Source organism: Pleurodeles waltl, chromosome 4_2 (assembly GCF_031143425.1).
Source record: "Pleurodeles waltl isolate 20211129_DDA chromosome 4_2, aPleWal1.hap1.20221129, whole genome shotgun sequence".
Lineage (NCBI taxonomy): Eukaryota > Metazoa > Chordata > Amphibia > Caudata > Salamandridae > Pleurodeles > Pleurodeles waltl.
Genome location: NC_090443.1, coordinates 702,661,282 through 703,814,714, shown reverse-complemented (window position 1 = coordinate 703,814,714; position 1,153,433 = coordinate 702,661,282).

Sequence of the window (1,153,433 nt, the reverse complement as noted above, 5' to 3'; positions counted from 1 at the left end):
AACATGCAGATATAATAACTACATACAGTGTGGGGAAACTTTGTCAACAATGGTTGAAGTACTCCACGCTGGGTGCAGTTAAGTCACACCTCAAGTTACTGTCTAATGGTACTGATTTACAAGATTTCTTGTCAGGTCCCAAGGTGCCCCGGAGAAAAAGGTTCTTATACGAAGTGTATAATGAGTTTTGGAAACTTTCCCAGCAGGAGGCTGCAGCCCGGTTAAGACAGATTGATCAAGAAAATCTGCTGCAGACTTTGGGAGTCATTCTGACCCTGGCGGTAATTACCGCCATGGCGGAGGTCGGCGGTAGCACCGCCAACAGGCTGGCGGTGCACCGCTGGGCATTCTGACCGCGGCGGTTCAGCCGCGGCCAGAAACGGAAAGTCGGCGGTGTCCCGCCGACTTTCCGCTGCCCTTGAGAATCCTCCATGGCGGCGGAGCGCGCTCCGCCGCCATGGGGATTCTGACACCCCCTACCGCCATCCAGTTCCTGGCGGTTCTCCCGCCGGGAACAGGATGGCGGTAGGGGGTGCCGCGGGGCCCCTGGGGGCCCCTGCAGTGCCCATGCCAATGGCATGGGCACTGCAGGGGCCCCTGTAAGAGGGCCCCAAAAAGAATTTCAGTGTCTGCCTAGCAGACACTGAAATTCGCGACGGGTGCAACTGCACCCGTCGCACCTTCCCACACCGCCGGCTCAATTCTGAGCCGGCGTCCTCGTGTGAAGGGTGTTTCCCGCTGGGCTGGCGGGCGGACTTTCGGCGGTCGCCCGCCAGCCCAGTGGGAAAGCCAGAATGACCGCCGCGGTCTTTTGACCGCGGAGCGGTCTTTCGGCGGGAACCGCGTGGCGGGCGGCGACCGCCATCCGCCGCAGTCAGAATGACCCCCTTTGTCTGTTGTTGATAATGGCATGCATACCCTTTCTGACCGTGTTTACACGATTGACAGCATTGTCTCTTCTGCTATTGACATTATAAAATCAGACATGTCTTCTTCATATCATGGGCAGAGTCAGACACGATCTATCATGCAGCTGGGTTGGACTCTTCAGACCTTGAAGGCGGGTCGCGTTCCATGGCAGCACATTCGTGCCAGAGAGATCTTTATCTCCTTTAATTTAACTCGTCAACAACAATTGATGGCTAAGAAGGAAGCGACGTATGTTATGTTAAATATTGAAAAGTTGGAGAAACTGCCTTTTACGGTGGCTGAGATTCCGTCAGCTGAGTGGTTGATTCATGGGGTTATTAATTTGCCTATCTCCACTCTGCAATTTACTTCTTGTTTGAAGCACATTCCGGTGGGTAGATATGAACTATTGGGTGACAGTTACATACACGAGGTGTGGGAGCTTCCTTTTCAGTACAGATGTGTTAATGGTTTGCGGGAAGTGTTTCTTAGCGGTAGCGAATGCGAAGCTTCTGTTAGCCATTCCATGGTTTGTAAACAGCTGTCCTTGCACGGAGCGTGTAATGCTTCGATTGCTAACTTAGCTTGTTATCTGAAGGGAGTTCCAGTCCCGGTAATTAAAAACACTTTCCAGGTGCTTTCTAACGGCAGTTACATTGTTCTTAACAGCGAACGCTGCTGTGGCATGCGTGCCGGAATAGTTTACGTCATTGTCGTCAACAAGGCCGTTACGTGCTGCGGGAATGTGTTGTTTCCCCCTACTGAATTTAGGGAGGTAGCGGACATCTGGCCTCATATTGCTACTTCCAAGGTTGATTTCGACAAGTTGAGTCGGCTGAAAGCTTTATTGTTTCAAAAGCATGTGGCCCTTACATCTGCTAGCAAGACCTACGCACTTCAAGTGGCAAGGTCATCGGCGGAGATACAGTCCCTTTTGAATACTAACTTTCCGAGTCACTTCGGTGAACTTGTGGGACGTATATTTAATGCATCCAGCACTGCTGGTATTGCTCATTTTTTCAAAGCCGTTGGTGTTGGTTTCGTTCACACCTTCTCTTCCATATTCGGTTTGATACCTTCGGCTATACACTCTATTTTCGGAAGCATTTTTGGGGGTTTCCCAATTACTTTGGCTTTATTGGCTGGAGTTTTGCTATTGTTGCTATTTTTTCGCAATGGCTGCCCCGCCGCAACGAGATCCTGTATTGCTGCTCCCGTCAGCGCAGCTGTGTCGTGAACGCATGATGCAGTGTTTTGGAGCAACACTCCTGGCTCATTTGGAGTGTGACTGGTCTTTGTCATTCCGACCGGTTTTGGATTGTGTGCCTTTGGTGCTCGTTTGAACATGCACTGGCTTTCTGTCTCTCACTGCAGCGCTCTCCAATGGTTGATCTTGATCTGTTGATGTTCCCGATTAGGGCTCATTCCCAGACTTGTGCACTGCGGTTGCGTTTGCTTCGTGAAGCGAATTATGAGATTCCCTTCCTGGAGGAAGATGGTTTTGTCTCTTTCCGTGGCACTACACGGGGTGCCGCCCTGAATGGTTTTGGGGCTTTGGAACACACCTGCTCCATGGTACTTTGTGGTGTGGATCTTCCGATATTGACATATCTCGAAGTGGAGGAGCTTCTACGTTCTATTGCTTCTGTTTGACAATTGGATTTTTTTTTCTCTCTCTCCCGACTAAATTGACACTATATTGCAATTCGCTCTATCGTCACATGGTCCCTAAATTTATGACTTTGTTGTCTTCTCATCTTGTCGAAATGTTGGGTTTAAATTTAGGTCATGTTTTTTTTTTATGTTGTTGGAACCACTTGCTACCGACAAGGGGAGGGTGTAGTGTGGTCAGTTTTACGTATATTTTGCGCATTAGCTTCAGGCCTTAGGCCTCTGTGCACTTTGCCCTAAATATATTTTATTCATTTGCTAACAGCTTAGAGCCTCTGTGCACTTTGCTCTAAATGCTTTCTATTAGGCTTCGTAATGTTATTTTACAGAATAGCCAGTTCTACGGTGTTGTTTTTTATTCATATCACACTGTTTTGCCTACTTCAGCACTGGAGTTCTTCATAACATATCATATTCACTCTGTGCTTTAGTCAAGGATACAGTCTGGTACATTGCCGATAGACGTGGTAGGAGTCTAGACTTGCCATTCCTGCGTAGGAACATTTTGTGATCACGATGACATGTTAGTTATAAAATCACTTCCTTGTCCCAATACATGCAAGAGGGAGATTCCGACCAGGGAACCACAACTAGACGCTGACTGCCTCGTTGCAGATGCTGAACCAGATCACAGGCCTTTGCTCAGGTATGAGTGTGTCCGTCTCCCTAGTGATACAGAAAGGCAAGCTGAAAGCTTAACATGCTGTGCTCTAAATAGAACAAGCAGAGGGAGAGTAGAAACGGTTAGGAATTATGATAGCTTTATTTCTATGTTTTACTCTCCTGGTTACTATATCAATCCTACTATGTTGTATTGTTCTGGTTATTGCGGCTCACGCCTTAATATCTAAAATACAGTCGTTTTATTAAAACATTATATAAAACTTATACTGTCTTTGTCATTTGTATATGAGACCATATAGTGAATGAGAGAGTTAGTTTGGATCTGAGTGACCACGACTTCCCTGAGAAGTTCCAAAGATGTCATGCGCTCGGCTGCCCAATCATTTCTTCCCCGTGGGAGAAATGAGGCACTGCTAGTTAGCCGGAGCAACAACCGGATTTAGGGTGACAGAGTTCCTTACACGTGGGTCAGACTCAGTCCCCCACACCGTTATCGATCCTGCTGCCTAGAAATCCAGTAGTCTCATTTAGGATAATGAGAGCCCACGCGACACAGGGAGATCTCGCCGGGCTTTTTGAGCGATTTGCATGAGATCGACCCTGTTACATGGATGTTTGCACTTTTGCCGGTTACATGGATAATTGCACTTTTGCAGGTTACATGGATAATTGCACTTTTGGCAATACATTTCACTGCAGGCGAACTTCTGTTCCCTTTTGTGTGTCTGCTTTGCGCTCATAGCGGCCATCGGCTCGCTTATGTGAAACTGTTTTAATTTTCATTTTCACTTTATGTGGCAAAAAAAGTCTGGATAGTTATGTGAAACTGTTTTACTTTTCATTTTCAGTTTATGTGGCAAGAAAAGTCCGGTTAGGAGTTTAAAATGCTAATAGCTTTAACTCGTTGTTACTTGTTAGTGCTGGCAAAGCCAGTAGGTCATGTTTCAATGCAGTACACATCATTTTCTCTTGCACAGCATGTAAACAGCCTTTATAAAGGCTGTTTCTAAGAGCTGCTATCGAGAAGGGCAGACACATTTTCTTCTGCCTTAACAGCTTTCTCTCTTTTAATTAGAACGCTGCTTTAGGCTACAAAGGCAAATATCAAGGTCTAAATACACAAAGTACTAAACAATGAGGCAACCCAAATCAGAAACTAACTCGACCTTTACATAACACCATTAATTGACAGTAGCAGCAACATTCCTGTTAAGATACTGGCCAGCGTAACGGTGTGTACATCCGATCCGGTCTGAATGGAATATGTGCAAAAATAAAGTGCTTCATTCTATTTGTCGCTTTTCTCTTTGCTTTGTGACGCTTCTGTTAGCTTCACACTGATGTATTGTATGGTTGGTGCTACACAATAAGCATTGGCAAAAGCAGTAGGCATGGAGTTGGAAAGCATGGGCAAAGGTAACGCATTTTGTTTATTGCAAACATATGTTACAAAATAAAGAAACAAAAAATGTTGTCCCTACATGGAGTGACCATACATTTGCAATAACAAAAACTGGTAAATATGTTTAAGCATTTTTTATAATTTTAATAGAACAGTAGAGGTGCTTTCTAGCAGAGTGCACAGTTTAAAAACGGGTATAGAAAGAGTTTCTAATATTAATACACATCATAATATGGAAAATAGGATTCGTAATGACACAAAGAAAATGTGCTGTTGAATTTAGGTTACTTGTACCTAAAGACTTAGTTAAATACTCCAGGAAGACTAAAATAGTGAAAGTGTAAAGAATCGAAAGTAATTAATAATTGTTCCCTTAAAACTGTTGCAGCAGATACTGGTAATAAGCCAGGGCTACTAGAGGCCGATATGGTTGCTATAGGTGAATTGAGGGAGGAGCATTGGTCTTCTAGTGTCTCAGCTCTCAATTTAAGTGGTAATATCTTCTCATCTGTGGCCAGGTCTGGGGTTTTGATTTTAATTTACACTGTCTGATTTTGATCTGCTACCAGTGCCCTGGCACTAGTATTTAAGATTACAAGAATCCAGGTGTTGCCAAGCTAAGGTTTCATGCCTGTCTGATCCTTGCTAGCTGCTGGACTGTGATTCCTCAGTTTTGTAGAAGATATATGTGAGGGAACAGGGCTGATTGCAGAGGCCCCCTAACTTTTTGCCCCCATTTTCCACTTTTTTGCTTGTGTTTTCTTGACTCTGATGGTGCCTGGGTACTGCTAACCAGTCCCAGGGCCTGTGCTCTGTGTAACTCCCTGGTATATGGTAGGGCATGGAGGTTTAGGGACCCCAGCATAGGTAGGGACCCCTTAGGTGCACTGCTGATGTGCCCAGTGTCATTTTAAAGGCAGGCCTGCCTTGCTGGCTTCTTTGAAATTAAAGTTACATGCAAATTCGACTTTCAAATTAAAAGTAGTTCCAAAGCCTTAAACTACCTTATTTTTACATATCAGTCACCCCTAAGGTGTGCCCTGTGTGCCTCCAGGGCTGGGTGCCATGTAACTATAAGCAGGGACCTTATAAAAATAGTTATATAAGCCCTGGTGAGGTAAAACAGCCACATTTGTTTTTCCCTCATTGAAGTGAATGGCCTCCATAGGCTAGACTAGGGAGACTTTATTTTAATTTTAAAAATCTCCTTAAGTAACAGATACCAGATGTTTGGTATCAAATTAATTGTTATAATAAATCCCACAACTTCCAGTTGTGGGATTTAATATAATTTGTTCAGGTAAAGAGTTTTAAACTTTACCTGAAAAGTTGCCAACTTCAGCCTTGCAATGTTTTTGCTGCTGTGCTCTGATTGGCCAGCCTCTGGCAGGCTGGGAAGGCTGCCTTGATGAGGTGTGAAGTGGCCTGACTCAGCACAAAGAGATGTGCCTGGGGGAGGAGATCTCCCCTCACCAGATGGTGAAGCAGGAAGGGGGAGGGCTGCCAAACTGGTCTTCAAAGGTAGAGAAGGACATTTGGAGCAACCCAGCAACACCCTCACATCCCGCAAACCCAGACAATTAGGTGCCCCCTTGATTAGATTAGGAGAGGGCAGGAGAGGGGTGTGTTTAGGGTTTTTAGCCACACTAGTGGGTGGGCTCAGCCAGATGTAACTTCCAAAAATCACTTGCAGCCATGATGGATTTTTGAGGAATGTTGCTCCCTGGGATAGATTTTCGCCTCACTTCCCAGGAAGTGGTCATCACAGAGGGAAGGACCCTGCCACCGATTGGAGAACCAGGACCCCCTGTTTGTCACCCAGGAGCAAGGATAAAACTGGCAGACCTGCACCCACACCACAGATCCCTATCCGATTCCAACAAGGAAGAACTACAGGAGAAGGGCTGCCCTGCTGGACCCCTAGCCTGCACCTGGACCCTGCACTCTGAAGGATTGCACAAGCTTCACCCTTGGGCTTCACCACAAGAAGGATTTTGCCTGGCTTCAACTGGTTCATGGAGGGACTCCCTGTTTGCTACAGGTGAAAACTTGCTTATCAGAGTCCCCTGCACTAACTCCTGAAGAAACCAACCAGCTGACCACTGTCCAGTGGCCAAAAAGGAGTTTGCGCCAGGTGCAATCTGGGAGTTGTAGTCCACACCCCCAAAGAGCATCTCAGAGCTTCTGGAACCTTAGGATGAACTGTGGACCTCAAAAGAACCTTAAGAGAACATCTGGAAGAAGATCCAGAAGTTTGAAGAACTTTTGTAAAAAAGCTCCATAGAGGGACCGACCCGCTGTGGCAACTCTAGCTGGCTTGCCTCAACCGTGACCCGGCCTGACTTGCAGGTTCGTCCCAGTGAAGAAAATCTCTAAAAAAGAGACTAAGTCCAAATGTAGGAAGCTGACCGGGACCTCCCAGCCAGCGAATCCGAGGAGGGATCAAAGGACGTCGAATCAAGATCCAGGTTTGCTCCGGTCGAAGGATTTTCAACTTGAAAAAATGACAAGTCCGAAGGTAAAAATCTCCACGAGGGCCCCCGCTGTCGCGCCGCGCGGTGCGGCGCGAGCCGAGAGCTCGACTTCTGCCGGGCGTTCGGCTCGGGCCGCGCACCACGTTATTAAGACGCGGCGCGCCCCCAGCCTTTCCTGCGCGTTTCGAGGCCCCAGATTTGCTTGGGGCCTCGTTCTTCCTTCTGCCTTTCACTGTCCCAGGGGTCTCTGAACCCTCTTACCTGTTTTTCTTCGTTTCTTTGTCCTTCTTCTTTTTTGCAGTCTGTTGTGTGCCTTTCTTTATGTTTTTTCCTCCTTCCCAGATTCCTGTGCTTTCCCAGCATTCCTTGTTCCCTATTCTCTATGGTTCCTCTACTATTCTGTTCTATATATTGTTTCCCTATCTAAGATGGTGTCCTTTTACTTCCTGTGGGTCACTTCCTGTTTTTTGGTATATAAGGGCTGTGTTTTTCCTCTTTCTTTGCGCTGCAACACTTTCTGCTCAGTTAGTGTCTTCGCTCCTGATTTCCTTGCCTTTTGGTTTTGGATTCAGCATTCTGTGTTTTCTGATTTTTGCTCCTTTTGGATTCCTGTTTGTTTGTTCTTGTTTTTCTCCAGGAGTCTTCCTGTTTGGAGGTTTTTTCCCCTTTTTAAGGGGTTTTTTCCCTCTGGCGCTACTTTCTGAAGGGCACGGTCTGTTCTTGGTGTCTCCATTACCTACAGCACCGTGGCTACCAGAAAGAGTCGCCCCTTTTTGGGCCAAAGCCGAACATTGAAGCTTCACGCCACCAGATCTGCAAATTCCAGGCGCAAGCAGCACGTGAGTCGTGACAGATTGCAGCGCCAAACCATTCCGACGTCCTCAAACACCATGGATAATACAGTGGCGGCTGCTGCAGATCCGGAGCAATCTCTGTTGACCACGATTCAGCAACAAGCCCAGGAATTGCAACAACTACGTAATGAAAATGCTGCGTTAAGACAGGCTTTGGCCCTCCGCACCAGTGATGTTCCGACAATCTCCGCTTCTACCCCTTGTTTCTCTGGTGAACCAACCAAGCTTCGCGAGTTCTTGGATGCTTTAACGGTGTATTTCGCCTTCCGACCTACTCAATTCTCCCACGACAGGACCAAGGTGGGTTATCTTATCAGTGCCTTATCCGGTCCAGCCTTGGCCTGGGCAACCCCGATGGTGTCCTCCAACGACCCTGTATTGTCAGACTATTCCGCCTTTGTGAGTCGCTTCAAACAGATGTTTAGTCGTCCTGGATTGGAAGCCTCCGCTGAAGAAGCCTTGTGCGACATCCAACAAGGCTCCCAAGACGTCCTGCAATATATAACCCGTTTTCGTCAGCTGGCGGCAGAGACCACTTGGGTGGAACGTACTCTGGTAACATTATTTCGTAGAGGACTCAAAGAAGAAATAAAAGATGAACTAGTGCATTCTACCAGAGCGGAAGATCTTCGTGGCCTGATGGATCAAGCACTGTCCATCGAATATCGTCTTCAGGAACGGAGATCGGAGAAGAAAAGGAGTAGAGGGTTTGCCCAGCCAAGTAGCTCACGTGCATACCTGCAGCGTTCCGAGGAACCTCGCACTCCTGCTAGAGACATCGAAGGGGAACCCATGCAGGTGGATACTACCCGAGGTCCGCTCTCTGCTAGTGAACGAGAAGACAGACGCAAGAGAGGGTTGTGCCTGTATTGTGGTTCTGCTGGTCACATGCTCCGTACCTGTCCAGTACGTCCGTCCAGGCCTTCGGGAAACGCCACCTCCCGTCCTCTGTAAGAAGGGAGGGGACGGGATCTACAGCAATACCTTCCATCAGCTCCTTTAATGACAATACAACTGCCTTGTTCATCTTTCCGGTCCTGTTACAACTTCCGGACGGTCGTCAAGAAAAGACTATGGCATTACTAGATTGTGGTGCTAGTGGTATATACATGGACAAGACGTGGGCTGCTGCTAACCTAGTCCCTACTCAAGCAAAAGAAGTACCCGAACAGGTACACACTGTGGATGGATCTTTGATATCCTCTGGTCCTGTAGACACCACTACCCTGATGTTAAGTCTACAGGTGGGAAACCATCAAGAACACATCTCCTTCGATCTTATTACGTCCCCTAACCATACCATCATTCTTGGAATTCCGTGGCTCATCAGACATAACCCATATATAAATTGGGTTACCCGGACAGTCTCTTTGTCTTCGCAATTTTGTCATGAGAACTGTTTTACTTCCGACAAGTATTGGTCTCCGAAAAGATCCTTAGCTACTGAAGGTGCCACTGGTATGTCCATTAATACGGTCCAAGGGATCCCAGACCACTATTTGGAGTTTCAGGATGTTTTCCAAAAACCGTCAAAACCTGTGCTACCTCCACATCGAGAATATGATTGTGCAATTCCATTGGAACCCGGCACAATTGTTCCTTTTGGGAGGATGTACTCCCTCACGGAACCCGAAAAGGAAGTTCTAAAGGAGTATCTGGACGAAAATATACAGAGTGGTCTTATTGTTCCATCGTCGTCTCCGGCTGGGGCCCCTCTCTTTTTTGTGCCCAAGAAGACTAAGGATCTTCGTCCGTGCCTGGATTTTCGAGGTCTGAATAAAATTACCATTAAAGATCGTTATCCTTTGCCTCTCATCAGGGACATACTGGAAGCAATCAGAGGGGCCCAACGTTTTACTAAATTGGATTTACGAGGAGCCTACCACCTTTTACGCATAAGAGAAGGCGACGAATGGAAGACAGCATTCAGGACCCCATTTGGCCATTTTGAATATAGGGTTATGCCGTTTGGTCTTACTAACGCCCCCGCAATCTTCCAGAGATTTATGGACTCAGTGTTTTCAGACCTACTGAATCAGACAGTCGTGATCTACCTAGACGACATTCTTATTTATTCTAGAAATCCTGAACTCCATACCTCCCATGTTAAACAAGTTCTTCAAAGACTTCGTGATCATCAACTATTTTGCAAACCAGAGAAATGTGAGTTCGACATGACGGAAGTCAAATATCTGGGCTATCATTTAAGTCCCACCGGCATAGCTATGGATCAAGAAAAGGTACAAGCTATCCTAGAGTGGCCTTCTCCTTCTACCATAAAAGAAACACAATGTTTCCTAGGTTTAGCAAACTTCTATCGACAATTCATTCTAGACTTTGCCAGTCAGACTAGCCACATAACTCACACCTTAAAGAAGGACAATTTAAAGAAGGGGTTTGTCTGGACTGAGGCTGCTGAAGCAGCCTTTCAAAGCTTAAAGAGAGCCTTCACCCAAGCCCCCATCTTAAGACATCCAGATACCACCAAGCAATTTATAGTAGTAACTGATGCTTCTGAGAGAGCCATCGGAGCTGTCTTACTCCAACGACAAGAGGATGATGGCCTTGAACATCCTGTTTTCTATTTGTCTCATATCCTTTCCACAGCTGAACAACATTATTCCGTACTTGAAAGGGAATTATTGGCTCTGAAAACAGCCTGCCTTGAGTGGAGACAGTTTCTGATGGGTTCCAAGGAACCATTTGAGGTGAGGACAGACCACCGTAATTTACAATGTTTAAGAAATTTTGTATGCCAGAATAGTCGTCAGGCCCGCTGGGCCTTTTTCTTCAGTCAGTACGATTTTTATATTACATATATTCCAGGATCTCAAAACATTCTGGCTGATGCTCTGTCTCGCCGATATCCAGAGTGTTCTCCTTCCTCATCCCAGTATCTTCTAGAACCCAGTAAGAACATTGGAGTGGCTCAGTCTTTCCTGGAAGAAGTACAACAAGAATACGCCAACCTATCGGACCATGACATAGAAGAACTAAGACCATTATTGTACAAGAAACAAGGATATTTTTATTACCAAGACCTGATATTCCTCCCTACAAACAAGGTGCAAAAGAAAGCATTACAAATGTGCCATGATTCCCCTGTAGCTGGTCACAGAGGCATCAAAGCCACACAAGAACTACTTTCACGATTTTTCTGGTGGCCTACCTGGAAACTGGATGTGGAAGAATACGTTCAGGCCTGTCCCATATGTGCCCAAGTCAAAATACCTCACACCAGACCGACAGGATTACTACAGCCTTTGCCTGTTCCATCGGCCCCATGGCATACTATCTCTACTGATTTTATGTGTTCGCTCCCACCATCAGCAGGAAACCGGGTTATCATGGTCACAGTGGATTCTTTCACAAAAATGGCTCATTTCACTGGCCTAAAAAAGCTGCCTACTTCTCAAGAACTAAGTCAAATATTCATAGATCATGTCTTCCGTCTCCATGGACTTCCACATACCATAATATCTGATAGAGAACCTCAGTACATCTCCCGATTTTGGAAGCATTTTTGTAAAACCCTGAATATAAATAGAGCCTTGTCTTCAGGGTTCCATCCTCAGACCAACGGACAGACTGAGCGTCTGAACCAAGGACTAGAGCAATATCTTCGGTGCTTTTGCAATTCTACCCAAAGTAACTGGAGCACTTACCTCTCTTTAGCTGAGTTTTCCTACAATAACTCAGTCCATAGTGCCTCCAAGGTCACTCCCTTTTTCTGTTCCTATGGTTTTCATCCTACCTCTTTCCCTACTTCTCCACAATCCAACTCTCCTCTACCTGCTATTAACTATTTCTCCAAACGCCTTCTCCAACTCCATAAACTAATTCGATCTAATTTGTTACATACCAAGAGGTATATGAAGAAGGCTGCAGACAAGAGACGTACAACCAATCCAAATTATCATCTGCAAGATAAAGTCTGGCTCTCCTCCAAATTCTTGCCCTCACGTCTCTCTCAAAACAAGTTCACACCTCGTTACTATGGGCCTTTCCGTATTCTCCAGTTGGTCAATCCTGTCACTGTCCGTCTTCACTTACCCCATACATGGAAGATCCATCCGGTTTTTCATGTTTCTCAGCTTAAACCTTATGTGCCTGATCCTTACTCACGTCAGTTTCCTTGTCCACCTCCTGTCCTTGTGGATGATGCTCCTGAATATGAAGTGCAGGAAATTTGTGACTCTCGTCTTTTTCATAAACGACTTCAGTATCTGATTCATTGGAAGGGTTATCCTCTCAGTGAATGTTCATGGGAAGATGCCTCTTCCGTTCACGCTCCTCTCCTGATTCAACGCTTTCACCGTTTATTCCCTCTTAAACCTGGGCCTTCGGGAGGGGGACCTACTGTCGCGCCGCGCGGTGCGGCGCGAGCCGAGAGCTCGACTTCTGCCGGGCGTTCGGCTCGGGCCGCGCACCACGTTATTAAGACGCGGCGCGCCCCCAGCCTTTCCTGCGCGTTTCGAGGCCCCAGATTTGCTTGGGGCCTCGTTCTTCCTTCTGCCTTTCACTGTCCCAGGGGTCTCTGAACCCTCTTACCTGTTTTTCTTCGTTTCTTTGTCCTTCTTCTTTTTTGCAGTCTGTTGTGTGCCTTTCTTTATGTTTTTTCCTCCTTCCCAGATTCCTGTGCTTTCCCAGCATTCCTTGTTCCCTATTCTCTATGGTTCCTCTACTATTCTGTTCTATATATTGTTTCCCTATCTAAGATGGTGTCCTTTTACTTCCTGTGGGTCACTTCCTGTTTTTTGGTATATAAGGGCTGTGTTTTTCCTCTTTCTTTGCGCTGCAACACTTTCTGCTCAGTTAGTGTCTTCGCTCCTGATTTCCTTGCCTTTTGGTTTTGGATTCAGCATTCTGTGTTTTCTGATTTTTGCTCCTTTTGGATTCCTGTTTGTTTGTTCTTGTTTTTCTCCAGGAGTCTTCCTGTTTGGAGGTTTTTTCCCCTTTTTAAGGGGTTTTTTCCCTCTGGCGCTACTTTCTGAAGGGCACGGTCTGTTCTTGGTGTCTCCATTACCTACAGCACCGTGGCTACCAGAAAGAGTCGCCCCTTTTTGGGCCAAAGCCGAACATTGAAGCTTCACGCCACCAGATCTGCAAATTCCAGGCGCAAGCAGCACGTGAGTCGTGACACCCGCAACACGTATCCGTGGAAGAGATCCAGGAGGTCGGACTGGACTGGCAGGTTCGTCCCGCTGAAGAAAATCTTCAGAAACATGACTAAGTCCTAAGGTAAACTTTTGGCCGAGGCCTCCCCGGGTTGTAGCCGAGCCGGGCTCCATCGCGGTCGGCCTTAAACTTTGACTTTGCCCCAGTCTAGGTGGAAACAGATTACCAGATTGGTGCTTTTTGATTCTATGCGCTAGAAAGCAATAATTTTTAGAAATTCATATCCCCGGTTCCTCTTATCCAATTTTATTTGTTTTTGTGTCATTTTAAAGCTACAAATATTTCCTATTTTTATAAATTCATTTTGGATTTTTAAACTGTCTCCTGTTTTTTATTTGATTACTGTTTTATGATATTTGAATGCTTTACACTTTGTCTCCTAAGTTAAGCCTTGTCGCTCATTGCCAAGCTACCAAGGGTTGAGCTGGGTTTAATTTACCGAGACCTAACTGGACCTAAGCGGAGGTTAGTGGCCTATTGCTAAGTGTAGGTACTTACCTGCCCTTATCAATGACCCATTTTCCAGCAATATAGTTATGTCCTCACTTTTAGATCAAGCATAGCAGCACGCAAGGGCTGCTTTTCCGACATGTTGGTATGTATCTGGGCTTTTAACCACACCCACCGCATGCACATCATTATCACTCGTTCATGGGCTTGCCCTTCAAAAATCCTTTATTTTTGTTGGTAAATTCTTTACATTTGCCCCTCCTTGTGGCAGTTTAGTTACTGCCTTGGACATCACCCCTGTTACATGGCTAATTGCACTTTTTCCGATACATTTGACTGCCAGCAAACTTCTTTTTCCTTTTGTGTGTTCCTTCATGCTGGTGCTGTGGCGCTTTGAATGGGCTCACTTATGTGAAACTGTATTACCTTTAATTTTCAATTTATGTGGCAAGAAAAGTGTGGTTAGGAGTTAACAACACTAATAGCGAGACCCACTGCATTGCAAATTCTTGTGTAGAGTGTTGTCTTGGAGTAATGGTTTTACTGGTCTGATTAGTGGCTAGTAATTCTCATCAGCATGAGTACTAAGTGTCCTTGTCGGTCCTTATGATTTGAGGTGACCTCTCATCATAGAGTCAGACAACTATTTTTGCCATTTAAAAGAGCAAAATGAAAACAACACTCTCTTCCTAAAGGATTTCCCCAAACCACTAACCAATACTCTCTGTATATCAATCTGTGCTAATAATCTAACAGCTAAAGGTATTCTAGAGAAGGGAGGGGAATAAAAAAACAGTGACGAGGAAGCCTTGGAACAGTATTATTACAAGACATAGTTAAGCAGGAATTCTGTGATTTTGTGGTTGCAGGGTATTCCGCATAAATATCAATTTTCCACATTTGCCACATAATCCATCTGCTGCTGCATAGTTTGCAGATTTCAACAAAAAATGTTTTCAGTTCAAACTGATCAAAAGTAACTGATGCTGGGCAACACACGTTGCTGTGCAGTGGAAGGCCCTACGCGAAGGATGAATGACCACATTTCTGTTGCTTATTTATTTAGTTGGGTATGAAAGTGGTACTAACAAGGTGAGTCCTTTTCCCAAATAACGAGGAACTACTAACACTATATGTGCCACATTATGCTGCTTAACCCCTTCTGTGCTGCAGACGTAATGGTTACGTCCTGCGGCACAGTGCTCTTGTGCCGAGGACATAACCATTACGTCCTGGGCACTGAGCTCAGAGGGAGCGCTAGCCCCCCCTCTGTAGGCTTCCGTCCACTCCCCCAAGGCAGGGATGGAAGGGGAAGACCTTCCCCTTCCACCCCGACCCCCCCACTCCCAGTGACGTCTGATGATGTCAGGCCACTTCCCCATCACGCTGGAAGCTCGGCTTCCAGCGCGACTGGAAGAGAAATGCAAAGCATTTCTCTTCCGATAATGTGCTGGGGGCCTGAGAGGCTTCAAAGGGAAGGAAATTCCTTTCCTTCCCTTTGAAGTCTCTCAGAGCATTTCAAAAGCTGGATTGTAAAGCAATCTGGCTTTTGAAATGCCTACTAGACACCAGGGATTTATTTATTATTGAAAGTGGCATAAGGGGAGCGACCCCTTGGGCAAGGGTCGCTCCCCAAGGAGGGCATATTTATCAAGGTCTTTTCTGCCCCCCCCCCCCACCAGGCGCCATGGATAATTTTTTTGTTTGTTTTTTTGTGTTTTTTTTTTTTTTTTTTTAAGTTGGGGAGTGACCCCTCAGGCAAGAGTCGCTCCCTAGGAGACAAATTATATTTAGGCCATTTCTGCCCCCCATAGGGGCAGATTGGCCTATTTTTATGAGGCCAGTCTACCCCAAGGGGGGCAGAAACCACTAGACACCAGGGAGTTGTTTTTTTAACGCCAAATTCACGGAAGGGGAGCGACCCCTTAGGCAAGGGTCGCTCCCCGGAGGGGGCAAGTTTATTTTAGGCCATTTCTGCCCCCAGGGGGGGCAGAATCCACTAGGCGTCAGTGATCTTTTTTTTTTTTTGTGTTTCTATTGTTTTGTTGTTTAGTAGGGGAGTGACCCCTTAGGCAAGGGCCGTTCCCCAGGGGGCAAATTATATTTGGGCCATTTCTGCCCCCCCTTGGGGGAAGATTGGCCTATTTTTATGAGGCCAGTCTGCCCCCAACGGTGGGCAGAAACCACTAGACACCAGGGAGTTTTTTTTTATGCCAAATTCACGGAAGGGGAGCGACCCCTTAGGCAAGGGTCACTCCCCGGGGGGCAAATACATTTTAGGCCATTTCTGCCCCCACTGGGGGCAGATCGGCCGATTTTTGTTAGGTCAATCTGCCCCCCAGGGGGGCAGAAACCACTAGGCACCGGGGATCTTTTTTTTTTGCACCAATATCACGCAAGGGGAGCGACCCCTTAGGCAAGAGTCGCTCACCATGGGGTTGGGGGGGGGGATTTATTTTAGGCCTTTTCTGCCCCCCCTAGCCTAGTAGGTCTGCAGGAATCTCGAGTGCAGCAACGCTTTCCAAATGGTAGGACTATCAATACTATTGCAAGCTGTTAAACAACAATAAAAGCAGCTCGGGGTCACAATATCGCTTTCTAAATCATTCAGAACTGCAGCTTTTGTGGATAAATGAGCAATTTGATTTAAAGCTTGATTATTCAAAGTGGATGACTACCTTCCCTGTGGTCCAAATCTGGGGATGATCTAAAATACACTTGGCAATGACATTTCTAACAGAATCTATTTGTCTATAGTTCAGCTATAACTTTCATGAAACTTTTATTTAGTATATAGGGGTAGTAGACTTAAGAGCAAAATAGCTAGCACAAGGCATTCCATGTCTTAACTAAACACCCTCCCTCTTCCCTTTATAGAAATGCAATATTTCACTCACTGTGGATTCAAGTTTTTTTTCCAATCTAGCTAAAAGGGATCACTCTTGCAATTTAATGGTTGTGTTTGCCATTTATTATCACTGAAACTAGATAGTCCAGGTTTTTGCAGGTAACATTTTTTATGAAATACCCTGGGAATTCTGTTTTAAGATCCTTGTTTAGGTGGAATGGCAGTCCTAATTCACATTAATTGCTGTGATATAATTCTACAGAATAGCTTTTGATAAAGTCAGTCACTGGCCGAGGCCATGAGCACCTTGAATTGAACATCAGACTTAGAAGTAACTGGAGTGAAGCTATGCATCTAGAAGGGTACAATAGATTTCCTGGTTCTCTGGGACCTCGGTGAGTAGAATTCACAGATCAACAATGGCAGCTTTGCCTTCCGACGTTACTGATTCCACCTTGTCATGTCATGGAGAAAGAATTTCACAAACGTTAGTAATGTAATAGAACCATTTAGGAAGAAGAAGAGCAAGTCAACAAGGAGCCTGGGTATTGATGCATAACCTCCTGAGGTATAAGCACGTTCAGACATTCTCCAAGAAAAGAAGAAAATGCAAGTGATGGATTGTAGGGTTAGATAAAAGAAAGGCACCCTCTGCGTTACCCTTTTTTGAGCTCTAAGCAATAATGGCTTTAGCTGTCAAGTTAGAAATGATTACATATTGGACAGATAGACTTGGAAGCAGACTGCAGTGTAACTTTAGATGTTGTTGGAAGTCTGTAAGCATGTCTTTCTCTGTTTGATCTTTACTCTAGTAAAGTTAATCTGTCCTTATGCAGTTTAAAGTGCTCTGCAGGAACTTAGCTCAATTAATATGGTGCCTGTTGTGTAGGGCCTTTGTGTCTCTTGGATGGCATGAAACACTTTTATGATAAGTTCTCTGGCGTATTGGTGCTGATAGAGCTTACAAATGAGTGCTGTGCCTTGTGTCTCAAAAGTCAGCTGCACTGACATGTATTTTAAATGTGCAATTGCTTGTATTTCAGATTTCAACTTAAGTGCCTTTTGAATTAATTCACAAGTTAGATGAATAAAACGTGTGTAAAATATAATTTAGACTTTAGACTAATAGTACATATAGAAACAACATTCAATTTCATGTTATTAATAAAATATTAATGAGTTTAAAAATATGTGCAAGTGAGAGAAATGTACTTTTCTGTTATACTTAATGTAATGCAGTAACAGGTTTTTTCATTGATAAGAAATATATTATTCATATCAATGAAATATTATTAATGTTCAATTTATAAGTTTGTGTAATATATATGTTTTAATAAAACATGTTAATTAAATGCAGTTTATACTTTTCTTTGGGTTAGTGTACCTTAGGCCTGTAGAGCTTTCATTTCGGAATTATGTAAAAGTGTTAATTATTTTTTTCATAATGTGACGTCTTTTTTCAGATTGTGTTCCCATGAGAAGCAAAGCTGTGTTGTAAAAGATCCATTCTTTAAACATGGAAAAATGCATCCCTTTTCCTAGAGACACAAACCTGCTTGGAGTCACACAGAAAGGAGATGTTCCCATGACACACCTGGTACGATGTCTGTGTCTATTTAGAGTCGTTCGATTACCTTTTCTAACCAAACATTATGGCCAGGATCATTGCTTGAATCCTTAGTGAGCATGCAAGTACTCCCAGCCTTTTCATAGTGCTTTTAGACCTCATTTGGGATACCCTCTGTACCTTAGAGATAGATAGATAGATAGATAGATAGATAGATAGATAGATAGATAGATAGATAGATAGATAGATAGATAGATAGATAGATAGATAGATAGATAGATAGATAGATAGATTTCCAGGACTGCAAACTCAATTGCAAAAGACATCATACCTAGACATTGGATGTTGTTTAAATATTGCTACTTAGATGGATCATTCTCAAGTAATGTGTAAGAGCTGTCTTGCTGCATTGCTCTAATAATACAAATATATTTTCAACTGAAGTTATGGTAATTACCATTTTGAATTACTGAAATTCTGGCAACCAGGGGCAAGCTCAATATCTGTTTCTGGAATGTAGTTGAATTCTGGAAGAACTCGTGCAGTTTGAAGGAAAGATACTAGACTATGAATGGGGTTCCAATAAGCACTTACAGTTTTAATTAATATGTGCCTAGCAGCTATTTCAACTGGATGATGGGGAATTCCTCCCTACCTGGAGAAGCCTCCCGCTGGCTACCTCATTTTGAAGATATACCTAGAGCAGACATATGGTTTATTAGATTGAGTAAGAATTATAGGTCCACCATCCATTTGTGCCTGTCTAATCGGCCAGTTTCTGAGGTAGTATTTGAGAACTCCCAGCTTTGGAGGGGCAACATGAGACTCACTTCTTTGGAGCCTCTTCCTGCTGCTGTTTTAGGTAGCGACCTCTGGGGGGAAATGTAAGAGCACAACGATCAATTTCTTGAAAGGCATATTCCACCATGCAGTGGAGCAGACATCTTGTGATCATTCATGTGACAACACAACTTTAAAGGGGGCTATTTACTAAGATTTTACGAGAGTTTGTGTCACAAAAGTGATGCAAATCAATGCTAAATCTTTGTTTTTAATCTATTTACTTTCCAGCAGAAAACTTGTTTTCAACTGGAAAAACAGTTAACAATAATGCAAAAGAGTGCATAGAGCTGCTTTGAATTACTTATCACCAAGTGGGTGTTCCATGGGTGGTGCCTGGGAATTCCCATGCAACTACACAAGGTTTTTGATGTAATCCCCTATTCAATAATAAAAGGAAACACCGATTTGACTGAAAAATAGCACCTTTTCCAAACAGGCGCTATCACAGAGAAATTATTTATTTCTCCTTTCTTTTCCAACTTTGAATGTGTGCTGTACTGTTCAGCACACATTCAAAATGGGAAACATTTAAAGTTAGTCTAAGCATAATATTTTGTACTGGGAGGGTATTCTTCCAATAATAAAACCTATGATACATGCTCGCAGACACTCTTGCATTATGGTGCAAAGGTATGTGAGTTGCACACTGCAGCAAATTTCTGACTCAGCGCTATGGAGAGGGGAGGAGTGAGCCATATTCCTGTAAATATGGTGTTCTCCTTCTCTCTCCTCATGAAGCGAAGCATCTTTGGCTGCTGCACTGTGCTGTGTGACACTTTAGTAACTTTGGGCCTAGGAGTTCATTAATTTTCACTGAAGGGATTCCGTCTGACTTGCCAAATCTCACCAGCAATAATTTGCATATCACAGCAGAAGTGTTTTGATTATGTCTCAGAAGATCAAACAGTACATAAGTTTTGACCTGCCATCTGCAGCACGTGGGTTCTTTATCCGCCCCTCTCCCCCTCCTTAACTTCTCTGACAGCAAAACAGATATTTATTCGAAGAGCTAGGTACTCGGGTACGATGGGCCCTGAAGAAAACCAAAATATTAGTTTTGAAAAAGGGTGCTGGTCCTTCACTTCATCACTGGTACAATGTAGAAATCATAGCAAGATCATGGGTTATACCCCGAAGAGCCTCCTGCCCCTCCACAGGACCTCAAATGAGCACAGATCTCTCATTGATAATAATTGTATGCACCCTGTTCTCGTTCCCATGTGATTGTTTACAATGACCGTTTTTCTGTTGCTGTGTAGAAATTAGTAGAGATCTGTTGTCAGGTGATCCATATAGAACTTAGCATTGTTCCCATTCACAATACCTGTGCCAAAACCTGCAGGCAGGATTTTGAATATATTTTGCAAATTAAGTAAAATCCATTTTAACCTTATACATATGTCTTGCTCCTGCACTTGGTTTGCTCCACGTGAATGCAGTGGAACACCTGTGTGCAAATCAACTTCAATATACCTGTGTGTATATTTGTAGATAGAAATGTTATCTAACTATATATTACAGCCTTGAAAAAGACTAACGCTTCTATGCCAAAGAGAGGGAAGAAATACTTGGCCCTGAAATTCCAGTTATTTCTTTGCTATACAAGATGTGACTCCCTCTTGTGACTAGCGAGCACAAGAATAAATGCTTTCCAAAAGAAGCATGCATGGAGTCCTCATATACTGTGAAGTTTGATTATTTTTTAATATAATACTAGAATTATGCAAGAATAACTAGCTTATAAATGCTGGGTGTTATTCTCTGGGGGATTTAGGGCCCTCTCTATGTATCAATAGGAATACATTGATACACCACCACATTACCTTACCTGTTTATATTAGCCACGAAGTGGAATCTCAAGGCTTTGGGGAACTTTCAATTTATTGTCAAAATAGAATGTCATGTTGCAGAGTTTTGATGGGTATTTGACCAGGAAGTGAAACATCAGCTATGAGATATATTTTATGAATACTATATGCAAATGTGAATATACAGGGACGTCATTCTCTAGTCCATATTAAATGTAACATTTGGGATTTTTTTTAAAATAAATCTTCCTCAAAGAACAATTCCCAAAACCTACTTGTAAGTGACTGTTTAAATCTTTTCTTGATTTGAACAAAGTTACCAGCTCAATGTTCTTTACGGAAATTAAGTTGTCACTTAGCTTTTGCCTTTCTTCCAAACATGGCTAGCAGGTACCCATAAATATTTTAACAAGGGAGCGATTATAGTGCCAGATGTACAGAACGTTTTTTGGGCAAATGGTTCAATTCACAGAATCCCGCCATTTGCAACTGAAAAAAGCATTTTGAAATTTACAAAGGCCCTATTTGTGATTCAGTAACCTTTTACTAAATCGTAAATAGGGTTTGTGATTGCGTATTAGAAAGGGGCATGTTTAGGGAGTCCCTTCCCAATACTGAATCGTGCTGGTATGTGTGAATGTTTTGCAACCGAAATGTAGTTTCAAAACATTCACATTTTAATGCCTACTTCAAGTAGGTGATAACCCATTTGCAAATCCTTCCCCTTTGAGAATGGATGTAAAAATACCTTCAAGAGCAGGCAGTGGCCCCACAGACCACTGTCTACTCTTAAAAAATGAAAAGAAAACTTTTCATTTTTCTTTTAGAAATGCATCCCATATTCCTTTAAGGAAAACAAGCTGGAAAAAAAGGATTGCTTTATTGAAAAGCAGTCACAGACATGATGGTCTGCTGACACCAGCAGGCCACCATCCCTGTTATTTTTGACATTTCCAATGGGTTGCAGAGACCTACCTCATAAATATTAATGAGGTAGGTCTATTTGTCACCCACTGGGAATCGCATAAGTGTGAAACACACTACAGTATATATGTGTTTGAGATTACCACATAGCGAATCAGAAAAATTCACTAATTGGTAATCGCAAACACTTACTTTTGCACATCTGGCCCTATATTCATCAATGCATATATAACATTTATACGGGCCAACCATGGTGAAAGTTTATCAGAATTGGATTCTAATTTACTGAAAATCCCATTATAGTCCTTAGGCAGTATGGGTTTACCCAGAAGTCTTTACTGTAGAACATGTGCCTCATTCTCTTCCCCTGTCTATTAAAGCAGGTCATGCAATGAGGCTAAATTCACCGGGGCCAGATCTGCCTTCCAGTGCATTGCAATTATGGGTCTGATTTAGATATTAGCGGATGTAAGTAATTAAGCATTGTTTATTGTTTCAGTCAGTTAAAACCATAACAACTATACAAACTTCATATTCATTAAATACATTTTGCTAAAATTAAAATAACTCTCTCTCTCTCTCCATATATATATAAATAGATATATATATATATATATATACACACACACATATATATATATATTACTAAATAAACATCCTTAAAACTAAAAAAGAAAAAGGATCTCTCCACCTCTTACATCATGGTGTGCACTACAAATTGCCTTTTTCACTTGCAGCAGACCTCCTGGGCACTAATAACCTAGAATACAGGTACTGACATTATAACATCACATTTGTTAAAACCCTAAAACGTGAGATAGACCAATAGGTGCCTGTGCTGCGCTTACACACCTAGCCACAGTGGTAGTTACTTAGGGTGCTTAAAGTGCTCTGCAGTACAAAACTACTAGATTTTGAATCGCCCAAAGTGCTTATGATACGCTTATGCGGTCAACATCAATAATACAACCTTGATGCAGATGCCTAAAGTACAGGTGCAGTATCAATAATAGTGTCACTTCATATTGTGCACTTAATTTAGACAATGATGTAAACAACATGACTGAAATACACAAATTCTAACACAAACAGTAGCTATTGATTCAAGAATAATTGGAAAATACAAATGTTGCCAACTTTTCCAAAGACCACACTAATAATTCCTTGGACAGAGGCTTAAAGTGCTCTGTGCTACAAAACTCCTAGGCTTTGAATCAGCCCAAAGTGCTTTTAGTTTGCTTATGTGCTATACATCAATAATGCAACCCTGAAATGGATGCCTAAAGTGCAGGTGCAGTATCATTAATAATCTCACTTTATAATATATATATAATTCCTCTATCATTAAACAGTCCTTTCAAAAGTCTCCGCCGTAGGTCATATGTACATGGGCAAACAGCTTATGTGAATAAGATCTTCCTTATGGTATTTACAGTGCCTGCATTGCAACGAAGTTGAATTCCTCCATAGAGGGATGTTGGCCATAGTTGGTAAATTGCCCGAAACGCATTGTCATTAGCTGGTACTTCATTTGTGGTGAGTATGGTATAGAAAGATATGCAGCTGGTGCTAGTTTGACATAATGCCTTATGAACACATTGAATCTTGAATGGAAGACAAATATTTAATGGCCTTGTTAGTGCCTCTTTTTAATGAATCAAATAGAGGGGGCACTTTCCACAGCTCCTGCAGATGCAATTAACTGATGGAGGACTGTAAATATTTATTATAAGATGACTGTTGGTCTAGTTGCAAGGATAACCAGAGGGCACTATTTAGTTTAGCATGTGAGTGACTGATTTTATACTAGGTCTTTACCGCCTCTACTTTTGCCACCAGATCTTGCTAAACTAGCCCAAATTCCAGACAAAGCTGTGCTGGTGAGACTGACTGCGGTAATTTAAACACTCACAAATAGACGTTTAGCTGGATTTTGTCCACAAGTGTAGCCTCCAAGCCGCATATCGCCACTCTGGCATAAGTGATAATGGGGAGCAGTCTAGGGGAGATAACTGTTAACAGTGGATGAAACGAGGGGCCATCTAATCGCTTTGCCAGAAGGAAGAAAGCATAAATTAGAGCTGTGGCTTTTTTCTCAACATATTGTTCTGTTAAATAAAGGTGCCTCAAGCATCTAGACGTGTTTCCAGATATTTGTAGTGTGTCACCGGTTCCAGCAGAAAGTTGTTTAAAGCCATCCTAATAGAGGGTGTATAACGATGACTAATTAACATTATTTTGGATTTTGTTACACTGATTTCTTGTTGGTTAGAGTTGACATAATTGGCTTATATATTTAAAGATCTTTGGAGGCCCACCTTCGTGTGGCTGAACAAGACCAGGTCATCTGTGAATAGTAGATGTATTAGTGGAAACATTCTGAAGCGGGGAGGATGCACATTTGCAGCATCCAAAGACGGTGAAAGATTTGCCATAAATAGATTAAATACGTGCAGGGTGAGAACACAGCCTTGTTTCAACCCGGAAGATGTTGAGTTTTTTCTCGAGAGCCTTGTCCAATTTTAATGTGCACCCACCTGTCACAATATAATGAAATTATTGCATTCAAAAGTGGATCTAGCAGACCCCAAAGCTTCAATTTACTCCAAAGGAGCTGTCTGTTTACCCAGTTGAAGGTGGCCTTAAAATCGATGAAGCAAAGTTATAACCTTCTATGCTCTCGTCTACTTTGTTCTGCAAGGAAGGCAGTCACTAGTATGTTCGTTGTAGTGCCCACCCCTTTCCTTAACCCTGTTTGATTTGGAGGGATGATGTTATGTTTCTCAGACCAAACTATTAGTTCCATGAGAAGCAAAGAAGCATAGCATTTTGCATCTAAATCACGAAGGACAATTAACCTGTAGTTTGCTGGATTAGTCCTGTCCCCACCCTTAAGTACAGGGTTAATTATGGAACCTATTCAGCTCTCAATATTGCTCCTCCCAATCTGACTGCCTCATATAGAGAACTTAATACTTTGGACCAGAAAACTGCACCCCCATGAAAATGGCTTGTGGTGAGCCGTTTGGCCCGGGAGCCCCCACTCCATGGGCCTTAAAGAGAACTTTGTATATACTGGTTGGGGTCAGGCTAAAGTCACCCACCTCTTCATTAGTCACTGAAATTTGAGGATTTTTTCACAGAGCTGCTAATTGTGATGTTGCTGGAATGCTGATTTCATTGGTTTTATAATTTGTTGAAAAAGTTCCCTTAAGGTAATTTACCCAGTCACCTTCTGCAACATTTGAGTTATTAATCAGGTTTCCTCTGATGTTCAAGTGACTGATAATTGCCCAGAATTTACTGGGATTTTTCTCTTTAGCTGCTCATATTATCTTTACTCAGAAAAGGTTCTTTGCTGCAGCTTTTTCTGTGCACATTTGCCTTTTATATTCTTTTTTTGAACTCTTCAGTTGTTCCCAAAGGTGCTGATTGATTGAGGATGCCTTCGGATGCCTTGTCAGCCTCTTTTATATCTTTGAGAGAGAACTACATAGTTTTGAATAATGAGCTGGAGTGATTTGACTAAAATAACTGAATGGCTGCGATGATATTGGCCTTGAATAAAGATCTAACAATTTCTTTCCCAAGTCTTCCCAGACATCCAACACATGGACTTTGGTGTTTAAGCTTTCCAGCATGATCAGTCTGGCAGATGATGCTAAAGCTGTTATTGTTTCTGATGACCACTGAAGTCTCTTTAGGTTTGTTGATTCTATAACACCCAACTGTGCGGGAGCTTGAAAGTGAACTGGTGGAAAAGACCCTTGGGTTTGTATTTGACATGAATGATCTTTACATGTGCTATCTTTTATTTCAATTTGCGATATCAGCGGGACCTCATGTGACTAAGGTGTAATCAATAATGGACCAAGATTTAGGACAATGGTATGTATAGCTTGGAGGCAAGTCACCGGAAAATCTTCCAATTAGGACCCGCAGTCTTTAATATTCCAGAGAAGTTATTAACTGCTCCCCCTGCTGGTCACGCCATTTGATGTTCAATGTCATCTGTGTAGGGACATTCCAACATGAATTATCAGTACTGAGTATTTCATCCTCCTACTACACCTTGATTAGATGTGAGTTAATATCACCAGTCAGTATGATATCCCAGTCTGGGTGGAGCTGACGGTAATTAGTAATAGTTTCCAGTAACATTTTGATTGCAGCCCTCTTATGAAGAGAACTAGGATGAATATATGAATTATTCAATAGCAGTGGTGGTCCATCTCTTTAGGCCCAGTTACTCAGTTTTACTTGTTGGAAGTCTGAGTCGTTTTGCAGAAGCTCCTTCGTAACTATCTTTAAATCTAATGAGAGGTAGACTGCTAGTCCCCCAATGTGTCTACCATATTGCTTGTCCTTAACTGACTTGATTTGGTAGCACATGAAACCCACCAAAGGGCGATCTTGTTGTGACCAAGTTTCCTGGAGGGCAATTATGTCCATTTGTTGTCAGCCTTTGAGCCCCAACCTTTGGGCGGGAGACCATTTTCCAGTAATGATTTTTCACCTGCAGTATTACAGCACAGGAGCCTTAGATGTTTCTGTTTTGAGCAAACCTTATATGAAGACTCTACTTATGCACTATGGAGGCTGTTTATGGCCTGAGGAAGCCAATCCCACTGAGAATCAGCAGATAGTTTACGCTGTTGATTGGCACTTTGGTTTCCTGGCTGGTTAAAAGAGGTTCTTTGTGCACCCTTTAAGACTGAGTTGGTCTGCTTGGCTAATGATGAGGATAAAATATGACCTGAAAGTGGAAACAGACACCTGAACAGCTTAGGACATTATTAAATCTATGATTTGTGCCAATTTCCAGGTTGTTTATGTGATTTCTAATTGATTACTGTTTGTAGCTGGTAGAAACTCTACCCCAATTAATGCGGCTGAAGTCAGGTATTTAAGCTCTGGGATATCTTTTAATAATGTTAATATGTCATCTCTAGTGAGGACATCTTGACTACCATGTGAGATGTATTTTAGATGTGGTTGAAGCAATAATTTAGAAAGAGAGCCTTCATGTTTTAGGCACTGGAATTGCCACTCCATGGGATTTGGACCATTCACCTTATGCAATGATTTTTGACTGGAGAGATTAAAAGAGTGTGACTGTTCTTTTTGAAATTCTTGCCGAGGTTCACCTGAAGCTTGTTTTAAAGAACTTTGAATTTCCTGGGCAAAAGAGACTTTAGGTGGAGTTGAGATCAAGGTTGCCACTCTGACTAACTTGGCCATAACAGTCCATCCATGGCTATCTGTGTTAACTATTAGCAGTCTATTTGGGGTGGTTACTTATTTTGATTTTTCATTATTAATACATAATGCATCACCATTCTGATTTGAAGGCTTTCAAGCTATTTCTACCACTGAAACCAAGGATGTGGCTGTGCTCATATTGTTGTTTGTTGACGGATAGGGTCATCTTAATTGCTAATTCCTCTGTTTTTTAGTTAAATTTACTCCTTGTGACTCCAACCGAGAGAATCATATTTGGATCTGAGTGTTTAATGAGTTTTGGTTCTGTTGAAGATTTAATTCACTCAAGGTCGACAAATGACTTACATTCTGCCTGATTTTCTGGGGTTGTTGTTGTACTATTACGTGGGAATCAGGTTGTAAAATTACATCTGACAAAAAAGCAGCAGAAGATATTTCTATCAGAGGCTCTACAGAGCTCCTGTACGCCAACATCCTTTTCAGTGTTCTTGGCGTCATGCCTATCAACTAACTTAGTAAATATTAGGTAGATGTTTTTACCTTCTTTTTCATTGTGTTCTATCTGCCTCTTTCTGTCCTTCATTAGACGTTTACTCTTTGTTAATTTCTGAGAAAATGAGCGGTATTACTCGCTAAATCCGATGTTTCAGATAGAGTTTCCTTAGCTCATTGCTGGAAAACTGGATTGATCTATTCCATAGAAATTAATGAGTCACACAACTGTTCAGGTGGTATTGCACCTCTACCCGACTTATGATAGGATCTGTCGGCTTGTGACCTGGTAATGAGTTCATTTTTTTCGGCAGGATGGAAAGATTTCAAAATATTTGTCAAAAGATTCCGTAGGACAGATCATTTCTCAATGATGGGGCCACAGGAACATTGCAACTGGGACGGCATATGAACTGCTTGGGCTCTTGCAATTAATGAGGATAATGTCTCTATTTTTTATTAATAGCTGCAATATGTTCCGCCATTATGTTCATGATGTCTATCTGTGCTTCCAGCTTATCTGACTGGAAGTTTAGGTCTTCAATGAATGATTTTAGCATTGTGATTAAACAGTCCCATCAATGCGGTGTGCTAGATATTTGATTAAATGCTTGATTAGGAGCCTTTACTTTGATTTTTTTCAATATACTGTAGGGGGAGGAGGTGTGTATAAGATTCTTTTGGCACACATCTTCAGAACCCCGGCTTACTGGCGGCTGTATTAAAGACAATGCAGAAGGAGCTGCTCTTAATGGGGGTTCCGCACTGCCCCTGACATAAACTTGGCTGGTATATCATGGTTATCCTCATTCTCTGGTGATGTATACACTGTGTCTCTACACTGTGATTCTGTGATGCTGGTAACTGAATCGTATCACCAAAAACAAGTCCTCCCAGTTGTGTGGGGCGTGTAGGTGCTTGAGAACCCTCAATATTATATTTTTACTTTTAAGGCTTGAATCAAGTCAACATTTCTTGAAAGTGAACAAGACCATGATTGATCAATGTGAGATTCATGCCTCGCAGTAGATGCAGGGAGGTGGTGAATGATTGTGGAGCCTGAAGCAGAACCAAGGAGTGGGAGTGAGCCATCAGTATCTTCATTCAGTGCTGAGAATGACCTATGTACTTGTGCAGCAACTTCCAAATAATTTTTTATGGGTTGATTGTTAGCTCTTTGCGCTAAAGTACCAGGAAGAGGATGATATTGTGATGTAAGCTCCAATGTTACTGCAGATAGATTTCAAACTGTCAGAAATGACTGGGCAGCATGATTTATACCCCTTGCAACCACTATACTGTCCTTTTTAAGAGGGGTAATGTGGCAAGGGAGACCCAGGACGTCATCCGGTAATGTTTATATTACAGCCATTGGATCTTTCAAAAGGAAAGGATTGACTTTGCGGGATGCAAGGAGGCGATCCTCTGTGAGGGCAACTCCACCAAACTGCTGTTAATGGATTTGACTTGCTTGCTGGCTGTTCATAGGTGCTTCAGAGGAGGATTCTTGCACACTGTATTTGGTATTGACTGGCGTGATTTTCCAGATCTCATTTTTCTTAGTCACCACTCCTCACAGCTTCTGCGATGTATTTCTTAATTTTAGGAGTCCCCCACATTTTAAATATTATGGCCCTCATTACAACTTTGGCGGGCGGCAACCGCCGCCTGCCAAGTTGTAACCGTCGCGTGGCCGCCAATGTGGCTGCACTCCCGCGGTGCCATTTCGACATCCCCGCTGGGCTGGCGGGCGGAAGCTGCGGGGATAACGGCCGCAACATGGGAGCCGGCTCCAAATGGAGCCGGCGGTGTTGCTGCGGTGCGACGGGTGCAGTTGCAGACAGTGAAAAGCTGCATGGGGCTGTGCCAGGGGGCCCCGCGACTCCCCTTCCCACCAGCCTTTTCATGGTGGTTCCTACCGCCATGAAAAGGCTAGCGGGAGGGGGACTCGTAATCCCCTCCTGCGCTGCCCTGGAGGATTGAATCTGCCGGGACGAACGTGGTGGAAAACTGCCGGTCTCGGCAGTGTGACTGTGGCGCTTTCACCGCGGTCGTAATTCCCAAGATTGCACAGCCAGCCTGTTGGCAATGCAATCGACAAAACAGCCCTGGCGGTCTCTGACCGCCAGGGTTGTAATGAGGCCCTATGTATTGTTTTGTGTATTTTATGTTTAAATTTCACGCTGCCAGCCAAAAAGTCTTCTAGACAAGAGGCATGAGGATCAAGAAGTGGAGGGAGCACACCCAACCACAAGCCGCACCAGGACCTAACCTGGCCGCTTCTGCAGTAACAGGGCTCAACCTACTTATAGGTGGTCTAATGCCAACCGTATCCTTACGGAGAAGCCCAAATGCCTTGGATATGATCGACACAAAGATATTAACATGGGTCATATACTCCAATCTGCTTTAAAAAGACGTCACTAGCAGGTTAAATGCTGGTTAGAGGGAAGCTTAAAAAGCTTAGTAGGTAGTCCATATATCCACTAATCCGCTCACAGGCTAGTACTTGCATCTTAGACTGGCACTTGACTAGTGCTGATGGAGAACGCAGTGGAGTAGGCAGTTCCTACAGGTCAATGCACTATTAGAAATCCTAATTGGCCAGTAGTGGACTGTAATAGCCAGAAATTGTGCAAAATGATACAGAACGGCACACATGCATGTCAGAATCTACCTTTGAATCCTTTGTGCCTCAGTGCTTCTTGTAGCACCTCTTGCTCCTCCTCTACATGTCCTCCCAGCCTTCAAGTGCTGTCACATGTCAGGTGCCAATTGTTTACGGTGTCCGACGGGCTATGAATGCCTCAGCTCAGCGAATGCCAAGCACAGTGACCACAGTGGCCAGATCAACAATTGGGGGCACAGACATTTTACTCAGTCTTTCATTGCCATTACCCCCACCAAGAGATAAAGAGTAAACTGGTGGAGAGCTTCCCTCACTTGCCCGGCTCTTCACTCCGCCAACTGGGAGCCCGAACAGCTCAGCAGTAACATGGTGACACGGCTTTCACTTCCACTGCCACTTCTGACTTGTCATTGGAGGATGCGTTACTCTGTCACAACAGTGACAGATATCCCGTCCACCAAAACCTAAATCCCATAGCACATAATAGTATTTAGATTTAATCAGATGGGATATACGTCACTGTTGTGGTGGAGTAACCCATCCTCCAATATCTAAATCAGGCTCTATATGTTTTTCCAGCTCCTGAGCCAAATCAATACATTTACAGATGTGTTTGTTTCCTTTCTTTCTAGTCTGCTGCCTTAACAAGCAAAGTTCAGAGGACCCCCCCAGGTTTTGTACCAACCAGGTCATTAAGTACTAAAATAAATTTGACTCCAATATTGAGCTGTCACTCCACAATCCCACACCATACAGAAGAAGTTGACTCCGGGAGAGCTACACCTCTGACAATGGTCTGAAGCTCCTAAGAAGATTTGTGCCAATCTAGGTGGGGATAAATAAGTCTATCGTAAATGATTTACCTGTGTATGTTTAAGCTGATGAATCCTAACTGACTTGGAGTATTCCAACATATGAGACAAGTCTTTATCTATTTATTCTACATTCAGACTAGTCACGCATTGTGGCTCTAACTTATGAAGCCTCACATCAATACATCAATAACTGGGGTAAGTGCCAAATGCAGTGCTGAAACAGCCTTCCTACTATCTCCGTATGTCAGCAGTAGTGTCAATGCCTCATTATTAGATGGCTCAGATGCCCTCATGTTCCAGGTATCATTTGTCATCTTATCTAGTGTCCCAAATGTATGAAACTACCCAAAGGCCAATTCTTCAACTGTTTGTACCTCCTCAAAGGAAGACAGGAAGCCATTCCTGTAAAAATCACTAACTGTTGGGGCATCTGGGCCCAGGCAGCCCAGATGGTGAATGCACCGATCTGAGCTGCTGATCTGACTCTTTGGTGCTGGCAAGACCCTACTCCTGCAGCAAAACCTTAGGGGCCCACACATCTGCCGGTGGGGTCCTAAGAGAGGTGATCTGTGTTGGTGGTGTCACTCAGCATCTGGATTTAGCCACAGTCTGCTGTGGAACCCATGCTGAAGGGAAGGGGGCCCTATGTATCAGGCTGCTCCGTTATAATTGCAGACTTTGCAGTGATAATGGACCCACTTTCTCCCCAACCATCTACAACAAGATATCGGTGCACAGGCACTGGTGTGCATGGGCAGACCAGAAAGATGCATCTGCATGCCAAATTAGGTCATCTGGGTAGAGTGCAGGTAGAGTCTACCATCTGCTCCCCCCTTGAATCATCTTACTGCCTGGACCTTGATCCTGGCCTCCACTGTCCTCTGCATCCTTGCTTGACTGAATGAGCTTCTGCAGCTTGTTGCAGCCACCTTGTGCTTTGTGGGGCGGGGGTCTGCCAAGGGCGAACATGGTCAGCACATGGGACTGGGCACCAGTCTGGGGCCTCTTGGTGACAGGGGCTCTGGCATACCTGCCATATGAATGGTTTGCCTTGGCACAGCACACACAGGCCCTTTTCATCATGTAGATGGGGCCCCAAAAAGGATCCATTGATTGCATCGACAGGACCCACATGGCCCATTCAAATCCCAGTGGACTTTTGAAGCAGCCTTGATGGGGGACTGGACCCAGAGATGAGTGGCTCCTGTCCTGAGTGGGGTAAGGGGAACCTTCATTTACCCAAGGTGACTGGGCTGGGAGCTCCTACCCAGGGTGACTCCTGAGATAGCGCAAATCCAGGACTGCAGAGACCACCACTTGGTTTGGCTGCTGGGGATCACTCAGGGACCCACGCTGGACTGGTTGTGCAGTATGCAGGGTCACCCCTCTGCCACTACCAGGGGCCCCCTGAGGGCCTACCAGACATTTCTACACATGGATCTTCTCTTTCCTGGAAGAGGCCCTGCCTCTGTCTCCCGGCTGCTCATGCCGCCTACAGCCAATATCTGTGTAGGCAAAGAGGCTGGGGGCTGATCTCCTACCGAGGGTGCCCCTCTTGCCTAACAAAGACTCCTATGCTCAGATCATCTCTGTCCTGGACAAGGCCCTCAATCTACCTTATGACTGCTCGTGCTGCCCACGACATTACCTGCATGACCAAGTGGGCCAGGAGCTGGTCCCCTCGATACCTGGGCCCTATTTCCAGCAATCCTTCTTTTGACCCAGTAGCAGGGACTTCAGAGCCAGTATGGGCCACAACAAGCCCTCCTGTCCCCAAGCCCAGGCCAAAATTGACAAATTTACCTCCCCAGTGGTAGTTGGCAGAGGTATGTACTCTGTCCAAGTAAGGATCACAATCCAAGTCAAGGTAAGTCAAACATACAACCTAAATTAACCTGGGCTCACCCTCTGGTAGCTTAGCACAGAGAAATCAGTGTGAACTTAAGAGGCAATGTGTAAAGTATTTGTCCAACAGTTAAATTACAGTAACATGAGACCAAAACATCAAAAATCCAACAGTGACAAAAATCCAACAAGTAGAACTCGACATGTGAATTTTTAAAGGATAAACTGCAATATACTGCATAGAAATGAATAGCGCTAAAAGGTTACTTGAAGTCGCCTACACCAGGTACATCCAAAATTCAGGCTGACCTCGATGGAGGGCAGGCCATCTACAGGACTTGAGCAAAGTACCTTGGATGAAGGATTGCATGGATGTCAAAGAGATGATGTGGAGGCCGGGGGATGTATCATCGTCGAGCCATGAATTTGTTGAAGCAGGGTCTTCAAAGTGCGGTGTCAGTGCTGACTTGGATGCATTGTTGTCGAGCTGCACAATGAAGGCGATGTGAAATCAGCATCAAGGGAGGATGAGGCAGTTCTGATTGGTGCAACAGCACCAATGCATCTGTTTTTGCAGAAAAGCAGCTGCAGAGTTCCCTCTGAAGGCCCAGGACTAGATTGGCACCTCTTTGTAGGATAGAGTGCACAGATGGCAGAGTCCAGCAGCTGAAGCAGAGCTGGATGAAGTCTTTGATGGGCCTGAGACTTCAGAACAGTAGTCAAGCCTACAAGCCATCAGAGTCATTGGGTTCTGGCGATGAAGCAATGCAGGTCCAGTCCTTCTCCCTCCGAGGGAAAGGAGAGCAGCAGGCATTAGGGAAATCAAAGCAGGAGTCCAGCAAAGCCCAGCAAAGTTCCAGGTGAGTGGTAGTCCTTTTAGCAGTACAGCAGTCCTTCTTTCTGGCAGAGTATCCTCAGGTCCAGAATTGTGCTGATTTGAAAGGGTCAGAAGTCCAGTTCTTACACCCAGTGGTGCTTTTGAAGTGGGGGTGACTTCAAAAGAGGGGCTTTGACCTGCACACAGGTCCTTCCTTTGCTGCCCTTGCTCCAAACACACTACAAGGGCTATGCAGCTCTTTGTGTGGGGACAGGCACATCCCTTTTCGGAAGCAAGTGTTAGCTCCTCCTTTCCATCTAGCTCAGGAAGCTACATCAGCCTGGGGATGGGCCATCAGGATGTAAATGGCACACCTCAGCTCCCTTTGTGTGTGACAGTCTAGAGAGAATGCACAAACCCCAATTGTCACCCAACCCAGACGTGTATTGGAGGCAGGCAGCAGGCACACAATGGCAACTTTCTAACAGTGGCATTTTTAAAGTTGTAATCATAAATCCTATTTTACTATTAAAGAGGATTTATTATTACAAGTCCTTAGGTTCCAATCATGACTGTCCCACTCCTTCTCAATCAGGAATTACAGTTAATAAAGGTAATAAGTAGTCCCCAAAGTTATCCTATGAGAAGGGTAGGTCGCACAGTTGTGAAAAATGAATTTGGAAATTTGGGACTTTTTCACTATCAGGACATATAAGACTAACCAGTATTTGTCCTGTCTTTTACCTACACTATACCCGGTCCTATGGCCTACCTAGGGTGTACCTTAAGGGTGTCTTATGTGTAATAAAAGGGGAGTTAAGGCTTGGCAAGGGGTTTTGAATGCCAGTGAAACTGCACATACAGCCTCTGCAGTTGAAGGCCTGGGACATGTATAAAGGGCTACTTATTTGGGTGGTACAGTCAGTGCAGCAGGCCTACTAATAACATTTAATTTACAGGCCCTGGGCACATATAATTTACTTTATGAGGGAATTACAAGTAAATTCAATTCGCCAGTTTTGGATGCACCAATGTTACCATGTTTTAGGGGAGTGATCATATGCACTTTAGCACTGGTTAGCAGTGGTAGAGTGCCCAAAGTCCTAAGGCCAACAAAAACAGAGCAGCAAAACTGAGGCAAGGAGATTTCCTCTGTGTTGTCTGGCCAGGTCCCCTCGCCAGACAACACAGAAGAAATCACCCTAGCTATCCAGGCATCACAGGCGGCAATTGAAATGAAGATTGATGAGGTAGGCATAGAGGTCAGCCTCTTGTGGGAGGACCTCCTCAGAGTGGCAGACAGTGTGGTTGCGGAGAAGAAGTATATCTCAGAACTTGAGTATGCAGTCAAGGAACTCAACAAGATGGTCTCCCACCTCTCCCACACATCAAAAGTAATGGCCAATGGCACAGAGGAAGTGGGGGTGCAAGTTCAATGCTGTAACTTCTGCTTTGACAGTTTTCAAGAGGGGGTAAAAAGGTCAGCCCCTCAGAGCTTCCTGGGGTCCTGGATCACCACCTGGGACTCTGCCTCCCTGATTATTTTGATACCGATCCTTGGCACGGGGGCCAGGTACCCACCACCCGATGATCGTGAAACTCTTGAACTATAGAGACTATGATGCCATCATAAGAGATGCATGTAGGGTGGGGGACCTTTACTTCCAGGAAAGTTGCATTAGGATTTTGCTGGACTACAACCTCCTGGTCCAGCAGCAATGACGGTCCAATGAAAAGCTTAAGCAACAACTTAGATCCATGGATGTTTAAACATGTTATTATTCCCGGTCAAACTTAAAAAGACTGACTGATAACTCCAAAAACATTTTCTTTGACTCCCTGGGAGTGTCCTAGAACTGGTCAAAGGAAAGGAGGACAATTGAATTCAACAAACCCCACCTAGGATACATCTGCTCAACAGCAGAAGGACCATCAGGATTGGCAATAGCGCAAATGCTCTAAGAGGAAGAAACAGTCTGATCCCTGGGCGCCAATCTCCGTGGACTGGGAGGATGGCCTCCATGGCAGTACCCAGCCTTCCACTCAGGACTCCACACAGCAGACACCACTTCACTCTGATCACATCATGAACATGCCAACTGCCTACTTACAATCTCCTTTGCAACACCACCAGATCCTTTTTCATATCGGGTAAGCTGGATTCGAGGGGATGCAATCTGAACTTACACCTAGTTAGAAGTTTGTCTTCCGGGAGGGTGACAGGTGTTTCTGTGGTCAATCAATGTATGGGAAGGGGGTTGTTATGGGGGAGTGTAAAGAGGGCTACTATGAGTTTGTTGTCTCTTCAGGTTAAAACTGAGTTTGTTGTACACAGTGCATGTCCTTGCCTGCATCCACTTTGCTTTGCACTACATTATGTACACTCAAAACTTGACATGATTCATATCCACACTACATCAGGGCAGCACCGACTTGATCATTACGGGCACCCACTTTGAGAACTACTGCAGACATGCATGCCTTAACTCTTATGACTTGGAATGTTAATGCTCTGAATGACAGCATAAAAAGAGGAGCAGTGCTACGGTTCACCAAATGCCACTCTCCAGCAGTACTCTTTCTGCAAGAGAAGCATCTGATGAGGAGTAAATGCCCCCTCCTGGGGCGATACGGATATAACAGGGTCTGTCATGCAGATCATAGCCATGCATCAGGATCGTTGCAATCCTTTTGCAGAAATCCTTCTGCCTCACAGTATCCTTCGTTTGCCTGGACCCCTTCTGTCGGTATATTATTGTGGAGGGCTCCCTCGAAGGCTGCCTCTATAGCTTCATCAATGTGTATGCTCCTCTGGGGCTCCCCAAGGCTAGCCTTGAGACCCTACAACAAGATGGGGGCCATGGTGCAGGGTGGAGACTTTAATGAAGACTGGAATAACATACTAACATCAGACTTGAATTCCTGAGGTTCAAAGAGGGCAGACGGCAGACACCATAGTGGGCTGCACTAATGGGTGGATAGCCTAGTCTTATGTGACTCATGGAGAACATGGCATACCACCCAATTAGCCCACACCCACCAGCAGCAGCCCGCAAAATGCTGTATCGCATTGACTTCTTCCTCCTCCCAGCTACTGGCCTTCGAATCTTTGGACTGCTGAAGGTGAAACAGTCACGTCTTCCCTCGACATTGCCAATGTGTTTGTGAACTACTATCAAACCCTATGTATTTACCTAGCATATGGCCTGAAGGTAGATGTCTAACCTACTTATTACAGACCTCCTCCTGACAAGGCTACACCTTGAGGGTTGACTGACTTAAATTGAGAAATTAAAGAAAATGAGATTTGTGAAACACTAAAGACAATGCACTCGGGTAGAAACCCTGACCTGCATATCTTCCCAGTAGTGTCCTATCAGTGATTTCAGAAGATTCTGGCCCCTCTGCTTCTGGGCATATACCAAGAGGCAATCAAACACAGCATGTTCTCCCCAGACCTGCATATGGCCACTATTGTGGTCATTCATAAGCAGGGCCAACAGATGATGCACTGTGTGTCCTACGTACAAATATCCCTTATTAATTTCACATTCAGAGTTTATGTCACGCACCTCACTACTAGGATGCTCCCCTTCATGACACATCTGGTACACCTGGACTGGTGTGGGTTCATTTCACACTGCAGCACCAGACTCTGCACTCTCAGGGTTCACATGGGTCTGGCACATGTGGATTGGTTGACGGGCCTAAGTGCCTTCATGATGATTGATTTCAAGAAGGCATTTGATTTGGCCAACTGGTCCTTCCTAGATGACACCCTCAAATGACAGGAGTTGAGCCAAAACTTTGATTTTAGGTCCACCTTCTGTACACCCCTTCCAGGGCACGAGTCTGGGTCAATGGGGTGCTCTCCTTTCCCTAACAGACAGATATGGACACAAGACGGGGTTGTCACTCGTCCCTCCTCCTATTTGCCCTAGCCATTGTACCATTGGGGGTTTGGCTCCGGTGCAACGCTCCTATTTGGGACTTTATCTGGGGTGGTGGTCACAGGAGATCACGTAAACCTATATGCAGATGATATCTTACTTTTTCTCTCACAGCTGGCCATCTGGGCCCATCTGATTCTCATGCTCACGCTCTATGTCAAGGCCTCTGGTCTGATGGTCAATTGGTCCAAATCCCTCTGGATTCCACTTTGAGGTGACAAAGACATGACTGACTAGCAGGTATTGGTGCCTGTCTGCTGTCTGAGTTTTCAGTACTTGGGCATCCTCATTGCCCTGAAACCACATCTGACCTGGACCCTGAACCTCTAGCCCTGAACGCTAAAATGACAACTGACCTCATTAAATAGGCTAAACTGCTCCATAACGCCTTGTGAACGGTTGCCATCTTCAAGATGATGACACTACCCCAGTTCCTCTATGTAGTTCATAACTACCTCATACCCCAGAAACTAAATTGTCTTTATCTTTCTCTGAGGGCACAGACCCCTGCGAAGAGCATTCTGCAAATGTGTGCAGTCCTTATATGATGGGGGAATGGGAATGGCAGATAATATCCTCCACATCTGGCCCTCCCAGATTCTGGACATGAATAACTGAATGAATGGGGTGCCACACCCAAGCCTTTTGCCTGGAAGGGGCCCAACTGGGCCAAGAGTCTGAGCTGGAAATGTAATCTGCTGCACTCTCCCTAAAATGACTATGGTGAAATTGTTGTTATGGCAATCAGTATTACACTGGATAGGGTGGGACAAGAGAGGTATGTAGGAAGCCCCCATGTAGCATGGTAACTGGTTGAGACACACTGCATCCATATGGGGATTCGGATATTGAACCTCATAGGTTTCTCTAAACTTGAAGAAACATGACATGGGATGCTAATGAAATCCTTTGTGGAGTTGGAAAAGGAATTTGTTCCTTCAGAAAACCCAATTTGATTTGCTATATCTCACTGTGAAATGTCCTTAAACCCCACAGTAACTTCAGAAGTGCCTGAATATAATCCACAGGAAGCCAATATTCTTCTGGCGCCTCTGGGGAATGGAGGGATATCACCTACCTATAAATCTCTGAGAATTTGTTTGCCAGTCTGATTTTGGGTGTTGAGAGAGAAATGAGAGGCTTGGGTGAGTCCTTTGGAAGATAGCAACTTGAGGGATGCACAAATGTCCCTGAGGGTCCTGACTAATTCCTCCAGGCTTCAGCTAATTTAGATGAACTATTTACACATGCCCTACCTCACACCAACCCATCTATGGCACACACACAAACACCCTGCCCAACAATGTTTTCATTTTCATGAGGAACTAGGAGATTTCTTCTACATGGTCTGGACATGTCCTGTCATTGTGACCTTCTGGAGGAAAAATGTCAAAGTCCTGTCAAGATTTTGTGGGAGAGGAGGGACCTATCACCCTGAATGGCACTTTTAGGTATTCTTGATGACTTGGGTGGGAGCTGCAGTGATTGTACCTTTGTAGAGATAGGTACCCTCCTTGCTAAGAGAGATGTTGCTAAACATTGCACTTCAGCATATCCCTGAAAACTGGGCACTTGGAGCGAAGAAATAGATTGGTGATCTAAACTATTGAAGCCACTCCACATGGTCAGAGAATGCCCATGGAAATACAACAGAACTTACTATGGGCTATATAGTTTTGAAAACACCCATTTGTAGCGATGTGATGTATACCTATTGACATTATGCCACTTCACTGTCTATACAGCTCTGTTTGTTCATTGAGTTTTTCAAATGATAAAACTCTGGATGGGGTCTTTAGAAATAACAGGGCATCTGCCCCATATAATGAAATAATATGGTCCCCACCTGACAAATGCATGCCCCTGTTGAGTGCATAAACACAAAGCTTTGCATCCAAGGACTCCATACACACATCAACTAGTACTAGGGACTTAGAACACCCTTGCTTTGGGCCTTGAAAAATAGGGGATTGCTGTGAAACAACATAACCCATTCATACCCTTATCACAGGTGTTGTGTGCAGCAAGCATATTCACCTCAGACCTCCCGTCAGTCACTCACTCACCTGGTTCTGACCACCGAGATGATGCCAAACCTCCTATCTCCCTTTAGGGCAGCTAATTATCAAGGGGCCACAATCCTTTAATCATACACTGCTCTTAAAGGAGAGGGAGAGGAGGGTTGGGATAGAACAAGAAAAGATAGACCTGCATCACTGGATCTGCTCTGCTGCGTTGTGACACTTCGCAGGAGGTTATGTACTCCCTGGACCTTTTATTGTTGATGTGGGTTGAGTGCACTAGAAATAACAAAAAGAGTTGTTTGCTAACAGTTCTCATCTTATAATGTTTAAACAGATATTTCTAATAATATCACTTACAAGCTTCATCACAAATTATGTTTGAGGGCAGATACAATGCAAACTTCAGCTGGAGTTTCTGGCTCTTCTAAGAATGTCATTTCAAACTTGAATGTCTAGATTGGGCACTCAAAGTCTTTCCAAGTTCTTGATACCAAATTGGTCAAGAAACAATGATGTGGAGACCTTTACTTCTGATGCAAATATAGTTTGAAGCGCCCACAAGTTCAAATGTCTGGAGTGCTAGGACTTTTAGAAATGTAGAAACAAACCCTTTCTGATTTCCAAGAATGGGTTTTCACTTTCAAAGAACTCAGTCAAGGGGGTGAAGAGCTCTAGGAGGGGGGCCATGGGTTGCACACAGGGGAAAGGCAACATATGCCCTGTGCACAAAACCCACAGTGCAGAGGGCACAAGAGAGGGTTGTGACACCTTCCATATCCCTACCTAGGCTAGGACAGCAAATAAGTTCAGCTCAAATACAGTTTTAAATCCCTTCTCAATATTAAGTTATGTCACCACCAGCTGCATATCCATCTGTGAGACCAAGTCCATTGCACAAAAGGGTGGCAAAGGTTCAGGTGCCTATTATGCCCCAGAATAAATCTTTTTTTGGTGTTTATGCACTAAAGATCCCACCACCTGCAGTAACCTATTAGCAAATATGTTCCCTAATATTTTATTTTTGATGTTGAGTAACGAAAGAGGCCTGTAGGTTTTGACACCAAGGTGCTTCCTGTCTGGTTTCCAAAGGGCCACCAAAAGGGACTCCCTTGTAGTTCATGGTGATAGTACTGCCTCATAGGCCCCTAAATATACGTTCTATAGCTTAGGAACTAATTTCACTTTATATGCGGCATAGAATTCAGAAGGGTAAACCAGGTCTATTACCAATCGCCAACTGAGAAATGTCATGGTTTATTTCCACAGCTGTTATCAATTGTTCAATCATGTCTGCCAGTTCACCAATGACTTGGCAATAAGATCAAAGCCAGGTACTTCTCAACCCTGAATTTATCTACTACTAAAGGTGCAATGAATAAGGCATGGTAAGAATGTGCAAATACTGAAATTATTTCTGTTTGTGAATTCACAATATTCCATGTATGTGAGTGGATGGCACATAATGGCTTTCTCTTAATGTCACTCCTGAGCAGTCATGCAAGTAATCAGCCTGACTAATCACCATTTTAGTTGTTTTTTGCCAACCAATCGTACTGCATAATCTAAACACCCCCAGGCTTTCTGCCCATTCTGCACACTCCAACCTCATCCCTGATAATTTCTCTGCGCACTCTCTATTTGTTATCATCCAACATTCCTATTCCTGTGTCTTACCCTAAACTCTACAATTTCTCTGTTCAAGATAGTTCTAACTCCACATATGGTTGTTAATGTAGCTGCCACATAGCACCACCTTAAAGGTGTCCCATTCCACAGCAGCCATGGAGGCTGATCCTCTAAAAATATAAATCAGTGTTGTTAGACTTGGCATCCTTGGCGTGGTCTCCCTTAACTTTTTTGCCTCTGTTTTCCAGGTTGTTGATGTGTGCTGGACTCTGTTTTTGCTGTTTTTGTTGCTCTGTGCACTTTACCACTGCTATCCAGTGCAAAAGTGCAAGTGTTCCTATACAAAATGTGTACGTAATTGGTTTATCCATGATTGGCATATTTGATTTACTGGTAAATCCCTAGTACAGTGCACTAGAAGTGCCCAGGGCCTCTAAATCAAATGCTACTAGTGGGCCTGCAGCACTGGTTGTGCCACCCACAATAGTAGATCTGTAAACATGGCCCAGACCTGCCACTGCAGTGTCTGGGTGTGCAGTTTTAAACTGCATATTCAACTTGGCAAGTGTACCCACTTGCCAGGCCTACACCTTCCCTTTTTTACATGTAAGACACCCCTAAGGTAGGCCCTAGGTAGCCCCATGGGCAGGGTAGAGTGTATGTTTAAGGTAAGAAAAATACTAATGTGTTTTATACGTCCTAACAGTGAAATACTGCTAAATTCGTTTTTCACTGTTGCAAGGCCTATCCCTCTCATAGTTTAACATGTGGGCTGCCTTTAAATATGATTAAAGTGTAGATTCCCTTTGGGAGCGGATAGACATGTGGAGTTTGGGGTCTCTGAGCTCACAGTTTAAAATACATATTTTAGTAAAGTTGATTTTAAGATTGTGTGTTTGAAAATGCCACTTTTAGAAAGTTAAAACAACAAGTGATGGACGGAATGCTGAACATTGTCAAACATTCACCCCCAGTACAGTGATCTGGGCCTAAATCCATCGTTTTTTTGCTGCCCATGCCATTCCAGTTTGGACCCAGCCATATGCAAATCAGTCTTGACCCTGTTCCCCATGGGAACAGTCCAGCCCGAACTGCTAGGCAGGTCTTCCCTGGACTGGAAACAAGCATCCTGGGACCGGTTTCGGGGTTTCACCCCTCATCAGCCAGGCTAGCTTGAATCCAGTGGCATGGGAAGCACGGGACCCACGTCTGGGCATACCCTTCCCAGTTAGGGCGACAAAGCAAAAACAACAAGTGATGGACGGAATGCTGAACATTGTCAAACATTCACCCCAAGTACAGTGATCTGGGCCTAAATCCATCCAGTTACGCTATCCCACAGCGTTTGTGTTTTGCTTTACTTTTAGAAAGTTAGCATTTTCTTGCTTAAACCATTCTGTGACTCCGCCTGTTTGTGGATTCCCTGTCTGGGTCAGTTTGACAGTTGGGCTGTTTGCATCTTTCTCTAGACAGTGACATAAAGGGTGCTGAGGTGTAGCCTGCATATCCTGATGAGCAATCTGTGCTAGGAGAGTGGGGATGAGTGGTCACTCACACCTGAAAGGGCTGTGCCTACCCCCACACAATGCAGTCTCCAATCCCACAGTGTGTGTCTGGGGCCTGGCCTGGGCAAGGCAGAATTTCACAAACAAGAGAGACTTTCCTTTGAAGTAAGCCTACTTCAAAGGCCAAAATGGGTATAAGAAGGGTACTCAAAACCACAGGCTTTAGATCACTTCTGGACATCAAGAGGACCCTCTGCCTGAAGAAGAGCTTAAGAGCTGAGGAGAAGTGCTGCGCTCTCTGTGATTGTGCTTTGGGGCGCTATCCTGCAGTTCCTGCTTCCGGCTGGCGAAATGGGACAAAGACTGGACTTTGTTGTGCATTCCTGCTTGTGAAGCTTTTTTGACGCACACTCGCCTGTTTGTGTTATGTTGATGCTACCCAGGTACTTTTCAACGCTAACAGTGTTTTTCCTGTTTACAAAAGGATTTAAGACTCTTTTGCTTTTAAAATTAATAACTTGACTTGTGTATGTTGTATTTTTGTCGTTTTGGTCTTGTTTTGTTTAGATAAATATTTTCTATTTTTCTAAACCTGTGTTGTGTCATTTTGTAGTGTTTTCATTAAGTTACTGTGTGTGTTGGTACAAATACTTTACACCTAGAAGTCTGAAGATAAGCCTGCCCGCTCGTGCCAAGCTACCAATGGGGTGAGCAGGGGTTAGCTGAGGGTGATTCTCCTTTACCCTGACTTGAGTGAGGGTCCTTGCTTGGACAGGGGGTAACCTGACTGCCAACCAAAGACCCCATTTCTAACAAATGTTTCCTGCTATTGACGCCCGAAAGACTGTATGATGAAATGATTGCTGTGGTAACCACCAAAGGTGCACCGTCTTCAGCAACCTCAATGATAATCATATTGTACTATCCTCTGACCAACAGTCAGCCACATATTTAGTCTCTATTGCTAGGCTTTTAACACCTCCCACCCCCAAAAACTTGCACAATCTAGTATGTAGTAGGTGCAATGCTGATAAATACTTATAAAGCCTCAGGATGTGCTTCTCTCCAAAAGTCTATCAGTTGTCAGTGTTGTGCACAAGTGGCAAATTTCTGTGTCACTAAGGCAGTATGGGCTCCTCTTAGAAGGGATATAGATTTATCCAAGACATTGCTCAACACCCTTCATAATACCCACCCATATATTCTTATGGCCCCACTGGCAAACCAAATAGGGCTTTATGGAGTCCAAGAATCAAACATGTCCAGCATTAGGAGCAAATACAATAGCTATAAGGAGGATGGACCCCTCCATGGTCCCATAAATGAAGGTATAGCATGCTTCAGGGTCTTCATGGGGGCCAGTATTTTGAAAGGGGAAGTGTAAATGGGCCTACACTTCCTCCCTCACTAGAAAAGGGTTCAGGCCTCCCTCAGCAAACTGTAGATGAGGCAGTAGTTGGAGTTTGTGCAGCAAAACAACAGTAATGGAAGACAAGAAATAGACATTCTCAAACGGTGTAGTCAAGCAATATCACCCTTTACATGAATATACCAACTTCCCATACCCATCAACTACGGTGAAGTGGGATTGCTCAGAACTAAAAAAGAGCGAAAGGGGTTCAAATTTGGTATTACAGAGCTGCAAGGTTCTTTCATCAGTTACGAGACCAGTGGGGCCTGTGTGCCATCAGTAAGTCCTCTCTAGGATCCACAATCACATCCATCAAGTCAGGCCACCTGGGGCCGAGGTCCTATCCCATCTAGTTTGCAGTCACCTCCTGCAAAGCCCGTAACCAGTGCCTATGCTGCGCTGCCGAGCTCTGCTCCAAATCAAGGGCCTTTGGCTTCCATACTGTGCTCCAGGTGCTGATCCTATGATCCATAGGCTTCTGTTGGTCAGCTGTGGGGCATGGATGGTAAGTGGAGAAAGATCCGCCTGAAGGACTCCAAGAGTAATAAATCTCCAGGACAGTTGGTGGGCCTCTGGAGCCCTCCGAGAACACATCAGTTCAGTTCTCCATCAGGTCATTTCACCTCTTAATCCTAGTTAATGAGCAATAATCTGTATCACTGTGGCATCAGGCACATTGGAACCCCTTATATTATCAACACACTAATGGTAAAGTGATGATGTTTAACAAGGTGTTGGGTGAATATATTCAAAATGGTTGTGGAACTAGAGTGAATTATTTGAGAGCTATTATGGAAAAGTTCTGGTCCTATAGAACTGCACTACACTTAGTGATAAGGAGGCCCCCTTTTGAATGAATGCATAGTCATATGGTAGTTTCTGAACTATGCCCATTTTTGATGACAAGAGTATCTAGAAAGAGTGATGCTGCAAAATGCCAATCAATGATCAATGGAAGCGAAACAGAACAATGATGCTGCTGTATTGTTGTGTTTGCTTCATACCGTAAGTCTCGTCAAACTAGAATGGCAGTGGGCTCTTGGGTTTGCATTATGGGATCTTTGTTGATGAGAAAAGGTATCTCTAAAATCACAGAGCCTTTGTGTGTGGACGTGGTCTGGGAAATATTGTATAGGGATTGATTAATCAGTGATGAAAAATGTCAAGATTGGCCATTGTTGATAAAGTTCATAGAAGTATGGGTTCTTCTTCTGGTGTGAGTGATGCTGAGAGAGTTGATGATTCTTCTCTGGTACAGTGAGGTTCCTCTCACATTCAGGAACTGATTTTGCTCTTCACTTATTAAGTTTTACTGTTACTCTGTTTCAGGTAATTTTAGTATTATTGTTGTTAGTTGTGTTTAGGCTTAATTTTGTACTTTTGTTGTGCGTATTGTAAGGGTAAGATATCTGGAGTTTTACATGTAATCAGTGTGTGAGCTGGGACTGATTGGGATACATTTTATGGTAGACTTTTTCATTATTGTGCTATAAGTGTTCGTGCCTTTGGTAGTTGATCCTGGGACCCCATAGTGATGACACCTCTTATGACTGTGTGCAAGTAAATCAGTGTCTTGTTATGTTTTTGTTTTCTTGATATTTTGCTCTGTGGCATGTTATTGTGTAGAATTCCGTTGTGCTCTATAATTGCTTTACAAATGTCAACAAATACTGCTACACCTTCCTGCACATAAACAATCATTGAATAATTACAATTTCCTACTTCTATGTGTGCTGCATTCTGAAGCACACATAGAAGTGCCAAATTGCCATTGTGGATTGTTTATGTGCAGGAAGGGGCACCTTCCTGCGCATAAACAATCATTCCCTTCAACGCAGACAGCCTTGCACTTTGATGCAAGGATGCCTGCGTTGGCAGCTAAATTTAGCAACAGCGCCATGGGAAACACAGGTGTGCGCTGTATTTTTGTAAATGTGAAATGAAACCAGCCAAGGTTTACAAAGCCCTTGTTTTGCCATTGTATCACGCAAGGCAGTGTAAGGCAACGCAAGGACTTCAGTGATATTTACTAAGCCAATCAAAGCCTCCTTGGTGGCTCTGCATTGCTTGGTAAAACTGGAGTAACGTAAAGCAGTACAAGTCACTTTCTTGCATTACACTGCCCTGGTAAGGTATTCCATGGGCGCAGCATGGTTGTTACATGTATCCAGCCGTGATTTTGGTGCACTGTTTTACTAAGACTGTTTAACTAAGGCTAGTAAACCTGTGAATGTGTAAAAATAGTACACCTTTCCAGGTGAGGCATAACGAGAGGTTTATTTCTCCTCGTTTTTTTCCTCTTTCTACACCTGCTGCATTCTGCAGCACACATAGAAAGTAGAAATAGGCAAAAGCCTCATGGGGATTGTTTTATGCAGGAAAATGTACCTTCCTGTACAAAAACAATCCTGGCTATAACGCAGGCACCCTTTCACCATGGCGCAAGGGAGCCTGTGTTGCCGCTAGGCTGCACTCAGTGTACCAGCTCAGGGTGAGGGCAGGAAAACGTCATATCTAGTAGATACAGCGCTTCCATGTCCTCTCCCTGTCACACAGTGCAGAGCTGCAAGTTGTCTTGCTGCGTTGAAATTAATAATTTGTTTGTAAATTTGCAGAAAGGTATTTTGAATAAAAGCCAGGAAGTGAGTAACACACAATTCACACTTTTAGGGGCTAATTTTCATTCCCTGAAAATTATATGGTAAAAATTACCAATTCTGCAGGATTTATTTTTCCCAGATTACTTTATCGTTATAGTGCCGCAGATCGGAATGGCAGATAAGGAAACGTATCGCATACTTTCCCGTATTCTGCGATATCAAGGCGTAAATTCACCTGGAAACGTTTGTGCAGGGAAATGACCAGGAATTGACCGTGCAATATTACCGCACAAGTGATAAATTCAGGTTGGGCGCAAACTCCCCCCTATACCCGAATCAGGATTACCGCATCCGTTTGAATTATGACTTCTATTTGGTATTTGCAAATCTATTTTCAAAATTGAGCATTTCTAATTGATGTGATTCTGCAACATAGTTTAAACAGATGGACAATCGTCTACTACTTTATGACAACAAATACTTTTGCGATGTCTTTGGAATTTCTCCATTGCTTTCAAAAAATGATTCCCCTGCTGAAATTGTTATGCAGAACCAAAATCAATGTAATATTGAAGTATTGAAATGTTAAGATTAACTGCCAGATTTCTTGTGATCATTTTCGGAAGGATTTACACTCGTGGTGTTGGACAACCCAAGGGGAAGACGTGAACATTTGCACACGTTGCAATAATCAGCCCCTACACTTGGGCCTTCCCTCTAGGCCGAACCATTACATAACTGAAAATTAATATCAGAAATACCTGGAAAATGAAGTACGACACTGTAATCCTGGTGCAGTGTCAACAGCACTTAGGATGGGAGAGCCCGGAAAGAAAAGTAATAAACGGGAGTTATAGAAATCTTTCCCTTGGCCAGATGGAAACAGGTTTTAATTTTGAATATTTTTCTTTCATTTATCAGAGGTAATACAGGCCACATTGAATTGTAAACACATCCCATCTGTGCAGTACGCGGTCTAAAGAAGTTCCAAAAGTTGTTGAGGCCTCATGATGCTGTATGGCGTGTGCCACATCTCTGACACTGGCCTTTCATTTCATCACTGGTAAATCGCCTGCACGATTTTTGATTGTTTTATAAATATTGTCTGAACAAGCTCTGTGTTGCCTTAATAACGCATTCTCCCATATTCCCCTATGAACCTGTTCAACGCATTATTAAACTCGAATTAAATATGAGAGGAAGGAGCCTTACCTTCAAATCAAAAAGTACTGAATTTGTCCGAGTATCCAAGAAAATCACTAAACACTGTCAGTAGTTTCTTTACATTTTGCATATTGTTTAATGTATGGATTTCATGTGTACGAGGCAACCATCACAATCAACATCAATATTTTTATAGAGAGCTTCTGATAACTTGATGCATCGAGATTTAAACTTGTAGAAATTATCAAGGAAGTCTATTTTGAGATTCGGAATAATCGACGCAGTCAACCAATAGAAGGCTTTCCTTCCAGTTAACTGAGAATCTATCTGTCTATCTATCTGGATAGATAGATAGATAGATAGATAGATAGATAGATAGATAGATAGATAGATAGATAGATAGATAGATAGATAGATAGATAGATAGATAGATAGATAGATAGATAGATAGATAGATAGATAGATAGATAGATAGATAGATAGATAGTTTTCAGTACTTGGAGTTCTCCATGGTTCTCGGTGGCTTCCTACTACGTGGAACGGGAACGGGCAGGAACATTCCGCTAAAACACAACTGCTTTTTTCAGTCTTCTGTCTCAAAAGAAATGCCGCGTAGTGAGTCACAAAAGTACTTTTATTAGAGCTAAATGGTTCAAGTCCGATGCGTTTTGGCATTTTGCCTTTTTCACTGTGGAGAGAAAGCTGAGGTTTCTAGTTCCACCCTTTAACAAAGTGCATTACGTGACGATATTGATGAACAATAACGAAAGACATACATTTCTTGTTTACTGTTTAGAAGGAGGAGGGTCATATAAAGATCCTTATTCCATTCAATGCAAATGTAGGCATATCAAGTCCAAATCCATCCAACAGCAAGTGCTACTTGTAAATTTAGGGCCAGATGTATCAAACAATTTTGCATTCGCAAATGGTGCGAATCGCAAAATTTGACCGTTTGCGAATGCAAAAATGCCTTTCAATATTTATGAAAGGCATTCGCAATGCAATTTCAAGGAATCGCTAAAATAGTGATTCCCTGAAATCGTGACTCCATTTAGAGCAAATTGTGATTCTCTAACTAGGAAATCGCAAATAAAGAATTCCTATTTGGATTTCCAAAGCACATGTATCAAGCATTTCCTAAATGCGAATTGGGCATTTAGGAAATGCAATCACCACCAAATCCAATTTGGTGGTAAGCGTGTGCAATTTTTAAAAATGCATTATAAATGCATTTATAAAAATGACATGAAGCACACACGTGCCGCTAGGGCTTGTGTGAGCTTCATATGTCCACAAATATTTTTTGGGGGTGCATCAAAGGGGGCCTTAGGGCCTTAGGGCCCCAGCACCCTGGGGTTTGCATTACCTAATTTGTGAATTCCTGACAGGAATTTGTAAATTAGGTAATGCAAAACCATTCACACCTATGGGCCTACAGGCCCATAGGGATGAATGGAGTCCCATTCCCTAATTGCGATTCAGTAATAGCGATTGCAACTTTTAAGAAATTGCTATTATCGAATCGCAATTTTCATACATCCCATTTTCCATTTCTTAAATAGAGATTTCTTCAAAATTGCTATTTAGGAAATGCAAACCGGTATGATGATACATCTGGCCCTAAATCCTTAATTTGTGTAATACGGTCAACATTAACGAACTGATCATCGCAAGCATAATTAATTGAAAGCTGCTTATGAACAATTCCATTTGAAGGATTTGAGCAGAGGCCACCCCTCCAGTTGAGCGAGGAGCGTCACCCCACCCAAAATATTCCCCCATAGCAGAAAAATAAAATGATAACAAACTTTGTTTATTGCCTTTTTATTTTTCAGCATCCAGCCCTGAATCGAGTGTCAGGACGGGGTGGGGCTATTGCTGCCACGTGGCAGCAGGGAGATCTGCACTTGTTTAAAGTGTTCATGCTCCTTTTGCCAGCCATCTTGTGATGGGCAGCCAGACATGCACACTTTAAATATCTGTAACTCTGCTGTCAAAAGACAGCTGGGTTAGAGAAGGCACAGGCCTCCAGAGTTCTGGTGAGCACTGAAAGAGCCCGCTCCTACCAATCCTGACACTGCTTTCATACGGGTTACCAGCACAAAAGCAGCGTCAGGATTGGTTAATGGTGCTTCCTGGTCCTGTGCATTGAAGATTCCAGGAGCAGGAGGACACCTCAAAGAAGATGTCTGAAGGTAAGTGTCTTTTTTTGTCTTTTCTTTTTTATTGTTATTATTGTGTGCCCCTCCCCACCCCCGTAAACATAAGCCAGCCGCCACTGGTTCTGAGCCATCAACATACAGTAAAAAAAAACCTTCTTACTTTTACTGTGACATTCCCCTTTAATCATAAAAGCGTGTGTTATTAAAAAAATACAGGGCCTGATTTAGATCTTGGGAGTAATGGTCCCGCCGTTAATTCTTTTATGGGAAACCCATCCACCTTTTAAGTGGTCTGCCCGTCCAATTAAGATTTTGGCAGTCCCATAGTTGGCAACCGCCAGAACTTCCCAACCGCATTGACGGTGTGGAATCACATGTTCCCGGAGTCCATTTTGGGCATTTTAGGCCCTGTGATACTCAATGACAACCAGGCCTGTTTCTGTTGAACAACAAATAACCTACATTAATTATGGATACTGATATTGTATTGTTGCTCGGAATGCATTATGTTGTAAAGCTTGCTATTAGAACAGCTTCCATGATGTCTCATTGCATGCTCGCTGAAGCAATCTTTCTTTAGAAATGTACCATCCTGTGTACGTACTGTTCTCAGTTCTGTAGAAAAATGTATCACACAATATCAGACATGTAGGACATATTATGTAATTGCCTTGTCTGTGCTTTATTTTACTATATATGGTGTGTTATGAAGAATTAAAGGTAAAACCTCTTGCAATTTCAAAGAAATGATCATACGTGAATGTCAAGAACCAATGAAGTGTACAAACTTTCTTTGTGGTTTGACAGAATAAAAAGTCATGTATTACTTCCTTCTTTAGACTGTTCGGACTTGGTCTTCCAGGCTGATCAGTCTCCGTGTGCATGTAATACATTGTTTTATCTTGACCTAAGAGCAGGCTGGTCTCTGAGCTGAACTGAGCTGTCTTCACTTCTACAACGGCACAATAGGAGAAAGCAGATGACATCGGGACTCCTGCCATCTTTCCCATGGTGAAAATTTGGATGTGCCTTCCTACCAAGCCAACTATGGTGGTGCTACCTCCACATCTGAGTTGGCGAATTGGAGGGAAATGAGGTAAAAACCTAAAATTTTCCTGATTTCAGTTCCGTTTTCGACTGGACACGACTGGACAAGACCTTCAGTTACTGCTGCCACTCGATAGCAGAGATAACACAACCCCACCTTGTCTGATCCACAGGTAGGGAATCTGCACTGCCAGTCTTCATTGTGTGGTCACTGCACATTAGCTCGGGACCACTGCAGTCCTATATATGCCACCGAAGTTTTTAAAATTACTGTGGCATGCATATGTCGGAAACACAATTGTATCGAACATCGGTGGGTACACACTATTAGAAGGTACATATCGCACACATACACAGATGTCATTCTGGTGTCAGTATTCATTGCCAAATGTATGCTGGCACCACAATGACATAACATTTACACTTGTCAACTATGTCTATGTGTGCAGAAAAACTGCTAAGATCACAGCACTCACAACACAAATATTTATAAATACGAAAGTAAAATCTGATGTAGAAGATCCAAGGTGTATAGTACAGTAATCTTCTTGGTATTCCAGAAAGTAATTTATTTGGATCAGCAAATATTTGGAATATATATATATGTTCATGTACAGCCAACACGTGTTTTGTCACACAGTGACTTTTTCAAGTCTGTGAAAGATATGGTATACATAAGTCATATTTTAATATAATACCTAATAGTACACAGTAGTGAATATCAGATAAAAAACATATGTAAAAATAGATGAATTTTCTATAGTGGAAGGGAACTCAGACATGACGATGGTGACTAGGCATGTAGTAATAGAAAGATGTCCAGAAATGATTTTGTGAAATTAGAAAAATATATATAAAAAATTTATAGAAGACAATAGACAATCTCCAGAGTGTCTGAATTGTATGTCAAAGACCACCAAAACGCGTGAAAAGGCACAAGAGTGACATTGAATAGTAAGAGGTGTATAGTCAGTGATATGTCAAATAAACATAATCTGTGGAAATAGAAACAAGCACCCGATGTTAAGAACCTACCTAGAATGTAGACGAAATAACAACATGTCCATCTAGATAATGGTGTGAAAACACTGTAACGGGATCAGAGAGAAAGAAAACCAACTAAGATGGGAATGTTAGGTAAATACTACTTAGTGGTAAGGTACAAAAAGAAGACAACTGCTAGTATAAATACCTGTTTCCCACTTAGGCGAGCAAAGGAGTAAGGTGTACAGGTAATACAGGGTAATGGTAACAGTGAAATATGTATCTTCCGTACATGAAATAGAAAGTCATCAAAGGATCAGACAAGGGACCATGGTTAGTCCTAAATTCGAAGAGAAGGGGAAAAAGATCAGTCAGTACTTAAAGAAAGTGAGATAATGAAAATAGAGAAGTGTCCATTTCGAAGTATTTAATTATATCGGTATAACCAATTATATATTAACACTGGTTAGATCTTAAGCGTACTTGTTGAAAAAAGAAATAGTCGATCTAGGTTAATAACAAAAGTGACCATAAGATAGGACCATTAGGTATAGCTGATGATTGTGAATGAAAGGTAGAAAGTAATTAAACTAAGTAAACCATGGTGGTCCGAAATGGATAGAGCTCGGAGCAATCAGCGGAAGTTATAGAAAAAGGCAACTAGAGACAGGTCTGTTCCGTATAGTATACCCTGTCTGATTAAGTAGCGCAATTAAAGCCGAAAAAAACAAGCATAAAAAGTCAGAATCAGGTGTAGAAAAGCGCCAGCGCAGCACATGGAGAAAGTTAACAGTTGTGAGGCCGTTTGGAATACGACCTGAAGCAAAATGTCCACAAGCGGTAAAGCGCTCTCTTACCTGCACTTTTGAAAGTAAACGCACCCAATGTAGAACGGAGTGTCAATTTCAGTATCGGTGATGCAACGACTAAGTGGTGCCTATAAAGCACCTATAGTCGGCATAGAAAATGGACTAGGCATGAATCGAAATCCATCGTGCCAGTGAAGTTCGATATTGAGAAACTAAGCGTGGAAGAAAAGATAGGACTACTGGGAGTATGACAGTATGTAAAAGCAAACGTGGGCCTGCCATCTTTATAAAGAAATGAGTCATTCAGTAACAAGAGATAAAGAAATGTAAATTGTTGTATATAATCATGGTGTTCTAAACAGATATGAATATGTAAACAGTAAGCCAAGTCATTATATAATGTGTGGAATTTTTTTTATAATGACAAATAATAATTAAATGGGTAAATGTAGGGCTCTAAACCCAAATGTAATAGCTAAAAAATCAGGTGTAAATCGCAAATTCTGAGAAACACTTAGAAGCTAGGCGGCGTCATAGTGTTAGAAGTGAAGGAATTTCGAAACCATGATTGGGTACTGTGTGGTGACACGAAAATGATGGAGCAGCAATAACATGGAATAATAGCAGATGATGGTAACGACCACAAATAAGTGTGACTAGTGCCCAGACGAATAAGAAGAAGAGCACAGTGTCAACTCAGAATTGGTAACAGGAGACAGCAATGTCTGACAGAGGTAGTGTATTGGAGAGAAAAATGTACATAAATAATAACTGTGGGAATTATGTGATAACAGAGGGTTTAATGTACAAGGGTCAAAGAGCCAAATACCACATAGAATTGTAAGAGTAATACAGAAAAGATTTCAGTAATGTTGTCAGATGTGATATTCGTGATGTCTCATGAAGCATTTATAAGTGAGAAAAGAGGACCTATAATGTTTAACTGAAGGGGGAATTAGAAAGAACTCCATGTAAAAGCATCTCACACAAGACAATGGTTGCAATTCACACCGGCTGACAATACATAAAGGTGTCCATTACACACAGTACTACCCAAACTTTAGTAAATAGGGAGACTTCTAGGTCAGAAAGACATGTTGTTCCTTATCGATATTCAAGCCTTTTTTCACAGCCCGTAGCTTAAGTATCCACCTAGCTTCACATTTTCTCAGCTCTACTACTGTTTACTATTGGTTATTATATTAAAATATTACTTATGTATTCCATGTCTTTTACAGCTTTGAAAAAATCACTGTGTAAAGAAACACGTGTTGGCTGTACATGAACATATATATATATTCCAAATATTTGCTGATCCAAATAAATTACTTTCTGCAATACCAAGAAGACTACTGTACTATACACCTTGGATCTTCTACATCAAATTTTACTTTTGTATTTACAAATATTTGTGTTGTGAGTGCTGTGGTCTTAGCTGTTTTTCTGTACATTGTGTATATTCTTATACATAAAAATGCCATAAGGTAGTAGGGCCATTGACCACTGAGCACCATTCTGAGTAGACTTACTCATAGACCAATTTTGGACATAACAAGGAGGTGCAGTTTTTCTGCAATTACTACCTTTTACAATTGTATACATATATCTATGTGTGCACATGGCCCATGGACTTGTACCTATGATGTTGTGCTTCTGGTTGTGTATGTTAGTCAGTACATACATGTGTGTGTGGGATTGGTTTGGCTGGTTCAGGTGGAGGGAGCTCAAGTGGGTAATGTGGTTGTGTCAGCTTGTGTGCCACTTGCATATGGGTCTGATGCTGCTGTGTAAGTTTGGTTGTGTGTTTTGTTGCTATGTGTAACATTCAGGTCAGTGTTGTTTTATGGTGGTCATTGTTGTGATGTGTTTAATTGTGATTATGTGTGAGTGCGTTTGTGTAGATAAGTGTGTGGTTGTGTTGGTTGCCATGGTTGTGTCATATGTGGATGTAGTGTCAATAATGTATGTATGCTGTGTCATGGATGTATGGCAATGTGTGTTTTCAGCATGTTCGTGTTGTGTTGTTGTGGAATGGTACTGGATAATAATGTGTATGTGAAATATTTGGTTATGTGTAGTGCAGAGGGACACATATGGCTAAGGTACAGTGTGTGTATATGACTTACTTCTCTTTCATAACCACTGCCAGTTTACAAAGTCCATTGGGTCTCTGGATGACCTCACTCGATCAGCAATCCACCGCCAGCACACCGCCTACAGGACTGTAACATCTAAATATGGTTGGCGAGAACTCACCAGCCTGATGGCTCAGGAGAGCACTTTGTCTTGCGAACTGCGGCTCAGCCGCAATATATCTAAATGTAGCAGTCGGAACACCATTGACTTGATGTGTACTCGGATCCACCACCACAGTGGATTGGTGGTAAAACTTTCAAGATCTAAATCAAGTCCTCAATCTGAATCTACATAGTGCTATTATTGTAATGCCATGCCAAGCTGATCAATCAGTATTATTGCCAATATTCAGTATTGCAAACCTATGTACTAAGGACAGTATCAGACCCTTTATATGATAACATTGTGTTTATGACACCATAATCCACGTCTCAACCAATCCTGTATATTTGTGAGATCTGAGATGTCTAATTATTTCTTCGATATCTACCCTTAAAAAGGGGGGCAGTCAAGGAGTACATTAGTATATCTTGTAGTCCTTGCTCCAATAAAGTACCCCAGTGGTTTACTCTTGTGAATCTTCATATTGAGAGGGGAATTACTATACGATGCATTGGCTTTTCAAAGTCACCTTCCTGTTGAAACTTCCCTCAGTCATTAATAGCTCAGATTTCAATACACTGCCTCTCATTTCAGATTTGACATACAGGGATTTTGGAGGTGTACAGTAAAAAAATCCTTATCTGCGTTTTGTGTTGAGTGAAGTGCTGATCACCCTGATGTGCCTGCATAAAAACAATAAATTTACTGTTAAAATTCTGAACTAATATTGTCTTCCTACAGTAGAAGATGACAAAATGAGGAAGCGATTAGGCATGTCATGCTCCCTGACAAAAAAACAATGTCATGCCAATATAGGAGTAGTTCATCACGCAATTTTTCAAACAAACATTCTCTCTTATGACATGATAATTATTATTTGTTTTGAACACATCTAAGAGATATCAGAGCTGGCATTAAACCAGGTGTATTATTAAGATTTCCCTTTTTTCAATTTCTAGCTGTTGCAAATTCTGGTGTTGTTATTTCAGTGTTCTAACCCACCTTCACCTGAGGTAAAAGGGAAGAACAAATCAATACCTTTCAGCATAACTACTTTACAGACTCAATTTGTTCACCTCTGATTGATGGCCATTTCTTCTTCTGACTTGAGTCCTAATGGCAGCAAAGTATCATATTCTATGATGTATATTGACTCCCATCTCCATAGTGCTAATATTCTATTGCCATCTCTTTTATTCACCTGGATTCTGTCTAGCACAAACAATCTTAATAAATCACTTTTCTGTGCATGAACATTTAAAAAAATGTCTAGCATCTGGATATTGTACATTCTGATTTTGTATAGCTGTTATGTGTTCCAACTGTAGATTGTTAGTGGAATGGGTGTAGATGGATACATCTATATTAGGTACACTTGCTCCCAAATAAGTTTACCACAATCAAATGGTAGATTACTTTTATGATTATCAGTATAGGTTTTGCCTCTTTGCAGTTCATCGGCGCAGCTGATACAATACTGAAATCCTAAGTAGCTTCGGTCCCAACAGCAGAAATTAATGCCTTCAAAGGAAGACTTCATAAATTCTCGTACATGTTTAGAAATTAAAACAAACATCAGAAAGCTAAAGGAGTTGTAAGCTGCAACTTTATTTTGTATTTCCTTTTACTTTACAGTCGATAAAATGGGCTCTATATCCATCTTGCTTCCTCTACAGCTGATGGAATGGCATGCAAAATAGCATTGGATTTTTTTAATCTAATCCTTTTTTAGGTCTGGCTATTTTGCAATGCTCATGTCATCAACACAAACATTATAAAAGGAGGTGCTTTAGATCTGTCCACTACAAGTATTGGTCTATTTTGGACAACCCTCTTTAGCCACTGCTTGTTTCAAGAGTCTCTTATATTCCTTCCCACCTGCAGTGGTATTCTGCAGGTTTACATTTTGCTCTGCAGGTCTGTGGAGACAGAAAAGCTAATTTAAACTGCACAGGAACTAGCTCTCAATACTGTGACTACAAAGGAGTCTGTTTTTCCTCAGAATGAAGCATCTCACAATTTGTTTGAACTTGCTGCTGGTACTAACATGTAAATGAATGGTTTCATAATAAGCAACAGCCTGCTGGCCGGATTACAAGGCTGCAGCCCGCCAGGCTTTTTGTGGCAGTCACCGCACTACGAAAACCCTGGCAGAAATGCACCCGGTGACAGGAATCCTCACTCCTGTCACCGGCACACACATGCACCCATGTCCCCATACCTCCAGGCACCCCCCACTCTTTCACACACTTCCAAACACCCCCATCCATCCACACACTTCCAAACACCACCCACTGTACACATCCATCCAAACACCCCAACCCGCTCTCACACTGACATATACACACTCCCACTCACACATACACACCACCTCCACAAACATTGACACACCCCACCACTACATACATACACTCACCCAGGCCAGTTACAAACACACATACACACACACGTACGCACCTACAAACACTTCCCCATCCACAAACACTCACTCACCCCCACCTCATCCACATACAATCGCTCACACACCACCTACATCCACATACAATCACTCACACACGCACCCCCATACACAATCATTCACACCCCTATCACCTTCGCATTCATGCACGCCCCAACCCCTCTACACACTCATAAATTCACACACACTCCCCCCTCCGCATAAGCAAACTTGCACATACACCCTCATCCGCACACTTGCACACATGCACACCCACTCACTTTCTCACAAACACGCACTCAAACACACACATTCACACACATACACGCACTCAGAGACCCACATTCGCACACATACATGCACACACCAAATACATGCACCCAACACTCCCCCCCTTCGGACGATCACCTTACCTTTTCCAGGAAGCTGGTCATCCGGGAGGAGATGGGTCTTGGCTGTTTTGCACCGCCAGCACATCACGCCAGCAAGACTCTGCCAAGCCGTATTACAGCTCGCAATACGGCAGGCGGAGTCTCGCTGGTGTGGTGATGCTAGCGATGCACCTTCTTCTTCAATGGGCAGAGGTCCTCCAACAACTCCAAATACATCGGTCAGCAGACCACCAGCACTGGTGGTCTGTTGGCTGCAGCGGCTTCGGCGGTCTTTGAAAAAGACTGCCAAAGTCACAATGAGGGCCTCACTTATGACAGGTTAAGTATTAATTGTTTAGAACACTTCTATGAGCTAACAGAGCTGGCATTTAACCAGGTGTATTGCTAAGATTTACTGTTTTCAATGTCTAGCTATTGCAAATTCTGGTGTTCTTTTTTCAGTGCTCTTGAATGTTTTCAGACATTGCAAAAATTGACGGTTATCTGTATTTCATCCTTCTTGGTCCCCAAAAAGTAAAAGGGCTGGTGTTTTTCCACTGCCTATAAACGATTGTGCTTTTGCTTCCCTTTTACTTCCCTCCTTCTTCCCATTCTCAATTCTACCATGCTTCTTTAATCTTTCTTACTCCTTTATTTATTTTCTTCTGTGGAATACCCCCAGATTTTTGCCCTATCTTTTTGCTGGTGGTAAACTTCTAATAACCAGTAGTAAAGTGCCTGTGCTCCCCTTCTAACATGGTTGAATTGGTATTACCCTAATTGGCACATTTAACTTACCTATTTCTTCCCAGTATATGGTACAAAGCATACCCAGGACCTGTAAGTCAAATGCCCCTATTGGACTGCAGCACCACTTTTTCCACCCTCTACAGGGGCAGTACAAACCTGGCTTCAGGCCTACTCTTGTAGCCTGCCTGGAGCATTTAACCTGTCAAAATAACCCATTTGACAGGTCTACACTGTTCTTTTAAAAATTATTAAGTCACTTCTAGCTAGGCCCTATAGCTTATAAGGCAGGGAGTATGGTATTTAGAAATAGCATATGTAGAAATGCAATGTTAAACATGTCCTTACTGGGACTAGCACCCAAAAGTTATTTTCACTGCAGCAAGGTTAGCTGCTCTATAGAGAAAACCTGGCACACCCTAATACATTTAATAATACTATTGTTGGTTAGGAACCACCTGAACACATCAATCAAGAACTCTATGTAATATTTATTAAAAGCCAAATTCAATGGTGAAGTTAAGTATTTAATACGTATTAAGGAAAAGGTACATTTAGAAAGTTATCTTTTCCATGCCTAAATACTCTGTATGCTAATTTACATTAGTGTTAGACATAGCATGATTTGGCATGGTTTCTCCTGACTTTTTGCTTTCTGACTGCCTGTTTTGACATTGTATGCTCAACTTCATGTTTGCTGTCTTGAGGACTCTGTGCACCTTTTCACTGCTGACAGTTGCTAAAGTACATGTGCTCTGTATCTACAACATGGTAGCATTAGCTTCTTCATGATTGATATATTTGATTTACTGATAAATCCCCAGTAAAGTGCACTAGGTGCGCCCACGGCCTGTAAATCAAATGCTAATAGTGGGCCTGCAGCACTGATTGTCCCACCCACCACCATAGCCTTTCAAACATGTCTTAGGCCTGCCACTGTAGAGCCTGTGTACGCAGTTTAAAATGCAATTTCTAACTGACAAGTGTACCCACTTGCAAGGCTCAAACCTTCCTTTTCATTACATGTATGTCACCCTTAAGGTAGGCCCTAGTTCAGTGTATTTAAAATGTTGAACATGTAAGTGTAACATGCCCAGATAGTGAAAAACTGTTAAATTCATTTTTCACTATTGAAATGTCTATCTCTCCCATAGGCTAGTATTGTTGTGGCCGCAAAACATCTTTTAAGCATAACTTCCAGTTGGGAAAAGATATAAGTATGGAGTGTGGTGTCTCTGGACTCGTAATTTCAAAATACATCTTTTGTTGAAGATTGTTTAAAATTGCTGGTCTGAAAAGCCCACCTTTAGAAAGTTGGCATTTTTTACTCTAACCGTTCTGTGCCCTGTCTCTGAATATACATCTGGGTTTAGGTGACAACTACATTTGTGCATTCTCTCCAGACAGCCACAAACATGAAGGGCTGGGTGTGAAAGGAAAGACATATGCATTTATCTGCATATTGATAGTTGTCTTGGCAAGGAAAGGGAGAGGCATTTCACACTCACATCTGACTAGGCTTTGTCCTGCCCTCTTTCAAAGGGCTGATTACCCTCTTGTGGTAGTCTGAAGCCAGTGCTGGTTGAAAGGGATCCTTGTGTACTTCAGAGTACTCCTTTGAATTTACCCAAATTTAAAAGACCTTTTGGGTATAAATATTGGGCCTCTGACACCATATACTCAGAACACTTCTGGACGGAGAATGCTGTACCAGGAAGAAGGGCTGTTGTGCTGTCAGGAGGGACTGCCACTTTACTGTTTGCTCTGCTGTATTTGGTCTGCTGCCTGCTGCGTCTTGCCTGGGAGTGAGAGTACTGGATTTAACTCTCAACATCCTGCAATATAAAGTTTCTTTAACTACCTGACTAAGCTTACCTCCTATTTCTGAAGTCTCATGGATATCCAAGACTTCACCTATGTCTTGCTACCAGCACCTGGGTGTGACAGGAGACATAGCTGCATTAATCTGCATACTGATAGTCGTCCTGGGGAGGGAGAGGCAGTTCACACTTGCATCTGAATAAGCTGTGTCCTGCCCTCACAAAAGGGCTGATTACCCCCTGCTGGTAACCTGGAGCCAGAGCTGGGTTGAATGGGAACCTTGAGAATGTCAAGGAATTATTTTGAAGTTACCCTTATATTAAAGGCCTTTTTGTGTCTAAGTCCTGGACCTCTGACACCATATACTCAGAACTCTTCTGGACTGAGGACATTTTACCAGGTAGAAAGACTGCTGTGCTACCAGAAGAGACTGCCACTTTGCTATTTGCTCTGCCTTGTTGAGCTGCTGCCTGCTACATCTTGCCATGGAGTGAGAGGACTGGATCTAACTCTCTGCATCCTGCAATCCAAAGTTTCTCCAAGGGCTGACTGAGCTTGTCTCCTGTTTCTGAAGGCTCAGGATTATCAAAGACTTCACTGCGTCTTGCTACAAGCACCTGGGCTCCTCTGCTGTGAGTCCTGCTCTGCCAAGTTGTGCCAAATCCAATCCTGGGCCCTTGGAGGTGAGTGTGGTGCCTCAACACAAGAACTGATGCATCAACACCGGCGCATCACTTGGAACCAACGCATCCTGCTACAGAAATGCCACTTTACTGCTGTCTGCAACAAAGCTTTGGACAAAGCTCTCCGACTATGCATTGCAACAACCCTACTTAGAACACAGCCCTGGCTTGACCAACACAGCACCAAGGAATCGGAACCAGTACTCATCGTTTTGGACATTGACGGATCAATGATGTTGCTCAGTCAGGAAACTACACATTGCCTGCAAGTGTAGTGCATCCCCTCCTCTGGATTAACGCATCGTAACCGAGCTTTGACGCAACAAAGGTACTGTCAGTGGGTCTTCATGACTCTTGTACCCCGCCCATGCTCCACTTTTTTAAGTACTGCATTTTTTATTTAATCTTTGAAAATTCACAACTTGACTGCAAGTTGGATTTTTGTCAAGTTGGTCTTGTTTGAATGACATAAATATTGGCTATTTTTCTAAAGTGGTGTGGATTCATTTTGTGGTATGATCACTGTGTTAATATGTATGTGGTGTTTTCACTGTGTTACTCTGTGTATGCACAAATGCTTTACACATTGCCTCTTTAGTACAGCCTGACTGCTCTGTGCCAAGCTACCAGAGGGTGAGCACAGGTAAAGTTTTAGTGTGTATCTTACTTGCCCTGACTAGGATTGTGGTCCTTACTTGGACAGAGTGCAAACATCTGCCAACTAGAGATACAGTTTCTAACAACTAGCCTCCGGATGCAGCGTTCTGAGTGCTCATCTTCTGAATGAGTTTTGAAAAGTGCTCCTAGAGTATAGACAAAAGCTTGGGTTTGGGCATGTATTTTCTTTTTCTGTGGCAGGATGACCATTTGTGCTGTGCCCAGGAACTTATATTACTTCAGAGGTGTCTCCCTTGTCACAGGCAGATGCTAGATGACACCTGTACAGGCCCCATTGTTTCTTCACACAGTCAGGCAGGCACTAATTCCAGCAGGAAAGTAGCTTTCTCCAAAGCTTGTTTGAAGTGATCACAGAAGAGGGGTTGCTCTTTTTTCTTGCTATACTTCTGCAGTGGGCGCACACGCACTGCACAAAGGGAAGAGTTTCCCAATCTTGGATTTAGGCAGAGAGGTACACTGTAGGATTATTTGCAGTAGGGCACTCAGGAATTGTGGCGAAAGTGGTAGAGTAAACCCCAGAAACCATTACTCCATTGGTTACAGAGGCGCTAGGAGTCATCCCTACCCACAAGATGGTGTCAGGCAAAGATATTGCAATGCCAGTGCCCTCTTCAGAACACTGCTGAACCTGGGGAAGATCGGAAGAGGGCTAAACCTGTCTGAGACTTGAGAGGAGCTCTGAATGACTGCACTAGCCTTCTCTTGCATCCAGGACAATGAAGTGGACTCCAAGTGTCATAAAGGTGACCTCCTGTTCTAGCTACAGGGACACAGCAAGTTATAAGAGGCATTTCTTGAGGGTTCCAAGCTGAGCAGTTGTGACTATACATGCCATGGACCACGCTGGTGGCCTCTACTGGAGTGAGTCCTCAGTTTCTTGCATGCTATTTCTTACATTCTCTTTCAAGTACAGTTTCATTATTAAGCTCACTTTCATGTATGCCTCATTTCCAGGCAATTAAGCATTGGTTTCCAGCAGTCAAATCCCACCAGTTGACAAGGACGTACATGGATAGGGAAATGTTTGCATCTCAATATAATTTGTTTGCAGTAGATAAAAATGTATTGGTAGGAATTAAACACACTTTCCACATATTTAGCCAAATGGTAATGATTAGATTAAATAAAATGTTCTGCTTAGCATATGAGACTTTTTATGTGGTGCTTGTTGCTCTCTTATTGTCAGTGTTACACTGCCCGGATCTGTGTCTATACTTACAAAGAAGGAACTTGACTATAAATATATTATCACTGTCTGGGCCAAAAAATGCTATTTCTGGTAATGGGGAGATGCCTGCTAAGGAATCAATATGCATGCTTTTAACTATAGATTCTTTGATGACATCATACTGTGCTACTTATGAAGCATCGGCTAAGGTAGCAAATAAAACTTCACACCTGCAGCATGCTTTGGATCACTTACCCATGCAGTTCACATTGTAAATACATTTTGTTTCATGTTGTTGATCTGTGCCTATTGAATTTTTTGTTTTATTGCTTATTAAAAGCAAGTGCCTATAAGCATTAATGTTTATCAGGCATGTGGGCCTATGTTTATTTGTAAGCTGTGCAGGGATTGTGCACTTGCCGGGCTTGTGTGGGTAGAGCATTTTCTATCATCAGCTTCTATCTTTGTTTCCATTAAATGTGGCCATGGTTGTTTGTAGGAGTAATGTTTCCAAGTGTGTAACCTTATTTCTGCGCCGTGAGTTCCAAGTTTCATATTCACATGGCGCCAGTATGGATAGCTGTTGAAGTTGGTGATACTGGTGCTGAATCATGAATTCATAATTCATTATAGGTCACTATTCTCTGAGATCAGCTGCAAACCTGCTAGCCACTGCACAGATACTAGTGAGACAAAGGCATATGAAGTAAGCCATGCTCCCAACATAGGAGTGGATCTAGGTCCTGGAGTCCAGGCACATTGTGGATGATCACAAAGGCATAGTAATTGTCTTATGGTCGTTAGACTTGACCATGGTGGGAGCATCAATCACAGAAAAAGCTTGAAGGCAGTAGCTGTGCTTTGACTGCTTTGAGACCAGAGGGCACCGAAGCAGTAAACTTGTAGCAAAACTCTGTGCTTTCTAGTTTCTGCTGAAAAACAAATATTCTGTTTAGTGGTGTTTTATCTGGTCGAATCGGAAACCAGAAACCGTTTGTCTTACACTAAGATTTTGTTCTTTATACATGACATGTTTCATTCATCTCCTTGAACATCCATGATGGAAAAATTAGTTTAGAATCACTGGACTCTCTATGAGGGGCCAGATAGGGCCCAAGACGTCCCATTCTTTGGGCCCACCACCCGAGCTGTTGAATACTGCCAGAAAGTGGCACAGAAAATACATAAACTACCCATTGCCACATATTAATTTGTCTAAATACCTTTCAGGTCAAAGCTATGCTGTTTGCTTAAAACACTTATATTTATGAAGGAATGTATATGGAGAGAGAGAGAGAGCAAGAGAGTTAGAACTATATGGATATATATATATATATATATACATACACATATATGTGTGTGTGCGTGTGTGTGCGTAGCTATCTATCTATATATATATATATATATATATATATACATATACATATATAGAGATATATATATTGATATATATAAATATATGTTGGAAAGTGGATTATTGGTAAGGACAGGCAAGTACCTTCACCTAGCAATATGCCACTAAACCACACTTAGGTCCAGTTAGGTCTCAATAAATTAAACCCAGCTCAACCCCTTGGTAGCTTGACAACGAGCGACAAGGCTTACTTTAGAAGACAAGTGTGTAAAACATTTACAAATCACAATACAGTAAATATGTAAAACACAGAACACAATAAAAATCCCACACCAATTTATAAAATTAGATTAAAGTGTTATCTTTAAAATGACACCAATATGATTAAAATCAGATAAGGGGAACCAGAGATAATAATTTTTAAAGCATTAATGTTTTCTAGAGGATAGAAGCAACTATTTCTCAAAGGGTTGGAAAAAGTCACACCGGAAAGGGGTCAGGCCACCCAAGAGGTGTTTCTTGATTGAGGAAAGTGGTCCCCAGCACCTGCCAAGGGTTCAGAGGTACTGGTTTGCCCCTTGGGGTCTGGGACTACATCTACCACATGCACCTCTTCAACTTATGGAGTTGCTCCAAATGTCTCCAAACTTCTGGATCTTATCCAGGGGTCCTTTTCAGGTCCTTGAAGTGTCCACAACTTGATCCAAGGTTCTAGAAGCTCAGAGTTGCTCCTTGGTAGTTGGGACTACAATTTCCAGATGCAACTGGTCAGAATCCTTAAATGACTACTGAATGCTGGTCAGCTGGGTTCTGCTTGCAGGACTTGATGCAGGGGACTCTGAGCAGCTCCTTTGTACCTGTTGCAAACAGGGAGTCCCTTCTTGAGGCAGTAGATGACAGGCAAAGTCCTTTAGTGGTGAAGCTTAAATGTGCAACTGGTACAGTCCTTCAGAGTGCAGTGTACAGGTGCCAGTGAGGGGTCTAGCAGGGCAGTCCTTCTTCTTCCTTGCCGTGTACCTTGTAGGGATCTGAGGTGTGGGTGCAGCTCTGCAATATTTATCCTTGCTCCCGTGTGGAAAGCAGGGGGGTCCTGGTTGTCCAGCCACAGGCACTTCCTCCTTGGAAGTGTGGCAAAAATCAATCCCAGGGAGCAACATTCTTGAAAAATCCAACATGGCTGAAAATGATTTTTGGAGCTTATATATGGCTGAGCCCACCCACTGGTGTGGCTAAAAATCCTAAACATACCCCTCTCTTGCCCCCTCCTAATCTACTCAAGAGGGCAGGTAATTGCCTGGGGTTGCAGAAAGTTTGGTCCTGAGCTGCTCCAAATGTCCTTCCCTGCCTTTGAAGACCAGTTTGGCTGCTCTCTCCCCATTCTGTTTCACCATCTGCTGTGGCAGCTCTCCTCTCCCAGGCACATCCTTTGTGTTTAGCCCAGGCCACTTCACACCTTATCAAGGCGGCTTGGCTGCCAGAGGCTAGCCAATCAGCGAAGGGCACCACAGAGCTAAAGCTGGCAACTTTCTGGTAGAGTTTTAAAAATCTTTATCTACCAGTTATATTAAATCCAACAATTGTAAGTTGTGGGAATTTTTATGACAATTAATTTGATCCCAAACTCAAGGTATCTGGCATTTATGGGGATTTTGTTAATTAAAATAAAATCTCCCCATTTTAGCCTACGGAGGCCATTCATTACAGTGAGGGAAAAAACAAATTTGGATTTTTTACCTCGCCAGAGCTTATAGCTACATGGCACCCAACCCTAGGGGCACATAGGGCAAACCTTAGGGGGGACTTATATGTTAAAAAAAGGTAATTTAAGACTTTGGAAGTACTTTTAATTCCAGGAGCAAGGATGAAACTGGCAGACCTGCACCTACACCTCAGATCCCTACCAGATTTCAACAAGGAAGAACTACAGAAGAAGAAGGACTGCCCTTCTGGACCCCTGACCTGCACCTGGGCACTGAAATCTGGAGGACTGAACCAGCTGCACACTTGGGCTTCACCACAAGAAGGTCTTTGTCTGGTTTCAACTGGCTCAAGGAGGGACTCCCTGTTTGCTACAGGTGACAAATTGCTAACCAGAGTCCCCTGCACCAACTCCTGAAGAAACTGACCAGCTGACCACTGTCCAGTGGCCGTTTTGGAGTTTGTGCCAAGTGCATCCTGGGAGTTGTAGTCCACACCCTCAAGGAGCATCTAAGAGCTCCTGGAACCTTGGGGTGAGCTGTGGACCTCAAACTAACCTTAAAAGAACATCTGGAAGAAGATCCAGATGTTTGGAGAACTTTTGGAAAAAAGCTTCATAAATGGACCGATCCACTGCAGCAACTCTAGCCAGCTTGCGTCAACTACGACCCAGCCTGACTTGCAGGTTCGTCCTGGTGAAGAAAATCTCTGAAAAAGTGACTAATTTGGAAAGTAGAAAGTTGACCGGGAGCTCCCAGGCAGCTTATTTTTAGGCTTATTATAAATTTCATTAAATATTTGACAAAATAGCAGCATTATTAGTCAATACTTCATAATTCATAATTCATATTGTATAAGCCATGATTTATAATTTATAGTTTTATAATTTCATAATTTACATAATTTTATATATTTTATATATTTTTTATATACAGATGTTTTTATAAAAAAATAAAATTATTAAAAATTATCTAAATTATGAAATTATAAAACTATAAATATAATAGGCCTAAAAATAAGTATTATTGTGGTATAAATTATTTGATTGGGAACAAGATTTACATGACTTGACATTATTGGGTAGTACTGTTTAAATACTATATAGCAATGATGAGATACAAGTTTTAAGAGGGCCGCCGTTTTCTGTGTCCACAATACGAGGCATTGATAGTTTTGTCCGTTTTTTGTTTTACTGACTTTTGTTATTTAAAATGTTATGTTACACTGGCACTCTATCCGTGACAAAGGCTTTGGCCGAAACGTGTTAGAGTTTCTTTTGATTTCTGAATTAAAATTGTAATTCTACACTTCAACACTACAGGAGTGTCCTGGTCCTCCTTGAACTGAAGGGAGTATTTTGAAGATATATATATATAATATATATATATATATATATATATATATATATATATATATATACGTATATAAAGTCAGATTTCAACACTTGAAGCAATCTACAGTGATTTGGAGTGAAAGGTATTCAGACAAATTATTGGATGATACATGCACACACACAAACACACGCATGCACACAAGCACACACACACACATATGTTTGCTTAAATTGTTTAAATCTATGTATGTGATTATATATATTTATGTGTTGTTTGGAGCTAGCACAGTAATAAAGTATCTTACGGATTAATTAATTAGCAGTTCCTAGACCCTTAATAAGCATTTTAAGAAGGTTTTGCAGTTGTTCTGTATTTAGCTCTAGCCATAGCTATTTTAGGTACTAAGGCCCTCTTTACAAGGCTGGCGATCATGAGACCACCGCCACATTAAGAGTTGTGAGGCTTGGCAGACGCCAAGCTTCCACAACCCTGCCAGGCCCGCCAGTGTTGTTGCACCGCTGTGGCCAGCGGGGAACACGTCCAACCCAGCGGCAGACCTCAGCCTGCCATCCAGATTACAAGACTGGAAATCACCAGGTTTTCTGCGGCGGTTACCCTGCCATGAAAACCCTGGCAGTGACGTACACAGCGACAGGAATCTTCATTCTTGTCACCGGCACACACATAAACACATGTCTCCACCCATGCACACATCCCCCAAACCCATCCACACACTCACACACATCCTCCTACACCCCTTCATACACACCCATTCAGCAAATACATACATGCACTCAGACACACCCACTCACTCACATTCATCAACACAGACACCCCTATTCACGCGCACATACACGCACACACACATTCACATTCACTCACATATATGCACGCATTCAGCACCCCCCTCCGCAAACATGCACACACGCACCCAAACACACAGACCCCCCCCTTTGGAAGCCCAGTTACCTCCTCAGTCGAAGGCGACTTCCGGGAGGGGATGGATCCTGGTTGTCTTCTCTTGCCAAGCCTTTTTATGGCTTGTAATACAGTGGGCAGAGTCCTGCTGGCATGTCGGTGCCAGCGAGGGACCCGCCTCTGCAGCGCTGACTGCCAGCACGACTGCTGGCTGCTTTCTGCCTCAATATTGGTGGAAAGCAGCCAAGATTTGTAAAATGGCTGTCTGCTGACCGTCAGCACTGACGGTCATCTGGCAGGTTGGGCTTTGGCAGTCAGTGATATTTACCGCCAAAGTCCAAATGAGGGCCATATTCTTTCAAAGAACTCATTTGACATAATAAGTTTGTCAGGCTTCCAATATAAAGTACCTCCAAGACTTGTGCCTTCTCACCCAGTAAAGGTGGATGAAGTGAAGTATGTACCCAGATGTCACTTTCCTAGAAGTAATATGAGGCTAGAAGTTTATTACCTTTAACTTGAGCTGAAGGTGGAAAATATACTTGCAATACTAAAGAAACTGGGCAACATGCAGAAAACATAGGGCCCAACTTCACTGATGTCACCATTTGTTGTGATTAAATAATCCAGCAGTTACACGGAAGCACCGCCCAACTCCAATGTTGAATTATATTATTCAGATTGTAATAGGGAATGTTCTTTCTCCAAAAGTGTTGTATCTTTTGGTTGTGTGTGAGAGTTTGTGGTGAGAGAACAGACAGGGGCCTCTATGCTCAAATTATGACAACCAGGGATTTTTACTACTGAGGGCTTGGGGCCAACCTGCTATTTGTCCCACACCTTTGCACCAGCTATACCCATTTAAGTGTCTTTTGCCTTGTGATAACCCCTTTCCTCAAGCTTTCTCTCAGAAGGACAAAGTAGGACTTGTGATTCTCCCACGTCTACCTATCAAGGAGGCTAACCCTTCAGCAGTGTCAGTCCTGGTGTCTTGGATGTTTTTATTAAACCACTGGTTTGTTGCTAAGTACATCCAATCATGAGATTTCCTATCACACAGACCTGAAGATTATCTTTAGTGATTAGATCTATCTGGAAAATGAAAATGTATTTTCCAGAGCCCTGCACTGTTCTTGCGGCCTGGATAATTTTAGGTGAGTTGCCATCCTACTTACAGGATGCACAGCCATCCAACAACAAAAACTTTTAATCTGCAGATCTGGTGGGAAATTTGGTTGGAACTAGGTAGGTCCTGACATAACAGACAACACACAAGGAGAGGTCATTCCTACCTGACCAATACACAGAACTTACTGTAGTGCATCACAGGAGAGAAGATTGGCAGAGCCTTTGTTTCCCACCCTATGTTCAGTGAAGCTTGGTCCACTACAAAGGGATGTAGGAATGCGCTTGAGGCTTTCTTCATATCACATTCTTATCTTGCAGGCTCATTCTCAGTTCCCACTTTGTAAGCCTTCCACTCATACATTCCAAACTTGATTCATCTTTTCCATGCAGTTCACTCCTTACTCATATTACTATATACATACAGAGTAAACACACTCTTGCTATTCATATCCTAGTAGGATAGGGTGGAAAAAGGAATGGAAAGGCTGTAAACAATGTAACTCTCATAATTTATGGGTACACTGTTAGTGCCTCTCTTGTTTGCAGAATCTTACTCTGGTCTTAAGCAATACATTGAATGCCATACGGGTAAATAATCTTATTTTTCATTTGTTCATGGATAATTATTAGTTTGTATATATTTTATATATATAAGTTTTTTGAATGTGTCTTTATTTACTTACTATTTTATGTTTAGGTTTTCTTTTTAAATTCCATCAGGAAATACGTTGTTTTGAAAATGATTATTTTATGGTGAACATGATTATATTTTGTGTTTTAAGGTTGAGGTAGAGAGGGAGAGTTGAACTGTTTAATTAAATGTCATTTTAATTACTTCTACTAAAGCATTTTTTTTTGTCAAATAGTTTTTTTCTATTTTTACAATTGTATTCAATATGCTTCAATTATTTTTAAGGGGAAATTATGTTATTTGAGTGTCATGAATGTAACTTTCCACATACTTATTATTTTCCCTATGCTAGATTGGAGTAAAATTATAGGGCAAGCCCGCATCATTCTCCAGTGTTTGTTAGACTGTAGTTAGCATACTAACTATGTCTCCCCATGCTTGCACTTTTTCCAATGTTTTAGACTAGAGTTAGTATAGTAAATCTGACTTAATCAATGTATGATTTTTCTCCAATGTTTGTTATATTAGAGCTATAGTAGTAAATCTGACTGCCTTCTATAGTATGTACTTTCCACTATGTGTGTTACACTGGAGTTAAAACAGCAAATGTGGTCCCCAATGTGTATGCACTTTCCTCAGTTTTTTTTTGTTTTGGTTAGAATAATAAATCCTACCCCATGTGCCCATTTCCCTATTGCTTGATGGACTAGAGTTAGAATAGTAATCTGTCACTGTAGCGGGTTCGTTATCCCAAGTGAGAGAGATATTGGAAGAATGCGAATGTCACAAGATTTCAGGGGGATAAATGATTTATTTGAGTTCAGGTTACTGCGGACTGTTTCAATCTCTTGTTCCTTTCCACAAGATTTGTCCGGTTATATTTACTCAAAACCCCTTCTCTTTTCCTTTCAGAGCTCTTGCTGTGATCCCGGCGTGGTCCGGTCAAAGTCTCGAGAGGGATCCGGGTCTTTCCCCCATTCCAGCCGCCCAGGTTGCCCAAATGAAAAAGAAGAACAAAAGCAGGTAAGTGGGGCGTATGAAAACAAGTTTATATAGGGTTAGTAGGGTAGTGAGGGGATAGGTTGGGGGGGTGGCGGTTGTGACGGGATAACTTTTAATTGCTGGTGCCCTTCACTCCTTGGTGCGATCCCAGGGATTCCCTTTCTCCTGTGAGTTTCTTGTTCTGGCGTCTTTACACGTGGGGTTAGGATTATCGAGGTTAGGGTTCCCTTTTCCCTAGAGGATCTCCCCTTCCTTATAGGACCTCCCCGTTTTCCTCCCCTTATCCCCCCAACCGCCCCTTTTTCCTGACAACCACTTCGTCAGAAGACCCCATTCACGGTACAAACGTACCTGTGGAGGCCCCCCCCCTCCGGGGACGTGGCCGGCTGTCTGGAAGTCTCCCGGCTTCTCCTCCGCAGGGGCGGGAGGCGCCCTGGGGTTTTCCTCCTTCTTGCTGGGTTCCGTTCGGTCAATCTCCGTCTTGCCGTTTTTCCTTTCCTCGGGTGGTGTTCGCGGCGCGTCCTTCTCCGTCTCTTCACTCACGTTCCTCATTTGTCCGTCTTCTTTGTTTTTTATCGTCCCGACGCCTTCTGCGTCAGACGTCATACCCCCGAGGCTCTCTTGGGTGCCCCGGGGGTATGTTATTACGGCCGCGGCCAGCCCTTTGGACTCGTTGTCGGCGGTCGTCCCGTTACACATCCCCTCCCTTGAATGGTGCTGTTCGAGCCCCAAAGGCCCCGGGAACCGGGACAAATAGTCAGCCTGTCCCATGAGATCACCAGGGAGATGGCAAACCTGGAAGGAGAAAGGTTGAAGCTCCATAAACCATCTCAGAATGCGAACGTTGGTATCTTTATATCTCGAGAGCCAGGTAAGAGGGGCGTGATCCGTGTACAATAGGAAGGGTCGTCCTAGGAGGTAATATTGAAGGCTTTCAATAGCCCACTTAATGGCGAGACACTCACGTTCTATTATGGGATATTTCTGTTCCCTGTGGAAAAGCTTGCGACTAATAAATACCACCGGATGGCTTACATTGGTTTTATCCTTTTGGAAAAGCACCGCCCCCAGACCTACGTCAGAGGCATCTGTTTGAAGGTGAAACGGAAGATCAAACTCAGGGCATTTTAAAACCGGTTGGGTGGTAAGACACCTTTGTAAGGTATGATAACTATGTGACTGTGTCGGGTTTAAACCCGTAATAACTTTGGGCTGACCCTTCCTCAGGAGGTCTGTCAAAGGGGCGGCCAAGGTGGAATAATGAGGGATAAATCTCCTATAGTACCCTACCAAGCCCAAGAAGGAACGGATTTCTTTTTTTGTTGTGGGAGTTTTTATGCGTAGGATGGCCTCTACTTTGTTCATTTGTGGTCTAATGATACCTTTTCCTATGTGATATCCCAGGTAGGGGATTTCATTAAATGCTAGCCGGCTTTTGGAGGGGTTGGCTGTCAGTCCAGCCACTTGTAGTGCTGTAAGGATTGTATCTAAATGCTATAAATGGTCTTCCCAGGTTTCGCTATAAATAACGATGTCATCCAGATAGGCGGCAGCATATCTGGTATGAGGTCGTAAGATGTTGTCAATGAGTCGTTGAAAAGTGGCGGGGCCCCATGTAATCCAAAGGGGAGAACATTAAAATGATACGGAGGAGGAGGAGGAGGTAGAGAACGCTGTTTTTTCTTTGTCTTCCTTGGCTAAAGGAATCTGCCAGTATCTTTTTGTTAAGTCTAGGGTAGACATGTATTTAGCTTTACCTAATCTTTCCAGGAGTTCGTCTACCCTTGGAAGGGGATAAGTATCGAATTGGGATACGGCATTGACCTGTCTAAAATCGATACAAAAGCGTATAGACCCATCCGGTTTCGGTACCAACACAACCGGGGAACACCAGGGGCTCTGGGAAGGCTCAATAATACCCATGTCTAGCATCTTTTTGATTTCCTTTTCTACTATGACCTTCCTAGCTTCGGGGATACGGTAGGGCCGTAGTCTGACTATCTTACCAGGTTGAGTTATAATCTAATCTGATGTTGTACTAATTTGGTTTTACCCAGTATCGGGGAGAATACACGGTTATGAAGGTGGAGTAGTTGGGTTAATTGTCTGTTCTGTTGAATTGTAATTTCTATATTTCGCTGGGGTACCTCGTCTCGGGAGGGGATCTCGGTGGGACACCACCCTATTTCTAGTTCCTTCACTGTATTAACTAAACAGCCCGTGGTCTGGTCTACCATAGGTTCTTCCCACCTTTTTAGTAGGTTAACATGGAAGATCTGAGATCGTTTGGGATTAACCGCGAGTTGTATGTTATATGTAACCGGAGTTACCACTCCTATCACCTTATACGGCCCTTGCCATTTAGCCAAGAGTTTGTTATCTGAACTGGGTAGAAGCACTAACACCCTGTCTCCCTCTACAAAAGTTCGCATTTGTGTGTTCCTATCGTAATATCGCTTTTGCTTTTCCTGAGCTTTTTCCATGTGTCCCCTTACATCTTCCCATACTGTTTGTAATAGGGATTTTAAGTCGCTGGTGTATTCAAGGAGAGATTTCTCTCCATCCTCCTCCTCCTCCCATAACTCTGATGCCATGTCTAGTAAAGTCCTAGGCTGCCGTCCGAACAGTAATTCAAATGGACTTTGTCCTGTAGAAGCTTGTTCATGAGTCCTGATGGCATCTAATACTAAGGGTAGCTTCCTGTCCCAGTCCTTGCCCGACTCAGAAATGGACTTCCTTAAGAGTGTTTTTAGGGTGCGGTTGTATCTCTCCACTAACCCATCTGTTTGGGGATGATAGACTGCTGTCCTCAATTGCTTGATCCCTAGTATTTGACAGATCTGAGCCATCAAATTGGACATGAACTGGGTACCTTGGTCCGTTAAGATTTCTCGGGGAAAACCTATTCGGGAAAAGAACCCTATCATGGCATTGGCAACACTTTTGGTGTTAATACTGGTGATGGGGATGGCCTCAGGGTATCTAGTGGCGTAATCGACAAATACTAAAATATAACGGTAACCCTTAGAAGAAGGTATAAGGGGGCCTACAATGTCCATTCCTATTCTTGAAAAAGGTACGTCAATAATGGGAAGGGGCTGTAAGGGGGCTCTTTTCCTTGGTCCCGCATCGATCAGCTGACATTTAGGACATTGCTGACAGAATTTCCGGATCTGAGAAAAGACCCCAGGCCAATAGAATTTCCTTAACAGGTACTCTTCCGTCTTCTCCCTCCCATAATGACCACCCCCTGGTTGATTGTGGGCCAGGTGCAGCACCTGCTGTCTATAGGGTTCAGGGACCAGTAACTGTTTCTTTTCTTCTCTACCATTATTCGTGATTCTGTATAACAGGTTTTTAAGTATCGTGAAGGAGGGTCCCTTATCATCTAGGGTTCTGGGTCTGGCAGTTTTCCAGGCATTGACCAAGCTCTGATCCTCTCTTTGACTATTTCGGAAGGGGGGGAGACCAGTGAGGGTATGGACCTGTGTAATTACCCTATCGTGGCTTGCGTCCCCTTGCACATAGGCTTTCCTTGCTTCGCGTTTTTCTCTTTTAGTGGGTTTATATCGAACCGCAGGGGTTTGTATGGGTAGTTTAGAAAAAGGAGCACTTCTCCACCAGGTATTCAGGTCCTCCTTATTCTGTGTGCTATCTAACAATATCGGAAAGTCTTTAAAGTCCGTTTCCTATTATGGCCTCTTCGACCAGACGTTCAACCACCCCCTTCCTTATGGGGGTCTCTTTTCCTTCCCATGAAAGGGATATTCTCTTTTTTCCCCGTGTATACAACAAATGGATACTGTGAGTCCCGGAGTGAAGGTATGGCCGTCCGTTAGATCTGCCCTTATTACGGATTGACTACACCCTGAGTCGATGAGTGCTACCGTTTGTCTCCCATTGATGAATAGTTCCATTTTGTATTGGGTTTCTTTTCCCCCGGTGTAGAATACTCTGTCCCTAGTAACCCCTATTTCCATAGGTTCCGGTTTCTCGGATTTCAGAGGACAGAACCGGGCAATGTGACCCCATTCCCCACAACTAAAGCATTGGGGTTGCTGTACATAGGGCTTCTCCGTCCCCCGTGGTTTTCCTGATTCTTCTACTGGTCTTTTCCCCATGACCGAGGATTGTCCCTGGATCTGTCTAGGGGGGTTAGGTAAGGAGCGCGGAAGTGGTGTCTTAAACTCGAGGGAGCGATGGAAGGCACAGGCTAACTCAATGGTAGTGTTGGTATCCGGGTTTGGGTGTTGCTTGATCCAGTTGCGCGTATTGGTAGGTAGGGCGTCTAGATATTGTTCCAAGAGGACGACCTCAATAATATCCTCCCTATTAGTCCCTATGGGTCCTAGCCACTTGAGACCCAAATCTTTGATCCGAAAGTATAAGGCTCGAGGGTTCTCGGACGGCCCCCACTTGGCTTTTCTGAACCTAACCCGGTAATGTTCCGTGTCAAAGCCCACCCTCTCCAGGATACTCTTCTTGATATCCTGATAGGGCGTTATCCCTCCCGGGTTAACCGCTTGATATGCTGCTTGGGGGGTCCCTGTTAACAAAGGAGCTATATACTGGCCCCATCTATCTTGCGGCCAGGTGGCTGAAGTGGCAACGCGCTCAAAGTTGGTAAAGAAGGCGTTCGGAACTTCGCCTTCCTGATATCTCTGTAAAACTGAACTGGGTACATTCGGATGTACCCGTGTGGCTGCAATCGTATCAGTCAGGGTTTTTATTGCGTTTTCATGTACCAACTGGTTGTTGGCCATGATAGTGGCCTGACTTTTAAGAGCGCTCTGTAGTGCCTCCCTTTCCACTTTGGCCTCTTTCTGTTGTTCCTCCAACACAATTTGCAGATGTCTCTGCCCTTCAGCTAACTGCTGCATCATGTCCGCTATTGTGGGAGTACCCTCCATGTTCTCCAGTTGTCGGCACTTCCAATATCCCACTTCTGACACCACTGTAGCGGGTTCGTTATCCCAAGTGAGAGAGATATTGGAAGAATGCGAATGTCACAAGATTTGAGGGGGATAACTGATTTATTTGAGTTCGGGTTACTGCGGACTGTTTCAATCTCTTGTTCCTTTCCACAAGATTTGTCCGGTTATATTTACTCAAAACCCCTTCTCTTTTCCTTTCAGAGCTCTTGCTGTGATCCCGGCGTGGTCCGGTCAAAGTCTCGAGAGGGATCCGGGTCTTTCCCCCATTCCAGCCGCCCAGGTTGCCCAAATGAAAAAGAAGAACAAAAGCAGGTAAGTGGGGCGTATGAAAACAAGTTTATATAGGGTTAGTAGGGTAGTGAGGGGATAGGTTGGGGGGGTGGCGGTTGTGACGGGATAACTTTTAATTGCTGGTGCCCTTCACTCCTTGGTGCGATCCCAGGGATTCCCTTTCTCCTGTGAGTTTCTTGTTCTGGCGTCTTTACACGTGGGGTTAGGATTATCGAGGTTAGGGTTCCCTTTTCCCTAGAGGATCTCCCCTTCCTTATAGGACCTCCCCGTTTTCCTCCCCTTATCCCCCCAACCGCCCCTTTTTCCTGACAACCACTTCGTCAGAAGACCCCATTCACGGTACAAACGTACCTGTGGAGGCCACGCCCCTCCGGGGACGTGGCCGGCTGTCTGGCAGTCTCCCGGCTTCTCCTCCGCAGGGGCGGGAGGCACCCTGGGGTTTTCCTCCTACTTGCTGGGATCCGTTCGGTCAATCTCCGTCTTGCCGTTTTTCCTTTCCTCGGTGGTGTTCGCAGCGCGTCCTTCTCCGTCTCTTCACTCGCGTTCCTCATTTGTCCGTCTTCTTTGTTTTTTATCGTCCCGACGCCTTCTGCGTCAGACGTCATACCCCCGAGGCTCTCTCGGGTGCCCCGGGGGTATGTTATTACGGCCGCGGCCAGCCCTTTGGACTCGTTGTCGGCGGTCGTCCCGTTACAGTCACCTTACCACCATGTGTGCTATTTCTCCATTGTGTGCCAGACTATATTTAGAACAGTAAACCCAACCCTACCAATGTATGCAAATTCTCCAATGTTAGACTGAAGTAAGAATAGTAAATGTTAGACTTGGCATCCTTCGCATGGTCTCCCTTAAATTTTTGCCTCTGTTTCCCAGGTTGTTGATGTGGGCTATGCTCTGTTTTTGATGTTGTTGTTACTCCGGGCACTTTACCACTGCTATCCAGTATTAAAGTTCAAGTGTTCCTGTATAAAATGTGTATGTAATTGGATCTCCATGATTGGCATATTTGATTTACTGACAAGTCCCTAGCACAGTGCACTAGAGGTGCCCAAGGCCTGTAAATCAAATGCTACTAGTAGGCCTGTAGCACTGTTTGTGCCACCCACATTAGTAGCTCTGTAATCATGTCTCAGACCTGCCACTGCAGTGTCTGTGTATGCAGTTTTAAATCGACTTGGAAAGTGTACCCACCTGCCAGGCCAAAACCTTCCCTTTTCTTACATGTAAGACACCCCTAGTTAGCCCCATGGACAGGGTGCAGTGTTTGTTTAAGGCAGGTCACACTCTAATGTGTTTTATTTGCTCTAACAGTGAAATACTACTAAATTTGTTTTTCACTGTTGCAAGGCCTATCCCTCTCATAGGTTAACATGGGGATGCCTTTAAATATGATTAAAGCGTAGATTCCCTTTGGGAGCGGATACACATGAGAAGTTTGCTTTCTCTGAGCTCACAATTTAAAAATACACATTTTAGTAAAGCAGATTCTGTGTTTGAAAATGCCACTTTTAAAAAGTGAGCATTTTCTTGCTTAAACCATTCTGTGACTCTGCCTGTTTGTTGATTCCCTGTCTGGGTCAGTTTGACAGTTGGGCTGTTTGCACCTCTCTCTAGACACTGACACAAAGGGAGCTGGGGTGTAGCCTGCATATCCTGATGAGTCATCTGTGCTAGGAGGGAGGGGAGGAGTGGTCACTTACACCTGAAAGGGCTGTGCCTGCCCCCACACAATACAGTCTCCAACCCCTTGGTGTGTGTCTGGGGACTGGCCTGGGCAAGGCAGGATTTCAAAAACAAGAGAGTCTTTCCTTTGAAGTAAGCCTACTTCAAAGGCCAAAATGGGTATAAGAAGGGCACCTAAAACCACAGACTTTAGATCACTTCTGGACATCAAGAGGAATCTCTGTCTGGAAAAGAGCTGAAGAGCTGAGGAGAAGTGCTGCCCTGCCTGTGACTGTGCTTTGTGGAGCTATCCTGCAGTTGCTGCTTCTGCCTGGTGAAAGGGGACAAAAACTAGACTTTGTTGTGCATTCCTGCTCGTGAGGAAATCTCCAAGGGCCTGTCCTGATCTTGCCTCCTGTTGTTGAAGTCTCAGGGCCATCAAAGACTCCCCCTGCCAGTACCTGGACTCTCTGCTGAGACTCCTGCCCTATCCAGTTCCTGAGGCCTTGACAGGTGAAGCTGGCAGACCCAGATTGAAAATCCACGCACTGACCGCCATGCAGGGAAATTGCCAACGCAACCTCTGAGACGCGTCTGAAGAAACGACACACTGTAGGCTCCGCGGCTGAAAGTGATGCACCGCCCGCAGCACGGCTGGAAGTTCGACACACGCGGCTAGAGAAATGACGCACTGCATCGCTAACAGAGGCTGCTAACATCGCAACCCACACACCACGGTTTTGCTAACGCTGTGTGGCAGGATTTTCAATGCACACCTTGATGGGCATGAAAAAATTAAGCAATGTCTGCCCGGACCCGAGTGTTTGCCCGGATCGACACATCGCTCTCCTGCTGAGAGGAAAAACGATGCACACTGACTCATCCGGAGAAGGCAAATGAAGCACGGTCTTGCCTGTGGGTGAGAAATTGACGCACTGCTTACCTTTTTCGATGCACACTTGCCCGTGCGTGTTATTCTGATGCTGCCCAGATACTTTTCAACGCCAACAGTGTTTTACCTGTTTACAAAAGGATTTAGGACTCTTTTGCTTTTAAAATTAATAACTTGACTTGAGTATGTTGAATTTTTGTTGTTTTGGTCCTGTTTTGTTGAGATAAATATTTCCTATTTTTCTAAAACTGTGTTATGTCATTTTGTAGTGTTTTCATTGAGTTACTGTGTGTGTTGGTACAAATACTTTTCACCTAGACTCTGAAGTTAAGCCTGCCTGCTCATGCCAAGCTACCAAGGGAGTGTGTTGCGGTTAGCTGAGGGTGATTCGCCTTTACCCTGACTAGAGTGAGGGTCCTTGCTTGGACATAGGTTAACCTGACTGCCAACCAAAGACCCCATTTCTAACAGTAAATGTGCCCCCCCAAAAAAAAATATGCACTTTCCCCAGTGTTTTTTAGGTTGGTGTCACAATTGTAAATCTGATCCTCACAGATTTTGACATTTATTATTTATTAGTTTGTTTTTACATTTTTAACAGTTTAATTAATAAATATCATGTTTTTAAATAGGACTTGAAAAAATAAACATGTGTATATTTTTTTAAATGATATATTTGTAAATATTGATATTTTGTTTTATATTTAAAATGTGCTTTTGTGGCATATGTTTTTGAATTTACAATTTAATTTGAAAATGTATTTATATATTTTCAAAGTTATTTTAAAATGTATTGTATGTGTATGAGCTTTAAATGTTGCTGAAACAATGTTACATTTTTTATGTTAATAATATGTTTTTTATAAATGTATTATACCTTTAAAAAGAAGCTACTTTTTTAATTACTATAATTTTAAATACATTTAAATATCTTTGCTTATTTGTGTAATGTCGATGTGTTTCCATGATATTGTTGTTGTTGATATTGTTGTAATTTATATTACAAGTATGTAAGTTGATATTTTTGACCTCAATATGCTTAATGCAGTGTTTTTGGATTACAATATTTTTGTGATTCATATTCTTTCATAGATGACAAACTGGGTGCATTTTGTTTCAAGGTACATTCTTCTATTGACTGTAGCCTAGACTTGTGATGCAGACCTCATAATACTCAGCCACTGACTTTTATGCCAGAAAGTTGGCAGTGAATTATATTTCAAATACCTGTTGTAGGGCTGTGATTAGGATGAACAACTGTTGCAACCCAGAGGTGGCTCCTAATTTGACGTATGACTCAGACGCATACAGAAAGGAGCTCAAAGTTAGCACTGAGAGGGAAATTAAAGAGAGAGGTTATGAGAAAAAGAGATTTTGATACTAGGATTGAAGATATGGCAGTACCACTGGTAAAATCCTGACCATACTTTCAGATAAAGGGCTTTATTACGACCCAATGACCACCAGGGTTGTGATCGGACCACCATCAATGCAACAGTCCAACCGCCACATTATGACCACAGCAGTAACCCTGCGGTCGGACTGCCAGCACAACCACATGGCAGTGCTGGCAGACCTAATCCTCCAGCAGTTTCTCCCTTCTCCACTACAGCCTCGAAATGGCTGGTGGAAACGGGGTACAGGTTTCCCCAGGTGGGCCCTGTATTGCCCATGCACTTGGCATCGGGAGTGTAGTGGCCCCCGTCGCAATGTCCACTGTCTGCTTTCAGGATCAAGAAAGCACTAGAAAACATAAAGACCAATTGCAGAATTGCTTTAACTGGATATAAGGAGGAGATAAAACAAAAACACATGAAATTAGCTACTATTTAATTTTGACCTGATGTATATGGGTTTAACAAATGCCCCTGCCTGCCAATTGCCTCTTACAATAGTAGCTGATTAGAGGCTACTTTCCAGTATATTTATCATTTTCAATATCGCATGCATGCTGCTTACCCTTTAAGTGAGAGATACCAACGATTGTTTATCTAAAATCAGTGACATACAAAGTTGATGTTACTTCAGACTATCCATGTACGTAAGATTCACAAGGTTGGAAAGCTAGATCTATTCATTTACTAGAACCTAATGACATGGGTCTTTAAATGTTTGAGTTCATTTTGTGAAATAATTTATTTATGTCCCAGAGTGCTGTGTATTATCAGAAACAGGACACAGCAATTGGAACATGCTTGTTTGGTGGGATGATTGGAAGAACAGGTGGCCCTCTCTACAAATTTTACTGATTGCATTGATGATTTTTTCTTTGGGTTATACTGTGTAGACCACCTGTTTGAGGTCTGAAAGGGTTATAAACACAAGGCCAAACATTGTTTAAACCACAATAGATTCAATCTTGAACTCTTGAGATCTTTAATATGAGAGTTCAGTATTTGGATCTGATTATTTCGGCAGAATGCGATCACTTGGAGACCATACTATTCTGTAAACCAGCAGCAGGTAGAAACTTGCTGCATACCAGGAGTAGCCATGTAACAAAGTTCCTATGGATAGTGGGAGGAAAGAGAACTTGTTAGCACACAATACTACACAACACTAATACCAGACAAATGTATCACAACATTCAATTAGCAAGCCACACAGATTAGAAACCTCATGAAAAGAACTTGAAATATTCTCAGTACCAAGAACCCGTTGAAAAATGGTTATTGGCAGGTCACCATCTATTAAAATGGCCCTTTACATGACATGTTAGTCAAACGTTACTTCAGTAAGGTTGAATATCCATTAGATATACAACCAAACAACAAAGGGCCCTCTATGGTGGTGGTACAGTGGTACAGTCAGCATGGGACATGATTTGATTTACCTTTTTCTCCTTTCAGATGATTGCAGAAGACTTTGACTTTGATGACCCTTGGATAGAGTATATTAGTGGAGAGCTGTTGAAACTCAAGCTCACTGACGTCTTACTTGTCATGAGTTGATTTTGGATTGTGAAATGGTTATAACCAGGGATAGGTTATAATTAGTGGCCTACATGGGCTTTTTGTATGTTTAATGTGGCTGATTGTGAAATCTTTCCTGGTATCATCATGATTGATAAATGAGTTTACCCAGCCTCTGAATCGTTACAAGCATGAAAGTGTATGCTATGTTTCTGTACTCTGATATGTTGGCAATAACACCCTCAGCCAAAACGTATTTTAAGTTTAATGCTTAATTTTTGCTTTCCCAGATAACATGTTTGGAACAGCCATAGCTTTCCTCAGTACTACCATGTCTGGGCTACAACGTTTTACTTGTATGGGCTTGTGTCCCAAAGTATTTAGCACTAATTTTTTCACGTCGCATCTTAATAGTCTTTCCTCACTCTGCTTTAGTATTTTTTTTTTAAATAAATGACATATTGATTTAACATTGAAAGATGTAACATTCTGACATTTATTAAGACCTGAGTAGGGTTCAAACACTTTGGTTTTTGCTTTTGTATGGTGGTTTATATACCATTATATAAAAAGAATCCATAACTTTACTTTCACTTATTAAATCTATCTATCTATCTATCTATCTATCTATCTATCTATCTATCTATCTATCTATCTATCTATCTATCTATCTATCTATCTACATTCACAAATGTTAGAGGGACTGTATAGTTTGGTGAAAATGCCAGTTAAAACATACACTTTTAAAGTAACAATACCACTTACACTTAAATTCACCAGTTATATTTATCCCAAGTAACTGAAACTCATGCCCTAAGGTAGCAATAAGTTGTGCCCCAACCATGTACAGTTTGTCATCAATGTTGTCATTGCAAATGTTGGGAGGTGCAGTGCCTGGCCTGCAGCCAAACCCTGCACCCATCCCCCCTTGGGTCCCTAACCCTCACTACGCATGGTCTTTGGCTATGTGCAGCATGTGGGTTGGGTGCAGGGCATGGCCCAACACTATGCAGCTGCCCAACCGATCTAAAGATAAGATCTGATTGACTCCCACAACCTCAAACAAGGATGTTATGTCAGTCATTTTAGGAATTGGAGGCTCAGTCTCCTGGCCTCAAAAAAGGAGAAAAAAGCATGTAGCAGTCAGAGTAGGGATACCCTGACCAACTTGCCCTGTTAGGGGATTCACAAGGGAACCACCCAGGAGCCCAAAAGTAATTTTAATAAGGCATCTAGCCCCAGGGTGGGGGAGGCCCCAGGGGTGTTGCTGCAAATGTATTTTCGGGAGATATGTGCAGCGTCCCACCTGATCCATTTCAAATTATCTGGGACCTCTCCCCAGGAGCAATATTATTTTCATGAGGAGTGGTCCCCGTCCCCAAGTCACGTAAAGGCCCGTGAACACTATCCCCAGTACCAAAACCTGTTTTTTGGGGAAGGACATGGGGCCCTTTATCCCCAGCAATGGAAGGGTCAGTGAACCCCAACCCCCTTGGCATAAGCATTTTTTGGTGGGGGGGCAGTCATCCTCCTCTCCGAGCCATTCAGTACAGTTTCCACAGGGACTACTTCCCCTTAGTCCAATGGCAGCAATGTCCTGGAGACCCCATTCCCCAGGACACAGTGCTCTTCCCTGCCCACAAGAAAGAGGGTATGGAGCACTTCATCTCCCAGCCCACTCTCTTGCAGGCAGGGAACACAGATTTGCTCCTACCAGACAGCAGCAATAAGAAACACTGCTCCTAGCTGTGCAGGAGCAAAGCTGGCTCCCACTGCTACTTGAGATGGGTGCTGACAGGGGGGTGGGTGGGGCTGTGGAGGCTATGGCACTCAACAGCAGCCAACATAGTTGTGGGGGCCCCAGCACCACAGGTTGTATGAACCCATTGGTGTTCCGGGTAGGACCCAGACATCCCCAAAAAAAAAGACAAAATATATTTATAAACGAGTGGCGGGGTGGCTATTTTATTATTCACTGTTCCCAGGCACGGAGGGACCCAAAACGCCCTTCAAAAGCTCTTGATGGTATTTTTTTATCCCGGTGCACCCCTACAAGGGTCAACGTCACCCTCAGGCATTCTTTTAATATGTAGGGGCTGTATAGGGCCTAGCAGTCCCCCAGCAACATTTTAAAAAATTGCAGTAAGTCTCCTGGGTCATTGAGTCCATGGCACCAGGAAAGCTTACCATTATTTTTAAAGCACTCTGAGCTGGAGGTGTATGCACGTCAGCTTGAATGCTGGTACCCTTTATGGTTAGTTTTATGGTTTTACTCTCTGGCCTGAAAAAAGTTTTAAAAATACATATTTATGATTGGTAAATGATGCTATCAATGATGTAATTTAGGATGTCATCACTGATGTCATAAATGATGTTATAGAACATGTCATGATTGATGTAATATGTGAGGTCATAAGCAACGCATGGCAGGGGCTCTGCTAACTGGTAAATTTCTGTGTTGTTTAGTTCAAAACATTAATGCTGTCACTGACATATTCACCTAACTATAACATCATTTTTACCTTAGGTTTTTACAGTGAATTTCAAAAAATTTTTTTTTTTTTAAAGATGATTTTATCACACCTAACTATAATGTTTCTTTAATCTTTGTCTTTTTCAGTGAATTTCAAGGGTTATTTTTTTAAACATAGGCAGATCATGTTATCACACCTAACTATAACATTACTTTAGCCTTTCAGTGAATTTCTAGGTTGTTTTTTATGTAAAGTAATATCTTGTTGCCAAACATAAAGCTTACCCACTGCTATGCACAGCTTCAGTCATTCAAGGTGGGGAGTTGGCCAGGCCCTGCGTCAAACCCCACACAGGCAGCCAACACTATCCTGCGAGGTTGGAGGCTGGGACTGGCCTGGGACCCAGCCCTGCTGCCAGTAGACCCCCCTGCAGGCAGCTAACCCCATCCACCTCCCCCCCTGCCTGGGCCTTTTTAATCCTGGGAACCACCATCCCCCCTGGATGAATTCTAAGTGGAGGGGGCATGTGGCCCTTTTCCCCAAGCCCTATTAGGCCCCAGGGAACCTATCCCCTGGGGCCAAACCAATAAAAAAGGGGAAAGGGGCCAAGTGGCCCCCTCCCCTAGCGTTCATAGCCTCCGTGATCAGATCAGATCACCAGGGCCAAACTTACTGCAAAAGGGGAAGGGGCACACAGGCCCCTCTCTGAGCCTTCACAGACTCCAGGGACGCCATCCTTTGGGCCATCTTCTCTTTAAGAGGGCAGGGGAGCTATGATGCCCCCGCCCACACGCCAATTTTGGACTCAGGGATCTCATTCCCTGTGACCTCCATTTATTATATGTGGGTGTCCCGGTGCCCACCCAGGGTACCTACGAGCCACCATGTTGGGGGCTACAGGGGAAGCCCAAGGACCACAGCAGCCCCCTCAATGGTGCGAAAGCCAACATTGCTCCATCACTCCCAGAGCATCTGTTTTCTAAAATGTTTCTTCTGGCAGAGAAACAGAACACAAGTCTGCTCCCAGCCAGTGAGAGCCTTTTCAAATCCCCTGCCGGCTGAGTGCAGACTAAGGGCCTGATTACGACCTTGGCGAATAGGATACTCCATGTGACAGGGTATCCCATCCGCCAATCAGTGCCTTAGTGTTTGCTCCCATTTGGCTAGATATTTAAAAATTCTCCCACCAGATGGGAACAAGCACGTTTCCCTGTCTGTAGTAGTGTGGGCAGGGAAACTACTGTGTCCCGGGGTTGGGATCTCGTGGGAGCAAGATGGCCACGGGGAAAAAAAGCTTTCTGGACCAATCAGAACACTCTATTTTTACATTGGCGCTCCCTCAAGACTCTCAAGATACTTTTGCGAACCTAACCATCCAGATATCCAAATACTTTTGTATGTTTATTTTGAAAAATCTCTGGACCAAGATCTGGCTTCCTGCCAGATTTGGTGTAATTTTTTTCACAGTTTTTGTGGTAGCACTTTTTAAAGAAGTCTATAGAAAATGCCAGGGAAAATGTGCTTTTGGGACCACACCCTTTTTTCTTGGCCCCACTTGATGGATGGATCACTCCAAAACTTTCCAGGAAGAAGCTGAAATTAATTTGTTCTTTTTTGGAAAGTTTTGTGAAGATTTGTCAAATGGTGCTAAAGTTATTAGCAAACCACAAACTATAACTGCCACTGGTGTGTGTGTGTGTGTGTGTGTGTGTGTGTATATATATATATATATATATATATATATCGAACTTTAGTAACAAACAAACTTTTAGACTTGTATAACTCTTATCCAAGATTAGTCCAAAATACACTAAAATAAAAATGTTAGTAAGGGAAGGTAATTTTTCATTGTTTGAATAGTAATATTTATAAATATATATATTTAAAGTATTTTAAGATTTAATAAACATGTTATTAAGAAGTTGATATGGTATACCTTTTTTGTTTTATTATTTCCAGGTTGAGGTGAATTAGTTTAAATTATGTTACATTTAAATTTTACATTAAAATATATTTAAATATGTTTTAGCTAAATAAATAATGTTTACTAAATTGAACTATACTTTCCAATAGAGAGAGCTCCACATGAGTGGTTGAGATCTCCAGCAACAGGTGAAAAGTTACTTGTAACTTTACACTTGCAAATGATGTGGATCCACACCCTCATTGGAGGTGGTGGAGCCATGTAAGTCTGCACCTATGTGTAAATCCCTACTCTACAATGGTGAAGAGCAAATAGGTGTAAAAGTAGATTTGCATATGTATGTTTTCCTTTGTCAATCAGGCCCTCCGCCTTTTGGGAATCTTCACAATAGAATCCATAAATATGGAGTACCGCAGTCTGGGAGAAATAGGTAATGATCGTAAAGACTCATGGGATTTGTTTTTGAAATCCTTATGTGGGCACAAGCATCCTCTTACTGCTGTTATTGTTTTAGTTATTCCAAAATGCAACCAATTGGAGTACTCCAGTGGTAAAATATAATTAGCTACTGCTCTATAATCTTTTGCGTTCTGTGTGCAAATGTAGAAGTTGTAAGATAGAAAATCACATTACTTCATTAGCTCCACAAATTGCAAGTTATACTGCTTAAGGAATAATGCAAAAGTCTTAGGATCTCCTGCAAATCTCTTGGGAGTTTCTAGAGAAAAAAGTGTTGCTAATGAATATATACATGTGTGACACTTGAACTCTCATTGCATGGTGCCAATTTCATATATTACTGAAATAAATTCTGAGAATAAGGCCTTATTATCAGACCTTACCAATGTATCCTTCTGATATAACATAGTTACTGTAGCTTACATTTTAGAATTATTAGTACTGGAATCCATCTCTCAAGTCAGAATGATAACATGGCCAGACAGTTTGTTAAGTTTGCACTAACCTGGTGTTAGAAATGGGGTCTCTAGTTGGCAGAGGTATACACCCTTGTCCGAGTAGGGACCACAATCCTAGTCAGAGTACGTCACACACAATCCAAATTACCCTGTGCCCACCCTCTGGCAGCTTGGCACTGAGCAGTCAGGCTTCTCTTAGAAGGCAATGTGTAAAGTATTTGTGCAATAAATCATACAGTAAGACAGTCAAAACATCACACAGGTTTTGAAAAATAGATAATATTTATCTGAATAGAATAAGGTTAAAATGAAAAACATCCAATAATCAAGCATTGAAATATCACTTTTAAAGATTTAAAAGTCTTACTCCTCAGAAATGAACAGTTGTCTCTTTGTTACACACAATACCTGGTATGCGTCAAAAATATCATGCATAGAAACTGCAGAAGAGGAGATGCGTGAAAAAATAGGGTGTTGTGTCGGATTTTCAGACGCGGCACAGACAATGTGTTGTTTCTTTCCACACTGCAAGAGGTGTGCATAATTTTTCGATGTGCAGTCTTGGTTCCTCACTGCGATGCAGGGATTTTTTGACACCCAGGGACGATGCGGGGAAAATCCTTAATGCTCTGGAAGTAGACAAATGTGCTGCATCAATCTGATAGGCGATGCATAAAATTTTCTGTTGCAAGGCAGGTGCTGAATTGAGATTCAGGTCGAGAAGTCGGAGGCTGCGTCATTCGGCTGTGAGGCGATTTCTCGGTCGCAATGCAGGCTTCACGTCGATTCCAGCAGGCGGCTTATCGATATTTGGCGCACAAGAAGTTTCCTGAAGAGATTAAGGCGGTCATTACAACATTGGGGGTAAAAGGCGCTTACCGCCGTGCAGAAGACCGCCAACACACCGCCGCGCCTGCGGAATTCCACCACAGCTATTATGACCCACACAAGTCCGCCACACCAAAGGTCAGTGATAAACTGGTGATAACAAAACCTCCACCGTCACGCCAACAGAAATACGCCCACACTATGACGACATACGAATCCACGCGGCGGTCTTTCAACCGCGGTATTCCATTGGCGGTACACACCGCCGCGCTCAAAATACACACACTCTTACAAAACACAGCGACATTGGACAATTCCAAATACACATACCTGATATACATACACACAACACTCCCACACACCCAATACAATATAAAACACTCACCCACATCACCCACAAATCCCTATGACAAAAATTGAGAACGAAGCACAGAGAGAGACACCACCAGCAAGTACAACAGCATCCACAGGCACATAACACCATCACCCGCACAACTTACACGCACCTCACACAACACACCACTACATATTCACCACACTTATCACCACACACACCACCCCACACATCACCTACACCACCCCATGGCACCGCAAAGACACCCCAGGTTCTCGGAGGAGGAGCTCAGGGTCATGGTGGAGGAAATCATCCGGGTAGAGCCACAGCTATTTGGATCACAGGTGCAGCACACCTCAATTGCAAGGAAGATGGAGCTATTGCGAAGAACACTGGACAGGGTCAACGCAGTGGGACAGCACCCAAGAAATCGGGAGGACATCAGGAAAAGGTGGAACGACCTACGGGGGAAGGTGCGTTCTGTGGTCTCAAGACACCACCTGGCGGTTCAGCGGACTGACGGCGGACCCCCACCTCCTCCCCCACAACTAACAACATGGGAGGAGCAGGTCTTGGCGATTCTGCATCCTGAGGGCCTCGCAGGAGTTGGTGGAGGAATGGACTCTGGTAAGTCAAATCTTAACTATTACATCCCCCACCCTACCTGCATGCTATCACCTACCCCCACCCTCGCCCTCACCCCTATCACTCCAACTCCTCACAAATGTATCAATATCACAAACCACACATCCCAACACCAAGCCCTGCATGCAACAACAAAGCATGGACACCCATCACTAAAACATGCCCACTGCACATACTGATACACCCCCCTAAACCATCATCACACAAGCTCCCCCACAGGAATGCCAGCACTGGGGTACCCGGTCACCCACCCATTGAACACCATGCCACACATAGATGCAATAATCAGGCCTTTCCACCCCTGCAGGACCCCTAACCAACGTCACCAGACAGGAGGGTCCAGACATGTCCACTCCACCCACAGAAGAGGCCCACAGTGATGACAGCACCTCTGTCCAACTGGATCTAGATGACCAGCCCAGACCATCGGGGACCTCGGGACAGTCGGTTCCCCTCACGCAGTCACAGGCCACCACAGACCTTCCCCCCTCTGGAAACACCAGCACAGCACCCACCCAGCAGGCCCATACCTCCGTCCCCAGGACACGTCAATCAGCTGTGAGTCCACCACTACAGGGAACCCAGGATAACCCACCACCCCAACAACAACAGGCACCTGGGGGCAGTGGCAGTGTGCACACGGTCCAGGGGACGGAGGCCCAGGAACACAGGGGAACTGGGAGGGCTGCTGTGCGTCAGGGGGCGGACAGGCCAAGGGAACCCACTCTCCACCAGACCCTCTCCTCCATCATAGGAGCATACCACCACTCCCAGGAGACGATGGCAACGGTACTGGCCAAGCTTCAGTAGACCCAGTGCCTGCAGGAGGAACAGTATATGGGCTTCAGGGAGGAACTCAGAACCATCAGCTCCACCCTGGGCACCATCGTAGGGGTGCTGAAGGAACTATACTATACTTAACAACAGGAGGGACACTGTAGCACTTCAAGGGGCTCCTGACACCAGCATGGACGATGAACTGCCCACCACCTCGCCGGCGCTAGTTGACAGGACGCCCCGCCACAGGACCACCATACCAGCACCCCACCCCCTGCAGACGGAGAACCACCCCGCAAACAGTCCCTCAGATCCAGGAACAAGACAGAGCATGATGCCAAGACCCCCACCAAGAAATGAGACCACCCTGATTGTCATCCCACTGTCCCACTTTGTCACCCTGTCCATAATTAAACTGCCCCAGCTCCACTTCCTATGCCCATATGGGCAATGCACCTGTGAGACTAATAGACTGACTCTCCTCCGCCATCACCCCTCACCATTTAACTTCCCCCTCCAATATTTTGCATTTAAATAAACACAGCTAAAGCACAAAACGATCTGGAGTCTGTCTGTGATTTCGAAATAGTGTATTTGCAATTACAGTGACAAAATGTTCTTGAAATAGTAATGGCAACATACCTATGTCACACAGCTCTAGTCCATAAGGAATCTAAGCAGATGACACATGTTGGGATCCACATCTGTGAAACCGTAAGGGAAAGTGACAACTCAGTGACCATACACTGGGTGAAAACGACAGACAGTAGAGAGGCAGTAGTGTTAAAGTACATGTAGTAGGCAGGAATGTATTCTCACCTGTGTTTCTCTGGAAATATTGCTGGAGTCCCTGTTCTGCATGTCTTCTTCCTCTTCTTCATCCTCATCACTGTCCACAGGCTTCACAGCTGCCACAACACCGCCATCTGGACCATCCTCCTGCAGAAAAGGCACCTGTCATCGCAAAGCCAAGTTGTGAAGCATACAGCAGGCCACGATGATCTGGCACACCTTCTTTGGTGAGTAGAATAGGGATCCACCTGTCATATGGAGGCACCAGAACCTGGCCTTCAGGAGGCCGAAGGTCCGCTCGATCACCCTCCTAGTTCGCCCATGGGCCTCATTGTAGCGTTCCTCTGCCCTGGTCCTGGGATTCCTCACTGGGGTCAGTAGCCATGACAGGTTGGTGTAACCAGAGTCACCTGCAAATGGCGAGGGGCAACCGTTAGACACACACTAACCTGTAGGGATAACCCCAGACAACCATTCCCACTGTCTTGCTTCCAGGGGCTCACCTAATAGCCACACACGGTGCCTCTGGAGTTGACCCATCACATAAGGGATGCTGCTATTCCGCAGGATGTAGGCATCATGTACTGAGCCAGGGAACATGGCATTCACATGGGATATGTACTGGTCTGCCAAACATACCATCTGTACATTCATCGAATGCTAACTCTTCCGGTTTCTGTACACCTGTTCACTCCTGTGGGGGGGACCAAAGCCACATGGGTCCCATCAATGGCACCTATGATGTTGGGGATATGTCCAAGGGCATAGAAGTCACCTTTCACTGTAGGCAAATCCTCCACCTAAGGGAAAACGATGTAGCTCCGCATGTGTTTCAGCAGGGCAGACAACACTCTAGACAATACGTTGGAAAACATAGGCTGGGACATCCCTGATGCCATGGCCACAGTTGTTTGAAAAGACCCACTTGCAAGGAAATGGAGCACTGATAGCACCTGCACTTGAGGGGGGATTCCTGTGGGATGGCAGTTTGCTGACATCAGGTCTGGCTCCAACTGGGTACACAGTTTCTGGATTGTGGCACGGTCAAACCTGTAGGTGATTATCAAATGTCTTTCCTCCATTGTTGACAGGTCCACCAGCGGTCGGTACACCGGAGGATGCCGCCATCTCCTCACATGTCCCAGCGGACGGTGCCTATGAAGGACAACAGCGACCACAGAGTCAAACAACTCAGAGGTAGGTACCCACAGTTTACCCAGAACACCAATCATACACAAAAGGTGGCCTGTATGTGTGTTGAGACTAGGTCTAGGTATGTGTGACGCAGTTGGAAATTAGGCCATGTGGGCCCCTGAAATGGCAGCTGCCTGACCTCTAAAGTGGGACAATATGATGTGAGGTAACTGCGCTGGCGTTGTACACCGTCGCGGTAGGCGGTCGGAGACCACGGAGCAATGCTGCATTGGTTAACATTGGATCCTATGGGTCCCAGAAGCCAATGACGATGTACGCCGGCGGTGATGGTACGCACCGCCGCGGACGTGACCGCCATTTTCTATCTGTTGAATCACTCGATACCTGATCTTCGACAGGAGAGGACCTACACTGCAAGTGCTGCTGTGACCTCAGTCTGGAAGAGACAATGGCTCGTGCGTCTGGGGAAAGGGCCCCTGCCTTCACATCAGAGGAGTTGGAGAAGCTCGTTGATGGGGTCCTCCCCCAGTACACGCTACTCTACGGTCCTCCAGACAAACAGGTAAGTACACAGGGAGCATGTTGTATGGGCTATGCCTGTGTGGAGAGGGCTGGATGTAAGAAGGAAGGGGGCAGAGTTCTGCGTGCATGAAAGACGGTGGGTGCATGTGCCACATGGCAAGGGTAGGGATGGGGGCCACTCACTTTGACGGTGCAGTTGGTAATGACTTCTCTTCTTCCCCTGTACATTTCATGTAGGTCAGCGCCCACCAGAAGAAAGATATTTGGCGTGCCATCACCAAGGACGTCTGGACCCTGGGGGTCTACCACAGACGGAGCACCCACTGCCGGAAAAGATGGGAGGACATTGGCCGCTGGAGGAAGAAGACGGCAGAGGCTCAGCTATGGATGGACTCCCAACGTGGGAGGGGTGCCCGTCGAACCATGACCCCCCTGATGTTCAGGATCCTGGCGGTGGCCTACCCGGAGTTGGATGGGCGCTTGAGGGCATCACAGCAGACACAAGGGGGTGAGTACAGTCTCATTCAGCTGACTTTGCGCGCAGTGGAGTTGTCTGGGTGGGGGAGGAGGGCTGTGGGTTTCCCTAGGCCAGGGCGAGTTCCGTAGGCTAGGCCCCTCCATAAGGCATGGCCCTGTGGCCCCCACCCCACCTCTGTAGAGTGCCAAGTACAGCTATTCATGCCCCTGTGTCATCTATGTGTGCAGATGTCGTCCATAGCCTTGTAAGCCATTTCCCAGGAATTGCACTGTAGAGCCCAAGTGCACAGCGTAGTGCAGGGGACTTCCGTGTCTGTCTTGTCCGCCAACAGTAGCAGTAATCCATGCACTCAACATGTCTTTATTCTGTTTCCCCCCTCTTTTTGTGGTTTCCCTGTTCTTGCTTGCATTAGCATCATCAGGGAGAGGAGCAGTGGCACCGGAGCACGAGGGAGCTGCATCCCACATGGCCCTGGAGGGCCACACTATGGACTCTGAATTCACCAGTGGGACGGAGGGCGAGGGGAGCTCCACGGCGGGGAAAGGAGCTGACACCAGCGACACGGACTCGTCCTCTGATGGGAGCTCCCTTTTGGTGGCAGCAACATCTGTGCCCCCGCATCTACAGGTACAGCTGCCACCTCCCCTAACAGCACCGCCCTCCCAGCAGCACCTCAGCCTTCGCCCCGTGCCCGCTCACCCAGGAGGGTGGGCATCACCTTCGCCCCAGGCACCTCAGGCTCTGCCCCAGTCACCCCTGCTGCTCTCAGTGAGGAGGCCATTGACCTCCTCAGGTCACTCACTGTTGGGCAGTCTACCATTTTGAATGCCATCCAGGATGTAGAAAGGCAGTTGCAACAAACAAATGCATTCCTGGAGGGCATTCATTCTGGTCAGGTGGCCCTTCACCGAGCCTTTCAAACTCTGGCCTCAGCACTGATGGCAGCCATTGTCCCTGTGTCTAGCCTTCCCCCTCCAACTTCCTCCCCCAGACCTAATCACCTGTACCTCAGCCTATCCCAAGCACACCATCAGACCAGCCTGCACACACGTCAACACACAAGGGTAGCTCAGGCAAACATAGGCACCACACATCCCACAGGCACTCACACAAGCATCACCCACATACAGACACAGCAACATCCACTGCCTCCACTGTGTCCCCCTCCTCGTCGTCTCCCTCCTTCCTCCCAGTCTCGTCTACACACACACCTGTATGCACTACCTCTTCAGCCACTATGTCCCTCACCAGCACACCCACCAGCACACCCCGCTCACGTGCAGTCACCACCCTCACTACCATTCACACGTCCCCTGTGTCCTCTCCCAGTGTGTCTGTGACACCCCCTCCCAAGATACACAAACGCAGCCACACACCCACCCAACAACCATCCACCTCACGACAGCCTCCAGCGCATGCACCTGCACCCAAAGTCACCAAACGTACACCTCCTACTACCACCACCTCTTCCTCCACTCCCAAACCCCCTCCAGCTACCCGTCACAGTGTGTCCAAAAAACTTTTCATGTCCAGCCTTGACCTTTTTCCCACACCTCCCCCACTTTGTCCATCTCATAGGTCCCGAACTAGCACCTCAGCCACAACATCTCCGGGACCAGTGGTGCCTGTATTCACAGGTGTGTGGAGTGCACTGGCCACCAGGACAGCCAGTATTGCACGGAGCCATAGCACAGCTAGTCCCCCACCTGTGAAGCATCAGAAGTTGGCCAGTGCCCGGCGGGAGAGGGGGAAGACTCCAGCCACCAAAGCCGCTCCCAGGGGTCCTGGTGGGAGTGTGGACTCAGCTGTGACACCTCCCAAGGTGGGGAAGGGCCACAAGAAACCCGGCAAGTCTGGGAAGAGCAGCACGGCGGAGAAGACCGCCATCATCCCCGCTGCCCAGGAGGGCCCCGCCAGCCCCATCCCAGCTGACCAGGAGGCCACTGCCAGCCCCAGCCCAGCTGCCCAGGGGGGCCCCGCCAGCCCCATCCCAGCTGCCCAGGAGGCCACTGCCAGCCCCAACCCAGCTGCCCAGGAGGGCACATCCAGCCCCAGTCCAGCTGCCCAGGAGGGGCCAGCCAGCCCCATCCCAGCTGCCCAGGAGGACACCACCAGCACAAGCCCCGCTGGGCCATGAAGGACCACCAGCACAAGCCCCGCTGGGCCATGAAGGACCGCCAGCACAAGCCCCGCTGGGCCATGAAGGACTGCAGCACAAGCACCGCTGAGCCATGAAGGACCGCCAGCACAAGCCCCGCTGAGCCATGAAGGACCCCCAGCACAAGACCCGCTGGGTCATGAAGGACCGCCAACTCAAGCACCGCTGAACAGGGCACCGCCAACTCAAGCACCGCTGAACAGGGCACCGCCAAATCAAGCACCGCTGAACAGGGCACCACCAAATCAAGCACCGCTGAATAGGGCAAGCACCGCTGAACAGGGCAAGCACCGCTGAACAGGGCACCGCCAACTCAAGCACCGCTGAACAGGGCACCGCCATATCAAGCACCGCTAGCCCATGAGCGGCAGGGGCACTGACGCAACGGGGACCGTCACGGTGTGAGTCATCCACTCTGGACACCAGTCCCCCTCCAGATCCAGTGGAGACATCCATCCACTACCTCTGTCCTTCACAGGATGAAGCACTCTGGGCACCAGTCCCCCTCCAGAACCAGTGGAGACATCCATCCACTACCTCTGTCCATAACAGGATGAAGCACTCTGGGCACCAGTCCCCCTCCAGAACCAGTGGAGACTGTTATCAACTTGAGAGACTGTGGCTTTGCACTCCCCAGGATGGAACAGTGGGCAAACCACCCAATGTAGTGACTTGAGAGACTGTGGCTTTGCACTCCCCAGGATGGAACAGTGGGCAAACCATCCACTGCAGAGACTTGAGAGACTGCGGCTTTGCACTCTCCAGGATTGAACAGTGGGCGAACCACCCACTGTAGAGACTTGAGAGACTGTGGCTTTGCACTCCCCAGGATTGAACAGTGGGGAAACCTCCCACTGTAGAGACTTGAGAGACTGTGGCTTTGCACTCCCCAGGATTGAACAGTGGGCATGGAGCCCCCTTGTGGATCTTGCGTTGTGCACTCATCCGGCTGAGGTGCCCCCCCCTTCCCTTCCCCCTGAGGTGCCTGTTGTATTTCTATCTGATGCCCCTGCAGTGTTCTCTCTGTTTTGATCTAGTATCGAGTGTGGGCCTCGCCCATGCATTTTGGGCCCAGTGGTCCACGGACTATAAATGGTGCAATACCTGGACTTCTATTATTGGTGTATATATTTGTTTATAGTGTATATATATTTTATAGTACTGTATTTTAATAGATTATAATGGTTACAATCATTTCCTTTGGTCTTTGCATTCTTCCGGGGGGTTTGAGGGGTGTAACTATGATGTATAGATATGTATTAGTGTGTGTGTTGTATTGGGTGAGGGTGGGGGTGGGGGTGTTGTGTGTGTGTGTCCCTGTTTTTCCCATCTCCCCTCCCCTGTGCTGTAGGTGCAGCACTCACTGTGGTCTTCGCCGCCGGCGTTCGTGCTCCTGGTACAGGAGCAGGAAGAGTATCACAGGTAGGATTTTGAGTTCCGGGTCAATGGTGTCCTCGTTCCTCGTGGAGTGTGTAGAGGTGAGCGTTTTCCCTTCGAAATTCCTGTTTGCGCCGTGTTTTTATCCACGGTGAATCTGCCCCGGAAAAGGTGGCGGATTGGCCTGTCATAATACTGTGGGCGGTACATTGCCTTCCGCCTGTCTGTTGGCGGTGACCGCCGCGCTGTTTGTTTGTACCGCCGTGGCGGTCGGAGTGTTAAAGTGGCTGTCTTTGTTGGCAGTTTTCCACCACGGACGTAATTGCTAATTTTTTCCCGCCGGCCTGTTGGCGGTTTTACCACCGCTTTAACACCGTTCGCCAGGGTTGTAATGAGGGCCTAAGTCTTTATGGTGCTGAGACTTCAGAAAACAGGAGGCAAGGTAAATCCAAGTCCTTGGAGAGCGCTTTAGGGGAAGGCAGAATCCTTCTCAGAAAAGTCAGAGGCCAGCAGGGCAACAGCATGGAAGCAGTCCTTCTCAGCAAAGCAGTCCAGATGAGTCCTTGGGCAGCCAGGCAGTTCCTTGTGACAGGTTGCAGGTGCAGGTCCAGAGGTGTCTGAGTTTGTGGGGTCAGAGACCCAGTTTATATACCCAAAAATACCTTTGTAGTGGGGGAGACTTAAAAAAGTGGTTTTGAAGTGCACAGGTTGCCCTTTCAGTACAATCCTGTCTGCCAGTATCCCAGTAGGGGGTTTGGCAGTTCATTGTGTGATGGCAGACCACTGGCCTTTGTAATGTAAGTGTCAGGCCTTTCACTCTTGAAGCCCTGGAAGACCCATTCAATATGCAGATGAGTGCAGGTGTGACTGAGTGTCCTGTGTTTGTGGTTGCCTGGGTGAAATGCACAAGGGAGCTCTCAACCAGCCCAGTCCAGATGATGATTGGAGACAGGATGCAAGGCACAGATGTTTTTTAAGTGCAGAGAAATGCTCACTTTCTAAAAGTGGCATTTCTAAAGTAGTAATATAAAATCCAACTCACCAATAAGCAGGATTTTATATTACCATTCTTGTCACACTAAATATGACCTGGTTACCCCCTTCAGATCAGAATCTACCACTCAAAAAGTAGATGAGGGCAGTCCTCCTAATACTAGTCTATGAAAGGAGCAGGCCTCACAGTAGTGGAAAATGAATTTAGAGGTTTTTCACTATCAGGATATTTAAAACATATATGTCCAGCCTTTTACTTACATTCCACCCTGCCTTATGGGTTAGCTAGGGCCCACCTTAGGGGTGACGTATGTAGAAAAGGGGGAGTTTAAGGCTTGGCAAGTACTTTTAAATGCCAAGTTGAAGTGGCAGTGAAACTGCAAACACGGGCCTTGCAATGGCAGGCCTAAGACATGGTTTAGGGGCTACTTGGGTGGGTAGCACAATCAGTACTGCAGGCCCACTAGTAGCATTTAATTTACAAGCCCTGGGCACATGTAGTGCACTTTACTAGGGACTTATAAGTAAATCAAATATGCCAATTGGGAATGAACCAGTGTTACCATGTTTAAGGGCGAGAGCATATGCACTTTAGCACTGGTTAGCAGTGGTAAAGTGCTCAGAGTCATAAAACCAGCAAAAACAGTGTCAGAAAAGTGCAGGGAGGCAGGCAAAATGTTGGGGGGTGACCACCCTAATGCTGTCAGCAGTACAACTTGTGAAAGGGGAGTGAAAAAAGAAGAACAGAGACACTGGAATCTTCACTCTACTTGTTCTTCCTGATAGTCTTTGCTTGCACTGCAGAAACTTTGATATATTAAATAAGAAATACATTGTTTTAATATTTCACTATTGATGTTGGGCCTAGCTCTCTCTGCAGGGTCACCCCCAATATAACTACCAATTCCTGAGATGGTATATGATATACCTTCTGACAATCTCTGTATTTTTGACTCTGCACACGTTTGAAACTCTGGAGGTTCTGAGAGCCAAAATACACATGAACCCTCTTTGGTAGATGCAAGGAAATACCTGAACTAAATTGCTGATTTATATACTGATGACCATGTAAATTAAGTCTGTGCTTGGAATGATCATTAATGTAATAAGCTCATCAACATTAACATAATGAATGCACATTCATTTTATATCTTCCTATTCAACAACTACAAATCACTTCCTCGCCACTGTCAATACCTTACTACCATACGTGAAGCAAACAAAAACATAAACAAAGTGTGTAGAAGGTGAGGATTCTGCTTGTAAAACAGAAAGTGCTATCCGAGTTCATAATCCTTGGTAGAATTACTCCAGTAATAATATGCAATATCAAAAGTCTAAATGTGTATTCTCAAACATGATCCAGAATATTTCTCTGTATCCAGTACGTCTTTGATAATGTCATGCATATCACTTTGAATTCCAAACCTAGGGAAAAGGGTCAAGCTGCAGCAAAAAGGTACCACAGTTGCCTCTCTGGAACATGAGAAACTTTTACTCATGAATCTAAGATAGCTGCCACTAATGCAGGGCTCCTAATAGTCCTCTAGTGTCCTGGGACGTGTAGTCTGCTTTGACTTCAACTCTGTGTTACGTGTAGAGTGCAAAATGTATACTAGAAGCCTCAGCAATCAGTTCCCACTGTCTGAACATAAAACAGACCTCTTGTGTTGGAAAAGATCTGCACACCCAGGATGTTCAGGGGAGTCTCTCTCCTTGCCGGTCCAGTATATACAGTAAAGACCGAACCTCAGATCAGTAAACTTCTATTGTATTTATTATGCTTGTAATTATAATGTGAAATAAAGTGTTAGGGATCGAAAACATAAATGGAAGTATATATGCTCTATTTACTGCACCCTTTCTTTAGAACAGTGGCCCAGTTTTTGGGAGGGACTAAACACAACACTTCCAGATAGACAGCTTCCTCTGTTTCATCCTCTATTAAGAACAGTTTAGAATGTCTCTACGAGTGTAGAACACAGACTTTGATCATAGTGTGCTACTTTGTAAATTGACCCAGTCTTCCTCACCATCCACTTTCATGTGCTGGTCTGGGCTGAACCTTGGTATACAAATCACATGCATGCCAAAGTAGCCATGAGACACTTACCTCTCAAAGTTCTCTCATCAAAATAAGGCTGTGTGAAATTTTACAGCTCTGAAATTTGCAGAACTTCGGGAATTTTGCATAACAAGAAAATCATAAAGGTTGCCATATGTAGATATGTATCTGCGCATGTAGTTGCATTCCTTCTCATTCCAGGTACTGCCTTCTCTGTTTTAACTCTCTCTCCTCCTTATTAATATGTGATATTTATGTGCGGCGAGGGTTCATGGTGAATGCAGCAGTATCAGACATTTGTTTTCTCCCGGGTGACGTTTCTATACTCTTTTCTTTCACTACTTTCTAGGGTAGAGAATGGAACTAAGTGTTATATTTTTGTCATAATTAGATTGATCCGGCTGTAAAAATAAACCCAAGTCACAAAGGCCACCTTTCCCTCCCCCAGAGTGCAAAGTACTGCGGGGGCAATTAGTGCACTCTAAAGACAAGACGACACAGTCGCCATTTTGGAAATTATGCTTTGCAAATAGTAGATTTCGGGGTCATGCGTTTATTCAGGGAGCTGTGTTCTACTTCCACTCCGAGGACAGTGCTTGCGACGGTGTTGTAAAACGAGGTGAGGCCCCCAACACCTCCCGACCGCAGAAGATGGTGAGGGGCCCCGGAGACTCAGTATTTCGCAGATATTCAGAGGCTTTGGTTGAATGGGGGCCCACTGAAGGTTGCCACCTCTGCACGCCAGGGGCTCAGCGGTCTGCTTGACACCTCCTCCACCCCACTTGTCAACGATACATTTGAGAGAAGAAGTGAGCTGGGTTTATATAAGCACAGGTGCAGCACGGGTTGCTCGGTTGAAGGTAAAATGTACTGTGCACTGCAGAAAGAAAAGAGTGTTCATCAAGGACTAAGAGTGCGTCCTTTTTCATCTTTCTTAACGTTACTGCCATGAAATATTTACTTGAGAAGCAGTGTCGAGAATGCCCACTTTCCGCAAAGCAGGAGCCAGCCCAGCACATCAATGTGCTGCTTAATTAAGTGTGACCTAAACCAACTTGACTGGAGCTCGGCATTAAATACACAAAACCCATTTGCGCTGACCAACAGCTGAAGTGGTACTCAAAGAAATTGAAAGGGATTTCTCCCAAATGCTTTCTACTTACTAACAGCACTCAAGTAATGGCTGCAGATTAGCATATGACATGACAGATTACATTAAGTCGCGTCCTGCCTGTGCTTTATGACAGCACTATCACATTAGCTTCTTAGCACCGGCACATCGAGGCATGCAAATGTGCTCAGACCCTCTTATTCCAATCTACAAGCTGACATGTCTGCCCCCGTGTGATTATTAGTCATTTGAGAGACTTTAATTCACGTCATCAGATAACAGCTTCTGCTAAAAGGTTAGCGAAACTGTCTGCTTTCAACGAAACCCTTGCGGAGACCCCTTAAAACCTTGCTGCTTCACATAGAGAGCCTGATTTCACTTTATTGACAAGTTTCCCCGAAGAATGAGCATCAATTGAATAAATCAGCAGGCGTCTAGAAGCTGAAAAGGTACGGCCTACCCGTCAAATTAAACAACATTGTGCGGAATAGTTTGCTCTGTCTGATTTGCCGCGCTTTAGTTTCCCTGGCACTGTTCCATGCACAGTGTGGCTCTGGCAGCACCGCGACAGCGATGAATGCTAATTGGACTGTAAGTTTTGGTCACCTTTTGAACTGAACACAATTATCCCTGGCTTGTAAGAGTAAAATGGCGGCGTCAAGTCAGGCTTAACGCAGAAGAATGCTTTGTCTGTGAGGATGGCTATATTCTTGAATTCAGCTGTGTACCGTAACAGCGCTTCCTATTAAAATGCTGTTGTATCGTTTTGCCGCCGAAGCGAAACGTATTGTCTGAAAACAGGGGGACTGAGATTGAAAGATTAGTTGCCTGCGAGAAAGACCTTGAGAAAATAAAATGTTTTTCTGCCTCTCCAGGGATATATTTTATCCTACACTTTCTGTCTATCTACAAATACATTTGAAAACATGTGCTACCAGTTATTCACCTTCAAAGGAATTAATGCATTTGGTGTAAAGATATTTGCAAGTGTCGAGTGTGCAATAGTGCCGTGGCACCAGACCTATGGGACGTTGTTGAAAAGCTTCCAGGTGGCGTTTATTTCTCGGGACCAGCAATTACTTTTCTTATTCGGTCATCCTCAGACTTTTTGCCTTCCTCCTCTTTCTGACCCTGTTTCTGCTGGCTTTAGGTCTATGTGCACTTTTTCACTGCTGACCAGTGCTAAAGTGCATGTGCTCTGTGTCTAAAACATGACAACACTGGTTTCTTCATGACTGACATATTTGATTTACTGGTAAGTGCAGGGCTTGTAAGTCAATTGCTACTAGTGGGCCTGCAGCACTGGTTGTGCTACCCACCACAGTAGCCTTTCAAACATGTCTCAGGCCTGCCGTTGCAGCACCTGTGTCTGATGACGTTTAAACTTCCATTTCGACCTGGCAAGTGTACCCACTTGCCAGGGCCAAACTTTCCTTTTTATTACATGGAAGTCACCCCTGGTTAGCCTCAAGGGCAGGGTGCAGCGTATTTAAAAAGTTGGACATGTACTTTTAAGTTTAACATGTCCAGGTAGTGAAAAACACCTACATTTGTTTTTCACTATTGTGAGGACTATCTCTCTCATAGGCTAACATTTGGGCTACCTTACAACATCTTCTCAGTGTAGCGTAATTTCTAATTGGGAAAATATAGAAAAGTGGAGTTTGGTGTCTCTGAACTCACAATTTAAAAATACATCTTTTGGCAAAGTTTTCTTTTTAAACTGTCAGTCTGAAAATGCTACTTTTAGATAGAAATGCACTTTTTTACTCTAACCATTCTGTGGCTTAGGCTGCCTCTGAATTCACATCTCGGTTTAGGTGACAGCTATATTTGTGGATTCTTTCCAGGCAGCCACAGACAGGAAGGGCTGGGTGTGACAGGAGATACATCTGCATTTATCTGCATATTGATAGTCATCCTGGGCAGTGAGAGGGAGAGGCAGTTCACAATTACATCTGAATAGGCTGTGTCCTGCCCTCACAGAAAGGGCTGATTACCCCCTACTGGTAGCCTGGAGCCCGGGTTGGGTTGAAAGGGAACCTTGTGCACATCAGAGAATTCTTTTGAAGTTACCCCTAGATCAAAGGCCTTTTTGTGTATAAGTCTTGGACCTTTGATACCATATACTCAGAAAACCTCTGGACTGAGTACCAGCGAGAAGGACTGCTGTGCAGTCAGAAGGGACTGTGATTTTGTTGTTTGCTCTGTCTTGTTGAGCTGCTGTCTGCTACTTCTTGCCTGGGTGTGAGAGGACTGGACCTAACTCCCTGCATCCTGTAATCTAATGGTTCTCCAATTTCCCGACTGAGCTTGCCTACTGTTTCTGAAGTCACCGGGATATCAAAGACTTCACCTGTATCTTGCTATGAGCACCTGGGTTCCTCTGCTGTGAGTCCTCTTCTGCCAAGTGGTGCCAAATCCACTCCTGGGCCCTTGGAGGTGAATGTGGTGCTGCGACAATAACGATGCAACAATACCGGTGCATCACTTGGAACTGATGCATCCCGCTGCAGATCACCGCTTTTCCTGCACCAAAGCTGTGGACACTGCTCTCTGACTGTGCGATGCAACAACCCCGACTTACGAATCAGCCCCCACTTGGGCAATGCAGCACTAATGCAACTGAACCAGTACTGATCACATCTGGACATCGATGCATCAACGACATTGCTGGATCAGGGAATGACACATCACCTGGAAGTGCAGTGCATCCCCTCCTCTGACCAACACATCATCACCGAGCATTGACGTAACAAAGGTACTTTCAGAGGGTCTGCATGGCTCCTGTACCCAGCCAGTGCTCCATCGCGGTCAGACTGCAGTTTTGATTTGCTCCGGTCCAGCGTGTCTAGTTTCCTGCTACTTCAGCTCTCACTTCTTGCACAGTGTTTCCCATGCACTGAAAGTTTGTTTAAAGACATGGCATGGACACTACTGTGACCAACATACATTGGTATTGTATTATGGATTCATCAATGAGGGAATTTAATAATTAATGCATTCAGGACTGTCTCCTCCTATATGGCTTGCTGTGTATGTCACTCTGTGGAGGTACTGGCGGAAACATTTGAAATTAAAATGAGTGATGGTATTGTGCATATAGAAGTAAGTCAGATTTTTAAGTGTATGACATAAACAGGAAAAAGTAAAACTACAGCTTACTCGATTATGGGTGTTCTGATTTCTAGAACTTGGAATTCAATATATATTACCTGGTGGGGGTTGCTACTAAGTAATTATCTGTAGGTCTGTTGTTCCATAGGAAAAGCGTTTTTTCTGTTGCTAATAACTTTGGCACCGTTTGATTAATCTCCACGAAACATTGCAAAAAGATGCTTCTTTTTAACTAGTCTGTGTACGTATTGTTTTGGGGTGATCCGTCAAGTGGAATCCTAAAAAAAAGGGGGTTCCCAAATTGCAACATCCCCATGCTTTTTCTATAGACTTCTTTAAGATGGGTTACATCAAAAACTGCTGAACAGAATTACACCAAATTCATCAGGAAGCTAGATCTTGGTCTGCAGATTGTGCTTTTTGTGAATTGGTGTCAATCTGTTTCGAAATTTTTGAGAAATTAATGTTGAAAAATAATTGTATATCTGGACAGTTGTCAACGTGCGACTCTTGAGAGATTGTTACTGTAGTGGCGATTTAAAAATAGAGGGGGTCATTACAACCCTGGTGGTAAAAGCAGTTTACCGCCGTGCAGAAGACCGCCAATACACCACAGCGGCCGCGGAATTCCGCCACAGCTATTATGACCCACATCTCCGAATCCGCCGAAATTCAGACACCCACACAAGTCGCCACACCAAAGGTCAGTGATAAACTGGTGAAAACAAAACCTCCACCGTTACGCCAACAGAAACACGCCCATGCTATCCCGACCCACGAATCCACGCGGCGGTCTTTCAACCGCGGTATTCCATTGGCGGTACACACCGCTGCGCTAAAAATACACACACATCTCCAAAACACCGCCACATTGGACAATTCAAAATACACACACCTGATACACATACAAACACCACTCCCACACACCCAATTCAATATAAAACACACACCCACATCACCCACAAACCGCTACGACCAAAAATCAGAGACGAAGGCGACAGACAGAGAGCACAGCAATAGACAACCCCACTACACAGAGGCACACAACACCATCACCCACACAACATCCACGCACAAAACACCACACACCACTACACATCACCACACTCATCACCACACACACCACCCCACACATCACCTACACCACCCCATGGCACGCCAAAGACACCCCAGGTTTTCGGAGGAGGAGCTCAGGGTTATGGTGCAGGAAATCATATGGGTAGAGCCACAGCTATTTGGATCACAGGTGCAGCACACCTCCATAGCTAGGAAGATGGAGCTATGGCGAAGAATCGTGGACATGGTCAACGCAGTGGGACAGCACCCAAGAAATCGGGAGGACATCAGGAAGAGGTGGAACGACCTACGTGGGAAGGTGCATTCCGTGGTCTCCAGGCACAACATCGCGGTTCAGCGGACTGGCGGCGGACCCCTACCTCCTCCTCCACAACTAACAACATGGGAGGATCAAGTCTTGACCATTATGCATCCTGAGGGCCTCAGAGGAGTCGGTGGAGGAATGGACACTGGTAAGTCAAATCTTAACTATCATATCCCCCACCCTACCTGCATGCTATCACACACCCCCATCCTCACCCCCCATCATGCCAAATCCTCACTAATGTACTAATAACACAAACCACACATCCCAACACCAAGCCCTGCATGACACAACAAAGCATGGACACCCATCAATAAAGCATGCCCACTGCACATACTCCTAACACCCCCTAACCATCATTACAAAAGCCCCCACACAGGAATGCTAGCACTGGGGTACACACTCACCCACCCATTGCACACCATGACACACACAGATGCAATAATCATGCTTTTATACCCCTGCAGGACCACTACCTAACGTCACCAGACCGGAGGGTCCAGACATCTCTACCCCACCCACAGAAGAGGCCCACAGTGACGACAGCAGCTCTGGCCAACTGGATCCAGTTGACCAGCCCGGACCATCGTGGGCCTCGGGACAGTCGGTTCCCCTCGCACAGGCACAGCCCAACACTGACCTTCCACCCTCTGGTAACACCAGCACAGCACCCATCCAGCGGGCCCATACCTCCGTCCCTAGGACACGTCAATCAGCTGTGTGTCCACCACTACAGTGAACCCAGGATAACCCACCACCCCAACAACAACAGGGACCTGGGGGCAGTGGTAGTGGGCACACGGTCCAGGGGACGGAGGCACAGGAACACAGGGGAACTGGGAGGGCTGCTGTGCGACAGGGGGCGGACAGGCCAAGGGAACCCACTCTCCACGAGGCCCTCTCCTCCATCATGGGAGCATACCACCACTCCCAGGAGACGATGGCTACGGTACTGGCCAAGTTTCAGGAGACCCAGCGCATGCAGGAGGAACAGTATTTGGGCTTCAGGGAGGAGCTCAGAACCATCAGCTCCGCCCTGGGCACCATCGTAGGGGTGCTGAAGGACATACAGAACACCATGAGGGACACCGTGGCACTCCAAGGGGCCCCTGACACTAGCATGGACGATGAACTGCCCACCACCTCCGCCGGCGCTAGTGGACAGGACGCCCCGCCACAGGACCACCACACCAGCACCCCACCCCCTGCAGACAGAGAACCACCCCGCAAGCGGTCCCTGAGATCCAGGAACAGGACAGAGCAAGATGGCGAGACCCCCGCCAAGAAATGAGACCACCCTGATTGTCATCCCACTGTCCCACTTTGTTACCCTGTCCATATTCGAACTGCCCCAGTTCCACTTCCATTTTGCCACCCCCTCCAATAATTAGCACGTCAATAAACACCCTTAAACCACAAAACAATCTGGAGTCAGTCTGTGATTTTTAAAATTTGTATTATCTATGACAATGACAAAATCCTTTCGAAGATTGTAATGGAAACATATCTATGTCACACATCACAAGTCCATGAAGGATGCAAGCAGATGACACACGTTGGTAACCACACCTGTGAAACCGTAATGGAAATGTACAACTCAGTTACCAAATACTGCCTCAAATTGACAGACAGGATAGTGGTAGAAGTGTGAAAGTAAATGTACTAGTAAATAAATTGTTCTCACCTGTGTGTCACTGGAAATATTGCTGTATGACAGAGTCCCTGTTGTCAATGTCATCTTCCTCAGCTTCCTCCTCATCACTGTCCACAGGCTCCACAGCTGCCACAACACTGTCATCTGGACCATCCTCCTGCAGAAAAGGCACCTGGCGCCGCAAAGCAAGATTGTGAAGCATAGAGCAGGTGATGATGATCTGGCACACCTTCCATGGTGAGTAGAATAGGGAACCACCTGTCATATGCAGGCACCTGAACCTGGCCTTCAGGAGGCCGAAGGTGTGTTCGATTACCCTCCTAGTCCGCCCATGGGCCTCATTGTAGCGTTCCTCTGCCCTGGTCCTGGGATTCCTCACTGGGGTCAGTAGCCACGACAGGTTGGGGTAACCAGAGTCCCCTAATAGCCACACCCGGTGCCTCTGGAGTTGACCCATCACATAAGGGATGCTGCTATTCCGCAGGATGTAGGCGTCATGCACTGAGCCATGGAACATAGCATTTACCTGCGAGATGTACTGGTCTGCCAAACATACCATCTGTACATTCATCGAATGATAACTCTTCCGGTTCCTGTACACCTGTTCACTCCTGCGGGGGGGGGGGACCAGAGCTACATGTGTCCCATCAATGGCACCTATGATGTTAGGGATATGTCCAAGAGCATAGAAGTCACCTTTAACTGTAGCCAAATCCTCCACCTGAGGGAAAACGATGTAGCTCCTCATATGTTTCAGCAGGGCAGACAACACTCTGGACAACACGTTGGAAAACATAGGCTGGGACATCACTGATGCCATGGCCACTGTTGTTTGAAATGACCCACTTGCTAGGAAATGGAGCACTGATAGCACCTGCACTTGAGGGGGGATTCCTGTGGGATGGCGGATTTGTGACATAAGGTCTGGCTCCAACTGGGTACACAGTTCCTGGATTGTGGCACGTCCAAACCTGTAGGTGATGATTAAATGTCACTCCTCCATTGTTAACAGGTCCACCAGCGGTCGGTACACCGGAGGATTCCGCCATCTCCTCACATGTCCCAGCTGACGGTGCCTAGGAAGGATTCAGAGGTATGTACCCACAGCTACACAGAACACGACACAAAATACAAAAAACTTTCTGTATGTGTGTTGACTCTAGGCCTAGGTATGTGTGACGCAGTTGAAAATGAAGCCATGTGGGCCCCTGAAATGTCAGATGCCTGACCTGTAAAGTGGGACAATGGGATGTGAGGTAACTGCGCTGGCGTTGTACACCGTCGCGGAAGACGGTCGTAGACAGCGGCGCAATGCTGCATTGGTTAACATAGGACCCTATGGGTCCCAGGAGCCAATGACGAAGTGGGCCGGCGGTGATGATACGCACCGCCGCAGACGTCACCGCCGCGGACGTCACCGCCATTTCCTATCTGTTCAATCACTCAATACCTGATCTTCGACAGGAGAGGACCTACACTGCAAGTTCTGCTGTGACCTCGGTCTGGAAGAGACAATGGCATGTGCGTCTGGGAAAAGGGCCCCTGCCTTCACTGCACAGGAGTTGGAGAAGCTCATGGACGGGGTCCTCCCCCAGTACACGCTACTTTACGGTCCTCCAGACCAATAGGTGAGTACATATGGTGCAAGTTGTATGGGCTATGCCTGGGTGGAGAGGGCTGGATGTAAGTAGGAAGAGGGCAGAGTTCAGCGAGCATGAAGGAGTGTGAACGTATGTGCCACATGGCAAGGGCAGGGATGTAGGCCACTCACTTCGATGGTGCAGTTGGTAATGACTTCTCTTCTTCCCCTGTACATGTCATGTAGGTCAGCGCCCACCAGAAGAAGGATATTTGGCGTGCCATCGCCAAGGACGTCCGGACCCTGGGGGTCCACCAGAGACGGAGCACCCACTGCCGTAAAAGATGGGAGGACATTCGCTGCTGGAGCAAGAAGACGGCGGAGGCTCAGCTGGGGATGGCCTCCCAACGTGGGAGGGGTGCCCGTCGCACCATGACACCCCTTATGTTCCGGATCCTGGCGGTGGCCTACCCTGAGTTAGATTGGCACATGAGGGCATCACAGCAGACACAAGGGGGTGAGTACACTCACATTCTCATGACTTTGTGCGCAGTGGAGGGGTCTTGGTGGGGGAGGAGGGCTGTGGGTTTCCTTAGGCCAGGGCGAGTTCCGTAGGCTAGGCTCCTCCGTAATGCAGGCCATGTGGCACTCCACCCCACCTCTGTAGAGTGCCAAGTACAGGTATACATGCCCCTGTGTCATCTATGTGTGCAGATGTCTATCATAGCCATGTAGGCCATATCCCAGGAACTGCATCTGTAGAGCCCAAGAGCGCGGCGTAGTGCAGGGGGCTGCTGTGTCTGTATTGTCTGCCAACGGTAGCAGTAAGCCATGCACTCAACCTGTCTTTCTTCTGTTTCCCCACCCCTTTTTGTGCTCTCCCTGTTCTCTTGTGCATCAGCATCATCAGGCGGAGGTACAGGGGCACCGGAGCACAAGGGGTCTGCATCCCACATGGCCATGGAGGGCCACACCACGGACTCTGAATACACCAGTGGGACGGAGGGTGAGGGGAGCTTCACGGCGGTCACCGGATCAGCAACCAGCAACACGGACTCATCCTCCGATGGGAGCTCCCTTGTGGTGGCGGCAAAATCTGTGCCCCCCAGTTCTACAGGTAAAGCCGCCACTCCCTCTACCAGCACCGCCCTCCCAGCAGCCCCTCAGCGTTCACCCTGTGCCCGCTCACCCAGGATGGTGGGCACCACTTTCGCCCCAGGCACCTCAGCCCCTGCCCCTGTCACCCCTGCTGCCCTCAGTGAGGAGGCCATTGACCTCCTCAGGTCCCTCACTGTTGGGCAGTCTACCATCGTGAATGCCATCCAGGGTGTAGAAAGGGAGTTGCAACACACTAATGCATTCCTGGAGGGCATTCATTCTGGTCAGGCTGCCCATCATCGAACCCTGCAATCTCTGGCCTCAGCACTGATGGCAGCCACTGTCCGTGTGTCTAGCCTCCCCCCTCCAACTTCCTCCCCCGACCCAATCCCCTGTACCTCAGCCTATCCCAAGCACACCATCAGACCAGCCTGCACACACGTCAACACACAAGGAAAGCTCAGGCAAACATAGGCACCACACATCCCACAGGCACTCACACAAGCATCACCCACATACAGACACAGCAACATCCACTGCCTCCACTGTGTCCTCCTCCTCGTCGTCTCCCTCCTCCCTCCCAGTCTCGTCTACACTCTCACCTGCATGCACTACCACTACAGCCACTAGGACTCGCACCAGAATACCCAGCACCACACCCCGCTCACCTGCACTCACCACCCCCACTACCATTTACACGTCCCCTGTGTCCTCTCCCAGTGTGTCTGTGACGCCCCCTCCCAAAGTACACAAACGCAGGCACACACACACCCAACATCCATTCACCTCACGACAGCCTCCTGAACATGCACCTGCACCCAAAGCATCAAAAGTTACACCACGTACAACCACCTCCTCTTCCTCCACTCCCAGACCCCCTCCAGCTACCCGACCCAGTGTTCGTCAGAAACTTTTCCTGAGCAACCTTGACCTCTGTCCCACCACCCCCCTCCAATTCATAGGTCCCATAGTAGCACCTCATTCAAAAAAAGTCCGGTACCAGTGGTGCCTGTTAGAGGTATGTGGAGTGCACCGGGCACCAGGGCAGCCAGTGTGACACGCAGCCAAAGCACTGACAGTCCACCTCCTGTGAAGCACCAGAAGTTGGACAGTGCCCGACGGGAGAGGGTGAAGACTCCTGCAGGCAAAGCCGCTCACAAGGGTCCCGGGAGGAGTGTCGAGTCAGCTGTGACTCCTCCCAAGGTGGGGAAGGGGCAGAAGAAGTCGCCAGAGTCTGGTAAGAGCAGCACGGCGGAGAAGGCCGCCATCCTCCCTGCTGCCCAGGACGCCACTGCCAGCCCCATCGTCACTGGTCCGGAGACCACCGCCAGAGTCAGTGCCCAGGAGGGCAGCACAATCGTCACTGGTCCTGAGACCACCGCCAGAATCAGTGCCCAGGAGGGCAGCACAATCGTCACTGGTCCGGAGACCACCGCCAGAGTCAGTGCCCAGGAGGGCCCCGGCAGCCGCAGTCCCGCTGGGCAATGAGGGACCGCCATGGCACACACCGCTGCACAGGTCAGAGACAGCATAGGCAAGCACCGCTGAACAGGCCAAGCACCGCTGAACAGGGCAAAGACCGCCAGGGCAAGCACAGCTGAACAGGGCAAAGACCGCCATGGCAAACACAGCTGAACAGGGCAAGCACCGCTGAACAGGGCAAAGACTGCCAGGTCAAGCACCGCTGAACAGGGCAAGCACCGCTGAACAGGGCAAAGACCGCCATGGCAAGCACCGCTGAACATGGCAAGCACCGCTGAACAGGGCAAGCACCGCCAACTCAAGCATCGTTAGCCCATGTGCGGCAGGGGCAGTGACGGAACTGGGACCGTCACAGGGAGCGTGATGCACTGTGGGCTCCAGTCCCCCTCCAGAACCAGTGGAGAACAGCATCCACTCCATCTGTCCTTAACAGGATGAAGCACTCTGGGCACCAGTCCCCCTCCAGAACCAGTGGAGAACAGCATCCACTCCGTCTGTCCGTAACAGGATGAAGCACTCTGGGCACCAGTCCCCCTCCAGAACCAGTGGAGAACAGCATCCACTCCGTCTGTCCTTAACAGGATGAAGCACTCTGGGCACCAGTCCCCCTCCAGAACCAGTGGAGAACAGAATCCACTCCATCTGTCCTTAACAAAATGAACCACTCTGGGCACCAGTCCCCCTCCAGAACCAGTGGAGAACAACATCCACTCTGTCTGTCCTTAACAGGATGAAGAACTCTGGGCACCAGTCCCCCTCCAAAACCAATGGAGACTGTTATCCACTTGTGAGACTGTGGCTTGCTTTGCACTCCCCAGGATGGTATAGTGGGCAACCCACCCACTGTAAAGACTTGTGAGACTGTGGCTTTGCACTCCCCAGGATAAAACAGTGGGCAAACCACCCACTGGAGAGACTTGTGAGACTGTGGCTTTGCACTCCCCAGGATAAAACAGTGGGCAAACCACCCACTGGAGAGGCTTGTGAGACTGTGGCTTTGCACTCCCCAGGATAAAACAGTGGGAAAACCACCCACTGGAGAGACTTGTGAGACTGTGGCTTTGCACTCCCCAGGATAGAACAGTGGGCAAACCACCCACTGGAGATACTTGTGAGACTGTGGCTTTGCACTCCCCAGGATGGTACAGTGGGCAAACCACCCACTGCAAAGACTTGTGAGACTGTGGCTTTGCACTCCCCAGGATACATCAATGGGCATGGAGCTCCGTCGTGGATCTTGCGTGGTGCTGTCATCCGGCTGAGGTGCCCCACCTTCCCTTCCCCCTGAGGTGCCTGTTGTATTTCTATCTGATGCCCCTGCAGTGTTATCTCCGTTTCTGGACAGGTATCGTGTGTGGGCCTCGCCCATGCATTTTGGGCCCAGTGGTCCACGGACATTGAAATGTGCATACCTGCACTACTAATCGTGATGTATATATTTGGAATGTGTATATATTTATGTATATATGTGCTTACTGTATTTTGATACATTACAATGGTTGTACTTCATTTCCTTTTGTCTTTGCATTCTTCCGGGGGGGTTGGGGTTTGTTCCTGTGATATTTGGTAATGCATTGGTGTGTGTGTTGTAGTGTGCGAGGGTTGGGGTGGGGGTGGGGGTGTTGCGTGTGTGTGTCCCTGACTTTTGCCTCCCCCCTCCCCTATGTCGTATGTGCAGTACTCACCATTGTCTTCGGCACCGCCGTTGCTGATGTTGGTAGAGGAGCAGGAACAGAATCTCAGGGAGTATTTGGAGTTACGGCTCCATGGTATCCTCCTTCCTCGTGGAGTGTGTTCAGGTGAGCGTTTTCCCATTGCAAAAGCTGTTTCCGCCGTGTTTTTATCCACGGAGAATCCGCCCCGGAAAAGGTGGCGGATTGGCCTGTTGTAATACTGTGGGCAATACTTTGTCTCCAGCCTGTTTGTTGGTGGTGACCGCCGTGCTGCTTGTCTGTATCGCCGTGGCGGTCGGAGTGTTAAAGTGGCTGTCTATGTTGGCGGTTTCCGCCACGGTCATAATTCCCTTTTTAGTTCCGCCGGCCTGTTTGCGGTATTACCGCTGCTTTAACACCGTCCGCCAGGATTGTAATGACCACCAGAGTTTTCTGATTGACCATGGGAGCTTTATTTCTCTTGGGTCATCTTGCTTCCACCGGAGTCATATTTATTCCTGCGAACACTCTGATTGGCCACCATCAAGATGAGAAAAATGTTGCTGGCAGCCATTACAAGACTTGGGGACTTAGGGCCACACGTACAAAGCATTTTTCTAGTCACAAACGGGCCGATTCACAGAATCGGCCCGCTTGCGACTAAAAAAATGCTTTTTAAGATGTACAAAGCCGAAACTATGATTCAGTAATTTGTTACTGAATCACAATTTGGGTTTTGCGATTCGGTATTAGGAAGTGGCGAGTTTAGGGCATCGTTTCCTAAGACCGAATTTAAATTGGAATGATTGATTGTTTTGTGAACATGATTGTGGTCGCCAAACAATCGCAGTTAGCACCAATTTCAAATTGGTGCTCACCCATTCGCAAAGAGGAGGGGGCCCGAGGCGACCCCTTCCTCTTTGTGAAGGGTAGCGAAAACATTTTTTAAGAGCAGGCAGTAGTTCCACAGACCACTGCCTACTCTTAAAAATTAAACTGAAACGTTTCATTTATTTCTATTTAAACTAAGGAAAATGGGCTGCATTTAAAAAAAAAGATTGCTTTATTCAAAAGCAATCAAAGACATGGTGGTCTGCTGACACCAGCAGGCCACCATCCCTGTGATTTTTGCGATTCCCAGTGGGTCACAAATTGCGACCTACCTCATTAATTTTAATGAAGTAGGTCTATTTGCGACCCACTGGGAATGGCAAAAGAAACTCAGTATAGTTCCATACATTTGGAATTGCTAATTCCTAATTGCGATTCGCATGGAATCGTAATTAGGAAATCGCAATTTCAAATGTTCAGAAATGTGGCCCTTAGTCCCCTGTCATAAAGTCAGAAAAAAATAATGATACAAGAGAGAAGGGTAGGGATACCTTGACCCCCTAGGCCCCAGGGGGAGACCCAGTGGGGCCACCTCCTGGAGGCAAAAAGACACAAAAATCAACAAAAAATGCTGAGATGCCATAGGACTCCCACAGAATCAGAAATAATATAGCTACCGGGCCACATTTACTATCTTTGTTTCTGGTGAGCCCAACCCTAGGGCTATATTCATAAAGGGGAGGGGGCTGCATGGCCCCTCTTTCCCAAACCTTCAGAGGCCCGGAGGAGCCCACCCCGAGGGTTGAAATTAGATTAAATGGGAGAGGGCACTGTGCAGGCCCTTCTTGCTTTGCCTCAAGACGCTCTTCAGGGACCACCCCTGGGGCTCAAATGTAACAAAATAGTCAAGGGGGCCATGCAGCCCCCCACCCTAAGCCATTATGTCTTGAGGAGCATGCCACTGGGACATAGTGGTTTCCCTGCCTGCAGTGGCGCGGGCATGGAAACCTGTGTTTGCTCTCACTCGGCAGAAGTATTTTTGATTTTCCCGCCAAGAACGAGCAAACACCAAGGGGGTCATTATGACCGTGGCGGAAGGCGGAGATCGGAGGTAACACCGCCAACTGGCTGGCGGTCTTTTTTTTTGTATTATGACCATGGCGGTTACCGCCATGGTCATCCGCTGGTTCTCCGTTCCGCCCGCCAGGGTGGATCCGACTGCCGGGCTGGAGACCTGGGTCTCCAGCCCGGCGCCCGTCACTATACCGCCGGCGGTATTTTGACCCGGCGTACCGCCGTGGATTTCCTGCGGTTGGAACCGCCATGAAATCCATGGCGGTAAGCACTATCAGTGCCAAGGAATTCCTTCCCTGGCACTGATAGGGGTCTCCCCCACCCCCACCCCGACTCCCTTCTCTACACCCCCCCCACCACTGCCACCCCCCAAAGGTGGCAGGGCCCCCCTACCCACCCCGACCTCCAACATCACAGAACACACACACACATGACACGCACGCAGGCACCACCAACACACATACGCACACACACCAACATACATGCCTACATCCACACACACAGTCAGACACGCACACCTACATACAAACATACACGCACACATCCATACAGACATACATAAAGACATACATGCACTCATTCCCAAAACATGCAATACACCCGCAAGCATACACGCACTCACACACCCCCTCTACATACACAGACGCACACCCCCATGCACCCACACAACACACAACACCCCCCCACCCCCTCCCCTAACGGACGATTGACTTACCTGTTCCGTCGATCCTCTGGGAGGGGATGGGAGCCATGGGGGCTGATCCGCCGATACCACACTGCCAACAGAACACCGCTGCGCCGAATCACAGGACGTGATTCGGTGGGCGGTGTTCTGTTGGAGTGGCGGTGAAGGTGGAGCAACCTCCACTTCCCCGCTGCCCGCCAGTATGGCTGTTGGCGGCTATCCGTCCGAAAAAGGACAGAGAGCAGCCAACAGTCATAATACGCCGAGCGGCAAATCTCCACTACTGGCGGTCTTCCACACGGCGGTCCCTCGGCGGTCTTGTAAAAAGACCGCTGAGTTTGTAATGACCACCCAAGTCTGCTCCCAGCAGGCAGGAGTATCAAAAATGGTCTCACCAGCTGGGAACAGACTTTTGATTTGTTTCCCTGACTGTACTGATAAACTTCATTACAATGATTTTGTAACATGCTCAATACTGCTACACATCTATGGTGCCTTAGGAGCACATGCATGTTGTAAACACTTATACCAATTAGCTGGACACAGAAGGTACAAAATTAGGTAGAAAAGTAATATGATACTTACCCGCCACTATATAAACTATAAAAAAAACGAGCCACTCATTTGATGATGTCAACAATGATGTTATTTGAGATGTCATCAATGATGCCCTAAATTATGTCATAGAGCTTGTTATGAGTGATAGCATATGTGAGTTCACAAGAAGTGCATGACAGGGTCACACATTATAGTTAGCTCTGCTAACTATAACTGGTGAATTTCTGTGTTTTTTTTGTTCAAAATGTTAATGATGTCACTGACAAATTCACCTAACTATAATGTTATATATATATACATTCATATCCATATATTCACCAAAAAAGTCATAAGTTACAGGGACGTTAGAGTTAGGAAATAGAATTGAAAAAATCATAGAAATTCACTTAAAAAAACAAATGTTACAGGGTCGTTATAGTTAGACATACATTTTAAACGTAACAAACCATAACAATTCACCTGTTATAGTTAGTTATCTAAAGTAACTATAACTAGTGCCCTAAGGTAACTATAACTCAAGCTCCAGCCATGCACAGTTAAGTAATCACTTACATACTGCATATGTTGCAGTGACATTGTCAATGATGTTATCAAAGATGTCATGAATGCTGTAATTTGTGAGGTAATCAGCAGGGCATGGCAAGGGTGCCATTGCAATGACTATCTTTCTCTCTCTCTTCCATCCCATTAAGGGATGGAAGAGAGAGAGAGAGAGAGAGAGAGGGGGAGAGAGAGAGGGAGAGAGAGGGAGTGACAGGACAGCAGAGGAGCCTCAAGGCCCCCGCTGTCCTAGCTGGCTTTGCACGTCCTCTGGCAGCCAGTATTGCTCCTACAAGCAGGGATCTGCTTTAAGTAGCAGGTCCCTGCATATGGAAGCAATGTTTTCATCTGACTTCCCTGCACACATATTTGCATACAGGAAAGGCAAATGATAACTCCACTTTCTGCAAGGGAGAGCTTTTTGACAGCTCTTTCTTGAGAAAGCGGACTTTGCTTTTGCTTGGTAGGAACCTGTGTTTTGGCAAAGCCATCCTTATATAAAGATGTAGGAATATCTACCCATAATTCTGGGTCAGAATTGAGCAGAGTGCCTGGAAAGGTGTTGGGCCCATGTGCCCCTTTTTCTCTGAATGTCTTGATGACCCTTCGAACATTCTCTTTGATGATCTGTCTGGTATTGTCCTTAGGCTCATCACATTGGACCCTGTATGCAGTATTGGGTGCAACTGTATCTGAATAGAGCCCACATACATGGTTGATCCACTAATCCAGTGGGACACTGTTCTATCTATTGCTGGGTGCATTGTTTAAAGTGTTAATATAGTACCAGAATTTTGCCTAGCTGTTACGACCAAGTCAGGAGTATGTATTTGGATGCAATATCTCCGTGTTTAGTGAACCACAATAAAAATTGGTATATCTTTTTGCATTGCTCTAACACTGTGCTATAACTGTACTAGATTTATCTTTTTTATTGTTTTTGGTGACAGCCTTTAGAACCATCTTATTTTTCCTTAATTCATGTAATATTGATGTTCCCGTGCCATTTGGCTGCCTTTTAAGGCAGGATCCCTTTTCTACTTATGTCGCAGTAAAGAGTGTCAGTTAAAATGTCTCAATTTAAGTGCAACTGAAAGCATATTAAAGGGTCAAAGTGAGAATTTGAGAATATATGGATTACTTCCACTTCCGAACCTGGTTAGGGGAACCTTGTCCCACCTGCGTCTCCTTACTTATGTATTGGTTTCTGCCCTTTTTTTGGAAACAGGGTGGCTCTAACATGCTCACATTTTATTAGTGTTACCAGATGGTCGCTTTCTGAGGGAGCTATTATCAACAAGGCTTACAAGTACTCAAGTAGGCACTTGCTCACAAGCATGTAGTCTATGATCGAGGTATTATTAAAAGTGTATGACAGGTTGAGAGGAGGACCCTCAGGCTCGACAGAGGTCAAATTATATGCTTTTAGACAGTCTATCAGTTTAGTGGTATAGGTGACCGTCAGCTTGAATTCATTGTCTGTTAATTGTCTATCCAAGTTAGGTTTGTTGAAGTCTCCTGTTAATATTACTTTGTAGGTTGGATATTTACATAAGAGGTCATTGAGAGCCTCGGCGAACGCTAGAACTATAAACCTCTTCTCAGACCTATGCAAATTTATGTAGACATTAATTAGCAGAAGTGGACTCAAGCAACATCCACCAAGTGTGACTGTATGTGACTGCTTGAAGCAAGCAGCATACTGGGCTGAGAACTGTTGTTGCAATCTTTAGATCTGTCAATATATAGATAGGCAGGCCTCCTAAGGGTCTACCAAAGCATTTCTCTTTGGAGGCTCATTGTACAAACTAACGGGACCATCGCCAAAGCCCATGTTTCTTGTGGGCAGAACATGTCAATTTTTAGTAGTTCCTGTTGGCTGAGGATGTGATTTAAACCTGCAACTTTCCAGGACATTATAGTAATCTCACTCTTCTGTTGCCATGCCCCATGTGTGGCATCGTGGGATGGGCTAGGAGTAGTTTGTGGTTTTAGCAGTCAGGGTAGAAGCAATCCAGCCCCAGTCATCATGGTTTAAGGACTGTTGTAATGAAATTATACGCTTGCTTTTTTGGCTTCTGTCTAGCTGAAAGGAAATATTAGAGGCCTTTTGAGGTGTCAAGTTAGTTGTGTTAACCTCTCCTTTCAGGTTGCTAAAAGATGGTGATTTTCTGATAAGAGCAGCATTTCAGGAGAGCAGTATATATCGATATTTTTAAGGTTCTATTGTTCTTAGTTCAACGTCCCACTGTGCAAATACTCACTTTTCACTTAGGACACATGCTACAAGCCACTCTAAGCCCCAAGTTACAATGGTTCACTCTAACTTGGAAAGATGGGGCAGGGATTCAAATTGTATATTGGTGATGTTTACAGATTTTATGTGAATTAGGGAAAGAATGTGTTGCAGTAGGCAAAGGATGTTGGCCCCGTTTAGTATGTCACACTTGATTTATACCACAAAGGGGATATAACTTTAAGTGATGCATTTTGATCATCCCTGCTCATGTCTGGGAGCTGCCCCGTAACTGATTGGAGTAACTGGGATGACACTTTATGTGTTTTTTCTAGTGTGACAGTTGGATAAACACTGATTGTGAGCTAAAGTGGGGGTGGTGTCTGCTGCGAAATCAGGCCTGATTTTGGACGAGTCCTGCCGATCACTTGTGATCTTAACATCACAATTTATTCTCATGTGTGGGTAAATGAAGAAGGGTGTATATTGTCTGAACTGGGTTCCTCTTTGTATGCTTATGATTCTCCTTTGAAAGGGTCTGCTGATAATGAAGATAAGCTGTTCCCAGTGGGGGCAGCGTGATCTTCAGTTTTGTTTTTGTTGATGGCATTGTTCTGTGCTGATGCATTGTTGTTACATAGCACCATTGCTTTCTCCTTCGACTCTGAAAGGAATGTTGGTTTAATGACATCCATGAAGCCTGGTTGACCTTTAGCTATTGGTCGCAGTCTTGTTTCTTGTCATCGTATCTCTCCATGTTTGAACCAGCTGCTTCTCACACAATATTGCAAAAAGTTTATGTTGTTGAGTTTTGTAAGTGATGCCCCTTTTATTTGTCTTTGGGGCTGTCTTCCAGCACATTAATCTGGTTGGATTTTTCTTGTTCTTCTTTAATCTTTTTTTTCCTCACTTTCCCAGATGTGTCAGCTCACCTTAAGAGCACTCCAGCTTGTCAGAAGGTATTTTTAGCTGGCAGTTGTTTTGACCCTGGGGTGGTGGTCTGTCGTCCACTCAGTCTTCTCTCTCTGAATGGATAATAGCATATTTGCCAAGTAAAATGTAATTGTCTGGTTGATAAGGCCAGAAAACACCTTGCTGATTTGTGTGTCTTGCTCATTGAGTTGTTCCTTAGGAACCTACTCTTTAGTTGACTAGTTCATTTTTTTCAGGTTGACCACTAGGAGGAACAAGAGTTCCAGGAGGGTGCAGAGTTTATCATCAATAGGCATGTATGTGCAACTCTTTTTCTCCTTCAATTTATGTTAAGAGGACAATTCTGACTCTAGTTTGTCAATCTTTCAATCTATGTTGGTTAGTGAGTTTGCCATTTTTTTATGAGGTCGGTCTGAAGTTTCAAGTTGTTGGATTGCCCCATTGGTGGCTGCAAACAAAGTTGAGGTAATTGTCATAAATATTGCTTTTGTTGTGTTCCAGACAGCAGTATTGTTGGTTGTCTAGTCTGGAACCCTTTGCTGTATTTGCTCCATGTCCTCTAGTAATTTTACGTCTGCATCATTTAGTGGAAAACTTAGGGGGTCATTCTGACCCTGGCGGCCGGTGACCGCCAGGGTCACCGACCACGGGAGCACCGCCAACAGGCTGGCGGTGCTCCCGAGGGCATTCTGACCGCGGCGGTTCAGCCGCGGTCAGAAATGGTAAACCGGCGGTCTCCCGCCGGTTTACCACTGCCCTACTGAATCCTCCATCAGACACTCCCTACCGCCATCCTGTTCATGGCGGGAATCCCGCCATGAACAGGATGGCGGTAGGGGGTGCTGCGGGGCCCCTGGGGGCCCCTGCAGTGCCCATGCCAATGGCATGGGCACTGCAGGGGCCCCTTAAGAGGGCCCCGCAAAGTATTTCAGTGTCTGCTTTGCAGACACTGAAATACGCGACGGGTGCAACTGCACCCGTCGCACCTTCCCACTCCGCCGGCTCCATTCGGAGCCGGCATCCTAGTGGGAAGGTTGATTTGCCCTGGGCTGGCGGGCGGCCTTTTGGCGGCCGCCCGCCAGCCCAGGGCAAATCTCAGAATCACCGCAGCGGTCTTTCGACCGCGGTGCGGTGTTCTGACGGGGTTACTTTGGCGGGCGGCCTCCGCCGCCCGCCAAAGTAAGAATCACCCCCTTAGTGTGCTGATTTGATTTGCCAATCCTTGGTGAAGCGCTCAGCATTGTGAGTGGAGACTACTAAATTGCCATGGATTCACTGGGTAGGTACTTCATCATCTTCCCTTTATTGGTGTAGTAAATCAGTTGTGAATCTGTGCCACTGTCTCAAGAGTTCAAGGGTAAAAAGGTGCCTCGATTCAGTTGTTAAATATGGAATTTGTGAGGACGTGTTTTGATGCTGGGTCTAGCATTATGCCCACTGGATCCAAGTTTGAGTAAAACTCAATAATTGCATTGTTATTTCCCACTTGATGATGCATCACGGTCATGATTAAAAGATCCTCTATATTAGAAAGGTTGGCTGCCTCATATGTGCCAAGTATCACTAGAGGTTTCTCACCCTGTGCTTTAAGAGGAGGGTTACCTAGGTCAAGTTTATTACGTTTATGTGGCTTTAAGAAATAGTGTTTGATAGATCGGTTGGACATCTATGATTTCTCATGCCTTTGTATGGCATTCCCCATGGACCACACAGACTGATGTGGGGAACTTTGTACTTTATCTGGGCAGTGAGAAGGAGCTAGTTTTTGTGAACCTGGAGATTTTAGCCACCCTTGCATTTTTATGTCTCATTAGAAATACTCTGGGAGGCAGCTTCCAATTTACTGTAAAGGTGGATCTTTTTTGCTAAGATTTAGGCCTTTTGAATTCTTTTTTTGAATGGCACCCTTTAAGTAAGGGACAATTAGATATTAGCTTGAGCATTGATGGCCCAGGTTACAGCAGCAGCTCCCCCCGCTGGCTTTTGCATCTGTGGTTCATCCACTATCCTGGGAGTGAAAGAGGGCGGACAGGGTTTGGGAGTCGGAAGTTGTCTGAAGTTGCAGCCAAGATGACAAAGGATTCAGGGCCTCATTATGAGTTTGACAGTCTCAGGACCACCTTGCTGGCAGTGGTGGTCATACCGCCGACAGGCTAACAGAGAAGACCGCCAAATTATGACCATGGTAGTATGCCCAACAGAATGCAGCCAAAGCACTGCCAGCACTGTCACTGTGGTCCGACCGCAACGGACGATGGAAGGCACCTGCAGGCTGGCAGATACCCTGTTACCACCAGACAGAGTACACGACAGTACACCAAAGGCGTTTCTGCCGTGGTCGCACTACCACGGAAGCCCAGACAAACAAAAGCTGCATAAAAGTAGACACTCATCTTCAGGAAGCCACATGCACCTGGAGCCGCCAAGGAACCAGAACTACATATCATCCCACTGCTCCTGCTCGCACAAAGACAACAGAATCTTCACTGATGAGGATGACAGCAACCTTATGCACACACACACTCACCTGCTAATGTTGTATATTGTCAATGTATATATATACACACACCCAATACACTATCAGGAAGGGGGTGCGAGGGTGACTACCACATGCTACTACACACTGACACTAACACTCACATACAGCCACACACACAACCGCACATACGCAGTACACACACTACGGCAACCACACACGTCAAAAAATGCACATTTACTCACAGAAACACAGCTCAGGCCCAGTCACACACAATAACACACAACACCGCAACATGCCACCTCAACCACACCATTGTCAATACATTGGCAAGCACTCACTATAGACAGCATCCAGGCACACGTCACACATGCAACACAACCTACAACCAACAGGCAATGAACACAACAGAACCACACAACCAAACAGCTGCCCAGTCGATAAACACAACACACACAGCACATCATAACTTTCATACCATACACTGAACACGCACACAACAAATGACAAAGCCACACAACACTGCAACAAACACAAGTAAACACAAGCACCACTCAATAGCATGACAAGAAAATGTGTTGAACAGCCACATGCCCATCACACAGCACACATTCACTGTGAGACAAAAGCACAGCACACTACCTCACACAATGCCCAAACAATACAGGTAGCACAAACACCACACATACACAAATACTAATCCACAACCTATGTCAGCTAGGAATAACTCCATACTAGGAAAAGAAAAGCATGACAAAGATGTAGCCACAAAACCAACAACAGGTTGGTTGTAAATATATTATAAAATATGAGATAGGAAAATCAAAGGCCGTTGGACAGTCCATTATTTACAGACTACAATACACACAGTGCACATATGTGTACCCCAAACTTGCCTCCTGACTGCCATGTATCCTCCACAGGGAGGGGCATCAAGGGGGCAAGCAGACACCTCAGGGATTATTGGGTGGGGGTTTCTGGTGGAGGGGGGTGGGCTTAGGGTTGGGAGGGTAGCCTTTGGGATGTGGCTTGGGAGAGGGGGATTTAGGTTTATGTTTAGGGGAGCATTGGGGTTTTCTTGGAGGGGTAGACTTCTTGGCAGTCGGAGGTACATGGGTACTTGCAGCGGGGCAGGCCTTGGAGGAGGAAGGGATGGACTTGGGGAGGGAAGTAAAATATTTAGGGGTCTCCCAAGGGGGAAAGGAGTAGGGAACAGGGAAAACTCCTAAAGGAAGTTTTTCTTTGACACACAGGGATGGTCATAGCAAAAGGGTGTGGGTGTGGAAGGAGAGGGAGTGGTTGTAAGAGGTGTTGGTGTGGAAGTCTTGGGTGAATGTTTGAGTGAGGTATGTTTGTAGGTGCTGAGTATGTTGGTTGGGTGAGTGAGGGTGTTTATGCGTCTTGGGATGAGGGTGGGTGGAGGTGCTATGGGATACAGTAGTGGGTAGGTGACTGTCAGTTGTGGTGGTGCCTGCAGGTATGGTGGATGTGCTGCATGTGGGAGTGTCAGTGGTTGTGGTGTCTGTGGGTGTGGTGACCGGGGTGGATAGCTGAGGTTCTGCTGTGGTGCTGTCTGTGGGAAGGATAGGTATAGTGGCTGGATCTGTGAATGTTGGTGCAGTGTAGGCAGGTGTGTCAGATGTGCTGTCTGTGATGCTGGGGATGGTGGGTGTCAGGGTAGGTTGTGACTGTTGCTCTGTGTTCATCTGAATGTTGCTTGTGTGCGGGTCAGTGGTGTATTTTGTGGTGTTTTTGTCTGTCTGAGCCACCCTTGGAAGCTGAGGTGGATGCATGCCTGTCTGTTTGTGTGCTTTGACGGGGTCTAGGAAGAGGGGTTTGGGAATGGAAAGACCAAGGTGGAGGGGGGATGGTTTACAAAGGGTGATTGGCTGCCACCAGTGTGGAGGGCAGAGCCTGAAACGATCTCTGTAGGCCAGCCAGTGCACCGTAAATGCCCTCCAGGAATGCATTACTCTGTTAAATTTGAGTTGCAAGTCCCTGGATAGCATTCATGATGGTCGACTGACCCACAGAGATGGACCTCAGGAGGTCAAAAGCCTCCTCACTGAGGACAGGAGGGCTAATAAGAGCTGAGGCGCCTGTGGCAAAGGAGATGCCTACCTTCTTCGGTGAGTGGGCTTGGCCAATTGGGTAAGGAGCTACAGGGAGGGTGGTGGTATAAAGTGGGGTGGCGGACAGAGATGGTGCTGGGGTGGTCCCAGATGGGTCTGCCACTGCCAGGGAGTGTCCACTAAAGGAGGATTCTGATGATGAAGAACTGGATCATGTCCCTCCCATGGCACTCCCCTTGCCCACCGGGCCACTGGGTCCCTCGGTGTCGGTGGCATCATGACTTGAGCTCCCGTGGCCAGCAGCTTTCACACTCAGCTGTGCCCCGTCTCCTATGCCTGCCGATGCTGATGGTGGAAAACAGAAAGAGAGGTAGGGTCATCCTATTCTTTTCAAACACTTACATCACACTGTACACATCAATCACATTACAACCACTTGAACTACACCCTATGGTAGAACCAGGTTAGTGTCAACATCATGTCATAACTAGATATCACCTATACCCCTACATTATAACAATGTCACATATGGCACACCTACTATACCATCATATCAGCAGAGCAATCACAAAAGCCATTCAATGACAATCTGACCTGGCAGCATTAATCTCAGTCCCTATCCACAGCAACATAGTCAAACAATAACCAAGCAATGGGGAATAGTGCTAACGTTCATTTCAACATATCACATACACAAAATCTACCCATACCTAACTTTGTAGCTGAGGTAATGTACCTGGTAAGGAATCACAACATGTGCCAAACACAAGACAGCATGGTGCATACAGGCCAAAATCCATTCATTTCACAGAGTCCACAACCCTCACTATTGACATATGCAAACATGCATCTATCACACCTGTCTTTTCAAAAACTGGAGTATGATAGAGTCTAAACACATGTCAGGAACACATGGCCCAATAGTCATGTAGGAAAGAATGATACAACTTTGTGGATCTACTCATCTAAGTCATTCTCCACCTGTAAACAAAGTCATGTACACCTACAGGGGCCAACTTAGCCCAAGAATATACCCACAGGCAAGGACAGGTACCATACCATCACCTGAAATATAATGTACACCTGTCATGCCCATGACGGCCACATACAGCACAAGTTATCCTGATGATTGACAACATCTATAGCCCATTATTCAAGGGGAAACATCTCTATCCACACTTCAGACATGAGCAATCTGTGCATGACCATCATAATGCCAAGACACACTTCTGAGCTTAATATGACAGTGACATACACCTTGAGGCAAGCTAAAAGACTGACTACACATACCATTCCAACAACATGTGAAGGTGAAATACAACATCTTCAACACAATTCAGTCTGTACTAACTACAGGATTCCATACACAAATCCATCAAAACATATCCGCAATACCAAAAGTAAGAACGTTGAAGTTACATCACAATGTTGATATATGTCTGAACCTAACAATGTACACATGGTGTAGGCAAAAACCTGTTCAAAGTGTACGAATTACCAAAATGTATTAGCCTATTTAGCATGCTCACAACACATTGGAATTGGAAATTGCTGTGTAATCATTTACCATTCAACAAACATATACATGGTACTAATATTCTTAACACTCATCTCAAATATATGGGTTATACTGGGAGTCTAGTAATACCACCATGGTTTAGTACATGCAGGATGTCCATTCGGAGGAAACAACACACATGCCAAGGTATAGTCCTCACTTACCAATGGGGACACTTCCTAACATGCAAGTGTGGCATGTGAAATGTCAGATTGAGATCACAGCCTCATACTACGTTGCAATCCTCAGGATTATTAGCCATCTACTGAACTTGCAAGACTCAATGTTGCACATAGAGATGGAACAAGGGGCAACTGAATAGACAGAGGGCAAAGCCCAGGATAACTTACCATCAGGATATTGGGAGTATGGATCAGTAGGTGGCAAGGTACAACCAACAGGCACTAAGAGCAGTATAAAGGTACACAAATGACACAGTCACATGTGCAGCATCAATTGCTAATGTACAGAAGAGATGATGTAGATGAGTAATATGTCTCTACACACAATACAATGTCCACACTTCTGTACCAATGTTGAGGACTCCACATATAGGTTTGCCTATGATACAGTTAACCGTTTGCCCTTACCACGTTGTCCCATCTTAGAGTCTTTCACATCATACACTGACTTTGCAGAGGAATGTCAATGAGTTTAGTCAGTCCTCACCCCCTTGTGGCTTCTGTGCTGCCCTCAAATGTCCATCCAACTCAGGGTAGGCTACCGCCAATATGCAGGCCATTGGGGGGTCAAGGTCCGACGGGCACCCCTTTGTCCTTGGGAGGACATTCACAGCTGGGCCTCATCGGTTCTACGGGCCCAGCGTCTTAGGTCCTCCCACTGCTTTCGACAGTAGGTGCTGTGCTGGCTTTGGACCCCTAGGGTTCACACTTTCTTGGCAATGGCACGCCAGATCCCCTTCTTCTGATGGGCCTTGACCTGCATTGATGACACAGACATAAGGACAAAGTCATGCACACATGATCCATTCCAAAACAAGTAGGGTGAAAAATAAGTTGGTGTATGTTGCCAAACATACCATTCCTCACGCTTCAAACTCACTTGCAGGTCACCCTCTGCAGTCAGGCCATGTGTCAAGTGGAGTCAGGCATGCGACATGCATACCCAGTACCAGGTATTGGCTAGAAATATTGGACCTTAGAAATGGTACATGTCTACAACTATTTGTCACTCCGAGATTGATGTTAATGCTGTAATGTGCATATGTGGATCAGGCTACATACATCACACACTACATGTGCACAGAACTAGCTACCCACACATGATAGCTTAACCCTTCATTCTTGCACTTTTGATCTACCTCATCAGACACTCTACCTTTCACACATTGGTATTGCATCGGACTCACATGCTCCACTGGTGCACCATAGAGCTGTTCATACAGAGGTAGGACCTCCTCCACAAGCTTGGCCGGCTCTTCAGGAGAGAAGGCGGGGTCTCTATCGCCTGCAGTATGTGGCATGATTGCTCCCACAGGCAGTGCACAGCAGCTCAGGTCGTGAGGTTTTGCTGGCAGCAGTGTCAGGAGTCAAGTGAGGGATTGTGAAGGAGATGGTGATTACGTCTGCCACGTACATGACTGCCACCACCAGCAAATGTCACCATTGGCCCAAGTCCACTAAAGGCAGCAATGTGTTCCAATGGCAATGTCCACCATGGTTGTAACCACCTACTGGCATGAAGACATCTGCTGGAGGAGTAGGGTCACTTCCTAATGTCTGATACAGTAGGTCAGACAGCTGCCATTTTAGGGCTCAAATATGTATGATGAAGTTATTAAAGTTGCGTCATTTACTGAAACCTCATATCTATGACAATGTGCAGAGTTCATGCTTACTGTTTACAAGTATTCCTGTGCATGTCATTAGTAGAGGAAGTGGAATAAGGTATTTTGGGTTATGTACATGAAACAGTGTTATCACCATACTAATGACAATCTGAAGATGATATAGGTGCAAGAAATATGTCTTTCGTGTCTACAGGGTTGATGTAACTTTCACTGTCAGTGTCATATATCTCCACATAGAGTATATGTGAGGGTTTAGGGGATTATACTCCAGTGCACTTTAATATTTAGCCTCGCAATGTGTTGAATACCACAAATGCACTTTTTCAAGTGACATGATTTTGATATTTGTGTGATGTTGTTGTGATCATACTTATGATGTATAGATTGAGGCATTCACATACATTCTTGTGTTGTCCGACAGAGTTACCCTGGCCTGAGGAGAGCAAGACAACCTCTAGTGTACCATCCACTAGCAGACCTGCAGAGCATAGAGGCACAATATGTAATCCAGATATATCACCTGGATATGCATGCAAATGTGGGTCTCTGTCATCAGTTGGAGGCAGATTTTATGTCTGCCATTCGCAATCCCAACATCATACCTCCCATCTTTCAAGTTATGTCAGTGCTAAACATCCTGGCCACTGTGTCCTTTCAGAATACAGTGGCCCTAACTGCATGGATGTCTCAGCCCATGATCAGTCTAATTTTGAAGGCTGTATTGTCTGCACTGTTAAAGTACCTGGACAGCTACATCAGATTTCCCCAACATGAGGATCTGGCCCATGTGACGGCAGCTATCTCTGCTTTGGGACATATTCCACCTGTGGTTGGAACCATTGATGACACCCATGTTGCCTTGGTTCTCCCAAGTGCAAAAGAACAGGTATATAGGAACAGGAAAAACTTCCACTCCATAAACGTTCAAGTGGTATGTTTGGCTGACCTCTACATATCACAAGTTTGTGCAAGGTATCCTGGATCAGTCTATGATTCCTTCATCATGTGGAACAGCAATATCCCACTGCTTATGACACAACTATACACAGAGAGGGCCTGGCTGGTTGGTAAGTCATGTATGTCATGTGTGTCTGATTCCAGCAACCATATATGTGGATGTCCAAGACTAAAGTATAGATACCTTACAGGGGACTCTGGCTACCCAAACCGTCCTTGGTTATTGACACCAGTGAGGTACCCAACCACACCAGGAGAAATCTGCTTTAATGACATCCACGGTAGGAGAATGCGTATCGTGGACTGGAGTTTTGGGCTCCTGAAGGCAAGATTTCACTGCATAGACAAATATGGAGGAGCCCTCCTCTACGCACCCTACAAGGTATATCAAATAATTGTTGCCTGCTGCATGCTCTACAACCTTGCCTTGAGACGTAAGATACCATTCATCCCAGATGAGGGGGAACCAGAAGATCCTGTGGGTGGAAATGCAGATATGCCACGTGAGGATTGGCATGATGAGGATGAAGCTGGAGAGATCAGGGCAGATGTCATCCATCAGTACTTCAGCTGACCGAAGGTATGTGATGTGATGTTACAATAGAGATTTCATTGGGTATTGTTGAGACTATGCATGCCATATAATGTTCTTTTTACCACCATCAGTGTGGTCTGAAGTGGCTCCAAAGCCCATGACTCAGATGTGCATGCTGAATGTTCCTTCGACTTGTGTGCAGTATTGTAATGTACATAGTCTATTGTTTAGAAAATGACAAATCAATGTCACATTTGTAGTTTTGAATAGACAATGTGATGTTTGTGTTCCACTCTGGCCTATACCTCAACTTTGTCAAGCACAGATTTGCAGATTGGCTTTTTGGCTCATCCTCATTTGGCATTGTCTGACCGTGTTACAGGCTGATGGGAATAGCAGACTGACATGAGCACGGGACATGTATTAGACCAGGTACTATTTTGCATTAGATTTGTGGTATGTGAATTCAATGCCCAGAGTGTCAGGACAGTGGTTTGGAAGTATCCTTTTCAAACAATATAGAAATGTTTGGCAGTGGAGGTGGGTCAAATGGTGGGATGTGTATGTCCATTTGTGTCTGACACATGTCATTGTGTGGTGTCAAGACACTCTTCCATCTATATGTTTTGTGTTGTATTTAACCTAATTTGTGCATAGCTGTCAGTGTGTTTCCTCAATGCAGAGCAATGGGCATGGTTCTGCAGACTGTCACAGGTGAGTGGCAAGCCTTCAAATATCAGACTATTGTAAGTGGAAGGTTCTATGACTGGGGTGATAATTACTGACCTCTGTATGTTTGATGGGGTACGGTCATTTGGGAGGATGGGCTATGGGTATATGATAAGGCTTTAGCTGAACCAATCTGTCTGCCTCCTATGATGGTGATAGACTGACATGTCCCTATATTATGTATTCTGTGGTCTGGTAGTGAAAGACACCTAGGCTGAAACACTAAAGCCCACAGCATGACTTCACAATGTACTGATTGCCATGATCCAAATAAATATGTGGAGATGTATATTACAGGTTACTGTGTCATGTGTATGTTACAATCCCAATGCTATATGTATCGTGGTTGTCCAATACATGTGTGATGACCATAACAGAGGTATAACATTGGAGATGAAGATTTTGGTACAACATTTGTCATACATGACAGTTGTGTATGGTTGGTACACCACACTTATACAGAATCTGTGATTAAGTGGTATCTGTTGGGGAGTGAACAACAAAGTGAATGAACTGAAACAGGAGGGAAATAAAGTTAACAATGAAGGGTTCAGTCATGGGGGATGAAATCATCAGGGTAGCAGCTGCACCATTTGGAAACACAAAACCAGTGTCCTTGCACCATAGAAAAATGCAGTTAGGTATCAGAACAGTCAACAGGGTGTATTTGGCATACACAAGGGGACCCAATCAGGAGAGGTTCACTTCCTGGCAGTGGGTTTAGTCTTGGCATCTGCTCCTCCTGGATGTTTGGATGAATGTCCACATTTGTGGGGGGTGTTCTTCTGCTACAGAGGGTAGGGTGTCTGATGCATTCCCTTCCCCTGGCAGGGCCTTAATTCAACTAGCAGCCACAGATGTTGAGGGGCCTGATGTCTCATGGCTAGAGGAAGAGGCCTGATGTTCGGTGCCAAAGCTACTCATGATAGTGTTGAAGTCCCTCAACACCCCAGCAATGGAAGCCAGGATTGCATTTTGGGCATGTCACTGCTGCATGGCTTCCTGGTGGTTGTCCCTCTTCAGCTGTCTGATCTTCCCCATCATGGTCAGTACCTGGCCCATCATGCCTTGCGAATTTTGGTAGGCTCCCAAGACTTGGGAGATGGTCCCCTGGTCAGTAGTGTCCTTTGTCATGAACTGTTACATGGTAGACCATTCAGTTTGTTTCTCTTTGATTGTTAGTGTTACATGCAAGCCATTTCAATTTTAGTGCAAGGTGAGCTTACTTGACATGTGGCACGGCAGTGAGGGGTATTTAGAGATTTGGTCAGGGGGTGGTGGGTAATTTGGTCATTGGGGTGGGGAAAGGTGATGAGTGAGCATGCAAGACAAAACTGTTTGGTGACATGCATGTTGATATGACTTACCCAACTCCACTCCCTTGGGTATTAATGGCAGGCCCTCAGGATGCAGGATGTCTATGACCTTCTGCTCCCAACTGTGGGGCGTGGAGGTGGGGGCCCAGCGCCAGTCTTGAGAAACACAGGCTGGTGCCTTGATGTCATGAAACGAACCTTCCCCATGAGGTTGTTTCACCTCTTCCCGATGTCCTCCCTTGTGCGTGGGTAACTGCCTACTGAATTTACCCTGTCAACTGTTCTTATACACAACTCCATTTTCTTGGGTATTGATGTATGCTAGAACTGGGCTCCAAAAAAGTATGGCTCTACTCTGACAATTGTGTTTACCATGATGCTCAACTCATCCTCAGTGAAATGTGGATGTGATTATGGGGAAATGGTAGTGGTGGTAGAGACGGAGAGGTAGTGAACATTTTGTTGGAAAATTTATAGTGATGAGGTGTGTGTGCTGTGATGTGAGTGGGTGATGGTTGTTGTGTATTGTGTGGGATACAAAATTGTGTGCTGTGTATGTTGTGCAAGTGTGGGAGGAGTACTGATTAAAATGTCTGACAGTGCCTATTGTTTGTTTTGCTAGTTCTTTTTATCTTTTTCTAGTCTCTGGCTGTGTTTGGTGTTCTGGTTGCAAAGGATTGTGGGTCATATAAGGGTGTGTTTTATAGTGCAGTGTACTGGTATGTCGGGAGTGTGAATGTGTGTCAGGTGTGGGGTATTCAAACTATCGAATGTGGTGTAGTGTTCTGACTGATGTGAGTTCATACAGCCACGGTTTGCACCACCAATGGTTTTCTGCCATGGAGATCTGTGGATCGTAATTAGATCGGTAGATCTTTTTCGGGCTGGCAGTGCTGATGCTTTAACTGCCTTTTTTCCTCCTGTAGGAAAGTACCATCTTGCCTGGCATGGTACCCCCATTTTTACTTGTGTGTCAGTTTGTTTTTGCCTGTCTCACTGGGATCCTGCTAGCCAAGACCCCAGTGCTCATAGTTGTGGCGTGAATGTGTTCCCTGTGTGGTGCCTAACTATGTCCCTGAGGCTCTGCTAACCAGAACCTCAGTGCTTATGCTCTCTCTGTCTTTAAAATTGTCACTGCAGGCTAGTGACCATTTTTTACCAATTCTAATTGGCACACTGGAACACCCTTATAATTCCCTAGTATATGGTACCTAGTGTGAGAAAGTAGCCTCTTTCTAGCCTTGTTACCCCCACTTTTGGCCTGTTTGTGAGTGTATGTCAGGGTGTTTTCACTGTCTCACTGGGATCCTGCTAGCCAGGGCCCAGTGCTCATAGTGAAAACCCCATGTTTTCAGTATGTTTGTTATGTGTCACTGGGACCCCGCTAGTCAGGACCCCAGTGCTCATAAGTTTGTGGCCTATATGTATGTGTTCCCTGTGTGGTGCCTAACTGTCTCACTGAGGCTCTGCTAACCAGAACCTCAGTGGTTATGCTCTCTCATTTATTTCAAATTGTCACTGACAGGCTAGTGACCAATTTTACCAATTTACATTGGCTTACTGGAACACCCTTATAATTCCCTAGTATATGGTACTGAGGTACCCAGGGTATTGGGGTTCCAGGAGATCCCTATGGGCTGCAGCATTTCTTTTGCCACCCATAGGGAGCTCTGACAATTCTTACACAGGCCTGCCACTGCAGCCTGAGTGAAATAACGTCTACGTTATTTCACAGCCATTTTACACTGCACTTAAGTAACTTATAAGTCACCTATATGTCTAACCTTTACCTGGTAAAGGTTAGGTGCAAAGTTACTTAGTGTGAGGGCACCCTGGCACTAGCCAAGGTGCCCCCACATTGTTCAGAGCCAATTCCCTGAACTTTGTGAGTGCGGGGACACCATTACACGCGTGCACTACATATAGGTCACTACCTATATGTAGCTTCACAATGGTAACTCCGAATATGGCCATGTAACATGTCTATGATCATGGAATTGCCCCCTCTATGCCATCCTGGCATAGTTGGCACAATCCCATGATCCCAGTGGTCTGTAGCACAGACCCTGGTACTGCCAAACTGCCCTTCCTGGGGTTTCACTGCAGCTGCTGCTGCTGCCAACCCCTCAGACAGGCATCTGCCCTCCTGGGGTCCAGCCAGGCCTGGCCCAGGATGGCAGAACAAAGAACTTCCTCTGAGAGAGGGTGTGACACCCTCTCCCTTTGGAAAATGGTGTGAAGGCAGGGGAGGAGTAGCCTCCCCCAGCCTCTGGAAATGCTTTGTTGGGCACAGATGTGCCCAATTCTGCATAAGCCAGTCTACACCGGTTCAGGGACCCCTTAGCCCCTGCTCTGGCGCGAAACTGGACAAAGGAAAGGGGAGTGACCACTCCCCTGACCTGCACCTCCCCTGGGAGGTGTCCAGAGCTCCTCCAGTGTGCTCCAGACCTCTGCCATCTTGGAAACAGAGGTGCTGCTGGCACACTGGACTGCTCTGAGTGGCCAGTGCCACCAGGTGACGTCAGAGACTCCTTGTGATAGGCTCCTTCAGGTGTTGCTAGCCTATCCTCTCTCCTAAGTAGCCAAACCCTCTTTTCTGGCTACTTAGGGTCTCTGTCTCTGGGGAAACTTCAGATAACGAATGCATGAGCTCAGCCGAGTTCCTCTGCATCTCTCTCTTCACCTTCTGATAAGGAATCGACTGCTGACCGCGCTGGAAGCCTGCAAACCTGCAACATAGTAGCAAAGACGACTACTGCAACTCTGTAACGCTGATCCTGCCGCCTTCTCAACTGTTTTCCTGCTTGTGCATGCTGTGGGGGTAGCCTGCCTCCTCTCTGCACCAGAAGCTCCGAAGAAATCTCCCGTGGGTCGACGGAATCTTCCCCCTGCAACCGCAGGCACCAAAAAGCTGCATTACCGGTCCCTTGGGTCTCCTCTCAGCACGACGAGCGAGGTCCCTCGAATCCAGCGACTCTGTCCAAGTGACCCCCACAGTCCAGTGACTCTTCAGTCCAAGTTTGGTGGAGGTAAGTCCTTGCCTCATCTCGCTGGGCTGCATTGCTGGGAACCGCGACTTTGCAGCTACTCCGGCCCCTGTGCACTTCCGGCGGAAATCCTTTGTGCACAGCCAAGCCTGGGTCCACGGCACTCTAACCTGCATTGCACGACTTTCTAAGTTGGTCTCCGGCGACGTGGGACTCCTTTGTGCAACTTCGGCGAGCACCATTTCACGCATCCTTGTAGTGCCTGTTTCTGGCACTTCTCCGGGTGCTACCTGCTTCAGTGAGGGCTCTTTGTCTTGCTCGACGTCCCTTCTCTCTTCAGGTCCAATTTGCGACCTCCTGGTCCCTCCTGGGCCCCAGCAGCGTCCAAAAACGCCAAATGCACGATTTGCAACTAGCAAGGCTTGTTGGCGTCCTTTTGGCGAGAAAACACTTCTGCACGACTCTCCAGGGCGAGTGGGATCCGTCCACCAAAGGGGAAGTCTCTAGCCCTTTTCGTTCCTGCAGAAACCTCAGCTTCTTCTGTCCAGTAGAAGCTTCTTTGCACCCGCAGCTGGCATTTCCTGGGCATCTGCCCATCTCCGACTTGCTTGTGACTTTTGGACTTGGTCCCCTTATTCCACAGGTACCCTAGATTGGAAATCCACAGTTGTTGCATTGCTGGTTTGTGTCTTTCCTGCATTATTCCTCTAACACGACTTCTTTGTCCTTAGGGGAACTTTAGTGCACTTTGCACTCACTTTCCAGGGTCTTGGGGAGGGTTATTTTGCTAACTCTCACTATTTTCTAATAGTCCCAGCGACCCTCTACAAGGTCACATAGGTTTGGGGTCCATTCGTGGTTTGCATTCCACTTTTGGAGTATATGGTTTGTGTTGCCCCTATCCCTATGTTTCCCCATTGCATCCTATTGTAACTATACATTGTTTGCACTGTTTTCTAAGACTATACTGCATATTTTTGCTATTGTGTATATATATCTTGTGTATATTTCCTATCCTCTCACTGAGGGTACACTCTAAGATACTTTGGCATATTGTCATAAAAATAAAGTACCTTTATTTTTAGTATAACTGTGTATTGTGTTTTCTTGTGATATTGTGCATATGATACTAAGTGGTACTGTAGTAGCTTCACACGTCTACTAGTTCAGCCTAAGCTGCTCTGCTAAGCTACCATTATCTATCAGCCTAAGCTGCTAGACACCCTATACACTAATAAGGGATAACTGGGCCTGGTGCAAGGTGCAAGTACCCCTTGGTACTCACCACAAGCCAGTCCAGCCTCCTACATTGGTTGTGCAGTGGTGGGATAAGTGCTTTGAGACTACTTACCACTCTTGTCATTGTACTTTTCATAAGAGAAAAATATACAAAACAAGGTCAGTGTATATACACATAGCCAAAAAGATTTGCATTTCCTCTTTTCACTCTTTTCTATGTGCTGAAAAGTACTTCTAACTTTCTAAAAAGTTCTAAAAAGTTTAAAAAGTTTTTTTTCTCTGTCTTTCTAAAAGCTCTGACAAACTTTTTATCTTTTACTATCACTTTAACTCTCTCTAAAAAATGTCTGGCACAGGCCAAAAGGTTGAGCTGTCCAAACTTGCATATGATCACCTTAGCTGGAAAGGAGCAAGGAGTCTCTGCATAGAGAGAGGTTTGAGTGTAGGGAAGAATCCTTCCTTAGAACTGTTAATTAACATGCTTAGAGTACAGGATAAGGCCATAAGTGCCCAATCTGTGGAAAAAGTAGCTAATGGTTCTCAATCTGATCCAGGGACTCCCCCAGGAAAAGATTCAGGAAAGAAACTTCTCAGCCTGCCCATTACTAGACAGTCTAGCATAGTTGGTAATGATGATGAGCCACACCATATAAATAGTGTTGTCTCACATCATAGCAAAAGCATTTATTCTCACCATACTGGTAGTGATGTTTCTGTTAACCAAGCTGTTAGGGTGGCTTCTGTAAGGGACAGGTCTCCTTCTGTCCATTCTCACCATACTTCTGTGTCAAGGCATGTCCCTCCCACCCACCCTGATGACAGATTGTTAGAAAGGGAGCTCAATAGATTGAGAGTGGAACAAACCAGACTGAAGCTCAAGAAGCAACAGCTGGATTTGGATAGACAGACTTTAGAAGTAGAGAAGGAGAGACAGAAACTGGGTTTAGAAACCCATGGTGGCAGCAGCAGTATTCCCCATAGTCATCCTGCAAAAGAGCATGATTCCAGGAATCTGCACAAGATAGTTCCCCCTTATAAGGAGGGGGATGACATTAACAAGTGGTTTGCTGCACTTGAGAGGGCCTGTGTTGTACAGGATGTCCCTCAAAGGCAGTGGGCTGCTATCCTATGGCTATCATTTAGTGGAAAGGGTAGGGATAGACTCCTTACTGTGAAAGAAAGTGATGCCAATAATTTTACAGTTCTTAAGAATGCACTCCTGGATGGTTATGGCTTAACCACTGAACAATACAGGATAAAGTTCAGAGAGACCAAAAAGGAGTCTTCACAAGACTGGGTTGATTTCATTGACCATTCAGTGAAGGCCTTGGAGGGGTGGTTACATGGCAGTAAAGTTACTGATTATGAAAGCCTGTATAACACAATCCTGAGAGAGCATATACTTAATAATTGTGTGTCTGATTTGTTGCACCAGTACCTGGTAGACTCTGATCTGACCTCTCCCCAAGAATTGGGAAAGAAGGCAGACAAATGGGTCAGAACAAGGGTGAACAGAAAAGTTCATACAGGGGGTGACAAAGATGGCAATAAGAAGAAAGATGGTGAAAAATCTCAAGATAAGCATGGGGATAAGGGTAAAACCAAAGATCCCACTTCAAATCTTAAACACTCTTCAGAGGGTGGGGATAAAACAAATTCTTCCTCTTCTTCCCAACCTGCACACATTAAAAAGCCTTGGTGCTTTGTGTGTAAAAACAGAGGCCATAGGCCAGGGGATAAGTCCTGTCCAGGTAAACCCCCTGAGCCTACCACCACTAATACATCAAGCTCTAGTGCCCCTAGCAGTAGTGGTACTAGTGGTGGGACTGCTGGCAACAGTCAAGTTAAGGGTGTAGTTGGGTTCACTTATGGGTCCATCATAGAAACTGGGGTAGTCAGTCCCAAGACAGTTTCTGTCTCACCTAGTGGCATTGGCCTTGCCACACTGGCTGCTTGTCCCCTTACAATGGATAAGTACAGGCAGACAGTTTCAATAAATGATGTTGAGGCCTTGGCCTACAGGGACACAGGTGCCAGTATCACTTTGGTGACTGAAAACCTAGTGCATCCTGATCAACACATCATTGGACAACAGTATAAGATTATTGATGTCCATAACTCCACTAAGTTCCTTCCCTTAGCTATAATTCAGTTTAGTTGGGGTGGAGTTACTGGCCCTAAGCAGGTGGTGGTATCACCTAGCTTACCTGTAGATTGTCTCCTAGGTAATGACCTAGAGGCCTCAGGTTGGGCTGATGTAGAGTTTTATGCCCATGCAGCCATGCTGGGCATCCCTGAGGAATTGTTCCCTCTCATTTCTACTGAAATGAAAAAGCAAAGGAGAGAAGGCCTGAAAACTCAGGATCCCTCTCCAACAACAGGTAAAAAGGGTATCACAGTATCCCCTAACCACCCTACCATTCAGGATACCATTCCTGTGGTGGGAGAAACCTCTCCTGGGGTGGCACCTGTTCCAAGGGAATCATCAGCTGGCAAAGCTGGACTCCCTGAGGTAGAAGTACCTCTCTGTGGGATAACTAACATTGGTGACAAAAAGAGCACCATTTTAGTTAACATGGAGCATCCCTCCAACCCTCCCAGAGAAACTTTAGTGCAGAAACCCTGCACTGCCTCACAACACTTAGGACAGCATCCCTGCCCTAGTGTGGAGCTCATAGGACAGCATCCCTGCCCTGCTCCAACTCAAGAGAAACAGCATCCCTGTTCTCTCTTCCAGCCACATGGACAAAGTTTTTGCCCAGCTATGGCTTTATTGAGACAGCATCCCTGTCTGGCATTTTCATCACTACAAATAGGTTCAGTGGACAATTCCCACTGCTCTAAACTAAAACTTACTGATAGAAACTCTGAAAATACATCTTCACATTGTTGCTTAGCTAAAAAACTTCAAACAGGGTGGTTTACATCCCCACAGGGAAGTAACCATATAATGGATGATAAAGGGAGTAACCAGTCTATTGCAGAGCTACTCTCTACTTATCACCACTTAGACAATAAAGTCTCAACTGGCCAAGGTTAGCCTTATTGTCCTTCGTTTGGGGGGGGGGGTTGTGTGAGAAAGTAGCCTCTTTCTAGCCTTGTTACCCCCACTTTTGGCCTGTTTGTGAGTGTATGTCAGGGTGTTTTCACTGTCTCACTGGGATCCTGCTAGCCAGGGCCCAGTGCTCATAGTGAAAACCCCATGTTTTCAGTATGTTTGTTATGTGTCACTGGGACCCTGCTAGTCAGGACCCCAGTGCTCATAAGTTTGTGGCCTATATGTATGTGTTCCCTGTGTGGTGCCTAACTGTCTCACTGAGGCTCTGCTAACCAGAACCTCAGTGGTTATGCTCTCTCATTTATTTCAAATTGTCACTGACAGGCTAGTGACCAATTTTACCAATTTACATTGGCTTACTGGAACACCCTTATAATTCCCTAGTATATGGTACTGAGGTACCCAGGGTATTGGGGTTCCAGGAGATCCCTATGGGCTGCAGCATTTCTTTTGCCACCCATAGGGAGCTCTGACAATTCTTACACAGGCCTGTCACTGCAGCCTGAGTGAAATAACGTCCACGTTATTTCACAGCCATTTTACACTGCACTTAAGTAACTTATAAGTCACCTATATGTCTAACCTTTACCTGGTAAAGGTTAGGTGCAAAGTTACTTAGTGTGAGGGCACCCTGGCACTAGCCAAGGTGCCCCCACATTGTTCAGAGCCAATTCCCTGAACTTTGTGAGTGCGGGGACACCATTACACGCGTGCACTACATATAGGTCACTACCTATATGTAGCTTCACAATGGTAACTCCGAATATGGCCATGTAACATGTCTATGATCATGGAATTGCCCCCTCTATGCCATCCTGGCATAGTTGGCACAATCCCATGATCCCAGTGGTCTGTAGCACAGACCCTGGTACTGCCAAACTGCCCTTTCTGGGGTTTCACTGCAGCTGCTGCTGCTGCCAACCCCTCAGACAGGCATCTGCCCTCCTGGGGTCCAGCCAGGCCTGGCCCAGGATGGCAGAACAAAGAACTTCCTCTGAGAGAGGGTGTGACACCCTCTCCCTTTGGAAAATGGTGTGAAGACAGGGGAGGAGTAGCCTCCCCCAGCCTCTGGAAATGCTTTGTTGGGCACAGATGTGCCCAATTCTGCATAAGCCAGTCTACACCGGTTCAGGGACCCCTTAGCCCCTGCTCTGGCGCGAAACTGGACAAAGGAAAGGGGAGTGACCACTCCCCTGACCTGCACCTCCCCTGGGAGGTGTCCAGAGCTCCTCCAGTGTGCTCCAGACCTCTGCCATCTTGGAAACAGAGGTGCTGCTGGCACACTGGACTGCTCTGAGTGGCCAGTGCCACCAGGTGACGCCAGAGACTCCTTGTGATAGGCTCCTTCAGGTGTTGCTAGCCTATCCTCTCTCCTAAGTAGCCAAACCCTCTTTTCTGGCTACTTAGGGTCTCTGTCTCTGGGGAAACTTCAGATAACGAATGCATGAGCTCAGCCGAGTTCCTCTGCATCTCTCTCTTCACCTTCTGATAAGGAATCGACTGCTGACCGCGCTGGAAGCCTGCAAACCTGCAACATAGTAGCAAAGACGACTACTGCAACTCTGTAACGCTGATCCTGCCGCCTTCTCGACTGTTTTCCTGCTTGTGCATGCTGTGGGGGTAGCCTGCCTCCTCTCTGCACCAGAAGCTCCGAAGAAATCTCCCGTGGGTCGACGGAATCTTCCCCCTGCAACCGCAGGCACCAAAAAGCTGCATTACCGGTCCCTTGGGTCTCCTCTCAGCACGACGAGCGAGGTCCCTTGAATCCAGCGACTCTGTCCAAGTGACCCCCACAGTCAGGTGACTCTTCAGTCCAAGTTTGGTGGAGGTAAGTCCTTGCCTCACCTCGCTGGGCTGCATTGCTGGGAACCGCGACTTTGCAGCTACTCCGGCCCCTGTGCACTTCCGGCGGAAATCCTTTGTGCACAGCCAAGCCTGGGTCCACGGCACTCTAACCTGCATTGCACGACTTTCTAAGTTGGTCTCCGGCGACGTGGGACTCCTTTGTGCAACTTCGGCGAGCACCGTTTCACGCATCCTTGTAGTGCCTGTTTCTGGCACTTCTCTGGGTGCTACCTGCTTCAGTGAGGGCTCTTTGTCTTGCTCGACGTCCCCTCTCTCTTCAGGTCCAATTTGCGACCTCCTGGTCCCTCCTGGGCCCCAGCAGTGTCCAAAAACGCCAAACGCACGATTTGCAACTAGCAAGGCTTGTTGGCATCCTTTTGGCGGGAAAACACTTCTGCATGACTTTCCAAGGCGAGCGGGATCCGTCCACCAAAGGGGAAGTCTCTAGCCCTTTTCGTTCCTGCAGAAACCTCAGCTTCTTCTGTCCAGTAGAAGCTTCTTTGCACCCGCAGCTGGCATTTCCTGGGCATCTGCCCATCTCCGACTTGCTTGTGACTTTTGGACTTTTGGACTTGGTCCCCTTGTTCCACAGGTACCCTAGATTGGAAATCCACAGTTGTTGCATTGCTGGTTTGTGTCTTTCCTGCATTATTCCTCTAACACGACTTCTTTGTCCTTAGGGGAACTTTAGTGCACTTTGCACTCACTTTCCAGGGTCTTGGGGAGGGTTATTTTGCTACCTCTCACTATTTTCTAATAGTCCCAGCGACCCTCTACAAGGTCACATAGGTTTGGGGTCCATTCGTGGTTCGCATTCCACTTTTGGAGTATATGGTTTGTGTTGCCCCTATCCCTATGTTTCCCCATTGCATCCTATTGTAACTATACATTGTTTGCACTGTTTTCTAAGACTATACTGCATATTTTTGCTATTGTGTATATATATCTTGTGTATATTTCCTATCCTCTCACTGAGTGTACACTCTAAGATACTTTGGCATATTGTCATAAAAATAAAGTACCTTTATTTTTAGTACAACTGTGTATTGTGTTTTCTTGTGATATTGTGCATATGACACTAAGTGGTACTGTAGTAGCTTCACACGTCTACTAGTTCAGCCTAAGCTGCTCTGCTAAGCTACCATTATCTATCAGCCTAAGCTGCTAGACACCCTATACACTAATAAGGGATAACTGGGCCTGGTGCAAGGTGCAAGTACCCCTTGGTACTCACCACAAGCCAGTCCAGCCTCCTACACCTTTCTACTACGCATTTCTTTTGCCACCCATAAGGAGCTCAGAAAATTCTTACATAGGACTGCCACTGCAGCCTGAGTGAAATAATGTCCACGTTATTTCACAGCCATTTTACACTGCACTTAAGTAACTTATAAGTCACCTATATGTCTAACCCTCACTTAGTGAAGGTTAGGTGCAAAGTTACTTAGTGTGAGGGCACCCTGACACTAGCCAAGGGGCCCCCACATAGTTCAGGGCAATTTCCCCGGACTTTGTGAGTGCAGATACACCTTTACACGCGTGCACTACATATAGGTCAATACCTATATGTAGCTTCACAATGGTAACTCCGAATATGGCCATGTAACATGTCTAAGATCATGGAATTGTCCCCCCATGCCAAATCTGGTACTGGGGTGCCAATCCCATGCATCCCCGGGGCTCCAGCATGGACCCCGGGTACTGCCAAACCAGCTCACTGGGGTTTTCACTGCAGCTACCACTGCTGCCAACCCACAGACAGGCTTCTGCCCTCCTGGGGTCTGGGCAGCCCAGTCACAGGAAGGCAGAACAAAGAATTTCCTCTGAGAGAGGGTGTTACACCCTCTCCTTTTGGAAATAGGTGTTAAGGGCTGGGGAGGAGTATCCTCCCCCAGCCTCTGGAAATGCTTTGAAGGGCACAGATGGTGCCCTCCTTGCATAAGCCAGTTTACAAGTGTTCAGGGATCCTCCAGCCCCTGCTCTGGTGCGAAACTGGACAAAGGAAAGGGGCTTGATCATTCCCCTGTCCATCCCAGACCTCTGCCATCTTAAATGCAAAGGTGTGAGGGCACAGTGGAGGCCTCTAAGTGGCCAGTGCCAGCAGGTGACGTCAGAGACCCCTCCTGATAGGTGCTTACCTGGATTAGGTGGCCAATCCTCCTCTGAGGGCTATTTGGGATCTCTCCTCTGGGTCTCTTGTCAGATAATGAATGCAAGAGCTCACCAGAGTTCCTCTGCATCTCTCTCTTCAACTTCTGCCAAGGATCGACTGCTGATTGCTCCAGGACGCCTTGAAAACCGCAACAAAGTAGCAAGACGACTACCAGCATCATTGTAGTGCTTAATCCTGCTGGCTTTCTCGGCTGTTTCCTGGTGGTGCATGCTCTGAGAGCTGTCTGCCTTCACCCTGCACTGCAAGCCAAGAAGAAATCTCCCATGGGTCAACGGACTCTTCCACCTGCTAATGCAGGTACCAAACTTCTGCATCACCGGTCCTCTGGGTCCCCTCTCATCTTGACGAGCGTGGTCCCTGGAACATAGGAGCTGGATCCAAGTGACCCCGACATTCCAGTGGTCCTTCTGTCCAAATTTGGTGGAGGTAAGTCCTTGCCTCCCCACGCCAGACAGTAATCCTTTGTACTGCGTGATCTACAGCTGCTAGGGCTTCTGTGCACTTTTGCAAGGAATCCTTTGTGCACAGCATAGCCCAGGTCCCCAGCACTCTGTCCTGCATTGCTCAACTCACTGAGTTGACCGCCGGCTTCATGGGACCCTCTTCTGTAGTGCTGAGATGACTGCTGGGCTCAGATTTCTTGAACACCTGTTCATGTACTTCTGCGGGTGCTGCCTGCTTTTGTGTGGGCTCTCAGTGCTGCTGAGTGCCCCCTCTATCTCCTCCTCCAAGGGGCAACCTCCTTGTCCTTCCGGGGCCCTTGGACTTGGTCCCATTCCTTTGCAGGTCCTCAGGTCCAGGAATCCATCTTCAGTGCTTTGCAGTCAGTTGTTGTCTTTGCAGAATCTCCTATAACGACTTTAGTGTGTTTCTGGGGAAGTAGGGTAACTTTACTCCTACTTTTCTGGGTCTTGGGGTGGGTATCTTGGACACCCTTAGTGTTTTCTTACACTCCCAGCAACCCTCTCCACACTACACTAGGCCTGGGGTCCATTCGTGGTTTGCATTCCACTTTTGGAGTATTTGGTTTGTGTTGCCCCTAGGCCTATTGCATCCTATTATATTCTACAGTGTTTGCACTACTTTTCTAACTGTTTACTTACCTGATTTTGGTTCGTGTGTATATTTTGTGTATTTTACTTACCTCCTGAGGGAGTATATCCTCTGAGATATTTTTGGCAAATTGTCACTAAAATAAAGTACCTTTATTTTTAGTAACTCTGAGTATTGTGATTCTTATGATAAAGTGCTATATGATATAAATGGTATAGTAGGAGCTTTGCATGTCTCCTAGTTCATCCTAAGCTTCTCTGCTATAGCTACCTCTATCAGCCTAAGCTGCTAGAACACTACTTATCTACTAATAAGGGATAACTGGACCTGGCACAAGGTGTAAGTACCACAAGATACCCACTATAAGCATCCACATTATTTCACAGCCATTTTACACTGCACTTAAGTAACTTATAAGTCACCTATATGTCTAACCCTCACTTAGTGAAGGTTAGGTGCAAAGTTACTTAGTGTGAGGGCACCCTGGCACTAGCCAAGGTGCCCCCACATTGTTCAGGGCAATTTCCCCAGACTTTGTGAGTGTGGGGACACCATTACACACGTGCACTACATATAGGTCAATACCTATATGCAGTGTCACAATGGTAACTCCAAACATGGCCATGTAACATGTCTAGGATCATGGAATTGTCACCCCAATACCATTCTGGTATTGGGGTGACAATTCCATGCATCCCCAGGGTACTGCCAAACCAACTTTCCGGGGTTACCGCTGCTGCCAACCCTCAGACAGGTTTCTGCCCCCCTGGGGCCTGGGCAGCCCGGTCCCAGGAAGGCAGAACAAAGGATTTCCTCTGAGAGAGGGTGTTACACCCTCTCCCTTTGGCAATAGGTGTTAAGGGCTGGGAGATGTAGCCTTACCCAGCCTCTGGAAATGCTTTGAAGCTCACAGATGGTCCCCTCCTTGCATAAGCCAGTCTGCACCGGTTCAGGGATCCCCCAGCCCCTGCTCTGGCACAAAACTGGACAAAGGAAAGGGGAGTGACCACTCCCTTGTCCATCACCACCCCAGTGGTGGTGCCCAGAGCTCCTCGAGTGTGTCCTGCCATCTTGAATACAGAGGTGTGTGGGCACCATGGAGGCCTCTGAGTGGCCAGTGTCAGAAGGTGATGTCAGAGACCCCTCCTGATAGGTGCTTTCCCGACTAGGTAGCCAATCCTCCTCTGAGGGCTATTTAGGGTCTCCCCTGTGGGCTTCTCTTCAGATAATGAATGCAAGAGTTCACCAGAGTTCCTCTGCATCTCCCTCTTCGACTTCTCCCAAGGATCGACTGCTGACCTCTCAAGGATACCTGCAAAACTGCAACAAAGTAGCAAGAAGACTACCAGCGGCATTGTAGCACCTAATCCTGCCAGCTTTCCTGACTGTTTCCTGGTGGTGCATGCTCTGGAGGCTGTCTGCCTTCACACTGCACTGGAAGCCAAGAAGAAATCTCCTGTGGGTCAACGGAATCTTCCCCCTGCTAACGCAGGCACCAAACTTCTTCTTCACCGGTCCTCTGGGTCCCCTCTCATCATGACGAGCTTAGTCCGTGCAACACAGGAGCTAGATTTAAGTGACCCCGACAGTCTAGTTGTCCATCTGTCCAAATTTGGTGGAGGTAAGTCCTTTGCTCCTCACGCCAGACAGTAATCCTGTGTACTGCATGAACTGCAGCTGCTAGGGCTTCTGTGCACTTTTGCAAGGAATCCTGCATGTGCAGCACAGCCCAGGTCTACAGCACTCCGTCCTGCATCGCTCAACTCACTGAGTTGAACACCGGCTTCGTGGGACCCTCCTTTGTAGTGTTGAGACGACCGCCGTGCTCAGTTTTCTTGAACCGTTGTTCAAGTACTTCTGTGGGTGCTGCCTGCTTCTGCGTGGGCTCTCTGTATTTCTGAGCACCCCCTCTGTCTCCTCCTCCAAAGGGAGACCTCCTGGTCCGTCCTGGGCCCGGGCAGCACCCATTTTCCTCAACCATGACCTTTGCAGCTAGCAAGGCTTGTTTGCGGTCTTTCTGCATGGAAACAACTCTGCATCCACCAGCACACCGTGGAACATCTTCTGTGCAAAGGAGAAGTTCCTGGCATCTTCCATTGTTGCAGAATCTTTAGCTTCCTCCACCCCGAGGCATCCATTTTGCACCTTCATCCAGGGTTTAGTGAGCTCCTGCCCCCCCGGACACTTTCGTGACTCTTGGACTTGGTCACCTTCCTGTACAGGCCCTCAGGTACAGGAATCCATCTTCAGTGCTTTGCAGTCAGTTGTGTTCTTTGCAGAATCTTCTATCACAACTTTAGTGTGTTTCTGGGTAAGTAGGGTTTTCTTACACTCCCAATGACCCTCTACACACCACACTAGGCCTAGGGTCCCTAAGGGGTTTGCATTCCACTTTCTTAGTATACGGTTTGTGGTGCCCCTAGACCTATTGCATCCTTTTGTATTCTACAGTGTTTGCACTACCTTTCTAACTGTTTACTTTTCGGATTTTGGTTTGTGTGTATATTTTGTTTATTTTACTTACCTCCTAAGGGAGTATATCCTCTGAGATATTTTTGGCACATTGTCACTAAAATAAAGTACCTTTATTTTTAGTAACTCTGAGTATTGTGATTCTTATGATATAGTGCTATATGATATAAGTGGTATAGTAGGAGCTTTGAATGTCTCCTAGTTCAGCCTAAGCTGCTCTGCTATAGATACCTCTATCAGCCTAAGCTGTTAGAACACTACTAATCTAATAATAAGGGATAACTGGACCTGGCACAAGGTGTAAGTACCATCAGGTACCCACTATAAGCCAGGCCAGCCTCCTACACCGCCCGCCAGGGTCCTTGCGGTTTCAGAAAACTGGCTGTTTTCTTGTGATCTGAGCTGTGTATCTCTTATTACGGCGGTCTGATGACCACCAACATGGTGGTCTTTCGGGCAGCCGCTACCTGAGTTGTCTTACCGTCAGACTCATAATGAGCCCCAAAGTGTGGTTGCTGTTTCACCTTCCCTTATCTTGCAGTGTATTGACTAAATATACCAATGGGAAGGGGCACAAGCATGCTAGAAGATCTCACTTGTGAGTAATCAGCTCACAGTGAGTCCTGCAGGTGGTACATCTGTCTCTCTGATGGTCACTAAGAGTGGCAAGGTAGCAGAGGCAGTGGTGGTGGCAGAGGGGACACCACAAGCAGCATATGCAAACATGTGCCTCGATGTTCTCCTGTGTAAGCCTCAATCGAGTTGTGTAGTGTGGCAAAGGGGAGAGAGGGCAGAGTGAAAGGCCACCAGGAGTCAAATTAAATTTAGTTTTCAAATGCTCTCGGTGGCAGGTGGGGAACGGTCCACAGTGACAGTAAACTGGCAGACACCTTTGTGAAAGCAAACTGCACTGGCCTAAATCTAGCCACATCCGCTCACCCTCAGGTTGCCACCTAGTGCCTATGCACTTACATTCTTGTTGCTTTGCCAGCCTTACCCCACTGTTGGCCATTCAGTTTTCCCCAGAGGCTGAAGAAACATGGACCAAACGGCTTAAGCCTGTAGCTCTGTGTAACTCTGCTCACTTGCCTGTTCATGATTGCACTGTCCCTCACACGCCCTGCTTCTCCAGTCTCATGTCTCTCATCTCACAGTCCTAATGCCAACAAAAATCAATTTCAGAAAACAGGAGGGGTGAAGGCAAAACGTTTGGGGTAGCCCACACCAAGGATGACAGGTCTAACAAATGTCTTGTCTAGTTAGGCTCAACAAGCTTTGTGTTTTTCTGCTAATTCCAATATGGCTAGTTTGCTTAAAAGACATAAGGTGCCTTGTTTATAGTTTGTCAGATGGAATATTCAGTCACCTACATAGTAGATGTCTCATGTGCTGTAGAACACTTGTATTACAGCCTTTAGCAATGGTAATACAGCAGAAAGCATATCCATCACTTTTTGATGGATTATCTAATCAACGAAACTATAAACTAGGCTCAAAGTCTTGTTATTTATGATTGATTACAAACTATTTGAAATTGCAAACTTAGACTGGTCCAGCAGCTTTGTGTTTCCTTTTTCAGTGACCATTGTACAAAGAAAATAGGAATATATGCAAGGTGTTTTATCACTGTGAGTGGCTAGCTGAGAAAAATGTTTTAGACTAAGCAAGTAGGTCTACGGACTGTTGCGCCAACCATTACCACTTCAATAACTGGTTACACCAGTACCCATGTGGTGGTCAGTTCCAGCAATAGCAATGACTCTACTTTTGCCCAAAAGAAGAACAGGCGTATATTCTCCCTAAATCAGAGAACAAGGAAAGCTATTCTCAAGATCAGTATTTCGTTTACTTCACCTCGTTAACTGGTTTCAAAATAACTGCTTCTTCAAATTTAGTGAGCAATTTCAGAGAATACATGGGTTCTCCAAACTGTTTTACCCAATAGAGTTGTATTTTTCTTTGTTTCAAGGGGTTTCTCTAAGACCAACTACAGAATACAGAAAAATATTTTTTCCTGTGGAGCCATATAATAGTTTCCACTACATACCCAGTGGTTTTTATGACAAAAATGTACAAAAAAATTATAAGGACAGAACGAAAAAACACCACAGGGTATTCCTTTAATTTCTTTGGCACACCAAGGTTTACCAATTTCAGTCTCACCACTTTCATTCTTGCTTCTGTTCCATGTTGTTTAATCAAGTTTCTCTACGGGATCCAAATAGGACATTTTGCGACTCCTACAGTCTAAGATGCCACTTACCAAAAACTGTTAAGGAATATCACTCTTCACCCATTGTTCAGGCAAAATGACACAATTTTTGGGCTTTTATCTCTGTCTGTTTAAGCTCTATTCCTAAAACCCCCTCCATTATCATGTTTGCTATTGTCTCAATATCAGACATTAATAGAAAGTTACCTCTATATACACATAACCTTAGACAAAGACTATAGGGAAGAGATGTCCTGGTGGCAAGACAATTTAGCTGCTCTACCATCTTCCCCAGATCCCTGGATCTAGTTTTAGTCAGATGTCAGTCTGTGGAGTTGAGGTCCCTAGATTGTCCAGTACTTACCTGATGGATCATGGTCTGTAATGAACTGTGTCAAGGCACAAACATCTATTGTTTAGAGTGTTTGCAGATCATGTGCAGGCTACTCTGCCTTTCAATTTCAAGAACAACAAGGGACATTTTATTGTACGTTTGCAGATTGTCAATTGTTTTGCAATCCACTCTATAAACCCTGATAGGGCTGACAAAGACATTGTGAGAGTTGTCCTCAGTAATTCTTTTAATTACATGTAGAATTTCTTCCTGAAATTCACATGATTCCGGGGGAGAACTCCTGGTTCCACCATGACAGGATAGTTCATCCAGTAGTTTTCCAAACTGTGAATTATCACTGGGCATGTTGCCAACAGATCTTCTGATCTTAAATTTGAACTTGCAATTGTCCCACTTTTATAGTATCCCCTTGCTCCATTCATGTTCTTGCAAGACATGTTCTTGCATGGATGGTCCTATTTATGGTTTTGCCGGTTTTGCCATGAGCAACAGGTGTGTGCTTCATATTCCTAGACAGAAGGTACTGGTAGTCCTAATTTCACCAAGCTGGATATTTTAGGACAGGTTCTGATCTCTCGTCACAATGATCACAATGGTCATAATATTCCTCACCTCCTTTAAGATCATTACAGCAGGAGTCACAGTATGATATTATCCACAAATCTAAAACTGGTAGCTTCAAATCATTCTAGTAATATTGGTCACTAACAGGCCTTTTACCATCATCAGCTAAGCTCATCTACATCTTCATGGGCTCTGATTACCATCAAGAATTTGAAGTACACTAGTTTAGTGTTTGTTGGTGTATGAAAAGGAGTCACAAACTCAGTTTAGCAAATGTCCCTTCAGTCTTCAGTTCTGAATTTGTTAGCTCATTGGAATCTCAGGGCAAGTAGTTTGGGACTTTTAATGGCTGCATATCAGCTACTGAGCTGGCGTTGATCATTTGGGGATAAATGCATAGGAGAACATCTTTTACTTTCCAAATGTCTGATAGATATCAGATATTACACACTCTAAATCCCGTTATTCTTCAACATGCTAAACGAATTCTACAATTGTTCCAAACATGGCATAGAAATTAGTCCTTAGAATTTCAAAACTAATGTCACTATCTGCTTGATTTAGTTTTGAAAAGGTCTCCAATGAAAATGCCCCAGAAGATTCTACAAGACATTATTCTCCTGCAGGAGTGTTTGTTCTGTTACCAGAGGCATAAAGAATACCTCCAGTAGTTCTGAGTATCCTTATTTTCCTTTTAGTTTAAAGTTGTGTGTAGTGTGGCTTAGAGACTACCAATTTAAGAACTTCCTCTCCTCATCTGTTAACCTTTCAAAATGTTATGCTCATGCATCTTCTCCCACGTTAATCTAATTGGCTTTAACTCTGTCTTTGGCTCAAAAAGAAACAAACACCTTTGGGACCCATTCCACTAGAGGAGAAATAGCCTCAGGAGCCTTAATTGGATGAAACAAGATTAGAGGACATTTTTAAATCGGTTGATTGGCCCAGAGTGTTAACATTCACAGCAATTGTATTGCAAATCTGTGCCTCATGCCTATTTAGTAGCAGTTAATGTGCTTTAAACAAGATGTATTTGAGCCTCTGGTCTTGTAATAAAATGCAGATTTTCCTAGCTAGAATAGTGAAGGACACATCCTGTTTGTATCACTGACATGAAATCAAATATTATCCCTCCATTGTATATCTCTTGTTGGATGTTTTGATTCTCTCACTTTGAAATTTCTCTTCTGTAAATGTTCTTTCTTGATTCTTTCAGCATCAATTGCTGCAGCTTCTGGCTCTTCAAAAGGCTTCATCTCAGCAGGAAACATATGAAACTCAAGTATCCATGGACCTGAATATGTCTGGTGAGTCATCTGAGCCGTTCTAAAGAAATTGTTCTGTTTTGGTTGGGGTTCTTGCGATGATGTTCTCTCATTTCATTGAAGGAGTTTAATTTGTCTTTATGTGAAGAAAAGATGCCATGACTGCTATATATGCATGACTGATTGGTGATTTCAATTTTCCTCAACGTGTAGTTTGTGACCAAGGTGTTGCTGGAAAGTGTAGCTTACTGTGACTCAGGGCAGTTAGATAAAGATAGTAAGTTAAGAAAGAATAATCTGCAACTTTTTGTCTTTCATAAAATCAGACTTTCAACCACTATTCTAGTTAGAAAAAAATGCATTTTCTTTGAAATCCTGAGTGAAAATCCAAGCTGGAGTGTCAGATGAGCGCCTAAGTGAAACTTTTATCATCGCGAAATGATTAGCATGAGTTTAGAAATTATAATGCGTTTACGCTTGTTGCTCAAGATTCCTGAAATTGCACCATTACACCATTTGCATAATTGGACTGCCATTCGTATGCGAACAACCAGAATGCTAGCAGCTTTTTGTTTGCGGCAGATGTGTTTTTTCATACTATTTTTTGGCATGAAGTGCATCATTGAGTCAACACAAACACTCGTTTCATGCTAAAATAATATGCTCAATAACAGAATTGCATTTCACATAATTACCTGTACTTTTACGTGAGTTCCCCATAATTTCATACAATTACGTAAAAGAAAATGTCTCAAATTTTGCACACCTTTTGTCAACACGCACAAAGTAGTAATTTAGTAAGTACCACCAAACACATCAGGTTGTGCTTTCCCACATAGATCAGTGTTGCAAAAATTACTTTCACACAGAAAGTATGCTATGATCACTCCAAACATTTACTAAATAGAGAAGACTTTGTCAAATCATGCCAAATGTTTTCTAAACCTATATATGCAAAGTTTTTGCATATAATAAGCAGGTAGTGACTTAAAAACAGTTGCTTTGAATGAGCAGCATAAGCACAAACATGCATACTGCGTCATGCCTCTGTTTTTTCATGTCAATGAATGAATGATAGGGGAACTCAAAAAGTAGTAAAAGAATGCAACCGTGTCTAGCCAACTTTCGAGTGCTATGATTTATAGAAGTATTGCTCAACTTATGTGATATGATGTAATTTGAGATGCCATCAGTGATATTATCAGTGATGTAACTGAGCATGTCATGAGTGATGTAATATGTGCGGCCATAAGCAGAGCACTGCAGGAGCTTAAGTTATAGTTATCTCAGGTAACTATTCCTACTGAATTTCCCTGGTTTTGTACAAGTGATATGTGAGCCTAACTATAAAGTCCCTGTAACCTTTGTTATTTTCTAAATATTCATTGAAAAAACAAAGGTTACAGGGATGGTATAGGTAGGAAATAGAATGTAAAAAAACATAGAAATTCACTTAAAAAAACAAAGGTTACATGGATGTTATAGTTTGGCTCACATTTTAAATGTACCAAACCATAGAAATTCACCTGTTATAGTTAGAGTTATATCCCAAGTAACTATAACTCGTGAGCCTAATTATACAGTCCCTGTAACCTTTTAATGAAAAGTAATTTTCATTACTATACGTTAATCCAACCACCACCATGCATGGCCTTTGGCCGTGCGTGGTGGGAGTTGGCTGCAGGCCCTGCGGTCAACACCTATCACCACCCAACCCTATGCTGCGCATAGCCTCTGGCCGTGTGCCACAGGAGTTGGCTGCAACCCCTAAAAAAAACAGCTATGCACTGTGGGGGTGGTCCTATGGCAAACCCCTATAACCAGCCACCCCCATGCTGCGCACTGCCTTCGGACATGCACAGCAGAAGTCAGCAGAAACCCCTATAACAGCTCGGATGTGCACAGAGGGGTTGACCCTGTGGCCAACCCCTTGAACCAGCCATCCTCACGCCGTGCACTGCCAAGCCCCTATAACCACCCAATCTTGGCCAAGCATGGCCAGTCCCTGCAGCCAGCACCCCTCACCACCCAACCTCATGCTGCACACACCTTTGTGGAATCGTAGGATGTTGAGCTGATGCCGAAACTGAAACATGGTTCTCCATTTGCAAAGCCTGCAGCTCTTGATATAACACCACATTCTCCCCCCTAAGTGTAACATATACTCAAGTAATCAACTACATAAAAAAATCAAGAAAGCAAATAATTTAAAGGTGCTTTGTTGCTATTTAAGAACTCAAATAGATATGTTCTCATTTTAGTTTCTAAGAACACTAACCATCATTTCTGTGGGAATTAGATCTTTTGTATAATATCTAAAGGCAATTATTTAGGTATTAAAGTTTTGATTACAACAAGGTGACCTCAGGTGTACCACAATTTTGTGATAAATATAGAATGTTAGCAATCTAGTTGTTCATTAGAATACTGTGGGGAGGCAGATGTCAGAAGCACAGGCTTGGATAACTGAGAGCTGGGAGGAGGGTGCAGAGGCAACCATTTGACCATGCTGGGTGGCAGGATGGACAGTGGCAGCATAACAGACCATGGAGGGCAGGGCAAAAGGGGGCAAGGGCAACAAACCAACCATGCAGGACAGGCAATAGAGTCTGTGGCAATATAATAGACCACTGAGGGCAGAAGGAAAAGTCAGTGGCAGTACAACCAACATGATAAAATACCCGATTCAGGCAGGAGACTCACAATGTTTTTAAGCCCAGAAGGGATTTATTTTATCTGTCTCTTGATTAAAATCTCCTCTTTTTCAATGTTAATCAATGGGGAAAATCAATTCCCCAGGTTTTCTTTTAAAATCTCCCTTTTATCAAGTTCAAAATGTGGGCAAGTATGGTACATTGGATCACTGAGGGAAGGAGGAATGGGATAGGGACATGGACTTGGATAACAGAGGACATGAGGGAGATGAGCAGGGCACCAAACTGACCTTACAGGGCAGGTGTCAGGGGTTGCAGCACCCCACTACACTACACGGGGCAAGCCGGATGGCATCGCAGTGCAGTGGACCATGGAAAGCAATAAGGAGGGGACAGGGACATGCACATGGACAACTGAGAGCAGAGAGGGAAGAAGCAAAGGCAGCAAGCTGGCCATACCGGACAGACAGGAGGGATAGTTGCAGCATAATGGACTATGAAGGGCAGGAAGATGGGGTCACAGGCATGACAATGGACCAGACAAGGCAGGAGGAGGGTAGAGGGGACTGCACATGGAAAACGGAGGGCAAGGGATAGGTGGCAGGGCTGGAGCAGCAAGCTGATCTTGGAGGTCGAGGGGTGGGCACTGGAAGCACATCATACCGTTTAGGGCAACAGTGAGACTATAATGGCATATACACAGTCAATGGAAGGAAGGTGTAAGGGGGCCAGGGGCAGCAAGCTGACCACACAGGGCAAGCAGAATGGGCTGTGGCACCACAGAAGGTCATGCATGGCAAGCAGGAGGGTAAGTTGCAGCACAATAGCCTTGCTGGGCAAGAGGGAGGGGGCATGAAAAAAGAACCCTGGAGGTCAGAAAGTATGGGTAAGAGCTGGACACAGACAAGAGAGGGCAGGGAAAGGGCCTTCACAACAGATCACACAGGGAAGCCAGTAGGAGCAGTTGCAGCACAACAAAGCATGGAGGGCAGAAGGGAGTGACAGCAAAATGGACCATGGAGGACAAGAGGGAGGGAATAGGGACACCAAACTTGGGCAAGCAGGGTGGAGGTGGCAGGAACAGGCACAGTCATCTCACCATGCTAGACAGGTGGGAGGGGCAGTGGCAGCTCAACAAAACACACAGGGTAGATAGGAGTGGCAGACTGTAATATCTGGGTTAATTACCAGTGCATTGTGAGGACGCAAGAAATAGTTACTTTAGGGCTGGAGTTATAGTTGCTTGAAATAAATCTTACCAAGCTGCTGAATTCTATGGTTTTGCATGAGTAAATTCAGATCTTAATTATAATGTCGCTGCAACCTTAGTTTAGCTTTTTTTAAATTCTATTTCCTAACTATAACATCCCTGTAACCTTTGTTTTTTTCAGTGAATTTCTGTGTCTTTTTTAATGTAAAGTAATTTTAATTACTATACGTTAATCCAGCTACTGCCAAACACGTCCGAAGGCCCTGCGGCCTAACATCTATAACCACACAGCTGTGAGCGGTGGGAGTTGGACTCTCTGTGTGTGAGAATAGGTGGGGGAGGGTGTATCTCGTATGAGAGTGGATGTGAGAGTGTCTGTCTGGGTGTGAGAGTGGGTGGGTGAGGGTCCGAGTGGGTCTGTGAGTGGATGTGTGATGGTCTGAGTGGGTTGATGAGTGGGTGTGTCAGTGTCTGAGTGGGTCTGTGAGTGGGTCTGTCAGTGTCTGAGAGGATCTGTGAGTGGGTGTGTGAGTGTTTGAGTGGATCTGTGAGTGGGTGCATGAGTGTTTGAGTGGGTCTGTGAGTGGGTGTCTAAGGGTCTGAGTGGGTCTGTGAGTGAGTGTCTGAGTGGGTCTGAAGGAGGGTATATGACTCTGAGTGGGTCTGTGAGTGGGTGCATGAGTTAGTGCTTCTATGAGTGAACAATTGAGTGTATGAATGAGTCTGTGAATATATATATTTTTTTAAAACTTTGCTGACATTTGTGAATTCGCCACATAGTTTCACGGGGGTCACGCTGAGCGTCGCAACATATTTGCAACTATCACCCATGGTGAAAAAAAATGCAAGTTATAATATGGTCCTCAAAGACCCCTAAATCACTCCCTTGGGTTTAGGATGTCTCTACCCTGACCCCTTATACCACTTTTTATTTTATTTTTCAGCCCTGGGGACCATGCCCCATAACCTAAAATGGCAGCCACAACAATATATACATATTGACTGAAAAAAAACAAAGACTACAGGGATGTTATAGTTAGGTTTTGAATTTACTCAAACAAAACCATAGAAATTCCGCAGTTATAGTCAGAGCTCTTTAAAGTGACTATAACTAGCGCCCTAAGGTAACTATAACTCACGCCTTGCCATGCGCATTTTTCTTATCAATAATTTTCTTGCAAATGTTGCAGTGATAATATCAAAATTGCCGTAAACAATCTCACCAATGATATAATATGTGGAGTAATTAGCTGTGCGTGGCAAATACGTGAGGTATAGTTACCTTAGAGTGTAAGTTATAGTTATTTGAAAGAACTCTAACTATAACTTCTGAAATTCTATGTTTTTGTACGAGTAAATTCAGAACCTAACTATAACATTCCTGTAACCTTTGTTTTTTCAGTGAATATATATCAAGTCTTGCAATTCTGCTATTCTTCTTACTTCTTCTCACTGCTTTCACCAAACAGGGACAGGTGCTGATGATGATTGTATGTTTTGGGCAGATAGGAATGAGAAGTTGACCCAACATTTCATTTTTTAGACAAGGTATATTGATTTGTTTGTCATATGGGATGTCCCACAACAGACCTTAAATGCTTTCTTAGTCTAAATATCTAATAATGACTTAAATCTTAAATTCACTTACAAAACAAATAGATAATGGAATTTCTAGACATTCTTGTCACTGTGGAAGATGGGGCCTTACGTAATAGCCTCTATACAGAGAGTACTGTGGGAAATAGCATTTTACATGCCCACAGTCACCATCCACCCAACTTCAAATGGAGTATCCCCTACGGGGAAATGCTTAGGGCCAAGAGAAACAGTAGCACTAACCAGGTGTTTAAGAAAGAACAGGACAAAATTGGTGGGTAAATTCAGATCCAGAGGTCACCTGGGGAGATTGATTAAGGCAAAATGTAAAAAGTTCTCCAATGTCAGCAGGGATAGTCTCCTCATACCAAAAAGTAAGAGCAAGAAGGACAGAGCAGTAAGATTTATTACTACTTTTGATAGTGACTCTAGCTGTGTCAGCAAGATATTGAAGAGACATTGGCATTTGATCATAGCAGACAGTGTTATTAGCAATTTGTTAGGTCCTTGTCCGAAGGAGCAGATCATTAAGAGACATACTAGTACACAGTTATTTCACTAATGATGTAGGCTTGTGGCTAAAGGAACAACAAGTATTTTACAGGTGTTGCAAATGCAAAGCATGCTCCCACAGTACTAACAGGAGAACTTACATTTTGCCCACTGGATAAAAGCTAAAGATTAAGAAATTCATTAACTGTAACACTGATTTTGTGGTGTATGTGCTAACCTGTCCATGTGGGCTGAAATATGTGGGGAGTACGACATTCCCTATCAAGAAGAGAATTCTTGAACACTTGCGTGCAATCAAAAATAATGATCTAAGTTATCCGGTGGCAGGCCATTTTAAGCTGTTGCACAGTGGGATGCTCATGGCATGTCTTTCTTTGGAATTGATGGGGTTGTGCAGAATATGAGAGGAGGAGATAGGGAGCTCACTTTAAAAAGGATGAAATCTGCGTACATTACCATGCTGAACAGTAAATACCCAGAAGGTCTCAACCAAGATGAGGAACTTCATGTGCACATGGGCTAAACTCCAGCGATGTTCATGTACCATTTGTTAAATATTGAGGACTCATGATTCACGAACTACACTCCTGTGATTTGTCCTGTTGCTGAAAGATAGGACTATTATTCTTAATCATTAATGTTTTTCATATTTACAACAGTGTGTGTGGTTGTTACTGCCATCATTACAGGTGCTTCCTTAGTGGTTTGCTACTTTTCAGTTTGCGTGATTTTGTCCAAATATGAAGGTAAAAGCTCCTTTTCCTTCCAACGTTTGCTATTTAACTTTTTTTCTAATTGTCTGACTCCTTCTTTTTCCATTTGTTCCTTTTTTTATTATCCTTTTTAGGGATTCTCCTTTTTTAGGTCCTTATTTTGGGTTCAGGATTAATTTCTTATTTGAATATATTGCTGTAATTATACACCAAGCCACTGGGTTTTGTAATTGTTGTCTTTTATGCTCTGTGATTTATGACCAACTGATTGTGGTCTATGTGACATACATTAGGGATGTTGGCCATTCAGGCTTATTTGGCATTGGTTTTGGGAGTCCTGGTTGATAACTAGTACCTGTCATCCTGTTTGGGTTTTTTGTTTACAAAGTCTGATTCCGTGATTTTTTGTCTTAAAAGTATGACTAATGATACCATGCCGAATTATGATTGTTGCATTATTATGATTTGGTCCCACGCCGAATTATGATTATTGTATTATTATGATGTTACCTGAAAAATAATGTTTGTTAATTTCCTCATATTTCTTCTATGAGCCGGATGGACCTTGTGTGTGTTTTTTCTTTATGTTTACCAAGCAGTTTTGCTCTGTTTAAGGGGATTGGGCACTGATATGTTTTGTAAGTCTTTGACAAAGACCTTCTGGTTGAAAAATGTAAGGCAGTTCATGAAATCTGTCACAAAACTTTCATCCCAGAGCGCTGGATCTTCCTTTCTGCCTATGAATCACATTGGTTCTTTGCAAACTATATATATATATATATGGGAACTCTAATCGTTCAAGCCAAAAGACGAATGGAGGAACAAATTATCAAGATTGAACAACTAACTAAAGATCTTGAAAAGATATCTAATCAACAAGAAGTTTCCAATCAACTAGCTAAAATGGAAGAACGGATCAAATACAAGGAAGATGAAATCAAATCACGCAAAGCACATACGTTTAACAGGGATAAGTTGGACTACGAACATGGACGAGTCTATACATTTGCTCGATAATACGACACTGCAAGAACCAAAGATATGTCTAAAAATGGGGCAGATGGAGCTGTACAACATGTATCCGCTGATGATAGCTCAGAGATAGAATCCTCGGCTGATGAGATACCACGAAGCAAGCTGGATTTTCAGGGGGAAATGCGCCTTATGCAAATGGTCACGCCACCCCCTGGTCAAAACCGCAGAAGGGGCAGAGGAAGCGGAAGACGAGGCGGAGTAAGAAGAAGAAGCAATCAATAATTACAACAGATCTGAACCCCATCTCTACTAGCACATTGAATCATTTGAGTACTGTTGTAAATATCTCCAGCAGCACCTTTACTGACAATCAATTACACATACTTGATTTAGGATTAATCTTCTGCCCAAATATTCAGTGGGATTATGTCAACACTCGAATTGAACTTTACAAATATGTTCGCAAATTACGTCTAATCAAACATTTTTCCAACAAAGACATCAATCGAATGGCAGAGAATATCGACATGAGGGCTATGGCCTCTGGATTCAGTATTGTTGACAGCCCACAACTGATAGCCATTAACGAGCTAGCCAATGACAGTAATGAAGTTGGATGTTCTTCACATGATGATGTAAACAACAGTACTACCACAATTAATTAGATGGGATTCAAAACCAATCTTTATAACAATAGCCATCTAAAATTGCCAAGTAGATTCAATCCTCCATTACCTAGTGGTAATTTGATAGACATATTTCACGAATTGGTAATTAACGATATTGACAAGTTTAGCAGAAAAGGTTCATCCAAGACATCGAGAATGACGAGCAGATCCAACTTTACCCAACAAGATTGGAAAGACCTAAATACGCTGGGATCCAACTCTACAATTGTCATCAAACCCTCTGATAAGGGTGGTAACATTGTCATAATGGACACAATTGATTACACCAAAGAAGAATTTTGACAATTGATGAACACAGATCATTATGAAAAAGTATCGATTAATCCTGTAACTCAGTATCAGGCGACATATCATGAGATGCTTAATGAGTGGTATACTAAGCAATTGATGGACTATGATGAGTTCACTTACTTAAAAATTGATCATCCAAAAATTCCATGCATTTACTTTCTGCCCAAAATTCACAAGAATAAGACACATCCTCCAGGCAGACCAATAGTTAGCATGAATCAGTCGTTACTTGAAAATACCTCGCGATATTTAGATCTGTGTTTATGTACGTTTGTCACTGAACTACCCTCATATCTACGTGACACTAATGACTTTTTAGCCAAAATACATAACATCCCATGGCATAAAGATTACTTATTGGTCACTATGGATGTGGCAACTTTGTACACCTCTATTAAACATCACTATGGGTTACAGGCTTGCAGATATTTCTTGCAAACACGACCCATAGAATTTGTTGAACACACCAATATGCTCCTATCTATGCTACAATTCTGCTTAACCTATAATTTGTTCCTTTTTGATAATGAATGTTTTTTACAAAAACAAGGGACAGCTATGGGGGCATCCTTTGCTCCCACATATGCCAATTTATATATGGGCTGGTGGGAAAAGGAGGTGGCCTGGTCTGAGAATAATAACATCTACATGGATAAAGTGGTACTGTGGGTACGCTATATCGATGATCTGTTCATTATCTGGGATGGCACGGAACAACCATTGTTGGAATATATTAATGTATTGAACAACAATCAATTTAACATTTATTTGGATGCCATTTACAGTAGAGACACTATTGCATTTTTAGATGTTCTATTGAAAGTAGAGAACGATCATCTACAGACCACCATATATCGCAAGCCCACGGCCTGCAACTCCATATTACACGCCAATAGTGGCCATCCTATGGCATTGAAATGGAGCATACCCTACAGTCAGCTATTGCGGGCTCGTAGGATATGTTCGGATGAATATAAATATGAATTTGAAGCTAGAGCAATGGTGGAAAGATTCTTAAGTAGAGGTTATCCTCGTAAAATTTTGATGGATGCACAGCATAGGGTTAAAGGCAAAAATAGAGATGATTTACTTTTCAATAATAGACTAACCAGTAGTGAGCCCAAACAATCACCATCTAGAATATTCTTCCAATATAATCAACAACATGAGTCATTAAGAACTATACTTCAAAAAAATTGGCACGTTTTACAGAATGATTCAATCATCAGAGACAACATGGGCGCACACCCATCCATAACTTTTCGTAAAGCACGCTCATTGGGAGACTATCTAACCAGAAGCTATTTCTCGATGAAAGCCAATACATCCTGGCTGAGCCAAAAAAGTTTGGGATTTTGGAAATGTGGCCATTGCAAGGCTTGCAATTATGCCCAGAATATGCAAAAGTATCAAACCTTTGATGGTCGCCAGTGTGAAATTAAAGATCGAATCACTTGCGATACGGAATTTGTGATCTATGTTATTGAATGTGGATGTCACAAGAAATATATTGGGAGCACCATTCACAAGCTAAAAGTCAGATTTTTACAACACTTCAGAGCCATAAAAAATCAGGACAGGACCTATCCTTTGGCTAAGCATTTTTGGGATATACATAAAGGAAATTATAGCACACTATCTTTTTATGGTATTAAATCTATTAAAAACAACCCTAGAGCAGGCAACAAAGTATTAGAGCTCAGACAATTGGAATCGAAAATGATTTTACTTTTAGGCTCTGAGTCTCCGTGAGGGCACAATCTTGACGCTGAGCTTCATGTCCATCTTAGATGATATTCTAACTTTTTGAATTGTGCTAACTCCTTGTATTGTGCCGATTTAATACAGAAAGATATGTTGAATGGCTATTCAACTCCATAAATAGAATGGTGAATACAATATCGTTTAATGAACCATAATGATGTCTAAGGAGGGAGATGATAATATTACTATGATCAAATAAAATTTTAGAGGGGTATTTATTTTTAAATTTACCTCCATTTCCAACCGTAGGTCTAGAAATTATGTTGAAAAATGGCTTTCTGTTATGTTCTCATAGGTCTGTATTTGCATTTTGGTTTTAAGATCTTATCTTCCTTTTATTTTGAGACATGCAGAATATTGAAGCTATACATATATCTATAGGAGATAGGATGTGAAGCAAAAAGTTATTAATATAGTCCTTTTAGTATTGTTTTTAATATTGAGCTGCACTTTATATGCATGTTTTGCACACTTATTTATTGTATCAATCAGCACTTAGCACTTTACATTTTAAGCCCAGGCCTTGTCTAATTATAGACCAATAACATGTACTTTTAGGGTTAATTAATATACAGATAAAAACGAAGAAGAATCACTTTAGAAGATGTGGACACTAGATAAATATTTAGGTATTAAGTCATAATTCAGGATGTCTTTTGAACTATGGCACTAATGGGATACATACATACCAACTATAAAAATAGTAAAGAAATTGGATATCAACTGTCAAGTAAATAACTCAAAATGAGGTCGTAGACTATAATTGATCGAATGTCTCTTAGATATGAAAACCCATTACCAACATGATGTCGTTTTGACAACATAGACTAGATTGTAATATAAATACAACGTAAGTTATTGTCGCTAGTAATAGATTATAGATGAAAGTGATGAATTGTTGATACACTACATGTGTTATTTTATTTATTTATTTATGTATTGAATAGGATAACTAAAGAGTGACATCGGATTGAATTAAAATTATGTATTGTTTATTGGGGTTTTATCATGTCTTATCTATAAAGTATCTATGTCTCAGTTATGTAAACTATGTAAATTATTTGAAGTAGTTTAACGATTATAGGTGATTCATTCATTAATTGTGAAATTTAAACATAACTCTATATTTAAACATGTTTTAAGATGGCCGCCGCTTTAGTTCACACCGTGGTGTTATGGAAATAAACGAAGGACTGTTAATTTGCACTTAAAAGATGTTGGCTTTGTAGCCACAGCTGTCCAGTAGAAGGGGTTTTGCCGAAACGCGTTGACATCGTATTTCAGGATGCTGTGTCACCTGTATTAAGAAATATCAACTGAATTCGAGCCTGTTGGATGCCAGTTTACTTCACCATTAAAAATTCACTGACGGGATCGGTGCAGCTGTCAGATGGCTAATTGTCCATCTGTTGAAGAATTATATATATATATATATATATATATATATATATATATATATCTATATATATATATATATATATATATATATATATATAGTTTGCAAAGAACCAATGTATATATATATATAGGTATATAGAGACATATAAGATACATAGCAGATGCCAAAGGAAAGCCACTCCCCACCTCGCGATTCTAGTGCCTGAAACAGCTATGCCTTTGTCAAGTAAATGATGCATGCACCAAACACTGTTGAAATAATCACTGTAGTTCATAGACATAGACAACAAGTCAGCATCTATCTTATACTGCCATTTCTTTACCAATTGGTAATTCATCCAATGTTTCTAAGAAAAATCATTAAGTTACTCAATATATTCTTGGCAAATCAATAACATTATAAAACAAAATATAAAAGAATAATACTTGAATTCATGGAACTTAATAGATATAGGTGGTGATTCCAACCTTGGCGGGCGGCGGTAGCCGCCAAGCAGCCGCCATGCGGCCAAAATAACGCTGCCCCCATTCCAACATTCCCGCTGGGCCGGCGGGCGCTAACCATGTTAGCGCCCGCCGGCCCAGCGGGAATGAGGCCGCAACGCAGGAGCCGGCACCTAAAGGAGCCGGCGGTGTTGCGGCCGTGCGACGGGTGTAGTTGCACCCGTCACGCTTTTCACTGTCTGCCATGCAGACAGTGAAAAGCAGGCCGGGGCCCTGTTATGGGGCCCCTGCACTGCCCATGCATGACATGGGCAGTGGGCAGTGCAGGGGCCCCCAGGGGCCCCAGGACACCCCTTACCGCCAGCCTCTTCCTGGCGGTGTAAACCGCCAGAAACAGGCTGGCGGTAAGGGGGTCATAATCCCCAGGGCAGCGCTGCTTGCAGCGCTGCCCTGGAGGATTATCACCGCCGGGGGAAAATCGGCAGGAAACCGCCGGCCACGGCGGTGCGACCGCGGCTTTACCGCAGCGGTCAGAATAGTGATTGAAGCACCGCCAGCCTGTTGGCGGTGCTTCCGTCATTCTTGCCCTGGCGGTCCAAGACCGCCAGGGTCAGAATGACCCCCATAGAGAGCATACTATGCAATTTTTATCTTTCAGTCAGGTTAATAATCACTGAAATAATTTATCACATGCATTCATACCATGTCTGCTGTGGGGTGACGATCCGTGTAAAATTACAACACACACATAGTAAAGTACTTGATTCTTTATAATGGATCTAATAGTTATATCATAGATATTAAAAAGAATCCTGTGGGTCACATCTAAATCCATGTCATAATTGGAATAGAGAGGACTAATGTGAACCAACCACAAACAGAGGCAACAATTCGAATTATACAATACAAAGAATAAATGTTTACTTATACACAGGAAGAACCAGAGAGCATGCTTCTTTTGGGAAATGATAAAGGCTTGCATGTAAGATTAAAAAAAGAGATACAAATGTTTTAGTATACTGCATCATCCAACTAATGATCTAATCCTGATAGGATATTTAAAAAAAACGGATATATTCCTAGTTTACATAACTCTTATAATCATAATTTTAACATGAGTACTAATTGGTGCAAACCCAACACAGTGTAATCATCTCCAATCAATACCATAATTTGACGTAGTTGTCCATATCATTATGTTCCGTGTGACCCTCAACAAGTAGTGAACAAATAATGACAAAGGTGCAAAAGTTAGATACAAATTTGTGACTATTAAAAATCTGACTCATAGGGGTGAACACCAGTGAAAGAAGGAACAGAATTATAACATTCATCCCTCTTGTATGCCATTTTCTTCTCAATAGAGTTCAGGACAGTATGTTGAATAACAAAAAAATCAAAACAAGCCCAATCCATTACACTCCAATTGGTACAGCTAATTCTTCATCATTGCTTAACCCGTATGGTAATTTATATTGATTTGGGTATTATATTTTGGCTCCAAAAGTAGCTGTTCTTTTTCCTGATTGCCCCAACTTAGGTTTCTGGGAATGCCTTAAATGCCAACACATGTCAATCATGCGTTATCCCCTTCATGTTTCACATGGAAGAATAGGGCCACATGGAAGTTTGGTTCATTATTTTTCACTGCACATTGATGTTCCAAATTACGTTTTTTAATAGGCGGTTTCATGCTGCCCATGTATTGTATACCACTGGGACAGATAAACCACAAAGTCCGGTGTACATGTAATCAACTCCGATATTTTTATCATTTTGCCAGTTTTACTCTGTAGGAATCCCTGTTGATGCCATGTTTAAATGCTTTACATTACCCACATCTCAAAAATGCAGTGGGGGACTTTAGCCATGTGGCAGCAATGACAGTTGTCTTTATCGAATTTGGGTAACTGTGGACAATAATGTCCTCGATGAATTTGGGTTTTCTATAGACGGATGTTGTCACATTGCCTTGTCTATAACTGGATCACACACTAGTAAATTCCAATGTTTTTTCATGAGGTTCTTTATCCTCTAGGTCGTTCTATAAAATGTTGTTAAACATCTAATGAATTCTCCTGTCCTCACCTACAACCCTTGATTCTGTTCATATTTATTCAAAAATTGTATTCCTTACTTTTTCCCTAAGCAGGACCTGATCTTGTGTTAAATTTTGGTTAAGATCTGAGAATGCATCTTTTGTGGATTCCTCCTTATCTTGAACTTTTCAACAATGTATTTTGTAGTTTTCCCAAAATCTCTACCATTGCAGGAATTACAACGTGCTCTCGGGAACACCCCATATGGGATGTTCCATTTAAGGGAGTCAGGATGGAAACATTTAGCATGCAGTAGACTATTTCCTGCAGTTTCTTTTCTTTGAAGGGATGTCTTGATTTTATGATCCTCTATATGCATAGAGATGTCCAGAAACTCAATCCTTGTTTGACTCATTTGGGATGTAAAAGCCAGATTCAAATTGTTCTTCTCTAATAGGCCAGGGAGGTTTCTCCATCCCAGATCAGAAACAGGTTGTCAATGTACTGGATCCACAGCAAAATATGTTGCATGTGCTTGTCATTGGATTCTACCCAGATCACCTTCTCTCCCCACCAGCCAAGAAATAAATTTAAAAAACTGTGGACAAAGCAGGTGCCCAATTGGTGAAGAAGTGCCAGTATGAGTTGGACGGAAACTTGTTGTTTATGTCTATGAACTACAATGAATATTTCAACAGCATGTGGGGCATGTAGTGTTTACTTGACAAAGAAATTCAAGCCAAAACGCATAGGGGGTCATTACAACATTGGCGGTAAATGCCGCTTACTGCCGTGCAGGAGACCGCCAACACACCGCCACGGCTGCGGATTTTCGCCACAGCTATTATGACCCACAGCTCGGAATCCCCCAAAATTTAGACACCCACACAAGTCTGCCACACCAAAGGTCAGTGATAAACTGGTGATAACAAAACCTCCACCGTCACGCCAACAGGAATACGCCCACACTATCACGACCCACGAATCCACGTGGCGGTCTTTTAACCGTGGTATTCCATTGGCGGTACACACCGCTGCGCTCAAAATACACAGACTCTTACAAAACACATCCACATTGGACAAATCGAAATACACACACCTGATACACATACACACACCACTCCCACACACTCAATACAATATAAAACACACGCCCAAATCACCCACAAACCCCTATGACAAAAATTGAGAAAGAAGGCCAGAGAGAGACACCACCAGAAACAACACTAGCATCCACAGGCACTCAACACCATCACTCACTCAACATCCACGCACCTCACAAAACACACCCCTAAATATCACCCCACACATCACAACACACACCACCCCACACATCACCCACACCACCCCATGGCACCGCAAAGACACCCCAGGTTTTCTGAGGAGGAGCTCAGAGTCATGGTGGAGGAAATCATCCGGGTAGAGCCAAAGCTCTTCGGATCACAGGTGCAGCACACCACCATAGCTAGGAAGATGGAGCTATGGCGCAGAATCGTGGACAGGGTCAATGCAGTGGGACAGCACCCAAGAACTAGGGATGACATCAGGAAGAGGTGGAACGACCTACGGGGGAAGTTGCGTTCCGTGGTCTCAAGACACCAGATTGATGTTCAGAGGACTGGCGGTGGACCCCACCTCCTCCCCCAGAACTAACAACATGGGAGGAGCAGGTCTTGGCTATACTGCATCCTGAGGGCCTCACAGGATTAGCTGGAGGAATGGACTCTGATAAGTCAAATCTTAACTACTTCATCCCCCACCCTACCTGCATACTATCACATACCCTGACCCTCACCCACATCACTCCAACTCCTCACACATGTCCCACTATCACAAACCACACATCCCAACACCAACCCTGCATGCAACACCAAAGCATGGACACCCATCACCAAGGCATGGCAACTGCACATACCCATACACCCCCCTAAACCATTATCACACAAGGTCCCACACAAGAATGCAAGCACTGGGGTAAAGGGTCACCCACCCATTGCACACCATGGCACATACAGATGCAATAATCATGCCTTTACACCCCTGCAGGACCCCTACCTAACGTCACCGGATAGGAGGGTCTAGACATGTCCACTCCACCCACAGAAGAGGCCCACAGTGATGACAACAGCTCTGTCCAACTGGATCTAGATGACCAGCCCGGCCCATCTGGGACCTCGGGACAGTCAGTTCCCCTCACACTGGCACTGGCCACTACAGAGCTTCCCACCTCTGTAAATACCAGCACAGCACCCACCCAGCAGGCCCATACCTCTGTCCCCAGGACACATCAAGCAGCAGTGTGTCCACCACTACAGGGAACCCAGGCTAACCCACCACCCCAACAACACCAGGAACCTGGGGGCAGTGGTAGTGGGCACACGGTTCAGGGGACAGAGGCCCAGGAACACAGGGGAACTGGGAGGGCTGCTGTGCGACAGGGGGAAGACAGGCCCAGGGAACCCACTCTCCACGAAGCTCTCTCCAACATCATGGGAGCCTACCACCATTCCCAGGAGACGATGGCAACGGTACTAGCCAAGTTTCAGGAGACCCAGCGGCTGCAGGAGGAACAGTATTTGGGGTTTAGGGAGGAACTCAAATCCATCAACACCACCCTGGGCACCATTGTAGAGGTGCTGAAGGAACTCATCAACACCGGGAGGGACACTGTGGCACAACAAGGGGCCCCTGACACTAGCCTGGACGACGAACTGCCCACCTCCTCTGCCAGCGCTAGTGGACAGGAGGAACGGCCACAGGACCACGACACCAGCACCCCACCCCCTGCAGATGGAGAACCACCCCACAAACGGTGCCTGAGATCCAGAACAAAGACAGAGAACAATGCCAAGACCCCCGCCAAGAAATGAGACCACCCTGAATGTCATCCTTCTGTCCCACTTTGTCACCCTGTCCATACTCAAACTACCCTGGAACCACTTCCTATGCCCCTTTGGACAATGCACCTGTGAGACTAATAGATTGGACTCTGTCATTGACATTCCTCCACCATCACCCCTGACCAATTTACAACCCCCTCCACTATTTTGCACTTAAATAAACACCCTTAAATCACAAAACAATCTGGAGTCAGTCTGTGCTTTCGAAAATGTGTATTTGCAATAACTGTGGAAAAATGCCATATCCAATGTATTGTCAACATACCTACAGCTCTAGTCCATGCGGAAAGAAAGCAGATGTCACACAGTGGGACCCACATCTGTGAAATTTAAAGGGAAAGTGACAAATCAGGGTCCATACACTGGGTGAAAGTGACAGACAGATGAGAGGTAGAAGAATTAAATCAGATGTAGCAGGCAGTGGTGTCTTCTTACTTGTGTCTCACTGGAAGTATTGCTGAATCACTGTGTTCCTGTTGTCTATGTCCTCTTCTTCTGCTTCCTCGTCTTCACTGCCCACACCCTCCAGAGCTGCCTCAACACCTCCATCTGGACCATCCTCCTGCAGAAAAGGCACCTGTCGTCGCAAAGCCAAGTTGTGAAGCATACAGCAGGCCACGATGATCTGGCACACCTTCTTTGGTGAGTAGAATAGGGAACCACCTGTCATATGGAGGCACCTGAACCTGGCCTTCAGGAGGCCGAATGTCCTTTCTATAATCCTCCTAGTTCGCCCATGGGCCTCATTGTAGTGTTCCTCTGCCCTTGTCCTGGGATTCCTCACTGGGGTCATTAGCCATAACAGGTTGGGATAGCCAGAGTCACCTGCAAATGTCGAGGGACAACTGTTAGACACACACTAACTCTTAAGGACATCCCCAGACCCAGACACCAAGTCACACTGTATTGGGTCCATGTCCTCACCTAGTAGCCCCACACGCTGCCTCTGGAGTTGCCCCATCACAAAAGGGATGCTGCTATTCCGTAGAATGTAAGTGTCATGCCAGGAAACTTGGCGTTCACATGGGAGATGTACTGGTCGGCCAAACACACCATCTGCACATTCATAGAATGGTAACTCTTCCGGTTTCTGTACACCTGTTCACTCCTGCGGGGGGATCAATGCCACATGTGTCCCATCAATGGCACCTATGATGTTCAGGATATGTCCCAGGGCATAGAAGTCACCTTTCACTGTAGGCAAATCCTCCACCTGAGGGAGCACGATGTAGCTGTGCATGTGTTTCAGCAGGGCAGACAACACTCTGGACAACACGTTGGAGAACATAGGCTGGGACATCCCTGATGCAATGGCCACTGTTGTTTGAAATGACCCACTTGCCAGGAAATGGAGTATTGACAGGACCTGCACTAGAGGGGGATTCCTGTGGGATGGCGGATAGCTGACATCAGGTCTGGCTCCAACTGGGCACACAGTTCCAGGATTGTTGTACGATCAAGTCTGTATGTGACAATTACATGTCACTCCTCCATTGTCGACAGGTCCACCAGCGGTCTGTACACCGGAGGATGCCACCATCTCCTCACCTGCCCCAGCGGACTTGCTCTATGGAGGAGAACAGCGAGCAGAGAGTCAACCAACACTGAGGTACATAAACACAACTTTATTCCATAATTTGTGTAAATCGATATATGCCTGTATTAGTGTTTAATCAAGGCCTAGATATGTGTGATGCAGTCAAAATTAATGCCATGTTGCCCCTGAAATGGCGGCTGCCTGACCTCTAATGTGGGTCAGGGGATGTTATGTAACTGCGCTGGCATTGTACACCGTCGCTGTAGGCGGTCGAAGACCGCTGCTCAATCCTGCATTGGTTAACATTGGACCCTATGGGTTCCAGGAGCCAATGACAATGTGCGCCGGCGGTGACGGTACGCACCGCCGTGGACGTCACCGCCATTTTCTGTTTGTTCACTCACTTGATACCTGATCTTCGACAGCAGAGGACCTACACTGCAAGTGCTGATGTGACCTCAGTCTGGAGGAGACAATGGCTCATGTGTCTGGGGAAAGGGCCCCTGCCTTCAGCACGGAGGAGTTGGACAAACTAGTGGATGGGGTCCTCCCCCAGTACACGCTACTCTACGGTCCTCCAGACAGACAGGTATGTACACTGTGAGCATGTCGAATGGGCAATGCCTGTGTGGAGTGGTGTGGATGAAAGATGGGAGGGAAGAATGAGGCACGCATGAAACAACGGTGAGTGCATGTGCGTCATGGCAAGGGTAGGGATGCGGGCCAATGACTGTGACGGTGCAGACAATTATATCTTCTCCTTTTCCCCTGTACTATTTGTGTAGGTCAGCGCCCACCAGAAGAAGGATATTTGGCGTGTCATCGCAAAGGAAGTCCGGACCCTGGGGGTCCACCACAGACGGAGCACCCACTGCCGTAAAAGATGGGAGGACATTCGCCGCTGGAGCAAGAAGACGGCGAAGGCCCAGGGGATGGCCTCCCAACGTGGGAGGGGTGAAGTTCCGGATCCTGGCGGTGGATCGGCGCTTGAAGGCATCACAGCAGCCACAAAGGGGTGAATACACTCTCATTCTGCTGATTAAGCGTGCATTGTAGGTGTCTGGGTGGGGGATGTGGGCTGTGAGTTCCCGTAGGCCATGGTGAGTTTAGTAGGCAAGGTCCCTTCTTAAGGCAGGCCATGTGGCACCCCACCCCACCTGTGTTCAGAGACAACTACACCTAGTCAGGCTCCTGTGACTTCCATGTGTGCAGCAATTGGGCTTAGGTCTTGTACCCCATGTCCCTGTGATTAATTAGGGAACTTAAAGTGCACGGCTTAGTGCATGGGGCTTCTGCGTCTGTAGTGTCCGCCAACGGTAGTGGTATTGCATGCGCTGAACATGTCTTTCTTCTGTCTTCCCCCCCTTTTTGTGGTCTCCCTGTTCTTGTGTGCATTAGCATCATCAGGCAGAGGAGCAGTGGCACTGGAGCGGGAGGGAGCTGCATCCCAAATGGCCCTGGAGGGTGATACAACAGAGTCAGAAGCCACCAATGGGACGGAGGGGGAGGGGAGCTCCACGGCGGGGGCAGGAGCTGAAACCAGTGACAAGGACTTCTCCTCTGATGGGAGCTCCCTTGCGGTGGCGGGCCCCTCTGTGCCCCCCTCATCTACAGGTACAGCCGCCACCCCCCCTACCAGCACCGCCCTCCCAGCAGCCCCTCAGCGTGTTCCCCATGGCCGCTCACCCAGGAGGGTGGGCATCTCCTTTGCCCAAGGCACCTCAGCCACTGCCCCTGTCAGCCCTGCTGCCCTCAGTGAGGAGACCATTGACCTCCTCAGGTCCCTCAATGTTGGCCAGTCTACCATTTTGAATGCCCTCCAGGGTGTAGAGAGGCAGCTGCAACAGACTAATGCTTACCTGGAGGGCATTCATTCTTGTCAGGCAGCCCAACAGCAAGCTTTTCAGATTCTGGCCTCAGCACTGATGACAGCCATTGTCCCTGTGTCCAGCCTCCCCACTCCAACTTCCTCCACCCAGACCCAAACACCTGTTCCTCAGCCTATCCCAAACACACCATCAAACCAGCATGCACACACCTCAACACACAAGGGAAGCTCAGGCAAACATAAGCACCACACATCCCACAAGCACTCACGCAAGCATCATACCCATGCAGACATACCAACATCCACTGCCTCCACTGTGTCCCTCTCCTCCTCGTCTCCCTCCTCCTTCCCAGTCTCATCTCCACTCACACCTGCTTGCACTACATCTTCAGCCACTACCTCTGTCACCAGCACACCCACCACCACACCCCGCTCACTTGCACTCACCACCCCCACTACCATTCACACATCCCCTGTGTCCTCTCCCAGTGTGTCTGTGAGCCCACCTCCCTAGGTACACAAACGCAGCCACACACCCACCCAACAACCATCCACCTCACGACAGTCTCCAGCGCATGCACCTTCACCCAAAGTCAGCAAACGTACACCTCCTACAACCACTACCTCTTCTCCACTCCCAAACCCCCTCCATCTACCCGTCCCAGTGTGTCCCAAAAACTTTTCCTGTCCAACCTTGACCTCTTCCCCTCACCTCCCCCTCCCCTTCAGTCCCCTAGGGCCCGCCTTTCCAGGTCCCAACCCAGCACCTCAGTCACAACATCTGCGGGAACAGTGGTGCGAGTAGAAACCGGCTTCTGGTGTGCGCCAAGCAGCAGGGCAGCCAGTGTGCCAAGGAGCCAGACCAGGGACAGTCCCCCACCTCAAAAGCACAAAAAGTTGGCCACTGCCCGGCGGGAGAGAGGCAAAACATCTACCACTAAAGCCTCTCCCAGGAGTACAGTTGGGAGTGGGAAGACAGCTGCGCCACCATCCAAGGTGGGGAAGGGGCACAGAAAAACAGGCAAGTCACTGAAAACCTGCACGACGGACAACACCGCCACCAGCATGCTGAACAGGACATCGCCGCCACAAGCACCACTGCCAAGGACACCTCCGCCACCAGCCCCGCTGAACAGGACACCGCCGCTACAAGCACCGCTGCCAAGGACACCGCCGCCACCAGCACCGCTGCCAAGGACACCCCCGCCACCAGCCCCACTGAACAGGACACCGCCGCCACAAGCACCGCTGCCAAGGACACTGCCGCCACCAGCACCGCTGCCAAGGACAACGCCACCACCAGTCCTGCTGAACAGGACACCGCCGCCACAAGCACCGCTGCCAAGGACACCGCTGCCACCAGCACCGCTGAACAGGACACCGCCGCCACAAGCACCGCTGCCAAGGACACCGCTGCCACAAGCACCGCAGTCAAGGACACCGCCGCCACCGCCACAAGCACCGCTGCCAAGGACACCGCCGCTACCAGCACCGCTGCCAAGGACACCGCCGCCACCAGCCCCACTGAACAGGACACCGCCGCCACAAGCACTGCTGCCAAGGACACCACCGCCACCAGCTCCGCTGAACAGGACACCGCCGCCACAAGCACCACTGCCAAGGACACCGCCGCCACCAGCACCACTGAACAGGACACTGCCGCCACCAGCACCGCAGGCCAATGAGCGCCAAAAGCTCCGATGCTACTGATGCCGCCACGAGCAGGATGAAGCACTCTGGGCACCAAGCCCCCTCCATAACCAGTGGAGATTGACATTCATTACCTCAGTCCTTGGCAGGATGAAGCACTCTGGGCACCAAGCCCCCTCCAGAACCAGTGGAGATTCACATCCACTACCTCAGTCCTTGGCAGGATGAAGCACTCTGGGCACCAAGCCCCCTCCGGAACCAGTGAAGATTGACATCCACTGCCTCAGTCCTTGGCAGGATGAAGCACTCTGGACACCAAGCCCCCTCCAGAACCAGTGGAGATTGGCATCCACTACCTCAGTCCTTGGCAGGATGAAGCACTCTGGGCACCAAGCCTCCTCCAGAACCAGTGGAGAAAGGCATCCACTACCTCAGTCCTTGGCAGGATGAAGCACTCTGGGCACCAAGCTCCCTCCAGAACCAGTTGAGACTGTTATCCACTTGTGAGACTGTGGCTTTGCACTCCCCAGGATGCAGCAGTGGGCAAACCACCCACTGTAAAGACTTGTGAGACTGTGGCTTTGCACTCCCCAGGATGCAGCAGTGGGCAACCCACCCACTGTAACGACTTGTGAGACTGTGGCTTTGTACTACCCTGGATGCTGCAGTGGGCAACCCACCCACTGGAGAGACTTGTGAGACTGTGGCTTTGCACTCCCCAGGATACATCAGTGGACATGGAGCCCCCTTGTGGATCTGGCGTCGTGCACTCATCCAGCTGAGGTGCCCCCCCTTCCCTTCCCCCTGAGGTGCCTGCAGTGTTCTCTCCGTTTTGATCGGGTATTGAGTGTGGGCCTCACCCATGCATTTTGGGCCCAGTGGTCCACGGACGTTAATGGTGGAATACCTTGGACTTGTATTCTTGGTGTATATATTTGTTTATAGTGTAAATATATATATATTTTTTTGATTACTGTATTTTAATAGATTACAAACGTTCAACTCATTTCCTTTTGTCCTTGCATTCTTCCGGGGGGGATTGGGGGTTGTAAATGTGATGTATCAACATGTACTTGTGTGTGTGTTGTAGTGGGTGAGGGTGGGGGTGGGAGTGTTGCGTGTTGCATGTGTGTGTCACCCTTTTTTCCTTCCCTGTGTCATAGGTGCAATACTTACCGTGGTCTTCGCCGTCGTCTTTGATGTTCCTGGTAGAGGAGCAGGAAGACAAAGGCTGGGAGTATCTGGAGCTCGGGTTCCATGGCGTCCTGATTCCTCATGCTGTGTTTTTGTATGCGGTGAATCTGCCCCGGAAAAAGGTGGCGGATTGGACTGTTGTAATACAGTGGGCTGAACCTTGTCTTCCGCCTGTCTGTTGGCGGTTACCGCTGCGGTGTGTGTTTGTACCGCCGTGGCAGTCGGAGTGTTAAAGTGGCTGTCTATGTTGACGGTTTCCGCCACAGTCGTAATTCAATTTTTTTACCGCCGGCCTGTTGGCGGTTTTACTGCTGCTTTAACACCGACTGCCAGGGTTGTAATGACCACCATAGTGTGTTTTGATTTAATAATGAACCAGAATTCCTGAATTTGGTGTGCTGCATTCATTCTTGAGCCACAAATTGCATGAGGATTGAATTTCTCATATATATATATATTTTTATATATATATATATATATATATATATATATATATATATATATATATATATATATATATATATATATATAGGGAGTGCAGAATTATTAGGCAAGTTGTATTTTTGAGGATTAATGTTATTATTGAACAACAACCATGTTCTCAATGAACCCAAAAAACTCATTAATATCAAAGCTGAATATTTTTGGAAGTAGTTTTTAGTTTGTTTTTAGTTTTAGCTGTGTTAGGGGGATATCTGTGTGTGCAGGTGACTATTACTGTGCATAATTATTAGGCAACTTAACAAAAAAAATATATACCCATTTCAATTATTTATTATTACCAGTGAAACCAATATAACATCTCAACATTCACAAATATACATTTCTGACATTCAAAAACAAAACAAAAACAAATCAGTGACCAATATAGCCACCTTTCTTTGCAAGGACACTCGAAAGCCTGCCATCCATGGATTCTGTCAGTGTTTTGATCTGTTCACCATCAACATTGCGTGCAGCAGCAACCACAGCCTCCCAGACACTGTTCAGAGAGGTGTACTGTTTTCCCTCCTTGTAAATCTCACATTTGATGATGGACCACAGGTTCTCAATGGGGTTCAGATCAGGTGAACAAGGAGGCCATGTCATTAGATTTCCTTCTTTTATACCCTTTCTTGCCAGCCACGCTGTGGAGTACTTGGACGCGTGTGATGGAGCATTGTCCTGCATGAAAATCATGTTTTTCTTGAAGGATGCAGACTTCTTCCTGTACCACTGCTTGAAGAAGGTGTCTTCCAGGAACTGGCAGTTGGACTGGGAGTTGAGCTTGACTCCATCCTCAACCCGAAAAGGCCCCACAAGCTCATCTTTGATGATACCAGCCCAAACCAGTACTCCACCTCCACCTTGCTGGCGTCTGAGTCGGACTGGAGCTCTCTGCCCTTTACCAATCCAGCCACGGGCCCATCCATCTGGCCCATCAAGACTCACTCTCATTTCATCAGTCCATTAAACCTTAGAAAAATCAGTCTTGAGATATTTCTTGGCCCAGTCTTGACGTTTCAGCTTGTGTGTCTTGTTCAGTGGTGGTCGTCTTTCAGCCTTTCTTACCTTGGCCATGTCTCTGAGTATTGCACACCTTGTGCTTTTGGGCACTCCAGTGATGTTGCAGCTCTGAAATATGGCCAAACTGGTGGCAAGTGGCATCGTGGCAGCTGCACGCTTGACTTTTCTCAGTTCATGGGCAGTTATTTTGCGCCTTGGTTTTTCCACACGCTTCTTGCGACCCTGTTGACTATTTTGAATGAAACGCTTGATTGTTCGATGATCACGCTTCAGAAGCTTTGCAATTTTAAGAGTGCTGCATCCCTCTGCAAGATATCTCACTATTTTTTACTTTTCTGAGCCTGTCAAGTCCTTCTTTTGACCCATTTTGCCAAAGGAAAGGAAGTTGCCTAATAATTATGCACACCTGATATAGGGTGTTGATGTCATTAGACCACACCCCTTCTCATTACAGAGATGCACATCACCTAATATGCTTAATTGGTAGTAGGCTTTCGAGCCTATACAGCTTGGAGTAAGACAACATGCATAAAGAGGATGATGTGGTCAAAATACTCATTTGCCTAATAATTCTGCACTCCCTGTATATATATATATATAGAGAGAGAGAGAGAGAGAGAGAGAAAGAGAGAGAGAGAGAGAGAGAAAAAGAGAAAGAGATAAGGAAAAAAGCCCTAGGCTTAATTTTATATCACCCTTATCCACCAGGGTTTCTCCTAAGTGGCATTCTTGCTTCATCATAGGGTTCCTCCCATTCCGCTACAGAGGTGTGCGTGCTGCAACTTGCTAGTTATGCGGGAGCACTGAGTGGTATGCTCTTAATGATAAAAATAATAGGAGTAGGAGGGGTTTTATTTCTATACAGTGAAAAGCAAACAAAATACCTATGTGGTAGGTAAGTGCTAGTTAAATTTGTCGTCCAGATAGTATGATTAAAAATTGTGCGGAAAGTAGAAGGTATGGGTAATAATGTCCCTGAGAGGCCCCAGTGATGTCCCTGTAAGTGACTAGACCTGATGGGATGCCTTCATGTGAGCGAGACTACAGGCATGTCTACCACCGGAGGACCTATAAAGCATATCTTTTGATTCATATATGTGATTGAGCACTGAAACCAAGTAAGTGCTGCCATTTATTAATATGCACAGCACGTGCAGTAGTTTTGTGCCAGTATGAATTTAGGAGTTGAATCAGGGAGTAGAACCTTTGGTCCTGAAGGAAAACCATGGATTGGCTTGAAACATGTAAAATCATAGAAGGGAAGGAACATCATTTCCACGTAGAACAGAATATATATATATTAATATATATATTAATTAATATATATATATTTATATATATATATATATATATATATATATATATATATATATATATATATTTATATATGTAAATATATATATATCAACACCTTCCAAAGCGATACCCATGGGGGATGGAGTGTGTGTCAGCGGAGTGCACCTGTGAAACATCACATAGCAGGAAGAAATAAATTGCCCTGACTCTGACTGGAAATTCAGGAGGATTTACTTAAAGAAACAGACGCATTTCATCCGTCATGTCAGCCTTGATCACTTGCCCTTTTAAGTAAGTACACTGTGTTTATACAAAAAAGATGAAAAGTGAAAAAGCACTCACCCTTTTACATTTTGTCAGCGCCATTTTGAAATATACATAAATCACGTGGATATGTACAAAATAGGTTGTTACAACATTCCTGGCTCCAACGATGTTACATAGACATGAGGAATAACTAATATTTTAAAAAAACAGTTATGTCCAAATACCTCAGATCTGTCCAATCCACAAATGGTATTGTATTCAAAGGTCAATTATATAAACAAAACCCCACCTTTTCCAATGAAGGCAGAGTGCTCAAGTGAACATGTGCATTCCAGGAAAACGTATAATCATTAGTCGTGAATGCATCATATTTCCTGTATCGAAATAGGAAAAATAATGCAGAGATTAGGTACCTCTCAAGTGGGCTCCCTCTACATAAAAATGAGTTAGAATACAGAAGATATCCTTTGAATCAGACCTACTATGAAAGGGGAAAAGTATTAAAGAAATACATGTAGGAATTTAAATACTAGCTCCCTTGAAGCGACAAGACATGACATGTATGTGCCAATCCAAGTGGATTGTCTCATTTCGTATAGGATCCATATGAGATACGGTCCAAGTGGGAGAGTAGAGTCCCTTGCTGTACATGTGAAAAGAAAATCAATCTCACACCATACGTTCTCATGTTGAAAACAAATGTAAAGCACATGAATTTAAGGTGCCAGGCAGCTTCATAAAACCACACCCTTGCAAGCACAACCCAAATCAAAACACAAAAATAAGAATAGAATTATTTGAACCAAGAACTTTCCTATCTGTGATAGTGCAGAACCATGTGTACTCAAAGAAAGGGTAGGGGACCTCACCAGACACTCCCCAACAGGATGCCCCTTCCTTTCCTCTTGTAAAAACTAACAAACTCAACACAAATGGCAGAGTTAAAACATGCTGCAAGGACAGAAAACAGCAAGCCTATCAACATTTGACAAAGCTAAAGAGGTAAAGGAGTAAGCTACACCCCAGACAAGTAAGCAAACTATCTCAGTCTCAAGAGCACTGTACTCAATAGATTGTACTGGTCCCATAGTATTAAATAACACAAATGAACGAAGATAAAGACCAAATGCATGATCAAGAGCATGTGCCCAACCGTACAGATAATGTAAAATGACATACATAACTTAGAGCAGCTTCGAGTACATGTCATGTAGTAAGTCTCAAGATTAATGACTTGTGATTCCCTCTGTCTCATTTTAAGGGTGCAGTTACCAACTTTGGGATAGTATAACACTAGTTCAACCTCATAGTACACCAGTTAGGTATGATCCTTGTTATGTTTCTCTTCAAAATGTATGGCAACTGGATTTCTGCCATCACAATGATCAATAGCCCTTGTACCCTTTTCTTTACCATATGCACAATACTCCCTATGTACTTCAGTGGGCAAGGACACTCCAGATTATATGTAACAAATTGAGAGGTGCAGGTCAGAAGCTGCTTGATTCTACAGGTTTTACACTCAATGACCGTATACTAATTTCACAAGTGTCTATTCGTAGAGGCTTTACATCTCCCACAGGGGAAACATCTCTGAAGGCCATGTTCCTTGAGACCTTCGTTTACAGCAATATCATTATGAATGAGGGAATCCCTGAGGATCCTAGCCCTACGATACGTTATTGAGGGTCTCTCACTAACCTGCATGCCTACTATACAATCACTTTTCAGAATGGTCCAATGTCTTAGTGGTTTGTCTTGAGTGGATGTTGTGTTCTAAATAGAATGGTCTCTTTGTCTACTAGCTATACATGCCTTGTAGCTTTCTCAAGTACCCACAAGGGATAAGCTTGTTCTTTGACTCTGGACACTATCCTTTTCTGTTCCCGTAAGAAGTTCTCCCCTGTACCACAGTTTCTTTTGGTCCCAGAGGAGTTCTCCATAGGGGATGTTCCACTATTATTTCCCAGGGTGTCCACTCAGAGTATGTAACAGGCTGTTACCAGCCATAGGTTTTCTGTATAGGTGTGCCCGTGTCTCTCCTTCTGCAAACTCTACCATCACATCTAAAACTCAATTTTGGTTTTACTGATTGTGTGTGTGAATACCAGATTCAAAGAATTATTACGTTTGGCACAAAATCTTTTGCACTCCTTTCACATCTCTTCCAAATGATAAAGAGACCATCAATATACCTAAGCTAGAGTACTTGTTCTAGGTCATTGGCTCGGAAATCATAATCAAAGACCTGTTCCTCCCACCAGCCCAGGAAGAGATTTGCTAAGCTGGAGGCAAACATGTCCCCATCCCGGTCCCCTAAATCTGTCTGTATAGCTGAACATCAAAATGGAATATATTATTCTCTAAACAGAGTATGATCATGTCATCATTCATGAGAGTATGGTCCAGGAACCTGATGGGTTTCATCCTTAGGACATGTTTGGATGCTGCTATTCTTTTTGCATGCTCAATGATAATATAAAGGGAACTGATGTCCAGAGTCATAAGGAAAAAGTCAGATTCCCATGGTGTCCTATTGATCTTACCTAGGAAGTTCTTAGTGTCCTTTACATAGGAAGGAAGCTTCTCCACAATCTCTCTCAGTACATAATGTACATATTTAGACACATTCTCAGTCGCAGTCTCTCTTGATGACACTCTAGGTGTACCGGGAGGATTTATAGGATCTTTGTGTATTTTGAGGACCAAATAGAAAATGGGGAGTTGAGGGAACTCTTTCCTCAAGAAACAATATTCCTCCCAACTAAGAATTAATTTGTTCTTCCATTTTGTCAAATTTCTCCGACAGGGAGGTGATGCTATTTGCGTACACAGACCTATCCACTGTTTCATATAATATTTCCTCACCCAGTTGTCTATGTGCCTCATTTAGGTAATCCTCCCTCTTCATTATGAATATGTTGCACCTTTGTCAGATGGGCGAATAATAATACTGTCATTACTTGCAAGATAATTTATAGCCACTAACTGTTCAAAGGTAAATTTTGTATTACTTTGTAAATGTGATCTTGAGGTCATTAATTACTTGTGATTCCCTCTATCTCATTTTAAGGGTGCAGTTACCACCTTTGGGATTGTATAACACTTACTCTATCGCATAGTACACCAGTTTGGTATGATCCTAGTCATGTTTCTGTTCAAAATGCCTGCAACTGAATTTCTGCCACCAGAATGATCAACAGCCCTCATATGATCTTGTACTCTTTTCTTTACCATAAGCACCGGTCTGTCTGATTCTCTTGGTATTAGCATTGTATGTCAAAATAATTATTTTAGTGTTTTTTTCTTGAGTGGATGTTGTGTTCTTGAATCAAATGGTCTCTTCGTCAATTAGCAATACATGTGTTGCAGCTTTCTCAAGTACCCACAAGGGATCACCTGTTTGTTTTGGTTGCCATTTAAGCCCAGAGTCCCCAAGATGTGCAGCAAAACAGAGAGGGTTGAGCAGGAATACCTCTGTTTTATCTTCATTAAGGGTGTTGCCTGAGACCCATGAGAAGTCCTCTATCATGCTTATGAATGCAGGAATCATTTGTTCTATATCTTCAGAGAAGACAAGTTTGTTGTTAGCATACACTGGGGTCTTACAAGTTTTGGAACTGAAATCGAAGCACTTGATTCCGGATGAGGAATCGATTAAAAGAAATATTGGGTTGATAGCATCTATCATTCACAGATTGAAATCATGGCAATCCTCAGGTCATCTCAGCTCCAAAATTTATAAGGCACTAGTCTTCCCCTTGACACAACCAATCTCACCTACTAAATGGACTAAAAAGCTTGGCTCTGAGGGCCTGTCCCACATCTCAAAAAAGGACTGGTTAACAGTGGGTAAACACACTCTCTGTAATAAGATTTCTCCCACACTGATTCAATCCAAATTCTTCTCAATGAACCTTCTACACTGGACTCCAGCAAAACTACATAGGAGACTACGATAAATGCTGGAATTGCAAATTTTCTCCTGGGTGATATGAACATGTGCCATTTCAGTGCCACCTTAAGAATACTTTCTGGTCCTCTATTCAGAACCAACATAATTCCCTGTTTGCAAAAGCATTTACTTTGAGCTTCCTGCTGGTAGTACTGGGACCATGGAGCAACCCAGATATATTTAAGCTTATTGACAATGACATGGCACTACTAGATCACCTTCTACCAATTGTGATCAAAGTTATTCTTTCAGATTGGAAATGTTTTGATCATGTATTCTATCACACACAGTGGACATGGGTGACATATCTAAGAGGTGCACACAAACTAAGTGAAACAACATATCTTATGCCTAGGATTTCGAATACAATTTAGCACACATTAGACCAATACATGGACCAAGATGAGAATGTTCGTACCGAAACAGACACTCAGAGTATACCCCCATTCCTTTAGGGCTTAATCCTCATGCCCATTACAGTCCCCACTATGGTCCCCCCGTCTCCCTCTTTCCTCTTCTGCCCTCTACACCTCTCAACTGTTTGTTACCCCCTTCCTTTTGGTTCTAGTTATCAACAATACACAAACATATGGGTTATTTGGTTTTAACTCACCAGAAAGTTACACTATCCACATAAGAATAGGCCCCAGATCTAATATGTCTATCTGTATAAAAGCTCTGACTACTTACTATGTCATTTTGTGGTGTAAGGTGTAGTTAGAGACTGGCATACCTGCCTATCACGAACGGACAAATGTATCACTTTAATTGCGTACCTTGGATGCTTGGCTCTCTGTGTACCATTTATTGCTACAAAATACCCTAATAAAAATAAATCAATAAAAATCATTTTCTTCAGTTGCAGTACCTGTGAGGCACCCATTGTATCTGAATTTACTCCGAGTTTAGGTATATTTATGACTGTTTGGGGTCCTTTTTGGTTGCAGTTTGTTTAGAAGTGCAATTTATGAAAAAAAAATGGGCTTAAAATTCTGCTCATGAGGATATATCCCTCCCTAAACCACATCTGACTCATCCTCCCCATTTTCATGTCACTCCCTCACATGTTATCTACTAAACCAGATACTTACATGTGGGCAGAGTTATTTTCACAGAAAAGGATAGGAGAGGCAGAGACAGAACCTCCGCACATTGGTTTGTGAACAGCATTTTGTAGTACATTACTAGTTCTATTGTACCACTACTAAGTGAAATACAAAATTCAATTTGTGAAAAAAGGCCTAGGGCTTTTTTTAATTTCCATTAAGATAACGTTATTTGGTTAATATATTTGGTGTTGTGTTTTATTTTCATGTTTGCATTCAGGGATGAGGCTTCAAATTTCAGTTATCAGAATACTTTATTTTAGAATAAATTACTTTTAGCTAGTCTAGGAATATTCTGGCTATTTTTAATTTATACTGCTTCATCTAAGTTTAATTTAGCATTTTTTTAGAGTGTGCTAGTGCGTTTGTTTGTATATGTTGTCAGTGATGCATACCAGTGTTTCATTACAGTTTAATGTTTTTATCGTATTTAGAGTGTATAGGGAGGCAAAATGGTAGTTTGTTGTTAGATTAGAGGAAAGTACATAAATTCATGGGCATAGATTTATTATTACAACAAATTTTACAAACATAGGGGAAGCGCTTACATTTTGTAGGTTGACTAATTTACTTTTCTAACTCCAGTCCTACTAGCATGGGTAAAGTACATAAATACTGGGGTGCGCATTTAGGGGCAGATTTATTCCCTGCACCACTTAGAACCCCTACCCCCACCATGTGTGCACCGTATTTAAAATACGATGCACCATGGCAGATGGTAGGGAACAATAGTGTAATTTCTCATGATGCTATTGATGTACTCTGCAGGAGTAGTGCCAAAATATTGGCACTACTCCTGCAGGGTACATAGGGCCCCATTCTAAAGAATGGAAGCCCCCTTTTAACGCCTGCTATTGAGCAGACATTAAAAGTGCCGTAAAAAATGGTGCATGGAAATCTCATAGATTTCCTTATGCTATTTTTCCGGCTTCCCTAATGGGAGAATGCCCCCTTTGCATACATTATGCCTGGCGCAGGCATAACGTAGCACAAAGGGTTACAGAGTGCCGCAATACATGCATTGCGCCACTCTGTAAATAGGGCACGGGGATTTCGGCCCCGTTGGGCCACATAAATGTCAAAAGTAATGATGTTAAGGTGGCACTAGAGCAGTATAAATATGGTCCCTAGTACTCTTACTCCAGTCACAGAAATATTAAGGGCATTTAATATATTTGAGGGCCAAATTCGATATTCTAACACCAGTCTCAACAACAATGAAAGGAAGACGTAAACTGAGGGGTCATACCTAGAGATCAAATTTGTGATATATGTTGAAAAAACACAGATAAAAACTAAGAGCCTCATTATGAGTTTGACAGTCGGATGAGCTAACCACCAAACTCGCGGGGAGGACACTGCTGTCATGCCAGTGGCATTCTCCCTGTCACATTACAATGTTCCAGTCGAGCTGACCGGTAGCAACAATGTATTATGATGTTCCTGCCGGGCTGACCGGTGGGAGCAGTGTCACAGTATTAGCCTCGGCTCCTTTAAGGAAGCTAAGGCCAATACCATAGCACACCAGCACTCTCTAAATGCACACTGTCTGCAAAGCAGACAGCGCACGTCATTCCAAGGGAGCTGGGAAGGGGGGCCCTGCACTTCCCATATCATGGGGAGTGCAGGGGCCCCCTTTGGCCCCCAGCACTGGCTTCCACAAGCCTTTTCATGCAGGGTCCCTGCCATGAAAATTCTAGTGAAAAGTTGAGGTGTAATCAGCAAGACCGTGGCTAACCACAATTCCAACTGCCGTCAGTCCGTCAGGAACCATGTTCCTGGCAGGGACAGCAGTCCACTGGCTGTCTAACCACCAGGGTCGTAATGTGGTGTCCGGACCTCCTGAAGTGAGCTGGTCCGACTGTCACCACCAGGCTGGTGGTCTCATGCGACAGCCTCACAATGAGTCCCAAAGTAATGGTTTTAGCTTAAACATTTAAAGCCAGTGAAATTCACCAGTTATGGACATTAATTCATATAACATAAGCCATAACTCAGAGCCTATGGCATGTTTTACTCCTCTAAGCTGTTTTTGTGTATTTTTTTTGAACATTTGTATTTAATTTCACATATAAGACCATGTGAGTTATAACATGTGTTTTGGCCTTTTATAACCAGAGCTGGTGAATCTCAGTGGTTGTATGCATTTGAACCAGCACAAGAAATCAGTTCTTAACATAGGTTGTTTAAATTGAACTTCATATATTTTTTGTACTTAGTTCCCAACCTTGGGCATAAGGCCTGCTCACAGGTCTGGCCATGTCCCCATCCCACTGCAGGTGCACAAACTTCACTGTTTATAGAGGATAGGCACATGCATGGCTTGTGACCAGGTCCTGTGACCAACCTACTGTCATCCAAGCAGGCCAGGTACTCATAGTGTTTGCTTCCACATCTTTTATATTGCCTGAAACTTGAAATCAGAAGTAACCAATCAAGCTCAAACCTGCGGTAGAATCCAGCACCTAAAATGGCGGCTCATGAGTGGCCTACCATTTTCAGTGCTTTTTTCTCACTGATGCTTTGTATTTTTTTGCCCAGGGGTCAGTCACGTTGAGAGAAGACTCTCATTGCTGCTGAATGTTTTTTTTAATCTTGTGTGAAACTTGTGAGCAAGTCAGAGCTGACTCGTGAGTTTTAGGATGGAGGCAATAAACATTTTTCACAACAAATGCAGCCGCTCACATTTTGCAAAAAATTAAAATGTGATTGACAGACTTTTAAGTCATCACGCATGAGTTAGAACAGTAGAGATGCATATTTATGTCTATGTATATGTATCTGACCAAAGACAAAAGGCAGAGATATTGCTTTGGAGAAATTTGTAGGAATATTAGCATGCCAGAACATAGCTGACTGAATAGGTGGACTGCCCATGGTAATCTAATGCAGATCTATTCACTTGGCCATTAGTTATAGGCAACTCAAAAAATTTTGTGTCATTTAAAACACCATCTGAACCATGACTTTACACTGGAGACGACTACTTTGGAGTAATAAAATTTCCATGAACAAATTAACGTGTACATATATATATTTGGGTTCCTTTACTGTTAGAAATGTAAACAAGCAATATTTCACAAAAAAATATAATTCAAGAATGCTAAGAGCAAGTTATTAATAAAAAAAAAATCACCTACATGCCAACAAATGTTTTACATATTTAAAGCCTATCCGTTCAAAACAACAATAAAATCCACAAACCCATAAAAAATAACATGCTTGTACTAACAAATACTTTAATGTAATTATTTTTTTCTTTTTGCATTTTTCAACTAAACAGTAGTTGTTTACAATGCAAACCTCCTCCCACAAAAAATGGAACACAGACTGTATTAAACCCCCCCCCAAAAATGTTGAAAATGTAAACCATTAAATAATACTATAAGGCCTAAACAACTGTCTACCCATTTTAAGCTCCAAAGTTACCTACAGCCCATTGAAAAAATTATCAGCAGAACTTGTACTCATAAAAAATTGCAACCCCGCATTTAAATATATAACAAAGTCCCAAAAACATATATTACAAAGCAAAATTCAAGAATGTAACCCGAAAAATATGTTTTGACATCAATGTCAAAATAAAACTTTACCCGTTCAATCTTTTTATATTTTTCATACAATATTTTAAATTTAGAAACTATTACTACAGAATACGTAAACAAATCCAAAATAAAAATAGCAAGCAAACCATAAATAGTTTAAATAATTATTAAAACATGCACAAAATAGTAATAAATATATGCAATACTATCTTAATGTACAAACTATGGGGGTCATTCCGACCCCGGCGGGCGCCGCCCGCCGGGCGGAGACCGCCAGAAGACCGCACCGCGGTCAAATGACCGCGGCGGTCATTCTGACTTTCCCGCTGGGCGGGCGGGTGACCGCCTAAAGGCCGCCCGCCCGCCCGCCCAGCGGGAAAGCCCCAGCAACGATGAAGCCGGCTCCGAATGGAGCCGGCGGAGTTGCTGGTGTGCGACGGGTGCAGTGGCACCCGTCGCGATTTTCAGTGTCTGCTAGGCAGACACTGAAAATCATTATGGGGCCCTGTTAGGGGGCCCCTGCACTGCCCATGCCTGTGGCATGGGCAGTGCAGGGGCCCCCAGGGGCCCCACGACACCCGTTCCCGCCATCCTGTTCCTGCCGGTTTTTACCGCCAGGACCAGGATGGCGGGAAGGGGGTCGGAATCCCCATGGCGGTGCTGCGAGCAGCGCCGCCATGGAGGATTCTTTGGGGCAGGGGTAAACCGGCGGGAAGCCGCCGGTTGCCCTTTTCTGACCGCGGCTTTACTGCCGCGGTCAGAATTGCCCATGAAGCACCGCCAGCCTGTTGGCGGTGTTTCCGCGGCACTCTGCCCTGGCGGTTTTCAACCGCCAGGGTCAGAATGACCACCTATATTATTCCACACATATATTTGCTTCATTTTGACATACATTGTTACTACGGTAAATAAAATGCTTACCTATGATATCATGACTTATGATAATTTTGTCATCACTATGTCATTATTGCATCACAACATGAAAAATACTATGTTCAAGTAATGCACCAACAAAAAAAAATTATTCCCTTAAAATTTTATACAAGGGCAAGTTAGTTAAGAAGAAAGTACCTTAAGAAGAATAATTGCAAAATCTGACGAACACTGTATGCAAGCATCATTGCTAAAACAAAATCTGTCCCATAAAATGAAAATATTAAGCTGAGAAAAGGTATGAGTTGCAGCTGACACTAGCTTCACTATACTGATGGGGTCAAATATTGCAATTAAATGCTCTTTTTTTAGGACCTCTTGTGATTAATGTTTTACCATCTATTGGAAAATACCTGTAACTTTTTTACATAAGTCTAAAAGTCCTCACCCTTTCAATAAAGTTTTTTTAATGAGTCCAGGTGTTCACATTGCAGGAAGGCTCCCCTCGACTCCAGTTTCTGTCCACAACAAAATGTTCAGTTTCAAATTGTTCCCTGGGTTACTTGCTAGGGGCCTCAACTCCCTTTGTCACATAAGCAGGCAGTAAAAATGTTGACTTGAAGCTAGTCCTATTTTAAGTGGGTAGCCGCAGGTTCCTCAGTCTCCAATATCAGCTTCATTCCATAGTAACATAATAGAAATTCCACAGGTCAAGTAGGCTCCACTCACAGGAGCAAAACACCTATTACCTTCGGGTCAGGATGAGATTAGACTTAGGAGGAGCAAGGGTAGCCTTTCATTTAAAAAATAAAGACAGATATGGATTCACAATTAACTTTAAAAGTCTCAGCCCAAGATATAGAAAGCCTGTGGATAGCAAGAAGAAAATAATTATTTTCTTCTTTGGGCTCAATCAATCCATAAATCAAATCCCTGCTTAGGGGTAGGCAAGTTAGACAATTTAAAGGCTCAAATTAATCTGCAAGTTGTAAGGAAGTCTGCAGGAATTATTTTAAACTTCCAACACTTCTCCACTCATGAGTTATAGCAAAGCAATTGAGTTACTACTCCCGGGTTATATGTTTTAGCAAAAGCTACCCAGAGTCACTTTAACTATGTAAAAACAACAATGCAGGATCTGCTACCTCTCCCACTCTCCTCCCTACTTGCTAAACACCTGCGAAATCCTACTTAGTTACTCCCATCAAGTATCAAATAAAGTCTATCTCAAAGTCAAAGTCTATCTCAAAGTCCCTCCATGCTGTGTATGTTTAGACCATTCTTAGATGGGGCTCCCTTCTCAAAATGGACTTTGGGCCTCATTACGAGTTAGGTCCGCCAGACCACCACATTGGCGTCTGCCAAAAGACCGCCATGTTGACAGACTGCTCTATTTCGAGTCACAGTAATGCACACACCACATTGGCTGCATTTGAAAACAACACAGCTGACACACATTCACACAATCGACACACTCAACACACATACAAACCACACTATAAAACACACCCCTTCACACACCACAATCCTTTGCATCTACATGCCAAACACAAGCCAGAGCACTGCCCAAAAAGTTCACCACCTAAAGATTAGGCACCCCTCTAACTTGCACAAAGCACATATCCCACACCCTCAACACTCCCTCACCACACGTATTGCACCTCTACACTCCATGTACTCTCTGTCACCTCCTCATTACACAGCACCTAACCATTAAATCCATTTTTCATGTTCATTTACACCTCGATGTTACCACAGAAACGTCCCTGTTTCACAGATGATGAGCTAAGAGTCATGGTGGATGAAATTATCAGAGTAGAGCCACAACTATTTGGAGCCCAAGTCTAGCAAACCATTATTGCTAGGAAAATGGAAATGTGGCAAAGGATATTCAACACAGTGAACTCTGTAGGCAGCTACCTGTGCACAAGGGACAACATCAGGAACAGATGGAATGACCTCAGCTGAAAGGTTCATCCCATGGCGTCAAGGTACCAGATTGTGGTCATGAAGACTGGCGGTGGTCCCCCACCTCCACCCCTAAAACAAACTTGATGGGAGGAGAAGGTTGTGGCCATCCTGCATCTGGGGGGCTTTACAGGAATACCTGGAGGAGTGGAGTTGGGTGAGTCACAAAAATGAAAATGGCATGAAAATCTATTGGCATGCATGCTCAATGATCACCACTTGTCAGCTACTATATCACACCACTCAACAGTTCAGTATCCACCTGTCTATAGAGCCCCATCTGGTCTCCAACATATCAAGTAGACTCACCTGGGGAAACAACATCTTTGTAGAGTGGGTGTAGTACAGGGATTGACAGCAGGATTGACAGCATTACAAGTCCCAGCAGGCACTGTTCCGCATTACTAAAACCAGAACAGTGTAGCCTAATCCAAATTTCCCCTTGTTTGTCAAATCCCCAATGGAGTTCACGCACCTCTGAGGATGACATCAGTATAGTGTGTGTCTGTGTAGTACAGGCAATGACAGGACTGCTAAGGCCAGGAGGCACTGTGACTCTCAATACACACTGCCACTATTGTGTGCTCTGCTACGATGACCATTTTCAATCTAATCAGCCATACAACTTCATTCAACTGAGGGATCACAACTGTACAGTGTGTCGGAAGGCAAGCAATGGAGGGACTGCTAAGGCCAGCAGGCACTGAGACTCTAAATACACTCTGCCACAACAGTGTGTTCTGCTACTATGACCATTCTCCAGCTAATCAGCCATACAACTGCATTCACCTGAGGGGATCACATCTGTATAGTGTGTGGGCAGGACAGGCAATGACAGGACTGCTACTGCCTGGAGGCACTGGGACTCTCAATACACTCTGCCACAAATGTGCGTTCTGCTACTATGACCATTCTCCATCTAATGAGCCATACAACTTTACTTACCTGAGGGGATCACAGCTGTATAGTTTGTGGGTAGGACAGGGAATGAAAGGACTACTAATGGCAGGAGGCACTGGGACTCTCAATGCACACTGCCACAACTTTGTGCCTTTCCTACTACGACCATTATCCATCTTATCAGCCAAAGAAGTGTATTAACCTGAGGGGATCACAACTGTATAGTGTGTGGGTAGGACAGGCAATGACAGGACTGCCAAGACCAGAAAGCACTGGGACTCTCAATACCCTCTGCCACAACTGTGTGCTCCCCTACTATCACCACTCTCCATCTAATCAGCCATACAAGTGTACTCACCTGAGGGGATCACAACTGTAAAGTGTGTGGGTAGGACAGGCAATGACTGGACTGCCAAGGCTACGAGGCACTGGGACTCTCAATACACTCTGCCACAACTCTGTGCTCTGCTCATATGGCCATTCTCCATCTAATCAGCCATGCAGCTGTACTCACCTGAGGGGATCACAACTGTATAGCGTGTGGGTAGAACAGGAAATTACAAGAATGCTAAGGCCAGGAGGCACTGGGACTTTCAAAACACTCTGCCACAACTGTGTGTTCTGCTACTATGACCATTCTCCATCTAATCAGCCATGCAACTGTACTCACTTGCGGAGATCACAACAGCATAGCTTGTGGGTAGGACAGGAAATGACAGGAATGCTAAGTCTAGGAGGCACTGGGACTCTCAATACACTCTGCCACAATAGTGTGTTCTGTTACCATGACCATTCTCCGTCTACTCAGCCATACAACTGTACACACCTGAAGGGACAGCAACTGTATTGTGTGGGTAGGACAGGCAATGACAGGACTGTTAAGGCCAGGAGGCACTGGAACTCTTAATACACACTGCCAAAACTGTGTGTTCTGCTACTATTACCATTCTCCATCTTCTTAGTCATACAACTGTACTCACCTGAGGGGACCACAACTGTATAGTGTGTGGGTCGGACAGGCAATGACAGAACTGTTAAGGCCAGAAGGCACTGGGATTCTCAATATACACTGCTACATTTATGTGCTCTCCTACTATGTAAATACCCCATATACTCAGTCATACAACTGTACTCTACTGAAGGAATCACAACTGCATATTGTGTTGGTTGGACTGGCTATGACAGGAATGACAAGGCCAGGAGGCACTGGGACTCTCAATACACTCTGCCCAACTGTGTGCTTTCCTACTGTGACCATTCTCCATCTAATCAGCCATGCAGCTGTACTCAACTGAGGGGATCACAACTATATGCTGTGTGGGTAGAACAGGAAATGATAGGAATGCTAAGGCCAGGAGGCACTTGTACTTACAATACACTCTGCCACAACTATGTGTCCTGCTACTATTCCCATTCTGCATTTAATCAGCCATGCAATTTTATTCACCTGAGGTGATCACAACTGTGTAGCGTGTGAGTAGGACAGGCAGTGACAGGAATGCTTAGGCCTGGAGGCACTGGGACTCTCAATACATTCTGCCACAACTTTGTGTTATGCTACTTTGACCATTCTCCATCTAATCAGCCATACAACTGTACTCACCTGAGGGAACAACTGTATTGTGTGGGTAGGAGAGGCAATGACAGGACTGTTAAGGCCAGAAGGCACTGGGACTCTCAAACTACACTGCCACAACTGTGTGCTCTCCTACTATGACCATTCTCCACCTACTCAGTCATAAAACTGTACTCACCTGAAGGGATCACAACGGCATAGTGTGTTGGTTGGACTGGCTATGCCAGGACTGGTAAGGCTAGGAAGCAGTGGGACTCTCAATACACTCTGCCACAACTGTGTGTTCTGCTACTATGACCATTCTACATCTAATCAGCCACACACCCTTTCTCGCCTGAGGGGATCACAACTGTATAGTGTGTTGGTAGGAGAGATAATGACAGGAATGCTAAGCCAGGAGGCACTGGTACTCTCAGTACACTAACCACAACTGTGTGTTCGGATACTATGACTATTCTCCATCTAATCAGCCAAACAACTGCCCTCACCTGAGGGGATCACAACTGCAAAGTGTGTGGGTAGGACAGGCAGTGACAGGAATGGTAAGGTCAGGAGGCACTGGGACACTCAAAACACTATGCCACAGCTGTGTACTCTGCTCCTATGACAATTCTCCATCTAATTAGCCACACAACTGTACTCTCCTGAGGGGATCACAACTGTATAGTGTGTGGGTAGGACAGGCAATGACAGGAATGCGAAGGACAAGAGGCACTGGGACTCTCAAGGGGATCACATCTGCATAGTGTGTGGGTAGGACAGGCAGTGACAGGAATACTAAGGCCAGGATGCACTTGGACTTTCAATGCACTCTGCCACAATGGTGTGCTCTGCTGCTAGGACCATTCTCCATCTAATCAGGTATGCAACTCTCCTCACCTGAGGGGAACACAACTGTATAGTGTGTTGGAAGGGCAAGCAGTGACAGGAATTATAAGGCCAGGATTCACTGGGACTCTCAATACACTCTGCCACAATGGTGCACTCTTCTACTAGGACCATTCTGCATCTAATCAGCCATGCAACTCTCCTCACCTGAAGGGATCACAACTGTATAGTGTGTGGGTAGGACAGGCAATGACAGGAATGTGAAGGACAAGAGGCACTGGGACTCTCAAGGGGATCACATCTGCATAGTGTGTGGGTAGGACAGGCAGTGACAGGAATACTAAGGCCAGGATGCACTTGGACTTTCAATGCACTCTGCCACAATGGTGTGCTCTGCTGCTAGGACCATTCTCCATCTAATCAGGTATGCAACTCTCCTCACCTGAGGGGAACACAACTGTATAGTGTGTTGGAAGGGCAAGCAGTGACAGGAATTATAAGGCCAGGATTCACTGGGACTCTCAATACACTCTGCCACAATGGTGCACTCTTCTACTAGGACCATTCTGCATCTAATCAGCCATGCAACTCTCCTCACCTGAAGGGATCACAACTGTATAGTATGTGGGTAGGACAGGCAGTGACAGGAATGCTAAGGCCAGAGACACGGGGACTCTCAATACACTCTGGTGGTCATTACAACCCTGGCGGACGGTGTTAAAGCGGCGGTAAGACCGCCAACAGGCCGGCGGTAAAAAAATTGGAATTATGACCGTGGCCGAAACCGCCAACAAAGACAGCCACTTTAACACTCCGACCGCCACAGCGGTATAAACAAACAGCGCGGCGGTCACCGCCAACAGACAGGTGGAAGACAATGTACCGCCCACAGTATCACAACCTACCAATCTGCCACCTTTCACGGGGCGGATTCACCGCGGATAAAAACACGGCGGAAACAGCCATTTCAAAGGGAAAACGCTCACCTCTACACACTCCATGAGGAAGGAGGGCACCATGGAGCTGGAACTCCATATTCTGCCAGCGCTAGTCTTCCTGCTCCTCTACGAGGATCATCAACGCCGGCGGCGAAGACCACGGTTAGTGCTGCACCTACGACATAGGGGAGGGGGAGGAAAAAACACAGGGACACACACACTCAACACCCCAAACCACACCCCGACCCTCACCCACTACAACACACACACCTATGCATATCACTACATTACAGTAACACCCCCCAACCCCCCTGGAAGAATGCAAAGACAAAAGGAAATGAGTGGAACCATTGTAACATATCAAAAATACAGTAAGCAAATATATACATATGTATATATATATATATATATATATATATATATACACAATAAACAAAATATACACCACTATTAGTAGTGCAGGTATTGCACCATTCATAGTCTGTGGACCACTAGGCCCAAAATGCATGGGTGAGGCCCACACAAGATACCCGATCCAAACGGAGAAAACAGTGCAGGGGCATCAGATCGAAATACAACAGGCACCAATGCAGATCCATGAGGGGGCTCCATGCCCATTGATGTATCCTGGGGAGTGCAAAGCCACAGTCTCTCAAGTCTATACAGTGGGTGGCTTGCCCACTGTTCAATCCTGGGGAGTGCAAAGCCACAGTCTCACAAGTCTCTACAGTGGGTGGGTTGCCCACTGTACCATCCTGGGGAGTGCAAAGCCACAGTCTCACAAGTCTCTACAGTGGGTGGGTCGCCCACTGTACCATCCTGGGGAGTGCAAAGCCACAGTCTCTCAAGTCTCTACAGTGGGTGGGTTGCCCACTGTACCATCCTGGGGAGTGCAAAGCCACAGTCTCACAAGTCTCTACAGTGGGTGGGTTGCCCAATGTTCAATCCTGGGGAGTGCAAAGCCACAGTCTCACAAGTCTCTACAGTGGGTGGGTTGCCCACTGTACCATCCTGGGGAGTGCAAAGCCACAGTCTCTCAAGTCTCTACAGTGGGTGGTTTGCCCACTGTACCATCATGGGGAGTGCAAAGCCACAGTCTCTCAAGTGGATGCAGGTGTCCACTGGTTCTGGATGGGGACTGGTGCCCAGAGTGCTTCATCCTGTGCAGGACAGACGGAGTGGATGCTGTTCTCCACTGGTTCTGGAGGGGGACTGGTGCCCAGAGTGCTTCATCCTGTGCAGGACAGACGGGGTGGATGCTGTTCTCCACTGGTTCTGGAGGGGGACTGGTGCCCAGAGTGCTTCATCCTGTGCAGGACAGACGAAGTGGATGCTGTTCTCCACTGGTTCTGGAGGGGGACTGGTGCCCAGAGTGCTACATCCTGTGCAGGACAGAAGGAGTGGATTCATGTCTCCACTGGTTCTGGAGGGGGACTGGTGCCCAGAGTGCAGCACACACCCCTTGACGGTCCCAGTTGCGTAACTGGCCTTGCCGCAAATGGGCTAGCGGTGCTTTCCATGGCGGTCTTTGCCCTGTTCAGCGGTCCTTGGCCTGTTCAGCGGTGCTTGAGTTGCCAGTGTCAGACCTGTTCATCGGTGCGTTCCATGGCGGTCTTTGCCCTGTTCAGCGGTCCTTGGCCTGTTCAGCGGTGCTTGAGTTGCCAGTGTCAGACCTGTTCAGCGGTGCTTTCCATAGCGGTCTTTGCCCTGTTCAGTGGTCCTTGGCCTGTTCAGCGGTGCTTGAGTTGCCAGTGTCAGACCTGTTCAGCGGTGCTTTCGATGGTGGGCTTTGCCCTTTTCAGCGGTCTTTGCCCTGTTCAGCGGTCCTCGCCAAGGTGGTCCTTCATTGCCCAGCAGGTCCTTTATGGGTCAGCTGGGCTGTGGCTTGCGGGGCCCTCCTGGCCAGCTGGGCTGTGGCTGGCGGTGGCCTCCTGGGCAGTGACGATGGACAGGCAATGGCAGGAATGCTAAGTCCAGGAGGCACTAGGACTCTCAAGACACTCTGCCACATCTGTGTTCTCTGCTACTATGACTATTCTCCATCTCATCATACAAACAACTGTTCTCACCTGAGGGGATCACAACTGTATAGTTTGTGGGTTGGACAGGCAATGAAAAGAATGCTAAGGCCAGGAGGCACTGGGACTCATAATACACTCTGCCACACGTGGGTATTCTGCTACTAGGACCATTCTCCATTTAATCAGATATACAACTGTACTCACTTGAGAGGATCACAACAGTACAGTGTGTGGGTAGGACAGGCAATAACAGGAATGCTAAAGCCAGGAGGCACTGGGACTCTCAATACACTCTGCCACAACACTGTGCTCTGCTACTATGACCATTTTCCATCTAATCAGTCATACAACTGTACTCACCTGAGGGAATCACATCTGTATGGTGCATGGGTAGGACAGGCAATGGCAGGACTGTTAAGGCGAGGAGGCTCTGGGATCACTGTACTCACCTGAGGGGATCACCACTGTATTGTATTGTGTGTGGGTATGGCAGGCAATGACAGGAATGCTAAGTCCAGGCGGCACTGGGACTCTCAAGACACTCTGCCACATCTGTATTCTCTGCTACTATGACTATTCTCCATCTAATCAGACAAAAACTGTACTCATCTGAGGGGATCACAACTGTATAGTTTGTGGGTTGGACAGTCAACAACAAGAATGCTAAGGCCAGGAGGCACTGGGACTCATAATACACTCTGCCACACGAGTGTATTCTGCTACTAGGACCATTCTCCATTTAATCAGATATACAACTGTACTTACCTGAGAGGATCACAACTGTACAGTGTGTGGGTAGGACAGGCAATAACAGGAATGTTAAAGCCAGGAGGCACTGGGACTCTCAATACACTCTGCCACAACACTGTGCTCTGCTACTATGACCATTCTACATCTAATCAGTCATACAACTGCACTCACCTGAGGGGATTACATCTGTATGGTGTGTGGGTAGGACAGGCAATGACAGGACTGTTAAGGCGAGGAGGCACTGGGACTCTCAATACTGTCTGCAAGAATACTGTGTTCTGGCACTATAATGATTCTCCATCTAATCAAATATACAACTGTACTCACCTGAGGGGATCACAACTGTATAGTTTTTGGGTAGGATAGGCAATGACAGGACTGCTAAGGCCAGGAGGCACTGGGACTCTCAATACACTCTGCCACAATTGTGTGCTCTGCTACTATGACTCAACTGACAAGAGAATAACTCTACAGTGTATGGAATACAGGGAGTGAAATGTTTCATACTCATAGGGGGGTCCCTTACTCGCAATCCAAGCAACAGTACAATGTACACCTGCAAAAATGCCTTAACCTGAATACACACTCATGACGTGTACATACCTGGGAGAGTCTAACTGAAAAACAGCATATAGTACAGGCAGTCACATGATTGCTGAGGCCAGGAGTCTCTGTCTACCAAATCCAAATACCAAATCCACTCTGCAAATAGTTGATTATCCCTGCTGGTATACTTGTTATGTAAGTCCCCTCGCTTCAGGGCACGAACAATGAGAACTGTGAGTTGTGTTAAGATGTGAATTGTGAGTTGTATTAAGAGCAATGTCAGGATAAATTCAAGGAGCACATTCCCCCATGCAGCTTTAATTTTCACACATACCAGGTAATTTGTTCTAAAACAACGCTTTCATTGTTTTCTATGGATTAAGACTCTATTTACTTTTTAAAAAATCATATCTTTGCTTGTGTATGTTGGATCTTTGTCATTTTGGTCTTTTTTGATTTAGATGATTTAGGGGGTTATTACAACTTTGGAGGAGGTGTTAATCCGTCCCAAAAGTGACGGTAAATTGACGGATATACCACCAGCCGTATTACGAGTTCCATAGGATATAATGGACTCGTAATACGACTGGTGGTATATCCGTCACTTTACCGTCACTTTTGGGACGGATTAACACCTCCTCCAAAGTTGTAATAACCCCCTTAATCTTCTAAACTGGAGTCCTTTTGTGGTGTTTTTACTGTGTTACTGTATGTTTTTGTGCAAATACTTTTTACATTGCCTCTGAGATAAGCCTGACTGCTTGTGCCAAGCTACCAAGGGGGTGAGCAGGGGTTATCTGAGCTGTGTATCTACCTTAACCTGACTAGAGTGAAGGTCCTTACTTGGACAGAGGGCAAACTGATTGCCAACTAGAGACCCCATTTCTAACACTTGGTAAGTGGGTAATGTGCATTGTTATGGTGCTGTGTCATCATTGTAGCTGACATTCCAGTTGCCTATGTGTCTGCATGTGCTCCCTTCCCACTAGGATACATGACTTTGCATTAGATGTAGGCATGTGCTAGCCATGCAGATGGGATGATGTCTGGAATCTCTAATATAGATGTCCATTGAGTCCTGTTGCCATAAAGGTACATCTGAAATGGTTCTCCATTTACTGTGATGCCCCTGAAAGGACTGTGTCATCATCATATGTTGTCAGATAGATATATTGATATATTTATGCCTCATAGTATGTCATTAGTCGCATGTAACTGCAGTAGCCTTGATGGAAATGACAGTTAGGGCCAGGGTGTGGATCTACTTCATGACCATTTATAGCCTTGATGTGGAATGTATGTTGTAGGTGCACAGCACCTGTGTGTTAATTGGGAATTGTGCACTGACTTTTAGGATGCATCATGGATTGACTTGCAGTCATGTTTGCATCACATGTGTCTGGTCTCAAGGATCCGTCCACAGGCAGATGCCATACTTATATGAGGATAGTGATGTAGCTTCTCATTGTACAACAATTTAGTGTCCTTCAGTTAGTGGTTGCAAGATTTGTGTCCCTCCTTTCTGCGCGACACAGTTGTCTACTACAAACACACTAAAAAGTAAACATGGAAATGGGTGTGAGACAATGGTGGGGGCAATCCTGCGCCTTACAGGACCATTTTTGTGTGTATTCAAGAGACATCTCTCCATGATGTTTAGGACCTGAATTCATTGTTGTTCCTTGCAACACCATATGTGGGGCACATCTGAGTGGCCTTGCTACTACTTCCTGGACTCATTTTGGGCATTTGTCAGTTGTAGTAATGTACATTGTTGTGCTCTGTCCATAGTGACAAGATTCCATGTCTCCTAATCCAGATATTGCATGTTTGTACCAGCGTTGTCTGCATTTCCTTAGCTACATTTGTTATTGTTGATACATTACATCAGTGCAAGTTGGATGGGTGCATAGACTTGTGTCTGTGTAATTGGTAGGGCATATTACAATGAGATCCAATTGGTGGCTACTGGTTCACTGGGGTGTGCTGTCTGTGGCAATGGTTTGGGGTGGAGTGGTCACCTAGCTGTGGTATGGTTAGTGTGGTTGTTAGACTTCATACATGCTATTGTATTTGTCTGAGATCAAGTTTTGCTCTTTTGTTACCTTTGTAATTACAGATGGCATGAACGGTTTTGTATTGGCACATGATGGTGCCACTTAGCTGGCACTTCATGACGGGGGCTACTTGACATGATGGTATATTGTGTCTCTCTGAATTGTGATTGAAGTGTTTTCATGTCTATGTCATGAACCTATTTCACTTACTTTTGGCGGCATCAGCACCGGCAGGCAAAGGAGACAGGCCGCGCTGAGTGGGGAACCATCTAGCCAAGGGACCTCGGGTTAAGACACCACTGACATACAGGGACCCAGTGGCCTGGGGGGCAAGGGGAGTGCCACGAGGGACTGAACATTCTTCATCATCATTGGATTCCTCCTCTAGTGGCCACTCCCTTGTGGTGGCAGACCCATCGGGGACCACCCAGGACCATCTTTGTTCTATCACCGCCCTCCCTGTTGCTCCCCCACCCCCAGTTGGCCATGCCCGCTCACCCAAGAGGGTGGGCATCTCCTTAGCCACAGGCTCCTCAGCCCCCGTTGCCCCTGCAACCCTCAGTTAGGAGGCTATAGGCCTCCTGAGGTCGATCTCTGTGGGTCAGTCCACCATCATGAATGCCATCCAGGGACTGGCAATCCAAATCCAAAAGAGCAATGCATTCCTGGAGGGAATTCACAGTGCAATGGCTGACCTACAGAGATCTTTTCAGGCTCAAGCCTCAACAGTGATGGCAGGCAGTAACCCCTTGTCTTCCGCCCCCCCATCTTCCTCTTTCAGTCCAAATCCTCCTTCCCCAGAGACAATATCCACCTACAGATACAACAACAGTCACAACTTGCTCTGGAACCACCCCCAACCCCAAGATCACACACATGACATCTGGCACACCTACAGACACCACATCAACAGTCACTGATACATCCACCACACCCATCCTACCTGCAGACACCACCCCAGCAGACCCTCAGACATCCACTGCCTTCACCACAGCTGCAGACACCACAACCGCAGACACACCTACATGCAGCACATCCATCATACCTGCAGTCAGCACCCGAACAGACACCCACCTACCCATCACTTGATGCTCCTACCTGTGGAGGTTACATGGCAGTCAGGAGTTAAGTAGGGGCCCACACTGTGCCTTTTGGCCCAAGACTGTTTTTGGACTTGCCTATGGCCTTGGACTTTGGTTGGCCAACCTTCTTTTATAATAAAGCCAACCTGTTCTTGGTTTATTGAATACACCTTTGTCCTGCATTTCTTTCCCTAGCTTTCTGTTGTTCCTGAGTGACATTGATTATGTGCCTGTAGTTGTGTGTGTTTGGGCTGCTTGATGCTCCATGTGGTGTTTTTTGCAGTGTGTGAATTTGTGTGAAGTGCTGTTGTCTCCCAAGGGAAGGGTGTGTGTTGTGTGATAGGTATGTGTGTGGAGCTGTAATGTTGGTGTAACAGCTGTGTGTGCTCTTGAGTTTTGTCAGTGCTAACTTGGTGTGCATTGAGTTGTGATTGTTTGCTTTGCATTTGGTGTGCATGTCTCCATTTAGGTGTATGTCCATCACAGTTGGTTGATGTAGGGGTTTGTCCCATGGAGTGTGAGCTGTGTGTGCTTTTTTGCCTTGCCCTTTACCATTGTGTGACTGTGCATGACAATTGGTATTGGTATTGCTTGTCCTAGAGATCCAATTGAGGCCAATTCCTCTGTGCGTGTTGTCTGTGGCCCTGTTCAACATGCAGCCTCCTTCCTTGTATATTCTTTATGCTCCCATTCCAGTTGTTCAGGTATTGTTGTGGTGGTTCTCTTTATGTCGTTTGTCTATTTGTCTTTGCGAGTATTGTGCATGGGTTTGTGCTTCCGTTGTGCTGGTGTGTGTGTGTGATGTGTATGTCGATGGCAAGATTGATTGATGGTGGTGTTGTGTGTGTGCCATGGCACATGTTTGTATATGTGTGCTGTATGTGTGGCCAGTACCTGGTCAGTGTTGGGTGTGAGTGTAGAATGTATTTTTTATATATATATATATATAAATATATATATTGTAAACAAAGCGGCTCAAATTCAAGAGGCACCGCGCTCCCTGTACCGGTGCTACCGATGTGGGCGAGCCGATCCCACTGAGAATTGTATACGCCAAGAAATAGCAGTGCACTCCATCAGGGGGAAAGTAAATCTTATTTTTATTTCTTTTCAGGACTGGAAACACAAAAGAACAACGCGTTTCGACGTATGGTCTTCTTCGAGTTCACATCCTGTTACCATTACTGATCCTATTTATAGTACCACCCTAATTACTAATTACAATGCATACTGGGAGTTGTAGTTCTAAAATAACAAAGCAAAATTAAACACTCTAATAAGTTTAGCTGCATTTCAAATAAGTGCATGATTTCAATTCAATTACACAGAAAATATATCATCTAAATCAGTCAAACAAAATCATTAATCCTAAGTAGATATTTAAGTAAAACTAACCTCATATTCACTTCATATACTTTTCTATTGTATTAAACATTATTACAGCTCTACTTATGATATTTACGCTAATTTTAAACTGAAAAGTCTACATATATGCACTGATTTAATTATGTATCAATAAATCCAAGAGAACAAAAAATATTAATAATAAATCGGTTATAAGTGTATCAATCCAACTTATCCAGCGTATATCATATAAATTATTGGTAATTAACTCTTGTATATGTCCGCAAAGGCGCCTCTTGAATTTGAGCCACTTTGTTTACGTTACATCTGTTTGGCAATACGCGCCTGGCAAACAATTGAACCTGCATTTGAAACAGCACGGCACGGAAACCAGCGCTCCGGATCGGAGTCGGAGGACGCTGGTAAGGAGAAGCACTGAGTGGAAGGTAAGCCCGTGGGGTAACCGTTTCTTGCGGTTCTTGAAAGTAAAACTGTTAATTATTGCCGTTACAGCCCCTTAAGCGAATTCATCGCGTTTCACTAGAAAAATACGGGGCCATTGAGGGTGTTCTCCGCAACTGCTTTAAAAAGACTTTCATAGACTTGGAAACATTGTTACTATTGAATTTGGTTAGTGTATCGATCACAACAATGGAGGACAGAAAAGTTAAAAGAGCCTTGATAGCTGCAAAGGTGTTTGATACAAGCAATGTAATTGTGAAGGAAAAATCGACATCAGCAGACACCAATTTAAGGAAGGAACTCTCCTCACAACAGCAGTTTTTTGAACTAGAAAAGTGTTATAAAAGGGAAATAAATAAGAGTTGAGAAATTTTATCATTGGAGAAATATATTGAAGTAAAAAGGATTCCAAGGGACCTGCGAATATTTTTAATGCCAACATATACCGGCATTAAGCCTGAATTGTTCACAGAATGGGCTGAGAATAACACACAATGCTCACTGAACATGTTGAGAATTTTGATAAAATATGCCAAATTAGAACTGGAAGAAACATATGTCAAAATTAGAGAATTGGAAGAAATGTTGAACAGCCAAAGTGATAAAAGTGACCACATTTCACTGCGACAAGCTATGGAAAAACGGTTAAATAATTATGAAGATGAAGTTCAGGAAAGAAAAAAGAGTAAATTTCTTCGGGATGAGAAAGATTATAAATTTGGAAGAGTATATACATTTGCTAAAAGATTTGATCAATTAAAGCGAAACTCCAAGTTCATAAGAATGCAACCGGCCCATAGTGGAGAAGAGACCTCCATAGAATCGGAAGTAGAATTGAGTGAAGGGGACAGTATTGACAATGGGAACACTTTTTTAGAAGAAATGCAAGTACTCTATATGGACCAGAAATTATCAAGAGGAAGAGGCAGAACCAGAGGCCGTGGTTTTGGAAGAAAACTAAATCAGGAAGGATTAACAAGAGAAAATCAAGGAGAGCAAAAAGAAACAGGCAAAAGACAATACTCTCTCAGAAGTCTGACGAAATGAGTAAATCTCCGAATTTGGTAGTCAATCTTTCTGACTATGAACTTACAAATTTGGAATTATAAACTCTCAACAAAGGCCTATCCTTCTGCCCTGAAATTCATCATAACTATGTAGACACTCGTATTGACATTTACAAATTTGTAAGGAAATTAAAATTGCTGAAATTTCATGCACAGCAAAGGAAAAAGATTATGGGGGTCATTCTGACCCTGGCGGTCACCGACCGCCAGGGCCAACGACCCCGGAAGCACCGCCAACAGGCTGGCGGTGCTTCCATGGCCATTCTGACCGCGGCGGTACAGCCGCGGTCAGAAACGGGAAACCGGCGGTGTCCCGCCGGTTTCCCGCTGCCCCAGGGAATCCTCCACGGCGGCGCTGCAAGCAGCGCCGCCATGGGGATTCCGACCCCCTTACCGCCATCCTGTTCCTGGCGGCTTTCACCGCCAGGAACAGGATGGCGGTAATGGGTGTCGTGGGGCCCCACATTGATTTTCAGTGTCTGCCAAGCAGACACTGAAAATCGCGACGGGTGCCACTGCACCCGTCGCACGCCTTCAACTCCACCGGCTCCATTCGGAGCCGGCTTCCTCGTTGAAGGCGCTTTCCCGCTGGGCCGGCGGGCGGCCTTCTGGCGGTCGCCCGCCAGCCCAGCGGGAAAGCCAGAATGGCCGCCGCGGTCATTTGAGCGCGGTGCGGTCATTCGGCGGCTCCCGCCGGGCGTGCGGTTACCGCCGCCGGCGGGAGTCGGAATGACCCCCTATATCTACTCCAGATAATAATACCACAGAGGAATCAGAAGAGACCCAATTAACAATTGAACAAGCTACAGATCTTAAAACTCTATTCGATTTAACTCAGAATTTACAGGATGATGAATATACTGAAATGGAAGTTTTACAACAACTAAATGTTAATACTAAACGCCATATATCATCTGGTTTAAAAGAGAAATCAAAGTTTTGACCGATTTTATCTCCAGGCAATAAAATAGATCTGTACTCAGAATTAGTCTTAGAAGACTTGGAATGTTTACAAAATAAAAGACCAGGAAAGAATATGGAAAATTTGACAAAAAATGAATGCCTGGCATTAAAAAACATGATGGAAAACAACCAGAATATAATTAAACCAGCAGATAAAGGAGGAAATGTTGTCATCTTAAATACGTCTGATTACATGAGTGAAGCCTACAGGCAACTAAAAAATCCTATTAAATACAGAAAGCTGACAAAAAATCCCATTAGAAAGCTGACTTTTCTTTTGCATACTAAATTGTACATTTGGCATCAACAATTGCTACCTGATCGTGAGGAATATATTTTTCTGAAAAAAGAGAATCCAACTTTACCCACGATTTATTTCTTGCCGAAAATTCATAAATCATTGACATCACCACCAGGAAGGCCAATAGTTTCTGCATGCGACTCATTGTTTGAAAGAGTTTCTAATTATGTAGACATTTATTTAGCTCCCATTGTAAAAACTTTGAGCTCATATATTAAGGACTCTGGAGATCTTCTAAAAATTTTAGTAGATTTGGATTGGCACCCAAGTTACCTACTGGCCACAATAGATGTAGTCTCTCTTTACAAATCGATCAACCATGAAATTGGGTTAAACGCTTGTGAATATTTTTTAAAACAACGCAATATTTCAGAGTTAGAGCACTCTAAAATGTTATTGGACATGATTGACATGTGTTTAAAAAACAACATTTTTATTTTTAATCACAAGATTTATCATCAATTATGTGGTACCGCTATGGGAATTTCGTTTTTGCCAAACTATGCCAACTTGGTAATGGGTTGGTGGGAAAGAGAGATAGCGTGGAGCAAAAATAATGAGGAATATGCTGAAAAAGCTTTACTTTGGGTTCGCTTTATATATGATCTTTTTATTATCTGGAATGGATCAAAGGATGAATTTATACAATATTTTAACATTCTCAATGATAATGAAGTAGGTCTCAAATTTACTTGTGAAACAAGTCAAACATTGATTAATTTTTTAGACATCACTATTTACATTGAGAATGATAAAATTTAAACAACAGTATTTCGGAAAGAAACTGCATGCAACAGTATATCACATGGAAAAAGTTTTCACCCTAAATCTTTAATCAACAGTATTCCTCTGGGTGAGTTTATCAGAATGAGAAGAAACTGTCCAATGAAAAAAGATTCAATTTTAAAATGTTATGAAACTTACGAAAGATTTAAAATTCGAGGATACAATGAGAACATCCTTAAGAAAAACATAAATGTGATTCAGTCTAAAAATTGAGAGGATTTCTTGTTTCATAACAAAGATAAGAATTCAAAAGAAACAGTCAGAATGATAATGCAATACACCAAAGAAAGTACTTTCATAAAAAATATCTTATGTAAACACTGTAAGATTATCAGCATGGATTCAGATTTAGGACCCAAATTGGCTCTAAGCCGTTATTTTCATATAAGAAAGCACCCATTTTTTAAGGATATGATAGTAAAAAGTAATTTTGGCCCAAAAAGAGATCGCAATTGGTTAGAGGAGAGACAAAAGGGTTTCTTTAAATGCAATCATTGTAAGGCTTGTAAAATAGGGCAATCCTTGAAAAAGGTCACATTTTCAAATGTACAAGATTTGACTATCAAGCACAAGATCACTTGTGAGACGAAATTTGTAGTAAATATTATTGAATGTCATTGCGGTCTTAAATATATTGGTAGTACAATTTGTCCATTAAAGAAAAGAATTCTAGAACATATTAGAGCAATCACTCATAAAGATTACACATACGCAACAGCCGGACATTTACAAACACACACGCAAAATGATTGGAGAACCCTTAGATATTATGGTATTGATCATATCCCGGAACATGAGAGAGGAGGGGACAGAGTAAAAAAACTAAGGCGACTTGAATCCAGGCTTATAATACAGATGAAAACGAGGGTTCCTTTCGGGATAAACAACGATGAGGAACTTTATGTTCATTTGTAGGTCCAGTAGTCCTATTCATGCATAATATCTATAATCAAATGTGAAATAAAATCTTTTATATTCATTAGACCATTTATCTTGACCGCCTTTTCAGACATAGACAAGAGCTAATTACCAATAATTTATATGATATACGCTGGATAAGTTGGATTGATACACGTCTAACTGATTTATTATTAATATTTTTTGTTCTCTTGGATTTATTGATGCATAATGAAATCAGTACATATATGTAGACTTTTCAGTTAAAAATTAGCGTAAATATCATAAGTAGAGCTGTAATAATGTTTAATACAATAGAAAAGTATATGAAGTAAATATGAGGTTATTTTTACTTAAATATCTACTTAGGATTAACAATTTTGTTTGACTGATTTAGATGATATATTTTCTGTGTAATTGAATTGAAATCATGCACTTATTTGAAAAATGCAGCGAAACTTATTACAGTGTTTAATTTTGCTTTGTTATTTTAGAACTACGACTCCCAGTATGCATTGTAATTAGTAATTAGGGTGGTACTATAAATAGGATCTGTAATGGTAACAGGATGTGAACTCGAAGAAGACCATACGTCGAAACGCGTAGTTCTTTTGTGTTTCCAGTCCTGAAAAGAAATACAAATAAGATTTACTTTCCCCCTGATGGAGTGCACTGCTATTTCTTGGCGTATATATATATATATATATATATATACATATATATATATATATATATATATATATATATGTATATATATATATATATATATATATATATATATATATATATATATATATATATATATATATATATATATCATAAATCCAAACTCTCCAAAGAGAAGACGCATGCTCAGGAATTCAAAAGCAGAAGTGTTTATTTAACACACAACGCATTTCGGCTGACAAGCAGCCTTGATCACGTGATCAAGGCTGCTTGTCAGCCAAAACGCGTTGTGTGTTAAATAAACACTTCTGCTTTTGAATTCCTGAGTGTGCGTCTTCTCTTTGGAGAGTTTGGATTTATGATATAATTAACCGGAGTGCTCTGCCGGTTGTAACGCACCACCCCTCTAGGTCTGCTTGGAGTCTGGCTGTGAGCATTATTTGTGTGGATATATATATATATATATATATATATATATATATATATACAGTAGTTGTTGCGGTTTGTGTGAATATTGTGTGGTCTTTTGTATGACTGAGCCTGTGCTGTGTAGCCGTGTGTACATGTGTCGTATTGGCATGCAGTTTGTGTGAGCTGGCTGAAGTGTGTGTGTGTTGTGATTGTGTGGGTGTCGATGATGCAGTATGTGAGTGTGTGTGTTGAATGTTAGGTGTAGCTGCTGCCCGTGGCGTCCCAGCCCCCTTTTATGTGTTTGCTGGAAGAGCAGCGGCATGACGTTTAAAAATGGCTCCATGGCAGCTCTGGATGTCTATTGTTGTCTGCAGGTGAGTGTCTCCCTTTAAATTGTCCATTTCCACCTTCTGCTACGTGGTGGTTGGACCACCGCGGTCACATTGGTGGTGTGCTACCTACTAATAGGTCCGGTGGAAACAACAGCGTCCCCACCAGCCAGCTTATTCTTCCAGGGGACCACAGCAGTCTGTGCTCCCAGGCGGTGGCAACAGGCTGCTGGCAGTCTACTATTTGCTCGACAGCCAACCTCATAATACGGCAGTCAGCTCCACCAGCCCGTTGGCAGTCGGACCGCCAACATGGTGGTCCTCGGAACGCCAAACTCGTAATCATCCCCTTTGTGTTGTTGGCACCCATTCACAAGTTACTTTCTATCTGGAAACTTAGTGCCAATTGCAGCACTTTTTCCTGAGGTCATTATGCAGCTTTTCTTTGAAGCTGTAGCAGCTGGCCCTCCTGGACCCTGCCGAGATGAGATGTGAAAAGTGAAGATATGTTTTGAGCAGCAAAAGGTCAGCCATTCATGGGAATGTCCTCTTTGTTAATGCATAAAGTTGTTATGCAGCACAGCCACGGTGGAGTGTGCTGTGTTGCAGATTCCAGTTCCATTAGGTAAGAGAAACCTTATATGCTCCATCCAAATGGAGATGAATGAGGACTATCTTCTTAAATTAAATACTGTTTATTTCTATGGGGCATCACAATATAAGATGGGTATAGTGTATTTTCAGGTTAGATCTGGGGTAGTCAGCACTAATTGCTATATAAAGGGATGTCTTGTATTCTTCAGTGCATCACAACTCTTCAGGGATTCTGTCTTTGTTGTGTCCAAAGCCCTTTGCACCCAATTCCCTTGAGTCTTTTTTCCAGGTTAAATTGAGCTTGTTTTTGTGCTTGCCTTTTCGTGGTTCTGGGTTGGTTATTTTTTCTCTTGTATTGTTTGTTTTGTTGATAGGTTTTTGTGGCTTATGCGTCTTATGACACCAACATTTCATTTTGGATCCTTTTCTTCTGAGTCTCTTTTGTGTGCTATTGCTTAACATCTTCCTTTAGTCACTCTGGAGGACAGTGTTCAGATGGAGTGAAAGGTCATCCCTACCATTCTTGCTCCATAGTTCAGCATAAGGTAAGACAGGTGCAACATGCAATTAGTAGGAGGTAGCTAAGTTTCAAGCAGACAATATTTAATTACAAAAAAATAAATAAACAATAAAGGTAATCAAAATCTCATACATTGCATGGATTTTCCCATTCTTGATATCCCATACACTGCAAATTAGGAGTCTCCAGTTTTAACTTACTGAAGTTAGCATTTTAGTGCTTTTTATTCATATTATACATTAACAAAGCAGTACTTTGAATCATTGAACATTGCACTTGAGCTTTGTTCGAACATGTTATATTTGACATACAAGTGGAAAGACATTTCCTTCTCTTACGTGCTACATAATTGAACCTTTTGCATCAGTGCAAATTACTGGCATTCAAATACAGCAGATTTACCATTGCATCAAAGAGATGTCCAAAGTAAATAAATTAGCAAATTTTGCAATTAGAGCATATAGAGTCACATTTACGTTTAGAATAGTTATACTCAACCCATAAATGTTGTCATTATAGCATTGAAGATGGCAGCTGGATTTCTTTTTTTTTTAATTGATTTTATCATATCAACTTACAAAGGTAAAACAACAATCCCTTCAAAGCAGCACATCTAACAAGCAGTAACCTTCCATCATAGTATCAATGTACATTCCTAACAGGAGAAGTCAAACAGTTACACATTTATCGCTCCAATCTCGTTGCCCCTCTAAATTTCCCCTTCCAATATTGGGTGCAGCGTCCGTATCTGATTACCACGGACCGCTTACCAGCAGTGTTGCAGTAGTAACAGCATGCAACCGAAGAAGGACATCAACAGATACAAACGAAAGAGACAGGAGGGGGAAAAAGCCAGACATCAGCAGTCATTCACCTTTCCTAGCGTATATGCCAACAGATAGAGGGGGCAATAACTCAGACCGGGCTTCTTTAGTTATATCACTCACGCGTCTTGAGCTGCCAAGAAGTTATTTAGCGGGGCCCATATATCTTTGGGTCTAGACCCTTCAGGCATCAAGCTCCAAAAGATCATAAGCTAATCATGACAGAAAGCAGCATTACGTAACCATTCAGAACATCGCGGCACTCTCCTCCCGCCCCAGTACATGGCCACTCTGCGCTTGGCCAACAGCAGTAGCAGGCCCACCAAGCGCCTATGTGTTGCCCGGATATCCTCCACACACCCAAGCAGCGCGGTTCTAGGAGTGGCAGGAATTTCTGTTTCAACCATTTCCGAGATTGCATTAACAACTGCCACCCAGAAAGCGTGGACATCCGCGCACTCCCATGCCAAATGCAGAAAACCAGCCTCCGGCGCCCGGCAGCGCACGCATCGCGCATCTTCACATAACCCCAAGGAGTGAAGCCTCACTGGGGTATAGTATAGTCTGTGTAAAAATTTAAAGTGCAGCAGTCTAAGCCTGTAATTGGGTGTCAACGCTCTCATATGCGCGCAACAATCACGCCACAGAGCCTCCGAGATGGGCTCTCCAAGTTCCGCCCCCCACGCTAGTCTAGACGGCTCCCGGAGATTATTCCTCTGCTCCTGCATACAATTATATAATTTGGTGACCAGTCTGTTAGACGACCGCGTGCAGCAAAGGACCTCCAGCGCGCAAAACTCCACCGGGGCCACAGTCGAACTCCACAGACGGCTCCACAGGAATGAACGAACGCGGATCACATACATACGCTGAAGCGCAGTGCACTCGCGACCTGCTAGTATCTCTGATACGTCAAGCAGGCGGCCATCCACCATCCAATCTCTCAGCTCAGTCAGGCCAGCATCCCGGAGGAACCCTCGTACTCCACCGTCTCGATACAACTGTCCATCGGCTATCGCCATGACGGGTAAAGAAGGAGCACATGGGACCGCTACCCCGGACCGCCGCATCAATATACCCCACGCCCGCATCGTACATGCCACTGTATCAATACCCCGCACCCGAGACGGGACCCTTCCACCAAATGCCCTCGCCAGGTCGTCTGGCCACACAGAGTCACTCTCAGGCTCCAGATGCGGCAGATAGCGGATAGGATTCAGCGAATAGTACGCAAAGTGTGCCTGAGCGCATAGATAGTACAGCTCCATGTCTGGCGCAGCAAGCCCACCTAGCTCGAACGGCAGCGTCAGCCTCTCCCATTAAATATGCGCGCGACGTCCCGCCCACACCAGGGAGATCAGTGCAGGTAGCCCCTCGAGAGCGGGAGAGGTAGATTCACAAATAAGTACAAAAACTTCGGCAGGACTACCATCTTTGCAATAGCAATCCGTCCTATTAATGATAACGGGAGGGCACGCCAGGTCACTACCTTCCTCTCCAGCCACGTCAGAGCTGCGCCATAATTAGCCAACCACAACTCCTCCACATCGCAACTCAGCTGTATACCTAAATACCGCACCGGCCCTTCCGCCCACGCCAGAGGGTATCGAGAGTCATACCGCGTCACCCTGGGGGTCAAAGGTAGCACAACAGACTTAGACCAGTTAATAGTAATACCTGAAAAGGTACCAAAACGCACTATCTCATCTAGTAGTGTATCCAGATTCTGGTCAGGGTTCCGTACATATAATGCAATGTCATCAGCGTACAGAGATATCAAAATTGGCCGCTGCCGGAATTGTAGCCCTCTATCACTATATTTCTGTCGGAGTCGGGCCGTCAGAGGCTCCATTGCCGCAGCAAAAAGGAGAGGGGACAGCGGGCATCCCTGGCGCGTGCCGCGCGCAACAGGGAACAGGACAGACACGTTCCCATTAAGACGCAGTCTAGCCGTAGGCATTGTATACAGCAATTTAGGGCCATATTTATACTTTTTGACGCAAAACTGTGCTAACGCAGTTTTGCGTCAAAAAAATTTGCGCCGTCTAACGCCATTTTGAAGCGCCATGCGGGCGTCAAATTTATACTCTGACGTACGGCGGCGCAACCAACAGGTGGGAGTCATAATTTCGTGACACACACAGCGTCGGTCTGTCGTAAAGGAAAACAACGTAAATGCGACGCACATCACTGTGGGTCGATTTACGACAGCACAATCGTGAAAACGCTGTTTTTTTTCACGCTATTGCGTTACATTTTTGCGCGAAAACTGCCCTTTCAGCAGAGGAGAGCCAAAATGGATCCTAGATGCCCCAACAGACCCCAGGAGGATGAGAGCAGACCAGGAACCAGCTAGGAGGATCCATACAGGAACCAGGACATTTAAAAAAAAAAAAGAAAGTGTCGCTTTAGTGAAGAGGAGCAGGAAATCCTGGTGAAAGAGGTGACGGAACACCAGCACCAACTTTTCATCTCCTCTAAATTGCCACTCAGTAGGAGAGAGGCCATCAGGAAACAATTTGTGGACAAGATTAACAGTGTGGCTGAAGAACGCCGGACAGTCACCGAGTGTAAGAAACGCTGGCATGACTGCAAACGTAGGACCAAAGAGAAAATGGCCAGGAACAGGAAGGCAGCAATGCAGACTGGAGGGGGGAGTCCAGCACAACAGGAGGCCCTGGACCACATGGAGGAGATGGTCGCAGCCATCATCCCGGAGGAGATCGTCACAGGGATTCAAGGACTGGACAGCGCAGACTAACACGACACAACGCACATGCAGGGTAAGTCGCATGGGGAATTGAAATGCAATAATGGGGACTGTAAGCAGGGGGGGATACCTACTACACAATGCATGTAACTTAGCACATATATGAAGTGGCATGGGGAAAGGGGCACGGCAGGGGGGCATGCCCAGTACTGACCGAAGCTGGGGCACGACAAAATACAGCAACAACAACAGTCCCATGGGGACATCCTGTAATTACAACAAGAGAGCCAAGGGAAAGCAGTGACAGGTGGGAAGGCCACTACCTCAAATCCACATCCAGGCACTTGTATTGCAAAATCTATTCTACATCAACTAGGTCCCTACCTGTAATGCAGTAGCAAAAACAACAACTGCAACGTAACTGCCACAACAGTTGACAATAACACCTCTCATCTCTGTGCAGCTATAGTACCAAATGGCAGGAACCCCACCCTGGAACATACATACCTAAATTAGGGGGTGAGGATGACATCCACAACTACTCCTAGAAATAAGACAAAGGTACCAGTACACTCAAATGCCGAATGTCCATACCTGACACATACATAAGCCTAAGTAAACAGCAATAGGAGCCACACAGCACTAACGACACACACATGCTGCATACGTCAGGGTCCCTCACGTGCCTGGCTAACAAGGCTACATCACTAATGTCATACTGCTCAGACAACAACATTGAGGAGGGGACACAGGCAACTGGTCACTGAAACACACCTGCACAGTCTGACAAACAAATAGGACATTCATACGATAAACAGGCCAATCCAGTAAGACACACATGATCCCACATCATATTCAAACATCAACAATGTTTACATCCATACCACATCCTAACATTGACATGCATAGGTAATGCCACGTAACATGTACAAATCATGCAATGTGAATAAAAAGTGTATGGGGCAGGGCCTGAGAGGCAAGTGTGCTGGACAGGCAGTCACAACACCCACAGTCAGTCAAAGTGTATTGTGGCAAGTGAAACGTATACTTTGCGCATTAGCCTCAGGCTGGAGGCCTTTGTGCATCTTACCCTGAATGTACTTATACTCATTTGCTCACATCTAAGAGCCTCAGAGCACTTTGCACTAAATGATTCTCATTGCCCTTCCAATCAGTTAATGTAGCAAATAGTCAGTCCTAAGGTGTTGTCAATTAGTCAAATCACACTGTTTTGCCTACTTCTGCACTGGAGTTTGCCAGAACATATTCACTCTGTGCCCCAGTCAAGGATACCGTCTGGTACGTTGCTGATAGATGCGGTAGGGGTTAAGGTTTGGCATTCCTGCGTAGGGAAACTTTGTCATCACCATGACATATGACTTTTAAATTCACTTCCTTGTCCCAAGACACGCAAGAGGGAGTTTCCAAACAGAAAATCACAACTAGATGCTGCCTGCCTTGCTGCTGATGCACAACCAGATCCCAGCCCATTCCTCTGATATGAGGGATGATGTCTCCCCTGTGATTCAGACAGGCAAGCTCCAAACTTAACATGCTGTGCTATACATAGAACAAGCAGAGGGAGAGTAGAAACTGTTAGGCACCATGATAGCTGTGTACTAATGTATTACTCTCCTGCGGACTATTTCAATTCTAACAGTGTGTATTGTTTGGGTTATTGGGGCTCACACCTAAATTTCTACAAGTCAGTTGTACACTGAAACTTCATATTAAACAAATACTGTCTTTGTCATTTGTGTATGGGAACATACTGGAAAAGATAGAATTGTGTAGGATCTGAGTGACCACCACTTCCCTGAGAATTTCCAAAGATGTCATGCGCTCGGATGTCTAAACATTCCTTTGATGTGGGAGACCAGAGGCACTGCTAGTCAGTCTGAGCAAAATGAAATATCTGGGTGACAGAGTTATTTACAAGTGGGTCAAACTTAGTCCCCCACACCATTAGCTATCCTGCTGCCTAGAAAGCCAAGAATCACATGTAGGATAATGAGAGCCCACCCCACAAAATGTTCCTCCATAACAATAGTTGAACACCGAGGGAGGAGTAGGATGAAAAAACGCCTATTCCTAAATAATTACAAAGCAACACCTAGAGGCGACCTGGCAGACATGTCTGATAGCTCCATATCATACATGTGACACACAGGTGGGCCATAGGCCTACAACAATGCCCTATGACGGACAGCAGATACCAAGACAAACACAGAGTACAAAGTTAAGGCATCCAAAGGCTTGTATCTTAGTGCAAAATTGTCACAACACAGACACACTAATTGTACCCTATTTCATTGCAGAGGAACACGGATCTCCTGCCGATATGCCTGTCCATGAGTTCCCTGATGACATGGATGACGAGACCATCAACCTCCCACAAGAGACCATTGACATGGTCCTTGAAAGCCTCCAAACCCCACCTTCAGTCACAAGGAGGAGCACAGAAGAAGCAGCCACCACAGGAGAACCACCCGCCACCCCAATTGTAAGACCTGCCAGCTCCAACACAGCTGAGGACTCTGACGACACTGACACCAGCTTTTAAAGAACAGTCGTTGGGGTCCAGCGGGAGCTGGCCAAGGAGGTGCGGGTGGGGATGCAAACCATGGCAGCCAGCCTTGAGGGGGTGCGTTCGTGCATGTTGTCAACTGCAGATCAGGCAGCTGCAATGCAAGCCAGAACATCGCTCTTGGAGGAACTTTTAAAAACACAGAAGGAAATCTGCACAGCTGTCATCCAGTTGACACAACAACTCCAACTGCAAGCCAGTCAACGTGTGCACGAATGCAACATAGAACCCCTCAGGGCCGACCTCGCTGCCTACCATCGGGATGTGGCTGCCATTCTGAAAAGCCAGCAGGCCCTCCTTGCTGCAGTACTGCCCTTCATTACTCGACAGGGATCAGCCCCCGGGATGTCTGCCTCCATGTCTTCTAACACTGAGGTGTGTGTTGCCCCTTCACAACCAACAACAACAAGGATACACCAGGCAACACACACATCAGAAGAAGAAGACATGGAACAGATAACATTCACACGCAAGAGTACCCGGAAGCCCTAGTCCCTGCACCATGGCCTACTCTGACCAAGGTCCTACGTTTTGACACATGCCAGTCTCACTACAACTACCCTCAATGACTGTTCGGCAATCCACTGTATGACTTGTCCCCATTGCCAGTGAATGTTTCTCTCCTACTATTTGGCAATTCCTGTTCCTCTGCACTGTCTGTGACATCACCCCAGCATGTCAGGAGCATCATCCACACCCCGTCTGTAGGATCACCATGTAAGAATGCACCAGAACGGACTCAGCTAACATTGTGAATGGACATTTTGCACTACACCACCTAAAAATAAATATCACTTGCACACCTATTGTGTCTCTGTGTTATTTCACACTTCAACTGTGCAGTACCTAACTCCAAAGTGGCTGTGTGGCAACCATGTCGATTCTCTATACTACTGTCCTGATTTCATGTATACTGAAACATCTGTGCAGTGGCCAGGATTGCATCATAGCTTTACTATACTGAGGAAAATAACTGATGAAGGGACTAAGCACACACAATCATGCTGTGTTGGACAGAATGATGCACCATCTATAGCTATTCTAGACAACTAATGGTGGCTGAGAAATGTAGGCACCATGCAATACTAAAATTAGAAATAATGCTGTAAAATGAAAGGAATCATAAACAAATTACACTGCATCAATCACCCTTACGGCGTATACTTCCATGAAGGAAAGTCATGCTGAATCAGTACACACATGATGTAGGTCAGCAATGTCAGCAACAAGACAAGAGTGTGAACAAATCCTCATCTACAAAGATCTCCCTGAACTTCACACTGCTGTCCGACCTATCTATGTACCTACAATAACAAGTCTGGAAGCACTCTTTGTGAAGTAGGATACATGCCAACCCCAAACCTTGATGATCAATGCACACTACCAATGGTGGCTCTCCCACATGGTGGATACTTACCAAGTTAGCACACGGGTAGCTGGCATGTTAAACCTCAATAGCCTGGGGACAGCGAGCATAGGACACAAATGTCATACTAAAACTTTCTGCTACACTGATGTCAAGGCCATGAAAAGGTAGCACCTAACGCATCATGTAAAGGGTTAACAAAATGTTTATTTCAAAGAAGTAATAAAAGAGGCAACTAAGGGAAAGGTAAACCTACACTAATCTAACCTGACTACTACTAACCCACAACTGTCCCTAACTAACCTAAGCTAAACTTACTCTACACATGTAACGAAACGATCTAAACATCAACCCCCCACCCACCATTATGAGACAAGACACATGCAGGACAACACTTACTAACCTACACACATACTATACTATCCTAAACAAACATATCTTTTTTTGGTATTTTTTTTTTTGATTTTTTTTATTTTTTTATTTTTTTAAACAGGAATCCCAACATTGACCCCCACCCACCCACACAAAAATATAAGATAGAAAGAATAAGGACCCACCACCCTCTTACCTAACACTAACTAAGCTAATTACCTATACTTATCCTATAACTAACCCCCCAAACCCAACTAACAGTATAAAATAGGAAAGAGGTGAGAGGGGAGGGGTAAAAGTTCAGGAGGGCAAAAGTCCTACAGATTTGCCCTCCGTAGTGTGCGCCGGATGGAGCGCACCTTCTTTTTTACCTCATTCATGTCCTCCGTCAGGTTGTCAACCTTTCTAATCAACCTGCCCAATTTTCGGGACAATGCCTGGAAGGCCGCTGGGTCGATAGGAGGGTCAGTGGTGGTTTGCGTGCCGGTGGAGGTGGATGTTGTTGCTGGAGTTGTGTGGCCACGGGACAGCCCTGCTCCCACCACACGGCTGGGTCCAGGTCTGGAGGAAGATGCTTGGTCCGTTGCTGGGTCCACTTGGGCAGACCTGGTGGATGTAGTGGCGGTGGTTGTTGGTGGCACCGTTGGGGGAGCCTCTGGTGTGGCCCACCACGCCCCGGAGGCCCGATCCGAATGATATTTGCGGGCCATCCTCCGATACCCACACTGCACCTGCAGGATGTGCCTGTACCTCATCGCACGGCGCTCGAAATGGTTGCGATCTGCGGCACTCAGGTTTGCAGCTGTGAAGAGAAAAGGCAAATATTTAGCATTGGATTTGCAGTGGGTGGAATACCACAATGGGTCATTTGTCCATTACTAGAAATGTATTGGTTGCAGCAATTGTTACAACATAGTTCACGGAAAGGCTCAGAGGAAGTACATGTGAAGCATGCATACATAAGGGCATATCACACCTAGCATATCCATGTCTCTACATGATGGATGACATCACCCTAAACTACTCATCCAAATCATACCTAAGGCATTAGACATTATGGCACCAGCTCTTCCGCATACTGACTTCACTACATATGTCATTCTATGTGATAACTATCACACTCCTCACTCAATGGCATTTGGAATTAGTTGTGTGCTAAGATTGAACCCCTGGCCCAGAATCATATGTCCACACTAGGGGCCAGATGTAGGAATTTTGGAAAAGCAACTAGCAATTTGCAATGCAGAACGGTGTCTCTGACACCGTCTGCGAGTCGCTCTGGGGTCCCTAAAACCCACCTCATGAACATCAATGATGTGGGTTCCAAGTTGCCCCACCTTAGTGACTATGGGCACTCACGGGGATGGAGGCCTGCTGGGAACAGCAGAACTCCATAGACGTGACTGCTTTTAAATAAAGCAAGTTATTTTTCCCCAAGTGTAGCCGTTTACCTGAAAGGAAAATGAGCTGCAATTAGTTAAAAATCACAACAATTTCAACTTGGATCATTTCACGGTAATTAGTGGTCCCTTAGACCACTGGCTGTTTTGCGCAGGATTATTTTGGTCCACTCACAAATGTGAAGGTTTACAATGGGGACCCCTTCCAGTCAGCAAGTGGGTTACCATCCACTTCAAGTGGATGATAACAGCGACTCACTTTGCAACCACGTACTCGGTTGCAAATGGGATTGCCTACCACTGTGAGTTGCAAGTAGGTCTGGTAAACCCCTTAATATTTAGCAATTTGAAAAGCATTTTGCTAATATGTTCATGAGCACCAAATACAATTTGGAATAGGAAACAGACGTTTGCAAATCACAAACAGAAAATTATGCCATTTGCAACGTGTAGACATTTTGCTACATCTGGCCCTAGGTACTCACTCAAGTCACAAAAGGTGTCAAGTACATGTAACATACTGGTTGCTACAGTCCTAGGTACCCTGTTTCACAGTAACATCCCAGTCTTTGTGGGTGGTGTGGGAAGAACAACCAACAATCCCATGTTCAATGCACACCCAGGAGTGTATAGAAAGTTCCACAAGTATGTGCCTTCACACACAACACCTATGACGGGCTAGAAACACGTTGTAGTCAGCCAAACATTGTCACATCCCAGGTCCACACATGTCAAAATGATATGACTTAGGCCAACATGACATACTATCAGTGAGGCATGTTTTACAGCACACACAGAGGAGGTAGAACACCCATTCGGATGATTCCACAGAACACCTAGGCCATTGCACTCAAGTCACACACACTTCTAGTTCACCTTGTAGAAGTACATGACCCCGGAAGATCCGACCTACAGTGTACACAGTCCATCCTCAACTAGGAAGAAGCACTTGTCATCAAAGCCATGTGCCTAAGCTATCTGGGAGACTGTCAGTCTGATATGCAGACTCAGTTCATGGCAAGTCCCTGACCAAGTCTAACATTGACCAGTGTATTCCAAATGAGTCATACCATTCCCCATTGGCGCCCAACTGGAAGGACCTACAGCCCCTCAAACTGAGAGATGGCTAGGTATTGCTTTACAGGAACAGAAGTCCTATCTGATATCACACAAAAAAACAACAATGCCAAAGAACGGCCAGCGCATCAAATCATGAATCCTCTTGAACACACAGTAATCCATCATGCTTCATTACCAAACAATGAAAATGGCACTCAGGCGACACTCACTGTAGGTATCGGGGTCGTCAAAATGTGCCACCTCTCCCACGGTGTATGGGGCTGGTCCACCTGTAAAGCATGAAAGGAAGATTATACTCAGACTGGGTGAACTGACAAATAATTTCAGTAACAATGACACTGTGTGAATATGACATGGTAATGATAGACTTTCAGACATGCTCATACTGCATGGATGACTTTGTATTCAACATTATCATTGGATGAGTCTCCTGCTACAGTGACACACCCTACTACACACATGCAGTGGCCAGGACAGTCATGTGTCGGCCAAGTTAATCCTCCATTAGTATGGCCCACCAATAATGTTATCCATACATCTCAGCATGTGCATCCCAGAGAGACATTCCAAAACTGGTTCCATGAGGACTGCATGACCCCTCACAATCAAACAGGCTAGGTGGACATGTTCAACACACAGTAACCACACACACATGTGACATATGTGTGGACAACATATCTAACTTCATGTGACGTGAAGCCAACACACATGTATAGCATCATCATGTGTATCTAATTTTCTGTCTAGCTATGGCGTCTACATATGTAGGTATGTTGTTTCTACATGACGTACTCACTGGCCATTATGACCAGTAGAGTACAAATAGAGCCGTTCACGTGTTGCTTTTATGACACAAATGCAACACTACATTACATGCAGCTACAGGCATCTGGTATGTGTTGCAGAAATGAGCCATCGGACTGGTAGCATTGGTCTTCATACACATTCTGCAACAAATACACATTAGGACACATATGTATACCTTTGTAGCGCAGCATTTGCATCATTTTGTGACGCAGAGAGGGGGCTACTTAGCAAAATACAAATAGATGTTGGAATTTACTGCTGTTATTGCGTGTACATGTGTTGCAAAAATGGGGATTTATGTGTATAACCATGGGCCTAGGTTTCCCTAGCATTACACACAGTCAGCTACTTATTTTGCAGATTGGCTAACATTCATCACATATTCCCACACAGATTTCTATTATTCCCATGTAATTGATTTGTACTCACCAACATGGCCACCAATCCGGAGTCCCAGGTGGTCCAGCAGGTCCTGTTCCCTGGTGATCAGATCTGCCCAGCGGTGCTTCAGTTGATGGACATTTCGCTGGCTCCCGTAGACCCGGACCAGGTGATGGCGCACCTTCTCCCACTGGATTTTCCTGGCCTCCGTGTGATACCCCTGTATCACACGGCCCCCAGCCTCCAGCATCAGTGGGAGGAAATGGCTTACTAGCCATATGAACCCCCCCAATTCGTCTTCACCCATCCTGCACAGGCGAGGCCTACCTGACATATTGAGAGCTCTAAAAATGGACAAATGAAATATGAAAGTAAAAGTGGGAAATGGGGAAAGGTAGAGGTGTGAAAGAAAAAGAAGAAGGAGAAAAATAGCCCAACTAACCCCCCAAACTATGCTACCCACAACAGACTCCCACAGACAATACAAACTATCACAGGAATAGACAAAACAAGACTAAACAGACTGAGACAATGTTATACAACAATAATAGATAGACACTAAGACAAAATACAAGGCACACAGGACACTAAAGCAGTACAACACAGGACAACACCTTTCACACAACCACACAGTCCAGATAAATCTGAGACTGCAAAGTGAAAGTGAAAGTTAACTCCCAGTACAGATTTGGTAAACAGGATATCCTATTACATCACTTCCTGCATAAAATGGCCGCCGTTTTTATTTTCCCGTTATGCGTCATATTTTCACCCATACACAGTTGTGCGTCATTTTTTTTGACGCATTACATTGCACATGATGCCGAGTCAAAAAATATGATATGAATATTAATTTTTAATGTACGAGATGACCAACTTATTGTCCATGTAGCGTCAATTTTACCACGCATACATCATGGGCGTCATTTTTTTCCACGTACAGTAGTGCACATGATGCGGAGTCAAAAAATATGATATTAATATTAATAATTTTTAATGTACATGAGATGACCAACATATTGTCCATGTAGCGTCAATTTTACCACGCATACATCATGGGCGTCATTTTTTTTCCACGTACAGTAGTGCACATGATGCAGAGTCAAAAAAATTGATGATGTAAATTATACTTTCAAGGCGAAATATTAAGACACTTTTGGATACATTTGTATTTGACTCTGCATTGTGTGCACTCATGTACGTGAAAAAATTATGACGCCCATGCTGTATGCGTAGAATATGGAGCAAATATTTCCTTATGTCTTCATGTTTTTACCTTTGGAAAGGTGATTTGTCATGGTCAAACGGTGCGATGTGATACACATTTGTGTTTGGATATGACACATGTCCGTTGTTTTATGTATAGAAGGCATTCACACTGTAATGTTTGGGATACGTTAACTAATGTATTGACCATATTTGACGACATATTTGGTTTAATTGCTGAAGGCTATTTTGAAATGATGGATGGGATACCATGATGTATTCCTTCTCCAAAATGTGTCCACATTTATGATGGTGATGCTTTGATCTGTAGTCCTAACAGGGAGTGGAAGAGTCACTTACAGTTTTTATGGGGCTAACCATGTCCCAATTTGATTTTGTGTTTCAGATTTGTGTTGGACTTATGACATGTAGGCCACACATGTGCCTTATGCATGTGTTTAGTTCACAAGTACATGATTATTGTATGTTTTGGGGGCGGTAGAGGTGGACTTAGGCCCCCAGCACCCTAGGATTTGACCATCCAGAATAGCTACTGTATCCATGGAGTATATTTTTTATATCATGGCAAACCTGCAGCAGCAGGCTAATGTAAGGCCATATGGTATGAATGACTGTTGACCATTCATTCATCTCATTAGCCCATTTGACGTTTGCAGTATTGATGAATTGGAGCAAACTTGCATACCATTTTCCTATGACTATGTTTGCAAGACTCTCAGCGTTCCCGATGTGATAATGAGAATAATTTGGTTGATGTCTGTGTCCCTTTCTGCATAAACTGGTTTAGTGGCATGTTACAAGCTTCCTGCTAGGTTCAAACTGGGACACAACTGTGATGGTCTACTTTCAAATATTAGGTTGATTGTATGACATATGTGTACATGTGTGTGGGAATGTGGATCCACTATCACCTGTCTGGGTGTATGTTGTCACTGTAACTTCAAGGTCTCCTTCTGAGTTAGTGGCAGCTGATGTTGTACCAATTGTGTATTGCTCATATCACACACTTGAGAGAAGCCATTGATGACATGGTCACGTACACATGGATGGTCCCACCCTGTCTCTGAACACGTGTGATGTGACTTTCAAATGATCTCCAATTTTGGGGTGGATGAGAGACTGTTTCAGTTGTTTGGATCTGGCATGTGTAATTGCCACATTTGTACTCCTGTTGGGCTCTGTGTATGGTAATGTATCATGTCACATGGTGTGATGAATGTTATAGCATTCTTGCTCAATGAGACGACATTCATCTTCAGTAATTTCAAAATAAAGGTGGTCAGAAATGAATAGGCCAAAGCATGATGTGGTGTCTCTTATCTGTTTATTTACAAGTGTGGAATACAAGTGATTATAATAAATTAAGTAAAAAAATTGTTGACAAGCTGTTGGTGCCTACACACTCTTGCTGCCGTGTTAGGTTGTTCCCCCTCCTGTTGCAGGCCAGCATCCTCCTCTTCGTCATCCTCAGGCATGTCTGGGTCCGGTTCAAGGAGGGGAATGTTCCTTTTTACACAAATATTGTGTAATATGGCACAAGTGAGTATGATCTTACAGACCATCTCTGGGGAATAGAGTAGGCTACCGCCAGTGATGTCAAGGCAGCGGAACCTTGACTTTAGGATCCCAAAGGTCCGCTCCACAATGCTGCGTGTCCTCTTGTGGGCGTCATTGTATGCCCGCTCAGCAGCAGTATTTGGGTTCCCATATGGTGTCATTATCCAAGGCTGGATGCCATAGCCCCGATCAGCTGAAAGAAAAACACAGAATGGTATCAATTAGATGTAGGAGGCACTGTTGTACGTATCTTTGATGGCAGTAGTTGTGTTGTCTGTGACTATTTTGTGTACTAATGTGACAACCTATGGTTGTTGGTGAAAACTTTGGCATTGTTTTTTTTCCTTGGCTGAGCAAGTGTTTGTTGGCTAACTGTTTGTCAGCAGGATGTATTGGTTTCTCAAGTACAGTGTGCCCTCCCTTGCATTGTGACTTGTGATACAGGTGTCCGTGTATCCTCACTGGGGGTGTGATGATAGTTCCATGCAGAGTTGAAACATGAAAGTGTATTAGAAACGTTCATATGAACATACCCAAGCCATCCCATCCCTTTAAACTTATGCATTGTATTAGTGTACAGGTTATTGTGAGCCTTCCAATTTGCAAGGTGACATTTAGGCAACCACAGTCATTAATGACTTCACACTAAGCTGTAGAGTAAATTCCAATGTGTGAGAGGTTCAATGGTGACTTGTGAAACATGGCTAGTGATGTGAGTACCTCAGTGTGTTCCTGTCTAGGTGTTGCTATTGTGGTGCATGTGTTGTTTATCCTAGAGGGTTTCTGTGCAGTGTGTATATGAGTTAGATTTTTGTCCTTACCAACAAGTAGTCCATTGCCATACCGTCCATCCTGGAAGTGTTGGTTGATGGTGCAGTGACGGAAGATGAATGCGTCATGTACACTCCCAGGATATTTAGCCACAATGTTGCTGATCAGTCCTTGGTGATCGACTATGGCCTGCACGTTGATTGAATGTGTGTGCTTCCTGTTGCGGTAGAGGTGTTCAGTCGCAGCAGGTGGCACAAGGCGTACGTGTGTGCAGTTGATTGCACCAAGGACGTGCGGAAAGCCACTGATGGCGTAGAACCCCTGTTTAGTTTCCTGCTGCTTCTGCACTGTGTTAGGGAAGCAGATGTGGCGGGGTGTCAGGCGAATGATGGCATCCAGTACTTTGGGTAAAAAGGCGGAGAATGATGGTTGTGATATTCCACCAACCAGGGCACCAGTTGTCTGAAAGGAGCCACTTGCCAGCATGTGAAGTACGGCAAGCAGCTTTGTTTCTGTTGGGATAGTGCGTGGAGTCACTAAAGTGGGGGCCAATTGCTGTTCAATATTTGTCAGCAGCTGCTGAATGGCCTGCCAGTTCAACCGGTACCTCTGAATAATGTCCCGTTCCCTGAGGCCATGCAGGGTTGTTCTTGGGCGGAATATCCTCTCCTGCCTTCTGCGCTGTCTTTGGGGTCCCTGCTGTTGTTGTTGTAGCTGCTGTTGTTGCTGCAGGGCTCTGCGTCTACGTGCACGCTGAAGAAAAAGCACCTCCATGTCTCCCTGTTGCTGCTCTGCTCTGCTGCTCTGCTGCTCTGTTGTTTGTTTTGTGTGTTCTGATTAAGTACAGGTGTGTTTGCCCCATTTTAACGCCTGCCCTGACCCAGGCGTTAAAATTTCACGATATTCGTGCTTTGCGTGATTTTTTTGCGCCGCCTGCCGCACGGGAGTGATTTTTGCCCTGAAGCATAAATACGAACGCCTACCCTGCATGTCATTAACGCAGGGCGGGGTGCCGCTTCCAAAAACTGGTGCACATAGCGCCATTTTCCTTGTGCGCCGGCTCGGGCATCCTCTATCTCAGATGTGTGTGACTCCAGTGCCTCAAACCTGGAGTTGTGATCATCTACGTGCGCCCTAATGCGATCAAGCTGTTCGGTTACATGGTCTAACTTGGCGTCAATGCCAGCCAAGCTGGCCTTAAGATCCAAGAACATGGACTTCACCAATGCCTCAGAGCTATCCTCTCCGTTCGGCTCCTCGCAGGGCTGGGAACCAGCGGCAGCGTTCTTCTTTTTCCCCCCTTCAAAGGTAAGTTTGGCCTGGCGTTGATCAGCCTTACCCATCGTTCCAATCTACATCAACACCTCCGACAGGCCAGAGAATTAGAGCCAATCTAATGGAAGCTCAGACTCCAGGACATCCACCCATCAGCACATTCCTCACTGTAGGCCCCCACATCAGCCGCTGGGGTCGTCAATTGGCGGGACCACAGAACATCAGTTTACCCTCACGGTCCCGATCAGCCTACACTGTCCAGCCGGATGTTCGCCGCACATTCACCCACCTCGGGCCGCCACCATCTCAGTCTTCACTGCCCTCCTCCGGGTATACTCTGCATCCTCAGCTTAGCGGCCCGAGGGGCCCTCCTAAATATACAGATGGCTCCTCCCCAGAGCCAGGCGAGAGCAGCCACAAACTCCAAAGGCTTCCAGAGAGGCCTCTCCTCGGCGGCCTATCTTCATTTGGGCCTCTTCCCGGCCCGTTTAAGTCACCGGGCCCCGGGTGAGCCACGAGACTCGGCCGTGACTCCTCCACTGCAGTGCCACTATTCCTCAGCGCGTTGTAGGCCGCGACGCGATCCCGTCGCCGAGTGGCCCCCAGACGCGGCCTCGCTCGCGGTCACGTACCTCCAGGAGCAGCCGCGGGCCTCCACGTCCGCCCGCCCGCTCTACACTCCGCTCAGCTCCTCGCTCTGCCACGTTCCCTCGGCGTTCGTCGCGGGCCTCCACGTCCGCCCGTTCGCTCCGCTCTCTGCACACGCGGGCGCGGCCACAAGAAGGCCCGCCCGCGTCTCTCTACAGCTGCTGCTCCGGTCGCCTCGCCACTCCCGAGCCGCCGAAAACGGCCCAGGTGCACCACTTATCAGAGCGTGCCAGACTCGCGCCCGCCAGCACCGTCGGATATGGCAATAAATGGATAAACGGCCCCGGGCCAGGCAGAGCCTCATGAAGTGACGGCTATCTTGCCCGGCGGTCAGGCCACGCCCTCGCAGCTGGATTTCTTGATTACAATGCTAGCCACTACAGCTCTGTATGCCACAAATCGACAAACTATTTCAGGTATCACAATGCCATACTCAACAGTGAAATGGGTTGCTAAAACAAAGATTTCAGTCTACCCCTTCCAATATCCTTTTAGCCACATATTATTACTGAAACACATCAACGTTCATGCCTATGAACATGTGCCTTTTGATACCAATGGTTTGTCTTAATGAAATACACCTCATAAACAGTGAGACATCTGTGAAGAGTTCCTGCCAGCCCATTTTTCGTCTCTACACTAAACCTGCCCCGGGCAATGGTCCCCTGCTAACTTCAGGGTTGACTCAGCCTTCATTCAGCTACTCAACCACTAATACTACCTGCTGACAGTCACCTATCTGAAATGATGGCTTCTTGAAAGAGTCCAACCTCATAACTCACCTAGAAGGCTAAGCTTCTAAGGTTTGCCTACATCAATAGTTATTGACTCTCTCAAACAGTGGCTATACTGATGCAGTCATAATACCAGGAGTCTGGGACGCAACTCAGGCTAATCATGCATGTCTCATTATGTGAGAGGTTGGGATAACAAGAACTGTTGGACTGTTTTTTATTGAGGTCTGTGCAAGAGAATATTTCAAGACAGACATGGCTGGCTGCTTTGTTCTGCAGATTCCAACTGTAATTGAAACCCAGCTATTTCCTGGTTCACTCTATCTACTCTGCTTTCACAGATACTGACCTGTATGATCTCCTCATTACTCAAGCCTCAGGGAGGAACAGGAACTTGGTGCAGTTGCATGGCTACAAGTCTTTGCAGATATGGATTTCTACCAATATTTGTGGGTGGAGACACGGAAATGCCCATGCACCACCCATAGAATGCCTTCTTGGTGTAAAATAATGCAAGGCATTGCTGTGTTGCATTACTTTGGTTTATAATCCAACACAAATTGTGATTTGTGGTGGATTGTAGAGACCAACCACCACTTTGCATCAGGTCTTGGTTGAAAAAGTATTGGAAACCTGTTACACTTGGCATCCTTGGCGTGGTCTCCCCTAACTTTTTGCCTCTGCTTCCCTGGTGGTTGATGTGCGCTGGACTCTGTTTTTGCTGTTGTTGTTACTCTGGGCACTTTACCACTGCTACCCAATGCTAGAGTGCAAGTGCTGCTATACAAAATGTGTATGTAATTGATTTATCCATGATTGGCATATTTGATTTACTGATAAGTCCCTAATACAGTGCACTAGAAGTGCCTAGGGCCTATAAATCAAATGCTATTAGTGGGCCTGCAGCATAGGTTGTGCCACCCACAATAGTAGCTCTGTAAACATGGCTCAGACCTGCCACTGCAGTGTCTGTGTTTGCAGTTTTAAACTGCCAATTCGACTTGGCAAGTGTACCCACTTGCCAGGCCTAAACCTTCCCTTTTCTTACATGTAAGACACCCCTCAGGTAGGCCCTAGGTAGCCCCATTGACAGGGTGCAGTGTTTGTTTAAGGTAGGACATACGCATATGGCTTTTATTTGCCCTAACAGTGAAATACTGCCAAATTCGTTTTTCACTGTTGCAAGGTCTATCCCTCTCATAGGTTAACATGGGGGCTGCCTTTAAATATGATTAAAGCGTAGATTCCCTTTGGGAGCGTATAGACATGAGACGTTTGGGGTCTCTGAGCTCACAATTTAAAAAATATTTTAGTAAAGTTTATTTTAAGATTGTGTTTTTGAAAATGCCACTTTTAGAAAGTGAGCATTTTCTTGCTTAAAACATTCTTTGACTCTAACTGTTTGCAGATTCCCTGTCTGGGTCAGTTTGACAGTTGGGCTGTTTGCACCTCTCTCTGGACAGTGACACAAAGGGTGCTGGGGTGTAGCCTGCATATCCTGATGAGCCATCTGTGCTAGGAGGGAGGGGAGGACTGGTCACTCATACCTGAAAGGGCTATGCCTGCCCCCAGACAATGCAGTCTCCAACCTCCTGGTGTGTGTCTGGGGCCTGGTCTGGGAAAGGTTGGATTTCACAAAGAAGAGAGACTTTCCTTTAAAGTAAGCCTACTTCAAAGGCCAAAATGGGTATAAGAAGGGTACCCAAAACCACAGACTTTAGATCACTTCTGGACATCAAGAGGAACCTCTGCCTGGAGAAGATCAGAGGAGAAGTGCTGCCCTGCCTGTGACTGTGCTTTGTGGAGCTATCCTGCAGTTGCTGCTTCTGCCTGGTGAAAGGGGACAAAGACTGGAGTTTGATGTGCATTCCTGCTTGTGAAGAAATCTCCAAGTGCTTGTCCTGAGCTTGCCTTGTGTTGTTGAAGTCGCAGGCCATCAAAGACATCCCCTGCCAGCACCTGGGCTCTCTGCTAAGACTCCTGCCCTGCCAAGTTGTGCCCTATCCAGTTCCTTGGGCCTTGACAAGTGAAGCTGGCAGACCAAGATTGAAAATCCACGCACCGACTGCCGTGCAGGGAAATTTCCAACAAGAGATGGGGGATCGACGCTCGCGGCTGGAGAAACTACGCGCTGCATCGCTAACAGAGGCTGGTAACGTCGCAACCCACACAGCGTGGTTTTGCTATCACTGTGTGCAGAAAAATGACTCAACGCCTGCCCGGACCCGAGTGCTGCCCGGATCGATGCATCGATTTCCTGCGGAGAGGAAAAATGACACACGCCGCCCCCTGAGAAGGAGAAACAGCTCACGTTCTCGCTTTCGGGTGAGAAATCGACGGTCCGCTTACCTTTTTCACTGCACACTCACCCGTCCGTGTTATTTTGACACTACCCAGGTACTCTTCAATGCTACCAGTGTTTTACCTGTTTACAAAAGGATTTAAGACTCTTTTGCTTTTAAAATTAATAACTTCACTTGTGTATAATGGATTTTTGTCATTTTGGTCTTGTTTTGTTTAGATACATATTTCTAATTTGTCTAAACCTGTGTTGTGTCATTTTGTTGTGTTTTCATTAAGTTACTGTGTGTGTTGGTACAAATACTTTACACCTAGAACTCTAAAGTTAAGCCTGCCTGCTTGTGCCAAGCTACCAAGGGGGTGAGTAGGGATTAACTGAGGGTGATTCTCCTTTACCCTGACTAGAGTGAGGGTCCTTGCTTGGACAGGGGGTAACCTGACTGCCAACCAAAGACCTAATTTCTAACAAAACCCAATGCAAAGCGATTGGAAGATTTTTCCCAAACATTTCCAGGTTATTTCTCGCAAATGGGGTCCATTCCAAATAGACATTTTTGCGTCTCGTCTCAACACTCAGTTGCCCCAATTCTACAGTTGGCGACTAGATCCGTTCGCTCTAGCCTTCGATGCTTTCTCTCAGGATTGGTCATCATCCCTGAACTACGCTTTTCCCCATTTCATCATGATAAACAGGCTCTTTGCGCACATCGTATGCCAACAAGCAGTGGTAGTGCTAATAGCTCCTTTCTGGCAATCCCAAGTATGGTTTCCATCTCTTCTGGAGTTGGCAGTAGACTCCCCCTTTCTCGTTCCCTCCTTTCCGGACCTTCTCACCAACCCCTTCGGTCTGTCTCACAACTTGATTCTAGACAACCTTCTCTCCCTTTCGGCGTGGAAATTGTCGGGGATTCCCAACCAGTCCCAGCAATTTCGGCAGAAGGTTCAAGCCTCATTGAACATTCCTGGGCATCAGGCACAAAAAAGGCCTACAGCTCAGCTTTATCCTTATGGCGTAGCTGGTGCATGGGAAAAATATAAATTTCCTTTCAGCCGATTTAACTTTCATAGTTAATTTCCTTGCAGCTGAAGCTAGTAAAGGTAAGTCATATCGTTCGATTAATCTGTACAGATCGGCAATTTCTTCCTCTCACCCTTACATCAACGGTAAGCCTGGTGGGGAACACCCTCTAGTTTGTCGACTGTTGAAGGGAGTGAGGTTTTCTAATCCTCCTTTACCCAAATACAGTTCTTAATGGGATGTCAATGTTGTATTTAACCTGTTTTTATCTTGGCCTGACAACAATATGCTTCCATTGAAAAAATTGTTTGCAAAGTTGGCATTGTTACTATGTTTGGTTTCATTTAAACGCCTCTCAGATGTTAGAGCTTTGGATATCACTGCTCGTTATTTGACCCCTTCTGGGGTTATGTTTAATATTCATAGACGTACTAAAACTAATTTGTCATAAGTATTTTATCCTTATTTTTCAGACCACCCTAAACTCTGTGTGTGTCAATGTTTAAAAATATGAGAACAACAAACAGCCGATTTGAGATCTTCTTCTACTTCCCAACTCCTTATTTCCTTCAAAAAACCTTTTAAACCAGTTTCTTCTCCAACTTTAGCCCGTTGGGTTAAATGGATTATGTCCTTAGCTGGTACTGACACTTCTGCTTTTGGCGCCCATTCCGCAAGAGGAGCTATGGCTTCCAAAGCTTTTTGGGTTGGTTCTAAATCTGGGCCACAGAATTTTAGGTACAAACTGAATGTCAGTTATTAACATAATCCATATCTAGGACTAACAACTACTTACTGATTGTTTGCTGAAAATGTAGACACATCACAGCATTGCTAAGCCAATATTTGTTGCTATTCCATATTCTCAATAATCTGCTTTCTCACAGAGTGGCCCTTAAACATGGTCATTGTTGCTTTTATGCATCTGGAATAGTGTGGTACCAGAATATAATTGTCAGAATATTATCTGACATAAATGACACTTCCTAAATATTGTTTACAAAATACCACCCACAATATTGCAATTTTTCACCAAGATATTACATATTGATAATGTGTTTTGAGCAAGACTGTTTTGTTGAATAGAACATAAAATTACAGATAAATCATTGGTACCAAAGCATATTTGGAACATCAACATGTTGTTGAACATTTCACCCCACAGTCAAGATGTCCAGTGATGGCAGCAGGGAAATCTGATCACTCCCATTTGATTCAATTTCCCCTATCTATAGAAGCCTGAATGTACTTTAAAAATATATATATTATGTATTACATAGAGCTTAAGCTCCTCATATATCTGAAAGACATATAACACCTTCAATGCATAGTAGGAGACACTAGAAAAAATCACACATTATCATTAAAATCCTGAATCTAAAACACAGAAAAAACATTCTCCTATCAAGAATCAGGGCTGTGGAATCAATTGCCATAGGACCTAAGTTAATGACTGTCTTTCCACTCATATTCAATAAGTATAACCAGCAAAGTTATATTCTGTTTTCTCTTGAAGTGCATGGTTCTTGTTTCAACTTTATATCCCCATGTAATATAATTTAAACTTCTTCCTGAAGGTAGATTTGTATCTTCTACCTTTTAAGTGAAGTGATCTGCAACCTTTACAGTAGGTGCAAGTTATACAAATATCATTATTAAATAAAATAAATGATATGGCAAATTTATAGTACTCAAAAGAGATGAGCAGATAGCTATACTTTACCCAAGCTTTCGCTTTCCTGAAAAACATCACATTCATTTAACCTCAACAACAGTAAGTGCTTTGCTGAATACTACTCTCTTCCTTAGTAATAGCCACCACCATCTAAATTTACCATGTTGTTGAAACAACTAAGACAACACTCCTCAAATTTACATCTCTTTACTGTGTTTACTGATTTGACATCAAGGCCAGCAGTGACCTCTGGCGATGGGAAGCACATTGCATATTTAGTTCCCCTGGACGTTTGTCAAGGAAATGTAACCATATCAGCATGTTGCTGATGGTGCTTCCCGCTAGGCTACTTTCTTGGGACCTCTATCCCACTTTCCTCATGATTATGGGGTTCATTGGGTAAGAAGGAGATTTGGCTTCCCTTCTTGCATTCCTCTTTTTCCTTTCCTCTGATCTCAGTTATAGTAGTGGTTAAGGGGTTTTGTACTGTACACAGAAGATCCATTAGCATGTGCTAGATTTAATTCAAAAGGTTCTGGGGCAGGCAGGAGCTATAGTCCCTCTGCCCAGGGAGCTGGGGCCATTTTGCTGCTACTATCCATGGGCCTGTCCTACTATGGGTCATAACTGAAAATGGGCCATATTTAACCTTTCTGCACTTGACTTGGTGGTAGCAAATGCAAGCTCTCACAGGTCTCTCAGGGATGGTAGTATGGGGGTACTTAAGCTCACCAGTCATCTCCATCCCCAGAAGTACAATAAGGTAAATGTCCAGCCCAGTGTTTCTCTTTAAAAACAAGTGCTTTATTACACAGAAAACAGAAATAACACACACTGAAATCACTTGGGAATACCCAAATTACAGGTATGAGTCTTTGGTGCTTCATAGTGGATCTGATTCTTTTAGTGCCATTCCCCCTTCACCTTCTGTCTCAGAGTCATGGTCTTTAGGGTTCATGAGGTAGCTTATAAAAAGGAGTAGTACATTCCTTCCCAATTCTTTTAGCACATTAGGTCTTTATGGCAGGGGGCATTGGAGTCTCTTCCCCATCATTGGTTGAAGTGGCAGATGAGCAGCTTTGATTCATCCTGATGTGGCAAGTTCACTGAGATAAAAGAACCCTTTCCTGACAACAGATACTACAAATCTCACCCATAAAACCCTGCCACCCACCAATTTACAGTAGAAGAAGGTTAATTAATAGCTCTCTGGATTAGAAAGGACCTGAGTAACTTCCAAGAGAAAACTGTCTCTGGTTTCCCCATTTCAGTGTCTGGTTATCCTCCCTTCCATCTCAATGTCAGTAATACAATTATGCTGTCAGGGAAAAGCAACCCCACCTCTATCTTGTACAAAAGGCCAATCCAGGGGCTTCAAAAATGCAACACCCAGGCCTGTGTCGCTCTGGCCCATTCAGACATTGATGTACTACATACTAGCACATGAACCTGATTAGCACTTAGGAAGATCTCAGTCCTAGCATTCCTAGTTCACCATGAGCACCCCAACCTTCACATGAATTAGTGAGTAGGCTAGCATTCACACGGCTCAGGTAACAAAGTCTGGTCACTATAATCATTTACAAAACACTGTATTCTGCCCCACTACGTAACATGTGTGATACCTTTGACAGTAGTCCCTCTGCCACTATAAGGGTTCACTTTGTGCACACCTCCAGGTTTAGACCAGAACCTATCATTGTCAGTGTAAGGCCTTTGTACATACACTGGATTGGTATGTGGCGAGACCAAAAACTAAAATCACAAATTCTCACAATTTGGACATGCAGGGCAGGGTACACAACTGTGCATCATAAGAAGAAATTCCCATGACATCAGCAGGCAGTGCATCTATGTCTTGATACTCCAACCATGAAGGTGTGCTATGTTCTTTTCTACTAAGTTTCTTGGGTCAGCTACAGCACTCTCCCACTATTGCCCCATGGCTGCCTCTAACTATGAATGGAAGAGATGCTGGAAATGTGGGAGCCTTGTGTGGGTAGGTAGAAGTTTAGAAAGTGGTTCAATAATGGTACAAAAGGGTTTTTGTGTTAGGTACAGGTCTGTGTTTGCAGGTGGGAGAACATAACTCTTCATTTGCCTGATCAAACACATTCATTAACAAAGTGTGATTTAGATTGATCAATAAAATGTGCATATTTATCACGTAGGCCCTCATTATGACATTGGCAGTAAATGCCGCTTACTGCCGCGCTGACGGCCGCCAACTTACCACTTCGGTGGCAAATGTCAGTTCACCATATTATGATACACACGCACCAATCTGACAGAATACAGCCACATACACAAATCAGCCAGACCAAAGGTCAGTAATACAGTGGTGGTCCCTAAACCCATACCATTTTGCCAACAAAACAACACCCATCACATTATGACCCACAAATCACCACAGGCGAAATTCAACGGTGATAAACTATTGGCAGTACACACCGCCACACTCAGAATGGGCAACCATATACAAAACAACAAATACCAAATGCACACACCTGACACCCATTCACACACCACACCCACACACCCACACCACTATAAAACACACACCCACATTACCCACAACATCTTACGAACACCAATTGCCACCAGGAGACTGAGAAGAAGAGCATAGAGACAACTAGACACACACACCACTTCCACCCAACCACCCCTCACGCACTCCCCATCACACAACACCCATGGCACAACAAAATCACCCCCGTTTCAATGAGGAGGAGTTAAGGGTCATGGTGGAGGAAATTGTCAGGGTAGAGCCACAGCTCTTTGGAGCGCTGCTACAGCAGATATCTATAGCAAGGAGGATGGAGCTATGGCAGAGAATCGTGGACAGGGTCAATGCCGTGGGACAGCACCCAAGAACAAGGGACAACATCAGGAAGAGGTGGAACGACCTACAAGGGAAAGTACATTCCTTTGCAGCAAGGCACCAGCTCGTCATACAGAGGACTAGCGGTGGACCCCCACCTCCTCCCGCACAACTCACAGCATAAGAGGAGCAGGTACTGACAATACTGCATCCTGAGGGACTCACTGGAATAGCCAGAGGACTGGACACTGGTAAGTCAACATTTAACATTTATCACACCCAATACATGCATGCCATCTCACACCCTCACACTCACTCCCATCACTCCACTCCATCCCACACACTGCACCCATACATCTCACTAATCCCATTGCCAAGCCCTGCATGCCATAACAATGCCTGGATACCCCTCCCAGCCCTGCATGGATACCCATCACCAAAGCATGCACAACATAGGGAAACTAACATAACCACAATACATCCCCATACACAAGAAAAGCTGGCAAGGCAACACCAACCTTAGAGGAGAAGCTACAGAAGTACAAATGTCATACACCTAAAGCATAACACATCATTTACATCTCCACAGGTACCCAAGCCAATGTCAGTGGAGAGTAGGTGCCATCAATATCCAGTCCTTCATCAGAAGAGGCCCACAGTGATGACAGTAACTCTGGACTTCAAGATCTGGAGGATCTACCTTGGCCATCAGGGACCACTGGACAGTCGGTCATCCAAGGCCACTCACAGACCACCACAGAGCCTCCCCCATCAGGAACCAATATCACAGCACCCACCCAGCGTGCCCACACCACTGTCCCCAGGACATGTCAATCAGTAGTGTGCCCACCTGTACAGGGATCCCAGGCCACATCTCACAGCCAAGACAATCAGGGACCTGGGGTCAGTGGCAGTGGTCACACGGTTCAGGAGACAGAGGCACAGGCCAACAGGGACACTGGGAGGACTGCTGTGCACCAGGGGGAGGACAGGACCAGGGAACCAACTCTCCAAGAGGCACTCTCAGAGTCTACCAATATTCCCAGGACACAATGGGCCAGATCCTTGACAACGTGCAGGAGAGCAGGCAGCTGCAGGAGGGCAGTATCAAGGGATCAGGGAGGACTTGCAGGCCATCAACACCACCCTGATCTCCATAGCAGGGGTGCTGGCAGACATGGCCAACCTCACGAGGGACACAAAAGGCTGATGGACGGAGTGCTGAACAATGCAAACACTCACCCCCAGTCACTGATCTGGGTTTGATCCATCACTCTTTTGCTCATCATGCCACCCCAGTTTGGACCCAGCCATATGCAAATCAGTCTTGACCCTGTTCCTCATGGGAACAGTCCAGCCCGAAATGCCAAGCCAGGTCCTCCCTGGACCAGAAACAAGCATCCTGGGACTGGTTTCAGGGTATCACCCTTCATCAGCCAGGCTAGCTTGAATCTAGTGGCACAGTGAGCAAGGGACCCACATCTGGGCATACCCTTCCCACATAGGGCAGCTTTAGCAACACAAAAGGATGATGGACGGAGTGCTGAGGGAGGCAACAGCTCACCAGCGGGCCCCTACCACTAGCCAGTCTATTGACCAGCCCTCCACTTCTGCTGCAGCTAGTGGGCAGGAGGCCCCGCCACAGGACCCACAGGCCACCAGCATCCCTTCCCCTGCAGAAGGTGAACCACCCCACAAACATTCCCTGTGAACCAGACAGAAGCCAGAGACAATTGCCAAGACTCTGCCAGGAAATGAGACTCTCCTGATTGCCCTCCTTGTGTCCCACTCTGTCACCTTGTCGCCCTTGAACTGCCATTGCTCCCCTTCCTATGTCCCCCTTGCACACTGCACCTGTGCTACAAACGGATTGGAACAATACCATGGACTTTCCTCCATCATCATCCCATTCCATTGCACCTGCCCCTCTATTTTTTAGCACTACAATAAACACCCTTGGATAAAAATCGACTACTAGTATTTCATGTATTGCAAATTTTCATGGACTGAAACAGATACAACCATTGCAAATCAACTGTACATGGTGAGAGAATAGAATGAAGGACCTGTTGCTGGCTGTTGTGATCACATCAGGACATGGTTGTCATATCACCAACATCTGTAAAATGGCAATCCATAGGCAACAGTAAGTAGGGGAAACAAGTGGGTAATGTCAGCATGGCAATGCCACACAGAATACAACAAGTCATAGAAATGTGAAGTTGCACTGTCTCGCTTGTGTGTCATTGGAAGTACTGACAGATCACTAATGTTCTGTTGTCCTCATCCTCATCCTTTGCCTCCTCATCCTCACTGTCCTCAGGGTCCACTGCTGCCATAGGTGCATCATCAGTCTTCTTCTCCTGCAGAAAAGGCACATGGTGTCTGAGGGCCAGGTTGTGCAACATGCAGCATGCCACTACTATCTGGCATGCCTTCTTGGGTGAGTAGCACAGGGATCCACTTGTCAGATGGAGGCACCTGAACCTGGCCTTCAGGAGGCCAAAGGTTCTCTCAATTATCCTTCTGGTTCACCCATGTGGGTCATAACAACATTCTTCAGTCCTAGTCCTGGCATTCCTCACAGGGGTCAGCAGCCACAATAGGGTTGGTTAACCAGAGTCACCTGAAGATATTGAGGGACAACATTACTATCCTATTTGGCCAACAGCATTTGCATACACCAACATACACTGGGTGGGGACAAAGGCTCACTTATAAGCCACACCCTGTGCCTTTGTAGTTGGGCCATGACATTTGGGATGCTGCTATTCCTCAGGACAAAGGCATCATGCACCGACCCAGGATACATTGACGTGGGAGATGTACTGGCCCACCAGGCACACCATCTGCACATTCATGGAATGGAAACTCTTACTATTCCTGTACACCTGTTCATTTTGCCAGGGGGAGGGCAAATGCAATATGTGTTCCATCAATCGCCCCAATTATATTGGGGTATGTTCCATTGCATAAAACCCGTCGTTCACAGTTTTCCAAATCTTCCACCTGGGGGAAAGCAATGTAGCTGCACATGTGTTTCATCATGGGGGGGCAAGACTCTTGCCAGCACTATTGAGAACATTGGCTGTGACATTCCTGCTGCCAGGCCCACTGTCACTTGGAAAGAATCAGTTGCCAGGAAATGGAGCAGTGATAGAATGTGCACAAGAGGGGGGATCCCAGTCAGATAACGGTTAGATGAGATCAGGTCAGGCTCCAAATGGGCACACAGCTCTGTGATTGTGGCCCTGTCCAGTCTATAGGAGAGTATTATGTGCCTTTCCTCCAGTGTAGCTAAGTCCACCAGGGGTCTGTACACGGGGTATTTCTCCATCTCCTATTCATCTGCAGGTGTAGATATCTAAGGGACACAAGAGTGAGTAGGCTGTCTTAATTGGAACAACTATACCTCAATAACAGTCTACGTTGCGCACTCACGTTTTGGGACAGTGGAATTTATTATGTAAAGTATGTGCTTTTTATCCTGTGATGCAACAATTCTCGATAGGCCTGTTCACTCCCCCTGTAATGGTGACCGTCTGTCCTCTGTGGAGGGACAGGTGGAAGTGAGGTAATTCCGCCGACTGTGTGTGCCCCTGACAGTAGGAGGTCGTGAACCGCCGTGCAATTCCTCAATGGATAATATTGGGCCCTATGGGGTACAATGGCCAAAGTGGATGTACGGTGATGGTGACGGTATACACAGCCGTGGACATGTCCACCATTTTATTTCACATTCCTCACTTGTTTCCTGACCTTCCACAGGAAAGGACCTACACTGCATGTGCTGCTGTGACCTGTGCATGGAACCTACCATGGCCCGTGTGAGAGGGGAAAGGGCCCCAGCCTTCACTTCGGAGGAGTTGGAGCGACTGGTGGATGGGGTCCTACCTCAGAACAGACAGCTGTATGGGCCTTCAGGCCAACAGGTGAGAACACAGTGGGCACCAAGCATGTGGCATGAATGCATGGAGTTGTGTGTGAAGGCATTGTGTATGGGTGGGTGGATGGATTTCCTCTTGGCGGTGTACATGTTGTGAGCTGGCCTATGTGTTTTGCAATGTTGATGTGATGGGGTATGGTGGACCATGTGTGTGACAGGCTGGACTTCTTTAATGGAGTTCTCCTGTATGTATTACCTCTGAGGTCATCACCCATCAAAAGAAGGGATTATGGCGTGCCATTGCTAAGGCGGTCTGTATCCTGGGGGTCTATGGCAGGCAGGGAACCCTCTGTCACTAACAGTGGGAGGACCTGAGATGCTGGGCATGGAAGACTGTGGAGGCCAAGCTGGGGATGGCCTCCCAACGAGGAAGGGGTGCCCGCCAGACCCTGACACCCTTGATGGCCCGCATACTGGTGGTGGCCTGGATGGACGCTTGAGGGCATCACAGCAGCCACAAGGGGGTGAATACAGTGGGTATCATTACAACTTATGGCTGGTCGGTGGCATCCGGGTGGTGGTTGTGTGTTACTGGGTGCCCCTAAGGCCAGGCCAGACATAGCAGCATAGGTCCTCTGAAGTGTTAGGGATGCATGGAAAATACAGGTATCCTAGCTTGTTAGTATTCACTTCTAGGCAGGGCTGTGTGGGTCCCAGGTGTGCTGCAGTTAGTGGTGTGTGCTCTTCTTCATGACTTGGTGACTAGCCATATCACTGGTAGTGCAATGCATAATGCGTAGGCCTGTTCCCTGTGTGTGAGGGTGCTGTGTACGCCAACGGTGGTGTTGGTGCAGTCATTGATCCAGTGTATCCTTTGTCTCTCTCCCCTCTTTCTTGTTTTGTCATCCTGTCCTTCTGTGCATTAGCATCATCTGGTGGAGGAGCAGAGGCACCGGTGACAGAGGGAGCTGCATCCCACAGGAACCTGGAGGCAGAGTCCACTGGCGCAGAGGGAACCAGTGGGACGGAGGGCTAACGGAGCACCACAGCGGAGACTGGAGGGGACAACACAGACTCTGATACCTCCCCCGAAAGGAGCTCCCTGGTGGTGGCCGACACCTCTGTGACCACCCCAGCTGCAGGTACAGCCGCCACCCCAGTAACAGCACTACCATACCAGTAGCTCCTCAGTGAGCTGCCCATGCCTGCTCAGCCAGTAGGGTGGGCATCTCCTTCGACCCAGGCACCTCAGGCCCTGCCCCAGATAGCCCTGCTGTCCTGAGTGAGGAGGCTATTGACCTCCTGAGAGCCATCTCTGTAGGGCAATCAACCATAATGAATGCCATCTAGGGGCTGGCATCCCAGATTTAGCAATGCAATGCATTCCTGGAGGCCATTCACAGTGGATTGGCGGCACAACATCCACTGTAGATCGATTCAGGCTTTGGCCTCCTCTCTGATGGCAGCCATTGTCCCTGTTTCCACTGTCCCCCCTACAACTTCCACTTCCCAGTCCCATTCTCCTCAACCCCAACCCATCACAAGCACACAAACAGATGAGCATGCACACAAGAGAACACCCAAGAGTGTCACAGGCAAACACAAGCACCACACTTCATCATACAGGCACTCACACGAACACCATACCATTGCAGACACAACAACATCCACCACCTCCAATGTCTCCCCCTCCTCCTCCTCCTCCAACTCCCTCCCAGTTATGTCCACACTCACACCTGCATGCACTATATCAATATTCACAACCAGCATCACCACACCAAGCAGAACACACACCTCACTGTCAGACACCTCCACAACATCCATGCACACGTCCCCTGTGTCCTCTCCCACTGTGTCTGACGCCCCTCCTAAAGGACACAAACCCAAGTACTCAGACACCCAACAGCCATCCACCTCACAACATCATACAGCCCATGCACCTGCACCCAAATCCAGCAGACATACACCTCCAACAACCACTCCCTCACCCTCCACTCCCATTACTTCTCCCTCCTCCCCCAACCTCCTTAAAAAGCTTTTCCTTTTCCAAATTGACCTCTTCCCCACCTCCCGCCCCATCCTGCACGTATAGGCAGGGTACCAAGGACACAGCCCAGCACCTCAGCCAAACAGTCCACAGGGACAGTGGAAGCACCACCTATTCATGGTGGTGAGGATACAACACTGAAGGGGAAGAAGCCAGCACCACCTCGGATGAAAGGGAAGAGTCCTGCACCAGCTGTGAGGAAGGGAAAGGAGGCTGCACCAGCTGTGAGGAAGGGGAAGGAGCCTGCACCAGCTGTGAAGAAGGGGAAGGAGCCTGCACCAGCTGTGAGGAAGGGTAAGGAGCCTGCACTACCAGGCACAGAGGGGAAGCGCCCATCCACCCCTGCCAGGAAGGGTAAGGGATACCCGACCCGTAAACAGGAGGGCAAGAGGCACTCTACGCCGGCGGAAGCTGTCAGGCTAACACCGCCATGAGCACCAGCAGTCACGGGGCCCCCAACGTCAGCTGTGGATGTGCAGCTATCAGTGAGTGTAGGGGCTGCACAGGAGCCTCCCCCAACCACTACCACCATGCAGCCATCAGTGAGTGCAGGGGCTTCCCAGGAGCCTCCCTTAACCACCACCACATGCAGCCATCACCACCGGCGGACACTATGTAGTCCACACTCCAGGGGATACTGTGCGGGCTGCCCCTTCCAGAAACAGTGGGCAGGACACCAACTTGAGAGACTGTGGCCTTGCAATCCCCAGGGTAAAAGCAATGGGCATGTTGCCTCATCCAGAACCAGTGGGCAAGTCACCCACTCCAGAGACTGTGGCCTTGCACTCCCCAGGACAAAGCAATGGGCATGTTGCCCCATCCAGAACCAGTGGGCAGGACACCAACTTGAGAGACTGTGGCCTTGCAATCCCCAGGGTAAAAGCAATGGGCATGTTGCCTCATCCAGAACCAGTGGGCAAGTCACCCACTCCAGAGACTGTGGCCTTGCACTCCCCAGGACAAAGCAATGGGCATGTTGCCCCATCCAGAACCAGTGGACAAGTCACCCAGTTGAGAGATTGTGGCCTTGCACTCCCCAGGACAAAGCAATGGGCATGTTGCTCTCTCCAGAACCAGTGGGCAAGTCACCCACTTGAGAGACTGTGGCCTTGCACTCCCCAGGACAAAGCAATGGGCATGTTGCCCCATCTAGATTCAGTGGGCTTGTTCCCGTATCCGGCTGAGGTGCCACCCCTTCCCCTGAGGTGCTGGCCTATTTGCAAATTGATGCCCCTGCATACTTCTATATAGTTGTGCTCAGGATTCGAGTTGGGCCTTCGACTGTGCCCTGTGGCCATGTGGACCCTTTGAACTTTGAACTGGGTAGTGTCCCTTTTTTGTACATGTGTACATATCTGTTTCATTGCCAAATCAACTTATTGATTTTGAAGTTGATCTGATAACAATCACTTTTGTCAATTTCTGTTGTCCTTGCATTATTCTTCTGATTTTCGGGGACAAATTGTTTTTGAAGAGAAGCTGGTTGTGTATATGGTGTGTGTGTGTGTGTGTTTCGGGTGTGTCACTCTCTTTTTCCTCCCACCCTTCCTTGTGTGCTAGGCGGCTGTACTCACCGTCGTCATCTTCATAGGCATTGGTGTTCCAGGTGGAGCATAACATAGAAGATCATCGGGATTCCATTGCGGCGTGGTTCTTCCCTGTGTCTCCAATGATGAGTCCTTTCACTTCTGAGCTCTGTTCCTGCCAGGCTTTTGTTGACGTTGATTCCACCCCGGAAAAGGTGGCGGTTTCCTGTGTCAAAATATGGTGTGCGGAACTTTGTCTTCTGCCTGGCTGTTGGCGGCTCCCGCTTTGGTTACTGTTGTTTCTGCCCTGATGGTTAGTGTGGGACATTGGCTGTCTATGGAATTTATCACCGCCATGGTCATAATTTTGCGGTAACTACCACCAGCCTGTTGGGGGTATTACCACCATTTTATCACCCACCGCCAGGGTCATAATGAGGGCCATAATTTGTAGTAGGTGACCACATATAGCCATTATAGGTAGCACTTGAGTTAACATGCTATAAAACATAAGCTGGCTGCATTTCTATTACCATTTTGAATGTCAACCTAAACGCTTAAGGCTAAGAGGCCTGAACTTCCTGTTGTTTCACACATTATGCTTTTTCTTTCCACTGTAGACAGTGTTTTTTTTCCAGATGTCTTTTGATAGCTAATGAATAATTTATTGCTTTATATTAGATGACTGATAATAAGGTATCTCATTGGAAACAAAAGAGTATTGGAGAGCAACTCACAGGAAGAGCTGACTGCACCCAACAGTCTGTCCAGAATAACACCTCATATACATCACCATGCTAGGGCCATTGTTTTACCCTGAACTGAAAAAAGGGGAGCTTACCTGCTTCCAGAGTCTGAAGTAAAAGGATTGGTTCCTGATAGTCAGAACAAGCTGAAATGTTGCAGCTTGTAGGTTTGTTGAATAATAATAGTGTATGTTTCTTATTCTAGGGAGGCGAGATGGTTGCTGACTTTGAACTGAGAAGGCCCTTCTCCCCTCTGCAGATCTCCACTTCCTGAGTGCAGGGGCTATATGCCTGAGTGTTCACATTCTCTTGTCAGAGATCTTTGTTTGATTTTCTGAAGCTGAAACCTTACCTTTTTTGCCTTCCCAAATGCCCTTTCTTGACACACACTCGTTCCATATTCTGTATTATTTTCAGTGTTTTTGTTAATGTGTTATTCTACTTTATCTTGAACGTACATTTGTAGAAATGATTCTGAAAATCTGAATACTAAATTAATTAATGACTTGGATTTAGCAAATTTATTAAAAATCCCTTTACAACTTTCTACAATTCTCTTTATTTCCTTTGAGGCCCAATTGGTCTTCACTTGTTATGGAAGTGAATGGAAATGATTGCTTCTAATTTTCTCTCCATGTTGGCTAGAAAAGGTCCACACAACCAGTGGCAAGGTTTGTACGATTATACCTGCCATTAGAGATTTAAGAATCCCTGCTCGGTCACGGGCAATGAGGGTAGGAAAGCAAATAAACCTGCTTTTGCCCATACTCCCTGGTTGACAGGGAAGGAATGCGTGGTGTGTCAGGCATATCATGACCAAGAAACAAAATGATATAAAAGCATAGTTCATCAACATAGCAGGCAAATCGTGATTCTGAATGTGAAAGTCATGCTAAAATTCAGTAACTAAGGCCTGTCACCATTTTCAAAATGATGGACAGGACATATTTCTGAAACTGTCAGCCATTTTATAATTCTGAAACACCCGGGGGCCCTATTCCACATAGGGTTCACTTTCTCTGTGCCGTGGCGCACTTTAAAATAGGTGCGCCAGGAGCAAATAGTGAAAGTGTCCCCTATTACATTGAATGCACTGCTCCCAGGGCAATTGCAAACTCACGCTTACCTGGGGGCAGCGCATTCATGTGAAAAATGGAGTGGCTTTGAAGCAGATGCTCAGTGTTTCATTGTGCAAGTGGCTGCACTTTTAAGGGGATTAGTGATCCCCTTGCATGCAGGGTATGTCGGGGAGTTCCCTTTCCCCCTCCAGACAGCTTCCATCAGGGGGCGCACTGACAGTGTGCTTCCTTTTAGGTGGCTCACTGTAAAGGCAGGGCGCTGTCAGTGCACCACCTGACAGCTTCTTTGCCTCTGCGTCCATGTCTTTAATACAGCATGGGTGCATAGGCAAAGGAATTCCCTCATAAGTTTGGGGCCATGCCCCCATACAAATAGGGAAACACCCTGTGGTGATCGCGCTGGTGCTAAATGTGTGCCAGATAATCGACTGCCACCCTTTCTGTAATACCAAAGTGCCCACCGTGGGTGCACAAAGCGAGCACACATGCCCAATGCATCCCTGGGACACTTTGTGTAATACAGCACCAGGTATTTTGTGATTGTGAAATGGTGGTGATGCCATTGTTTTGAACCTGGTAGACATGTCATTATGAATCTGAAAGTGCTGGGCATAGAGAGATTCTGAAAGTGATTCCGAATATGGATTACCCAATTATAAGACATGAATTGATTCAGCTGTTTTGAAAAACTGTGACTGAGAATCACATAGACATGGCATAGTTCTGAAAATTGTAGGCATGCTTACATTTTGGAACTACTGAACATTCAGTGATTCTGGTCACCATTTGAGGAGTCTGTGGCTGGTAGACATGCCAAAATTCTGTCATAGAGAGTGAATCCACAGTTTTGAAAGTGCAGACAAACACAGTCCTTAAAATATAGGAAATTATGTGACTGATTCACAAGGGTAAACATAGATTTCTGTGAGACTTTACTATTTGTTTAGTGTTCATAAACTACAGGTTTGATTGGTTGTATGATGGAACCATGCATGCCTTAACAACACGGTCCCTATCTCGACCCCCCCACCCACACTAAAAAAGAAACTATCCCAAAGCCCCCACCCTCAGTCCTATAAAATAAAGTACCCCACCCGCCCTAAACCTAAAAAAACTACATTGACCCCACCCCATAAACTACCCCAAAACCCCCGCTCACCCTGAGCCCTAAAAAAAACTACCCTGACACCTTACCCCTAAAAGCTAAACTACCAAAACATCCCCCACCCACCCTGTTGCCCTAAAACCTTGCCCTCTAATAAGTAAATTACCCCCGAGCCCACCCCACCCACCATTAACCCTAAAAAAGATAAACTAATACACTAGCCTGACCACCCAGCCCCTAAGAACTAAATTACCCTGAAGCTCCACCCACCCTGAGCTGTAAAAAAAATTGCTCACCCCTCAAATTAAAGCTAAAGTACACCAACACGCCCACCCACCCTAAGCCCTAAATCCACCCCACCACTACAAAAAACTTACTAAAAATACCCAAACCCCCATGCCCGCCCATTAAAAAAAATAGCCCACCCCATCCAATCTCTTAATCGACCCTTCACCCCTACCCCAGCCCCACATATCTCACCACATCACTCTCGCCCCTAGCCCAACACCCCACCCTGATTCCTTGAAAAAAATCCAAACCCCATCCCGCCCCTTAACAAAATAAACACCCCGCCACCAGCCATAATCCACCCCACACCCCTGCCCCAGCCCACTTACCTCACCGCGTCACTCCCACCCCTAACCCAACCCCCACCTCAATTCCTTAAAAAAATACCCAAGCCACCACCAATTAAAAAAAAAAGAAATAGCCGGTCACAGGTCCTACCCACCCCAATCCCTTAATCCACTCCCCACCCCTGTCCCAGCCCTAGCCCCAGACCCACTTACCTCACCGTATCCTCTCCTGAACAAAGCATGGCTGTTTCGGTGCCTTAACCACGCATATGCATAGTTCAGCACATGCATGGGTAAGGCACAGAAATAGCCATGTGTTGTTTGGGCACGCGTGGTTACACTTGTGTGGGAAATGTGCGTGTTGTTTACAAGGTATGGTTGAGGACATTTCCGGTTTGATTTTACTAATAGTAACTCTATGGCTGTGGAGACTCTGCACATAAAAAAATAGACCTGTCCTGTACTTTTATGTGCGGAGTCTCCCCAGTTGTAAAATTACTATTAGTAAAATTAAACTTGTGGTTTGTGAATATCAAGAAAATAGTAAGCTGATACAAAAGTGTAAGCTCGCCTTTGTACATTAAGTCCTAAGATTTAAAATTTCACGACCCCTCAAACAGCTATTATGGCTTGTATTTCAGCAAATTTGTGTGGATTTTTGTTGAACGTTTTGCTGTCTCTGAAGTAGCAGAAACTATTGAATTAAGGGAGCGGTGTTCTGAAATTGCTGTGTTCTAGGAATTTCATTTATTCCCTTCTCATGGAGTCGCATATTATCATTCAAAACGATAGTATACTGCGAGAGCAGCATTTCCTTACAATAGTGCTCCCTACTTGAATATTCCAAAAGATTGTTTTGTTTTCGAAGCACCCTACAGTAAGTGTATGCCTTTCTTGGTGTGTGTCTCGTTGAATTCTGAAAGTTGTACAGTAGCTGTCCCTTTAAAGGCACATATAATTATGGTTAAAAGATATCAGTTCCATTAAAGTGACAATTGACATTCTATAAATACAATGATTATGTTAAAAACAGGACCGTCATATGATGGTTACACAAACGTTTTAAGGTGTACTTATACAAAGTGTCATTATCTAAAGAATTGTGGCATGCTGTTAGATATATAATTGCAATGATGTAAAATAATGAAACCTAGTTTTGTTTTGAAGAAGGCTGAGTTAAAAGAAAAATATTGTGAGGGTGATATGTGCTTTGTCCCTGCAAATGCTTTGCTAGTGAAGTCACTTCTTCATTATTGCTTTTTAAGAAGTACAAATTAAAATTCAGTTGCAAAACTTTAAAAAAAATATTGCTTTCCTGCAGACGTTTATGTTACTACATACCCGTAGATGTTCTGGTACTAATTGGCAGGTGCATTATCATCCTAAAATGGGAAAATAGTCTATTACATCGGATTCCAACAAACAAGTATAATAGTAAATACATCCTTAGCTTTCAATACATTTCTAGACTATAGGGTTCATTCGATAATCCAATTGCTTTGTGAACATTCTACTTGTTACACATGCAAGTTTGCTCTCCTTTTCACTTACAATGTGCCCTCCCTCACTTTCCGACACGTACGTATTTCAACCCTTACACAAGACATTTCAGAAAATTAGGTTATAAAAGATCCCATGCAATATGGACCCGTTCAAAATGGTTGCCAACAAGGTCATTCGCAAAATCGGGAATCTCATGAAGACCATATGCTCCTAAAATCTGTGTGATTATATGCATCTGGTGGAGCCAAAGATACAGTACTTTTGCATGTTTTCCTTGTATTTTACAGTTAGAAGTCTTAATAAAATTTGATGTAAACCCGAATGGCTGCAACAGGCTCACAGTATAATACAGCAGGTCTCAGTATTATACCCTTGTTTAGTACCTCAATGAATAGAGTGCAAGCCAAAATGAGATGTTACCTAAAATAACAACAACAAAAAAACATTTTTGACACACCTGGAGTTTTCATTTTTCCACCAATGCATTTTCCATAGACTTCTTAGACAGACGTAGTGGCAAAATGGCTGAATGGATTTCTATGAAATTTGGCAGGAATATAGATTATGAAGCAGACATGGTCCTTTTCCTTATTTTATCAAAATTGTTTCAGTAGTTTTTTTAGTAATGAGGGATAAAAATGTAGTGATATATTGGACTGCCGTATAATGTGGTACTATCACAGTATACTGTAGTGCACTCTACTCTGGTCTATGCCACTCTATGATACACTTCTTCACTACACTGTACAAGATGCCACTCTACTTTACAAGACCCCACTGCACTCTATGACAGATCAGTCCACTCTATGACACGCCACTCCAGTGTACAACATGCAACTGCACTGTACGACATGCCACCACACTCTACTTCAAACCACTCTACAGCCCTCCTTTTTAAGACACTCTAGACACACCACTCTATGGCATGTCAGTCCACTCTATGACACTCCACTGTATTCCACTCCACTCTACTGTATGGCATGCCACTCCATTGTACGACATTCCACTGTACCACAATCCACTCCACTCCACAACACTCTACAACACTCCACTCTGCAACAGGCCACTCTATTCCATGCCGCTCTACTCTATGGCCCTCTGCTCTGAGACACTATACAACATGCTACTGCATGACACCCCACTCCACTGTATGACACAACATGCCACTGGGCTCTATGGCACTCCACTGTATAGCAATCTACTATACTGTATGCTCCTCCACCGTCTGCCACTCTGCTCCAATCTATGACATATCACTTTACTCCACTCCATGGCATGCTACTCCACTCTACAACATGCCACTCCACTCTACCACATGCCACTCCACACTATGTCACTCGACTCCATGACACTCCATGCCAGTCCACTCTACAACATGACACTTCACTCCACTCCATGACAGGCCACTCCACTCTACAACACTCTACTCTACTGTATTACATGCCTCTCCATTCTATGTCACTTCAGTGTATACCCATCCACTGTAAGACAGACTTCAACATGCCACTATATGACACACCAATTCACTCTACTGTATGTCACGTCACTTCGCTCTATGGGACTCCACTCTATGCTACTTCACTTTCCATCACTCCATTCTATGCCATGACACTCTATGCCATAACACTGCACACCACAACACTTTATTTCACTCAACTCTACTCCTCTCTACGACACTCCACTCTATAACATGCCACTCTATGACACTACACTTAATGTTACTACACTCTTCAACATTCTCCCAACATTGTACTCTACTACACTCCACTCAAAACTCCACCCTACGACATTCTACTGCACTATATTCCCTAAAACAACTCACACTCTCTCCATACACTGCTAATTACCCTATATATTACATCACTCATGACATGATCTATGACACCATTGATGGCATGACTGCAACATTAGAAATTATATAGTTGATAACAAAACTGTGCATGGAGGTGGTGCGAGTTTACGTTACTTTATGGCCTGAGATATAGTCAATGAGAGCACAATCCCTGGTGAATTTTAGTAGTTTTGTTAGTTTAAAATGGTATGTTTAAACAGACATTTTCACCTAACTATTAATTTATGTTAACCTTTATTTTTTTCAGCGAATTTTTAAGGTTTTTTCATGTAAAGTAAGATATAATTACAATTCCTAACTATAACATCACTTTACCTTTGTTTTCTCAGTGAATATATAAATATAACATATTTTGGCAGGGCCAACATTTTAAGGTGTCAACACACAAGACAGAAATAATTTCTCTGAAGGTTTTGTGCTGGGTGGAGTTCAATTGCCTTTATCAGGAGCATGGCATAGCTTTCCTAAGACATTTCTTATTTATTGACATGCCCACACAATATATACTCAAGAGGTAGTTACCAGATATGCTGGTGAAGACAGGAAGATGAAAGGGAACTTCAGCAAGATCATCATTTAACAATAATAATACCTTTATCAGTCAATGTCAATGATATGCTTTCAAACAAAAAGGTTTTCTCAATTGATGTAATTAGTAAATAATTGAATTCATAAATTTCTTAAAAGGTATTTGCCACTTAAATGTAAAGCTAGAAAGTTGGTTTAGTAAGCCTTTTCCAACATAACAATTCTGGTAGAGCATAAACACCCATATTGATCAGTAATAGCTCAGCAGTAGTTCATTATCTTGAAACAAAGGCAACAGAACATCAAGTCATGCTATCACTGTTTTTTAAAGTGTTTTTTGTGGAGGATTTCAATTCAGAGATTTGGGGCATGAACCACTTGCCTGCAATTTTTCTCCGATTAAATTTGGATATTCAAAGTGAACAAAATGTATTGGGTTAGTATACAAGTGAAAATGTCCTTACACACTTATTTGTTGTACTAAGCATCAATTCTGTATAGAAATGTATACCTGCCCACACTTTTTGGCACATCTCAATTATACTAGGTGTGAGTGCTATAGAACGTGTGGAAACTGCACCAATCTAATTTCTTGGGTGTGAGAGAAGGATAGAAAAGTTATATTCAAAATAATAAAAAATAAATCAAAATAGAAATTTCTAAACCATTTTACACAATCGAGTGCACGTAGGCCATATCTGAGGCCCCTATTGGGAATCAGATGGAACAAAACAAACACATGCTTTCTTGCATACATTTTGTTCCGCTGGATTACTATTTAGGTTTTTAAACTGCTATTTTTTTGGGTGTGGAAGAACTTGAATAGATTTTTGCATCCAGTTATTCTGGCTTAAAAAAAAGACTATGACTGACATGTTGGTCTGCTAACAATAGCAGGTCAGTATTGTTGTGATGGCAGTGATTGCAACCACCCAAAATGTGACCTACCTAATGAATATTAATTAAGCAGGTCATTCTGCAACCTCATTTGAGTCAGAGTCTTTATTTTGTGTACTGATCTATTATTAAAACAATGGTTAGTTCACAAAATAGTATTCCTTTCACAAGAAATGTGTGCACAAATTGCGACCACACTTTTGCTTGACCGACTGCATACATTTGTATTAAGTAGCAGGACTTGGTGGTAGGATTGTGTCTACTTTAGCTCTCTGACTCTCCCTGTCTTAAAAGTACAGGAGACTGCTTCCTACCCTGTCAGACAGAGACATCTGAAGGTCAGCATTAACCATTCAGTATCAAATGTTATTACCAAAAGAATTCAAACTGTTTTTATAAAATAAAAAAAAACCTTGGGACATCATTCTCAGTAGACCTCACCCACTTTGGCTTCTGGATAAAATGGGTAAGGGCACAATGACATACAATGAGATGCCATCAACTGGATGCATCTTCTGCACCTCACAGAGCCCGGGCCAATGTATTCTCCTTCTTGAGAGGAATTGGACTATGCTAGAGGAACAAACCAGTAGTATGAATGATAAATTAACCATATAAATGTCATAGCATGATAACTCTTTAGAAGAGGAGGGCATGGCTGCTGATCAACAGCAGTCCCCTTCTCACCTGAGGGCAGAGGGAAAAAATTGCCATGAGCATGTACTGGCGCCAAATTTTCTATACCGCATTTTCACAGTATAGTCATTAAACAAATCCTACTTACTGGCTGTTTGGATCATTGAAGTCAACAAAGAGTAATAACGAGCTATCATCAACGTTAGAAAATAATCAATATTTAAATCAGTTAGTTCAGTCATTAAAGAGAGTTAGTGTGAGCTAAAGGGTTTTATTCTCAAATCTGTTAGTTTTCTATCTTTTATTGAACAGTTTTACTCTCCAAATCTTATTACTAAAAGTCAACATAATCCACCAATTTAAATTTGATTATAAAATAAAATAATATATTACTCAATAATACTGTCAATACAGTATTGATGTGAAAAGTGTGTTCCACAAAGGAAAATTTCCTACTCTGCATAAAGGATACTCATAAAGAGTTCTGATGAGATAAATCAAAGCATTAGCATGAAGCCTTTGCATAATAACCTGGAAAGTTTTCTCAGCTCAAAAATCAGCAGACCATTCAATCAAAAATCTAAGAAAGCATGCCTCTCCTTAAGAAAGTTAAACTCACCTGTCAGAGAGTCAGGGAAATAATCCATGAATCCCCCTCATCTATATCTGTCTGTCAGTTTAAGTGAGTTTAAGTTTAATCTAGGAGCAAGCACTAATATAAATACACAAATTTTATGTTGCAACATTATTTTCCTTCTTCTTCATGGTGACCAATAGGATTTCATTACACTTCACAGGGATAAAGGTTCACTCCCCATTCTGTCACAAGAGCATAATAGTCTTTCGGACATTTATCCCTGAATGTTTCAGCATGTTTTTCTTGTGGTCAAAAAACTTCTTCCTATGAATCATTCTTACTGTTTTCTTCATCTCCCCATAGTGAGAACCTTTCTATTAGTTGTCTAATACAAGACACATGTCTATTCACTAGCTAACAGTATGTTCCAAAATGGCAACATCTGTAATAAAGAGAATAACAACATCTTGCACAAACAGCAATTCAGTGGGAAAACAGGCCTTTTACTGTTAATGCATTATTTTCAGTTAACATGGCACCATCAGTTATGCTAACTTTAAAGCAATATTTCATCTCCATTTTACAGGCCTAGAACAATTTAAGTATGGTTACCCAATGCAAGATTTGCATTTGGCATATGTTTATTTTAAGGTAAGCTTTGCAGATCATTTTAATCAAGCATTTTGCCAGCTAATAAATTTGCTACAGCACTTGAAAGGCTGCAAAACGACTGATTTAGAAAACCTAGCAAGCTTTATATTTAAAAAAGCTTACAATGTTTTACAAAAACCATGAAGTTAACAGACTTTGCACTTTTTTTGCTCATTCCTCCTCCAAATCCATTTCTTCGTCCTGCCATGGTGATGAGGCCATTATACCTACCACTACATTTCTGTAGCTTTAGAGGAGTTCTGCAAATTGTAGTTGCTGGTGGTATTCATCATACAATAATTGATTAATTATTCCAATCTGCATTTGCTTGGTGCAGTTGTCATGTAGTGTATTTGACCTCTGCTTCGAAAGGTTAGCTATCATCTAATCATCTTTTGCTCCTTCTTGCCACTGGAAGGCCCGTATTTCAGGCCCAGTGATAATCTCGCACCACATCATCATATCCAATAATTACTGAAACTTGCAAAGCATTACTGCATTGGCATTTACACAGGCCTTCTAAGGAGCACATACGGTGACTTTCGAAACTGGTTTTCTGCAAGTTGCACAATGTTAACCTAGTAAGTTAGAGCCCGTTGCCTTTAAATCATAAGAACATATAAATAATAATATATACATCATTGCTAAAAGTATGTAATGTGTCATAACAACTGAATGATATGCCTGTCAGTGTAGATCAAATACCTGTATGTAAGCATCCAGTATAGTCGTGAACCTATAGGGACAAATTAGTTGTCAAATCGCTTAAAAGTAGCTGTTGAGCCTAACTAAGGCACAGGAGTGACATACGTTTGCAGTGAGACTTGGTAAATACATTCTTTTAGTATTTTGTTTCTAATGGAATTCTTAAATGGTGCATTAGCTAAAAATACTCATTCTTGTATGAACACACGCAATTACAGGAAGAGATTGTGCTTCCATTAAGCTGATAATTGTCTTTCTTCCCTTCCTTCGGCTTCCATAAATATGATGTTTATGTAAAAAAATGCATCAACTGACACCTGGCGGTTACACAAGTGTTTAAGGTGCATGGATGCTATGCCTCATTATGCGGTATGTATGCCTTTCTGAATTCATTATCCTATGATATAGTTAAATAGCAATTAGGGCTGATACTGAAGCGGGTAAAAGGATGAAAAGCGAAAAGGTACAACAGTGGCACCTGGAATTAGAGAAGGTCAATTTCCACAATGAATAATGAGAGTAAACGCTAGCATAATTATTGATTCATTTTTTCTTTTTAAAACTACTATTTGTTGGCAATGTTTTAACCGTGAATACCATTATTTGAACATTATTGTACAATGAAAGTTAAAATTGCATAAGAAACTGATAGACTGCAACCAAATGGATTCACTTGACTTTTTACCAACAGTTTCTAGGTTTCATCTACGAACATATTGGTTCCATTAAACACGTAGTGGGCTATGGGTCAGACCCATGCTCATAATTGGATGGCTTGGTTGTCCATCTTAGTTGTCTCTTCTTGATTTATAGATTTCTTCTCTGTTCCTGTGTTTGTCCTTCTCGGGAGCATTTCAGTTTCACTGTAGGCTGATTGGTTGACGTGTGTTCTTCCACTGCTAATGTTGCTTGTTTTCACTGAACTACGTTTTTTCCGTTTCCTTACTCACTCCATGGGTGTTCATCTTTTGTTTTGCGCTCTTCATTTGTGCTTCCCTTTTAATTTAAAATTAGCCTCCGTTGTTCTCTGTTACTTGACTCTCCACTCTCCGCTTCTCCTTTGTGGCTTCTCTCCCCATCCAAATCCACTAATTTTTTTAATAATCCTCCACCCCAATCATTCATTGCTACTCCATTGCTACTCTGCCCCTCTCCCACATAAATTTTTCCCTTTTTTGTACCACCTGCGCTGTTGGACATCCATCTTAAAATGTGTCTGTATCCATTTCAAGGTGGCCACACTAATGTGCGCTTGACATCTAGAAACAGGTCTGTGTTGATTTAACAACCCTATTCAAGGGAAGATGAACGCTGAGGTTGTGCAAGCATCCACTGTAGCCATCTTTCAAAGATGACCAAAGTATATACTCACTCATCGATGGTGGCCATCGTTGAATGGATTTGTAATATTTTAACAAACCCATTCAATGATGATTGCCATAGATGGTCGCACATCCATGGTGGCTATCTAACACAAAAAACATTGTCAAAGTCAATTGGTTTCACTGCTGAAGCATATTGGTTTGGCCAACGTCCTTTAATGATAGTATAAGAACGCATGAAACAACTTGTATAGTAGATCAAATATCCAGTTTTTCCCCTCATCTTTTGTGCATGATGTCATCGGAGAAACCAATGCATTTTGCTTCATTAGCATTTAATTCAATAGTTTGATGAAATAGCATAACATTGCCGTGATTAAAATAACCACCCACATGCATCAACACTTAGGCCCATATTTATACTTTTTTAAACAAATCTGCGGTAGCGCAGATTTGCATCAAAACGTTTACCACCGGCTAACGCCATTCCAACGCATCATACTGATGCCTTATTTATGGAATGATGTTAGCCGCCGCTGCGGGATGGTTTGCGTAAAAATAAATGACTCTAACCGGGCAGCGGAGGCGTAGGGAAGAATGGAGGTTGTGCATCAAAGAATGGGGCAAGTCAGGTTAGAGTAAAAAATATTGACTCATACCTGACTAGCGTCATTTTTAGATGCACAACCCCCATGGAAATGACTACTGTCTTAGCAAAGACAGGAGTCATGCCCCCCTGCCCAATGGCCATGCCCAGGGGACACCTGTCCCCTGGGCATGGCCATTGGGCACAATGGCATGTAGGGGGGCCCAAGTTAGGCCCTCCATGCCACTTAAAAAAAATAATACTTACCTCTACTTACTGTAGATGGATCCCCCATCCATGATGTCCTCCAGGGGTGGGTGAGGGTGGCAGGGGGTGTCTCTGGGGGCAGGGAAGGGCACCTGTGGACTGCTTCCATGGTCAGAGACCATGGAAATGAGCCCACAGGTCCCTTAACGCCTGCCCTGACCCAGGCGTTAAAACATTACTCTAAACTGGTTTAGAGTCATTTTTTAAGGCCCTCCCGGGCGTCATTTTTCCACAGGAGTATAACTAAGGCACAAAGGCCTTAGAGTCATTTTTTGCCCTGGAACGCCTACCTTGCATCTCATTAACGCAAGGTAGGTTTCCACGGTAAAAAAATGACTCAAACGCCATAAATTTGGTGCTAGACGGGTTTAGCGCCAAAGTATAAATATGGAGTTAAGTGTGCGCCGGATTTGCGTAAAAAAAATTACGCAAATCTGGCGCAAACAGAGTATAAATATGCCCCTTAGTTGCTAAAACAAACTTTTTTCAGTTTGTGTATACTGTGAATGCCAGTCTTGTCTAGTATTCACCATCTGTTGATTTTTTGACAATACTGCGTTCTCGTTCAAAAACAATGTCGGGAAGCTTCACATTAGATGAATGACATAGGATTGGTGGGGCGGTATGTGCAATATAGATACCATGAATACATACGCAGCATTCACAAACCCCTAACCGCTTTCACCCATGCTACATGTGTTTTTAATTGAGGCATCTGTCTCCCATTTTAACGATATAAGTATTACCAATGTCAGCATGCCGAAAAAGTAGTGCCTCTGGTTTCTTTTAAGTGTACACAATACAATAAGGGAGTTTCTTGAGAAAAAGAAAGCCACACAACCCTTTTGAAGTGATGAAGTACTCATGCTCTCAGATTCCGAGCATACAGTTACAAGCATAGATAATTTCCCCCATCCTATCTGCTCAAATTGTCAGCTTCAGCGGGGGTTTCTCCACATAAAGTACACTTACTATACTTCAACACCTATTACCTCTGTGGGCGCGAGCTGCCCTTTCTTCCTCCATCATCATGCTTCCCCTCCCATAAGAAGTGCTGATAGCTGTCTATAAGGTACTTCCTGCTTTCTAAAAGAAATCATAAGTTAAATTGAATGGCTGGAGTAATTTGGGGTGAGACTGAAACCAGCACGATTCCATAGCACGGAAGGGGTATTTAAAAAATCATCCATATTAAAAAAAAGGCCATAATCCATCAGCAAGTAGCTCGTTCCATATAAAGACACATTTCATAGGTCAACCAATACACAATAATTGACGAAATCAGTTTTCATTTAAGTCGTATCATTTATATCATTTTTGTACAGGTCACTCCACCGAGAGTATTCATTACATGGAATGTCAATGTTTCTTAGAACTCACCCTACTTTGGTCCTCAGACTATTGAGAAATTAGATAATTATCAGATATCACATTCTTTTAGAGCCCAGTCTGTCACATATCTTAAACATTCACTGACACTGAAATCCAGTTTATTTCATAATGACAGTGTTTGATCCATTCAGTATTTAGAGCATAGAAACATAGAGATTTTAGATTTCAAAGGTAAGGTCAAAAGGTTATTTGGTTTGTTGTCAATAAGATGGATGTTATAGTCCATGGCAGATCAACAGTTCAGGATGGATGTTGAACCTGAACCTTTGATGTACTTTGTCTAATCAGAACCAACATTTTTTTCCCCCAACTTTGTAACCTAGAAACTCGGGGGCTTATTTACAAGTCGTGTTTGCCGTCAGTGCTTCGCTTTTCGTGACACACTGGTGACTGTGTGGCTTTTCATACCCTTGTACATATGGTGTAAGGCAACACAGCACAAGTTGCTGTATTGCCTTACACAGCATCAGGGAAGCATTCAATGAGCTTTGCACTGGGTTTTCCCACACAACACCCATGGGTTTGACGCATTCCCAGATTTACAAGAATCTGTAAACCAGGGGATACGTCAAAACTGTACTCCTCCCTAGGGCATGCGCAACAACGAGAAATATCTTTATTGCTCCTCATTGTTTCCCCTTTATACACGTGCATTCTACAGCACACATAGAAAGATGAAAATGCTTCCCAGGAGTGATTTTGTGCAGGATGGTATCCCTTCCTGCATAAAAACTATCCTGCTCAAAAAGCAGACACCCATTCACCATGGTCCAAGGGTGAAACACAAGGAGGCAGATTTCACTATTTTGTGACTGGACAGCCCTTATCTATTTTATTAGAATACTGTTTTTGTGCAAAACTAAATATGAAGGTGCATGAATAAAAGTAACTTAATTTCATATAAATGCCTCCAAAACTGTCATTTTAAGGGTTTTAGGGCTGACAGATTCTTATAACATTGAAGAGCTAAGGCTGAGTTTTCTGGTATTTCACTTCTTTGAAAGCCAAGCCTTTTAGATGCCATAGCATCTTGCTCAAACTCTTGAGGAACAGCAGGAAGAGTGATGACCATTTCATTTGAGAATTTAGAGGCAAAGCGCAGTTTAATGATGTTGCCCTCTAAAGCAAGAGGGTGAAACAAGATTTCTTGCCCCACATGTGCGTAATGATAATTATCTCTGGGGCTCCATTCCTGATCTTCCTGAGCACCTTCACCCATAGGTAAAAGGACAGAAATCTGAATCAACACTATTTCTCCCTTGGAAGGAAAGTCAGTCCAGAATCCAAGGACCAATGTCTTAATCCATAACAAATAAACATGTAGCTGGGTGCTCTTCATGCTTACAAACACATCCTTCTCTGCTTGGCCGAGCTTCTAACAGAAGAACAAAAAATGCATACTGAATCAGTCTTTCTCTGACTATGGACCCAAAGTGTGGAACTCTATAACCCCTCAATCTGCACTATTCTGCCTTTTCCCTCTTTCAAACATGAGATAAAACAACTTCTTTTCAATTTTTAATCTCCACTATCCCCTCCTTCTTTATAACTTGATAATTCCCCACCTCTAAGAAATGATCTAAATAGTTGGAAGAATCGTTGAGCAGTCTGCCTGCTTTGCTTCAGTAATTTTTGAGTACTGTTAAATCCTTTTAAAAAATTATGCAGATTCTTATTTTTTGGAAAGCGGATTATTGGTAAGGGCAGCTACGTATCCACACTTAGCAATATGCCACTAACCCACACTAGGTTCAGTTAGGACTCAATACATTAACCCTAAATTAACCCCAGCTCAAACCTTGGCAGCTTCACAACAAGCAACAAGGCTTAACTTAGGAGACAAAGGGGGTCATTATGACTTCAAAGGATGGTTTACACCTTCCACCGAAGTCCTGACGGGCAGGTTACCGCCAGTGTGGGTGCCTCCCCACAGGCCCCATTACGAGTTTCCCACTGGCCCAGCGGGAAACGTACTACAGCATTGTCGCCAGGTTGTAATAGAGCCGGTGACAATGCTGTAGTGAGTAGGGTGCAGCAGCACCCATCACAAAATTCACTGTCTGTAAAGCAGATAATGAACTTTGCAACGGGGCTGGCCGGGGGGGGGCCTGCACCCTATCTCAGTCAGCCAGTACTTGGCAGTGCAGAGAGGAGGGTCGTAATTCCCAGGGTGGGCAGCTTGTAGTGCTGCCCTGGTGGATTAGGACCGCCAGGACCACCAGCCCATTGGGAAGCTGTGTCCTGGCTGAGCTGGTGATATGACTGCGGCACGACCACAGCGGTTATAATGTGGCGGTTAGACCGCCACCGCACCTTGCAGTCAATAGTGTGCAAAGCATTTAGATGTCACACAACAGTAATAAAATAAAACCCAAGAAACAGTTTAAAAATACAAAACTAATTTATACAAATAGGAAATATTTGTATCTTTACTTTGACACTAAAATGAATACAATTGGATAAGGGGAACTAGAGAAATGCATTTTTAAAGAATTAATGTTTTCTAGCGCATAGAAACTAAATGTGCCACTCAGGATATCTGGTCGCACCTCGACCGGGGCAAAGTCAAAATTTAAGGCCGACCGTGATGGAGCACTGTTAGGCAACAGCAAACGGGAGTCCTCGGTCAAAAGTTTACCTTCGGTCTTAGTATTTTTCTTGAAGATTTTCTTCAACGGGACGAAGTTACCAATCCGATCCGACCTCCCTGGATCCCTCTTTCGGATGCGTGTCGCAGGAGAACTCTGCAAAGATTTCTAAGTTCCGACTTAGATGGTTTTTTGGGATGAATATCTTCATCCAGGCCAAAGCTGAATCTTGATCAGACATCTCTGGAGCCCCCCTCAGATATGGTCAGCTTTTTACCTTCGGACCTAATCACTTTTTTGGAGCTTTTTCTCTTCAGCATCGGACGACCCTCCACTGCAAGTGGGTTTCGAGTCAATGTCGTCAAATTGCCTTTCTAGGATCCCCTGGTGAAATCTGGGGCTTCGGAGCTTTTCTGCAGGATGAACCTGCAAGTCAGGCCGGGTCATGGTCGATGTAAGCCAGCTTGACTCTCAACAGCGGGTCGGTCCATTTATGGAGCTTTTTCAAAAAGTTCTCCAAACTTCTGGATCTTCTTCGAGAAGGTCTGTCAAGGTCCTTTAGAAGTCCACAGCTCACCCCAAGGTTCCATAAGCTCTGACTGGCTCCTTGAGGGTAAGGATTCCAACTCCCAGAATGCACCTGGCTTAAACTCCGGCTGGTCAGTTTCTTCAATATTTGATGCAGGGGACTCTGGTTAACTTTTTTTCATCTGTAACAAGCAGGGAGTCCCTTCTTGAATCATTTGAAGCCAGGCAAAATCCTTTTGTAGTGAAGCCCACATGTCAAGCTGGTGCAGTCCTTCAGAGTGCAGTGTTCAGGTTCAGGTCATGGGTCCAGCAGGGCAGTCCTTGTTCTTCTGGTATTCTTCCTCATAGGGATCTAAGGTTTGGGTGCAGCTCTGCCATATTTATCCTTGCTCCTGGGGTGAAAAGCTGGTGGGGTGACAGTCCTATCATAGGCAGGCCACGTCCCCTTGGATGGCCAATTCCCGGGAAGTGTGGAAAAAATCAATCCCAGGGAGCAACATTCTTTAAAAATCCAACATGGCTGAAATTGAATTTTGGAGGTTAGGTCTGGCTGAGCCCACCCACGGGTGTGGCTAAAAATCCTAAACACACCCCTCTTCTGCCCTCTCCTAATCTAATCAAGAGGGCACCTAATTATCAGGGTTGCAAGAAATGTGGGAGGTCCTGAGCTGCACCAAACGTCCTTCCCCTCCTTTGAACACCAGTGGAGCTGCTCTCCCCCTATCCTGTTTCATAATCTTTTTAGGCAGATCTCCTCCCCCAGGCACACCATTTGTGTTCAGCCCAGGCCACTTCACTACTCATCAAAGCAGCCGGGCTGCCAGAGGCTGGCCAATCAGAGAAGGGCATTACAGAGCTGAAGTTGGGAACTTTCAGGTAGAGTTTTAAAACTCTTTGCCTGAACTAGTTATATTAAATCCAACAATAGCAAGTTGTGGGATTTATTATAACAATTAATTTGATACCAAACTGCAAATATTTGGCTCTAATGGGGACTTTGTTAATTAAAATAAAGACTTCCTATTTTAGCCCAGGGAGGTTCATTACATTGAGGGGAAAAAACAATTTGGCTATTTTACCTCACCAGGGCTTATAAAACAATTTTTATAAGGCCCGTGCTTATAGTTACATAGCACCCAACCCTATTGGCACTTAGGGCACACCTTAGTGTTGACTTATAAGTAAAAATAATGTAGTTTAAGACTTTGGAAGTACTTTTAATTCCAAGGTTGAATTTGCTTATAACTTTAGTTTAAAAGCAGCCAGTAAGGCAGGCCTGCCTTTAAAATGACACTAAGCACCTCAGCAATGCACCTATGGATGCACTACCTATGGTCAGGTCCCTAAACCTACATGCCTTACCGTATACTAGGGACTTATAGGTAGGTTGATACTGTCAATTATAATTAGTCTAATTTGCATATCAGCATTACACAGAGCACTTGGACTGGTACGCAGTACCCAGGGCACAGCGAAGAGTCAGTAACCACCAGTATCTGTCCATATGTTTTGAGGGTGACCAGGGCAAAAAGGAGGACTTCCCTACACTGCCCCCTTCAGATGAAAGGTGATGGATACTAACCTTTAACCTGGTAGTCCCCATCAGCTAAGTGGAAAAACCTGGAAAGGACATCTGCGTTGGCATAGGCACTTCCAGGTGTATGTTTCACTGTGAAGTCCATCCCCTGTAGGGAAATGGACTGCCTTAACTGTGTCGGGTTCTCCCCTATCATTTGCATTAACCATCTGAGAGGTTTGTGGTCAGTTTGAACATGGAAGTGAGTGCCAAACAGGTATGGCCTCAACTGCTTTAGGAACCAGACCACAGAAAAGCTCTCCCTCTCAATGGCACTCTATCTCTTCTCTCTGGAGAGTAGTCATCTGCTGATGAAGGTAACTGATCCTGGACCTCTTCATTAACTTGTGCTAACACTGTCCCAATCCATTACTCTGAGGCATCTGTTTGCACTATAAACTCTTTGTTATAGTCAGGGGCCAGTAACACTGGTGCTGAACACATAGGCCCTCATTACAACCCTGGCGGTCGGTGTTAAAGCGGCGGTAATACTGCCAACAGGCCGGCGGTAAAAAAAAATGGGATCACGACCATGGCGGAATCTGCCAACATAGACAGCCACTTTAACACTCCGACCGCCATGGAGGTAGCAACGAACACCGCAGCAGTAACCGCCAACAGACAGACAGAAGACAATGTACCACCCACCCTATCACAAACCTCCAATTCGCCAGCTTTTCCAGGGCGGGACCAATGCCATCTAGAGCTCGGCAGAAACAGGACTTGGAAGGGAAACCACTCACCTCTCGACACTCAACGAAGAACCAGGATGCCATGGAGCCGAGCTGCAGGTGTTCCCTATGCTGGTGTATCTTCTCATACAAGACGGATATCAAAGGCGGCGGCGGCACCACGGTGAGTACTGCACCTAGCACACAGGGGAGGGTGGGAGGAAAAAGAGAGTGACACATACACGCAACACCACCACCCCAACCCTCACCCACAGCACCATACACATAAAAAACATGCACCAACATTACATTTACAGCCCATAACCCCTGGAAGAACGCAAGGACAAAAGGAATAGAGTGCAAATACTGATATTTTGAAATATGCAGATATAGTTAACGATCAGAAAAAACAGTATATACAAATATTTACAATATGTACAGAAGGCCGTACACTGTCCTTTGCAAATGTCCATGGCCCACTGGGCCAAAAAATCATGGGCAAAGCCCACACTTGACGCCTGCCTCAAAAAGGAGAGAATACTGCAGGGGCATCAGGTCGAAAAAACACACAGCCACATCAGGGGGAAGGGGAGGTGGCACCTAAGCCGTAAGATGGTACTACGCCACTGGTCCTGGAGGGGGCAACATGCCCACAACGATGTCCTGGGGAGTGCAAAGCCACAGTCTCTCAAGTGGGTGGATTGCCCACTACTTTGTTCTGGGGAGTGCAAAGCCACAGTCTCCCAAGTGGTTGGGTAGCCCACTGCTTGGTCCTGGGGAGTGCAATGCCACAGTCTTCCAAGTGGGTGGGTTGCCCACTGCTTGGTCCTGGGGAGTGCAAGGCCACAGTCCCTCTAGTGGATGGCTTCTTCCACTGGTTCTAGAGGGGGCCTTGTGCCCAGTCTGCCTCATCCTGCCAAGGATAGTGATAGTGGATGTATTTCTCCACTTTTTCTGGAGGGGGCATTGTGCCCAGTCTGCTTCATCCTGGGAAGGATGGGGTGAGTGGATGTCTTCTTCCACTGGTTCTGGAGGGGGACCTGTGCCCAGTCTGCTACATCCTGCCAAGGATAGTGATAGTGGATGCATTTTTCCACTGGTTCTGGAGGGGGCCTTGTGCCCAGTCTGCTTCATCCTGCCAAGGATAGTGATAGTGGATACATTTCTCCACTGGTTCTGGAGGGGGCCTTGTGCCCAGTCTGCTTCATCCTGCCAAGGATAGTGATAGTGGATGTTTTTCTCCACTGGTTCTGGAGGGGGCATTGTGCCCAATGATGCTGCACTTGGGGTGTTGCACTTCACATTCCCTCACCTGGGTGTCTGAGGCACGAGAGTTGCAGGGAACAGGTAGAATGATACTCCTTGAAGGCAGAGCCAGACTCCATCCTTCGGTGACTAAGGCTTCAAACTGGTGGTAGTGCCGGTGCTTGTGGGGGTGCTTCAAGTGGTGGTGGGAGGGTCCAGGCAGTCTCCTGCAGCCCCGGACATCTGCCCACTGGGGATGCTGCTGCTGACAGTTGTAGTGGCACCAGCTGGGCCTGTGGCAGTGCAGATGGCAGTACAGGTTGCGGTGCCTGTGGCAGTGTCTGCGGTGGGAAAGCTGCCGGTGCTGGCTGTGGTGCAGGTGCTGGTAGTGGTGGAGGGAGACACCAGGCCGTCTCCTACAGCCTCTGATGGCTGCCCACTAGGAATGTTGCTGCTGACAGTTATTGTGGCAGCGGCGGTGGAGGTTGCGGTGCAGGTGGCCGTGCAGATGGCAGTGCAGGTGGCGGTGCCTGCGGCGGTGCTTGCCGTGGTACAGGTTGCGGGGCTGTCAGTACTGATGGTGGGCGCCAGTCCCTCACCTGGAGCCCTTGAGGCTTGAAGTGCCTTGCCTTGGGTTTTCTTCCCCTTCCCCACATTGGCAAATGCTGCTCGGACCTTAGCACTGTCCTCTTGAGTTTTGGATGAGGCCTTGCTGGGTGGGTCGTGCTCCTTGGCCGTTCTGCATGCTGGCCCCTTCTTCACCTTGGCAGGTGGCGGAATGGGTAGGTCCTTTGCAGGTGTGGGTGGTACACTGGCTGCCCTGACAGGTGCCTCCTTTGATCCTCTGGGACTTGCAGGTACGACAGCGTCTGACGACTTGGTGGCTGAGGTGCTGGCCTGGGATCTAGACACCGTGGCCCGAGTGGAAGGACGTGGGGGAGGCGTACAGATGAAGTCAATGTTTGCCAGGAAAAGCTTTTCAGGCACACTGGGACGGGAAGATGGAGAGGGTTTGGGACTGGAGGAAGGGGTAGTCGTTGTAGGAGGTGTACATCTGCTGAGTTTGGGTGAAGGTGCATGGGCTGGATGCTGTTGTGAGGTGGATGGCTGTTGGGTGGGTGGGTGCTTGCGTTTGTGTACTTTGGGAGGAGGACTCACAGACACACTGGGAGAGGACACAGGGGATGTGTGCATGGTTGTGGGGGTGGTGACTGCTCGTGAGGGATGTGTTGTGATGGGCGTGCTGGTGATGGAGGTAGTGTATGAGGATGTAGTGCATGCAGGTGTGAGTGGAGATGCTACAGGGAGGGAGGTGGATGAAGAGGAGGAGGGGGACACAGTGGAGGCAGTGGATGTTGGTGTGTCTGCATGGGGATGGTGCTTGTGTGAGTGCCTGTGAGATGATGAATGGTGGTGCTTGTGTTTGCCTGAGCCACTTTTGTGTGTTGATTTGGGTGAATGCTGGCCTGAAGGTGTGCTTGGGATAGGCTGGATTTGAGGGGACTGGGTCTGGGTAGTGGAAGTTGGAGGGGGAGGCTGGACGCAGGGACAATGGCTACCATCAGTGCTGAGGCCAGAGCCTGAAATGCTCTCTGTTGGGCCTCAGCACCAGAGTGAATGCCCTCCAGGTATGCATTTGTTTGTTGCAAGTGCCTCTCGACACCCTGGATGGCATTCAGTTGACTGCCCAACAGTGAGGGATCTCAGGAGGTCAATAGCCTTCTCACTGAGGGCCACAAAGCTGACTGGGGAAGGGCCTGAGGTGCCTGGGACGAAGGAGATGCCCACCCTCCTGGGTGAGCCGGCATGGGAAACACGCTGAGGGGCTGCTGGGAGGGCGGTGCTGGTAAGGGGGATGGCAGCTGTACCTGTTGTTGGGGTGGGCACAGAGGTGTCTGCCACCACCAAGGAGTTCCATCTGAGGAGGAGTCGCTGTCTGTGGTCACCCCTCCTGTTCCCTTCATGGTGCTCACCTTGCCCTCGGTCCCACTGGTGCCTTCACCCTCGGTAGATTCGGCCTCCAGGCCCATGTGGGATGCAACTCCCTACGGTGCCGGTGCCTCTGCTCCTCCGCCAGATGATGCTAATGCACACAAGGAAGGGGTGACAAAACAAAAAGGGGCGGGGGTAGAGGATACACTTGGCCAATGGCAGCAACACCACTACCGTTGGTGGACACAACACACAGGCAGCCGCCCTATGCACTAGGCCATGCCCAACCATATACTGAGACAGTCTCCAGCCCATGGGGTACGATGCCTAACACCAGCATCTGCACACCTGAAACCCACAGGACCCTGTCCAGTAGTAGATGGCCACTTACACCATTGGGGTAGGAATGCGCCAGAGCCTGCACAACAAGGGACTTAACCTGCCATGATCGCCCTGGCCTAGGGGCCCCCACAGCCCACATCCCCAATCCAGCAAACTCCTAAAGCGCGCAAAGTCAGCTTTCAGAATCTGTACTCACCTCCTTGTGGCTGCTGTGATGCCCACAAGCGCCCATCCAACACCGGATAGGCCACCGCCAGGATGCAGATCATCAGGGGGGTCATGGTGTGACGGGCACCCCTTCCACGTTGGGAGGCCAGCCCCAGCTGGCCCTCTGCCGTTTTCTTGGTCCAATGGCACAAGTCCTCCCATCTCTTGCACAGTGGCTGTGCCGCCTGTGGTAGACCGCCAGGGTCTGCACCTCCTTGGCAATGGCACGCCAAATACCCTTTTTCTGGTGGGCGCTGACCTAGAGGGAAAAGACAGCAGAAAAGGAAATCCCTCACACGTCCGGGCCGGCATGCCCATTGCCCACCAGTTCCCACCCATTCCCTGACACACATACACTGACCACCTCTCATGCAGCACTCAGGCCAGGACGCCTCAGCAACCCCCAACATGTGGCTTACATCCACACCACTCCAAATATTCATTGCCCACACATCATGCTCACAGTGTACTCACCTTTTTGTCTGGAGGACTGTAGAGTACTGTGTACTGGGGTAGGACCCCATCCACCAGTTTCTCCAACTCCTCCGCAGTGAAGGCAGGGGCCCTTTCCCCAGACACATGGGCCATTGTCTCTTCCAGACTCAGGTCACAGCAGCACTTGCCATGTAGGTCCTCTCCTGTTGACGGTCTGGTAGCAAGTGAGTGAATAGTTAGAAAATGGCAGTGACGTCCACTGCGGTGCGTACCGCCACTGCCGGCGTACATCCCCTTTGGCTCCTGGAACCCATAGGGCCCAATGGTAACCAACGCGAAGTTGTGCGGCGGTCATCGACCGCCTACCGTAACGGCACACAATGCCAGCGCACTTACCTCATTTCCTCCGCACAGATCAGGCAGCCACCATTTCGGGGGGGGCACATGGCATGGCACCTAACTGCATCCTAGCAGACATTGGCACATCAACTGACTCTCGACTTCACATACTGCTTCTGTGGCGTAAATTCAGCAACACTAGTGCAATCTATGTGGAACTATGATCCTCTGCTCACTGTTCTCCACCAGAGGCTACAACCGCTGAGGCAGATTATGAGATGGCGGCATCCTCCTGTGTACAGGCCCCTGGTGGACATGTCGACAAAGAAGGGCAGACACATTATCATCACATACAGACTTGATCGTGCCACAGTCCAAGAAATGTGTGCCAAATTGGATCCAGACCTGATGTCAGCTATCCGCCAGCCCACAGGAATCCCCCCTCTAGTGCAGGTTCTGTCAGTGCTCCATTTCCTGGCAAGTGGTTCCTTTCAAACTACAGTGGCCATGGCATCAGGGATGTCTCAGCCAATGTTCTCCAACGTGTTGACCAGAGTGTTGTCTGCCCTGCTGAAACACATGCGTAGCTACATCGTGTTCCCCCCAGGTGAATTAATTAGCCACAGTGAAAGCTGACTTTTATGCCTTGGGACATATCCCCAACATCATTGGTGCCATTGATGGTACACATGTGGCATTTGTCCCCCTAGAGAAATGAACAGGTTTACAGGAATAGAAAAATATATCACTCGATGAATTTGCAGATGGTGTGTCTGGTGGACCAGTATATCTCCCATGTGAATGCCAAATATCCTGGCTCTGTGCATGACGCCTATATCTTGAGGAACAGCAGCATCCCATATGTGATGGGCCAACTCCAGAGGTACCGGGTGTGCTAATAGGTGAGTACAAGGTCCCCACACAGTATAAGTAAGTGTCTGGGTATGGGGTTGTCCCTAAGGGTTAGTGTGTGTCTAACAGTTGTCCCTCGATATTTACCAGTGACTCTGGTTACCCCAACCTCTCATGGCCACTGACCCCACTGAGGAATGCCAGGACAAGGGCACGGTAAAGTTATAATGAGGCACATGGGCGTACAAGGAGGATATCTGAGATGACCTTTGGCCTCCTGAAGGCCAGGTTCAGGTGCCTCCATCTGACTGGTGGATCCCTGTACTACTCACCCAAGAAGGTGTGCCAGATCATCGTGGCATGCTGCATGTTGCATAACCTTGCCTTGAGACGCCAGGTGCCTTTTCTGCAGGAGGATGAGCCTGGAGATGGTCTTGTGGCAGCAGTGGAGCCTGTGGACAGTGACAAAGAGCAGGCAGAGGAAGAAGATGTGGACAACAGAACAAACATAATACAGCAGTACTTCCAGTGACACACAGGTAAGAGACTGTAACTCCACTTAACATTTCAGTAATCTTTTGGACATTTTACATGGCAGCCTCTTACCCTCTGTCTATGGACACTGACTGTTCCCTTTAGACTCTCTATTTTCAGATCTGTGTGCCCCATTCTGGCTCCTGCTCTATGTACTGCTGCCCACCAAAGGTCATCCTGTAGTATATTTCAGTGAACATATACGTTGCAATGCTTTGATGATGTTGTACTAATACATTTGAGATTCATTACACTGACTCCAGTATGGTATTTGTTTCAAGGGTGTTTATTTTTTTCGTGCCAATAAGTATAGGGGTATGTGCAAGGGGCTGGGTTGATGGTGAAGGAATGTTCAGTTAGAGTCCAGTCTCTTGGTATCACAGGTGCATTGTCCAATGGGGCATAGGAAGGGGGGCAATGGCAGTTCAAGGTGGACTAGGTAACAGAATGGGACAGAAGGGTGACAATCAGGAGAGTCTTATTTCCTGGTGGGGGTTCTGCCAATGTTCTCTGTCTTCTGCCTGGATCGCAGGGACCGTTTGCGGGGTGGTTCTCCTTCTGCAGGGGGTGGGGTGCTGGTGCCCTGTTGGTCCTGTGGCTGGGCCTCCTGTCCACTAGCGGAGGTGGAAGGCTGTTCCTCGGTTTGGCTAGTGTCAGGTGCCCTTTGTGGTGCCACTGCCTCCTTCATGGTCTTGCCCATCTCAGCCAGCACCCCTGCATTGGTGACCAGGATGGTGTATATTTTTGTTAGGTCCTCCCTGATCCCCAGGTACTGTCCCTCCTGCGGCTGCTGGATCTCCTGCAACTTGGCCAGTACCTGGACCAGGGTCTCCTGGGAATGGTGGTATGCTCCCAGGATGTTGGAGAGTGCCTTGTGGAGAGTGGGTTCCCTGGCCCTGTCCTCCCCCTGTCGCACAGAAGTCCTCCCAGCTTCCCTGTTGTCCTGTGCCTCTGTCCCCTGAACCGTGTGCCCACTGCCACTGACCCCAGGTCCCTGATCGTCTTGGGTTTTATGGGGTTGCCTGGGGTCCCTGTAGTGGTGGACACACTGCTGAGTGACGTGTCCTGGGGACATTGGCATGGGCCTGCTGGGTGGGTGCTGGTGTTTCCTGAGGGGGGAGGCTCTGTGGTGGGTTGGGACTGTGGCAGGGGAACCGACTGTCCAGAGGTCCCTGATGGGCCAAGTTGGTCATCCTGATCCAGGCGTGCAGAGCTGCTGTCATCACTGTGGGCATCTTTTGGGGGGACTAGATGTAGCTGGCACCTCCTCTCCGGTGACGTCGGGTAGGGGTCCTGTTGGGATGCAAATGCATTGTTAATGTATCTGCGTGTGCCATCTTGTGCGTGGGTGTGTCACCTTCTATGATTTTAATTTCCCTGTCAGCTTGACCTTGTGTGAGTGGTGATTTTGTGGGCTGGGTGAGTCTCTCTATTGGGCATGCTGGGGTGATGGATATCCATGCAGGTCTGTGAGTGATGTCCATGCATTGGTGGTGCATGCAGGGCTTGGTATTGGGATGGGTGGGTTGTGCTAGTGGGGTATATGTGAGTTGGTGGAGTGATGGGGGTGAGGGTAGGGGTAGGAGTTTGTGATGGCATGCAGGTAGGGTGGGGGGATGAAGTAGTTAAGATTTGACTTACCAGAATCCAGTCCTCCTGCTACTCCTGCGAGGCCCTCAGGATGCATGATCGCTAAGACTTGCTCCTCCCATGTTGTAAGTTGTGGGGGAGTAGGTGGAGGTCCACTGCCAGTCCTCTGTACAGCAATCTGGTGTCTTGATACCACGGAACGCACCTTCCCCGGTAGGTCGTTCCACCTCTTCCTGATGTCATCCCTGGTTCTTGGGTGTTGTCCCACCGCATTGACCCTGTCCATGATCCTCTGCCATAGCTCCATATTCCTTGAAATGGACGTCTGCTGCACCTGTGATCCGAATAGCTGTCCCAGATGATCTCCTTCACCATTACCCTTAGCTTCTTCTCAGAAAACCTGGGGTGTCTTTGGGGTGCCATGGGTGTGGGGGTGAGTGATATATGTGAGGATGTGTGGGGTGATGTGTTGTTGTGTATGCTGTGATGTGTGTGAATGGTGTATGGGTGATGGTGTTCTGTGCATCTGATTGAGTGGGTGCTCCTGGCTTGTCTCTCTCAGTTAGCTATATTTTTGTTCATTGTAAGGGGTTGTGGGTATTGTGGGTGTGCGTTTTATATTGAATTGGGTGTGTGGGTGTGGTGTGTATGTGTGTCAGGCGTGTGTATTTTGAATTGTCCAATGTGGTGTCCTTTTGTAAGTGTGTGTGTATTTTGAGCGCTGCAGTGTGTACCGCAAATGGTTTACTGCGGTTGAAAGACTGCCATGTTGATTTGTGGGTTGTATTCCTGTTGCCGTAACGGTGTGGGTTTTGCTATCGCCAGTTTATCACTGACCTTTGGTCTGGTGGACTTGTGTGGCTGTCTGGATTGTGGCGGTATTCTATGTGTGGGTCATCATACCCATGGCGGACTACTGCCGCGGTCACGGCATCTTGGCGGCCATCAGCACGGTGGTAGGCGGCATTTACCGCCAGGGTTGTAATGAGGGCCATAGTCTGTTTCACACTCTGGGGTCCAAATTACTTTCTTGGGCTGTTTGTTTGAGGTGCATTTTGTCAGAGGGTCCACGATGGGCCCATCATTTTGAACAAAACCCCTGTAGTACCCAGTCAGACCAAGAAAGGCCCTGGCCTGAGTCTGGGTTTTAGGAGCCTCTCAATCCAGGATAGTCTCCACCAACAAGGTGGCCCAAGTACACTACTGAACTCTGCCCTATCAAGCACTTGCGTGCCTTGATAGTCAGGCCTGCTTGGAGCATGGCCTGAAGCACTTCCTCCAGGAGGACTAGGTGATCCTCCCAGGTGGAACTGAATACAGCTTATATCCAGATAAGCTGCACTGAAGATTTGAACCCAGATAAGACTCTGTTTGGAGCTTGATGCCTGGACATTGCCAAAACTAACACAAGGCTGTGACTAAGTCAGAGGTCTTGGGACAAATGTGTGGTATTTTTGTTTATATTTGACTTGGTTTTATTATATATGTTTTGTTGGTTTTTCACAAATCTTTTGTTGTACACATGCACAATTTACGGATATTCTTCGTATTAAAAGTATTGTAACAGTACAGTTTCGGATACATCATACACCATTGCCTTACAGCGTAGGTCTACTTTTCTCCTGAATTATAGCACGTCTATTCATCAAATTTTTCAACAGAATTATGGATTCCATGTATTGAACTAGAAATTGTAATCCCTTTTACTTGTTTAGGTGTGCTCCATTCTTAATTTGAGCTATAAGTTGTTGGTACAAGGTCTCTTGTTCCATAATACATGTTTGACAACAGGCATGTTCAGAATGTATTGAGCACCATTACTACACTCTACACTAATGGGAATGTGAGGCCATTTAGCAAGGTTTTCTGTTGTCATGTTAATTAAAAGACTCTGTTTGCCAAACGTTGGAAGGGGGCAGGAGCATTCTTCAGGCTAGATGACATCAATTTGAACAGAAAGTGACCCTCTGGAGTGGAAAATACTGACCTCTCCTTAGCGCCTGGACTTAAGGCAATCTGCTAGTATACTGAGGTCAGGTCAAATGAATTCAGGAACTTGGCAGCCACCAATCTATCAATGAGCCCATCAGCTCTAGGTATGAGGTGAGTTTTGGAAATGGCCCTTCTGCAGGGTTATCCCCAGACTTTTTGCCTTCCTCCTTCTCTCTTTCTGACCTCATTTTTGCTGGCTTTTAGACTCTGCGCACTTTACCACTGCTAACCAGTGCTAAAGTGCATATGCTCTCTCCTTTTAAACAAGGTAACATTGGATCATACCCAATTGGACTATTTAATTTACCTATAAGTCCCTAGTAATGTGCGCTGTATGTGCCCAGGGCCTGTAGATTAAATGCTACTAGTGGGCCTGCAGCACTGGTTTTGCCACCCACTTAAGTAGCCCCTTAACCTTGTCTCAGGCCTGCCATTGCAAGGCCTGTGTGTGCAGTTTCACTGCCACCTCGACTTGGCATTTAAAAGTACTTGCCAAGCCTAAACCTCCTCTTTTTCTACATATAAGTCACCTCTAATGTGTGCCCTAGGTAACCCCTGGAACAGGATGCTGTGTGTGTAAAAGGCAGGACATGTACCTGTGTAGTTTACATGTCCTGGTAGTGTAAAACTCCTAAATTCATTTTTACACTACTGTGAGGCCTGCTCCCTTCATAGGCCAACATTGGGGCTGCCCTCATACAGTATTGAAGTGGTAGCTGCTGATCTGAAAGCAGTAGGAAGGTCATATTTAGTATGGCCAGAATGGTAATACAAGATCCTGCTGACTGGTGAAGTTGGATTTAATATTACTATTCTAGAAATGCCACTTTTAGAAAGTGAGCATTTCTTTGCACTTAAATCTTTCTGTGCCTTACAATCCACGTCTGGCTGGGTTTAGTTGACAGCTCCTTGTACATTCACTCAGACAACACCCCAAACACAGGGTACTCAGCCTCACTTGCATACATCTGCATTTTGAATGGGTCTTCCTGGGCTGGGAGGGTGGAGGGCCTGCTCTCACACAAAGGACTGCTGACAGGATTGAACTGAAAGGGGACCTGGTGCACTTCTTAGCCACTCTTTGAAGTCTCCCCCACTTCAAAGGCACATTTGGGTATAAAACAGGGCCTCTGCCCTACCTCATCAGACACTTGCTGGAGAAGAAACCTGAACCAGAACCTGTATCCTGCCAAGAAGAACTGTCTGGCTGCCTAAAGGACTCACCTGACTGCTTTCTACAAAGGACTGCTGCCTTGCTGTTGCCCTGCTGCCTTGCTGAACTCTTGCCTTGCTGCTGAAGTGCTCTCCAAGGGCTTGGATAGAGCTTGCCTCCTGTTCCCTGAAGTCTCAGGACCAAAAAGACTTCTCTTTTTCATTTGGACTCTTAGTGCGCCAACATTTTCGACGCACAGCTTGTTCCGCGGTGAAAAGTAACACCACACTTATCCCACATTGATTTCAGATAGGCTGACATAAAGTTTGTGCCCCTAGCTGAGACCTCATTCTTTGGGAATCCCACTCTGGTAAACACACAAAGTACGGCCCTAGCCACTGTGGTAGTAGTGACTGTTTTGAGGGGTATTGCCTCAGGGTACCTGGTGGCATGCTTCACAACCACCAAAATGTACCTGTTACCTGAGGCACTTGGTGGGTTTAGGGGACCAACAATGTCAATCCCCACCATCTCAAAGGGAGTTCCGACCACTGGTAGTGGTATCAAGGGAGCCTTTGGCTTTCCCCCTGCCTTGCCACTGTCCTGGCAGGTGACACAGCGGCTACAAAATTCCATGACTTTTTCTGACATGAGGGGCCAATAGAAATGGTTGACCAGCCTGCTCCAGGTCTTGGTCTGCCTCAAACGTCCAGCTAAGGGAATGCAATGGCTTAATGTCAGGACGACTTCTCTATACTTCTGTGGGACCACCACTCTTCTGGTTGCCCCTGGTTTGGGGTCCCTTGCCTCTGTGTAGAGGACTCAATCCTCCCAATAAACCTTGTGGAACCCACTGACATCCTCTTGTTCTTGCTTGGAGGTAGTCTGCCTCTGGCCCTCAAGAGTGGGACACTGTCTTTGTCCCTGGCACAATTCCTCTCTGGTGGGCCCACCTGCCCCTTGCAGTTCTGCCAAGTAAGGCAGAGCTTGCAGTTGAAGGGGCCCTCTCTCAGAGGTCAGGCCCTCCCTCTCAGGTTTGGATTCCTTCTGAACCTCTATACTTGTGGGGCTGGAAATACATACTCAGTGCACTTTCTTTTCTTCTTGGAGGCTTGGTCCATTGTTCCAGGGCCCAAATGTCCAGCACTTCCCTCTTGTGCTGACTACACCTGGTCACAGCACACACTCATTCAGAGAGGTCCAGAATCTGTGCATGGACCATTCTTTCCATCTCTGACCATTCAGATGCTTCCAGATCATTTCCCAGCAGACATTGTACTGGGAGGGCAGGAGCTACTGCTACTTTCTTAGGGCCAGTCACACCTTTCCATTCCGGGATCACCATGGTCATGGGATAGAGTTTGGTTCTGCTATCTGCATAAGTTACTTGGTGGATGACACCAGGTACGACTTCCTCTAGAGAAACCAGCTTTTCTGTGACCATTGTCACACTGGCTCCTGTATCTCTCAGAGCTTCCTCCTCAGTCCCATTGACTTTAGGCCTCTGCCTATACCTCTCCATGCTGGGAGGTAAAGTTGCCATAGTTGCAATGTCCACCCCACCCATGGACAATAAGGTGACCTTTGTATACCCTAATTCCCAGCCCTGGCCAGCTTCCACCCCCACACCTACACTAGCAATCCCATGAGACTACCCACCAGTGGGGAGCTTCTTGGAGCAGACAGCATCCCCTCTCTTGTGTCCAGGCTGATGACACTCAGAACAGTTGTCAGCCTTAGCAAGCTCCTGAAATTTTCCTGCCTTAACAGGATCATAATGTTTCCCCCGGCACCCCTTCCCCTTAGAAGTAGGATGGCTCAGGGCTCCCTCACCCTGAAAAGGTTTTGGGGACTCTTGTGTTGCCTCCTTGGACTTTTTGCCATCTTTCCCTTGGTTCTTCCCCTGGGATGAACCATGTTCTCCCTTACTCTGGTCACCCCCTAGGGGTTTCTGGTTAACTCTGGTTCTTAACCAGTCATCTGCTGTCTACCTCAGCTCTCTGGGGTTGGTAAACTTAGAGTCAACTAGATACTGGTGTAGCTTCTCTTGGGCATAATTAGTTAGAAGGTGCTCCCTCATAATCAAATCGTACAGCCCCTCAAATGTACTTACCTTCTTGGCTTGTATCCAGCCCTCTAGTGCTTTAACTGAGGTATCCACAATATCAACCCAGGACTGGGTAGCTGTCTTCTGCGTGTCCCTAAACCTAAGCCTGTACTGCTCTGGGGTCAGACCAAACATTTTAGTTACGCACTTTTTCATACCAGGGTAGGAGTCTGCTTCCTCCCCACTTAAGGTCAGAAGACTATCCCTCTCAGAGGTGGGGACCAGCTCCCATAGGAGTGAATCCCAATATTGAGGCTTAACTCTCCTCATCTTAAGGGCTCTCTCAAAGCCCCCCCCAGCCATTTATCTATATCGTCTCCCTCTACGTAGGCAGGAACCACCCTCTTTGGTAGTCTAAGACAAAGCCCACCACCCATGGACATCTCAGCTTCTTTGTCGCTGTCACCATCTCTTTTCTGTTCTCTTGCCCACCTTTTTTTTTCCAGGACAAACGTCTCAGCCTCCAAAGCTATATATGCCAGCTGAGTTTCCAACTCTCTCTTTCTAAGGGATAGGTTCTCTCCTTCTGAAGAGACCCCCATGCCCCCAACTAGATTTATGTATGGCCCTGGTAACTGTTTGCAGTGAGGACTGGTCTTCCTGATCTTCACCAATGTTCATATGCCCTTCCTCCCCTGGGTGGTTGTAGCTGGCATCTTTTCCTAATTCTTCCTCCACTGGAGCTTCCTCTGTGTCTACGTCTTGGGCCTGAGCCCAGGCTGTCAGGGATTTAACCAAACATTTTTCCTGAGGTTAGTGGCTGTAGGAAATCCCCTCTCATTACACAACCCCCTAAGATGGACTACTATAATTGTGGGCAAATGCATCTGACATTTCCATCGCCACACACTCACCCACAAAACCGCAAAGGTCACTGAACACTATCATTACACATGTCAACACAAACAAAACACAATTCAGCCACATACATGCATGCACCAAACACAAACATATCATACACACAAAACACACCTATCACAGCGGCACAAATGGCAGGGCCACAAACAAACATGCAGCCCAGACCCAACAGCTAACACAACAAACACACACACAAATGTCACACACACAAACCAAAGCCACTAATCACACAACAGCCAAGTGGAAAGAAAGGCAGGACAAGTATATTACCATTGTACCAACAACTGGTTGGCCCAGATATAATAAATATAAAACGTATGGTAAGAAACAAATAACTATGTACAATAATAAGGCACTTGGCCTGTTCAAAGTCGAACATGCTAAAGGCAAAAATGGCACCTCTGTGTGCCCCTACTTGACTCCTGACTGCTAAATGACCTCCACAGGGTAGGGGCATCAAGGGGGCAGACAGGCACCTCAGGGCTGTGGGGAAGAAGGGGGTTTGGGAGGGTGATATTTGGGCTAGGGTTTTGGAGGGGGGTTCTTGGGCCTCGGCTTGGGCTTGGGAGGAGTGAACTTCTTGGCAGGGAAGGGGCATGGCAGGGGGCAGGGGAGGACTTGGAGGTGGAAGTGCTTGACTTGAGTAGAGACATAGACCCCATTTGGATTATCACTGGGTAGGAGGGGAATAGGGAACAGGGAAAACTCAGAGAGGAACACCTTTTTAGACATGTGGGGACGGTCATGGCAAAATGATTTGGGAGTGGAGGTAGAGGGAGTGGTTGTAGGAGATGTTGGTGTAGATGTCTTGGGTGCAAGTGTGTGTGATAAGTGATTGCAGATGCTGGGTGTCTGTTGGTTGGGTGAGTGCAGACATTTGGGTATCTGAGGAGGAGGAGGGAGGAGATACTGGGAGATGACATGCTGGATGGTTCTGTTGGGGTTGTATCTTCAAGTATGGTAGATGTGCTGCATGTAGGGGCGTTGGTGGTTGTGGTGGCTGCAGATGTGGGACTGGGGTGGATGTCTGCGGGTCTGCTATTGTGCTGACTGTGGGTAAGATAGGAGTTGTGGCTGGATCAGTGAATGTTGGTGTGGTGGTTGCAGGTGTGTCTGTCACAATCCACAGTTAACATGACACTGTGTTTAATAAGGGCAATTTAGATCTAAGAAGTGCTTAAGCCACAACAAGTTAGACAGCCATACAGGTGACATCCGATGTGGACAATACAAGTCATGGGAACAGCCATGTGAACAGTCTGACCCTATCACTGTGGAAGAGCTGCAGTCATCAAACACATATGTATCACAACTATCAATTTGTTTAAGCGCATCTACAATGGCCCATATTCCACATATCACACAGCCATAGCCAATCACTGAGTGCAGTGTCACAACTGATGTACATGAGGAGCACACATATGTCATCAGGGACCACATACAATATCAACACACATGAAGTATCACCAGTACGTCTTCACATGATGACACCAACCTCACTCAAACCATTCCAGTTTTGGAAATATCTGTACCTAAGTCCAAACAACACACATCTCAGATGGAACATGCATGTAAGCATCATGGACCAACACCACTGCATTTACACTGCCAACACATGACACTACTATCAGAAGTGATAAAACAACATTCATTATACATCCTAATCTCATAAGTCATATTATGCCCATTCCTCTCCTAATCACCCACGTCAGCTAGGCCAAGGGTGGCCGACATTTACCCACACCATCAGATGTGCCCAAAGTAACCATTGAGACATGATGTAGGCATTTAATAAGCTATGTAGCACTGGAATAGCTAGGGCTGTGGCATACATTCTTTTGACATTACATATTGTGAATGAAGAGGTCTGTGTAGGCACTTACCACCTTGACTACCATCCCATTGTGTTCAAGCTTTACACCCCAGTCTATCACTTAGAAGAGCATGGTTATTGCAATGAGACCATATTAAAGGTACATAGTAAATGGGGCTACTTGAGCAACCTTCACATACCCAATAGATATCAAATCAGCAAGCTATGGTGAGGCAGCAGTCAAGATATTACTCCAATGAAATATAGGCCATATCTGTGCAGGAAAGGTAATGGATGCCTCACATGGAGTCAACAACATTAACAGTACCTAATGTATGTAGTCTCAATGATATAAGCTGTGTCACACAGTTGCCTTAATAGGTGTCCTATACAGATGGGAGTTGACTGACATCTTAGAGCAACATATGGCATAGCAATAATGGATGGAACAGGTCATACTCAATGGGTAGGGTGATACACAAGCTCACATCCATAGAAAAGGCAGGATGGAGTCACACATGTGCCAATAGGATTAGACCATCTCCACAATGTAGACATGGAGAAGAAAGGATTTGGGAGATGTACTTCCACTCACAGCAAGCCACCAACACACTTCTACAACTAACAGTCTGGCAGGGTGGTTACTACCCATTCCCCCCAAGTCTATGCACATGTTGCATAGCCTATAATTCACATAAGCTGCAGTGAGGAAGATAATCCCACACAACCTAATTCAAGTCCCAAGATACAGTCAGTACTCATCTGCTTGTTGATGCAGGGCTGCCCTCAAACGCCCACCTACATCAATGTAGGCCACCACCCATTAGGGTTCTCAGGCTCCTACGGGCACCCTTCTCTCATTGGAAAGACTTTCCCAGCTTAGCCTCTGCGGTCTTCCAGGCCCAGCATCTCAGGTCCTCACACCGCATCCTACAGTGGGTGCTCTGCCTGCTATGGTCCCCCCCCCAGTGTCCGCAGTTCCTTGCCGATGGCACACCAGATCCCTTTCTTCTGATGAGCGCTCACCTACATGGATGAGACAAACAAAAGGAGAGAGTCGTACACTGGCTCCCTACCTACAGGACTGGCCTATACACACCCCACTTACCAAGTGTTCAAAGATACCCATCCTCTGCCCACACACCTTCTCTTGATGCCCTCTGCATGCATCTATACTCCCTCACCAGTGCACTTACCCCATGCACCGCAATGCGCACCCCTATCACACTTGACTATGGCATTGGGCTCACCTGCTCCTCTGGGGGCCCATATAGCTGTTCATACAGGGGTAGGACACCATCCACAAGCTTCTCTAGCTCCTCTGGGGTAAAGGCTGGGGCCCTATCATGTGCAGAATGTGGCACGATGGCTCCTTGAGACAGTACAGAGCATCTCAGGTCACGGAGGTCTTGCTAGCACCAGTGTCAGGAGCCAAGTGAGCAAGGCTGCAGAAAATGGAGGTCACAGCTGCCAAGTACAGGACCATCACTACTGGCGGCCATCGCCATTGGCCCTAAACCCCTGAAGACAGCAATGATAACTACTGACAAGTTACACAGCGGTTGCATCTGCGTCCCGCCATAACGACATATGCCTCCAGACTTAGGTCACATCCATCTGTCCAGTGGTGCAGGACAGGCAGCCTGCCACATATGGTACACTACACTTGTGACAGCAGTCCTATATGACTTACAAATTCATCTGTCAGGAGTGCTACGCATGTCCTACAGTGTTAGGTGTGTGCTATTTTGACATGTCTTGCATACATGTGAGAAGTGCATTTCATAATGTACATTATTTCCTCTCTATCCTAGCTATCCTGGCATGAGAAGATTAAGAGAATCACCAGTGTACCGTCCACTAGTTGACCTTGAAACCATGGAGGAGAGGTATAACATCCTAACCTATTGTCTGAATCGTCCAACCATCATGGATCTGTTTACACAGTTGGAGCCTGATCTCTTACCAGTCATACACAATTCCTATTGCATCCCTCCCAAAGTACAGGTACTGTCCGTACTTCACTTCCTAGCCACAGGCTCCTTTAAGAATACAATGGGCCTGTCAGCAGGGATGTCAGTCTTGTCTTGAAGGATGTACTGTGTGCATTTTTGTAAAACCTGTGAGTGTGATATGCCTCAAAAGGCATACCAGATAATAGTAGCCTGCTGCATGCTCCACAATATAGCCCTGAGGCATCATATTCCATTGCTGGCTGAAGAGGGTGAGGCAGCTGGACCAATGGTTGGTAACGTTGACATGGCAAGTGATGAGGAGGCAGAGGAGGAAGGTGCAGCTGACTCTAGAACTGTGCTCATCAATCAGTACTTCCAGTGACATACAGGAATGTTGGGTGTGGGTTTGCAAGTGTTGTATATCCACATGGTTTGCTGACAATAGTCGTCCTGAGTAGCTTCAACAGTGAGAATGTAATGTGGTCCTTTTCCTATGTGTGTGCTGGGAGAGCTGACTGCCTGCATGTGAGCTGCACAGTAAAAGTGTCTCAACTCTAACAAGTGTACTCACGAAGGTTAGTAAGGTACACAGTCCTAGTGTACAAACCAATACTGAGCTATGTGAGCTCCAGTTTTCCTGTTCCCATGTCAGTGGACCCACTGACTGTTTTATTGGAATAAGTGCCTCAGCTATCTATGGCTTGAGGTTTTCTCAGTCATTAGCCATTGCTAGATTACATTTAGATTTGAGGGTTGTACCTGACAGATGGTAGCTAAAGAAAATTTAGATGTAAATACTGTGACTGGTGATGTATAGGTAATCTCTGGTGGCCCCTGCTAACGAGGTATCTTATACTGGAAACATCACCTATGTACTGCATAAGTACTTTGTGTGGCTCAGTGACTTCTACTTGATAGTACTCTGTGTCAATGTCATTTTGCAGGTTGGAATACTGACTGTACTCTTGTATGGTCCTGGATTATTTGACTGCCTGACATCTGTCTTGGGACATATCTGTTGTATTGTGTCTCCTGCTGAGGATGTCTCCGTCTGCTGTCCATTCTACTTCCTGTTGGATGTAGGGGGGCATTACCAGGTCTGTAATAGTATTCATGACATTTGTTGATCTTGTAATGAAGACACATATACCATAGCTGTGTTTTATTTGATTTTATTGTGCATACATATAAATTGTGACAAAATATGTTGGTGCATACATTGTCCAACAGGTGATGAAGGGGGTCAAGGTAGTTGAAATCATCAGAGTAGGTGGTACAGCAGTTGGTCGCACAGGTCGAGTATCCATGTGCCAATGGGAAGATGAAGTTGTGTCATTAAACAGTCAACAGGGTGTCTCAGTGGCACACAAGGGAGGCAAAACAGGTGATGGTCACTTCCTGGCAGTGGGTTGGGTCTTGGCATCTGCTCCAGCTAGATGTCTGGTTGGATGACCATGTTTGTGGGTGTGGCGGTGTTCTTTAGCTACAGAGGGAGCAGGGTCTGGGGCCTGTGCTTCCCCTGTCAGGTCCTCCATTCCACTAGCTGCTGCTGATATGGATGGCACAGATGTTAGATTACTGGCAGAAGGGACTGCTGGTGAGTGGAGGAAGCATGCAGGGTGGTGTTGATGTCCCTGAGCACCCCTGCAATGGAAGCCTTGATGGCATTGTCTGCCTGCCATTGCTGCATGGCCTCCTAGTGGTATTCCCTCGGCAACCTTTGGTTCTCCCCCAACATGGTTATGATCTGGACCATCCTGTCCTGGGGTTGTTGGTATTGTTCCAGGACATGGGAGACGGCTTCCTGGTGAGTAGGGTTCCACTGGGGCCCCATTCCTTGGCTCACAGCTTCCCTCCCACACCCCCGGCCTCCAAATCCCTGTGCCTCAGGCATAGTGTGCCCACTCCCAGAGTCTGCAGGACCTTCATTGTCTGAGTGTGAGGGGTCGACTCAGGTCCCTGTACTGTGGGCATACAGTCCTTGGGACACAGATTTGGGGACAGGAGGGTTAGCAGTGATGTAGTGGGCACAAGGTTGAGGGATAGCTGTGGGCATGGTGAGGCAGGGAGTTGTAGACTGACCAGGTGTCTCAGATGGGCCATGTAGGTCGTCAGTGTCCAGACATCCAGGCGGGTTGTCCTTACTGGGGCCTTCATCCTGAGGAGGGTTGGCAGTGTCTAGTATCCTCTCCATGGTGACAGTGGCTGGGTTACCTGTGGATGGAGTGAGAGTTAAGATATAGGAGGTGTGTTTGGTTGTCTCTTTCTCAAATGCATATAGTGGCTTGACATAATTCCCAGCAATAATAATGATAGATGCTGCACAGCATACCTGTGTTGTAGGATAGTGGTCTGTGACATGTGTGTCATACTCCATTTAGGTTGGGGTCCTTCAGGTTTGTTACCTTAGGCTCTGTGAATGGGTTCTGGTAGTAACAGTTATTTCACATGAGTGTTCTGCACTGTTTGCTAGGGTCTATTCAGGCTTGGTAGTTGTGAGAGTTAATGGCTGTACATTGCAGCATGGTATTCCATTGGGAGGAGGGTATGAGGGTTTGCAAGGTTATTTGTCCTGTCTGGGCATGTTGTGCATGTGCGTGGAGTCTGCCATCTTACATTCAAAATCAGGGTGGGTCACTTTCTGGATTGTGGATCCTGATTAGTGGCATATGTGATTAGTCACAGTGCTGTAGCAGTGTTTAGCCTTGGAAGCTATAGTGGTCTGCTACTGCATTGCTGTCATTGCCATGTATTGGTCTTCAGTCGTACCATCTCGTTGGTATGGGTAGTCCATTAGTCAATCATGCAAGGGTTGTGATGTGATGTTTACATTCCAGGTATTCACGTAGCTGGGCCAGTGCATTGTGGGAGTCGTAGTGATAGTATTATCCATTGGTATCCGTGACTGTACCAAGGCCTGTGTGGGCAGTTGGGCAGGGTTGAGGTGTGGCATGCAGGAGAGAGGCATTAGGTGAATGGGTAGGAGGGTAGTGAGACATCTAGTGCACTGGGGTGTATTTTAGTGATGAGGAAGCATGCAGGACAAGGCAATTGTGTAACATTGAAGTTGTGGGTACTTACCAGACTCTAGTCCCCCAGGTATTCCAGTCATGCTCTCTGGATGCAGAATGTCCAAGACCTCCTCTTCCCAAGATGTGAAGTAAAGGGGAGGAGGTGGGAGCCTACCGCCAGTCTTGTTCACGGCTATTTGGTGTCTAGAAGCCATGCAACACACCTTTCCCCTTATGTCGTTCCACCTCTTCTTGATGTCCTCCCTTGTGCGTGGATAGTTGCCAACCAAGTTGACCCTGTCTACTATTCTCTGCCACAACTCCATTTTCCTGGCTATGGAGGTTTGCTGGACCTGTGATCCAAACAGTTGAGGCGCTACCCTGATGATTTCATCCACCATTACACTCAACTCCTCATCTGTGAACCGTAGGTGCTTTAGTGGGGACATGGTGGTGGCTATGTTGAGAGTGTGGGGGGTATTGGGTGTCTAAGGGTGCAGTGTAGGGTGATTGATGAGGTGTTGGTGGTGGTGAGTGTGTGCTCTTTGTGTGTGTTTTGTGTTGTTTGTGCAGTTGTATGGTGTGTGCCGAGTGCGATGTTTATGTGCCTATATGGTGCTATATGTGTATTTTGCAGATCTTAGTGTTTGTGTGCATCTGTTTTGTCGCAAAGGATTATGGGTTGTATCGGGGTGTGTTAAATAGTGCAGGTGGTAGGTGTGTCTGGAGTGTGTATGTGTGTTATTCGAACTGTCCAATGTGGTATTTTGTTCAGTCAGTAGTGATTTCTGACCTCAGCGGGTCGCACCGCTAATGGTTTTCCACCATGAAAGGACTGCTGTGCTGATTTGTGGCTTATAATCTGGTGGGTGGAATGTTGTGGGCGTAGTGGGGCAGGTGGTGGAACCACTTCTTTCACGCCCTCCTATCTTCCTGAGTGTCAGATTTGTGGCTGTTTTTTGGCAGTCTTTAATGGTCTGAGTTGTAAATACGGCAGTCGGAAGACTTTTGACAGCCGCCACCGCGGCGGTCTGTCAAAAAGACTGCACCAGTCGTAATTAGGCACAAAGTGGGTCATTACAACATTGGCGGTATAAGGCGCATACCGCGTGCAGAAGACCGCCAATACACCGCCGTGGCCACGGTAGACCGCCACAGCTATTATGACACACATCACGGAATCCGCCGAAATTCAGACACCCACACAACTCCGCCACACCAAAGGTCAGCGATAAACATGCAGAAACAAATCCACCACCTCCACGCCAAGAGAAACACGCCCATGCTATTACGACCCACGAATCCACGATCAAAATAGACACACTTCCACAAAACACCGCCACATGGACAATTCGAATTACACACACCTGATACACATACACACACCACTCCCACACACCCAACACAATATAAAATACACACCCACATCACCCACAAACCCCTACGACCAGAAATTCTGAGAGAAGGCCAGAGAGACAGCACAGCAATTGACAACCCCATCACACAGAGGCACACAACACCATCACCCACACAACATCCACGCACAAAACACCACACACCACTACACTCACCACACTCATCACCACATACACCACCCCACACCTCACCCAAACCACCCCATGTCACGCCAAAGACACCCCCGCTTCTCCGAGGAGGAGCTCAGGGTCATGGTGGAGGAAATCGTCCGGGTAGAGCCACAGATATTTGGTTCACAGGTACAGCACAGATCAATAGCCAGGAAGATGGAGTTATGGCACAGAATAGTGGACAGGGTGAACGCCGTGGGACAGCACCCAAGAAATAGGGAGGACATCAGGAAGAGGTGGAACGACCTACGGGGGAAGGTGCGTTCCACGGTCTCCAGGAACAACATCGCGGTGCAGCGGACTGGCGGCGGACCCCCACCTCCTCCCCCACAACTAACAACATGGGAGGAGCAAGTCTTGACCATCTTGCATCCTGAAGGCCTCGGAGGAGTCGGTGGAGGATGGGGCACTGGTAAGTCAAATCTGAACTATCATATCCCCCACCCTACCTGCATGCTATCACACACCCCCACCCTCACACCCTCCCCTATCACTCCAAATCCTCACTAATGTACCCATAACACAAACCACCCATCCCAACACCAAGCCCTGCATGACACAACTAAGCATGGTCACCCCTCACTAAAGCATGCTCACTGCACATACCCAGAACACTCCCCCAACCATCACACAAGCCCCCACACAGGAATGCTAGCACTGGGGTTCACGCACACCCACCCATTGCACACCATTACACACACACATGCAATAATCATGTTCTTATGCCCCTGCAGGAACCCAAAGGACCGTCACCACACCAGAGGGTCCAGACAACACCACTCCACCCCCAGAAGAGGCCCACAGTGACGAGAGCAGCTCTCCCCTACTGGATCTTGATGACCAGCCCGGACCATCGCGGGCTTCAGGACAGTCGGTTCCCCTTGCACAGAAACAGCCCAACACCGACCTACCACCCTCTGGTAACACCAGCACAGCACCCACCCAGCGGGCCCAAACCTCCCTACCCAGGACAGGTCAATCAGCTGTGTGTCCACCACTACAGGGCACCCAGGGTAACCCACCACCCCAACAACAACAGGGACCTGGGGGCAGTGGTAGTGGGCACACGGTCCAGGGGACGGAGGCACAGGAACATAGGGGAACTGGGAGGGCTGCTGTGCGACAGAGGGAGGACAGGCCAAGGGAACCAACTCTCCACGAGGCCCTCTCCTCCATCATGGGAGCATACCACCACTCCCAGGAGACAATGGCGACGGTCCTGGACAAGTTGCAGGAGACCCTGCGTCTGTAGGAGGAGCAGTATTTGGGGTTCAGGAAGGAGCTCAGGGCACCATCGTAGGGGTGCTGAAGGACATACAGCAGACCTTGAGGGACACCGTGGCACTCCAAGGGGCCCCTGACACTAGCCACGATGATGAACTGCCCACCACCTCCGCCGCTGCTAGTGGACAGGACGCCCCGCCACAGGACCACCACACCAGCACCCCACCCCCTGCAGAAGGACAACCACCACGCAAGCGGTCCCTGAGATCCAGGAACAGGACAGAGCAAGATGGCAAGACCCCTGCCAGGAAATAAGACCACCCTGATTGTCCTCCCACTGTCCCACTTTGTTACCCTGTCCATATTCGAACTGCCCCAGCTCCACTTCCTATGCCCAGATGGGCAGTGCACCTGTGAGACTAATAGACTGGACTCTGCCATGGACATTCCTCCACCATCCCCCATCACCAGTTTACAACCCCCCTTCATTTTTTGAGCACTTAAATAAACACCCTTGAAACACAAAACAATCTGGAGTCAGTCTATGATTTGGTACTTTGTATTATCAATTACAGTGTCATAATGGGTTACCCATTGTAAGGCTAACATACCTATGTCACACATCACAAGCCCTTGAAGGATGCAAGCAGTTGACACGTATGTTACTGTCGCGTGGGCTCTCATTATTCTAAATGAGACTACTGGATTTCTAGGTAGCAGGATTGATAACGGTGTGGGGGACTGAGTCTGACCCACGTGTAAGGAACTCTGTCACCCTAAATCTGGTTGTTGCTCCGGCTAACTAGCAGTGCCTCATTTCTCCCACAGGGAAGAAATGATTGGGCAGCCGAGCGCATCACATCTTTGGAACTTCTCAGGGAAGTCGTGGTCACTCAGATCCAAACCAACTCTCTCATTCACAATATGGTCTCATATACAAATGACAAAGACAGTATAAGTTTTATATAATGTTTTAATAAAACGACTGTATTTTAGATATTAAGGCGTGAGCCGCAATAACCAGAACAATACAAAATAGTAGGATGGATATAGTAACCAGGAGAGTAAAACATAGAAATAAAGCTATCATAATTCCTAACCGTTTCTACTCTCCCTCTGCTTGTTCTATTTAGAGCACAGCATGTTAAGCTTTCAGCTTGCCTATTAGAATCACTGTGGGGATATCAGCCCTCATACCTGAGCAAAGACCTGTGATCTTGGTTCAGCTTCTGCAACGAGGCAGTCAGCGTCAAGTTGTGGTTCCCTGGTCGGAATCTCCCTCTTGCGTGTACTGGGACAAGGAAGTAATTTTATAACTAACATGTCAGCGTGATCACAAAATGTCCCTACGCAGGAATGCCCAGTCTAAACTCTTACCACGTCTATCGGCAATGTACCAGACTGTATCCTTGACTGAAGCACAGAGTAAACATGTTATGGAGAACTCCAGTGCTGAAGTAGGCAAAACAGTGTGATATGAATAAAAAACAACACCGTAGAACTGGCTATTTGAAAAATAACAGTACGAAGCCTAATAAAAAACATGTAGAGCAAAGTGCACAGAGGCTCTAAGCTATTAGCAAATGAATAAAATATATTCAGGGCAAAATGCACAAAGGCCTAAAGCCTGAAGCTAAAGCGCAATGAATACGTAAAACTAACCACACTACACACTTGTGAAACTGAAATGGAAGGGTACAACTCAATTAACAAATAGTGATTGAAATGGAGGAACAGGATAGAGGTAGACGTGTGAAAGTTAATGTAATGTTAAACCAGAAAATGTTCTCACCTGTGTCTCACTGGAAATATTGCTGTATGACTGACTCCCTGTTGTCGTTTTCTTCTTCCTCAGCTTCATCCTCATCACTGTCCACAGGCTCCACAGACTCCACAGCTGCTACAACACCGTCATCTGGATCATCCTCCTGCAGAAAAGGCACCTGGCGTTGCAATGCCAAATTATGGAGCATGGAGCAGGCGACGATGATGTCGCACACCTTCTTCGGTGAGTAGAATAGGGATCCACCTGTCATATGGAGGCACCTGACCCTGGCCTTCAGGAGGCCGAAGGTGCGTTCGATCACCCTCCTAGTCCGCCCATGGGCATCATTGTAGCGTTCCTCTGCCCTGGTCCTGGGATACCTCACTGGGGTCAATAGCCAGGAAAGGTTGGGGTAACCAGAGTCCCTCAATAGCCATACACGGTGCCTCTGGAGTTGACCCATCATATCAGGGATGCTGCTATTCCGCAGGATGTAGGCGTCATGCACAGAGCCAGGGAACATAGCATTTACCTGCGAGATGTACTGGTCTGCCAAACAGACCATCTGGACATTCATGGAATGATAACTCTTCCTGTTCCTGTACACCTGTTCACTCCTGTGGGGGGGGGGGGGCAGAGCTACATGGGTCCCATCATTGGCACCTATGACGTTGGGGATATGTCCAAGGGCATAGAAGTCACCTTTCACTGTAGGCAAATCCTCCACCTGAGGGAATATGATGTATCTCCTTATGTGATTCAGCAGGGCAGACAACACTCTGGACAACAAGTTGGAAAACATAGGCTGGGACATTCCTGATGCCATGGCCACAGTAGTCTGAAATGACCCACTTGCAAGGAAATGGAGCACTGACAGCACCTGCACGTCAGGGGGGATTCCAGTCGGATGGTGGATCGGTGACATCAGGTCTGGCTCCAACTGGGTACATAGTTCCTGGATAGTGGCACGGTCAAACCGGTAGGTGACGATGACACGTCTTTCTTCCATTGTCAACAGGTCCACCAGCGGTCGGTACACCGGAGGGTTCCGCCATCTTCTCATATATCCCAGCTGACGGTGCCTACGAAGGACAACAGCGAAGAACCAGTCACTATTCCTCCAGGTATGTACCCACAGTTACACACAAGACTACACCAGACACAAAACCCTTCCTGTATGTGTGTTGAGTGTAGGCCTAACTATGTGTGACGCAGTAGTAAATGAAGCCATGTGGGCCCCTGAAATGGCGGCTGCCTGACCACTAAACTGGGACAATAGGATTGTGGGGTAACTGCGCTGGCGTTAAACCGTCGCGGTAGGCGGTCGTATACCGCGGCACAATGCTGCATTGGTTAACAATCGACCCTATGGGTCCCAGGAGCCAATGAACAGGTGCGCCGGCGGTGATGATGCGCACCGCCGCGGACGTCACCGCCGCGGACGTCACTGCCATTTTCTATCTGTTCAATCACTAGATACCTGACCTTCGACAGGAGAGGACCTACACTGCTAGTGCTGCTGTGACCTTGGTCTGGAAGCGACGATGGCTGCTGCGTCTGGGGAAAGGGCCCCTGCCTCCACTGCACAGGAGTTGGAGAAACTTGTGGATGGGGTCCTCCCCCAGTACACGCTACTCTACGGTCCTCCAGACCAACAGGTTAGTACACAGGGAGCACGTTGTATGGGCTAGGCCTGGGAATGAATGGGCCACATGGCCAGAGAAGGGAGGGGGCCACTCACATTGACGGTGCAGTTGGTAATTACTGGTCCTCTTCCCTTGTGTATGTCATGTAGGTCAGCGCCCACCAGAAGAGGGACATTTGGCGTGCCATTGCCAAGGAGGTACGGACCCTGGGGGCGCACCAGAGACGGGGCACCCACTGCCGTAAGAGATGGGAGGACATTCGCCGCTGCAGCAAGAAGACGGCGGAGGCTCAGCTGGGGATGGCCTCCTAACGTGGGAGGGGTGCCCGTCGCACCATGACCCCCCTGATGTTCCGGATCCTGGCGGTGGCTTACCCGGAGTTGGATGGGCGCTTGAGGACATCACTGCAGACATAAGGGGGTGAGTACAACCTCATTCTGCGGACTATGCGTGCAGTGGTGGTGTCTGGGTGGGGGAGGTGGGCTGTGGGTGTCCCTAGGCCAGGGAGAGTTCGGTAGGCAAGGCCCCTCCATAATGTAGGCCATGTGGCACTCTACACCACCTCAGCAGAGTGCCAAGTCGAGGTATAGTTGCCCCTGTGGCATCCATGTGCGCAGATGTCCACCATTGCCATGTAGGCCATAAGCCAGGAATTGCGTGTGCAGAGTGCAGGAGCACGGCGTTATGCAGGGGGCTGCTGCATCTGTCTTGTCCGCCAACGGTAGCGGAATGCCATGCACTAAAAGTCTCTTTCTTCTGTCTCCCCCCCTTTTCCTGCTCTCCCTGTCCTTTTGTACATCAGCATCATCAGGCGGAGGTACAGTGGCACCGGAGCACGAGGGAGCTGCATCCCACATGGCCATGGAGGGCCACAGCACGGACTCTGAATGCACCAGTGGGAGGGAGGGCGAGGGGAGCTTCACGTCGGCCACTGGATCACCAACCAGCGACACAGACTTGTCCGCTGATGGGAGCTCCCCTGTCGTGGCGGCACCATCTGTGCCCCCCACTTCAACAGGTACAGCCGCCACATCCCCTACCAACACCGCCCTCCCAGCAGCCCCTCAGCGTTCGCCCCGTGCCCGCTCACCCAGGAGGGTGGGCATCACCTTCGCCCCAGGCACCTCAGGCCCTGCCCCAGTCACCCCTGCTGCCCTCAGTGAGGAGGCCATTGACCTCCTCAGGTCACTCACTGTTGGGCAGTCTACCATTGTGAATGCCATCCAGGGTGTAGAACGAGAGTTGCAACATGGTAATGCATTCCTGGAGGGCATTCATTCTGGTCAGGCTGTCCTTCAGCGAACCCTGCAATCTCTGGCCTCAGCACTGATGGCAGCCATTGTCCCTGTGTCCAGCCTCCCCCCTCCAACTTCCTCCACCCAGACCCAATCCCCTGTACCCCAGCCCATCCCAAGCACACCTACAGACCAGCATGCACACAAATCAACACCCAAAAGTAGCTCAAGCAAACATAGGCACCACACATCCCACAGGCACTCACACAAGCATCACACCCATACAGACACAGCAACATCCACTGTCTCCACTGTGTCCCCATCCTCCTCTTCTCCCTCCTCCGTCCCAGTCTCGTCTACACACACACCTGCATGCACCACATCTACAGGCACCATGAGTCGCACAAGGAGACCCAGCACCCCATGCCGCTCACCTGCACTCACCACCTCCACTACCATTTACACGTCCCCTGTGTCCTCTCCCAGTGTGTCTGTGACGCCCCCTCCCAAAGTACACAAACGCCGGCAATCACTCACCCAACATCCATCCACCTCACGACAGCCTCCAGTACCTGCACCTGCACCCAAAACAGCTAAAGTGACACCTCCGACAACCACCTCCTCTTCCTCCACTCCCAGACCCCCTCCAGCTACCCATCCCAGTGTTCGTCAGAAACTGTCCCTCTGTCAAATTGACCTTTTTGCACCCACCCCCCCCCTCCAATTCATCAGTCCCGTCGTAGCGCCTCAGCCAAAAAGCCTCCAATACCAGTGGTGCGTGTTCAAGGCTTGTGGAGTGCACCGGCCACTTGAGCAGGCAGTAGGACCCGGAGCCAAGGCACTGGAAGCCCACCCCCTGTAAAGGCTCTAAAATTGGAGAGTGGACGACGGGACCGTGTCAAGACTCCTGGTGGGAAAACAACTGACATGGGTTCGAAGGGGATTGGTGAGTCAGCTGTAACTCCAACAAAGGTGGGGAAGGTCCAGAGGAAGTCTGCCCAGCCTGTTGTGAGTGTTCAGGCGGAGAAGTGCACCATCATTTCCGGCGGTCCAGACACAACCGCCAGGGCCGTCGTCACTGGTCCAGAGACACCGCCGGAGTCACAGCCCAGGAGGGCCCAAGTATCGGCACTGGTCAGGAGACCACCGCCAGAGTCACAGCTCAGGAGGGCCCAAGTATCGTCACTGGTCCAGAGACCACCGCCGGAGTCACAGCCCAGGAGGGCCCAAGTATCGTCACTGGTCAGGAGACCACCACCGGAGTCACAGCCCAGGAGGGCACAAGTATCGTCACTGGTCAGGAGACCACCGCCGGAGTCATAGCCCAGGAGGGCACAAGTATCGTCACTGGTCAGGAGACCACCGCCGGAGTCATAGCCCAGGAGGGCCCAAGTATCATCACTGGTCAGGAGACCACCGCCAGAGTCACAGCCCAGGAGGGCACAAGTATCGTCACTGGTCAGGAGACCACCGTCGGAGTCATAGACCAGGAGGGCCCAAGTATCGTCACTGGTCCAGAGACCACCGCTAGAGTCACAGCCCAGGAGGGCCCCGGCTGCCACAGCCCCACTGGGCAATGATGGAACGTCATGCCACACACCAATGCCCAGTGTAGAGAACGTCATGCCACACACCAATGCCCAGTGTAGAGATCGTCATGCCACACACCAATGCCCAGTGTAGAGATCGTCATGCCACACACCAATGTCCATATCAGAACCGCCATGGCAACGCACCGCTGAACAGGGCAAAGACCGCCATGGCAAAGCACCGCTGAACAGGGCAAAGACCGCCATGGCAAAGCACCGCTGAACAGTCCAGTACCGGCATGGCAAAGCACCACTGAACAGGGCAAAGACCGCCATGGCAAAGCACCGCTGAACAGGGCAAATACCGCCATGGCAAAGCACCCCTGAACAGTCCAGTACCGCCACGGCAAAGCACCGCTGAACAGGGCAAAGACCTCCATGGCAAAGCACCGCTGAACAGTCCAGTACCGCCATGGCAAAGCACCGCTGAACAGGGCAAAGACCGCCATTGCAAAGCACCGCTGAACAGTCCAGTACCGCCATGGCAAAGCACCGCTGAACAGGGCAAAGACCGCCATGGCAAAGCACCGCTGAACAGTCCAGAGACCGCCATGTCAAAGCACCGCTGAACAGGGCAAAGACCGCCATGTCAAAGCACCGCTGAACAGTCCAGTATCGCCATGGCAAAGCACCGCTGAACAGGGCAAAGACCACCATGGCAAAGCACCGCTGAACAGTCCAGTACCGCCATGGCAAGGCACCGCTGAACAGGGCAGAGACCGCCATGGCAAAGCACAGCTGAACAGTTCAGAGACCGCCATGTCAAAGCACCGCTGAACAGGGCAAAGACCGCCATGTCAAAGCACTGCTGAACAGGGCAAAGACCACCATGGTGAAGACCGCTGAACAGGGCAAAGACCGCCATGGTGAAGACCGCTGAACAGGGCAAAGACCGTGTAGGAATTAAAAGGCTGCCACATCAGGCATCCTTATCCCATGTGCAGCTGGGACAGTGACAGGACATGAACTTTCATGGGGTGACTCATCCAGTCTGGGCACCAGTCCAACCCAGTACCAGTAGAGAACTGCATCTACTTGAGAGACTGTGGCTTTGCACTCCGCAGGATGGCACAGTGGGCAAACCACCCACTGTAGAGACTTGAGAGACTGTGGCTTTGCACTCCCCAGGATGGCACAGTGGGCAAACCACCCACTGTAGAGACTTGAGAAACTGTGGCTTTGCACTCCCCAGGATGGCACAGTGGGCAACCCACCCACTGTAGAGACTTGAGAGACTGTGGCTTTGCACTCCCCAGGATGGCACAGTGGGCAACCCACCCACTGTAGAGACTTGAGAGACTGTGTCTTTGCACTCCCCAGGATACATCAATGGGCATGGAGCTGCGTCGTGGATCTGGCTTCGCATTCATCTGGCTGAGGTGCCCCCCCCTTCCCTTCCCCCTGACTGTTGGTGCACGGACATTGTTGTGTACATATCTGCACTACTTCTCGGATTGTATATATAATTATGAGTGATTTTGAAATATATATCTGTATATTTTTGTATGACAAGTATATTGGCACATTACAATGTTTGACCGAATTTCGCATTGTCTTTGCATTCTTCCGGGGGGATTGTGGGTTGTTACTGTGATTTTTGTGACTGCATTGGTGTGTATGTTGTAATATGCGAGGGTGGGGGTGTTTGGTGGGTGTCCCCCTAACTTTTGCCTCCCCTGTGTCGTAGGTGCAGTACTCACCGGTATCTTCTGCGCCTACGTAGCTGTTGGTCGTAGAGGAGCAGAAAGACAAGGGCAGGGAGTATTTGGAGTTCCGGCTCCATGGTGTCCTCCTTCCTCGTGGGATGTGTTCAGGTGAGCGTTTTCCCATAGCAAAAGCTGTTTCCGCCGTGTTTTTATCCACGGTGAATCCGCCCCGGAAAAGGTGGCGGATTGGCGGGTTGTAATACTGTGGGCGGTACATTGTCTCCCGCCTGTCTGTTGGCGGTAACCGCCGCGCTGCTTGTCTGTACAGCCGTGGCGGGCGGTGTGTTAAAGTGGCTGTCTTAGTTGGCGGTTTCCGCCAGGGTCATAATTCCCTTTTTTTGTCCGCCGGCCTGTTTGCGGTATTTCCGCAGCTTTAACACCGTCCGCCAGGGTTGTAATGACCACCAAAGTGTGTAAAGCATTCAAGTATCACAAAACAGTAATAAAATACAACACAGAAAACAGTTTAAAACCAAATTAAAACAATAGGAAATATTTGTATTTTTAATTTGACACCAAAACAAATAAAATCAGACAAAGGGAATCAGACATATGAACTTTTAAAGAATTAATGTTATCTAGCGCATAGAAACTAAAAGCGCCACTCAGAATATCTGGTTGCACCTCAACCAGGGCAAAGTCAAAGTTTAAGGCTGACCGCGAAGGAGCCCTGCTCGCCTACCACAAGCGGGAGGCCTCGGTCAAAAGTTTACCTTCGGGGATAATCTTTTTCTTGAAGATTTTCTTCAGCGGGACGAAGTCACAAATATGATCTGACCTCCTTGGAGCCCTCTTTGGATACGCGCTGCAGGAGACCTCAGTGAAGATTTCTACATTTGGACTTAGACGATTTTTCAGGTTGAAAATCTTCGTTCTCGCCAAAGCTGAATCTGTCCGTAGAGCTCTCCTCAGATACACTGCGCGGGAAGTCCTGGTCAACTTTTTACCTTTGGATTTAGTCACTTTTTTGGAGCTTTTTCTTTCTGAAGTTGGATGACCTTCCACAACAAGCTGTTTTTGAGTCAATGTCATTGGATTGCCTTTCCATGAATCCCTGGTGAAATCCTGAAAGTCTGGGGCTCCAGAGCTTTTCAGTGGGATGAACCTGCAAGTCAGGCCAAGTCGCGATAAACGTAAGCCAGCTTGAATCTCGATAGTAAGTCGGGCCATTCATGAAGCTTTTTTCTAAAATGTCTTCAAACTTCTGGATATTCTTCCCAAAGGTTTTTGAAGGTACGTTAGGAGTCCACAGCTCACCCCAAGGTTCCATAAACTCTGACTTACTCCTTGAGGGTTAGGGCTCCTACTCTCAGAATGCACCTGGCTCAAACTCTAAAATGACCACTGGACAGTGATCAGCTGGTCTTCAGGATTTGATGCAGGGGACTCTGGTTAGCTATTTCATACCTGTAGCAAGCAGGGAGTCCCTTCTTGAACCAGTGGAAGACAGGCAATGTCCTTTTTGTGGTGAAGCCCAAGTGTGCAGCTGGTGCAGTCCTTCAGAGTGTAGTGTCCAGGTGCAGGTCAGGGGTCCAGCAGGGTAGTCCTTCTTATGATGTGCTTCTTTGTAGGCATCTGAGATGTGGGTGCAGCTCTACCATATTTATCCTTTCTCTCGGGGAGAAAAGCGGGAGAGAGGGGACTGCCCAATTACAGGCAGGCCACTTCTCCCTTGGATGGCCACTTCCTGGGAAAGATTCTTTAAAGATCCAACATGGCTGAAACTAAGTTTTGGAGGTTAGGTCTGGCTGAGCCCACCCACTGGTGTGGCTAAACATCCTAAACACACCTCTCTCCTGCCCTCTCCTAATCTAATCAAGAGGGCACCTAATTATCTGCAGTTGCAGGAAATGGGAGAGGTCCTGAGTGGCTCCAAATGTCCCTCCCTTCCTTAGAAGACAAGTTTGGCTGCTCTTCCCCCATCCAGTTTCACCATCTGCTGAGGCAAATCTCCTCCCCCAGGCACATTCTTTGTGTTTAGCCTGGGTCACTTCACACCTCATCAAGGCAGCCTGGCTAGGCTGCCAGAGGCTGCCAGTCAGAGAAGGGCAGTACAGAGCTGAAGTTGGCAACTTTCAGGTAGAGTTTTAGAATTATTTTCCTGAACTAGTTCTATTAAATCCAACAATGGCAAGTAGTGGGATTTACTAGAACAATTAATTGGATACCAAACTCAAAATATCTGGCTGTTATGGGGACATTGTTAATTAAAATAAAATCTCCCCGTTTCAGCCTATGGAGGCCATTCACTGCAGTGACGGAAAACACATTTAGCTACTTTACTTCACCAGGGCTTATGAAAAATTGTTATAAGGTCCCTGCTTATAGTTACATGGCACCCAACCCTAGGGGCACTTAGAGCACACCTTAGGGATGTCTTATATTTAAAAATAAGATAGTTTAAGACTTTGGAAGCACGTTTAATTCCTATGTAGAATTTGCATAAAACTTTAGCTTAAAAGCAGCCAGCACAGCAGGTCTGCCTTTAAAATGACACTAGGCACCTCAGCAGTGCACCTAAGGGTGCAATACCTATGCAGGGATCCCTAAAAGTGCATGCCTCCCATTTACTAGGGACTTATAGGTAGGTTCAATCAATCAATCAGTCAGGAGTTTGCAAAGTGCAACTACTCACCCGTGAGGGTCTCAAGGCACTGAGGTGGGGACGTTAGAAGGGGGAGGTGCTGCTAGTGCTCGAACAGCCAGGTCTTGAGAAGTTTCCTAAAGGTAAGGAGGTCTTTGGTCTGACGCAGGTGGGTAGGAAGAGTGTTCCACGTCTTGGCGGCGAGGTGCAAGAATGATCTGCCATCGGTTGTAGTTCTACGGATGCGTTGGACGGTTGTGAGGGTGAGGTCGGCCGAGCGGAGATTCCAGGTCGAAGTTTTGAAGGAGAGCCTGTCGTGCAGTGCTTTGTGAGCGTGGGTGAGGAGTTTGAAGGTGATTCTCTTGTTGACTGGAAGCCAGTGCAGGTCTCAAAGATGGCCTATGGTGTGACAGTGGCATGGGATGTCCAGGATGAGGCGTGCGGAGGCGTTCTAGATGCGTTGCAGCCTCTTCTGGAGTTTGGCCTTGGTTCCTGCGTCGAGGGCATTGCCGTAGTTCAGTTTACTATTTACGAGTACTTGGGTGACTGTTCTTCTGGTTTTGGTGGGGATCCATTTGTAGATCTTTTGGAGCATGCAGAGGGTGTTGAAGCAGGAGGAGGAGATCGCATTGACTTGCTGGGTCATGGATAATGAGGAATGCAAGATGAATTCTAGATTGCGTGCGTGGTCGGTGGAAGTCAGAACAGCTCCGAGAGTGGCAGGCCACCAGGATTCACCCCATGTGGAGGGGTTGTAGCCGAAGATGAGGACTTCCATCTTGTTGGAGTTGAGTTTGAGGCAGCTGGTTTTCATCCATTCGGTGATGGCATTCATTCCTTCGTGGAGGTTGGCCTTGGCGGAGTCCTTAGTGAGGGAGAGGATCAACTGGGTGTCATTGGCATATGAGATGAAGTTGAGGTTGTGGGATCGGGAGATGTTAGCGAGCGGGGCCATGTAGATGTTGAAGAGGGTCGGGCTGAGGGACGAACGCAGATGATTTTGGTGGCCTCTGAGAGGAATGGTGGGAGGCGGACTCTCTGGGTTCTGCTGGTAAGGAAGGAGGTGACCTAGTCCAGGGCTCTGTCATGGATTCCTGCATTGCTGAGGCGTGAGCGTAGGGTGTGGTGGCAGATGGTGTCAAACGCGGCCAAGAGGTGCAGCAGGATGAGGGCCGCGGTTTCACCATTGTCCAGTATGGTTCTGATGTTGTTGGTGGGGGCCATGAGGGCAGTTTGGAACTGTGGTTGCTGCAGAATACGGATTGGGAAGAGTCCAGGGAGCAGTTCTTCTTGAAGAAGCGGGTTAGTTGTCTGTTGACAGCCTTCGTAATGACTTTTGCCAGGAAGGGGAGCAGGAAGATAGGCCAGACATTTTTTAGGTCCTTTGGGTCCGCCTTGTGTTTTTTGAGGAGGACGTTGATCTTGGTGTGTTTCCAGCTCTTCTGGAAGGTGGCAGACTCAAATCAGCCGTTATGGATCTTCCGTAGTTGGAGTGCGATGACGGAGCTTACTTTTATGAGGATGTGGTGAGGGCAGGGGTTGGTTGGTGAGCCAGAGTGGATGGTGTTCATGATTTCGATGGTGTTGTTGTCGTTGATGGGGGTCCAGGAGAGCAGGAGGTTGGTCAGAGGTGAATCTCTGGTGTTGGTGGTTGCCGGGGGGGACTGTGTGTTGAAGCTGCGTGGATGTCTGCAATCTTGCGGTGGAAGTAGGAGATTAGGGAGTCACAGAGGTCTTGAGATGCCAGGATGTCGTTGGCATTGGAGCAGGGGTTGGAGAGTTCCTTCACGATGTGAAGAGCTCCTTGTGGCTGTGTGCGTTGTTGTTGATTTGGTCTTTGAAGGCAGCTGTTTTGGCGGTTCAGATGAGTTGGTGGTGTATGCAGATGCTGTTTTTTAAGGCTGTGTGCTTGTCCAGAGTCTGATCTTGGTGCTACTTTCTTTTTAGTCTACGGCAGGTTTGCTTAGATGCGAGGAGGTCGGCGGTAAACCAGAAGGCCCTTCTGTCGGTGCGTTTGTTGGAGGGATTCTTGATCGGGGTGAGAGTATTGGCACAGGTGTCGATCAATTGCTTGAAGTTGCAACAGTGTCAATGGTGTTGATGGGTGGGTCCCGGGAGAGGGTCGCAATGAGTTGGTCTTCAGTGATCTTGTTCCAATTGCAGGGGGGGACCCATTGTGGGTGGTGGTGTGTTGTGGGTTTCTTGAAGGAAAAGTGGATGCAGCGGTGGTCTGTCTAGTGGAGTTTGGTGGTGTGGCTGAAGGAGATGTGAATGCTGGCAGAAAATATAGGGTTGACTGTGTGTCCTCCAGAGTGGGTTGGTATTGTGATGAGCTGTTTGAGGCCTAGGTTGGAGAGGTTAGCGAGCAGGGTGGTGGTGTTGTTGTCATTGGTGTTCTCAAGGTGGAAGTTTAAGTCCCCGAGGAGTATGTAGTCAGTGGATACGAGAGTGTGAGTGCTGATGACGTTGGTGATAGAGTCGCTGAACTGCTGTCGGGGTGGGGGGTCTGTAGACGAGGGTCCCTCGGGGGGTGGTGTCTGGGTCAGTGTGGATTTGGAAGTGCAGGTGTTCGGCGGTCCTGAGGGTTTCTTCTGTGCTGGTTGTGATCCTGAGGGTGTTCTTGTGAATGATGGCGATGCCTCCTCCTGGTTTCTTGGAGTGGTCCCTGGGGGTAATCTTGAGCCATCCGGGCTGGCTATGGGGATGTCAGGTGCTGAGGAGGGGTTCATCCAGGTCTAAGTCAGGAAGGTGATGTCTGGAGGCTGAGTCGAGTAAATTCCATAGCTCTACTGCATGCTTGTGGACGGAGCAGGTATTGAGGAGGATACATGTGGGATGGTTGAGTCTTCCCTTGGTGGGTGGTTTGTTGGCGTGGAGGGTGGTGAAGGTGCAGTTCCGGCAGGAGAAGGGTCCGGGGGTGGTCTGCGGGAAGGCTTGAAGGCAGGCAGGAGAGCGGCCGGTGTTGAGGGCTCAGAGGGTTGCGGCATCATAGTGAAGATGTGTGTGGCGGTGGTGGGAGGACAAGAGCCAGGGGTTCTGGCGCTGGGCGCGGTCCAGGCGCAGACAGACACAAATGGGCTTGCCTGTGGCACCATTAAGTAGGGAGCTGGGGTGGAGGAGAGGACAGCTGGGATGTGGAGGCATAAAACAGTGCGAAAAGGAGGCGGGCCGCGTGGGAAGCAGTGACGGGGGAGAGAGAGAGGGCGGAGAGCGCAGTGAAAGTGAGAGAGCAGAGTGAGAGAAAAACAGGGAAGAGTGAATGCAAAGCAAGAGGAGCACAAAAAGGGACAGACACAGAAGTGCAGCAGAACGGAGGGCAAAGCAGAAAATAGGAGGAGAGAGGCGGAGGGGAAAAGGAGAGCAACAAGGGGCAGACACAGAAGTGCAGCAGAACAGCGGGCAAAGCAGAAAATAGGAGGAGAGAGGTAGAGGGCAGCCTAATAGAAAAGCAGAGCTCTCCCACTAGACACCAGGTATAAGGCGCAGGCAGAAGCCTGCAGGTGGAGGAGGGCCTCGAACTCCTGACAGGGGTCAGGAGTTCAGAGGAGCGAAGGATGAGGGGCTCTACTTACCAGGTGGAGCCATGGGAGGTAGAGCAGTGCACTGATCAGGTCAGTGGTACTGCTCCACCTACCACACAGTGGCTCTCATTAAGTAGGGAGGTGGGGGGAGGAGAGGACAGCTGGGAGGTAGAAGCAAGGGTAAAAAATGGCATGAAAAAGGGGACACAGGCCGGGGGCAGCAGCGGCGGGAGAGAGAGAGAAGGTGGAGAGCGAAGTGAGAGAGCGAGAGCGCAGTGAGAGAAAAACGGGGAAGAGTGAATGCAAAGCAAAAGGTGCACAAACAGGGACAGACACAGAAGTGCAGCAGAATGAAGGGCATAGCAGAAAATAGGGTTAAAGAGGCAGATGGCAAAAGGAGCACAACAAGGGACAGACACAGAAGTGCAGAAGAACAGAGGGCAAAGCAGAAAATAGGTGGAGAGAGGCGGAGGGCAAAAGGAGCGCAACAAGGGGCAGACACAGAAGTGCAGCAGAACAGCGGGAAAAGCAGAAAATAGGAGGAGAGAGGCAGAGGGCAGCCTACTAGAAAAGCAGAGCTCTCCCACTAGACACCAAGGATAAGGCGCAGGCAGAAGCCTGCGGGTGGAGGAGGGCCTCAAACTCCTGACAGGGGTCAGGAGTTCAGAGGAGCGAAGGATGAGGGGCTCTACTTACCAGGTAGAGCCACAGGAGGCAGAGCAGTGCACTGACCAGGTCAGTGGTATTGCTTGACCTACCATGCAGCGGCTGCCATTAAGTAGGGAGGTGGGGGAGGTGGGGGAGGAGAGGACAGCTGGGAGGTGGGATCAGGGGTAAAAAACGGTGTGAAAAAGGGGACCGGGCCGGGGGGCAGCAGCGGCGGGAGAGAGAGAGAAGGTGGAGAACGAAGTGAGAGAGCGAGAGCGCAGTGAGAGAAAAACAGGGAAGAGTGAACGCAAAGCAAAAGGAGCACGAAGAGGGACAGACACAGAAGTGCAGCAGAACGGAGGGCAAAGCATAAAAATAGGGTTAAAGAGGCAGATGGCAAAAGGAGCACAACAAGGGACAGACACAGAAGTGCAGCAGAACGGAGGCCAAAGCAGAAAATAGGAGGAGAGAGGCAGAGGGCAAAAGAAGCACAACAAGGGACAGACACAAAAGTGCAGCAAAAATAGGAGGAGAGAGGCAGAGGGCAGCCTAGTAGAAAAGCAGAGCTCTCCCACTAGACACCAGGGATGAGGCGCAGGCAGAAGCCTGCAGATGGAGGAGGGCCTTGAACGTCTGACAGAGGTCAGAAGTTCAGAGGAGCGAGGGATGAGGGGCCCTACTTAACAGGTGGAGCCACGGAGGCAGAGCAGTGCACTGACCAGGTCAGTGGTATTGCTCGACCTACCGCTCAGCGGCCTCCATTAAGTAGGGAGGTGGGGGAGGAGAGGGCAGATGGGAAGTGGGGCGAAAAGTGGTGTGAAAAATGGGGTGGGGCCAAGGGGGCAGTAGTGGCCGGGGAGAGGGAGGGGGGGAAGCGAAGTGAGAGAGAGAGAGTGGAGTGAGAGAAAAACAGAGAAGAGTGAATGCAAAGAAAAAGGAGCACAAAAAGGGACAGACACATAAGTGCAGCAGAATGGAGGGCAAAGCAGAAAATAGGAGGAGAGAGGCAGAGGGCAGCCTAGTAGGAAAGCAGAGCTCTCCCACTAGACACCAGGGATGAGGCGCAGGCAGAGGCCTGCGGGTGGAGGAGGGCCTTGAACTCCTGACAGGGGTCAGAAGTTCAGAGGATCGAGGGATGAGGGGATCTACTTACCAGGTGGAGCTTCGGGAGGCAGAGCAAGTTGATACTGCCAATTATAATTAGCTGAATTTGCATATGCACTTTAGACAGAGCACTGGCCCTGTGACTGGCAAGCAGTCCCCGGGCACAGCCAAGAGTCAGTAACCACCAGTATCTGTCCAAAAAGTTTGGGGGTGACAGGGCAAAAAGGAGGACTTTCCTATATTGTTCTTGTACACGTTGTCATTTAATGCTTGAGGTACTGCATATTCATAGACTTTTTATAGTTTAAACATTTGGCCTAGTTTAAATACATTATTATGAGATCATGGTCTTTTTCATGTCTTGCTTACTTTTTGTAAAGAGCAAACTATATTATATATTTGGACATTTTGTATATCTTGTACAACTATATATGTTTTTAGTATTTGTTTTCCTATGTTACATTCTTGTACTGTATGTTATTCTGCTCGCTATGATGTGTGTTCACTTGGTCCATTATCTTTATTGTTACCATCTTTGATTCTGTGCTGTGAACTTTCCTAAGCGGTGTGCAAAGCCCTCTGAAATTCATGGGTTTTGAACATGATATGTAAAACTGCTAAAATAAAATCCAAAGTAAAACAAACATAAAATATTTACATTTGTTTTGTTTACATGCCAAAGAGAAAGGCATGGTGCTAAAATGTCCTATCCTGAAGAGAAAATCCTATGCGCCTGAAGGATCGGTATATGAAAGCAGTGAATTTCAAAGTCAACTGCTTTTAAAACTGTGACAGGACCATAATCTTAACAAATTCTTGGAAAGTCTATGTTTTGAAGGGCAACATCCTTTCTCATCCAATCAAACTTTGAGGACTAAGCTTATTAAAGGCTTGAATGTAAGAAAGAGGATGTGTAACACTCTCAGTCCAACCTCCACCACTGGACTAAAATCTTGAATCCCTTATATAGCAAAGACTTAATCCTAGTCATGAATACAATCATCTCGATAAGACTCTTGGGCCAAGTATCCCTGACCTGTTTTTGTTTTAAAGGAGAATTTAGACTTAGGAAATTATTCCTGATGGAAATGGTTGTCAGTAGCACAAAGACTGAGGTACAGAGCAGTGTATAAATGTAAGTGTCATCATTGCATCCTCTGCTGCTTGCTTCAGCAGCTTCTTTAGTTTACGGCCAAACAACTTGTTTCAATGAATGGCAACCTGAGCAACATCTCCTTCAGAACCCCTCCACCTTAGCAGCTCTCAAAACATAAAGGGCCTCATTACGACTTTGGTGGTCCTTTTCGAGGACTGCTGACGCTGCTGCAGGCAAAAGACCACCAGTCCTGGAGGTCTTTTCCCTGCATATTAGGAGTATTCCACTGGGCCAGTGTGCGAAAACAGCGTTTTCACCCGCTGGCCAAGTGGAACACTCACCACAATATATGAGCCGGCGTCAATGTTGTGGTGCGTCGTGTGCGACAGCACCTGTAACACATTTCACTGCCCATAATTTCGGCAATGAAATGTGCGATGGGGCTGTGCATGAGGGCCCCTGCACTGCCCACGACAAGTGCATGAGCAGTGCAGGGGCCCCGAATCCGACAGCCTTTCTATGGCAGATTACATCCGTGGCGGAGTCAGCGGTTTGACCGTGGTGGCTCTGCCACGATCATAATGGGGCAATTGGACTGACTGTCTTGGGGCGGTCTTGCGAATGCCACACTCGCAATAAGGGCCAAAGTATCCTTATGCCTGCAATTGTCAACAGACAAATTCTTCAGAAAGAGCAATACAGAGAATCTAGAGGGGAGAGCGGTAGAATTTGACTGCATCTGCATTTGAAAACACCTGCTCGCGTAGGAATGATAGAGAAAGTGTGCACTCTCTTTAATACCATTATCATGTTCTGATCCATGTTACAAATTGGCGTGACATCTTATGAAGCAACTTTGATCTTTTCTGCAAAGCATAGTAAAGGGGCTATATGAATAAAATGCCAGGTGCTTAGTGTAACAGTCTCCAGAGGATACAAAATTGACACGTATCTAGAAATCTAGTATCTAAAATTAGTGCTCTTTTATAGCACAGCAGGGGGACTTTGGTATCTTTAAAACCATCTAATGCACCACAACATTCCTGGATAACATGGGTGCATTATCTGGGTGCATTATCTCTTAAATGCCTAGTTTCTACCAATATGTGTAGTGGGATTTTCTCAAACATCTGTTTTGTGGTATGATACACCTTACATTCCATATCTAGGCCATCCTCCACCTTTTCCTACACTGAGTGTCAGGGTTCAGGTTTTTTGCTTTGTAGCAGATCCTTCTGGGAGCTTATTGCTGAATATACTCTTCCCTGTTGCTTTCATGTTCTGCAGACATTGGTTGAAAGGTAAATATTTTAAAATCGAGCCTGTGGATCACCAGGCCCTGGATCCAATTGTGGCACCTTTGAAAAATGCACCTCAGATGAGCAGGTGTACTGTAGTATGGGGCCCAGAATCAGACCCTCTGGTGCCCTGGGGACAAATCACTGGATTTCCCTATGTCATCTTTTTTTCTTACTTTTGCTTCTTCCTCTACTTTCTCTTTCCCCCTGGTCCTGGACCGCCATCTCCTTTTCATCATGCATTTTCTACTGTACGCATCAACATCCTTTGAAGTATAAAAGTGACATAAAGTCAAAGTGAAAATCTCCAACCAGCTCCATGAGCAATTATATTATAATCAAGCTATTAAGTGTACCTATGATTGCTCAAAAGTAATTCTTCTCTTTGTCAATTTCTCTTGTCGCCTTGATCACTAGGGGACGTATTACACATAGAGCCCTGGGGGGCACAACAGGTGTTTGCATTCACTTTGCTTGTGTCCACCTAAGGTACTTTGGTATCACAGAAGGGGGCGCAGATGCTTGTGCAGCCACTTCTGTAAAACACATAACGTTGGCACACACATAGCACCAGCATTATCATCAGAGGGTGATCCCTCATTTGCATGGGTGCGTGGCCCCATGCCAATGAGGAAATCTCTTTGCCTCTGCGCCCGCACTTTGTTATAGATGCAGGCACAAAGGCAGAGAAGCCATAAGGAGGTGTATTGACAGTGCACCACAAAAATGTGGCGCACTGTCAGTGCACTCCATGATGGAAGCCCTCTGGGGGCAGGAAAAGGATTCTTTTGGGCCCCTCTACATCCCTTTGCAGGCAGGTGCAGTCACTCACTGCACACGTCTGCAGAGGGAACTTTCATCCCTCTTAAAAGTAGAGGCAGGTTGCTGCCTGCACAGTGAAACACAGAGGGGATTTTTCAGAGCAGTTCAGTACCTTACCTTAATGCACTGCTCCAGGGCAGCGTGAATAAGCAGATCCCCTGGGGGCAGCGCATTCATTCTAATTTAGTGCAATCTCCTTGTTTGCGCAGGGTGCACCTCTTGAAAGACTCAAACAAGGGAAGAATAACTTATTCGTAATACAGCCCTATCAGAGGCTCTTAGCCATACCACATTGCTTGTGTCTTCGTCTGGGCCACAGAGAGAACATTCTTCTGGCTCGGCTGACCACATGTTTCTAGTTGTCTACTGAGTCACCTAGTTTCCTGATAAGCTGTTTTTGGATGAGCCAAGAGGGGAAGGGGGGAGGGGAAGAGGAATTGGGTGATGATATAACAGTCAAGAAAGGTTGGTAGGTAACAACGTGTTGTTTTGCAATATGGTGATTTGAACCCTCTATCTTTCTGTAGGCATGTGACTCTATATCACTTCGCAATAACTGAGTTTGTATATTGCTGTAGTAATTTTTTGCATTTAATGCACAAATATTCTTTATACATGACTGAACAAAGAGGGCTAAACATGTCTTATTGGCAATTATTTAATCAGCTTGATCACGCTCTGGAGGCTACCTTTGCAGTGAATGATGCATAAAGATGGAGCACTATGGCTCAGAATAGATAAAATACCTACAAATTTGAAATCTTATTAAACACACAATTAAAAACCAATAAAAACAAAAGAAACATCAAGAAAAGCCTTCACACCTTCAAAATCAACAAAATTAAACACATTGAAATAAATTAATAAAATCAAAAACAATGTGTCACAAACATTATATGTAATAATATGAGTTAACACTAGGTAATGTGGGCAATGAATATGTCAATAAGACTGTACAATAATGCAAAGACATTTTCTAAAAGGAAATAAAGAATAATGGAATCTCCTAGAAGTTAAACAATTAGGGCATATTTATGAGAGACTTGCACCGGCTTTGCAGCACAAACTTTAACGCAATGCCAGAGCAAGTCTAAAGTCATATTTTTAAAATGACACATTTGAAAAAATGTGTAGTTTTTCAAATGCTGCATGGGGCAAAAGCTACACTGAAAGAAGCTGCGTCACGCAACATATATTATGTGCAAAGTAGGAGTTCCACCGCAAATTCTAATGCAACTGTAGGGAAGTGGTAGTGCAAGGCAAAGCCTGAAATGCACAAGACTTGCTGCCCATTGGCAACCCAGGCATAGAAAATGACACAGTGGCTGTGGTATAGAAACCTGAACATTACAAAAATCTTTGGCAAGCACCACTATGCCATGAAGATCGTCATTCTGCAACTATGAGTAGCAAGAAGACCACCACACAGGCAGCAAAGGAGGAGGGAGCATGTGTTCTGACAGTGTCCATCCCTCACTGACCTCAGGGAGGAGGAGATCATCCAGTGTAACAGGTTGAAGACTGAGTCCATCATGGACTTGCTGCAGAAGATAGGGTCAAGTCATCAGGCAGCAGCTACAAGGAGCCATACCAATCCTCCACATATCAATTGGATGACTGTGCTATACATCATGGCCTCTGGATCATTCCAAACTACAGCCTCTAGATTTGCAGGTACATCACATTATCTGCCTTTCTCCCATCTGTCATGGATACCATAATGAAACTGACCCCACAGTACATACTTTCCCCAAAACTAATGAACAGCAACAGGAGATTAAGCAAGGGTTTTACAACAAAGCAGTATTCCTCAGTGTGCTTTGTGCCATTGATTGCACATGTGCAATTTGTGCCCCCTGCAGCCACTGCACGCCTATACAGGAACAAGGAAACATAATTATTCAATAAATGTCCATGCAATAGTTGACCATCAGGGACTCTTCATCAACATCCAGGCAGAATACCCTGGAAGTGCCCATGATGCCTATATATTCCGCCACAGTCTCATCAATGAGCGGTGTGTGAATGGCCATTGGGGAATGGACTACTCTTTGGGAAGGAAAGCAGAATAATCAATACTTTACCTACATTTAAATGAATGACTGAACACGCATCCGTAAATTTGTATTTGGATTGGGTGTGGAGTGCACCTAGTGGTAGTAGCTCACACAAACTTGTAGCCAGTGGTGTCCACATGTGTGATTACCTCACAGATCCAGAAATGGAAGGATGTTAAAATACACAGTGGTACGTGTTGTAACCTGTCATACTGTGTGAACTGCAAGAATGACAAATAGTGTAATTGAAGTCACAGCAAATTAAAAAACATTGGCCCTACAATTCGTCAGAAGCCAACAAGAAAAGAACTACCTCTTAATATCATGGTATTTGTGTGTGATGGTGTATCAAGGATGGGATAATATGTAAAATGTTGAATAACGAAATTGTTTTGGTGAAATGTTGACATCCAAAGTATCTGTTTCACACATATCAGTATATGTATTGCCTGATGATTTCCTTAGGACCACAAAAGTGAATGCACCTTCAAATATTAATGACTGTCTTGCACTGAATTTGTTGGATCAAAACAAAAGAAGCTTTGTGTAATCTAGGTACATGAGTCACACCAAAAGAGCAAATGCAGGTATACATCAGTCATTACAACTTTCAAAGTGACAACATCCTCATTAATAATAAGACACATCCATATTCTCCATTAATTTAATAGATTTAATAGAGCACATACATGCCAAATGTTGCTTACATTTGGAGCGTCTCACCTAATCACAAACAAATGTACATAAAACTCAAAATAAAATGCTGTATGAGTCGAGGCCAAAAAAGACAGAGGCCCTCATTATGACACTGGCGGTAAAGCTCGCTTACCGCCATGCTGACTGCTGCCAACATACTGCTGCATTATGACACACACACACACCAATCCGACAGAATACAACCACATACACAAATCTGCTAGACCAAAGGTCAGTGATAAAGTGGTGGTCCAAAAACCCATACCAGTACGCCAACAAAACAACGCCCATCACATTATGACCCACAAATCACCTCGGCGGATATTCAATGGCAGTAAACCATTGGTGGTGCATACTGCTGCGCTCAGAATGGTCACCCACATACAAAAACACACCACACTGGCCAATACCAAATGCACACACCTGACACATATACACAGACCACACCCACACACCCACACCACTGTTAAAACACACACCCAAATACGAACAACAATTGCCACCAGGAGACTGAGAAGAAGACCACAGAGACAACTAGACACACACACCACTTACACCCATACACCCCTCACACACTCCACATCATACAACCCACCATGTCACCTAACACACCCTCACCAACACACATCACACAACACCCATGGCACCACAAAGGCACTCCCGTTTCACAGAGGAGGAGTTAAGGGTCATGGTGGTGGAAATTGTCAGGGTAGAGCCACAGCTCTTTGGAGCACAGGTACAGCAGATATCTATAGCGAGGAAGATGGAGCTATGGCGGAGAATCATTGACAGGGTCAGTGCCACGGGACAGCACCCAAGAACAAGGGACAACATCAGGAAGAGGTGGAATGACCTACGGGGGAAGGCACATTCCATTGCAGCAAGGCACCAGCTCGCCATACAGAGGACTGGCGGTGAACCCCCACCTCCTCCTCCACAACTCACAGCATGAGAGGAGCAGGTACTGTCAATACTGCATCCTGAGGGACTAGCTGGAGTTGCCAGGGGACTGGACAATGGTAAGTCAATATTTACTACCTATCACCCCCCCCCAATACCTGCATGCTATCTCACACCCACACCCTCACTCCCATCACTCCACTCTATCCCACATACTGCACCTACACATCTCAAAAAACCCAATGCCATGCCCTGCATGTCATACCAATGCATGGACACCCGTCCCTGCCCTCCTTGGACACCCATCACTAAAGCATGCACAGCATAAGGAAACTAACAATCCCACAATACATCACCATACACAAACAAAGGTGGAAGGGCAACACCAACCATAGAGGGGAAGCTAGGGAAGTACAAATGTCATAAACTTGACGCATAATACATCATTTATATCCCCACAGGTACCCCAGCCAATGTCAGTGGAGAGGAGGTACCACCACTATCCAGTTCCCCAACAGAAATGGCCCCCAGTGATGACAGTAACTCTGGACTTCTGGATCTGGAGGACCTACCTGGCCCATCAGGGACCACTGGAGAGCCGGTCACGCAAGCCCACTTACAGACCACCACAGAGCCTCCCCTATCAGGAACCAACACCACAGTGCCCACCCAGCGTACCCAAACCTATGTCCCCAGGACATGTCAATCAGCAGTGTGCCCACCTGTACAGGGACCCCAGGCCACACCTCGCCCCCAAGACAATCAGGGACCTGGGGTCAGTGGCAGTAGGCACACCGTTCAGGGGGCAGAGGCACAGGCCAACAGGTACACTGGGAGGAATGCTGTGCGCCAGGGGGAGATCAGGAGCAGGGAACCGACTCTCCAAGAGGCACTCTCCGAGATCCTGGGAGCCTACCAACATTCCCAGGATACGATGGGCCAGATCCTAGGCAATGTGCAGGAGAACAGGCGGCTGCAGGAGGGACAGTATCAGGGAGGACTTGCAGGCCATTAGCAACACCCTGATCTCCATAGCAGGGGTGCTGGCAGACAAAGAACCTACCAGTAGTCTGTCCATTGACCAGCCCTCCACTTCTGCTGCCACTAGTGGTCAGGAGGCCCTGCCACAGGACCCACAGGCCACCAGCATCTCCCCTGCAGAAGGTGAACCACCCCACAAACGTTCCCTGCAACCCAGACAGAAGCCAGAGACACTTGCCAAGACCACTGCCAGGAAATGAGACTTTTCTGATTGTGTTCCTTGTGTCCCACTCAGTCACTTTGTCCACCTTGAACTACCATTGCTCCCCTTCCTCTGTCCTCTTGGACACTGCACCTGTGCTACAAACAGACTGGAACAATACCTTGGACTTTCCTCCTTCATCACCCCATTCCACTGCACTTTCACCTCTATTTCTTAGCACTACAATAAACACCCTTGGATAAAACTCGACTACTAGTATTTCATGTATTGCAAATTTGTAATGATTGAAATAGCTACATCCATTGCAAATGAACTGTACATAGTGAGAGCATAGAATGAATAACCCGTTGCTGGCTGTATTGATCACATCAGGACATTGTTGTTATATCACCAACATCTGTAAAATGACCATCCATAGGTGACAGTAACTAGAGGTAACAAGTGGGTAATGCCAGCATGCAACTGCCACACAGAATACAACAATAATCATAGAAATGTGAAGTTGCACTGTCTCACCTGTGTGTCATTGGAAGTACTGACAGATCACTAAAGTTCTGTTGTCTACATCCTCATCCTCTGCCTCATCATCCTCACTGTCCTCAGGGTCCACTGACGCCACAGGGGCATCTCCAGTCTCCTCATCCTGCAGAAAAGGTACATGCCATCTGAGGGCAAGGTTGTGAAACATGCAGCATGCTACTACAACCTGGCAGACCTTCTCGGGTGAGTAGCACAGGGATCCACCTGTCAGATGGAGGCACCTGAACCTGGCCTTTAGGAGGCCGAAGGTCCTCTCAATGATCCTTCTGGTTCACCCATGTTCCTTATTTTAACGTTATTCAGCCCGTGTCCTGGCATTCCCCACAGGGGTCAGCAGCCATGATAGGCTTGGGTAGCCAGAGTCAACTGCAAGTATTAAGGGACAACATTTAGCCACACACTATCCTATTTGGCTAACAGCAGAGGCATACAATAACATACACTGGCTGGGGACCAAGGCTCACCTATAAGCCACACCCTGTGCCTCTGTAGTTGTCCCATCACATTTGGGATGTTACTATTTCTTAGGACAAAGGCATCATGCACCAACCTATGATATTTCGCATTGACGTGGGAGATGTACTGGTCCGCCAGGCACACCATCTGCACATTCATGGAGTCGAAACTCTTATGATTTCTGAAAACCTGTTCATTCTGCCAGGGGAGACAAGCGCAATATTTGTTCCGTCAATCATACCAATAATATAGGGGATATGTCCCATTGCCTAGAATCCGGCCTTCACTGTGGCCAATTCTTCCCACTGGGCGAAAGCAATGTAGCGGCACATGTGTTTTACCAGGGCAGACAAGACCCTTGACAGCACGATTGAGAACATTGGCTGTGACATTCCTGCTGCCAAACCCACTGTCACTTGGAAAGAACCTGTTGCCAGGAAATGGAGCACTGATAGAACCTGCACAAGCGGGGGAATCCCAGTCAGATGATGGATAGCTGAGATCAGGTTAGGCTCCAACTGAGCACACAGCTTTGTGATTGTGGCCTTGACCAGTCTATAGGTGAGGATAATGTGCCTGTCCTCCAGTGTAGCTAAGTCCACCAGGGGTCTTTACACGGGGTATGTCTCCATCTCCTATTCATCTGCAGTGGTAGGTATCTAAGGGGCACAAGAGTGAGTAGGCTGTCACAATTTGAACAACTATACCTCAACAGCAGTCCACATCGTGCAATCATGTATTGGGACAGTGTAATTTTCCAATTATGTGCCTATTTATCCTGTGATGCAGAAATTATCAATAGGCCTGTTCACCCCCCCTGAAATGGCAACCACCTGTCCTGTGTGAAGGGACCGGTGGAAGTGAGGTAATTCTGCCAACATTGTGCGTTGTGGCAGTAGGTGGTCGTGAACCGCCATGGTGTACACCGTTGCAGACGTGACCGTCATTTTCTCAATTATTCCTCACTTGTTTCCTGACCTTCCACAGGAGAAGACCTACACTGCATGTGCTGCTGTGACCTGTGTCTGGAACCTACCATTCTCCGTGTGACCGGGGAAAGGGCCTGAGCCTTCACTTCGGAGGAGTTGGAGCGACTGGTGGATGGGGTCCTGCCCCAGTACGGACTGCTGTATGAGCCTCCAGACCAAAAGGTTAGTAAACTGTGGGCACGATGCATGTGGCATGGATGCATGGGAATGTGTGTGAAGGTATTGTGTAAGGGGATGTTATCTGTTGCTGGTGTACCTGTCATGCGCTGGGCCACATGTGTGCCAATGGTGACAGAAACGGGCATGGTGGGCCATGTGTGTTTAATGGTGTTTTCCTGTCTTAATTGCTTCTGCAGGTCAGCGCCCATCACAAGAAGGGAATATGGCATGCCATCGCCAAGGAGGTGCGGACCCTGGAGTCTATGGCAGGTAGAGCATCCACTTTCAGAAACGGTGGGAGGACCTGAGATGCTGGGCACGGAGGACCACAGAGGCCCAGCCTGGGATGGCCTCCCAACAAGGTAGGGGTGCCTGTCAGACCCTGACCCCCCTGATGGCCTGCATACTGGCAGTGGCCTACCCTGAGCTGGATTGGCGCTTGAGGGAATCACAGCAGCCACAAGAGGGTGAGTACAGTGGCTATCATTACAACTTATGGCTGGTGGGGTGGTATCAGTGTGGTGGTTGGGTGTTAGTGGGTGTCCCTAAGACCAGGCCAGACATTGCAGCGTGGGTCCTCTGAAGGGTAATGGCTTCATGGCAAATACAGGTAACCTAGCTTGTTAGTAGTCACATCTAGACAGGGCTGCGTGGGTCCCAGGTGTGATGCTTTTGGTGGTGTGTGGTCCTCATCTCGCCTTAGTGACTAGCCATTTCACTGGTGGTGCAATGCATAGTGCATAGGCCTGTTCCTTGTGTGTGAGGGTGCTGTGTACGCCAACAGTGGTGTTGGTGCAGTCCTTGACCCAGTGTATCCTTTGTCTCCCCCCCTTTCTTGCTTTGTAATCCTGTCCTTGTGTGCATTAGCATTATCTGGGGGAGGAGCAGGGGCACCGGCGACAGAGGGAACTGCATACCACATGACCCTGGAAGCAGAGTCCACCGACGCCGACGGAACAAGTGGGATGGAGCGTGAGGGGAGCACCACGGTGGAGACTGGAGGGGACAACACAAGCTCTGATACCTTATCTGATGGGAGCTGCCTGGTGGTGGCAGACACTTCTGTGACCACCCCAGCTGCGGGTACAGCTGCCACCCCCATACCAGTACCACAGTCCCAGTAGCCCCTCAGTGAGTTGTCCATGCCCGATCACCCAGCAGGGTGGGTATCTCCGCCCCAGGCACCTCAGGCCCTGCCCCAGTGAGCCCCTCTGCCCTGAGTGAGGAGGCTATTGACATCCTGAGATCCATCTCTGTAGGGCAGTCAACCATTGTGAATGCCATCCAGGGGCTGGCATCCCAGATGCAGCAATGCAATGCATTCCTGGAGGGCATTCATAGTGTATTTGGCAGCCCAACAGTGATCGATTCAGGCTCTGGCCTCCTCTCTGATGGCAGCCATTGTCCCTGTTTCTACCGTACCCCCTCCAATTTCCACTTCCCAGTCCCATTCTCCTCAACCCAACCCATCCCAAGCACACATACAGACGAGCATGCACATAAGGCAACACACAACTTTGGCACAGGCAAGCACAAACACCACACTTCATCCCACAGGCACTCACACAAACACCATACAGTTGCAGACACAACAACATCCACTGCCTCCACTGTCTCCCCTCCTCCTTCTCCTCCACCTTCCTCCCAGTCACGTCCACACTCCCACCTGCATGCACTACATCTACATCCACTATCAGCATCACCAAACCAAGCAGAACACACACCTCACTGGCAGACACCTCTACAACAGCCATGCACGCGTCCCCTGTGGCCTCTCCCACCGTTTCTGCCCCCCCCAAAGGACACAAATGCAAGCACTCACCTACCCAACAGCCATCCACGTCACATCAGCATACAGCCAACATTCAGTAGCATACAGTCCACATCCAGAAGACATATACCTCCAACAACCACTCCCTCATCCTCCACTCCCATTACTCTTCCCTCCTCCCACCCCAACGTCCCTAAAAAGCTTTTCCTTTCCCAAATTGACCTTTTTCCTACCCCTCCCCGTCCTCCATGTGTTGGCAGGGTGCCAAGGACACAGCCCAGCACCTCAGCCAAACAGTCCACGGGGACAGTACCTACTCATGGTGGTAAGGATACCAGATCTACAACACTGAAAGGGAAGGAGCAAGCACCACCATGGAAGAAAGGGAAGAGTCCTGCACCAACTGTGAAGAAGGAGAAGGGGCCTGCTTCAGCTGTGAAGAAGGGGAAGGAGCCTGCACCAGCTGTGAAGAAGGGGAAGGAGCCTGCACCAGCTGTGAAGAAAGGGAAGGAGCCTGCACCACCAGGCAGAGAGGGGATGAGCCCATCCACCACTGCCAGGAAGGGTAAGGGATCCACGACCCATAGACAGGAGGAGATGAGGCACTCTACCCCGGCGGAAGCTGTCAGGCTAACGCCGCCACCACCGTGAAATAATAAAATTCCCCCACGGGAAAACCAACACAATCACTCCACACTCACACAATCAATGAATCTCTCTATTGACCAGTCTAAAGACAAAGGAATCAGAGGTATATATTTAATGTAATCCCAAATAAAACCCCAAATCACAAGATTAACAGAACTAACTCATCAATCCAAAACCATCAATAAGACCAAGTAAAAATCAATAAAAAGGGAGACAATAAAAAGACATATACAATAGTCTATAAAAAATAAAAACTCTCCCAATTGTGGTAGGTATAGGCCTATCGATAATTATCATCAGTCCTTGTTCGATAAGAGCCTCCTACTATGGATCCAGTAAGAATGAAGCGTTGATGCGTTTCGGTGGGTTTCCAAACCTTTTTCACCACCTTCTTCAGGACAAAATACTATACTCCCCGAGGTTGTTCAACCAAACCTCCATAAATGCCAACTCAAAACATCCACACCGATCCAAATATAAACATAGATACTTTCCTCGAAAGCTGATCTGATCTGATCTGTCGGTCGGTAGCGGAAGCAGAGTTAGGAGTCAGGAATCAGAGCGTCGCTAACGGGCGGGCGGCAGCCAGCACTCGCACAGCGTTCCCTCGGGATTGTTGGAGCCGGCAATCAGCAACCCGGCAACCCGGCAGCCGGGAGCCGGTTTGAAGCAGTCGAAGCCTGGTCGGAGGCTTTGCGGCAGCCCATCCGGCTGGAGCTTTGGAGAGTCTGGGCGTTGGAGCTGCAAACGCTGACCTCCTCTTGGGCCTCGGGCTCCCACCCCCGCCCGGTCGTCCTCTGCCGCAGGATCCACCAAGTGAGGCCCTGCCCTGCCGGGCCGAGGACGACGGCGACGGTGGGAGTTAGGCCACTCGGCAAGGCAGTCACATCGTGGGGCCACAGCACTCCTGCACCAAGGAAGCGGTAAGAGGACCAGGAGCTGCACAGAGCTGAGCCGGTCACAGTGCACAGCGCAGAGTGCAGAGTGTGTTACTTGTGTGGACACTCTGACATGTTGACGGGGGCAAGGGAGCATAAGCGGATCATCAGGGAGGTGTCATGGAGGCATTCGCCTCTCCCTTAGTGTGGCAAGGGGGAAAACAGTGCAGCAAGCAGCAGTGGCGCAAGGAAAACGCCACAGGGCATAACAACATGAGAAATGACTGGACTGAAGTGGGGAAGGAGAGGCTTTCACACGAGTGAGCCTTGGGTACATCTCTCAGATACAGCACGTAGTCTAAACACAATGGCGGCAAGCTAATAGGTAGAGGAAGAGCGGAGGAGTTCTGCGTTTGATGTGGGCAAAGACACGGATGTGAGATTCTACCCACCTGCAGCTCCAGATCCCACCGGTCCCGCAGGGCAGTCTCCGTGCCTGGACCCCTACTTCTTCAAGCTCTGAAAACTACAAAAGTATATTCCTAGTAAAGGTACTGAAGTAGTACAACTATTCTGCTCACATCTGATACAGTTCATGTGATGTCACGGAGGTGCGCAAAGCAAGGCAAGGCACACCCGGTTCCCAGGTCTCCAGGCACCCTCAGACTGTAAAGCCTAGATTTCCTGGGACAAAGAACACACAACAAACACACAGTGAATCTTAGTGCCTGTGTGGGAACTGGCAAACTACCAGTAAGCCAGTGATCACGAATCTCCTAAAGCTCTTGGCGGCGCGCCCCCCTTTCAGCGCTGAAGCAGCCAGAAATAGATTATCGTGATTCGCACACACATAATCGAAAATCAATAATCAGTTGAAAGCACTCAGATATTGCCTGTCATCCCAGGGGTAGCAGCAAGGATGACATTAACACGTGGAAGGAAAAAAGCAGCAAAGAGGCAAAGGAAAGACTCTCCAGGGGAAGGCCAGCACAAGTCAAAAAATGAATCTACAGCAAGGAAAGTACCCCCAAATCCGGCACAAACAAAGAAATCGCCTTGCAAATCTCCAAGCAAGGGAAACAAAGCAGGATACAAAATCACAGACTTCCTGCTCACTAAGAAGGAATCGAATCCCACCAGCACCTTAATGGGTATAGCTCTTGCTAACGACCCCAAGACAACACGTGCAGCTGACGTGAAGACTGCACAGGACATCGAAAGGACCTGTGTGGACCTGGGAAAAATCAACATACCAACTCCCCAGTCGAATAAAACCGGCGTAACGATCAGCGCAGAATTTCACAGATGTTACCTCGATTATACTTTTTCCACTTTAAACCTCAGTAACTGGAACAACTGGGATAAGAGCCTGTGCCGCACTCCTCCTCCAAAACAACCCTTGCAAGTAGAGAACGACTCAGACTGTATCATAATTGAGGAATTTCCACTGATAGACCTTTCAGACACTTGCTCAGATACACTTCAGGGCTTTCAGACCGCAAACAACAAAACAAAAATGAGATCTACCTGTAGTATAAGCTCACCACGAAAAGATCTTTCATCTTGTAATATAACAGCTACAACAACATTCGACACGCATGTATCCCCAGCTGTCATGGCAATGGAGCAACCAGAGCAACTAGAGGAACTTGAAAACTCACTAGACCACACAACTGGGGCTAAAGTAAATGCAGCACCATCAACATCTGGAGACTCGTGGAAGGCCTTGTTAGCAACAATGGACGCGATATCAGCAGCCATCCAATTTCAAGCAGACAAGCAAGACACTCAGGTAGACTTACTTAACATCCTGGCCATCCACATTGTGAGCATCGACAACAAGCTACAATCCTTGAATGATCTGATAAAGAGGGCTCAAACCCACTCATATACCCAACAGGTGACATGTCAGTGCTCCGTCATAGGCGATAATTCACAAAGATCCCTGGATACCCTAAACGACATCTTGAAAGAAGTAAAAATCCAGACCCTTAGAACTGAAGAGCATCTTAGTAGCAATAGCGAGAAGATCCCCAAATACCTAACGAACAAGGAAAACCAACAAAATGTAAAGAATTCCCATTAGGAAAGCAATAACAGCAAGGATATTCATTTATCCGGACAGGGAACGTCTCAGAGCAACACAGAGGGCAGATCATGCCTTAGTACAGAAGAAATGGGAACCCCCCACAGGCAGATCAAAGGATATAATTCCCAACAACTCAATAGCGGAGGAATAATCCCGCATGAAACGTGAAAAGAAACGAAAAAGGAAGGCACGGAAAAAAACAAAGGGGGTCCAGCAAAGCTGTATATGGAAATCGTTTGCTAAATCAAATGGTATGCAGTCTAAGGAATCAGATTGCACTGAAAACAGAAATAAGTCCTGACACTGTAGACAGATTAGGTCAGAACGGCCACCCAGTGAGGACAATTCCACGGGCGAATCAAGTGCTTTAGTTAATCAATCAACATCACAGCAACAGGCCCCTTTCTAGTATCAAGCAGGGTAGCAGCCTACTGCACGAAGAGATTGCCTTAAGAGAATTCCAGGGAAATAGAACAATCATCAGGCAGTGCCCAGAACAGGCAACTCACCAGTCTACTGACAGGCAGGAAACTGGCAAACCCTGGGAATATAACTCTCAATGCACAAGCACCGCACATAACACAACCGTAACAAATCAACCTGCAGGTAACAACAAGCAGACTCTAGATCATGGCTACCATCCTTTTATCAGACGATTGCACAAACAGCGCAGCAGAAAAAAGAATCCCAGGACACCAGATTACGCAGGATAATGCGGCCTCAGAGGAAAATAAATTACTTTTCATTCCTTGCTATAACTCGAAGGGGGCTTTTGACATTCTAAATAGAGGTACCATACTGAAGTTAATAAATGCGATTTTGCCCTGGCTCACATTTCAACGACAGAATTGATGACTGTGGAGTTTACTCCACATCCGAACAATAAAGACAAAGAGGCATTGCTGACATCCTGGGCCACGCCCGCCATCATTGAACAAATTTTAGCACATCAAGACACGTTTAGTGCATGGGGCATCATCCTGCAAAAATTAGAACCGCCCAAATACCCTAACCTTTTGGTACCGCAACAAAAGAAGGGCGTCTCAATCTTAAAACGGGCTCTGCCAAACAAGCTCAAAAACATGGACACCCTAAGGGGGGACTTACAATGTATTGCTCCACAAAAATCAACTGGGTGATCAAACAGATCGACCTGGGAATTGACTGGCTGCTACCAACAAAATTGGAACATCGGGCGCCATCAGGCAACAACAGAACTTTACTACTGATCAACGTATACATACATCCTAACAAAACCCAAAACAGTGGAAACATTGACCAGTATTTTAAAAATGCTGCAGAAACAAAACAAGAACGCAATACTGATTTTGTCTGGCGACTTCAACTTTGATTTGCGAAAAGGCAGCACAAAATACCCTAACAGATCATGCACATATACTAAGTTTGAAACCCTGGGGTTGCGCTGCCTGTCGTCTCTCCCTGATGACACCTCATCCGCACAAGTAACCTTTTCAAGCGGCACAAAAAAATCCAATATTGACTTCACATTAATAAACAAAATCTCATTACCACTGGTCTCAGCATATAGGATCCAACAATGCACAGAGAGCGATCACTTTCCACAACGTATCACAACGTATCAAGATCCGGAATGAATGGAATCGGCTCCCCACCACCAATATCATAATTTCATCCCCAGCAACTTATGATACCAAAAAACTGAAATGGAAGGGGCCAGGCCTAGACAAAGTCATGGAAGCAGTGTAGGCACAACAAAAGAGCTCAAAAAATCGCTAAGAGTGCAGGAACTAGTAGACCATCCCCAAAGAGAGCGAGTGATCGCCTGGACGTTCTTGTGTGATTCCCTAATAAATACATTTTCCATCAAAAAATGTCTCCCAATTTTCGGTCATAGTGTCAAAAAACAAAGTAAAGAGTCGCATAGGAGGAAAGCCATGGCTCAATGGGACACTGCGTAATCAGAAAAATGAAGTCTCGAGAGAACTAAAAAAAGTCTTAAAGGACGTACACTGGGGGAGGAACTCTGATGACACATAGCTTTCTGAATTAAGAGCCAAATATTAGAAAAACTGCTGGATGGCAAAACAGAGTTACTACGAGGATCTGTGGACCAAGTTGCTTATGTCCAACAAACAGAAAAATAATAAAAAGTTCTGGGAACTAATAAATGGACTAACTAAGGGAAAAAATCGGCAGACGAATGCAGGCATCGATGCAGCCACATGGGAAGCCCACATACAGACAGTGTTCTCACTCCCAGAGCACAATGTGAAGGAGGAGGCCACACAGACAGCCAATGACTTAAGCAAGATTAATCTTGGCTTCCGAGTGACAACGCAAACAGACTTACTTCCAAACGGAAACGAAGGAAAGCACGCACTAATGACCATTAATAAAGAAATGCTGACAAGTCTTATTAAGAAACTAAAAATGGAAGGGCAGCTGGTCAGAATGGTATTCTGAAGCCTTGTTTAGGGGAGACCCTTCATTCTGGGCGTGTTATTTGGCGCTGCTTTTCAACGATCTCCGGGGCACTACGGGTCTCCCAGATGCATGAAAAGGCAGCATAATTCACCCTATATATAAAGCAGGGAACCCCGCAAATCCTTCAAACTACAGGCTAATCACATTGATAGACGTGGAAGCAAAACTCTACACATCCTGTCTACTGCAACAACTAGTAGAATGGATTCATGATAGACAATTAGGCCCATATTTATACTTTTTGACGCAAAACTGCGCTAACGCAGTTTTGCGCCAAAAAAATTAGCGCCGGCTAACGCCATTCTGAAGCGCCATGCGGGCGCCGTATTTATTGAATGGCGTTAGCCGACCGGCGCTGCCTGGTGTGCGTGAAAAAAAACCACGTACACCAGGCAGCGCCGGCGTAGGGAAAAATGGCGTTTGGGCGTCTAAAAATGGGGCAAGTCAGGCTGAGGCAAAAAAAACGTCTTAACCCGATTTGCGCCATTTTTTTACGACGCCCATCCCCCATTGAAATGACTCCTGTCTTAGCAAAGACAGGAGTCATGCCCCCTTGCCCAATGGCCATGCCCAGGGGACTTCTGTCCCCTGGGCATGGTCATTGGGTATAGTGGCATGTAGGGGGGCACAAATCAGGCCCCCCTATGCCACACATTTTTTAAAAAAAAAATACTTACCTGGACTTACCTTAATGTCCCTGGGGTGGGTCCCTCCATCCTTGGGTGTCCTCCTGGGGTGGGCAAGGGTGGCAGGGGGTGTCCCTGGGGGCTTGGGAGGGCACCTCTGGGCTCATTCTGAGCCCACAGGTCCCTTAACGCCTGCCCTGACCCAGGCGCTAAAATCCGGCGCAAATGCGGGTTTTTTAGACCCGCCCACTCCGGGGCGTCATTTTTGCCCGGGAGTATAAATCCGACGCAATAGCACCGGAGTCATTTTTTAAGACGGGAACGCCTACCTTGCATATCATTAACGCAAGGAAGGTGTTCACGCAAAAAAATGATGCTAATTCCAGGAACTTTGGCGCTAGACGCGTCTAACGCCAAAGTATAAATATGGAGTTAGTTTTGCGTCGAATTTGCGTCGAAAAAAACAACGCAAATTTGGCGCAAACGGAGTATAAATATGCCCCTTAATTCCACAATGCCAGACAGGCTTTAGAGCTGGCATGGGTGCTTCCACTAACCTGGCAACCCTGGCCTTGCTGGGTAACAGAGCCAGGCTTCAGAAAAAAAGGCTACTTGCCTGCTTCATTGATATAAAGGCAGCTTTTGATTATGTACCAAGAAACCGCCTATGGGAGAAACTGAAAGGTCGGGGCTTACCATGCAGCCTTCTAGGCGCAATGATGGACTTGTACACAGGTACTTGGGTGCAAGTAAAAATCGGAGAGGGCAGCCACCTCATCAACAGAACATCAACAGTAAAAGGTCTCAAACAAGGGTGTGTATTGGCCCCTACGCCGTTTAACTTATATCTTGCAGATCTAGCCGAGGCTCTAGCTCCTGTAAATAGCCACCCGCCAGTCTTGGCCAAGAAAGGAATTGCATGGCTACAGTACGCAGACGACATAGTTTTACTCAGCCCAAACACCTGTTGGGCTACAGCATAGCATCAACGCATTTTACACATACATAACAATGCACGGCCTAGAACTGAATTTGAGTAAAACCAAGGTTGTCCGCCTAGTGTACAGGAAGTTTAAATCTGCTTCATGGTTCATAAACGGATCCCGGGTGGAGGTTGCACCCACATATAAGTACTTAGGATTCACTATGGACCGTCTCTTGACTTTTAAGCCGCAGCTTGCTGTCGCTCAAGCAAAAGCCCTCTCACTAACCTACGGTTTTAAAGTTCTAAAACAAAAACTGAGCTGTCCTTCATACACTCACCTGCTTGCTGTTATGGCAGCGCGACTAATCCCCACCATCACCTATGGCGCCGAAATCATGCTGGGGAAGGAGGCAGTTTTTCTCAATCAAGTCCAGACGAAAGCCTACAAAACAGTTTTTTGGATACTACGATCAGCATCTCCAGCTCAGGTCCGTTTGGAATTGGGTCTGAAAAACTATGAATATCAGAGTAGATGTGCCTTCATTAAACTATGCTGCAGGATGCGTGCTGATGAGACTGGTACTCTAAACAACCTATGTTGGATGGAAATTGAAGAGCAACAGCGTCATAATGACAAAAGCACCTGGAGTCATCACTTAAATAACTGCATTAAAGTACTAAGGGCCAGATGTAGGAAGGAAAAATATTGCGAGTCATTGCGACTCGCAATTTCCGTCTTGCAAAATGGGATCCAACAAAAGAAAGCAACATCAATTTGCGACTCGCAAATGATGTTGCACCGCAGATTGCGAGTCCGCTGTTAGCGAGGTCGCTTTTTGTGACCTTGCTAAAAGCGAACTCGCAATTTGCGAGTCGGGTGTTGCAAATTGCGACTGGCCCGCAAATTGCATGCAGGTGCAGCAAAACAGTTGGAAAAACACTTCCTGGCTCTTGCTGAAGACATCAGAGCCAGTTGGAAAAACACTTCCTGGCTCTTGCTGAAGACATCAGAGCCAGGAAGACATCAAATACACCTGGGAGGAGGGAGGACCACACCCTTTTCAAACTGCTGAGCAACTACCTGGAGGAACAGCTGCTACCATGGAAGACACAGGCAGAGCAGGAAGGAAGAGGAAATTAAAATTCTCAAAGAAAGAACTTGAGGTGCTGACAGAAGAATGCTGCCAGCACCATGACCAGCTTTTTGGAAAGGCAGCCCTGAGTGTCCCAGACACTGATAAGAGGAGGATCTGGCAGCAAATCCAGGAGAGGATCAATGCCATTGGGGTGAGCTACAGAAGCATTGATGAAATAAAAAAAAGGTGGTACGTCCTGCGCTCCAGGACAAAGGAGAGGGTGGCAGAGCGCCTCAGGGAGATGAGGGGCACAGGAAGAGGCCCATCCACCATCCCACCACCCACAGCCATGGAGGAATTGGTGGAGCAGACACTGGAGCCGGAGGCTGTGTCAGGAATGGGTGCATTGAACACATCAGCACAAGGGACATCCAAAAGTGAGTACCATGAAACATGCATGTACACCTACAAATGCTATATCCACACTCACCCAGTACACAGCAGCATGCACAGCCAGACTAGCTCCATTCCAGACTAGCAACCACCAGAATGGTGCATTATGGGCAATGTAGTACAGTAGTCAGCGTATAGGCAAATGTTTATTATGAGGCATACAACAGATGTTATAGACTGACAGTGTGTTCCCTATGTCCCACAGGTCTCCCACAAGACACCCCCACCAGCCACACCATCCAGGGTGAAGACAGCAGGCCACAGGCATTGCAGGAGGCTGCAGCACCCATTACAGGGCCCAGCACAACACCACCACAGTCCCCTCCAGAAGAAGTACAGGACATGGAGGAAGGAGGCACGACACCTGGCCCCAGCCACACTGTGAGACAGCCAGAGCCAGAAGCACCACCGCGTCGCAGACGCAGAGTCCAGGTCCAGGCGGTGGCCCAGGAGGATATAGGGGAGGCATCCATGTCTGCAGTTGAGGCATCACTCCTGTCAGGTCAGCGCCTGCAAACAAGGCAATTGAGGATTATCTCAGGTACAATGCACAGAATGGAACACAATCTCACACATGGCCTGGCTGATGCGAACACACAGTTCACTAGACTAAATGACAATGTCAATGACCTTACACATTCAATCCGCCAACTGGTGACAGAACCTGTGGCTGAGAGACAAAGCGCAAGGCGCCGGGAGCGCCACCTAGTCCAAAGATTTGACCGCATGGCAGCATCCATTGGCCGCCTTGCCATGAACACCACAAGCCTGTCAAGAGGGACCGTGAGTCTGCAGGTGCAACTGGGCCATTTTGCAGGGGATGTGGCGTGGGGACTGGGCCGCATTAGCCACGCTGTGGACATGTTGGAGGCCAGGCAGGTGGCAAGGGGCACGGGTGAGACCCCTCAGGACAGTGAGGAGGGGTCCACTATCAGCAGTGTATCTGCCACAGACACACATGTACTGCGGAGTGGCAGTGCACGTCAAGGGTCAGCTGACCCACCTGGAACAAGCCATGCTGGGCTAACCAGGAGGAGGAGTTAGGCACAAACACTGCAGGACTCATGAGGAACATGCAGTTAATGTGTCCTCATTGATGGTGGACATGTGCAGCCCCTTACGGACAGTTATGTTCTGTTGTTATTAGGTTCACTAATTAAAATGTTTTGTTTGTTCCACTACACAACTGGGCTCTTTGTGTGTGACATTCGTGAGTGTGGTGTCTGTTGCCACATACCTTCCAAAGTATTGGGTTGCAATGTGGTCCCGTCTCTGTCTGCCTTGATTTGCAATGCTTCTATCTCCAGGCTGCCGATGTGGTAGCTCTTGCTCGTCATCCTCCAAATCTGTGTCTTCAGGGGTGAGATGTAGCCCACGTCTGATGGCAATGTTGTGCAGTATTGCGCATGCGCCAACTATCTTGAATGTTGCTATTGGGGCATACTGGAGCGCACCTCCACTTCTGTGGAGGCATCAGAATCTTGACTTTAATAGTCCAAAGGTCCTCTCTATGACATTTCTGGTCTGCTTATGTGCACTCTTATATCGCCTCTCATTCTCATTGCTGGGTGTTAGGTACAGGGTTAGTATCCATGGTCGTAGCGCATATGCACTGTCACCTGTTTGGCAAAAATAAGCAATGTTAGCAGGGCATGGATGGTTTCTACAGTGAGCTGTGTGTATGGCTTCAGGGTGTCTTCAGAAATACCTAAGAGATATCATTCTCCAAACTCCCCACGTTCTAGGCATTGGTGTATCCCACTGTGCCTGAAAATGTAAGAGTCATGTGTACTCCCTAGAAATTTGGCTACTATGTCAGTGATGACATAATGGGCGTCACATACCACCTGGATGTTCAGTGAATGGGTACATTTCCTATTGCGGAACAGATATTCCAGATTTGCAGGAAGGCAAATTTGTATATGTGTCTCATCCACACACCTTATTACATGGGGGAAGTTGGCAATTCTGTAGAATTCCAACTTGGTGCTATTAATTTCTGCCTCATTCCTGGGTAGGTATATGTATCTGGGCATGTGTGTGAGTATGGCATCTAGGAAACATCTGAAGAATCGTGAGAGTGCACTTTGGGATGCCCCACCTGCCAAGGCAATCACCCCCTGATAGCTACTCGAAGTCAAGAGGTGCAGTGAGCATAGCACTTGCACATGTGTGGGGATGGCGCTGCCGTGCAGTCTGGCGTTGAAGCTGCGGATTGAGCTGATCAATTAATTCTAATATTGCTCCACTGCTGAGTCTGTATTTGTCATATATCTCCTCCTCAGTTTGTTGGAAAAGTGCCTGGTTCTGTATATCCTCTCCTTTCTCTGGCTCCTCCTCGTCCTCTGCTGTGCGGCGTGGACTCTCCTCCTCCATGCTATCACATATATTTCAGCCATTATGAGTAACCCAGATGCCTTCTGGGTCTCCTTTTATACTTTGGTTCTGGTTACCACCTGCTCTGAATTAGTGGTAATTTGGGTGTGCAAAATGTTTTTTTTGCGACTAGTCGCAATTTGCGAGTGGCTTTTTCATATGGTTTGCGACTCGCAATTTGCGACTTCCTATTTGCGGGTTGCAAAATGGGGTGGCAATTTTTGCGAATCGGTAATGGCTCGCATCGTAATTTGCACTACGGAAATGGGATTTTTGCATCCCATTTCCGATTTTGCGGGGTCGCAAATTGCGATTTGGGCCATTTGCAACTTGCAAAATTTTGCTACGTCTGGCCCTAGGTCTGCTAGAAGCCTGGGACCGGAACCCGGACAAAAAGGAGTTCTTTCGGAAGGCAAATGCAGTCACTAAGAAGAAATCTTTAAATTCTGACAAACAGAAATTGGGAAGCAAACAGCATGCCTGGACTATAATAACATCATACAAAACTTTACGGGCACAGGAATATCTAGCAGCAACCTTCAACCAGTCGCTGAAACATCGGTTCATACTTTTCCGCTTTGGGTTGATGAAAACAAAGGATATGGTCCCTTCATGGAAACAGCAGGACCCGACACATTCCTGTCGACTGTGTGGGTACAGAAAAGAGTCAATGGAACACATTTTTTGTGTGTGCTCGGCTTTGCTAAGCCACAGGACATTATATTTGAAAAACATTTTTAAGACACTGAACTTACGCTCATGCAGACCAGCCATCATTAGCTGGCTTGGCGGACTTTCGATCCCGTTTTCATGTCGAGGGACTAAATTCATGGTACAGGCCCAGAAAGAATTAGTGAACAAAGTCGAAGCCGAGTGTGCAAGGGCCACAACTTAGGATTCTCACTCGGTTTCACTCATTTACTATTATTGTGTTCGCAAGGGAGCAAGAAAGTCCTAAAGTTAAGCTCAAGATTAAGGTTGGAATTAGTGGAGAACATTTTAGATTCCACAACTCTTTAATCATGATATGTTTTAGTTTTAAATACGTTTTTATGTTTTTTTTTTAAATATTGAATAGGCAAAGTATTTATACTATTATGCACTTTGGAAGTGTGATGGTTTTTATTAACCGTGTCAATAAACTTACTTACTTCCTCGAAATCCGCAGTCTTTAGGAAATATATTTCATGGAATCCACATATATTGCAATATATTGAACCAGAACTAAATATTGTTTGTCTGGTTCTAGCCTCAATTCGCTCTATCAGCCTTATTGTATTTAGTAATCTACTTATTATCATATCGGCAAAACAAAAAAAACGTTTTTAAGCTTTAAGGCTAGAACCATACAAACAATATTTATATGTGAAGCCATCAGGGAGTGCAAGGGCTGCCCAGGATCCTCCTCCAACCACCACAACAATGCAGCCATCAGTGAGTTCAGGGGCTGCCCAGGAGCCTCCTCCAACCACCACCACAGTGCAACCATCACCGCCAGCAGACGCCATGTAGTCCACCCTCCAGGGGCTATTGTGCGGGCTGCCCCCTCCAGAACCAGTGGGCAAGTCACCCACATGAGAGACTGTGGCCTTGCACTCCCCAGGACAAAGCAATGGGCATGTTGCCCCCTCCAGAACCAGTGGGCAAGTCACCCACGTGAGAGATTGTGACCTTGCACTCCCCAGGACAAAGCAATGGACATGTTGCCCCCTCCAGAACCAGTGGGGACGTTCCCGTATTTGGCTGAGGTGCCCCCCACACCCCTGAAGTGCATTCCCACTTGTAAAATGATGCCCCTGCAGTGTTCTCTCCGGCTGTGTCAGGGAACACGTTGGGCCTTGGAATGTGCAGTTACCTTGTGTGCCCTCATGACTTTGGGCTGGGCATTGGCCCTTTATGGACATTTGAATATATTTGGTTTGTGGGGTGGATTTTGGTATGCTAATACATTGTCTTTACTCCAGCATTATGGTCTGTGTATTATTCTGCTGTGTGTCTTGTGCGATTGGTTTATGTGTGCAGCTGGTTATGTGTATGGTGTTTTGTGTGTGTGTTGGGTGTGTGTGTGTCATTCTCATTTTCCTTCCTCCCTCCCTGGTGTGCTAGGTGGCTGTACTCACCATCGTCGTCTTCGTCAGCGCTACGTAGAAGACCATCGGGAAATCTTGCAGTTCGGGTTCCATGGCGTTGTGGATCTTCCCTGTGTCTCCAATGGTGAGTTCTTTCACCTCTGAGCTCTGTTTCCACCAGGCTTCTGTTGGCATTGGTACCACCCGGAAAAGGTGGTGGATTGCAGTGTCATGATATAGTGGGTGGTACTTTGTCTCCCATCTGGCTGTTGACGGCCACCGCAGTGGTAGCTGTTGTTCCCGCCCTGGCGGTTGGTGTGGTACATAGGCTGTCTATGGGAGTTATCATCGCCTTGGTCATCATTTGGCAGTAGTTCCTGCCAGCCTGTTGGCGGCATTGGTACGGCCCCGGAAAAGGTGGTGGATTGCAGTGTCATGATATGGTGGGTGGTACTTTGTCTCCCGCCTGGCTGTTGACGGCTACCACCGTGGTGGCTGTTGTTCCCGCCCTGGCGGTTGGTGTGGTACATTGGCTGTCTATGGGAATCTTTACTCACCTAATCAAAAGCATTGACACACATTGATCATATAGGCAAATACAAAAGTCAAAAGCAAAATGAATAGATAATGGGCGGAATGCTGAAAATGCAAACATTCACCCCCAGTCACAGAGATCTGGTATTAATCTATCTTTTTTTGCCCATTACACCACCCCAGTTTGGTCCCAGCCATATGCAAATCAGTCTTGACTCTGCTCCCCATGGGAACAGTCCAGCCCAAACTGCCAAGCCAGGTCCTCCCTGGACCGGAAACAGGCATTGTGGGACCGATTCTGGAGTAACATGCAGCATTCATTTAACCTCTCCTGCAACATAATTCCAATGTGTGACTGACCATAGGCGTGGCTAAAGATACCTGATGAGGAAAACGTAAAATGTTTGTAGACACATGCCTGTAGTTATGTGTGAAACCAAAACTTTTGGTTTTAAAATCATGTAGGACAGTTTTAGCAGAGTAGCCATCACAATCTATATGATAAGTGCTGTAAATGTTGTTGTGATAGGTCTAGGTTATTCAAAATCATGAATTTTACCTATGACAGGAATAAAAAAAAAAAACATGCCAAACTGTTTCTGTAAGGGTGTTAGTACAGTATCCTACAGACATAAAAAAAAATTCAAATTCTCAACCTAACCCAAGGTTTGGCTGTTGAAATCCAGCCACAGGGGTACTTGAGCCTCCTTCTGAGTAGGCCATATCATTACAATGTGAAATAGTGTGACAAAGGAACATTTACACAGATGTCTTGGAGGCTGCAAGGTTATAGGCCTGCTACTCTAAGTAGATGGTGTTTTCTAAATCATTACAAGAATGACTGATGCACATTCTGAGTGTGGAAGTATACATTGAAGGAATTTGGTCATATTGCTTTGCAGGTCTTATCAGTATGTCAACCTTCAGATCTCTATACAATGAGTATTTTTAAGCACATTTTGCTATTGCAACTGCTGTAAAACCTATGGAGTGTCAGTAGGCCCCAATGCATTGGTTCATTCTACTTGACATTATGTGGCGAGCACAGGCCTACTCAGGGATTTGCATTGTAACGTCAGTCATATGCCCTATATATCCCTTACGTCCCATTTCTGGAGGGCATTCATACCATGCAAGGTATATAGTAATGTTTCTGCACTGTGTAATGCAAGTTATATAGTAATGTTGCTGCACTGTGTAAAGGTTCACATGCAGGAATGCACATACTGGTTGGGTACGTTAGACTGGCTAACACCAACGTAGACAACCTGCATCCTGGTGCAAAATTCCATGCATTAAATGACACAAAGTTTTTCTACAAATGTGTACTCCTGCATGCATATACACACCACTGAGAAGCACTGTTTTATTTAAAATGGTCACAGACTAATGCAGTCCTGGGAGCAAGAATGTACTGAAATATGTATAAGTAAAGGTCAACATGGTTTTGGTACAACTGTATATCAGAAGATATATGTCAGATTTAAGTCCATTTGCCTGAGGCTAAATTTGTGAAAGTTACACCTGTGATGTTTTGTAGGAGATAAACAACTACCTCCTAACATTTTCTGGCAACCCAGCACTGAGTGAGTAAAGTCTGCAATGTGTACTGCCTTGTGTGACTCATAATGAGTTATGCAATGCAGAGGCACACTACCTAGATTGTCATACCTTATCAACCTTCACATGTGTAGAAGAGCGAATTTCAGCCCACTTGCGTGATGAAATATCAACACATGAAGGTTTAATTTGCGTGCCGTGTCAAATTTCAAATAAACACATCATCATGAGTGTGAATCATTGGTCTGAATGATATGATTGTATTCGTATTGTGACTATATTTCCTTATTGCACACCTACATTGACCGCACTTGACTCAGTTTGCCTTATTCAAGTAGGAGATGTCTTCGCACTGAAGGTAGTGTCCATTTCTTTACCTCATCATTTTGAATTGGTCTGGACAGATACATATAATTGTACAAGAATGTCATCCTACTTTCACACACATCATATACATTAACAGATTGAGCTCAAAATAGTTACATTGACAGCTGACCAAGCAAAAACATTTGAACTGCTGAAGGATTGCTAACGCCCACATTAGGCATATTGCTGAGGTCTTCTGGAAGATGGGCAAACTTTACGAGAGGGCCAAGGTGGTAGGGTCCTGGTAGTATGACAGCCACACCCAAAAAGCAGTATATGTGGCCAGATGTATCAAACATTTGTGCGATCACAATCGCAAAAATGCATTTTGGTATGTAACTAGTCCAATTTGCGATTGGGTAACTGGATTTGGTACTACATACCGATTCGGTATTAGGAAGGGGCGTGTCAAGGGCGCCCCTTCCTAATACCGAATCGCAGAGGTATGTATGATTGTTTTGTGTCCATGAATGCGGTCGCAAAATAAGCGCAATTATCACCAATTTCAAATTGGTGGTAACCCATTCGCAAAGATTTTGTGAATGCAAGCGAAAATGTTTTTTAAGAGCAGGCAGTGGTCCTTTAAGGAAAATGGGCTGCATTTGAAAAAAAAAGTTTGCTTTATTGAAAAGCAATCACATACATGGTGGTCTGCTGAGCCCAGCAAGCCACCATCCCTGTGATTGTAGCCACTTGCAATAGCTCGCAAATTGTGATCTACCTCATGAATATTAATGAGGTAGGTCCATTTGCAAGCCCTTTTGAATCACAGTATGAAACTCCTGGAGTTTCAGACATTCCAATAGCGATTACTTAATTGCGATTCGCTAAAAATCAATATTAGGTAATTGCTATTGCTAAGAATGATACATCTGGCCCATGCTGTCTCCCAAACTACTACAATTTTGCAAAAGCAGTAGCAACCAGCCCAACTCTAGGCCACACCAGGGACATCTGCTTCCTCTCAGCCACCAACTGCACAGCCGAGGAGATGAAGAAGAGCCCGAGGATCTGTCTTCAAATATTTCATCCACTGTGCTCTCCGCTAGGTACGTAAGAGGATGAATGACATACCACAGGAGCAAGCCAGCCTGTGAGAACTTGTACTCAACATTCAATGGTGCAGGTTTCTGAACTTCTGTGAACTTTCCCTCTGGACATTAGTCCTCCTTTTTTATTATGTTGCTTCTATTGTATAGTTATTAAGCATAATGTTAGTTGGGGTTTAGTATAGGGATAGTGTAGTTTGGTGTTAGTTTTTTAATATTTTAAGATGTAGTTGTTTACAAACCTCTTTTATTGTTTTAGGCTTTTAACCCCTTTGCTGCGGGTGTCAGCCACTGGCTGACGCCCGCACTACCTCCCTAGTGCGGGTCACAACCAGTGGCCGACACCAGGGAGGGGGTTAGAAAATCCTTGGGTGTGTAGCCTCCCCGGAAGACACAGAAGCTTTTCCGTGTCTCTCCCGCCCCTTTGTAACATCAGCCGGCTGCTTCCTGCTCCGATGGGGAAAATGGCCCCAAACGGCCGTCCCCACATTTGGGAAGGCCTCGTATGAAAGGGGAGACTCTCCCCTTTCATACAAGGACTTCCTGAACACGTTTCCTGGCCATGGCACACCTGCGATCGAGGGCCAGGAAATGCCACTAGACACCAGGGATTTCACTAGAGGGGGGTCGGCCCCCATATTTTTTTTTATATTAAGGAAGTTGTCCCCTGGGGGGGGCGCGATCACGCTCGATTGCACCCCCCAGGGGTTAATTTAAAAAATAATAAGAAAAAAATGAAGAATTTGACAAGGGGTCGCCCGTGGGCAGGGCGACCCCCTGTGGGGGCAATACTTTTTTCTAGTAGTTGGCCCCCAAGGAAACCATACAACTACTAAAGAAACTATAGATCTATATATATATAGCTCTATATCTATATATATAGATCTATCTAGCTATGTAGATAGATATATCTATCTATAGTATATATATATATATATATATATATATACTGTATATATATATATACTGTATATATATAGATGACTTTTGTCAATGCATGTGTGATTTCCCTGGGGGTATAGGGGGTATATATATATATATATATATATATATATATATATATATTTGCCACCAGTTCTCTTGCAGTTGAAGCTTGCATCTTCAAAGCAATGCACATACTTCAACTGACGCATTTCAACTGTAGCTTTTAGGCAGCAATAAAAAAAAGTCAAGTAGGTCGTGTGAATTGTTTCTGCTACAAAAGGATCAGACTTTTGTCTAGTGGCAGTATTAGTGCCATAAAGAAGCGCCGAAGGTTTATATGCCTACTGCAAAGAGCAAATCTGTATTTTATGTAAATAGCTGAGCACGTTAGTAAAGTCAGCTATTTCCTGCGCTATAATACAAATTAAATGTATGTGTGGGATGGGGGGCGGCTATGGAGAGATGAAAGGCACTTTTGCTAGATGGTAATGAGGGAATCCGAGGAGGAGGACATGGGAGTGGGAGCACCAATAATGATTGTTGGACTGGGCGTAGGAGGTGCTAAAGACTGTGACAAATGGTATGTGACTAGGTATTTTTTGAGCGTCTTGAAAGAACATGCTGATTGAGGGACGAAGCGCAGGTAAGGTGGCCTCTACTGTTGCACGTATCACACACACACCAGCAATTTTGTGACTGTCTACGTAGGCCAGTGTTTTAGATAGGATCAGAGACTGAGACAGCAGATACTGAGACAGCATCTGAGGGATAGGACAATGGCACAGACTCTGGGAGTGATTTTTCAGTCGGAGAAGTCCCATTGGATAACTCCTCTTCCAGTAAATTATGAGGGAGGGGATGAGGACAGTCCTGCTGTCCCTTTGCAAGCACAGTCTGTGCAACGGGCCAATAGTGGGTTATCCCAACCCAGAGAGCAGGTAAATGCGGCGGCAAGCACAGAGAGAGAGTGTTCTCTTGGGAGCTCCCCCATTTAGTTCAGCCCCAAATTCCACCACCAAAATCGCAGTATGGAGACATCAGAATTATCTATCACAAAACAAACTGGTTTTGTACGGCAGGCACCTGTGTTTTTGGTCCTGGGTTCGGTGGCCATATAGGGAAACATACTAAACCCAAACATTTCTGGAAACTAGACATCCGGGGGAGTCCACAGAGGTGTGACTTGGATTCCCCAAAGTTTTCTTACCCAGAATACCCTGCAAAGCTGAAATGATGAATAAAAACTCAATTTTGTCACACAACCTACAGGAATATGCTGGGATCCACAAAATCCCTACCACCCAGTGATTCCTCACCAGTCCTGATAAAAACACTACCCCACTTGAGTGCCTATACCTAGTTCCTGCGTCAGGAAGGGATCACCCCAGGGTCAACAGTTGCCTCATGTAAGGACCAGCATTGACCGTTGTGTGATCTATTCCTGTCACGGGCGCTAGGCCTACCCACACAAGTGAGGTATAATTTTTATCGAGAGACTTGGGGGAATGCTGGGTGGAAGGAAATTTGTGGCTCCTCTCAGATTCCAGAAATTTCTGTCACGGAAATATGAGGAAAAAGTGTTTTTTGGACACATTTTGAGGTTTGCAAAGGATTCTGTGTAACAGAACCTGGTCAGAACCCCCCCAAGTCACCCTTTCTTGGATTCCCCTTGGTGTCTAGTTTTAAAAAATGCACAGGTTTGGTAGGTTTCCCTAGGTGCCGGCTGAGCTAAAGGCCAAAATCCACAGGTAGGCACTTTGCAAAAAACTGCTCTGTTTTTTTAAGGAAAATGTGATATGTCCACATTGTGCTTTGTGGCACTTCCTGTCACAGGCGCTAGGCCTACCCACACAAGTGAGGTACCATTTTTATAGGGAGACTTAGGGGAACGCTGGATGGAAGGAAGTTAGTGGCTCCTCTCAGATTCCAGAACTTTCTGTCACCGAAATGTGAGGAAAAAGTGTTTTTTTGGTCACAATTTGAGGATTGCAAACGATTCTGGGTAACAGAACCTGGTGAGATCCCCACAAGTCAGCCCATCCTGGATTCCCCTCGGTGTCTAGTTTTAAAAAATGCACAGGTTTGGTAGGTTTCCCTAGGTGCACGCTGAGCTAGAGGCCAAAATCCACAGCTAGGCACTTTGCAAAAACAGCTCTGTTTTTTTTAGGAAAATGTGATGTGTCTACATTGTGTTTTGTGGCATTTCCTGTCGGACATGCTAGGCCTACCCACACAAGTGAGGTACCATTTTGTATAGGGAGACTTGGGGGAACACTGGGTGGAAGGAAATTTGTGGCTTCTCTCAGATTCCAGAACTTTCTGTCACCGAAATGTGAGGAAAAAGTGTTCCTTTGTCCACATTTTGAGGTTTGCAAAGGATTCTGGGTAACAGAACCTGGTGAGAGCCCCACAAGTTAGCCCATCCTCGATTCCCCTAGTTGTCTAGTTTTAAAAAATGCACAGGTTTGGTAGGTTTCCCTAGGTGCTGGCTGAGCTAGAGGCCAAAATCCACAGCTAGGCATTTTGAAAAAAACATGTCAGATTTCAGTGTAAAAATGTGATGTGTCCATAATGCCTTTCCTGTCGCGAGCATTAGGCCTACCCACGCAAGTGAGGTACCATTTTTATCGGGAGACTTCGGGAAACACAGAATAGCACAACAAGTGTTCTTGCCCCTTGTCTTTCTCTACATTTTGTCCTTCCAAATGTAAGATAGTGTGTAAAAAAGACGTTTATTTGAGAAATGGCCTGTAATGCACATGCTAGTATGGGCACCCCGGAATTCAGAGATGTGCAAATAACCACTGCTTCTCAACACCTTATCTTGTGGCCATTTTGGAAATACAAAGGTTGTCTTGATACCTATTTTTCACTCTTTATATTTCAGCAAAGGAATTGCTGTGTACCCGGAATAGAATGAAAACCCATTGCAAGGTGCAGCTAATTTATTAGCTCTGGGTAACTTAGGGATCTTGATGAACCTACAAGCCCTATATATCCCTGCAACCATAAGAGTCCAGCACACGTAACTGTATATTGCTTTAAAAAATCTGACTTGCAGGAAAATGTTACAGAGTAAAACATGGAGAAAAATGTCTGTTTTTTTCAGCTCAATTTCATATTTTTTTATTTTAGCTGTTATTTTCTGAGGAAAACCTTGTAGGATCTACACAAATGACCCCTTGCTGAATTTAGAATTTTGTCTACTTTTTAGAAATGCTTAGCTTTCCGGGATCCAGTATTGGATTCACACCCATTCCTGTCACTAACTGGAAGAAGGCTGAAAGCACCAAAAATATTAAAAATGAAGTATGTCCCAGTAAAATGCCAAAATTGTGTTGAAAAATGTGGTTTTCTGATTCAACTCTGCCTGGGAAGATGATGATTTTAGCACCGCAAACCCTTTGTTGGTGCCATCTTCAGGGAAAAAACCACAAGCCTTCTTCGGCAGCCCTTTTTTCCAATTCTTTTGAAAAAAACTACATTTTAGGTGTATTTTGGCTAATTTCTTTGTCTCCTCTAGGGATACCCAGAAACTCTGGATACCTTTGGAATCCCTAGGATGTTGGAAAAAAAGGACGCACATTTGGCATGGATAGCTTATGCGGCCAAAAAGTTATGAACGCCTAAGCACGAACTACCCCAAATAGCCAGAAAAGGGCTCAGCACTGGGGGGGGGGGGAGGCCCAGCAGCTAAGAGGTTAAGTGGGTGAGGGTATTGATGTTTAGGGTTTTAATAAAAAAAAAAAAGCCAAAAATATACATATTTCTTAGTATATGTGTAGGTATAGTTGCTGTTTGTATTGTACTGATCTATGTGCATTAAAGGGGGATCTATGTGCATTAAGGGGGGATGATGTTTAACTTATCATTTGTGTATAGTGTTTAAGATATGTTAAGATAATTAAGTCTAGTGTTAAGGTTAGTGTTAGACCTGACAACCTTAGGGTGGTCATCCCTAAACGTTTTGTCTGCCACTCTCCACTTTTCTGACCCTATTTTTGCTGGTTTTAGGACTCTGCACGCTTTATCACTGCTAACCAGTGCTAAAGTACTTATGCTCTCTCCGTTAAACATGGTAACATTGGTTTATCCCCAATTTGCATATTTGATTTACTTATAAGTCCCTAGTAAGGTGCACTACGTGTGCCCAGGACCTGTAAACTAAATGCTACTAATGGGCCTGCAGCACTGATTGTACCCCCCACCTAAGTAGCTCCTTAACCATGTCTCAGCATGCCTTTGCAAGCCCTGTGTGTTCAGTTTCACTGCCACTTTGACTTGGCATTTAAAAGTACTTACCAATCCCTAAACTGCACTTTTTCCACATATAAGTCTCCCATAAGGTAGGCCCTAGGGAACCCAGAAGACAGGGTGCTATGTAGGTACAAGTCAGGACATGTATATGTGTGGTTTATGTGTTCTGGTAATGGAACACTTCTAAATTAGTTTTCCACTGCTGGGAGACCAGCTCCTTTCACAGACTAGCATTAAGACTGCCCTCATATACTTTGTGAGTTGTAGATTCTGATCTGAAAGGGGCAACCAGCTCATATTTAGTATGGCCTGAATGGTAACAGACAATCCTTCTTATTGGTGAGGTTGGATTTAATATTACTACTTTAGAAATTCCACTTTTAGAAAGTGAGCATTGTTCTGCATTTAAACCCATTTGAAAATTATAGCCTGTCTGTAATCAACATCTGGTCTATGTTGGTTGACAGCTCCCTTGTGCATTTCACCTAGACAACCACAAACACAGGACACTCTTTCACACCTGAGTTCATCTCATATCGAATGTGTCTTCCAGGGCTGGAAGGGTGAGGGCCTGACACTTACATTTCAATGACCAGTGGCCTGCCCTCACACAATGGACTGCTAAAACCCCTAACAGATAGGACTGAACTGAAAGGGGACTTTGTGCACTTCAAACCCACTCTTTGAAGTCTCCCTCCGTTCAAAGGCATTTTTGGGTGTGTAAACTAGGTCTCTGACCTCACCAACTCAGACACTTCTGGGCCTACACCTGCGGCCTGTCAAGGGTAACTGCCTGGACGCTCAAAGGACTTATCTCGACTGCTTTGCTGAGAAGGACTCCTGCCCTTTTGTTGCCCTGCTGGCCTCTGACTTTGTTGAGAAGGACTCTGCCTTCCCCAAAAGTGCTCTCCAAGCGCTTCGATTGAGCTTGCCTCCTGTTTTCTGAATTCTCAGGGCCAAAAAGACTTAGGTGGTCATTCCAACCTCAGTGGTAAAAGGCGCTTACCGCCGTGCAGAAGACCGCCATAACACCGCCGCGGCCGCGGTAAACCGCCACGGTCATTCTGACCCACAACAGGCTAACCGCCAATATACAGACATCCACAAAAGTCCGCCACACCAAAGGGCAGCGAGAAACTGGCGATGACCAAACCTCCACCGTCACGCCAATAGAAATACGCCCACACTATCACGACACACAAATCCACGCGGCGGTCTTTCAACCGCGGTATTCCATTGGCGGTACACACCGCCGCGCTCAAAATACACACACATATACAAAACACAGCCACATTGGACAATTCGAAATACACACACCTGATACACATACACACATCACTCCCACACACCCAATACAATATAAAACACACACCCACATCACCCACAAACCCCTACTCCTAGAGATTCGTGAACACGCACAGAGATAAGAGACCTGAGCACACAGACGTGCAATTCACTGTCACCCAGCTATACTACCACACACGTCAAAATACACACTAATACACATCACTACACTTAGCACCACACAATCCACCCCACACATCACCCAAACCACCCCATGGCACCGCAAAGACACCCCAGGTTTTCTGACGCTGAACTCAGGGTCATGGTGAGGAAATTGTATGGGTAGAGCCACAGCTCTTCGGGACACAGGTGCAGCACACCACCATTGCCAGGAAGATGGAGCTATGGAGCAGAATAGAGGACAGGGTCAACGCTGTGGGACAGCACCCAAGAAATCGGGACGACATCAGGAAGAGGTGGAATGACCTATGGGGGAAGGTGCGTTCCATGGTATCCAGGCACAACATCGCGGTGCAGCGGACTGGCGGCGGACCCCCACCTCCTCCCCCAGAATTTACAACATGGGAGGAGCAGGTCTTGGCGATCCTGCATCCTGAGGGCCTCGCAGGAGTAGGCGGAGGAATGGACTCTGGTAAGTCATATCTTAATTACTACATCCCCCAACCCCACCAGCATGCCAACTCATACCCCCACCCCATCACACCTACTCCTTGCAAATGTCTCACCCTCACAACCCACCCATCCCAACACCAATCCCTGCATGCGACCACTAAGCATGGACACCCATCACCTAAGCATGCCCACTGCACATACCCATCCCCCCCCCAAACCACCCTCACAAAAGCCCCCACACAGGAATGCAAGCACAGGGGTACACGGGCACCCACCCATTGCACTCTATGGCACACACAGAAGCAATAATCATACTATTATACCCCGGCAGGACCCGAACGCCACGTCACCGCGCAGGAGGGTCCACAAATGTCCACTCCACCCCCAGAAGAGGCCCACAGTGATCACAGCACCTCTGTCTCCCTGGATCTAGATGACGAGCCCGGTCCATCGGGGACCTCTGGACAGTCGGTTCCCCTCAGACAGCCACAGGGCCTTCCCCCCTCTGGGAACACCAGCACAGCACCCACCCAGCAGGCCCATACCTCTGTCCCCAGGACACGTCAATCAGCACTGTGTCCACCACTACAGGGCACCCAGGTTAACCCTCCACCCCAACAACAACAGGGACCTGGGGGCAATGGTAGTGGGCACACAGTCCAGGGGACAGAGGCACAGGGAAACAGGGGAACTGGGAGGGCTGCTGTGCGACAGGGGGGGGACAGGCCCAGGGAACCCACCCTCCACGAGGCCCTCTCCTCCATCATGGGAGCATACCACCACTCCCAGGAGACGATGGTGACGGTCCTGGCCAGGTTTCAGGAGATCCAGCTTCTGCAGGAGCAACAGTATATGGGGTTCAGGGAAGAACTGAGAAACATCAGTACCGCCATGGGCACCATCGTAGTGGCTCTGAATGAGCTAGTCACCACATTGCGGGACACTGTTGCACCACAAAGGGCCCCTGACACTAGCATGGACCAAGAACTGCCTACCACCTCCGCCGGCACTAGCTGACAGGAGGCCCCGACACAAGACCAACAGGCCACCAGAACCCCACCCCCTGCAGAAGGTGAACCACCCCGCAAGCGGGCCCTGAGATCCAGGAAGAAGACAGAGTAAGATGCCAAGACCCCCGCCAGCAAAGGATACCTCCCTGATTGTCTTCCAACTGTCCCACATTGACACCCTGTCCATTCTTACACTGCCCCTGCTCCACTTTCCACAGGCATCTGGACAATGCACCTGTGATACTGATAGTCTGGACTCTGCCATGGACAATCCTCCACCATCACACCTCAACCATTTGCAACCACCCACCAATTTAGAGCACTGTAATAAACACACTTATTGCATAAAACAATCTGGAGTCTGGCTGTGATTATGTACAAATGTATTAGACATTACCGTGCCAAATGACATATTCACATTGTGATGCCAACATACCAATGCCACACAGCTGTAGTCCCTGGGGAAATAAAGCAGATGTCACGCAGTGAGGCCCACATCTCTGAAATTGGAAAGGAAAGTCACAACTCAGTTACCATACACTTGGGGAAAAGGACAGACAGTAGAGACGTAGTAGGGGTTAAGTATATGTAATATGCCGGTGTGGATTCTTACCTGTGTGTCATTGAAAATACTGCTGTATTACTGTGTTCCTGTTCTCTATGTCTATCTTCCTCCTCTTCACTCTCCACAGGCTCCACAGCTGCTACAACACCACCATCTGGACCATCCTCCTGCAAAAAAGGCACCTAGCGTCACAAAGCTAGGTTGTGAAGCATACAGCAGGCCACAATGATCTGGCACACCTTCTTTGGTGAGTACATTAGGGATCCACCTGTCATATGTATGCAGCGGAACCTGGCCTTCAGGAGACCGACGGTCCGCTCGATCACCCTCCTAGTTCTCCCATGGGCCTCATTGTACCGTTCCTCTGCCCTTGTCCTGGGATTCCTCACTGCGGTCAGTAGCCATGACAGGTTGGGGTAACCAGAGTCTCCTAATAGCCACACACGGTGCCTCTGGAGTTGACCCATCACGTAAGGGATGCTGCTATTCCGCATGATGTACGCGTCATGCACTGACCCAGGGAACTTGGCATTAACATGGGAGATGTACTGGTCCGCCAAACACACCATCTGGACATTCATGGAATGATAACTCTTCCTGTTCCTGTACACCTGTTCACTCCTGCTGGGGGGGACCAAAGCAACATGTGTCCCATCAATGGCACCAATGATGTTGGGGATATGTCCAAGGGCATAGAAATCAGCCTTCACTGTAGCCAAATCCCCCACCTCAGGGAAGACGATGTAGCTCCGCATGTGTTTCAGCAGGGCAGACAACACTCTGGACAACACCTTGAAAAACATGGGCTGGGACATCCCTGATGATATGGCCACTGTTGTTTGAAAGGACCCACTTGCAAGGAAATGTAGTACTGACAGCACCTGCACTAGAGGGGGGATCCCTGTGGGTTGGCGTATTGGTGACATCAGGTCTGGCTCCAACTGGGTACACAGTTCCTGTATAATGGCTCGGTCAAGCCTGTATGTCAGTATGACATGTCTTTCCTCCATTGTCGACAGGTCCACCAGCGGTCTGTACACAGGAAGATTTCTCCATCTCCTCGCATGTCCCAGTGGACGGTGCCTATGAAGGACAACAGCGAGCACAGAGTCAATCAACCCACAGGTACGTAACCACAGCTTGCACATAACACGATTCCCAATGCATTGAATGGCTTGTATGAGTGTCGATGCAAGGCCTAGGTATGTGTGACGCAGTAGAAAATAAGGCATGTGGGCCCTTGAAATGGCGGCTGCCTGACCTGTGAAGTGCGACAATGGGATGTGAGGTCAATGCGCTGGCGTGGGACACCGTGGCGGTAGGCGGTCGAAGACCGCGGCGCAAAGCTGCATTGGTTAACATTGAACCCTATGGGTCTCAGGAGCCAATGACGATGTGCACCGGCGGTCGCGGTACGCACCGCCGTGGTACGCACCGCCGCGGCCGTGACCGCCATTTTCTATCAGCTTAATCACTCGATACCTGATCTTCCACAGGAGAGGACCTACACTGCAAGTGCTGCTGTGACCACGGTCTGGAAGAGACAATGGCTCATGCGACTGGGGAAAGGGCCCCTGCCTTCACTGCTCAGGAGTTGGAGAAACTTGTGGATTGGGTCCTCCCCCAGTATGCGCAACTCTACGGTCCTCCAGACCAACAGGTAAGTACACTGGGACCATGCTTTGTGGGCAATGCCTGTGTTGAGTCGGGTGGATGAAAGATGGTTGGGGGGGAGCGATAGAGGCATGCATCAAACGACAGATGAGAGCATGTGCCACATGGCAAGGGTGGGGATGGGGGGGCCACTCACATCGAGCATGCAGAAGGTGATGATTATTCTTCTCTCCCTGTACATGTCACATAGCTCAGCGCCCACCAGAAAATCGGTATTTGGCGTGCCATCGCCAAGGACGTCTGGACCCTGGGGGTCCACCAGATACGGGGCACCCACTGCAGGAAGAGATGGGAGGACATCCGACTCTGGAGCAGGAAGAAGGCGGAGGCTCAGATGGGGATGGCCTCCCAATGTGGGAGGGGTGCACGTCGTACTTTGACCCCCCTGATGTCCCGGATCCTGCCGGTGGCCTACCCCGAGTTGGATGGGCGCGTGAGGACATCACAGCAGACACAAGGGGGTGAGTACACTCAAATCCTGGTTACTTTGCGCGCAGTGGAGGTGTCTGGGTGGGGGAGGAGGGCTGTGGGAATCGCTAGGCCAGTGCGATATCTGTAGGCTAGGCCCCTCCGTAAGGCATGGCCTGTGCCCCCACCCCCCACCTCTGTAGGGTGCCAACTACAGCTATTCATTGCCCTGTGTCATGTATGTGAGCAGAGGTTGCCCATAGGCTTGTAGGCCATGTCCCACGGATTGCGTAGTCGACCCCAAGTGTGCGGCGTAGTGCAGGGGGCTTCTCTGTCTGTCCTGTCCGCCAACGGTGTCGCCAATGCATGCACTCAACATTTCTTTATTTTTCCCCACCCCCCTTTTTTGTTGTCTTCCTGTTCATTTGTGCATTAGCATCATCAGGCGGAGGAGAAGTGGCATCGGAGCACAAGGGAGCTGCATCTCACATGGGCATGGCAGGCCATGCAACTGACTCGGATTTCACCAGTGAGACGGAGGGCGAGGGGAGCTCCACAGCGGGGACTCGTGCGGATGTCAGTGACAGCGACTCGTCCTCTGAAGGGAGCTCCCTTGTGGTGGCGGCAAAATCCGTGCCCCCGCTACAACAGGTACAGCCGGCACCCAGGGCACCAGCACCGCCCTCCCAGCAGCCCCTCAGCGTTTTGCCCCGTGCCCGCTCACCCAGGAAGGTGGGCATCTCCTTCGTCCCAGGCACCTCAGGCCCTGCCCCAGTCACCCCTGCTGCCCTCAGTGAGGAGGTCATTGACCTCCTGTGGACGCTCATTGTTGGGCAGTCTACCCTTTTGAATGCCATCCAGGGTGTAGAAAGGGAGGTGCACCAGAGTAATGCATACCTGGAGGGCATTCATTCGGGTCAGGCTGCCCATCAGCGATCATTCAACACTCTGGCCTCAGCACTGATGGCAGCAATTGTCCCTGTCTCTAGCCTCCCCCCTCCAACTTCCTCCACCCAGACCCAATCCCCTGTACCTCTGCCTATCCCAGACACACCATCAGACCAGCCTGCACACACCTCAACACCCAAGGGAAGCTCATCCAGACATAAGCACCACACATCACACAAGCATTCACACAAGCAACATCCACATGCAGACATACCAACACCCACTGCCTCCACTGTGTCCCCCTCCTCCTCGTCTCCCTGTCACGTCTACACTCACACCTACATGCACAACATCTTCAGCCACTACGTCCATCACCAGCACACCCACCAGAACCCTCCGCACACGTTCAGTCACCACCCCCACTACCATTCACACGTCCCCTGTGTCCTCTCCCAGTGTGTCTGTCACACCCTCTTCCATGCTACACAAACGCAGGCAGCCACCCACCCAACAGCCATCCACCTCACGACAGCCTCCAGCCCAAGCACCTGCACCCAAAGACACCAGACTTTAAACTCCTACAACCACAACCTCCTCCTCCACTCCCATACCTCCTACACCTAACCGTCCCTCTCTTCCTAAACTTATTTTCCTTTCCAAACTTGACCTCTTCCCAACAACTCCCCCACCCCGTCCATCTAAAAAAGACTCCAGTCAGCACCTCAGCCACCACAACAGCAGGCCCTCAGAAGACAGTCTGCCATGGACTGTGGAGTCCCCCACCCTCAAGGGCAGGCAGCTCAGTAGGGAGCCAAGGCACGGGCAGCCCACCGCCGCAAAAACATGCCAAAATTGTCAGTGCCCGGCGCGAGAGGCCTAAAACACCTGGGACAAAAATTCCTACCATGGCTCCAGCAGGGAGTGTGGTGCCACCTGGCACACCGCCAAAGGTGAGGAAGGGCCAGAGGCGACCAGGGAAGGCTGGGAAGGGCAGCACGCCTGACAAGACCGCCAGCAGCCCAGCTGAGTAGGAGGGCCCCGCATGCCCCATTCCAGGTGGGCAGGAGGAGACCAACAGGCCCGGGACTGCAGCCCAGGAGGGCCCCACCAGGCCGATCCCAGGTGGGCAGGAAGGCGCAGCCAGCCACAGGTCAGGTGGCGAATGACCTCCCCGCCATGGGCTGATCCGCTGAACTGGGCACTCATCCGAAGCACCGCTCCGCTCGGCCCTTCATCTCAAGCACCGCTTCGCTGGGCACCGCCGTCTCAAGCACCGCTGAACTGGGCCCTTCATCTCAAGAACCGCTCCGCTGGGCACCGCCGTCTCAAGCACCGCTCCGCTGGGCACCGCCGTCTCAAGAACCGCTGAACTGGGCCCTTCATCTCAAGCACCGCTCTGCTGGGCACCGCCGTCTCAAGAACCGCTGAACTGGGCCCTTCATCTCAAGCACCGCTCCGTTGGGCACCACCGTCTCAAGAACCGCTGAACTGGGCCCTTCATCTCAAGCACCGCTCCGCTGGGCACCGCCGTCTCAAGAACCGCTGAACTGGGCCCTTCATCTCAAGCACTGCTCCGCTGGGCACCGCCGTCTCAAGCACCGCTCCGCTGGGCACTGCCGTCTCAAGAACCGCTGAACTGGGCCCTTCATCTCAAGCACCGCTGGCCCATTGGCGGAAGGGGCAGGCCCGCATCTGTGTCGGGCAGGGCTGCACGAAGCACTCTGGGCACTAGTCCCCCTCCAGTACCAGTGGAGACTGATATTGACTTGAGAGACTGTGGCTTTGCACTCCCCAGGATTGAACTGTGGGCAAGCCACCCACTGTAGAGACTTGAGAGACTGTGGCTTTGCACTCCCCAGGATGGCACAGTGGGCAAGCCACCCACTGTAGAGACTTGCGAGACTGTGGCTTTGCACTCCCCAGGATGGCACAGTGGGCAAGCCACCCACTGTAGAGACTTGCGAGACTGTGGCTTTGCACTCCCCAGGATGGCACAGTGGGCAAGCCACCCACTGTAGAGACTTGAGAGACTGTGGCTTTGCACTCCCCAGGATGGAACAGTGGGCAAGCCACCCACTGTAGAGACTTGAGAGACTGTGGCTTTGCACTCCCCAGGATGGTCCAGTGGGCAAGCCACCCACTGTAGAGACTTGAGAGACTGTGGCTTTGCACTCCCCAGGATGGCACAGTGGCCATGGAGGCCCCTCGTGGATCTGGCGTCGTGGACTCATCTGGCTGAGGTGCCCCCCCTTCCCTTCCCCCTGAGGTGCCTGTAGTTTTCCTATCTGATGCCCCTGCAGTGTTCTCTCCGTTGGAGTCATGTATCCTGTGTGGGCTTTGCCCATGTGATTTTGGCCCAGTGGCCCACAAACAATGGCTGATACACATATCGGACTGGACAATTTATGTATATAAAGTTATAGATGTGTGATATATTTTATACTCAGTCATACAATATATTTCTAAGTTTATAATCATTTCCTTTTGTCTTTGCATTCTTCCAGGGGGTTTGGGGGGGTAACTGTGATGTGTTGCTATGCATTGATGTGTGTGTTGTAGTGGGTGAGGGTGGGTGTCTCGCATATGTGTGTCCCCGAAATTTTTTGCCTCCCCCCACCCCTGTGTCGTAGGTGCAGTACTCACCGTTGTCTTCTGCGTTGGCGTTCGTGCTCCTGGTAGAGCTGGGAGGATGTGGAGTTCGGGATCCATGCTGTCCAGATTCCTCGTGGGGTGTATGGAGGTGAGCGTTTTCCGTTTGAAATGTCCGGAAAAGGGGGCGGATTGGTGGGTTGTGATAGGGTGGGCGGTACATTGTCTCCCGCCTGTCTGTTGGCGGTGACCGCCGCACTGTTTGTTTGTCCCGCCATGGTGGGCGGTGTGTTAAAGTGGCGGTCTCTGTTGGCGATTTCCGCCAGGGTCGGAATTGCATTTTTTTACCGCCAGCCTGTTGGCGGTTTTGCCGCCGCTTTAACACCGACCGCCAGGGTTGGAATGACCCCCTGAATCTCTTCAGGAAACTCATTGTGCATCGAAAATCAATGAACCGCTTACCAAAATCAGTGTGAAGCTTGCATTGCGACTGAGAAATTGACGCATAGCTGACTGGAATGACACAGCCTGACTTCCCAAGTGGAAACTTTGGCGCAGCGCCTGCCTTGTGACAGAAAATGTGAGGCATTGCCTACTGTATCAATGCAGCGCCTGTGCCTTTTTCCATTGTGTCAAGGATTTTCCCTGCATTGTTCCTGGGCATCAAAATATCCCCGCATCGGAGTGAGGAACCAAGACTGCGCACCGGAAAACAATGTAAGCCACTTGAAGCATGGACGCATTGTCTGTGCTGTGTCAGAAAATCCAACACACACTTTGGGGGTCATTACAACATTGGCGGTATAAGGCACTTACCGCCGTGCAGAAGACCGCCAATACACCGCCGCGGCCGTGGTAGACCGTCACAGCTATTATGACACACATCACGGAATCCGCCCAAATTCCGACACCCACACAATACCGCCACACCAAAGGTCAGCGATAAGCATGCGGAAACTAATCCTCCACCTCCACGCCAACAGAAACACGCCCATGCTATTACGACCCACGAATCCACACGGCGGTCTTTCAACCACGGTATTCCATTGGCGGTACACACCACTGCGCTCAAAATACACACACATTTACAATACACCGCCACATTGGACAATTCAAAATACACACACCTGTTACACATACACACACCACTCCCACACATCCAATACAATATAAAACACACACCCACATCACCCACAAACCCCTACAACCAAAAATTCTGAGAGAAGGCGAGAGAGAGAGCACAGAATAGACAACCCCATCATACAGAGGCACACAACACCATCACCCACACAACATCCAAGCACAAAATACCACATACCACAACACTCACCACACTCATCACCACCTACACCACCCCACACATCACACACACCACCCCATGGCACGCCAAAGACACCCCCACTTCTCAGAGGAGGAGCTCAAGGTCATGGTGGAGGAAATCCTACGGGTGGAGCCACAGCTATTTGGCTCACAGGTACAGCACACATCCATAGCCAGGAAGATGGAGCTATGGCAAAGAATAGTGGACAGGGTCAACTGGTCAACGCAGTGGGACAGCACCCAAGAAATGGGGAGGACATCAGGAAGAGGTGGAACGACCTACGGGGGAAGGTGCGTTCCACGGTGTCCAGGCACCACATCGCGGTACAGCGGACTGGCGGCGGACCCCCCCTCCTCCCCCTCAACTAACAACATGGGAGGAGCAAGTCTTGACCATCTTGCATCCTGAGGGCCTCGGAGGAGTCGTTGGAGGAACGGACACTGGTAAGTCAAATCTGAACTATCATATCCCCCACCCTACCTGCATGCTATCACACACCCCCACCCTCACACCCTCCCCTATCACCCAAACTCCTCACTAATGTACTAAGAACACCAACTACACATCCCAACCCCAAGACCTGCATGACACAGCTAAGCATGGACACCCATCACTAAAGCATGCCCACTGCACATACCCAGAACACCCCCCAACCATCAGCACACAAGCCCCCACACAGGAATGCCTGCACTGGGGTGCACGCACACCCAACCATTGCACACCATGAAACACACACATGCAATAATCATGTACTTATACCCCCGAAGGAACGTCACCACACCAGAGGGTCCAGACAACACCACACCACCCCCAGAAGAGGCCAACAGTGACGAGAGCAGCTCTGCCCTACTGATTCTTGATGACCAGCCTGGACCATCGTGGGCCTCAGGACAGTCTGTTCCCCTTGCCCAGCCACAGCCCAACACCGAACTTCCACCCTCTGGTAACACCAGCAAAGCACCCACCCAGCGGGCCCAAACCTCCCTACCCAGGACAGGTCAATCAGCGGTGTGTCCACCACTACAGGGCACCCAGGCTAACCCACCACCCCAACAACAACAGGGACCTGGGGGCAGTGATAGTGGGCACACGGTCCAGGGGACAGAGGCACAGGAACATAGGGGAACTGGGAGGGCTGCTGTGTGACAGAGGGAGGACAGGCCAAGGGAACCTACTCTCCACGAGGCCCTCTCCTCCATCATGGGAGCATACCACCACTCCCAAGAGACGATGGCCACGGTCCTGGACAAGTTGCAGGAGACCCTGCGTCTGCAGGAGGAGCAGTATTTGGGGTTCAGGGAGGAGCTCAGGACCATCGGCTCTGCCCTGGGCACCAACGTAGGGGTGCTGACGGACATTCAAAACACCTTGAGGGACACCGTGGCACTCCAAGGGGCCCCTGACACTAGCCACGACGATGAACTGCCCACCACCTCTACCGGCGCTAGTGGACAGGCAGCCCCGCCACAGGACCACCACACCAGCACCCCATCCCCTGCAGACGGACAACCACCACGCAAGCGGGCCCTGAGATCCAGGAACAGGACAGAGCAAGATGGCAAGACCCCCGCCAGGAAATAAAACCACCCTGATTGGCCCCCCACTGTCCCACTTTGTTACCCTGTCTAAATCGGAACTGCCCCAGCTCCACTTCCAATGGCCAGATGTACAATGTACCTGTGAGACTAATAGACTGGACTCTGCCATGGACATTCCTCCACCATCACCCATCACCATTTTACAACCCCCCTTCATTTTTTAGCACTTAAATAAACACCCTTGAAACACTAAAAAAACTTGAGTCAGTCTATGATTTGTAATTTTGTATTATCAATTACAGTGTCATAATGGGTTACCCATTGGAAGGCTAACATACCAATGTCACACATCACAAGCCCTTCAAGGATGCAAGCAGTTGACACGTAGGTTACCACATTTGTGAAACTGAAATGGAAGGGGACAACTCAGTTAACAAATAGTGAGTGAAATGTCGGTACAGGATAGAGGTAGACGTGTGAAAGTTAATGTAATGTTAAACCTAAAAATTTACTAACCTGAGTTTCACTGGAAATATTGCTGTATGACTGACTCCTTGTTGTCGTTTTCTTCTTCCTCAGCTTCATCCTCATCACTGTCCACAGGCTCCACAGGCTCCACAGCTGCTACAACACCGTCATCTGGATCATCCTCCTGCAGAAAAGGCACCTGGCGTCGCAATGCCAAATTATGGGGCATGGAGCAGGCGAAGATGATGTCGCACACCTTCTTCAGTGAGTAGAATAGGGACCCACCTGTCATATGTAGGCACCTGAACCTGGCCTTCAGGAGGCCGAAGGTGCGTTCGATAACCCTCCTAGTCCGCCCATGTGCCTCATTGTAGCGTTCCTCCGCCCTGGTCCTGGGATTCCTCACTGGGGTCAATAGCCAGGAAAGGTTGGGGTAACCAGAGTCCCCCAATAGCCATACACGGTGACTCTGGAGTTGACCCATCATATCAGGGATGCTGCTATTGCGCAGGATGTAGGCGTCATGCACAGAGCCAGGAAACATAGCATTTACCTGCGAGATGTACTGGTCTGCCAAACAGACCATCTAGACATTCCTAGAATGATAACTCTTCCTGTTCCTGTACACCTGTTCACTCCTGTGGGGGGGACCAGAGCCACATGGGTCCCATCAATGGCACCTATGACGTTGGGGATATGTCCAAGGGCATAGAAGTCACCTTTCACTGTAGGCAAATCCTCCACCTCAGGGAAAATTATGTATCTCCTTACGTGTTTCAGCAGGGCAGACAACACTCTGGACATCACGTTGGAAAACATAGGCTGGGACATCCCTGAGGCCATGGCCACTGTTGTCTGAAAAGACCCACTTGCAAGGAAATGGAGCACTGACAGCACCTGCACGTCAGGGGGATTCCAGTCGGATGGCGGATTGGTGACATCAGGTCTGGCTCCAACTGGGTACATAGTTCCTGGATTATGGCACGGTCAAACCGGTAGGTGACGATTAAATGTCTCTCTTCCATTGTCAACAGGTCCACCAGCTGTCGTTACACCGGAGGATTCCGCCATCTTCTCATATGTCCCAGCTGACGGTGCCTAAGAAGGACAACAGCGAAGAAACAGTCACTATTCCTCCAGGTATGTACCCACAGTAACACACAAGACTACACCAGACAATAAACCCTTCCTGTATGTGTGTTGAGTGTAGGCCTCGGTATGTGTGACGCAGTTGAAAATGAATCCATGTGGGCCCCTGAAATGGCGGCTGCGTGACCTCTAAACTGGGACACCGTCGCGGTAGGCGGTCGTAGACCGCGGCGCAATGCTGCATTGGTTAACATTGGACCCTATGGGTCCCAGGAGCCAATGAACAGGTGCGCCGGCGGTGATGATGCACCCCGCCGTGGACGTCAATGCCGCGGACGTCACCGCCATTTTCTATCTGTTGAATCACTAGATACCTGACCTTCTACAGGAGAGGACCTACACTGCTAGTGCTGCTGTTACCTCGGTCTGGAAGCGACGATGGCTGCTGCGTCTGGGGAAAGGGCCCCTGCCTTCACTGCACAGGAGTTGGAGAAACTTGTGGATGGGGTCCTCCCGCAGTACATGCTACTCTACGGTCCTCCAGACCAACAGGTTAGTACACCGGGAGCACGTTGTATGGGCTAGGCCTGGGTGGTCAGGGCTGGGTGGAAGAGGGAAGGGGGCAGAGTTCATACTACAGTAAAGCATGGGAATAAATGAGCCACATGGTCAGCGTAGGCAGGGGGCCACTCACATTGATGGTGCAGTTGGTAATGACTGTTCCTCTTCCCTTGTGCATGTCATGTAGGTCAGCGACCACCAGAAGAGGGACATTTGGCGTGCCATCGCCAAGGAGGTCCGGACCCTGGGGGCCCACCAGAGACGGGGCACCCACTGCCGGAGAGATGGGAGGATATTCGCCGCTGCAGCAATAAGACGGCAGAGGCTCAGCTGGGGATGGCCTCCCAACGTGGGAGGGGTGCCCGTCGCACCATGACCCCCCTGATGTTCCGGATCCTGGCGGTGGCCTACCCAGAGTTGGATGGGCGCTTAAGGACATCACAGCAGACACAAGGGGGTGAGTACAACCTCATTCTGCGGACTTTGCGTGCAGTGGAGGGGTCTGGGTGGGGGAGGTGGGCTGTGTGTGTCCCTAGGCCAGGGCGAGTTAGGTAGGCAAGGCCCCTCCGTAATGTAGGCCATGTGACACTCAACCCCACCTCAGCAGAGTGCCAAGTTGAGGTATAGTTGCCCCTTTGGCATCCATGTGCGCAGATTTCCACCATTGCCATGTAGGCCATATCCCAGAAATTGCATGTGCAGAGGCCAGGATCACGGCGTTATGCATGGGGCAGCTGCGTCTGTCTTGTACGCCAACGGTAGAGGTATGCCATGCACTAAAACTCTCTTTCTTCTGTCTCCCACCCACTTTTCCTGCTCTCCCTGTCCTTTTGTACATCAGCATCATCAGGCGGAGGCACAGTGGCACCGGAGCACGAGGGAGCTGCATCCCATATGGCCATGGAGGGCCACACCACAGACTCTGAATGCACCAGTGGGAGGGAGGGCGAGGGGAGCTTCACGTCGGCCACCGGATCACCAACCAGCGACACGGACTCGTCCGCCGATGGGAGCTCCTCTGTGGTGGCGGCACCATCTGTGCACCCCACTTCTACAGGTACAGCCGCCACCTCCCCTACCAGCACCGCCCTCCCAGCAGCCCCTCAGCATTTGCCCCATGCCCGCTCACCCAGGAGGGCGGGCATCACCTTCGCCCCAGGCACCTCAGGCCCTGCCCCAGTCACCCCTGCTGCCCTCAGTGAGGAGGCCATTGACCTCCTCAGGTCACTCACTGTTGGGCAGTCTACCATTGTGAATGCCATCCAGGGTGTAGAACGAGTGTTGCAACACGGTAATGCATTCCTGGAGGGCATTCATTCTGGTCAGGCTGCCCTTCAGCGAACCCTGCAATCTCTGGCCTCAGCACTGATGGCAGCCATTGTCCCTGTGTCCAGCCTCCCCCCTCCAACTTCCTCCACCCAGACCCAATCCCCTGTACCCCAGCCCATTCCAAGCACACCTAAAGACCAGCATGCACACAAGTCAACACACACAAGTAGCTCAAGCAAACATAGGCACCACACCACACACACCACAGGCACTCACACAAGCATCACACCCATACAGATACAGCAACATCCACTGTCTCCACTGTGTCCCCCTCCTCCTCTTCTCCCTCCTCCCTCCCAGTCTCTTCTACACACACACCTGCATGCACCACATCTACAGGCACTAGGACTCGCACCAGGACACCCAGCACCACAAGCCGCTCACCTGCACTCACCACCTCCACTGCCATTTACACGTCCCCTGTGTCCTCTCCCAGTGTGTCTGTGACGCCCCCTCCCAAAGTACCCAAACGCCGGCAATCACTCACCCAACATCCATCCACCTCACAACAGCCTCCAGTACCTGCACCTGCACCCAAAACACCTAAAGTGACACCTCCTATAACCACCTCCTCTTCCTCCACTCCCAGACCCCCTCCAGCTACCCATCCCAGTGTCCGTCAGAAACTGTCCCTATGTCAAATTGACCTTTTTGCCCCCACGCCCTCTCCAATTCATCAGTCCCGTCGTAGCGCCTCAGCCAAAAAGCCTCCAGTACCAGTGGTGCGTGTTCCAGGTTTTTGGAGTGCACCGTCCACCAGGGCAGGCAGTAGGACCCGGAGCCAAGGCACTGGCAGCCCACCCCCTGTAAAAGCTCTGAAATTGGAGAGTGGACGACGGGACCGTGTCAAGACTCCTGGTGGGACAACAAGTGAAATGGGATCGAAGGCGATTGGTGAGTCAGCTGTAACTCCAAAAAAGGTGGGGAAGGTCCAGAGGAAGTCTGCCCAGCCTGTTGTGAGTGTCACGGCGGAAAAGTGCGCCATCATTTCCGGCGGTCCAGACACAACCGCCAGCACCGTCGTCACTGGTCCAATGACCACCGCCACAGTCACAGCCCAGGAGGGCCCAAGTATCGTCACTGGTCCAGAGACCACCACTAGAGTCACAGCCCAGGAGGGCCCAAGTATTGTTACTGGTCAGGAGACCACCGCCGGAGTCCGTGCCCAGGAGGGCCCAAGTATCTTTACTGGTCAGGAGACCACCGCCGGAGTCAGTGCTCAGGAGGGCCCAAGTATTGTCACTGGTCCAGAGACCACCGCCAGAGTCACAGCCCAGGAGGGCCCAAGTATCGTTACTGGTCAGGAGACCACCGCCGGAGTCAGTGCCCAGGAGGGCCCAAGTATCATCACTGGTCCAGAGTCCACCGCCAGAGTCACAGCCCAGGAGGGCCCAAGTATCGTTACTGGTCAGGAGACCACCGCCGGAGTCAGTGCCCAGGAGGGCCCAAGTATCTTTACTGGTCAGGAGACCACCACCGGAGTCAGTGCTCAGGAGGGCCCAAGTATTGTCACTGGTCCAGAGACCACCGCCAGAGTCACAGCCCAGGAGGGCCCAAGTATCGTTACTGGTCAGGAGACCACCGCCGGAGTCAGTGCCCAGGAGGGCCCAAGTATCGTTACTGGTCAGGAGACCACCACCGAAGGCACAGCTCAGGAGGGGACAGGATGCCACAGCCCCGCTGGCCAATGATGGAACGTCATGCCACACACCAATGTCCAGTGTGGAGATCGTCATGCCACACACCAATGTCCAGTGTGGAGATCGTCATGCCACACACCAATGTCCTGTGTGGAGATCGTCATGCCACACACCAATGTCCAGTGTGGAGATCGTCATGCCACACACCAATGTCCAGTGTGGAGATCGTCATGCCACACACCAATGTCAGTATCAGAACCGCCATGTCAAAGCACAGCTGAACAGGGCAAAGACCGCCATGGCAAAGCACCGCTGAACAGTCCTGAACTGCCATGTCAAAGCACCGCTGAACAGGGCAAAGACCGCCATGGCAAAGCACCGCTGAACAGGGCAAAGACCACCATGGCAAAGCACCGCTGAACAGTCCTGAACCGCCATGTCAAAGCACCGCTGAACAGGGCAAAGCCCGCCATGGCAAAGCACCGCTGAACAGTCCTGAACCGCCATGTCAAAGCACAGCTGAACAAGGCAAAGACCGCCATGGCAAAGCACCGCTGAACAGGGCAAAGACCGCCATGGCAAAGCACCGCTGAACAGGGCAAAGACCGCCATGGCAAAGCACCACTGAACAGTCCTGAACCTCCATGTCAAAGCACCACTGAACAGGGCAAAGACCGCCATGTCAAAGCACCGTTGAACAGGGCAAAGACCGCCATGGCAAAGCACCGCTGAACAGGGCAAAGACCGCCATGGCAAAGCACAGCTGAACAGTCCTGAACCACCATGTCAAAGCACCGCTGAACAGGGCAAAGACCGCCATGTCAAAGCACCGCTGAACAGGGCAAAGACCGCCATTGCAAAGCACCGCTGAACAGGGCAAAGACCGCCATGGCAAAGCACCGCTGAACAGTCCTGAACCGCCATGTCAAAGCACCGCTGAACAGGGCAAAGACCGCCATGTCAAAGCACCGCTGAACAGGGCAAAGACCGCCATGGCAAAGCACCGCTGAACAGGGCAAAGACCGTGTAGGAATGAATGTACCGCCACATCAGGCATCCTTATCCCATGTGCAGCTGGGACAGTGACAGCACAGGAACTTTCACGGGGAGACTCATCCAGTCTGGGCACCAGTCCCCCTCCAGAACCAGTAGAGACCTGCATCTACTTGAAAGACTGTGGCTTTGCACTCCCCAGGATGGCACAGTGGGCAACCCACCCACTGTATAGACTTGAGAGACTATGGCTTTGCACTCCCCAGGATGACACAGTGGGCAACCCACCCACTGTATAGACTTGAGAGACTGTGGCTTTGCACTCCCCAGGATGGCACAGTGGGCAACCCACCCACTGTCTAGACTTGAGAGACTGTGGCTTTGCACTCCCCAGGATACATCAATGGGCATGTAGCCCTGTCTTGGATCTGGCTTCGCATTCATCTGGCTGAGGTGGCCCCCCTTCCCTTCCCCCTGAGGTGCCTGTACTGTTTCTATCTGATGCCCCGGCAGTGTTCTCTCTGATTTTGGTCAGGTATCTATTGTGGGCCTCGCCCATGCATTTTTGGACTGTTGGTGCACGGACATTATTGTGTACATATCTGCACTACTTCTTGTATTGTATATATTAGTATGAGTGATTTAGAGATATATATTTGTATATTTTTGTATGACATGTATATTGGCACATTACAATGTTTGACCGAAATTCGCTTTTTCTTTGCATTCTTCCGGGGGGATTGTGGGTTGTTAATGTGATATTTTTGACTGCATTGGTGTGTATGTTGTAATATGCGAGGGTGGGGATGGGGGTGTTTGGTGGGTGTCCCCCTAACTTTTGCCTCCCCCCTCCCCCATGTCGTAGATGCAGTACTCACCGGTATCTTCTGCGCCTACGTCGCTGTTGGTCGTAAAGGAGCAGAAAGACAAGGGCAGGTAGTATTTGGAGTTCCGGGTCCATGGAGTCGTCGTTCCTCGTGGGATGTGTTCAGGTGAGCGTTTTCCCATAGCAAAAGCTGTTTCCGCCATGTTTTTATCCACGGTGAATCCGTCCCGGAAAAGGTGGCGGATTGACGGGTTGTAATGGTGTGGGCGGTACATTGTCTTCCGCCTGTCTGTTGACGGTAACCGCCACGCTGCTTGTCTGTACCTCCGTGGCGGGCGGTGTGTTAAAGTAGCTGTCTTTGTTGGCGGTTTCCGCCAGGGTCATGATTCCCTTTTTTTGTCCGTCGGCCTGTTTGCGGTCTTACCGCCGCTTTAACACCGTCCGCCAGGGTTGTAATGACCCCCTTTGTTTTTCCATGCATCTACTCCTTTGTGGTCTCCGTGCGTCGTTATTTGTGATGCATACCAGGTTCTGTGTGTAACAAAGAGACAACTGTTCATTTCAAAGGATTACAAGTCTTTTGAACCTTCTAAAAGTGATATTTCAACTTGTGGTTAATGGATCTTTTTCGTTTTTACCTTATTTTATTCAGATAAATGTTATCTATTTTTCTAAACCTGTGTGGTGTATTTTTGTGGTGTTTTCACTGTGTTACTCTATTATTTATTGCACAAATTCTTTACAAATTGCCTTCTATGTTAACCCTGCCTGCTCAGTGCCAAGCTACCAGAGGGTGGGCACAGGATAATTTGGATTGTGTGTGACTTACCTTGACTAGGATTGTGGTCCCTACTTGGACAAGAGTGTATACCTCTGTCAACTAGAGACCCCGTTTCTAACAGTTAGTATAGGATAGGTAGGTGTAAGTAGTTTAAGATAAGTTATGATAGTGTAAGGTAGTGCTAAGGTTAGTTGGTGTAGGCTAGGTAGTTGTAGGCTATTTAGATAGATTTTATGGTATTATATGTTTTTTGTTTCACAATCATCATTTCATAATTAGGAGTAGTTCTCATTGAGTAAGTTTATTTGAGTACGTGATGTAGCTATTGATCTGCAGTCTTTGAAGCTGTATGTTGCTTTGTCAGAGGCCTATTGACAAGTGTTAGTCTACCTCACATTTGAGTTAAGTATGGACCTTTCACCATTCTTTAGGTACTGTAAGTGGGCCTCTTTGGGTGATTTTACACACAGCACAACACAGATAGTCTCCTACTATGGATCTCTGTGTGAATGTGATAAGGCAGGTATAGTTAGGGTAGTTTTCTCACTAAAGATTACAGATCCCTCACTGTGCTAGGACACACACTGGTGCCTTCCACTACTGCATGCACTCATGTACCATAGTTGTTGGATGTTTAAAACTTATGAATGTTTCCACACCTCCCTGGAGAACCTCCATCATCATTGGCAGTGACTACTTGCTAAGTGCGGCACTTCATGCAGCTCACTTTGGTTAAGTGCTTTCAAAGTTTCATGCCCATAAGTCGCCAATGTTCTCTTCCCTTGGGGAGGTGTTACACTGTTTGTGTTCTTATGCAAAAATATGTGTGTACAACTTACAGTAGAAGTAATATGTGGGTGCACTCACACTTAACACATAAGAGAACTCTCAGGGGCAGAGGGGTACATTTACTTTACTTATCCTGGTGTAGCATTATTCACCAATTATCAACTGACACAGGGCTCGACAAGAAATCCTTGTATTTCTTTTTAAATGACTGTTTTTTACGGTACTGGATTGTCCTTGTGCACAGGTATGATGCTACTTCTTGAGGAGTATGGGAATAATTAGCTGGCTATTCTTAGTTCCACCATGCAAATGTATTTGTTGTATTATCTCTTCACTTTGGGTATTAAGGTTATCATATTAAGTTTATAATGTTGTCATGTTCACTGAGCTAGATACATGTGGATGGCTGTAACAGTGTTGTGCCCTTGCATGCCTCACACATCCCATTTATAGCAGTAAGTATGTGTGTGTTTAGAAAGAGTTTCTCACTGTGTATCATTCAAGTAACTGCACCTTGTTGTCATACTCTGACATTCCATTTGGAGACAACACATTCCTCATTTGACCATAACCCCTTCTGTGCCCAGGACGTAATGGTTACGTCCTGAGGCACAGTGCTCCTGTGCCCAGGACGTAACCATTACATCCTGGGCACAGAGCCGAGAGGGTGCGCTAGCGCTTCCTCTGTGGGGTTCCCCCCCCAACCCCCCCAAGGCAGGGATGGAAGGGGAAGCCTTTCCCCTTCCACCCCCGATCCCCCCACCCCCTCTGTGACGTCAGCGCGCGATTGTCACAGGGCCTCCTCCCATCGCGCTGGAAGCTCAGCTTCCAGCGCAATCGGAAGAGAAATGCAAAGTATTTCTCTTCCGATCACGTGGGGGAGGCCCAGAGAGGCTTCAAAGGGAAGGAAAGGAGTTTCCTTCCCTTTGAAGTCTAGATGAGCATTTCAAAAGCTGGATTGCAAAGCAATCCAGCTTTTGAAACGCCCAGTAGACACCAGGATTTATTTAAAAAAATGAAACTGGCATGAGGGAGCGACCCCTTGGGCAAGGGTCGCTTCTAGGGGGGGTTTTAGAAATGGGGTTTCTGGTTGGCTAGGGTATGCACCTCAGCCAGGCAGAACTTACCCACTCTAGTCAGGGCAAGGGAGTTACACGTCCAAGATAACCCCTGCTCACCCCTTTGGTAGCTTGGCACGAGCAGTCAGGCTTAACCCGTAGGCAATGTGTAAAGCGTTTGCACAACACACACAACACATGTGATGCAATATCCCCACCACAAAGGAAACAGAACACCAGATTATATGAAAATATACTGTATTGTACACAAGGCAATTATCAGACCAAACATCACATATCAGTACTATCCTGCTACATTAGCAGTTGTCAGAACATTACATATTAGTTACTCTGCAGCCTAGCAGTAGTCACACATAACACACAGGTTACTCAGTATTCTGCAACATAAGCAGTAGTCAGGAAAACACGTTATTACATCACAGCACTTGTCATACGAATATCATAAAATGCCCATAGTAGGAACATTAGAAAACATATGGCAAGTTAGAAAAACATATTAGCAAGCATGTCCATCAAAGGAACATTTGCATACACATATGTAAAAACATCAAACGCAGGTAGGTAATATATGAATCAAACAAAGGTGTGTAGAAAGAACTTTGGATTGCAACTGTATTGGTCCTTTAAACAGTACCTGGTTGGTTGAAGGCACCTCCAGTGCCTAGAAGGCGAACAATGGAGCCCCCGGCACTCCTATGCGCAAAACGGGGGCCTCCCTCATACTCTGGGGTCAAAGGAGGGCGACATGCACCTCCTCTCTTTTATAGACAGGCCCCTCTGGGGTCCGTGATTACTGGGGGTCCCCCAGTGCCTAAACCGGCCCTCACGAGGGAGGCCAAAGCCAGCAAAAACAACTTAGGGCAGGAGGAGGGCACCACGCACCCCCTCCGGTTTAATGACAGGCCCCTCCCGGGACCCGCGATCTCTGGGGGCCCCCCAGGCCTCCACTGGCCCTTCCACCAAGGGGGGGGCACAATAATGCCCATTTTACCTAACAGCAGAAAAGGAGCGTCCTGCTCCTAACGCAGAGGCCAGGGGGAAGGGGACACTCCCCGCACCTTCCCCTGGTCCTGCCGTGAAGCCACAAGAAGATCAGACCCCTCCTGGGGCCCGAGCAGACACTCACCTGCACCCGGTGCGGTGCGCCAGTGTTCTTCCAGCTTTCCGGGCCGCTGCCAAGGCTCCATAAGCGCGCTGCAATCATCGCTATGGCAGCCGCAACCACGGAGAAGCACCCCTCGTGAAGAAATGGATGCAGGGGTCAGGGGCCACAGCACCCTGCCCCTGGGGAGCAGAATCTTAAGACAAGGTCCTCAGGTGGAGGGCCCAGCTACAGGCCAGCACAAGGGAAAGGCAGCAATTGGCAAGTTCTTCACAGTGACCAGGCAGGTCACAGGTCAGCACAGCAGCAGCAGTCCATGCCGGTTCCTGGTGAGTCCTTTCAGCCTTTGGTGTCCAGTTCCAAGATGATTTCAAGAGTCTCCCAATTGTTGGGAAAATTCCCCTGTACTTATAGTCAGTTCTTACGGTGTTTTACAATGGTAGGGAGAGGAGGTTCCAGCCAGTTACAACTGGTTCTGGGAGTGCCCCCTCTCTCCTTTCAGCACAGGCTCCAAACATTAGTGGGGGGTTAACGACCCTATTGTGTGAGGCCAGGGCACAGTCTTCACAAATGCAGGTGTGCCCCGCCTCTACCTTCTCTCAGCCCAGGAAGACTATTCAGTATGCAGATGCACCTCTGTGACACCTCCACCCTCCCTGGGTACAGGCTGTCTGAAAAGTATGCACCAAGCCCCAACTGTCACTCTACTCAGACGTGGATTGGAGTCAAGCTGCAAAACACCAGAGTCATAAGCACAGATAAATGCGCACTTTCTAGAAGTGGCATTTCTGTGATAGTAATAAAAAATACACCCACACCAGTAAGCAGCATTTATTATCACCATCACAACCATACCAAACACGCCTACGCTACCCCTCATAAATCAGACAATACCCCTTACACATAAGGCAGGGCATTTCTAATGCAATCCTATGAGAAGGCAGCACTCACAGCAGTGAGACACCAAGTTAGGCTGTTTGTCACTACTAGGACAGGCCATGCAATATGGCACATGTCCTGCCTTTCTACATACATAGTACCCTGCCAATAGGGCTAGCTAGGGCGTACCTTAGGGGTGACTTACATGTAGTAAAAGGGGAGTTCTGGGCCTGGCAAGTAAGTTTAGATGCCAGGTCCCTGTGGCAGAAAACTGCGCACACAGGCCCTGCGCTAGCAGGCCTGAGACAGGCCTGAAAGTCTACTTCAGTGGGTGGCGCAAGCAGCGCTGCAGGCCCACTAGTAGTATTTAATTTACAGGCCCTGGGTATAGAGATACCACTGTACAAGGGACTTATAGGTAAATTAAATATGCCAATTAGGTATAAGCCAATAATACCAACTTTAGATGGGAGAGCACCTGCACTTTAGCACTGGTCAGCAGTGATAAAGTGCTCAGAGTCCTAGAGCCAACAGCGAGAGGTCAGAAAAACCAGGAGGAAGGAGGCAAAAAGACTGGGGATGACCCTGCGTAAGGCAAAAAGTGCAACAAGGGGAATTTTTTTTAAGGCCTTACCTCTAGGCACCAGGGATAATTTTTTTAGTTTTTTGGTTTGTTTTTGTTTTCTTTTTTATTTTAGAGGTGGGGAGCGACCCCATAGGCAAGGGTCGCTCCCATACGGGGCAAATTATATTTAGGCCAGTTCTGCCCCCCTTGGGGGCAGATTGGCCTTTTTTTATGAGACCAATTTGCCCCCAAGGGGGGCAGAAACCACTAGACACCAGGGAGTTTTTTTTCTTTTCGTGAATTTCACGTAAGGGGAGCGACCCCTTAGGCAAGGGTCGTTCCCCTGGGGGGAACATTTATTTTAGGCAATTTCTGCCCCATCAACCTATTTTAATTAGGCCGATCTGCCCCCAAGGGGGGCAGAAACCACTAGGCACTAGGGATTTTTGTTGTTGTTTTACAGATGGGGAGCGACCCCTTAGGCAAGGGTCGCTCCCTTGGAGGGGCAAATTGTATTTAGGCCATTTCTGCCCGCTTTGGGAGCAGATGGGCCGATTTTAGGTCAATCTGCCCCCAAGGGGGGCAGAAACCACTAGGCACCAGGGATCTTTTTTTTTGCACCGTCACGCAAGGGGAGCGACCCCGTAGGCAAATTTAATTTAGGCCATTTCAGCCTATTGTTATTAGGCCGATCTGCCCCCAGGGGGGCAGAAACCTCTAGGCACCAGGGCAAATTTTTTTTGGGTGTTTATTTTTTTTTTTTGTTTTTTTTTTTAGAGATGGGTAGCGACACATTGGGCAAGGGTCGCTCCCCTGGGGGGCAAATTATATATAGACCATTTCTTCCCCCCTTGTGGGCAGATCGGCGGATTTTAGGTCAATCTGCCCCCAAGGGGGGCAGAAACAACTAGGCACCGGGGATTTTTTTTGTGCGCCAATGTCACGCAAGGGGAGCGACCCTGTAGGCAAGGGTCGCTCCCCAGGGAGGGTTGGGGGGCAGGGGGCAAATTTATTTTAGCCCATTTCCACCCCCCGGGAGCAGATCGGCCTATTGTTATTAGGCCGATCTGCCCCCAGGGGGTACAGAAACCTCTAGGTGCCAGGGCTAATTTTTTTTTTTGTTTTTTTTTTGTTTGTTTGTTTTTTTAGAGATGGGGAGCGACCCATTAGGCAAGGGTCACTCCCCTGGGGGGCAAATTGTATTTAGACCATTTCTGCCCCCCTTGGGGGCAAATCGGCTGATTTTAAGTCAATCTGCCCCCAAAGGGGGTAGAAACATCTATTCACCGGAAATCTTTTTTTTTTGCACCATTGTCATGCAGGGGAGACCCCGTAGCCAAGGGTCGCTCTCCGGGGGGTTTGAGGGAGCAAATTTATTTTAGGCCATTTCTGCCCCCCCCTGGGGCCGGATGAGCTAGAGGCCAAAATCCACAGGTAGGCACTTTGCAAAAAACACCTCTGTTTTCTGTGAACAAATGTGATGTGTCCACGTTGTGTTTTGGGCCATTACCTTTCATGGGCGCTAGGCCTACCCACACAAGTGAGGTACCATTTTCATCGGGAGACTTGGGGGAACGCTGGTTGGAAGGAAATTTGTGGCTCCTCTCAGATTCCAGAACTTTCTGTCACCGAAATTAGAGGAAAAAATGTTTTTTTGGCCAAATTTTGAGGTTTGAAAAGGATTCTGGGTAACAGAACCTGGTCAAAGCCCCACAAGTCACCCCATCTTTGATTCCCCTGGGTGTCTAGTTTTAAAAAATGCACTGGTTTTCTAGGTTTCCCCAGGTGCCGGCTGAGCTAGAGGCCAAAATCCACAGGTAGGCACTGTTTTCTGTGAAAAAATGTGATGTGTCCACGTTGTGTTTTGGGCCATTTCCTTTTGTGGGCGCTAGGCCTACCCACACAAGTGAGGTACCATTATCGGGAGACTTGGGGTAACGTTGGGTGGAAGGAAATTTGTGGCTCCTCTCAGATTCCAGAACTTTCTGTCACCGAAATGAGAGGAAAAAGTGTTTTTTTTGGTCAAATTTTGAGGTTTGTAAAGGATGCTGGGTAACAGAACCTGTTCAGATCCCCACAAGTCACCCCATCTTAAATTCCCCTAGGTTTCTAGTTTTCCAAAATGCGCTGCTTTGCTAGGTTTCCCCAGGTGCCGGCTGAGCTAGAGCCCAAAATCCACAAGTAGGCACTTTGTAAAAAACACCTCTGTTTTCTGTGAAAAAAGTTGATGTGTCCACGTTGTGTTTTGGGCCATTTCCTTTTGTGGGCGCTAGGCCTAGCCACACAAGTGAGGTACCATTTTTATTGGGAGACTTGGGGGAACGCTGGGTGGAAGGAAATTTGTGGCTCCTCTCAGACTCCAGAACTTTCTGTCACCGAAATGAGTGGAAAAAGTGTTTTTTTTGGTCAAATTGTGAGGTTTGCAAAGGATTCTGGGTAACAGAACCTGGTCAGATCCCCACAAGTCACCCCATCTTAAATTCCCCTAGGTTTCTAGTTTTCAAAAATGCACTGGTTTGCTAGGTTTCCCCAGGTGCCGGCTGAGCTAGAGGCCAAAATCCACGGGTAGGCACTGTTTTCTGTGAAAAAATGTGATGTGTCCACGTTGTGGTTTGGGCCATTTCCTTTCGTGGGCGCTAGGCCTACCCACACAAGTGAGGTACCATTATCGGGAGACTTGAGGTAACGTTGGGTGGAAGGAAATTTGTGGCTCCTCTCAGATTCCAGAACTTTCTGTCACCGAAATGAGAGGAAAAAGTGTTTTTTTTGGTCAAATTTTGAGGTTTGTAAAGGATTCTGGGTAACAGAACCTGGTCAGATCCCCACAAGTCACCCCATCTTAAATTCCCCTAGGTTTCTAGTTTTCAAAAAATGCGCTGCTTTGCTAGGTTTCCCCAGGTGCCGGTTGAGCTAGAGCCCAAAATCCACATGTAGGCACTTTGTAAAAAACACCTCTGTTTTGAAAAAATGTGATGTGTCCACGTTGTGTTTTGGGCCATTTCCTTTCGTGGGCGCTAGGCCTAGCCACACAAGTGAGGTACCATTTTTATCGGGAGACTTGGGGGAACGCTGGGTGGAAGGAAATTTGTGGCTCCTCTCAGACTCCAGAACTTTCTGTCACCGAAATGAGAGGAAAAAGTGTTTTTTTTGGTCAAATTGTGAGGTTTGCAAAGGATTCTGGGTAACAGAACCTGGTCAGATCCCCACAAGTCACCCCATCTTAAATTCCCCTAGGTTTCTAGTTTTCAAAACTGCACTGGTTTGCTAGGTTTCCCCAGGTGCCGGCTGAGCTAGAGGCCAAAATCCACAGGTAGGCACTGTTTTCTGTGAAAAAATGTGATGTGTCCACGTTGTGTTTTGGGCCATTTCCTTTCGTGGGCGCTAGGCCTACCCACACAAGTGAGGTACCATTATCGGGAGACTTGGGGTAACGTTGGGTGGAAGGAAATTTGTGGCTCCTCTCAGATTCCAGAACTTTCTGTCACCGAAATGAGAGGAAAAAGTGTTTTTTTTGGTCAAATTTTGAGGTTTGTAAAGGATTCTGGGTAACAGAACCTGGTCAGATCCCCACAAGTCACCCCATCTTAAATTCCCCTAGGTTTCTAGTTTTCAAAAATGCGCTGCTTTGCTAGGTTTCCCCAGGTGCCGGCTGAGCTAGAGCCCAAAATCCACAAGTAGGCACTTTGTAAAAAACACCTGTTTTCTGTGAAAAAATGTGATGTGTCCACGTTGTGTTTTGGGCCATTTCCTTTCGTGGGCGCTAGGCCTAGCCACACAAGTGAGGTACCATTTTTATCGGGAGACTTGGGGGAACGCTGGGTGGAAGGAAATTTGTGGCTCCTCTCAGACTCCAGAACTTTCTGTCACCGAAATGAGAGGAAAAAGCGTTTTTTTTGGTCAAATTGTGAGGTTTGCAAAGGATTCTGGGTAACAGAACCTGGTCAGATCCCCACAAGTCACCCCATCTTAAATTCCCCTAGGTTTCTAGTTTTCAAAAATGCACTGGTTTGCTAGGTTTCCCCAGGTGCCGGCTGAGCTAGAGGCCAAAATCCACAGGTAGGCACTTTGTAAAAAAACACCTCCGTTTTCTGTGAAAAAATGTGAAGTGTCCACGTTGTGTTTTGGGCCATTTCCTTTTGTGGGCGCTAGGCCTACCCACACAAGTGAGGTAGCATTTTTATAGGGAGACTTGGGGGAACACATAATAGCAAAACAAGTGTTATTGCCCCTTGTCTTTCTCTACATTTTTTCCTTCCAAATGGAAGGCAGTGTGTAAAAAAGACGTCAATTTGAGAAATGCCCTGTAATTCACATGCTAGTATGGGCACCCCGGAATTCAGAGATGTGCAAATAACCACTGCTTCTCAACACCTTATCTTGTGGTCATTTTGGAAATACAAAGGTTTTCTTGATACCTATTTTTCACTTTTTATATTTCAGCAAATGAATTGCTGTATACCCGGTATAGAATAAAAACCCATTGCAAGGTGCAGCTCATTTATTGGCTCTAGGTACCTAGAGCTCTTGATGAACCTACAAGCCCTATATTTCCCCACAACCAGAAGTCCAGCTGACGTAACGGTATATTGCTTTCAAAAATCTGACATTGCAGGAAAAAGTTACAGAGTAAAACGTGGAGAAAAATGGCTGTTTTTTTCATCTCAATTTAAATTATTTTTTATTTCAGCTGTTATTTTCTGTAGGAAACACTTGTACGGTCTACACAAATGACCCCTTGCTGAATTCAGAATTCTGTCTACTTTTCAGAAATGTTTAGCTTTCTGGGATCCAGCATTGGTTTCTCACCCATTTTGGTCACTAACTGGAAGGAGGCTGAAAGCACAAAAAATAGTAAAAATGGGGTATGTTCCAGTAAAATGTCAAAATTGTATTTCAGGGCAAAAAACACAAGCCTTCTTCTGCAGCCCTTTTTTCCCATTTTTAAAAAAAAAATGAAATGTTCACTGTATTTTGGCTAATTTCTTGGCCTCCTTCTGGGGAACCCACAAAGTCTGGGTACCTCTAGAATCCCTAGGATGTTGGAAAAAAAGGATGCAAATTTTGCGTGCGTAGCTCATGTGAACAAAAGGTTATGAGGGCCTAAGCGCAAACTGTCCCAAATAGCCAAAAAAAGGCTCGGCACAGGAGGGGGAAAAGGCCTGGCAGCGAATGGGATAATAGCAGATTTACTCTTTGTAGGTGTGTTTCAAAAGACAGCATGAGCAATGAACTTAAGCTCTCTCTTCTTCAGTTGCCAAGATGTAGGTTATGACAATACACTTAAACAAAGGTATATGTAGTCCTTTCTGCAAAAATACATTAACACATTATTTGTGGTTTTGGAGAAATTGTTTGGTAAGAAATATTATTATGCAAGATTGTAGGTCCCACACATTGTTTATTTGGCATATAAAAGTTTATTTGGGGGTATGCACTAACACTTCATCAAAGATGACCAGACAGAGTCCATTTGGAAGACATGTCTGGAGACATGTTGAGATGAGGAGTATTTCAGTGAGGAGATACAAATTGCCATTAGGAAAGTTAGGGTTGTTTGAATGCCTCCAACTTGATAAGATCAACATGTGCACAAACAAAGAGTACAGTACTGGGTGACAAAGAAGGTGGCATGATGTTAAACATAGGACCACAAGGAAACTGGCAAGGAGGTACAGACAAATGGTATCTAGCAGTTGGTAGACGGAAACTAGGGAACTCAAAATCCTCCTCCTCTGATGGGTGTTGTGCCTACCTGCAGTTGGTGATGTTTGTATGGGAGGCATCTGTGGAAAACACACATGAGAGGCAGAAGATGTGGCTCCACTGACTCCTACAGCATTTGTCTGTGCCAGTAAGGCAGCCAACACATCCCTGACAGGAGTCTGGTGGCTTGCCAACAAAGCAAGAACAATTCGGTTAAGGTCATTCATTGCTGGTATTTAGGAGTCCAACTTGCGCTCCATGAATTCCATTCCATGATGTTACAGATCAATCAGTCAGGATTTGTAGAGCGCGCTAATCTCCCATGAGGGTATCCAGGAGCTGGGTGCAGATAGCAAGGGGACTTCAGTCTCAGAGCCAGGTCTTAAGTTATTTTCTGAATTCCTGGAGGGAGAGGTCCTCAGGTGGATGGGGAGGCTTTTCCAGGATTTCACTGTGAGGTGGCAGAAGGAGTGACCTGCACTGTTGTTGGGCAGATGTAGGGGATGCTAGCTAGGGAGATGGAGTGCAGGAGTATGGAGAGTCTGTGGAAGCTCAGGCAGTGGTTGATGTATGTTGGTCCTTGTTTGTGAAGGACTGTGTAAGCATGCACCAGAATGTTGTATTGGCATCTCTTGTGTGCAGGGATCCAGTGGAGTTTTTTCAGGTTGGGTAGATGTGGGTCCATCTGAGGAGGTCAAGGATGAGTCTGACGGCTGAGTTCTGGATGGTCTAGAGTCTCTTCAATAGGTGTGATGTGATTCCAGCATAAAGGGAGTGGCTGTAGTCCAGGGAGTTCGTGACGAGGGCTTGAGTGATGGTTTGTCTAGTAGAGACAGGATCCACTTGAAGATCTTATGAAGCATGTGAAGGGCAAGGAAGCATGCAGACTAGACTGGGTTGATCTGGTTCCATATGGTGAGTTTGTTGTCCAGGATGATGCTGAGGATCTGAGCTTGATTTGTAGGGGGGGGGAGTGGTCCCAGGTAACTGGGACACCAGGAGTCATCCCACGATGAGGCAGTGCTCAGAAAGATCAGAACTTCTTTCTTGTTTGTGTTGAGTCTGAAGCAGTTGTTTTGCATCCATTTGGCGATGCTGGTCACAGCTGGAAATTGTCTTCATGGTGGGGGAGTCTTCTGAACGTGAAAGGATGAGATGGGTGGCGTCTGCATAGGAGATGATGTGTAGTCCATGGTTTCTGATGATGTTGGCCAAGGGGTGAGACTTGAGGATGCCACAGATGATGTTCTTTGCCTCAGAGGTGAAGGGAGCGAAGTGAACCCTTTGAGTTCCACCAGAGAGAAATGATGCAATCCATATTAGGGTGCTGTCTTGGATGCCAATCTTGTGGATTCTCTTGATCAGGGTGTGGTGGGAGACAGTGTTGAAAGCCGCTGAGAGGTCAAGAAGGATCAGGGTGATTGAGACTCCTCTGTCCAGGAGGGATCTGATGACATCTGTGGTGAAGGTAAGAGTGGTTTTGGTGCCGTGGTTGGAGTGGATTCTGAATTGGGATACGTCCAGAGGGTCCTTGCTCTCTAGGTATTATGTGAGTTGTTCGTTGATGGCCTTTTCAAAGACATTGGCAGGAAGGGAGAGCATGGAGATCGGTCAAATATTTTTGAGTTTATTGGGGTTGGTGGAGAGTTTCTGAAGTAGGGGTTTGATCTTCATGTGTTTACGGTCATCTGGGAGGTGATGGATGTTTTGAAGATGTCTGTAAGCCTGCTGCTGATGGTGCTATTGCTGAGGTTGAACATGTAGTGTGGGCAGGGGTCCCTCGAACATCCAGAATGGACAGATTTTATGATGTCAGCTGTGTGCTGTGTGGTAAGCTGTCTCCAGGCAGTGATACTATTGCTATTGAGGGCACCTGTGGGAAGTAGGAGGTTGAGGGTGTTGGCAGAGGTGGGTTGGAGGGTCGACGTTTCTGTAGATGGCTGATATCTTGTTGTCAAATAAGTAATCTAGGATACCTCAGAGCTCCTGGGAAGGGGGTGATAATGTTTTCAGTCACTGAGGGGTTGGAGAATTCCTTGACAATGCTAAAAGTTCATTGCTGTGGTTGGTGCTAGCTTTGATGCTGATAGCCCTGAGCTGTGTGGCTACTTCACTGGTGTCTGAAGTGGAGTGCTGAAGTTGTTCCAACTGCATCATGACACCAGTGATGTCAGCTAGGCACTCATCAATCCATAGGAGCCAAGTGTAGGTGTCTGGACTCGCCTTAAACATACTAGGGCTCAAACATCTACAGACTCCCTCAAGAGTGTCAGCTATGACCTTCATTGCCGCCCATGCCTCATTTGCCATTCAGTGCTATACTCCTATCATTCGTCATTGAAATTCAACTTGGGAGTCCTCAGGGTCTTCAGAAGGGATTGCACAGCTAGATAGGGTCAGTCTTGTGGATGGTGGATTCTCAGGGAATCCTGCAGCGTTGTCTTCACCTGCCAAGACTGGAGGAGGTGAAGCAGCACATCAGGACAGATGGATGCAAAATGGTTTAGCACTAATGACTGTCCACATGACTTTTCAAGTGATCCTACTTGGAGAGCCGGCACAAGCTCAGCACCTGGATACCCTCTTGGATGAGAAATTAGCACTCTGGCAAAGCACATTGCTTTACATTCCATTACATTTAATTTTTGGCTTTGTAGCCCCAAGACAAGCACACTTGCTTCATGGGGCAATGGAGCCAGCAATGGCACTGACATATCTGCACAGTTTCCAGAATCCATGCATGATGTGCTGCTCCAGTGGCGTTTTTTTGCTTTGTAATGAGTGACTTGTAGTCCAAGCCTATCATGGTGTAGATAAGACTACAGGTTTCAGGATTAATTGGACAGCCGGGACTGGTCCAACACATCACAAATAGATCAGAGAAACTTGTCAGGGCTGGAGATAAACATTGTGACTGGGCAATTAATTCACAGTTAAGTGATGCATGAGTTAATATGAGAGACATTTCTGCCCTTTCACATGCACACAGCTCAGCAAAGTGTCTTGTTGCACTGTGCTGCATGACAGTCTCAACAATATGGTCCTTTGTTTTCACTTACCCTGTAGCTCTTCCTGATCCTCAAATGCAGCCCTGTCTGGCAAGTCCTGCCACCAACTCTGTTGGGATGAGGGACAGTGGAGGCTGTCAAGAGGGAAAAAGAATGGGGCAATAATATATACATTTTAATTAAAACTTACCTGCCCCCTTGCTACCTGTTGCCTTGGTGCTCGCAGCTCTTTTTCTGATCACAGGCTCTGAGACTCCCCTGCACCAATCCATACACTGCTCTCATGCTGATAATACTATAACCCAACATGAGAGCAGCATTGGGATTGGGCGGAGCAGGCTGGTTTTATGCTCCAAGAGGGACTAGGAGCCTGTGCCAGATTCTCTACATGCACCAGCCTGGAGACATCTGAGAAGGCATGACAGATGGCCATCCTAAAAAAGCTGTCCAAACCACCATGTGTACTTGCAGTGTACCACTCAAGTCCCCTTCATTCTTGCCTTGGCCCTGTCCCCCAAGACCTGTCTCAGCTCCTGCAAAGTAAGATAAAATGACAATACAACTGCTTTATTTTACATGAATTGATGCTGCTCAGGCAGATAGGCGATGCTCCTCCACCATAACGGAGGAGCCGTCGCGAGTGATGCCATCTGCTCCTCCAATGGGTCCAAGTCCTCCAGGACATTAGGGGACACATGTACGAATATTTGGAATTGTGATTCCCTAATTGCAATTCCATGCGAATCGCAATTAGGGAATCGCAAATTCCAAATGTATGAAACTCCATTGAGTTTCTTTTGTGATTCCGCTGGTTAGCAAATAGACCTACCTCATTAATATTAATGAGGTAGGTTGCAATTTGCGATCCACTGGGAATCGCACAAATCACAGTGATGGTGGCCTGCTGGTGTCAGCCTACTACCATGTGTGTGATTTCTTGTAAATAAAGCAATCTTTTTTTTAATGTAGCATGTTTTCCTTAAAGGAACACAGGCTCCGTTTAAAAAGAAATAAATGAGTTTTTTTTATAGAGTAGGCTGGGGGACCACTGCTTGCTCTTCAAAAACATTTTGTTTGCATACACAAAGGGGAAGGGGTCCCTTTGCGACCCCTTCCCCTTTGCGAATGGGTTAGCACCAATTTAAAATTGGTGCTAACTGTGATTGTTTTGACTCATACATAACATTTAGATTCGGTATTTGGAAGGGATGCTCTGGAAACGCCCCTTCCTAATACCAAATAGCAAAACCCAAATTGCGATTCGGTAACAAGTTACTGAATCGCAGTTTGGGCTTTGTACATCCCATAAAGCATTTTTCTTGTTGCAAACGTGCTGATTCTGCAAATCTGCCCGTTTGCGACTAGAAAAATGCTTTGTACATCTGGTCTTAGGTCCTCCCCCCGTCCTCATGACTGCCCTAAGGCTCTTGGCCAGTTTCTCTTTGGTCCAGCGCTTATAGTCCTGCCCCCTTTTCTTCAACTACAGCACTATCTTTTTTGTTTGCCCTACACTGTTGACTTTATCCAGTATGGATTGCCAAATGGCTTTCTTCTTCCCTAATGGCACTTTGAAGGTAAAAAAGAGGTGGTGTTCATTTTTTGCCACCTCAGCTATTAATATTTGGTTCTCCTCCTCACTGAAATTGGCCTTCCTCCTTCCCTGATCTGCTGTCTGGTCATCTTGGCTGGGTTTGGCGTGTTGCCCTCCTGACTGGTGGATGATATTCATTCCATTTTTAAAGTTATTTTTAGTCTGCTGTTCTGTCTGCTCTTGTTTGTTTTGAAATGCATTGTTTTTTATGCTTCTCACCACTCAAGGCACTCCTGGCACAATGCTGATTTGCGGCACTAACAAGTCCTGACAACATGCAAATCTTCATTGTGTTGCATAGAGAACAGTTGCCTTGCAACACGTTGTGTCATTTTTTCAAAGATGCGTTGAAATTTTTGACGCACCTTTGGACCTTGCAACAAGCTGCGGTGTTCCATAAATCTGGTGCATTCATGCCATAAGTAAATGACATCACACTCTTTTTGACATAACACTAATGCAACACAGTGTTGCATCATTTCTCCTTAGTTCCATTTCTGAATCTACACTAAGGCTAAAAAGCCAAATAATGTCTGCATTACCTGAGAAAAGAAAGAGCAACAGCCTGAGGGAACCTAGGGTCACATGTGCAAAGCATTTTTCTACTTGAAAACAGGCCGATTCACAGAGGGACCCCTTCCCTTTGAGATGCATGCGAAAACGTTTTTGGAAAACAGGCAGTGGTCCCCACTGCCTACTCTTCAAAAATGAAAGTGGAATGTTTCATTTTCTTTCTTTTTTAAAGGCAGTCTGTTTCCTTTAAGGAAAACTGGCTGCGTTTAAGAAAAAGAAAAGATTGCATTATTTAAAAGCAATCACAGATATGGTGGTCTGCTGACACCAGCATGCCACAGCCCCTGTGATTTTTGCGATTCCCAGTGGGTCGCAAATTGCGACCTACCTCATTATTTTAATGCGGCAGTTCTATTTGCAACCCAACCGGAATCGCAAAAGAAACGTAGTGGTGTTTAGTACATGTGGAATTGTGATTCCCTTATTGCAATTCACATGGAGTCGCAATTAGGGAATCGCAATTCCAAATATTCGTACATGGGGCCCTTAGTGCGTGGAGTGGCCGCAGTAAAATTGCCCATCAGTTATCATTTGAAATATTTAATGAAGTCGCAGTTCATACAGTTTCTTTATATTTTCAAACCGTGAGGGTTGCCTGTTCTTTTCGCTAAACTGGGCGTGTGTAGATAAAGCACATACAAAATATTACCAGTACGAAAATCAGTAGCGTTAGCATTAAAAGCAAGTATTCTTTCTCAAAATTCAGTTTAGTGATTGAATTCAGACTCTGCTCTGGAAACTGAGAAGGCTGTGGTGGTCTCTTTTCAAATCGTCACTTCTATTTCGAGATATCTTTAAGGGTGCGTAAAATGATATAAAATGGAGGGTGTTGCTGCTTGCGGGAATAATTTAAACCTGATTTCCAGGCGCTTGCTGACAGCTCCTGCAAGATTTAGCGACTAGCAGCTGGTTCTACAGCAATAGATTCAGGCCCTGAACTTTTCATTGGAAGGGCAGAATGCGCTTGATCCACGGTCCTTGCAGGGTAAATGCAGCTTTGCTGTGAGCAGTCCTCAAAACGTTAAATCGTGAAGCATTATTGCACACTCAACCGAAGTGTAAAGTGGTTACAAAAAACCTGACTCCGTAATGGGCCATGTGACATTTTGCGTATCCACTGACATAGCCAAATGCGTCACCGTGGAAGGAACCATTTGCTCATGTGACATTTGTAAGCAGGTTTCCACTGAGGCTCAGGTTAATGCAGCCGTGCTTTATTTTTACTGTTGAATATAATATGATACCCCTGAAGCACGTTGATTGGTTTGGAACTGCTAATTTATCTTTTATGTCTTTACGATCTTGTCAGAGCCTTGTGTCTCCCTGCCTTTTCTAATCTAACATAATCCCGGTGAAATCCTTTGATTGTCTGTCTGGACTGGCTCCACGAACGAGAGGAATGTAATGGGCTCTGTGGCACTCACTTTGAAGTAATTTATCCGGCAGAGTGGTCTTGGATACTTGGATTAATAAGTATATGCTTTATGGTAAGTGAAGACTGCTATTTAATTAGCCCGCGGAAGGCAGTTCATGATACAATCTGTTCCAATCATATCGGCATGCCAGTTATTTACGAGCAGACCTTTCTTTGCCGGCTCTTTGTGAAAACTTTTAATCAAAAGTTTATAACACAATGGAAAAAATGGAATCCTCATTAAAAATTAAAAACCAAATGGTTACTGATTGCTGTCTGCTTGCGAACACAGTAGTAAATTGTTAACTGAAGCGCCGGAGGGAATGAACATTACTGTACTTCACTTGCACTCAGGTAATAGCTTCATACCAAAATCAAAAACAATCATTCAATTTAATATTTTTTGACACAATATTTATTTCTAGTCTAAGAGAAACCGGCCAAAAAGAGAACTTAAAAGTGAAACTAGTTTTACGGTAAATTGTAGGAAATTATTCCAAGGAACAAAGAGCATGAGTCAGAAACTGCATCTTGTTGCACGTAATGCAGTACTACTGTGGTACTGCTCACTTACAACAACATGCAATGTACAGACCTAGCCTGGAGACCTCGGGCTTCAGCTCTCCTCTCTATTCTGGATGAAGATCTCCATCCTGGTGGTGGCGATCTCTGCTCATGTAAGGATAGGAATTAGTAGTAAATGTGGGAGTAACAAGGAAGAATGATGGGAAAATGGGCAATAATTGTTACAAAATGTGTGGGGGTCAGGGGCGTTTAAGGAGGAGCTTTGCTGTTCTCAAATTATACTTTTTATACTTCCAGAGCTCTAATAGTTTCAAAATACCATTAAATTTACTCAAACTCAGCACTGGAGACTCTATTGATTGAACACGAAGTCACGAGGGAAACACTGGTGCAGTGCATGGTACATTATAAAATTAGGTTTTTGGAAACCATATTAACAGGATATTTAGGGGCCAGATGTAGCAAACTTTTGCGAGTCGCAAATGGCCTGAATCGCAATTTGCGACCGCGCAAAATCGGAAATGGGATGCAAAAATCCCATTTCCAAATCGCAAAATGCGACGCGAGCCATTACCGACTCGCAAAAATACCGACCCCATTTTGCGACCCGCAAATAGGAAGTCGCAATTTGCGAGTCACAAACAATATGAAATAGCCACTCGCAAATTGCGACTAGTCGCAAACTGCCCATTTTGCACTTCCAATTTACCATTAACTCAGAGCAGGTGGTAACCATAACCAAAGTATAAAAGGGGACCCAGAAGGCACCTGGGTTACTCAAGATGGCGGAGATATATGTGATAGCAAGGAGGAGGAGAGCCCACGCCGCACAGCAGATGAGGAGGAGGAGCCAGAGACAGGAGAGAATACAGAACCAGACAGACACTTTTCCAACAAACTGAGGAGGAGATATATGATAAATACAGACTTAGCAGTGCAGCAATACTAGATTTAATAGAATTACTCAATCCGCAGCTTCAACGCCAGACTGTGCGCGGCAGCGCCATCCCCACACATGTGCAAGTGCTATGCTCACGGCACCTCTTGGCCTCTGGTAGCTATCAGGGGGTGATTGCTGTGGCAGGTGGGGTATCCCAAAGTGCACTCTCACGGTTCTTCAGATCATTCCTAGATGCCATACTCACACACATCTCCAGATACATATACCTACCCAGGAATGAGGCAGAAATCAACAGCACCAAGTTGGAATTCTACAGGATGGCCAACTTCCCGCATGCAATAGGGTGTGTAGACGGGACACATATACAAATATGCCCTCCTGCAAATCTGGAATATCTGTTCCGCAACCGGAAGTGTAACCACTCACTGAACATCCAGGTGGTATGTGACGCCCATTATGTTATAACTGACATGGTTGCCAAATTTCCAGGGAGTACACATGACTCCTACATTTTCAGGCACAGTGGGATACACCAACGCCTAGAACATGGGGAGTTTGGAGACGGATACCTCCTAGGTATAGCTGAATACACCTTGCAGACATACACACAGGTCAATGTGGAACCCATCTATGCCCAGCTAACATTGTACATTTTGTGGCAAACAGGTGACAGTGCATATGCACTACGACCATGGATACTTACCCCGTACTTAACACCCAGCAATGAGACAGAGAGGCGATACAACAGTGCACATAGTAGAACCCGAAATATCATAGAGAGGACCTTTGGACTGTTTAAGGCAAGATTCAGATGCCTCCACAGAAGTGGAGGTGCCCTCCAGTATGCCCCAATAACAGCATTCAAGATCGTTGGCGCATGCGCTATACTGCACAACATTGCCACCAGACGTGGGCTACCTCTCACCCCAGAAGACCCAGATTCGGAGGATGACGAGCAAGAGCTACCACATCGCCATCATGGGGATAGAAGCATTGCAAATCAAGGCAGACAGAGACGGGACCACATTGCAAACCAATACTTTGGAAGGTACGTGCTAACTGTCACCATACACACGAATGTCACACACAAAGAGTCCAGGTTTGAAGTGGAACAAACAAGAACTTTAATGATGTGAACCAATAAACTATTTACAGAAACGACAGATCAGGGGCTGTAAAAGTCCACCTGCTATGAGGACACATTAACCTCATGTGCCTCCAGTCTATGTCAGTGCGCAGTTCACACCCTACGCTGTGCTCGCCCAGCATGGCTGGTTCCTGGAGCGTCTGCAGTGCCCTGCCGTGCGCTTCCACTACGCAACACCCTGGTGTCTGTGGCTGAAGCACTACTTATGGTAGAGCCCTCCTCACTGTCTTGCGGCATGTCTGCCGCGCCCCTAGCCACCTGTCGTGCCTCCATCATGTCGACTGCGTGGCTAATGTGCCCCAGCCCCCGTGCCACATGGCTGGCAAAGTGGCCCATGTCCACCTGTAGGCTGACTGTGCGCCGTGACAGCCCTGTGGTGTTTACAGCCAGCCGGACGATGGAGGCAGCCATGCGGTCCAGGCGGTGGATGAGCTGCCGGTCACGGCGCCTTGCACCCTCTCTCTCCGTGACAAGTTCAGCCACCAGTTGTCTGATTGAGAGCGCAAGGTCACCAACATTGCTGTTTAGATGTTGCAGCTCAGTGTGGACCTGTTGCAGCCCTGTGGTTTTGTTTTGTTCCATGCGCCGCATGGCCCCTGACATAATTCTAATTTCCCTTGTCTGCAGGCACTGACCATGGAGGAGTGCAGCCTCGGCGGCGGACATGGAGGCGTCCCCTACTTCACCCTGTGGCACTGGAGGGACATTGAGACGTCTCCTGCGACGCGGTGGTGGTTCTATGTCCTGTAAGCTGGCACTGTGGCTGGGGCCGGGTGCTGCCTCAATCTCCAGTATGGCCACTGGAGCATCTGGAGAGGACTGTGGTTGGTGGTGCAGGTCCCTGTGGTGGCTGCTCCTGGGTCCTGTGCTGGCTGGGGCTGACCTGTGGCCCCTGGAAGGTGTGGCTGGAGGTGGTGTCGTGTGGGAGACCTGTGGGACATAGGGAACACACTGTCAGTATCTACCATCTGTTATATGCTTCCTAATAAACTGTTGCCTATCAGCTGCCTACTTGACTACATTGCCCATAATGCACCATGCAGGTGGTTGCTACTCTGAAATGGAGCTATTTTGGTTGTGCATGCTGCTGTGTACTAGGTGGGTGGGGGTATGGCAGATATGGGTGTACATGCATGTCTCATGGTACTCACTGGTTGATGGTCCTGGCGCTGACGTGTCCAGCTCTCCTATCCCGGACACTGTCTCTGGCTCCAGGGTCTCCTCCACTCTTTCCTCCAAGGGTGTGGGTGGTGGTATGGTAGATTGTCCTCCTCCAGTGCCCCTCATCTCCCCTAGCCGTTCTGCCACCCTCTCCTTGGTCCGGGAGCGCAGGTCATACCACCTTTTTTTAGTTCCTCAATACTCCTGTGGCTCACACCCATTGAATTTACTTTGTCTTGGATTTCACTCCAAATCCTCCTTTTTTCCTGCTCTGGCACACTGAGGGCTGCTCTCCCAAAGAGTTGATCGTGGTGCTGGCAGCATTCCTCCGTCAGCACCCCCAGTTCTTTCTATGCAAAATGTAACTTTCTCTTCCTGGGTGTTTCTGCCATTGTAGCTGCTGTTCCTCCTGTTGGCTGTTCAGCAGTTGAAAATGGGTGTGGTCCTCCCTCCTCCCAGGTGTATTAGTAAACTTCCTGGCTGTGATGTCATCATCAAGAGCAAGGAAGTGTTTTCCAGAATGTTCTGCTGCACCTGCATTCAATTTGCGGCACAGTCGCAATTTGCGACACCCACTCGCAATTTGCGTGTTCATTTTTAGTGTGGTCGCAAAAAGCGACCTTGCAAACAGCGGACTCGCAATCTGCGGTGCGACTTCATTTGCGAGTCGCAAAATGAAGTCACTTTTTCTTGTTGGATACCATTTTGCGAGTCGGAAATTGCGAGTCGCAACGACTCGCAATTTCCGACTCGCAAATTTTTTGCTACCTACATCTGGCCCTTAGATCCATGGAAATGTTAAGTAATGTGATTTGAGCAGCACTGCACACACTGGACATTTTGTTTAAAGTCAATGACTATAAGCAGATTTGTAAGACATCCACCCTTTCTGGTATTATTTGTTCATGTACTCACTCATAGTATATGCTTTTTTTCTAATTCCGACTAATTCTACTTAACACTATATATCTCATTTTCTATCAGTACACCATGACATATTAGAGATGCTCCATTTCAAGCTGTCATCTCTGCAGAACTGCAGTTTGTTAGTCCTTTCTTAATGCTGTTAATACTATTGTTAGACCCAATATATTTGGCATGGTATTCCCCCAAACGTTTTTCTTTTCACTCTATTATTTTGCTAAACTTTTTTTTTGTCATTAGGGTTGTGTACACTTTACCCCTGCTAAACCAGAGCTAAAGTGCTTGTGCTCTCTCCATAAAACACAGTACATTTGGCCTACAAATAATTAGCCAATTTAATTTACTTCCATGTCCCTAGTAAATGGCACTACCTGTGGCAAGGGCCTGTAAAATAATAGTACTAGTGGACAGCAACACTCATTCAGCCACTCACTGAAGTAACAATGTAAAACATGTCTCAGGCCTGCTAATGCAGCCTTCAATGTAGTTTAAAACTGCTATGTCAACCTGACAAAGTAAACCCTTTTGGGCAGGGCTAAACCTTTCTTTTTAGTACTTATAAGTCAACCCTAGGGTATGCCCTAACCACCCATAGAGCAGGGTGCCTGGTATTTAAAAAGTAGGATGTGTGTTTATGTGGTATATATCTTGATAGTGAAAAACTCTTTAGGAAAGTCCTTCTTTTTGCCCTGGTCACCCCCAAACCTTTTGGACAGATACTGGTGGTTACTGACTTATGGCTGTGCCCTGGGGACTGCTTACCAGTCCCAGGGCCAGTGCTGTGTGTACAGTGGATATGCAAATTAGGCTAATTATAATTGGCAATATTAACCTACTTATAAGTCCCTAGTATATGGTAGGGCATGTAGGTTTAGGGACCCCAGCATAGGTAGTGCAGCCATAGGTGTACTGCTGACGTGCCCAGTGCCGTTTTAAAGGAAGGCCTGCCTTGCTGGGTGCTTTTAAACTAAAGTTATATGCAAATTTGACTTTGGAATTAAAAGTACTTCCAAAGTCTTAAACTACCTTAGTTTTACACATGTCACCCCTGAGGTGTCCCCTATGTGACCCTAGGGCTGGGTGCCATGCAGCTATAAGTAGGGACCACATACAATTGTTTTATAAGCCCTGGTGAGGTAAAATAGCCAAATTTCTTTTTCTCTCACTGTAGCGAATGGCCTCTATAGGCTAAAATGGGGCGACTTTATTTTAATTAACACAGTCCCCTTAAGTGCCAGGTACAATGAGTTTGGTATCAAATTAATTGTCATGATAAATCCCACAACTTGCAGTTGTTGGGTTTAATATAACTAGTTCATGTAAAGAGTTTTAAAACTCTACCTGAAAGTTGCCAACTTCAGCTTTGTAGTGCCCTTCTCTGAATGGCCAGCCTCTGGCAGCCTGGCCAGGCTGCCTTGATGAGATATGAAGTGGCATGGGCTTGACACAAAGGATGTGCCTAGGAAAGAGATCTGCCTCAGCAGATGGGGAAACAGGATGCGGGAAGAGCAGCCAAACTAGTCTTCAAAGACAGGGAAGGACATTTGGAGCAGCCCAGCCCCTCCCTCACATTCTGCAACCCCAGACAATTAAGCACCCTCTTGATTAGCTTAGGAGAAGGCAGGAGAGGGGTGTGTTTAGGATTTTTAGCCACACTAGGTGGGCTCAGCGAGATCTAACTTCCAAAAATCACTTTCAGGCCGTTGGATTTTTGAGGAATGTTGTTTCCTGGGATTGATTTTTGCCACACTTCCCAGGAAGTGGACACCAAAGGGGGAGGAGCAGGCCTGGGATTGGATCACAAGGTCCTCCCTCTTTTACACCCATGAGCAAGGATAAACATGGCAGAGCTGCACCCACACCTCAGATCCCTCAAAGGAAGAACATCAGAAAAAGAAGGACTGCCCTGCTGGATCCCTGATCTGCACCTGGGCAGTGCACTCTGAAGGACTGCACCTGCTGCACACTTGGGCTTTGCCACAAGAAGGACTTTGCCTGGCTTCAACTGATTCAAGAAGGGACTCCTTGTTTGCTACTGCTAAAAAATAGCTAACCAGATTCCCCTGCATCAAATCCTGAAGAAACTGACCAGCTGACCACTGTCCAGTGGCCATTTTGGAGTTTGAGCCAGGGGCATTCTGGGAGTTGGAGTCCGCACCCTCAAGAAGCAACTCAGAGCTTCTGGAACTTTGGGGTGAGCTGTGGACTCCTGAAGGACCTTCAAAGACCTTCTGGGAGAAGATCCAGAAGTTTGGAGAAGATTGGAAAAAACTCCATAGAGGGACCGACCCGCCTGTGAGTCTAGACAGCTTGCCTCAACTGCGACCTTGCCTGTCTTGTAGGTTCGTCCTGCTGAAGAAAAGCCCCAAAAAGTGACTAAGGGCCACATTTACAAAGCTTTTTTCTCATCGCAAACGGCCCTATTTGCATAATCGGGCCATTTGCAATGATAAAAAAGCAGTAGGCGATGTACAAACCCAATTTTGCGATTTGATAATCTCTTTATTGAATCGCAAATAGGGTTTGCGAGTTGCAATTAGGAAGGGATGTGCCCTTCCTAATTGCAAGTAAAGTGCGATGTATAATTGTTTTGTGACCGTGAATGCGGTCACAAAACAATCACAGTTATCACCAATTTCAAATTGGTGCTAACCCATTCGCAAACGGGAAGGGGTCCCCACAGGACGTCAAAATATTTTTTCCCACGGACCACTGCCTGCTCTGAAACATTGAAAAGAAGACTTTTTTTTTGTTTTTAAATGCATCCCGTTTTCCTTTAAGGAAAACGGGATGCTTTTGTAAAAAAAAAAGCACTGCTTTATTTAAAAGCAGTCACAGAAATGGTGGTCTGCTGTCCCCTGCAGGCCACCATCCCTGTGAGGGCAGCCATTCCCCATGGGGTCACAAATTGCGACCTACCTCATGAATATTAATGAGGTAGGTCATTTACAACCCAATTGGGATTTGCAAACAGTGCCATTGACACTGGTGTACATCAGGTTTTGCAATTCACAAATTGTGAGTCACTAAGACTCGCAATGTACGAGTCGTAAAACCTGATATTTGTACCTGTGGCCCAAAGTCCCAACATAGAAAGTTGACCGGGACTCCCCGCGCAGTGTATCCGAAGAGGGCTCCAGGGACATCCGATCAAGATTCAGGTTTGGCCCGCACAAGGATTTTCATCTAAAAAAATCATCTGAGTCTGAACGTAGAAATCTTCACCAAGGGCTCCTGCAAGGCGTATCCAAAAAATGGGCTCTGAAACATTGAAAAGAAGACTTTTAATTTTTTGTTTTAAATGCGGGAAAACGGGATGCATTTAAAAAAAAAACACTGTTTTATTTAAAGGCAGTCACAGAAATGGTGGTCTGTCCCCAGCAGGCCACCATCACTGTGAGGGAGGAGGGATCAGACTGGTGACTTCATCCCGCTGAAGAAAATCTTCAAGAAAAAGACTAAGTCCGAAGGTAAACTTTCGACCGAGGCCTCCCGCTTGCTGTAGCCGAGCAGGGCTCCATCGTGGTTGGCCTTAAACTTTGACTTTCCCCCGGTCGAGGTGCAACCAGATTGGCACTTTTTTGATTCTAGGTGCTAAAAAACACAGATTTTTAAAAAATATCTCCAGGACCCCTTATCCAATTTTATTCGTTTTGGTGTCACATTTCAGAGAAAAAGATTTCCCTTTTTTTAACTTGGTTTTGGATTTTTTAGCTGTTGCCTCTGTTTTATATAATTAGTGTTTTGTGATACTTGAATGCTTACATACTTTGACCCTCATTTTGACCTTGGCGGTAAAAAACGCCAAAAGACTGTCGCTGCGGCTACCAGCTGTCTGCCATATTATGACCACAGCCAGATTCCCGCAAAAAGAATGGGGAAATCTGGCTGTGGCCATGCCGGCGGATGGCGGTAAGGTGCCGCTGCTGCCACCAGCAGCGCCACGCCAGTTGTCCACTGCCAGCCGTATTATGACCCTTAATACAGCCTGGCAGTGTTCTGCTGCCGGCACTGCTGGTGGCAGCAGCGTCCCCTCCCATCTCCTGCCGGAGGACCCCCTGAACACAGGTAAGTCGGGTCCCTGACAGGGTAGGGGGTGGGGGCTGTTGTGTATGTGTGTGGGTGGTATGAATGTTTGTGTGTGTATGGATGCGGGTGTGTGTTGAATGCCTGTGTGCATGTTTGGAGGTATGAGTGCATGTATGTTGTGTTATGTGAATGCATGTCTGCGTGTATGTATGAAAGTGTGGGCGGATGTGTGTGTGATTGAATGTATGCATGCATGGATGCATGTGGGATGGGTGTGTGTATGCATGTGTGCGTGTGTGAAGTGGCGTGAATGTAGTGGGGGTGGGGGGCTTGGGACAAATAAGGAGGTGGGGGGCTAACTGGAGAGGGGGGAGGTCCCTATCAGTGACATGGAAGGAATTCCCTGTCACTGATAGTGCCTACCGCCATGGTTTTTGTGGCTTTAAGGGAGCCACGAAAACCATGGCGGTAGGAGGGGTCATAATCCTGCGGGCAGAACAGTGACGGCCGGCGGGCTGGAGATGGATATCTCTAGCTCGGTGGCTGTTACCGCCGTGGCGGTCAGTGTGGTATGTTGGCAGGTTTTAATATGGCGGTAAGTACTGCCAGCCTGTTAGCAGTACTTACTGCCATATTAACGCTGACTGCCTGGGTCGTAATGACCCCCTTTGTCTCCTAAGTTAAGCCTTGTCGCTCGTTGCCAAGCTACCAAGGGTTGAGCTGGGGCTAATTTATTGAGACCTAACTGAACCTAGTGGGGTTATTGCTCTATTTTTAATTGCAGATGCTTACCTGCCTTCACCAATAATCCACTTTCCAACAAACTCCTACAGTCGTTTTTCACTATTTTAAGGCCTCTCTCCCATGGACTAATGCAGTGCTACCTTATTACATGTTAACTTTGGGAGTAGATAGAGATATGCTCTTTACAATCAAACAAACTATATTTAAACTCCTCTTTAATGGTGAGGATTTTTAGTCACAATTTTGAAAATGCCAGTTTTAGAAAGTTTACATTTTCTTGTCTCATCTAACTGTATTTTTCTGCCAGTGTCATTGGTCAGATGACTGTGAATGGCCGTGTTGTTGGGGTTTGTGTATTACATCCAGACACTTAGACTAGGAAAACCTAAGTGTGAGGGAAGAGGGCCTTACTCACAGGATAGCTGGGAAGGAGCTGATCCCTTCCTGACTATTTTTGAAAGGGCCCTGCCTGCAGCACACACAATGAAACCTGACTCCAGGCCTGTCCTTTCTTTTGTCACCTGACACAGTTTGAATTTAGGACTAAGACCAGGGGAAGCGGAAGAACTGACCAGAACTAGTTGTGGGCATAGGGCAGGGAATTCCCCATACAAAGTCTGGCACCAGATATAAAAAAGGGACATGAAGAAACTACCAAATGAACACTGTTGGTCATGCTGAAGATTTGGAAAAAAGGTTGCCCTGCTGCAGGAAGGACTGCCTTGCTAACTGAAGAAAGAAGTTTGAGCCTGCTTACCTTGATCCCAGGCTATCCAGAGTAAGTCTAGGGTCAGTTGGCTGACCTCCTGTGAGAGGTGCAGAGACACAACAGTATCCAGAGGCCTCCCTGTGACTGCACAGCTGACCAGCAACACTGACCTGCCTGAATTTGCTTGAGCCCTGTTGCTGGCCTCTGCTGGAGTTAGTCCTCCAGGTGCTGGACCCTTGGCTGACATCAGTAAGAACTACTCCTCAGGAAAACAATGAAAATCCTGAATTATGGGCTCCAGGTGACTGTGAAGTGACCGCTTCATGCTGAGATTCGACCCTGGACAACAACAGCCAATTCGAAGCTCCAGTGGGGCCTGCTCTTCACATCGACAGTGACTTTCAATGATGACCAGCAACACAAGACCTGAACTTCAAGCAGACAGTGACCGTCTGTGACAATCAACCACTGTAAAGCTCCAGTGATGACTGGCTCCTTCCCGCTACAGCAATGACCATTTGTAGTGCTCAACCTGCTCCTCACATAGAAAGACTGCTCCCTGTGGCCACCTACAATGTAAACAGAACTCTTCAGCTAGATATCAGAATGTAACTCTTAAGCAAGACTAACCTAGTCCCTATATCTGACCTGCAACCCATTGTGGTTGGCCTCAACCTGTGACCTTCTCCTGGTACAGAGCAACCAGATTACCAAGAATTGCACTTACTGCTTCTTGCCGCTTGGTGTAACACAAACTTTAAAAATCAATATCTTCAATTCTATAGATTGAATTGTTTATTTTATGTAATGTAATTTATTTAATAAAATTTACTCTGTGTTTTTTATTGGTTTGGGATTTTTCATGTGTTGCATTTTCATTGTGTTACTGTTTGTGTGCTGCACAAATAATTTTCACATTATCTCTGAGTTAAGCCTGACTGCTTATTGTTAAGCTACCAGAAGGTTATGCACAGGTTAATTAAATGACTTTTGTGGTTCACCCTGACAAGGATTGTGGTTATTATTTGAATAGGGCTTCCACCCCTCTCAATTAATAACCCAATTTCTTACAACTGCGCAGTCATCATCATCATCATCATCAAGGCTGGTTTTCGGCCAAAGCACATTTGATTTAAAGATTGCCGCATCTAGAATGTTATTAGAGTGCATTTTTCCTCCAGTGGGAGAAGGGATTTAACATGGTGATTTAACTGGAAGCTCTACTGGTCTAACACAACACCCCAGCTTTGGGCCGGAGGTTTTGGGAGTTATGTGATTTGTCTGATATATCAGTCAGAGTTTCAATTGAAAGAGCATTTTTGTTTTGCTAATAGCTTTGGCACTGTCTTTTTTCTGAATTGCTAGCAGTAATTCTGATCCAAAATTCCATGGGAAAATAGCATTTTGGAACGCTTCCTTATTTTGAACCCCTGCTTGACCGATCACACTAAAACTTTCTAGGAAGAAGCTGAGCTGGATAAACCTTTTGGAAAGCTTAAAGAAGATTTGTCAAATGTCACCAAAATTATTAGGAACCGCAAAATTAATTTTCTAGGAAAACACAGTCCTAATTGTAAATACACAGTGCCCACTGTGTGTGTGTTTGTGTGTGTGTGTGAGTGTACATGTATTCACTGAAAAAAACAAAGGTTACAGGGACGTTATAAATAAAATAAAATAAACTTTCAAATTCACTGAAAAACCTAAGGCTACAGGGAAGTAACTATAACTCGTGCCCTAAGGTAACTATAACTCGTCCCCTCACCATGCACAGTTTTGTCATTAATAATTTACCGCAAATGTTATGGTGATATTATCATTGATGTCTTAGAAGATGTAATGAGTAATATAATATCTGGGGTGTTTAGCAGTGCATGACGAGGGCGTGAGTTATAGTTACCTTAGGGCACCAGTCACTTGAATCAAATTTAACTTGTTATAAGCAAAACAAAAATAGGTCCTAACTATAATTACCTACTGGCAGCCACTTGTAGGTGTTTTTTATATATATTCACTGAAGAAATCAAAGGTTACAGGGACGTTATAGTTAGGAAATAGAATTTTTAAAAAAATATAGAGATTCACTGAAGAAATCAAAGGTTACAGGGACGTTTTATTTAGGCGTACATTTTAAACGTAGGAAACCATAGAACTGTAACTGTTATAGTTAGAGTTATTTCAAGTAACTACGGGCCACATGTACGTACCATTTTGCACGTCGCAAACAGCGAATCGGGCCATTTGAGACGTGCAAAATTCACTTTGCCATGTACCAAACCATTTTTGCGATTCGGTAAACTATTCACCGAATCGCAGAAAGGGATTGCAAGTCACAATTAGAAAGGGGTGTTCCCTTCCTAATTGCGACTTAAAGTTCCATGGATGATTGTTTTGTGACCACAAAATCGGTTGCAAAACAATCGCAGTTAGCACCAGTGTCACACTGCTGCTAACCCATTCGCAAACGGGAAGGGGTCCCCATGGGACCCTTCCCCTTTTTGAATGTCAGCGAAAAAACATTTTTTCAGAGCAGGTAGTGGTCCTACGAACCACTGCCTGCTCTGAAAAAATGAAACAAAAATATTTCATTTTTTGTTTTTGAAATGTATCTTGTTTTCCTTTAAGGAAAACAGGCTGCATTAAAAAAAAAACTGCTTTATTTAAAAGCTGTCACAGACATGGTGGTCTGCTGTATGCAGCAGGCCACCATCCCTGTGAGGGCGGCCATTCCAAAGGGGGTCGCAAATTGTGACCTACCTCATGAACAGTCATGAGGTAGGCATTTGCGACCCCCTTGCGAGTCGCAAATAGTGTCATTGACACTATACAACATTCGGTTTTGCGACTCGTAAATTGCGAGTCGCAAAACCAAAGGTTGATACATGTAGCCCTATATCTCATGCCCAAGGGTAATTATAAGTCGCTCACCCATCATGCACAGTTTCTTTTAGCAAAAATTTGACTACAAATATTACATTGATATTATCAATGATGTTATCAAAGATGCCATGAGTGCAGTAATTTGTGGAGTAATAAATACATTAATTTTGCCCAGGGGGTGGTGGTCCCCTGGGTATGGAGGGCCATAGGCCCCCCCACTTTTATACACATAAGCCCCTGGGACTTGGCTCCCCTGGGGGCTTTACAGTAGTGAAGCGCGGGAGACGGAGCTTAATTTAAAAAAAAAAAAATTATGGCGGATTTGCGGCTCCACTGGGGTTTTGCTCATAAAATAAAATAAAAAAATGCTTTTTAGCCATGGGGGGTTGTTTAGGACCGCACTGCCAGAGCTAAGCAGTCAGGGTGCTTGCACCCTGATTCCTTTTCATTTTTTTTTTACTATTTGTTTTGGTCTCTGCTTCAGCCGAGACCCAAGATGGCTGACAACACTTCAACAATTTCTGTTGTTGAAGTGTTATTAGCCAATCAGATATCTGCACGAGATCTGGAGGGGTGGCGAATACTTCGCCCCCTAGATATCCAAATTTGTTTTGCCATTAATTTCTCAAAAACAACTGCATGGAATTACACCAAAACAAAAAGGTCACTTTCTGGACCAGAACCTACCTTCCTGTCAAATTTGGTGTAATTCCATGCAGTAGTTTTTGTGCTATTGCTGTTCAAAATCCCTAAGGAAAAATTTGTTGGGAAAATGTGCTTTGGGACTACCCCTTTTTTTCTGTCCCCCTGGACTGATCACCCCGAAGCTTTCCAGGCAGCTGCTGACATGACTGGCAAATTGTTCTAGAAAGTTTTGTGAAGATTCTTCATACGGTGCCAAAGATATAAGCAAGTAAATAAAGGCTTATTACATAGAAACTAGGTCCTGACTTAAACCTCCTAGTAGGCAATAAATATATTCAGTGAAAAAACAAAGGTTACAGGTACGTTATAGCTATAAAATAGAAATATAAAAACCTAAGAAATTCACTGAAAAAAACAAAGGTTACAGGGATACTTATGTTCACATTTCACATGTACAAAACCAGTGAAATTCAGCAGTTATAGTTACCTCAGCTAACTATAACTTGCGCCCCCATAAAGCATTGCTTATGACCTCACATATTACATCATTCATGACATGGACAGTGACATCACTGATGACGTCTAAAATGACATCACTAATGACATCACTTATGACACCATCTAGTGAGTGGAAGTGTTTGTATGGATGTGTGTGTTAGAGTGTGAGTGGCTGTGCAGGTGAGTGTGTGTTTGTCCTTAAATGAGTGAATGAAGGAGTGTGTTTGGGACTGTATCAGTTACAGAGTAGGTGAGTCAGAGAGTGTATGGGTTACTGAGTGGATGTATTAGTGGGTTTTTGCATAAGTGTGTGGATGTATCAGTGACTTTATGGGAGAGTGAATGAATGTGCGAGTAGCTGTATTGGTTAGTCACTGGGTGTGTCAGTGCGTGCATTGGTGAGCGACTGGGTATATGGGCTGCTGCATGGGTGAGTGAGTGAGTGAGTGGGTGTGTGATTGGTTGTAGAGATTGTAGGAAACTGGCTCTTTGTTGCAGTACTCCCCCACATTTTGCCTGACATTTGATGCTCACTTGACTGACTGTGTGCTGGGATCTTGCTAACCAGGCCCCAGCACCTGTGTTCTTTCCCTAAACTGTACCATTGCTTCCACAATTGGCACACCTCTGGTGCACAGTTAAGTCCCTTGTAAAAGGTACCAGTAGAACAAAGAGCCCTGTGGCCAGGGGAGGTCTCTAAGGGCTGCAGCATGTATTGTGCCACCCTAAGGGACCCCTCACCATACACATGTACACTGTCATGACAGATTTTGTGTGTTGGTGGGGAGAAAAAGGTAAAGTCGACATGGCATCCCTCTCTGGGTACCATGCCCACATACTACTGGCTATGGTATAGGTATGTCACCTCTTTAGCAGGCCTTACAGCTCTAAAGCAGGATGCACTATACCACAGGTGAGGGCATTGCTGCATGAGCAATATGCCCCTTCGGTGTCTAAGTGCATTCGTACACCCTGTATGTGCAATGTAGCCATATTGAGTACATGGGCTGGTGGTTGTCATTATAAACTCCACAGCCCCATGATGGCTTTACTGAATGCTGGGAAGTTTCAAACTTCTCAGCTCAATAAACCCACACTGGTGTCAGTGTTGGATTTATTGAAAAATCCACACAGAGGACATATTAGAGATGCCCCTTGTATTTCACCCAGCCCTCTAGTGTGAGGCTGACTGGTGCGTGCCAGCCTGCCACTAATAGACAAGCTTCTGACTTCATGTGGTGAGAGCCTTTGTGCTCTCAGGGGTCAGGGACAAAGCCTGCTCTGGGTGGAGGTGCTTAAGACCTCCTCCCTGCTGGAACAGCAACACTTGACAGTAAGCCTCAAAGGCTCCTGCATTTTGTTTTGCTGCATCAGTGCACTCCAGCTTGTGGAGCTGCCTGACCCCCAGACCAGGCCCCACTTTTGGTGGCAGATCCAATGGGAAAAATTAGTAAACACCAGGAGGAGTGTCCACCCCAGCTGTGACCACCTCTGGGGTGCCCAGAGCTGAGGTGAACACCTCCCGGCAGAATCCTCCATCTTGATTTGGAGAGTGTTAGCCAATAGGATTAGGAATGTCCTCCTCCCCAAAGGAGAGGGCACAGGAAGGAAGTAACCATCCTCAGGGTCACTAGCCATTGGCTACTGCCCTCTGACCTCTGTAATGCCCTTAAAGAAATTTAGGGGCACTCTTGAACCCTGTTCCTCAAATTCCTGGTGACCTTAAAGAAGAAAAAGGACTGAAGAGCCGCACCAGCAGAAAAGGCTCCAGATGACAACTGATTTGACCCCAGCCATACCAGCCTGTCTACAGCGTCAAGAACCCTGCTACAAAAAGGAGACAGATCCTGCAGGACCAGTGACCTCTACAAACCACCAAAGGACTGCACGCCTACCCAAGGACCAAGATCTCGTGTGGACAGCGGCCCTGCCCACAAAGAAACCTCCAAGAAGGGTGCCAGACAATCCTGGATTCCTGAGTCCTGCCCACTCTGCACCCAACTCCTACGGCCTGAGTCCAGGTGGCCCACTGGTCCAGAGAAGGTCTCCAGGCTATTCCAAACTTGAGTCCTCCCTGGATTGGCTCCTCCTGACCAACATGACAATGCCTGCAGCCTAAATCCAGAGGACCCCCCTGACTACAACAGGCTCCAGTGAAGAGTTCCGGATGCCTAAAATTACCCCTGCACCCACAGCCCCCAGGCCTGGGGAACCTGACCAACAGTCTATCTACATCTAGCCGTAGGTCTTCATCAGCCGATTGCCTGGACCAAGGCATCAACCTCTTTGTGGTGTCCTGGGGTTCCTCCATTAAAAAGCATTGGACGCCCGACGCTGTGTTTGCACCCAGCACCCGGCCACCCCGTGCCGCTGAGGGTGTGTGTTTGATGCTGACCTGTGGCCCCCCTAGTGCTGATCTAAACCCCTCAGTTCTATGCTCTGAAGTTACAGCTACTTACCTGTGAGCTGTTTCTTTTTAAGTGTCCCTGTCTCCATAGGACTCCATTGGGCGCCAAAACCAACTTTGACCTCTGTACCCGGCTGGGCTCGTGTTGCTGGTGGTGCACCCTTGGTGTTTTCGTAAACGTTGCCCTGGGGACACCTTACCCCTCAAAGACTGGGATCGTAAGTCGAGTACTTACCTGCAAATTATGTTGTTACTTTTTCTTCCCTCGGACTGCGTTGCTTTTTATGAAAAATTGTACTGTCTACTTTTGAAATGGAAAAATATTACTTGCCTGAAAACTGTTTTATTTGTATATGCTAAACAAAGTGTATTTGATGCTTAAAAGTGATACATTCTTGAAACTGTACTTACCTGCAACAAAGAGCCTTTTTGATCAAGAAATAAAGTAACAAAGTATAATTTCTATTCATAAACATTGCCCTGGAGTTAGTCATAGAGTGTGTGCCTCATTTATTGACTGTGTATGTAAAACAAATACTTAGCACTACTCTCTGATGTCAACCACACTACCAGAAAAGAGAGCATTAGTATTATCTACTTAGGCCTCTGTAAAGCCTCTAGGGATCCACTGGACTCTGTGCATACTATACCTTGCTTTGGTATAGTAGATATAATGCCATCTTCCTACATCGATGTGTTAGTGGATGTTTTAGTGACTGTATTGTTGAGTGGGTGAGACAGGGGTGAATGAATCATTTTATACATAAGTGACAGGCTGTATCAGTGACTTTATTGAAGAGAAAATGGATGTGTGAGTAGCTCTAAGTAAGTGAGTTGGTGAGTTAGTGTATGCATACAATCAATGATTGGATGTGCCATTGATTGTATGGGTGAGTGACTGGGTGTGGTAGTTGTTGTACATGTGAGTTAATGTGTGTGTAAGTGTCTGTATTGGGGAGTATGTGACTGTGTCTGTGACTAGATTGCTGAATGTGTGGGTGTGAGAAAGGGCCTCTTTTAACGTGGTAGCCCCCTCACTGTTTTCCTGGAAAATTATGTTGTTTTAAACTGCTGAACAGGTTCCCAGGCCCAGATCTCTTTCCCCAAAACTGTACTATGTTTTGCACTTGAGCCCCCACGTAAGTCGCTAGTTAATGGTACCCCTGGCAGCAAGGACATGGGTACTGAAGAGCTGCTGCACCAATTGTGGCACTATGAGAGGCCCCCACCACCCTAATGCAAACTGCCATTGCAGGTGCATGACAAGGTGTATTTAAAAGTTGCAAACTCGGCGTGACACTCACCAAGAGTGCCATGCCCACCAACATTGCACGCAACATAGGTAAGTCACCCCAGGCCTTACAGCCCTAAGGCAGAGTGCACTATAATGCATGTGATGGTATATGTGTGCATGAGCAAATATGCCCCTGCTGTGTCTTTGCAAAACCTTTAGGCATAGTAAGTGTACAGGGAGCCATAGCAAATATATGTGTTGGACATAGGTCATCAAGAATTCCCAAGCTACATGATGGCCTCTCTGAATCCTGAATTGTTTGGTATCAACCAACTCAGAATAATAAACCCACACTAATGCCAGTGTAGGATTTATTATGAAAAGTACCCAGAGGGCACCGTAGAGCCCTGGCATGGTTGCTGACTAGTCATAGCCAGCCTGTCACCACCAGACAGAAGTCTGAGCTCCTGGGATAAAAGCCTCTGATCTCCTGGAGTCATCACAGAAAACCTTTCCTGGGTGGAAGTGCTACACCTCCTACCTTAGGCAGTACACTGCATCAGCGGTCAGCTTCAAAGGCTTTACTGCCTCTGAAATCTGACCCCACCTGTCCTGCCAGCAGCAGATGGCTGCCCAACAGTTTTTTACCCCACTGTGAGTGAGAAAAACAGTTGGAAAACTTAGCCAGAGTAGGAGGAGTGACCCCCTCAACCTGCACCTGTGACAACTTCATTTAACTTTCCTCCATCTTGGATGGTAGGATAATAGCCAATCAGAGTTAGGTATGTGACCCCTCCCCACAGAAAGTTTTCACTTTGTGGGTATAGCCACTCTAAAGTAGCTAGCCCATTGGCCACTACTAGGTACTCCCCCTAACTCTCACTAAATGCAGTATTTAGTGGGCATCCCTAGACCTACAGATCAGATTCGATGAACACAAGAAGACAAGCAAGAAAGAATACCCAAGGCACGAGTCCTCCTGCACCAAGAAAAAGGTGTTATACCCTGCCTGCTGCTCCAAGGACACTGCAATCATCACAAGGTGTTGCCTGGAAACCTGAAGGGCTCTGTAAAACCTCAGAGTGAAAGTATGGCTCTACCGCAACCTGCAAGCAAGTAACCAGTGAATTCCATTTTATTGACCAGCCACTGACTAATGAACTGGGCCCAGCAGCCTGACCAAAATCCAGCTGACAGACTTGAAGGACAAAACTTACCAGAGTGCCAAGTTTGGTGGCACTGCAACTTTCAGGGACTTAAACGTACCATTACCCAGGGTACTGGACCCCCAACGTCGTTCATCAAGAAGGAAAGTCCACTCTGGACTCTCAAAAGGCCAGAAGCAAGCACCACTTGATGGGCTTCAGGACACCCATGAACAACCCCCAGAGTAGCCTTGCTGACCTACAATCTACCCTCCAAGTGACCTGTTCCTAGCTCCAAGGACTCCCTGACACACAACTCTTGGCTGACCTATCCTCCTGCAATGCCAAACCAGCTGTGCGGTACGGGTCCCTAACACCTTGTGACCTCTACCCTCCAAGGGGACCCACCGGACATACCTTTAAGTACATCTGTGCTGTGTGTTTCCAAGTGGTCCTCTTCTCCATTGTGCACCAGCTTCAAGACTTTCATCTACTACTCCTGCTTAAGCCAGGGACTGCCCAAACTTCTCAGCTAGCTCACAGGGCATCTCAATAACCTTGACCAAAAAATATAAGGTGACACTTCTGAGAGCATTGCATAATTTGATATGCATTTTTAAAGATTTTCCCATTCATTACGATGGTGCGTAATAATGCACAAAAACAGAACATTTTCTAAACATTGAAAAATACTTATCATATATTGCTGATCTACGTCTTAAATTTTTTATAAAAATCTGAAGTATTTTTGTAAATCGGTCTCAAATTATTATTCTGAGTATGTATCCATATTTAATGATCCTGTGAGTTCAACAAATGCTTAGCACGTCTCCAAGATAAGTTTAACTGCTCTCCCACACTACTACAAAAACAGAGCATTAGGTGGTCTGCTTTTTACCTTTGAATACCAAAGTAGGGTTGCTTGGACTCTCTTCACAGTGCACGTGTTTTTCATATACAATACTAGTGGGTGTGTGACAGTTTGTATGGGTGAATGAGTGGTTATATTAGTGGCGGTGTGGGTATGTTATTTTTTTGTGAGTGGCTCTACATGTGTATGAGTTGGTGTCCGAGTGGCTATATGGGTGTGTGGGTGCATGTGTGAATAGCTGTGTAAGTGTATGAATAGCTGACTAAGTGATGTATGCTGAGTGAGTCCTTGTATTAGTGGCTGTATGAGTGAGAGAGTGCGTGTGTGTCAGTAGTTGTCTGTGTGGATGTTCAATTGTCTGTATGGGGTATGAGTGGGTGTTTGAGCATTTGTTTGTGGATGATGCCATTTGAGATGTCATTTGAGATGTCATCAGTGATGTTGCTGACCATATTATCAGTGATGTAATATGTGAGGTCATAAGCAGTGCATTACAGGGGCGCAAGTTATAGTTAGCTGAGGTAACTATAACTGCTGAATTTCACTGGTTTTGTATGCAGGAAATGTGAGCCTAACTATACCATCCCTGTAACCTTTGTTGTTTCAGTGAATTTCAATGTTTTTTTTAAATGTTGTTTCCCTGCTATAACATCCATATAAGATTTGTCTTTTTAGTGAATCTCAATGTTTTTTTAAACTTCATTTCCTAACTATAACTTTTATCTTTTTGTCTTTTTGTTTCTTTTAGAAATATTTTACGTTTATAGGGTTTGTGCAAGGTGTCTATATTAATATGATGTTTAAATAGATATATTAGCTTAGTTTATGAGTGCATGTGTTGGTTAGCTAGTGACTTCAGGAATGGTGTATGGGTGAATGACTGAATGCATTTGTGTGTTTCTGTCTAAATAAATGAGTGACTGCAGGAGTGGTGTATGTGTGGGTGAATGAGAGCATGAGTGTGTGTATGGATGACTGAACACGTTCAACAGTGCTTATGTGTGGGACAGAGTGAGTGAGTGAATGAGTGTATAAGTGGTATTTGGGTGTTTGAGTAGGTGTGTGAGTGGAACTACATGCAAGTGAGTCAGTGCATAACTTGTGTATGGGTGATTCACTGAGTGTATGAATGTTTGTATGTGTGAGTGAGTGCTTGAGTCATTTATGGGTGATTGACTAAGTATATGAGTGGGTCTGTAGGTGACTGAGTGTATGAGTAGTATATAGGTAGTGAGTGAGTACATGAGTTGTGTATGTCAGATTGACTGAGTGTATGAGTGCGTGTATTGGTGAGTGAATGCATGAGTGGTGTGTGGGAGATTAAGTGAATGCATCAGTACATGTATAGGTAATTCCGTGAGTGCATGAGTGGTGTATGGATAAGTGAGTGTCTGCATGACTGTTGCATGGGTGAGTGAATGAAATTCACTCAAACAAGTTCCATGAGGTTGTCTGGGTGAAATGCACAAGGGAGTTGTCAACCAGCCCAGCCCAGACGTGGATTGGAGACAGGCTGTAAGGCACAGAAGGATTCTAGGTGCAGAGAAATGCTCACTTTCTAAAAGTGGCATTTCTAAAATAGTAATATAAAACCCAAACTTACCAGTCAACAGGGGTTTGTATTACCATTCTGGCTGTACTAAATATGTCCTGTCTACTCCTTTCTGATCAGAATCTACCACTCAAACAGTATAGGAGGGTAGCCCTAAGGTTAGCCTATGAAAGGAGCAGGCCTCACAGCAATGGAAAACAAATTTAGGAGTTTTCCACTACCAGGACATTTAAAACACACAGGTAAATGTCCTTCCTTTCACCTACACAGCACCCTGCCCTATGGGTTACCTAGCGTTTAACTTAGGGTTGACTTATGTGTAGAAAAAGGGGAGTTTAAGGCTTAGCAAATACTTTTAAATGCTAAGTCAAAGTGGCAGCGAAACTGCACACACAGGCTTTGCAATGGCAGGCCTGAGTCATGGTTAAGGGGCTACTTATGTGGGTGGCACAACCAGTGCTGCAAGCGCACTAGTAGCATTCATTCGAAATGCCCTGGACCCACGTAATGCAATTTACTAGGAACTTACAAATAGATCAAATATGCCAATTGGGTGTGAACCAATGTTACTGTGTTTTAAGGGAGAGAGCAGATGCACTTTAGCACTGGTTAGCAGTGGTAAAGTGTGCAGAGTCTTAAAACCAGCACAAACAGTATCAAAAAAGTGGAGGGAGGGAGGCAAAAAGTTGGGGGTGACCACCCTAAGGCTGTCAGGTCTAACAAGATGCTTGACGCATGTTTGTCATAAGTTCTTTGTTTTGGAATTTCAACCAAATGTTAACATTAAAGAAGAGTCTCTTCACGTAAGAGAGTTTTAAAGACAGGCTGTCCTTTTACATGGGTGAGTTGTAATAAATCAACAAAAACAAAAGTAGATCCTTTCCTCCAAAAAGTACATCATAGTCTATCTTAAATATATGCTGCATTCTTAAATGCACGAAGGCAAGCATTAAGTTTGAGACCATGCTCACCTTATTGATGATTACAAGTTTCAATTTCTTCAAGACTCATGAAACATGACAAGCTTCTCTAGGAGCTTCAGTTTATTATTATTGTGTATAAATAGATGATGTAAGGTAATTCCTTTGATATTGTGTGGAGTCAATCCAGTATGGAGATTTACTACACATGAAAAAATATAGGGCCTGATTACAACTTTGGAGAACGGTGTTAATCCGTCCCAAATGTGACGGATATACCACCTACCGTATTACGAGTTCCATAGGATATAATGGACTCGTAATACGGTAGGTGGTATATCCGTCACATTTGGGACGGATTAACACCGTCCTCCAAAGTTGTAATCAGGCCCATAGTCTGTAGTCTGCAGCAGATAAGTGCTTTGAACTTGTATTAAAAAACCTTTTTCAGTGCCAGCTTGTCTGCTTACATACAAAAGAAGTGGCTTAAAAATTGAATATTTACATTGATTCTTTTTTGCGGAGCAGTGTATGTTCTATTTTTTCTTCAACTTCCATGTATATTTCTTTCTCTTGTTCATTGAGTTGTTCTACCAACTGTTCCAAATCAACATTTTCTTCTTTTTCCCTTTTTTCATTGCTGTCTCCACTTCATTCATCATGATGGCAGCCTTTTTATTGGCTGTCAAAGGGGATCTTGACTGAGAGGTCCAGAACTCTGACTGCTTTGAAAACTATCCTTGCTATCCCAGTAGCAGTTGTTTCCTCTTATTCAAATTCTTCATTTAACTTTTTCAGGTAGTTCAGAATTATTGGACACTCAATGGTATCTTTTATGGCATAGAAAGAGTCTTTATAGCAGTCATATTGTACAAGTAACTCTGTTTCAGAATGCCAAGGTTTGAAGAGGTGCTAAATAGAAGAATATTTTTTTTCTCAGCACTTTCACAAGTACGTTTTCTATGGTTCATTAAGTTACCTTCTGCATGCCAAACCAAACAACCATCGCAAACAGCTAAACAATATTTCCCTTAATCAATGTTTTTTAAAACATTATTTTTGCACCTATAGTGCCGCAGAATTTCATAAAGACACATATTTTCAATGTGTGGACTTCTTCTTGGAGAGTAAGGCCCATATTTATACTTTTTTAGCATCACATTTGCGTAATTTTTCACACAAAACAGGTGCAAACGTACAAAATAAAACAGTATTTTGTAAGTTTACGCCGCTTTAGCGTCACAAAATGATGCAAATGCAGCATTAAAAAAGTATAAATATGGACCTAAGTATCCAGCATATTTGTTTTTACAATATCTGTACTCTCTAGACCAAACTCTGCTAAGTACCTTATTTCTGGATAAGATTTCAAGACTCAGTTTTCCATGTTGGCAAGGCCTAGACTAACCCAAACAAGTCCTCTAAACTTTGAGAACTAGCTGAACTCAACCTGTCCAAGCACTCAAATGAGCTTATCTATCTATGTGGGAGGGTTTTCAAGTTGAAATTGTATAATTTCTTTGATAGAGATGTTTCTGCAGAAATCTCCAACATTTCCTTCATCTCTGTTTTCTCTGATTTTGTGATGTAGGAAGTGACATATCGAGCAACAGCAATGGAATTGTCAGCAACAAATTGTATGTTCATATTTGCATTACAGAATTTCAGGATGAAAGGATTATAATCATTAATATATTTGGAGGCCTCTGATCTTTTCAGATTATAGGTATTTTTTGGTGATTTTCTTGTTAGTGTGTGCCTCACTGCAGATAAAAAGCTGTTCACTCTCCCTTTTGAAACAAATAGGCCTTGGAAATCCAAAACTACATCTAGTCTAAATGTTTCCTTTACGTCTGTATCTTTGGTGGCAATACTTGTTACATGTATGTGTTTGGATGCAGACAATATGCATTTGTTATTTTTCTCATCTGGAATACTACATGTAGCATGTTGTTATAGGAAAAACAGTACCCACTCATCAGTTTAGCATTTTGGTTCATCCTTTATCCATTAGAGCATCTTTATATGGGGAGCTCCTCTTGTCTGGTATTCTTTTCTCCCCCCCCAAAAAAAATCTGTGACTTCTCTAAGATGAGCATTTGTTTTATTACATATAAAACTCTTCATCACCTGAAACTCGCGGTTGAAATGCCTACATACTTTAGCAGGATCCAAAGAGCAAAGTTCTCCTGCTGTCTTCAATGGATATCCCTAATATTAGAGTTCGCTTCTCCTAAATATTATAGTAAATCATTCCATGCATACTTTTCGCAACTAAGCGTTACAAACCAAGTAGCTGGACCTACATTGTGTAGCATACATTTATGTTCCCCATGACTACGAGTCCAGTAGTCAATAGTCCCATGTAGACATGCCATCAAATAAATTTTCATCCTTATCTTGTATTTTACCAACAAACTCCCTTGCAGAAATATTTTGCAGATTGACTCATGTCTTGAGAATATGGTTGACAGCACAAGAGACTACTGACAAGTCACTCTTAAATAACAGATGAAATATATAGGGAATATAGGGGGTCATTATGACCCTGGCGGAAGGCGGAGAACCGGCGGTAAGACCGCCAACAGGCTGGCGGTCTTACTTGGTGGAATTATGACCATGGCGGTTACCGCCATGGTCATCTGCCGGTTCTCCGTTCCGCCCGCTGGGCTGGAGACCTGGGTCTCCAGCCCGGCGGCCGTCACTATACCGCCGGCGGTATTTGGACCCGGCTTACCGCTGTGGATTTCCAGCAGGTTTGAACCGCCATGAAATCCATGGCGGTAAGCACTATCAGTGCCTGGGAATTCCTTCCCTGGCACTGATAGGGGTCTCCCCCACCCCCATCCCTACCCTGATTCCCTCCCCTACCCCCCCACAACCCCTGCCCCCCCCAAAGGTGGCAGGGCCCCCCCTCCCCACCCTGATCCCCAACATCACATCACCCATACCCACACGACACGCACGCAGGCACCACCTACACACTTACACTTACACGCACACACGCCGACATACATGCTTACATCCACACACACACAGTCAGACACGCACACCCACATTCAAACATACACGCACGCATCCATACAGACATACCCACAGACATACACGCACTCATTCCCATACACACAGCACCCCCGCAAGCATACACGCACTCACACACCCCCTCTACATACACACACGCACACCCCCATGCACCCACACAACACCCCCCACCCCCTCCCCTAACGGACGATCGACTTACCTTGTCCGTCGATCCTCCGGGAGGGGACGGGAGCCATGGGGGCAGCTCCGCCGACACCACACCGCCAACAGAACACCGCCACAGCGAATCACAGGATGTGATTCGCTGGGCGGTGTTCTGTTGGCGTGGCAGTGGAGGTGGAGCAACCTCCACTTCCCCGCCTCCCGCCACTATGGCTGTTGGCGGCTCTCCATCCGTAAAAGGACGGAGAGCTGCCAACGGTCATAATAGGCCGAGCGGCAAACCGCCAACACTGGCGGTCTTCCGTACGGCGGTCCCTCGGCGGTCTTTAAAAAAGACTGCAGAGGTCAAAATTACCCCTATATTGTCGAAACCTAGCACCCCCTGAATATAGTCTTGATGACCTGTATTCATCTGCTGGTATTTGTATAAGTCTCTCATCATGGAGCCCACCAATTCCTGTGGGAAATAGCTGTGGAAAACAGTGAGCCTCTAAACTAAGCTCCTCTAGCTTGTTTCAATTGAAACAGATCAATAGCATCCCCAACAACTTCTTTTGAATGTAGTGGATGAATAATGTAGTGCTCATATATTTCTTCTGAATTTTGCTATCCACTTTTTCTATTTGTCTATTTGTCTACCTAATTACAGTGCTTCATCATTGATACAACTTACTTCTCTGGTAATATCAACATGTTTGTAACAAACATTACTTTCTTTCATGTATGTTGAAGCTTTTTTTTTACTTTATTCACATTCACTCATTCTTGCTAGTTTTTTTTAATTTTTAGTGGGTAGTCAGTTTGCTAGAATAATGAGTGGTTCATCTACATATTTTTCAACATTAACAGTACCAACATTTTTTTTAAATCTAGAGGTAAATATACAATTCTTCCTTTAACCCCTTTGCTGCATGGCCCCTCAGGTGCCAAGCTTTTTTCTGGCTGTTTGGGGCAGTTCGCGCTTAGGCACCTCATAACTTTTTGTCCACATAAGCTACCCAAGCCAATATTTGAGTCCTATTAGCAACATTCTAAGGATTCTGGAGGTACCCAGACTTTGTGAGTTCCCCTGAAGGAGACCAAGAAAGTAGGCAAAATACAGCAACAATTTAATTTTCTTTAAAAAAAAATGGGAAAAATGGGCTGCAGAAGAAGGCTTGTGTTTTTCCCCCTGACAATGGCATCAACAAAGGGTTTGTAGTGCTAAAATCACCATCTTCCCTGCTGCTATCAGGAACAGGCAGACTTAAATCGAAAACCCAATTTTTCAACACAATTTTGGCATTTTACGGGGGCATATCTCATTTTTACAATATTTTTGCTTCCAGCCTCCTTCCAGTTAGTAACAGAAATGGTTGTGAAACCAATTCTGGATACCAGAAAACTAAACATTTCTGAAAAGTAGACAACATTCGGAATTCAGCAAGGGGTAATTTGTGTAGATCCCATAACTGTTTCCTACAGAAGATAACAGCTGAAATAAAAAATATTGAAATTGAGGTAAAAAAACTGCCATTTTTCTCCACATTTTATTATGTATTTTTTTCCTGCAATGTTAATATACCGTTACGCAGCTGGACTCTTCTGGTTACGGGGATATATAGGGCTTGTAGGTTCATCAAGAACTCTAGGTACCCAGAGCCAATAAATGAGCTGCACCTCGCAATGGGTTTTTATTCTATACCGGGTATACAGCAATTCATTTGCTGAAATATAAAAAGTGAAAAATAGGTATCAAGAAAACCTTTGTATTTCCAAAATGGGCACAAGATAAGGTATTGAGAAGCAGTGGTTATTTGCACATCTCTGAATTCCGGGGCGCCCATCCTAGCATGTGAATTACATGGCATTTCTCAAATAGATGTCTTTTTTACACACTGTCTTACATTTGGAAGGAAAAAATGTAGATAAAGACAGGGGGCAATAACACTTGTTTTGCTATTCTGGGTTCCCCCAAATCTCCCAATAAAAATGGGACCTCACTTGCATGGGTAGGCCTAATGCTCCCAACAGGAAACGCAACATGGACACATCACATTTTTACATTGAAATTTGACGTGTTTTTTGCGAAGTGCCTTTCTGTAGATTTTGGCCTCTTGCTCAGCCGGCACCTAGGGAAACCTACCAAACCTGTGCATTTTTGTAAACTAGAAAACTAGGGGAATTCAAGATGGGGTGACTTGTGGGGCTGTCACCAGGTTCTGTTACCCAGAATCATTTGCAAACCTAAAGATCTGGCCAACAATCACTCTTTCCTCACATTTTGGTGACAGAAAGTTCTGGAATTTGAGAGGATTCACAAATTTCCTTCCACCCAGCGTTCCCCTAAGTCTCCCAATAAAAATGGTACCTTACTTATGTGGGCAGGCCAAGTGCCTGTGACAGGATATGCCCCAAAACACAACATGGACACTTCACATTTTCCCAACGATAACAGACCTTTTTTTGCAAAGTGCCAAGCTGTGGATTTTGGCCTCTAGCTTAGCCGGCACATATGTAAACCTACCAAACCTATGCATTTTCAAAAACTAGACACCTAGGGGAATCCAAGATGGGGTGATTTGTGGGGCTCTCACCAGGTTCTGTGACCCAGAATCCTTTGAAAAACTCAAAATGTGGCCAAACATCACTTTTTCCTCACATTTCGGTGACAGAAAGTTCTGGAATCTGAGAGGAGCCACTAATTTCCTTCCAGCCAGCGTTCCCCCTGGTCTCCCGATAAAAATGGTACCTCACTTGTGTGGGTAGGCCTAGTGCCCGCGAAAGGCAATGCCCCAAAACACTATGTGGACATGTCAAAATGATCAAATACTAAACTACCTGTTTTTGCAGGGGGACCTGCGTTTTTGGTCCTGGGCTCAGCAGCCATATAGGGAAACCTACCAAACCCAATAATTTCTGAAAACTAGACACCCGAGGGAATCCAGGGAGGAGTGACTTGCGTTGATCCCCAAATGTTTTCCTACCAGAATCCTCAGCAAACCTCAAAGTCTCCCGGTAAAAATTATACCTCACTTGTGTAGGTGGGCCAGGTGCCTGTGACAGGGAAGAGACAAAAACAGGTCGAAATTGAGGGGGAACCAAAGCGGGTCCAAAAGGGCAGTTTGAAAAAAAAACATTTGTGGGGCAAAAAACTTATCGTTATAGATGAGACAATGCTGGTTGGTAGGAATTTTGTGGATTCCTGCAGATACCGGAAGGTTCCATCACAAAAATGTGGAAAAAATTTGTGATTTCAAGCAAATTTTGAGGTTTTCAGGGCATTGTGGGTAAGAAAATGGTGCAAGGTGCATGTGAAGCACACCACCCTGGACTCACCCAGATGTTTAGTTTTCAGATGTGTCCAGGTCTTGTGGATATTTCTACATTGGTAGCGTCCCAAAGTCCAAAAAGTGCAGCCATCACCATTACAAGTGGGACAATTTTGAGAGTTAGCCAAGCTCTCATGGCCCAAATGTAAAACCAAAACCCAAAATAATCAAATGTTCTCTTGCTTGCCGTGGAATGAGATGTTCTAGTGAGAGGAGAGCTGAAAGACTGTTACCCCCTTCAGTTGGGGTGGGGGCATAGCCATGCTCATACTGGTTGGTAGCAACACCACACTATTTTTTTTTTATTACCTGGCATCTAGTAGACTTTCTGCCCCCACGGGGTGTGGGTCGAGGGTAATTGCCCCATCTGCCCACTGGTGAGCAGAACAACTTTGTCCACATTTATTTGGGGTGGGGGTACGGCGATACCCCCACCCTCTCATTTTGAAAAAAACATCTTCCCTGTTCTCTGGTGGGATTTCTGCCCCCCTTGGGGCAGATGGGCCTTCCAAAAATAGGCCAGCCAACAGTAATGTGCCCCCATGTGGAGAGACCCTTGCCCAAGGGGCTGCCCCCCCAAACAAAACACACACATACACACACATACCAATCCCTGGTACCTAAGAGCTTTCTGCCCCCAAGGGGAGCAGAAATGGCCTAAAATAAATTTGCCCCCTGGAGAGCGACCCTTGTCTAAAGGGTCGCTCCCCTTGCATGAAATTGGTGCAAAAAAATAAAAATCCTTGGTGTCTAGTGGTTTCTGCCCCCCTTGGGAGCATATTGGCCTAATAAAAATAGGCCGATCTGCCCCCAAGGGGGATAGAAATGATCTAAATACAATTTGCCCTCCAGGGGAGCGACCTTTGCCTAAGGGGTTGCTCCCCATACATAAAAAGAAAAAGTAAACAAATATATATATCCCTGGTGTCTAGGGGTTTCTGCCTCCCCAGGGCCAGATCAGCCTAATTGTAATATACCGATCTGTCCCCAGGGGGGGCAGAAAAGGCCTAAAAATATTTTGCCCCCCACCCCCGGGGGAGTGTCCCTTGTGTCCCTAGTGGGCATTTCTGCTTCCCGATCGCATTGTGATCGGGCAGCAGAAATGCTTTTTGAGATATGAAAGGAAAGGCAAGGCCTTTCCTTTCCTTTTATGCCTCTGCCTGCCCCCTCCTCCCGAGTGGAAGAGAAATGCTGAGGATTTATCTTCTGCATCGCGCTGGAAGCATGCATCCAGCTCAATGGGAGGTGACCTCTGATGATGTCAGCACACAATTGCGTTTCTGACATCATCGGATGTCACTGGGGTGACCGGGGGGTTAGGTGGAAGGGGAACCGATTCCCCTTCCAGCCCTGCCCTGGGGGGGTGGCCCTAAGGGCCCTCGGGGGAGCAACAGCGCTTCCCCTGAGGGGCTATACCAGAATGTAGTGGTTACGTCCGTGGCGCCTCAGCGCTGCACCACCAGACGTAACCACTTAGTCCTTGGCAGGGAAGGGGTTAAGTCCTTTCTGTAGTTCTGTTGGTCGCAGTTCCCCCCCTTGTTTGACTCCATTTGAACAATTGCTTGAAATGGGTGCACAGTTTGTATTAGAATTGATTCATATACATTTAATTGATTAAGTTCTTCTGCAATTGGCACTAATTTTAATCTATTATGAATTGCTGTAGTTGGATTTATATAATTCGCCAATTTATTATAACAGTATTTACATATTGTTTCTTTTGTGTCTAAATTAAACTGCTCTTCTGGAAATAGATATGAACCAAACTCCTTCCACTCATCATTACAGTTTTCTTCAGTTTTAGAAAACAGAACTACATTACAAGTTTGGTTTTTGTAATAAATACGGTGACAACAAACACATACATCTCAGAACACTTTTTTCAGTACATATCTGTCAATCCACTTCTCCTACAGCTCTCAAGACTTCCCCCTCATTTTCTCTGTTATCTTCTTCAGGCTCAAAGCAACGGAAATGAATATCGTCAGAATCTTTTCCAACCTCTGCCACACTACCATGCAACAGAGCTCTATTCAAATACCCTAAACATAAAGCTTGACATTTTACATAATAAAGTCTCCTAATATTATTGTGCATTTTTCAATGATGAACAGCTAACATTCTAAAATGATGAAAAGTGCTTTTGTACACTTGTTTTGGAAGACATGCCTATGAATGACCTTGTAAGGTAGTCTATTTTCTAACTGTTCATTGATCTAATTCTTGAAACAGCTTACTTTTCTTTTTGAGACTCCTCCCTGAAATTCTCTTAGAAAACATTTCAGTTTTTCAATTCATTTCTGATTGACAGTACAATACTACTACACTTCCACTTGTACACAGGACCCTCATACACCTACCTTGTACTTCTTCAGCTATTACTTGTTCTACATTCCTAGGAACTGTGTGTTCTTTTTCTACGGGAGTGCCATCCTTCACTTGTCTACTTGTGTCCACTGCATGCACTAATGTATTATCTTGCAAGTAGCAAGTGGTTCTGTACTAGCTGTGTACATCTATTCACCTTTAAAACCTTTGCAAAAGTTACTTTTGTCAATTAGCTTTTCTTCTTAATGTCCTTTTACTCATGTAGACTGCTTTTTTGTCTAGTGTCTTCATTCTGTTCAATATTAGGATAAAAATGTCCTTTTCAAAACTAATGCTTTGTCGACTATACTCTCGATAAGTTGCTTCTGCTTAATTATAGCACTTCTCTTTCTATATGTTTTCGTCTTTTTCAGCAAATTTTGTATTGCTCTAGTGTCCAAGTCGCCACATTCCTTTCCTGATTACATTTTCTATCTTTACCAGCATGTAATCCTTTCTCTTCATCATTTAAATTACAACTCCTCTTTTCATTGAACAATTCCTTTCAGTTTTTAATGTTTGACATACTTTTTTAGTGTTATTTTTTTCTTGTCCACATTGTCCACCTTATCTGGCTGTTTGCTGTCAGTTTGAATTAGGTGGTATTATTTATTTCTTCTGTTTCCTTTTACTGTCTCTGTTATTGGTCATTCTGATTCTATTTCTCGTAGTACAACTGAATATCTGCTAATCAAATTAAAACTACTTTTACCTCTATTGAAAACAGTATACAATTATATACTAGAACCAATTAGCTCTGCCAGTGTGTACACTACTAAATACTTGTGTCTTAGTGATTATCTAAAGGAGCAATACACGATTTGTACTAAAAGTGCACTTTAATACTTTACAAATATATTTTTAATGTCTACTCAAGCAAGGACTAAAAGTGCACACTCAGTCTCTCCATTAGCAGGGTGAAGTCATATTTTAAGGAGTAGTTGTGTGTATGTCTAACTACTTTGTGCCAGTACTTAGCTTCATATTTGAGTGAGTACATGAATCCCTCATTAGTGTTCCATCAGGTTTTTAAGTAAATATGAGTCTATATCACTGGCTTTTTGTACTAACTCTATGAATCTGTAAATGTGTCTCTAAGTGAATATATAAATATGTTACTTGCTATGTTGTTAAGTACAATAGTATGTAGCTCTGTGCACTTCACTCTGATACTGCTAGCTACCTAACTACTACATAGGTATGTGCTTGAATTTATAAGTAACCATCTTACTATCTGTCTAAAATCACTGTAAAACTATGTGTATCGCTGTAAGACTGCATGTGAGACTGTGTATCCAGATATGAGATTGCCTGTCAGAATCTGTGAGTTTGAGAGTGACTGTGAGAGTGCTTCAGTGTGAGACTGGTTATGACATACTTTCTCCAGGTGTGAATTGGGTGTGATAGTGTCTCTCTTGGTGTGACACTGTCTGAGTGTGGGCATCAGTGTAGGAGTGTCTGTTTTGCTGTGACAGTGTGTGTGAGAGTGTCTATGTGGTTGTCAGAGTGGACAGTGACAGTTTGCCACAGTGACAGTGCAGCATGGGGATATTAGGGGGGTGTTAAGGGGCGCAAGAAAAGTGGCGGTGCGCTGGGAGCAGCACCACTCTTCTTAAATCTGGCTCTCAGCGACTCTAACAGTAGGCCTCAGGTATGTTTAAACTAGCACTTGTGTGGATAGGTGAGTAGGCTGTGTCACTGTTTAGCTACATATCTGTGTGACTGTACTGCTACTTCTATGAATGTCCCACCAGATGTTAAAGTAAATATGCTGATTACAGGGGTATCTAATTATCTGTGCAACTACCTCCAATATTGTTGGAAGCATAACTGCTGTCTGGATGTATGCATTAATGTATAGGCAGCCCTCTAAGTATGTCAGTGTTATGTCAGGTGGTCTATCCCTTTGTTAATAGCAATATGAATTGTAGTTTCTGCCTCAAAGTTAATATATATGTGAGCATAATGCTCTGCAAGACCACAAATAACTCAGTTAAACTTAGAACAGCATGATTCATCTCTTAATAACAAACTACCCTCCTGTATGAGCTACCTATAGCCTACATAAGGGTTGACTCTTCTGTGGTAAAACGGAACTGTAATATTTCTTTCCTGATTACTATACCTTTCTGTATTGTCAACATGTAGATATTATTTTTATTCCTTTTTAGTTCAATATACTACTCATTCTTGTACATCTAATATACAATTATCCCTGTAGTAACACCTTTTAATTTAAAATATATTATACTACACATACCTTTGAAGTATGCTCCTTGCTCTTTATATTGGTATCTCCAAATTAGTTTGAAATTCTTCTCACTTAAAACATCCAAAAACGAAGCAGAAAAATGTCACACCACTCTCAAGTAAGTGAACCATTATTGGCAACCTTTTCAACTTTGCTTTCAAGGTTACTCAATCAAAAAGCTAATCGGAATCTCTCTTTCATGTGTAAGTTATGCTATACATCTTGTCACTGGATATCATAGTTAACCATTTCCCACACTCCTCAAAAGATAGCCCAATTCCATACCAGTTTTTTGTGAGATTCACAGGTCCACCGTGAAGCTCAGCGCGACCCCCGTGTGACTCCACAGTTGGATCCATGCAACCATGCGGGAGGACAACATTTATTTTGAATATATATTCTCAAATAATGCTGATATATTACTCTTTTAATAAACAAATGTATTGCCACCTAAACATACTATTTTTCCCAGTGGAACTGCAACTACCAAGTCACAGTGTAGTCTTTTTTATAGCCTTTTCCCCCACGCTCTTCTAGCTGTGCTACCATGGTCACATAGTTTGTAACATTCTCTTGCAGCAGTAGGTCACAAGTTTATAACAGTTTCTGCAAGCACCATGCTTACGTTTAAATGAAAAATAGCAGGTGTGGTTGATTTTTTCAAATAATACACACATCACAAACAGCAACACTTTTTCTGTTTTTTGAAAACCAATCCCATATATCTAGAACAAACAATAAAAACTGTTGTTCCAAGCTTTAACTAGTATCTTCCATTTTCAACAATGGTTGTGCGGGGGTGTCAGGGTGTGAGAATAGGTGTGAAAGTGTGTCTCTGGGTGTGAGAGTGTATGTGTGTGAGGGTTGGTATGAGAGTTTCTGGGTGTGAGAGTGGGTGTGAGAGTGTCTGGTTGTGAGATTAGGTGTGAGAGGGTGTGTCTGTGAGAGTGGGTGTGAGAGTGTCTGTCTTAGTGGGAAAGTGGGTGTGAGAGTTTCTGTCTGGGTGTGAGAGTATTTTTTTGAGTTAAGGAGTGGGTTTGAGAGTTGTCTGTCAGTGTGAGAGCGGATGTAAGAGTGTCTGTTTGGGTGTGACAGTAGATGTGAGAGGGTATGTTTCGCTGTGAGAGTGAGTGTGAGAATATCTCTTTTGATGTGCAAGTGGGTGTAAGAGTGTCTCTCTGGATGAGAGACTGGGTGTGAGAGTGTCTTTCTTGGTGTGAGAAGGAATGTGAGAGTGTATGTGTGCGAGAGTGAGTGTAATCGTGTCTGGGTGTGATAGTGAATATGAGAGGGTATGGCTTGCTAATAGAGTAGGTGTGACAGTGTTTCTGTTGATGTGAGACTGGGTGTGGGAGTGTATGTCTAGATGTGAGGTGTGGATGCGAGAGTGTCTCTGTTGGTGTAGGATTGTCTATATGGGTGTGAGATTGGGTGAACCAGGGTATGTCAAGGTGTGAGGGTGAGTGTGAGAGTGTCTGTATGAATGCCCGAGTGTGTGCGCTAATATATTTTTTGGTTTTGGCAGTTTCCGAGATCCACAGATCCATCTGTGTGGCTCAGCACTGCCCCCATGTGAATCTGCAGGTGGATCTGCAGATCTCAGGAAACTGTGAAAAAACATTTTACACATGTTTTCTAAATTATTTACTCATCAGCCACATTCACACGAACTCTATGAGGTCAGGGTACTCCTACCTCCACACCTTCATATCATTTGTAGTCCACATTTCAGCCACGGGGACCATTCTTTGATAAATCAAAATGGCCACCGCAACGTCCCTATCAGGTTGTGGCCAGCCAATCAATAGCTTCCTATGTCTCATGGACTCGTGGATCTATCCCTGGTGGATCGAGAGAGGATCGGTGTCCCTATATAGCTATATTTTTCAGCCTTAAATAACTCACAAAAAGCATGCTTTTGGGACCAAGATCTAGATTCTTCCAAATTTGGTGTATTTCCATTCAGGGGTTCGATCGGCAGTTGTGTTCAAAATGTTGAAAAAAAAATCCCATTGACATAGAATGGGGATAAATTGTTTTGGGACTCGCCCTTTTTCTCAGCCCCCACTTGACAGATCACCCTCCAAACTTTCTTGAAAGCAATTGAACTGATCAAAGTATAAGTTTTGAGAATTTTGTGAAACTTTGTCAAGCAGCTCCAAAGTTATTTGCAAATCAAAAAATGCTCTGACTATGGGAAAAAAAATACATATATATATATATATATATATATATATATATATATATATATATATATGTATATATATATATATATATATATATATATGTATATATATAAACATATATATATATACACACACACATATATATGTATACAGACAGTCATGTGAAAATTTCTGTGATAATGTAACATTTTAAACATACAAAACCACTGAAATTCACCAGTTATAGTTATCTCATGTAACTATAACTCATTCCCTAAGGTAACAATAACTCGTGCCCCCGCAATGCACAGCTTACGGCATGTACAGTTTTCTCGTTGAAGCAACATAATTTAGTGCGCACACCTTTCATATGTAACATATATACTCAACAAGTATTAAACTGAATCAAATGTGTGCATTTTATTAATTATTTGTAGTAAGTGACTGTATACTCCTGTTACTGAGAACTACTTGCGTATTTAGCTGAATTATGATAAATGTAATCACTATGAATGGAATGTATGCTGTTTTTTAAATTGCTTTTGATATAATCACTTATGCTAACTGTATTTTTTAGAATCTGTTTAACCTAGTGTTGGCCTAATGTGTAACCAGGACTTGTCATGGGTTAATTTTTGTGCCTTACTTGGGCACCCTTATTTTGGCCTTAGTCCTTCAGCCTGTGCCTTTTTACCCATATACACATTTGATTTTGTATTAATTTTATTTAGTTTTAGCATGGCTTGGTTTTAGCTGGCATGTTTATATATATAATCTGTTTCTGAAAAAGCATTGCTATTCCCGTTCTACATACATCAGCCCTACGTTTCACTCTGTGCCTGGCCCAAGGCTGTACATGATAATTTTCATAGAGTTGCTGCTCCTGGAGTCCAGCCATGCTATTCGTGATTACTTAGACAGCTACACCAACCCTGGTTTTGTCTTATAGCCAACGGGGAGGATTGGCAGCAGAGCAATGGGTATCCTCCTGCCACCTTCAGGTATGAAATCGGGATTTCTCCTTTAGAGGGGCTACACACCAATATGCTCTCAGTTTCAGAGAAAAGGCGTACCTAGGAATCACTAGAACCATGCTATTCCAGGATGTTGGGACTGTATATATTTTTTTACAGTCCCATCATCCTGGTCGCAATCATCACTGTGTTATGTTTCATGTTCCTAATAAGCACAGTTCATGTCTCATATCCTAGGATGCAGTTGCTTCAATAAATGTATTGAACTTTTCTTGCATCTCCTTGTCTGCCTTCACATGCACAAGGCCTTGTGCATATAAGAGAAAGTGGTATGATCTGTTGACCACAACTTCCCTAAGGAGTCTGAGTGCTATGTCTCTAGGCTGCCAAAGATCATCCTCACTTCCTAGGTTAAGGTGAGGTGCTGCTAGCTAGCTGTCGCAGCCAGGCCGACAGCTTCCATTCGGTGTGAGACTGACTCAGTCACTCATACACGGTAGTGCTGCCGCCCTAAACTCAGCAGTCATACCCCCATGGTAAGAGTCCTACGACAGCTTCAGTGACCATATTACATTTGATAAAATGTTATGCAAGTGTCTTATTTCCCCTTTCTTTGCAGGTGTCTTATTTTTGCGCTTGCTAGAATAGGTTCATTGTCCTTTGTATTCGACTGGCAGACAAGTGATCCTTTAATTAATTGTTGGATTCAGATATGGAGACTGGGACAGTGAGAGACACTATAATGTACCAGGAAGACGAGACTGATGGTGCATCCAAAGTCGTCCAGATGATTGCTTCTTTGATAAAAGCTGAGAAACTAGGGAGGCTATCTGCTCCCCAAGATCACTGTCTTTTGATGAGCTTATTTGGGGGACGATGATAAAGATAAGTTTTCTGAAAAAAAACTTCTTTCAAGCCTTAATTGTGTGCTCTTTGGAATGGCAGATCAATTCCTATACTGATTTTAGTGAGAGAAGACCTCTTCTTAAGTCTGCCCATGATGTTAAGGTTCATGCTTGAATACTCAGACTCTTTCTATCTATTGAACCTTAATTTTCAAAAGTTCATCGGATGCTGGCACCTTCCTCACAGAATTTCCCCTTTATTGCCTTTGATACTTTATTTAGAATAGAGACATTCCTTTATGGAACCTGCTTGGGTCATATTTTGTTCTCTGTAGGTTATTCTGTTTTGCATATTCTTTTTAACTATATAAAAATATGACTTTGAAAATGTGTGAGACGAAGCTACATGGGATTAGTTGCATACTGCACTGGAACAAATTAGACAGATGAAGGGACAGATGGGCCAAGAGAAAAGGGAGAAGTATGATAAATAGCCTCTAGCAGAAGGAAGTCCTACTCTTTGAAGGAGTTATATGGAGGAGGATACATGTATGTACCATGGAGTTGAGGCGTTCTTGTCACATTTACAAATCAGTTCCTGAAATTGAGGTAGAATCCTTGGATGTCATACACTCAGCTTGATTGATTTGTGAATATTTCAAATGTATTGTGGCAAGATGAGAATACTTTTTTTGATATGGTGGTTCCTAGTGACATATGGGCTGGGTGCAAAGTGTCAATTCAGTGGCCAAATGTTGAACCTCAGAGAGTGGCTGGGACGAATACACCATCTCTATAACACTGCAGAGGTACGACCAAGTGATTAGCTTCTTGAAGAGGAAAGTTACACAAAAGGAGATTGATTGGTTGAAAATTAACCAAAGATTAGCCAAATTGCCCAAAAGGCCAAAAAGTGAATACATGCTGACTACAAGTGCTTGTTGCTAGTGTTTAGACAACATTGCCATGCTGAGAATCCAGAATGGGGTGAGATGAGCAATTTTATCTCACAGTTTGTTCTTGGATTGTGTCTCAAGACTACCCTTCATATTTAGCAGAATGTGATTTGTTGGAAAAGTAAGACATTGGATGAGATTCTTCAGTATGCGATGTATTGCAGTGATGAACAGGAGATGAAACAGAAAAGACCTAAGGACAAGTTCACGTTGGCCCAGACTACACTGGCACAGATTTGACCTAAGAATGGTCTGTATGTGGGGAAATGTTAGTGGAATGCGGGGTGTTGACTACCAAGGTGGAGGACAGATGATGCAGGGTGAAAGTTGAGTTCCAGGGAGAGGCATGGTGACATAGAAGTCATCAAATCCATTTAATTTTTGTGATACATTTGGTCATTGGTAGACGAAGTGTCAACTGAATTCCAGTAGACTAATTGATGATGGTCAAATGCAGAATGCAAATCCTATGTAGATACAAACTAGGCCAGTGCAAAGATCCAAAAATCCTAATATATCGCAAGACCCATTGATAAAGGTCCCACAAGCACCAATGCTTAAACAGAATATGGGGAATCCGAGGTTCAATGCAAACCAGGTCCCAAGAGTGAATCAGAACCCTTTGCAGAGTTCAGCTACCTTTTAACAGTTCACAGTTTTTTATGCTTCTGATGGTTATGGCTCTGACTCATCACAATGACGGAATTTGGAGACTCCAAAGTTATCCTGTAATTCAGTCCTTGTTTGGTCTATCAGTGACCTGCTGGTTGTGTTGATGTTGCAAGAGGCTTACAGACAAGACAATAAATACTCTGTTGAATCATTTAGCCAAGAATGGGCACAAGGTGTGCCCGAGTACACTACAGTACTGTCTGAAAGAAGCCCTGTACCAAGGTCATCACATTAAAAAAAGAGCAAAGAAGGTGTTGCAAGAGAGAATTTCTGTCAAATCAAAAATGAACCCTGCTACTTTGTAGAGAGAAGTCAGGATGTATATGGAAATGGTGGGCTACTGTCATCAGTGGGTACCCGATTTTTCTTTAGCGGCTAAACCGCTAAAGAGGGTGACACACAAGGATGTGCTGTGATCCGATACCATAGGACAACAACAGCATGATTGCCTTCCTAGAATTGAGAGAAAATCTCTGTCCCACCCTGGCTCTGGAAATGCCAGATTACACAAAAGAGTTAACTCTATTTTGCACTGAGAGGGCTGTGCTTTCTCAGCGCTTACTGCAATGCATGGTGATTTTAGAAGACTTGTGGCTTACTTTTCTGAAGTACTTGACCCTGTAGCTGCAGGACTGCCTGACTGCTTTAAAACAGTAGCAGCCGTAAGTGTCGACATCGAACAGAGTGAAAACATAGTTATGGACTATCCTGTTAGCATGATGGTTCCTCGCTTTGAAGAGGAATTGCTCAGTCGTTCCCAAACACAACAATTGACTAGTAGCCGGCACACTAAGTATGAGCAGATTATTCTTGCTGCTGATAACATTACCTTAAAGTGCTGCAACAATATAAGTCCTGCTTCAACACTGTTTCTTTTACCTCAGACTGAGTTGAGGACAGAGAGATTGAGCATGACTGTTTCAATGTCATGGGATTGTGCACCAAGCCAAGACCTGATATTAAAAATGAACCCCTAGCAGAGCCTGATTATGTGTTTTTGTGGATGGATCCTGCTTAAGGGATGATGAGGGAACTTTAAGATTTGCTTATGCCATCTGTACTGTTCAAGGCATAGTGATTGCCTGCTGGATCCACTCTGTGACGTCTACTCGAGTGGCTGAATTGGTCATGCTTACTAGAACATGTTATGCATCAGACCATTTGAAAGTTACCAATTTTACTGCTACTCACTATGGGTTTGGTGTTGTCCATGTCGTCGGACAGTTGTGGTCACAAAGGGGATTTATGACATCATCTGGATCCTCTATAAGGAATTAGGAATATGTCATGACATTACTTGAAGTGTTGCAGAGGCCTAGGGAGACTGCTATTGTTGAATGTGCAGCATACAGAAATGAAAATGATTATGTGATGGCTGGTAACTGGTACGCCAATGAGGCTGCCTGGTATTGTGCTTCTGGGTTTTGTGCATTTAACAGTAAATACTAAAATAATATGAAAATGTGAATGACTTCAATCTTTTGTTGACTGTGACTGATACTTGAGAGGAATTTATTAGATTGCAGGAGGAAGTACAAGAAGCTGAACAGCAAAGCTGGGTTAGAGCAGAATGTGGGAAGAATAAGGATGAGATGTGTTTTTCAGGAAATGGAAGGCCTGAGTTATCTGATAATTTAGTATCATTGATGGCTAGACACTTTCATGTTTCCACATTCAAAGGGAGGGATGAGATGGTGAGGTTGTTCATACAAAATTGGTTTAACCCTCAATTCATGATAATGGTTGAAAAAGTGTGTCATAGGTGCATTGTCTGTAATCAGATCAATATAGGGAGAAGATACCCTGTCTCCATGAGTAAAAAGGGGGATCAGGTAGCCCCGTCAATCGGATGTAGTTGGACTTTATTGAGATGCCTGTGTGTAATGGGCTGAGATATGTCCTGGCCATAGTGTATATTTTCTGCAGTGGTGTTGAAACAAACTCGACAAGGAGGAATGACAATCTCACTATAGTCAAACTGTTGTGGTTTGTGAACTGATACCCAGGTTTGGTTTCCTGTTTTTTCTCGAATCAGACCGAGGGGCTCATTTTAACCATTAAGTCCTTAGAATAATGTGTGTAGCTTTGCAGGTGGAACAGAGACTGCATTGCAGTCAGTAACTCATGTTCCTGGCATTGGGGAGCAGATAAATGGGATGTCGAGATCCAGATTTGACAAAATATGTGTCTACTTCTTTGAAAAGGATTGATGCTTTGCCTTTGGTATTGATCAGTCTCCAAAGTACTCCTGATTGATGAACATGATTGTCACACCACAAGATTCTCATGGGAAGGGGCATAAGATTGCCTGCTAACAAAAATGTCAATTTCACAGAAGATATGGTTCTTGACTACTGTAGAGGACTAGCTTATGTAGTGCGTGCTGAAGCTGCCACTGTATGTCCTCCACAAGGAAAGTTCCACACCTAAGTCTGGGGACTGAGTTCTGGTCAAGAGATGAGTCCAAAATGTGTATCTGGAGCCCAGACGCAGAGCCTTTTACCAGGTCATCTTTGTGACGAACACCGTCATCAAGTGTGGTGGACTGCATGATTGGATATATGCCTTCCATACCTAGCGAGTGAGAAACCCAAAGAAGTGGTAACACCTACACCTGCTGCTGACTTTCCACCCCCATTTTGTGAATACCCTGAGGAAGCCAAGGGGGATAAGTTGAACATCCAAGAATCTCAGAGTCAACATGTGGTTCATGTTCCAGTAGTAATACAAAGCCAAATTGAGGCAAGTTCTGAGTATGTAGTGAGTAAATCAGGACTAACCACAGTGGAACAGTCACATGCTTAGATAATTGATGATGCAGATCCAGAGGAAGGGATGAGTAACATGACCAGCATTGTTCAAAGGAAATAAAAGTGGCCAAGGGACTGAGACAGGGTAAAACTCAATCTATCAAATGAACATATTCCACAAGATGTCACTGAAGAGACTGAGATTAGTGGGTTAAGTGGCAGAGAGAATGAACAGCCAGTACTCAGGCGATAAAAAATGTGAGGGTGCCTTGCAGAATGTACTTGGCCCCTGAGTGGCCTTACTACATTGACAAGGAACTTGATTTGATCACCTATGATTTAGGTGAATAGGAAACCAAGCCAAAAGAGCCTTGATGACCTGTGCCCACACAGCAACTGTAATTCATCTCTGATTAATCATCATTGTGTGAACTGTGTGAATTTGAATTCCATTGAACTTTGTTGAACTGAACTTTGAACTTTGAACTTTGTATTTATTGAATTATGAATATTCCCTAGGGCCAAGGCTCCAGTAAAAGAGTAGGGTTGTCATTTAGAAGAAGGTGGAGTAGGGTGTGGGATAACTCATGAAGATTGGTGTGCATAAAAGCTAATCTCATTGTGGAATGAGAAAAGATTTTGCTATTTGCACATGTAGAAACATTGCAGAATTTATAGGTCTGCTTTCTGTTATTCTACTCAAAGTTCTATCTGTAGAGAAATTGTGGGTATCCTAAACAAAGTTCATCATAAGTCAGTTGAAATGTTAATAGTTATGATACTGACAGCTGCTTCATTAATAGTGTTAAGCTCCCCTGCTGATGATAGTGCTGTTAGGGCACACGTAAGCCTAACACTCCATTTAAGAAAAATATAGTTTTGACATGAGTGTTTAACACAAAGATCTTTCAAAAGGAGACTTTTCTACCATTGTCTGTTTTAAACTGCAATATGCACATACACGCACAATGGAAGCAAAGGATTAATATGTATGTGCTAATTTGTCTGCTTCAATAGCTGAGGGAGCTATGCATCACCACATTCCTCTTTCTTATGATATCAAGTGTAGTATTATGCTTAGTCTTTTATATAGACAGGTAAGCTTTTAATATTATTATTAAAATTATGATTCAATACTATCTAAAGTACCTCTCAGTAAAGACTCTGCCACACAACTTGAGGCAGATGAGGTAGATACTGCTTGGTATTTCTTTCAACTTCTTTGAAATATTGACTCAGATCGTATCCCTAAGTTGAATTTGACAAGTGACATGACTCCTGTAGAAAAATGGTTTATTCATGAGTTAGAAGTCAGAAGGGTTCTGATGTACCTACAATCAGTGGAAGGAGAGGATGTTTTGAACCATGTGTGGAAAAAGCCGGGAGACAAGTTCAAAGGAAAGGGAATTTATTCTAAGTTGAAATTCGATTGGTAACATAAAGGTAAGTTGTGAGTTCACAAATTACAGGAAAAGACCAAGTGATTCCTGGAGTGTATTTTGTGCAGACAGTATGCATATCTTAAGTTAGCTATAAGTTGGGCAGGTACTTGTTACCTTGCTTTAGTGATTCTAAAGATCTATCCTGCAAAGAATCTAAACATGCCTGTAAAGGGATCAATTAGTCGACACAAAGGTAGTGGTAGTTGTGGTATATGGCCGCCGCTCCCGCGTGCAGCCGGTCTCCATGGAGACGCCGAGTGTGCTGATCTCGAGCGGTCTCCACGGAGAGCGAGGTTGGTCGGAGAACGACGGTTGAAGGCGGTCGGATGGCTGGGGTTTTAAAGATAATAAAGTAACCTTACTTTACCCGTGGATGGATCGTTTTTGTATGTTGGACCCATTCCACATTGGCGACGAGGATGGCTTAAGGTGCCCCAACATCATATTGGATATTTTTAAAGATCGAGGAAGTTCAGCTGATTTTTGTTAAGTTCTCCTTGTAAAACAACAGGCTGAGTTTAGCCCGAAGTGAGTGACGTGAGAAGCGCACAGCAGTGAGGATATTCAGAGCTGTTTTTTGTCGAGTGTTTCCTGGTATGCTGTTTCCTGGAGGCGTGGCCTAAGTTTTTTCTTTCCATTAAAGGGATGGTCTAAGCTACAGCATTAAAGGGGAAGGTGTTCATTGCTGTTCAGCTGACTTGGACATTTTCAAAGGAGAAGTGGCTGGATGGTGACAACTGCATACGGTGACCGGCACACCTTCAAGAACGCTTTAGCCTGTTTCGTAAATTATACAGTGACAGGCACATTTTGAACATCTATGAGTATTTTACATTGTTGAGTACAGTGTACAGTAACTGCAACGTAGTTGCATGGGGTGTATTTATTTTTGGTACAAATACTCATTTAATGGAAAGTGTTTGATGTTATACTTGTATAGGGGGGTTTAGAGTTTTGTAATAGCATCAGTCTAGCAATATTTATGGGGAAGTGTTTTTGGTTGGTTACTGAAAAGTATTTTTTTTAAAAAAAGAATAATGCAGAATGTAGCACCCCCTCCTTTCTTCTTAAGTAGTCCAGGAGATCCTACATATCCGTGGACTAAGTGGAAGAAAATGTTTGTTCATTATGCTAGGGTGTGTGGACCGACACTCACCGCCGAGAGGAAACATGCACTTTTGATGCACTGTTTGGGGGGTGAGGGTCAAGAGGTATTGGAAAACTTACCAGATTTAAGTATTGAAGAGTCTAGAAATCTAAATGAATATGAACTCTGCATTAAGAAATTAGACAAACATTATATTCCGAGAGTCAGTACGATAATGGAAAGATACTATTTTGGCAGAAGAGAACAAGGAAAAGATGAATCGGTGGAGGAGTACATTACAAGTTTGAGGAAACTAGCTGCATCTTGTAAATTTGGAACGCTAGTGGATGAAAGAATAAGGGATCAATTTTTACTAAGGTGCAGTAGCGACAAAATAAGGGAGGAATTGTGGTTAAAAGATGAACCACCTTTGGAAGAAGTAATGTTAGTGGCAAAAGGAGTTGAGCACATGCTTAAGTGTGTTAAAGAGTTAAATTGTAACAAGGGCATGGCTGGAGAACTTCCGAAGGTGGATGAAGTAGTATGTGAAGTGAAAAGCAAAGAACTTAGGGGGTCATTCAGACCCCGGCGGGCGGCGGGAGCCGCCCGCCTGGCGGGAACCGCCGAATGACCGCACCGCGGTCAAAAGACCGCGGCGGCCATTCTGTGTTTCCACTGGGCTGGCGGGCGACCGCCAGAAGGCCGCCCGCCAGCCCAGCGGGAAACCCCTTCCCACGAGGAAGCCGGCTCCGAATGGAGCCGGCCGAGTGGGAAAGGTGCGACGGGTGCAGTAGCACCCGTCGCGAATTTCAGTGTCTGCTATGCAGACACTGAAATTCAAAGTGGGGCCCCCAGGGGCCCCACAACACCCCTCACCGCCATCCTGTTCCTGGCGGTCGGAACCGCCAGGAACAGGATGGCGGTGAGGGGGTCGGAATCCCCAATGGCGGCGCAGCAAGCTGCTCCGCCATGGGGGATTCCTCAGGGCAGCGGAAAACCGGCGGGACACCGCCGGTTTTCCTGTTCTGACCGCGGCCAAACCACCGCGGTCAGAATGCCCTGCGGGGCACCGCCAGCCTGTTGGCGGTGCTCCCGCCGACCCCGGCCCCGGCGGTCAATGACCGCCGGGGTCGGAATGACCCCCTTAGTGTATTGAAGAAAAAAGAGGATGAGTATAAGTTTAAAGGAGAATGTTTTTGTTGTGGGAGGAGTGGTCACAAAGCTAATGCTAGCAATTGCCCAGCATTGAATGTGGTGTGCAATGGGTGTGGGAGGAAAGGTCATTACTATAAATGTTGCTGTAATAAGAAGAAAAGGAATGGAAGTAGCAGCATGACGAGAGAGATTAAAGAGCTGTCTCAGGATGTGGTTTTTCAAGTTAAAACACGTGGTAGGAATGAGGAACATCCGAGTGAGGTAATGAATGTAGAGGGTGTTGGTTTGTTGATGAAGTTTGATTCCTGTTCACAGTTAACAATTATTTCAAAGAAGAGTTTTGATTTATTAACAAATAAGGAAAGTGTGTTAAAAAAAATGGATGTACGTCCAGGAGGTTATGGTGGACAACCTATAAAAATGTTAGGATATTTTGAGGGTCATCTTGAATTAAAAGGGAGACATTTGGTTGGAAAGGTCTATGTGTCCAACCAGGGGGACAACCTTTTAAGTTGGACACATCAGAGATTGCTAGGGGTTGTGTTGAATCCAAATGCACAACCACAAGTGCAAGTGCAGTGTATTAACGGTAGTGAAGGGGAGTTAGTCTCTGAATTTCCTGAAGTGTTTGTGGAGAAGTTAGGGTGTTTAAAAGGATAAAAACATAGAATTAAACTGAAGAAGGGTGCCATTCCGGTAGTATCCAAAGTGAGGAAAATTCCTTTGGCGCTACAAGACTTAGTAGTGTTGGAACTTAAAAAACTGCAGGATTTGGGTATTATTGAAGAAGTGGAAGCAACAGAATGGTTGGCGCCCATAGTTGTAGCAAGGAAGGGAGATGGAGACATCAGATTATGTGTGGACCTTAGAGCTTTGAACAGAGAGGTTGTTGTTGACAAATTTCCCCTTCCTAATATTGAAGAAATTGTGTCCACAGTTGGGGGAGCAAAATATTTCTCGACACTAGATTTAACATCGGCGTATCATCAGGTAGAGTTGGAGGAAAATTCGCAAGAGCTGATGGCATTTATTACACCTTTTGGTGCCTTTAAATGTAAGAGGATGCCTTTTGGCAGCCTCTGTGTTCCAACGCATTATGCATAAGATCTTGGGAAATGTAGGTGGAGTGAAGTGTTATCAGGATGACATTTTGGTTTTTGCAGATACAGCGACAGAACATTGGGAGCGTGTGAGGGTGGTATTGAGTAGACTAAGTCATGCAGGTTTCTCTCTTAAAAGGAAGAAATGTAGGTTTGGTCTAACAGAAGTGGAGTACTTGGGACATTTGATCACAGGAGAAGGTGTAAAACCCAAACCTGAGTTGGTTATGACAATAAAAAGATTATCAAGTCCTCAAACCAAGGATGAAGTGAGTTCCTTTTTGGGGATGGTAGAGTACTATGGAAGATACATCAGGAATTTGTCAGAGAAGACAGAGAACATGAGAGGACTATTAAAGAAGGGAAAGGAATTCATTTGGGACACTGAATGTGAAAATGAATTTGTAAAAATTAAGGAAGAACTGAATAATGCTCCGTGTCTTCAGGCTTTTAAACCGGGCAGACTTACTATTATTGTCACTGATGCCAGTGCCAAAGGTTTGGGTGCGATTTTGATGCAAGATGACAAGGGAAAGAAGTGTTTGATTGCTTGTGCATCTAAAGCTTTGAGTGGTTCCGAGTATAATTACTCAGTAATCGAAAGAGAGTCATTGGCTATACACTGGGCACTAAAGAAATTCAGACATTTTGTTTGGGGTATGGAGTTTGTAGTGTTTTCTGATCACAAACCTTTAGTGGAGGTGTTTAGCAGCAAAGGTTTGAATTGTATATCTGCAAGGATCAGAAGGTGGATCATTTCTTTACAAGAATTCAAATTTAAAGTAGAATATCTTCCGGGCACTTTAAATTTTAGTGCGGATTGTTTGTCCAGATTAGTTGTGAAAGATGAGAAAGAGGGTGAATGTAAAGTATTACCTGGGCAGGAGGATGATGCTTGTGATTCATTCTGTGATGTATGTGAAATTTCATGTGGGGTGATAACTGAGAGTGAGTGGAAAAAAGCTGTGAAGGATGATGTTGAACTAACTGAGGTGTGCAAAGCATTAGAAAATGGAAGATTTAGATCACTGGATAGAGTATGGAATTTGATAAGAAATGAATTAGCAGTGGATAATGGTATGCTGTTGAGAGGCACGAGATTAGTGCCACCTGAAGTGTTAAGAGCTAAGATCATGAACCAAGCACATGAAGGCCATCTAGGTATTGTTAAAACAAAAGAAAATGTGAGGGAAAATTTCTGGTGACCAGGAATGGATTTGCAGGTGGAACGAATAGTCAGAGAGTGTATCCAATGCTCACTGAGTGATAAAATATAAAAAACTCCCAATGTACCGATGTGTTGTAGAAAGTTGCCATGCAAACCTTGGGATGAGGTCGCTATAGACATTGTTGGCCCATTATCAGGGGAACATTTTAACCCATATCTGATTGTGTTAATTGACTTATATTCCAGGTGGGTAGAAGTCAAAAATGTCGGTGATGTTTCCTCTTCCAGTGTTATAAGTTTTTTAGAAGACATATTAGAAGACATATTTAGGAAAGAAGGTTTTCCAAAATCTTTGCTATCAGACAATGGTCCACAATTTTGTTCTACGATGTTTGAGAAATATATGTGTGAGTGCGCTATCAAGCACAAGAAATCAGCAATATATCATCCCGAGACAAATGGTGCAGTAGAGAGATTTAATACATTTCTCAAAGAAAGTATCCAACTGGCAAAGGCAAACTTTTTGAATTGGCGAGTAGAGTTGATGAAGAGGATAACAACTTATCGGTTCTCTCCGCATGCTACCACTGGAAAATCACCTTTTGTACTGTTCAAGAAAAGGTTACCTAATACCAAGTTGTGTCCCGGTTGGATGGAGTGGAAGAAAAATGGTTTCAATTTAGAAAATTCTGATTGGCGCGATAGAGAACTAAGACTCATAGAGAAGAGAAAACAAGAATTTGATGAGAGGAAAAAGGTTTCAAATGTGAACATATCTGTGGGTGATATAGTGAAGATAAGCGCACCTATAGGGTGTGTAAAAGGATCAAAATTCACAAGACCCTATGTAGTTATCAAACTATTTAAGAATGCTATAAAAACTTCCGATGGGAGAATTTGGAACATGAACCGAGTTGTTCGGATTAAGGATGTGGTTCAACCAGAATCGTATATGGAAGATAAAAATACAGGAAGATTTTGGTCAAGAACACATAATGACAGCTCTGATGGTGTGACAAGATGTGATGGGATGAGGAGAAGTAGTCGGAGGAAAGTCTCTCCTCAGCATTTTTAAAGACTATGGCGGTCATTCTGACCCTGGCGGTCAAAGACCGCCAGGGCGGAGGACCGCGGGAGCACCGCCGACAGGCCGGCGGTGCTCCAATGGGGATTCCGACCGCGGCGGTAAAGCCGCGGTCGGACCGGCAACACTGCCGGTCTCCCGCCAGTGTCCCGCCGCCCCATTGAATCCTCCAAGGCGGCGCAGCTTGCTGCGCCGCCGAGGGGATTCCGACCCCCCCTACCGCCATCCAGATCCCGGCGGTCCGACCGCCGGGAACCGGATGGCGGTAGAGGGGGTCGTGGGGCCCCTGGGGGCCCCTGCAGTGCCAATGCCACTGGCATGGGCACTGCAGGGGCCCCCGTAAGAGGGCCCCTAAATGTATTTCACTGTCTGCTGCGCAGACAGTGAAATACGCGACGGGTGCAACTGCACCCGTCGCACAGCTTCCACTCCGCCGGCTCGATTCCGAGCCGGCTTCATCGTGGAAGCCTCTTTCCCGCTGGGCTGGCGGGCGGCCTGAAGGCGGCCGCCCGCCAGCCCAGCGGGAATGTCAGAATTACCGCCGCGGTCTTTCGACCGCGGAACGGTAACCTGACGGCGGGACTTTGGCGGGCGGCCTCCGCCGCCCGCCAAGGTCAGAATGAGGGCCTATGTCTTAAATTGATTGTAGTTTTTCTATGGAAATGATTGGATAGTTTACTTTGAATTTTTAGTGATAGTAGTGCATCCTCTATTTTATGGTGTGTCAAACTTTTGTATGTACGTAATGCAGTTTTTAATGTGAATTTGTTTGTTAATATAAAGGGGGAGATGTGTGGTATATTGCCGCCGCTCCCGCGTGCAGCCGGTCTCCATGGAGACGCCGAGTGTGTTGATCTCGAGCGGTCTCCACGGAGAGCGAGGTTGGTCGGAGAACGACGGTTGAAGGCGGTCGGATGGCTGGGGTTTTAAAGATAATAAAGTAACCTTACTTTACCCGTGGATGGATCGTTTTTGTATGTTGGACCCATTCCACAGTAGTAGTACTTCAAAGATAGTGGGTGAAATTTTGAAAGCTAAGATTTCATCAGTAGGTATGGTTCTTAATGATTTGACGATTTGAAAACTCTCTACAATAGTAGACACACTCACTGCGGATGGTGCATTATTGGCTGTAGATACAATAGCTACTAGGTCCATTGGTTTGACAAATTGACTTGCATTAGACATTTTGACAAAAGAGGGCTTGGTTTGAAAGATGCAGAAGGTTTAACAATGATGTACCATTATCCCTTAAACGCGCAAGGAGATTCAAGGATATATACAGACTATCACAGGATTTGAAACTGATTGGAAGGAATTAGAAGACGTTCGTGCTAGGGAAGCAGCCAGAAGTGGATTTGCTGCTGTATGTGGTTGGTTTAGTAATCTTGGCAGTGGGTTTTAGGCACCATGTTGATGCCTATTTTGATTACTGGAGTTTACTTAATTTGTGATGTTTAAGGGGGTTCAAATACATGAGATCAAAGAAAGTAGTGGTTGAAGGAAAGAAGTATAAGAGGAAAAGAGATGAAGTGGAGTTGGAAGAATAGCAATGTAAGGAATATGATGAGATGAAGCAGTTGGAGAAGTCAAGGCGTAAGATGCTGAAGGCAGCGAGATATTGAAGTGGTCACAGATGATTCATTTGACACGTGTGATACTTACTCTAGCCATTGGGTGGTGGGTTGGAGCAAGATAATGTAGTGCCACCTCATTCATATGTAACATATATACTCAAATTGTATTAAATTTTATTAAATATGTGTATTTTTTAATCATTTGTTGTAAGTGGCTGCATATTTCTTTATGAAAGGAATGTATGCTTTCTTTAAAATTGCATTTGATATAATCACTTATGCTAACTGTATTCTTTTAGAACCTGTTTAAACCTAGTGTTGGCTGACCTAATCTGTAACCAGGCCCCAGTCCACAAGTTATGTTTTATAAAATGTTTTACAAATGTCTTGTTTTTCCCTTTCTTTGTCGGTGTCTTATCTATGTCCTCCGTAGGTTCATTGTTCATTGTATTAGACTAGCAGACCACTGAGCAGTTAATTAATTGTTGGCCTCGGATATGGAGTTTGAGACAATAGGAGGCACCATTCTGTACCAGGCAGACCAGACTGATGTTACATACAAGGTTGTCCAGATGATTGCTTCTTTGGTGTAAGCTGGTAAAATAAAGGGCCTCCCTGCTCCCCAAGAACACTGTCATTTGATTGTTTTGTTCAGTGGAGGATGTTAAGGAGAAACTTTCTGGACATTTTTTCATGCTTTACTTGTATGTACTTTAGAAAGGCAGATCAGATCCTATCCTGACTTTGCTGACAGAAGACCATTTCTCAGCTGTGCTGATTTCTTTCCCAGAGGGTTAAGCTTCATGCTTAACTACTCAGACTCTTTTGATTGAATTTAAATTTGCTTCATAGGATGCTAACACTTTCCTCATAGGTTTTCCCTTTATTATCTTTGTTACTTTATTCATAATAGGGTAGTTCCATTATGAAACCTGCTTCAGTCATATTATTTTTGCTAATTAGAAATTTAGACTGCATGAACATTTAAATATGTACGTTCTTATCATATTCTTCTATCAATTTTGGTGACTGATTTTATTTGTAACCTGAATTATATCTGTTAATAAACCCTTAAGGTTTGGACACCATTTTTTCTATTATTTTTGTTTGGAGCCATGTTGATTTCACTGTAGTTGCAACATATTCCTGATATTAGCTCCTTTGTTATATTTCATGTTGACAATCAAAGATCCATATGACCAGTCATGTTTGATGATTTCACCAAGAGATTGAGATTCAAGATATATCGCTCTGTCAAGGTCAATTATTTAATTGCAAATGATGCAGTGATATTATCAATGATGTCATCAAAGATGTCATGAGCGATATAATATGTGTGTTAATTAGTGGTGCATGGTGAGGGCATGAGTTACAGTTACCTTAGGCCACGAGTTGTAGCTACTTGGGATAATTATAACTTGTGAATTTCAGTGGTTTTATAAGTTTGAAATGTGATGTTGTCAGTAACATCTTCAGCTAACTATAATGTTAACTTAACTGTTGTTTTTTTAGTGAATTTAAAATGTTTTTTAATGTAAAGTGAGAAATAATTACAATTCCTAACTATAATGTCCTTTTAACCTTTTTCAGTGACTATCTAGGGTTTTTCAACCGAAAGTAATATTTTATTACCATACATAAAGCCATCCCCATTGCCAGGCCCTGCGTCCAATGTCCAGTGCGCAGCCAAACCCCTGCTGAGCAGATCCTTAGGACATGCTTGATGTTTGCCGAAAGTCCTGGGCGAGGCCCTGTGGCCAACTCCTCATGGGCAGCTAATCCCCCACTTCACACGTCCTTCAGTCACAAGGGTTGCCAAACCCTTTGCAGTGCTAACTGACGATGGCAATTATTTATTTTTTTAACATTGGGGAGTGGTGCATTCAGCCCCCCTCTGCAAGCCTTTAGGGTCCCAGAGACTCCATCCTCTGGGCTATTTTATTTAATTTACAGGAGAGGGCATGGTGCAATCCTCCCTGAGCCTCTGTGGCCCTTGGAGACTTCATTCCCCAGAAGTCTTTTTGCATTTTAAGGAGAGGGAAGTGCATGGCTCCATCCTTGAGCCAACAGTTACCTCCAGACCCTATGCCCGGGGCCTAAGCATATATTTAAAGGAGGCGTTGACCCCCTCCCTGAGTCAATAGTGGACTTCAGGACCACATCCCGTGGGCATAAACATATATTTAAAGGAGAGAGGGCACATTCCCTTCCTCCCCAAGCCACTGCAGGCCAAACAACTCTATCCTCAGGGGCCTTGCCTTTTAATGAAGAGGAGGAGGATGCATATCAGTTTGTGTTTGCTCCAATCTTGCGGGAACAATCTGAGTTTGCATGCCCGTAAGAGGGTGAGCAAAGGAAGCAATCAACTTCTCCACCCACAGTAGCATGCTTTATGCTCCCACCGAGTGGGAGCAGTCATACTTTTCCTGCTTGCATTCTTATACAGATGGAAGGCATGTCTGATTCCACTTGACGGGAGCTTTAAAAATGCTCCTGCTAATGTGGGATCTGGCAAACGTTCCTCTGACCATGCTCTTGCACCAGCCCAGGGGATGTGGTACCCTGGGCCTTTACAGCCTCATAGAGGGGGCTACTTAACCACCTCCCCTTCAATTCATCATCGGCCTGGGGGAATAGGGCCCTCAGGGCCTATTGAGGCTCGGGGGAATGCTCACCCCCTCTCCTTTTGAATGTCAGCCCCTGGGTAGGGGATTACTGGAGCTCAAAAAGGCTTGGAAAGGGGGAAAATGTTCCCCCTCCACTTTGTATTTCTATACAGCCCCAGTGAATGTGGTCCCTAGGACCTTTTCAGGCTCAGGGAGGTGGGCCGTGTGCAATCCTCCCATTTCGATTGATCTTTCCCTAGGGAAATAGGGTCCCATGGCCACTCCTCTCAATTGAGTATTGCACCTCACCCAGTTCTGGGCCCTAACATGGGGCAACCACAGCTGTGTTTATGTGGTGGCAGCAAATCTGTCCTCAGTTTGAGATCTGTTGTCCCATGGATTCTTCACAGTGTGAAATAAACAAAGCCTTCATTGATCGAAAACTACGAAACAGATTTACACCACATCACAAAACGTATGCTTTCTGGATTGACATCTAGTTTCATGCTGAATTTATTGTAATTCCTTTCAGCAGCTTTTGCTGGATCACTCTTCAATTTTCCTATGAAAAAACTGTTTTGGGAGCCCCTTTTTCATTGCCCCCAGTTAACGGAGCCCCCAAAACTGTCCAGGAAAGAGCTGATGTGGATTAAACTGTTCTGTGGAAAGTTTTATGAAGATTTGGCAAACTGTGCTAAAGATGTTTAGAAAAAAAATGCCTTTCCTCTAGAAATGCAGACCTAATAATTATAGCTGCACAGTGGCAAGTGATTGATTGAATGGAGTGGTTGCACTCAGGAAGGTGTTTATGAAAATAACACTTAAATCAATAGGAAGATCTATGCATCTTTTATGTGATGGAGGAAGTCCAATGGTGATTTGAAAAACTGATTATGACAGTTACTAATTCTGGATGCGCCTTTCTTATTTTGGTTGGTTCCCGCTGGCACACCACTGTTTGAATTTTGTGTGTGACAGGCCCCCCACACAGAAAAATTGCAAGTGAGGATGCTGAACTCTCAAATAAAGATGTTAAATATGGCTTTGCATGACTGAAGGGACTGACACTGGGAGATTGTGTCATAAGGAGCAGCAGTCTTGCTCAGACCTCACAGATGTCAGAGGTTGAGATTCATGACAGAGCCCACCACAGGTGGTGCCTTTCAAGGCATACCCTTGAGTCAGTTAGTGATCTAATTGACAGTTTTCAATAACCTGGGAGAGGACTGTGAAACTGCAGTATCAATCAACAATGGGAGTAGCACAGGATTGTGTTTAAGCTATACAAGATATAAATATGGTAGACAATATATTCAACAAAAGACATGAAGCTGCTTCAAAACTAATTGAGAATACTGAGATGTCTACAGGAAGTGAATTAGTGCTTGGAAAAAATATAAATGTTATCTCACAGTTGTATTAAAACCAACAATTGAAAAGAGTGGACAAAAGTGTATGAATGTGAAATGGCCAAGATGTGGAAGAGAACCTCAGAGCAACATAATATAGATGTGGATGTGGAATGAGTGCCACAGGGATACCAACAATCCTGAGCTATGATGCCCTCACAAGCAGGTTAAATGAGTGGAAAAAAATCAACACCTCAGCATCTATAGAAAAATGTGTTTAATATGCAATCATCAATAGAGACAATTCCTTAAAAGAAACTGAGAATCTGGGCATTGATCTATTGAAGGAATCTAACATGTAATATGTAATATATTTGGAAGTTTTATAGTGAAATGGACAAGAGGCTAGGCAGAATTGAGGAGGACATTGAGAGACAGAAGGCATTAAAATATCAACAGGATCAAGGGGATTATGTGCAAGGTGAGGTGTACATGTATGCTTGTAAATTTGACACCTTATTGTGAGATATTGGGTTGTTGGTTGAGATTGGGTGGGGTGAGAGCCCTTCTCAAGCAACAGCCACAATCCTTATAATGTGAACACAGACACTAACTAGATTAACCTGTAATTAACCCTCTCATAGCTTGGCACAAAAGCAGAAAGGCTTAAATTAGAGGCAATAAGTAAAATATTTATTCAACACTCAAATAGTAATAATCTGAAAACAGAGCACGAGAAAAATTCCACACAAACTTGGAAAGCTAGAGTAAAAGGTAATAAAATATTTGACACCAAAACAACAAAAATCCAATCAATAGAACCAGAGATAAGCAATTTATAAAGATTTAAGGTAAGTATAGCACATTAAAGTACAAAGTGACACTCACGGTTGTCTGGTCATTTGAGACCAGGTGAAAGTTAGCAGTTTAGGCTGACGACAAATTGACCATGGGCCGGATACAGGGAACGGGATTGTCCTGCTGAAAAAATTATATTTTAGAGTCCTGCGCAAAGAGTTCTGATAGGGGTAGAGGAGGCTCCGAGGAGCAGGAAGAGCATTGTGGGTGGCAGTCCTGTGGCGTGTAGAACAGGCTGGGTGTCATGGACGGTTGTCACTATAGCACAAACATCATGTTGGGTGTCACAGATTGTCTTGTGGGAGGTTTGTATTGGTGGTCACCATGGGCTCTCGATGATGTAGTGCAAAGTGCAGAACTCGCATTGACGGTCAACACTGGTGGTCTCTGTATAGCAGAGTCGGGTACACCAGAGATTTGTGTTGGTGTTCACGGTTGTGATCTTGAAGAATCCAAAGCTTCAAGGTTTCTCTCTTTTTTTTTGAAGGAGCTCAGACTAATGCCACACCATCTGCCTGTCCAGTGCAGCAGGTCAACTGGACAATTTCAGAGAGGCCTCTGGAGCTTGTTGTCCCTGTGGAGTCACTTTAACCTGGGATGAACGATGCAGGTCCAGTTTTCCGTCTCAAACAGCAAGGCAGGTCTCAATCAGCAGGGCAGTACTTTGGCAGTAGGAGAGTCCTCCTCCTGTAGAATTCAAAGATTCAGGAGTATACTGAAGAGTGGGTTTGAGGGTCCTATGTTTATACAGAGCGCCCACTTTGAAGTGGAAGAAACATCTTGACTGTTCTCCTACAGAAGTATCTTGAATTTCCTGCCTCCCTGCCCTAGTCCCAGTCTATTTACAGGCACAATCGGCGAGTGTGAAGTTCTTTATGTGTGAGCTGAGCAGTAAACACAACCTTCCAGCCTGCTCTGAAAAAATGTTATCACTTATTAAATGTAATAAGTTAATCCAATGTTATCCTATGGGAGAGGTAGTCCTTACAATAGTGAAAATGAATTTGAGAATTTTTCACTAACAGGACATGTACAGCTTAAAGGTACATGTTCAACATTTTAAATTCAGCGCACTCTGCCCTATGAGCTGCTTGGGGCCTCTCCTAAGGGTGACTTATGTGTATTACAAAGTAAGGTTTGGGCCTGGCAAAAAGTGTAGTTTACAATGTCAAAATGACAGCTTCAAGACTATAGGCAGCACAAATGTAGCTTTGCACAGATGACTAATGATAGTGATTGTGTATTTTTCTTACATGACAGATGTTCTACTATCCTTGGCATGGCAATTCATTTCATCCCAGTTAATACCATTGTTAAAAGAATGTGAAAATATGGGCAATGAACTCTGGAAATACTGTCCTAAACTGAAAGGGCCCAGCTAAGCAATTGTGGGAAAAGTTGGTCTCTCTGATGGTTCTCCTTCTGTCTTCGAATAGACTCTTGTAGCTCTTGTTGGTAGACTTCAAGCTTATAAAAGTGGTATAGTTTGAGCATACCTAAGGGAGAATGGCATTAGTCAAAAAGTATTTATGGCAATGCTCATTGCTCATTGTGAATGAAGATATGCTTGCTATTGCCCCTAATTTTCAAAAGAGCATGTTCCTTCAGTGTCTGTCTGTGCAGACACAATGCTCCATTGATCAGTTCCCCAGTGTAAGAGGAAGCAAATAGGTGGGTGTAATTTCACAATTTTGGATCCATTCTGCGGATACAATCTTCCAATTCACTTGCATGCCCCTTCAAATCACTCTTGTTTCAGTATACAGTTGAAAACCTTGCTAATCACTAATTAGTTTGCTTATTAAGTTGAGTTAGGCCTGCACCAACACATGGTTCTGTTTTGAGAAGTTGGTGCCAAGAAACACCTGATCATGAATCTATATTTTTAAGGGCTGGAAATAGCACAATATAACATAATATAACATAAAAGAATGTAGCATAAGACAATGTTGGTATCCATTAGGGAATCATTCATCAATTTCACTGAAGAAAGAGGAAAAGACTACCACTCACCATTCAATGAATTCTGTAACTAAACCCCTACTGCAGGTGTATGTGTAAATGGCATCTCTGTGTTGTGAACCAAGCCAAAAAGCACTGGAGCACTGCACGGGGTCTAAAACAAGCGTATTGCCAACAGGTGAAAGAAAAGGGAGCTGGGTTGTGGGCTCTTAATGCAATGTAATGTAGTGGTCTTTGAAGGGGTAAGTGTCCTACTCTTTTCTAAACTGGATCAATGTTAGATTGGTTCTGAGGGATTCAGGTTACTGTTTCAGATCCAGGGTGCATAGATGAAAAAAGGTTTGTTTACAGTTCTTTGTCTCCAGTCTGATTGTATCCTGGCAGCAGGTGTGCAGCGCACCAAAATAAATGCACAACTGATCTGCAAGATAAGCCGAGGTGCTGATTGTGATGATTTTGCAGATAATGGAGCTGGTTCTGAACATGGTGTGTGCCAACATAGGGGACCTATGACATACCAACAGGAAGGAGGTGATGTGATCATATTTCTTTAGGCCCTCAAAGAGATGTGTCACAACATAAAGGATGATCTAAAGTAGTGGCAATCTGAAGTCTGGCAGGCCATGGAGCAGGGCGTTAGCACCATCAAAATGCAAGAATATGAAAGCTTAAACAGTAATTCGGAAGTCGCTCTCAGAAAGAAACTGTTTCGTTTTCTTTACAAGGAAGAGCTGCTATCAAACAATCTTTTTTTCTTTTTTGTATTGTCCCTTGAGGGTGGGGTTTGTTTCCTGGTTAAATCCAAGTAACTTGGCATTCAATGAATGTTGGGATTCAAAGCTGTCAAGGTTGATGTCATTGAGCCAAGTTTGTGCTGTGTCTTCTTTGTTGTGCTTCGCAAATGACAGGAATTCTGTCTTGTTTGGGTTGAGCATCAGGCAGGTACTTGGCATCCAGGTCTGGATGATATGCATGCAGTATTTGAAGCATTGGATGTCTGAATCAGAGGAAACTTTGAGGTAGAGTTGAGTATCATCAGCATATTGGTGAATCTTGATGCTTCTTTCCATGAGTAGAGCACTAGATGGCATTATGTACAGTTTGAATAAGACAGGAAACAGCATGGAATTCTGGGAAACTCCAAAGATGATAGGAATTTTTGGGAAACTGGAAGTGCTCATGTGAACAAACTGGTGTAATTGGAAAGGTAGGGGGAAAACCAGTGAAGCCAGTGATCTTGCAGTTGAACATTGACAGCTTTTTACGTGACCTTGCTCATGGATTATAAGTGATTTTGTGACAGTATGTTGAGGTCACCAGGATCTAATGTAGGTTTCTTTAGGAGTGAGATAATCTGGCCTGTCCTAAAAGTAGGGGAGAAACTTTCCTAAGTGAGGGAGGCATTGGTAATTGTGAAGACAGTGAAAGAACATCCCCAGAAAGATCTTTGATGGTGGACGAGGCCAAGATATTGTTTTCATAAAAAGTTGCTTTGAAAGAGTTGAGTATGTTGGTAAGATCTAAGACATATGGGGATTTGAAGGATGACCACTACTGGTTTCTATGAAAAGAGGCAGCTATAAGAGATACAACAGGCTTGGTGTTTATGTGCTGTCACATTGTCTGTATTTTTCAGTGAAGAAAAGATTGATGTCATTGCACTTTCTGTTGACAGAAGAGTAGGTGCGTCTGGCATGGGGTTGATGCAGTGCTTTATTGTCTTGAAGAGTGTTCTGCTTCCTTTGGTGGGTTCATTAATGGTGTTGGTAAAGTACTTTGCTTTGGCTGAGGCAATGAACTCTCTGTGTGTCACACAGATTGATTTCTGTTTTTCATCCATTTTCTTTCCTGTCCGTGACTGAAACATTTATTTTAGAGTACCAGGGTACTGGCTTTGGCTTACACTTACGTGTTTTAATTGGGTGTGTGGATGTTCACATCATTTTGTGAAAAGGTGTTACAGTTGTCTAGTAGGGTGTTTGCATCAGACAAGAGCTGAGTAAGAGAATAAGAGATTAGTTCTAGCAATAGGTTGTCTACGGAGAAGTCTTGAAGTATAAGTAGATTTGGTCTTCTTGTTTGTGGTGACCTTGGTTTAATGATATGACTCTTAGCAGGGAAATGTGGACAGTCCTGTCCAAGGGTATGGGTGGTTTGCATTGGATTTTTGGTGATGTTGAGAAGACAAGGTTGAGTATGTGGCCGTTGAGGCATGTTGATTGTGTGCATGTTGTGTGTCAATGAGGTTGACGAGGGTGTCTCATTATTTACTTTGTGTAGTCCTGGAGATTGAAGTCATCTAAGAGGTTGGTGTAGGCATGTCGGATCAAAAAGATGGCTTGACGATTTGGGAAATCATCAATGAGGTCCTTGTTCTGCCTTCCGAGGCCCGTAATTGAGAAGGAAGGACACAGTGTGAGCTGCAGAGAGTGAGAAATGGCATGTCGGCATCTCCATGGATCTGAGCGTTGCTTGATACTTATTTCCTAACTAAATAAAAGCAACTTGAAAGTTATGGACTGTTTGTTCCTTTTTCTACTTCTATTGGAGAACAAGTCAGTTCATAGGCATTTCATTTAAAAACTATTTATGGCTCTGTTAGAAATTGGGTTTCTGGTTGGCAGAGGAATGCACCATGTCCAAGCAGGAACCACAATCCTAGTCAAAGTAGGTCATCAACACACCATAAATTAACTTGTGCTCACCACCAGTAGCTTGGCACAGAGCAGTGGGGCTTCACTTAAGAGTCAATGTGTTAAGTAATATTGCAACATTTCAAACAGTAACACAGTTGCAATACCACACAAACAATACCAAACCTAATTTGTAAAATAATACTTAATTTAATGAACACAACAGGACTAAAATAACAAAAATCCAATAAGTAGAACCCAAGTTAGTTATACATTTTTAAAGAATATACTGAAATGTAGTGATTAAAAGCATGAAGCATCAAATGGGGCTATCTGTTTGAGGTAGACTGGTTCAAATCTGAAAGTTCAGGCAGACCCCTAAGGAGCCCAAGTCAGACACAAAGAGGAGCCTTGGCCTGCTGGAAAGTACCTTGTTTGCGTAGAAGGAGATTCAGGAGCAGAGGAGTCAATGCATCATTGTAAATTCTTAGGATGGAGGCGACGCTTCAGCTCCAAGCAAAGTCATAGATACGTCAGCAATGGAGGCAGTGCGCCACACCATCGGCAATGTGTTGCCCTCAATCCTTGCAGCAGTGGTGCTGCATTGGCCTCAATGGAGATACACCTGTTCTCAGTGGTGCCATGCCATTGAAGCTTCGTTTCTTGCTGAAGCAGCATTTTAGACCAACTTCCAAGGGCCCAGGACTGGATTGACACCATTTGACAGGGCAAAGACTCACAGATGGCAGAGTCCAGGTGCTATAGTAGGTGTGTTTGATGTCTTTTGGGTCCCTGAGACTACAGAAAGCAGGAGACTAGTCAGCTGGCCGTTGGAGTCACTCTGGGTGTTGGGCTCAAGTGTTGTAGTGTCGCGTAGGTCCTGATTATCCTAATGAAGCTACTGGATTTGGGCAGCAGAATCACATAGATTCTGGGGTACTAGGTACGATTCCACACATGTGACACCTGTCAGCCTAATACAGGTTTTCTGGCTAAATAGCAGCGCCTTATCTCTACCCAAGAGCAGGGATGATTGCATGGAACTGGTTGCATGACATGACTCCTTAGGGGAATCGTGGTCGATCAGAGCTCATCCCTTCCACTTGGTTACATTAGTCTCACACAGGCAAAGACAAACAGAGGCAGAATATAGTTCAAATAGGATTTATTGAAGTAACTACATCTTAGGTGAAATGGCATGTATTGCAATAACTATGATGATGTAACACAATAAAAGCTAACTTTTGACGAGGAAAGTGAAGCACAAAAACAGTCCCACCATACTGTCACTAGGAGTGATATATAGTTCTCCCACCTAAGCAATGTCAGAGCACAGCATAATAAACCCTAATCCGCCCTTGAGATTTATCCCCAGGGAAGACATCATCCCTCATACCTCTGAGTAAGGAATGTACTCTAGTCTAGAAAGACACAGTCCACATGTAGGCCAGGGTTTCGCCAGTCTAAGCAAGTAGCTGTAGCAAGGTAACCAGCATGCAGTTGTGATAATCTGGCTGGAATGTATGGGACAAAGGAGTGTTTTTATAATAAAACAGTTAACATTCTAAGAAAGGGTCCCCACGTAGGAATATGTGTGTTTCCATGAATGTTGGAGACACAGCGTACCACTTTTGCCAGCAACCCTATCTGACTGCAGCTTTGAAGAAAGCACAAAATGAAATGTATGTCCTACTGAGAATGTTAAACTTTCTTAGGTGAAAGAACAATTAGATAGAGAAAAATAAAACAAGACCGCAAATGTGGCTATTGCTAGAAAGATAAAGTGATGCTGAATAGAATGTAAGGGGGCTAAAGTGCACAACGGCAGGCCTAGTTTGCTAAAATAATGTGTTTAAAATATGGCTAAAATAGCTATACAACAGTGGGTCCAGTTGTTCTCACTCAAGCAAGGAGGGCAGCAGGCAGCAAGTCAGGACAGCAAGAAAGTGGTTCTTCCAGAGCAGCATTCCAGCAGAGTAGCAGACCTTGTAGCCGTGCAGAAGTCCTTCTTCCTGTCAGAGTAGCCACAGGTGCAGAAGTGTACTGATGTTGTGGACTCAGAAGTCCAGTTTGTATAAACAATAGTGCCTTTGAAGTGGGGGAGACTTAAAAGAAGGACCTTGCGGTGCACAAAGGTCCCCCTTCCTTACCTGGCTCCAGGCTCACTACAGAAGGTTAAGCAATCCTTTCTGTGGGTACAGGATACAAACTAATCAGGTGTAAGTGTGAGGCAGTGTCCAGCTCCTCCCTCCCATCCTGCCCAGCATGACCTATCAGAATGTGGATGGCCCATCAATTCGCACCTAAGCTCCCTTTATGCATGGCTATCTAGAGGGAATGCACAAAGCCCAGCTCCCACCCACCCCAGATGTGTATTGGAGACAAGCTGCAGACACAGTGCTAAGAGCAGGAAAATGCCAACTTTGTAAAAGTGGCATGTTCAAAATCATAACAATAAATCTAAATTTACCATCAAAAAGGATTTATCATTAATATTCCATAGGTACTAAACATAAACATAACAGATACACCTCCCAAAACTAGGAATTACAGCATATTAATTGTAATAAGGAATCCCCAGTGTTATCCTATGGGAGGGGTAGGCCTCACAGTAGTGAAAAACGAATGAAAGCTTTTCACTACCATGACATGTAAAACTAAAAAATACATATCGTCAATTTTATTTACATGGCACCCTGCCCTATGAGCTACCTAGGGCCTATGTTAGGGGTGACATATGTTACAAAAGGGGGTGTAAGGCTTGGCTCAGGGTTTTTAAATCGCGAGTCGACATGGCAGTGTGACGCTGTGCTCAGGTTGAAATGGCAGGCCTGGGACATGCTTTAAAGTGCTGCATAAGTGGGTGTCACAATAAGTGCTGTAGGCCCACTAGTCACATTTTATTTACAGGCCCTGTGTACATGTGGTGCACTTTACTAGGGACTTATAAGTAAATTAACTATGCCAATTAGGTATATACCAGTCAAGCAGTGATAACGTGCACAGACTACTAAGGCCAACATAAACAAATTTAGCCAAAAGTGGAGGGAAAAAGGAAAAGAGTTTGGGGTGCCCTGGAAAGAGGGCTATTTCCATCAGGCTCCAATAAATATAAATCATATTTTTGGACAGATGATTAAAACTCTATTCAGTCAACTCTAAGTGATGGCATCCATCTCATTTTAGATTAAACATTGCATGGAGACAAAAGTGTTGCATGAATACTCAGCTAACGTCTGACATATCTCCCTCTTGTATGTGGAAAAGAGAACCAATTAGAACTTCTAAAACCACAATTTGAAAACAGAAATAATATTCAACCTTTCCCAAAGGTAAGTTTGCATTTGTAGATTTACTTCTACACCTAGGTAAAAATCTCCACATTTTTGCTTGTCTTCATTTCCAAGTGAAAACTTGCATCTAGATGTAGGCTTAATAATCTCAATATCCCTCAAATGAGGAGGTGGAATGTTCTGTGACTATATTTACAACAATTTCTTAATTCGGTTTAGTTCAGAAGCGCAACATGTCACTATGGCTTAGTTAACTATTTCTTTACCTATTAATGCCATTTTGAGTTTTCAGGGGTGGTGGTTTGTCAACATCTAGACACATTGCTGTACATACTAGACTATGAGTGAAAAGTATTCTCTAGTGATGTTGCTGGAGAGCATTGAGCATTGAAATAGACTAGAAGCATGAAGTGCCATTTCTATGAAAGATGAGTTATGTCCTAAAGTGTGAGTGAGGTGGGCAGGGGTTGCTCCAATATCTTGATTCATGGCTTGAGTATAGCTAGACAATTTTGAGAGGCTTTCTGAAGGCAGTCAACCTGGCATGCTTTGTCGGGTGTGAGTTCATGGTGTATGCCTCATGCTTCAGTCCTTTGAATGTGTTGAGAGTAACACATTTTGCATTTCTGCCCTAGAGGTGTGACTAGTAGTGTAAAGGGGTATGCAAGTCTGCAGGTATTTTGGACCTCTCCATCATTGAAATTTTGGACAGTATACAACAATTTTAATTATGTTAACATTTTCCTCCAATGCTAGCCATTAGAGCTGCTCCAGAGCTAAGCAAATGTCTTGCTTTTTTTAGACTGGATCGGATTGTCAATGTAGTCATAAGAGCTTATGAATTTCTTTTGTACATTTGCACCCAGCATAGACTTGCTCGAAGTAGCACATTAGATAGTATAAACATGTGTGTGTGTGGACTGCGTGCAATCTTTCATGAGTAAATAAATGGAATTTCTCATACTAGTTTAGAATTCATGTCAAGAATTTGGTTTCTGTAATCAGAAGGGCATTGCCCTCAATATCAGAGGTCATAGGATAGGAAGGTCTTAAGCACAGGATCACACATTATCTGACATTGCTATTTCAGTATCAGCCAGGCACGTACAATGCTTCATCTAATAGTAAATGTGTCTCAAACAAATTGTGATGTTGCCCTGAAATGTCTCACTACATGTGTAACTGTGCTCCATCAGCAACAATTAAAATATGCTGATAGTGAATTGAAATTGCCTCTTTCCTGGATTGCACCTATACTTTGAAAAACAGCATTCAGAATAAAGAGGCTTGGGTTTGCAGGGATTGCTGGGTTTTACTTCTTGTTGTGATCGGTTTTGATGAGGAAGAGGCTCCACTTTTAGCTTGTTGACTCTGATCAGCCAGAATTGTTTGGAAATTACAGAGTGGATCATGTGATGTCAGTCCATGTTTTCAGGTGACAAAGTTAATCAAAATGACTTGATTTTATGTAGTGCCTCCTGCCACACTTTAGACATTTTTAAACACTGTATATTACTGGTGTTGCCATTGCTGAATTTATGGCACTCAATTTACTGACCCAGTAAGGATGGAAGGCTTGCTAGGACTTGAACTCATGACTTACAAGTCATTGGGATTTTTGGTTGAATATGCTGTAAACCACAGACAGATGAAGCTGAATCAGACTTAAAATTGTTCAAATGAGTAACTGGGGCAGTAGTTCTCTAATATCAGATTTGACAGATTCAGTACCTCTGAGAATTCTGTAGCCTGATTGGTTAACAAGTACACTGTCATTCAACTTCAGGGACATTGCTTCCATTGGTGCAGCAGGTGCAGTGGCTCTGGGGCCCAGAGGTCTGAGGGACTCATTGAACCCTGGTTTTGCTGTATTTTATTATTCACAGCAATCAGTAGGCCCATGTCCTTTCTTGCAGTAGGCGCTTATTATACACTGGCTACGCTATTGTTCAACTTCATATAATCTTGGAAGTGGTGTGTGACCTCACCTTTCCAAATCTTTCTAAGGAAAGGAAGCTTCAGTTTTAAGTGTAATATATGGGATAAAGTACCCCTTCCATACATTATTAGAAAATGACAAGCCACCGAGGAGTTCCACTACCATACAGAGGAATGAGGCTGAAGGCCGAGTTCCTTTATAAGGTTTTGTAACTTCAAGGTGATGTGCATTATCCTTATCATGTATGACAGGGGTTACTTGATTGTTTTGGGGGCATGCCTCGTGGCAGTATTATCTCGCAGAACACTTGCTGGGCACGGTCCAGGATGGGTGATCCAAGCTCCTCCAATTGGCTGCCCGCTAACCATCTGTCCATTGCAGTTGTGCTGTCAACTAGTAATACTCGAAATACAATACATGGTCACCCATCTCTTCTCCCAGAAACCACTTAAATCCTTGATGTGTAGCTCTTTCATATGAAAGATAGAGCATGTTTCCAAATATGAAGAATACAAAATAGAATCTTTTGTCAAAATTAAGCACATCAAAATGCTGTTTGATAGTTGTTGCAAAATGATTTTAGAATTTGTTTGATGGGTCAGTTTAAAAAAAAAAAAAGTTTGCAGTAGCTCTGAATTTATAGAAAGATTCTAACTCTTCTATAATTACCTAACAAGTACAAAAAATAAAAATGTCGCCATGAATATTTCTTTCCTCCTCGTCACTGTCAGCTAGAAATACAGAGCAGAAGAAAGAAAAACAAGGTTTTGTTTACTTTGAACAGCTGCTTTAATTATGCACAGTGATCAGACCTGCCTTTCTATTTATATTCTGGTTCTGCCAGCACACATTGTGATGTCAGAACTCAACTGTAATAAGTTACTCCAGTTTAGTTGTGCAGTTGTCATAAGTCGCCTACCATAAATAGAATTATAGATGGGTAACATTGGATTGTGGGGTTGTTTTTCATTGAGGGACTCTGAGAGAGATGAAATAGGCAGCAAGATCGAAGCTCGAGTTGCATAGATTGTCACTCAGAACCCTGCGGTGAAAAACATCCCTGTAATTCAGTTTTTGCCCATCTATAATTTATGTTACTCATGCCCACTTCCAAATCATCTTCCCTTGCTTTGAAATGCTATGTAGGGGCAGAGGAGTAATGGAGGAGCCATACATAATAAACATAACATGTATACCTGTTCTACATTTAAAATAAATCCCTGACTTCCTGTCACCAATCCCCATCACTCTCTGTGTCTTCCATTCCCTCTGTTTCAAAAGCTGTGTTCCCTGCATTTCAGTGATTCTCTGACAAGCTCCAGCCAAATTAGCGTGGAATTACTTTGTGACATAGCAACAATGAGTTATGTGATTTGTAACCCATCATTGCTAAGTCACAGAATAATGTTAGAAATGGGTCTCTAGTTGGCAGAGGTATACTCATTTGTCCAAGTAGGGACCACAATCCTAGTCAGGGTAATTCAAACACAATACAAATTTATCCTGTGCCCACCCTCTGGTAGCTTGGCACTGAGCTGTCAGGCTTAGCTTAGAAGGCATTGTGTAAAGTAACACAGTGAAAACACAACAAAAATACACCACATAGGTTTAGAAAAATAGATAACATTTATCTGAAAAAAATAAGGTGAAAATGACAAAGATCCAGTAAGCAAAATTGAAATATCACTTTTAGAAGGTTTAAAAGAATCTTAATCCTTAGAAATAAATAGTTGTCTCTTTGTTACACACAGTCCTGGTATGCATCGAAAATAAAGATGCACAGAGATTGCAGAGGAGGGAATGCGTGGCAAAATAAGGTGTTGCATTGAATATCCTGATGCAGCACAGGTGATGCATCATTTCTTTCCACACTGCGAGGAGTTTGCATCATTTTTTGGCATGCAGTCTTGGTTCCTCACTGCGATGCAGGATATTTTGACTCCTAAGGGACAAGGCGTTGAGAATCATTGCCGCACTGAGAGAAGGCAAGAATGCTGTGTCGATCCGGCAGACAATGCGTCACATTTTCTGTCACAAGGCAGGCACTCTGTCGAATTTAGGTTGGGGCTGCGTCGTTACAGTTGCTGTGCGATGATTCCTTGGTTGCAATGAAGGTTTTGCATCGGTTTCGGCAGGTGGTGTGTCGTATTTCGATGTACAAGGTGTTTCTTGAAGAGATGAAGTCTTTGTTGGCCTTGAGACTTCAGAAAAAAGGAGGCAAGCTCAATCCAAGCCATTGGAGAGCACTTTTGGGGAAGGCAGAGTCTTTCTCAGCAAAGTCAGAGAGCAGGCTACTGACCTCAAAACCTCAGGCCCATCTCCCTACTTCCATTTCCTACGAAAGAAATAGAAAAAGCAGTCAACAGCCGACTCACCACATTTTTAGAAAGCCACGACATCCTCAACATCTCCCAATCCAGATTCAGGTCAAACCACAGCACCGAAACGGCATTCCTGTCCGCAACAGATGACATCAGCTCCCTACTGGACAAGAGAGAGACGGCAGCACTCATCCTACTTGACCTCTGGGCAGCACTCGACACAGTCTCCCATCACACCCTGACAAGAAGACTCCACTAAGCCGGCTTTAGAGACAAGGCCCTCGACTGGATCCAATCCTTCCTTTCCAGCAGAATGCAACAAGTGAGACTCGCCCCCTTCCTTGAAGAACCCAAACCTACCACCTGCGGAGTGCCCCAAGGATCCTCCCCCAGCCGCACACTGTTCAACATCTACATGACCCCACTAGCCACCATCGTCAGGACCTATGGAATAAACATCATCTCTGATACCGATGACACCCAACTCATCTTCTCCCTCTCCAACAAACCAGACAAGGCTAGACATAACTTCCACGAGGGCATGAAAGCAGTTGCTAACTGGATGAGAGATAGCTGCCTTCAACTCAACACAAACAAGACCGAGGTACTCATCCTGGGCCCCCAACCCAACACATGGAGCGACTCCTGATGGCTACCTACCCTCAGAAACCTACCCACCACTGCCAGCCATGCCCCAACCTCTGAATCATCCTGGACCCCGACCTCAGCATGAACCATCAGATCAATGCAGTCACCTCCATCTGCTTCTGCACCCTCCGCCTCCTACGCAAGACCTTCAAATGGATCCCCCTTGAGCATAGAAAGACTGTCACACACACCCTCAGCACCAACAGACTGAACCACGGCAACGCACCCTATGGCCGAATCAACAAAAAACTCACCCACAAATTTTAAAACATCCAGAACGCCGCCCCCAGATTGATCCTCAACCTACCCCAACACTGCCACATCTCACAACATCTACGCACACTGCACTGGCTCCCCATTGAGAAAAAAATAATTTTCAAAATCCTCACCTACGCACACAAAGCCCTCCACAACACCAGACCTGCCCATCTTAACCAGCGACTCAACTTCCATGCATCCTACAGGACCCTACCCTCAGCCCAGCTCTCTCTCGTGGAAGTACCCCACATCAGGAAAACCAGACCAGGAGGACGCTACTTCTCCTACCTCGCGCCACCACCTGGGATGCCCTAACCATCCACATCAGACAAACCACCTCCCTCCCCAGCTTCACGAGGGAACTGAAGAGATGGCTTTTTTAACCCACCTCTGAAACCCGTTACACCTTCCCCCTAGCACCTTGAGACCCTAACGGGTGAGTAGCTGTGCTATATAAACTCTGATTGATTGATTGAAATGTAAATGTCAGGCCCTCCACCCTTCTAGGCCAGGAAGACCCAGTATGCAGATGAATGCAGATGTGACTGAGTGTCCTGTGTTTGTGGTTGTCTGGGTGAAATACACAAGGGAGCCATCAACCAGCACAGACCAGACATTGATTGGAGACAGTTTATAAGGCACAGATGGTTGTAAGTGCAGAGAAATGCTGACTTTCTAAAAGTGATATTTCTAAAATAGCAATATTAAATCCAACCTCACCTATAAGCAGGCTTTTCTATTACCATTCTGGCCATACTAAATATGACCTGGTTCCTCCTTTTAGGTCACAATCTACCATTCAAAAAGTATATGAGGACAGCCCTAATGCTAGTCTATGAAAGGAGCAGGCCTCAAAGTAGTGGAAAACTAATTTAGGAGCTTTCCACTACCAGGACATATAAAAATCATTTGTACATGTCCTCCCTTTTACCGATGTTGCACCCTGCCCTATGGGCCTAACTTAAGGTTGACTTATATGTATAAAAAGTGTGGTTTAAGGCTTGGCAAGTACATTTGACTGCCAAGTCGAAGTGACAGTTAAACTGCACACACAGGCCTTGCAATGACAGGCCTGAGACATGGTTAAGGGGCTACTTCTGTGGGTGGCACAATCAGTGCTGCAGGCACACTAGTAGCATTTAATTTACAGGCCCTGGGCAAATCTAGAGCACTTTACTAGGGACTTATAAGTAAATCAAATATGCCAATTGGGGATGAACCAATGTTACCATGTTTAAGGGACAGAGCATATGCACTTTAGCACTGGTTAGCAGTGGTAAAATGTGCAGAGTCCTAAAACCAGCACAAACAGTGTCAGAAAAGTGGAGGGAGGCAGGTAAAAAGTTGGGAAATGACCATCCTAAGATTGTCAGGTCTAATACAGAAGAATTTAGAATGGGGCATTCACGCTAATGTCTGCTTAAAGTAAGAGGCATACATAACAAAGCAGTCAGATATGGGTTTTCATACATGTATTGAGGAATCTCTTGCATCATATATAGAATTACAGATGGGTAACAGTGGTGGGACCTCCGCAATGAGTAACTGCAGTGCGTAGGTTCCACCAAAAGTGTGGGCTCCCTCCACTAGTGCGAGCCCCACCTCCAATGCAGGGCCTTTGCAACGAGAGATTGTCCTTTGTGAATCGGAATCTCTGAATCTAGTGTAAATGATAGAGGCTTCCCATGGAAGCAATTAATAACAAAGAAATTATAGATGGGTTTTTATACATAGGTTGACATGTCTTCATAGACGATGGTTCTATCACCAAGCAAATACACCTGTGATGTACTTTGGTATTTTATATTTTCAAAATGTATCAATACAAAATAAGTAATTTATGCCTGCTACTACTGAAGTGCGCCCTTGTACGTCCACTGTACAGAACCAGCAAGATTCATACCTAGACACAGACCCAATAGGACACCACACGATAAATTCCATCTGTGTTTAAAACAACAGCATATTTTGTGGCCATTTTTAGGACAAAAATTATGCTATTCCCCCTTTGCCTTCTCTACCAATGTCAATATTTGTACAAAAGGACCAGGAGCAACATGCCTTTTTTACGCTTAACTTATTAGAGACTGATATATCAATTAAAAGGCAGTTTGAAAAATAACAAAACATCCTCAAGAAGATAATGCTTGGTCAGTATTTGCCTCCTGATTGAGTTTCAGAGTACCCAGTGAAAACTATAACGACTAATACATACAAACATTAAGAACAAAGGAGTCCAGTAGTACAGATAGACTTACCTAATTACTGTGGATTCTATATGTTTCATTGCAATGTACAAAGCTGGCATAGGCTTCACAGAGTGCCTCAGGCATTTGAGTATGCTTAGTACATTTTTGGGGCATTGGTCTATTAAAAGATCCCACTCCATTATTCTTGTTTGATGGTATTTATTTCCAGTCCAATACATACGACCAACCCTGGCAGATTACAGTCAGCAACTGTATGATAATCTCTTTATGTTCCCAGTTCCAGTTCAAGGTCCAGTTGCTAAGTTGGGTTACTAAGATACCCAATGTTCCATTCTGCATAGCAATATCAATACACTAAATTACAGCATATCTCCCTTCCTATGATAATAAAAGTATATAAAAAGACTATACTTGCAACTAGTATACAATACATGTTACTCATCATTACACGTCATTTAGTGTAAAGCATTCCTGCGTGTAATTACTCAATGCAATAAATTTTCAAATACCCAGGCTTGCGTTTATTTACTTCAACAGTTAGTCCTGCTTTTTCCAAAATCCTACATACTTTCCTCATCAATTCATCATGTTTATCTTCATTTCCTGCCCATACCAAGACATCATCCTGAAAAAAACTCATGTTTCCTACATCCCCTAACAAACTTTGCATAACCCTTTGAAACACTGACGAAGCAGATGCAAGACAGAATGACGTGCATATGAATTCAAATGCTCCTTCTGGCGTAATAAAAGATGTAAGATGTCTTGAATCAGGATGTAATAAAATGTGATGTTACGCACTTGACAAATCATATATTGAATATACCTTTCCTCCTTTAATTCCTACTAGTAGTTCATTTACATTAGGAATGGGATACATATCTATCCATTTACTGTTGTTAAGGTCTCTTAAATCGACACACATCCTAATCCTACCATTAGGCTTTCGAGCCAAAATCACCGGACTTAACCATTCAGAAGATTCTATGCTCTAAATCACACCCATTTCCAACAACTTTGACAACTCTGCTTTTAACGCATCCTTTAACACTACCGATACATTTCTCACTTTCTGGACCTTTGGTTTCACTCCATCCTTCAAGATAATTTTGGGTTGGAATTTTTTGAGACATCCTACCTTATCACGGAATAAACTTGGAAATTCATTCTTCCATTTCAAAGTATTCTAATGCAGCACTGTTAATACTTGTTCCTCAGTATTTGGATTCAATATCACATCCAACGCTCTTTGCTCCTTCCATCCTAATAAACATCGCCCCTTTTCAACCACATATATCCAATATGTTATTTCTCTTTGCTTGAATTTTATCTTCCCTTGAAAACACCCTGTAATGGGTATTTTACTTTCACTATACCCAACTAATTCTATTTTGTTTATAGATAGTTAATTCTGTCCTAATTTAGACCATGTTTCCCTGTCAATAAGCGTATACGGAGAACACGAATATGCCCACATTTGCATTGATATACCATTCATGCATACTACACATTTTGGAGGTCTATATTGATTATTTTCTAACGTAAAAATATCATTTTCATGTATCTACTCTTTTGTTTCATTCAGTAAGTATGTTGTAGCATCACTAAGCATTAATACCTCAATGTGATCACTATCGGATGACATATCCTTTTCACTACCAACACTGTTTTGCAACACATTCACACTTTTTTTATTCAGCATTTTCTGTTCCTTGCACACTTCAGAGAAATGTCCTACTCTATTGCATTTGAAACACTTAGCATTCACAGCAGGGCAATTTAGTGAAGATGCTAAATGCTTAATACCATCACATCTATAACACATTTTTTTCCCATCACCATTCGCGTTCATTGACTTGCTGCCTCCTTTTTTGTAATACTTAATTTTGATGATTACTTGTACAGATGTGCCTTCTACATCTTTCTTTTCTAATTCTTTAACATATTGTGAAGTGTCTTCTATATGCTTTGCAATTACTATTGCTTCATCTAGTGATGGATCATTCAAACCTAACAATTTCTCTTGAATTCGTATATTCCTGGTGCGATTTATCAATTGATCTGCAATTGTCTCTTCATACAACTGTGTAAAGTTACATGTGTTTGCTAAAGTTCGCAGTGCACTTATGTATTGATCAATGGAGTCAGGTGGAGCTTGTGCTCTTGAAAAAAACTTTATGAGTTTCTACAACAATGCAAATTGTTTTACTATAATGATCCTCTAATGCTCCCATTGCCTTGGTATATACTTCTTCTTCAACCACTTCTTCATCTGACCCTCCATCATCATCAGCATTAACATACACAGACAGCGTTTTCAAAACGTTTCTACCTTCCACACCTAAATTATGTTTTAACAATGCCAGTTTTCTTTTTTTTTTGCTGTAAAAATTGCTCCACCTAAGGCTTCCAAATAAATCTCAAATGCCTACTGCCAATCTTCCCAGGGCATACATTGTAGCAGCTATAAATGTAGGTGGAGGTGCTATATTATTCTATATTTTCATTAACAGCATAAAATCTTGATAAAACAGATATAATATTAACAGTCATAAAAAAGTAAATACAAATAATAAAAGTAGTCACTGTAGTCCTTTATGTTCAACTCACTGGGCTTCCCTCAGTCCTTTATGCACACTTACTTGGCTTCTGTCAGACGCAAAGGTGTGCCTGTCACCGTAGTACTTTAAAATGTATAGGTCTTGCTGTGCTGACCACTGACTAATCCCAACACACAGACTTCAGCACTTTTCCAAACAGTGTGCTTGTCACTGAAACGTTCCTCATAAGCCCCGCTATGGATCAACGTCATTATGCTTGTCTCCACACATCCAAAGCAATATTATTTCCCTGAACTGAGGAAAAGGGTATTTTCTAATGCTGATCTCTCTTTTTCTTTTGACGCTCCTCCCACTAGAAATTACGTTTGTTTCTAAGGGACATTCCACTTGCCGCACAGGGTGTCCGATGACAACCAATATAGTGGAACAGCCCAAAAATGCGTTACATGCACACGATTCAAACAAAAACATGTGAGCCAACATGATCTACAGGATAGCAGTTCCTCAGCACGAGGTAAGCGATTTCCAAACTTCTGCACCAAACCAGTTAAAGATTATCCAGCGCTTTAAACATTAGACATGCTGACTGTATCATTATCTACAGATAAACAATTAAACACACCGCAGTTCCACACGACTCAGCGCTTTACACTCAACGCCATTTCCATCTCTTCTCCCTATTTAAAATGTATGCTTTACCAGCCCGTAGGATGAAGTTAATCTCCTCATACCATTGCTGATGCTCTTTATAACCTTGAACAATTCAAGCTCACTAAACTGTCAAGCGTCCAACCTGTACCAAAATGCAAACTCCTGCCTTTAACAACTTTAAAGGGTTGGTCCAAAAGAAGTGCATCCCATCCTTATCACCATTGTAGAAAGATTCCACTCCATTATTCTTGTTTGATGTTATTTATATCCAGTCCAATACAGATGACCAACCCTGACAGATTACAGCCAGCAACTGCCCTTACAATCTCTTCACGTTCCCAGTTCCAGTTCGAGGTCTGCTAAATTGGATTGCTAAAATACCAAATGTTCCATTCTGCAAAAGTATACTATAAAACAACAGTCTGAACTTGTTACGTCCTAACTGTTTGGTTGGATGGGACAATTAACATTAAATATGAATGAATCTATGAAGATGGTTTATTAACTTCTTTAGTTATCAGCTGTTTTATATAGCCTGAATTAGAAATCATAAGTAAACAGAGCTGGTTGAAAACATAAGGTAACAAAGTGCTTTACAGTTGTATTGTGTGAAACAAGGCAAATAAATGGAAACTATTGAATATTCCATTGGCTAAGCTAATCAATTTCCCTTTGAAGCAAGGTGTAGTAAGAAAGGTGAGGGGGTTTATGGGTGTGGAGGAGGACAGGGGAGGGACTGAAGTGGGAAGGCACAAGGGATCCGTGAGGCAGGTGGGGTTGAGACTGGAGCATGGAGAAGCTGTTGAGTGGAGAGTAGGGGGAAGGAGAGATGGATGAGAGACATAACAAGGGAAAGAAATGCAAGGCAGAACGCTGGAAATGAGGGGTGTAGTAACTTCATAGAGCAGAGAGCTAGGGGAAGACAATGAGTGGGACCACAATGAGGGGAAAAGGGAGGTGTGGGAGGAAGCAGTGGGAGGCAAGATGAGGCCAGAAGCATTGAGTATCAGACACTCATGAAGTGGTCTGAAGGTGCAATCAAATACACTCCAATCAAATGATAAAAGTCAAATGTGAAAACATGAAAAAGAGAAATAGTTCTTTGACATTAGGGTTAGAAGGATACCCTCATCAAATCAAAAAGACATGCTGAAAAGAAAAACTTCACAGGGGAAACAAATGCAAGAATAGAGAGGAAGGATGGAATCAGAAGCAGGGAAATCAAATAGACAAGAAAGCTACGGAATATTGAGCAGGGGCAAGACACAACACCCACTTATATGTTAAAGTATTTGTTACATTGAGTCTCAACAAACAACTGAATGTGTCTGGAACAAGCCTGTAATCAGAGGTACAAACTAGTGGAGAATAAAAAGAAAATCATAAAAGTGACAGATTTACTAAAAGTTAACTTCCCTCATTGGAACTGAGCCACTGGTATCAGATCATATTTAACTGAGCACAATTATTGCATATGTGTTTTGCAGCAGCAACTGTGACCTTATTTGATCTTTTATAATTTATTCACAAGGTGACGCGTTAGAGGTTGGATAGATCTTTTGACCACTCTTAGAGGAATCTCACCATCACTAACTTCAGTTTACTCACAACCACATGTAATGACAACAACATGTACAACAATCAATTTGTCAGAAACCTTGAGTCAGTAAACTTCACGCACCATGACCCACGTGGCTATGAATAACTACACTTTTAGTAAAAGTTAGAAAGTTTATTTATCTATATTAACAATGCTAACATCACGTATATTAATCTCAATACCAAATGGTAAACGTATATGAATAACACTTGCTAATCAAATCTTCTAAAGAATCTCAATTTAACTAAAGCATTTACAACTAAGCATTCAAGAGTCACAGTACAAATCAATAGAAACAATAACTGCGCAGTAGAACTGGCATACATCTAGATTCAATCAGATGAAAAAGATCAATTCTCAGTTAATAGCATTAGTCAGCATTAGGATTACTAACTAACCCTCCAATTAGCATAGCATGTTTGGACTTCATGCAAAAATAATGTAGTCAAAAGTTAAATTGAAAAACATTTAACTATGGTTCTATAAAAAATAGCGGTTGGTGCATAGAAACTAAAGAACAAAACTAAACTGATTAATAGCATTTAATGGATCGGCAAGCTGCAATTACCTTCGTCAGTTGGACATCCGTCTGGTCAGCATCAGCAACGGGGAAGTGAAAGGGAATGGCTCAGATACAGTCGGTTCTTATCTATCTGAACCATTTAAGAAGCAATTTCTAAGGCATCAGCATCCACCGTTACCAAACTAAACTAGAAAGTCTAAGTTAGAAATAAAATCATCAGGAACTGTGCAGGTCCTCAAACATAATAAGACAATGAGCAAAATAAGAATGGCATAAATGGCATGGAACTCTATCTGTAGTCAGGCAAAGTTATAATTTTCTAAAGAATCTTCCCACATTGTCATTGGTCAGGAAATCACACGTTTACAGTTGGTACAATGAAAACTAATACTCAGATCTAAGACAAAACTAAACTGTCTTTCACACTTCGATGATTGGCTCCTCTTCTCCTGTTCCCATCGTCAGGCTCATCAGGAAAATCTTTTGTTGCAATCCATACTCAGTCAGTGCATCCGTTGTTGGTTCATGGGAACATTTCAGTCTCACGCATCAAGTTATCTTTGTATCGACCGTTAGTACAACATGGTTCTACAAGCAGTTCTCTTGAGAAAGCTAAAGAAATCTAGAAATCGTTTTGTCCGTGCAGTGTGAATAATGGAAGCATTAATTCTTTAGTCTTACAGTACATTTTCCACTATTTATTAAACATTGCAGCTTGACCTGAGGTTTTGCAAACTAGGCCCAAACCTCGCTAACTTATGGTGTAAAGTTAATAAAACAAATAAATAGCATGAAATCGTTAATATGACATACAATACATTTTTTTCTACACATGCACATCAACTAATAATAATATGCATTCACTAAAAGCATTACGTATTAATGATGTCCACTCAAGTGGGCACATTTTCCAAATCACACATTATTTTCTATTTTAGCTTAATTTCATGCAAAATTCTTAACCCATAATAAATTCAAATCATTAGAAATTAATTCATATTTCAAACAAAAACACAGAGTAAATTGCAGCAGCCATTTTTGTCTAGTACGAGAAGAGCATCAGCCACAGTTGCATGGCAGACTCAATTCTGCAACTCTCCTGGAAACCAGATCGACACACTATGATCGCTTTGGTTATTGCCAACAACTGTTGAAATGAGATGTTATACAGCTTTCTCACATTTTCATCAGGAACAGTAGATTGGAAACTGTGCGGAAGTTATTTAGATCCTCTAAGTCTGCAGTTAATTTGCTTACAAGTGGTATGACTTATACTATTGAAGACTATTGAGGAACTCATGTTGATGTGGCAAGGCATTGATAAAGGGAGTTCAATAAGGTGTTGTTAGGAGCTGATATTTGTAAAGATAGTTATTTTAAAGGAACCCAATGTTGTGTTTATGCTTGATGTCTTTATCACTCTAATGCTGATAGCATTGTGAGGTAATATGTTAGAATGTACATATTTAATAATGCACAGTGAGCACCTGTACATTCTAGGATGTCAGTTTTCCCTGGAAGCTGTTACGGGCATTCATGCTGGCCAATTCCTTTTGGAACTAATAAATCATCTTTTCAACAAACTTACACTGACTGGATCATTACAACATCTGAGAAGTGGGATGCTGGTCTGAATATAGCAATTTAGTATTTCTGTTGACGTAAAATCTCAAAGGGTAGCCAAGCCCAGGTTAGTTTTCTGGGCACGTATATTGCTATCGCTTGTTTGCTCTTCTGATAGATATATGACAGATAAAGTTCAATCTTTTAAACTTTTCCTTCATCAAATGTGAAAAATACATTTTGTGTTGCATTTCTTTCAATTGTTGAATGTACTGATATATAAAAAGTCTAGTTAGTTGTGTCATTGGTTCTAGTGATTTTAGGATGCTGATTAAATAATTTAATATATCATATGACAAATATTTATTTTGTATGGTTTCCTTTCTATCCATATTTTTTAAGATTCTATGGTGAGAGGTTTCTCCATTACATCCAATATTCTGGTAATTGGTTTTGAGGTCTTTGGCCCAATGTTTTGATCTTCAAGGTGGTCCTTTGGAAGATAGAAATGTGAGGGGCGGGTTGGACATCTCTACTTTCTAGGCATATTTTTAATCAATCCATCTGGTAAATTATGGAGATCCAAAATGGAGGTAGTGGTGTTACCCACTTACAAATCACAAACCAAAGCTCTTGGCTGTAGTATTCTGCAAGTGTCCACTATTATTTAACATCTACATACACCCCCTAACTCAACTTCTAACCCAAACAGGAGCTAAATTATATGTGTAAGCAGATGACATGCAACTGATCTTTGAGTTAAAATGGGGAGCTGCCTCGATTCCATTGTTGCATAACACCTTACACCTGATACATTGGTAGGTGTCAAACACCTTTCTATAGTCAAATCCAGCTAAGACTGAACTTCTCATTCTGCCAGGGAAAGCAGTTTCCACTGAGATTTTATGCTTTGTTAAATAGTGCGTGCCCCCCTGTCAACAACAGTCCAGAATATGGACATCCTTTGGGATTCAAATTTTTCCTTCGGCTCTTATGCAAGCAAACATGCTAACACCTTCATCTTTAATCTGAAAACATTTCTCAATATCCTCCCCCACCATGGATAAACACCATCACATTGTTATAGTCAATGCCATTGTTCAATTGCACATAGTTTATCACAATGCTATCTTTCTATCAGTTCCTGCCAAAACTATTAATCATTTGAAGCTAATTTGAAATGCTGCATGACTGAACAGTAATGTCTTCAGACGTCACCACTTTAGCCCTACCTTGAGGCAACTGCACTGGATTGAGGCACACCAAAGAATCACTTTTAAAGCAATGACCATTTCTCATTGTGCTATTTAGCAGTGTTCTCTCAATTTTATTACAGGAAAGTCCAAGTGGCATAAATGCCCTCATAATCTGATATCCAGTTCTTAATTTCTATTAGCTGTTCCAAGGTCCTGAATCTCTTCCTTTAGTGATTATTTCTTCTCAGTTATTGCCGCTAGAGTCTGGAATTTGCTACTGCTCTCTTCATCCAGAGCCATCTTTTGAATTTTTCAGATGCTCTTTGAAAATCTTTGCCTTTCCATTCTACTTTGGATTTCCAGCCCACATTGCACTATCTGTATCAGGTAATTGACATCACAAAACTCTGGTGCACACGCATTGTACAAACTCCATTAACATAACATAACATAACATAACATAACATAACATAACATAACATAACATAAGACAGATAATATAGCATAGCATAACATTATAATATAACATAGCATAACATACCATAACATAACATAATTTAACATGAGTTTACCTATTTATTATTACAGAGAGCTAGGCGGGTATTCCTGGCTGAGTGTAAGGATGGGTAAAATCCAGTTTTCTATTATATGGTAAGCTGAAGTGAAAGTTAACATGGAGGCAGATTTCCTATTTTAATTTTAACATTGGATAAAGTACATATAGCTGGGGATATCAGATCTACATTTGTTAAAAAAAATTAGGAAAATGAAACATAATTATATATATTTAACTTTTAAATGCTATATAATATAAAATTACATGCAATACATTTAGAAATACATTTAAAAGTAATAGTGTAACAACTGATTTTGTTTTTTCACACACTATTAACATTGCACATGTATAATATTTTCCTTAAACTGAGAAGCTAAAATAAAATTTGATGAAATAAAATAATATAATTGTAAACTTCAATATTTTATTTAAAAAATATCACTAAAACCCACACTATCTATAGTAATTAATCTTCCTAATAATAATCAAGTGCCCACTCAATCACTCCACTACAACATTTTTTACTTAAAGTTAAGGTACCCAACATTTCTTTACATATTCAATTAAAAAGCTTCTAATTCATTAAATTAGATAACATGTATTTAAATAATATATTTATTAATATCCATTTGTAAAAAAAATAGCAAATCTTTTTTTTTTAAAACCCAGTTCTCTAATAAACTACAGAACCTGTAAATATGTCACATAAGTCAACACCATAATGAAAACATAATAAAACATAGAAAGAAAGTGAAAGTTAAAATAATAACATAAGTTTAAACAAATAACATATTTATAGTGAATACAAATTAAAAACACACTACCCACAATAAAAACCTCACTTGCAAAACATAGCATAAGCAAAAAATATAATAATAAAAAGCAAGCATTAGCATACATTTACTTTACTTATATAATAAAAATAATCTCATTAAACACATTGATATGATTTTAAATACTATGATATTTCAATAAATAATACTTTAAACTTCAATATTATTGTAAATGTAAGACATAACTACCCTTAATATTTAAAATGTCAATATTTTTGTGCTTCAGATAATTTTACCTTGATGTTATGGTCAAACAGTATTCTAGAATTATACTGATAGCTCCATATACTGTGTTCTTTTGTATGACACAAATTCCTTTTATGCGCATAGACCCAATAGCTGTCTTATCTATGTGTAACCTGCTATGTATTCAATTAATCTTTTTTATTCCCAATTAATCCCTGAAAATAAAAAGCAGTGTCCTAATTTTCACCTTTTATTGTGTGTACCTTATTTTGGTATAAACAACAAATACTGAACACTAGCATTAGTTATGGCAGACCACCTCACTCTGAGTCCCTTTGAAACTTTTTTAGAACAGCTAGTATATCTTCTGTGTACATAAATCAACTGTTTTAAAAAAAATAGTTTTGACATTGACTGATGTTAGTTATATTACTTTTGTCCACACTCCAACACATTCAACCAAGGTTTTCACTGACTCTGTCTCCCCGCATTAGCGATTTGTGGGATGTCTGCCTACATTATGTTAGTTATTTTGAGTAAATAGTAATTCATTCAAGACACAATATTCTCAGACAGTTGTGCAAGGGATTAAGCAAAATAAAAACATTATGTTGTTTTGGACTTTAAAACTTCACACAGTATATATTATCCACTCATATGCAGTAAGAACTTTAAGAATACATAGAAATTGTTCAATGGCACAATGGCATTTTGTGAAGCACAGATATGATTAATTTAGGTGAAGTAAAAAATATTGGATTATTCTGACAAACGAGGAGTGTACAGTTGAGTATTTATCATATTTCTACTTGCTGATAGATGGATGAATGTCTTGGCCTTGAGCATCTATGGTTAGAGCCAGCTCACATCACCAGTGCTATTGCTGATATGGCCAAAGAAGCATTTTTAAATATAAAACTCAATGCACACATTGGCTTAATGCGTACATCCACTCAAACACACAATTATTTTCACATAAAGCACACCCTGGGCATGTAACTTGAATGACATCAGCCTCAAGGCACGCCACAGTTTATATCTAACTTTCCACCTAGTCATTCTGCCTATTAAAAAGTATATTGCCAAATTCTATGACAGTTGAGTTTATTATGATCTTTGTGACTATGAAATTGTTGGTCAAGAGACAATAATGCACTTTGTGTTATTTTTCACTAAAACCATACATTTACGTACCACAAGGCTTTTCTCATTGTTCAAACAGTTTTCAATCACGACTTACACAAAAGCACTAGCACTGTTAGAGTACCAAACTATTTACAAGCCTGAAGCAAGTCACATCATGGGAGCCTGGTTCACAACAAACAGATCATAGAGAGGCTTCCGTCATAGTCTTTGATTAGTCATAGTTACACCAAATCAGGGACTGTTTTTACCATGTTTACATTTAAATTGATGTCTTTGTACAAGTAAAATATTTATTTTGATGTGTACTTTACATTAGATAATTAGATAGAACCATTTGCTATTTGAAAGGCTGCAGAGCTAGTCACGTAATGGGCCATTGAAGGTATGTATCCATGCACAGCCATGTAAAGTCATGTATGTATGTATGTATGTTTATATATATATATATATATATATATATATATATATATATATATATACGCTAAAAAAAAGAAGAGAAAAGACTGATGAATGTACTGAATGTACTGATCTGAAGGACATTGGCCCGATCCCAATAATTCACTGACCGGGGTAAAAGATAAATATAGATTGGTGCCAATTTGTGGATTATGTCAATCTGGAATTCATATTTCCTCAAATATGGACACATTAGATATAATGAAGAGTCTCTGAGAATCACATATCCTCACTAATGCTGAACCATCCCTATGAATCTCTGAATCAAATGTACTGGAACTTGGGAGAAAGGATCCATATGTTTTCTTGAGTGACCACAGTAGACTATCTAGGACCACCACACAGCCACTCTGGACTCAATGGGAAGTCTTCATCCGCCTTTGTGACATATATCTGCATTTCATAGACAGTATGCTCCACCTAATTTCTCAAATCCAATGATAGAGAAATAAAAACAGCAAAAGGTCATGAAAGACACTTGTGGAATGAGAGTAGGATGCTAGAATCCTATAGCAGATGAAACTTAAAATACCACAAATTCCCTAATTCAAACTAGAAAATCCCTTCCCAAAGAAATAATAAAACAATGAAACTTGCACCCCAAAATGACTTGTAACACTCTGCCCGATGCCCATGTACCATGAAATATCCATGTATTGTGATCCCACGTTCCTGTCAGCTGGTTTGTTGCATTTGTTTGTGTTCCTTAGAGAGTTGGTAGATTCAATTTGACAGATTTATCAGCCATTTCATAGAAGTCACAATTGAGGTTAGGTTGAATCTGGTCATTCTGGGTCAGGTCAAGCAAAGGACCAAAAGCCATCATACCAGATGCATGAAAGTATTTTATATTATATGCTACTGGTGCTAAGTTGTAACTTCAAAAGTAGTCATTGCATCAGTCAGCTAGTCACCCTCAACATTCTATGAATTACTAAAACTAGTTTATCATCCCAGAGTATCATCAAGGTGAAGACAGAATTTAAAATATATCTTGAATTATTCAGAAATTATGTTTTATATTTTATTTTTTAAACATTTTGTACCATGCATATATATATATAGATATATGTGTATATATATATATATATATATATATATATCAATCAATCAATCAGTCAGAGATTTGTATAGCGCGGCTAATCACCCATATGATCTCAAGGTGCTGTTTGTGGGCATGCTTCTCAGTCGAATAGCGAGGTCTTAAGGTCCTTCCTGAACTGCTTCAGTTATGCAGCCTCCCTGAGCTTGAGAGGTAGCATGTTCCATGTCCGGGGTGCTAGGTAGGAAAAGGATCTTCCTCCTGCTGTACTTTTCTGGATCTTGGGGACAGCTGCAAGGGTGAGCTGGGAAGAATGGAGCTGTCTGTTGGGTACTGAGAAGGTGAGGCACTGGTTAAGGTATGCCAGTCCTATGATGTACAGTGCATTGTAGGTGTGGATCAGGAGTTTGCATGTGATGCGCTTATTGACTGGGAGCCAGTGTAGGTCTCTGAGGTGGGAGGAGATATGGCTGTGTCGGTGGATATTCAGGATGAGTCTGGCTGCTGCATTCTCGATTCTTTGTAGTCTTGATTGAAGTTTCCTGGTGATGCCAGCATAGACTGCATGTAGTCCAGTTGGCTAGTGACGACTGTGCGGGTGACTGTCTCATGTCGGAGGGAATCCACTTGAAAATCCTCTGCAGGAGTCGGAGGGTGTGGAAGCATGATGAAGAGATAGCGTTGGCTAGGTGGGTCATGGATAGAGAGGTGCCCAAGGTGATGCCCAGGTTGCGTGCATGGTCCGTGAGGGCGGGGGTATTTTCCAGTGCGGTGGGCCACCAGGAATCATTCCAGACAGAAGGGTGGAGCCAATTACAAGGATCTTTGTCTTGTCCGAGTTGAGTTTGAGGCAACTGGCTTCTATCTAGGCGGCAACTGCTCTCATCCTGTTGTGACAATTACTCTTGGCCATTGCAGAGTCCTCGGACAGGGAGAGAATCAGTTGGGTTTCATCGGAAAAGGAGACTATGTTTAGCCAATGTTGTCTGATGATCTTGGCAAGCAGGCCATGTAGATGTTGAAAAGTGTTGGGCTGAGTGAAGATCCTCGGGCACTCCATAGCATGTATCTTTGGGTTCTGACGTGAACGGCAGTAGTCTGACACTGTGTTCTTCCAGTGAGAAAGGACCCAATCCAATTCAGTGTTTTATCGCAGATGCTGGTGTCGTGTAGTCTGTTGCAGAGGGTGGAGTGGGAGGCAGTGTCAAATGCAGCGGAGAGGTAGGGGAGGATGAGTGCGGCTGTGCCTCTGTGGTCTAGTATGATGAGAATGTCTTCGGTGGCTGCTAGGAGCATGGTTTCAGTGCTGTGGTTGCTTCTGAATCTGGATTGGGATGGGTGTAGTATTTGGTGTGTCTCGAGGAATTTGGTGACGTGCTGGTTGATGGCCTCCTCCGTTGCCTTGGATGGGAAAGGAAGCAGAGAGATGGGTCTGTAGTTTTTAAGCACCCTTGGGTTGGCGGTGGGTTTCTTGAGCAGTGGGTTGATCTCGGCCTGTTTCCAGTCTGATGGGAAGGTGGTGGTCTCGAAGGATCTATGGTGGTGCTGGCCAGGTTGAAGATATGATGAGAGTATGGATCCGAGTGTGCTCTTGAGTGGATGGAGTTCATCAGCCTTTGGGTGTCCTCTTTGGTGATGGTTGTCCAGGAGTTCAGGATCTGGTGAGGTGAATTTCCTGGATTTTTTGGTGAAAGAAGGTGGCGGGGTCATTGCAGAGGTCTTGGGAGGGATGGATGAGGTGTCTGTCCCGGGGTCCGTGAACTCTTTAACAATGACATAGAGCTCTTTGCTGTTGCAAGTGCTGGTGTGGTTGTTTTAATTTATTAGTATTGTAATGATAATATTGTAATTATTTAAAATAATTGTATTAAATTATATATTGATAATTATAAATGTGTTTCTTTATGTAAATTCTTTTTTAAGTATTATCATTTTGAACACGTGTGTTACCTTCATTTTCTACATTTTGTACTATAAATAGCAATACATTATTTGTTGCTTAACTTATTATAATTATAAACACTTTCAAATTCATTTATATGGTATGTAAGTATGTAAATTTAGTATTTGGTATCATCACATTCTTGTTGCAATATTTGTGTGCCGCAATATTTTTTTGTTGCTATTATGTCATTGAATCCATACAAACACACTTCCAGCAAATCATTACACATACCACCAGCCAACAGCCATGTTGATGTTCATCCAACACCCACAAAATCACAACTACACACATATTGCCAACCTCTTTGAGTAGTGGTGGGTGTAATGATCCATGCCTCTTTCCTACCTAGGTTATCTACCTTCTACGTACAAAAGATACCTATGAAAACAAGCCTAGGCAAAGCTTTGAACAGCTTTTCATTTCTCTGTTTTACTCATCCTATCTATTACCCTGTTTGTATCCAGCTAACCTTCACTATTACCTCTCTAAGGCAGCTTTGTTAGGATCAGGAAGACTTGCTTTTCATCAATATTTAGTGCACTCTCTAAACTCATACTAACTACTTGCAATATATAGTAGTAAATTGGAGGGGTCCAAGGATGTCTTTTAACCCATCTCTTAGCATAGCTATATTTGAAAACTGCAGTAAACATCTGTGGAAGACTCTCCTTATTCCCTAAAGAGCACTAAGAACCTTAGGGCTTGGGAGACAGATTGCCCCATCTAAACAAAGTAGATAGCCTGTCCACCATTATGTGAAGGGTACTAATTGGAATGCACTTGTAATATAGTAGAAAGAATGCCCACCATGTTTTGATGTAGGATGAAGGTGGCAAGAAGGCAACAAGCACGCCTAATCTGTACCCATTGATTGGGGTCAGAGAAGAAAGATTGCTCAAGTATAATTTAAAATGAAAAAAAGTCTTGGTTTATGGTACTTGTTTGATTAAGAATTAATAGCAATATTTTTACATTAGACAGAACATTTAGATAGAAAGTTTTGAAAGGATGTGGAACTAGTCAACTTATGGGTCATTAAATGTATGTATTCATGCACAGCCATTGAAAGTCATGGAGTATTCAATTGACTGCTTTACCTCAGTCAGTTTCCTACAAATGTAATTTTGGGTACAAAGTGAAGCTAGTTTGTAAACAAAAACCTAGCTGAAATGAGTACTGAAGACACTTGTACCCGTCTCTCCTGTCTCCCCAAACTCTTTATCGACGATATGGCAAAATGTTGTTCTCTTAGGTAGGAATGCCGTTGATAAAGTGACCATCCTGCAACCTTGCAAGTTTTCCACAGCAGATGAAGTAGTAGCTACTGCTTTTAGAGCAGTAAGATCTTCAATAAGGGTTAATTCAAATTCAAGGAAGGGCAATAGTCATCCTGTCATGGCCTGAGGATAGACAACATGTGCACTGTCTTGTGCTAGCAAGATCAGGTGGGTAGCCAACTTCTTATACCATGTGCAAGTTTTTTCAGACTAGATTTACATGGTTGAATGACCTGTTAATTTTTATCCACTCCACCTCTGTACTTGTTGTAATAAGTGTACAGTTGGGCTTGTCGACTTCTACCAACTGACCCGAATCATTGACCAGAGAAGTGCTCTCATCATAAACTATATGAGCACAGATATTTGTCCCTTAGATGAGAATTTAATAGCTTACACATATTTGCAATGCAACATTTTGCTCTAACATTTTGAGGTTTCCTGCGAACAAGCTACTTAGGGAATCTTTTGTGATAACTTAAAATTATATCCCAAACCACAGAGCCAGCATTGTACTGCTCACAAAACAGTAGGATTCCTGTACAGACATTTTCCTCAAAAAGGTTCTAACATGTATGAAGGAGTGATTGTGCAAGCTCTCACACAGGCTTCTCACTAATTCCTAATGTAGAAGGGCAACCTGCAGGATTTATACTGGAATCCTCTACAATATATACTCTCAAACAGAATTCATAACCAATTGAACTCTCTCGCAGCTTTTACAGCTTGATGCTGTAATGAGCTTTTATATTTGGTATACATTGCTTGAAGAGAAGTCAGCATTTTATAAGATCAATGACTCATCAGACACTATTCTTTATGCACTCTGGATTGGGCTATGCTGCAATTACCTCTCCCCTGCACATATTCTGCTTGCAAAGGGGCATCTGCCATGGCCTTCAGAATCACTGGAAGACAAGTTCTCATCATAATGAAATCCACCAACTGAAACAAATCACCTCCAGATTCTGATACATGATCCCTTCCTTCAGATGCTGTCTCAGTATACTATTGTGAGCTCTCTTCTATTATTTGAGTTAGGACTTGGACAGAAGTCACCAAATGAGAAGTCATATCTGCTAACTATCTAAAACTTGTTTTCTCAGAGACTATGTCACAGGTGGATTACAGAGGTATCCATAGAACTTAATACTGTTTGTATGATACAAACTGAAAGTGAAAATGCAATTCAATTATATTTTGAGAGAGTGTATTAAAGGAGTTGGAAACAAAAAGTGGCTCAATAAAAATAAATAAAGCACTTATCTTTTACCACTCTGAATGCGAAGACCTTCTCCAAAGACTCAAAAAGAACAAAAATATATTATTTCAGTGCAACACATCTAATAAGGCAAACCATTTTTCTCCCTCAAAAAGTACATAATGTAATGGTAATGCCTGGCACTGAAAGGAACTATTTTGTGTGAAAGCCTGGTCTTTGTGAAAATGCAGGATAACCTTACTCACAATAAAGGTAGCCAGTGGCTTAAGTGGGCTAACCAGTGGTCCCATGCTGAATGCTCTGGTGTGAGGACACAAATAACAGAGCAATGGGTTCATTAGACTGACCAATGGGCTCAATGCTGAATGCTGTGCTGAGCAGAAGCAAAATGTGAAAGACACATTAACAGTCCAATAGTTGAAATACACTGCTGCATGGGGCCCATGCTGTATGCTGTGGTGGGTGGTAGCAAAATGTAAATGACACAATAACGGACCAACAGGTGAAGTTGGCTGTCACCTGGCCCTTGGCTATAGGCTGAGGAAGGCGGAAAAAATGTGAATTACACACCCACATTTGGGGAAAGTGGGCCCAACCCTGGGGTTTTGGCCCCACTCTAAAAAAAAAAGGTGACCTAATGGGACTCCTGCTTGAGGATCCAGTTTCCAGCCACGATCTTCGAGCAGGCATCTATGGCAGAGGGTCACCATTGGGAAGGGGAGACTCTTCCATTTCCAGTGGTACCTCTCATGTAAAGGTTGCTGCATGTGAGTAAGAATGAAAGCCCCCAAACTGCCATATTTTCCCTACTCTGGGGATGCAATAGCACCTTCCTCAGCTTCTCTATGGGTACTTTTAGAAATTGGGCCTCTAGATAGTGGAGGTATGCACTCTGTCCAAGTAGGGACCACAATCTTAGTCAGGGTAAGGAACAGCACAACCTAAACTGCTGTGCTTGGCACAGAGCAGGCAGGCTTAACTTAGAAGGCAATGTGGAAAGTATTTGTGCAATAACTCATACAGTAACACAGTTAACACATCACAATAAGACTCCACACCAGAATAAGAGCATAGAGAATATTTATCTGATTAAAATAAGACCAAAACTATATAAATCCATTGAGTGGAAGTCGAGATGTGATTTTTTAAAGATTAAAGGTGAAAACGGTGCTTAGAAATCACTAGCGGTTAAAAGGTTACTTGAGGTCACAAGGGACAGTGCAAATCGAAATCCGGGCCAACCACAAAGGAGGGTAGTCTGGCTACAAAAACTCGCAGGGCCCACTGACACAGTACCTTTGGTAGAGCGATGCGACGATCCTGAGGTCACGATATGGTCGGTGGGCTCCATTGAGGTAAATGCAATACGTTATTATTTGGCAGCTGTACCGGCATCATTGGAGATGTGATGCATGGATTTTTCTGCTGCGCTCAAGGCAACACATACATTTTTCTGCCACACACAGGGTGGTGAGCAGATTTTACTACTGCACTCGGTGTGATTTGTCACTTTTGGCAGAATTCAGCTGCATAATCCACTTTTGAGGCCCAGAGCTTGGAGGGGGCACCTCAGGCAAGGGTGAAACTCAAAGGGAGCAGAGTGCAGCAGCACCAGGTGCATTGTGGGCAGTCTTTGATGTTCCTGAGACTGCAGAAGAACAGGGTGCAAACCAGCAAGTTCTTAGAAATCACTCTGGTGGGAAGGCAGGCAGCAGGGTGACAAGCGAAAGAGCAGTCCTTCCAGGAAAGAAGTCCAGCTGAGTCCTTTGAGCAGCACAGCACTCCTTCTGACAGAGATTAAGTTCCAGGTCCAGAAGTGTCTGATTTGAGGGGGTCAGAGACCCAGTACTTATACCCAAATGTGCCTTCAAAGTAGGGGAAACTTCAAGGAGTGTTTTGGAAGTGCACCAGTTCCCCTTTAAGCCCGGTCCTATCTGCCAGGAGATCTGTGAGGGGTAATCAGTCCTTTGTGGGGTCAGGTCACTACTCTTTGAAGTGTAAGTGAGAGCCCCTCCACTCTTTCTACCCAGGAAGAGCCACCAGTATGCAGATAAATGCAGATGTAGTTGTGTATTCTGTGTTTATGGCTGTCTGTATGGAATGCATAGGGGAGCTGTCACCTAGTACAGACCAGACGTCGATTGGAGACAGACTGTACGGCACATAGTGCAGTAAGAGCAGAGAAATGCCACTTTCTAAAAGCAGCATTTCTAAAATATTAATGTTAAATCTAACTTTACAAGTAAAGAGATTTATTCATTACCATGCCCTTTAATGTCTTGTTTAACCTTTCAACTAGACCATTGGTTTGGGGGCGATAGGGTCTGGTGAACTTGTAAGTTACACCACACCCATCCCACATGGACTTCATGTATGCAGACATGAAGTTAGTGCGTCGGTCAGACACTAGGTTTTTGATTCATTGGAATATGTATTATTCTTCTTTCTATCTATCACAAGCACTTTTTCTCACACTATCTGTCCTTTGGTGTGTTGTTTTACTAGATGGGTTGTCCATATAGGATGAATATATTAAATTGATATTTATGTATAAGTAAATAAATGAATATATATATTTATATGAATAAATAGTTTTTTGTATTTTTTTGTTTTCACCTATGTTGTTTTATGGTATATAAATAATTTGTCGATCTTTCCCTGTTAGGGCATTGTTGTATGTAATGATTACTTCCTAAAAGTGGCATTTCTAAAATAGTAATGTTAAATCCAACTTTACCAATAAAGATGATTTATCATTACCATTTCAAAGATATGAAACAAGATGCAGCTACTCCTCTCTGATCAGGAATTACATCTTAAAACTATATTAAGGAATTCCCAATGCTGGCTTATGAGAGGAGCAGGCTTCCCTATAGTGAAAAAAGAATGTTAAAGTTTTTCACTACTAGAATATGTTAAACTTAAAGGTCCTACGTTTTAAATACACTCCACCCTGCCCTGTTGGCCACATAAGGCCTACCTCAAGGGGGACTTTTATGTAATAAAAAGGGAGTTTAAGGCTTGGCAAATGTTTTTAAATGCCTAGGAGAGGTGGCAAAATAGTGCGCACACAGGCCTTTCAGGGCAGGCTTGGGACATGGTTAAGGGGCTACTTATGTGGGTGGCACAATTAGTCCTGCAGGTCCACCAATAGCATTTAATTTACAGGCCCTGGGCAGATATAGTGCACTTTACTAGCAACCTATGGGTAAATTACATATGGCAGATGGGTAGGAGCCATTGTTACCATGTTCAGAGGAGAGAGCACAAGCACTTTAGCACTAGTCAGCAGTGGTAAAGTGCGCAGAATCCCAAGAACCAACAAAAGTGAGATCAGAAAAATGGATGGAGGCAGGTAAAAAGTTGGGGCAATGACCACCCTAATGCTGTCAAGTTTAACAGGCACCCTCTAGATAAGGGAAAAGACTAAAATGATTTAAATGCTCCTTAGGAGGGTTGACCCATGCAAGGATTTGTACGCAGGACTGATTTTGATAAAGCATCACTAGAAAGCATCACTAGAAAGGGAAGCAATTCCACATCCGCCCCACCCTTAAGGGAAGTGGAGGAAACCTCCAGTCCAAGCACAAGAGGTTCCCCTGCAGTTCACCAGAGGACGAAACGTTCATGTCCTCCACAGAAGTAACTCACATATTTTGCTGTGGCTTAATGACAAGGGATTACAGCAAAATTAAGGAATGTTATGAGGAATTAAAGGAGGAGCATAACTGTGCTTTTGGTGCTATTTTCTTAACACAAAATGCACCCTTTTGCCCAAAAATAGACCAGATGATGCATTTTGCAATATGAAAGTAATACTGAATGGAACAGAACATAAACAGCAGCAGCCTACAGCTGTTTGAACTCACTAAGGGGCATATTTATACTCCGTTTGCCCCGAATTTGCGTCGTTTTTTTCGACGCAAATTCGGCGCAAAACTAACGCCATATTTATACTTTGGCGTTAGATGTGTCTAGCGCCAAAGTATGAGGAATGAGCGTCATTTTTTTGCGTGAACGCCTTCCTGGCGTTAATGAGATGCAAGGTAGGCGTTCCCGTCTAGAAAAATGACTGCGACGCAAATGCGTCGTATTTATACTCCCGGGCAAAAATCACGCCCGGGAGTGGGCGGGGCAAAAAACCCCGCATTTGCGCCTCTTTTTAACGCCTGGGTCAGGGCAGGCGTTAAGGGACCGATGGGCTCAAAATGAGCCCACAGCTGCCCTCCCATGCCCCCAGGGACCCCCCCTGCCACCCTTGCCCATCCCAGGAGGACACCCAAGGCTGGAGGGACCCACCCCAGGGACATTCAGGTAAGTTCAGGTAAGTATAATTTTTTTTTTTTTAAATATTTTTTTTGGCATAGGGGGGCCTGATTTGTGCCCCCCTACATGCCACAATGCCCAATGACCATGCCCAGGGGACATAAGTCCCCTGGGCATGGCCATTGGGCAAGGGGGCATGACTCCTGTCTTTACTAAGACAGGAGTCATGTAAATGGCGTCTGGGCGTCGTTAAAAATGGAGCAAATCGGGTGGAGGCGATTTTTTGCGTCAACCTGACTTGCACCATTTTTAAGACGCCCTAGCGCCATTTTTCCCAACGCCGGCGCTGCCTGGTGTACGTGGTTTTTTTCCACGCACACCAGGCAGCGCCGGTCTGCTTGCGCCGGCTAACGCCATTCAATAAATACGGCGCCCGCATGGTGCTTCAGAATGGCGTTAGCCGGCGCAAAAATTTTTGACGCTAAACTGCGTTAGCGCAGTTTAGCGTCAAAAAGTATAAATACGGGCCTAAGTTCATTGCTCCTGTGCTCCTGCGGTAACACTTTTTTCCCCAAATTACTCTGAATACTTCATCATAATTAAAATTACTCCCATACCTGTTACTCAAATAGGAGGTTAATTTTAAGCATATAAAATCGATAAATTTGTCATCTGTATCTTAGATATGATGTATGTGTTATTAATATTGTGACATACATCCATTGTGAGAGAGGAAGTTTTAGTATTAAAAGCATAAAGTTGCTGAATCTTTCTGATAGGCTTAGCCATCTATACATGCAAACACGCATCCTTTAGATTTATATTTGGGCCCTTGTTATACACCAGGGTGTCTGTTAGTCCGTAAGGGTGCTGCCTAGAACCATCGCTAATATATAAATCAGTTCTCCTTAGGGTTTTCTTTTAAATCACATGGCCATTTTAATAAGTTTAATACTTTCTATGGCATTTAAAAACCTAAAATAAAGCACTCATCGAAAGAAAACTTGGAAAGGTGTGCCTGAGCTACTAAAGGTATTTTGGAACATTCCAAGTTTTGAATGAGACATGAAAAAGGTTCTCGGAAAAAAATCCGACAGAAAACAGATAGGCCTCTGGATGGGTATGTATGCTTTAGTATGTTTCAACTTTGGCAGGCGCTTCTTTGCAGAAAAGTGCCCGATGAGGTCATTTTTAAATGCTATTTGTAATGATGTATTCATCATAAGCGTGCCTCCTCACCTAGGAAGTTCTTGGCAGGGAATGTAAAATATATGGCTTATAAACTAATAATCTGCTCTGATCAGGGCCAGGTTTACCGTCAGCAGAGGACACTACATGGCACTATTAAGGATAACAAGGAGAAGAATTCTCTGCTGGGAACTGTAATAAATGTAGGAGCATGCTGTAATAAAGAGCACTGGAAAATGGATGAGGTATAACAAAATTATTCATAAAGAGAAATGGAAAAGGATGTCATGCTGAGTGGTTACATGCAGTTATATGCAGCACTAACGAGGTTATCAAAGGAACCTGAGTGCTAGTGCACTCACATGTGTTTTGCAACTAACACAAAGAAGAAAGTGTTTCAGTCTTGGAGAACCGGAAAGCATGGAATTAGTGGGTGCTAAATCTTCCTGCAGGTTTAAATTATTCAGGCCTCAGTTGCAAAAAATTGTTCTCATGTAGGTCAGTAGAATGGAAATGACTGTTCGAGTTACTTTGTCTGGGTGTTTCTGTGCTGAAATGCACAATGCTAGGCTGTATAGCAGCAGCCATTCGGTTGGGGGATTGGGGGTGTTGTGTGATCTGATGCTATCCTACACACATATTTAACTCGAATGCAATTATACGGGACGGAGCTATGAAAAGAGGCAAAATATTGGGACATAAGACTTTCCTTGTGAAGGACCCTGTAATAGCCAATAGCAGTAGGCAATCTACCATCACATATTTTTATGAACAAAATTGAGCTAAAACGCCGTTTAAAACCGCACATCACGTACTGCTAAGTATTCACGCACAATGGGCCTGATTCACAAATCCCTAGGTTAAAAGTTGGCGTTTGTGCGCTATGATTACTCCTACATTTTAGAAAGTTGCATAAAGAGTAAAACCACGTGTGAAAGATATGTTTTCCATAGCTCTACTCCTACTCTTGTGTAACTTCTCTACTGTAACTATTCTACTTGATGAGTGTCTTAGGGCCAGATGTAGCAAAGGTTTTTACCCATTCTGTGTCAATATGAAAAAGTGTTCGTACATACGGCCCTTAGTCCCAGATTCTCAAAGGTTTAGCGTCGGTTTAGCGTTGCTTATTTAACGCTAAGCTGAAGTTAAACTTTTTTTGACATTCACAAACCAACGCAAACAGGTATTTGCGTTGGTTTCTGTGGCAAAGTAATGCAAAGCAACGCAATACGCTGCTTTGCGTTACTTTGCGTCAAGGGGGCATTACATGGGTAGTACATGGGCCTACCCATGCTACCATCCACACTTTTTGATGCTAAACCCTATTCGGAAAGATCAGAAGAAAGGTTTTAGCGCCAGAAAGTAATTCCTTTTAAAAGCAGGCGCAAAACATAGAAATGTTTTCATTTCTCTATGTTTTTACGACTTTGCATGTTTGCTGCACTGTGCAGCACACATTCTAAGTAGGAAAAGCATTTGCACTTGTCTAGGCATAGGAAGGATACACTTCCTGTACAAAACCTATGCTAGATTCATGCACACACCCTAGCACCAGGGCGCTACGGTGTGTTTGTGGAGCACAGCTGCTGAAATCAGTGCCGGCGCTAGGGAGTGGGAAGGAGAGTGCCTTTTCTATGTGAATATGGCACTTTCCTGCTTTTTCCTTGTCACGCAGCGCAGCACAGCTTTTTTGGATGCTGCACTGCACTGAGTGACACCTGCCAGAGTCTAAGCCTTAGTGTTCAAATTTCATGCAAGATATCAGCCAAACACATTTGCGAAATGTGCATAATTTTCTGTCATTTTCACAAAATCTTAGACAATGATGTTCACATCATTTTCCGTCATTTTCACAAAGTCTTAGACAATGGTGTTTACATATAATTTTATTTCCTCAAACAAAAATATTTTTCATGATAAACAAACTTCATCACACAAAGAACCCTTTTGCATGGAAGTACTTCCTCCATACGACAACCAGGAAAGTTACTTATTCCAGCCTACGGCAAGAGAATATGTATCTGGAAATAACCTGAGAGAATGATGTGACTGTAACCAAACGTAGCAGTTTTGTGTGTTCTTGTATTATTTAGGGTACCACACCTTGGAAATCCCACATTCCCACCCCTTACGTTAAAATTGTGAAGGAGGCAATATGGGTACATAGCAGTTTATACGTATCTAAGCCTGATGAAAAGAAGGTCATATGAAATTTAAATGTCTCCTCTTCTTCACCTTGAACGGTGATCAGTCACTCTCTGTAATCCTACAACCGTCTCCTGTGTACACCCTCACATCACAACCACCCACTCCCAGCTTGTTGGACTGCCCAATATAGTTACTTTAACTGCTGTGACAACAGACTCCCCCTACTCGTGCCCTTGAGCTAGCTTTCCTCTTTTGTTGTACTCTATTTCTGTTTTACAGTACTATAGTCCTGTACAGGGTTCATTTTCTCTGTTGTGTTTTTTATTGTATTTGATTGGATTGCACGATTTATATAGTGAATCACACTCATTCTGGGTTGCCCAAAGCATATTTTCAGACAGGTAGCATGCCCCACTGTGACGCAGAATAGGGTGGTAGGATGTTGACTTTGTTGTGGGCCTACGTCGAAGCATTTTCATGTTTTGTAAATGACCAGATGAATTCTTTTACCTTGTGTTGGGATGAATAGCTTAGCACTGTGATGGAGGAGGAAGTGTGAGAGACAGATGCACCCGCTATGGGTGTATTTCTGGTGGATAGCTATGGTTAACTATGCAGGTCCATTGTGATAATTACTTTTTCTTTTAAGTTTTGAATCCATTGTGCTGAATACAGCAGGTAGGTCAACAACTCAGACGGAGTTAATGGGAAGAAAGACAGAGGAGCTTTCTGCAGTGTCTATGTGCGGGATTCCTCCATTAGACTGTGGTTTTGGGGTGTTTGATGTTTTATCATACAATATGATGACCGGAACCTGCAGGGGTGGACTATATTGCTTGGCTCTGAATAGAAGGTAGCTCCCTATTTAAATATGGCTGCAGCAGAAATGGGCTACTGGTGCACCACTGGTGTGCTGCTGGTGTGTCTAAGGCAAGTCCGTCTGCGCCCACCCACATCCCGGTAGTGGCCAGCTATGGTGCGGGTTTGACTAGTGAAAGCAGGACAACGAAGAATAGCAGGGAAATGCTTGTCTACCCAGCTGAAGTACTCCTAAGCTTGAGAAACTTTAACTCTTGTGATTGCAAACTAGTTCTAAAAGGCTGTAGGGGTCCTGTAGCATGTGCTAGATGTAAAAGGGCATTGAATCTTCAGTTCTCCAGTATAGGGGGGAAAAACCTAAAGCTGATAGTGACAATTACCTTAAAGCTGCACTAATTAAATTCTGCTCACTGCACAAACATGCTTTAGACATCTATAACTTTTTAATTGCTACCCAGTCTGCCATTCTTTTTATGCCTGAGACCTGGACAAAGAAAAACTCTAGTCCTAATCTACAATTAGCTTCACGGACACGTATGTCTGTATTCATGTAGACAGAAAAGGGAAATGGTGGGGATAGCAATTGCTTTTAAAAGCATCTCAAGTACTCCACATTTCAGGTTGAGGAGCTGAAGGGTGCCCAAGATGTGAGCTTCTCATTTTCTATATCTGCATTACATTTTTGTCAGGGCTTTAACGCTCCGAGGCTATGCAGGGATATTTTATTGACTCTCTTGACCATGCCCTAGCAACTAAGATCATTAACTAAGAGAGATTCTTGGTAATAGGTGATTTTAATTTGCATATGGACATGGTTGAAGATGCACTTGGTCTTCTAAAAATATTAACAGCTTTTAATCTCTCTCTGATCCCCTCTCTGATTTTACAATTTTTCTGGCCTTTTGTAAATCATAAAATTGAAGACAGTGAGGTAATAAATGGCCTATTATGTGCCTAGTACAAAAAAGTGATTCCAAAGCTACAGGAAATCCTAGTTTCAACAATGCCCTGTCTCTCTAGTGATGTAGCAAAAGATAATGTTCTGGTGTACTAATGGTTGGCTGCTGTAGCGATAAAGTAGCCCCTGAAAAGTTGCCCCCACAAAAGAAACTCTCCTCTTCAATCACCTGGTATACTGCAGAGCTGGCCTTGACAAGACAATCATGCAAAAGATTGGAAAAAATTGGATATGCCACTTTAAAGTGGAAGACAACATACTTCATATACAAGCATTGAAATATATCATTACAAGTTTTAAAAAATCTAAGATTGTGTCACATTTTTCAGATCCCACTACATTTGCTCCACCATGTGTAGATGAGTCAAATTTGTATGGTAAGCTTTGTAAATGTTTTGAAGAAAAAAAAGTAAAGATTCAATTGAATCTGATAGTATTGCTGCAGATCCAAGAAATTCTAGCTATTACTTCAAACTAAATAGTGGATTTCGCGCCTTAGGCCAATGGATCGATGGGACATAGATTTGAGGAGATGTCAATGATGAATGTTTTAATAAACACCAACAATCAAGTATCAATAATCTGATCACTGCGCAATAACCATACCAGTTTATTAAGAATGCTTATGAATTTATTTCCTTATATTAACAACGCAAAATTCACGTAAATAACTCTTAAACATAAATAATAAGCATATGGGATCAATAGTGTCTGATTAGAACGTCTGATATATCTAAGTTTAATCAAAGCAAGTAAACAAATTATCTCAAGTATCATAACACTAATTAATAACATCAATATTTGCAACAGAGATGTGATTCACATTGGAGCAAAGAATCAACAATAGTCAGCAAAAGATCAAAGATTGTCAATATAAATCATGAGCATGTAATGTCACATTCCCTCACTAACTACTCATTTGCATTAACATTTTGGACTTCATGTAAAAAGAATTTAGAAACCACAATTTAGAAAAACATACTAGCTTGGATTTTAGTAAAAATGACTGTCATAATGCAGCAATTAATTTATAAGTTGCAGCTGGTACCTGTAAAACAAGAGACACATAAAACATTACAATTTCATACATTACCCATAGAACAACAACATGCAGTCTACCTCAGCAAGGGGACACCATCAGGAAAGTTTTTATAGGGTCTGGTCTACATCGACAGCTAAACCCATATCACTAATATGTCTCGAACCCCAATCTGATACTCCAACAGAAGTACTCCGAAAAGAAACACAGGAAGATTGCAATAATAAGAATAGGTGACAGATCATTACATTCTTTTTTTAAAATCTCATGATTGGTCAGTACATGGGGTGTTATACGATTCAGCCAATAAAACTACTGTTAGATAACTTAAAGTTCACTGACGACATTATAAACTAAACACAATTATAACGATTTCTTCTTCTCTTCCCTCTCGTCTGTGTGTCTATTTTTCCATCTCATCAAAACTTCACTTCTCAGGAAGAAACATCCTATTATATAACTTCTACTTCCATCCTCGAGGAAGAAACCACACGTTAGTGACAAATTTAAACAGTAGAACAGTCAAACCCGAGCAATGACCTAAAGAATCTGACCTTGTAAGACATAACGCAAAGTCCCGGTAGAGGTCGCTGTCTACACATCTATAAACTATTAATCACACTCTTTTAAAGTAAGCATTTAGGAAAATAACTATGTGTTTTAGCAGAAGTTTGAACTGAAATGAATTATGGTGACCATTTACAAAAGTCACCCGTTTTTCACATATTAGTTCATCAATGGTCAGTACATTATTGATTAATAAAAATCATTGTTAAAAACTTCCATTTCTGCAGTATCAAAAGATGTGGACCCAGCTGCATCAGTTATTTATTGTTCAGAATCTATACCTGTGGGTAAACTTTTTGTTTTGTACCTCCTTCAGAAGATAGATTGAAAGAATGCTTCCTGAATTGCAAATCCAGATCCCCCTCAGACTTTTTCCTCTCTCATATTTTCCATCAGATCATCAACACAATCTGTCTGGTGTATCTGAAGGTGTTAACTACCTCTCTGTAATCAGGGTTAGTGCCCAAGTCCTGGAAAAGGGCAAATGTGATTCTCTTTTAGCAAAAATCAAGTGCACACAAAGCATTGCTTCCTTTTAAAAAATTCTAGAGAAACTGGTCAACACTCAGCTCACCAAATTTTTAGAGACTTTTAATGTGTTACATCTCTTGCATTTGGGCTTCAGAGCCCTCCATAACACTGAAACGGCATTGCTGGAGATCTCTGAGTCAATAAAGTGGAAACTGGACCTTGAGTAAAATGTAGCACTGGTTCTGCTGGATCTCTCTGTGGCGTTTGACACAGCCTCACACAAGACATGATTACATCTCTCTTCAATTTCAGTGAATAAATCAGCCCTGTAGTGTCCTAACAAACTTTACAAAGTGGAGTTAAGCCATAACCTTTTTAATATCTCTATGACTCCCCTTGCTTTTTTGGTGGACTCTTTTGGTATTAAAATCATTTCATAGGCAGATGACACACAATTGCTGCTCTCATATAGAGACGACTTGGCAGTCTAAAACTACTTTAATAACATGTATTAAAGTGGTGCTAGATTGGCTTAGGGCTAACAACCTCTAGAGTCATCCTGAAAAAAGTTTTGCTCTTTCATCTCATTCCTTTGCCAGACAGGCTGTTGGCCTGTAGACTGCCCACCCCTTCCCCCTCCATCGTCACCAGCCAGGAATTTCGGGGAGCTATTTGATGACGGTCTTGCTTTGAAGACCCAGATTGCCCCAGTGGTTAAGTCGTGTTTTTGGATCTTAAGAACTCTAAAAAAAAACTATTTTTTCTACTTTGGGATGTTCAAAAAAGGTGGTTTAATCACTGATCCTGTCTCATTTAGACTATTTCAACACTCTTTATCTTGGCCTTCCTGCATATTTAACACACTGTCTTCAAGTGGTTCAGAACACTGCAATTTGACTTTTGTTTAAGTTGACAAAATGGACAACAGTGTCAGTATTTTTAAAGCAGTTGCACTGGCTTCCTACTAGCAAAACAATCATTTTTAAAGCTCTGACTATCGCAGACCGCTCTTCACAAGGTATAGGGCGTAAGTATCTTATCACCACAATTCATGAGTACTGAGATCTTTGTACCAAGGAATGCACGTCTACTGCTTGCTCCTCATTTTAGGAAAAGAGGCAGGGGGGTTCTTCCTTCCCTTTTCAGGTAGCCTCAATCTGGAATTGGCTCAATTTTCAAATAAGAAACACGTCAGATTAGGCTGTCTTCAGAAAATTACTAAAAACTCACGTATTCAGCGACTAGTACTTCTCTCAACTTGGCATACCTTGTGAGTGACAGGACACTCTTGAGTAGGTGTGTGCTATATAAGTGCATTCATTCATTATGCTAAAGTCATCCAGGGCCCAAAAATGCGAGACAGCTATCAACAGCCAATGACTTGTGCCCCTGTTTTGTATTGAGGGGCACATTTATCAATATTTCATGCAACACGTCACCTTGCTGTACAGCATGAAACATTAAACAGAACATTCCTGTCGTTTCATTGTGCTGGTGCACATTTTAGCTTCCTAGTGCCAACACAGGTGAACTTGCACTGTGGTACAAAGATGCCTGCATTGCAGACAGGACTGCTTTTGTGCATGAAAAGGAACATCTTCCTGCACAAAAGCAATCCTCTGAGGCACTCTTATCAGTCTATGGTCATATTTATACTTGTTTTGCACCGAACTTGCGTCATTGCAGTGCAAAACTAACTCCATATTTACACTTGGCGGTAGACAAGTCTAGTGTCAAATTTAAGGAGTTAAAGTCATTTTTTGGACATGAAAACCTTCTTTGCGTCAATGAGATGCAAAGTAGGCATTTCCATGCAAAAAATGACTATATGGCCCTAGTGCTATATTCATCCCCCTGTGCTAAAAAAACGCACGGAGGAGGAGGGGTCAAATAATGGTGCAAAGCTTTCTTTGCACCATTATTTAACGCCTGGGTCAGGGCAGGCGTTAGGGTACCTGTGGGCCTATTTCCCCAGTGGAACACCATGGAATAAGTCCACAGGTGCCCTCCCCCGGTCCCAGGGACACCCCCACCCACACCAGAGGGACAGGGGAAGATGGGGGACCCCATCCCAGGTAAGTATAGGTAAGTACAGGTATGTATTTTTTTTTTTTTTAAAGTGCCATTGGGGGCCCTGAAGTGGGCCCTCCTACATGGCATCGGGTGCAATGGCCATACCCAGGGGACCCTGGTCCCCTGTGCTGGCCATTTGGGTGGTGGGCATAACTCCTGTCTTAGCTAAGACAGGAGTCATGTGGTATGGATGGTTTTTGCGTCAGAAAATGACGCTAGTCTGGTTAGAGTAATTCTTTTACTTTAACCTGCCTAACATAATTTTTTGGTGCAAAACCCCCTTCTTCCATATCGCCAGCCCCACCCGGCTAACCTCATTTATTTTTTACGCTAGCCTACCTTTTGCCCCGGCTTGCGCCATTCCATAAATATGGTGCCTGGCTGGTGCTCAGAAATGGTGCAAGCCAGTGCTAAACCTTTTGGTGACAAATTTGCGTCCTTTTTTTCCAACATCCTAGGGATTCTAAAGGTACCCAGAGTTTGTGGGTTCCCCTGGAGGAGACCAAGAAATTAGCCAAAATACAACAAAAAGTTTTTTTTTTTCAGAAAAATTAGAAAAAGGGCTGCTGAAGAAAGCATGTGTTTTTTCACTGTAAATGGCATCAACAAAGGATTTGCAGTGCTAAAATCACTCTCTTTCCAGCTTCCAGGAAAACCAAATTTTTCAACACAATTGTGGCATTTTACTGGGACATACCACAGCTCATTCCAATTAGTGACAGAAATGTGTGTGAAGTCAATGCTACATCCCAGACAGCTAAACATTTCTGAAAAGTAAACAAAATTCTGAATCCAGCAAGGGCTATTTGTTTAGTTTCATTAAAGTTTTCCTACAAAAAAGCAAAAGCTAAAATAAAAAATAATAATTGAAACTGAGGTGAAAAAAGAGCTGTTTCAGTCCATGTTTTCTCCTATAACTTTTTCTAGCTATGGCAGATTTTTTTAAAGCACTATACCATTATTTACCCAGAACCAATAAATGAGCCGCACCTTGCAATGGGTTTTCATTGTATACTGGGTATGCAGCAATTCATTTGGTGAAATATATTGAGCTAAAAATAGGTATCAAGGAAACTTTTGTATTTCCAAAATGGACACAAGATAAGGTATTGAGAAGCAGTGGTTATTTGCACATCTCTGAATTCCATGGTCCCCATACTAGCATTTGAATTACAGGGCATTTCTCAAATAGACTTCTTTTATACAAACTGTCTTACATTTGGATGGAAAAAATGTAGAGAAAGACAAGGGGCAACTTCCTCCAAGTCTCCCCATAAAAATTGTACCTCACTTGTGTGGGTAGGGTTTGTGCCCACAACAGAAAACGCAACATGGACACATCACATTTTTACTTTGAAATCTGAAGTGTTTTTTGGAAAGTGGCTAGCTGTGGATTTTGCTCAGCTGGAACCTAGGGAAACCTAGCAAACCTGTGCATTTTTTAAACCTAGACGCCTAGGGAAATCCAGGATGGGGTGACTTGTGGGGCTCTGACCAGGTTCTGGCACCCAGAATCCTTTGCAAACCTCACAATTTGTCTAAAAAAACACTTTTCCTTCACATTTCGGTGCTGCAAAGTTCTGGAATCTGAGAGGAGCCACAAACTACCTTCCATCCAGCATTTCCCCAAATCCCCCCGATTAAAATGGTACCTCACTTCTGGTGGGAGGCCTAGTGCCCCGACAGGAAACACTCCAAAAAGCAACCTGGACACATCAGATTTTTAGATTGAAAACTGATGTGTTTTTTGGAAAGTGCACAGCTGTGGATTTTGGCCTCTAGCTCAGCCGGCACCTAAGAAAACCTACCAAACCTGTGCATTTTGTAAAACTAGACACCTAGTGGAACCCAGGATGGAGTAACTTGTGGTGCTCCCACCAGGTTCCGTTACCCAGAATCCTTTGCAAACCTCACAATCTAGCCAAAACACACCTTTTCCTCACATTTCGGTAATAGAAATTTCTGAGAGGAGCCACAAATTTCTTTCCACAGATTATTCCCCCTATTCTCTTGATAAAAATGGTTCATCACTTGTGTGGGTAGGCCTAGTTCCCGCGAAAGGAAATGCCCCAAAACACAACATGGACACATCAAAATTATCTAATACAAACCTACCTGTTTTTGCAAGGGGGGGACCTGTGTTTTTGGTCCTGGGCTCAGGAGCCATCTAGTGAAACCTATCAAACCCAGACATTTCTGAAAACTAGACACCTGAAGAAGTCCAGGGAGGTGTGACTTGTGGGATCCCCCAGTGTTTTCTTAACCAGAATCCTCAGCAAACCTCAAATTTAGCAAAAAAAATCATGTTTTCCTCACATTTCTGTGTGGGATCACCACATCGGTACAAATTTCCTACTACCCAACGTTTCCCTCAGTCTCCTGATAAAAATGATGCCTCACTTGTGTAGGTGGGCCAAGTGCCGGTGACAGAGAAGGGCCAAAACATGTCGAAATTGAGAGGAAATCAAAGCAGGTCCAAAAAGGCAGTTTGAAAAAAAAAGTTTTTAGACTGACAAGAGTGGTGCAGAATTTTTATCAGTAAAGCTGCAACTATGCTGGGAGGTAGGAAGTTTGTGGATTTCTGCAGTTTCATGAAGGTTCTCTCACAAAAATGTGGGGAGAATGTGTGATTTCAAGCAAAGTTGGAGGTTTTCAGGGCATTGTGGGTAAGAAAATGGTGTGGGGTGCACGTGAAGCACACCACCCTGGACTCACCCAGATGTTTAGTTTTCAGATGTGTGTAGGTCTGGTAGATTTTTCTAGGTGGCAGCATCCAACACTGGTTGGCAGCTCCCACCCCTCTATTTTATTTTTAATTCCTTGGCATCTAGCAGGCTTTCTGCCCTCCCGGGGAATGGATCGTGGGTAATTGCCCCATCTGCCCACTGGTGGGCAGAACAACTTTGTCCCCATTTGGGGTGGAGGAATGGCCATACTCCCACCTTCTTTTTTTGAAAAAACAAATACTTTACGGGTGTCTAGTGGGCTTTCTATCCCCCAAGGGGGGCAGAAGTGGCCTACTAGAATATCCCTGCCCCTAGGGAGCGACCCTTGCCTAAAGGGTCACTCCCCTTATGAAATTATAAATAAATAAAAATCCCTATTGTCTACTGGTTTCTGCCCCCCTTAGGGGCAGATTGGCCTAATACAAATAGTCCGGTCTGCCCCCAAGGAGCGCAGAAATGGACTATAATTAGTTTGGCCCCCAAGCAAGCGACCTTTGCCTAAGGGGCCTCTCTCCCCCTATAAAAAAAATAAAAAATCTCTGGTGTCTAGTATTTTCTGCCCCCCTTGGGGGCAGATGGGCCAAATTAAAATAGGCCAATCTGCCCCCAAGGGCGACAGAAATGGCCTAAAAATAAATTGCTCCCCTTGGGTTGTGATCCCCTTATTTGTTTACAAAAAGTAAAGAAACTCCCTTGTGTCTAGTGGACATTCCTGCAGCATGATCGCTATGCGATACTGCTGCAGGAATGCTCAGAGAGACATGAAAAGGAAAGCAAAAGCCTTTCCTTTCCTTTCCATGCCTCTCCAACCTCTCCTGCCCCCTTCCTGAGATGAAACTAATCAGTTTCTCCTCAGATGGTGCAGGAAGCCATGCTTCCAGCGCAATGGAGGCGACTTCTGATGAGGTCAGCGTGCGATCGAGTGCTGACATAATCAGACATCTCTGGGGGGGTTAGGGGGGTTGGGAGTGGTAGGGGAAGTGATTTCCCTGCCATATCTGCCCAGGGGAGGGGTGTGGGTGGCCCACCGGGGGAGCGATATCTCTCCCCTATGGGCCGGGTGCAGGACAAGCTGCTCTTGTCCTCGGCCTACGAGCGCCGTGGCCGAGGACGTAACCAGATCGTCCCTGGCAATCAAGCGGTTAAAAATGAAAAGAAATAAAGGTATTTCTCCACGTTACCCCTTACCTGGGGAAGTGCAGGATTTTGATGCATTCCCAGTTCTACAGGTAGTGGTAAATCTGGGAATGCACCAAAACCCATGGGTGACTGTGTGGGTACTCCCACGCTCCACCCATGGAACTCTTCCACGCTGCAGTGTAGGCCTTGCGTGGCTTGATAAATATAAGTTGGTAGTGTCACCCTTGCATGCCTTTGCGTGGCACAAGGACAAAGCAACTACTTGATAGATATGCCTCAGAGTGCTTTGTAGATTCATATGAGGTTTTGAGTGATATGGAGTCTCCAGCAGTGATTCTGTCCTTTGGGATGTTATATATCATGTCTTCTTATGTGTATGTTTGTTGTGCAGAATGCACTGCTGACAGTGGGTTATGTGAACCATCTATTGGTTGGGAAAAAACACTATTGTGTAAAATATTATGGATAGTTTGCTTATCATTATCTACATTGGCCCTTTCAAGTTTGCTAGTTTCCAGTTTGCATTCATGCCTTTCATGTCAGGCTTGCACAAGTCCAGCTGACTCCTAGAAGGTTCAAGGATGGAATAGCTTGTACCGAGTAGAGTTAGCCTGGAGAGAATTCAAAGGATGTCTGCTAGAACTGTGATTTATTTTAGTATCATGTGCAGTACTATTCACATCATTTCCTATCTTGGTGCTTGTTAGTGAGTCAGGTTATATTTTGAGGTTGGAATCCAGGCTCTATTGGTCCGGTTTTGTCTTAAAAGGACCAGGTTTTCACTTCTAGGCTCAATTCTAAATCCTGTTGTATTGTTTGTATGTTTGCTGGCAAGGACTCCATTTGAATGTCTGCCTGCACTGGGAATACAGATCCAGATTTGGACATTTTTTTAAAGGGACCACAATTTTCTGAGGTAGTAATCTTGAAAGTAATGTCCTGTGTTGGGTGTATCATTTTTAATTTCACATGTAGGTACGTTGGCTCTATTTCTTGGATGGGTCTGTGAATGAATTCTTTAAATGCTGAAGGCAGCCAGTGTACTGCTCAGAGGACTGGTGTTAAATGTTCCCTTCAGCACTGGAGGAGCAGTACTTTTACCCTGGCGTTCTGAATCAGATGTAATATGTGTATTAGGAAGATCAGTGTGCCAAGTTACAGGCTGTTAACATAGTCCACCTTGATATTATAAGGGTGAGAATGGTTTGTATTTTCAGTTAGTACCCTAGTTAAGGGAATATAAAACTCTGTGTTCTCATTGTATAGAAGGTGCTTCCTGTAATTTCATAAAACTTGTGTGATCAATAATAGGTTTATGTGCATGACCATTCTAGGGTTTCTTACTTCTCTTGCTCATGTGGGCGGGGCCTCCAGTGCTTTGTGCCATATTGTTATGACTTGATGGTCATGCCACTGCTCTATTATGTTTAAGATGTGTTTTGTTGCTCATTCATCACTCATCAGTGTCAGAGAGACACCCAGCAAGTCTCTAACTTTTAACGGCCTGGATATTTTCCAATTCTAGGATCATCTGAGTGATTGCTAAAGTGCAGCATGTAGGGTTGAGGGAACGGACCTGGTAAATCAGGAAGGTAGGTATTGAGAAGAGCCTAGGAGATAATTGAACATTGAGAGATAGTGCAACATGGATTGTACACAGTATCTTGGTTCCCATTAAAACACACAGGCTTGCACCTTTTAAGAGATTTGTTTGGGATGTACCATAGTAAGTTTCCATAATTTATTTCCTACTAGTTTCAGAACCTTACACTTAAGGACATTTCCCTTATTTTTGTTTTACTAACTGTTTAACAGTATCTTAGTGGTTTAGACAAAATGTTTTTAGGCCTGATTTAGAGTTTAGTGGGCAGGATATTTTACCATACATGTGGAGGAGTACCCTACATGCCAAACTGATGATCTGCCTGTTCTATTTTGAGTTTGGCAGAAGGTTATGTTTTCAAAGGCAGTTGAGACTTTTGGTGTAGGTGCATTATATCACTCACCCTATTTATTGCAAATGGGCTCATGTTCTTTTCTTCAGTTCAGTACAGCAAGGGAGACCCTGATGGTCCCACACTGAAAACAATTAAGAGGATCCTCACACCCTGGATGAAACTCCCAGAGTGGCAGGGTCATTCGAGTTTTGGGTTTCAAAAGTACACTCCAGCTTTAATAGATGTTTTTGGAAAAATTAAAATGTTTGCTGAGCAGCTGCCTAAATCCTGGTGGCAGTTCAGCAAACTGAGTGCCCTCAGAGGATTCTCCATGTGGCATCACCTCCAAATCACCAGAGATTAAAATATGATTGTGGTGATGGAGATAATACACTCTGCAACCATGAGAGATGGCAGGCACCTAGCCAAATTTTAAATCAGGCCCTTTACCCTTAAGTTAAATTATTGGAAAATCATTGACCTTTTCAGCTTCTTAAAATTATTTACCATCTGCATCGCAACAGAAAATCCACAAGTTCTTCCGACTTTGGTAGTAGATCCATGAGGAACAGAAGAATAATAATCTGTCCTTCACTCCTGCAGTCCAAAAACAAAGGCCTCGCCGAAGTTCCACCAGGCACAAGACGGCAAATGATGGCAGTCATCAGACTACTATATTATGACTGCTGCTGGGCTGAGAGCCACAAGCAGCAATACTGGCGGTTGGTAGTGCAGTGGAAGTTGCTCTGCTGGCACTGCCACGTCAACACAACACCGCCACGGCAATTACAAGTTAGGAATAGGCGTGGCGGTGTTGTGTTGGCGAGGTGCTGGCAGCAGAGCAAGCTCCATGGACCCCGTTCCCTCCTGGACGACCACCGTGACCACCAGGTAAGGTGATCAACTGACAGGGGAGGGGGTTGTGGGGTGTTGAGTGTTGTGTGCGTGAATAGGGGTGTTTGTTTTGTGTGAATGCCGGGGGTGGGGGTTGTCATGTGTGTTTGTATACATGTCTATGCAAGTGTATGTGTGCATGTGTGACTGTGTGTATGCGGTTGTGGGGGGTGTCATGGCCGTGTGTACATGTGTGTGTGAATGAGTGTGCATGTATGTGTGCGTGTATGTATGCATGTGTGATGTGTGCCTGCATGGATGTACAGGGCGGTGGGGTTTGGAATGGGGATCGGGTGGGGGGTACGGAATGGGGATCGGGGAGAGAGGTGTCACTGCTTGAGGGTGTGGGGGCTTCTGATGGGGTTGAGGTTGGGGGATTGTCCTACATGGATGGGGGGTTGGGGAGTCCTGCAGTGGCGACAGGAATAAGCATTCCTGTCACCAGTACTGTTACAACCAGGGATTCCGTGGCAGGGCTGTCACCGCGGCTTCCCTAGCGGTAAGGATGCTTAAAGTACCATGGGTGGTGTTAGGTGGACCTCCGGGTCGAAGGTGGACAACCTTCGGCCAGGCGGTACTACCCCCTGGCGGTACAGATGGTGAACTGGCTGCAATACAGCCAGTTCACTTCATTGTCATAATTTGGCGGTCCTTCACCACCACACTGTTGGCGGCCTGGCGACAATGGTGGTGAGGTGGAGCAGGACCACCAGGGTCATAATGACCCCCATAATGTCTTTCAAAGTCCTAATGGCTTGCTGACTTAATGCAAACTGAGTGGCTTTGGTTAGGCATCTTTGACAGATCTGGAAAGCAACAAAGGTATTGTCCATAGAAGCAGTGGCGGCCCATCCTTTAGGGCAGAGGGGCCACCCCCCCCCACCTTTTGCCCCTCATGAAGAGTGTCTGTCAGGCTAAGCAAAGGTCAGCCTGACAGACACTCTCCATGTTCAGCTCAGGCAGCCCGGAGCAGACATGCATGATTTGCACATACTTCTGGCTGACTGAGCTGAACTTTGCTGGGCTGAGGAGGTCACAGCTCCTATGGGCGTGACCTCCTTGGCTCAGTAAAGGTGCCTCGAGGCCCTCCCCGGGTGACAAGGAAAGCATCACCAATTGACACTCTCCCTGGGCGCTTCAGGTTTAAGCCCTGAAGTGCCCAGGGTGAGTGTCAATCAGTGACACTTCGTCACAGAGTGGGGTGGGGTGAGCAGTCTCACTGACCCCATCCCACTCTGTGACGAGGCTGGCACTGCTGCCTTCCCTCATTGGCTGACCTGTGGTCAGCCAATGAGGGAAGGCAGCAGTCCCAACCCTCCTGGGAAGGCAGCAGTCCCAACCCTCCTGGGACCTGGAGGCTGAAGGTAAGTGTGTGTGTGTGTGTGTGTGTGTGTGTGTATGTGTGTGATGTTTTAATTTGAATGTTTGGTGCGCGCATGCATCGTTGAGTGTTGTTAATGGATGTTTGTGCGTGTGAAAGAATGAGTGAGTGCGATCTTTTAAAATGAATGTTTGGTGCGTGCATGTTTGAATGGTATGAGTGTTGTTAATGGATGTGCATGTGTGCATGTCTATGTGTGAAAGAATGAGTGTGTGTGTGTGTATCCCGCCTGCCCCCCTCCCTCCTAAAGCTGCCGGCCGCCACTGAATAGAAGGACTTTGAGATGGGCTGTTACTATAATTTCTGGGGTGGCCTCTATCATCCCTCTTATACTACACAAAAATATGTTTGTGATGAGGGTATCATTTATACAAGGTATACAAAATATGATGGCCTTTCACTCCAATGTTCACTGTTATGAATGTGACAGCAATCCACATAATGATTGCAAATATTAACGTTTATCAAAAATATATAGCCAGAAACTGGGTATCTGTTACCAGATGCCATTCAGCACATTTACATGGGGGACAACAGGCATCACTCTTGAGTGTAGATAATCCATGCAATGACTTACCAAGTTCGGAGGACTGTCAAGTAGCCAGAAGCTTCTCTGTATCAGTCAACCATGCCCTCAAGACTTTCAATACTACAAACAGCTAAGAGCCCTGGGAGGAGTGGATTTGGGAAGGGAAACTGGAACAAGAATAAAAACCTTTTGCTTGGATCAACTGAAGATTTCCCCTTCACTGGAATGCCCATGGGAGTCTTGATGCCAACACTTGTAAAAAGTGAAGAGAAAAGATCTATGTGGGAAATGAAAGGTGAACTAAAACATATTCTGTGATAAGAGCCATATTTTGACTTGCTAACCTATCAACTACTGTTGAGAACGTTCTAATTTTCTCATCATTCAAGACTACTCCTACAGCAGGTATGATTGCTCAAAATATGTCTCCCACTAACTGTTACACTACACTTGCATGGCATGTATATCTGTTGTGTGCTGGTATAATGTGTAATTGCATCTAAGCTATGTATGTGATACATCTTCAGAAAAAGTAAACCTAAATGGCAAATACCCTTCCAATGAGCAGGTCATTTAAAATATCCATTCTCTCCACAAAGTCTAACCAAGGTATTGTAGGGTAATCTTTTTGCAAAATTTGTCATGTTCCTCCAGACAATTCAAAGATAAACCCATAATTACTATTTCCTACTGGTGTCTTTCTTCTGCGAATTCTTCTTTTAAGCACACATACTTTCCCTCTGTGCCTTTTATCTAGTTTAAACTGTGGGATAGAAATATTCTTTCTAAAATCATCCTCTTCTTTTCTCCATATCTTCTTCTGAACATCCTCTTTCTTATAGGCACTTTTTGCAAATTGCTCATTTCTTTCTTCTACCATTAAAATATAATAAAATATATTGTGAATTCATTAAGCATGTTAGATTTTTCTAATGAGCTTTAACAGTGTTTATAGGAAGTAACAATCTAAATGCATGCCATGCAATCTCCATTGTCTTAGCTCGAGGGTGTAAATTCATACTTTTCATTAGTGGAAATTTAGAAACTACCATGTCAAAGTCTGAGTAATAGTATTCAAAATGCCATTACCTATAAAATAGAAAATACTACAAGAAAAAGCATAGGAAAGTGGAATGTGGTGAACCTGTTCAACTGCAGAAAATGGCACGTGTGCACAGACATAGCAGTTCTTAACTTCAATAGCCTTAGTATAATCTTGTACTAATCTAGAGCAAACATTCTTCATTCATGTAATCTACAAATGATGTTGTCAGTTTGTCTTTATCTACAACTAGTTTATTTGTCTCATTTACATATTCTACTACATCTTTTGCTGTGTCAGGTGTAAAGTGTGTAACTAATACTATTGTTATTTTTACTAAAACTATAGGTGTCAGTAAAGTTCCTAAAATATTTTATAACTAGTTCTATTGGCATTACACATGGCATTACACATACTGTCTCTAAAATCAGATTTACTACCAATACATCGTTTGTGACATCAAATTATATCTTGTTAAAGTTGAATAATATCTTCTTCAGGTTAGTTTTTCTTTTTGAGTTAGTCTTTTTCTTTTACATTATTTGTCTTTATTCTTTTCTTTTAGTCTTTTAATCTTGGTAATAGTAGTATCTTTGTGTAGACAATCCTAAACCTTACTGAGTGTTCTTCTAAAATGTTATCCCTACTCTTCAGATGTTCTCTCGGACATTGGTATTTTTGTTATCTTCCTTTACAATCAGCTTTATTAGTATTTTCATTTCATGAACAGTTCAATTATAATCTCAGTTATTCAATGTTCAGTTCTCAAATTTGCAATTCAGTGGTTTCTTTGTAATCAAGGGATTTTAAGGATAATCTGGCAGTTCTTTGTACCAATCATTTAGATCAGCAATTGGAATGTTCAAAACTTGGCTCACATAATATGTCCATTCAGGTGATGAATATCTTCAAAAAGGTACTGTATATCTTTTTGATCTTCTGAGCATGCTTTATTTTTCTTCTGCGTCACTTATACCACTTGACTCAGCTTCTTCTCTAATTGTGGATGGTATTAATTCAGCTGACACACTCATTCTTGATTTCTTTTTACTGTGAGATTGTGGCAATTTTTTTGCTCCTTCTCTTGGATCATCAAAACTTTCTTTATGTTCCGAAACAGTTCCAAAAGTTACTTAATCAGTATATTTACCAGTTCTTTTCCAGTGCTATTTTGTGAGATGTCCGGCAGTTGGACCTCTTCACTTGTCTGAAATTCTTCACCCCTTTCTTCTTCTTGCTGTCTCTGATGACTGTCTCTTCTCTCTTGAATTTGTTCACATGTAACATGCAGTGATGCATACACCAGTGTTCTTGGTTCTGACTCATAGAACAATATTCGTTCATAAGGATCTCTTGTTCGTTGGGCATGCAATGCAGACACCCTGTTTGGAATTCCAACACATTTTACTGCTGTGTTTGTAATCAGAATCACCTGACCAGGGCTTTTCAAAATGGCTTTAAAGAAGACTTTCTCACATGTTTTTTGTTTAAAACCCAGTCACTAGGACTAAGGTCATGGCACTGCTCCTGGTTTGGATTTGCACTAACAGCGTCAAGCTGCAGAGAAACAGAATTTACCACATCAGCCAATCCTTTACAGTATTAGAGTACCATATCATCTGTAATTTTCACAAGCGAATTTGCTGGAACTGCAGGAATTCTCATTGCTCTGCCCATAAGAATTTAATGGGGCAATAAACCAGTTTTTCTGTTAGGTGTACTTCGTAGACTCATCAACACCAGGGGTAACACATCAGGCCATTTCAAGGAAGCAGAGGCATAAACTTTTGCAATCTTGATTTAATTGCACCATTGAGTTTCTCCACTATGCCTGAAACTTCTGGACAATAACTGCAATGGAGCTGCTTATCAACTTGCAATCCTGCACGTAACAGTTTTATAATCTCCCTGTAATAGTGACTACCTCTAATTCTAGAGAGACAAGCATGCTATACCTTGGTACTTACTTCCTCAATAGTATTTTTGCTACAGTAAGACTATCATTTCTTCTTGTTGGATAAACTTCAACCTAACTGGAGAAGATGCAGACAATTTCTAAAACATATAGTAACCCGTTCCAAATAGGCATTTTGATGAAATCCACTTCCATTTGATTAAAAGGACCTCCTGATCTTCCTACGTGGCTCAAAGTGACGTGTGTTAATTTGCTGCATTCATTTGCTGACATGTCATACACCATTAACAAAACTCTTCTGCTTGAGCTCTGAATCTCTGATTAAATCAGAATTTCTTGAAGGTGCGGATCATGGCGTCCCTACCTCGATGAGTTTGGCCATAGAAATTGGACTTCCTTCCGCTGAAGCCCAAACATTGTATTAATCTATTCTGCATACTGCTTTTCTAGCTCTGGCACATTTTCTTTCCTTTGTCTCAATTCATCTCAGTTGTCAGCCATTCTCAATATCATGAAAAATACATTTTCACCTGCATTTTCCTTTTTATAGGAGCTGTTAAATGTGCAGGCCTCATTTGCACAATAATGTGTGTTTCATCAGCATACCTATTGCCACTCCTGTGCACTGCATGCTTTACTACAGAATTTCAGTGGGGAGTTGGAGAGCTTCCAATAGGGTTCTGACCTTTTCACCATCTCCAATGGGTGAACCAGATGAGGTCATAAATCCTCTCTGTGGCCACAATTGAACAAAATAGCATACAACACCAAATCCATACTGACTACTTGCAAATGTAGTCACTCTCCTTCTTCCTGTAAGGCTGCAAGATCTGGTAAAGGCAATTAGTTCTGCAACTTGTGCCAATGAAACTCGGGTAAAGCCATGAAGCTTCCATTATTTCTTGAATTATGCATATTGCATAAACTGTTTACAATGAACCTTCATTTGTTCTCAAACATGAGCCGTCCGCCATAGAATATTATCTGGACTTATTTAAGGTCTATCTTTTATGTCAGGTCTCCGTTTGGTGCATAAGTCCATGACATCAAGGCAATTATGTTCACAACAATCAGATTCTTCTCCTTTGATAATGGGTAACAATGTGTTAGGATTCAGTACTTGACATTACTTCTCACCAAAATCTGCAACTCCTAATAGGTTAGTCTCAAATTAGTAAGGTGCTGTGTGTTAGATCTAGTAAAGAATACCTCAACTGAGTGAGGGACCATGACAATTAAAGGATATCCCATCACAATGTTGTCACATTTTTTGAGGCTTACACTCACTGCAGCTACCGATTTAAGGCAACTAGGCAAAGTGGCGGCTACAGGATCAGGAGTTATGGAAATAAATGCCACAGACTTTTTGGCATCTCCATGAATTTTGGTTTTCACTGAGAGAGCTGCCCCCTCTCTCACTGCAGAACAGTATAACATCTTTAATGTAATCTAGCATTTCCAGTGCAGGGGCAGAACAGAGACTTTCTCTCAACTTTAAGAATGCTTTCATGCATTCAGTGTCCCATGGAACCGAATCTGGTACATTTTTGTATGTCAACCTCAGGAAAGGCTTTGCAACCAGGGAAAAGTTCTGTATCCACTGCACACAGTAGTCAACACCTCCCCCAAAAATCCTAACCTCCCTCTGGGTTTTAGGTGGACTCATTTTTAAAATACTTTTGGCTCTTCTTCTTGACACTTTTCTTGTTCCTTTTTCAACGATGAGCCCCATATACTCGTCTTCTTTTTGACAATGCTGAAGTTTGTGTAGTGACACTTTATGTCAATCCTCTGCCAAATGATTCAACAAGACAGTGTTGTCAACTTTGCAAGATTCTTTTGTTCTTGATGCAACAAGTAAATCATGGCTATATTGCACCAAGACTGAACCTTGGGGCAAAATCAATGTTTCCAGATTCTTTTTCAAAATCTGATTAAAAATTGAGATACTCTCAGTGTACCCTGGTGGGACACAACACTATGCTAATACATCATTTTGGAACATAAAGGAGAACAAATACTGACTGTCTTCATACAATGGAATCAAGAAGAAAACCTGGCAGAGATCAACCACAGAAAACCATTAAGCTGTCTATAGAATTTGATAGGTATGGTTGTTGTATTCGGTACTACAAGACAACATGGGATTGCAATGTCATTCACCTTTCTTAAACCCTACACTAGCCTGAATTTCCCATTAGGTTTTCAGAATCCCATAATTGGTGAGTTGCATGGACTCCCAGTTATTCCTCTCAAAATGCCCTTTTCCAACATATCATTTATTTAGAGCTTTATTTCTTCTATCACTTCAGGTGTCATGTGATAAAGTGGGGTTCTAGGGAAAACTACATCTGGTATTACAGTTATTTTGACGGGTTCAACTCCTTTGAATAGTTAAAAATCCGTTCCTGTGAAATTCCATGCTTTTGGATTCCTTTCTCAATTAAATCTGCAGGTAAATATTTTGTTGTTAACACTGGATAGATCCCCACCGACGCTTGCAGAACAACTTTGAAATCTACATCCTCATCATGAGTGTGAAATTCTGTGCCTTGTGGTGTACAATACATGGTGCAATTTAACTTGCACAATAAATCTCTCCCTAATGAGTTAACAAGACTTGAATCATACACCTCAAATTGATGATTTTCTTCAAAAGATCCTATTTTTACAGGTACTTCTTTTGAAATGGTTTAGTAATTTGTCTTTTTATAACTCCCCATAGCTTGAATCTCTTTTCCCGAAAGGGGCAAGTTTGTTACTTTCGCTGTTCTCACAGTGGAATGGGTCGCTCCTGTGCCAATCAGAAATTACACTTGGTGGCCATTTACCTCACCTTCAAATGGCCTACTCTTGTCAACCTCTAAGACTGCTCCATGCTCCCAATCCATCTCCCCTCTCATGCACCATTGTTGCAAAGTGTCTAAATCTAACATCTTAATGTTATCAAACATGGGAAACTGGTGGACTGCAATTTGATTTTGAACCTGCATCCCATTTCGATTTGTTATAGGTAACGGGTTGTGATTTAATCTTGCATTGTTTAAATTTGACTGTGCCACAGGTACTTGTGGCATGGGCATCATTTGAGTGTGATTCTACATCAGCACTTGTATCTGTCTCATAGAAGCAATTGGAACTTGCATTTGATTTATTTTCAGCTTCTGATTATTGACATTTTTAACTGAATTGAACCTACACACGCTTCCAATGTCCCACCCTGTTGCACAGGTGACAAGATGTCATCTTTATCAGCTTCACAATATCAACACCTGTACTTGGATCAGTCGGAGCATCTCTCCCTCTTCCTTGAGACACCATAATTCCACACTGCATACCCTGCATTCCTGTTTTGAAACCACCTGTTAGAATTCTACTCACATCTTGAAGTGAACCACCATTTACAGCAAATGGTTGATTCTGAAATCCTTGTTTCCCAAAATTAGTCATGGCCAACATAAACTTTTCCTTAAGCTTGCGCTTGTTCATCTCCTGCTCATCACTGCAATATTGCACATATTTCAAACTCTCATCCAACCACTTTGGCTGCCAACAAATCACATTCTGTTGTACATTCTGACAAATGTCAGGTCTCAAACTAAGCGCAAACTGTGTAATGAAAAATCCCATATCTGTTGGATCAAGGTCTGTCTGTCCTGTATGATGTTGAAAAGTTTCCATCAACATTTTATAATATTCATTCACAGTTTCCTTAAATTCCTGCTGCATTCAGTTTAATTTCAAATAATTGAAATAATTAGGAGAAATTCTACTTGTCAGAAATGGATATAGTGCAGTTGTCTCTTTCTTTTCTGAACGTAATGTTTGTTTTCTTTTATAATCAGTCTCTTTCACCTGTTTATTTTTCTTTTCATGTTTTTGTGACCTTGTTATTCCAAATTTGTCATAATCACTTCATTTGCATACACGTTATTAATTCAGTATGATGAATTTGCATTCCTGAAGAACACATATTTCCAACAGATTTATCATCTAATTGCACCCTGAAACGTCTTTTTAATGGTGTGCTTTGAGAAATATCAATCTTGTTAGAAATTGGGTACTAGTTGGCAGTGGTATACAACCTTGTCCAAGTAGGGATCCCAATCCTAGTCAGGGTAAATCACAACATATTCCAAATTATCCTGTGCCCACCCTCTGGTAGCTTGGCACTAGTCAGTCAGGCTTAACTTAGAGGCAATGTGTAAAGTATGTGTGCAATAAATCATACAGTAACACAGTGAAAACATCACAAACATACACCACGCAGGTTTAGAAAAATAGATATTTATCTGAATAAAATGAGGTCATAACCCCAAAGGTCCAATAATAACAAGTTGAATTATCACTTTTAAAAGGTTTTAAAAGAGCCTCAATCCTTAGAAATCAATAGTTTTTTCTTTTTAACACACAGTACCTGGGATGTGTCAAAAACAATGACGCACAGGCGCTGCAGAGGAGGATATTCATGAAAAAATAAGGTGTTGCGGCAGATTTTCCAGCGTGGCACAAACAATGCTTTGTTTCTTTCCACGCTGCAAGGGGTTGCGTTGTTTTTCAGGCAGGCAATCTTGGTTCCTCACAGTGGTGCAGGGATATTTTGACACCCAGGGGAAGATGCGTTGAAGATCCTTGATGCTCTGGTAGAAGGAGCAGGCGCTGCGTCGATTCAGTATGCGATGAGTGTAATTTTCTGTTGCACGGCAGGTGCTGCGTTGAAGTACTTTGTCTGGAAGTTGGTGCTGCATTGTTCCGGTCAGCAGTGTGGCGATTTCCCAGCTGTGATGCAGGCTCTGCATTGATTTCTGCAGGCGTTGTGTCGATTTTGGAAGCACAAGGATTTCTTCTAGAGGTTAAGTCTTTGTTAGCCCTAAGAGTTCAGAAACAGGAGGCAAGCTCAATCCAAGCCCTTGGAGAGCACTTCAGGAGGAAGACAGAGTCCTTCCAGCAGAGGCAGAGATCAGCAGGGCAGCAGGGCAATAACCAGGGCAGCAGTCCTTCTCAGCAAAGCAGTCCAGATGAGTCCTTTGGACAAGCAGGCAGTTCTTCTGACAGTGTGCAGGTATAGGTCCAAAAGTGTCAGATATGGTGGGGTCAGAGACCCAGTTTACGTACCCAAAAATGCCTTTGAAGTGGGAGAAACGTCAAAGTGTGGTTTTGAAGTGCATAAGTTCTTCTTTCGGCCCATTCTGGTCTGCCAGGATACCTGTGGGGGGTTATCAGTCCTTTGTGTGAGGGGAAGCCACTGGCCTTTGAAATGTAAGTTTGAGCCCCTCGACCCTTCCTGCCCAGGAAGACCCATTTAGTATGCAGATTCATGCAAATGTGACTGGGTGTCCTGTGTTTATGGTTGGCTGGATGGGATGCACAAGGGGAGCTGTCTACCACTATAGACCAGACATGGATTGGACACAGGCTGTAAGGCACAGATGGCAGTAAGTGTAGAGAAATGCCTACTTTCCAAAAGTGCCATTTCTGAAATAGTAATATTAAATCCAACTTCGGCAGTAAGCAGGATTTTCTATTACCACTCTGGCAATACTAAACAAGACACAGCTATGTGCTGAACTCCAGAGTGGGACTATATGTCCCTGACTGCTTTGTCGCCCTAGGAGGTGACCATTTTCACCAGCACCTGCATCCACTTAACCAGACCAACAAGCGCTAAAAAGCGCGTAGGGGCACTTCCCAGCGCGGGACGCGCTGAAATCTGAAGAGGGATTACATATCCCAGACTGATTTGTGGCTCAAGGAGGCGCCATTTTCACCAGCACTTGCATCCACTTGACCAGACCAATGAGTGCTATAAAGCACATGCGGGCACATCGTAGTGCAGGACGCAGTGAACTCCAGAGTGGGACTACATATCCCAGACTGCTTTGTGGCCCCAGGAGGCGGCCATTTTCACCAATACCTGCATCCACTTGACCAGACCAACGAGCGCTATAAAGCACGTGGGGGCACTATGCAGAGCGGAATGCAACTGGGTGAAGCCCGGGCTAAGGGCGAGCCGGTCCACGCCCATCGTAGCCCAGAGGAGGCTGGGCTGGGCCACCCCAACATCTATCTCCAAGTAGACCTTGTTGACTTTCATTTTATATTTTATTTTATTATTATTGTATCCTCCTGCAGGTTGTATCATTGAACTAACTCTCTATAGAAAAATTATCCACTGATTACAGTCCTTCGATGGGGCAAAGGAAAGCAACAGAGGGTGGGGCAGGGGCGGTGTTGAAAACTAAGCAGAAAAGGCATAAGCATGCAGCTAATAACTGTGTTATGGACAGAATTGACAACCTTCTGGGTGAATGCCTAGAAATTTTAACCTCTTCCCCGGATAATGGCTCCAACGAAACTTGGGGCGAGTGCTCCCCAGTCAGGAAGGGGGGGTCACAAGAAAATTGCTGGCATATTTGTAAAACATGGTCAACAGGTCACAGTCACTACAGAGCAGGGGGAGGGTCGGAATGCCATTACCCACGCTCCCTCATTATCAGCGAATGAGCCACCACTAGATCCTAGTGACACTCTTCAGTGTACCAACCACTTTAGCCCTTTAATAAATATCTGAGACCCACATAATGACCCCGACCCAGGCATCAGGTGTGTGGGTCAGTAGACGTAAATGTGTATTTAGCCCAGACAAATGCACAGCACATCTTATGCATACAAGATTTAAAGAGCGAGGTTTCAGAACTCAAGTCTGTGGTTAATTCCTTAATCATAAAAGGCAAGCAGCTAATTCCTTCAGACACCACGGCCATCATGAATCATATCTGTAGCCCAATGCCAAATCCATCAGGTACCTCGATGAAGTTGCCCAAATCACCAGCAACCAGTTGTGCTGGCCAACCTTTAGTTGGTGCTAAGATCAAGAATTCTCATCAGCCTCCCCCAAACAACAGCTTAGGCACAGGAAAGGCATCTGGTGCCTGCTACTAAATCCCTAAATTTACGAGCGACACTGTCTCTAAACGCACTGCACAGCCTGTCATTGACCGGTTTCAATTTAAAAACACTGTTCTAATGGTCAACGTTCCCAAGCTACACCCACTGGCACAAAGGGAAGGGGGAGATTCTATCAGAAATTGAGCAATTCTTTGAATTCGCCATGGCAGAGGCAGCTACTCTGTAATACGAGATGATATACTTGATGCAGTCAGAAGGCCTGACTCAGACACACACTTTGACATGCTGCAGTTGACATTTAGGGACAGGAAAATGGTGGATAACTTGGTGACCCTAGATGCAAGGACAAGTGCTCCAGGGCAATCTTGTATCCAGTTCAAATATCAAAGGCCGCCTGTGCACTATGGGGTTTGCCCCACTCATTGCCCAGCAGGTAATCTATCTGCTCTCAGTGAGAATGATTGACTTGAAGTACGATCCAAAACACATGTTGAACTACCCTCTGACTTACATAAAACAACTGTCCCTGGTCTGGCTGTAGTTCCCAACATTGTCACCAGAAGCACCCACGTTCCTCTTCCTAACAGATTCCACCAGACCACCCATGACCCATTGCACAACTGTGATAACACCATACTTTCCTTTCCCACGAACATCACTTACTAATCAAAGAACTGACAGCTAAGCATGAGAACACCACACCAGTCCAGCTCCCCTAGATGGATACAACCAGTCAACCCAGGACCTGTTGGGCAATAGTGATAACAACCCCTCCCCCCTCAACCAACTCCACCTGCCAAACCAACCTTTGGTAGCTAAACCTTCAAATATCACATCAGTGGACAGGACGGTCCCTCTAATTACTGAGGTATGACTTGTCTCATGGAATGTGGCAGGTTTGAGATCTATCCTCCCCCTCCCGTCCTTTATCTCCTTTATTGAGGAACACGACACATGTCTTCTCCAGGAGACATGGTCGACGATCCACTTTTTCGGACTGGCTACTCAAATTTTAAATCCCTGCTTTGCCCAGTACCAGGGGCAGGCCTTCTGGGGGCTTAACCAATTGGACTAGAACATTACTAAACTGCTGCATATCACAGCTACCTATTTATTCCCACAACCAATTAGGTCTTCGCCTATCATTCGGGACTGACACAGTTGTGATCATTTTTAACATCTACACTAGAGGGGTTGGGAGGGGTCGGGTCTCCAATACCCTATGTGTTCTAGAGGCATTTTTGCTAAACTCTCCCCGGAATCATAAAATCTTTGTGGCAGGTGACTTCAATGTCACATTTGAACCTCTTGATTGGGATGATCTTGGTTTTACCCACAAGGAGGATCGGGATTGGTCTATCCCTCCCTTGGATATCCCGCCCATCAAAAGGTGGATGCAGGTTGCTGTCCAAGTAAATTCATTGACCATGGAATTTGGTCTCAGAGCACTTAACAGCAAGACCAAATCTGACGCAAAGGGTTGCATACATATAACAAAATCAACCATACTAGTAGAATTGATTATTGTCTAGTCGACATAAGATTATGGCCCCTAGTCATCAACATAATGGTTATTGAGAGATCTGAAAGCGACCATAACCCTCTTTCAGTCCATATGTCAGCTTTGTGTAACCACTTGTCCATGATTAACACCTCAGTAACAGCACCAGAGGGAATTAGTCTGGTTTATGAGAAACGTCACCTGAAGTGGAATATGGTTCTGGCTCGACCTACGCTCATCAATGCTGCTAACAACACATTGAAGACCACATTGATGGGTTTAGAGGCGGGTCCCGCAATCCCAAACGAGGAAATAAGCCAAACTCACACCTCATGCTCCAAGGGTATTGCGGCCCACTTCTCAGTAGATATGGCTCCTGATGGCAAGAGACTTAAGGGTAGGCATCGCTGGCTTAACAAAGAGTGCTGGTCCTCAAACAAGTATCTAATCCAAGCTATTAATTCTAAGGATGTAAACGCCATTCGCTCAGCTAGAAAGTCTTACAAATCAGCTGTCTGCAAAGCGTGAACAAGATGACAAGTGGTGGGCAGCACTTAGCGAGGCTGCACGAGAGAGAAACTGTAGTGAGTTCTGGTCCCTGGCAGCCCACGGCCCAGGAAACAGCGAATTGAACATTACCACTAATATTGCTCCAAAGGACTGGGTAGACCATTTTAGTGGGTTGTTCTCTTATGACCATGATGGTACAACTTCTGAACATAAGGACCCTTGCTCAAATATTACTCTATCACCCACCCCTCCAGTACTGCAACTGTTCTCCCGAGCGGATATAGCATATTCCTTAGGTACTCTAAAGCATGGTAGGGCACCTGGCTCGGATGGTGTTCCAGCAGACCTATTCTCATCCGACATTGGAATCTAGTCAAGATATATCACCATCATAGTGGTGCCATTGTAGTCCTGATTTTTTTAAAAGGGTGACAGAGCCCTCCCCTGTAATTAGAGGCCAATTAGCTTAATAGATTGCGCGCAGAAAGTGTTCTGGCTCTGCCTTTTGGGCAAGATTAAAGATTGGATGACTGAACACGACATCCTTAGTCTCCTCCAGGCAGGTTTTCATAAAAAAATATCCTACCATTGAGCAAGCCCTTAGGTTTTTGTTTTTATCCTCTAAAACATTTTTTATTGGCAAAGGGAATCTGTATGTTGCTTTTGTGGATTTTAAATCTGCATTTGATATAGTACCCTGTAACAAGATGTGGGAAGTCCTTTCTCTAATGGGAATCCCCGAGCACATTCTTGCACTATTAATTCGGCTCCATGAGGGTAATTATGCATGTGTCAGGTAGGATGACAAGGGGCAGCTAACTGATAGAATCAAGGAGTCAAGGGGTGTACAGCAAGGGTTTGTCCTTGCCCCCTCCTTGTTCTATTTGTACATCAATGATATTGTCATCTGTCTACTCAGAGTGGAGGCTGATGCACCATTGTTAGGCACACAGAAAATTCTGGTCTTGCTCTTTGCAGATGATACACTCCTGATATCCAGGACCCCAAGCAGATTACAGAAACTCCTCACATGCTTTGAGGAATTTTGTTCCACGCGGGGACTTCCAATCAATGCTTCTAAAATTAAATTAATGACGCTCAATCCCCACAGATCCTTCAGAGGGAAGTCTATTCTCGAGGGTACCACACGTGAAAAGGTGGGCACATTTAGTTACCTGGGTATAATATTAACTGAAAAAATGTCTTGGAAATCACATATTGAAAAGCAAGCACTAAAACTAAAGCAAACAACAGGGGTTTTAATAAAGGATTTTAATCTCTTGCATACCAAACCAATACGCCCTGCAATCCAGATATATGAAGCCAAGGCTGTGAGTTCAGCCTTTTATGGGGCTGAACTGTGAGTCTATGCCAAAGCCCAAAAAATAACAATTTCTGAAAATAATTTCCTAAGAAATCTTGTGTCCCTCCTGCCAATTACTCCACTGTTCCCCCTTTTTAAGGACCTGGCATGAAACGTATTGGCCATAAGGCCCACCTATGTCTGCTTTTGTACTGGTGGCATATTTGGACTACCCGAGAGCTTGCATCCTTTACTGTAGCCCTGCAGGTCATTTTTGAAGCTGACCATTCATATAGTATTCCCTGGCTCAGACACATCAAGTGGCTACTTTATTCACTTGGGCTTAGAGAACTCTGAGACTCTCCAACTACTACCTCCTTTCCTTCAAAAAGCAACCTCAAAAAATTGTATTGGCATATGGTAGACTCTGAAGATCTCGGGGTTGCACTTCACTACACACTATCATGTGAATTTGCCAACCTAAAAGAGATGTGCAAATACAAGGCTTTCTGGGACATGATCACGGTGCCAAGAGAAAGGAAATTGTACTTCCAGTTCCGCAAAGGCACCTTGCCACTAAGATTACTTACTAGTCGTTGGTCACATGAAGAAACAACTATCTGCCCAGCTTGTAAAGCACCCATTGAAAACCTTCCTCATGTCTTATTTGTTTGTCCTGCATACGCTGCCTCTCGTAGGAAATGGCTGGCCCCGTCTTGTAGGCTGCAGGGAGTTCGCAGGTCCAAAGAAGCCCTTCGAAATCTTACATCAGACACTCGCCCAACATTAGTGATTGCTGTTGCCAAGTTCCTTGGGGCATGCTGGATTGTTAGAGGAAAACTTTTATCTGTATAATGGTTTTTAGCAAGAATGTATTAATTGACTCTGGGAGTGCATTCAATTTTATTATTTTTATTTAGTTATATGCACTGTACATATTTTATATAACTTTTCTATAACCTTGTGTATAAGAGTACTTAAGAGTATATGAGGGCAGGTCTAATGCTAGTCTATGAGAGGAGCAGGCCTCACAGTAATGGAAAATTCATATAGTTTTTCACTATCAGGACATGTAAAACACATAAGGACATGTCATGACTTTTATCAACATTGCACCCTGCCCTTTGGATTACCTAGGGCCTACCCTAGAGCTGGCTTACATGTAGAAAAAGGGGAGTTTAAGGCTTGGCAAGTAGTTGTAAGTGCAAGGTCAAAGTGGCAGTGAAATTGTACACGCAGACCTTGCAATGGCAGGCCTGGGACATGGTTAAAGGGCTACTTATGTGGGTGGCAGAATCAGTTCTGCCGACCTACTAGTAGCATTTAATTTACAGGCCCTGGGACATGTAATGCACTTTTCAAGGGTATAAAAGTATATTAAATATGCCAGTTGGGTTAGGAACCAATGTTACCATGTTTAGGGGAGAGAGCATAAACACTTTAGCACTGGACAGCAGTGGCGAAGTGTGCAGAGTCCTAAAAACAGCAAAAGCAGTGTTAGGAAAATGGAGGGAGGCAGGCAAAAACTTGGTAGATGATCGCCCTATGACTGTCAGATCTAACAAATCTCATATTTATTGACCAATTAATGTAATCTGTCATGAACAGGTGCAGCTTTTCTCATAATCTCATTACAGAAGTAAATCAATTATTTTTCTTGATAATGATTTATATGATCAAGATCCAAACATCCTCTAATAATTTCTTCTAATTTGACTTTCAATTTGGGTACATTTAAAGGTCTTTCCCCTTCAGGAGATGGGTTGCTTTCTGAATTTAAAATAGTACTCGGTCTTTCTGCACCCTCAACTTTCATACAATTTCTGGCAGCTTCTTTAAGCCAAGGAAGAAATAAACCACCTTCTAAATTACATTCACCTGGTACAGTTTGTGTTATAAAAACACATTTCTTTCCGTCTCCTAATGATTGAATGGTCTGTGGTGGTGTCCATACCACAATCTCTGAACTCTAGGATGTCATGATAAACCCATTTACTTGTATATCCCCAGTTAGTTGCTGAACCACTGTAGCAGGAGTATGAATAATCCTACAGGTACTGTTTGCGATTTAACCATATCAGTAACCTGCACAGAGTTGTAACTACAGTTACAGGAGCACGTATTTGGGTTACCATCTCAAGTACACTCATTGGTGCTGGAGCACTTGCAACTGCTTGCTGAATTACAGGCTATGTAATAGCAGGCTGTGCAACATTTGGTTGAGTTATTACTGGTTGTAATAAAATCAGCAGAGTCAATACAGGATGTATATTTGCAGGCTGTACTGCTTGCATTAGGCTAGTAAGTTACGAAATACTTGGAGCTGCTGGAGCTATAATAATGGTCACATTATTTACTAATTGAGCTTCATCATTTGACACAGGACCCACACATGGTGGTGGTTCGTGTAGCCAAGAGTTCATCTAATATATCATCACCGGAATCAGAATCTGGATAATTTTTTATTTCATTTTTCACGTCCTTATCTCTTTTTCCTTATAGGCTTTTCAAAATCTTTATTTATGTGCTCTCTTCTTTTGTAAGTATGAGATATAATCTAGTACCTTCTGCTATACTCTATCTCCCTATCTGTGCTCATTCGTCCCAAACTGCATCTGCATCATTTTCTCATTGCTTTCTTAGTTTGCTTTTTAAATGTTTCCCTAATCTTATTTTGTGTCATGTTCTCCCATGCACTAAGTGCTTCAAATTGTGTAGGTCCCAGAGGTGGCTCCATTTCATGTAATACTTATCTTAATAGGCCATTAATTCCTAATTAAATGTTCCCCATCTAAGAAAACTTAATGACACTTCTTTTCAGTACTTTTGCACCATTGACGAAGCCAAACACATATGCAACCCTTCTTCACTCATCATTTGATATTTGGGTGTATCCTCAGGAGGTTCTTTCTCATCCTCCCTAACTGGAGCAATTACTTCACCTCTCATTAGACTCCTCAAGGGTTTGAAAAACCTCATATTTTCATGGGGTAATAGTCAATTAAAATCATAAACATAATCAAACTAGAATTAATATCACAAGAAAAAATCAAATCAAATATACAGGTTGCCAGACCATAACAAAGAGTCTAAAACCAGCTCTCCTTACCAAAGGTGCCTTCCTACTTACACGTCCGGGGGTTCCTCCATGCACCCCAAAATTCCAAGCAGCACATAAAGCACTAAGGTGAATGAGGATATAGGCACTATCTTGGCTAAGTTGAGTGGTTAAGTAGCTAAAAGAAAATGGCAAAGTACTTCTGTAATGCTTTTAATGTGGTTTCCCACCTGACAGGTGGAAATTTGATGTATCCTGGGGGTTCATAAAGTTCTTGGGTACATAGGATGTAAACATTATCTAGAGTAAGGAACTAGGGCCTTCCTCAGCAGAGAGTCACTGATCACAGCTCTCAATAATAAAACCTCTTTTAAAGTGCCACAGTGCCAAAATGACTGATTTAACTTATACCTGCAAAGCATATTGAGTACTAGAAGCATGCTGAAAGTGGGCATGCTGTTTCCCTGAAGCCCTTAGAGCTTAACGGGAGAGGCTGAACTATTGGGTGCAAAGGGCAGCAAGGTGCACTTATGGAACTAGGGGTAACCCTAGCCCCCATAAAAGTGACACCAAAAATCTTCCACATGAGTATCAACAGAGATAACTTCCAATTAATTCTTTGCCATGGCAGGGTGAACAAATACCTTTTCAGATGTGCAAACACACAAATAAATTGCCACTGTGTGTACATCATTTTATATGGGATAGTGGGATGGCAGTTGATGGAACAAGTATCACCGTAGCAGCCCACCGTAACATGAGTGGGAACCATATTTTCTGTGCCATTCCTAAAAGAAAATCTCAAATTGCAACCTTCAATAATATGGCTTTGTTACGTGCCATGGTATCAATGAACTCAAGGTTTTGACCTGTGTCCCCGAAGCAGGATGGAGGTTACAAGTATCCTGAAATTGAACATACTTGTTCCCCGGCTGATCAATTGATTTTAACGAAAGTGCCTGATCTATTTGTCTGAAATGATACCATGGTGCATTTGTGAGAAAAAAAGTGAGGTTAGTACCAATTGGATTAACACCAACAGGTCCAGGTGGATTTTGACAGGGATGATTTCCAACTGGTTTTCTGCCATAGCAAGTTGGACTAATCCCTTCCAAATATGCATAAAGTGCTGACGTGCACATATCGATTTATGCGGGGACTGGCATTCAATTTGGCAGGATAGGGGCTTGATGGATCATGTATTTTCCTAACAGCCCTCCTCAACATGATTGGATTCCATATTCTCTTGAGGGAGCCCATCATGATTAACAGCTTTAACTCCCATCTGAGTCGCAATGTTCTTCTTAACATGGTCCTTAAAAATGCCCAAAAACTGCGCCAGTCGGATGTTGAGCATCATAGTCCTTGGGTCCAGTGATTTTATTACAGCAATTCTATAATCAGAATTACAGGTTTGCAAATGTTTTTAAATTTTTCCGTATACATCAGAACACAGAAACCCTGCTATCAAATGACAATGCAGGTTTTGCTTGTTTGCTGAAATTCAACCAATCACAGTAAGACTTCACACTAACCCATCAACACTAGCGCAGAACAATATGACACAACAGCTCACTCCTCACAGCAGTCCACCCTTCATTACAATTTTCTCATCTAAAAAAAACGAGAGACAAATCTGATAGCTAAGCAGCATAAAAATACATCATTCTTTGTCTGCTTCTTCAAAAGAAAAACAATCTATATTTTACACATTTCGATTCCCAGTCAAAGAATTCTCCTCTCACAATGATGAGTTCTCAAACTGCAGGAAATTATCTAATCAGTGTTTTGTCTCCTTTGCGCATCAGGTTTCACAAGCACTAATCGAAATTAGTACAGTCATAACAGATTATTACGCCCCTATCTGTGTGCAAAGCTGACAACATCTCATGACTTACACTTCTCCTAGCAGACAAGATCACCTTATTTTTCTCCATATATCTTTATATCTATCCCTGGATCTTTGACTACTTCTTAGGCCAATAACCTTTTTATCTGTTTGGCAAAGCACATAAAACATATACCATGGCAATTGAGGAAACATCATGAAAACAAGTTCAATCCAAAACACTAATCACAATGTGCACACTTCAACACATCAACCCTATTGATACTCACACCTGTCAATTTCTCCAGCTCTTCAACCACAATCTGCATCTGCATCTGCTTCAGAAACTGCACCTCATTATTCTTCACAATCGGTTTCTGGGCTGTCAGACTTTAGCTAAATTTGGTGCTTTTTAATTATTGCAGCTTGTTTCCCGAACCATATTAACCTTACCTCTGCTACCAACATTTTGGGAGAGCAGAGAATCCAATTGGTAACGGGTGATAGGTACAAGCTGCAATTTCAATCACTGTGCATTTAATATGCTTTCAGGAGTCAATAATTAGAGTTTTAGTTAAAATTTTAAAGTTGTATTTTATCCTAAGTTTTAAGTTTCTCCTAATTAGTCAATTAGAGCTTACAGATCATTGCATAAAGTGTGTCCTATAATTTATCCCTATTCTAGTATTCTAAAATAAGTTAAAGTAAACCATCTTAGTCAATGAATAGCAGAAAAAAACTATTTAAAAAGGCAGTCTAGTCAGTGAAGATATCAGTACTCATAAAAGAAAACTGTAATAGACTTCTGACAGGGAATAGTCTAGGCGGAAAACAAATCTGTCTGTGTCAAGAGCTCAGAGGATCTGGGTTGGAGAGTGAGGTTTAAAGTCCTAGCAAAAAGCTGAGAGCTAAGCTGATCTGAGCTGAACTGAACAACTGTTCTTTCCCTGGGACACTTTAAATACATCAAACATGAATAATACATTTTAGCAAATTTGTTTCATCCAAGACATTAGACAGCCAATCAGGAGGCGAGGTTTCTTGAGAATGACCATTTTGTTTCAATATAATAGTTCTAAAGAAAGAGCAATCTTAAAATGTGGCACATTATGTTATATTCAACATTAATCTGAACTCAGTGGCATACTTTCCCATGTGCTTCACTCTCTGAAAAACAAGATCCTTGTATATGTTTTATGCTTGTTCATGTTCTGTCATTTATAATGTCATATAACGTGAGTGCTTCTTACCACTATAATCAGCCAGTCTCTGGGCACAACTTGGTTTCTTGCTTGTTCTGGATTGACCAAGGTAACCACGGTTCTAATGATAAGAAAACACCAAGCAGGCCGTAACTTCCAGAAGGAGTCCCAGAGGAAAAAACCCAACGTGGGAAAAACCTCAGAATCCAGGACTCCTGGAAAAATAAGAACAAAAGCACAAAAAAGAACTGGAACAAACTGCAGGTGGAAAAGAACAGGAGAAATCCAAAATCACAGGATATGGGAGTGAGGAGCACAACCACGAAAGAAGAGTTTGCAACGCAAGGAACAGAAAAACAACTTGTGCTTATATACTGAAAAACAGAAAGTGACATACAGGAAATATTGAAGACACCATCTTGGATTGGGAAAGACCACATTCAGGTGAATGGAAAAATAGCCATATACTGAAAAACAGGAAGTGACATACAGGAAATATTGAAGACACAATCTTGGATTGGAAAAGACCACATTCAGGTGAATGGAAAAATAGATGTAGTATATAAAGGTAGAGAGCAAAGCATGCAGGGAAAGGAACACAGACTCTTGGGAAGAAGAAACATGGCTAAGGCAAGGAAAAGAAAAAAGGAAGAAAAAAGAAGAAAAGAGGAAAACAGCAAGAATAAGTAAGCAACTAAAGAGGGCAAGAGCAGGGCAGCGTAAACAGTGCCCAAAGGGAAAGTTTAGTCAAAAAGAGGACTACGGCAGAAATGGCCGTCCGTAACGTGGCCCATTGATCTGACCGCGGCCTGTAAGTGGGGCGCCACCGGTCTTCGTGGCGTCTCACCATAGGCCTAGCCATAAAGAAGCAGGTTTCAGATTTGTTTAGTAAGTAGAGAAATTCCAATTTAGGTTAGCCAGAAAGAAAGAGTATAATAATGTAGCTTGCTTTGTATAGAGGAAGGTTTGTCATGCATAAGGAATGCAAAGGTTAGAATAGAATATTTTCTGCTGAAATAAATAAAGTATGTTAGAATTTGTCAACGTTAGCAAATCAAGCAAGTCGAGCAGGCGCAGGTCATGCAAAGTTTAGAAAGGAAAGTGCATGTTTAAATGCGGCATCTTGTTAGGCTTAGTTTTCACTCATATGTTTTATTTAATTAATTGATTTTATTTTCTAATAAAATCTCTAGCAATAGCTTGGTAATAAACAATAATATGTGAACTCAACATAATTACTTATGTATTCACATAAATCTAATATCCGTATATAACAAATGCTATTGTACTTGATCTTCAAGAGTTCAGGGCTTTGAGACTCATTCATGAAAAGTTCATAGGAAACTTTGTTTCACCATAGCCTATATTCTTATCCAGGTAAGTAGAAAGGTGTTTCACAATCAGCTACTAGTTTGTAATAAAAAGCAGGCAAGAAACATGCAATGTCTTAAATCATGTATACATTTCAGAAATACCAGCATGAATATACTGCTTCATTATTCAAAGCAAACTACAAGCACAAATAGCAATTAGTTCCCAATAAGGCTTCAGTTTGAAAGTTCCCTCAGTAAGATGAAAAGGAAGTCAAATTGAACAAGACACATTTGTGTTCCAAAATGGAATCTTCTCGATATGCTCTTGAAATGGTGGCTAGACTTTCAAATCCCTTTAATATCACAAGATGTTGTGGGTCTCCATCCGTCATGTTGGGTAAGAATAAATGAATTTTTCATGTCTTAATATAAGTACAGCATCCCTATTAGATGCATCCAGAAAGAAATATAAGTAAATGATTATTGCAGAACAGATATCTAAATAATGTATGGAGTTACAGAAGTGTGACAGACATAAAACATAACTGTGAGCAACTGATCTCCTATTCCATTTGAAATTAGTATTTGTAAGCATCCCCCTCTAATTGATCAACATAGTGATGTTAACTGAGCTGACCCTTGACATAGCACTACAAAACTATTGTTAGGCTGAACAAATCAGCACCTGAGATAAGGTATCAAAGAGGGAAAATAGGGATTGTATTGAGGCTGTAATGGATTATGCTGCAAACATTTTGCTAAATTGTCCTATCCTCTAATAACCTGAGTCCAATGGTGCTGCAGACTTTTAGTTGAATCCCTCCCCCACTGCCCACTGTGTGGAATGTTGATAGATAACAAGGAGGTCCTTGGAGGAAATGGGTAGTTTATTCTCTTGCTATGTGGACTTTAGAGTTGACATTTATTTTCTCAATTGAGTGTTCCTATGGAGTAAACTACAAGGATGGGAAATGCCCACAGGTCTAATTTCTATAATGTGTCTCCTACATAATGATAATAAATATCAAGTTGGGGTCTCCCAGTACCCTCACCTCACTAAAAAGGTTACTAACCTGTCCTGAAATAAGACTGTATTTTGTTTTATTGCTGATTATTCAAAGGTCCGAGGCAGTGTAAGTTCATCCTCAGGCAAAATTAATACTTATGATGCATTTTGATTACTCTATGTCAACGATCTGGTTGTATTTAACCTGACACCTTTCGAGCCTCAACAAAAGATCCATGTATTGAACAATATTGTTCTGATAATAATTTAATGAGTGAATAGGTAAAAACTAAGATCTCATTGTTTGGCAACCAGAAATCTAATTGCACTGTGGCTTAGTGAGTCTAAATTAGAGAAAGCTTATGACTATAGCTACTTGGGAATGTTATTCAATAGAACTTTGTTCTTGAGCGAACACTATGGAAGTCATTACGAGTTTGGGGGTCTCAGGACCGCCATATTGGTGGTCATACCACCAACAGGCTGGCAGGAAGTCTGCCATAAAGCATCACTGGCACAGTCACTGCAGTCTAGTCACCATGGACGACAGTAGCTACATGCAGGCTGGCGGGGACCATGTTATGAGGTTGCATACTGCCAAGGTTTCCGTCGCGGTTGCACCACCACAGAAACCCAAGCGGGAACCAACTGCATAAAAGGAAATACCCACCTTCAGGAATCCATACTCATCCGGAGCCGCCATGGAACTAGAACTACGGGCATATTTATACTCCGTTTGCGCCGAAATTGCGTCGTTTTTTTTAACGCAATTTCGACGCAAAACTAACTCCATATTTATACTTTGGCGTTAGACGCGTCTAGCGCCAAAGTCCATGGAGTTAGCGTCATTTTTTAGCGTGGACACCTACTTTGCGTTAATTATATGCAAGGTAGGCGTTCCCGTCTAAAAAATAGACTCCGAGGCATGTGCGTCGGATTTATACTCCCGGGCAAAAATCACGCCCGGGAGTGGGCGGGTCAAAAAAAATGACGTACGGCTGCTTTTGCGCCATTTTTTAGCGCCTGCAAAAGGCAGGCGTTAAGGGACCTGTGGGCTCTGAAGGAGCCCAGAGGTGCCCTCCCATGCCCCCAGGAGGACACCCAAGGCTGGAGGGACCCATCCCAGGGACATTAAGGTAAGTTCAGGTAAGTGTTTTTTTTTTTTTTAGGTGGCATAGGGGGGCCTGATTTGTGCCCCCCTACATGCCACTATGCCCAATGACCATGCCCAGGGGACAGAAGTCCCCTGGGCATGGCCATTGGGCAAGGGGGCATGACTCCTGTCTTTGCTAAGACAGGAGTCATTTCTATTGGGGTTGGGAGTGAAAAAAAATGGCGCAAATCGGGTTGAGGTGAAAAAATTGCCTCAACCTGACTTGCCCAATTTCTTGACGCCCAAGCCCCATATCCCCCTACGCCGGCGCTGCCTGGTGTACGTCGTTTTTTTTAACGCACACCAGACGGCGCCGGCGGCTAACGCCGGCTAACGTCATTCAATAAATACGGCGCCCGCATGGCGCTTCAGAATGGCGTTAGCCGGCGCTAATTTTTTTGATGCAAAACTGCGTTAGCGCAGTTTTGTGTCAAAAAGTATAAATATGGGCCTACATGTTTTCCCGCTACCACTGCTCGTACAAAGACTTGGGAATCATGAACAACGACAGCAACCCCAGGTATACACACTTACCTATTATTGTTGTACATTGTACATTTTTGTACACATACACAACATACATTCTAGAAGGGGGTGCGAGGGAGACACACGTAACAGCACATTAGCATGCACACTCACAGACAGCCACACACACACTTGCATATACAGAACAAACACAGCATGGACACCACACACACACACACACACAAACGTCACAAACACATACAGGTATGCACGGTAACACTGCACAGGCCCACCCTCACACAGTACCACACAACACTACAACATATCACAAAAACAACACAACCTCACTATCTCCAGTCACTTGGTAGAGACCCACAGGGAACACTACCCACAGCCACATCACAGAGAGTTCACAACGTAACACCAACAAGCAAAACACACATACAAATACACAATCATACTACTTATCGATCAACCTATAAAGAACTCTGTGTCCTACATTTTATACACATAACGCTCACAAAGTCAATGCACACAACACACCAACAAACACATCACAATTCCAACAACACACAATACCAACACAACTAAACCCCTTGAACACACAAATGTACATCACACAACACATACTCTACCACTTTCGGACAAAACCTCTGGACACAACCTCACATGCTGCCAAAACAACACACGCAGCCCAAGCAGAACATACACACACATACACACAACTAATGTTGGCCAGGAACAACTACATACTACGTAAAGAAATGCATGACAAAGATGTAACCAGGAAACCAACAACTGGTGGCTTCAAATTATTATTTGTATCATCAAATTTGAAAAACAAAGGCCATAGTTGATGCATAGAGAGAGGGGGAGGGGGTCATCCCATTCTTAAGATACATTACAAAATATACAACAGTAATAACACATCTATGTCACAGAAACCCCCACATAGGGCCTACATCATGTCACAATTACATACTTCCAAAATTTCTCTGTGACCACAGTCTCACCTACTACATAAGCCAACGATCTGACCACTACATCACCATCCCATGAACAAATTCAGCAGTTACTCAAAAAAGACCATGTACAAGATTAATTGGCTGCATCTAAAGTCCACCACCATACAGATCATCACTGTGTATCAACAAACTATTCTTATAAATGTAGTTTACTAACAATACAATATCATGCCTCCTCCTATTCCATACTTGCCCAGCCCATCACCAGTAGTCATGTTCCATGAAAGCAAACTCATTTCACTTCAAATAAACACAGCATGTTGCGTTGTAATCACATACCTAACTTGTGAATCTGTCCATATCTTTCACAATGTCAAATACCTCATTAAACTACATATGACATACCCAAATAGTGTGTCTCACAAAATGACATAGCATGTTATTGAAACATCTATCTAAATACTATAAAGGATTAATAAGGGGTATCTGGACCCACTTATCTAACTCAGTGACACACAGACCACACTTCAAAGTCCTGAAATAGGGGCCTACTTAGCACACAGGATACAACCACAGACAACCACATGGAGCATAACAACACCTCCAATACAATGGACACCAAACAATGTGCATGAAGGCCACATACAATTCCACTATGCATGCTGATTAGAAACCTCTACATGACAAAATCTAAATACCTACATCACTACCAACTGTACAGACATGTGAATGGCATTACCTAAGTCCAGAACTAATACTTACATAACCAGTTACTAATGTAACCATGGATGATACACACACCTAGATTTAAGCAAATTAAATGACAACATATACCACAAGACCAACATGTGTATGTCAAATGAAAGCCCTTCTACACTATTGAGTCAGGAAGAAATGAGCAGATCCATTACTAGAACTGTCCAAACAGCCTCAGACTAGCAATAGTTAATCTTGCAAAGATGAGGTTTCAACATAACAATATGCATGAAGTATCAATTGACACATGATGTAGGCACAAAATAGTTTATGTTACACACATATAGGTATGGTACTGCCCTATGTATCATGTATAATATACATGGGCTAAGGGATCCACAGCCTGGTCACTTACCTGTTCAACACCAAATACATCAGAGTAAAAGATATTTGAACATGTGTCAATGTTATGTCTTGAATTGTCAATGTATTGTTACCACCATGATTTTCACTATGTAGGATGTCCACCATGATCAAACTTCACATTTCCCAATGTATGAATCTGACATGACAATGGGGGCACTTCATCAGATCTCATAGGGAATGTAGTAAGTTTGCCATACTAAAATTCTGATTGGGGTGACAGCCTCACATGAAGTTACCATCTATTTCATGATACAGGATTACTTGGCCCTGTTACTCATCTGTCAAACCCAATGTTGCACATAGAGCAAGATCCAGTGTAATAGGACTGGCCAGAGACCAAAGAGCAATAAAACTTACTATTTGGGTAAATGGACTTGAGAACTGTAGGTGGGAAGGATGACACTGCAGGTTATGTATGGTTGAGTAGAGTTACACAAATGACATACTCACATGTGCATCTCCACATGCAGTCATACTATTTGGTTGACATAGGTGATTACCATGTCCCTATACACAATACAATGGCCACATCTGTGCTTCCTAGGAGACACTTTACTTGTAGCACTTACCACATTTAGACGTCATAAACTTAACTGGCAGAGGTATGTACATGGGCTCTGTCAGTACTAACCCCCCTTGTGGCTGCTGTGCTGCCCTCAAATGCCCATCTACCTCAGGGTAGGCCACTGCCAAAATGCAGGCCACTAGGGGGGTCAAGGTCTGATGGGCACCCCTCCGTCATTGAGAGGACACCCCCAGCTCGGCCTCTGCAGTCTTCCGGGCCCAGCATCTCAGGTCTTCATACGGTTTCATACAGTGGGTGCTCCACCAGCTGTGGACCCTCAGGGTCCGCACTTGCTTGGCGAAGGCATGCCACATTCCCTTTTGGGCGTTGACCTGCATGGATGACACAGACAAAAGGAAAAATTAATGTCCATATGCACCATACCAATAGTAGCAGACAGAACACTTCAGTACAGCAAGTAGGCAAACATTCCCATCCTCTCAGTTGACACTCGTGTACAAATCAGCATCTGCATGCATCAACAACTTCACTACTTCACATTTCAGGTACACCATCATACAGCACACCTTTCACACATTGGTAAAACATTGGACTCAACTGCTCCTCTGGTGCACCATATAGCTGTTCATACAGGGGTAGGACCTCCTCCACGAGCTTCTCCAGCTCTTTAGGTTTGAAGGCTGGGGCCATATCACCTGCAAGATGTGCCATGATAGCTTCCAGAGGCAGTACACAGCAACTCAGGTAGTGAATGCCTTGCTGGCAGCAGTGTCAGGAGTCAAATGAGCAATACTGCAGAAGATGGTGATCACGTCTGCCACGTACAGGACCGTCACCGCTGGCGGACATCGCCATTGGCCCAAGTCCTCCAAAGGCAACAATGTGTAACAATGGCAATTTACTCCGCAGATATGACCGCCTACCGCCATGATGACTTCTACCGGCGGACTTAGTTCACTTCCACATGTCCAGTACAGCAGGTCAGGTGGCTGCCATTTTGAGCACATTTCATATATGTAAGAGTTATGTAATCTGCATCATTAACTAAGCCCTATATTGTGCAGTATTTCTGTAAGTACTGCCTTCATGTTTAGTTGTCTATTTGTGCATGCAAGTAGTAAAAGCTGTGTATCTGAAGGACATGTGGTGATAGCAATGTACACCTAATCTGAGGATCCTGTGTGCATTGTTTATGTACATAATGTACAACAATATGTTTACGACATGTCAAGTCAGTTGGACCAACAAACATTCAGTTACAGATGATTATGCATGTGTAGTACATTAGGTAATTGAGGGAAGGTGCACTAAGGAGACTGTCATCAGATGCATAGCTATATGCTGTACTGTAGATGTCAGAGGTTGTAACCAACCTCAACAGCAGATATGTGTGACTTGTATATGGACATTTACATGATGTGTGCATGCTTCATGTTACATATTATTTTCCATATTTCCACATAGTTGCCCTGCCATAACGAGAGGAAGACAACCACCAGTGTACCGTACACTTGTAGACCTGTACACCATGGAGGAAAGACATTATATCCAGACATATTGGCTGAATCGGCATACTATAATGGATCTTTGTGATCAGTTGGAATCTGACCTGATGCCTGTCATACGCAATCTCTATAGCATACCTTCCATTGTTCAAGTCACGTTAGTGCTACACTTCTTGGCCACTGGGTTCTTTCAGAATACAGTGGCCCTAACTGCAGGGATGTCTCAGCCCATGTTCAGTCTGGTTTTGAAGAATGTACTGTGTACATTGTTGAAACCCCTGGACAGCTACATCAGTTTTCCCCAACATGCAGATTTGGCCTATGTGAAGGCCGAGCTTTATGTTATGGGACACATTTCATATGTGGTTGGAGCTATCGATGGCACCCATGTAGCCTTGGTTCTCCCCACTGCCAATGATCAAGTGTATAGGAACAAGAAAAACTACCACTCCAGCAACGTTCAAGTGGGGTTTCTGTCAGACCAGTACATTTCACAGGTCAGTGCTAAGTATCCAGGATCAGTTGATGATTCCTTCCTCATGCTTAACAGCAATGTCCCACTGCTGATGACACCACTCAACACAGAGAAGGCCTGGCCGATTGGTAAGTTACAACTGAAATGTGCATTTGCAAAGTATGTCTCCTGCCATCACAATGTTGCATGTTCCTCATATATGTTTGTGTTGTTCTACTTAATTGCTTATAGGTCACTCTGGCTGTCCTAACCATCCATGTTTGTTGATACTAGTGAGGTACCCAACCACGCCAGGGGAAGTCCACTACAATGAGGCCCACAGGCGAACAAGGCATGTCATGGAGCGGACTTTTGGGTTCCTGAAGGCAACATTTAGGTGTTTGGACATTTCAGGAGGAGCCCTCTTCTACTCTCCCAACAAGGTTTGTCAAATAATTGTTGCCTGCTGCATTCTTCACAATCTTGCCCTGAGACATCAGATACCAGTTCTACCAGATGAAGGGGAGCCTGCACTGCCTGTGGGTGGAAATGCTGATTTGCCAAGTGATGGTGAGCCAGATGAGGATAAAGCAGGAGTCTCCAGGGCAGATCTTATCGATCAATACTTCAAATGAGTCAAGGTGTGTGATATATTTGTAATGCAGTGATTAGAAATATTAAGCTACTGTTGATGTGTAGCATGTCACCTCTTCTGCACCATCAGCTATGGGGTATTAAGTAGCTGAAATGCCTATGAGTGATCTAGGAATGCAGACTGTATAGTGGTATTGTGGAAAGAATATACCGGCATACAGTATCATATATTATTTATGTACTTGCAATAACACTTTTGTGAACATGACTTATCTGCCTTGAGGAATGTTTACTGGTAAATCCAATCAGTCATCCATGTCAATCACAGATTTGGAGACTTCTAGTTAGGCTCATCATTGTTGTCAAGTCACAGTCAGTGTCAAACACAGATGGGAATTGCAGGCACACACGAGAAGTGGACATGGCTGAAACCAGGTATTGAATGCAATGAATCTGTGGATTGTACCTAACATGGCCAGACTGTCAGGACACCAGGCTGGAATTGTGTATTCCCCTCAAGTTTACCTGTAGGGGGCTAAAGGTGATAAATTGATGCTATTGGTGTGTTCATATGTGTCTGGCACATGTGAAAATGTGAAACCATACCCTCTACCATCACAATGTTAATTGTTGTATGTAACCTACCCTGGACCTAACTGTCAGTATGTTCCTACTTTGCAGAAACATGTGCATTTCTCTGTGGAGTGACATAGGTGAGTGGCAACTCTACATGTATGTGGCCAATGTAAATGAAAGGTCCCTGGACTGGGGATATCAGCACTGATATCTGTCTGTACCATGGGGTATGTACATTAGGGAGCAAAGTTATGGTCATGTGATAAGGCTTTAACAGGTAATACAAAGGAACATTCTGTATGCCTTTTGGCTTGTGGGAAGATTGATATGTTCCTAGCTTCTGTTTCCTGTGGATTAGCAGTCTGTCACCTTAGCAGACTTCTTGATGTTACTGTCAGGTTATACTCAATGTGCTGTTTGCATGTCTACCAATAAATGTGTGTAGATATAACATACTAAAGTTTTTGAATCTACCCATGTTTTAATCCTAATTTAATGAGTCATATGCTGATAGTTTCCACATGTGATGTCCATAACATAAATTGTACAATACAGAGGGACATATTGATAGCAGAGTTGCTATGCATCATAGTTGTACATGGTAGATTATTGACACATACACAGGGCCTGTGTTAAAGTGTGATTTATTGTGAACTCTTAAACAATATGTTTGACAAGGAATCTACAATGGCACAATCTAAACAGTGTAGGGGTTCAGGCATGGTGGCTGGAATCATGAGGGTAGCTTCTACATCATTTGGATACATATGTCCAGTGTCTTTGTTCCATGGAAAAATTAAGTTTTCTTTAAGAACAGTCAATGGGGTGTATATGTGGCACACAAGGGTAACAGGTCAGGAGAGGTTCACTTCCTGGCAGTGGGTTTTGTCTTGGCATCTGCTCCTCCTGGATGTCTGGGTGGACGTTGATGTTTGCAGGGGGGTTCCTCTGCTACAGATGGTTGGGTGTCTGAGGTATTCCCCTTCCCCTGGCAAGGCCTCCATTTCACTAGCAGCCACAGTTTTAGAAGGGCTTGTAGACCCATTGCAAGTGGAATAGGCCTGATGAGGTGCTGCAGTCCTACTCAGAGCAGTGTTGATGTCCCTCAGCACCCCAGCAATGGAAGCCAGGATGGCGTTTTGTGCCTGCCACTGCTGCATGACTTCCTAGTGATGGTCCCTCTACAGCTGTTGGATTTCCCCCATCATGGCAATTGCCGGGCCCATCATACATTGGGAATTTTGGTATGCTCCCAAGACTTGGGAGATGGTTTCCTGGTCAGTATTATCTCTTGGAGCCCCCATCCACTGGCCCACACCACCCCTCCCACGCACCTTACCCCCATGTGCCTGTGCCCCTGGCTCAGTGTGCCCACTCCCAGTGGTGGCTGGACCATCATTGTCAGGGGTGACAAGAGGAGACTCGGGTACCTGTACTTTGGCGCACACAATGGATGATATGGTCTTTGGGACACAGGTTTGGGGGCAAAGAGTTGCCTGTGATGTAGATGCAACAGTGCTGGGACGAGTCGATATGGGCAGGGTGAGGCTGACAGTTGTTGACTGACCAGGTGTCCCTGATGGGCCAGCTTCCTCTTCAGTGCCCACACATTCAGGGGTGTTGTTCTCACTGGGACCTTCATCCAGAGGGGTTGTGGCAGTCTCGTGGTATCCTGTATATGCTGGAATTGGCAAGGTAACCTGTGGGAGAAGTGGATCACAAAGTGTCTTTTACATTTAGGGTATGGTTGATGTTGTGTGAGAGGGCCTTAACATGACCCCCAGAATGACAATGATAGCTGCTGCACATTCTTCCGTACTACAACATGAGGTTCTGACATTTCAATACCATACTCCATGCTTGTGGCTGTTAAACGATTTTGGTAGTGATTGGACTGCTGATACCATCTTATGTTGTCAGATTATTGCCATGGGCATTCATCTTTATTGCCTTCTGAAGTGTCTGACATGATACATCGCACAACAAAGAGGCGTACAATTCACAATACTGTCAGAGTAGTAATATGGTATGGGAGTATGAAATAGACATTGACCTGTAACTGGTTGCACTGCATGTGCATCCACTTTTACATCAATATTTCCATCCCAGGTGAGTACATTTTAAAATTAGGTATCTTTATTCTATTGGCATTGTGATTGGGCACTCAGCTATAGCTGTGTTTTATTGGTAATGATAGTGGGAGTGGGTCATTGCATTACTGTCATTGCTAATCACTGTTACACACTTGCACAATCAAGATGGCTTATATTGGTAGGTAGTTGCATGAGCATGACACCTCACATTTTGTGTACTGTTCTGATGTTCACGATGCTGGGTTATTACATTCTTTGAATTGTGGTGCTATGAGTTGCCAGTACTTCACGTGCCATTTCCAAAGGCTGTGGAGCCAGGTGAATTTAGTGGATATGTGGCATGCCAGAGAGGGGTATTAGAACATTTGGACAAAGGTGTGGTGGGTCGTATGTAAATTTGGGTGGGTTAAGGCGGTGTGGGACCATGCAGGACATTACAAGGGGGTGACATATATTTTGTGGGGAATTACCAGACTCCACTCCCCCAGGTATTCCTGTCAGGCCCTCAGGATGCAGTATGTCTAGACCTTCCCCTCCCGAGATGTGAAAGTAAGGGGAGGAGGTGGGGGCCCACCACCAATCTTGAGTACAGCCAGCTGATGCAAGGATGCCAAGTAACTTATCTTCCCCCTGAGGTCGTTCAACCTCTTCCTGATGTCCTCCCTTATGCATGGATAGCTGACTACTGAAAAATGTAAATAAATCTAAAGTGGTTTTTAAACAATTGCTCAAAATGCACCATATGTATTATTTCATTTTTAAATATTTTAGTTACCTTTTTTGGATTCAAAACTTAATGTAGCATTGCTTTTTATTACAATATGATAAACATATTTATGAATAATTATAATAATAAAATATAAAAAGTTGCTTATGTGGGCTTTTTTTATTCAATCTTCAGAAAATTATTTTCAATTTAATTTATTTTATTCAAAATAATTAGGTTTTAAATGGGAATTTCGTAATTAGTGCTAGAGCATTTTTTATTTTGTTTTGCATTTAAAATGAATATATAAATTTAATTTACATTAATACTTAACATACAAATATTTGTGCCTATCTTCAAATTTAATAAACAGTTTTACATTTCCTTATACTGTAGATTTCCTACATCAAGGAGTGCAGTGATGAAAGTTCTCCAGCTCAAACACTGATTAGACCAGCACCATATATCACCAGTAACGGGCACTGCAGCAACCTCCCATAGAAACTCATTGAAGCACAGACTTAAAATAGAAACCCATAGGAGAAAATGTTAAATTACATTACTTATTTTGACATTTTAAAAGCATACATAAATTTCCTTTAATATAAAAAAGTTATATAAATACAATGAAATATCATTTTATGACATAATATTTTAACAACAATTGTATTTAAAAAAGAAATGTGACAATAAAAAAGTAAACATTTTACATTAGGTGATTTTTTATTACATTTTTTATGAAAAATTGTTAATTTAATTTGATTTATTATTGTTTTCAAAATCAGCTGATGGCCACGTGCAGTGGTGGAGGAACTTCGTCTGATTTTCGGCTGTAGTAATTTACACTCAAAAATTTGGGGGTGCAGCTGTAAATTTGGCCCCAAGCCCTATTAGAGTGAATAGAGACATGTAAGCCTACACTTTTAGCCAACAGTAGTAAAGTTACTCAAATGTAAGAGTAAACTTACACATGTAATTAACAGGTATAAGATATACTTCTGAGTGGCCCTGCTTGTCTTTTTCTGTTATTTGTGATAGTCCATGTGCCAATATATGCACTTGCAGCTCTTAACAGGCCTCATTAATGCCTATTGCTTTAGCCTTAGCTTTTCACCATCGCCTGTCATGAGGGCTCCCTGATATGAGGAATGGGTACATGAGGAGATATGAGGAGACACACATATACACATAGGAACATGTACACTGGCACCTACATTGGAAACTAAGTAGTAGCTGGACGTCATGTGATTTAAGCCACTTACCTTATGCTGTGTTACACGGTGGCTGGACGACATTGGAATTGTTGGGGGTGTTGCTGAGAAGAAGGGAAGTATTCCTGCTATTCTGCCACATTGTTCTGCATTAGGTGCTGCCGAGGGGACACCAGCCTGGTTCTGTGCTCTGGTTGGAGTCCTGACAGAGATAAGTGAGATCTTGAGTCTGGATGTTGAGATCAAGATGCCGGGACATCATGCAGGTACAGATGGAGGCATTCATCACCACGGTAGGCACATCCCTAGATGGAGAGAGGGACTGCGACAGCCATTGGTGGGGCAGACATTGATATTGCTGTTGCACCCTCAGTAAGGGTACCTCAGGAGGCCAGGAAAGCAAAGGAGATACCAAGGGAGACCAGGGAGCACAAGGAGCACAGCACAGATCACAAAGAGCCCAATGGAGCTACTAATTCTACAGTTAAGCCTGAATTACTGAAGATGCTTAATGCTTGAGTACACTGGCTGGCTGCAAGATAGCAAGCAGCAAAGGGGATGCTATGTTCAGCAGTGGGCTTGGATTCAGAGCTGGGCCCTCAACATCTCAATTGTCATCTACAACTAAGGCATCTCAGGTAGGTGCCCAATAAGTTCTCTCTGCTGGTATTGACTATCCCAAAATTCTGTGAAGAAAACAATGACAGATTTATTTTTTTCTAAGGGCTAGGGGTACCTAGTAACCCCTCAAATGTATCTACTTCCCTTTTGTGTCTACATTAGGGACTAACATTGAGAATAGAAAATTGGTGACGCTGGGAATGCTGTCCCCACCGTGCATAACACTAGCTTGTTGCTCCCTGTGCCTGTGGTGGAAGGAGATCTCGCTGGGAAGGATGCATCCCAATTCACTACCTGGGCAGAGGGCATGAAATGCTTAGGGGTTCACACTATGGGGGTTAATGAATCTCATGAGAACCAGGAAGCCCTATAAGCATTTTTTTTATTTGAAGATTTCTCAGAGACTGGCTACGTCAATCTGAAGCTCAGATTTCAAGTTTGACCCGGAGGAGGGTCCTGAAACATGGAAGGCTTGGACAGAAGGGAAGTTAATAAGTCAGACCACGGCGGTTCTCAAAATTACAAAATAAAGCTTGAAATCTGCCTTATTAATGTCGGAGGAGCTAGCGAGACCAGTGAGGATGAGCTGTTATGGAACCTAAAAGGAGTGAAATTAACTCCTACTATTGTAGCTTTCCGAGAGACAAGGTCTACGGTATCTTAGATAGCCCTAGGGGAAAATTAGAACATCACTGTGGGGCAACAGTCACTAGATCCTCCCTGGACAGCTGAGCTTGGGATATTAGAATTGGAGCCTGACACTACAGATTTCCCATCACTTGCTTCAATTTACAATTTGCTTCAATTTCACATGGATGAATATTAAAAGCTTCCCACCTAAAAACACATATGGTATTGTAGAAAATGTCTAAAAGTATGGATGCACTTTATGGATGCTTAAATAACATTGAGTCACAGACTTCCAGATTTGTGAAGTCAACACAAGCAATCAAAAAACAAACGAGTCAACATGATGGTATACTGCAGGTCATGTCATGAAAGCTGGAAGATGTTGAGAATGGAATTGCAGCAAAATATTCTGTCCGTGCTGGGGATCCCTGAAGGTAACAAAGGGGATGACAGTAGACAATGTGTTGTTCATCTATTTTAGCAGTCATTTCCTCAACTTAGGAAGTGGGATATTGACCATCAGTTGAAGCAGGCACACAGATTCAAAGAAAGGACAGAGCAGCTCTGCATCCATGCACTATCCTGATATTTGTTGGGAATATTCTACTGAAGCAACATATATTTCAGCTAGCTTGCCCAAGTAAACCACTTAAAGCCTGTGGTATTGAATTCTTTGTCATATCTGACTTTTGCCAGGAGATGGTTGAACATATATGGTGACTATGCAAGACTACCCCAGCTTGCCAGAGGTTTTGTGCTACGGTTTCCTTATGGAAATTGCTCACTTAAAGATATGCTCTAATGGCCAAATAATCTACTGTCAAGACCCCAGGAAAGAACATTGTTTACTCAACAATGGGGGGAACCTAATACTGAGTTATCTGCATCGTAGCTTTGTTTACGCTAAATGCTGTATTGCTATAGGCAGATCCTGGGGAAACCAGGGGCTGTTTTTCAAAACTTATGCCTGACTCTTCTTGCCATGGTATGTGTACTAAACTATGTCAGGCTAAGAGCATATAATTTGATTTATTGGGCTCTTGTTGGAAGGTTCATTATTTCTTTTCATTTTCTCTCCGCAGTTGTAACTTTTCTCAATTTGTTGTTTAACTGTATTTGGGAAATCAAGCTGGGCATACTCATGCTAATTGATCTTTGGTATACCCTTGGTGGGGGCTTTGTTGTCAGACACATTGCAATTCAATACTACGGGAGGCATTGGTATTGGTCGCACCAACATTTTTGAAGACCAGCTTGGGAGAGTATGACAGGAGTGGGAATGGGTGTTGGTGTGTAGAAGAGGGTGTTAGTGGGTGGGCCCTATTGGTTACGGGCCCAGGCTGGGGTGAGGTTTTGCGTCAAAACATAGCATGTCTGGGGAGGTAGCAGGTTTTTGAAGAATGAAATGAAAATGTACAGCAATCAAAAGAGCTAATTGAGTTAAATCATGATACAATGGAAAGGAGAACATTTCCTCTTACTAATAGACAATAATTTAAAAATTTGTAACCAGGATGTGCACATATTTAGTTGGAATATTAAAAAGTATGCACCCTACTGCAAAGATTAGGGGGCATATTTATACTCTGCTTGCGCCGAATGTGCTTCAAAAATTTTGACGCACATTCGGCGCAAACCCTGCCCCATATTTATACTTTGACGCCCGACTCTGTGGACGTCACAATCCCACCATGTGCGTCATTTTTTGGAAGGGGGAACCTGCCTTGCGTTAATTATATGCAAGGTAGGCGTTCCCTTCCAAAAAATGACTTTAAGGCCTGTGCACCTTATTTATACTCTGGCGTCCTTTTGACTCACAGGAGGGGGTGGGCCTTAAAAAACGGCGCACAGCCTGATGGGTGCCGTTTTTAACGCCTAGGTCAGGGCAGGCGTTAAGGGACCTGTGGGCTCAGAAGGAGCCCAGAGGTGCCCTCCCATGGCCCCAGGGACACCCCCTGCCACCCTTGCCCACCCCAGGTGGACACCCAAGTATGGAGGGACCCATCCCAGGGAAGGAAAGGTAAGTTCTGGTAAGTATTTTTTTAAGTGGCATAGGGGGGCCTGATTTGGGCCCCCTACATGCCACTATGCCCAATGACCATGCCCAGGTGACAAAAGTCCCCTGGGCATGGCCATTGGGCAAGGGGGCATGACTCCTGTCTTTGCTATGACAGGAGTCATGTCAATGGGGATTGTGCGTCAAAATAAATGGCGCAAGTCCGGTGTGAGGCCTGATTTTTGCCTCAGACCTGACTTGCACCATTTTTTGATGCACAACCCCCATTTTCCCATACGCCAGCGCTGCCTGGTGTGAGTCATTTCTTTTTTACGCGTACCAGTCTGCAGCGCCGGCTAACATCATTCCATAAATAAGGTGCCCGCATGGAGCGTTGGAATGGCGTTAGCCGGCGGTAAAAATTTTGACCCACAACTGCGTTGGTGCAGTTGTGCTTCAAAAAGTATAAATATGGCCCGAGATATATTAGAGAAGCATTAAGTATTTTGAAGCCCCATCTTCTCTGTGTTCAGGAGACTCGTTATGCTATTAGTGAACGTAATAAGCTGAGTACTTTAGGTTATAACACCCTTGATGCAACTGGGATATGCTTCCCCAAGAGTGGGGTGGCGTTACATTGTAGGTGGAATGAATTGACTGCTCATCAGGTCAAGTTGGACCGGTCAGGACACTGGCTGATCACTCGCATAGGTAGCTTACAATTAACAGTCTTTATGATTTATACCACAAATACGTTAAACTATCCACCCAGGGGTAGATTCAACAAAATCTCTAGAAGCAAGTCAGTGGCACATGAGAAAGTCCATGCAGATAGAACCCAAATTCTTGAGACACATGCCCTTTGTGATGGTTGGTAGGTCTGCCGGGGAGATGAACTTGGTTTTACTTTTCATTCTGCTCCGCATTGTATGCCCTCTTGTATAAATTTGTTCTTAGCAAGTCATAGTATTTTACCGATTATGGGCCTGATTCTAACTTTGGAGGACGGTGTTAAACCGTCCCAAAAGTGGCGGATATACCACTTACCGTATTACGAGTCCATTATATCCTATGGAACTCGTAATACGGTAGGTGGTATATCCGCCACTTTTGGGACGGTTTAACACCGTCCTCCAAAGTTAGAATCAGGCCCTATGTCTATTAAATTAAATCCTAGGACCGTATCTGATCTTAACATATTGTCTTTATTTGTTAAATTAAGTAAATTAACCTCCGTAGCACCCCCACCATGACGGACTTTTGATCGCAAGTAACTGATAGACTCAGCATATATTAGTATTTTGGGTTCTGCTCTAAGCAAATGTATCAGAATTAACAAACCCAATAATGGTCTGGGATGTCTCAAAAGATTTTGTCCGCAGCCAGAGAACTAGTTACACTATCTGAAAGGGCTAAGAATAATACGTTGCTGAGGCAAAGTTATGGGAAGAACTTCATCAACTGGAAATTGAATATTCCCTTCGAAATAGGCATCAAAATTGTCCAAATAGGGTATCGGACATATTTGAACAATTGACAACATTGTGAATGCAATTGAAGAAAGCGATTCAGGACAGGGCTTGCTCTTAGTACTGTGTGAAATATTTGCAGTGCTTTGAAAACATTGAGGAGATGGGTCATCTTATGGCTTTTTAACTCAGAGACAAGCATAATACAAATGTAGTTGCTACTGGTAAAACCATCACTAGCTGCTCTGATATATTAACAGCTTTTTATCAATGTTATTCCAATCTTTGTACTGATGACTGTCATGCACCACAGGTATGATCAGCAGCTACCTTCATACTGTAAGGCTTAATTAACTCAGCGGAACAGAGGGCAGGGCTGGACACTTTAATTACTAGGGATGCGATCGAAATGACGATCGCACAATTAGTAATGGTTAAAGCAGCAGGTCCCGCTTCCATCTCAACAGTATTCTACAAGCAGTTTAAAAACACCAGTACCCTCTTCTTCTTGAAATTGTGAATTCCTCTGTAACACTGCCATCTTGGGAAAAACACTTTTATATCCTTATTTAGAAAAAATTGTAAGGATCCACTTAATTGTGACTCTAAAATCTATACAGGGGTATAATCCTCTTGACTAGCTGCGGTTATAACATCTTTAACTGGTCCCATACAGCATGGGTATGTCCCTTCACAGGATACCACCTCTACTACAAATCTAGGTATTTCAGCACCAGATGTCGTAGGTGGGTCGAAAAGTCCTGCCAGAATGATCCTGTTGAATGCTGAAAAAGCATTCAGCAGGGGAATCCTAGTGGTACTTGTTGGTGATTATGTCTGAGATCGACTTGGGTCTCTTTTTTTTAAAATTGGTGCATGCTGCTTTACTCCTCTTTAACAGCTAGGATCATCTGTTTGGGAACACTCTCTGAGACCATTCAAATTAAGTGTGTGCTGGGCAGGGTCCTTGCTTATAGTTGTTGTTAGACCTGACAGCCTTAGTGTGGTCACCCCTAACTTTTTGTGTGCCTCCCACCACTTTTTGGACACAGTTTTTGCTGGTTTTTAGACTCTGGCACATTACCACTGCCTACCAGTGCTAAAGTTCATATGCTCTCTCCCTTTAAACATGGTAACTTTGGATCATACCCAATTGGACTACTTAATTTTCTTATAAGTCCCTAATACTGTGCACTATATGTGCCCAGGGCCTGTAGATTAAATGCTACTAGTGGGCCTGCAGCACTGATTGTGCCACCCACTTAAGTAGCCCCTTAACCTTGTCTCAGGCCTGCCATTGCAAGGCCTGTGTGTGCAGTTTCACTGCCAATTCGACTTGGCATTTAAAAGTACTTGCCAAGCCTAAAAATCCCCTTTTTCTACATATAAGACACCCCTAAGGTATGCCCTAGGTAACCCATAGGGCAGGGTGCTGTGTAGGAAAAAGGCAGGACATGTACCTATGTAGTTTACATGTCCTGGTAGTGTAAAACTCCCAAATTCATTTTTACACTGCTGTGAGGCCTGCTCCCTTCATAGGTTAACATTGGGGCGGTCTCATATATTGTTTGAGTAGTAGCTGCTGATCTGAAAGGAGAAGGAAGGTCATATTTAGTATGGCCAGAATGGTGATATAAAATCCTGCTGACTGGTGAAGTTGGATTTAATATTACTATTTTAGAAATGTCACCTTTCGAAACTGATCATTTCTCTGCACTTAAATCGTTCTGTGCCTTACAATCCACGTCTGGCTGGGTTTAGTTGACAGCTCCTTGTGCATTCACCCAGACACACCCCAAACACAGGATACTCAGCCTCACTTGCATACATCTGCATTTGGAATGGGTCTTCCTGGGCTGGGAGGGTGGAGGGCCTGCTCTTACACAAAGGACTGCCACACCCCCCACTGGGACCCTGTCAGACAGGATTGAACTGAAAAGGGGACCTGGTGCACTTCTAAGACACTCTTTGAAGTCTCCCCCACTTCAAAGGCACATTTGGGTATATAAACAGGGCCTCTGCCCATTCCAACTCAGACACTTCCTGGAGAAGAAACGTGTAACCAGAACCTGCATCCTGCCAAGAAGAACTGCCTGGCTGCCCAAAGGACTCACCTGACTGCTTTCTGTGAAGGGCTGCTGCCTTGCTGTTGCCCTGCTGCCTTGCTGCTCCCTGGCTGTGGTGAAGAAGTGTTCTCCAAGGTCTTGGACAGAGCTTGTCTCCTGTTCCCTGAAGTCTCAGGACCAGTTGAAGTCTCTTGCAACTGGACTCCTTGTGCGGTGAAAATTCGATGCACAGCTTGCTAAAAACGATGCACAGCCTGCCCCGCAGTGATAAATTCACTGCACGCCAAACCGTAACAACGCAGCTCGACTTCGCAAGGAGAAGATCGACGCAGCGCCAGCGTTGCGACCGGAACTTTGAGGCGCGGCCCACCGGATCGACGCACAGCCGACCTGGGATGACGCAGCCCGACTTCCAGAGGGGAAATAGACGCAGCGCCTGCCGTGCGGAAGAAATTTCCACGCAATGCCCACCAGAAAGACGCAGCGCTTGTGATTCCGCTCCACAAGCCCAGGATTCCACGTATAGACCCCGGGGCGTCTGAAAACCCCACAACCCGAAGAGGATCCACGATCGAGCACCAGAAATCGATGCACAGCCGTCCCTGCGTGGAAACTAAATGACGCATCACTGTGTGCGGCCTGAGGAAATTGACGCACACCACCTTCATTTCCACGCTTCTCCTCCTCTGCGGCCCATTGCGGAGATTTTTCATGCGAACCAGGTACTATGTGCTAAAAAGAGACTTTGTTTGCTTTTAAAAGACCAAAGACAGTTTATATCACTTTTCAGTTATATCTCTACATTTACTTATTGCATCTTTGATCATTTTGACCTGTAAATATCCAGATAAATATTATATATTTTTTCTAAACACGTTGTGGTGTATTTTTACGGTGCTATATTGTGTTATTGTATGATTTATTGTACAAATACTTTGCACATTGCCTTCCAAGTTCAACCTGACTGCTCAGTGCCAATCTACCAGAGGGTGGGCACAGGATAATTTGGATTGTGTGTGACTTACCCTGACTAGAGTGAGGGCACTTGCTTGGACAGGGGGTAACCTGACTGCCAACCAAAGACCCCATTTCTAACATTGGTGATCAGCGATGAGGATAGTACTTGTATGTGTGCAGTGACATACAGTAGCTAAATATTTCACTATCTACCCACAGTTGAAGGTCAACTTTATTTTAATCTTTTTTCTGCAATTTCGTTTTTCCTGTCAATTTGTTGACCAAAATCGTCACTCAACATGTCTCAGGCTGGGTCTCAAGCAGGAGATTTTGACCTGGCCCTGTTGGAGACATACACTGTCAAACAGCTGAAAGGGTTCTGCAGGGATATGGGAGTACCCACCCAAGGTGCTTCCAGAAAGGAGGAATTTCAAAAGGCGCTGAGGGCCTGGGCAGAAGCCCATTCAGAGGAGGATGCTGAGGAGGAGGTACCAAAAGATGGCCCCCCAGAGGATTTTTGCCATCAGTTGATGTTACCACTGCAACTGTGCCCCCTGCCAAACCAGGGAGCAGTGTCTCTGATCAAAGCCTGACTGCAGATAAAAGGAGAGAGGAGAGAGAGTTTCAGTTGCAAATGGCAAGGCTAAAAATTGAGGCTCAACAGGAGGAAAGGAGGGCAGAGAGTGAAGCCAAGCAAGCTGAGGCTGAAAGATCAGCTAAACAGATTGAAGCTGAAAGAGCTGAAGCTGCAGCTGAGAGAGCCTTGGCTGAGAAAAAACTATTGTTGGCTCATGAACTGAGTCTCAAGGAGCTGGAGAGCAAGGCGAGACAGTCTCAGTCCAGCAGTAAAGGTGGCAGCATACAGGCAGGACCTGCTGGAGAAAAGAAGGTTCGTATACCCAAAAATGCGGTGGCCAGTTTTGTGGTGGGAGATGACATAGATAAATGGTTAGCTGCTTATGAAGTTGCACTAAGGGCTCATGAGGTTCCTGAAGGGCAATGGGGTACAGCTATGCGGAGTTATGTGCCAGCACTGGGGAGGGACACACTTCTCACACTGGACCCGAAGGATCAAAACACATACCCACCTTAGAAAGCCATTTTACTTGCCAAGTTTGGGCTGACCCCTGAGAAATACCATCAGAGATTCAGGGACAGCACCAAACAGTCCACACAAACATGGGTAGATTTCTTTGACTTTTCCAGTAAGGCACTGAATGGAAGGGTGCGGGGCAGCAAAGTAGATGATTATAAAGGGTTATATGACTTGATTCTGAGAGAGCATATACTCAATATTTATTTTACAGAGTTGCGCCAGCACTTGAAAGATAGTAAACTGACTGACCCCAGGAAGCTTGCTGAGGAGGCGGACCTCTGGGTTATCACCAGAGTGTCCAAGAAGGCATCTGGGGGGGACTCCCACTAAGGTGGTCAGGGTTCCCAACAGAAGAAAGAGGGGGGATAAAAACTTAAAGAAAAGGAGTGCCCAAAAGGCCCCCAAAAGAATTCCCGGGGGGTGGATACCATTCTTCTTCTAGGTTTGCAAAGAAGCCAGGGTATTTTGATAAAACATTAGGCAAATTCTTCCCCAAATGCTTAGATTGCTACCAGTATGGACACTCTAAGGGCAATTCCCAGTGCCTCAAGAGGGCACAGACCACCACTGGATAGACACCTGGGTTGGCTAGTGTGGCGCTCGGGGGGGAGACAGTCCCAATTAGCTTTGGGGAGCAGGCAGAGGTTTCCCTGGTGTGTCTGGGAGAAAGAGAGATGGTGCCTAAAGCCTACATGCCAGAAAATACTTCAAAGTATAGGCATTGGGTCACCATTGATGGGCAAAGGGTGGAGGCTCTGCGTGACACAGGAGCCAGTATGACTACTGTCAAGAGTCAGCTGGTGTCATCAGAGCAGATAGTCCCAAATACATTCCACCAGGTCATAGTCGCTGACAATCGCGAGAGTCACCTACCGGTGGCTCTGGTTCCCTTTGAGTGGGGGGGGGTCTCTGGTACTCTGAAAGTATCTGTGAGTCCTGATATGCCTGTAGATTGTCTGTTAGGCAATGATCTTGAGCATACTGCCTGGAAAGAGGTAGAGCTCAGATCCCACCTGGAGATGTTAGGTTTGCCTGAGTGGGTCTGCATGACCACACGGTTCATGGCTGCCTGGGAAGGGAGTCAAGGGCGTCTGGAGCCTGGAACAATGGCACAGACAGCTGCAAAGAGGAAGGGCAACAGGCATGGGAAACCAGCCTCAGATGTTCCCATGGTAGTGGATGGGGCCCCTGAGGAGGAGGAGGCCCCTGAGCCAACTGGGGAGGACATAGCTGACCTGGGTAACCTACCTGAACTTGCTGGTTGGCAAGTAGAGGGTGGGCCCACCAGGGCAGAATTCTGCAAAGCGCAGAAGGAAAGCCCCACTCGTGAGGGTCTGAGGCAACAGGCCACAGCCCAAGCAGCAGGTGACGCCTCTGGCACTCACCATATTTACTGGAAGAATGATCTCCTTTACAGTGCACCTAAGGTTCCAGGTCCTGGGACAGCATGTGTGCTAGTGGTCCCCCAGTATCACCGGGCCCTCCTACTGGGTCTGGCTCAAGACTTCCCCCTGGCAGGACACCTGGGCCAAGACAAGACCTTTAACAGGCTTGTCACCCACTTCCATTGGCCCAGAATGAGGTTAGCCCCAGATAATTTCTGCAGAACTTGCCCCACTTGCCAGGCTAGTGGGAAGACAGGGAAAAAGCTTAAGGCTCCCCTGCTCCCACTCCCCGTCATTGGCACCCCCTTCGAAAGGGTGGGCATCAACATTGTTGGTCCCTTGGACCCCAAAACTACCTTGGGCAACAGGTCTTTCTTGGTTTTGGTGGACCATGCCACCCTTATCCAGAGGCACTCCCTCTGAGAACAGTGACTGCACCGGTGGTGACCAGAGCCCTGTTGGGAATATTTACCTGTGTGGGATTCCCTAAGGAGGTTGTGTCTGACAGGGCACAAACTTCCTGTCTGCGTCCATAAAGTCAATGTGGGATGAGTGTGGGATGACTTACCGGTTTACCACCCCTTATCATCCTCAATCCAATGGGCTTGTTGAGAGATTCAACAAGACCCTGACGGGCATGATTAATGGCCTGACTGAAGCCATGAGGCGTAAGTGGGACGTCCTCATACCATGCCTGTTGTTTGCTTACAGAGAGGTGCCCCAGAAAGGGGTGGGATTCAGTCCCTTTGAGCTTCTCTATGGTCACCCTGTCAGGGGACCTCTAAGCATTGTTAAAGAGGGCTGGGAGAAAGCTCCCAAGACACCTCCCCAGGATGTGGTCAGCTACATGCTGGCCCTCAGCAACCAAACCCAATGCTTCTGGAAGCAGGCCAAGAGTAACCTTGAGGCCAGTCAAGAGCTGATGAAGGAGTGGTATGACCGGAAGATCACTCTGGTTGAGTTCTCACCTGGAGACAAGGTTTGGGTGATGGAGCCAGTAGAGCCCAGGGCTCTCCAGGACCGCTGGACTGGCCCCTTTGAGATCAAGGAGCGTAAAGGGGAGGCCACTTACCTAGTGGACCTCAAGACCCCTAGGCACCCCCTAAGGGTCCTCCATCACAACAGACTCAATACTCACTTTGAGAGGTCTGAGATCAGTATGCTCCTGGTCACAGATGAGGGCATGGAAGAGGAGAGTGAACCTCTCCCCGACCTCGTCTCTGCCAAAGAAGGTGATGGGTCAGTGGAGGGTGTCATTTTCTCTGACTCCCTGGCTCTAAACCAGAGAGGAGACTGCTATGAGCTGTTAGAACAGTTCTCCTCCCTGTTCTCCCTTACTCCTGGACTGACCCACCTATGTGTTCATGACATTGACACGGGTGACAGTCCCACCTGTGAAGAACAAAATTTACGGGTTATCGGACAAGGTGAAGGCCAGCATCAAGGAGGAGGTCTCCAAGATGTTGACTTTAGGGCTTATTGAGAAATCCAGTATACCCTGGGCCAGCCCTGTGGTGCTGGTTCCTAAAACCGCTGACCCCAGTGCAAAGCCAGAACTCAGGTTCTGTGTGTACTACTGGGGTCTCAACTCAGTCACACGGACTGATGCTCACCCCATCCCCGAGCTGATGAGCTCGTTGACAGACTAGGCGCTGCCAAGTTCCTGAGTACATTTGATCTTACTTCAGGGTACTGGCAGATCACCCTGACTGAGGGAGACAAAGAGAGATCAGCATTTTCTACACCTGATGGCCATTACCAGCTCCGGGTGATGCCATTTGGATTGAAAAATGCCCCTGCTACCTTTCAACAGTTGGTTAACGGGGTCCTAGCTGGCAAGGATGCCTACTGTGCAGCCTACCTGGATGACATTGCTGTCTACAGTTCCAGCTGGGAGGAACACCTGCTCCACCTCAAGGAGATGCTTCAGGCTCTGCAACAGGCAGGCCTGACCATCAAGGGTAGTAAGTGCCAGATTGGGCAGGGTTCCGTGGTGTACTTGGGACACCTAGTAGGTGGTGGCAAGGTGCAGCCACTCCAGGCCAAGATTGAAACTGTCAAGGCCTGGCAACCACCTAGAACACAGACTGAAGTGAGAGCCTTTTTAGGCCTCACTGGATGCTCCCTCAGATTCGTCAAGTGCTTTGGTACCATTGTGTCACCCTTGACAGAACTCACTTCCAAGAAACAACCTAGGTTGGTGAATTGGACAGAGGCTTGTCAGAAAGCCTTTGATTCTCTGAAGGAAGCCATGTGCACGGCCCCCGTGCTCAAGGCCCCTGACTACTTCCAGGAATTTATTGTGCAGACAGACGCTTAAGAGCATGGCATAGGGGCTGTTCTAGCACAGCTAAATGAGGAGGGCTCAGACCAACCAGTAGCCTTTATTAGCAGAAGGCTATTACCACGGGAACAGAGGTGGAGTGCTATTGAGAGAGAAGCATTTGCTGTGGCCTGGGCACAGAAGAAGTTAAGACTCTACCTGTTTGGGACCCACTTCCGGATTCAGAGAGACCACAGGCCCCTCAGATGGCTCATGCAGATGACGGGTGAGAGTCCAAAACTCTTGAGGTGGTCCATTTCCCTACAGGGGATGGACCTTACAGTGGAGCATCGCCCGGGGATTGACCATGCCAATGCTGATGGTCTCTCCAGATACTTCCGCCTTAGCGATGAGAGCTCCCAGGAGGTTGGGTAGCTCTCCCCACTTTCAGCTGGGGGGACACATGTTAGACCTGACAGCCTTACGGTGGTCACCCCTAACTTTTTGCCTGCATCCCTCCACTTTTTGGGCACTGTTTTTGCTGGTTTTTAGACTCTGCACACTTCAGCACTACTAACCAGTGCTAAAGTGCATATGCTTTCTCCCTTTAAACATGGTAACATTGGATCATACCCAATTGGACTACTTAATTTACTTATAAGTCCCTAGTACTGTGCACTATATGTGCCCAGGGCCTGTAGATTAAATGCTAATAGTGGGCCTGCAGCACTGGTTGTGCCACCAACTTAAGTAGCCCCTTAACTTTGCCTCAGGCCTGCCATTGCAAGGCCTGTGTGTGCAGTTTCACTGCCAATTCGACTTGGCATCTAAAAGTACTTGCCAAGCCTAAAACTCCCCTTTTTCTAAATATAAGACACCCCTAAGGTATGCCCTAGGTAACCCATAGGGCAGGGTGCTGTGTAGGCAAAAGGCAGGACAAGTACCTATGTATTGTACATGTCCTGGTAGTGTAAATCTCCCAAATTCGTTTTTAAACTGCTGTGAGGCCTGCTCCCTTCATAGGCTAACATTGGGGCTGTCCTCATATATTGTTTGAGTGGTAGCTGCTGATCTGAAAGGAGTAGGAAGGTCATATTTAGTATGGCCAGAATGGTGATATAAAATCCTGCTGACTGGTGAAGTTGAGTTTAATATATCTATTTTAGAAACGTCACTTTTAGAATCTGAGCCTTTCTCTGCACTTAAATCTTTCTGTGCCTTACAATCCACGTCTGGATGGGTTTAGTTGACAGCTCCTTGTACATTCACTCAGACACACCCCAAACAAAGGATACTTGCATACATCTGCATTTTGAATGGGTCTTCCTGGGCTGGGAGGGTGGAGGGCCTGCTCTTACACAAAGGACTGCCACACCCCCTACTGGGACCCTGGCAGACAGGATTGAACTGAAAGGGGACCTGGTGCTCTTCTAAGCCACTCTTTGAAGTCTGCCCCACTTCAAAGGAACATTTGGGTATGTAAATAGGGCCTCTGCTCCTTCCAACTCAGACACTTCCTAGAGAAGAAACGTGTAACCAGAACCTGCATCCTGCCAAGAACTGCCTGGCTGCCCAAAGGACTCACCTGACTGCTTTCTGTGAAGGACTGCTGCCTTGCTGTTGCCCTGCTGCCTTGCTGCTCCCTGGCTATGGTGAAGAAGTGCTCTCCTAGGGCTTGGATACAGCTTGCCTCCTGTTCCCTGAAGTCTCAGGACCAAAAAAGACTTCTCTCTTGCAACTGGACTCCTTGTGCGGTGAAAATTCGATGTACAGCTTGCTAAAAACGATGCAAAGCCTGCCCCGCGGTGAGAAATTCACTGCACGCCAAACCGGAACAACGCAGCCCGACTTCGCAAGGAGATCGACACCGTGCCTGCGTTGCAACCAGAACTTTGACGCACGGCCCAGCGGATCGACGCACAGCCGACCAGTGACGACGCGGCCCGACTTCCAGTGGGGAAATCGACGCAGCGCCTGCCGTGCGGAAGAAATTTCCACCCAACGCCCACCGGAACGATGCAGCGCTTGTGACTCCGCTACACAAGCCCAGGATTCCACATACAGACCCTGGGGTGTCTGTAAACCCAGCGACCCAAAGAGGATCCACTACCGAGTGCTGGAAATCGACACACAGCCGTCCCTGCGTGGAAACTAAACGATGCATCACTGTGTGTGGCCCGAGAAATCTAGGCACACCCCCTTTGTTTCCACGCTTCTCCTCCTCTGTGGCCCATTGCGGAGATTTTTCACGCGAACCAGGTACTTTGTGCTAAAAAGAGACTTGGTTTGCTTTTTAGTGATATCTCTAAATTTACTTATTGCATCTTTGATCGTTTTGACCTGAAAATGTCCAGATAAATATTATATATTTTTTTCTAAACACTGTGTGGTGTATTTTTGTGGTGCTATATTGTGTTATTGTGCGATTTATTGCACAAATACTTTACACATTGCCTTCTAAGTTATGCCTGACTGCTCAGTGCCAAGCTACCAGAGGGTGGGCACAGGATCATTTGGATTGTGTGTGACTTACCCTAACTGGAGAGAGGGACCTTGCTTGGACAGGGGGTAACCTGACTGCCAACCAAAGACCCAATTTCTAACAGGTCTCTATTTAGATCCATAGATACGGGAATTCAAATCATCCACTTTATTTCTGCCTTTGAAGCTGCATTATTGGAAAGCTAATCTCCTAGCACACACAGATGGTATTTCAATCTTAACATAATTTCTTTTGCCAGCTATTAAGGATGCCACCATAGTATCTGGTCCAAAACAAATTAAATATGGATAAGACTGAAATCGTAAACTTTTATTTCGAAAACCTTGATGTTCAGCATGTCACATGTGCTAGGTATCCTGGTGTTTAAAGTTCTGGCAATATAGAAAGCATAATTTCTCTTAATTATGAAACACTATACACTGAGAGGCATATTTATACTTTCTTTGGCTGTATTAGTGCAAACTTTACTCCATAATTATATTTTGACACTAGACCTGTTTAGAATAAAAATATTAATTTAAAGTCATTTTTTGGATGCGTGAAACTTCCTTGCATCAATGAGATCCAAGGTAGACGTTCCCGTCCAAAAAATGACTCTAAGCCCCTTGCGCCTTATTTATCTTCCCATGCAAAAATGGTGCACTGGGGCTAGGCAGCCTGAATAGCTTGCTTAGCGCCATTATTTTACGCCTGAGTCAGACGAGGCATTAGGGGACCTATGGACCCATTTCCATGGTCAAACACCATGGGAGGAGCCCACAGGTGCCCACCCCAAGCTCCAGGAACACCCCCTCCCACACCAGAGGGACACTAGAGGATGGGGGGACACAATCCCTGGTAAGTAAGATAAGTAGAGGTAAGTATTATTTTTTTAATTTAAGTGCCCATGGGGGTCCAGGAATGGGACTGGGTGCAATTACCATGCCCAGGGGACCTTTGTCCTCTGTGCTGGCCATTGGGGTGTTGGGCATCACTCTTATCTTTCATAAGATTGGAGGCATGAGGTATGGATGGTTTTGTGTCACAAAATGATGCTAGTCTAGTTAAAGGTTTTTTTTTGTCTCTAACCAGCATAATTTTTTTGTGTAAAACCCCCATTCCCCATACTGCCACCCCCACCCGGCTAATGTCGTTTTCCAAGACACTAGCCCTCCTTTTGCGACGGCTTGAGGGATTCCATAAATTTGGCACCCGGCTGGCGCTTATGGAATGTCACAAGCCGGCGCTATACTTTTTGAAGCAAAACTGCATTTGCGCGGTTTTGCGTCAAAAGTATAAAGATGGGGGTGAATCTCTCTCCTTAAGAGAATGTCAGATAGACTACACTTATGTCAAATTGGCAGATGTAATATAATTAAAATTGTTATCTTGCCAGAGTAGCTCTACCTATTTAGGACTATCCCCTTGTTCCTACAAATTAGTTTGATAAAAAATGTCAAAGGCAGCTGGCAGAAATGTATATGGCAATATGAGAAAACCTATATGAGCTATAGGATATCTGCAGCTTTCCAAGGGAGGGTGGATTTGCACTTCCATCTCTTTGATACTACGGCATCTCTGCATTTATTTTAAGACTCTCTTCAGTGGTTGGGCCACAACAATGTGGCTTAGCTGGCTTATTTACGGAGTATCAAATCTTCCTGCAAGTGATTATGTCAAGTAAATGTTTGGTTGATATGGCTTATTTCAAATACCACGGTTTAAGACACTCCTGGTATATCTCTGGCAGGATCGCTGATCCATTTTTCATATACCGGTTTTTCATCAATTGAACTCTCTGAAGTATTATCCCAGCCTTCCACAATGCTTTCAGGACAGTTACTTAACTTACTGGTGCTGGTCAGAAATGTTGACTTTCAAACAGCTTTTAAAAAATGAACTCCTTTTCATATTTTTCAGATATAAGTAGTGCACATTGTCTCCCCAGAAGTGGATTCTTCTGCTATTTACAATTAAGGGAATGGTTATCACATCATCCTTCTAGTAAAATTAGCATGGTTAGTTATGAATTTCTGCAGAATTTTGTCAAAGAATCAAAATATGGTTATTTTCGTATTTTGTATTCAATCTTGATGGGTCAGAAAATTACGTCAGGAAAATCTGAGGCTTTGTCTACTAATTGGTCCTGTGAATTCCATTACAATTTGTCTGTTACTAAAAGATCGTACACCAATTTGCTTATGCATAGCATCTTAAATGGGTCCTAGCTTAAAATCAACGCCTTTAAAATCTTTTATGTTTTATACTATACACTATATAAGCTGCATAAATGGGGTCTATTGCCCACTTCAATTTGCATTCGCTGTAGCATGCCTGGCACGGATACTGTACACATCTTTGCAATGTGTGAAATTCTTGCTCAATGCTGGTGCACGTTTTGGCACTGATCATTCGACCTCTTATGTCAAATGCTAGATCTCACCTCAAAACTATTTGTGTGGCTATGTGCCTAATGTACCATCTGATGTTGTATGGGACTTTTTCTTTGCTATAACCACTAAAAGATTGGTGATCCATATACTCTATCCTGGTGTCAGGAGTTTGTATTTATTTGTGAGTTGGAACTGGCAGTCATACAGAATCATCCTACACGTAGCGAACTGAGAAACATATGGGAGCCAGTTAGATTATAATTTGGGGAATTTAAACCTGGTTCTGCATTGGAAATATGAAGGTTTATGCATTTAAACTGTTGCTGTCGATTCTCTACTTGTTCTTTGCCTAACCAGTTACATTGGCTGACCTCACCTACTATCTGACCTCACCTATGCATGCCTGAGAATGTAATATGTCCGGTGTATACGTCAAGATGCTTTGTTTTAAGATATTTATGTTGTATCGAAATTGCTCTTTTATAATTCAATTTAAAAAAAATAAAAAGAATCTTTGCTCCACCAATAATCACAGACTTCATCATTTTTTTAACCAGCAAAAATAAAAGCATTCTTTCTTTGAGAATAACTGATCACAATCAGTAAAATAATCCTTATGGCTTGAACATTAATATGATGCTATGTGTCAAGCATTAAATAAAACCAAAACTAACGAACCTCCTAAATATTAACTAAGCAATTTTTTTTCCAATAATGGATATTGCGAGCTCCAGTGTGAGATCTTAGTGTCGTGTTCTTCGTTAGGCATTGTAGGTATACAGCATGAATTGCTGCCCTCTGAGTCAGCAATGCAGTTTCTTTTCAGACATTTGATTTTTTTTCCTTTTGTGATCCACATGAAAACATTTCCCCTCCGGTCTTTTTCTTTTTGATGGCTGCTCAGACTCATAAGGACACCTGACTGTTTCCATCCTCACTTCAGCACTTCAAAGGAGGACTGTATAGTAAAGTCCTTGAACAGCATGGTGCCACCACCTCTTCTGCCTGCCCCTCCTAGAAATGAGAGCTACTAAAGAAGTATGTGGTCATGCATGTTTCTGGTGTCAGCAAGTGTCCACAGTCTCAGGGCATTCCGTGGAAAGGAAATGCCTCAAATAAGCACCAACTTTAATGAACTCGTGGCCCCTCTGGACACCTTGTAACTGGTCTTGAAACGGAAATCTAATCTCATTTTGTAACTGGACACTTGAACACGAGAAATAATGGTGTTTTATGGTTTTTCAAATACTGCATAAATGTATTGTTCTTTGGAAATGCAGGAAGTATGTACCAGATGATTTAGTCAAGCATTCCTTCAAGTGATGATTCGCTTGTTACTGTGCAGTATGCCACAATAGTTTTACTATGCTCCCTGATGTTATTATTATTATTCCAATGTATGGCATTTTGGGATTTTCTAGTCACTTGTCTTCTATATATTTGTTGGCGGAGTTGTTATTGTTTTATGAGATTGAGTCCCGTATCAAACGGTTGAGATGATTGGGAAACATGACAACTGGAATACTCAAATATTTGTGAGGTGAGTAGTAGACCCGAAATTTCCTCTTAAACACAGTGAGACAGGAAATTACTTCAGAGATAAGGTGTTGCTGTCTTGGATTGGACAGCTCTCCCTAAGGCAGAGGTCTTCAAACTTTTTGATGCTGGGATTCCCTCTCAAAACCTTTTAGACATAAGGACCCCATCCTAACAAAGGTTTCTAGGACCTGGTACTCCTCATCATCAACAATCATAAGTATCCCCAAATCCCACTGCAAATCATTTTTATGGTGAGAAAATAATATGAAACAGTGTTTAGCAAACCAAAGGTCAATGCGTGTTGGGGCGTGGTCAAGGGTGTGGCTAAAAACAAAGGTCCTCATTTATGAGGAATTGGCGTGAGGCACTGCTGCAAGTCTTCTTTCTATGAAATACAGTGCATTATTGTCCTATACACCTGCGCTGGCGCACAAATTGCTGCCTAGCACCGCCGTAGGCAGGATTGTTTTTGTGCAGAAAGGGGCACCTTCCTGAACAAAAACATCCTGAGAGATATTTTTTTCTTTCCATCTGTGCAGCAGAATGCAACACACATGGAAAGAGGAAAAATGATTAGAAATGAAAACATTTCTCCTCATTATGCCTGTATAAATCTGGGGTAGCTTCAAAATCCATGGGTGTTGCATCGTTGCATCAGAACACTCACTGCAACACCCATAGAACGCCTCCTTGACACGGAGTAAGGCAACACAGTGGCTTGCGCTGCTTTGACTTACTCAATATCTATGAGGCCATGCAAAGCTGCTTAGGGTGGCTGTGTGTCGCCTCATAGGTATGACTGAGAGGCTTGTTCCAGCGGAGCGTCAATAAAAGTGATGTTCTAGTGGCGAAAGCCTTTCATAAATATGCCCCAAAATATCCTGTATGTTTTTTTTAGGTCTTTCATCGCCAGGTATCTACATATAAAATAACAGGCAGCTTAAAAGAAAAATAAATAAAACTAAGAGGTTTCTCATTGGGAAATACACTGATACACTGTAGTGCATTATGAAACCTCTATTAGTTAATACATTGCAGAGGTCTGTGTGTAACCAGACAGCCACAGAATTAAATCTTGGTTGGTGTGGTGGACAATAGCTATTTGTGTATTTTTAGTGCCACGATATCTCAGCCTGTGATGGAAAGCACTATGAAAATGTAAGTCATTATTTTATATTTGCATTACACACTGTATATGATAGGCCACCACGAAATGCACAACAAAGTTTTAAGATAAAATGGTGTTTCCAGAATGTGGATTTAAGTAATATCAGACCATATGTAAAACATTTTCTTCATAGCTGTCCCTTCAACACCTCCTCAGGGGTAGTAAGCACTATGTATGTACAATTACAATTGAAAACACACACTTCACAGACCAGTTGTTAACTCTTTGCACTACCACTCAAAAAGAACATATCTTTGTCATCACCAAGTTTTGAGTGATTTGATCAATCAAAGCCAGAACTGGCTCCAAAGCATCCTTTACATTTGTATATTTTACAATTTCTATTTGCAGCTCAACTGGTATCTCATATTTGCATTTAATTCAGGAAGCAGGCCCCCTGGCACGAAGGATTCTTTAGCTGTCTGTGCAGCTTAATTTTACTGCACAGGATAATCAATCAATAAATGTTCAGTTGAAGCATTTTAACGATCACCTGGGGGAATGTGAGACCCCCTTTCCAGGACTCCATGCCCCCCCCGGGGGTCACAACCCACAAATTGAAGACCTGCCCTAAGGTTTCTTTTGGTGGTAGCCATCTTGAATTGGGTAATATATGTCTTCCGTAAGGCTTCAGTGAAACACTCTGGGAAGGAGAAACATGCTAGAACTGGGGATGTTGTGCTTGCTACCAAGCATGACCCAAAGGAGAAGAATTATCATGCCTGCTGCAATCTGTTTACCAGATGCAGCATGGGTGGAGCACATTTAACATAAAGCGGGCATAGACAGACAGGAAGCTGCTTGGCATTCTAGTTGTTCGCTGTCTGTAGCTTCCTGCTGTTGGTTTCACTTTTCTTGCTTCTGGGTTCCCTGCACGCTGCTTCCCGTTCTCTGCAGCTCCCCTTTGCGCCCCCCTCACACTGTGAATTATTTTGTCTACTTCATCTGATTCCTCTCTCGGTTGCTCTCGTTGTTCATTCCTGGATATCCAGAAAAGCAGAAGAAGAAACCTGTTATAGCATTGACAATCTCCAAAAAACAACCTTGGAGCAATGTGCTCTGTGCGCTCAAATTTAAAGTGATATCAGAACTATTCTTATCTGCACTTGCATTATGTCTGTGGATTCTGTATTATGAACCCTAGTCTTTGATGGCTTATCTAAAAGGACAAAACATTATGAATATGATGGTTTCTCTGGATTGAAATAACTTACATATTGTTCTCAAAACTGTGCACTTTTTTAAACACTTCATTTTTGTTTTTTGACGTATGACTTGAAATGAAATACATGTAGGGATGTATGTTCTCTCCTTTCTTTTCATTTAATTCTGTTGTCTAAATTTCTAGTCAGTATTTTGAGCCTTCCTACAAAAAGTAAAAGTAAAACCTTAGGTATGCTTGACTCTAGGAAGTACATATTTTAATCCCTCCTGTTGTTCCTTACCATATATACATATACTCTCTATCATTTCCCTTAGATACACAAAAAGCATAATCTAGCTGCCATTTATTTTTTTTCCCCACTGATAAACGCAAGAGAGGAATCGTTCAGGTATTTAGTTACACGTAGAAAGGTATATGTACATTTAAACTTACCAAAAAAAGTGACATCACTGATTCATTCTTTGTCTTTACTTTTCTATTAGGAGGAGTCTTGAATAGTCTGATGTAGACACTAGCACCACAACATAGTCTCTGTGAGACAGTTATTTCTTTTCTATTCCATTCCCTTCTTTCCCATCCTCCTTGGTTAGCTTTGGCTATTGTTGGGCTACCTTGGTCGAGGGTGAAGTTGGTAGCCAGCATTGGGTCTTCCTCTCACTCCGGCAGAAAACAAGGTGGGGAGATTCTGACAGAATACCAAGCCCACATCGAATTTCTGCCTAAACGACATGGAGGCACAAGATGTTACCTCAGTAGATCTTGCACACATGATAAGTAACTTCCAAAAGGAGACACAGGCACTAACTCTGATAGCTGACACATTACAACACATCGATACTACTAATCCAGCATCAGGGACTAATTTGGGTGCCTGGGGTGGTACAACTCCCATGTCCATTATTTCAGAGACTGGGGTGAGTACAGGGACTCAGTAATATGTTCATGAACCAATGCCATCTGCATTTCATAGATGCAATGACAGGTGTAGCGATAGAGGACGTTCTGATACTAGGGTACACATGTACAAAGACAGGAAATCAGAACCTGAGAAGTCTACAGACAAACCAGAACCTTTGCAGATAGCCAGTTTAAGTGCATCCTTAAGTGAGGAAAACTGACAAATACGTTGTGATATGAAACTGTTTACATTGCAGGAAAAAAGTCACGTCCTAAATGAATGGCTTGAAACCAAAGAAAAAGAAGGAGTCAGGAAGCAAATGCACTCAAAACTTGTTGAGATGAGTGTTTCAGGTAGTACTGATGTTATAGTTTCAAAAACATTGACACAAATCAGTTCCTTGCAAACTCCTCATCATTTGTTTATTTACACTCATATATTATGGGAAGAACAGTCAACTGACATGTACATCATGATTGAGTCCGGTACGACTGGGAATTTTATGGATTTATCATTGGCCAATCACACACGTATTCCTACCTTGCACAAATATACCATAGAAGAAGTAAAAATTATTGATGGAAGTGCCATCAAGTCAGGTCCTATCACTCATTAGACTCTGATCCCTGCTGATCATGCAAGATTCCCAAAAATAATTTGTGTGGTTTGAATTAATCCAGGCTCCTCAATTGCAGGCTATATTAGGCATTCCTTGGTCACAGAACATAATCGAGATATTGATTAGGTTAAATACACCATTACCTTCTGATCCAATCTCTGTATTAAAAGTTGTAAGCAAACTAATGAGGCTCAAAATAAAGTACTGGCAACAGCAGAAACTGCTTCACCAACCTTACCCTTGTATTATTTGACAAAATAAAAGCTACCTCCCTTTCTCCTCACCAACCATGTGATTGCCAGATTGACTTGTTTGCTGGGGCTCACATTCCTTGTAGCAGGATATATGCCTTGACAGAAAAATAAAATGTGCATCTCCATGAATACCTTGATGAAATGCTCAGAATAGGTTTTATTGGGCCTTTGCGTTCTCCAGCTTCTTTGCCCTCTATTTTACTCACCAAAGAAGGAAGGCGGTCTTTGTCCTTGCATAGACAATAGACCTCTCAACAATGTTATGATCAAAAATCTTTTCCCCTTACCTTTGATACACTCATTACTTGAACAAGTTAAAAGTGCCAACATTTTCACCACGTTGGACTTAAAGAGGGGCATACCACTTGGTTCGAGTTCAGGAGTAAGACAAATGGAAAACAGCTTTTCATACCAGATTTGGGCTGTATGAGTACTTGGACATGCCTTTCAGTGTCTGTAATACTCCAGCTCCCTTTCAATTATTTATAAACAAAGTTTTGAGGGAACATCTAGAAATTTGTGCCATTGCTTATATTGATTACATCTTGATTTATTCCTCTTCTGCTCAAGCACACTAAAAACATGTCAGAGATGTTTCAGAAAGGTTGAGAGAAAATAAACTCTTTGTCAAGTTAGAAAAGTGTGAATTCCATGTCCCTCCTGTTTCCTTCTTGGGGTATGTGTTGTCATCACATGGAGTGAGGATGGACCTACAGAATGTGATGCCTGTTACTCAGTAGAAATCTCCTTAGTCAGTTAAGGAAGTGCAGAGCTTTCTGGATTTGCTAATTTTTACTGTTACTTCATTAGTAATTTTTCTACTTTAGCTTCTCCCATTACTTGGTTGCTGCATAAGGGTGTGAAGTTTCAGAGGAATGAGGAAGCAGAAAAAACATTTCAACAACTTGAGGCAACTTTCACTAGTGTTCCTATCCTACAGCATCCAGATCCCACCCAGCCTTTCATTGTAGAAGCAGATGCATCTCAGGTAGCAGTGAGGGAAGTGTTATCACAAAGAGCTAAAGATATTGGCAACTTGCACCCTGTTGAATTCTTTTCTCATAAATTGAGGCCCACAGAAAGGAATTACTCAGTAGGGGATAGAGAATTGTTGTCTATTAAAATTGTCTTTGATAAGTGGCATCATTATTTGTTGGGTGCTCTCCATACTGTTACCGTCTTGACAGATCATAGAAATCTGAAGCTTTTGATGCCTGCACAAGCATTGATTGTCTATGAGACAATTACGCTGGAAACTATTTTTCATTGAGTTGTCTACTGTTTTTCTACAGAAAATTGTTTGCCTTCATGGTCTTCCATCAGTCCTTGTTTCTGTTTGGGGTTCTCAGTTTGTCTCTAGATTCTGGAAGGGTCAGGGTGACACCTTAAAAATTGACATTTACTTGTCTTCTAGCCACCACCTGCAGACAGATGGCCAAAAGGAAAGGGTGAATCAATGTCTTGAACAATACTTATGTTGCCAGTTATTGCATTCTTCGACTGACTGGGATATTTATTTGTGGGCTGCTGAATTTGCTTTTAATAATGGTATGCACAATTCTAAACAATTCTGTCCTTTATATTGTAACTATGGTTTTCATACTTGTCTTTTGCTCCTTCCTTCCTCTCTCACACCAACTATTCCTGCAGCACAGGAATTAGTGGAGCACATACATGACATACAGCAAACAACACAGGAGAATCTATACAAAGCTAGGAGGTCTACAAGAAATATGCTGATCTACACCATTGACCTTGTCCTGATTATGCTATCGGGGGCATGGTATGGCTATCAACCCAAACTATTGCCTTGAAAGGATTGCACAAATTTAAGCCTTGTTTCATCAGTCCCTACACAATCATTAAAAAGGTCAATCCTGTTGCTATGAAAATGGATTTGCTTTCTACATTACGAATTCATCCTGTATTTCATGTCCTGCTGCTGAAACCTGTTGTGTCTGGTACTCGGTATCCAGTGAAACTCATGCAAGTGGTGGTGGATAACGAGCCTGAGTTTGAGGTAAAGGCTATACTGCATTCCAGAAGTATTCAGCGTAGGCTACAGTATCTTGTGCATTCATAGGGATATGGTCCTGAAGACCATATGTGGAATCCTGTGGGTGACCTCCATGCCCCCCGTTTGCTACGACAGCCTGCAGAAAGATGCCTCTTGTCTTGCTGATTTGATATGTGTATTTCAGGTTGTCTGTGTTCTTGTTTAGTATTTCATAATAAGTATGAAACTCCTCCATATGCCATCCCAGATGATATAAAATGTAATCACTAAGCATTGCTACATGATTACTTGATTGACATACTTCTCATTGTCCACATTCCATGCTAGAAGAAATCGGGTTACTGGTTGACTGTGGTGTGAGGCCTGGTCAAGCAGCAACCGCAATCCTTGTCAGGGTAAGGCACAAGCAAACCCAACTTAACCTATGCTCCATACCCTGGTAGCTTAGCGAAAAGCAGTTAGGTTTAACTTAGAGGAAATATGTAAAGTATTTGTGTAACATTTAAAACAGTGACAGTGAACAAAACACACAAAAGTAAAGTAAAGATCTTAGTGAAAATGGCACCAAAAAGCACAAAGCTCTAACTAGGGATATCAGGTTGCACTGGACCAGATCAAAGTCCCACTTTCAAGCTGACCATGATGGAGCACAGGCCATATACAGTCACCAGGTTAGGCTTATTGAGGTTTACCTTCTCATGTTTGTGAAAATGTCCCGATCACATTGAAGAGGGTTGCTACGAGCATAGAGAGCATTGCAGGAAGCTGTTATAGTAAGGCAAAGAGCTGGCAAGCATCTAGAGTGAGCGTTGCTGGAGCTTCATGTTGTCATTCCTCATGAGCGGTTGATGCTGGGGCATGAAGAATTGGGCTAAGGAAGCTTTTCGCTGAATTGTGGTGCGTGCAGGGAGGTCTTGTGCAAACAGGCCCATTCATGGTTGTGAAGAGCTGAAAAGCTTGATTTCAGTTCACTGACCTCACTGCAGCGGGCTCCAGGGGCTGGTGCAGGACGTTGGGGAGCCTTTTATGACACTAAGACTCAGATCAGGAGGCCAGCAGAATAGCCCTTGGCATTGTTCTGGGAACCCTGAGTTCAAGATGAAGATGAAAGTCCAGTTCTTCCTCCCCAGGCAAAAGGGAAGAAGGCAGCAAGCAAGCGCAGCAGGTCAGCATTTCCTTCAGAACAGCAGTCTGGCAGAGTGGCAGTCCTTCCAGCAACACAGCAGTCCCTCTTCTAGCAGAGTGTGCAAAAGTCCAGAAGTGTACTGAAGAGTTGGTGTCTGAGGTTCAGTATGTATACACAATTGTGCCTTTGAAGTGGGGAGTAGCTTTTAGAGACTTTAAAATGCACAGATGCTCTGCCTTCTCCGAACTGGCTCCAGACTAACTACAATGGAGTATGTAGCCCTTTGTGTTGAGACATTACAGAGCCTCTTCAAGTGTAAGTGGGGCAGGGGCTAGCGTCTCCTTCCCATCCTGCCAGTGATGGCCCACCCTCTCACACATAAGCCCCCCATTGTGTGTGACTGGCTAGGAGGAATACACAAAGCCCAACTATCAACTACATCCAGTCATGTGACCGAGTTATAGGCTGTAGGCATCCAATAGCTAAGGCAAGAAAATGGGAACTCCCTAAAAATGGCATTTTCAAATTTGTAATTTTAAATCTGACTTCACCATAAGTTAGGATTAATAAATGCCAATTCCAGCGACACTAAACACCTGTTCCCAGTTGGAAACTACACTCATAAAATGTAATACAGTAACTCTAATTTTATCGTATGGGGGAGGTAGGCTTGCAGTAGTAAAAAGCAAACGTAAGAGTTTGTCTACCAGGGCATGTAAAATGTAAAAGAACATTCCCTGCTTTTTAAGTACATTGCACCCTGCACTCTGGACTGCCCAGGAACTAACATAGGGGTGACCTATGTATTAAAAAGGAACTTTTGAGTCTGGCAAAGGTGGTGAAATATCAGTTTAAAAAGGCACACACACAGGCTGCAATGGCAGGCCTGAGGCATGTTTAAAATGCTACTTAAGTGGGTGACACAAAACAGGCTGCAAGCCCACTAGTAGTATTTATTGTACATTCTCTGGGGACATTTAGGGGGTCATTCCAACCCTGGCGGTTGGTGTTAAAGCGGCGGTCAACCCAACAGGCAGGCGGTCAAAAAGTGGAATTCTGACCCTGGCGGAAACCGCCAACACAGACCGCCACTTTAACACTCCGACCGCCACGGCGGGACAAACAAACAGCACGCCGGTCACCGCCAACAGACAGGCGGGATACAATGTACCGCCCACCCTATCACAACTCACCAATCCGCCACCTTTTCCGGGACGGGAGCCCCGCCGATAAAAACACGGCGGAAACAGACTACGAACGTGAAAACGCTCACCTCTAAACACTCCACGAGGAATCTGGACAGCATGGAACCAGAACTACACATCCTACCAGCTATTGTCTACCTGCTCCTCTACCAGGAGCACGAACGCCGGCGCAGAAGAAAACGGTGAGTACTGCACCTACGACACAGGGGAGGGGGGAGGGGGGAGGAGAAAAGATTACGGGCACACACATACGCGACACACCCACCCTCACCCACAACTACCTACACATCAATGCAGAGCAACAACTCAGAGTGACACCCCCAAAACCCCCTGGAAGAATGCAAAGACAAAATAAAATGATCATGAAATTCAAATATATTGTAAGGCTACGTAATTTTTTTTTTCAAACATCTATAACTATATACACATATGTAAATTGTCCTGTCCAAATTGGGTTTCAGTCATTGTACGTGGGCCGATGGGCCTCAACACATGGGCAAAGCCCACACAGGAGACCCAAAGCCATTGGAGAGAACACTGCAGGGGCATCAGATAGAAAAACTACAGGCACCTCAGGGGGAAGGGAAGGGGAGGCACCTCAGCCACATGAGTCCACGACGCCAGATCCACGAGGGGCCTCCATGCCCACTGTCCCATCCTGGGGAGTGCAAAGCCACAGTCTCACAAGTCTCTACTGTGGGTGGCTTGCCCACTGTGCCATCCTGGGGAGTGCAAAGCCACAGTCTCTCAAGTCTCTTCAGTGGGTGGCGTGCCCACTGTGCCATCCTGGGGAGTGCAAAGCCACAGTCTCACAAGTCTCTACAGTGGGTGGCTTGCCCACTGTTACATCCTGGGGAGTGCAAAGCCACAGTCTCTCAAGTGGATTACAGACTCCACTGGTACTGGAGGAGGCATGGTGCCCAGAATGCATCGTGCAGCCCTGCCCGACACAGATCCAGGCCTGCCCCTTCTGCCAATGGGCCAGCGGTGCGTGAGACGAAGGGCCCAGAGGAGCGGTGCTTGAGACGGCGGTGCCCAGTGGAGCGGTGCTTGAGATGAAGGGCCCAGCGGAGCGGTGCTTGAGACGGCGGTGCCCAGCGGAGCGGTGCTTGAGATGAAGGGCCCAGCGGAGCGGTGCTTGAGATGAAGGGCCCAGCGGAGCGGTGCAGAGATGAAGGGCCCAACGGGGAAATGAAGGGCCCAGCGGAGCGGTGCTTGAGATGAAGGGCCCAGCGGAGCGGTGCTTGAGATGAAGGGCCTAGCGGAGCGGTGCTTGAGATGAAGGGCCCAGCGGAGCGGTGCTTGAGATGAAGGGCCCAGCGGAGTGGTGCTTGAGACGGCGGTGCCCAGCGGAGCGGTGCTTGAGACGGCGGTGCCCAGCGGAGCTTGAGATGAAGGGCCCAGCGGAGCGGTGCAGAGATGAAGGGCCCAGCGGAGCGGTGCTTGAGATGAAGGGCCTAGCGGAGCGGTGCTTGAGATGAAGGGCCCAGCGGAGCGGTGCTTGAGATGAAGGGCCCAGCGGAGCGGTGCAGAGATGAAGGGCCCAGAGGAGCGGTGCTTGAGATGAAGGGCCCAGCGGAGCGGTGCAGAGATGAAGGGCCCAGCAGAGCGGTGCAGAGATGAAGGGACCAGCAGAGCGGTGCTTGAGATGAAGGGCCCAGCAGAGCGGTGCTTGAGATGAAGGGCCCAGCGGAGCAGTGCTTGAGATGAAGGGCCCAGCAGAGCGGTGCTTGAGATGAAGGGCCCAGTGGAGTGGTGCAGAGATGAAGGGCCCAGCGGAGCGGTGCTTGAGATGAAGGGCCCAGCGGAGCGGTGCTTGAGATGAAGGGCCCAGCAGAGCGGTGCTTGAGATGAAGGGCCCAGCGGAGCGGTGCTTGAGATGAAGGGCCCAGCGGAGCGGTGCTTGAGATGAAGGGCCCAGCGGAGCGGTGCAGAGATGAAGGGCCCAGCGTGCTTGAGACGGCGGTGTCCTGTTCAGCGGTGCTTGTCTTGAAGGGCCCTGTTCAGCGGTGCTTGTCATGAAGTGCCCTGTTCAGCGGTGCTTGTCTTGAAGGGCCCTGTTCAGCGGTGCTTGTCTTGAAGTGCCCTGTTCAGCGGTGCTTGTCTTGAAGGGCCCTGTTCAGCGGTTCTTGAGACGGCGGTGCCCTGTTCAGCTGTGCTTTTCTTGAAGGGCCCTGTTCAGCGGTTCTTGAGACGGCGGTGCCCTGTTCAGCAGTGCTTGAGACGGCGGTGCCCTGTTCAGCGGTGCTTGTCTTGAAGGGCCCTGTTCAGCGGTGCTTGTCTTGAAGGGCCCATGTTCAGCGGTGCTTGAGACGGCGGTGCCCTGTTCAGCGGTGCTTGTCTTGAAGGGCCCTGTTCAGCGGTGCTTGAGACGGCAGTGTCCTGTTCAGCGGTGCTTGTCTTGAAGGGCCCTGTTCAGCGGTGCTTGTCTTGAAGGGCCCTGTTCAGCGGTTCTTGAGACGGCGGTGCCCTGTTCAGCGGTTCTTGACATGTGTCTCCAGGGCACCATATCCGGCCAATATATGGAGTTCACTCGCCATCCGACTTCTCGCTTCCGGGGCCCTCCTGTGCTAGAGTCCCGGGCCCGTGGGTGTCCTCCTTCACACCCGGAATGGGGCTGGTGGGGCCCTCCTGGGCAGCTCGCCTGCTGCCGGACTTGTCAGCCGTGCTGCCCTTGCCATCCTTCCGTGATTCTCTGTGGCCCTTGCCTCCCTTTGTAGATGTGCCAGGTGGCACCCCACTTCCTGACTGTGCCAGGGTAGTGCCTTTGGAGGCTGCCGTCTCTGGCCTCTCGCGCCGGGCCTTGCATTTCTTGGTTTTCTTCCCAGGGGGTGGGCTGGCTGTCCCTTTACTGCTGGCCGATGTTGCTGCCCTTGAAGGTGGTGGACTCCAATATCCCTGTACTATGGACCTTGTAGGTCCAGGGGTTGTGGTGGCTGAGGAGCTGATTGGACTCTTACGAGATGGAGGGGGTGGGTCAGGTGATGGAAAGAGGTTAATTTTGGACAGGAAAAACTTTTTAGGAGCAGTGGGAAGGGTAGGTGCAGTGGGTATGGGAGTGGAGGAAGAGGATGTGGTTGTAGGAGAGTCAAGTGTGGTGTCTTTGGGTGTAGGTGCTTGTGACGGAGGCTGTCGTGAGGTGGATGGCTGTTGGGTGGGTGGCTGCCTGCGTTTGTGTGGTTTGGAAGACTGGGTGACAGACACACTGGGAGAGGACACAGGGGACGTGTAAATGGCAGTGGGGGTGGTGACTGCACGTGTGCGGAGTGTTCTGGTGGGTGTGCTGGTGATGGACGTAGTGGCTGATGATGTTGTGCATGCAAGTGTGAGTGAAGACGTCACAGGGAGGGAGGAGGGAGACGAGGAGGAGGGGGACACAGAGGAGGCAGTGGCTGTTGGTATGCCTGCATGTGGCTGTTGCTTGTGTGAATGCTTGTGTGATGTGTGGTGCTTATGTCTGCCCTTGGGTGTTGAGGTGTGTGCAGGCTGGTCTGTAGGTGTGTCTGGGATAGGCAGAGGAACAGGGGAGTGGGACTGGGTGGAGGAAGTTGGAGGAGGGAGGCAGGAGACAGGGACAATGGCTGCCATCAGTGCTGAGGCCAGAGCGTTGAACGATCGCTGATGGGCAGCCTGACCCGAATGAATGCCCTCCAGGTATGCATTGCTCTGGTGCACCTCCCTTTCTACCCCCTGGATGGCATTCAAAAGGGTAGACTGCCCAACAATGAGCGTCCTGAGGAGGTCAATGACCTCCTCACTGAGGGCAGCAGGGGGAACTGGGGCAGGGCCTGAGGTGCCTGGGGCGAAGGAGATGCCCGCCTTTGTGTGCAAGCGGGCACGGGGCGATCGCAGAGGGGCTGCTGGGAGGGCGGAGCTGGTGAGCTGGGTGGCAGCTGTACCTGTTGTTGCGGTGGGCATGGATGTTGCCGCCACCACAAGGGAGCTCCCTTCCAAGGACGTGTCTGTGTCGCTGATGTCTCCACGTGTCCCCGTTGTGGAGCTCCCCTCGCCCTCCGTCTCACTGGTGAACTCCGAGTCGGTTGCATGGCCCTCCACGGCCATGTGAGATGCAGCTCCCTCGTGCTCCGATGCCACTTCTCCTCCGCCTGATGATGCTAATGCACACATGAACAGGAAGAGCAGCAAAAAAGGGGGGGGGAAATGAAGACATGTTGAGTGCATCCATTGGCAACACAGTTGGCGGAGAGGACAGACACAGAAGCCAACTGCACTACGCCGCGCACTTGGGGTACACTACTCAATCATTGGGACTTGGCCTACAAGCCTATGGACGACAACTGCACACATAGGTGACACAGGGCCATGGATTGCTGTACTTGGCACCCTACAGAGGTGGGGGGGCGCGGCACAGGGCCATGCCTTACGGAGGGGCCTAGCCTACAGAAATCGCCCTGGCCTAGGGATACCCACAGCCCTCCTGCCCCACCCAGACACCTCCACTGCGCGCTAAGATAGCAGAATGTGCTGGTACTCACCCCCTTGTGTCTGCTGTGATGTCCTCACGCGCCCATCCAAATCTGGGTAGGCCACCGCCAGGATCCGAGACATCAGGGGGGTCAATTGACGAGTGGCACCCCTCCTACGTTGGGAGGCCATCCCCAGCAGAGCCTCCGCGGTCTTCCTGCTCCCGCGGCGGATGTCCTCCCACCTCTTGCGGCAGTGGGTGCCCCGTCTGTTGTGGACCCCCAGGGTCTGGACGTCCTTGGCGATGGCACGCCAAATGTCGATTTTCTGATGGGCGCTGACCTATGTGACATGTACAGGGGGAGAAATAACATTATTATAATTTTCTGCATGCTCGATGTGAGTGACCCCCCATCCCCACCCTTGCCATGTGGCACATGCTCTCATCCGTCGTTTGATGCATGCCTCAATCGCTCCCCTCCCCACCATCTTTCATCCACCCGACTCAACACAGGCATTGCCCCCAAAGCATGCTCCCAGTGTACTTACCTGTTGGTCTGGAGGACCATAGAGTAGCGCATACTGGGGGAGGACCCCATCCACGAGTTTCTCCAATTCTTCAGAAGTGAAGGCAGGGGCCCTTTCCCCAGTCGCAGCAGCCATTGTATCTTCCAGACCAAGGTCACAGCAGCACTTGCAGTATAGGTCCTCTCCTGTGGATGATCAGGTCTCGAGTAATTAAGTAATTAAGCAGATAGAAAATGGCGGTCACGTCCGCGGTGGTGCGTACTGCGGTGGTGAGTCCCGCGACCGCCGGCGCACTTCGTCATTGGCTCCTGAAACACATAGGGTTCAATGTTAACCTATGCGGCTTTGCGTCGCGGTCTTCGACCGCCTACCGCCACGGTGTGCCACGCCAGCGCATTGACCTCACATCCCATTGTCGCACTTCACAGGTCAGGCAGCGCCATTTCAAGGGCCCACATGGCTTAATTTCAACTGCGTCACACATGCCTAGGCCTTGCATCGACACTCATACAAGCCATTCAATGCATAGAGAATCGTGTACTGTGCAAGCTGTGGGAACTTACCTGTGGGTTGATTGACTCTGTGCTCGCTGTTGTCCTTCCTAGGCACCGTCCGCTGGGACTTGCGAGTAGATGGAGGAATGTTCCCGTGTACAGACCGCTGGTGGACCTGTCGACAATGGAGGAACGACATGTCATTCTGACATACAGGCTTGACCGAGCCACTATACATGAACTGTGTGCCCAGCTGGAGGCAGACCTGATGTCACCCATCCGCCAACCCACAGGGATCCCCCCTCTAGTACAGGTGCTGTCAGTACTCCATTTCTTAGCAAGTGGGTCATTTCAAACAACAGTGGCCATTTCATCAGGGATGTCTCAGCCTATGTTTTCCAAGGTGTTGTCCAGAGTGTTGTCTGCCCTGCTCAAACACATGCGAAGATACATCGTTTTCCCTGAGGTGGGGGATTTGCCTACAGTGAAGGGTGATTTCTATGCCCTTGGACATATTCCCAACATCATTGGTGCCATTGATGGGACACATGTGGCTTTGGTACCCCCCAGTGAAAGTGAACAGGTGCACAGGACTAGAAAAAGTTATCATTCCAAGAATGTCCAGATGGACTGTTTGGCTGACCAGTACATCTCCCATGTAAATGCCAAGTTGCCTGGGTCAGTGCATGACGTGTACAGCATGCGAAATAGCAGCATCCCTTATGTGATGGAACAACTACAGAGACACCGTGTGTGGCTAATTGGTGACTCAGGTTACCCCAACCTGCCGTGGTTACTGACCCCAGTGAAGAATCCCAGGACAAGGGCAGAGGAACGCTACAATGAGGCCCATGGGCGAACTAGGAGGATTATAGACAGAACCTTCGGCCTCCTGAAGGCCAGGTTTAGGTGCCTGCATATGACAGGTGGATCCCTAATGTACTCACCAAAGAAGGTGTGCCAGATCATCGTGGCCTGCTGTATGCTTCACAACCTGGCATTGCGACGCCAGGTGCCTTTTCTGCAGGAGGATGGTCCAGATGGTGGTGTTGTAGCAGCTGTGGAGCCTGCGGAGAGTGAAGAGGAGGAAGACAAAGAGGACGACACAGACAACAGGGACACAGTGATACAGCAGTATTTCAATAACACACAGGTAAGAATCAACACCGGCATTTTACATTTACTTACAGTCTCCTGCCTCTCTACTGTCTGTCCTTTTCACCCAGTGTATGCTAACAGAGTTGTGACTTTCCCTTCCAATTTCAGAGATGTGGGCCCCACTGCGTGACCTCTGCTTTGTTAGCCCCTGGACTACAGCTGTGTGACAGTGGTATGTTGTCATCACAATGTAACTGGTCATTTTGGCACGTTTATGTTTAATACATATTTTCAAAAAAACAGGCAGACTCCAGATTATTTGTGTGCAATAAGTGTGTTTATTAAAGTGCTCAATTTTGGGACATGGTTGAAAATCGGTGATGGGTGATGGTGGAGGAATGTCCATGGCAGAGTCCAGATTCTCAGTCTCACAGGTGCATTGTCCATATGCCTGTGGAAGGTGGAGCAGGGACAGTTTAAGGTTGGACAGGGTGACAATGTGGGACAGTGGGATGACATCAGGGGGTATCCTTTCCTGGCGGGGGTCTTGGCATCCTACTCTGTCTTCTTCCTAGATCTCAGGCCCCGCTTGCGGGGTGGTTCTTCTTCTGCAGGAGGTGGGGTTCTGGTGGCCGGTTGTTGCTGTGTCGGGCCTCCTGTCCACTAGCGCCGGCAGAGGTGGTAGCCTGTTCCTGGTCCATGCTAGTGACAGGGGCCCTTTGTGGTGTCACATGGTCCCGCAATGTGGTGACAATGTGGTTGAGAGCCACAACGATGGTGCCCATTGCGGAACTAATGTTTCTCAGTTCTTCCCTGAACCCCATAAACTGTTCCTCCTGCAGTACCTGGATCTCCTGGAACCTGGCCAGGACCGTCGCCATCCTCTCCTGGGAGTGGTGGTATGCTCCCATGAAGGAGGTGAGGGCCTCGTGGAGAGTGGGTTCCCTGGGCCTGTCCCCCCCCTGTCGCACAGCAGCCCTCCCAGTTCCCCTGTTTCCCTGGGCCTCTGTCCCCTGGACCGTGTGCCCACTACCACTGCCCCCAGGTCCCTGTTGTTGTTGGGGTGGTGGGTTAACCTGAGTGCCCTGTAGTGGTGGACACACCACTGATTGACGTGTCCTGGAGACAGAGGCATGGGCCTGCTGGGTGGGTGCTGTGCTGGTGTTCCCAGAGAGGGGTAGGTCTGCTGTAGCCTGTGGCTGTCTGAGGGGAACCGACTGTCCCGATGTCCCCGATGGGCCGGGCTGGTCATCTGGGTCCAAGGAGACAGAGCTGCTGTCATCACTGGGGGCCTCTTCTGGGGGTGGGATGGACATTTCTGGACCCTCCTGGGCGGTGTGGTGGCGTTTGGGTCCTGCAGGGGTATAAGAGTATGGTTATTGCTTCTGTGTGTGCCATAGCGTGCAATGGGTGGGTGCCCGTGTACCCCAGTGCTGGCATTCCTTTGAGGGGGCTGTTGTGATGGCGGTTTGTGGGGGAGATGGTTATGTGCAGTGGGCATGCTTAGGTGATGGCTGTCGATGGTTTGTGGTGGCATGCAGGGTTTGGTGTTGGGATGGGTGGGTTGTGATGGTGAGACATTAGCAATGAGGATGTGTGATGGTGGTGGGGGGAGGGTGGGAATATGAGTTGGCATGCTGGTGGGGTGCAGGGGATGAAGTAGTGAAGATGAGACTTACCAGAGTCCATTCCTCCAGATACTCCTGCGAGGCCCTCAGGATGCAGGATGTTCAAGACCTGTTCCTCCCATGTTGTAAATTCTGGGGGTTGAGGTGGGGGTCCGCAGCCAGTCCGCTGCACCGCGATGTTGTGCCTGGATACCATGGAACGCACCTTCCCCCGTAGGTCGTTCCACCGCTTCCTGATGTCGTCCCGATTTCGTGGATGCTGTCCCACAGCGTTGACCCTGTCCACTATTCTTTGCCATAGCTCCATCTTCCTGGCAATGGTGGTGTGCTGCACCTGTGTCCCGAAGAGCTGGGGCTCTACCCGAACTATTTTCTCCACCATGACCCTGAGTTCTGCGTCTGAGAACCTGGGGTGTCTTTGGGGTGCCATGGGGTGGTGTGGATGAGGTGTGGGGTGGTGTTTGCGGTGATGAGTGTGGTGAGTGTAGTGGTGTGTGGTGTTTTGTGCATGGTTGTTGTGTGGGTGATAGTGTAGTGTGCCTCTGTGTGATGGTGTTCTCTATTCTGTGCTGTCTCTCTCTGGGCTTCTTCTCTGATTTGTGGTCGTAGGGGTTTGTGGGTGATGTGGGTGTGTGTTTTATAGTTAATTGGGTGTGTGGGAGTGTTGTGTGTATGTTTCTCAGGTGTGTGTATTTCAAATTGTCCAATGTGGCTGTTTTGGAGCTGTATGTGTATTTTGAGCACGGTGGTGTGTACCGCCAATGGAATACCGCGGTTGAAAGACCGCCGCGTGGATTCGTGGGTCGTAATGGCATGGGCGTTTTTCTGTTGGCGTGACGGTGGAGGTTTGGTCTTCGCCAGTTTAACGCTGGCCATTGGTGTGGCGGACTTTTGTTGATGTCGGGTTTTTGGCGGTTTGCCTCTTGATGGTCAGAATGACCGTGGCGGTTTACCGCAACATCGGCGGTGTTGTGGCGGCCTTCTGACCGGCGGTAAGCGCCTTTTACCGCCGAGGTCAGAATGACCCCCTTAGTGTCAATTTAATAGGGATGCATAAGTAAATATGCCTTCAACATGCAACTTCGATATGAGCCAATATTACCATGTTTTAAGAATAGATCACAAGCTCTTTAGCACAGGTTATCAGTTGTAAGGCCAGCAAAAATTAAGTCAGAAAAAACAGGAGATCTTAATTCAAAAAGTCAGGGGGAAAAACCAAGTCAAAGATGCCAGGTCTAATAAATGCCCTTTGTTGTTCTACCATCCCATCGTAAAGTTAAAGAGTAACTGGGTGAAAATGCAAAACTCACGGCTGAGCCCTGCTTTTGTTGATGTAACTGTTCATTGAGTATGAAAATGTTTTTGTGTAGGCACATTCCTACAGTTTCCACTAGCATCATGTTACAGTGATGACACTGTAAGTTTCTCTTTTTCAGGAAGTACTCAGCAGCCTCGATCTCTATGTGATGCTTAATACTAGTGTAGAGGGACACAACATCAAGGGTTACTAATTTGCAACTTTCCTTCCACTGTATGTTTAGAGATTTTGTATCAAGTCTAGCATCTGTCTTAAGTATTAACTATAGGGGTCATTACAACCCTGGAGGACGGTGTTAAAGCAGCGGAAATACCGCAAACAGGCCGGCGGACAAAAAAAGGGAATTATGACCCTGGCGGAAACCGCCAACAAAGACAGCCACTTTAACACTTCGCCCGCCACGGCGGTACAGACAAGCAGCGCGGCGGTCACCGTCAACAGACAGGCGGAAGACAATGTACCGCCCACACTATTACAACCCGCCAATCCGCCACCTTTTCCGGGGCAGATTCACCGTGGATAAAAACACGGCGGAAACAGCTTTTGCTATGGGAAAACGCTCACATGAACATATCCCACGAGGAACGAGGAATCCATGGAGCCGGAACTCCAAATACTCCCTGCCCTTGTGTTTCTGCTCCTCTATGACCAACAGCTACGTAGGCGCCGAAGACAACGGTGAGTACTGCACCTACGACATGGGGGAGGCAAAAGTTAGGGGGACACCCACCAAACACCCCCACCCTCGCATATTACAACATACACACCAATGCATTCACCAAAAATCACAGTAACAACCCACAATCCCCCAGGAAGAATGAAAACACAAAGCGAAAATCGGTCAAACAATGTAATGTGCCAATATACATGTCATACAAAAATATACAGATATATATTTGAAAATCATTCATAATTATATACAAGACGAGAAGTAGTGCAGCTATGTACATAACAATGTCCGTGCACCATCAGTCCAAAAATGCATGGGCGAAGCCCACAAAGGATACCTGACCACAATCGGAGAGAACACTGCCGGGGCATCAGATAGAAATACTACAGGCACCTCAGGGGGAAAGGAAGGGGGGGGCACCTCAGCCGGATTACTGCAAAGCCATATCCACGACGGGGCTCCATGCCCATTTATGCCATCCTGGGGAGTGCAAAGCCACATTCTCTCAAGTCTCTACAGTGGGTGGGTTGCCCACTGTGCCATCCTGGGGAGTGCAAAGCCACAGTCTCTCAAGTCTCTACAGTGGGTGGGTTGTCCACTGTGCCATCCTGGGTAGTGCAAAGCCACAGTCTCTCAAGTCTCTACAGTGGGTGGGTTGCCCACTGTGCCATCCTGGGGAGTGCAAAGCCACAGTCTCTCAAGTTGATGCAGGTCTCTACTGGTACTGGGGGGGACTGGTGCCCAGACTGGATGAGTCTCCCCGTGAAAGGTTGTGTCCTGTCACTGTCCCAGCTGCACATGGGATAAGGATGCCTGATGTGGCGGTCCATTCATTCCTACCCGGTGATTGCCCTGTGCAGCGGTGCTTTGCCATGGCGGTCTTTGCCCTGTTCAGCGGTGCCTTGACATGGCGGTCTTTGCCCTGTTCAGCGGTGCCTTGACATGGCGGTCTTTGCCCTGTTCAGCAGTGCTTTGCCATGGCGGTCTTTGCCCTGTTCAGCGGTGCTGTGCCATGGCGGTCTTTGCCCTGTTCAGCGGTGCTTTGCCATGGCGGTCTTTGCCCTGTTCAGCGGGGCTTTGCCATGGCGGTCTTTGCCCTGTTCAGCGGTGCCTTGACATGGTGGTTCAGGACTGTTCAGCTGTGCTTTGGCATGGCGGTCTTTGCCCTGTTCAGCGGTGCTTTGCCATGGCGGTCTTTGCCCTGTTCAGCGGTGCTTTGCCATGGCGGTCTTTGCCCTGTTCAGCAGTGCCTTGACATGGCGGTTCAGGACTGTTCAGCGGTGCTTTGCCATGGCGGTCTTTGGCCTGTTCAGCGGTGCCTTGACATGGCGGTCTTTGCCCTGTTCAGCGGTGCTTTGCCATGGCGGTCTTTGTCCTGTTCAGCGGTGCCTTGACATGGCGGTCTTTGCCCTGTTCAGCGGTGCTTTGACATGGCGGTTCTGATAAGGACATTGGTGTGTGGCATGACGTTCTCTACACTGGACATTGGTGTGTGGCATGAAGTTTCATCATTGCCCAGCGGGGCTGTGGCAGCCGGGGCCCTCCAGGGCACTGACTCCGGCGGTGGTCTCTGGACCAGTGACGATATTTGGGCCCTCCTGGGCACTGACTCCTGCGGTGGTCTCCTGACCAGTGACGATACTTGGGCCCTCCTGGGCACTGACTCCGGCGGTGGCGGTGGTCTCTGGACTAGTGACGATACTTGGGCCCTCCTGGCCACTGACTCCGGCGGTGGTCTCTGGACCTGTGACGATACTTGGGCCCTCCTGGGCACTGACTCTGGCGGTGGCGGTGGTCTCTGGACCTGTGACGATACTTGGGCCCTCCTGGCCACTGACTCCGGCGGTGGTCTCCTGACCAGTGACGATAATTGGGCCCTCCTGGGCACTGACTCCGGCGGTGGCGGTGGTCTCTGGACTAGTGACGATACTTGGGCCCTCCTGGCCACTGACTCCGGCGGTGGTCTCTGGACCTGTGACGATACTTGGGCCCTCCTGGGCACTGACTCTGGCGGTGGCGGTGGTCTCTGGACCTGTGACGATACTTGGGCCCTCCTGGGCACTGACTCTGGCGGTGGCGGTGGTCTCTGGACCAGTGACGATACTTGGGCCCTCCTGGGCACTGACTCCGGCGGTGGTCTCCTGACCAGTGACAATACTTGGGCCCTCCTGGGCACTGACTCCGGCGGTGGTCTCTGGACCAGTGACGATACTTGGGCCTTCCTAGGCACTGACTCTGGCGGTGGTCTCCTGACCAGTGACGATACTTGGGCCCTCCTGGGCACTGACTCCGGCGGTGGCGGTGGTCTCTGGACCAGTGACGATACTTGGGCCCTCCTGGGCACTGACTCCGGCGGTGGTCTCCTGACCAGTGACGATACTTGGGCCCTCCTGGGCTGTGACTCCGGCGGTGGTCTCTGGACCAGTGACGACGGTGCTGGCGGTTGTGTCTCGACCGCCGGAAATGATGGCGCACTTCTCCGCCGTGACACTCACAACAGGCTGGGCAGACTTCCTCTGGCCCTTCCCCACCTTTGGTGGAGTCACAGCTGACTCTCCAATCCCCTTGGAACCCATGTCAGTTGTTTTCCCACCTGGAGTCTTAACACAGTCCCATTGTCCACTCTCCAATTTTAGAGCCTTTACAGGGGGTGGGCTGCCAGTGCCTTGGCTCCGGGTCCTACTGCCTGCCCTGGTGGCCGGTGCACTCCTCAAACCTTGAACAGGCACCAATGGTATTGGAGGCTTTTTGGCTGAGGTGCTACGACGGGACTGATGAATTGGAGGGGGGGTGGGGGCAAAAAGGTCAACTTTACAGAGGGACAGTTTCTGAGGAACACTGGGATGGGTAGCTGTAGGGGGTCTGGGAGTGGAGGAAGAGGAGATGGTTGTAGGAGGTGTCACTTTAGCTGTTTTGGGTGCAGGTGCAGGTACTGGAGGCTGTCGTGAGGTGGATGGATGTTGGGTGAGTGATTGCCGGCGTTTGTGTACTTTGGGAGGGGGCGTCACAGACACACTGGGAGAGGACACAGGGGACGTGTAAATGGCAGTGGAGGTGGTGAGTGCAGGTGAGCGGCATGGGGTGCTGGGTCTCCTTGTGCGACTCATGGTGCCTGTAGATGTGGTGCATGCAGGTGTGTGTGTAGACGAGACTGGGACGGAGGAGGGAGAAGAGGAGGATGGGGACACAGTGGAGGCAGTGGATGTTGTTGTGTCTGTATGTGGCTGAGGCTTGCGTGAGTGCCTGTGGTGTGTGTGGTGCCTATGTTTGCTTGAGCTACGTGTGTGTGTTGACTTGTGTGCATGCTGGTCTGTAGGTGTGCTTGGGATGGGCTGGGGTACAGGAGATCGGGTCTGGATGGAGGAAGTTGGAGGGGGGAGGCTAGACACAGGGACAATGGCTGCCATCAGTGCTGAGGCCAGAGATTGCAGGGTTCGCTGAAGGACAGCCTGACCAGAATGAATGCCCCCCAGGAATGCATTACCGTGTTGCAACTCTCGTTCTACACCCTGGATGGCATTCACAATGGTAGACTGCCCAACAGTGAGTGACCTGAGGAGGTCAATGGCCTCCTCACTGAGGGCAGCTGAGGTGACTGGGGCAGGGCCTGAGGTGCCTGGGGCGAAGGTGATGCCCACCCTCCTGGGTGAGCGGGCACGGGGCGAACGCTGAGGGGCTGCTGGGAGGGCGGGGCTGGTAGGGGAGGTGGCGGCTGCACCTGTAGAGGTGGGGGGCACAGATGGTGCTGCCACCACAAGGGAGCCCACATCGTCGAACGAGTCCGTGTCGCTACTTGGTGATCCGGTGGCCGACGTGAAGCTCCCCTCGCCCTCCGTCCCACTGGTGCATTCAGAGTCCGTGGTGTGGCCCTCCATGGCCATGTGGGATGCAGCTCCCTCGTGCTCCGGTGCCACTGTACCTCCGCCTGTTGATGCTGATGTACAAAAGGACAGGGAGAGCAGAAAAAGGGGGGGAGACAGAAGAAAGAGAGTTTTAGTGCATGGCATACCGCTACCGTTGGCGGACAAGACAAACGCAGCTGCCCCCTGCATTACGCCGTGCTCCTGCCCTCAGCACATGCAATTTCTGGGATATGGCGTATATGGCAATGGTGGACATCTGCGCACATGGATGCCACAGTTGCAACTATACCTCGACTTGGCACTCTGCTGAGGTGGGGTAGAGTGCCACATGGCCTTCATTACGGAGGGGCCTTGCTTACCTAACTCGTCCTGGCCTAGGGACACCCACAGCCCACCTCCCCCACCCAGACACTTCCACTGCACGCAATGTCCGCAGAGTGAGAGTGTACTCAGCCCCTTGTTTCTGTTGTGATGCCCTCAAGTGCCCATCCAACTCCAGGAAGGCCACCGCCAGAATCCGGAACATCAGGGGGGTCATGGTGCGACGGGCACCCCTCCCACGTTGGGAGGCCATCCCCAGCTGAGCCTCCGCCGTCTTCTTGCTGCAGCGGCGGATGTCCTCCCATCTCTTATGGCAGTGGGTGCCCCGTCTCTGGTGGTCCGGACCTCCTTGGCGATGGCACGCCAAATGTCCCTCTTCTGGTGGGCGCTGACCTACATGACATGAACAAGGGAAGAGGAACAGTCATTACCAACTGCACCGTCATTGTGAGTGGCCCCCTCCCTACTCTGGCCATTTGGCCCATTCATTCACATGCATTAATGTTCTATGAACTCTGCCCCCTTCCCTCTTTCAACCAGCCCTCTCCACCCAGGCCTAGCCCATACAACGTGCTCCCTGTGTGCTAACCTGTTGGTCTGGAGGACCGTAGAGTAGCGTGTACTGGGGGAGGACCCCATCCACGAGTTTCTCCAACTCCTGTGCAGTGAAGGCAGGGGCGGTGCGCATCATCACCGCCAGCGCACCTGTTCATTGGCTCATGGGGCCCATAGGGTCCAATGTTAACCAATGCAGCATTGCGCCGCGGTCTACGACCGCCTACCGCGACGGTGTGCAACGCCAGCGCAGTTACCCCACAATCCCATTGTCCCAGTTTAGAGGTCAGGCAGCCGCCATTTCAGGGGCCCACATGGCTTCATTTACTACTGCGTCACACATAGCTAGGCCTACACTCAACACACATGCAGGAAGGGTTTTGTGAGTGGTGTAGTCTTGTGTGTAACTGTGGGTACATACCTGGAAGAATACTGACTGGTTCTTCGCTGTTGTCATTCGTAGGCACCGTCTGCTGGGACATATGAGAAGATGGCGGAATCCTCCGGTGTACCGACCGCTGGTGGATCTGTTGACAATGGAAGAAAGACACGTCATCGTAACCTACTGGTTTGACCGTGCCACAATCCAGAACTATGTACCCAGTTGGAGCCAGACCTGATGTCACCAATCCGCCATCCAACTGGAATCCCCCCTGACGTGCAGGTGCTGTCAGTGCTCCATTTCCTTGCATGTGGGTCTTTTCAGACAACAGTGGCCATGGCATCAGGGATGTCCCAGCCTATGTTTTCCAACGTGTTGTCCAGAGTGTTGTCTGCCCTGCTGAAACACGTAAGGAGATACATCATTTTCCCTCAGGTGGAGGATTTGCCTACAGTGAAAGGTGACTTCTATGCCCTTGGACATATCCCCAACGTCATAGGTGCTATTGATGGGACCCATGTAGCTCTGGTCCCCCCCACGGGAGTGAACAGGTGTACAGGAACTGGAAGAGTTATCATTCGATGAATGTCCAGATGGTCTGTTTGGCAGACCATTACATCTCGCAGGTAAATGCTATGTTACCTGGCTCTGTGCATGACGCCTACATCCTGCGGAATAGCAGCATCCCTGATATGATGGGTCAACTCCAGAGGCACCGGGTATGGTTATTGGGGGACTCTGGTTACCCCAACCTGTCCTGGCTATTGACCCCAGTGAGGAATCCCAGGACCAGGGCAGAGGAACGGTACAATGAGGCCCATGGGCGGACTAGGAGGGTGATCGAACGCACCTTCGGCCTCCTGAAGGCCAGGTTCAGGTGCCTCCATATGACAGGTGGATCCCTATTCTACTCACCGAAGAAGGTGTGCAACATCATCATCGCCTGCTCCATGCTCCATAATTTGGCTTTGCGACGCCAGGTGCCTTTTCTGCAGGAGGATGATCCCGATGACGGTGTTGTAGCAGCTGTGGAGCCTGTGGACAGTGATGAGGATGAAGCTGAGGAAGAAGACAACGACAACAGGGAGTCAGTCATACAGCAATATTTCCAGTGAGACACAGGTGAGAACATTTTCATTATTAGCATTACATTAACTTTCACACGTCTACCTCTATCCTGTTTTTCGATTTAAATCACTATTTGGTTACTGAGTTGTACCCTTCCATTACGGTTTCACAGGTGTGGTTACCTACGTGTCAACTGCTTGCATCCTTCAAGGGCTTGTGATGTGTGACATAAGAATGTTAGCTTTACAATGGTACACCCATTATGACACTGTCATTGATAATACATTTTTACTAAATCACATACTGACTCCAGATTGTTTTGTGTTTCAAGGGTGTTTATTGAAGTGCTCAGAAATGGGAGGGGGTTGTAAAATGAGGATGGGTGATGGTGGAGGAATGTCCATGGCAGAGTCCAGTCTATTGGTCACACAGGTGCATTGCCCATCTGGGCATAGGAAGTGGAGCTGGGGCAGTTTAAGTATGGACAGGGTAACAAAGTGGGACAGTGGGAGGACAAACAGGGTGGTCTCATTTCCTGGCGGGGGTCTTGCCATCTTGCTCTGTCCTGTTCCTGTCCACTAGCGCCGGCGGAGGTGGTGGGCAGTTCATCGTCCTGGCTAGTGTCAGGGGCCCCTTGGAGTGCCACGGTGTCCCTCATGGTCTGCTGTATGTCCTTCAGCACCCATACGATGGTGCCCAGGGCAGAGCTGATGGTCCTGAGCTCCTCCCTGAACCCCAAATACAGTTCGTCCTGCAGGCGCAGGGTCTCCTGAAACTTGTCCAGGACCATCGCCATCGTTTCCTGGGAGTGGTGGTATGCTCCCATGATGGAGGATAGGGCCTCGTGGAGAGTGGGTTCCCTTGGCCTGTCCGCCCCCTGTCGCACAGCAGCCCTCCCAGTTCCCCTGTGTTCCTGTGCCTCCGTGCCCTGGACCGTGTGCCCACTACCACTGCCCCCAGGTCCCTGTTGTTGTTGGGGTGGTGGGTTACCCTGGGTGCCCTGTAGTGGTGGACACACCACTGATTGACCTGTCCTGGGTAGGGAGGTTTGGGCCAGCTGGGTGGGTGCTGTGCTAGTGTTACCAGAAGGTGGAAGGTCGGTGTTGGGCTGTGCCTGTGCAAGGGGAACCGACTGTCCCGAGGCCCACAATGGTCCGGGCTGGTCATCAGGATGCAGTAGGGCAGAGCTGCTCTCGTCACCGTGGGCCTCTTCTGGGGGTAGAGTGGTGTTGTCTGGACCCTCTGGTGTGGTGACGGTCCTTCGGGTTCCTGCAGGGGCATAAGAGCTAGATTATTGCATGTGTGTGTGTAATGGTGTGCAATGGGTGGGTGACTGTGTACCCCAGTGCAAGCATTCCTGTGTGTGGGGTTGTGTGGTGCTGGTTGGGGGGGTGTACTGGATATGTGCAGTGGGCATGCTTTAGTGAGGGGTGTCCATGCTTAGTTGTGTCATGCAGGGCTTGGTGTTGGGATGGGTGGTTTGTGATAGCATGCAGGTAGGGTGGGGGATATGATAGTTAAGAATTGACTTACCAGTGTCTCATCCTCCACCGACTCCTGCGAGGCCCTCAGGATGCAAGATGGTCAAGACTTGCTCCTCCCATGTTGTTAGTTGTGGGTAAGGAGGTGGGGGTCCGCCGCCAGTCTGCTGTACCGCGATGTTGTGCCTGGAGACCGTTGAACGCACCTTCCCCAGTAGGTCGTTCCACCTCTTCCTGATGTCCTCCCTATTTCTTGGGTGCTGTCCCACGGCGTTGACCCTGTCCACTATTCTGCGCCATAACTCCATCTTCCTGGCTATTGATGTGTGCTGTACCTGTGAGCCAAATAGCTGTGGCTCTACCTGGACGATTTCCTCCACCATGACCCTGAGCTCCTCCTCGGAGAAGCGTGGGTGTCTTTGGCGTGACATGGGGTGGTGTGGGTGATGTGTGGGGTGGTGTATGTGGTGATTGTTGTGGTGAGTGTAGTGGTGTGTGGTGTTTTGTGCGTGGATGTTGTGTGGGTGATGGTGTTGTGTGCCTCTGTGTAGTGGGGTTGTCTATTCTGTGCTCTCTCTCTGTCTCTGCCTTCGTCTGTAATTTTTGGTCGTAGGGGTTTGTGGGTGATGTGGGTGTGTGTTTTATATTGTATTGGGTGTGTGGGAGTGTTGTTTGTATGTGCGTCAGCTGTGTGTATTTGTAATTGTCCAATGTGGCGTGTTTTGGAGATGTGTGTGTATTTTGAGCGCGGCGGTGTGCACCGCCAATGGAATACCGCGGTTGAAAGACCGCCGCGTGGATTCGTGGGTCGTAATAGCATGGGCGTGTTTCTGTTGGCGTGGAGGTGGAGGATTTGGTTTCGCCAGTTTATCACTGACCTTTGGTGTGGCGGTCTTGTGTGGGTGTCTGAATTTCGGCGGATTCCAAGATGTGTGTCATAATAGCTGTGGCGGAATGCCGCCGTCGCTGCGGTGTATTGGCGGTCTTCTGCACGGCGGTAAGCGCCTTTTACCGCCAATGTTGTAATGACCCCCTATGTCTTTTACCATGGGTGCTAGGATATGATCTGCATAGACATGGGTACCTTTGTGGACTTCAGGTAAAAAGTAAATACATTGTTGGCATTATAGGTTTGTCATCAGTCATGTTGAGGTGCTACTGATCTAGATTCCACTCCAACTCCTCCATCAGGGATTAAGTTGAATTATGTTCTAACTGTTGGTAGCCTTTCATATCTGATAACTGGCAGTCTGCAGTTGTGTTTTGATAATGTTGCTGCCTTTGTTGCTCAATTTGATTTTGATTGAGGTAACTTGTTGCAGATCTCTAAGTGCTGGTTGTTCCTTTTTAGTAAGGTTCTCTTACCTATAACTTATCTTAATTTGTTCTAAGCCATTTCCTGCAATAAGTAAATCATAATCCATGAATATGGAGTCGGATGATAACATAATCTTGGTTTCTTTCTCCTCATACCAGGACCTATGTTCTCCATGTCTAGGGTCTCACCACTCTACCAAGCAGAATGTTTACAAAATGATTTCATTACACGTCATGAGTATTGTTAGGAATACTATGTTTTAACAAGCTATAAGTGATATAGTATGAAAGGGTATAAGCAGTGAAGAGAGAAGGTGCAAGCTATATTTGATGTGGAGTGGCTAGCAAGTTGCCAACAGTGAGTGTGAGGTCTGCAAGTTATAGTAATTTGAATGTGGTGTGTGACATATACAATTAAATTAACCTTTAGAATTTCTAATGTTTGCATATTCTTAGTTTGGCCTGTATAGAAAGAAGAAATACAGTTTTTCTAACTATAATGAAGCTTTAACCATTGTTTTTTCATTAAATTGCAATGGTATTTATTTTTTAATAAAAAGTGTTTCAAATTATAAAGTGAAGTGCTGTTGAGTGGAGTGTCCTTAAGTAGAGGGTCACATAGTACAGTGGAGGAGAGTGTCATAGAGTGGAGTCTTGTACAGTGTCAATGAGTGGAGTGGCATAAAGTAGAGTGGCATACAATGGAATGGCGCAGAGTGAAGGGGCAAACAGTGGCATACAGTAGGTCCTCATAAAGTGAAATAGCATAGACTACATGAAGTGGGATAGAGTGGAAAAGTGTACAGTGGAATGTTGTACAGTGGAGTGGCGGGGAGCGTAAAGTGAAGTGGCACACAGTGGTGTACAGTAGAATGGCATACAGTGGAATAGCATAAAGTGGAGTGGCATACAGTTGAGTGGCATAGAGTAGTGAGGCATAGAGAGGAATAGAAAAGAGTGAAGTGGTGTAGTGTGGAGTGGAGTAGAGAGAAGTAGCATATAGAGGAGTGTTGCAGAGTGGTGTGGCATAGAATTAAATGGTGGAGAGTGGAGAGGTGTAGAGGGGAGTAGAGTGGCTTAAAGTGGAGTGGTGTAGTAAGGATTACCGCAGAGTGGATTGGCGGAGAATGGCGTAGAGTTGAGTTATGTGCAGTGGCATAGGGAAGAGTGGTGTGGCATAGAGTGGTATCACATACAGTGGAGCGGCGTAGAATGGAGTGGCATAAAATGTAGTCGCACACAGTAGAGTGACATAGAGTTGAGTGGCGTAGAGTTGAATAGTGTTTCACAGGAGTGGGATAAAGTGTAGAGGCATTTGGTTGTATTATGTAGAGTGCGGTGGTGTAGAGTGAAGTGGCATAGAGTGGAGTTATTTTATAGTTAATTTAGCCATATTTTAGACATGTTATCTTAACAAACTAAGCATGACATTGTGAACTTTAGCCTAGTTACATTTTATTCAGCATCACTTTATTTTTCTAGCATTAGACACATTTGCAGTATTGTTTTATTTTTTTCTATCTAGTTCTTTCGCCTAGGAAAGCATTACGTTCTTAGCAGGACATTCATTTCTCTGTGTGCTTTCCTCAAGGCTGCAGTCAGATGGGGTTTCCAGCAAAAGTGGTACACTGTTTCTCCAACATTCACAGAAACATACATATCCTATGTGGGGACCTGTTCTTAAAATATTAACTGTTTTATTATAAAAACACTCCTTCGTCTCATACACGTTAGAGGGAGATTCTAGCCAGATGACCAGGAATGCATGCTGATTGCTGATTGTCTTCACTACAGCTGCTTGCTTAGACAACTGAATCCCTGGCCTCTATGGGGATGGGGTCTCTCTAGACTACAGACTTCCTTGCTCAGATATGGAGGATGATGTCTTCCCAGGGGGCAAACCTGAAGTGCGGATATGAGCTTATTATGCTGTGCTTTAATATAGCTTAGTTAAGAAAGATACATATATATATTATTCCTAGTGACAGTATGGTGGGACTGTTTTTGTGTTTCCCACTCCTTGCCACCCTTGTGCTTTAGTGTTTTTTATCATCCTAGTTATTGCAATACATGCCATATTATCTAAGATGCATTTACTTCAATAAATCCTTTTTTAACCATATTCTGCCTCGGTTGTCTTTGCCTGTGTGAGACTAATGTAACTGAGAGGAGGGGGTGAGATCTGGTTGACCACAATTCCCCAGAGGAGTCTTCCTTGTCCGGTTTCCACAATCATCCCTGTTCTTGGGCAGAGATGAGATGCTGCTGGTTAGCTGGAAAAGGTGGATTAGGCCAACAGGTGCCACATGGTGTGGACTTGTACCTAGTACCCCACAATTCAGGTGATTCTGCCACCGAAATCCAGTAACCTTATTAGGATAATGACAACCTACATGACAGAGTGGCATAAAGTGGCTTACATTTGAGTGTTGTAGAGTGGAATAGCATAGAGTGAAGTGGCATGGAGTGCGGTGGTGTAGAGTAAGAGTGGTGAAGATTGGAGTGGTATAGAGTAGAATAGTGTGCAGTGAAGTGGCATAGAGTGAGGTGACAGAGTCTAATAACATGCAGGGGAGTGGTGTAGAATAGAGTGGAGTAAAGTGGAGTGCCTAGAGTGGAGTAGCATACAGCAGAAAAGCATAAACTGGAGTGGTGTAGAGGGGAATGGCATGCAATGGAATAGTGGCATAGAGTGGAGTGCCGTATAGTGGAGTGGTGTAGACTTGAGTGGAGTAGAGTTTAGTGGCATATAGTGGAGTGGAATGATGTAAGGTGGAGTGGTATAGATTGGAGTGGCTTACAGTTGAATAGCATAGAGTGGAGTGGTGTGGAGTTAATATGTGTGTCATAGACTAGAGTGGAGTGGTGTAGAGTAGAGTGGCATTGAGCGGAATGACATAGAGTGAAAAAGCACAGAGTGAAGTGGCATAAAGTGGTGTAGGGTGGAGCATAGTAGCATGGAGTGCATTGGTGTAGAGTGGAGTAGAGTGTAATACTGTACAGTGGAGTGGCATAGAGTGGAGGGGCACAGATTGGAGAGGCATACAATGGAGTAGCATATGGTAGACTAGCACAGAGTGGAGTGGCGTAGAGTGGATTAGCGCAGATTGGAGTGGCACAGAGTGGAGTGGTGTAAAGCAGAATAACGTAGAGTGAGGTCATTTGTCGTAGAGTGGTGTGGTATGTTGTAGAGTGGCATGGCCTCTTAGACAGTAGAATCATGTGTCATAGACTTGAGTGTTGTCTAGTGTCGTAGAGTGGGGTAAAGTGTTGTGAAGTTAAGTAGAGTGGAGCAGAGTACAGCGGCATAGTGTAGAGTGGAGTAAAGTGTCAGAGTAGAGTGGCATGTTGGAGAGTAGAGTGGCGTAGCGCGCAATAGAGTGGAGTGGTTTAACATAAAGTGTCATAACTCCAGTGGTATGTTGTAGAGTAACGTGGAGTGTCAATGAATGGAGAGTAATGGAGAGTAAAGAGGAGTGGCATATAATGGAGTGGTGTAGGCTGGAGTGAGTTTGAGACTAGGTAGCATGCTCAAGTAGAGTGAAATAGCGTAGAGTACAGTGATGTGGACAGGAGTGACATACAGTGGAATACTGTAGAGTGCAGCGTACAATGTAGTGGCATAGCGTAGAGTGAAAGAGAGTGGAATCTCGTAGAGTGGAGCGGTGCATAGTGGAGTGACAGACTGGAGCTGCTTACAGTAAAACAACATTCAATGGAGCAGAGTAGAGTGAAGTGGAATAAACAAGAGTGGGGTAGAGTGGAGTGGCGTAAAGTGGAGTGGTGTACAGTGGACTTGCATAGACTGAAGTGGTGTAAGGTGGAGTTGCATACAGTGGAATACAGTAGAGGGGAGTTGTGTAAGGTGGAGTACGTACAGTGGAATAGTGTATAGTGGAATGGCATACCGTAGTGTGATGGAGAGTGGAATGGAACACAGTGCAATAGTGTAGAGTGGAGTTGCATGCAGTAGCATAGAATGGAGTGGAAAACAATTAAGTGGAATAGAGTGGAGTGGCGGAGAGTAGAGTAGCAGAGATTGGAATAGCATACAGTGGAGACATCTAGGGCAGATGTAGGAAGGAAGCAATTTGCGAGTTGCAAATTGCGAGTCCTTCCGACTCGCAATTTGCAACTCGCAAATTGCTATGCAGTACGGTGTCTCAGACACCGACTGCAACTCGTTATGGGGTCGCAATGACCCACCTCATGAATATTCATGAGGTGGGTCGCAAATTGCGGCCCCATAGCGAGTATAGGCACTCGCTAACATGGAGGCCTGCTGTAGTCAGCAGGCCTCCATGTTAGCGACCTGCTTTTCAATAAAGCAGTTTTTTTTTTTTTTTAAATGTAGCCCGTTTTCCCTAAGGGAAAACGAGCTGCATTTCAAAAAATCCGAAACCTTTTGTTTCGGTTTTTTCAGGGCAGGGAGTGGTCCCTTGGACCACTCCCTGCCCTGAAAAAATATTTTGGGGTCCATTCACAAAGGGGAAGGGGTCCCATGGGGACCCCTTCCCGTTTGCGAATGGGTTACCATCCACTTCAAGTGGATGGTAACTGCGACTCCATTTGCGACCGCATAAGCGGTCACAAATGGAATTGCATACCATTGCGAATCGCAAATAGGAAGGGAACACCCCTTTCTATTTGCGATTCGGAAATGCATTTTGCGAGTCGGTAACGACTTGCAAAATGCATTTCTGCATAGGAAACACGCATTTGCGAGTCGCAAACAGCAAATTTTGCCGTTTGCGACTCGCAAAGTGCTTCCTACATCTGGCCCATAGAGTGTAAGGGCATAGACTGGAGTGGAGTAGAGTGGTGTTCCATACAGTGGAATACCATAAAGTGAAGCAGTGTGCAGTGGCATGGTGGACAATAGAGTGGCAAACAGTGAAATAGAGCAGGGTAGAGTGATGTATAGTGGAGTGGCATATACTTGAGTTGTTTAAAGTGGAGTTGCCCTATGACTCTTGCAGGAACGAGAATGCTGGATTTTGGGTGGCAGCACCACCACGTGTGGAGGACTGAGTCTGATCCCACACCGTGTGGCAGCTGTTGGCCTAACACTTTCAGCTAGTTAGTAACACCTCACCAGAACCCAAGAGTAAAGGTGATTTGTGACTGTCCATTGCATGACACTCTGAGACTCCTCGGGGAAGTTGTGGCGGAACAGATCTTACCCCTTTCTCTCAGTTATACACATCTCATACATGCAAAGACAAACAGAAGCAGAATTTGGTTCAATATGTTTATTGAAGCAACTGCATTCTATTTAAAAAGGCATGAATTGAGATTATTAGGATAATGAAGCACAACATCATTAGAGTGGTTACTAGAAAAGTGAAACAAAGGAAAAGTTCCACCATACTGTCACAATAGTGATTCTAAAATCGCTACCTACACCACAAAGATTCTGCATGAGAGCAGTAGCAGTGCTAGCTCCAATCTTCCCATCTAGTCACTGGAAGGAAACCCAATCCCCATACCTTTGCTATAGGTAGAGAAGAGGTCTGTTGGTCTTCTGTGAGTCCTCCTACATGGATGGAGAGAAGATGCAGGATTTTAGCGGAACCTGTGACAGCAACATGCAGCATGAGATGTGTGGCTAGGCTTCTCCTCTAAGGAGGTGTGGGCATTGTAGTGTTTTGTAATAAAACATCTGATGTTCTAAGAACTGTCCAGATGTGACAACACACGTTTTTCTGTGTAGGGTAGACATGATACTCTTTGTATCAGCAAAACCCAGTAAACTATTGTGTGCAGCCTTGGGTTGGGAACAGGATGAAAATGTTGTGCAAAGAAATGAAAAACAAATTCTGCGTGGAAGCTTCGCTAAAATAATAAGAGGAATAAAAATGAAATGCAACTAGGTGAAAGGGCACAGGCCTTAGGCCCAGAGCTAAAATAATGTGCCCTTATAAATGCTAAAATAACGTCACAACAGAGTTGCATAAAGTGGAGAGGCGTAGAGTGAAGTGGTGTGGAGTGGCATAGAGTGCAATAGCACACAGTAGAATGGCATACAGTAGTTGCGTATAATGGAGTGGTGTGGAGTGGAGGCGTGTACAATGGAGTGCCGTACAGTGGAATACCATAGAGTAGAGTGGCATAGAGTGGAGTGGCATAGAGTAGAGTGGTGTACAGTGGAATACCATAGGGTGGAGTGCATAGAGTGAAGTGGTGTACAGTTCAATAGCATATAGTATAGTGGCATACAGTGGAGAAGCATATAGCCGACTGGAGAAGAGTAAAATAGAGAAGAGTAGAGTAGAGTAGAGTAGAGTAGAGTAGAGTAGAGTAGAGTAGAGTAGAGTGGAGTAGAATGGCATAGAGTGGAGTTGTGAGTCTGCCTGTACAAAACTAAAAGGCAGCCATGTTGTTTTAACCACACTTTGGCTGTGTTCTGAGTTAGACCCTTTGACAAATAGTGGGTTTTATTGTTGTTCCCTACCACTTAGCATTCTATTAATGTGGTAATAGGGAGGAAACGTACTTAATTATTATTTATTCAATTTAATAGCAAGCAAAAATCCAAAGAATCTTTATCTCTGGGAATTCTATCGAAAACTATAGAGTATCTATCTATCTATCTATCTATCTATCTATCTATCTATCTATCTATCTATCTATCTATCTATTGAACAAAACAAAGGTTAAAGTGATGTTATAGTTAGGTGAATATGTCAGTGATAACATTAGCGTTTTGAACTAAACAAACACAGAAATTCACAAACAGTGCCCCTACCATGCACTGTTTATCTCCTCACATATGACATCACTCATGACATGTTCTGTGGCATCATTTCTGACATCACTCATGCCATCTCTGATGACATCATTGATGACATCACACATGACATCATTCCATAAGTGTGCAAGTTTGTTTTATGGTTGACATAAATGAGGGCAAGTACCATATTACTTTTCTACCTATTTTTATAGCCTATGTCCAGCTATTGGATGTAAGTGTTTACAAAACGCATGTGCTTCTAATGCATCACAGGTGTGTAGAGGTATTGAAAATATAAAAAATATTTGCATTGAAGAGTAACTCTGTGTGTAGGTGACAGTTGACGATTTGTGTTCATTATGATCCACCCAAATGTTTTTGGTACTGCAGAAAAAAGATTTTCAGCAGGCAAAGTTTCTACTTACAGCGTACTGTGGGGCATATTTACCACCATATAACGAAGTGCAGCAAGCCAATTTGCTGTTCTGCAATGTGTGATAGGGAAAGGGCAGGATTGTGGTGTACTTAGCATTGTACGGTGCATTCCTGGCATTTGCATGCCCTTGCACACAATGTGCTGCCAAGTGCCAATGCAGGTACTCTTGCACCATGGTGTACGGGCGCCTGCATTGTAAGCAGGATTGTTTTTGTGTGGGAAGGATCACTTTCCTGCATAAAAGCAATCCCTTGGGGCCAAAGCTAATCAGAAAAGGGAGGAAGCATACGGTCCACCTCCCTGATCCTTTCTCGGCTTCAGGGACCCCTTCTTACAGGGCCAAATAATTAATTAAGGTAAGTGGCCCCACTTTCTGAGCATAATTAGGCCCCAGGGTTCCATAACTGGGGCCAAAATGTAAATTAAAGGAAAGGCAGGCTGTGCATCCACCCGAGCCTCATTAGGCCTCTGGAACCTGGCTGATGGAGGATGTGTCATTTGTTTCTTATTGCGCCATATGCAAGAAAGCTTGCACATTCCATCCCATGGTGACTGCATCTCAGCTCAGGATCTGATCATCAATATGAGAAATTAATTAATGATGCTAAATAGAAGGATGTAGGGGCAGTGTAAAGCATTAGTCAACTCTTCTTTGAAAAGTGGTTGTACACAAGGAAATGTTCCACAGCTTCTTTTGTTGCTAGCTTTCAGTAAAAAGGATTTTAATTAACTCAATCCTGAATTATAGTCTCTCTTAAAGTCTCTCTTCCAAATATTCCAATAGGAGACATAAGTCCATGGTTTTAAAAGCCACAAGCATTTTTTGGAAGGACACTTTCCCCATCTGTAATATCCTGTAAATCACCCTTTGGTGTTTTCAGGTTATCTAGAGTAGGTTTGTCACAAAATATGTGTAAATAAAGTTTTTAAAACCAGCCATAAACATGTCTTTGAATCATTTTGCATAATTTCCAGGGATGTAATGCAGACATACAACCAATCAAGAGGGGTCTCTACACTCCAGCTGAAGGAGATACAGCTGCAGCTCACAGTGCTTTGAAAATCATAGGAAGCTCTCCTGGGGTCATGGACTCAATCATCCAGGAGACTTACTAAGAGTTTTTTTAATGCTGTTGTGGGGCTGCAGCGCTCCCTCAGCTCTCCACAACATAAAGTCAATTGGGTAGATTTAAGAGCCCCTACCGCCTCCTTGTGCAACATTAGCATCATTTTTTTACGCTAATATGCTACAACAAGGCTAAAATTGCAGCGCCAAATTTACAAAGTGGCTAAATGCATGCATTGCACCTCTTTGTAACCCTTTGTGCTACATTATACCTGTGCCATTCACAAGGTATACAAAGGGGGCATTCATTTAGGGGCAGCGTGACAGCTCTAGCCAGCTCTCAAGCCAGCCGCCATATTAGGTGCTGATGGGAATCTGCCATTATTTTACAGTGGATGCCACAGTACCACCCTGGGAACCACACTTTTGGTAAATGTTGGGGTCCCTGGGGAAGGCCCAAGTTCCTCAGAACCCTTGGCAGCTCCCAGTAAGCACCCATCCTGGGTGCAGGCGGGAGCTGACCATTACTTTACAGTGGATCTGTGGATCATCCACTGATTTGTGGTACCATATAAACAAAAGCCAGAACAAAGTGGCAGATGGAAGCAAACGAAGAAAAGAAAGCACAATGGGGAGTTCAAGTGCACAGGAGAGCAGCTCAAATGGCAGCGCTCTTAAAAGTGAAACACAAGTAGGATTTGCTCGAAGGACAACTTTAATCAAAACTGAAATGGAATACTTATAAGAAGAAATTCGCTGGGAGAAGAGAGAACAGGGGAAATGCATGTACTCTCATGGAGAGCTTTTAGAACAAGAGAAAAAGTTCCCAAAAAACAGACATTTGTGAAAGAGTGAAAGAATAATATGAGCTAGTCAGAGATATGGTAAAGAGATTATGCTCTATGGGAGGGACAAAGGCTGGATTGACGGCCTAAACAAATAAACCATTAAATAGAAATAGAGAAATTAAGAGTAACAAAACAAAAGACAACTCAAAGCACTGAGTTGATGTGCTTTCCAAATCAGCTATCCTCATATGCCCAATAAGTCTTTTGCACCCAGAAGTTACAATGTGTTGCAGACTGCAACCGAAGAGTGACCAAAAGTGCCAGTATTCAGTCATTTCAATCATTCCACAAAATATTGGCTTCAACATGAAGCATAGGATTCCCCCAGTTAATGTTGTCAAATATAGAAATACACAACATGAGTCAGTATAAGTCAGAAGCTGTTACAAACTTTATTATGTATGTAGGAGAATTTTAGCATTGAATTGACAGTTGATTATTGTGGAATGGCCAATGGGTAAACATGGAATTTTACCACTTTGTTGGTATCTGTGAAAGGATTGGGGAACACTCCATAGAGTGCTAACTGAATGTGATTTAACACAAGACACTCATCACATGACATGGATTCCAGATCAAAGGAAATGTGGCTTATAAATCAAATGACATAATGGGAAATAAATGCAGTAACATACTTAAGTAGAACTGGGCATGAATCCTAAAGTAATCCCGTAGGACATAGCTAGAAAATAAATGATCTTACGAGGTATGTGTCAAAAGAGAAGTTGATAATTTTCTAGATACTGCTAGAAACTGTTAAATGCAAAATATTAGACCCTCCTACAACGTTCTCAAAGCTGCTGTTTTGACTTTATGATATTGTATTAAAAATACAATATTAGAGATTTCGTACTTAATTACAATAAGGGTCCTATATAAAAGTGGAACTTAATGGTGGAGAGCTGAGTTATACAAAACATATCAAAGAAACAAATTAGGTGAATACTGTATAAACAAAGCAATGGCTGTGTAGGTTTTGGATTGAGTGAACTTTGCTTGGACAGAAAAACGTTTGAAACCAGATAATGGTAAATAATGCGTGGCCTTTAGAGTACTGTGGTATCTTTAGCCTCACTGAACATCTGTTCAACAGTAAATAAACCGTTGGAGTGACGTTCCCATTACACACACATTGATGCATGCCAAAGCATGCCGCAAAAGGACAGGAGAAAAAAGGTAAGTGGCAGTTTCAACCTTATCTTCTCCGTCTCTGCACCCCATAAAAAAAACTACTTGCTAGGAGACAAGTCGTGGTTTGTCAGTGTCCTTTTGGTATTTGTATGGATGGCAGAATGAAATAATCTACCGACTTGTTTTCTGACCCGTTACACTTGTATCAATACATGTTGAATGAGGAAAATGGTAGTGATGGGCCCATCACTCCCCCTTCCCTCTCCTCTCCTGCATATGTGACTGCCCAGACCAGGAAAAATATAAGACTAGAACTGGAGACTGTTCTTGTGTTGCTGCACACATCACTATAGTCACAGCACAGCCAGCTCTTGTCCCTTTAAAATAATCAAAACAAGCGCTCCTTTAACAAGAACATCCCTTGCTCCTGCCCCATATTGCATATCATAAGGAGTCCTGTAATAGGGTCTGGCTTTGCTGTTGTCTATGCAGTGTAACCCACAAAGCATTTGAAACAGGGACATGCCTTGCTGCAGCCCATGCACCATTACTCACAATAGGTCATTTAAAAAACACTGGGGGGCTTATGTACAAGCAACTTGCGCTGCCAGTGCACCTCGTTTTTTTGACACACCTGCGGCTCACGCTGCTGGGCCATATCTACAAGGCCATGCAACTTTATGCATCTCGCTGTGTTGTCTTACTCTGCATCAAAGAGGCATTTTATGGGTTTTGCAGTGGGTTTTCCCACGCAGCACCCATGGGTTTTGATGCATTCCCAGATTTACAAGGATTTCTAAATCTGGGAATGCATCAAAATACCTACGCCTCCCTAGAGGAGGCGTAGCAAGGAGAAGTATCTCTATTTCTCCTAGTTTTTTCCTCTTTCTGCAGCCTGCAGCACACATAGAAAGAGGAAACAGCCTCCATTGATTATGTTCGTGCAAGAAGATGTCCCTTCCTGCATAAAAACAATCATTCCTAGAACACAGACACTTTTGCACCATGGTGCAAGGGTGCCTATGTTGGCATATAGCAGACAATTGTGAGCCAGCAAAGTGGTAGAGGACAGGAATGCGGCTTACCTTATAGATACGGCGCATTTCTGCCCTTTTCTTTTGATGAAAGAGCTGCCCTGCAAAACAAAATTGTAAACATGCCCATAGCTTTGCTGCTGCCCATGCAGCATAACCCACAAAGGATTTGAGAGAGGGTCTTACATTGCACCTGTTCATAAAGCCTATTTCGGGCAAGCATGAAGTCTGGGAGCCTTTGCCAGGACTGACTCCTGAAAGTCAGTGTGAGAAGGAAAGTGTACCAACATAATCTGTCCTGAAAGGAAGTTGAACACCACCCCAACCCACATAATGAGTACAGGATAGAGCGCCTCACTGCCAACATTAGTGGTGGGTCAATTAGAAAAGGAGAGTTGTCCAACCTTTCGTCTGTTATTCCAGAAACAGTGGCAGTCTTTTACCTTGAGGAAAAAAGCTGTGTTTAGTGACAACAGCAAATTCAACCATTTTTAAGTGGTTCACGTAACAGAGAAGAACACAAAAACAAAAAATGCAGCGAGACGAAACTATTTACACCACCCTCAGCAACAATACCGAACGGCTGACACCAATGCACCAAAGCAGCAATGAATTCAAGCCCAGACATTTCACCCCCCCCCCCCCCCCCCCCCACGCACGTACTGGTCATAATAGATCCTGCACATGTGTGACATGCCCTTATTTCACCCCAAACAGAATCACTGTACTGCGCAATCATAAACAAACTCCTAGGCAGGGAAAGCAACTAGGCTTCCCTGGTAGGCAGATCATATTAAGACATGAACAAAGGTACTCGCGGCCCTGTCCAGAGCCAATACAAACATAGCCAGTGTTTTCATACTGAAATTGGCCTTCGGGGATTTTTCGTTTGAGATTACATTTTAATTGAGTCACCAAGCTTGATCTGTATGCGAAGAGAAGAACGCTCGAGTTTTTAACTCCAGGATTCTCCGCTGAGCTATCCAGAGTCTGTACAGTTGCTGTAAAACAGACATTACCATCAGCCTCTTCTCACAAAAAGCTGATTGGGGAGCCTCGCAGTGTATTTCCGTGTGTGTCTGCTAGGGTACCTACACTGGAAGGAGGGGCTGTGGAGCCGTGTGGGCGAGAGCAAAAGAGTGGGACCGATTCCTCCCGTGGCTTCAAAATGTGTTTACATTTTGAGTTGTTACATTAGTCCTAATAAATGCCCCATTACCTGCTCATTTCCTGCCCAATTAGAATGTATAACTTTAAGTGAAACAGACTCAAGGAAACCAGGCTAGAAGGGAAATACTCAAATCGGCCTAATTTAGAAAGGGTCGCGGACAAACGGTCACTGTTCCGTTTCAATATTTTCTTTCATAAGCTAGATAAAAGCCCAGGATCCCAATTCATAGCGAATCAGAACACTATGTAATTAAATCTGCCTGTGGTTTCAGTTAAAGGTAAGGAAACAAGGGTTCAATTTTCACCAATACTGACTCTCCATTGAGGCAAATGATTATTGAGCCCAGCATAGGTCTGGTGTCTTTCTAGTTGCTGTCACTGCTCTCTGAAATCTGGTATTCTTTGTCAATTACATTTACAGAATGCCTGTTATTTCTTCACCTTTGTGCTTATTTAAAAGTTAGCTTGTCAACAAAAACAGTCTCTCAAAAGAGAATTCATTACTTTTAGCAGAAGATGCAAGTGAATAATACAGGATGTGGTATGGAGAGCACAGCTCCAACTCCAGCGTCCTAGAAAAATCCAAAAAATCTTTGCTCAGAAACATTGGCTGTACCTGTAGAATGATTTAAAGATAAAGGAGTGATTGGGGTCTCATCAGTCGGACAGTGCAAGGAAACATATTTATAAGGCCCCGATTTGAAATTCACTCTAGTGTGTTTTCTCCTATGTTTAACGTATGACAGGGTAAGGGCAGAGATGCTCTGTATCTAACATTATACAGCACATTCCTGCCTTTTTCGGGTGCTGGCACACAATGTGCTGCCTAGTTCAAATACAAGCACTCTTGCACCATGGGCCAAGGATGTGCTGCACGCATAGAGGAAAAAAACAAGGAAAAATAATCATATTTCTCTTGTTATGCTTCAGCTGGGGAGGCGTAGCAGTTTTGGCATATTCCGAGGTCTACCACTTTGTGCTAAGTTGCATTACTCTAGATAAATTGCACTTTAGGAGTTATGTCGCTTTTGCACCCCATTACATGGTGCAAAAGTGACACAACCCTTTAATAAATATGACCCTTAATTTTGGACTACTCCATAGTCTCCAGAAGTATGCTTGAGAAGCTTCATTGGTCACAGGCTCCTAGTCCTACTTCCTGGAAAAGTTTTTGGGATTCCTATTTACAACAAATATTGTTCCCAAAAATAAAAACTTTCTGCTATACCCCCTCGAATTTTGCCAGGGTTACTGTCCAGGTATGCGGGAATCAGCACAAAAAATGTATTGTCCTTCAGATTAATTAAATTGTTATTTCCCAAACCAGATACAGGGTTTTTGGATTTACAGTGACTATTAATTCTTCTTCTCTTTCTTTTTAACTTTGTTGGATGTCAGGACCATCGTTCCGGAGCGTGCCCATCAAAAGAAGGAGAAGAACTCAGGTAAGTGTTTTATTTAAGTGTTGCCAGATTAAGGGGTTGTGTTCAGATGAGGGTTACACACACAGGGGCTCATTCTGAGCCCGGCGGGCGGCGGACACCGTCCGCTGGGCGGAAACCGCGAAAGACCGCTCTGCGGTCAATAGACCGCGGGGGTCATTTTGACTTTCCCGCTGGGCCGACGGGCGATCGCCAGAAGATCGCCCGCCGGCCCAGCGGGAAAGCCCCTGCAACGAGGAAGCCGGCTCCGAATGGTGCCGGCGGATTTGAAGGGGTGCGACGGGTGCAGTAGCACCCGTCGCGATTTTCACTGTCTGCATAGCAGACAGTGAAAATCCTTGTGGGGCCCTGTTAGGGGGCCCCTGCACTGCCCATGCCAGTGGCATGGGCAGTGCAGGGGCCCCCAGGGGCCCCACGACACCCGTTCCCGCCATCCTGTTCCTGGCAGGTTTTACCGCCAGGAACAGGATGGCAGGAAGGGGGTCGGAATCCCCATGGCGGCGCTGCAAGCAGCGCCGCCATGGAGGATTCTCTGGCCCAGGGGAAATCCGGCGGGAAACCGCCGGATCCCCTTTTCTGACTGCGGCTTTACCGCCGCGGTCAGAATGGGCACTGAAGCACCGCCAGCCTGTTGGCGGTGCTTCCGTTGCCCGTGACCCTGGCGGTTTAGGACCACCAGGGTCAGAATGAGGGCCACAGTGTTCAAAGCTATCTACTATTTCCGTCATCATGTGTATAATAGCGTTGGTTTTGTGTAGAGGAATTTAGCTCATACCCTACTTACCAATCACTAGAGTTGCAATGATAAACAAAACTAAAACAAACCAATACTACTGCATGCTTTTAAAGGTTCTGCTTTGGTTGTGATGTCTCTTATGCATCCAACCCGCTAGCTCTTACAAGATTGTCGTACTCCGAGTGAACTTTGTTACTGTGTCTCACTTGGCTCCCTTCCGAAACTCCGGCCTATCGAGGAGGTGGTTGCATACTTTAGTTAACATTGTTCCTCCAAGAACGTGGTAGGGTGGTTCGTGATGACAGTGGCCTCCTGGCGTCCTGGTCTCACCCTTCTTCATTCCTCACTCTGTACTCCTCACTCGATCCTGTTCTGACTTCGCGGCATCTTCCGTGTCTCCTGATACGTCGTGCCCACCTTCAATCGTCTTTAAAACTTCTTTAAAAGGGCCACACTTTTCAATGCGGCCTCTGCCGGCTCAATCCTGTGACTCCTCATCGTTCTTCCATTCACAGAAGTAGAGGGAGGGTGAGTGACTTCCAAATGTCTCACCCGTCCCTGCCTGTTCCTCGGAAAATGGACGTAAGGAGAGAACATTTTTCAGAAGCGGGCTCCTGAATGCCTCACACATACCAAGGGGGATAATTTGTTCTGTCTTCTGAGGTAAGTCCACATTCACTCTCATCATGACAGTTACTCTCTAATTTCTACTCAGGAAACAAACTTAGTCCTGCCTTTAGTAGGAATAAATATGCATTTTCCAGGGTGAAAACGGACTGGGAAAAATTGATAATGGACTGAAACAAGCACTTTCCTAACCTTGAAAACAAACTCTCATTTTAAGAATATTTTCTCACACAAAATTATACGTCAGTAAATCTTTGTAAAATCATAAGGACAAGCGGCTATCAGGTGGATGTCATCTAGTGGGTAGGTTATTTTCTGTAAAATCAGGTTACTTGAGTTGTAATTTTAATACTGGTTATCCTGTGCATGACAACAGGTCTATGAAAGAGAGAAGAGTGACTTCCGAAGCAAAAGAGGCTTTTCTGTGAAGAAACTGAAGTGAGTTATTAGGGTAGAGTGCATGGGAGGGCATGGTTAGCAAAGGCGTAGCTTGGTCAGTAAGACTGGAGGGGTGACCTTCAGATTTTCAAACAATCATGCTGGCATTTAATGTTTACATATATTATGTAACAAGCAGGGAGCATGACAGAAACTTAAGGGGCAGTAGAAAGGAAGAGAAATGCAGATTCGTAGGAGTACTAACAGAGAAAACACGATATTCTGTATGTAAAAATACCAAACATTTTTGAGGACTTTCAAAACAGAGAAAAGGAGAGAGTGTGTGTGTGTGTTTGGATGTGTGCATGCAAAACACCCAGGTGAAATCTGACAGACACCTTACCTTACTTGACTGAAAGCACCTGTACCCAACTATTAATCAGAAGTGACATTTATTTTGGTGGTGTAACACTTCAAACACCCCCCCGAAGCCATGCCTCTGGTGGTTATTGACATGGTATTAGAGAAGTGAAAGAGTAACAGCTTCTGGGAACATGTAGACAGGTAGACAAATTGCAGCACTTAGGAATTTGCCAAATAACCTTCACAGTCCATTAATAAAGGTTTCTTTTGGGCAACACCTAGATAATTTTAACCACTTGTTTGTAAACCAAACTACCACTCACTTAGATCTCCTCCTCATGTACACATCTGGAGGATATAGGTCTCATGACTCTAAAGAGCCCCCCTGAGGGGCCTGTTGGGTATTGCAGCACCAGCCCAATGAGGAGCAAAGCCCAACGATAAAGCATCCTACCTACTGGTGGGTGGGGGCTTGTTCTCTAGAAGATAATGCCTGTGATGACAGCTACAGGGCTTGACATCTACAGAACTAAGGATGGGACCTTCACTACAGAACTGCACACCACATGTTTGACATATCCTGTGCATGACAGCAGGTCTTTAAAGGAGAGTAGAATAACCTCCCAAGTACAAGTTTTTTCAGTGAAAAAACTGAAGTGAGGTATTTGGGGAGAGATTTGGGGTCAGTGGTATGGTACTGAAGGGGTGAAAGAGGATGAGCTTAGTGTGCTATTTCTGAGTAAAAGGTAGTAAAGACTAAAGGCCAGAGTTAGAGTTTGTCAGGAACCTACTCTGCAGCAAACATGACAGTTCGTCTCTGAAAATAGTACCTAAGGTCCTGGTATACCAAAAATATTTGTGTATGGAAAGTCAGTGCAAGTGACTTTGTGAAGGAAAGTCTCATTTCACAATGTACAAAGGTATGCAAAGTCAGGTAAGGAAATACAGTGCAGAAATTAAACAATGATTGCACTGTGGCTCTTTTGGAGAAAAGTGCAAAGTCAAGAGCATCTGGAAAACTGCTTTGTGAACAGCTGTTTAAAGATGCAAAGTGAATGAAAAATGTAATAAAACAAAACCTTGCACCAGGCAGCCCAAATGATAAAAATGCAAGCTATAAAAGCATGGTCTTTTTTAGTTTGCATTACACAATGAACCTTTGGGGCTAGATGTACGAAAGGATTTTACCCATTCTGTGTCTATGGGAAAAAGCTTTCGTACATATGGCCCCTGGTCACACTGTAGTGTTTTGCATTTTGCTGCAACTAGCTTCCCCATTTGTGTTGTGTTGGATGCTTACAGTTCTTGTAGCCCAAAGCGTCTGTTCACAACAAAGTCAGAAACTGCTCAACTTATTGATAATTGTAATGTGTGGGCACATTTTTCATCCTTCGCAGGAATCAAATGTGCAACAAGGGTGATGGACCTTTGGACCCAGAAAAATGTGTGGTGAATCATCAACAATAATTCAGCACTGCCACAATAATTTAGACACCATGACTAAGTGGCCACCAAAGAAAAACTCCAATCAGTAATAAAGTTCAAAGCTTTATTACAAACACATGCTCAAAGTCATATAGACAATGAGCAAAACCAAATTATAAAGATACATAATCACCAAGGGTTTTCCAAGGAGACAAAATAGATTCAGGTGTACCAACATCAATACAATTAAGCATTCAAGAATAATAATACATAAAGCCAACAAAAATATCTGTGACACAGAAATCAGTGCTCAGATTGCACAATCATTAGTCAATTCAAATTCAGGGTAGTCAATAATCTTTGATTGGGCACAGGTCGCCCCTACAGCTAGCCAAAATAGAGAAATATATGTGTGGGGAGGAACACATGTGGGCAAAACACAAATATACAAAAAGGACAACATTTATTTTGAAAAAGAATAACTCAGGCTACAGCTCACTAACTAAAAATAAAAAGAAAATAATAGTGTTAGCATAGTGGAGTTTCTAACCTAAAAGGGCATTGGCAAATGACAGAGAGGAAGATACCTCTCCTAGGGATACAGCATTCAAGGACTCTTCATCAGCAAAGCATCTTGGGCCACGTGTACGTAAGTTTGGTTTTGCGACTCGCAAATTGCGAGTCAGAGCGACTCGCAATTTGCGGGTCTCAAAACCTTATGCACAACAGCGTCCATGACACTGTTAGCGATTCGCAAGGGGGTCGCAAATGCCCATCTCATGAATACTCATGAGGTGGGTTGAAATTTGCGACCCCCTTGAGAATGGCAGCCATCACAGGGATGGTGGCCTGCTGCGGACAGCAGACCACCAAGTCTGTGACTGCTTTCCAATAAAGCAGGGTTTTTTTGTAATGCAGCCTGTTTTGCTTAAAGGAAAACGAGATGCATTACAACAACAAAAAATGAAACGTTTTTGTTTCATTTTTTCAGAGCAGGCTGTGGTCACTGCTCTAAAAAAATGTTTTCAGTTACATTCACAACAGGGAAGGGGTCCCATAGGGACCCCTTCCCTTTAGCGAATGGGTTGGAACCCATTTGAAATGGGTGCTAACTGCGATTGTTTTGCGACTGCGTTTGCGGTCACAAAACAATCCTACATTGCACTGCGAGTTGCAGTTAGGAAGGGAACACCCCTTCCTAATTGCGAGTTGCACATGCTTTTTGCGATTTGGTAACCAGGTTACCGAATTTCAAAACTGGGTTTGTGCATCGCAATGTGCTTTTTGCACATCGCAAACAGCGAAATCCGCTGTTTACGACGTGCAAAAAGCTACCTACATGTGGCCCCTTGTCAGCAAGGCATCAGCAAGCATGAGGAAAGCGTCTCTCTCTGACCAAGACATGGCAGGGACTGCTTCAAGAGCAAAGTTTGAATATCCAACAGTATATTAGTTCACCAAAAACTTTCCGATTTGTCAAAGGTGTCAGTTCATATTATGTGGAAGGGGTGTGATGACGCAGAAATGAAGGTTTTACATTTATTAGCGCATAAACGTAGAGTGAAATAATCATGTGTGACTCTAACCGAACTAATAAGGATTGTACGGGGACAAAATGTGCCCTCAGAGTAGGTTGCCAACATTTATAAGCGTGCTTTATATAACGTGATGTATTAGAATTTTAGGAATCTGACGTAATCGTAAACGTGTGCTATGATTTGCTTGTTTGAAATGTTTTAGCTTAGCATAACTTTAGTGCAGGCTTCGGCCTAGTTGCCTGGTCTCACGATTTAGATGCTCGTATTTTTCCAATGTGCTAATAAACGTGTATTTCTGCTTGAAGCTGTACTTTTCCACTGAGATCGTTCACATGCTTATCTTAAGGTTTCGTGCCAGCCTGGCATTTTTCTCTTTGCTCCAAGGTCAATCTGCAGGTGCGGACAATGGAAGCTCTGAAAGAGAGTTAATTGGTATAAAATGTTGCAACTTACGTACCCGTCTCCAAGGATAATGTATGCTTAAGTAAAAGCTTGAGAACTGTTGTTTTTGATTGGACAATTTGAAGCCAACCTATGAACCCTCCAATGGAAGACCCTACTGGATTTGAACTGTTGTCTATTTAAACCAGATGCACGAGAAGAAAGTAGCCATTACCAGCTATTACCCGACATTGCGCCATTCCGTAGCTATTATGGCCCACCTTGCTGCGACGCCATTTTGAAAGAGACTCTGATGCTTTCTCTAATCGAGAGAAAGAGACTTTAAATGATTCTTGCCCTAGAGACTTTAACTTTGATCCCTTTGCATGAAGTAGTAGTTTTATCTTGCCGCCGTGAGGCAATCGCCCCGTCCACCTTGCCCCCTTGCCCCGTCCCATGCTGATCGAGAAACGGTACCTGTGAGACGAAGACTTCCTTGAATGCTGATTGTAATTGGTAAATATGAAAGGAAATTGTAAAATTGCATTGTGTTTCTTTTAGGTAACCAACTGCTGATTTTGATAAGATTCCTAGTTAGGAGTTTTCCAAATTTATGTTGCTAAATTGTTTTTGCATGAAGTCCCACATGCCGATGCTAATTTGTGGTTAGATGAGGATTCTTTTTGTTGCACGATGCAATTTGAGACCTTGTTATGCTGACTAAATGTATGCAATTAGTTCATTACATATTATAATATTAGTGATTTGCATTGCTATTATCGAATGCCTTGTTATTCAAATGCTGCATAGATTGCATCTTTTCCGCCGTCATGGACAGTTATTAATGTTCATTTACGTTTATCATTTGGTGTTGAGACACATCTATATCGTGCTAGCTTTGTTAATATAGGGAAATAAATTCATTAACTTTGAATAAACTGGTGTGGTTATTCATGACCGAAAGGTCATGGTTCGCCAAAATGTATTCTGGATTAATTGTTAAGTGTTATGTTGATCAGGGCATTGCTTACGTTCGTTATTGATTATTGATTACATTGAATTGACTGATCTCGGGTGAAGAGAGTCCCACTTAGCCAAAAGATTCATCGGCCTAAAGAGCGTCCAAAAATACAGGTAAATTATTAGTATGGAACGCTCTATCAGTAGATGGTAGCAGAGGATGGTTTAGACTTTTGGGACCCCATTCGAGAGGTACATGGTGTCGAATTAACGGTTTCGATTTTTGAAATCCCATTCGAGAAGTTGAATTAGATTTTTCTTGGGTAAAATAGATTGACAGAATGATGATGGGCTAAGTCCACCGCAACTTTCCCGGGATCTCGGAGCTTGCGAATGGAGAGAACGGAGATGTGGAATAGGCGTTGGCGGTACTAGTGATGGTATGAGTGAAGTTAGGATTTTTGCGCTTGCATAGCTTATTGCCGCAGATTGTGTGAAAAGGTTGCGAGGATTTTAGAGAATAGCGGAGGTGCGACTCCGAGTGTAGAAGTAGGGAAGTCGTCGAACTTCATAGAAAATAGCAGAGGTGCGACTCCGAGTGTGAGAGTAGGGAAGTCGTCGAACTTCATGTGCGTGTGGCGCTTTGTGCAGAAAAAAGGTCCTCGTGGTTGTTGTTGTTGAGACGGGCCCTGCGCGGTCAAGAGACTCCGGAGTATGTTGTTTTATGTTGTGGTCTGGTCGGTTTAGTAGGTTGACTGGGCGTGGTCAACGAGTCGGTACGTGTGTTAAGGGAATGAAAGAAACTTCGACTTCGGGCTTTGACAAAATTCTAAGTGCACTAGAATAGATCATTGACAAGTTGAGAGTAGGTCTGCGGGTCAGATTTGCTTGCGAAAGTGGGGACCGAGAAAGATGGAATAACTGCCGAGGCTAGTGAAAAATCCCTAAGGTCCTGAAGCGATTGTGTTACCCTTCCTGTAGTAAACCGACAGATCTGTTTTATTATAATTTTTTGGTAGCTCGCGATACATGCCAGAAGTTGTTACGAGAGGAGCTGAGTGAAGGAGGATTAGCCGCGAGGCTTTGTCAGCCGCAGAGTGTGTGAGTGTGACGTCACTAGGAGCCGCGCTGGGATAGGTTGGTTGATGAGAAGGGTCGCGCAGGGATTGGACGCAGTCCGTGGGGCTCGATTGGAAGGGGAAAGGCAAGCGAAGAGTATTCCGGGAATTAAAGTCACTTATTGATTACAAACTTTGTGAAATAAAAGGCGAGAAAATGAAATTTTTTAAAGCATTAAAGAGTGCGATGAAGGGGGAGTCTTACATTAAAGCGAGCGTAGGAGAGGAGACGCCACCCGAAGGCACACCAGCTTACATTGTAATGGAGGAAAAGGGGGTAGCTCCGTGCCTTTGGCTAAAGCAATGGCACAAGCTGACAGAGAAACATGGGGGCGTAGCGTTCCCGATCCATGGGACATTCAATATAAGGATCCTAGAGAATTTGAGATTCGCGATGTACGACATGAAGGTACCTCCAAGGCCAGCACAGTTTGAGGCTCTAGCGATTTGGGAACTAATGGCTAGACAGCAACAGCAAAATAAGTTCGAGACCAGGATAAGGAAGGTAGAAAAGACACTAGCGGACGCTAGGTGGGATAATGCACAGAAGGTGTGGAGGTCAGATGTATTGCAGGGGATAAAATTGTTCCCCGCAATTACTAAGGAAGAAGAGGAAACAGGTAAGAAAGCTACCTGTAAGACAAACAGGAGGTGTTCCAAGGATAGAGAGGACGAGGAAAAGTTGAGAAGAGAAGAGGAGTTAGAGGATGAGGAGTTAATCATGCAATTGCTGAACGACCGTCCACCACCTTATGCAGAGAGTGGACAAGGTTCAAGTACCAGTTCTGCCCCTCCGGCACCGGTACAGAACAGTGAAACTCAGAGTTCAGGAGCAGCATCGGGATCTAAGGACCAGAGTTTACTCTTCACCCCGCAGATACCGCAGGTTAGGAGAATATATCCAGATGTGCCTATGTTGAAACCAGCAGAAAATTATCAGCCGCAGGTCCCAAGGTATTACAGCAGTGACAACAGTACGGGAATGGTTCTAGACCCGACTGTAATGGGAGTACAGAATGGTCACAACCCAACATTGGCACAAGCTGAATCAACCCAGTTTTTGATGCCTCAAAAGCAGATGCAGGGGGGAAACGCACATGCTCAGATGACGGGGAGTCAGATGGGCATGCCGGCAATGATGACCCATAGTGTGGGAATGAACATGTCTCAGAACATGGGGAATGGACAGAACCCAGATGCGATATCACTACCCATTACTGTAGGTCCACCGGTACCTTTGTACAGTCAGCCTAATTTGGGTATGAGCGGCCAGGGATCAATGCTGCAGAATGGGACAGAAAGGAGGTGCATAGAAAACACTCCAGGGATAACTCCGATAGCGGCTCAGCCAGCTGGATCTGGGTCCTTGATGGAGTTTAGTCCCATATGTGCTCAGTCAACACTGGTGAGGTCGAGTCCCCCACTGGTGATACCGCTGTCATCGAACACTGAAAAGTTGCCGCAACCATCAATGGCAGTCAATGTGAATGCTACACTGATGGGGTTGAATGCGCAACAGCTGACACAGTGGTTTAACAGTCTGAATTCCACACAAAGCTCAGCCAGTGGGAAGGGAGAAGACTATCTGAATAGGGTCAGGTTGAACATGGAAGCGCAAGAATTGGTGGAAGGGACTATGGGTGTGAATAGGTTAGAGTCCTACTCGGAAGAAGAGCTGAGGTATCTATGTCCCAGGATTACGAGAGAAGTGAACAAGGTACATAGAAGCTTGCAAGAAATAGCTGACAAAAACAGGGTTGATATAGACAAGACAAAACACTTGAGCAGGAGCTATAGATTGGATTTCGGTACCACAGATTTTGAACACATGAGGTCAGCAGGCATGAAGGCGCACCTTAGAGAATTGCTGCAGAGTGCACAAGTGTGGAGGTGCTTAGACAAATGGGAAAGCAGATGGGTAAAGAGAAAGGAAAAGAGGAAAGACAGTGTCCCAGAGCTCAACGAGAAAAGACCGCAGAGTAGTGATGCAGTAACCATGTTACCAATGAGGGAGACAGCAGGGGGAAAATTAATACATGTACCATGGCACAGAAGCGACATTCAGTCTTTTACGGATGATTTTCCCAAACTGAGAGAGAAACCGATTGAATGGTATCAACAGACTGATAGGTTTGTGAAGCTTGCAAAATGTCTCTGGGAAGACCTGAACACTCTCTTTGAGATTGTGGTTCCGGCAGATTTGTGGGAGGATTGCAAAAGAGCTGTAGGTTGGCCGACAAGTGAACCAGAGAGAGACAGGGATACGGGTGCACCATCACCTATGGTGATGAGCCTGTACTATAAGGTGATTGAGCATTTGAAGACGAAGGTTGCCGCGAAAAATGTGGATTGGCAGAAGATCGATCGAACTGCCCAAGAGGCTAAAGAATCGATTCATAGTTACTATGAGAGGTTGTTGAAGGCGTTCAAGAACTACAGCGGCACGGAAACAATAGAGGCGAAGGACATGCTTCATTTTGTGTTCAGATTTGTGGAAGGGCTGAGACCAGAGATAAGTCAGATGATAAAGTCGCATTTGATTTGTTGGCAATCGAAACCTATTGATGAGGTGTTGAATTATGCGAAATACTGTAGCGACGAAATTGAAGTGAAACAGAAAAGGTTGAAGGAGAAAGTGATGATGATGCAACTTAAAGCAGCTCAGACAGGTCTGCAAGGTTTGCAAGGGTTGCAAGGGTTCCAACAGCAGGTACCGCAACCGCAGCCGCAGTTGCAGGGAAATATGATGTTTCAGCCACAGGCGAGAGGCAGAGGCAGAGGAGGTTTTGGGAATAATGGTCCGGATTTGAACACTGTTGTGACTCCGAATGGTGTGCAGGCATTGACAAAGGTGATGCCGTGTCACGTGTGCGGAATTGTCGGACATTGGAAACGCGAGTGCCCGATGGTGGTGCAGGAAGGTGCAGGTGTTGGTCAGCAAAACAATGATGTCAATGCATTTCAGACAATGAGGGGACCGAAAATGAGAGGTCCAAACCCAAATTTTCAGACCATAAATCAGTTGCAGGGATTACAGCTCATGCAGCCGCAGCAAATGCAGATGCCTCGTATGCAGATGACGCAAATGCAGCCAATGCAACAGCAGTTTCCCATGGTACCTAATCAGCAAATGCAAATACCTTTGGCACCAATGAGTCAGCAGCAAGTGATGGTTCCTCCACAGGTCTCGGGTCAGGTAATGAATACAAATGGCACCGTACAACAGTTCCCATTACACAGTGAGAGTGGAATAAACAATGTATTGGAGAGTGAAAGTTCAGGAGAGGAAGGAGATTGTGTGCTTGCAGCATCCTTGGAAGTTGATCAAAAGGGTCCGTACGTGGAGGGAAGAGTAATGGGTCATCGTGTCTCATTCTTGGTTGACACAGGAGCCACACGTTCAACTGTTAAGAGCATTGAAGTACCAAATTTGCCACTCTCAGGGAGAACAGTTCAAGTGGTGGGAGTAGCAAACAGGCACCTGACAAACCCAATTACAGATCCGGTACCAGTCAGCATCGGTAACTATCAAGGGTTACATAAATTTGTGGTATGTGACTCAAGCCCAATAGCACTGTTAGGGAGAGACCTATTGTGCAAGTTGGGATGTTCGATTATGTGTTCGAACGAGGGAATTAAAATTCAGACGAGCAGTGATGGGGAAGAAGAGGACAGTGTAGAGGGGGATGAGATGGAAACTGTTGATGAAGAGTATCCTCTGATTTGTCTTTTCCCGATGATAACTGAAGAAGATATTCCAGCTGAATTACGGGAAACAGTCGGAAAGGAAGTGTGGGATATGACAGGGAAAGAGGTGGGATTGATGAAAGGAGTGGAACCAGTGAAAGTGACTGTAAAACCCAATGCAACCTTTCCCCAGACCCCACAATACCACATGGCACAAGACACCCTCATGAAAGTTGCCCAACTCATTGACGAATTTGTAAAACAGGGAGTACTGAAAGAAGTGTTAAGTAGTCCATGTAATTCACCAATCATGGGACTAATAAAGCCAAGTGGAAAGGTCCGAATTGTGCAGGACTTGAGGAAAATAAATGACATCATAGTCAAGTGTTGCCCTGTTGTACCAAATCCAGCTGTGATAATGTCTCAAGTCCCTTGCGATGCCGAGTGGTTCTCAGTCATCGACTTGTCACAAGCATTCTTTTCGGTGCCCCTTCATGAGGACAGTCAATTTCTCTTTTGTTTCAAATTCTTGGACAGAGTGTACAGTTGGTGCCGAATTCCTCAAGGGTTTTCTGAGTCACCGTCAATATTCAATCAGATTCTAAAGAAAGACTTGGAAGCATTAGAATTGCCATTCGAGTCAACCCTAGTACAGTACATCGATGACTTACTGATTGCATCAAAGACAGAAAGTGGCTGCACAGCCGATACCATTGCTCTGTTGAACCATTTGGGAAGGAATGGACATAAGGTGTCTCCTTCCAAATTGCAGTTCTGTCAGAAGAAAGTGAAATACTTGGGTCACCAGATAGAGAAAGGGTCACGGAGAATAATGAAGGAAAGAATAACAAGTGTACTTCAAATGAGTCCACCAAAGACAAGGAGGGAGGTGAGGAAGTTTTTGGGGATGGTGAGCTACTGTCACCAGTGGATTCCCAACTTTTCAACTCTAGCAAAGCCTTTACTGAAGCTGACCCAGAAGGATGCCTTGGATCAAATTGAGCTGAAAGGAGATGAGATGGATGCTTTTATCGAATTGAAAGAATGCATGTGCAGGGCTCCAGCTTTAGGTATGCCTGATTACACAAAGCCTTTCACATTGTTTTGTCATGAACGTGATGCATGTTCTCTGTCTGTCTTGACTCAAGCCCATGGTGGCATAAACAGACCAGTAGCGTATTTTTCAGCTACTTTGGATCCGGTCGCAGCAGCACTTCCAGGGTGTTTGCGCGCCGTAGCAGCAGTTGGTATCAGCCTCACTCAGAGTGAAGGAATAGTGATGGGACACCCAGTAACAGTCATGGTCCCTCACTCAGTTGAGATACTTTTGACCCGCTCCCGAACGCAACACATGACTGGAGCAAGACTCACAAGGTATGAAACGATAATTCTGGGCTCACCGAATGTGCAGCTGAAAAGGTGCACTACGTTGAATCCAGCAACCTTGCTTCCTGGTGAAAATGCTGAAATTGAGAACGCTGAAGACGTCGAGCATGACTGCCTTCAGGTGACTGAATTTTGCACAAAACCTCGACCTGACATTAAGGATACTAAGCTTGATGAAAATGACCAAATTGTTTTCGTTGATGGTTCATGTCTAAGAGATGGGATGGGAATTTTGAAAGCAGGATATGCTGTATGTACTGTAACAGGTGTCTTGGAAGTGTCCTGGCTTCAAGGAGTCTATTCTGCACAAGTAGCAGAACTTGTAGCCCTTACAAGAGCATGTCAACTGTCTGCATTGATGAAAGTCACCATTTACACTGATAGTCAGTACGGGTTTGGAATAGTACACAACTTTGGACAACTATGGTCACAGAGAGGTTTCCTGACTTCTTCAGGATCCCCAGTGAAAAACGGGGAGAGAATAAGGGAATTGTTACACGCCATTCAAATGCCAGCCGAAGTTGCAGTGGTAAAGTGTAGTGCTCATACAAAAGGACAGGACTATGTTTCTCTGGGAAATGCATATGCGGATCAAGTCACAAGATTTTGTGCCTTGAACTGTATATTACTCAGGGATGAATGGAATTCGATAAGTGAACCAGAACTCGAACCAGCTGAAGCATTTGCCTTGAAGGTCGTAGATACAATAGATGAATTAAAAGCATTACAGAATAACGTCAGGGAGGATGAAAGAGATTCCTGGATTAAATCACAATGTATAAAGAGACCAGACGAGTTATGGGTTTCAAATGAGGGAAATTTTTTTTGCCAAATAGTCTCTTATCACAGCTTGCGCGGTTCTATCATGGGCAGGCTCACCTAGGGAGAGATGCCATGATAAGATTGTTCAAAACTGATTGGTTTAACCCCAGATTTCGTCAAGCTGCAGAAGCAGTTTGCCATCGATGTGTCACTTGCCAGCAAATGAACCCAGGAAAGGGAACAGTTGTGAACGCGAGCCACATTGGCAGGGCCAGTGGCCCATTTAGTAGGATGCAGATGGACTTCATTGAGATGCCTGTGCATGGAGGTCTAAAGTATGTGTTGGTGATTGTGTGCATTTTTAGTCACTGGATTGAGGCATACCCCACACGTAGAAATGACAGCCTTACAGTTGCAAAACTATTGTTGAGGGAGTTGATACCACGTTTCGGATTCCCAATCTCTTCAGAATCAGATAGGGGAAGTCACTTCAATAACGAGGTGATAAAGTTACTTTGCGAAGCGCTGAACATTGAGTAAAAACTGCATTGTAGCTATCGCCCTGAAGCATCAGGACTGGTGGAGCAGATGAATGGTACACTGAAATCAAGAATGGCGAAAATATGTGAATCGACAAATTTGAAATGGCCTGACGCATTGCCCTTGGTGCTAATGTCAATGAGAAACACCCCTGATAGAAAGACTGGATTGTCTCCGCACGAAATTCTCATGGGCAGGGCTATGAGACTTCCTGCAGTTCCCGCAAACGCGCTTTTGAATATTACAGATGATATGGTGTTAGACTACTGCAAGGGTCTGGCTGACGTGGTTCGCTCTTTCTCTCACCAGGTGGAAGCAACCACCTTGCCACCGATCCAAGGTCCAGGACACGCACTGAAAGCAGGTGACTGGGTCATGGTAAAGAAGCACGTGAGGAAATCGTGTCTGGAACCCCGTTGGAAAGGCCCTTTCCAAGTGATACTGACAACAACTACTGCTGTGAAGTGCGCGGGAGTTCCCAACTGGATTCACGCCAGTCACACAAAGAAAGTGTTGTGTCCCACAGATGAGGAAGTTGAAGCGCTGAAACTGCCAGTGCCTGATAAAACAGTGCTGAGTGCTGAGACAGAGAAAACTCGAACTGAAAGCGAACAGGCAGGAACAGAAGAGAGAGAAATATTCTCTGAGGACGAAACGACCGACTCACTTGGGGAAGACCAAGGAGAAACCTCAGACAGCGACGAAGCAGCTGAAGGTGACAAAGAACCTGAAGCAGCTGAGGGTAGCAAAGAGCCTGAAGCAGCTGAAGGTGACAAAGAACCTGAAGCAGCTGAAAGTGATAAAGAGCCTGACGAAAGTAACGGTGACGAAGGGCTCGAAAGAGGTGAAAAAGCAGGAGAGCCTGATCAGAGGAGGGCTTTCCCAGAAGCAGACGATACAGAAAAAGAAAAAGAGAATGTGATTGATTCCCCAGAAGGAGGGGACAAGGCAGAACAGAACGAAACAGTTCAAGCTTCCACAGAAAAGATCGCAGGTCCATCAAATGGACACGGTGCAAAGAGTAGACTAAGTATATCACCAATAAAACAAAGGACTAAAGAAAATTTGAACGATGGAGAAAGGCCAAAAGTGAAAGAGAAAAGAAAAGAAGTAACTGTCGTGGTACCATCCTCAAGTGAAGGAAAAGACTTGGCCAAAGAGGAAAGTACCAGTGAGGCAGAATCGAAAAGAGAAGCAAAATTGAAAAGGAAAAGGATACCGAATAGGAGATATTCCGGTCCAGAATGGGCCTATGCAGTCAATGACGATTGGACTGATGAATTTGTATCTCTAAGCCTCGAGAACGAAGAAGAAGAGATACCAATAGAAAAGAAAAGTTTTATGGACGCTGTTGATTGAAAGGGTGATAAATGACATTGCTTGCTACAATATAACGTGATACAACCAGCTGAGACATTGCTAAACCGGATGAGACACTTGCTGAACTAATAGAGACTGAGTTATTGCCGAATTGAGACAAATGCTGCTAACCGAGAAGTGACTGGCCTCTTGAAGAAAACTGTGTGAACATTGCGCTCGTTCAGCTTTGTAATTGAATTGCTAAATCGTTTCTTTTACAGGTGCTTCTAGCTCTCTGATTCTATACAGATCATGACTAGGTACGCTACACAAAACAGTAGAAAGAAATATTGTAAATATGCGTGTATAGGCTTGGTAATTGCATGTGTACTAATAATAATGGCAATAGTGCTTGGAATGCATGGTAAGGGTGAGAATGAGAAAATTGATGCTTCTACTTTTGCTCCTGTTACTGTCACTGAACTAACCGCATTGAAAAGACTAGAATTAGATGAGAGACACTTGCATGATAAGAAGGAGCTTTCATATAATGTTTTCTATCGCTTGCTAACAGAATATGTTGAGACTATGGATGCGAAAGATTGTTATGTGTGTACACAGATACCGACATCAGTAAAGGAAGGGGTGACTTATCACCACATGCCTCTTACATACAGGATTACATGTAGTATAGTAATGTCTAGATTTTATGGTCAAACTAACATACAGTATTTTTACTCAAATTATGATGTTACCTTTGCATATGTTCCTATAATAGCGCAGCTAAGCCAGATTGCTAAAGATTGGGATGCTAAAATAATGAGGGAATTTTTCGAGCCAATGCAACCTTTTGAAACGGCTCACGCTCATAGGGAAAACCTTACCTGCTCGCTCTCTGCAGTAGAAATAAGCTTTTTAGATCGCACAGATGATAGAAGGGCACAAATGAATGCGAAATTAGAAAAAGAACTAAGCAAGAGGACTTCAGTAGATCATTATGATTTTGCCGCAATAAAAACACAAGGGAGAATAGCTTTAGATGCTTGGCATGTAGGGAAATTTTGTATATATCGAGGTGAATCTTATTATGACAACATTTTTGTAGGAGCGAGTGAGTGTAAACATACGTTTATCTTTAAGGCCAAATGGACATTCATGATGAACGGACTTGACCCTGTCATACCAGGTGTATATTACATTTGTGGGTATAATGCCTATTATCGTCTTCCGAAAGGATGGTGGGGAGATGTTATTTGGGTATAGTGTTCCCAAAAGTTTATCAACTGGATGACCTATCGATGATTCAAAAGACATCTGGATCCCATCGTATCCAGAAAAGAGAGACCGCAGCTGCTGTGGTAGGAGATATATTTGGAGCCATGATTCCTTCATTGGGAGTTGTGTTGAATTCCATCAAAATAAGAAAGTTGTCTACTATAGTGGATAACATGTTGACAAAGTTTTCAGGTGCTATAATCCTGATAGATGCTGAACTTGCAGCAGAAAGAGCTATGACTCTTCAAAACAGGCTTGCCTTAGACATTCTTTTAGCAAAGGATGGCGGCGTTTGCAAAATGCTTGGTGCGCGCCACTGTTGCACGTATATTCCAGACAACAGTGTGAAAATTAAAACTATGCTTGCTAATCTAACAAAAGAGAGTGCAGATTTGAAGGAATTGAAAGAACCAGGAGTGTGGGAGAAGGTTGGAAAAGGACTTGCTTCAGTGGGAAATTGGCTTGGTGGCATTTGGAATGGAATATTACTAAAAATAATACAGGGAATATTAATAGTACTGATTTGTATATTTGGAATTTGGGGAATAAAAAGGGGAATAATAATGATTATGGCAAGAATTAAGAGAAGGAAGGAAGAGAAAATGATGAAAAGAATGGCAGAAGAATACAAAGCAAGAACTAGGGGAGCTAAAAGGAAAAGAGAACTGACAGAATTTTAATGGAATAAAATTTGTGGGAATAGTTTTGTGTGATGACAAGTAGTCATCAGAGGAGGGATTGATGACGCAGAAATGAAGGTTTTACATTTATTAGCGCATAAACGTAGAGTGAAATAATCATGTGTGACTCAAACCGAACTAATAAGGATTGTACGGGGACAAAATGTGCCCTCAGAGTAGGTTGCCAACATTTATAAGCGTGCTTTATATAACGTGATGTATTAGAATTTTACGAATCTGACGTAATCGTAAACGTGTGCTATGATTTGCTTGTTTGAAATGTTTTAGCTTAGCATAACTTTAGTGCAGGCTTCGGCCTAGTTGCCTGGTCTCACGATTTAGATGCTCGTATTTTTCCAATGTGCTAATAAACGTGTATTTCTGCTTGAAGCTGTACTTTTCCACTGAGATCGTTCACATGCTTATCTTAAGGTTTCGTGCCAGCCTGGCATTTTTCTCTTTGCTCCAAGGTCAATCTGCAGGTGCGGACAATGGAAGCTCTGAAAGAGAGTTAATTGGTATAAAATGTTGCAACTTACGTACCCGTCTCCAAGGATAATGTATGCTTAAGTAAAAGCTTGAGAACTGTTGTTTTTGATTGGACAATTTGAAGCCAACCTATGAACCCTCCAATGGAAGACCCTACTGGATTTGAACTGTTGTCTATTTAAACCAGATGCACGAGAAGAAAGTAGCCATTACCAGCTATTACCCGACATTGCGCCATTCCGTAGCTATTATGGCCCACCTTGCTGCGACGCCATTTTGAAAGAGACTCTGATGCTTTCTCTAATCGAGAGAAAGAGACTTTAAATGATTCTTGCCCTAGAGACTTTAACTTTGATCCCTTTGCATGAAGTAGTAGTTTTATCTTGCCGCCGTGAGGCAATCGCCCCGTCCACCTTGCCCCCTTGCCCCGTCCCATGCTGATCGAGAAACGGTACCTGTGAGACGAAGACTTCCTTGAATGCTGATTGTAATTGGTAAATATGAAAGGAAATTGTAAAATTGCATTGTGTTTCTTTTAGGTAACCAACTGCTGATTTTGATAAGATTCCTAGTTAGGAGTTTTCCAAATTTATGTTGCTAAATTGTTTTTGCATGAAGTCCCACATGCCGATGCTAATTTGTGGTTAGATGAGGATTCTTTTTGTTGCACGATGCAATTTGAGACCTTGTTATGCTGACTAAATGTATGCAATTAGTTCATTACATATTATAATATTAGTGATTTGCATTGCTATTATCGAATGCCTTGTTATTCAAATGCTGCATAGATTGCATCTTTTCCGCCGTCATGGACAGTTATTAATGTTCATTTACGTTTATCATTTGGTGTTGAGACACATCTATATCGTGCTACCTTTGTTAATATAGGGAAATAAATTCATTAACTTTGAATAAACTGGTGTGGTTATTCATGACCGAAAGGTCATGGTTCGCCGAAATGTATTCTGGATTAATTGTTAAGTGTTATGTTGATCAGGGCATTGCTTACGTTCGTTATTGATTATTGATTACATTGAATTGACTGATCTCGGGTGAAGAGAGTCCCACTTAGTCAAAAGATTCATCGGCCTAAAGAGCGTCCAAAAATACAGGTAAATTATTAGTATGGAACGCTCTATCAGTAGATGGTAGCAGAGGATGGTTTAGACTTTTGGGACCCCATTCGAGAGGTACATGGTGTCGAATTAACGGTTTCGATTTTTGAAATCCCATTCGAGAAGTTGAATTAGATTTTTCTTGGGTAAAATAGATTGACAGAATGATGATGGGCTAAGTCCACCGCAACTTTCCCGGGATCTCGGAGCTTGCGAATGGAGAGAACGGAGATGTGGAATAGGCGTTGGCGGTACTAGTGATGGTATGAGTGAAGTTAGGATTTTTGCGCTTGCATAGCTTATTGCCGCAGATTGTGTGAAAAGGTTGCGAGGATTTTAGAGAATAGCGGAGGTGCGACTCCGAGTGTAGAAGTAGGGAAGTCGTCGAACTTCATAGAAAATAGCAGAGGTGCGACTCCGAGTGTGAGAGTAGGGAAGTCGTCGAACTTCATGTGCGTGTGGCGCTTTGTGCAGAAAAAAGGTCCACGTGGTTGTTGTTGTTGAGACGGGCCCTGCGCGGTCAAGAGACTCCGGAGTATGTTGTTTTATGTTGTGGTCTGGTCGGTTTAGTAGGTTGACTGGGCGTGGTCAACGAGTCGGTACGTGTGTTAAGGGAATGAAAGAAACTTCGACTTCGGGCTTTGACAAAATTCTAAGTGCACTAGAATAGATCATTGACAAGTTGAGAGTAGGTCTGCGGGTCAGATTTGCTTGCGAAAGTGGGGACCGAGAAAGATGGAATAACTGCCGAGGCTAGTGAAAAATCCCTAAGGTCCTGAAGCGATTGTGTTACCCTTCCTGTAGTAAACCGACAGATCTGTTTTATTATAATTTTTTGGTAGCTCGCGATACATGCCAGAAGTTGTTACGAGAGGAGCTGAGTGAAGGAGGATTAGCCGCGAGGCTTTGTCAGCCGCAGAGTGTGTGAGTGTGACGTCACTAGGAGCCGCGCTGGGATAGGTTGGTTGATGAGAAGGGTCGCGCAGGGATTGGACGCAGTCCGTGGGGCTCGATTGGAAGGGGAAAGGCAAGCGAAGAGTATTCCGGGAATTAAAGTCACTTATTGATTACAAACTTTGTGAAATAAAAGGCGAGAAAATGAAATTTTTTAAAGCATTAAAGAGTGCGATGAAGGGGGAGTCTTACATTAAAGCGAGCGTAGGAGAGGAGACGCCACCCGAAGGCACACCAGCTTACATTGTAATGGAGGAAAAGGGGGTAGCTCCGTGCCTTTGGCTAAAGCAATGGCACAAGCTGACAGAGAAACATGGGGGCGTAGCGTTCCCGATCCATGGGACATTCAATATAAGGATCCTAGAGAATTTGAGATTCGCGATGTACGACATGAAGGTACCTCCAAGGCCAGCACAGTTTGAGGCTCTAGCGATTTGGGAACTAATGGCTAGACAGCAACAGCAAAATAAGTTCGAGACCAGGATAAGGAAGGTAGAAAAGACACTAGCGGACGCTAGGTGGGATAATGCACAGAAGGTGTGGAGGTCAGATGTATTGCAGGGGATAAAATTGTTCCCCGCAATTACTAAGGAAGAAGAGGAAACAGGTAAGAAAGCTACCTGTAAGACAAACAGGAGGTGTTCCAAGGATAGAGAGGACGAGGAAAAGTTGAGAAGAGAAGAGGAGTTAGAGGATGAGGAGTTAATCATGCAATTGCTGAACGACCGTCCACCACCTTATGCAGAGAGTGGACAAGGTTCAAGTACCAGTTCTGCCCCTCCGGCACCGGTACAGAACAGTGAAACTCAGAGTTCAGGAGCAGCATCGGGATCTAAGGACCAGAGTTTACTCTTCACCCCGCAGATACCGCAGGTTAGGAGAATATATCCAGATGTGCCTATGTTGAAACCAGCAGAAAATTATCAGCCGCAGGTCCCAAGGTATTACAGCAGTGACAACAGTACGGGAATGGTTCTAGACCCGACTGTAATGGGAGTACAGAATGGTCACAACCCAACATTGGCACAAGCTGAATCAACCCAGTTTTTGATGCCTCAAAAGCAGATGCAGGGGGGAAACGCACATGCTCAGATGACGGGGAGTCAGATGGGCATGCCGGCAATGATGACCCATAGTGTGGGAATGAACATGTCTCAGAACATGGGGAATGGACAGAACCCAGATGCGATATCACTACCCATTACTGTAGGTCCACCGGTACCTTTGTACAGTCAGCCTAATTTGGGTATGAGCGGCCAGGGATCAATGCTGCAGAATGGGACAGAAAGGAGGTGCATAGAAAACACTCCAGGGATAACTCCGATAGCGGCTCAGCCAGCTGGATCTGGGTCCTTGATGGAGTTTAGTCCCATATGTGCTCAGTCAACACTGGTGAGGTCGAGTCCCCCACTGGTGATACCGCTGTCATCGAACACTGAAAAGTTGCCGCAACCATCAATGGCAGTCAATGTGAATGCTACACTGATGGGGTTGAATGCGCAACAGCTGACACAGTGGTTTAACAGTCTGAATTCCACACAAAGCTCAGCCAGTGGGAAGGGAGAAGACTATCTGAATAGGGTCAGGTTGAACATGGAAGCGCAAGAATTGGTGGAAGGGACTATGGGTGTGAATAGGTTAGAGTCCTACTCGGAAGAAGAGCTGAGGTATCTATGTCCCAGGATTACGAGAGAAGTGAACAAGGTACATAGAAGCTTGCAAGAAATAGCTGACAAAAACAGGGTTGATATAGACAAGACAAAACACTTGAGCAGGAGCTATAGATTGGATTTCGGTACCACAGATTTTGAACACATGAGGTCAGCAGGCATGAAGGCGCACCTTAGAGAATTGCTGCAGAGTGCACAAGTGTGGAGGTGCTTAGACAAATGGGAAAGCAGATGGGTAAAGAGAAAGGAAAAGAGGAAAGACAGTGTCCCAGAGCTCAACGAGAAAAGACCGCAGAGTAGTGATGCAGTAACCATGTTACCAATGAGGGAGACAGCAGGGGGAAAATTAATACATGTACCATGGCACAGAAGCGACATTCAGTCTTTTACGGATGATTTTCCCAAACTGAGAGAGAAACCGATTGAATGGTATCAACAGACTGATAGGTTTGTGAAGCTTGCAAAATGTCTCTGGGAAGACCTGAACACTCTCTTTGAGATTGTGGTTCCGGCAGATTTGTGGGAGGATTGCAAAAGAGCTGTAGGTTGGCCGACAAGTGAACCAGAGAGAGACAGGGATACGGGTGCACCATCACCTATGGTGATGAGCCTGTACTATAAGGTGATTGAGCATTTGAAGACGAAGGTTGCCGCGAAAAATGTGGATTGGCAGAAGATCGATCGAACTGCCCAAGAGGCTAAAGAATCGATTCATAGTTACTATGAGAGGTTGTTGAAGGCGTTCAAGAACTACAGCGGCACGGAAACAATAGAGGCGAAGGACATGCTTCATTTTGTGTTCAGATTTGTGGAAGGGCTGAGACCAGAGATAAGTCAGATGATAAAGTCGCATTTGATTTGTTGGCAATCGAAACCTATTGATGAGGTGTTGAATTATGCGAAATACTGTAGCGACGAAATTGAAGTGAAACAGAAAAGGTTGAAGGAGAAAGTGATGATGATGCAACTTAAAGCAGCTCAGACAGGTCTGCAAGGTTTGCAAGGGTTGCAAGGGTTCCAACAGCAGGTACCGCAACCGCAGCCGCAGTTGCAGGGAAATATGATGTTTCAGCCACAGGCGAGAGGCAGAGGCAGAGGAGGTTTTGGGAACAATGGTCCGGATTTGAACACTGTTGTGACTCCGAATGGTGTGCAGGCATTGACAAAGGTGATGCCGTGTCACGTGTGCGGAATTGTCGGACATTGGAAACGCGAGTGCCCGATGGTGGTGCAGGAAGGTGCAGGTGTTGGTCAGCAAAACAATGATGTCAATGCATTTCAGACAATGAGGGGACCGAAAATGAGAGGTCCAAACCCAAATTTTCAGACCATAAATCAGTTGCAGGGATTACAGCTCATGCAGCCGCAGCAAATGCAGATGCCTCGTATGCAGATGACGCAAATGCAGCCAATGCAACAGCAGTTTCCCATGGTACCTAATCAGCAAATGCAAATACCTTTGGCACCAATGAGTCAGCAGCAAGTGATGGTTCCTCCACAGGTCTCGGGTCAGGTAATGAATACAAATGGCACCGTACAACAGTTCCCATTACACAGTGAGAGTGGAATAAACAATGTATTGGAGAGTGAAAGTTCAGGAGAGGAAGGAGATTGTGTGCTTGCAGCATCCTTGGAAGTTGATCAAAAGGGTCCGTACGTGGAGGGAAGAGTAATGGGTCATCGTGTCTCATTCTTGGTTGACACAGGAGCCACACGTTCAACTGTTAAGAGCATTGAAGTACCAAATTTGCCACTCTCAGGGAGAACAGTTCAAGTGGTGGGAGTAGCAAACAGGCACCTGACAAACCCAATTACAGATCCGGTACCAGTCAGCATCGGTAACTATCAAGGGTTACATAAATTTGTGGTATGTGACTCAAGCCCAATAGCACTGTTAGGGAGAGACCTATTGTGCAAGTTGGGATGTTCGATTATGTGTTCGAACGAGGGAATTAAAATTCAGACGAGCAGTGATGGGGAAGAAGAGGACAGTGTAGAGGGGGATGAGATGGAAACTGTTGATGAAGAGTATCCTCTGATTTGTCTTTTCCCGATGATAACTGAAGAAGATATTCCAGCTGAATTACGGGAAACAGTCGGAAAGGAAGTGTGGGATATGACAGGGAAAGAGGTGGGATTGATGAAAGGAGTGGAACCAGTGAAAGTGACTGTAAAACCCAATGCAACCTTTCCCCAGACCCCACAATACCACATGGCACAAGACACCCTCATGAAAGTTGCCCAACTCATTGACGAATTTGTAAAACAGGGAGTACTGAAAGAAGTGTTAAGTAGTCCATGTAATTCACCAATCATGGGACTAATAAAGCCAAGTGGAAAGGTCCGAATTGTGCAGGACTTGAGGAAAATAAATGACATCATAGTCAAGTGTTGCCCTGTTGTACCAAATCCAGCTGTGATAATGTCTCAAGTCCCTTGCGATGCCGAGTGGTTCTCAGTCATCGACTTGTCACAAGCATTCTTTTCGGTGCCCCTTCATGAGGACAGTCAATTTCTCTTTTGTTTCAAATTCTTGGACAGAGTGTACAGTTGGTGCCGAATTCCTCAAGGGTTTTCTGAGTCACCGTCAATATTCAATCAGATTCTAAAGAAAGACTTGGAAGCATTAGAATTGCCATTCGAGTCAACCCTAGTACAGTACATCGATGACTTACTGATTGCATCAAAGACAGAAAGTGGCTGCACAGCCGATACCATTGCTCTGTTGAACCATTTGGGAAGGAATGGACATAAGGTGTCTCCTTCCAAATTGCAGTTCTGTCAGAAGAAAGTGAAATACTTGGGTCACCAGATAGAGAAAGGGTCACGGAGAATAATGAAGGAAAGAATAACAAGTGTACTTCAAATGAGTCCACCAAAGACAAGGAGGGAGGTGAGGAAGTTTTTGGGGATGGTGAGCTACTGTCACCAGTGGATTCCCAACTTTTCAACTCTAGCAAAGCCTTTACTGAAGCTGACCCAGAAGGATGCCTTGGATCAAATTGAGCTGAAAGGAGATGAGATGGATGCTTTTATCGAATTGAAAGAATGCATGTGCAGGGCTCCAGCTTTAGGTATGCCTGATTACACAAAGCCTTTCACATTGTTTTGTCATGAACGTGATGCATGTTCTCTGTCTGTCTTGACTCAAGCCCATGGTGGCATAAACAGACCAGTAGCGTATTTTTCAGCTACTTTGGATCCGGTCGCAGCAGCACTTCCAGGGTGTTTGCGCGCCGTAGCAGCAGTTGGTATCAGCCTCACTCAGAGTGAAGGAATAGTGATGGGACACCCAGTAACAGTCATGGTCCCTCACTCAGTTGAGATACTTTTGACCCGCTCCCGAACGCAACACATGACTGGAGCAAGACTCACAAGGTATGAAACGATAATTCTGGGCTCACCGAATGTGCAGCTGAAAAGGTGCACTACGTTGAATCCAGCAACCTTGCTTCCTGGTGAAAATGCTGAAATTGAGAACGCTGAAGACGTCGAGCATGACTGCCTTCAGGTGACTGAATTTTGCACAAAACCTCGACCTGACATTAAGGATACTAAGCTTGATGAAAATGACCAAATTGTTTTCGTTGATGGTTCATGTCTAAGAGATGGGATGGGAATTTTGAAAGCAGGATATGCTGTATGTACTGTAACAGGTGTCTTGGAAGCGTCCTGGCTTCAAGGAGTCTATTCTGCACAAGTAGCAGAACTTGTAGCCCTTACAAGAGCATGTCAACTGTCTGCATTGATGAAAGTCACCATTTACACTGATAGTCAGTACGGGTTTGGAATAGTACACAACTTTGGACAACTATGGTCACAGAGAGGTTTCCTGACTTCTTCAGGATCCCCAGTGAAAAACGGGGAGAGAATAAGGGAATTGTTACACGCCATTCAAATGCCAGCCGAAGTTGCAGTGGTAAAGTGTAGTGCTCATACAAAAGGACAGGACTATGTTTCTCTGGGAAATGCATATGCGGATCAAGTCACAAGATTTTGTGCCTTGAACTGTATATTACTCAGGGATGAATGGAATTCGATAAGTGAACCAGAACTCGAACCAGCTGAAGCATTTGCCTTGAAGGTCGTAGATACAATAGATGAATTAAAAGCATTACAGAATAACGTCAGGGAGGATGAAAGAGATTCCTGGATTAAATCACAATGTATAAAGAGACCAGACGAGTTATGGGTTTCAAATGAGGGAAATTTTTTTTGCCAAATAGTCTCTTATCACAGCTTGCGCGGTTCTATCATGGGCAGGCTCACCTAGGGAGAGATGCCATGATAAGATTGTTCAAAACTGATTGGTTTAACCCCAGATTTCGTCAAGCTGCAGAAGCAGTTTGCCATCGATGTGTCACTTGCCAGCAAATGAACCCAGGAAAGGGAACAGTTGTGAACGCGAGCCACATTGGCAGGGCCAGTGGCCCATTTAGTAGGATGCAGATGGACTTCATTGAGATGCCTGTGCATGGAGGTCTAAAGTATGTGTTGGTGATTGTGTGCATTTTTAGTCACTGGATTGAGGCATACCCCACACGTAGAAATGACAGCCTTACAGTTGCAAAACTATTGTTGAGGGAGTTGATACCACGTTTTGGATTCCCAATCTCTTCAGAATCAGATAGGGGAAGTCACTTCAATAACGAGGTGATAAAGTTACTTTGCGAAGCGCTGAACATTGAGTAAAAACTGCATTGTAGCTATCGCCCTGAAGCATCAGGACTGGTGGAGCAGATGAATGGTACACTGAAATCAAGAATGGCGAAAATATGTGAATCGACAAATTTGAAATGGCCTGACGCATTGCCCTTGGTGCTAATGTCAATGAGAAACACCCCTGATAGAAAGACTGGATTGTCTCCGCACGAAATTCTCATGGGCAGGGCTATGAGACTTCCTGCAGTTCCCGCAAACGCGCTTTTGAATATTACAGATGATATGGTGTTAGACTACTGCAAGGGTCTGGCTGACGTGGTTCGCTCTTTCTCTCACCAGGTGGAAGCAACCACCTTGCCACCGATCCAAGGTCCAGGACACGCACTGAAAGCAGGTGACTGGGTCATGGTAAAGAAGCACGTGAGGAAGTCGTGTCTGGAACCCCGTTGGAAAGGCCCTTTCCAAGTGATACTGACAACAACTACTGCTGTGAAGTGCGCGGGAGTTCCCAACTGGATTCACGCCAGTCACACAAAGAAAGTGTTGTGTCCCACAGATGAGGAAGTTGAAGCGCTGAAACTGCCAGTGCCTGATAAAACAGTGCTGAGTGCTGAGACAGAGAAAACTCGAACTGAAAGCGAACAGGCAGGAACAGAAGAGAGAGAAATATTCTCTGAGGACGAAACGACCGACTCACTTGGGGAAGACCAAGGAGAAACCTCAGACAGCGACGAAGCAGCTGAAGGTGACAAAGAAGCTGAAGCAGCTGAGGGTAGCAAAGAGCCTGAAGCAGCTGAAGGTGACAAAGAACCTGAAGCAGCTGAAAGTGATAAAGAGCCTGACGAAAGTAACGGTGACGAAGGGCTCGAAAGAGGTGAAAAAGCAGGAGAGCCTGATCAGAGGAGGGCTTTCCCAGAAGCAGACGATACAGAAAAAGAAAAAGAGAATGTGATTGATTCCCCAGAAGGAGGGGACAAGGCAGAACAGAACGAAACAGTTCAAGCTTCCACAGAAAAGATCGCAGGTCCATCAAATGGACACGGTGCAAAGAGTAGACTAAGTATATCACCAATAAAACAAAGGACTAAAGAAAATTTGAACGATGGAGAAAGGCCAAAAGTGAAAGAGAAAAGAAAAGAAGTAACTGTCGTGGTACCATCCTCAAGTGAAGGAAAAGACTTGGCCAAAGAGGAAAGTACCAGTGAGGCAGAATCGAAAAGAGAAGCAAAATTGAAAAGGAAAAGGATACCGAATAGGAGATATTCCGGTCCAGAATGGGCCTATGCAGTCAATGACGATTGGACTGATGAATTTGTATCTCTAAGCCTCGAGAACGAAGAAGAAGAGATACCAATAGAAAAGAAAAGTTTTATGGACGCTGTTGATTGAAAGGGTGATAAATGACATTGCTTGCTACAATATAACGTGATACAACCAGCTGAGACATTGCTAAACCGGATGAGACACTTGCTGAACTAATAGAGACTGAGTTATTGCCGAATTGAGACAAATGCTGCTAACCGAGAAGTGACTGGCCTCTTGAAGAAAACTGTGTGAACATTGCGCTCGTTCAGCTTTGTAATTGAATTGCTAAATCGTTTCTTTTACAGGTGCTTCTAGCTCTCTGATTCTATACAGATCATGACTAGGTACGCTACACAAAACAGTAGAAAGAAATATTGTAAATATGCGTGTATAGGCTTGGTAATTGCATGTGTACTAATAATAATGGCAATAGTGCTTGGAATGCATGGTAAGGGTGAGAATGAGAAAATTGATGCTTCTACTTTTGCTCCTGTTACTGTCACTGAACTAACCGCATTGAAAAGACTAGAATTAGATGAGAGACACTTGCATGATAAGAAGGAGCTTTCATATAATGTTTTCTATCGCTTGCTAACAGAATATGTTGAGACTATGGATGCGAAAGATTGTTATGTGTGTACACAGATACCGACATCAGTAAAGGAAGGGGTGACTTATCACCACATGCCTCTTACATACAGGATTACATGTAGTATAGTAATGTCTAGATTTTATGGTCAAACTAACATACAGTATTTTTACTCAAATTATGATGTTACCTTTGCATATGTTCCTATAATAGCGCAGCTAAGCCAGATTGCTAAAGATTGGGATGCTAAAATAATGAGGGAATTTTTCGAGCCAATGCAACCTTTTGAAACGGCTCACGCTCATAGGGAAAACCTTACCTGCTCGCTCTCTGCAGTAGAAATAAGCTTTTTAGATCGCACAGATGATAGAAGGGCACAAATGAATGCGAAATTAGAAAAAGAACTAAGCAAGAGGACTTCAGTAGATCATTATGATTTTGCCGCAATAAAAACACAAGGGAGAATAGCTTTAGATGCTTGGCATGTAGGGAAATTTTGTATATATCGAGGTGAATCTTATTATGACAACATTTTTGTAGGAGCGAGTGAGTGTAAACATACGTTTATCTTTAAGGCCAAATGGACATTCATGATGAACGGACTTGACCCTGTCATACCAGGTGTATATTACATTTGTGGGTATAATGCCTATTATCGTCTTCCGAAAGGATGGTGGGGAGATGTTATTTGGGTATAGTGTTCCCAAAAGTTTATCAACTGGATGACCTATCGATGATTCAAAAGACATCTGGATCCCATCGTATCCAGAAAAGAGAGACCGCAGCTGCTGTGGTAGGAGATATATTTGGAGCCATGATTCCTTCATTGGGAGTTGTGTTGAATTCCATCAAAATAAGAAAGTTGTCTACTATAGTGGATAACATGTTGACAAAGTTTTCAGGTGCTATAATCCTGATAGATGCTGAACTTGCAGCAGAAAGAGCTATGACTCTTCAAAACAGGCTTGCCTTAGACATTCTTTTAGCAAAGGATGGCGGCGTTTGCAAAATGCTTGGTGCGCGCCACTGTTGCACGTATATTCCAGACAACAGTGTGAAAATTAAAACTATGCTTGCTAATCTAACAAAAGAGAGTGCAGATTTGAAGGAATTGAAAGAACCAGGAGTGTGGGAGAAGGTTGGAAAAGGACTTGCTTCAGTGGGAAATTGGCTTGGTGGCATTTGGAATGGAATATTACTAAAAATAATACAGGGAATATTAATAGTACTGATTTGTATATTTGGAATTTGGGGAATAAAAAGGGGAATAATAATGATTATGGCAAGAATTAAGAGAAGGAAGGAAGAGAAAATGATGAAAAGAATGGCAGAAGAATACAAAGCAAGAACTAGGGGAGCTAAAAGGAAAAGAGAACTGACAGAATTTTAATGGAATAAAATTTGTGGGAATAGTTTTGTGTGATGACAAGTAGTCATCAGAGGAGGGATTGATGACGCAGAAATGAAGGTTTTACATTTATTAGCGCATAAACGTAGAGTGAAATAATCATGTGTGACTCAAACCGAACTAATAAGGATTGTACGGGGACAAAATGTGCCCTCAGAGTAGGTTGCCAACATTTATAAGCGTGCTTTATATAACGTGATGTATTAGAATTTTACGAATCTGACGTAATCGTAAACGTGTGCTATGATTTGCTTGTTTGAAATGTTTTAGCTTAGCATAACTTTAGTGCAGGCTTCGGCCTAGTTGCCTGGTCTCACGATTTAGATGCTCGTATTTTTCCAATGTGCTAATAAACGTGTATTTCTGCTTGAAGCTGTACTTTTCCACTGAGATCGTTCACATGCTTATCTTAAGGTTTCGTGCCAGCCTGGCATTTTTCTCTTTGCTCCAAGGTCAATCTGCAGGTGCGGACAATGGAAGCTCTGAAAGAGAGTTAATTGGTATAAAATGTTGCAACTTACGTACCCGTCTCCAAGGATAATGTATGCTTAAGTAAAAGCTTGAGAACTGTTGTTTTTGATTGGACAATTTGAAGCCAACCTATGAACCCTCCAATGGAAGACCCTACTGGATTTGAACTGTTGTCTATTTAAACCAGATGCACGAGAAGAAAGTAGCCATTACCAGCTATTACCCGACATTGCGCCATTCCGTAGCTATTATGGCCCACCTTGCTGCGACGCCATTTTGAAAGAGACTCTGATGCTTTCTCTAATCGAGAGAAAGAGACTTTAAATGATTCTTGCCCTAGAGACTTTAACTTTGATCCCTTTGCATGAAGTAGTAGTTTTATCTTGCCGCCGTGAGGCAATCGCCCCGTCCACCTTGCCCCCTTGCCCCGTCCCATGCTGATCGAGAAACGGTACCTGTGAGACGAAGACTTCCTTGAATGCTGATTGTAATTGGTAAATATGAAAGGAAATTGTAAAATTGCATTGTGTTTCTTTTAGGTAACCAACTGCTGATTTTGATAAGATTCCTAGTTAGGAGTTTTCCAAATTTATGTTGCTAAATTGTTTTTGCATGAAGTCCCACATGCCGATGCTAATTTGTGGTTAGATGAGGATTCTTTTTGTTGCACGATGCAATTTGAGACCTTGTTATGCTGACTAAATGTATGCAATTAGTTCATTACATATTATAATATTAGTGATTTGCATTGCTATTATCGAATGCCTTGTTATTCAAATGCTGCATAGATTGCATCTTTTCCGCCGTCATGGACAGTTATTAATGTTCATTTACGTTTATCATTTGGTGTTGAGACACATCTATATCGTGCTACCTTTGTTAATATAGGGAAATAAATTCATTAACTTTGAATAAACTGGTGTGGTTATTCATGACCGAAAGGTCATGGTTCGCCGAAATGTATTCTGGATTAATTGTTAAGTGTTATGTTGATCAGGGCATTGCTTACGTTCGTTATTGATTATTGATTACATTGAATTGACTGATCTCGGGTGAAGAGAGTCCCACTTAGTCAAAAGATTCATCGGCCTAAAGAGCGTCCAAAAATACAGGTAAATTATTAGTATGGAACGCTCTATCAGTAGATGGTAGCAGAGGATGGTTTAGACTTTTGGGACCCCATTCGAGAGGTACATGGTGTCGAATTAACGGTTTCGATTTTTGAAATCCCATTCGAGAAGTTGAATTAGATTTTTCTTGGGTAAAATAGATTGACAGAATGATGATGGGCTAAGTCCACCGCAACTTTCCCGGGATCTCGGAGCTTGCGAATGGAGAGAACGGAGATGTGGAATAGGCGTTGGCGGTACTAGTGATGGTATGAGTGAAGTTAGGATTTTTGCGCTTGCATAGCTTATTGCCGCAGATTGTGTGAAAAGGTTGCGAGGATTTTAGAGAATAGCGGAGGTGCGACTCCGAGTGTAGAAGTAGGGAAGTCGTCGAACTTCATAGAAAATAGCAGAGGTGCGACTCCGAGTGTGAGAGTAGGGAAGTCGTCGAACTTCATGTGCGTGTGGCGCTTTGTGCAGAAAAAAGGTCCACGTGGTTGTTGTTGTTGAGACGGGCCCTGCGCGGTCAAGAGACTCCGGAGTATGTTGTTTTATGTTGTGGTCTGGTCGGTTTAGTAGGTTGACTGGGCGTGGTCAACGAGTCGGTACGTGTGTTAAGGGAATGAAAGAAACTTCGACTTCGGGCTTTGACAAAATTCTAAGTGCACTAGAATAGATCATTGACAAGTTGAGAGTAGGTCTGCGGGTCAGATTTGCTTGCGAAAGTGGGGACCGAGAAAGATGGAATAACTGCCGAGGCTAGTGAAAAATCCCTAAGGTCCTGAAGCGATTGTGTTACCCTTCCTGTAGTAAACCGACAGATCTGTTTTATTATAATTTTTTGGTAGCTCGCGATACATGCCAGAAGTTGTTACGAGAGGAGCTGAGTGAAGGAGGATTAGCCGCGAGGCTTTGTCAGCCGCAGAGTGTGTGAGTGTGACGTCACTAGGAGCCGCGCTGGGATAGGTTGGTTGATGAGAAGGGTCGCGCAGGGATTGGACGCAGTCCGTGGGGCTCCATTGGAAGGGGAAAGGCAAGCGAAGAGTATTCCGGGAATTAAAGTCACTTATTGATTACAAACTTTGTGAAATAAAAGGCGAGAAAATGAAATTTTTTAAAGCATTAAAGAGTGCGATGAAGGGGGAGTCTTACATTAAAGCGAGCGTAGGAGAGGAGACGCCACCCGAAGGCACACCAGCTTACATTGTAATGGAGGAAAAGGGGGTAGCTCCGTGCCTTTGGCTAAAGCAATGGCACAAGCTGACAGAGAAACATGGGGGCGTAGCGTTCCCGATCCATGGGACATTCAATATAAGGATCCTAGAGAATTTGAGATTCGCGATGTACGACATGAAGGTACCTCCAAGGCCAGCACAGTTTGAGGCTCTAGCGATTTGGGAACTAATGGCTAGACAGCAACAGCAAAATAAGTTCGAGACCAGGATAAGGAAGGTAGAAAAGACACTAGCGGACGCTAGGTGGGATAATGCACAGAAGGTGTGGAGGTCAGATGTATTGCAGGGGATAAAATTGTTCCCCGCAATTACTAAGGAAGAAGAGGAAACAGGTAAGAAAGCTACCTGTAAGACAAACAGGAGGTGTTCCAAGGATAGAGAGGACGAGGAAAAGTTGAGAAGAGAAGAGGAGTTAGAGGATGAGGAGTTAATCATGCAATTGCTGAACGACCGTCCACCACCTTATGCAGAGAGTGGACAAGGTTCAAGTACCAGTTCTGCCCCTCCGGCACCGGTACAGAACAGTGAAACTCAGAGTTCAGGAGCAGCATCGGGATCTAAGGACCAGAGTTTACTCTTCACCCGCAGATACCGCAGGTTAGGAGAATATATCCAGATGTGCCTATGTTGAAACCAGCAGAAAATTATCAGCCGCAGGTCCCAAGGTATTACAGCAGTGACAACAGTACGGGAATGGTTCTAGACCCGACTGTAATGGGAGTACAGAATGGTCACAACCCAACATTGGCACAAGCTGAATCAACCCAGTTTTTGATGCCTCAAAAGCAGATGCAGGGGGGAAACGCACATGCTCAGATGACGGGGAGTCAGATGGGCATGCCGGCAATGATGACCCATAGTGTGGGAATGAACATGTCTCAGAACATGGGGAATGGACAGAACCCAGATGCGATATCACTACCCATTACTGTAGGTCCACCGGTACCTTTGTACAGTCAGCCTAATTTGGGTATGAGCGGCCAGGGATCAATGCTGCAGAATGGGACAGAAAGGAGGTGCATAGAAAACACTCCAGGGATAACTCCGATAGCGGCTCAGCCAGCTGGATCTGGGTCCTTGATGGAGTTTAGTCCCATATGTGCTCAGTCAACACTGGTGAGGTCGAGTCCCCCACTGGTGATACCGCTGTCATCGAACACTGAAAAGTTGCCGCAACCATCAATGGCAGTCGATGTGAATGCTACACTGATGGGGTTGAATGCGCAACAGCTGACACAGTGGTTTAACAGTCTGAATTCCACACAAAGCTCAGCCAGTGGGAAGGGAGAAGACTATCTGAATAGGGTCAGGTTGAACATGGAAGCGCAAGAATTGGTGGAAGGGACTATGGGTGTGAATAGGTTAGAGTCCTACTCGGAAGAAGAGCTGAGGTATCTATGTCCCAGGATTACGAGAGAAGTGAACAAGGTACATAGAAGCTTGCAAGAAATAGCTGACAAAAACAGGGTTGATATAGACAAGACAAAACACTTGAGCAGGAGCTATAGATTGGATTTCGGTACCACAGATTTTGAACACATGAGGTCAGCAGGCATGAAGGCGCACCTTAGAGAATTGCTGCAGAGTGCACAAGTGTGGAGGTGCTTAGACAAATGGGAAAGCAGATGGGTAAAGAGAAAGGAAAAGAGGAAAGACAGTGTCCCAGAGCTCAACGAGAAAAGACCGCAGAGTAGTGATGCAGTAACCATGTTACCAATGAGGGAGACAGCAGGGGGAAAATTAATACATGTACCATGGCACAGAAGCGACATTCAGTCTTTTACGGATGATTTTCCCAAACTGAGAGAGAAACCGATTGAATGGTATCAACAGACTGATAGGTTTGTGAAGCTTGCAAAATGTCTCTGGGAAGACCTGAACACTCTCTTTGAGATTGTGGTTCCGGCAGATTTGTGGGAGGATTGCAAAAGAGCTGTAGGTGGCCGACAAGTGAACCAGAGAGAGACAGGGATACGGGTGCACCATCACCTATGGTGATGAGCCTGTACTATAAGGTGATTGAGCATTTGAAGACGAAGGTTGCCGCGAAAAATGTGGATTGGCAGAAGATCGATCGAACTGCCCAAGAGGCTAAAGAATCGATTCATAGTTACTATGAGAGGTTGTTGAAGGCGTTCAAGAACTACAGCGGCACGGAAACAATAGAGGCGAAGGACATGCTTCATTTTGTGTTCAGATTTGTGGAAGGGCTGAGACCAGAGATAAGTCAGATGATAAAGTCGCATTTGATTTGTTGGCAATCGAAACCTATTGATGAGGTGTTGAATTATGCGAAATACTGTAGCGACGAAATTGAAGTGAAACAGAAAAGGTTGAAGGAGAAAGTGATGATGATGCAACTTAAAGCAGCTCAGACAGGTCTGCAAGGTTTGCAAGGGTTGCAAGGGTTCCAACAGCAGGTACCGAAACCGCAGCCGCAGTTGCAGGGAAATATGATGTTTCAGCCACAGGCGAGAGGCAGAGGCAGAGGAGGTTTTGGGAATAATGGTCCGGATTTGAACACTGTTGTGACTCCGAATGGTGTGCAGGCATTGACAAAGGTGATGCCGTGTCACGTGTGCGGAATTGTCGGACATTGGAAACGCGAGTGCCCGATGGTGGTGCAGGAAGGTGCAGGTGTTGGTCAGCAAAACAATGATGTCAATGCATTTCAGACAATGAGGGGACCGAAAATGAGAGGTCCAAACCCAAATTTTCAGACCATAAATCAGTTGCAGGGATTACAGCCCATGCAGCCGCAGCAAATGCAGATGCCTCGTATGCAGATGACGCAAATGCAGCCAATGCAACAGCAGTTTCCCATGGTACCTAATCAGCAAATGCAAATACCTTTGGCACCAATGAGTCAGCAGCAAGTGATGGTTCCTCCACAGGTCTCGGGTCAGGTAATGAATACAAATGGCACCGTACAACAGTTCCCATTACACAGTGAGAGTGGAATAAACAATGTATTGGAGAGTGAAAGTTCAGGAGAGGAAGGAGATTGTGTGCTTGCAGCATCCTTGGAAGTTGATCAAAAGGGTCCGTACGTGGAGGGAAGAGTAATGGGTCATCGTGTCTCATTCTTGGTTGACACAGGAGCCACACGTTCAACTGTTAAGAGCATTGAAGTACCAAATTTGCCACTCTCAGGGAGAACAGTTCAAGTGGTGGGAGTAGCAAACAGGCACCTGACAAACCCAATTACAGATCCGGTACCAGTCAGCATCGGTAACTATCAAGGGTTACATAAATTTGTGGTATGTGACTCAAGCCCAATAGCACTGTTAGGGAGAGACCTATTGTGCAAGTTGGGATGTTCGATTATGTGTTCGAACGAGGGAATTAAAATTCAGACGAGCAGTGATGGGGAAGAAGAGGACAGTGTAGAGGGGGATGAGATGGAAACTGTTGATGAAGAGTATCCTCTGATTTGTCTTTTCCCGATGATAACTGAAGAAGATATTCCAGCTGAATTACGGGAAACAGTCGGAAAGGAAGTGTGGGATATGACAGGGAAAGAGGTGGGATTGATGAAAGGAGTGGAACCAGTGAAAGTGACTGTAAAACCCAATGCAACCTTTCCCCAGACCCCACAATACCACATGGCACAAGACACCCTCATGAAAGTTGCCCAACTCATTGACGAATTTGTAAAACAGGGAGTACTGAAAGAAGTGTTAAGTAGTCCATGTAATTCACCAATCATGGGACTAATAAAGCCAAGTGGAAAGGTCCGAATTGTGCAGGACTTGAGGAAAATAAATGACATCATAGTCAAGTGTTGCCCTGTCGTACCAAATCCAGCTGTGATAATGTCTCAAGTCCCTTGCGATGCCGAGTGGTTCTCAGTCATCGACTTGTCACAAGCATTCTTTTCGGTGCCCCTTCATGAGGACAGTCAATTTCTCTTTTGTTTCAAATTCTTGGACAGAGTGTACAGTTGGTGCCGAATTCCTCAAGGGTTTTCTGAGTCACCGTCAATATTCAATCAGATTCTAAAGAAAGACTTGGAAGCATTAGAATTGCCATTCGAGTCAACCCTAGTACAGTACATCGATGACTTACTGATTGCATCAAAGACAGAAAGTGGCTGCACAGCCGATACCATTGCTCTGTTGAACCATTTGGGAAGGAATGGACATAAGGTGTCTCCTTCCAAATTGCAGTTCTGTCAGAAGAAAGTGAAATACTTGGGTCACCAGATAGAGAAAGGGTCACGGAGAATAATGAAGGAAAGAATAACAAGTGTACTTCAAATGAGTTCACCAAAGACAAGGAGGGAGGTGAGGAAGTTTTTGGGGATGGTGAGCTACTGTCGTCAGTGGATTCCCAACTTTTCAACTCTAGCAAAGCCTTTACTGAAGCTGACCCAGAAGGATGCCTTGGATCAAATTGAGCTGAAAGGAGATGAGATGGATGCTTTTATCGAATTGAAAGAATGCATGTGCAGGGCTCCAGCTTTAGGTATGCCTGATTACACAAAGCCTTTCACATTGTTTTGTCATGAACGTGATGCATGTTCTCTGTCTGTCTTGACTCAAGCCCATGGTGGCATAAACAGACCAGTAGCGTATTTTTCAGCTACTTTGGATCCGATCGCAGCAGCACTTCCAGGGTGTTTGCGCGCCGTAGCAGCAGTTGGTATCAGCCTCACTCAGAGTGAAGGAATAGTGATGGGACACCCAGTAACAGTCATGGTCCCTCACTCAGTTGAGATACTTTTGACCCGCTCCCGAACGCAACACATGACTGGAGCAAGACTCACAAGGTATGAAACGATAATTCTGGGCTCACCGAATGTGCAGCTGAAAAGGTGCACTACGTTGAATCCAGCAACCTTCCTTCCTGGTGAAAATGCTGAAATTGAGAACGCTGAAGACGTCGAGCATGACTGCCTTCAGGTGACTGAATTTTGCACAAAACCTCGACCTGACATTAAGGATACTAAGCTTGATGAAAATGACCAAATTGTTTTCGTTGATGGTTCATGTCTAAGAGATGGGATGGGAATTTTGAAAGCAGGATATGCTGTATGTACTGTAACAGGTGTCTTGGAAGCGTCCTGGCTTCAAGGAGTCTATTCTGCACAAGTAGCAGAACTTGTAGCCCTTACAAGAGCATGTCAACTGTCTGCATTGATGAAAGTCACCATTTACACTGATAGTCAGTACGGGTTTGGAATAGTACACAACTTTGGACAACTATGGTCACAGAGAGGTTTCCTGACTTCTTCAGGATCCCCAGTGAAAAACGGGGAGAGAATAAGGGAATTGTTACACGCCATTCAAATGCCAGCCGAAGTTGCAGTGGTAAAGTGTAGTGCTCATACAAAAGGACAGGACTATGTTTCTCTGGGAAATGCATATGCGGATCAAGTCACAAGATTTTGTGCCTTGAACTGTATATTACTCAGGGATGAATGGAATTCGATAAGTGAACCAGAACTCGAACCAGCTGAAGCATTTGCCTTGAAGGTCGTAGATACAATAGATGAATTAAAAGCATTACAGAATAACGTCAGGGAGGATGAAAGAGATTCCTGGATTAAATCACAATGTATAAAGAGACCAGACGAGTTATGGGTTTCAAATGAGGGAAATTTTTTTTGCCAAATAGTCTCTTATCACAGCTTGCGCGGTTCTATCATGGGCAGGCTCACCTAGGGAGAGATGCCATGATAAGATTGTTCAAAACTGATTGGTTTAACCCCAGATTTCGTCAAGCTGCAGAAGCAGTTTGCCATCGATGTGTCACTTGCCAGCAAATGAACCCAGGAAAGGGAACAGTTGTGAACGCGAGCCACATTGGCAGGGCCAGTGGCCCATTTAGTAGGATGCAGATGGACTTCATTGAGATGCCTGTGCATGGAGGTCTAAAGTATGTGTTGGTGATTGTGTGCATTTTTAGTCACTGGATTGAGGCATACCCCACACGTAGAAATGACAGCCTTACAGTTGCAAAACTATTGTTGAGGGAGTTGATACCACGTTTCGGATTCCCAATCTCTTCAGAATCAGATAGGGGAAGTCACTTCAATAACGAGGTGATAAAGTTACTTTGCGAAGCGCTGAACATTGAGTAAAAACTGCATTGTAGCTATCGCCCTGAAGCATCAGGACTGGTGGAGCAGATGAATGGTACACTGAAATCAAGAATGGCGAAAATATGTGAATCGACAAATTTGAAATGGCCTGACGCATTGCCCTTGGTGCTAATGTCAATGAGAAACACCCCTGATAGAAAGACTGGATTGTCTCCGCACGAAATTCTCATGGGCAGGGCTATGAGACTTCCTGCAGTTCCCGCAAACGCGCTTTTGAATATTACAGATGATATGGTGTTAGACTACTGTAAGGGTCTGGCTGACGTGGTTCGCTCTTTCTCTCACCAGGTGGAAGCAACCACCTTGCCACCGATCCAAGGTCCAGGACACGCACTGAAAGCAGGTGACTGGGTCATGGTAAAGAAGCACGTGAGGAAGTCGTGTCTGGAACCCCGTTGGAAAGGCCCTTTCCAAGTGATACTGACAACAACTACTGCTGTGAAGTGCGCGGGAGTTCCCAACTGGATTCACGCCAGTCACACAAAGAAAGTGTTGTGTCCCACAGATGAGGAAGTTGAAGCGCTGAAACTGCCAGTGCCTGATAAAACAGTGCTGAGTGCTGAGACAGAGAAAACTCGAACTGAAAGCGAACAGGCAGGAACAGAAGAGAGAGAAATATTCTCTGAGGACGAAACGACCGACTCACTTGGGGAAGACCAAGGAGAAACCTCAGACAGCGACGAAGCAGCTGAAGGTGACAAAGAAGCTGAAGCAGCTGAGGGTAGCAAAGAGCCTGAAGCAGCTGAAGGTGACAAAGAACCTGAAGCAGCTGAAAGTGATAAAGAGCCTGACGAAAGTAACGGTGACGAAGGGCTCGAAAGAGGTGAAAAAGCAGGAGAGCCTGATCAGAGGAGGGCTTTCCCAGAAGCAGACGATACAGAAAAAGAAAAAGAGAATGTGATTGATTCCCCAGAAGGAGGGGACAAGGCAGAACAGAACGAAACAGTTCAAGCTTCCACAGAAAAGATCGCAGGTCCATCAAATGGACACGGTGCAAAGAGTAGACTAAGTATATCACCAATAAAACAAAGGACTAAAGAAAATTTGAACGATGGAGAAAGGCCAAAAGTGAAAGAGAAAAGAAAAGAAGTAACTGTCGTGGTACCATCCTCAAGTGAAGGAAAAGACTTGGCCAAAGAGGAAAGTACCAGTGAGGCAGAATCGAAAAGAGAAGCAAAATTGAAAAGGAAAAGGATACCGAATAGGAGATATTCCGGTCCAGAATGGGCCTATGCAGTCAATGACGATTGGACTGATGAATTTGTATCTCTAAGCCTCGAGAACGAAGAAGAAGAGATACCAATAGAAAAGAAAAGTTTTATGGACGCTGTTGATTGAAAGGGTGATAAATGACATTGCTTGCTACAATATAACGTGATACAACCAGCTGAGACATTGCTAAACCGGATGAGACACTTGCTGAACTAATAGAGACTGAGTTATTGCCGAATTGAGACAAATGCTGCTAACCGAGAAGTGACTGGCCTCTTGAAGAAAACTGTGTGAACATTGCGCTCGTTCAGCTTTGTAATTGAATTGCTAAATCGTTTCTTTTACAGGTGCTTCTAGCTCTCTGATTCTATACAGATCATGACTAGGTACGCTACACAAAACAGTAGAAAGAAATATTGTAAATATGCGTGTATAGGCTTGGTAATTGCATGTGTACTAATAATAATGGCAATAGTGCTTGGAATGCATGGTAAGGGTGAGAATGAGAAAATTGATGCTTCTACTTTTGCTCCTGTTACTGTCACTGAACTAACCGCATTGAAAAGACTAGAATTAGATGAGAGACACTTGCATGATAAGAAGGAGCTTTCATATAATGTTTTCTATCGCTTGCTAACAGAATATGTTGAGACTATGGATGCGAAAGATTGTTATGTGTGTACACAGATACCGACATCAGTAAAGGAAGGGGTGACTTATCACCACATGCCTCTTACATACAGGATTACATGTAGTATAGTAATGTCTAGATTTTATGGTCAAACTAACATACAGTATTTTTACTCAAATTATGATGTTACCTTTGCATATGTTCCTATAATAGCGCAGCTAAGCCAGATTGCTAAAGATTGGGATGCTAAAATAATGAGGGAATCTTTCGAGCCAATGCAACCTTTTGAAACGGCTCACGCTCATAGGGAAAACCTTACCTGCTCGCTCTCTGCAGTAGAAATAAGCTTTTTAGATCGCACAGATGATAGAAGGGCACAAATGAATGCGAAATTAGAAAAAGAACTAAGCAAGAGGACTTCAGTAGATCATTATGATTTTGCCGCAATAAAAACACAAGGGAGAATAGCTTTAGATGCTTGGCATGTAGGGAAATTTTGTATATATCGAGGTGAATCTTATTATGACAACATTTTTGTAGGAGCGAGTGAGTGTAAACATACGTTTATCTTTAAGGCCAAATGGACATTCATGATGAACGGACTTGACCCTGTCATACCAGGTGTATATTACATTTGTGGGTATAATGCCTATTATCGTCTTCCGAAAGGATGGTGGGGAGATGTTATTTGGGTATAGTGTTCCCAAAAGTTTATCAACTGGATGACCTATCGATGATTCAAAAGACATCTGGATCCCATCGTATCCAGAAAAGAGAGACCGCAGCTGCTGTGGTAGGAGATATATTTGGAGCCATGATTCCTTCATTGGGAGTTGTGTTGAATTCCATCAAAATAAGAAAGTTGTCTACTATAGTGGATAACATGTTGACAAAGTTTTCAGGTGCTATAATCCTGATAGATGCTGAACTTGCAGCAGAAAGAGCTATGACTCTTCAAAACAGGCTTGCCTTAGACATTCTTTTAGCAAAGGATGGCGGCGTTTGCAAAATGCTTGGTGCGCGCCACTGTTGCACGTATATTCCAGACAACAGTGTGAAAATTAAAACTATGCTTGCTAATCTAACAAAAGAGAGTGCAGATTTGAAGGAATTGAAAGAACCAGGAGTGTGGGAGAAGGTTGGAAAAGGACTTGCTTCAGTGGGAAATTGGCTTGGTGGCATTTGGAATGGAATATTACTAAAAATAATACAGGGAATATTAATAGTACTGATTTGTATATTTGGAATTTGGGGAATAAAAAGGGGAATAATAATGATTATGGCAAGAATTAAGAGAAGGAAGGAAGAGAAAATGATGAAAAGAATGGCAGAAGAATACAAAGCAAGAACTAGGGGAGCTAAAAGGAAAAGAGAACTGACAGAATTTTAATGGAATTAAATTTGTGGGAATAGTTTTGTGTGATGACAAGTAGTCATCAGAGGAGGGATTGATGACGCAGAAATGAAGGTTTTACATTTATTAGCGCATAAACGTAGAGTGAAATAATCATGTGTGACTCAAACCGAACTAATAAGGATTGTACGGGGACAAAATGTGCCCTCAGAGTAGTTTGCCAACATTTATAAGCGTGCTTTATATAACGTGATGTATTAGAATTTTACGAATCTGACGTAATCGTAAACGTGTGTTATGATTTGCTTGTTTGAAATGTTTTAGCTTAGCATAACTTTAGTGCAGGCTTCGGCCTAGTTGCCTGGTCTCACGATTTAGATGCTCGTATTTTTCCAATGTGCTAATAAACGTGTATTTCTGCTTGAAGCTGTACTTTTCCACTGAGATCGTTCACATGCTTATCTTAAGGTTTCGTGCCAGCCTGGCATTTTTCTCTTTGCTCCAAGGTCAATCTGCAGGTGCGGAAAATGGAAGCTCTGAAAGAGAGTTAATTGGTATAAAATGTTGCAACTTACGTACCCGTCTCCAAGGATAATGTATGCTTAAGTAAAAGCTTGAGAACTGTTGTTTTTGATTGGACAATTTGAAGCCAACCTATGAACCCTCCAATGGAAGACCCTACTGGATTTGAACTGTTGTCTATTTAAACCAGGTGCACGAGAAGAAAGTAGCCATTACCAGCTATTACCCGACATTGCGCCATTCCGTAGCTATTATGGCCCACCTTGCTGCGACGCCATTTTGAAAGAGACTCTGATGCTTTCTCTAATCGAGAGAAAGAGACTTTAAATGATTCTTGCCCTAGAGACTTTAACTTTGATCCCTTTGCATGAAGTAGTAGTTTTATCTTGCCGCCGTGAGGCAATCGCCCCGTCCACCTTGCCCCCTTGCCCCGTCCCATGCTGATCGAGAAACGGTACCTGTGAGACGAAGACTTCCTTGAATGCTGATTGTAATTGGTAAATATGAAAGGAAATTGTAAAATTGCATTGTGTTTCTTTTAGGTAACCAACTGCTGATTTTGATAAGATTCCTAGTTAGGATTTTTCCAAATTTATGTTGCTAAATTGTTTTTGCATGAAGTCCCACATGCCGATGCTAATTTGTGGTTAGATGAGGATTCTTTTTGTTGCACGATGCAATTTGAGACCTTGTTATGCTGACTAAATGTATGCAATTAGTTCATTACATATTATAATATTAGTGATTTGCATTGCTATTATCGAATGCCTTGTTATTCAAATGCTGCATAGATTGCATCTTTTCCGCCATCATGGACAGTTATTAATGTTCATTTACGTTTATCATTTGGTGTTGAGACACATCTATATCGTGCTAGCTTTGTTAATATAGGGAAATAAATTCATTAACTTTGAATAAACTGGTGTGGTTATTCATGACCGAAAGGTCATGGTTCGCCGAAATGTATTCTGGATTAATTGTTAAGTGTTATGTTGATCAGGGCATTGCTTACGTTCGTTATTGATTATTGATTACATTGAATTGACTGATCTCGGGTGAAGAGAGTCCCACTTAGCCAAAAGATTCATCGGCCTAAAGAGCGTCCAAAAATACAGGTAAATTATTAGTATGGAACGCTCTATCAGGTGTCATCAATTAAATTGATCACCAAACTCCAGGTTCCAACAGTTTGACAAGTTCGCAAGTCTGTCATGGGAACATCTCCTTTCCATGTGACTCCAAACAGGTTAGTAACAAATGTGTATGATTTTAGTCCATGTTCCTGCACTACAAAGTTCTCAAGGACAAAATGAGTACGGTTTTTCTGCAGTTAAACAATAGACATATTACAAATGAGACTTTGCTTCTCATGGAAATAAAATCCAAAAGAAGACTTCATGTTATGAAAAAATAATTCAACACTTTTACATAACTGCAAAATGCAAGCTCTGCAGGCCTTAATTATGATAACACAATGAAACATATAGAATGCATTTCATCTAATACTTTTCAGTGGAACACATATAATATGTACACTTATAAATTCATCATTCATAATATTTCTTGAGTATATGTAAAACAATTAATATAAATGAGAAAGCTTTGTTATTGCACCATATTAGGTATAACAGAGAAATGCATTTTTCTCGCTTACACATATTTTTAAGGTCATTAATAAATCACAAAAAATCTAATATAGTTTCTAAGGGGGCTATTGGGTTTGAGTCTAAATTATATCTTATGATCACCTTTAAACTTCTTACATGTAATTTAATTAAAAAGGTAGCTATGTCAAACTTTAAAATACAAGATAATTCCACAGTACAAATGCCACTTTCTGCCTTAGTTTTCCACTCCTTATGTTTATAAAATAAAAAATAAAACTTGTTACAGTCTGATAACTTTAGTGACATGAGTGACAGAGCTAAAATGTATGCTGTATGGAGTGTGAGAATTAATTTGTGACTCATTGTGAAATGTCGGAATGGAAGCCTGCAGAAAACATCATTCCAATACATGTGTTCACAGGGTTCCAACACAATATCATAAGGTGGGTGGTATGTTATCATTGAAAACAGCACCTTTGTGCTGGAAGTGTTTTTAGATCCTTCCTATTGCAAAGAGGTAGTGGCCCCAGTGCAGTCAAAAATACTGTGCTGCTACAAGCTTCTTCTAAGCCTCAGATCCAATTTATATAGCACTTCATACCCCCTCCTATCTTTTCTAAACACGTTCAACAACAGTTGTTACTATTTCCAAATTTCTTAGTACTTAATTTACTGACTTTTGGAAGGCTGGAATTGTGACTCTACTTTGCCAAGATGTAAACACATGACCTGCAGATCAGGGGTGAAAGTGGCAACCATTCAACTCTCTGTAGCATCATGTCAGTTTGAATGATTTGAACATGCATAGAGTACTAGAGGACCCCTATGAACAAAAACATATATCTTTAGGATGTCTTCTCTTTTCTTAAATGTAGTGATCCATTCACAACAGACAATTGATTCCACCTATGAATATCTGACCTACGATAAGTTCATAAAAAAGTACTAATGTCATTATAACAAAGTTCATTAATTACTTTGAAGCAATGATGATCAGTACGGGACCATACAACAATGACTAACATAATTATTATTGTTTTACCACTATTCTGGTCACTGTAATGCCGCTAATAGAAAACATGCAGTGGATTTCCTATGCAAAAGTAGAGGATGCTGCTCATAACTGCATTTGGTGATATATCCTGTCACTGCTCAGGCAGATAAGTGTATGACTGTTTTTGCAAGCCTATTTGCTACATCTGTTATCACAAAGCTATAACTATTGGGGGTTTATAGGTGGTTTCTGGTAAAATAATCAAGCATTCCTGATAATTCAGATAGTCCTAGCTGAAAAAGGAGAATCTTTTGAATTTGCAAAAAGGTCAATCGGAATCAAGGAACAACATTTTTAGAATTTTATATTCAATGTAAAGCAGTATAAATTATTAAAATCAAAACACTGGATCTGATTTGTCAACACTAATGATAGAATAAGAGATCAGTGCATCCGTTGTCTTCTCACTACCTCACAAAACATTCCCCAACCAGTGACAATAGGCAAAATATATAGAACACTGTGGGGTAACAGAACATCTGGAACAAAGACAATAGTGGGAGGATGAGAGAAAGACTTTATGGCCTCTCTCCCTGAGCCTTTTCAGGCCCCATGGACCCCATCGCCCAGGGCACCAACAAACAACACATTGGGGGCTGTGTTAGGAGACCATGGGTTCCCACTGCCCGAGCTGACACCCCAAAAGGTTCCCATCTGGAGTGAGCAGCTATCTGTGTTTGCTTCATTCAGGTGGGAGCAGCATGTGTTCTGCTCCCTGTCCATAGGACTGCTGGAAGAACACCAGAACAGAGTTTTCTCCGAGCCAGCGGAAGCATTTTTAATTTCCCCACTGGTGAGAGAAGACTTTCTTGTATTCTTTCATCTGGCAGAAGTTTTATAAATGCTCCCACCAAGCAGGAGCAAACACGTTTCTCTACCTGTGCTGGTACAGGCAGGGAACTACTGTGTCTTAGTAGTCTCAGTGATGTGTCCCAGTAATTGAGCCGGCCCTGTGGAATGGGGCAGTGTGGCCACATTCCCTTTCATTTACATTTCAGCCCCAGGGGATCGGGTCCCTAGGGCCTAAATAGGCTCTGGGAGGAGGTCGGTTTGTCCCTTCCCTTAACTTACTTAGGGGGTCATTCTGACCTCGGCGGTAAAAGCCGCTTACCGCCAGTCAGAAGGCCGCCACAATACCGCCGCGGTCAGCCGCCACGGACATTCTGACCCACAACTGCAAAACCTCCGAAAATCCGCCCTCCACTGCAGTCCGCCACATCAGCGGCCAGCGGTAAACTGGAGAAGACCAAACCTCCACCGCCAAGCCAACAGAAATACGCCCATCCCATTATGACCCGCAAATCCACGCGGCGGTCATTCAACCGCGGTATTCCATTGGCGGTACACACCGCCGCGGTCAAAATACACACACCTTTACAAACCCCTACCACATTGGACAATTTGAAAGGCACACACCTGAAACACATACACACACCACTCCCACACATCCAATACCATATAAAACACACACCCACATCACCCACAAACCCCTACCAACAAAAACCAGAGACGAAGGAGAGAGAGAGACACATCAGAGAATAGAGAGCCAGACACACAGAGGCACACCGCAACATCACACACACCACATAGAAGCACAAAGCACCACACACCAACACACACATCATCACATACACCACCCCACACCTCATACACAGCACCCCATGGCACCACAAAGGCACCCACGCTTTTCGGACCAAGAACTCCGGGTCATGGTGGAGGAGATCATAAGAGTGGAACCCCAGCTTTTCGGCTCACAGGTCCAGCACACCACCATAGCAAGGAAGGCGGAGCTCTGGCAGCGGATCGTGGACAGGGTCAACGCGGTGGGACAGCATCCCAGAAATCGAGAGGACATCCGCAAACGATGGAACGACCTATGGGGGAAGGTGCGCTCGATGGTCTTGTGACACAACATCGCAGTGCAGAAGACTGGCGGGGGACCCCCACCCACTCCACTCGAATTCATAACATGGGAGCAAGAGGTACTCAACATCCTGCATCCTGATGGCCTCGCTGGAGTAGACGGAGGAATGGACTCTGATAAGTACAAGGCCAACCACTTCACCCCCCCCCCAGCATGCTAACCCCCACCCTCACCCCCAACCCCCCAGCACGCATCCTCCCTGAGAATGTCTCCCCAGCACAACCCACCCAACACCAACCCCTGCATGCCACCCCCAAACTATGGAAAACCCATCACCTAAGCATGACCACTGCACATACCCATCACCCCCCCCCACAAAACACCCTCACAACACCTCCCCCAAGGGAATGCCAGCACTGGGGGACAAGGGCACCCATAAAACGCAAGCTAATGCACACACAGAAACAATAACCATACCCTCTTACCCCATGCAGGACCCGAACGACAACACACCGGTCAGGAGGGACCAGAAATGTCCATCCCACCCCCGGAACAGGCCCCTAGTGATGACAGCAGCTATGTCGACCTGGAACCTGACGACCAGCCCGGACCATCGGGGACCTCTGGGCAGTCGGTTCCCCTCACCCAGACACAGGCCACTGCAGACCCAACCCCCTCTGGGAACAACAGCACAGCTCCCACCCAGCGGGCCCATGCCTCTGTCTCTAGGACAGGTCAAGCAGTGGTGTGTCTACCACTACAGGGCCCCCAGGGTACCCACCAACCCAACAACAACAGGGACCTGGGGGCAGTGGGAGTGGGCACACCGTCCAGGGGACAGAGGCCCAGGGAAACAGGGCAACTCGGAGGGCTGCTGTGCGACAGGGGGGGAGGAGAGGCCCAGGGAACCCACTCTCCAAGAGGCCCTCACCACCATCATGGCAGCCTACCACCACTCACAAGAGACGATGGCGACGGTACTGGCCAGGTTCCAGGAGATCCAGGCACAGCAGGAGCAACGCTACATGGGGTTCAGCGACCAACTCAGCAACATCTCAACCGCTATGGGGAGCATAGTCCAGGCCCTGAACCGTATAGAGGACACGTTTCGGGACCATGTGGCATCACACAGGGCCCCTGTCACTAGCCAGGAACAGGAACAGCCTACCACCTCCGCCGGCGCTAGTGGACAGGAGGCCCCACCACAACGACAGCCCACCAGAACCCCACCTCCTGCTGAACAACAACCGCCCCGCAAAAGGAGCCTGAGATAAAAAAAAATGACAGAGTAGGATGTCAAGTCCCCCGCCAGCATCACATACCCCCTGAAGTCCTCCCACTGTTCCACATTGCCACCCTGTCAAACCTTGAACTGCCCCTGCTCCATCCTGCCACAGGCATATGGACAATGCACCTGTGAGACTGAGAACTGGACTCCGCCATGGACATTACTCCACCCCCACCCATCACTGTTTCACTATCATGTACCAATATCTATGCACTAATAATAAATCACACATTGCACTGAAATCAATCAGGACTCAGCCTGTCTTATTTACAAATGTATGACACATTACATATCAATTACGTATTATTAACATTGTGAATTACACATACCGAGGTAACTTAGCATTAGTCCATGGGCCAACCAAGCCGAGGTCACGCAGTGGCTCATACAGCACAGAAAAGGGAAGGGAAAATCAAACATCATGTTCATAGGTCTGCGGGGAAATCGACAAAGTTGAGATGCAGGAGGCTTTCAGGAAATGTAAAATGGCATGGGAGATTATTACCTGTGTGCTACTGGAAATACTGTTCTATTACTCTGTCCCTGTTGTCTGTGTCGTCCTCTGAGTCTTCCTCCTCTTCACTCTCCGCAGGCTCCACAGCTGCTTCAACACCACCATCTGCGCCATCCTCCTGCAGGAAAGGAACCTGACGTCGCAATGCCAGATTGTGAAGCATACAGCAGGCCACGATGATGTGGCACACCTTCTTTGGTGAGTACATCAGGGATCCCCCAGTCATATTCAGGCACCTAAACCTGGCCTTCAGGAAGCCAAAGGTCCTTTCGATGATCCTCCTAGTTCGCCCATGGGCCTCATTGTACCGTTCCTCTGCCCTGGTTCGAGGATTCCTTACTGGGGTCAGTAACCAAGGCAGGTTGGGGTAACCAGAGTCACCTATTAGCCACACATGTTGTCTCTGTAGCTGCTCCATCACATAGGGGATGCTGCTATTTCGCATCACATACGCGTCATGCACTGACCCTGGGAACTTGGCATTTACATGGGAGATGTACTGGTCAGCCAAACAGACCACCTGGACATTCATCGAATGATAACTTTTTCTGTTTCGGTACACCTGCTCATCGTCTTTTGGGGGTACCAAAGCCACATGGGTCCCATCAATGGCACCAATGATGTTGGGGATATGTCCAAGGGCATAGAAATCACCCTTCACTGTAGGCAAGTCACCATCCTCTGGGAAAATGATGTAGCTCCGCATGAGTTTCATCAGGGCAGACAACACTCTGCTCAAAATCTTTGAAAACATAGGCTGAGACATTCCAGATGACATGGCCACTGTGGTCTGGAATGACCCAGTTGCCAAAAAATGGAGAACTGACAAAACCTGCACCAGAGGGGGAATCCCTGTGGGTTGGCGGATGGGGGACATCAGGACTGGCTCCAGCTGGGCACACAGTTTATGGATAGTGGCGCGGTCAAGTCTGTATCGAAGTATTATATGGCATTCTTCCATTGTCGACAGGTCCACCAGCGGTCGGTACACGCGAGGATTCCTCCTTCTCATCGCAAGTCCCAGCGGACGGTGCCTAGGAAGGACAACATGGAGCACAGAGTCAGCCAAACCACAGGTACGTACAGACAGCTTGCACAGTTAAAGAATGGCAATGGGTTGAAAGGCGTGTATGTGTGGCAATGCAAGGCCTAGGCCTGTGTGTCGCAGTCAAAATTAAGCCATGTAGGCCCTTGAAATGGCGGCTGCCTGACCTGTGAAGTGGGACAATGGGATGTGAGGTCAATGCGCTGGCGGGGCACACCGTGGCGGTAGGCGGTCGAAGACCGCGGCGCAAAGCCGCATTGGTTAACATTGAAGCCTATGGGTTTCAGGAGCCAATGACGATGTGCGCCGGCGGTCGCGGTACGCACCGCCGCGGTACGCACCGCCGCGGGCGTGACTGCCATTTTCTATCTGATTAATCACTCGAGACCTGATCATCCACAGGAGAGGACCTATACTGCAAGTGCTGCTGTGACCTCGGTCTGGAAGATACAATGGCTGCTGCGACTGGGGAAAGGGCCCCTGCCTTCACGTCTGAAGAGTTGGAGAAGCTCGTGGATGGGGTCCTCCCCCAGTATGCGCTACTCTACGGTCCTCCAGACCAACAAGTGAGTACACCGGGTGCACATGGAATGGGCCATGCCTGTGTGGATTGGGGTGGATGTAAGTTGGTGGGGTGGGGGGCGAATGAGGAGTGCAACGCCCGACAGATGAGAGCATGTGCCATATGGCAAAGTTGGTGGGGGGGGCCAATCACATCTAACATGCAGGTCATTGATGATTTCCTCCTTTCCACCCTGTACATGTCAAATAGGTCAGCGCCCATCAGAAGATCGAGATTTGGCATGCCATCGCCAAGGAAGTCCGGAACTTGGGGGTCCACAACAGACGGGGCACCCACTGCCGCAAGCGGTGGGAGGACATCCGCCGCGGAACAAGGAAGACCGCAGAAACACTGCTGGGGATGGCCTCCCAACCTAGGAGGGGGGCCAGTCGCACCATGACCCCCCTGATGTCCTGGATCCTGGCGGTGGCCTACCCTGAATTGGATGGGCGCTTTAAGACATCACAGCAGACACAAGGGGGTGAGTATCAGCACATTCTCCTATCTTTCTGCGCAGTGGAGGCGTCTGGGTGGGGGAGGAGGGCTGTGGGTGACATTAGGCCAGGGCGCTTTCTGTAGTGTAGTCCTCTCCCTTAGGCATGGCCCTGTGCCCCCGGCCCCCACCTCTGTAGGGTGACAAGTACAGCCATTGAAGGTCCAGCATCTCCCATGTGCGCGTTTGACGTCTCTTGGCCTGTTGTCCTAGTCAGTAGTACTGAGTAGTGTACCCCGAATGCGTGGCTTAGTGCATTAGGCTCCTGTGTCTGTCCTCTCCGCCAACGGTGTTGACATTGCATGCACTCAACCTGGTCTTCTTTTTTCTCCCCCCACCCTTTCTCTTCATCTTCTTGTGCATGTGTGCATTAGCATCATCAGGCGGAGGAGATTTGGCATCAGAGCACGAGGGAGCTGCAGGACACAAGGCCCCGGTGGGCCCAGGAACAGACACCGAGGGCACCAGTGATCCGGAGGGCGAGGGGAGCACCACGACGGGGACCGCTGGTGAGAGCAGCGACAGTGACACGTCATCGAATGGGAGCTCCCTAGCGGTGGCGGCAACATCCGTGCCCCCCGCCTCTACAGGTACAGCCGCCACCCAGCGCACCAGCCCCGCCCTCCCAGCAGTGTTTCTGCGGTCTTCGCTCCGTGCCCGTTCGCCCAGGAAGGCGCGCGTCTCCTTCACCCCAGGCACCTCAGCCCCTGCCCCTGTTGCCCCTGCTGCCCTCAGTGCGGAGCTCATTGACCTGGTAAGGACGCTCATTGTTGGGCAGACGACCCTTTTGAATGCCATCCAGGGTGTGCAAAGGGAGGTGCAACAGAGCAATGCGTACCTGGAGGGCATTCATTCGGGTCAGGCTGCCCATCAACGAGCGTTCACTGCTCTGGCCTCAGCACTGACGGCAGCCATTGTCCCTGTTTCCAGCCTCCCTCTTCTTACTGCCTCCAGCCTTTCTCTGTCTCCTGTTCCTCAGCCTATCCCATCCACACCATCAGACCAGCCTCAACACCCAAGAGCAGCTCATCCAAACACAAGCACCACAGATCCCACAAACACTCACCCAAGCAACACCCAGATGCAGACATGCCAACAGCCACTGCCACCCCTGTGTCCCCCTCCTCCTCGTCTCCCTCCTCCCTCCCTGTGACGTCTACACTCACACCTGCATGCACCCCAACATCAGCCAGTGCTTCCATCACCACCTCACCCTCCAGTACAGTCCACACTCGTGCAGTCACCACCCCCACTGCCATTTACACGTCCCCTGTGTCCTCTCCCACTGTGTCTGTCACCCCCTCTTCCAAGACACACAAACGCAGGCAGCCACCCACCCAACAGCCATCCACCTCACGACAGCCTACAGCACCAGCACCTTCACCCAATGACAGCACACCTGACTCTACTACAACCACCTCCTCTTCCTCCACTTCCATCTCCACTTCTCCTACCCTTTACCTTGGCCCTAAAAAACTTTTCATGGCTAACCTTGACCTCTTTCCCTCCGATGAGCTCCCCCCTCCATCTTCAAAGAGTCCCAAGAGCACCGCAGCCACCACCAGCCCAGCTTCGGGTGTCACTGTTGTGCATGGGTTCTGGAGCCCACCCTTTGCCAGCAGAAACATCGATCAGCAGCAAGGACACGTCCAGCCCCCCCCTGGCAAGAGGACCCGCAAAAACAAGGGCCGCCGTGCGAGGACCGACAGGGCTGCCCCCAAGGAGCAATGTGCGGCCACTTCACCACCCACACCATCTAGGGGAGGCAAGGGCCCGAGAGCCCCATCAAAGGAGCGGAAGGGCAGCAGGAGCGCGGAGAAGGTGGACCCCACATGTCACATCCCAGCTGGGAAGGAGGACACTAAGGAGGCCAGGAGTCCGTCCCCGAAGGGTCCAGAAACGTCACGGTCCGAGGGCGACTGAGCAGGGAGTCCAGGCCAGGTCTGGCTCCCTTGACCTGCTGGATGAGCACCGCTGAACAGGGCCCGCGGGGCAGAAGAGCATCGCTGAACAGGGCCCGCGGTGCAGAAGAGCACTGCTGAACAGGGCCCGCGGTGCAGAAGAGCACCGCTGAACAGGGCCCGCCGTGGAGAAGAGCACCGCTGAACAGGGCCCGCGGTGCAGAAAAGCACCGCTGAACAGGCCCCGCCGTGGAGAAGAGCACCGCTGAACAGGGCCCGCCGTGGAGAAGAGCACCGCTGAACAGGGCCCGCCGTGGAGAAGAGCACCGCTGAACAGGGCCCCGCCGTGGAGAAGAGCACCGCTGAACAGGGCCCGCGGTGCAGAAGAGCACCGCTGAACAGGGCCCGCCGTGCAGAAGAGCACCGCTGAACAGGGCCCGCCGTGGAGAAGAGCACCGCTGAACAGGGCCCACGGTGCAGAAGAGCACCGCTGAACAGGGCCCGCCGTGGAGAAGAGCACCGCTAAACAGGGCCCGCCGTGGAGAAGAGCACCGCTGAACAGGGCCCCGCCGTGAAGATAGGCACCGCTGAACAGGTCCCGCCGTGGAGAAGAGCACCGCTGAACAGGGCCCCGCCGTGAAGATAGGCACCGCTGAACAGGGCCCGCCGTGGAGAAGAGCACCGCTGAAGAGGGCCCCGCCGTGGAGAAGAGCACCGCTGAACAGGGCCCGCGGTGCAGAAGAGCACCGCTGAACAGGGCCCGCTGTGGAGAAGAGCACCACTGAAGAGGGCCCCGCCGTCTCAAGCACCGCTCCGCTGGGCCCTTCTTCTCAAGCACCGCTCCGCTGAGCCCCACCGTCTCAAGCACCGCTCCGCTGGGCCCTTCTTCTCAAGCACTGCTCCGCTGGGCCCTTCATCTCAAGCACCGCTCCGCTGGGCCCTTCATCTCAAGCACCGCTCCGCTGGGCCCTTCTTCTCAAGCACCGCTCCGCTGGGCCCCGCCGTCTCAAGCACCGCTCCGCTGGGCCCTTCATCTCAAGCACCGCTCCGCTGGGCCCTTCTTCTCAAGCACCGCTCCGCTGGGCCCCGCCGTCTCAAGCACCGCTCCGCTGGGCCCTTCATCTCAAGCACCGCTCCGCTGGGCCCTTCTTCTCAAGCACCGCTCCGCTGGGCCCTTCATCTCAAGCACCGCTCCGCTGGGCCCTTCATCTCAAGCACCACTCCGCTGGGCCCTTCATCTCAAGCACCGCTCCGCTGGGCCCTTCTTCTCAAGCACCGCTCCGCTGGGCCCCGCCGTCTCAAGCACCGCTCCGCTGGGCCCTTCTTCTCAAGCACCGCTCCGCTGGGCCCTTCATCTCAAGCACCGCTCCGCTGGGCCCTTCATCTCAAGCACCGCTCTGCTGGGCCCTTCTTCTCAAGCACCGCTCCGCTGGGCACCGCCGTCTCAAGCACCGCTCCGCTGGGCCCCGCCGTCTCAAGCACCGCTCCGCTGGGCCCTTCATCTCAAGCACCGCTCTGCTGGGCCCTTCTTCTCAAGCACCGCTCCGCTGGGCCCTTCATCTCAAGCACCGCTCCGCTGGTCACCGCCGTCTCAATCACTGTTTATGGTTCACTGTGCCCACCATGCCTCCTCCTTGACCAGTGGAGACTGTCATCCACCTGATGGACTGTGGCTTTGCACTCCCCAGGATGGTACAGTGGGCAGCCCACCCACTGTAGAGACATTGAGAGACTGTGGCTTTGCACTCCCCAGGATGGTACAGTGGGCAGCCCACCCACTGTAGAGACATTGAGAGACTGTGGCTTTGCACTCCCCAGGATGGTACAGTGGGCAGCCCACCCACTGTAGTGACATTGAGAGACTGTGGCTTTGCACTCCCCAGGATGGTACAGTGGGCAGCCCACCCACTGTAGAGACATTGAGAGACTGTGGCTTTGCACTCCCCAGGATGGTACAGTGGGCAGCCCACCCACTGTAGTGACATTGAGAGACTGTGGCTTTGCACTCCCCAGGATGGTACAGTGGGCAGCCCACCCACTGTAGAGACATTGAGAGACTGTGGCTTTGCACTCCCCAGGATGGTACAGTGGGCATGGTGGCTCCTCGTGGATCTGGCATCGTGGACTCATGTGGCTGTGGTGCCCCCCCCTTCCCTTCCCCCTGAGGTGCCTGTAGTTTTTACATCTGATGCCCCTGCAGTGTTCTCTCCAAAGGACTCAGGTCTCCTGTGTGGGCTTTGCCCTTGTTTCTCAAAACTTTGGCCCACGGACATGATGAATTCGTAGGATGTGCAGGACTTGTTACTTCAGTTATACACTGATGTGAATGTCATTTGTTTTCTTGTGAATATCTTTCATGGTTGTACGATAATTTTCAGGAGCTTTTTGGTACATAAATATTTATTCCAAATTTGATTATGTCCTAGCATTTTTCAGGGGTGTTTGGGTGGTGTCACTGTGACTTGTTGCTCTGCATTGGTGTGTACATAGTTGGGGGGGGGAGGTCGCATATGTGTGTGCCCGTAACCTTTCGTCCTCCCCCCTCCCGTGTGTCGTAGGTGCAGTACTCACCGTTGTCGTCTGCGCCGGACTTCGTACTCGTGGTAGATGAGAAGGTAGACGAGAGCAGGTAGGATGTTTAATTCAGGTTCCATGCTGTCCTCCTTCCTCCTGGAGTGCGTAGTGGTGAGCGTTTTCCCGTTCGTAGTCTGTTTCCGCCGTGTTTTTATCGGCGGTGCTCCCGCCCCGGAAAAGGTGGCGGATTGGTGAGTTGTGATAGTGTGGGCGGTACATTGTCTGCCGCCTGGCTGTTGGCGGTGACCGCCGCGCTGTTTGTTTGTACCGCCGTGGCGGGCGGAGTGTTAAAGTGGCTGTCTGTGTTGGCGGTTCCCGCCAGGGTCAGAATTCCATATTTTTTACCGCCAGCCTGTTGGCGGGTTGGCCGCCGCTTTAACACCGACCGCCAGGGTTAGAATCACCCCCTTAGTTTCCCCAGGGTGATGGGGTTCTTGGGGTCTGTTAGGTTCAGGGAGGGTGGCCACGTGTCTCCCTTCCCAAAATTAATACAAGTGTCAAAACTTCTAGGCCTCAGTCCACCCCAGGAGGTTTTATTGAAACAAGCACAGAGCCCGCACTTGTGTTTTCTTTTTTTAAATGATTGCCGCAGATTTGCAGATCTTCCACAAATGTGCAGCAAAATTTCAAGAAATACTTTTTTGCCTCAGGCTGAATCCTTCTTGTGACTAGGGGTCAGAGTATCCCTATTGATGTGGTGGCAGTCCAATCAGATCTCACCAAGAGGTCAGTTGGCTTCACGAATCCTCCATGGTGTGAAATGTACAAAGTGTTTGAGCACTGTTTGCTAACAAACTACTCAAGAGAAGTACACCAAATCACAAAAAGCACTGTACCTGGATCAAGATCAAGCTTTCTTCCAAATTTGGTGTAAATCCATTTGGAGGTTTGGGTTCTAGCTGTGTCTAAAGCTATTATGGAAATTTGAGTGGGGAAAATTTGTTTTGGGACTCCCACTTTTTTCTCAGCCCCTGTTGATGGATTCCCCCAAAACTATCTATAAGCAAACTTGTCAAAAAGCAGCACATTTCTGGAAAATATTGTGGAGATTCAACAGATGACACCAAGGGGGTCATTCTAACCCCGGCGGGCGGCGGGAGCCGCCCGCCTGGAGGGACCCGGCAGAATACCGCTGCGCGGTCAAAAGACCGCCGCGGGTATTCTGGGTTTCCCACTGGGCTGGCGGGCGACCGCCAACAGGCCGCCCGCCAGCCCAGTGGGAAACACCCCTCCATAAGGATGCCGGCTCTAAATGGAGCCGGCGGAGTAGAGGATGTGCGACGGGTGCAGTGGCACCCATCGCGAATTTCAGTGTCTGCTGAGCAGACACTGAAATTCAGGGTGGGGCCCCCAGGGGCCCCACGACACCCCATACCGCCATCCTGTTCCTGCCGGCCGAAGCCGCCAGGAACAGGATGGCGGTATGGGGGTCAGAATCCCCATGGCGGCGCAGCAAGCTGCGCCGCCATGGAGGATTCAACAGGGCAGCGGAAAACCGGCGGGAGACCGCCGGTTTTCCCTTTCTGGCCGCGGCTGAACCGCCGCGGTCAGAATACCCTGTGGAGCACCGCCAGCCTGTTGGCGGTGCTCCCGCCGACCCCGGCCCAAGTTTCTCAGCAACACAATAAAAGCATTTTCTAAGGAAACACAATCCTAACTAAAGCTTCTCAGTAGCGAAAGTCACTGCATATCGTCCATGTATGAACGAAAAATCTTCCCCACGGTTCAAGGAAAACACAGACACTCTTGAAAGTGAAGAATGCAAAGACAATTTAATCCAACATATGCCTCCTCACTCAACGCATTTCGGCTGTAGCCGAGATCACCGTGAGAAACCTAATGAACCCAGACACTTCAGAAAACATGACACAGATGGAAGCTTAAGCTGGTCTGATTTGCATGGACCACAATATCTTTTCTGACCTTTTCAGAAAACCTCAAACTAAGGCTAATTTTCATCTATTGTCCTCATATGTCTGCGAGAGAAAGCCCCAAAATAATGGGAAGTTCAAAAATTGTTGTGTTCTCACACTTCTCCTGATAAAAAACAGTACTTCACTTGCATGGATTCCACTTAATTTTCTTACACACAATACTTTTCAAACCTCAAACTTTACGTAAAATCATGAATTTTCCTTTCACTTCTGTGGTGAAATGTTCCAGAATATGCGAGGAGCCACAGTATTCCTGCCACTTAGCATACTCATGTTTCTCCTGCTATAAATTGTATTCAGTTAGTGAGGCTGGGCCTAGTGCTTTCAAAAAGCCATGTCGGGACATCAAATCCCAATCAAAAATCAACCTCATTTGTGGATGTAGTTAGCTGTAATATTTGGGCCTGGGGTCTGCGGCTACCCTGGGGGACCTACTAAACCTAGTCATTTTGGAAAACTACATTAAAATTCTGTGCGAGTCTGCAGAATTGCCTGAAGGGGCAGAGTCGACCCTACAATGTGCAGTGCATACCCCTCGGTACCCTTACATAAGTATATGTTGGTACCAAGAGGTATCCACCCCAGTGCATAGGACTCAGCACTCTTACATACTTATGTAACAGAACCATGGGATTTGCACTGCAGTGCATACCCCTTGTGCCCTTATATAAGTATATAAGGGCACCAAGGGGTATCCATTCCAAAGCATACCCCTTGGTGCTCTTATACACTTAATTAAGGGCACCGAGGGGTATAGACTGCAGTGCATATCACTTAGTGCCCTCACATACTTATGTAAGTGCACCGAGGGGTATGCACTGCAGTACAGTGCATACCCCTTTGCTCTTTACACAAATATTTATAGGAGCCTAGGGGTTTAAACACAGATGGAGCAGTCCTTCTGTTTAAAAAACACTGCATAATAAACTTTATATGCAGAGGTTTTGAAACACAGAGGGACTGCTCCCTCTTTCAGCCCTGTTATATTTAAAAACCACTGCAGATTAAGGCAGTCATTCGGACCCTGGCGGTCAAAGACCGCCAGGGCGGAGGACCGCGGGAGCACCGCCGACAGGCCGGCGGTGCTCCAATGGGGATTCCGACCGCGGCGGTAAAGCCGCGGTCGGACCGGCACCACTGGCGGGCTCCCGCCAGTGTACCGCCGCCCCATAGAATCCTCCAAGGCGGCGCAGCTTGCTGCGCCGCCGAGGGGATTCCGACCCCCCCTACCGCCATCCAGATCCCGGCGGTCCGACCGCCGGGATCTGGATGGCGGTAGGGGGGGTCGCGGGGCCCCCGTAAGAGGGCCCCTAAATGTATTTCACTGTCTGCTGCGCAGACAGTGAAATACGCGACGGGTGCAACTGCACCCGTCGCACAGCTTCCACTCCGCCGGCTCGATTCCGAGCCGGCTTCATCGTGGAAGCCTCTTTCCCGCTGGGCTGGCGGGCGGCCTGAAGGCGACCGCCCGCCAGCCCAGCGGGAAAGTCAGAATTACCGCCGCGGTCTTTCGACCGCGGAACGGTAACCTGACGGCGGGACTTTGGCGGGCGGCCTCCGCCGCCCGCCAAGGTCAGAATGAGGGCCTAAGTCTGCCGGCAGAGTGGACAGAATTCAATCAGTAATTACATTCCTTTAATTCTGCTGGCAAGATAAAAAACTCTGCCCTCCCCTAATTTTAAGTTACTATTCTGACAGTGTCACTTTTAGAAAGTTGGTATCTTGTCAAAATTAAAATGTGCCTTTCTTCCACTGTCCTCGGTCATATGACTGTAAATAGCTGTGTTGTTGGGGTTTGCATATTGTTTCCAGACAGTGGAAAAAAGGGGGCTTACGTGTGGCCAGGATGGGCCATCCTGACTGGATGACTGAGGAGGAACTGTACTCAGCCTCACTCACTCTTTAAAGTGCTGTGTTTACTGCACATACAAAGGAACCTAACAACCAGGTCTGCCCATCTTTTGTCACACTAGACCATTTGGAGCCAGGACCAGGCGAAGAAAAGGAACTGAACAGAACCAGTTTTAGTGTCAGGTTAGGGAATTTCTCACACACTAAGGCTGGCACCAGGTATGAAAATAGGACCTTCAAAACCACTCTCTAGAATACTCCCAGACCTGAGGAAAATTCAGAGGAAGGACTGCCCTGCTGTCTGAAAGAAGGAAGATTGGATCTGCTTGCCTTGATCCCTGGCTAGCCAGAGTGACTGCAGAGGTCAGTTTGCTGACTACCGGCATGAACTATAGGGCACAACAGGTGTCCACAGGCCTCCCTGCTGATCAGCTGCTATTGGGCCTGCCTGTACCTGCCTGAGCCCTGTTGCTGGCCTCTTCTGGAGTGAGACCTGATCCCCAAGCGGTGCTCCCACGTCCTTGACCCCTGGCTGACATCAATGAGAGCTCTTCCTAAAAGAAAAGGTACAAATCCTGAAGTTTGGGCTCTTCTCAACTGCAATTGAGTCCATTGTGTGCCAAAACTCTGTTGCCTGCAATGACCACCAACACCAAGCTTCAGCAATGGTTTCATCTTCACCCTACAGGTACGACTGTCCAGGATGCTTGACCTGCTCTCTGTCCTGAAAGGCTCATCCTTAAGCCTCATTCAATGCAAATGGAACTCTGTGCACCACGCTTGAGAAGGTAACTCCTCACTGAGACTGACCTTTTTCCTTTACCCCACCCATGGTCCATCATGACAGGACTAAACTTGTGACTTTCCCCCAGCAACCAGATAACCATGAGTGGTGCTTTGTGCTTCTAAATGCTATTTTCACTTTAGTGCTCCGCCCTCAGTGAGATGGGTATGCCCTGACTTGGATCATGTGCACAGTGTGTCACCGAAACCAATATTTACCCAACTGATGAACCATAACAAGGGCAAAACTTCTCTTGGGTTTCTTGTGTTATGGTTTAGGGAGGCCCTGGCCTAGCAGTTTGTTGCTGGATTGTTCCTATTAGAGTAGGGTTAAGACTGATTTGCATATGGCTCATTCCAAACTGAGGTGGCATGGTGTGCAAAATAACAATGGACTGTGATGCGGCCCAAGTAATTACCAGTGGCTGGGATTAATTCAGCATTCCATCATCACTTTTTTCTATACTTGAGAGTCATATTATTCCTAGGATCATAAACCACTGGCACCTGGCAGACAAATACTCCCTGACAGGCCGAATTTTGAACAACCTATCATGATCTGGGTGGTCCTGGAGTAATGCAGCGAAGTTATCATTGAAATGAAGGAAACACTGTAGAATCAATAATTATCTCTGATCATGACTGATGTGAAGCACTATGTTGATCAAACAGTCTGAATCGACCAGTAGAACTGTATGGTTTGATTCTACATTATACCCATTTTGATTGTGATGCCCAGAAGCTGTTTCAACTTTCCAAGTGAAGTTGAAATCGACTGATGTGAAGTAAAATGATTCCCCAGATTACATCAATGCTCCCTCAGAAACTGTTAAGCAGACAAATTATTTTCGTGCACAATATCCTCAATTATGTCATTATCTAGAAAATTTGAAAGTAGTCAATAGGAAAAAAATTGCAGTATTGACTTTACTGCAGTACCAAATTGGGATGCTGCTAAGTGAACACTCTTCTTGTGCTCTCCATGGCACTTGCTTGCACTCTGGATTGGGCTACCCTGCCACTGTCTCCCAGCTGCACAGATTGTGCTTGCTGCAAAGGGACATTATCACTGACATGAACAGTCTCTTAGAATCAGTGGAAGACAAAGCATTATGGAATGGAACTTCACTGACTCTCTCCCTCATAAGGGGTCTCAGTATCATACCCTGCCTTGGAGCTATCCTCCAGTATTTCAGTTGGGGCCTGGGAATCAGTCATCAAAGGAGACATCCCTATTTTCTGTGTAAAACTTTCTTTGTCAAATACTAAACTTATTACTCAAACATCCCAATGTTGCACAGAGCATAATTTTGCATAATTCCACACCGTTGTGGCAACATTTTATTGTGAGTATGTGAACAACCAAAATACGAGTGGCTGTTGCACATGCCACTTGTATGTTTCATGCTATTTTCTACTGCAAACTGGGTCTTTGCATCGAAAATTGACACAAGGATGCAATTTGCTCCAAAATATAGCACTAAGGGCCAGATATACTAAAGGATTTTACCCATTCTGTGTCTATGGGAAAAACCTTTCGTACATTTGGCCCTAAATGTCAAATTAGCATTTTGCATAATTACTATCTATTTTATGTAATTTCCACCTAATTTCATGTAATTATAAGAAAGAGAATCATGCAGATTTCACACACCCATAGTCCTAGGTATAATGCAGAAATGAAAGCTGAGTATGTAGTGTGATCTGAAAGAATTCAATACAATGAAATGCTGTGAAAGTAAGCGTTTAGTAATGTGTCATAACAACAACAGTCTCAATAATAATGAAAAATTGCTTACCTTACACAACAATGCGATGCAAAAAAGTTCTCGAAAGAAGCTATTCAAGAAAAAAATATATATATTACTTCAACTTGCAAAAGCACATATTGTCATCGTCATCCCTCACACTAGGAGAAACTTCCTTGGGAGACAATGGCCCTCATTCTGACCCTGGCGGTCTTTGACCGCCAGGGCGGAGGACCGCGGGAGCACCGCCGACAAGCCGGCGGTGCTTCAATGGGGATTCCGACCGCGGCGGTAAAGCCGCGGTCGGACCGGCACCACTGGCGGGGTCCCGCCAGTGTACCGCGGCCCCATTGAATCCTCCGCGGCGGCGCAGCTTGCTGCACCGCCGCGGGGATTCTGACCCCCCCTACCGCCATCCAGATCCCGGCGGTCGGACCGCCGAGATCCGGATGGCGGTAGGGGGGGTCGCGGGGCCCCTGGGGGCCCCTGCAGTGCCCATGCCACTGGCATGGGCATTGCAGGGGCCCCCGTAAGAGGGCCCCTACATGTATTTCACTGTCTGCTGCGCAGACAGTGAAATACGCGACGGGTGCAACTGCACCCGTCGCACAGCTTCCACTCCGCCGGCTCGATTCCGAGCCGGCTTCATCGTGGAAGCCTCTTTCCCGCTGGGCTGGCTGGCGGTCTGAAGGAGACCGCCCGCCAGCCCAGCGGGAAAGTCAGAATTACCGCCGCGGTCTTTCGACCGCGGAACGGTAACCTGACGGCGGGACTTTGGCGGGCGGCCTCCGCCGCCCGCCAAGGTCAGAATGAGGGCCAATGTGTTCCTTTTGAAAGATCAAAGCATGGGTGACTCACAGTGAAGACAGTCTTGTGTACAATGTGCACCTCTGCATCCAACCACCACAGCATAGGGTAATCTGTCAGCCCACTTCAATTATTGTTCCTTTTACATTCTTCTTTCACCCACCACAGCATTCATCATGGGGCCATGGGTTATTCCACTTCAGACATTAATCAGATATTTAGGCATTAACATTTTGCTTCTGCCCATCGCAGTATAGGGCAATCTGTCAGCTCACTTAGCCATTGATCATTATTCAGCCATTCACATTTTCCTCCCACAAACCGCAGCATACACTTTGGCCATCCAGAAAGGCCATGTCACCCCTGATCACAATTTAGGATACTTGGGGAATGGCACAAAAGCCCTGTGCAGCAGCTCCAACAATAAATAGCATTTTCAATGTAACAGGTCTCACATTTGTGGGAGCTAGAGCTACTGGCAGTGTAAATGGATGAGTGGACTGTTTTTATACATATATTAGTCATCCCTGTCTCATACTTTGGTCCTTTCCTGCCACATAATACCACTGAGCAAGGAGCTCTAAAAGACCATGCTGACAAAAGCAAACTTTTAATGAGAAACAGTGGAACAAGAATTGTGGAGGATAGGGTATCACAGCTATGTACAATGATGAGCAAAATGTAAGTGCTTAACTGTATTTAAAGAAGCTTTACACAGAGATTTTGTAAGCTGTGGATGAATGGGATGCACTGTCCTCTCCATAATTGTGATGTGAGGTAACTAAGAAACAATGTGAAGTAACTGGTAGCCATGCAAAATGCTCCAATACTGTCCATTGCGCTGTGTAAAACCTGAAAGCACCATGAGCATGAAGGAAAAACAAAAAAATGACAAGCAACTTGTAGTTATGCAAATCGCTCCAATACTGCCCATTGTGCTGTGTCAAACTTGAATGCGCTATGTCTGCCAAGAGAGCAAATGAAAAACAAAAGAAACAATGTGAGATGGGTGTGGTTAAAGCCCAGAGAATAGTTCACAAGAGGTTGGAAAAATAGCAGCACCTGCACGCTGCTATATGTTCGACCCAAAAATCACCTCCAAATGTTCCCTTCCCTAAGGGGGCCTGATTGAGCCTCCTTTTGGAGGTATGATTGTCCTCTGTAGGGAAGGGAAAAATTACATTATGCCCCATGTGAGGGTCAAACATGCTGGGGGTGCTGACCACCCTGAAAAATAAATACCTGGTGACAAGTGGGATCCCTGTTTGTGGATCGATGGGCATTCGCGATCCATGAACAGGGACCTGTTTGAGAAATAATTGACTGAAAGAGGAGACTCTCTGCTTTTTCTAACCCCACCCCTGGGTTCACATGGAGCTTCCCTTATCGGCTTCTTGTGGCGCCGTCCAGTTTGATCGGTGACATTAGTATGCAGTAAAGCATGCTGAGATCACTAACGCACAGGAGTAGGGTTGGGGGCTGAAGCGATTTTGCATCGGCTCCCAGGGGTGGGCACATGGGGAAAGACTCCATTAGAAGTAACAAGGTTCTCCCACACTCCGCCCCAGCACAACATGACGTGCTCCATACAGAGGAGGCGGAATGGAGGATCTGAAAGGCTCATCCGTCGCGGCAGAGTTTAAGCTATGTAGGTATTCGTCATATTCCTCATGTGTTGTTCGATTAAGTACTGCCTCAGATCTCTCCTTATCACAACGTTCAGTGTCATGGACAGGCCTTTTCGATTGTCAGAAAAAAATCTAAAATATGGTCTACTTCTTCAGCACACTCGAGGATCTGGTTTTAAGATCTATGAAAATGTAGAGGTAGTCTTGCAACCCATTTGGTAGAAAATGCGACTTTGAAGTGATTTTGAAAATAAAACAGCAAGAAATGTCAGCATGCACGTGCAGTATGAATCATGTCTGTACACACTAAATTAAGCCAACTTAACAAAAAAATGATGATAGTCCTGATAATGTTTCTTACTTAGTGAGGTAATTATGACCTTCCCACTCGCCTCTGATTTTCGCTAGTGATGTATGTTCAACTGCCCCAGGAAGTCATTAGCAGGCAGTGAGGACTGTTTGTCAGCTCTCGTTGTTTAATTGGATCACAGTTTCTCACGAAATTCTAAAATTCTTTTGGCATATAACAACATTTTCACTGCATTCCGTTCTTCGGTTGAAAATACTTCTCAATCTATAAGCAGCCAGCTTTCCGGGGCCCACAGACTAATTTCTGGAATGCTGATGTATTTTAATATAAATGCCGCCGGTTGGAATAATTAAAGTGTGGCATTTTATTTTGAAAAGTGACCTGGAGATGTTCCCGAGGAATCTTTACTGACATTAAAATTAGCCGGAGGACTACTGCCTTGCAAAAATTCCAAAGCAAATGAAATCCTACATCATATTTTGTTCTTCTGAATATGCAAATGTAACATCATTTAGCATGTATAACAACGAAGTAACATACGTCTGATTCAACACAATGTAACAGTGCAATCAGGGTGTACATATCGTCTATTTTGCTATTAGGTTTTGAGGTAAGGATCATTTTATGGCTAGCAGAAATTGGGAATGTTACTTTTTAGGTCGAGCGCACAAGCTCTCTGGCCTGTTGTAATCTATCTGTGGGCTTTTAACCACGTCCACTGCGTGCCAATCACTATCATACGTTCATGGGATTGCCTTTCAAAAATCCTTTGTTATCATTGGTAAATGCTTTCTGCTTGTCCCTCCTTGAGACAGTTTTGTTACCGCCTTGGCCATCTACCCTGTTATATGGATAATTGCACTTTTGCCGATATATTTGACTGCAAGCGATCTTCTTTTTCCTTTTGTGTCTCCCCTTCACGCTTGCTCTCATGGCAGTTTTGGAACTTTGAATCAGCTCGCTTATCTCAAGTGTTTTGCTTTTTATTTTCAATTTATGTGGCAAGAAAAGTCCAGTTAGGAATTTACAATGCAAATAGCTCTTACTCAAGTAAACATGAGACCCATTGCATTGCAAATTATTGTTTCTTCTGAAATTGGGTGGTGGGATTAATGCTTTTGTTGTTCTTTATCAACAATCACCAGTTATAATCTTTTTTCAGAATTGCATTACTATGTTAATCAGTTTTTAATCTGCAAAACAGAATGTGGCAGAACACAAAAGTTTGCTCAGAGGCCGGGGGCTAGTGGTACAAATATCGATGGTTGCACACACCAAGAATTTAAATTCTTGATTGCACCTCTTGCCGTTTTCATCCACTATCAGACACTTCAGGCTGAACCTTTATCTAGGAAATCGCCTTTTCTACATGGCCGGAGCAATGCGTAGCATAGCCATGCAAGCGTTACCAAGCTTGCCTGAACTATGCATGTGCCTAAACCATGCAAATGTGTGGTTAAGACACATTGCATATGCTTGGTTCAGGCACTCAGCAGGAACAGCCGGGAGAAGAACGTGGCGGCTGGGTATGTGGGGCTGGGGCAGGTGGGGGTATTTTTAAGGACAGGGTGGGGTATGTTTACGAGTTCAGGGTGGGGACAGGGGAGTTGGGGTTGTTTTTAGGGCAGGGTGGAGTAGGTTTTAGGTTCAGGATTAGGGCGGGGGTTTGGGTAGTTTTTAGGACAGTGTGGGGTAGGTTTTAGGGTTCAGGATGGGGCGGGTTTTTTGGGTAGTTTTCAGAAAAGGGTGGGGTAGGTTTTAGGGTATAGGGCAGGGGTTAGGTTAATTTTTGGGGCAGCATGGGGTAGTTTTTAGAACAGGGTATGTTTTTGAGTTTAGGGCAGGGGTGAGGGGATTGGGGGTTGTATCACACAATCATGCATCGGGTTCCCACATATACCTTTACTAAGCATGTTTTTACAACAAAATTCATCTTAAAGGCATGCATGGTAAAGGCATGTGTGGTACAGACTTGGTCATTGGTTCCGACCACATTGTTAAGCCATTGGTGGTTCTGTCATGCAATCTTATCTGGGAAACGGCCTTTTCTACATGGCTGAAGCAACAGGTAGCGTAACTGCGCAAGCACTACCATGCTTGCCTGAACCATGCATGTACCCGAACCAAGCAAATGTGTGGCTAAGGCACCATGCATATGCATGGTTCAGGCACACAGCAGAAACAGCTGGGAAAGGAACACAGTGGCTGAGTAAGTGGGGCTGTGGTGGGGGGTACTATTAAGGACAGAGTGGGGCAGGTTTTAGAGTTCAGGGCACTTGGCGGGGAGTTGGGGTAGTTTTTAGGGCAGGGTGGGGTCGTTTTAGGACAGGAAAGGTTCTAGGGTTTAGTGTGGTGGATCAGAGTAGTTTTTAGGATGTGTGAGGTAGATTTGAGGACAGGGTAGGTTTTAGGGTTTAGGGCAGATTGAGGGGTCAGGGTAATTTTTAGGACAGCGTGGGGTCATTTTTAGGACAGGGTAGGTTTTAGGGTTAAGGGCGGGACAAGGGGGTTGGGCGGGTTGTATCACACAACCATGCATGGCATTACCACATATACCTTCACTAAGCATGCTTTGACATCGAAATTTGTTGTAAAGGCATGCGTGGTAAAGACGCGTTGTGGTTCCGACCAAGTTGTTAAGAAAATATATGGTTCTTCCATACAACCCCTTTATCTTGTTACTGCAGATTCTTTCTTCAACTTTGCTTTCTCCTTTAGTCACTATTTTCCTCTTTTTTATTCTTTTTTGGTGCTGTTCTGGGTGAAAGTCTGATGAGAAAAAAAAATGCCGGTCCTCACAAATGAGCGGCGGTGGCCCCCAATTGCAATCAGCAGCTCAAATTAAGTACTGGGCAAACTTCTGGTCTAATTAATCAAACCATGCCATATTAAATAGTGATGTTAAAATGGGCAGATGAAAGACATACATTTATACAAACTGAAAGTTCTGCAGTTGGCACTAGCGTTAAATACGGAAAATAGAAATGAATTGCGGGTTAGAAACCGAGTAGAATCTAGGCTTTTGTTAAGCAGCTGACCAATATGTATCCAGCTTTCCCCTCTGCTTATTGTTTCTTATTTCGTCTCCTTCATCAGTTAGGTTTGATTTGATCATTTCCCATATCTTTCTAGGGCTTCGAAATTTGCTTTGCTAGCTTATGGAAAGTAAAGGCACAACCAAAACTTCCATCTAAATATGTTATATGTCAAGGAAGAGCAGACATAATATTAGAAAGAAATGTATTTGTGATGCTTGTCTGCATATTACAACCTTAACTTGTGGCGAACTTAACTCCAAAGCAATGATCAGACACTTTTCAAGTAAGAAAATGTCTGTTGCTGAATTTAATTGAAGAGTTTTCTGTTGGCAAATCATTTTAGAAACCAGTAAAAATGTTCAAATTTGTAGTTATCTGAGTGTATGTAACAAAGTGGGAACCGAGCTGAAAAGTACTGAACTTCTAAATTTGCATACGGGGGCGGTATAACACATTAACTTAAGAAATGTCTCGAAATTTGTCCTGAAACGTTTATCTCTTGAGAGATCACATGCATGTTGTCATTCATGCAAGACACACAAGCCATTAGTTGTGAGAAGGATTTAGAAATGCATATGGTAAGTTAGTGACATAAGGTGAAAGTACATTCTGCAACATACTATAAAGCTCTGCTTCCATTTTTACCCTCCTATACAGTATTTATCTACAGCGTTCAGAGTATAGCTGGGATTCAATTATCATATTGCTATCAGTAGTCGGGTTTGTCTTCATTTCTCAAAATTAGATAATTATACATTGGTGTTGCAAGTGCCTTTGTAGGCAGATACCAGTAGCGGCTTGCGGGCCGTGGAAGGGACGGGCGGGGAGGCGCAGGAGGGGAGGGAGGGAGGTGGAGAAGAAACTTTTTTTATTTTAAATCACTTATCTCCTTCGCCGCTTCTCTGTCCTTCGTCACTCCTCGCTGAAGACACAGGTTCCCAGCCTTCCCTGCGCCAACCCTGACACTGCTCAGAGCAGCCAGGGTGTGCCCAGGAAGACTGGGAGCCTGTGCCCAAGACAGCCGGCCAAACACACATGCGCTGTGAAGGGAGAGGGCTGTGCACTCCCACTCAGTGCACATCACCCCTGTGGCCCCGCCCCTTTCAAAGAAAATGAAAATAAACATAGATTTTTATCATTTTCTTTAAAAGATTTTGTAGCTGCCGCTGCTAGTGGGGGAAAGATGCTCCTCTGCCCAAACAGAGGAGCCACCTCTGACAGATACCTTACTCCTGCATAGAGGGGGGATTACGGATTGAACCATTCAGGGGTGAGAGTGCATCCACTCTGTAATTCTGTGGTCCTCTCTCTGGAGTACACATGCCAACTCACAGAGTTAGAGCCGGCATGACAACCAGCTCAGAGGTGTTTACACCCAGTGAGGTCACATTGGCACAAACTTCAGCAGTGCATCACCAGTGCGATCAGACAGTTCTGATGATTGTGGTGTATTATCCAAGTAAAACTCAGGGAGATCCTACCAATTATTAATCCATGAATTAAGATGAATCTCAATTTCTTCTTTGGTAATGGGTGAGATTTTTTTAGGGATGCTTGAATGATTGTAATATATGGTTATTGCCATTATTATTATTTATGTATTTCCTTTGAAAATTTCACCAATTAAAATGTCCCTTGTATTGCAGTTTATTGATTTTGGTAGTGAAATTAAAAGGCGTTTTGCACCTTATTTCACTATAAACCACATCACCCACAGTGAATTAGCAAATAAACCCAGCGCTACAATTTGGGGCAAGTCACTTTTTCAAAATGAAGGCATGACATATAGAGTGAAATTTTAGTTATACTATGGGGTATATTTATACTATGTTTGTGCTGAATTTGTGTCATTTGTTTTTACGCAAATTCAGCGCAAACTTAACTCCATATGTTTTTTGTCTCTAACCAGCCTAGCGTCATTTTTTGAGGCAAAACCCCCTTACCCCATACTGCCACCCCCACCTCTTTTTCGGCATTCGTTTTTTTTTTTTTTTTTTTGCAGCCTATGTTTTTTTCTTCGAAAAAGATGCTTTTCTAGTCTAAATATTCATATGGAAGTGTATGTATGACACATGGGTACGCAATTGACCCTAAATTCTTCTATTACATTTTACCTTTTATTTTTTTATTTTATGTGTGCTCTTGTTTAACATGTTAATAATGATCAAATCTTCCTCGCAGGGCTGTATCTTTGTTGTTCTATCCCAGCTTTGGCATATCTATTGTATCCCACAGACTTTTATTTAACCTCTTAGCTGCTGGGCCTTTTCCACCCCCCAGTGCTGCGCCCTTTTTTGTCTCTTTGGGGTAGTTCGCGCTTAGGCCTTCATAACTTTTTCTCCACATAAGCTAACCACGCCAAATTTGCGTCCTATTTTTCCAACATCCTAGGGATTCTATTGGTACCCAGAGTTTGTGGTTTCCCCTGGAGGAGACCAAGAAAATAGGCAAAATACTGTGAAAATTTTGTTTTTTCCAAATAAATGGGAAAAAAGGGCTGCCGAAGAAGGCTTGTGGTTTTTACCCTGAAAATGCCATCAACAAAGGGTTTCTGGTGCTGAAATCACTATCTTCCCACCTTTCAGGAACAGGCAGACTTGAATCAGAAAACCAAATTTTTCAACACAATTTTTGCATTTTACTGGGACATACCCCATTTTTACTATTTTTGGTGCTTTCAGCCTCCTTCCAGTTAGTGACAGGAATGGGTGTAAAACCAATGCTGGATCCCGGACAGCTAAACATTTCTGAAAACTAGACAAAATTCTGAATTCGGCAAGGGGTCATTTGTGTAGATCCTACAAGGTTTTCCTACAGAAAATAACAGCTGAAATAAAAAAAATATTGCAATTGAGCTGAAAACAACAGCCATTTTTCTTTGTGTTTCACTCTGTAACTTTTTCCTGCGATGTCAGATTTCTGAAAGCAATATACCGTTTGTCTGCTGGACTCTTCTGGTTGTGGGGATATAAAGGGCATTTAGGTTCATCAAGAACCCTAGGTACCCAGAGCCAATAAATGAGCTGCACCCTGCAGTTGGTTTTCATTCTATACTGGGTATACAGCAATTAATTTGCTGAAATATGAAGAGTGAAAAATAGGTATCAAGAAAACCTTTGCATTTCCAAAATGGGCTCAAGATAAGGTTTTGAGGAGCAGTGGTTATTTGCACATCTCTGAATTCCGGGGTGCCCGTACTAGTATGTGAATTGCAGGGCATTTCTCAAATAGACGTCTTTTTTACACACTCTCTTATATTTGGAAGGAAAAAATGTAGAGAAAGATAAGGGGCAATAACACTTGTTTTGCTATTCTGTGTTCCCCCAAGTCTCCCCATAAAAATGATACCTCACTTGTGTGGGTAGGCCTAGCGCCCGCTCCAGGAAATGCCCCAAAACACAACGTGGACACATCCCATTTTTTTGACGAAAAACAGAGCTGTTTTTTGCAAAGTGCCTTGTTGTGGATTTTGGCCTCTAGCTCGGTCGGCACCTAGGGAAACCTACCAACCCTATGCATTTTTGAAAACTAGAAACCCAGGGGAATCTAAGATGAGGTGACTCGTGGAGCTCTGACCAGGTTCTGTTACCCAGAATCCTTTGCAAACCTCAAAATGTGGCTAAAATAACACGTTTTCCTCACATTTCGGTGACAGAAAGTTCTGGAATCTGAGAGGAGCCACAAATTTCCTTCTACCCAGCGTTCCCCCAAGCCTCCCGATAAAAATGATACCTCACTTGTGTGCGTAGGTCTGGTGCCCGCGACAGGAATAGATCACACAATGGTCAATGTTGGTCCTTACATGAGGCAGCTGTTGACCCTGGGGTGATCCATTCCTGATGCAGGCACTAGGTGTAGGCACTCAAGTGGGGTAGTGTTTTTATCAGGACAGGTGAGGAGTCACTGGGTGGTAGGAATTTTGTGGATCCCAGCATATTCCTGTTGTTTGTGTGACAGAAATGCGAGAAAAATAGAGTTTTTATTCAACATTTCAGCTGTGCAGGGTATTCTGGGTAAGAAAACTTTGGGGAATCCACACAAGTCCCACCTCTGTGGACTCCCCCGAATGTCTAGTTTCCAGAAATGTTTGGGTTTAGTGTGTTTCTCTATATGGCCGCCGAACCCAGGACCAAAAACACAGGTGCCTGCCTTACAAAACCAGTTTGTTTTGCCATAGATAATTTTGATGTCTCCACAATACGATTTGGGTGGTGGAATTTGGGGCTGAACCAAATTGGGGAGCTCCCAAGAGAGCCCTCTCTCTCTCTCTGCTTGCCGCCGCATTCACCTGCTCTCTGGGTTGGGATAACCCACTATTACGCAGTTGCACAAACAGCTTGTGAAGGGACAGCAGGACTGTCCTCATCACCTCCCTCATAATGTACTGGAAGAGGAGTTATCGAATGGGACTCCTCCGACTGAAAAATCACTCCCAGAGTCTGCGCCATTGTCCTATCCCTCAGATGCTGTCTCAGTCTCTGATGCTATGTCAGAGCGGTCCTCTCAAAACCCGAGTGCAGGCAGCAGTCATCCATCAAGGTGCCATCTCTGCTATTGGCTAAACTGTTGCTCTAAAACACTAGCCTACGTAGATAGTCACAAAATCGATGATGTGTGTGAGATATGTGCAACAGTAGAGACCACCTTACCTGCGCTTCTTCCCTCAATCAGCACGTTCTTTCAAGACACTCAAAAAACACCTTGTCACATACCATTCGTCACAGTCTTTAGCACCTCCTGCGCCCAGTCCAACAATCATTATTGGTGCTTCCACTCCCTCCTCCTCGGATTCCCTCATTACCACCCAGCAAAAGTGCCCTTCATCTCTCCATAGCCGCCCTCCACCCGCACATACATTTCATTGGTATTATAGCGCAGGTAATGGCTGACTTTACTAATGTACTCAGCTATTTACATAAAATACAGATTTGCTCTTTGCAGTAGGCATATAAACCTTCTGCGCTTCTTTATGGCACTAAAACTGCCACTAGACAAGTCTGACCCTTTTCCCCCCAGGGAAACCACATGCATATTGACAAAAGTGATATATATATGACAGCCAACCACCTGAAACTCAACTCAAGCAAAACCGAAATAATCCTCTTTGGCCCACACAAAAACACCTGGGACCCCTCATAGTGGCCCACCACGCTAGGCCCTGCACCCACCCCCGCCAACCACCGACGCAACCTCGGCATCATCCTAGACTCCTCCCTCTCGATGACCCAACAAATCAACGCTCTCACCTCCTCATGCTTCAACACACTCCGCATACTGAAAAAAACATTCAAATGGATCCCCACAGAGACTAGAAAAACTGTCACCCACGCACTCATCAGCAGCAGACTTGATTACGGAAACGCCCTCTACGCCGGCACCACTCTAAAACTCAAGCGCAAACTACACGCATCCAGAACTCAGCAGCACGACTCATCCTCGACCTCCCCCGACACGAGCACATCTCTCCACACCTCAAATCCCTCCACTGGCTCCCCATTGACAAAAGGATCACCTTCAAGATACTCATCCTCGCACACAAATCACTCCACAACACAGGCCCTGCCTACCTCAACGAGAGTCACCTTCCACACCCCCACACGAAACCTCCGCTCAGCTGACCTCTCTCTCGCCTCTGTCCCCCGCATCAAACACACCACCACCGGGGGCAGATCCTTCTCCTACCTTGCACCCAAAACCTGGAACGCCCTCCCAACCCACCTTCGCAAGACCCAAAACCTACTTCTTTTCAGGAAGGGCCTCAAAACCTGGCTTTTCGAACAGTGATCCTCCCAGCCCCTTTCCCTCCCCCGCACCCCTCCCCAGCGCCTTGAGACCCTCACGGGTGAGTCGCGCGCTTTATAAATCTCTTTGATTGATATATATATAGATCTATCTCTCTATATATATATCTATCTACATAGATATATCCATGTACATAGATATATCTACATAGATATATCTATATATATAGATCTATATATAGATCTATTTTTTTTAGTTGTTGTATGGTTTCCTTGGGGGCCAAAATGGCCTCCAGGGAAACCCTACAACATCTAAAAAAAATATTGCCCCCACAGGGGGTCGCCCTGCCCACGGGCGACCCCCTGTCCTTTTTTTTATTTTTATATATATATATATATATATATAATTTTTTTTATTCCCCTGGGGGGCACCTACCTTTTTAAAAATAAACATATGCCCCCGGGGGAGGGCCGGCCCGTTTTCCGAGGGGGCTAACCCCCCCAAGTGAAATCCCTGGCATCTAGTGGTATTTCCTGGCCCCCGATCGCAGCACAGCTGCGATCGGGGGCCAGGAAACACTTTCAGAAGACCTCGTAAGAAAAGGGAGACTCTCCCCTTTCTTACGAGGCCTTCTGAAAGTGTTTCCGGGCCCCCCGATCGCAGCTGTGCTGTGATCGGGGGGCCAGGAAACCTGAAAGTGTTTCCTGGCCCCCGATCGCCAGGAAACACTTTCAGGAAGGCCTCGTAAGAAAGGGGCGACTCTCCCCTTTCTTACGAGGCCTTCCCGAACGTGGGGAAGACCATTTTCCCCATCGAAGCAGGAAGCGGCCTCAAGGCTGCTTCCTGCTTCGATGGGGGAAACAACTTTGTAACGTCAGCGCGCCTCGCGGTGCTCTAACGTCACAAAGGGGCAGGCGGGGGGCGGGTGGGAGACACGGAAGCTTCTGTGACTCCCGGGGTGAGAAAAAAAATAAAAAATCCTCGGGTGCGACGCACCCGAGGATTTATTAACACCCTCCCTGGTGTCGGCCACTGGTCGTGACCCGCACCAGGGAGGTAGTGCGGGCGTCGGCCAGTGGCCAACGCCCGCATTGAAGGGGTTAAAGGCCAAAAACATGTTTAGTTGAAATGAAGATATGACAAAAGACACCTAGTCGCCTACTGTGGACGCTTTAGGAGAAAACTCTGCTGAACATCAACGCTTTTTATTTTTCCTAAGCAGGGATGTGGACTTGTATAAAGCAAAAGAAACCCTTTGTGCTCTGCGCAATAGTAACCCAGACTCTTTTTATCCTACTTTGTGGGCCAAAAGAGTGTTTGCAAAAACATCATTAGATAAAATACCTCATTACGTTTTAAAAGCTAAGCATGTTTTATTGTCCTATTTTAGTATAACCCATACGATCAGACTGGTTCAGAAGGCATGTTTAAGAAGTGTACCGAAAATACTGTAAAACTGGGGAATAATAATATTTGTATTTAATTTCAAGTATTTAAAAAAATATGTTATATAGCAAGCTATGCACTTTAGATGCTTAACTTTAAACTTACATAAAGCAGTGTTGTGTGTTTTAAACACGGGCGCCTTTGCAAGGTCGGGACTGATGTGAAATATGAGATACCTCCTTAGATTTAAAAAAAGTGCACACATTACATCACTTACTGCTGAAAACCTGAGTCCAGTAAGGCTGAGTCCATGACTGGTTTCCACACGAACAAGAATAGTCTGTATCTCTTAGGACTCAGATGGGATCAATGCCATCAAACTAAAGCACCAGAGTATATTAATATCCAGAAATAATTTGAGAATAAAGAATTCAGTACAGAGGAAGACACTTAATCAAGGGTTCAGTGTGGTGTATCCTACCCAAGAATACAGAATTGTACATATTTTGGTCGGCATATTTTGAATTGTGCTTTCTGGCCCATATTTATACTTTTTTAACGCCGTATTTGCGCCGCTTTTTGACGCTAAAGCAGCACAAACTTTCAAAATACAATTGTATTTTGTAAGTTTGCGCCCTTTTTTGCGTCAAAAAGCAGCGCAAATGCGGCGCTAAAAAAGTATAATTATGGGCTTCTGTTTCCTCCATACACATGAGACATTGGGTTGATGTTCTTGGGTCCGGAAGAAAATGAAAAGAGACATAAGCGTACAAAAGAGATCCTTTGGCTAACCAATGATCTGAATGGCCAGATGTGGGGGGTTTGAGCATTCAGGTGAAATGCATCAATACTGTGTAGTCTATCATGAATGTGAGGTTTTAATAAATTCCCATCACAGAAACGCATCAAAAACACACTGCGAGTTAAAAGTTCTGACTAGATTTGTTAACCGATTCTAGACTGATAATTGATTTAAAAGCATTGTTTTGAGTAACACCTCAGGTAGGGCCAACATGATCCTGAAATATTTTTGGTTAGTAATTTGAGGCAAATGCAATAATTGCAGTAGGAAATGCAGTTGTGTAGTTCTAACAACTCACAATGTGTATAGTTACATTAATCTAGTTCAAGTTCTAAAAAACACTTCTTGAATAATTTATGGGTTTTGCATGGCTACGCATCTTAGTGATTTGGTATTGATTTCGCATGATCTGGAGATTTCTCTCATGTGTATTGGACTATAGACCGTGTGGCTTCTCTGTTTTGGTTAGTGAGATGCTTCCGGTAGTTTTGGCCTTTGATATCTAAAATCAAAATAAAAAAAAATAAAAAAAAAAAATTCAGAATACTCAGTTCCAGGATGGCTATGAGTGGTACTAGGATGTAAGGTGTCTTTTGAAGCATGACTCTGACATACACTGTTGAAAATCAGTGTTCGGTTTAGGAATGGTTAGACCATGTAAGAATATGTTGGTGCCGTGTAGAACAGTAGCGAAAGTATGGAAGCACAGTGAAAGTATAAAAAATTCTGTGATACCAGCACTTTTTGACTCTATCTTATAAATGAGACATCACTGACGATAATATTGATGGGTTTATTGGGGTGATTAGGAATGTCAAAGTCATAATTTGGGTAATACGAATAAAGAAGTTATGATTTTGAGTAGTTCTCACATAGTTCTGTTACTTTTAAATGCATTCGCCTGATACTTGGCTTATGAGGAGTCACCAAATCCTATTGTTGGACTTTTATAACATGTTCAGTTTGATACTCACAATATTTCTTTCACATTTTATCAGATCTTCTTTTTCGTAGACGTTTGTCCTACGCTTGCTCAGCCATCTTATTTTGATAGAGCCTATATAACACATAACATAGATGAATATAGCCCTGTAGCTCGCTGCTGAGGGCTGTACCAATTGTTAAAGGTCCCGAACCCGAGTTCTAGCAATGGAAAGGCCCTTTAACAACTCGCATAGCAGGAGGCAGAAGATCTATAAGGCTGTTAGAACATTCCATCCAATAAGGGTGGCCTGCTTTAACCAAAAGAGGAAAAACAAAAAGACACAAATTGGAATGTTGAAGCTCCAGGCTTATTCCAGCGATTATAAGCCTGGAGCTACTCCATTGTCTTCGATGAAGCTCTCAACATTCAAATGTTTTAATTCACATTATGGGATCATCAGATTATTATGATATTCTCATGCAACAATGTCAAATTTCAAATTGAAATGTGAAACTTCATGCACATTGATAGAAACTGTATTTTGTTTCTAAAGTATTTCTAAAAAAATATTGAACTTGTTATTGTCGCATAGGCTCTCATTAGTCTAATGAGACTACTCGATTTCGAGCTGCAGAATCGTCTGGGTTGTGGGAGACTAAGGGACTTATTCTGACCCTGGCGGTCTATGACCGCCAGGGTGAAGGCCGGCTGAAGCACCTCCAACAGGCTGGCGGTGCTTCATTTTGTATTCCGACCGCGGCTGTGAAGCCGCGGTCGCCCAGCCGGGTCCGGCAGTTTCCCGCCATGGGGATTCCGACCCCCTTCCCACCAGCCTGTTTCTGGCGGTTTTCACCGGAACAGGTGTCGTGGGGCCCCCTAACAGGGCCCCATAAAGATTTTCACTGTCTGTCCATTCGGAGCCGGCTTCAGTGTTGCAGGGCCTTTCCCGGTGGGCCGGCGGGCGCTCCTTTGGCGGGCGCCCGCTGGCCCAGCGGGAAAGCCAGAATGGCCTCTGCGGTCTTTTGACCGCAGAGCGGGCAAGTGGCGGTTCCCGCCAGGCGGGCGGCGCCCGCCGCCCGCCGAAGTTAGAATGATAGGGTAAGTCTAACCCACTGCGGGTGACACCTGTCGCTCCAACCCGGGTTTTGCTCCAGCTAACTAGCAGTGCCTCATCTCTACCCAAGGATAGGGATGACTGGGCAGCCGTGCGCATGACATACTTGGTTTCTCAGGGAAGCCGTGGTCACTCAGGTCTCATTTGTTTCACTCAGTTACCTTAGTCTCATATATAAATGACAAACAGAGGCAGTATAGATTTTTTATAATGATTTTAATTAAACGACTGCATGTTAGATAGCAAAGCGTGAGCTGCAATAACCAGGACAACACAACATAACAGTATTAAAATTGTGACGAGAAGAGTGAAGCATAGAAATAACGCTATCATATTGTCACTATGGTCAATAGACTAACTCCTACCTAGACTATGATAGAGCACAGCATGTTAAGCTCTAACTCTGCACTTCAGGTTCTCCTGGGAAGATATCATCCCCCACACCTGAGCAAAGGTCTGCGGTCTGCATTAGCATCTGTAGCGAAGCTTTTGACAATCAGCATACAGTCATGGTTCTCTGGCTGAAATCTCCCTATAACCTGTAAGGGATAAGGAAGTGTTTTTACAACAACACAGCTGATATTCTGAGAAAATGTCCTTATGTAAGGATGTGTGTTTTCTACGAATGTTGGAGACTAAACTTCTACCACGTTCACCAGCAATGTAATGTGCTGTAGCCTTGGAAGAAGCACAGAGTGGGCAAGAATGTCTTGTTTGAGTGCTGACTTAGGCAAAAACAGTTAGATAAACAGAATATAAAACAAGACCGTAAAAGTGGCTACTGTAACAATACTAAAATAAAGCTGAATAAAATATATCTAAGTTAAAGAGCACAGCGGCTTGGACTAATGTGTTAAAATAATGTGCATGGAGCTATTGCTAAAATGGCTACACAACATTATTATAGATAGCATGCGCTAAAAGCCCTGACCCCTACATGCAATATTTGCAATAGTTGAATCTCCGTTGGTGAACCAAATCATTCTCATTAAATTTATATATGTAAATTACTGAGTAATGTGATGTTATAATTTACACATCCAAGCAAGTCTTATACTAAATCTTGAAGTGGCTGTTTCATGATTTAGTATAAGGCAATTTGGGATAAGACCTTAGTCATGCTGGCAGACCCCAAAAATGATCATAATATGCAGAAAGACAAAATCCACAAATTGCACAGTACTGCAAGCATCACAACCAATGCTACAGTAACCCAATGGATAATGGCGGCTGGGTCTAAACTTCCATGAATAAACTTTGTAGAATTTGACAAACTTCAAAAAGTAGGTTTAACCAACTAGCCTGAATTCCATTGAATAAAAATCCAATTGACCCCACATCCCTGGAGGGGGCTCAGTTGCTGCCTCCCTCCTTGCAGAAATGTTTTTAAATCAGTTCAGCTAATAATCCTATTTTAGGGCACAATTTTCCATACAAAGTGGCAGTAATATTCCTTCATTTTATCCTATGCTGAAAAAGGTCAAAAGGCACTGGAGGTGCTTGCTTGACACATTTGTAAAATTTAGGCCAAGAAAGCATTTACAGAACACTTTCCCAAAAACAGAGTAAGACTTATCATCTGTTCTAATACTATAGGTAGGACATTGATTCATCCTATCATCAATGCTCTAGAATTAAAAAGCAATTCCCTTCAGTTCAACATCACGGTTCCTTCACCTGCCTTATCCTTGGTCAATTATGCTTGTACATTTTTAGGTTTATTATAGTAATATTATCCAAAGAACAGCACAAAATAAGGAGGTTTAACGATTAAATGCAAACTGACTAAAATGAATATAACCTCTGAATCAACTTTGATTTGAAGATGCTAGCAGATGATCTTTCAATATTTTTAAATTCAGACCTACGTGAAGAGCTTCAAACATAAAGAGTGAAATTGCTCTGTAGATTAGGTTCAAGTAAAGCAAATGACTGAAAAAGAGATTGTTAGACCTGGCATGCTTGACTGGTTTCCTATAACTGTTTGCTCTCTGACCTGTGTTCTGACTTCATTTCTGTTGGCTTTAGGGTTCTGGACACTTTACCACTGCTGACCAGTACTAAGATGCAGGTGCTTTGTACTCTAAAACATGGTAAAATTGGCTACCCCACAGTTGGAATATTTAATTTAACTGTAAGTTCCTAGTAAAGTGCAATAAATATGCCCAGGGTTCCTAAACGAAATGCTACTAGTGGGGGGCCTGCAGCACCGATTGTGCCACCCACTAAAAAGCCTTTTCAAACATGTCTCAGGCCTGTTTCAAACTGCCATTTCGACCTGGAAAGTGTACAGACTTGCCAGACCTAAATGTTCCTTGTTTTTTCTTTTATATGTAAGTCACTTCCAAGGTAGGCTGTAGTTCGCCACCAGGGTAGGGTACAGTGTATTAAAAACGTTGGACATGTATTTTAAGTTTAACATGTCCAGTTAGAAAAAAAATTACATTTCTTTTCACTATTGCATGGAGTATCTTTCACATAGGATAGCACTGGATTACCTTGGAACATCTTTTAAGTGTCATTTCCAATTGTGAAGAGATGAAGATATGGAGTTTCATGTCTCTGGACTCACAGTTTAAAATCACAATTTATGCCTCTCCCTGTCTCTGAATACACGTCAGGGCTGGGTGTCAACTACACTTTGTGATTTCCCTCTGTTCAGCCACAAACACAGGAAACTCAGCTGCATCTGCATCTGCATTCATCTGCATACTGATGGGTCCTCCGGGACAGAGGGAAGGGGAGGGATTGACACACTTCAATAGGTGGTGTCCTATCTCCACACAAAGGACTGATTATCCCCACAGATAGCCTGTTAGACAGGGATAGGATGAAAGGGACTCTTGTGCACTTCACAGGACTCCTTTGAAGTCTCCCCCACATCAAAGGCATTTTAAGTATAAGTACTGGGCCTCAAGCCCATGCAAATCAGATCTCTAATGGAACCAAGGACAGTCTGCCAGGAAGAAGGCCTGCTGTGCTGCCAAGAGAGACTGCCACTCTGCAAGTCCATTGCTGTGTTGGCCTACTGCTGCTGTGTGCTGTGCTGTAAGAGGGACAGCCACTTTGCTGTTTGCTCTGTTGTGTTGGCCTGCTGCTTCTGTCCTGCAGCAAAAAGGACTGGACTCACTCTCTACATCTTTGCAACCATGAATCTTTAGGGGATTGATGGCTTGCCCCGGTTCTTCTGCTGTCTCAGGGATGTCAAAGACTGCCTCAAACTTTCCTGTGGCTGCTGGACTCTGCCATCTGTGAGTCCTACCCTTGTCTGAGATGCCCCCTCCAGACCTGGGCCTCAGAAGTGGGGTTTGCAGCTACAAACTTAAAATAATTACTCATCGGTCCCCAGAGCGGCAGAAAAGTCAGTGCATTGCATCTCTGACGGTGATGCAGCGGCTGCCCGATGATAATGGATCACAGATTGCACATCCTGATGAAAATGCCCTGCATGGCCGGCTGACAACATATTGCATCCACTTACATGGAGCCCACCAATGGCGCAGTGCCCTGTCCTGTGTAAAAATATAAATGCAACATGTCTCTTGTCGATGGCTCATTGCTCCACTAAAGGTGCTGTTCAGCTGATCCTGCATGAGTTCTGCATCTGGCCCCCCTCCATCGCAGTTGGCCTGGGGTTTTGATTTGAAACAGTCTCTCATAACCTCAAGTAACCTTTTGACCGCTAGTGATTTCAAAGCCTTGTTTTTACATTTAATCTTTAGAAAATCATATCTCGACTTCTACTCATTGGATTTATGTTGTTTTTGTCTTGTTTTAATCAGATAATTATTTTCACATTTTGGAAACTGGTGGTGAGTCTTTTTGTGGTGTCTGTGTTACTGTAATTAGGTGTTGCACAAATCCTTCACACTTTGCCTGACTCTAAATTAATCCAGCCTTCTCTGTGCTAAGCTAACAGAGGGTGAGCACAGGGTAATTTAGGTTGAGTATCTGACTTACCCGGACCAGGATTGTGGTCCCTACTTAGACAGGGTGCATATGTCTTCCAACAAGAGACCCGATTTCTAACATTGGTGATCAGTGGTGAGGCTAGGACTTGGGTTTGTGCAGTGCCTTACAGTAATTTGGAGTACACTGCTACTCACACCTAGAACAATTTGAATCAATTCTATCTGATTCTCATTGGCATTTTTACCTGTTCTCTTTAATTGGCATTTTTTATTATTTCTCTAAAACATGTCTCTGGTTGGAGGTTCTGAATCTGCACCTGCAGGGATGGAGTCTGACCTGGCCCTAGCTTGAGGATTGCACTTTGGCCCAGCTCAACCATTTATGTAAGGGTTTTGGGCTGCCTGCAAGGAGCAAAAAGGCAGGATTGCAAAAAGGCACTGAGAGCCTATTCAGAAGTGCGTGCTGAAGCAAATGAGACCTCAGAGGAGACTTAGGATGAAGCGGATGTGGAGGCTGACCTGGACCAGGGTCTGAGCGGAGGCCTTGGACTGCTGTCTGTGGGGGAGGCCAGCAACTTACTCACAGGATTGAGGGCCCTTTCCAGGATAGGGAGCAGTGTGTCATCCAAAGGCCTGTCATCAAAGGAGCTGGAGGACAGGAGGGAGGAGAGAATGTTCAGACTGAAGTGGGCCAAGCACAAATTTGTGGACAAACAAAGGCTACTGGCCATAGAAGAGTAGGAGAAAAGGACACAATTGGCCTTGGATGAGAAAAAGTTGATGTTGGCTCAGGAGTTGAGCCTTAGAGAGCTGAACATAAATGCCAGGCAGGTGTAGCCCAGCAAGAATGGTGGCAGCAATTCTACTGTGTCTTCTAACGTACACATACCGAAGAATCTGTTTTCTGTTTTGCGATGGAAGATGACATAGACAGGTGGTTAGAGGCAAATGAGATTGCCCTAAAATTGCACAATGTCCCTGAAGCAGATTGGGCGGCTGGTTTGTGGGGACACATCCCTAGTGAGGGGAGGGACACTTTCTTGAGCCTGGGGGAGGGTGACATGAAGGAAACTCTGATTAGGAAGTTTGGTCTGACCCCAGAAATATAGAGGCAGAAATTCAGCAATAGTCAATAGGGTTCCCACCAGACCTGGGTGGATTGTGTGGATTCTTTTTACAAGGCATTGGATGGTTGGGTGAGGGGCAGTGAGGTAATACTTTATCATGGATTGTATCATTTGTTTGCAAGAAAGCACCTGTTCAGTATTTCCTTTGCAGATCTGCACCTTGTACACAGCAAACTCACTGGCCCTAGGGAGCTTGCCAAGGAAGTGGACCGCTGGGTTAGCACCGAGGTCCCCGAGAAGAGACCTGGGGGGATCAAGGCAAGGGTTGGCAGGGTCCTCACCAGGAGAAGGAGGAGGAGAAAAATAGTTAGGAGTTCTCCAAAGGGACTCAAACTAGTTCTGCAGGACAGGTTTCCTATACCCCTTCTGAGAAAAAGAAAAACGTGTTTCCCTGAAAACAAGTCTGCAGGAAAGGCTCTTGTGAAGTGCTTTGACTGTCATCTGAAAGGGCACTACAATGGAGACACCAAGTGTCCCAATCGTGCGCACCTCCTCACTGGTGGATAGTCACTGGATCTGGCTAGTGGAGCATTTAGGGAAAAGAGGCCATTAGATAATGCTGGGGCAGAAGTGCAGTTAACCCTGGTATCCCTGGTGATAGAGAGATGGTCCAGAAAACCCATTGGCCTGACAGTACTAGAAAGTATATTCAGTAGGCATCCATCAATGGGCAGAGGGTAGAGGCTCTGAGAGACATAGGAGCCAGTCTGACAACTGTCAGGTCTCACCTGGTGTGTTCAGAGCAGGTAGTCCCTAACACGTTCCACCATGTTATTGCTGCTGCCAAACATGAGAGCCACTACCCCATGCCTCTGATTGCCTTTGAATGGGGGGGGCTGTCTCAGGTCCCTTGAAGGTAGCGATGAGTCCATCAATGACTTCAGATTGTCTGCTGGGCAACGACCTGGAGAACACCATCTGGAAAGAGGTAGAGCTCAGGTCACGCTTGCAGATGATAGGATTACCTGAGTGGGTGTGTCTGACCACACGGTCCATGGCAGCTTGTGACGCTGCTCGGGAGTTCCTGGAGCCTGAAACTATGACCCAGGGTACTGCCAAAAATTGGAAGGGCAAGGGGAGCAGGAAACCCACTACTGAGATTCCCATGGTCCAGGAGGAGGCTGACTTTGAGGGGGATGCCCCGGCACATAGACGGTAGGACATAGCTGCATTGGGGAACCTGCCTGAGATGTCCACTGGCAGCAGGAAGGGCATCCCACCAGGGAGGAGTTCTACAAGGCACAGAGAGATTACCCTATTCTAGTGGGTCTTCAGCAGGAGGCTTAGGCCCGGGCAGCTAGTGAGGCCTCTGGCCTGAGGTGCTGCAGTAGAGGGTTGGCTAGAGCCCCTTTGAACTTCAGCATAGGCACACTCTGGGAGGACCTCTTAATCTGATAAAGGAGGCCTAGGAACAGGCTCCCGGGAGAGCATCCCAGGAGATGGTCAGTTACATGCTGGCCCTCCTCAACCAGACCTCGTGCTTCAGAAGCTCACCCAAGAGAGAGAGCCTATAAGCCAGCCAGGAGGACATGAAATGCTCATACAGCCAGAATGCCACTTTGGGGGAGTTTCAGCCTGCCCAAAAAGTGTGAGTTATGGAGCCCGTGGAGGCCTGGGCACTATGAGGTTAAGGAGTGGAAGAGTGATGTCACCTAGCCGGTGGACCTCAAAATTCCTGGAAACCCCTTAAAGAGTTCTACATGTGAACCACCACAAGCACCAGTTCGAGAGGTCTGATTCAACTATGCTTGTGGTAACTTATGATGGGATGGAAGAGGAGAGTGAGCCACCTCCCAAACTCCTCTCTTCCAAAGAGCAGGATGGGTCAGTGGATGGTATCTGCCTCTCCCCTACACTGACTGTAGAACATAAGACAGACTGCTGCCATTTGCTGGGGCAGTTTGCCTCTCTATTCTCCCTTAACCCAGGGCTCACTATGTTGTGTACTCATGATATTGACATTTGGGACAATTGACCTGTAAAGAATACAATTTACAGGTTGTCTGACAAGGTGAGGGCTAACATCAAGGAGGAGGTCTCTAGATGTTGTCATTTGGGGTTATTGAGCACTCCAACAGCCTGTGATCCAGTCCAGTGGTGCTGGTACCAAGACTACCCCACCATGTGTCACACCTGAACTCCAATTCTGCGTGGACCATCATGGGCTCAATGCAGTCACCAGGGCTGAAGTACACCCCATGCTCAGAGCTGATGAGTTCATAGAGCGGCTTGGAGCTGCCAAGTTCCTCAGCACATTTGACCAAACGTCTGGGTACTGACAGATTGCCTTGACTGAAGGGGAAAAAGAGAGTTTTGCATTCTCTACACCAGCAGGGCACTTCCAGTTCTGGGGCATGCCCTTAAGGTTAAAGAATGCCCCTGCTACCTTCCAAAGGTTAGTAAATCAGGTCCTAGCTGGACTGGAGAACTTCAGTGCTGCCTATCTGGACAATATTGTGGTCTTCAGCTCTAGATGGGAGAACCACCTGTGGAACCTGAGGGAAGTACTTCAGGTTCTGCAGAGTACATGTCTGACTATCAAGGCCAGTAAGTGCCACAATAGGGCAGGGTGACTTGGGACACCAAGTACGGGGTAGCAAGGTGCAGCCTTTGCAACCCAAGATTGACACCATTCTGGCTAAGAAACCTCACAATATCCAGACTGAAGTGAAAGCCTTCTTAGGTCTCACTGGATGTTACAGGAGATTCACAAAGGGGCATGGCACTGTCGTGTAGGCTCTCATTATTCTAATGAGACTGCCCGATTTGGGCGGCAGAATCACTTGCACTGTGGGAGACTGAGTCTAGTCCCACTACAGATGACACCTGTCGGCCTAATCCAGGTTTTGCTCTGGATAACTAGCAGTGCCTCATCTCCACCCAAGAGCAGTGATGATTGGGCAGCTGAGCGCATGAGACAATTGATTCCTCAGGGAAATCGTGGTCACTCAGATCGCATCCGTTTCTTTCAGTTGCATTAGTCTTACATATGCAAGGACAATCAGATGCAGTATATATTTCAATAAGGTTTTAATGAAGCAACTGCATCTTAGATAATAAAACATGTACAGCAATAACAAGGACGATGAAGCACGACAATTAAAATAGTGATGAGACTAAAGCATAAAAATAACACTGCCGTACTGTCACTAGAATCATTAAAATAATTCCTACTTAGGCTATGTTAGAGCACAACATGTTAAGCTCTAGTTCTGCCCTTCAGGTTCCCCTGGGAAGACATCATCCCTCATACCTGAGCAAGAGGCCTGTAGTCTACATAAGCAGCTGTAGCGAAGCACTCAGCAATCAGCATTCAGTCGTGGTCATCTGTCTGGAATTTCCCTCTCACGTGCAATGGTCAAAGTAGTGTTTTTATAATAAAACAGCTGATGTTACAAGAAAGGATCCTTACGTAAGAGTGTGTATTTTTCTCAAGCAATAGAGACAAAGCGTTACCATGTTTGCCGGTAACCTATCTTACTGCAGCCTTGAGAAAAGCACAGAGTGAAAGAAATGTCTTGTTTAAGAATGCAGTGTTGGCCTAGGCAAAGAACAGCTAGATAGAGAGAAATAAAACAAGACTGCAAATATGGCTATTGTTAAAATAATAAACAAAGCTGAATAAAATATATCTAGGTTAAAGCGCACATCAACAGGCCTAGTTCGCTAAAATAACGTGTATGAAGCTATAACTAAAATGGCTACACAACAGCACCATTGTTGTTCCCTTGACAGAACTGACTACCAGCCACATCAGGTGATCTAGACAAAGAAATGCCAGAAAGGTTTTGACACCCTAAAAGAAGCCATGTGCACAACACCTGTGATAAAGGCACAGATTTCTCTAAAGGATTTTTTTTTCAGACAGACACTTCAGAACATGGTATAGGGGCTGTGCTCTCACAGCTAAGTGAAGAGGGCCTAGGTCAATCTGTAGCCTTCATCAGTGGGAGGTTACTTCCTAGGGAACAGAGATAGAGTGCAATTGAAAGGGAAGCCTTTGCTGTGGTCTGGCCACTGAAGACGCTAAGGCCCGTATTTATACTCCGTTTGGGCCGAATTAGCGTCGTTTTTTTCGACGCAAATTCGGCGCAAAACTAACGCCATATTTATACTTTGGCGTTAGACGCGTCTAGCGCCAAAGTATCGGCAAAGAGCGTCATTTTTTTGCGTGAACGCCTTCCTTGCGTTAATGAGATGCAAGGAAGGCGTTCCAGTCTAAAAAAATGACGGCGACGCAAATGCGTTGTATTTATACTCCCGGGCAAAAATCACGCCCGGGAGGTGGCGGGTCAAAAAAACCCGCATTTGCGCCACAATTTAACGCCTGGGTCAGGGTAGGCGTTAAGGGGCCTGTGGGCTCAAAATGAGCCCAAAGGTGCCCTCCCCTGCCCCCAGGGACCCCCCCTGCCACCCCTGCCCACCCCAGGAGGACACCCAAGGATGGAGGGACCCATCCCAGTGAAGTACAGGTAAGTTCAGTTAAGTATATATATTTTTTTTTTTTTGTGGCATAGGGGGGCCCTATTTGTGCCCCCCTACATGCCACTATGCCCAATGACCATGCCCAGGGGACACAAGTCCCCTGGGCATGGCAATTGGGCAAGGGGGCATGACTCCTGTCTTTACTAAGACAGGAGTCATGAAATGGCGCCTGGGCGTCGAAAAAATGGCGCAAATCGGGTTAAGACGATTTTTTAGCGCCAACCTGACTTGCGCCATTTTAAGACGCCCTAACGTCATTTTTTCCCCACGCCGGCGCTGCCTGGTCTACGTGGTTTTTTTCCACGCACACCAGGCAGCGCCGGTCTGATTGCGCCGTCTAACGCCATTCCATAAATACGGCGCCCGCATGGCGCTTCAGAATGGCGTTAGACGGCGCAAAATTTTTTGACGCTAAACTGCGTTAGCGCAGTTTAGCGTCAAAAAGTATAAATATGGGCCTAAATCCCTACCTGTTTGGCACTAACTTCCAGGTTCAGACAGACAGACCCTTAGATGGTTAATGCAGATGAGGGATAAGATCCCAAACTCTTGAGATGATCCATCTCCCTGCAGGGAATGAACTTTACGGTGGAACACTGACCTGAAAAAGACCACACCAATGCTGATGATCGCTCCAGGTGCTCCCACCTTAGTGAAGAGAACTCCCAAGGGGTTGGGCAGCTCTCCCCACTTTCAGCTGGGGTAGGGCACAGGTTAGACCTGACATGCTTGGCATGGTTTTCCCTAACTTTTTGCCCTGTGACCTCCTGTGTTCTGACTTCATTTTTGCTGGCTTTAGGATTCTGGGAACTTACCATTGCTGACTAGTGCTAAAGTGAAGGTGATCTGTACTTTAAAACACAACACAACAACAGTGCTGCTGTGCCAAGGACGTAACCATTACGTCCTCGGCACACAGCCCAGAGGGAGCGCTCTCGCTCCCTCTGTGTGCTTCCCCCTACCCCCCAAAGTCAGGGATGGAAGGGGAAACTGACATAAGGGAGCGACCCCTGGGGCAAGGGTCGCTCCCAGGGGGGGCATTTTTTTGGGAAGGCCTTTTCTGCCCCCCCCCCCCAGGGGGGGCAGAAACCTCTAGGCACCAGGGATCATTTTTTTTTTTTTTAGGTGGGGAGCGACCCCTTAGGCAAGGGTCGCTCCCCTAAGGGGCAAATTATATTTAGGCCATTTCTGCCTCCCTTGGGGGCAGATTGGCCTATTTTGATGAGGCCAATCTGCCCCCAAGGGGGGCAGAAACCACTAGACACCAGGATGTTTTTTTTTTTTTTTACGTGAATTTCACGCAAGGGGAGCGACCCCTTAGGCAAGGGTTGCTCCCTGGGGGGGGGGGAATTATTTTAGGCCATTTCTGCCACCCTGGGGGGTAGATTAGCCTATTTTGATTAGGCAGAAACCACTAGGCACCAAGGATTTTTTGTTTTTTTTGTTTTACAGATGGGGAGCGACCCCTTGGACAAGTTGTATTTAGGCCATTTCTGCCCGCTTTGGGGACAGATCGGCCGATTTTAGGTCAATCTTCCCCCAAGGGGGGCAGAAACCACTAGGCACCAGGGATCTTTTTTTTGCGCCTTTCACGCAAGGGGAGCGACCTTGTAGGCAAGGGTCGCTCCCCGGGGTGGGGGGGGGAAATTTATTTTAAGCCATTTCTGCCCCCCCTGGGGGCAGATCGGCCTATTGTTATTAGGCTGATCTGCCCCCGGGGGGGCAGAAACCTCTAGGCGCCAGGGCAATTTTTTTTTTTTTGTCTCTTTGTTTTTTAGAGATGGGCAGCGACCCCTTAGGCAACGGTCGCTCCCCTGTAGGGGCAAATTGTATTTAGGCCATTTCTGCACGCTTTGGGGGCAGATCGGCTGATTTTAGGTCGAAACCACTAGGCACCAGGGATCTTTTTTTTTGCGTTGTCACGCAAGGGGAGCGACCTTGTAGGCAAGGGTCGCTCCCTGGGGGGGGGGGATCAAATTTATTTTAGGCCATTTCTGCCCCCAGGGGAGGCAGAAACCTCTAGGCGCCAGGGCAATTTTTCTTTTTATTTGTTATTTTAGAGATGGGGAGCGACCCCTTAGGCAAGGGTCACTCCTCTGGAGGGGCAAATTGTATTTAGGCCATTTCTGCCCGCTTTGGGGGCAGATCGGCCGATTTTAGGTCAATCTGCCCCCAAGGGGGGCAGAAACCACTAGGCACCAGTGATCTTTTTTTTTGCGTCGTCACGCAAGGGGAGCGACCTTGTAGGCAATAGTCGCTCCCCAGGGGGGTGGGGGTGCAAATTTATTTTAGGCCATTTCTGCCCCCCCGGGGGCAGATCTGCCTATTGTTGTTAGGCCGATCTGCCCCCAGGGGGGGCAGAAACCTCTAGTCACCAGGCCAAATAGTTTTTTTGTGTTTTTTTTTTCTTTGTTTGTTTTTTTAGAGATGGGGAACGACCCATTAGGCAAGGGTCGCTCCCCAGGGGGCAAATTGTATTTAGACCATTTCTGCCCCCCTTGGGGGCAGATTGGCTGATTTTAGGTCAATCTGCCCCCAAGGGGGCAGAAACCACTAGGCACCGGGGTTTTTTTTTTTGGCGCCAATGTCACGCAGGGGGAGCCACCCCGTAGGCAAGGGTCGCTCCCGGGCGGGGTTTGGGGGTTGGGGGTCAAATTTATTTTAGGCCATTTCTGCCCCCCCTGGGGCCGGCTGAGCTAGAGGCCAAAATCCACAGGTAGGCACTGTTTTCTATGAAAAAATGTGATGTGTCCACGTTGTGTTTTGGGCCATTTTCTGTCGCGGGCGCTAGGCCTACCCACACAAGTGAGGTATCATTTTTATTGGGAGACTTGGGGGAACGCTGGGTGGAAGGAAATTTGTGGCTCCTCTCAGATTCCAGAACTTTCTGTCAACGAAATGTGAGGAAAACTTGTTTTTTTAGCCAAATTTTGAGGTTTGCAAAGGATTCTGGGTAACAGAACCTGGTCAGAGCCCCACAAGTCACCCCATCTTGGATTCCCCTAGGTCTCTAGTTTTCAAAAATGCACAGGTTTGGTAGGTTTCCCTAGGTGCTGGCTGAGCTAGAGGCCAAAATCTACAGGTAGGCACTTTGCAAAAAAACCTCTGTTTGCTTTAAAAAAATGTGATGTGTCCACGTTGCGTTTTGGGGCGTTTCCTGTCGCGGGCGCTAGGCCTACCCACACAAGTCAGGTATCATTTTTATCGGGAGGCTTGGGGGAACATAGATTAGCAAAACAAGTGTTATTGCCCTTTGTCTTTCTCTACATTTTTTCCTTCCAAATATAAGAGAGTGTGTAAAAAAGACATCTATTTGAGTAATGCCCTGTAATTCACATGCTAGTATGGTCACCCCGGAATTCAGAAATGTTCAAATAACCACTGCTCCTCAACACCTTATCTTGTGCCCTTTTTGGAAATACAAAGGTTTTCTTGATAGCTATTTTTCACTCTTTATATTTCAGCAAATGAATTGCTGTATACCCGGTATAGAATGAAAACGCACTGCAGGGTGCAGCTCATTTATTAGCTCTGGGTACCTAGGGTTCTTGTTGAACCTACAAGCCCTATATATCTAAGCAACCAGAGGAGTCCAGCAGACGTAACAATATATTGCTTTCGAAAATCTGACATTGCAGGAAAAAGTAGAGAAAAATTGATGTTTTTTTTCACCTCAATTTCAATATTTTTCTTTTTCAGTTGTTATTTTCTGTAGGAAACCCTTGTAGGATCTACACAAATTACCCCTTGCTGAATTCTGAATTTTGTCTACTTTTCAGAAATGTTGCGGTTTCTGGGATCCAGCATTGGTTTCATGCCCATTTCTGTCACTGACTGGAAGGAGGCTGAAAGCACACAAAATCGTAAAAATGGGTGTGTCCCAGTAAAATGCCAAAATTGTGTTGAAAAATTGGGTTTTCTGATTCAAGTCTGCCTGTTCCTGAAAGCTGGGAAGCTGGTGATTCTAGCACCGCAAACCCTTTGTTGATGCCATTTTCAGGGAAAAAACCACAAGCCTTCTTCTGCAGCCCCTTTTTCCCATTTTTTTGTAAAAAACGAAATGTTCACTGTATTTTGGCTAATTTCTTGGCCTCCTTCTGGGGAACCCACAAAGTCTGGGTACCTCTAGAATCCCTAGGATGTTGGAAAAAAGGACGCAAATTTGGCTTGGCTAGTTTATGTGGACAAAAAGTTATGAGGGCCTAAGCGCGAACTGCCCCAAATAGCCAAAAAAAGGATCGCACAGGAGGGGGAAAAGGCCTGGCAGCGAAGGGGTTAATTTATGTGTGAAGGGCCTACACATTAAATACTACTAGTGGGGCTGCAGCACTGATTGTGCCACCCACTACAGTAGCCTTTTCAAACATGTCTCAGGCTTGACCATTTTGACTTTGCAATAATACCTCCTTGCCAGGCCTAAAACTTCCTTTTTATTGCATGTAAGTTACCCTCAGGTAGGCCATAGTTAGACCCAAGGGCAGGGTGCAGTGTATTTAAAAAGTTGGACATGCTTTTCAGTTTACCATGTCCAGATAGTGAAAAACTCTTACATTTGTATTCACTATTGTAAGGCCTCTCCCATAGGATAACAGTGGAATTACCTTAAAACATCTTTTAAGTGTAATTTCCAGTTGGGAAGAGATGAAGATGTGGAGTTTGGTGTCTCTGCCTGTCACTGAATACATGTCTGGGTGACAGCTACACTTTGTGAATCCTCTCTAGACAGCCACAAACACAGGACACCCAGCTGCGTCTGTATTCTTTTGCATTCTAATGAGTCTCCCTGGGCAGAGGGAAGGGGAGGGATTGACACTTGCACTTCAATATGTTGTATTCTGTCTCCACAAAGGACTGATTATACCCTCCCCCCACAGAGTAAGCCCGGAAGACAAGGCTAGGATGAAAGGGACTCTTGTGCACTTCAGGGGACTCCTTTGAAGTCTCCCCCACATTGAAAGCATTTTCGGGTATACCTAATGGGCCCCAAACCCCAGCAAATCAGATACATGCAGAAACCAAGGTCATTTTGCCAGGAAGGAGGCATTCCCTGCTGCCAGGATAGACTATCACTCTGCAACTCCATTGCTGTGTTGCCCTACTTCTCTTGTGTGCTGCAGGAGGGACTGACGCTTTGCTGTTTGATCTGCTGTGTTCACCTACTACCTGATGCTTCTGCCCTTCAGTAAGAAGGACTGGACTTGCTCTCTACATCCGTCCAACCAAGAATCTCCAAAGGCTTGCTGGCTTTCCCCCATTCTTCTGCAGTCTCAGGTATGTCAAATACTGTTTGAAACTCTCCTGGTGCTGCCTCTGAAATAGGTATAGCTACTAAAAACTTCAACAAAAAGAAGCATAGCCCAAGTGCAGCATACAAATTGGTGCATCACATCTCAAACAGCAAGGCAGCAATTGCCCGATGACAACTGATCACAATCGAAGCAGTGTCCTACGTGCGGTAAAACTATGTTGCATCGTGCCTTTCCCTTGACACAGCATTCCACTAAAGGTATTGTTGAGCTGTGTAGTTTCTGTAGCCGGCCTCCTCTCTATGGCTGTCGGCCTGGATTATGGATTTTCATCAGTCACTCATGACCTCAAGTAACCTCTTGACCACTAGTGACTTCTAAGCACTGTTTTCACCTTTAATCTATAAAAAGTAATATCCCAATGTCTATTCGTAGGATTTCTATTGTTTTGGTCTTGTTTTAATCAGATAAGAATTATTTACTCATCTACACTGGTGTTGAGTTTTTTTCTGGTATCTTTCACTGTGTTACTGTGATTAAGTCTTGCACAAATACATTATACATTGCCTACTAAGATAAGACTGCCTGATCTGTGCCAACTACCAGAGAGTGAACACAGGTTAATTTAGTTTGTGTCTCTAACTTGCCTTGACTAGGATTGTGGTCCCTCCTCGGGCAGGGTGCATACCTCTGCCAACTAGAGACCCAATTTCTAACAGGGATGAAGTATAGGGAGGATGTTGAACAGGTAAAACAATTTGAGGAGGAGTAGAAAGAGAAATCAGAGATCATAGATCAGAATGGTCCAGAGTGTCAAGACCCTTAAATACTAGGCAGGCAGTAGAACTGGAATTCATGTTTCAAATTAAGCCATGAATCAGTGTTCATTAGGGCTTTATGCTTGAATGATAAGGAAGAAAAAAAGAAGATGAATACCTAGGCTTGAGTGGATGAGTGATTTATTTTAGAAGACCAACACCAAAAGAAGCATGACAGCTAAGGCAACTCGGAACTAAAGTATGAGCAAGTAGTTTATAAAAGGAAAAGTTACAGAAAATCTGATTTTTCGTATATTGTACAAGCTAATGTGATAGGGGTTAGAAAGTCAGTGTGTAAAACTAAGTAGAGAATCAAAATCAGTTTATGAGCAGAAGGTGACAATTTCAGTTGGATTGTCAGAAGCTTAAGCACAGAAGGAATAAGTGTTGTAGCAAAAAAGAAAAACAATGTTTATATTATTTGATTTAAGTTGGAAATGTGAGATGACATCAATGCCTCAAGCAGGCAGACAGAACTGCTGGCCTAAATCGAATTAGGAAATTAGGAAAAGTCAGACATATCTAGGAATAAAGTAGTAATACTGGGATTCAAATCCAAAACTAGACAGATAGAGAAGTTTCAGCAGAGTAACCTGGGCTAAAGCTTGATTGTATTGGAGAGAATAGTTGGTTGGTGTGGAGAAACAAGGACAGATGAGAGAGAATATCACTGTGACGAACCCTTAATAGGCAGGGGAGAGGCAAAATAGGACACTAAATTGAGAGGGCATAAAAATCCAGTGAGGGATTGTTAAGCAAAGGAAGAGCAATAGCAAGTTAATTATACCAGAACACACCCAGATACGAGTGAACTGCTAAATAAAAGAGCCACTTGTTTGGATCTAGCCCAAAACGTTAATCCACCATTCTGTGAAACACAGTGACAGAGAATGAGGATGATGAGTTTAAGGAGTCATGGCGAGGGCACCCACAAACAGCGGAAAAGAAACACAGATGTTGTGGACGACAAGCAAGAAGCAAAAGTATCAATAATGAATGAGGATCAAAGTGAATGGATTAGGAGTTGGCATTGTTCTTATCTCACAAGTACTGTCTTTAACATTTCAGGTACTACATAAACACTTAACCACAAGGACTGGCTACAACAGATGAGGTGGCATGTAGAGATTGCGGTAGCAGTGAAAAGCATAATGGAGACATTGCCCATTGAGAGGGTGGCACTTCACAAGCAAGTTGATCCAGAATATACCAACAGCATGTATGGACTACACTGGAAGGGAAGCCCTGCTTTTATAGCACAGCTTACTCTAAAGGTATTCCACTCTCTCTCACGCACAACGTTTGGCTGCTCACATAAAACAAACAGTCATCAGAAAAATGCCTGTAAAAGGCATAACATCAAAAGGGCAGTCTTGGCAAATTCCTCAATACGAGAGATATGAAAGATAATCATTTAAAACAGCATATGTTGGCTAGACCTGCGTTTGTTTTCCTGCCGTGTCAGTTTAGGTATTTAGACTTTGAACTCACTATTTTTTCAATTTCTTTCTTACTTTCCTTCCTCTTTAGAAGTATTCCCTTAATTCTTATTTCTCCTTGCTTTAAACCCCTCTCCTGCCTCCTATTAGTTTGGCTAATTTTTACTCCTGATCAAGTAAAACAATTCTTGGGGATTTTCTGTGACTGGTTATACCGACTCTCATTTGTGGCAGCTTACAATCTTTCTCTAGAGCATTTTATAACCATTTCTCTGAAGTTGCTGCTGAAAATACAGATTATCAGCAGCAAATCATTCTGGATCAGATAGGGTACTAGCAGTGGTTATGAGGCAGTGACATACCAAAACCTACTCTTGAAATATTCTATTAGGACATTACTCATCATTCCCATTTCTTGTTTCAGCTCCATTGGTATCACTGCCATCCGTTTCTCTACCCTTGGTCACAACTCCTTGATGTTCAGTCTGATATACTAGCAATCATTGGTCCTTTAAAAGGCTAGGGAGGTGTCTATTTGAAGCCAGCCATGTACATCTGCTTCCAGCAACCACAACTGGTGAGATTGCTGAGACCTCACAAACCCACACAAACCCGCTACAGAGTAGCTTTTATACACTTTCAGAAAATACTTAAATTGTCTGCCCTTGGAAGTAGCATTCTATCGGCAAGAGACTGCTGTACATCTCACAGAATAATTGCACTAGAAATACAGAAGTCATTGGGGACCTAGTATGGGCATTTCTAGGGATCTACACAGGTGTTTTCCCCTCCTACGACCTTTTTAAATTTCAAGGAAACCCTTCGAGAATGTTTTAGTTGCCTACTATGAGATAGTGGCTTATCAGTTGTGGTGGATATTAGTCCAGCACAACAAATAATGTCACTATTTTTGTTAGATTCAGTAAAGGTTTCAGTAATTTAAACCTGAGCTCAATCCCTGATATCTATGGCCCAGAGCAGAAAAGCTTAACTCTAGAAAATGTGTAAAGCGTTTATAAACACTAAAAAAGTTTCAAATCAAAAGCACAACCCAATAAAAATCCCACACCAATCGATAAAAATAGATAATAATTTAATGGACTAAGGGCCAGATGTATCAAGCTCCCGTTTTGCATTTCTTAAATAGCGGATTTTAAGAAATCGCTATTTAGCAAATGCAAAATGGGATGTATAAATTTGCGAGTTGGTAATAGCGATTTCTTAAAGTTTTAAATCGCTATTAACGGATCGCAGTCATGGAATGGGACTCTATTCATCCCTATGGACCTGTAGACCCATTCGTGTGAATGGTTTTGCATTTCCCAATTTGCAAATTCCAGTTAGGAATTCGCAAATTAGGTAATGCAAACCCCAGGGTGCTGGGGTCCCAAGGTCCCCTCTGTTGCACCCCAAAAAAATATTTGCAGGCATGTGAAGCAAACATGTCATTTTAAAAAATGCATTTATAATGCATTTTTTAAAATTGCACATTTTAAAATTGCAAATTGGATTTGGTGGTAATTGGATTTCCTAAATGCCCAAGTTGCATTTACAAAATGCTTGATACATGTCCTTTGGAAATCCAAAATAGGAATTCCCTATTTGCGATTTCCTATTTAGAGAATCGCAATTTGCAATTCTCTAAATGGGGGTCACAATTTTAATGAATCGCTTTTTTTGCAATTCCTTAAAATTGCATAGTGAATGCCTTTCATACATCTTGGAAGGCATTTTTCCATTCGCAAACGGCTGAATTTTGCGATTCGCACCATTTGCGAACGCAAAATTTCTTAATACATCTGGCCCTGAATGGTTCCAAAACTACAAAAATGTAAGAAGAGAAACCTGAGCCGTGAATTTTTAATGTTTTATATAGAAATAGCACCAAAAAGCATTAGCGCCAACTGTGGTCAACTGGTTGTACTTGACAAGGACCTAGGCACAATTTAAGGCTGACTGTGATAAAGGGTGGCTTGTATAGAGACCATGTTTGTCTCAGGCAGAAGTTTTACCTTCTGACTTGATTTCTGAAATCTGTCATAAATCCTAAGCAGGTCAAGGCAGCAGACCATGACCAAGTGGTGCTCCATGAGGCTGGATGGCATTGCACGAAGTCCAAGAGAGGTTGTTGGCTTTGGGTGGGAAAGCTCAGAGTGCAGAAAAAACAAATTGCAACCAAGGAAGAATATTCCTTCAGCCGGACAAAGCTGTAGCTGAAGAGGGCTCGACGAGGCAGGGTACTCTCTCCATGACATCTGCTGAAGCAGATTTGCTACTGTGGAGAAGCTCTGAGCAGAAGAAACCAGAACCTTTGTCTCAGCAACAGAGCTCTTTTATCGGATTTACTTGGTAGATTTGTCCCAGTCCTCTGGAGTTCTTTGAAGCCAAAAGTCACAAGTCCTAGGGTTTAAGGATGTTAGGATGAGTACACTTTGACACAGCCAAGGGTCAACATTCACTTTAGATGAAGCCACTAGCAGGTCCAGGGTAGTAACAGTTAGAAAGGATCATCTGGGCTCTTCAGGGAACAGGCTTTTAGCAGCTTCTTGTGTCCCTCTAGATGAACAAGACGTCAGTAAATTGACCCTTGCATATGAAAATTGAGGGCTACTTCTGGCCTCTCTCTAACCAATAGGAAAAACATTACCATGGGTAACCCACTCACATTTGCATACAGCAGAACCTTTCTTACCCTGTGCACAGCTCCTGTGTCCATGCCAGAGGCATGGCCATAGAATTGAGCAACTCCTTCTTGAGGCAGGGAAAAAGTAACTTTCTAGAAGTACCTTTTCCAATAAACATATTATAAATCTAACATTACCAGGGAATTGGTCTTGTAATAAATATTTTAACATGCTCAAGAGTGTATTTTGTAGCTATTACTTTGCAGGAGATAGCATTACATTTAATATGATGCTTTGCTGTGGGACACCTAAGGCACCTTGGGGCCTTTTCACTATAAACACATATTTAACCTTAAGCTTTTACAGGTCCTTCTTTCAAATACCATGCAAGCTTCCTTAAGGGCAGAATGGTTTATTTAGGAGTGATTTATTAATATTTAAAAGGAAAGTTTACACTTGCCAAGAGTTTATTTAGGCAGGTCGAATTTGCAGCTTTAAAACTGCACAGACAAGACAGTGGTTGGCCTGGAGTCATGTATGCACTGTAGTGGGTGGCACAATGGGTACTGCAAACCACTAGTGACATTTAACTTAAAGGTCTTAGGTACACTTTGTATGAGATACTAGGGATTAATAGGTAAGTTAAATATGCCAGTTAGGAGTACAGCCTATTTCAACATGTTTTAGGGGTCACAACAAATGCACTGGGGCTTGGTTAGCTTAGCCCCAGTGCACAGAGTCAAAAGATCAACAGCGTCAGCCCAAAACAAATGGGGTGGACATGCAAAGACAGATATTTTCCTACACCTTTACAATGTCAAACCAACTGCACGAACCAACCTCAAGTGCATTTCATGTGGAAGACCAATGCAGCCTTCTTTCTCATGACTTTAGGGGTGATACTCTATCGTGGGCAGCCCTATTAGTTGAAAATCATGATCCTTTGTTGGATGACTATAATTAACCGATTATTAGCAGAACTTAGGAGATTACTAGGATGGAAATGTTTCTGACAATCCATCCACAATTAACTTATGGACCTGAAACAAGGAACACATGACATTCTCTGCTTTCTTACACATTTTATGAGCCCTGGGGGAATGACTAAATGGCCAAACAATGCCCATGTATTAGTTGTGTGGAGAGCGGTTCATTAGATGGTTTGGATGTAGAACCTCACCGTGTAATAAACCCACTATCTATACTGAGTCCAGTCAGGTTCATTTGAAAAATCTTAGCACAGCCCTGGGTAGCTGCTGCTCTCAGCAGTCAAGCTTTGTCAAAGGGACAAGTGTAAAGCATTAAGAAGTGCAAAAACAATCAAACAAGAAAGAAACAGGACACTGTATAAATCAGACACCGATTTATAAAAATATGTTTTATTTGTATCTTTAAAATGATACTTCAATGACAATTATCCACTTGAGAGTTCAGGAGAAATTAATTTTAAAAGGAACAATAAATCACTGCGTTTTCATTCAATTATAAATTATAGTAAGGATGATGGCCCTGGATCTTTACACACTTTAGAAAACCTTTATATAATTTTAAACTACAATTCACGCCTGTTTTGGGAGACCAACTCTGGCAGTGAGCAAGTCACAGGGAACAAAAGAGGTTTGGTTGGACAGTTTCCTTTCATTTCAAGCAATCTCCAGTGATGTAAAGATTATAAGGCATCACTCCATTTTAAGTAGGCCGAAACTCAATTTTCTGTATTTTTGCAGAATTATCATGTGTGTGTTTGACACAGATATTGTCTGTCCATATCTTTCTAAGAACTGTGACTGTGTCAAAGTAATTTAGATAAAGACATCCATAAGATACCTGAACCAACATCAGTGTGGAAAAAGTTCCTTTTTATCTCATTTGCAAGGTCAAATAAGAACAATAACCAAAACAATATAGTTTGAATTGTATTTGTTTAAAGGAATGCATCTTAGACTAGCATATTGAAGCTCATTAGTTATATCAAACATTTCGAATATGGTTTTTGAAATTCCATCTTGACCCCCTATTAGGAGACGCCCTAGATTATTGCAAGCAAGGTACTGTCAGAAATGTTTCTGCCTGCCAGAAATGGTGACCTATCACACTGTCTACTGAAAGCTAATATCAAGCCTGAGTCTGGGAGGAGGTGATGGTAATGCGACGCATGATTGCCTTTCATAGGAAACATGGCCTCCTTCACGCTTGGACTCACTTCTTTTCTCACTTGACTTCATACTTACCTTCAAACCAGGTTTGCCGATTACCACACCAATGCCTCAACAAAAATGAATTATAAAGACTCCCATCCATTCAAGGTCTTAGCCTCTCTGCACAGCTATGTTCAGAACGTTGAAAAGGTACCACAGCAAGACTGTACGAATATTGATAGCCCAGCCTATGTGAGCAAAGAGATTTCCCAGACAGTTCATGACTGGCTTTGTTTTCATGAGAACTAGTTATGGCTCCGTACCATAGACACACAACACATATTGATATGGAGCTGGATACAGTGCTTGCCATTTTGGTATATGCAAGACCAAGAGTTAAACAGTAGCTACTAGGGGCTATATTAGATAAAGTTCACAAAATGCCCTGGGGAACTGTCATTACAGAAGGGTTCACAGAGGCTTGTACAGCCTCTTCTGTAATACAGATCACTGTTGTGCACAAATAGCCCTGGGGTGATTCTAAGGGAGGCATTTCTCACTAGTATAGGGGTATGGTGTCATGCTAAAGAGGGAAACTCTTTGCCTCTGTCCCTGACCCATATCATAGATTTTGGCAGGAAGGCAAGAAAAACATTAAGTTGTGCATCGTCTTGTCTCCACAAAAAACAAAAAGGCAGCAGTTAGCCAGTGCAGCCCCGAGGTGGCAAGAGATTAAAAAGGGATCCCATGGACAGCCAGACATCTCAGTCACTGACTGCACATGTTTTCAGCGGGATCTCTGTCCCCCTTTTAAAAACAATCCATGTGGAGCCTGCACTGAGAAATGCTGATTTTCTGTTTGAAACAGCTGGTCCACCTTTTAGTGGTAGAGCTCTACATTGATATGACAGAGGCCGTGAGTTATAGTTACTTTTGGATACATGTTATAGGTACTTGAGATAACTACAACTGGCGAATTGCAGTGCTTTTTTTTAGTTTAAAATGTTATGTTTTCTTTGTCATTTTCATCTAACTATAACTCATGTTTATCCTTTGGTTTTCTCAGTGAATTTCTAAGGTTTTGTAATGTATATTAAGATATTATTAGAATTCCTATCCTTACAGTCACTTTAATCTTCACTTTTTTCAGTGAATTTCTGTGGTTTTCTTAATGTAAAACAAGATGGGCATCGCCATGCACAGCCAGCCCCTGCACCCCCTCCATTCCCCCCAATGCCCAACTACCTGCTGCAGTTCAAGGCTATGTCATGTAACAATATAAAGGGGGTCATTTAAGTAAGGCAGTCATACTGGCTTTGCCAAAGGGTCAGAACACCAAAATATAAAAAAGCGAGCACACTGGCTTTATTAAAGGGTCGGCACATCAACATATATAAAGCAGACCTATTGGCTTAGTCAAAAAGTTACCAGTAAATATAATCAAATTTATATCTTATAAATATACACATGCAATGTTTAATAATATTTTCGGTGCAGCATTTAAAAAAAACAAAAACATATCTCTGAGTCTTTTAAAAAAAAAATCAGGTCACAAAAAGCAGCCATAGAACGAACCAGAAGGGGGCCCTGCACATCAGCTAAAGAGCATACAGCTTGGGGAGCTTTGAAAATAATGGTAAGCTCTCTTGGGGTCAATGGTTGAATGACCTAGGAGATTTAATGTGATTTTTATTTAAACATTGGGGAAGCTGTGCCCCCCCAACATTAATTAAAGAAAGGTTGGCGATGACACTGCACCTTGTAGGATCACCACGAGCATCAAAAACTATATTTAAAAAAGCCCTTGCAGAACATTGTAGGGTGCTCTCCAGCTGGAGCAGTGAATGTGAAAAGAGCAGATACTCTTCTCATTTCACATATAATATTTTATATTTTGCCTTTTGATTTGGAGAGAGGGGCATGCACCTACCCACTACTCAAGGCTTTTCAAGGCCCTGGGGACCCAGTTCCTCAGGGCCAATCACTTTTTATAATGACAAAAAGTGGCCCACAGCCCCCTCCCCAAACCTTTCACGGCTATGGCTCCCAATAAAGGCCATGGGACCCCATATCCTGGGTCTGATCACATTGTTAATGGGGAGTGGAGTGCAAACAACTTCCAGAGCCCTTTCAAGGCCCCAGAAACTCAATTCCTGGAACCAATCACTGTTTTAATGCAGAGGGGGGATATGGCCCTCTTCCCCTGGGACTTTTCAAGGCCCAAGGGGGCTCCTTCCCCCAAGCTTTTTTAATGGGCAGGGGGACAAGTTGTCCCCCTTCTTTGGCTTTCTTATTTCGTCCCTGGAGCATGACTGCAGTAACCCAGTGATCCCATTGCCTGGGACACTGCTATTCACACCCTGGGAAAGAGCTAGTATACCCTGCCCACACTCTCCTGAGCAAGAAGCAAAACCTTGTTCCTGGGCAAGGACAGTGAAAATAGCTGCTCTAGCCAAGGGATGGTGACTGCTCATGCCAGCACCCAGCATGGTACTGGCTGGGAGCCAGCAGGGGCAACAAAGGCCTTGGGGCTTCTCCCATTGCCCCCATGATGAGATGGTGTATGTGCCCCAGATAGACACCAAGGCACCCAAAATAAATTAATGAGAAATGAGCTGCAAGGAGAGCCCCATATTGCCCTAGGTTTTTTTGTAGTACTTATGTCCTTAGTAGTGGTGCCCCTGAAAGAGGCAGTGGCAGCAACAAACTTTTGTAAATGTTGTAGGGGGTGCATGTAGTGCAGCAGCCCATCAACAACATTAAAATAAAATTAGTAAAACCCAGATTTAAGAAAAGTGGTGCTTCATTACCTGAAGTGCCACTTTTCTTGCACCCCATTAAACCCTATAATACCACCATGTGTGCACCGTCTTTAATTTAACATACAGCACACAGTGACGCAGGTTAGGCACAATTGTGTCATAATTTCTGATGCTATTGTGGTACTTTGCAGGATTAGCACCAACAATGTTGGCGCTAATCCTGCAGAGTACATAGAGGTCTATTTTAAATAACAGTGTGCCTCATGTTAACACCTGCTCTGAACAGCTGTTAAACATGATGCTAAAATGGAACAGTGGAATCTCACAGATTCTGCTGCACCATTTTTCTGGGCCTCTTAGCAGGGGAACGCCCCCTTACATACATCATGCCTGATGCAAGCATAATGTAGCACAAGGGTTTACAAAGCGGCCCAATGCATGCATTGCACCCCTTTGTAAATATGGCACAGCATTTTTGCCAATCCAATACCACATTAGAGTAAAGAAAATGATGCTAATATGGGGCTAGTTGAAGCTAGGCCCTTCTTAAATTTGGACCTGAATCTCCTAGGTAATTAAATCCATGACCCTAGAAGAGCTTACCATATTTTTTAAAAGCACTCCTAGCTAAAGCTGTAACTTCTGTGGGAACCTCTAGTGGTTGATTCTGTGGTTGCACTTTGCGCCTTGAAACATATTAAAAGAAAGACTCAAAGACATCTTACTGTTTGTTTAGAAGGCTTTATCCAAAATATGTATATAACTTTTATATATTTAATTAAACATGGCAGTGTGTGAACTTATAATATATACATTTAATTATAGCTATGTGTTACCTTTTGAAAAAGCCATTATGTCTTCCTCATTTAAAAATGGCATCCTCTATATTTTTATATAAAGTCAGCATTGTCAGTGGGGGGAGTGACTTGAATGTTGGCCCTGTTCCCAACTCCCCACTGAGGGTTGAGGAGGTTGGCTACCAGTGAGGGTTGGATGCAGGCCCTAGAAGTAGGCCAAACCATACCCCCAACTCCGCACTGCTTATGTCCCGGAGAGGCATTGCATCCAATCCCTCATTGAGCATGGGGGAAGTTTGTGCATTTAAAGGTGGCAGGGCAGCAATATGGGTTCAACATAGGGCTTGGCCATGCATTGTGTGGACAAAAACAAATAAATTCACTGAAAAAAAAAAAGTTAAGTAACTTAATTGTTAGGTATACAGTAATAACAACATCTTACTTGAAATTGAAAACAAAAGTTAATTAAACAAATGTTAAAGGAACATCATAGTTAGGTCACAAAGTCATTTATAATCTTTTAATATCTAGTGCAGAAATATAGAATGATTCCAATTTCATTTCACATCTCTCTGGTTCCTACTATAGATAGTCCAGTGACACAATCTATAACATAATGCCATATTTTTCAATGTTTCCAACATGGTATTTGTGGAAATAATGTGCTATAGCAAAAGCACCTGTTCCCATTTTTGATTGTTCTTAAATGTTGTAATATTCTTTTATGTGCTTGTAAAACAGTACTCTCAATGATTTTTGTGGGGACAGTGACATAGAAGCATATAGGCAACATTTTCTGTTTTACTCGTTGATATAACTTTCATGGCTGGCATCTCGAAAAAGATGTATAGAATTCTGAAAAGTCTTGGCTATATTCATATGCCTTACAGTTCTTGAACCCTTTGAATCCCTCACTCAATGTATGTCACTGTTAATTTTTACATTTTGAGTCGGCCATGTAATAGCCTATCCTTCGTTGTTTTAACTTTTAGATAAATTCGTAAGTCTACTAAGTAATAAGTCACCTATTAAAAAGTCACTTGTGAAAAAGTCCAGTACTTATTCACAATGACTCTGAGCTTTTAGTGTTGATGACTATGGGCCTGATAACGAGTTTGGTGGTCCAACCGCCGTCGGCTTAGCGGTCGGACTACTGTATTACAATGCATGAGATTATATAGACCAAAGACCGCTGTTGTCTTGCCGGGACTGGCAAGCAGCACAGACCGCCGCTGTGGCGAGATGGACAATTGAGGCAATTGGAGCATGTGTTTCCGCTAAACACATTATGAAGTTGCATTCTATCAATGTGATTGTGGCAATCCAACCACCATGTTCTAGCTGGCAGAAACAGAGACTTTAAAGGAAGGAGCTCACCTGCAGGCAGTGTCACACGTCCTGTGTCACCATAGAGCCGATCACACACATCCTGCGGCTGCTCATTGATGAAGCACAAAATCCAGGCCACTGTGGATGCAACTGACAGTAATATCACACACTTGCCCATGTTCTGTAACTCAACAATAGATCAGTGAGTCGCAATCCACATGGGATGGGGGTTCGCTATACTTCACTGCCACACTCCAAAAAAACATGTCTGTTCATCACAGTATCAGGGACACTGAAGTGCACAGAACATTGTGTCACACAACGGCAACACCACATCAACATCACACATAATTAAACTGACACCCTGACATTGCTCACATGCCATGGACTGTCATGATATTGAAGACACATATGTATGGGTGTGTCAGTAAACCTAAACACGCCTTTCATGAAACATCCCTGTAATGGACCAACTTTGCAGCACAATGAAAGGTCAAAGGGATCCACAATATTTTCTGAGACAAATATCTGAAACTGACAATACAAACAATGCCAGCACAATAAGGATGAGGGCGTCAGGGGCATTCCAGGAAGGATGCTGCCCTGTAACACATGTCACTTTGCACATGCCCCAAAAACAACATTTGCATAGGAACTGGGCCTTCATGTATCTCAGGGACAAACAATAGTAGAGCAAAATGACATGATAAAATCTGCAAATGTGTAAGCGCAAGTCAAGAAAGCAAATACAACAGCAACAGCATGGGTAACACATGTAGATGAAGTACCTGGAAAGTACACGCATCAAAATGGAAACATGGTCAGTCAAATATCAAGGAAGGTAGCACAACTAAACACCATGTGTGGACAAACAAAACTCTAGAGTACACACTTGAGATGAATGCCCAATCGACATCAGGAGGGCACATCTAGCACAACACATGCTGACATTGACCATCCGAAGATGAAATAATTACCACACCAAACAAAACACAAAGTAATGACATCCCATTTGGATTACCACTCACACATTCATCCAGTGGACATCTACTCTTGTCCTGGGTGACACCAGCACTGCCCACAAAGTCAGATCTTGCCCACTAGAACAAATGGAACGACAATCAGGGTGAAATACACACAACTGTAAGCATACAACACAAATTACTCATGAACAACAAATAAGATTAGAAAGTAATGGCAGGACAAATGTGTACCCAACAAGCAACAACTTGGGTTTCTTGTGATCAAACAATGACGATCAAAGGCCATTGGCAAGTCCACATGTCAGTCCATGCACATTGTTGTGCACCAGCTTGACTCCGATCACTGCCAGAGAACCTCCACAGGAAGGTGCATTAAGTGGGCATGCAGACACCTCAGGGATGCCTCTTGGGAGGGGTGGGGTCGAATTTGGGTTGGTGGGCTTGGGAGGGGTGGGCTTTTTCTTAGGAGTGGTAGGCTTCTCTTTTGAAGGGTTAGGCTTCTTCTTTGGGGGCATGGATGTTTGCAGGGGGAGCAGTTGTGACAGGGGAGTACTAGTACTTGGATGTGGAAGGGGTGGGTTGGAATGACGGTGGGGTCCTCTTGGTTTTGCGAGGGGGTGGAAGTCACAGGGGAAAGGGCAAGTTCAAACAGGAAACTTTTCTTGGTAAAATGGGTAGGGTCTTCAGAAGGGTTTGGGGTTTGGGAGGTAGAGGGAGTAGTTGTCTTGCCTGTAGGTGTTGATGCTGCGGGTGTGTGCGTCTGTCGCATGCTTGAGTTAGGGCAGTGTTTGTTCTGTGTGTGTGTGAGTATGGGTGTTTGCATTTCTTGAGGGTTGTGAGGTGGAGGTGGTGGGTGATGCTGGAGCGGTGGATGTGTTTGGGTGTTGGGGTGGTGTTTGGGGGTATGGTAGATATAGTGTGTCTGTGGGTGTTGGGGTAGTGTCTGTGGGTATGGTAGATGTGGTGCCTGTGCATGTTGGGGTGGTGTCTGGCAGTACGGTGTCTGGGGTATATGGGTCTGTGGATTGTGAGGTGTTGTCTGGGTGTATGTTTAGTATATTGGATGTTTCACTGGGTTTTTTGGTGGTATCTGTGGGTATAGTGGTTGTGTTGTGTGGGTCGGTGGGGGTGGTGGTGGTGTCTGTGGAAACAGGTATTGTGGTGTCTGTGAGTCATTGTTGACTGCTTGTGTGCTGGTGTGTCTTTTGGTGCTTGTGTTTCTGTATGCTGCTTGTGTGTGTTGAGGCGGGTGCATGTGGATGTGTCTGTGTGCTTGGGACAGATAGGGGAATAGGGAATTTGGATAGGGAAAAAGTAGGTGGTGCGGGAGGATTGTGGGGGATGGATGGCTGCTGTCCGTGAGGCAGTTAGAGTCTGAAAAAGATGTCTGTAGGCCAGACATGGCATAACGAATGCCTTCCAGGTATGTAACCAGCTGACTTCCTTGCACCTGAATGACATTCAGAATGGCAGTCTGTCCCACAGACATACTCCTCAGGGAGTAGGGGTAATGGACGCTGGGGGTGAGGTGCCTGGGGCGTAGGAGATGCCCATCCTCTTGGGTAAGCAGGCATGGCTAACTGGAAGGGGAACAACAAGGAGGATGGAAATGGAACTGGGGTTGGCGGACAAGATGGAACAGGAGCAGGTTCTGATGGGTCTGCCACCACAACGGAGTGGCCACTGGAGGATGAATCAGAAGATGATGAGGTTGATCCTGTGTACTTCATGGCACTCCTGTCATTCTCCGGGCCACTGGGTCCCTCTGTGTCGTTCGTCTCATGACAGTAGGTACTGTGGCCAGCTACTTCCCCACTTGGTTCTGCCCGATCTCTTCCGCTTGCTTGGGGTGATGCTGAAATTACAAAGAGAAATAGGATCACAACATTTTACTGATCACACTTGAACAACATTTGTGATTAGCAAACATTATTAAGATGTACAGTAGCCCCCAGCAACAGCCCCAGCAGGACCTCTATCATCTTCCGGGCCCAGCGTCTCAGGTCCTCCTGCCTCTTTCGAAAGCGGGTGCTTCACAGGCTATGGACCCTCAGGGTCCACACCTTCTGAGCAATGGCTCTCTAAATCCCCTTCTTCTGATGGGTGTTTGTTTACCTGTATGGATAAAAGTAACAAATAAAAAGGTTACAAACAACATTTGTTGCCCAAATGGTTGACCACACACATCAGAAACACCAAGCACAGCATTTTAGACTTGTCAACACACCACAAGGGTGTAAAACACACATGCTGATAAGTACAGGGGCATGGCTACACACTTTTGGAGTCCTCTGCAGACTAACACAATACCCTGATCATGGCCTACAATGACTAAGCAAGCCTACTGACATCAGGTAGTCCAGGCTCAAGCAACATGTACTGTGATGTGACCCACAATGAAACATAACACCTCATTGTGGCCTTCTGAAGGGTAAACTCCTTGGGACAGGACAGACACATTTATACTTTGCCACATTGACTCACTGCATACAGTCCCTATAGGCAACTACCATAGTACTGGCTTCACCCTTAGACATGACTGACAATGAAAGGGCTGCCAGGGTGTGCACGGAAAGTCTCTTCCCTGTGCATGTGTGGACATGTGGCCTACCCAATGTAGACTCATGCCATTTGAGGGTGGGTTTATGTGGTATGTATTTGTACCACAGAACACACTTTTGGATGGGGCTCCATGCCCATTTCCCAATGCTGGGGAGTGCAAGGTCACAGTCTCTGAGGTGGGGAACTTGCCCACTGCTTCTGGAGGGGGCTTCATGTACAACAGTCCCTGGAGGGTGGCCTACATACCCTCTGCTGGAGGTGAGGGCTACATTGTCTCTGCTGGGGGAGGTGTCTCCTGGGCAGCCTATCCTGGAGGTGAGGGCTGCATTGTCTCTGCTGGTGGAGGTGTGTCCTGGGCAGCCTGTGCTGGAGGTGAGGGCTGCATTGTCTCTGCTGGAGGGGGGGTTCTCCTGGGCAGCCTCTGCTGGAGGTGAGGGCTACATTGTCTCTGCTTGGGGAGGTGTATCTTGAGTAGCCTTTGCTGGAGGTGAGGGCTGCTGTGTCCCAGCTGGAAGTGAGGACTTCTTGCCTGTCATTGGTGGTTGAACTTCAATCTTTCCTGACATTGGTGGTTGAGTGGTATTCTCTTCTGTCATTGGTGATTGAGTGGGAACCTTTTCTGACATTGGTGGTTGAGTGGGAACATTTTCTGACATTGGTGGGAGAGTGGGAACCTTTTCTGATATTGGTGGTTCAGTGGAAACCTCTTCTGTCAGTGGTGGTTGAGTGGGAACCTTTTCTGACATTGATGGTGGGGTAGGATACTTTCCTTTCCTGGCTGGTGGAGGGGGATCCTTCCCTTTCCTGGCTGGTGGAGTGGGATCCTTCCCTGTCCTGGCTAGTGGAGTGGGACCCTTCCCTTTCATGGCTTGTGGAGTGTGATCCTTCCCTTTCCTGGCTGGTGGAGTGGGATCCTTCACTGTCTTGCCTCCACGACTAGGAGGTTCCTCCACTTTCCCCGTGGACTGTTTGGCTGAGGTGCTGGGCTGGGTCATTGGGACCCTGCTCTTACGGGCAGGATGGGGGGAGGGGAAGGGAAGAGGTCAACTTCTGCAAGGAAAAGCTTCTTAGGGATGGTGGGGCGGGATGAAGGAGGAGGGATGGGAGTGGAGGTTGAGGGAGTGGTTGTTGAAGTAGTACATCTGCTGGACGTGGGTGCAGGTGCATGGGCAGTGTGCTGATGTGAGGTGGATGGCTGTCGGGTGTCTGAGTGGCTGCGTTTGTGTCCTTTAGGAGGGGGGACAGACAGGGTGGGAGAGGACACAGGGGACACATGGATGGATGTTGTGGAGGTGTTTGCAAGTGAGGTGTGTGTGGTGATTCTGGTTGTGGCTGTTGAAGCAGTGCATGCAGTTATGTGTGTCTACATGACTGTGAGGGAGGTGGAGGAGGAGGAGGAAGAGGGGGAGACAGTGGAGGCAGTGGATGTGGATGTGTGTGCAACTTTCTGGTGTTTGTTTGAGTGCGTGTGGACTGAAGTGTGGTGCCTGTGTTTGTGCCACTCTTGTGTGATGTCTTGTGTGCCTGCTTGTCTGTATGTGTGCATGGGATGGGTTGGGGTTGAGGAGACTGGTACTGGGAAGTGGTAGTTGGAGAGGGGACGGTAGGAACAGGGACAATGGCTGCCATCAGAGAGGAGGCCAGAGACTGAATCGATCTCTGTTGGGCACCAAACCACGGTGGATACCATCCAGTAATGCATTGCATTGCTGCATTTGGGATGCTAGCCCCTGGATGGCATTCACAATGGTTGACTGCCCTATAGAGATGAATATCAGGAGGTCAATAGCCTCCTCACTCAGGGCAGCAGGGCTCACTGGGGCAGGGCCTGAGGTGCCTGGGGCGAAGGAGATGCCCACCCTCCTGGGTGAGTGGGAACGGACAACTCGCTGAGGGGCTGCTGGGAGGGCGGTGCTGGTACAGGGTGGCAGCTGTACCTGCAGATGGGGTGGTCACAGATGTGTCCACCACCACCAGGGAGCTTCCATCGAAGGAGGTATCTGAGTCAGTTTTGTCACCCCGTGTCTCCGCTGTGGTGCTCCCCTCTCCCTCCGTCCCACTGATACCCGCGGCGTCGGTGGACTCTGCCTCCTGAGTCCTGTGGGATGCAGCTCCCACTTTCGCCGGTGCCACTGCTCCTCTGCCAGATGATGCTAATGCACACATGAGCAGGATGACAGAAGGAGAAAGGGGGGAGGGAGAGAAAGGGAGCACTGGGTCAATTACAGCACCAACACCACAGTTGGCATACACAGCGCCGTCACACACAGGGATCAGGATTGAGCACTATGCATTGCACTGGCATTGAATTGGCTAGATGCCACAGCAAGATGAGGACCAAACAATGACAACTGCAACACCTCCTGAGACCCACAAAGCCCTGACTAACATGGAATGCAATGAGCTCGGTTACCTGCCTTTGCCATACACCCATTATCCTTGAGCTGGGTCACGCTGCAATGTCTGTCCTGGCATTAAGGGGCACCCACTAACTCACAACCACCACCCGTATCCTATGCCACCTTCCAATTTTTGTAGTAATGCCCACTGTACTCACCCTCTTGTGGCTGCTGTGATGCCCTAAAGCACCCATCCGTCTCTGGGTAGGCCAATGCCAGCATGTGGGCCATCAGAGGGGCAGGTTCCAACGGGCACCCCTTCCTCGTTGGAAGGCCATCCCCAGCTGGGCCTCCACGGTCTTCCGTGCCCAGCGTCTCAGGTCCTCCCACTGTTTCCTGCAGTGGGTGCTCTGCCTGCTGTAGACCCCCAGGGTCTGCATGTTCTTGGCAATGGCATGCCACAATCCCTTCTTTTGATGAGTTCTGACCTGCCGAGGTAATACAGGCAGGAGGACAGCATTACACATGCAGTCCAGCCTGTCACACATATGGCCCCCAAATCATGTTTCCAAATCCATTGGCACACACATCGTCCGGCGCACACCATGTACACTACCACCAGACATACCACCCCACGTATGACACAATGCCTGCACACACATCTCCATGCAGCTCTCCCACATGCATCGTGCCCAAGGTGTACTCACCTGTTGGTCTGGAGGCCCATACAGCTGTGCATACTGGGGGCAAGACCCCATCCACCAAGCACTCCAACTCCATCGAATTGAAGGCAGGGACCCTTTCCCTGGTCACACATGCCGTGGTAGGTTCCAGACCCAGGTCACAGCAGCTCACACAGGGTAGGTGTTGTCCTATGGAAAGTCTGGAATCAAGTGAGGTTATAAACAGAAAATGGCGGTCACTTCCACGGCGGTGTACACAATCACCGCAGGCGCTGATCCCCATTGGCCACTGTACTCCATAGAACCCCATATTAGCCAATGAGGAATTGCACGGCGGTACAAGACCGCCTTCCGCCGCGATGCCCAACGTCAGTGGAGTTACCTCACTTCCACCTGTCCCTAGATACAGGACAGGCAGTCACCATTTCATGGTGGTGGACTGCATACAGATCTTCCATAACTGTGTAATTTATGGAAATTACACATACATTGCCATTCCCACTGTCTCATCACAATAATGCTGTATACACACTAAAGTGGTGGTTCCATTATTCAAATTGTGACAGCCTACTCACTGCAGATGAACAGGAGGAGTAGACAAACCCCTGTGTACAGACCCCTTGTGGACTTGGCTATGGCTAGAGGACATGCACATAATACTCACCTATAAACTGGACAATGACACAATTACAGAGCTGTGTGCCCAATTGGAGCCTGACCAGATCTCAGCTATCCGTCATCCCACTGGGATCCCCCCTCTTGTGCAGGTTCTATCAGTGCTCCATTTCCTGACAACTGGTTCTTTCCAAGTGACGGTGGGCTTGGCAGAAGGAATGCCACACCCAATGCTCTCACTGGTGCTGGGAAGGGTATTGTCTGCCTTGGTGAAACACATGTGCAGCTACATTTCTTTCCCCCAGGTGGAAGATTGGCGACTGTGAAAGCGGGATTCTATGCAATGGAACATATTCCCAATATTATTGGAGCGATTGACTGTACACATATTGCGTTTGTCCCCCCGCCAGAATGAACAGGTGTTTAGGAATCACTCAATGTGCAAATGGTGTGCCTGGTGGACCAGTGCATCTCCCATGTTACTTCCAGATATCCTGGGTCGGTGCATGATGCCTTCGTTCTGAGGATTAGCAGCATTCCAAATGTGATGGCCCAACTACAGTGGCACAAAGTGTGGCTAGTAGGTGAGCCAGAGTCCCCATTGACTGTATGTCAGTGTACGCCTTCAAGTGTTATCCCCATAGCATTGTGTAAGGCTAAGTTTAGTCCCTCAATATGTGCAGGTGACTCTGGCTACCCAAACCTATTGTGGCTCCTGACCATGTGAGGAATGCCAGGACAGGGGCTGAGAACCGTTATAATGATGCACATGGGTGAACCAGGGGAATAATCGAGAGTACCTTTGGCCTCCTGAAGGCCAGATTGACATGCCTGCATCTGACAGGTGGATCCCTGTGCTACTCACCCAAGAAGGTCTGCCAGATGGTAGTGGCATGCTGCATGTTGCACAACCTGGCCCTCGGCACGACTTGTGCCTTTTCTGAAGGAGGAAGGGACTGGAGATGACCCTGTGGCAGCAGTGGACCCTGAGGTCACTTAGGATGAGGATGCAGAGGATGAGGATGAGGACAACAGAACATCAGTTATACGACAATACTTCCAATGACACACAGGTGAGACAGTGGAACTGACCATTACACTGACTATTGATGTTTTTTCTGTGTGGCTGTATCATGAAGGCATTCTCCTCCTTTGCATCTCGACTTACTGTCGCCTATGGCTTGTCATTTTACAGATGTTGGTGATATGACAACAGTGTCCTGATGTGTTTACTGCAGCCAGCTACAGGTCATTGTTTGTATGCTATCACAGTGTTCAGATCATTTGCACTAGATGTGACAGTTCCCATAAATGCACATTTTCAACACATAAAACGGTGCCACTCAAGTTGTGTTCAAGGGTGTTTATTGTAGTGAAAATAATTGACTGAAAAGTGCAATAGAATGGGATGATGGTAAAGGAAAGTCCAGGATATTGTTCCAGTGTGTATGCAGCGCAGGTCCAGTGTCCAAAGGGCCACAGGAAGGGGAGCAAAGGCAGTTCAGAGTGGACAAGGTGAAAGCTTGGGGCACATGGGGGCAATCATGCAAGTCTCATTTCCTGGCGGTAGTCTTGGTCTTGGCAAGTGTCTCTGGCTTCTGTCTTGTTATCAGGGAACATTTCCAGGGTGATTTACCTTCTGCAGGGGGAGGGGTGCTTGTGGCCTGTGGGTCCTGTGGTGGGGCCTCCTGCCCACTAGCTGCAGCAGAAGTGGAGGGTTGGTCAATTGACTGGCTAGTGGTAGGGGCCTGCTGGTGTGCTGTTGATTCCATCATGATGTTGGCCATGTCTGCCAGCACCCCTGCTATGGAGGTCATGGTGGTGTTGAGAGCCTGCAATTTCTCCCTGATCTCCTTATGGTGTTCCTCCTGCAGCCGTGTGTTCTCCTGCATGTTGTTAAGGATCCAGCCCTTCGTGTCCTGGGATTGTTGGTAGGCCCCCAAGATCTTGGTGAGTGCCTCCTGGAGAGTCGTTTCCCTGGGCCTGCCCTTCCCCTGGCACACAGTGGTCCTTCCAGTGTCCCCGTTCCCCTGTGCCTCTGTCCCCTGACAGTGTGCCCACTGACTCCAGGTCCCTGATTGTCTTGGAGGTGAGGTGTGGACTGGGGTCCCTGTACAGGTAGGCACACTGCTGATTGACGTCTCCTGGGGACAGAGGTGTGGGAACGCTGGGTGGGTGCTGTGGTGTTGGATACTGATGGGTGAGGCTCTGTGGTGGTCTGGGGTGACCGACTAACCAGTAGTCCCTGATGGGCCAGGTACTTCATCCAGATCCAGAAGTCCAGAGTTACTGTCATCACTGGGGGCATCTTCTGTTGGGGGACTGGTTTGTCGTGCCACCTCCTCTCCACTGACATTGGCTGTGGCACCTGTGGGGATGTGAGTGATGTATTATGCTTCATGTCTGTGACATATCGTACATCCCTATCTTCCCCTCTATCGTTACTTTTGCCCTGCCACCTTTATTTGTGTATGGTGATGTATTGTGTGATTGTAAGTTCTCCATGCTGGGCATGTGTTTGTTATGGGTGTCCATGCAGGGCTGGGAGGGCTGTCCATGCATTGGTATAGCATGTAGGGCTTGGCATTGGGGTTAGCCATATGTGTAGGTGCAGTGTGTGGGTTGGAGTGGAGTGATGGGATTGAGGATGAGGGGGTGACATGGCATGCAGGTATGGGGGTTGATAAGTAGTTAATGTTGACTCACCAGTGTCCAGTCCTCCAGCAACTCTAGTGAGTCCCACAGGACGCAATACTGCCAAGACTTTCTCCTCCCGTGCTGTGAGCTGTGGGGGAGGAGGTGGGAGTCAACTGTCAGTCCTCTGTATGGCGAGCTGGTGCCTTGCTGCCATGGAATTTACCTTCCCTGTAAGTCATTCCACCTCTTTATGATGTTATCCCTTGATCTTGGATGCTGTCCCATGGCGTTCACCCTGTCCACAATTCTCCACCATAGCTTCATCTTCCTGGCAATGGATATTTGCTGTTCCTTTGCTCCAAACAGCTGTGGCTCTACGCTGACTATTTCCTCCACCATGACCCGCAACTCCTCATCTGTGGAACAGGGGTGTTTTGTGGGGACTTGGGTGTTGTGTGGTGGGTGTAAGTGTATGGGTGTTGGGTACTGTGGTTGGGTGTGTGAAGTGGGGTGCATAAGGGATGTGTGGGTGTATGTGGTGTGTGTGTCTATTTGTCACAGTGGTCTTGGTGTCAGTCTGGTGGCAATAATTTCTATTTGTAAAGGGATGTGGGTAATGTGGGTGTGTGTTTTATAGTGCTGTGGGTGGGTGTGGGTGGTATGTGTATGAGTGTCAGGTGTGTGTTTTTCGTATTGGCCAATTTTGTGTAGTTTAGTATATGGTTGTCCATTCTGAGCGCGCTGCTGTGTACCGCCAGTGGTTTACCGCCATTGAATGTCCGCCATGGTGATTTATGAGTCATAATGTGGTGGGCGTTCTTTTGTTGGTGTAACGGTATGGATGTTGGTATTGCCACTTTAGCACTGACCTTTGGGCTGGCCGATTTGTGTATGTGGCAGTGTTCTGTTGGATTGATGTGTGTGTGTCATAATTTGGCGAACAGATGTTCACCTCTGTTGCGGTATGTTGAAGTCCGTCACTTCAGCAGGAAGCGGGATTTACCGCCAATGTCATAATGAGGGCCTATGTCTCATACTGGAAGATACATTTGACAGGCCATGGTTTCTGCAGGCTAAGCATACAAAACCCACATGACACTCACATGTCCATCACTTCCATGCATGACATTACATCATGTGGCCATCATCAATGTAGCTTTTGACTTGGGTGGCACTCTGAAGGGCACAATGAGCCATTATATGCTCCTCATACAATGGTTTGGCAAGGCCAGATGTGTGCTGAATGATCTGTGACACTATGCGCATTGCTTACAAGATCCTCCAATGCCTCAAACAGTGAGCATACACAGCTCATGGTGTCATGCACATACATGTGGTTTGACATATACAACCATCATATTCATTGATGTGTCATTGTATGGCTATAAAGTCTCCTTGTCTAGATATATGAATGCAACACAAGGCCTTAAAACACATCACACAACACAATATTAATGTGCAATACATAGAGTACTTTTCTCCCCTACCTGCACCATGTACATCCCATTGATGAAACATGAAATGGGACAACAGGCACACAAGAAGTATAACTAGCACACAGGGGCACATTGTAGCCTGTGAGGAGGGAAAAGATGGTGTTGAACAGAGTCTAAGTGTTTTTGAAGTTCTTACCTGCTCCTCTGGTGAGCCATAGAGCTGATCATACAGGGGAAGAACCTTGTCCACGAGCTTCTCCATCTCCTCTGGAGAGAAAGCAGGGGCCCTTTCATCTGCTGACCATGGCTTGATTGATCCCAGAGGCGGCACACAGTAGCGAAGGGGTGGAGGTGTTGGTGACAGCAGTGTCAGGGGGTCAAGTGAGTGAATTTGCAAAACGCAGCGTACACATGCACCATGTATGTGGTCATCACCGCTGATGAGCAGAGCCATTGGCCCGTGACCCCCACAGGCAACAACGTTAGCCTATGGCTCTCTCCGCCACTGTTTAAACTGCCCACTGCGCGGATTACTTCTGCAGGTAGCTGCATGGAGTTCCTAATGTCCAGTGCAGTTGATGAGACATCCACCATTTTCACAGTTGGAAATACAGTTGTGGGCCCTGAAAAATGTGTCACAACACAAATATATGTGTATGATGATCATTTACATCCCAAAGGAGCCTTGTAGTTTTGGTTTCTACTATACAATCAACAGTGAAGTGTGTTGCTGGTCATAGATGACATAAAATGGTAGATTCCGGTTTACCACTGGTGACGGTATTATTGATGGTCAGAAAGTACTGTCAAATGTATAGGGGCACATGAGAAGCAGCTAGTTGGGTGATACCCAAATCCATGTTGTAGACACATGTGTAGATAGCAATGGGGTGTCATATTAGGGCCTTGAGTAGTCCACAGTTTTGATGTGTAACAGGTGTACTGTTATTCCAGTCATTCCTGCATTGTCACATGGACTTTTGTTGTATACATCATGTATGTTTGTGTGTAGATATTTACTAATGGTCCAACTTATCTGATGTCACAAATAAGTACCCTGGGAGAGGGATGTGGCAACAAGCAACAGTTTACCATCCACTACCAGACCTTCAAACCATGAAAGAACATCACATCATCAAACAGTTTAGTCTGAAAAGGTAAACTATTGTGAATTTATTTTGTGAGTTGGAGCCTGATCTAATGCCTGAAAACACAAATCAAACATGCATACCACCCATTGTGAGACTCATGGCAGTATTACACTTCCTGGCCACGGGGTCCTTCCCACATACAGTGGCCATATCTAGCGGCATGTCCCAACCTATGCTCAGTGGTGTGTTAAGAAACATGCTATTAGCACTGGTGAAACACATTGACAGCTATTTCAGGTTCCCCAGACGTGAGGATTTGGCCAATGAGAAAGGCTGACTTCTATGGTTTTGCACACCTCCCAGAGGTGGTGGGAGCCGTTGATGGGACATATATTGCCTTGGTGCCAGAAAACAAGTCTATCGAAACAGGAGAACTTCCATTTTTTCAATGTGCAAGTTGTCTGCTTGTCAGCTCTCTAGATCTCAAATGTTTCTGCTAGGTTCCCTGGATCAGCCCATTATTCCTTTGTAAAGAGGAACAGCACCATACCACCCCCTGATGTCACAACTGCAACCAAAGAGGGCCTGGCTGCTTGGTATGTCACATTTGTCCTGATTTTGCGGCTGCAATGTCAGGTGCTACAATCATGAAGTGTATAACTAATTGTGGCACCTATGTCTCTTTCCCAAACAGAAGACTCTTGATACCCAAACCGTCCTTGGTTATGACGACCGCTGAGTAATCCGACTTCACCAGGGGAAATCTGCTTTAATGAGGCCCTTAAAAGAACACTGTGGGCAGTGAAGCAGACGTTTGGGCTCCTAAAGGCCATATTTCGCTGACATGACAAGACTGGGGGAGCTCTCCTCTACTCACCTGGGAAGGTGTGTCAGATCACCATGGCATGCTGCATGCTCCATAAGATTGCCCTCTCGAGGACTATCCCTTACATCCCAGAGGAGAGGGAGCCTCAGATGCCAAATGAAGATTATAGAGAAGAGACAGGAGCTGACTTGGGTAGAGATCACATCAACACCTTCTTTTCATGAGTGTAAATATTTATTGAGATACCATGACTTTGATTGTAATATTAACTGTAGTTGTGATAATGTGAGGAGTATCTTTTTAGTAATAGCTACGAAACTCACGTTCATGCAAAATATACAAAAGGATGTTTGCTGAGCAAGATTTTGACACAATCACATTTTTAGGCTGTTGCTTTGTTTGTGTCTCATTTTTCTGAATGACTTTGTTGTCCAGACATTTCATATTTGACTTGGGTGTAAGCTTTCCTAGCTCCACTAGTTGATTTGTTCTTTGTTCAGGTACCTTCAGCATGAGATCTTCATTTGGGCATTTCAGAGTTGTGACATTGGCAGGCATATCATGCTTTTGGGACATACAAAGTGGACATGGATTTTTTCTAGGAATTAGCATCACAGACTTTGGGTGTAGACAACCTGTGTCAAGACAGCTAGCATAGTGATAGGATGGAAGTGCAGAAGGTTCCATTGAACTTGTACATTGTGTGGTGGCCATGATGCATCATGTGTGCTGTCATACGGTGAGTGAAAATGTTGTGGTAAGACACTTTCATGTCAATTCCATTTCACTTTGGCTGAACAGTCTTTTGGTGTTAACTGTGTGTTACTGCTTATGTGTTTGATCATTATTGGCCAAAGTGCTTGTGACACATCACTGAAAATTGATTATGTCATACCACCAGGTGCAGAAGCACTGGATTTTATTGACCACGAGCACGTACTGTCATACTGCCATCTGGCTGGGTGTTGCATCTCATGAGGTGCACTTCCTTTTGAGAGATAGGTGATCTGTCTCCAGCTGATGACGTTAACCATATCCAGTTTTTACCAACATAACAGGACACTGTCTGACATGTCCATTACTACAATGTTCCGGGTGTCTGTACCATTATATTTTGTGGTCTACACAGTCTGGTATGGTCACGTCTCACTTTCATAGTTACTGACATCTTGACAGCCTATGTGCTGAACAATGTAAAAGGATCTCTTCTGCAACAAGACACTTGTACTTATGTATTAGTGTGTAAAAGTTGTAAGCCTGAAGTGGACACTATACATGCTACATATCCCTGCTTAAACAAGTAGGTTGTATCTGCATTGTGTGGTTCACCTGCTATTGCATATTTTCATAGCTAATATGTGAAATTTAAGACAGCAGACAATGAGTTGGCAATGGGTGTATTTATTTCAGTGCACATATATAAAATAAAAATGTGTACATGAATGAAAATAAAAGTGAAGTGAAGGGGTCAGTCATGGTGGGTGAAATCATTGGAGTAGATGCCACACCATTAGAAGTCCAAAGTCCAGAGTACTCCACCTATTGGAAATGGAAATTAGTTCAGGATGAGTCAACAGAGTGAATTTGTGGCACACAGAGGAGGACATTATGGAAGAGGTCACTTGCTGGCAGTGGTGGGTGCCTCACCATCTGCACCTTCTGGATTTTTTGCTGGATGTTTCCATTTGTGAGGGGAATCAGCTGCTGCAGAGACAGGAGTTTCTGAGGCCGGCTGTGCCTCTGGCAGGACCTCCCTTCCTGTGTGTGCCGTAGATGTACTTGCCTGTGATGTAGTTGTCACACAGGAAAGGGTATATGGTAGGAGGAAAGCACTACTCAGGGTGATGTTGATTTTCCTCAGCACCCCTGTAAGGGTGCCCGTGTTGTCATTGTGGGCATCCATTTTGTCTTTCATGACCCTCTGCAGTTGCTTAATGTCCCAGGGTTCAGTCAACACTTGGCCCTTCATGCCTTTGACTTCTGATAGACCACCAAGACGTGGGTAATGACATCCTGGCCGACAGCAGCCCCAGTGGTCTCACTATGCTGGCCCACAGCATCCCTCTCATGCACCTTACCCCCTTGAGCCAGTGCCATTGGCACAGGGTGCCCTCTCCAACTGGGTCCTGGACCCTCAGTGTCAAGAGTGTGAAGTTCCACCTCAGGAACCAGGACTGAGGGTACAAGATGGTTAAAACTGGGCTAGGTACACAGGTTGGGGGACACATTTTTGCCTGGGATGTTGATGCAACAGGGCTGGGAGGTGCCGATGTGGCCACAGTGAGACTCATTGTTACCATCTGACCAGGATTGGCCAGGCCCGTCCTCCACGTCCACAAGTCCAGGAGTGCTGTCATCGCTGAGGGCTTCATCTAGGAGGGTAGTGTGGGCCTGTTGGGTGGCCTTGGTGTCCCAAGTGGCATCTCAACCTGTTGATCAAGGAAGTACATTGTTACTGGTTGAAATGTGACATCTGCCTCCAAAGCTTTTGTATTATAGTAAGCCGAGACATTGGACATATTACCAAAAGTGAAGCCAACACAGTGTAGATGCAGCATGTGTCTTTGACCATTTGGAGGCCTAATTGAGTGAGATACAGGCAAACACGTATTGTTGTTTTAGATGTAACTGCAGTCGTTATGTGTGCAATTATGTGTCAATGTGTTTGCTACCGCTACCAATCTAGTGGTGCAGCTTAAAGACTTAGGAACACTTGGTGTACAAACTTGGTAAGGTGTTATCCCTGTCCTCAAGAGTTTAATCCTGGGTAGCAGGTCCAGTTGGACCTAGGTAGACAGACACTTAACTGAGTTGAGCATGATCTACATACTGCTCAGTCACAGGTGGTTACACTTCAATTGATATTTACCAAACAGGCGTATATGGACGCCTGACAAATGGTATCCTCCCAGGTGAGCACACCTCAATTGAGAGTTATGAAACAGGGGTAGTTGGACAAGTGAACAATGAGCTGGTGGTTAGAGTTACAGACACAAGGCTTCCTGGGAGTTGCAGTCAGGTCACTTCCTCTACTACACGTGCTTGACAAATGACATCATCCCAGGTGAATACACTTCAATTGAGAGTTACCAAACAGGGCTATTTGGACGAGTGACCACAGGGATGGTGGTTGGACTTACATAAACAGGGCTTTCTAGGAGTAGCAGCCAGGTCACTCCCTATACTACACGCACTTGAAAAATGTTTTCCTCCCAGGTGAGTACACTTCAATTGAGATTCACCAAACAGGGGTATTTGGACAAGTGAACACTGGGTTGGTGGTTCAAGTTACAGACACATGGCTGGGAGTTTACACACAAATCAGCCAATTTTTGGGTGATACATATCTGTAGGCAGACTGCATTTAGGTTTGAGCATACATTTACATGTTGAGACATACCACGAGTCCTGAGTTGTTGTTTTGATATTGTAAGACTTGCAGGCACCATTTTGATGTATGGCATGTGATGGGCCTTGGTAGCTGTGATGTTTAGTATTATAATACACATTGACAGTGTTATATCGCAGATCCTCTGCGTATTAAATGTTGGTTAAATACAAGACAGTGACAAAAGATGAGCTGTGAGCATGCAGGACATTGCAGTTTGGCAACAGGGTTTGTGTTGCAACTTACCAGACTCCACTCTCCCAGGTATTCCTGTCGGACCCTCAGGGTGCTGTATGGCCAAAACCTTCTCCTCCAGGGAAAGAGTGTTAATGGGGCACTGGGAGGGCCACCCCCAGTCTTGTTGGCCTCCAGCTGCTGCCTGGAGACCAGGGAATGGACCTTGCCCCTGAGGCTGGTCAACCGCTTCCTAATGTCGGCCTTTGTGTGCAAGGTGGTGCCTACAGCATTCACTCTGTCGTCTATCCTTTGCCACAGTTCCATTTTTCTACTGATAGGAGTATACTGGACTTGGGCTCTAAATAATAGTAGCTCTATTCTTAGGATTTCATCCGCCATGACTCTAAAGTCATCTTCTGAAAAATGGGGGTTTTGAGGAAGTGACAAGGTGGACAACTAAAGTGGGTGACAGGGACTTGGTTGGCAGGGAAAGTGCAGTAGGGAGTGGATGGACACAAGTGTGTGCGGGGTCTTGAATGTGATGGTGAATAAAAAACACAGGGTGCCTAATCTATGGAAAAATGAGAAAATGGTGGTCATTCTTCTTCATAGTCCAGTAGAAATGCAAAGAATTGTGATCTGGGAAGGGGTGTGTTTTATAGTGTGCTTTGCAGCTTTGTCCACTGGGCCAATATGTATCAGCTGTGTTGTTCTTGTATTCATCCAATAGGCACTTATCTGTTGCATTGCTGAGTGCGGATCATGGTGGTCGACAGTCGCCACCTTGCCGCCGTGGTGACTGTGTTTTTGTAATAGGATGTACGGTTGGATGGGGCTCTGACGGCACTGGAGGTTGGACCGCCTGGATAGCAGACTGCTGCGCCACTGGTGGTCTGCCTTTTATGCTGGAAGGGCGGCAGTTCTGCCTGTATACATCATAATATGCCATGCTAGAGACCACCGGCACAGTGGTCTTTTTGGGACTGCCAACATGATGGTCTAGGGATTCGACTGCCAAACTCATAACTGGGCCCTATAGGTGGCAATTAATGAGATTGCTGTTTTTTCACCAGTCAACCTATTGTTTTGGTAAACAGCAATTCTTCCTTTTTTTGCGTGGTAATTTTGTATGCTGCTTGCTGTAAGGCGTTCCTAGTATATCCTATATTGTTTAGGTGTTTCATGATCATCACCTGCTCGTGCATATAAAATTCATGTACAATCCTTAACTCATATAATTCATACCATAACTCAGAAAATCAAATGAAATGTTCATGACCGAACCCTTATTGAAACACATGCAATTTCAAATTTAAGTAATGTTACAGATGAGATTACATATCACATTACCCTTAACAATTTGACAGAGATGACTATGATTGTAGTATTATTAATTAGTTTGATTATATGTTATTTATTAACATTTTGCTTTTAGGCACATATTGGTATAAATATTTTGAGGTCATATGCATTCCATTTGCGAGTTATGGTGTGTAAGGTTGTTGAGTGAGTTAAGTTCTGTGGTCCTCCCCAACACTCTCAAATTTCATTGTTTTTTCAGTTTTAATTATTAGCAATAACTGCACCCTAACTGTGGTTTTTAGGTGAATTTCTAAAAAAATGTTAAGGTTTTATAAACAAAGGTTACCATAACTTCACTTGAAAATTTGTCTTTTTCATTTTGTATCATATTCCAGATCAATTAGTCCTATGGACACAACACTCCAAAGTTGGCTACTCCCTACTGTGCACACCCTTCAACCAAGACTGTGTATAGTATGGTTGGGTACAGGGATCGGCCTCCTGTCAGGACATGCTCTCAAACCTCTACTGGCAGCCAGGGGCTGGCCACAGGACATGGCCTCCAGCCAGTTCTTGCACAAACCCTCTGTGGGTGGCAAACTCCAGCTATTCGTGTTTATTGTCAAACTGGTGCCCAGATCTCTGTTGGTGGCCAACACCTACAGCACAGAGGCTTTGGTCGTGTGCACTAGGGATTGACCATCAGGCCTGGCCTCCAAATGGGCCCTCAGCCCAAAAACCGTGAACAGCCAACCCTGCTGTACACTGCCTTCAGTCATTCGCAGCATAATTGGCTGTTGTGCCTGTCATATAGGCAGTGTGCCATACCCTTTGCAAACTGCCTACCCCCACTGCAGTGCATCAGTTGGTTTTCTGCATGGCCTACCTTGGGGTCAGACCTTGCCTTCATCCCACCAACCAACACATGCAGGCCAACTGACACGTACAGTCATTGGTTAAGAACAGCAGTACTGCTACAAAAACATTGTTTTTCATTTTTTACAGGATTCAAAATTCCTATGCTAGATGAATGAATCTTGAGACCAGGGAGCACATGGAAAGTGCAGGGTTCAGGAATCCTGTGATAAAAAGTATGATTTTATAATAATTTTATTGTTGGTGTCTCCATGGAAGCTGTCCACCTGGGTCTGGGGTCAGAGTAGAGTAACCCTACCCTTTTACGCCCTTCTCCTTTGTTTTTCTCCCAATACAATATCCAGTGCACTGTGATGGGTAATGGTAGCTATACCAGATATGCTTCTGTGATAGAAGCCAGTCAGAGCTCGTCAGATTCACAAATCTGCCATTGGTTTTCCAAATCCACAAAGTACAACAGAAAAAACAAATCTCCCTAGTCCAATGGTGTCCCTTTATTTTGTTAATCAGATTCACAAACTCTCTGTAGATTTGCAAATCCACAGAGAAGCAACAAATTAACAATTCAGATACCACTAAAATGTAACCTCTTCATGCCCAACCAAGAACCTTTTTAAATGTAAATGTCTGTAAAACGTCTGAACGGACTTACATGTAAAGGCCATGCACATTGCAATTTTGTGCCAGATTTGGGGGGTCATTCTGACTCCCGCCGGGCGCGGTCACCGCGCGCCCGGCGGGAGCCGCCAAAATACCGTACCGCGGTCGGAAGACCGCGGCGGGTATTTTGAGTTTTCCCCTGGGCTGGCGGTCGGCCTTCAAAAGGCCGCCCGCCAGCCCAGGGGAAAACGACCTTCCCACGATGAAGCCGGCTCGTAATCGAGCCGGCGGAGTGGGAAGGTGCGACGGGTGCTACTGCACCCGTCGCGTATTTCACTGTCTGCTAAGCAGACAGTGAAATACAAGCGGGGCCCTCTTACGGGGGACCCTGCAGTGCCCATGCCATTGGCATGGACACTGCAGGGGCCCCCAGGGGCCCCGCGACACCCCCTACCGCCATCCTGTTCCTGGCGGGCGAACCGCCAGGAACAGGATGGCGGTAGGGGGTGTCAGAATCCCCAAGGCGGCGCAGCATGCTGCGCCGCCTTGGAGGATTCTGACGGGCAGCGGAAAACCGGCGGGAGACCGCCGGTTTTCCTGCACTGACCGCGGCCAAAGCGCCGCGGTCAGAATGCCCTGCGGGGCACCGCCGTTCTGTCGGCGGTGCTCCCGCCGACCCTGGCCCCGGCGGTCTGAGACCGCCGGGGTCAGAATGACCCCCTTGGTGTAATTCCAATGAGTCTTTTTTTTCTGTATCAGGGAGGAAAGAATTCGATGAGAATTAACATGGAAAATGGCACTTTTGACGCCCTGATACTCTCCATTAGTGCTTGCTTGATGCATCTGTATGGAATATGCCTTCAAATTCCCAAAGTGGAAGACGGAACCTCAACTACAGAGGTAGCATCATGGATAGATAGATAGATAGATAGATAGATAGATAGATAGATAGATAGATAGATAGATAGATAGATAGATAGATAGATAGATAGACTTTGTTTGCTCCTTCACACTGGATTATACCAAAAGTGAAAACTGTTGTCCATTTTTTAACAATTTGAAATATGAACTACCATGCAATTTCTTTAACATATGTGATATTGGCATATCAAAGCATTATTAGCAATGATTACAATGAAGAAGTAACTCTCTGGGTTCTTGCAGAACTCCCATCATTCTATGTACTCAATCTGTGTTATTACTTACATGTTTAATAGAGAAATATAGATAGATAGATAGATAGATAGATAGATAGATAGATAGATAGATAGATAGATAGATAGATAGATAGAAAGATAGATAGATAGATTTTGTTTGTTCTCTCATACTGGATTCTACCAACATTTAAAACTGTTGTCCATTTTTTTAACAATTTAAAATATGAACTACCCTGCAATTTCTTTAAAATATACGACATTGGCATATCACAGCATTATTAGCAATGATTACAAGGAAGAAATAACTCTTTGGGGTCTGGCAGAACTCCCATCATTCTATGTACTCAATCTGTGTTATTACTTATATTTTTAATAGAGGAAAATATACATAGCCAGCTTGTGTAACAGAAGAAAAGCATTAAAGACATTTCATTAACCAAAAAACCTCAGATCATACATTTTCATTTTCTCTGTAATGCTAAACACTAAAGCAAATATTTGAAGGAGTTGATAATAATGAGCCAGTAACAAAGAAACCTCTATTTTATGGGCCCTGGCAATTCTTCTTTCGGGAGCTTGGACTTCATAAAGTCACGGTTCAAAAACATTAAAAATATATATTACATGGGAAATATGCCTTGAGAATGACAGAAATAGAACGTTTTCTTGAATGTAAATCATTTAAACCCATACATGTTTTGACATATCATTAGGATCCTGCCCTACGAAAATATTTATTATCAGATGTGATGTTTACATATGTTCAAATATGGTAAGATTTACACACTGGAAAACATTTTTAAGTAAATGCTGCTTTTGAAAGTATTGCAAAAAATGTTTTGAACCAAGTATTAAAGAAGCTGTCGTAGTGGGACTCTCGCTCTTAGACAAGACTGCTGGTTTAGGGATGACAGCACTTTTGTTTGTAGGCGACAAGGTCATTCCTACAAGTCGCAACTGTAGGCCCAACCCTCCCGGCTCACAAGCAGTACCTCACCAAAAACCCAAACAGTAAAAGGTGATTTATGGCAGTCTTTACACATGAACTCTAGAATGCAACATCCAGGGGAGTTGTGGTGGAACAGAAGTTACAGTTTTCTTACGTTAATAATAGGTCTCAGTCACACACAGGCAATGAAGGAGAAGAGAGGAAAGTTTTCAATACGTTTATTAGAAAGACTGCAGTCTACTGTAAAATATATAAGCTGCAATGATTAGGATAACAAACAATGAAAGAAGCAGGATTGTAAAGATGAGAGTCCTGAATACAAAGACCCCAAGATCTTGCCATAAATATGAACTGTAAAATTCCTAGCATGAAGAGGCTAAACCCTAACCTAACAATAGCTAGGTGTGTTAAACCTAATATGCCAGTACCATGATCATGAGAAGCACCCCTCAACCCTCATTACCTTGCAATGAGTTCTCTAGGTCAGACTCTGTGGTAACATGAAAACTGAGTGAGCATCAAGGCGACATGCAGCACAGATTGTGTCAATAGCATCTGGTAGGAATCCCTCTGATAACCTTGACTGTGTGAGGTGTATTTATACAGACCATTTAGGACCCCTGATGTAGGTGTGCCCCAAGACAATAGATAAGAAGGCATACTTGTGGTGGCAATTATGAAAACAATCCCCGACAAGTGTGCATTATGTTCCTGTCACCAATAAGTGAGAAGAGAACATGATGTGCCTACCTACGTACATCACTTGATTATGACACAGATAGTGACGCCTTCACAGAGTGGCAATGATAATACTAATCGAAACATTGCTCTAAATCTAAACAAAGGCAGCCATCTTAAAAGAAATAATAAAATTAATAGGCTAAGACAGACCCGGCTAAGTAGGTTAAACATCACTAGGTGGCAGGGGCACAGGCCTGCAAGGCAGAAGGCTAAGCTAAACTCCTGATTCCCATTAAAACTAAGTAGGATCCATTAGAAAGCAGCCACCTGCCACTGTCATCTTCTACACTGTGCTCCATTTCGCAAGGTCATGTTACAACTCTTTTCATATCACTCAAAAAGCAAAAGTGTTGTATGCAGCTATTAGCAGAGTTTAAACACTATACCATGAGGAGTATTGAAAACCTTAAGGAACATGAAGTTCCTGCACCTCAACTAAGCTTCTGCAGTGGGACCTTTGAGGGTGAACTAGAAGGAAAAATACATTTCTCATTCTCGATTTAACAATTCTCAATTTAGTTTGATAGAAGTCAATAACAAGAGTTTGATTATATTCCCAAAAATGTTTTAAATCCCTAATGGAAAAGCTGACAGAAACATAGTGCAGGGCCCCCCTACCCAGCACCCTCAGAATGCGTACTGTCTGCAGTGCAGACAATGCACATTCAGATGGTGCTGGTTTGCTACAGTATGAGCCTCAACTCCCTTAAGGGAGCCAAGATATCTGCAGTGCAGACAGTGCACATTCTGAGGGTGCTGGTGTGCTACGGTATTAACCTCAGCATAACATCGTAGCAACACCGTAGCACTGTTCCCACTGGGAAACAATGTCCTTTCCAATCAGTCCTTGAGGAACATCATAATATGACAGGGGGAGGCAGCTGGTATGATGGCTGCCTTCTCCCTGCAACTTTGGCGGTCGGAGTTTTGCAACCACCTAACTCGTAAGGAGGGCCTTAGTCTGCAAACACATTTTTATAAAAGTTTCATAAAGTTAGAATTCTTTGGTAGATAAGGGTAGATAACTTCTGGTTTCAGCCAATCAGCAGTTGATGTCTTCATGAGAACACGACAGCTTCCTTTGATCGTGCAAGTTTTAACAAAGAACATTGTAAACACACAATGGCCCATATTTATACTTTTTGCTGCAAAAGTGTGCTAACACAGTTTTCCGTCAAAAAGTTTACCGCTGGCTTGCATCATTTCAAAGTGCCAGCCGGTGCCAAGTTTATGGAATGCCACAAGCCGGCACTAAACTTGGGATAGCTTAAAAAAAACTAGGGTAGCCGGATGGGGTCGTGGTAGAGGAGATGGAGGTAAAAAAATGACACTAGGTAGGTTAGAGACAAATAAAATGACGCTAACCAGTCTAGCGTCATTTCCTGAGGCACAGCCATCCATAACACATGACTCCTGTCTCATAAAAGACAGGAGTTGTGCCCACCACCCCAGTGACCAACACAGTGGACCAGTGTCCTATGGGCATGGCCATTGTGCCCAGTGCCATGTCAGGGCCCCCAATGGCACTTAGACATTTTTACTTACTTACCTGTACTTACCCTACTTACCTGGGATGCTGTCCCCATCCTCTGGTGTCCCTCTGGTGTGGGTGGGGATGTTCCTGGGGCTTGGGGTGGGCACCTGTGGGTCCATTTAATGGTGTTTAGCCATGGAATGGGTCAATAGGTCCCCTAATGCCTGGTCTGACCCAGGCATTAAATAATGGGGCTAAGCAGGTTTAGCAACATTATTTGGGTCCACCTCCCACCCATGCATCATTTTAGCATGGGGGGATAAATATGGCAATATGGGAATGGCATAAGTTTAGGGATGGGAACGCCTACCTTGCATCTCATTGACGCAAGGTGGGTTCACGCATCCAAGAAATGGCATAAACTCTAATATTTTGACATTAGGCCTGTCTAGCTCCAAAATATAAATATGGAGTTACGTTTGCACCGCATTTGTGTAAAAAAAAATGCAAATGCAGCACAAACAAAATACAAATATGCCCCAATACATTTAACTAATTTCTGAAATGTTAGGAAACCTTCCAACTTCTTCTCAGCATTTTCGGGTCATGAGACAAGCACATGTCAAGATGAGTCTGATACATTCCAAATGAAATCATTCTCATTCCCATATACTTTCAATAACTATGCCTATTCATAAAGAAACAACTTTTCAGATTAGTCTAACTTTGATACTCCATTTACATGAGTTAAATGGGTAAGTAGTTAAAATCTGGCTATTCATTTTTCTGTTGCAACAAGGCATTTGTGTCATGAAAAGATATACTGATGTGATTGTGACACAGGTCATAACTAACAAAGAGAAAAGAAGGAGGAAAAAATGTATGTGTTGCTCTGCAATTTTAAGTTAAATGCATGTCTTTAATCAAGCTCTGAATGTAATGTCACGTTTATGTTCAGTAATTGACTTAGTCCTGCCGAACATTGTTAGGTTATTGATTATTATTCTTACCTAATAAAAACTCTCCCTCAGCCTTCCCATCTGATGGTTTGTAACCATCACTAATGTTTCATTCACAGATGTATTTAGAGTTCACTCTCATCTTCTGTTGAATCCCTCCTTCCTCAAATTCTCTCTTTCCTTCAGTCTGCTATATTATTTGTTAAGATGCTCACTCATTTTAAATCTTTCTTCATTCTTTTATTTATGTCTCTAATTTTCTTCTTTCTCAACAATCCCCTTATAGCTTTGTAAATTGCTCCTGTGGATAGAAAGCAAACAACTACTATTAGCTTAGGAATTCCTCCTCCTGCTATTTTAATACAGTTTCCCAGAGCAGAAACACCTTTACTAAAGCTTTGTTTGATACTAGTGGTTTCGATGGATTCCAAGTCAGGTTTTAGATCACAATATTTTATGCGAACTCTATAATTTTCTTACTCTCTTCAGGGACATACGTGCAGCAATTCTCCATCTTCAGTATCTTGCAGACTCTCTCCTTTTCTGTGAGTAAAATGTCTAAAGCATATCTGTTTTGCAGGACCATTGATCTAATCACCACTAGCTCTGTGGTCTCACCTAACAAAGATCCTGAAGTACTAGTTGCCAGCTCACCTATTACTGTTGCTAGTATAATTGTTACAATTATGTCTACCCCTAACTGTGTTCCTTTATTCACACTGTTTGGGTATCTATGTGTTGGTGTTAGTTTCAGTGTGTCTAAACTTTGTATATGATACAGCTTTGGAAAAAGCAATCCAAAATAGCAAGTTCCCTCCCAGGTAACTGCAGCAAAAAAGTACACTCTAGGTATCTTTGGATCATCTCTCTGCAAAATTTGCCCTGTTCCTCCTGGCAGCTCAAAAACATGTTTGCAATTACTGTTGCCTCCAGGTGTCTTTTCCCCCTTAATTCGTCTTTTGAACACACACACTTTCCCTTTCTATTTCTTATCTAATCTCAGTCTAGGAATATATATGTTTTTTCTAAACTCATCTTAGTCTTTTCTCCACATATCATTCAATACACCTTCCTTTTTATAAGCATTATGAGCAAAACATGTCTTCTTTCTTCTAACATGATAAAAATATTTTCAAATAGGTTCATTAAGGGAGTTAAATTGTTTTCATAACCCTTGACAGACTTCATAGGAAGGAAAGGTCTGAAATAATGCCAAGCTGTTTCCATTTCTTTTTCCATGGGGTATAAATTCATGCTCTTCATTGATGGTAACTCTGAAAGAATTGTGTCAAAGTTAGAATAATAGTATTCAAAATGTCTCCACCTATATACTAAACTAAGCAAAATGCTGCATGATGTAGCATAAGAGAGAGGAATATGATGATAGGCCAATTCTTCACCAGCCGATGAAGGCAAGTGTGCGCATACATCACAATCTTTCACATCAATAGGTCATGTATATTCTTGGACTATTTAAGAATAAACATTAGTTGAATATTCGTTCATATAATCTACAAATGATTCCTTCCACCATTCTCAACTATCCTAGGTGTCGATGTTGTGTTTGTGAAAGTAGATATAGACTTCTCTGTTTGTGCTGTAAAGTGTATCAATAATAATATTGCTACAGCTTATACAATTGTTAGTGAAAATGGAACACCTAATACAATCTTGCACCTATATCTAGTTAAAATACTAATTTGTCCAGAGTTAAATCTTGAAAAAAAGGCAATAAGTGTAACAGCAAAGGTAATATCTTACAATGTGCAATATTTTAATTATCTTCTTATCTACTTCTTGTAGCTTGTTTTAGTTCCTTACGGCTTTATTTACAGCAATCTTCATACAGTCTTCCTTAACCCTAACCCGTGTTCTTCTAAAATGTTATCCCTACTTTTCTAATGCAGTCTTGAATGTAGATAATCTTTTTATGTTTTTAGTAACACATCAATCTATATTTCGTAGAGTTTATTTAATAATTTGATCACAAGTAAATGTCTGTTTTAGGTAATTTGAAGGAGGCTCAGGGAATTCTTTATTCTAATTGAACACTTCGGATATTGTGATATTCAGCACTTAGCTCATGTAGTAGGTCTATTCAGGTGCCGAATATCTTCAACAAGGTACTTTAGCTCTTTTAGATTTTCTGATTGTTGATCTTCTTCTGTGTCACTTATATCACTTGACTCTGTCTCCTCACCAATTGTCCATGGTATAGATCCCACTGACACACTTGGGGCCTGATTTAGAACTTGGCCGAGGGTTTACTCCATCACAATGGTGATGGATATCCCATCCACCGAATTATATTCAATGGCATTTAGATTTTGGAGGATGGGATATCCATCACCGTTGTGATGGAGTAACTAACCCCTCCACCGAGTTCTAAATCAGGCCCTTAATCTCAGTTTGTTTTTACTGTACGTTTTTGGCCACTTGGCATTATGGACATTTGTAGAGGGGAAGTCAGTGTGATGAATACTCCAGATGTAGCGAGTTGGGTGTGAACATTAGGTTTATTTTCCTGAAAACATCCACAGGCTTTCTCCAGCACTCTCTTTTTTCAAAAGCTAACATTCCAACTTAGAATTAACGAAGAACAATACAATACTGGGGAGAATAAAAGGGGGAAGTAGGAGCATACCATGATGGAGACCATACTATAGAGAAAATAGCATATGAGATACCACACCTCCACCCCAACCCAAATATAATCCTATAGAAGTTACAAAAAACTGTAATTATTTAAGTTTCACAACTCAATTCATGTTCCAAATGTGACTATAATCAACTTTGAACGTCCCATTAAACACTTTAACCACTCTATATGTTTTACTAAAATGTGAATGACCACTTTCCCTATCATGGTAATTTTATTTTCACCATATCACCCACTTTAACATCCAGATTCTTAACTGCTTTTCACAAATCATAATTGATCTTCCTTTGCTCTTGTATTTGACTTTCCCTACTCTTGACATCTTTAATTTGTTTCTCTAAAACAGGAAACTCTTTAACATATGCTTTTACCCAGAGAGGACTCATTGTGGTGTTGGGAACATGTTTTCTAAATAGAACATAAGGTGACAATCCTGTCGCGTAATGGGTAGTATACCAGTAGTCTTCCACTATCGCCAATTTGTAGAAGGGAAGTCGGGTGTAATGAGAACTCCAGATATAGTGAGTTGAGTGCGAACATTAGGTTTGTTGTACTGAAAGAAACTGCATCCGCAGAGGTAAACATCTGCTGGCTTTCTCCAGCACTCTCCTTTTCAAAAGATAACATTACAACATAGAATTAAAGAAGAGCAATACACTATTGGGGAGAATGAAAGGGGGAAGAAGAAGCATACCATCAAGGAGACCTTACTAAAGAGAAAATAGCATACGAGATACCAAACAATCTCTTTTCATTCTTGATTTAGTGCTTGTCCATTCTCCTGTATCCTCTTGTTGCTCTGATGGTGTCTCAATTGTCACTTCAGTTTGATTCATCGCTTCACCAGCATCTACACCAAGAGCTCATAGAACACTATTTCTTCATATGGATCTCTCGTTGCCTGGGTATGAGAGGCATTTACCCTGTTTGGCACTCCAGCACATTTGACAGCTGAGTTTGTGATCCAGATTACTTGGTAGGGACTTTTGTACCTTTGGCTCCAGACAAAACTTTCTAACATACTTCTTGGTCAGTACCCAGTCACCATCAGTGGAGAAGTGTGGCTCAATGGTTAGAGCGGCAGACCCTGAAGCAGAGATCTGGCTCAAGACCAGGGTTCAAGTCCCGCTTCGGCAGGTCTTGGGCTCAATTCCCCTTGACCAGATAATTCTCGCCTCAGTGCCTAATCTAATTCATGGGTCCCACTCTGCAACTCTGGGCAATAGCTTGCTTAATCTCTACAACGGCCCCAACAGCGCTTGGATGCCTGGCTTCACCCTGGGGGTGCTCAGGAGTGGGTGCCTCACAGGGAAAAGCCAGGAGGGGTTCCATAGCGGTATGAGTACAGCGCCTTGAGACCCTAACGGGTGAGTAGTGCGCTATACAAGTGCTAATTTACATTTACCGGGGCAGAAACCATGACATGCTCTTGATGTGGGTTTGCAGTGACAGCTTCAACCTATTGAGAGATAGGTTGCACCACATCAGCCAATTCTTTGTAGTAATCGATTACCGTGTCAAATGTAATGTTCACAAGTGCATTTGCAGGTGCAGCAGGCTGTCTCATCATGCTCCCCATAAGACTCTTATGAGGGACATGCATGTCTTCCTTTCAGTTGTACTTTGAAGACCCATCAGTACCAAAGGTAAAAGATAAAGCATCATTACAAATAGGCAATTCAATAAAGAGACTCTAATTTCTCCTTGTTGGGTAGGCTTACACTAGTCTAGACACAATGCTTATCATGACCAAGACATATCTCAGCCCGTTACAAATAGGCATTTCAATAAAGTCTGGCTGCATTCTGTTAAAGGAGCACTGGAGCTTTCTACATGACTCGTTGTAACAAGCGTTTGTCTTCCCACATTTATCTGTTGTCATGTTCCACATGGTGAGATAACTCTTCTACTGAATATTTGGTTAAACCAATTCTGTTTGAATGACCTAATCAGGGCATCTCTTCCTAAGTGTGGGTGTGTGTGAAAATGTAATGATAATAAACTATCTTGTAGCACTGGTCATTCTCATGCTTTCCACATCCTGCTCTAATCCATCTCTGCTGTTCTGCTCCAGTTACATTTTCATGTTTTGCTTTCAGATCTTCCCAAGAGTCTGCTATGGAATCAACAATGAAAAGACAGTGCCCTCTTGAGATCCATCCGTGAATGATACATTTAATGTACAGCACACAATTGCATAACACCTTGCCATTTCAACTCTAAATCTCTTGACGACAGTAACATAACCATTGTTGCGCTTGTGTGCTGCACATTTCACCACTGCAACTTCAGTCGTAAAGGTGCTAGGCTTCCAACAGTTTTCTCACATGTTCACCATTTCTGATTGAAGAACCAGAAGATGCCATAAAGCCTCTTTGGGGCCATAACTGTCCATAATCAAGGACCATACCAAAGCCATACTGACTATCTGTAAAAATAGTCACTCTCATTTTAGCTGTTAGCCAACATACTCTAATAACAGTACTGAATTCTGCATATGGGGCTGAGGAAACTTCTTGAAGTCATAAAGCTTCTACATTTTTTGAACTGTACATACAGCTTGTGCTGCTTTCAGAGTACTATAATTTGTTCTTAAGCATGAGCCATTCACAAATGGGGCATAATATGGACTTATTAAAGGCTCATACTTTATATCAGGTCTTGACTTGGTGCATAATTGAGTGACATCTAGACAGTCACACTCAAATTAATCTGTCCCTTTATTTTCTGGCACAGGCAGGAGCATATTAAGTTTTAAAATCTGACAATCCTTCAGCTCTACATTATCAGAAGCCAAAATCTTTTGCTCATACTTTTTCAATCTGCTATATGTCATAGATTGTGTTTTTAGTCTGGTGAGCAGAACCTCCACAGAATGAGTGAACATAACAGTTAAAGGGTGTTACTTTTAATTTACTATGCTTTCACACTTTTTGAGGTTTGTACTAACTGCAGCTGCACATTTAAGACAGTGAGGCAAAGTGGCAACAACAGGGTCAAGAGTAATCGAAACGTAGGCCACTGGCCTTTTGGCATGTGTATTGTAAGCACTGAGAGAGTGCAGCCCCCTTTGCTTCAACACAGTGTAAATTTATTTGAATAATCAGGCATTCCTAGTGCTGGGGCACGAATGAGACTTTGTCTCACCTCTAAGAAAGCTTTCATGCATTCATAGTCCCATTAAATCGGATCAACAACATCTCTGTGTGTTAGCCTCAGTAAAGGCTTTGATACCAATGAAAAGTTAGGGATCCACTTTCTACAGTAACCAGTCATTACCAAAAACATTCTGACACCTCTTTGCATTTTTGGAGGACCCCTTCACAATATTGCCTCCACTCTTTCTTGTAAGAATTTTCTCTTTCATTTTTCAAACGTATATCCCAAATATTAAAATTCTTTTTGACAATATTACAATTTACTCAGGGACAGTTTGGCCCACATTATGACATTGGCGGTCTATTTCGATGACCGCCGTGGTGACGGCAACCAACAGACCACCCCGGAGACGGCATTCCACCCACCAGATTATGACACACAAACACAAAACCGACAGAAACCAGCCACAAAAACAATTTCACCAGACCCAACGGAGGTGAAAAACTGTCAGACCCACCACCCTACCTGCTACGCCTGCAAAACACCTCCCTCCAAATTATAAACCATGCATCACTACAGCAGACACTCAATGGCGGTCATCCATTGGCGGTGCAGTCCGCCACCGTCGATTTGACCACTCCACACCAACAGAAGCCAAAATTGGCCAGATTGTAAAACCCACACCTGACATATATACACACACCATACACACCCACCAACAGCACTATAAAACATACTCCCACACAACCCACAATTCTTAGCAAATTCAACAGTCCTGCTACACGTTGCCAGCACATACATTGACAGAACTGCACACACACACTCCTTGCCTGCCTTGACCGCTTCCCTCCTCTTCCCCCACCCCATCCTGTCCAGAAAAGGAAGGTCCCACTCCCCCAGCCCAGTACCTCTAGCTCCCAGTCCTCTCATGTTCCTACCCCTGCAGAACAATCTCCCACTAAGGGGCACAAGACTATCACTCCGACCCCATGTTCCAAGCCTACTCTGCCTACCTAAACAGAAGAGCAAAGGCCCATCCACTCCCAAACCCAAACCCAAGGACCCCCTTCCAAGAAAACCCCCCCAACACCCACCTGCCCTCTTAGGTGCCTGCCTTGCATAATTCTGTCCCTGCCCAGTGGAGTGACTTGGGCTGTTAGGAGTCAAGTTGGGGCCTGTTTGTTGCCCTGTGGGTTGTGTCTGTCAAATGGGCTGGCCAATGGCCCTTTGTGTATGGTTGCCTCGTTTGTTGTGCACGTTATTCCCACACGAATACAGTGGTTGGACCATAGGTATTTGTCCTGGCTTTCTTTACTTCTTGCTTATGTTGCTGTTTGATTTCTCAGCAGATTTTTCTTGGTATGTGGTATGTGTGTATGGTGTGTGTTGTGCGTGTGGGTGTGTCACTCTCCCCTCCCTCCCTTGTGTGCTGGGCAGCTGTACTCACATCCTCATCAGCGTTGCTGATCCTGGACTGCCATTGCGTGGTACAGCATCGACAGGGCTTTTAGCTTAGGTTTCATGGTGGCCGCGAACTCCTCTGTGTTCCTGGAGGTGAGTGTCTCCTTTTACATGATTTGTTTCTGCCAGGCTTTTCGTGGCAGTGGTCCCACCCCAAAAATCCTGGCGGTTTGCTATGTCCTCATATGGTGGGTGGGAAATGTTGTTCTGCCAGCTTGAAGTTGGCAACCGCTGTGGTCAGTGGCTGGACCGCGGTTCAGGTAGTACATTGGCTGTATATGGGAGAGTTCATCGCCATGGTCATAATTTGGCGGTCTTAACCACCAGCCTGGCGACGGAATTCGGTCATCACCAGCGAGGCCGTTAGCTGACCACCAATGCCGTAATGAGGGCCTTTATGTCCATTCTCTGCTAGGTTATTCAACAAGGCAAGATTCTTTTGTTTTTGATGCAGCTAATAGGTCATCGATGTACTGAAGAAGAACTGAACTACAGGGCATGATCGATGTCTCCAAGTTTTTGTTTAGGATCTGTTTGAAAATTTAAAGACTCTCAGTATACCCTGGTGGGACTCGACACCATGCTAATACTTCCTCTTGAAACACAAATGATAATGGAAATTTACTATCCTCATGCAATGGAATTGAGAAGAAAGCCTGACAAATATACATGACAGTGAACCATTCTGTTGAACATGGAGTATGGAAAAGAATGTTTTGGATTCGATTCCATGGGATAACAGAATCACAATGTAATTTATCTTTCTCAAGTCCAGTACTACCCTGAACTTTCCATTTGGCTTCTGTAATCCCATTATCGGAGAGTTGCATTGACTCGCTATTGTCTCCTTAAGTATTCTTTTTTGAAACATGACCTCAGTTATTGGTGTTATCCCTGCTGTTATTTCTGGAGTCATGTGATAATGTGGTTTTCTCAGAAAAATTGCATTTGGCTTGACTATAATTTGGATTGGTTTTACACCTCTGAGTAGTCCAATTTCTTTCCCTGTGAAATCCCAGACTTCTGGGTTTCTTTTCAGTTTCTTTCAAATCTGGAGGTAAATATTCTGTTGTCGTCATTGGGTAGAAACTTACCACCACTTGCTGAGCTAATTTAAACTCAGCATCCTCATCTTAAGTGTGGAACTTGACTTAATTTGTAGTACAATAAATTGTACAATTTAACTTACACAATAAATCACCTCCCCTAAGATTTGAGTCACAATCAACAATTTAATTATTTTCTTCAGAAGACCATATTTTTACAGAAACATCTTTTGAAACTGTTTCTGTAACCTGTTTATTTGAAGCTTCTACAAATTGGATTGTTTTTCCTGAGAGGAGTAGGTCTGGGAGTTCCACTGTTCCAACAGTGGAGCAGGTAGCATCAGTAACAATAAGAAAGTACACTTGGTGGCCCTTCACCTCACATTGTACAAATGTTCCACCCGGGTCTACCTCTAAGACTGAGTCTAGTATGTAATCTGCCTGCCCTCTCAAGAACTGACATTGGGATGTGTCTAAATCAAACCTCTCATTGTCAAACTTAGGGAATTGCTGAACTGCATTTTGATTTTGAATCTGCAATGCATTTCTATTTACTCAGAGCATTTGATTCTGATTCAACTTTAAGTTACCCATATTTCACTGATCCATAGGGGCTTCCAGGACTGGCATAATTTCGAATTGACTCTTCATTGGCACTTGCATCTGTTGTACAGCCACATTATGTGCTTAGGCCTTAACACCTTTTTCCTCACATATGCCATCAATGCCAAATTTGTGATCATTTTTTCCAGCATCCTGGGGATTCTACATGCGACAGGCAAGCATCAAACCAATGTCAATGGAAGTCTCGCAGAGTGACTTTCCTTGACAGTGGTTTGATTTGTGCATGTTGGGGGCACTAGGCCAAGTCACACAAGTGGGGTAGCATTTTTATAGAGACAAGTGGAGAAACACTGGGTGGTATGAAGTTTGTGGATTCCTGCTGATTCCGGAAGCTTGCGTTACAAAAATGCAAAGTAACTGTGCAATTTTAGGCAAAGTTTGAGGCTTTCAGGGCATTATGGGTAAGACAATTTTATAGGATCCACACAAAGCATCCCCCCCCCCGGGATTCCCCTCGGATGTCTAGCTTTCAGAAATGTCTGGATTTGGTGGGTTTCCCCACATGGCAGCCAACCCGAGCTTGAAGAGTGCATCTATTCAGCATACAAGTAGGACAGTATTGGGACCTAGCCCAACTCTGCTACCCATATGTGTGAAAAAGGATCTAAATCAAAATGTCCCTTCTTGCCAAAAATATTGGGATGCTTTAGACCCCAAGGGACAGAAAGGCGGCTGGGGTCATATTGGAGGTGGAAGCTAGGTCTGTTGTGTGGGGGAGGGGTTGGGCAGGCCATCCCCAGACCTTATAGCAATAAAAAACTCCCTGGTTTCTGATTTCTGCCCTCCCACCAGGGCAGTTTGGAGTTAAAGACCTCTTAACTCCCTCCTGGGGGGTGTAAAGACTATTGCGGGTCATTTGAAATGGGGGTTAGGCCCAGTGACTAGGTGGACTGACCTCAACTATATCTTCACAAAAAAATCATCCCTTCTGTTTAGTGGCATAGGGGCAGATTGAAGGTAACAACATCCAATCTGTACCTGGGGGCAGAATGACATATATAATCCCTAGTGGGCATTCTGCCCACTACCGAGGGGTATTTTGGAAGTAAACATCTCCAATCTGTCCCTGACAAGGAGCAGAAAGAGTGGCCACACCCACCCATTTATGCACATATACAAAAACTCTGGAGTCTAGTGGTATGTCTGCCGTTTGGGGCAAGATTGGAGATATCAATCCCTAATATGCTACCTGGGGGGGGGGAACGATATTTGGGCCTGGGGGAAAGGGGGAGCATGAGCACATTTGGAGGGGCCACTGCCCCCTAAAAGTCCACTCTCTAGCGGTCTAATGGACGTCCTGCCCTTCTGACCCCTGTCAGATTAGAGGAATGCACCTTCATACAGTCCCCTAGGTGGGCAGAAAAACTGCTAAGGGTTATTATAAAGGGGCGTGGCTAGGTCTTATGCCTAGGTGGGCAGCCCCTACCCATGTATTCCACTATCAAAATCTTCAGTGTCTAGTGGGCTTTTTGCCCCCCAGGGGGCAGATTGGAGGTAGCAACCTTCAATCTGACCCCGAGGGGCCAGAAATACTTTTGTGCCTGGGGAGGGGGGAAGTGCTATCCAATTGTAAGGGGGCCACTCCCCCTAATAATCCACTCTGTGGTGGTTTAATGGGCTTTCTGTCCCCCACCAGGAGCAGATTGTAGGACAATTCCTCCAATCTGCCCCTGACAGGGGCAGAAAGACTACGAGGGTTTTTTGGGGGGAGATGTGGGGGCTAGGCCTGATACCTGGGTGGGCTGCCACCATCCATTTATTTCCCTATACAAATTCATGGTTTCTAGTGGGCTATGTGCCCCTGGGCAGAATGGAGGTAGCAACCTCTAATCTGCCCCCGGGAAAGAAAGACTTTTAGGCCTGGGGGGAGAGAGGAGCATAAGCCCACTCCCCCCTCAAAAATGGCCCATGAGGTATAGCAGGTGGATCCATGCTTTGGGATTTTGCCTGGAGGTGATCGAAGCAAAGATACACTAGGGAGTAATACCAATGAAAAAGGGATATTGTCCCCTTTCCAAAGACACCTTCCCCATCCAAATCAGTGCTCGGGGGTCTGCGATACCCCCTGAACACTGATGCAGAGAAAATGAAATGAGCCCATTGGGTCATTTCACTTTCACTTTCAATGTAGTGAACTGAGCACGCCATGCGTGCCTGTCATAATTACATACTGAAAAAAAATGACTCGAGCTGCAGGGGAAACTCTTCCCTACTCAAGAGGCTGAAATAAACAAGCATTTACAATGCAACGGGTCTCGTGTTTGCTCATATTAGAGCTGATCACCTTGTAAACTCCTAACCCGACTTTTCACCTATCGGGCAAAAGTGCATTTATGTACATAACCCGAAAAAGTGAAATTAACTATGTAAAGCGAGATCGCGCTCGTAAATTAGAGAAAAAGAAGTCCACGAGCCCGATGGAAAACAGTGAGCCTCGCATGTTTTCTGTACTTGGGCGCTGCGCTCGAGGAGGGCTAGCCACCGGAAAAGGCAAGACGTATGCGTCCCTTCGACTAATCAAAGCAAGCAGATTTTATTAGGCAAGCCCACGAACCAATAAAAAAACACTGACGTGAAGTTGACAGGGCTCCGAGCCCTTTTCTAAATACAAAAGTGTCTCTCTGCGATACGCATTCGCGAGCGCATGCAACGCAGGCTTGACTCTAAAAAGGAATCCCTGTGATGTTCCCACCAGATGGAAAAACACTGGTGCGAAGGACAACCTGGAGCCATCCTCTACCCTGAAGCGGTTAATATGGCCTGCATTATGACATTGGTGGTAAATTCCACTTACCGCCATGCCAACTGCCACCAACATACCACCACCGTGGCGGATATCCACCAACCAAATTATGACACACACATACCAATCTGTCACTATACAGCCACACCCACAAGTCCGCCAGCCCAAAGGACAGTGATAAAATGGCGGTATCGAAACCCACACCGTTATGCCAACAGAACAACACCTACAACATTATGACCCACGAATCACCGCTGCGGACATTCAATGGCGGTAAACCATTGGCGGTACATACTGCCGCACTCAAAACACACAAACATACAAAACAACACCACATTGGTCAATTTAAAAAACACACCTGCCACCTATACACACACCACACCCACACACCCACACCACTATAAAACACACACCCACATTACCAAAAAACCCTCTACTAACGATTGCCAACAGAGAGATTGCAAGAGCACCCACTCAACCAGAGCCACATACCCCATCCCCTATACACCACCAACGTACCTCATAACACACACCCCAACACATCACCCTACACACCCTCACCCACACCACTCACACCACACTCATGGCACCACAACAACACCCTAGGTTCTCTGAGGAGGAGCTAAGGGTCATGGTGGAGGAAATCATCCAGGTAAAGCCACAGCTATTTGGATCACAGGTGCAGCAGATATCCATTGCATGGAGCTATGGCGGAGGATCATGGGCAGGGTCAACCCTGTGGGACAGCACCCCAGAACAAGGGATGACATCAGGAAGAGGTGGAACAACCTACAGGGGAAGGTACGTTCCATTGCAGCAAGACACCAACTAGCTGTACAGAGGACTGGCGGTGGACCTCCACCTCCTCCCCCACAACTAACAACCTGGGTGAAGCAAGTCTTGGCAATCATGCATCAGGAGAGCCTGGCAGGAGTAGCAGGAGGACTGGACTCTGGTAAGTCAATTCTCTTTTACTAGCACCCCACTACCTGCATGCCATTACATACCTCACCCTCACCCTCACTCCCATCACTCCACCACCTCCCACACACCCCACCATCACAACAAACTCATCCCAAAGCCAAGCCATGCTTGCAACACCAATGCATGGACACCCCCAAAGACCTGCATGGACACCTATCACCACAGCATGCACACCTAGCCAACCAAATAACAACTCACACAAGGAAAAGCTGCCAGGGGAAATCCAACCAAAGAGGGCAACACACCCATGCACAATATGTCATACACAGAAACAATAACACTGCATTTACATCCCCACAGGTAACCCAGCCAATGTCCCTGGCAAAGAGGTGCCAGCAACATCTAGTCCCCGCACAGAAGAAGCCCACAGTCATGACAGCAGCTCTGGTCGCCTAGATCTGGATGACCAATCTGGGACCTCAGAACAGTCAGTTACCTATGCACACTCTCACACCACCACAGAGCCTCCCCCTCAGGAAACACCACCACAGTACCCACCCAGCAGGCCCATATCTCTGTCCCCAGGACACTTCAATCAGCAGTGTGTTCACCACTACAGGCACCCCACTAACACAGGACAGTCAGGGACCTAGGGTTAGTGCCAGTGGTCACACGGTTCAGGGGACAGAGCCACAGGACAGCAGGGAAGCTGGGAGGACTGTTGTGCGACAGGGTGAGGACAGGCCCAGGGAATCAACCGTCCAGGGGGCACTCACCATGATCCTGGGAGCATACCAACATTCCCAGGATGCGCTGGGCCAGATTCTGGACAAGTTGCAAGAGAACATGCGGCTGCAGGAGGGACAGTACCTGGGGATCAGGGAGGACTTAAAGGCCATCCACACCACCTTAAACTCCCTTGCAGGGGTGCTGGCAGACATGGACAACTATATAAGGGAGGCAGTGGCACACCACCGGGCCCCTGACACTAGCCAAACCACTGAACAACCCTCCGCCTCCCCTGCCGCTAGTGGACAGGATGCCCCGCCACAGGACAAACAGGCCACCAGCACCCCTCCCCCTGCAGAAGGAGACCCACCCCGCAAACGTTCCCTGCAATCTAGGCAGAAGCCAGAGACTATTGCCAAGACCCCGCCAGGAAATAAGACTCACCTGATTGCCACCCTTATATCCCACTCTGTCACCCTGTCCACCTTGAACTGCCATTGCTCCCCTTCCTATGCCCCCTCGGACAATGCACCTGTGATACGAATAGACAGGACTCTACCCTGGACTTTCCTCTATCATCTACCCAGCCCATTGCACTACCCCCTCTTCTTCAGAGCACTGCAATAAACACACTTTGATAAAAAACAATTATGGTATATGTCAAATGCTTTCAAAATGTATTTGTTTAACCAGGTTCAAACATTGCAATTCAACTGTGCAGTAATGTTTACATTGGAAAGGCCTGCACTTGGCTGCACTGACCACATCAGGAGCAATAGTGGGGCACCATCATCTGCAAAAAGAGATGCCAAAGGGCACAGTGAGTGGGCATAGAAGTAGGAATACACACCTTGCCAGTGACAATATCACACATCAAACTGTCAATTATATGTGTATTAACACTGTCTTACCTGTGTCCCATTGGAAGTACTGACGAATAATTGCACTTCCGTTGTTCTCATCCTCATCCTCTGCCTCCTCATCTTCACTGTCCAAAGGATCCACTGCTGCCACTCGGCCATCTCCAGCCTCCTCCTCCTACAGAAAAGACACCTGGTGACGCAAGGCAAGGTTGTGCAAGATACAGCATGCCACAGTGATCTGGCAGACCTTCTTGGGTGAGTAGCACAGGGTTCCACCTGTTAGATGGAGGCAACGATACCTGGCCTTCAGGAGGCCAAAGGTCCTCTCTATAATCCTTGTTGTTCGCCCATGTGCTTCATTGTAACGTTCATGTGCCCTTGTGCTGGCATTCCTCACAGGGGGCAGTAGCCATGAGAGGTTGGGGTAACCAGAGTCACCCGCAAATATCGAGGGACACCTGTTAGCCAGACACTCACCCTTAGGGCCCGCACCATACGTATACACCAACATCCACTGGGTGGGAACCAGGGATCCCCTATTAGCCCCACCCTGTGCCTCTGGAGTTGGCCCATCACATTTGGGATGCTGCTATTCCTCAGGATAAAGGCATCATGCACAGACCCAAGAGACTTTGCATTGACATGGGAGATGTACTGGTCTGTCAGGCACACCATCTGGACATTCATGGAATGAAAACTCTTTCGATTTCTGAACACCTGTTCATTTTGCCGGGTGGGGGACAAATGCAATATGTGTTCCATTGATTGCCCCAATGATGTTGGGGATATGTCCCATTGCATAGAAGTCAGCTTTCAATGTGGCTAAATCCTCCAACTGAGGGAAAATCAATGTAGCTGCACATGTGTTTAATCAGGGCAGACAACACTATTGAGAACATTGGTTGTGACATTTCTGCTGCCAAGCCCACTGTCACTTGGAAAAAAACACTTGCTAGGAAATGGAGCACTGATAGGACTTGCATCCCGGGTGGGGTGACGGATAGCAGATGTTAGGTCAGGCTCCAATTGGGCACACAGCTCTGTGATTGTGACCCTGTCAAGTCTATAGGTGAGGATAATGTGCCTGTCCTCCATTGTTGCCAAGTACACCAGGGGCCTGTGCATGGGGGGGATGTCTCCATCTCCTATTCATCCACAGCGGTTGCAATCTATGGAGCAAAAGAGTGAGCAGCTGGTCATTATCTCTGCATTCCAACCACTACAGTTCAATACATATTGTGATTGTGACATTATTGTTAGAGATGTCCAAAATAGTGCATTTGTGTACTGTGACGCAGTTAGGACCCATGGCCTGCATACCCCCCTGAAATGGTGTCCGCCTATCCTCTATGGAAGGACAGGTTTAAATGAGGTAATTCCACTGACGTTGTGCGCCATTGCGGGAGGCGGTCGAGAACCGCCGTGCAACTCCTCATTGGTTATCATTGGGCCCTATGGAGTACAGTGGCCAATGGTGATGTAAGCCAGCGGTGACGGTACGCACCGCCGTGGACGTGACCACCATTTTCTATCTGTGCACTCACTTGCTACCTGACCTTCAACAGGAGAGGAGCTACACTGCAAGTGCTGCTGTGACCTGTGTCTGGAACCGACCATGGCTCGTGTTACTGGGGAAAGGGCCCCTGCCTTCACCTCGTGGAGTTGGAGTGACCGGTGGATGGGGTCCTACCCCAGTACCGACTGCTGTATGGGCCTCCAGACCAACAGGTGAGTACACCGTGAGTACGATGCATGGGGCGTGAATGCATGGAGTGTTGTGTTTGAAAACCTCATGTAAGGGGTGGTTGGTGGAGAGGCCCTGGGCAGCATAGAGCATGTATGGTGGGCCATGTCTGCGAATGGGGATGGGAAGGGGCATGGAGGGGCATGAGTGTAACACGCAGGACTGTTGGACTAATACCTTTCCATTTGTCTATTTCCCTGCAGGTCAGCGCCCATCAAAAGAAGGGAATATGGTGTGCCATCGCCAAGGACGTGCGGACCCTGGGGGTCTACGCAGGCAGAGCGCTCACTGTTGGAAACAGTGGGAGGACCTGATACGCTGGGCACCGAAGACTGCGGAGGCTCAGCTGGGGATGGCCTCCCAATGAGGAAGGGGTGCCTGTCAAACCCTGACCCCCCTGATGGCCCGCATAATGATGTTGGCTTATCTGGAGCTAGATGGGTGCTTGGGGCATCACAGCAGCCACAAGGGGGTGAGTACAGTGCCCTAATTTACAACTGATGCCTGGTGGGGTGGTATCTGGGTGGGGGGTGTGTGCCCTGTGGGTGCCCCTAGGCCAAGCCTGGCATTGCACAATAGGTCCCATGTTTCTGATGTGAAAGTCCTCCAACCAAGCTAACAGGCATCCACTATTGGGCATGGGTCTGTAGGTCACAGGTATGCTGCATCATCTGGTGGAGGAGTAGAGTCACTGACGGTGGAGGGTGCTGCATCCCACAGGACCCAGGAGGCCGAATCCACCAACGGTGAGGGCACCAGCAGGACAGAGGGCAAGGGGAGCACCACGGCGGAGACTGAGTGGACAATTGGGACACATAATTCCTCCTCCGATGGAAGCTCCCTGGTGGTGGTGGACACCTCTGTCCCCACACCAGCTACAGGTACAGCTGCCATCTCCATACCAGCACCACCCTCCCAGCAGCCCCTCAGCGAGTTTCCCGTGCTCAATCACCTAGGAGGGTGGGCATCTCCTTCGCCCCAGGCACCTCAGACCCTGCCCAGTTAGCCCTGCTGCCCTCAGTGAGGAGGCTCTTGACCTCCTGCAATCCATCTCTGTTTGGCAGTCAACCATTGTGAATGCAATCCAGGGGCTGGCAGCCCGAATGCAACAGTCCAATGCATTTCTGGAGGGCATTCACACTGGCTTGGTGGCCCAACAGAGATTAATCCAGGCTCTGACCTCCTCTCTGATGGCAGCCATTGTCTCTGTTTCCACCCTCCCCCCTAAAACCTCCTCTACCCAATCCCATTCCCCTCAACCCCAACCTATCCCAAGCACACAGGCAGATGAGCAGGCACCCAGAACTACACACAAGAGTGGACATAGCAAACACAAGCACCAGACTTCATCCCACAGGCACTCACACAAACAACATCCAGAATCAGACATACAAACATCCCCAATTTCCACTGTGTCCCCCTCCGCCTCGTCCTCCACCTCCCTCCCAGTTGCATCTACACTGACACCTGCATGCACCACATCCTCATCCATTACCACCATCACCAGCACACCTATCAGTACATACCCCTAACTGGCATTCACCCCCCCATATCCATGAACATGTCCCCTGTGTCCTCTCCCACTGTGTCTGTTCCCCCTCCTCCCAAAATACACAAACGCAAACACTCAGACACCCAACAGCGATCCACCTCACAACAGCATCCAGCACCCAAACACAGCAGACTGACACCTCCTACCACCACTCCCTCTTCCTCCACTCCCAAACCATCTCCCTTGTCCCGCCCCAATGTCCCTGAGAAGCTTTTCCTCGCCAACATTGACCTCTTCCCTATCCCTCTACCATCCCTCACGTCAGGCCAGGGTGGTCAAAACCCAGGTAAGTACCTCAGCCACCCAGTCCACAGGCACAGTAGTGCCCCCAGCTACTCCAGGTGGGAAAGGATCCCGGCCACCAGCCAGCCAGACGGAAAGGGTGCCTGCCCAAGTGTGTCAAGGAAGGGCAAAGATTCAGCCCCAGCTGCAGGAAGGAAGGGCAAGGAGTCAGCCCCAGCTGCAGGAAGGAAGGGCAAAGAGGCAGCCCCAGCTGCAGGAAGGAAGGACAAGGAGGCAGCCCCAGCTGCAGGAAGGAAGGGCAAGGAGCCTGCAACAACAGGCAGTAGAGACAAGGGGCCTTGCTGGTACTCAGTTGGAGACCCCACCACCAACCATGGTGTTGCAGCCGTCTGAGGCTGCAGGGGATGTGCTGGAACCTATCCCCACCACTGCCACCACTGAGCATCCGTCACCGCCGGCGGACAGTGTGTAGTCCTGCATCCATGGGCTGTTGTGTGGCCTGGCCCATGCTGATCCTGTGGGTATGACACCCAGGTGAGAGACTGTGACCTTGCACTCCCCAAGATCTGCATCACAGGGCAAAATGTCCCCCCACAGAACCAGTGGAGAAGCCATCCACTCACCCCATCCTCCCCAGGATGAAGCTCACAGGGCACAATGCCCCCTCCAGAACCAGTGGAAAACCCATTCACTCACCCAACCTCCCCAGGATGAAACTCATAGGGCACAATGCCCCCTCCAGAACCAGTGGAGAAGCCATCCACTCACTCCATCCTCCCCAGGATGAAGCTCACTGATCGCAATGCCCCCTCCAAAAGCAGTGGAGAAGCTATCCACTCACTCCATCCTCCCTAGGATGAAGATCACTGGTCACAATGCCCCATCCAGAGCATGTGGGCAAGTCACCCACTTGAGAGACTGTGGCCTTGCACTCCCCAGGACAGGGTGATGGCATGTTGCCCCCTCCAAGACCAGTGGAGTTGTACCGACTTCCGGTTGAGGTGCCCCTCATTCCCAGTCCACCTGAGGTGCCTGGCTATTTTTGACCTGATGCCCCTGCAGTGTTCTCTCCGTGTTGTTGCAGGAATGAGGTGGGGCCTTGGACTTTGGGATGTGGCCCACGAACATTGAGGACTGGGCAGTGTCCCTTGATTTGTGAATTTGTATATACTTTTTGATTTGGATGCACGTATTCCTACTATATTTATCTTATTACACTCTTTTTACTCTATTGTATTTGTCCTTGCATTATTCCTGAGGGGTACAGGGTGAATATGTAATGTTACTGCATCTGCTTGTGTGTATGGTATTGGGGGTGGGGGTGTTGCATGTTGTGTGTGAGTCTCACTCTCTTTTCCACCCTCCCCCTTGTGTGCTAAACTGCAGTGCTCACCATGGCCGTCTTCGCCGGCTTTGGTGTTCATAGTGGAGCAGAACGTAGAAGAGCATGGGGAACACATGCAACTCGGGCTGCATGGCGGCGTGGTTCTTTCTTGAGTCTCCAAAGGTGAGTTCTGTGCAGTGTTTTCGCCAGGCTTTTGTTGTCGTTGGTATCACCCCGGAAAAAGTGCCGGATTGGTGTGTTATTATACAGTGGGCGGAACATTGTCTTCCGCCTGGCTCTAGGCGGTTACTGCTGTGGTGCCAGTTGATTTTGCCCTGGCGGTCGGTGTTTTAAAGTGGCTGCCTGTCTGAGCGGTTTCCGCCGTGGTCATAATTTCATATTTATTACCACCATCCTGTTGGCGGTATTACCACCAATATATCAATGACTACCAGGGTTGTAATGAGGCCCTATATGTTATTCGCATTTTCTTAACATATATAAGTATAAAAACATTTATATACATTAATAACTAAAGCATTTTAGCACATTATTGTTATTAAATAAATAAACAATGTAAATCATATTCAAATTGTATTGCATGTTGTACATTTTTCAGATTTTTCTATTATTTAACTTTTTTCACGTTAATTCAGTTGTTTGATGAACATATTCCCAACGTATTTTTAATACACCTTTTTTAGTATATAATTAACAACTCAATATTTTTATAATCATTTTATTTGGATTTACACTTTTTATTTTTTTAACATTTTTGAAAACATTTTTAAACATGTTCAACTTATTTTCTCATTCATTTCTATGGGATAATAGTCTTTTTTTAATTTAATTTTCCCACCTTTTTTTTAATAGCTTCTTCTATTTGTTCACCTATTTGTGTCATTTTAGTCTATTTTCTGGGAAGCAGGTCACAGGAAGGTGCTGTTATTCATCAGGGTAAATATATTTTGTAAGGTTCTTTTTTACACTTTTGAGCGTAATGGGATATAGGGAAGAGTTCTAGAGGTTAGTTATAGTATTGTTCATGGATTTTTACTGCATTTAGTTGAGGTACTTGTAGTGTTTTCACTAGTGTGTTGGATTAGGGTTTTGTACAGTGTCTTAGTAATGTATTGATATGTTATGTTACATTGTGTTATATTTGATATTTGATGATTAAGGCCCTCATTACAACTTTGGCGGTCTACACTGAAGACCGCCATGGTGCAGGCCTCCAAAAGACTGCTGCAGAGGTGGCAATCTGCCCGCCGTATAATGAGTTACAAAACTAAAACCACCAAAAAGCAGCCATGAATTCAACAAAGGCAGGACAGAGTCGGTCCCACCACCCTTACCCCAATGCCAACAACAAACTGCCCTCCAAATTATGACCCACAAGTCATCACAGCGGCCATCAATGGTGGTAACCCATTGGCAGTGCAGACCGCCACTGTTGATTTTGCGACTCCACATCAACAGAAGCCAACATTGACCAGACTGAATTACCCACACCTAGTACACTTAGACACACTGTACACACCCACCAACAGCACTATGAAACACACCACCACACAACCCAAAATTCTATGCAAAATCCCAAATTCTACTACACGTTGCCAGCCCACATATCCCTAGAACTGCATACACAAGCCACAGCCCCCTATACACCCTTCACGCATCACACACCACACATCATACCTCTACATCAAAAACACACAACACTATTGCACTCAATCACTACTTCACGGCATCTCACACAACCTGTATCCCCAACAAACATTCCACCCTCTGCACAACACATACACTACACCCAGAATCGGCATGTCCCCACAAAAGGAGCCCCATTTCACTGATGAGGAGTTGCGGGGCATGGTAGACGAAATCGCCAGGTTAGAGCCACAGCTGTTTGGTGTACAGGTCCAGCAGATATCCATTGCAAGGAAGATGGAGCTGTAATGGGGAATTGTAGACAAGGTGAAGTCTGAGGGAACCTGTCCACGCACAAGGGATGACATAAGGAAGAAGTGGTATGACCTACGTGGAAAGGTGCATGAAATGGCATCCAGGCTCCACATTGCCGTCATGAAGACTAGCGGTGGGCACCCATCTCCTCCCCGACATTTGCCAACATGGGAGGAGAAGGTGTTGGCTATCCTGCGTCCCGAGGGCCTTACTGGAATAACTGGAGGGCTGGACACTGGCATGACTCCCCGTCACCCTATCTCCCTTCAACCCACTCCATCCTAAACATAGAACCACCCCCATAACTAACCTCAACAATTTTCCCCAGCATGCCCAACCCACTTAAATGACATCTCTCTAACGTCATCATTCACACACATAAGTAATGCATGGTCAGAATGAAGCACTACCAATCCCACAATGCATCACCATACACAAACCAAAGGTGGAAAAACAACACCCATCCCATAGGGAAACCCATAAATGCTGAACATTTATGTGTCCAAAGGTACCCCAGCCAATATAAGCTGGCAGCATGTGCCACATCTACCTAGTCCTCCACCAGAAGTCCCCAGTGATGACAGCTACTCTAGATGTCTGGATCTGGAAGATCTCCCTGGCCCATCTAGTACCACTAGTCAGTCAGACAACAAATGCAACACCCAGTTCACCCCAGGGCAGCAGCCACCCAACGTCCCCAAACCTCTGTCAACAGGACACATCAATCAATAGTACACATCAATCAACAGTGTGCCCACCTGTACAGGGACCAGAGTCAACACCTCTAAGGCAAGACCAAGAAGGTCCTGGTGTCAGTGGGATTGGGCACACAGTTCAGGGGACACAGGGGACCTGTACCAGTGAGAAAATATCTGTGCAACAAGGGGTGGCCCAAACCAGGACACCGACTGCCCAGGAGGCACTTTCACAAGTCCTGGCAGCAAACCAGATATCCCAGGACAGGATGGGCCAGGTACTTACCACCTTGCAAGAGAACCAGAAGCTGCAGAGGGAACACCACCAGGAAGTCATGCAGCAGTTGCAGGCCCACAATGCCAATATGGCCTCCATTGCAGGGGTGTTCAGTGAAATTGCCACCATCATGTGTGAGTCCACATCACAACAGCGGGCCCCTTATGCTAGCCAGTGTACTGACCAGCCCTCTACATCTGCTGCAGCTAGTGGACTGAAGGACCTGCCAAAGGGCTCACAGCCCACCAGCACCCCACCTCTGTAGCAGAGGAACTACCCCACAAATGTTCACTACGAGGCAGACATCATACAGAGACTGTAGCAAAGACAAAAAACACTGCCAGGAAGTGAGTCTCACCAACATGTCTCCCTTGTGAACCACTGAGACACCTTGTTCACTTTGGACTGTCATTGCTCATTTGTCCTATGGCCCCATGGATACTGGGCATGTGCTACAAACTAACTGGGCTACTACACTGAAGATTTTATCCATCATCACCCCCACTCAATTGCACTATCCCAGGGTTCTGCAAAGCTGGTCCTGGAGAGCCGGGTCCATGTCAGATGTTTAGCATATCCACATTTAGAAACAAGATGTTTCAGAAATCTACATTTTTCTAAATGTGGATATGCTAAAACTCTGGCTTGGACCCGGCTCTCCAGGACCGTCTTTGTAGAACCCTGCACTATCCCTTCCTTTTTGTAATTGTAATAAGCACTCTGAAACACAACAGAAGGATTTGTACATATCTTGCATGTATATGCAATGTCTAGACCTTAAATCCATGTGCAAATATCATGTGAAGTGTGAATCCATCCAATGTACAAACAGCTTGGGTACACATTACCAGTGTAAGTGTTTGACATAAGTCACCATCCAACAATGTAAAATCAATGTGTAGGCATTCCGTGAGTACACAGTAGTGACCACACCAACATCTGAAAAAGGGAAACCTTTAGTGACATACAAATTAGAAGTAAAGGTAAGTAAAGCAACATGAGCCCCATTAACATGACAACCTACATTCATCTGGTCACATCAAGTTATTATTTTACACTGCAATTAACTCAAAATACTAGTTGTGAGCAAAACACAACTTTTGTAAGGGCCTTAGACAGGATACCATGACATGAGCTATGCCATGTTCTCAGTAAGCCAATCCCTCCTCTATAACACCCAGTCCAGGCCAAATTCTTAGGGACACTGAAATCACAGTGAGGTTGTGTAAGCACATTTAAATTCAGACAACATTTCCAGCAACAAACGTTAAGTACCGTATGGACTGAGGATCACAGATGGACGCGGGCATGTATGTGAAACTGCAAAACAGCTGATAGATTGCATAAGGAGAATTAGCTTTTTATCCAATCATCATACCACTGGCAACACTAACCACAGATGGAACAGTATTAGGTTTCATCATGCACACATTACAGCTTGATACATAATTGCTGCCGCACAGCTCTTTATTGAACTGGTGGTATGTACAGAACTACAGTCTTACCTAAATGTCATTGAAGTACTGGTGTATCAGATTTGTCCTGTTATCCACATCATCCTCCTTACCATCTTCATCACTGTCTTCAGTTTCCTCTGCTGCCACAGGTACATTGCCTCCTGCAGGAATGGCTCATGCCTTCTGAGGGCCAAATTGTGAAGCATGCAGCAGGCGATTACTATCTGGCAGACCTTTCCAGGGAAGTAGAGTAGGGATCAACCAGAAATATGTAGGCACCTGAACCTGGCTTTCAGTAGCCCAAATGTTCTTTCGATGACTCTACTGGTCCGTCCATGTGCTTCATTGTTTCAATTCTCAGCCTCTATCCTCGGATTCCTAACTTGTGTCAACAGCCAGGATAGGTTTGGGTAGCCGGAGTCAAATGGAAATAGTGAGAAACTCACATTACATGTGTACAATACCACAGAGTACACTCCAGGTAACATACTGTGACATACATTGTGTGAAACATCATGCTCACCAATGAGCCAGACTCTCTTTCTGTAGTTGTGCCATCATCTGTGAGACACTGCTGTTCCTCATCATGTAGGCATCATGTACAGATCCTGGAAACTTGGCAGTAACGTGAGAAATATACTGATCAGCAAGGCACACCAGCTGCACATTTATAGAATGGTAACTCTTCCTATTACTGAACACCTGCTCATTTATCCTGAGAGGGACTACAGCAGTATGGGTCCCGTCAATGGCCCCAATCACATGAGGAATATGTCGCATTGTATAGAAAGCAGTCTTAACAGTGGGCACTTCATCACTTTGGGGGCATGTGATATAGCTGCTCATGTATTTCAGCAAGGCATTCAGAACTCTTTTCAGCACTTTAGTAAACATTGGCTGGGACATGCCTACAGCCAAGCCCACTGGCACCTGAACTGATCCACTGGCCAGGAAGTAGAGCACTGACAGCACCTGTACTGTAGGAGATATTGCAGTAAGACTGCGAAAAGCAGGAATGAGATCTGGTTCCAATTGTTCACACAGTCCAGTGATCGTGGCCCTGTCCAGATGATAGCTGAGAATTATATGGCGTTCCTCCAACGCAGCCAAGTCAACTAGTGGTCTGTACACAGGTGCTTTCTCCTCCTCCCCAGTGCTTGGTATCTGAAAAAAACAAACATCACAAGACTAGATGGAAGGATAGAAACAGTACAATCACAGTAAATAGAGCTGAAATACATTTCAGGCAACCAATGATGTAGTCTAAGTTGTTAGACGTGATTTGTATCATTACGTTTAACATTTTTGTCAACTACTCTTCTGCAAGAAGTGCACTGGTATGACCTCTATTTTATGAGCCAGATTCTGTCACTAAATGCATAATGTAGACATGAAGGAATTGCCTTGGGGTGTACCATAAGTACCTTTGATGCACAAACCATTGACTACCATGATAACAATCATCAGAAAATGGCATCCATCTGTCATGCATGCAGAGGACAGCTAAAAGTGGTCCCACTCCGCCGGCATTTGTTGTCAGGGAGGTTTGAACCACCGTGCAACTCCTCATTGGTTAACATTGAAGTCTATGGAGAACACGGGCCAATGATGATAACCGCCCGTGGTGACGGTGATTACCAGCGCGGATGTGACCACCATTTTCAGAAGCCCATGTCACTTGACTCCTGACTCTGACCCTATCAATACCTCCACTGAGTGAGCTGAAATGACCTGTGATACAGGGGATAGGGCCTCAGCCTTCACATCCAAAGAACTGGAGAAGCTTGTGGATGGGCTCCTAACCTTGTATGTACAGTTTTATGGTCCTCCAGATCAACAGATCAGCACCTTTTAGGTATTTTGGATGTAACATGGCTGTATGTTGATGAATGTGTGTGCATGAGGTGTGACCTTTAGGGAGTATTGTCTGCTGCATGCAGTACGTACACAGAATTACAAGTGATGTGTATGATGATTGTGGGATCTTTGAAGTATGTAGTCCATTACTGTAACTGACTGTAGTGTGTAGTTAATGGTGTCCTTCTGTCTGTGTTTCTTATGTAGGTCAGCATCCATCAGAAGAAAGAGTTATGGCGTGCCATCGCCAACGACATGCGGACCCTGGGGTCCATAGCCAGTGGAGCACCCACTGCAGAAAGAGGTGGGAGGACCTCAGATGCTGGTGCCGGAAAACCGCTGAGGCCCAGCTGGGGACGTCCTCCCAATGAGGGAGGGTGCCCATCGGACACTGACCCCCCTAACGGCCTACATACTGGTGGTGGCAAACCCAGAGTTGGATGGGCGCTTGAGGGCAGCACAGCAGCCACAAGGGGATGCAAACTCACTGTGTACTTTTGTTTCCTAATGCCTGGCATGGTCTTTGGATGCCAATGTAATAGTCAGTGTATTCCTCAGTATACCCTTGTTAGTAGTGTTGTATAGTTCTACATTGCTATGGTGAGTGGTATGTACAATAGGTAGTAATTATTTGCTGGTATTTCTGCTTCAGTAAGGCCCTACATCTTGATTCAACAGTGTTGGAGTGATGCTCTGATGTCCACTGTCTAGGTGATCTGACCTGACAATTGCAAGTTGTGCAGACACTGTAATGGAGTAAGTGTAGCTGTGACTTTGTCAACAGGCAGACATGGATTAGTGAGTCTCAGTAGGTGTGCTGATGGTAGTTTCTTCAGAGTTCATTTCAGCTGTTGTTCCCAGGCAATGGTGCGGAATTGTGGTTGTCACTGCTTAGTGTAGATTATCAGTGAGTCATTGTGATGTGTATGTCATATGTGCTGTTATTGCCGTTATTGACCTTGTGCTCCCTTTCTTTCTCCTCCACCCCTCCTCCTTCTCTTCTCCTGTTCTTGTGTGCATTAGCATCATCTGACAAAGGAGCAGGGGCACTGGTGAGTGGGGGAGCTGCAGCCCACGGGACCCAGGAGGCAGTGTCCACCGAAGCCGAGGGGACCAGTGGGTTGGAGGGTGAGGGGAGCACCACGTGGGAAACAGGAGCTGATGCTACAGACTCTGATCCTCCTCCGATGGGAGTTCCCTGGTGTGGCGGGCCCCTCTGTGGCCACCCCGGCAACATCATCTTCCAGCACCCCCGTTCTCGCACTGCCCTTCCAATAGCCCCCACCCAGTTGCCTGTGCCCACTCACCCAGCAGGGTGGGCATCTCCTTTGCTGCAGGCACCTCAGCCCCCACCCATCCCAAACACACATTCAGATGAGCATGCAAGACAACAGTCAGGACTTGAAAAGACAAGTACAAGCACCACAGATCACACCACACCACAAGCATACAAACAGCCAACACACAAAGGCACACTCAACATCAGCCACTGCCTCCAATGTCTCCCCCTCTATCTCCTCCCTCACAGTCACACCAGCACTCAGACCTACAAGCACTGCAGCCTCAGTCCCAGATCCTGCCACCTGTTCAGCCTTGCCCACAGTCACCACAACAGCAGACATGCAAACTAGCACCACATTCACCACATGCGTAGTCACCACGACCACCATCACAACCACATGCAGCACACCCACCTCACTAGTAGACACCACCCCAACATAGATTAAAACAACCTGTTTGTCCTCTCCCTCCCTCTCTTACCCCCCTCCCAAAACACATAAACGCTCCCACTCAGATACTCATCCAGTCATCCACCTCATACATGCATAGTTTGCATGCACCAACAACCCAGTCCAGCACACCTACACCTCCTACAACCACTCCCTCTATCTTCACTCCCAAACCTGTCCCCACAGTCTGCCCCAGAACACCTTAAAAACCTTTCCTTGCCTGCCTTGACTTCTTCCCTCCTCCTGACCCACCCCATGTTGTCCCTAAACGTAAGGTCCTGCTCCCCCAGCCCAGTCCCTCCAGCTCCCAGTCCCTCCAGCTCCCAGTCCCCCCATGGCCCCTCTAAGTGTTTCGACTGTCCCTAACCTGCTAAGAAACCTTCCACTATGGAGTAAAAGACAGCCACTCCCACCCTTCACTCCAGACCCACTACCCCACCCCTAAACAGAAGAGCAAGATCCTACCCCCTCCCCAACCAAAGTCCAAAGACCCCCCTTCCAAGAAGAAATCAAACCCACCCCCGACAACTGGCCCGTGAGGTGCCTGTCTTCCACATTGATGTCTCTGCCCAGTGAAGTCACTTGGGCTTTCAGGAGTCAAGTTGGGCAAATAACGTTGCCTGGTTATTGGCATGGACACTTGGACTGGCCAATGGCCCTTTGTTTGAAGGTTTTGTTTTATTGTGGGCGCTCTTCACACCACAATACAGTGGTTGACTCACAGGTATTTGTCCTGCCTTTTTTTTCCTATGGCTTATGTAGTTGTTGTATTTTTCAGCAGATTGTTCTCCATGTGTGTGGTATGTGTGCATGGTGTGTGTTGTGCATGTGGGTGTGTCACTCTCCCCTTCCTCCCTTGAGTGCTAGGTGGCTGTACTCACAGTTGTTGTCTTCGTCAAAGTCACTGTTCCTGGTCTTCCATGTCGTAGTACAGCATAGGCAGGACTTCCAGTTCGGGTTCCATGGTGGCCATGGACTCCTCTGTGTCCCTGGAAGTGAGTGTCTCCTTTTATATGACTCAATTCTGCCAGGGTTTTTGTAGCGGTGTTCCCACCCCTTAAATCCTGGCAGTCTGCTATGTCATAATATGGTGGGCGGTGAATGATATTCCACTGGTCTTAAGATGGCAACCACCGTAGTCGGTGGGCGGACGGCACTAGCGGTTCAAGCGATGCATTGGCTGAATGTGGGAGGGATCACCGTTGTGTGGTTAATATAGCAGTCTTCACCACCAGACTTGCTGCAGTACTACCGCCATCACCAGTATGGCAGTCAGCTGACCACCAAAGTCGTAATGAGGGCCTAAGTGTAAGTATATGTATTTTATCATTGTATTGTTTTTTGCGGCTGGGTTTTCTGTTTTACTTTGCAGGTTTTTCTTTACAGACGTGTCCTACGGGCATTTGAATTCAGCATGTTTTTTTTATAAGAAATCTGTTTTGGTTTCTAATGAACCAATATTTTTTACTTTGATTTCCTTTTTTTGGGTTTCTAGGAATATTTCTTTTTTTAAACACTTTGTGGGGGTTTTCAATGGTTCATATATACTTTGGATTGCTTTGATGGATCTCTATTGGATTGGTTTTATTTTTGTTTGGGGGTTTTATGAAAATAATTGTCCAGTTTTAGGTGGATTATACTTTTGTGATTATGCAGATACAGAGGATGATCTTCAGCTACATAACAGTCAGTCACATTTACTTTATTTATTTTAGGTACAATTTGGGTTACAGATTGTTCCATGCACAGTTGTTGGTAGCTTTGTTCTTTTTGTAGAGCTTCTATAAATTTATATAGTGTAGGTTCTGCCTGGTGTGGATTGGAAGGCATTGTGCCATCCTTCCACTGTGTTATTTGTTTTGTCTTCCTGTGCCAAGATGCTGACACAGACATTCCACCATGGTATTTGGAATTTTGATCAGTGTCTGTGTCTGGAGCGATGTAGTCTGCAACCTAGCTATCTTCAAAATAATCCATTAGGGGACTTAGGACCTGATTTAAAGTTTGGCGGAAGAGGTTTCTCCATCACAAACGTGATAGATACACTGTCTGCCACATTAAAATTCCATTATAGCCTATGGAAATTGTAATATGACTGACAGGATAGTCGTCACATTTGTGATGAAGTAACCCCTCCGCCAAACTCTAAGGTACTCATTAGGAGTTTGGAGGTTGGATGAGCCAACTCCAAACTTGTGGGGATGAGACCACTGTCAACCCGGCGTCCTCACCCGAGTCATATTATTATGTTCCCACCGGGCTGACTAATGGGAACATCCCATTAGGATGTTCCTGTAGGTCAGCCCACTAGGAGCCAAGGTCAATACTGTAGCACAAGAGTACCATCGGAAAGTGCACTGTCTGCTTTGCATTGCGAGGGTACTGGGCAGGGGGTCCCCTGCACTGTCCACAACATTGTCATGAGCAGTGCAGGGTCAATCCTGTGGCCCCCAGCACTTCCTTTCCGCAAGCCTTTTTACGGCAGTTAAACTGTCATGAAAAGTCTGACGGAAAGGGGACACATGATCAGCAAAGCAGTGCTGAACTCAGCGCTGCTATGGCTGACAACAAGTCCACCTGTCGTCATCCCATCGAGAACCATGATCATGGTGGGGACGGCGGTCCCCTGGCAGTTTGACTGTCAGCATAGTAATGTGGCGGTCAGACCACCTGGAGTGCAGCATTCCAGCTGTTACTGTGAGGCTGACAGTTCCAAGACCGCCAGCCTTGTAATGAGGCCCTAAATTAGGCCCTTGGTTTGTATTAGTTTTGTTGGCAGAAAGGGCTTTCTATTAGTAAATTGTAGTGGTTGGCTGCCTCAGTGACAGTAAAATGGACCAGTGCTTTCATTTTTGTTTTTGTTTAAAGCCAAATTGTCTACTTGTTGCATATTCCACATTTAGTGCAGATTGTTGAGATGTCTCCATATGCCTCAATTGAAATGGTAGTAACAGCCTTGTATCGCTATGTGTGGGTAAACATTTGAGATGGTTGAATCATGGCTTGTTCAAAGTCTATATTTTTGTACGTAGCATTTATTTGTTCTATACTTAGTGTGGTTAAAGATAGTGCTACTTTGTTTATTTGATGGTGGGGCATATCAAAGGGATATTTAAGTTGTCATATTGATCATGTATGGTGTATATCTGAGTGAATGGTTTGGGGTACTTTTTGAAGGTGCCATCCATCATCCAGGTTAGATAATGGTTTTGTTTTAGTACGTTATCTTGTGTAGCAACTTTTAGAGTTTGCCTATTGCTGTTTAAGTTATCATGTAACAGGAATGGTTCATCAATATGTGTTATTTTTTATGTGTTCAGGTATTTCTATTTCTTGGTCATTTCTAGAGCCAGGAGGGATATTGCTAGTAGCTTTTTTTAGTTCATGCAATTAAATTTTTAAGGTGTGTATAGGTGGTAGCTGGTCTGTGATGTGTTCAGGCACTTTAGGGAGTATGCTTTTTAGGATTTTAGTTGTGGGTTTCTTGAAACTAGTGCTTCTCTTTCTCATGTCCTGTAGCACCTCAATTGGTTATATTTCTGTCACATTTGTGGTGTGGTGATGTTCCCTTACATTAATCAGAACTTTCTATTTTGTAGTGAACCTCCCATAGCATGCTTTTGAGTAATATTAGGTACATTTCCTATTCAGAGTTTCAATGAGTATTTTTCTTGGTTTTAGGTATAGCCCATGTGACATAATATTTGCTTTCCTTTCTGTGATGTGATATATTCTGCTTTTTCTATCATTATGTCCAAAAATACTGTAATTGTATAAAGAAGTGCAATTTTAAAATGTTTATGGCCCTCATTACAACATTGGCGGTAAAATTCAGACACCCACACAAGTCCGCCACACCAAAGGTCAGTGATAAACTGGCGATAACAAAACCTCCACCGTCACGCCAACAGAAATACGCCCACACCATCACGACACACGAATCCACGCGGCGGTCTTTCAACCGCGGTATTCCATTGGCGGTACATACCGCTGCGCTCAAAATACACACACATATTCAAAACACCACCACATTGGACAATTCGAAATACACACACCTGATTCACATACACACACCACTCCCACACACCCAATACCATATAAAACACACACCCACATCACCCACAAACCCCTACAACCACAATTACAGAGAGAAGGCCAGAGAGAGGCACCACCATCAACAAACTAGCATCCACAGGCACACAACACCATCACCCACACAACTTCCACGCACAAAACACCACACACCACTACATATCACCACACTTATCACCACAAACACCACCCCACACATCACCTACACCACCCCATGGCACCGCAAAGGCACCCCAGGTTCTCGGAGGAGGAGCTCAGGGTCATGGTGGAGGAAATCGTCCGGGTAGAGCCACAGCTATTTGGATCCCAGGTGCAACACACCTCAATTGCAAGGAAGATGGAGCTATGGTGAAGAATAGTCGACAGGGTAAATACAGTGGGACAACACCCAAGAAATCGGGATGACATCAGGAGGAGGTGGAACGACCTACGGGGAAGGTGCGTTCCGTGGTCTCATTACACCACCAGGCGGTTCAGCGGACTGGCGGTGGACCCCCACCACCTCCTCCACAACTAACAACATGGGAGGAGCAGGTCTTGGTGATTCTGCATCTTGAGGGCCTCGCAGGAGTCGGTGGAGGAATGGACTCTGGTAAGTAAAATCTTAACTATAACATCCCCCACCCTACCTGCATCCTATCACATAACCCCACCCGTATCACTCCAACTCCTCACAAATGTACCAATATCACACACCTCACATCCCAACACCAAGCCCTGCATGCAACAACAACGCATGGACACCCATCACTAAAGCATGCCCACTGCACATACCCATACACCCCCATAAACCATCATCACACAAGCCCACACACAGGAATGCCAGCACTGTGGTACACGGTCACCCACCCATTGCACACCATGACACACACAGATGCAATAATCATGCATTTCCACCCCTGCAGGACCACTACCCAACGTCACCAGACAGGAGGGTCCAGACATGTCCACTCCACCCACAGAAGAGGCCCAAAGTGATGACAGCACCTCTGTTCACCTGGATCTAGATGACCAGCCCGGACCATCTGGGGCCCCAGGACAGTCGGTTCCCCTCACACAGGCACAGGCCACCAGAGACCTTCCTCCCTCAGGAAACACCAGCACAGCACCCACCCAGCGGGCCCATACCTCCGTCCCCAGGACACGTCCATCAGCTGTGTGTCTACCACTACAGGGAACCCAGGATAACCCACCACCCCAACAACAACAGGGACCTGGGGGCAGTGGCAGTGGGCACACGGTCCAGGGACGGAGGCACAGGAACACAGGGGAACTGGGATGGCTGCCATGAGACAGGGGGCGGACAGGCCAAGGGAACCCACTCTCCACGAGGCCCTCTCCTCCATCATGGGAGCATACCACCACTCCCAGGAGACGATGGCAACGGTACTGGGCAAGTTTCAGGAGACCCAGCGGATGCAGGAGGAACAGTATTTGGGGTTCAGGGAGGAACTCAGAACCATCAGCTCTGCCCTGGGCACCATCGTAGGGGTGCTGAAGGAAGTACTCAACACCAGGAGGGACACTGTGGCACTACAAGGGGCCCCTGACACTAGCATGGACGATGAACTGCCCACCACCTCCACCGGCGCTAGTGGACAGGAGGCACCGCCACAATACCACGACACCAGAACCCCACCCCCTGCAGATGGAGATCCACCCCGCAAATGGTCCCTGAGATCCAGGAACAAGACAGAGCACGATGCCAAGACCCCCGCCAAGAAATGAGACCACCCTGATTGTCGTCCCACTGTCCCACTTTGTCACCCTGTCCATATTGAAACTGCCCCAGCTCCACTTCCTATGCCCATATGGGCAATGCACCTGTGAGACTAATAGACTGGACTCTGCCATGGACACTCCTCCGCCAACACCCCTCACCATTTAACTTCCCCCTCCAATATTTTGTATTTAAATAAACACACCTAAAGCACCAAAAGATCTGGAGTCTGTCTGTGATTTTGAAATAGTGTATTTGCAATTACAGTGACAAAATGTTCTTGAAATAGTAATGTCAACATACCTATGTCACACAGCTCTAGTCCATGAGGAATCTAAGCAGATGACACACGTTGGGACCCACACCTGTGAAACCTTAAGGGAAAGTGACAACTCAGTGACTATACACTGGTTGAAAACGACAGACAGGATAGAGGTAGAAGTGTAAAAGTACATGTAGTAGGCAGGAATGTATTCTCACCTGTGTTTCACTGGAAATATTGCTGGATCACTGAGTCCCTGTTCTGCATGTCTTCTTCCTCTGCTTCCTCCTCATCACTGTCCACAGGCTCCACAGCTGCCACAACACCGCCATCTGGACCATCCTCCTGCAGAAAAGGCACCTGTCGTTGCAAAGTTGTGAAGCATACAGCAGGCCATGATGATCTGGCACACCTTCTTTGGTGAGTAGAATAGGGATCTACCTGTCATATGCAGACACCTGAACCTGGCCTTCAAGAGGCCGAAGGTCCGCTCAATCACCCTCCTAGTTCGTCCATGGGCCTCATTGTAGCGTTCCTCTGCCCTTGTCCTGGGATTCCTCACTGGGGTCAGTAGCCATGACAGGTTGGGGTAACCAGAGTCCCCTAATAGCCACACACAGTGCCTCTGGAGTTGACGCATCACATAAGGGATGCTGCTATTCCGCAGGATGTAGGGGTCATGCACTGAGCCAGGGAACATGGCATTCACATGGGAGATGTACTGGTCTGCCAAACATACCATCTGTACATTCATCGAATGATAACTCTTCCGGTTCCTGTACACCTGGTCACTCCTGTGGGGGAGGACCAAAGCCACATGGGTCCCATCAATGCCACCTATGATGTTGGGGATATGTCCAAGGGCATATAAGTCACCTTTCACTGTAGGCAAATCCTCCACCTGAGCAAAAACGATGTAGCTCCGCATGTGTTTCAACAGGGCAGACAACACTCTGGACAACACGTTGGAAAACATAGGCTGGGACATCACTGATGCCATGGCCACAGTTGTTTGAAATGACCCACTTGCAAGGAAATGGAGCACTGATAGCACCTGCACTTGAGGGGGGATTCCTGTGGGATGGCGGATTGCTGGCATCAGGTCAGGCTCCAACTGGCTACACAGTTCCTGGATTGTGGCATGGTCAAACCTATAGGTGATAATCAAATTTCTTTCCTCCATTGTCGACAGGTCCACCAGCGGTCGGTACACCAGAGGATTCCGCCATCTCCTCACATGTCCCAGCGGACGGTGCCTATGAAGGACAACAGCGAGCACAGAGTCAAACAACTCAGAGGTATATATCCACAGTCTACACAGAACACCAATCATACACAAAATGTGGCCTGTATGTGTGTTGAGACTAGGCCTAGGTATGTGTGACGCAGTTGGTAATTAGGCCATGTGGGCCCCTGAAATGGCGGCTGCTTGACCTGTAAAGTGAAACAATGGGATGTGAAGTAACTGCACTGGCGTTGTACACCGTTGCGGTAGGCGGTCAAAGACCGCAGCGCATTGCTGCATTGGTTAACATTGGACCCTATGGGTCCCAGGAGCCAATGACGATGTACGCCGGCGGTGATGGTATGCACCGCCACGGACATGACTGCCGCGGACGTTACCGCCATTTTCTATCTGTATAATCACTCGATACCTGATCTTCGACAGGAGAGGACCTACACCGCAAGTGCTGCTGTGACCTCGGTCTGGAAGAGACAATGGCTCGTGCGTCTGGGGAAAGGGCCCCTGCCTTCACATCGGAGGAGTTGGAGAAGCTCGTCGATGGGGTCCTCCCCCAGTACACGCTACTCTACGGTCCTCCAGACCAACAGGTAAGTACACAGGGAGCATGTTGTATGGGGTATGCCTGTGTGGAGAGGGCTGCTTTTAAGAAGGAAGGGGGCAGAGTTCTGTGTGCATGAAAGACATGTGCCACAAGGCAAGGGTAGGGATGGGGGCCACTCACTTTGACGGCGCAGTTGTTAATGACTTGTCTTCTTCCCCTGTACATTTCATGTAGGTCAGCGCCCACCAGAAGAAGGATATTTGGCGTGCCATCGCCAAGGATGTCCAGACCCTGGGGGTCCACCACAGACAGAGCACCCACTGCCGGAAAAGATGGGAGGACATTCGCCGCTGGAGCAAGAAGACGGCGGAGGCTCAGCTGCGGATGGCCTCCCAACGTGGGAGGGGTGCCCGTCGAACCATGACCGCCCGGATGTTCTGGATCCTGGCGGTGGCCTACCCGGAGTTGGATGGGCGCTTGAGGGCATCACAGCAGACAAAAGGGGGTGAGTACACTCTCCTTCTGCTGACTTTGCGCGCAGTGGAGGTGTCTGGGTGGGGGAGGAGGCTTTGGGTTTCCCTAGGCCAGGGCGAATTCCGTAGGCTAGGCCCCTCCGTAAGGCATGGCCCTGTGGCCCACCACCCCACCTCTGTAGAGTGCCAAGTACAGTTATTCATGCACCTGTGTCATCTATGTGTGTAGATGTCGTCCATAGCCTTGTAGGCCATTTCCCATGAATTGCACTGTAGAGCCCAACTTTGCGACGTAGTGCAGGGGGCTTCTGTGTCTGTCTTGTCCACCAACGGTAGCGGTAATCCATGCACTCAGCATGTCTTCCTTCTGTTCCCCCCCTCTTTTTTGTGGTCTCCCTGTTCTTCTGTGTATTAGCATCATCAGGCGGAGGATCTGTGGCACCGGAGCACGAGGGAGCTGCATCCCACATGGCCATGGAGGGCCACACTATGGAATCAGAATACACCAGTGGGACGGAGGGCGAGGGGAGCACCACGGCCGGGACAGGAGCTGAAACCAGCGACACAGACTCGTCCTCCGATGGGAGCTCCCTTGAGGTGGCAGCAACATCTGTGCCCACGCATCTACAGGTACAGCCGCCACCCCCCCTACCAGCACCGCCCTTCCAGCAGCCCCTCAGCCTTCGCTCTGTGCCCGCTCACCCAGGAGAGTGGGCATCACCTTCACCCCAGGCACATAAGCCCCTGCCCCAGTCACCTCTGCTGCCCTCAGTGAGGAGGCCATTGACCTCCTCAGGTCCCTCACTGTTGGGCAGTCTACCATTTTGAATGCCATCCAGGGTGTAGAAAGGCAGTTGCAACAAACCAATGCATTCCTGGAGGGCATTCATTCTGGTCAGGCGGCCCTTCACCAAGCCTTTCAAACTCTGGCCTCAGCACTGATGTCAGCCATTGTCCCTGTGTCTAGCCTCCCCCCTCCAACTTCCTCCACCCAGACCCAATCTCCTCTACCTCTGCCTATCCCAAGCACACCATCAGACCAGCCTGCACACACCTCACCACACAAGGGAAGCTCAGGCAAACATAAGCACCACACATCCCACAGGCACTCACACAATATCACACACAAACAAACACACCAACATCCACTGCCTCCACTGTGTCCCCCTCCTCGTCATCTCCCTCCTCACTCGCAGTCTCGTCTACACTCACACCTGCATGCACTACCTCTACAGCCACTACGTCCCGCACCAGCACACCCACCAGCACACCCCGCTCACATGCAGTCACCACCCCCACTACCATACACACGTCCCCTGTGTCCTCTCCCGTTGTGTCTTTGACGCCCCCTCCGAATATACACAAGACCAGGCACACACCCACCCAACAGCCGTCCACCTCATGACAGCCTCCAGCGCATGCACCTGCACCCAAAGCCACAAAACGTACACCTCCTACAACCACTACCTCTTCCTCCACTCCGAAACCCCCTCCAGCTACCCGTCCAAGTGTGTTCAAACAACTATTCCTGTCCAGCCTTAACCTATTCCCCCCCCGTCCAACTCATAGGTCCCGAACTTGCACCTCAGCCACAAAATCTCCGGGACCAGTGGTGCCTGTGGTCACAGGTATGTGGAGTGCACCGGCCACCAGGACAGCCAGTGTGGCATGGAGCCACAGCACAGCGAGTCCCCCCCCTAGTGAAGCACCAGAAGTTGGCCAGTGCCCGGCGGGAGAGGGGGAAGACTCCAGCCACCCAAGCCGCTCCCAGGGATCCCGGTGGGAGTGTGGACTCAGCGGTGACTCGTCCCAAGGTGGGAAAGGGCCACAAGAAACCTGGCAAGTCTGGGAGGAGCAGCACGGCGGAGAAGACCGCCATCATCCCCGCTGCCCAGGAGGGCCCCGCCAGTCCCATCGTCGCTGCACAGGAGGGCCCCGCCAGCCACAGCCCAGCTGCCCAGGAGGCCACCGCCAGCCCCATCCTCGCTGCACAGGAGGGCCCCGCCAGCCACAGCCCAGCTGACCAGGAGGCCAACGCCAGCCCTATCCTCGCTGCACAGGAGGCCAGCGGCAGCCCCATCCTCGCTGCACAGGAGGCCAGCGGCAGCCCCATCCTCGCTGCACAGGAGGGCCCCACCAGCCACAGCCCAGCTGCCCAGGAGGCCACCGACAGCCCCATCCTCGCTGCACAGGAGGCCACAGCCAGCCCCATCCTCGCTGAACAGGAGGCCAGCGGCAGCCCCATCCTCGCTGCACAGGAGGCCAGCGCCAGCCCCATCCTCACTGCACAGGAGGCCAGTGGCAGCCCCATCCTCGCTGCACAGGAGGCCACTGCCAGCCCCATCCTCGCTGCCCAGGAGGGCCCCGCAAACCACAGCCCAGCTGCCCACAAGGGCCCAGCCAGCCAAAGCCCAGCTGCCCAATGAAGGACCGCCAGCCCCAGCCCAGCTGGGCAATGAAGGACCGCCAACTCAGGCACCGCTGAACAGGGCACCGCTGTATCAAGCACCACTGAACAGGGCAACGGCAACTCAAGCACCACTGAACAGGGCACCGCTGTATCAAGCACCGAGGAACATGGCACTGCCAACTCAAGCACCGCTGAACATGGCACCGCCAACTCAAGCAACGCTGAACACGGCACTGCCGTATCAAGCACCGCTGAACAGGGCCCCGCCGACTCAAGCACCGCTGAACAGGGCACCGCCGTATCAAGCACCGCTGAACAGGGCAGCGCCAACTCAAGCACCGCTGAACAGGGCACCGCCGTATCAAGCACCCCTGAACATGGCACCACCGTATCAAGCATCGCTGAACAGGGCACTGCCCTCTCAAGCACCGTTGGCCCATGAGCGGCAGGGGCACCGACGCAACTGGGACCGTTACGGCGTGCGTGATGCACTCTGAGCACCAGTCCCCTCCAGAACCAGTGGAGACATGCATCCACTCCATCTGTCCTTAGCAGGATGAAGCACTCTGGGCACCAGTCCCCCTCCAGAACCAGTGGAGACATGCATCCACTCAGTCTGTCCTTAGCAGGATGAAGCACTCTGGGCACCAGTCCCCCTCCAGAACCAGTGGAGACATGCATCCACTCCGTCTGTCCTTCACAGGATGAAGCACCCTGGGCACCAGTCCCCCTCCAGATCCAGTGGAGACATGCATCCACTACCTCTGTCCTTAGCAGGATGAAGCACTCTGGGCACCAATACCCCTCCAGAACCAGTGGAGACATGCATCCACTCTGTCTGTCCTTCACAGGATGAAGCACTCTGGGCACCAGTCCCCCTCCAAAATCAGTGGAGACATGCATCCACTACCTCTGTCCTTAGGAGGATGAAGCATTCTGGGCACAAGGCCCCCTCCAGAACCAGTGGAGAGATACATCCACTACCTCAGTCCTTGGCAGGATGAAGCACTCTGGGCACAAGGCTCCTTCCAGAACCAGTGGAGAGATACATCCACTACCTCAGTCCTTGGCAGGATGAAGCACTCTGGGCACAAGGCCCCCTCCAGAACCAGTGGAGAAAGGCATCCACTTGAGAGACTGTGGCTTTGCACTCTCCAAGATTGAACAGTGGGCAAACCACCCACTCTCGAGACTTGAGAGACTGTGGCTTTCCACTCCCCAGGATATGGCAGTGGACAACCCACCCAATGTAGAGACTTGAGGGACTGTGGCTTTGCACTCCCCAGGATTAAACAGTGGGCAAACCACCCACTGTAGAGACTTGAGAGACTGTGGCTTTGCACTCCCCAGGATACAGCAATGGGCACGGAGCCCCCTCGTGCAGCTGTGGCATTGTGCGTTCATCTGGTAGGTTGTGATACTGTGGGTGGTAGATTATCCTCCGCCTGTCTGTTGGCGGTGACCGCCATGCTGTTTGTTTGAACCGACGTGGCTGTCTGAGTGGTAAAATGGCTGTCTTTGTTGGCGGTTTCCGCCACGGTCGTGATTCCACTTTTTTTAACGCTGGCCTGTTGGCGGTCTTACCGCTGCTTTAACACCGACCGCCAGGGTTGTAATGACCACCTATATTTGTTTTCTTATCCACTATGTGTTTCTTCGTTTGTATTGTAATATATGTTTCACATGTCATGTTCTGTTGGCATAACATCAGTATAACAACAGCTCCTGCATGCACCCCCCCCTCGATTCTTCCTATTACCTCCTTGCGCATGTTGCCATGCGCACCTGCCCCCGTCCCTATACAGTAACTGTCTTTGGGCGTGGTCTATTGAAACCATGCCCTAGGCTGCCCGGGTTTGTCTGGCTTCAAGCACCTCACCTGGAGGAGGTCTCTGGATGCTTCTGCATTCTTCTTATTCCAGCGCTTCTTTTGACTTCTTACTCCCGTCTGGCTCTCATACTCCTGATTCCTGTTTCCTGCACACTGTGTCACCTAGGAAAGAAGAACAACAATATGAAAGACTTCCTGATCTCACAACTCACATGCTGCAAAAAAGGGTAGTTCACTGTACCAGTTAAATCCCCAGACATTCTAGCATGATCCCAGACATTCTTTTTGTTTCTTCAGCACCTACCCTCACATACAACAATTGTTGATTACAACCACAACCTTTTGAGCTAATAGACTCTGATTATACCCAACTCTTTGAACTGCCTATGTTTGTTAATCAGCTTGGTGAACTTGTTGTGCTGAAACTGAACTTTGTGCTTGAAATTGAGATTGTAACTGACCTTATGAAAGAGAAATTTGGATTTCTGAGCAGTGTATGCTGAGCTGTGATTACTAACAGTGTAAAACATTACAAATATCATTTACATAAGTGCATTACTGAGTGGCAATAGAGTCCTAGTATATTGATGCCCAGAGAAGTAATAACATAATTTATGTTCTGTATACATTTGGTCTAATTGTTGTTTTTGTTTGAGAAAGACAACTGATTATCCCCTGATTCTTGGTTTGTCCAGATAAGACAGCACAACAGACCAGTGTTTTGCCTTCTCTTCTCCTCCTCCCATTCCTCTTCCCTTTGCCTTACGTGTGAATCAGGATTTACTTTAGAAAGAAAGACTTGTTGTCAATTGCTCACAAAATAATTGAGACAGTCACTAATTTTCATCACATTCAAAGCATTGTGTGACATTACAGATTTGTTATATGTATTGTATACCTATAGGTGAACATAAAGTTCTTCATCATTATTCATCCCAAAAGGGGCCTTAGTTTTCATCTGAATTATGAATCTCGATTCTAATTGCCTCAACTTTCTAACTCGGTCCCCTCCTCTTTCATAATCCAGGATATGATCAATACCATAATATCTCAGTGTTTTCCAATCACTTAATGTATGTGTATGTAGGTGTCTAGCTGTTGCACATGTATAATTTCTATGAGTGATAGCTCTAATATGTTCTAGGATTCTTTTCTTTAATGCACAAATTGTGCTGCCAATATATTTAAGGCCACAATGACATTCTATGATGTAGATTACATATTTTGTGTTACATGTAATTTTCTGTTTAATCACCCATTCCTGTCCATTTGATAATTTCACTTTTTTCATTGATTGGCCTATTTTACATGCTTTACAGCAATTACATTTAAAAAAAACCTTTTGCTCCACCTCTAACCAATTGCTATATTTTTCTAGAACAAAGTGACTTTTTACCAATATATCCTTGATACTAGGTGCCTTTTTGTATGAAAACAACTGTTTCGGGCCTAATATGGGTCCCAAATCTCGATCTCTGCTTATTATTTTCCAATGTTTACACAAAATGTTTTTAATTAGTGTACTCCTCACGATCAAGTAGCTCTTTCTTAGTTAAAAAGAGATCTGCAGTGTGAACTGGATGTTTGAACTCGAGAAAGACCTAACGGTCGAAACGCATTGTTCTGTTCTTTTTGTTTCAAAATAAACTAAGAATTACTTGCACCTTAATGAGGAATTCGCTGAAAAAGCATTACTTTGGGTTCGCTTTATAGATGACCTTTTTATAATTTGGAATGGGTCTAAGGATGAATTTATGCAATACTTCAATATTTTAAATAATAATGAAGTGGGTTTGAAATTTACTTGCGAAACCAGTAAAACATCCATAAACTTTTTAGATATTACTATTTACATTGAAAATAACACAATTGAAACCACAGTATATCGTAAAGATACTGCATGTAACAGTGTGCTACATGGGAAAAGTTTTCATCCCAAATAGGGCTTGTTTTACTTATGTGGTGTTTTGTTATGTTTTGTGAGTTGTGTGACTTTGACTGAATATTTTTTCTGTGCAGTGGTGTAGATTGATTTTCATTATTGCTATGTCAATTGTGTTATGTGTTTCAAGCAGCACGTGGTTGAAGCTGAAATCTGCATTGTATCATAATAGTTGAAGTTGTTTTGAACCGTGTTTAGTGAACTTTTGTGTTTGATATCGTTTTGATTTTTGGATTATTGGATTGTAAAATGTTTAAGGTCTTCAGATATAAATATTTAGGCTGTCTGCTTATGGTGTGCATTGACTCATGAACAGTATCATTCTTATATGAGTCCTTAGTAGTCCAGTTGCATTTGAACTAATCAGAGTTATGTTGTTAATCTCTTTGTGCACAGGTAATAGATGCACTACCTCAGAGGTAGATTGCTGATGGTTGGATAAGTTTCTTCTATGTAATTGAACATTTTAGTATTAGTGTTTACCTTGTTCTATGTTGAGTTTGATTACCTTCCTGTATTCTGAAGGTCTAGTTTTTAATTTAAATTGTAAGCCTTGCTTTTAAGTTAAATTGCGATTGGTTAGTTGTTTGTGCTGTTCAGCCTAACTGTTGAAAGACAATGGGTGCTGCTTTGAGGAAGTCTAAAATTTCTGATGTTTATGAAGATAAAGTTCACCTGCTCATTATATGTCTCTAAAGTCAGGTCTTCTTACTTGCCCATGGTGATGATGACCATAGCGCGATGTACTGATCAAGTGATAGGAATAATCTACAGGAACCAGAGCATCTTCCTCCTAGAATCTGCTTATGGGAGTCTCTGCTTTCTTCTATGTCAATTACAGTTCAGAAGAGGTTTTCAACCACCACCTGTCTATTTCAAATAGGTAATATGTTGGATGGTTCCACCTCCATCTTTTCAATATTTTCCTTTGTGTACTATGAAACAATTGCCAGTTCTTTTAAAAGGCATTTTCGAAGTGGGACAGTGTGCACATTGTATGAACATCCTGTCTTCTGTATCAACAGCTTGAGCACAGGTGTGAGTGATTCACTTTGAACTCTGACGGTGTCTGCAGTCTCGGTGTGCGGCACAAGTGAGTAACAATTGAGCTCACTTGATGGCAAAATTATGCCACATTGGAGACATCACATTATTTATTTATTTTCACCTTGTTCCATAGATTACAGTTGGGAGTACCACACTAATATAAGACTGTGCCTGTAGCTTGAAGGAGAGTACCCTTATTCGCATCATTGGTGATCATAGAAGTGAGGTTTCTCCTTTTTCTTGACACATTTTTTTTTTCTAATGTATTATTATTTTCCAGGCACTTATCCTTTTATCAAGTATTTACACTCTAAGTCGATTTTCATAAGCAGCAGGGTAATCATATTCCTTGTTTCCGGTTTATTTCCTGCAGGTTACTACATCATTTGTCCTGATGAAGAACCTGACTATGTGGGTCTAAACATCAATGTACTAACCTGTTGACTGACCTATGTTTTAGTGCCAAGAACTATAAGCTGGAGTCATTTTTCCAAATTGCATTACTACTCAGTCAACAGTGTTGGATTAATGTTCCTGTAAATAACACTAGTTCACCACTGTTCACATTTGGCATCATTCACATTAATTAGCCATTTTTTTAGTACTTATTTAATAGATTTTCTTTATGTGATGACAATGTGCACTAATTAGATAACTGTTTATTCGTACGTATATGCTGATACACCCTAATGTAAAGGAAGCCTAGCTCAAAGCCTCTTCTAAGGAACCTTTCTTCTTTTGATTGTTATATACTCAGGTTCCTAGGAATACTGGGTTGCCCATACATCCAATCTATGGTCTCCTTGGTGCCAGTGCTAGCTGGACTTATTGGGGTGGGAACGATGTTAGTTTCTTTATCAAAGATGGAGCTGATCAATAGCCTGGCTACCAATTTCCACAGAGTAGGTGACGACTGGTCTCACCTAATGTCAGGGTCTTCCTGAAGTTGCCTGGATGTAATCTTCTCAGAGAGAGAGAGTACATTGCAAAGAGATCCTGTGGATAGTCTAGAAAGGGGAAATCATTTTCAAGAGGCTAGTGTATTAAGCATCTATTTATGAGTCCATGCAGAAAATCCTTCCCGGGGATTAAGATGGGACTCAGAGGGACTACAAAAGATGAGCAATTGTAAACTCTTCCCATGTCGATCCACAGGTTGTGTTCTCCTTGAGCAGACTGTTCTCCATCTATTTCAAGGGAAGAAGTAGACCTGGACTGAATGGAAAGACCTACATTTTGGACAGGTACTAACACCTAGGCCAGATGATAGGTGGGTATATATTTCTGATTTAGTAATCTCTGCTGTATTATTTCTGAGAGAGGTAATGAGATTGTCACAACATCACTTTGAATCTGTGGATTTTACACTGTCCTAATTTTATTGACTTTAATTCCACTAAACTAGAGAATAAATAAATCAAAGGAAGCTTAAGGGCCAGGAAATGGATAACAAGGGGAACCAGTTGGGAGTGTCATCCCAGGTGTCAGACAGCTTACACACTAGAGTTGGAGGGATATGAAAATTATTTACACCACCAGAAAGGAACATTCTTTTTAGTGGTGGTAAAAGGAAATACTAGACACTGGATGCTTTGGCTAGAACCTGCACTCATTTCTGACTGTTCAATCTACTTCTGCTTACTACAGCATTTGTTTTCACTCAGAGGTGGTCCTAAGGGAAATGAAATAGAAATTGTGTTCTGCACTGTCGACTTTAGCCCACATATGGGGAACAGCAAGTTACACAAGGATTAACTGGACTGATGCATTTTGAATAACGAGCAGAAAACAAGAAGCTGTTGGATTTTCTATGTCAAAAACACTCATAAACAGCATTGGCATTGGCACAGTCCTGATGTCACTTGCAGGAGTTTGTAAAAGGTGCATTACACTACCATAGCTCAAAGCCGGGACTTCGTATGTTAACATCGTATGGCACTTCAAGATTATTGAATTTCAAGGGACAACTGTGTATTTGACCAAAATGTGCTGGAGCATAGCCTGTGTTTATGTGGCATGGGTTACAATAAAATAATTGTGTCCAGAATCAGCCAATATTCAGACACCCACACAAGTCCGCCACACCAAAGGTCAGTGCTAAACTGGCGAAAACAAAACCTCCACCTTCACACCAACAGAAATACGCCCACACCATCACGACCCACGAATCCATGCGGTGGTCTTTCAACCGCAGTATTCCATTGGCGGTACACACCGCTGCGCTCAAAATACACACACACATACAAAACACTGCCACATTGGACAAATCGAAATACACACACCTGATACACATACACACACCACTCCCACACACCCAATACAATATAAAACACATACCCACATCACCCACAAACCCCTACGACCACAATTACTGAGAGAAGGCCAGAGAGAGACACCACCATCAACAATACTAGCATCCACAGGCACACAACACCATCACCCACATAACTTCTACGCACCTCACACTACACACCACTACATATCAGCACACTTATCACCCCACACCCCACACCCCATCCCACACATCACCTACACAACCCCATGGCACGGCAAAGACACCCCAGGTTCATGGTGGAGGAAATCGTCCGGGTAGAGCCACAGCTATTCGGATAACAGGTGCAGCACACCTCTATTGCAAGGAAGATGGAGCTATGGCGAAGAATAGTGGACAGGGTCAACGCAGTGACAGCACCCAAGAAATCGGGAGGACATCAGGAAGAGGTGGAACGAACTATGGGGGAAGGTGCGTTCCGTGGTCTCAAGACACCACCTTGCGGTTCAGCGGACTGGCGGCGGACCCCCAACTCCTCCCCCACAATTAACAACATGGGAGGAGCAGGTCTTGGCGATTCTGCATCCTGAGGGACTCGCAGGAGTAGGTGGAGGAATGGGCTCTGGTAAGTCAAATCTTAACTATTACATCCCCCACCTGACCTGCTTGCCAGCACATACCCCCACCCTCACCCTCACCCCCATCACTCCAACGCCTTACAAATGTCCCAACATCACAAACCACACATCCTAACACCAAGCCCTGCATGCAACAACAAAGCATGGACACCCATCACTAAAGCATGGCCACTGCGCATACCCATACACCCCCCTAAACCATCATCACACAAGGACCCACACAGGAATGCAAGCATTGGGGTACACGGTCACCCACCCATTGCACAGCATGGCACACACAGATGTAATAAACATCCTTTTATACCCCTGCAGGACCCCTACCCAACATCACCAGACAGGTGGTCCACACATGTCCACACCACCAACAGAAGAGGCCCACAGTGATGACAGCACGTCTGTCCAACTGGATCTAGATGACCAGCCCGGCCCATCGGGGACCTCGGGACAGTAGGTTCCCCTGACACTGGCACAGGGCAACGACAGAGCTTCCCCCCTCTGGAAACACCAGCACAGCACCCACCCAGTGGGCCCATACCTCCGTCCCCAGGACACGTCAATCAGCAGTGTGTCCACCACTACAGGGAACCCAGGCTAAGCCACCACCCCAACAACAACAGGGACCTGGGGGCAGTGGTAGTGGGTACACGGTCCAGGGTACGGAGGCCGAGGAACACAGGGGAACTGTGAGGGCTGCTGTGTGACAGGGGGAGGACAGGCCAAGGGAACCCACTCTCCACGAGGCCTTCTCCAACATCATAGGAGCCTACCACCACTCCCAGGAGACGATGGCAACGGTACTGGCCAAGTTTCAGGAGACCCAGCGCCTGCAGGAGGAACAGTATTTGGGCTTCAGGGAGGAACTCAGAGCCATCAATTCCACCCTGGGCACCATCGTAGGGGTGCTGAAGGAAATACTCAACACAAGGAGGGACACTGTGGCACTACAAGGGGCCCCTGACACTAGCCTGGACGATGAATTGCCCACCACCTCCGCCGGCGCTAGTTGGCAGGAGGCACCGCTACAGGACCACCACACCCGCACCCCAAACCCTGCAGAGGGAGAATCACCTCGCAAACGGTCCCTGAGATCCAGGACAAAGACAGAGAACGATGTCAAGACCTCTGCCAGGAAATGAGACCACCCTGAATGTAATCCTTCTGTCCCACTTTGTCACCCTGTCCATCCTTAAACTGCCCCAGCTCCACTTCCTATGCCCATTTGGACAATGCATCTGTGAGACTAATAGACTGGACTCTGCCATGGACATTCCTCCGCCATCACCTGTCACCATTTTGCTACCCCCTTCAATATTGAGCACTAAAATCAACACCCTTAAAGCACAAAACAATCTGGAGACAGTCTGTGATTTCGGAATAGTGTATTAGCAATTACTGTGGCAAAAAGCTCTTTCATTTGTAATGTCAACATACCTAGGTCACACAGCTGTAGTCCATGAGGAATCAAAGCAGATGTCACACATTGGGGTCCACATCTGTGAAATTGTAAGGGAAAGTGACAACTCAGTGACCATACACTGGGTGAAAGCGACAGACCGTAGAGAGGTAGTAGTGTTTAAATACATGTCATAGGCAGGTTTGTATTCTTACCTGTGTTTCACTGGAAATATTGCTGGATCACTGAGTCCCTGTTGTCCATGGTTTCTTCTTCTGCTTCCTCAACTTCACTGTCCACAGGCTTCATAGCTGCAACAACACCGCCATCTGGACCCTCCTCCTGCAGAAAAGGCACATGTCGTCGCAAAGCCAAGTTGTGAAGCACAAAGCAGGCCACGATGATCTGGTACACCTTCTTTGGTGAGTAGAATAGGAATCCACCTATCATATGGAGGCACCTGAACCTGGCGTTCAGGTGGCTGAAGGTCCGTTCGATCACCCTCCTAGTTCGGCCATCGGCCTCATTGTAGCGTTCCTCTGCCATTGTCCTGGGATTCCTCACTGGGGTCAGTAGCCAGGACAGGTTGGGGTAACCAGGGTTACCTGCAAATGGCGAGGGACAACTGTTAGACACACACTAACCTGTAGGGATATTCCCAGACCCAGACAACCATTCCCACTGTCTTGCTTCCAGGTGCTCACCTAATAGCCACACACAGTGCCTCTGGAGTTGACCCATCACATAAGTGATGCTGCTATTCCGCAGGATGTGGGCATCATGCACAGAGCCAGGGAACTTGGCATTCACAATTGAGATGTACTGGTCTGCCAAACATACCATATGTACATTCATCGAATGATAACTCTTCCGGTTTCTGTACACCTGTTCACTCCTGTGGGGGGGGGGCAAAGCCACATGGGTCCCATCAATGGTACCTATGATGTTGGGGATATGTCCCAGGGCATAGAAATCACCTTTCAGTGTAGGCAAATCCTCCACCTGAGGGAAAACGATGCAGCTCCGCATGTGTTTCAGCAGGGCAGACAGCACTCTGGACAACACGTTGGAAAACATAGGCTGGGACATCCCTGATGCTATGGCCACTGTTGTTTGAAATGACCCACTTGCAAGGAAATGGAGCACTGACATCACCTGCACTTAAGGGGGGATTCCTGTGGGACGGCGGATAGCTGACATCAGGTCTGGCTCCAGCTGGGTACACAGTTCCTGGATTGTGGCACGGTCAAGCCTGTAGGTGATGATCACATTTCTTTCCTCCATTGTAGAAAGGTCTACCAAAGGTTGGTACACCGGAGGATGCTGCCATCTCCTCACATGTCCCAGCGGACGGTGCTTATGAAGGAGAACAGCGAGCACAGAGTCAAACAACTCAGAGGTACGTACCCACAGCTTACACAGAACACCAATCATAATCTAAAAAGTGGCCTGTATGTGTGTTGAGTCTAGGCCTAGGTATGTGTGACGCAGTTAAAAATTAAGCCATATGGGACCCTGAAATGGCAGCTGCCTGACCTGTAAAGTGGGACAATTGGATGTGAGGTAACTGCGCTGGCGTTGTACACCATCGCGGTAGGCGGTTGAAGACCGCGGCGCAATGCTGCATTGGTTAACATTGGACCCTCTGGGTCCCAGGAGCCAATGACGATGTACGCCGGTGGTGACGGTACGCACCGCTGCAGACGTGACCGCCATTACCTGATCTTCAACAGGAGAGGACCTACACTACAATTGTTGCTGTGACCTTGGTCTGGAAGAGACAATGGCTCGAGTGTCTGGGGAAAGGGCCCCTGCCTTCACATCGGAGGAGTTGGAGAAACTCGTAGATGGGGTCCTCCCCCAGTACACACTACTCTTCCGTCCTCCAGACAAACAGGTAAGTACACTGGGAGCATGCTGTATGGGCTATGCCTGTGTGGAGAGGGGTGGATGTAAGAAGGAAGGGGGGAGAGGGCGGCGTACATGAAACGACGGTGAGTGCATGTGCCACATGGCAAGGGTAGATATGGGGGTCAATGACTGTGACGGTGCAGTTGGTAATAAGTTTCTCTTCCCCCTTTACAAATCATGTAGGTCAGCGCCCACCAGAAAAAAGATATTTGCCGTGCCATTGCTAAGGACGTCCGGACCCTGGGGTCTACCACAGACGGAGCACCCACTGCCGGAAAAGTTGGGAGGACATTCGCTGCTGGAGCAAGAAGACGGCGGAGGCTCAGCTGGAGATGGCCTCCCAACGTGGGAGGGGTGCCCGTCACACCATGAACCCCCTGATGTTCAGGATCCTGGCGGTGGCGTACCCGGAGTTCGATGGGCGCTTGAGGGCATCACAGCAGCCATAAGGGGGTGAGTACACTCTCATCCTGTTGATTTAGCGCGCAGTGGAAGTGTCTGGGTGGGGGAGGTGGGCTGTGGGTTTCCCTAGGCCAGGGCGAGTTTTGTAGGCAAGGTCCCTCCGTAAGACAGGCCATGTGGCACCCCACCCCACCTCTGTAGAGTGCCAAGTACACCTAGTCATGCCCCTGTGTCATCCATGTGTGCAGATGTCGTCCATAGCCTAGTAGGCCAGTTCCCAGGAATTGAACAGTGGAGCCCAAGAGCGCGGCGTGGTGCAGGGGGCTTCTGTGTCTGTCGTGTCCACCAACGTTAGCGGTAATGCATGCACTCAACATGTATTTCTTCTGTCATCCCCCCCTTTTTGTGGTCTCCTTGTTCTTGCATCCCACATGGCCATGGAGGGCGAAACTACGACTCGGAGTTCACCAGTGGGACGGAGGGCGAGGGGAGCTCCACGGCGGTGACAGGAGCTGACACCAGCGACACGGACTCGCCCTCTGATGGGAGCTCCCTTCTGGTGGTGGCAACATCTACAGGTACAGCCGCCACCCCCCCCTACCAGCACCGCCCTCCCAGCAGCCCCTCAACCTTTGCCCCATGCCCGCTCACTCAGGAGGTTGGGCATCACCTTCGCCCCAGGCACCTCAGGCCCTGCCCCAGTCACCCCTGCTGCCCTCATTGAGGAGGCCATTGACCTCCTCAGGTCTCTCGCTGTTGGGCAGTCTACCATTTTTTATGCCATCTAGGGTGTAGAAAGGCAGTTGCAACAAACACATGCATTCCTGGAGGGCATTCATTCTGGTCAGGCGGCCCTTCAGCAAGCTTTTCAGACTCTGGCCTCAGCACTGATGGCAGCAGATGTCCCTGTGTCTAGCCTCCCCCCTCCAACTTCCTCCACCCAGACCCAATCCCCTGTACCCCAGCCTATCCCAAGCACACCTTCAGACCAGCATGCACACACCTCAACACACAAGGGAAGCTCAGGCAGACATAAGCATCACACATCCCACAGGCACTCACACAAGCATCACACAAATGCAGACACCCCAACATCCACTGCTTCCACTGTGTCCCCTCCTCCTCGTCTCCCTCCTCCCTCTCAGTCTCGTCTACACTCACACCTGCATGCGCTACATCTACAGCCACTACTGCCATCACCAGCACACACACCACCACACCCCGCTCACGTGCAGTCACCACCCCACTACCATTCACACATCCCCTGTGTCCTCTCCCAGTGTGTCTGTGACGCCACCTCCCAAGATACACAAACGCAGGCACACACCCACCCAACAGCCATCCACCTCATGACAGCCTCCAGTGTATGCACCTTCACCCAAAGTCAGCAAACAAACACATCCTACAACCACAACCTCTTCCTCCACTCCCAAACCCCCTCCAGCTACCCGTCCCAGTGTCTGCAAAAAACTTTTCCTGTCCAACCTTGACCTCTTTCCCACACCTCCCCCACCCCGTCCGTCTCCTAGGTCCTGAATTAGCACCTCAGCCACAACATCTCCGGGACCAGTGGTGCCTGTAGTCACCCGAATATGGAGTGCACCGGCCACCAGGGCAGCCAGTATGGCACGGAGCCACAGCACAGACAGTCCCCCACCTGTGAAGCATCAAAAGTTGGCCAGTGCCCGGCGGAAGAGGGGGAAGTATCCACCCACCAAAGCCGCTCCCAGGGGTCCCGGTGGAGGTGTGGAGTCAGCTGCGACACCTTCCAAGGTGGGGAAGGGCCACAAGAAACCAGGAAAGTCTGGGAAGAGCAGCACGGCGGAGGAGACCGCCATCATCCACGCTGCCCAGGAGCCCACAGCCGTCATCCCCGCTGCCCAGGAGGCCACAGCCATCTTCCCCGCTGCCCAGGAGGCCAACTCCATCATCCCCGCTGGGCCAGAGAGGACCACCAGCACAAGCCCCGCTGGGCTAGAGAGGACCGCCAGCACAAGCCCCGCTAGGACATAGAGGATCGCTAGCACAAGCCCCGCTGGGCTAGAGAGGACCGCCAGCACAAGCCCCGCTGGGACAGAGAGGACTGCCAGCACAAGCCCCGTTGGGACAGAGAGGACCGCCAGCACAAGCCCCGCTGGAACAGAGAGGACTGCTAGCAGCTGAGTCACTGCAAAGGAGCCCGCTGCCTCAAGCACCCCTGAACAGGGCACTGCCGCCACAAGCACCGCTGAACAGGGCACCGCCGCCTCAAGCACCGCTGTACAGGGCACTGCAACCACAAGCACCGATGAACAGGGCACCGCTGCCTCAAGCACCGTTGAACAGGGCACCGCCGCCACAAGCACCGCTGAACAGGGCACCGCCGCCTCAAGTGCCGCTGAACAGGGCACCGCCGCCACAAGCATCGCTGAACAGGGCACCACCACCTCAAGAACCACTGAACAGGGCGCCGCCGCCTCAAGCACCGCTGGCCCATGAGCACCAAGGGCACTGACACTACTGAGTCCGTCACGGGCAGGATGAAGCACTCTGGGCACAAAGCTCCCTCCAGAACTAGTGGAGAGATGCATCCACTACCTCTGTCTTTGGCAGGATGAAGCACTCTGGGCACAAAGCCCCCTCCAGAACCAGTGGAGAAAGGCATCCACTTACACAGTCCTTGGCAGGAGGAAGCACTCTGGGCACAAAGCCCCCTCCAGAACCAGTGGAGAGATACATCCACTACCTCACTCCTTAGCAGGATGAAGTAATCTGGGCACAATGCCTCCTCCAGAACCAGTGGAGACTGTTATCCACTTGAGAGACTGTGGCTTTGCACTCCCCAGGATTGATCAGTGGGCAACCCACCCACTGTAGAGACTTGAGAGACTGTGGCTTTGCACTCCCCAGGATGGAACAGTGGGCAACCCACCCACTTATGAGACTTGAGAGACTGTGGCTTTGCACTCCCCAGAATCGAACAGTGGACAACCCACTCACTGTAGAGACTTGAGAGACTGTGGCTTTGCACTCCCAGGATTGAACAGTGGGCATGTGGCCCTCTCGTGGATTTGGCGTCGTGCACTCAACCGGCTGATGTGACCCCTTTTCCCTCCCCCTGAGGTGCCTGTTTTCTTGCTCTCTGATGCCCCTGCAGTGTTCTCTCCATCATGGTCGGGGATCTTGTGTGGGCCTCGCCCATACCGTGTGGGCCCAGTGTTCCACAGACTTAACTGGAGCACTACCTGGACTACTATGCTTGGTGTATATTTTGTTTATGGTGTATATATATATATTTTTGACTACTTGATTTTAATATATTATAATGGTTACACTCATTTCCTTTTGTCTTTGCATTCTTCCGTGGGGTTTGGGGGTGTAACTATCATGTATAAATATGTATTAGTGTGTGTGTTGTAGTGGGTGAGGGTGGGGGTGGGGGTGTTGCGTGTGTATGTCCCTGTTTTTTCCCGCCCCCCTCCCCTGTGTCGTAGGTGCAGTACTCACCGTGGTCTTCGCCACCGGCGCTCGTGCTCCTGGTAGAGGAGCAGGAAGACTATCGCAGGGAGAATTTGGAGTTCCGGCTCCATGGTGTCCTAGTTCCTCGTGGGGTGTGTAGAGGTTAGCGTTTTCCCTTCGGAATCCTGTTTCCGTCGTGTTTTTATTCGCAGTGAATCTGCCCCGGAAAAGGTGGCGGATTGGCCTGTTGTGATACTGTGGGCGGTACTTTGTCCTCCGCCTGTCTGTTGGCAGTGACCGCCGCACGGTTTGTTTGTACCGCTGTGGCGGTCGGAGTGTTAAAGTGGCTGTCTTTGTTGGCGGTTTCCCCCACGGTCGTAATTGCAAATTTTTTACCACCGGCCTGTTGCCGGTCTTACCGCTGCTTTAACACCGACCGGCAGGGTTGTAATGACCACCATAGTAATGTGTTTTATATGTCCTGACAGTGAAATATTGCTAAATTCGTTTTCAATGTTGCAAGGCCTGTCCCTCTCATAGGTTAATATGGGGGCTACCTCATTAAATCTCATTAAAGTGTAGATTCCCTTTGGGAGCGGATGGAAATGTGGAGTCTCTGAGCTCACAATCTAAAAATACATCTTTTAGTAATGTTGATTTTAAGATTGCGTGTTTGAAGATGCTACTTTTAGAAAGTGAGCATTTTCTTGCTTATACCATTTCTATGACTCTGCTTGTTTGTGGATTCCCTGTCTGGGTCAATTTGACAGTTGGGCTGGTTGCACCTCACACTAGACAGTGACACAAAGGGAGCTGGGGTGCAGTCTGCATTTCCTGATGAGCCATCTGTGCTAGGACGGAGGGGAAGAGTGGTCACTTACACCTGAAAGGGCTGTGCCTGTCCTCACACAATCCATTCGCTAACCCTATGGTGAGTGTCTGGGGCCTGGCCTGGGCAAGGCAGGATTTCACATTCAATAGAGCCTTCGCTTTGAAGTAGGCCTACTTCATAGGAGAAACTGAGTATAAGAAGGGCACCCAAAACCATAGACTTTAGAACACTTCTGGAAACCAAGAGGAACCTCTGCCTGGAGAAGAGCTGAAGAGCTGAGGAAGAAGAGCTGCCCTACCTGTGACTGTGCTTTGTGAAGCTATCCTGCAGTTGCTGCTTCTGCCAGAAATAAGAGGGCAAAGGCTTGACTTTATGCTCCTTCCATCTTCAGAAGAACTCCTCAAGGGCTTGAATTAGTTGTTTGAAGTCTCAGGGACAGTAAAGACTTCTCTCTGCCAGCACCTGAAGTCTCTGGAGAGACTCCTACTCTGCCTTGTGATGCCCATCCAGTTCCTGGGACCCTGAAAGGAGAAGCTGGCAGCCTAAGAAGAGGAAATCCACGCACAGACTGCCATGTGTGGAAACAGATTGACGGAACTCCGATCTGTGGCCGAAGAAATGACTCGCTGCCGGCTCTGTGGCTGAAAATCAACACTCGCCGGAAATGCGACCGAAGAATCGATGCATGCTGCTGGAGAAATGACACGCAGCATCGCTGATGGAGACTCAGAGATCAAAACCCGCGCTGCGTGGTTTTTGAATCATCGTGTGGCTGGATTACCGAGGAAAGTATTGCTGGGAGTGTAAAAACAATGCAAGGCCTGCCAGGGACCAAGAGTGTTGACCGGATCGATGCATCACTCTCATGCGGAGAGAAGAAATGACGCGGCTCGAAAGGAGAAAACATCGCAAGGCCTTTTTGATGCACACTTGCCTGTGTGGTGTTATTTTTGACTCACCCAAGGTATATTTTCACCCTAACAGTGTTAGTGTGTGTTTTAAACTACATAAAGACTCTTTTTGCTTTTTAATTGATAACTTGACTCGTGTATTGTGGATTGCTGTCATTTTGGTCTTGTTTTGTTTAGAAAACTATTCTCTATTTTTCTAAACCTGTGTTGTGTCATTTTGTAGTGTTTTCATTAAGTTACTGTGTGTGTTGGTCCAAATACTTTACACCTAGCACTCCGAAGTTAAGCCTACTGCTCTGCCAAGCTACCAAGGAGGTGAGCAGGGGTTAGCTGAGGGTGATTCTCTTTTAGAGTGAGGGTCCTTGCTTGAACAGGGGGTAACCTGACTGTCAACCAAAGACCCCACTTCTAACAGCCACCAAAACAACGCCCTCCAAATAATGACTCACAAATCACCACAGCGGATATTCAACGGTGGTAAACCAATGGCGGTGCACTCCCCCGTGGCCGAAATGGCCACCCAAAAACAAAACAAGACAATATTGGTCAGAACAAAAATCCCACATCTGACACAAATACACCCACCCACCAACAGCACCATAAAACTCACACCCACATCACCCACGAACCTTGGCAAACATGTTAAGACCAGTACATCACGCCAATCCCAGAGATAACTGCACACCCACACCACCACTACCCATTCATCCATCACACGCCACACACCACACACCCCACCACATCACAGATCACCCTATGCACAACACACACCACACAATATCATGTCCCCACAAAGGCACCCCTGTTTCACTGATGAGGAGTTGCTGGTGATGGTGGAGGAAATAGTCAGGTAGAGTAACAGCTGTTTGAAGCACAGGTACAGCAGATGTCCATTGCCAGGAAGATGGAGCTATGGCCGAAGATCGTGGACAGGGTGAGCACCATGGGATCCTTATGTCAGCCCCAAGGGATGACATCAGGAAGAGGTGAAATTACCTAGGGGGAAGGTGCATTCCATTGCAGCAAGGCACCAGCTCGCCATCAGGAGGACTGGCGGCAGACCCCCGCCTTCTCCCCCACAGTTGACAGCATGGGAGGAGCAATTCTTGCCAATAGTGCATCCTGAGGGTCTCACTAGAGTATCCAGAGGACTGGACAATGGTGAGTCACTATTACCAACCCACCACCACCCATAACTGCATGGCATGTCACCCCCTCTGTCTGACTCCCTGCACCCCACTCCATCCCACACAGTGCACCACCCCAAATTTCTACACATGAATGTCAACCCCTGCATACCATGCCCACTGCAGGCACATCCCTCCCAGCTCTGCATGCACACCCACCACCAATGCATGGACAGCATGTAGAACTACCAATCCCACAATCCATCACCATACACTACCAAAGGTGAGAGGACAACACCAAACTCATAGGGAAAGGTAGAAATGTGGAATATGTGACAGACAATCACCCTAACATATCACTTACATCCCCACAGGTGCACCATCCAATGTCAGCGGTGAGGAGGTGCCACGGCAACCCACTCCCTCACCAGAAGATGCCCTCAGTGATGAAAACAACTCTGGAGGACTTGATCTGGATGAACTCCCTGGCCCATCTGGGACCAAAGATCAGTCGGCTACCACATCCCACATCCAGGCCAGCACAGGACCCCCCCTCAGACTTAAACACCACAGCACCCAGCCAACGATCTCAAACCTCTGTCCCCAGGACACGTCAATCAGTTGTGTGCCCACCTGTACAGGCACCGGAGTCAACACCACACAGGCTAGACGATTAGGGTCCTGGTGTAAGTGGGAGTGGGTACACCATTCAGGGGACACAGGGACAGTCGGAGGACAGTTGTGCACCAGGGGGAGTCCAGGCCAAGGGAACCAACTGCCCAAGAGGCACTCACAAATGTCCTGGGGGCATACCAACAATCCCAGGACAGGATGGGTCAGGTGATCAACATCATGCAGAAGAACCATGCAAGGGGAACACCACCAGGAAGTCATGCAACAATTGCAGGCCTTGAATACTGACATGGCCTCCATTGCAGGGGTGCTGAGTGACATGGTGAACATCATACATGAGTACACAACATACCAGCGGACCCCTTCCACCAGCCAGTGTACTGACCACCCCTCCACATCTGCTGCAGCAAGTGGACAGGAGGCCCTGGCACAGAACTCACAGGCTACCAGCACTCTTCCCCCTGCAGAAGATGAACCACCCCGCAAACATGCCCTGCGAACCAGAAAGACACCAGAGACAGTTGCCAAGACCAAGACCGCTGCCAGGAAGTGAGCCCCTCCAGAATGTCCCCCTTGTGTTCCACTGATTCACCTTGTTCACTTTGGACTGCCATTGCTGCCATTGCTCCCCTACCTATGGCCCCATGGACACTGAACCTGTGCTACAAACAGACTGTCCCACTACACTCAAATTTTCCCAACCATCACCGTACTCTATTGCACTTTCCATTGTATTTTTCTAAGTTAACTAAATACCTTGGGAACACAAGTGGAGTAATAGTGCTTTATCATGTAAAAATGTGCGATGTTTTAAACTGTATTGAACTATACTAACCTGTGAAAATGTCCTGTAATGTGTTAATCCACCAACAAATGTGTTTCAGCAGTCTGTATACATCACATCAGTACTCTGTTGTGACCACACCAACATCTGCAATAAGGGAAGGCATAGGTGACAGTCAATTGGGATGCAAAGATAATGACTTGCATAGAACAACTGCCACACAGCACATTACTAAAATGTAGACATGTATGATCAACAGCCTTACCTAAGTGGCATTGGAAGTACTACTGAATGATATGAGTCCTGTTGTCCACATCCTCCTCCTCTTCCTCCTCCTCACTGTCCTCAGTGTCCACTGCTGCCACAGGTGCATTGTCCCCCCCTCCTCCTGTAGATAGGGCAGATGGCGTCTGAGGGCCAAATTGTGCAGCATGCAGTACACCACTACGATCTAGCAGACCTTTTTAGGGGAGTAGCATAGGGATCCACCTGTCAAATGAAGGCACCTTAACCTGGCTTTCAGGAGACCGAAACTGCATTCCACAATCCTCCTGCTATGCCCATGTGCATCATTGTACCGATTTTCAGCCCACATTCTTGGATTTCTAACAGGGTCAACAGCCAGGACAGGTTTGAATAGCCGGGGTCACCTGGAAGAAGTGAGGGACACACATTAGCCATGCACAATGGCATGGGGTAGACTCAGTAGGCATACACTGACATGCATTGGGTTGGGACTCAAGCTCACCTACAAGCCACACTATGGGGGTTATTCTAACTTTGGAGGAGTGTTAATCCGTCCCAAAAGTGACGGTAAAGTGACGGATATACCACCAGCCGTATTACGAGTTCCATAGGATATAATGGACTCGTAATACGGCTGGTGGTAAATCCGTCACTTTTCCGTCACTTTTGGGACGGATTAACACCTCCTCCAAAGTTAGAATAACCCCCTATGTGCCTTAGTAGTTGTGCCATCACCTGAGGGATGCTGCTATTCCTCAACACACAGGCATCATGCACAGATCCAGGATACTTGGCAGTGACGTGCTCGATGTACTGGTCAACAAGGCACACCATCTGGATATTGAGACAGTGGAAACTCTTCCTATTCCTGTACACCTGTTCATTTGCCCTGGGAGGGACTAATGCAATATGTGTGCCGTAAATGACCCCAATCACATGTGGGATACGTCCCATTGCGTAGAATCCAGCCTTCACAATAGGCAAATCATCCACCTGAGGGAATGCGATGTAGCTGCTCATGTGTTTGAGAAAGGCAGCCAAAACCCTTCTCAAGCACATTCGAGAACATTGGCTGTGACATTCCTGCAGCCAAGCCCACAGTCACGTGGAATGAACCAGTTGCCAGGAAATGGAGCACTGGCAGTACCTGCACAAGAGGGGAAATTGCTGTGGTGCTACTGAGGGCAGGTATCAGATCAGGCTCCAATTGTGCATACAGTTCTTTGATTGTGGCCCTGTCCAGACAATAGGTGAGTAGGACGTGCCGGTCATCCAGTGCAGCCAAGTCCACAAGGGGTCTGTACACTGGTGCTTGCCTCCTCCTCCTATTCCTCCACAGTGGTTGGTATCTAAGTGAGCCAAAAGTGAAATGGGTGTGACAACAGGACCTATGGGCACAGAACACCACAGTACACAGAGCATGTACGTACGTAGGACACTAGAATTGTCTAGGTGTATACAGTCGACACCAATGACACACATATAATTTCAAGACATGAGTACTAGCAGTATGAAATGGCAACCGCCTGTTCTGTATGCAGGGACAGATGGAAGTGATCTCACTCCGCCAGCGTTAGGCGTCATGGCGGAAGACGGTCTGCACCGCCATTCAGTTCCTCATTGGCTAACATGGGGCTCTATGGAGTACAGGAACCAATGATGATCAACACCGGCGAGGAAGGTGTTCACCATCACGGACATGATCGCTGTTAGAAATAGGGTCTTTGGTTGGCAGTCAGGTTACCCCTTGTCCAAGCAAGGACCCTCACTCTAGTCAGGGTAAGTCACACACAATCCAAATTATCCTCTGCCCACCCTCTGGTAGCATGGCACTGAGCAGTCAAGCTTAACTTAGAAGACAATGTGTAAAGTATTTGTGTAATAAATCATGCAATAACACAGTATAGCACCACCAAAATACACCACACAGTATTTAGAAACATATATAATATTTATCTGGTTAAATGCAGGTCAAAAAGATCAAGATTTGATAAGTACAAGTTAAATTATCACTTCAGAGAATGATACACAGAGTTGTTAGTCTTTAAAAAGCAACAAGTGTCTCTTGCAGCAGAAAGTACCTGGTTTGCATTAAAATTCTCCGTAAAGGACCGCAGAGGAGGAGATGCCTAGAAAACGGGGAGGTGTGCATCGGTTTCTCTGGGCGCACACAGACAATGCGTCTATAATCATCGGTTTCTGGCGCACAGACTTGGATCCTCTTTGGGTGGTGGGGTTTTTGGACGCCCCAGGGATGATGCGGAGTATTCCTAGGCTTGCAGGGCGAAGTTACAGGAGCTGCGTCAATCTGGTGGGTGATGCGTGGAAATTTCTGTCGCACTGCAGGAGCTGCACCGTTTCTTCTTGCAGGAAGTCAGGCTGTGTTGTTCTGGCTCGGCTTCGCGGCGATCCAGTGGGCCATGCGTTGAAGTTCCGGTCGCAACGCTGGCGCTGCGTCAATCTCCTCTCAGGGAGCCAGGCTGTGTCGTTCCAGTTCGACATGCAGTGATTTTCTCACCGTGATGCAGGCTGTGTGTCGTTTCTGGCAGGCTGTGGGTCCAATTTCTGCTGCACAAGGAGTTATTTGCAGGATGAAGTCTTTTTGGTCCTGAGACTTCAAGGAACAGGAGGCAAGCTCTATCCAAGCCCTTGGAGAGCACTTTTCAGGAGGGCCAGAGGGCAGCAAGGCAGCAGGGCAACAACAGGGCAGTAGTCCTTTGCAGAAAAGCAGTCAGGTGAGTCCTTTGGGCAGCCAGGCAGTTCACCTTGGCAGGTTGCAGGTTCTGGTTCAGGGTTTCTTTACCAGTGGTATCTTGTCGAGAAGTGTCTGAGTTCTTAGGGTCAGAGGCCCTGTTTGAATACACAAATGTGCCTTTGAAGTGGAGGAGACTTCGAAGAGTGGCTTAGAAGTGCATCAGGTCCCCTTTCAGTTCCATCCTGTTTGGCAGTCAATTGTGTGAGGGAAGACCACTGTCCTTTCAAATGTAAGTGTCAGGCCTTCCACCTTCCCAGCCCAGGAAGACTCATTCAGTATGCAGATGTGTGCAGGTGTGACTGAGCATCCTGTCTTTGGGGTTGTCGGAGTGAAATGCACAAGGGAGCTGTCAAGTAACCCAGCCAGCCGTGGATTGTAAGGCACAGAAGGATTTAAGTGCAGAGAAATGCTCACTTTCTAAAAGTGGCATTTCTAAAATAGTAATATTAAATCCAACTTCGCCAGTCAGCAGGATTTTGTATTATCATTCTGGACATACTAAATATGACCTTGTTACTCGTTTCAGATCAGAATCTAACACTCAAACAGTAAATGAGGATAGCCCTAATGTTAGCCTATGAAAGGGACAGGCCTCACAGCAGTGCCAAAACAAATTTAGGAGTTCTACACTACCAGGACATATAAACTGCACAGGTACATGTCCGGCCATTTATATGTGGAAACAGAGGAGGTTAAGTCTTGGCAAGTGCTTTTAAATTCCAAGTCGAAGTAGCAGTGAAACTGCACACAAAGGCCTTGCAATGGCAGGCCTGAGGCATGGTTAAGAGGCTACTTATGTGGGTGGCACAATCAGTGCTGCAGGCCCACTAGTAGCAATTAATCTATAAGCCCTGGGCACATGTAATGCACTCTACTGGGGTCTTACAAGTAAAATAAATAAGCCAATTGAGTATGAACCAATGTCACCATGTTTTATTTAAAGGAGAGAGCACATGCACTTTAGCACTGGTTAGGAGTGGTAAAGTGTGCAGAGTCCTAAAACCAGCAAAAACAGTGTCCACACACTGGAGGGAGGCAGGCAAATTTTTAAGGGTGACCACCCTAAGGCTGTCAGGTCTAACAACGCCACTTTCTTTCTACAACTTCACTTGATTCCTGACTTTCAACTGTGATACATCTCCACTGCATGTGCTGGTGTGACCTGTGTGTGGATCCTACCATGGTCCATGCCACAGGAGAAAGGGCCCCAGACTTCAAGACAGAGGAGTTGGAGAAGCTCATGGATGGGGTCCTATACCGGAATGGGCAATTGTATGGGCCACCAGACCAACAGGTAAGTACATCATGGGTACGTTGAATGCAACATGGCTGCATGTAGATGTGTGTGTGTGCTGGCAGTGTGTCATTTGGGGGGTTATGGCTGCAGGCAATATGCAGGCAGAGGTATGGGCCATTTGTGTGCTTGATGAGGAGCAAATGCAGTATGTAAGCCATTTGATTGACAGGTTGGATTGCCTGGTTCATGGTATCCCTCTGTCTGTGTTTCCTCTGCAGGTCAGCGCCCATCAGAAGAAGGGGTTGTGGCCAAAGACGTGCAGACCCTGGGGGTGCCTAGCCGGCAGAGCACCCACTGCAGGACACAGTGGGAGGACCTGAGTCGCTGGGCCAAGACGTTTGTGGAGGCCCAGCTGGGGATGGCCTGCCAGTGAGGGAGGGGTGTCCCTTGAAGCCTGACCCCCCCTAATGTCCCGCATACTGGGGGTTGCCAATCCTGAGTTAAATTGGCTTTTGAGGGCAGCACAGCAGCCAAAATGGAGTGAGTTCAGAATCTGTGGTATACATTTCTTGTTGACCTCCATGGGATTTGGGTTCAAGGTTGTAGTGAGTGGATGCCCCAATAATCTAGTTTATCCATTCCTTTTTTTTTTAAAACATTTTTATTCGGTACCTAAGAAAATACAAGTATAATTCATCAGACTGGACAATCATAATATTTCAAAAAAGCATTTACCCAACTATACAATACCGCTATGCAGTCATTTCGTGTTAGCTAACCATTCACCCAATATCCCCCATATGTCTTGCCCTTTACGTCTCCCTCTTTTCCCTTTTCAATCATACAGGGCTTGTTCCAACCGGTATATTGCCAGAAGGCGATTTAGGCAACTTTGATATGTGGGGGGTTGTTGATCCAACCATGCGGAAGAAATACACAATCGATATACGGACATAGCTACGAAGATAAACTTAGAGACAGATGACTCACTTAACTCTGAAACCCCAAATATGACAACCCCAGGTGTTAATTCAATTTCTAATTTGGAAACCTCTTTAATAAACTGCCCAACTTTATCGTGCAAATTCACCAGCTTCGTGCAGGTTGCGAACATATGAATTACATCCACCCCATGTAGCAGACATCTTGGGCAGTGCACCCCCTCTACCTGGCCCCATTGCGCTAATTTCCCAGGCATAATATACAGATCAAAAATTGTTTTATAATGTTGTGTCTGAAGGGATGCTGAAATCAGGGAGGTCCGCCCTAGCTCAAGGGACTCATAAAAAACGTCCTCTTCCACATTCAACTTATCACGCCACTTTTTGCTGTGCTTAGCCAAATCCTCGGGTAAATCGTCAGTCAATCTAGCATATATTGATCGCATTGTAATTTTTTTAGAGGAGATCATCATCTCTAATAAATGGTTCTTTACAAACCCCGCTGCCCCGCCGGTTTCCCGGAAAATAAAATTCCTTACTTGTAGATATTTAAAAAAGCCCCTTTGGGCTAAACCAAATTTCCCATGAAGATTCTCAAATGTGGTGATTGTAGAACTCTCAATAAAATCACCTAATCTTTGTATCCACTGTTGATTCCACCTTTCCATGATATTGTCTCAGAAAATCTCGGGGAGAAAAGTATTATTCTTAATCAAAGTATGGTAATTATATCTACTAAGTCCAAATTTCTGCATATACTGCACTGCAGTTGTCGTCGGATACAATTTAAAGTTGGGAAGAGACCATCCGCCCTTTTCCCTTGGTAATGTCATATACTGTATTTACTGGCTCTACGTATCTTACCATACGACCAAACAAACCGTATTAGGAGTTGATCCAATATCCTAAACCAAGATTTCTCAAATTCCAATGGGATAGCCCGAAATAAATATAGCACTTTAGTGAGGAATATCATTTTTATCATATTGCACCGCCCCATCATTGTCAAGTGTAAATTGTTCCATCTACTAAAATTATACCTAGCATTATCTATGATAGGCTGAAGGTTGATCAGGACAGTCTCCTCTACCTAGGGTCGGATATCAATCCCTAAATAGACCGCATGTTCCACTTTTCGTGCATCCGACGAACTGCAGTGTTCATTCAAAACTATCTGAGTCTTATCTTTATGAAGAAGATAGCCCGAGACTGCCCCAAAATTTTCTGCAGCGCCCTCGATTTCTTTAAGGGCGAGATCCGGGTTGGCGGTAATGACTGCAACGTTGTCTGCGTAAGCCAAAATGTTTGTTGCCCATCCAAAGCGAATGACTGGCTGAACATTAACATTAATTTCCAAGAACCGCAGAAAGGGATCTAAGTATAATGCAAATAATAGGGGTGAACATGGACATCCTTGCCGTGTACCCTGTTCGATCCTAAAGGCATGTGAATAGTTTCCCCTGGCCTGTATTCTAGCACTTGGTTTCTTATATAGAGCTTTGACAGCTGTAATAAATCTTCCCCCTAGGCCATAGACCTGCAATGTGCCCCACAGATACTCCCAGTTGACTCTGTCGAATGCTTTCTCAGGATCCAGCAGAATCATAGCCATGGGCTCTGCTGCTATATGCTTAGCATCAAACAACGATATCACCCTTCTAATATGATCAGTTGTGTCCCTACCAGGGACAAACCCATGTTGATTATGACTGACCAACTTACTAATACACGCAGATAATCGGGTTGCAAATATTTTAGAGTAGACTTTCGCATCACTATTTATAAGGGTGATTGGACAGTACGAGCTTAGACTAGTCAGGTTCCTGCCTTTCTTTAAAAACACTATAATATTAGCAGAACCCCAGGACGGGGGGAGATTACCCCCTTTCTGTACATGAATCACCAGTTTCAACAACACTGGTAAGAGTATATTCTTAAAACATTTATATAGCTCTAAGGGAATACCATCTGGTCCTACAGCCTTCCCATTTGGAAGCGCTTCAAGCGCATCTACCAATTCTTCCATTGTTACCTCCTGTCCCGGAGTTGTTTGATCCTCTGTAGTAATCTGACCACCCCGAGTCACCCTCAACCAGTTACTGTCAGTATGCTCCTGACCAATATTGGTAGCACTGTATAATTCTATGTATTACTCTCGGAAGGCTTCCCTGATGGCATTGGGTCCAGTGACTATCAACCCTGCCTTGTTCTGCACTTTCAAAACTGAACCTAAAGAAACCCTTTGACGAGTCTGCATTGCTAAAATATGCCCTGCTTTCTCACTAAATTCATAGCATTCCCTTCGCCTTGTTAAAAAAAATTCAGCTGTCCTCTCTGTTGAATATTTTCCTAATAGCATTTTAGCTATTGATACCTGGTGTAGGGCGTCCTCGACCCCAACATCGTTCTTGATCGCCCTGATAAGTTGCTCTTCTGCTACCTGTAATTCCCCCATGAGTACCTGAAACTGGGCTGCTGCTTGTTTTTGTCGCCTTACAATGAAACCGAGGGTTTCCCCCCTTATATTTGCCTTTAAAGTGTCCCACACTATCTCTATTGGGGCGGTTCCCATATTAACATCCAAAAATTCCTTCACCCTCATACTCATAGGCTGTGTATACAGGGGGTCATTCAGCAAAGTTCTCTCAAATGTCCAACCCTTCCTGAATCTCTGACAGTCTCTTACCATAACCTCTAATGCTAATGGATTATGATCTGCCATAAAACAAGGGTATAGCTTAATCTCCAGTTCATCTAAAAATATAGGTGAAACAAGAAAATAATCTAGTCGCGCAAATTTCCTATGAGGTGTTGAAAAATAGGTATAGCCCGGGTTTGACCTCTCCAAAGTTGGCCATACATCTATCAGTCCAATTTCCCTTTGCATATTCTTGAGGGCCTGAGAGACTCCTGGCTTCCGCCCCGGGTATATTTCCTTCCTAACATCTCTTAAGTTCTGTACTCCATCCCATGACCCGTTAAAATTCAAATAACCGCATATGATATACGGAGCAGGCCATTGCGATAATTCTGCAGATATAAAATCAAATAAGGAGGGATCGTCATCCACTGAACCATATAATGATCATAACGTGAATCTGACATTGCCAAATGAACAATCCGTCAATACCCATCTCCCAATCGCATCCGCTTTACTCCGAGTAACAACGCACCTAGCATTACCTGTCAGGATAGCAACCCCCTTTGTTTTAGACATCTGCTCAGTACACCCTAACAGACGCAAACCCAAGGTCTCCAACAGATTTCTATGTCTTTTCAATGTGCGTCTCTTGCAGGCAATAAATATCTGCTTTTAATATCCTCAGGTCAGCTGCAGTTTTCTTCCTCTTACTGGGATTATTTAGTCCACATATATTTATAGATGCTATCCGGATTGTCGACATATAAATAGCTTTGATTGATTTTGCATGACTGACTCACTATTATCAGCATCCAACTTGCAATTTATACAAAAATACTTGATTCTACATCCTCGCCCCTTTGTTACCATTTTCATGGCACAAGTTCCTAGCAGCAAAACGGTTTGTACTTGCTGATCATGTCTTTGACTGCATTTCTTTGGGTACAAAGTTTTCCCTTTTACTCCCCCCAGTGGCAGCTTTCCCCCTCCCCCACCCATACCCCCCTCCTGACCTCATCCACCCCCTCCCAATCCACCCCACCAACCTCTCTCAGCCCCCCTCCCCAACACCCCACTTTGTCGAACTCTCCCCCCTCCCTGACCCCCCCAACCCTCCCTTTAATGCAATCAGACCACCATTGGCCTGAATGTTGGTGTCACCCAGGTGCAGACCGCCACCCCACCACAGACTGCGCGGACTGCCCGACTTTACTCCCTCAAGAGCCCCAAAGTTTCTTAAACAATATTCCCTTCAAGATCACCACATTTCTTTTTCCACCTCTTTTTCTCCCTTTTACTACCCTCCCCAAAATGTTGTTTTAAGCCCCAATAAATATTCTTTACCCTGAATCTCTGAATTAAACAGTCTAACTTTCCCATTGATTACAGTCTTCAAAAGAGCGGGTGCGAGCAAATACGCCTCTCCACCTTTGTCCTGAAAAGGTTTGATCAGCTGACGCAGCCTCCATCTTCGCTCTATAGTGACATTATAATAGTCGGGTTGAGTGAAAAAGGTTACACCCTCCCCACTACGTGGGGCATCGGGGCGGGCTTTTTCAAGAGATAATTCCCAAAGTAAACCAATATAGCTCTAGGGTGTTTAGCCTCTTCTATGCGACCCTCTCGTTGTACTGCTGGGAATCTATGCGTCCATTGGACTTCAGACTCCAAGTCCCAGTTGGTGGGCTCTGGGAATGCATCTCGCAGCATTTTAATCATATATGCCCTGATGTCATTGCCCTCTGCCCCTTCTCCGATGCCTAAGAAACATAAGTTTTTCCTCCTCTGCCTATTCTCCTGATCTTCCAGCTTCCACATAATATCAGTTAGTTGTCCATCATATGCAGTAGTTTGTTCTCTTAGAGCCTCAACATCTGCCTCTACTGCCATCGTCCTCTCCTCCATTGTGCTTAATTTCCCTTCAATTTCTATTCATGATTTTACCACCTTGCAGATGGTTCCATGCAGATGTTTCGTGGCCATCCTTGACCGTCGGCTTTCTGCCTTTGTCTCGGTTTGCAGCTCCTTAATCGAGTTATATATAGACTGTAGCGTTTCTGAGTCTGTATTCCTGGCGCTGACACTAAGAACCGAGCTGCATACCAGTGCATCAGCCCTCTTCTCAGCCTTGGCCTGAACCTCAGGGGTATGTGCCTCTGCTGTACTCATCAGATTAGTTCCTGGGTAGTCCCATTTAAGTGTCTTTCTGCTCTGGACGGAGAGCTCCACACCGTCTCTAATGGGAGCCCGCCCCTTGCTTTCTCGTCATCGCTGTCGCACTGTGGACTCTGCTAGTGATGAAAAACTCGCTGATTCGGAGGATATGCTAGCTCCAGTTTCACTCGAGCCTTGGTCACTGTTGGTGGAGTCTGAATCTTCAGTCAGAGAATAAAATTTATCGCCTCCATCTTTAGGCCAATCAGGCCCTTTTTCCTGCCTCCCAATTACTTCGGCTCCTGCCACAAGTGTTTGGGCCATATGAGTTAAATTCCCTGCATCACCCATCGGCGGGCTAGTGGCTTTCCTTTGGCTGGCTTGAAGGAAATTGTAAGTTTCTTGCTCACCAAAGCCTGGTTGCACATTTTCACCAAGGAGTGTATGTACTTCCTTATACTTTAATGGTGTAGGATGATCCTTACCTCCCTCGGGCAGCTCGACCTCAGGAACTTCGGGAGCTTGCAACCAAGTTAGGAGAGAGTCCTTTCCCTTGCTTGCACCGTTGGAATGCATCTTCCCCTCGCTGTCAGCCCCATGTTTCCTGTTTAGTGTTAGTTGAGTGTCAACTTGATGGGGCACGATATGCTCAGAATTATTTTCTTGCGGGCCCCCTTCCAAAAGCCCGTAATCGTAGGCTGTGTCTTATCTTCCACTGGGGAAGATGATGGGGGAGTGCTACTCTTGGCATCCTTAATTATTCCTGCTTTTAATTTTCCTCTCAATTTCCCGAATGCTGAGGTTGGACGTCTACTTCTGGGGATCATTTCCCCATTAAGTTTCGTAATCCGGGCCTCTCGGGCACCCTCCCTTTTCTCGCCAAGGTTTTGCCTATTTTTTGGTGCCATCATTTTGTTAACGTTGCTGGAGAATACGTCACAAAATCCACCAAATCTCGTTAGCCAAGATTCCACACTCCATGCGACCAATCGAAAAGTATTTGTAAGATGAAAGTTCACCTTGCTGTTAAAAAAACCATCACATTTGGCAGATACAACACCTCACCTCGCTCCTCCTCACTTTTTGTGCCCTTTTAATAGCCAGGCCAGGTCCGGGCACTATACGTTAAAGCAGAAGAAAGGGGACCACGTTGCGCGGTGCAATTCCATTATTTTCGGCATCTCTCACAGCGTCTCACACAGCATGCCGCCGAAGCCTCCACTACTGACCAAAATCCATGCCTCGTCTTGATGAAAAAGGTGCTCCTGCTAATCTGCTCGTGCTTGCTTACTTCCCTGCCCTCTGCACTCACTGCGAGCAGTAGCGACACAGTCCTCTGGGAGTGGAGTGGGGAGGGGTCCGATCCAGGTGCCTTCCGCTGCATCAGGTAGGAAAAAGGCTCCCAACAGAAGAGAGATTCAGACACGCGTTGAGACTCGGATCCCGTCTACAGAGATCGTTTCAGACTCTGGCCTCCTCTCTGATGGCAGCCAGTGTCCCTGTTTCTTCTTCCCCCCCTCCAGCTGCCTCTTCCCAGACCCTGTCTCCTTCCCCCAACCCATCCCTCACACAAATTCTGACAAGCATGCACCCAAAACAACAGACAGAACTCACACAGACAAACACAGGCACCATACTTCAGTCCACAAGCACACACACAGCAAACACACAGATGCACACATTACAACAACAGCCACTGCATCCAGTGTCTCCCCATCCTCCTCCTCCCTCACAGTCACATCAGCACTCACACCTGCATGCACCACATCATCAGGCCCTAGATCCTGCCACCTGTACATCCTTGCCCACAGTCACCACAACAGCAGACCTGCAGACAGGCACCTCACATATTACATGCACAATCACACCACCCACCATAACCACCTCATTCAGCACACCCACCTCACTTGCAGACACCACCACAACATACATCCATACATCTTGTTTGTCCTCCCCACTCTGTCTGCACCCCCTCCAAAGACATAAATGCTCCCACTCAGACACCCATAGCCATCCACCTCATAAACGTACACTGTCCATGCACCTGCACCCAAGTTCGGCACACCTCCTCCCCCAACCACTTCCTCTACCTCCAATACCATTCCTCCTCCAACACCCCACTGGTCCTAAGAAGTTTTTCTTTTCCCGCCTTGACCTCTTTCCTATCCCCCATCCTGCCCGTAAGAGGAGAGTCCCCTCCCCCAGTCCATTCCCTCCACCTCTCATTCCACTCCTGTACATCCCCCTAAGAGTTCTCCTGCCACTAAAGGGAACAAAAGTGGCACTTCAGCCTCTCATTCCAAAGGCATCTAACATCTTATGTATGATGTGGTATTTGCTGATTTGTATTCGAGTCATGCCGACCATGGAAGGCCGCATGATCTTTGCACATCAGATTTAGTCAGTACATTGACAAGTATATGTATGACATACACAATTATCTAACAAAGTATAGGTTACATTTATTTTGACACCCCTCCAACATTGCTAAGTTTGTACTGTGAAGTCAGCTATTTCTGCTGTACACTACATGATGTTGTACAATGTATGTGTACAACATCATGGTCTATTTTACCTGACACTGTATACGGTCATGTACAGCACACAACCTGTAGACCTCTATTCAGGAGTTCACTCATTTGTGATCATGGTGGCAAAGTGAAATACAAATAGATCTAGGATCCCACAAATTGGTCAAGTGGAAAAGCTTGGCTGTTCCCCACATTTACTGTTATCACATTGTGCAGTTCAACCACTAGGGGCTAGATTTAAGAAAGTCCTAGAGCCACCTTGTGCCACATTAGCATAATTGTTTTGATGCTAATGTGGCGTTACATTGGCAAAAATGCTGCACCATATTTACAAATTGGTGAAATGCACGCATTGCGCCAATTTGTACATCCTTACGCCACATTATGCATGCATCAGGCACAAGGAGGCCAAAAAAATGGTGCAGTGAAATTTAAGAGTTCACTGTGACATTTTTCTGTCATTTTGCACCCATTTAATTCAAAGTGCCTTTTTGCACTTTGCTACACTAGCATTCCAGTTTTTTACGTTAGTGTAGCCAAGTGCCACAATAGCATTGAAAAAATTGTCGCTCTTGATCTAACTGCTACCATGGTGCACTGTATGTTAAATATGGTGCAACCATGGTGTTCTTAGGTGCTGGTAGGGGGGCTCAGAAAAAATGGAGCATCAGTGCTGATGCACCACTTTTTCATAAATCTGGGCCTAGATGTGTAGGTTTCTCCCTCTATACCCAACTTGCCAGCCACTACAACATTCACAAACTGCAAGCATTCTGGTATGAGTACCTCACTCACCAACATCATAACATTAGCTGCTGTGTCCTGGAATTTAGTGAGCAAGTATCCATGTCATGAACTCAGAAACAGGTTGTGACTCCACCTCTACATGATGAACCTGGGGACACTTTTGTGAGCCCCACAATGCACCGGAGGATAAATATTTCTGCAACTCCAGCTGAACACACCAGTAAACCAAGTCTACGAGGTCAGGCCTTTTGGAATTTCTCAAGAGTGAACAAGTCACTGTGGGCCAGATGTAGGAAACTGTTTGCGACTCGCAAACGGCAAATTTTGCCGTTTGCGAGTCGCAAATCTCAGTTTCCTATTCAGAAATGCATTTTGCGAGTCGGGACCGACTCGCAAAATGCATTTCCGACTCGCAAATAGGAAGGGGTGTTCCCTTCCTATTTGCGAGTCTGAGTGGTATGCAATACCATTTGCGACCCCGTACGCGGTCGCAAATGGCATCGCAGTTACCATCCACTTCAAGTGGATGGTAACCCACTCGCAAATTGGAAGGGGTCCCCATGGGACCCCTTCCACTTTGTGACTGGACCCACAAATATTTTTTCAGGGCAGGGAGTGGTCCAAGGGACCACTCCCTGCCCTGAAAAAATACCGAAACTAAAGGTTTCGTTTTTTTTTTAAGTGCAGCTCGTTTTCCTGTAAGGATCAAGCAGTCACGAACATGGAGGTCTGCTGACGACAGCATGCCTCCATGTTAGCGAGTGCCTATACTCGCTATGGGGCCGCAATTTGCGACCCACCTCATGAATATTCATGAGGTGGGTCATTGCGACCCCATAGCGAGTCGCAGTCGGTGTCTGAGACACCGTACTGCATACCAATTTGCGACTTGCAAATTACGAGTCGCAGGGACTCGCAATTTGCAAGTCGCAAATTGCCGTTTTGCTACATCTGGCCCTGTATTGCCTTACTCTACACCTGAGTCACATTCCATAAACAATGGGGACACTTCTCCAGATTGATAAAACCACATATACCTGTGAGAGCACAAACACCTTACACATGTTGAGGAGAGGCATACAGTTTTGTTACATGTTGACTTGCTTCTCACTACCCAATCAATATCCACCTATGGTGAATATGTACCTTTAGGTAAGTACTGTATAAATGCATTATTGGTAGACCTATCATTGGCTAACATGTCAGGTTGTGGTATACTTTTCTGCTCCATATAGGAGCATATTGGGATGAGTGAAAACAGTGACATTAGAGACACTTCACATACTGCTGACATTTACACCACAGTTTAGGACCATTAGCATTTGGGAGAGTCATTTTTCTATTTCCTTATCAGTGTCTGACATCCTCCCAGTGTGTGTTGCCTGACCAGATGTCACACCCATACATGTTGCAGAGGTCACTACGGGGTGTTTTTATCTGGACAATGTCCCAGGGCCTACAGTGATATATGTGTGTTAAGATAACATAGTAGTTGGCACATGTGATACACAACATTACCTACTTAATTTCATAGGTTTACCACAGTTCATGAATCCAGTATACTGTAACTATGATTCAACTGGTAACAATGTAGGAGATGATGCCCTCCACCGCCATATTTACATACCAGTTTGTGCTGATGGTATGGGTCTTTGTACTTCGTGACTTTGCCTCCCTGATGGTGCAGTGACCTGTGCTCCAACGTGTGAGTGTCCTCTGGCTGTATGTTACAACTAAAGGGAAAGGTCATCAGACACAACCAAGATATTTGCGTATGTGCAAACTGTCACAATATTATACATTTGCATCTCCATGCCAACTGCAGTGGTAAATGAATGAGGGACAGTATCTATTACGATGCACCAGGGTTAAGTGGATGTGGCAGCAGTGATGGGCCACTGTTTGGGACTGAGGTATTGTAATTTGCAATTGCCATTACTAAGGATTCTAGAACTTTTAGTGTTATGGACTTTCTGAGACACATGAGGATGAGACAACATACAGATTAAACTTAATTGGGACAACACTCGTGGTCACGTTTTTAGAGAATCACAAATATTACTCATTTGGTGTTATTGTTAATATCATTGTATTTTATCTGGCATCACATTGTGGGCATCAGTCACAGGCAGCACATGGAGCAGGTGGGGGACTATGGTCGAAAGGATATCCCTCTCAGTTGTGGTGAGTCACAGGTGGGCTCCGGTATGTATACCAGGCAGGGCTCTAGCCACTTCTATTCTAGTGTACCTTCCCTTTCACCCTCCTCTTCTCATTCTGCCATGTCTTCTTGATGTCATTAACAGTCCAGATGTCCTCCCCCAATGCAGTGCCTGCTGTGTCCAGCTGCTGCCTTAAGGCTACCTCTTCTGATGAACTGTCATTGTAGGGTAGGAGACCATGCAGTCTCTTGTAGTACCCACAGCAAATGTCAGTATCATGGTCCTCTCCTCTATGTAATTCCTCCTGATGGGCAGCATGGCATCAGGATTTGTAGCAAAGGCACAGTGTGGTTGTGGTGAAACTAGTGCCTTTCTTGTATGCGGCTTTTATCAGGCCTCTGGGTCTAAGTTGCAGATGGAATTAATAATGTGCAGGTGCATGTGGTTACAATAATACCACCCCTGGTTTGAATGGTCCACCCCGAGTGTGGATCATCACCCTGAGTGTGGATGCTCCAGCCTGAGTGCAGATCATCTGCCCTGTGTGGGAATTGGCCCCCGAGTGCAGCTCATCCACCCCGAGTGCGGCTTTAAAGATATTCATCGTAACTTACCTGTGTTAATACCAAACAATCGTAAACTTACACTTTTGGTCTAAACGTAAACCAAAATTATACGTTTACCTTTGTGAATCGGGCCCATTGGCTCTAAGTTAACCTGACTGCTTTATGTGCCATACTATTCATTTGATTCATTGGAGCACACCCTTTCCTGTGGCACATGTGAAATTTTTTTACTGAATGAATACTTCATCAAACACATTTCTTGTCTTTGTACAGATTGTGCAATGAGTTCCCCAATATGGGGTCTAGTTATGAAAAGTTTTACATTTTGACATTGGATGAATGTATTATTTGTTTTCCCAACCATGTCTGACTATATCTGCATATTGCCTTTACAGAGTCCAAAGTGAGTTCATAGTAACTTAGCCTTGCTCCTATCATGATATATATTTTTTGCTTCAAGAAGACTGTGAGAAAGTCATCCTTTTAGAATGTTCACCCCAGTGTTTCTGACTGATACTGGTAGTAACTGACTATGACTGTGCCTTGGGCTCTGCTAATCAGTCCCATAGCCAGTGCTCTGAATAAAGGATATGTGAAAAGTGGTACACTTACAATTGGCATACCAGACTCCTGTAAGTCTCTACTAGATAATAGGGCAAGGGGGATTCAAGCTACCTATAAGTCCCTGGTATATAACAGGGAAGATAAGTTTAGAGTAGATTTGCTGCACTCAAGTTTGCACTCCTGTGTTGCCTACTGTCATTTTTAAAGGCAGCCCTGCCTTGCAGGCTACCTTTAAAAAGTAAAATGTGTGCTAATTTAAATTTGTAATTGAAGATTCTTCCAAAGTGATAATCTACCTTATTTTTACATATGTTGCCCCTAAGGTTTCCCCTAGGTGCCTCAGCGGTGGGGTGCCATGTAACTATAAGCAGAGACATTATAAAAGATGTTTTATATGCCCAAGTGAAGTAAAAACTACCCCTTTCATTTTTTCTCATTGTACATGCTTAGCTCCTTAGGCTAACATGAAAATATTTTCCATAAACATAAGTATTGCTAGGAAGGTTCTAAATGTGTCTTTCTTCTAGGTAAGCCAAATTCCAGCCTGCTAGTGGCCTCTCCTGTTTGGTCAGCCTTAACGGGATCAGCCAGGCTGCTGTAATGATGTGAAAAGTGGCCTGCATTGAGGAGAGGTTATCTGATGGGGCGAGATTTGTAGCTGCAGAGGCCAGGCCAGAAAGGGGGCTGTGTAAATCAGAGTGGGCTTCAAAGGAAACAGGACCGAAAGGAATGCCAGCCAGGGCTGCCCCCTTACCCTGTAACCCAGAGATATATAGCAGGCCCAGGAAAGGAAATCATGGATGTCTAGAGGAGGAGTGTTAAGGAAAATGAGCCACCCCAGTAGATTGATTTAAGCAGGTCTTGCTTCTCCAGAGGAAAATCATCCAACTTGGAATTTTAAAGTGTAATGCGTTATGGGACAAGAAAATGCAACACTTTGGAGGAAGCTGTCAGCTTCTAGGTGGCACCCTGCATCTCATTGGACAAGGACGCCCCCCTAACTGTCCCCCCAGATGATTGAATAAAAGTGGCTGATCTACAGTGCAACTCAGATCTACAGCTTGAAACCAAAAGAAGAAAAAAAGACTGCCTGGCTGGAACCCTGGTCCGCAATCCAGAGGACTGCACTTTAAAGTGCTACTCCTGCTGCACACAGGAATAACAGCCCTAAGGACTTTAGCTTGCTTCGAAAAGGACTCAGGAGTGGACTCCCTGAAAACAAGTTAAAAGAGCCTACCTGCTACAACTATCACAAAGTCTCCAGCCTGGAGTGCCTCCAGTGGACATTTAAGTATTTGGCCAGGTGCATTGCGGGAACTGTAGTCCTAAACTTCCAAGGACCATTTCAGAGCTTCTAGACCCTTGGATTTGTGCTTTGGACACTCTGAACCCTCAAGAGGAACTTCAGGAAGAAGTTCCAGATGTTTGGAAACATTTGGAGCAACTTTTGGAAAAAGCTCCATAACTGGATCGGCCAAATGTCAAGAGTCAAATTGACTACCTTCAGCTGACTGCCTTCAGCCACGACCCATCCTGGATTTCAGGTTTGTCCCGCTGAAAACTTCGGAGCTCCAGACTTCCATGATTTGGCAAGGGCCTTGCAGAAAAGTTGTCTGATGACGTTGCATTGAAGAGAGAGAAAAACTCCAGAAAAGTTTCTAAGTGCGAAGGTAACATTTGGACCAAGATCAGCGTATCCGAGTGGGGTTCATTTATGGTTGGCATCAAACTTTGACTTTGTCCTGATTCAGCGTGACCAGATGTCCCCGGTTGGGGCTACTAATTTCTTAGCACTAGAAAGCACATTTGTTCATTTAATCTTTAAAGTTTCATAACTTCTGTTCCCTATATTACTATTTTTATAAATTGTTGTAGGATTTTTATTGTGTGTTGTGTGTTACTTATTCACTGTATTAGTGTATTTAAATGCTTTATTTACCTACCTCCCAAGTTAAGCCTGCCGGCTCATTGCCAAGCTACAAGGGGTTGAACCAGGGGCTTTTATTTTGAGAACTTGACTGGACCTAATACTATGATAGGGGCATTATTGCTAGTGGTAGGTGTGTACCTACATCTTCTAATAACCAGCCTCCAACATAATTGATGCTCAGCAGTGTGAATGTGGAATTGTGTTTGAATTACACCATACAGTAAAGTGAGTTAGGATCAGTACAAATCTGCTAAACTGAGTTAGAACAAAACATTTGAGTTTGAATTTTTGACATTTGGACTAAAACCGATTTTTAAACCATTTCTTCAATGTTTCTAAATGTGTTTTATTTCTGATTGTGAATTTTGTGTGACTCAAAACTAGGCGTACCAAAGAGCTGGATCTGGCTAAACTGAACAAAGGCAAAGTGGCTGAGCTTAAGGGTCAATATAGGTCCAGGGGGTTATCTAATAACAACAAGATCAGGAAGGCAGAGGTGACTAAAAATCTTAAGGACTGGGCATATACAGCTCCAGACAATGAAGGGGAGGGGAATGTAGACCCTCCAACAACCTCTTCCAGGAGGAGGAGGATGTCACTCTGTGCACAACTTCCAGTACTAGATTCATACTCCCAGCTAGGTTACCGAGCTAGGGTAGCGAGGGAAGGCTCTCCCACAGGGGAACCAAAACTGTGTCTTGAAGAGAGAAATCCTCAGGCTCAGTTGGAAGCCTTGGCTATAGAGAAGGAGAAGCTAGGGCTGGAAAAGAAGAGGTGGGCAAAGAAAAAAGAGAGAAAAAATGGTGGAAGCGGCAATGAAGAAAGTGCTTAGATACCCAAGGAAAATAGGGATAAATTCAGACTTCCAAGGAAAGTAGGAATAAATTCAAACTTCCCAAGGGAATAATTCCCATGTACTCCGAGGGGGTTGAGAATGACAAATTGTTAACTGTATTTGAAAGGGTCCTTGAGATGAGAGAGGTCCAGTCTGCGTATTAGGATTCCCTCCTGTGGGAGCTGATTCCAATAGCTGGGAGGGGTAGGCTGCTGACTCTACAGGGGGATGAGACAAAATCTTACTCCCACATGAAACAATGTTTAGTCGTGAAATTTGGTCTGACCCCAAACAATACTGGGTAAAGTTCAGGGATACCCAGAAGGTAAGCACACTGTCCTGTGTGGACTTTGTAGATATATCAGTGAAGGCACTAGATGGCTGGATTAAGGGTAAGCAAGTGAGTACCTATGAGGGGCTGAAAAATGTGATCCTTAAAGAGCACACCCTGACTAACTATGTACAAGAGAAGGTACACCAGTATCTAGTGGACTCAAAGCTGTCTGGTCCCAGGGAACAGCTGTTGAGTGGGTGAGAACACAGGTTTCTAATCAACATCAGGGAGGTTACCAAAAGAAATGAGGACAGGTACCCTCCCATGGGAAGCCCAGGGGAAGGATTGTCAAAAACAGAAAGAGCCTACAAAAACCTGCACAAGAGGATGAGACCCCTAGTCATGCCACATTCAAGAAGAAGGGGTATTTAGAGAAGACCTTTGATCCTACAGAGGCAGGAAAGTTTTGTGATCTGATGAAGCCAGGTCAGTGTTTCAACTGTTATCGGCCAGGACACAAGAGAGGAGATGCTGTTTGCACAAAGAAGCCCCCTTCTGGTGGGCAGTACACAGGGATTGCTAGCATACAGGTTGGGGTGGAGATTGTCCCAGAGATGGGGAAGGGGTTAACAGAGGCAAACATAGTGTCTCTGGGTGGTTTGGAAATTGCAGCCCTTGCCCCCTTACCTCCCAACATGGAGAGATACAGGCAGAGACCTAAAATCAAAGGAACTGAGGTTCGGGCTCTAAGGGACACAGGACCCAGTGTCACTATGATCACAGAGAAGCTGGCGTTTCTAGAGCAAATTATAATTGATGTGTACCACGAGGTAACCTATGCTGACAGCAGAACTAAACTCCATCTCATGCCAATGAGGAGTTTGGAAGGGGAAGGTGAAGGTGTGAGAGGCCCTAAACAGGTATCTGCCTCCTGCAGTACCAGTGGGCTGTCTACTGGGAAATGATCTAGAGGCTTCTGACTGGTCAGGGGTGGAGGGAATTTTCTATGCAAGGATGCTGAATCTCTCTGAGAGGGTATGTGCTGTGACCAGGTCTCAGGCTGCTTAACAGGGAGAGGCTGGTCACTTGGACCGTGGAATAACGAGCCAAGCATCCAATGACAAGATAAAGGGCACTGGGGCTTGTTAGACCATCCAGAGAACTCCAGAGGTGCAGGAAGAACCTAACCCTGAGAGAGAGTATCTGACTTCAGAGGATGGAGTTCCACACCTGCAGGATATGTCCGACATAGCAGAATTAACAGGAGCTAGTGGACCCACCAGAGTGGAGTTTTGCCAGTGGCAAAGAGAGTGTCCCTCTCTTTAGGGCTTGAGGCAGACTGGCTCTAGGCAAGAGGAGTGAGATGTAGGTGGATCCCATAAAGTTTGTTGGGATGAGGGAGTCCTATACATTGAGGCCAGAGACCTCAAGGAGAGAGCCACCAGGAGTTTGGTGGTACTTCAAAAGCGTAGAGAATTCCTTCTCACTTTGAGCCATGACATCCCCTTGGCGGGGGATTTGTGTCAGAACAAGACTTGGAACAGGATGATCAACCATTTCTTTTGGCCAAACATGTCTGCCAAAGTAAATGAGTTTTGTAACTCCTGTGCCACCTGTCAGGCCAGTGGTAAGACAGGGGGCAAACCAAAGGCTCCCTTGATACCACTGCCACTGATTGGGACTCCCTTTGAGAGGGTGAGGGTGGACCTTGTTGGTCCTCTAGACCCACCAACTGCATCAGGAAATAGGTATGTCTTGGTGGTAATGGACCATGCCACAAGGTACCCTGAGGCAATTCCCCTCAGAACAGTCACTGCACCTTTAGTGGCTAGGGCCCTTCTTGGTGTGTTTACCAGAATGGGTTTCCCAAAGGAGGTTATTTCAGATAGGGCACACATTTCATGTCCAGTTATCTGAAGGCGATGTGGGAAGAATATGGTGTTACCTTTAACTTCACCACCCCATATGACCCCAGACTAATGGTCTGGTAGAAAGGAACAATAGGACTCTGAAGGGCATGTTCAATGGTTTGTCTGACAAACTCAGGTGGAGATGGAATATTTTGCTACTATGCGTACTGTTTGCCTACAGGGAGGTTCCACAAAAAGGGTCAGCTTTAGTTCCTTTAAATTGTTGTTTGGGTACCCTCTGAGATACCCACTGTGCTTAGGTAGAAAGTCTTGGGAGAAGCCTCTCAAGGAAGCCACGGACAATGTGCTAGTGTATATACTAGGCTTGAGATCTCAAATGGAAGAGTACATGTGCAAGGAAGGAGGAACTTGGAGACCAGCCACAAGCTCATGAAGTTCTGGTATGACCAGAAGACTAATATGCCTGAGTGCATACTAGGACAATTGGTGTGGGTGCTGGAGCCTGTGGCTCCTAGGGCCCTCCAGAACTGGTAGACTGGGTCCTATCCAATTCTAGAGAAGAAGCGTTAAGTTACCTATCTGCTAGGCTATAACACCCCCACGAACCCTCACCAGGTCCTGCATGTCAATAGGTTGTAGCCCCCCCAACACAGGCCAGACATGACCAATATCAATGGTCACAGATAAAGGAGGAGGAGAGGAAAGTGAGCCACTGCCAGACCTCCTTTCCCACAATGTGCAAGATGAGTCAATGGAGGCAGTTGTTCTGCCTCCCCACTTGACAGACCAACAGCACAGAGATTGGAAACAGGTGCTGGGGCAGTTTTCTGGTCTATTCTTTCTGACCCCTGGATTCATCACTTAGTGTGCCCATGACACTGACACTGGCAACAGTCTACCTGTCAAAAACAAGCAGTAGGGGGTACGGCCAAACATCCTGGCCGCATGGATGTGATCTGTATGAGCACCAGGGCATTCACAACTCTATTGAGGTAGATGGGACACTGAGATACTCAAATTGACTACAAATGTGGCAGGAGTGCCCTGGATCGAAGGGGTGCTGCGAGAGCCAATAAATCATGCCCCCAGCATGCTACAGAGCTTGGAGTTAGACAGGGGAACCTGAGAGAAAGGGCTGCGCCTGGACCCAAAGTGACACCCAGATGCAAATGAGGCTGGGGTTGGGGCTCCGCTGTACCTGCGGCCTGGCCTCAACAATGATACCACTGTAAACACAGCCTTGAAGTGGCGGGGAGCACTGAGGACCGGCTAGCCACAGAGTAACCAGAGGTCACCAACACCTGCATCTGGCTGCCATGACACCGCACCTCAGGAGGCGGGGCCTAGGCAAACGTGTTCCCTGGCTCATGTGAAGAGGATCCCTCTGCATCGGGGCCTGCAGTGATCTCAGCTTCCAGGTTGTTCAGAGGTCTGGGGGGCAGGGTCGCAGAGTGCTTTTTTCACACTCCAATCAATAAAGGTTGCTGATCAAAAGGACGCATGGGTACTCCCTCTGCTCACTGAATCAATGCATCAACCCCCTGGAAGACTCCGCTTCTTAGATGACTGTGGCCACATCTATTGTGAGTACTATTCGTCCTGCAATGCAGGAGCTAACCTATGCAGAGACATGAGTGAGTGGAGAGGGGTGATAGATGGACTCACTGCCCCTGCATAAATTAGTGCCACAAAATGAATACACATAACCCTGACCACTGAGGAGATCATAGAGCAACAATTTAACAGGAGGGTACTCCATCTCCATATAACTGAGATATCTCTCACTGCATCTGTGATCTCTCCTTGATGCGATTGACACAGGACAAAAGCCTGTAATCTCACCACTTGCGGAGTGCCTTCACATATAATCACTTTTTGCAGAGGCATGCCCTTAACAGCGCAAACTGTGACAGGGTTGAGTCAGGAGAGATGATCTAGGGGTGCAATGAGTCTAGTGGAGAATTCTCAGAGATCTTACACTTCGTAAAGACCCCCTGAAAGAGAAGTGGTGGTTTTTATCTACATGTCTCCTAAAAAAGTACAAACAAATAGGGTCTCCAGCTATTTTCAGCCAGCAGCGGCCCACATCCTACACTCTCCAGGGACATTGGATACTACCATGACTTTGACAAAGGAAGACCGTCTGTCCTCCCTCATGGACTTTAAAAAAGGAAATGGAAAGAGCTTAAAACTGTTCTTGTCACCTCCCTGGAGTCACTCCAATTGGACCTCACATCCAAGCTCACCACCCTACAACAAGATGTAGACTCCATTGGGATTTGTACGCAAGACTTGGACGCTACGTGTCAGACACTAGAACAAAAAGTGGATCACCTAGAAATGTCCTTGGATGACTCCACGCTACTCTACTGAAGTGTGAGGACCTTGAAAACTGCTCCCGGTGGGATAATACTCACCTAATGAATCTGGAGGAAGGAGCAGAAGATCCAGATCTAGAGGCCTTTGTTTTGGCTGATTCTCAGAGCTTCAAGGCCCCAACAACCACAAGGAGATGCAAAATGCCGCAGAGGCATTTTGGCCAAACTCCACACTTTCAAGGTCAAGTAAGCTATTCTACAATCAGCACAGAAAGTAGAGGAGATATTTTTTCAAGCCTTCTCCTGCACGCTGTATCAAGATGTGGCACCGGCAACTTTGTCTTGTCGACTACAGTTCAAACGAGTGACTGATTAACTGCATCATGAAAGCATGAGCTATCGATGGACCTATCTCTTTGGTCTCGTCATTACTTATGCAACTTTACCAGAGGCGGCAAAACTACTAATGATGGACGCATGGAGGTCAACACAACCTACCTCCGCAACCTAACCTTTTTTTGCATTCCCATCACTCCTACTCATAATTAGACCACGCATTTCTCAGTCAATCTGTAGAACATGCAGTGAGTCAGGCGATAGTACACTCAATCGCTATATCAGACCATGCTCCATTCCAGATGGTTCTGGACAGGGCAACCCCATCACCTATGCCACACAGATGGTATTGCCTGACTTCCCTCATTGGGGACTGCCTCTTTAGAGCTGAAATGCATAAGACAATTAAAGAGTGTTTTCATCTTAAACCCTCTGCCCCAGAGTACACATCCCATGTCACTACTTGGAATGCTTTCAAACCAGTAATAGGGGGGCAATGTATCTTCTCACAAGCAGCACAAAAAAAACAAAGAACAGTAAAAGGAGGCTTTCAGAAGCCACACTCATTGCAAGTGAAAGGGCCCACAAAGCATACCCACATGCTACAATTACAAAGGAAGGTAACAGCCCTGGGGATGAAACTACATGTAATCTACACAAACAGAGCAGAGTTAATTCTACTCCTGCTTTAACACAGGTCTTTTGAGAAATGGAATAAAACTGGCACCCACTTAGCTCAACAACTAAGAATAAAACACAAAAGTGAATACATAGGCCATACCATCATAGATTCAGGCACAATACTCACCTCTGAACGGTAAAAAGCACAGGCTTTCCGAGCATTCTAAAAAACCCTTTACACAGCTGAGACACCTATGGAGGAAACTCAACTTGACTATTTAGAGGGACTCAACCTACCCCAACTTACCGATCACAAGCTCACATTGGAGATCTATGCTGTTCAATCACAGACAAGGAAGTACAGCTGGCAATCCAAACACTGAAGTTTCACAAATCACCAGGGCCAGATAAATTCATGGCCCACTTCTGTAAAATGTTTAGGAATGAATAAACGTCTAATTTAACATGTCTATTTAATTCCATAGTCTTGAGAAAAATGGTCACTCCCTCGATGGGGGAAGTTCTACTTACAGATATCACTAAACAAGGAAAGAACCCCCCACAGCTGTGCTTCTTACAGGCATATTGTCCTCTCAAACCTTGATGTCAGGTTGTACACTAAAATAATAGCAATGAGATTGGAAAGCATCTTGCTGGATTTTATCCATCCAGACCAATACGGCTTCTTTCAGGAGAGAGAGACACATGATAATTTAAGGAAGGTGATTCACTTAGTAGAAAAGGCCACCAAAAACAGAATCCTTCTGACACTAGATGCTGAGAAGGCCTTTGACCAGGTGTACTGGCCCTTCCTTTTTAACACCTGATGTAAATTTGGTTTCGATGTGGAGGTGAATAGGGTGGGAGCATATATCTTTCCCCTACATCAGGGTATGAGACAGGGGTGCCCTCTTTACCCATTATTATTCACACCCAGCATAGAACCCCTTACAGCATGCATCCAGCAATCAGAGGTATACCTTTTGGTACCAATGAACATACAATCTCATTATTCGTAGACAATGCCTTACTCTCTCTCACCTCTACAACCTCATCCCTGTCACACTATGAAGCAGCAGCAGGCAACTGAGTAAACCTCTGTTAGAAATGGGGTCTCTAGTTGGCAGAGGTAAAAACCCTTGTCCAAGTAGGGACCACAATCCTAGTCAGGGTAAGTCACACACAATCCAAATTATCCTGTGCCCACCCTCTAATATCTTGGCACTGAGCAATCAGGCTTAACTTAGAGGGCAACGTGTAAAGTATTTGTGCACTAAATCATGCAATAACACAGTGAAAACACCACAAAAATACACCACACAGGTTTAGAAAAATATACAATATTTATCTGATTAAATTAAGGTCAAAACGATCAAGATTTGATAAGCACAAGTTGAAATATGCATTTTGCAATGATAAAAGGGTCTTAAATCTTTGAAAATCAATAAATGTCTCTTGTGTGCAGAAAGTACCTGGTATGCATCAAAATTACACACACAAATATCGGAGAGGAGGAGATGTGTGGAAAAAGGAAGGTGGCTATCGGATTTCCTGACGCACACAGACGATGCATTGTTTCTTCACACGCTGCAAGGGCTTTGCATCGATTTCCGGCACGCAGTCTTGGATCCTGACTGCAATACAGGGTCTTTTGACACCCAGGGACGATGCATGGAAATCCTGATCGTGCGGGAGGAAGTCACAGGTACTGCATCTATCTGGTGTGGCCATGTGTCGGAGTTTCTTTCGCACAGCACGCGCTGCATTGATTCCTCACACAGGAAGTTGGGCTGCGTCGTTCTGGCTCAGCGATGCATCGATCCGGTATGGCTGTGCATCAAAGATCCGGTCACAACGCAGGTGCTGCATTGATCTCCACTTGGGGAGCTGGTCTGTGTCATTCCGGTTCGTTGATGCAGTGATTCTTTCACCGCTGGGCAGGCTGTGCATAGATTTTCACCATACAAGGAGTTTCCTTAAATAGGAGAAGTCTTTTTGGAACAGGAGGCAAGCTCAATCCAAGCCCTTGGAGAGCACGTCTCAGCAGAGCCAAAGGCCAGCAAGGCAGCAGGGCAACAGCAAGGCAGCAGTCTTTCACAGCAAAGCAGTCCAGGTGAGTCCTTTGGGCAGCCAGGCAGCTCCTCTTGGCAGGTTGCATGATCTGGTTCAGAGTGTCTGTCTCAGGAAGTGTCTGAGTTGGTGGGCTCAGGAACCCAGCTGATGCACCCAAAAGTGCCTTTGAAGTGGGGGAGACTTCAAAGAGTGGTTTTGAAATGCACAAGGTCTCCTTTCAGTACAGGTCTGTCTGCAAGGCTACCTATAGGGGGTTTGGTATTCCACTGGGTGAGGGCACGCCACAAGCCTTTGAAATGTGTCAGGCACCTCCACTCTTCCAGCCCCGAAAGACTTATTCAGTATGCAGATGAGTGCAGGTGTGACTGCGTATCCTGTGTTTGTGGTTGTCTGGGTGAAATGCACAAGGGAGCTGTCAACCAGCCCAGCACAGTCATGGATTGGAGACATGGATTTTAAGTACAGAGAAATACTCACTTTCTAAAAGTGGCATTTCTAAAATAGTAAAATAAAATCCAACCTCACCAATATGCAGGATATTGTATTACCATTCTGGCCATACTAAAATGACCTGTTTACCCCTTTCTGATGATAATATACCACTCAAACAGTATATGTGGCTAGCCCTAATGTTAGCATATGAAAGGAGCAGGCCTCACAGCAGTGGAAAATGAATTTAGGACTTTTCCACTACCAGGACATATAAAACACACAGGTACATGTCCTGCCTTTTACCTACACAGTACCCTGCCCTATGGGTTACCTAGGGCCTACCGTGGGGTGACTTGTTTGTAGAAAAGGGGAGTTTAAGGCTTGGCAACTACTTTTAAATGCCAAGTCAAACTGGCAGTGAAACTGCACACACAGGCCTTGCAATGGCAGGCCTGAGACGTGGTTAAGGGGCCACTTATGTTTGTGGCACAAGCAGCGCTGCAGGCCCATTTGTAGCATTTATCCTAAAGGCCCTGGTCACATGTAGTGCACTTTTCTAGGGACTTACAAGTAGATCAAATATGCCATTTGGGTATGAACCAATGTTGCCATGTTATAAGGGAGATAGCATATGTATTCTAGCACTTGTTAGCAGTTGTAAAGTGTGCAGAGTCATAAAACCAGCAAAAACAATGTCAGAAAAGTGGAGGGAGGCAGGCAAAAAGTTGGGGGATTGACCATTCTAAGGCCATCAGGTCTAACAACCTCCATAAATCTTTCCTCCTAAACTTGACACTACACACATCAGAAATGGAATGAAGAGGGACTTGATCAGCCAGTTGCCTTCATTAGCAGGCAAACTGACCACAGGCCTCTCTGATGGCTCGGTCAGATGAGGGGGGAGAATCCTAACTTGTTGAGGTGCTCCATTTCCCTACAGGGTATGCATTTCACAGTGGACACAGACCAGGGGTGGCTCATGCTTATGCAGATGGACTTTCCAGGTTTTTCCACTTAGCTAATGTGGACTAAGCGTGTGCAGGGAGCTCTTCGCTGCTGGCTGATTAACAGAGATTTTGGAACGCTGTGCTTCACTTGGAGCATGGAGCTAATCCAAAAAATCTGCTAGCCCTGCCAGTGGAATGGAGCTCACCCGGTGTGATAGTCTGCGCTTTCGCTGTGCAGCCCATAACTGGGCTGCAGTGCTCACTGGAGCCCAGGAGCAGTGGCCAGAGGAAGGCAGCTGCTGCAGATTCATTGTAGGATGAGGAGGAGAGGAAGACCAACTGGAAGACCCGGCAAAGTCAAAGGAAGCAGGGCGGAAAGGAATGGCAGCCAGGCGTGACCCCTTCCCCCTGTAGCCCACAGATAGATAGCAAGCCGAGGATAAGAATTTGGAGGTGTCTCGAGGGGGAATGTTAAGGCAAATGAGTCACACCAGTAGGCTAGTTTAACAAGGTCTTACTCCTCTAGAGGAAAATCGTCCATTTTGGAATTTTAAAGTTCAGTCCTTTATGGGACAAGAAAATGCCACACATTTGAGGAAGCGGTCATGCTTTGGGTGGCAGCCTGCTGCTCATTAGACAAGGGTGCCCTCCAGCTTGACCCCAAAGATGACTGAATAAAAGTGGCTGATCTGCATTGCAACTCAGATCTGCTGCCTGAAACCAAAGGAGGAAGAAGGACTGCCCTGTTGGAACCCTAGCAAGCAACTCAGAGGACTACACTCTGAAGTACTTCTCCTGTTACACACTAGAATAACAGCCTTAAGGACTTTGCCTTCCTTAAAAAAAAAGAACCCAGGAGTGGTCTTCCTGAAAGCAACAGGCTCACAGAGCTTTCTCGTACCAACCTTCATAAATGTCCTCAGCCTGGAGTACATCCAGTGGACTCATCTCAGCGCTTCTAGATCCTTGTATTTGTGGTCTGGACACCTTGAACCCTCAAAAGGAACTTCAGGAAGTAGTTCCAGAAGTTTGGAGCAAATTTTGGAAAACTCTCCATAAGTGGACCGGGCTGACATCGTGAGTCAAGCTGACTATCTTCAATCGCGAGCCGGTCTGCATTTCAGGTTCATCCTGCTGAAAGCTCCAGGCTTCCAGGATTTGAATGACGCCTCGTGGAAAAGTAGTGCCAAGATGTTGCATTGAAATATGCTTGCTGGAGTGGACTGAGAGAGAGAAAAGCTCCAGAAAAGTTTCAAGTGTGAAGGTAACATTTTGACCGAGGGTCCAGCTCAGTGTTTCTGAATAGGGATCCATCACAGTCGGTCTCAAACTTTGACTTTGTCTCAGTCCAGCATGGCCAGGTGTCGCTGGTTGGCGCTATTTATTTCTAAGCACTAGAAAGCACATTTGTTTTTTTAATCTTTAAAAGTTCATAATGAAAGTTTGCTAATTTAGATGTTTGTTGTTTTGGTGTCATTTTGAAGATAAAAATATTTACTAGTTTTATAAATTAGTTCAGGATTTTTATTGGGTGTTGTGTCTTACTTCTCTACTGTTTGGATGTAATTAAATGCTTTACTTACCTGTCTCCTAAGTTAAGCCTTCCTGATTATTCCCAAGCTACCAGGGGTTGAGCTAGGGGCTACTGTTTTGAGACCTTAACTGGACCTTTTTTGGGAGCAATACTGCTTGTGGTAGGGGTGTACATACCTCTACGAATAACCTGCCTTGTGTGTGCATTTATATATTTGTTGTAAATGTTATGTTGGAAACAAACTTTGGCTGGAGCCGGACAATATACCACCTGAGAAGTGTAGATGTGCACAGTGAATAAGTTATGATGCACCGTAGAGGACAATGTCTGAAAGCCTCCTAGCCATAGCTTGTCATTTTTTGATGTCTATGCTGAACTCGTACAAATTCTGTAGCTCAGTTAATAAGAGCTCAGGAAGACCAGAGAACCAAGGGATCCTTTTGTAACAAATAAAATAATCACAGGCAGATTGGCAGCAATATTTATTATTCAGGTTTAAAACAACTTCCCTTTTTAAACAAGCAAACATACTCTGACAATATTCATCTTGTCATCTGTTCAGAAAATAAAATTTTCCTCCAAAATTCTCATTTCTATTTCTTCACAACAATACCTCTTTCAGAAAATACTTTGATAACCTTCTGAAAAATCCCACTCTAAAAGAATTTTGACATCAATTTGAACATCATCTTGAAATGCACCAACTCCTTCCATAGTGACCAAAAGGTGAAACATTATTCTCTGAAAAAGCAAGTCTGTCAAAGCCAGGACAAAAGGCAGGCAACAGTATTGACATGTGCTTGTGGGGGACTTAAAAGCTAGAAAATGCCGGAATGATTCTTTCAACTCCACCTGGTGATAAGTGGATGTTTGACCTATCTAAGGAAACCACTCCACATCCCCAATCCTTTTTAACAATATCTTATTTTTTAGAAGAGGATGATCACCTAGCCCAAGTTTTCTTATAAGGTAGCCAAGTCTACAGAAACCCCTAAATTGGCATTCCATTTGTGATCTACAACCAAAGGAGAAAGCTACAATGATGCATCCACTGGCTCAATTATACCTTTGTATTACAATAATTTTAACTCCTTCTCCAAATCCTCCCTTAAACTTAAAGGCACTTCATGAACTTTGTGTTTAACAGATAAGACTCATTTTTGAATTTTAAATTTAGTCATGAACTCTTGAATTTTGCCTAAATTGCCATAAAAAACACTCAGAAAATCCTATGTTGGTCATTTACAACAATTACTTTTTCTTTGGTGCCAACTTCCAATGCCATGCTAAATAATAATCATGCTGAATGATACTTAGGTCTGGGCGTAGAAACTTTACTTGACCAGTGGAGTTTGTGGAATTTGGGCACTTTGTGATATGTGGAACAGTGCAGAGTGCCTGAATTCCGCACTCCATCACAGAGCAGAGTTCATGCTTGCTTACAGGATTGGGTTATGGAGCTTTCTCGCGAGCGCCATGATGCTCCTGGACTGCTAGCGAGCATGCACAAGACTTTGCGTTCACTCACACGGCTTCCGGCTGCACCAGCGGCCACAACAGTGCAGCTAGCGAGCAAAGACTCATTTCTGGAGTAGATTTTCGTCTCCAGATTGCACTAAATCTAGTCAAAAATACATTTTAACTACATTTTCTTCTCCAATGGATCCTGCAATGTATTTTTTGGGATTGAGAAGCCTTTTTTTTCGAACAGGAAGGAAGTGCGTCAGAGACTCCAACTTCCTGTTCTTGCCCAGCAGGCTCCTTCCAGTGCTTTGTCCATCTTTTGGTCACTTTTCACTTGGATTTCGAGGTGGAAGGATCACTCTATTTGCCTCCTAGATGTAGCTTGGATTTAAGGACTTTGTTTTTGTTGACTCACACAAGTAAATTCAAAAAGTATTGTATAAGAATGTTGTTTGTGTGCTTGGGCATGCATCAATATTACTTTGTACTTTAATTAGTTTTGTACGTTTTATAGTGGTGGGTGGCCTGTAGTTTTAGTATAGGCCCAGTTATTATTTATTTTGCATTTCATTGATTTTTCACCTTTTGTAAAGGAAAATTGTTGCACAACTCAATACCTTTTCTTTAGTTTGTAACATTTTCAATAATATTTTAGTATGTGGCCTAGATTTCCAAAAAGCTATCTCGTCAGTAGGAGCCAGCACTAGTAGTCATCAGTGTATGAAATACATGTTTTAGTGGAATAGTGGTATATGTTTCAAAACTTTATTAAGGGCAGGGACGGCATTGGAATAATTACAAATGTTGGCTATTGTTTGTATTTCATATTTTATTTTGCAAAAAGTGTATATATGTGTTATGGGACAATATTTGATGGTATCTGAGGATGTGCACTGTTGTGAAATTTACATAGCCCAGTTAATTTTCTAATGTTTTTCTTTGCTGAATTAATGTTAGTCACTTTTCTTCGATGTTACCATCAGCATGCCTCCTTATGGCCAGTGTGTGTGGGTTTGTGTTTGTCATAGTCCACCATTTCTCTTTGTTCTCCAAGCAGTGTGGCCATGGTCCGTCTTCTATCCATAGGCTTGCATGTGTTCATTGTTCTCCATGCCTCCTTGACTGTAGTTGTTGTTTGCCCATGTGGCTGACAGCCATTTTGTCCATCCAGCTAGTGTTCCCTTGCCATAAGTTTTCTTTGTTTCTCATGCCTCCTTTTTTGCAGTTGTTTTTTGACCATGTGGCTGGCGGCCATTTTGTCCATTCAGCAAGCGTCCCTTAGCCATAGGCTTAGATGTGCTCTTCTTTGTTCTCCTTGCTCCTTATAGTTGTTGTTTGATCATGTGGCTGGCAACCATTTTGTGCATGCAGCCAGTGTTCCTTTGCCATAGGCTTGCATGTGTTCTTTTTTGCCATGTCTCCTTGCTCCATGTTGTTGTTGTTTGGCCATGTGGCTAGCTGGCAGCTATTTTGTCCATCCAGCCAGTGTTCCTTCCCATAGGCTTGCATGTTTCCTTTGTTTGCCATGTCTCCTTGCTGTTTGTTGTGGCTGTTTGACCATGTGTCTGGCTCGCACCCATTTTGAGCATGCAGCCAGTGTCCCTTGTTATAGGTGTGGAAGTGTCCTTTCTATACTATGCCTCTCTGCTCATTGTTGTTTTTGTTTGACTATGTGGCTGGCTGGTAGCCATCCTGTGCATGCAGCCAGTGCGTCTTTGACATAGACTTCCATACAAACATTATTAAATATTGATCATTTGTTTTGAGAGTTTCTAATTTAATTTAAAAAAAACATTCTATGTTTTTTTTAATTTTAAATTACTATTTTTTAATTTTAATTTTAATTTAAAAAATTTATTTAATTTTCTATTTTAATTTTAATTTCTTTAATTTCTTTTTATATTTTAATTTTTATAGTTAGTTTTAAAAAACAAAATCATGATTTTTTCTTTACTTTTTAATTTTATATTTTTTATTTTGATTTTTAACTTTATTCTTTTAAAATTTTGGTTTTATTTTAGTTTTTAAATTGTAGTTTTTTTCATTTTTTATAATATTTAATTTTATTTTTTATTTAACCGCTTCTGTGCCTTGGACGAGATGATCTCGTCCAAGGCTACAGTTCCCCTGTGCCTTGGACGAGATCACCTCGTCCAAGGCACAGGGGAACTTGGGGGAGCGCTAGCGCGCCCCCCGTGCACCCCCCTCCCCCCCAAGGCGGGGATGGAAGGGGAAGACCTTCCCCTTCCACCCCCACCCCCCCAACCCCCCGTGATGCGTTGATTGCCATCAGGCAAGGGTCGCCACCCTGGGGGGCAAATTGTATTTAGACCATTTCTGCCCCCCTTGGGGGCAGATTGGCCGATTTTAGGTCAATCTGCCCCCAAGGGGGCAGAAACCACTAGGCACCGGGGATTTGTTTTTTGGCGCCAATGTCATGCAGGGGGAGCGACCCCGTAGGCAAGGGTCGCTCCCGGGGTGGGGTGGGGGTTGGGGGGGCAAATTTATTTTAGCCCATTTCTGCCCCCCCTGGGGGCAGATCGGCCTATTATTAGGCCGATCTGCCCCCGGGGGGGGGGGGCAGAAACCTCTAGGCGCCAGGGCAAATTTTTTTTTGAGTTTTTGTTTGTTTTTTTAGAGATGGTAGCGACCCATCAGGCAAGGGTCGCTGCCCTCGGGAGGCAAATTGTATTTAGAACATTTCTGCCCCCCTCGGGGGCAGATTGGGCGATTTTAGGTCAATCTGCCCCCAAGTGGGCAGAAACCACTAGGCACCTGGGATTTGTTTTTTGGCGCCAATGTCACGCAGGGGGAGCGACCCCGTAGGCAAGGGTCGCTCTCGGGGGCCAAATTTATTTTAGGGCATTTCTGCCCCCTCCCCGGGGCCGGCTGAGCTACAGGCCAAACTCCACAGGTAGGCACCTTGCAAAAAACACCTCTGTTTTCTGTGAAAAAATATGTTGTGTCCACGCTGTGTTTTGGGCCATTTCCTTTCGTGGGCGCTAGGCCTACCCACAGAAGTGAGGTTCCATTTTTATCGAGAGACTTAGGGGAATGCTGGGTGGAAGGAAATTTGTGGCTCCTCTCAGATTCCAGAACTTTCTGTCACCGAAATGAGAGGAAAAAGTGTTTTTTTGGCCACATTTTGATGTTTGCAAAGGATTCTGGGTAACATAACCTGGTCAGAGCCCCGCTAGTCACCCCATCTTGGATTCCCCTGGGTTTCTAGTTTTCCAAAATGCGCTGGTTTGCGAGGTTTCCCCAGGTGCCGGCTGAGCTACAGGCCAAAATCCACAGGTAGGCACTGCTTTTTATAAAAAAAATTGATGTGTCCACGTTGTGTTTTGGGCCATTTCCTTTTGTGGGCGCTAGTCCTACCCACACAAGTGAGGTATCATTTTTATCGGGAGACTTAGGGGAACGCTGGGTGGAAGGAAATTTGTGGCTCCTCTCAGATTCCAGAACTTTCTGCCACAGAAATGTGAGGAACATGTGTTTTTGTTAGCCAAATTTTGAGGTTTGCAAAGGATTCTGGGTAACAGAACCTGGTCCGAGCCCCGCAAGTCACCCCATCTTGGATTCCCCTAGGTCTCTAGTTTTCAGAAATGCACAGGTTTGGTAGGTTTCCCTAGGTGCCGGCTGAGCTAGAGGCCAAAATCTACAGGTAGGCACCTTGCAAAAATCACCTCTGTTTTCTTTCAAAAAATTGGATGTGTCCACGTTGCGCTTTGGGCCGTTTCCTGTCGCGGGCGCTAGGCCTACCCACACAAGTGAGGTATCATTTTTATCGGGAGACTTGGGGGAACGCTGGGTGGTAGGAAATTTGTGGCTCCTCTCAGATTCCAGAACTTTCTGCCACAGAAATGTGAGGAACATGTGTTTTTTTAGCCACATTTTGAGGTTTGCAAAGGATTCTGGGTAACAGAACCTGGTCCGAGCCCCACAAGTCACCCCATCTTGGATTCCCCTAGGTCTCTAGTTTTCAGAAATGCACAGGTTTGGTAGGTTTCCGTAGGTGCCGGCTGAGCTAGAGGCCATAATCTACAGGTAGGCACTTAGCAAAAAACACCTCTGTTTCTTTAAAAAAAATGGGATGTGTCCACGTTGCGTTTTGGGGCGTTTCCTGTCGCGGGCGCTAGGCCTACCCACACAAGTGAGGTATCATTTTTATCGGGAGACTTGGGGGAACATAGATTAGCAAAACATGTGTTATTGCCCCTTGTCTTTCTCAATATTTTTTCCTTCCAAATATAGGAGAGTGTGTAAAAAAGACATTTATTTGAGAAATGCCCTGTAATTCACATGCTAGTATGGTCACCCCGGAATTCAGAGATGTGCAAATAACCACTGCTCCTCAACACCTTATCTTGTGCCCTTTTTGGAAATACAAAGGTTTTCTTGATAGCAATTTTTTACTCTTTATATTTCAGCAAATGAATTGCTGTATACCAGGTATAGAATGAAAACGCACTGCAGGGTGCAGCTCATTTATTGGCTCTGGGTTCCTCTGGTTCTTGATGAACCTATAAGCCCTATATATCCCTGCAACCAGAGGAGTCCAGCAGACGTAACAGTATATTGCTTTCGATAATCTGACATTGCAGGGAAAAGTTACAGAGTAAGACGTAGAGAAAAATTGATGTTTTTTTCACCTCAATTTCAATATTGTTCTTTTTCAGTTGTTATTTTCTGTAGGAAACCCTTGTAGGATCTACACAAATGACCCCTTGCTGAATTCAGAATTTTGTCTACTTTTCAGAAAAGGTTAGGTTTCTGGGATACAGTATTGGTTTCATGCCCATTTCTTTCACTGACTGGAAGGAGGCTGAAAGCACAAAAAATTGCAAAAATGGGGTATGTCCCAGTAAAATGCCAAAATTGTGTTGAAAAATTGGGTTTTCTGATTCAAGTCTGCTTGTTCCTGAAAGCTGGGAAGCCGCTGAGTTTAGCACCACAAACCCTTTGTTGATGCCATTTTCAGGGGAAAAACCACAAGCCTTCTTCTGCAGCCACTTTTTCAATTTGTTTTGAAAAAAATGAATTTTTCTCTGTATTTTGGCTAATTTCTTGGCCTCCTTCAGGGGAACCCACAAAGTCTGGGTACCTCTAGAATCCCTAGGATGTTGGAAAAAAAGGACGCAAATTTGGCTTGGTTAGCTTATGTGGACAAAAAGTTATGAGGGCCTAAGCACGAATTGCCCCAAATAGGCAAAAAAAGGCCTGGTACAGGAGGAGGAAAAGGCCTGGCAGCGAAGGGGTTAATTCTGCATTTTACCTTGGTCCTTCCATCCATATCCATCCATTATGCCATCCAACCATTCACTAAAGATGCACAGCTGCACTAGAGCACTTGTTTTATATAGGTGTAATTCCATTTCCTCCATGTCACCCTGCCTTTGGAGCACTGCAGACAAATCAACAGCATAACTCAGCTTGTTAATAATTATTCCATTTCCCCTGGACCACCTTGCTGCCACAGGTTATTTAAAGGATTATTCCATTTACCCATGCACCTCTCTCTGACTACCCCAGGGGTCTTCTTTAAAATAGTTGGAGATAAAGCAAAGAGCTAGATCTGCCTGTTGTGCTGACTGATTTGAAATATAATTGTTTTATGATGTGGTGGTGTGTTTGCCTTTACAATGTTTGATTGAATAGGTATTTATTACATAAGTAACAAACTATATTTAGATGGGATTTGTTTGTACTATTTCAACCTGCAACAACACCATGTTTCACTAACCACATCTTTTTCTTGCTTGGTTGTGTTTAGGTGCACAAAAGAAGAGACCCTCACATCATCGGCAGTACTGCTATAGAGAAGGCCTTACTGTTACTTCAGTCCAGTAAACTTTTTTACTTGTGCTTCTTGGTTCAACTGCCACCCTACCATGGCCCCAAAATAGTTACTCCCAAGAAAGTGACCAGTGAGAAGAAGCAGCTTTCTGCCAGTGGTATGCCAACCACAACCTTTTTCAGGAAACGTGTGCCTGTCACATTGGCCTTGGGGGAGGATCCTGGGAGTAGCACTCTTGCACCAACACCAGCACCCCAACCTAAGCCAAAGACCATGGCTGTCAGTGAGGCAACCACTACAATCATGGTCATGCCGACGAGCAGTGATTGGATTTGTCCTTTTCACAAAGTAGTACCCAATTGTTTCAGGAAACAGAGCAAAGTTGACAGCAGCCACAGTCAACTCTTCTCAAAGTTGGAGCAGAACAGCGTGTCGAGCTTCCTGCTGAGCAAGAACCTCTTCTTTTATAATCATTTGTTCCCAGATCTCGAGCAAGAAAAAGGAAGGGTAATCCTCCACCATCTTTTCGAAGCACCACGTCTGATGACGATGATAGGGACATGGAGTGTGACCTAGAGGAGTCTGGGAGACGCCAGGAGAGACAAGGGAAAAGAAGAGTCCCAGAAAGCCTTAGAATCATGGAAGGGGATGATGATAAGGAGGATGATGATGAAGAACCAGTCATTGTGGAAGCTGGCACAGAGGAGTCCAACATTACTATCCAACCTGCTCCGAGGGATGTGGCACAGGCAGCATTTCCAGCTTCCATATTTGTAAGGCTCCAGCAGAAACCTGCACCAACCAGTAACTCAGTATAAGTATGTACTGCAGAGAGTCAATCGAAACACCCACCTCCCTTCAGTTCTTCTTCAGTCATTGTCTCAATAAGAAAGTACTCCTCCCCAGTTTCGGACTTTTATATGATTAGCAAACAGGAGAAGAGCATGGCCATGTGCTCCATTTGCCACGCGAGTGTTCATCAAGGTAAGCCTGGTTCACATTATGGTACTGAAGGCCAGAGGACCCATATGAAAAAACTTCACGCAATCAGGTGGAAGGAGCACTTTAAAAAAAAGTGACTGAACGTTGTTTCGGTGGTGAAGGTGAGAAAAGCCAGCTACTACTGGTGAAATCACAGTGAAATGTGAGGAATAAGAGGGTGACATTGGTACGCAAAGCTGCCCTGTCCCCCGTAGTGTGCCAGAATCACACACCTCAGCGACCTCACAATGGCACAGAAAGACTCAGAATCAGATGGAGATACCATGGCATGCTGTGACTGCACTGTGACGCACATTGAGTCTACCACTACCTACATCTTGAAAGTCACCTGCGTCAGTGACCCCACAAAAGAAGAAAATCCAGACTACAATTACAAGCATGTTTAGGCAGGAGGGGCCCTATGACCCCAACCATCCAATACCACATGTGTACAATGGGAAGCTGGCAAAAGTGCTAGCGCTGGACCTCCTCCTTTTACTTTTTGTAGAAGGAGTGGGATTCTTTGAGTTTGTGGCAGCCCTCTGCCTGAAATGGAAGGTTTCAAGTCTCACCTATTTTGCCAGAGTTGCTGTTCCAGTGCAGCATCAAAATGTGCTGCAGGTGGTTGGACAAGCTTAGAAGCAAAGTTTTGTTCACGCTATCTACCTGATAAAATACGTGTACCTTTTGTCAGGTGAATGATTACATGTGTATCTCTACCTACGGAATCTCTTTTGTGGAAGTAAAGCAAAAGCTATCTTCAAGTGTTGGTCCTGAAGTAAATTTTAAGAGCGTTCAGCAGCATGCAACAGTAGCCATGTTCGCCATAGAGAAATCACACACTGCTGCAAACATCTTGGAGGAATGTAATAATAAGGTGTCTCAATGGTTGCAATCAAGTGATCTTGGAATTGGATTTGTAGCCATTGACAATGGCAATAACATATTTAAGGCCACGGTAGATGGTGGGTATTTCAGGGTCCTGTGTTTGGCACACTGCATCAACCTGGTTGTGCAAGACTTCTTTAAAAAAGAAGATATAGTCAGCAACATACTGACCACCTGCAGACATATCTGCACTCATTTCAGCCATTTTTAAAAAATCCAGAAACAGCTGTGGATCATTCAGCGCGGTAACCGAGTACCAATTAAAGCCCTGATACAGGAGGTGCCAACTCATTGAAACTCAACCTATTATGTGTTGCAACATCTGTTTGAGTAGTACAAACAGATCAATGACTATGTCGTTCAAAGAGAAGCTGATGCAATTGGGAAAGCTATGAAAATGGATGCGGAAAAATGGGGCCTAGTGAAATGCTTTACACAGTTGCTGCTCCCTTTTGAGTTTTTCACACTGGAAGTTAGCAAGAAGTATAGTACAATGGGCCAGGCTACGCCATTATTGCATCTGCTACAGGAGAAGCTAAAGAAGGTTCACATTCGGGGGTGCGCACAAAATCCCACAAGAGCATGCCTTGGTTGAGAGCCTAAGCTATCGCTTGACTTGTAATGCAAGGCTGCAAAATTATATTACCTCCTTTAAAGAGTACATCTGTGTCACCCTACTTGATCCACGCTACAAAAATATTCTTCCCAATTTCATTCATTTTTTCAGAAGGGGATGTTTTGTAATACAAGAGTTGGATTGTTGAGCAAGCAGGAAAGCTGGAAGTAGAGCATCTGGAACTTAGATTCCCACCCCACAGTTTTGGGGTGCCACCTTCAACTTCCAGAAAGGTCAGTCTTGTCTCACATCTGCCAACTCTGCCAACAAGAAAACCGATGACGACAGCAACAAAAGAATCAGACCTAACCTCTGCACAGACTTAGTTTCAAGTGGCAGGGTTTAAATGCAGTGCAGAGGTGAAGGAAAAAGCTGTTGAGCAACTGACAGCACCAATGACCATTCAGAGGATGTTCCAGGAGTATCTGGATGACCTGAAAGAGGTGTATGTGGATCAAAACCCATTAGTGTATTGGAAGATGCACCAGTGGTCACAGCTCAGTAGGCTGGAAATAAAGTTTCTGGCTTGTCCTGTAACCAGCATGTCTGCTGAGTGTGTGTTCAGTGTAACTGGTGCAGTTGTTGTTGCAGTGAGAAGGACCAGTCTCTTGACTCAAAACGTGGAGAGATTGACCATGATCAAAATCAACCAGCATTTTTTACCACCTGATTACACAGTTTCCGAAATATCAGAGGAGGATGAAGAGGATGAGTGGTCCGAATCAAGGCTGTTAGCTGACAACATCTGGGAGAACCACAAGAGTATGAGGACAAACTCCACTTCATAGACCGAGTATGCCAGTGCCAACGGTAGAACTTTCTAACTGTTTCTCATTGAACTTCTTGAAATGCTAGTGTAACATTGGCCCATATTTATAGTTTTTGACGCAAAACTGCGCTAATGCAGTTTTGCGCCAAAAAAATTAGTGCCGGCTAACGCCATTCTGAAGCGCCATGCGGGCGCCGTATTTATTGAATGGCGTTAGCCGGCGTTAGCCGGCGTTAGCCGACCGGCGCTGCCAGGTGTGCGTGAAAAAAAACGACGTACACCAGGCAGCGCCGGCGTAGGGAAAAATGGCGTTTGGGCGTCCCAAAATGGGGCAAGTCAGGCTGAGGCAAAAAAATCGTCTTAACCCGATTTGCGCCATTTTTTTTGGGCGCCCAGGCGCCATTAACATGACTCCTGTCTTAGCAAAGACAGGAGTCATGCCCCCTTGCCCAATGGCCATGCCCAGGTGACTTATGTCCCCTGGGCATGGTCATTGGGCATAGTGGCATGTAGGGGGGCACAAATCAGGCCCCCCTATGCCACAAAATTTTAAAAACAAAATACTTACCATAACTTACCTTTTCTTCCCTGGGATGGGTCCCTCCATCCTTGGGTGTCCTCCTGGGGTTGTCAAGGGTGGCAGGGGGTGTCCCTGGGGACAGGGGAGGGCACCTCTGGGCTCATTCTGAGCCCACAGGTCCCTTAACGCCTGCCCGGACCCAGGCGTTAAAAAGAGGTGCAAATGCGGGGGTTTTTGCCCCGCCCACTCCCGGGCGTGATTTTTGCCCGGGAGTATAAATAGCACGCATATGCATCGCAGTCATTTTTTAAGACGGGAATGCCTACCTTGCATCTCATTAACGCAAGGAAGGTGTTCACGCAAAAAAATGACGCTAACTCCATGAACTTTGGCACTAGACGCGTCTAACGCCAAAGTATAAATATGGAGTTAGTTTTGCGTCGAATTTGCGTCGGAAAAAAAGACGCAAATTTGGCGCAAACGGAGTATAAATATGCCCCATTGTGTTTGTGTTGGATTTATGCGCCCCCACCATTTCATAGTTGCACATAAGCCTGGATTGAAGTACAGTGAAGAAGCCCCCGCATACCCTACAGGACTTTGGAGACAATGCCTATCTCCCTCACATGTCATGGCCTGCCCTATTTTTTCACATCACCTAGAAGGGGGGCCCTAGAAGATCAATGATTAAAAGACTGCCAATGCCAAATTCCAATGTGTTAATACCTTTAAAGAGGAGATATTGTGTTCAACCACCATACTTGAATTGGAAGAGGTAACTACTAAGAAACTATTGCACCAATGAGTGGTGATACATTGAGCGACTGTGAATTTGTGAGTGATGACTGATGTATATAGTGGCTGACAGTGAGGAAGGGAGTTCAACAAATGTCTAAACTTTTTGTCCGATGATTTGCAATGTTTGGGGGCTGATGGGTGATCATTTTTCCCCCAAAGTGATTGGCTTTTCAAACTTAGTGAAATTTACCTGCAGGGTCCACTCCTTTTTTTTGGTTCCTCAGAACAGACCAGCCACTTTAGTAACAAAATACAAATCTACACAAAATACTCCTGTATCCTGTTTCTCTATTTGTTCTTCAACAGCAGTGCACTTAACCGGTCTAGCTTGCTCGGTTTGATGCTAGAACGGAATTACTCAGAATCTGGAGGAGGAGGATGGAAGGACTCAAGGTGTGACTACCTCAACAGCTAGAAGAAGAAAGTTATTGACTTCAAAGAAAACCCATGAAGATGTGAAGACTCTGAGGCCTAGTACTCACTCAGCTCTGTGAACTGGAGAGAGGTGCGTTGATTTGGAAATACTACTGAGCATGTGTTTGCTCTATTGCTGGCTCAAACGTGAAACTCCTCTTATGTTCTTGCTCTGCCTCTGAGTCTTCTTGGTACACTCCTGGTTCCTCCTGAAGATTATCTTGCTTCCTTTTGTCCTTCTCCTTTACTCTATTATAGTCCACTTCTGCACAAACAAAACCTGGGGAAAGCTCAAGACTCCAGCTTAGTTACTGAACATGTTCAGACATGCACTCTTGGGAGTGATGGACATTCCAAGAAGAATTGAGATGCATTACCCAATTTGGCAATACAGTATCATTTTTATTTTACCAATCATAATTTTTAGAATTGGGTGGGATAAATTCAGTCATACATATTTAAAAACTAGAAGACTTTGAACTGTTTCCAATGCATTTAACTAAACTGTGTGATACTTATCCCTTTGTTTCCTTCCACAGCAGACTGATGATGGTGTGCTGCTTAGTGCCCTAATATTGCCGTTGTTTCTTTTCTGTAGTGTTTGTCTTTTTCACACCTTTCCCCAAATCCCCTTTTCCATCCATTCATCGAGCCCCTAACGCTCTACCCCTGGGCTGTGTGATTTATTGAGGTGTGACCTAATTTTTCATTTGCTGGAGCGGATGTGGTGAAAGCAACACCAACTCATCGCATGACCTTCTAACCTTCTATTACCTGAGCAATTTTCCACACCGGCCTCATCAACATCATCATTCATGCCTTGTGTGTGTGTTCTGTAAACGCTTAACCTGGTCCAACCACTCTTGAGTCAGAGCCCACTTCTCCTGATTTCATTATTTAATTTCCTAAATTTACTTTTATGGCTTCCCACTGTTGCTCAAACTAAATTGAAAGATTTTATAATCTTATGGTCTTCTTTGTTGTTTGTTCAATGCTGTCATTGTGGTAGTCTGGTCTCAGTCTTCCTAAAGTTATTGTACATGACCCACTAACTCACCATTTACTTTCAATCTAGTTGAACATGATGGATAACCCTTTAATCAATCCTGCAGTTGGAGTTTACCTAGATGTGAGTGGCACCTTCTGTCTTCCCTGTTAGCATGCTAGCCTGCTACTACTACTCCCCTTAACACTCCCTTAAGATGCCACCTTAGGAAACACCCTGCAGTAATATGACTTCCTCACTATATCTATTCAGGTAAAAAAATAATTATGGATTGAAGTGAACTTGCTTAGTTATTAATTAACTACTACTGAGAAAGATGTTACCTGTGTGTACTAGGCTTTTGTAGGCATAATAGGCAAGTGCATTCATCCCCTAGTGGTCAACATAAAGTTGCTGAGCCCAATAGAGCAAAGTTATGCAAATGGCATACACTTTTTTAGCAGATTAACAAAACAGGCTACACTATAAGACAACAGAGCAAACTAAAACACCAAAATAAAGATTTGAGATTTGCGCAGATGAAGCAAGAAAAAAAAAAACTTTAATTATTTACAAATAGCCTCCCTCTCCACCCATAAGTGCCACCCCTCTCCCTAAACAAAAAACCCATCCCCTAAAAGTCCAATAAAAAGTTCAACATCCATCCCAAATCCTTCCCCACCCTCTCCATTCACAACAATTCCCTACCACTAAAACTACATTTAAAAAAAAAAAGGTTAAAAAGAGGCAGCTATCATTATAGGTCCGGCGCTGGTCCAGGCTCTGCTCAATGCTGGAGAGTCGGCTCGCCATGAGGTCCATCTGCTGCAGTGTAGTAATGCCCTGTTTGAGCGGGAGGGTGCAGCAGCAGGTGCAGTCAGGGACCCTGACTGCTGGCGGCAGAGCGGATGATGTACTGGCCGGGAGGCTGGAGACCTACTCCAGGATCGACAGACACAGGTATTTGGCCTGGATGTTACCGGCCTCTGCGGCTGCAGACGGGCCTCAATCTCCTTCCTGGTTGGTGGTGGTCATTGAGCAGGAATAGTTATAGCGAGAAAAAGAAGAATACAAAAGACAAATTGTGAACGCTACTCTTTAGAAACACTTCTTCAAATGATAGGTCCTGAGTGGCACGGTAGCACTAGATTGCTGGTCCCCTAGGGATGTTGGAATTTAATGTGATTATGATTAGGAGAGTTACAGGGCAATTTTATTTGTTTACCTACTCATCCCTCACACAAAACACTGACTGTCTGATAGAAAAGAATTAAGGCAGAATAAGACCAGATTAAAACAGTGACATAATTTTTTTCTTTTAAAGGCTGTTCTAGGGACTAAACAGATACATTTACTATAAAAATAAAAATGAATTACCTCTCATTTATGATGAGTAAGGCATTATGCACTATGGAGTACAAGTTGTCAAATTATTGGAGGCATGCTAGCCAGCACTTCCAGTACTTTGCTACTGTCTGCAGCTCAGGCAGCTGTAGCTGACAATTATCTACCTTTAATTCCAATGGCTCTGCTCTTCCCCAAATGCCTTTAAGTTAGTTTCCACCCTGACTCCAAACAGGCAGATGGACAAATAAGATATGTTTCATGTCATGTATAAAATGCAGATTGATTTATCCTGTCTGCTGTAAGTAGACTGCACTACAGTGAAAGGAATGGGCTGAGAATATCCTCTACACCAAACTTGAATTCAAATTGGCGCTTACCAGTCTCACTTTACTCACCAACCTCATCCACCATCACAAATTATTTCCCAAAAATTCATGAGCTGGGCAGTAAGGAAAGGAAAGAAATTTCCCCACTGTACTGCAGAGTAAGGCAGAGGGATTAGGCAGGAAGGTAGAGCTTTTGCTATGGAAGAATAGAAGGGCAACACTCATCATCGATTCATCATGTGCCTAAGCTTCGGCTTATTCTGTCAGTGTATAGCAAAAGTCTAAAAGGAAAAAGTCTGAAGAGACGTGAAATAAATCGGTCATGGGTGGCGTGCATTACGTGCATAGTCAGGGAGGGAGTTAATGAATGATGATGGGATACATATCTGCCTCATTTAACAAATACAGCAAGTCAAGGGATTACAACACAAATTAAAACACCACCCTCCTACTTTTAACCATAGCTTTGATAACCATAAATGATAAAAACACAAAAAGTTAGCAAAGTAGGTGAAAACTAAGCATGCCTCTCTCTGCAGAAGAGCCCCCTTCTTTATTCAATTATTCAATCATCCTTTCGTTCTTCCTACTACATTTACCCATAACCACCAAGATTTAAGCTTTACTTTCTCTCATCCAGTCTTTCATCTAGTCTTTCATCCAAATTCACAATCCTTCATCCATCCATTCAATACCTACTATCCACTACTTCCTTCAACAATCCTTTCACCCATCCAGTCATTTACCCAATACCCACCCACGCATCATTTTCATTCACCCATGCATGCTTTCCTTTCATTCTTTTCACCTACCCTGTCTTTTAACTTGCAGCATTTCCATCAAACCATCATTTTTAGCATACATTATCTGTGCTTTTGCTAAGTTGCAGAAGAAGAGGACATAAGTAACCCAACCACTGCTGTAGCTGTAATGCAGGGGTTCATAAATCCGATCACGACAACACCTTTTTAGCTAGTGAGTAATAGTTATTGTCAATGAGCAAGCAATGTGGCTTACCATTGCAAATCCTTGCCACCGCAACTGCCCCTGCTCCATCTGCTCCTGCAACAGTGGAACTTGAGCCAGCACTACTGGTCGCACTGGTTGGGTTAGCTAGAAAAAAACAGTATTCACCTCCCCAACTCCTGCCGAATCTGCAGGTGCAGTGGCCATCTTCTTGCCCTTGGGTGCTGATGTAAGAAATAAAGAAGATAAAAAAAATGCATTATTGGTTCCATTAACCTCCAAAAATGATTATATAACAGGCAAATGCAATAACAATGTACTTAAATCAGATTGCCTATGGTACTAGTATGATCAACTATCCGAACTACATTTGGAACTAATGCATTGCAATGAATGATCTTTCATTCCATTCACATTTCTCAACCCCCTTTGTTATAACAAATCAGCCTCCCTTTTTTGCAATGCATGCATACTCGCATCAATGTGAAATTGCCTCTGGCTGTACTCGCTACATAGAGTCACAGAGAATGCTGACTCTCTGATATTAATTATTCACTATGGAGATAGGCGAACAGAGGAGTCTGTGTTGCAGTGGCTTCTGAAATAATCAGCCAAAGCAAGTACCTACGAGTGCGATGATGTTGTGCTGAGCACCTACCTAGCTCCAACTGGATCATATAATAAATAATATTCTTAACGTAAACTAAACATAACTTACCTCTGAGTGTTAAGCGCATACTATTAGGGAAAAAAGATAGCATTGTAGAACACAAACACATTAACAATACAATGCCCACCAAGCCCAGGAATCTCAATGCCTAGCAAGTCGAACAGGTCCTGCTCGCGTCGATTATATCTGCCCAGCGGTGTGTCACCTCGCAGGTGGTTTGCTGTACCTCAGTGGTTGCCCTGACACACCGGCATACCCCAGCCCAACACAACCAATTCTCCTGCAGGGGTCAACCACTCCCAGGCCTGCCTCCCGCTGCCAGCATGGAGGGTGCTGCACATAAAAAAGCAGTGCTGCCACCTCCTCCTCGCTGCACCCCTTGATGGCCCCACAACCCACAAGGCAGTCAGCCACTGCTCCCTGGCTTTCCCATGTTGCTGGGTGGGGTAGGGTGAAGAAGAGAAAAAAGAAACAGAAGGAGAAGGAAGGAAGGAAGGAAGGAAAGAAATAAGAAAACAATAAACAAAAATAAAAAAAGTCAAAAAAAACCCACAATTTTTTTATTTAAAATGTAAAAATAATCAGACACAGACACGTTAGTACAATAAATAAAAAAGGGGAATATAAAAAAAACAGGCCCAGAACAATAAACAGAATGTAAAATACAAACTGCGTGGTGCCGTTGGTGTGTGATTTTGAATGCGAGTACATACTTCGCCTTGTGTTTGATGTCAAATGCAACACCAACTGGCGCAACGGAGAACTCCAACCACTAGCTGAATTGCGTGAAGCACGGAAGAGTTTTTTCCCACTTCGCGCATCTCTGCGCACTCCACCCAGGCCTAATAATAAGCTTAACTTAAATTCTGCATCCTTTTAATTCTAGAGCATTGTCAGTAAAGTCTGTAATCATCTCTTTATGTGAGTCAGGAGCCCTGTCAGGAGGAAAATATGTTCTATCACCCCAAGTGGTCCAAAACAACATGATTGACACAATCATTGTAATCATTGAACCAGAATCTACTAAAAATGAAATATTTTCCCCACTAACCACAAAATCTACATAAGAGTCAATGTAACCTAAAAGATTTACTTTGTTAACCCTATCCATCTGAAACTACTGTGACCATCTTCTAGAATTCCTGTATCCAATTCTCATTGGAAGAGTTCTGAACTACGTTCTCTATAACACTTGCAACTTTAGAAGTAGGATTGTGGACACTGACACACTTTAGCGAAGTGTCCCTCGTTAGGAAAATTTCTACAAGAAACATTCATGGCTGGACAGGAAGTACCAACCCTTGATTTTTGTTTGTGGCCATACCTAAAACAAATGTTGCATAATTTAAAAATAATTTTTCTCATTATACTTATATTTTCTTTAACTAACATGTTACTTGGAATTGCAGCTATTGCTGCTTTTTGAGATTCATGTAACCCTTTTACAGAAATTTGTAAAAGTTCTATGATTGTAGCAACTTTGATTGCATCCTCTAACAATGTATCCCCATAGTGAGTAATTTCTGTTGCATGTGTTTGTCAAAACATTGATCAATGAACTGATCCCTAATCAGCTGATCATTGAAATTAACAAACTGGCATTGAGAACTTAGGGCTCCCGCCTGCCCCATGGAGAGGAGACCGCTGCAGAGCCGGTGTTTTCCCGTCAGGCCGATTACAATGTTTCCACTGGGCTGGCGGGGGGGAGCCTCAGCAATCGGACGTTTCCACCAGTCAGCCTCGACTGCCATAGCAGACAGTGTGCATTTTAAGGGTGCTGGGTAAGGGGTCATGGGCAGTGCAAGGGTCCCCTGGCTTTCCATCAGCCTTCCATGGCAGAGATCCTGGTAGAAGGTGAAGTTGTGATCAGAATGTTCTGTGCTGCATTAAGCCACTCCGTGGCTGAGCACTCCCCAATTGTGGTGGAAATCCTGCAATACTTGTAAAATGGTGGTCGGAGAACCGCCAGCATTGGTGGTCTTCTGGTGTCCATGACTTTGGCAGTCTTCTGAGAAGACTGCCAAAGTAGTAATAATGGCCATAGGCCCTCATTATGACACTGGCGGTAAATCCCACTTACTGCCACCCTGACGGCTGCCAACTTACCACTGCAGCAGCAGATTTGTATACCATAGTATGACACACACACACCAATCCGACAGAACACAACCACAGACACAAATCCACCAGACCAAAGCTCAGTGATAAAGCGCCAGTATCAAAAGCTACACCGTTACACCAACAGAACAACGCCCACCACAATGTGACCCACGAATCACCACGGCGGATATTCAATGGCGGTAAACTATTGGCGGTACATACTGCCGTGCTCACAATGGACACCCACAGACAAAACAACACCACATTGGACAATTCAAACAACACACACCTGACACCCCTACACACACCACAATCACACACTCACACCACTATAAAACACACACCCACATTATCCACAACCCTTTACGATTACAAGTCATTGTCATGAGACTTACACCAAGACCACCTAGCCTACTAGAGCCACACACCACTCACACCCATACACCACTCGCAGCAAATATCTATACCTAGGAAGGTGGAGCTATGGTAGAGAATTGTGGACAGAGACAACACTGTGGGACAGCACCCCAGAACAAGGGACGATATCAGGAAGAGATGGAACAACCTACGGGGGAAGGTATGTTAAATAGCAGCAAGACACCAGCTCGCTATCCAGAGGAAAGGTGGTGGACCCCCACCTACGCCCACAACTCACAGCATGGAGTCGGAGGAGAACTGGACTCTGGTAAGTCAACTCTCTACTATTATCACCCCCCATACCTGCATGCCATCACTTACCCTCACTCCCATCACTCCACTATACACACTCCACCATCACATCTCACTGATCCCAATGCCAAGCCCTGCATGCTGTACCAATGCATGGACACCCCTCACAGCCCTGCATGGACACTCTTCATTAAAGCATGCACAGCATAGAGAGCTAACAATCCCACTATACACCAACATAGAAAAGTAAAAGCTGGCAGGGCAACACCAACCATAGAGGGGAAGCCAGGGATGTACAATATGTCATACACATTAACCATACCACATCATTTACATCCCCATATGTACCCCAGCCAATGTCACTGGAGAGGAAGTGCCAGCACTATCCAAGAGGCCCACAGTGATGACAGTAACTCTGGTCTTCTGGATCTGGATGATCTACCTGGCCCATCAGGGACCACTGGGTATCTTGTTACCCAAGCCCAGTCATAGACCACCATAGAGCCTCCCCTATCAGGAAACACCACTGCAGCACCCACCCAGCATACCCACACCTCTGTCCCCAGGACACGTCAATCAGCAGTGTGTTCACCTGTACAGGGGCCCCAGGCCACACCTCATACCCAAGACAATCAGGGACCTGGGGTCAGTGGCAGTGGGCACACCGTTTAGGGGACAGAGGCACAGGCCAACAGGGACACTAGGTGGACTGCTGTGTGTCATGGGGAGGACAGGCCCAGGGAACTTACTCTCCAGGAGGCACTCTCCGAGATCCTGGGATCCTACCAAGATTCCCAGGACATGATGGGGCAGATACTGGACAATGTGCAGGGGAACAGGTGGCTGCAGGAGGGACAGTACCAGGGGGTCCCAGGGAGGATTTGCAGGCCATCAACAGCCCCCTGATCTCCATAGCAGGGGTGGTGGCAGACATGGCCAACATCATGAGGGAGGCAGTCTCACACCAGCCGGCCCCTGCCACTAGCCAGTCATCTGAACAGACTTCCACTTCCACTTCCATTGCCGCTAGTGGCCAGGAGGCCCCGCCACAGAACTCACAGGCCACCAGCACCCCCCCTGCAGAAGGTGAGGCCCCGCAAACATTCCCTGCAATCCAGAAAGAAGCCAGAGACACTTGCCAAGACCACCGCCAGGAAATGAAACTCTTCTGATTGTCCCCTTGTGTCCCACACAGGCACCCTGTCCACCTTGAACTGCCATTGCTCCCCTTCCTATGTCCCCTTGGACAATGCACCTGTGGTACAAACAGACTGGAACAATACCCTGGAATTTTCTCCATCATCACCCCATTCCATTGCACTTTCCCCCTATACATGTTAGCACTTCAATGAACACCCTTTGCAAAAAAATTGATTTTGAGTATGTCAAGTATATCAAATATGTATTGTTTCAAACATGTATAATCATTGCAAATGAACTGCCACAGTGAGACCTGCTGCCCTGAGTGAGGTGGCTATTGACCTCCTGAGATCCATCTCCAACCATTGGGAATGCCATCCAGGGACTGGCAACCCAGATGCAACAATCTGATGAATTCCTGGAGTGCATTCACACTGGATTGGCGGCCCAACAGAGATCGATCCAGGCTCTGGCCTCTCTCTGATGGCAGCCATTTTCCCTCTTTCTACTATCCAACTTCTACTTCCCAGCCCCATTCTCCTCAACCCAACCCATCCCAAGCACACAGCCTGAGAAGCATGCACACAGGACAACACCCATGAGTGTCACAGGCAAACACAAGCACCACACTTCATCCCACAGGCACTCACACAAACACCATTCAGATGCAGACACAACAGCATCCACTATTTCCACTGTCTCCCCCTCTTCCTCCTCCTCCACCTCCCACACAGTTATGTTCACACTCACACCTGCATGCACTGCATCATCATCCATTACCTGCATCATCACCACACCAAGCAGAATACACACCTCACTGGCAAACACCTCCACAACATCCATGCACACGTCCCCTGTGTCCTCTCCCACCGTGTCTGTCCCCCCTCCTAAGGTACACAAACGCAAGCACTTAGACACCCAACAGCCATCCACCTCACAACAGCATACATCCCATGCACCTGCACCCAAATCCAGCAGACAAACACCTCAAACAACCACTCCCTCATCCTCCACTCCCATTACTTCTCCCTCTGCCCGCCCCAATGTCCCTAAAAAGCTTTTCCTTTCCACCACTGACCTCTTCCCTACCCCTACCCCTGTCCTGCACGTATGGCCAGGGTATCAAGAACCCAGCCAAGCACCTCAGCCACACTGTCCACGGGCCCAGTTCCATCTGCACCTGCTCGTGGTGGAAAGGATTCCAGGACACAAATACTGAAGGGGAAGGAGCCTACACCAGCCAGCAGAAAGGGGAAGGAGGTTGCACCAGCAAGCAAGAAGGAGAAGGAGCCTGCACCAGCCAGCAGAAAGGGGAAGGAGCCTGCACCAGCCAGCAGAAAGGGGAAGGAGGTTGCACCAGCAAGCAAGAAGGGGAAGGAGCCTGCACCAGCAAGAAGGGGAAGGAGCCTGCACCAACAAGCAAGAAGGGGAAGGAGCCTGCACCAGCAAGCAAGAAGGGGAAGAGCCTACACCAGCAACTATCACAGAGCGCCCACCACCAACCGTGGTTGTGCAGCCATCAGTGATTGCAGGGGCTGAGCAGCAGCCTCCCACTCCCACCACCACCACAATGTAGCCATCATAGGGTGCAGGGACTGAGCAGGAGCCTCCCACTACCACCACCACCACCACCATAGTGCAGCCATTGCAGGGTGCAGGAGCTCAGCAGGAGCCTCCCACTACCACCACCACAGGGCAGCCATCGCAGGGTGCAGGGGCTGAGCAGGAGCCTCCCACTACCATCACCACCACCACAGTGCAGCAGTCACCACCGGCAGACGCAATATGATCCAGCTTCCAGGGGCTGCTGTGCAGCCTGCCCCCTCCAGAACCAGTGGAGGAAGACACCCACTCCAGAGACTGTGCCCTTGCGCTCCCCAGGACCAAGCACAGGGCATGTTGTCCCCTCCAGAACCAGTGGGCAAGTCACCCACTCCAGAGACTGTGGCCTTGCACTCCCCAGGACCAAGCACAGAGCATGTTGCCCCCTCCAGAACCAGTGTGCAAGTCACCCACTCCAGAGACTGTGGCCTTGCAATCCCCAGGGCCAAGCACAGGGCATGTTGCCCCCTCAATAACCAGTGGACAAGTCACCCAATCGAGAGACTGTGGCCTTGCACTCCCAAGAACCAACCATAGGGCATGTTGTCCCCTCCAGAACCAGTGGTTTTGTTTCCGCATCCGGCTGAGGTGTCGACCCTCCCCCTGAGGTGCCTGTCTATTTGCCAACTGATGCCCCTGCAGTGTTCTCTCCGTATTGATGCAGTTAACGAGTGGGGCCATGGACTTTGCCCTGTGGCCATGTGTCCTCCAATGACTGAGGACTGGGCAGTGTCCCTTTTTTGTACATTTGTACATATCTGTTGCACTGGCAAAATTATTATTAATATTGTGTTGTTCTTATTACAATGACTTTAGTAAATTCCTGTTGTCCTAGCATTATTTAGCCGATTTACGAGGATAAATTGTTTTCTCCCACCCTCCCTTGTATGCTAGGTGGCTGTACTCACCGTCGTCATTTTCACTGGTGTTGGTGTTCGTGGTGGAGCAGAATGTAGAATATCATGAAAATACTTGCAGTTCTGGTTCCAAAGCGGAGTGCTTCTTTCCTGTGTCTCCAATGGTGAGTCCTTTCACTTCTGTAAAGTGTTTCCGCCAGGCTTTTGATGGCGTTGCTACCACCTCAGAAAAGGTGGCAGATTGTGTTGTCATAATATGGTGGGTGAAACTTTGACTTCTGCCTGGCTGTAGGCGGCTACCACTGTGGTAACGGTTTTCCACCCTGGCAGTCAGTGTGGTACATTGGCTGCCTTTCGGAGATCTTTCCGCATGGTCATAATTTGGTGGTAGTTACCACCAGCCTGTTGGTGGTATTACCGCCACTTTATCACCACTTGCCAGGGTCATAATGAGGGCCTTAGTGTCTTAAAAGCACTAGATTAGGTTGAACGTCAAATCAACATTCTAGTTTCTTTACAATTAAATGATATTCATCCTTTTTTTCTTGATTACCCAACCCTGGGTATGGGTATGTTTCCAAATCATTCTTCCTTCAAATCCCAAGGAATGAAATAATAGAAATTGTTTCCTTTTGGTTCTAAACCTAGAGACAGCAATAGCACTCAAATACATTTTAAATGCACCATACCAGTTTCCACTATATAGGAGGTGCTACTGGTGTTTTTAGATACGGTGGTGACAGGTTAACATATTCCATAGTATTATTGATTTTTTCTTAAACCGCCATGTAAAGATATGCTTTTGCTTCAATACAAGCACCAATGGATAAAGCTAAAAGATCACAAATGTTGTTCTGTGTATCACTGATGTAAAAGCTTGTGACACACTGACACAATTAAATGGTGTGTGTGTGTGTCACCGTGTAGACGATTTCAGACACTTGACTACTTACACAACCCAGTGCCCACTACTGTGCCCTTTCTTCACTCCTAAAATATTGGTGTGTGTATCACTGATGGAAAAGCCTTTGACACACCAGCAAAATGCAATGGTGTGTTTCACTGTGTAGAATCTTCCAGACACTTGACTACCTGCACAACCCAGTGTCCACTATGATGTCAATACTTCATCCATCAAGAACAGGTCCACTGTAGATAGGTAATTATTGCACCAACCTGATGCTGGCCAACTGAGCTTATTGCACTCAAAATGAAGCTGTAAGTAAAGTAGTTTGTTTTCCCCAAACCTTTACCTTTACCTTGGAAACTGAAGGTAATGAGAGAAGAGAGAAACTGTCCAATGAAAATGTGTGCTGTCTACAGAGAGTAGAGCTTTTACTCTCCTTTACAGTGCCCAACTCTCCAAAATAATAGCCAACGGCATCCTCCTCCTTTCCCTAGGAAATAGGGCTTGCTATGTAACTGTATGCTAACCAATCATCTAAATGGCTGCTTTCTGTAAGAGTTCCTGTTTCTAGAGGGCCTAAACATAATTTAGTGATGTGTCAAAAAAGCAAAAAGAATCTGATTTCTGGCTAAAAAATGTCAACACCCAGTTACTTATAGGGATGGTACCAGTCAAATATTACAGCATTGATGACCCATCAACTGTCAATCCGGACAAAAACACAGTAGATACAACGTGAAGAACAAATGGCTCGAGCTTGGATAAAAAGGAGGTTGTGGCTTTGCAGGAACACAGGTTCTTGCCAAAAAATATTTCATAATGAATAACATATATACAGGTGGTTTGCCAATAGTATTTAAAATTAATGTTGAAGACAATGAATCCATAGAAGGTCAGGTCATCTGAAGGGTCGGACACCAACTGCCAACCCACAGAACCTTTACCCAACATTCTACAAATGGAACCTCACAACCTCACAGTAGTCAACCTATGCTAACATGGGGAATAACTTAGGATACATATCACAGAACATAACACATTCTTCAAAGGACAAAACAGAACCAAATGGCAAAGACATTAAGGCTGACTTGCTTTAAGTGCATGTGTTCTTTGTTGTAGTGGCTGTATGTTGTGTGTGTGGATGCTCTAATAGAAAACATAATGACAGGTACTCATAAGCATGGAGCTAGAGCATACCCAGTACATGTGTGCTCACTCCCACCTGCTCACACACACATGTACACCCACAAACACACAAAGGGACGGAAAGATATATATTATCACAAGGGCACTCAGTTGAGCTGACAATCCAATGCCACGCCTAGACACACACATGACGCACAACGCCTGAAATTGAAAAAAAAAGTCCTAGTAACACTGCTCTTTTGGTCTGTAGTTCCCAATGCAGTAGATTAAATATGCTGTGAATTGTAATCAACACACCTAAAGAAAGGTTTAAAAAATGTTACTTTTACTCAATAGAAATAGCAGTTTTTATCTAGCCCACTGCTAATTTCAGTACAAATGATTGCCAGAGAATTGCCATTTGTTATTTCCTGCCTCATATGATGGACATGGCAACAAAAAATTAAAACAATGTTTTCGAAATTACTTCTATACATGGTGCACAAACGTGTTTCAATAGAGGACTTCATATTGGCAGTTTGTGGAATGCTGTAATTGTAGGAAGATGTTGTTGGATGCCTGAATGAGGGCACCTTTTCTAATAGCACCTGGACATTTGTTTTCCAATTAACAAGACTAGACTGCTTCCAATAAATTGTGGTACCTTAATTTTTAAAGAAGAGCCGACTTCCATAATTGCTTTCAAAGTAGCATAATTCTAGTTGCAGTGGAGCTATGATAAATTGCATGCTACGTAAAAAAAATTCGCATCTGAAAGTCAGCAAGTAAGCAGTGCAAGAGTCGTTTTGAAAAGGCACTCTAGGAATTAAATAAAGTATCACATTAAACAGGCTAAGTGTAGTAAATAAAATGTTTAGTCAATTCGCAAATGTCTCCTAATATAGCATTGATAACAGCAAGCATCTGCCAAAGGATAAAGAGAACCTTATTTAAACAACGTTTCTGCATATTATTTATGTTTCTCAGCTAATGAGACAAGATTACCTGTTTACAATTGTTTAAAGTCTATCCTATGTAACCACTGTCTCTGAAGACAACATCTTTTAGGCATGAGGCATTATATGCACTTGTTTTCAACATTTCAGAAATTACAAATATACAGATGTTTATTCAAAACATGTCCTATACGTCCCGTTTGTGACTTGGAAAGCAATGCTGCATTTTTCGTTTGTTGTTTACAGTGTTTGCATACTCTTGTAAGAATATTTATGGTCCGCATCATTAGAGCAAATAATATGATGTTTGCCCAATATTTATAGGTTTCTACTATTAAAACACCTTTTAAACGTATTGCTTACAAATCATATCATTGGTATGACAAGCACAAACATCTAAGGTTCCAAATAAATCACACGTTTCTGCTTATAAATGAGTGGTTTCATCACATTCAATTGTGTATATTATTTATGCTTGTTGCTTAGAATTTACAACATAAAATAAAAAATCCAGTCGTGAGAGAAGAAAAGAAGGGTTTATTAATAGAATGTCGACGAGAAGCAAAACAATATGCTTCTGCTTTGTATTGTAGTTGTTATGTTGTGTTTTGACAGCTTTGTTGCGTTGATAGTGTTTATTTTACTTTGTGTATGTTATTGTGCTATGTTCTACTTTTTACATTTGCTTTATTAACAAAGGCTGCTACATTTCCAGTCAGATCAGAGGCGGCACATGCTTTAACGTTCCTGGTAAAAGCTGTTGAAGGTATTAAAATAGTCCTGCATCTGTTCTTCAACTACTTTAACACCACACAGCCAAAACTGTTGAGGAGGCCATGTATAAATTAGCACTTGCAGTGCTCTCTATACATGACTTGGCTAAATGTCTCCATTTAAAACCTAAACTTCCCACCTCTATATGTGACAATTAAAGAAGGCCTTAAAAGATGAAGTAGGCAAACCATTTCGTCTCATGTGACCCTAATGAAGAAAAAACAATTTATACAAAGAGCAGAGCATTAACCTCTTAGCTGCTGGACCGTTTCCTCCCCAGTGCTGAGCCCTTTTTTGGCTATTTGGGGTAGTTCGCACTTAGGCCTTCATAACTTTTTGTCCACATAAGCTATCCATGCCAAATTTGCGTCCTTTTTTTTCCAACATCCGAGGGATTCTAATGGTACCCAGAGTTTGTGGTTTCCCCTGGAGGAGACCAAGAAATTAGCCAAAATACAGTGAAAATTTCGTTTTTTCCCAAAAAATGGGGAAAAAGGACTGCCGAAGAAGGCTTGTGGTTTTTTCCCTGAAAATTGCATCAACAAAGGGTTTCTGGTGCTAAAATCACCATCTTCCCACCTATCAGGAACGGGCAGACTTGAATCAGAAAAATACATTTTTCAACACACAATTGGCATTTTACTGGGACATACCCCATTTTTACTATTTTTGGTGCTTTCAGCCTCCTTCCAGTTAGCGACAGGAATGGGTGTGAAACCAATGCTGGATCCAGGAGAGCTAAACATTTATGTAAACTAGACAAAATTCTGAATTCAGCGAGGGGTCATTTGTGGAGATCCTACAAGGTTTTCCTGCGGAAAATAACAGCTGAAATAAAAAAAAAAATGAAATTGAGCTGAAAACAACAGCCATTTTTCTTTATGTTTTACTCTGCAACTTTTTCCTGCGATGTCAGATTTTTTAAAGCAATATACCGTTATGTCTGTCAGACTCTTCTGGTTGCGAGGATATAAAGGGCTTGTAGGTTCATCAAGAACCCTAGGTACCCAGAGCCAATAAATGAGCTGCACCCTGCACTTGGTTTTGATTCTATACTGGGTATACAGCAATTCATTTGCTGAAATATGAAGAGTGAAAAATAGGTATCAAGAAAACCTTTGCATTTCCAAAATGGGCTCAAGATAACGTTTTGAGGAGCAGTGGTTATTTGCACATCTCTGAAATCTGGGGTGCCCATACTAGCATGTGAATTGCAGGGCATTTCTCAAATAGATGTCTTTTTACACACTCTCTTATATTTGGAAGGAAAAAATGTCGAGAAAGATAAGGGGCAATAACACTTGTTTTGCTATTCTATGTTCCCCCAAGTCTCCCGATAAACATTTTACCTCACTTGTGTGGGTAGGCCTAGCGCCGGTGACAAGAAATGTGCCAAAACACAACGTGGACACATCCCATTTTTTGACAGAAAACAGAGCTGTTTTTTGCAAAGTGCCTACCTGTAGAATTTGGCCTCTAGCTCAGCCGGCACATAGGAAACCTACCAAACCTGTGCATTTTTTAAAACTACAGACCTAGGGGAATCCAAGATGGGGTGACTTGTGGGGCTCTGACCAGGTTCTGTTACCCAGAATCCTTTGCAAACCAATAAATGTGGCCAAAAAAAACACGTTTTCCTCACATTTCGGTGACAGAAAGTTCTGGAATCTTAGAGGAGCCAAAAATGTCCTTCTACCCAGCGTTCCCCCAAGTCTCCCAATAAAAATGATACCTCACTTGTGTGGGTAGGCCTAGTGTCCGCGACAGGAAATTCCCCAAAACACAAAGTTGACACATCCCATTTTCTGACAGAAAACAGAGCTGTGTCAACACCAGGACAGTGTGCGCTCTACGGGCATCTAGAATGCAAAAACCCAACACTCGCAAGATAATGTAATTTATGCATTGTGATGATATGTTATTGTTTAACCTTTTGCATTGCAGAATTCCATCCAAAAGATTCATTTTTAAGGTGCTTATAAATACTGTACATTTGCAATGTATTGCTGCAAACATGCAGTGTGTGTTAGGGTGTGGTCCCTTTCCAGGGCCTTCTAGAGACTTTCCCTGCAACATACCTGGGCGTGGTTCTAGGCTGGGCCAAGACTCTATAAAAGAGAGTCAGCCCAACTTCCAGTGCTCACTATTCAGAGGTCCCGGTGCAGAGTAGCAGCTTCTTCCTGAGCTACTGTCCTGGCGGCCTATTTGGATTTTCCAGTCCTCTGCACTCATCTCTCATTGGTGATCACTGTTTCCAGGCGGTAAGACGGTGTTTGGACATTTCCCAACACCGTAATTGAGAATATTCATATTCTTGATTTGAATTCTTAAATGAATAACAGATTACTTGTGTGCTGCCATTTTTTGACATTTGTATGGTGGTTTGCAAATAGGGAGGACGCACAATTTATTCCAGAAAGATTTGACTTCGTTATTACATTGTTGTTCATTGCACGCTGATATGATGATGTTTTACGAGTTGGCAAGACGTGCAACTCTTTTCATGAGCATTTAACTTTGTTGTTCATTGCACGCTACCTTTTCTTGACATTTACATGGTGGCATTTGATTCGGCGAAATGCGCGATTCACTTCTCGTGTGTAATTCATGCTGTTAATTGTGCGCTACCATTTTCTGGCATTTACATGGTGGCATTCGAATCGGCAACACGCACGATTCTTTCCTTGAGTGTTTTTTCATGTTATTCATTGTGCGCTACCATTTCTTGGCATTTGCATGGTGGCATTTGAATCGACAAGACGCGCAATTCTTTCCCTGAGTGCTTTTCATGTTGTTCATTGTGCGCTACCATTTCTTGCCATTTGTATGGTGGCATTTGAATCGGCAAGACGCGCAATTAAATAATGTAAATTACTGTGCGCTACTATTCTAAGACATTTTCTTGGTAGCATTTCAAGTTGACACGTTGCGTGATTTATTCCTTGAATCTACGTTGTGTGATTTCATGGTGCACAATCCTTTATGGTGTTTAATACTCATATAAAAATCTGCAATGTGCGCAATTCACTTCCCAATGTTTTTTCTGAGATGAACACAACAATACCAGAGTTCTAGATGTAATGCTGTGTGTTCCTGATATATATTCTTAAAAGGAGATTCATATGGTTGTTTAGAAATTGCTCAGAGTGTTTCCTGATTCTCATGCTAAAGAAAGTACTTGAATCTGAAAGTCCTATTTAACTTTTCCTGTTTCCTCCTCAGGCATTCGGTCATCTAAAGCCTAGTCAGTTTTAGGACTATTTTAGGGTTGTTCATGTTTTTTTTTTGGAAAAGACGAAGCTTAGAGTTGTAGCATGGTACTGATTTCATGAGATATAATTTTGATGTTGTGTTTTAACCTTTTGCTTCCTACAGGTCTCCTTCCCAGCTGTTCCCATCCTAATCCCCTTTTTCCCACTTGGACTCTCTTAGACTCTGTGATAAATCTAATCAGAGTATTGGAGCTGTCTTGTGGTGGAAGTGTTGGGAACGTGCACAGACCCCGAGGATCTGATGACTCTGACAGAATAGTGAGCCCACGAATTATTATCCTCCTGGTTTGTGTATGTTCTCAGCATGGCCACACTGGACGAACTAGTCAAGGCTATCACCCAGCTCCAGTCAGAAGTGGTATCATCAAAGGATTTGACAAATAGTCTAGCTGAGAGGGTGACTCAGTTACAGAATAAGGTTGAGAAGAAAGAACAGAGTCCCACAGGTGTGTCTTGGCCAGGTACTTCTTCTCAGACTTCTGAAGGTAATCCGACTAACATTTCCCTCAATGTTCCTTCAGCCATTCCTTTATCTCCCCCAGAACGCTTCTCAGGTGATCCCTTGAAAGCGCAATCTTTTCTGGTTCAAGTGGAACTTCACTTCACCTGCAGACCACATACTTTCTCCGATGCCCAGTCTAAAGTAGCTTTCTTGTTGTGATATCTGTCTGGAGATGCAGCTACCTGGTCTATTCCTCTTGTGCGTAAAAATAGTCCCCTGTTGTACAACTGGAAAAATTTTGTTCGTGAATTTGAGAGAGTTTTCGATCGTAGAACTGTAACACAGTCAGCAGATCGTGAATTATTAGACTTACGCCAAGGGAATCAGGACTTAGTGTCATATTTAGCCAACTTTAATCGGCTGGTCGCTGAGACATCCTGGCCTGAAGAAAAACCGGCGGCCTTGTTTTACAGAGGACTCAAAGAGGAGCTAAAAGACATCTTAGCGCAAATCGACCCACAACCTGCAAACTGTCAAGATTTAATAAACCTTGTCTTGAGGCTTGATCATCGTTTAAATGAACGAAAAGGAACGCGTAAAAAGACTGAAAAACATTCTTGGCATGCTCATGATAACAAAGACTCAAGTACTCAGAGAGAAAGAACGCCAGAACCGATGGAAATTGGAACCATCAGGAGACCTTTGACCAAAGATGAAAAGGACCTACGCAGAAAAAATGGGCAATGTCTCTATTGTGGGCGGAAAGGTCATTTCGCCAAAGATTGTCCAATCAAAACAAAGAGCAAGTGAGGTCCAGTTCAGAAAGTTGCAACCAATGCATCAGTCGAGTCGGAAAATCTAAAGCACCCAAGTTGCAGAGAAGGGTTGCTCATGGGTGTCACCGTGGATCCTTCACAATCCAAACATATAAAATTGGGAATAAGAGTTCAGGTCAAGAAAAAGACCTATTTTAAGAAGGCTCTAGTCGACTCTGGGGCTACCGGAAACTTTGTTGACGCCCAATTGGTGCGTGCATGGGGGATCCCATGTATTGAAAAGAAGACCTCAGAAACCATCCAGGCAGTTGATGGAAAACTCTTGACTGGAGGTCCGATAACTCTTCAGACTGTCCCCTTGACAATAATTTGTGAAGGTAAAAATCAAAGAAAGAAACATAAAGAGGAACTCATCCTTAATGTGATCCATGCTCCCCAATATGGGATCATCCTTGGCTTGCCATGGTTAACTCATCACAATCCAGAGATTAATTGGGCAGAACGAAAGATCGTGTTCTCATCAGTGCTATGTAAAGAACATTGTCTCCAAAGGACTCAAGAATCGGAAGTTCGCCATTCTTACATAGCTACCGCCGCAGAGAAAGAAGTTCAGTTGCCCAAACAGTATTCGTCTTATGAAGATGTATTTGATGAGAAGGAAGCAGAGAACTTACCTCCTCATAGATCTTATGACTGTCAAATCGATCTAGTCCCAGGGGGGATACTTCCCAACTGTCGTGAGTATGCCCTGTCAGAACATGAAAATCAACATTTACGAAAATACTTGGATCAATTCTTAGAGAATGGTTTCATCCGCCCCTCTAAGTCTCCCACAGCTTCTCCTTTATTTTTTGTTCCAAAAGCGAATGGAGAGCTTCGAACTTGTATCGACTATAGGGGCTTGAATAAAATCACCATCAAGAACAAATATCCTTTGCCTCTAATTCCGGTCTTACTGGAACAAGTAAAGAAATCAAAAATCTACACGAAGCTTGATCTTCGAGGTGCTTACCATTTGGTCAGAATGAGAGAGGGTGACGAATGGAAAACGGCATTCAAAACAAGATATGGCCTTTTTGAATACAACGTCATGCCTTTTGGTCTGTGCAATGCTCCAGCAGCATTTCAATTTTTCTTAAATGATGTTCTTAGAGAGTACCTCGATATCTTTGCCATAGTTTACATTGATGTCATTTTGATCTACTCAGACAATGAGAATTAACATGTTCAACATGTCAAGAAAATTTTGGCAGCCCTTCGTAAACACCATTTATATTGCAAGCTAACCAAGTGTGAGTTTCATGTTACCACAGTTGAGTTTTTAGGGGTTATCCTTACCCCTCAAGGTGTGGTGATGGCAGAAAGGAAAGTAAAAGCCGTATCTGAATGGCCCATCCCAAAGACTGTTCGTGATGTACAATGTTTCCTGGGCTTTGCAAATTTTTACCGGAGGTTCATCAATCATTTCTCCCAGACAGTGGCTCCAATTACTAAGTTATTAAGAAAGAAAGAAAAATTTGCATGGTCCCCAGAAGCAGACCAAACCTTTTCAACTTTGAAAGAAGCTTTCTCCACTGCCCCAGTCTTGACTCATCCAGATGTGGATCGACCTTTCATAGTGGAAGCTGATGCTTCAGATGTGGCGATAGGAGCAGTCTTGTCACAACGAAACAAAGACACTGGTCAGCTTCATCCTGTAGCTTACATGTCTCGGAAGTTGAACGAAGCCGAACAGAACTATGTCATTGCTGAAAAAGAGCTTCTGGCGATTCGTGACGACTTTAAAGAATGGAGACATCATTTGTTGGGAGCTAAATATACTGTCACAGTATATACTGATCATCGCAATCTTCAATTCATGAGTTCTGCCAGACTTTTGACTCCTCGGCAATTACGCTGGATGCTGTTTTTTGCCGAGTTTGATTTTGTGGTAACCTTCCAGCCTGGTAAAGATAATCGCAAAGCTGACGCCTTGTCCCGCCAAGAGTCTACCACATTGCCTGCAGTTCAAACCTCCAGAGCTATCATTGCTCCTGACAAGGTCCTATGTATCATAAAAACAGAAGATTTCTTTGAAGACATCCGCAATTCATTCACTGTTGAAAAATGGCAGGCGTGGGCCCAAGCAGATCCGAAAAGATCAATCAAGCAAGGATTACCCTTTCACGATGCTCGTTTGTTCGTGCCCACAACCAAACTTCGCAAGATAGTGTTTCATTGGTTGCATGTTATACCTACAGCAGGTCACCCTGGTACTCCTAAAACTCTTGAATTAATCCAACGCTATTTTTGGTGGCCTACCTTAACAAAGGATGTAAAAACAATGGTAAACAACTGCGAAGTCTGTGCTCGCACTAAAACAAGTCATTCAAAACCGAAAGGGTTGTTACACCCACTCCCAACCCCAAGTCGTCCGTGGGAACACATCTCTTTAGACTTTATTACAGGTCTGCCGGTGGTTCAACAGCATTCAGTAAATCTGGTGGTAGTAGATAGTCTCACGAAATATGGACATTTCATTGCCTGTAAGAAATTACCCACCTCTAGTGAACTGGCAACTATCTTACTGAATAGATTGGTTCGTTATCATGGACTGCCAAAAGTGATCCTCTCCGATCGGGGATCGCAATTTGCCTCCAACTTCTGGAAGACATGGTGTAAAACACTTCAAGTGACATCTACCCTATCTACTAGCCACCATCCTCAAACAGATGGTCAAACCGAGAGACTAAATCAGACTTTGAAGCAATACCTATGTGCTTACGCTGAAAAAGCACTTAATTCATGGACATCAATTCTCTGGTTAGCTGAGTTAGCCTACAACAACTCCCTCCACATGTCTACTGGCGTTACACGCTTCTTTGGTTTGTTTGGTTATCATCCTGACACCTTGCCCATCACAATTCCTCAAGAAAGTTCTCTCACTCCAGCTGTGTCAGAAATCATTCAACATTTGCATCAAACTCAGAAATCGATTCAACAACATTTAGAAAAAGCCAAAAAAAAATTCAAAAAGCATTATGACAAGAAACATTGTGAGGGACCGCAGTATCAACCTGGTGCCAAAGTGTGGCTTTCCACAAAACATATAGACTTCAAGAAGAAGCACATGTTCAACCCCAAATGTATAGGTCCTTACACTGTTCTTCAGCAACTCAATCCTGTGACCTATAAACTACAATTGCCAAAATCATTACGGATTCATCCAGTGTTCCATACTTCCCTCTTAAAAAAGGCAGTCCAAAGGGTCCACCCTCATCCAGCTCCTGTTCTAGTACAGGGGGAAGGAGAATATGAAGTCAAGAAAGTATTGGACTCTAAACTGAGAGGGCGTAACCTATGGTACTTAATCTCTTGGAAAGGTTATGGCCCTGAAAGTAATTCATGGGTTTCCGCATCTGATGTTCATGCTCCAGTACTTGTGAGATGCTTTCATCGTCTCAATCCAGATAAACCAGGCCCTAGAGGGCGCCTGGGAGAGGGGAGTACTGTCAACACCAGGACAGTGCGCGTTCTACGGGCATCTAGAATGCAAAAACCCAACACTTGCAAGATAATGTAATTTATGCATTGTGATGATATGTTATTGTTTAACCTTTTGTATTGCAGAATTCCATCCAAAAGATTCATTTTTAAGGTGCCTATAAATACTGTACATTTGCAATGTATTGCTGCAGACATTCAGAGTGTTTTAAGGTGTGGTCCCTTTCCAGGACCTTCTAGAGACTTTCCCTGCAACATGCCTGGGCGTAGTTCTAGGCTGGGCCAAGACTCTATAAAAGAGAGTCAGCCCAACTTCCAATGCTCACTATTCAGAGGTCTCGGTGCAGAGCAGCAGCTTCTCCCTGAGCTCCTGTCCCGGCGGCCTATTTGGATTTTCCAGTCTTCTACACTCATCTCTCATTGGTGATCACTGTTTCCAGGCGGTAAGACGGTGTTTGGACATTTCCCAACACCGTAATTGAGAATTTTCATATTCTTGATTTTAATTCTTAAATGAATAACAGATTACTTGTGTGCTGCCATTTTTTGACATTTGTATGGTGGTTTGCAAACAGGGAGGACGCGCAATTTATTCCATAAAGATTTGACTTCGTTATTACATTGTTGTTCATTGCGCGCTGATATTTCTTGACATTTACATGATGTTTTATGAGTTGGCAAGACGTGCAACTCGTTTCATGAGCATTTAACTTTGTTGTTCATTGCGCGCTAACTTTTCTTGACATTTACATGGTGGCATTCGAATCGGCGAAATGCGCGATTCACTTCTCGTGTGTAATTCATGCTGTTAATTGTGTGCTACCATTTTCTTGCATTTACATGGTGGCATTCAAATCGGCAACATGCGCAATTCTTTCCTTGAGTGTTTTTTCATGTTATTCATTGTGCGCTACCATTTCTTGGCATTTGCATGGTGGCATTTGAATCGACAAGACGCGCAATTCTTTCCCTGAGTGCTTTTCATGTTGTTCATTGTGCGCTACCATTTCTTGGCATTTGTATGGTGGCATTTGAATTGGCAAGACGCGCAATTCTTTCCTCGTGTATAAATAATGTAAATTACTGTGCGCTACTATTCTAAGACATTTTCTTGGTAGCATTTCAAGTTGACACGTTGCGTGATTTATTCCTTGAATCTACGCTGTGTGATTTCATGGTGCACAATCCTTTATGGCGTTTAATACTCATATAAAAATCTGCAATGTGCGCAATTCACTTCCCAATGTTTTTTCTGAGATGAACACAACAATACCAGAGTTCTAGATGTAATGCTGTGTGTTCCTGATGTATATTTTTAAAAGGAGATTCATATGGTTGTTTAGAAATTGCTCAGAGTGTTTCCTGATTCTCATGCTAAAGGAAGTACTCAAATCTGAAAGTCCTATTTAACTTTTCCTGTTTCCTCCTCAGGCATTCAGTCATCTAAAGCCTAGTCAGTTTTAGGACTATTTTAGGGTTGTTTTTTTTGGGAAAAGACGAAGCTTAGAGTTGTAGCATGGTACTGATTTCATGAGATATAATTTTGATGTTGTGTTTTAACCTTTTGCTTCCTACAGGTCTCCTTCCCAGCTGTTCCCGTCCTAATCCCCTTTTCCCCACTTGGGCTCTCTTAGACTCTGTGATAAATCTAATCAGAGTATTGGAGATGTCTTGTGGTGGAAGTGTTGGGAACGTGCACAGACCCGAGGATCTGGTGACTCGGACAAGCTTTTTTTTGCAAAGTGCCTACCTGTAGATTTTGGCCTCTAGCTCGGCCGGCACCTAGGGAAACCTACCAAACCTGTGCATTTTTGAAAACTAGAGACCTTGGGGAATTCAAGATTGGGTGACTTGTGGGGCTCTGACCAGGTTCTGTTACCCAGAATCCTTTGCAAACCTCAAAATGTGGCTAAAAAACACGTTTTCCTCACATTGCGGTGACAGAAAGTTCTGGAATCTGAGAGGAGCCACGAATTTCCTTCCACCCAGAGTTCCCCCTAGTCTCCCGATAAAAATGATACCTCACTTGTGTGGGTAGGCCTAGCGCCCGCGATAAGAAATGCCCCAAAACACAACGTGGACACATCCCATTTTTTGACAGAAAACAGAGCTGTTTTTTGCAAAGTGCCTACATGTAGATTTTGGCCTCTAGCTCAGCCGGCACATAGGGAAACCTACCAAACCTGTGTATTTTTTTAAACTAGAGACCTAGGGGAATGCAAGATGGGGTGACTTGTGGGGCTCTGACCAGGTTCTGTTACCCAGAATCCTTTGAAAACCTCAAAATGTGGCTAAAAAACATGTTTTCCTCACATTTCGGTGACAGAAAGTTCTGGAATCTGAGAGGAGCCACAAATGTTCTTCCTCCCAGCGTTCCTCCAAGTCTCCTGATAAAAATGATACCTCACTTGTGTGGGTAGGCCTAGCGCCCGCGACAAGAAATGCCCCAAAACACAACATGAGCACATCCCATTTTTTGACAGAAAACACAGCTGTTTTTTGCAAAGTGCCTACCTGCAGTTTTTGGCCTCTAGCTCGGCCGGCACCTAGGGAAACCTACCAAACCTGTGCATTTTTGAAAACTAGAGACCTAGGGGAATCGAAGATGGGGTGACTGGTTGGGCTCTGACGAGGTTCTGTTACCCATAATCCTTTGCAAACCTCAAAATGTGGCTAAAATAACACGTTTTCCTCAGATTTCGGTGTCATAAAGTTCTGGAATCTGAGAGGACCCACACATTTCCTCCCACCCAGCGTTCCTCCATGTCTCCCGATAAAAATGATACCTCACTTGTGTGGGTAGGCCTAGCGCCTGCGACAGGAAATGCCCCAAAACACAACGTAGACACATCACATTTTTTCATAGAAAACAGTGCCTACCTGTGGATTTTGGCCTCTAGCTCAGCCGGCACCTGGGGAAGCCTAGCATACCAGCGCATTTTTGAAAACTAGAAACCCAGGGGAATCCAACATGGGGTCACTTGTGGGGCTCTGACCAGGTTCTGTTACCCAGAATCCTTTGCAAACATCAAAATTTGGCCCCAAAAAAACTTTTTCTTCTCATTTCGGTTACAGAAAGTTCTGGAATCTGAGAGGAGCCACAAATTTCCATCCACCCAGCATTCCCCCAAGTCTCCCGATAAAAATGGTACCTCACTTGTGTGGGTAGGCCTGATGCACGCAACAGGAATAGATCACACAACGGTCAATGTTGGTCCTTACATGAGGCAGCTGTTGACCCTGGGGTGATCCATTCCTGACGCAAGCACTAGGTGTAGGCACTCAAGTGGGGTAGTGTTTTTATCAGGACAGGTGAGGAATCACTGGGTGGTAGGAATTTTGTGGATCCCAGCATATTCCTGTAGTTTGTGTGACAGAAATGCGAGAAAAATAGAGCTTTTATTCAACATTTCAGCTTTGCAGGGTATTCTAGGTAAGAAAACTTTGGGGAATCCACACAAGTCACACATGGGGACTCCCCCGAATGTCTAGTTTCCAGAAATGTTTGGGTTTAGTGTGTTTCTCTATATGGCCACTGAACCCAGGACCAAAAACACAGGTGCCTGCCTTACAAAACCAGTTTGTTTTGCGATAGATAATTTTGATGTCTCCACAATACGATTTGGGTGGTGGAATTTGGGCCTGAACTAAATTGGGGAGCTCCCAAGAGAGCACTCTCTCTTTCTCTCTCTGCTCACCGCCGCATTCACCTGCTCTCTGGGTTGGGCTAACCCACTATTACCCAGTTGCACAGACTGCTTGCGAAGGGACAGCAGGACTGTCCTCATCACCTCCCTCATAATGTACTGGAAGAGGAGTTATCGAATGGGACTCCCAGAGTCTGCGCCATTGTCCTATCCCTCAGATGCTGTCTCAGTATCTGATGTCTCAGTCTCTGATGCTATGTCAGAGCTGTCCTCTATAACCCGAGTGATGGCAGCAGTCATCCATCAAGATGCCATCTCTGATATTGGCTAAACTGTTGCTCTAAAACACTAGCCTACGTAGACAGTCACAAAATCAATGGTGTGTGTGAGATACGTGCAACAGTAGAGGCCACCTTGCCTGCGCTTCTTCCCTCAATCAGCACGTTCTTTCAAGACACTCAAAAAACACCTTGTCACATACCATTCGTCACAGTCTTTTAGCACCTCCTGCACCCAGTCCAACAATTATTATTGGTGCTCCCACTCCCTCCTCCTCGGATTCCCTCATTACCACCCAGCAAAAGTGCCCTTCATCTCTCCATAGCCGCCCTCCACCCCGCACATACATTTCATTTGTATTATAGCGCAGGTAATGGCTGACTTTACTAATGTACTCAGCTATTTACATAAAATACAGATTTGCTCTTTGCAGTAGGCATTTAAACCTTCTGCGCTTCTTTATGGCACTAAAACTGCCACTAGACAAGTCTGACCCTTTTGTAGCAGAAACATAATCACAATACTTACTTGACTTTTTTATTGCTGCTTAAAAGCTACAGTTGAAAAGCATCAGTTGAAGTATGTGCATTGCTTTGAAGACGCAAGCTGCAACTGCAAGACAACTGGTGTCAAATATATATATATATATATATATATGTATATATATATATCAGTTTTATATGTGGGTCTGGTTTTCCTGGGGCCGATCGCAGCCCCCAGGGAAACCACACACATATTGACAAAAGTATATATAGATCTATCTCTATATATATATCTATCTACATAGATATATCTATAGATAGATCTATATATATATATATATATATATATATATATATATATATATATATACACATATATCTATCGATCTATCTATAGATATATCCATGTAAATAGATATATCTATATAGATCTATATAGATATATATATTTTTTTTAGTTGTTGTATGGTTTCCTTGGGGGCCAAAATGGCCGCCAGGGAAACCCTACAACAACTAAAGAAAAGTATTACCCCCACAGGGGGTCGCTGTGCTGCGATCGGGGGCCAGGAAACACTTTCAGAAGGCCTCGCACAAAGGGCCGGGGGGGGGGCATGGAAAAGCTTCTGTTGCACCCGAGGATTTATTAACCCCCTCCCTGGTGTCGGCCACTGGTCGTGACCCGCACCAGGGAGGTTGAAAGGGTTAATGTGTCAAGTGCAACAAACAGAGTCGGACTAGAAACCAAAAGCTTTTGTCTCTCTCTCTCTCATTCCATCCATCCTTGATCTTTCTCTTTGCTCTGTCTCACTCTCTCTCTCCTCAAGCCACTGAAGTGCCTGCTGCCGATATTGTCGGGGAGCTGAATAAAGTGACAGAAGCACCAGCAGCAGTCCTTTATCTTCAACATTAGTCTCCGATGGCTCCTGGGAAGGCGTGTAAAAGGCCAGAACGGCTCTGACAACAATCTGTAAGGGAACATAGGGTGTTAAATCTTAAAAACAGACAAAGAAGCACGCCATTCTTTAATGCCTAACAAACCATGGCTGCAAGAGTAGCAACAGCAGCACTAAAGTATGCTGTTCTAAACCACCACAGTATAAAAGCAGCGATGCATCTCTCCCTGCCATCCTTCTCATAGTGTAGGCTTAAAATAGGTGCATCAGTATCTTCCCAATATATATCTGAAAATAGACATTCGTGTGAATGTACCTAGAACTGTATCCACCCTCTCTATCAGACTCTCTGTTTATAATCTTGTGAATCAATTTGTTACTCTCAGTTTTCAGAAGATAGAAATCATGGACATGTAGAACCTCACACCCTCTTTAATTATATACTGGGTGATCCACCATTTTGTCGAGTTACCTAAATGAAGAAAACAGATTGATGAAACTTCATTTCAGACAAATGTTAAAATGAAGAAAAACCTGACATAAATACAAATTGTACCGTCAACGATTTCAGACCTCATCAGTGTTGTGATTTGTCAGGTCAGAAGCAATGCATCACAATGGTGCAAGTTATATTTATGTTAGTTACTTATAACTGGTGAATTTCCATGGATTTTTAGTCTGTAAATGTTTTTTCATTGAATTATTGAGTTATTTGTAAAGATAAGTTGACATTTTAATACTGTCCTCATGTGGAATCCTCTTTGATTTTTCTGTGAATTTCTGTTTTCTTTTATTGTAAAATATTATCATATTAGGATATATTTATAGTCAACTCCTTGCCCCTCAACTTGAGACTTTCCAGATAGGAGATGAGGTAAGTGAACTTTTGTTTGGAAAATTTTCATGAAGATTTGTTAAATGGCATCAAAGTTATTAGTAAAACATGGAAACTCAGACTCACGTATAACTACACAGTGGTCACCACCACTGTGTCATATACAGATAGATAAATAGATAGATAGATAGATAGATAGATAGATAGATAGATAGATAGATAGATAGATAGATAGATAGATAGATAGATAGATGGATAGATAGATAGATAGATAGAAAGATAGATAGATAGATAGATAGATAGATAGATAGATAGATAGATAGATAGATAGATAGATAGATAGATAGATAGATAGATAGATAGATAGATAGATAGATTAAAGGCATTGTATTTAATCATCGATTGAAAAAGTCTACTGCTAACTGATCTGCTCTCCCGAATTTCTGCCCGATCTCACTGTTACCTTTTCCTATAGAAATTCAACAAATTTACATATTAACAGTTTGATCTCTGTTATTTTGGAGCAACACCAGATCCTAGCAGCTATGCAGTCTAGCTTCTGACTCGAACACAGTATAAACATTGTTGGTGAAGGTTCTTGATGACCTTAGAATATCAACAGATAAAGGACCCCCCATAGCCCTGCTATTATTAGATGTATCTGCTGCACTAAACAGTCTTGCATCCCATTCTGTTGACTGTACTGGTGGGAGCTTGGATAAATGGGTCAGTGCTACAGTGGTGTGCATCCTACTTAAAAGTCAGTTGTTAGGACGTCCATTTATCTCCTTTCTAATTGTAATTTAAGGTGCTGACCCAGGGCATTAAAGCTTTTGGGATTAACTGCATGAATTACACTGATAATACCCAACATATTATTGTTATTGATCAATCAGTTAATGCCAGTTTTGATACATATCATCAGTTTATGTCTCCAGTAACCACTTGGCTGAGGCAAAACACCTTGGAATTAAGGCCCATATTTATACATTTTAGTGCTGCATTTGCGTAATTTTTTCGACGCAAAAGTGGCGCAAACTTACAAACTACAGTTATATTTTGTAAGTTTGCACCACTTTTGCATCAAAAAATTATGCAAATGTTGCACTAAAAAATTATAAATATGGGCCTAAATGTGGGGAAAACGGAGATGCCAGGGATTGTCATCATTCTGTAGATTTGGGGCCCTCCATTTGATCACGTCCCTTGCCCAGTCAAAAACATTAAGGATATTGGCTTTCCTTTGGATACTTATTTGTCTCACATGTAACAGGCTAACCATCTCTCTTCTGCCTGTTTCATTTTGCTCCTGGTACTGAGGAACATTTTCCAGGTTTTTTGTGCTCTGTGCACTTGTGGTGGTACAGGTGACTATTGTACATTGTCTGGACTATTGTAATTCAGTGTTTTTAGCTGTGGGACACTGGATTACTGACAAGGCTTCAGCAGATTCCATATGTGGCTGTAAAGCTAGAGTTAAACCTTGCCACTTCACATCTTTGCTTTTTTAAAGGAACTACAAAGAAGTAGAGGTATAGAAGGTTTTTCTAGGTTGGGAAATACTGTGCTCTGATGTTGGGTAGCCTCTAGGGCTTTGAACAATGTATGATTATTCAGATAGGCCTGTATGATGGAAAAAAGTATGCACTCGGAGGGTTGTAACTGTTTGGCACTAAAAACCTTTTTCTCTAAAACATTTTAGGTATTCCAGCACCCTTCTTCAGGAATGGCTTAATTAAATAAAACAATCCTCATCAGGAAGTGCATTCAAAACTTTAAGTTGTATTCAACTTTGGATCATGATTAATTTATCTCAATGTTTATTCAAGAACGAGCTAAAAGGTCTTTCGTTAAACTCCATGTTCACATATTACCAGCTTACCAGAATTCTGAGTTGATAAAAATGATGAGAAAACTGTAGATTGTGTTGAACATTTCTATGCATGTATTTAACCTGATGCTTTAATAATAATACATACAAACAGATGCTCTCACTCCAGAATTGTGCTAACAAAGGTTGATGATATTTTGACTACACCTTGATTTTCATGTTGTAAGGCACTATAGAAAGGTGCTGAGACATTTTTAAATAAATGCATAATGGTTCACAAGGTATATTACTTATCCATATCCATATCATCATCAACCTTAACATCTACCAGCATGCAGAGGCTGTAAGTGTGTAAGCAGCAGTAAGAAATATAGGCCCTCATTATGATGCCACTGGCGCCAAAAAAACACCAGTGCTGGTGGTATGCTTGGCACCCGATTATGACATTTCCACTGGGCCAACAGATGGAAACAGCGTTTCCGGCCGCTAGCCCAGTGGAAAAGTCACGACAACATTGAAGCCGGCTCATAATCGAGCCAGCAGCAATGTTGAGGTGCAGCAGCACCCGTCGCGCATTTCACTGCATGTAATTTAGGCAGTGAAATGTGTGATGGGGCCCCAAGGGGCACCTCGAGTCCCCCTTACCACCAGCTTTTCCATGGCAGTGTTTACCGCCATGGACAGGATGGCGGATGGGGACTCATAATCCCCAGGCCAGCGCTGCTTGCAGAGCTGCCCTGGTGGATTACGACCGCCAGGCTGCCGGCTGTCGGTAGCCTGGCGGTACTAGTGGTATGACCGTGGCGGAAGCACCACGGTCATAATATGGCGGTTCGCACCAGCAGCCTGCTGGGGGTACTACCCCACTGGTGCCGCCCGGGGCCACCTGGGTCATAATGACCCCCATAGTGCCAAACTAAACAATTTAATTATGAGCATAACTATGAATAATATATGTTAACATGACAACTATCAAGAATTATGAGGTTTCCACAATCTTTGTGAATTGTAAAGGATTTGAACATAAAGTAGAATAAACAAATGCAGTGCAAACATGAGATTATAGGTATTATGGGCGTCATTACCAGTATGGCGGACAGGATAACCTGTCTGCCGAACTTCTGACTGGGAGATTGCCTCCATGCTGGCTACCTCCCCACCTGGCCAATTACGACTTTCCCGCTGGACTGATGGGCAGAAACCTTGTGAAAGTGGTGGCTGCATTGTTGCCAGCTAGCAATTGAGCCAGCAGCAATTCTGCCACCACAGGGTGCACCAGCACCCTCACAATTTTCACTATCTGCACAGCAGGCATAGAGAGGTTACTGGTCAGGAGGACCTCAGCACTGCCCATGGCCAGTGCATGGGCAGTGCAGGGGCCCACTGTGGCCCTCTGCACCTGTTCTCTGCTAGGCTTTTAATGGCAGTGATATCACCATGAAAAGACTGGCAGAGAACCAGGTCGTAATCAGCAGGGTGGGCTGATTCCGACCTCTGCCACTGTACCCGTCAGGATCACCTATCTCAGTGGAGATTGCGGTACCTTAGTGGTCTGACCGCCAGGGTCGTAATGTGGCGGTCAGTGCCACTGCGAGGCTGACGATCTCAAGACTGCCAGCCTTGTAATCAGGCTCTATATCTATTGTGTTCGAGTGAGAGCCCTGCCATAAACCAATGAGAATCCCTCTCTACCATACGGGAGTGGAATGGCAAATTTACACCAGCAGTGTCTCAGCAGTGTCTCAGCTAGCTCAGCAAGCCTCAACCTCTGACCTGGCGTTCTTGTAGTGAGGAGGTGGGCAATATACAAGCAGAATGGAGGGGGGAGGGACATCAATCCTCTATGTCATAATCCTGAAATTCTATCCCCATGTTCTTTATGAAAGAATGGAAAATATCTTAAAGTGCAATGCAACCTCCATAAATGCATCAGCTTTTTTTCATTTCTCCACACTTTAGTGTGTTTCTTAAGAGAATAAATCAGAAAAGAAAAAGCAATTTTTGTATAGTGCTTGCTTCCACTTTCAAATAGATTTATAGCTCTGTTAATTATTGAGGTTGTTGATGTTGCTGCTGTCATGCATTCTACCTAAAAAAACAACTCAACTATATTGTTTGACCAAAATATTGTGGTCTAAATAGCATGACTGCAAATATGTCACAAACCGAAATAGCGAAGGTAAGAATACTGATTTCTAACCGTTTTCCTCTCCATCAAAGTTTAGAATATTATTTTATTTATTATTTTTTACTAAGGTGCCTTAAGGTTTAGTATTATATTTCATTTTCTGATGGATAGCATTATATTATTGTAATGTATATTTTTCCTCAGTTGTGGATTGATTGAAAGATTACCTGATTAGTGTTTTTTTTAATTTATGGTAATCAATATAAACTATTGACTAGTGTGTTAAGTGTGTTATATTTTTTAACTGTTACTTGTTTGTTTAAAGGTTAACATATTTTTTAATTGTAGTAAATGTAATTTTAATTTTGTGTTGTTGGATTTATTGGGGGTTTTATTGGCTGGGATGGTGTTGTATTTATGAAATAATTAATTTTAATTGAGGAATTAGTTAATTTTGTTAAATGTCTATTACATTTTAAATGTAGGTTGTAGGCTGTACTGTAGGATTAGGTGGGTAGTATTTTTAACTATATATTAACTAATGTTAATTGATTCATTAGTTATTTTTTTAGAATATTTTAATTGGTTATTATTTGTTTGGAAATGTAAGTTTTTTACTATGTACTACATTTTAAATTCAGGCTGTAGTGTTTATTGGTGATTTGGTGGGTAGTAATTTAAATACAATATGTTTACATTGAGGTTAATTTATCATTGAAATAATTACATCCATTAATTATGCCCTCATTTTAATTTACAATTAGTTTTATTTTCGTTAATATTTAGATTTATAAATATTTATTAGGTATGTTTTAAAAATAATATATTTTTCCATTGTGCAGTACATTCTGTGCTTAGGTGGATTTGTTTTTAAAAAGTAATTAGAATCATTAGGATTTGAGTAAAAATGCATGTTATTTAAATTGTAAAGATTGTGTAAATAATTGTTGTATATCATAAATATTAATTTTAGGTTTGTACTATTTATGGGTGAGTTTGAGATGTACTTTTATTTTATGGGCATTTTATATAAAAGTTTGTTATTACTTCTATTAAATGATAACTCAACAAATGTTTTTTTTGTCTTTTTTACACTTTTAAATAGTAAATGTGTCCCCCGCCACAACACATGCACTTTTCCCAATATTTGTTGGACAGGTGCTAGAAGAATATATTCGAAGTTAGAATAGTATGTTTGGACTCCACCCATGCACGTATTTTACCCATTGTCTATTAGGTTGGGTTTAGAATAGTAAATACAATTCCACGCACCCGTCTATATTGGATTGTGTATAGGATTATAAGGCAGTCTCTTCCATTGTGTGCCCCCCTTTAAAGGTACCTGAGCCTCGTCATGTCACCCCTGACAATGATGGTCCTGTCACCAGTGGAAGTTGGTACACTGTGCAAGGGGCACAGATACGTGGGGTAGGGTGCATGGGAGGGATTGTGTGGGCCAGAGGATGGGGACTTCAAGGCACACAACTGACCAGGAGACCATCTCCCAAGTCCTGGGATTCTACCAAAACTCCCAAGGTATGAGGGGCCAGGTACTGACTGCGATGGGGGAGATCAGACAGCTGCAGAGGGTCAACCAACAAGAAGCCATGCAGCAGTGTCAGGCACAAAATGCCATCCTGGCTTACATTGCTGGGGTGCTGAGGGACATCAACACTCCCCTGAGTAGCATTGAAACCCAACATCAAGCCCCTTCTACTAGCCATGAGATATCGGGCCCCTCGACATCAGGGGCTGCTAGTGGAATATAGGCCCCACCAGAGGAAGGGAATGCCTCAGACACCCTACACTATGTAGCAGAAGAATCCCCCTGCAAACATGGACATCTACCCAGACATCCAAGAGGAGCAGATGCCAAGATCAAACCCACTGCCAAGAAGTGCACCTCTTTTGAATGATTCCCTGTGTGTGTGACGGATACACCCTGTTGACTGTTCTGACACCTAACTCCATTTTCCTAAGGTGCAAGGGCACTGGAGTTGTGTTTCCAAATGGTGTAGCAGCTACACTGATGATTTCATCAACCATCCCTAAACCCTTCACTATTATTTTAATTTCATTCTTGTTTTTCAATTCATTCATGTTGTTTTTCACTCCCCAGCAAATACCACTTAATCACAGATTCTGTGCAAGTGTGATGTATCAATCATAAACAACTGACATGTATTAAAAACTATTATACCAAAATGTTCCTCTCCAAATGTATTCCTCTGTAATGGTCATCACACGTCCTGGACAACCAGGGTACACATTGGATTGGTATTGTAACATACACAAGACACAAGTCCCCTGTATTGTACATCTCTACATATTTATTAAGACAATAGCAATCAGCACATTGTGAAGTTATGCTGTGGACTTCAGTGTTTCAGAAATAGGTGTCATACACTGCCAACCCACAGAATACAGAAGTTAGGGACATGTCTGTCAATCACCATCCCAGGAGGCAAACAGATTGGTTAAATGTATTATTAGCTAAAGCCTTATCACATACCCATCCTCCCAGATCATCAGACCCCATCAAACAGACAGAGGTCAGTACTAAGCTCCCCAGTCACAGGGCCTTCTACTTACCATGGTCAGGTAGGTATCTTTAGGCTTGCCACTCAACTATGTCGGTCTTCAGATACATGCACACTGGTCTGCAGTAAGGGCCACTGTATTCTGAAAGGACCCAGTGGCCAGGAAGTGCAGCACTGACATGACTTGAACGATGGGAGGTATGCTAGTGGGATTGCGAATGGCAGGTATCAGATCAGGCTGTAACTGACAACATAGATCCATAGTTGTATGCTTATCGAAGCAATATATTTGGATTACATGTTGTTCCTCCTTGGTCTGCAAGTCTGCTAGTGGATGGTACTGGAGGTTGTCTTGCTTTCCTCAGGCCTGGGTAGCTATGTGGGAAAACACCAGAATGAATGTGAATGACTTAACCCATCCAACATAAGTATGATCACAGAAACGTAACACACATATCGAAATCATGTCACATGAAACAACAAATATGTGGTATTCAGCACATAGGCAGTCAAATTATGAAAGTTTACTGGATTCAAATCCCCCAAACCCTTTCATGAACTCTACATGTAGATACATGTCACTGACAGAGAAAGTCACATCAGCCCTGTAGACATGTCACACATATATTTTTGCACCAAAGCCATCTTCCGATTGTCATTAGTATGGTCACAACACTGTTTCATGTACCTAACCCAAAATACATCATTTCACTTCCTCTACTTATTACAAGCACATTAATACTTGTAAACAGTGAGCCTGCACTTCACACATTACCATAGATATGAGGTTTCTGTAAATGACGCAACTTTCATTACTTCATCATTCATAAAATGGCAGCTGTCTGACCAACTGTACTGGACATGACCTGACTCCACTGGCAGAAGTCATCATGGAGGTAGGCCATTACAACTGTGGTGAACATTGTTATTGGAACACATTGCTGCCTTTGTCCGACTTTGGTCAATGGCGATGTCCCGCCGGTGGTGACCGTTCTGTATGCGACGGATGTGACTGCCATCTTCTGCACAATCCCTCACTTGACTCCCGACATTGCTGCCAGAAAGACCTCCACAACCTGAGCCGCTGTGTACTTCCTCTGGGAGCAATCATGCCACGTCCTGCAGGTGATAGGGCCCCTGTCTTCTCTCCTGAAGAGCTGGCCAAGCTTGTAGAGGAGGTCCTACCCCTGTATGAACAGCTATATGATGCACCAGAGGAGCAGGTGACTCCAATGCAACTCCAGTGGGTGACTGGTAGAGTGTATGATGAGGTAGATTAAGCATGCATGAATGAAGGATTAAGCTAACATGTGTGGGTAGATGGTTATGTGCACATGTGCATAGAAAGGCTGTTAGCCCTGATACATAGTAGGTAGTATGTGATGTATGTACCCTTATCCACATGTGCACATTACAGCATTTACATCAATCTTACTGTGACAAATAGTTGTTGAGATGTACCATTTAAAGGAAATACTTGTGGTCTGGTCTGATGTTGCTAGCCAAAGCCTGGTCCTGGGTGTGCATATTATATGCCTGACTCCACTTCACACATGGCCTGACTGCAGGGGGTGACTTGAAAAAGAGTTTGATATGTGGGAATGGTATGTATGGCAACTTGCACTAACTTGATTGTTCATCCTACTTGTTTGGGAATGGAGCATGTGTACATGACTTTCTCCTCTTGTCTGTGTCATCCATGCAGGTCAGTGCCCATCAGAGAAAGTGCGGCCCATGGGAGTCCACAGCGGGCAGACCACCCATTGTTGAAAGCAGTGGGTGGACCTGAGACGCTGGGGCTTGTAAGACCACTGTGGCCTGATGGGGATGTCCTTCCAAGGATGAAGGGATGCCCATTAGACCTCGACCTCCCTAATGGCCCACATTTTGGTGGTGGCCTAACCTGAGTTGGATGGGTCTTTGAGGTCAGCACAGCAGCCACGAGGGGGTGAGTATTGACTGAAGTCATTTACAAATACAATATATATATAACATTCCTCTGCAGTGTCAGTGTATGATGTGAAAGACTCTAAGCTGTGACAATGTGGTAAGTGTAAAAGGTAAAATGTGTCCTAGGTAAACCTATTTGTGGAGTACCCAACATTGTTACATAGGTGTGCACAATGTATTGTGTTTTGGGACATATTACTCACCTATGTCATCCCTTCTGTACAGTAGCATATAATGATGTACATGTGACTGCGTCATATATGTACCGCTGTACTTCTCTTAGTAGTCTGCTGGTTGTTCCTTGCTACCATCCATACTCTCAACACCCTGATGGTACGTTGTCCTGATCTTTGTCCTCTGTCCAATCAAATGCCCCTTGATCCATCTCTATGTGCAACATTGAATCAGACAAGTTGAGTAGATATCTACTATTTCTGGGGTTGCCAATGAGTGTCAAATTATTGTGAGGCTGTGATCATAATCTGAGATTTCACATGCCATACTTGCTGAGTGAGGACTAAACATTGGCATGTGTGATGCTTCTTCAGAATGGACATCCTGCATGCAATAAACCATGGTGGTATTACTAGCCTCCTAGTGCAAGCCATATCATTGATATGAGTGTTCAGAATATTAGTACCAGGTACATGTTTTTTGGATGGTGAGTGTCTACACAACAATTTCCTATTGCAATGTGTTGTGGGCATGCTAAATAGACCACTACATCTTGGTAATTGGTACAATCTGAACTGTTTTTTGCCAACATCATGGGTACATTGTTTGGTACAGAAATATACCAACATTGTGATGAAACTTAAACATACTTACTTTTGCCATTGTGGATATGCTTTGATGGCTCTAGGTATGGAATTCTAGAGTTAGTACTGACTGAATTGTGTTGCAGATGTGGCATTTCACCTTCACATGTTGTTGGAATGGTATGTGTAGTCAGTCATTTGGCTGGCCTCAAGGTGTATATCTCTATCATATTACGCTCAGAAGTTTGTTGTGGCATTGCAATGGTAATTTACAGATGTAAGATTGCTCATGTCTGAAGTGTGGATAGTGATGTGACCACCTTAATAATGTGCTATCAGGGGAACGTTTAGGGGTCTCACAAGAGGGGAGAGGAGTAGGGAAAAGGTCAATACATGAAAGGAAAGTTTTGTTTGACACCTTGGTATGGTCATCAGAAGGGGGTTGGGGTTTGGGTGTGGAGGGTGAGGGATTGATTGTCTGACGTGCATATGTGGGTATTTTGGGTGCATGTTTGTGGGAGGTATGCTTTGGGTGGTGGGTGACTGTTGGGTGGCTGTGTGAGTGTGTTTATGTGTACGGGACTGAGGGGGTGGAGGTGCAGGGGGATGCCATGGTGGGTGTGTGACTGTCTGTTGCGGTGGTGACTGCAGGTTTGGTGGATGTGCTGCATGTAGGAGTGTCAGTGGTTGTCAGTGGTTGTGACCCTCCGATAACCTAAACACCCGACTCCCAAGCTCAATCCCAAAGGACTCCCTCCCAAGCCTAGGCCCAGCCACCCCTCTTCACCAACCCCAATAATCCCTGAGGTCCCTGCCCCCTTGATGCCCCTACCTGTGGAGGTTACTTGGCAGTCAGGAGTCAGGTTTAGGGCACACGGAGGTGCATTGTTTGCATGTTTCATAATTTCAAATTGTACTGGCCCATGGTCTTGGACATTTCAATAACATATCTAATTTTTAATACTTATTTGAACCAGCCAGGTGTTGATTTCAGCGTTACATAATTGTCCTGCATTTCTTTTCTTAGGGCAGATTTGTTCATGGCTGACATTATTTGTGAGTGAGTATTTGTGTGTAAGTGGTGCTTGTGCTACCTGTTTTGTCTGGGCAGCATATGAGGTTGTGTGCAGTGCTTTTGTACCCCAGTGATGGGTGTGGGTTGTGTGACAGGCATGTGTATGTTGGGGACATGTTGTTGTCATGGTATTGAGTGGTGTTTCTGTTGACGTGTTTGTTGCAGTGTTGTGTGGCTTCTTGTGCTTTGACTGTGTGCGTGTTTACTGCATGGTATGACAGATACATTGTGCTGTGTGTTTGCTGTGTATGTTGATTGCTGCGTTCTATGGTTGTGTGATTGTGTGCGTTTGTTCCCTGTTGGTGGTATGTTGTGTTGTATGTGTGATTTGTCACTGGGTAATGTCGATTGTGGGTGCTTGCCAATGCATTGATGGTGGTGCAGTTACGGTGTTGTGATGTGTCATGGTGTTGTGTGTTATTGTGTGTGACTGGGTCTGTGCTGTGTTTCCGGGAGTAGGTGTGTGTTTTTGACGTGTGTGTGTGTGGTGGCCGTAGTGTGTGTACTGTGTATGTGCGGGTATGTATGTGGCTGTCTGTGAGTGTGTAACGCCTTCACCCCGTTCCCGATGGTATATTGTGGGTATATTGTGTGAGCATACAAACTTTGGCAATATACAACAGTGATAGGTAAGTGTGTGTACTTATGGTTGCTGTTGTGATCTTTTGCGTTGAGTCCGAAGTCTCTGGGCGAGTAGGAGCAGCTGGATAACATCTAGTTCCTGTTCCATGGTGGCTACGGATGAGTATGGCTTCCTGAAGGTGAGTGTCTCCTTTTATGCAGTTCATTTTCCACCAAGGTTTGTGTGGTGGTGTACCTTGACAACTTTGTTATCCACTGTTTTGGTGATTACAGTATCTATATCTTTTAAAACCTATGCTTTCTACCTCATATAATTATTTTTTGTTTCCTACAGCAGCTGCTCTTTCCAAGCCCATATGTTTAGAAAGTAGCTGACATCATGGGAACATCCATTCACTTGTGATAATGGAAGCTAAAATAAGATAGGTTTCTCTCTAAAAGGTCACTGGCCCATTGCAAGCACAATGAATCTAACAATTCACTCTTCACTTATTAATAATCTGTGTCACTGTCTCATGTGCACTATCCAAGACATACCATATAATGTATTTCGGTACCACATTGTTCACATCCTTATTTCTCCTTCAGTACATAGTTCAACAACTTTATTTCTTCTATTCACAGCACTTTGGAAACATCCAGAGGATGATGTTCCATCTATGAGTGGTGCCGATATGCAAATCTGGAGAGAACCAAAAGATGGATCCCCAATACAACAAGAATAAAGTGGGTGGATGTCACAGACCGGATAAGAGTAATGTGTCAAGTAAGACAAAAAAGCTGGGATAATGTTAAAGAAGGAGCATAGAAGAGACCAAGGGGTGTGAACGAGCAATATCTTGAGTGAGGAGGAGGACAAGTTGAAGTTTGAATATTGAGGAACAAGGATGGAACTGAAAGACAGGGGACTAGAAGCCAAAAATGCTGTGTTCAGATTGAAGGGTATGTGGTAGGAGATAGAGGTGGGAAGTGTGTGGGAAGAAGAGAGACTTTTACTGTAGGGAAAAGATGTAGAGGGTGTATCATTGAGGGAGGAGGGAACAGGGGAGGTGAGGACAGAAGAGGATAGGGTTAGGTTATGCTCTTTAATGTTCTAGATGTTGAGGAGATATTGAAAGTAAGTGTCAAACATTTTAGATTGACTTTAGATGCTAGAATCATATTCTTTTTGTTGATATAAAAGATAGCCTTCAGATCAGCCTCATACAATTGGTTTGAATATATATTTGACTTTTTCTGCATTGGGTTTTAGATTTCTAGGCTGCAGGTTGTGCCTTGGGGAGAACATTGGATCAGTGGACTGTGTTAGAAAACAATATCAAATCCAGTTTGAGGCTGTTGTTTTTGATGACCTGACACTGGTCAGTGGTTTTAGTAAAATCTAAGATTAGAAGGGTTCCTATTTTAGAAGAAATTAGATCATTTCTAGAGGTTTTAAATTGGTGGGGTTGAAAGTAAGATACCATGATGGTTGAAGGGGGAATCAGATAAAGGAAGGGGTATACAGACAAAGGAGGGTCAGGAGCAAAAGACAAAGAGAACAAATAAGTGAAAGATGAGAAAATGTGACATTGAATTACAAGGGGCTAAAGGACACCTATTGAGGTGTGTTTCTCTTATGGTTGCCTTCTACTTTTCAAAATGGTTGCTTTGTGTATACCTTTCATCCAAATCACAAGCAATTGCCATTGGTTTAGACTATTCAAAAGCTTTCCTCCCATCACCTTTTGTGTGTTTACGGCCATTTCCATGCCATTTTGTAGACAAAATCCAGTTAGAGTAGGTCTAGAATTTGATGGGATAGTAAATGCCAGGTTTTTAGACTTTCACTGGAACTAAGTGAAGAGATTAATCCAGAAGAAAGAGAAATGCACAAATTTCATAATGTCTTAGGCACTTGATAAACATGAAATGTTGATCTCCATCAAGGTATTTTTTTTGCATTTTTGTGTATGCAAAATAAATACATTTACATAAAATATTTAAATATAAAATATGCAAATTGCAATGCAATGTTGCATTTCATTTTGAAAGGGACTAATGCGTGTAGTGACTAAAATAATAGATTGCAATTGGCATGATAATGTCATGATGATCTGGACATGACCAACAGAGCACCAGGCATCAGTTCTGTGCAGCAGAGCGAGCATGGGGCAGGAAAACAACAATTAATAATGATGTAGATCAGTGGTTGCCAACCTTTTGACTTCTGTGGACCCCCACTTTATCACTACTGGACCCAGGGGACACCCACGCAATCATTTTTGCACTCTGGAGATCCACCCACTGAGTCATTACTGAAATTTGGGGACCTAAACAATCACAGACACTCTGAGGAGGCTTTGCGACCCCCAGGGCTCCTCGACCACAGGTTGGGAACCACTGATGTAGATAACAATGCAGATGCTGTGAACAGAAATAAGTATTTTCTTTTTCACCTTCTCCAGCTTGTGTTAGGTGAAGTTGGGCCAACAGTTAAAGAATGTTATGGATGAGTTGGAATTACTTAGATATTAGTAGATATCAGAGTTCATGAAGACACCAAAGGACATAAAGCAGTGCCTTGAAATAAAGCATAGGATCAGAAGGTGGATATATCAAGATCAGATAGGGTTGGTACATGGCCTTCGATGAAGCTTAGAGAACCATACGTGCTGCAGAAAATGGCATGTCCTACTAAGAAACTATGCAAACAACAGACGTCAAGTTCAGAGAATGCAGAGATATAGGGAGTGATATTAGAGGGATTTTCTAACTTTGTACCATTTCTTTAGGCCCTGGTTTAGTTTAACTAAAATGTCCTGGATATTCTAGGGACACTTTCTGGAATATGAAGTTAACAGTTTAGCCAACAATAACCAATTTTATTCATTAGTAGACATATTATCCTTTGAACTGTTCTTGAAAGAGCATTTTTGAAACTCTGAACAACAAATTCTGGGTCTTATTTCTTAATAACAAACTTTTAAGGGTGCCAAAGACTGAAAATGTTCGCAATAAAACTGTCATTATGATGCAAGCATTTCCCACCACCGTTTCAATCACGGCACTGTACATAACAATTATTACTATTACTCAATTTAAAGTTACTCAATTTACCAATACTCTAAAATCCAGAAGTCATGCGAAACAGGGCAGCAAGTATAATTTTTGTGCTGTGTTGCCTGAATGAGATGGAGCAGAACAGTTCTATATCAACTAAGATGTGGCACTGTTCTGCTATATGCCTGTGCTGACACATTTATGACTGCCATGAGCCAGCCCAGACACACTTGAGCCACACTGCATGAGTGTCTGTGTTTTGTGAGGCATAGGCTTTGTGATAGAAGGGATCTCTTTCAGCACAAAAACTATATTTCAAGGTGCTTCCCTTGTATGTGTCCTGTACAATGCATCACCATGCATGCGAAATGTCAAAAACAAAGAGAAATGAACCCATTTATCTGTGCTACGCCAGCCTCAAAGAGGCACAGAATTTTGTTGCAATTCTCTGCCTATAATTCATTAAGCTAGGGATAGGGAAAAAACTTGGGTGGTTGCATGAGAACACCCATGCATCACCCATGCGAAGCCCCCTGATGTAAAGTAACACAAGGCGGAGCATTGCGCAGCTTTGCATTCCTCAGGTTTGTAATTTAACGCAAATAGAGATTTGCGTTGGATTATAAATGCCACCACAATACTTCGTGTCAGATTTGCATAAAAAAAATAATCAAACCCGACGCAAAGGGTTTGTAAATCTAGGACTAAAAGAAGGACCGCTGGGCGACTTTGCAGGGATTTGAACTTGAGTTCAAAGGAGATGTCTGTCGTGGTTATTAGACTTGTTAAGCCATTATAATAGAAAACTGGAACCCAGCGAGTAGGTATTGGGATTGAGCTGTAACGAGAATATAAGCCTAATAGGCGAAGGGTGGCTCTGTTTCCTAGCCTATTTTTACTGAATTAAAGTATAACAAAGGCACTTTAAATGCGTTTAGCGTTTCCCAACATATGCCTAAGAATCACTAAAATTATTTAAGCGGTCTTGACAGATGAACAAAGATTTTAAATGGACACTTGTAAATCTGTGGTCAAGGTGAGGCATACGCTAACTGCTTGTTATATTGCACAACAGAAGAAAGTTCATGCTGAAAGATGAGAGGCACAGAAAGCATTTGGGCTTTTGGGAACTTTCTCTCTTTGAAGAAAGAAGACAGCAGTCTCAGGCACCTCGAGGTTAACCAAGTAACCTCTCCTACTAATAATTAATGCATTTGGATATCATGGATTAGGTGTGACGGTGGTTGTCTTAAAAGTACCTCAAGGGGTGAAGTTAAAGTAACTTGTGCATACTCTATCTTTTTCACTTCTTTTCACCACCACACTATTAAGCATTCTGGTCCCTCATGTTTGACGCCAAAACGCTCCCCATAAAGGCCCAGAACAATACATAACAATACCACTCTTGCAACTGCACATTCTGCACGATGTAGTTAGCCACATTTGTGGGTAAGTACTTTGGCATCCCAAATAGGGAAAGTGAACACTATATACATGATGCAATATAATACAATGTGATTCTGAGAAACTATTCTCACGTGGACTATTTTTTGGCAGCTGGAACAATTGTGTAGCAAATTAGCACTGCAAGTCGTCTTCCTTTGCATATGTGCAATCACACAACATTTAATCTTGCTCTTGAGGTAGGTAGAAAAGCGGCAGAATTGCAGATGGATTCTGGATAGGAAACATCTAGTTGAAATGCACATTTCATAGCTTAAATCCTGTTCCACTGAGTTTATCTTCCAAAGTATTCTACCCTCAAGAAGTTCCGATAGTTATTTGGGAAGGCATGTAAGTCTTATTTTACGGGCATCCTGACTAAAACTGCCATATGGTATGGCTAGGAACCACCAACGGTGGGGCTAGCACCCCCTCTCACCTTCCCCAGAAGTTACAGAAGTTATTTGGGAAGGCAAGTAAGTCTTACATTATGGTCAGGCATCCTGACTAAAATTGCCATATGGTATGGCTAGGAACCACCAACGGTGGGGCTAGGAATTGCACAGTGAGTTAGTAGGCTCCGTGTATGGCTCTGTCAGCAAACATCTTGGTTATTGGGCACTAGACCTCTGGCCTCATGAATGAGAGATATCATTTAGCCCCTGCAATTGTTGTCATTTTAATTGATGCTTTTGCGCAATCTTTGCAATATGACAGTAAGGCTGTTCCCTTTCCATGTCTTCTCAGGTAAACTGGCCTCCACGGTTGCATCATTTCTTCCTTTACTTTCGTCATGTATAAAAACAAGGGGGCAGATTTAAGGTGGCTGCAGAGCCACTTTCTTTGCGCCCCCCTACCACCACCATGTGTGTGCCGTATCTAAGATACGTCGCACTATGGAGCAACGTAGGGGGCAATAGCATCATTTTTATTGATGCTATTCATGCACTCTGCAGGAGTAGTGCCAAAATATTAGTGCTAAACCTGCAGAATACACAGAGCCTATAGTATTCAATGGTGTTCCTCCTTTTAACCCCTGCTCTGAGCAGGTATTAAATGTGCACAAAAAATGGCGCAAGGAAATCTGCTGGATTTCCTTGCGCCATTTTTTCGGCACCCGTTACGGTGGAAGGCCCCTTTTGCATTCATTATGCCTGGCACACCAACAATGTAGCGCAAAGTGTTACAAAGTGGTGCAATGAATGCATTGCACCACTTTGTAAATATTGTGCAGGGATTTTGGCCATCTAAAGAAACATTAGTGTCAAAAAATGACAATAATGTGTTGGTAGATTGCGCTAGGGACTCTTAGATATGCCCCTAGGAAACTTTGCGCCATTCTATGCAGTCTTCAAAATAGCATGTAGAAACGACATGAAGAACATTGCCATTTAATCCTCTAGTGCTGTGTGATGATAAAGGGCTTTGCTCTCTCAGCCACCTCGGACTAAAAGGAGCTGAACACACAATGATCCATAAAGCAACCTATTATATGAGGTGAAGAATAGTAATTCCCGGAGTGAAAACGTGAATTTACATTAACGTGCTTCCTCTTTGCCTGGAACTTAGAAATATATTTAATCCTCAATGACGCACAGTAACAACGTTGCAACTATGGACTCGGAGTTCTCCTGTAACTCCATAAAACACTGTTCCTACCAGATATGAGTGTACATTTTATAACGTTAACAGGTAACTAATGTTACACCAAAGCAAAAGACTGCTTGTCCTACCTTTGTAAACGCCTTCATTTATAATTTAAGTGCATAGGCGCTGGACAAAAATATGTTTAATTTATTAGTTGATAACAGATGGTATGGCTAAAATAACACAACTTTTCCTATAAATGCTTATGTGCTGTAAATACTTGTGAGAATCACTCCCTCTGTATGTGTTTTTGTTCCCTTAGAACTCCAAAGAATGTACTCCTGTGACTTAACTAAGCACCTTTATTAAGTAATCAGTTGCAGTTCCTACCCTCTCAGTGTAATAGGATCATCACTTTCCCCATCACTCAGAAACACATTCTGACATCCACCAGCTTTTGTACACGTTGTCCTCATCATACCAGATAGTCACCTAGCACTTTGGGTTCAATCTTTCAAAATCAGTGCTCCAAGTAAAGAAATTAGTTTGTTTACCAAAACAAAATTTATTGTACTGAAACCTAGGACGTATTTCAATATAAAGCCTGAGGGAGGCCCTAGGTAGTCTTTGAAACCCAGAAGCTGCATCTGCGTAGGCATCCTCTTAGCCACTTAAAGGAATACGACTTATGGCCTGACTCCTACAAGTCTTCAACTGTTCACTCCCAAACCCTCATGCTCCCTAGCTTCCAACTGATAAAATATTTACCTTGTCTTCAGGACCAGCCAGAACCCTCCAAAGGATTGGCATTATAGGAGTGTGACATAATGCACAACAAAGCAGGTGTTGGCTGAGTTGTAGCAGCACAAAAACACATGGAAACTCTGAATGTTACAAAGTGTTTTAGGGGACTTCACCTTGATGCAGACCTGAATTTGGAGCTTACAGACATATTTGGCACTGCTAATTGCCAAAAGAAAACGTGGTTCTAAGCACCCCATGTTGTTAGCTAGGCCACGCAAAGACGTTTCACAAACAGTACTATTACTTGTGGCTCTGTTTCTGTCATATTCCTTGTTCTTGTCTCACTTAAAGAGATTATGCTTAAAGCTGCAAAGCAACAAATGTCAGCAAAACGTTTGTTAGCAGTAGCTTATCGTACCTCTATCGGTGTCTCAGAGACTCTGTAGGTAACTACTTAAACGTTATATAAAGGCGCGCTTTATCAAGAATGTTCCAAAAACCTAGGGAAGACTGACATGCTTGAACTAAAAACAGTTTTTGAAAATGATTTTTTTTAAAGCCGGATATACAGCATGTTTTTAAAACAGGATGTGCGCAGGTATAGACCTTATGAAAAATGTATGAACATTTGGTACTTTCATTGAAATCACCACATTGTCATTTTGTTACAAGAAAAGCCGAAATCCAGACGTACATTGGCCTTTGATAATAAGATGTGGAAGCACACAGGGTTTCTGAAAAAATAAACCAAAAGTAACATTTGGTCAAAATAAATGCTCATATTCCTCCTAATATGCAAATACGGTTTCTGCAGTTTTTTATTTGTGAGCCATCATGTGGCACTTATTTAACACATTAAAAGTTTAGTTCATTATTGGTGTTCCTTCTTTGAGTATGGCAAAGTTGCTCCATTTCACTTTAGCTCCATTTGCCCATCTCTCTCTCTGGCCAGACAACTTCCTGCTCGCACCTCTCCCTGCCAGTCCCTCTATCTACCTGTGATTTTCCACGTATGTAAAACGTCCTGTCCACGCCTCTCTGATCCTGCACCAATGCCGCACCCACCTCTATCTGCACTTCTCTCTGTCTGCATCACTGTCATCCTGCACCCGTCTCGTGTCCATCTCCAGCTGCACCTTTCTCATCTTGCACCAAACTCGACCTTTGCTTCTCCCAGTGTGCGGTTCTCCTTATTCATAACTTTCCCTGGCAGCAACTCTCTAGTCACATAACTCACCAGGCCTGGGACTATAGCAGACCACCCGCATCTGTCTAAGCCTCCATATCCCCCTGCCTTCACTAGCTCTGGTCTGTACCTCTCCCTATCTGCACCTGTATCATGCCTCTACCTGCACAAACGTATAGCTTCTCTGAACACACTTATTTTTTTCTAGCACTTCTCCAGACTACATCCTGTCCACTCCTTTCTCTTTATGCACCTTTCAGTGCCCACTCATCTTGCAGCCCACACCTCTCATGCCTGTATCTTTCCCTGGCTGAACATTGAAGTTTATCTCAATATCCAGCTCATTTCTCTGTTCACACATCTCTATGGTTCATCATCTTCTTGCTCATACTTCTCCCTGTCTCTACTTCTTCTCCTTGCATCCACTTCTCTATATCTGTATGTCTCACTGCATATTCTTCTCCTGTCCTTCACCTCTCACAGACCCTACATCTCACAGTGCCTAATTCTCCCTACCCAGACTTTAACTTATCCTTGCCTCTCTCAGGCTGCACCACCCCCGTCCCATAGCGTTTGATGGCTGCACCTCCCCCTTGCTGTACTTATCTCTGTACTTCTCCCAAACCTTTGTTACGCTGCCCATACATCTCTTAGTCTGCATTTCTCTTAGCTCACACCTCTCTCTCTGTCCGTATCTGTCACTGCTCGATCCTTCTCTTGGCCCTTCCCCCTATATCCACATCTTATCCTTTTTTCAATCATATATGATGAGAGAGTCTTTTATAAGGGTAAAAACTTTATATTAGTAACCTGTATGAAAGAGTTTTGTAGGCCTTAAATAAACACTGCAGTTAAACATGTTTTTTTCCATTTGAAGCTTGCATGATGATGTATTTGGTTGAACTACAGCCAAGGACAAATTACTATTTCTTTCTTTCCGTTGTTCTTTCCTCTTCCTTAGTTTTGATCTGTGTAACGGTCATAAGTATAACATTTCATGATGCAAATGTTCTATGGTAAAAAATAATGAATAGAGAGACTGTTAGAGCTTTGTTCCATGACCATTTAACCCATGAAAGGAATTAATGCAATGTTAGATTAATCCTAAAACAGTTTCTTTTTTTTAATATGCTTTGTTAGAAAGAGAGGTGAGAATGGAAATTAAGTCATTTGAATTATTCATCATGCTCACCTAACTGTTATTTTCCTTATATACATTGACTGTGGGGAAGAAGCTCAAGGGCTTCATTACTGTTTCAAAGATAGTTAAATTTATTTTGTATTTAGAATGTACTTTGTTAAATCTTGTCATCTCTACAGAAGCTGTCCTGTCCAAAAGAAGACTTCAAGCGCTGATTGGCTAACACTGAAGATTATCTACTCCACCTTTATAATATCTTCTATTGTATACTGTAATAGAAAGTTTATACCCAGACTAAGATAGTAGGCTAGACCCACCATACAATACGTGAGAGACTACCTAGACTCTTGGCTCCCTCTACTCGCTTAGAGAGCTCTTGGAGTCTGGCATATTTACTCCTATTCTGTTCGCTGATGTGTATTGGATTCTTTCTGTGAGTATCTTTATCTTGTCTGAACCTATTGCAGAGAGATTCTATTGAAAATTTCTAGTGACATGCTTTACTAGAAATATCTGCTTTCACAACTTGGGATGAGAACTAATTATGGGTTGATTGGATTTTATTTCCCCAAAACTAGATTAGATTTTACACTAGGGCCCTCATTATGACATTGGCGGTAAATCCCACGTACCGCCATGCTGCCAACATACCGCCACCGCAGCGGATACCCGTTTACCATACTATGACACACACACACACACCAATCCGTCACTATTCAGCCACAGACACAACTCCGCCACACCAAAGGTCAGTGATAAACTGGCAGTATCAAAACCCATACCGTTTCACCAACAGAACAACCCTCACCACATTATGACCCGCAAATCACCACGGCGGGCATTCAATGCGGTAAACCATTGGTGGTACATACCTCCGCGCTCAAAATACACACACACAAAAAACACCAGCACATTGGTCAATTTAAATAACACACACCTGACAACCATACACACACCACAGCCACACACCCACACACCCACACTACTATAGAACACACACCCACATCACCCACAACCCTTTACAACTACAAAGCATTGGCACGAGATAGAAACCAAGACCACAGACAAGACCAAAGACACCACCTTCACCTATACACCACCCACGTACCCCACATCACACACCCCAACCCATCACCCTACACACCCTCACCCACAATACTCACACAACACCCATGGCACCACAACAACACCCCAGATTCTCTGAGGAGGAGCTAAGGGTCATGGTGGAGGAAATCATCCGGGTAGAGCCACAGCTATTTGGACCACAGGTGCAGCAGATATCCATTGCTAGGAAGATGGAGCTATGGTGGAGAATCGTGGACAGGTTCAACGGCATGGGACAGCCCCCTAGAACAAGGGACGACATCAGGAAGAGATGGAACAACCTACGGGGGAAGGTACATTCCATTGCAGCAAGACACCAGCTCACAGTACAGAGGACTGGCGGTGGACCTCCACCTCCTCCCCCACAACTAACAACATGGAAGGAGCACGTCTTGGCAATCATGTGTCCTGAGGGCCTGGCAGGAGTAGCAGGAGGACTGTACTCTGGTAAGTCAACTCTTCACTACCCCCGTACCTGCAAGCCATCACATACCCCCACCCTCACCCTCACTCCCATCACTCCACCACCTCCCACACACCCCACCATCACAACCCACTCATCCCAATGCCAAGCCCTGCATGCACCACCAATGCATGGACACCCCTCACAGACCTGCATGGACACCTATCACTAAAGCATGCACACTAGAGAGAATCAGCTAGCCACCACATAGCTCACACAAGGTAAAGCTGCCCTGGCAATAACAGCCATAGAGGGCAACCCACCCATGCACAAAATGTCACACACAGAAACAATAACCCTGCATTTACATCCCCACAGGTATCCCAGCCACTGTCACCGGAGAAGAGGTGCCAGCAACATCCAGTCCCCCCACAGAAGAGGCCCACAGTGATGACAGCGACTCTGCTCGCCTGGATCTGGAGGTCCAACCTGTCCCATCAGGAACCTCCGGACAGTTACCCAGGCTCAGTCACACACACCACAGAGCCTCTGCCTCAGGAAACACCACCACAGAACCTACCCAGCGTGCCCATACCTCTGTCCCCAGGACACTTCAATCAGCAGTGTGTCCACCACTACAGGGACCCCAGGGTACACCACAACCACAAGACAATCAGGGACCTGGGGTCAGTGGCAGTGGGCACACTGTTCAGGGGACAGAGGCACAGGACAACAGGGATGCTGGGAGGAATGCTGTGCACCAGAGGGAGGACAGGCCCAGGGAACCGACTCTCCAGGAGGCACTCACTGAGATCCTCGGAGCATACCAACATTCCCAGGATATGCTGGGCCAGATCCTGGACAACGAGCAGGAGAACGGGCGGCTGCAGAAGGGACAGTACCAGGGGATCATGGAGGACTTCAAGGCCATTAACACCACCCTGGTCTCCATTGCAGGGGTTCTGGCAGACTTGGGCAACATTATGAGGGAGGCAGCCTCACAACAGCGGGCTCCTGCCACTAGCCAGACATCAGAACTGCCTTCCACCTCTGCTTCTGCTAGGGGACAGGAGGCCCCACCACAAGACCAACAGGCCACCAGCACCCCTCCCCCTGCAGAAGGAGAGCCACCCCGCAAACTTTCCCTGCGATCCAGGCAGAAACCAGAGACCCACCAGGAAATTATACTCTCCTGATTGTCACTCTTGTGTTCCACTCTGTCACCCTGTCCACCTTGAACTGCCATTGCTCCCCTTCCTATGCCCCCTTGGACAATTCACCTGTGCTACAAATAGAGTGGAGCTATGCCCTGGACTCTCCTCCATCATCACCCCAGCCCATTGCACTTCTCCCTTTTATTCATAGCACTGCAATAAACACACTTTGAAAAAATACAAGTATGGAGTATGTCAAATGATTTAAGTATGTATTCATTTAACAAGGTTTAAACATCACAATTCAACTGTACAGTAATGTTTACATAGGAAAGACCTGCCGTTGGCATCAGTGAACACACCAGGAGCGATAGTGGGGCACCAACATCTGCAAAAAGAATTGCTAAAGGGTACAGTGAGTGGCCATAGAAGTGGGAAATCACAGCCTGCCAGTTACAATGTGAAACAAAATACTGGCAATGAAATGTGAAGTTACACTGTTTTACCTGTGTGTCGTTTGAAGTATTGACATATCACTGCAGTTCTGTTGTTCTCATCCTCATCGTCTGCTTCTTCATCTTCACCGTCTACAGGGTCCACTGCTGCCACACGGTCATCTCCAGCCTCCTCCTGCAGAAAATGCTCATATTGTCTCAAGGCAAGGTTGTGCAACATACAGCATGCCATGATGATCTGGCAGAGTAGCACAGGGATCCACCAGTCAGATGGAGGCACCGAAACCTGGCCTTCATGAGGCAGAATGTACGTTCAATGATCATTCTTGTTCACCCATGCGCCTAATTGTAACATTCCTCAGCCCTTGTCCTGGGATTCCTCAAATGTGTCAGTAGCCATGATAGGTTGGGGTAATCTGAGTCACCTGCAACTGTTAGCCACATACTATCCCTTATGGCCCACAACATACCCATACACCAACATCCACTGGGTGGGAACCAGGGCTCACCTATTAGCCACATCCTGTGCCTCTGGAGTTGGGCCATCACATTTGGGATGCTGCTATTCCTCAGGATAAAGGCATCATGCACCGACCCAGGATACTAAGCATTGATGTGGGAGATATACTGTTCCGCCAAAGACACCATCTGTACATTCATCGAGTGAAAACCTTTTCGATTTCTGAAGACCTGTTTGTTTTGCCAGTGGGGGACAAATGCAATATGTGTTCCATCAATCGCCCCAATGATGTTGGGGATATGTCCCATTGCATAGAAGTCATCCTTCACCATGGCCAAATCCTCCTCCTGGGGGAAATCAATGTAGCTGCACATGTGTTTAATCAGGGCATGCAACTCTCTGAGCACTATTGAGAACATTGGCTGTGCCATTCCTGCTGCCAAGCCCACTGTCACTTGGAAAGAACTAGTTGCCAAGAAATGGAGCACAGATAGGACTTGCACAAGAGGGATGATGGATAGCAAATATCAGGTCAGGTTCCAATTGGGCACACAGCTCTGTGATTGTGGCCCTGTCAAGTCTGTAGGTGAGGATAATGTGCCTGTCCCTCTTTGTTGCCAGATCCAACAGGAGTCTGTACATGAGGAGATGTCTCCATCTGCTATTCATCCACAGCGGTTGCAGTCTAAGGGACAAAAGAGTGAGGAGCCTTTCATAAACTGTACTTTCTAGCCACTATAGTTCAATGCATGATATGAATTTTAAATGTATTAGTGGCATATTTCCTGTATGTTCAATTGTGATGTGTGACGCAGTTAAGATTCATACACTGCCTCCCCCGAAATGGCGCCCACCTGAACTGTATGGAAGGACATGTGGAAGTGAGCTAATTCTGCTGGTGTGGTACGCCGTATTGGGAGGCGGTCAGGATCCTCCTTGCAATGCCTCATTGGATAATATTGGGCCCTATGGGGTACAGTGGCTAATGGTATGCACCGCCGTGGACGTCATTGCCATTTTCTATCTGTTCACTCACTTGCTACCTGACCTTCAACAACAGAGGACCTACACTGCATGTGCTGCTGTGACCTGTGTCTGGAACCGACCATGGCCTGTGTGACTGGGGAAAGGGCCCCTGCCTTCACTTCGGAGGAGTTGGAGAGACTAGTGGATGGGGTCCTACCCCAGTACGGACTGCTATATGGGCCTCCAGACCAACAGGTGAGTACACTGTGAGTACGATGCATGGCGCATGAATGCATGAAGTGCTGTGTGTGAAGGCCTCGTGTAGGGGTGGGTTGGTGGATGGTTCCAGGGCAGCATGCAACATTTATGATGGGCAATGTCTATGTGTAAGGGGATGGGAAGGGCTATGGTGGGCCATGAGTGTAACAACCAGTACGGTCTAACTAATACCTTTCCCTGTGTATATTTCGTCTGCAGGTCAGTACCCATCAAAAGAAGGGTATCTGGCTTGCCATCACCAAGGACGTGCAGACCCTGGGGGTCTACGGCAGGCGGAGCACCCACTGTCAGAAATAGTGGGAGGACCTGAGATGCTGGACCCACTTGAGAGACTGTGGCCCCTTGCACTCCCCAGGACCAAGAACAGGGCATGTTGCCCCCTCCAGAGCCAGTGGGCAAGACACCTACTTGAGAGACTGTGGCCTTGCACTCACCAGGACCAAGCACATGGCATGTTGCCCCCTCCAGAGCCAGTGGGCAAGTCACCCACTTGAGAGACTGTGGCCTTGCACACCCCAGGACCAAGCACAGGGCATGTTGCCCCCTCCAGGACCAGTGGTGTTGTTCCATCTGCCAGCTGAGGTGCCCCCCTTCCTCGTCCCCCTGAGGTGCCTGCCTATTTTTTAACTGATGCCCCTGCAGTGTTCTCTCCGTGTTGTTGCAGGAGTCAAGTGGGGCCTTGGATTTTGTATGTGGCCCTGTGGCCCACGCACATTGGGGACTGGGCAGTGTCCCTTGTTTGTACATCTGTATATACTTTTCAACAGCATTTTCGTATTTCTACTTTATTTATATTATTACACTCACTTACGTCTATTCGTGTTGTCCTTGCATTATTCCTGAGGGGTACTGGGTATATATGTTACATTACTGCATCTGCTTGTATGTATGGTGTTCGAGGTGGGGGTGTTGTGTGTTGCGTGTGAGTGTCACTCTTTTTTTCCTCCCTCCCTCCCCTGTGTGCTAGGCAGCTGTACTCACCGTGGTCATCTTCGCCATCATTGGTTTTCATGGTGGAGCAGGACGTAGAAAAGCATTGGGAAGATCTGCAGTTCGGGCTCTATGGTGGTGTGGTTCTTCCTTGAGTCTCCAAAGATGAGTTGTTTCCCTTCTGTGCAGTGTTTCCGCCAAGCTTTTGATGTTGTTGGTACCGCCCGGGAAAAGGTGGTAGATTGGGCTGTCATAATACAGTGGGCTTAACATTGGTTCCCGTCTGGCTGTTGTTGGCAACCGCCGTGATGGCTGTTGTTTCCGTCGGTGTGGTAAAGTGGCTGTCTGTCTGAGCTCTTTCCGCCATGGTCATAATTTGGTGGTATTTACCGCCAGCCTGTTGGTGGTATTACCGCCGCTTTATCACTGACCGCCAGGGTTGTAATGAGGGGCTAGATCTTTATGGGAAATGCTATATTCTCTGTTCTGTAATTTGCATTGATCTTAAATGATTTACTAATAAAGATATTGATGAACTAATGCTTTAATAACATCCTGAAAATAGTACCTTAACTCTCACTATTGACTTTAATCTCAGTAAATAGAATGTATGCTATTTTTAAATGTGCAGATATTAATAATATATAAATCTACCTAAAAAAAAGTCTCCTCTAGGCCTGAGTAGAGGTGCAGGACCTTTATATCCTCAAGAATCCCAAAAGTTCTCAGAGAGGTTGTTGTCAAAACAACGCTCCAGCAAAGTCCCTGCTTGCACTTACATCTGTGCCTGCTCACACGTCACCCAACTCACATATTTCCCTGCCTACACCTCTCCCAAACAGTATCTCTCTCAACCACACTTCTCCCTTCTCATAGCTCTTCCTGCTCACAGCTCTTCCTCTCAATGCTTCTCCCTAATGGTATCTCCCTTCTGACCATATCTCTCCCAGTTTGCACATCCCTTTCCTTACACCTCTCCAAGCCTTCAGACAGGCCATATCTCTCCTTACTTGTACTTCTTCCTGGCCACACATTTCACTACACATAGCTCTGTTTGCTCATAACTTCTCTTTTCCATAACTATACACACAATACTATTATTATTATTATTGAAAAAGTAACCTAGACCTTGTTCACCAAAGGTTGTTCCTGCTGGTGTGTCTAACACTTTGATCCTACTCATAATGGATCCCTTCTGATGGGCAACTTTCACTCAGATGTTGAGGGAAAGTCACAACATGCATAAATGACAATTTTAGACATCATTTTCTCCGACAATGGGTTGTCTTTACAGTGTTTATTGATAAGACACCCAGAGGCAAATTGACTAAGGGCCACATTATGAGTGTGGCAGTCTGTTGACAGATGGAACCCCTCACTCTGGGTGGTCCAGCCAATTACGACCCTGACGGGTGGACCCAATGGGTTGATGTCGGTCTTGGTTGTAGTCAGCCAGGGCGGCTCTGAATTGAGCACCGCTTGGCCAATTACAACCCTGTTCTCCACCAGCCATTTCATGGTCATTTCCTCACTCTGAAATGGCTGGTGGAGAAGAAGTACAGGAGGCCACAGGGGGACTCCCTGCCCAGCACTGTTGGAATGTGCACTGTCTGCTTTGCAGATTCTGATGGTGCTGGATGGTCCCCTCTGTGCTACAATGTAGCACTAGCCTCCATTAAGGGAGCCAAGTGCTATATCATAGCACGGTTCCCGCCGGGATAACTGTTGGGAATGCATATTGCAATGTTCCTACCTGTCAGCCTAGCTTAGGGGGGTGCCACCACCATGGTGGTGGCGTCCTCCCTGCGAGTTTGCCTGTCCCGTGGTAAGACCTCCAAACCCATACTGAGGGGCTAAGAATTTATGCAACACAGGAATTAAAGTTACTGTGCTGCTTTGCATGATATATAGAGAGCAGCACAGTACCATAAATACCACAATGTGGTGCTGTTGCTCTTTCCCCCATCACTGGTGTCCTTTATGCTGCCTTCCACAAAGCACACATCCTTGCACCATAGCTACAAGGGAGTGTACATACTGTCTAACATATTTATTGTACTTGAATAGATTGGTTGTTGCATGGGACTGCCCATATATCACACATTGGACTTGCATTGATGCAAAATATGGCAAAGTAATGTAAAGCATTACGTTGCATTACTTTAGAGCTATTTTTCAATGCACAAAAAATTCAGCACTGGAAATTAAATCACATTTCAACACTTTGCACTGGTGACACCGCAGTGGTGTACAATATTGATAAACATGTTTTTACATGCTGTCAAAGTTAGACACACTTGCATTAATAGTACACTATGCACCACAATTAATTTCAGATTTTGCCATCTCACTGAATGCATGTTTTTTTGTTGCCTCATAAAAAGGAACGTTTGAGTGATGAATGTATGTCTATTAAATGATGTAAGTAATAGGTGGATGTTCTACTGAAACATTATGTATTTGTACTCATGCAGATATTTCCCTGACACTATTAATGAGATATCTATCTCCATTGAGCATGCAACATTGAAGTTGGTACTGGTTATAACAATTCAGGATTTAAGCAGCATCATTTATACATGTGGCCACATGAACCAACAACATGTTGGCTTTCAGGAATAGATACTGTGCCAGCATGAGGATTTTTGGTTTTATGTTTTTGACAAAAGAATCTTCCTGATTGAGCGTAAGAGTTGGGATCTAGACTGAAGGTTATCTAAGTCCAATTTGTGAGTGTTTTATTATCTGGGTTTGACTCTACATCCCAGCTGATTTCATCCAGAACGCTCTGTTGAATATATAAAAACTTCCAACAAGTGTAATTGTTTAAGAGACCTTTTATTATGTATTTCTTTCTCAACATTTGTCACACTGAATTCAGATGGAGCTCATTTGAAAAAAAAAAATCACTGAGGAAAATAAGCTGATGAGCTTTTTCAAGTTTTGATTCATGATGAAAAGTGTACAGTATATTGAACAAAAAGTCCAGATCAGTCAACTGTATTAGCTATGTAGCACTGATAATGCCATTGTTAGGTAGGTCACCATTTCAGTTATTCTTCAGTCAGTTTGTGAGATTTTGGGCAGATATTTGTCATCTGAGCTCTATCGAAGCACAATCTGAAAAAAACATTAAGAATCAAAACGCCACCTTTCCATCACATTTATTTATTTGACCATGTCCTTAAGGCCAGAATTTAAGAGGACCTAGAGCCTCCTTGCAGCACAATAGCCTAATTTATTTTATGGTAATGTGGCCCAATGAGGCGAAAATCACCATACCAGGTTTACAAAGTGGCACAGTGCATGCATTGTGCAACTTTGTAACCCCTTGTATCACATTATGCCTGCACCCCCGTTAGGGGGGGCCTAAAAAATGATGCAAAGCATTCTAAAAGATTTCTCTGTGCCTTTTTTTGTGGCATTTTTAATACCTGCTCAGATCAGGCATTAAAAGGGGGCACACAATTACTTATAATGGGCCCCTATTTACTGTTCAGGGTTAGCGACAATATTTTGGCACTAACCCTAAACAGTACATTAAGAGCGTAAAAAAGGTTGACACTATTGCCCCCAACCCTTCGTCATGGTGCACCATATTTTAAATAAGGCACACACATGTGGTGGTAGGGGGGGGCTAAAGGAGGCAAAAAAGTGGCACTGCACTGGGTGCAGCGCCACTTTTCTTAAGTCTGTCCCTAAGTTTGGTCTTCAAAGGATTCGAGCACGTTGACTTGATTAATATATTAAATGAAAAGCAATTTGTAGAATGCACATATACTCAATGACGTCAAGATCTAAGCCTAACAAACCCAAGATGCCCAGGAAGAGGGGTCACAACCTAAGAGACCCTAACCCTTCTACAGAGGAACAGCCATGTTTTAAGATATTTCCTAAACATTGTATTATTTCCAGTGTCTGAGATGTGGTGGTGTAATTAATTCCACAGTTTGCCTCTGGCAACAGATAAAGATCTTCCACCCCATCTGTCATAGCGAATTCTTGGAACTGCCGCCAATTAGCACTTAGCTGAAAGAAGCATCTTGGTAGGAACATACCATTGAAACCTGGATCTGATAAACCTAGAGCCCAGATTATATAGGGCCTTGTGTGAAGTGCATAAGGACTTAAATTTAACTCTTTTCCTCATCATAAGTCAATTAAGTTTTAAAAGTTAGCCAGAAACTGATTGGTATTTGTAAATATCCAGAATGAGTTGAGCTGCTGCATTTTGGGCTGTTTGAAATTTAATTGAATACATTTTATACACATTGAGAGAAAGAGTTTTACAGTAATCAAGATGAGGTGAAATTAAAGTATCATTGTTTTCCATGCAGATATCAGAATAAAGAGGAAGATTTTCCTTTGGGATCTTATGATGTTAAAACGTGAGGACAATGTGCGGCTTACTTGTAAGTTAAAGAAAAACTGCTGGTGATGACACATTTTTAAAATATTTAAAATTAATGCAATAATGTGTAGGACCTTAATGAAGGCTTTAGATGGGAAGTAATGCTTTTTAATTTAGGTAAATGCAGTAGGCTGCCACATATACATGTGTTAGAGTTGAAAAGCTTAAGAAGCATTTTCTTCAAAGCTGATCTAGGTAAAGAATGTGAAATGTTCAATTTTTGACCAGCTGACATGTTGTGAAAATGATGACTTAATGTAAAGGAAGTTCATTTTGACCTTCCCATATTTTTCATGTACTAATGTTTTACAATGTTTATGTTTAACTCTGCAAAATGTTTCTAATCATACAAAGACAGTGTAGAAAATCAATAGGTAGCTTGTGTTTTAGTAAAAACATGTAGAAGCTTAACCATGAAACTGCAGTTTTCCTAAGGAAAGTAAATGATGAGAACCCTCATGGATTAATACAAAGTGTTTGAAAAAAATGATTCACCTAAATATTGCTGTCTATGGACTATTGTTTCCCCAGTGAGAAGATAACAAAACATTTCTGTTCCCATGAAGACATCGAAAGCTGATCGGAGGAAGAAGAAGAAACATGTTGCGAAAGGTTAGATTGCTATGTTAATAAACCTCTCTTTATGGGAAGTTCTGCTTTGATTGATAACTTATTCTTGACTCCCAAGCTTTCTGCTTTAATCTCCCTATTTGGAGGTCTTTCTGGGTTCTGATTGACACCTTTTTCTCGTTCTCCCCACATCCATTCTTAATCTTACATTGGGGATCCTTTCCTTCATGAAATGCAATTAATGCAATTGTTCGGATATTGATTGATCATTCTGATTTATTAGGTATTGATCGATATTGATGAAATCATATGGTGATTCTGATAAAGATTAGCTATTAAACAGACTGATAAATAACGTTTTTGAACTCATACCAACTCCCATTATTGACGGAAAATAACACCTGAAATTGTGATGACTAATTGATGTGCAGCTTCTGGCTAATCTTATCTGAAGTCAAAGGTCCATCTGCCTGAGATGAGTGGATTCTCCCTGATGAGTTGGTACGTCTTACCTTTTAAACCAATACTTAACTGACATCCCGGCTCCACCACTAGTCAAAGATTTTTTTTAAAAATATATTTTATTGTTTTTTATCCTTAAACAGTATATTCCCCAGTTTTAGCAATGAGACCCTCCTCTCCCCATATTTTATGTATATTAACATATTGGTTCTAACGCTGACAGTTCTTGATGGGCTGTTCCTTGCAGTGTACGCACCCAAAGTTTTATATGGTCGGTGTGGGAGCTGTTTCTGATTCAGCAACTGAGGCCAGCATGGCATTTTCTGGGGTTGGGTCGTTCAGGGTTTTCAGGCACTCCAGTAATGCATCCCATTGTGTTGCGCTATCTCTTGGTCTCCGTCCCTGGAGCACTTCTCTTAGTAGTAATATTCCCTCAGTTTCTGCCCATTTTTCTGTTGCTTCCTGACAGTTTTTAATCTGCGGGCCCGCTGGGTTTTTCCAGTGTGAGGTGATTTCTCTTTTGGCCAGGACGAGAGCTACATCAACAAACTTATTTGTTATTTTGTCAGCTGCAGGGCGCGGGAAGTCTCCCAATAATGCCACCATCGGGGACATGGAAATCGTCCTGTCAGTGCAGGCGGAGATTCTCAGAAAGATCTCTGTCCAGTATGTACTGAGTTGCGGGCAACTCCACAATATGTGCACTAGACCTGCCGCTATTTCGGCACATCTAGGACATCTTGCTTCATTTGTGTTATATATTTTAGTTATCATTTGTGGGGGTTAAATAGGCACTATGGTAAATATATAAATTAATTAGTTTGAATCTGGCGTTTCTTGATACCGAATAAATATGAGAGGTGATCCTTGCCCACTGTGCGTCTTCAATGGGTGTGTTTAATTCAGTGTGCCACTTATTTCTAAGTTTGCTTAGGGGTGTGAATGTGCTGCTTTGTAGGGATTTGTATATTTCTGAAATCACTCCTTTCTTTTCCCCACTTGTACAAAGGATGTTACAGCCGCTGTGTATTGGGGGTTCGAGGGCTGCTGTCCCCCAGGTTTTTTGTGCAGTTCTGGTGATCGCGCTATATGTGAGGAACAGTCCAGTTGGGAGATGGGCTTGAAGCTCCGAATAAGTGTGGAGTCTCCCATTGTCATATATGTTGCCTAGTTTTGTGATGTTATGTTCCCCAAGCTTATTGAGGCCTTTAAGCATTTGGTCCTCCATAGTAACTGCCAGGCAGTCCAAGGGCACTTCTGGGTTGTAGGGAGCCTGTGTATTGGTGTGTCTTAGGAATTGTTCCCAGCAGTGTCTAATTGATTCCTACTCTATGGGCAGTTGAGGTTTTTGCTTCCTGGGGTTTATTATTATCCCTAATACTTTTTTGGGTGAGCAGTTCAGAGGGATCCGTAGCTCCTTCACCCCTGGAGGTTCAGTGATAAGTTTTGCTAGCCATTGTAGTTGTCCTGCCCAGTAATACATTTCTAGGTTTGGGGCCGCCAGTCCGCCCTCAGCAGTGGTTCTCTTCAGTAAATTTAGTGCATTTCTATGTCTACCCGATCCCCATATAAAGCTCGTGAACAGAGATGCCATACTTCTAAATACTACTTTTGGTATTACCAGTGGGATAGTAGTGAAGTAGTATAGCATTCTGGGCAGCACTATCATTTTGAGTAGGGCGGTCCTGCCGGTTACCGCCAGTGGCAGTGTCTCCCAGAATCACATGCTAGACCTAACTCCGCTTAGTGCTCTACGAATATTACCTTCTAGGAGGTCCTCCTTGGTGTGGTATATGTTTACCCCTAGGTATTTGAATGTAGTAGGTGACCAAGGCAAGCCTCTTGTTTCATTCGGTTCGGTTGTACTTCTATGTGCAGGGAATATGGTGGACTTCCTTCAATTAATTCGGAGTCCGGAAGCCCCTCCATAGCTCTCTTGCATGGTTATTACTCCGGGTAGGTCTTCTTCCAAACTTCGAAGGAAGAGCACCATGTCGTCAGCATAAAGGGTGATGTGGTGTGTCCAGTAATTAATAGATATGCCTTTGTAGTGTCGTCCAGTTCTGGCCATTTGTGCCAGGGGCTCTACTGCTACTGCGAAAAGGAGAGGGGATAGTGGGCAGCCCTGTCTAGTTTCCCTACCTATCGAGAAGGAGTCAGATATAGTGCTACCTGTTTTCACTCTAGCAGTTGGATTTGAGTACAATAGCTTAGTCCAATGTGTAAATCCCTCTCCCATTCACAATTTCAGTATGACCTGTTCCAGGTAGTCCCATCGCAGGCAGTAGAAAGCCTTCTCTATGTCTATTGAGATGATTGCTGACTGCAACATTTCCGGGGGTATGGAGTGGAGAACCAACACTAGATGGCTAATATTTTGTGCAGTGCTGCATTGTGGGATGAAACCGGACTGATCCTGGTGGATTAATGATGGCATATGTGGTAAAAGTCTGTTCACCAATATCCGGCTCAATATTTTATAGTCTATATTAAGCATGGACAATGGGCGATAGGAGCGGACATCAGATGGAGGCCTGTCAGGTTTTAATAAAGGGATCATGATGGCTTCATTAGTAGATTGGGGCAGGTCATTACTGCTCAATGCTTCCATGTATACTGCGCTGAGGTGTGGGGCTAACAGGTCTTGGTATAGGAGGTAGAACTGGAGTGGGAGTCCGTCGGATCCAGGGACTTTGCCCTTGGCCATGCCTTGGATCGCTGTTTTGATTTCTGCTATTGCAGTTGGGGCTGCTAAGACTGCGTTCTCCTCCTCCCTAAGTTTGGGGAGGGCAAGATCTTCCAGATCTTGTAGTTGGAGATTAGTTAGTGTCTCGGGAGGGTGCATATAATGTTGAATAGTAGTTAACAAAGCTTGTATTAATTTATTTTTGACTATAAACATTGGTGCCTGGGGTGTCTTCAATTTCCACTATGATAGTTTGTTGTTTGGGTGGGTTAGCCAGCCATGCCAGTAAGGCCCCTGCTTTATCCCCCTCTGAATGTTGTTTGACTAGATATTGTTTATAATCATGTCGCGATAATCTAATGTTCGCCTCCGCAATTTTATTTTTGGTGCCTTTCATCAGGGGCGCCAGCTCAGGTTGTGTGGGGCGTCTACACTTGAGGTCTCTGAGGGAGTCCTCCAATCTACGCAGCTAATTTTCCATTGATTTCCGGACCCCTATGTTCTCGCTAATACAGGTGCCCCTCACAACCATCTTGAATGCTTCCCATTCAATGGATCTGGAGGATGCTGTCTGCGTGTTTTGTTTAAATAACTCTACTATGGTTGTATGTAAAAGGTGTTTAAGTGCCACGTCTTCGAGCATTTCTGCTCTCAGGCGCCATGTTGGGATCGACGCTCTTACTCTTCCCCAAGACAGCGACAACAACAGGGGGTTATGATCAGAGATTGTACGGCTCAGATATTCGGTAGAAACAACTTAATTTTGAATTTCAGGGGAAGCTAGAAAAGTGTCCAGCCTGACATGCAGATCGTGTACTGCAGAGTAATATAAATAGTCCTGAGCTTTTGGATTGAGCTGTCTCCAACTATCTCTTAATTGCCAGTGTTTCTGCCAGTCTGCAAATGATTTGGCGGTTTTTAGTGTTGGGGAGTGTGTGAGGGGAGGGTGCGATCTGTCCAGGTCAAGGTTGGCTATGCAGTTAAAATCTCCTCCAATCAAGTTAGGGCCCGTCAAGTGAGAGCCTATTTCCAATGACAATTTATCAAGGAATTTCCCCTGTTCCTGATTGGGTGCGTATATCCTGCTTAGTGTTATTTCTCTTCCCTCTAGTCTCCCGGATACTACTACGAATCTGCCATCTTTGTCTGTAGTCTTGTGTAGGACCTGAAATGGCACCCCTGGGCGAATCCAGATCAGGACTCCCCTTGCAAATGCTGAATATCTAGTGGCAATTATTTGGCCTCTCCATTGTTTCTTAAGGGCGTTAACTTCCTGTTCCACCAGGTGGGTCTCTTGTAATAAAGCTATGTGGATTCCCCTGCATTTTAAATGGTTGTACACTTTATATCGTTTGGATATGTTGTTAAGGCCTCTTACGTTCCAGGTTATTATTTTATACGTTGTGGTCCCTATTTTGGTTACTTAGCTTGTGGTGGGGCGCGTTTTATTGCTTGAACTGTCAGCTACATTAGTGATAAGTTCATAACTAACTCCCTGTGTTAACTTGAAAGATTCAATTCCCAACTCCCACTCCCCAGGACCGGTGATCGGAACTTTCCGCGTCCAAACCATTTTAACTTGTCTTAAAGTCCTATAAGTGGGTTGCGTGCCAGTGACCGAGAGCCTACACTCCAGGCCGGTTCCGGGGCCCAGCTTGGTTGAATTCAGCTGCCCAATAAGCTATTACACAAGTTGTACATAGTGTGGGTCCACCAGGCCATCTACTTCTAGTTAGCTAGATCATGCCGGTTGGTTCGCCATATCTTTCGTTTAATGCCAGTTCTGACGGTGGAGGATCAGATAATTTCTTCTGAGGATCTCGGAGTCACTTTTGGTAGGCTGGTGAGGCTGTCGTGTGATGAGATTGATGATCTCCTGCAACTCGAGTCACGATCTGAGGTGTGACCAGAGTTTTGTGATGGGAGGAAGAAGCCTCCGTTCAGTGCCGAGGCTGCATCCACTGCTTCACGCATTTCTTGAAGTGCCTGGTATCTCGGGGGAGCAATCTCTTTGTTTCGTTTGGAGGGTCTGCTGCGCTTCCTGGAGGTTGTATTATGCATCTCTCCTCGGGGGCCCAGAGTTATGATGTTCTTGGCTTTCAGCCATTCTTCAACTACTTGTGGGGAGGTAAAAAAAAGTGACTTCCCTTCATATTCCACTCTAAGTTTGGCTGGGAAAAGCATGGCATATTTGATTCCATTTTCGTGGAGGATACGTTTGGGGTTATTGAAAGAGGCCCTCTGTACCTGTGTGCTTTTGGTAAAGTCCGGAAAGAGCATAACCCGCTGGTTATCTAACATGATTTCGCTTTTCAAGCGTGATTGTGCCAGAATGTAATCTATGTCCTTAAAATGCCACTATTGGGCGAGCTCTTACTCCAGGGGGAGGAGGTCTTCTGGGTACCCTATGAGCTCTTTCTATGGCAAAAAACGAGGATAAGCCTTCAGGAGGAATTGTGACTTTGATCCAGTTTTCTAAGAAGGATTCCATGCTTGCTGCCGCCATTTCCGCTCCTTCTGGAATGCCAATTAATTCTAAGTTGCTCTTGTTTCTAGGGCCTTTATACGAGAGGTGATGTCCAGGATTTCTTTGGTAGCTGATTTCTGAGTTGAGGAAATTAGCTCAAGCACCTTTTCATTCGTTCCCACTCTCTCTGTGAGTCTGCAGTGGTCGTCACGTAGGAAGGAGAGGTTGACCGACAGGTTGTCTATTTTCTGTTCAAGTGCTTCTCTAGATTCTCTGATGGCCAGAAGCACCGTGTCGAGGGTTGTTTCCTGTTGGGTCGTGCTGTCCTGAGAGTTTGTTTTAAGGGACTGATCTGAAATCTGGGTGCCGGAGGGGTTCTCTGGCCCTTGCCCCTCTCGCCTTTTGGGCTTGCCCATCCTGAAGGGCAGGTGCTTGTTCACTAGTGTAGGTTGTCTCAGCCAGTAATGGCCCGGGCTTAGTACACCAACTATGATGCCAGTCTTTCTAGCTACCTTTGAGACTCTTGGTTAAATAGCAGCTGTGGGAGAACTAATTATTTATAGTTGCATTCGGCACTTTACTCCTCCAGCACTTGCCATGCCCAAGCGTAGTGTTCAGCACCTCTAGGCATTGTGGGATCAAATGTAGAGTGCTCCCCCGTTCCCCGTTCCCCCAGTTGTGGGGGCCCGTGAATGTTATCTGGGTTCCCCCCCTTTCGCGACGTTATCCAGTGTGTCTGTAGGTGTGCAGGGAGCTTAATATGGGGCCAGACTCGTGTTACTCCTGCCGTCCACACCTCCAGCGTAGTTGGTTTGTAGTTTCCCCTTCTATAGTTCTTTTGGGTTGCGGCTCAAGGGGCCCTTACCGTAATGGTGCTGGGATTGGGTGCGGAAGCCTTGCTTCTCGCGCTCTATCTGTTTTAGCTCCCCCCTTCTTCTGTGCCCTCGCTTCCATACCTTGCACGATGTGGGAGTAGGGGGCTCCCTTAGTGTCATCAGGATGCCTGGCGGGATACGCTCACGCCTGCCGCCCACACCTCCAGGGTAGTTGGTTTGCAGTTTCCCCTTCTAGAGTTCTTTTGGGTTGCGGCTCAGGGGGCCCTCATCATAATGGTGCTGGGATCGGGTGCGCAAGCCTTGCTTCTCGCGCTCTTTCTATTGTGGCTCCCCCCTTCTTCCGGACCCTCGCCTCCGTACCTTGCACGATGTGGGAGTAAGGTGCTCCCTTAGTGTCATCAGGCCGTCTGGCGGGGTCTGCCCAGGCTCCAATTCCCCCAGACAGTCTGGGGCCCAGTCCCGGTCCAGCCGCGCCGGCGCGTTCTCTTCAAGCCTCCTCCGTACGGTCTCGCCTCCTCCCCAAACTCTGCGGAAGCACAGGGGTGTCACCAGGACGGTCCGGGGGCGCGGGCCGGTCCCCCCGTTCTAGGCAGGTTCTCAGCTCCTCTCTCATACCACCGGGGTCCAGCCGATCCGAGGCCTGGAGGCGGCCGCCATCTTGAATCCTCGTGGTCGGTGAGGGTTCGTGCTATTTTCTCTGCGGTCCTTTTTCCTCACGTCTTGGCATTTTTGTTGGGATTGTCGGTGGGTTTCCGCTTGCTGGATTGTGTTTTGCCGTATTCTTAAGGGGTTTGGAAGCGCTAGTATTGTATCTGGGCCCCGTTCACGGCCCCGGAGCTCCTCACTAAGCATGCAGCTTCATCGGCTGCAGGCCACGCCCCCCACTAGTTAAAGATCATTCCAAGATTTTCAGCTGAATTCACTGGGAATAAGGAGAGCCTAGTACATCAGGGTACTGATTGTTGTTCCACACATGAGGATGACAGCTGAAGAGGACAACCTCTGTCTTATCTGCATGTATCTACATATATCCTTCAGCCTTGTACAAATTGCCCTCATGCATTTATTAAAATTCATAGCCACTGACGGCACATTCACTGTGGTGGAGACAATGATCTGTGTATAATCTGCAAATCACAGCACACAAAAAAGCATTTTAATGGATCAAATTAGCCAGAGAGGATACGTATAAGTTGAACATGGTGGGACTTAAGGAAGATCACTGTGGTACCCCAAACAGAAGAGAAAGAGGTTTTGATACAAACTGACTACAAATTACTGTATGTAATCTATCTGACAGGGAGCACATGACATTGCCTTTAATACCAAACTGCGACAGGTAAGGAGAAGAAGGGAAACAATATCAAATGCTGCAGAGAGAGCTAACATAATAAGTAACCTCTCTTGCATCTACTAATGATTTATTACTGTCTACTGCAACTACCAGTGCTGACTCCATACAGTGCTCACTTTGAAAACCTGATTGCAATATATTCAGCAGCTCATGTTTTATAGTAGTTGTCTCATGTGTTGTAGTAGTTGTCATGAGCTGCTGACTCATAAAGGGGGCCAGCTGATGTGTTTTAACACAAACATTGCATCAATTTGTCAGATTCTTGACCACAAATGAGAGCTGGGTTGGCTGGAGTGCATATGAAACATGCTTGTAGTAAATATCAGTTGTATATTTCTAAGACACTTGTCAGTGTCATAATGACTGTGGGGTGTCGCCTTTTGTCACCTTCTGTGAAAGCTAACTCTGCTAATCAAGGTGAGTTCAATTATGTTGTACCTTAACTAAATTGTGTTGAGGACGCATGTACTTATGTTACTGAGGAAAACTGAAAGGCAGAGATTCTCCTGATGTGCACTAGAGGGAAAGCTGCATCTAAAGCAGGTTCACTTCAGACTAGTGATTGACTGGAAACTGCAAGTTGTCCTGTAGCAATTCAATCCATGAGGAGTTAGAGGTACAAAATGTATACTTAATCTCAAGAAAAGATGTGGAATCACTCAAGGGTATTTGCCAGGCTGAATAGCTGTTCATATATCTGTCCATCTAACTCTAAATGTAAACTCCTGTTTCTCAATGTACTAGGCTTTTTCTGAGACCATATCTCCAATCAATTCCTGCTTTGGGAACACTTTGCCCAAATGGTGCATTTTGTACTTATCTGAATTGAAAAGAGCAGTACCAGCTCTACTACTGTTTTTGTGGTCATGAGTGTCAGCGACACATTCCCGACTTTGCCATGTTCTATGTTGAGTGTTGTGCTGTGGTGGTGAAATACAATTTAAGTGTTTTGCTACATGAAAGGCATTTAAGGTTGAAGAGCAGTTGTACTTGTGGTGCAAGCAAGTGTCCTTTTTTGGTTGCATGCAAAATATAGGCTGTAAAATGTAGGAGTCCATCTCTAATATGACTGTTTTTTTAAGTAGAAAACCATTTTCATTACTAAGCTAAAAGGCTATGCTGCAAAGATTCACTTTAGTCCGGCTCAGCCTGCACTGGCTTTAGAGTTTAGTGTATAATCATTGTATTTTTTAATGGATAGAGTCCACCTTATGTAAGAGCTGAGACCTTCTTCATCTCTGCTGCTGGATAATGCACCATCAAACACATATTTAACTTGATTGTCATTAATGACCTAGGTCAGCAATATATTATGAATAATGTTAAATTTCCTTGAAACATTTGACAAAGGTCCATGTAATAAAGTATATCCTTTCAACCTTCAAATGTTCATATGTTCATTGCATGAACAAAATATTTAGTTTGAAATCATGAAATCGGTTCCTTTATGAATAAGTTGGATAGAAATGTGATGAACTTTTTTATCTTCTATTCTTTACAATGGGGTGAACCAGCATACAGTAGATATGTTAGTTGCAACTTTAGAACATGATAAATAAATGTTTCATATCTGCTTTGCTTAGATAGATTAGTTGATGGAAGCTGACCTATTCTCATGGAGACATTGAAACCTGATTACTTAAACCAAGTGGCGGAGACGAAGAAAGGAGTTACAAGTTACGGTATTGAATTATTATAAAATGCTGGTTCCTAAACTAGTGGAATCCCCAATTCTAAACCTCTATCGCTTTTCAGGGTTTTCAGCCAGGCTTCTTGTAGACACTCTCTGAGATACTTTTCAGACTCACTTTGCGACTTTCTAAACTTGACACTTCGATTAATTCTGAGACTCCTTGCCTGAAACTTATTTTGCTTTGAAACTCTACATTGTTTTTCAGCGCTCTCACATCTGTAATTTAAAAACACTTTATGAGTTATTCTAATGATTTGATGATTCTTTTCCTTTTACAAAACCGTCCTTTAACTCAGACTAGGGAAATTACGTGTAAGGAACATGGTTTATGCTCTGTTCTGTTTAATATTGATTTGATTGATCATTGATTATACAATTTGCTTCTGTCAATAACGATGAGAAAACAAAAGATTATCATAAAAATAATAAGCCTTATTTCAACTCTCATCTTAGACTCCTGTAAAGAGATGTCATTGAAAATGATTGAGGGTTGTTAATGTTTTGATTTGCACATCTTCCATGCTTACTTGCCACAAAGATTAATTACCCAGGATCCAGTAGTAAGCTGAGATTTTAAAATTGTTTATTCCAAAACTCCGCTCTAAGAGACTTCTGTGCTGTGACTGACCAAACTTTGTGGACAGATTTATTGAAAACCTTCCACTTTCTCAGTAAAAGGGTTATCTGGTTGATGATGTCACACTACAGATAAAAACCCAAGCAGACATTACCCAACAGATAAACATCAGAAAATGCCCACTGTTGATAGACAAGTGTCGTTTCAACTCTCCTTGGAGGAAACACTCTCGTGATCATTATGTGTAAGGAATTTAAGGGTTGGGAGGTAGTGGTGGAAAACGATCATTATCTTAAACAGGCCTTATGGTTGTGGGCTACAGAACTGTATTCAAATGTTTATTTTGATGTATGTTTGAAAATGCCAATAAAGAAAACTTATCCATGAACTGCCTACAGTTGGTGATTGTTAAAGTTGCAGGCCTAATGAAAGGGAAACTGTTTTTTGCTTTACACTGTGAGCTCCTTTAATGTCATGACTTGGTCGCACGTTACGTTTTTGCTTTTTTCTCTGCCAGGACAGTATTGGGAGACAAAAGAAATGGTTCTTTGAGCACTCGACACCCCGACCATATAACATACCACACCATAACACTTAAATGCACATCTTAATATTTACTGTTGTATTATGTTCATGGTAATGTGTTGCACTCAACCAATTGACCAATATGCACGCTGCCATCAGGCAAGAAAATGTCTGCTGCGTATTTGCAGAAATTGTAACTTTAAACAGAACCATCTCAAATGTATTTTTAAGAATCATTCCCAATAATAAAAACAGATGTTGCAGCATGCAGTGTCTTTGACAAATACAAACGGAATCCTTCAGCTATTTTTCAGTTATGTTTTCCACAAGTAACTCTTATGCTGCAATAGTCTATCATAACTTGTTCAGAGATTATAAGGATAACACATGACTGAATGAATCTGTGAATGTGGCTGTTGCCTTGAGCATGCTGCCAACCACACAAGTACTAAAAGGCAAATTGGCAGACTTTTGACAGAGTTATGAGCAATTAAAGACCAGATTCATGATATGCTTTTAATTTTAGCATTTATTATATGACCTCTAGTGAGCCGTGTGCATTATAATCCACCTATTTATGAATTTGCTTTGTTTAATGCACCTCGAGTCCAATTGGACATTCGAGCGATTTTTACAAAATGAGCAAGAAGATAGGATTTACTGTTCACATTTTTGAGGCAATAGTGTTTATTGTTTTAGGGGGAGTGCGGGCAGGTTTAGAACGAGCGAAAAACAGCGATCTTTCTTAAGTATGTATCAGAGTTCAATGCCTACAGAGTTCAATGTTGATAGAGAAACAGGGTCCATTCTATAACAATCATTTTTTCACCAGAGAGTAGCTCTGCAGTCATAGGATTGCATCACTGCTTAATTTGTATAAAAAAACAGAGGTGCAGGGCCCCAAAGTTCTTCTCACGAACCTGCTATAAGGCTTACTTAAATGTCAAGGCTGCTTAGTCTTGAGTTTACCTCAAGAATCTGTCTTCCACCACCCTACACATCCTATTTCTGTATCTCACTCTTTCAGGTTCTTTTTCATCCATGCTGTCTACTTTTGTTACTGTTTTCCTCTCTTTTTCTATTCTAATTTGTTCACTTATTTTTGCCTTTTCACCTCTTACTTTGGTTCAAAGTCAGATAATGAAAAATAAGGCCCATATTTATACTCTTTTAGCACCCCATTTGCGTAATTTATTTGCGCAAAAGCGGTGCAAACATACAAAATTGTCGCTTTTACGCTGCTAAAAAAGTATAAATATGGACCTAAATCTGCTCTCTAAAAATAACTGTTCCTGTCCTCTACTAGCACCCACAGAACACATTATAGACTGCATGCTTCACACTCAACTAGCAGTAATTACTAGCATCTCCCATCAAGCATTTTGTTAAATTGGTTGAGTATGAGCCAGTGGCTCAGTGAGGGATTCGACAAGGGAATCAAATGCATTTAATGACAGTTCACAGTGAAAGACACAGGGCCCCATGACTGTTGTAGGATAGTCCTTCTTTGATGTCCATAGCTCTAAAACTAAGGGGCATATTTAAGAAAAGAGGCGCTGCACAGTGCGCAGCGCCACTTTTCTTGTGCCCTTTAACGTCCCCATCACCACCATGTCTGCGCCATATTTCAAATACGCCACACCATGGCACAAGGTAGGGAGCAAAAGCGTAATTTTTCATGACGCTATTGATGTACTCTGCAGGATTAGCATCAAAATATTGGTGCTACTCCTGCAGAGTACATAGGAGCCCATAATAAATAATGAAAGCCCCCTTTTAACGCCTATTCTGAGCAGGCGTTAAAAGGGCCGTACAAAATGAAACAAGGAAATATGTTATATTGCCTTGCGCCATTTTTTCGGCCCGCTAACGTGGAATGCCCCCTTTGCATACATTATGCGCACACATAATGGCGCAATCAACTTTGTAAATGTGGTGCAAAGACGTTGAGCCACATTAGCATTAAAAAATTACTCTAATGTGGCTCAAGGTGTCGTTAGGGGCTTATAAATATGCCCCTAAATTGATGCACCGTTTTCTCCCATTAAAATAATAGACCTTCAGTTATGTGGACATCACTGGTACCGAGGGTGAGCCTAAACCGAGTCCAGAGGGGCTTGAGATCATTGGACAAAGGAGTGGAAGGAAACTAAAAATCACCTAAAAAAATCAGGTAATTAGTTTGTTCTCATGAAAAGGTTTGCACAGACTTTCTGACCAGCTTTTCACCTTTTGCAGCCATAAAAATAATGCCCTAGCCAGGCAGTGAATAACAAACAAAAAGCAATGAGCCTAAGAACACTATTGTTTTTTCAAGTGTGACCTGATGGTCCATGTTCAAATGAGGTTGTACATAGTGAAAAAATCAGTTATGGAAGTTGCAATTCTTGAGTACTTTATTACCATTCTTGTCGAATCTGGTGGGCTTTAAAGCATTACTGACTTTTCATATATGATGAAAGTGAATGAATCAATTTCATCCATGGTCATGTTAAAATGATATTTTAAAGGGATTATTTTAATCTGCAAGTTAAGGCAACACATCATTAATTCCGATAATGGGAATTTCATTAATGTTTCCTGTATCCAAATGTGCTGTATGATCATTTTTTGGAAAGCGTGTAGTCCAACAAATGCCCCACACTAACCACTAAAATGAAATGTGTCTCAATGGAACAAGTATTCAGAAGTATTATTGTTGATTTACATTGATTTAAACAGATTCTAATGCACACTGGAATCCTAGCTATTATCTACAGTAAATAGTGGATTCTGCGCTAGAGGACGATGGATCAAAGCAACATAGGTTTGAGGGGATGTCATCAATGAACGTCATGGTTATCAACAAAGGTTAATAACAATTAATACATTAAACTCCAATCAATAACCACACCAGTTTATTAAGAAGAATTCATAGATTTATTTCCCTATACTAACAATGCTAATGTCACGGAAATAACTCTCAAACACAAATGATAAGCTTATAAGATCAACAGCGGTTGGTTAAAGCGTCTTATACATCTCAATTTGATCAAGACAATTAAACAAATTATCTCCAAAAGAATCACACTTATTAATAATACAAAGACCAGTTATAATGGCAAACTATACATTAGTTCACCATCAGAGGATTTCAAAACATGTCATTTCAAAATTAGTTCCCTCACTAACCACAAATTAGTATCAACACCTTGGGTTTTATGTGAAAAGAATTTAGTAACCCAAATTATTAAAACCTCTTTATCTCAGTTAATGATTAAAAATATACTATTAATATGCAGCACTTTAGTCATAAGTTGCAGCTGGTACCTATAAAGCAAAAGAGACACATATTACATTACAATGACATACATTAGCAATGGTAAAAGTAGAAACAGCAAGTAGCTTGCTTCAGCCAAGGGACACCTTCAGTTTTGGCCTAACAACAGCTAACCCACTCAGCCAATACAAACTTCATCTGCTTCAGTCTGCTCTCCAAACTCTAAAATAGTAATAATCATACTAACTCCTAAGGAATTCTACCGAAGTTGTTATACTAAATCCTAATAAGCTTATGATTGGTCAGTCTATGGGTGGTTTCATTTCAGCAAATCAACAACTGAATTGATGACCTAAAACACAACAAATCTACACTAACTAAAACATTTTCTTCAAGAATAGCTTTTCTTCTTCCGTCTCGTCTGTAGCTCCATTGTTTCACCGCCTCTCGAATATCTTGTCTCAGGAAGAAACTTTTTCTGTTTCAACTCACTTCCATCCTCGGGGAAAGACCAGATATTAGTAACATTCTCAAACAATAGGATATTTCAACTTATGCAATGCTTGTTTGAAACATGACCTTGTAAGACTTAATGCAGCAACCCACCAGGGGCATCTGTGAGCACATCTACACAAACTTTTAAGACACTCTTATGTAAAAATTTGAATCATGAAAAATAACCACAGCTTTTAGTTAGATTTTCACTCAGCTAAGAACTGAAAAGCGAACGTTTTAAAAAGTCACTCGATATGCACATTAATTCATTACACATTTTAGTATAAAAATCATTAATAAACATATTAGAAAATTCACACTCTCACAATCCCTCCTCTGATGACTATTCATGTCATCACATCAATCCATAATAAATGTATTTATTGTCATTAATTTCATAATTTTGTCTCATTTATCCTCAAATTATTTATTTTTCTTCTTTTATTTCCTTTATAAAATGTATTTGTTTGTATTTCAAAGTTTCTTCTATTGTTTTCCAATTTTCTTCTCTTAACTAATTTTGGCCATCATTATGACATTGGCGGTACCGCTTACTGCCATGCTGACTACCGCCAACATACCACCGCCACTCCGGATTACCGCTACCCATATTATGACACACACATAGCAATCTGTCACTATACAGCCACACACACAAGTCCGCCAGCCCAAAGGTCAGTGATGAACTGGCGGTAGCAAAACCCACACCGTTACGCCACCAGAACTACGCCCACAACATTATGACCTACGAATCACTGTGGCGGACATTCAATGGCAGTGAACCATTGGTGCTACATACCGCCGCACTCAAAATACACACACATACAAAACAACACCACATTGGACAATTCAAATAACACACACCTGACACCCATACAAACACCACACCCACACCACTATAAAACACAAACCCACATTACCCACAACCCTTTATGACTATAAACAAGTACCACAAGAGAGATAACAAGACCACAGGCAAGACTACAGCCACACACCACCATCACCTATACTCCATCCACGTACCTTACATCACACACCCCAACACATCACCCCACACACCCTCACCCACACTACTCAATCTACACCCATGGCACCACAACGACACCCCAGGCTCTCAGAGGAGGAGCTAAGGGTCCTGGTGGAGGAAATCATCCGGGTAGAGCCACAGCTATTTGGATCACAGGTGCAACAGACATCCATTGCTAGGAAGATGGAGATGTGGCAGAGAATCGTGGACAGGGTCAACACCATGGGACACCACCCCAGAACAAGGGATGACTTCAGGAAGAGGTGGAATGACCTACGGGGGAAGGTGCGTTCCATGGCAGAAAGACACCAAATAGCTGTACAGAGGGCTGGCGGTGGACCCCCACCTCCTCCCCCACAACTAACAAGATGGGAGGAGTGAGTCTTGGTAATGATGCATCCTGAGGGCCTGGCAGGAGTAGGGGGAGGACTGGACTCTGGTAAGTCAAATCTCTATTACTATCACCCCCCACCTGGATGCCATCACATACCCCTACCCTTACCCTCACTCCCATCAATCCACCACCTCCCACACACCCCACCATCACAAACCACCCATCCCAATACCAAGCCCTGCATGCTCTACCAATGCATGGACCCCCATCACAGACCTGCATGGACACCCATCACTAAAGCATGCACATTTGAGGGAAACAGCAAGCCCACCAAATAACTACTCACACAAGGCAAGGCTGCCAGGGCAATAGCAACCATAGAGGGCAACACACCCATGCACAAGATATTACATGCAGAAACAATAACACTGCATTTACATCCCCACAGGTCCCCCAGCCAACGTCACCTGAGAGGAGGTGCCAGAAACATCCAGTCCCCCCCCCAGTAGAGGTCCACAGCGATGACAGCAGCTCTGGACGCCTCGATCTGGATGACCAACCTGGTCCATCAGCGATCTCTGGACAGTTGGTTACCCAGGCACAGTCCCATACCACCACAGTGCCTCCCCCCTCAGGAAACACCAGCACAGTACCAACCCAGCAGGTCCATACCTCTGTCCCCAGGACATGTCAATCAGCAGTGTGTCCACCACTACAAGGACCCCAGGCCACCCCACAAACACAGGACGATCAGGGACCTGGGGTCAGTGGCAGTGGGCACACAGTTCAGGGGACAGAGGCACAGGACAACAGGGAAGCTGGAGGACTGCTGGGTGACAGGGGGAGGACAGGCCCAGGGAACGGACTCTCCAGGAGACACTCACCAAGATCCTGGGAGCATACCACCATTCCCAGGAGACGATGGGCCAGATACTGGACAAGATGCAGGAGAACCAGTGGCTGCAGGAGGGACAGTACTTGGGGATCAGGGAGGACTTGAAGTACATTAACACCACCCTGGTCTCCATTGCAAGGGTGCTGGCAGACTTGGCCAACAGTATGAGGGAGGCAGTGGTACACCACCGGGCCCCAACCTCTAGCCAAACCGATAAACAGCCCTCCACCTCCTCTGCAGCTAGTGGACAGGAGACGCCACCACAGGACCAACAGGCCACCAGCACCCCTCCCCCTGCAGAAGGAGAACCACCCCGCAAATGTTCCCTGCAATCCAGGCAGAAGCCAGAGACTTTTGCCAAGACCCCTGCCAGAGAATAAGACTCTCCTGATTGTCACCCTTGTGTCCCACTTTGTCACCTTGACCACCTTGAAATGCCATTGCTCCACTTCCTATGCCCCCTTGGACAATGCACCTGTGATCCACATAGACTGGACTCTATCCTGGACTTCCCTCCACCATCACCCCAGCCCATTTCACATCAACCTCTACTTATTAGCACTTAAATAAACACCATTTGAAAAAATACAAGTATAGAGTCTGTCAAAGGATTGAACTATGTATTCGTTTAACAAGCTTTAAACACTGCAATACAACTGTACAGTAATGTATACATATGAATGACCTGTAGTTGGCTGCAGTCAACACACCAGGAGTGATAGTGGGGCACAAATATCTGCAACTAGAGATGCCAAAGGGTACAGTAAGTGGCCATTGAAGTGGGAAAATCAGCCTGCCAGTGGCAATGTCAAACACAAAACTGTCAATTAAAAGTGAAGTTACACTGTATTACCTGTGTCTCATTGGAAGTATTGACAAATTATTGCACTTCTGTTGTCCTCATCCTCATCCTCTGCCTCCTCATCTTCACCATCCACAGGGTCCACTGCTGCCACACACACCCATCTTCAGCCTCATCCTCCTGCAGAGAAGGCACCTGGTGAAGTAAGGCAAGGTTGTGCAACATACAGCATGCCACAATGATCTGGCAGACCTTCTTGGGTGAGTAGCACAGGGAACCACCTGTCAAATGGAGGCAACGGAACCTAGCCTTCAGGAGGCCAAATATCCTCTCTACGATTCTTCTTGTTCGCCCATGTGCCTCATTGTAATGTTCCTCTGCCCTTGTCCCGGGATTCCACACAGGGGACAATAGCCATGAGAGGTTAAGCTAACCAGAGTCACCTGCAAATATCGAGGGACACATGTTAGACACGCACCATACCCATACATCAACGTTCTCTAGGTGGGAACCAGGGCTCACCTATTAGCCACTCCTGGTGCCTCCGAAGTTGGGCCATCACATATGGAATGCTGCTATTCCTCAGGATAAAGGCATCATGCACAGACCTAGGATACTTTGAATTGACATGGGAGATGTACTGGTACGCCAGGCACACTATCTGCACATTCATTGAGTGAAAGCGCTTTCCATTTCTGAACACCTGTTCATTTCTAAAGTGGGGGCAAATGCAATATGTGTACCATCAATAGTCCCAATAATGTTGGGGATATGTCCCATTGCAAAGAAATCAGCTTTCACTGTGGCCAAATCCTCCACCTGGGTGAAAATGATGTAGCTGCGCATGTGTTTAATCAGGGCAGACAACACTCTCGTCAGCACTATTGAGAACATTGGCTGTGACATTCCTACTGCCAAGCCCACTGTCACTTGGAAGGAGCCAGTTGCCAGGAAATCGAGGAGATATAGGACTTGCACAAGGGGGGGGCATCCGGGGGTGATGGATAGCAGATATCAGGTCAGGCTCCAATTGGGCACACAGCTTTGTGATTGTGGCCTTGTCCAGTCTATAGGTGAGGATTATGTGCCTGTCCTCCATTGTTTGCCAAGTCCACCAGGGGCCTGTACACAAGGGGATGTCTCCATCTCCTATTCATCCTCAGCGGTTGCAATCTAGGAGGCAAAACGGTGAGCAGCTGGTCAGTATCCAATATTTACAAACACTAAACTTCATTGCATGTTGTGACTGTAACAGTATATTGTTGGATAGGCCCAAATGGTGCTTATGTGTACTGTGACGCAGTTAGGTGCCATGGCCTGCACCCCCCCCGAAATGGTGTCCACCTGTCCTGTTAGGAGGGACATGTGGAAATGAGGTAATTCCACAGACGTTGTGCGCCATTGCAGGAGCCAGTCGAGAACCGTCATGCAACTCCTCATTGTTTACCATTGGGCCCTATGGGTTACAGTGGCCAATGCTGATGTACACCGGCAGTGAAGGTACGCACCGCCATGGACGTGACAGCCAGTTTCTATCTGTTCACTCACTTGCTACCTGAACTTCAACAGGCGAAGACCTACACTGCATGTGCTGCTTTGACCTGTGTCTGGAACCGACCATGGCTCGTGTCACTGGGGGAAGGGTCCCTGCCTTTACCGGGGCGGATTTGGAGAGACTAGTGGATGGGGTCCTACCCCAGTACCGAATGCTGTATGGGCTTCCAGACCAACAGGTGAGTACACTGTGAGCACGATGCATGGAGTGGTGTGTGTGTTTGAAGGCCTCATGTGGGGGGGTTGGTGGAAGGGCCCTGGGCAGCGTGCTGCATGTATGCTGGGCCATGTCTGTGCAAAAAGGGGATGGGAGGTCTATGGTCGGCCATGAGTGTAACAGGCAGGACGGTCTAACTAATACCTTTCCCTGTGTGTATTTAACAGCAGGTCAGCGCCCATCAGAAAAAGGGTATATGGTGTGACATCACCAAGGATGTGCGGACCCTGGGGGTCTACGACAGGCGGAGCACCCATTGTTGCAAACAGTGGGAGGACCTGAGACACTGAGCACAGAAGACCGTAGAGGCGCAGCTGCGGATGGCCTCCCAATGAGGAAGGGGTGCTCGTCGAACCCTGACCCCCCTGATGGCCTGCATACTAGCGGTGGCCTATCCGGAGCTGGATTTAACCTGGGGGCATCACAGCAGCCTCAAGGGGGTGAGTACAGTGCCCCAATATACTACTTGCGTGTGGTGGGGTGGCATCTGGGTGTGGTATGTGGGCCTGTGGGTGCACCTAGGTCAGGCCGGACATTGCAGGGTAGGTCCCATGTGGGGCAGGGTCTGATGTAAGTTACCTCCAACCAAGCTAGTAGGCATCCACTATTAGGCAGGGGTCTGTGGGTCTCAGGTATGCTGCAATTGGTGTTAGGTGTCCCTGTCCATGGGCTGGTGACTAACATTGTGACTGTTAGTACATTGCCTAGTGCGTAGGGCTGTTCCCTGTGTGTGTGTGTGTTGTGTAGGCCAACAGTGGTGTTGTTGCCGCCATTGACTAAGTGTATCCTTTGTCCCTCCCCCCCTTTTTGTTTTGTCACCCTGTCCTTATGGGCATTAGCATAATCTGACGGAGGAACAGAGGCACCGGCGTCGGGGAGAGCTGCATCCCACAGGGCCCGGGATCCACCGATGGTGAGGACACCAGTAGGACGGAGGGCAAGGGGAGCATCACGGTGGAGACTGGGGGGACAGTACGGACAGTTCGGACAGTGGAAGCTCCCTGGTGGTGGTGGACACCTCTGTGCCCACCCCAACTACAGGTGCAGCCGCCACCCTCGTACCAGCACCACCCTCCCAGCAGCCCCTCAGCGTGTTTCCTGTGCCCTCTCCAGGGTGGGCATCTCCTTCGTCCCAGGCACCTCAGGCCCTTCCCCAGTTAGCCCTGCTGCCCTGAGTGAGGAGGCTATTGACCTCCTGCGATCCATCCTGTTAGACAGTCAACCATTGTGAATGCCATCCAGGGGCTGGCAGCACATTTGCAACAGACAAATTCATTCCTGGGGGGCATTCACTCTGGCATGGCGGCCTAACAGAGATCAATCCAGGCTCTGGCCTCCTCCCTGTGGGCAGCCATTGTCCCTGTTTCTAGCCTCCCCCCTCCAACTTCCTCTACCCAATCACATTTCTCTCAACCCCATCCTATCCCAAGCACACAGGCAGACCAGCGTGTACACAGGACAACACACAGGAGTGGTTCAGGCAAACACAAGTACCACACATCATCCCACAGCCACTCACACAAACACCATCCAGATGCAGACATACCAACATCCACTGCCTCCACTGTGTCAACCTCCTCATCCACCTCCCTCCCAGTAGCGCCTAAACTCACACCTGCATGCACTACATCCTCATCCACTACCACCATCACACCTATCATTACACGCCCCTCACTGGCAGTCACCACCCCCGCATCCATGCACACGTTCCCTATGTCCTCTCCTACTGTGCCTGTGCCCCCTCCTCCCAAAGTACACAAACGCAAGCACTCAGACACCCAACAGCCACCCACCTCACAACAACATCCAGCCCATGCACCTGCAACCAAAATCAGCAGACAGACACCTCTACAACCACTTCCTTTTCCTCTACTCCCAAACATTCACCCTCTTCCCACCCCAATGTCCCTAAGAAGCTTTTCCTCTTCACCGTTGACCTCTTCCCTACCACTCCCCCCGTCCTTCACCTCAGACAGCTACTCCAGGTGGGAGAGGATCCCAGGCACAGAGGCACCACCAGCTGCGTCTAAGAAGGGCACGGAGGCACCACCAGCTGCTACAGGGAAGGGCAAGGGGAAATCCCCGGCTGCTGACAGGAAGGGCAAGGGGGCATGGTGCTGGGACTCATTCGGAGCCCCCACCACCATCCATGGTGGTTCAGCCTCCTGAGGCTGCAAGGGAAGGGCTGGAGCCTCCCCCACCACTGCCAGCACCATCACCAGCACCACCGCCAGCAGCAGCCCCAGTGGGCAGCCGTCCGAGGCTACAGGACAAGGGCTGGAGCCTCCCCCCACCACTGCCAGCACCGCCACCAGCAGCACCAGCCCCAGTGGGCAGCTGTCCGATGATGCAGGGTAAGGGCTGGAGCCTACCCCCACCACTGCCAGCACCGCCACCAGCACCGCCGTCAGAAGCAGCAGCCCCAGTGGGCAGATGTCTGAGGCTGCAGGGGAAGGGCTGGAGCCTCCCCCCACCACTGCCAGCACTGCCACCAGCACCGCCACCAGCAGCAGCAGCCCCAGTGGGCAGCCGTCTGAGGCTGCAGGGGAAGGGCTGGAGTGTCCCCTCACCACTGCCAGCACCGCCACCAGCACCACCACCAGCAGCCCAAGTGGGCAGCCATCCGAGGCTGCAGGGGAAGGGCTGTAGTCTCCCCCCACCACTGCCAGCACCAACACCTGCACCACCACTGCCACCACTGAGCAGCCATCACCGCCCGCAGGCTGTGTGCAGTCCTGCATCCATAGGCTGTTGTGCAACATGGGCCCTGCAAATCCTGTGGGTCTGACACCCAGGTGAGATACTGTGACCTTGCACTCCCCAAGGTCTGATCACAGGGCACAATGCCCCCCTCCAGAACCAGCGGAGAAGCCATCCACTCACCCCATCCTTCCTAGGATGAAGCTCACTGGGCACAATGCCCACTCCAGAAATTGTAAGGGAAAGTGACAACTCAGTGACCATACACTGGGTGAAAAGGACAGACAGTAGAGAGGTAGTAGTGTTAAAGTTCATGTAGTAGGCAGGTCTGTACTCTTACCTGTGTCTCACTGGAAATATTGCAATGTCACTGAGTTCCTGTTGTCCATATCCTCTTCTTCTGCTTCCTCGTCTTCACTGTCCACAGGCTCCACAGCTGCAACAACACCACCATCTGGACCATCCTCCTGCAGAAAAGGTACCTGTCGTTGCAAAGCTAAGTTGTGAAGCATACAGCAAGCCACGATGATCTGGCACACCTTCTTTGGTGAGTAGAATAGGGATCCACCTGTCATATGGAGGCACCGGAACCTGGCCTTCAGGAGGCCAAAGGTCCGTTCTATTATCCGCCGAGTTCGCCCATGGGCCTCATTGTAGCGTTCCTCTGCCCTTGTACTGGGATTCCTCACTGGGGTCAGTAGCCATGGCAGGTTGGGGTAACCAGAGTCACCTGCAAATGGCGAGGGACAACTGTTAGACACACACTAACCTGTAGGGATATCCCCAGACCCAGACAACCATTCCCACTGTCTTGCTTCCAGGTGCTCACCTAATAGCCACACCCGGTGCCTCTGGAGTTGACTCATCACATAAGGGATGCTGCTATTCCACAGGATGTAGGCTTCATGCACTGAGCCAGGGAACTTGGCATTCACATGGGAGATGTACTGGTCTGCCAAACACACCATCTGCACATTCATGGAATGATAACTCTTCTGGTTTCTGTACACCTGTTCACTCCTGTGGGGGGGACCAAAGCCACATGTGTCCCATAAATGGCACCTATGATGTTGGGGATATGTCCCACGGCATAGAAATCACCTTTCATTGTAGGCAAATCCTCCACTTGAGGGAAAACGATGTAGCTCCGCATGCGTTTCAGCAGGGCAGACAGCACTCTGGACAAAACGTTGGAAAACATAGGCTGGGACATCCCTGATGCTATGGCCACTGTTGTTTGAAATGACCCACTTGCAAGGAAATGGAGTACTGACAGCACCTGCCCAGGAGGGGGGATTTCTGTGGGATGGCGGATAGCTGACATCAGGTCTGTCTCCAGCTGGGTACACAGTTCATGGATTGTGGCACTGTCAAGCTTGTAGGTGATGATCACATGTCTTTCTTCCACTGTTGACAGGTCCACCAGTGGTCTGTACACCGCAGGATGCCGCCATCTCCTCACATGTCCCAGTGGACGGTGCCTATGAGGGACAACAGCGAGCACAGAGTCAACCAACTTAGAGGTACGTACCAACAGCTTACACAGAACACGAATCATAATCCGAAAAGTGGCCTGTATGTGTGTTGAGGCTAGGCCCAGGTATGTGTGCTGCAGTAAAAAATTAAGCCATGTGGGCCCCTGAAATGGCGGCTGCCTGACCTCTAAAGTGAGACAATGGGATGTGAGGTAACTGCACTGGCGTTGAACACCGTCGCGGTAAGCGGTCAAAGACCGCGGCGCAATGCTGCATTGTTTAACATTGGACCCTATGGGTCCCAGGAGCCAATGACAATGTACTCCGGCAGTGACGGTACGCACCGCCGCGGACGTGACCGCCATTTTCTATCTGTTCAATCACTCGATACCTGATCTTTGACAGGAGAGTACCTACACTGAAAGTGCTGCTGTGACCTCGGTCTGGAAGAGACAATGGCTCGAGTGTCTGGGGAAAGGGCCCCTGCCTTCACATCGGAGGAGTTGGAGAAACTTGTGGATGGGGTCATCCCCCAGTACACGCTACTCCACGGTCCTCCAGACAAACAGGTAAGTACACTGGGAGCATGCTGTATGGGCTATGACTGTGTGGAGTAGGGTGGATGAAAGATGGGGGGGAGAAATTGAGGCGTGCATGAAACGACGATGAATTCATGTGCCACATGGCAAGGGCAGGGATTGGGGGCCAATGACTGTGACGGTGCAGTTGGTAATAAAATTTCTCTTCCCCCTGTACAATTCATGTAGGTCAGCGCCCACCAGAAAAAAGATATTTGGCGTACCATCACCCAGGACGTCCGGAACCTGGGGGTCTACCACAGACGGAGCACCCACTGCCGGAAAAGATGGGAGGACATTCGCCGCTGAAGCAAGAAGATGGTGGAGGCTCAGCTGGGGATGGCCTCCCAACGTGGGAGGGGTGCCCGTCGCACCATGACCACCCTGATGTTCAGAATCCTGGTGGTGACGTACCCGGAGTTGGATGGGCGCTTGAGGGCATCACAGCAGCCACAAGGGGGTGAGTACACTCTAATCCTGTTGATTGTGCGCACAATGGAGGTGTCTGGGTGGGGGAGGTGGGCTGTGGGTTTTCCTAGGCCAGGGCGAGTTTAGTAGGCAAGGTCCTTCTGTAAGGCAGGCCATGTGGCACCCCACCCCACCTCTGTAGAGTGCCAAGTACACCTAGTCATGCCCCTGTGTCATCCATGTGTGCAGATGTCATCCTTAGCCTTGTAGGCCATGTCCCAGGGATGGAACAGTAGAGCCCAAGAGCGCGGCGTAGTGCAGGGGGCTTCTGTGTCCGTAGTGTCCGCCAACGGTAGCGGTAATGCATGCACTTAACATGTCTTTCTTCTGTCGTCGTCCCCTTTTGTGGTCTCCCTGTTCTTGTGTGCATTAGCATCATCAGGTGGAGGAGCAGTGGCACCGGAGCAGGAGGGAGCTGCATCCCACATTGCCCTGGAGGGCGACACTATGGACTCGGAGTTCACCAGTGGGACGGAGGGCGAGGGGAGCTCCATGGCGTGGACAGGAGCTGACACCACTGACACGGACTCGTCCTCTGATGGGAGCTCCCTTGTGGTGGTGGCAACATCTGTGCCACCCGCATCTACAGGTACAGCCGCCAACCCCCCTACCAGCACCGCCCACCCAGCAGCCCCTCAGCCTTTGCCCTGTGCCCGTGCACCCAGGAGGGTGGGCATCACCTTCGTCCCAGGCACCTCAGGCCCTGCCCCAGTCACCCCTTCTGCCCTCAGTGAGGAGGCCATTGACCTCCTCAGGTCCCTCACTGTTGGGCAGTCTGCCATTTTGAATGCCATCCAGGGTGTAGAAAGGCAGTTGCAACAAACAAATGCATTCCTGGAGGGCATTCATTCTGGTCAGACGGCCCTTCAGCGAGCTTTTCAGACTCTGACCTCAGCACTGATGGTAGCCATTGTCCCTGTCTCTAGCCTCCCCCTCCAACTTCCTCCACCCAGGCCCAATCCCCTGTATTTCAGCCTATCCCAAGCACACCTTCAGACCAGCATGCACACACGTCAACACACAAGGAAAGGTCAGCTAAACATGAGCACCACACATCCCACAGGCACTCACGCAAGCATCACACACATGCAGACACACCAACATCCACTGCCTCCACTGTGTCCCCCTCATCCTCGTCTCCCTCCTCCCTCCCAGTCTCGTCTACACTCACACCTACATGCACTACATCTACAGCCACTACTGCCATCACCAGCACACACACCACCACACCCCGCTCACGTGCAGTCACCACTACCATTCACCCGTCCCCTGTGTCCTCTCCCAGTGTGTCTGTGATGCCACCTCCCAAGATACACAAACACAGGCACACACCCACTCAACAGCCATCCACCTCACGACAGCCTCCAGTGCATGCACCTTCACCCAAAGTCACCAAACGAACACCTCCTACAACCACAACCTCTTCCTCCACTCCCAAACCCCCTCCAGCTACCCGTCCCAGTGTCTCCAAAAATCTTTTCCTGTCCAACCTTGACCTCTTTCCCACACCTCCCCCACCCCGTCCATCTCCTAGGTCCCGACTCTCTAGGTCCCAACCTGGCACCTCAGCCACAACATCTCCAGGACCAGTGGTGCCTCTAGTCACCAGAATCTGGAGTGCACCGGCCACCAGGGCAGCCAGTGTGGCACGGAGCCACAGCACGGACAGTTCCCCACCTGTCAAGCATCAAAAGTTAGCCAGTGCCTGGCGGGAGAGGGGGAAGACTCCTGCCACCAAAGCCTCTCCCAGGGGCCCCGGTGGGAGTGTGAAGTCAGCTTCGACACCTTCCAAGGTGGGGAAGGGCCACAAGAAACCCGGCAAGTCTGGGAAGAGCAGCACTGCGGAGAAGACCGCCATCATCCCCGCTGCCCAGGAGGCCACCGCCATCATCCCCGATGCCCAGGAGGCCACCGCCATCTTCCCCGCTGCCCAGGAGGCCATCGCCATCATCCCCGCTGCCCAGGAGGCCACCGCCAGCACCTGCCCTGCAGCCCAAGAGGCCACCGCCAGCACAAGCCCCGTTGGGCTAGAGAGAACTTCCAGCACAAGCCCCGCTGGGCTAGAGAGGACCGCCAGCACAAGTCCCGCTGAGCAAGAGAGGACCGCCAGCACAAGCCCCGCTGGGCTAGAGAGGACCGCCAGCACAAGCCCCGCTGGGCTTGAGAGGACCGCCAGCACAAGCCCTGCTGAGCTAGAGAGGACCGCCAGCACAAGCCCCGCTGGGCTAGGGAGGACCACCAGCACAACCCCCTCTGAGCTAGAGAGGACCGCCAGCACAAGCCCCGCTGGGCTAGAGAGGACCGCCAGCAGCTGAGTCATTGCAGAGGAACCCGCCGTCTCAAGCACCGCTGAACAGGGCACCGCCGCCTCAAGCACCGCTGAACAGGGCACCGCCGCCACAAGCACCGCTGAACAGGGCACCGCCGCCTCAAGCACCGCTGGCCCATGAGCACCAAGGGCACTGACGCTACTGAGTCCGTCATAAGCAGGATGAAGCACTCTGGGCACCATGCCCCCTCCAGAACCAGTGGAGACTATCATCCACTACCTCTGTCCTTAGCAGGATGAAGCACTCTGGGCACCATGCCCCCTCCAGAACCAGTGGAGACTATCATCCACTACCTCTGTCCTTAGCAGGATGAAGCACTCTGGGCACAATGCCCCCTCCAGAACCAGTGGAGACTGTCATCCACTACCTCTGTCATTAGCAGGATGAAGCACTCTGGGCACAATGCCCCCTCCAGAACCAGTGGAGACTGTCATCCGCTTGTGAGACTGTGGCTTTGCACTCCCCAGGATTGAACAGTGGGCAACCCACCCACTGTAGAGACTTGAGAGACTGTGGCTTTGCACTCCCTAGGATGGAACAGTGGGCAACCCACCCACTGGAGAGCCTTGAGAGACTGTGGCTTTGCACTCCCCAGGATTGAACAGTGGGTAACCCACCCACTGGAGAGACTTGAGAGACTGTGGCTTTACACTCCCCAGGATGAAACAGTGGGCAACCCACCCACTGTAGAGACTTTTTGCACTCCCAAGGATGGAACAGTGGGCAACCCACCCACTGGAGAGACTTGAGAGACTGTGGCTTTGCACTACCCAGGATGGTACAGTGGGTAACCCACCCACTGGAGAGACTTGAGAGACTGTGGCTTTACACTCCCCAGGATGAAACAGTGGGCAACCCACCCACTGTAGAGACTTGAGAGACTGTGGCTTTGCACTCCCAAGGATGGAACAGCGGGCAACCCACCCACTGGAGAGACTTGAGAGACTGTGGCTTTCCCTCCCCAGGATGGTACAGTGGGCATGTGGCCCTCTCATGGATTTGGCATTGTGGACTCAACCGGCTGAGGTGCCCCCCCTTTCCCTCCCCCTGAGGTGCCTGTTTTATTGGTATCTGATGCCCCTGCAGTGTTCTCTCCGTCATGGTTGGGGATCTTGTGTGGGCCTCACCCATACCGTGTGGGCCCAGTGTTCCACGGACTTCATTGGAGCACTACTTGGACTACTAAGCTTGGTGTATATTTTGTTTATAGTGTATATATATATTTTTGCGTACTTGCTTTTAATATATTACAATGGTTACACCAATTTTTTTTTTGTCTTTGCATTCTTCCGGGGGGGTGTAACTGTAATGTATTATGCTGTATTGGTGTGTGTGTTGTCGTGGCTGAGAGTGGGGGTGGGGATGTTGCGTGTTGCGTATGTGTGTGTCCCTGTTTTTTCCCTCCCCCCGCCCCTGTGTCGTAGGTGCAGTACTCACCGTTGTCTTTGCCGCCGGCGGTCGTGCTCCTGGTAGAGCAGCAAGAAGATAAAGGCTGGCAGGATCTGCAGCTCTGGTTCCATGGTGTCTGGATTCCTTGCGGGGTGTGTAGAGGTGAGCGTTTTCCCTTCGAAGTCCTGTTTCCGCCTTGTTTTTGTCCATGGTGAATCTGCCCCGGAAAAGGTGGCAGATTGGTAGGTTGTGATACTGTGGACGGTACTTTGTCTTCCGCCTGTCTATTGGCAGTGACCGCCGCGCTGTTTGTACCGCCGTGGCGGTCGGAGTGTTAATGTGGCTGTCTTTGTTGGCTGTTTCTGCCACGGTCGTAATTCCAATTTTTTTGCCGCCAGCCTGTTGGCGGTCTTACCGCTGCTTTAACACCGTCCGCCAGGGTTGTAATGACCACCTTAATCTATAACTTCTTTTTAGTGTTTTCATTTTTGTCAAATCAATGTCGTAATTGTCTGCTACATCTTGTGACTGTTGCTAAACTCTGTTTGATCCCTTTGTAATGACTTTACATAGATATCTCAATTGCCCTTTGGTACAGGATTTCAGTCTGCTCACCCCCATGATCCCTTCAAAAAGTTCACTCCCTTCCATGTTTAATCTCAAATTGTTTATTGTCTCTTCCTCTTTATCCCTTATCACTTGATGTTTTGAATTGTTTAAATCTTCCAGCCATTTTGTGATTTCTTGTGCAGACAAGCCTTTCAATGATAGTCTATTGGCTTGTGCACCTGTTCCTCGCTCTTGTCCTGAACTCGTACTCTGCTGCGGAGCCATTGTTCCCAAATCCTCAACAGGTGAGAAATCTATTAAAGAATTTGTCTCATTTAAACTTCGTCCTTGTCTATTCTGCAGATTTAAGAATGAATTCTCTCCACTATTGTCCACACGAACATATAATGGAGTTACCGGACCCATCGTAATAGGTACAGTAATTGCATCTGGAATAATCAGTGTTCCAACTCTCTGCGTCTGTCCTGCACTTGTGCTCTGTATCTGTGGAATCTGTATATGTACAGGTTCTCTTAAATTCATCCCTTGGCGACCTTGTGACAACACCAAATTAGTAGTTGTTTTCACAATCTGAGCCTCTGGCTGTATTTCAGGAATGTTAATTTAAACTGCTGTCTGTTGCTCAATAAATTATTTAAAATGTTCTGCATTTGAGCTCTCTCATTGTCCAGAATACTCTTTGTTGATTCTGAAATCAGTGGTGCAGTAGGAGTTGTATTACTAATTACGCTCCCATTTGATCTGTTATCATTCTGCTGTCTCACATTTGGTGGAGGATATGTGTCTAAAATATGAGTAACTTTCTCATCATCCTCCATTTTATCATCATTAAACATAACTCGCTTCAGCTCTTTCACGTCTTGTGAACCCTTCTTCTTTTTCTTTCCATTGTTTGTCTCAATATCATCTTCCTTTGTTCTCACAGGAAATAATCTGACCCCATGTAATGTTTCTACTCTCCACCTTTTGTGTTCCTCATCCCATCCAGCTTCAGATAACGTCTTTTCTACTCTTCTCATTTTTTTTTCAAATTTTAAAGCCTGTTGCTACTTCCCTACCAGCTCCCATATTGCTAATGCTTTGTACTGTGCTGGCCTCGGTGAAGGTTTAAAACTGTACATTTTTTACCTCAAATTATTCAGGATTCTTAAATTACTGTGTTCTGGAAAAGCTAGACAACCTTCTTTCTTTGTAATCTTAACCCAATGTTTCAACCAAAGACATGCCGCTGCACCTCTCTCCTCAAGCACGATATATACTGGAGTATTCTCTGGCAGACAAACCTCTCCTTCGAGTGCAGGAATATATTCATCACCCCTCATCGCACTTCGCAAAGCTTTGAAAGACTTCATTTTTGACTCACTTTATTCAAACCCTGATGTCTACTACAAAATGTATTCTCAAACTCAATTAAGCAAAACAAGTATAAACAATAAACAAAGAATGAGGAAAGAATAACCAATCATGAAAAGTGACCACAACCCCACAATTCTCTTTGACCCCCTCGTCTTCCAATCGCATTACTCTATTGTCGGACTGATTGACAAATCCGTGCGCAAATCCTTCTTACTAATCTACCAACCCCAGCACTGCACCAATTACGTCACACACACACATTCACCCCCCTTTTACTGAGACACTGAAAAAGTCTGTCGTACCAATCTTTCACAACCCACACACAAAATCAACACAATAATAATTTGCGCACTATCGTATAATAAATAAAACAAATTTGCTCATTTACTACAGGTAGGGTAACACAAACGCTTCAGAACCTTCCAAAGAAACCTTCAGCTTTCACCCACTCCTTTTTCACAGTTCCCACAATTGTGCACCAAATTCGACCTGTAAACTTCACTTCTCCACCTTTCCTTGGATTATTGTCTAGTGCACTTAGTACTCACCAAGTCTACAGTATAATTTCACTCACACCAATTTCTCACAAACTTGACTTACCAATCACGACGGATCGGTCTACTAAATGAACGAATTACAACATATACCAAGTGTCTCTCTACACTTATCAAAATACTCCGGAGTCCCAGACCTCTCTCCTTAGGTCTGTCATCAATAACCACGTGGATAATTTTTCCTGCACCAATCGCCACACTCAGATGAAGAACGCTGCTTCCCTACTCCCATACCTATAGGAGTAAGCACACTCCAACTAATCAACTAATTTTAGTATTTCTACACCTCCAGACTCATATTCAACACAATCATCTTCAAATTAGCTAAAGCTGTGCAAGCGCAAAAACACTTCTTCAAATATGATCAAACACCGCCGGGAGCATACCCTTCAACCCAGGGATCTCCAAGAACCAGGGAAGTCAATTAAGCAACTAGCAACTCATCATGTCAAGTTTATGTAATAATTTGTAAAGAAGAAAAGGAAAGAACAAACCAACAACTTTAGTGCACCCAAACCTTACGACCTCATTATGACATAATCAAAACAATTAAATAACCATCCTCTGCTACCAAAAACTGCTAACGCGCACTGAAATCCTAGCTATTATGTACAGTAAATAGTGGATTCTGCGCTAGAGGACGATGGATCGAAGCGACATAGGTTTGAGGGGGGATGTCATCAATGAACGTTGTGGGTATCAACAAAGGTTAATAACAATCAATATATTAAACTCCATTCAATAACCACACCAGTTTATTAAGAAGAATTCAGAGATTTATTTCCCTATATTAACAATGCTAATGTCATGAAAATAACTCTCAAACACAAATGATAAGCATATAAGATCAACAGCGGCTGGTTAAGGCGTCTTATATATCTCAATTTGTTCAAAACAATTAAACAAATTATCTCCAAAAGAATCACACTTATTAATAATACAAAGACCGGTAATAATGACAATGCATACATTAGTTCAGCATCAAATGATTTCAAAACATGTCATTTCAAAATTAGTTCCCTCACTAACCACAAATTAGCATCAACATGTTGGTCTTCACGTGAAAAGAATTTAGAGCCAGATGTAGGAAACAGTTTGCACGTCGCAAACAGCCAATTTCGATGTTTGCGACATGCAAACTGCACGTTGCAATGCACAAAACCTGTTTTGCGAGTCGGTAACCTGGTTACCAAATCGCAAAATGGGTTTGTGAGTCGCAATTAGGAAGGGGTGTCCCCTTCCTAATTGCGAGTTGCAGTGCAATGCAGGATTGCTTTTTCGCGGTCTCAAACCAATCGCAGTTAGCACCCATTTCAAGAGGGTGCTAACCCATTCGCAAAAGGGAAGGGGTCCCCGTGGGACCACTTCCCCTTAGTGAATGGCATTAAAAACATTTATTTTTCCAGAGCAGGCAGTGGTCCTGTGGACCACTGCCTGCTCTGAAAAAATTAAACAAAAACATTTCATTTTTTAGTTTTGTAATGCATCTCGTTTTCCTTTAGGGAAAACGGGCTGCATTACAAAAAAAAAAAAAACTGCTTTATTTAAAAGCAGTCACAGACATGGTTGTCTGCTGTCTCCAGCAGGCCACCATCCCTGTGAGTGCCGCGAGTCTCAAGGGGGTCGCAAATTGTGACCCACCTGATGAATATTCATGAGGTGGGCATTTGCGACCCCCTTGCGAGTCGCAAACAGTGTCAGGGACACTGTTGTGCATAGAGTTTTGCGACTCGCAAATTGCGAGTCACTCTGACTCGCAATTTCTGAGTCGCAAAACCCAACTTACCTACATTTGGCCCTTAGTAACACAAATTTAGTAAAACCTCTTTATCTCAGTTAATGATTAAAAATATATTATTAATGTGCAGCAATTAAGTCAAAAGTTGCAGCTGGTACCTAGAAAGCAAAAGAGACACATATAACATTACAATGACATACATTACAAATGGTAAAAGTAGGAACAGCAAGTAGCTTGCTTCAGCTAGGGGACACCATCAGTTATGACCTAATGACAGCTAACCTACTCAGCCAATACAAACTTCATCTGCTTCAGTCTGCTCTCCAAACTCTAAAATATGAATAATCATACTAACTCCTAAAGAATTCTACCCAAGTTGTTATACTAAATCCTAATAAGCTTATGATTGGTCAGTCTATGGGGTGGTTTTATTTCAGCCAATTAACAACTAAATTGATGACCTAAAACACAACAAATCTATGCTAACTGTAACATTTTCTTCAAGAATAACTTTTCTTCTTCTGTCTCGTCTGTAGCTCTATTGTTTCACCACCTCTCAAATATCTTGTCTCAGGAAGAAGCTTTTACTGTTTCAACTCACTTCCATCCTCGAGGAAAGACCAGATATTAGTAACATTCTCAAACAATAGGATATTTCAACTTTTGCAATGCTTGGTTAAAACGTGATCTTGTAAGACTTCATACAACAACTCACCAGGGGTAGCAGTGAGCACATCTACACAAACTTCGAAGACACTTTTATGTAAGGTTTTGAATCATGGAAAATAACCACAGATTTTAGTTAGATTTTCACTTCGCTAAGAACTGAAAAGCTAACATTTTCAAAAGTCACTCATTTTGCACCTTAATTCATTACACATTTTAGTATACAAATCATTAATAAACATATTAGAAAATTCACACCCTCACACAGACAAAGTCACATATCGAAGGACCAGATGTACAAGCACCCATTGCAAACCAGAGCATAGAATTAATACACTGACTGGCTTGCAAACGTATATGTAATTGGTGATGTGACCTAAGTACTAATTGTCCATTCATAGGGAATGGCACAACTACTGTATATGCCTAATGAACATTGAATAGGCAGGTCAGAATTTGTGACCCCTGTGTGAGGCTGTGAATACAGGGATGGAGGCTGGCATGGGGCAACAGAGCTCCATTCCTGCATTTGGATTCCTAAACGGTAGCTACATTTGTTAAAGCAGCACCTGTCCGTGAAAGTGGCAGGTGCTGCTTTAAAAAAATATTTTCCATTTGCCAAGACGTTGGCGGGAGAAGGTACTGGTCCACTGGACAACCACCTGCTCACATTAAGGACCACTGTCTGCTCCCCCTGAGTTGACCTCAACAAAATTCCCAAAGATAGTTCTACTGATACAACTTCCCCTTTGCACATCTGTTGTCACCCCAACTTGATGTTGGTAAATAGTGACTCAGAAAACGTTGCAAATTCCTTTTTAGACTTTCTGATTCATAAAGTGCTTTTGTTTAAGCTACAAGGGTCTTTTATGATCATACATCCTGTAATTTTGACATCTAAGGATTTGCGACCAAAAAAAGTCTTTGCACATCTGGTCCTTAGTCTATTTGTATTCCAAAATACATTTAATCAAATTTGCCGAAAGTGATCAACAGGTAGATGAAAGGCATGCTCGCAGAAGAGGACTTAGACACTTTGAAATTTCAGGGTAAAATTACTGCTACTTTTGTCACCTTTTTAACGAGGGCTTCATGATGCAATCCATGATTAAACCATTCATCATCAAATCTGACCTTATATTTGCAGTCTCATCTCCAGTACTCTATCAAATCAACTATTACAATGGACTCGGAAATTACCTGCCCAGCCAACTGGAAGCACCCCTAAGCGCAGTTCTACATGCAGCAGCCTACGTACAAATAAGTTTAGAGCTTGACAGGCAGCGTGCTCGACCGCAGGCATACCAGTCTGCAATAATAAAGTACCGGACTGCATGGTGGGGATATCTGAGTTTAAAGTGCATCTGCTTGTGTGGTGAGTACTATTTCAGCACACAGGAATGCTAAGCAGGTTGTGTTTTCGTTTTAGTCAGCAATCAATCAATAAATCAATCAAATAATTCCTTAAGTGCACTTCTCACCCGGTAGGGTCTCTAGGCGCTTGGAGGGGGGGTGGTTACTGCTCGAAAAGCTATGTTTTTGGATGCTTTCTGAAGGTTAGGAGGTCCTGGATCTTACATAGGTTGGTGGGGAGGGAGTTCCAGGTCTTGGTGGCGAGGTGGGCGAAGAATCTGCGGCCGGAGGTGGTGCATTGGAATGCCGGGGACTGTAGCGAAGACGAGGTCGGCGGAGCAGAGCTGCCAAGTTGGTATGTGGAGGTTGACTCGTTCGTTGAGGTAGGCCGGTCCAGTGTCGTGGAGAGCTTTGTGAGCGTGGACGAGGATTTTTAAAATTATCCTTTTGTTGATGGGCAGCCAGTGTAGGGATCTGAGGTGGGTGGATATGTTTTTGTGGCAAGAGAGGTTGAGGATGAGAAGTGCGGCTGCGTTCTGGATTCACTGGAGTTTTCTTTGAAGCTTGGCTATGGTCCCTGTGTAGAGGGCGTTGCCGTAGTCCAGGCTGCTGTTTATGAGGGTGTGGGTGACTGTTTTTCATGTTTCTAAAGGGATCCATTTGAAAGTCTTGCGTAGCATGCGAAGGGTGTAGAAGCAGGAGGATGATATGGCGTTGATTTGCTGGGTCATGGAGAGAGACGAGTCCAGTATGATGCCACTGTTGCATGCGTGGGCGGTGGGTGCTGGGGGTGGTCCGAGGGTGGTGGGCCACCAGGATGCGTTCCATGCTGTCTTGTTGAAGCCGAAGATGATGATCTCTGTTTTGTCTGAATTCAATTTGAGGTGGTTTGCTGTCATCCATTTGGTGATGTCGAGTAGTCCGGCGTGCAGGTTCTTCTTGGCGGTGGCTGGGTTCCTAGTGAGGGAGATGATGAGCTGGGTGTTGTCAGTGTATGAAATTATGGTGATGCCGTGGGGTCGGAGGATGTTGGCGAGAGGAGCCATGTAGATGCTGAAGAGGGTGGGGTCGAGGGAGGATCCTTGGGGGACCCCACAGATGATCTTGGTGGCTGTAGATCGGAAAGGAGGGAGGCAAACTCTTTGGGTTGTTTCAGAGAGGAAGGTGGTGAGCCAGTCCAGGGCCTTGTGGTGAATTCCGGCGTTGAAAAGGCATGTGCGGAGGGTTTGGTGGCATACAGTGTCAAAAGCTGCACAGAGGTCTAGGAGGATGAGGCCACTCTGGTCCTGTTGTCATCTGCGCAGGCGATGAGGGTGGTCTCAGTGCTGCGGTTCTTGCGGAATCCAGACTGGGAGGCGTTGGGTATGTTGTTCTCTTCTAGGAAGTGAGCCAATTGTACGTTTACTATCTTCTCAGCAACTTTTGCGGGGAAGGGGAGAAGAGAAATGGGTTGGTAGTTTGTGAGGTCTTCAGGGTCTGCTTTGGGTTTTTTGAGGAGACCGTTGTCTTCGGCGTGCTTCCAAATATCTGGGAAGGTTGCAATGTCAAAGGAACCAGCGAGAGCCGGAAAAGAAAATGGGCACAATTAAAGCACAAAGACAAAGCAGAGCACAAAATGGGCACAGTTTAGTCTAAAAACAGTATTAAAAATGAAAAACTAAGTACAAAAAATGAAATATGAGCTATGGAACGAAATACACGCTATACTAGACACGCCTACCACTAGGCACCAGGGATGAGGTGCAGGCGGGTGCCTGCGGGTGGTGGAGGGCCTCGAACTTCTCTTGCAGCAAACAGTGGGGTCCAGGGCACGGAGGCAGGCTGGTGGAGAGGAAGTGTACTCCTGGCCCAAAGCAGGTCAGGGGGTCACACTAGGCGCCTCGCAGCGGCCGCCATTAGGAAGGGGAGGTGGGAGGGAGGAGCAGCTGGGGGGTGGGAGGGAGTGTCCAATGGGGGCACAAGGGGGGTGGTTCCGCAGGGGACGCAGCGGCTGGGTTTAAAGGAACCAGTGAGAGCCAAAAAGAAAGCAGGCACAATTAAAGCGCAAATACAAAGCGGAGCACAAAATGGGCACAGTTTAGGATAACAACAGTATTAAAAATGAAAAACTAAGTACAAAAAACGAAATACGAGCTATGGAACGAAATACACGGTATCCTAGAAACGCCTAGCACCAGGGATGAGGTGCAGGCAGGTGCCTGCGGGTGGTGGAGGGCCTCGAACTTCTCTTGCAGCAAACGGTGGGGTCAGGGGCACGGAGGCAGGCTGGCTGGCAGAAGTGTACTCCTGGCCCAAAGCAGGTCAGAGGGTCATGTGTGTGTTCGGGGAAAGTAGTTACTAAAAAGCAAAAGGCAATTGTCCCTGACGCATAGCAGGTTTTCCCTACACATCAGAGAACTATTTATTTTTGAATTCCCAGGAATGACATGCCTAGAAAATCAGTGACAGTAAACATGCTATACATACATGACTTGCTAGTTATTTGGCAGATACACAACCAGGTTAAGAGTTTTCACTGGTGGAGCTGGCTGATGCCGCACCAGTGGAACCTCTGTGGTTACCACACTTTCAAATGGGGCAGGCAACCATGAGGTTAGTGGAAGGGGCATGTGACATTTCTGACATATGCTTACATCCATCAAACTCTTACTGATCCCCGTAATCACAAAAAGCAAACATTTGACCGTCTCATTCATCCGAATGTCCCTCTTAAATGGTTACCAGGGGAAGTCATATATAATTCAAAACAGTGTACCTGGCATGAAAAGCCATCCACTTTAACTCACATATGTAAATTGTCAAAAAGCAGAAAAACTCGATTGATCACAGAAACCTTACAAATCATGACCTATTCACCTCTAAAGTAAATGTATTAACATTTAACTTCACATACATAGTGCTTTCGTTTGTGTCATTCAGAGTGCCTCCATTATTAGGTTTCTGGGTGTCTTTATATGATCCTGAAGTATGAGTCTCGAGAATTCCAGGACGCCAGTGCCTTTATCCTTTTAGTGATGTGTTTTGGCTGTATTCACTGTGTGGTAGACTTCATCAGTATTCAAATACCAAGTAAATTCATTTAAAGATGACCTTATTAAATTGGGTGAGACTAGAATATATTTTTTGCTTTTAGTGACAGCGGCGCTATAAGTTACATTTCATTAGCATACGTGTCAATAAAACCATGTCCTATGTGACACCCCCAGCAATTTTTAGCTAACTGCTTGTCATACTAGAACGTGAGAAAGATATATATAGAACATGAAAATACAAGTCCCAAAAACCAAAGTAGCAATGGTTAGAAATCATTTCCTGTATCTGTAAAAAATAGAACACAAATCTATCTGTGATTAGATCTTGGTCAAAGACAAAGAGTGCCATTAGTTAACAGTGGGCTGATTGACATAACTTTAAGCTGCATATGTTCAATGTGAGCAAGCAATTGGACATACTCAAAATACTGAAAAGCTTAAAGAGCCAGGGAATTATCAGTGGTTGTCCCAAATGCTGCCTACCTTCCCAAAATCAGTGGAATCAAAACCAAATGCATGCAAAGGCAAGACTAGATAGACATTGAGATAACCCTTTGGATATGACCCCAATTTGCTCCAACACATTGCATGGTTTATCCTGATATAATTAATAACAAATTTGTGTACCACCCTTAGCTGGGGTCCTAATCTATAACACATAACTTAATGCTTGATTGGCTTGCCTTAACAGAATAAAAATACCAAGAATAGTTGTAAGGGATGTCATGTACTATCTGGCCCGAAACAGCATCACAAGGTTGATAATTGCCCAAACGTAGCCCAAGACAAGACTCCATTCTGCTTCCAAAACTAAATAGCTTTTATAACCCATTTTACCCTCACACAAGCATCAGCAGTGCCTGGAAAAGTAAACCACAGCCTGTTATCACTAACTTCCCGTAATTGATAGCCATGATCAGTACTGGGAGAATGAATCAATAAGTGGAAATTATCACACACACCTATCAGAGATAAGTATCAATGTCCAGGAAATTTTATCTGTCACTGTGACCTCCACTCTGCTTTAGAGTGAAATGTCTCTCTCGCTATTACGTTGCCTCCTGCACTTTGCCCCTTCCAGACGGTTTGAATCAATTTCTGAAGATGTGGTATAGGACTTGAAGAAGCATTGCAGGTTTTATTTCTTACTTTATTTTTCATTCCTTGCCAGATTCTGGGAAGAGAAATACAAGAAAAGGGGTTCTTTTGGAATTTCTTCATAGGGTGTGTAATTCTTTAAATTTGATAGACAAAGGGGACTCTGACATTCACTATTCTCATGTAGTTGCCTGCTTCTGCAAATTTACCTAACTGTTATACCAAGCCATATCTTCTAGAAATAATTTCTGGAAAATATTTGAAGATTAGAAATCCTTTGAAATACAGTGAAAATCTTAGAATTTTGGTAACAAATCTATGTGCTTCAAAATAAAGGATATGAAATGTGCTCAGTTATTAGGAAGCATATTGTATAAGGCAATTATTGCCATGTCTTTGTACTCTATTTTTATATTGAGTTTTTTTAATAGATGTGTGCTACTTTTGCTACTTTAGAGCTTTAAAAAAAGACTAGGCAGGGTGAAGTTAGATTTGAAGGACAGAGGCTGTATCAGATTTTCTTTAATTGTGAGTCTTGATCCATGGAAAGTTCAATTAGAAAGCTAGTTTGAACAGTTTGGTTTTCAGGACTTTTCTGAACTGAAAGTGATTAGGTTTGGATCTTAAGAAGGCGATGATCTTGTTCCACATTCTGAGGGGCTACACTATCCGGGATTTGCATCCAAGATTCATCCTCCTGAATGATTATTCATGAATCAAGTAGGTGGGCTATGATCAGCGGTTTGTGGCTGGGTTTAAATATGGGGTAATTTTCTACAGGTATTCTGAGGTGAGTCCAGTAGCCTTTTGAGTGGTACATAGAACCTTGAATTTGATTCCAGCCTCTGTTAAAATCCAAAGGATGTTTTTTAAGGGGGACTTTACTCGTATGTTTCTGCTGAGAATTGCGCTCAGTCTGGCCTCTTGTTCTAGAACACAAGCCCCACTAAGCTTCACTTAGTGATTGTTTTTTAGGAGTTGAAGGATTTTACAAAATGCAGCAAGCTGAAGATTAATATCTTTAAGCAGTGCATTGACTTAGATACTAAAAAAAACATCAAAATAACAATTATCATTAGGTTCTTGGCCATTTGCACTTTGCAGGAGGGGTTGGGTGTCAGAATATCAAGCACAATAGTTCTGTATTTAAAAAAAGCTGTGTAGTTATAGTTAAGTCTAGGTTTTCCTTAGAAAACAGTTTTTTGGTTTACTAACAACATTGTTGCCATTTGATGAATCTTCACAAAGCTTTACAAAAAGCTTCATTCACCTCAGTTCCTTCTTGAAAAGTTTCAAGTGTTCTGTTAAGGGATGGTCCGCAAAAAAGTGGGGTTCCCAAATAATGTTTTCCCATAGGAACTTTAGACAGAACTACAGCCAACATGCCCAACATGGTGGAATAAAATTATACCAAATGCTGCAGAAAGCTAAGGCATATATTTAATGACGTTTCAAACTCTGCAGGACAGCAAAACAAAGTTGCTACGCTGTATCATGTGAAGTGGTGAGAGCAGAAATATGCCATATCTACTAAGATATGGTGCACCTATGCTCCATTCTAGTGCTGGTGCACTATGTGGTGCATAACACCAACAAAGACACCCTTGTAACATGCTGCAAGAGTGCCTGTGTTACGGCTTGGATTGTTTTGAGCAGGAGTGAATACCTTCCTGCAGAATCCTAACTAGCATATGCCTTTTTGTATCTTTGGAGCACAATGTGAAAAATGTGGAAAGAGGAAAGAACAATAAAAAACACATTTGTGCTCATTACGTCATGGTCGGGGTGACGTACCTTTTTGGAGCAATCCATGATTTACTGATTTCAGCACATCTAGTATTGCATCAAATCCCATTGGTGGATGCACGGGGATGCCTTGCTCCACCCATGAACACCAACTACTATGACATATAACATAATTTAGCTCAAGCCACTGCATAGCATTGCATTTAGTTTCAAAGAAAGTGTGATTTTTGTGATTTGGTGCAAATCAGTTCAGTAGTTTTTGAGAAATTAAGGTTGATACCCCAAGGTATTCCAGCAGATTTTCTGTGGGTCCATGCGGGCAAAAAAAGATCAGATGGAATGGTCCTGCAGGACACACTGGTGTGATTGGGTGGCTGCAATGTAGAAAAATGTTGCCACTGCCATTAAAGGACTAAGGGACTTTTTCCCCAAGTCCTGGCAGTTTTGATATAAAGGTATTCAAGGGGGCAGGATAGGCATACCCTGAATCCTACCTTGTGGAGCAATCCCAGAGGGATCTTGGGGCGAAATTAAAAAAATAATGGTGTTATGGTCCCATGGAACTTAAGCCGGCCTCAATGTGGTTCCTGTGTGTTCCTGCAGGAGTCCCATGGGTCTCCTGTGGAGCAAAAAAAGTTAACAAAAATCACTAAACACTTCCACTCACAGCCTTTGCACTGTATAGGGGTCTTTGCAGAGAGGGTAGTATCTCACCAAACCCTAAAACGCAAAGCCTGTGCTCTGTCAAAGGCCATGTGTAGTGCAGGAATGTGTGGGGAGGTTCAGCTCAGGGCTAGGCTGCAGGCAAAGGGTTAGCCACCTGCGGGGTGTTAGATGCCAGGTCTGAACATTGGCATGTGGAATAGTAAGAACGTAATACTTTAAAAATAAAGGTAAATATGATGTTACAGATAGGTATGGTAAACGTATCCTACTTTACCTTAAAACAAAACCTCAGAAATTCACTGAAAAAAACATACATTTAAGTGATTTTATCTTTCACTTAAAATGTAAGTTAAAACATAATATTTTAAACTCATAACAACACGGAAATTCATCAATTATAGTTAAATCAAGTAACTCTAACTTGCACACTCATTATGCACTGCTTATGACCTCACATATGAGCTAATAAATTACATCACTCATGACATGTCCTCTTGTTGGAGCTCGTCCTTTCTCCAGGGTCAACCTCGATTTTTACCTTCCTTTGCCAGATTTTAAAGTCGCTAGTGTATGGAACTATATGTACCGAGGACCTGTAAATTAATGCTACTATTAGGCTGAAGCACTCATTGTGCCACCCAGTGCAGTAGCATGTCTCAGTCTGTCAATCCAGCCTGTAGTGCAGTTGTAAACTGCCATTTCATCTTGGCAAAATAAACCTTTTGCCAGGTCTAAACCATCCTATTTAATACTAATGAGTAAGTCTGGGCGGAGTCTGGGGAGTTGACCTATGCGCAACTCCATGAAGTGGTAAAGAAACTCTGCCATGCTATGTGAAGTTCTGTGGGTGGGTGGAGTTTCCCATCAGGCCATCTCATGTTTTACATCAAAAGCAACGCGGAGTACGTTCTTGCATTCAAAATTGCACACAAACGGCACCATGTGATTCACATGGGGGTGGCCATCTTGTTTTTTACTCTGTTTATGGTGCTAGGCCTCTTTTTTCATCCCTTTATAATCGTTTCTATCCTCCACCCTCCTAATTAATATATCCCTCATTTTTATTTATTGTATTCGTGTGTCTTTTTATGTCTGTATCTTTACATTTTTTTCATGTCTTTATTTATTTTTCCCTTTACTTCCTTAGTCATCCTTATTTCTTCCTTCCTTCTCCTCCTGTTTCTTTTCCTCACCCCATCACCCAGTGCCACGGCAGAGCAGGGTGGCACCAGTGAACAGGGGAGTGGCCAGATCCAGGCCCCCTCAGACAGCCAGCAGAATCCATCTAACTTGTGGGTGGCAGCTCCACAAGGGGTGCAGCCCCAGCCCATCTTTTGTGAGGTGGAGGTGCCATCAATAGATTTCTACATGCAGCACCTCCTCCCCTCCATGCTGGGAGCGGGAGGCAGGCCTGGCAGTGGCTACCCCCTGATAGAGCATCAGCTGTGTTGGGGACGGTGCACAGGTGTTTTCAGCACACCACCCAGGTCCAGGGCACCACCCAGCAGCTGATGCACCGCTGGGCAGATATCATCAACCGCTTGCTTGGCCTGCTAGGTGTAGAGATTCTGGGACTTGGAGAGAATTAGCTACATTTGTGTTCTACAGTGCTAACTTTTTTCCCTAATAGCATGCTGTTCAGACTCAGAGGTAAGTTATGTTCAGTTTACATTAAGAATATGATTTGGTGATCCAGTTAGAGTTAGGCAGATGCTCAGCGCTACATCATTGTACTCATCGGCACTCACTTTGGCTGAATATTTGCAACGCAGACTCCACTGTCCTCTTGTCACCATAGTGAAGCAGTGATATCAGTTAGATAGCATTCTCTGTGAATTTCTTTATGTAGCTCGTACATGCCTAAGAAATTTCAAAGTGATATGTTTTACTAGTATGCATCTATGAACTGCTAGAAAGGGAGACTGATTTGGTCAAACAAGGGAGTTCAGAAATGAGAATAGAATAAAAGTTCATTCATTGCAATGCCTTAGTTCCAAATGTAGTTTTTTTTAAGGAAATTTGGAATAGGGATTTTAGGACTATAGCCAACTCAACGATAATTGACCCCTGCTCAATAGTATACTACTTTTAATTTTGCCTTATTTACTTTTTTTATACTGTTTCTTTTTTTTCAACTCCCCTATCCAATTTTTGCTAAGTTTTTGGTTAGCTTGACTACCTGGTTTTTCAAACGTTGTGAACCAACAAAATGCCCAGAGTGATTTTTTTGATGGAAGATACTGCAGTGCTAATAAAACTGTAGTGATGTATTGTGGTCACATTTTTTTTATTAAAACAGTTAACAGTAGGTGTATCTACTATCTAAAAACTATAAGTGTTTTTTTCTAGCACACCAACCACCAGTGGAGCCGGCTCAAGTTCAGCTGCAGGAGCAGATGAAGCAAGGGAAGATACAACGGCAGGTACGAGCAGTGGTAAGTCACATTGCTTGCTTAATGACAATTACTATAACTCACTAGCCACAAGGGTTTCATTGTGATAGTGAAACCCCCACATTACCAGCTACAGCGCTGGTTGGGTTACTTATGGATTAATCAGTGTTCCAACTCTCTGTGTCTATTCTGTACTTGTGCTCTGTATCTGTGGAACCTGTATATGTACAGGTTCTCTTAAATTCATCCCTTGGCGACCTTGTGACAACACCAAATTAGTAGTTGTTTTCACAAATCTGAGCCTCTGGCTGTATCTCAGGTATGTTCATTTCAAAACTGATGTCTGTTGCTCAATAAATCATTAAAACTGCTCTGCATTTGAACTCTCTCATTGTCCAAAATACTCTTTGTTGATTCTGAAATCAGTGGTGCAGTAGGAGTTGTATGACTAATAACACTCCCATTTAATCTGTAATCATTCTGCTGTCTCACATTTGGTGGAGGATATGTTTCTAAAATATGAGTAACTATCTCATCATCCTCCATGTTATCATCATTAAACATAACTCGCTTCAGCTCCTTCATGTCTTGTGAACCATTCTTCTTTTTCTTTCCATCTTTTGTCTCAATATCATCTTCCTTTGTTCTCACAGGAAATAATCTGACCCCATGTAATGTTTCTACTCTCCACCTTTTCTGCTCCTCATCCCATCCAGCTTCAGACAACGTCTTTCCTACTCTTCTCATTTTTTTTTTCAAATTTTAAAGCCTGTTGCTACTTCACTACCAGCTACCATATTGCTAATGCTTCGTACTGTTCTGGCCTCGGTGAAGGTTTTCAACTGTGCATTTTTTTACCTCAAAATATTCAGGATTCTTAAATTAAATGTACCATGTTCTGGGAAAGCTAGACAACCTTCTTTCTTTTTAATCTTAACCCAATATTTCAACCAAAGACATTCCGCTGCACCTCTCTCCTCAAACTCATATGTGCTGGAGTATTCTCTGGCGGACAAACCTCTCCTTCGAGTGCCGGAATATATTCATCACCCCTCAACGCACTTCTCAAAGCTTTGAAAAACTTCATTTTTGAATCACTTTATTCAAATCCTGATATCTCCAACAAAATGTATTCTCAAACTCAAATAAGCAAAACAAATATAAACAATAAAGAAAGAATAAAGAAAGAATAACCAATCATGAAAAGTGACTACAACCCCACAATTCTCTTCGACCCCCTCGTCTTCCAATCGCATTACTCTATTGTTGGACTGATTGACGAATCTGTGCGCAAATCCTTCTTACTAATCAACCAATCCTAGCACGGCAACAATTACGTCACACACACACACATTCACCCCCCTTTTACTGAGACACTGAAAAAGTCTGTTATACCAATCTTTCACAACCCACACAAAATCAACATAATATTAAATTGCGAGCTACCTTAAAATAAAGAAAACAAATTTGCTCATTTACTACAGGTAGGGTAACACAAACGCTTCAGAACCTTCCAAAGAAACCTTCAGCATTTGCCTACTCCTTTTTCACAGTTGTGCACAAAATTCGACCTGCGAACTTCACTTCTCCACTGTTCCTTGGATTATTGTCTAGTGCACTTAGTACTCACCAAGTCTTCAGTATAATTTCATTCACACCAATTTCTCACAAACTTGACTTACCAATCATGACAGATCGGTCTACTAAGTGAACGAATTACAACATATACCAAGTGTCTCTCTATACTTATCAATATACTCCGGAGTCCAAGAACGCTCTCCTTCGGTCTGTCATCAATAACCACGTGGATAATTTTTCCTGCACCAAGCGCCACACTCAAATGAAGAACGCTGCTTCCCTACTCTAATACCTATAGGAGTAAGCACACTCCAACTAATCAACTAAGTTGAGTATTTCTACTCCTCCAGACTCATATTCAAGACAATCATCTGCAAATTAGCTAAAGGTGTGCAAGCGCAAAAACACTTCATTCAAATATGATCAAATACCACCAGGAGCATACCCTTTAACCAAGGGGATCTCCAAGAACCAGGGATGTAAATTAAGGCAACTAGCAACTCATCATGTCAAGTTCGTGTGATAATTTGGAAAAAAGAAAAGGAAAGAACAAACCAACAACTTTAGCGCACCCAAACCTCACGACCTCATTATGACATAATCAAAACAATGACGTAACCATCCTCTGCTACCAAAAACTGCTAACGTGCACCGGAATCCTAGCCATTATCTACAGTAAATAGTGGATTCTGCGCTGGAGAACAATGGATCGGAGCGACATAGGTTTGAGGGGATGTCATCAATGAACGTCGTGGGTATCAACAAAGGTTAATAACAATCAATATATTAAACTCCAATCAATAACTACACCACTTTATTAAGAAGAATTCATAGATTTATTTCCCTATATTAACAATGCTAATGTCACGAAAATAACTCTCAAACACAAATGAGAAGCATATAAGATCAACAGCGGCTGGATAAAGCATCTTATATATCTCAGTTTGATCAAGACAATTGAACAAATTATCTCCAAAAGAATCACACTTATTAATAATACAAAGACCGGTAATAATGGTAAAGTATACATTAGTTCAGAATCAAATAATTTCAAAACATGTTATTTCAAAATCAGTTCCCTCACTAACCACAAATTAGCATCACCATGTTGGGCTTCATGTGAAAAGAATTTAGTAATACAAATTTAGTAAAACCTCTTTATTTCAGTTAATGATAAAAAATATATTAAAAATATGCAGCAATTAAGTCATAAGTTGCAGCTGGTACCTAGAAAGCAAAAGTGACACATATTACGTTACAATGACAACAGCAAGTAGCTTGCTTCAGCCAGGGGACACCATCAGTTATTGCCTAACGAGAGCTAACCTACTGAGCCAATACAAACTTAATCCGCTTCAGTCTGCTCTCCAAACTCTAAAATAGTAATAATCAGACTAACTCCTAAAGAATTCTACCCAAGTTGTTATACTAAATCCTAATAAGCTTATGATTGGTCAGTCAATTGGGTGGTTTTATTTCAGCCAATCAATAACTAAATTGATGACCTAAAACATAACACATCTATGCTAACTGTAACATTTTATTCAAGAATAACTTTTCCTCTTCTGTGTCGTTGTAGCTCTATTGTTTCACCACCTCTCAAATATCTTGTCTCAGGAAGAAACTTTACCTGTTTCAACTCGCTTCCATCCTCGAGGAAAGACCAGATATTAGTAATATTCTCAAACAATAGGATATTTCAACTTTTGAAATGCTTGGTTAAAACGTGACCTTGTAAGACTTAACACAACAACCCACCAGGGGTAGCGTGAGCACATCTACACAAACTTTGAAGACACTTTTATGTAAGTTTTTGAATCATTGAAAATAACCACAGATTTTAGTTAGATTTTCACTCAGCTAAGAACTGAAAAGCGAACATTTTCAAAAGTCACTAGTTTTGCACGTTAATTCACTGCACATTTTAGTATACAAATCATTAATAAACATTTTAGAAAATTCACACCCTCACACAGACAAAGTCGAAATATCGAAGGACCAGATGTATCAGCACCCATTCCAAACCAGAGCGTACAATTAGTACACTGACTGGCTTGCAAATGTATATGTAATTTGTGATGTGACCTAAGTACTTATCGTCCATTCATAGGGAATGGCACAACTATATGAATAATGAACATTGAATAGGCAGGTCAAAATTTGTGACCCCTGTATGAGGCTGTGAATACACGGATGGAGGCTGGCGGGGGCAACAGAGCTCCGTTCCTGCATTTGGATTCCTAAACAGGAGCTATATTTGTTAAAGCATCACCTGTCCATTAAAGTGGCAGGTGCTGCTTTAAAAAAATATTTTCCATTTGCTAAGACATTGGCGGGAGAAGGTACTGGTCCATTGGACAACCAACTGCTCACATTAAGGACCACTGTCTGCTCCCCCTGAGTTCACCTCAACAAAATTCCCAAAGATATTTCCACCGGGACAACTTCTCCTTTGCACATCTGTTGTCACCCCAACTTGAGGTTGGTAAATAGTGACTCATAAAACTTTGCGAAAGCCTTTATTAGACTTTCTGATTCATAAAGTGCTTTTGTTTAAGCAACAAGGGTCTTTTATGATCATACATCCTGTAATTTTGAAATCTAAGGATTTGCAACCACAAAAATACTTTGCACATCTGGTCTTCAGTCTATTTGTATTCCAAATTACATTTAATCAAATTTGCCAAAAGTGATCAACAGATAGATGCGATGCATGCTTGCAGAAGAGGACTTAAACACTTTAAAATTTCATGGTACAATTACTGCTACTTTTGTCACCTTTTTAACGAGGGCTTCATGATGCAATCCATGCTTAAACCATTCATCATCAAATCTGACCTTATAATTGCAGTCTCATCTCCAGTACTCTATCAAATCAACTATTACAATGGACTCGGAAATTACCTGCCCAACCAACTGGAAGCACCCCTATGTGCAGTTCTACATGCAGCAGCCTACGTACAAATAAGTTTAGAGCTTGACAGGCAGCGTGCTCGACCGCAGGTATACCAGTCTACAGTAATAAAGTACCGAACTGCATGGTGGGGATCTCTGAATTTAAAGTGCATCTGCTTGTGTGGTAAGTACTATTTAATCACACAGGAATGCTAAGCCGGTTGCGTTTTCCTTTTAGTCAGTAATGTATGTGTTTGGGGAAAGTAGTTACTAAAAAGCAAAAGGCAAGTGTCCCTGATGCATAGCACGTTTTTCCTACATATAAGAGAACTATTTATTTTTGAATTCCCAGGAATGACATTGCTACAAAATCAGTGACAGTAAACATGCTATACATAGGATGACCTGGTAGTTATTTGACAGATACACAACCAGGTTAAGAGTTTTCACTGGTGGAGCTGGCTGATGCTGCACTAGTGGAACCTCTGTGGTTACCACACTTTCAAATGGGGCAGGCAACCATGAGTTTAGTGGAAGGGGCATCTGACATTTCTGACATATGCTCACATCTATCAAACTCTTACTGATCCCCGTAAAAAGCAAACATTTGACTGCTTCATTCATCTGAATGTCCCTCTTAAATGGTTGCCAGGGGAAGTCATATGATAATTTAAAACAGTTTAACTGGCATGAAAAGCCATCCACTTTAACTCACATATGTAAATTGTCAAAAAGCTGAAAAACTCGGGTTGATCACAGAAACCTTACAAATCATGACCTATTCACCTCTAAATTTAAATGTATTAACATTTAACTTCACATACATAGTGCTTCTGGGTGTCTTTATATTTTCCTGAAGTATGAGTCTCAAGAATTCCTGGGACACCAGTGCCTTTATTCTTTTAATGATGTGTTTTGGTTGCGTTCACTGTGTGGCAGACTTCATCAGTATCCAAATACCAAGTAAATCCATTCAAAGATGACCTTATTAAATTGGATGAGATTAAACTATCTTTTTGTTTTTAGTGACAGTGCGGCTATAAGTTACATTTCATTAGCATAGGTGTCAATAAAAAGATGCCCTATGTGACACCCCCAGCAATTTTTAGCTAACTGCTTTTCATACTAGAATGTGGGAAAGATATATATAACGTGAAAATACAAGTCCCAAAAACCAAAGTAGCATTGGTTAGAAATAATTTCCTGTATCTATAAAAAAGAGAACCCAAATCTATCTGTAATTAGATCTTGGTCAAAGACAAAGAGTGCCATTAGTTGACAGTGGGCTGATTGATATAGCTTTAAGCTGCATATGTTCAATGTGAGCAAGCAATTGGACATACTCAAAATAGTCAAAAGTTTAAAGAGCCAGGGAATTATCAGTGGTTTCCCCAAAAGCTGCCTACCTTCCCGAAATCAGTGGAATCAAGACCAAATGCATGCAAAGGCAAGACTAGATAGACATTGAGATAACCATTTGGATATGACACCAATTTGCTCCAACAAATTGCAGAGTTTTTCCTGATATGATTAATAACAAATTCTTGTACCAGCCTTAGCTGGGGTCCTAATCTATAACACATAACTTAATGCTTGATTGGCTTGCCTTAACAGAATAAAAATACCAAGAATAGTTGTAAGGGATGTCATGAACTATCTGGCCCGAAACAGCATCACAAGGTTGATAATTGCCCAAACATGTAGCCCAAGACTAGACTCCAATTTGCTTCCAAAACTAAATAGCTTTTACAACCCATTTTACCCTCACAGAAGCATCAGCAGTGCCTGGAAAGGTAAACCACAGCCTGTTATCACTAACTTCCCATAATTGATAGCCCTAATCAGTACTGGGAGAATGAATCAATAAGTGGAAATTATCACACACACCTATCGGAGCTAAGTATCAATGTCCAATACATTTTATCTGTCACTGTGACCTCCATTCTGCTTTAGAGTGAAATGTCTCTCTCGCTGTCACGTCGCCTCCTGCACTTAGCCCCTTCCAGACTGTTTGAATCAATTTCTGAAGATGTGGTATAGGACTTGAAGAAGCATTGCAGTTTTTACTGCTTACTTTATTTTTCATTCCTTGCCAGATTCTGGGAAGAGAAATACAAGAAAAGGGGTTCTTTTGGATTTTTTTCCTAGGGTACGTAATTCTTTAAAATCGATAGACAAATGGGACTCTGACAGTCACTACTCTCATGTATCTGCCTGCTAATGCAAATTTACCTAACTGTTATACCGGGCTATGTCTTCTAGAAAGCTTTTCTGGAAAATATTTGAAGATTAGAAATCCTTTGAAGTACAGTGAAAATGTTAGATTTTTGGTAATAAATCAATTTGCTTCAAAATAAAGGATATGAAATGTGCTCAGTTATTAGGAAGCATATTGTATGAGGTAATTATTGCTATGCCTTTGTACTCTATTTTTATAATGAGTTTTTTTAATAGACATGTGTGCTACTTTGGCTACTTCAGAGGTTTAAAAAAAGACTAGGCAGGGTGAAGTTAGGTCTGAAGGACAGAGACCGTATCAGATTTTCTTTAATTGTGAGTCTTGATCCATCGAAAGTTCAATTAGAAAGCTAGTTTGAACAGTTTGGTTTTCAGGACTTTTCTGAACTGAAAGTGATTAGGTTTGGATCTTAAGAAGGGGATGATCTTGTTTCCACATTCTGAGGGGCTACACTATCCGGGATTTGCATCCAAGATTAAGCCTCCTGAATTATTATTCATGAATCAAGTAGGTGGGCTATGATCAGCGGTTTGTGGCTGGGTTTAAATATGGGGTAATTTTCTACAGGTATTCTGAGGTGAGTCCAGTAGTCTTTTGAATGGTACATAGAACCTTGAATTTGATTCCAGCCTCTGCCAAAATCCAAAGGATGGTTTTTAAGGGGGACTTAACTCGTATGTGTCTGCTGAGAAATGCGCTCAGTCTGGCCTCTTGTTCTAGAACACAAGCCCTACTAAGCTTCACTTAGTGATTGTTTTTTATGAGTTGAAGGATTTTACAAAATGCAGCAAGCTGAAGATTAATATCTTTAAGCAGTGTGTGAGAAAACAGGGCTGATTGCAGAGGCCCCATAACTTTTTGCCCCCATTTTCCACTTTTTGCTGGTGTTTTCCTGACTTTAAAGGTGCCCTGGGTACTGCTAACCAGTCCCAGGGCCTGTGCTCTGTGTAAAATGGATATGCAAATTAGGCTAATTATAATTGGCTAAGTTAACCTACCTATAAGTCCCTAGTATATGGTAGGGCATGTAGGTTTAGGGACCACAGCATAGGTGGTGCACACCTAGGTGCATTGCTGAGGTGCCCAGTGTCATTTTAAAAGCAAGCCTGCCTTGCTGGCTGCTTTTAAATTAAAGTTATATGCAAATTCGACTTTGGAATTAAAGGTACTTCCAAAGTCTTAAACTACCTTATTTTTACATATAAGTCACCCCTAAGGTGTGCCCTATGTGCCCCTAGGGCTGGGTGCCATGTAACTATAAGCAGGGACTTTATAAAAATAGATTTATAAGCCCTGGTGAGGTAAAAACAGCCAAATTCGTTTTTCCCTCATTTAAGTAAATGGCCTTCATAGGCTAGAATGGGCAGACTTTATTTTAAATTTTAAAGTCTCCTTAAATGTTACATACCAAGAATTTGGTATCAAATTGATTGTTGTATTAAATCCCACAACTTCCAGTTGTTGGATTTAATATAACTTGTCCAGGTAAAAAGTTTAGACTTTACCTAAAAAGTTGCCAATTTCAGCTCTGCATTGTTTTTGCTGCTGTGCTCTGATTGGCCAGCCTGCAGCCGCTTCTGCCAGGCTACTTTAATGAGGTGTGAAGTGGCCTGGCTTCACACAAAGGAATGTGCTTGGGGGAGAGAATCTCCCCTCAGCAGATGGTGAGGCAGGAAGGGGGAGGGCTGCCAAACTGGTCTTCAAAGGCAGAGAAGGACATCTGGAGCACCCAGCAACACCCCCACATCCTGCAACCCCAGACAGCTAGGTGCCCCCTTGATTAGATTAGGAGAGGGCAGGAGAGGGGTGTGTTTATGATTTTTAGCCACACCAGTGGGTGGGCTCAGCCAGATCTCTCCTCCAAAAATCAGATTCATCCATTTTGGATTTTTAGAGACTGTTGCCTTCTGGGATGGATTTTTGCCACACTTCCCAGAAAGTGGTCATCACAGGGGGACGACCCTGTCCCTGATTGGAGAACCAGGGCCCCCCTGCTTTTCACCCAGGAGCAAGGATAAAACTGGCAGACCTGCACCCACGCCTCAGATCCCCTCCAGAATTCAACAAGAAAGGAACTAAAGAAGAAGAAGGACTGCCCTGCTGGACCCCTGGCCTGCACCTGGACCCTGCACTCAGAAAGACTGCACCAGCTGCATACTTGGGCTTCACCACAAGAAGGACTTTGCCTGGCTTCCACTGGTTCAAGGAGGGACTCCCTGTTTGCTACAGGTGAAAAATTGCTATCCAGAGTCCCCTGCACCAACTCCTGAAAAAGTGACCAGCTGACCACTGTCCAGTGGCCAAAAAGGAGTTTGCGCCAGGTGCACTCTGGGAGTTGAAGTCCGCACTTCCCAAGGACCATCACAGAACTTCTGGACCCTTGGGGTGAGCTGTGGACCCCAAAAGAACCTTAAAAGAACATCTGGGTGAAGCCCCAGAAGTTTGGAAAAGATTGGAGAATTTTTAAAAAAAAGCTCCATAAAGTGACCGACCCGACGCGGAAATTCTTGCCAGCTTGCCTCAACCGCGACCCGGCCTGACTTCGTGGTTCGTCCCAGTAAAGAAAAACATCCAAAAAAGAGACTAAGTCCGAACGTAAAAAGTTGACCGGCACCTTCCAGCCATCGTATCCGAGAAGGGCTCCACGGACGTCGGATCAAGATCCAGGTTTACCCCGGTTGAAGGATTTTCATCTCGAAAAAACGACTAAGTCCGAAGGTAAAAATCACCACCGAGGAAACCGACTTCGCGTATCCGGACAAGGGCTCCAGGAGATCGGATCCAACTGACAGGTTCGTCCCGGGGAAGAAAAACATCAAAAAAGAGACTAAGTCAGAAGGTAACTTTTTAACCGAGGCCTCCCGCGACTTGTAGCCGAGCAGGGCTCCATCGCGGTCGGCCTGAAAGTTTGACTTTGCCCCGGTCCTGGTGCAACCAGATGACCCGATTGGCGCTTTTTGTTTCTAAGCGCTAGAAAATAATAATACTTTAAAAATTCATATCTCCGGTTCCCCTGAACCGATTTTAATCGTTTTTGTGTCATTTTAAAGATAAAAATATAAGCTATATTTATAAATTGGTTTTGGATTTTTAAACAGTTTCCTGTGTTTTATTTAATTACTGTTTTGTGATATTTGAATGCTTTACACTTTGTCTCCTAAGTTAAGCCTTGACGCTCGATGCCAAGCTACCAAGGGTAGAGCTGGGATTAATTTACTGAGACCTAACTGTACCTATGTGAAGGTTTGTGGCTTGTTGCTAGGTGTAGGTACCTACCTGCCCTACCAATAACCCATTTTCCAACATAATTGGAAGCAGCGACGGGATCCTGTACTTGTGTTCAATATCACGTTACAGTTTTAGGTAAAACAAATTAAAAATCCTTTAAATTGTCCTAGTGCAAAAATTGTTTTTAATTTTTAATTTGGATTAATTTCAATTATTGAATTTTAGTAATTTTTCTAAATTCTTGTTTCCAATTTTTGCAAAAAGTTTTTGTTGACACAAAACTAGGGAACCATGGAGCTTGATCTGGCTAGCCTACCCACACTGACAGTAGTCCAGCTTAGGGGGTTGTGTATTGAAAGAGGGTTGCCTGCAACCACTGATCTCAGGAAGCAAATCCTGATCACATCCTTGACAGCATGGGCTGAGGCCCAAGAGGTAGAGTCAGAAGAAGCTCCAGAGGAGGGAGAAAGAAGGGAGGATGCAAGCTCTAACCACTCAGGGGAGGGAAGGCATCTGAGCCCAAGTGAGGATGAGGAAGAACGGTCCTCAGTAAATACAGTCACTAGGGGCAGATCCAAAGCTAGTGGTGGGAAGGGGGTCCTTTCAGGAGGAGAGAACCCATCCATCAGAGAAAGAGAGCTGGAAGCCCAGCTAGCATACATAGCTTTGGAAGCAGAGAAGCTGGCCCTAGAAAAGAAAAAGTGGGCACACAAAGAGAAAAGAGATGGAAGCAGCGATAAAGAAGCTGAGGTGTCCATGGGTGGGGGAGTTTGCCCCAGATTACCCAAGGGGGTGGTTCCTGCTTATGTAGAGGGGGATGACATAGATAAGTGGCTGGGGGCCTTTGAGAGGGCACTCCAAATGAGAAGGGTTAGGCCTCAATACTGGGGTTCCCTTTTGTGGGAGTTGGTCCCTAACTCAGGGAGGGATAGGCTTCTGACCTTAAGGGGGGAGGAGGCAGATTCATACCCTAGTATGAAGAGGTGCTTAGCCAAGAAGTTTGGTCTGACCCCAGAGCAATATAGAATGAAATTCAGGGACACCCAGAAGGTCAGTACCCAGTCTTGGGTTGACTTTGTGGACATTTCACTAAAGGCACTAGAGGGCTGGATTATTGGTAACAAAGTAGATACTTATGAGGGGTTATACAATCTGATCATGAGAGAGCACATCTTGACCAATTTTATCCAAGAAAGGTTACGCCAGCATCTAGTGGACTCTAAGCAGACCAACCCTAGAGAGCTAGGGGAGGCAGCTGATGAGTGGTTGAGAACCAGGGTGGTTGTCAAGTCCCAGGGGGGAGAGTCCAAGAAGGGGGGGACAGGTCCCCAAAAACCTAAGGAGGGAGGTGGTAAGCCCACCACAGAGACTCCCTCTGTACCCCAGAACCCTAAGAAGGAGGAGAGTAAATCCCACTCCCACTCTGACAAGCAGAGACAGGGAGACCCAGGGTTAAAAAAACTCTTGGACAGTAGGGCTTGCTTTGACTGTTAGCAGACAGGTCACTTCAGAGGAGATGCAGCCTGTCCAAGGAAGGTGGTTAGCACTGGGCTGTCCAGTGTAGCCATAGAGGAGGATTCCTCAGATGATGAAGTCCTCCTAGCATTAAGCTGGGAGACAGGACCAGATGGTAAGCTGGTGATCCCTGAGGGTGGAAGTAGGCACTTCCACCACATTCAAGTGAATGGGATCCCTACCACTGGTCTGAGAGACACCTGTGCCAGTCACACTATAGTGAGTGACCGGTTAGTGACCCCAGACATGTATGTCCCAGGAAAGACAAAGAAAGTCAGGATAGCCACAGGGGAGGTCACCTCCAAACCTGTAGCCATAGTGCCCCTAGAGAGGGAGGGTATCCTTGACTGGATTAGGGTGGTAGTCAGTGCTGACCTTCCCCTAGATTGTATCCTGGGCAATGACCTCCCAGAGGTGAATGTGGTCACAGATGGGGTGGTCGCCCAGGGCGCCCCCCCAACCCAAAGTCCTGGGGAGTCAGTCCCTACAGTTAGGAGACAGGGGTCCCCAAGAAAAGGAAAGAAGAAAAGGAAGGGTAGGCCACTCTTAAAGAGAGTTCCAGGGAGCCAAGGGACCTCTGCCCCAGTAAGGGGGGAGCCCAGAGTTGGCACTGGTGAGGCCTCACCTGACCCCAAGGAAGTCCTGAGTAGTCAGGCAGCTGTCCAGATGCAAGGTGTTGCCCCTGCACTGACAGAAGGAAGAGTGGAAGGAGGGTGTCCGCCACAGGAGGTGGTAGCCCCCCACTCTAGACAGCAAGAGGGGTGCCAGGACCCCAAAGTTGTCCCTAAAGCAGCTCAGCCACCTGTCAGTGGAGAGCTTAGGGTGTGGTTCTGGGTACTGACAGCTGTCAGTAGCCTCTGCTGGGTGCTAGCCTTCCTGGCAGCACTGTACTTGGCCTGGGAGGCAGACCCCAGGGCCAATAGCAAAGTAGGCCCCCTGACCCTGTTGGTCATGGTGGGGTTGCTCAAGTGTTGGGTGACCTCTTTGGGTAAGCTAGGTGTTGCCCTAGCAAAGTTTGGAGTAGGGGAGGTGGGCACCTCACTACCCAAGTTGGCAGAGAGAGAGGAGGAAGACCCCCCCTAGAGGGAAGTTTCAGTTTGAAATGGGTCCTTTCATTGTTGGGGTGGGTTCACTACCCAGAGGGAGAGACCCTGACAGGAGGATGTAAGGCAGAGTAGGCCCTGCAAAGGGACAGCCAGTTTTCTTCACTGTCTTCCTCGCCTAACAAGCCAGGAAGACTCTCCCAGGGTTGGGCTGAGTCTCCTGGGCGTGTGGGCTGGGGGGGGGTTGTGTGAGAAAACAGGGCTGATTGCAGAGGCCCCATAACTTTTTGCCCCCATTTTCCACTTTTTGCTGGTGTTTTCCTGACTTTAAAGGTGCCCTGGGTACTGCTAACTAGTCCCAGGGCCTGTGCTCTGTGTAAAATGGATATGCAAATTAGGCTAATTATAATTGGCTAAGTTAACCTACCTATAACTCCCTAGTATATGGTAGGGCATGTAGGTTTAGGGACCACAGCATAGGTGGTGCACACCTAGGTGCATTGCTGAGGTGCCCAGTGTCATTTTAAAAGCAAGCCTGCCTTGCTGGCTGCTTTTAAATTAAAGTTATATGCAAATTCGACTTTGGAATTAAAGGTACTTCCAAAGTCTTAAACTACCTTATTTTTACATATAAGTCACCCCTAAGGTGTGCCCTATGTGCCCCTAGGGCTGGGTGCCATGTAACTATAAGCAGGGACTTTATAAAAATAGATTTATAAGCCCTGGTGAGGTAAAAACAGCCAAATTCGTTTTTCCCTCATTGAAGTAAATGGCCTTCATAGGCTAGAATGGGCAGACTGTATTTTACATTTTAAAGTCTCCTTAAATGTTACATACCAAGAATTTGGTATCAAATTGATTGTTGTAATAAATCCCACAACTTCCAGTTGTTGGATTTAATATAACTTGTCCAGGTAAAAAGTTTAGACTTTACCTAAAAAGTTGCCAATTTCAGCTCTGCATTGTTTTTGCTGCTGTGCTCTGATTGGCCAGCCTGCAGCAGCTTCTGCCAGGCTACTTTAATGAGGTGTGAAGTGGCCTGTCTTCACACAAAGGAATGTGCTTGGGGGAGAGAATCTCCCCTCAGCAGATGGTGAGGCAGGAAGGGGGAGGGCTGCCAAACTGGTCTTCAAAGGCAGAGAAGGACATTTGCAGCACCCAGCAACACCCCCACATCCTGCAACCCCAGACAGCTAGGTGCCCCCTTGATTAGATTAGGAGAGGGCAGGAGAGGGGTGTGTTTATGATTTTTAGCCACACCAGTGGGTGGGCTCAGCCAGATCTCTCCTCCAAAAATCAGATTCATCCATTTTGGATTTTTAGAGACTGTTGCCTTCTGGGATGGATTTTTGCCACACTTCCCAGGAAGTGGTCATCACAGGGGGACGACCCTGTCCCTGATTGGAGAACCAGGGCCCCCCTGCTTTTCACCCAGGAGCAAGGATAAAACTGGCAGACCTGCACCCACGCCTCAGATCCCCTCCAGAATTCAACAAGAAAGGAACTAAAGAAGAAGAAGGACTGCCCTGCTGGACCCCTGGCCTGCACCTGGACCCTGCACTCAGAAAGACTGCACCAGCTGCACACTTGGGCTTCACCACAAGAAGGACTTTGCCTGGCTTCCACTGGTTCAAGGAGGGACTCCCTGTTTGCTACAGGTGAAAAATTGCTATCCAGAGTCCCCTGCACCAACTCCTGAAAAAGTGACCTGCTGACCACTGTCCAGTGGCCAAAAAGGAGTTTGCGCCAGGTGCACTCTGGGAGTTGAAGTCCGCACTTCCCAAGGACCATCACAGAACTTCTGGACCCTTGGGGTGAGCTGTGGACCCCAAAAGAACCTTAAAAGAACATCTGGGTGAAGCCCCAGAAGTTTGGAAAAGATTGGAGAATTTTTGAAAAAAAGCTCCATAAAGTGACCGACCCGACGCGGAAATTCTAGCCGGCTTGCCTCAACTGCGACCCGGCCTGACTTCGTGGTTCGTCCCGGTAAAGAAAAACATCCAAAAAAGAGACTAAGTCCGAACGTAAAAAGTTGACCGGGACCTTCCAGCCATCGTATCCGAGAAGGGCTCCACGGACGTCGGATCAAGATCCAGGTTTACCCCGGTCGAAGGATTTTCATCTCGAAAAAACGACTAAGTCCGAAGGTAAAAATCACCACCGAGGAAACCGACTTCGCATATCCGGACAAGGGCTCCAGGAGGTCGGATCCAACTGACAGGTTCGTCCCGGGGAAGAAAAACATCAAAAAAGAGACTAAGTCAGAAGGTAACTTTTTAACCGAGGCCTCCCGCGACTTGTAGCCGAGCAGGGCTCCATCGCGGTCGGCCTGAAAGTTTGACTTTGCCCCGGTCCTGGTGCAACCAGATGACCCGATTGGCGCTTTTTGTTTCTAAGCGCTAGAAAATAATAATACTTTAAAAATTCATATCTCCGGTTCCCCTGAACCGATTTTAATCGTTTTTGTGTCATTTTAAAGATAAAAATATAAGCTACATTTATAAATTGGTTTTGGATTTTTAAACTGTTTCCTGTGTTTTATTTAATTACTGTTTTGTGATATTTGAATGCTTTACACTTTGTCTCCTAAGTTAAGCCTTGACGCTCGATGCCAAGCTACCAAGGGTAGAGCTGGGATTAATTTACTGAGACCTAACTGTACCTATGTGGAGGTTTGTGGCTTGTTGCTAGGTGTAGGTACCTACCTGCCCTACCAATAACCCATTTTCCAACACAGTGCATTGACTTAGATACTGAAAAACATCAAAATAAAAATTATCATTAGGTTCATTTGCACTATTGCAGGAGGGGTTGGGTGTCAGAATATCAAGCACAAAAGTTATGTATTAAAAGAAAAAGCTGTGTAGTTATAGTTAGGTCTAGGTTTCCTTAGAAAACTGTTTTTTTTGTTTGCTAACAACATTGTTGCCATTTGATGAATCTTCACAAATCTTTCCAAAAAGCTTAATTCGCCTCAGTTCCTTCTTGAAAAGTTTCAAGCGTTCTGCTAAGGGATGGTCCGCAAAAAAGTGGGGTTCCCAAATAATGTTTTCCCATAGGAACTTTAGACAGAACTACAGCCAACATGGTGGAATACAATGATACCAAATGCTGCAGAAAGCTAGGGCATATATTTATTGACGTTTCAAACAATGCAGGACAGCAAAACAAAGTTGCTACGCTGTGTCATGTGAAACGGTGAGAGCAGAAATATGCCATATCGACTAAGATATGGTGCATCTATGCTCCCTTCTAGTGCTGGTGCACTCTGTGGTGCATAACACCAACAAAGACACCTTTGTAACATGCTGAAAAGTGCCTGTGTTATGGCTTGGATTGTTTTGGGCAGGAGTGAATACCTTCCTGAAGAAAAGCAATCCTAACTGGCATATTCCTTTTTGTATCTTTGGAGCACAATGTGACAAATGTGGAAAGAGGAAATAACAATAAGAAACATATTTCTGCTCATTACGTCATGGTCGGGGTGACATACCTTTTTGGAGCAATCCATGATTTACTGATTTCAGTACATCTGGTATTGCGTCAAATCCCATTGGTGGATGCACGGGGATGCCATTGCTCCACCCTTGAACACCAACCACTATGAAATATAACATAATTTAGCTCAAGCCACTGCATAGCATTGCATTTAGTTTCAAAGAAAGTGTGATTTTTGTGATTTGGTGTAATTCAGTTCAGAGGTTTTTGAGAAATTAAGGTTGATAACCCAAGGTATTCCAGAAGACTTTCCGTGGGTCCACGCGGGCAAAAAAAGATCAGATGGAATGGTTCCGCAGGAGTCCTGCAGGACCCACTGGTGTGATTGGGTGGCTGCAATGTAGAAAAATGTTGCCGCTGCCATTAAAGGACTCAGGGACTTTTTCCCCAATCCCTGGCAGTTTTGAAATAAAGGTATTCAATGGGGCAAGGTAGGCATAACCTGAACCCTAGCACTTGTGGGGCAATCCCAGAGGTGTTCCTGCAGGAGTCCCATGGGTCTCCTGTGGAGCAAAACAATTTTGACAAAAATCACTAAACACTTCCATTCACAGCCTTTGTACTGTATAGGGGTCTTTGCAGAGAGGGTAGTATCTCACAAAACACTAACATGCAAAGCCTGTGACCTGCCAAAGGCCATGTGTAGTGCAGGAATGTGTGGGGAGGTTCAGCTCGACTAGCCTGCAGGCAAAGAATTGGCCACTTGCGGGGTGTTAGATGCCAGTTCTAGCCATTGGCATATGGGATAGTAAGAACATAGGCCCGTATTTATACTCCGTTTGTGCCGAATTAGCGTCGTTTTTTTCGACGCAAATTCGGCGCAAAACGAACGCCATATTTATACTTTGGCGTTAGACGCGTCTAGCGCCAAAGTATGGGCAAATAGCGTCATTTTTTTGCGTGAACGCCTTCCTTGCGTTAATGAGATGCAAGGAAGGCGTTCCCGTCTAAAAAAATGACGGCGACGCAAATGCGTCGTATTTATACTCCTGGGCAAAAATCACGCCCGGGAGGTGGCGGGTCAAAAAAAACCGCATTTGCGCCACTATTTAACGCCTGGGTCAGGGTAGGCGTTAAGGGGCCTGTGGGCTCAAAATGAGCCCACAGGTGCCCTCCCCTGCCCCCAGGGACCCCCCCTGCCACCCCTGCCCACCCCAGGAGGACACCCAAGGATGGAGGGACCCACCCCAGGGACATTCAGGTAAGTTCAGGTAAGTATAATTTTTTATATTTTAAAAAAAAAATTGGGTGGCATAGGGGGGCCTTATTTGTGCCCCCCTACATGCCACTATGCCCAATGACCATGCCCAGGGGACATAAGTCCCCTGGGCATGGCCATTGGGCAAGGGGGCATGACTCCTGTCTTTACTAAGACAGGAGTCATGAAATGGCGTCTGGGCGTCGTAAAAAAATGGCACAAATCGGGTTGAGGCGATTCTTTTGCCTCAACCTGACTTGCCCCATTTTAAGACGCCCTAACGTAATTTTTTCCCAACGCCGGCGCTGCCTGGTCTACGTGGTTTTTTTCCACGCACACCAGGCAGCGCCGGTCTGCTTGCGCCTGCTAACGCCATTCCATAAATACAGTGCCCGCATGGCGCTTCAGAATGGCGTTAGACGGCGCAAAATTTTTTGACGCTAAACTGCGTTAGCGCAGTTTAGCGTCAAAAAGTATAAATACGGGCCATAATACTTTAAAAACAAAGGTTAAAATGATGTTACAGATAGGTATGGTAAAAGTATCCTACTTTACCTTAAAAGAAAACCTCAGAAATTCACTAAAAAAGCATACGTTTAAGTGATCTTATCTTTACGTTAAAATGTAAGTTAAAACATAATATTTTAAACTCATAACAACAAGAAAACTTCATCAATTATAGTTAAATCAAGTAACTCTAACTTGCACACTCATTATGCACTGCTTATGACCTCATATGTGAAAAAATAAATTACATCACTCATGACATGTCCTCTTGTTGGACCTGGTCCTTTCTCCAGCGTCAACCTAGATTTTTGCCTTCCTTTGTCAGATTTTGAAGTCGCTATTGTATGGTGCTATATGTACTGTGGACCTGTAAATTAATGCTACTATTGGGCTGAAGCACTCATTGTGCCACCCAGTGCATTAGCATGTCTCAGGTCTGGCAATCCGGCCTGTAGTGCAGTTGTAAACTGCCATTTCAGCTTGGCCAAATAAACCTTTTGCCAGGTCTAAAGCATCCTATTTAATACTAATGAGTAAGTCTGGGCGGAGTCTGGGGAGTTGACCTATGCGCAGCTCCGTGAAATTGTAAAAAAACTCTGCCATGCAATGTGGAGTTCTGAGCGTGGGTGGAGTTTCCCATCAGGCCATCTCACGTTTTACATCAAAAACAACGCAGAGTATGTTCTCGCATTCAAAATTGCACACAAACAGCACCACGTGATTCACATGGGCGTGGCCATCTTTTTTTTACTCTGTTTATGGTGCTAGGCCTCTTTTTTTCATTCCTTTATAATCGTTTCTATCCTCCACCCTCCTAATTAATCTGTCCCTCATTTTTATTTATTGTATTCGTGTGTCTTTTTGTGTCTGTATTTTTACATTTTTTTCATGCCTTTATTTATTTTTCCCTTTACTTCCTTAGTCATCCTTATTTTTTCCTTCCTCATCCTCCTGTTTATTTCCCTCACCCCATCACCCAGTGCCAAGGCAGAGCAGGGTGGCGCCAGTGAACAAGGGAGTGGCCAGATCCAGGCCCCCTCAGACAGCCAGCAGAAGCCATCTAACTTGTTGAGCAGATGGAGCAAAGGAAGATGCAACGTCAGGTAAGAGCAGTGGTAAGTCACATTGCTTGCTTAATGGCAATTACTATAACTCACTAGCCACAAGGGTTTCATTGTGATTGTGAAACCCCCACATTACCAGCTACAGCGCTGGTTGGGTTACTTATGGCCTCTTCTATCTGCAACTCAGGAAAAACACACATAATGAATGCTAAAAATGATGGCTTGATGAAAACGGGAAAAAACTGAAGGTCAAAAGAAAGGATTTGTGAAATAAATAAAAGGAAAGGATGCGTGGGTGGGTGGGTGAAAGGATGTAGGGGTATTGGTTAAATGAATGGATGGGTGAAAGGATGATTGAAAGAAAGGTGGAAAGTGGATACTGAATGGATGGATAATGGATTGTTAAATTTGGTGAAAGACTGGATGAGAGAAATTAAAGCTTGAATCATGGTGGCTATGAGTGAATGTGGTAGGAAGAATGAAAGGATGATTGAATAATTGCTTGGATGAATACACAAGGGTGTTCTTCTGGAAAAGGGCATGCTGCTCACCTACTTCTGTTAGTTTGAGGTTTATGGTTACCAAAGCTATGGTTCAAAGTGGGGGGCATTTTAATTTGTATTTGAATCCCCTAACTTACTGTATTTGCTAAACGAGGCCGATATGTATCCCACCCATCATCATTCATTAACCCCCTACATGCCCATGTATTTGATTTCGCCACCCATGACTGAAGAAGTGCAGTATAGTTGAATTCATGCTTGCAGCGTTGGCTGTGCAATGTGCATCATTCAATGCAGCATTTACAAAGTTTTCAATGGATTGCAAATCAAACACACAAGATGTGTTGTTTCCCTTTGCCCACTCAGTCACCTCTTAGTATTTCACTTCACACCTTTATTCTTTCCTACGTTCTTCCATCCTAACATACCAAACAAATTTAAAATCCATTCTTGGCATGTGCCACATTTTTATGCCCATGTAAAGTGTTTCTAAAATATATTTCATGGTGTCCCATATTTTATGCCCGTTCCAAATTATTTCCTTTTAGACTTTTGTCTATACAGTTACTGAATAAGCCAAAGCTTAGGCACATGATGAATTGATGATCAGTGACACCCCACTTTTCTATAGCAAAAGATCATCCTACCCGCCTAATCCCTTTGCCTTACTCAGCAGCAGAGTAAGTCAAGTTTCCTTTCCTTACTACCAGTGAATGAATTTGTTGGAATGAATTGTGGTGGTAGGCAAGGCCAGTGAGTAAATTTGGACTAGTAAGCGCCCAAATTAATTTGAAGTTTGGCATAAGGGATACTCTGTGATGAATGGGCCAAATAAAATCCATAAAGCCTGTTCCATTCCCTGTGTTGCAGTGGTTCGTTTTCCCCAATGTCTTCATATGGCAGACAGGATAATATATCTGCATTTTATACGTGGCATGTGTAACGTAACTTAATTATTCATCTGTCTCTTTGGAGTCAGGGTAGAAACTAAGTGAAAGGCATTTGGGGAAGAGCAGGGCCATTGGAATTAAAGATAGATAAATGTCAACTACAGCTGCCCCAGTTGCAGACAGTAGCAAAGAACTCAAAGTGCTCACTAGCATGTCTCCATTAATTTAGCACAACAACTTGTACACCATAGTGCATAATGCCTTGCTCATAAATGAGAGGTAATTTATTTTTTATTTTTCCACTGTTTAGTGCTTCACTGCCCTTTTTAATCTGGTGTTACTCTGCCTTATTTATTTTCTACAGGAGAGTCAGTGCTTCTTATGTGAGACATGTGTGGGTAAACAAATAACATTGGCCCTGTGACTCTCCTAATCATAAACACATCAAATTCCAATGTCCCTAGGGGGATAGCAATGTACTGCTACTGTGCCACCCCTACCTACGTTTGAAGAAGTGTTTGTTCAGAGCATTGTGTACAATTTGTCTTTTTTATTTCTGTTTTTCTTGATATTTCTATTCTTACTGGATGACCAGCACCACACACTAGGTAGAAGATAGCTGCCCATCTACTGCAGCAGAGGCCAGAGAACATCCATGCCGAATACCACTGGCTGGTGGTCCTGGAAGAAGCAGTGGTTGAAATAGCTGCCTCAGACCCAGGACCCAGCCTCAGCCTCGCAGCCACTACATTGCCACCCGCAGCTCTCAGGGTCCCAGACTGCACCTACTGCCACCCCTCTCACTCTGACAGGGCATTGCTCCACCGTATCCTACAGTAGATGGACCAGATGGATAGCTAGCTTCTCAGGCTCAAGCAGAGCCTGGGCTAGTTCTGGGCCCATATAGAGAGTGCCGTATTCTAAGCCATTTTTTAATTTCTTGTTTTGGTGGGAGAGACTTGCTGTGGGTGGAGAGGGTAGGGAGGGAGTTGGGACCGGATTTTGTTGGACTTTTTGGGGATGCAGCTATTTTTTGGGCTGAGAGGTGTGGGCCTGTTGTGGGTGGAAAGGGTTGATTTTTGTATTTGTTAAAAACAAAAAGGGTCTTTTAGTTTAGCCTGTTTTTTAAATCTGCAAAAAAAAGTGTCTTCCATTTACTTATACCCTTGCTCCACTGCCTTCTGTAACTAAATTGACCACTATAGACGGTTGCCATTGCCCTTTTTCCTACAAAAAGTTAGAGACACATAGACAACATCTTCTTAAGTAGGAGTTAATTACAAGCTAAAGAAGTTCATTTCCATCCATAGTTCTTCTCTTACCTGAATAGATGAAGCCACAGAGTATTTTTAATGCAGGGTTTTTCCCAAGGTGGCATCTTTATTCTTTAAGGGGGTGGTAGTAGGCTAGTGTGCTAACAGGGAAGACAGAAGGTTCCACCTTCCACCTACGCAAACTTCAACTTAAGGATTAATCAAAGGGTTATCCATCACTTTCAATTAGATTGAAAGAAAATAGAGAGTAGGTCATATTATATCCTAACTTAAGGAAGACTAAGACTAGACTACCACAATGTGGGCCAATTCTGACTCTCCTCCTCACAAGACAGAACCTTAACTCTGCTACCAAAAACTGCTGACACGGAAGAATTTCTCCCCACACTGGGTTCAGTAACCACAAGCACACAGGTGAGATATCATCACTATTCTCACCTACAGAGGTCTACTAAATCTTTGGACTTGGTGAAAAGTGTATAAGACAGAATCGTTTAATCACAAATCAATAACATTAGACCATGAACAATACTAGACACCATGAACATTTTTACACTAAATCAAACTCCAAACTGAATAAAGTTTGAAAGCTTTATTACAATCCCACAATCAATGTTGCTTAAATGGTGCACCAAACTAAGCTATAAACATACATGAAAACTAGAGGATGACCAAAACATCTGAAAAGATTTAACCTGCTAAACACCAATACTGTTAGACACTCCAAAGAATAATGTGAATTAGCAACCATACAATATGCACATTTTTGCAAAGCAGATGATGCTGTCATCAGTAGATTACCAAAATACAGTTTTCCACAATCTCATTTAGCGTTCATATTTCAGAGCTGGGACATTCCTATTACTAACACGAATTTAGACTTGCATGTGTGGGAGAGGTTTAACACATGCAGGCAAAAGCCAAAATAAAGAGAGGCAAACATAATTTGGAAAATCATCTAAGTAGGACAACTCACTGTAAAAATACACTGGTGTAAGTGTCTAGTTGGAAAGGAAACAAGAAACCACATGTAGGTACCTCGCCTCATGGGACAGAAGACAGCAATAGTTCATCAGGCAGGATGGCCATCTTCTTTCGGCATTAATTGTCAGCAGCATAAGGACAGTGCAGAACACGGGCTGCACATAGGAGAGATCAGCAGTTCAGGATTAGTTGGGCTTATTAGTACTGAACTGCACAACAGAATAGGACAATTAAGACTAAAATAAGAAAACTCAATCTGGGGACTTAAAGAAACAGAGTGTGACAGCAGACTCCAACAGGGATCTGGACAGCTTCGAGGCAGTAGACGTACTAACTAGGACAGACTTCGACAAGAATTAGCAACAACTAAGTCTCTATTTTGAAAGTTCCTCACTAATTAGAAATATGCACAATCCATTCATTAGTTCTTCAGGTAGGGGCACTTCAAACGTCAGATTCAGCATCCAGTGGCTACAGATGGCACAATCGATTTTGTAACTATTCCAAATCTTCTCAGCAAAAATGAATTGTCATCCCAATGATTTCACACATTTCTGACAAAATATTAAATTCTCTAGATACTTGTTACCTAAGAGTTTTCTCTTAAGGAACTAATTCTGTTTCACATCAAAATCATGAGATTCCTGTCCTATTCGAAAGCTAGAACAAATAATGCAACGTTGTAATCAACCAACATGTTTCTTGTACAGTAAGACATTAAACAGAACACTAACATCGTAGAAATAATTCAGGTCAAAGGGAACAGAATAATCAAGTGATTTTCCATTACTGCTGCAAAATGAATCTTTAAATTCTTATCCTTAATACACACTATTGCATTTAACACATTATAAAACCTATTACGCACCTTACAATTTAATTCAAATCTGCAAAGTAAATTCTTTTATTGCAAACATTATTTACAACATGTTAAAACTAAATGCATTTATTTTTCTGCACACATTCAACATACATTAACAAAATGTATTTAATTCAGTATAAGTACAGTTAATTCATGTTCACTTAATACTTTTAATAATATTCTTAATATTAATAGTATACTTCATTTAATATAAATGCAAACGCTCATGTTAAAATGAGGTGCACAATACGGATTGTGGTCACATGGCTCACCACAATTCAAATGTGCACATTTTTACAACTCATGTTATTTTTTTTTTATTAGGCCTTTTTAATTGTAGGTTAATTTATCACTCTGTGCCACTAATATATTAATAAAATAATAATACTTGATCTGTCTCAGTAACTAAAGTGACTGGTCTGGTCTGGTCTGAGGAACCAGAAAAAAGGAGTAGACCTTGCAGGTAAATTTCACTACTTTTGAAAGATCAATACACTTTCAGGAAAAATGATCCCCCAACAGTTCCCAATTGTTGAGCTCCCTTCCTCACTTTCAGCCACCATATACATCATCAATCAACTCTCACAGTCACTCAATATATCACTGCTCATTGGTACAATAGTTAGTAGTTACCTCTTCCAAACTCAGCATGGTGGTTAAACAGAATTATCTCTTTCATTGGTAGCAAGTAACAAACCATTGAATTTTGGCACTGGCAGTCTTTTAACCAATGATCTTTTGGGGCAGCCCTGCTAGGTTATGTAAAAAAAAAAACAGGATAGGCAATGGCATGTGAGGGAGGCAGGCATTGTCTCCAACGTCCTGAAGGGAATGTTGGGTCTTCTTCACTGCACACGGGTCCAAGTCCACTCCGGGCATATAATATGTAACTAAAAAATGGTGAGGCAGCATAAATCCGAAACAAACATAATATTCCACTAGCAATTTATTTTTGCAAAGAAAAAAAAGAAGTTCAATGAGAAATAATTAAAAAGTCTTATGGTGGCACTGACATACTCATTCTGGGAAGTAGAGTTCATCTCCAAACTCAGGTGGTTCATCCAGAAGTTGGTCAATCACCCTATTCCTTCTCCTGTGGTGTGTCGGGGAACGGTGTAATCAGGTGGAATAGAATGCTGTCTCATTTTGATCATGGTTAATCTCTTCACATTTTGAGGTGAGAGACTGGTCTTCGGAACTGCACCAGCTGCACTGAACACAAAGTCAGCTAACACACTGGGTGCAGGACAAGCTAGAAACTTTGGGCCAGATGTAGGTAGGAAAAAAATAGTGAGTCGGAAATTGTGATTCAATGTGAATCGCAATTTCCGACTCGCAAAATGGGATCCAAGAAAAAAGTGCAACACCAATTTGCGACTCGCAAATGATGTTGCACCGCATTTTGCGTGTTCGCTTCTTGCAAGGTCGCTTTTTGCCACCTCGCTAAAAGCGAGCTCGCAATTTGCGAGTAGGGTGTCACAAATTGCGACTGGCCCGCAAATTGCCTGCAGGTGCAGCACAACAGTTTGGAAATTCACTTCCTGGCTCTTGGTGATGACATCAGAACCGAGCAGTCATCAAATACACCTAGGAGGAGGGAGGACCATACCCTTTCCAAACTGCTGTGCAACACCCAGGAGAGAGGACCTGCTGTTACAATAGAGGAAACAGGCAGTGCTGGGAGAAGAAGAAAACTGAAGTTTTCTGACAAAGAACTGGAGGTGCTCACAGAGGAATGCTGCCATCACCACGACCAACTGTTTGGGAAGGCAGCCCTGAGTGTCCCAGACACAGAAAAAAAGAAGATTTGGCAGCAAATCCAGGACTGGATTAATGCCATGGGCTGAGCCACTGCACCCTGGAGGAAATCAAGAAAAGGTGGTATGGCCTGCACTCCAGGACAAAGGAGAGGGTAGCAGAGCGGCTCAGAGAAATGAGGGGCACCGGAGGAGGCCCATCCACCGTCCCACCACCCACAGCCGTAGAAGCAATGGTGAAGCAGACCCTGGAGCCTGAGGCCGTACTTGGAATGGGAGAAGTGGACAGTTCTGCGCCAGGGACATTCAAAAGTGAGTACCATGAGATATGAATTCACACCTACAAATGCAGTATCCACACTCTCCCAGTACACAGCAGCAGGCACAATCAGACTAGCTCCATTCCAGTCTAGCAACCAATAGAATAGTGCATTATGGGCAATGTAGCACAGTAGTCAGCAGATAGGCAAATGTTTATTATGAGGCATAAAACAGATGTGAGAGACTGACAGTGTATTCCCTATGTCCCACAGGTCTCCCACAAGACACCCCCAGCAGCGACAACAGGCAGGGAGGAGACAACGGGCCAGAGACAGTGCAGGAGGCTGCATCAGAAATTCCTGGGCCCAGCAGGACATTACCAGAATCCTCTCAGGAACAAGAGCAGGAAATGGGGGAAGCTCACACAACCACTTGGCCCCAGCCCCACAGCAAGTCGTCCAGAGCCAGCAGCATGACAAAGGCGCAGACACAGACGCCGAGTTCTGGCGGTGCCCCAGGAGGAGATAGGGGAGGCAGCAATTTCAGGAATAGAGGCATCCCTCCTTAACTCTCAACACCTGCAAAACAGACAATTGCGGTCAATATCAAGTACATTGCACAGAATGGAGAGCAACATGACCACTGGCCTGGCTGAAGTGAACATGTAGTTCACTAGACTGAATGAAAATGTGTGGGATCTCACCCAGGCCATCTGCCAACTTGTGATGGAACTGGTGGCAGACAGACAGAGCGCAAGGCGCAGGGAGCGCCACACAGTGGCACGCTTCGACCGCATGGCAGCTTCAATTGGGTGTCTTGCAACAAACACTACTGGCCTGTCTAGACGGACAGTGAGTTTACAGGTGGAACTTGGCCACCTTGCGGGGGATGTGGCACATGGACTTGGCCTCATTAGCCATGCAGTGGACTTGATGGAAGCTAGGCAGGTGGCAAGGGGCACAGGTGAGACCCCTCAGGACAGTGAGGAGGGGTCCACAATAAGTAGTGTGTCTGCAAGTGACTCCCGTGTGCTAAGGAGTGCAAGTACACGGCAGGGGTCAGCTGACCCACCTGGGATGAGCCATGCTGGGCGCTCCAGGAGGAGGGTGTAAGCCATCTGACAGCATGAGTCATGAGGCACATTATGTCAATGTGTCCTCATTACGTTTGGACATGTACAGACCTTAACGGACAGCACATTTCTTTCATCATTTAGTTTACAAATAAAAAGGTTTTGTTAGTTCCACTACACAGCTGGGCTATATTTGTCTGACATCAGTGAGTGTGGTGACAGTTGCCACGTACCTGCCAAAGTTTTGGGTTGCAATGTGGTCCTGTCTCTGTCTGCCTTGATTTGCAATGCTTCTATCCCCAGGCTGTCGGTGTGGTAGCTCTTGTTCCTCATCCTCCGAATCTGTGTCTTCAGGGGTGAGATGTAGCCCACGTCTGGTGGCAATGTTGTGTCGGATTGCACATGCGCCAACAATCTTGAATGCTGTTTCTGGGGCATACGGGAGCACACCTCCACTTTTGTGGAGGCATCTGAATCTTGCCTTTAATAATCCAAAGGTCCTCTCGATCACTGTTCTGGTCTGCCGATGGGCACTGTTGTATCGCCTCTCGTTCTCATTGCCGGATGTTAGGTACAGGTAAGTATCCATGGTCTTAGAGCAGATGCACTGTCACCTGTTTGGAAAAAATAAGCAATGTTAGCAGGGCATGGATGGTTTCTACAGTGACCTGTATGTATGGCTTCAGGGTGTAGTCAGCAATACCTAATATATATCCGTCTCCAAACTCCCCACGTTCTGGGCGTTGGTGTATCCCACTGTGCCTGAATATGTATGAGTCATGTGTACTCCCTGGAAATTTGGCTACAATGTCAGTAATGACATTATGGGCGTCGCATACCACCTGAATGTTTAGTGAGTGGGTACATTTCCTATTGCAGAACACATATTCCAGATTTGCAGGAGGGCAGATTTGTATATGTGTCCTGTCCACACACCCTATAACATGGGGGAAGTTGGCAATTCTGTAGAAGTCCAACTTGGTGCTGTTAATTTCTGCCTAATTCCTGGGTAGGTATATGTATCTGGACATGTGTGTGTGAGTATGGCATCTAGGAAACATCGGAAGAATCGTGAGAGTGCACTTTGGGATGCTTCACCTGCCACAGCAATCACCCCCTGATAGCTACCCGAGGCCAAGAAGTGCAATGAGCATAGCACTTGCACATGTGTGGGGATGGCGCTGCCGCACATTGTCTGTCGTTGAAGCTGCGGATTGAGTATTTCAATTAATTCTAATATTGCTGCACTGTTCAGTCTATATTTGTCATAAATCTCCTCCTCAGTTTGTTGGAAAAGTGTCTGCCTGGTTCGGTATATCCTCTCCTGTCTCTGGCTCCTCTTCCTCCTCTGCTGGGCGGCATGGACTCTCCTCCTCCATGCTATCACATACAGTTCAGCCATTTTGAGTAACCCAGATGCCTTCTGAGTCTCCTTTTATACTTTGGTTCTGGTTACCACCTGCTCTGACTTAGTGGTAGTTTGGGTGTGCAAAATGGGCTTTTTGCGACTAGTCGCAATTTGCGACTGCCTTTTTCATATGGTTTCCGACTCGCAAATTGCGACTTCCTCTTTGCGGGTCGCACAATCAGGTCGCTATTTTTGCGAGTCGCAAATGGCTTGCATCGCAATTTGCACTTCAGAAATTGGATTTTTGCATCCCATTTCGGATTTTGCAAGGTCGCAAATTGCGAATCGGGCCATTTGCGACTTGCAAAACTTTGCTACATCTGGCCCTCTATTCCCAGACTGCTGAGCTCTGGCCATTTGTGCGTCTTCTCATACCAAAACACCAATGGGTTTTGATCCACATAAACTTCTTTTGGGTCATCCAGATACTCCTGGAACAACTTCTGAAGCGTCATTCGTGCTGCCACTTGCTTGACCTCTTTTGCTTTTGCCTTTGTGCTGAACTTATGACCTTCAACTCAAAACCAAGCCAATGGAAGGGTTGAGTCCAATTCTTATGATGCTGTTGTTGCCGATATGCTTGTCACTGGTTTTGGCTACTGTGAGACAAGACTACCCTCCCTGGAAGTTGAGTGGGGGACCCCAGAACTGCAGAGAGGGACTATAAGTTCCAGCCGTTCTTCGTCCAGTTCTATGACTTGCTCAACAATCTAACTCTTGTATTTTGAAACATCCGCTTCAGAAAAAAGGAATTAAATTGTGTCATGGCTCAAGTAGGGTGGCACAGATGTACTCTTTGGTTGAGATAATGTCCTTTTAAGCCTTGCAGTACAAGCCAAGTGAAGGATTACGTTTTCAACTAAGGCATGCGCTTCTGGGTTTTCATCCACATGTCCACGTGCAAACCTTTCAGGTGCCTTCTTTAGCTGCTCCCGTAGTATATGGAACAACAGGATAGCTTGGCACATCTTACTGTCCTCCTTGCCAACTTCCTGAGTGAAAACCTCAAAAGGGCACAGCATTTGTGTCAGGCATTTGACTAGGCCCCATTTGTCCACATCCATAGTCATAGCTTTCCCAATTGCATTCCCTCTTAGAATTACATAGTCATTGATCTGTCTATACTGCTTAAACAGATGTTGCAACATATAATAGGATGAGTTCCAACTTATTGGCACCTCCTGCATCAGAGCTTTAACTGGTACTCTGTTACCACATGGAATAATTCACAGCTGATTCCAAGCTTTAAAAAAATGGCTGAAATGAGTGCAGATTTGTCTGGAGGTGGTCAGTATCCAAATCCCACCACTACCTCATCAGATCCTCTAGGAAAGCCGCTCTGCAGGACCGTATCAACAACACCACACACAATACCAAAGAGCTCTTTGCCATGGTTAAAGAGTTTGCCAAACCCCAATCGGAAGCTGCGAACATCCCTTCATCTGAGGACTTCTGCAATAGACTAGCCACTGTCTTATATTGAAAAATCAAGGACATCTATGATAGCTTCGGATCCCAGGACCCTCTGAACCCAACAACAACCCTCAAGTCTGGATCCCCTGATCCTTCACAGATCCTGCACTGCTGGACCTCCTCACCATGAACGAGACCCGCTCCTTCATGAGCAGCATTGGCGCCGAAGACCATATAGATCCCTGTTCCCACCACATTTTTAACAGGGCCAACACCTCCACTGCACCTGAACTCCGCAACATGCCCAACAGCTCCATGGAAATGGCTACCTTCCCCGAGGACTGGAAGCATGCTGATATCTGCCTGTTCCTGAAGAAACCCATAGCCGACCCCCTGGATCTCAAGACCTACCGCCCCATCTCTCTGCTGCCTTTCTCAGCCAAGGTCATCGAAAAGGCCATCAGCGCACAGCTTCATAAACAAATTGAGGATAACATCATCCTGGGCATCTTTCAATCAGGTGTCAGGAGCAACCAAAGCAGTCGATCACCCTCCTTGCCACCACAGCTGACATCCGCTCACTCCTCAACAGCAGCCAAACAGCAGCCCTCATCCTACTGGACCTATTGGTTGCCTTTGACACAGTGTCCCACCACAGCCTCTGCTCCAGACTCCATGCAGCCGGCATCCGCGGAAAGGCCCCACACTGGATGCGCTCCTTCTGACCGGCAGAACACAGAAAGTCAGACTCTGGCCATACCTGTCAGAACCTATGGAGTTAGCTGTGGTGTACCCCAGGGCTCCCTCCTGAGCCCCACACTCTTCAAATGCTACATGGCCCGCTCACATCCATTGTCAGAAGCCATAGACTGAACATTGTCTCCTATGGCGATGAAACTGAGCTGACCATCTCACTGACCGAAAACCTGACAACTGCCAAGAAGAACTTCTAGAATAGGATGGAAGCTGTTGCTGCCTCGATGAAGGAGAGCTGCCTCAAGCATAGACCAAACAAGACTGAGATCTTCATTCTGGGGCCCTCCACATCAGTCAGGGACAACTCCTGGTGGCCTGCTACTCTCAGCAGCCCCCAAACCCCAACTAACCACGCACACAACATTGGCTTCATCCTGGATTCATCTCTCGCCAAGACCTACCAAGTCAACCCTGCCACATCCTTCTGTTTCCATACACTTTGACTTCTCCAGAAGATCGTCAAATGGATCCCAAACAACTACTGCAAGACCATAACCTACACCATGGTCACCAGCAGACTTGAATATTGTAACACCCTCTACACCAGCACCACCCAGAAGAATTTAACGAACCTACAGCACACTCAAAACACCTCCACCAGACTCATCCTGGATGCCCCCCACTGCAAACACATCACCAGGCACCTGAGAGATGTCCACTGGCTCCCTGTTGAGAAAAGGATCAACTTCAAACTTCTAATCCACACATACAAGGGTTTCCATGAGCTTGGACCCACCTACCTCAACCACCGCATCAACTTCTTCACTTCTACTCCCCGTCAGACCTCTCCTCTCCACCCAACAGGCACTAACCACTCTACCCCGCATATGGAAGACCTTAGCTGTAGGAAGATCCTTCATCTACCTTGTGGCAAAGGGCTGGAACACCTTGCCCCTCCACCTCAGGAAGTCACCATTGTTAATTCAATTCAGGAAGGACCTTAAGATGTGTCTCTTAAACTGAAGCACAGAGGACCAACCGGCACGGCGCCTTGAGACCCTTACAGGTGAGTAGTGCACTCTACAAATGATTGGTTGATTTATTGAGTATGTTGCTGACTATGGCCCTCATTACAACCCTGGCGGTCAGTGTTAAAGCGGCGGTAATATCACCAACAGGCCAGCGGAAACAAAATTGAATCACGACCATGGCGGAAACCGCCAACATAAACAGCCACTTTAACACTCCGACCGCCACGGCGGTAGAAACAAACACTGCGGCGGTCACCACCAATAGACAGGCGGAAGGCAAAGTACCGCCCACTGTATTTCAAGACGCCTATACGCCACCTTTTCCAGGGCAGAACCAACGCGATCAGAAGCATGGCGGAAACAGTACACAGAAGGAAAAAAACTCACCTCTCGACACCCAAAGAGGAACCAGGATGCCATGGAGCCCGAACTACACGTCCTGCCCATGCTGGTGTATCTTCTCATCTACCAGGAGTACGAACGACGGCGGCAACGACCACGGTGAGTACTGCACCTACAACACAGGGGAGGGGGGGGAAGAGAGTGACACACACACGCAACACACAACACCCCCACCCTCAACCACAGCAACATGCACACAAATAAATGCAGCAACTTTACATATACACCCCCTGGAAGAACGCAAGGACAAAAGGAAATGATTGTAACCAGTGTAATCATGAAAAATGTGATAGTCAAATTTCAAAAATTAGTATATACAAATATGTACACCAACTACACAAGTCCGGATAGTGTACCAATCATTGTCCGTGGACCACTGGGCCCAAAATGCATGGGCGAAGCCCACACTAGATACCTGACTCAAAACGGAGAGAACACTGCTGAGGCATCAGTTCGAAAATATTCGGTTCGAGGCACCTCAGTGGGAGGGGGAGGGGGGCACCTCTGCCAGATGAATGCACAACGCCACTGCTGCACGAGGGGGCTCCGTTCCCATTGCTGTATCCTGGGGAGTGCAAAGCCGCAATCTCTCAAGTCTTTCCAGTGGGTGGTTTGGCCACTGCTCTATCCTGGGGAGTGCAAAGCCATAATCTCTCAAGTCTTTCCAGTGGGTGGTTTGCCCACTGCTCCATCATGGGGAGTGCAAAGCCACAGTCTCTCAAGTCTTTCCAGTGGGTGGGTTGCCCACTGCTCCATCCTGGGGAGTGCAAAGCCACAGTCTCTCAAGTCTTTCCAGTGGGTGGGTTGCCCACTGCTCTATCCTGGGGAGTGCAAAGCCACAGTCTCTCAAGTCTTTCCAGTGGGTGGTTTGCCCACTGCTCTATCCTGGGGAGTGCAAAGCCACAGTCTCTCAATTCTTTCCAGTGGGTGGGTTGCCCACTGCTGTGACCTGGGGAGTGCAAAGCCACAGTCTCTCAAGTGGGTGGTTTGGCCACTGCACCATCCTGGGGAGTGCAAAGCCACAGTCTCTCAAGTGGATGTGATTCTCCTCTGGTTCTGCAGGGGGCTTTGTGCCCAGAGTGCTTTATCCTGCCAAGGACTGAGGTAGTGGATGTGATTCTCCACTGGTTCTGGAGGGGGCTTTGTGCCCAGAGTGCTTCATCCTGCCAAGGACTGAGGTAGTGGATGTATCTCTCCACTGGTTCTGGAGGGGGCTTGTACCCAGAGTGCTTCATCCTGCCAAGGACTGAGGTAGTGGATGTGATTCTCCACTGGTTCTGGAGGGGGCTTTGTGCCCAGAGTACTTCATCCTGCCAAGGACTGAGGTAGTGGATGTATCTCTCCACTGGTTCTGGAGGAGTTTTTGTGCCCATAGTGCTTCATCCTGCCAAGGGCTGAGGTAGTGGATGTATCTCTCCACTGGTTCTGGAGGGGGCTTTGTGCCCAGAGTGCTCCACGTGCAGTGTGGCCAGTACAATTCCCTCACCTGGGTGTGTGTGCCACGAGATTGGCGAGGTACAGGTAGCATGATACGCCATGGAGGCAGAGACATACCCCACACTGCTGCGGCTTCGCCTTCCACCTGCAGGTGCAATCAGTGATGGAAGTCATGCCTCATGGAAGCTACCTAGGGTCCAGGAACTCTCCTCCAGCCTCGGACGACTGACCACTGGGGATGGTAGACATGTCAGCAGTGGTGCCACTGTCTGAGTACGTCACAGGGCCGGTGGGAGTGCTTGCGGGGGTGTCTGTGGCGGCAGTGCTTACGGCGGTATCTGTGGCGGCGGTGCTGGTGACGGTGCATGGGTCAGCACCTGCTGAGGGACACAGCAGGACGTCTCCCGCAGCCTCGGATGGCTGCCCACTGGGGAAGAGGCTGGGGACTGCCGCTGAGGCTGTAGACGTGCCGGTGGTGGTGCAGGTGGCGGTTGTGGTGGCGGAGCATCTAGCGGTGTTCGCCACCGTACAGGTTGGTGTGGTCGTGGACAGAAGATGTGACACTGGTCCCTCAGTTGGTGCCACCATGCCCTCTCCTGACCTGCTCTTCTGCTTTTGGCCCTTCCCCAACTTTGATGGTGCCGCAGTTGTCTTGCCACTATCCCCTTTTATTTTTGCTGAGCCCTTGGTGGCTGGTAGTTTTGGCTTCTCCCTCTGGGATTTGGGCACCTTTTTCAACTTGGCAGGTGGCGGAATGTCCTTGCCCTCACTACGTGGCACACTGGCAGCCCTGATGGGTGCCGCACTCAATGACCCCGCAGTTGCTGGCACCACTGTGCCTGGGGATTTGGTGGCTGAGGTGCTGGGCTGGGACCTGGATAGCCTGGCCGTAGGGGAAGGACGGGGGGAGGTGAAGGGAAGAGGTCAATGTTAGCCAGGAAAAGCTTCTTATACACACTGGGATGGGAAGATGGAGGGGGTTTGGGAGTGGAGGAAGAGGTAGTGGTTGTAGGAGGTGTATGTCTGCTGAATTTGGGTGAAGGTGCATGGGCTGGAGGCTGTTGTGAGGTGGATGGCTGTTGGGTGGGTATGTGCCTGAGTTTGTGTACTTTGGGAGGAGGGCTCACAGACAGACTGGGAGAGGACACAGGGGATGTGTGAATGGTAGTGGGGGTGGTGAGTGCACATGAGCGGTGTGTGGTGATGGGTGTGCTGGTGATGGAGGTAGTGGCTGTGGATGTAGTGCATGCAGGTGTGAGTGGAGATGAGACAGGGAGGGAGGAGGAGGACGTGGAGGAGGGGGACACAGTGGAGGCAGTGGATGTTGCTGTTTCTGCATGGGGATGGTGCTTGTGTGAGAGTCTCTGGGATGTGTGGTGCTTATGTTTGCCTGAGCCACTCTTGTGTGTTGATGTGTGTGCATGCTGGTCTGATGGTGTGCTTGGGATAGGCTGAGGTACAGGGAATTGGGTCTGGGTGGAGGAAGTTGGAGGGGGGAGGCTGGACACAGGGACAATGTCTGCCATCAGTGCTGAGGCCAGAGCCTGAAATGCTCTCTGTTGGGCCGCCTGGCCAGAATGAATGGCCTCCAGGTATGCATTTGTTTGTTGCAAATGCTTCTCAACACCCTGGATGGCATTCACAATGGTAGATTGAACAACAGTGAGGGATCTCAGGAGGTCAATAGCCTCCTCACTGAGGGCAGCAGGGCTGACTGGGGCAGGGTCTGAGGTGCCTAGGGCGAAGGAGATGCCCACCCTCCTAGGTGAGTGGGCACGGGACACACGGTGAGGGGCTGCTGGAAGGGCGGTGCTGGTAGGGGAGTGGCAGCTGTACCTGTTGATGCAGTGGGCACAGAGGTGCACGCCAACGCAAGGGAGCTCCCATCAGAGGAGGAGTCGCTGTCACTGGTGTATGCTACTGTTCCCGTCGTGGAGCTCCCCTCGCCCTCTGTCCCACTGTGGCTTCAGACTACGTTGCTTCACCCTCCACGGCCAAGTGGGTTGCAGCTCCATCCTGCTCTGGTGCCAATGCTCCTCCGCCTGATTATGCTATTGCACACAAGAACAGGGAGACCACAAAAAGGGTGGGGAGAAGAAAAACATGTTCAGTGCATGCAACACCACTACCGTTGGCGGACACAACACACATGGAGCAGCCCTCTGCACTATGCCATGCACTAACAGTTCCTAGAAATTTCACCTGACCATGGAGTACGAGGCCTAAGCCCAATTGCTGCACACCTGGAAGTCACAGGAGCCTGACTAGGTGTAGATGTCTATTACCACTAGTGGTTTTGGGGTGCCACATAGCCTGCCTCACAAGGGACCTTGCCTACCAACTTCGCCCTGGCCTAGGGGAACCCACTGCCCACCTCCCCCACCCAGACACCTTGTTATGCACGCAGAGTCAGCTGAATGAGAGTGTACTCACCCCCTTGTGGCTGCTGTGATGCCCTCAAGCACCCATCCAACTCCGGATACACCACCGCCAGGATGGGGACATCAGGGGGGTCATGGTACGACGGGCACTCCTTCCACGTTGGGAGGCCATACCCAGCTGGGCCTCCGCCGTCTTCTTGCTCCAGTGGCACAGGTCCTCCCATCTTTTACAGCAGTGGGTCCTCCTTCTGTGGTAGACCCCGAGGGTCCGGACGTCCTTGGCGATGGCACGCCAAATACCCTTCTTCTGGTGGGCGCTGACCTAGAGGAATTGGTACGGGGGAAAGGAAATTACTCACCCGTCCGGACCGTCATAGTCATTGCCCATCAGTTCCCACCCATGCCCTGACGCACATACACTCACCATCCGCACATGCAGGCCTCAGCCCCCCCATGTATCTTCCATCCACACCACTCAAAGCAGGCATTTCCCATGCAGCATGCTCACAATGTACTCACCTGTTTGTCTGGAGGACCGTACAGTTGTGTGTACTGGGGAGGACCCATCCACTAGTTTCTCCAACTCCTCCGAAGTGAAGGCAGGGGCCCTTTCCCCAGACACTGTAGCCATCGTCGCTTCCAGACACAGGTCACAGCAGCACTTGCAGTGTAGGTCCTCTCCTGTTGAAGGTCAGGTATCAAGTGAGTGAATAGACAGAAAATGGCGGTCATTGGCTCCTGGGACCCATAGGGCCCATTGTTAACCAATGCAGAATTGCGTTGTGGTCTTCGACCGCCCACCTCAACGGTGTACAACGCCAGAGCAGTTTCCTCATATCCCCTTGTCCCACCTCACAGGTCAGGCAGCCGCCATTTCAGGGGGCCACATGGGATGGATAAAAGCTGTGTCATACCTATCTAGGCACATTGCGGATTACTAACGTTTCTGCAAATAACATATTGTGATACCTCAGTGTTGGATGACTCTCTGCTTGCTGTTCTCCTCCATAGGGCATGTCCTCTGGGGCAGGTGATGAGATGGCGGCATCCTCCGGTGTACAGACCCCTGGTGGACCTGTCGACAATGGAAGAGAGACACATCATAATCACATACAGACTTGATCGTTCAACAATCCTGGAACTGTGTGCCCAGTTGGAGCCAGACCTGATGTCAGCTATCTGCCATCCCACACGGATACCCCCTCTAGTGCAGGTCCTGTCTGTACTCCATTTCCTGGCCAGTGGGTCCTTTCAAACAACAGTGGCCATGGCATCCGGGATGTCCCAGCCAATGTTCTCTAACGTGTTGTCCAGAGTTCTGTCTGCCCTGCTGAAACACATGCACAGCTACATCGTTTTCCCTCAAGTGGAGGATTTGCCCACAGTGAAAGGTGACCTCTATGCCCTGGGACATATCCCCAACATCATTGGTGCCATTGATGGTACACATGTGGCATTTGTACCCCCCGCAGGAATGAACAGATGTACAGAAACTGGAAGAGCTACCATTCGATGAATGTGCAGATGGTGTGTTTGGCAGACCAGTACATCTCCCATGTCAATGCCACGTATCCTGGCTCTGTGCATGATGCTTAAATTTTGAGAAATAGCAGCATCCCTTATGTGATGGGGCAACACCTGAGGCACTGTATGTGGCTAATAGGTGAGGCCAAGGTCCCAATACAGTTGACATAGGTGTCAGGGTATGGGGCTGTCCCTAAGGGTTAGTCTGTGTCTAACAGTTGTCCCTCAACATTTGCAGGTGACTCTGGTTACCCCAATCTGTCATGAATACTGACCCCAGTGAGGAATCCCAGGACAAGGGCAGAGGAACGCATCAATGAGGCACATGGGCGAACTAGGAGGATCATTGAACGCACCTTCAGCCTCCTGAAGGCCAGATTCCGGTGCCTCCATATGACAGTTGGTTCCCTATACTACTCACTGAAGAAGGTGTGCCAGATCATCGTGGCCTGCTGTATGCTGCACAACCAGGCTTTGCAACTCCAGCTGCCTTTTCTGCAGGAGGATGGGCCAGATGGTGGTCTTGTGGCAGCTGTGGAGCCTGTGGACAGTGAAGAAGAGGAGGCAGAAGAAGAGGATATCAACAACTGAAACAACAGCATCATGCAATATTTCCAGTGAGAAACAGGTAAGAAGATGTAACTGCTTCCCATATCTCATACTATTGTTGGAGCTAGCATAAGTCTGTATTTTTCACTAAGTGTATGGACACTGACTTGACACTTTGGCTTTCCATTTCACAGATCTGGGTCCCACTGTGTGCCCTCTGCTATGTTTACTCCTGGCCTACAGCTGTGCTACTTTGGTAGGTGAACAAGTACATTGACATTGTTTTATTCCATAGATATTGCAATTACACATTTGTGAAAGCACAGACTGACTCCAGATTATTTTGTGATTGAAGTGTATTTATTCCTGTGCAAATAAGTGGAGGTGGTTGTAAAATGGGCTGGGGTGATGGTGGAGGTATGTCCATGGCAGAGTCCAGTCTATTTGTTTCACAGGTGCATTGTCCAAAGGGGCACAGGAAGTGGAGCAATGGCAGTTTAAGGATGAACAGGGTGACATAGTGGGACAGAAGGGTGACATTCAGGAGGTTCTTATTTCCTGGGGGGGGTCTTGGCAATGTTCTCTGTCTTTTTGATGGATCTCAGGGACCGTTTGTGGGATAGTTCTCCATCTGCAGGGGGTGGGGTGCTGGTGTCCTGTTGTTCCTGTGGCGGTGCCTCCTGTCCACTAGTGCCGGTGGAGGTGGAGGGCTGTTCATCATGCAGGCTAGTGTCAGGGGCCCGTTGGTGTACCACTATGTCCCTCCTGGTGTTGAGAAGGTCTGCCAGCACCCCTACAATTGTGACCAGGGTGGTGTTGATGGACTTGAAGTCCTCCCTGATCCCCAGGTAGTGTTCCTCCTGCAACCGCTGGGTCTCCTGAAACTTGGCCAGTACTGTGCCCATGGTCTCCTGGGAATGGTGGTAAGTTTCCATGATGTTGGAGAGTGCCTCATGGAGAATGGGTTCCCTGGGCTTGTCCTCCCCCTGTCGCACAGCAGTCCTCCCAGCTTCCCTGTTATCCTGTGCCTCTGCCCCCTGAACCGTGTGCCCAATGCCACTGCCCCCAGGTCCCTGATTGTCCTGTGTTAGTGGGGTTGCCTGGGTTCCCTGTAGTTGTGGACACACTGACTGCTAATTGACATGTCCTGGGGACAGAGGGATGGGCCCGCTTGGTTGGTGCTGTGGTGGTGTTTCCTGAGGGGGAGGTTCAGTGGTGGTTTGTGACTGTGTCAGGGGAACCGCCTGTCCCGAGGTCCCTGATGGGCCGGGCTGGTCATCTTGATCTAGGTGTGCAGAGCTGCTGTCATCACTGTGGGTCTCTTCTGTGGGGGGACCGGATATGTCTAGCACCTCCTGTCCGGTGACGTTGGGTATGGGTCCTGTTGGGATGTAAATGTGTAGTTATTGTATCTATGTGTGCCATCTTGTGCAATGGGTGAGCTTGCATTATTAGCTTGGTCCTTGTGTGATTGGTGATTTTGGGGCATGAGTGAGTCTCTGTACTGGACATGCTTTGGTGATGGGTGTCTATGCATTGGTGTTACATGCAGGGCTTGCTTTTGGGATGTGTGGGTTGTGTTAGTGGGGTATCTGTGGGTTGTTGGTATGATGGGTGTGAGGGTAAGGGTGGTGGTATGTGATGGCATGCAGGTGGGGTGTCGGGGATTAGGTAGTAAAGATTTGGCTTACCAGAGTCCATTCCTCCTGATACTCCTGCGAGGTCCTCAGGATGCATAATTGCCAAGACTTGCTCCCCCCATGTTGTTAGTTGTGGGGAGGAGGTGGGGGTCCACCACCAGTCCAGTACAGCAATCTGGTGTCTGGATACCACGGAACGCACCTTCCCCCGTAGGTCGTTCCACCTCTTCCTGATGTCATCCCGTGTTCTTGGATGCTGTCCCACTGCATTAACCCTGTTGACAATTCTGTGCCATAGCTCCATCTTCCTTGCAATGGATGTCTGCTGCACCGGTGATCCGAATAGCTGTGGCTCTACCTGGACGATTTCCTCCACTATGACCCTGAGCTCCTCCTCAGAAATCCTGGGGTGTCTTTGAGGTGCCATGATGTGGTGTGGCTGATGTGTGAGGTGGTGTCTGTTGTGATGTGTGAGGGGATGTGTTGGTGTGTGTTGTTTGAGGTGCGTAGATGTTGTGTAAGTGATGGTGTTGTGTATCTGTGGATGCTGGTGTTGTTTTAGGTAGTCTCTCTCTCTGGCCTTCTTTCAAAATTTTGGTTGTAAGGGTTTGTGGGTGATGTGGGTGTGTGCCTTATATTGGATTTGGTGTGTGGGAGTGGTGTGTGTATGTGTATCAGGTGTGTGTATTTCGAATTGTCTAATGTGGTTGTGTTTTGTAAATGTGTGTGTATTTTGAGAGTTTTGGTATCACTGACCTTTGGTGTGACGGACATGTGTAGGTGTCTGTATTGTGGCGGATTCTGAGCTGTGGGTCGTAATACCTGTAGCGGAATTCCACGGCCACAGCGGTATATTGGTGGTCCTCTGCACGTCGGAAAGCAGGATTTACCACCAGGGTTGTACTGAGGGCCTATGTCTTCTTTTTTGAGAAAGTCCTGCACAATCAGGTTGATGCAGTGCAACAGACACACGACCCTGAAATAGCCACCATTTGCCATAGCTTTGACTATGTTACTGCCATTGTCCGTGGCAACAAATTCAATTCAGAGGCTTCTGGGTCACAGTCATTTTGTTAGCTTGCTATTAAATTCGATCTTTGCAGCTATATGTGATTTCTCCATGACTTCTGTTGCATGCCACCAAATGCTCTTAAAAATGTCTTCATGGACAAGACCTGCATATAGCTTTTGCTTTACTCCCACAAAAGAGATCCAGTGTGCAGTGATGCACCTGTAATCAGTAGCTTGAAAGTGGTCCACATGTCTGTCATCAGGTAAATGGTGGGGACAACACTTTGCTGCAAAGCTTGTCCATCCAATTGCAGCATATTGTGATGTAGCTTTGGAACAGCAATTCTGGCAAAATACGTCTGACCTGGAACCTTCCATTTTGGGCAGATGGCTGCCACAAACTCTAAGAATCCCACTCCTTCTACAAAAGAAAAAGGGAGGAGGTGCAGTGCTAACATTCTTGCCAGATTTCCATTGTATAAATGTGCCTTTGGGTGGTTGCAGTCATAGGGCCCCTCCTGCCTAAACATGCCCATAATTGTAGTCTGGATTTTCTTCTTTTGACCATTGACACAGGTGACTTTTGAGATGTAGGTAGTGGTAGACTCAATGTGTGTTGTGGTGCAGTTACCATATGCTGTGGTGTCTCCATCTGACTTTGACTCACTCCTTTGCCATTGTGAGGACTCTGAGATGGGTGAGTATGTTGCACTGCTGGGGACAGGGCTGCTTTGTGTGATGATATCACCCTCTTTTCCATCACCTTCTACCATGATTTGACCAGTTGAAGCTGATGTCTCTTGTCTCTCCTCACCTTTACCACCACAACCACATCCAGCCATTTTTTGAGGTGCTCCTCCCAACTGATTGAGTGATGTTATTTCATATGGGTCGTCTGGCCTCTACTATCATAATGCGAACCAGGCTTACCTCAATGAACACTCATGTGGCAAATGGAGCATATTACAATGTTCTCCGCCTGTTTACTAATCATAAAAAAGTCCCAAACTTGGGAGGAGTACTTTCTCATTGGGCCACCGCCAATGCCTGAAGAAGAACTGAATATAGGTGGGTGTGATGTCAATTGCCTCTCTGCAGTGCATACTTCTTCTGAGGTACAGGTTGGTACGGGTCTTTGCTGGTAATAGTAATGTTGCCTCCTCAGTGCCAGCTTCACAATTATTAGCTCATTGTCATCATCCTCCACATCATCATCCCCTTCCATGATTCTAAGTCTTGCTGAAACATTTCTTTTTCCTTGCCTTTGCTTGCGTCTCCTGGACTCTGCTGGGGTCTACTCCATGCCCCTATCATTATCATCAGAAGTGGTGCTCCGAGAGCAAGACAGAGTAGTAGTCTTCCTTATTCTTGCTGGAGATCCGTGAGCCATTGATTCTAAGAGAGGAGGTTCTTGCTCAGCAGGAAGGTCGACCTCCTGTTCTGCTCTACCTTCGGGAAGATCTGCTATTGCTGACTCTGGCTGCTGCTCACTTTGCTCTGTTTCCTTAATTGAATGGGTACTACTTTGTAAACTGGACAAGTCCAAATCAATGTTATTGCTCATTGGCTTCGCTACTGACAGACATGGTCTTGGGCTTAGGTTGTGCTGGTTCTGTTGATGTAGAAGTGCTGCTCCGAGGATCCTCCTCAGAATGCGGGTGTGGCAGGAACACATCTCCCGAAAAAATCTGAGGTTGACACATCACTTGTGAAAAGCTCCTTCTTCTCACTGAAAACTTTCTTTGGAGCAACTTTTTTTGGGGCCAGCTTAAGCTCCAAATTGGCAGTGGCACTACAATGCACAAGCAGAAGAGTCTGGAAGACCGAAGTAAATGTACAGGCCTTCTCTTGGGAGTACTATGGGTGATGTGACATCTCTTCTCATATACACCTAAAAGCAACCAAACCAGAAAAACATGTAGTAAGTAAAACATGACATTGTTGCAGGTTGAAATGGTGCAGACAAATGCAATCTTGACGCAAAAGTGGAACAAAATTACCAAAAATTCAATTGTATTTTGTAAGTTTGCGCCGCAATAATGTTAATAAATGTTAATAAATGAAGTAATGCTGCGCAATAAAACTGTAAATCAGGGCCATAGTGCGGTTGGGTACTTATGTAATAAATACCAATTTAGTCAAACATTGTGAAGTTAAACCACACCACTACACCATAAAATTTCATTTCAAATCAGGCAGGACAACATGCAGATATAGCTCTTTACTTTATCTCCATCTGTTTTGAAGGAGACACATGTGGCAGTCAGAGAGAGGTGCATGGATAAATTGAATAATACTTAAAAAACCTATGGCGGCAAGGTGGTCCAGGGGAAACAGAATAATCATTAAAAAATGAGTTATGCTTCAGATTTGTCTGCAGTGTGCAGCTGCCAGGGTGTCCAGGAGGAAATTGAATTATGATACACCTTAAGAAACCGAACACTATAGTGCAGCTGTGGGCCTTTGGTGGATGGATGGAGGAATGGATGTGGATGGATGGATCAAGGCAAAATGCAGAATTAAATAAAATTATATGAAAAGCATTATAAAAAGCAAAATTAAAAGTGAAATAAAAGAAGACATTTAAAGAATGAACTTTAAGAATAAAAATAGATAAGTAAAAAATGAAAAATTAAAGCATAAACTAATGTTAAAAAACCAAATTAAAGGGACCCTGGCTGGATGGCTAAAATGGCTGCTAGCGACATAGTCAAACAACTACAAGGAGCAAGGAGGAATAGGGAACAAAGAAAGAACACATGGAGGCTTTTGGCAAAGAAACATTGGCTGCATGTGCAAAATGGCCACCAGCCACATGGTTGAACAACAACAGGCAAGGAGGCATGGGGAACAAAGAAAGAACACATGCAAGCCTATGGCAAAGGGACACTGGCTGCATGCACAAAATGGCTGCCAGCCACATGATCAAACAACAACAAGGGAATGAGGGATTCAAACTGAGAGGAAGGCAGACACTCTCTCAAGGAATAGAATGCAGACACACTTCTCCTTACTCCAGACTCTCTATGAAAGCAGCATTTGACCCAGATCCTCTCTGATAATGGTCATCACCTAAGGATGCAATAATTAGGCTGGTGTTCACAACAGACAGGGAGTTGAAACATGCAGTGTGAGTATGGTGAGCTGGTGCAAGAATCTAAAGGTGGAAGCAGAAGGTCCAGTTTGCTATTTTTCAATAGTGCTTCTTTGAAGAGACTGTGGTGGTCATTATGACACTCATGGTGACTGTTAAAGTAGCGGTAATACCACCAACAGGCTGGTGGATAATCACCGCCAAATTAAGACCATGGTGGTGATAACTCCTATGGACAGCCAATGTACCACACCATCCGCCAGGGCATTAAGACCACGTACCATGGCGGTAGCCATCAACAGATAGGCGGAAAACAAGGTACCGCCCACCATATTATGACACTGCAAACTGCCACGATTTCCAGGGCGGTACCAACTCCATCAAAAGCCTGGTGGAAGCACATCACAGAAGACCAAAGACTCAACAACAGAGACACAGAGAAGATCAACGCCGCCATGGAATTGGAACTGCAAGTCTTACTGATGCTCTTCTATGCCATGCTCCACCTGGAACGCCGACGAAGATGCCGACGGTGAGTACAGCCACCTAGCACACAAGGGAGGGAGGAAAAGGAGAGTGACACACACACACGCATGACTCACACCAGACACACACACCATACACACAACCAGCTGCAGATGTAAACCAATGGCACAGGGCACACTGCATAATAATACAAGGACTACAGGTTGGCAGCACTGAAATTGTAATTGCAATGCAACAGCCACCATATGAACCAGTTTTGAAACAAAGATATATGAACAATTGTCCAGAAAGGGCCAATGCCCAATCCAAAGTACATAAGGCCTACATGGCCACAGGGCACAGTCCAAGCCCCAACTTGATCCTGACTAACTCTGCACAAAACTGTGCAGGGGCAACATCTCTGAAGTGACAGGCACCTCAGAGGGTAGGGGGAACCTCAGCCAAAGTTGGGAACTTGCCCACTGCTTCTGGAGGGGGCTCCATGCCCATTTCCCAATGCTGGGGAGTGCAAGATCACAGCGTCTGAGGTGGGGAACTTGTCCACTGCTTCTGGAGGGGGCTCCATGCCCATTTCCCAATGCTGGGGAGTTCAAGGTCACAGTCTCTGAGGTGGGGAACTTTCCCACTGCTTCTGGAGGGGTTTCCTAGTACAAAAGTCCCTGGAGGGTGGCCTACATGCCCTCTGCTAGAGGTGAGGGCTGCATTGTCTCTGCTGGGGGAGGTGTCTCCTGGGCAGCCTCTGCTGGAGGTGAGGGCTGCATTGTCTCTGCTGGGGGAGATGTCTCCTGGGCAGCCTCTGTTAGAGGTGAGGGCTGCTGTGTTCCAGCTGGAAGAGAGGGCTTCATGCCTGTCATTGGTGTTTGAGTGGGAACCTCCTCTGTCATTGGTGGTTGAGTGGGAACCTCTTCTGTTATTGGTGGTCAAGTGGGACCCCTGTTGTCATTGGTGGTTGAGTGGGAACCTTTTCAGTCATTGGTGTTTGAGCGGGAACCTTATCCCTCCTGGCTGGTGGAGTGGGATCCTTCCCTTTCCAGGGTGATGGAGTGGGGTTCCTTCCCTTTCCTGGCTGGTGGAGTGGGATCCTTCCCTTTCCTGGCTGGTGGAGTGGGATCCTTCCCTTTCCTGGCTGGTGGAGTGGGATCCCTCGCTGTCTTACCTCCATGACTAGGAGGTACCTCCACTGTCCCCATGGACTATGTGGCTGGGGTGCTGGGCTGGGTAGTTGGAACCCTGCTCTTATGGGCAGGACTGGAGGGAGGAGGAGGGAAGAGGTCAAGTTGGGCGAGGAAAAGCTTCTTCAGGACGGTGGGGCGGGATGAGGGTGGAGGGATGGGAGTGGAGGTTGAGGGAGTGGTTGTTGGAGGAGGACATCTGCTGGACTTGGGTGCAGTGCATGGCAGTGTGCTGATGTGAGGTGGATGGCTGTTGGGTGTCTGAGTGGCTGCGTTTGTGTCTTTTAGGAGGGGAGACAGACAGGGTGGAGAGGACACAGGGGACACCTGGATGGATGTTGTGGAGGTGTTTGCAAGTAAGGTGTGTGTGTGCTGCTTGGTGTGGTGATGCTGGTGGTGGCTGTTGAAGCCGTGCATACAGTTGTGAGTGTGGAAGTGACTGTGAGGAAGGTGGAGGAGGAGGAGGAGGAGGAGGAGGGGGAGACAGTGGAGGCTGTGGATGTGGATGTGTGCAACTATCTATTGTTTGTATGAGTGCTTGTGGACTGAAGTGTGGTGCTATGTTTGACTGTGGCAGTCGTGTGTGTTGTCTTGTGTGTATGCTCATCTGTATGTGTGCATGGGAAGGGTTGGGGTTGAGGAGACTGGGAAGTGGTAGTTGGAGGTGGGACGGTAGGAACAGGGACAATGGCTGCCATCAGAGAGGAGGCCAGAGCCTGAATCAATCTCTGATGGGCCGCAAAATCCACAGTGGATGCCCTGCAGGAACGCATTGCATTGCTGCATCTGGGATGCCAGCCCGTGGATGGCATTCACAATGGTTGACTGCCCTATAGAAATGGATCTCAGTAGGTCAATAGCCTCCTCACTCAGGGCAGCAGGGCTCACTGAGGCAGGGCCTGAGGTGCCCGGGGTGAAGCAGATGCCGACCCTCCTGGGTAAGAGGGCACAGGCAACTCACTGATGGGCTACTGGGAGGGCAGTGCTGGTATGGGGGTGGCAGCTGCACCTGCAGCTGGGGTAGTCACAGAGGTGTCTGCCACCACTAGGGAGCTTCCATCGGAGGAGGAATCAGAGTCTGTGTTGTCATCTTCTCTGTCTGCCGTGGTGCTCCCCTCACCCTCCGTCCCACTGGTTCCCTCGGCATCAGTGGACTCTGCTTCTGGGATGCAACTCCCTCTGCCGCTGGTGCCCCTGCTCCTCCGCCAGATGATACTAATGAACACATGGACAGGAAGACAGAAGAAAATGGGGGGTGAGGGAGAGAAAAGGAGCATTGGGTCCATTATAGCACCAAAACCACACTTGGCATACAAAGCACAGTCACACACAAAGGTATCAGGATTGAGCACTATGCATTGCACTGGCATTGAATTGGCTAGATGCCGGAGCAAGATGAGGGCCAAGTACTGCCAACTGCACACCTCCTGGGACCTACAAAGCCCTGACTGACATGGAATGTAAACGAGCCAGGTTACCTGTATTTGTTATACACCCATTACCCTTGAGCTGGATCATGCTGCACTGTCTGTCCTGGCATTAAGGGGTACCCACTAGCTCATACCCACCACCCGGATCCCATAGCACCTACCAATTACTGCAGTAATGCCCACTGTACTCACCTCCTTGTGGCTGCTGTGATGCCCTCAAGTGCCCATCCACCTCTGGGAAGGCCACTGCCAGTATGCAGGCCATCGGGGGGGTCAGGTTCGAATGGGTACCCCTTCCTCCTTGGGAGGCCATCCACAGATGGGCCTCCACGGTCTTCCGTGCCCAGCGTCTCAGGTCCTCCCACTGTTTCCTGCAGTGAGTGCTCCGCCTGCTGTAGACCCCCAGGGTCCACACGTCCTTGGCGATGGCACACCACAATCCCTTCTTTTGATGGCCACTGTCCTGCAGAGGTAATAAAGACAGGAGGACAGCATTACACATACAATCCAGCCTGTCACACATATCGTCCACAAATCCCATTTCCAACTCCATTGGCACACACATCACCCGGCGCCCACCATGTACACTACCACCAGACATCCTCCCCACATATGACACGATGCCTGCACACATCTCCATGCAACCCTCCTACGTGCATCGTGCACAAGGTGTACTCACCTGTTTATCTGGAGGCCCATACAGCTGTCCATACTGGGGCAAGACCCCATCCACCAAGCACTCCAACTCTATCAAAGTGAAGGCAGGGACCCTCTCCCGATCACACGGGCCATGGTAAGTTCCATACACAGGTCACAGGAGCACACGCAGTGTAGGTGTTGTCCTGTGGAAAGTCAGGAATCAAGTGGGGTTGTAGACAGAAAATGGCAGTCACGTCCGTGGCGGTGTACACCGTCATCGCCGTTGCTGATCCCACTGTACTCCATAGAGCCCCATATTAGCCAATGAGGAATTGCATGGTGGTGCAATACCACCTTCCGGCACGATGCCCAACGTCTCCAGAATTACCTCACTTCCACCTGTCCCTAGATACAGGACAGGCGGATGCCAGTTCATGGTGTTGGACTACATACAGATCTTCCATAACTGCATCATTGCCGATAATTGCACCTACATTCCCATTCCCACTGACCATATCACATTAATGCTGTATGCACACTCAGGTAGTGGTTCCATTGTTCAAATTGTGGCAGCCTACTCACTCTTGTGTCCCTTAGATACCTACCACCATGGAAAAATAGGAGGAGTAGACAAACCCCCGTTTACAGACCCCTTGTGGATTTGGCTACACTTGTGGACTGGCACATAATACTCACCTATAGACAGGACAGGGCCGCAATCACAAAGCTGTGTACCCAACTGAAGCCTGACCTGATATCAGCTATGCATCATTCCACTGGGATCCCCCTTGTGCAGGTTCTATCAGTGCTCCACTTCCTGGCAACTGGTTCTTTCCAAGTGACGGTGGGCTTGGCAGCAGGAATGTCACAGCCAACGTTCTCAATCGTGCTGGCAAGAGTGTTGTCTGCCCTGGTAAAACACATGTGCAGCTGCATTTCTTTCCCCCAGGTGGAAGATTTGGCCACTTTGAAGGCTGGATTCTATGCAATGGAACATATCCCAATATTATTGGAGCGACTAATGGGACACCTATTGTGTTTGTCCCCCCCGCCAGAATGAACAGGTATTCAGGAATCGTAAAAGTTTCCATTCAGTGAATATGCAAATGGTGTGCCTGGTGGACCAGTAATCTCCCACGTCAATGCTAAGTATCCTGGGTCGGTGCATGATGCCTTTGTTCTGAGAAATAGCAGCATCCCAAATCTGATGGCCCAACTACAGAGGCACAGAGTGTGGCTACTAGGTGAGCCAGAGTCCCCATCCACTGTATGTCAGTGTATGCCTTTAAGTGTTATCCCTATAGCATTGTGTGAGGCTAAATTTAGTCCCTCAATACGTGCAGGTGACTCAGGCTACCCAAGCCTATTGTGGCTCCTGACCCCTGCGAGGAATGCCGGGACAGGTGCTGAGAACCGTTATAATGATGCACATGGGCGAACAGGGAGAAAAATCGAAAGGACCTTCGGCCTCCAGAAGGCCAGGTTTAGATGCCTGCATCTGACCAAGGGGCCATAGTAAGAGAAGCAAAGGCAGTTCAAAGTAGACAAGGTTACAAGGTGGAACACAAGGGGGACAATCGGGAGAGTCTCATTTCCTGGTGGTGGTCTTGGTCTTGGTAAGTGTCTCTGATTTCGGTCTGGGTCGCAGGAAACGTTAGCGGGGTAGTTCACCTTCTGCAGGGGGACAGGTGCTGGTGGTCTGTGGGTCCTGTGGTGGGGCCTCCTGCCCACTAGCTGCAGCAGAAGTGGATGGCTGGTCAATAGACTGGCTAGTGGTAGGGGCCCACTGTTGTGCTGCCGATTCCCTCATGATGATGGCCATGTCCGCCAGCACCCCTGCTATGGAGATCATGGTGGTGTTGAGAGCCTGCAAGTCCTCCCTGATCTCCTGATGGAGTTCCTCCTGCAGCACTTGTTACCCAGCATGTTGTTAAGAATCTGGCCCAACGTGTCCTGGGATTGTTGGGAGGCCCCCAGGATCTTGGTGAGTGCCTCCTGGAGAGCCAGTTCCCTGGGCCTGTCCTCCCCCTGGGACACAACGGTCCTCCCAGTTGCCCTGTGCCTGTGTCCCCTGAATGGTGTGCCCACTGCCACTTGGCCCAGGTCCCTGATTGTCTTGGGGGCAAGGTGTGGACTGGGGACCCTGTGGATGTGGGCACACCGCTGATTGACGTGTCCTGGGGACAGAGGTGTGGGGACGCTAGGTGGGTGCTGTGGTGTTGGATACTGATGGGGGAGGCTCAGTGGTTGACTGGGAGTGGGCTTGGGTGACTGACTGACCAGTGGTCCCTGATAGGCCAGGTAATTCACCCAGATCGAGAAGTCCAGAGTCACTGTCATCACTGGGGGCATCTTCTGTTGGGGGACTGGTTTGTTGTGGCGCCTCCTCTCCGCTGTGATTGGCTGGGGCACCTGTGGGGATGTAAGTGATGTATTATGCTTCATGTCTCTGACATATTGTACATCCCTAGCTTCATGTCTATCGTTGCTGTTGTCCTGCCACCTTTGTTTGAGTATGGTGATGTATTGTGGGATTGTTAGTTTCCCTATGCTGTGCATGCTTTTGTGATGGGTGTCCATGCAGGGCTGGGAGGGCTGTCCATGCATTGGTATTGCATGCAGGGCTTGGCATTGGGGTTAGTCATATGTGTAGGTGCAGTGTGTAGGATGGAGTGGAGTGATGGGAGTGAGGGTGAGGGGATGAGATGGCATGCAGGTATGGGGGGTGATAAGTAGTAAATGTTGACTCACCAGTGTGCAGTCCTCTGGCAACTCCAGTGAGTCCCTCAGGATGTAGGATTGCCAAGACTTGCTCCTCTAATGCTGTGAGCTGTGGGGGAGGTTGTGAGGGTCCACCGTTTGTCCTCTGTATGGCAAGCGGGTGCCTTGCTGTCACGGAATGTACCTACCCCCATAGGTCATTCCACCTCTTCCTGATGTCATCCCTTGTTCTTGGATGCTGTCCCACAGCGTTCACCCTGTCCATGATTCTCTGCCATAGCTCCATCTTCCTGGTAATGGATAATTACTGTACCTGTGCTCCAAACAGCTGTGGCTCTACCATGACTATTTCCACCACCATGACCCGCAACTCCTCATCTGTGAAACGGGAATGGCTTTGAAGGGACATGGTTGTTGTGTGGTGTGTGTAAGTGTGTGGGTGTTTGGTCCTGTGGTTGGCTGTGTAAAGTGGGATGTGTGGGGGATGTATGGGTATATGTGGTGTGTGTCTAGTTGTCGCAGTGGTCTTGGAATCAATCTGGTGCCAATGATTTCTACTCATAAAGAGCTTGGGGTAATGTGCCTGTGTCTTTTATAGTGCTGTGAATTTCGTGGGTGTGATATGTGAATGAGTGTCAGGTGTCTGTTTTTGGTATTGGCCAATGTTGTGTAGATTAGTATTTGGGTGTCCATTTTGAGCGAGCCGGTGTGTACCACCAATGGTTTACCACCATTAAATGTCTGTCGTGGTGATTCGTGGGTCATGATGTGGTGGGCGTTGTTTTGTTGGCGTAACGGTTGTAGGTGTTCACACCGCCACTTTAGCACTGACATTTTGGGCTGGCAGATTTATGTATGTGGCAGTATTCTGTTGGATTGGTATGTGTATCATAATTTGGCGAACTGATGTTCGCCTCCGCGGCGGTATGTTGGAGGCTGTCACCTCAGTGGTAAGCGGGATTTACTGCCAATGTCATGATGAGGGCCTGAGTCAGTTAAAACCTTATCACTTATCTTCTGCTGCTTCTGGTTTGCAGGTGTGCTGTGCCCTGCACTCATCCATTTAAAGTATCACGGCAATTGGAGGACCCGCTCCCGTACATGCAATAAGATCGATTGCCACATGTCGGTGACAGCCCCCAAAACATCAAATTGTAGACCAGATTTATTAAAAAAGCAGTGCTGCGTTGCATGAACAGGGAAAGATCAAGTGGCACCATACCTGTTAATTGCAAACAATATCAGCTGCACTTGTACAAAGGATTTCATTTTTGTGTGTTGGCAAGTAGTGTTGCACCACATTTGTATTCAAGCTACACCCTTGGATACATAATTAGCATCAATACTGGGTACAAGAATATTGTTTCACATGCAAGTAGTTGGATTCTACTATTTTTCTCACTCAGCTTCTTGTGGTGCCAACTGGTTCCATATCTTGATGGTGGCATTCAAACCATCTGGGTTTTTCAACCAACAGCAGAAATGGTGCTGGAACTTTTAATCACTCTCATTTCATGAGTGTAGTTTTGTAGTGCAGTAACCAAGAAACTTTCCTATTTGCTATGTCAGACAATTTCTTGAGGAATGGCCACTGCAAACCTTCTTTATTTTTTTATTACACCAGAAATGAAGGGTATATAAAAATTCCAGAACAGCAAGACCAGATGAATCCATTAATGTGTGTGAAATAAAATGTGTTGAGTGTGTGCTTTTTTTTAAACTGTGAAAGGCAGAGAAAATTAGTCCTACAGCGTAAATATTACGCCACTTATTTAAGTTTAACTTCTGGCCTCAGAATACAATGGTAGTGCAATGACGTGCCAGGATAATCACAGTTTTAAAATCCTGGAAATAATATCAGGCAACAGCTCTAAAGGAAGAAAGGGACAATTAATTTTGTCTGACCTCTGTTTAAGTAAAATTTAGTCACATGGGTAAGTTACCAAGTCCTACTAGGTAATGGGATTTCAAAGGACTTCTGTGAAATAAAAGGAAATCCCTCTGCCAGTTCACAGTTGCAAAGCGGTGAGCAGCAGCATGCCGGAACTCTGCCAGGAATCTTGCAGAGTTTTTATGTAACCCTGTGGAATTCTGTGGAGTTAAACTCTGTGAGTTTAGCCCATACCTCATTTAAACCCTTCAGTTGCTCTCATTTGTTCTTTAGACTTTATTTATTTAAATACACTTTTGACATTCAGTTCTTGATGCAATAAAGTGGTAGTAACTCCTACTTCCCCTTAAACTCTGGGAATGTTTTGCATCAGTCCTGTGTGTAAGGAATAATATTAGAAACACCTCAGTCATGGCAGAGACTTTGCACATAAAATGATAGGTCTTTCCTATCTTTTTATGTGTGGAGTCTCCGTAGTCGTAAAATTCCTATTAGTAAAGTTAAACATGTAGTTTGTGAATACCAAACAAATAGTAAATTTACACAAAAGTGTAAGTTTACCTTTGTGAATCCAGCCCATTCTTTTTTAGTTCAATGCAAATAAAATAAAGGTGTTTGTTCAAGGAAATCATCCTTAGACCTAGGCTTCCATTTAACTATCACTGGCTCTTCGGCTACGCTACTATAAATAAAAATGTTGCCATTACTATTAACATCAATCTAATGTTCTGTACACATGTCAACAAGATCACTGGTGCATGTTACTCCCTTATAAACAGCCGATGGAAATTGTTTCCTTGCCTCTGAGTTAAAGGGAAACGGTTGATGGCCAAGGCAGCTATCTCATCCTGCTTGGAGTATAGGCGCTTGAAATGCAGTCTTGCTTAGCTTATCTAAGAAGTGTGCAAGGCACTTACTGGCACTTGTCCTGAGTAGCTCAGCTCTTGGCTTCAGCCCTGAGTGCCCTCTCATATGCTTTGCTCCTCTTTTCATGCAATCTGTTCTATCACACCGGAGAAGACAAATGTTCTTTCTTGGTTTTCAAGCCTATTCCTAGTAGTAAGTAATCCAGGGGTAGAGTACTTCACTATTCGAGTGCTGGGGGAGTGGTGTGCCTGTCAGAATACTCGATTCAACTCACTAAAGCTAGACCTATTGCATTGCCAATGCCTGTTTCTAGGTCTGACTGTAGAAGCATACTCTTGATGTTAGTGCATTGCATGGATAAAAAGATGATCTGGGCTTTTGCAAATGCTAATCACTGAGTGAAAGTTCATCTGAGAATCTAATTGGTGTTCATTCTTAACTTGGTGATGTTTTGACTTACATAGGTGCATAGCATGTTGCCCCATCATGAAAATGTTCAAACTATCACTGCCACTTCAATTGTGTTTTCAAATTGTGAAAGTGTCAAAAAGTTGATGCTGCTGGGTTTGGCTTGTGGGATAGTGCACGCTTTATGTAGTGTTGTGCTTGTTACTCCTATATCTCCTATATCTTTTGTGCCACCTTGTACACAGAAGGTAAACAAAAGCAGCTGAAGTAAAACAGTATATATCAGTCTGTGAGCCATAGAGTGTTACTTCTGATCTTTAGCTTCTTCCCTGTTGCTGTCTCAAATAGATTTAACTATCAACCAGAACAGATTTTGGTGCATAGGCTACATATGTTATGAGTGAGGTTTAGTGTTGCAGAGTGCTGTGCTTTGATCACCTAGTGTACATTCCAGTTCTGCCATTGAAGGAATACGTAGCTCAAGGATCATTTGGGGGACAGGGAAGATTACAAGTTGAATAGTAGTCTCCCAAACATAGGGATACATCAATCACAAAAGATATAATGAACCAAGATGAAGCTTTGGACAAAAAACTCTCACCTACAATTAGGGGCAGTTTCATCATTGGATCCTGTCTACATTCAAGGCATATTTTTGCCTGAAAGTGTTTTGCCAAAACTGAAAGCTCACATATATTTGGCATTAGATAATTTAATTGATGCAAACCAGAGGCTGACTTGTCTAATGAGTTCCCAAGAGACTGCAATAGAGGTGTCCTTGATCAAGGTGATCAAACAAGTGCCTGTAGCCCCTTCTGTAATACCAAAATTCATCAGGGGTACTCAAAGCGAGTGCACGTGAAAATTGTGCACCTGGGCACTCTCTATAATATGGCTCCAGATGTGTTAGTGGCATTCACCAGAACATGAGCTCCCCAATACTGAGCACCTTGCTCTAAGTTGTAGGTTGTTTAAGGTGTAAGGGATAGTGTTTCATCAATAACATAAAACAAAAAAATATACTTGCTTAGTATCTGATGGGAATCAGGTATGGAAACTATGCACTGCCTTTTTACTAATGCTAAGACTGCTGTTGGACTTCTTTCCTATTTGCAACAATGTTAATTTAAGGAACCAAGGGCCACATGTACCAATATCAGGTTTTGCGATTCGCAAAGTGAGAGTTGCAAAACCTGATGTATAACAGTGTCATTGACACTGTTTGCGATTCCCAATGGGTTTGCAAATGACCTACCTCGTAAATATTCATGAGGTAGGTTGCAATTTGTGACCCCATTGGGAATGGCCGCCCTCACAGGGACGGTGACTTGTTGGGGACAGCAGACCACCATGTCTGCGACTGCTTTTAAATAAAGCAATGTTTTTTTTTTTAATGCATTCCGTTTTCCTTAAAGGAAAATGGGATGCATTTAAAAAGAAAAAGTTAAAAGTTTTCTTTTCATTTTTTAAGAGCAGGCAGTGGTCCTGCCTGCTCTGAAAAAATATTTTTGCATCCATTTACAAAGAGGAAGGGGTCACAAGGTGACCCTTTCCCATTTGCGAATGGGTTAGCACCAGTTTGAAATTGGTGCTAACTGCAATTGTTTTGTGACCGCATTCACGGTCACGAAACAATCATACATCGCACTGCGCCTTGCAATTAGGAAGGGAACGCCCCTTTCTAATTGCGACTCGCCAACCCTTTTTGCAATTCAGTAAATAGATTACCGAATCGCAAAATTGGGTCTGTGCTTTGTACATCTGGCCCCAAATATCTTGGATCTGCTCTGAATTTGCATAGCAACCGTACAAAGAGGCAGTGTACCTTTACTTATGACTGGGTGGAGTTAAACATGCCTTGTACGTTTCTTGTTTAAAGAACACGTTTCTGTTGCTTGTGCCATGGCAGATCATAGGGCCAGATGTATCATCATCCCGGTTTGCAGTTCCTAAATAGTGATTTTTAAGAAATCACTATTTAAGAAATGCAAAATGGGATGTATGAAAATTGCGATTCGGTAATAACGATTTCTTAAAAATCACAACTGCCATTACCGAATCCCAATTAGGGAATGGGACTCCATTCATCCCTATGTGCATGTAGGCCCAGAGGTGCGAATGGTTTTGCATTACCTAATTTGAGAATTCCTGTTAGGAATTTGCAAATTAGGTAATGCAAACCCCAGGGTGCTGGGGGCCTAAGGCCCCCTTTGATGCACCCCAAAAAAATATTTGTGGACATGTAAAGCGCACACATTGCATGTGTGCCCTACATGTCATTTTTAAAAATGCATTAGTAATGCATTTTTAAAAATTGCACATGCTTACCATCAAACCTGAGTTTGTGGTAATTGCATTTCCTAAATGCCAAATTTGCATTTAGAAATGCATGATACATGTGCTTTGGAAATCGCAAATAGGCATTCCCTATTTCCTATTTAGAGAATCGCAATTTGCGATTCCTTATTCACAGTCGCCAAAAACTGCGATTCCCTAAATTTGCACTGCACTGCCTTTCATACACCCTGAATGGTGATTTTGCATTTGTAAACAGTGGAATGTACAGAGTTGCACCATTTGCAAATGAAGAATCCTTTAATACATCTGCCCCTTAGTGTGTGCATCACTGTGACCATTCAACCACCTTAGAAAAGTGTGTGGGACTAGTATCGCTATACACTGCATGAAGCATCATGTGCATTGAGTTTTTTGTCTAAGGAAGTTGTATGTAGCCCTCCAGTGCATCCCCCAACACACTTTATGTATTTTTTTAAGATGCTATTTCATCATTCAATATTGTTTATCTCTTGTCAAATGAAACTTAGAAAACATGCATTGAATATCAGTGGATATCTGTTGTTGAGCATGATTTCAGGGTCTGTATACATTGGCGATTTCTTTGTAATTATTTTGTTTGGTCGACTCTGCTGTCAGCCGCCCCATCCTTCCAAAAAATGAATATACTCCTTTTGGGATGGAACCATCCTCTGCATCGTGGCAGCTATGTATGCCTGCCCTGAGTGCCCGACTGTATTGTTTTCTGGACCCCTAATGCTGATTTTTGTTATAGGAGAACACGGATCATGTGTGTGTGTCATGACATAGGCCTGTCTCGCGTATTACAGTATTGTTGGATCAGGAGGACCAGGAGGGGTGCCCAAAGGGCTATCCTCATAGTGGTGGAAGACTACTGCTTTTAACAGGAGTTAAACAGCACAAGGGTGGTGGTAGCAGCATTCTGTGTAGTGATCAGTATTGGTAACCCGGTATCACTGGAGAAAAAGTTCCTCTGCAGTGTGTTTAACTCATCCGTGGCCTACATCAGGTTAATGTGGAAGTGTGCACATGCTTAAACAGGCGCTCAGTGCCTGTATACTCACAAGAAATACACTACATAAAGGGTGAAGTTTGGTAGAGTGCATGCATGGTAAATGTGTGTGTGCTGGCAGGGTTTGCTTTTAAAATAATGCACTCTGGTGCAGTACAAAGAGACTGCAGTACTGAACAGTGTTTGCAGACTGAGTGCATGAGTTGCATATTGTGATGAATGCTGATGATAACATTAAACATGAGGATAATGGTACTAGACAGTGAAGTGTGCTGTGAATGTACATTAAGTGCAGAGGTGCCTCCACTGGTACGTGACACAGAGGACCATGGGTTTCATTTTGGGAAGCCCAGAACTGCCTGGTGAAAACATGAGGAGTAGAGAAATTCCCCCAGAAAGATTTTTGTATTGCAGCATTCATATAAACTGGGTGGGAAAACCACAGGATGAAGGGGATATTCTTTCCCTGTTTATTTCAAAGGGCTCTTTGATTCATGGTCAGATCATAAAAAAGGGACCTGGACACATCTCAGGAAGAGGGATATAGGACTTATAAAGGAATCATAAAGAATAGGGCTGAAGGCCCAGGATTAACGTTTAAAGCACTGCTGCTGACATCCAGATGTGAAATCTGGTCACTCCCATTAAAACTTGTTGTGGGTTAATCTGCTAAGGAGTCCTGCCTGCTGTGACAGAGATCTTTCAGGAGGAAGAAGAAAGGGGAGTGATGTCCATTTGAAAGGAGCAGAACAACAACATAAAACTTCAAAGATCCGGACACTAAATCACATGTTGTGTAAGAGAGACCTAGGGCCAGATGTACCAAGAATGCCTTTTGCAATTCGGAAATAGCAATTTTAAAGAAATTGCTATTTCTGATTCGCAAAATGCAATGTATCACATTTGCGATTCAGTAATAGCGATTTCTTAAAAATTTCAAATGCTATTACCGAATCGCAAATTGCAATACCGCCCCATTCGCACCTCTGGTCCAGTAGGCCCATATTTGCAAATTCTCTGCATTTCCAAAATTGCGAATTCCTAACTGGAATTTGCAATTTTTGGAAATGCAAAGTCTAGGGTGTTGGGGGCCTCAGGCCCCCTCTGCTGCACCCCAAAAATTTATTTTTACAACATGTAAGGTACACACATGCCAAAAGGGCATGTGTGCTTTACATGTACATTTTAAAAATGCATTTTGCACATGGTTACCTCCAAGTTCAACTTGGTGGTAAATATTGATTTCTAAATGCCCAATTCGTATTTAGGAATTGCTCCTTACATGTGCTTTAGAAATCGCAAATAAGGAATCCTTATTTGCGACTTCTTATTTAGAGAGTCGCAATTTGCGACTCTCTAAACAGGCTCGCAATTTTAAGGAATCACTATTTTAGCGATTCCCTAAAATTGCTTTCAGAATGCCTTTGATACATTCTGAAATGGCTTTTTGCTTTCGCAAACGGGCATTTGCACCGTTTGCGAATGCAAAAAGCTTTGAAACATCTGGCCCTGAGATCCCAAACTTTTTCAAGTGCTGAGCAGCCATCCAAGCTGTGTGAGGAGGGGACACTCTGCAAGACTTCTGCCTGTGACCAGGACTAGGGGCCTAGGCCGCTAGTGTCCCTGCTGGATGAGGGGAAATCATGCAGGGGGGCCAAGATCACTTTTTCTGAAGCCAGGAGCATTAGTGTCTGCTTGTTCCTCAAGACTGGTGTGCCCGTGAAAAAGAAGAGAGCATTGGAAGGAGCAAGGTCTAGAAGGAGCCCTGGTATGAGGAGTGTCTGTGAAAGGAATCCAGTCGTGCATATCAAGCCATAGTTGGACTTTGGACTGCTATGGACTGAGTTAGAGGAGCATGTTAGGAGACTCCCCCACCCCTCACCAACCACCTTGTGTCTAACTGACTTGGTAACCCCGTATGCCAGGAGGGGCTGCTGCTGATTGCCCAAAGCTTGTGGTGGGAGAAACACTCACTCATCAGGCCACTGCCCATGTGCTACATTGACTTTGTTACCCCATATGCCAGCAGAGGCTGCCATTGAGTGGATCAAGGCCTGTGGAGGGAGAAATCCATCCCCACATCGGTTGGGCCATTGTCTGTCTACTGACGTTGCTGGGTGACCCAGTATGCTAGGAGTGACTGCTGTGACCATCCATGTGAGGCTAGCATGAGCGGAGTGTGAAGGCCAGAGAGGCAAACCCCTATGCCAGGAGGGGCCTCCGGATGGGCATGAAGCCAAGAGGTCTGGGTCATTGCCCAGCACTTGGAAACTGTTGTGACCAAAGAGGGACTCAACAGCATCTTGTGGACTGCCCCTACTGAACGCCATCAGAAAAACAAGACCAACCCCTCCACTGATGGAGAAAAGACTTACTGCATGACTGCTGGTGTGGAAGCAACTCACTCGTCTGAAATCCACAGGTAGTGTGTCTCAGGGAAAAGAGCTGGCACCTGCCAGGTGCTGCTGTGTTTGACCATGGGCAGCCCGACTCAGGCGGTTCACAACAGAACTGCACTGCACCACTGCAGGGTTCTTTGCTGCCAGAGTGGGCAAACAGAGACCTGGGTCTGTGGGGGCCCTGCGGCCATTGCACCATTGGTTCTGCAAAACCCTAACTTCTAAAATCTGAACTTACTTGCAGAGTCCGAGGGAGGAACTCTTGAGTATGGCCTATTAGATTAGATTCCCTGGATGAGGCCATCAGTGAATGGGGAATAACTCCGAACCTGTTACACTAAAGTTGGGAAGACAGGAAGTGGCTTGAGAACTACTAGATCCCCAATCTAAAGGAGATGTGTTCTTGCTTTTTTAAAGGTGTTTACCTTTGCATGTGTAGAATGGGAACTAATGTACTTCTTTTCATACAAAAACACATTTATGGCTGGGCATTGATTTATTGCATGCACTGCCCATGTGTTGAGGTATGAGTCAGATTCTCTGAACTGTTTCTGAGCTTCCCCTAGGGGACATTTGACTGATCAATCTATGCTACCCAGCTAAGTCAGGTGCAGAAGGTGGCATTTGGCTTAGTTGAACAGAGGCCATAGTAGAGTGGTATCCAGGACATCAGGGGTAAATTACCTCAACCACCTAGGTTGAGACCAGTAACTCCTGCATGCCAGTGGCTCCCTGAAAGCGATTCTGACACCTCATATGATTACCATGGCCTCTTTTTTCTGACACGTGGCCATTCCATGCACCACTTTGCTGACTGTAATTATGACAGTGCTGATACTAGGATGTCTGGAATCAGCCTTACAATGCACAATAAGCAGTGAAGACCCCACCTGGGTGCAAATATATAACTTCCAGCAACTATCAAAATGTATCGAGGTAACCACTGGAAACCTGCTTCAGTTATAGCTTTCTAGGGGCCATATTTAATCAACTTTCATGCAACACAGGGCAGCTAGCAAAGTTGGTGTGCTGCATTGCGTGGAACTGAGAGGGCAGAAATGCTCCATATTTACAAATATATGGGGTATTTGATATCTCTCCTTGCATTGGTGCACTTCAGGCAGCCTGGCACCAACACAGGCACCCTTGCACAATGGAGGCACCCTTGCACTGTTGTGCAAGGGTGCTTCCATTGCAAGGATAATTGATTTTGTGCAGGAGGGTATACCTTCCTGCACAAAAACAATCTCTCAAGACATTTTCCTCTTTCTATGTGTGCTGCAGAAAGAGGAAACAACGAGGAGAAAACAAGATTTTTCTCCATGTTACACATCCTCTGGGAGGTGTAGCGATTTCCTGCAATCCAAGGTTTACAAACCTTTGTAAATCTGGGATTGCATGAAATCCATGGGTGGATGCATGGGAACGCCCATGTTGCGCCCTTGGAACGCCTCCTTGAATGAAATGCAAGGCAATGCAGCGTAAGGCGCTGCATTGCGTTTTATTTTATTTACAAAGCCAGGCAAGGCAGCACAACTAGTGAATATCTACCACCATTTTCTGTCATGGATGTGTCACAAAAGTAGTGCAACCATGACGCAAAATGCTAGTAAATATGGCCACCAGATATTCTTCAAGAAAAATGTTGTGACTTCTTAGATATGTCTGTGCGTTGACATTTCCATAGGTGTATTTAAACATGGTGAACTAATATTCCTAGGGTAACACCAGTACCTTAGTACAACAGTGAATTTTTGCAATTTTTTCTCTTGGGAATTTATATTTTCTCCCATGGACGAACCCCTTCCTTTACACAACCATCAAGTTTGGGGATTTTCAATATTGCTTTTCACCATGCAAAGGGGATTTACGATTGCACCTGACAGCAGTAAATCTCATACCATTTACTGGTTGTTAAGGTGTCAAAGACGAATATGTGAATACTCCCAGACACAGGCGGTTGTGGGTGCTCAAACAGTTTAAAGGCAAAAATGCTTTCAATGCCCATTCCCCACCCATTGTGTGGATTTCCTCTAGTTGTTATTACTCAATTGTTGGGTAATAGTACACATGACTAAAAGGATTTCCGACTGCAAGGCCACTCTCTGTAAATTTACTTAACAAAAATACTTAATACCCCTTCTACAACTTGCCAATCGTCCACGGTATTGGCTTGGTCAGTGCTCAGCTCATTTTTCATTTCTCTCGACTAATGGACATGCACCTTTCTGTGTACAAAACGTTTTGTTGCGAGTTTTATTATTTACATTTATTTAGAATAAATGTAAAACACAATGCCAGAAAATGTTCTGTCAGACTGGTACAGGCAGAATCAATTTTGTTATAAAGTGTAAAGGAATGTTTGAAAGGAAAAATGAAAAACGGAAAACCTCATGTTATTGTTATCCTATATTACTTGAAACATCTTCAGTGTCCTGATGAGAAAACCTTTTTTTCACTCGTGCAGTGTTTTGCAGAATTTCTGTAGGATGCTCATGAAATGGACTTTTGAGTAAGATGTAATTCCACAGCGCCAATATAAATGTTCTGCCTTTACATTACTTCAAATTTGCATAGTTGTCTTCTGTTATAAATTATGCTTACACTGTTCATATGTAATGGTAGTATTGAAAAAGACATTACATTACTTCCCCAATCAAGCTAAAATACCATGTGCCACTTTAGCTTCTTGTGTACTTTGTGGAGCAGATACGTAATTGGGTCCTATTAATGATTTTCATTTCCTGAAATGTAATCAGTTCATGCTCTCTGCGAATATCATATATATTAAGCTGAGCAGCGATATTCAATGTCCCAAAACATCATCTGGGTTATTAGGAACATGCTCAGTGATACGATCCCAAAACATAACAAAGGATGAAGCATGATCTTGTAAAGCTGTAACCTTTTAAGAAATGGCAGAACAATTACAGGACAACATGTCCTTCATGAGTAAAACAACTCAGCTAAGTGCTTTCAAGGCTGGCATGGCCTAATTCTCTGCCAGCGAGCTGCATAAATCATAAACAGTTCTTGGTCTGTGAAAGAAAGATGTGTGTACTTCTGAGCGTGTTGATTTCAGTCTGGTTTTATGTACACAAGACCAATAACAGGAAGGGTTCCTGCTCACGAATCACACAGCCGCTGCCAAAGAATCACTTCACTTCAATCTCTATTACTTCATTAAACACTAACAAAGCATTTAAAGTGTATATATCTTCCCATAGTACTCTCACAGTGTGCTCCTGTGGAGATAAATGTTCCCAGTTATTCTCACTAAATTGATACTTGCAAGTCCCTTTCTTTGTTACAGTATCAAACGATCTCAGCCTAAGTGCTCAGAGTCCTTGGCTTTCCCCAATCTATCCATTTTACACACCAAATTCATATAATCTAATAAATTATATTATTAAATTGTAATATATTTGGTACCTTTTATTGGTTGTTCCCAGTATTTTATGATGAGTTCGTATAAAACGCCTGCTTTCAAAGTCACACAGACTTCATCTTCAACTGGCATTAGACCAATCTGACAGCCTCTTCTGCTTCCAATTAAAAGTGTTTGCACCTTTATGGCCATGGTGAATATAACAATTAGTCTCTTAAGTAGTTCTGTTAGGTAAACTGCCTCTGGATTAGGAAACTCCCGCCTAGTTAGGTTGCATCACATAGGCTCTGGCTGTGACCAAGTCAGAAGAAAAATCCTCGTTATTCTAAAGTATCAGGGTTCCACTTCTTACTTGTAATTTCATTGCTCAGTGCCCCGTAGTAACCACTGTGAAATTCAACAAGCTATTTATCTCCAAGATAGTGTAAAGATCCTGAGAGACCTATCAGCTCTTGAACTTTGCAGTCAGTCAGAGAGTGCCAATGGATATTGTAGAATAATAATGATTTCTATAATATTGTGCTTCACAACTCAACTATGTCGGTTTTAAGCACAGTAGACATGAGGTACAGCTATAACCTATTTTAATAGTAGACAACTTATTAACCATGGCACAACAAACAACTTATTAACCTTGGCTCGATAGAAGACTGAATTGACCTTGCCAAGATTTGAACTAATGACTTGCAGAGTGTGACAGATGTCAGAAGTGAGAGGTTAACTAACTGAACTGTCTTGCCAGCCACACGGGCTTGGGAAGAGGAGTCAGGCAGTGTGCAGATGATTGTGGAGGAACTGATAAACTACTCTACATTGTGATGATGAGGTCATTATCTGCTAGACGGTGATATGCCATTCTCTGTCAGAGAACAAGGGAGTGGCTTCAAGTGACATTGTGCAGATAAGGGTCATAAGCACCTTCATGCACCTTAATACAAGAATCCTAGTTGCAAATTCAGAAGAAGAGGATAGCTCTGACGCACACTAGAGATTCTTCAAAAACTCACTGAAGACTGAATTCATGTGACAGATAGTGAAAGAAGCAGTACTATCTGTGTCTGATGGGAAAACGGGGATTTGAAGTCTGGTGGCATGTCTGAGGAGGAAACCAAAGCTACTGGAAAAGTAGGCGGTTGAGTTAGACACAATCACAAACACATGTGCTGTGTAGTTGTGAAGGTTGAATAGTTATAGCTGTGTCACACTACTTCTGTCTTCCTGCTACTATGTTCTCCTTCATTAGCATAAACCAGACTGCAGGTCACTCAGGAGCCAATATAGAACAAAGTGATGGCATAGTTGCTTGGTAAACACCTTTTGCTAATTGTGGTTAAGAATTGTGTCCTAGCGATTGCCAAATAACTAACTGTACTCATTAAATGTATAGAGAAATTATCAGGTGATTGCTAAATTCATCCTGTCTGAATTCACAATCCTAGAAATGATGACGAATAACCAATTTGTGGAATCTTTCACCAAAATTATTGTTTTTTCTAGTTTTCTATCTTTTCTGTCTCTATTTTGCTCCATTAAGAATCTAACAATGGTTAGACCAAGGAAAGACTTGCATCTAGATTGATCTCATATCCACTTTTTTGATCCCTCTGCCATGCCAGGTACATGACCCTTTTGGGCATGTGTAGTTTGCAGGGGTGGCTTCTCCATAAGGGTGGAGGAGTGTCACCCCACCACCCCAGCCAGCAACAACTGCTGCAAATCCTTTCACAAGGAAGGGGTAATAAGCTGTGTTTATTATCCCTCCCTTGTGAAAGGGGCGAGGCATTGGGGGTGACGAGCAGAGGGGAGTGCACTGTGCACTCCCCTCAGAGCGCATGTGAGTTTGGGCGGCCGTCTTGGGCCGTCCAAACACACATGTGCACAGGGCTCTTTCCAGCCCATCATCACAGTTGCTGGGCTGGAGAGACCCTGACCAGGCTCCCAGTCTGCCTGGGAGCACCCTAGCGGGGAGCTACCATCCAATCCTGATGCTCCTCGAGGAATTCCCGCAAGTCACGAATGGTAGTTTGAGGTCCTATCTTCCCTGTGCCCATAGGCTGTTGAAAGTGGTGAGAGAAAGTCTGTTGTAGTCAATGGGTTTCTGCTCAAAACATTTTTGAACTCAGTCCTTTGTTTCCTACAGTAGAGGTCAGGGGTACAGACGGTGCCTACAGAATACGCCAGACTGATGTGGAGACTCTTACGGCTAGATGTACAAATAATTTGCGACTCGCAAATTGGAGGCAAACTTATTTGTGATTGAAAAAGTGGTGTTTGGGTATGCACCAATGCCATTCAGTAACCAAAAGTAGCGATGCAACCAATTTGCAAATCTGTAGTTTTAGTGACCGATATTTGCGAGTCACAAACCATATGTATGAAGGTGTCACAATTTGTCACTAAAATGCCTGTTTGCACATGTAATTTTGTGCTGATTCCATTCAGGTGGTAACTATGTGCAAACTTTAAATGCTGTCCCAGAATACATCAGGGGTTTCCACAGTGGCTGCACTCTATGTGACTATGATGAGGATGTGACTCCAGGCAGCCCAGCAGAGGAGGAGGAGGAAGAGAAGGAGACAGGAGAGGATCTTTAGAACCAGGCTTACCATATTCCAACAGATAGAGGAGGAAATCTTTCCAAAATATAGGCTGAGTAGCAAGGTGATATTAGATTGGACAGATATATCTAAATCACATCTAGAAAGCAGTACCCTGCACAGCAGTTCCTTCCCACTCATGTGCAAATGTTGGACTCACTGCACCTTTTGGTCTCGGGCAGCTACCAGGAGTTGATTGCTACTGCTGTTGAGGTTTCACAATATAAGCTGCTATGTTTTTTTAAGAAGTTCCTAGATGCCGTGCTCCTACATATGAACAATTACATATACCTACCCAGGAATGTAGATGAAACTCAAAATACTAAATTAAACTTTTACAGGCTTGACGAATTGGCCCATGTCTTAGGGTGTGGAGAAGGGACACATGGGCCCTCATTACGTCTTTGGTGGTCTTCCTTGAAGATTTCTAAACCCGCGGGCGACAGAAGGCCACCAGTGCTGGCGGTCTTCCACCCACCATATCACAGGTACTGCCGGATGTTCGTTACACTTGGAAATCCAGCAGTAGTCATGCTGGGGGGCGGAGGTGCTCTGGTGGTTCCATCACGAGCCCCACCCTGCCAGTACGACACCGCCCACTGCATTATGGGCCAAAATATGGCCTGACGGTGTCCTGCTGGTGGGGCGTTGCCGGCGGTGGAAGCACCCCTTACTGTTCCTTACCAGACAACCTTCTCCCGGGAACAGGTAAGGTGACTGTCCGACAGGGGAGGGGGGTGGGAGAGTGAGTGGTGTGTGTGCGTGTATGAGTGTGTGGTGTCTGTGACTGTGCATGAATGTGTGTATGCGTGATTGTATGCATGTTTGAATGTTGAAGTGAGTGGGTGTCGGCATATAAGTGTGTATGCATGTGTATTTGCGAGTGTGAGTGTTGTAGTGAATGCGTGTTTGTTTGAGTGTGAGTATGAGTGTTTGGATGGGTGTGAGTATGCATGCTTGAAAGCGTGTATGAATGTTGAAATGAATGTGTGTATGATGCGTGTGAGTGAATGCATGTATGAATGTTGTTGTGAATGTGTGTTTTTGTGCGTGTGACTGAATGTGTGTATGTAAGTGTAGGTGAATGGGTGTATGTGTGGTGCATGTGGGTGTCTGTGTGCATGTATGCGGGGAGGGGGTTAGGGATGGGGGAATCCGACGGTTGTCCGAAGGAGGTGTGGGGGGTCGGGGATGGGGTGCTGTGGGTGAAGGGTGGGAGGGGAGTCTAGTGCTTGCTGGGGGGGTTGTCTACAGGTGACAGGGAAGAAATTCCCGTCATGGGTAGACTTTCCACCATGGTTTTCATGTGGGTGTTACCACCGCGAAAACCATGGCAGAAAGCTGGCTCCTAATACCCCCGGCAGTCTTCTGTGGACCGCCAGGTTGGAGATGATTATCTCCAGCGGATCAGACCACCATGGCAGTATGAGTGGTGATGTTTGGCAGAAGCCAACCCGCCACACTCATAATGTAGTGGTCTGCACTGACAGCCTGTTGGAGGTGGGACTGCCACATTTACCCGTCAAAATGAGGGCCATAATCCTATTTGTCCTACAGCACATATAGAATATATGTTTAGAAATAAGAAAAAATGCACATTCCCTCACATCCAAGTTGTACGTGATGCCCATGATATCATCCTAGATATAGTGGCCAAATACCCAGGCAGTACCCATGACACATACATTTTCAGGCATAGTGGAATGTAACGCCTCAAACGTGGGGAGTTTGAGGATGGCTATTCAATAGGTGATGCTGCAACATAACACACCTATATGTGTCTGTCTAATCTCAGTTCCTGTCATGTTCACACTTATCTTTCTTGTTCCAGGTGACAGTGTATATGTATTAAGGCCTTGGATTTTGACCCCCATACCTACCCCCAGCTAACCAAAATGAGTGGTGTTACAAGATTGCCCATCGATGCACCAGAGCTGTCATTGAAAGGACATTTGGCATGCTAAAATCCAGATTCTGGTCCCTTCAAAGAAATGGAGTGCACTACAGTGTGTTCCGGAGACAGCCTGGAAAAATTGCCACAACATGTGCCATATTGCACAATATAGCCACCAGGTGCAGCTACATGCCACTTTGGAGGACATAGATTCTGAAGGTGAGGAGACAGAACTCCCTTTTCAGCAGCCTGGGTACCGCAGCGTAGCATAGCAGTGGAGGGGAGATGCCAACGGTATCACATAGCGATACATTACTTTACAAGGTAAGTTATGTGTGACACTACATTCACTGAAATTATGAAAGCATAGACAATGTTGCATGCTTTGAATTATTCAGCATTACACAGAGACCCTGGTGGCAGATAACTATTGTTTCATGCACTTTTGGTCAGCATTTCACCTGGTTGACATGAGTCTGTTATGGACAAAAGTGATATATCGGAATATCCTGTACAGCATGGAATCACAACAAGAGCAACAAAGGCATACCCAAAAAACACTAGGACAACTACTGTCTTGTCAGTAGCGAAATTCCACAGGAACTCAATTGCCAACTCAGCAAATATGTGGTCAGAACCCCAACAGACTAAAACTGAAATTTAGAATCAAAGTTTAGAAAGGCATGGCAGAAATAGATTAAAACTATTTCTGCACAAGACAGCCAAAGAAAAGAACATAAGACCTGTAAAACAGAAGGAGAATGCAGGTCTGTTCTCAGGTTCTCAAAGATTTACCAAAACAGGCAATTGGGTTAGAAAGCAGGAGCGCCCAGTAAGCACAGTTGATAGCATGAATTATGAAGGCAGAAGCCAGTTTTAAATCCTTCCTTTTAGCTTACACCTACACAGGATGGCACCAACTGGAACACAGAATGTGTGAACAATCTGCAGCACAGTGCAGGCGGGAGCAGTTACAGTCCCTGATCCAGCTCTCTGCCTGACAGAGTGCTTGGAGATTCCAGGAAGCATCAAGAAATAAACTTGAAAATGGAAATTGGAATGGATCTTGTGTCAGAACAGGGCAGGAGATCGTGGAAAGAGGCTTGGGGACGTGCCTAAAGTGATAATACACGGTTCAAAGTATAATTAGATTCACTGAATATCTCTTCTCCAGCTCTCAGTCTGGTGAAAGTCAAACAAGAACCACACTACATCAGTAGTTGGGAAGCAGACCCTGTAACTAAACTGAACTGGATATGGTTTTCAAGAGGATTAGGAAAATATTGCACTGAACATGGGAGCATAGAACAAGTTCCAAACTAGTGCTCCCAATGGAGGCAGGGTCACACAAGGTCTTTGGGAGTGCCATGTGGTGGCAGGATAGGAGGATTCTGACTTGGTTGTTTTCGTCTATAACTTCCTTAACTGCATCCCACTCTTAGGCCCCTTCTTTGTGTCCCATTTTAAGATCGACAATAATATTGCTGAGAACCTAGTATGTGGTTCACCTAATGAAAACACGGAATGACCTTTGAATAATTCCCCCACTGGCTCTGAAAATAGCGTGAGCCAAGACATGAAATATCAAATACACTCTCTTGGCAGAACAAAACACAGGCAATCATCCCACTCCCATGAACTTCATATTAAGTTCCGAAAACGAAATTTCATATCCATATCTAGCAGTTATTATACCATTAACACAGCTTACAGTGTTTAGTTGCCAAACCCATAAGTGCATTCCTTCTGCAGTTTAAAAGTTATTTTTGCTCTTATATTCTAGAAAGGTAATCATAACTTCGCATATAGTATCCAGAACCAACATCCAATGAAAAGATGTCCGTAAAACAGTTATGTAATGCATATTTTATTTTGCAACGTTCATAAATTTTTATTTCCATGTGTGGCCACTACATTCAACAACTACACTCCCCCACCCAACATAAAATAGTCGCAGACTCTACAATAGATTCTGCTGAGAAAACAAAAACCTATTGTGAATTGCATGTTGTTTAGTGGCCTAAATAACAAGAATAGATAGCCATAAACTAGACGTTAATATCAACATTTCTACCCAATCGTACGCATTTAAAACTCAGGACTCCAGTAAATACCGAGAGAAGTCAACCAATGTTTCTACATTTTTAAAAGAATACATTTGACCAGATTTGTAATGTTAGCCCATTATAATACAAAAATAAAGTAGATTTTGTCACATTGAACGCATAACCAAAGGAGGAATTCGGCGTTTTGATTGTTCAGCCTTCAATTGTAAAGATGTATACATACAAATCCCATATTTAAATATTATTAGTGACTTACACCGTAATCGAGAAATTGACTAAACATTTTATGGTCATTGGTGAAGGCTACATTTGAGCTTCCAAATAGAAGGTGAAATACAATAGTGTGAAGGAACCCCTAAACTCTGTCAAAAGGTTGCCTTTCCGTTGAGATGAAAAGAAGAAAAGTATTTGAAGTTTGATAATGTAAATAATGCTAGTGCCGAGAAATTGTTTCTAACTCTTTTTGTGGCACTTTAAAATGTGATTGGTCAAACTTTATGGAAATATATCCGAGAACACATTTATTGTAATGTATGGAACAGCGTACCCCCCAAATGCACATCATCAGTATATTGAAATTCAATTCAGAGCCTGCAGCACAGAAGGCAGAAGCAAATGGGTTTCCATCAGACTATTAACATCTTTCTGCTCTGTGGCAGAGGGAACAAGAGATCAGGCAGGTGCACACTGGTTGCAGAAAATCCATTGCTGATGGCAGGGCTCCTTTTTCCAGTGGACAAGTTCAGAGGGTAGGGCACCCCTTGAACTGCAGCAGCAGATGAAAGACATACCAACACTGTAAGGACATTTCTTATTAACAGTATATTCTGACATCGGAACAAGCGTGTCATAAGAAAATAATGTACGCCCATTCAAAGAGAGATGGGTTCTCCCACTTAAAATAATGACGCATCAGATGCACCATGATTACATTTCTGTTCAGCTAATTGAAAATTGATGATTTCAGGAGTGAGGGTTGATCACAATATATTTTGCGCTTCCGTTAAAACAAGAATCAGTTAATAAATATTCAGCTCCTCGCATTAACTATTATTTTATCTTTCCCATGCATAATTCAAGAAGGGCACGGTATTTTAACAGATGTATATTTTTTTCAGAAATTGAGAGGCATATTTTGATAAAAAATAATGTAATATCTAGGTCAGATCAAATTCATTTAAACTGTCAACTTGCCTTAATTGTGAAGTTCGACAAATAAAACGATGTATTGACCTTAAATCCACTTTACTAGTAATGTAACCGACCTCAGACCTATTTGTGAAATGTTAGAAAACTACATACCAAACCTTGGGATGCACCAAACAATTCAGATTGATTTCGGTTTGGCCAATGCTTACTACATTTGGTGATTGGTTGTGGGTGGTCTTCCCTGTTCATTTGTATTATTTTTTTTCTGAAATGTTCAAGTGTTTTTATTGAGGTGTAGAGCGTAGTGCAATCGTGGACATTACCAAAACCATAGACCATGTGTCCATCTCCCGGCATATATCTTCACAGTCTGCAATAAAATGGAACAAAACAACTTTACCTTAGACTCTTTAAAATTCAAAGCCTAATAACCCTCCAATTAACAGCTCCTTCACAGATATCACACTTTTATGTTATGCCGTGTCTAATTGAATAGCGCACTGATCAGCCCTGAGAGTATTTAGGTCCTTGAGTAGTTGTGAGTGTTTTTTCAGAGCACTTCTAACAGCCACGTCGTCAGCTTCTTGCGGAACCCAGGAGTGAGGAGGAGAGTGATGTGTTGTAGAAGGACGTGTTTTTGGTGTGATTCATGAGAATGAACAACCTCCTGTTCTACTCCTGTGAATGCCAGGGGTATGGCATTGCAAGGAAGTGAAGCGGGGCATATGTGTCTGTCTGGCTGGTTGTTGAGGTATGCTGGACCACTGTTGTGAAAGGCTTTGTATGTGTGTTTTAGGAGTTCGAATTGGCTGCATTGGTGATTGGGGAACCAATGGAGCTCTTTGAGGTGCGGGGAGATGTGGGTAGTTTGTAAAACACAAAAATCTAATTACTTATGTCAAGAATAATGCAATAAGAATTGGCATATGTGGTTGGTGTGCACGTTTTTAATACACCTTAGAAAACATGCTATCCACTGTAATTAGAAGCAAGTGGTTTAAAGGTCTGGATTGGGAAAACAGTGGATTGAGGGGAGACCAAAAAGCTAGCATATAAAACAACTCATGTGAATCTATATCCCAAATCTCCCACCATCCTCCTCCTGGGTAGTATCTCTGTTGCAGTCAGACTGAATTGGTACCACCTTCTGAAGCCATGAGGCAAAACCAAGATACTGCACAACTGTGTTTTGTGGCACAATATTCAATCAGTATATTGAAGCAGGCCATTGTGAAAGACCATAATAAACTCTCACTGCAAAAAGAAGAAGTTATTACCCTTATGTTCAGCCCTCAGGACACTGGAAAGTGAACAGAGGCAACTGGGTCTCTCAAATCCTTCTCCCTTAAAGGAGCCAATGTCAATATCACAGCACTGCTCCAGCTGGTCATCCCGACAGGAAAGCATAATACAATGTTTCCACCGTAGACATTGTATTATGCGTGGGGTGCGTCACCGCCATAGTGGTGGCATTCTCCTAGTGAGTTTGGCGGTCACACAGTGGGACTGCCAAACTTGTGATGAGGCCCATAACGTGGTAAAGGTGAGTACCAAGAACTGTCTGAGCATTGCTCTTATTTTGCACATGATCAGGAAAAACGGACTCTCACTTGAGCTCACCATAGGTAGGTCAGATGTAATTCCTGCACAAACAACGTTGCTTGCAGTATTACATCTCCTCTCATCTTGTTCATCCCTACAGACATGAGCCAAAGTGAGCTTTTATTTCTAAGCGTCCTACCCCATGTTCTCAAGACAATAATTTAATGACCATCTCAACACCTCAACTTATACCAATTATGGCACAACTTAACATGCAATTCTATGACATTTTAAACTCCTAACATATTATAAATACCTTTGAGAGAATATTTGACCTTGGCTTCAGCTGACCACCCCTACAGAAATATGAAGCTAAGGCCAATATTTATACTTTTTTGGTGCCGCATTTTCATCATTTTTTGACGCAAAAGTGGTACAAACTTACAAAATATAATTGTATTTTGTAAGTTTGCAGCACTTTTGCATCACAAAATGACGCAAGTGTGGTGCAATAAAAGTATAAATATGGGCTTAAATGCCCAGGAAACACATATGATTCATATATTTCCATCCACTACACAATCAATTAACAATCTGAGAGTGGCATGGTTGAAGATGGAAAATTATTGGGTTAGTATTCAACCTAGTTATATTTAAAAATGTAAAAATTGTAAAACACAGCCATGTCACTATAATGTTGTAGAACACAAGTTAGAAACAGTGTGTTACATCAAAAGTATATGCTATTGTAATGTAATTACCAATATTGTAAAAGAATATTAATAATACGTCTCACTCTTAATGGAATGTAGCTGATTGGATCATTACACCAACATCCACCCAAAATCATGTAAAGGGCTATTCACAGCCTGCATTTTGCAGTATTTTAGTAGTACTATAATAGTACTGTAAAGTATTACAAAATACTATTAATAACCCTACGAGTGTAAATCTCCATCTCCAACTCTCTTATCTTTTCTACTGGGAGATCCTCACACATCCATGTTTTCTACTTTGTATCAATTGTAAGAGGGACCAGGAGGAGTGATTGGAAAATACTCACTGCTAAATGAGAGTGGTTTAAGGAGGAGTGGGTAGGAGTTTGGGTGGGGTTAGGGATGGATTTAGGGAGTTTTGTGCACTCACTCACAAGAGTGAGCCCTTTGCTCTTCACAAACTGTGCTTCTAAACTTACAGCCAAAAAAGGGAGCCAAAACAGGAGTTCATAGCTGGAGCAACTTCAGCATCATATGTGACCATCCACTGATACAGCAACACACTCTCATAGAAAATAATAGAGGTAGGACATATATCACAACCACATCAGAAAAAATTTGTTACATTCAATTAAACTATTTTAAACAGTTCTAAATATAATTCAATGTTAAAAGCTATATAAAGTTAAAACATATTATTTAAATATAAAACATGTAAACAACTTTTTTAAATTTAAGAAATAATGTAACATTTCATTTTCAGAAAATATAATTAAATTATTTTTAATGAAGTATATAAATTACATGTAATAAGTATTTGTGCATAACTAAAAGGATTCTGTTTACTTTGAGATGTAATTCATAAAAAAAAAATGTAACTTAAAAATAAATATTGCATTTAACTTAATTAAATGAATTAAAGATCTAATTCAAAATCAATAGTTTTTTAACTGCATTTAAAATATCTATCTATCTATCTTTCAAAACCTCTATTTCTAATCATGATTTCCAAAAACATTACAAAAAAGAATTACCAAAGGCAAGAGGCTAGCAGCCAATGTCAGATCAAATATATTTTTTATGGCTGGTGTTAGCTAAAGATTCTTGATTTTAGTTAAATGATCTGTATAATACAGATATTTGATGGGTTTTCAGACAGATTTAATCTGTAGTTCTGTCAGTCACATTTTCCTCTCCCCACTCCAGCATGCATCCTTGGACACTTCAGCCACTGGCTGACTTCACTGCTAGTTATGACATGTTCTCGTCCCCAAAGAACACATTCACACACAAACTAGTTCCCTTCAATGTCATAGACTACTATGCTAATATGTGCTTTTTGAGACTAAAAAACTATTTTGCCTTTACCTAATGTTATTTTTAAGGTGAGGGCCTGAAGCTTCCTCAACAATAAAGTTTTGCACAAATTATGAAAGAATAAGACAGGAATTGCCAGAGCCATAGGCTGGCAGCCGAAGCCAAACCCATTGGCTTTGTAAGTGTCTGTTTTAAAATAAATATGTCAATAGAAGTGAGAAGATCCTTCCTTTTGGGTTATCACCCTCATTTCTTGCTGACTGGTATTGCTGGATTTTGAACTTTGCATCTTCGGGTACTGGTGTCCAGTCCCCAACGTATGTGCTCTGACCCCTACAACATGGCATAATTGGCAAATCACAATCTCCATATTTAACTTTCCATTAAGACCATAATAGTTGCACTGATAGATACACTAATGACACAGAAGATTTAGGGCCTCATTACAAGTGTGGCGGTCTGAGGACCGCTACACTCGCATTGACAGTAGGACTGCTGCACTCGGGGTGGTCCGACCACCCCATTACAACCCTCGCAGGCAGACCCGCCAGCAGGCCGTCGTCCCCACTGGGAACATGGTTTCCGATGGCATGACGGTGGTCAGAGTTGTACTCAGCTAGGGTGGCACTGAACTCAGCACCGCCTAGCTGATTACAACTCCCCTCACCACCAGCCTTTCCATGGCAGTTTCATTGACATGGAAAGACTGTCAGTAAGGGTGTGCTGGATGCCGCAGGGCATGGCATGGGCAGTGCAGGGGCTCCCCTGCCCAGCACTGTCAGAATGCACACTGTCTGCTTTGCTGGTCTCTACCATTCCCCCTGGGCCCCGTCTGTGCTGTGAGGAAGCACTCCTTTAAGACAGCTGAGAGCTATCTTGAAGCACTGTTCCTGCCAGCCTAACTGGCGGGAATGCTCTATTGCAATGTTCCCACTACTCAGATTGCCAGGAGCATTCTAATAGGGTTAGTTAGGATGCCACCGCCATAGTGGTGGCTTCCTCACTGCAAATTTGGGGGTCATGCAGTGGGACCGCCAAACTCGTAATGAGGCCACTAACGTCACCTGGGGACTGGGGCACATATTATACCATCCTCCAGGGTGGCAAGGAAAAACATGACTTCAGGCCTACAGGTTTAACCTGATTGTTGCAGCTTACAAATCTGCAGCCAAACATGTTGAAATAAACCGTTTTGGGAGGAAGAAACTCTACTTTTAAACATTAAATAAGTAGCTCATAAATAGAGCACCTAATATTTAAAAGTGGGACACGTAATTATTTCATGTAGGCATGGTCATGTTTTGACTAGACAGCAAACTGTAAAGTGATCCTATAAAAAAATTTTTTTTTAAATAGAATAGCCTAGTGGGAGGAGGACCTGGTTCTGAGAACCAGTGTGATGTGGTTGAAGTGCATTACTTTATGTCAATTAGGTGTTACATTGTTGGAGCATGGGCGTTTCCATCCTTCCACCCATATATGTTGATGAAGACCCAGACTTACAAACAATTATTAAACTAAGTTTGATGCAAAACGGTGCACCTACCCAAGAGAAACTTAACAAGGAGAAATATCCTAATCCCTCCTTGTTTTTGCTTCTATCCATATGTGCTGAATATGCTGCTAAGGATTGTTTTTTGTGCAGGAAGGTATGCCTTCCTGCAGAAAAAGAATCCTGATCATCACCAGGAACCTTTGTGTCATGGTGTAAGAGTATCTGCATTAGTCCTAAGCAGCATCAAGCATGCCAGGGTAAGGAGAGAGCTGAACTGGTTCATATCTTTGTATATATGGCACTGTTCAGCTCATTCCCTTTCACACAGCTCAGCAACTTCCCTTGCTGCACTGCATAGTGTGAAATCTTCATAAATATCCCCCACAGTCCAAAGGTAGAAATGTAGGCTGGGCAAATGTGTGAAAAGTAACCGACCGATAAAAGGACTTCAGCTACTTAAAATTTGCATTTCCAGCTTTGGGTTTTTCACACCAAAACCAATGGTTTCCGGGGACGTCATCCAATGGATATTCACAGGATACAACTTTCACCCATGACCCCTTTGACTTCCATAAAAAAAGACGTTAGTGAAAGTCAAATATAAAATCATTGACATGGAAGACTCCAAACTCTGCCCTATTATGACCAGCCTGAAAATGAGCCTCTGTCCTGATTTAGCATGAACAGTGACGTTTGATTGGCACTATACTTTTTCTTGACACTTTTTCCTCTAAAGTTTAAAAAAAAATCATATTCCTAACTGGATTTTAATACTTTTTGGGTCATGTTTCTAAATACAAGGTTCTCTAAATTTGGTTATGGGATTTTTATGGTGTTGTATTATTTTTATTGATTTGGTACTGTTAAAGGCTTTAGATACTTTTTCTTAAGAAAAGCCTGTCTCTTCTGGTCGATAGTACCAGGGATTGAGATTAGGTTTATTTTATTGAATTTGTGTGTTGGACCTGACAAAAGTCTGGAATTATTACTTGGAAGGACTCCCATCCGCCCTAATAACCCATTTTATTTAAATAAATATATTATGTTACAATATATTAAAAATGTTATCATGATCAATGATGCTTACCAATATACTATTGACAGAAATCCTGAATGTTTCTCAGTAATGCGGGCACAAAAATGGCATTATGCGCTTGGACGTAGAGTAGAGACATTGCAATTATGTCATAAAGCGTAATATCTCCCGTTTGACAGCATACAGTGATGCAAATGGAAGTGCTATCAGTATATCATGGTTTTTAAACTGCTTGCATACACTAATGAATGAAGTTTAACTTAAAAGACACTGAGTTTGTTTTCATCCTGATAAGGACCAATAATCATCCTGGGCCAACTAACTTCGATGGTACACGTTATGATAACAGTGCACTAAACGGAGTCTACTATGGATTAATTGTAGTCCTTTTTCGCTAGCCACAATTTACCTTCTGAAAGGGGAGTGCAGGGAAGACCATTTAAAGACTCATAGGCAAAAATCTTTCTCTTGACCAGCATTTAAAAAAGGCATTGAAGCCGAAATGCGTCATGCTGGATGGAATAAGTTGGATGCATTCACCCATTGAGTGCTCCAGAGTGTCCCTATAAGTCGTTATTTGAATTAAATGTTTATACTCCTTATGTGCTTCCATTAAATCATACAGTGTAAATATGAAGAAATGTGTGCACTTGGGTCTATTTTATTAATTATTAATTTTTATGTAGTGTTAGGATATTTCTCATTTTCCCTTTCTTTTTGAAAAAACAATATCTATAGAGCTGATGTACTAGTGAAGGTAAGATATTTGTAAGAAACTACAGATGATATAATTTGGATGGTAAAATTAACATGAGTAGTTGGTTGATGGTTGATTAATAATGACTTATAAATTAATAGAATTATACTTTGTACACAAGGAAAGGACACTTGGCCAATATATATATATATATATATATATATATACATATATATATTTTATTTTTTTTGTACAAAGGAATTCTTTGAAAAGTAGTATATTCGTTGGTAAAACATCAAAGATTTTTAGGTTATTTGTATTATTCTGAGATTTTAGGACCATGAATACTATTGTTTAAAAATGTTAAAATAATACACACAGCTGATTTAAAAAAGAATATGAGTGAGCACATATGTATTTTTTCTGTATATGTGTGATCAAGGGCTGTTTCAGGGCCGAAACGCGGTGTGGCTGTTTAAGCACCAAATAAACTGCTGGTTTTCTAGTGATGTGGTCTGTGCCTGTATCTTGTCAATGCAAGGATACTGGTGTTTTGAATCATATATATATATATATATATATATTATATAAATATATATATATATATACATATATATATATATATGTTTGTGTGTGTATGTGTAAAACAAAGATGAGACCTTCCAAGTCCCCGTCTCTCCTTTGCATCAGAGAACGTAACCCAAAGAAGCAAGAGGCATGGCTATGGTAAAGAAGTGTTTCTTTTATTTCAATCAAAGAGCATACAGGATATTAACTGACTAATGTATTTTGTCCAGAGGCTTCATGGGGTCAAAAGGTATATATATATATATATATATATATATATATATATTACATACACAATCAAACCATAAAAAGTATAAACAAATCAATTACAAAAATATTTTAATCCATTTAGTCAATAAATACATTGAAAAAAATGTCATGCAGAGCTTTATCATCAACTAATGTTATTATAAATGTTAGAGGTATATTCTAAATAATGAGATAGAAGATGTCTTTACTGATATAATTTGTGGGTAAGTAGCAGTGCATGGTGAGGGCGAAAGTTATAATTACCTTAGAGCACAAGTTATAGTGTCTGGAAATAAGCATACCTATAACTGTTTATTCGTTCCCTCTTTTATATTTACTGTGGCCCTGGGGGGTGGTGGTCACTGGAGCAATTTGTTATTGAGGAGGAGAGGTCTGCGTGGCCCCCACTTTTACAAGGCCTAGCCCCAGGGAGGTGTCAGTCCATGGGGCCTCAAAAGGCCGAAGGATGGGGGCTGCATTCCCTCCTCCTCACTGCACACTGGTCTGGCCCCGGGGAGGTGGTGGTCCCCAGGGGCCATACTGGTCATGGAGATGGGGGCCGCACATGAACCTCCCTCCCCATAATATGAATTAATATCTGCCTCCAGGACCTGACCCACACGGGACCAGCAATACAAACAAGCACAGGAGAATGCCCTTGTTTTTTAAACTTTTTGCTGGGATTTGCAGAGCCTCCACAATTTCTCCTTGAGTATTTAAAAAAAAGAACTTTTTGGCAAAGGTGGGGTCCATGGGGCACCTAAGCACCACAGCTAGGGGGTCAGGGTATTTCTATCCTGGACCCTTTTCTTTATTTATAACTTTTTTTCAGGACTCGACTGAGCCAGAGTCCCAAAATGGCTACTAACACTTAAAGTGTTGACAGCTAAGCAGGTCTCAGCTTGAGATCTGTCGGATCTGTGGAGGATCTACGTCCCTAGACATCTATATTTTTTTAACTCTAAATGTCTCAAAAATTCCTGAGCAAATTTAAGCCAAATAACAAAAAGAAATCTTTCTGGACCATGATCTGCCATTCTGCTAAATGTGGTGTCATTCTGTTAGGCAGTTCGGACTGTAGTGGTGTTCGAAATCCCTATGGGAAATTGCGCTGGGAAATGGGTTTCGCGCCCCCCCTTTTACTTGGCCTCCACTTGGCAGATCACCCCAAAACTTCCACGACAGCACCTGAATGAGTTAGGGTACGAGTAGAAAATATAACTGCTAATGACTTAAATCTAAAATTTACACATAACATTAGACAGATCAAAATACAGTTCTTGGATGTACTGGTACAAGTAGGAAAGCACATATTGGTGGCCACATTGTAGAGGAAGCCCACAGCAGGCAATACCATCTTACATGCACAGAGCTTTCACCCTGCTCTCCTGGTAATGAGTATTTTCTTTGGTGAATTCCATAGAGCAAGATGGTTATGCAGTACAGAAGAAGAATACATGAAAGTTGAAGCATAGATGGTAGTACGTTTTAAACAAAGGGGATACTCTAACAGTATTCTGAGGGTAGCCTCCAAAAATGCTAGATTGGTGAAAAAAGAGGAGGTATTATTTGCACTTAAGGCCCATATACCCAATGGCAATGCTAGAAGATTTATTACAACCTATAATGCTGGTCATAAGAAGCTGAGATTAGCTCTTAAAAATCATTGGCATCTCATTAAGCCGGACCCTGTCATTGGACAAAAAGTACATCGCTATCCGCAAATTTGTTTTCGTTGAGCTAGATCTCTACATGACCATCTAGTGAAAGGAGTAGTGGAACACAAAGAGAAAGTAACTTAGTTAACGCCCAAAACAGGAATTCATCACATGCAAAGCGTGGAAGTATAGGGAGAACCTTACTTGCATTAAGACAACCTTTAACATGATGATTCAGGACAAAGGAAGTCTATCTTACAAGAGTAAATTTGCAGTATACAAATTAAGGTGTCCATGCCCTAAAGTGTGTATAGGAAGCTCTACCCTACCAGTTTACAAATGAATAGTACAACATATTAGGGCAATAACAATAAGGACTGTAGCTACCCAGTAGCGACTCATTTTGAAAGGTTGCATAATAGTGACCCCAGTATGCTCAAATACAGTTGCCTGGCTCATGTCCCCAATTATGTGCAAGGGGGGAATAGGGAGAAGAAGTTAAGAAAACTGGAAACAAAGTGTATAGTCGAAATGGACAGCAAGGAACCCCATGGGCTCAACAAGGATGAAGAATTATAAACCTGTCTGAGATAGCTGCCTGAGTCCCCTTTAGCCAACAGTTCACGCTAAGGGATGCAAAAAATTTGTTTTGAGATTTTATGTAATTCTTCACAGGGATTTTCTTGAAAATTGCTTTTTTTACATTTTCAAAATACACTGGGAGGTAAGACGTGGGGATAGTGGTCTCAGACGATATTAGGTAAGTGAAAATAATTTCCCCATCTGTCAGGTGCAATGCCCGTGCACTTGGACGTAATCACAGTTCTTTTAGATAGGGAATGACTATCATTTTTAAAAGGCAAACATATTAATTGTTTATTTTTTCTTGGAATTGTTGGTTTATGACAAAATTGATTATTTGATTATGATTTGATTATTTGTTATCTTTACAATCATCAGGATTGAGAATGTACCTTGCTGTAGTTATTATTTCAATGTCCTCCTCTTCCCCTATTTCAGTTTTTGTGTTACTTTCCAGCACACTAGATATCCAGGTGTTATAGGTAGACCTGAGGTGGAGCACTCGCATAACACAATTGCAGCAGTAGGTGTTGGCTGAACATTTTTAATTAATTAGCAGAGTTCTTCTGAAGGGTTGAGTACATATGCACTAATTGATTGCATAGTATTGCCCATTAAAGAGCTATACTGTTTCAGTCATACTTAAATTATGACATGCCATTGTGGACAGATTTTAGTTAAAGTTATCTGTGATTTTGTTTCTCCCTGACAGCAATATTTTGGACAATTGGGTATGTATTTGCAATCATGAAAATATATTGTAATTATCTTTGTGGGGAAATGGATTATATTTCAATCTGTGACCCATAAATCCTGGGATGGGTATGTTTGTATTGGTTAAAAATGTCTTGTTTATAACTTTTGCTCTATTCGCATGGAGATAGTAATTTGCTCTGAGATAGTGTCTATGGAGCCAGAAATGATGTAGTCATTTTTCAACTTTTATGTTTATTGATGTCATGGTATTTAAATGCACTTCTGAATCTTATGGCATTTTGGCAAGGTTGTGTGTGCAACTGAAACACATTGACCTTTCCTCATGCCTTTCAAATACATGGATTGTATCTGTTTTGAGATTTCTGGTGCTTATGGTGGTTGCACCATTTTCACAGCACCGCTGACGATGTGGAAGCAAGCCAGCACCTGCCTGTGTCTTTAATATTATTATTATATATATATATCATACTGCCAAACAGAAACACACTGCAGTGTAAATATAATCAACTTGCATCGTGAACTTTTAAAAATGTATTTGCATAGCCAATACACTGCGCAGCACAATGACTAATGCTTTCAGGATATACAACACATTGGTCGGAGAACTTTGGAAAGAGTATCCTGCAAGTGGTTTATATTTACACTGGAGTGCGCTTCTTCCAACTGTGTTCAGTTTGTGATTCACCTGTGATGAGCACCATTGCTTGGGCTATATATATATATATATATATATATATATATATATATATATATATATATATATATATATATATATATATATTCATGTGTATATCAGTATTCCAAACAGCCCCTTTTATCAATACGGCTGTAAGCTGTCCACAAATAACCCACTGAATGACAGGTAATTTAGTGATGTATGTTCCCTATATTTTCCACAGCTCCATCTTAATATGTAAAAAGCTGAAGTTCTTAGGGTTCGAAGTTGACTGTGACTTTGGTCGGATGTGCCATGCATCACTATCATGACATCAATAATTCATTTACACACCTCTTCTTCTCTCTCAACACACAATTGTACTACACTTTGAGGCCAGGCTTACTGGAAGTGGGTGATGATGCAACAATTTGCACTGGCCACTAACTTCAATCCACCAAAGTATAGGCTGCATGTCAGAATGTTTTATTAAAAATATCATATGATATAGATTTTATGCCCCAAATATTGTTTCACAAATACTGTCCCATTGGGGGAAGTCTTTCTAATAATAACTCCAACGAGAGGATGTTTTCACAAATGATATCTATGACACAATATTTATGTAAGATTATATTCTATAAGTTATTTAATAGTTCCATACCTGAAATATAACCACATTCAGAGGAGAGGGTGATAACTACTCCCCCACCCATATATGGAGAAATTAAAGCAGCAGCATTGTGCACCAGGTGCAGTGGCACTGAGGCACAGTGGTGCAAAGTGCCTACTGTACTCAAACTGCGGCTGGATTTTATAAGCAACATAGCAGAATGCTATTTCTTTGCCTGCCCTAGGGTCCGTGGCACCCTTGCTACATCACTAACCTAAAGGGTGGTAGCAAAAACCTAATGAGTATACATGAACACAGGCTTCTTTACTTGTACCCATGGGAAACATGTCTACTAACCCTAAAATCCATTCAGTCCAAGCTAATTGTTGCCCTTCACCACCCCGAGTCTATGCTGTATGTGTGTCTGGGGTGACACAATACATAGAGATATCAGTACTGGACAGTGTGTGTGCTGTGCGTATACACTGAGTAAACGTTTGCCTATAATAGTACAATATACGGATGACCCTGGCTTTCATTTTGGGAATCCCACACCTTCCTGGTGAAGACATGATGAGGTAGAGGAATCCCCACAAACAGATTTGTGTATTGCTGCATTGATGTGAGCAGGATGAGACACAATGGAGAAAGGAGGGGAGGACTCTCCATGTACATTCAATGGGTGCTCTTTAATTTGGTGAGAGATCACATGGAAGTGGCCTGGACACCTCTCAGGATGCAGATGGGGCTGATAATGGAATCATAAAGAGTAGGGCTGGGAGCCTGGGATTAACCTTTTGATGCAGATATCACTGTAACTAACATCTAGTGAACTTTAGTCACTCCCATGGCCTGGCTTGTGAGACTATCAGCTTCTGAGTATCTCCTGTGGTAATAGGTGTCTTTTCAAGAAGAAGAGAGAGAGGAGAAATATGTACTTCAAACAAAGCAGAAACACAACATAAAACTTCAAATGCCCAGACCATAATTCACATTTGGTGCATGTAAATGTACTATAAGAAGGAGAGTTTGAGACCCCAAAAATTGTTATCTGCCAATCAACCAGAAAGTATGTGTGAGGAGGGGAAGCTCTGCAAGATTTTTGCCTGTGACCAGGACTGTGGGCCAAGGCCTACTAGTCTCCCTGCTGAATGATGAAACTTCACCAAAGGAAACTAAGACCACCTGCTCTGGAGCCTGGTGCACTAGTGACTTCCAGTTTGCAAACACCAGAGGAGAACATTGGAGGGAGCAAGTTCCAATCTGAAGCACTGTTAAATTGACTCTTGGTACAACATGTGAGGAGATGGCTGCTGCACTGATCGGTCATTGCCTATGTGCAGGTTTAAGTCGGTGACCCCCCGAATAGCAGGAGAGGGCCACCATGAAGATTGCAGAGAGCCAAGTGCCATGCAGGAAGAGTAAAAGCTCGTAGGCCTCATTGCAGTGACCCCATATGCCAGGAGGGGCCCACCATGGAAGACACTGCTGGATAAAGAGGGCCAAACCCTGTGCAGAACCTTAGCAGTGCTCATCGTATGCCAGGTAGGGCCACCCGGGAACAAACTAGCATGCAGTGAAAGCTGTCTCCTTTAGTACTGTGGCACCTATATGACAGGAGAGTCAGTGATTTTCAAGAGCCCTGTTGTGAATCCCAACCAGGAGAATCAGAATCAATGCTATCTTCCTCATTGAGGAGTGCATTACTTACTGTGCCGGAGAGGCACTGGAGCACCTCCAATTGATGCTGGAGCCAACAGCTTAAGCTCAATGGAGAGTTTACACCTATAGGTTACTGCCGTGCCTCTTGCATGCATCCGACTCTCTACAAAAAGCACCAGGGTCTTATGAGTTCCAGTGGAAAGGGGCACCCACTGAGACGCTGCCACACTGCTAAAGCGGGTAAACTCGTCATGGTACTATTGGGCCACGGGGGATTCGCTGCTAAGAGTACTTTGATACCAATACACTTCTGACTACTTTCTAAGAGACTGAGTGGATGCTTGAGTTAAGACTTACTAGTGAGAATTTCCTACATACAGCCACCAGTGAATGGGGAATAACCCTGAAAACATTACCAGGATTGGGTGGGACAGAGGTTTGCCAGTAAAACACCTGAGCCCTGACCTAAAGGGGAAATGTGTTGTTGATTGTTCATGTTATAAACTGTCTTTGACTGCTTAGAGTTAGATATAAAATACTTCTTTTTGTTATAAAAGTAAGTGTTTTACGGGACATTGATGTATTGACACTGCTGTGCGCTCTTTGAGTTATGAGTGGTGTTCACTAATCTTTATCCACTCCTCCCTCTTGAGAGAGCCTCATACTGCCGGTTCACGTCTACCACTGAAAGTCAAATGCAGAAGGGGTACTTGGTCCAGTTGCTCAGGTTTGATAGGAGGTTGGGCCCCAGAACATCAGAGGTAAAAGGCCTCAACACTCACGGTTCAGCCCAGCAGCCCTTGCTCACTGTGTGGCCCTCTAAAAGGGAATCTTACATAGACTTCCCCAGGGTCACAATGATCAGATTTGCCTGGAGTCACCGAGGTCAATAGCCCAGCTAAACTTACTAAATTAGGCACAAGCGATTTCATTGTTTTTATACAGGTAAAATCATGCATTATTCACGATTATGAGATTTATGTATTTTGCATAATTTTGGTTTTCATCCTGGTTACGATTTTTTGTGCAATTTGCACCTGTGCTAGATGACGCAAGAGAAAAATGTCTCATATGATTTTTGTACATAGTAAATTTGCAAAGAGACAATGACCAAAATGTATTTCGTATTTACACCTATTTTTATCAAAATTACGCATACCATTTATGGGAAAAATTTAATTGTGTCCACCCCATTAACATACCAGTATAATCAGCCATTAGATACTATCAAGGACGTTTCAGAGACATGCAAGACTGTGGCTGCCAATAAACCTGCACTACTCCCTTAAATTGTCCTACACTAGCCCTTCCATCTGTACTGCCATCTGGTATGGTGTATAATTATAGGACTTGCCTGTGACAATAATTGTGTTTTTTTAATGATAGCACCACCGAATTGTCTGAAATTTTATTTTAAATTGAAGTAGATAGTTTATAAAACTAATATTGTGGGAGAAAAACATCTGTAAACTGAAATCTGAAGTACGAATTCGGACGTCACAAATTTTGAAGACTTCATAATGACATTATTCAGTCTGTAGTGCCAAATGGACCATTGCGCTGAACTACGTAAGCGCTAGATTACCATTAAGGGTCAAATCTCTGTAATAGAAGGTGCATAAATCATCGCAATTCTGGAGCGTTCTACTTAAACTACACTTCCTTTCCTTACTATAAGTAAGCACCGATTTTTCAGTGATGTAGCAATGACATAACATTGATTTTATTGCACGTGATTACTGTAGCATTCATTATCCGAGCTCTAATTCCTAAATTCACATTCTGGAGTTAGCCTTGCTTGCTTCACCAGCTCAAGATCGAGGGCCCGGAGTACACTCAGTAAATCCAATAGAAGGACAATGGTGCCAATAGGACCCCAATGGTGCATGACAGTGCCCGCCAGAGAGGATGGTAGCAACTATAGGCTGGACCAGGTCCCGAGTAAAGCCTTACACTCTTATCTAGCACCATTTCTTATGTATTTTGTCAAGTATTTCTCCAGTTGTGTCCATCTTTCCCCTTCTTATCTTCCTCCCCAATTGGCTGTCACACTTGCAAACTCCACTTTCTTACTGTCTTATAAAACCATGCTGCCTCACAAAATGTGCGCAGTATGACGAGCCCTGATCTCGCGACACTGTGCAGCAAGAAATGAATAGTTTAAGGCCCATTTTTATACTTTTTGACGCACAACTGCGCCAACGCAGTTGTGCGTCAAAAATTTTACCGCCGGCTAACGCCATTCCAACGCGCCATGCGGGCGCCTTATTTATGGAATAACGTTAGCCGGCGCTGCGGACTGGTGTGACTCACACCAGGCAGCGCCGGTGTATGGGAAAATGGGGGTTGTGCGTCAAAAAATGGGGCAGGTCAGGTCTGAGGCAAAATTCAGGCCTCAAACCGGATTTGCGCCATTTTGTTTTACGCCCAACCTCCATTGACATGACTCCTGTCTTAGCAAAGACAGGAGTCATGCCCCCTTGCCCAATGGCCATGCCCAGGGGACTTATGTCCCCTGGGCATGGTCATTGGGCATAGTGGCATGTAGGGGGGCCCAAATCAGGCCCGCTATGTCAAAGAACAAATCTGAAAAAAATACTTACCCGAACTGACCTTTACTTCCCTGGGATGGGTCCCTCCATCCTTGGGTTTCCTCCTGGGGTGGGCAAGGGTGGCAGGGGGGGGTGTCCCTGGGGGCAGGGGAGGGCACCTCTGGGCTCCTTCCGAGCCCACAGGTCCCTTAACGCCTGCCCTGACCCAGGCGTTAAAAAACGGCGCCCATCAGGCTGTGCGTCGTTTTTTAAGGCCCACCCCCTCCTGTGCGTCAAAATGACGTCAGAGTATAAATATGGGGCACAGGCCTTAAAGTCATTTTTTGGAAGGGAACGCCTACCTTGCATATAATTAACGCAAGGCTGGTTCCCCCTTCCAAAAAATGAGGCACATGGTGGAATTTTGACGCCCGCGGGGTCGGACGTCAAAGTATAAATATGGGGCAGGGTTTGCGCCGATTGTGCGTCAAAATTTTTGACGCACATTCGGCGCAAACAGAGTATAAATATGCCCCTAAATACTCTGCCATCTGGCAATCTGGTATATTGGTTCGGGGAATTTAACATATGGCACAGTTTATGAAGAAAATGAAATTATTCACCTCCCAGGTTGGAGGCAATGTGATGTTTGGGCATCAATAATTTTGTATTTTTCAAATAGGGTGATCTTTTAAGAACATTTGGAGGCAAAATGTACTTCGTTAAACAATGAACTCATTACAAAACTAGTCTTGCTCATCTGACTTTGTGGTGAAACAAACAAATGAATATACGCCTGGAATTCAATACAAGTGTCCACAAACTACTGTCGATTTAAGTGAGCTGAGCACTGACAGTAAAAATGATCAGGCCTTGAAATGGGATCATACCAGACCGCCCCAGTTCTATCCAAAACTATAGCGTAAAACAGAAGGCTTGAAGATGTGTGAAAATGAGAGACAGGAAGAAGAAGCCCTTACCGTAATTGCTCGCCTCTCGAAATTACTGAACACCACTTCTAAATCTTATTTTGGGTAATTAAGCAGTACATCCGACTGATCAGCCAGTGAACTTCAGAAGGAGGACGGAGATATCAGTCCAGCGTTCTATGCACTATGCGTTTTCACAATCTTTAGAACTTAATCATGGTGGAGCAGCATGTCAGTGTTGTGCTGAACTCCAGGCCAGGGCCCTCTTTGCAAGCTGCCCACATTAGTATCCTGGAGTAGCTGCTCATGTTTTCTAGTGTGTTCGAACCTGGAAAAGTCAGGCCCACTCTGGAGGAACCACACCTGGCAAATACCGTGGAGCTGCAGAGCAGACAGCATAGAAGAGGAGCTAACAGGGAACTTATAAGGAAGACCCTGGAAGAAAAATAACGAGGCTGCTTAATGCACGTAAGACAGCTAGACAGCGAGGTGAGGCTGCTGATTCCAGTTATTGTCCTTACAAACAATGCTTTATTTATGAATTTTTGAAACATAGGCGGTCATTACAACATTGGCGGTAAATGCCGCTTACCGCAGTGCAGAAGACTGCCAACACACCGCTGCAGCAGTGGAATTCCGCAACAGCTATTACGACCCACAGCTCGGAATCCGCCAAAATCCAGACACCCACACAAGTCGGCCACACCAAAGGTCAGTGATAAACTGGTGATAACAAAACCTCCACCGTCACGGCAACAGGAATACGCCCACACTATAACGACCCACGCATCCATGTGGCGGTCTTTCAACCGCGGTATTCCATTGGCAGTATACACCTCCGCGCTCAAAATACACACACATTTACAAAACAATACCACATTGGACAATTCCAAATACACACACCTGATACACATACACACACCACTCCCACACACTCACACCACTATAAAACACACACCCACATCACCCACAACCCCTTACGACCAGAAATTTAGACGAAGGCCAGAGATACTGCACAGCAAAGACAACCCCACCATACAGAGGCACACAACACCATCACACATACACATCCACGCACAAAACACCACACACCCCTAAACATCACCCCACACATCACAACACACACCACCTCACACATCACCCACACCACCCCATGGCACCGCAAAGACACCCCAGGTTTTCTGAGGAGGAGCTCAGGATCATGGTGGAGGAAATCATCCGGGTAGAGCCACAGCTATTCGGATCACAGGTGCAGCACACCACCGTAGCTAGGGAGATGGAGCTATGGCGCAGAATCGTGGACAGGGTCAACGCAGTGGGACAGCACCCAAGAACACAGGATGACATCAGGAAGAGGTGGAGCGACCTACGGGGGAAGGTGCGTTCCGTGGTCTCAAGACACCACATAGCGGTTCAGAGGACTGGCGGCGGACCCCCACGTCCTCCCCCAGAACTAACAACATGGGAGGAGCAGGTCTTGGCTATACTGCATCCTGAGGGCCTCGCAGGAGTAGCTGGAGGAATGGACTCTGGTAAGTCAAATCTTTCACTACTTCATCCCCCACCCTACCTGCATGCTATAACATACCCCCACCCTCGCCCTCACCCCCATCACTCCTACTCCTCACATATGTCCCTCTATCACAACCCACCCATCCCAACACCAAGCCCTGCATGCAACAACAAAGCATTGCCACCCATCACCAATGCATGTCCACTACACTTTCCCACACAGACCCCTAAACAATTATCACACAAGGTCCTACACAAGAATGCAAGCACTGTGGTATGGGGCCACCCACCCATTGCACACACAGATGCAATAATCATGCCTTTACACCCCTGCAGGACCCCTACCCAACATCACCGGACAGGGAGGGTCCACACATGTCCACTCCACCCACAGAAGAGGCCCACAGTGATGACAGCAGCTCTGTCCAACTGGATCTAGATGACCAGCCTGGCCCATCTGGGACCTCAGGACAGTCGGTTCCCCTCACACTGGCACAAGCCACAACAGAGCCTCCCCCCTCTGGAAACACCAGCACAGCACCCACCCAGCGGGAACATACCTCTGTCCCCAGGACACGTCAAGCAGCAGTGTGTTCACCACTACAGGTAACCCAGGCTAACCCAACAACAGCAGGGACCTGGGGGCAGTGGGCACACGGTTCAGGGGACAGAGGCACAGGAACACAGGGGAACTGGGAGGGCTGCTGTGCGACAGGGGGAAGACAGGCCCAGGGAACCCACTCTCCACGAGGCCCTCTCCAACATCATGGGAGCCTACCACCATTCCCAGGAGACGATGGCAACGGCACTGGCCAAGTTTCAGGAGACCCAGCGCCTGCAGGAGGAACAGTATTTGGGGTTCGGAGGAACTCAAAGCCATCAATTCCACCCTGGGCCCCACTGTAGGGGTGCTAAGGAACTCGTCAACACCAGGAGGAACACTGTGGCACAACAAGGGGCCCCTGACACTAGCCTGGGCGATTAACTGCCCACCACCTCCGCCGGCGCTAGTGGACAGGAGGCACCGCCACAGGACCACAACACCAGCACCCCACCCCCTGCAGATGGAGAACCACCCCGCAAGTGGTCCCTGAGATCCAGGACAAAGACAAAGAACAATGCCAAGACTTCCGCCAAGAAATGACACCACCCTGATTGTCATTCATTTGTCCCACTTTGTCGTCCTGTAAATCCTTAAACTGCCCCAGCTCCACTTCCTATGCCCCTTTGGACAATTCACCTTTGAGACTAATAGACTGGACTCTGCCATGGACATTCCTCCACCATCACCACTGAGCATTTTACAACCACCTCCACTATAAACACCCTTAAATCACAAAACTATCTTGAGTCAGTCTGTGCTTTCGAAAATGGGTATTTGCAATAACTGAGCAAAAATGATATATCCATTGTAATGTCAACATACCTATGCCTCATAGCTCTAGTCTATGAGGAAACAAAGCAGATGTCACACAGTGGGACCCACATCTGTGAAATCGAAAGGGAAAGTGACAACTCAGGGTCCATACACTTGGTGAAAGTGACAGACAGATGAGAGGTAGAACAAGTGTATCAGATGTAGCAGGCAGTGATGTCTTCTTACCTGTGTCTCACTGGAAGTATTGATGAATCACTGTGTTTCTGTTGTCGATATCTTCTTCTTCTGCTTCCTCGTCTTCACTGTCCACAGGCTCCACCGCTGCCACAAGACCTCCATTTGGACCATCCTCCTGCAGAAAAGGCACCTGTCATCACAAAGCCAAGTTTTGAAGCATACAGCAGGCCACGATGATCTGGCACACCTTCTTTGGTGAGTAGAATAGGGAACCACCTGTCATATGGAGGAACCTGAACCTGGCCTTCAGGAGGCCGAAAGTCCTCTCTAAAACCCTCCTACTTCACCCATTGGCCTCATTGTAGCGTTCCTCTGCCCTTGTCCTGGGATTTCTCACAGGGGTCAGTAGCCATGACAGGTTGGGGTAGCCAGAGTCACCTGCAAATGTCGAGGGACAACTGTTAGACACACACTAACCCTTAGGGACAACCCCAGACCCAGACACATAGTCACACTGTATAGGGTCCATGTCCTCACCTAATAGCCACACACAGTGCCTCTGGAGTTGCCCCATCACATGAGGGATGCTGCTATTCCTCAGAATGTAAGCGTCATGCACTGAGCCAGGAAACTTGGCGTCCACATGGGGGATGTAATGGTCGGACAAACACACCATCTGCACATTTATAGAATGGTAACTCTTCCGGTTTCTGTACATCTGTTCACTCCTGCGGGGGGAACCAAGGCCACATGTGTCCCATCAATGGCACCTATGATGTTGGGGATATGTCCCAGGGCATAGAAGTCACCTTTCACTGTTGGCAAATCCTCCATCTGAGGGAAAACAATGTAGCTGCATATGTGTTTCAGCAGGGCAGACAACACTCTGGACAACACGTTGGAAAACATAGGCTGGGACATTCCTGATGCTATGGCCACTGTCATCTGAAAAGACCCACTTGCCAGGAAATGGAGTACTGACAGCACCTGCACTAGAGGGGGGATACCTGTGTGATGGCGGATAGCTGCCATCAGGTCCGGCTCCAACTGGGCACACAGTTCCAGAATTGTGGCACGGTCCAGTGTGTAGGTGACAATTACATGTCGCTCTTCCATTGTCGACAGGTCCACCAGCGGTCTGTACAACAGAGGATGCCACCATCTCCTCACCTGCCCCAGAGGACATGCTCTATGGAGGAGAACAGCGAGCCAACACTGAGGTATGAAAACACTACTTTTTATTGCACAAATTTTTCATTCCGCTATGTCCCTGTCTTAATGTGCATGCAAGGCCTAGATATGCGTGACGCATTTAAAATTAATGCCATGTGGCCCCCTGAAATGGCGGCTGCCTGACCTGTAATGTGGGACAAGGGGATATGAGGTAACTGCGCTGGCATTGAACACCGTCGCCGTAGGCGGTCGAAGACCGCTGCACAATCCTGCATTGGTTAACATTGGACCCTATGGGTCCCAGGAGCCAATGACGATGTACGCCGGAGGTGACGGTACGCACCGCTGCGGACGTTACCGCCATTTTCTGTCTGTTCACTCACTTGATACCTGATCTTCGACAGGAAAGGACCTACACTGCAAGTGCTGCTGTGACCTCAGTCTGGAAGAGACAATTGCTCATGTGTTTGGGGAAAGGGCCCCTGCCTTCACCACGGAGGAGTTGGAGAAACAAGTGGATGGGGTCCTCCCCCAGTACACGCTACTCTACGGTCCTCCAGACAAACAGGTAAGTATACTGTGAGCATGCTGTATGGGCAATGCCTGTGTGGAGTGGTGTGGATTGAAGATAGGGGGGGAGAATGAGGCGTGCATGAAACGACGGTGAGTGCATGTGCCTCATGGCAAGGTTAGGAATGCAGGCCAATGACTGTGATGGTCCGGACGGTTATATCTTCTCCTTTTCCCCCGTACCATTCCTCTAGGTCAGCGCCCACCAGATGAAGGATATTTGGCGTGCCATCGCCAAGGAAGTCCGGACCCTGGGGGTCCACCACAGACGAGCACCCACTGCCGGAAAAGATGGGAGGACATTCACCGTGGGGAAGGGGCACAGAAAGAAAGGGAAGTTGCCGCCAACCTGCACAGCAGACAAGACCGCTACCAGCACTGTTGCCCAGGACACCGCCACCACCGGCCCCGCTGCCAAGGACACCGCCGCCACCAGCACCGCTGCCCAGGGCACCGTCACCACCAGCACCGCTGCCAAGGACACCGCCGCAACCAGCACCGCTGCCCAGGACACTGCCGCCACCAGCACCGCTGGCCAGGACACCGCCGCCATCAGGACACCGCCGCCATCAGGACACCGCCGCCACCAGCACCGCTGCCCAGGACACCGCCGCCACCAGCACCAGTGCCAAGGACACCGCCGCCAGCAGCACCGCTGCCAAGGACACTGCCGCCACCAGCACCGCTGCCCAGGACACCTCCGCCACCTGCACGCTCACTGAGCCACCCACCAGCACCGCAGGCCAATGAGCGCCACAAGCACCGTCGCTACTGAGGCTGCCACGAGCAGGATGAAGCACTCTGGACACAAAGCCCCATCCAGAACCAGTGGAGAAAGGCACCCACTACCTCAGTCCTTGGCAGGATGAAGCACTCTGGGCACCAAGCCCCCTCCAGAACCAATGGAGAAAGGCATCCACTACCTCAGTCCTTGGCAGTATTAAGCACTCTGGGCACAAAGCCCCCTCCAGAACCAGTGAAGAAAGGCATCCACTACCTCAGTCCTTGGCAGGATGAAGCACTCTGGGCACAAAGCCCCCTCCAGAACCAGTGGAGACTGTTATCCACTTGAGAGACTGTGGCTTTGCACTCCCCAGGATATACCAGTGGGCAAACCACCCACTTGAGAGACTTGAGAGACTGTGGCTTTGCATTCCCCAAGATAAAGCAGTTGGCAAACCACCCACTGGAGAGATTTGAGAGACTGTGGCTTTGCACTCCCCAGGATGAAGCAGTGGGCAAACCACCCACTGGAGAGACTTGAGAGACTGTGGCTTTGCACTCTCCAAGATGGAGCCCCCTCGTGGATCTGGCGTCATGCACTCATCCGGCTGAGGTGCCCCCCTTCACTTCCCCCTGAGGTGCCTGTTGTATTTCTATCTGATGCCCCTGCAGTGTTCTCTCTGTTTTGATCGGGTATCGAGTGTGGGCCTCGCCCATGCATTTTGGGCCCAGTGGTCCACGGACTTTAATGGTGCAATACCTGGACTTGTATTATTGGTGTATATATTTGTTTATAGTGTATATATATTTTTGAGTACTGGATTTTAATAGACTACAATCGTTCAAATCATTTCCTTTTGTCTTTCCATTCTTCCGTTGGCGATGGGGGATTAACTGTAATGTATCAACATGTATTTGTGTGTGTGTTGTAGTGGGTGAGGGTGGGGGTGTTGCATGTGTGTGTCACTCTCTTTTCCCTCCCCCTTCCCTTGTGTCGTAGGTGCAGTACTCACCATGGTCTTCGCCGCCTGCGTTTTTGCTCCTGGTAGAGGAACAGGAAGACAAAGGCAGGGAGAATATGGAGTTCCGGCTCCATGGCGTCCTGGTTCCTCGTGGGGTGTGTAGAGGTGAGCGTTTTCCCTTCCAAGTCCCGTTTCTGCCGTGTTTTTGTTTGCGATGAAACCGCCCCGGAAAAGGTGGTGGATTGGCCTGTTGTAATACTGTGGGCGGTACAGTGTCTTCCGCCTGTCTGTTGGCGGTTACCGCTGCGGTGTTTGTTTGTACCGCCGTGGCGGTCAGAGTGTTAAATTGGCTGTCTTTGTTGACGGTTTCTGCCACTGTCGTGATTCCATTTTTTTTTTTGCCGGCCTGTTGGCGGTCTTACCGCCGCTTTAACACCAACCGCCAGGGTTGTAATGACCACCATAGATTTCTAATCCAAATAGGTTAGACTATAATGTTAGTTTCATTTAAAAAGGTCTTATCTCTTTGGCAGCACACCCATTAGCATTTTCAACCCCCTTAAAGCACTGGCAATAGGAAATAAAGTTTTCTTTCCCCAAGCCTCTTGAAAGCCAATGCCACCATCCTTTGTGTTAAACCAAAGCCTTATGGATATAATTGAAGACATGTATGCTCAAGCGAGTCCACACTAAATTTACTAAATGGTGCAATATCTGAACGTTGCGATGGTATATCTGTTGCACAAATGTATTTCAATCTCAACAAATAGATTCATTTACTTTCTAGGTCTTTTCCAAACGTATAGAATTAACTGCACAGTGAAACATGGCAGTTTCCTAAAAGGCTAGGTTCTCTGGAATTTATCTTCTGGCAGACACCACAGACTACAGCTTAATTATGATTGAATTCTTCATTTTGTGGCCTCTATACTCTTTGTTTTCTGTCTTAAACACCCCCATCCACGTTATTCATTGCACAAGGTGCCCACATTTCAGACATGTTAACTTTGAAAACTATGGGGCTAATTTACAAGCCCCCTGCACCGCTGTAGCATAATTTTTTTTCAATGATATAGCGCTGCAGAACAGTCCCCCACCCGCACCAAATTTACAAACTGGCACAATGGGACCAGGCTTTTTTAAATGGGCCTTCCTGAGCTTTGCTGGACTAGTGTCAACATTTCTTACACTAGTTCAGCAAAGCGCCACAAATGCATCAGAAAAATATGTTGCAGTTGTGCTAACAAGTGCCATTGTGGACTGTATTGTAATACAGCACTACCACAGTGTTGTTAGGTGGGCACAGAGCACACAAGCAAACTGGCGCATCATGATCGATGCGCCAGTTTGTTGTAAAGGAGACCCTATATGTATCCATGTTGCTGCCCAAATTCTACTTTATTTTTTTTCTCTGGCTTTAGAATGCAAGATCACCGGCAACAAACACATGACTGTACTGTACACATTTTTACTGTGCCATCTTTAGTTCTCATTTATTAATGGAATGTAATTGTCTCCCAGTGCCTCTACTTTTGATGCTACTCTTAATACCTATGGACCCAAGTTAGACTGTGCCGGGCATTGTTCTCCATCGCAAATGCAAAAGTATACTTGTTCCACCAAACCCTCAGTCCCCCTGATTCATTTCGAACCCTATTCATTCTATTGATGGAAAATGCTCTCTGATGGTCTAATGGAGGAGGGGCATCGGAGGAAGGACATTGCACTGCTCACCCAAATTAGGGTGGACAATGCAAAGTATTTTTCTTCTGTCCTTTGCCATGCAGAAAAACCTGATGGTGAGGGACACAAAATAAATAATGAACAAAAACTTTGGAAAGGTTTGGTGAATGGCCATCAAAACTGAAGGCTGCCGCCAACCAAACTTTTTGTACATTGAGCAGAACAGCAATGACAACAGTTCCTTTTAATGTACAGAGATGACCACTGGGTCAGTGGTCATCCCTAAATTTGACGTACAATATTTTTCAGAATGGCAGTGTCTATGTCCTTCGCCACATTGACGGACATAAACCGTATGCCAATCACTAAATTAGGCTCACAGGGCCTGATTTACATCTTGGCAGATGGGTTACTCTGTCACAAACGTGATGGGTATTCTGTCTGCCATATTACAATTTCCATAGGATATAATGGATTTGTAGTAGGCAGAAGGGTTATCCATCTTGTTTGTGACAGAGTAAACCTATCTGCCAAGATCTAAATGAGGCCCACAGTCTTTTCATTTCATTTTCTCTCTTCCTTTGCCCTTTCCATCAAGGGCAGGGATTGGCCTTTCGGGTTCGGACTAGATTTCGTGTTCCTTGTCTATTACATTTCCTTCTAGTTCGTGTTTCGAATTTCATATTAATTCTTTTCACAATCTCCATTCTGTTTACTTTTTAAATGTCCATCAGCCGTCCTGTCCATGTATGAAATGTTTATGGCTCATGACTATCTTCTATCTTGCTTTCCAAACATGTCTTTCCAGTTTCTTCTTAGTGAGTTTAGCTTTCATTTCTTAGATGGTGTTGGACTTGGCCCTCTCTGTAGGGTCAACATTTTGCCTACATGTCTCCTATTTTTGCTGCATTTGTTTTTCTTGGCTCTAGCTGCATACCACTGTTAGCCAGTGCAAAAATGTTTGTGTTCTCTCCTGTAAACATGGTAAAATTGGCTTACACCTCATCTGCATTGACTTATAAATCCCTCTTAAAGTGGCATACCCTATACCCAGGGCCTGTAAATTAAATGCTATTAGTGGACATGCAGCACTCATTGTGTCATTCACTTAGGTAGCCCCTTAAAAAATGTCCCAAGTCTGCCATTGCAGCCTGAATGCAGTTTTAAACTGCCAATTCGACATGGCAATATGACCCCATTGCAAACCTTAAACATCTTTTTACTATATATGGGTCACACATAAGGTAGCCCCTAGGTAGCCCATAGAGCAGGGTACATTGTAATTAATAGGTAGGACATGTACTTTTAAGTTTTACATCTCCTGGAAGTGAAAAACTCCTACATTCGTGCTTCACTACTGTGAGGTCTACCTGTCCCCACAGGATTTATTACAGGTAAATATTTTGTGTTTGGTATCTGTGAATTGGAATTAAATTCTTTCTTTAATGGTAAAGTTGGATTTTAGGTTAACATTTTGAAAATGTCACTTTTACAAAATTGTCATTTTCCTGCCGATTTTGATGACTGTAGCCTTCTCCTGGGTGAAATTACTTGGTTCTTCCTCCCAGATAGCTACAGAGTAAAGGAATCAAGTGTGCCTGGATGGGCCATCAATTGGCAGGATGGGGGAATGGAGCTGGACACAATATATGTGATGTACTGTAGGATTAGGTGAATAATGCACCAAATAATGCAAATAGTACAGCACACAACAGAAACCATGGCTTCTTGGTATTTAGTTTTGGTATTAATTAACAATGAACTCAGTTATATTCATGTTATCACCATTAGAAGAATAACATTTTAATTAGTTCTGTAGGGGCCAAAACGTGTGTCATTCACTTTTTTTTTTTTTTATTGTTTTATTAAGAATATAGGGTGATACATAATATATAGTAATAAACTTTCAAAGCATTTTCTTTGTACAACAGGTGTTTCCGTAATAGGTATACAAACTTATACAATCTGACAGATATTCCTTGCTGGATAGTTGAAAGATTGTGAACACACTCTTAAGAAAGAACGGGTACAGTGGAGAGAAAGACAAGGTAAAGAGTTGATCTTAGAGTAAGGGAGAGATAGGGATGTCTTGTAGGGGGAGAAAGGAAGTTGGGATGAGGGTTGCTAGGTGGAGAGACGGATAAATGAATAAGGGAGGCCATGGGCCCTGGAGCTAGATGTTCCATAGTTCCCCATCTGAAGTGAGTTGCTGCATGAAAGTGGACATTATGGCACATGGGCCTAATTTGTTGGGATATGGAGCAAGGTGAAGGTAGAAGTTCCAACATCTGTGGGAAAATAACGCCGAAAGAGGAATTAACAGAAAAGAAAAAAGAAAAAACGTCCATAGGGGCATGTTAGTTGTGATGAGGTAATTTAAAGAATGGATTCTTCTTATATATGTTGGGTTCTCAAACACTAATTGCGTAAGAGGGCAAGGGAAGGTGTCAGGTTGTTTAGTCCAAGGTCTAGGGCGTTTGTCAAGGTGGGGGATCTAGGAGGTGGAAAAGGGAAAAAGAGGGAAAGAGAAAATAACTGGGGAGAGAAGGGAAGAGCAGGAAGGGGGGAGAAAGAAAATGAAAGATTCTGAGCGGGCGGTTAATTCTCATCGACAGTTGATCATTAACCATCAGCCAGCTGCTTCATAGCTTTGTCAAAAATGGGCGCCAGACTTCCTCGAATAGCGCTGCTTGATCCTGCAAGTTATAAATCACTTGCTCATGGGTGGCTGTTTGGTTCATGGCAGTCATCCATTCTGTCGGTGTAGGGGCAAAACTGGACCTCCAATGCCGGAGTATGCATATTTTGGCCATGGCAAGTGCCTTGTAAAGTAACCTTTTATGGGCTCGAGATAGGGAGGGGTATGGGCGTGTATCGTGTAAGAGAATAAGTGGTGGCGGGGTCGGGTTTGGTATCTGTATTAAGTCCAACAGGGCGTGGCGTACCGCCTCCCATAGGGGCTGTATCGTCAGGCAATGACATAGGATGTGAAGTAGATCACAATGGGATTCTATGCATCTCCAACATTTCGCATGCGGCATCAAGCCTGCCCTGAGAAGTTTAACGGGGGTCCAGTACCATTCTTGTAGAACTCTGAATAAACTAAATTTCAGGCGGGATTCGCGTACTCCCCTGTCAAGGGCTTCTAGTATGTCTGACCACTCTTCGTCCGTATAGGTAATCTCAAGTCTGTCCTGCTATTTTAAGCGTAGCCGTTCAAGAAGGGGCTGCGAATAGAGATGATTTGTTATCTCGGCATAGAGACCAGCCATAACACCTTTGTGTCGGCCCCATTTCAGGAGATATGTTACAATGGGTGAAGTTTTAAGCATCCACAGTGGAGTTCCTAATATTCTACGCATGCAATGTTTAAGCTGTATGTATCGCCACTCTTGATTACTGTGGATACCGAACTCTTCCTGGAGAGAGGCGAAGGTTCAGAAGCTATTTCCATCTACGATATGGGATATATTAGGGATACCTGCCTCGAGCCATTGGGGCCACCTGAGAAGATTTCCTCCTATTTTTATGCTTTTATTCCTGCTATAGTTGCCTGGGCGTGTAGGGAGGGGTGTATTCCTAACAAGCGGTGGGCTCTGCGCCACGCTGTGTTTGTGGCCTTGAGAATGGGGTTAGACAAGGGGGGTGGCCAGCGTACATCCCTCCCAACTCTGTATACTGTCCGCTTAGGAGTTTCTCTGTGGCTACCCATTGCAGTGGATCAGGTATATCTGGGAGTGTGTATACTAACTGTGATAGTTGTAAGGCTAGTGAGTATTTTTCTACCAAGGGTAGGCCTAAGCCTCCATAAGATCGTCGTGCCAGGATGGTTGCAGGTTTCAGTCTTGGGCTTAAGAAGCCCCAGATGAAGGTCCTTATGGATGCATCAATCCAGCGGAGCAAAGAGAGGGGTACCTGTAGAGGGAGCATGCCTAGTGCATATGTAAAGCATGGTAGGGTAACCATTCTGACTGCCTGTGTCCTGCCCCACATGGACAGGCCTAATAGTGACCACTTGGCAAAGTCCTGTCTCATTTTAGATATAAGGGGGTCTAGGTTGTCCCTGACTATGTGTTCCAGGCCTCGGTTAATAAACGTTCTTTGGTATTTAAGACAGGTCGGGGTCCATTTAAATGGGAGACCATGTATTGCTGCCCTCGTCGTTATGCGGGATAGTGGTAGTGCTTCGCTTTTGTCCCAGTTTACCCGGTATCCGGATAGGGATGCGAAGTCCTCTGTGGTAGAGAGCAGAGCTGGTAGGGAGGTTTCTAGATTGGACAGGGTTAACAAAATGTCGTCTGCATAGAGATACATTTTGGATAAGCCCCCGGTTATTTGGATACCTTTTATCTGTTGGGAGTTCCGTATGGTAGCTGCCAGGGGTTCCATGGACAATAGGAATAGGAGCGGTGACAGGGGACAGCCCTGGTGTGTGCCTCTTCCAATAGGGAATGGGTCTGACATAAAACCCCCACAGTTGACCTGTGCCATGGGATGGTCATATAATAGACGTACTTTGGAAATAAATTGTTCACCAAGGCCAAAGTGCTTCATGGTAGTGAATAGATAGGACCATTCAATGTGGTTGAATGCTTTCTCCGCATCTAGGGATAGGGCTAGGGGTTTTTCAGGCATTTGTAGAGATTCCAGTAGTGTATGACAGAGAGTGCGCATATGATTGCTGGAGGTGCGGCCCTGTACAAACCCCACTTGGGTATTGTGAATAAGAGATGGTATCACCTTGCATAGGCTTGCTGCTAAAACACTGGCTAGGAGTTTAACGTCTCAGTTCAGGAGGGAGATAGGGCAATAGCTGCCACAAAGGAGGGGGTCCCTCCCTGGCTTAGGCAGGACGACAATTGTGGCCTTGTTGGATAAAGCGCCCAGGGAGCCATCCTGACATGCTTCCATCAGTGCTTCATGTACTGCAGTGATCGCCTCCTCCCCGGACCATTTATAAAACTCCGCAGGGAATCCGTCCTCACCTGGAGATTTATGGTAGGGGAGGTTTTTATAACTTGCGTAATCTCTTCCTTGCTTATATCTCCGTCTAGGAGGGCTCTACCTGCCTCCGACAAATGAGGCAGGTTAGCTGCGTTAAGGAATACCTCTGTCTGTGTCTGATCAGTCATTGTTTCAGGAGTATAAAGATGTCAGTAGTACTTGGCAAATTCTTTCACAATATCTTGCGGATGAGTCAGCACCGCTCCTGAGCAAGATGTTATGGCCGAAATAACCAAAGCAGCCTCTCTTTGTCAGAGCTGAGCTGCTAGGAGACGTTCTGCTTTTTCTCCTTGTTCATAATTGCAGTCTCGCAATTTTTGCAGTGCATATTCCACCTGAGATGTATAGAGTTCATTGTGTGCCATGCGGGCCTGTTCTAAGGAGCAGCGTAGCCTAGGGGATGGTTGGGCGGTGTATTGTTTAGTGAGGTTCTGAATTTTGGTCTCTAAGGTGGTTTGGCGGGCTATTCTGTCCTTATTGGCCAATGCTGCGTCTCGCATCAAATTCCCTCTCAGAGTCGCCTTTGCTGCTGCCCATAGAACCCCTTTGGAGGTCACAGTACCTGTATTCTCTGCCATGTATGTGGATACGTAGGCTCTTAATTGCTCCTTCCCTTGGGAGAGCGGTATCTGTGTACAGCGAGGCACCATGGTTTTCGGTCATGGGGGGATAAGCCTACCTGGATCAGGATTAGCGTTGGAGAGTGGTCTGAAAGACCACTGTCTAGGATACAAGTGTCCAGCATGTGAGGGAATACAGTGTGTGATACCAAAAAATAGTCCAGGAGCGATTGAGTGCCATGGACAGCAGATAGAAAAGTATATTCCTTATCTTTCAGGTGTTGTATTCTCCAGCAATCAACTAGACCGACATCCGTAGTTAGATCCGTCAGGATTGCCCTATCGTGATTGTTGCCTACATCAATGGGGCCTATCCTGTCCATTATGGCGTCTTGAGCGAGATTCCAGTCTCCCCTGATTATATATCGAGTGGCTCAGATTTCTGTCAGGAGGCGATTTAGTTGTAGGAGGAATGGGCGTTTTGAGCCGGTTGGTGCGTAGACGGAGCCCACCCATAAGAAGGTATTCCCTAGTTTTAGTTTGGCAAATATATACATTCCTTCTGCGTCGTTCCATGTTTTAATGATTGTGATCAGAAGGGATTTACGCATTAGTATCGCCACTCCGCATTTGCGGGGCGCGGTGCTTCCTGGTTCTTGGTTCACTGGGCACCAACTGAAAGTGACCCTCCCCACCCAGTCCCATTTAAGTTTACTGGTTTCCAGAATGTCAAGGTGGGTCTCCTGGATCAGGGCGATATCTGCTTTTTTGGATTGAAGATAGGACAGTATCTTTTTCTGCTTAACATAACTCGTCATGCCATGTACGTTCCAGGAGAGGATCCGTAATGGTCGTGTCGCTTGAGAGACATTCCTCGACATTCTGGAAGAGTGTGAAGGATCACACTTGTTCCTGGGTTAGCGCTGGCGGGGAGGAGGGGGGGAGGAGGAACTATCTCGGCTGTTAGAGTGGAGGTTATGTTTGTTATGGTGCAGTGGGTTATGGGAGGAGGGGTGCAGCTGGCGGAGGCCGGGAGTGCTCTCTAGAAAAGGGAAAGAGAGGGAGGCGAGGGTAAAGGGAGAGAAAACAGAATAGATAGCGGGAGAGCCGGGGGAGCATGGAGAAAAGAGGAGACAAGGGAAGAAAGGAGAAGAAAGGGGAAGAGAAGTAAGGAAAAGTTTGAGGGGAATGAAAAGATCGAGGTGTATATTAGAATTAAGAGAATAAAGAGAAAGAATGCTAGAAGGGGGAATAAGGAAGAGAGGGATGAGGAAGCTAGGAGTCTAACCTCCTTAGTTAGATCTGTAAACGGTGGGTCCGGTTCCTCTTGGAACTCACGTGCCGTTGGGGTGGTCCCTGCCAGGGGGTGAGGGGGGGCAGCAGGCAGCCAGCTGTCGATATGACAATGACAAGGAGAGGTGGAGGGTTCATGGTTGTGTATCAAAAGACGGGCCCATTCGTTGGCAAGTGATGATAATTGTGGTGTTTATATAACTAAAGTGTGTAGTGTTAGAAGTAGAGGGTAGTTGGTAGTTGTCGTGCCTGGGTGGTACTGTCGTGAGGTGTTATTGATCGCGCGGGAGAATTGGCAAGAAAGGCTAGAAAGGAGGGGGAGAGAGGTTGGTGTAGGATGAAACTTAATGTGTGTTGCTTAATGCATGATGGTGCAGGGGACAGGGAGTGTATGGTGGGATCATAAGGTAGTATTGTAAAGTAAGGACAGAGTAGATGGAAAGAAAAGGATATTTAGGCGGGGGAGGTTGGGGCGGGGGAGGAAGGGAGCAGACGAGGCAATATAGTTCTGATACAGGCAAAGGTATCTAGAGGTGTATACAGTATATATAGTACATCCTGAGTATTTCTTTTCAACTGTAACATCACTTTATCACATACCGCAACATTTCTGTAACCTATTAATTCTATTAACATAATATGTCCTATTGCCTTATCACATTGTTATATTATGAACTGTTGAACTAGGTGTCAAGCTATTTATCATAGAGTAGGTAATGAGTGTTGCCGAGCCCTAGACTATGCAAGGACAAAATGTGTCTCACCCCACTACAGGTACCTTGTCATGTATTATTACATCATAATACTATGAGGAGGAGTGTATTCAGATATTGCCAGTTTACTGGTTTGGCACGTAATACCATCATGATCGTCCTGTCTTGGATGGGAATTACGAGTATCAGCGATAATTGGTCTGTGGATGGGTGCGTGCGTTCGAGGAGGGTAATTGACAGTTTATATTGTGATATCTTAGTCTGGGACATGCTATATTATGTTATATTGTATTATATTATATTATTTTATTTTGTTATATTAGTGGGGGGTGTTGATGTACATTGAGTCGTGTTGTGTTGTGTGTCCCAGGGTTTAGGTTAATTTATCTTTGTTTGACCCGATCTCGGCCCCTGGGATAGCTATGGAGGTTAATTAGTTCTGGCGTCGGTATTAGTCTTATGTGTTGTGTGCTGGAGTAGGTTTGGGTTGTACTGTGTTGCTTGCTGCTATGGGGTATTCTGTAGTACATTGAGAACGTGTCAGTTTCTATAATAGTTATTTGTTATTTGGGCCGAGTCTGGACTCTTATGTAGCATACAGGGAGGCGGTGGGATCTAGTCTTTGCATTGGTGTGTGTACTCTGTCGTACCCTAAGGACAAATTACAATTTACTTGATAGTTTCACATTATAAGGCCTTATATTGGATTATGGAGAACATGGGCTTTTTAATCGCCTGGCTTTAACAACAGCACTAACGATCTTAGACAATTATAGGAAAGATACACATATATGATCTGAATAGGTACTCATCCGTCCTCGGGGTCGGCAGGTGCTGTATTTCGATTTTCAAGCAATTGTCTCTCATATACACAGCATTGCGTCCCCTTCTCAAGAAGATGCAGTCATTGGTTTTAAAGGGGAGCAAGCTTTATCTCTTTCCGATAGTTGGGTTGGGTTGCTACTGCGTGTAAGACCGGAACCCTGTCATCATGTGACCTGGCTAGTCTCTCAATGTCTCTGCCTCTTTGACTGGCTTCAGTGTCATATAGAGCCATATTCGTCTTCTCCTTTCCTGAGGGGAAGGTTCCGGTACCTTCATTGTCTCCTACGATATCGTGGGAACAGTTTGTGCTAGTGGAGTCCATAGGTTGAGTTTGGAAGGAATCAAGGAAAAGTCTCAGTTCATCGGGGTTGTAAAAGTCCTTGGATACTCCGTTTTTGTTAACCCACATTCTGGCAGGGTCGAAGAGGCCATATTTCATCTCTAGCTGGCGAAGCCGGGGTCATAGAGCTAGGAAGGCCTTTCTGCATTCATTGGTCTCCTTGGAGTAGTCGGCAGTTATTCGGATGTCATGCTGATCTATTAGAAAAGGACCATGATTGCGCGCCGCTTGAAGTATTTGATGGGTTTGGTTATGCCGTAGCAAGCATGCGATGATTGGTCAGGGCCCTGAAGGATTGTCGGAGTGTTTTGGGCCTATTCTAAGTGCCCTTTGGAATTCTAGCGGTGGGTCGAAGTCCATTGAGGTCAGTTTTGGGAGGGTGGAGCTCAAAAAGGCCTGCATATCCGTGGCTTCTTTGTTTTCCGGGATCCCATGTAGGCGAATGTTCTCTCTCTGACTTCTGTCCTCCGTGTCAGTTGGTTTACTCCTGAGGTAGAGGAGGTCTTGGTCTCGATCCTGAGACACAGTGGCCTGCGCCTCTAATGATCCCATGCGTTGTTCCAGTCCTGTCACTCTAGCTTGGAAGCCTACAATGTCAGATCGCATGGATTTGGTCTCTAGTGTTAGTGAAGTTATAGAGCCGTCCATCCCCTCTATACGGCGACTGACAGTGGTGATGTCCTGTAGTATCCGGTCCATAGTTGTGGAGTGATCTTCATCAGACATTGTGGTAGGCTCGATTGGAGGTGGCGATGTGTGAGGGCTTGTCATTGTGGGGGTTAGGCGTTTGTGATGTAGCGCTTCTGAGAATAATAGCTGTCATGCAGGTTTACTGGCGGGTTTATGGTTCGGTTTGTTACCGGGCATCGCCTCAACGGTCTGCAGAGGTTGTCCACTTAGAGCCCGGATTTCCCTCCTCAAGGTCCGATAGGGGTATGGGCTTTCTGTGCCAGACGGTTCTCGTTTCTATTCCGTCTCTCCTTTTTGTCTGTTTTTTCCCCCCTCCAGTTTCTGTGTCCGCCTATTTGTTGTTCTCCACTTTCCTTTTCCCTCTTTATTTATATCCACCTAGCGACTATTGCGGGTTCTGGCGACCTGTCATTGTCTTCGGGCCGGGGGGGAGATTACAACAATATGAATTCCGCTGCAGTGAAGTCGGTGCAGGAACTGTCATAACTCAGAGTATTGAAAGGCTGTGTCCACTATTCGCCGTGCAAGGCTCTCCTGTGGTTGGTGTTGAATGCGGGGAGTATTCGGGGGGAGGGGTGGGCGTACCTTTCTCCAAGTCTTTTGCCAGTTGTCTAGCCTGGTTGGGGGTAAGTATGACTGTGTTCTCCACCTGTCGTCGCCGGTATCCCCCTGGTGCGTGTGAATTGCGTTGGAGGCGTAGGCTCCTATCCTCGAACCTAAGTGATCTGGGTGGAGGGAGATGGGTACGTGATGATGAGGCCCTCCTCGGTTTTCTAGCTTGAATCACTTGCCCCTTACGTAGCTTTCTTTTCCGCGTATCTTTTCGTGTCTTTTTTGCCTTGTCTTTCTTTTGGTGTTATTTCGTCTTAACTTTGGGTATTTTGTTTTGGGCTACCCTTCCGTTGTCTTCTGGTCCTCCTTCTTTTCTATTTCTGGTTTATGGTTTCATCGTCATAGCCCTTCCTTCCTCGTCCCCCTCCAGCATGTCCTATGGGGAGAGGGGTATAAGGTGTTTGTCCCTCTCTGGATGCGGTGAGCTTTCTCTTCCTTCTTCTTCTCCTCCCTGCTCTCCTGTCTCTCTGCTCCTCCAACTCTTTCTGTTCACCTCTCGCTCTTTCCACTCCCTCCGGTCCCTCTCCTCCTCCACTTCTCCGTCGCCTCTCCTCTGTTCCCCTCCGTTCCTCTCCGTTCCCCTCCTCCTTCCTCCTCTCCTGTTCTGTTTCTCCCCCTTCTCCTTCTGGTTTGTTGGTGTTGTCTGCTTTGTGGGGGGGAGGAGTGAGAGTTGGACTTGGTGACCCAATGGGGGGTATCAGTAGGGTAACACAGTAGCACAATGTCTCTCAGCATTGGGAAGGAGGGGAGGGGGAGGGGGAAGCTGCACCTCCACCGCCAATGGTATGCTCTTACCGGATAGACTTCTCCGTCTTGTGTTCAGCCGTCGGAGGGTCCCCGGCGCTTTGATAAGTCTCCCCGCCGGGGGTCCAAAAATCGAATAAGGCAGTCATGGGTCTTCACAGTTCCTCACAGTTGCCGTGGCTCTCCAAGCTGCCTCGTAACCGCTGCGAGCGCACCAGCCGCGGCCTTCGGGTAATGCGACTCCACCCCTCCTGCCAGGCCCTCTCTGCCGGGAGCGAGTCGCGGGTTTCTGGCCCCTAGACTCGCATCTACGGAGTCCCCGGGCGCAGGTCAGTGGCACGGCAGTTATTAAAGTGAGTAGCGCCGGGTGCGGTGGGTTCTCCGGCTGTCTCTGCGCCCCCGCCGCCCCCCCGGAATCGCCGCGGCACGGAGCTCGCGCTCTAGGCAGCCATCTTGTTTCGTGGCCCGGCCATGCCCCTGTGTCATTCACTTGTAACTGAATAGGCTATGCTCTGCTGTCACACAAAGGACTTGTCACCCCTGCATTGTTCATGCAGCTAGGTTAGAGCCAGGACAAGGGAGTCAGAAACTTCAAGCACTTCAAAATAAATTATTTAGAAACTTCTCCTACTTCAAAACAGGCACCAGGGATAAAAAGGGGACCCTCAGACCCAGACTCCAGCTCACTTTCTGGACCTAAAAGCCTCTCAGAAGTCTGCTTGTTGCTGTGGCCTGCTGTGTACTTCATATGACTGCCTTGCTGCACCTAGAAGGACTGCTTTGCTCCCTGAAGTCTGCCTTGAACCCTCAGAGGCCTGCCATGCTGTTTGAGCCTTGTTCTACTGCTGAAACCAGAACTACCAGAGTGACTCCAATGGCTAGTTGGCTGGCCTCCTAATCAAAGTCTCCAGGACAGAACAGGATCCAACCATTTTGATCCCAGACCTGGACCCAGCCTGAGTGAGTCTTAACTCCCCAAGCGCTGCCCCTTCAGTCCTGGCCTATATTGTGGTGTTCCTATGGGTACCCAGATAGCCAAAATTCAAAATTTGGGACTGAGAAAATGTTTGCTAAATACTGCTTGGAGAGCTGAGAGAAGATTGGAACCAACCTGCTTGTCTATTTGCCCAAGATACATCGCCCGTCGGCCTGATTTCATGGTAGCTCCTACTACATTCTTCTCAGCAGCAGCAATTCCTTTCCAGCAGTCCTTCTGCAAAGAGATATCCAGCCTCCTAGAACTCTTGTTGGCTACAGCCTGAAGCTTTGCTGGAGATTTTTGCTTTTAAAAAAGTGACTAAGTCCAACCATAGAAATCTTCACAACAACTTTGTCCAGCAGCTCCCTGATGACAATGCTTCCTCCTCAGACACCGCCTGAAGCCTTGCCCCGCTGAACTTTACCTTCTCAGAAAATTTTTCTCAAAATTCTTCAAAGGCCAAAGGTAATTGCAGACTAGGCCAATATCCATTCTTTTTATCCAAACTGTGCTCCATTGCAGTCAGCCATATTTTTCTGACTTTGGCCTGGTCTCCCGTGAATAGATGTCCACAATTGGTGCTTTGATCTTTTTTAGGCACTATATTTACCTTAAGCTTTAAAAATGCATAACTTTAGTTCTACTTATAGGATTTCTTTTGTTCTGGTGTAATTGTTTTAGTCAAATATACTCTATTCTTTACACTGGTGTAAGATTGTTCTTGTTATGTGTTTTCACTTTATTACTGTTTGTGTGCTGCATAAATACTTTACACATTGCCTCTATGTTAAGCCTGACTGCTTTTGTGCCAAGCTACCTCAGAGTTAAGCACTGCTAATTTAGTGACTTTTGTGGCTCATCCTGGCAAGGACTGGGGCTGATGATTGATCAGTGGTCTCTCCCATAGAGCCAACAACTTAATTTGTCACAGATGACATGTCTATATTTCCTTTAGAAATTGGTACTGAATCCCTCAGTCTTCCATGTGACCTAAGGAATAACATTGGGTTCACTTAGCTTCTGCTGTTCTTGATTAACTATTGTCAGTTGATCACTTGGTAACTCTTCCTCTTGAGCAGGCCTCTGATCTTTTTGGCTTCTCTAATTTATGTCACTCCCCTGAAGGTCTTTTGAAACCTCTCCAATGTTAGCTGACTCTCACAGTATCGCCTCTACCCTCTTCTATGTGTCATTTTCAATTTCTTTGACATAAACACAAGTCGTAGGGGTGTATGCCGCTTTTCTTGATGGCTTATGGGAAATATGCTTGACAACATAAGTCTGATAAAGCAGTTTCCTGTGTCAGGTCCTTTAGAGGCTTTGGTCTGAAATGGCTTCTAAAATGCTGTTTTTTTATTAATGTTAGTCTATTCCCCAGGGAGACATCTTGACCCTTGAACAGAGAGACTTGTACGCTGCCACTCCTGCTCCTCCTCCCTTAACTCTGGGTGTACCTTTTTCCCCATCTTGAGTCAATTTCAGTTAATCTCTCTCTTTCTGTTGGGATATTTGCAACTGTAAAACCAGCTTTAAATTATGATGTTTTTCCTACATGTGTCTTTCTTCTCTACATACACATTACTATAAAATGTTGGAACATATAGGGCCTGTTCAATGATTCTCCTTTCTGCATGAAAAGAACATATCACCTTTGTTACTCTAAAAAAATCTCTATGCTGCATGTCTTTAATTCTCTCCTAAACACTAGTCACAATAAACAACCCTCTGTTTCAATTATTTTAAACCTTCCACCTGTTTGTGAGACAGCAGCTCATTCTATTCTTAAATAATACCTTTAATTTGTTTACTATTAAATGGTCTTGTCTTAGCTGGTTCTTTTCTTGCCTATTTTGACATTTTTTGCAGTTGAAAGAAAATTATGATGAAGATTATCTTGTGTGTTCTTCCTGTAGGAGGAAGGGAAGTATCAGTAAGTTTCCTCATGCACTTTCTTGAACATAAACATTATTGAAATTTCCTATGTAAAGTTACAAGAACATGATTTGACTCATCCCTGCTCCATTGAAGACCATGCAAAGCAAAGGTCCTTAAAGTATTAGTAAAAGTACAGGGTTACATGCACTACTGGTTGCTGAAAGCAGGGCTGAACAATGGAGTTCTGACTTCAATCCTGAAGAGACAGTAAGGTAAGCAGGGAGGCATTGCATGACTGGACATATCATTTAGTACTTAACCATGCTGATAGACTGCTAGTTACAACTTAGGTAAACCTAGTTGGATAGGGATGTGTGATGAAATATGGCTGGGACATATTTAACCATTGCCCTAAATAGTTTAATTGTTTCGGAATTGTTTATAACACTTATAGATATACTAGTGCACATGATTTGCAGACAAACAGTATATAATAAATTATGATATACCAAAATAACAGTCATTGTCTGTGCTTACAGATTTCAGGGTACATTGTCGGGCTCTATTTATGCTTTATGTGGATGAAAGATTCTCTGACAGGTTTGACTGGCTCCTAACACTCTTTTTAATTTGAGCATAACTCTGTGGGGATCAGGTGAGAGATACCTGCCCGTTGTCATTTTCTCTAAAAAGGTTGTATTTACCTTAGGGGATCTTCTGGTTCCCTTTGGTGTTCCTAAAGGCTCTGTCTTGGGCCCATTACATTCCTCTCTTTATGCTATTCCTTTATTTTCGCTTGCAGTTATGGCTTCAAGTTACACCTTTATGCTTATGATTCATTACCCTTTTTTTCATTTTCCTCCTTTACTATTCATTTTCATCAGTGGGGCTCTGTTTGACTCTCTGCAGTAGAGTTTTGGATGTCTTCAACTTTTCTCAAACTTAACCCTAAGAAAAATGATATTCCCTTCATTCTACCCCACTCTTCATCTCTTTTGTCCCTTACCCAAATTCCATTCCATTCCTCTACATACATTGTGGGATTTATGCCTAATACATCTCCAGATTAATACATGCATGTATGTCTTAGATTGCATTTGAATTTTGTGAACTTAGAGCCTAGAAAACGAATATTCTGTATGGTGATGCTATCTAGCAATGTTTATAAGACAGCAGTATTATTTTAGATGCAGGGTGACAAATGTTGCATTAACAAAAACAACACAAACAGCAGTTAAGAATCTTCCATTCTTCAGTGTAGAAGACTATGGGCCTCATTATCACCCTGGCGGTCACCAGAAGGCCAGGGCCACAGTCGGACCGCCACCAAAGTGACTGTCCGACTGCGGCATTACGACCGTGGCTGAAGTGCCACGGTGCGACCGCTGGCACTGCCATGTTGACACCAGGTGACAGCCTGGCGGTCTCGGCAGTTGTAATCCGGAAAGGCAGCGCTGCTTGCAGTGCTGCCCTGGGGATTACGAGTCCCCTTTCCACCAGCATTTGCATGGCGGTCACCCGCCAAACTCGTAAGGAGGGCCAATGTGTAGTGATTAGCATTGCAAAGCTGTTTGGCCTCACATGGAAAAAGCTTGGCTAGAAGGAGGAAGCAAAATTGGTTATGGTTGCTTCATTTCGAGCATGTCTCAAATAGAGGTGTTGTTCATGTTGTGAAGTGCAAATAGAAGAGACTGCTCAGATGCTCCTCCACATGACCATAAAAAGCCATTGGGGAGAATGGTATGAAAAGACCCAGAAATGTGTGAGGGCCAGACACGAAGAGTGACATGCCAGAATGCCATAATGAGGTTGCAGGTCCGACAGGTCAGCACTCTATATATATATATATATATATATATATATATATATATATATGTGTGTGTGTGGATATTTGGTAGATTAGACTAATGAAGAGAGAAAGTAGAGGTATGTGATGTAAAATGCTTTTTCTAATGTTTCTGTAATATTCAATTTGATTTTACAGTATATAATGACCACTGAGATTGCCATCATAATGACCATAATACTCATACAAAGGATGTATGTGCTGCCAGTACAAAATAAAAACCTCTTATTGTAAAATACCAAGAGTTAGTTTTGTCTTTTGTTTCCAGGAGCCAGGGTGAGTGTTCATGCATATGTAGTCATACCTACATGCATATATCCCCCTGCAGATAATCGTTTATCTGACATGGATGTCTGACTTATAACGCTCAGATCCTGGCTGATCCTAATCTGTCATAGAGAGGAGAGACACCTGTCCATTTTATCTTTCTTCAAAGGCGGTGTGATGCAAATTTTCCTCTTGGGGCCTAGGCTATCTAAAAGGGTGTGCCTCCCACACTGGGAGGTTCAAGACACAACATTACCAAAAGGTTGCTGATTTCTGTGGAGTGCCAAAGCAATGAGAGAGTCAACAAACTGGTTCTGAGAGCAGCAGTGAACTGTGCATCATGATGTAGTGTTCTTTAAAGAGCTACAGCCCAATATTAATAGATGAATTTAAGACATTTCATATGTTTTCTCAATTTCAGATGACCAGTCATTATTCTTAGCTCACAGAGGAGATTTGTCAACAACAAGAAACCTGCACAGAGAATACTGTGAATCCTCAATACCCTTTTTTCACTTGAGGCTCTTCCAGAATGTCTTATTATTTAAGAATACCTGACAAATGTCATGTGACAATACAATGTTTTGAATGGCACAACATTAATCAGATAGTTGGTCTGTACTTTGATCACAGTTCGGACCGGCAGCGCGTGCAGTGTTGTACTTACCCTGATACCGGCTTACTTTGGTTTACTCCTTGGGCATTGGCTGTCTGTTGATACTTATGTACGCAAAGAATTACCAATAATGTGGAATAAATTAATATCATGTATATTATAAGCCCTGAAGAAGTCCTTTCACCAGGACAAAACGTGTTGGCTGTTTTGTTTTAATATCTAAGGATACTTTAATAAAGAGATGATATTCCTGTATTATTATGGACTAAGTGGACTTAATTGTCTTGCTCTCTGTGGTGCACGTTCAAAATTTCTATCATTGAAACTCTTTTGAGGAAGTACCTTGGCAGCAGGTACTGTGATCAGTGCACACATCCTATTACTAATATTCTTTGTTTACAAGGATTATATACAACTGGCGACAGGAATAGGTTCATTTCTTTCCTCTCTTTTGGTTATGAAACCGCTGCCAATTTTTCTTTTTTTCTTTTACAATGTTTTGAATGGCACAACATTAATCAGATAGTTGGTCTGTAAGTGTTATTGTCAGTTGGAGCTGTTCTCTGCAGCCATTGCCAGCATCTTTGAGTCAGGCTAATAGCACAGTAACAGTTGGATGGAGAACAGTCTGTTATTATGTTGGCATTTCGTTTTAGCACATGTTTAGTGTATTTCATTCAAATATATGGTATTTCAGATAGGGGGTTGGTCCTATGACCTTCGATAGAATCCTAGTTTGTGAAATTTGGATCTTTGTGCAATGCTGTAAGCTGTAGTATGCCCCCTCTTTGACAGTGAAATACAGTGAGAATGATGTACACACTCTGCACAAACAGGAAAACCCCAGAAAGAGGATGTAGGAAAGTTCTCCTTTTTACCCTGGTGACCCCATAACTTTTGGACAGATACTGGTGGTTACTGACTTTTGGCTGTGCCCTGGGTACTGCTTTACAGTCCCAGGATCAGTGCTCTGTGTAAAGTGGATATGCAAATTAGGCTAATTATAATTGTCAATATGACCCTACCTATAAGTCCCTAGTATATGGAAGGGCATGTAGGTTTAGGAACCCCAGCAATGGTAGTGCACCCATAGATGCACTGCTGAGGTGTCCAGTGTCATTTTAAAGGCTGGCCTGCCTTGCTGGCTGCTTTCAAATTAAAGTTACATGCAAATTCGACTTTGGAATTAAAAGTACTTCCAAAGTCTTAAACTACCTTATTTCTACATAAGTCACCCATAAGGTGTGCCCTATGTTCTCCTAGGGTTGTGTGCCATGTAACTATAAGCAGGGACCTTATAAAAATTGTTTTATAAGCCCTGGTGAGGTAAAACAGCCAAATGTGTTTTCCCTCATTTTAGTGAATTACATCCATAGGCTAGAATGGGGAGACTTTATTTTAATGTATAAAGTCCCCTTAAGTGACAGATACGTCAAGTTTGGATCAAAGTAATTGTTATAATAAATCCCACAACTTACAATTGTTGGATTTAATATAACGTGTTCAGGTAAAGACTTTTACACTTTACTTAAAATGTTGCTAGCTTCAGCCCTGTAGTGTTTTGCTGCTTTGCTCTGATTAGCCAGCCTCTGACAGCCTGCTCAGGCTGCCTGGATGAAGTGTAAAGTGGTCTGGGCTCAACACAAAGAGATATGCCTGGGGAAGAAGATCTTCCTTCAGCAGATGGGGAAGCAGGAATTGGGAAGGGGTGCCAAACTGGTCTTCAAAGGCAGGGAAGGACATTTGGAGCAACCCAGCATCTCCCTCACATCTTGCAAACCCCGACAATTAGGTTCCCCCTTGATTAGATTAGGAGAGGGCAGGAGAGGGTTGTGTTTAGAATTTTTAGCCACACCAGTGGGTGGGCTCAGCCAGATGTAACCTCCAAAAATCATGTTCAGCCATGATGGATTTTTGAGGAATGTTGCTCCCTGGGATTGATTTTTGCCACACTTCCCAGGAAGTGGTCATCACAGGGGGAAGGACCCTGACCTAATTGGAGAACCAGGACCCCCCTGTTTTCACCCAGGAGCAAGGATAAAACTGGCAGACCTGCACCCACACTTCAAATCCCTACCAGATTCCAACAAGGAAGAACTACAGAAGAAGAAGGACTGCCCTGCTGGACCCTGACCTGCACCTGGACACTGCACTCGAGGACTGCACCAGCTGCACACTTGGGCTTTACCACAAGAAGTACTTTGCCTGGCTTCAACTGGTTCAAAGGGACTCCCTTTTTGCTACAGGTGAAAAATTGCTAACCAGAGTCCCCTGCATCAGCTCCTGAAGAAACTGATCAGCTGACCACTGTCCAGTGCCCAAATTAAAGTTTGCACCAGGTGCATTCTGAGGGTTGTAGTTTGCACCCTCAAGGAGCATCTCAGAGCTTCTGGAACCTTGGGGTGAGCTGTGGACCTCAAAAGAACCTTAAAAGAACATCCGTGAGAATATCCAGAAGTTTGGAGAACTTTTTGAAAAAAGCTCCATAAAGGGACCGACCAACCACGGCAACTCTAGCTGGCTTGCCTCAACCGCGACCCATCCTGACTTGCAGGTTCGTCCCGGTGAAGAAAATCTCAGAAAAAGTGACTAAGTCCAAATGTAGAAAGTTGACCAGGACCTCCCAGGCAGTGTATCCGAAGAGGGCTCCAGGGATGCCAGATCAAGATTCAGGTTTGCCCCGGTCAAGGGATTTTCATCTCGAAAAATCGCCTAAGTCCGAAGGTAAAAATCTCCACCTACGGTCCCGCAACGCGTATCCGAGGAAGAGTTCCAGGAGGTCAGATTGGACTGGCAACTTGGTCCCGCTGAACAAAATATCCAGGAAAACAAATTAGTGCTAAGATAAACTTTTGACCGAGGCCTCCCACGGCCTGTAGCCGACCAGGGTTCCACTGAGGTTGACCTTAAACTTTGACTTTGCCCCAGTTGAGGTGCAACCAGATGACCAGATTGACACGTTTCTAAGTGCTAAAAAGCATTATTTCTTTAAAAATTCATATTTACGGCTCCCTTTATCTGATTTTATTAGTTTTGGTGTCATTTTAAAGCTAAAAATATTTCCTATGTTTATAAATTGGTTTTGGATTTTGAAACTTCTTCCTGTGTTTTATTTAATCCCTGTTTCGTGATATTTCAATGCTCTACACTTAGGGGGTCATTCTGACCCCGGGCGGCGGCGGAAGCCGCCGGCCTGGTGGGGACCGCCAGAATACCGCTGCGCGGTCAAAAGACCGCCGCGGGTATTCTGGGTTTGGCGGGCGAACGCCAGAAAGCCGCCCGCCAGCCCAGCGGGAAACACCCTTCCATGAGGATGCCGGCTCCGAATGGAGCCGGCGGAGTGGAAGGGGTGCGACGGGTGCAGTTGCACCCATCGCCATTTTCAGTGTCTGTATGGCAGACACTGAAAATCTTTGTGGGGCCCTGTTACGGGGGCCCCTGCAGTGCCCATGCCATTGGCATGGGCAATGCAGGGGCCCCCAGGGGCCCCACGACACCCCATACCGCCATTCTGTTCCCGGCGGCCAAAACCGCCAGGAACAGGATGGCGGTATGGGGGTCAGAATCCCCATGGCGGCGCAGCAAGCTGCGCCGCCATGGAGGATTCCCCAGGGCAGCGGGAATCCGGCGGTACACCGCCGGTTTTCCGTTTCTGACCGCGGCTGTACCACTGCGGTCAGAATGCCCATGGGAGCACCGCCAGCCTGTTGGCGGTGCTCCCGCGGTCGTTGGCCCTGGCGGATTTTACCGCCAGGGTCAGAATGACCCCCTTAGTCTCCGAAGTTAAGCCTTTTCGCTCGTTGCCAAGCTAACAAGGGATGAGCTAGGTTTAATTTATTAAGACCTAACTAGACCTAAGTGGCCTATTGCTAAGTGTATGTACTTACATGCCCTTACCAATTACCCATTTTCCAAAATGTTTGGTGCGCAGTGGTGGGATCCTGTATTTGTGTTCAGTATCTTGTTACAATTTTAAGTAAAGAAAATTAAAAATCCTTTAAATTGTCCTAGTGCAAAAATTGTTTTTAATTTTTTATTTTGATTAATTTCAATTATTTAATTTTTGTGATTTTTCTAAATTTTTGTTTCCAATTTTTGTAAAAACTTTTTGTTGACACAAAACTAGGGAACCATGGAGCTTGATCTGGCTATCCTACCCACACTGACAGAAGTCCAGCTTAGGGGGTTGCGTACTGAGAGGGGGTTGCCTGCACCCACTAACCTCAGGAACCATGTTATGATCAAATCCCTGACAGCATGGGCTGAGGCCCAAAATGTAGGCACAGAGGAAGCTCCAGAGGAGGAAGAAGAAGGGGAGGATGCTAGCTCCAACCACTGAGGGGAGGGAGAGCATCTGAACCCAAGTGAGGAGGAGGAAGACCTGTCCTCACTGCACACAGTCACTAGGGTCATACCCAAAGTTAGTTGGGTGAAGCGGGTCACCTCTCAGAAGGAGAGAACCTGTCCCTTATGGAAAGAGAGCTGGAGGCCCAGCTAGCATTTATAGCTTTGGAGGCAGAGAAGCTGGCACTAGAAATGAAAAAGTAGGCAAGGGAAGAGAAAAGAGAAGGTGGCAGCAACAGAGAAGCTGAGATGTCCATGGGTGGGGGGGTTTGCACCAGATTACCCATGTGGGTGGTTCCTGCCTATGTAGAGGGGGATGACATGGATAAGTTGATGGGGGCCTTTGAGAGGGCCCTCCAGATGAGGAGAGTTAAGCCTCAGTACTGGGGTTCACTTCTTTGGGAGTTGGTCCCCACCTCTAGGAGGTATAGGCTTCTGACCTAAGTGGGGAGGAGGCAGATTCATACCCCAGTATGAAGAGGTGCTTAAATAAAAAGTTTGGTCTGACCCAGAGCAGTGTAGGTTCAAGTTTAGGAACACCCAAAAGACAAGCACTCAGTCCTGGCTGGACTTTGTAGACATCTCAGTTGAGACACTAGAGGGCAGGATACAGGGCAACAAGGTCAATAACTTTGAGGGGCTTTACAGTTTGATTATGATGGAACACCTTCTAACTAATTGTGCCCAAGAGAAGTTCCACCAGAGTTCACCTTAGTATCCTTTGGTCGGTTGGACATTGCAACTATGGTCACCGTACCTCCCAGCATGGAGAGGTATTGGCAGAGGCCTGAAGTAAATGGTACTGAGGTGGAAACTCTGAGAGATACAGGAGCCAGTGTGACAATGGTCACTGAGAAACTGGTTTCTCCAGAACAGGTCTTACCTGGTGTCTTCAACCAAGTAACTTATGCAGATAGCAGAACTAAACTCCATTCCATGGCCATGGAGAGCGAGGAATGGGGAGGTTGAACTGGCCCTAAGAAGGTAGCTGCAGCTCCTGCCCGCCCAGTAGAGTGTCTGCTGGGAAAAGATCTTGAAGCATCTGAATGGTAAAATGTGGAAAGAAGGGTCCATGCACAGATGCTGGACCTCCCTGAATGGGTGTATGCTGTGACCAGGTCAAAGGCAGCACAACAGGAAGTGCTGGACACTTGGACCCTGAAACAATGGGCCAAGCCTCCAAGAAAAAGAGAAAGGGCACTGGGTATGGCTTGCCAGCCCCATCAAGTACAGAGGGTCAGGATGAGTCCAAACATGAGGGGGATGATCTGGGCTCTGAGGGGAGTTCACTTCCCCTGCAAGCTCAGCCTGACTTGGCAGAACTCAGAGGGGCAGGTGGGCCCACTAGAGGAATATTGTGCCAGGGACAAAGAGAGTGTCCCACACTTGAGGGCCTAAGGCAGACTGCTGCCAGACAAGAACAAGGGGATACCAGTGGAACCCACAAGGTTTACTAGGATGATGGAGTTCTCTACACTGAGGCACGGGACCCCAAACCAGGGGCAACCAGGAGAGTGTTGGTCCGCTAGAAGTATAAAAAGTTCCTCCTCACTTTAAGCCATTATATTCCCTTAGCTGGACATTTGGGACAGACCAAGACCTGGAACAGGCTGGTCAACCATTTTTATTGGCCTCAAATGTCAGAAAAAGTCAGGAAGTATTGCGGCTCTTGTGTTACCTGCCAGGCCAGTGGCAAGGCAGGGGGCAGGCAAAAGGCTTCCTTGATACCACTGCCAGTGGTTGGAACTTGCTTTGAGAGGGTGGGGATTGACATTGTTGGTCCCCTAGAGCCACCAACTGATGCCCACTAGATGCCCACTAGAGGAAAATTGTGCCAGGGACAAAGAGAGTGTCCCACACTTGAGGGCCTAAGGCAGACTGCTGCCAGACAAGAACAAGGGGATACCAGTGGAACCCACAAGGTTTACTAGGAGGATGGAGTTCTCTACACTGAGGCACGGGACCCCAAACCAGGGGCAACCAGGAGAGTGTTGGTCCGCTAGAAGTATAAAAAGTTCCTCCTCACTTTAAGCCATTATATTCCCTTAGCTGGACATTTGGGACAGACCAAGACCTGGAACAGGCTGGTCAACCATTTTTATTGGCGTCAAATGTCAGAAAAAGTCAGGAAGTATTGCGGCTCTTGTGTTACCTGCCAGGCCAGTGGCAAGGCAGGGGGCAGGCAAAAGGCTTCCTTGATACCACTGCCAGTGGTTGGAACTTGCTTTGAGAGGGTGGGGATTGACATTGTTGGTCCCCTAGAGCCACCAACTGATGCAGGCAACTGGTATCTTTTGGTGGTAGTGGACCATGCCACCACATACCCTGAGGCAATACCCTTCAGGACAGTCACTGCTTCCACAGTGGCTAGAGCTCTATTTGGTGTGTTCATAAAAGTGGGATTCCCAAATGAAGTGGTCTCAGATAGGTGCACAAATTTTATGACTGCCTATCCGAAAGCAATGGGAGACGAGTGTGTGTTAGAAATGGGGTCTTTGGTTGACAGTCAGGTTACCCTCTGTTCAAGCAAGGACTCTCACCCTAGTCAGGGTAAAAGAGAATCACCCTCAGCTAACCCCTACTTACAACCTTGGTAGCTTGGCAGTGCAGTAGGCTTAACTTCAGAGTGCTAGGTGTGAAGTATTTGTACCAACACGAATAGTAAATTAATGAAAACACTACAAAATGACACCACACAGGTTTAGAAAAATAAAGAATATTTATCTAAACAAAACAAGACCAAAACAACAAAAATCCACAATACACAAGTCATCAATTAAAAATCAAAAAGAGTCTTGAAATAGTTTTAAACACACACTAACACTGTTAGTGTGAAAATGTACCTTGGGTGCTTCAAAAATAACCGTGCACGGGGCGTTTGCATCAAAAAGGGCTTGTGAAGCGTCAATTCCACTCACAAGTGGGACCTTGCGTTGTTTCTCCTTTCGTCCGGTCGGGCGTGTCGTTTCTTCTCTCCGCAGGACAGCGATGCGTCGATCGGGTCAGCACTCTCGGGTCTGTTCAGGCCTTGCGATGTTTTTACACGCCCAGCGGTACTCGCGTCGGAAATCCAGCTGCACGATGATCCGAAAACCACGCAGCGTGGGTTGCGATCTCCCAGCCTCTGTCAGAGATGCTGTGCGATGTTTCTCCTGCTCCTTGCATCTATTCTTCGGTCGTGTTTCCGGCGAGCGTTGATTTTCTGCCTCAGAGCTGGCAGTGCGGAATTTCTTCAACCGCAGATCAGAGTTGCGTCGATCTTTCCCCACACAGCGCTCTGTGCGTGGATTTCCTCCTCTTAGGCTGCCAGTTTCTCCTTTCAGGGTCCCAGAAACTCGATGGGCACCACAGGGCAGAGTAGGAGTCTCTCCAGAGACTCCAGGTGCTGGCAAAGAGAAGTCTTTGCTGTCCCTGAGACTTCAAACAACAGGAGGCAAGCTCTAAAACAATCCCTTGGAGAGTTCTTCTCAAGATGAAGGGCATACAAAGTCCAGTCTTTGCCCTCTTACTCTGGCAGAAGCTGCAACAACAGGATAGATCCACAAAGCACAGTGACAGGCAGGGCATGTATTGCTGCCCTCGTCGTTATGCGTGATAGTGGTAGTGCTTCGCTTTTGTCCCAGTTTACCCGGTATCCGGATAGGGATGCGAAGTCCTCTGTGGTAGAGAGCAGAGCTGGTAGGGAGGTTTCTAGATCGGACAGGGTTAACAAAATGTCGTCTGCATAGAGATACATTTTGGATAAGCCCCCGGTTATTTGGATACCTTTTATCTGTTGGGAGTTCCGTATGGTAGCTGCCAGGGGTTCCATGGCCAATAGGAATAGGAGCGGTGACAGGGGACAGCCCTGGTGTGTGCCTCTTCCAATAGGGAATGGGTCTGACATAAAACCCCCACAGTTGACCTGTGCCATGGAATGGTCATATAATAGACGTACTTTGGAAATAAATTGTTCACCAAGGCCAAAGTGCTTCATGGTAGTGAATAGATAGGACCATTCAATGTGGTTGAATGCTTTCTCCGCATCTAGGGATAGGGCTAGGGGTTCTTCAGGCATTTGTAGAGGTTCCAGTAGTGTATGGCATAGAGTGTGCATATGATTGCTGGAGGTGCGGCCCTGTACAAACCCCACTTGGGTATTGTGAATAAGAGATGGTATCACCTTGCGTAGGCGTGCTGCTAAAACACTGGCTAGGAGTTTAACGTCTCCGTTCAGGAGGGAGATAGGGCAATAGATGCCACAAAGGAGGGGGTCCCTCCCTGGCTTAGGCAGGACGACAATTGTGGCCTTGTTGGATAAAGCGCCTAGGGAGCCTTCCTGACATGCTTCCATCAGTGCTTCATGTACTGCAGTGATTGCCTCCTCCCCGGCCCATTTATAAAATTCCACAGGGAATCCGTCCTCTCCTGGAGATTTATGGTAGGGGAGGTTTGTTATAACTTGCGTAATCTCTTCCTTGCTTATATCTCCGTCTAGGAGGGCTCTACCTGCCTCCGACAAACGAGGCAGGTTAGCTGCGTTAAGGAATACCTCTGTCTGTGTCTGATCAGTCATTGTTTCAGGAGTATAAAGATGTCAGTAGTACTTGGCAAATTCTTTCACAATATCTTGCGGGTGAGTCAGCACCGCTCCTGAGCAAGATGTTATGGCCGAAATAGCCAAAGCAGCCTCTCTTTGTCAGAGCTGAGCTGCTAGGAGACGTTCTGCTTTTTCTTCTTGTTCGTAATTGCAGTCTCGCAATTTTTGCAGTGCATATTCCACCTGAGATGTATAGAGTTCATTGGGTGCCATGCGGGCCTGTTCTAAGGAGCAGCGTAGCCTAGGGGATGGTTGGGCGGTGTATTGTTTAGTGAGGTTCTGAATTTTGGTCTCTAAGGTGGTTTGGCAGGCTATTCTGTCCTTATTGGCCAATGCTGCGTCTCGCATCATATTCCCTCTCAGAGTCGCCTTTGCTGCTGCCCATAGAACCCTTTTGGAGGTCACAGTACCTGTATTCTCTGCCATGTATGTGGATACGTAGGCTCTTAATTGCTCCTTCCCTTGGGAGAGCGGTATCTGCGTACAGCGAGGCACCATGGTTTTCGGTCATGGGGGGATAAGCCTACCTGGATCAGGATTAGCGTTGGAGAGTGGTCTGAAAGACCACTGTCTAGGATACAAGTGTCCAGCATGTGAGGGAATACAGTGTGTGATACCAAAAAATAGTCCAGGAGCGATTGAGTGCCATGGACAGCAGATAGAAAAGTATATTCCTTATCTTTCAGGTGTTGTATTCTCCAGAAATCAACTAGACCGACATCCGTAGTTAGATCCGTCAGGATTGCCCTATCGTGATTGTTGCCTACATCAATGGGGCCTATCCTGTCCATTATGGCGTCTTGAGCGAGATTCCAGTCTCCCCTGATTATATATCGAGTGGCTCAGATTTCTGTCAGGAGGCGATTTAGTTGTAGGAGGAATGGGCGTTTTGAGCCGGTTGGTGCGTAGACGGAGCCCACACATAAGAAGGTATTCCCTAGTTTTAGTTTGGCAAATATATACATTCCTTCTGCGTCGTTCCATGTTTTAATGATTGTGATCAGAAGGGATTTACGCATTAGTATCGCCACTCCGCATTTGCGGGGCGCGCTGCTTCCTGTTTCTTGGTTCACTGGGCACCAACTGAAAGTGACCCTCCCCACCCAGTCCCATTTAAGTTTACTGGATTCCAGAATGTCAAGGTGGGTCTCCTGGATCAGGGCGATATCTGCTTTTTTGGATTGAAGATAGGACAGTATCTTTTTCTGCTTAACATAACTCGTCATGCCATGTACGTTCCAGGAGAGGATCCGTAATGGTCGTGTCCCTTGAGAGACATTCCTCGACATTCTGGAAGAGTGTGAAGGATCACACTTGTTCCTGTGTTAGCGCTGGTGGGGAGGAGGGGGGGAGGAGGAACTATCTCGGCTGTTAGAGTGGAGGTTATGTTTGTTATGGTGCAGTGGGTTATGGGAGGAGGGGTGCAGCTGGCGGAGGCCGGGAGTGCTCTCTAGAAAAGGGAAAGAGAGGGAGGCGAGGGTAAAGGGAGAGAAAACAGAATAGATAGAGGGAGAGCCGGGGGAGCTATGGAGGAAAGAGGAGACAAGGGAAGAAAGGAGAAGAAAGGGGAAGAGAAGTAAGGAAAAGTTTGAGGGGAATGAAAAGATCGAGGTGTATATTAGAATTAAGAGAATAAAGAGAAAGAATGCTAGAAGGGGAAATAAGGAAGAGAGGGATGAGGAAGCTAGGAGTCTAACCTCCTTAGTTAGATCTGTAAACGGTGGGTCTGGTTCCTCTTGGAACTCACGTGCCGTCGGGGTGGTCCCTGCCAGGGGGTGAGGGGGGGCAGCAGGCAGCCAGCTGTCGATATGACAATGACAAGGAGAGGTGGAGGGTTCATGGTTGTGTATCAAACGACGGGCCCATTCGTTGGCAAGTGATGATAATTGTGGTGTTTATATAACTAAAGTGTGTAGTGTTAGAAGTAGAGGGTAGTGGGTGGTTGTCGTGCCTGAGTGGTACTGTTGTGAGGTGTTATTGATCGCGCGGGAGAATTGGTAAGAAAGGCTAGAACAGGGGGGGAGAGAGGTTGGTGAGGATGAAACTTAATGTGTGTTGCTTAATGCATGATGGTGCAGGGGACAGGGAGTGTATGGGGGGATCATAAAGTAGCATTGTAAAGTAAGGACAGAGTAGATGGAAAGAAAAGGATATTTAGGCGGGGGGAGGTTGGGGCGGGGGAGGAAGGGAGCAGACGAGGCAATATAGTTCTGGTACAGGCAAAGGTATCTAGAGGTGTATATATATAGTACATCCTAAGGGCCGTATTTATACTCCGTTTGCGCCGAATTTGCGTCGTTTTTTTCGACGCAAATTCGACGCTAAACTAACGCCAACTAACGCCATATTTATACTATGGCGTTAGAGGCGAATAGCGCCAAAGTTCCCGGAATGTGCGTCATTTTTTAGCGTGAACCCCTTCCTTGCGTTAATGATATGCAAGGGAGGCGTTCACGTCTAAAAAATGACTCCCAGGCCTTTACGTGGTATTTATACTCCCGGGCAAAAGAGACGCCCGGGAGTGGGCGTGGCTAAAAACGGCGCATTTGCGCCGCTTTTTAACGCCTGGGTCAGGCATGGCGTTAAGGGACAAGTGGGCTCAAAATGAGCCCAGAGTGCCCTCCCCTGCCCCCAGGGACCCCCCCTGCCACCCTTGCCCACCCCAGGAGGACACCCAAGGATGGAGGGACCCACCCCAGGGACATTCAGGTAAGTATTTTTTTATTTTTTTTTAATAATTTTTTTTGGCATAGGGGGGCCTGATTTGTGCCCCCCTACATGCCACTATGCCCAATGACCATGCCCAGGGGACAGAAGTCCCCTGGGCATGGCCATTGGGCAAGGGGGCATGACTCCTATCTTTACAATGATAGGAGTCATGTTGATGGGGGATGGGCGTCGAAAATAAATGGCGCAAGTCGGGTTACGACGATTTTTTCGACGTAACCTGACTTGCCCCATTTTAAGACGCCCATGCGCCATTTTCCCCCTACGCCGGCGCTGCCTGGTGTACGTGTTTTTTCTCGCGCACACCAGGCAGCGCCGGTCTGCTTGCGCCGGCTAACGCCATTCAATAAATACGGCGCCCGCATGGCGCTTCAGAATGGCGTTAGCCGGCGCAAAACTTTTTGACGCTAAACTGCGTTAGCGCAGTTTAGCGTCAAAAAGTATAAATATGGGCCTAAGTATTTCTTTTCAACTGTAACATCACTTTATCACATACCGCAACATTTCTGTAACCTATTAATTCTATTAACATAATATGTCCTATTGCCTTATCACATTGTTATATTATGAACTGTTGAACTAGGTGTCAAGCTATTTATCATAGAGTAGGTAATGAGTGTTGACGAGCCCTAGACTATGCAAGGACAAAATGTGTCTCACCCCATTACAGGTACCTTGTCATGTATTATTACATCATAATACTATGAGGAGGAGTGTATTCAGATATTGCCAGTTTACTAGTTTGGCACGTAATACCATCATGATCGTCCTGTCTTGGATGGGAATTTCGAGTATCAGCGATAATTGGTCTGTGGATGGGTGCGTGCGTTCGAGGAGGGTAATTGACAGTTTATATTGTGATATCCTAGTCTGGGACACCGTATTATTATGCTATATTATGTTATATTGTATTATATTATATTATTTTATTTTGTTATATTAGTGGGGGGTGTTGATGTACATTGGGTCGTGTTGTGTTGTGTGTCCCAGGGATTAGGTTAATTTATCTTTGTTTGACCCGATCTCGGCCCCTGGGATAGCTATGAAGGTTAATTAGTTCTGGCGTCGGTATTAGTCTTATGTGTTGTGTGCTGGAGTAGGTTTGGGTTGTACTGTTTTGCTTGCTGCTATTGGGTATTCTGTAGTACATTGAGAACGTGTCAGTTTCTATAATAGTTATTTGTTAATTGGGCCGAGTCTGGACTCTTATGAAGCATACAGGGAGGCGGTGGGATCTAGTCTTTGCATTGGTGTGTGTACTCTGTCGTACCCTAAGGACAAATTACAATTTACTTGATAGTTTCACATTATAAGGCCTTATATTGGATTATGGAGAACATGGGCTTTTTAATCGCCTGGCTTTAACAACAGCACTAACGATCTTAGACAATTATAGGAAAGATACACATATATGATCTGAATAGGTACTCATCCGTCCTCGGGGTCGGCAGGTGCTGTATTTCGATTTTCAAGCAATTGTCTCTCATATACACAGCATTGCGTCCCCTTCTCAAGAAGATGCAGTCATTGGTTTTAAAGGGGAGCAAGATTTATCTCTTTCCGATAGTTGGGTGTGGGTTGCTACTGCGTGTAAGACCGGAACCCTGTCATCATGTGACCTGGCTAGTCTCTCAATGTCTCTGCCTCTTTGACTGGCTTCAGTGTCCTATAGAGCCATATTCGTCTTCTCCTTTCCTGAGGGGAAGGTTCCGGTACCTTCATTGTCTCCTACGATATCGTGGGAACAGTTTGTGCTAGTGGAGTCCATAGGTTGAGTTTGGAAGGAATCAAGGAAAAGTCTCAGTTCATCGGGGTTGTAAAAGTCCTTGGATACTCCGTTTTTGTTAACCCACATTCTTGCAGGGTCGAAGAGGCCATATTTCCTCTCTAACTGGCGAAGCCGGGGTCGTAGAGCTAGGAAGGCCTTTCTGCGTTCACTGGTCTCCTTGGAGTAGTCGGCAGTTATTCGGATGTCATGCTGATCTATTCGAAAAGGACCATGATTGCGCGCCGCTTGAAGTATTTGACGGGTTTGGTTATGCCGTAGAAAGCATGCGATGATTGGTCAGGGCCTTGAAGGATTGTCGGAGTGTTTTCGGCCTATTCTAAGTGCCCTTTGGAATTCTAGCGGTGGGTCGAAGTCCAGTGAGGTCAGTTTTGGGAGGGTGGAGCTCAAAAAGGCCTGCATATCCGTGGCTTCTTTGTTTTCCGGGATCCCATGTAGGCGAATGTTCTCTCTCTGACTTCTGTCCTCCGTGTCAGTTAGTTTACTCCTGAGGTAGAGGAGGTCTTGGGCTCGATCCTGAGACACAGTAGCCTGCGCCTCTAATGATCCCATGCGTTGTTCCAGTCCCGTCACTCTAGCCTGGAAGCCTACAATGTCAGAACGCATGGATTTGGTCTCTAGTGTTAGTGAAGTTATAGAGCCGTCCATCCCCTCTATACGGCGACTGACAGTGGTGATGTCCTGTAGTATCCGGTCCATAGTTGTGGAGTGATCTTGTGTTACCTGCCAGGCCAGTGGCAAGGCAGGGGGCAAGCAAAAGGCTTCCTTGATACCACTGCCAGTGGTTGGAACTTGCTTTGAGAGGGTGGGGATTGACATTGTTGGTCCCCTAGAGCCACCAACTGATGCAGGCAACTGGTATCTTTTGGTGGTAGTGGACCATGCCACCACATACCCTGAGGCAATACCCTTCAGGACAGTCACTGCTTCCACAGTGGCTAGAGCTCTATTTGGTTTGTTCATAAAAGTGGGATTCCCAAATGAAGTGGTCTCAGATAGGTGCACAAATTTTATGACTGCCTATCCGAAAGCAATGGGAGACGAGTGTGTGTTAGAAATGGGGTCTTTGGTTGACAGTCAGGTTACCCTCTGTTCAAGCAAGGACCCTCACCCTAGTCAGGGTAAAAGAGATCACCCTCAGCTAACCCCTACTTACACCCTTGGTAGCTTGGCAGTGCAGTAGGCTTAACTTCAGAGTGCTAGGTGTGAAGTATTTGTACCAACACGAACAGTAAATTAATGAAAACACTACAAAATGACACCACACAGGTTTAGAAAAATAAAGAATATTTATCTAAACAAAACAAGACCAAAACAACAACAATCCACAATACACAAGTCATCAATTAAAAATCAAAAAGAGTCTTTAAATAGTTTTAAACACACACTAACACTGTTAGTGTGAAAATGTACCTTGGGTGCTTCAAAAATAACCATGCACGGGGCGTGTGCATCTAAAAAGGGCTTGCGAAGCGTCGATTCCACTCACGAGTGGGACCTTGCGTTGTTTCTCCTTTCGTCCGGTCGGGCGTGTCGTTTCTTGTCTCCGCAGGACAGCGATGCGTCAATCGGGTCAGCACTCTCGGGTCTGGGCAGACCTTGCGATGTTTTTACACGCCCAGCGGTACTCGCGTCGGAAATCCAGCTGCACGATGATCCGAAATCCACGCAGCGTGGGTTGCGATCTCCCAGCCTCCATCAGAGATACTGTGTGATGTTTCTCCTGCTCCTTGCATCTATTCTTCGGTCGTGTTTCCGGCGAGCGTTGATTTTCTGCCTCGGAGCTGGCGGTGCGGAATTTCTTCAACCGCAGATCAGAGTTGCGTCGATCTTTTCCCACACAGCTCTCTGTGCGTGGATTTCCTCCTCTTAGGCTGCCAGTTTCTCCTTTCAGGATCCCAGAAACTCAATGGGCACCACAGGGCAGAGTAGGAGTCTCTTCAGAGACTCCAGGTGCTGGCAAAGAGAAGTCTTTGCTGTCCCTGAGACTTCAAACAACAGGAGGCAAGCTCTAAAACAATCCCTTGGAGAGTTCTTCTCAAGATGAAGGGCATACAAAGTCCAGTCTTTGCCCTCTTACTCTGGCAGAAGCAGCAACAACAGGATAGCTCCACAAAGCACAGTCACAGGCAGGGCAGCTCTTCTTCCTCAGTTCTTCAGCTCTTCTCCAGTTAGAGGTTCCTCTTGTTTCCAGAAGTGTTTTGAAAGTCTGTGGTTTTGGATGCCCTTCTTATACTGTTTTGCTTTCCTTATCTTATGACCGAGCTGACAAAACTTCTCTGGTATGCACTTCTTAGTTTAAAGAAGACATTTATTATTATTACTTCACCACAAGATTCCTGAAAGACGAGATTAGTAGGTTGGAAGCACACGTTTAAAAGTAGTCACAGCAATGAAAGCAAAATATATCAAAGTAGTTCTCAATTGCAATGCACACAGCAAATACATGTGATTATATTATAGCATAACTTCAAAGCAAAGAATAAAAGTCAACATTTCATCACCGTAGGGCCTATCTCTCCGCTTCATCTTTCTTATGCCTGCAAGTTGATGACTCCTGTTCAACTGCGAGAAAGAGATTTTCCACCCAAACGGGAGGTCAGGCAGCTGACGTCCGCTCCTGACTGAAGTCCTGGAAAATTCCTCCTTGCTGCTGCCCAGGGACACCGTAAAAAGCCTGCTAACAGGCCCCTTAGTCAAAACATGGCTCAGGGTGGGAACCCAACAAGAATTGGAGAGAGCCAAGTCTCCAAACCTCCCTCGTTCCCAGGCTGGATAGAGAGAAATGCGCTCTCATATCGCGCTAGGGCTTGGTGAGAATTCAAAATACGAAAAACACAGCTTGGTCTACCATGTGGAAAAACACAGCTCATCTGCAATGTCTCAACTGTAATGTCAAACTCCACGTTCAACAGTAAAAAACAAATTTAGCAATATTTCACTGTCAGGACATATAAAACACATTACTATATGTCCTACCTTAACCATACACTGCACCCTGCCCTTGGGGCTTCATATGGCCTACCTTAGGGGTGTCTGACATGTAAGAAAAGGGAAGGTTTAGGCCTGGCAAGGGGGTACACTTGCCAAGTCGAATTTACAATTAAACTGCACACACAGACACTGAGTCGCAGGTCTGAGACATGATTACGGAGCTACTTATATGGGTGGCACAACCAGTGCTGCAGGCCCACTAATAGCATTTGATTTACAGGCCCTGGCACCTCTAGTGCACTCTACTAGGGACTTACTGGGAAATCAAATATGCCTATCATGGATAAGCCAAATACATACACATTTTGTAAAGGAGCACTTGCACTTTAGCACTGGTTAGCAGTGGTAAAGTGCCCAGAGTAACAAAAACAGCAAAATCAGAGGCCCGCACACATCAACAACCTGAGGAACAGAGGCAAAAAGTAAGGGAGACCACCACAAGGATGAAAAGTCTAACACGTGTCCCTCTCAGCTGAAAGTGGGGAGCAACTACCCAACCTCATGGGAGTTCTCATCACTAAGGCGTAAGAACCTGGACAGACCATTAGCATTGGCGTGCTCTGTACCAGGATGGTGTTCCACCGTAAAGTCCATCCCCTGTAGGGAAATGGACTACCTCAACAGTTTGGGATTCTCACCCCTCATCTGCATTAACCATCTGAGGGGCCTGTGGACAGCCTGAACTCGGAAGTGAGTCCCAAACAAGTAGGGTCTTAGCTTCTTCAGTGCCCAGACCACAGCAAACACTTCACGTTCTATGGCACACCACCTACGTTCCCTGGGTAGTAACCTCCTGCTAATGAAGGCTACGTGTTGATCTGGGCACTCTTCATTAAGCTGTGAGAGTACTGCTCCAATACCATGCTCTGAGGCTTCTGTTTGCACAACAAACTTCTTGGAGTAGTCAGGTGCCTTCAGCACAGGTGCTGTGTGCATGGCAACCTTCAGGGCATCAAAAGCGTTCTGGCAAGCCTCTGTCCAGATCACTTTCCTGGGTTGCTTCTTTGAAGTCAACTCAGTTAAGGGGGTAACAATGGAACCATATCCCTTAACAAACCTCCTGTAATATCCTGTGAGACCTAAAAAGGCTCTCACTTCAGTCAGGGTCTTGAGAGGCTCCAAAGCCAGAATTGTGACAATCTTAGGCTGTAGGGGTGCCACCTGGCCACTCCCCACCTGGTGTCCTAAGTACACCACAGAACCCTGCCCTATTTGGCACTTGCTCACCTTAATAGTGAGGCCTGCCTTCTGCAGGGCCTCTAACACTCTCCAGAGGTGTTGCAGGTGTTCCTCCCATGTGGAACTAAACACAGCAATGTCATCCACGTAGGTGGCACTGAACTCATCCAGCCCAGCCAACACCTGGTTGACCAACCTCTGAAAGGTGGCAGGGGCATTCTTCATCCCAAATGGCATCACTTTAAATTGAAAGTATCCGTCTTGGGTAGAGAAGGCTGACCTCTCCTTGCCCCCTCAGTTAAGGCAATCTGCCAGTACCCAGATGTTAAGACAAACGTACTGGGGTACTTGGCAGTTCCCAACCGGTCAATGAGCTCATCAGCTTGGGGGATGGGTGTGCGTCAGTCTTGCTGACTGCATTGAGTCCCCGGTAGTCCACACAGAACCTGAGTTCTGGAGTGGCACCAGGTGCAGCAGCCTTTGGGACCAATACCACCAGGCAGGCCCAGGGACTGCTGGAGTGCTCAATAACTCCTAGGGCAAGCATTTTGGATGCCCCATCCTTAATGCATGCCCCGACCCTATCAGTCACCCTGTAAACCTTATGTTTAAAGGGTGTACTGTCACCGTGTCCACATCATGTGTGCACAAGTGTGTGACTCCTGGGATCAGGGAAAACAGTGAGGAAAACTGTCCCAACATGTGGCGACAGTCACCTTGTTGCTCCTCAGTCAGGGAGGTGGAGAGGATCACTCCCTCCACTGACCCATCTTTTTCTCCTGCAGACCGGAGGTCAGGAAGAGGCTCATTCTTTTCCTCTACCCCATCATCTGTTGCAAGGAGCATTGTCAGCTCAGTCCGCTCAAAGTGTGGCTTGAGGCGGTTGACATGCAGGACCCTTAATGGGTTCCCTGGAGACCGCAAGTCCACCAGGTAGGTGACTTTGCTCTTGCGCTCCACCACCTCAAATGGCCCAATCCACTTATCCTGGAGCACCCTAGGCTCCACTGGCACCATCACCCACACTTTCTGACCAGGTTGAAACTCGAACAGAGTTGCATTCCGGTCGTACCACCGTTTCATATCCTCCTGGCTTGCTTCCAGGTTCTCCTGAGCGAGACTCCTGAAGCAGGCAGTCTGGGGTGGTTTACTAGGAGCTTTCTCCAAAGCTTCTTTCACCAGACCCAAAGGTCCCTCACAGGGTGGCCAGAGATGAGCTCAAAGGGGCTAAACTCAAGTCCCCTTTGAGGCACCTCCCTGTAAGCGAACAGAAGGCATGGCAAGACGACGTCCCACTTCTGCCTCAAGGCCTCTGGCAGGCCCTGGATCATGTATTTCAAGGTACGGTTGAATCTCTCAACCAGACTATTACCTTGGGGATGGTAAGGGGTGGTGAACTTGTAGGTTACCCCACACACCTTCCACAGAGACTTCATATACATAGATATGAAGTTGGTACCCCTATCAGATACCACTTCCTTGGGGAACCCCATGTGGGTAAAAACTCCCATCAAGGCACGGCCCACCACAGGGGCAGTGACGGTCCTTAGAGGAATGGCTTCTTGGTACCGGGTGGCATTGTCCACCAAGACCAGGATGAATCTGCTGCCAATGGCTGCCTTGGGATCCAGACGCCTCACAATGTCAATACCAACTCTTTCAAAGGGGGTACTAACTACTGGAAAAGGTTGGAGGGGTGCCTTACATTTCCCCCCACTCTTGCCACTTGCCTGACAAGTTTGGCAAGACCTACAGTAGGTATCAGAGTGCTTTCGCATTTGGGGCCAATGAAAGTGGGTGACAACCCTGTCAAAGGTCTTGCCATGCCCCAAATGTCCAGCTAAAGGCACATCATGAGCCAGACCCAGTAGGAAGGCCCTAAAGCACTGGGGTACCACCAGCACACTGGCTGACCCAGTCTCAGGAACCTTAGGCTCGCTATACAGGAGGCTGTCCTCCCAGTAGATTAGGTGTGATCCTGGCTCCTCACCAGCAGCCTGGGCTGCAGCCTGCTGCCACAGCCCCTCTAGAGTAGGGCATACCTTCTGTGCCTCAGAGAATGCCTTTCTGGTGGGCCCCCCTTCCTGCTGCCACTGTGACAGCTCCGGGGCCTTCCCCAGTTCAGCCACCTGCTCCCCTGTAGGCTCTGGGGCGTCACCCTCAGGCTCTGCCTCCTCCCGGACCGTGGGAACTTTGAGCCGGTTTCCCGTGCCCCCTGCCCTTCCTCTTCTTGGTGGTCCCCTAGGCCACTGTTTCAGGCTCCAGGGGCTCTTGACCACCCTGACGGGCTGCCATTGAATGGGTTGATACGCATACTCACCCAGGCAGACCCAACATCTCCAAGTGAGACCCGTGTTCCACCTCCTTCCAAGGGGAATCCTCCAGGTCATTGCCTAGCAAACAATCAACAGGCATGGTTGGACTCACAGCTACCTTTGAGGAACCTGAGCCCCCCCCCATTCAAAGGGAACCTGCGCCACTCTGCACAGGTGCTCTGAGTTGTCCACTGCAACTACTTGAAGTACCCGGGGAACGATCTGCTCTTCAGACACCAGCTGACTCCTCACTGTAGTCACGCTGGCTCCGGTGTCTCTCAGAGCCTCCACCCTCTGTCCGTTAATGTCACCCACTGCCTGTACTTTTTAGTGTTTTCAGGCACGAGGGTTCTCTGGACCATCTCACTGTCCTCTAGTGAGACAAGGGTCATCTCAGCTGGTTCCCACCCACTTGAAACCAACTCCTCCCCAAGCACTACACTGGCCAAACCCTGGGACGGTGCACCAATGGGTGCCGGTGTACCTTTGGGGCATTTGGGGTCCCCCCCTCACATGATCCACCTGGTCACATGCATAGCACTTACGTGGGGGACCACCTGCCACTGGCTTCCCTTTGGAGAACCATGGCTTCTTTTCACTGGGGGGGTTGGGAATCCTTGCCCTGGGAATCAGTTTAGGGCCCTTTAGAGAACTCCCCCCGTTTACCCTTACCCCCCCTTTCTATTGAGAGGGACCATGCCCACCCTTGGCGTGGTCTACCCCATACCTCTTCTGGACCCTGGTCCTCTCCCAGTAGTCCGCTTCCTGGGGTCAGTCAGCTTGTGTCAATCAGATGGTGGTGCAGCTCTGGAAAACAAAAAACGTACAAGTCCTCCCAAGCAATTTGATTGTAAAGCCCCTCATACATAGTTACCCTACTGCCCTTCCCCCAACCATCCAGTGACCTGCAATGAGAATCAACACATTCCAACCATGTTTGGGATTCCTTCTTCTTGTAGGACCTAAACTTATCCTTGTACTGCTCAGGGGTAAGACCATACCTTGTAAGCAAGGCATCCTTCATGCAAGAGTAGGTGGGATTCTGAGCATCCCCTAAGGCTGTCAGTGTATCCCCCCCTTCTACCTCAAAGTGCTTCCACAGGCCTGCCTCCCAATTAGCTTCAGGGACCAGATTCATATGGAGAGCAGACTCATACCCCTTGAACCACAAGTATATGTCATCCTCCCTCTTGTAATCCTTCACAAGATCTTTAGGAATGTGCACCCTCCTTTCAGGCTGCACTCTGATGTGGCTGCCACCATTCCTACTAGACTGGCTCCTCTGATCCAGCTCTCTCAAGCTACGCTCATGAGCCAACAAAATCTTTTTCTCTTCTAGGGTCATCCTCATTTTTTCCAACTCCCTCTGGTGCTCCCTCTCTGCCTGTCTGTCCTGCAATTCTTCAGGGGTCAGACCTTTAGATGAGACACTTCTACCTGCCATGGAGACCCTCTCCCTGGAGATAACAGACCCACCCACAATACCGCTGTGTATGGACTGCATTTTCTCCTCCTCATCTTCCTCATCCTCTGTGTGCCCTCCGGTGCTCTTGGCTGTCACCCAGGCCCTCAGCACCTTTTGCAGCTGCTCCTTCTTGGATGAGCTCTTAATGGGACAGTCAAAACTTTTAAAGAACTCTTTTAACTGAGCATTGGTATAGCTATTCAATTTCTCCAGGTCAAAAGTAGCTCCAACTGATGCATCTCCAGAATGGGACATGATGAAAAAGTCAACAAAAGTGCAAAGTTCCAAAAAGTAGAAAAGTTTCCAAATGAAGTTCTGAAGTCAATCAAAGATTACCACAAAAATGGATGTAGGGAAAAATCCAAGTAAAAGAGAAAAATCAAAGATCACCAAACAAGTAATATGTGGTCACGTAGCGTTCTGCACTCAAGACAGTAGTAGTGTACACTTAATTACTGTATGGCAAGTACAAATACAAGTCCAAATCCCAAACGCTGATCACCAATGTTAGAAATGGGGTCTTTGGTTGACAGTCAGGTTACCCCCAGTCCAAGCAAGGACCCACACTCTAGTCAGGGTAAAAGAAAACACCCTCAGCTAACCCCTCTTAACCCGTTGGTAGCTCGGCAGTAGGCTTAACCTCAGAATACTAGGTGTAAAGTATTTGTACCAACACACACAGTAACTTAATGAAAACACTACAAAATGACACAACACATGTTTAGAAAAATAGAGAATATTTATCTAAACAAAACAAGACCAAAGCAACAAAAAACACAATACACAGGTCAAGTTATCAATTAAAAATCAAAAAGAGTCTTTAAGTAGTTTTAAACAAACACTAACACTGTTACCATGAAAATGTACCTTGGGTGCGTCAAAAATAACCCTGCACGGGCGAGTATGTGTCAAAAATGGCCTGTGATGCATCAATTCCACTCCAGAGCGGGACCTTATGTTGTTTCTCCTTTCGTCGGATCAGGTGCGTTGTTTCTTCTCTCCGCAGGAGAGTGATGCAGTGATCCGGTCAGCACTCTCGGGTCCGGGCGGGACTTGAGTTGTTTTTACACACCCAGCGGTACTTGCGTCAGAGATCCAGCTGCACGATGATCCGAAAACCATGCAGCGTGGGTTGCGATCGCCTAGATGCTGCACGTCGTTTCTCCTGCGGAGTGTGTTGATTCTTCGGTCGCATCAATTTTCAGCCGCAGAGCTCGCTACGCGTCGTTTCTTCAGCTGCAGATTGGAGTCACGTCGATCTTTTCCCCGCACAGCGCTCTGTGTGTGGATTTTCTACTCTTAGGCTGACAGTTTCTCCTTTCAGGGTCCCAGGAACTGGATGGGCACCACAGGGCAGAATAGGTGTCTCTCCAGAGACTCGAGGTGCTGGCAGAGAGAAGTCTTTGCTGTCCCTGAGACTTCAACCAACAGGAGGCAAGCTCTAAATCAAGCCCTTGGAGAGTTCTTCTCAAGATGGAAGGCACACAAAGTCCAGTCTTTGCCCTCTTACTCTGGCAGAAGCAGCAACTGCAGGATAGCTCCACAAATCACAGTCACAGGCAGGGCAGCTCTTCCCTTCTCAGCTCTTCAGCTCTTCTACAGGCAGGGGTTCCTCTTGTTTCCAGAAGTGTTTCTAAAGTCTGTGGTTTTGGGTGCCCTTCTTATACCCAATTTCTCCTTTGAAGTAGGCCTACTTCAAAGCCAAGTGTCTCTTGAATGTGAAATCCTGCCTTGCCCAGACCAGGCCCCAGACACTCACCAGGGGGTTGGAGACTGCATTGTGTGAGGACAGGCACAGCCCTTTTAGGTGTAAGTGACCACTCCTCCCCTCGCTCCTAGCACAGATGGCTCATCAGGATAGGCAGGCTACACCCCAGCTCCCTTTGTGTCACTGTCTAGTGTGAGGCGCAAATAGCCCAACTGTCAAACTGACCCAGACAGCGAATCCACAAACAGGCAGAGTCACAGAAATGGTTTAAGCAAGAAAATGCTCACTTTCTAAAAGTGGCATTTTCATACACACAATCTTAAAATCAACTTTACTAAAAGATGTATTTTTAAATTGTGAGCTCAGAGACCCCAAACTCCACATGTCGATCCGCTCTCAAACGGAATCTACACTTTAATCAGATTTAAAGGTAGCCCCCTTGACACCTATGAGAGGGACAGGCCTTGCAACAGTGAAAAACGAATTTAGCAATATTTCATTATCAGGACATATAAAACACATTACTATATGTCCTACCTTAACCATTCACTGCACCTTGGGGCTACCTAGGGGTGTCTGACTTGTAAGAAAAGGGAAGGTTTAGACCTGCAAGTGGGTACACTTGCCAAATCGAATTTACAGTTAAACTACACACACAGACACTGCAGTGGCAGGTCTGAGACATGATTACAGAACTACGTATGTGGGTGGCACAACGAGTGCTGCAGTCCCACTAGTAGGATTTGAGGGGCCCTGGCACCTCTAGTGCACTCTACTAGGGACTTACTAGTAAATCAAATATTCAAATCATGGATAAGCCAAATACATACACATTTTGTAAAGGAGCACTTGCACTTTAACATTGGTTAGCGTGGTAAAGTGCCCAGAGTAACAAAAACAGCAACATCAGAGTCCTGCACACATCAACAACCTGGGGAACAGAGGCAAAATGTTAAGGGAGACCACGCCAAGGATGAAAAGTCTAACAGTGTGGTGTTACTTATAGGTTCACTACCCTCTATTATCCACAGACCAATGGTCTGGTGGAAAGAGTTAAGAAGACCCTGAAGGGCATGATCATGGGTTTGTCTGACAAACTCAGGAAGAGATGGGATGTTCTTCTCCCATGCCTGCTGTTTGCCTACAGAAAGGTGCCACAGAAAGGGGTTGGATTCAGCCCCTTTGAGTTACTGTTTGGGCACCCTGTAAGAGGCCCATTATGCTTGATGAGAAAGTCTTGGGAGAAGCCTCTCAAGGAAGCCAAGGAAAATGTGCTGGATTATGTGCTGCGACTGCGGTCACACATGGTTGAGTACATGAAGAAGGCAAGCAGCAACCTGGAGGCCATCCAAGAGCTCATGAAGCTCTGGCATGACAAGAAGGCTACCATGCCTGAGTATCATCTCAGTCAGCTGGTGTGGGTTTTGGAGCCCATGGCTCCTAGGGCACTTCAGGCCAACTGGACTGGGCCCTATCCAATTAGGGAGAAAAAAAGGATAAATGGTGGACCTTGGCACCCCTAGGAAACATCATGGGCTCCTGCATGTCAACAGATTGAAACTCCACCAGGAGTGTCCATGACACTGACACTGGTGACAGCATTCCTGTAAAAAACAAGTTGTACAGGCTGTCTGACAAGGTCAAGGCCAACATCAAAGCTGAAGTGGCTAAGATGTTGGAGCTCACAGTAATTGAGCCCTCTGACGGTCCTTGGTCCAGTCCAGTGGTACTGGTACCCAAACCTAATCCCCAGGGTGGGAAGAATGAATTGAGATTCTGTGTGGACTACAGAGGTCTAATTGCAGTCACTAGGACTGATGCTCACCCCATACCTAGAGCTCATGAGCTCATTGATAGATTGGGGGCTGCCAAATTTCTGAGCACATTTAATATGACCTCAGCATACTGGCAGATTGCCTTAAGTCTAGGAGCTAAGGAGAGGTCAGCATTTTCCACACCAGAGGGCCACTTTCAGGTCAAGATGATGCCCTTTGGCCTGAAAAATGCTCCTGCCACCTTCCAACGGTTGGTGAATAGAGTCCTGCCTGGGTTGGAATCTTTCAGTGCAGCTTATCAGGACAATACTGTATAGCTGTATTCATTTCCACCTGCGAGGACCACCTGGTACACCTGAAGGAAGTGCTTCAGGCACTGCTTCAAGCAGGCCTGACTATCAAGACAAGCAAGTGCCAGATAGGGCAAAGCTCAGTTGTGTACCTGGGCCACCTTGTTAGTGGAGGCTGTGTACAACCTCTCCAGCCCAAGATCCAGACTATCCTGGATTGGAAGGCTCCTGAAACCCAGATTCATGTCAGGGCCTTTCTTGGCCTGACTGGGTACTACAGGAGGTTTGTTCAGAATTATGGGACCATAATGGCCCCTCTGAATGAGCTTACCTCAAAGAACCAGCCCAAGAAGGTCATTTGGACCCCAGAGTGTCAGAAATCTTTTGACACTCTGAAGCAGGCTATGTGTTCAGCACCATACTGGCCCGTGACTATAGCAAGGAGTTTATAGTGCAAACAGATGCTTCAGAGGAAGGGATTGGGGCAGTGTTAGCACAAGTTAATGACGATGGCCAAGATCAGCCAGTTGCCTTCATCAGCAGACGACTACTTCCCAGAGAGAAAAGATGGAGTGCCATTGAGAGGGAGGCCTTTGCTGTGGTCTGGTCCCTGAAGAAGTTGAGGCCTTACCCGTTTGGCACTCACTTCTGTGTACAAACTGACCACAGACCTCTCAGATGGCTGACATGATGCAAATGAGGGGGAGAACCCAAAACTGTTAAGGTGGTCCACTTCCCTACATGGGATGGACTTCACAGTGGAGCACAGACCTGGGACTGCCCACGCCAACGCACATTACATTTCCAGGTTTTTCCACTCAGCTGGACAGATACTGTATTGAGTCAGTTGTCCACTGTAGTGAATACTTCAGCTGTCCCTGTGTTGTGGCTGCAGTAAGGAGGAATATAAGAGATAAGTGATACAGAGTCCTGAAAGCCCACCAAAGAACACAACCTCTCTGAGCACAGGAGACAGGTGACTCTCCGGGTTATGTACATAAAAAAGCGTATTGTCTGCATAGGCTGACACAATGAAGTTATAGTGAGGGAATCATATACCCCTGTGGGCATGATATTTGCGTAGCCCGAAAGCCAAAGGCTCTGCCACCAAAGCATATAGCAGTGGCAAAAGGGGGCAACTCTGCCATGTGTCCCTCATCATGACTATAGGTTCTGATATCGTCCCATTTACATGGACATGGGCAGTCGGCTCAGTGTATAATACCCAAACCAATTGTAATCAGTCATCCCCACCCCAAGGCGCAGCACAGAAAACATAAACCCTCGCTCAACCGAGTGAAATGCTTTTTCAGCATCCAAAAACACTACAGCAGCTTGCACATCGGATCAATATGAGAGCTCACTCCAAAAAGGGTCCGAAGATTGTATATCGGTGATTGCCCTGGCATAAACCCAGCTTGTTCTGGGAGCACAGTGTACTAAGAGATTCACCAAGGTATTTGTGAATATTTTTGTGTCAGTATTCAATAGTGACAATGGGTGATTGTATGAACAGCAGTCAGCAGGCTTGCCCACTTTCAACAGAGGTACCAGCAATGTCTCACATAACGTGAGCATTTGTGAGCAACAGGTTGCTCACTGCACCGCATGCGTGGTATCAGGCTCCATGATATCAAACAGTAGTCTATGCATTCCTGCAGTCATGTGGCCCTCTGACATTCCATGTGAGAAATTTCAGCTGCACTGGGCATTTAGCATTCACGCCATTATCAGCCGCATAGTCAGCCATCACAATGGTGCAGAAATCTTGCCAACCAAGCACATTGCAGTACACTTAGCAGTCTGCACTCACTAGTAATTGCTTAACGGTTGCTTAAACCCCCTCCCACAACCTCCCACACTGTGTCTCCCAACACACTATGCAGCAACACATGCCCCACCGCAAACCAACCTCGTACCTGGAAAAAAGAACCCCAAAGGAAACTGTGTGGCACACACATCGGGACAGACGATGCCCTGTTAAACTCCACTGCAACACCAAGGCACAGGGACCCGTGCCTGAGTTATAATGTGTGTTAAAACATCAACAATTACAGACAAATATGAACATACACACCACCCCCACTCGCCTCCATGCATACGGCCCACCAAATACACGGTGCACCACTCAGTGCTTGCAGTGATGCATTCTACGCACTCAGGCTGCAAGGAGCAAAATCCATGTCAGCTACGGACAACCATTGCAAATTATCTGCTTCCACTCTCCTAAATTCCCATTGTTGGTGGACCTAATAACTAGCAAACGTATCCTGACAATCATAGCACGAAAGTGACTGGCAGTGTTAACTAGGGGTGTTGCAACATAGAACAAACCATGTAGCCAGATAGGAGTCAATATAAGTACTACTCCTTCTCCATGTCCTGTGGGGCCTCTGGCACACCCTCCCTGGAATGCAGTGACTGGCTCTGGGCTTCTGCCGCTGCGTGTTGCTTGAGGAACTGCAGCAAAGTTTTATGGTCATTGAAGATCTTAGCCTTCAAATCCACCAACACCTGAAGATGTGCTGGATAGAGCATAGGGCATTCCAAGTTCAGTTTCTGTAGTTTGCGCTTAGCCAGGAGAAACTGTCTCCACACCTCCTGGACCCGCTGAATAAAATCCGGGAAAATGGAAAGTTCAGAGCATCAGGAGAACTCAGGACCAGGAGGATCTTGGGCACTATCGTTCACCAGTCTTGCAATTATAGGGTGAGGCTTTGCCCCCGGCACAGGATGTTGAGCAAGAGAATGAGGGGCATGCTCCACCACAAACATGTTGGACAAGGTCTAACGCCCCAGTAAGTTAATGAGTAGTTATTCCATGAACCTCTCTATGTTCCCTGTGTTTGTGGACTCAGTGAGACGGATGATACGGAGATTGTTTCAATGTGTTCAAGCTTCCAAGTCCTCCGTCTTGGTTTGTAGAGAGGTGAGGACCTTTTCCATCTGCTTTTTCGGATGTTGAGGCTGTAACTTGTTTGTCCTCTGACACTTGTTACTTGACAATGTCCAAACTTCGGGGTGATTGTCGAGATGCTCTGACATCCAATCCATCTGAAAGGTGAGGGTGTCAATCTTGCCATCAATTTTAGTGACTGTGTTGCATGGCAGTCAAGATTTGGCACAGCTCGCTTTCACCCTCCGGCCCTGCAGTATGCTGGCTGGTCTTAGGCGCAGCCACGCTCTTATTATGAGGCCTTGGAGTCTTCTGTAACTCAAATTGCAACTTGGGTTGTGTTTTGTCTGTTTTTCTATTATGCGCAGCCACCCTATACTACACAATAGGAGGTGTCACTGGCAGAGCAGTCCCTCTGTAAAGCCGACCAATTGCGGGGTGAGCAGCACTGTGGTCCATGCTTTAGGAAAATGGCCAGGTCAATCAGGGAGTGGATCATCTATTGTCTTCACCGCTCTGCTTGCAATAGTAGAGAGTCCCCTGCTTTGCCCTCTCCTTCACAAATACTGTAGCCAGTCTGAACCTCTATGTATCCCCTAAGGCTGCAACAGGGGTTCCCAGCAACATCAAAGAAAGGGATAGGTATCCACCAATGGATCCACCGAGCCAGGCAATCTGCACTCCACACATCTCACCCCCAACAAGGCAAGTCAAGGCAACAAAGTTCTGTGGGAGCACATGGCTTCAATAACTTGCTGTGTAAATACAGTACAGCAGCTCGCAAGGAGTCTGCGAGGTCCAGGACTGTCAGGTGTCACCCCAGCAAGGCTCGGGAAGCAACAGCAAACAGGATCCAATGCCGGTACAATGTGTACATAGTGAATCCCACTGTGTAGTCTTCCCCGGCATACTTGCCAGCGACCCTGCCAGTACCCGCTGGGTCTCCTAATCCATCAGTAAGGCCCTGTAGCTCATCGCCAGCCCCGGCCGCACATCGGACAGGACAAAGCACCACCGGGCACACAGGAGTCACTCTGCAGTGCAGCAGCAGCTCCGATCCTCGGAAGTTGCTCCAGCCGTTGATGTTGACTCAGTTAACCGTGTCACGCAATGTGCTCCCCTCACCCAGGAACAATTCAGCAATGGCACCGCCCCCCCACCCATGCAGTCAGCACGTCCCCAAAATGGTGAAGGACCACGTTGACTTGGTTTCCGAGGTGAGTAGGCTCTGTGGCCCGCCCGGGACCAAGGCTGTGAGGCCGTAGATCGGCGGCCATATCCTGCTACCAGGAAACTCCATGCAGCAGACTTTCAGCTCCAATGTTGACGCCAGCCTCAATATGGCAGTAAGGGAGGTGAGCGAGGCTGCAATATCAGGATGAGAAGCACCAGGATATTGTAGAATAAAGGCGTGGCCAAAGGAGCGCACCTAACTAGCGGCCATCTTCAAGCCAGACAAGCTTCGCTCCCTCCTGAGGGGCCAATACTTTCTAGTTGTAGCTCTCACTTTCTGTTCCTGCTGACTTCCTTCCCTGTGGTTCGCACTAATGAGCTAATGTTGAATGCATTAGCAAATTAAACCTGACCTATTGACTTTAGCAATGCTTGTTGAATGCTTCAGCCTAGGCAATTGCCCAATACTACCACTACCATTTCACGCACCACTTGGCGGCGTCGCCGATCACAGCTGTATTTTTTTGCTAAAAATATTCAGTATTGATCTGACCTTTTCCAAGTTGTATACTGCTGAGTATGGCCATACAATGAATGGTCTTTCTGCCTTACCGTAAGCATTGCTTATGGAACAATTGCACCACCTAAATGATTCACTGGAACACAGAGAGACTGCAATTTTCAGCACTAGCTGAGATAAACTGAAGAAAAGCCTTTTAAATAAACAGGAAAGGAAGAAACAGTGTCTTGCACTGAGCAATGTGTAAGGTCGGGAATAGCAATTTATAGGGAAGCCTGGACGGCTATGAAAAATATGATCTAATAGGGAATATAATGCTCTTATCGCAAACTAACATTGAGCTAAATGTACTTTTGCATTGTCATTTGGTTTTACTAAGGAAGGCTTTTCTTAAGATTGCATATTAACACCCTTACAACGGTGATGTAAGAAAATAGCCTGTTTATTGCCATTTTGAATGGACAAATTGTTCCTCAAAAACCAGGAAAATGTCTGGGTCACATTTTAAAAGTTAAACAATGAGATGGAGAGTATTGAAAAAAGACAGGACGACTACAATTATGCAAATTTCCCACACTGTGAAATCAAGTGTAGAATATGTTATCATAGACGGCTTTCTTTGCGTTATACACATGTGCTTATTACAGCTAAATTATGAAGAACTTGAGTGTCGTAATGATGTCTATTAATTAAGCAACTGTCAAAGATAAGATATTTGCAGATTAGCCCTCAGGCTGCCGCAGATGTTTCTGCATGGCACCCACATTACTTCAGTTGTCAAGTGAAAAAATGGCAGGCGATCTAGAGGTGCATGCCACCCCCCTTGAGGATGCGCAAGCAGTTGTTCGTGTTAATCACTTCCAAAACTGAGACTAGAAACGTGTCCCATGAGAGGGTGGTTGTCCCCTGTAGCGAAACTACATTTTGCCGCCACGCGCCAGCGGAAAGTGGTTGATCTTCGACCTCGGTTTTAGTGGCCTTTTGATTTTTATCCTAGTTCCAACTGGAACCCATTTCTGCACAGCAGACAGATTGATAACAGGCTATACACTCTGTGTGCATATAAGTGCTGTGTTCAACGTGCATTACTGAATACATTTTGAAATTGGGTCCAAAATTCAGTTTTGAGATGGAAATCAAGGCGGCTAGCACTGCAAATAAACCTCTAACCTGAAATCTGTATAGGCCACGCCCTTCTGTCTTCCCTTTTCGTATTAACAGTTCCCTCCCTACCCCTCCCCCAGACTTTTATTTGCCCACATCATCCTATTGCCGCTTCCTACTTCTTCTTTGATACATAGGACGAATTACCCAGAACATCTCTGATCATCTTCTGCTTAGTTTTATCTGTTCCTTTGAGGTTCGTGTTCTTTCCTGTTTGACTTCATACTCAGCCTTTGTTGTTCCTGCACTGATGTTTCTCACCTTCCTGGCCTGCGCCATAACCATCACCCCACCCCCTTGTGGTCTTCATCACCTCGACGCCAGTTGCAGTTTCCTTTGCTTCCTCTTTACCCTCTATGCCAAAGACATCTTCCTCTGTGGACAAACAGATGGTTCCCCCATGGTCAGGTGGCAAGTGGTGGTCAACCTCACCTACTTCGAGCCCTGACTGAGCTGCCATGAAATCGTGACAGAAGACTCCTACCAGTCCAATATTACAAAGCTGTTTGTCCTGCATTTGCCTGCGCTGCTGCCTTGAACCGGCATTTCTGTCTGTTTTCAAGATTGCAGTGCTGCCGTTCTGTACATTAATCGCATGAGCTAGCTCTTTCAACTCCCAACATCATCTCATTCCGTGTGTGGAAGATGCCACCTTCCATGTCTTTGTTATTTTCTCTACAAGACTTCTGCAGATTATTAGAAAGCAAAGGCTCCAATAATGGCTTTAGCTCGTAAAACATTGCTGCATACTTGTGCCATCATAAAGTGATTACCCTGTCACAATGAATCCACTGTGTTGGGTACCAATGCCATTGCTTTGCAGAGCCAAACAACCATGAGGAACATGGAACCACCATCTGGAGAATGACACTGAGGCAAGATACCTGCATTCAAAAGGTAATGATGTAAAAAGTGTTAGAAATACCAAATGATACATAGAAAAGAAAAATCATACCTTAAAAGTCACTTCTCTAACTAGTCTATTAGAGCAATAACTGTGCCTTAATAGCTGAAACACCGTTCAACAGAACTCAGAGAGTCTACTAAATGAACGAAAAATGAGAAAATAAAAGAAGAAGAAGAACTGGCTCAGGAGTCTACAAGGCCGGCAATTGCACTCTCCAGCCTGTTCCTAGGATGGTGCACAGACAAGGAAGGAGAGAGTGATGAATGGCGAAGAACCAGGGTGCCACAGAAATGCTCTCTGTTTCCAAATACCATCTTAACTAACAAGCTTTCAAGCTGGTTCTTCTTGGGGGATTTATTCGCTCTTCCCCAGTGCATCATTGCCGGGTTCTCTTTGGGACCGATCCCACGCACATATACAAGGCGTGGTAATCCATTGAGTGCACGGTTTTGCTCCTTTGGGATCCCTTTCAGAGTTGTTTTATAGTTCATGATCTGGGGGTGTCTGGCTTTACTTTTTTAGGTAAATAACACCTTTTAGAAATACACTATTCTCACATCAGGCTGAATTCGATTTGGGTAAAACCGTAAAAGTGCATATAATTTGGGGGTTGGGGAGGTCAAATTTGCTATTCTAACTCCAAATCTACTTTTGTTTGGAGAAGGCACATAAAATTAACTGTGATGGGGCAGATTTTCTATTGTTTCTCAAAAACTTATTTTATTTTAAGTAAATGCATACCAGTGGGATAAGATGTTCTATGTAAGTTTTCTTTGGGTAAAATGCATATAATTGAGCAGTTATATTACCTACTGTATTTAATCTCCAAACCCACTTTTATTTGGGGGAAATGCAAATAACAGGATTCAGGGAAGGGGGGCGGATTTGCTAGTCTAACTCCAAACCAATTTAATTTTGGGAAAGCGCAGTTCATCGTGTTGGCAAGATTACCCATTATAACTCCACCCCCTCTTTTATTTTAAGAAAATGCACACATCTGAGAGTGTCAGAGTTACTAATCTGACTTCGGTCTCAATTTTAATTCAGGACGGTGCATATGACTGGAGGAGTCAGATAAACTATTCTTACTCTATACTCACTTTTATTTTGGGAACATTTATAATTTAAATTCCATCCACCTAATAACAAGAACGTCAAAAAAGAAAATATATATTATATTTATTATAACTTGTAATATTTAAACATAATTTACGCTGATAAGAGAAACGGAAAATATGTACACAAATACCAAAAATATAACTACACTATTGCAGCCATTGCAACATGATCTATGGTAGCATCCCCTTTAAAATTGTTCAATGCCCTGAATAATGTAATAATGTTTACTATTAGTTGGATCACATTGTCAGGTCACCAAAAATGATTAGGCACGAGAGCCCAAAGAGACAACACACATGCAAGAGATGGTACACAGAACAATGGGAAGTGCACCGAGCATATGTCAGTCTACATTTATAAGATTCAGATGTGCAGCACCAGACATTAGAGGTCAGCAAACTCAGACACACTTCTGGCTAAATAGCGGGAACCAGGGAGCATATTTAAAAAAAGTGCCACTGCACACAGTGCTGCGCCACTTTTATTGCACCCCTTATAGCCCCTAACGCTACAATGTGTGCGCCTTATTTAAAATACAGCGCACCATAGCGGTAGTTAGGGGACTAGAGTCCGAATTTTTTACACTAGGCTGGCGCTTTGAAGGATTAGCATAAACAATTCTGACACTAATTCTGCAAAGCACCCAGAGGCCCATTGTGAGCAATGGAAACCTGAGCAGGCGTTAAAAGTGCCCAAAAAATGGCACAATTAAATCTCTTAGTTTTCCTGGCACATGCATAATGTAGCGCAAAGGGTTACAAAGTGGAGCAATGCATGCATTGCGCCACTTTGTAAATATGGTACAGCATTTTTGGCCTTCTAACGCCACGTTAGCATAAACAAAATGACGCAAATGTGGTGTTGGAATGGCACTAGGGGCTCTTCAATATGCCCCAGGTATTTAGTTATAATTTGAACTGAGCTCCCTTGTCTGGCAATAATGGTTGTTTTGTCCTCTCACTATTCACATTAGTTGCACCTGGTTTGACTCATTCTTTCAATGTTACTGTTGTTCCCTTGTTTGGTTCCCCAAGGTCACCTTAATTCCATGCCCATTGTTATTTGTAACCTGCCTTGATATTATCTTCCTAGCTTTTCTTGCGTATCCACTCTCCTTGTGTTGAAGTAGCCTCTATCTTCATCTCCCGAATGGGGTTCATGGTATGAGTACTATCTGAATCATCTCACCACCTCCTCTCCCAATTAGTTTGAATATTCATTACTATTGCTGAAGCAGATGTCTTAATTAGAAATTATGAATGAGTGTTTATGTATGTTGAATAATGAATTCTGTAGAAAAAATGAATATAGTAGAAAAATAATGCACACGTTTGAAATTGTGACCTCGAAGAATGGCCAACAGTGTTCACGAAATGTACGAATTGATGATTAATACTTGCGAAATATTGAAAATGTATTAGACTCATGTAGTAATATGTCATATTAAGGGTTATGAAGTATGCTTTAGCTTCTAACTGTATCCCTTAACTTAGCAAGTATCTTGGCCTAGTTTGCCAAGACCCATGCAGAACCTGTATTTCTTAGCGTTTAATAAAAATGCTGACAGAGTGAACTAACTGTGAAATGTTCATTGTTTAATAAAATGCTTGGCAGAAGCTTTCCATAAAAACTAACGAACAGAAGATAGTGTCCTTAAAATGTATCAGACTGTATGTAATGTGTGCAAGAGGTTCTTTCCCAGGACGTGAGCAATGAAGACACTGACTGGAGAAGAAGATGCAACAAATTTGATACCTGACGAGCTGGATGATGAGAACATCGTAAAGCGGACCAATCAACATTGTGTGAAAGGCGAAATATTAGAATTCATAGATTTGGTATAGAATCACTATTGGGTAGGGTAATAACGTACGATTAATTGACCAATTGGAAATTAGGGGATAGTTTGGGAGACTTTGATAAAACAACGCGACAGAGGGAACTTAGGGGGAATTGAAGATTGCGAGACAAGAAATCTAGAGTGACGGTGGGAAGAAGAGACTCAAGATTATGTCAGAGGGCTCATACTCTGTGACTGAGAGCCTGATGTGTTGCTGATCAATTGATGACCTGAGGACGAAGACTGATTCTGTTTTCTGACCCATACCGTGGATAGGTAGATATGAAAATGTGACCAAATTGTATTTTCATGCTTTTTCTTTCTAGGTACCAACTGTGCTGTTGTATTAGTTTTCCTTAGATAGATGTTTCCTGAATTTGAGTTCTAATTTATTTTGCATGAAGCCCCACATGCTGATGCTAATCAGGGTTAGTTGAGGTTATCTACATGACAACTGACAAATTGAGGAGAAAAATGGTTGACAAATTAATTTGCTGAACTCTATGGATTATGTAGTACTATTGAAGCTGACTTTACTAATGCTTTGTACTGACGCTTTAGAGTGTATTGTGATTCAAGCTTTAATTAGGTTGTGTTTCTTGAGTCTTTTTGGTTAATCAATATTATTCTTATTTGCGTTTTGACTTAATTCTGAGATAATCTACATGACTTTTGCATTGTTAATATAAGGGAAATAAACGTACTAAACTTTTACTTAAGGTGTGGTTATTCATGGCTGAAAAGTCATGGTGTGTGACGATTACTCACTGCATTGATTAATTGATTTGACTAATGATTATTGTGTATTGATTATTGATTCTGTTCTGGAGCTCTGGTAAGAACTTCTTAAACGAGTCAAAAGGTTCATCGACCTATACGCGTCCCCTTGTAAGTTTACTTATTAAGGACCAACGCACTAACACTATCCTTGACCTGATGCAGGGGGATGAGTTGAGCTATAGGGGGTAATGGAATGTTTGGCTTCAACATACTCCTTATTTTTTGTGAAAAAGACAAACCCAAGCATGTGACCTCACTTTCTATTGGAAAAAAACAAGTAGGACCTAGTAGCATACATTAGCTAGTTCAAGTATCTAATGACAGAGGCCAATTGGACAGATGAGTCTGCTGCATCTACTTTCTATCAAGGCTTTTGTGCAGTTATAAAACAAGCCCTTTCTTTGGTGGTGAACTGATCCACCACCACTAAGGTGCTATACATGTAGCTGCATAATGAAAGCTAATAAGGCAAGAAAGACAATGGATTACAGTCAAGATGTCTTATCCAGTGCCTGCAGGGACATTTAAGTAAAACACCAGTTCCACAAATGAAGCCATGCAACTGGGAAATATTTTTAAGACATTAAACAGAGGAAAAAGGCATTGCAGGAGAAAAGATGGCCCGTGCCTTTATAGTGGAAAGCAAGGAAATTTTGTAAAGCAATGCCCAAGTCTTTTTTTACAACTCCAGGACTCAGCTGTGAAAAGCAAACTCCAGTTGAGTCCTTGTTTTATTTTGAGGTTCACCTACAACACCGAAGAGCATTGCAGAGGTCATTATCAGCTCCTAGTACAGATTCTGTAATTTAGCTCTCATTGTTTGTGGGGCTACCCAAAATTTCCTGACAAACAATGTTCACCAAAGCAATTCAAGGGGAATCCATAATTTATTGTAAGCATACATAGGAAAACCTTTATTTCTGGAGAAGCATGTTGGGAAATTATCTCATTGAAGGAGATGGCATAAACAAATGGATGTTTCAAAATCATTTTATTCAGGCACACTGAGACTCCTGAGATTAATATTGCCTAGGTAGTCCTTGGCTGCAACAATACAATGTTGCCATTGACTAGCAAAAACAAAGCATCACCTTTTCTTGATAAAATTGCCATCAGCACCATTTTCGAAGGAAGGAATTAGAGAAGGCTTTCCCTGAACGTGTTGTGCTGCTCCACTAGGAAAGTAACAACCACAGACACCAGAGGCAAATAAGGAATTCCACAACATCTTTCTAAGAGAGGGATTGATCAACTGTACATAACCAAAAACAACAGGAGTTCATTCGCAATTCTACTTCACCACCTGGGACTCTTGTTTTTTCATCTCCAAGTCAGATGGTGAATTCCAACACTGCTTAGACTAAAGAAATCATAATGCCATTAAAATTGAAACAGGTACCCCTTACCATTGATATCTGTATTGTTGGATTCAATCAAGTCAGTGAAAATATTTTCTAAGATTGACCTTCATGGAGCTAATAATCAAGTGTCAGTTTAACAACGAGGTGAATGGAAGACTGCTTTTAACACCAGGTATGGACACTTTGAATATTTAGTGATTTGAATTGTGCAATGCTCTTGCAACGTTCCAACATTTTTAAAGTGACATCTTCACAGATTTATTGGACACATATCATTATGTACCTTGTTAATATATAGATTTTTTTCTGAGACCATAAAAGAACATTGCCAAAACATCAAAGGAGTCATAATGCGGTTAAGAGAATATTCATACTAAATTACAATGTGGCAGAATGTCTTTTTGAAGCACATAAAATATATGAAGTTACTGAATATCTCAAAAAGGAGTTCAACAGGGCATGGAGAAATTGAGAGCTGTATGTGACAAGCTGGCACCTAAAATTGTTAAATAAGTCAAAAGAATCTTATGCTTTTAAAAATTCCATAGGTCATTTATGCAAGTCATTTTAGAAATTGTTAGTCCAATAACTCGGCTAACACAAAAAGAGATTTCATTTCACTGGGGCAGAGAACATAAAAAAGGCATTTGGAACTCCCAAGTAAGCATTTATGAATGACTCCATCTTTAAACATCTAGATTGTAATATGCTCTTCATCGTAGAAATGGATGCTATAGGGGCTACTATATCACAGAAAGATCCTAAAAGAAATGAAATTCGACCATTGGCTTACTTTTTCTAAACTGTGGCATCATTTCACATCAGCTATGCCGCATTTGACTTAGAGCTATCAGGTATCTGTCTCTTTGGAGACATTATCTAGAAGCAGCCAAACATCACATTACAATCTGAGGGGACTACAAGAGGGGGAGATGTGACATAATGGTCAGAGTTTGTGACTTTTAGCTAGTGAACCAGGTTCAAGCCCCGGTGTTGGTTCAACATCTTATCTGGGCAAATCACTTAGGGCCTCATTCCGACCCGGACGGGCGGCGGACGCCGCCCGCCGGGCGGAAACCGCCCAAACACCGCCCCGCGGTCAGAAGACCGCGGGGGGCATTTCAACTTTCCCGCTGGGCCGGCGGGCGATCTGCAAAAGATCGCCCGCCGGCCCAGCGGGAAAGCGCCTTCCACGAGGATGCCGGCTCCGAATGGAGCCGGCGGAGTGGAAGGTGTGCGACGGGTGCTGTGGCACCCGTCGCGCTTTTCAGTGTCTGCTAAGCAGACACTGAAAAGCAATGTGGGGCCCTGTTAGGGGGCCCCTGCAGTGCCCATGCCATTGGCATGGGCACTGCAGGGGCCCCCAGGGGCCCCACGACACCCGTTCCCGCCAGCCAGGTTCTGGCGGTGTAAACCGCCAGAACCAGGCTGGCGGGAAGGGGGTCGGAATCCCCATGGCGGCGCAGCTTGCTGCGCCGCCATGGAGGATTCCCATGGGCAGCGGGAAACCGGCGGGAGACCGCTGGTTTCCCATTTCTGACCGCGGCGTTACCGCCGCGGTCAGAATGCCCATGAATGCACCGCCAGCCTGTTGGCGGTGCATTCGCTGCCCTCGGCCCTGGCGGATTCAATCCGCCAGGGTCAGAATGAGGGCCTTAATCTTCCTGTGCCTGCAGAAAAGGAACAAATATAACTTTGTGTAACATAAGTTGGGGGTTATGTAAAGTGCTCTAGCCAAGTGGCCAAGTTCACGTTATATAAAACTGTACAGAAAATAAGAACTTAGGGTACCTTAAATACATGGAATACACGAGCCCAAGACATGCTAGGTGGCCTTTGTTTTTTTGATGTACGATTTTGAAGTCAGTTACAGACTAGGCTACAGACATGGTAAGGCAGATGCCTTATCCGGACAAGGGGAAGAAATTAAGCTTAGTAGCATCCCCCCATCTACTGTAGTTACTCAAAGAGTGAACTCCTTGGATCCGATTAAGGATTGTTACAAAAACTCCTTAAATGCTATCAGGTATTCATCAAACATCAGAGGATTTAACAAGATTCTTTCAAAAGAAGGAAACAGAAGGAACTACAATGGCATAATCAAAGAGTCTCCACTCTAAACAAAAATCTTCAACAACAAATTTTAAGGAAAGGATATGATTCTTCTGTGATGGGACATCTCAGAATAAGGAAAACATAAGACTTAGAGCCTTACTATGAGTTAGGTGGTCTTGCAAATGCCAAACTAGTGGTGCTGGTTGGACAGCAGCACTCTCGGTGGTCTGACTACTAGATTACAACCCCCTTGTTCCCCAAATGGGTACCATGGGCCTTGGAAGGGCAACAGTAATTATTGAAGTAATTAATGCAATTGTTACCTCTCCCTTGTCTCCCAAAGAGGTCCCATGGGCCTGGGAGGAGCACCAAGTTAGCTTTTTCTTTGTAATGGCTATTAAAAAATAGTTTATTCGCTGATGCACCACTGTTAAGCGTCAATAATGATAACTTGTATTACATTGGCTACATTGCCCAAGTTTCACTACAGGACTTCCTGCTTCATTTTACTGCCTAGAAGTTCACTAGATGTCGCATTCTGCACAATCCAGAGACAGGGAGAGGTTTGAGAAATGGTTTGCAGCAACACCAGAGTCCTCTGCTAAGTACCACTGCTTGTGTTAAGTGCTAACTCATAAAAGAAGACTGCTATGAGAAAGGAGTTTTCTGATGTGAAAATGACCAGTGAGAAGAAGAAGTCTGTTGTCACCACTTGCATCAAGCCCTCCTCCGTTTTTGGTAAACGTAATGTACCTGCTGCACCCCACTCCTTGCATGTGGGCAAGAAGAGGATGGAAGGAAGAACACCTGTGCATCAATGGCAACACCACCAAACCTAAGCACATGTTTTGCAGAACAGTAGACATTTGCATCATGGAGAGCAGTAAGTCTTACACCTAATCTGCTGGAAGGAGGAGCCGAAAAGTAAGTTAAACTTGCTGCAGAGGAGGATATTGTTATTGCTATTTCACATGACACACCAGCTTCACATTTTGTGGCAAGAAAAAGAAAGAACACTTGCCCATTTTTCCCCAGCCCCCCTTCCAATGATCTGGATATGGATTGGAACCCAATTGAGACCCGCCACATTAGACAAGGGAAAAGGATGTTTCCTGAATATTTTTGAAGTAAGCTAAAGATGACCCACTAATTGTTATAGTGGTACAGAGAATGTACAGAGGAAGTACTGTTCACCTCTATACAACCTACTCCTAATCATGTACCTTGACCGAAACAGCCTAGTTCCATTTTTTTCAAGAGCCCAAAAACCTACTGCAACAACTGCCCCTACCGCAATCAAAGCCCATCCTAGAGAAAAATCAAAACAACCACCTTGTTTCACCTCAAAAGGTTTTCAGGCTTTTGCATCATAAGATAGTTCTCCTCTCCAGTTTTGGACTTCTTTACAAACAGGCCAGATGAGGAGCACATCATAGAATGCTCAAGTGGCAGAGATATAGCTTGTTGTTATAAGCCAGGAGGACATTATAGTGCCAGGGAACAACTGACCCTCTGAAAAATCAGCATGCAGCTGTGTGGAAAGAGGACCTCAAAACATCTGGGGGTGAGAGAGAAGAAGTCAAACTCATAATAGAAGGTGATAGAACAAACAGGAGGATGTCAGCGTTAGTGTGCTGTCATCAGCCACAACAGCCTCAGAATGCCACAAGGGACTAGGGAACCCGCCCCCCCCCCCCCCAAAGCACCCAAATAGCCTCCATGCTCCCCATAGGCTACTACCACCACAGGTATCACAAAGACGACATTCACAGTAACCAGCCATAAAGGCTATGTTCCCTAAAGACGACATTCACAGTAACCAGCCATAAAGGCTATGTTCCCTAAAGAGTGATCAAACCACAGAATCCATGAGAAAGTGTATTTATGCAAAGTAAGCTGGAAAAAATATTCCTCTTGTGGGAGGAGAATGGATTCTTGAATTAGTGAAGACCCCCTGTATAAAATGGAAGGATCTAAGCTTGACTTATTTTTCCACTATTACCGTGCTAGCAGTGCACCATTAAGTGCTACGTATTGTTTAGTGTCTCTGGAATTGCAATATTAAACTCTCTTTAATGTAATGTCAGATTTATTGCTAGAAGTTTGAAAATGCCACTTTTAGAAAGTTGTCATTTTCCTGCTCATAGCCCTGTATGCCTGTGGCTTGTCTCCAATACACGTCTAGGAGGGGGTGACAGTTGGTCTTTGTGCATTCCCTCAATACAGTCACAACCAAAGGGAGCTGAGGTGTGCCTGATGGGCCATTCACATCCCGATGGGCTATCCTGGGCAGGATGGGATGGAGGAGCTGACCACAGCTTCACACTTACACCTAAATAGGCTGTGTCCTGTCCCCCCCACAAAGGACTGTTTAGCTCCCTGTAATAAGTCTGGAGCCAGGGCAGGAAGAGAGGATCTCTGGGCATGTCAAAGCCCTTCTTTGAAGTCTCCCCACTTCAAAGGTACCACTGGATATAAGAACTGGACTTCTGACTCTACCAACCCAGTACACTTCTGAACCTGTGCATGCTCTGCCAGGAAGAAGGATTGCTGTGAAACAATGACTGCCACTCTGCTGGACTGCTTCTCTGGAAAAACTGCTTTCTTGCTGTGCTGACATGCTGCCTGCTGCCCTCCTTGCCTTGGTGAGAAGGACTGGACCCACATCACTTGAACTCAGAACCAGAATGACTCCAATGGCTTGATGGCTAGCCTCCTCTTTTCTGAAGTCTCAGGGACACAAAATACTTCCAACTCATCACCTAGAGCACCTGGACTCCACCAGCTCTGAGTGTATCCCTGCCAAGTGGTGCCAATTCAGTCCTGGGTGCTTGGAAGTGGGTATAAAGTGCTGCTTCAGCCATGAATTGAAGTATCAATGCCGTTGCGCCCTCAGAACTGAGACATCTTCATCGCTGCTGAAGCATCGCCTCTACAGCAAGACTCAAGTGCAGCGCATCACTGACTGCATAGCACTTCACCTCCAGTTCAGATGCACCTCTGACTTTGCGTGGCTGAGAGCATCACTTGCATCCCAAGGATCAATGGCGACGCATCGTCTCCTCTGCTCCAAGAATCTTGCTTGACATTGATGCAAACAAAGGCCCATAGTTATACTTTTTTAGCGCCGAATTTGCATAATTTTTTTGATGCAAAAGTAGCGCAAACGCGCAAAATACAATTGGATTTTGTAAGTTTGTACCGTTTTTGCGTCAAAAAGGGACGCAAATGCAGCGCTAAAAAGTATAAATATGGGCCAAAGTACTTTTTCAGGAGGCCAAGGCTAGTTTTTGTATCTGACACGTGCCTCATTGCGGTCTGCCTGACTTTTCAGATTTGACCCGGTCCAGCTCGACCAGATAGCACCAGTTCTTACTTTATGCTTTCACTCACTATATTTCAGTTTATTCTTTAAAAATTCATGTCTCAAGTTTGACTTTTTGGAATTGTCCTTTTGGTCTTGTATTGTTCATTAAATTTAGCTCTGTTTTCTAACCAGGTGTGGTATCTTTTTGTGTGGTGTTTTCACTATTTTACTGTTTGAAGTCTCTTAAGTTAAGCCTGACTGCTCTGTGCCAAGCTACCAGGGGGTGAGCACAGGTTAATTCAGGGTGTGTTGGTGATATACCCTGACTAAAATTGTAGTTTCTGCTTGGTAAGAGTACATATCCCTGCCAACTAGAAATCTAATTTTGAACAGCCGTCAATATCTTGGAAGATTTTGATACTATAATCTCTGGACCACTTCAAACTAGAGGTCGCAGCATTGGACTCATTGACACTGACAATCAAAAATAAATTGACAAAGCCATGACTGCCATAGCATACTAGTCCTGTGTTTTGTTCATTGCACAAGCTTAATTTTACAGGTCTTCCAAAAATAACTAATTTTAGTAATTTGTTTGGCCCCATTCCCCTTTTCAATAAAGTAGGGACCCTGGGAATGGGATCCCCAGGGCCTATAAAGGCTCAGACAGTGGGGCTACGTGACTCCCCTCACCTTTATAATTACATGCAGTGGTGGGGTCCTCTGGGCCTAATTAGATTCAGGGAGAGGGGCCTGTGCCCCTTTCACTTAGTATTTTGCCAAATGGGATTGAGTCCCCATGGCCAAAGGAGGCGCAGGAAGTGGAGAAACATTCCCTCTCTCCTGTTCATTTGTATTTGGCCTGGGGGAGGGCCTACTGTGACTCCGGGAAGAGGACCACAAACCCCCTCCATTTTTTGGCTTTGGCTCCAGGGAATAGGGGTCCTGAGCCTGGTAAAACTTGGGGAGGAGGGCTGCATGCCACCTCCTCTTAATATATTTTTTGGCTCCTGGGGATGGTGTGCATGGGGCCCAAAGGTCAATCCTACACTTGGTCTTCAGAGTCTGTTCTTGGCATGGGGTTAGCAGTCTGCGGGGATTGCTTGCCTTCTGGTTTGTTGGACACAGGGCTTAGCTGAATGCTGTGCACAGCATGGTGGCCACTGTGGCCAAACTCATGCTGTTCATGACCAAAGGCTGTCTGTCTCTGGATGGGTTGACCACAGGTCACTGTCAAAGGCTCAGGAGGGAGGATGCATGGATTCTCTTTTTATTAAAATACAGCCCTGGGGAATAGTGTTCCTGAGGCCAAAAAGAGACCCCCCTTTTAGATGGGATGCAGCCCCTGAGGATAAGGATCCCTGTGACCTAATATTGCTCTGGTGGCCAATGATGCGGCCACCCCTTTTTTACTGTATTTGGTTGAAAGAAATGGGGTCCTTGGGGCCTATTAAGGCTCTGGGAGGGGAGCTGTTTGCCCCTCCCCTTTGACATTTGACACAGGGATGGGCCCCCAGGGCCTAAGAAGGCTTGGGGCACATACCACCACCCTGTTTAATTGTATTTTGACCCAGGTGATGGGATACATGGGACATAATGTGGCTCCAGGTTGGGGTTTTTGTTGTCCCTCCCCTTTTTTATTGGCTGGTGAGGCTTTGGGAGGAGGCTGCATGCCCCCTCCGTTTAATATATGTTTGGCTCCAGGATATGGGTCGTCGGGGCCCAAAGGCCAACCCTACATCACATGAGCAAAGGCTGTGTGTGGCATGAGGAAGGAGGTTGGCTGCCTTCGGGTAGGTTGGCCACAAGTCCTGTGACCAACCCCCCACTGTATATGTCCATGTTTGTTTCAGTGAATAGGGGCCTGATTACAACTTTGGAGGACGGTGTTAAACCGTCCCAAAAGTGGCGGATATACCACCTACCGTATTACGAGTCCATTATATCCTATGGAACTCGTAATACGGTAGGTGGTATATCTGTCACTTTTGGGACGGTTTAACACCGTCCTCCAAAGTTGTAATCAGGCCCTAAGTGTATTCACTGAAAAAAAACAAAGGTTATAATAACTTTATTGTTAGGTAAAATTTTCAGTAACAATGTAATGTTTAAAACAAAAAAAAAAAGATTTTCTCAGTTAGTTATCTCATGTAACTTTAACTTGTGCCCAAAGGCAACAATAACTTGTGACCCTACCCTACACAGTTTTCTCATCTATATATATATGTGTGTGTGTGTGTGTGTGTGTATATATTTATATATATATGTATATATATATATATACACACACACACACACACATACATATATACATTAATTACAGGATTAAAGAGTGTCAGTAGCCACTCTGTAGTTATAGTTAGGATTTCCAAAGATAGGAATTCTGTTAAAAAAGTTGTTACTGTTGAATGAATCTCCATGAAACCTTGCAGATTCCTTTTTTTCTGGTCTTCTTTGTTATTTGATCTGAATTTGTTCACTATTTTTTTCAATTTGCATTTGTATAGCGTGGCTAGTTACCTGAGAGGGTATCTAGGTGCTGAGAGCATTGCTGCTGGGTGCTCAGTTGAACTGCCAGGGCTTGAGTCCTTTTCCTAATTCTAGCAGAGAGGATGAGATCTGGAGGTAAAGTGGGAGGTCATTCCAGGACTTCACAGCAAGGTAGTAGAAGGAGCGTCCTCTACTGTTGCTGCAGTGGATGCAGGGTTGTGGGCAAGGCAGTGGGAGACAGAGTGCAGGTATCTGGAGGGAAGTCTGAAGTTCAGTTCATCTAAGCTTGTCGCTCATTGTGGAGGGCCTTGAAGGTGTGGATCAACATCTTGAACTGGCATCTCTTCTGAATGGGGAGCCAGTGAAGCTTCTTGAGGTGCGGGGTGGTGATGTGGGTCAGTTTCGGGAGGTCTAAGGTGAGTCTGGCTGCTCAGTTATGTATTGTTTGCAGTCTCATGAGGAGGTGCAAGTCGATTCCTATGCAGAGTGTGTTGTCATAGTCCAACCGATTGGTGACAAGGTCTTATGTGATGGTCCTTCTGCTGTCCAGAGGGAGACACCTGAAGATTTTGCAGAGCATGAAAAGGGTGAGGAATCAGACGGGCAAAACTGCGCTGATCTGTCTTTTCATTGTGAGCTTACTGTCCAGGATGATGCCAAGGTTGAGGGCATGGTCTGTCGGTGTGGATGAGGGTTCTTTCTCTGAAGGCCACCAGATGTTGTTCCGTTAGAAGGTATTGTCCCCTCAGATTAAAACTTCAATCTTGTCTGTGTTGGGTTTAAGGCAATTGTCTCTCATTCAGCCGGTGATGGTTGTCATGCACTCGCAGAAGTTGGCCAGCGTGGCAGAGGGGTCTTCTGATAGTGAGAGGATGAGCTGGGTATTGTCAGCTTACGATATGAAATGCAGTCCATGTGAACTGATGACACTGGCCAAGGGAGTCAGTTAGGTGTTGAACATAGTAGGGCTGAGGGATGAACCTTGAGGAATGCCGCAGATGGTGTTCATGAGTTCCGAGGTGAAGGGAGGAATGTGGATTCTCTGGGTTGTTGTTGTGAAGACTTTTGTTCAGGGTGTCGTGTGATACTGTGTCAAACGTTGCTGAGAGGTTGAGGTGGATCAGGCCTACCATTTTTCCTTGGTCAAGGAGGGATCTGATGACATCTGTAGCAGCAATCAGGGCAGTTTTGTGCTGTGGATGATGTGGAATCTGGATTGGAAGTGACCAGAAGATTGTTGTTCTCCAGTTGTTCTGTAAGTTGGCAGTTGATGGCCTTCTCTGGAACTTTGGCGGGAAATGGCAGCAGAGAGATGGGGCAGTAGTTCTTGAGTTTCTTGGGGTCAGTGGATGGTTTCTTGACTAGGGGCGAACATCTGCATGTTTCCATTCTTCTGGGACAGTCGCAATGGTGAGGGATGGGTTGAAGATGGTGGTGAGATTGCTGCTGATTGTCTGTCTCCTGAGGTTGAAGATGTGGTAGGGGCAGGGGTCCGTGGGTGCTCCTGAGAGGACACAGTTCATGATGGCTGTGGTGTCTTATGTGGTAAGCTGGTCCCAAGTGATGAGTAGGTGGTTGTGTTCCTCATTCAGCGGGGCGAGATGGCTGACGGTGTCACAGGGTTGGGGTTCGAAGTCTCTGTAGATTGTGGAGATCTTGTCATTGAAGAAGTCTGCCAAGGTGTTGCAGAGTTCTTGGGAAGGGTTGATGATGTTTTCGGTGGCTGAGTGGCTGGAGAACTCTTTGAGGCAGTTGAAGAGTTCTTTGCTGTGGTTGGAGCATGCTTTGATGTGGTCAGCCAGGGCCTTACATATCATCTTTTGCAGGAGTTGGTGGTATTGGTTGAGGGCAGTTTTGAATGTGGTTCTACTGACTGTGACTGTGAGAAGGACTTTGATACTGAGTCAAAGTTCCAGCGGGCGAAACCACAGCAGCGGGGGAGCTGGCACTCTCACCTAGAAGTCACGGAGCTGCTGATCGGAGCCGCGCTGTGGCCTCCATAAGAAGTCCTGGGAGGTGTAAGAGGCTGGCAACAGTAGGAGCAACGCAAAAGCATCACAGGAGCAACAACAGTGGCAACACAGTAAAGGAAAGATACAACAGCAAGAAAACAATACGATAGACAGTAGTGACTGCAAGAAGGACTTAGATGCTGAGTCAAAGTCCCAGTGGGTGAAACCACAGCAGGCGGCAGCAGGCTCACAAAACAAGAGGTCGACCTACTGCTTTATATGTTATAAGGGCCACAATCTTAGCCATATAGTGGACTGTGGGATACCAAGGTATCTTTGCAGTGTACCATAGTACATGCTGATGATGAAACACAATATTATTGCTTGATCAAAGTTCTTGAAAAATGAAAAGATAGCTATATTGTTTAGCCACACTTTGTGTTTGTTCTGTGTTTTAGAGGAAATACAGCTTATACCTGTTTTGTAATCTATAGGGAGACATGTGGCAGTTTTGCAAACTCTGTATAGCTAGGGGAAAGTATTCTCATTGATATATATGTTTTTAAAAAGGTTTAAGCTGTACTGCTGTACTTTTGTGGAAGTACTGCAGTACCTTTTGAATAAAAAAAAAGAAATATATATATGTCAAAATACACTCTGTGATACACCACTCCACTCCACTCTACAATAGCTGACTCCCCTGTATCACATGCCAATCCACTCCATGACATGCATTGCACTCCTTGACACCCTACTCAACTCTAAGCCATGCCACTCCACTCTATGACACTCCACGCCACTCCACTCTATAACAGGCCACTGAATGTTACAGCATGCCACTCCACTCTACGACATGCTACTCTACTCAATAACATTTCACTCCACTCTACATAACTTCACTGTACCCCACTCTACTCTTTGACATTCTGTGACATGCCACTCTATGGCATGTCACTCTGCAGCATGCCACTCCATGCCACTCCACTCTACCACACACCACTCCATTCTATGCCACTTCACTCTATGCCCCTCTACTCTAAGACACTCTACTATACACCACTGTATGATACTCAACTCCACTCCACAACATGCGCCTCCACGCTGTACCACTGCATTCTATATCCATCCAGTCTATACCACTCTATGACACTCTATGATACATCACTCTATTCCACTCTATTCCACTCTATTGCCACTCAACTGTATGACACACCACTCCACTCTGCAACACAACACTCCATTCCATGGCACTCTACTCCAGTCTAAAGTGCTCCATGCAAGTCCACTCTATGACAGGCCACTCCACTCTGCTCTACAACACGCCACTCCACTCTACACCACTCTCTTTTACTCTGTTACACATGACTCAAATATATGCCATCTCCTTTCTACACCACTGCACTGCAAGACACTCTATGACACACCACTCTATGACATGTCACTCCATTCTACTCTACGACACACCACTACACTATACATCACTTCACGGTATTCCACAGCACTCTGCAACACTCCATGCTAAGACACTCCATCCAACAACACTCCACTGTCTGCCTCTCCAGCGTACTGCACTGTACGACACTCTAGTGGTAGAAGTAGTATTTTATTGTTTAGTTAATAAAAACCATTACAATCAGTTAAAACATTTTAAAGATTTTTACCAAAGACTATGCTTAATTTAAATAGGCAATAGGTTCGCTGGAACTCAGTATTGTATAACGTGCTTATCGATCCAACTTCCAAGTAACAGGTCAGTGCAGGTAAATGGGTAAGCAAATAAGCAGTCAGTGTCATAAGAAAAGAGTAATCAGTGCATTATATAACTGTTAAGTGTTAAGTGCTAACGGACCAATCGTCGTGTGCCAGAGGAGTGCATTGAGGGCTCAAGATAAGTGTCTCAGAATGTCAATCGACCAGCACCACTCAAGCTGCATATTTTGTTATTAGTTGTTTCTCTGACATGTGACCGCTCACCTTGGGGGGAGAGAGCCACTGCCTGAGTATGTTCACAAATTTGGAGCTTCTTGCCAGTGTCCATGGAGCAATGTTCTCACTCCACTGTACGACACTCTACACCACTCTACTCTATGACATTCTATGCCACTCTATGCCACACTATTCTACAGCTCTCTGCTCCACTCTATGCTACTCTATGGCACTATATGGCATTCTATGACACTCTATGGCACTTTATTCCACTCTACTGCATTATTTTGTAGGACACACTACCCGATCTATTCCACTATACTCCACTACTGCAGTCTACTCCACTCTCTGTGCCACTCCACTCTACAACACTCTAAAACACTTTCCACTCTATGCACTCAACTCTAAAACACTCTACTCGGCTCTATGACACTCCACGACAATCTACTCCACGACAATCTACTCCACGACAATCTACTCCACTCTATGACACTCTAGTCCACTCTACAACTCTCTACGCACTCCCTCTATCCCACTTTAATCCACTCTATTGTATGACACAATACTCCACTCTCTTCCATTCTGCACCACTCTATGCCACTTCACTCTACTACTCCACTCTATACCACTCCACTTTACACCACTCCTTTCTAAGACACTCTATTCCATTCCACTCTACCACACTCTACAACACCCTACACCTCTGTATGCTACTCTACTCTATCCCATTCTGTGACAATCTACAACAGTCCACTGAACAACACTCCACTCTACCACACTCTACCAGACTCTACTCCACTCTATGCCAATCCACTCTTCTCCGCTATACTGTATGCCGCTCCACTCTCCACCATGACACTCCTCATAATGAACTTTGATCTTTTGCAAAAGTATTGCTGTATCAAAAACAAAATTAAAAACAATTAATACCATATTGAATTACATCATATGATTTCAAACACATTTTTATAAAACAACTAAATGTTCAAATTCAATGAAAAAAACAAATGTTGAGCATAAGTTACAGTTAGGAAAACTTAATTAAATATTTGTTTGTAAAACCAATTACAACTACACGAACCTTTTCTAAAGGTATAGTTTTAACTTATAGTTATAATTTTCACCCAGCCCAAAACGTACCGCAACTTGCGTGCCTCCCTACACAATGTTCTCCACTCGCTAGGCACAATACATTAACTGCCTCATACTTCGTATCACCTTTACGGGAAAGAGAGACATAGGTAAATGGATACAATTGGAACAGTACGAATGAATAATTTCAAGTGATGGCTGCGAGGGTCTGGTAAAGTAAATTTGATATGCAAAATTTGGTGAATCATTCTGGATCAATGCTTGCCTTCCATCTGTCACTGAATTAGAAACTTTACTTGATTGTCCTTGTTAAGCCCATTATCTCTAGGCTCTTCTGAGACCACTCAGGTTACTAGACTAAATTAATCCTCATACCCTTTTCATTTTCCTTGACAACAGCTAGAAAAATTACTAGTGCCTATCTACTTCTAAGTATAATAGGATGATAGGAGACATACCCCCAATGGTTGGAGAGAGGTGCGTTGATTGGGAAAACGCAGCCTAGTGACTCAAGTGGCAAACAGTGATTAAGGATTTGTGGTCTGGTGTATATGTCACATGAGGGACACAGCTAAATGTTTGTGTGAGTGATCAGCCTTTTACATGCTGCTACTTGTCTGGGATTGTTTGGAGAATGGTTCCTAATTAATGGCAAACCAGTGTGTCACACTATGCTCCTCACGCATCATGCTTTCATTGACTGTTCAATGTTTTGATTTAATCTTTGCATTTCAAATGGCCTTCTACCAGAAAGCTCCACGGTGCTCCTGCTCTGTCATCCAACCCTGCACCCAAGATGAACAATGCCATAAGATTGAGGTTGCACAGTCAATTTGTGTACAGTATATTTTGTATTTTATTACAACTCTTTTTGGGACCGCTTGAATCCTCCCTATTTTGCATTTTTCTAGCCTATGTAACAATTAGATAACCTGATAGTCAGGCGCTGAAAGACTGTTTGAATTTGTTAACTGAACTGCCATCTTTCTTCCAAAATAGATCGGGCATGGTGATGGACTGGATAATTGTTTTGTTGGTCTATCTCTCAGCATTCCTTAATTCCTCCTACCCAACCTTTCACCAAATCCCTAACCATCTTCCCCCAAGTTGTGCTATCTGTTGTGGTGAAAAATAATTTTACTGTTACCTTTCTCAGGACCAAACACTGCAGGAAATGATGTAAACGAGAACCAGTTCTTTAATCTATTGACAGAATTACTAGGAGGTCTAACAGGAACAGGGGGTTTATAGAGACAACAATACATTCATTGGTTTCAGTATATTGTTCTCGATTTGGTGGAACCGTCGGAGAAGGATCGCAGTCCCACTCAGTTTTGATTTCTTACATCTGGCCATCATGAGAGTGAAAGAGTGACTAAAAAGCTAGGAATCAGCTGAAATAAAGTGTTTTCATTATACATATCAAAATCATCTTGCATTTCATGTGTTTTGCAAACAGTAATCAGCGCAGGTGACGATGGGCTGCTATGACACGGTCTTGCCATTTCAGTTTAAGCAGTGAGGATGTGACTAAGTTCGACATAACAGTTCAACTAATAAAAGCACAATATCATCAATATTGTAGGTATGATATTTAGGATGCACACTCACGAGGAAACAATCGATGGCACTGTGGTACCCAACTAAGTGGCTTCCTTGGAGTTCGTAAGAGTGTGTGTGCAAGTGTTATTCACATATCCATTTGCTGTGTGGATTCTCATTTCCGAAGCAGCCCAAGCACACCTTTTTCTTGGCCCTACACAGATACTTCTGTGCTATTTCTCAAGTTAGTAAGTAGATTGTTTCAGTCCCCTTTATGGTCATGAGTATTCAGCCACGATTTGATTTTATGCGTTCTATCCATCCCTTGAAAACCTTCATGTAAAAAGCAATAAAATGTTGATTTTTGAGTCATTTATTGTACATATCTGCTTGGCTATTCATTCACTATCTATTTTTAAATTAGTAGCATTCTTTGTGTTTTCAAGTTGCGAAGCCCACAACTTGTGGCACCACAAGCCTCAAATAAAAATATATTTCATTTACATGAGAGAAACAGTTAGATGTAATAACATGACTAGTATCAGAATAAGGACACCAGAGACATTCTTGGCAGGTTGTCTTTCTAGCTAGCATCTAATTACATGATTGATATAAAATAAGGATTTGGAAACATCATATCACCAAATAAATCCAACTTTTTTTAGTTTCATTGCAAATCATATCTGGCTTGTATTTTCCATCAAGCTAAGTGCCGGGATTATAGAACGTAGGTTTTAAGCATTCAATAAAATGAGGTTATTTTTGATGCACTGTACTCTAGACCCACTGTGTACCTGGAGGGCTGAGATAAAACTGCCTCAGAGGTGAAACATATGAGCTGGAGAGAAAGAGCATGTCTATTGTTTTTCAGTGCGCTTCTTTAAAAGTTACACGCCGTTGTCTAGTACCAGATAGTTTCCTGTGCAGTATATGTGTGTGTTTACCTAATGTAAACAAGCATTGACAAAGCCAATAGGTCTGGCAATTCTTGTTATGTTTTGTAATTGTTTGTGCAAAACTTCATTGCTTGTGAATATGCCAGGCTCTCATCAATCTAAAAAACGTATTTGCTACAGTAAAAAAGGGGTTTGGGTCTAAAAATAAATCACACCACACATTAGAATAGTATGCATTGGCACTGAAGGGAACTATTTTGTTTGTGGATGTATTCCTTGTAAAAGGGAAGCATGATGTAACTTTTAGTAGAGTCAGCCAATGACTGAAGTGGGCTGATACATCGCCCCTTAATGCATGCTGGAATGGGTTGAATAGAAATATAAATTACACCAATCACAGACTAATGGCTGAGGTCTGACTAAACCCCTATAAGTAACTATGGAATGTATATAATCTTAGTAAACTCAAAAGGTTTTGGGTAGGACAAACCTACAACAGTCAATCAGTCAGGCATTGGATGCAAGTCCATTGCATTTGACAAAGAGGAAAGAAAGAAAGAAAGAAAGAAAGAAAGAAAGAAAGAAAGAAAGAAAGAAAGAAAGAAAGAAAGAAAGAAAGAAAGAAGGAAAGAAGAAAGAAAGGAAGAAAGAAAGAAAGAAATAATTTTCTAGGCCTGTCAACCTTAAGGTATTCTTATCCCAAACCTTTAGCCTTCACTGGTACTATTTTTGCTATTCTCATTTTTTGCTGGCCTTAGGACTCTGTGCACTTTACCACTGCTAACCAGTGCTAAAGTGCAAGTGCTCACTCCTTAAAACATGATAACACTGGCTTGTCCCCAATTGGCATATTTAATGTACTTTTAAGTCCCTAGTAAAGTGATACTGCATGTGTCAGGGCCAGTAAATTAAATGCTTAAATGCTATTAGTGGGCCTGCAGCACTGATTGTGCCACCCACTTAAGTAGCCCTTTAAACATGTCTCAGGTCTGCCATTGCAGCCTGTGTACAGTTTTAAACTGCCATTTCGATCTGGCAAAAAAACTCCTTCTGCCAGGCCCAAACCTCTAGTCTAATACGTGTAGGTCATCCCCAGAGTAAGTCCTACACAGCCTACAGCACAGGGTGCAATGTATTTTAAAAGTAGGGCATGTAATTAAATGTCCTGGAAGTGAAAAACTATTACCTTTGGTTTTCAACATTGCAAGGCCTACCTCTCGCATAGGATAATATTGGAGTTACATTATTACATTCAATAAGCTATAACTTCCAAATGGAAACAAGTAACAGTTCATGTTTTGTGTCTATAACATTTTTAAAAGTTGCATTTTTCTGCCTTAGCCATTTAGTGCCTGCAGTCTGTCTCTGGGTCATATGACTTGGTTTAGTTGACAATGGGTCTTTGTATATTCCTCCATGATAACCGCACAGAATAGAGAGAGTAGGGGTCCCTAGATGGGTCATTGTTGGCAGGATGAGAGTGCAGAATGGGCATCTCCCTCCTTACACTTGAATAGGCTGAGTCCTGCCTCCACGCAAAAGACTGCATACCCCCTGTAGTTAGCTCAGAGCTAGGGCTGGGAAAGCAGGAAGGCAGGAAGGCAGGAAGGCAGGAAGCCTGTGGCTGTCAATGAGCAACCTCTATAAGCTTCTCCCACTTGAAAGGAAGGCCAAGGAATAAATATTGGACCTCAGACACCAACCCTTCAGTACAATTCTGGACCTGTGGACTGCTGCTCTGAAGGAGTGCTGTACTTCTGTGCCTGCTGCTTGCTGCCCTCTTGCCTGGGTGAGAAGGACTGGACCTGCACCTGTTGAACCCAGGACCTCAGAGTGACTCCAAGGGCTAATTATCTGGCCTTCTGACTAGAACGTCAGGGACAGAAGGCTCAAACAACCTTAAACCCAGCACTTGGACTCTGCAATCTTTGAGTCTTACTTTTGCAAGTGGGGGCACCATAGCCACGGACCCTAGGCAGTGAGCCTGGAGGTGCCTTGCCAGCCCATCTGTGGACCCAGCAAAACCTAAGAATCCCCTTTGATGTGTGGCAAAATCCTGAGCAGAATTTATTCATTGCCTCTGCTGCGAGGTTTCTCTCAGCATAAGGACTTGGCATCAACCTCACAGCCTGCATTGGAACCCCCGCTGTGCGAAGCTTCCCTGGCACAGGGACTCACATCGCAAATCTCTCATTGATTGCAGCCTCAACAATGATACATGTTCTCAAATCACACCCTCGCAGCTCCTCAAAACTGACACATCTCCTTGATTGCACAATGCATCCTCAATGCCGGACTTCAAATCACAAGCCCTTGTCGACGTGATCCACAACCACAACTCAGGACCTTGCATCGCAGTTCCTCTGGAATGATGCATCACCTCTGCTGTACGAGCAGGAAGAACCTCACAACACTTTGCAAATAGGATTTAATGTACTCTTGAATTGTGGGCCTTACTGGGTCTCTGTGGCTGGCTTGTGGTCCACTACTGTCAGTCTGAACTTTGTTGCGGTCCGGCTTGACCAGATTTCCACCATTGGGGCTTTTGTGCTTTTTGTGCTATTGACACTGAAATCTTTAAAATTGCATATCTCCATTTCTACTGATTGGATTGTTGTCATTTTGATCTTATTTATTGATTAAAGGTCCGAATCTGGCCACCAAAATAAAGGTTTTGTGGACAAAAATAGTGGTGAGATTGTCCCGAAGTGCTATAAGTGCCACAAAGCATATGATAAAAAATGGACATTATTAAATTGTAGTCATATATGACAGTTAATTGGAAACCTATTTTAATATGTGGATTGTCTGAGCCTTTTTATATGTTATAGGTTTCATTTGGTTGGGACACAATATTTTTGTTTATGAGTGCTTTACTCATACAAACACTTTCTTTGGATCGTATATGATTTTGGGAGTACCCACAGCACACAAATACATTTGTTCCAAAATGTTGCCAGAGTGGCCATTTATTTTTGATATCTGTATGCATGGTTGTCCTTCCACCTGTACATTCTGCTGCACAATTTATATAGACTATTGTGTTTTTTTTATATTGAACATTCATATATACTATATAGAAGAAACATTGTTTCTTTGATATGTCAATTTAGCCCAGGTTCTTACATGGTAGGGCCACCTTTGTTGAGTGTACCAGTCACTGAGAGGAGAGTCAAGACATCCTGGACACTGCGAAAAGGGCCCATGCAACTGCAAAGAAAGGGAAAGGCAGGAGGCATGGGCAGCCCACCTCTCAGGATAGTGGCAGAGTCGACTGGGTAGGACATTGCCTCTCTAGGTGACCTGCCTTAGCTTGCTGGGTAGCAAGTTGAGGGTAGGCTTGCCATGGAGCAGTTCCGCAAGACGCAGAGAGAGTGCCCTAACCTTGGAAAGCTGCGGTGGCAGGCTGAAGCCCAGGCACCTGGTAACACATCTAGAGATCACCTGATCTACTGTGAGAACAACCTCCTATACAGTGGACTTAAAGCTCATGTATATGAAGCAACATGTTTGATGGTGGTCCCCCAATGTTACAGGGCCTTCCTAATGGGTTTAGTTCATGGGATACTTTTGGCAGGGCATCTGGGGCAGGGTAAGTCATTTGACATCCTTGTCACCCACTTTTCTTGGTCCCAGATGAGGAGAGCCTCAATGGTTTCTGAAGGATTTGTCTCACCTGCCAAGCTAGTGGGAAGATATGGAAGACGCTCAAAGCTTTGGCATCTCCCTTGAGATGGTGAGATGGTATGCATCAACATTGTTGGGCCCTTGGACCACAAAACTGCCTTGGACAAGTATATCCTGGTTTTGATGGACCATGCCACAGGGTATCCAGAGGCCATCCTTCTGCAGATCATAACTGCACCAGCAGTGGCTAAGTCCTTAATGGGGAATTTTACTCAAGTGGGTTTTCCCAAGGAAGTGGTGTCAAACGGGGCAGCAACTTTATTTCTGCATACAGAAATGAGGGGTAACTGTCAAGCTCTCCACACCTTACCACCACCAAATTAATGGGTGTGTTGAGAGGTTCAACAAGACCCTCAAGGGCATGATTATGAGTCTACAAGGCTAATGAGGTGTAAGATGGATGTCTTCTTGCCCTGTCTACTTTTTGCATTATGGGAAGTACCACAAAAAAGCAGTAGGGTTCAGCCCTATTAAACTACTCTATGGTCTCCCTATACAGGAACCTCTCAGTTCGGTGAAGGAGTGGTGGGAGCAAGCTTCCATTAAACCTCCTCAGGACATTGTTAGCTGTAAGCTAGCCCTCTGCAATCAAATGTAGAAGTTCTGGACGAAAGCTCCAAATAATGTAGAAGCTAGCCAGGAGGTGATAAAGTAATGGCTTGAAACATACCCAGAGTCCAGGCTATCAGGTACATCTTCTCTCTGGCCCAGGTTTCCAAGGTGCACATTAGGTGCAGACTGGTGGGTGGATGTTGAATATACTCATGAACAGTACAACTTTTGTGTGAATCAATGAGAAGCTGCTTACATTATACACAGAGACTAAAGCAGACAACATTTGCACTTGGGGCACCATTGTGGTGTGTTTTACAGGAGGAGCCTGCAGCCAGTGCTGGTAAAGTGCCAAAAAAGCCCCATGGCTCAGGGCACACCAACATTGTTTGGGGCTAGTGCTGGGGAGGGCCTTTATCCCCCAGCATACATTTTGGCGTCTCCACCTATTTTTACATCTGGTCCTGCTTGGAGGAGGGGCCGGTGGCCAACACTAATAAAGCCCCAACAAAGCATTGCCGCATGGGATGCGCAGGCACACATTTGGGCTTCTTCAGCTCTTTTTTACACCTGGCACTGCTTGGAGGAGGAAACTGGCAGCCAGGCCTAATAAAGTGCCAACAAAGGCCCACATGTGGGATGCATGCAGGACACACCCTGGCACATGCCCAGGTGAAGAGTTGGCCCATTTGCACCTGTCCATGCCAGGATGGGGCTGGGCCATCCCTCTTTAATCAGTAACAAGGATCTAGCAAGCTTCCTTCTTCCTGCTTTATGTTTGTTATTGTGCAGGTGACTTCATTAGACTGGTCCTAGACAAATTGCAAATTACATGCTCTTTAACATCAAAATGGGTAAAAGGAAGACACCTTGAAATTTGCCCCCGAAAAGGATTTCTACCACTGAATCTATTACTAACATTTTGTCTGGGGCGATGAATATCATCAATAGAGAAATTGGTAATGTGGAGGAAGGGCTAAAAGCTACTCAGCGAGCAGTTATAGATGCTCTTTCAATGTCTGAAGGTACGACAGATGGGCAACCAATTAGTGTGGAAACATCACTGTCCTCAACCAGCATCAAAAATGCTGCAAACAAACCCTTGCATAGTAACTCACCTCCCACCCAAAAAAAAAACTCTTACAACTTCTCCGTCTTATCCAACCCCATCTAAAAGAAGAAAGGGCCTCTAAAAAAGGGCACATGCTCAGAACAACGTGCAGAAGGTTTAACTCCATTACCCTCCTGTGAGAACCCCTTGCACTATATGTCAACCTTGGAAAATCTAGTACAAACTGCAATAGAGGGTATAACAAATAGATTAGACAGTTTAGAAAATGGGAAGTCAAAAAGACTGGATGTTTTACAAAAACAGTCAAAAAGTCTGCCTATTCTTGTGCCTCCAAATGGAGAACCATCTACAGAATGTGAAGGTATTCCTGCAGATAAAGCTTCATCTAAACTACATAATGCTGGCCCTTTTATCCAGCCCCATGTGGTAAATATGTCTCTAACACCTAAATCCTTTTGTAGCCTGGGAGCTAACAGGCCCACATTACCCTGCTCTAGAGGTCATACTCACAATCCATCGATAGGGCAATACATCACACATCATAGCAAGAATGGGGGAACAATGCAACATTTAAAGAGCAATGTTAACCAATTTTTCCCTGGAACCCCGGAATCACCTTATGTCTTGGTGTTAATAGGGTACATACACTGAGCTCTCTACAAAGGGAATCTGGCTACAAACTGGAAATTAAGTGGTAAATTGATCGCACAAAGGACTTCCACTGTAAATTTACTATCCAAACACATAGTAATGGTTAGAAGAGTCAGTTGGATAGGCCAAGTCACAGGATTGGGACTGCATTATAGTAAACATCAGACATCCTTGCTTGGTGGAAGATATGTCGTCCAGTCTACAATTTGTGAATTATTGAAGTAATATTAAAGCAGTCCTCTCGGCTTTTTCTATGGACCGACTTGTTTCCCCTTCACCAATGAAATATAACCCTCACACTGAAAGCAGTACAACAAGGCCAGTGACCACACTAAGTAACCATAGTTCCCCTTTATCCCGCTTGGAGGGGACATATTAATTTATAGTTCCCATTAATTTACTTGAAGAAAGGATTCAACCAATGTGCCCTAATGAAGCTAACACAATCACCAAAATGTTCACAGTGGGAATCCATAATTACTGCAAGGTAGACACAGGATCAGACTCAACTAGGAGCTTGGGACTAGTCTCCTGGAACATAGCTTGCCTAATTAACAAATTAAAAACAGATAACTGGGCAAAATCTGTTAAGGGAACCCAGAATGCCTGCATGCAGGAGACTTGGACAACAGACTCTTGTGGTATAGATGGCTTTACCTCATTATGCACAGATGCTACAGTATCTAGGATGGATGGGGAATGCTAAAGGTGGTTTGATGGTTTTGATTTCTACCATAGCCCCTTTTAGGATTATCAAAACATGTCTTGTTTCACCATTTACCAGCTTGTTTTTCTAAGCTTAGATAACAATCCGTATACTAATTTCCAGAAATCATAGTGTGATCCCAATTAACTTGGTGATAAGGAAAACTGTATCAGCCAATGTACAAAGGTGCATAGGGAATTAATTAAGCTCCTATATGTCTGTTCAAGGAAGTGGGTAGCCATCCAAAATAGTAGAATATGTGATAAACAAGCCAATGATACAAGAAAGAAGAAATTACAAGCAATAGCATGGTCTAGTCCAGCTCAGGCTGCTGATTCCAAAGTTAACATACTATTTTGGAAGACCATTAATACTCCCCTTCTTAATGATAACACTGCCCGAATGTTGAGAATTCAATTATGGCAGAAACCTAGATAGATCACTTCTCCTCAATTTTGACACCCACCTTCGAGCAAGATTATGAAGATGGCCCTCCATCGAATTGACATCACCTTTAACATAGAGGAAGTGCTAGGAGCATGAGCTAAATCAAGGCTAGGGAAATCACTCGGCCTAGATGGAGTCCCTATAGACAAGTATTAATGTCTTCCGGACCCCTGGGTGTCCCTGCTTACACTGGTGTGCTCAGCTGGGTAGTGTGCCTTCTTCCAGGCCAAAATTCCTAATTATACTGATATTTAAAAAAGGGTTTCAAAATAGGACCCAAAATGCTATAGACCCATTTCTTTGCTGGATTCCTCAGCAAAAATCGTAGGGACGGTCCTTCTAGAGTGATTAGAGACATGGGCTGAGGCTAACAACATACTTTCCCAAGCACACTATGGTTTCAGAAGGCACTTAGGAACAGCAGGACAATGTCCTAATTTAAACCTCTTAATAGGGAAATATGTGAAGGCTAGAACTGGTAACCTGTACATGTGTTTCATTGACCTAAGCAGCATGTTCATTCTAGTACACCACAATAAGCTAAGGAGTTATATGTCTGCGCTGGGGGCTCCCAAAGAAATGATCTCATTACTTGCTTATATGTACAATCAATCAATCAATCACTTGTTAAGCGCGCTAATCACCCGCTAGGGTCTCAAGGAGCTAGAAGGGGAGGAGTGTGGGGGGTGTTCCTACTGCTCGAATCGCCAGGTCTTGAGACATTTCCTGGGTCAGACGTAGGTTGACGGGGATGGAGTTCCAGGATTTGGTGGCGAGGTGGGAAAAGGATCTGCCGCCAGTTGTGGTACGGTGGATGCGGGGGACAGTGGCAAGGACGAGGTTGGTGGAGCGGAGCTAGCAGGTGGGAACGTGGAAGCTGAGGCGCTCTTTAAGAGGTAGGCTGGGCCTGCGTCATGGAGAGCCTTGTAAGCGTGGATCAGGAGTTTGAAGATGATCCTCTTGTTGACGGGGAGCCAGTGAAGGTCTCTGAGGTGGGCTGAGATGTGTTCGTGGCGTGGGAGGTTGAGGATGAGGTGGGCAGAGGCGTTCTGAAAGCACTGAAGTTTCCTCTGGAGCTTGGCCGTTATTCCCACTTAGAGTGCGTTACCGTAGTCCAGTCTGCTGCTGACGAGGGTGTGGGTGACCTTTCTTCTGGTTTTGATGGGGATCCATCTGAAGGTCTTGCAAAGCATGCGGAGGGTGTAGAAACATGAGGATGAGATGGCGTTGACTTGCTGGGTCATGGTGAGCGATGAGTCCAGTATGAAGCCGAGGTTGCGTGCGTGGGTGGTGGGAGTTGGGGGGGTCCCTAGTGTGGCAGGCCACCAGCAGTTGTCCCATGCTGATCGGTTGGAGCCAAGGATGAGGATCTCCATCTTATCCGAGTTCAGTTTGAGGTGGCTTATCTCCATCCAGTTGGCGATGGCATGAAGTCCATTGTGGAGATTGGCCTTGGCGGTGGTGGGGTTCTTAGTGAGTGAGAGGATCAGTTGGGTGTCACCCGCGTAGGAGATGATGTTGAGGCCGTGGGATCAGGCGATGTTGGCGAGCGGCACCATGTAGATGTTAAAAAGGGTTGGGCTGAGAGAGGATCCTTGGGGGACTTCGCAGATGGTCTTGGTGACTTTCGACAGGAACGGAGGGAGGCGAGCTCTCTGAGTTCTGCTGGAGAGGAAGGATGTGATCCAGTCCAGGGCCTTGTGACAGATTCCGGCATCGTGGAGGCATGTGCGGAGTTTGTGGTGACGGACGGTATTGAAGGCTGACGAGAGGTCAAGGAGGATGGGAGCCACGGTTTCACCTTTGTCGAGCATGATCCTGATGTCTTCGATGCGGCGATAAGAGCGGTCTCGGTGCTGTAGTTCTTGCGGAAGCCAGATTGGGAGATGTCGAGCAGGTTAGCGGGATAGTTGGCTGTTAACTATCTTCTCGATGACCTTCGCCGGGAAGGGGAGGAGGAAGATGGGCCGGTAATTCTTGAGGTCTTCGGGGTCTGCCTTGGTTTTATTGAGCAGGTCATTGACTTTGGCGTGTTTACAGCTCTCTGGGAAAGTGGCGGTCTCGAAGGAGCTGTTGATGATAGTGCGGAGTTGGGGGGCAATGATTTGGCTGGCTTTGTTGAAGACATGATGAGGACAGGGGTTGGTGGGTGATCCGGAGTGGATGATGCACATGGTCTTGGCGGTGTCCTCATCGTTGGTGGGGGTCCAGGCGCTCAGGAGGTTCGTGTGGTTGGGTGCATTGGGGTTAGTGTAGGCCGCAGTGGTTTTGGGGATCGGGGAGGCAAAGCTGCAGTGGATGTCCAGGATCTTGCAGTGAAAGAAGGTGGCGACGGAGTCGCAGAGGTCTTGCAAGGGGGGGGTCGATGGGGCAGGACTTGGGGTTGACGAGTACTTTGATGATGCTGAAGAGCTCTTTGCTATTGTGCGCGTTGTTGTTGTTTCGGTCTTTGTAGAATGATCTTTTGGTAGTCCGGATGAGCTGGTGATGTTTGCGGATGGCTGTCTTGAGGGTGGCGTGGTTGCTCTCTGTTTGTTCGTGGCGCCAAATCTTCTCAATTTTCCAGCACTCCCGCTTGGAAGCCTGAAGGTCAGCGGTGAACCAGCGTGCTTTCGTGCTGGTGCGGGGGTTGGGTGGTTTCCCAAATGGAGCGAGGTGTTGGTGCAGTCGTCTAGCCATTGTTTGAGGTTGAGGGCGGCAGTGTTGGGGTCGCTGGTGTTGGGTGGCGGGCCATGGGCAAGGGTGGAGATCAGCTGGTCCTTCGAGATCTTGTTCCAGCTACGGTGAGGGGTCTGTTGAGGGTGGTGGTGAACTGTGGGTTTCTGGAAGGTGAAGTGGACACAACTGTGGTCGGTCCAGTGGAGTTCGGTGGTATGGGTGAAGGTGTTGTGGCTGCTGGCAGAGAAGATGGGGTTGAGTGTGTGGCCGGCTGACTGGATGGGCATTGTGATGAGATGTTTGAGACCTAGGTTGGCGAGGTTGGCGATCAAAGTTGAGAAGTTGCTATCGTGTTCTCTAGGTGAAAATTCTGGTCGCCGAGGAGCATGTCGTTTGTAGAGGCGAGGGCGTGGGTGCTGATTGTGTCGGCGATGGCGTCGCAGAACTGTGGTCAGGGATCTGGGGGTCTGTAATCAAGGGTTCCTCTGAGGGTGGTGTTGGCGTTGACGTGAATCTGGAAGTGCAAGTGTTCAGTGGCATCGGTGGTGTCATGGGTGTTGGTTGTGATCCTGATCATGCTCCTGTGGACTATGGTGCTTCCTCTTCCCGGTTTGTTGGTGCGGTCTCTGCGGGTAATCTTGTAGCCTTCCGGGATGGCTATGGCGATGTCGGGTTCCGAGGAGGGGTTCATCTAGGTTTCGGTGAGGTGGAGGTGAGAAGGTCCCAGAGTTCCACGGCGTGCTTGTGGACGCAGTGGGTGTTGAGGAGGATGCAGCTGAGGTGGTTGTGGGTGGAGCTGTTGTGGTGCTTGGCAGCTTGGATGCAGGTGAAGATACACATCCGGCAGGAAAAGGGTCCATGGGTGTGCTTTGGGGAGGCCTGGACGCAGGCGGTGGGGCGGCCCGGGTTGAGAGCGTAGAGTTCTTTGGCATTGTAACAGCATCTGGTGGTGTGGGGAGCGTCTGGCCCAGGGGGTCTGGCGCTGGGTGTGGTCCAGGTGCCGACAGGCACAGACAGGATTGCCCCTGGCAGACCCGCGCAGCGAGTGCCATTAAGAAGGGTAGGTGGGAGGGAGAAGGAGCTGGGAGGTAGGAGCAGTGGGCAAATGGCGGTGCGAGGGGGCAGGGCTGCAGGGGACGCAGCAGCGGGGAAGGGGAAAGCACAAAAAGCCGAAAACAAGTGAATAAAGGCAATAAACAAAGAAAAAGGCACAAAAACAGGGAAGAGAGGCAGAGAGCAAATAAAGGCACAATACAGGAAAAAAGACACAAACAAAACAAAAGATAGATTACAGGACAGACACACAATACTTGCAGGCAATCACTAGACACCAGGTATAAGGCGCAGGCAGGTGCCTGCGGGTGGTGGAGGGCCTTGAACTTGCAGCAGCAGCGAGGGCGGGGTCGGGGGCACGGAGGCAGACAGGAGGAGCTGCGCAGAGTGAAGAGTGAACCCCGACCTAAAGCTAGGTCAGGGGTCATTCTGTGCACCGTGCAGCGGCCGCCATTAGGTAGAGGAGGTGGGAGGGAGGAGCAGCTGGGAGGCGGGAGGCGGGAACGGTGGGCAAATGGGGGCGTGAGGGGGCAGGCCGCAGGGGATGCAGTGGTGGGAAAGGGGAAAGCGCAAAAAGCCAAAAAAAAAGCAAAAAAAGGCAATAAACGAAGAAAAAAGCACAAAAACAGGGGAGAGAGGCAGACAGCAAATAAAGACACAATAAAGGAAAAACGGCACAAACAAAACAAAAGATAGATTACAGGACAGGCACACAATACTTACGGCAACCACTAGACACCAGGGATGAGGCGCAGGCGGGTGCACAGTAATTTGACAACAAGGGTGCAGTATGGACCACAGGGAGAGTTAGCAAGACCATATAGGATATGTAGGGTGTAAGATAAAAAAGCAAAAAAGGGAAATCTTACCCCTTTTATTTAAAAGGCAACAGGATTGCAAGCACCAAGCACTATAATTACTTAGTTTTAAGGTTATCTGATATTGGGAGCTGGACATCACACACAGAGGATACTGCAGCGAATATTGTGAGGAATAACAAGTGTTTTTTTAGAACTACTGACAAATTAGGTTCTAAGCCTAAGACATGATAACACTTTATAGTGCCAAGGCAGTTTCTGCTGCAACATATGTGGCTGTCATTTGGGGTTTGAGGAATAACAACATCCTGCAAAAACAAGAAGATTCATTTTGAGGAGGCTGCTAGCGGTACCAAAATCAACCCCCAATACTATTGTTCAAATGGAACTTAGCTAACAGCCAATTTTGGAAGTTATAGAGGCCAAACCATTGTTACTTTGGCATTCAGTCGGGTCACATCCTGAGACCAAACTAATCCAGGATATTATTAGGGATTGGATCAGGTACTCAAGATACCATGGCTTTCTCAAATTAACAGGAGTCTGCAAGTTATTGGAGATAACGATATGTCTTTGTGGGACAACCCGGAAAATATCTTACTTTACCCTAAAAATTTAATAAAACAGTATATATTAGGGAAAATGTATAAGATTATCTAACCCAAAGAATGAGACTAAAGCCCCAGCAATGGTTTATACATCATTCCTAACTCCTAAATGCCTACAGAGCTACCTTGGTAGGGTTCATAATCCATACCACAGATCTTTCCTGACAAAATGTATTTTCTCTATTATATACTGGTAGCCTTTCTAACGGGTATTAAGTGGGCACATAGAGATACCAAATGCCCATGAGATAATGTATCGACCCAATCCACTATACAAATAACCACTTTTTGTAAGTTTTATTACGAAGGCAGGAAAAAAATGTAACGCCTCTGTTTCTAAACGAAGGCCTGTATAACTACCAAAAAGCTTATCAATTTTTGATGGAAATTAAAAATATAAAGGTCATCCATGTCTTGGCACTGTTCCTCATACATGTAATAAGAACAAGGAAGGGACCTTGACCATCCCATATTCTATCTTACCTTGATTAATTAGAAGGTTAGCTCATAGTATTTATTTTAATCTTTATTAAAATGCACTTTATTTTCTCTTTAAATATTATCAAATGTGAAGTTTATTAATGTATCCCTAACAGTGCTTTCATTTTAAATTGGGCGATTTTTTAAGATAGGGTCTTTTTTAATGATTGCCTTTATTTTATTAAGTTTTACTCAGCTAACCTTGACTCTAATCGGAACATGGATGGATTATGTATTAATTAATTGAATCATGATTTATTTTATTTTAATTGAGTTTTTTTTATTAAATGTTGTAAATATTGTGCTTTTATGGTTGTTATGATTTTAGCCGAATAAAGTTTATTCTGATTTTAATTAAACAATGGCATGACCTGAAGGCCACTCTGACTGAGTTCCAGCCTAGGCAGAAGGTGTGGTGATGGAGTCAGTTGAGCCCATTGCCTTCTAAGATCATTGGACAGGGCCCTATGAGGTGATTGAGAGGAAAGGGGAGGCTTCTGACCTGGTGGATGTCAAGACCCACAGAAACCCTCTACGGGTCCTTCACCTCAATCGCGGTAAACCCCACTATGAGAGGTCTGAGATCACCATGTGAGGGGTAGTAGTGAACCTTTCTCTGATCTGCTGTCATCCATGGAGAAAGATGGGTCAGTGGAGTGTGTTAACCTCTCCCCTACTCTGACCCCATAGCAGCAGATGGACTGCTGCTAATTATTGGGACAGTTTGACTCTCAGTTTCCCCTTGCCACTAGGCGTACACACATGTGTACCCTCGATATTGATAATAGTGACAGTCTCCCATCAAAAATAAAATCTACAGACTGTCAGCTAGGACTAGGGCCAGCATCAAGGAGAAGGTCTCCAACATGCTGGAATTGGAAATGGCTTAGCACTCTAGTAGTCCAATGTCAAGCCCAGTAGTGCTTGTTCTAACGCCTTCCACACCGGGCATCACCCTAGTACTCCAGTTCTGTATGGTCTACAGGGGGCTCAATTCAGTCACAAAGACTGATGCTTACCCCCATTCCCCAGGCTCACAAGCTCATTGATCGTTTGGCGTCTCCCAATTTTCAAAGTACTTTTGACTTGACTTCAGGGTACAGGCAGATTGCCGTAACTGAGCGGGCTAAACAGAGCTCAGCATTTACCACAGCAGAGGGCCACTTCCAATACAAGGTAATGCCTTTTGGACTAAAAAATGCTCCTGTCATATTCTAGAGGCTGGTGAACAAGGTTTTGGCTGGAATGGAGGCCTTTAGTGCTGCTTACCTTGATGAAATGTTGGTCTTCAGGAGCAGCTGTTAGGAGGACCTGTTTCTCCTTCCAGAAGTGCTTCAGGCTCCACAACAGGCAGGCATCACTATCAAGGCCAGCAAAGTGCCAGATATAGCAGGGGTCTCTGGTGCATTTGGGACCAGGTGATTGATACAGTACATCACCTCCTGGCCACATTAGAAACTAGCATGGCCTGAGAGCCCCACACAGCTCAGACAGAAGTGAAGGCCTTCCTGGGCCTCACTAACTACTACAGAAGGTTTGTTTAGACACATGGCACCATTGTTGCTCCCTTGACAAGACTAATCTAAAAAAACTGGCAAGTAAGGTGAACTGGACAGAGAGGCCTGTCAGGCAGCTTTTGACTCCCTCAAACAGACCATGTGTACGTTCCTTGTACCGAAGGCCCCTGATTTTTCTGAGAAATTTACTGTGCAGAATAATGCCTCAGAACACAGAATGGGGCAGTATTGTCACAGTTAAATGAGGATGACCTAGACCAGCCTGTAACCTTTATTAGTAGGAGGTGAGCTACCCGGGACAGAAGTGGAGTGCTATTGATTGAGCAGTCTTTGCTGTGGTCTGAGTACTCAAGAAGCTGAGACCATACTTGTTTGGGGCTCACTTCTGGGTTCAGACAGACCTCGGGCCCCTCAGATGGTTGATACAGATGAGTAGTGAGAATCCCAAATTGTTGAGGTTGCCCATTTCCCTACACTGAATGAACTATACAGTGGAACACCCATCGGGGTTAGACTACGCCACAGCTGATGGTCTCTCCTGGTTTTCCTGCCTTAGTGAAGAGAACGCCCAGGAGGTTGGGTAATTCCCCCCTCTTTCAGTTAGAGGGGGGAACACACGTTAAACCTCTCAGCTTTAGTTTGGTCTTTCCTCATATCTTTTGCCTTTCCCTGTACTAGTTTTGCTGATCTACTTTTTTGCTTGCCTTAGGACTCCCTGCACTTTACCATTGTTAACTAATGCTAAATGCATGTGCTCACTCCTTAAAATGTGGAAGCATTGTCTTATTCTCAACAGGCAAACTTAATCGCTCATAAGTCCTTAGTAAAATGGTACTACATCTTCACAGGGCCTGTAAATTGAATGCTGCTCGAAGGCCTGGAGCACTGATTGTGTCAGACACTTAAGTAGCCCTAAGCATTGCAGCCTGTGTGTGCAGTTGTAAACTCCCATTTAACCTTCTGCCAGGCCCAGACCTTCCATTTTAATACATATAAATCACCCTTATGGTAGGCCCTAGACATCCCATGGGGCATGGTACAGTGTATTTTAAAAGTAGGACACATAATGTAAACCTTTACATTACCTACTAAAGAAAACTCTTAAATGTGTTTTTCCATACTGCAAGACCTACCTCTTCCACAGGTTAACATTGGAACTACCTTATTACATTTAATAAGATGTAACTTCCAAATGGGAACATGTAACCAGTTCATGTTTGGTTTCTTTGGAATTGTAATGAAAAGTCCTCTCTTACAGTGAATTTGGATTTCAAATTACAGTTTTGAAACTGCCACCTTTAGAAAGTTGGCATTTTTGTGCCTTTGCCATTTAGTGCCTGTAGGCTGTCTCTGGGTAACATGGCAGGGTATAGCTGACAGTGAGGCTTTGTGCATTCCTTCTAGACAGCCACACACAATAGAGAGCTTAAGTGTGCCTGGATGGACCATTATTGGCGTGATGGGAGGGTGGAGCTGGGCACAGCCCTACTTACAAGTGAAGAAGCTGTATTGTGCCTCCACACAAAGGGCTTGTAGTTAGTCCTGGAGCCAAGGAAGGGAGGACGCCAGTAATCTTCAAAGGGAAACCTCTATATAGATATAAATATTAGACCAAAGACACCAATCCTTCAGTTCACTTCTTGACTTGTGGCTACTCTGACAGGAAGGACTGCTGTGCTGCTGAAATGACTACAATTCTGCTGGACTGCTGTCTGAAGGTTTGAAGAACTGTTGGCTTGCTGTGCTGACTAGCTGCCTGCTGCCCTCTTGCCTGTGTGAAAAAGACAAGACCAGCATTTGTTGATCCCAGAGTGACTCTAAGGGCTCTTTGGCTGGCCTCTTTACTAGAGCCTCAAGGACAAAAGGTTTGAATAACCTTGAACCTTGCACTTAGATTCTGCCATCAATGTGTCCTTGTCTGCCCAGTGGTGCCACCCCAGCCTTGGATCCTTGAAAGTGGACCTGAAGGTGCTCTGTTAGCTCATCTGTGGACCCAGCAGAACTAACGTATCCCCTCTGCTGCTTGATGCAATCCCAAGCAGAACCAACGCATCACCTATGCTCCGAGGTTGTCCTCCTCCCATGAAATCCACTTTGACCTTGCAGCCTGCATTAGAAGCCCTGCTATTGAATCTTCCCCAAAGCAAGCTCTCACATCGCAAATGTCTTGTCCACAACAGCCTCGCGATGACACAGGTTCTTGCATTGCAGCCTCACAGCTCCTCTGAACTGATACATTGCCTCGACTGCAATACACCTCCTCAACATAGGATTTCGCATGAAAAGCCCTCATCACCCAGATTTTCCATGAGGATGCAGGGCCTCGCATCGCAGCTTTGCATTTATTGATGTGGGACCTTGCAATGCTCTGCAATGCAGATTTAAGGTGCTCTTGTTCAGTGGGCCTAACTATCCCTGTAGTTTACCTGCACTTCCTTAAAGTCAGCCTGATCTCATGACTTTGTCCCAGTCAGGTACAACCAGGTATCCACCATTGGCACTTTATGCTTTTTTGCCACTATTTTCACTTAAATCTTTAAAACTGCATATCTCCTGTTTTACTGATTGGATTTTTTGTTCTTGTTTTATTTAGTAAAGTTGAATCTATTTTTCTATATCTGGTGTGGGACCATTTTGTGGTGTGTTTTCACTGTTTTACTGATTGACGTATTGCACAAATACTTCTAACTCTGCCTCTAAGTTAAGCCTGACTTCTCTGTGCCAAGCTACCAGGGGGTTGAACTCAGGTTAATTTGGAGTTGCTTGTGACTTCACCATGAAAAGGATAGTGGTCCCTACTTGATTTGGGTTTTACTCCCCTCAACCAGAGTAAGAAGGAAAGAAAGAAAGAAAGAAAGAAAGAAAGAAAGAAAGAAAGAAAGAAAGAAAGAAAGAAAGAAAGAAAGAAAAAAAGAAAAAAAGAGAAGGAAAACAGAAAGAAGAAAATAGAAGGAAAGTAAGAAAGAATGGAAAGGAAATACAAGGATAGAAAGAGATGGAAGGAAAGGGAAAGTAAAATCAAAAGGTCTTGGCCTATGTCAGACCTAAAGATTGTCCTTCTTTAAAGAATGAAAAAAACAAACAAAGAAAAAAGAAAAAAGTAAGAAAGAAGGAAATAGAAAGAGAGAAGGAAGAAGGAAAAGAAGGAAGGAAAGTGAAAGAAGAAGAGAATGAAAGAGAAGGGAAAGAAAGAAGGAAATTGTGAAAAGGAAAGAGGATAGTAAGAGAAGGAAAGAGAAAGAAAGCAAAGGAAAGAGAATGAGAGAAGGAAAGATGGAAAGAAGAAATGAAGGAAGGCAATAATTAAATATGGTAAGAGAAAGAAAGAATGAAAGAGAAAAAAGAAAGAGTGAGGGAAAGTAAGAAAGAGAGGAAGAAAGAAAGAAAGAAAGAAAGAAAGAAAGAAAGAAAGAAAGAAAGAAAGAAAGAAAGAAAAAAAGAGAAGGAAAACAGAAAGAAGAAAATAGAAGGAAAGTAAGAAAGAAATAAATAATCTGTTCTGTTAATAGCAGCAGTCAAAAAAGTAAAACACCCCAAAATGAATTTACTATAGCATTGGCAGGAGATGGGATCTTATTAAGATGGAATATGCATCATAAGGGTCCTACTATCACATCCGGCTTGAAACCCAAAAACAGTACTACAGTAACAAGAAATACAAACAAAAACACAAGCAGTGAAGGGAACTAGCTTGCGTGTGGATGTGCTCCTTGTCAAAGTGAAAAATTGAGTCACTCAAAGTGAAACTAACCAGTGGCTCAACCAGACTGACTTAGCCTGACCATTGCTCTGTGCTATGTGCTGCAGTGGATGGAAGCCAAATGTGAATGGCACAACAACAGACCAATGGATGAAGAAGGGTGTCTAAAAGCCCCTATAATTAGTGATACTGTACATGTTTTAGTAAAATCAAAAGTTATAGGTTAATGTCAGACATAAGGATTGCCCTCCTTTAAAGACTGCAGAGCAGGAGCCACACTGAAAATTGGCAGTATGCAGCCTCACCATTCTTGTGTTCCTCTACTTTAGTTAGAGCTGGGGGAAGTGCTACTTTTACCGCAGCACAGCCTTCCTTGTCTTTTCCATTGCAAACCTCAGAGCTTGAGGTCCATCCAACTAGAGGCACCGCATCTCAATTATAGTTGTTCCACCCTATTGAGGGTTGGGTAACTGCCTTTAGATTCCCCTGCCTGAGCCTGCCACTCGTAATTAGGCTATAAGATCTAACTGCTTTTTCACACTGTTCGGTGAAGCACATGGATCTGATACAGGTTAAAATACAGTTCCACCTAATCCATGTGGGTATTTAATACACATTTTTGAAACATTCTCTTTAAGCTATTTAAAGTGCCATCATAAATGTAATATTGATGTTAACATAAAATATCCACATTTCTCACCAAGTAACTAGTCTTGTACTTGTAACTTTCTCTTTGACTGTGATTCTCATTTTGATAAAAAAGCAATACTGTGTGTAACAAAACACATTATTTTATGAAATTAGAACTGTAATCCAATAACAATTTCTCTGTAAGTGCTTACCGGAAACCACAGGGATGTCCTGATGCTTTAAAACACTTAAAAGTAGTAGAAACTAGAGGCATGGGGTATATGAGCCTATATCATCTGGCTCCAAAACAACTTTAAGAGATTTATAAATTGCAGCTAATGGTGTACGCCACCACAATTCCATTTAAATGTGTGAAAAATGATTGCATGGTTAATGAGTAAAATATTTACAACTATTCAAATGCCTTAGCACAATATGTACTTGTAGACAATGCCATTTATAAATTACATAGTTATTGTTTCATTACTTAACTAAGTTTTACCTCATGATGTGAATAATTTTAGCAAAAGACTCTCTGACATCCATGGACGTGTATTTTACATCCTCTGATTTAAAGTCTAGGGTCCACATAAGAGTGACCCATACATTCGAACAAGCCCTGTACGAGGATCAGGCACTGCCCGTCGTTTAGGGTGTAGGGGCCACGCCCCCCCCATCTTTTGCCCCTCATGAAAAGTGTCTGTCGGGCTGAACAAAGGTCAGCCTGACAGACACTCTTCATGTTCAGGAGTCTGCGCAAGTCACACATGTCTGCTCCTGGCTGCCTGAGCTGAACTTTGCTGGGCTGAGGAGGTTACAGCTCCTATGGGCATGACCTCCTCGGCTCAGCAAAGGTGCCTTGAGGCCCTCCCCTGGGTGACAAGGAAAGCGTCACCCATTGACTTTGACCTGGGCACTTCAGGTTTAAGCCTTGAAGTGCCCAGGGGTAGTGTCAATCAGTGACACTTCGTCACAGAGTGGGGTGGGGTCAGCAATCTCACTGAAGGTAAGTGTGTGTGTGTGTGTGATGTTTTAAAATGAATGTTTGGTGCGTACGTGCATCTTTGAATGTTATGAGTGTTGTTAATGGAGGTGCGTGCGTGCATGTGTCTGTGAAAGAATGAGTGTGTGTGATCTTTTAAAATGAATGTTTGGTGCATGCGTGTTTGAATGTTATGAGTGTTGTTAATGATGTGCCTGCTTGCGTGCGTGTATGTGTGAAAGAATGAGTGTGTGTGTGTGCTTCCTGCCCGCCCCCTCCCTCCTAAAGCTGCCGGCCGCCACTGGCGAGGATTTACGGGATCCATAATAATTACGAGGCTTGAATAAGAAACTAGATATTGTACTATGTAAAGGAGTACTACAGTATTACAAAATGCAATTCAGAAACCTATAGCTTGAGTTTCTGCCTCCGCTTCTCCTACAGATCTCGGTACACACAGGTCTACGTTTTGGTCATAAATGTGAGAAGGAAAGGGAGAAGTGGCTTCAACACATGCCCATGGAAAACAATGGAGCTAAGGAAATCAATTAACACTCAAGAGTATGCAATTTTAAATTAATTACATAATTTCAACATTTAAATTATAGTTACCTTAGGGTGCAAGTTATAGTTACTTGAAATAACTCTATATATAACAGCTGAATTTCTATAGTTTTATGCATGTAAATTCAGAACCTAACTACAACGTCCCTCTAACCTTTGTTTTTTGCCTGTGAATTTCTAGGGTCTTTTAAATGCTCATTTCTAACTATAACCTCCCTGTACCTCTGTTTTTTCTGTGAATTTCTATGTTTTTTCTTCATGTTAAGTAACATTTAATAACTTTGTGGTAATCCAATCACCACCACGCATGTCCTTTGGCCGCGTGCGGCAGATGTTGGCTACAGGGGCTGCTCATTCCTCACTATAACATCCCTGTACCTTTGTTTTTTTTCAGTGAACTTCTATATTTTTTTACTGTTAAGTAATATTGAATTACTTTATTGTCAATCCAAGCCTCGACACGCACGGGCTTGGGCCATGCGTGGTGGAGGTTGGCCACAGGGGCTGACCTGCAGCCAACCGCCCATATGCACCCAACCCTGTGCCATGAGCAGCGTGGGTTGGCCACAGGGCCTGGCCTAAGCCAGGCCCTGTGACCAACCCTCCATAAGCACCCAACCCCACTCCACTCACAGTCTTCGGCCCTGCAGCCAACCCCCCATAATTACTCAACCCTGTGCCACACACGGCCTTTGGCCATTCACATCCATGGCTATCTCTCCCTAAAGCCCTCCTCCCTGGCCAATTTGGGCTTCTTGTTCATTTTACATACTTGTAGTATTTTAAGAGGAGACCAATGTGCTCTGTTCTCAACAGCACATAACAAGAAAAAAACACTTTTCGCAGTCACTTCTTAAGATAATTTGCCTCCAGCAAGGATATCACATAACTTTTGAAGGTGGAACTTCAGAGAGAACACAAGTGCTTTCCATTGTCCAAGTGCAGGATGTTTCAATGATTAGTACTTAACTGAAGTGGAGTTTCAACTGGGTATCCTGCTTTGTTTATATTTGTAAGTGCTTCTTGTTGAGGTTTAATGTATGTGAAATGAGCATCAGTGCCATAATGCATTCTAAGCTGCTTAGTTATCGTAAAGTAGGCCACAATTTAGCACAAACTGTCTACCCAACTGGAGTACTTGCACTGGTTAATTAATAACTACTACCTCCTTATGTAAATGTATTCTGCATATTCTGTGTAAAGGATGCTGTGGTAATGTCTCCAGTGACCTTGTGTGTCTGTAATTTTGGCAATGTAATAGTTCCTTGAGTATCTATATACAGAGATTTCCGATAACATCAACCCTGGTGTGAAGAAGATGACAAGACTACAAAGAGTTGAATCTCCCCCAAACATGGGTCTTCTAACAGGTGATTTTCACTTCTTGAGTGGGATAAAGAGGTTGAAAATGAGAAATTGAGAGAGGCAGTGAGAGGTAGAGAGATAGAGAGTGTTTTAGGTTTTGATGAATGATATACTCAGAATATACTTAGAATGAGATACATCAAAACACAAGTAAGTAAATATACCGCCAAGTGATACCAAGTGATTCTAGGGTTTGAACCTTCAGCCCACTGAGTGACAGGTCAAGACCTTGACCATTAGCCTTGAAGTGACTCTGCTCTTCTTTGTATACAAACTTAACTATAACATTCATACTAAAGATCATGCTAGTCTTACTCTTTGAAGTCATTGCATGAAGATACCATTGTAATGACAATCGCTCTCTCTCTATTCCATCCCATTATGAAGAGAGAGAGAGTGAGTGAGAGAGAGAGAGAGAGAGAGTCCTAGCTGGCTCCCCAAGTCCAGTGGGAACCGGAATTGCTTCCAACATTGCTCCTTGTGTGAGACCTCGACCACTCACCTGAAAAGCAGGCACTGTCGATCTTTACTCCAAAGTCCCAGCAGGTGTCCCCAAAGGGAGGGGGATTTGGATTACAGAGAGAGAGAGAGATACTGCCACTGCTGCCTGGTCCAGCCAGGCCCCTTCTCTTGAGGGTGCAGGTGGTCGGTGTCACTGCATTGTTGAGGAGGCAGGTTCTATACAGTAAAGGGACAGGTATGAGTGACATGCTGCCCACTAAGCAACTAATGCTCACACACACAATCAGACACTGAGATAATCACCTGTCACTCAGCTCGCTTCCTTTTACTTTCTCTCCACTCCATAGGGGTGGCAGGAATGCACCACTGTTGCCTGGGACTTCTCTTTGTCCTAGATTGTGTTAAGTAATCACTCTTGACATTGTTACACACACTAAACATGTAACTTAACTAAAACACACAAAACAGGAATATTTTCTTCCCACAAGCAAATATGCATAAGCACTGGTTGAACAATAAAGTTCAGAAGACTTTCAAAACATGACTGCCCCATGTTCATTTTTGGGACAATCACTGACATTGAGTATGGATCAATGCTGAAGATGATTTGTAGGAATTTGTGATTTTGTTAGTAACAGGCGTCACACAAACATTAATGAGGGTTATATTCTTAGAACGTGGTTTTAGGTGTGTTGCTTTCTTTCGCAGGTCACAAGTTAAGGACAACAAACGATTGGATGAGAGTAATAACAAAAATAATCAAGGCTAAACAGTATTTCAGACATTCTTGCTGAAATGAAAGTCACCAAAGTATTTTTTTTAAATACACAAAGGATTAGTCCAAAAGCATTCAAAAGCATTTCCATTACTGCAAGTGCCTTTTATTTTGTCAGTTAGTTTTACTGAAAGAAGTCCAGGATACTAGTTGCCGAGCAACAGTGATAAAGCCTTGGGGAATTCTCTGCTGGGCTGGCTCTCGAACTCTGCTTAGTCTTTTCCTTAGTTGCCAGGCAACAGTGAAGAAGCTTGGAGGAGTTGGATGACCCTCTTGACCTCAGCTCTGCAGAATCAGGAAACAAAGCCAAGCACTGCCTGACCTGTGTGAGGCTGTTTATGGTCTCTCTTGGAAGAAGTCACGTGTAGCACATGGTAAACAGAAGAGCAGGAAGGTGTTGCCTAGCGACCAGGACAGCAGCTGTCTAGAAATGTGCAGAGGCTCAGGTGTTTACAAACCGGCCTCGTGGGGCAGAATAAAGCAGAATAAACAAGCCCTGGCAATTGCAACTGCGCACATTACAAGCAACAAGTAACAAGCCTTGATTAAACCCAGCAATGGCAATTCAATGCAATTAACCTCATTTGTTATTTAATGTAACATGATTGAGCCAGTACCCCTGGTGTAGTTGGCTACACACAACACAAGAACTAGACCTAGACGGGGAAATCACAACACCCTGTTTGTTGGAGCAATGTTTTAATCTGTTTCCCTGCTTTCTTCTAGCAGGAGTTGTTTGCCATGCTGGCAGAAAGCAGACTTTGGCTCTCATTACAACCCTGGCAGTTGGTGATAAAGCGACGGTAATACCGCCAACAGGCCGACGATAAGAAACATTTAATTTTTAGCACAGCGGAAACCACCAACACAGACAGCCACTTTAACACTCCGACCGCCATGGCAGTAGCAACAAGCACCGTGGCGGTCACCGCCAACAGAAAGGCGGAAGACAATGTACCACCCACTGTATTATGAGAGGCCAATCCGCCACCTTTTCTGGGGCGGTACCAATGCCATCAAAAGCACGGCGGAAACAGTACACAGAAGTGAAACAACTCACCTCTCGACACTCAAGGAAGAACCACAACTCCATGGAGCCCGAACTGCACATATTTCCAATGCTGGTATACCTCCTCCTACACCAGAAACATGAACGGTAGCGAAGACGACCACAGTGAGTATCGCGCCTGGCACACAAGGAAGGAGGGAGGAAAAAGAGAGTGACACACACACGCAACATACAACACCCCCACCCCCAACACCATACATACAAACAGATGCAACAACATTACGTATATACCCCGTAACCCTCAGAAATAATGCAAGGACAAAAAGAATTGATTAAAGTGAGTGTAATACTAAAAATGTAGATAAATACTTCCTTCAAGCACAAAACAGTATTTACAATATATACAAATGGAGGGACAATGCCCACTCCAAAATGTCCGTGGCCCACAGGGCCATAACACATAGGCCAAGGCCACACTTGACTCCGGCCTCAATACGGAGAGAAAACTGCAGGGGCATCAGGTCGAAAACACACAGGCACCTCAGGGGGATGGGGAATGGGAGGGCACCTCAGCCGGAAGATGGTACACCACCAATGCTCCTGGAGGGGGCTACATGCCCTGTGTGATGTCCTGGGGAGTGCAAGGCCACAGTCTCTCTAGTGGGTGGCTTCCCCACTGCTTGGTACTGGGAAGTGCAAAGTCACAGTCTCTCTAGTGGGTGGTTTGCCCACTACTTGGTCCTGGGGTGTGCTTGGTCCTGGGGAGTGTAAGGCCACAGTCTCTCTAGTGGGTGGTTTGCCCACTGCTTGGTCCTGGGGAGAGCAAAGCCACAGACTCTCTAGTGGATGCCTTCTTCCACTGGTTCTGGAGGGGGCCTTGTGCCCAGTGTGCTTCATCCTGGCAAAGAGGGGGTGAGTGGATGCCTTCTTCCACTTGTTCTGGAGGGGGCCTTGTGCCCTGTGATGCAGATCCTGGATGGTGCAAGGACACAGTCTCTCACCTGGGTGTCACACCTACAGGTGTTGCAGGGGCCAGGATGCACTACAGCCCATATAGTCACGACTACACACTGCTCGCCGGCGGTGATGGCTGCTCAGTGGATGGCAGTTGCAGGGCTGGGTGTGGTGCTGTCAGTGGTGGGGGAGAGGCTCCAGCCCTCCCCCTGCAGCCTCAGATGTCTGCCCACTGAGGCTGCTGCTGCTGGCAGTGGTGCTTGTGACGGTGCAGGTGGCGGTGTTGGCGGCGGTGCAGGTGGTGGTGCTGCCAGTGGTGGGGGAGTCTCCAGCCCTTCTCCTGCAGCCTCAGACGGCTGAAGTGCCATGGTTGGGGTTGTTTGCCCAGATGCTGCTCCAGCTCCAGGCACCAGATCCATCCTGCCTGTGGCGTCTGTTCCTTTTACATTGGCCTTGGCAGCTGTTGTCTCCTTCCTGCCCTTGGCAGATGGTGATGCCTCCTTGCTTCTGCCAGCTGGTGTTCCCTTCCTGCTCTTGCTAGCTAGTGGTGCCTCCTGGTGCCTCCTTGCCCTTGCTGGCTGGTGGTGCCTCCTTGCTGGCTGGTGGTGCCTCCTTCCTCTTGCTGGCTCGTGGTGCCTCCTTCCCCTTGCTGGCTGGTATTCCCTTCCTGCCCTTGCTAGCTGTCGATCCCTTCTTGCCCTTGGCAGGTGGTGCAGGCACACTGGCAGGGTTGACGGGTGCCTCCTTGGAGCCTCTCCCACATGCAGTAGCTGCAGAAACTACAGTGTCTGTGGACTGAGTGGCTGAGGTGCTGGCCTGGGTTCTGCCCACTCTGGCCCGAAGTGATGGACAGGGGGAAAGGGAATAGGTCAATGGTGGAGATGAAAAGCCTTTTAGGGACACTGGAGCTGGAAGAGGGTGAAGGTTTGGGAGTGGAGGAAGAGGGAGTGGTTGCAGGAGGTGTCTGTCTGCTGTGTTTGAGTGAAGGTGCATGGGCTGGATGCTGTTGTGAGGTGGATGGCTTTTGGGTGTCTGAGTGCTTGTGTACTTTGGGATGAGGGGACACAGACACAGTGGAAGAGGACACAGGGGACGTGTGCATGGAAGTGGGGGTTGTGACTGCCAGTGAGGGGCGTGTAGTGATAGGTGTGCTGGTGATGGAGGTAGTGGATGAGGATGTAGTGGATGCAGGTGTGAGTGGAGACGCTACTGGGAGGGAGATGGACGACGAGGAGGAGGGGGACACAGTAGAGGCAGTGGATGTTGGTGTGTCTGCATCTGGATGGTGCTTGTGTGAGTGCCTGTGGGATGATGTGTGGTGCTTGTGTTTGCCTGAGCCACTTCTGTGTGTTGATTTGGGTGCATGCAGGTCTGAAGGTGTCCTTGGAATAGAATGGGGTTGAGGGGAATGGGTAGAGAGAGTTGGAAGTGGGAGGCTAGAGACAGGGATAATGGCTGCCATCAGTGAGTTGGCCAGAGCCTGGAATGATCTCTGTTGGGGCACCACGCCAGAGTGAATGCCCTCCAGGAATGCATTTATTTGTTCCAAATGCCCTGCTAGACCCTGGATGGCATTCAGTATGGTTGACTGCTCAACAGAGAGGGATTTCAGGAGGTCAATAGCAGGGCTGACTGGGGCAGGGCCTGAGGTGCCTGGGGCGAAGGAGATGCCCACCCTCCTGGGTGAGCGGGCAGGGGAAACTCGCTGAGGGGCTGCTGGGTGGGCAGTGCTGGTATGGGGGTGGTGGCTGTACCTGTTGTTGGGGTGGGAACAGAGGTGTCCATCACTGCCAGGGAGCTTCCATCGGAGGAGGCGTTGCTGTCAGAACTGTCCCCTCCTGTCCCCGTCGTGGTACTCCCCACGCCCTCCATCCCACTGATGCCCTCACCGTCGGTGGATTCGGCCTCCAGGCCCATGTGGGATGCAACTCCCTCCGTTGCCGGTGCCTCTGCTCTTCCGCCAGATGATGCTAATGCACACAAGGACAGGGTGACAAAACATAAAGGGTGGAAAAGAGACAGAGGATACACTTGGTCAATGCCAGCAACAACACCACCGTTGGCGTACATAACTCACAGGCAACAGCCATTTGCACTAGGCCATGCAATACCAGTTACAATGTTAGTCATCAGGCCATGGGGGACAATGCCTAACACCATTAGCTGCACACCTAAAACCCAAAGGACCTTGCCCAGTAGTAGATGCCCACTAGCATTAATGGGGTTGGAGTGCATCTGAGCCTGTCCATCATGGAACCTACCCTGCCATGTTCGTCCTGGCCTAGGGGTACCTACAGGCCCACATCCCCTACCCAGGTTACACCTCAACGTGCACAACTTCATGATTCTGAATCTGTACTCACCCCCTTGTGGCTGCTGTGATGCCTTCAAGCGCCCATCAAACTCCGGATAGGCCACTGCCAGGATTCTGAACATCAGGGGGGTCAGGGCACAACGGGCACCCCTTCCTCATTGGGAGGCCATCCCCAGCTGGGCCTTGTAGGAGGCTGGCCTGGCTTGTAGTGGGTACCAATGATACTTACACCTTATACCAGGTCCAGTTATCCCTTATTAGTTGAGTGTAGTGGTGTTCTAGCAGCTTATGCTGATAGAGGTAGCTATAGCAGAGCAGCCAAGGCTGAACTAGGAGACATGCAAAGCTCATACCACTTATATCATATAGGTACTATATCATAAGGAAGCCAATACTCATAGGGCCAGATGTACCAAGATTCCAGTTAGCGATTCTCAAATAGCGATTTTTAAGAAATCGCTATTTAAGAAATGCAAAAAGCGATGTATCAAAATTGAAAATTTCTGATAGCGATTTCTTAAAATTCGCAAACGCAATTTGCAAGATGCAAATAGCGAATCGCAAAAAAAATTGCGATTCGGTAATTGAAAATCGCAAATAGCGAAAACGGCAAACTGGAACAGCCTGATGACATCACAACCAGGAAGTGAGTCAGCTCATGCTGTTTCTAGGAGCCACACCCATAGGAGCATGGAGAGAGACACAGCCCAGCACCAGTGAGCCAGCATTGTGAGCAAGCCAGGACCAAACAGCAACATGGCCAATGCTGGAAATGGGAAGGAGAAAGGAGATAGGAAGAGGAAGCTCAAATTCAGTGAGCAAGAATTGGAGGTGTTCACTGAGGAGGTTATTAGGAACCATGACAGTCTATTTGGCAAGAACTCACTCCAAGTACCTGAGAGTGAGAAGCGGAAACTCTGTTTTGACATCCAGACAAAAATATGCCCAGTGGGTGTTGCGCCGCGCTCTGTGGAGGAGATACGCAAGCGATGGTACGATTTGCATTCCCATGCCAAAGAGAGGGTGGCCAGCAGGCTAAAGGAGACAAGGAGCACCAGAGGCGGACCATCCACCCAGACACCGTCCACCCCCATGGAAGACCTGGTGGAGTCCACATTGCTTCCAGAAGCTGTCAGTGGCGTTACTGACATTGACACCTCAGGGACTCCCAGCACCAGCAAAGGTAAGGCCAGTAATTATGTGTATTCCCATATGTGCATGTACAAATGCCCCTTAGGAAATAGATATTACATTGATGCACAGTGAAAAGTAGTCCATGTCACATCTTACATACAACACAACTATGCCTTATGGGAGTGGTAGTACACAACCCTACGGTGAATACACAACATAAATAGCAAGATAGTGGTCAGCCGCATAGAGAAACACCACAAACGACTTATAGTGACACGATTTAATTGTACATTTAAAGCAACAACGTGAAATTCTGGGAAAAATGCAAAAACGGACATGCTGCACATTGTCCTTGCAGATGACCCGGTCCCTGCTGCTGCAGGATCTGAAAAAGTGCGGGAAGCAGAAACAGAGCCACAGTCTGACTCAAATACCAGTGAGTCCTACAGTATTGTTCCTACTAGACGCAGGGCAAGGGTGTTACCACTCCCAGAGTAAAACCTGGACTCAGATGAGATGCCAGAACCCGAACCCACACCACCACCAGAGGCTAGTCCTACAGGAAGACAGCAGGCCCTGTGCCAGCGACAGCAACAGTCAACTCCCCTCAGGAGGCACCACAATGCAGGCAGACAGTGCACAGATGAAGAAGAGGGCCCATCAATCTTTGGTGGCCTTGAAGCTTCCATGCTGAAGGTGCAGCGCCCGCAATGCAAACACATGAGGTCACTTCACAGACAGTTTGTGTCTCACAATTACAATATGGGATTACTACACAAGCAGTTGGAGACTCTGACTGAGGGACAGCAAACAGCAGCTGAAAACACCAAGGAGTTGACACACGCCATTGGGAAATTCTGCACTGAGATACGGCAGGAGCGCGTCAGCCAGCGCAGGCACCATCACCAATTCTTAGGAAGGTCTGATAGGTTCTGTAGATCTGTCAATCGTCTCGCAAGTTCAACAGCTTTGATATCATGGCGTGCTGTGGCCACACAGATGGCACATTGCATTCGGGATGTTGCACAGGGATTGGTGCAAATAACCAACGTACTGGATGCAATGGAAACAGCACGCAGTGCCACAACCAGCGAACTGGGTGTTGGGGATAGTGAGGAGTCCTCTAGCCTTAGCAGTCTGACAGTCCATGTGATTGATCCGAGGCGTCGCAGTGCCAGACACAGTACTGCATGTGAACCTGCTACAAGAGGTGCCAGCGAGGGCACTGAGCACTCAAGTGGATTGCGTGGACATAACAAGTGATGTTGAGGGCTACAGGGGACTACCTAAACATGTAGCAATACAGTTATACTATGATGCTAATAGTGTGGCACTGTGACACTGTTAATCATTCATGTCTGCCCATTGGGAATAGCTATGTCCTAATGACACATTGTTTACCTGAAGTCAAGGTAATAAAGATGCTAACTACAGAAATACATATTATTGAAGTGGAGTTGTCATTTCTTACATCAAAAATGGTTGCACGTGATGTCAGCATGTCTTTGCCTGCCCTCTGCTGCACTGCTCCTGTCTGCTGGTTGAAGGGATGGTAAGGGATCATCATCCTCATCTGTGTCCGGCTCCATGAGTTCCACTGGTATGCCCCTGGTGGTTGCTAAGTTGTGCAAGATAGCACATGTGGCCACAATTTTGCATGTCATCTCTTGGCTGTACTGTAGTGCACCTCAACTCTTATGGATGCACATGAAGTGGGTCTTCAACAGCCCAAAGTGCGCTCCACCACATTGCGGGTTGTCTTATGTGCAGCATTGTACCTCCTCTCTGCTGGAGTTGGAGGGCTCAGGTAGGGCATCAGCACATAGCTGGCACAGGGTAGGCACTGTCTCCTGAACGCACAGAAAGTAAAATGAGTACTTGTGATATCTAATGTCACACTTACATTAATGCAACATTGTAAACTATCAAATTACCTAGAAGATATCCTTCACCAAACTCCCCAGCTAGCAGTCTTGTGTGAATTCCGCTGTGGCGAAAGATGTATGAGTCATGTGTGCTCCCTGGGTATCTGGCCACGAGCTCAGTAATGATGTAGGAGGCATTGCATATTAACTGTATGTTCATAGAATGATTGCTTTTACGGTTGCAATACACATACTCGCTGGCCCATGGTGGACAGATTGCTACATGTGTCCTATCGATGGCACCTAGGACATGTGGGAAGTGTGCTATCTGGTCAAAATTAATTTTAGTTTGTTGTAATGCCTGTGGGGTGTTCTAAAAATCTAGATAGATCACTCTGTGATACCCCTCCAGCTGCTGCTATGACCCCTTGATAGCTCCTTGAGGCTAGTAGGTGCAGGGAGCATGATACCTGCACAAGGGTGGGTCTGCTATTGGTCCGGTGTGTTGTGCGCTGCAGCATGGATTGTAGCTCAGCTATCAGGTCAAGTATCATGGCTGAGCTTAACCTGTACTTCTCATAAATTTCCTCCTCAGTCTCATCAAAAAGGGTAATGTGCACTCTGAAAATGTGCTTCTGTATCCTCCTCCCTCTCCTCAAACCTGCTGAGATCCTCATTCTCCTCGCCATGACGTAGAGTGGAGCCATTGTGGAAGAGCAGCTGAGGCATGCTGGGCCTCTTTATATAGGTTGCACATGGTTACCACCTGGTTTCAATTTGTGGTAAATTGCATGTGCAAAAGGCCATTCTGCGAATAATCGCAATTTGTGATTTTTTGATGCATCAATCAATCAATCAATCAATCAGATAATCAATCAGATAATTTATAAAGCGCACTATGTACCCGTCAGGGTTTCGAGGCTGCGTGGGGGGGGGTTGGTGCTGCTAGCGTTCGAAGAGCCAAGTCTTGAGGAGTCTCCTGAAGGTGAGGAGGTCCTGGGTCTGGCGAAGAGAGGTGGGGAGAGAGTTCCAGGTCTTGGCGGCGAGGAAGGAGAAGGATGTGCCGCCGGAGGTCTTGCGCTGGATTCGGGGGACGATGGCGAGGTTGGCAGAGCGGAGTTGACGTGTGGGGATGTAAAAGTTGAGTCTGGTGTTGAGGTAGGTGGGTCCGGTGTTGTGTAGAGCCTTGTGGGCGTGGATGAGGAGTTTGAAGGTGATCCTTTTTTCCACGGGGAGCCAGTGGAGGTCCTTCAGGTGGGGGGAGATGTGACATCGGCGGGGCATGTCGAGGATCAGGCGGGCGAATGCATTCTGGATGCGCTGGAGTCGTTTGATGTCTTTCGTTGGGATGCCTGTGTAGAGTGCGTTGCCGTAGTCAAGTCTGCTACTGACGAGGGCTTGAGTCACCGTCTTTCTGGTTCCTGTTGGAATCCACTTAAAGATTCTGCGGAGCATGCGGAGGGTGTTGAAACAAGAAGAGGAGACGGCGTTGACTTGTTTGGACATGGTGAGATCGGAGTCGAGTATGAAGCCGAGATTTCTTGCGTGGTTGGCTGGGGTGGGTGGGGGTCTGAGGGCAGTGGGCCACCAGGAGTCGTTCCAGGCCGAGGGGGTGCGTCCGAGGATGAGGACTTCCGTCTTGTCGGAGTTGAGCTTCAGGCGGCTATTGTTCATCCACTCGGCGATGGATTTCAGTCCCTTGTGGAGGTTGGTTTTGGCGGTGAGCGGATCTTTGGTCAGGGAGAGGATGAGCTGGGTGTCGTCGGCGTAGGAGATGATGCTGAGGTTGTGTTGACGGGCCAGTTGTGCGAGGGGGGCCATGTAGACGTTGAACAACATTGGGCTAAGAGAGGAGCCTTGGGGGACGCCGCAGATGAGGTTGGTGGCTTTGGAGCAGAAGGGGGAGAGTCGGACTCTCTGGGTTCTGTCGGAGAGGAAGGATGAGATCCAGTTGAGGGCTTTGTCTTGGATGCCGGCTTCGTGGAGACGGGCCAGTAGGGTGCGGTGGCAGGCTGTGTCGAAAGCGGCTGATAGGTCGAGGAGGATGAGGGCTGAGGTTTCGCCGTTGTCCATTTGTTGTCTGATGTCATCTGTGGCGGCGAGGAGTGCGGTCTCAGTGCTGTGGTTTCGTCTGAATCCAGATTGAGAGGGGTCTAGGATGGAGTTGTCTTCTAGGAAGTGGGCGAGCTGTGTGTTGACGATCTTCTCGATGACTTTCGCTGGAAAAGGGAGGAGAGAGATCGGACGGAAGTTTTTGAGATCGTTGGGGTCAGCCTTGGGTTTCTTGAGGAGGGTTTGGATTTCTGCGTGCTTCCAGCTGTCCGGGAAGGTGGCGGTGTTGAAGGAGAGGTTGATGATCTTGCAGAGTTTGGGGGCGATGGTGGCGTCGGCTTTGTTGAATACGTGATGTGGGCACGGGTCCGTGGGAGAGCCTGAGTGGATGGAATTCATGGTTGTTAGGGTTTCGGCATCGTCTACTTGGGTCCAGGCGGTGAGGCGGTAGGGGGGGGAGGAGTCGTCGGGGGTGGGGTCTGGCGGAGGTGTGGTGTTGAAGCTGTCGTGGATGGCTGAGATTTTCTGGTGGAAGAAGGTGGAGAGGTCGTCGCAGAGTTTTTGGGAGGGAGGGACGTCGTTGATGTTGGCGTTAGGGTTGGAGAGTTCCTTCACGATGCCGAAGAGTTCTTTGTTGAGGCGTTCTGTGAAGTGGGCGCGCTTGGCGAGTCGGATCCGTTGGTGGTGATCACGGTTGGCGTCCTTCAGGGTAGCAAGGTTGTCGGGTGTGCGCTCGAGGATCCATTTCTTCTTGAGTTTCTGGCAGGTGCGTTTGGAGGTGGTCAGTTCGTCTGTGAACCAGGCTGGTTTTTTCTTTCCTTGGTTGGCGGTGGGTTTCTTGAGTGGAGCTAAGGTGTTGGCGCAGTCGAGGATCCATTGATGGAGGTTGATGGCGGCGGCGCTCGGGTCGGTGGAGTCGGGTGGTGGGTTTTTATTCAAGGGTGCTGGTTAGGATGGTCTTCTGTGACTTTTCCCCAGCGGCGGTGAGGCGGTAGGGGGATGCGGTGGTGTTCGGTGTTTTTCTTGAAGGTAAAGTGGACGCAGTGATGGTCGGTCCAGTGGAGTTCGGAGGTGTGGCTGAAAGAGATGTGGTTGCTTGAGGTAAAGAGGGGGTCAAGTGTGTGTCCGGCGATGTGGGTGGGAGTGTTGACCAGTTGGCGGAGTCCGAGGTTGAGGAGGTTGGTGGCCAGTGATGCGGTGTTGGCGTCGTTGTTATTTTCCAGGTGGAAGTTCAGATCTCCCAGGAGGATGTAGTCTGGAGAGGCGAGGGCGTGGGTGCTTGCGAGGTCGGAGACGGTGTCGCTGAAGGGGGCTCTTGGTCCTGGAGGGCGGTATATGAGGGTACCTCTGAGGGTCGTGTTGGGGTCCATTGGAATCTGGAAGTGGAGGCATCACATTGTGAATCGGTTTTTGTGTGTCACAATCAACGCATCGCAAATAGCGTCCCAATTTAGTGGCTCGCTATCTGCGATTCGCTAATCGGTGTCGCAATTTGCGTTTCATAATTAGCGATTCGGTAATTCATATCGCTATTTGCGAACGCTGTTTGCGACACTCAAATTCATGTCTCATTCGCAAAAAATCGCTATTTTAGAGATTCCTTATTTTAGCACTGCGAATGCCTTTCATACATCGCAGAAGGCATTTTTGCATTCGCAAACGGATGATTTTTGCGATTCGCACTGTTTTCGAACGCAAAAGTTTTGATACATCTGGCCCATAGTTACTAAAAATAAAGGTACTTTATTTTAGTGACAATGTGCCAAAAATATCTCAGAGGATATACTCCCTCTGGAGGTAAGTAGCATACACAAAATACACACAACTAACCAAATCAGGTAAGTAAAACAGTCAGAAAGTAGTGCAAACACTCTAAAACATAATAGGATGCAATAGGCCTAGGGGCAACACAAACCATATATTAAGAAAGTGGAATGCGAACCACGAATGCACCCCTAGGCAAGTGCAGTGTGTAGAGGGTTGCTGGGAGTGTGAGAAAACCCCAAGGGTGTCAAGGAGACCCCACCCCAAGACCCTGAAAAGTAGGAGTAAATTACTACTATTTCCCCCCAAACACACTAAAGTCGTGATAAAGGATTTTGCAAGGACCACAACAGACTGCAAAGCACTGAATATGGATTCCTGGACCTGAAGACCTGCAAAGGAAGGGGACCAAGCCCAAGAGTCGCTAAAGTGTCTGGGGGGGGCTGGAGGCCACTAAACCACAGATTAAGGTGCAAAATGGCTGCCTCTGGTTGGAAGAAGCTGCAGGTTTTGCAACAACGAAAGAAGGTGGGAGGTTATTCTTCATGCAGAAGATGTCCCACGGCATGCTGGAGGATGTAGAGTTGTTTCCTTGGCAAAATACCACAAACAAGCCTTGCTACCTACATGAGTCGAGGTTGGAGAAAAAGGGTGCTGTTTGGGCCCAGGAAGAACCAAAATGTGGCCACTTGGGAGAGGAGACAGAGGGGGCTCTTAACAACGTAGATAGCCCACGGACAGGAAGGAAGCACCCGCAGAAGTCCTTGAACATGGGTTCAAGAAGACTGAACACAGTGGTCATCTCAACACTGCAAAGAGAGGTCCCACGACACCGGAAGTCAACTCAGGGACGGAGTGCTGGGGATCTAGGCTTGGCTGTGCATGCAGGATTTCTTGGAAATGTGCACAGAAGCTCTTGTAGCTGCAGATCACACGGTGCACAGGATTACTGTCTGGTGAGGGGAGGCAAGGACTTACCTCCTCCAAATTCAGACAGTTGGACCACTGGACAGTCTGGCTCACTTGGGTCCACCACCTGTATTCCAGGGGCCAAGCTCGTCAGGATGAGAGGGGACCCAAAGTACCGGTGAAGCTGAAGTTTGGCACCTGCTGGAGCAGGGGGAAGATTCCGTCGACCCACAGGAGATTTCTTCATGGCTTCCAGTGCAGGGTGAAGGCAGGCAGCCCCCAGAGCATGCACCACCCGGAAACAGTTGAGAAAGACAGTAGGCACTACAATGTCACTGGTAGTCTTCTGGCTACTTTATTGCAGTTTTGCAGGCGACCTGGAGCAGTCAGTGGTCAACCCTTGGCAGAAGTCGAAGAGAGAAGTGCAGAGGAACCCTGATGAATTCTTGCAAGTCGTAATCTGAGGAAAAGCCCACTGGAGAGACCCTAAATAGCCCTCAGAGGAGGATTGGCTACCTAATCAGGTATGCACCTATCAGGAGGGGTCTCTGACGTCACCTGCTGGCACTGGCCACTCAGAGGCCTCCAGAGTGCCCCCACACCTCTGGAAACAAGATGGTAGAGGTCCGAGATACACTGGAGGAGCTCTGGGCACCACCTCTGGGGTGGTGATGGACAGGAGAGTGGTCACTCCCCTTTCCTTTGTCCAGTTTTGCACCAGAGTAGGGACTGGGGGTTCCCTAAACCAGTGTAGACTGGCTTATGCAAGGAGGGCACTATCTGTGCCCTTCAAGGCATTTCCAGAGTCTGGAAGAGGCTACCCCTCCCCAGCCTTTAACACCTATTTCCAAAGAGAGAGGGTGTAACACCCTGATCTCAGAGGAAATGCTTTGTTCTGCCTTCCTTGGACTGGGCTGTCCAGACCCTAGGAGGGAAGAACCCTGTCTGTGGGGTGGCAGCAACTGTAGCTGCAGAGAAAACCACAGAGAGCTGGTTTGGAAGTACTGGGGGTCCATAGTGGAACCCCCAGGATGCATAGAATTGACTCCCCAATACCATATTTGGAATGGGGACTATTCCATGATCTTAGACATGTTACATGGCCATATTCGGAGTTACCATTGTGAAGCTACATATAGGTATTGACCTATATGTAGTGCACGCGTGTAATGGTGTCCCCGCACTCACAAAGTCTGGGGAAATGGCCCTGAACTATGTGGGGGCACCTTTGCTAGTGCAAGTGTGCCCTCACACTTAGTAACTTTGCACCTAAGCTTCAGCAAGTGAAGGTTAGACATAGAGGTGTCTTATAAATTACTTAAGTGCAGGGAAAATGGCTGTGAAATAACGTGTGCGTTATTTCAGGCAGGCTGCAATGGCAGTCCTGTGTAAGGGTTTGTCTGAGCTCCCTATGGGTGGCAAAAGAAATGCTGCAGCCCATATGGATCTCCTGGAACCCCATTGCCCTGGGTACCTAGGTACCGTATACTAGGGACTTATAAGGGGGGTCCAGTATGCCAATCAGAATTGGTAAATGTAGTCCCTATCCTATAGTGACAAATTTAAAGGCAGAGAGAGCATGAGCACTGAGGTTCTGATTAGAAGAGTCTCAGTGACACAGTTAGGCACTACACAGGTATACACATTCAGGCCACAAACTATGAGCACTGGGGTCCTGCCTAGCAGGATCCCAGTGAGACAGGCAAAAACATACTGACATACATGTAAAATTGGGGGTAACATGCCAAGAAAGATGGTACTTTCCTGCAGGCCTCTGCCGTCTTCCTTAACCAGCGGGGCAGGTCCTCCCAGCATTTGCGACAGTGGGTGCCCCGCCTGTCAAAGACCCCCAGGGTCCGTACATCCTTGATGATGGCACGCCAAATACCCTTTTTCTGATTGCTGACCTGCAGAAAAAGATACATAAGAAAAGGTATTAGTCATACCGTCCGGATTGTTATACTCATGGCCCACCATGTCCCTCCCAACCCCTTACGCACAGACATTGCCCAACAAACATGCAGCACTCTGGCCATGGCCCCTCAGCCCGCCCCTACACAAGGCTTACACACACAGCACTCCATACATTCATGCCCCATGCATCATGCTCACACTGTACTCACCTATTTGTCTGGAGGACCATAAAGTAAAGGGTACTGGAGTAGGACCCCATCCTCTAGTCTCTCCAACTCCTCGGAAGTGAAGGCAGGGGCCCTTTCGCCAGACACTCGAGCCAGGGTCGCTTCCAGACACAGGTCACAGCAGCACTTGCAGTGTAGGTCCTCTCCTGTTGAAGGTCAGGTAGCAAGTGAGTGAACAGATAGAAAATGGCAGTCACGTCCATGTCGGTGCGTACCGTCACCGCCGGCGCACATCACCTTTGGATCCTGGCAACCTTAGGCCCCAATGATAATCAATGATGTATTGCACAGCGGTCATCGACCGCCTCCCGCAACGGTGCACAACGTCATCGGAATTACCTCATTTCCACTTGTCCCTCCTCACAGGTCGGGCGGCAGCCATTTCAGTGGATAACAGGTGATGGCACCTAACTGCGTCACAGCAGACATTGGTACATCAACGGACCTACACGTTCACATGCTGTTTCTGTAAAAAAATGCAAGGCATATGAATCTGAGGATATGTTTAAATATGACCATCTGCTCACCGTTTTTCACCCTAGAGTTCAACCGGTGAGGATGAATAGGAGATGGAGACATACCCCATGTACAGACCCCTGGTGGACCTGGCGACAATGGAGAACAGGTACATTATCCTAAACTACAGACTTGATAGGGCCACAATCCATGAGCTGTGTGGCCAATTGGAGCCAGACCTGATATCAGCTATCTGCCACCGCACTGGTATCCCCCCTCTTGTGCAGGTCTTGTCAGTGCTCCATTTCTTGGCAAGTGGGTCCTTCCAAGTGACAGTGGCCATGGCAGCAGGGATGTCACAGCCTATGTTCTCAAACGCGCTGACCAGAGTGTTGTCTACCCTGATGAAACACATGCGCAGCTCCATCATTTTACCCCAGGTGGAGGAGTTGGCCACAGTGAAGGCTGACCTCTATGCAATGGGACATATCCTCAACATCATTGGTGCTATTGATGGTATATATATTGCCTCCCCCCCCCCAGAGAAATGAACAGGTGTTCAGAAATTTAAAGAGATTTCACTCTCTGAATGTGCATATAGTGTTCCTGGAGGACCAATACATCTCCCATGTCAATGCAAAGTATCCTGGGTCTGTGCATGATGCCTTTATTTTGAGGAATAGCAGCATTCCATATGTGATGTCTCAACTGCAGAGGCACAGGATGTGGCTAATAGGTGAGCCCATGATACCCACCCACTGTCTGTTGGTATATGGTGTCTAGCTAACAGGTATCCCTCGATATTTACAGGTGACTCTGGTTACCCCAACCTCTCATGGCTACTGACCCCAGTGAGGAATGCCAGTACAAGGGCAGAGGAACGTTACAATGAGGCATATGGGTGAACAAGGAGAATCATTGAGGGTACCATTGGCCTCCTGAAGGCCCGATTCTGGTGCCTCCATCTGACAGGTGGATCCCTGTGCTACTCACCCAAGAAGGTGTGCCAGATCATCGTTGCATGTTGAACAACCTGGCCATGATATGACAGGTGCCTTTTCTGCAGGAGGATGAGGCTCGAGGTGGTCGTGTGGCAGCAGTGAAGCCTGTGGACAGTGATGAAGAGGAGGCAGAGGAAGAGGAAGTGCACAACAGAACAACCATAATTCAACAGTACTTCCAGTGACACACAGGTAAGACACTGTAACTTCACCTTCCATTGCAGTTTTGTGTTGGACATTGTACATGGCAGCCTGATTTTCCTATTTCTATGGCCACTTACTGTACCCTTTGGCATCTCTATTTTCAGAAATCTGTGTCCCACTCTGGCTCCTGGTGTGTTTACTGCTGCCCACTGCAGGTCATACCTATGTATCTATACCTGTACTTTTGAATTGCTGTGTTAACAGTTTGTTAAACGAATACATATTTCAATCAATTGACAGACTCCATACTTGTATTAGTTCCAAGGATGTTTATAAAGGTGCTAATAAGTGTAGGGGGATGTGCAATGGGCTGGGGCGATGGTGGAGGAATGTCCAGGATAGAGTCCAGTCTATTTGTATCACAGGTGCATTGTCTAAGGGGACATAGGAAGGGGAGTAATGGCAGTTCAAGGTGGACAGGGTGAGTAAGTGGGACACAAGGGTGACAATCAGGAGAGTCTTATTTCCTGTAGGGGGTCTTGGGAATAGTCCCTGGCATCTGCCTGGATTGCAGAGACAGTTTGCGGAGTGGTTCTCCTTCTGCAGGGTGTGGGGTGCTGGTGGCCTGTTGTTCTTGGTGCGGGGCCTCCTGTCCACTAGCTGCAGTGGAGGTGGAAGGCTGTTCATTGGTTTGGCTAGTGTCAGGGGCCTGCTGGTGTGCCACTGCCTCCCTCATGGTATTGGCCATGTCTGCCAGACCCCTACAATGGTGACCAGGGTGGTGTTGATGTCATTCAAGTCCTCCCTGATCCCAAGGTACTGTCCCTCCTGCAGCCACTGGGTCTCCTGCAACTTGTCCAGTATCTGGCCCATCGTCTCCTGGGAATGGTGGTATGCTCCCAGGATCTTGGTGAGTGCCTCCTGGAGAGTCGGTTCCCTGGGCCTGTCCTCCCCCTGTCACACAGCAGTCCTCCCAGCTTCCCTGTTGTCCTGTGCGTCTGTCCCCTGAACCGTGTGCCCACTGCCACTGACCCCAGGTCCCTGATTGTCCTGTGTTTGTGGGGTGGCCTGGGGTCCCTGTAGCGATAGACACACTGCTGATTGACGTGTCTGTGGGACAGAGGTATGGCCCGCTGGGTGGGTACTGTGCTGCTGTTTACTGAGGGGGGAGGCTCTGTGGTGGTATGGGACTGTGCCTGGGTTACCGACTGTCCAGAGATCCCTGATGGGCCAGGTTGGTCATCCAGATGCTGTCATCACTGTGGGCCTCTTCTGGGGGGCTGGATGTTGCTGTCACCTCCTCTCCCGTGACATTGGGTGGGGGACCTGTGGGGATGTAAATGCAGTGTTATTGTTTCTGTGTGTGTCATCTTGTGCATGGGTGTGTTGCTCTGTATGGTTGTTATTGCCCTGTCAACTTTGCCTTGTGTGAGTAGTTATTTTGTGGGCTAGGTGATTCTCTCTGTGCATGCTTTAGTGATGGGTGTCCATGCAGGTATGTGATGGAGGTCCGTGCATTGGCATTACATGCAGGGCTTGGTATGGGGGGGTGATGGTGGGGTGTGTGTGAGGTGGTGGAGTGATGGGGGGGAGGGTGCGGGTTTGTGATGGCATGCAGGTGGGGGGTGATAGTAATAGAGAGTTGACTCACCAGAGTCCAGTCCTTCTCCTACTCCTGCCAGGCCCTCAGGATGCATGATTGCCAAGACTTGTTCCTCCCATGTTTTTAGTTGTGGGGGAGGAGGTGGGGGTCCACCGCCAGTCCTCTGTACAACTATTTGGTGTCTTGCTGCCATGTAACGCACCTTCCCCCGTAGGCCGTTCCACCTCTTCCTGATGTCATCCCTTGTTCTGGGATATTGTCCCACAGCATTGACCCTATCCATGATTCTCCGCCAAAGCTCCATCTTCCTAGCAATTGATGTCTGCTGCACCTGTGATCTGAATAGCTGTGGCTCTACCCTTATGATTTGCTCCACCATGACCCTTAGCTCCTCCTCTGAGAACCTGGGGTGTCGTTGTGGTGCCATGGGTATAGCGTGAGTGGTGTGGGTGAGGGTGTGTGGGGTGATGTGTTGGGGTGTGTGATGTAAGGTGTGTGGATGGTGTATAGGTGATGGTGGTGTGCGGCTGTGGTCTTGTCTGTGGTATTGTTATCTTTCTTGTGGCAAATGTTTGTATTCATGAAGGGTTGTGGGTAATGTGGGTTTGTGATTTATAATGGTGTGGGTGTGGTGAGTGTATGTGTGTCAGGGGTGTATTATTCAAATTGTCCAATGTGGTGTTGTTTTGTATGTGTGTGTGCATTTTGAGCACAGCAGTATGTACCACCAATGGTTTACCACCATTGAATGTCCGCCACTGTGATTCCTGGGTCATAATGCTGTGGGCATAGTTCTGTTGGTTTAACAGTGTGGGTTTTGCTACCGGCAGTTTATCACTGACCTTTGGGCTGGCAGACTTGTGTGTGTGGCTGTATAGTGACAGATTGCTATTTGTGGGTCATAATATGGGTGGCGGTAATCCGCTGCAGCAGCGGTATGTTGGCGGCAGTCAGCATGGCGATAAGCGGTACTTACCGTCAATGTCATAATGAGGGCCAAAGTGTCAGTGCGAGATTTAGGACTATATACACAAATTTTCCCTATGTGTTGTACATCTAAAGCTAATCTCCCTTGTTTTGTTAATGCTTTATAAGCATAGTCATTAGTAGAAATCCCTTTTTCCTTGTCTTTTTCCAATTTCTCCTTTAACCCCTTGAGGGCCATGGATGTGATGGTTACATCCATGGCTGCACCTCTCAGGCACCACGGACGTAACCATTACGTCAGTTTACCGGCCCTCGGGGGAAGCGCTAGCGCTCCCCCGAGGGCCACCCTCCAATCCCCCCAGTTCAGAGCTGGAAGGGGAATCGCTTGCCCTTCCACCCCGACTTCCCCAGTGACGTCTGATGACGTCAGCCCGCAATCGCATGCTGACCTCATCAGAGGTCATCTCCCATTTTGCTGGAAGCATGCTTCCAGCACGATACGGAAGAGAAATGTAAAAATATTCCTCTTCCGCTTGGGAGGAGTGAGCCAGCAGAGACATGAAAGGAAAGGAAAGGCCTTTCATTTCCTTTCATGTCTCTGCAAGCATTTCTGCTGCCCGATTGCGATGTTGCTGACGGACGTTGATGCAGTGCATGCAGGTGCGATTGTGTACAAGATTGTGAGGGAGGTGGAGGAGGAGAAAGAGGGGGAGACAGTGGAGGCAGTGGATATGGTTGTGTCTACAACTGTCTGGTGTTTGCATGAGTGCTTGTGGGATGAAGTGTGGTGCCTGTGTTTGACTGTGCCACTCTTGTGTGCCTGCTCTTCTGTATGTGTGCATGGGATGGATAGGGGTTGAGGAGACTGGGGCTGGGAAGTGGTAGTTGGAGGGGGGATTGTAGGAACAAGGACAATGGCTGCCATCAGAGAGTAGGATAGAGCCTGAATCAATCTCTGTTGGACCGCTAATCCACTGTGGATGCCCTTCAGGAATGCATTGCATTGCTGCATCTGGGATGCCAGCCCCTGGATGGAATTCACAATGGTTGACTGCCCTACAGAGATGGATCTCAGGAGGTCAATAGCCTCCTCACTCAGGGCAGCAGGGCTCAGTGGGGCAGGGCCTGAAGTGCCTGGGGCGAAAGAGATGCCCACCCTCCTAAGGGGCTACTGGGAGGGAGGTGCTGCTATGGGGGGTGGCGGCTGTACCTGCAGCTGGGGTGGTCACAGATGTGTCTGCCACCACCAGGGAGCTTTCATCGGAGGAGGTATCTGAGTCTGTGTTGTCACCTCCTGTCTCCGCCGTGGTGCACCCTTTGCCCTCTGTCCCACTGGTTCCCTCAGCATCAGTGGACTCTGCCTCCTGGGTCCTGTGGGATGCAGCTCCCTGTGTTGCCAGTGCCCCTGCTTCTCTGCCAGATGATGCTAATGCACACATGGACAGGATGACAGAAGAAAAAATGGGGGGAGAGAGGAAAAGGAAACACTGGGTCAATTACTGTACCAACACCATAGTTGGCATACACAGCACAGCACTTTCACATTAATGGAGCAGGTGTGAGCACTATGCATTGTACTGCCGGGATTTGGCTAGATGCCACAGCAAGATGAGGGCCACACACTGCCAACTGCACCCCTCCTGGGCCCCACAAAGCCCTGACTGACATGGAATGCTAACAAGCTAGGTTACCTGCATTTGCCATACACACATTACCCTAGAGTTGAATCATCCTGCAATGTCTGGCCTGGCCTTAGGGGAACCCACTAACTCACATCCACCACCCAGATCCCATGCCACCTGCCAATTATTTTAATAATGCCCACTGCACTCACCCCCTTGGGGCTGCTGTGATTCCCTCAAGCGCCCATCCAGCTCTAGCTATGCCACCGCCAGTATGCAGTCCATCAGAGGGGTCAGGTTCCCAAGGGCACCCCTTCCTCGTTGGGAGGCCATCCCCAGCTGGGCCTCTGCGGTCTTCCGTGTCCAGCGTCTCAGGTCCTCCCACTGTTTCCAACAGTGGGTGCTCTACCTGCCATAGAACCCCAGGGTCTGCACAACTTTGGTGATAGCACGCAATAATCCCTTCTTTTGATGGGTGTTGACCTGCAGACAGGAGTACACCATTAACCATACAATCCAGCCTGTCACACATATGGCACACCAATCCCGTTTCCATCACTATTGGCACACACATCGGCTGGCGCACACCATTACACCACCACAAGACATTCCCCCATGAAACAATGCTTGCACACACATCTCCATGCATCTTTCCCACATGCATCGTGCCCAAGGTGTACTCACCTGTTGGTCTGGAGGCCTATACAGCAGTCCATACTGGGGTAGGACCCCATCCGCCAATCGCTACAACTCTTCTGAAGTGAAGGAAGGGGCCCTTTCTCCAGTCACACAGGCCATGGTAGGTTCCAGACACAGGTCACAGCAGCACACACAGTGTAGATGTTCTCCTGTTGAAGGTCAGGAAACAAGTGAGGAATCAGATAGAAAATGGCGGTCACGTCCGTGGCGGTGTACACCGTCACCACAGACGCAGTTCCCCATTGGCCACTGTACTCCATAGAGCCCCATATTATCCAATGAGGAATTGTAAGGCGTGCAAGACCGCCTTCCAGCACAACGCCCAACGTCGGCGGAGTTACCTCCCTTCCACCTGTCCCTACAGACAGGACAGGCGGTCGCCATTTCATGGTGGCAGACAACGGTCATACCAACCTTAACTGCATCACAGCCTAGATTAGCACATTACTCGCCATTCCCACTGTCCCATCACATAAATGCACTATGTACACTGACGCTGTGATTCCATTGCTCAGATTGTGACAGCCTACTCACTCTTGTGTCCCTTAGATACCTACCGCTGCGGATAAATAGGAGAAGGAGACACACCCGTGTACAGACCCCTTGTGGACTACACTGGAGGACAGGCATATTATACTCACCTATAGACTGGACAGGTTCACAATCACTGAGTTGTGTTCCCAATTGGTGCCAGATCTGATATCTGCTATCCCTCAACCCACTGGGATCCCCCTTTTGTGCAAGTGCTATCAGTGCTCCATTTCCTGGCAACTGGTTCTTTCCAAGTGACAGTGGGCTTGGCAGCAGGAATGTCACAGCCAATGTTCTCAATCGTGCTGGCAAGAGTTTTGTCTGCCCTGGTGAAACACATGTGCAGCTACATAGCTGTCCCCCAGGTGGAAGATTTGGCCATAGTGAAGGCCAGATTCCGTGCAATGGGACATATCCCCAATATTATTGGGGCGATTGAGGGAACACATATTGTGATTGTGCACCCCGCCAGAATGACGAGGTGTTCAGGCATCAGAAGAGTTTCCAACTCATTGAATGTGCAAATGGTGTGCCTGGTGGACCAGTACATCTCTCACGTCAATGCTAAGTATCCTGAGTCAGTGCATGACGCCTTTGTTCTGAGGAATAGCAGCATCCCAAATGTGATGGCCTAACTACAGAGGCACAGGGTATGGCTAAATGGTGAACCATGGTCCCCATCCACTCTCTGTTAGTGTATGCCTTCAGGTGTCATCCCTATAGCATTGTGGGAGGCTACATGTTGTCCCTCAATACTTGCAGGTGACTCTGGCTATCGAAACCTATCGTGGCTGCTGACCCCTGTGTGGAATGCCAGGACAGGGGCTGAGGAACGTTATAATGAGACACATGGTGTGAACCAGAAGGATCATCGAGAGGACCTTCAGCCTCCTGAAGGCCAGGTTCAGGTACCTTTATCTAACAGGTGGATCCTTGTGCTACTCACCCGGGAAGGTCTGCCAGATAGTAGTGGCATGTTGCATGTTGCACAACCTGGCCCTTAGTCGGCATGCACCCTTCCTGCAGGAAGAAGAGACAGGAGATGCCTGTGTGGCAGCAGTAGAACCTAAGGACAGTGAGGATGAAGAGGCTGAGGATGAGGATGAGGATGAGGATGAGGACAACAGAACATCAGTTATCCGTCAATACTTCCAATGACACAAAGGTGAGACAGTGCAACTGACCATTCCTATGACTATTTATGTATTCTGTGTGGCTGTAGCATGATGGCATTAACTTTCTTTGCATCTCAACTTATTGCCACCTATGGCTTGTCATTTTACAGATGTTGGAGATATAACAACTGTGTACAGATGTGATGACTACAGACAGCTATAGGTCATTATTTCTGTGCTCTCACAGTGTTCAGATCATTTGCACAAGATGTGATTGTTTCCATAAATGCACATTTTCAAAACATAAAATACTAGTAGACAAGTTGTGTTCAAGGGTGTTTATTGTAGGGCTATGAAATTGGGGGAAAATTGCAATGGAATGGGGTGATGATGGAGGAAGGTCCAGGGTATTGCTCTAGTCTGTTTGTAGCACAGGTGCAGTGTCAACAGGCCATAGGAAGGGGAGCAACAGCAGTTCAAAGTGGACAACATGACTGTGTGGGATACAAGGGGGACAATCAGGAGAGTCTCATTTCCTGGTGGTGGTCTTGGCAGGTGTCTCTGGCTTCTGTTGGGGTCACAGGCCACTTTTGCGGGGTGATTCACCTTCTGCAGCGGGAGGGGTGCTGGTGGCTTGTGGGTACTGTGGCAGGGCCTCCTGCCCACTAGCTGCAGAGGAGATGGAGGGCTGGTCAATGGATTGGCTAGTGGCAGGGGCCCGCTTCTGTGCTGTTGCCTCCCTCATGATGTTGGCCATGTCTGCCAGCACCCCTGCTATGGAGATTAAGGTAGTGGTAATGGCCTGCAAGTCCTCCCTGATCCCCTGATTCCGTCCCTCCTGCAGCCGCCTGTTTTCCTGCACATTGTCAAGGATCTGGCCCATCGTGTACTCGGAATGTTGGGTGGCTCCCAGGATCTCAGTGAGTGCCTTCTGGAGAGTTGGTTCCCTGGGCCTATCCTCCTCCTGGTGCACAGCGGTCCTCCCAGTGACCCTGTTGGCCTGTGCCTCTGTCCCCTGAACTGTGTGCCCACTGCCACTGACCCCAGGTCCCTGAATGTCTTGGGTATGAGATGTGGCCTAACGTCCCTGAGCAAGTGGGCACACTATTGCTTCACGTGTCATGGGGACAGAGGTGTGGGTACACTGGGTGGGTGCTGTGTTGTTGGGTACTGATGGTTGAATGTGAATGGGCTTGGGTGACAACTGTCCAGTGGTCCCTGATGGGCTAGGTTGTTGGTCCAGATCCAGAAGTCCAGAGTTACTGTCATCACTGGGGGCATCTTCTGTTAGAGGACTGGTGACATTGGCTGGGGCACCTGTGGAGATGTAAGTGATGTATTACGCTTAATGTCTGTGACATATTGTACATCCCTGGCTTCCCCTCTATCATTGGTGTTTCCCTGCCACCTTTTGCTTGTGTATGGTGTTGTATTATGTCATTAGTAGTTCCCCTATGCTGTGAATGCTTTTGTGATGGGTGTCCATGCAGGACTGGGAAGGCTGTCCATGCATTGATATGGCATGCAGGGCTAGGCATTGGGGTTAGTCATATACGTAGGTGCAGTGTGTGGGATGGAGTGGAGTGATGGGAGTGAGGGTGAGGGGGTGAGATGGCATGCAGGTATTGGGGGTGATAAGTAGTAAATGTTGACTTACCAGTATCCAGTCCTCTGGCTACTCCAGTGAGTCCCTCAGGATGCAGTAAAGCCAAGACATGCTCCTCCAATGCTGTGAGCAGTGGGGGAGGAGGTGGGGGTTCACCGCCAGTCCTCTATATGGCGAGCTGGTGCCTTGCTGCCACGGAACGTACATTCCCCCATAGGTCGTTCCTCCTCTTCCTGATGTCATTCCTTCTTCTTGGGTGCTGTCCCACAGCGTTCACCCTGTCCATGATTCTCCGCCATAGCTCCATCTTCTTTGCAAACAATATCTGCTGTACCTGTGCTCCAGACAGTTGTGGCTCTACCCTGACAATTTCTTCCACCATGACCCTTAACTTCTCATCAGTGAAACAGGGGTGCCTTAGTGGGGACGGGTGTTATGTGGTGTGTGTTGGTGAGAGTTTGTTGTGTAAGGTGGTGGTGTGTGTGATGTGGGTTGCTTGAGGGATGTATGGGTGTATGTGGTGTTTGTGTGTCTAGTTGTCTCTGTGCTGTTTGTGTCAATCTCCTGGCAGTAATTGTTGTTTGTAAAGGGTTGTAAGTAATGTGGGTGTGTGTTTTATAGTGCTGTGGATGGGTGTGTGTGGTGTGTGTATGAATGTCAGGTGTGTGTTTTTAGTATTGGCCAATGTAGTGTTGTTTTGTATGTGGGTGTCCAATCTGAGCGTGGCGGTATGTACCGTCAATGGTTTACCGCAGTTGAATGTCTGCTGTGGTGATTCGTGGGTCATAATGTGGTGGGTGTAGTTTTGTTGGCGTAACGGTATGGGTGTTGGTACTGCCAACTTAGCACTGACCTTTGGGCTGTCTGATTTGTGTATGTGACAGTATTCTGTCGGATTGGTGTGTATGTCATAATATGGCGAACGGATATTTGCCGGCCGTCACTGCAGGATTTACCACCAATTTCATAATGAGGGTCTAAGTCTTGATTTGAATAGAAATACTGGATGTTCTCTTGGTTATAAAGCCTTGTTAGTAGCTGACTACAAGTTATCCCATAGGTTAATGGCAGATTATGATATGTGACTCCTTCCTCGACTGATGAAACAATCTGATTACACACAAAACAATTCTTCGCATCCATTGTTTCAACATCATCACTCAATAATGGATAGAAAACATTAGAAGATAGCTCTCCTTGCGCTATAGTACCCTCATGCAAATATTTCTCATCTAATCTAAACCTTTCTAAAGCTGTTAAGGTCCAGAGCTGGAGCATTGTTAGCTTTACTCTAGTCAAGAACAGTCCTTCCCACAATCAATATCACAAACAATATCATACATGCAACTCCCAAGACAATGCTCAAGTATTTACAGTCCCTTTCTTTCCTACCTTGCTCATTAGTGTTATTCATCATCTGTAAATAATCAGAAAGCAGAAGAGGAAATTTAGAAAAACTGCAGCAAAATCCAAAAACAGAAACTAACATTTTAAAATCTTCTTTCAGCAGTTATTTACAGCTCTCAGTATCACTTTCCGGATCCTGTGTCACAATCGGTTTCGCAGCTTGTCAAAATCAGGTTTCAAAGGTCAAATCAAGATATAAAAGTATTTTCTGGTTTCTTTTAAAAGTCTCTTTCTTTCCTTGTATTTTCAAAGATTTGTTTCCCCAAAACTCAGTTTGTCAGTTCCTCCTCAGGAACAAAATATTGACCTGGAATGTCTCAATCAAAACAATAATACAAACATTCTTTATGCCACTCACTTGTAGTTGCACATGCCCATTCAAGACCTGTGCATCTTCAACTTGCTCTTCTCTTTCTTTCAACTTTCCATTAAATTCTCTTTCGCTTAGATCCTCTTTTCTTATTGTGTCTATTTCTTCTTCGATTGTTGTGTCAATAGTTATTTCCTTTCTCTTTGTTTGCGACTCTGACCACTTATCTCCTTTCAATGCTCCTTTGGTCAACAATCTTTTTCAAGATGGTGCTTGTGACTTCTCCTTGCTCTATGGTGTTTTCTCTTGATGGACCTGCAACAGGCTCTGTTGAGGTTGGATCATAGTGGCTTTGATCCGCCTCAGTCCCTTTTTCTCCAAAGTCTGGCAATTGGTCTGTCTGTCTCTCAGATTCGTCTGCTTCTAGGAAAGCCCTCCTCTGAATAGGGTCTCCTGGTACCTGAACTGAGGTAGGCTCACTATCACCCTCCTGAAGTTCTTCTCCTTCCTCTCTCACAGGGGTGACTGAACTGTCCTCAACGGGCTCAAACTCAATCTCAATTTCCCTTTTGTCACCCTCAGGCCCTGAGACTTGTTCTCAGGTTGTTGGCAATTCCAACAACTCTGATTCTTCTTCTTCCGTATGTCATACCACTCTCTTCGTGTGACTGGCATGAATCCAGTTTGGGATTCCTGTACACTTTACAGTAGTGGTGGTTGTTAGAACCACCTGGTACAAGCCCTTCCAATGAGGTTCCAAACACTATTTCCTTATGTGTTTCCGGACTAAACCCAGTCACCGGCTCTCAGACTGTGCTCTTGGTTAGGGACCGGTAGCAGAGTGACTATCTCCACCTGGTGAAAGAGAGAGCGAACCACATCAGACAGACGTTTGCAGTAGTCCAACACCATATCATCAGTAATGCTGAAAAGTGCATTTGCAGGCACCACTGCAACCTCATGGCTCGACCCATAAGTATCTCATTCAGCAACAATCCTGTCTTCCTGTCAGGTGTGTTTCTCATTGTCATCAGTACTAAAGGCAATGTGTCAAGCCATTTCAAACTTGTAGACGCACACATTTTTGCAATTCTTGATTTCACGGTACCATTCATCTGCTCCACTATTCCTGATGCTTCTGGGCGGTAACTACAATGAAACTTCTGGTCATTCTTCAATGCTGCACACAATATTGTATTACTTTATTGTTGAAGTGACTTCCCCTATCTCGTTTTAAAGAGATCGGAAATCCAAAACGTGGTATCAGTTCCCCCAAGTAGAAATTTTGCTCCTGTGAGGCTGTCATTTCTTCGTGTAGGGTATGCTTCAATCCAGTGACTAAAGACACGCACAGTCACCATTACATATCTCAAACCTCCACATACAGGCATCTCAATAAAATCCATTTGCATTCTGCTGAATCGACCACCTGCTCTTCCAAAGTGGCTCATATTAACCACTGTCCTTTTCCCTGCGTTCATCTGTTGACAGATAATGCAAGGATGGAAAACTGCTTCAGCAACTTGTCTAAACTTTGGGTTGAACCAATCTTGTTTGAATGCACAGATCAATGCATCCCTCTGAACATGAGGTTGACCATGATAATATCTAGCCTTTTGAGACAATAGACTATTTGGCAAAACTAGTTTCTGTTCTTCTAAAACCCACACTTCATCTTGTCTTTGTATGCATTTCATTTTGCTCCATGAAAGTTTTTCTTCCCTGTCAACATTATTCTGTAACGTTTTCAATTCTTCCAATGTGTCAATTACTTCTAATGCATAATTTGCACAGGTGTCAATTTTCTCCTCAGGTAACAATTCCCACTTGTTTTTAAATGATATACAGTTCAATGCGCAAAACCTTGCAACTTGATCCACATATCCGTTCCCCATTGACACGCAATCCTAAAACTTTAGATGTGCACTGCATTCTATCACTGCAATTTTTTCAGGCAATTGAATTGCATGCAATAGCTCCTTGATTATTTCACCATTTCTCACTGGGGAACCAGAAGAGGTCAGGAAACCTCTCTGTGACCAAAACTTGCCAAAATCATGAACTATTCCAAATCCGTACTGGCTATCTGTATAGATAGTGACTTTCATCTGGGCTGAAACATGGCATGCTCTAGTAAGGGCTACCAATCCTGCTACTTGTGCAGAGAATACTTCGTGTAGCCAAAACGCTTCCAGGATTCCAGAAATTGTGCACACAGCATATCCTGCTCTCAGTGTCCCTGTGTTGTCTCTCTAACAAGAACCATCAACAAACACAATTTGGTGATTTTCTTCCAATCAGGTATCTCTAATATCGGCTCTCTGCTTTGTGCATAGGTCAGTTACTTCGAGACAATCATGCTCCACATCCTCTAATTTTTAAATTTCAAAATTTGCGCTCAGGAGTAATGTTGCCAGGTTTAGCACTGTACATCTTTTCAATTACACATTTGGTGACCCTAGAATATTTGTTTTATATCTGGTCAATCTTGCACCTGTCAAGTATTGGGTTTTTGTATTGGTGAGTACGATGTCAATAGAGTGAGGGACCATTATAGTTAAGGGATGTCCCATCACAATACCTTCACACTGAGTGAGGCTCTGTCCAACCGCTGCTATTGCACGCAAACAACCTGGTAAGGCTGCTGCAACTGGGTCAAAAATAGCTGAAAAATATGCTTCTGGGCGGTTTGTGCCTCCATGGAACTGTGTCAAGACAAACAAAGTACATGCATCACGTTAATGATGAAACAATGTAAAAGGTTTTGTGTACTCAGGCATTCCCAAAACAGGAGCTTTGAACAGACTCTCACTCAATTCAATGAACACTTTCATTCCAGCCTCGTCTAACATTATGGGGTCGGTAACTTCTTTGTGTGTCAGCTTCTGCAATGGCCTCGAAATGACTGAAAAATCTGGGATCCACTGGCGACAATACCCCACCATTCCTAGAAACATCCTGACATCTCTCTGTGTAGTCAGGAGATTCATCTGCAATATGGTTGTAACCCTTTCTCTGGATATCTTCGTTATCCCTTTCTCAATCTGGTGACCCAAGTATTTCACTTCTTTCTGACAGTACTGCAACTTCAGTGGAGACACTTTATGACCATTCTTTCCCAAGTGATTCAATAGGGCAATCGTATCAAACATGCATTCATCCCTTATTCTGGAAGCAATCAACAAGTCATCAATGTACCGCACTAATGCTGGAAAGGTAATTTCAACGACTCCAGATTCTTTTTCAAAATCTGATTGAATATGGACAGTGATTCTGAAAACCCTTGAGGAATTCTACACCAACAGTATTTTCGATCCAGGAATCTGAAACAAAAGTGAAATTGGCTGTCCGTGTGAAGAGGCACAGAAAAGAAAGCTTGTGACAGATCAATAACATTGAACCACTAAGCATCGCATGGAATCTGAAACATTATTACAGCTGGATTTGGAACTGTGGGGCAACATTTGCCCACATTGTCATTTATTTTTCTCAAATCCTGGACAATTTGAACTTTCCCACAGGGCTTTTTCAAACCCATTATCAGTTAATTATATGGGCTGCTCAACACCTCCTTTAAAACCCCTTGCTTCATGAGTTCTGAAATTATTTGGGCAACCTTCACAAGAACATCTTGTGGGATGGTGTATTGCACAAGTTGTAGGAAAACTGCATTTGGTTTTACAGTAACTTTAACTGGCTCAACTCCCTTTATCAATCGTACCTCTTTTCCTGGCAGGCCACACACTTTCTCCTTAACTGTTCCCTGTAAATTAGGATGAAGCTCCTTTACTGTGAACATGGGAAAAAATCTATTAAAGGATATTCCTCATTTGTTGTCTCGTTCTCAGGTCCTGGAAGCAGGTCTTCCTCATCATCACTATTTGTCTTAATCTCGATTCCATCATTTGAGCAAGTAATCGAGCACCTAGTTTTACACAGCAAGTCTCTTCCCAGTAGGGATACCGGACTTGAATCACAGACCACAAATTTATGCAGTCCATAAAAATGACCAATATTCCCTTGTACTGGGTCTGTATTTGGGGTTATCAATTGCTGATCTGCCACTCCCACGATACGGACTGTCTTTCCTGAACGGGGCAATTTCGGAACTTCAGCCGATCTCACTGTAGCACGTGTACCTCTTGTGTCAACCAAAAATGAAAAAAAGTGACCCATCACTTTGCCCTTCACATATGGACCTCTCTGATCTACTTCTAAAGAGGCTGCAAGCACACATGCTTCTTCATCTGAACTTTCACTCGTCCAATCATCGTTTATTCCATACTCGATATGTAACAGGAATTGGTGAACGTTATTACTTTGATTGGACTTCTGACCTGTGACCTGTTAGGATGCATCACCTGCTGCTGTTCCATTGGGGATTGAGGTATTTGGATTTGCTGTCTAGGTACCAGGGCAACATGCTGTTGTACTGGCTGCAACTGTGTCATTTGTACATGTGGCATTCGCACCTGCTGTATGGGCTGGAAATTCTGCATTTGATTCATATTATTCTGGAAATTTGGATTAGGACCTCTCATTCTCAGTCCTCTCATGTTTTGAAATAAGTTGACATCATTACTTTGCTGAAAACTGCATCCGGCACCATCAACAGGTACTCCTGTATCCAATGTCCAATGGCTCTTGAAAGATGACATAGGTACAACTTCTTCATCCCCTGGACATCATTCTGAACCACTACAGTATTCATGTACGGACCATGGTTCATGTTACCTCTACGACCTCTGCCTCTCATCTGATTCTGAAACACCATATTTCTCTGTTGCAGTTGCACAAAATTTCCTTGCATCCCTGTCTGCTGCTTTAATTTGCATCACCATTGCTTTTTCTTTTAACTTTCTCTGCTTCAACTCAATCTCATCACTACACTATTTTCCATACTGCAACATCTCATCAATCTTCTTTGCTTGCCAGCAAATCAAATGATTCTTAATCATTTGGCTAATTTCAGGTTTCAATCCTTCCACAAATCTAAACACAAAATGTATTATGTCTTTCGGCTCAATTGTCTCTGTACCACTGTAATGTTTGAATGCCTGAAATAATCTCTCATAGTATGCATGTATCATCTCTCTTGCTTCCTGAACTGTCCTGTCAATTCTCTGCCAATCAATGTTCTTAAGCAACATTCTTGATTTCAGAAATGTGATCACCTTATAGTCATAATTCATTACTTCAGGAGACAGTGCACCTGTAACTTTGTCTCTGTCTGGTTCTATCATCGGCCAATCTACACTCCTCTCACATTCTAACCACAAATCAGCTGGAACCACTATCTTGAGTAAAGTGTTCCATTCCTCCCACAGGCATTTTGCGAGTTTCACAAATCTATCTGTCTGCTGGTACCATTCTACTGGCCTCTCTCCCAGTCTAGGAAAATCATTAGTAAATGACAGAATGTCACCTCCGCTCCAAGGGACATGAACAAAATTCCCTCCTGGAATTTCTCTCATTGGCAAAATCTTCGTTGGGTCCTCATCCTGTTGCTCACTTACAATCAGCTCCACAGAATCCCTTTTTCTTTTATCTCTTTTCTTTACCCATCAGCCTTCCCATTTATCCAATGCTCCCCAAGTCTGGGTACTTTGAAGTATCTCTTTAAGATGTGCTTTCATCCCTACAGATCCCATTTGTTAAAATCTTTGGCTTCGAAATCTAACCTATAACTCCTTTTCAAATGCTTTGTTTTATCAATTTCTATGTTGTATTTTTCAGCCAGGTCTGCAAATGTTTTAGGTACCTTACTCACTTCCTTCATAATCTTTGGGCATAGATATCTCAACTCTGCTTCTGTGTAGGATTCTAACCTGTCTACCCCCATGGTTCCCTCAATGAACTTACCCACTTCCATGCTCAACCTTGCGTAGTTCAGGTACTCCTCTCCTTTTGGAGCTCTCTGTGGAGTGTTTAATTTCTCAGACCACTCGGTCAATTGCTGGGCATTTAGACCTTGAAAAGTGATATTGCCGGGCTGAACATGTGGCACCCTTTGCACAACTGTATTCGGAGTCTGCAAATAATTTCAGGCTCTGACTCGCATTTGAACCTATAGTAGCATTTGGAGAAACTCCAAATGGACTAAGATCTATCAAGGATCTAGACTCGCCAAGAGTCTGTCCCACAGGAGAGGTAACCTGGAAATTCTGAATTAGTCCTCATCTTGATAATTTCTGATTCGGGATTCCCTGTCCCCCTGCACTGGGTTTCTCTTGTGCAAATAATGGCACAGATGGGCGTATAGTAATAGGAACAGATACAGCGTCTGGATTTGGTCTGACAATTAAATTCTGTGGTTGCATCGCTCCCATGTTTTGACCTATCGATACAGACATATCTGTCTGGGTCCATGTCTTAGGGGAATCTCTTGGCATTACTTGTGGCTGAACGTGCGGCAACAAGTGCAGAGTTGGCTCTGTCTCAACCAACGTTGGTCTCTGAAAACCTGAGTAGGTACTATCGGAGAAGTAGATACATTAAGACTGCTCTGCCTCGGACTCTGTGTCGGGACAGGATTAACCTGCACCGGATTTGCTATTCTATTAACCTGCGTTCGAGCTGTAGGATCAGCACTGGTACATGGACCACTGCATATGATGGTAGACAATTTCTCAATAACTGCGTAAGAAACTCATCATCATCTGATTATTCCTCATAAGTCGAAGACTTTTTGGCTTTTCTGCTCTAGGAAGGACTCTTACTAGTCTTCTTCGTAGCTTTCTTTTCTTCCTTTCCATCATCATCCTGTGTAATTGGGGGAATAACTTAACTCCCTGCAAAGTATCATTTCTCCAACCTCTTTGAACACTCTCCCACCCAGCCCCTGTTAATGTCTTTTCTGCTTTTCTCATTCTTCTCTCAAATTTGTGTTGCTATCTGGCTACAAGCTCCCAGATCGTTAATGCCTCAAATTGTGCCAGTGTCGGTAAGGGCTTTGACTCATATAGCATCATCCTAAGACTCCCTAGAATCCTCAAATTGAAAGTCCCATTTACAGGAAATGCTAAGCTTTCCTCTTTCTCTGTCAACTTGCACCATTGCTTTAACCAAAGACATGGTGCAACACCCTTCTCTTCTGTTACAATGTAAGCTGGTGTACCCTCTGGGGGTGTAACCTCCCCTATATTCGCTGTAATGTATGTATCTCTCCTCAAGGCACTCTTTAAAGCCTTAAAAGATTTCCAACTTTTCAACCTTTATTTTGTTAAAAAATCAAATCAGAAAGTGACTTTAAATCCCAGAATACTCTTCACCCTCTTTCTCATCCAACTGCGCTACACAGACAACAGCCAATCCGTACGCGACCCATCTCACTAACCAACCTAACCCAACGCTGCTTCAATGACGTCACACCCACTGCGGCTGACAAAGTCTTGCGGCTTGTCCTCCCAACTCAGTTTCACACAAACTAATGCAAAATAATGCGAGCACCTACCAAAGTCAAAAACCCGATTTGCTGGTTTACTACAGGAAAGGTAGCACAATCGCTTCAGAAACTTTACGGATATTTCAATGACGGCTCTCACTCTTGCAGCTACTCCTCCCTTCTCAGATCCCTGTTTCACAAGTAAAATTCAACCCACACATTTCACTCTCTACTGATCAATGGGTCTATCCTGGTGCACATAGGATTCGCCAAAGTCTCAGTCCAAAAATGTATTTCACTCACTTTGACTCACACTCCAACTTATTGACCCCTCCCGATCTATGAAGCTAGACAAATTACAACATATATCAAGTGTCTCATACACTTTTTGATATACTACGGAGTCTTAGGCCACACAGGGTCCGTACATCAACAACCATGTGGACAATTTTTAAGCACAAAGCGCCACACTCATATGAAGTTCGATGACTTCCCTACTTTCAGACTTCAGAGTATGCACACTCCTTCTACAACTTCATTTGGAGTACGCAAACTCCCTAAAATCCTCACACGTGTCACAGTTCACCTGCAATTTGCATAAGCTGTGCAAGCACAGAAACCGTAACTCATTCACTCTATCACTAAAATGCAGAGAACATCCACAAACAACCATTAACGGGCTCTGAGATTCTGAAGTCATTTCCGGACTCATGGATACATTTTCTCTCTAATTTGCATCATTATAAAATAAATCCAAACTCAATAGTAATGAACTCTCATTCTGTACTGGACAACTTTGATGGGCACATAAAGAGGGCAACTATCAGTCGTGCTACTAACTCTGTTAACACCACTTATCCTGAACATCTATATTGGGCTCCTAAGGAGACAAACCATCAATCTGCTACCATAACTGTTGGCGCGCCCGACCTTGGTAAGTAAAGTTACAAGGGGACGCAAATAGGTTGATGAACCTTTGGACTTGTAATTAAGATGTTCCCAGCATAGGATCGGTTTAGGCAGATCAATAATGAATGACAATCAATAACATTATTAATCAATAATCAACAGAAGTCAGTAATTGTCACATACCGTGACTGAAAGGTCATGAATAACCACAACTTTAGGTAAAAGTTAGAATATTTATTGCCCTATATTAACAATGCTAAGGTCACGTAAGCCAACCTCAATATCATATGACAGACATACAGGAACAACACTATCTGGCCAAATCTGTGAAGAAACGCTATCTAATCAAAGCTTGTACTATTTCACATTCTAGGGATACAGTGCAAATCAACAGTAAGAATAGTTGGTCAAATGTTATCACATACATTTAGATTCAGCAAAGTAAAGCATTAAACATTATTCAAAGGATGATTTTATGAGTGAAATTCTATCTAACCCCAGATTAGAATTGGCATGTTGGGCCTAATGCAAAAAAATGTAGACACACAAATTTGGAAAATACATGGATCTATACAATAATGTGGTTGGTACCTAGAAGAAAATCAAGCACTAATCGCAAACATCATTAAGCTGGACGGGAACAGTCTTCTTTGTCAGGACATAAGTTGGTCGGCCGGGCTTCTGGTCTCAGCATCGAGTTCAGGAATATGGCAACGTTTTTAGCAGTAAAGTTAAGCACGTCCAATGATGCTCAAAATGGGTAGAATAACCTTTCGGTCAGGAAGAATGGGCAAAAGTCAAATGCGCAATGGCAAATGGCAAAATGACAGATTCTTCTCAGTGTAGTCCCGTTCAGTTAGATCTCCTAAAACTACTTCGTAATTCCCCATTGGTTGGAGAATCGTATGTTTTTACTTTATCCAATAAAATTATTAGTTCAGATAGGCATTTTCTACAAGTTCATGGTCTATATGTTTATGATTGGTTGTTCATATAATGTCCTCATCCATCTGGCTGGTCAGGTAACAATATTGTTGCAGCCTATACTCCAGTCTTTATCTCCATTGTTCTTGAGCCTGAGTAATTCAGTCTAATACAGGGTACAATTACTTTGTAACACCTAGCAGGAACAGCATCATCTTGTAAGCGGTTCTCACCAAAAAATACTTTGATTATCAATATATTAGATCAGCATAATGAAATTCAGAATCCAGCCCTTTAATCAGACATTTTATTAAACATTTTAGAAATACAGCTTGACAAGAGGCCGTGCAACTAGGCCAAGACCTCCACTAAGTTAAGGCTTTTAATTAATAAAACTAAAACATAATGCATAAACCTAAATATGGTGTATTACTACATTTCCAAACATAAGCTCATCATTTTCATTTAATAAAGCATCAATAAGTATACTTTGTGAACATTCTCAGCCACTTCACATGGGCACATTTTCAAATGTGTGCATTATTTTTCTCTAGATTATTACATTTTCTATGCAAATTCTTAACACAAAATATATGAATATTCATTAATACATTTATTAAACTCCGGTGCTAGCAGTACTCCCTGCTGCTGTGGACTGGAAGTGTGTCCCGCTTCCATGGTGGCAATCCTCTCCGTATCTGCAGCAAGGACTGTGCTATCATCTATGACCAAAGCTTCAATGTTAGCACATGCCATGTCCATGGGAACATGAAATTCCCGATCTTCCAATTCCTCCCCTTCCTCCATATTGGGGCTATCTCCCTCTGCAAAAATTTCCTCTTCATAGGGTACTGAACTAGCAGCGGCCATGGTGAGGGGCAACGGAGCTGGATGTTTGTGCCCAGAGGTAGGAGTGGCACTTGTGGAAAAGGCTGTGGTGTTTGGGACACTCTTCACAGTGATACAAGGCACAAAGGCAGTCACTTAAAATTGTGGCTGATCGTCATGCTGTAGTGACTACTGTTGTTGCCACTTAGGTAGAGAGTATGACACTGGTGCTCACAGAAGTGGCAGTGTTGATAGGAGCAATTGCATGAATGTTGGCAGTGGCAGGCGTGCATGATGCCCTACTCTTCTCTCATCCTTTAGGTGGTGGAGAAGGGCTGCTCACTGCGGCCAATGCTGCAATGCCAAGCGATCTTGATCATACTTGACAAATGTCCTTTGGCCCCAGGTGATACAAGTGTGTCAATTTACCATTTGGATTGGGAAAAATGAACAGGTGTTGTCCCTCATTAATTACATAGAAAACAATAGGTACTTTTCTTGGATTGTCCTTATGCTTTCCCCAGATAAAGCACACACAAGAGGTCTGCACTAGTGGTACTAGTGGAGGCGTTTATGCCAAGCCAAACTAGTACAGAACACATGCAGGGTTATAGTAACAGGTTATTAACCAGTGTCCTGGAATGAAGAAACTTCCTGAATTCAAGTATATATCTCCCTGAGAAAGTGCAATGTGTAATATGTGCACTGCTTTCCAGGATGACTGCGGTGAGGCCCTAGAGAATTTCTTGAGGATTTTTACAGTCTTATATATGAATATTCTATGGTATTGTGTAGATATTTTTCATATTAACAAATGTTTGCATTTATACAGATATTAACATATGCTCACACATATTAACTGTGTGTTATTCACATTTAAATTGACCATAGCTAATGCAGTCTGTATATTTAAAACAAATGATTAATGAATTGTTTTTCTTAATGTGTCTTTTTATTTCAGGAGAAGTCCAAACCACATATATATTAACAGTGTGCCCTTGGTGTACTGTTTCAAGAAAAATTGTTTCCTTTTATGTAATCCTTGTAAAATGTGTGAATGAGCTCTTGCGGAGCACCTGCAAAGAACATCCTTGGTTGAATGTATATTATTCTGTTGCAGATAACTGCAACTACGGAGGACATTTATATCAGCGTCTTTGTGTAATTGCTTGTAAAATTAATGCATTTGTGTTACCTTCACGTACGTTAACCCGTTTGGTACTTCATCTAAGAATCGTGTGTAGCTGTAGCAAAATGTTAGAAATGTGTGATTTAAGCTGATGTAATGTGAAAGACTCTCCAGAAGCGTCTTTGTATGACCCTTAAGCAGATTCTGAATTTTCCTTACTTAGCAGCAGATACCTTTGGAGCAGATACTCTTTCACTTGCCTTTATGATAGAACCCACTTTACTGATTTCCTAGCAGAACCTTTCCCTGATTTAGCATCGTAGGGTATTCATCTTATGGGAAAACTGTGTAGCTTCATTTTCTTTTTGATACAACTTTATAATGGTGTGTCTTTGCTTTATCAACTTTGAATTACATTGGACTATACAGTGGCTACTACATTTATGCATTGACTATTGATTACAAGTAACACTGAAGTTTGAGTCCGTAACTTTGCTAACCCTTTAATTAACCTTCATGCTTTGAACTTAGCCATTTTCTGTCTTACTTGTGGAGCCAAATGTGCTTCACGTTATTGAAATGTATTGAAGTTGCTGTTAGCCTCAGGCGGTACTAAATATTTCTTGAAGAGTGTTTTCTGAACCAGAGTTTGCACCAATATTTGCATGGCACCAAGCGCTCTATCTCTATAGACAGAAATATGATTAAAACACCAGAAATATATGGTTGTATAATAATCAGCATACTGCAATACAACAATCAGCATTAGCAATGAATAACATTGGTACCTTAGGCAGCAGACCCATCTTAAAAAAATGTTTAGACCAGTGACACTAATTTTAGTGTCGCCTGTGACAAGATGAATGCTAGATAAAATCAATGATAGTAGGTCTGCAACTCTGGCACACAATAGGAGTTAGACATTAAAGGATGAGTGGCTATTAGACTACAAGTCATATTGGGCAAGTTGTATGAACCTATTTTACAGTGGCAAACACTCCTTTCTCTCCACATAAGGGGAAATTATGAATATGGCACTGCCATAGCCAGTCATCATCAGGGAATCCTAACTGTGTAGTGTTAAAAATTGAGTTTGTAGATGGCAGAGGTATGCACTCTGTCCAAGTAGGGACCACAATCCTTGTCAGGGTAAGTCATAACACAGTTTAAATAATCCTGTACTCACTCTGGTAGCATGGCACAGAGCAGGCAGACTTACTTTGAAGGCAATGTTTAAAGTATTTGTGCAATAACTCATACAGTAACAAAAATACCACAAAAAGACTCCATGCCAGGTTAGGAAAATAGAGAATATTTATCTGGGTAAAACAAGATCAAAATGACAAAAGTCCATCAAGTGGACGTTGAGATATGATTTTTTAAAGATTTGATGTGAAAACAGGGCTTAGAAGTCACTAGCTGTCAAAAGGTCACTTGAGGTCATGGGGGACCCACGCAAATCCCAAATCGAGGCTGACCGTGATGGAGCGTAGGCTGGCTACAGAACCCGTGCAGGGACTCCTAAAACAGTAACTTTGACGGAGCAAAGTGTTGAGGCTGAGGGCACAATGCATCAGTATTTTCCATGCATTTGGGTCAATGCATCATCATCGGGCTCCATGAAAGTTAATGCAATGCGCCGTTATCGGGCTGCACACAGCATTGTCTGCAAGCCTCAAAGGCTGGGAATCTTCTGTTGTCGGGAAGCAGCTGCATCACCGTCGGGGAACAATGTACTGAATTTTCTCCTGCACTTCAGGCGATGAGACGCTTTTTGCAAAAAGCAGATGTAGAACCCACTTCTGAGGCACAGAACTTGGAGGGGGCACCTCTGGCATGGGTGAGACACACAGAGGGCAGAGTCCAGCATCACCAGGAAGTTTGTGGGCAGTCTTTGATGTCCTTGAGACTGCAAAGAACAGGGGGCAAGCCAGCATGCCCTTGAATATCACTCTGGTGGGATGCAGAGTCCTTCAAGCAGCGTCAGACAGCAGCAGAAAGCAGGGCAACAAGCAAAAAAGCAGTCTTTCCAGAAAAGCAGTCCAGTTCAATCCTTTGAGCAGCACAGCAGTTCTCCTGACAGAGATTCAGTTCTAGGTCCAGAAGTGCATGATTTGAGGGAGTCAGAGACCCAGTACTAATGCCCAAAAGTGCCTTTGAAGTTGGGAGGACTTCAAAGAGTGGCTTTGAAGTGCACTAGTTCCCTTTCAGCCCAATCCTGTCTGCCAGGCTATCTGTGGGGGAGTATCAGTCCTTTGTGTGGGGGCAGACATCTACCCTTTGAAGTGTAATTGTAAGCCCCCCCACCCTTCCTGCCCAGGTAGACCCATCAGTCTGCAGATAAAGGCAGATGCAGTTTTGACCTCATAGTCTGCACATATTTTTTAATAGTTTGGGTTAAGCAGATCTCTGACCTGTTTTTGGTCTAGAGCTCGCTCGCTCCCCCACACACACAGCACCACCTAGCTGTGTCTGTGTCTCTGACCCCCACCCACGCTGCTTCGCATGTTCGAGGCCCTTCACCACCTCATCCCTGGTGTCTAGTGGTAAGCGTTCCAGTTGTGCCTTGTCTTTCTGTATTTTGCTCTGTTTATTCTTATTGTGCCTAAATTCCATTGTTGTGCCGCTTTTGCCGCTTGCACTGTGAATTCGGCTCTCCCGAGCCGTTCTGCTTCCCGCCGCTGCGTCCCTGTGGCCCCACCCCCCTCGCACCCCTATTCGCTTTCCCCTCCCGCCTCCCAGATGCTCCTCCCTCCCTCCTCCCCTTCTTAATGGCGGTCGCTGCGCGTCGCAGGGAGTGACCTCTGACCTGTTTTTGGTCTAGAGCTCGCTCCCCCACGCACGCAGCACCACCTAGCTATGCCCGTGTCCCTGACCCCTGCCCACACTGCTTCGCATGTTCGAGGCCCTTCACCACCTCATCCCTGGTGTCTAGTGGTAATGCAGTTGTCCCTTGTCTTTCTGTATTTTGCTCTGTTTATTATTATTGTGCCTAAATTCCCTTGTTGTGCAGCTTTTGCCCCTTGCGCTGTGAATTCGGCTCTTCCGAACCGTTCTGCTTCCTGCCTCTGCCTCCCTGCAGCCCCGCCCCCCTCGCGCCCCCATTCGCTCTCCCCTCCGCCCTCCCAGCTGCTCCTCCCTCCCTTCTCCCCTTCTTAATGGCAGTCGATGCACATCGCAGGGAGTGACCTCTGATCTGTTTTTGGTCTAGAGCTCGATCCCCCATGCACCCAGCACCACCTAGCTGTGCCCGTGTCCCTGACCCCCGCCCACGTAGCTTTGTGTGTTCGAGGCCCTTCATCACCTCATCCCTGGTGTCTAGTGGTAAGCGTTTCAGTTGTGCCTTGTCTTTCTGTATTTTGCTCTGTTTATTCTTATTGTGCCTAAATTCCCTTGTTGTGCCGCTTTTGCCCCTTGTGCTGTGTTTTTGGCTCCCCTGAGCCGTTCTGCTTCCCGCCGCTGTGTCCCTGTGGTCCCGCCCCCCTCGCGCCTCCATTCGATTTCCCCTCCGGCCACCCAGCTGCTCCTCCCTCCATCCTCCCCTTCTTAATGGCGGTTGCTGCGCGACTGCGCCACTGACACCCGGAGGTGCGCCAGAGGCAACCCCGTCTGCGCCCCTCCGTGCCTGGACCGTGCCCAGCACCAGTCCCCCTGGCCCGCGGAGCCCCCGCACTACCAGACGCCACTACACTGCCAGTGACCTCCACGTCCTCAATCCAGGACGCTCCTCCATCTGCTTCCAGCCCACCCCGATGAACACCAAGGGGCCCTTCTCCTGCCGAGCCTGCTACTTCACCTGCTCCCTAAAGCACCACGACAGACCTCCCACAACCACCTCAGCTTCATTCTACTCAACACCCGCTCCGTCCACAAACACACAATCGAACTCTGGGACCTACTGACCTCAACATCACCGGACATCGCCTTCCTCACCAAAACCTGGACAAACTCGGCCTCGGAACCTGACATAGCCATAGCCATCCCAGAAGACTACAAAGTCACCATAAGAGACCGCACCAACAAACCAGGAGGAAGAATCGCCATAGTCCACAAAAACATCATAAAAGTTGCGACCAGCACCCACAGCACCCTCAACCTCGCCGAGCACCTCCACTTCAAAATCCATGTCAACGGCAACACTACCCTCAAAGGAACACTGATCTACAGACCCCCGGGCCCCCGACCTCAATTCTGCGACGCCATCACCGACATCGTCAGCACCCAGGCCCTCGCCTCAACAGACTGCATCCTCCTCGGCGACCTGAACTTCCACCTAGAAAACAACAACGACATCAACACCACCAACCTGCTCGAGATCCTCGCCAACCTCAGCCTCAAACAACTCGCCACATCGCCCACTCACACCACAGGCCACACACTCAACCCCATCTTCTCAGCCAGCAGCCACGTTGCCTTCAGCCACACAACCCAACTCAGCTGGACAGACCACCGCTGCATCCACTTCTCCTACCAGAAACCTGTCACTCACCATCATCGCACACAACCCCCCGACGCTACTGGAGCAAAATCTCAACAGAACAACTGCTCTCCACCCTCGCCCAGGCCCGCCCCCTGGGACCCTTGGGACCCCGGAACCCGACACAACCACCACCAACCTGCATCCATGGATAGACGACTGCGCCAACATCCTTGCGCCACTCAAAAAACCATCCGGCACCCTCCACAGCACCAATGCCAGCTGGTTCACCCTCGACCTACAGGATTTCAAACAGGAATGCCGCAAAATGGAGAGAACCTGGCGCCTTGAACCTACCGAATCCAACCACATCGCACTCAAGACTGCCACCCGCAAACATCACCAGCTGATCTGCAACACCAAGAGAACCTACTTCAAAAGCCACATAGACACCAACGCTCACAACAGCAAAGAGCTCTTTGGCATCATCAAAGAACTCTCCAACCCCAGGACCTGCGCCAACGAACCCCCCATCACAGGAGTTTTGCAACTCCCTCGCCTCCCATTTCCATTGAAAGATAGAAGACATCCACAACAGCTTTAACCCCCAGACCCACCAGCATACCACAGATGCCCACTAACCCAACGCCACAAGCAACACCAACCTCCTTCACACCTGGACCCTCGTCAACAAAGAAGACACCGCCAACACCATGGCCTCCATCCACTCCGACTCCCCATCAGACCCTTGCCCACACCATATCTTCAATAAAGCCAGCAACATCATCCCTCTCCACCTCTGCGACATCATCAACAGCTCGTTTGAGTCAGCCACCTTCCCGGAAACCTGGAAACACGCAGATGTCAACACCCTGCTGAAAAAATCCAAGGCGGACCCAGACAACCCCAAGATTTACCGGCCGATCTCCCTCATCCCCTTCCCAGCAAAGGTCATTGAAAAGATTGTGAACATCCAACTCTCCCACTTCCTGGAAGACAACAAGGCGCTCAACACCTCCCAATCCGGATTCTGCAAGAACAACAGCACTGAGACCGCTCTCATCGCTGCCACGATGACATCAGGACCATGCTCGACGAAGGAGAAACCACAGCACTCATCCTCCTGGACCTCTCCGCAGCCTTTGACACTGTGGCCGTCGCCGCCCACCATGTGGATACTGCCGAATGGCCGCTCTGCGGTCAGGAGACCGAAGCGGCCATTCTGGCTTTCCCGCTGGGCCGGCGGGCGACCGCCAAAAGGCCGCCCGCCGGCCCAGCGGGAAAGCCCCTGCAACGAGGAAGCCGGCTCCGAATGGAGCCGGCGGAGTTGCAGAGGTGCGACGGGTGCAGTGGCACCCATCGCGATTTTCACTTTCTGCAAAGCAGACAGTGAAAATCTGTATGGGGCCCTGTTAGGGGGCCCCACGACACCCGTTCCCGCCATCCTGGTTCTGGCGGTGAGAACCGCCAGAAACAGGCTGGCGGGAAGGGGGTCGGAATCCCCATGGCGGCGCTGCAAGCAGCGCCGCCATGGAGGATTCCCTGGGCCAGGGGAAAACTGGCGGGAAACCGCCGGTTCCCCTTTTCTGACCGCGGCTTTACCGCCGTGGTCAGAATAGCCCAGGAACCACCGCCAGCCTGTTGGCGGTGCTTCCGCTGCCCTCCGCCCTGGCGGTCAGAGACCGCCAGGGTTGGAATGACCCCCTGTATGTCATCACAACCTCCGCACACGCCTCCACAACGTCGGAATCCGCGACAAGGCTCTCGACTGGATCTCATCATTTTTCACCGGCAGAACCCAGAGAATCCACCTTCCGCCGTTCCTGTCCGAAGCCTCCAAGATCATCTGTGGCGTCCCCCAAGGATCCTCCCTCAGCCCAACGCTCTTCAACGTTCAGAGAACATTGCCAAGACCCCCGCCAGGAAATAAGAACCTCCTGAATGTCACCCTTCTGTCCCACTTTGTCACCCAGTCCACCTTAAACTGCCATTGCTCCCCTTCCTATGCCCCATTGGACAATGCACCTGTGAGACCAAGAGACTGGACTCTACCATGGACATTCCTCCACCATCACCCCAGCCCATTGCACACCCCCCTCCACTTATTGGCACAGAAATAAACACCCTTGACTCACCAAACAATCTGGAGTCAGTCTGTGCTTTCGCAAATGTGTAATTGCAACATCTCTGAAATATAGCAATGTCAATGCACTTGTTCACATGCCAATGTTACACAGTTGTAGGCCAGCAGTAAACATAACAGAGGGCTCAAAGTGGGACAAAGATCTGTGAAATGGAAAGCCAAAGTGACAAGTCAGGGACCATACACAGAGGTAAAAAGGCAGATTTATGCTAGGTCCTACAATAGTAAGAGATGTGTGAATCAGTTCTATCCTCTTAACTGTGTCTCACTGGAAGTATTGCATGATGATGTTGTTTTGGTTGTCTGCATCTTCTTCTTCGGCCTCCTCTTCTTCACTGTCCGCAGGCTCCACAGCTGCCACAAGACCATCATCAGGCCCATCATCCTGCAGAAAAGGCACCTGGCGTCGCAGAGCAGGTTGTGCAACATACAGCAGGCCACGATGATCTGGCACACCTTCTTCAGTGAGTAGTATAGGGAGCCACCTGTCAGATGGAGGCACCGGAACCTGGTCTTTAGGATGCCGAAGGTGCGATCCATTATCCTCCTAGTTCGCCCATGTGCCTCATTGTTGCGTTACTCTGCCCTTGTCCTGGGATTCCTCACTGGGGTCAGTAGCCATGACAGGTTGGGGTAACTAGAGTCACCTGCAAATATCGAGGGACAACTGTTAGACATCCTACAAACATTAGGGAATCTCCCTTACACAGACAGCAAATGAAACTGTGTGGGGACTTTAGGCTTACCTATTAGCCACACACGGTGCCTCTGGAGTTGCCCCATCACATAAGGGATGCTGCTATTCCTCAAAATGTAAGCGTCATGCACTGAGCCAGGATACTTGGCATTCACATGGGAGACGTACTGGTCTGCCAAACACACCATCTGCACATTCATAGAATGGTAGCTTTTACGGTTTCTGTGCACCTGTTCATTCCTGCGGGGGGGAACAAATGCCACATGTTTACCATCAATGGCACCAATGATGTTGGGGATATGTCCCAGGCATAAAAGTCACCTTTCGCTGTGTGAAAATCCTCCACCTGAGGGAAAAAGATGTAGCTCCGCATGTGTTTCAGAAGGGCAGATAATACTCTGGACAACACATTAGAGAGCATTGGCTGTGACATCCCTGATGCCATGGCCACTGTTGTTTGAAAGGACCCACTTGCCAGGAAATGAAGTACTGACCGGACCTGCACTAGAGGGAGGATTCCTGTGGGATGGCGGATTGCTGACATCAGGTCTGGCTGCAACTGGGCACACTGTTCATGGATTGTTGCACGATCAAGTCTGTAAGTGATAATGATGTGTCTGTCTTCCATTGTCGAGAGGTCCACCAGGGGTCTGTACACCGGAGGATGATGCCATCTCATCACCTGCCCCAGCGGACGTGCCCTATGGAGGAGAACGGTGAGCAGAGGGTCATACACCACATAGGTTTCACAAGTCTGTTTAGCACATTCGTTAAATTTTCTCTATGTGTCTTTGTCTGTCCATATTCCTGGCCTAAATAGGTGTGATGCAGCTAGTTGGCCTGCCATGTGCCCCCCTGAAATGGCAGCTGCCTGACCTGTAAGGGGGGACTAGGGGCAATGAGGTAACTGCGCTGGCGTTGTACACCGTAGCGGTAGGCGGTCGAAGACTGCGTGCAATTCAGCATTGGTTAACATTGGGCCCTATGGGTTCCAGGAGCCAATGACAATGTACGCCGGTGGTCATGATACGCACCGCCGCAGACGTGACTGCCATTTTCTATCAGTTCCCTCACTTGATACCTGACCTTCAACAGGAGAGGACCTACACTGCAAGTGCTGCTGTGACCTGCGTCTGGAAGCAACAATGGCTACAGTGTCTGGGGAAAGGGCCCCTGCCTTCGCTGTGGAAGAGTTGGAGAAACTGGTGGATGGGGTCCTCCCCCAGTACATGCAACTGTTCGGTCCTCCAGACAAACACGTGAGAAACTGTGTGCATGGTTGATGGCACATGATTGTATGGAGTGTCGTGGATGGAAGAGACAGGGGGCAGGTCAACATGTGAGGATGGTGTGTGTATGTATTTCTGGGACAGGGTGGGAGGTTTGTGGCCAATGTGTGAGAAAAAATGTACAGGGAGTAGCATCCATTCTTTCTTCACTTTTCCTCTAGCTCAGCGCCCACCAGAAGAAGGGTATTTGGCGTGCCATCGCCCAGGAAGTGCAGACCCTGGGGGTCTACCATAGATGGAGCACCCACTGCCGCAAAAGATGGGAGGACTTGCGCTGCTGGACGAAGAAGACGGCGGAGGCCCAGCTGGGGAAGGCCTCCCAACACGGAAGCTGTGCCCATCGCACCATGACCCCCCTGATGTACCGGATCCTGGCGGTGGCATATCCTGAGTTGGATGGGCACTTGAGGGCATCACATCAGCCACAAGGGGGTGAGTACACTCTCATTCAGCTGACTCTGCGCACTTGATGAGGTGTCTGGGTGGGGGAGGTGGGCTGTGGGTTACCCTAGGCCAGGGCAGACGTGCAAAGGTAAATCCATTGATTTCCAGCCTCATTCCCAGTCCAACCTCAAAGGTAGTATTTGCCCTCTACACCTAGTCAGGCTCCTATGGCTTCCAGCTGTGCATAAAATGGTTCTTGACAGAGTCCCCTATGGGCATGTGCTTTTCCCCTGCCCTGTCAGTGCCTGGCTTAGTGCATAGGGCTGCTCCCTGTGTGTTGTGTCCGCCAACGGTAGTGGTGTTGCAGGCATTGACCATGTGTCGCTTCTGTCTTTCCCCCCCTTTTTGTTTTGTCACCCTGTCCTTGTGTGCATTAGCATCATCTGGCAGAGGAGCAGTGGCACCGGAGCAGGAGGGAGCTGCAACCCACATGGCCCAGGAGGGTGAATTTACTGAGTCTGAAGGCACCAGTGGGATGGAGGGCGAGGGGAGCTCCACGATGGGGACAGGAGCAGACACCAGCGACAGCGACACCTCCTCTGATGGGAGCTCCCTTGCGGTATCGGGCACCTCTGTGCCCACCACATCAACAGGTACAGCCGCCACCCCCCCTACCAGCACCGCCCTCCCAGCAGCCCCTCATTGAGTTTCCCGTGCCTGCTCACCCAGGAGGGTGGGCATCTCCTTTCGGCCCAGGCACCTCAGGCTCTGCCTCAGTCAGCCCTGAGGAGGCTATTGACCTCCTGAGATCCCTCACTGTTGGGCAGTCAACCATTTTAAATGCCATCCAGGGTGTTGAGAGGCATTTGCAGCTAACAAGTGCATACCTAGAGGGCATTCATTCTGGCGTGGCGGCCCAACAGAGAGCATTTCAGGCTCTGGCCTCAGCACTGATGGCAGCCATTGTCCCTGTGTCCAGCCTCCCTCTCCAACTTCTCTATCCAGACCCAATCCCTTGTACCTCAGCCTATCCCAAGCACAACATCAGACCAGCATGCACACTCATCAACACACAAGAGTGGACATGGCAAACTTAAGCACCACACATCCCACAGGCACTCACACAAGCACCATCCCCATGCAGACACACCTACATCCACTGCCTCCACTGTGTCCCCCTCCTCCATGTCCTCCTACTCCCTCCCTGTCTCGTCTCCACTCACACCTGCATGCACTACATCTTCATCCACTACCTCCATCACAACAGCATGCCCATCACCACACACCGCTCAAGTGCAATCACCACCCCACTACCATTCACACATCCACTGTGTCCTCTCCCAGTGTGTCTGTGAGCCCTCCTCCCAAAGTATACAAACGCAGGCACACACCCACCCAACAGCCATCCACCTCACAACAGCCTCCGGCCCATTCACCTTCACCCAAATTCATCAGACATACACCTCCTACAACCACTACCTCTTCCTCCACTCCCAAACCCCCTCCATCTTCCCGTCCCAGTGTGTTTAAGAAACTCTTCCTCGCTAACTTTGACCTCTTCCCTACACCCCCCACCATCCTTCCCCTAGGGCCAGTCCAGGTCCCAGCCCAGCACCTCAGCCACGAAATCATCCAGCTCAGTGGTCTCAGCAAGTCTGGTCACATCACGGGCGGCATCCATCAGGGCTGCCAGTGTGCCACCTAGGGAGGCCAAGGAGCAGGCCATTCTGCCACCTGCCAAGGTGAAGAAGGTGCCCACATGCCGGAGGGAGAAGCCACACCTACGACCAAGCAAGGGCTCCTCCAAGCCAAAAGGGGACAGTGGCAAGGCACCAGCAGCGACATCAAAGGTGGAGAAGGGACACAAGCCGAAGAGCTGGTCAGGACAGGGCACGGAGGCTCCGGCTGTAGGACCAGAGTCACCCCTTCTGTCAACCATAGCATCAACCTGTACGGCGGTGGACACCGCCTCCTGCACCGCCACATGCACGTCTGCTGCCTCAGCAACAGTCCCCAGCATCATCCCCAGTGGGCAGCCGTCTGAGGCTGCAGGAGACATCCTGCTGTGTCCCTCAACAGGTGCAGACATATGCACCACCACCAGCACCTCCGCCACAGACACCACCGCAACCACCGCCACCAGCCCCTCGGTGTGCTTAGACAGTGCCACCACAGCTGACATGGCAATCATCCCCAGTGGCCAACCGTCAGAGGCTGCAGAAGACATCCTGGACCCTTCCCAGCGTACATGAGGCATGACTCCCAGCACTGTTTGTACATGCATGTGGCAGGCAAAGTCGCAGCAGGGTGGAGTGTGTCTCTGCCTCCATGGAGTATCATGCTACCTGTTCCCAGGCAATCTCGTGGCACACACACAAAGGTGAGGGAATGGGACCTGCCACACTGCTTGTGAATCACTCTGGGCACAAAGCCCCCTCCAGAACCAGTAGAGAAAGGCATCCACTACCCCAGTCCTTGGCAGGATGAAGCACTCTGGGCACAAAGCCCCCTCCAGAACCAGTGGGGATTCACATCCACTACCCCAGTCCTTGGCAGGATATAGCACTCTGGGCAGAAAGCCCCCTCCAGAACCAGTTGAGAAAGGCATCCACTACCCCATTCCTTGGCAGGATGAAGCACTCTGGGCACAAAGACCCCTCCAGAACCAGTGGAGATTCACATCCACTACCCCAGTCCTTGGCAGAATGAAGAACTCTGGGCTCAAAGCCCCCTCCAGAACCAGTGGAGAAAGGCATCCACTACCCCTGTACTTGGCAGGATGAAGAACTCTGGGCACAAAGCCCTCTCCAGAACCAGTGGAGATTCACATCCACTACCCCATTCCTTAGTAGGATGAAGCACTCTGGGCACAAAGCCCCCTCCAGAACCAGTGGAGATTCACATCCACTACCCCAGTCCTTGGCAGGATGAAGTACTCTAGGCACAAAGCCCCCTCCAGAACCAGTGGAGATTCACATCCACTACCCCAGTCCTAGGAAGGATGAAGCACTCTGGGCACAAAGCCCCCTCCAGAACCAGTGGAGACTGACATCCACTTGAGAGACTGTGGCTTTGCACTCCCCAGGATAAAGCAGTGGGCAAACCACCCACTGGAGAGACTTGAGAGTCTGTGGCGTTGCACTCCTCAGGATAAAGCAGTGGGCAAACCACCCACTGGAGAGACTTAAGAGACTGTGGGGGTCATTCTGACCTCGGCAGTAAAAGCCGCTTACCGCCGGTCAGAAGACCGCCACAATACTGCCGCGGCCGCGGTCAGCCGCCACGGTCATTCTGACCCACAACTGCCAAACCGCCAAAAATCCGACCTCCATTGCAGTCCGCCACATCAGCGGCCCGCGATAAACTGGAGATGACCAAACCTCCACCGCCACGCCAACAGAAATACGCCCATGCCATTACGATCCACAAATCCACGCGGCGGTCTTTCAAACGTGGTAGTCTATTGGCGGTACACACCGCCGCGGTCAAAATACCCACACCTTTACAAAACACTACCACATTGGACAATTTGAAATACACACACCTGATACACATACAAACAACACTCCCACACATCCAATACAATATAAAACACACACCCACATCACCCACAAACCCCTACGACCAAAAATCAGAGACGAAGGAGAGAGAGACACATCAGAGAATAGAGAGCCAGACACACAGAGGCACACTACAACATCACACACACCACATAGTAGCACAAAGCACCACACACCAACACACTCATCACCACATACACCACCCCACACCTCATCCACACCACCCCATGGCACCACAAAGACACCCACGCTTTACGGACCAAGAACTCAGGGTGATGGTGGAGGATATCCTAAGAGTGGAACCCCAGCTCTTCTGCTCACAAGTGCAGCACACCACCATAGCAAGGAAGGCGGAGCTCTGGCAGCGGATCGTGGACAGGGTCAACGCGGTGGGACAGCATCCCAGAAATAGGGACGACATCCGCAAACGATGGAACGACCTACGGGGGAAGGTGCGCTCGATGGTGTCGCGACACAACATCGCGGTGCAGAAGACTGACGGAGGACCCCCACCCACTCCACCAGAATTCACAGCATGGGAGCAAGAAGTATTAAACATCCTGCATCCTGAGGGCCTCGCTGGAGTACCCGGAGGAATGGACTCTGGTAAGTCCTATCTCATATACTTTATCCCCCCCACCCCACCAGCATGCCAACCCACACCCCCACCCTCACCCCCAACCCACCATCACACATCATCCCTGAGAATGTATCCCTAGCACAACCCACCCAACCCCTCACCAACCCTTGCATGCCACCACAAACATTGGACACCCATTACCTAAGCATGACCACTGCACAAACCCATCCCCCCCACAAACCACCCTCACAACACCACCCACAAGGGAATGCCTGCACTGGGGGACAAGGGCACCCATAATTCGCACGCTTTTTCACACACAGAAACAATAACCATACTCTCTCACCCCATGCAGGACCCGAACGCCAACACACCGGTCAGGAGGGTCCTCAAATGTCCATCCCACCCCCGGAACAGGCCCCCAGTGAGGACAGCAGCTCTGGCGACCTGGAACCTGATGACCAGCCCGGACCATCGGGGACCTCTGGGCAGTGGGTTCCCCAAACACAGACACAGGCCACAGCAGACCCAAACCCCCCTGGGAACAACAGCACAGCTCCCACCCAGCGGGCCCATGCCTCTGTCTCTAGAACAGGTCAAGCAGCGGTGTGTCTGCCACTACAGGGCACCCAGGCTAACCCAACACCCCAACAACAACAGGGACCTGGGGGCAGTGGGAGTGGGCACACCGTCCAGGGGACAGAGGCCCAGGCAAACAGGGCAACTCGGAGGGCTGCCGTGCGACAGGGGGGGGAGGAGAGGCCCAGGGAACCCACTCTCCAAGAGGCCCTCACTACCATCATGGGAGCATACCACCACTCCCAAGAGACGATGGCGACGGTACTGGCCAGGTTCACCGAGATCCAGGCACAGCAGGAAGAACGCTACATGGGGTTCAGCAACCAACTCACCACCATCGCTACCGCCACGGGGAGCATGGTCCAGGCCCTCAACAGGATAGAAGACACGTTGCGGGACCATGTGGCACCACACAGGGCCACTGTCACTAGCCAGGAACAGCCTACCACCTCCGCCGGCGCTAGTGGACAGGAGGCCCACACACAACGACAGGCCACAAGAACCCCACCTCCTGCTGAAGAACAACCACCCCGCAAGAGGAGCCTAAGACCCAAAAAAAAACCAGAGTAGCATGCCAAGACCACCGCCAGCATGAGATACCCCCAGAAGTCATCCCACTGTCCCACATTGCCACCCTGTCCAAACTCAAACAGCCCCTGCTCCATCCTTCCACAGGCATATGGACAATAGACCTGTCAGACTGAGAACTGGACTCTGCCATGGACATCACTCCACCCCCCCCCATCACCGTCATCATATAATGTACCATTATCTAAGCACACAAAATAAAACAATTATTGCACAGAAAACCGTTTGGAGTCATGCTGTATTCTCAAAAATTCGTACAACACATAACAGTTCACAATATGTGATGTCAGTTAGTGATGACAACATACCAATGTTAATACGCTGTAGTACATGGCCAAACCAAGCAGAAGTCGGGCTATGAGTCATTAAGCACTGAGAAAGGAAGGGAAAAAGAATATGTTATTTAAAAGAGCTGGTGGGAAATACATAAAGTTGAGATGCATGAGGCTCTAAGTAACTGGGAAATGGCGTGGCTGAATCTTACCTGTGTGCTACTGAAAATACTGTAGTATGACAGCTTCCCTGTTGTCTGTTTCCTCACCGTCGTCTTCCTCCTCTTCACTCTACACAGGCTCCACGGCTTCTACGACACCACCATCTGGACCATCCTCCTGCAGGAAAGGCACCTGGCGTCGCAAAGCCAGGTTGTGAAGCATACAGCAGGCCACGATGATGTGGCACACCTTCTTTGGTGAGTACATTAGGGATCCACTTGTCATATGCAGGCACCGAAACCTGGCCTTCAGGAGGCCGAAGGTCCTTTCAATGACCCTCCTAGTACGCCCATGGGCCTCATTGTACCGTTCCTCAGCCCTGGTCCTGGGATTCCTCACTGGGGTCAATAGCCACGGCAGGTTGGGGTAACCAGAGTCACAGATTAGCCACACACGCTGTCTCTGTAGCTGTTCCATCACATAGTGGACGCTGCTATTACGCATAACATACGCGTCATGCACTGACCCAGGGAACTTGGCATTTACATGGGAGATGTACTGGTCTGCCAAACAGACAACCTGCACTTTCATAGAATGGTAATTTTTCCTATTTCTGTACACCTGTTCATCGTCATTTGGGGGTACTAATGCCACATGGGTCCCATCAATGGCACCAATGATGTTGGGGATATGTCCAAGGGCATAGAAATCACCTTCACTGTGGCCAAATCACCCTCTTCTGGGAATATGATGTAGCTCCTCATGAGTTTCATCAGGGCAGACAACACTCTGGACAGAATCTTTGAAAACATAGGCTGAGACATTCCAGATGACATGGCCACTGTTGTCTGGAATGAGCCACTTGCAAAGAAATGGAGGACTGATAGAACCTGCACTAGAGGGGGAATTCCTGTGGGTTGGAGGATGGGTGACATCAGGTCTGGCTCCAGCTGGGCACACAGTTCATGTATACTGGCTCGGTCAAGTCGGTATCGGAGTAATATATGGCGTTCTTCCATTGTCGACAGGTCAACCAGCGGCCGGTACACGGGAGGATTCCTCCTTCTCCTCGCAAGTCCCTGCGGACGGTGCCTAGGAAGGACAACATGGAGCACTGAGTCAATCAACTCACAGGTACGTACAACACAGCTTGCACAGTACACGAAAATGTTTTGACTGCTATGTTTGTATGTGTGCAAATGCAAGGCCTAGGCCTGTGTGACGCAGTAGAATTAAAGCCATGTGGGCCCTTGAAATGGCGGCTGCCTGACCTGTGAAGTGGGACAATGGGATGTGAGGTCAATGCGCTGGCGTGGCACACCGTGGCGGTAGGCGGTCGAAGACCGCTGTACGAAGTCGCATTGGTTAACATTGAACCCTATGGGATTCATGAGCCAATGACGATGTGCGCCGGCGGTCGCGGTACGCACCGCCGTGGTACGCACCGCCGCGGGCGTGACCGCCATTTTCTAACTGCTTAATCACTCGAGACCTGATCATCCACAGGAGAGGACCTATACTGCAAGTGCTGCTGTGAACTCGGTCTGGAAGTGACAATGGCTGCTGCGACTGGGGAAAGGGCCCCTGCCTTCACGTCTGAAGAGTTGGCGAAACTCGTGGACGGGGTCCTCCCCCAGTATGCGCTACTCTACGGTCCTCCAGACCAACAGGTGAGTACACTGAGTGCACATTGAATGGGTAATGCCTGTGTGGAGTGGGGTGGCTGTCAGTTGGTGGGGTGGGGAGAAAATGAGGAATGCAACGCACGACTGATGAGAGTATGGGCCACATGGCAAGGGTGGGAAGGGGGGGCATGTACTCCAAACATGCAGAAATGTGACGTTTTCTCTTTCCCACCCTGTACATGTCAAACAGGTGAGTGCCCATCAGAAAATCGATATTTGGCGTGCCATCGCCAAGGAAGTCCGGGCCCTGGGGGTCTACACCAGACGGGGCACCCACTGTCGGAAGAGGTGGGAGGACATCCGCCGCGGAACACGAAAGACCGCCGAATCACTGCTGGGGATAGCCTCCCGACCTAGGAGGGGTGCCAGTTGTACCCTGACCCCCCTGATGTCCCGGATCCTGGCGGTGGCCTACCCTGATTTGGATGGGCGCTTGAGGACATCACAGCAGACACAAGGGGGTGAGTATCAGCACATTCTCCTATTTATACGCGCAGTGGAGGCGTCTGGGTGGGGGAGGAGGGCTGTGGGTGACATTAGGCCAGGGCGCTTTCTGTAGTGTAGTCCCCTCCCTCAGACATGGCCCTGTGCCCCCGCCCACCACCTCTGTAGAGTGCCAAGTGCAGCTATCCATGGTCCAACATCACCCATGAGCGCGTCTGTTGTCCCTCGACCTGTTGGCCTAGTCGGAAGTACAGAGTAGTGTACCCCAAGTTCACGGCTTAGTGCATGAGGCACCTGTGTCTGTCCTCTCTGCCAAGGCTATTGACAAGGCATGCACTCAACTTTGTTTTCTTTCTCCCCCCACCCTTATTCTTTGTTTCTTGTGCATTAGCATCATCAGGCGGAGGAGAATTGGCGTCGGAGCACGAGGGAGCTGCAGGTCACCAGGCCCCGGTGGGCACTGACACAGACACCGAGGGCACCAGTGATCCGGAGGGCGAGGGGAGCACCACAACGGGGGCCGGTGGAGACACCAGCGACACGGACACGTCCTCTTTTGGGAGCTCCCTAGCGGGGGCGGCAACATCTGTGCCCCCAGCAACAACAGGTACAGCCGCCACCCAGCGCACCAGCACCGCCCTCTCAGCAGCCCCTCAGTCTTCGCTCCATGCCCGTTCGCCAAGGAAGGCGCGCGTCTCCTTCGCCCCAGGCACCTCAGCCCCTGCCTCTGTTACCCCTGCTGCCCTCAGTGCGGAGCTCATTGACCTCGTGAGGACGCTCATTGTTGGGCAGACTACCCTTTTGAATGCCATCCAGGGGGTGCAAAGGGAGGTGCAACAAAGCAATGCCTACCTGGAGGGCATTCATTCGGGTCAGGCTGCCCATCAACGAGCTTTCACTTCTCTGGCCTCAGCACTGACGGCAGCCATTGTCCCTGTCTCCAGTCTCCCTCTTCTAACTGCCTCCAGCCTTTCTCTGTCTCCTGTTCCTCAGCCTATCCCGTCCACACCATCTGACCAGCCTGCACACACCTCAACACCCAAGGCCAGCTCATCCAAACATAAGCACCACAGAACACACAAGCATTCACCCAAGCAACACCCAGTTGCAGACATACCAACAGTCACTACCACCTCTGTGTCCCCCTCCTCCTCGTCTCCCTCCTCCCTCCCTGTGACGTCTACACTCACACCTGCATGCACACCAACATCAGCCAGTTCTTCCATCACCAGCACACCCTCCACTACAGTCCTCACACGTGCAGTCACCACCCCCACTGCCATGTACACGTCCCCTGTGTGCTCTCCCACTGTGTCTGTCACCCCCTCTTCCAAGACACATAAACGCAGGCAGACACCCAAACAACAGCCAACCACCTCACGACAGCCTACGTCTCAGTCACCTGCACCCAAGGACAGCACACCTGACTCTCCTACAACCACATCCTCTTCCTCCACTTCTATCTCCACTACTCCTACCCTTTACCCTGGCCCAAAGAAATATTACCTCACAAATGTTGACCTCTTCCCCTCCACTGACCCACCCCCTCCATCTGGGAAAAGTCCCAAAGGCACCTCAGCCACCACCAGCCCAGCTTCCAAGGTACAAGTGGTGCATGGAATATGGAGTCCACCCTTTGGCGGCAGTGACACCTCACTGAGCAGCAAGGGGACTGGCAGCCCCCCCCCAGGCAAGAGGACCCGGAAAGTGAAGGGCCGCCGTGAGCGGACTGAGACGGCTGCCCCCAAGGAGGTGACTCAGGCCACTTCACCTGCCACAACAGCCAGGGGAGGCAAGGGCCCGAGAGCCCCATCTAAGGAGCGGAAGGGCAGCAGGGCGGAGAGGCCAGCCAGCAGGAGCGCGGAGCAGGAGGGTCCCACACGCCCCATCCCGGCTTCAAGGGACGACACCAAAGGGCCCAGGACTCTGTCTCCGAAGGGGCCTGACACTGCACGTTCGGAGGGCGAGTGAGCAGGTTGTCCAGGCCAGGTCTGACTCCCTACACTGACTGGAAGAGCACCGCTGAAGAGGGCCCTGGCGTGAAGACAAGCACCGCTGAAGAGGGCCCCGCCGTGCAGAAGAGCACCGCTGAACAGGCCCCCGCCGTGCAGAAGAGCACCGCAAAACAGGGCCCCGCCGTGCAGAAGAGCACCGCTGAAGAGGGCCCCGCCGTGAAGACAAGCACCGCTGAACAGGGCCCCGCCGTGAAGACAAGCACCGCTGAACAGGGCCCCGCCGTGAAGACAAGCACCGCTGAAGAGGGCCCCGCCGTGAAGACAAGCACCGCTGAAGAGGGCCCCGCCGTGAAGACAAGCACCGCTGAAGAGGGCCCCGCCGTGAAGACAAGCACCGCTGAAGAGGGCCCCGCCGTGAAGACAAGCACCGCTGAACAGGGCCCCGCCATGAAGACAAGCACCGCTGAAGAGGGCCCCGCCGTGAAGACAAGCACCGCTGAAGAGGGCCCTGCCGTGAAGACAAGCACCGCTGAAGAGGGCCCCGCCGTGCAGACAAGCACCGCTGAACAGGGCCCCGCCGTGAAGACGAGCACCGCTGAAGAGGGCCCCGCCGTGAAGACAAGCACCGCTGAACAGGGCCCCGCCGTGCAGAAGAGCACCGCTGAACAGGGCCCCGCCGTGCAGAAGAGCACCGCTGAACAGGGCCCCGCCGTGCAGAAGAGCACCGCTGAAGAGGGCCCCGCCGTGAAGACAAGCACCGCTGAACAGGGCCCCGCCGTGAAGACAAGCACCGCTGAAGAGGGCCCCGCCGTGAAGACAAGCACCGCTGAACAGGGCCCCGCCGTGCAGAAGAGCACCGCTGAACAGGGCCCCGCCGTGCAGAAGAGCACCGCTGAAGAGGGCCCCGCCGTGAAGACAAGCACCGCTGAACAGGGCCCCGCCGTGCAGAAGAGCACCGCTGAACAGGGCCCCGTCGTGCAGAAGACAAGCACCGCTGAACAGGGCCCCGCCGTGAAGACAAGCACCGCTGAACAGGGCCCCGCCGTGAAGACCAGCACCGCTGAAGAGGGCCCCGCGGTGAAGACAAGCACCGCTGAAGAGGGCCCCGTGGTGAAGACAAGCACCGCTGAACAGGGCCCCGCCGTGCAGAAGAGCACCGCTGAACAGGGCCCCGCCGTGCAGAAGAGCACCGCTGAAGAGGGCCCCGCCGTGAAGACAAGCACCGCTGAACAGGGCCCCGCCGTGTAGACAAGCACCGCTGAACAGGGCCCCGGTGTCTCAAGCACCGCTCCGCTGGGCCCTTCCTGTCAAGCACCGCTCCGCTGGGCCCCGCCGTCTCAAGCACCGCTCCGCTGGGCCCTTCCTGTCAAGCACCGCTCCGCTGGGCCCCGCCGTCTCAAGCACGCTCCGCTGGGCCCTTCCTGACAAGCACCGCTCCGCTGGGCCCCGGCGTCTCAAGCATCGCTCCGCTGGGCCCTTCCTGTCAAGCACCGCTCCGCTGGGCCCCACCGTCTCAAGCACCGCTCCGCTGGGCCCCGCCGTCTCAAGCACCGCTCCGCTGGGCCCTTCCTCTCAGGCACCGCTCCGCTGGGCCCCGCCATCTCAAGCACCACTCCGCTGGGCCCCGCCGTCTCAAGCACTGCTCCGCTGGGCCCTTCCTGTCAAGCACCGCTCCGCTGGGCCCCGCCGTCTCAAGCACCACTCCGCTGGGCCCCACCGTCTCAAGCACCACTCCGCTGGGCCCTTCCTGTCAAGCACCGCTCCGCTGGGCCCCGCCGTCTCAAGCACCGCTCCGCTGGGCCCCGCCGTCTCAAGCACCGCTCCGCTGGGCCCTTCCTGTCAAGCACCGCTCCGCTGGGCCCCGGCGTCTCAAGCATCGCTCCGCTGGGTCTTTCCTGTCAAGCACCGCTCCGCTGGGCCCCGGCGTCTCAAGCACCGCTCCGCTGGGCCCTTCCTGTCAAGCACTGCTCCGCTGGGCCCCGCCGTCTCAAGCACCGCTCCGCTGGGCCCCGCCGTCTCAAGCACCGCTCCGCTGGGCCCTTCCTCTCAAGCACCGCTCCGCTGGGCCCCGCCGTCTCAAGCACCGCTCCGCTGGGCCCTTCCTGTCAAGCACCGCTCCGCTGGGCCCCGGCGTCTCAAGCACCGCTCCGCTGGGCCCTTCCTGTCAAGCACCGCTCCGCTGGGCCCTACCTGTCAAGCACCGCTCCGCTGGGCCCTTCCTGTCAGGCACTGTTCAGGGTTCACTGTGCCCACCATGCATCCTCCTTGTCCAGTGGGGACATTTATCCACCTGATGGACTGTGGCTTTGCACACCCCAGGATGGCACAGTGGGCAAGCCGCCCACTGTAGAGACTTGAGAGACTGTGGCTTTGCACTCCCCAGGATGGCACAGTGGGCATGGTGGGCCCATCGTGGATCTGGCGTCGTGGACTCATGTGGCTGTGGTGCCCCCCCCTTCCCTTCCCCCTGAGGTGCCTGTAGCTTTGTCACCAGATGCCCCTGCAGTGTTCTCTCCAAAGGACTCAGGTCTCCTGTGTGGGCTTTGCCCTTGTTTCGCTACACTTTGGCCCACGGACATGATGGATTCGTAAGATGTGCAGGACTACTTGCTTCAGTTATCCACTGCTGTGTAAATAATTTGTTTATCAGAAGAAAGGTTTGATGGTTGATAATACTTTTCTGAGACTATTTTGTTCATAAATATTTATTCTCAATTTGGTTATGTGATTGTATTTTTTACGGGTATTTGGGTGGTGTCACTGTGAGTTGTTGCTCTGCATTGGTGTGTACATCTTGGGGGGGGGTGGGGGTCGCATATGTGTGTGCCCGTAACCTTTCCTCCTCCCCCCCTCCCGTGTGTCGTAGGTGCAGTACTCACCGTTGACGTCTGCGGTGGAATTCGTACTCGTGGTAGATGAGCAGGTAGACGAGAGCAGGTATGATGTTCAATTCGGGTTCCATGCTGTCCTCCGTCCTCGTGGAGTGCGTAGAGGTGAGCGTTTTCCCGTTCGTAGGCTGTTTCCGCCGTGTTTTTATCGGCGGTGCTCCCGCCCCGGAAAAGGTGGCGGATTGGTGAGTTGTGATAGGGTGGGCGGTACATTGTCTGCCGCCTGCCTGTTGGCGGTGACCGCCGCGCTGTTTGTTTGTCCCGCCGTGGCGGTCGGAGTGTTAAGTTGGCGGTCTCTGTTGGCGGTTCCCGCCAGGGTCAGAATTCCATTTTTCGGACCGCCAGACTGTTGGCGGGTTGGCCGCCGCTTTATCACCGACCGCCAGGGTCAGAATAACCCCCCTGTGGCTTTGCACTCCCCAGGACCAATCAGTGGGCATGGAGCCCCCTCGTGGAGCAGTGGCGTCATCCGTGCATCCGGCTGAGGTGCCTCCCCTCCACCTGAGGTGCCTGTTTATTTTCCATCTGATGCCCCTGCAGTGTTCTCTCCATTTCTATTCAGGTATATTGTGTGGGCTTCGACCATGCATTTTGGGACACTGATCCACGGACAATGATTTCATTAATATCCGGACTTGTGTAGTTGGTGTACATATTTGTATATACTGATATTTGAATTTGGCCTATCTGATATGTCAATGATTACACTTGTTACAATCATTTCCTTTTGTCCTTGCGTTCTCTAGGGGGTGACGGGGTGTATATGTAATGTTGCTGCATGTATTTGTGTGTGTGGTGTTGTGGATGAGGGTGGGGGTGTTGCGTGTTGCGTGTGTGTGTCACTCTCTTTTCCCTCCCCCTCCCCTGTGTGCTAGGTGCAGTACTCACCGTGGTCGTGGCTGGCGTCTTTGCTGCTCCTGATACAAGAGGAGGTAGACTAGCATGGGCAAGACCTGTAACTCGGGCTCCATGGCATCCTGGTTGTTCGTAAAGTGTCAAAAGGTGAGTGGTTTCCGTTCCAAAGACTGTTTCCGCCGTGCTTTTGATGGCGTTGGTACCACCCCAGAAAAGGTGGCGGATAGGCGTGTTGTAATACAGTGGGTGGAACCTTGTCTTCCGCCTGTCTGTTGGCGGTGACCGCCGCGGTGTTTGTTTCTACCACCGTGGCGGTCGGAGTGCTAAAGTGGCTATCTATGTTGGCGGTTTCCACCATGGTCGTGATTCCATATTTTTTTTCCAGCGGCCTGTTGGCATTATTACCGCTGCTTTAACACCGACCGCCAGGGTTGTAATGAGGGCCTAAATCTCTTTCGACGTTTTGGTTGGCCTATGTTTTTCATGTATGTTTATAATTTAGTTGTGTGCACTATATACGTGACATTGGTTTTGGGATTGTAATAAAGCTTTGAAACGTATTCAGTTCGGAGTTTGATTTAGTGTTAAATTGTTCATGGTGCCCTGAATTGTTTACGGTTTTATGTCATTGATGTGTGATTTAAATGGATACTACACTCTTCACTAAGTACAAAGATCTAGTCAACCTCTAGTGGTGGGAATAGTGATGATGTCTCACCAGAGAGGCTTGCGGTTTCTGAAACTGAGGGGGGAAGAAGACCTCAGTGAGCGCTCTAGTAGTTTTGGTAGCAGAGTTACGATTTTGTCTTATGAGGAGGGGAGTTTGAATTTAATCACTTTGTGAGTTGTTCAGGGTGTAGTGTAGGGGTGGATGAAATTCCAGCATTGTGTTACAAGTGTATGTCATCTGTTTTGAATAGGGATTGCGTTTGCAATGCTTTTGGCTAAATTGTGGTGAAGTGTGATGTATGAAGTAAGTAGGGAGTTTGAGTACTCCAGGTAATTGAGTAGGGAGTTTGCGTACTCCAAGTAAGAGAATGGGGAATTGGCATACTCCAAATGAATGTCACGCTTTGTGCTAAAAATTGCCCACGTGGTTGTTGTTGTTTATGGGTCCTGCGAGGCTTAACCCCTCAGCTGCTGGGCCTTTACCTCCCCAGTGCAAAGCCATTTTTTGGCCATTATTTGGGCAAGTTCGTGCTTAGGACCCCATAACATTTTGTGCACATAAGCTATCCATGCCAAATTTGCATCCTTTTTTCCCAACATTCTCATGATTATAAAGGTACCCAGAGTTTGTGGGTTCCTCTGGAACAGACCAAGAAATTAGTCAAAATACAACTAAAATATGTGTCTTTTTAAAAAAAAGGGAAAAAAGTGCTGCAGAAGAAAGCATCTGCTTTTTTTCCCTGCAAAGGGCATCAACAAAAAGTTTGTGGTGCTACGATCACCATCTTCCCAGCTTTCATGAACAGGCAGACTTGAATCAGAAAACCAAATTTTTCAACACAGCTTTGGCATTTTACTGGGACATACCCCATTCTAACTATTTTTTGTGCATTCAGCCTCCTTCCAGTTAGTGAGAGAAATGGGTGTGAAACCAATGCTGGATTCCAAAAAGCTAAACATTTCTGAAAAGTAGACAAACTTCTAAATTCAGCAAGGGGTCATTTGTGTAAATCCTTCAAGGTTTTCCTACATAAAATAACAGCTGCAATAAAAACAAATTGAAATTGAGTTGAAAAAAACAGCCATTTCTTTCCATGTTATCTTTTGTAACTTTTTCCAGCTATGGCAGATTTTTTAAAATAATATACTGTTACGTCTGCTGGACTCTTCCGGTTGTGTGGATATATAGGGCTTGTAGGTTCATCAAGAACCCTAGGTAACCAGGGCCAATAAATAAGCTGTACCTTGCAATGGGTTTTCATTGCATACCGGGTATACAGCAATTCATTTGGTAAAATATAAAGAGTGAAAAATCTGTATCAAGGAAACCTTTGTACTTCCAAAATGGCACAAAATAAGGAGTTTAGAAACAGTAGTTATTTGCACATCACTGAATTCGGGGGTCCGCATACTAGCATGTGAATTACAGGGCATTTCCCAAAATGACTTCTTTCTTACACACTGCCTTACATTTGGAAAGCAAAAATTTAGAGAGCATAACACTTGTACTTCTATTCTGTGTTCCCCCAAGACTCCCGATAAAATGGTACCTCATTTGTGTGGATAGGCCTAGTGCTCGTAACAGGAAACGCCCCAAAACATAACATGGACACATCACATTTTCAAATTGAAAACTGATGTGTTTTTTGCAAAGTGCTGAGCAGTGGATTTTGGGCTGTAGCTAAGCTGGCACCTAGGGAAACCTACCAACCCTATACATTCATGGACAGTAGACACACAGGGGAATCCAATATGGGGTGACTTGTGGGGATCTCACTGGATTCTGTCACCCAGAATCCTTTGCAAACCTCAAAATTGGGCAAAAATACTCTTTTTTATAACATTTCGGTGATACAAAAGTTCTGAAATCTGAGGGGAGCTGCAAACTTCCTTCCACCCAGCATTCCCATAAGTCTTCCGATAAAAATGGTACCTCACTTATGTGGGTAGGCCTAGTGCCGGGGACAGGAAATGCCTCAAAACACAATGTGGACACATCACATTTTTATATTGGAAACAGGAGCGTTTTTTGCAAAGTGCCTAGCTGTGGATTTTGGTCTGTAGCTCAGCTGGCAGCCACAAACTTCCTTCCACCCAGCATTCCCTTAAGTCTCCAGATAAAAATTGTACCTCACTTGTGTGGGTAGGCCTAGTGACCACGGCAGGAAATGCCCCAAAACACTACATGGACACATCACATTTTTCTAATGGAAACTGATGCTTTTTTTGCAAAGTGCCTAGCTGTGGATTTTGGGCTGTAGCTCAGCCGGCACTAAGGGAAAACTATGAAACCTATACATTTATGGAAAGTAGATACCTAGGGGAATCCGGGATGGGGTGAATTGTGGGGGTCGTACTGGGTTATGTCACCCAGAATCCTTTGCAAACTTCAAAACTGGGTTAACAAACCCTCTTTCCTCATATTTCGGTGCTGCAAGGTTCTGGAATCTGAGGGGAGCCACAAACCTCCTTCCACCCAGCATTCCCCCAAGTCTTCCATTAAAAATGGTACCTCACTTGTGTGGGTAGGCCTAGCGCAGCAACAGGAAACACCCCAAAATGCAACGTGGACATGTCACATTTTTTTCATGAAAAATGATGTGTTTTTTTAAAAGTGCCTAGCTGTGGATTTTGGGCTGTAGCTCAGCTGGCACCTAGGGAAATCTATCAAATCTATACATTTATGGAAAGTAGACACCTAGTGGAATCTAGTATGGGGTGACGTGCGGATTTCACTGGGTTCTGTCACCCAGAATCCTTTGCAAATCTCAAAATTGGGGTAAAAACTCTCTTTCCTCACATTTCGGTGAAACAAAGTTCTGAAATCCGAGGGGAGCCGCAAACGTCCTTCCACCCAGCATTCCCCCAGTCACCCGATAAAAATGGTACCTAAGTTATGTGGGTAGGTCTAGTGCCCATGACAGGAAATGCCCCAAAAGATAACTTGGACACATCACATTTTTCTAATGGAAACCGACACGTTTTTTGCAAAGTGCTTAGCTGTGGATTTTGGTCTCTAGCTCAGCCGGCACCTAGGGAAACCTACCAAACATATACATTTATGGAAAGTAGATACCTAGGGGAATCCATAATGTGGGGACTTGTGGGGCTTTTTACTGGGTTTTGTCACTCAGAATCCTTTGCAAACCTCAAAATTGGGCTATAGAAACACATTTTCCTCACATTTCGGTGCTGCAACGTTCTGGAATCTGAGGGGACCCGCAAACGTCCTTCCACCCAGCATTCCCCCAGTCACCCAATAAAAATGGTACCTAAGTTATGTGGGTAGGTCTAGTGCCCGTGGCAGTAAATGCCCCAAAACACAACATGGACACATCACGTTTTTCTAATGGAAACTGACGCTTTTTTTGCAGAGAGCCTAGCTGTGGATTTTGGGCTGTAGCTAAGCCGGCACCTAGGGAAACCTACCAAACCTATACATTTTTGGAAAGTAGACACTGAGGGGAATCCAGGATGGGGTGACTTGTGAGGCTCTTGCTGGGTTCTGTCACCCAGAATCCTTTGCAAACCTCTAAATTGCGGCAAAAAAACTCTCTTTCCTCACATTTCGTTGATACTAAGTTCTGGAATCTGAGGGGAGCCTTAAACCGCCTCCCACCCAGCATTCCCTTATGTATCTCAATAAAAATGGTACCTCACTTGTGTGGGTAGGCCTAGTGTCTGCTGCAGGAAATGCCCCAAAACACAATGTGGACCCATCACATTTTTCTAATGGAAATGGATGTTTTTTTTGCAAAGTACCTAGCTGTGGATTTTGGTCTGTAGCTCAGCTGGCAGCCACAAACTTCCTTCCACCCAGCATTCCCTTAAGTCTCCCGATAAAAATTGTACCTCACTTGTGTGGGTAGGCCTAGTGACCACGGCAGGAAATGTCCCAAAACACAACATGGACACATCACATTTTTCTAATGGAAACTGATGCTTTTTTTGCAAAGTGCCTAGCTGTGGATTTTGGGCTGTAGCTCAGCCGGCACTAAGGGAAAACTATGAAACCTATACATTTATGGAAAGTAGATACCTAGGGGAATCCGGGATGGGGTGAATTGTGGGGGTCGTACTGGGTTATGTCACCCAGAATCCTTTGCAAACTTCAAAACTGGGTTAACAAACCCTCTTTCCTCATATTTCGGTGCTGCAAGGTTCTGGAATCTGAGGGGAGCCACAAACCTCCTCTCACCCAGCATTCCCCCAAGTCTTCCAATAAAAATGGTACCTCACTTGTGTGGGTAGGCCTAGCGCAGCAACAGGAAACACCCCAAAATGCAACTTGGACATGTCACATTTTTTTCATGAAAAATGATGTGTTTTTTTAAAAGTGCCTAGCTGTGGATTTTGGGCTGTAGCTCAGCTGGCACCTAGGGAAATCTATCAAATCTATACATTTATGGAAAGTAGACACCTAGTGGAATCTAGTATGGGGTGACGTGCGGATTTCATTGGGTTCTGTCACCCAGAATCCTTTGCAAATCTCAAAATTGGGGTAAAAACTCTCTTTCCTCACATTTCGGTGAAACAAAGTTCTGAAATCCGAGGGGAGCCGCAAACGTCCTTTCACCCAGTATTCCCCCAGTCACCCGATAAAAATGGTACCTAAGTTATGTGGCTAGGTCTAGTGCCCGTGACAGGAAATGCCCCAAAAGATAACTTAGACACATCACATTTTTCTAATGGAAACAGACACGTTTTTTGCAAAGTGCCTAGCTGTGGATTTTGGTCTCTAGCTCAGCCGGCACCTAGGGAAACCTACCAAACATATACATTTATGGAAAGTAGATACCTAGGGGAATCCTTAATGGGGTGACTTGTGGGGCTTTTTACTGGGTTCTGTCACTCAGAATCCTTTGCAAACCTCAAAATTGGGCTATAGAAACACATTTTCCTCACATTTCGGTGCTGCAACGTTCTGGAATGTGAGGGGACCCGCAAACGTCCTTCCACCCAGCATTCCCCCAGTCACCCAATAAAAATGGTACCTAAGTTATGTGGGTATGTCTAGTGCCCGTGGCAGGAAATGCCCCAAAACACAACATGGACACATCACGTTTTTCTAATGGAAACTGACGCTTTTTTTGCAGAGAGCCTAGCTGTGGATTTTGGGCTGTAGCTAAGCCGGCACCTAGGGAAACCTACCAAACCTCTACATTTTTGGAAAGTAGACACTGAGGGGAATCCAGGATGGGGTGACTTGTGAGGCTCTTTCTGGGTTCTGTCACCCAGAATCCTTTGCAAACCTCTAAATTGCGGCAAACAAACTCTCTTTCCTCACATTTCGTTGATACTAAGTTCTGGAATCTGAGGGGAGCCTTAAACCGCCTCCCACCCAGCATTCCCTTATGTATCTCAATAAAAATGGTACCTCACTTGTGTGGGTAGGCCTAGTGTCTGCAGCAGGAAATGCCCCAAAACACAATGTGGACCCATCACAATTTTCTAATGGAAATGGATGTTTTTTTTGCAAAGTGCCTAGCTGTGGATTTTGGCCTCTAGCTCAGCCGGCACCTAGAGAAACCTACCAAACCTATACATTTATGGAAAGTAGGTACCTAAGGGAAACCATAATGGGGTGACTTGTGGGGCTCTCTGGGTTCTGTCACTCAGAATCCTTTGCAAACCTCAACATTGAGCTATAGAAACACATTTTCTACACATTTTGGTGTTGCAGTGTTCTGGCATGAGGGGAACCACAAACTTCCTTCCACCCGGCATTCCCTTAAGTCTCCCAATAAAAATATAACCTCACTTGTGTGGTTAGGCCTAGTGCCCGTGGCAATAAAAGCCCCAAAACACAATGTGGACACATCACATTTTTCCAAAGAAAACTGAACTGTTTTTTGCAAAGTGCTTAGCTATGGATTTTGGCCTCCAGCTCAGCCAGCACCTAGGGAAACCTACCAAACCTATACACTTATGGAAAGTAGACACCTAGGGGAAACCAGAATGGGAGTGACTTGTGGGGCTTTCACCAGGTTCTGTCACTCAGAATCCTTTGCAGCCTCAAAATCTGGCTAAAAAACATGTGTGCTACACATTTCGGCAATGGAAAGTTCTGTAATCTGAGGGAAGCTACAAACTTTTTTTCCACCCAGCATTCCGCCAAGTCTCCCAATAAAAATTGTAACTCACTTGCGCGGGTAGGCCTAGTACCTGTGTCAGGAATGGATCACAAAATGGTCAATGGTAGTCCTTACATGATGGCAACTGTTGACCCTGGGGTGATCCATTTTTCACGCCGGCATTAGGTGTAGGCACTTTGGTGGGGTC